General features: G+C 37.3%; 6 protein-coding genes, 1 long non-coding RNA gene, 3 other non-coding genes and 5 pseudogenes across 28 annotated transcripts; 6 read left to right on the top strand and 9 right to left on the bottom strand.

Annotated features, from left to right (window-relative positions):
• Nucleotides 1-105,465: 105,465 nt before the first annotated feature.
• Crh (corticotropin releasing hormone) lies at nucleotides 105,466-107,800 on the top strand. Its single transcript, XM_004842116.3, has 2 exons — nucleotides 105,466-105,826; nucleotides 106,591-107,800. Exon 2 carries the CDS (start codon nucleotides 106,605-106,607, stop codon nucleotides 107,187-107,189), a length of 585 nt encoding a protein of 194 aa, XP_004842173.1. The 5' UTR covers nucleotides 105,466-105,826; nucleotides 106,591-106,604; the 3' UTR covers nucleotides 107,190-107,800.
• Nucleotides 107,801-109,102: 1,302 nt separating this feature from the next.
• Nucleotides 109,103-157,825, bottom strand: Trim55 (tripartite motif containing 55). 7 transcript variants are annotated; one of them, XM_087190408.1, is made up of 11 exons: nucleotides 157,490-157,824; nucleotides 156,804-156,976; nucleotides 150,931-151,096; nucleotides 147,863-147,958; nucleotides 131,399-131,632; nucleotides 131,093-131,115; nucleotides 130,866-130,990; nucleotides 129,380-129,627; nucleotides 127,679-127,966; nucleotides 126,348-126,435; nucleotides 109,103-109,565 (listed from the first exon to the last, which is right to left on the bottom strand). In XM_087190408.1, the coding sequence occupies exons 1-11, from the start codon at nucleotides 157,655-157,657 to the stop codon at nucleotides 109,555-109,557; spliced, it is 1,620 nt and encodes a 539-aa protein (XP_087046534.1). In that variant the 5' UTR covers nucleotides 157,658-157,824; the 3' UTR covers nucleotides 109,103-109,554. The 7 variants fall into 7 exon arrangements, with proteins under 7 accessions (XP_087046534.1, XP_004842175.2, XP_087046533.1 ...); XM_087190406.1 differs by lacking the exon at nucleotides 109,103-109,565 and adding an exon at nucleotides 110,332-125,000 and having other exon boundaries at nucleotides 129,380-129,624; nucleotides 157,490-157,825; XM_087190405.1 differs by lacking the exon at nucleotides 109,103-109,565 and adding an exon at nucleotides 110,333-125,000.
• Nucleotides 157,826-172,900: 15,075 nt separating this feature from the next.
• Trnaa-agc (transfer RNA alanine (anticodon AGC)) lies at nucleotides 172,901-172,973 on the bottom strand. The gene has a single exon. It is a non-coding gene; the product is annotated as a tRNA-Ala (tRNA).
• Nucleotides 172,974-173,097: 124 nt separating this feature from the next.
• Trnay-gua (transfer RNA tyrosine (anticodon GUA)) lies at nucleotides 173,098-173,186 on the bottom strand. The gene is given in 2 exon segments: nucleotides 173,098-173,133; nucleotides 173,150-173,186. It is a non-coding gene; the product is annotated as a tRNA-Tyr (tRNA).
• Nucleotides 173,187-173,686: 500 nt separating this feature from the next.
• On the bottom strand, nucleotides 173,687-173,780 carry Trnay-gua (transfer RNA tyrosine (anticodon GUA)). The gene is made up of 2 exons: nucleotides 173,744-173,780; nucleotides 173,687-173,722 (listed from the first exon to the last, which is right to left on the bottom strand). It is a non-coding gene; the product is annotated as a tRNA-Tyr (tRNA).
• Nucleotides 173,781-196,645: 22,865 nt separating this feature from the next.
• On the bottom strand, nucleotides 196,646-534,645 carry Dnajc5b (DnaJ heat shock protein family (Hsp40) member C5 beta). The gene is made up of 7 exons (XM_004842119.3): nucleotides 534,477-534,645; nucleotides 534,212-534,260; nucleotides 260,118-260,349; nucleotides 246,596-246,723; nucleotides 219,404-219,617; nucleotides 216,344-216,527; nucleotides 196,646-200,289 (listed from the first exon to the last, which is right to left on the bottom strand). The coding sequence occupies exons 4-7, from the start codon at nucleotides 246,718-246,720 to the stop codon at nucleotides 200,195-200,197; spliced, it is 618 nt and encodes a 205-aa protein (XP_004842176.1). The 5' UTR covers nucleotides 246,721-246,723; nucleotides 260,118-260,349; nucleotides 534,212-534,260; nucleotides 534,477-534,645; the 3' UTR covers nucleotides 196,646-200,194.
• Nucleotides 339,361-342,459, bottom strand: LOC101719100 (beta-1,4-galactosyltransferase 7 pseudogene; annotated as a pseudogene).
• Nucleotides 534,646-535,085: 440 nt separating the features above from the next.
• Nucleotides 535,086-704,162, top strand: Pde7a (phosphodiesterase 7A). 9 transcript variants are annotated; one of them, XM_087190400.1, is made up of 16 exons: nucleotides 620,521-623,759; nucleotides 624,302-624,392; nucleotides 624,909-624,999; nucleotides 625,430-625,467; nucleotides 629,304-629,364; nucleotides 632,715-632,798; nucleotides 665,264-665,415; nucleotides 667,250-667,313; nucleotides 679,909-680,004; nucleotides 680,541-680,641; nucleotides 686,866-686,997; nucleotides 687,189-687,280; nucleotides 689,324-689,468; nucleotides 690,186-690,282; nucleotides 690,904-690,984; nucleotides 694,776-696,588. In XM_087190400.1, the coding sequence occupies exons 5-16, from the start codon at nucleotides 629,358-629,360 to the stop codon at nucleotides 694,979-694,981; spliced, it is 1,257 nt and encodes a 418-aa protein (XP_087046526.1). In that variant the 5' UTR covers nucleotides 620,521-623,759; nucleotides 624,302-624,392; nucleotides 624,909-624,999; nucleotides 625,430-625,467; nucleotides 629,304-629,357; the 3' UTR covers nucleotides 694,982-696,588. The 9 variants fall into 9 exon arrangements, 7 of the variants coding, with proteins under 7 accessions (XP_004842177.1, XP_004842178.1, XP_087046526.1 ...); XM_087190401.1 differs by having other exon boundaries at nucleotides 620,522-623,759; nucleotides 624,909-624,994; XM_087190402.1 differs by lacking the exon at nucleotides 624,909-624,999 and having other exon boundaries at nucleotides 620,522-623,759.
• On the top strand, nucleotides 542,587-606,158 carry LOC147824134 (small ribosomal subunit protein uS5 pseudogene; annotated as a pseudogene). Its single transcript, XR_015442714.1, has one exon. The product of XR_015442714.1 is annotated as a small ribosomal subunit protein uS5 pseudogene (transcript).
• LOC106009173 (serine/threonine-protein phosphatase 2A 55 kDa regulatory subunit B delta isoform pseudogene) lies at nucleotides 608,113-608,978 on the bottom strand (annotated as a pseudogene).
• A 965-nt stretch (nucleotides 704,163-705,127) lies between the features above and the next one.
• Mtfr1 (mitochondrial fission regulator 1) lies at nucleotides 705,128-757,191 on the bottom strand. Of its 4 annotated transcripts, none has more exons than XM_004842122.4 (8): nucleotides 757,051-757,191; nucleotides 733,099-733,241; nucleotides 725,458-725,556; nucleotides 720,259-720,374; nucleotides 709,237-709,469; nucleotides 707,159-707,405; nucleotides 706,362-706,530; nucleotides 705,128-705,297 (listed from the first exon to the last, which is right to left on the bottom strand). In XM_004842122.4, exons 2-8 carry the CDS (start codon nucleotides 733,162-733,164, stop codon nucleotides 705,229-705,231), a joined length of 999 nt encoding a protein of 332 aa, XP_004842179.1. In that variant the 5' UTR covers nucleotides 733,165-733,241; nucleotides 757,051-757,191; the 3' UTR covers nucleotides 705,128-705,228. The 4 variants fall into 4 exon arrangements, with proteins under 4 accessions (XP_004842179.1, XP_021111734.1, XP_021111733.1 ...); XM_021256075.2 differs by lacking the exon at nucleotides 757,051-757,191 and adding an exon at nucleotides 756,977-756,997; XM_021256074.2 differs by lacking the exon at nucleotides 757,051-757,191 and adding an exon at nucleotides 734,098-734,138.
• Nucleotides 757,192-762,555: 5,364 nt separating this feature from the next.
• On the bottom strand, nucleotides 762,556-763,482 carry LOC110348555 (large ribosomal subunit protein eL21 pseudogene; annotated as a pseudogene).
• Nucleotides 763,483-771,141: 7,659 nt separating this feature from the next.
• Nucleotides 771,142-802,073, top strand: Armc1 (armadillo repeat containing 1). Its single transcript, XM_004842124.3, has 7 exons — nucleotides 771,142-771,343; nucleotides 775,804-776,024; nucleotides 785,846-785,937; nucleotides 787,540-787,729; nucleotides 800,207-800,323; nucleotides 800,409-800,483; nucleotides 801,663-802,073. The coding sequence occupies exons 2-7, from the start codon at nucleotides 775,842-775,844 to the stop codon at nucleotides 801,852-801,854; spliced, it is 849 nt and encodes a 282-aa protein (XP_004842181.1). The 5' UTR covers nucleotides 771,142-771,343; nucleotides 775,804-775,841; the 3' UTR covers nucleotides 801,855-802,073.
• Nucleotides 802,074-803,033: 960 nt separating this feature from the next.
• LOC147824133 (uncharacterized) lies at nucleotides 803,034-829,891 on the top strand. The gene is made up of 3 exons (XR_015442713.1): nucleotides 803,034-806,599; nucleotides 826,656-826,722; nucleotides 829,705-829,891. It is a non-coding gene; the product is annotated as an uncharacterized LOC147824133 (long non-coding RNA).
• A 41,940-nt stretch (nucleotides 829,892-871,831) lies between these two features.
• On the top strand, nucleotides 871,832-875,529 carry LOC101700973 (TATA element modulatory factor-like; annotated as a pseudogene).
• Nucleotides 875,530-1,153,433: the final 277,904 nt, after the last annotated feature.

Genomic DNA, 1,153,433 nt, shown 5'->3' with positions numbered 1-1,153,433 from the left:
ATAGTAGTCAGTAATGAGGAGAAGAAATTAGTATGTTTAAATGAATGAGAATGTTGTTAGGCCATCAACAGAATGAGAGTATGTGCTCTATGTGTTAGAAATATTTGTTAGAATTGAATTGGCCATCAAAAGATAATTTTGTCTTGAAGCCCCTCAATGTTCACCAAGAGGCTATCTGCCCCATCTTTTCCATTCAGACTGAATGTGAAAAGGCATCTCAGAAAGATGAAAATCCACTCCACTTAATAACAGTATTAAAGGAAAGGAATGTCACCGAACCAAAGGCAACATATCATCAAAGTTAAATCTAAATTAAATGACTTAAATTTCAACTAAAATCAGACTTTTGTTGTTCTTCACTCAGAAGAGATGAGATGTAGCTTTCCATTGTGTGAAAGCCATTTCCACGCTTGAAAGTCATTGTCACAAGGTTCTTTTGCTGAACTTAACAATCCACTTCCTAAAGGTTTTTCCAAGTTTCATTTCTCAATTCTGATTTGTGAAGGTTAACATGAAGTTGTGATACTGAATAGAAGAGCACTTGAAATCTGCCAGAATTTCACTTACTTAAAACATTTTTACCATTTTATTCATTCTAGGAATCCACAGAACCTTTTATTGAGGAGGTGGCAGGGAGCTGAAGAGCTGACAGTATAGACAAAAGCCAACAAAATCTTTGAATTTGCCTGTCTGTGCAGGATAAGAATGAATGACTTCTAAAATAATGACAGGAAATGTAGCACAGAAGCCATTTTGATTGAATTGGGCTACTAAGTTTGCCTGTCAGAAGTTCCTCCAAGCATGGCATCATGGGAAATGCTGGCTGGTGCCTGTACTCTTAGTCCAGCCAGAGATAGTAAAGTACAAACATGGCTGGTCCTGTTTTCCTCTCAGGCATGGTGCCAAATGGCAGTCCTACAGGTATGTTTCCCATATATGGTTAAAATTAATAGGAGTGCCAAGGAGCAGAGCCACCACCAGTGCTGAGGAGGAGCCTTCCAGGCCACTGTACCAACGTCCCCAGAGCCTAGGAGGTGAGCTGCTCAGGGGCCAGCAACACACACTCCTGCCCCCTCCACCCCCCATTGAAATAAGAAGACTCATAAACAAGTCTCAAACCAAGACTCTCAGATCACCTAAAGCAACCCCAAAGGGAAACAAGATGGAACAATCTGATACTCAACCACCTGGACTCCCTGAACTGGCAACAAAAGAGGATCTGGAAAAAATGAAATCAGAAATAATTTCTCACATAACAGCAGAGATTGTGTCTATAGTGCAAGACATGATTGATAAATCTAGAGAGGACACAGATAAAAAAATAGAGGATCTGAGGAACATGGTGGAATCTCAACGTAGGAAACAAATGGAATCCATAAAACAGATGCAAACAGATTTCTAGGAGATTAAAAACTCCACGGAAAGTTTATGCAGCAGAATGAGCCAATGTGAGGACAGAATTTCAGATATAGAAGATAAGATTGCAATTAGTGACCAGGAAAAAAAATTTCTTTCAAATAGTAAGGGACCACAAGAAATCAATCTAGCAGCTGCTAGATAATGCAAAGAAGAATAACATAAGACTGATTGGAGTCAATGAACAGGAGAGAGTGCAGACACATAAAAAAACTGTTCACAGAAGTGATGGCAGAAAACTTCCCAAGCAAGGGAAAAGAACTTGACATAAGTGAGGCATATAGGACTCCAACTAGCCTTGATTAAAAAAAAATCTACAGTAGGCATATAATAGTTAAGATTCCAGAAACCCAACAGAAGAACAAAGTTCTACAAGAGGTTAGAGACAAGAAACAAATCACATACAAAGGAAAGCCCATCAGAATCACAGCAGACTCCTCAACGCAAACGCTCAAGGCAAGAAGAGCTTGGAGTGACGTATTTCAAGTCCTAAACAAAAACAGCCTCCAACTCAGATTGATGTACCCTGCAAAACTATCTTTCAAAATGGATGGAGAAATAAGATACTTTAATGACAAAGAACACCTTAGGAATGTCATGAATGCCAAACCAGCACTCCAAAAAATTTTAGACAAAATCCTAGGAAAAGACAATGAGGATCACAACCCCAGGAAGCCTAGCAGAATGAATCTATCAAGCACAAGAAATTAAATGTAAAGGGGGAGAATCCAACAAAAAGAAAAAGTCATGACAATGATAAGTCAATATATATCAGTTATAACCATTAATGTTAATGGTCTCAACTCACCAATCAAAAGAAATGGACTGGCAGAATGGGTCAAGAAGCAAGATTCAACAATGTGCTGCATACAAGAAACACACTTAATTCAAAAAGAAACTTATACACTGAAAGTTAAATGGTGGAAAACAATACTCCATGGGGCAGGAACCTGAAAAAAAGCAGGAGTAGCTATCCTCTCTGCAGATCAAGTGGATTTCAAACCAGCACTGATTAAGAGAGACAAAGAAGGACACCATATCCTTGTAAAGGGTATAAGAGATGACAATCATAAATATATATGCACCAAACACTACTGTGCCCAACTATGTAAAACAAATACTAATGGACATGAAAAATCAAATAAGCACTAATACAATAGTAGTGGGCTGGAAGGAAGCTCCCCACCTCCATCCCAGGCCACCAGGGCAGTGAAGCTCAGCTGGTCCCAGCACCCAGAAGGAAGCTCCCTTGCTACCATCCCAGGCTCCTAGGGCCAAGAAGGTGAGCTGGTCCCAGCACACGGAATGAAGCTCCCCCGCCTCCATCCCAGGCTCCTAGGGCAGTGAAGCTCTGTTGGTCACAGCACCTGGAAGGAAGCTCCCCATCTCCATCCCAGGCTCCTAGGGCAGTGAAGCTCAGCCAGTCCGAGCACCCAGAAGGAAGCTCCCCTGATGTCATCCCAGGCTCCTAGGGCAGAGAAGCTCAGTGGGTTCCAGCACATGGAAGGAAGCTCCCCACCTCCATTCCAGGCTTCTAGGACAGTGAAGCTCAGCCAGTCCCAGCACCCAGAAGGAAGCTCCCCTGCTGCCATCCCAAGCTCCTAGGGCACAGAAGGTGAGCTGCGTGGGCACCAGAAGCACCCCTCCCCCCGTGGAAATGAGAAGACTCATAAACAAGCCTCAAAAACAGACTTCCAGATCACCTACAGCAACCTCAAAGGGAAACGAGATGGAACACTTTGATATGCAACCACCTGGACTCTCTGAACTGGCAACAAAAGAGGATCTGGGAAAAATGAAATCAGAAATAATTACTCAGATAACAGCAAAGATTGTGCTTATGGTGCAAGACATGATTAATAAATCTAGAGAGGACACAGATAAAAAAAATAGAGGATCTGAGGAACATGATGGAATCCCAACATAGGAAAGAAATGGAATCCATAAAACAGATACAAACAGATTTCCAAGAGATTAAAAACTCCATAGAAAGTCTGCAGAGCAGAATGAACCAATGTGAGGATAGAATTTCACATATAGAAGATAAGATTGCAATTAGTGAGGAGGAAAAGAAAAATTGCTTTAAAATTGTAAGGGATCATGAGAAATCAATCCAGCAGCTGCTAGATGATGCAAAGAAGAATAACATAAGCCTGATTGGAGTCAATGAAGAAAGAGGAGAGAGTGCAGATGACATAAAAAAGCTGTTCACAGAAGTGATGGCAAAAAACTTCCCAAGGAGGGGAAAAGAACTTGACTTACAGATAAGTGAGGCATATAGGACTCCGGCTAGCCTTAATCAAAAAAGATCTACACATAGGCATATAATAGTTAGGATTCCAGAAATCCAACAGAAGAATAAAATTCTACAAGCAGTGAGAAAAAAGAAACAAATCACATACAAAGGAAAGCCCATCAGAATCACAGCAGACTTCTCAATGCAAACCCTCAAGGCAAGAAGAGCTTGGAGTGATGTATTTCAAGCCCTAAAGGAAAACAGCCTCCAACCCAGATTGATGTACCTTGCAAAACTATCTTTCAAAATTGATGGAGAAATAAGATACTTTCATGATAAAGAGCACCTCAGGAACTTCATGAATACCAAACCGGCACTCCAAAAAGTTTTAGACAATACCCTAGGAAAAGACAATGAGGATCACAACCCCAGGAAACCCAGCAGAATGAATCCATTGAGTGTGACAAATTAAACGCAAAGGGGGAGAATGCAACAAAAAGAAAAAGTCATGACAAGGCTTTTAAAACTTTGAACTTCATCTCCCTAATGAGTGTATAATTCAATCTTATTATTGTACTGATTAGTATTTTTCTGATTCTAGAGTTGCACACCATTCCTTGTGCTATACTGGCTATTTATCATGTTCTTAAGTCTACATTTTAATTGGGTTGTCTATTAATGAGCTCTAAGAATTCTTTATATATTCTGCTCATAGGTTATATGTATTGTAAATATGGTCTGTTTAAGGACTACTTTTCATTTTAATGATGTCATTTAAAGTTCTAAATTTTGATGGAATCTCATCATTTTTTTTCTTTTATACATCATGGTTTTTGTATCCTAGGTAGTTCTTGCCTACCCTGAATTCATAAATATTTTCCCTTATAGTTTCTTCTTAAAGTTTTATACTTTTAGGCTTTCTTATTTAGGTTCATAGATCCCTTCAAGTTATTTTCATGTATGGAAAAAAAGGTTGAGATTAATTTTTTATATACGGATACCAGGTGTTCTAGTGCCGTTTGCTGAAGACACTGTCTCTTCCTCGGCTCTTGAATCAAGTTTATATTCTATAAAATGTTAATGTTAAATAATCTTTCAAAACTCAGTGGACCATATATGTGTGGTTCTATTTCTAGATTCTCTGTTTTATTCCAGTGATCTATATGTCTTTCAGTACACCAACACTGCCTTGATTACTGTAGCTTTAGAAGAAGTCTTAAAATTGGGCTCTAAATGTCTTCCAACACTGTTTTTGTTTTTGGCTTTTCTGAGTCCTTTGTACTCCTACATAACTTTAAAATTTCAATATCCAGTTCTTCGTTTATAGCAAGTATACACAGACCTGAATTTTTATATATACCTTGTGGTTTCTGATCCTGCTAAATTCAAGTACAAGTTCTAGGGGCTCCTAGAGATTTCTTAGTATTTTCTCTGTAGATGATCATTTCATCTACATATAAAGATTTTGCTTCTGCCATGCCAATCCTATCCTAGTTGTGTCATTTTATTGCCAGACTATTTTGATTTAGATCTATGTTTCAAAGTCTAATGGACAGATGAAGAGTAGGCATATATGACCTTCTTCCCCACCTTAGGGAGAAAGCATTGTATCTTCTCCATTCATAGCAGGAGTTTTTGTTGGAAGTATGGAGTACATGTCTTTGATCTGTTGAGAAGGTTCTGTTCTACTCCTAGTCTCTTGATAGCTTTTACCATGAACAGCTGTAGAATTTAGTCCAATACTCTTTCTCCAACTAGTGACAGGATCATATGGATTTTTTCTTTCCTCTGTTAAAATGATGACTTTTGGGGGTGGATCTTCCAATGCTGAACCAACACTGCCATCCCTATAACAAAACCACTTTCTACATCCTGCCAGATCTGACTTCTAATAGTTTGTTTTGTTAAACAAATTTCTATCTATGTTCATACCTTTTTCTTCTATTATCTTTATCCAGTTTTAGGATTAGGACAATGTTGAGTTCCTAAAATGAGGGGAGAAGTGATCCTTCTTTTTTCTGCTTTAATTGTTTGATATAATTTATCAGTTAAAATGTTCATGAGCCTGTTGTTGTCATATAGGTAGGTTTTCAAGCTAGGAATATACTTTCTTTAATAGGTGCTATTCAAATTTTATATTTCCTCCAGAGTTAGTTTCATTAATTTGTCTTCTAAGTTACTTCTTAGAAGTTGTCAAATTTATTTCAAAACAGATTTTTGTAATATGCTTTCTATATCCTTTTAAATTCTGTAAAATCTGTGTTAATGTCTCCTAGATCTTAATATTGTAATTTTAAAAATGTATAACTGATATTGTGTAACAGGAAGAAAAGGTCTAAAAGACCAGGGGAATTGAGAGGGGTAGGGGAAGGGAAAAAAAGGAAAGGAAAAAATATGAGAAAAGGGAAAAAATGGGAACAAAATCTTTGCAAATAGGGAAGGGTGGAGGGGGTGAAGGGCGGGCAAGGGAAGGGGAAAAAAAATAAGAACCAAGAGACTCATGTAATGCTACAAGCTCCCAATGATGACTGTAACTGTATTGTATACCTAAAATGTACCAATAAAGTTAATGGGGGAAAAAAGCAAAAAAAAAAATAGTAGTGGGGACCTCAAGACTCCCCTGTCACAAATACATAGATCAACTAGACAAAAAACAAGCAATGAAATACTAGAACTCAATAAAACTCTGGAACAAATGAACTTAACAGATGTTTAGAGAGTGTTCCACCCCACAAAATCAGAATACAGGTTCTTTTCAGCTGCACACAGGTCGTTCTCCAGAAGAGACCACATACTCGCTCATAGAACATATTTAGGTAAGTGCAAAGGAATTGAAGCTATCCCCTATATATTATCAGACCATAGTATGAAGAAATTGGAGATTAATAGCAAAAGAAGCCACAAGAATTTCATAAACACATGGAAATTGAACAATACACTTCTGAATAAACAGGGGTCACAGAAGAAATTAAAGAAGAAATCAGACAGTTCCTTCAATTAAATGACAATGACAAGACAACATTTTGGAATCTATGGGACACAATGAAAGCAGTCTCATGAGGGAAATTCATAGCAGTGAATACTCATTTTAGGAAAACAGAGCAAGCCCAATTAAATGACCTGATGCTGAACTTCAAGCTTCTAGAAAAAAAAGAACAGGACAAACCCAAAGCCTATAGAAAGGACTAAATTATAAAGATCAGAGCAGAAATCAATGCAGTGAAGACTATGAGAACAATACAAAAAAACCAATGAAGCCAAGATTTGGTTCTTAGAAAGAATAAACAAAGTTGACAAACCCTTAGCCAACCTTAGCAGAAAAAGGAAAGAAAAGGCCCAAATCCATGCAGTTAGGAATGAAAAGGATGAAATTACAACAGATGCAGCAAAAATCCAGAGGATCATCAATACCTACTTCCAGAACCTATATGCCAATAAGATGGAAAACACGGGAGAAATGGACAGATTCCTAGATATATATGAACTACCAAACTTGAACAAAGACCTAAAAATTCTGAACAACCCAATATCAATCAAAAAAATTGAAAACATAATTAAAAACTTACCAACTAAGAAAAGCCTGGGTCCTGATGGATTTACCACTGAATTCTACAAGACATTTAGAGAGGAACTACTGCAACTATTGTTTAAACTCCTCAGTGAAATGAAAGGGAAGCAATATTCCCAAATTCATTCCTGGAAGCATCACTTTGATCCCCAAAGCAGAGAAAGACCCAACCGAAAAAGAGAACTATAGGCCAATCTCACTAATGAATATAGATGCAAAAATCCTTCATAAGATACTGGCAAATAGAATGCAGAAGATCATCAAGAAGATCATACACCCTGACCAAGTGGGATTCACCCTGGAATGCAGGGATGGTTCAACATATGCAAATCAATCAATGTAATACACTATATCAATGGAGCCAAGGACAAAAACCATATGATCATCTCAATAGATGCAGGAAAAGCATTTGACAAAATCCAACACACATTTATGATAAAACTGTACAAAAAATTGGAATAGATGGTCTCTATCTCAATCTGATAAAAGCCATCTATGAAAAAGCAACAGCCAATATCCTACTAAATGTTCAAAAATTGAAATCCCTCACACTAAAATCAGGAACAAGACAAGGATGTCCACTATCACCACTCCTGTTCAATATAGTTTTGGAAACCTTAGCCACAGCAATGAAACAAGAGAAAGAAATAAAAGGAATAAAGATAGGAAATGAAGAAGTTAAATTGTCATTATTTGCAGATGACATGATACTCTATATAGAATACCGCAAGAACTCCGCTGAAAGTCTTCTAGACTTAATAACGAAGTTCAGTAAAGTAGCTCGATACAAGGTCAACACACAAAAGTGAATAGCTTTCCTCTACATGAACAAGGGACTCACTGAGAAATAGGACAAACAATTCCTTTCACAATAGCATCCAAAAAACTGAAATACCTAGGAATCAGTCTAACAAAAGAAATCAAAGCCCACTTCTCTGAAAACTATAGCACTCTGAAAAGAGAGATTGAAGAGAATATCAGAAAATGGAAAGACATCTTTTGCTCCTGGGTAGAAAGAATCAACATAGTGAAAATGGCCATACTTCCAAAACTGCTATATAGATTCAATGCAATCCCAATTGAAATTCCAGCAGCATACTTCATGGACCTTGAGAAAACAATCTAAAAATTCATTTGGAAGAAGAGAGACCTAGAATAGCAAAAGCAATTCTAGGTAACAGAGACATGGCAGGGGGTATCACCATCCCCAACTTGAAACTATACTACAAAGCTACTATGATATAAGCAGCATGGTACTGGAAAAGAAACAGACCTGAAGACCAGTGGAATGGATTAGAAGATGCAGAAACAACTCCAGACACATTCTGCCACCTCAACTTTGACAAAGGAGCCAAACACCCTCACTGGAGGAAAGATAGCCTCTTTAATAAATGGTGCTGGAGAAATTGGGTTTCAACTTGCCAAAGATTAAGACTAGACCTATATCTCTCATCATGCATTAAACTAAAATCAAAATGGATTAAAGATTCAAATATTAAAACAGAAACACTGAACCGGCTGGAACAGAGTTTAGGTGGAACTCTTGAAGACATTGGTTTAGGAAAAAATTTTATGAACAAAACCTCAGTTGCCTGTGAACTAGCACAAACAATCAACAACTGGGATCTCTTCTTATTGAAAATCTTCTTCACAGCAAGAGAAACCACCAACAGAGTGAAGAGATAATCCTGAATATGGGAAAAAATTTTCACCTCTTCCTCAGAGAAAGGTCTGTTGTCTTGAATCTATAAAGAACTTAAAAAAATCAGACCTCCCAAATTCAAAGACCCAATCCAATCATGGTCATCTGAAATGAACAGACATTTCTCAGACAAAGAAGTAGAAATGGCAAATAAACATATGAAAAAATGTTCAACATCACTGGTCATTTGAGAGATGCAAATGAAAACAACACTGAAATTCCACATTACCCCAGAAAGAATGGCTGCTATCATGAAATCAACCAATAACAAATGGTGTTGGGATGGTGGGGAAAGGAACCCTGCTCCACTGCTGGTGGCAGTGTAGCCTGGTGCAACCACCGTGGAAATCATTATGGAGATTCCTCAAAGAACTGGGACTGCAAGTCCTGCTGGGTATCTTCCCCAAAGAATTAAAAGAATCATACCACAGTGATATATGTGCACCCACATTCATGGCAGCACAATTTGTAATAGCCAATACTTGGAAGAGATTGGATAAAGAAAATGTGGTTTTAAAAAATAATGTAGAGTGCTACTCAGCCATAAAAAATGAGAAATTAGAGACATTTATAGCTAAATGGATGCACATTGAGGCAATACTCTTAAGTGAAATAAATAGGACACAGATGTGTAAATACTGAATATTTCTCTCATGTGAGAAACTGAAAATGTAAATAAGGACTAAAAGATATAATAGGTAATGTGAAATAGGAAGAAATGGGGCATAGGGGAAGGGAAATGGGAAGGGTAGGGAAAAGAAAAGAAGGGAATGGAATTAGTATGAGAAAATGAAAAAATGGAGACAATGTCTTTGTAAATAGGGAGGGATGGAAGGGTTGAAGAGACGGCAGGGGAAAGGGGAGAAAATGAAAACCAAGAGAGATTTTGTAAAGGTGCAAATTTCCAATGATGAATGGAACTGTGTTGCATACCTAAAATGTACCAATAAAATTAATTTTTAAAACATTAATAGGATAATTGTCATCACTTCATAGGTTTGGATTGCAGAGTATTGTGAATCCTTTTTTGCACTCTATGATTCCAATAAGTTTGAGTAGGTTGATGGTGATGTTGCTTTCAGCTTTTTTCTAACTGTGTTGAAGGTAATACCAATTTTTATTAATGTGGTCAATTTAAAAACTAGTAAAAATATTAAAATTATTTGTCTAAACAACATAGAGTTATAAAAAATTTAAAAACCAAATAAATAAGATAAAATATAATTTTTGTACTTCTTAGAAGTTGTGAAATTTATTTCAAAAAAGATTTTTGTAATATGCTTTCTATATCCTTTTAAATTCTGTAAAATCTGTGGTAACGTCTTCTAGATCTTGATATTGTAATTTTAAAAATGTATATTTGATATTGTGTAATAGGAAGAAAAGGTCTAAAGGAGCAGGGGAAGTGGGAGGGGAAGGGGAAAGGAAAGAAAGGAAAAGAAAAAATATGAGAAAAGGAAAAAAATGGAAACAAAGTCTTTGCAAATAGGGAAGGGTGGAGGGGGTGAAGGGAGGGCAGGGGAAGGGGAAAAAATAAGAACCAAGATACTCATGTAATGGTACAAGATCCTAATGATGAATGTAACTGTATTTTATACCTAAAATGTACCAATAAACTTGATGGAAAAAACAAACAAACAAAAAAGATACAATTTTTATTAGCCTTGAGCTCATCTCAATTTTTGTTTGGGTTAATCTTAATTCTAAGAAAATATTTGAACCACTCATTCCACAAATATGCTTTGAGGCGTCCTTTGGTATGTGTGAGGCACTGGATTTGCAATAATGAATGACACAAATTTGATTGTTGTCTGCCAAGGTCTTACATCTGCAGGAATGAGGCAGATTAAGGTGTGGCAAACTGGCTGGGGAAAGTTGGCATGACCTGTTAATTACAAAATATCAGGACATGTGCACAGAACAGTTCCCAAAGCCCTGACCATGGAACCAGTCAGAGGGTGTTGTCTTTAATTTTTCTCAGGAGAGCTGGAGCAGTTTTTAGATAGGACACACCTAGATCTCAGCCTGAGAAGTGGGAGATACAAAAGACAGCCACCGTTAAGGTGGGGCTCAGGGCTGAGGAGGACTGTTAACTCTTTCAGTAGCCCATCCTGTTGTGTACAGAGTCTATCTCTTTTCTTGCCTTTAGTTGGCTTGAACTTGCTCTGCAGAGCATGTTTCTGTTCTTTCTTACATTTAATAAATGTAAAAGATTGCCACCTTAACTTGACTAATTCTTTGTTTAGGAAAGAAAGAATCTAGAAACCACCTCTAGATGGAGGCTCCAGTACCCAAATACTTGATCACAGGGGCACAGTCTTTTAATGGATTGCAAATGTCTTCTGAAAATTGCATTTGTTTCAGGATATACATGATCCCAGGGTCTGGAGTTCCTAGGAATTTGAGAGCAGAAAGGGTGCTATGGCCCTTGTGAGTAGCAGGGGAATTAAAAATAAAATGCAGAAGGTGAAGAATAGCTTTTCAATCACTTGCTTGTAGTTCTTTTTTTTTTCTTTTCTATTAGATAGTATATCACTACGTAGTCCAGGCTGGCCTCAAACTCACAGCAATCCTCCTGCTTCATCCTTCTGAGTGCTGGGATTATAGACATGGCCAAAATTTCTTGTCAATCACTTGCTTCTAGTTCTTGTAAGAAAAGCACAGTTTGTTCCCCTTTTGCCTTGTGATTAAACAGAACAGGGGGTCTTGTCTCAAGTATGAGACACATGTTTTACTTTTCTTCTTGCAGAGAACAATTTACCTTGTAGCTTCTGAGTCACTCCAGCTTTCTCACTCCTTCCATAAGATGATCATTTAAGTTTCATAGTGGTTCTCTTACCTGCACATCACCTCCTCCTAGGTGCTGGGGGCAGCTCTGCTCCTCAGCACTGGGGATGGTCATACAGTTACCCGGAAGGCTCCTTCTCAGCTCTGGGGGTGGCTCTGTTCCTTGGTGCTGGGGGCAGTGGTCAAAATTGTGATTTTTACCTAAGGGGAGAATTGTGTTTAAGTTAATTGTGTGAGGGCAACTGACTCAGTAGAAATAATCAGAGCCTTATGAAAGGAGAAGTAGATCACTCATCAACACATTCATCAACATTCCCAAAGCGTGTTTACCCTGGTTTTATACAGTGTGCTGTCATTCTGTCTTGATGTTGATAGAATATAAAGAATCTGGGGTATTATTCATGGTGCTAAAGGAGTTCTTGTCTTAAGAGAAGTGCTTAAAGCTGTAATGTCCACCTAGTCTAGTTTTACTGGGAAATTAAGGTATACCAACTAAGGTATACCAACTCAAAGCACCTACTATAAGAGTCCTTTCCCAAAGCTAATTTTTTCATGTTGGCTACTTACATGAGCCAAACTCAACTCTCTTCTTCTTTGGCTTATCTAGTCCCAATTATGTAGTTATCTTTGTGAGCAGGTGTGTCACTTCTCACCAGCCATTCAAATGTTGCGCTGAAATGGATTCTGTGAAACCCTGAGGAGAAATCATTGGTCAGTGGAATCAGACCTCAGGCCTGTGACCATCTGTATTAGGATAAGAACTTGACTTGAGTAATGGAGTAGAGATGAGTGGGTCACAATGATGGCACAAGGCTGAGAATGGAGTAGTAGTTTTTGGGTCCTTGTTTGTACTTTATATTTTTGTAAAAGAGAAAAAGTGATGTCTAGAAAGATCAGTGGGGAGGAGGAAGAATATCTGCTTGTCTTTATAGTGTGTGGGAAGCAAGTGAAAAAGTCACCTCTACCTGAGGTTGAGGCCTTCATGAAAAATAATATTGATACCCATCAATAAATATTTACTGACCACCTTTAATATGCCAGATCCTGGGCCTAGGCTAGGGCAGGGAAAGCAATGTTGCCATGCAATTATGATTTTGAAAGATAAACATGATGCAGAACCCAAGCCAGTGCCCTTGTGAGCCAGTGGTCAGTCAGGCCGCAGAAGTTTAGCGAGGTGGAGGCAGAACGCTTTGGAGTTTGAGGGTATGGAGTGATTCATTTACAATGCACAGGGGTTCAGGGTCAGAGGGGAGAGTATTGACAGGGAGGAAACAGTAGGGGTCAAGGTGAAGGAACCCAGAAAATACTTTTCTGTCTCCTTTCTTGTCTCTGTGGCTTCTTTAGGGGCTTCTTGCTTCTTTTCTCCATGCTGACATTGTCAACTCTCAGTGGCTATCTTCATTCTTTTATTGCTTCTCTTCAAGGGATCAACCCAGATTGAGACAAGACATTCATGGCTCATGACCAGGAGAGTGGGTCCACAGAGTACAAATATGTCTGGGATGCTTAACTTGGCACAGAATATTTTCCAGAGTGTGGACTGTTGAAAATGGGTGGCCAACCTAAAATGTATCTTCACTGGGCCACTTTTTAGTCTAGTGGTTAGAGAAAATGCGGAAGGCGTGAGGCCTCCTATGAGGAGTTTGTATAAGGGCAGATGCTGGAGGTAAGACTTACCAGGACATTGACTGTCCACTCCAGACAACACCAAAGGCAGAAAAATGGCAACTATTCTCTGGCTTAAATAAGATTAACCTTACTGATGAAGAGACAGCTTTATCCTGTTACTCTGATAATACAAAAAAACACCATTGGCTTTCCTTCTCACCAGGAGGTCATTGTTAATTGACAGCTTGTTTTAACTCATAAAGAAAATTTAAAATACATTTACTCTAGATGAAAAATTAATATAAATCTAAGTATCAAAATAACATTTTATTATGTTCTCTAAACCCACTAAGATTGACATTTATGAAATTCTCTTCTCATTGCACAAAAGAGTCCTCTTTGTTTTTTAAGACAGTTTCAGTGTCCAAAGGCAATCAGTCAAATCTTATGCAATTTCTGGTGTCCCTGAGTTGCTGGGCCTGCATTAATTCTCTTCATTTCCTAGTGCTAACAGCAAGATCATCCTTGTTATTGATGATGGCAGGTTTGGCCTTTGGTGTCTAATGGATGGAGCCTCAGCCCAAGTTTATGGATTATGATTTTAGTGGGACACAGTAAAAACTCAAATATCTGATGGATTCTTGGCTTGACCCTCCTTGCTTGGACAGACCCATCAATAAGGCAAGAGCAAGAGGCAGAGGGAACAAATCAATATTTACCTCTATAGTCATTCTATTCATTTATCAGTTCATGTTTTCAACAAGATATTGAAACAATATCTTGCATAGTAATGATATAGCAATCTGGACCCTATCTTGAGGGAGCAATGTCCACCCCCATGATGAGTACTTGGGTAGAGAAGTAGAAGCATTGATTAAGAACCTAGGAAACATATTGATGGATCTCTGGAGAGCAGAGACAACTTCTAGGACAGATGGAAAGGATTAACAGCTATCAGCAGGTGAGAAGAGCATGGAATTCTTGTTCTAAGTACAAGGCACAGCTCCTTTGGAGAGAGGAGAGCAAAGATTGTTAGAAGATCTCTGGAAGCTCAGAAGCACAGATGTGGCCATGGCCTGGGCTGGAGCAAGGGCCTGCACCTCTTCCCAAAGGTAACCACTGAAAGGCTTTAAGCAGCAGAGGCTCTTCCCCTTCCCTTAGCATTTCTGGCTCCATCTGTAGAATCACCAAGATTTTATACTAACCTCACAAGTACACTCTTATAAGCAAGCATTCCTGGGCCCATGTCCATTTTACTTCTATGCATGGATTAGATTAAAATGAAGAAAATTTGTGTGTCTGGTTTTGTCTTTGCCAAGGCCATTTCCCAGATGTCTCTCTTCAAACTCTGAGTTTCTGCAAACCCTTGAGACACAAGTCTTTCACTCCTCTCCAGCTCAGCCTCTCAGTGTGGCACTGGAGTGAGTTCTGTAGAAGTCTGTGACATATTTTTGTCTCTTCTTGCTTGGTAGGAGCTGAGTTACTTTCCCTCTGAGGTGCACAGGAACTAATGTCTTTTCTGTACAGTCCATAGATAGTACTGAGATGGGCACCCAAAGCACAACTGTTAAGAACAAAACTGTTCGAGGATCCCCATGGGGACAAATCTGCTGGACGTTTACTTGGGTACTATGAGGTTATTTTCTTCTCTCTTATGCTGGTTTTCTCTGTGCTTCCACTCAGTTGGCCTTCTTGCCTCATCCTATCACTCGCACCAACAGGAAAATGATTAAGGAAGATTCCAGTTATGTCACCAGAATCAACTTATGCATCCACTTATGCTGGATGTACAGAGGACAAGGTTAAATCTCATTTAACCAAAATTTTTATTTCTGATTTTAATCTCTCAAGACCAGTAGGTGTTGATGGTGATTTGGACAACAACATGGTCCCCAGTATTGAACAACTTGGGCTAGAATTCTAGATCTGCCACTTTCTAACCATGTAAGTGTTTGGTAAATAATCCTTTAGGTTCTTCAACAGAGTGAGGACAGGGTTGCTTAGTTCAGAGGGTTCAATAAGAGATTGATAATAAATAATAGATTGATAACTAATATTGATATAACATTGATATATTGATAAATAATAAATAAATGTTTGATAAAGGATTACAATCATTATTAATAAAATTCCAAATGATACTAAAATTCAGTAAGCCATCATTGGCATAATGACCAGTGATGGAAAGCAAAAGCTTCAAGAATGAAGAAGTCACATCCCCTAGAATATTAAATGTCCCTTCAGGGTGGAAATGATAGGATGCTTCCCACCTATCATGGCACTTCTTCTCACATCCTGTCACCTGCTTTGCCTCCATTGTGAAGGATACCAGCACATCAGAAGGACATGTGTAAGGCAAGTCAGAATTACGCAGCCACGAACCCTCCAGAGCGTGCTGGGGACAAAAGGGTGAATCCAGACATGAAGCCCGTGGATGCTGTCCTGTTGGATGAGCAGCTTGCTCACAGAAGACACCCTCATGTCTTGGTTTGTTAAGCTGGAGCTTTCTACTCCATTGGACTGATCTTTGTGTGCTCCCCAGTTTCATATGTTGAAGCCTAATCACCAATACAATAGTTCTAAGAAGTGAGGCTTTAAGAAGTGACTGAGTCATAAGGATAGAGCTCTAGTGAAGGGAATTAGTACCCTTACAAATGAGGCCTGGGTTTTTAAAAAAAATTCTTCCACCATGAAAGAACACAGAGAAGGTACCCCGTATGAAGAGTATATACCAAATTTGCTGGTTCCTTGATCTTGGACTTTCCAGACATCAAGCCTATGAGCAATACATTTCTGTTATTTATAAGTTATCCAGTCTAAGGTGTTTTGTTACAGCAGCAAGAATAGACTAAGATAAAAAGGATTAACACAGGAGTGCCAGTTATTGAAGGGTAGCTTTAACCCATATTTCCAAATTAATTTTTAGCATCATTACCATAGCTAAGTAGAAAGATAGTTTTGTTTATTTTTTAAGATAGTAGTTTTAATTTTAAAACTTGCTTTGGGCAGGCCTGGTGCTCTATAGCCTATGTTCTGACTGCTCCCGCCAGGAGAGGAATCTGGGTTACCTGTAAATAGGCTTTGACTTGCAGGGGGCATGAAGATGAAGAAGCAATGAATGTACCTCAGGCTTGCAATGTCCCTGCTGTCTGGAAGAGAAGTAAGCTGCACATTTTTGCAACAGCTCTGGGTATCTGCTGCTGTTCCACAACAAGGGCCCTTTTTTAGAAGAATGCATTCAAGGTTGTCAAGAATGACTAGGGAGGAAAATAACCAGAAAAAAAATTCCTTCTTCATTTTGGCAAACAACCATGGAAGATGACATTCAGGACAATGGTATGAAGTTCCTGAAGTTTCACCTCGTGGGCCCCTGCTTTGCTGAAATTTCCAGCTGTCAAGACCATGCTGGCATAAAATGAATGAAGTAAAATATGCCAGCTCACCTAGTCCTTGAGGCCAGTCTGGACAGAGGTCACTCAAACCTGCTGACCATGTGTTCACGTGTAATCCTGTGGAGAAGGCAGAAAACAGAGCCAGCACCATAGCTGGAAAGATCCATCACCATCTGCATCTATTCGTCAACAAATGTTTGATGCCCACAGTGTACCCAACTCTGAGCTGAATAGGATCTGGGACTAGAGAGAGGAGAGCCACTGTTCCTTATCCCAGAGTCAGGCATGAAGAGAAGTGGACTTTTTATTCCCAGGATGAGGATCAGGCAGGATACAAGAGAAACAAAGGCACCCATCCCAGCTTTCCCAAAAGGTGATGGTTAAAATGTGACTTTGAGAATCATTGAGTCAAGTAGCACCTCCCTACACACACACCAAAGAGAAACATGGAAGTCCTAACCTCTACTGCCTCCAAATGTGACTTTTTTTGCAATTAGGGTCTTTATAGAGGTAATAAAATTAAAATGAGGTAATTAGGGTAGGGTTTAACCGCAAAAGACTGGTATCCTTACAAAAAGGGGGCAATTTAGGTACAAAGACAGCCAGGAACATTAAGGAGCATTCTGGTTTATATCTAGATGTCCTGCCAAAGCCTTACGTGGTCAAAGGTGGGGCTTTCAAAGGGTGGTTAGGTTAGGGGGCTTACAGCTGACTTGGTGTTAGGAGGTGAGGCTTGATCAATAGAGGCAGGTCACCAGGGGAGTGGTCTGGAAGGGTTTATCTCTCTCTCTGGCTTTTCCCTTCACTCTCTGCTTCTTGGCTGCTAAGATCACCTTTTCCTCTGCTGTGCCCCACTGCCATGCTGTACTGCCTTGGAGCCTGCAGACTATGAGTGAAATTTCTACAGACTGGGAGCGAAAATAAACCCCTCCTTTAAGTTTCAAGTGTTCAATACTGTGTCTCAGTGATGAGAAAAGTGACTAAAACAGACAGACTGACATGTGTGAATGAACTAGCAGAATCTAGGAGACAGGCCTAGAACAGATCCTCTCCCAGTACCTCAAGTAGCATAGCTCTGTTGACACCTTAGTTTCAGACTTCTAGTCTTGAGAATTACAAGACAACAAATTTCTGTTGTTAGAATTCACCCATCTTGGGATATGTTGTTAATAGCAGAAACTAGGAAACTGATTCAAGGACTCAGGGGCTACTCAGGGTGGGAAGAGAGTAAGTGCTTCCTCAGCCCAGGAGTGGAGGCAAGGATCACAGCATTCTGCTGGTAAAACTGGGCCACAGGAACAGGCAGGTGGGACTGTGGTCATCATTGAGGCTGGAGATACTGGATAGGGCTGGAGTCCCTTCCCTTCCACTATGGTTTGAATGTCTGTGTCCTTTCCAAAATATATGTAAACTGCAAGCAGCAGTGTGGAGAGATAAGGCCTTAAAGAGATTATTACGCCAGGAGGGATCTGCCCTCATGAATGGATTAGTGCCTTACAGAAAGGCTTGAGGGGACAAGTTCACTGTTTCACCCCCTTCTGACATGTGAAGACACAACGTTTGTCCCCTCCAGAGGGTGCTGCCAAGTTGGAAGGAAAGAAGATCCCTCACCAGATCCAGAATTTGCCAGCACCTTCATCTGGAGCCGTGTGGTATTCAGGGCCTGCAGAGTTTGAGAGGTGGTGAAACTTGTTAATGGAGGGATTCTATATGGGCCTCAGTCCATATGAGGAACTTAAGAGACTTTCCCAGCTCTTTGCTGGTGTGGACAGAATCACCTGTGAAAGGTGTGCGAAGACAGAATTGAGGTCAGTCTGAGACACTCCTCCTATCTACTGTGTTCAGTGGAATCATGTTGCCAGCTGAAGAGGGTCCCTTTCCTTCCCCATGGCTGGAACACTCACTGGAGTCCCGAGCTCACACCTGATGACTAAGAACTACTGCCCAATCCTGCTGACCCAGGGCTGGAATGAGTGGTACAATGTGTTTGTTCATGGATTGACCTTTGAGGGACTCTGCCTAGAGAGCCAAGCGAGTTTGCCAGTCTGAGCCTAAATGATTCTTAATTCAAATGCTCCATTTCTCTGATTTCATGGATCTACAATGTACTTTGCCCCTGAATTATGAGATATTGGCTGTGTCAGTGGAAAGACCCTCAGGCCTGGAATGCAGAACGCTTACTGGGTCTGGCTGCCACACATGTTCTGAGCAGGTGTCTTCATTTCACTCAGCCTTGTACCATTGTACCTCAGTGTCCTCACCTCCTCATCTTCATTCACCATTGCGGAGGCTTTGGAGGTGTTAAAGATGATATAGGAAAATGCTTTGACCTCTACAAAGAAGAAGCACCCAAATGTACATTTCATTATATGATTAGTGTTATTATTAAAATCTTCCCTGCTGAAAGCCTGCTGTATTATTTTCAACTCTTCTGGGAGGTCATTCATTCTTGATACAGTGGACCCTTGACTTATGAACTCAATTCATTTGGGAAGGCTGGTTGGTCAGTTGAAAGCTCAGGCTCCTCTACACAGCCTGAAAAGTCTCTCTCCTGTATACAGGCAGATCTCAGGTTCCTTAGAGAGACATTGGCCCACGGTTTCTCAATTAACCCCACACAGGAAAGGATGTTGTAGTGTTCCTTCCAGAACTCTTTAAGGGTTAAATCTGTATCTGAGACCATCTGGAATCACAAGTGACTGGCATTCAGGTTGTAACTCAAGACTTTGGTCATAAGTTAAAACTAAAATTCTGGTCATAACCCAAGTTGTTCATATATCAGCCCCGTAGTAACTCGAAAGTCCACTGTATTTGATCTTCATTTATTTCTCATCTTTTCTCTCTTTTAAGACTCACTTTCAGTCCTAGATTACATTAAGACCTGTTTCTCATTGGTGTTTTTTTTTTTTTAAAGTGATTCTTGTAGCATTTGTTGTGCTTTTATTAAAGAACACATTCACTTTCCTGGTAGCCTGAGCTGTGGGTCTGTTATCTCTCCCAGTAGCTGCCAGCTACATTCTAGAAGGCAACACTCACTTCCCTGTCTCATAACTATGTGAATTATGCTCTGCTTAGGACCTGCAGGCCCAAGCTACATTGTGCACTCTGAATCCACTTCCGTCACTTGTAGTAGTCTCTCATCAGACCCCCAGCAGCCTAAATGGTGCAGCAGATCAAAATCAAAGATACTTTTCAGCAAGCCTTGGCAGCTGCAGAAGATAAACTTATAGTAGCTGATTTCTCATGACACAAGGCCTGTGGCACAGGGTTTGCAAAATGATCAAGCCTTTCTTTCATTCCCTGTCTGAAAAATATTCCAACATGTTGTTCCTTGAAGTAGATGTGGATGACTGTCAGGTGGGCAAATTTTGGCTCTAATAAGGAAAAACTTGAAGTCACCATTAATGAATTTGTCTAATTGTATTTTCTGAAAAACAACCAGGCATTGGCTATTTAAAACTTTCAATTTTTTATTAATGAAAAGTATGAAGTATGGAAACTATATACCCAACTGCCATCTGATTATAAATGTTCATAAAATATTAATTCTACCATTAAATTAAAAAAGATCTGCAGGACCACCATTCACAATGAGAGTGGACTAAATTCTTCATTAGCAGGTGCTCAAAAGGATGCTGGGAAAAGCTTTATTACCATTAATGGCAATCAATCTTTACCAAGTGTTCAGTGGGGCACAAGGCTCTGTATAGCCCAGAGAGTGGCACAGAGTCATCATAATCCAGAAATTCTGGGCCTTTAACCAAATAAAGGAAAGAATAAAAAAGGAACAATAAAGTTTCTGATCCTCAATGAAGCCTTAGTTTTGGGTGCCATGATTTCCAACTCTATCTATGTAATAAGCTTCATAATCCTGGGAACACAAAATCTGCAGGGTTAAGTCCAGGAATCTGTATTTTTATGCTTCCTGGGGAGATTCAAGTGCATGTTTCTGTTTGAGAACTGCACTAGTACTCCTGAGCAGTTTCATTGTGGACTGAATTGTCAGGGACAGGAGGTGCTTGATCACTTTCATCTACCTTTCTCCATGCCTTTTCTTTCTCTCTCTCTTATCTCTCTCTCTCTCTTTCTTTCTTTCTTTCTTTCTTTCTTTCTTTCTTTCTTTCTTTCTTTCTTTCTTTCTTTCTTTCTTTCTTTCTCTCTCTGTCTCTCTCTCTTTCTTTCTTATTTTGAGACAAGTTCTTGCTAAATTGCCCAGCATGGCTTCAAACTTGCAATCCTCCTGCCTCAGCCTACTGAGTAGCTGGGGTTACAGGCATTTGCCATCACACCCAGCTACCAAGCTCAATCTTATTCATTCATTTGACCAGAATTTTATTGAGTGTTGGCTCTGGATCAGATCCTGTGTCATGTGCTCCACTGGTCATGGCAACAAACTGATAAGAAGGAAGGATACAGTTTGACTCCAAAGGACCCAGCATCATCATCAGGTTTCCCGCTGGATGAGAGAAGGCCAAGAGCTCTACAGAAAGAGCAGAGTCTGCATGCCTAGGAACCCGGAGGGCTACATAAATAGGGCAAAGTTATCCAACACCTCCCTCCTATTATACTTATTTTTTGGTTTCCTGTTACAAATTTTATGAATACTAAATACATACATGTGGAGCTGGATTGAGCTGGGTCCAATGCCACACATAGGCAGGGTGGTTCTGGGCAAGTTCCCCTGTAATATGAGGCTCCCTGTACAGACAGGGTGGCATGAGTATATGAATGTATGTACCATGCAGCAAAATCAGGGCCTGGGCACAGGAAGAACTGACAGAGCTTGAATTCTGGCAAGAAAGGGCCAATAAAGAGAAAATAAATTTGGATAATGATACTTCCATGAATAAATGAAAGCAGATAATGAGATGGACAGTGATTTTCAGAGGATGTTGCTACAGATGGAAAGAACTTTCTATCCTCATAGGTTCCATAGATGGGCCTATGAGATAAATGGACAACAGGATTATTAATAGAAAAGATAGTGCTCTCGCTTGTGTTTAGATGTCCTCCAAAGCCTCATGTGGTCATAGGTGGGGCTTTTTGGAGGTGGCTGAATCTAGGGTGTGTGATGCTGGTATTAAGGATGTGATGCTAGGATTGATTCACAGCACTATGTTAGGATTAAGGGTGCCCCACCTTACATGTAAGTGCTACCCACCCGGATAGCCTAGATAGAATATAAGGTACAGAAAGAGGGCTGCTTGTCACTTGCTACTTCACTGCTGGCCGCCTTCTGTCTGCCCTGCCATGGACTGTTCCTCCTCTGTGATGCCCCTTTGCCATATCACCCTACCTTGGAGCCAGCTGACTATGTACTGAAATGTCTACAAACTGTCTGCTAAATAAACCTTTCCCTTTTTAACTTTGAGTGTTGAATATTTTATCTCAACAACATGAAAAAGTAACAAAACAGTATACACTTTTATTAATTTTTAATATTACATATATGACAGTGCTGAATGGGAAAAAGTGAATACTCAAAAAAGCATTGATATTTGAAAACTTATATGGTATCCTCATAGGGGAAGAAGAGGGGAAGTAGACCACTTAAAGGAGAGTAGAAGATTTTTAGGAAAGATGAATGAGCCTTTGGAAAAATAGATAGGAGATATGATAGTTTGTGACGAAATATAGTGGTTATGGTATTGACTTCTGCTGTCCTCTCCTATAAGACTCAAACTTCCTTATGAAGTTGATGAAACTTTCAGGGATGGGACTGAAGACAATTGAGTTCTTTTGGTGGATCTATCTTCAGGCATTTGAGAGGAGTTCAGATAAAGATTCTCCGTGGAAGTGTCTTTAGTGCCGAATGATCAGTATAGAAAGGCACATTTTGGGGTGGCATGTCCTGAACACCTTCATGGTAACTCCTCTAATGAAATGCAGGCTCAGTGAAGACCTGACAGCTAGCCTTGGAAAGATCTGGTAGCAAGACAGGGGCAGCATCTCAAACTGAGGGGAGAGAGGGGTGAGGTACATAGCCCAAGCACAGTGGGTAAGGGGAGATGGTAGGAGGTCACCCCAAGAAGTTGGCAGGAACTGGACCCTGTGAAGCCTTGAGGCTATAGTGGGGACCTGGAACTATATTTTAAATGAATTGACAACAATTGGAGGCTTTTAGATCTCCTGACCTCCTACCACTGGAAACTACAAAGCTAGGAAGAGAAGGAACTCATTCCTTTCCTTTCTCTGTATTGATGAGCAGCTGTCCTTAGGACTGTGTGTATATAGTCACAGATGTACATCATATACAAAAATATGTACACATATGAACATATATGTATGTATAAGTATGTATAAGATGCTTTCATCTTTCATTCCCATGCCCTATGAGGCACAGATGTAACAGGTGATAGAAGATCTCAAGTGACAGTATCAGGTCCAGATTTCTTTTTTTTTTGGTACGGGGGATTGAACTTGGGTCCTTGTGCTTGCACAGCAGGCGGCGAAACCACTGAGCTAAATCTCCAGCCCCAGATTTCTTTTTTTGATCAGAGGCTTAGGCCTACTCTAAGTAGAGGTCATCCATCTCCATAAATGTGGGATTCGTACGTTTCCATGTGAATGGGAGAGCTAAAAAAATTTACACTTCTTCCACTTATATAATCTTCTGTTTATTCTGTAAAGATTTCTCGATTATTTGCTAGAAGACAAGCATAGTCCCAGCATCTGGGGATATAATAATGAATATAATTTCCCACTTTTAAGAGACTCACAGTCTATAGGGCACTGTAATGTAAGTATATAATTAAACATTCTGGATAAATACAATTGTTCCTTGGTATCCATGAGGAATTGACTTCAAGGCCTTATGTGGATATCAAAATATGTCAGTGTTCATGTCTCTTACATAAAATAGTGTAGTGTTTGTATATAGCCTATGCACTTCCTCCTATATTCTTTAAATTGTCTCTAGATTACTTATAATACCTAGTACAGGTAAATGCTTTGTAAATAGTTACTATACTGTATTTTGGGGGAGTAATAAGAAAAGCCTGTACCTATTCAGTTTAGACACATTTTTTCCTCTGACTGTTCTAGATCTGCTGTTTGTTGTGCATGTGGAACCCATGGATGCCAAACCTGTAGATGTGCAAGGCAGGCTGAATATATTAGGATAGGGAAGAGCTTTTGGTGCTATAGGAACCAGAGGAGAGAATGAGAATTTTTACTTCTACTGGAGTCGGGAGAGCAATTAGAGAAGACTTCCCAGAGAGAGGGCTTTGAACTGAGTTAGGAAGGATGGATGAGAATGAGTAGGAAACAAGGACACTGCAGGCAGAAGGAATATGGGTGAAACAGGGAGGCATACAATGCCGTGGTCAGTTCGGGAAGATGTTGTTGGCATTAACAGCAATGCAGATGATGCGTTGGGAAAGGCTGTCTGGACAGGGGATGAAGGCTCTAGAACACCCTAGCAAGAGAGTAGAGCAGGGTTGGAGGGAGAGGAGACTACAGGTGAGGGCCCAAGAGCAGGGGAACAGGTGAAAATTACTCCTATGGGTAGTCTGCATTTAGATAGGGACACTTACTATCTACCTGGCTGAGCCAAGCAGAAGGCTGAAAGTTAAATCGGCTCTAACAGAAAGTTGGAAAAAGCTGAGCATGCTCTGCAATATCATCTTTGGTCTTCTAGCTTTGATTATTGCTACAGCACATGCATAGCCAGGAAGGAAATATACATATGTATTTCCCAGTGGCTACTGCTAAGCCAAAGGGAAAAGATCATTTGCATTTCTTAAAAAATTGATTGAGATTCTAAAGCCACACTGGAAAGTTAATAGTAAAAAATGCACAGCTTGAAAGACTTTGCTTTTTGGCATGAAAGTGCAGACCAGATTGACTCTAACTGTGATGCAGTTTTTAATTAAGTGTTTATAATGAGACATTTATAGCCACTCAAGAGACCTTTTTGGTCCTTTGGGGAAGAGACATGAAGAAGGAGATGTCTGTGATTCTAGAAGAAATTAATATATAAACAGACTTCTATGTGCATTTAGAAAGACTAAAATAGGAGGAAGCACTTGTGAGGTGAAACTTGTCACACAAATTAAAACTGAATACAGTGGGGGGAAACTTGGAGAATATACATAGGTGACGTATTTTTCACTTCAAAAGCTTTTGCTAGGGGAAACTAGCATTCATACTGATTAAGAAATTAGATAACACCTTCAAGGTAATTAATGCACATTTGATTTTGATTTAATAAGCATCATGTCATGTAAATACCAAATGTTTCCTTAAAGTGATAGAGCTGGAACTCAACCACCGTGAAAGAGATGGATCTGTATTTCTTATGGAGTAATTAAATTCAATTGATACTAAATTTACAAATGCAAGACAGGCCAGTTGGGCAGAGATTTGGCCCAAACTAGACTGAAATATGTCTTTAATCATAGAGGAGAATGATAAAACAGTAGCTAAATTCTGTCCTTCTTACTTCATTCTTCTAAACACTTGGTTTGAAAATTCACTACTCCTATGATTTCTGCATATGTCTCCTTTAGGCTGGGTTGTGTCTCTGAGAAAAAGGATTGGTGTCTAACACTTGTGCTTTCTTTGGTGTTTGACGAAGTCTTTTATATTTGATATTTTGTATTTCTATTAGGACTCTGTGGCATACTTCATTGTGTTGGTTCAGTTCTTTGCAAATGCTATTACATGTCTGACTATGAGGATCTGAGGTTAAAAATAAAAACGAAAGAAAAGCGTTGTTAAAGGAAGCTATTTTAAAATTTTATTTTTAATTGATAAGTAAAATTATGTATATTTATGATATACAACATGTTTTGATATTATAAAATGGGTATAAATTTTTATTTAACATATGCATTACCATCCTGTGTTAGTCCTTTCTGTGGCTGTGACAAAATGGCTGAGGTAATAAACTTGTAAGAAGAATAGATTTTGGTTCACAGTTTCAGAGGTTTCAGTCCATTGTCACTTTGGCCCCATTCCTTTAAGGCCTCTGGTGAGGTAGTACATCATGGTAGGAACAGATGGTAGAAGTGGTCTGTTCACCTCATTGTAGCTGGAAATGAAGAGAGAGACTGGAAGGAGCTGGAGCCCAATATTCCTTCCAAGAGCAAGCCCCCAATAACGAAAGTTCCTCGCACTAGACCCCCACTTGTAAAGGTTCCACCACTTTCCAAAAGCACCACAGGCAAAGGACCAAACCTTTAACACAAGGGCCTTTAGGAGATACTCCAGATCCAAACTATAGTACTCAAGTACTTATTTTTTTTTGTGGTGAGAACACTTGAAATCTAATCTCAGCAATTTTCAAGCATACAATGTATTGTTACTAACTATAGTAGCAGTGATATATACTATATCTCTTGAGCTTCCTTTGTCTGAAATTTTGTGTTTTTTGATCAACTGCTCCTCAATCTCAACACCCTCGAGCCTAGAGTAGCTACCATGTTAATCTTTATCAAGTTTGACATTTTTGCTTTCTATATCATCAATAATATCATATAGTATCTACCTTTCTGTGATTGGTTTATTTAATTTAACACAATGTCCTTCAGGTTCATCTATGTTGTCATGAATGACAGGATTTCCTTCTCTTTGAAGGATGATTAATACCCTATTGTGTGTATGTATCACATTTTCTTTATCCATTCATACGTTGATGGACACTTAGGCAAATTTCATCTACTATGTTGGCTACTATGACTAGAGCTGCACTCATCACAGGAATTCATTGAATCTGTAAATTGCTTTGGGTAATATGGATATTTTAATAATATGAATTCTTCCAATCCACAAACATAGATATTCCCCCATTTATTTCAGCAATGTTTTATAGTTTTCGGAGTACAGGTCTTTTACTTCCTTGGTTAAATTTATTCCTAAGGAGAATTTTATTTTTTTTTGGTGTGGCTGTCATAAATGGTATTATTTTCTTGACTCCTTTTTCAGATAGTTCATGGTTAGTGCAGAGAAACCTGTTGATTTTGTATTCTGCATCTTTATTGGATTCATTTATTAGTTCTAAGGTTTTGGGGGGGCTTTTTTTTTGAATCTTTAGGATTTTCTTCATGTAAGATAATGTTATCTGCAAACAGACAATTTAACTTTTTCCCTTCCAATTTGGATGCTTTTTATTCCTTTCTCTTGCCTAATTGCTCTAAGACTTCCAATACTATGCTAGTAGAAGTGGCAAGTGTAGATATCATTTTGATTGTGATCTCAAAGGAAAAGCTTTGAATTATTGAATACAATATTAACTAGGGGCTTGTCATTTATGACTTTGAGTTGAAGTACATTCTTCTATACCAAATTTCCTGAGGTTTTTTCATGAGAGAATAAATTTTTTGAACATCATTTATACATCTATTCAAGATGATCACACGGTTTTTGTTCAGTTAATTTTATAGGTCCTATAATTTTCTTATTAGGCTCATTACTGTTTGTTTATTGGTTGCCAGTTTATATAGAATCCTTTTTAGGGGCCGGGGATTTAGCTCAGTGGTTTCGCCACCTGCTACTCAAGCGCAAGGACCCAAGTTCAATCCCCAGTACCAAAAAAAAAAAATCCTTTTAAAATTACCTTTTAAAATTGATTATTACACACACACACACACACACACACACACACACACACATATATACATACTAGTTTTGGTTTGTTTATATCTTTTTTTTTTTTTTTTTTTTGTACCAGGGATCGAACTCGGGTTTTTGCGCTTGCGTAGCATGCGGCGAAACCACTGAGCTAAATCCCCGGCCCGGTTTGTTTATATCTTTCACTGTACTGGTCTCTTATTAATCCTAAGTTTTTAGTTGATTCTGTTGTATTACTTAATATTATTTTGAACAAGTAATGACAATTTTCTCTCATGTTTCTTTTTGTCATCCTAAGGCACTGGACAACAGCTCTGGCCAATATTGCTTAGCGACCTGTATCTTTATCTTCTGACTTTAATAAGAATTAATTTAACAAAGATTTTGACTATAAAATTTCTTCTATGTTTGTGGTAGATAGATTTTATCTGAAGAAAGTTTTACTCCTACTCATAATTGTTTTTTATTCTGCAAGAACTTTTAAAAATATTTTTTAGGATTTTTGAGATAATCATGATATTTTGTATGTTATCTATTAATCTTTTGAATTATAGTAATGAACTTCTTAATAATGAATTCTTACAATTCTGATATAAGGGCTGTTTTATTGTTTGTTTATTTTTTGGTGTTGAGGACTGAACTCAGGCTCACACATACCAAGGATGGACTCCGTAACTAGATACCTAGACCCAAACTCAGCTTATAATGGTGCTATTCAATAACCATATTGGTTTTTTCTAATATTTCACATAGGAATGTTTATAGTTATGCTCATTAGTGAGAAGGACCTATAGTTATATGTGTATGTACATGTGTGTATAATTGTGTCTGCATATACATATGTGTGTGCTTTTACTCAACTGTGGTTACAGTGGATTAGCAGAATCAGTCGAGAAGTGTTCCAAGTATGCTCTGAAATGGTGTGAATATCACAAGACTGATCTGTTTCTCAGTTTGTAGAACTCATCAAAACTAGCAGCTTTAATCCCTTTTTATTAAGACTAGATCAATGGTTGCTTTTACTTTTGTTCCATAGTTATGTGCAGGTTTCTATTCTTTTTCAGTCAATTTGGATAGTTTTCTTTTACATAAAAAATATTCATCTCATTTTGATATTCAAATTTACCTCTAAAATTTTCACATAGTATTTTATCATTCTAACATCTTCCTATATATCTCTATTTGTGATTATGTTATTTCTAATTTTAATATTTTTATTTACATCTTTGCATTTTTTTGTCATTGGAACTGCCAAACGTTTATCTATTTCATTTGCTTTTTGGTTTTTTCATTAAGTTTATTCGTACATTTTTAGGTATAAAATACAGTTACATTCATCATTGGAATCTTGTACCTTTACATGATGCATCTTAGCTCTTATTTTTTCCCCATTTCCCTGCCCTCCCTTCACCCCCTCCACCCTTCCCTATTTACAGAGACTTTGTTTGTAGTTTTTCTTTTCTCATATTTTTTCTTTTCCCTTCTTTCCTTTCCCCTACCCTTCCAACTTCCCCAACTCCTTTAGACCTTTTCTTCCTATTTCCCATTATCAATTATACCATTTGAATTTTATTTACACTTTTAGTTTTTCACACCAGAGAAATTATTACATATTTATACGTGTCCTGTTTATTTCACTTAAGAGTGTTGCCTCAATGTGCATCCATTTAGCTATAAATGTTTCTAATTTCTCATTTTTTATGGCTGAGTAGTACTCCATTTTATAAAAAATCCCCCCACATTTTCTTTATCCAGTCTCCAGTTGATGGGCATTTGGGCTGCTCCCAAGTTTTAGCTATTATAAATTGTGCTGCTATGAACATGAGTGCACATATATCACTGTGGTATGATTCCTTTTTTTTGGTACTGAGGATCGAACTCAGGTCCTTGCACTTGCACAGCAGGCAGTGAAACCACTGAGCTAAATCTCCGGCCCTGATCCTTTTAATTCTTTTGGAAAGATACCCAGCAGAGGGATAGCTGGGACAAATAGGACCTCTAATCCTAGTTTTTTGTGGTATCTCCATATTGGTTTCCACACTGGTTGCACCAGTATGCACTCCCACCAACAATGGAGAAGGGTTCCTTTTTCATTTGCTTTTTGAAAGAACTAGCTTTTGATTTTCTTGATCATGTCTACTCTTGTTTTTCATTAATTTTTTTCCTACTTCATACTTCTTTATTCCTTCTTTCTTTTATTGGTATTACTTTGTTGCTCTGCTTCTAGTTGGTGAGTTTCACGTTTAGTCGATTTATTTTCTAATAGAAGTTTTAAAAGAGTATGTATTCTCTTTTGTGATACATAAGTAGTTTGGGGTCTATTATATTAAGCTTTTTGGTTGTGTTATTCAAATATTCTCCAGTCTTTTGTTTCCATGGTTTGTCAAATTCTGAGAGAGATAGATTTAGTCTTATTTAGTCTTCCAACTGTGCTATTATTTTACATTTTTTTCATTTAAAAAATATATCTAAATATTTTACTAAAAAGTTGTCAGAAGCTGTGATAGGATCCATTAACCAGATGCTACTGAAAACTCCACTTGGTGAGATACTTTCCTAGTATCTACACAAGCATAGCTATTTTACCTAGCAGTGGTTTCTGCTAAATCCCTCCAATTCTTTAGATTTTATAAATCAAGTGTCATATTAATAACTTTATCTTGGTACACCACCTTGTGATTATAACAATTTGTGATTTTTGTTTTCTTTTTTCTTTTTACTTAGATTGCATATTCAGGGCCCCACTTTTTAATTGTTTTAAAAATACTGGGTCTAGTACTTGGGAGACTGAGGCAAGAGGATCACTCTGAGTTAAAGGCCAGCCTGGGCTAAATAGTAAGTTAAAAGCAAGCCTGCACTACGAAGTGAGACCTTGTCTCAAAACACACAAACAAAAACAAAATCTGGATCTAAAGATCCAGCTAATTGTGTTAAAAATACTCTTTATTTTCTTTTTACTCCTTTATAATCGATCCTTGAAGATCTGATGAAAGGTGATTTTCTTTCCCCTCACTTCTTTCCCTTCCTCCCTCTCTTTCTTCCTGCTTGGTTCTTTGCCCTGTTTTTTATTGTGAGGGCCTAATTAATAGCATGTTTGTTTTATTTAGTTCAATATATCTTATTAATTATCATTGACTTGGGTGTTATAGTTTCAGGCTTTCAGTTTTCATTTTGCTAATTTTTATATTTGGCCATCTTTCCCTTGAGAATTCATGATATGGTCATATGAGCTCAAATAAAGTATATGTTCTCATTATTATTTATAGAAAATGAGGAGTTAGAATCTGCCACAGCATGTATTAGAAGCATTACCCTAATTAATATTTAGTGACTATTTGGTTAAAATTACTGTGTGACAGACTCTGCTATTTTAAGGCAGTTCTTGTATGAACATTGCCTTGTATTTCTCAAATTAAGGTAAATTTATATTCTTATGGGTATAAAAGAAATAATGACTATGAAATAGGAACTTGGACAGGATTTAAAGTCCTCATTTGCCTCTTAAAATCACTATTTTCATCCCGTTTTGTCCTACCTGAAAATCTACAGTCCAGATATAAATTCAATTTTGAAGGGCCAAAAGCTTATATAATTTTTTTAAAAATTAAATTCTTTTATTGCTACATTGTAGGTATACAACACAATTACATTTCTCATTGGGAATTGTACCTTTACATAATGCATCTTGTTTCTTCTTTTTTTCCCATTCCTAGCCCTCTCTTCACACCCTCCACCCTTCCCTATTTACAAAGACTTTATTTCCATTTTTTCCATTTCTCAGGATTTTTCCTTTCCCTTTCCTTTCTCCTGCCTCTCCCACTACCCCTACCCCTTTGGACCTTTTCTTCCTATTTTGCATTATCGATTATTCATTCTAATCATTGGTACATTTTAGGTATACAATATAATGACATTCATCATTGGAAATTTGCACCTTTACATAATCTCTTTTGGTTCTTATTTTTCACCCTTGCCCAGCCCTCCCTTCAACCCCTCCATTCCTCCATATTTACAAAGATTTGGTGGGAGTGTGGACTGGTGCAACCACTGTGGAAATCAGTATGGAGATACCTCAAAGTACTAGGATTGGAAGTCCCATTTGACCCTGCTAGTCCACTGCTGGGGATCTTTCCCAAAGAATTTTAATTTTCCTCCAGTGAGGGTGTTTGGCTCCTTTATCAAAGATGAGATGGCTGAGTGTGTCTGGCAATGTTTCTGCATCTTCTAATCTGTTCCACTGGTCCTCAAGTCTGTTTCTTTGCCAGTACCATGCTGTTTTTATCACAGTAGCTTTGTAGTAGAGTTGCAGGTTGGGGATTGTGATACCCCCCTGCCATGTCTCTGTTGCCTAGAACTGCTTTTGCTATTCTGGGTCTCTTCTTGTTCCAAATGAATTTTTGGATTGTTTTCTCAAGGTCTATGAAGTATGCTGCTGGGATCTCAATTGGAATTGCATTAAATCTATATAGCAGTTTTGGAAGTATGGCCATTTTCACTACATTAATCCTTCCTACCCAGGAGCAGGGGATGTCTGTCCATTTTCTGATATCTTCTTCAATCTCTCTTTTCAGAGTGCCATAGTTTTCAGAGAAGAGGTCTTTGATTTCTTTCATTAGGATGATTCCTAGGTATTTCAGTTTTTTGGATGCTATTGTGAAAGGAATAATTTGTCCTATTTCTCTCTCAGTGAGTCTGTCATTGGTGTAGAGGAAAGCTATTGATTTTTGTGTGCTGACCCGGTAATCAGCTACTTGACTGAATTTGGTCATTTAGTCTAGAAGACTTTTGGTGGAGTTCTTGGGGTCTTGTATATAGAGTATCATGTCATCTGCAAATAATGACAACTTGACTTCTTCATTTCCTGTCTTTATTCCTTTCTCTTGTCTAATTGCCATGGCTAATGTTTCCAGAACTATATTGAAAAAGAGTGGTGATAGTGGACATCCTTGTCTTATTCGTGATTTCAGTGTGAAGGATTTCAGTTTTTGACCATTTAGTATGATACTGGCCATTGGTTTTTCATAGATGGCTTTTATCAGTTTGAGGTAGAGACCATCTATTCCAATTTTTTGTAGGGTTTTTCACCATAAATGCATGTTGGATTTTGTCAAATGCTTTTTCTGCATCTATGGAGATAATCATATGGTTTTTGTCCTTGGCTCTACTGATATAGTGTATTACATGGATTGATTTTCATATATTGTACCATCCCTGCATCCCTGGGATGAATCCCACTTGATCAGAGTGTATGATCTTCTTGATGATCTTCTGAATTCTGTTTGCCAGTATCTTATTAAGGATTTTTGCATCTATGTTCATTAGTGAGATTGGCCTATAGTTCTCTTTTTCAGTTGGGTCTTTCTCTGCTTTGGGGATCAAGGTGATGCTTGCTTCCAGGAATGAATTTGGGAGTATTGCTTTCCTTTCAATTTCATTGAAGAGTTTAAACAGTAGGGGCAGCAGTTCCTCTCTAAATGTTTTGTAGAATTCAGCAGTGAAACCATCAGGGCCTGGGCTTTTCTTAGTTGATAAGTTTTTAATTATATTTTCAATTTCATTGGTTGATATTGGGTTGTTCAGAATTTTTAGGTCTTCTTCGTTCAACTTTGGTAATTCATATGTATCTAGGAATCTGTCCATTTCTTCTGTGTTGTCCATCTTGTTGGCGTATAGGCTCTGGAAGTAAGTATTGATGATCCTCTGGATTTCTGCTGAGTCTGTTGTGATTTCACCCTTTTCATTCCTGATTGCATGGATTTGGGCCTTTTCTTTCCTTTTTCTTATAAGGTTGGCTAAGGGTTTGTCAATTTTGTTGATTCTTTCAAAGAACCAACTCTTGGCTTCATTGAATTTTTGTATTGTTCTCTTAGTCTCCATTGCATTGATTTCTCCACTGATCTTTATAATTTCCTCCCTTGTATGAGCTCTGGGGTTGTCCTGCTCTTCTTTTCCTAGAAGCTTGAGGTGTAGCATGAGATTGTTTAATTGGGTTGTTCTGTTTTCCTAATATGCGTATTCACTGCTATGAATTTTTCTTGTAAGACTGCTTTCATTGTGTCCCATAGATTCCGATATGATGTATTGTCATTGTCATTTAATTGAAGGAACTGTCTCATTTCTTCCTTAATTTCCTCTGTGACCCATTGGTTATTCAGAAGTGTGTTGTTCAATTTCTACGTGTTTATGAAATTTTTTGAGTTTCTTTTGCTATGGCTCTCCAGTTTCATCGCACTATGGTCTGATAATATACAGGAGATAACCTCAGTTCCTTTGCACTTACTTAAATATGTTCTATGTGTGAGTATGTGGTCTATTTTTGAGAATGACCCATGTGCAGCTGAGAAGAATGTGTATTCTGACTTTGTGGGGTGGAAGACTCTGTAAACATCTGTTAAATTCATTTGTTCAAGAGTTCGATTGAGCTCTAGTATTTCTCTACTTATTTTTTGTAGTTGATCTATCTATTCATGACAGTGGAGTGTTGAGGTCACCCACTACAATTGTATTAGTGCATATATGACTTTTCATGTCTGTTAGTGTTTGTTTTATATCGTTGGGTGCACTAGTGTTTGGTGCATAGATATGTATGATTGTCATCTCTTCCTCTTGGAATCTTCCCTTTACAAGGATGTAGTGTCCTTCTTCATCTCTCTTAATCAGTGCTGGTTTGAAATCTACTTGATCTGAAAAGAGGATAGCTACTCCTGCTTTTTTTCGGGTTCCTGTCACATGGAGTATTGTTTTTCACCTTTTAACTTTCAGTCTATGAGTTTCCTTTTGAACTAAGTGTGTTTCTTGTATGCAGCATATTGTTGGATTTTGCTTCTTGACCCATTCTGCCAGTCTATTTCTTTTGATTGGTGAATTGAGACCATTAACGTTGATGGTTATAACTGAAATGTATTGACTTGTCATTGCCATGACTTTTTCTTTTTGTTGGGTTCTCCTCCTTTCCATTTAATTTCTTGTCATGCCCGATGGGTTCATTCTGTTTTGCTTCCTGGGGCTGTGATCCTCAATGTCTGTTCCTAGGATTTTGTGTAAAATTTTTTGGAGTGCTGGTTTAGTATTCACGAGTTCCTAAGTTTCTCTTTGTCATGAAAGTATCTTATTTCTCCATCCATTTTGAAAGATAGTTTTGCAGGGTACATCAATCTGGGTTGGAGGCTGTTTTCTTTTAGGGCTTGGAATATGTCACTCCAAGCTCTTCTTGCCTTGATGGTTTGTGTTGAGAAGTCTGCTGTGATACTGATGGGCTTTCCTTTGTATGTGATTTGTTTCTTTTCTCTGACTGCTTGTAGAACTTTGTTCTTCTGTTGAGTTTCTGGAATCTTTACAATTATATGCCTATGTGTAGATTTTTTTTTTGATCAAGACTATTTGGTGTCCTATATGCCACACTTATCTGTATGTCAAGCTCTTTTCCCCTGCTTGGGAAGTTTTCTGCCATTATTTCTGTGAAGAGATCTTTTATGTCATCTGCACTCTCTCCTATTTCTCCATTGAGCCCAATCAGTCTTATGTTATTCTTCTTTGCATCATCCAGCAGTTGCTGGATTGATTTCTCATGTTCCCTTATAATTCTGAAGCAATTTTTCTTTTCCTGGTCACTAATTGCAATCTTATCTTCTATATCTGAAATTCTGTCCTCACATTGGCTCATTCTGCTGTGTAGACTTTCAGTGGAATTTTTCATGTCCTGGAAATCTATTTGCATCTGTTTTATGGATTCCATTTGTTTCTTATGTTGGGATTCCATCATGTTCCTGAGCTCCTCTCTAGATTTATTAATCATGTCTTGCACTAGGGGTACAATTTCTCCTGTTATCTGAGAAATTATTTCTAATTTCATTTTTTCCAGATCCCCTTTTGTTTCCAGTTCAGTGGGTCCAGGTGTTTGAGTATCAGAGTGTTCCATCTCATTTCCCTTTGAGGTTGCTGTAATTGATGTGGAAGTCTGGTTTTGAGACTTATTTCCGTGTTTTCTCATTTCGACTGGGGCGGGGGACTGTTAGTGCCTGCATGGATTACCTCCCCTGAGCTGGGTGAGGTGGGACAGGGGCCGGGAGCAGTGGTAGGGTCAGTGGCCCAAAAGCCCTTTCTTGTGGGCTGGGAGCATCAGGAGGGATGGTGGCCAGGATGCCCCTTCCTCTGGACCAGGAGCAGTGGGATCGTGGCTCAGAAGCCCCTACCTCTGGGCCGGGAGTGGTGGGAAGGATGGTGGCCCAGAAGCCACTTCCTCTGGGCCAGGAGCATTGGGACAGAAGGTGGTCCAAAAGCCCTTTCCTCTGGGTTGGGAGCAGCGGGCAGGATGTTGGCCTGGAAGCCCCTTCCTCTGGGCCAGGAGCAGCGGGACAGAAGGTGGCTCAAAAGCCATTCCTGTGGGCTGGGTGCAGGGGGAGGGATGGTGGCCAAGAAGCCCCTTCCTCTGAACCAGGAGCAGTGGGACAACGGCTCAGAAGCCCCTACCTCTGGGCTGTGAGCAGTGAGGCTCAGTACTGTGGTCTGGTGGTCTGGTGTCCTCTGCGTCTTTGTAGTGTTGAACCAGGAGGGTGTACATAGGAGCGGGGGGTGCGGGGTCCAGTAGATTGTTGCCAGGGTGCGGGGTGATTCGGCATCTTCCACATGACTCAGGACCTTGGTAGGGTGTGCACAGACCTGCCTGCCTGCAGCGGGCTGATTCGGCTTCCTCTGCGTGACTCGGGACCTCTGCTTATATAATTTTTTATATTTCTTGTTAAGACAAAGAATATAAAATGAAAAATCTATAATTAGTTATCAGATTTTTTAATTTAAGAAATCACAGCCGGGGATTTAGCTCAGTGGTTCCGCTGCCTGCCTCGCAAGCACAAGGTCCCGAGTTTGATCCCTGGTACCAAAAAAAAAAAAAAAAAAGAAATCATAGGGCCGGGGATTTAGCACGGTAGCACTGTGCCTGCCTTGAAAGTGCAAGGTCCTGACTTCAATCCCCAGTTCTAGGGGAAAAAAAAATTAAGAAATCACAGCAAAGTATGTATTTTAAGGAGTTGATTAAAAGCACCAAATATAACTAAATTAAATAGCTGATCCCTTTTTTTTTTGTACCGGGGATCGAACTTGGGACCTTGTACTTGCTAGGCAGGCACCAGAACCACTGAGCTCAATCCCTGGCCGTGACCCTTTGTTATTTTTACCCTACAGTTTGGCTATAAATTTTTTACTATCTCTTCCTATAACAATTTTGTAATATTTTCTATAGCAAGAATAGAAAGTCCATTCAGTCTTTTCTTCATCATGGTTAATCAAAACATATTGTTATTATTACTAATAGTTTAGAAAAGTTTCTTTCAGCTTCAAAACTCATTATTGTAATCTATCTGTCGTAAATGTGCTCATTCTTTACAGGATGGCTTTATGAAATCCAATAAACCCTAGGATTGTGTGTCACATTTTAAGGAAGTTGAATATGCACAGGCTAGAACCTTCAAATGATACTGAGTCTAGCATTACTATTTACTAGATCTTTTCCATTTTTGGTTTTTTAGCTGTCAGACAAAGATTAGATTCTCAGGGGTTCCTAAGATGGTTTTTAATACAAAATTTAAATAAACCTTTAATTTTGGAATAATATGATTTATAGTTTCAAGCCACTTTTTATGATTTATCTTATTTAATCCTCTTAATATTGAGAAATGAGAATTTTAAGATTTAAAGGTACATGAAGGGCTGGGGATGTAGCTACGTGATGCCACACCTGCCTGGCAAGTGCAAGATCCTGAGTTTGATCCCTGGTACAGAAAAAAAAAAAAAAGACAAAAGGCACATGAGACTCTTACCTAAAGTGACATCACTTGTGGACTGCGGGCTGTGAGCTGAAGAGCCATCTGTGTCAACAGCATTTATACCACAAACATTACTAGAGGGCAGTAGTTATAAGATTGTTGTGTAACTAACTAGAAGTAAATGTCTTTTTAAAAACAAAAGTCCCCTTTCTTTTTGTCAATCTGTTATACTTGGACCAACTTCTTTTTATGAGTTTAGCTAGTTTCCTTCATAATTTCTGTGTTTGGACTTTAATGTACCTAATAAAATCCTCATAGGACAAGTCACTTCTCTTAGATTGAGTCTCTTTATGCATAGCAAGCACTGCAGGTGTGAGCTGACCAAAGATCTGTTCCATTAACTGACACTGACTATGAAAAGGTCCCTTTGCAATGGACTGTGGTGTACCTATCTTTTAATGCAGCAACATCCTCCTAATAACCTTACCATAACTAATTAATGAAGAAAACTAGTTGAAAATTGAGAACATGTATTATTATAATAAGTCATCATCTAAAGGCAATGATGGGTGTCTGTTCTCTCTCTGTTACCTACAATGATATTAAACACTGATAGAATAAATAATAATAGGGAATAGAGGAATAGAAAAGTTGGTAGAGCCATTCCTTCCACATTTCTATTATTTTAAAAAGTCACAATGCTAAGATGCCTTTGCTGTCATAGTGCAGTGTAGTAGAATGAACAAAGACTTTGGGGTAAGAGCTTGAGTAAAATCCTGTTTGCCTTGTAACTCATTGTCTGATATTGGAAAAGATTTTACAACTGTTAGAAGCCTTAAGTTAAGTGGGTGCTATGACTTGTATCTAGATGTTCCCCAAAAGCCTCATGTGGTCACAGGTGGGGATTTTCAGAGGTGGCTGGATCTAGGGTGTATGATGCTGGGATCAAGTGTATAATGCTGAGATTAAGGGTGTGATGCTGGGATTAAGGGTGCCCCACTCTGGGTGTGAGTCATACCCACCCTAAGGTTGGGTAGCTTGGATGGAATATAAGGGTCACAAAGAGGGCTGCTGGTGTTGCCTGCTTCTATTGCTTGCTGCTTGCTACTTTATTGCTGACTGCCTTCTGCCTGCCTTGCTCTGCCATGGACTATTTCTCCTCTGTTGTTGCCCCTCTGCCACGCCACCCTGCCTTGGAGCAAGCTGACTATGGACTGAAACCTCTACAAACTGTAAGCCAAAATAAACCTTTCCCCCTTTAACTTTGGGTATTGCATATTTTGTCTGAGCAATGAGAAAATTAAGACACTGGGGATAATTGCAAGCTTGGAGAGCTGTTGCTATAATTGTGGAAAATTGTGCAAAGTACCTAGTGTGCTATCTGGTGCATTCATTATGCTCAGATAACAATGTTAGCTATATTTTCATTTATATAAGTTGGTGGGTTTCTTCCTTACTAAAAAGATAAATAAAAGGGACCTACTAGTGCCTTATTACAGTTGCAATGTTGAAATGGAACAAAGTAGAATCCTGAAAAAAGAGGCCTATGGGACTGAGAAGACAAAGATATAACAACAATTTTATTGAGCAAGTATTTGTGTATATAGTGTAATGTACACAACATAGTGATGGTTAATTTTATGCATCAACTTGGCTAGGCCCACGCTTGGCAGATATTTGGTCAAACATCAATTTGCATATTGCTGTGAAGGTACATTTTGGATGAAATTAACATTTGAATCTGTTGAATTTGAGTAAAGCCTTATACTCTCCTCATTCAATCTGTTAAGCACTACTCTTCCCCCAAAGTGGGAATTCTGTCTCCAAACTGCAAATAGACTGAACTGCATTAGCTCTTCCCTGAATCTGCAGCTTGCTGATGTGCCCTTCAGATTTTGACCACAAGCCCACAATTTTGTGAGCTGATTTCTGAAAATAAATACTTATTTCTCTCTCTCAATTTCTTTTTTGTTCTGTTTCTCTGAAGAACCCTGAATAAATACATTAACACTAATAAATATTATTGGCAATGATAAATATTAATTTGCAGTGACCCTTTCAGGTTTATATAGGGTATTCAGCTTGGTTGGAACCCCACTTCTTTTTGGCTTCTCTTCTTTTACCCTCATTTTGATTTTCAGGTTTTTACAGGGGAAGATATTTAGTATTTGTGCTCTGTATTTGCTCGCTATATATGGATGACCAATAAAAGCCAAAAAATACCAAATACTGGTTAGTTTGTAATCATGTTTATAAAATATATTTATATTCATTATATTAACCCTACAGGATAATTTAAAGTATCTCCATTTTAGAAATGAAAGGATAACAATAAAAACAACACCAAGAGTTTATTGATTTTGTTCTGGGCTAAGCATTTCACAGAAGTTAGCTCATATAGCCTCATGGAAACCCATGCATAGGTATGCTTATTATACCCAGCTTACAGATGAATACAGTGAAGAACACACCCATCCAGCAGCTATGCTAGAACTTGAACCCTGGTCAACTGATTCTAAAGAAACTTGTTCTTTTTTTTCTCCCTTGGAGTTGTATCTTTTTCATTTTGTTCCCCAGAGCCCTTTGTGGACAAGACATATCTCAGAGCCCTTTGTGGCCTGAGTCTCTGTGACAATGTCATATTTCTGGAACTCGGCTAAAAGCCTGGAACTCATTTAGGACAGAGATCAAATGACTAGGCTGCAGGACCAGCATCTTGCCTCTCCCAAGTTAAAGATTCTCATTTATGGCTATTAATATTGAAGGGGATGAAATGTATCTTTATATCATCATTAATTTTGCCCTGTCTTCACAGACTTGCTGCAGAACAACTCCAGGGATAATTCAAGATACTTGCAGAAGCCAGGGAAAGAAGCAGAGAATTTGAGAACATAGAAACTGTCAGGTTCCAGGAAAGCTTCTTATACTTCTCTCTTGTTTTAGAGATGAGGAAACTGAGGCAGGAAGTTAAGTCACCTGCTTCTAGTACGTTGGACTGGAATATCCAAAATTTAATATGCACATGGAGTCTCCTAGAATCTTGTTAAAGCATAGATTCTGATTGTGTAGAACTGGGATGAAGTCTGCATTTCTAAGTAGCTCTCAGGGGACAGTGATGCTGCTGGTTCAGGAGATGTTCTGTGAGTAGGAGGGAGAAACACGTTTGGACAGATAGGCTGATAGAAGGAGAAGGAACAAATTGTGTTTTAGGGTTTTTCGGCGGGGGAGGGTTGGTACTGGGGAATCGAACTTGGGACCTTGCACTTGCGAGGCAGGTGGCAGAACCACTGAGCTAAATCCCTGGCCTCAAATTGTGTTTTAATAGGTCCCACAATAGGTTGTAATGATCTGTAAAACGTGATAAGATTAGGCTTGTTTCATGAGACTTCAAGTGTAAACTAGCACCAGTAAAAGTGGACACTAGAGAAAGACTCCAGCACATTTGTGAAGAGATCAAGAGAATAAGGCTTGGAGTTGAATTCTTCCAGTTTGACCAACGATTTGGGCATTCTGAGTCTCAGATTTCCCATTTGTAAAATGGGAGAAAGAATTCTTTCTTCCTTGTCATTAAAAGACGTCAATGAGATGGAATGGTAAAACACAGAGCCAAGAGTGGCAGAGTGCTGACTTAATCACTTTGAAAACATCATTAGGGCTGGGGATTTAGCTCAGTGGTTTTGCCACCTGCTGCGCAAGCACGAGAACCTGAGTTCAATTCCCGATACCAAAAATAAAAATAAAAAAAAAATCATTAAGCCAGAGCATTCTAGTCACACGATGGGCTACCTGAGGAGGTGGTGAGTCCCCTGTCATTGGAGGCATACAAGCCATACAATTAACTTCTTCAGAATTGGCAGTGAGAATCTTCCATACAGAAGAGGTTGATGTACAGTGAAAATGACTGATAGATTTCCTTCTCTTCCAATTTTAAGTCTGTTCAAAGTGACATCATCACTGTCCATTCCTGTTGTTAAAAATGCAAGTAGAAAAATCGCTTCATTCAATTGTAACACTATTCACCTCTCAATTCAAGAGGGAGGCAGAAATGGACTTTGTTTTGGCCATTTCATTCCCAGCTCCTAAATGAAACCACCTTCCTTTGAATTCTGAAATAGTAGCATTTCCATTTTATGAGGCTATCAAAGGCATATCTATCAAAAAATAATACGCTACAGAGTAGCTTTCTATTTGGTATGATTTAAGGAGGGCAAAGGAAGACTCAATTGCACCAAATCATTTTGGTCATGCTACCCATCTTCAATCTCCTCTACTGTTGTCATTCCTTTGTATAGAGCTATCAAAAAGTAAATGTGATCTAGGATGACTAACCTCACCATTATCAGTCATTAACATCTTGGCCAGCCTCAGTGTGGGAATTAGTATGGTATGGTAGTGTTCATGAAAGTACACTGCTCATTTCTGCTGTGGGAAGCAGTACAGGCTGAGCTCTCAGCCCTCAGGATTCTCCCTTGTGTTTGTACCCAGGCCCCACTTCCTCTGGACTATTCCCAGTCAATAACTAACCATGATGTACTAACATAACGTATTGATTCCTGAGTATTGCAGGGCTTTTCCACAGGTGACTTTTACATGAGGATCCCCATCTTGCTGAGCCTTTCTAGAAATTGTGCTCCTTCTCCCAATTCCCTATCCTTCATGGACACTCCACCTTTAGTGAAGGCTCAGTCTATGTCCTGTTGCTCCCTCCTCTTTAACTTTCATAGACATTTCCCCCAGCAAGTCTCATGCACATTCCACATTAAGAGGACCCAAACTAACATAAGTGGTGCCAAGAGTGGGCTTAGAAACAGGTGATGAGATGGGGGTGTGCAATGGGCTAACTGGAAAGGCAAGGAGACACCATGCTGAGTGACATACGGGGAATAATTGCTAAGCTTTTCACCTATTATGAATGAGAAAATGACCTTGTGAGGAGAACCCACTTAAAGGAGCAATGACTAGGTATTTAAACATTATCAGGGGAGAAGGAAGTTTCTACAGAAGCAGTAGGACTAGCTACTTACTACTTAGTTCTACTGATAACTTCTAGAGAATGAGATAGGGCCTTTCTAATGAAAAACTGAGGAACTTGTCAAGTAGTTAAGGCCAGACTCTCTCTTTGGTAGTGTACAAAAAGACCCTCATCTCCTGCAGTGGAAGTTGGTAACAGCTGAGCACTGTCTATTAGTGAGACAATAAGAATTATAGAGCAGGTCTGTTATGGCAAAATCAAGACCCTGGGTGAGAAAATCTGGGACCCTGGAAAATGGGTGGAGCACTCTAGGTGGTTGTCTTTGAAGTCTGCCTCAAGCCCTCTGAGTTTGCTGAGGTAGACAGTCTTCCTGAGCATGAGCCAGTGGTTCACATGTGTTGATGGTGTTGTGGAGGTCTCACCTCCATGGGTCAACAGGAGTTGCTACTGCTTTTTCTCCTGGCTGCCAGGTGAATGGCAGGTTCAATCTCAGCCTTATTAGGTTGGGGGCCTGTTAGGTCTGTTAAGAGAAGGGAGACAAATCACAAAGAGTTTCAAACTTCATAGAATGTAATTGCCATTGGGGAAGTACCCCTAGAGAGTACTTCATTAAGAGTGCTAGAATGTATGATTAGATGAACACAAATTCACTTCCTTTGGAACATTACTTGAAACATGGAGTTTCAAGAACCCTTGCAAGAACACCCTTGCAAGAACTCCAGAGGAAGGGGCAAACTCATTGCTAGGGTGGCTCTTAGAAACCTGAGAAAAGTGATGGCCTTGTTGAGCCAAATGAAAATGTGTGCATTTCTTTGGCAGAGAGTAGAGGAGGAATAAAACTGTGTAATCAAGAGGGCACACTAAAGTGGATATGTTATGTAAGGCCAGAAGACTGACCAGAGGACTATGTTCCACGGGAGGGCCCAGGGGAGCCAGCAGTCCCTGAGGCCATTGGGAAAACTCTGCAAGAGGGCAGCACCATTACTAAGACTCTCGGTGGTGATGCTCCTCTGCAGGTCAAGGGTGATGGTAGAGGATATAATTAAAGAACTAGATTTCTGGGTAGTAACAAATGGGCTGCACAAGTATTCAGGGGCATTAAGGGAAAATATTGGAAGGTTGAAAACAAAGAGGTCTGGACTAGAGGATTGTGAATGGATGTGCAGTTGGCCCTCTGAATCCTTGGGTTCTGCATCTGTGGATCAACCAACAGCAGGTCAAAATATTCAGGAAAAAAACCCTGTGTCTTTATTGAACACATACAGACTTTTTCCCCCTTCTCATTATTCTTTAAATAATGCAGTAAATGAACCATTTAAATTGTGATAGGTATAATAAGTAATCTAGAAATGATTATAAGTATGTGGAAGGATAAGTGTAAATTCTATGTAAAGACTTTCTACACTATTTCGATAAGGGGCTTTAGTATCGAAAGATTATGGTAGACATTGGGTCGGGGTGGTTCTGGAATCAGTCTCCCTCAGATACACAGGAATGGCTGTGCTGATGAGAGAAGAGCTTTTTATTATGTATTAGCACTCACCAGAAAGCATCTACTATGGAAGAGGCACTGGAAAACCAAACAGATAAGATAGTGCAGCCAGTTTAGGTTAGCAGCCTTTGTTGTTTGTCACCAAACCCGGTACAAAGGGAACATGACATGGAGTGTGGAGGTGCACATCTATAATCCACGTACTTGGGAGGTTGAGGCAGGAGGATTGCTGAGATTTCAAGGCAAGCCTGAACTACATATCAAGATCCTGTCTCAAAAAACAAACCCAAAAACCCCCAAATAAAAACAGAGGGAACATGGCTGGAGGAGCCATGGTGGCAAAAAAGGGAGATTTAGTTTGGGGCCAATAGCTGGGACTCTTACTCACTATGGAATTACTGCTGCCTGGGTTTGTACAACTTTTTGGTGATGGAGACCAGTGCTGAGCCCGCAGCCTGGCAATATTACTTGAGGAGACAATTTGCCTCTTGTGGTAAGCTGACTATATTGGGGCTCTTTCATTCCCAAAGGCCATTAGTTTGTCACAGGATTAGGCTCCTGTTCTGATCAGGAGTTTTCCTTTCTGTCATCTAGACCTTTAGCAACCACCATTGCCAGGGGTTTACAAAATGCCTAACCTGTAGACGCAAAATTCCACACAGTATAATACCTGACAGGGGCCCACTGATAGGTGCAGGAGTGTCCCATGACCATGGTCATCACACAACAAATCCAGAAGAAGCCAAGCTTATAGAGCCCTGAAACAACCTCCTAGCCAAAACATCAGCTGGAGGTGACATTCAGAAAAAATAGGTGCCATACACCAGGCTGTGGGAGTGCATACATTGAATCAGGACTATATATGCTGCTGTTTCCCATGCAGGAAGAATATGTGAGTCTGGGAACCCAGGGGTGGAAGGAGTAGCTCTACTTAGACTCACAATAACACATTGAAGGACGCTCTGATTCCCTGTATCACAACTGGAAGTGCTGGTTTCCAGCAAGAGTGTATTTTTGCAAGAGGGTACAATAGGGATCCCACTGAACCATATAAGCTAAGATTGCTACTAGGAGACTTTGAAATCCTTGTGTCCAAGGACTAACCACGGGGAAGAGGGGTCACTATCTTGGTGGTGGTGGGGTAGTAGCCCCTGGTCAGAAGGAGGAAGAAGGGCTACTTTTACATGGTGAAGGCAAGGAAGAATATGTGTGCAACCCAGAACCCAGGAAATGCACTTAGGTGTCTCCTGATACTCCCTGGCTGTGTTTTGGCTTCAAATGGATACATGACACAGCCTCATCCCGAAGAGAATGTAATTACCAACACCGCAGACTCCTCAGGAATGATTTGTATGAAACTGCCAGGCAGTTGCCAAGTCCTGCTGAGGCAGTGGCTGGGGATAAGGGGACTATAATTCCTATTACTAACCTCTCATTCAATTTTCCCCTCATGAAGAGATCCACACTATCCCTGGAGGAGCTGTTTCCTGAATCTGTGTAGAGAAGCAGACTGCCTTGGGATGCCATGGGATAACCATAGTGGGCATGCAAATGTGAAGGTCAAATCTAAGGTCTCTTTTTGCAAGGAACATGGACTGAAAGCGCCAGCTGCTCCCCCTGCTGAGTCTACCACCCCCTTTACCAGGAGGCCACTTTCCCCCAAGTTGCTCTCCAAAGAAGGACTGAGCCTGTCCTCTTGAGAGATGTGGTAACCTGCAACCAATGACTTTGAGTGAGGTTCTGCATCAGCTGGCTGAAGCTTTCTAGGAAATGTATGGAAGACCCAGGGTCTCCCTGGCCCCTTCCTCCCTTTTTCCTCTCTTTCACCGGACTGAGGATATATCTCCATCTGGAGGCTCTCCCTACTTGTTCCTGCTCTTTCCCCTCTTCACATGATGATGAGTTTCCTTACTAAATCTCTTACATTTGTTTCTGCATATGGTTTGCTGAGGACCTAGACTAACTCATAATTTGTTTTTGATAAAATTTTGACTTATAATTGACTTTTTGATTCAGTCCTGGATTCTAATCTTATTTCTTCCCTTCATATGGCCTTTCATCATTCAACTTTTCCTCATTTTCTTCATCAATAAAAATATTTCTAGGGCTGGAGATGTAGATAGTGATAGAGCACTTGCTTAACATGAATGAGGCTCTGGGTTCAACCTTCAAGCGAAGAGGAAGAAGGAAAGAAAGGAGGAAGAGTCAGAGGAGGGGGGAAAACAGAGTGATGGAAGGAAGGAGGAGAGGAGAGAAGAAAATTTCTTTCTCCTAAAGTTACAGTGAGCACTGAATGAATTCACATTTGAGCAGCATCTATGATGTGTTTCCTATAGCAGGTGCATATTTAGTTTCTTTCATATCTTTGTCCTTTAGTAGGGCATGAGGTAGTGGGACACTATACTATTAAGTTTTGATAAGAGATTGCAAGGAAGGCAGAAGAAGACATCCCAGCAGTCCCACGGGACATGAGGAAGACTCCTCCAGAAGCTGTGGTACTTGGCATCAGGATTCTGGATGCCAAGGAAGGGAGGGTGGGGTACAAATATAAGAACAAACTTGGTCATTTTAAGCCTAGTCCCTAGTTCTGTGTAATTCTCAGTGTAATGTTAAAAAAAAAATTAGAGACAGACCCAATGATAAATGTAAACATATTGTATACCTAAAATGTACCAATAAAAGAATTTAAGGAGAGAAAAAAATTAGAGACAACCAGGGGATGGAGGAGTTGTCTCATATGCCTGAGGGTCACACATAACCCTCTCCCACCTCAGCACCCACCCACCTTCATCTCAGAACTCTTTTGTACCTCATGCAAAGGAGGTGTACATCTGATTCATGCTCTAAGGTGCATGCAGGGCCATGACTAATGGCTGGGAAATTTTCTGAATAGCCTTGGATATTTAATCATCCTGTACAATTTTATCCACTTCAAATGAAGCTTTCATAAGCCCCAACATAATTCAAAATTTTCTTGAGAACATGAGCTAAAGTATTCTCCGGTGCTGTCCATGTGACTGGTCCTCACTTACTCGGGGCCCATTACTAGCACCATCTGGGCCAATCTGCAGATCTACTCTGTGAGCTTCCTACTGAGGTGTGGTCACGGACGAGACGGGAGGGAAGGGACTGAAACAGGGAAGAAGAGTTCAGAACCCTACTGTGTTCTCTATGACATTAGGACTTTAAATTTAAGTCAAAATGGGGCTTGGAGTCTACTCTCATTGGGTTGATGTGAGAATTGAGCTAAATTGTGAGAACACATTAAACACAGAGAAAATGCCTGGCGTTTAACTACCTAACACATGTTTATGGTTGTTGATAGTAAGAGCAACATCACCTTTTTCATATTTTTCTTCCCCTGTCACATACTCCTTCTTCTGCCTAACTACTTCATTCTACTTGTCTTCTCACTTCCTTCTTGAAGTTATTTGATCCATAACACACTGATATGTTCCTTGCTAATACTGTTAAAAATTTTCTCCGAATCGCTGGGCAGACATTTTGCCTTGTGTTATGCTCCAGGCATCTGTCTTAGCTTGCTTTAGTGTCGGGAGGATTTCTACAGGGATTTTTGGTAAACATCATTTCATAAAGTCTGACTATAGTTGTCTAAGGCCCAATGTTGCCTGGCCCGAGAGCTGGCTATGGCAGGTGGAAGCATAACTCCGTTTTGCCTCCTATCACAGCTGAGGCCTCAATGGTCTGTGATTTTTCGGCAGCTGAAGACATCCTTGTTCCTTGAGAACCCAGTAGTAGTACAAAAGAGAAGGGTTTCACCTGGGCAGGGATGAGTTCCTTATCAGCTCAGCTCATCCCACCCACTGAGGTGGGAACGCTCTCCATTCTGCCCTCTTCAGCATGAGATTTGCATCTGCACAGGATCATTCTTAAAAGCACCCGGACCTCCTAAGTCACCTGATGCTCCCTCCAATTACTGTGTGTACCCAATAAATAGTGGCTAGCTCAGACAGTCTTGGTCTTTGCCCTCTCTGAGGCATGGACCACCTGGCCCCCCATATACTTTGAAATTATGCAAATCTCTATTGTGTTTTGTTCTTCAGCACTCACGGTCCCCCTTTCCAAGTAGTCAGAGAAATCAGCCTCTGTAACTAGTAATAGAGAGAGTGTAACTGGGGTTAGCGGAATACTTCCCTCCACTTACCTGAACCTGGGCAATGCTGCAGGGGGCCTGAACTTTGTCCTAAGGCTTACTATTAGAGGCAGAGATAAGAAAAACAAAGACCCCTGAGCCTGCCCCGGAAAATTCCTAAAACCATGAAGCATGTGTGCCAAATCCTCTGGGATGACTTAACCTTTCTTCCCTTGGAGGTCATTGAAATTTCATGCATATAGACTGCCTCTCATACATCCAATTATAACAGTGGATTATGGGAAAGCACATGCATGATAGATGCAGTTGACTTGACTCCACTCACTTCAGTCACATTTTTCAATCATGTTCTGGAAGATTCAATGGGAAGCACCCTAGATGCAACACATCATTTTGAATTCTTAAACCAACACCCTCAAATGTTCCTTCCATTTTCTTTTCTGCCAGTGTGAGCCTGCTTAAGTGTACTGTTGCCTGATTAAACGATGCTGCTTCTTCCTTATTTTCACATGCCATGTCCAATTCTTTGTTCATCATGCACTAGAACCTAGAAACCTGTCCCAGACTACATCACCCATGGTAACATTAGGAGAAAAGTAAAGCAGAGATAGTGGTTAAGCTCTCAATGATTATGTAAGTGTGTCCATTTCATGAAATGAATGAAGTTACATCAGCTTCTTAATAATTAACGTGATACTGAACAACCAGTTTGAGCAAAACCATCACTGGGAAGAGATGGGTATGGCTGATAAGTCTCATCCCCATCCACCTAAAATTTGTTCAGAGCAGCTACGGTGGGGACTGAGTGTCTATATGGGCTCCAAAAGCCTTTGCTTAATTGAATAAAATCTAAATTTTCCACTTATTTCAAGGCTGCCTAATTTAATCAAAAGCCTAGTTACATGTTATGCTCTCAGTGGAGGTACTGGGGTTGTCTCACAGGCAAGAGGCCCTGGAGCAAGTAATTATAAACACTTCACTGTGATAATTGCCATCTTCTGAGTGCTCTAAGGCGAGAAGGCCCATGGAAACCAAGGCTTTGAAAAGCGAAAGCAGTATCCTAAGTTTAGGCATTGTTATTGGCAAATAGTCATCCTTGTGATGCTTAGATCTTAAAAATGGATGTTTTTTGGTTTTTTAGCATTAGTTTCCCTTTCATTCATCAGTTCACAGTGAAATGGTATTAATGAGGCGTGGGCTGGGTTGAGACAAATTGAAAGTACATCAAGAGCTAACAGAGGAAGAAAAAAGAATACTCAGCCCAGACACAGTTTCTTTTCTGCAAGGATGAGTTTGAAGAGGATTTCCATTTGCAGCTTTAATAGTAGACTTAAAATTTAGGCTCAAGGGCTCAATCTATTTTTGAGTAACAAAGGTACTATCCTTGGAGATATCCAATATATCTAAATATTTAGATACATTTAAAACTAATAGACAATACCTGGGACATTTTCATAGAGTGTATACCAAGAAAAGTATAACAAAGCAAGTAGTACTCTATCTGTTCAACCCTCAAAATCAAGCTCAGAAATGCAACAGATTGGATTTTGAATTCTTAGAATAGAAACTGAAAGAAAAACTTATAGAGTAAAGCTATGTGTTTTTGAGTTGCACATACCTCATCATAGAATGAATTATTGGGCATCACTCCTTATTAAAATAGTCCTTCATCTCTAAATCTTAAAGTGAATGGTGTGATCTCTAGTAGACAGTATTATATTATCTTAAAAAATTGGAGTGCCCTCATCCCACTGAACAAATATTAGAGAAACAAAAAACCTCAAATGTGCTCATTCTCTTACTTTATACATAGAGTATGTTTTGGCAATATTGATGGTATTGATGCAATTCTTGTTTGTTTGTTTTTTTGAGGCAGGGTCTCCCTTTGCAATTCAGGCTGGCCTTGAACTCACTATGTAGCCCAGGCTGGCCTCAAACTTGCAGTGATCCTCCTGCCTCAGCCTCCCAAGTGCTGGAATTACAGGCATGAGCCACCATGCCCAGCTAAAGCTTTTTTTTTTTTGTACCAGCAATCAAACTCAGGACCCCATGCTTGTGAAGCAGGTGGTAGAACCACTGAGCTAAATCCCTGGCTGATGCAATTCTTAATACCATAGATGTACATAGGGTATTTGATTGTTAATGAAGTGAATGATGAGAAAATGAAATAAGTGAGTTAACCAGGACCACGCCCCCCGAAAAGCCTGCGCCTGAACTTTACCCCTTTTCCTCCCCAGACTGCTTGTTCAAAGTGATAAGTTAACCAGCTCCTAGCTCACCTTGGGGTTAAGAACAAAGGATAGGACATGTCTTGTGGTTAAGAACAAAGGACAGGACATATACTTCATCCCTAACCATAAAGATAGGAATTTCCTTCTGGACCCCCAAAATTGGATTTTAATCTAATTTGCAATCTGCTTCTGTAGCCCTGTGCTTTTTCCCTTTAAAAACTGGGCTTCTCTGCTTGATTGGTGACAAGGAAGTTGGGAGCGCCAGCTCATCCTTGGTTGCCAGCTATTATTTTCATGGTGTGATTTTTTCGCTGAGATGGCTATAACAAAAAGTCATACAAGTGTGAGTGGAGGTGTGTCAAAATATAATGTCGTGGGTGTCACTAGCTAGTATGGCTTCTTGCTTTAGTGATAATGCAAATTAAAACGAAACCACAAATTTACCGAAAAAGTTTTAATTGGAAAGTAAAAGAGAAGATAGGGAAAGGACTCTAGCTTGAGTTGCTGGAAAGGTCACCTTCTGATACAGGGGTTCAGACTGACCCACGCACAAAGAGAAGGGACTGGTTTCATAGCTGGCGAGCTAGGTTCTGGTTTATCATTTTCTCAGTGCCTGTTTCTTACTTCTGGAGATCTCATGACTAGAGGGATAATTCTATTCCCATCAAAGTGATTGTCTCTGGTGATTCCTTTTATGTGAGTGTAACCATCACTGCAAAACAGAAGTCTAAAAGTTAGATTTTTTTTTTTCTCATAGAGATAAGCAATTTCTCCAAAGTTTCCCCCTGCTAAGCACATGGCTAATTCATGCCTCTCTCCTCAGGCCAGAAGTGACAGAATATTCAGGTGCCAATCCCAGGAGGCAGGAGCCCAGTCTCCTTTCCACAAGAAAGGGGTCCATGAGCTAAAGACAGCTGAAAATGATAAAGTAACATCCAGATCTGCATTGTCCCTCTCCCCTCTTTCTACTATAAAAGACCTCTACCCACTTGTACAAAGGTATTTGAAGCAAATGGACCCACCCATCTCATCAGAGCTAGCTTTAGATAAATCTTTTTACATTTTTTATTAAAATATATGGCCTTGGGCTGGGGATTTAGCTCAGTGGTTCCGGTGCCCGCCTGGAAAACACAAGGTCCCGAGTTCGATCCCCAGTAGCAAAAAACCCCCCAAAACAGACTATGTTATTTAGTTAGAAATTATTATAAGGCAGTTAGGCAAAGCTGGGCCTTCAACATAGAAAAACATCGAGGCACATTCATTGGTTAACATTATAAAAAGAAAAGAGGTATTACACTTACCCACTTCCCCTAGAGACGAATAGCAGTGATTGGTATTCTAAATAGACATCAATCTCCCTAGCCCATTTCTTTTCCAGAAATTCCTTGTAGGAGACTTGTTTTCCCATTTGATCCCCATTTAATCAATATTACCTGGGTGGCTGTACTTGTAATCTTATTTGTTGATCATGCTTTTGTTCCATCTCATGCCCACCTTGTAATTTTCCATTGGGTCTTATAGTTTTGTCCCACTTTGTACCTTCCTCTCCTCATGGCTTTGCTGTATAAAACATCTTTGAAAAGTGGGTAGGTGGGTGGGCAACCCACTTTCTGGTACCCTTTCTGTTTCTCTTAGACAGAAGCTATCTTTCAATAAATTTTTCCTATTCTTAGCCTCTGTTGTTCCTAGAATTCATTCTTTGATTTTAGAAAACATGAACTCATGTTTCAGATATGTAGCAGGTTGGGAGTTATAATATTTCCCTTGTCTGGATTATTTTTGCTTATTTGGATTACTTGCCTTATACCATTTTTTGGACTACTTGGTGCCCTAAATCAATCACAGGTTTAGGACAATGGCTGGAGGATTCTGGGTGAGGTTGAATGCCCCTATAAATTGCTTTTCTCAAAGGGGGATAAGATTATGTCAATTCAGTGCTAATCAGCCTTGTTTTGCCAACTTTTAGACAGACATTCTCAATGATTAATATACCTATATATAAAGCTGAGAATGTTACCAGATTGTGGGGTGCTGAAGTCTCCTTCTGGAGGTGATTTCTAAATTCCTTCTGTCCTGAGTAAAGAATTGGTCAGGATGTGCTCAGACAGTAGCAAAGTTTTGTTGAAGGTAGGAAAAGAAACAAGCTCTGCAGAGTGAGTTTGGGCCAAGCAAAAGTAGGAAAGGAAGTATGCTGTACAGTGTAAGGGTGAGCAACCATGCAAGAGAGAACATAGTGGCAAAAACTCAATGTGGATTATTCTTTTTGTATCACCTCCTCCTCAGGTTGACGTCAGGTCTGGACCATCCTATCAAAAACCTGCTTGAGTTCTGGCAAGAAGACCCTGTGCAGAGCTTTGGGGACTGTTCTGAATATGTGTTCCAGGATCTTGTCATGTCTCCTTTCCCAGCCAGCTTTAGCCATACTCTACCTTCCCGAGAGAATTGGACCCGAAGTTTTTTTTTTTGCTTAAATTCTTTTATTGGTACATTTTAGGTATACAATACATTTGCATTTATCATTGGGTACTTGTTCCTGTACATGATGTATCTTGGTTCTTATTTTTTCCCCATTCCCTGTGCACCCTTCACCCCCTCTACCCTTCCCTATTTACATAGACTTTGTTTCCATTTTTCTTTTTTCTCATAATTTTTCCTTTCCCTTCTTCCCTTTCCCCTTCCTCTCTCACCTACCCTACCCCTTTGGACCTTTTCTTCCTATTTCAAATTATCAGTTATTTGTTTTAATCATTTTAATCCTTATTTACACTTTCAGTTTCTCACACTAGAGAAACTATTCCATATTTACAGGTTTGTTGGACCTGAAGTTTTAAGGTAACAAATATGAAAAATGAAAGTCAAGCTTTGTTCTGCTTTTAGTTACCTATTGGGCATCTATAGTCCAAGAGAAAAGTCATGATTTTTCAGAAAAAAAATTTTTTTCAGTTCCTGACTCTCCCAGAAGGAAACACAAATAATTGTGCCTTTAATCTTTTAATGAATAATAGCCTAAAGGCCCAGAAGTTTGCCAATCCCCTATCACCAAGGTAATCTTGAGGTAGGAGAGAAGAAATAAAAGCTAAAAAGGAGACAAAGAAATTATGACTAGAAATTGCACTTCTAAGAAGACTGAAATTTCTAGAATTTAGCCAGTTATTCAAGGAGATCCAGATCAGACTTCCTTTGGTTAAATTTCGCCTCCTTCCCTGCCAGACCCATCATACCCAAAATTCCTCAGGAATACTGAAAGTCCATAAATTGGCTTAATTGAGAAAGTAAAGAAAAGGGCCTTGATCCTAAGATAAAGGAACAGATTGAGGGAATACAAAGGATGTTTTAATACCTAGAAAACAAACAACCAAGTCAACTGTGTCCATACCTGTAGAATGGGCTAGCACCCTTCTTGGGTGTGGGTTGCTTTCTCTCAGGGTTTCCACTTCTTCAAGAGAAGCATAAATTTTCCCTGTTCCAGGAAATATTATGCCTCATATCTCTGAGTACCTACCCTCTACTCTGAGTGCATCCTAAAATCTCTGCCTAATAAACTCTTCCTGTGCCTCTTACTGGTATGTCTTGAAAATTGTTTTTCCTAAATGGAATCAGTGAACTTGCAAACTTATTCTACTAAAGGGTAGGTTAGGTTCCTTATTTCATCCGTAGAGACCTCCTCAGACTAGTCCAGTGACAGTCTCTGACAATATTATAGGCAGCTAAGTTAAAGAAATTAATGTACAGTCAGAGAGAGAGAGAGGGCTTTCAAGGAAGTCAGCAGAAAAAATAAAGACATCAGAATTGTGGCTGGAGACACATGGGGAAAAGACCAGGCTTCAAGATAAAGATACAATGGCCAGACTTTCATGCCTCCCTAAGGGATAAGCAGTAACTTGGAATTATATTATAATCAACACCATCTGATCTAGAAAGTCCAAACAGGCATTAGTTGTCCAGGTGGGTGACCACAGCATCCAGACCCATCCCTTCCCCAAAATGCCTTTATTCTTTCCACTTACCCTTGCTATGTGACCTGCTTTCCTATTAAATCAGTATTAGCTAAACAGTTATACTTGTAATATTATTGATTGATTGTAATTTGATCCACATTGCACTCAACTCATGATTTTGTACCCACCTCATGATTTTGGTCTATAAAACATTCTTAGAGAAATTATTATAGACAGCTAAATTAGGTAGAAATATTGCAGGCAGTCAGACAGGGCTAGGCCCTCAAGGGAGTCAGTGCAGAGGATGAAAACACATTACGACTGTGGCTGTAGGCACATCTGTTGAAGGCCATGTCTCAAGATAAAGACAGAATGATCAGGCCTACATGCCTCCCCAAGGGTTAAACAATATACTATAATTGGTATTACCTGAAGTGAGTTAACCAGAAACCCCCCTAATAGCCTGTGCCTGAACTTTACCCCTTTTCCTCCCCAGACTGCTTGTTCAAAGTGATAAGCTAACCAGCACCTAGCTCACTTTGAGGTTAAGAACAAAGGACAGAACATATCTTGTCTTGTGGTTAAGAACAAAGGACAGGACATGTTATACTTCGGCCCTAACCATAAAGATAGGAATTTCCTGCTGGATCCCCCAAATTGGATTTTAATCTAATTTGCAATCTGCTTCTGTAGCCCTTTGTTTGCTCAAAAATGAGATCATGACATTCTATTGTGTGGATTTTCCCTTTAAAAACTGGACTTCTCTGCTTGATCGGTACCAAGGAAGATGGGAGCATGAGCTTGTCCTTGGTTGCCAGCTATTAAAAAGACTCCTTTGGGGCCAGGGATTTAGCTCAGTGGTTCTCTCGTCTGCCTCGCAAGCAAAACGTCCCAAGTTCAATACCTGGTACCAAAAAAAAAAATTTGGACATTTAATTTGGACATTTTTGTGGGGTGATTATTTTGCTGAGACAGCTATAACATTACCTAGTCCAATAAAGTATAGAAAGACATTAGTCACCCCCATGGGTGACCAGGACTCCCTGATTCATCTCTTCCTAAAAAGGTCCTTTTTTATCCATGTATACTTGCTACATGACCTGCTTCCCCATTGGATCAATATTACCTAAGCAGCTAAATTTGTAATCTTATTGGTTGATCATAGTCTTGTCCCATGTTGTACCCACCTTGTGATTTTGCTCTATAAAATTCCTCTCTGAAGTGGAGTCACAGCAACCCACTTTCAGGTCCTCTCCTGTTTCTCAGGAGCTATCTCTCAATAAACCTTTCTTATTCTTGACCGCCTTTGTCCTTTGGAATTCATTCTTGATTCAAGGGGGCACAAACTTGGCACATCTGACATCTAGAGGGTTGGGAGTTATATTTCTCCTGTATCAATTCCTCCATGGGGATTCAAATTGGGAGCAATTTCTATGATGTTTCTCAATACAGTATTTCAGACCTGAATGTGTGATCAGGATCCTGAGACAATGATGTTTGTACACTGATAGGTCTCCCACTACCTCAGCAGCTATTATGTATAGTAGCTGCCCTCTTCCTATTGTGGCTTGCACCCTCCCATGTGACATCACGCCAAGATGGTTGCTCCCACCAAAGAACAAACCCTTCTTCCCAGCATGCCCCTTTTCCTACCTACAGAGTAACCTAATACTCGCTCACCTCCTACCACCTAGCCACTACCTCACTCAACCCCACCTCAGCTCCTACAGGCCCCACCCCTGCTCCTAGAAAAGGCACGTGCTGTCCTGGCCATATTACTTTTTATCTCTCCTTTGTTCAGACAGCCTGGCAGATCTTCTCCCCTAATAAAGGCTTGTTGTGGCCTGGTCTGGTCTTGGTTTTCGGCCTTTTTACCTGACATACACCATGCCATGCTATGCCACACTGTAATGTCCAGGGGTGGACAGGAAGCCATTGCTCTGCCATGTCATGCCACTGCTCTGCTGGAACACACTGCTCCCAGTGATCCTAAACCCAGAGTCAGTAAAAGAAGTAAAGAAGCAATTTAAAATAAGATAATTTATTTGAAGGAGAGGGGCAGAGAAAGAGAGAGAGAGAGAGATAGAGAGAGAGAGACAAAGAGAGAGAGAGAGAGCAACAGAGAACAGACATGGTGGACAGCTACTCTGGACAAGAAAGTAGTATTCAAAAGTGAGTAACTCATGGATTCTCATCTACAGCTCCTTTTTATTGAGATCTTTGTCTCAAAAAAAGTAGGCTCCTGGAATCTGATTGGCTCCCTGGCTAGTCTTTCATCCTAACCTTGGATTTCTTCTGCCCATGGGACCTTTTCCCTGCCCTTGGTGGAGGGTAAGATTATAGGTGGAAGCCTGAAGGACAAATAGTTTAGGTTTAAGGATTAAATAAAGGGGAAGGTTTTTTTTTTTTTTTTTTTTTTTTTTTTGGTACCAGGGATCAAAGTCAGGTCCTTGGGCTTAAGCAGCAGGCAGTGAAACCACTGAGCTAAATCCTCGGCCCAAGGGGAAGTTTTTGATTCTTAATTGTGCTACCTGGGAACTTCCAGGTACTGAATTCTTTGCCTTTGTCTTCCTATTAAAGTCTAGCTGGCTTTGTTTTTCTAATTCCTCAGAGTCTAGCTGCCTTCTAATTGCTGGAATCTGGTCACAGAGGTCCAAGCTGTCTTATTAATTTTTAATAAAGCTGAATGAGGCCTTCTTGCTATCTTTTCCCTACCTACGGGGCCCCCCGTCCCTACAATGAGTTCACCAAGCTGACTGCCCTTACCTCCACTTCTCACAGCAGCAGTCATGAAATAAAAGAGACTGTATTTCTTGTGATTAAAAAATATGTTATAATCCTTAACTAGAAAATAGTGGCTTGGGACAAAACAAGCAGTGGAATGTGAGATTCAACAGTGAGGTCGTGTGGAAGATGCCGAATCACCCCGCTGCAGACAGGCAGCCACCTGGTTCCACACTACGAAGATGCAGAGGACACCAGACTGCCAGACCAAGGTACTGAGTCCCACTGTTCCTGGAGAGACGTAGGGGCTTCTGAGCCACCATTCCTCTGCTCCTGGTCCAGAGGAAGGGGCTTCCTGGTCACCATCCCTCCCACTGCTCCCAGCCCAGAGGAAAGGGCTTTTGGGCCACCTTCTGTCCCAATGCTCCTGGCCCAGAGGAAGGGGCTTCCAGGCCACCATCAATCCCACTGCTCCTGGCCCAGAGGGAGGGGCTTCTGAGCCACCATCCCACTGCTCCTGGTCCAGAGGAAGGGGTATCCTGGCCACCATCCCTCCTGATGCTCCCAGCCCACAAGAAAGGGCTTTTGGGCCACTGACCCTACCACTGCTCCCGGCCCCTGTCCCACCTCACCCAGCTCAGGGGAGGTAATCCATGCAGGCACTAACAGTCCCCCGCCCCAGTCGAAATGAGAAAACACGGAAATAAGTCTCAAAACCAGACTTCCACATCAATTACAGCAACCTCAAAGGGAAATGAGATGGAACACTCTGATACTCAAACACCTGGACACACTGAACTGGCAACAAAAGGGGATCTGGAAAAAATGAAATTAGAAATAATTTCTCAGATAACAGGAGAAATTGTGCCCCTAGTGCAAGACATGATTAATAAATCTAGAGAGGAGCTCAGGAACATGATGGAATCCCAACATAAGAAACAAATGGAATCCATAAAACAGATACAAATAGATTTCCAGGACATGAAAAACTCCATTGAAAGTCTACACAGCAGAATGAGCCAATGTGAGGACAGAATTTCAGATATAGAAGATAAGATTGCAATTAGTGACCAGGAAAAGAAAAAAATTGCTTCAGAATTATAAGGGAACATGAGAAATCAATCCAGCAGCTGCTAGATGATGCAAAGAAGAATAACATAAGACTGATTGGAGTCAATGAAGAAACAGGAGAGAGTGGAGATGACATAAAAAATCTCTTCACAGAAATAATGGCAGAAAACTTCCCAAGCAGGGGAAAAGAGCTTGACATACAGATAAGTGAGGCATATAGGACTCCAAATAGCCTTGATCAAAAAAAATCTACACATAGGCATATAATTGTTAAGATTCCAGAAACACAACAGAAGAACAAAGTTCTCCAAGCAGTGAGAGAAAAGAAACAAATCACATACAAAGGAAAGCCCATCAGAATCACAGCAGACTTCTCAACACAAACCATCAAGGCAAGAAGAGCTGGGAGTGACATATTCCAAGCCCTAAAAGAAAACAGCCTCCAACCCAGATTGATGTGCCCTGCAAAACTATCTTTCAAAATGGATGGAGAAATAAGATACTTTCATGACAAAGAGCACCTTAGGAACTTCATGAATATCAAACCAGCACTCAAAGAATTTTACACAAAATCCTAGGAACAGACATTGAGGATCACAACCCCAGGAAGCGAAGCAGAATGAACTCATCTGGCATGACAAGAAATTAAATGTAAAGGGGGAAAACCTAACAAAAAGAAAAAGTCATGGCAATGACAAGTCAATATGTTTCAGTTATAACCATCAGTGTTAATGGTCTCAATTCACCAATCAAAAGAAATAGACTGGCAGAATGGGTCAAGAAGCAAAATCCAACAATATGCTGCATACAAGAAACACACTTAATTCAAAAGGAAACTCATAGACTGAAAGTTAAAGGGTAGAAAACAATACTCCATTTGAGAGGAACCCCCCAAAAAGCAGGAGTGGCTATCCTCTCTGCAGATCAAGTAGATTTCAAACCAACACTGATTAAGAGAGACGAAGAAGGACACTACATCCTTGTAAAGGGAAGAATCCAAGAGGAAGAGATGACAATCATAAATATCCACCAAACACTAGTGCACCCAACTATATAAAACAAATACTAACGGACATGAAAAGTCATATATGCACTAATACAATTGTAGTGGGGGACCTGAACACCACACTGTCACAAATAGATAGATCAACTAGACTAAAAATAAGTAATGAAATACTAGAACTCAATCTAACTCTTGAACAAATGAACTTAACAGATGTTTACAGAGTCTTCCAAACCACAAACTCAGAATACACATTCTTCTCAGCTGCACATGGGTCATTCTCCAAAATAGACCACATACTCACATATACAGCATGTTTAAGTAAGTGCAAAGTAATTGAGGTTATCCCCTGTATATTATCAGACCATAGTGCGATGAAATTGGAGATCCACAGCAAAAGAAACTGAAAAAATTTCATAAAAACATGGAAATTGAACAACACACTTCTGAATAACCAGTGGGTCACAGAGGAAATTAAAGAAGAAATCAGACAGTTCCATTAATTAAATGACAATGACAATACATCATATCGGAATCTATGGGACACAATGAAAGCAGTCTTACGAGGGAAATTCATAGCAGTGAATACACATATTAGGAAAACAGAACGAGCCCAATTAAACAACCTGATGCTGAATCTCAAGCTTCTAGAAAAAGAAGAGCAGGAGAACCTCAAAGCTCATACAAGGCAGGAAATTATAAAGATCAGAGGAGAAATCAATGCAATGGAGATTAAGAGAATGATACAAAAAAATCAATGAAGGCAAAAGTTGGTTCTTCGAAAGAATCAACAAAATTGACAAACCCTTAGCCAACCTTAGCAGAAAAAGGAAAGAAAAGGCCCAAATCCATGCAATTAGGAATGAAAAGGGTGAAATCACAACAGACTCAGCAGAAATCCAGAGGATCATCAATACCTACTTCCAGAGCCTATACGTCAACAAGATGGACAACACAGAAGAAATGGACAGATTCCTAGATACATATGAATTACCAAAGTTGAACGAAGAAGACCTAAAAATTCTGAACAACCCAATATCAACCAATGAAATTGAAAATGTAATTAAAAACTTATCAACTAAGAATAGCCCAGGCCCTGATGTCTTCACTGCTGAATTCTACAAGACATTCAGAGAGGAACTGCTGCCACTACTGTTTAAACTCTTCAATGAAATTGAAAGGGAAGCAATACTCCCAAATTCATTCTTGGAAGCAAGCATCACCTTGATACCCAAAGCAGAGAAAGGCCCAACCGAAAAGGAGAACTATAGGCCAATCTCACTAATGAACATAGATGCAAAAATCCTTCATAAGATACTGGCAAATAGAATGCAGATCATCAAGAAGATCATACACCCTGATCAAGTGGGATTCATCCCAGGGATGTAGGGATGGTTCAATATATGAAAATCAATCAATGTAATACACTATATCAATAGAGGCAAGGACAAAAACCATATGATTATCTCCATAGATGCAGAAAAAGCATTTGACAAAATCCAACATGCATTTATGATAAAAACCCTAAAAAATTGGAATAGATAGTCTCTACTTCAAACTGATAGAAGCCATCTATGAAAAACCAACAGCCAATATCATACTAAATGGTCAAAAACTGAAATCCTTCACACTGAAATCAGGAACAAGACAAAGGTGTCCACTATGACCACTCTTGTTCAATATAGTTCTGGAAACATTAGCCTCGGTAGTTAGACAAGAGAAAGAAATAAAAGAATAAAGATAGGAAATGAAGAAGTCAAATTGTCATTATTTGCAGATGACATGATACTTTATATACAAGACCCCAAGAACTCCACCAAAAGTCTTCTAGACTAAATGATCAAATTCAGTCAAGTAGCTGGTTACAAGGTCAACACACAAAAATCAATAGCTTTCCTCTACACAAATGATAGACTCACTGAGACAGAAATAGGGCAAATAATTCCTTTCACAATAGCATCTAAAAAACTGAAATACCTAGGAATCAACCTAACAAAAGAAATCAAAGACCTCTTCTCTGAAAACTATGGCACTCTGAAAAGAGAGATTGAAGAGGATATCAGAAAATGGACAGACATCCCCTGCTCCTGGGTAGGAAGGATTAATATAGTGAAAATGGCCATACTTCCAAAACTGCTATATAGATTTAATGCAATTCCAATTGAGATCCCAGCAGCATACTTCATAGACCTTGAGAAAACAATCCAAAAATTCATTTGGAACAAGAAGGGACCTAGAATAGCAAAAGCAATTCTAGGTAACAGAGACATGGCAGGGGGTATCACAATCTCCAACTTGCAACTCTACTACAAAGCTACTGTGATAAAAACAGCATGGTACTGGTAAAGAAACAGACTTGAGGGCCAGTGGAACAGATTAGAAGATGCAGAAACAATGCCAGACACACTCAGCCATCTCATTTTCGATAAAGGAGCCAAACACCCTCACTGGAGGAAAGATAGCCTCTTTAATAAATGGTGCTGGAAAAATTGGGTTTCAACTTGCCAAAGATTAAAACTAGACCTATATCTCTCACCATGCACTAAACTAAAATCAAAATGGATTAAAGATCTAAATATTAAAATAGAAACTCTGAACCAATTGGAACAGAGGTTAGGTAGAACCCTTGAAGACATCAGTGTAGGAAAAGATTTTATGAACAAAACCTCAGTTGCCTGTGTACTAGCACAAACAATCAACAAGTGGGATCTCTTCTTATTAAAAGGCTTCTGCACAGCAAGAGAAACCACCAGCAGTGTGAAGAGACAACCCACAATGTGGGAAAATATCTTCACCTACTCTTCCTCAGACAAAGGTCTACTATCTCGAATCTATAAAGAACTTTAAAAGATCAGACCTCCCAAATTTAAAGACCCAATCGAAAAATTGGCAACTGAAATGAACAAGACATTTCTCAGACATAGAAGTAGAAATAGCAAATAAATACATGAAAAAATGTTCAACATCACTGGTCATTGGAGAGATGCAAATGAAAACAACACTGAGATTCTACTTCAGTCCAGAAAGAATGGCTGCTATCATGAAATCAACCAATTAGAAATGCTGGCGGGGCTGTGGGGAAAGAGGAACCCTGCTCCACTGCTGGTGGGAGTGTAGACTGGTGCAAGCACTGTGGAAATCAGTATGGAGATACCTCAAAGAACTAGGACTGGAAGTCCCATTTGACCCCGCTATTCCACTGCTGGGGATCTTCCCCAAAGAATTAAAAGAATCATACCACAGTGATATATGTGCCCCCATGTTCATAGCAGCACAGTTTGTAATAGCTAAAACTTGGAAACAGCCCAAATCCCCATCAACTGGAGACGGGATAAAGAAAATGTGGTTTTTTAATAAAATGGAGTACTACTCAGCCATAAAAAATGAGAAATTAGAGACATTTATAGCTAAGTGGATGCATGTTGAGGCCATACTCTTAAGTGAAATAAATAGGACACACATGAATAAATACCAAATAGTTTCTCTGGTGTGAGAAACTGAAAGTGTAAATAAGGACTAAATGTATAATAGGTAATGTGAAATAGGAAGAAAAGGGGCAAAGGGGAAGGAAGTGGGCGGGCTAGGGGAAAGGATAGAAGGGAATGGGATTAATATGAGAAAATGGAAAAATAGGAACAAAATCTTTGTAAATAGGGAGGAATGGAGGGGTTGAAGGGAGGGCTGGGCAAGGGTGAAAAATAAGAACCAAGAGAGCCTATGTAAAGGTGCAAATTTCCAATGATGAAGGTCATTATATTGTATACCTAAAAGGTACCAATGATTAGAATGAATAATCGATAATGTATAATAGGAAGAAAAGGTCAAAAGGGGTAGGGGTAGTGGGAGGGGCAGGGGAAAGGAAAGAAGGGAAAGGAAAAATGATGAGAAATGGAAAAAATGGAAATAAAGTCTTTGTAAATAGGGAAGGGTGGGAGGGGGTGAAGGGAGGGCTAGGAATGGGGAAAAAATAAGAACCAAGATGCATTATCTAAAGGTCCAATTTCCAATGAGAAATGTAATTGTGTTGTATACTTACAATGTACCAGTAAAAGGATTTAATTAAAAAAAAAAAAGAAATTCAACAGTGACCCAGTTCTATGAACATAAACAATTTGCCATATACTCTCTGTGGAAAGAAGAAACTCTGTGAAACAGTTCCAGCTAGCATGAAAATTGCTCATCAAGTGAGAGATAAAATTTTAGTGGAAATTGAAAAGATAATTTATGGTATAATGATATGCAGGAGAAGCCTGTGCCTGTGCAGAAAACTGATTTGGGTGAAATCTAGAAATTTCCATAATGAAGATCTTGGGCATATAAGAAAAATTACATACTTATCTTTCAAATGGATTAGAGATCTGAAGAAATTTATATCTGTCACTGGAGAGGGTCCAAGGAGGTTACTGAAGCTGTGATAAGGAACCTAACCCACCCCACCCATTGAACAGGATTGCAGCTTCCCTGACTTGCACTGCAGGAAGAGGCTTGGGAAAGGTTTATTAGGCAGAAATTTTAGAACATACTCAAAGACACAGAGTGCATGCCCTCAAGAGAGAGAGGTGCACTCCTTGGCACTGTAAATACTTGTATGGTTTTGGCAGCAGAATTTGTCAACCTTGGATTTGGGTCTGGTCCTGGATTTGGGTGGGGGTGGAAGAGTGTGGTTCCACCTACAGAAAGACAATGGTCCATTTATAGGGCAAGGCCATTTCAAGGTGAAAAGGTGGTCTAGTCACAGGTGAAAGAGGACCATTTGCAAGGGATTGACAGGCCAGGCCCCTTTGCGCATGCAGTTTGCCACAGCCCAATCTGCCTCATTGACATAAAGTTACTGAAGTTTATTCAGGATCCCCTGTCTTTACTTCCTAGGTTTGTTTATGTTTCTTAAACTTGTTTTTCCAGGCCCATCACACCTCAACTCTCTTAGGGATAATGTAAGTTCATAACTTGGGTTAATAAGGTAAAGGGCAGAAATATGACCTTGAGATAAAGAAATAGATTCAGAAAAAAAAGAAAAGAAATAGATTCAGAGAGTTCAAAGAATGTTTTTAGCTAAAACATCTTAGATTACCCATCTTAAAAAGTGCAAAGATTGGGCACTGGCCTTTCTCCTATAAAATGGGCCATCCTTTTACCAATGAAGTAAGCCATTATTATTATTATTATTATTATTTTTTTTTTTTTTTTTGGTACTGGGGATCGAACTCGGGTCCTTGTGCTTGTGCAGCAGGCAGCGAAACCACTGAGCTAAATCCCCAGCCCTAAGCCATTATCTTTATACCTGCGGATAGGCTATCATTCCAACAATTTTCTCCTGTAGCTAGAGCCTCCAGCTTTCTATATTCACAAATTTCCACCCCCAAACACATAAATATTCCCAGCTCCAGACTATAAGGCCCAATCTCTTTGTGTACATTAATTCTGCTTAATAAAACCTTTATATATTTCTCACTGATGAGTCTTCAAAATTCTTTTTCTGTGATGGAAGTCATTGAAACTACAACCTGCCCAGTGCCTGATATGAGTCAAGATTCCCTAACTGCACTTTGGGAAACTTTCTTGGACCCTGTCCAGTGCTCACTTGTGCTCTCTCTCTCTCTCTCTCCCCCCATCATCTATCCTGTTTAGGGATTTTTTTTTAAAAGCAAGAGTGGTTTGTGTCATGCATTGTGCCTGGAGGAGGAATATAAACCCCAAGGGATATAGACTCCTAATGTAGCAGGTCTCAGACACATCACCATAGAAAACACTTACTGAATAAGGACAGACCTGGTTTAGAATTGGAAAGAACGTGACCCTTGGGTTTACTTCTTATCCTCTTCACACTTCCCACTCACTTTGCTTAAAGCAATTTGCAGGTAGGCAAATTCACTCTATATTACCTATTCTTTGATTTTTCTTTCCCTAAATGTTCTTGAAATAATCTTTGATTAAGTTGACCTTTAAATTATACACCACAGGATAGGGTGTCAACAAGGTACAGTGACTTTATACAGAAATGAAACAGTTCTCTTTGCCTTCCTATAAATTTCTGGTGTCTCGAGAACAAGCATTAGGAACTTTTTCCTTTTGCTAAATGTGCTTTCCACATGATGAATGGGAGAATCATTATGAGTGTTGATAGTCAAGTGGATTTAGAAGGAGGATCCAGAATCTGGGATTAGTTTCTTATCACCAAGATCTGAATATAAACCCATTACCTTACTCTATTCACTCTTCAGTTCCTTTTCCTACACTGATAAAAATAGCAAAACTTTTATAGTCTTTCTAATATTATTACATTTATTAGCTACAACTATCATAGGAGGTAAATACTATTATTAGCCCAATTTTACAGATAAGTAAATGGGGGCCAGAGAGATTAAGTAATTGTTCAAAAATCACACAGCCAGTAAACTGCAGAGCTGGAATTCCAAACCACAAGGTTGGGCCAAGACTGCACCAGTCACTAACTATACTGCTTCTCATAACAAAGGTGACCAGATGAGGGACTATCTTTTAGCTGCCAAATTCTCCATGTTATACATGACTGGAAACTCAAGGCAGTCTTCCTCCATCAGACTGTCTGTTGACTATCCTTTTCCACCCCACTTATTGACTCTTATGGACAAAGGCCACATACCCTAAGAGCTTTAAAGCACATCTCTGTGGGAAGGAAAAGAATGCTGAAGGCCATGTCCAAGATGCTTTGGCTGTGGTCTTGGCTCCATGTCCATTGGATGTAGTTAAGATAACAGAATTAATAAAATATCTCAAAGGAAGATGTGGGGATTCTATCAGAAATGTGTCCCTCACTCCGTGACCAGTAGGTAATAAATTTCTGCCTGGTAAACAGAAGCCAGGAAAGCTCTTTGGGTACTGGGGTTTCAGTCCCCACATTGGTCACAGATGGCTAATAGGTACAGAGTGTGATGGTGGTTCTGGGGAAATTCTGGACATCTGCCAGGCATCTTCCCTGATTGATTGGCATTTTTAAAAAAAAAGGAAAAAATTGAGACTGAGCCTCACTGTGTAGTTCAGGTTTGCCTTGAACTCACTATGTGGCCCAGGCTGGCTTTGAATTCATGGTGATCCTCCTGCCTCAGATTACAAGCATGAGCCACCATGCCTGGAGCTGACTGGCACCTTGAAATACTATCTCCTTTTAAATCAGAAATACAATATATCAGAAATAAAAATCAAAATTCTTATCTGAACTCACAAAAATGTTGAGCCAGTTCTGTGGAATCCTGACACAGCCCTATGAAATCTTGACCTTTTGTCCTTTCTGTGAATTTTTTTATTTTTTGGTACTGGGAATTGAACTTGGGGCCTCCAGCTTGCCAGGCAGGTGCTGCGCTATTGAGTGATATCCCCAGCTGTCTGTGAAAGATTTTTTGAAACTATTTTAAGTTGTTGAAGGAAGATTCCACTTTAAGAAAAGGTCAAAGCAAAGGAGACTAGGCTAAGGGGACAAAAGCACAGGGGAGTGAGCTAAGTTCCAGGGGCTTGTTGACCTATTTATGCCAATTTTGCAAACAATGTAGCACCTGCACTCTTGGAATGTTTGGATGACAGGGACATCTGTAACATTCACCCACTCTACCACCACTGCCAAGTCTGGAATTTGTTTCTGCCATCTGACAAGTGGCCACACTGGGGAGTGTGGTGTCTAGTCTGTCCTGAGTATCAGGAGAGAAGGAGAAGGACCTCTTCCACCACACATATTATCTCTCCTTTTTCTTCCTCTTTTCTTTGGGACCTCAAAATGTACATTTTAACTAGGGGAAAATTCCATCCAAATTGTGGGTGTGTTTTTATCTCCACTGGGCTAGATCTGAGAGTATATGGTGCATGGCTTACAATTATAAGACTGGGTCACTACAGAATTTCACATTTACCCTAAACTTCCATTTTCTAGTTAAAAACAATAACTATCTTTTTTTTTTTTGGTACTGGGGATTGAACTTGGAACCTCTCACTTTCTAGACATTGTGCTTTTGAGGCAAGCACCGGAACCACTGAGCTAAATCCCGGGCCCCCAATAATAACTCTGTTTGATTTCACTTTCTCTTTGTTTCCAGGTTTTCATTTTTCTTTGTTTTAATCTCCAACGTTTTTCTTATTTGATGTTTCTTTTTTTGTTTTTTGGTACTGGGGATCGAACTCGGGACCTTGAGCTTGTGAGCAGGCAGTGGAACCACGGAGCTAAATCCCCGGCCCAATATTTATAACTATTTCCCATCTTTTTTTTTTTAACCAGGGATTTGGGGATCAAACTCGGGGTCTTGAGCTTACGAGGCAGGCAGAGGCATCACTGAGCTAAATCCCTGGCCCTATTAGATGTTTCTCTGAAAAGAATTTAACCTTGGGCTGAATTAAAATGAAAAGACATCTATTTGTTTATGTGCCTTAATCATCCATTAGACTATGCCCTCCCCAAGAGAATGACTCATTGACACAAAATAGAGCTCAAGAAATTTCCACTAAGTTAAGTGAATGAATAATTGGGCCACTTTTTTTTCACTGGAAACTAGACCCATCCCATGAATGAACTGTGTGACTCTAGACAGGCTTCTTAATCTCTTTGTGTCTCAGTGTCTGCATTTATAAAAATGACCTTAATGACAAGAAGTACTTCATTGGGCTGTTGGGAGGGTTATTTTGTTTTTATTAATTTCTTCTTTCGAGGAAGGGTCTTGCTATGTAGTTTAGGCTATCCTTGAGCTTACTGTGTAGTCCAGGATGACCTCGAACTAGTGGCAATCCTTCTGCCTTAGCCTCATACCCATGCACCACCAAGGTTGGAAAGTTGGAAGGTTTAAATAGGACAATTCATATGAAATTCTTACAGGATCACCTGGCTTATAGTTAATCTTCATTAAGCTTTACACTTGTTCCTGGTTCAATGCCTATGCTTTCCATGGACACTGAACTAAGTTCCTTTTCTCTGTTGGACACTATGCTCAGCACACTTTTAGAGCAGAGATGACTTCTCTGTCATCCTATGTGTCCAAGGCACATGGTCCTCTGGAGGCCAAGTCTGAAACTGATGGGTCCCGCTGTGCTTACTATTGAGGCACAACAAATAACCCTAAACCTAGAAGGAAAAAATCACAACCATGGTATCAGGCTTGTGCATTCTGTGGGGCAGGGACTGAGGCAGAATAAAGTGGAATTGGATTATCTCTTCTACAATGCCTGGTCCTCATCGGAAAGACTGGTAGCTGGAGGCTGATATCACTTGTATATTTGGTACCTGAATGGGTGTAGAGATGGTCCTTGGCTCAATAAGGGATAATATTCCCAATAAAACAACTGTAAATTGAAAATATAAAAAACTAAAAATGATCTTAATATGCCTAACCTCACATAGATCCTAGCTTAGCCAGGCTGTATGGTGTGGAGTACTGGTTATTTCCCCTGTGATAGCATGGCTAACTGAGAGATAGAGCTTGCTACTGCCACTGCCCAGCATCTCCAGAGAGAATCATAGTACATATTGCTATGGGAAAAGGTCCAAATCCCAAATTCAAATTACAATTTCAAGTGGATGCACATCACTTCCACACCATCATTATGTTGGAAAACTGTACATTGAACTATCGAAAGCTAAGGGCCATCTGTATTAGTTTTTCTAGGATTGCCATAATAATATACTACAAACTGAGTGGCCTAAACATAATACAGTAAATGTATTCTCTCACAGTTCTGGAAGCCAGATATTGAAAATCATGGTGGCTCCAGGGCTGGGCTTCTTCAAAGCATCTAGGGGAGGACTCTTCCTTGCCTCTTGCAGCTCTTTTTGTCTTTGTATGTTCCTTGGCTTGTGGCTCCAAAACTACAGTTTCTGCCTCTGACTTCCCCATGTGCCTGCATCTTCACCTAATTTGTTTCTCATGTAAGGACAGGTAAAAGGCCCACCAATAGCAATGTAATCACATTTTAACTCATCACAGTGGTACCTCAGTTCAGGAATTCTTTTGTTAGCAAAAAATTTGGTTTGCAAACAGAAACATTTGGCAAAACTTTGTTTCTGAATTCACAACTGGGTGATGAACACAACCACAGCCATTTTTCCTGAATGAACACAAACATGTCCATCTTTTCCAGAATCACGGAATAAGTTGAAATCGTAAATTGAGGCACCACTGTACATTGAAAATAACTGCAGTACTTCCAAATGTGGCCACATTCGGAGCTATTGGGATTAGATTTGAGCATACATTTTGAATGACACAATTCAATCTATAACAATTGGGATGACTGAAAGACAGGCTCACCTGGTACTGAAGCCTACAAGTGGTCTCTTTTGGGGTCTCACTGTCGGGAGCATTTCTACATAAATTTTGGGGAAAAATCATTTCATAATTAAAGTGTGACTATAGCTGTCTAAGGCTCAATGTCACCTTGCCTGAGAGCTGGCTATAGCATATGGAAACATAACTCCATTTTTCCTCCAGTCACAGTGATATAGGGGGAAGAGATATAACTCCCAAACCTGCTAGATATCCAAAATGCGAGTTTGTGTCCTCTAAAATAGAAGAATGAATTCTAAGAACAGCACAGGTTAAGTGTAGGAAAAAATTTATTGGGAGAAAGAAAGCTTCTGCCTAAGAGAGACAGAAGGGGGACTGGAAAGTGGGTTGTCCACTCACCCCAGATGTTTTATACAGCACAGCTATGTGGTGAGGCAGGTACAAAGTGGGACAAAACTATAAGACCCAATGGACAGCTGTAGAATTTAGTCCAATACTTTTTCTCCAACTAGTGACAGGATCATATGGCTTTTTCCTTTTCTCTCTTAAAATGATGACTTTTGGGGGTGGATCTTCCAATGCTGAACCAACACTGCCATCCCTATAACAAAACCACTTTCTACCTACTGCCAGATCTGACTTCTAAGACTTTGTTTTGTTAAACAAATTTCTATCTATGTTCATACTTTTTTCTTCTATTATCTTTATCCAGTTTTAGGATTAGCACAATGTTGAGTTCCTAAAATGAGGGGAGAAGTGTTCCTTCTTTTTTCTGCTTTAATTGCTTGATATAATTTATCAGTTAAAATGTATATGAGCCTACTGTGGTCATATAGGTAGGTTTTCAAGCTAGGAATATACTTTTTTAATAGGTGCTATTCAAATTTTATATTTCCTCCAGAGTTAGTTTCATTAATTTGTCTTCCAGGGTACTTCTTAGAAGTTGTCAAATTTCTTTCAAAAAAGATTTTTGTAATATGCTTTCTATATCCTTTTAAATTCTGTGAAATCTGTGGTAATGTCTCCTAGATCTTGATATTGTAATTTAAAAAATGTATAATTGATATTGTGTAACAGGAAGAAAAGGTCTAAAGGAGCAGGGGAAGTGGGAGGGGTAGGGGAAAGGAAAAAAGGGAAAAGAAAAAAATATGAAAAATGGAAAAAATGGAAACAAGGTCTTTGCAAATAGGAAAGGCTGGAGGGGGTGAAGGGAGGGCAAGGGAAGGGGAAAAAAAAATAAGAACCAAGAGACTCATGTAATGGTACAAGATCCCAATGATGAATGTAACTGTACTTTATACCTAAAATGTACAAATAAACTTAATGGGGGGGAAAAAGACTCAGTGGAAATTTACAGGATGGGCATAAGGTGGGACAAAACCATGACAAACCAATAAGATTATAAGCACAGTCACCCAGGTAATATTGATTAAATGGGGATCAAATGGGAAGACAAGTCACATACAAGGAATTTAGAATATCAATCACTGCTATCTATCTCTAGGGGAAGTAATGCCTCTTCTTTTTATAATGCTAACCAGTGAATGTGCCTCAATTGTTCGCCATTTTTGTCCCTTGCTGTGTTGGCTCCTGGAGGGCTGCTCCTGTCTAATTGCATAGAAGATATTTAATTAACTTACCTATCTGCAATAACAGCTGAGGTCTCAAGGGTCCTGTGATGCTGTGGTGTTCAATGGCAAGATGACACCAGCTAAAGCCATCCTGGTTCTTTGAGAACCAAGTAGCAATACAAAAAGTGAAAGGTCTCACCTGAGGAGAGACTAATTCCTTGCCAAATTTAACTCATCCCACCCACCATTGTAAGAATGCTCTCCATTTGACAAAATCCAACATGCATTTATGATAAAAACCCTACAAAAAATTGGAATAGATGGTCTCTACCTCAAACTGATAGAAGCCATCTATGAAAAACCAACAGCCAATATCATACTAAATGGTCAAAACTGAAATCCTTCACACTAAAATCAGGAACAAGACAAGGATGTCCACTATCATCACCCTTGTTCAATATAGTTCTGGAAACATTAGCCATGGCAATTAGACAAGAGAAAGAAATAAAAGGAATAAAGATAGGTAATGAAGAAGTCAAATTGTCATTATTTGCAGATAACATGATACTCTATATAGAAGACCCCAAAAACTCCACCAAAAGTCTTCTAGACTTAATAACCAAATTCAGTCAAGTAGCTGGTTACAAGGTCAACACACAAAAATCAATAGCTTTCCTCTATACGAATAACAGTCTCACTGAGAGAGAATTAGGGCAAATAATTCCTTTCACAATAGCATCCAAAAAACTGAAATACCTAGGAATCATCCTAATGAAAGAAATCAAAGACCTCTTCTCTGAAAACTATGGCACTCTGAAAAGAGAGATTGAAGAGGATATCAGAAAATGGACAGACATCCCCTGCTCCTGGGTAGGAAGGATTAATATAGTGAAAATGGCCATACTTCCAAAGCTGCTATATAGATTTAATGCAATTCCAATTGAGATCCCAGCAGCATACTTCATAGACCTTGAGAACACAATCCAAAAATTCATTTGGAGCAAGAAGAGACCCAGAATAGCAAAAGCAATTCTAGGTAACAGAGACATGGCAGGGGGTATCACAATCCCCAACCTGCAACTCTACTACAAAGCTACTGTGATAAAAACAGCATGGTACTGGTAAAGAAACAGACTTGAGGGCCAGTGGAACAGATTAGAAGATGCAGAAACAATGCCAGACACACTCAGCCATCTCATTTTCGATAAAGGAGCCAAACACCCTCACTAGAGGAAAGATAGCCTCTTTAATAAATGGTGCTGGAAAAATTGGGCTTCAACTTGCCAAAGATTAAAACTAGACCTATATCTCTCACCATGCACTAAACTAAAATCAAAATGGATTAAAGATCTAAATATTAAAATAGAAAATCTGAACCAATTGGAACAAAGGTTAGGTAGAACCCTTGAAGACATCAGTGTAGGAAAAGATTTTATGAACAAAACCTCAGTTGCTCGTGAACTAGCACAAATAATCAACAAATGGGATCTCTTCTTATTAAAAGGCTTCTGCACAGCAAGAGAAACCACCAGCAGTGTGAAGAGACAACCCACAATGTGGGAAAAAATCTTCACCTGCTCTTCCTCAGACAAAGGTCTACTATCTCAAATCTCTAAAGAACTTAAAAAGATCAGACCTCCCAAATTTAAAGACCCAATCGAAAAATGGGCATCTGAAATGAACAAGACATTTCTCAGACAAAGATGTAGAAACAGCAAATAAATACATGAAAAAATGTTCAACATCACTGGTCATTGGAGAGATGCAAATGAAAACAATGCTGAGATTCCACTTCACTCCAGAAAGAATGGCTGCTATCATGAAATCGACCAATAACAAATGCTGGCAGGGCTGCGGGGAAAGAGGAACCCTGCTCCACTGCTGGTGGGAGTGTAGACTGGTACAAGCACTGTGGAAATCAGTATGGAGATACCTCAAAGAACTAGGACAGGAAGTCCCATTTGATCCCACTATTCTACTGCTGGGGATCTTCCCCAAAGAATTAAAAGAATCATACCACAGTGATATATGTGCCCCCATGTTCATAGCAGCACAGTTTGTGATAGCTAAAACTTGGAAACAGCCCAAATGCCCATCAACTGGAGACCGGATCAAGAAAATGTGGTTTTTTAATAAAATGGAGTACTACTCAGCCATAAAAAATGAGAAATTAGAGACATTTATAGCTAAGTGGATGCACATTGAGGTGATACTCTTAAGTGAAATAAATAGGACACACATGTATAAATACTGAATATTTTCTCTAGTGTGAGTAACTGAAAGTGTAAATAAGGGCTAAAATGTATAATAGATAATGTGAAATAGTAAGAAAAGGGGCAACTGGGAAGGGGAAGTGGGAGGGGTAGGGGAAAGGAAAGAAGGGAATGGAATTAATATGATAAAATGGAAAAATGGAAACAAAATCTTTGTAAATAGGGAGGGATGGAGGTGTTAATGGGAGGGCTGGGCAAGGGTGAAAAATAAGAACCAAAAGAGATTATGTAAAGGTGCAAATTTCCAATGATGAATGTCATTATATTGTATTCCTAAAGTATACCAATGATTAGAATGAATAATCGATAGTGTAAAATAGGAAGAAAAGGTGCAAAGGGGTAGGGGTAGTGGGAGGGGCAGGGGAAAGGAAAAAAGGGAAAGGAAAAAACGATGAAAAATGGAAAGAATGGAAATAAAGTCTTTATAAATAGGGAAGGGTGGAGGGCATGAAGGGAGGGCTAGGAATGGGGAAAAAATAAGAACCAAGATGCATGATGTAAAGGTACAATTCCCAATGAGAAATGTAATTGTGTTGCATACCTACAATGTACCAATAAAAGAATTTAATACAAAAAAAAAAAAAGAATGCTCTCAATACAATACAATCCTCCTCAAGAGAAGAACCTCATGACTTAAGATCTTTGTTAGGTCCTCATGTACTTTGGCCGTCAGCTTTTAAGTTACCTGATGCTCCCTCCAATTATTGTGTGCACCTAATAAATAGTGGCTAGCTTGGAGAGTCTTTGTCTTTGCCCATTCTTTGGCACTGACCTCTCAGACTCCCATGTACTTTGAAATTATGCAAATCTCTACCGTGTTTTTTCCTCTTCAGCCTTTGCCACCCCCTTTTCTAGGTAGTCAGAAGATAGATCACCCTTCAGTATCTCACAGCATGGTGAGCCAGATTCTGAGAAGGAGCATCCTAAAAGCAATTATTCCAAGAGAACCAGATGGAAGGTGCATAGCCACTTCAGCCCCAGTCCTGACATCACATAGCACCACTTCTGCTGTACTCAATGGGCCAAAGAATCAGAAGCCACCTAGCTTTTTCCTCACCATGGAAGGAATGTTAAAGTTTTTGGTGTCATGTTTTAATCCCCTTGTTTCCTCCTTCTACCCTACCACATCCACAGCCTAGGAACAGTTTTCTTGATTTTTCTCCATTCTATTTCCATACTCAAATATGGAACACAGGGTCTCCTCTGAGGAAATAGGAAAATTTTTCTATACCACATTTCCATAAAACATTTTTCGGTGTCATTTTGAAGATAGAATACTAAGCTGCACCTATGTATTTATATTTTAATTTTCAAATCACTAGAGAATTTTATTTTTAAATTTAAAAATTTTATTAGAGAACTTTAAAGAGGAAAGAATTAAACTGGGCAAAAGTATTTTTGACAAAAAATATTTTATATGAGACAAAAATAGACAACAGGACTGAAGTGATTACAAGTTGTTTCCAGGAAGCAGGAAGTGGCTGTCAGGTAAGAATGTGACGATTCCACAGCTATGAGAATCACAGCCAAAATATTGTGGAGAGATGTCAAATCTTCTTCTTTTCTATTTTTTTTTGGGGGGGTAGGTTCTTAAATACATTCAACAGATTTTTTTTTTTTTTATTGAGTTTTTACTGAGCTTTTTTCAGGGGTACTTGGAAAACACAGATACCTGACCATTGACCCTCAGGTCAGATATTAGCAAGAAATATGACTCGTTTCGTGTTTACCAAAGCCATCAAAATGTTCATAGAAGCACTTTTTGAAATAGTCCCCAACTGGAAATACCAAGATGACCAGTGTTATGTTTGGGATCCAAAATGTCCCCCAAAAGGCGCATTGTGTTGAAAGTTTGATTGGTTATTAATGGACTTTTGGGAAAGTGATTGGGTCATGAGGGCTCTAACTTCATCAAAGACTTAATCTATTGATGAGTTCATCATTATCATTATCATTAGCTGAATGGGCTTAAAGGGAGGTGGAACCTAATAAGATGAAGCAGTTCTCTACAGTGTGGCTTTGAGGACATATTTGGTCTCTGTTCCTTTCTTTTCTTGCTCTCTCACTTTATCTGCTTTCTGGCTGCCATGAGGTGAGCAGCTTCACTCTACCATACCCTTCTGCCATGATGTCCTTCCTGCCTTACCTCAGGCCTACAACAATGGAACCAGCCAACCATGACCTGAAAACATGACCCCAAATGAACCTTTCCTCCATTTTTTTGTTCAATTTATACTTCTTTAAAGTATACATTTGTACTATGTAATGATCACATTCCTCAGGGGGAGCTGTACATGTATATTATACATCTTGTTTCTTTTTCATTCCCTTTACTTCCCTTCCAATCCCCCTCTCTCCATCTCTTGGTCTAGAAATTGAAAGCCAACTAACAGCAAAATAAATACCTTGCAGTGTATTCCCAGTGAGTACAGTACAGGGAAGAGAAAGATCTGTAGCTATATGCAACAATGTAAGTAGCTTACAAATAGTGTTGAGAGACGTAATTCAGACACAAGAGAACACTGTACAATTTCAGTCATATAAAGTACAAATACAGCAAAACTTAGCTGTGCTGTTATAAGGCCAGAAAGTAGTTACTCTCCGGGGGAAGAGTGACTGGAGGAGGAAAGGGAAAGGCAGTTCTGCTTACTTTCTGTTTCTGGACCTGGGGGCTGGTTGCATGGGTGCATTCAGTGTAGAAGGCTGTACACTTATGACATGTGTACATTTCCTGTGTATAGTTTGCTTCAGTTAAAAAATTAAAGATAAAGTACCTACATTCAAATAATCACCAGGCTATGACAGAAAAAGCATAAAATTTAGAGGAAACACAATAAGAACATTTCTTATTGAGACTTAGACTGCCCATACCCCAAAGACAGATTCTTTCTTTCTAGTGTTAATACAATGAATTATTTTTATTAAAAACGATAAGGTGGGTACCACCATCTAAATCTCAAAAAAGATCACTCAATTTTACCCTTAAAGGTAAAGAAAAGAGGAACGAGAGGGTCTTTGTTGGCATACTATTGCTCATTTCATCTTTTTGAAGCAACTTGGGACAAGAGAACAATGTACATCAGCTGGGGTCAGGGGGAAGATGAGGAAGAGAGCATTATGGTGCTCAATCTAGAGCTCTTTTTGGCTGGGATCTTCCAGGACTCCACAATTTTTATTCCACTTTCCATTGCTCACTTTCATACTCATTTTTTTTTTAATGGTACCGGGGATCAAATTCAGGACCTTGCACTTGCAAGGCAGGCACATTGCCACTGACCCAAGTTCCCGGCCTACCATACCCATTTTTTTTTAACTTCCCCAGTTTTTTCACATAGAATTCTGTGGAAACTCTCCTTTTGGTAGTCTGCCAGTTTTGCTTCCTCCACTGGGACAAATGGCCATTTCACTTGGGATGTGTGTGTGTGTGTGGGGGCGGGGGGAGTCCTTTGTCTTTTGTGACAAATCACCCTCAGCAGGTTTTATCATGGCCCATTTTCTCAAGGGCCTTAGAGTTTTTTGGGGAACATAGACCAAGCTTCCAGACAGGTTCCCATGCCTCAAAATACACGGGGGCCACAGGATAGGATATGTATGATATGGTGTGTTTTCCATTCAGTGGCAGAGAAGGAAAGGGGCTTATTGGTTATTTTGTTAAGGTGGCAGCAGCTACAATGGAGAAGTCTATACTACTTGTCTTGATTCAAAAGAGCATTTAATGGAGGGAAAAAGCAAACATAAACCAAGGCCTGAGCTAAACAATTCCTTGAGTGCAGCCATAGAACATGTTCTTCTGGGCAGTGTGTACATTCCCATTCAGAAGCATTTCTCTTTGTTTTGAGTAGTCTTGGTTACTTTTCTCATTGCTGAGACAAAATACCCAATACCCAAAGTTAAAGGAGGAAAGGTTTATTTGGCTGAGAGTTTTTAGAGGTTTTAGTCCATAATTGACTGGCTCCAAGGCAAGGGCTGTGGCAGAAGAGCACTACAAAGGAGAAACAGTTCATGAGAGGCAGAAGACAGCAAATATAGCATGCAGCAAGCAGTGAAGTAATAAAGCAAGCAACCAACAACAGTGATCCTCTTTCTGTCTTTTATATTCTAGCACTCACACCCAGGTGGGCCTTCCCATTATCCACACACAAAACTATACCAAACCAATCAGTGGACCAATTTAGTAGTCACATACCCTTGAACCCAGTATCACACACTTAATCCCAGCATCGAACACTCTAGATCCAGCCACCTCTGAAAAGCCCCACCTGTGACTGCCTAAGGCTTTGGGGGGAGCATTTAATCACAAGTCACAACAAGTAGTATTCACTTCCCTTGTCTTGGTAAGGAGAATGGCATGTTTAATTTCAGCCCCTGGAGTCTTCTGTAAGCCTCCCAGGTCTAGTCCACTCCTCAGCTGTGTTTGCCTCTCTGTTCTCAGAAAACAGTGTCTTCACTGTTGCAAACTGTGAAAAACTGTCTGAGTAAGCAGAATGATTACTAACAAGGTAACTGGCACTGACAGCTTTTTCGATTCTTACAGGAGAAAAGACATGGTTTCACATCAGAATGGTTTACCTCTCACTGTAGCATATCCACTGAAAAAGAAGAGAAAAAATTAATTGTCAGGCTCTAGTGCAGTGTCAGAGCTACTGAGATTATGAGAATATATCTTCTCAACATCTTAAAGGCCACTGATTTCATTTTTTTTTTCTGGTATAGGGAGCTCAGACAGGATTCATAAATTCCAGGCTATAACTCATACTTCCGGAAAAAACTAAGCAGAGGAAACAAGAAGTATTTGACTGTGGTATTCACTATGGACTCTTCCTTATTATTCATATAATTTTATTAGCTCAGCTAATTCCTGTTAGGTTTATAGAAACATCAGAGATACTTAGAATTTTTTTTTTTTTGGTACCAGGAATCAAACTCAGGTCCTTGTGCTTGCTGGGCAGGTGGTGGAACCACTGAGCTAAATCCCTGGCCCTGAGGTACTTAGAATTTAAATGGTTCAGAAAGATAATCTAATCCCATGTAAAGATAACCCAGCCTCATGCTTTGATCTAAAAAGTTAAAAAATTAAACAACAAACAAATTAGGGCCCAGAGATATTAAGTAATTTGCCTGAAGTATTCCTGCAGGTATAGCACAGGACCTGGACCTGAGTCTTAGAGCTGGCTTTCTGCTAAGGACCCTATTCACAGAACTACTTAGATTACTCACTTCCTGAGGGAGTCTTTGAGAGCCAGAATAACTTCTTGCCTGAGAGGTATACTCTCCAGGATAAGGACAGTTTGGGAGAAAATCCAAAAAAACCCAAGATGAATCAAATATCTTTTGACCCATTGCTTCCTATCACCATGAATTCAGGATGTTGAACTATTTCTGGGGTCTATTGTGTGCCTAGGACTTGAACACTGGAAACTTCTAAGGAGTCTGCTACAATCTCAATGTGCCCTGAGTTATGCCTGATATATAGCTTTAAGGAACATCTATAGAGTCATCTGCTCTGATTTAATCCTAGGCATTTGTTCTTCATGGAGACCTTCAATGCCATCCCAAATCTTTTTTTTTCCCATTAAGTTTATTGATACATTTTAGGGATAAAATACAGTGACATACATCATTGGGATCTTGTGCCATTACATGAGTATCTTGGTTCTTATTTTTTTTCCCTTCCCCTGCCCTCTCTTCACCCCTCCACCTTTCCCTATTTGCAAAGACTTTGTTTCCATTTTTTCCCTTTTATCAAAATTTTTCTTTTTCCTTCTTTACTTTACCCTACCCATCCCACTTCCCCTGCTCCTTTAGATGTTTACTTCCTATTATATGATAAAAATTATACATTTTTAAAACTATAATATCAAGACCTAGGAGACATTACCACAGATTTTACAGAATTTAAAAGGATATAGAAAGCATATTACAAAAATCTTTTTTGAAAGAAATTTGACAACTTCTAAGAAGTACCCTGGAAGACAAATTAATGAAACTAACTCTGGAGGAAATATAAAATTTGAATAGCACCTATTAAAGAAAGTATGTCCCTGGCTTGAAAACCTGCCTATATGACAACAACAGGCTCATATACATTTTAACTGATAAATTATATCAAACATTTAAAACAGAAAAAAGAAGGAACACTTCTCCCCTCATTTTAGGAAATCAACATTGTGCTAATCCTAAAACTGGATAAAGATGATAGAAGAAAAAAGTATGAACATAGATAGAAATTTGTTTAACAAAACAAAGTCTTAGAAGTCAGATCTGGCAGTAGGTAGAAAGTGGTTTTGTTATAGGGATGGCAGTGTTGGTTCAGCATTGGAAGATCCACCCCCAAAAGTCATCATTTTAACAGAGGAAAGGAAAAAGCCATATGATCCTGTCACTAGTTGGAGAAAAAGTATTGGACTAAATTCTACAGCTGTTCATGGTAAAAGCTATCAGGAGACTAGAAGTAGAGCAGAACCTTCTCAACAGATTAAAGACATGTACTCCATACTTCCAGCAAAAATACCTTGCATGAATGGAGAAGATACAATGCTTTCTCCCTAAGGTGGGGAAGAAGGGCAGATATGCCTACTCTTCATCTGTCCATTAAACTTTGAAACATAGGCCCAAACCAAAATAGTCTGGCAATAAAATGACACAATTATGATTGGATTGGCAAGGTAGAAGTAAAATCTTTATATGTAGATGAAATGATCATCTACAGAGAAAATACTAAGAAATCTCTAGGAGCCTCTAGAACTTGTATTTGAATTTAGCAGGATTAGAAAATGCAAGGTAAATATAAAAACTCAGGTCTATGTATACTTTCTCTAAATGAAGAATTGGATATTGAAATTTAAAAGTTATGTAGGAGTACAAAGGACCTAGAAAAGTAAAAAGAAAAAGAAAAAAAACCAGTGTTGGAAGACATTTAGTACCTAATTTTAAGACCTACTCTAAAGCTACAGTAATCAAGGCAGTGCTGACATAAGGAAAAACATATAGATCATTGGAATAAAACAGAGAATCTAGAAGTAGAACCACACATATATGGTCCACTGAGTTTTGAAAGATTATTTAACATTAACATTTTATAGAACATAAACTCAATTCAAGAGCCAAGGAAAAGACAGTGTTTTCAGCAAATGGCACTAGAACACCTGGTATCCATATATAAAAAATTAATCTCAACCCTTTATTTCCATTCATAAAAATAACTTGAGAGGATCTATGAACCTAAATATGAAAGACTAAAACTATAAGACTTTAAGAAGAAATTATAAGGGAAAATGTTTATGAATTTAGGGTAGGCAAGAACTTCCTAGGATACAAAAAACATGATGTATAAAAGAAAAAAAATTGATAAATGAGATTCCATCAAAGTTTAGAACTTTAAATGACATCATTAAAATGAAAAGCAGTCCTTAAACAGACCATATTTACAATGCATATAGCCTATGTCCAGAATATATAAAGAACTCTTACAGCTCATTAATAGACAACCCAGTTAAAAAGTAGATACAAGAACATGATAAATACCCAGTACAGTACAAGAAAGGTGTGCAACACTAGAATCAGAAAAATACTAATCAGTACAATAACAAGATTAAATTATACACTCATTAGGGAGATGAAGTTAAAAGTTTTAAAAGCCTTGTCATGACTTTTTCTTTTTGTTGGATTCTCCCTGTTTGCTTTTAATTTGTTACACCAAATGGATTCATTCTGCTGGGCTTCCTGGGGTTGTGATCCTCATTGTCTTTTCCTAGGATATTGTCTAAAAGTTTTTGGAGTGTTGGTTTGGTATTCATGAAGTTCCTAAGGTTCTCTTTATCATGAAAGTATCTTGTTTCTCCATCAGTTTTGAAAGATAGTTTTGTAGGGTACATCAATCTGGGTTGGAGGCTGTTTTCCTTTAGGGCTTGAAATACATCACTCCAAGCTCTTCTTGCCTTTAGGGTTTGTACTGAGACGTCTGCTGTGATTTTGATGGGCTTTTCTTTGTATGTGATTTGTTTCTTTTGTCTCATTGCGTGTAGAATTTTGTTCTTCTGTTGAGTTTCTGGAATCCTAACTATTATATGCCTAGGTGTAGATTTTTTTGGATCAAGGCTAGTTGGAGTCCTATATGCCTCACTTATCTGTATGTCAAGTTCTTTTCCCTTGCTTGGGAAGTTTTCTGCCATTACTTCTGTGAACAGTTTTTTTTATGTCCTTTGCACTCTCTCCTCTTTCTTCACTGACTCCAATCAGTCTTATGTTCTTCTTCTTTGCATCGTCTAGCAGCTGCTGGATTGCTTTCTCGTGGGTCCTTACAATTTTGAAGCAATTTTTCTTTTCCTGGTCACTAATTGCAATCTTATCTTCTATATCTGAAATTCTGTCCTCACATGCACTCATTCTGCTGTGTAGACTTTCAATGGAGTTTTTAATCTCCTGGCAATCTGTTTGCATCTGTTTTATGGATTCCATTTGTTTCCTATGTTGGGATTCCATCATGTTCCTCAGCTCCTCTATTTTTTTAATCTGTGTCCTCTCTAGATTTATTAATCATGTCTTGAACTACGGACAAAATCTTTGCTGTTATCTGAGAAATTATTTCTGATTTCATTTTTCCTAGATCCTCTTTTGTTGCCAGTTCAGGGAGTCCAGGTGGTTGAGTATCAGATTGTTCCATCTCCTTTCCCTTTGGGGTTGCTGTAGGTGATCTGGAAGTCTGTTTTTGAGGCTTGTTTGCATGTCTTCTCATTTCCACAGGGGGAGAGGAGGGAGATTGCTGCTGGCACCTGTGTGGCTCACCTCCTCTGCCCTAGGAGAGGTTGAATGGCCTTGGGGAGCCTCCTCCTATGCGCCAGGATTGGCTCACCTCCTCTGCCCTAGGAGAGGTGGAATGGCAGTGGGTGAGCCTCTTCCTGGGTGCTGGGATTGGCTCACCTCCTCTGCTGCCACCCCAAATCTTTACCATGATTCTTAAATATCCAGGGGAGTCAAAATGCCCTCCCTTTCCCCTGAAGCCCTTCTGACAATGAAAAACTAAGACAGAGGCAAATCTTTTAGTGACCTTCTGCTGAATTTATGTCTAGAAGACTTCGGATATTAGGAGGCTGTAGTATTTACTTAGACAAATTACCTTTCCCAGTGCATAGTTTTTCCTGAGAAGACATTCATAATCAGTCCAAGATGAGACTATAATATTTTCTCAGACTTGTACCAGGAAGAATTTACATTTAATGGTGATAGGATACAGGAAGTCATAAGCAACCCTATTTGCCACCCACCATTGCAGAAAATGGCATAGAAGTTCTGAATTTAATAATCTACCCCCATGACCAGCACAGCTGTGCAACCCTAGGAATCCTGTAGACGCTGTAGAAAGTTGTGAGATCTCAGGTACCCAAGATTTTTTATGTGTTACACATATTCTCAATATCTATCTTCCACTCTCTAATTTATTCAACAAGTATTTCTTCAACACTTGCTGGAGACTCTTGGATAAAACTGATAAATGAGCTTTTATTAAGCTCCTCCTCTGTGCCGAGCACTTAAATTATCTCATTTGCATTTAAAATACTGTTTCATGTTAGGTATCTTTCTTACAGACTTCAAAATTGTGGTTCAGAGAAATTAGGTGAGTTGTCCAAAATATGTAACAGACACAGAGCAGTGACTCAATCCTGGATCATCTAGTTTGGGGTTTTGGGTAGTTTCTGCTAGAACTGTTTACTCTAATAATGTACTGTCAACCACTGAAATTGCTGTCAAGAAAGAAATGTGTGGTTATTTTACTAAGAACAGCACTTCATACCCCAAATATATGGTTTGGTCAACATTCTAATTTACTTATACTCATATGTAAATAATAGTGATTTGATATAAGGGATGATCAATACACTGCCATTTAAACTCTGGCTAGAAATGCATTATACATCATTTTGGCAAACAGATTTATCTTCATGTTTTTGTTCAAAATAATTTTTAAATTAGTTTTTGTTTTCTGAGCTCATATCAACTTAAAAAAGGAAGTGATATGGATAGCATTCAGAAGTCAGTAGTGAGGGAGTACGAGGGTAACCCTACCGATTCAAATGTAGGCAACAGTAAGCAAGCACTACCTCAACAACTAAAAGTGTAAGTGGAAAAAGTGGAAAGCACATACCAGTTGCCCTGAAGAAAAATTAAATTCTTCAAGAGTCACATAGTACTAAGTCTAAGAACCATCACAGCTAAGAAGATAAGATATGGAATCTAAGAAAGGTGGTCCCAAACTAGGTTCTGCCTGTCACATACAAACTACAAACAATTGAGAAGTGAGTTAAATTGGAAGGAAACAACAGTTTTCTTCTCTGCAAAGTAGGAAAGTAATAGTAGGTAATAATAGGATTTTTGGGAAGCATAAATGACCCTCAGTACAGAGTAGGGGCACATGGGAAATGTATCAGAGGTATCATCTATAGTTTTTAAAAATTTTTGTGACTTTATTTTTATTGAAGTTTAGGACATGGGATGGGAAATGGCACCTTGGGGTTTATTATTATAGTAGCTAAATATGATGTGTGATGATAAGCAAAATAACAGCATAGTTTTACAACACTTTCACATAATAAATTAAATTTGTATCAGGCAAGGTAAGAACTTTCCTGGATTAAACATCTGATTAGGCTTAGACTGATTGACCTTTACAGTTTATTGTAACCCTAGAGGGTCTATGATTTTTTTATAAGCCATTTTAGGGGTTTAGTGCTAGGTATAAGCCAGATCCTGGCGTGATATTATTCTCAATTAGGTGGAACATTATTGAATAGATAAGTAAAAATATAATCAACAAAGAACACAGACTGAATCCACACATTAATCTCCACTTCTGTTTAAAATATCATAGTAAAGGAATTTAAAATATATTCACTTATAAGAACGAGAAAGGGAGAGAGGAATGAGATGGAAAAACAAATTTTGGAAGTTGGAAAGCAAACAGAAGGGTGGGAACTTTCTTAACAGATAGGGACAGTTGAAAGCTACATTTCTGCAGAATGGAAAAATGAAGAAGAAGGAATGAAAGGAAAGCAAGTAATTTTGGTGTGGAACCTTGGAAAGACTTAGAATAAGAAACAGACACATAAGTCATGATACTGATTAAGATGTTTGTGTTAGCCGTTCCAGAGTTCCTATGGTTTAGGTATGGTTGGAGTGCATCCCCAAAGTTTTTGTGTTAGAAGCTTGGTCCTGAATGTGGTCATGTAAAAGGTGATAGAACCATCATGAGGGGCCTAGTGAGAAATCTTTAAGTCATTGGCAACGTTGCCCTTAAAAAGCATTAAGGTTGCTCTCATGGGACCTGTAAGTCCTTACAAGAGGACTGTTATCAAAAGGCCAAGCCTGGCCCTACCCAGCTCTCTGCATTCCTGTTTCTCCATGTATTCTCTTCTTCACACATGCATTCCTGCCACGGTACAATGTAACTATGAGGGTCCTCATCAAAGCTTAGCCAATGCAAGTGTCATGGACCCAAACCTCCAAACTGTGAGCTATATGAATTTCTTTTATGTATAAAGTTAGCTTCCCTAGATGTTCTGTTATAGTAACAAAAATGGGGTAATATAAATGTATAGTTTTCCCCTAAAGATTTTTACTCAACATTCTATCTCTTCTGCCCAGTAAACTTCTACTCATTTTTCAAGACCAATAACTTTTGTTCCTTGAAAAACTGAGATTCCAAAGTTCTTTTAGTCTTTGCAGTATGCATACATGTGTTTGAATAAGATGGGAGAAATAGTTTCTTTTTCTTTAAACATACAACTGATTGAATCCAATTCCCCAATCTATATAACTGCAAAATATCTATACTGTCCTCTAAATATTCCTGAGAATGCTCAGAGAGTATCCATATGTGCCTTCTTACTATGGTCTGCTGCTCCCAGCTTCTCATGATTACAACATCACGAGATCAACATGATCACTGACAATCTCACAGGAAATTTTCTAATGTGGACGTAGCTTATTTTATTCTGCTTTATTGCAAAGCATGGATACAGTTGGTTCCTTTTATTCTCTAATGCTTACTAGGACAAGATGAGGTAATGGTATTTATTGCCATTCCTAGATTTTGTCATCCTGTGCCTTTGAAGGTGAACCTCTACTAGTTCTCACTTTCTCTCCTCTGGCTCCTGCCTCCTGGCACTGAAACAAGGGGCTGCTCTCTTCTATGTTTGGAAGTCTCCTCTCTCTTGCCTCCCCCAAACTTACAGTCAAAATAAGGAAAAATCTATTGACAACATGATAAACAATAAAATAGTTGACAATATAACTGATATACCTTTCCCAGTCTGAAGATAGAATTTGCTATTGTTAGAGTAATGAACATTCTCCATGTGAAGCATCTACAGTTGAAGCACTCCTTCTATTCAGGGATTTTGCAAGATGAAAAAAGTAGGAACTTCTTTATATGCATGTCTGAAAAAGACCTACCAAAGCCAACAGCCAAGAATAAATGTTGGAGAACCTACTCCCAAGAATATATTCTAAATTCTACCCAAGGAGCAGCTGCTTCTAACAACTCTCTAAAATAAGGGTTTTTTTTTTCAACTCCAGATATATAAAGAATGACATACAATTTCTGAGCAACAAGAAATTATTGGGATCTATCTCTAAAATATCACTTGGCTTCTCATTACATTTCTTTTCTGATTTTCCTAGACAGCTTTTGTTGCTCCTTTATGGGTGTTCCCATTCTTGTATGTTTATTCAAACAGCAATGAAATTATAGCTCTTATCACAAGGTACCATTGTTGTTCCATAACGAAACTGTCTATAGTGGTAGGCTGTGAGCTACTTGAAAGTAGAGTATTGTATTCATCTTTGTATTCCTGGCACATAGTAGGAACTTGGTAATGCTTTAGCTCAATTGAATCAGCTGTGGTGAAAGAATAAAATGCTTCTCCCAAGTCAATATTTATTTTCCAGAATCCATTCCAATATACTTCAAACTAAAAAAATCCAATTAAAAAAATATGTAGAGTGAAATGAATTGAATGTTTCACAAATAAACTTTGTCTTTAAAGGTAGAAGTAAGATTCCTAACATGAGCATTTTGTTATTTTCTTGAAGCAATGAAATATGTGCTACGATCAGAGAGGACACTCAGAAAATAGATAAAAATCCAACTCTACCAGTGCATCCATAGGCATGGAAAGGAATGACGAAGGATATCATTATCATCCTGATATTTTTAGGAGTTCTTTGGTGACAGGTCAGGTTTTGAGAATCAGAAAATGATAAAAAATAATTTTGTTATTCCACAAAGGAGATTCTCTCTCTCTCCATATATATATCTCAAGCTGATTTTGAGCATTGCCTGAGAATGTTAAGAAAATATTTTAAAGTGTTAGTGAAATAATGGGCTTTGAGGGTGGCCTTGGTTTATAAAAGATTTATCTTTGGGGAGTTGAGAGATTTTAGTGATGTGGGTGTCATAGTGAAGAAGCAGTGAGTGATCGTAGGTTTCTGTGTTCCAAAATTTCCAGAATAAAGTCCACATGGAAGAGTTTCATGAGATATATAGAAAAGTGAAATTGGCATTTGAATCCTTTAGAGGTGCTTAGGGAGTCCTCTTTGCCCCTGGAAGATGGCCAACTTGTCCAGATCTTAATCCTTTCAGAAGGGTTCTCTTACAGCTTCCCTTGGTAGCTAGTACTAAGTGGTCCTCACTGTTATGGGGTAGGGTTGGATTTCAGACAAAAATGATTCTTTGTTTGTTCAAGATATTTGTTTCTTTATATATTTAGTCTTTTGACTCTTTTAATTGTTTAGGATTAGTCATAAGTTAAGTGGGACAGGGAAGATGCTACAAATAGTTTATTGTATTTATTTCCATTCAAAAAATTAGGCTAAGTTTATGCATCCAACCCACTAAAAGGAAGACACTTACGTTTTTATTTTTTGAAACACTGTGAATCCATTCTCATTTAAAATATATTAGTCTAATGTGAAGACTGTCTCTGAAAGATTTATGGGTAAGCTCTTTTCCTCATACTTTGCTTCTCTCTCTTTCTTTCTTTCTTTCCTTCCTTCTTTCTTTTTTTCTGCAAATCTGAATAAAGTATTCCCCTTATGTCTCTTTTGAGTATTTTTAAAACCATGAATTAAAAATATAAGTCCATGTATCATGGAAACTTTGTATATTTATATCTTTGAAGTGTGGTGATGATTTGTATCAATACTCTGAGTTTATTCTACTGGTAGTACAATTTTAATAAAGTAGACCTTATTGTGACCAGTGAGACTTGACTATAAAACTTTTTTGAAATAATATTACAATGAAAAATTGAGAAATATATAATTACCCCAAAGAAGATGCCCTGTATGTTTACAACATAGTACAGTTAACTGTAGGACTTTTAAATGGCCTATGTTACTTGTAGCATGCCATATAGGCCAGGCACTGTATGTGAATAGATATGGTATTACCTCTGTGAGGAGATTTGAGGATTTTTGGGTCATTTGCTTCAAAGTGGCCACCACTTCAAGCTACCTGACACAGGGTCCCTATGTTTTTTTATCTTCCAAGTGCTTAGATTTGGGTATTGGAGGTTTCCTAGAAAATGCAACTGTGTTATTGGGAGGGATGACACATCAGTACATCCCACCTCGTGTGGTTAATAATCAAGTTGTCCTCTAAGTGTGGCTTGGAGAGAAGGGAGGAGGAGGAAGAAACCTGAAAAATCAGTGCTGTTCTGGCCTACCAGGGGATAGGAGCCATGAGCCCTTTTCTGGACAGGCAGCACTGGAGGAAGTAAAAGGACATGGTGCCTCAATTTACAAACTTAATTTGTTCCATGATTCAGGGAAGATGACTGAGTGCCTGTTTGTCACCCAATGTGGAATTCACAAACAGAAGCAAACAAAATTTTGCCAATTGTTTCTGCTTGAAAATTGAATTGTTGGTGAACAGAAGCATTCATAAACCAAGGTATTACTGTATTTGGGCAAAAAAAGGAGGAACCAGGTAGGGACTATGGGGACCAACCAAGGTTTCTATGAGGCTGCAATTTCCAATTTGACAGAGCCACTTATAATAAATAATATTTTTAGTAGAAATTTATGTAAGTTCCCTCTAGTTTCTCATGGAGTTTCTGCAAGTCAAGGACCCTTAATTTATTATCCAGAAACATCTTTTTTAGGAATTCTGCAGCCCATGGCACCAAGCTTGAGTTTGATGATGGTAACATGTATGGGCCAGAATAGGTATTGGGGAGCATAGGTATTGGGAAGTTTTTCTGACATACATGAGTGCTCAAAACCTTGGTGAGTATTCTCTCAGACTGCTAAGGTTCATGAGCCAAGTGGAGAAGGAGGCCAGCCTCCATCAAATTTCCAAAAGAGCTGACCTATAGCTTCAGGGCAGTACATTTATGTAGCCATCTCACTGTGGGCTCAGCTCTAGTACAGAACATTTTATTACTTTTCTCATTGTGCCCAACAAGGAGCTTGGTATGGCACGGAGAAAAGGATAAAGAGTGATGAGCCCATATGTTCAGTTGCATTCTAGCAATTGAAAGCTCATGCCACTCAGGACAATTACTTTAGTCTTGTTGAATCTCATCTTTGGAGGCAGATGATTGCAATAATTGCTCCATAGAGCTGTTGAGAAGATAAGGTCAGGAGTGAAAATTTGACATTTATTGAAATAATGTTTGTGAAGTTCCCAGTAGGCTTCTGATCAGATAGCTTGCATGTCTACCAGACTTCCTCAAGGGAAAATCCCAGGGTTCCTACTGAGTGAGCTAAGCTTCAGGAGCACTTTCCATGGATTTTAAATATGAAGGGAGCCTTTAAAATCATCTTGTTCAGTCACCATATTTCGTTACTTTTGTATTTAGAATTTGTCTTTATTTTTAAAATGCCAGAGTATATAGTTTTGAAACCAAATATTTATAACAGAAAGCAATAGTTTCTTATGTCATTACACCTCAAATCTCACTGTCCTAGAAGATATCTAAATGAATTCAATTTTACATGGTATCTACTAGTCTGATATAAGAGGAGTTTAGTTTATTATACCTGTTGTTTCCCTACCTATCTTTCTAATACAGTTTTAGTTTTTTCATAGGATAACTTTGTAACTTAAAAAATATACCATTTTATTCTTAAATTTATCATTAGGTCATAATCCTAATTCCATACTTTGAAAGGTGAAGCCATTTCCACCCTACCCTTCCTATATTTTCCACTTCCTAGTTTCTGTCATTTGAATCTTTACCTCTACGTTGTTAAAGTCAGTGATCTTTCATGATCATAATTATTTCATGACTTATTTATAGGTTGTATATAAAAGCTTAAAATCAATAGTCAGTATTTACCTAAGAGTAGTTAAGTAAATGTAATTTACCAAGTACCAAGTGAAAGACAATAATTACATGGACTCTCTAGTACAGATATTTCACAGTAGTAGTGCAAAGCTGACTAATGCAAAATGTCACTTAAAACCATCATGTCAATGCCAGTCTGGCAGATCAATCTCACATAATTCTGTGAAAGAAACACAGTACTGGGCATCAGGAGCAATCCACTTGTCAGGAGCTGTCTTGGAACCAAGATCTGGCCCAGGACCTCAAGACCACTCTATAGTCTCAGGCAGGGAACTCCTAGGGCCATCTGGTCAACCTTATGCACAGGGTAGGTCTTCTATAGCCCAGTGTGGCTGATGATGATAAGTCTGATGCTGGTTGAAATTCTTAGTTTTTATAGGTGTCTTTTAAATTTCTCTCTTTCCTGTTAAAGCTTCTCAGTAGCTTCTCTTTATTATTTACTGAAATTTTATAATAATGAGTCTAGAACTACATGTATATGCATATATGTAAGTGTTAGTTCACTGCTTTGGGCACTTAGTTGGCTTCTTTATTTGGAGATACATATCCTTTAACTCTGGGAAAATCCTTTGTAATATTTCTTTAATTATTTCTTCCTCATTGTTTTTTTCTTTCTGTCACTTCTATTGATCAGATTCGAGGTCTCTTGGATTAATCCTTTGTGTATCTCACCTCTTTCATTTACCCACCTCTCTGCCTTTTGTTTTTCTTTTGGTAGTGGGGGTTGAACTCAAGACCTTGTGCTTGCGAGACAGGCGGTGGCACCACTGACCTAAATCCCTGGCCCTTTGGCTTTGTTTTAATCCTTAGTGGTGTTATTAGATTTTACCTATTATCTATTTGAATTTCAGGACATATTTCATTTTACAATAGTTTTTCCTTGTTATCTATTTGTATTTTGTCGATACAATAACTTTTTACTACTCTTTCTAGGAATATTAACTAGAGAGTTTTTAAAGTTTAAATTGCATTTCTAGATTATTTTTGTTCCTTCCAGGATTACAGATGCTGCTTCTTTACCTTAGGTTCTCTCTTTTATGTTGTTGATTCTCCTCAAAAGTCTTGGAGTCTGCAGTTGTTCTATCTTATTTAAGAACTAGGCAATAAGTCAATATTCAGATACGTGAGTGTGTATGTGTTTGTGTGTGTGTGTGTGTGTGTGTGTGGTGCTAGAGGGGTGGTGGTACTTGTAGGGCTGGGTATTTCCTTTAATTAAATGTGGGAGAGTGGGCAATAATTCTAGGGGGATCATTACCAGACTAAAAATGTTTTCTCCATAGTCATTCCATTTCTCTAGAGAAAAATCCTCTCATTATTTTTACAATGGGTATATGTATCACTTTTCTTGGCTGACATAATAAAGTTTTACAGACTAGGTGACTTAAAGAGTAGAACTTTATTTTCTCACAGTTCTGGAAGTTGAGAGTCGAAGATCAAGGCATCAGAAAGATTTGTTTCTTTTCAAGCCTCTGTCCTTGCTCTATCCTCACATGATTTTTTTCTCAGTATTTGTTTGTAGTACATAATGATTACATTTCTTGTGGGGAGAGCTTGAAAGTGGGAGATCACCAGCTTGGTCTTCCTTTACTTCAGTATTGCTGACATTTTGAGCTGCATACTTCTTTCCTAGGAGGGGCAATCCTGTGCACTGTAGGATGTTTGCAGAAACCCTGGCTTCAAACCATTCCCCAGTTGAGACAACCAAAGATTCTCTATACACTGACAAATATCCCTTGAAAGTGTGGCAACATTTTTCCCGGTGGCGAATCAATCTTTGGCTATCTCTGAACCTTCATTATAACCGGTGTTCCAGAATCTCAAGTTTCTCCATGGTTCAATAAAGCATATGGCTATATATTTTTTTCTTTGTTACTAAAACCTGTGGCTTCTTGCACCCTGTTAATCTTCCATCTCTGGGAAACTTGATGACTTGTATTCTTCATGAGTTCTTATGTTAGAATTTAACCATTTTTTTCCTTTAATATGTTAGAAAGTCTTTTATCAGGGAATGTAGATAAGAATGGATGGATGGTCAATGTGTTCAAGTAAAGACTCCCCATGCCCCAAATTATAAATGAGAAAACCAAGATTAATAGAGATGAAATAATTTGCATTCAGTTTCAGTTACATTTAATAATAGCATAAAAGACAGGATTGGAGTCCAGTTCAACTGGCTCCTACTCTACTGCCCTTTCTGCTAATTCAACTTTTCTTCTTTGGCATAATGTTTTGTTAAATACACTACTGTTCTCTTCAGAGAGATTTCTTCTCTTTAAAATAAAAAAGTCCCAACAAATATTGAATTTTAAAAAATTATAAACTCTATTGAAAGAAAAAGCTTTTGGGAGGAATTCTTTATCCTAACTTTTGAATTTCTTAAAAAAATAAACTCCAATATTAACAAATAACTCTTTAAAACTGGGAGAGTTGAGAGTAGATGATGACTGCTCCATCTTCTGTTAAATGATTACTGAGAAAATAATGATTTCCTTCTTCTTTATTTCCTCCCTCCATATCTCCCTCTCTTCCCTCTTTCCATCCTTCCACATATGTTTTTTACCCATTTCCCTTAAGAATGCATGCATGAATGTGTATGTCTCTGTCCATGTGCTGCCAGTGAATGTTACGTTTGTGTGTTTCTATGTGATATATGTATACATGAACATGTATTGGTTGCAGGAAATTTGAGTTTGCTCAAAAGGAATAAAGAGAATCATGGTAGAAGCATCTACTTAGTGCTTCCTGTATGGACAGCACATACACATCCAGTTTTGTTGATTTTTATCCTTTGCATCCACAGAGCACTCTGAAGTCTCTTCTAACACCTTGAAAATGGGGATTTGACCCTAAGAACTCTCATTCCATTTAGGTTGACAACATCGGTAGCCTGCTGCCTGGAGGGCTTCTGCTGTCTAAGGCAGCTTAGCAGAGGTTTTTTTGTTTGTTTGTTTTTTAGCAGAGGTTTTTAAAACACAAGTGCATGTCAGATTGATGGGAGAGAGTTGCAGCTTTTGAAAAAAAATGGTCTCCATTTACTTTCTTCATTTCTGCTTCTCAACTCACTTCTAGATGGCTTTCAAATTGTCAAGGGTCACTGTGCCGATTATAAAGGCCATGTTTCACTCTCTACCTTTGTAGACTCTGTTGTGGGATCCTAGGGCCAGGAATCTACATGTCATATTTCTCCATCGTCACCTGGTTTCTGCTGGGTTTTGCTCATAGGAGTCACTTGAGGGACACTGTAAAAGCAGGGGGAGATGAGAAGGGGTAGCCATTTTCTGCTTGTTTGCTGTTCATGCTAACATGATCCTGTAAGAGTTTTCCATTCAACCAACAATGTTCTGATTCTACCAGCAAGCCCAGGACTACCCTCATGGCTTCCTCCTCAGAGGTCCCAGGCCCTGCTCTGCTGGGCCCCACATCCAAGGCACCAGCTACTGGCTGATCAGGGCCCCTTTCCCTAATTTCCAACTTCCCGAGCACTTTCTTTGAGCTCTAAAAGTCAGAACCATTCAGAGCCATTTGGTCAATGCTCGCTCCTCAGAGGCTGGAACTCAGTTCTATGAGGGCCTCTCATCTGAGGTAGGATCCAGGTGACTCCAACCTCTTCCCTTTATTCCTCTGACTCTAGGGGAGCTAGTTGCTTCTTGCAGTTACAATCTCAGTGCTTTTTAAAATGTTCTCTCTTGCTCTCTGTTATACAAACCCTGTTTACCCAATTCTTTATATTGAATTTTTTTGTTTAAATAACTATTGGGCCCTGTTATTTGTTATTAACGGGACCCTGATGGGTATTGTCACCAAAAGCCTTCACATTGCCAAATTCAGTGAGTATCATTTCTTCATCCTTATATCATGGCACTTCTGTATAGCATTTTGCTTTTCTCATCATCTTCCCGGGACTCATGACAACATTCTTTCTTGATTTTCTTTCTTACTTTTATACTATCCCAGTTCATTCTCCCCAGTAATAATCTCTTCCTCTAGCCACCCCTTAAGTCTAACTTTTCTCTAGGGTGCCTCCTTGGTTCTTCTTTACTTTCATCTTTTTCTGCTCAGACCATTTAGAGCTATGGCTTTAACTGCTTGCTGAAAATTCCAGCTTTCTAAAACTTTCCAGACAGGTCTCCACATATGTGTATTACATTGGTGTGAGACAGTTGCATTCCTTTGTAAAGCTGCAGGTGGATATTTCTACTTGAATATTACCCATGCTCTCCACTTTCAATATTTCCCAAATAAATCTTATCATCTCCTCCTGTGTTCACCATCTGCCTCATTATCCAACACCAAGCAGCGAGATTCATTTGGACATCACTCTCTGCCCCACCTTATGCCTCTTCTTATTTTTATCATTTTTTGAGGTCCTGGCTTCTGTCTCTGTCCTTTACTATAGTTCATATAATAAGAAATAATACTTCTGAAGTGTGATCAAAATGTATAGTGAATGTTTAAGTGAAATGTTTTTTATAGTAAATGACATTGATATTAAATTCCCTTTAAAATGCCCACCCCCTCACTTTGAACACATTTATTCTATTATTCTTGTCACATTTTGTAGCAGTTCTGAAGTCCTCTTGTGAGTGTCTTTATGAGGTGGGATTAAAAAAATTCAGTGAATGCTGCTGCTGAGTGCCATACAGTGGCAAGGCAGGCTCAGAAAAATATTACGGTGTGTTCTCATCCACTTTAGTCACCAGATTTGGCACCATGTGATTTCTGGCTCTTCCCCAAGGTAAAAATGACCACTAAAGGTAAATGTTTTAAATGGATTCAAGACATCAGGGCAGCCACAGCAGCACAACTTTTGATCACACCCTAAAAAAGCACTTAGCTGTGTTCCAGTAGCTATGCTAGGGTCTTTACATACAAGACTCATTTAATCCTCCATGATAGTTATGTGCTAGGTCCGAGTGTCTCATAGAGGCACATGACCTGCCCAGTTACACACCTAATAATTGGTAGAGCTGGATCTGGAAAGTCAGCCTGTTAATGGTTCTGTTTGACAGCTTCTCAAGTGCCTTGAACTGATACCAGCTTATCTGAATCAGTTTAAAGATTTCTTACAGATGTCTCTGTTCTTATCATCTCCAGTATTGTTCCTGGTATACATTAGGTACCTAAAATGTTTATTATCGTCATCATTTTACATGTTATCCATCTAATCTAATTAGCTTGAGTGTGTTCTCCGAACACAAGCCAGTTAAAAATTTTTTGTCCTATGACACAATAAGCCTGGGCAAGTTCCTTTTTACCTGCAAGCAGGCTGCTTTCACCTGTGAATAGACCACCTCTTTTCACCTGTAAAATAGGCCTTTCCCTATGAATGGACCATTATCTTTCTGTGGGTGGGCTACCCTTTCTCATAAACCAAAACCCAAGATGAAATTTCCTATATATTCACTAATTCCATAGGCTTCCATCTTCTCCGAAGAAACATAAATGTTCCCACTGCAGAAAATAAGATGCCTCTCTCTCTTGAGGGCTTGCAATCTATTTCTGTGAGTGTGCATTTTAAAATTTCTGCATAATAAATCCCTTCGTGGTGGCTCTTTTTAACAATACAAAACCTGTCTTCCTGTTTCTCTGCTTAAGCCTTTACTGACTCTCAGAATCATGTTTTCGGTTCTAGGCCCTTTAGAGCTGGCCTTATCGACCTTTCTAGTGTTACTTGTGAGGAGTTTTCTCTTTATACACCTTTGAACACTACAGTAGACCACTTACAGTTTCTGAAACACTGGGAGCTTTCTCAGAAATTTGCATCTTTCCACTTCAGGCAGCCTTATCTGAAATGACCATTCTCCTCTGCCTTCTTGGCTAACTCCTTTTCTTCCTTCCAGCCTCATCTTGGGTATTGCCCCTCTGTGGAGCTCTTCTCAAATCCTTCCTTCTTCTCTATATCCACACACAGAGAGATCACCATAAAAGTTATTTTTAGCATATCTTCTCTGAGCAGTTAATACCTAAAGGGTAGAGGGATTTTTACTTCTAGCATCTAGTACAGGGTCTGGCCCATAGTAGATGCTCAGTAAATATTCTGAAGATGGGTAAAAACTTTTTCAGTATGTTCTGTTCTGTTAGAGTTCAGAGACCAGAACCTGAATTGGGGTCTTCCTCTGGGCACAAGGCTATCAGCTGAGGGATATATCCCTGTGACAGTCAGAGAAACAGAAGTCACCTGTGTCGGGTAGGATTGGCAGTCCCAAGGATAACATAACAAACTTCAGCAAAAAAGTGTGTCCTGCCTTTGGCTTTGAGTATCTTCCCAAATAGTGGAGAAATAAAAAGCAGTTCTCATAGTAAAGGCAGAATACTAATTAGCTCCCTATGTCTTGTCTCATGTTGTAAGAAAAAAGAATCATGCAAATGCTGTGTAATTGTTTGTCTTCATTATGTGAGCTGGTTCATTCCTTACTTTATTCTGCTCAGAATTTGCAAGTTGCTTTCTGCTTTCCTCCCATTTCAAACAACTGATTGGAAATTTCAGCAAAGGTAAATAGGAGTTAGCAGTTTTCTATAGTGCAAGTATCTATTTAGAAACTCCAGAAACTGATGTGAGGCATAAATATCAACATATATGTCTATGATAGAACGAGAAACTGCATATCTTTTCAAGGCCCAGAGATTTGGGGGAAGTTGAAATATATTGTGAGCATACACTCATCTGTTCATAGATTGTAATCATTACTCCTGGGAATGGCTGCTAAAGATGGATAAAATGGGATGCTCAGCATGGTTTGCATAAAAGAGGAATGAGGATGAAAATTAAAGAGGAAGCACTTATAGTGAAGAGCAGAATGATTATGGATAGTGCTTGGATGAGTGTCCAGGGTTGCTACCATAAAGCTCAACTGTTAGTCTTCCCTTGAATGACAATGAGCATAAACAGGGTGGTACCCTTCCTCCACACACCTTGTGGTTAGTACTGAGGAAAAAGACATCCTGAAACATGGCATATATGTGTGTGCGTGTGTACACACACACACACACACATGAGGCCTGTTCCTTCAAAACCATGGGACTGCTCTTTTCCCAACCCCTAAATGGGAAGGAGAGGGTGAGAGAGGGGATTCCATTACCCTCCACATACCATATCAGCCAACTCACTCATCCATTCTGAGCTGATCCTTCATCTCAGTATTGTAGATAATAACTCCTACTTTCTAGCAGGGTTCCAGGGTAGAAGTTTAGAGACAATAAGTAAAGGTTCTGGAAGAAGCATAAATAAAGGATGTTGTTATTTTCTTAACCGAAAAGGAGGGAGCTACAGTATCCAACAACTCTCAGCAAAAAAGGGTCAGTTTCCAGCTCCTTACAATTTCACCATAAAACTCTAGCAGATACAAATATGATTGGTGTTCTTGTAGTTTGTCAAAAACCCAAAACAATTTTAAGGTTTGGCTTATGTTTATTCTTCTTATTTTTAGCACTTAGCCTAGTCTTTGGCCCAAAAAAGATATTCAGTGTTGGAGAGAGTTGATGTGGGTTTACGGGCTCTGACACTGTTTTGTGGATGTGAATGAGACATAGGTAGACAGGGGGGCCACCCCCTTCTTGGTACTCCCAACCCTATTTTCCTTTGTCTTTGTTCTCTCACCCGGCACAAGGGTCAGCTTTTGTGTTGGAAATGGATGTCCCAGTAGTACCGCTCTCCAGGGTCAGGAGCTGCCCCACTGATTAGTCACTGAAATGGGAAGAGAGAGATGATAGCTCTTGTGGAGAAATCTAAATCACCCAGTTTCAGTGGCTTAGTGAAGAGCTTTCTCTTTTGTCCTGCCCTTTCCAAAAAGAGCCCTGTGAAAAGTTCGAGGGTCCAGGAAGATGGCTTTAAAGAAAGTACTCCAAGAGTCAAATAAATACACTTGTGCATTTTCCAAATTGAGACAAGTGGAGCAACATACTGTTTATAAGTGTTTGAAAAGTAAACTTCGAGAAGCTAAGAGGAGGTGAAGCGGTACAGAAAAAGCTATACCTCAGAGTATCTGGTGGAACAGGGATGAACATGAAGTTATCAAGGAAATTAAGTCTGGAAGAGGCCTGGTAGTCTGGGCCTAGCCTCCTGGGAAGGCACAGCTGTACCTGTGCTGTTTTCACCTTCTCCATCCAGCTGGAGAAAGAGTATCCCTCCGAGTTTGATTCAGGGAGAAAGATGAATAAAAAGGGAATTTTAAAATTTATAATGAATGATTTTTTATTACCTTGATCTTAGAACAGAGACTAAGAGTGGGTTGATAGTAAGGTTGTCCTGCAGCAATTAAGCTGCAAATTAAAAAAAAATTCCCAGCCAGATCGATCCATATCAAGTTTGGAGATTCTGACGTGTCTTTTGTAGTTTTGTGGGACAACAGAAGCACCTATTGGGAAAGGATGGTTTTCTTTTTTTTAATTTTTTAAATTTTTAAAATTTTTTAATATTTTATATTTTTAAGATGGCTTTCTTAATCTTAGAACAAAAAAGGTATACATATATTCTTGCATTTTATTTTCAATTACAATTTATTACCAATTAGCACTTGATTACCAAGCATTTTTATTGTAGTTTTTAATCCCTCCTTAAGATGCAAAAATTCCTTTTGAGTGCACATGATTTCATTTAGATCAATAAGTGATTAGGCTGGGAAGAAAGTTTTCAACATGGAAATGCTGTAGTTCACAAGCAGATAGACACCTGCTACGTGGAGGAATATTAGTCAAATGAATAATTCCCGTTAGAATGACACTATTCCCAAGTCAAAATTTTTCTTTGTTTGAATAGAAGGAACCTAAAACCTTTGTATGAGGAGTAGGAGGAACCTAAAATGCTTATTGTGCATGTGAAAGAAGCCAGTTGGTACAGGCTATATACTACATATAAAGGTCCACTATCTGTCATTCCGGAAAAATGCAGAAATGCAGAACTATGGAGGAAGTAAAAGGACTAGAAGCTGCCAGGAGTTGGGAGAAGAGGGGTTGAAGAGGTGGAGTACAGGGGGAATTTTAAAGCTGTGAAACTATTCTGTGCAATGCTATGACGGTGGGTACATGATATCATGCATTTGTCAAAACTCAGAATATGCAACACTAAGAATGAACCCTGGGGTAAATTATAGTCTTAGTTAATGATACTGCATCAACAGTGGCTCATCAATCGTATGTCATGCCAATGTAAGATGCTAATAACAGGGAAAAACTAAACATCTTGGGTGCTTAGGATGGTGTGGTGGGCAGGACAGTATATGGAAACTGTATATTCTGCTCAGTTTTTCTGTAAACCCCAAACCTCTCTTAAAACATAAAGCATATTAATTAAGAAGATTGTTTTAATCATCTGAATGCTGAAAAGCCTTTGGTATTAGGAGAAGAAAAACTTAATAATTGTATTTATTTTATTCCTTTATTTCATTAATACTTATTAGGCCTATTAAGTAGTAAGCACGGTGTTCGAGGATTTGAGTCTTGATGTTAGATAGAATTGCTACCTTCCTTCAACACCAGCAACCACCACATCATTACTGGGAAAACAGTGACTGTTTAATGAGTGCTTGTTATATAATAGGACCTGAATGCACCAACTCATTTAACCCTACACCCTCAGAGGAACAAGGAAGGAAACTTATATTTCATATTGGTTTGACAGATAAGGAAATAAGTCTAGAAAATTTAAATAAGCTGTTCTGTGTCATCCAGCTGGGAAGTAATAGAAGTAGAATTAGATTACAATAGTGGGCAATGGCCATGCTTAGAGGTCTGTGCATCCCTCCAAGAAAGGGTTAAAAAGCTGCTTTGAAGAGTTTTATTTTTAGTGAGATCTTTAAGTAAAGATATTAGAACAAAACTAATTACAAAAAAGAATCAAATATGTTGTTTGTGTTAACCAGTTTGGGCTACTGTAACAGAATACCATACACTGGGGTAGCTTAAACAATAAACATTAGTTTCTCAGAGTTTGGGAGGTTGAAAAGTCAAAGATCAAGGTGCTGATGAGCCCAGTGTCTGGTGAGAGCTACTTGCTGGTTTGCAGATGGATGTTTTCTCACTGTAGTCTCACATGGGGAAGGGATAGAGGAAGACAGAGAGATGCTCTTGCATGTCTCTTCTTATGAGGGTACTAACCCCATTCATGAGCTCTCTGTCTTCATGACCTAATTATCAAATCTCATTGCAACAGAGTTTAGGCTTCAATATAGCAATCTGAGGAAGGGGAAGACATAAATATTCAGGACATAGCACCTTTCTTTTTAAAAAGATGAATAGCATACTTTTTTTGTGTAAAAAGTGAATAACAATTTTTTACAGAATTAATCTATCAGGTTATATAATTATATTTCTCCATTCAAATAAAAATCCTATTATTGCAATTATTGTTGTTTCTGGGAAGACAAAAGTACATTATCACACTGCTGAACTTTACAGCTATTAAGAATTAAAGTACAGAAAACAAACTGAAAAATGAGGCACAGCTCAAATATGTATCTATATTTAATGTTTTATGAATAGGAACATTGAACTTCACTGCTACTTGAGTCCATTAAGTCTTTTCTATTATCCTGGGAATGCTATTACTCAGATTACTTTATGCAAAAAAGAAGAGTGACTGTGGAAGATCAGATAGATCTTTTTTGCCCAGACATAGTTTTCTCATTACCACCTTTCAAGGACTCCTTGGCGCTCACAATTATGAGGCTATCTATAACTGATGTAGCCTTTCTTCTAAGTAAAATACACATAGTCAATCTCCAACAAACAATGCTTGCATGTGTAAACTATGGTTTCTTTTTTTTTTTTTTGAGACAAGGTCTCACTACATAGCTCAGATTGGCCTTGAACTCATGACAATTCTCCTGCCTCAGCTTCCTGTTAGAATTATAGATGTGTATCACCACACCTGGCTCAAATTGTGTATTAAATCATAGATTATAAAGAAGCAGGAGGGAAATTCAAAGCCAAGCTAGGAGGGAGGACGAACGGAGACACATAGGGAAATAGCTGTAAACTAGATGCAGTGGCACATGCCTGTCATCCTGGCACTCTGGGAGGCTGAGGTAGAGGATCACAGGTTCAAACTCAGCTTGAGCAACTTAGCAACTTAGCAAGGCCTTGTCTCAAAATACAGACATACACACATACACACATACATACACACATACACACACACATACACACATACACACATACACACACAAACATACATACACACACGCACATACATACACACATACACACATACACACATACACACATACATACACACATACACACATGCATACATACACACACATACATACACATATACACACACATACACACATACACATACAAACATACACACATACATACACACATACACACACATACATACACACACATACATACACACATACATACATGCATACATACATAGTAGGCTGAAGACGTAACTCAGTGCAAAGGCCCTGGGTTCAATTCCCAGTTCTGAAAAATAAATTGTAGCTCTCATGATGGAAGCTAGCATCACATTTTTTTTTTTTGGTACTGGGGATCAAACTCTGGTCCTTGAGTTTGTGGGGCAGGCAGTGGAACCACTGAGCTAAATCCCCGGCCCTAGCATCACACTTTTTATGGATGGATAAAAGAAGCCTTGGAGAATGTCTTATTCCATGGTTCAAAAGAAGTCTGAACTCACAGCCAGAAACAATGCCTTTAAAGCCCATAGTTCCTGAAGGTTGGCTGCCTATAATTTCTGTCCATCTCTGTAGGCCTGACTACTTACTATCACTTGAATATCTCAATTTCTATATCAAATTTCCAAGAAGCCCAACATCACCTGCTGCAATTAGCTTTGTATAGGACATATCTGCCTTTCATACTCAAAAAGGGTCCCCCTTTGCAAGGATAGGTCCATAGATTTCCGGTGGGCTAAAATTACTGTAGGGAACAAGACCTTCCCCGATCAGAAAGTGTATACGCAGATCTGACCATTCCATGAGTGATGAGTAGGGCTCAGCAGGTCCTTGATCTAAGGTGTGCTTTCCTAGTGAGGCAGGAAGAGGGTGTGGCAAAAACTAGCTGGGAAAGGAGGCGACAAGATCCTGGAACACATCCGTAGAACAGTTCTCAGAACTGTGATGTGGACTTCTCTTGAGAACTCCAGCAGGGCTTTGATATGATGACCTGGACCTGAGTCTGTGTGGGAAATGTGAAGAGTCACCATCAGTACTCGCCATTGTACCTCTTCAGGACAGCCCACCCTACCCTGCGGAGTGTTTTGTTTATTTATTTTTTTGGGGGGAGGGTTGAGGCAGGGTCTCCCTTTGTAGTTCAGGTTGGCTCTGAACTCACTTTGTAGCCCACGCTGGCCCTGAACTTGCTGTGATCCTCCTGCCACCATGCCTAGCTTTTCCTCCCTTTTTTATTCTGCCCAAATATGCTCTGCAGAGCTCCTTTTTCCCCGTCCTCCTTTTCCTCTTCTTCTCCTCTTCCTCCTCCCCTCCCCCTCCCTCCCCTCCCCATCCCTCTCTCCCTCTCCTCCTTCTCCCTCTCCTTCTCCTTCTCCTTCTTCTCCTTCTCCTTCTTCTCCTTCTCCTTCTCCTCCTTCTCCTTCTCCTTCTCCTTCTCCTTCTTCTTCCCTTACCATAAATAAATCTGAAACTTTGGCACTGTTTATGCTTGTTTTGTTCAATTCTTTCTCTGGGACAGAGAGGACCTAGAATTCACCTCTAAAAGGAGATTTTAGCAGCCCAGAATCCAGTAACACCAGGGCCTATAATCTTCAAAAGCCCCCAAATTAGGTGGATTGCCATACTGAGACTCTTTCTTTAAGTGCAAAAGGTATCATTTTAAATTTTCTTGTAGATGTGGTAAAAAAAATTACTAATAGTTCCAATCAGGGACTTAAATATTTGTGAGAAAAAAACCCGAAAACAAACAACCAAGAAAACCTCAAAACCTAACCAGACTCATAAAATGCCCCTGGGTTTATTATGTTTCCTAAGCAGTTCCATAGTAAGCAGGCTCTGTGGTCAAATAAATCTAGGAATTTTGAAGACTTGCTAATTTTTTTTTATTTTTTATTTTTTTGGTATCGGGGATCGAACTTGGGTCCTTGCACTTATGAGGCAGGCAACAAAACCACTGAGCTAAATCCCCCGCCCTAAGGTTTATTTACACTGCAAATCAAAATGCAAAACTACAGAAAAATTCTGCAATAAAAATGTGTTTAAGCTTTTAAAAACTCTTCCCTTTTCCTCTTTGTAACACCAGTAATATTCTTAGCATTCTGCTTTGGGAAATCTTTCTTTAAAGTCAAATAATGGTCGTGAATATAAATACCTATTCAGGGTGCTAGGTTGATGGATTTCTTTCTTACGACCACCTATTTTACCATGATTAGTTTCTGTAAATTGGCCTTCATGAGAGAAAGTTCACACATATCCTCTCACTGCCCTCCATCCATTATCTGGACACTAAAACAGAAAATTCAATGTATTATGATGTAAATAGAAAGGTCAGTCATGTCTATCAAGAACAGGGCTTGTTAAGAGAAGCAGAAACATGTCCCTTTTTCCAATGATCTGAGTCATCTCCCCAGGGTCTGCTACTTCTTAACTTCTAGAAAATAAAGTAACAAAGGAAAAAATAAAGTAGCAAAGTAATAAAGTAACAAATAAAGTAACAAAGCCAGTTTTTGAGGGAAGGACCTTAAGGCATCCAGTGATGACTTCTGGATGGTGAGAGAACAGCTGACTGATGGGTACCGAAAGGAAGCCCTGTCTCCACCCAAACCTGGATAGTAGCAAGGCTGTCAACAGAGTTTCCTGGGTTCCCTGGACCCATTCATCACTTTCTATAGTTCCCATCATCCTGGGGCATGTGGTGCTTATTGTAATAACCTAGAGACTATCTTTCATATTTTTGCCTCTTTGCCCTTCTAGTCTACTCTCAATACTGCATTCGGAAAGGTGTTTCTAAAATGCATGTGTACTTAATCTTTCCCTTTCTCAGAGCCCCCTTGAAATGAGAGTATAAACCCCAATTGATAAAAAGAACAGGATAAGCATCATAAACAGGTGAAAGATTTTAATAAACTTCAGAAATAAGGAGATCAGCAAAGATGAAGTAGTATCTGAAGAAGCAAGACAGAGGAAGAAGCTGTAAAAGGTCCACAAAAGGGCAATCAGAGAACAGAAAGGATGGAGTGGTTACCCTGAAAAAATGATAGAGGAAGAAGCTGTAGAAGGCGGGAATCTAAAGAAGCCCACCCAGAACCCAGGAAGTCTCAGGACTTGGAAATTCCAAGTATTATCAGAGTCAGAAATGAGAAAGGGAGTCAAAAACAGGGAGATACTTGAAAGTCTATATATAGGAAATTCAACTTCTTCACCAATTTTTTTTATTCCATGTGGAGAATACCAGGCATTCAAATGTTTACCTGTTAGGCAAAAAAGTAAACAAATACACAGACATTTGTAAAACATATTGTTATGAGTTACATTGTGTTCTGCCCAAATCCATATTGTTGTGGTGGGCGGGGTGGGATGTACACAGGTCTGGAACATACAATGGCCAGGATTGTAAACTCTGCAACAGTAATGAATTAAAGAGGGAGAGTTTAAAATCAAGGAAGACAATATATTTGAAAAAGGACAGAAAAAGTGAAGACTCTCATTTGATGAGATCTAACTTTTGAATAAGTTGAGGTGCTCCATAATTTATTCTCTAGGAAAACCTCACAGTAAGGACTCAACTGTGATGAGGGAGCTGTGCTAAAACAGCATTCTCTGACAGCCCAATGGGAGAAAGATCTGAAGGGATGTGAGGTTAAGTCAGAACCCAAAACGTGTTGCATGAGCTCTGGAGGAACCTCTCAGATTTTCCCAGCTAAACTTCCAGTTATATCCTTTCCCTAGGTCCTCATCTGTATCCATTTACCTGGAACTTTCCCTTCTAAGCCTATTTTCACCCCTAGATTAGCATCCAAGCTTGAAATAGCTAATGGAGACAAAAGAGAGGTCATAAAGGAAAGTAAGCAAAAATGTTGCAATCTATTTCAACTTAAAAAGCTCACAAAATCAAAAACTAAGGTTCTCTTTGCCTCTGTACCAACATCAAACACAGCTTTCCCGTAGAAATTCAACCATTTGCCATAATGATCTTCTATTAACAGAATGCATCTTTTCCAATACACATATTTCTCTGTTGTCTTTGAGTCAGAAGTACATTCCACAATGCAATGATCCAACTGAGAGCTTACTTCTCAGGAAACTGTCATATTTCTTAACTTACCTACCTTTTGTTTCAAAGAGCAGTTGTGGATTAGCATAGACCCCAAATCAGAGTTGAAATATATATTATTACATTAGCTACAAAGGAAGCAGAAAAGGTAACCAGCAATGAGGAACAGGAAATTTCTGATAAACAACTATAGTGGTTATCTGGAAGCTGAATTGAATCTCAGACACAGGAATTTGCAATTGCATTTTCAATTGCAGATTTAAAGGTAACTGCCTCCCACTTATGTGATAGTGTCAATTTAACTCAAAATTTGAGCATGGCTTTGTAGGTTTAGCATTCTATTCTGTAATAATGTCAGAGAGCATTTATGAGGATCACATGGAGTACATTTGATTTAGAAAAAGAAATGATGGAAAAGAGCAATGGGCCACCCCTGATATGTATGCTACCATGAATGTTGATTGATGGTGAAATAAATGAGACTGGGTTTTTACAGAGTTAGTATTCATCAATGAAAATCTGCATGTGATATTTTTTAGCTGTATTGTCATTGGGTTTGAATTCAATAGACAAAAAATCCACAACTAATTTTAGATTTTAGAGAGGGGAGACACAAGAGGAGCAGTGAGACTCTATGGGAAGCTGAGATCTCTGCAGCAACATTGACTGACCCTTGCTAACATCCCTCCATCATTGGAGTAGCCCGTGTCATCATTTAAGAGATGTGAGCTGTTTTTCAAGACACTGGCCTTGTGTCTGCAGACTCATAACTCCTTTTTCTGCTCTTGAGAGGAAAAAGCAGAGAAAAGCCTAAAATCAGGACATCTCTGCACACACATTTCCTGGTTCTTCAATCTTTCCCAGGCAGAAAGATGGTGGGACTTTTTGTCCATACGAAAGAGGTATTTTCAGATAACCAGATGTTGCCTGAGAAAACTGGCCAGAGAAGATAGGAAAAGGTGTGATCATGGGGGTCCTGATCCATCCCCTCTAGCTATCAGTTACTTTCCTAGCAGGACAGGATAGTAGAACTCCCTTCCTTCCCTCTTCCCCTTCCTCTTCTTGCCCATTTGCTGTTTTTTTTTCACACCCCCGCCCCAACCCTCAATTTGGCCTTCTGTAGTAAGAGGTCAGTATGTTTTCCACACTTGGGAAATTTCATTCAAGAATTTTTGTCAATGGACAGTCATAAGAAGCCCTTCCATTTTAGGACTCGTTGACGTCACCAAGGAGGCGATAAATATCTGTTGATATAATTGGATGTGAGATTCAGTGTTGAAATAGCAAAACTGTCCCTCGCTCCTTGGCAGGGCCCTATGATTTATGCAGGAGCAGAGGCAGTACGCAATCGAGCTGTCAAGAGAGCGTCAGCTTATTAGGCAAATGCTGCGTGCTTTCTGAAGAGGGTCGACATTATAAAATCCCACATCAGGCTCTGGTGTGGAGAAACTCAGAGCTCAAGTACGTTAAGAGACTGAAGAGAAAGAGAACAGACAAAGGCAAGGAGAAAGAGAGTAGGAACAGAAACAAAAGGGAAGAAAACCTCCTTTAGAGAAAGCCCCGGAGCCGGCCCTCTGCAGAGAGGCGACTGCGCCTGGCTCACCTGCAAAGCGCCTGGGAAGGTAGGGAACGCCTGGACAGAAACGCGCCACCAACTTTGAGCTGCCTGAGCTGCTGCGTTGTGCGCGGCGGTGCCAGCTTCCTTGCGTGTGTGTGTGTGTGTGTGTGTGTGTGTGTGTGTGTGTGTGTGGTGGTTGTGTTGTGGTTGTTGTTGCTACTGACTGTGCTTTAAAACTCCAATACTAGCTGGGACTTGTCAGGAGCAAACTTAGACGGCTGCTCATCATCCCCCGAACTGCCAGTTAGTCCTCGCTGTCTGGGTAAAGGATCCCCCACCCCACTCTGACCCACATCGACCCTGACACTTAAGGAATTAAGGGCAGGGATGGAGAGAGAAGGAGGAACTAGTTCTTCTTTTGGAAGAATATGCTGAAATTCCGCAAGGGGACCGAGCAAAGCGGACGAGACCTTAAATTTGTGCCTCTTTTGTAGGCTCAGGAGAAGTTGCTTTTGGAGATAGATTTTGGGGATGGTTAGGCAGAGGACTCAGGGACTGTGCCTTCGAGGTCACAAAAGAAGTGTCCCACTTGCGCGGCGAGGGGATGAGGTTTGACGCGCAGCCTAGCAGGCGTCCCATTTCCTGCCCCCGCGAGTCTCAGACAGCGGCTTCAGCACCGCGGACAGCGGCCGCTCGACCCCTGGGGGCGGGAGTGGCGTCTCGCGGTGTCCGCTCGGGAGAGCCCTGGCCGCACCTTCCCGTGGAGCTAAACCCTGACCAACTTTCTTTCTCTCTTCCCTTCTCTCCTCCTCCTCCCCTCTGCCGCAGCCAGCGTCCCTAACATGCACCTGCCGCTGCTCGTGTCCGCGGGCGTCCTGTTGGTCGCTCTCCTGCCCTGCCCGCCCTGCAGGGCCCTCCTCAGCCGGGGGCCCGTCCCGGGCGGCCGACAGGTCCCGCAGTCCCCCCAGCCCTTGGATTTCTTCCAGCCGCCGCCTCAGCCCGAACAGCTCCAGCCGCCGCAGTCTCGCCCCATTCTGCTCCGCATGGGCGAAGAATACTTCCTCCGCCTGGGGAACCTCAACAAGAGCCCTGCTGCCCGCTTCTCACCCGGCTCTTCGCCTCTCGCGGGCGGCAGCCGCCTCTCGTCGGACCAGAGAGCCGCCAACTTTTTCCGCACCTTGCAACAGCTACCGCTCTCTCGGCGCTCGCTCGACAGCTCCTCGGGTCCCGGGGAGGGGAGCCGCGGCGAGAGCGCTCTCGGTGGCCACCAGGAGGCACTGGAGAGGAAGCGACGGTCCGAGGAGCCTCCAATCTCCCTGGATCTCACCTTCCACCTTCTCCGAGAAGTCTTGGAGATGGCCAGGGCCGAGCAGTTAGCGCAGCAAGCCCACAACAACAGGAAACTGATGGAGATTATTGGGAAATGAAATGCATTTGGCTGAAATGTTCCCGCGTTTAGTACAAAAAAAAAATTAAAATACAGCATTCTGTACCATAGTGCTGCTCTGATATCATTTGTTTATTTTTCTATAGCTTGAAACATAGAAAATGTACAGGGAGAGATTCTGTACCCCTTAATTAGCATGCAAAGTGTGTACACGTGCAGTGACAACGCAATGCCATTTGTATCGTTCACTTTTAGTTTCCATGTCCAGGTGTCTTTATAGTTGTGTTAAAAAACAAAACAAAACAGTAGAATCAGGAGAAAACATTTTGAAGAAGCAGACGAAAATTGCCCTATTGTTTTTCTAGTAATCAGAGCCAAAGAGAACACCATTCTCTTGAGTAGTGGGTAAGACCCAATGTGTAAGCTCTTTGAGTCAACTTTTTTCTTGTAAACGTTTCAGTAATAAAACATCTTTCCATTCCTTGGTCAATTTGGTTGTGTAAGAGAATGTTGAATATTTATTTATATTTTTAATAAAAGCTGCAAAGGTTATTGTACTTTTATTTTTTCTCCTTCGGTGCTCATAGCTCCTAGTTTTCTCCAAACTGTCTCTAGCACCAAAAACAAACAAAAATTTCACAGTACCCCGAATCTGCCTGTTATTTTATTTTCTACTATTTTCAGTGGCTCAAACAGAAGCTGTAATTTCCTTGGGCTCACCTGTGTACCTCAGATTAGTTTTCTGAGTCTATGTTATATAATTTGGGAAACTGCTTTCAACCCTAAAACTTGGTGATTTTTATAAATAGAAGATCAAATCATAATGCAAATAATATTTAACCCTGATTAATTATAAAATGTGAAATAACTGGGGAGAGAGGAGAAGAATGAAAAGAGAAGAAGTGAGGCAGGCATTGCTCCAAACTATGTATATACCCGAGACGCTGCATTGTTTTTCTATGACAAAGGCTCACTTTATCAAGCTACTACTTTGGTACCATAAGAGTGTTTTTGTAAACTATTTTCTAATGAATACTTTTAATAGAGAAACTTGATAGCATTTCAACTAGCATAAACAACTAAATTTAGTTGATATAAAATAGCACTTGGGAGAATTGTTATTGTAAAGGACATTTTGACTTTAGTAGCTGCACAAATACGCTCCACATTTATGTCTATGCCAACCATAATCAATTTGATTCTTAGGAATATGAATTGTCTTTATTCACCTTTAAAATGAGACAGCACATCTAACTAGTTTTAAAATTTATTTGCCCTTTTTAGTTTAGTTATAGCTTAAAAACGTCAACCAAATGATTAATACCCCCAAATTAATTTATATGTATGAAGATGCTTCTTTTCTCGAGGCCCTTAGAGCACACTTGACTAATGGATTACTAAGATAATATGGAACACCAAATAAGTCATTATAAGACTAAGGTTTTTAAAACAGCATTTATTTAAGAGTTCATACAGAGTAAAGTTACAGATATGTTCTGAAGGAGGCATTATAGTGGGACAAATAAAGCATGATTTAAATATATGTAATACGTGATGTGATATATTTGTTCTACAGTTTACCAAATTGGTATAGGAGAAAGTAGACAGTTTCTGTTGGGAGGTATTTTTCAGATAAAGGACTTGATATATGAACATCTAAAACTAAGATTAGAAAAATATCACAAGAGATGTCCTAAGCCTTCAGTCTTCCGAACTTTAAAAATGTTGTTAAATTCAAAGAACATTTCTGGATATACATCCAGTGACATCTTATAGAAAAGAGAAAAACTTTGCAAATCATTTTCATAGCTTTGGTCAATGATTTACCTTTTATCCATATACATATATTGATAAACCAGTCACTTCTGAATTGACATTGAATTTCACTGATCACCTGCATTGTTAGAGGAAAGGAAATAAGTGCTGCTATGATAACCAAAAGTCAGTGCCTACTGGAGACAAGAGTGCAGTACCCAGTTTTTTCAACACTTGCCACTTTTAACTGACACACACGCATATCACACCCACAGGCCCTTCGTAGTATTTCCCACATAATAAAAATTTTTCACAAGATCCAGTTTCCTTTATCCCACTGCTTTCTGCAATTATTTTCTGAAAGAATTAATTTCCTCAGTGTTAGGTAAGTCACCTGGAATTAAAGACTCTTTTTTCTTTCAGAAATCCTGTCCAGAGATCCCATTTATCATCTGCATTGTGTTCATTTCACCTAGGTTCCCTGCTGCCTGTGCACATCACAGCCAGGCAGACAGAGAGGCAGCCGTTGGAATGAACGTCATTCATTCAGGGAGTTCAACCAGGAGAAGGAGAAGACATGCCGAGCTGGCTCTGAATCAGCTCCACTTCCACTCCCTGAAGCTGCAGCCTGTCCCTGGAGGGGAGGGGCCTCAGAGCCAATCTGCAGTACAAAGAAGTGTGCATCAGAGGAAGAAGAGGCTGGTAACTGGGAGACTGACCCAGTCACTTTTCTACTGAGGAGGAAGGACAATAATAATAATTACATGAAACATAATTATTATCAAGGACAGAAAGCAAGCTCAGGTTATCTTGGCTATCATCAAGAGCCATGGAAGTAATTTACACTCATGATCCAAAGCAGGGCAACACTAATGCATGCATGCAGTGGAGGGAAGTGTTTTGGACAGACAGTCCAGGCTATTCTTCTTCTTCTTCTTTTCAAGTCTACTTGTACATGTACTGAAATGAAAGTCTTATTGAAGCTTATGGAAATCTGGGTTTAGAAAAATTTTCAGAATTAAAAAAATTCTCTAGGATTGTAGCTCCATAGTACAACATTTTCTCAGAATAGAAAGGCCTTGGGTTTCATTCCCAGTACCAGAAAAAGAAAAAAAAATCCTTAAAGACATTGCTATACCACATGACATTACAGGACACAATATAAACTTTTCACTGCTGAAGTACAATGTTTCCACTACATGTAATTCCCATGTCATTTAATAACAGTGATATGGCCTGAGAAATATGTCATTGAGGAATTTCATCATTGCATGAACATCACAGAATATACTCACAAAAACTTAGACGGTTACAATGTCATAGGTGATATAATCTCATGGGACCACCATTGTGTATGTGGGTTATTGTTGACCAAAATTTTGCTATGCAGCACACTATATATATATATATATATATATATATATATATATATATATATCTTTGGTAGCTTTTACAAAACTGCAGGCATAGTTGTGAGCAAATCATGAGAAAAATTTCCCTAGGCAACAAAATCTAATAACATTATATAAAATCAAATCTAATGTCAATATATCCACACAGATAACTACCTTTCATAAATGCTTGACAGACACAGTTTGTAATTTTGATTTAACCAATCGTCTAATCTCATAAGTGAACTTCATGTTGCTTTGAGTTTTAGAAATGATAACTTAGTGGAATGTGGGACAAGCATAAAAAGTCTTGTTGAAATGCAATTTGATTTTATTAACTCAAACTCTTTGCATTTCAAAGTGTTATAGCAACCACAGTTCTTCCCAGGAGAACTATGGAAAATAGGCAAACATTTTCTGAGGCTCTACTGGTAAAACAGTCCCACCAGATTGGAATGCCACTGGTTTCAAAACAATGAATTAGTGATGCATTCAACTCAGAAGCCTGGGCTGGCTTTATGGAACTCCTGTATGAATGGAAGTTACTTGGCACAGGCAAAGCAGAACTTTCTAGGTAAGTGCATTGTTTTACTGCTACCCAATCTAGTTTTGAGAGAATAGTGAGTGCTTTGTCTGTACCTTACCAGATTTTAACCTAAATATATATGGCTTTGGAATTATCCTTTGCACTATCAGATTGCTTTACGATATGAAGTTAAGGAGGGCCAGGTAATCATGGTTAGCCACAGGTGAGCAAAACTGAAGCTCATAGATTTATATGAAGAAAGAGCTGAGATACCAAGTGATATTGGACTTTTTAAAAAAGAAAGATCACTAGATTTTGTTGGTCATGAGTTAAATACCTCAAGATCCTTGAAACTGAGGTGGGATAACATCATCCTACAGAATCCTCTGCCTATTTATAGATGTCAAACTCTTAATTCTCCATCATACTCATTTTACTGTCACTAATCCTAAAACCAAACCCAACCAAATCAAACAGCCCAACAGATCTGGGACTATCACTGACGTGTAAAAGAGTTTTTCCTGACTATTCCGAATGAGGGAATGGTGAATTGTCAGGTTTCCTTCTACTCAAGAGGACACTTCTGTAATAGCTATGCTGGAATATCTAAAAGGTGAAATTAGTAAAACAAGGTATTTTTTTTAATTTGCAGAAGAATATAAACTTTTGGAAATGTGGCTGGTGGCTAATAAGCCATTTGGGAGTGTGTTTGGAATTTATGTACATTTGTGCTTTTCTGTACTAGAGATTAAATCCATCTTCTGTTTAAAACATTTCATCTGTTGATACCCTATGGCTTTTAAAACTTGGGATAAAACAGTTTTGGTTTACTGCTCCTACATCCAGGCAATTATTATGCTTTAGGCAATTAATTAATATGTTTCCAGGAAATTATTAGATTTTTCCTCCAAAGAACATGGATTGCTATTATTTTGCAGAGAAGAAAGGCCAGTGCCAGCCAGGGGGCCAAGAGAAGAGATTATCCAGAGTCTCTTCATAAGATTACACCACCTCTTTGTTCTTATTTATATAAACTAAGGGTCTGTTAAATGATCTCAGCAAGAAAGTTTTGTGCAAAGAGGCTCATCCTCTTCTGTATTTGAAGCTAGGCCAACGCTTCTTAGCTATATGACTCGGACAAGTTACTTAATCTCTCTGAGCTTTAGTTTTCTTTTCTGCAAAAACAGAAATGATACCCTACCTCATAAAGTTGTTCTAAGAACTGAAGGAATTAATACATATGAAGCACTTTGCACACACCTCTTTTATATTAACTCCTTTCATCCTTTCTTACTTTTCTCCTTCCTCTCTCCCTCCCTCTCTTGATTTTTACTACATCCTCTTTTTTCTTCTGAGTGCAGTGAAGAGGCTCCTCTTCCATGTAGAATCACTTGAGAACTATTATGATGAAAGATATACAACCATCAATAATCCCTAGTAAGGTAAGACAGTCATATTTGTAACCTCATCTTTCCAAAATTAGACATAATGTATGTGATGTAATCCCTTTGGTGTGCTGTAATCATGATCATTCATAATATTATTCAGTGTATCTCTGATTTTCTATATGAGGATCTCATAAAGGAAGAATGACTTAAACATTTAGAAACCTCTTCTTCTTTTTTTTTTTTTTTTGATACCTGGGATCAAACTTGGGTCCTTGCGCTTTCAGGGCAGGTGGCAGAACCACTGAGCTAAATCCCCGGCCCTAGAAACCTGTTTTTGTTGCCACAACCCAACACATCAAAAGCAGACATCCTTCCTATTACCTTCTCTAGATGGAATTGTTTATTTGCATTCCCTCGAAAAAGTTTTGGAAAGCTTTTACAGAAGATGCTATTTCTTGGGAAGATTGATGTCTTACAAAGCAGAGCAAGGCACTGATATCCTCTATTTGCTTTGAAACTTGCCTGCACTCAAGTTCAGTTAACACAGGTTAAAAGGTGAACAAAGTGGCACTAGTCTTATATTATTTCTAAATTTTACACATTTTTACTCAGGTGACAAAACAAGCAAACATTAAACCACAATTTAACACTGTGCTCTATGACTACAGGACTACAGATAATTTGACAAATATGACATTTAATCATAAAATTAAAGAGGAAGTGAAACCAGGAAGGAGGTAGCATTTTTCTCTTAGGCAAAGACCCACAAAAGGCCAGGAGGATGGAATGACATACTTTTTATCAGAGGAAAACTTATTTTTCTTAGGCAAATTTGACTGAGAATTTTGAGTATTCAAAAACTAGACTCAGGAACACAGAATTTTTTATTTTCCTTTAATTTTTCTTTTACTGTCACTATCAAATGTACTTTGAGAGGAAAAATGAACATCAGCTTATGGTACTAGGTTATTGTTTCACTCCACAGAAGATCGGGGCAAGGCGAGGTGCTTCCACCCAGAGCCACATGATATGCGGGCGTCATCTTTGACAAGTTGTGTCATCTAGACTCATTCCTTGTTGATGAGGATTAAGGAGGATGCATCCTGCCAGAGGCCAGTAGACATTAGACTACACACACAGGACAGTTCTAGGTGACAGATAGTGTTTGCTTAGCTTGGACTGTGTGACTGCATAATATTTCTTTTTAAAAAACATGAATTAGTTGCAAACATTAAAAAAATCAGGAAGAATGATGTGAACAAATAAGAAACCTTGTACTCTGTTGGTGGGAATGTAAAATAGTGTAGACAGTATGAAGTACTGTATGGATTTTCCTCAAAAAATTAAACAAAGATATATGATCTAAAAATTCTACTTCTGAATATATATTCAAAAGGATTAAAAACAGGTATTTGTACAGATGTTTGCACACCTATGTTCATACCAACATGATGTATAATAGCCAAGAGGTAGAAGTAACCCATGTGCTCATTAATGGATGTTGATAAATCAAATGTGGTATGTGGATGCAGTGAAATGTTGCTCTGCTTTAAAAAGGGAGGAAATTCTGACATGCGATAGAACATGGATAAATCTTAAGGGCCTTCTGTAAAGTGAAATAAGCCAGACACAAAAGGACGAAGACTGTGTGTGTGCACTTATGTGAAGTATCCAGAGCAGTTAGATTTATAAAAACAGAAAGCAGGAGAGTGGGTGCCAGGACAAGAAGAGGGGGGACTTGGATGTTTTGTTTAAGGGGTAACAGTTTCAGTTTTGCAAGGTGAGAACGTTCTAGATATTGACTGTACAATGTAAATATAGTTAATATTAATTATCTGTATATTAAGAAATGGTTAGGATGGTAGATACTATGTTGTATGAATTTTTACCACAATAATTTATGTTTTAAGTACTGGGGATTAAACACAGAAGTGCTGAGCTATGCTCCCAGTCCCTTTTATATTTTAATTTTCAATAGGGTTTCGCCTAAGTTTCTCAGGCTGACCTCAAACTTGTGATCCTTCTGCCCCAGCCTTCTGTATAGCTGGGATTACAGGCATGCACCATCACACCGAGCACCACAATAAAAATTTAAAAAATCAGACAACTTCACATTAAAAACCAGATTTACAGTTTTTCTAAACAGAACAGAAATTACTGACTTGCATGGAGAACTTTCATGGAGAGCTAGGCAGCACTGTTCCTTGGACTGGGTATGCTCTTCTGCCTCTAGAGTGCCCACTACTCTTTCTTGCCTCCTATGCTACAAGGCTAGTTTCAGCTGCCATTTATCGCTGTACTTATAGTAACTATGCTCAGAATAATTATGAGGAAGCAAACTATGTCTTGAATTTATGCTTCTATACATATGTCTCTGTTATATGGCCTGTTTTTCATGAATGCTACTTGTTAGCCCCTAAAAGCATACAAGCTTGCATGGGCATATGTCTGGGTGGGTGCTGGGGATTGAACCCAGGTCCTTTTACATGCTAAGTATTTGCTCTACCCCTGAGGTACACTAGGAGCTCCAATTTGTAGCTTTTATCAGAAGGTTATTTTTTATTAGGAAGGTGTCAAAGAAAAGAAAGCAAATATTTTCAATGGAGTCTTTGGCTTGATGTTTATGTTAAACGTGATGAATTAAAAAAAAGCTAAAGTGAGCCTCAAGGTAAGATTCTTAATAAAAGTGTGAAACTGCCTTCACAGTTCACTTGAGAGCAGATGAGTCCCTGGGTGCTCAGCATGGGCAATGTAACTAGTGAGCACTTGTTTAGCTTTGAGGGTTATTGCAGAAGCCCCCTTTACCTAAACACATCTTGGCCCACTTGATCCACTGACTGACTAAAACTAAACAGATGTGTTCCTGACATTCACTCTGGCACAAGTCTGTGTAGCTACACATAAGAGAGGCATGTTTTTAGCTGGCTCAAAGTAGAAGAGTGCACTCATTTTCATCAGGAACCAGTGCCTTTCCAGCCTCTTCTAAGCTTTCCAGGACCTCCATGGCATCCCAGCATCTATTCATCTCCAAATGACCATTTTCTACACCCCCGTGACCTTGAGCGTGTGTTCTAGTCACAGGCTTATACAAGTGATAGTAATCAATTTGCCAAAATGTAGCAATTAAGACACTAATAGGTGGGCTGGGGATTTAGCTTAGTGGTTCTGCCACCTGCCTTGCAATCATAAGGTCTGGAGTTTGATCCCCGGTACCAAAAACCCCCCAAAAAACACACTGATAGATGCAGATGGCTTAATGTATACCCTTCCTAGGTAACACTTTACCTAGAAATGTCTGTGCCTTATCCCGAGAGATGGATGATGCCAGGCCATAGAGGGTAGACAAGAAGTAGTGAGGGAATCTGTACCCAGGCTCTCACACTTACTGCTGTCTCCTTGATCTCTGAGTGCTGAAGTGGATGCCAGTGGAAGTTCAACTTGACAGAGAGTCCAGTTACCATGGCATATTAAATGCTAATCTCTCTTGGTAAATTCAAGAGAACCCCTGTCCATGGATAACAAAATCAATTTGACCAAAAGGAACATGGACAAAAAAGGTAGGGCTGACAAGTGGGCAACTACTCAGTATCTATGCTGCACCTGCTAGGCTGGGTCAGATGCTGGAAATGGCTGTGAGTAGGAATCCTGCGATCATGTTTAGAATGTTTGTTCAGAAAGCACAAATCCAATCCTTGGGCTGCTCCATATTAGCATTTTTTAGCCTCACACCCTTGGATAGCTTAAGCATTATGGACTCTTGACTGGAAAGAGAGTACAGCCAAAAGCCCAGTCCAGTTACCTATGGTGAGAAGCAACTGAGGCATGGTTTGTGACTCCCAGCCAAAGTCTAAGCCTTGCAAAATCAGTTAGGCAGCTTGACCATCATGGGCATTTTTCTTTCTTTTTTCTTTTTCTTTTTCTTTCTTTCTTTTGCAGGAATGCAGACATTTCTGCTTGGGGCAGAGCCAGTAACTCATATTAGGAATGAAGCACAGAGCTGGGGAAAATGTAGCATCATCTTCATGAAGGCTAGGGAAAGAAGAAAATAGGGATCCCCAAAGGAACTATGGAAGAAAAACACCAAAAAAATTCTTTCTTTGGGAGTATTGTCAGCCACACACAGTGAGTGATTAAGGGAGTTGATTTGAGGGCTTGCCATTAGCTGCTTCCTTCTTGTTAAGGAAAGATCAGAAACCAGGGCAATTTCCTGAGGCTGATCAAACAAGAAATTTACCTCACTCATTCAAGCTTTCTTAACCTGGAGGAGGATGGTAGGATGTACTGCTCTACTTAGCTTGTCTCCAACATGGTGTCTAGGAATAGAAGGGGTCAGGAAGGCAGCAAGTTATGGAAGTTAATACCACAGCCTGGCAACAGCTTAAATCTAATGGTCTTCTCAGATATGGATCTGACAATAGGATCAGATAAGTTCTGTAGAGGAGCCCCTGGTCACACTGATTTTTGTCTCAGTCACATCAACCCTGGTGAAGTCGGAATTCACTCATTTTTCTTAGATGCCAGTTTGGCTTCTATAATAATGTACAACACACTCCATAGTGGAGGACAACCATCAAAAGGCAGCAAGGTTCCCGCTACTCTGTGATCATGAGCAAGACTTTCTCTAGATCCTCATTTTCCTCCACTATAATGCTAAAATGAGAAGCAGAACAGTTCCTACTATACAGGATTGACATGAAATTTAAATGAGAGAATCCCTATGAAAGACTGTGTACGATGAAGCAATCTACACACATGAGTTCCAGCCTCTGCCATGTGCCACTGGTTTTTCAGATGCATGAACACTTAGTAAGCTATAATGGGGAAAAACGCATTTCATGGAAATCACTAAGATACACAAAGACAGAAAAAAAAATCCATAGGGATGCACAATACTAAAAAAGGTCTGAGGTTAAATCAGAATAATAAACAATTTAAAAGCACAAGAAACAAAACTCAACTATTTATGTCAAGCAATTCCCCAGAGAGGTCTCCCCAGTGCCTTTTTGCACAGAATTGTGGAGCTGTAGGCAGAGGTTGTCAGGGGAAATGAATTCATTACACTGCTACACACAATTTGCATGATACTGCCCACTTTAAGTGTATACATCTGTCTTGGCCTGCTATTAATGTGACAGTTACTTAGAATACTATTTCATCCTGAGAAATGTAGTTTACAGTTCTAGTTTTTTGCTTTGTTTTGTTTTGCCCTTTTAGTAAAACCACCAAATTGACAGTTATTAGGATGTCACATTCCCAGCAAGGAAAAAAAAAGGCCCAGAAAATAAAATTGCAATTCTAGGGCAAAAATGCAAAAGTATTAATATTAATTGAATGACCTCATGAAAACTTACTCATTAAGAAAGACCTTACTCCCTCTTACGTACATTTTTTCCTGTGTAAAAATGCCTGCATCTCACTATAATAACTTCTCATCATTTCCAGGATTATTAAATCTTGACAATGTTATCTGGCACATATAGCCATTCCTGAGCACTGATCAGTTCTCTCTACTTTTATTAAGTTGAAATTTTAGCCAGGGCATCTGACATAGCAGTGATTCGTAAGCTTGAATCTTCCAATTTATAAAACATAAGAAATTGCTCTCAGTAGGGATTTCTGTTTGGAAATAATTTGACATCTAAATCCTTCAATTAAATTTAGAGAAACGGTGTTAAATTTTCATTCATTTCAGTTTGTTTTGGAAAATTAAATTGATCATTTCAAAGAATGCCAAGACTTATAGCAACACTCATGGGAAATTATGTCCTTAGTCTCCTGTTTTGTTTTGTTTTTTTAAATGTTCTGTAATACCTGTGAAATTAATCTTGCTCAGAAAAGAAGATTCCCATCGCTCTAGTTTTTGGCAACTCTCACCTCTAAATCTAGTGGGAGCTGGAGTGGATGTTTGTGTTCAAAATCAGAATGTAAGATTTGGTCTCAAAGGCCATTTGTATGAAAAGGATTTTATCGTTTGTGTGTTACACCAAGTGGAGATGGGGAGCTCGGTACTGGCCGCTTCTTTTCTATGTATTTATTTTTTGTGGTGCTGCGGTCAATATTGTGCCCAGACTGGGGTTGAATTTGTGATCTTCCTACCTCAGCCTCCCAGTGTGCACGGATTACAGCTGTGTGCCACCATGCCCAGGTTCTCAACCGCTCCTTCTACTAACACTGGCTTATTGTTCAGAATGGCTCAGGAAAATATGAATATTTTCAAGAGGAATGAATCTTGGGTGATGGTAAATTTGATAAAGGTTTGGGTCTGGGGTACATACTAGCTTCTGTGAGTCTAGAAAATAAACTCTGGGGTTCAAGAAAGGAAAAGACCTTTTTGGGAACATTTTTATAGCCTCACAGGACAATGATTATAGAGCCTGGTGAGAAATAAGATGGTCATGAGGCTGGTCTTCCTTGTTGACAATTCCCCCACTTCTTCTGTCTGTAAGAAGTTGTCGGGAGCAATGCTACATAATTTTAGGGTAAAATCATTTGGTTAGCCTAGTTCTCCTGCCTACAGCCCAGCTATGGAATTCCGAAACATAATTGCATTTTGGCCTCCGGTCACAACTGAGACCTCAATGATCCCGTGATGATGCTGTGATTCTCTAGGACAAGAAACATCCTGGGAGCTGGAAACATCCTGGGAGGAACAAACATCTCCTCAGTTCCTCCTTGTTCTTGGATTGTTACATCTTATTTACGCAAGATGTACAGAACTCTCTGCAAGTCATCTGTTGCATTTGTTTCTCCCGATGTACTGAATAAAAGGTGCAGTAAGCTGGGGGCTTTCGTCTTTGGTGCCCAGAGCAGCACTAATCAGACCCAAAGCTCAGCTTCTTCTCAGTCTCATTTTTCTACCTTTCCTGTAATTTGCCTTGTGCTGCCATGGCTCGCAGGAGACTAGGACTTAACTGCAGAGGTTCTAGTAACATCCCCTTTCCCTGTTACCTACAAGAAGTCACTGGCAATAACTTCTACACTTTTAGAGTGAAGAGCCAGCTGAAAGCTATAGGGAACCACATTGTTTCTGAGCTAATAATATTCTAGATAGAATGGAATTGAGAACATTGGGGACAGGAGAAAGGCCATTTGTGGACGCTTGGGTTGGAACTTCCTGAACAAGGGAACAAGCCTGGCACTGGAATTCACTGGCCTGTAACAGGGTGGCCTCTGAGATTTTGTGAGAAATTTAAGCAGGACAAGGCATGAGCTGGGTACATCATGACAATGAACAGAAATATTAGCTCATAAGCAATGGATATCAAAACTAAAAATGGGCCCCACAGAACAATAACAAGTCATCATCAGATTGTAATGGTCACCCATCTCAACCATTCTAGCCCTTCCCATGCTTGGCCCTGTGTATGGCTCAGAGAAGAAGAGAAGACAGACTTAATGGATTCAATCCACAAAGCCTTCCCCATAGCCTGCCATTTGCAATACTGTCCTAAGGATTGTCAGTATCATTCTCCTCTAGTCTCCACCACCAGCTTAAAGTACTTCCCATGCTAGTACCTAAATACATTAACAGGGACCCTCCCTATACTCCTTCAAGCATGCAATCACAAGAAGAAGAGAGGTAGGTAATAAATTTTGTTTTAAGAAACACTTAGCTAGAAATAAATTCTTCAAGAAAGTATAACCAAGCTAAATATGAATGTACCTACAGGACTAAAAATACATGAGGAAAAAACTTATATGACCACAAGGAAAATATGAATAAGTCCACAGTTAGAATCAAAGATATCAAAATTCCTCTCTCAGTAATCGGTAACAGAATATCAGTGAGAGTAGAGTAGACTTGCCCTGCACCATCAATCAATTGAATTAATTGACATTTATGGAACACTCAGCAACAACAATACTTGTGTAACAGCAACAGTGAATACTTGTGTTCTCAAGTGCATATAGGACATTCACCAAGGTAGATCATTTCTGAGCCATACAACAATACTTATAGACATAAAAGGATTGGGAACATATAAAGTATATTTTCTCTCCACAATAGAATTATACTAGAAGTCAAACAGAAGATTTGGAAAATATCCAAATATCTAGAACTTAAACATCATTCACCTAAAAAACCTGTGAGTCAAAGCAGAAACTATAAGGTAAATTAGAAAATATTTTGAATGAAATGAAAAATGAAAATACAGCATATCAAAACTTGAGGGGTCGAGATAAAGCAGTGACAAAAACTTACATCATTAAATGCCTATATTAGAAAATAAAATGATCTCAAATCAATAATCCAAGTTTTCACCCTAAGGCACCAGAGAGAAGAAAATTAAACACAAAGTTAACATGAGGAAGAAAATAATAAAGAGCAAAAATGAATAAAACAGAAAAACTGATGAAAAGTGGGGAAAACCAATATAAATAAAAGCTGATTCTTTAAAAAGATCAGTAAAATTAACAGTCAAACAATTTTTAAGCCAGATCAAAGATGGAAACTTATTTTAAGACTTATATAAAGCTATAGAGATCAAGATAGTACGGTATTGGTGGAGAGAGACAAATATGCAAATCAATGGCACAAAATAGAGTCTGGAAATAGCCCCACACATATATGGTAAATAGAATTTTCAAAGGGAAAGGATGGTGTTTCAAGAAGGAAAAGGAAGGGGCTGGGGATTTAGCTCAGTGGTTTCGTCGCCTGCTGCGCAAGTGCAAGGACCCAAGTTTGATCCGCGGCACCAAAAAAAACAAAAACAAAAAGCCAGGAAGGAAAAGTAAAATTTCTTGCTGGAACAAGTGAATATTTGTGTGAAAAACAACATAGCAAAATATTAAAACTTGATCTTTACTTTATATATGCAAAATTAACAAAATGACCTAAGATCTAATTTAGGAGCCAAAACTATTAAAAATTCTAGAAGAAAGCATGAGAGTAGCTCTTTGTAGTTTTACATTAAGAAAAGATTTCTAAATAGAACTAATAACCTATAAATCATTAAGCAAAAATGTATAAGTTGGACTTAAAAAGCTAAAAATATTTTCTTTTCAAAATACACTGCTATGGAAATGGAAAGGCAAGCACAGATCTGGAGAAAATATTTGCAAAACATCTATCTGATAAAGGAGTTCTTTATACCTAAAGAACTTCTCTCTAAGGAGATAAATCATCAAATAAAAAATAGATAAAAGATATGAACAGATAGTTCAAAGAAAATATATAAATGATTAATAAATGCATGAGAAGATGCTAACCATGATTAATTGGCAGGAAAATATAAATTAAAACTATGAAGAGATACATTTAACTATGTACTTACCATACAATCCAGCAATTCCATTCCTAGGTATTTATTCAAAAGAAATGAAAATATATTCACACAAAGATCCATATGTGAATGTTCATAGCAGCTTTATTTATAATAATCAAAGCTGCTGAGAACACACCATCTATCAAATGATGCATAGAATAATAAATTTTGGTATATCTACACAGTAGAATAAAAATTGAGATGCTGATATATCCACACAGTAAATGAATCTCAAAAGCATTATTCTAAGTGAAAATGCAGCCGTAGCAGTCTACACACTGTATGTTATTTATATGACCCAGAACTGCCAAAACTGTAATGAGCAAACATATCAGTGTGGTTGTCACAGTCTGGGATCCAGGGAAGACATCAATTGTAAAGGCACATAGGGGAAATTACATGGGTGATGGAAATAGTCTGTATCTTAAATATAACAGTAGCTATACAATGCTACAAAGTTGTCAAAACCCATTCAACTGTTCATGTGAAATGGGTAAATTTTAGTGTAGGTACACTTCAACAATGCTCAAGTTACCCATCTTCTAATTCTTCCTCCATCTAACATTCTGTGACTTATGCCTCTAATGTGTAAACCTTGTCTTTGCTTGACTGGGCAAATAAGGACCTTTAGGTGGGGCTCAGAGTGAAATCATCATAGATTTTATGAAGTTTATGGCATCTAAAGGAGGGTAGAGCAGCCATAAAAACATTTAGCTAAATGGGTGCTTAGGAAGATATTTGAAAATCAATATGGCAAATAGGGGTTTATATAAGAGCTTCAAGACAAAAGCTATATTTTGAGAAATGCAATAGAGTATTTTCTGAGAATCTATTGTTACTGTCACTCAGAATGACTGGTATCAGACCTAAATCCATAACCCTCCCCATGAAACATCTTGAAACAAAGTATAAAATTTGTAGTACTAGATTCTTCATTGTCAAATATTGTGTAAATAGTTTAATCTATTCATCAAGCAGTGCCTTTATTTCCTGGGGAGAAAACTGAGACTCCAAAAATTTAAATTCCCAGTGTGAGACATAGATTAGAACCAAAGTTCTTTCTCCTAATTTCACTGATCTTTCCCCTCTCCTGAGGTTGGGAAAATTTCTATTCAACTTGTGTGTTATTTTCAGTCTTGAAGAATGGAATGTGAGAAGTAGATTTCTATTCTTGAAACAATAAATAGCTATGATCTGGTAAAGTTTTTATAGTCTCTTAGCACAACAACTTCATGCTCTGGTGAAATACACGAACTGTGGTTCCTTACACACAGAGAAATTACAAAGATTTGAATGTCAAAGTCTCTATCTCCAAGGTACTTGGTTTTTGCTGCTGCTGCTGCTGCTGGTGTGTGTGTGTGTGTGTCTGTGTGTGTGTGTGTGTGTGTGTGTGTGTGTTAAAGGGAGGTGTGGGGGAGTGTCCTCTGGTCTTGAGGCAGCTGCTGTGTCCAGCTGAAGTATCAGCCAGGGCAGCTGCTGAATTAATCCACCAAAGATGGAGACATTTCTCTGGAAAACTTTTTTCTCTGGACAGCTTCCATTAAATATTTTGGACAGATTCTTCCATGTGAGGCCACTATGCTACAGTGAGAAGAGAGGAGAACAGAGAGCAGGCCTTTATTGCTGTTGTTCCCACCTCTACAAAAATGTAACTGCCACACATTCTCACTGACATACCCAATTTTCCACAGGGAGTGGGTGGGAATGGGATTAGTCCCTGTGCTAACACTCAGGGGTGATATGAAGGTAAACGTAAGAAGAGAAGGGGTAGTAGATGGAAGCGCATTGGATAAGGCAATGACCACAATACGGCGTGTTTGAGAGATGAGGGCCCCAACACACAGACTGCTTTCCAAGGGCAATTGTTGATATCAATGTGTCCCTTCCAAATTTCATGTGTTGAAAATTTAATCCCCAAATTTATATGTTAATAGTGACTAGAAGTGGGGACTTTGGGAAGAAACTGGGATTTGATGAAGTCATGAAGTAGGGCTCTCATGATGGCATTAGTGGCTTTTTAAGAAAAGAAAGTGCTGGATGTGATGCCGCATGCCTGTAATCTCAGTGCTCTGAGGGGCTGAGGTAGGCTTGGAAGTTCAAACCAAGCCTGAACAATTTAATGAGACCCTGTCTCAAGATAAAAGAAGGGGGGTGGCAGGTGTAGTGTTCAACCTCTTCCATGGGGCATGTGGGGAGAAGATGACGAGAGATACTAGCTAGCGTGCCTACTCTGTTTGGCCATGTGATGCCCACCACCACGTCGTAGTGTAGCAAGAAGGCCCTCATCAGCCCCTGGGGCCATGTTCTTAGACATCCCAGATTCCAGAGCTGTGAGTAGAGTAGATCTCTATTTTTTATAAGTTATGTAGTCTGTGGTACTTATCAGGAGCAATAGAAAGCAGTCCAAAACTTGAGCCAACCTGACCCACAACATTCTTCTCTCATTTCATTATTGCCATCTTTCCTGAGGTTGACTAGGCTGGGGTGCAATGTTTCAAAATAAATTAAAAAATTAACCCCTGAGGAACATCCAGTGTTATTTCTACCAAACACTCTTTGTACCAACTTAGCATACAGCAAGCATGGCCAAGAAGGGCAGAAACTTAGAGGGTGATTCTGAAGATAAAGGCCAGTTTGTGTATGGGGACTCGGCACAGTTTTGCATTCTGTAAAAGCATGGATGGGAATCAGCACCTTTTCTGAAATTCACATTTACCATCCAAACCTTAACAAGTTATTTTTTCTTAGACAATTAGGATGGAGAAGGAAACAATACTCCTCTAATCAAACAAAAAGTAGACACTCCATCCACCACTAGTAGAAAGAGCTGATGTTCAGTTTTTGCTGTGGCAAATTTCTAAAACATAATCTGCTTGTGTTCTTGAGTCAAGGGCAGGGTTCACTGCGTTAATTGGCATGAGGAAAGCACCAGGAAATAGAACATTTGCCTTCTTAAAAGGTTTGCAGCTCAGCTGATGGGGGCTGAAGTGAGCTTGAAGATCCATAAATGAGCCTGAGATGCTTAAGAGTTTCTCAGGCAATACCACTCTCTGACATGAGATCATCTATTAAAGAGAAATGAGACCAACAGTGAATCAAGGGAACTCTTGTATCACATCCTAAATGTGCAAAGTATGACTAGTGATGTAGTATGAAATTCCAACTGCCTAATCTTACAATGGACAAATACTAATCTGGTAAATTTGGTTCTGTGGTGGTAAAGGTGAGAAATGTGCTACTATGACGAGGTCTCTATTGACCTGTCCATATACTATTTCAGGGATCAAAGTGGTTGGGAGTCGGTCGCAAGTAAGTTGCTTTATTATGTGAAATACCCTTCCTTAAACACAAAGAACTACACAAGCCAAGTGCTTTGCAGTACTGAACTTCAATCCACTGCAAATCCACTGCACCCTACCCTATCTACCTGCCTCACCCTTACCTTACCACACAGGCAAATAATGTCAGCATACATGACATGGGCTCAGTGGATGGCAGCCATGAAGCGTGACACTCCCCCTGGAGCTTCAAAGAAAATTAAAAAGATAAATGTATGGGGACAAAGCCCCAAACCCACATTCTCAGAATATAAATAGAACTCTTCTGACAATTATTCAGATCCAAAATTAGGTCCTGCTTCCAATAAAGCACGTTCTCTCTCTCCCCAGTTGCCCTTCCCCTGAGTTTGTGGCCAATATGTTCACTGCTTTTTTCACAAGTAACATCAGGAGGAGGAGGAGTTAGCTAAGCAGATATAAATGTACTCTCAGAACACTTGAGAGTATGCAGATTCACAGCTGACCATTAGACATGGGAGTGGGTCCTACTCAGATGTTACAGACATGGCAGGGACCCATGAATATCCCACTGCCATTGCTGAGCAGATAGGTAATGAAGAGAAAAGGAACTCTCTGATGGGAGTTTCTAGGGCAGTCAGTTTCAACCCAGGAAAAGTCAGTGAGTGAGAAATAGCTGAGCCCTTTCAGTACTAGGGACCCCAAATTGCTTCTGAACCAAGGGCACACAGAGCAATGTCTTAGGCCAGCAGGGTCATTTACTCATGGTGTTTGAGGTTTTGGAATATTATTAATGAAGCTGGAAACCTTCAAAAGATTATTCAAGGAGTAATTTGTCGGTCCCAAAGCAAACACCATAAAAATGATCCAGCAAAGGCTTGACCACGTGAAAAGCGGGCTAATAGGCAGGGACTGTTAGTTTTTATTCATTCAGATGTCATCTGGATGCACTCCAACAGTTGTTGCTATACCCAGGGCACCTTTCCCTCAGGGACTTCTTTTCTCAGAAGAAACCTAGAAGAGACTGAGGGTTCAAAGAGAACTGAGAAGTAACACACTCCACTTGCTTACCCGTGTAGGGACTGTCGAACACAGTATCCCTGAGAGCCATTACCCAGCCACTTCCTGAGCATTTCTGGATAAGTAGAGGAAATGCCCCTCTTTAATTTGTAACAACCCTGCCTGTTCCTGCATGGGTCCTTTGCTGTTCCTCCCTCTATTTTAAGAGCACTGAGTCCTCACAGCATCATGGAAACCTTGTGCAATTGGCTTCCCGTATGGTCATCCTGGAGAGGTCACTTAGACTGGATTACTGAATAATAGCCCATGAGTCACTGTTCTGAGTCAAAGTTCCCCTCCATGAAGGAACAGACAAGGCAGCAATTCTCCTCAGAAAGGTGCCTTAAGGTGATTGCATTGTAGGGAGCTTGGGACCTTTTGTTTTATCTGTGAACACAGTTTTAGATGACAGAGCCTCAAGATTTGGGGAGAAATTCATCTCTGGGCCTACAAAAGAGGAACATTATGAAAGAAACTACATGAGATGTTAGTTAATGGAAAAGAAAATATTTCCTACCCATAAGAGCAAAAATCAAGCACTGAATCTGACTCCAGATGTAGTGAAGTATAAGAAAAGCCCAAAGTGCTAGGCAGATTGCTAACTCCTGTGAGAAAACAAGAAGAAAACTTCACTGATTTTTTTTATCACAAATAATTATTTTTTAACATCATTTAGATGGATTTTTCATTTGGGGTTGAAGACCTACTATGCCCTACTGCTCTTCCTTCTCAACTTCTAATACATATAAGGATTTCCATAATCTTTCTAGAAATAATCAATCCACTTTTTTTAAACCTAAAAACCACCTCAAAAGGTTTCCTTACACCAAACATTCATTTTTGTCATTATGCATCTGTGAAAATAAATATCTTGCACAAAAGCATGCTATTTAAAAATTTCCCCAAATCATTTTCTTTTATTATTTCATGAAATTTGAGGTACACTTGAGCAGGCACAATCAGAAAAACGAGCCATTTTCTAATGTTTGTTTTCCTGGTCATTTGATGACCCAGGAGCACAGAACTGGAAGATACTTCTTTGACAGCCTCTTGTTGGGTCAATACTCACACCCCACACATCATTTAGGAATGCTCATGAGTCTGAAGTAATCACGAACATTCTTTAGTACAAAGAAACTATAAGATTTCTTCTGTGGATTCTCAGACATGCAGATATCTAATCAAGTGTTAGGAAACATGGATTTCAAACATCCATTATAAATAGAAAAACAAATTATCAGGAGTCCCTTTTAAAAATGCAAGAAAACCTATGTTGTCTTGCTTCCAGGAGCCCACACTCAGGATGCACAAGTTTAACTGAGCCAATGTCTGTCTTTGCTTAGCCATCACCAGCACATGCCCGGAAACCCACGTATCTGAGATTATTTTCCAAGAGCAGACTTAAAGTGAATTCAAACATGCTCTTTAAAGGCTGCCAGGAATGACACAGAAGCAAATAGTCTTTAGGAGCCCAAGGTAGTTAAAGAGAAGGCTGAGTAAGGGCAGGTGGACATCACAAAGAACTAGGGATGCTAGCCAGTCACTACAAACAAAGCAGCTTTTAGCAGCATGCCTAGGGCCAGGCTTGCTTGCACCGTATCTCCTGGGAAGCCAGGTGTGAGGTCAACACCAACAGGCAGAGTGAAGTCAAATTCGTTCAGTTTTGTTTTTGACAGAATTCTTAAAAAACAAGCCTGCATTGGAGCATGAGTTGTTTCTGTTTTTTTTCCCCCAGGGTCATGATTTCTTTCAAGTCTTTTGAAAGCCCTTCTCTTTTGCTGTGCTCTATTCCAGCAGGGTTGTAGGGGTCATGGGAAAGCATTCAGACACAAGAGCATGGACACTAACCTGAGAAGAAGCCGCAGGTGAACTAGTTTCCTTACCACTCACTGCTGCCTTCTCATTGGCTGCGGCGTCTGCCATTTCTGCCATCTGCACATTCGAATTCTCAGAACCTGGAGACCCTATTTGCCCCAGACCTTCACTCCCTGGGGTGCAAAGTGGGTTGGTGGTGGCTTTCCGGGTTTGGGCTTTATACCAACTAGGGTAAAACAAGGGATCTGCAGTTTCCGCTGCTTCAGGGATTGGAGTTTCAGACTCTGTGCTCTGCTGAGAGCTAGTGGGCACAACCTCCCCCTTAATCAGGACAGATAAATTCAAAAATAAAAAGAAAACAAAAGGAACAAAAAAGAAAAGAAAAGAGAAAGAAAGAAGGAAAAAGAAAAGAAAAAGAAAAAGTAGTTGATTTTAGTTGCTTTTGGGTTTGAACATTATGAGTTCTAAATCAGTCCCTGATTTAGTGACTGCTTATTTCATCCCACTCTCTGGAAGTGCTAGGGGCAGAATACTGATGACAGTGGCCTGTGTTTGGTGTCTGGCTGTGCCCCCTCTTCCTTTCTGCACTTGACTGTTACTAGGTTCCAGCCCAGGCAGAGAGAAAGCAAATGAAAGTTGCTTATCAAATATCAGATATGGGAGAAGGGTCAAACTTTTGACCAGAATTAATTGTTTAGCATTACATGTGTGCCTCTAACCTGCTTTTAAAAAATCAGCCATTGACTTCATTGATCAAATCCAACCCTCTTTAGTTACTACGCTTCTTTTAATTTCAGTGCAAGTGATATACCCAGAATTTCAAGAGTCTAGGAAGTATAAATAGTATTTTAGCCTGGTTTCCCTATGGAGACAAAAGCATAGAATATAATTCCATCTCTAAATTTCCCCTCTGGGCTTTTATTTCTTCAGATGATTTCAATCCACACTGAAAGCAGGTGCAGAACTGGGGCTCCTGCAAACTCAACAAGGTGGATCCTGTTTGCTGAGGTGCCATGAAGTCAGCAAAAAAGCTTGAAGGACAGAGATATCCTAGAAACATAAGGTTAGCTGACCAAGTACAGCTTCTGAAAGGATTTAATTTCCAAAAATATGTTTTAAACAATCCTATTAGCACACAGTCTCATCAGATGCTAAACATAGAAAACCAGGCTTCATTTGCTTACCCACTGAAGGAAAGATACAGTTGTATTATAGGGTAAGCAACAGGAACATAAAGAAGTGTGGCTTTTCTATTTACACCTCTGTTATCTACAGAAAATTCAAAGTTCTGAAGGTATAATCTTATTTCTCATCTCATATTATTTCTCACACTATACCCTGTATTTGTACTCACTAAGCAACACAAAGCAGACCAAATCTCCATGATAGTAGCAGCTCTCTATAAATTAACAGATGTCTGTCTGTCTGTCTCTTTCTCATACACACACACACACACACACACACACACACACTCTTTTCAGACAAATATTGCATCATATTTCAGTTTCTTTGCTGAGAAAGTGGTGTTAGGTCTTGCTAACCAGTCATAACAATAATAAACCTGTTGAATCATCTAGAGAACTTTTCTCTCTGATATTCTGACTTTCCTGAAAGGCTTTGTCTGCCACATACAAATGTCTGGCATATAGTTATCCTTTTCTTAAAGTAGAATGAATTCTTTAGGGAGTTCAGAAAGTAGGCACAACCTGTAAAAAGTGACTCCCGAATGGTTACCTGTGTCACTGAGGCATCTTCAGTAGGTGGCAGGGTTGGAGGTGGCTCTAGAGAGGAAACTGGAAGTGCCCCTGGGGCAGCCTCAAGCTCCACGGCCAGCTGAGAGGGCTCTGAGGCTTTTCCTGGACGTTCACCTGCTCCTGATGACTCTATTTGAGCACTTTCTACCTCTTCCACTTCTATTACTTCCTCTCCTTCTTCTTCTCTTTCTCCTCTTCCTCCTCCTTCTTCATCTTCATCTTCATCTTCTAGGAAGGTAAGGTGTTTTTAAACTTGTTATAACTACCATTGCAGCTATATAAAAAGTTAATGGACAACACCTACGGCCAAGGGTAATGTCAGGGCTAAGGAAGTCTTCCCCAACAGACACTTGACAGTGGTACAAGTGTGCTCTGCGGGGGCCTTGTGTTTCTAGTAAATATGGACATCAAGGAGCCATCATGATTCCCCTTGCTCTCCTTTCCAGTACTAAGTCCCACCCGCACTGTGCACCCTCCAGAGATACTCACCTATTTATCATAGTCGTCACATCTGTAAGATTCCAGAGGATTGAGATTGTCCCTTACTTATCTCAGTCAAATTAAATGGAAATGCAACCTTCTTCCCTATCTCTGAAAACACACACTTATTTTAATTTCTTACCTCATTTGTTCAGTGAATACATCAACTTTTGCCACAATTAATGCCATCACTCTTTCCCTAATCTGACATTAATATTCCCTTAGGCAAAATTAAGCAAATTTTTAGACAGATCCATTATGAAGATTTAACTCTAAAATTACATCTGTGGATGCTGAGTCAACCTCATGGGATGATTAGGGGGCTAACTGAGGGGTGTTGTCATCTAGATGGGCTAGGGTGAGTCAAGGTGATCAAAGTTTTGGTTAGGTCCAAGGTTATTTTCCGCTTTTCAATTATTTTGTCAGGATAAATTTCCATGTGTGGGACTTCTGGGCTAAGTGTTAGCTATGTGTTTATATCTCATGGAATATATATGATCACATACATATACCTAGGTTTATTTCCAGGTTTTGACTTATTCTATGACTTTTTACTGTTCTTGTCCTTTAACATTTCATCAAATTGCTGTACTACCTTATGTAGCCCAGATGTCTGCTATGTGTTATTTTTATCTTATTCTTAACCTTGCTCCTGATGACAATTTACGTCACCATGGGTGACGCTCGCTTTGTGGGGGGTTGAGGTTGAGTTGTAATCACTACCAATTATAAGTATTTGACAATCCAGAGTCAAATTCATGAGAATGACATTAAAATAGGCACTATAATATGCAAAGCTAAATAAGCACTCTCTACAAACTATTTAATCTTAAAATGAAACTGAGCTTCACATTGGGTCATGGTCCTTGTAAAGTTGTCGACATCCATTCTGGAGGTGACTCTGAATCCCCCTTTCCTCCCACCCAACTCTTCTACAGTTTCCCCACACCTGCAATTTTGGCCAAATGGTCAAGAGAACAACAAACCTCTGTAAAAATCAATTTCACGTATTATTTTTTCTTCTCTATTGAGATCGACTGTGAAGTGGTTCATGTTCTCATAACCATGTTCTATTTTCTCCATCTGAAATGCCTTCGATGCTTCCGAGATTCTGCAACAGAGACAGGTTGTCACTTTCTGTCACTGTTTAAAATTTGATAGCCTTGGGTTAAAATGAAAATATGCATTTTCTCATGAAATAAAAATTACTTACTTTTGTAACAGGGTTTTGGCATTCTGTGAAAGCAAACAAAAGATAAGCTTACTTAGACTCTTTTCAACAGAGGGTGATGAGACTTATTCTTTCCTTTGCTGACCCCAAGAATCTCATGGCTTCATTGCTAAATGTCAGGAGTAACTGCTATTTTATCAGAATATTCTTCTACTTAAGCAATGCCAAATGGAGGAAGATTTTAATTTGTAAAATGAAATGTAGGTAAAATAATGGAAGTGCAATGACGACTAACTTAAAACACCCACCTTTTGAGTTTGTTTCTTTGGTGCTGAGAAAGAGGCTTACCTGCAGAAACACCGCCATTTCTGGCTCATCCATGAACTGAATTCCTGACTCAACTAACTTGGATACGTTCTCCAGATGATTGGAATACTTTTTGATGAGCGCGCGGACATGTTCCAACTTCTCCTCTTGGGTTCGGGTGATGACTTGGGTCATTTCATTCTTCCTCTCCTCTAGGATGCCATATAGGTAATCAAACTTCTCACAAAGGTCTTGTTTCTGTTTTCTGCAGCATTCCTGTTAGTTGGATTAGCTCAAATTAGAAAGTGTCTGTGAGAAAGTCTATTTGGAGAAATCACCTGGATATTTTGGAAGACAAGAATATATGTATACATGTATATATAAAGGAACAGCTCAAGGAAGCTACATATATATATATGTAGCTTCCTTGAGCTGTTCCTTTAGGCACAGATACCCATTGTACTGATGTTCAAAAATCTCATTTTATATTTAGATTATTTAAAAATCAATCACATTTGTTAAGTGAATCACTGATTTTTTAGTCTTCTGCTTGTTACAAATGGAGAATTTCATATAAATTTGAATAGAATTTGTTTTATATTTTATTTGAAATATGTGGGACACAGGTAATGCTTTCCTTTGGAGTGGCGTGTGTGTTTGTGTGTGTGTGTGTGTGTGTAAAATCAAAAATCTATGGTATATCCTGGTTTGCACCTTTCAATCTCTCTCTTCTTCATCTAAACTGATTTTTTCCTAGTTTAAGTACCCCCTTATAGATTCTGTAGCTTCCCAAGGGCCTCTGGCCCTTGGATTTCCTCCTCCAAGCCAACCCAGAAACTAAAGCCAAATCAGTTTTCTCAGAGTGCAATTCTAATTACCTTTTTTTCTGTTATGACTCTCCATTCAGTGAAGAGTAAGATTTAAACTTTGTAACTGACTTTTAAGAGCATCCATGATTTAGTTCCAGCTTTCCTTCATAATCAAACTTCTCATAAAGGTCCTGTTTTGGTTTTTTAGCATTCCTGTTAGTTGAGTTGGCTCATGTTAGAAAGTACTTAGGCCAAAGTCTATTTGACAGATCACCTGGAGATTTTAGGAGACTCTACTATTCATTACTTACACTGTATTCCAGCAAAAATGAGTACTTGCTTTCTTGGCTTCTCTTTCCTCCTCAGTCTACAGTGTTCTTCAAGTCACAATCACCAATTCTTTTTTTAAAATTAATTTTATTGGTACATTTTAGGTATAAAATATAATGACATAGATCATTGGAAATTTGCAACTTTACATAATCTCTCTTGGTTCTTATTTTTTTTCCCATTCCCCTGCCCTCCCTTCAACCCCTCCATCCCTCACCAAAGACTTTGTTTCCATTTTTTCATTTTCTCATATTAATTCCATTCCCTTCTTTCTTTCCCCCTACCCCTTCCACTTCCCCTTTGCCCCTTTTCTTCCTATTTCAAATTATCTATCATACCTTTTAGTCCTTATTTAGACTTTCATTTTCTCACACTAGAGAAACTATTTAGTATTTACACATGTGTGCCCTATTTATTTTACTTAAGAGTATCGCGTCAGTGTGCATCCATTTAGCTATAAATGTCTCTAATTTCTCATTTTTTATGGCTGAGTAGTACTCCATTTTAGAAAAAAAGCCACATTTTCTTTATCCAGTCTCCAGTTGATGGGCAATGGGGCTGCTTCCAAGTTTTAGCTATTATAAATTGTGCTGCTATGAACATGGGTGCACATATATCACTGTGGTATGATTCTTTTAACTCCTTGGGAAGATCCCCAGGGGTGGAATAGCAGGGTCAAATGGGACTTCCAGTCCTAGTTCTTTGAGGTATCTCCATACTGATTTCCACAGTGGTTGCACAAATCTACACTCCCACCAAAAGTGGAGCAGGGTTCCTCTTTCCCCACAGCCCCGCCAGCATTTGTTATTGGTTGATTTCATGATAGCAGCCATTCTTTCTGGAGCGAGGTGGAATCTCAGTATTGTTTTCATTTGCGTCTCTTGAATGACCAGTGATGTTGAACATTTTTTCATGTGTTTATTTGCTATTTCTACTTCTTTGTCTGAGAAATGTCTGTTCATTTCAGATGCCCATTTTTGGATTGGGTCTTTAAATTTGGGAGGTCTGGTTTTTTTAAGTTCTTTATATATTCTGAATAGTAGACCTTTGTCTGAGGAAGAGCAGGTGAAAATCTTTCCACATTGTGGGTTATCTCTTCACACTGCTGGTGGTTTCTCTTGCTGTGCAGAAGCTTTTTAATAAGAAGAGATCCCACTTGTTGATTGTTTGTGCTAGTTCACGGGCAACTGAAGTTTTGTTCATAAAATCTTTTCCTACACCAATGTCTTCAAGAGCTCTACCTAACCTTTATTCAGCCAGTTCAGTGTTTCTGTTTTAATATTTAGATATTTTATCCATTTCAATTTTAGTTTAGTGCATGGTGAGAGAGACAGGTCTTGTTTTAATCTTTGGCAAGTTGAAAAGCAATTTTTTCAGCACCATTTATTAAAGAGGTTATCTTTCCTCCAGTGAGGGTGTTTGGCTCCTTTGTCAAAGATGAGGTGGCTGAGTGTGTCTGGAGTTGTTTCTGCATCTTCTAATCCATTCCACTGGTCCTTGGGTCTGTTTCTTTGCCAGTACCATGCTGTTTTTTTTTTTTTAATCACAGTAGCTTTTTGGTATAGTTTCAAGTTGGGGGTTGTGATACCCCCTGCCTAGATCTCCTCTAGGTCTCTGTTGCCTAGAATTGCTTTTGCTATTCTAAGTCTCTTCTTGTTCCAAATGAATTTTTGGATTGTTTTCTCAAGGTCCATGAAGTATGCTGGTGGAATTTCAATTGGGATTGCATTGAAACTATATAGCAGCTTTGGAAGTTTGGCCATTTTCACTATGTTGATCCTTCCTGCCCAGGAGCAAGGAATGTCTTTCCATTTTCTGATATCATTCAATCTCTCTTTTCAGAGTGCTACAGTTTTCAGAGAAGAGGTCTTTGATTTCTTTTGTTAGGGTGATTCCTAGGTATTTCAGTTTGTTGGATGCTATTGTGAAAGGAATTGTTTGCCCTATTTCTCTCTCAGTGAGTGTGTCGTTGGTATAGAGGAAAGCTATTGATTTTTGTATGTTGACCTTGTATCCAGCTACTTTACTTAATTTGGTTATTAAGTCTAGAAGACTTTTGGTGGAGTTTTTGGGGTCTTCTATATAGAGTATCATGTCATTTGCAAATAATGACATTTGACTTCTTAATTTCCTATACTTATTCCTTTTATTTCTTTCTTTTGTCTAATTGCTGTGGCTAATGTTTCCAAAACTATATTGAACAGGAGTGGTGAGAGTGGACATCCTTGTCTTGTTCTTGATTTTAGTGTGAAGGATTTCAGTTTTTGACCATTTAGTATGATATTGGCTGTTGGTTTTTCATAGATGGCTTTTATCAGATTGAGGTAGAGATGATCTATTCCATTTTTTGTAGGAAATTTTTACCATAAATGCATGTTGGATTTTGTCAAATGCTTTTTCTGCATCTATTGAGATGATCACATTTTTGTCCTTGGCTCTATTGATATAGTGTATTACATTGATTGATTTGTATATGTTGAACCATTCCTGCATCCCTGGGATGAATCCCACTTGGCCAGGGTGTATGATCTTCTTGATGATCTTCTGCATTCGATTTGCCAGTATCTTATTAAGGATTTTTGCATCTATGTTCATTAGTGAGATTGGCCTAAAGTTCTCTTTTAAGGTTGGGTCTTTCTCTGCTTTGAGGATCAAGGTGATGCTTGCTTCCAGGAATGATTTTGGGAGTATTGCTTCCCTTTCAATTTCATTGAAGAATTTAAACAGTAGTGGCAGTAGTTCCTCTCTAAATGTCTTGTCAAATATAGCAGTGAAGCCATCAGGACCTGGGCTTTTCTTAGTTGGTAAGTTTTTAGTTACCTTTTCAATTTCATTGGTTGCTATTGGGTTGTTTAGAATTTTTAGGTCTTCTTCGTTCAACTTTGGTAATTCATGTGTATCTTGGAATCTGTCCATTTCTCCTGTGTTTTCCATCTTATTGGAGTATAGGTTCTGGAAGTAGGTATTGATGATCCTCTGGATTTCTGCTGGATCTGTTGTAATTTCACCCTTTTCATTCCTAATTGGATGGATTTGGGCCTTTCCTTTCCTTTTTCTGCTAAGGTTGGCTAAGGGTTTGTCAATTTTGTTTATTCTTTTGAAGAACCAACTCTTGGCTTCATTGATTTTTTTGTATTCTTTTCTTAGTCTCCATTGAATTGATTTCTGCCCTGATCTTTATAATTTCCTCCCTTGTAGGAGCTTTGGGTTTGTCCTGCTCTTCTTTTTCTAGAAGCTTGAGGTTCAGCATCAGGTTAATTGGGCTCGCTCTGTTTTCCTAAAATGAGTATTCACTGTTATGAATTTCCCTTGTAAGACTGCTTTCATTGTGTCCCATAGATTCCGATATGTTGTATTGTCATTGTCATTTAATTGAAGGAACTGTCTGATTTCTTCTTTAATATTCTCTGTGACCCTTTGGTTATTCAGAAGTGTGTTGTTCACTTTCCATGTGCTTATGAAATTTTTGCAGTTTCTTTTGCTATGGATCCCCAATTTCATTGCACTATGGTCTGATAATATACAGGGGATAACTTCAATTCTTTTGCACTTACTTAAACATGTTCTATGAGCAAGTATGTGGTCTCTTTTGGAGAATGACCCATGTGAAACTGAAAAGAATCACACTCACCAATTCTAAAGGATTTAAAAAATATTGTTGGAGTACAGTGTACCTCATTTTCCAAACTTAATTCATTCCACAATTCTGGTCATGAACTCATTTTGTTTATGAACTAAATCAAATTTTCCCATAAAGTTGAATGTAAATAAGGTTAATACATTCTGAACCATATGTAATTTTTAAATCACAAAAACGTGAAACAAAATACTGTACAGTACAGTATGAAGAGAGAGAACACTAAGCTTGCTTGAGGTGACTATTTCTGGCATGGAGGACAGGAAGGTGGAAGGGAATAGGTTATTGTTTGGAGGAAGTGTTCCCCTCCATAAGGACATTGGGGAGATCTCCTTCAGTGGTTTCCTCTCTTCTTTGTCTCTTAGTTTTAGGGTCAATTTTAATGAAAAATCTGTCTAATGTCACTTGTTTTTTCCTGTGCTGTATAACTCTTTGGAAATGAGAGACTATGTTAATCATTCATCAGATTCAACACTCTGTTCATTACAATTACATTGGGGTGGTGCTTCTCAAGGAAATCTTTTCCCTCACTCCATTTTTCCATAATGGATTTTATCACATCACTGCTAATCTCTTCCCTGTGCCTTCTTCTTTTTCCATGGATTACTCCTCAAAAAGTGCCTTCTGAGACTTACTCTGGAGTTCAGCAAGTTCTTCCACTGTCACCTTCTCCTATGGTCCTCCACAAGCTCCTGTGCATCTGTGCTATCGATGTCCAGAGCCATACTCTTGCCCATGGACACAATCTCCTCCACTTTTGTGCGTCAGACCCTTCAAAGTATGTTCTGTGACACATTCTGGCCACAGTATCCTCCAGGTTGAATTTAAGTTCCTGTACATGACATCTTCCCAGGTTTTGCCAATGAGGTTGCTGCAGTGGAGGACACTGAAATGTTTCTTCCAGAACTCATTTAGCATCAAGGTTGTCTCTTCAGTGACATTAAAATACCTGGAGAAGGGCGCCTTTGTGTACAGCTTCTTAAAGTTGCAGATCACTTGCTGGCCCATGGGCTGCAGAAGAGGTGTCTTGTTGAGCGGGGGGGAACTTGACCTTTATGAAGTCATACTCAACATCTATATCATCCACCAAGGCTATGGGTGTGATAGTACATTGTCCATTAGCAGAAGAAGACACCTTTCAGGCAGTTGGTTGTTAGAAAGATATTTCTTAATGGTGGATGTGAACACCTCATGCACCCATTCCATGAACAATTGGCTTGTGACCCAAGCTTTCACATTGGCCCTTCACATGACAGGCATTCTAGCCTTGCTCACATTCTGTTCCTTGAATGCATGGAGGGTCTGGGAATGTACACCAGGAATGGCTTAATCTTTTGTTGTTGTTATTTTTGCTATGTAGTTCAGGCTGGATTTGAATTCATTATGTAGTCCAGGCTGGCCTCAAATTCACAGCGATCCTGCTGCCTCAGCCTTCCAAGTGCTGGGATTATAGGCATGTGCCACCACACACGGAAATAGTGGCTTAATCTTCAAATGAGCGCTTGCATTCGCACACGGCAAAAGGCTCAATCTGTCCTACATGAGCTTGTGCCCCAGCAAATGCCTTTTCCTTCTGTGTGATATAGATTCCGTTCGGCATCTTTCAGAAGAGCCCTGTCTCATTGCAGTTGAACACTTGTTGAGTGAGGCATCCTCTGCCTTTGTGATTTTCATGAAGTTTTTCTTGTAGGCTTCTGCAGCAGTCTTTTCAGAGCTGGAAGCCTCTCATGTCTTATCACACCATGGATGCCACTTCTCTTGCAGAGTTTATCAAATCACCAGCTACTAGCTTTAAGTTCATCTGTAAGAGGGGTTTTCTTGCAATTTCTTGGCTTTTTCACAGAGCATAGCTTTACTAACACTATCACCTGCTGCTATTTTTCATTCAGCTACATTAATAAAAGTTTTTCCACCTCTTTCAGAACTTGTGTCCTATGCTTGGTTAACATCACTATTCCTTTTGCCACATCAGGTCCTTTGACAGCATCTTTATTCTTCAAAATAGTTAAGATTGTCAACTTCACTATCTTGTACTCAGAGGCCGGTTCAGCCACACGAATACCATGCTCATGCTTTTCTACAATTTTATTCTTCAATTCAATGCTTACTTTCTTCAAGATCTTCTTACCATTATTGCTCTGCAGTTTGCTACCTTAATTATTGCTCTGCACATTCTTGTCGCCTTCATTACTGCTCTGCACTTTCTTTTTACCACTGTTCTTGATCTGTACTTTCTTTGGAGCCATGCTAGATTGAATAATACTGTACAGTACTGTACATGCTAAAAAGCACACAGAAAAGCTTTACAGCAAGTGTGCACAGGTCTGTCTGTGACTGTGATCTTAACTAGAGGAAGCCACACCCATGTGTCAGACTGAGGAAGATGCCAGTTTGTGCGGGGAAGATGGTCATGGTTGTGTTTGTCACCGATGTGGAATTCGTGAACAGAAACAAAACTTTGCTGATTGCTTTTGTTTATGAATTGAACTGCTCATGAACAGAAGCATTTGTGAATCAAGGCATTGCTGTAAAACTTCTTTCATAAAGCTTACCTTGATCTCTTTGGCTGAATTTCATCTTTTAATCATTTGGAAACCCATAATAGTTACCATGTATGGCAGGTACCTGTGTCTATCAGATCTTCTATTTATCTAGTACTGCCTAAGAGAGGGAAATTCTGGAGAGAAGGGCCATATTGGAAGTTTGACTTACATATTTACATTGTATGGGTGAAGTATCCCTGGTACCATCCAGCCCCTATTACTCTGAGTTCATGTTTAAATCATGGTTAATTAATTTTCCAATTGGTCTAGTCATTGGCTTTTGGGTTTCAAGGTCCAGTGAGCTTGGGAGGTGTGCCAATCTCTAAAGGACTGACAATTTCTGGGTCAAGAGCCTTCACAGCTGAGAGCAGGTTATGAGTCATGATGATCCAAACTAGCTCTTCTGCCTTGGGAATCCAGGTAATTTATCCCTAACATCTGTATGATCCTTGTCACATATTCTTTCATTTTAGTAAACACTAGTCTCTTTGATGTCATGTATTGTTTTCTTTCTTTACATGAGTTTCTTAAATATCTAAACTATAGTCTTCCTTGATGATAGAATCTGGGCCTGCCTAGGATATATCTATTGATTATAAAGATACTCTATAATGTAGAAGAAATACATCCATCACTACACTGCTTCCCTTGGAACAGACAATTCTCATCAGTTTCTAATCACACTATAATGCACAAAGGAGGTCCAGTGGTCTAAACAAACCATTTTAGTAGTACTACTGTCAACAATACATTTATTTATTCATTCAACAAACAGTTGTTAAGTATGGAATTTGCATCACATGCTATGTAAGACTCTATAGATCCAAAAATCTCTGGAGATCTAAAAATGAATTAAATATAGTTCCTGTTCTCAAGGAGCTCACAGAGCTGCTTTGAAAAAGACTGTGGGTCAATAACGTAACACAATATAGGAAGATGAATAATGAAAACATGTTAGAGATTTATACCAGATTAGAAATATAGTGATGGAATCTTAATCCAACCCTTCAGGTATCTGGGGGACATTTAGGCGGATCCAAAGTCTTTGTTTTTTCTTTTTTTTTGGTACCGGGGATTAAACTTAGGACCTTGCACTTGGGAGGCAGGTGGCGGAACCACTGAGCTAAATCCCTGGCCTAAGGGGATCCGGCAGTGTTGGCTCAGGAAAAGTTTCTTAGTAGTGGTAACTGAGCTGCCTTGAAGAATGAGTAGGAGGAAAAAAGGTGATAGGAGGGGACAAAAATTTAGAAGTCCTGGAAATTATCAAACTGGACAAAGAACTAGGAAGATATGAACACTGCTGGGTAACAAATTTCCAACCGTTTCTATCCCTTTAGCTTGAGATTTTGACTGTTATAATCAGGCCTAGGAACTGAACAGGTTGGTAGCTTTCCAGTCAAACCCTTTACTGTATTACCTTTTATGCTAGGCTTACAAGCAACTATATACTCATTTGCACATCTGACATATGCCTTGCTGATACTTAGAAGATTTACTGCTTACTGGAAACATATGATAACTTCCAGCTTGTTCTTCTAATATGAATTGTGCACTTGAAACATCCATAATATTACATTAAGACGTGATACTGTTAGAATGCCTTCCTTTTACAGAAGTTTTCTTCTGTGTAAGTTAGTATGTAAGAAATTCAAATTTATGAAATACAAGCAATTTTCCTTGAGACTGATGTGCAATCATGTGCATTCTAGTGCATTCAAGTCAAAGATCACTTATTTTGGTCATACAAATTTTATTTAGCAGCTTAAATGGAATATCTGTACTTTCACTCCTACATTATTTTTGTGTTATTTTACCTCTGTTATTTATTGAACTTTTATAAAATTAACTATCATTTTTAATAGCAACTTTCATTTGCTTATATTTTATAATGTAGGAAGTGCTCCGTGAATGGACTATGCTTTAGTTACAGTTATTATATCACTATATACTTTGTAAAGCACTTACTTTTTATTGTATTTTATATCTCAAAAGTTTTAATATTTCCTTGCACATAGTAGGCACTATATCAGTGTTTATTAAATTTAGATTCAAATTCCTTAACTTGAATTATTCAGGAGTGAAAACTTGAAGTTGCATGTTAGAAGTAACCTGTTCCAAATCAATCAGTTCACTCATGGGGAGACTAAAACTCAACAGAGCTGTCACCTTCTCAAGGCCTTGCTACCATTCACTGTTGGTACCTGGCCTGGAGTCAAGGGCTCTGAACTCCTGGGTCATTGCAATTCTCATTACACCTACTTGTACAAATGGTTTTTATTTGAAAACAAAATGTATACAAAGTACTTATAAACAGAATATATGCTTTTAACAAATCTACTCTGCTCTAACAAAAGTAAGCTTTTTAAAAGCAAGAAATCTTCCCCAGGGATTTAGCTCAGTGGTTCTGTAGCCTGCCTTGCAAGTACAAGGACCCGAGTTCGATCCCCAGTACCAAAAAAAAAAAAAAAGCAAGAAATCTCAAACTATTTCAAAATTATATCCATTAATTCATTCTTTCAACAAAATTCATTAATTGGATGTTAGGTACCAGGACTGTATGATCAAAAAGCATGCCATAACTTTTCAGTGTTCAAGGGAATGATACATAGATATATGTATATATATTTGCTATATGCTTTGCTTTCTAACATCAATACATCTATTTTTTTCTGTTGATTAGTTTGCCTTTAATATATCTCTAAGAAAAAATATGGTGAGAGTTCAACCAATACATTTATGAACCATGAAAAATATATCCTTTGTCCTTGGAATTATGTAATTGGGGCTTATAAACATTTAGAAATTAATTTAAGACTTCAGATAAATATGAAGACATTTACAAAGATCTTGAGACTAGAACATGCCTCTCCCCATTCTCACGTATTCCAGAGTGACATTAATGTCAGTCCCAGCTTGGGCATGTACCGTGGCCATGACAGGAAAAAGACTAAAACAATTATGACTTACTATGTAAGGAGCACAGCTCTGTGACCAAAATAGGGCTAAAGATAAACTCTTAGCCCTGCCACTTGTCACTGAGCAACTGCGGCTCCAAAAACCCATTCATATCTCACTGCATTCCTCTAGCATTCATGGAGACATACTTGCTCAGATATATAGCTTCATTTGAAGTATGGTGCTTCAAAAGTCCCTTCCTTAAGCCATACGTGGTTTCTTCCCAGAAAAGAAAGAGCAAGCAGACAGTGGATTAGTAACACTGAGGAAAGAACTATAAAGTGGGAAGTTCCTCTCAAGGAAATTAAACTCAGTTCTTCATCTATAAACTGCACCGATAGACTACAATTCCATAGAAAAAGGACAGAAAATTAGATCTCTAATTACAGGCTAGGCTTGGTCCCTTCCCTGTTAATTGCACCTTTGTGTAGTGCTCAGAAGAACAATTCCATTCAGGGATACAGGTCTTGGGTCTCCCAAACTCATGCTCTTTTCTACTATATCATGTAGCCCTTCCATGCTAGGAGGATAATCCTGTCCTAATTTGTCGCATTTCTAATGCTTATTCTTGAGGTCCTTGGTCTCAGGGCTTTTTGCAGCTAGTCCAGACCATTTAGAATCTCCCTGAGTAAGGCCTGAAGGCTGGTGGTGAGGTAAGCCTCCCTGTTCTGATGTGAACCCTATGGGTAAGTGAAACGCATAGGGCAAGCAAAGAAGATGCTTACTCACTCTGCTCTTCAGTGGAGTCAGCACACTTCCCAGGAGATGCTCAGTCTCTTGTGGTTGCCAATATATATTATGAGTTACCACAAAGTCTCTTTGACAAAGAATAGAGCTAATAATTGGTCCTATTCATTTTCAGTTTTAATCTCTGAAGGGATCTGTTCAGCCCTGCCATTTCAATTAACCAGGACCCTATTGTCTTATTCTGATACCATTTAAAACATGCTCCAGTAGTTCAAATGATGATCTGTTGGCATCACCAGGATAACTGCACACTTTTTCCTGACTCTCAGGATGATATGAGGTGATTCTTACAAGTCCCTGGTGTGCGTCTCTTAGCCCAATTTATTAATATCACAACTACACTATAAAGAAGGTATTGTCATATCCAATGTAAAGCTGAGGAAGTCAAAGGACAGGAAGCTTAAGTAACTTACCCCACCTACCATAATTAAATGACAGCTAATATGGGAACTCTGAAATCTGCTCTTTAAAAAAGCATGCCTTAAAAATGCTGGCATGCTTATTAAAATTATTCTTATATGTTCTGACTTCATATTTGTAACTGTATAGACAATGTCCCCAAGATGAAGAAAAACACTTTGGGACAAAATAACTATTTTGGAGATATAATGATTTGTTCTTGCAAAATCATTGGAAGATTAACTAAATTTGTCATTCTCAGATACTGGACACAATATCAAATATTTATTATTAAACTCATGGCAGTCTTTTCTAGACAGGAATTCATACAAAACAGAATCACTTCTAGGTCTGCCTGTTTGCATTTGGGAGGTCTCTGGAGTATCCAGTGACACAGGGTTAGGGACATTGTTGAAGATGAAGAGAGAGAGGTTATGTTTTCTAGGGATGCAGCATGAAAGTCAAGCTTGGTTTTTCAGAAGCAGAAAGCTGCTGAGGAACTTCAGTCATACAAGTAGTCCTTTTCCCAATTTCAATCCATCCCACAACTTCAGGCCCAGAAAGGCAAAGGAACCTCTAGACCATGCTGGGCTTGCTCAGTCTGCAAGCCAGAAACCAGGAAATGCTTTAGGCTGTACCACTTTCAGACTAAATGGCTAAAAAGACTCAGAGCTTCTTTACCTAGAATTCGCCCATAGTACAGAGGGAAAATGCTACTCCTCCTCCATAGCTCAGGCTACACCTTTGTGACTATAACTAACCTCAAAGCTGTCCTCATCATCACTGTAGATATGCGTCAAGTGCATACTTTATTTTAAAAAGATAATAAAGAGTCCATGTTGAGATTAACCCTAAGCTCAGCCATGGTCCAAGGGCTGATCTCTGACTAGATGTTTCCCCAGGGCCAACTCTGCATGGCATTACATGATTAGGGACAAAATTAGCCACTGACAAGGAATGAACACTAGTACCACAGGGCACATGTCAGCGTCCTGAGAGGAAAGGCAAGGTAATTATGGAAGGACAGTTGACCACCAAAGGGCTACTCCATTTCCATCCCTCAGGAGTCCTTTACCAATCAGAACAGAGAATTCTTTAGCAGCAGCTCTCCACCCTCAGGAAGCAGCAATGACCTCTCAGAAAATGTTTCCAAGCAGCTGGTAAGCAAAGCCAGAAAGGGAAACAACAACCCAAGGCAAACCGTAGACACGGAGGTCTGCCCAACTCCCCTTATAGAATGCACATGCTGTGCAAAGTGGAACCATGCCGCTCTTAGCCAAAGACCCTGTTTGCTCCACGTCCTCCTGCCCTGAAGGCTGGCAAGAAGCTGAGTTTTGCCCACAGTTTTGCCCATAGTTGTTGGCCTGGCTCTTCAGAGGATCACCTCAGGGATTACAGGTACACAGCACGACTATTTGTGTCAGTGTCCCTATCCGCGGGGCTTTTGCAAACAGAGGACACAGGAATTGTGAAGTTGGAGACTGCCACAGGCTCTGAGGCCATCCCTGCATCTTTAGGTGAGCCACCTGAGCTGATCTGAAAGAACCATGGTTATCCACACCATATCCATCCATCCGTTTCTTCTTTATTGGTTATGTAAAACTTCAGACTCAGTTATAAAAAAGTAAAATACAGGAATATTTGAGGGAGGCATTGTAAATCACTAGTCCCACTATTTGAAGGTCTTAACTTTCTGGAGTTTTGCGTTCTTGGTTTTACCCTCCCATGAATGTATAGAGGTTAGATATGAAAATATACATTCTATACTGTTGTCTATGGGTGTCTAAATCCTATACAGTATATATAAATATATATTTGCTATGTTTTTAAATCTTTTTCCTTTAAGATAAAATCTCAGAAGTGAAATAAATAGGTGAAAGGGAGGAACACTTAAAGATGCCTGCCATTTTAAAGATTTGCAAGGAGCAATTGATTACTGACTTTCTTCTAGTAATCTGTGAAAATACTTGTAAAAGCATGTCACCTTCAATGGATGTCATGACTAAAAACATGAGGTACTGATTTTGACCTTTGCTGCCAGGAAGTTTTCCCTGGTATCTGCCCCAAATCCCTTCTTCTGAATTCACTTCAAATGTGTTTCTTCCTGGCTCATTCTCAATATGATTAGAAACAGCTGCTTGCCATTGTGCCCCTGTCTGGCCTCTGAAGGAAACCTGTTGTCACATCTTTCCCCACCCTCCTTGTGTCCTTTGATCCTGGCTAAAACAAGACAGAGTTCAGTTGTTTGCCTTTGCTCAAAGCTCCGAAGTGACTTATGGGGGTTTTGCATTGTATGTGTTCTTCAGTCTCTCCATCCCAGACAGAAGCCAGTTCCTCCCCATAGAGGTCTCTGATAAAGGCCTCACAAACCCAGGGATGTGTATAGAGATGACCTCACTCACCCACGAGCAATGGACTCCTATTTATACACTCCAGACTCAGGCTGGCTCCATACTGGAGTGCTGATTCACGGCTAATGATTAAACTGTATTTGGCCTTTACTGTAAATAAAGATAAGGAAAAAAGTTTATATTGTCCATTTGTGAATCTCTTTGGGCTCATCACCAAAAGAAAATGTTTTTTCTATAAATGAACCCCAGATTTATCTTAGATATTTTCAGGAAAATGAGTGTGCAAAAGAAAGAAGATTGATTTTAATGATGTGTAAATCTAAAATGAGGTAATTATAGTGAATGTCTTGAAGACATTATCTAGGAAATGACCTTTGGCTTTTAATAGGATCTGCCTTTCTAATGGTAAAATAATAAGAATAGCTAGTGTGTATCAGACACTCACTACATGCCAGACACTGTGCTAAGTAGTTCGCTTATTTTTATTTAATTTTTCACAGTGACTCTGTAAAGTGAGTCCTGTGGTCATCGCCTTCTTGATAGATAAGAAAACTGAGGGACTGTATGTGCTCGTAGGAATATGAGTAGATCTTAAACACATAATGCTTAGTTGAAACAAAAAAGTAGAATGAGAAATACAACACAATACCATTTATAAAATTAACAGACATGCGTGTAAAACAATATACACTTTATGAGAATACAGGCTGGGCCGGGGATTTAGCTCAGTGGTTTCGCCGCCTGCTGTGCAACTGCAAGGACCCGAGTTCGATCCCCGGTACCAAAAAACTCCCCCCCAAAACCCAAAGAGAATACAGGCAAACTGAACATTAGTGTTAGAGTGGTTATCCATGGGGAGGAGAATAATAGTGGGAAACGGAGATAAAATGAATAGATGATGAGAGAGTCCTAGCACACAGCAATGAGGACAATGTGCCAGGAACTGAGCAGTTTAACACCTCCACTGACTGCACTGAAGTCCAAATGAAAACAACAAAAGATCCCTAGGTTACAGCAGGGAGATAATAATAGAGTGCTCTAGATTTGGAGCCAGAGATCTAGACTCCGACCTCTTATACTGTTCCACTATGCAGCATGGCTTTAATTTGTCTGTGACTCAATTCTTAAAAAGAAATACGCCATGCAACTGAACTGCTTTAGATGCTATGGTTTAGATGAGTGTCCTCCAAAGGTCCATATGTAGAGCTTAGTCCCTCCCCATGGTGGCACTGTTGAGAGGACTTTTATGAGGTGAGAAACTCCTAATGGGAGTTTCCTCAGGTCATTAGAGGTGTGCCTTTGAAGGACCACACAATTCCAGATTTATTCTCTCTCTCTCTCTCTTCCTGAACATTCACTCTGCTACTTGCTCCCACCCTGATGTGGTGTTCTTGTCAGATACCCAAAACAATGGGGTTGCTCAATTTTGGAACTGAACCTCCAGAACGATGAGCCAAAATAGACCTCTCTTTATTTCATAAGTAGCCCATATCAAATGTTTCATTATAGTGAGAGGAAGATGAATAATACATTTTATGCTGTCATGGTGCCTCACTGTCCTTAATCGAGGTAACTGTGACTTTGTGGAAGAGTCAAAAGTTGAACAGCTTCAGATCTGTGAATACGGTGGATCAGGACACACTGTAATGTTTTTATGAACCTGCCTTTCCATTGGCTGGCACTCAGAAGTAGCATTCACTGTATTTTGGATAGCACCTTGCAAAGACACTCATGAAAGAAAACTTCTGGAAGTGCTTCAGAAAGCAGTAATAAAATGGGATAGTGTGTTTGAAGTGAAGGGAAATATTTTGAAGGGGATTCATAGCAATATGTTTTTACCATATTAAATTTTTAAAAATTTCAAACTTTCACTATATATTTTGATCACCCCTTATATATTAGATCTTGAGGAAAAAGCAAATTTGCTAGATTTTTACATGCCAGGTTCAAGTGTATGTTTAACAGTCAGCCAGTCATCCACTCATTAAGCAAGTTTTAAATAAATATTATGTGCTGGACACTGGACCAGACAGAAGGAAAATAGAGAAGAATAAATCTGAACTCTGACCTCCATGAGCATCTATTAAACTATTCTCTAACCCCAGTTGGGCAGATCTTTCTCCTCCTTCTGGCCCTGGTGAAGCCTGCAGTTCAAACTTGCACATGATTTTTTAATGCGCTACCTAGCATTTAAGACCATCTGGATTTCCATCAAAAAGTTTGCTATAATAGCAACAAGATTCATTTTTATTACTGAGAGTTGATTTTTCTTATTACTAATCTTTCAAATGGAGTTGACAGAGCAGGCCATGGTGGTACACATCTGTAATCCTAGCCCTGAAGGAGGGTGAGGCAAGAGGATAATAAATTCAAGTTCCACCTGGGCCTATATAGTAAGCCTATATCTCAAAATAAAAAATACAAAGGGCTGAGGCTGTAGCTTATGGTAGAGAGACTCAGTACCATGGTCGGGGGAGTTGATCAAGGAACAAAAACACATACAATAACAACTTGGGAAGCTTTAGTAGTTTCTGCCTCATCAACTCATGCAATAATTTTTTTTTTATGTGACTTGGTCAGGATGTGAATATTTCAGAGACATATCAGAAAGGAGATCATTCTACAAGAAATGAGTAAAATCTTAGGATGGAAATGTCTAGTGTGGAACTGAGGATGTCACAAACCCCCAGAAGTGGCAGGCATGGTTTAGACTTCCTAGGAGTCACCTGATTTACCTCAATAGTCTTACAAGTGTCCTCCAGTTGACTGATCATTCCCTGGACTCGATCGTTGCTTCCCACAAGGACAGCAATGCCATCACTGAGCTCCGACTGATGAAGAGAAAAGAAAGACTGAGAACCTCATGGGTTTTCTAGTCACCAATGACTGTGGATTAATCATAGTATTGTCTGCAAGGGGTTCCTCATTTAGGGTCCATGCAATCCCTAAGCAATAACAGAGAGGCTTGGGAGATCTGTGAAACTCCTGATAATGCAAACAAACTTTTGTATAGGGATATATTTGTGTGGGAAGAGGTTTTATGGCTTTCATCACATTCTTACTGGAGACTGTGACTCTATTAAAAACATGGAGAACATTAAATTTTGGGCCATTGAGAATAGCATATTCAAGCTACGGAATTCTAAATATTGTTTATAAGTGGAATGGAGTCTCATATGTGACTTCAGGTACCCAAAATTAATTACCTGTAGCTCAGAAAGAGTTACTTTTGGGAAGTGTCTATAGTAAATACTAATTTATTTGGCATATATTTATCACAGGCCTACTATGCTAAGAATATATACATACATACATACAAACACTCATTTAACTAAGCCACTAGAAACTCGAAGGTATAACATGCAACTTTGAAATTCTTGTGTTTTTTTGACCCAAGATATTCTTTTCTTTTTATTTCCCCTCTTTCTAAGGCTAGCTATTGAGCCACAGGGAACAACGAAGGGAAACTTAGGAAATCTACATGCTTGGTCCAAATCTATCCTTAACTTCTTTATGACAATGGACAAAACATGTCATCAATTTGGGCCCTAATTATCTCATATTTAAAGGAATAAACAACTGAAAGAAAACAGCAGTTGTAAAACATTTGAAAACTGCAGAATCCTATCTTCAAATGGAAGCTAATATGGAATCCTATTAGTTAAAAATGAAGCTGCTTTGGCCAAACAGGATTCAGGATGGGAGCCCCAAATTCTGTCCATCTGTCCATCCCACGAGTCTCCAAGGCCCCGAGGGAAGTATATACAGTGATACCTCTGTTGTCAAACAGCTTCAAGCTCAAACTTTCCACTACTCAACCAGCAAAGTTTGAAAAAAATCTGCTCAGTGTTTGTAACTTTGCTAGACAGTCAAACTGAAAATCTGACTTGAAAAAAACTGTACTGGCTAAGAAAAAAAAAGTACTGGCCAAGAAAGAGTCACACATTGCATCTCACTGTGGACACAAAGAGGTGATCCTTCAGTCTAAGTATTGTTCTCATCCAGACAAATTTTTAGTGAGAAAAGGTGAAAAAAGACCAAAAGAAAAGACCCCAGGAAGTGAGCTGCCTGTAGTCATTACAGAAGGAGACTTTCGTTCCCAAGAATAACTTTTCTCCTCCTCCTCCACTTTCTTTTCAGTTTCCAGAAGGCCAGGAAGCCTCAACTCAAGGTAAAGTACCTGTACACAAATTTTTAAAAATCTTATTTACTGTATTGTGTTTTGATATTTAATGTACTGTATTTATTACGTTTAGATGTTTTAGCGGGTAGTTCTACAAGCTGTTTAGGGGACAGTTCTAAAAGCTAGGGCTTTTAATTTTATGTTAAAGTCCTGGAAAAATGAATTTATGAGTACAACTTTTGTAAGTAGAAATATTTGGTTTTCCATTATTTCTTCCCCCTCCCCTTCCCCCTCCCTCCTCCCCCCTCCCCCCCCCTTCTCCTTCTCCTTCTCCTTCTTCCTCTTCCTCTTTCTCTTCCTTTTCTTCTGTACTGGGAATCAAACTCAGGACCTTGCACTTGCCAAGCAGGCCTGATGCTGCTGAGCTAAATCCCTGGCCATTTCATTATTTCTTATGGGAAAAATATGTTCAGTTCTCAAATTTTCAGTGTTCAAAATAGATTTGTAACAAATTGAGTTCAAACCAAGGTTACACTGTAGTGTGAAACAGGTACCATCCTGTTCTAACATGCTAGGATTTGGAGGGTAGAGGAAAGGAGGAGAAAGGAGAATAAATCAAAAGTAAATTAAAATAAATATTATCAATATCTTGCAAAATCTTCCTTCTTTAGCAGCTGGTGGGTATCGGCTGCAACTGATGTTGCCTGAGTTTGGCTTCCAAATTTGCTTTCAAACCTGATCTTCACAGTAAAACACTGGCAAAATGTGGAATTGATGACTGATTGAAAGAAAATGAGAAATGGAGCTGCTCAAATTCTCATATCAGAAGTGGTTGCCACTATTGGCTCACCAGCCCCACCTCTATCTGCACCAAACAGTTAAATTCTGACCTGCTCCTGCATGAAACCAGGTTGTCAGGTTGGTAATGAGATGATGTAGAGGGTGCATTTGGTTAGAAGGGGACTGAAAGGTCGTGGGGTGGGGAACATACACCATACTCAAAGAATGCCTAGAGGAAGAAATACTCAGAGAATACCCAAGGTAGCAGGAGAAAAAGTTTCAGAGCTGTTCTGTAATTGCTAGAGTCATTATTATAACTCTTGCCCACAAAGAGTGGGAGATAAATAAGCAAAAGGAACCTTCATTGGTGAATGATGATGAAAAGTATTGTGTGGCTAGAAAAAAATAAAAACACCCTGTTCTTTTTTTTTTTTTTTTTTTTTTTTTGGTACCAGGGATCAAACTCAGGACCTTGCACTTGAGAGGCAGGCGCTGGAACCACTGAGCTAAATCCCCAGCCCTACACCTTGTTCTTACCTACAATCTAAACTTCAAATAATCTTGAGTAGTTTGAGCTTGGGCCCTGCCCCTTAATACTGCCTACCTTCAGCAATCTCCAAAAGGCACACAAACTGTGACCCTGTCTTTCTGCATCTTTTCCTGAATTGTGGCCCCCAGAACCTCTCTGGCCTTCTCTACCTCCCTGCAGGAAATCTAATATGGTGGCACTTGCACACCAACTGCAGATCCCTTTTCATGGGCTTTCTACATGCACCCACCAAGGTCCCATGGCCTTTGTGTAGCTTGGGCTTCTCCCTCCTTCCACAGCTGACCACAGGGAGCTGACCAGACTGGAACTTGGAAGGGGCTGACGAGGAAGGGTTGGAGTGGCTGCATTACCTTCTGCCTTTGGAACACGTGAGTGAGTGGAGCCACCTGGCAGGCCTTGTGAGCACCAAACACCTTGCACAGGGAGCAGGTGGGCACTTCACAGTTCAGACAGTAGATGTTGATGTGCTCCTCTTCGTGCTCCTCACACATGGGCTGATCAGACTTCTTTTCTGGTCTGGGAGGAGGGTAAGTAGATAAATGCCTGTTAACTTCTATTGGGGCAGAGCAGAACTTGCAAACTTCAGCTCATCTTGAACTCCCAGCAACAGTATTCCAGAAGATTTCCAGAGTCCCTTTTATGTGCCCAGAACCTTCCCAGCTCAGTTTCTCTACAGGGTTAATGGTGGGTGTTGACAGATCTCTAACAAGTTGCTTAAAATGGGGCTTGGAACATAGAGACTCTGATTTGCCAATTTTTTGTAGAGTGTTTCCATCATGGTTAGTCAAGATTTTAAAAACTGGCTAGTCAGATTCTTGAAAGTTGAACACTGGGCTCTGGTCAGCAGTTAGGAGCCTGCTCCTCTTCTGTGTTCATAAGCTTACAGATCACTTGTGTGACACTTTTTCATGATGGGTAAAGAAAGGAAAATTGCTAATAAATTAAGTCTCAATTTTATACCAGTAGAGAAACTCCATCCCACCCCTCCTGTCTCTGGCCTCAGCAAACACTTTTCCCCCTACAAGATTATGACTAGGAAGACCTGAAAATGTGTCTGGTATTAATTTGTGCTCTGGTTAGAACTAACCGTATGTAAGAATGAGATGTTGGTGTAGCCTTCGTATACAAAACCCAGGATTTTTTATATGTCCTATCTAAAAAGTATTGTGAAAATTCAAATTCAAATCCAAAAGCTTTCCTCATATTACCAAACATGAAATTATTTAGAAGCATCTCAGATATGAGAATACATTTTTTTTTTTGGTGCCGGGGATCGAACTCAGGTCCTTGCGCTTGCGCAGCAGGAGGCGAAACCACTGAGCTAAATCCCCAGCCCGAGACTACATTTTTTCAATTGTTATTGAGATACATTTCTTAAAAATCATAGGTTTTAGTGAAGTAAAATTAATTTAGGGGATCATGACCAGCATTGTTTAAGTAAAAATAAAGTAGAATAGCAAATACTGTGGATTATACATAATCAGTATAAGTATTTATATGTAAAACTTGTTTTAGGTGTACATTTACAAATATAAGCATATGCATATATTTGTATATATGTTTCAGTTTTACATTTGTTTATATATGCATACATAAACATGAAACAAAAGCCTATTTTATATGTATTCATCTATATATGTAAGTGGTCACTGTATTACAATGTAAAACATACTTCCTTCTGTGAGTAATAAAAACGTTTGAACACCATTAATATTGATGTGTGGTATCACATAGCTGCAGGGCCAGAACTCAGAGAAAGGCCGAGAACATGCCGATATAACTCTACAAGTCCCTAGGAGAAGTCAAATACTTGATATTGAGGGAACTAAATGTTTTGAAAGGACTCGGTCTGGTAAGGAGGTTGCATGGATGTCCAGCTTCAAGATTTTGTAATCTGGTGTTTGCAAAAGGCATTTCTGTCTGGTTTTGTAGTACTATACTTTCAAAAAGTCTATAACCTCCTGACTTGACCATATGCTTAGAACTCAAAAAGAAAGTAACCCAGTAAATAGGAAGATCATCTCCCACACAGGGTTGGTTCCTCCATTAGCATGTAAGCTTCTTGAGTGTAGGGTCCATTGTCTTAATTTTGTATCCCCAGTGCCCAGAAGAGTGCCTCACAAAAAGGGCAGGGCTTCTTAAATATTTGTTGAATGAATGAATAAGAAAGTAAGGGAATTTGCCTAATGTACAGGATTCCAAATGCTCTAACATAACACAGCCCAGCTGGAGAAAGTGTGGGGCATATGGGAAAGCCCAGGGTCACGTGGTACCCATGATTGGCAAGGAAGAGATCAGAATACTCCATTAATGAAAGACAAAGCCCTCAGGGTTACTAGAGACTAGGACTGGCAAATTGGTCTCTGCCTGATTAAAGGCATCTCCACCTCTAAAATCTCTTCCATGTATCTCCAACTTATGTAAATGTGGACTAAGCCAGTCTAGAGCATATCTGCTAGAAAATGGCACATGCAATGCTATTTCAGTTCATCTTTCTTAGGCATTTCCTGAGTGTAATCTGTGTCCCACATTAAGATGTCAGCAGCTATGACTAGAGATTTTTATACAGTGTGCAGTATATGCAGATATTGAAAATGCAAAAACAGTCATAAGATTGTATATTTATTTCCATTTGTGGTTCAATTTATTCTTTTTTATGGTACAATACACACTGAGAACTGCTTCCCATATTGCTTATTAGGGTTTTCTTCTTTAAATGACAACCTAGGCTCAGTGGCACTACCTACTTATAAATGAATGCATAATGAAAACCTTTGGACAGCTTAAAAAAATAAATATTTGGGGCAAATGTGGAACATAGAATGAAGATGTGAATCGATTTTATGAAGTGAGAGTGGCCTGAGTTCACAGTTGTGGTTCAATGGTCAGTGAACATTTTCTCAGTGGCACCTAGCTATTTGGTGCAGACTGGACTGAAAGAATCTATAGGCTGCTCTTTCTGATCTCTGAGGTTGCTGGGCTACCCTGGCATTTAATGCGGGGTGGGCATCTGGTCTTGGTGGGGCAATTCAGACAGTACCTCTGTAGTTCAATGGATCTTAAAGCTTATTCCAGCCCAACTTCTCCATTGGCCTTATGTAATTTAACCCCTTTTAATCATATCTAGAAATTTGACTAAGTGTCTTCTAATTAAATACAGCAGAATGAACACAAGAATTTGTGTTTCTTGTTGAAATCCCACTAAAATGAGAGCAAGGGAATAAAAAGGTGTAAATCAGTAATGACGGGAAGTAGGCAAGATGACAGCAAATGAGAAATGTCTACCAAATGTTGGAAACTGGAAGCATCTGGATAAAAGGAAATAATTTACTTCAGATGCATTTTAGTTCTACTAAATGCCTGCAGGGGAAAAGCCTACAAGAAACTAGCTGACTTGAGCTCTGGAGCCCTGGAAAGGTTTAGAAACTGCAGCCAGAAGCAGCAATTGAACTGCTACAAGGCATCCTGAATGCAATGCTGTTACAGAAGCTGAGAAGAGAAAGGCTTTGTGCACATTTCAAGAGATTACTTGAGGATGTGCTCTGTAAAACAAGGGAGTAACAAACAAAGAGAAAGACACAAGATCCAGGAAGTAAGGGTTTCAACCAAGGAAGAGTGAAGGGAATTCCCCAGGAGAAGGTAGACCCCAGCCATATGAGGGCTCAATCCTAATCACTTATACTGGAAAACTAATAATGTCTAAAATTGAATCAGAAGCATAGCAGTCATATATACATGTCATTAGAAATAAATAGCAGGAAAACAGCTAAAAGAATTAGTGGTGATTAATTTTGGAGGAGCAAGACAAATTTTAACAAGAGTGGAGTGGGAACCATTCCTCTCATTGCAAGCCTTATAATACTATTGGAACTTTAAAAATCCTTATGTAACTCACTTTCACTAAAACATCAAAGAGATTTTATCCAGTGATAATAATAACAAAGGCCACCTCACAAGATTTTTGTGAGAATTAAAGAATTGTACATGATTCACCTGTAAATCACCCTGAATGGTGTCAGACACATAGCACATAGTTTTGCTTATTATACTTTAAATTACTGTTATGTTCATTATTCATATTAACCAAATTAGTGCCTTCTTTTGCCAACCTCTTGGGCACGAGAATCATTCAGAATTCTAGATAAGAATTCTGGATTCTATGGAGACCTATAGTCTCTAGCAGCTCTGCAAGAAATCAGAGTTGACCAGTATCTCATAGCCTATTATTGACATCCCCTCCTTTTCCACTGTTATCTCCAATGACTAGAGCTGGGCTCATCTCCCTCTATATGAATAAGGTATATCAAAAATTATTACAGGGTTGTCTAATATACCCCGAGAATCAAGGTTCTAGTCTGTTAAGGCTGCCAGCATCTAGAGAACAACTGGCTTTGCACCCAAACATGTGGCCGAGCCCTCTGGGCAGCTTGTGGTTTTGATATCAAGTAAAAATGTACAAAGGCAAGTCTCAAATTCAACAAACAACATAAGATGAATTTGATAATCACAAAACATGCTAGTCCACTCAGCTATAAGCTCTATTATTGGAAATTTGGTTCATTGCTTTTATGTAATTTGCTTCCCAACCCCTGGATACAGTTTTTGGCAGTTGCACCAAAAAAGACTTAATAGCTAAAGTAGGGATGTGTCTGGTATAGTTTTATAATGCTACAAGGTTTTGTTTTGTTTTGTTTGTACCGGGGACCGAACTCAGGACCTTAGTTTTGCAAGGCAGGTGGCAGCACCACTGAGCTAAATCTCCAGCCCCTAAAGCTACAAGTTTTAACATCAGCTCTCCTCTGGATTTCATAACAAGTATTATTAGTTTTTCGTGTTTTAAGTTCCCACTGTGACAAATAGTGAGGCAAAAATGATTGCAATAAATAGAACATGGAGGAATATTTATGGTGTTGTTTAAATAGCTGGCACTATGGAGCAGCTGTTCTGTAAAAGTTACTATACTGAGTACTGAAACAGCTGTCATATAAACTTTTAATAATTATTTGGTTATTAATTGGCTGATGAATTCTTGAAGAGACTGTGTACAGTGTGTCCATTTTAAAGTGATGAAATACAATGAGATCTAATCTGTGAATACAAAGAAAGAAAATCTGTGAAACAGTGAGATCAGATCTATGATAGTACTTTCCTTTTTGTTCAGAGATTTTGGAAGTAAGGGAAACAGGTCCAGTATGTCATTAGCAATTTTTCCCTAATCCCATCTATATCCTTGCACTATCTAATTTAGTTTTGAATCTTAAGCAGAAACTAATAGCCATAATAATTGCAATAATTGCATCTTAGATTTATAGAGCAGCTTTCCTTGTAAGAGCGCAAGACTCTTAGAGTCCTGCAGATGTTCCATAAATACATGTGTCCTAGTGGGAATGATGATGGGGCCATTTCTTCATGGGCTTCATGTTGCTCCCAACTTTGTGGACCAGATTGACCTGTGAACAATTGTAAAGGGCTCTCTGCATCATGTCTTCTAAGAATATATTCCTGTAGTGTCATCTCTAGGAAAGGAAGTGTATAGCCAATGTGGTTCAGTGAATAAGAAATCCTTTTAAATTTTTTAATGAATGGATGTACATACTGCATATCAATTGACCAATCAATCAGCAAGTGAATGCTAAGTGTATGCAATAAATACAATCTAGGAAACAGAAACATAACCTGAATGCCATCTTTTTTAATCTCCTAAGTCTCTTAAACTGTAAATATCTAAAGGCAAGATTATACCTTGCTTTGAATTTCCCAGTCAATACAGTGACAAAATGTATTAGAGTATTTTGTTTTTTTATTATTATCTACACAATTCTAAGGCAAAACTGACTGAATTAGGCACTGGGCTATTTTGGAAGATGCTATTTCTGTTAACTGCCTATAAAGTTTTGTACTAGAGTTTTTCTCTGTTGTATAGGATCTGGAATCATAAAAGAACTTTGAAGTGAAAAAATTTCTGAAACGTATGTAATAACATGGCTTTCAGGGTAGTACATTGCCATATGGGATGGATTAGTTTTAGTGAATCACTTCATTCTTAAATGATATAAAAACAGGAGGACTAGCTCCCTTTTTCCCTCCCATGAAGAATTCTCCTCCCATTGAAGACTGACTTAGAGAAAACTTTTCCATAAAATAATTAATTTGTGATTGATAAACAACTCATTAAAACCTACAAACACAAGAACCAGTGTAAATAGGTTTAGAAGAATATTACCTGATGGACTCCTGCTTGTAGATGTCGATGATGTTTTCCACCAGCAGGTTCCTCTGAAGTCCATATACACCATGTCTATCCAAAACCACTTCATGTCTACAGGAGGGGCAGTGGAATCGGCCCCCAGATGCCACAGTGGTGCCTCCTCTTGTGGGCAAGTATGGGTTAGAGGCCTGTTCTTGCCAAGCAAGAAAAGAGGAATTAAGGAATGCTACAGAGAGCTTTTCTGAGACTTATTTTCACTCTCTGAGACTGAAAAACATGAACCGCTTTAACCCTGTCATAAGATAATCCCTTAGGGCCTAATTGCAAGTGGTCCTGAAACCGAGGACCAGCCCTTATCCACAGTCATCTGCAATGTACCACTGTCAGCAAGAGGTACCTTTCCTCCAATGTTTTCATAAAAAAGTTCCACCCAGAAACCCCAATATTCATATCTTGGGCAGTAATTCATTTTCAATTTTGAAAGAGATTCAATGATTTGGTTTTATTAAAAACAAATGTGATTCTTGAATTAAAATACCACTAGATTTGGGAGTAAGGAGGAGCATGATAGCAAATCATTCAAATAAACTGAAAATAAATGCAGTCTTACAAAGTTTTCTACAGGAATTGACTTCAATATTAACTATTTGATTCAGAGAGGAGGGAATCTTTTCCATTCCCCAAATTCCAAATAAACCTACCTGGAAAATGTCACTGGCACATTTTCTACACAGGTTATGTTGACAGGGGAGAATGACCACTGGTTTCGTGAACATCTCTAGGCAGATGGGACAGATAAGTTGTTTCTCCAAGTTATCCATGGTTTGCTGCTCTTTGGAAAAAGACTTGTAATTCAGAGATGCACTCATCTCCTGGCTGTCCCTGAGTGCACTGCCAGGGGAAGGATGCTTCAAATGGCTTCTGCAAGTGTTTCCTGGAAATAATTCCAAGGATTGTATGATCAAGTGTCCTTTATGTTTCTCTCGGTGGAGGACATTGTTTCAGGCCCTGGTTGGGAGCTGGTGCTAGAGCTGTTTTTAGCAGCCCAAGGTCACGTGACAGTGGGCAGACTTGTCCATATAAGCCAGTGACAGGATGATGGATTCTGACAGGTGACAGAGAGCAGGAGTCAACATTCTTGTCCCTAGGAGTGAAGAGAGTGGGTAGGAAGGAGGATTATAAACCCCATTTAGATGGGGATTGTAGAGGGGAAGGAGGTCGAAGCTGACAGTTGTCAACAACAAATGCAAATATGCGTGCCTGGTCTCTGAGCCAGGCCTTCCATGAGCACTCACTAAGAACTTGTTGACAGCTTTCTCCAGAAAGGGACAGTATGCAGCTCGAGTCCGACTGTATAATGAACTTCATTTCTGTCTTAAGAGTTTAGAAAGCAAGACACCAAGAGTAGCATGATAGTACCTGCTTCAATGACAAGAGAACACGTTTTAGAAATCATTATCCTGGTTTCACAAGGGCAGTCATTTAGAAAGATCTGCTTAATATTAAATATTTCATCTTTGCCAGGGCTGTAGTCTGGGAAAAATTCCAATTTAAGAGCTGAATTCAAATCCTTTCACCATAAAGGAGTCTACCAATCAATGACACAATTTTTGAAAATGAGTAATAAAACTCTAGTATATATTTTTTTCCTTCCACATCGGTTTACTTCTTTCCTGTCTTTCATCCTCTACCGCTGATTCGTATACATACCCCCAAAACACAAAGTAAACTTGACAGACTTTAAAATTTTAATTTTGAACAATAATCCTTTCTGGGATAATACCTGGCATGTGGCTAGCAGATTCATGACTGCATTTTGCTGTGTATCGGGGGACAGATACCAGGGCCACTGGCAACTGGAGTGCAAACAGAGTCCTTCTATTCCTATGTGATCTGCTTCTGAAATACCTGTGCACTTGCCTCTTCCTCCAAAGTGGTGTTGAAAATGATAGCTTCCTTGTTCAGTTCTGATGTTCATAGTCTGCTGTTAAGTCATAAAGCAGATTTTGAGATTGGCCCAGGACTTTTGTGAAACAACTGTTTAACCAATATGTATTATGTTTAAAAAAATTTAAATCAGATAAAAAATGAAAGAAATCTGTTTTTATGTGATGAATTTGCATCTTATTTTGTCTTGATTTAAAAAATCTTAAACAAAAACCACATTTTGTTAACAATCCCTAGTGTGCACTTAATTACCAGTAAAGGGTAGGTCAATGTGACTGGTTATGTGTGGTCTTAATACCATGTGCACTGACAAGTTATTGACAATCTAATAAGCTTTATTACCTTATAATAAGTTATAGGTATTCATAAGCATTTCAGGGGGCTTTGGAGGACTCTCTTAATACTTTCAATGTTTATTTAGCAACCACATTAGAGAAAAGAATTAGTGATTTATTTTTACTGAATTATATCCAGCTGCCTAGCTTTGGCAGTTAATTCTAACATTACTTCAGCAATGGAGTATGAGCATAATATGTGAGATATTTTCTAGAGAAGATGAAATTTCTACTGTAAAAGATTTTGCAAACTAAAGATAATCACTTGTACTCATTAAAATTCTTCAGAGGATCAAAACCAATAGAATGTGCATATAATGGTAAGAGAGATTTATTAGATTGGCTTAGGCTATTGGAGGCTAAATAGCCCCACAATAACTGCAGTCTAAGAAGTTGGAAGCCTCAGAACAAGATGGATCAAAGATTCAGCCCCAATCTGAGGCTGAAGGCTTGCAAGCTCCCTGGAAAATTGCTGGTACAATTCTACACCCAAAAGCTAAAGTACCTGGAGTCTGATGTTTAAAGGTGATGCCAGCAGCAAAAAATGCACCTGTACAAGAAGGGTCTAGTGTGCATGCAAATAAAACCCTCCTTCTGCTTTTTGTTACATCTGGGTCCCCGATCTGTTGGATGGACCACCCTCATTCAGGGCAGGCTTTCCTCTCTCAGTTTGCTTACCCACTTGCCAGTTGTCTCTGGAGACACCCTCACCTATGTACCTAGAAGTGGGCTTTACCAATTTTCTAGGTGTCTCTTAATCTAGTCAGGTTGACAACCAAGAACAATCATCACAGCACAAACTAATAAGATAGTCATGAGTTGCTCAATATCAGGGGTACATTCTGAGAAATGTATTATTAGGCAATTCTGTTGTGTTAACATCAGTGTATACTTATAGAAACCTGGTTGGTGTAGCCTGCTATACATGTAGACTATATGGTATAGTAGTATGTGTTCCTAGGCCTGTACAGCATGTTAGTTGTACATGTGGGAGGAATATTGTAGGCAAAATTTTGGTATTAAATGTATTTAAACACAGAAAAGGCACAATCAAAATATGGTGTAAAGGATAAAAAAATTGATACACAATTATATAGGGTGCTGTCCTAATCACTTTTCTTTTTGCTGGGACAAAATATCCAACACCCACAAGTTAAAGAGGAAAAGTTTATTTTAGCTCACAGTTTGTATGGGTTTCAGTCCATAGGCAGCTGGCTCCAAGACAAGGCAGCCTGTCACAGGGGCATGGCAGAGGAGAAACAGTCCATGACAAGGTGTGGTAGCAGGAAGCAGCAGCCCTCCTCCTTCTTTCCCTTTTTATTCCATCCAGACCAGAAGCCTATTGTTTGGTGCCACCCACACCCCAAATGGGTCTTCTCTCTTTTTAGTAAATCTATCACCCACCCCCAGAACTATCGTAAACCAATCAACTGACTAATCTACTATCACACACCCATGATCCAGTTACCTCCCAAAAGTTCTACCTATGAGGGCATGCGGCTTTGGGGGGACATCTAGATATAAGCCATAATAGGCATTACCCATGAATGAAGCTTTCAGGACTGGAAGTTGCTATGGGTGAGTCAGTGAGTGAGTGGTGAGTGAATGTGAACACCTAGGACACTGCTGTAGATCTTACAAATACGGCACACTAAGGCTGTACTACATTTATAAAACTTTTTTCTCAATAATAAATTGATCTTATCGTTATGCAGCATTTTATTTTAAAAACTTTAAAATTTTTAGACTTAATAATCACAGTTTATTTAACACATTGTATAGTGGTACAAAAAACTTTAAATATCTTTATTCTATAAATGTTTTTTATTTTTAATTTCATTTAAAATATTTTTGATAAAAGATAAGACATGAACACACACACTAATCTAAGTTTCTTTACAATAACATCACCACAAACGTATGTAGTGTTGCTCATGATATTATGATGGCTAATACTTCACTAAGTGATATAATCTTGTGGACATCTGCTATATATGTAGTTGGTCTATCAGACTGGACAAATTGTTGCGTAGTATTATATCGTGTTACTGTACACTATATAATAGTGATTGGACATTATAGCAGAGTGTATTCTTATAGAAAGAATTCCTTCCTTTCAAAAGCATTCATTGAGTATTTACCATGTGTCTCCACAATGCAAAGCTCTGGGGATTGAAAGGTAAACAAAGACACAAGTCATCATCCTCCATAAACTCAGTCTAATAGAGATAAGACATGCATATACAGATCCATAGTTCAAAACAAAATGTGATAAAGAGCTACAGAATTTCAAGGAATGAGGAGGAATGAGGAATGGGAGGCATGAGGAAGGCTTCATGGTTGGGGTAGCCTTTGAATTTGATCCACTGAGAAGCTTGGATAAATGGACATTCAGCTATGTGGGACATGAGGGTGCTTTGCAGGGAAGGCACAGAAGCAGAGGTATGGAGGCAGAGGCATACAGGGCATCTAGCAACACATGGTGGTTTAGGCTAGAGTGCAGGGCACATGGCTGATGCTCTGTCAGGCTAAAGAATTTCTAAACATTTAGCAAATTAGATAGCAGGAAATAATTAAAAGTTTCTTACAGAGATGCTTCCATAGATCATGAGTTGGTAAGGTTAATCTTGGTGTGCTGATGGGGACAGATGAGTGCAGGCGACTTGGCTAATGACCAGATTAGAGGCTGTTGCCAAAGTCCAGGTAAGAGGTCACAAAGCCCTGGCATAGTGAAATGGCACTGGGGAAGGAAAGTAGGAAGTGGACTCTAGGGTGTAATGAAAGTAGAAACCACAGAGATGACTCAGATGCCTTCAGTGTGAGCCATCAGTGATGATACGTGGAGGGCTATAGAGTGACTCAGGAGGGAAGGTTCCCTCTAACTTCTGTGTTTATCCCATTTTGTGGTTTTTGGGAAAGTGACTTCACTTAGGTGGATTTCAGTTCTTTTACTTATAAGTGAGTGGCATTCACAATTAACTTAGCAATATTTGTAGCGGGAAAATACCTCTGAAGAAGTATTACTTTTGACATTTAAAAATCTCAAATTCCATTATTTGATGCTCCTTCTTGCTCTCTGCCTTCCACTTTTTTCTGGGGCAGTTCCTGGAGGCTATACAGGAAGTCAGAAAGAATTCCACTTTTTTCTAGGCAGTTCCTGGAGGCTATATAGGAAGTCAGAAAGAATTCCACTAAGATGCTAAGATGCTGAAAAATACTCATATTCCCATCATTACCATCTCTTACTCCTCCCTCCTCTCAGAAAACAACCATCCATGGGGCAGGTGTGTGAGTTGGAAGTGGGACCCAAGGAGAGTGCTCTGTTCTAGGGAGCAATCAGAAAATGTAAGTCAACTGCCAAATCTTTCAAAGTCTGAGAGACAGAGACTATTCTGTAATTGAATCAGGCTTTAAATCATCTTCAAGGCTCTGGGATTTGGAGTAGACCTAAACTTCTGCAGAATCATGAAAACCAGCACAGTCTCTGCAGGTATCCTGCACTATACAGGTGGTGTACACTACTTCCTTTCCTTCTCCTGCCCTCACTCTCACCACACACATCAGCACAGTGATTAAAACCAGTCAGGAACAGTTACACAGAAGAGTGCAATTTCCCTTCATTCCTGAGTCCACTAACTTGGAGCAGGAATATGTTTAGACACAGTGGGAAATTGAAACAAAACCACTGCCACTCTCTTCCTTAACCAGCTCCCCAGTCCCCAGATAATCTGGGGGCATGCCATACATCCCTAAGAACCTGAGAGATGACAACAGAAAGAGGATTTTTATACCCTCTAGCTGCCAGGTCAGCTGGAAGCAGGCTTCAGGGCTAGGGTGTGGGAAGACATGGAAGCCTGGAGTCATTCTGACACTAACTACCTGGAGATAGGCCAAACTTCACAAGTTAAGGGCACAATAATTCCTAAGACTGCCCTCCCTTCAGAATCCATCAGCATACTCAGGGGTTTCCAGGTTCCCTGCAATCTGATCAACTGGCAATAAATTGGGGGTTCCCATTGTCTCTTCAGTTGGATGACTTGCTAGAGTGGCACAGAATTTAAGAAAGTATTATAGTTATGATTATAATTTTATTAGAGAAAAAATAGGAGTATGAATTAAGACCAGTAGAAAGAAGAAACAAATAGAGAGCAAGGTCGAGGTGGAGATTTGAAAATGTGAATTTCCTTGTCCTCTCCCAGTGAAGTCAGAGTACTATTAACCAGGGAAGCTCACCAAGCTTCTGCATCCACGTTTTTATCTGACTTTCATTACATATGCATGATTGATTGAATCATTGGCCATGGAGTTGAACTTGGTCTCCAGCCCTCACTGCCTCCTGGGAGGCTGAGCAGATATTTCATGGCTCAAAATCTCAGCATCCTAATCACATGGTTGTTCTTTTTGTCCTGGTCAGCCCCCTCCTGAGTCACTTTATTTGCATAAATTATCAAGGTCCATAACGAATAACAAAGATAAAGTCATGCTTATCACTCAGGAGATTCTAAAGATTTAGAGGCTCCGACCCAGAAACTTGAGATTAAAGGCCAGTCAAATTCTTTATTATACAATAAAATCTCAATATATTCTTTATCTCAGGAAAGGAGAAAAGGAGATTCTAAAATTACTTTTACTTCTATATCAGTACAATGCATATAATAAACATGTACTGCATACCAACTGCTTTGTGTAATAGCTCCCCGTAATAGGTGTTATTATGATCATGGAACCAGCTGTGGCTGAGCAAAGTAGTTGTCCAGAGCCACATGGTTGCAAAATTGTGATGCAGACTTAGAGACCATCTTTTGACTACAGAGCCCATGATCTCACCCACTAAGCTGTGACACCATGCACTAGAATGGTACCTTATAAAGCAATTTTCTGTGATGGTGGAAATATTCTGTATCTGTAGTGTACAACCTTTAGCCATATGTAGCTACTTAGTACTTGAAGTGTGTACAGAGCAACTCTGGAAATGACTTTTCAACCTTATTTACTTTCAGTTTATATTAAATGGCCACATGTGGCGAGTGGTTACCATCCTCAACAACAAGCCCTATAATATGAAATATAAAAAAAAACTTTGGAGAAAATTAAAATGTACATGAAGGATTCCCCAGTAGGGACTGGGTGACACTTTTTGTGGATTCTGTACTCTGTAGCTAGAGTGATGTGAACCCATACTTGTCTCCTAATGGTTAGAAGAGCAACACAGATTATTCATCCTAACTTCCAAAATAGGCTAGATCATTCTGGGGACAGGAGCTTAGAAATGCCTCAATGAATCAGTATTAGGAGTGCTAATCTTTCCAAAGACTCCAGAATGTCCTTGGCCTTTTATTTATGCATGATCTCTTGTCTCTATAGCATAGGTAAAGGCAAGTGCAAGTTTAGGCACTTGAAAATAATGGAAAAACGAATATGTTTTTCAAATCCAACAGGAAATATAGTCAGATGAGGGTGAAGCTGAAGGCAACAACAAAAGTAGATACACCTTACAGCAAAGCAATGATTCAGAGTACAGAAATGGTGGGAAAGAAAGCAACAATTGGAAAACTGGTCTTGCTTGTGGCTCAACCTTTAAGGTAGAAGGAGAGTTCTAGTTTTCTTGTATCAAACCAAGTGAGAAAATTGGTGGCTGACTAAATCCTTTAAACAGAGGGAGAATAAAAGATAATGTGGATATGGAGGCAAAGAGGTTGGTGACTGCTGAAGGAGGTTCTGAAAGGATAGAAGACTTGGGCACAAGTATCCCAACACTTTCAGGTTAAACTCTAGCCTCAATTCAATCTACTGGAAATTATTTTAATCTCATGCTAAAATAAGTCAGGTAATTTTAAATTAAGACAACAAAGTTGTTATTTCTTTTTTTGAAATATCCATCTATCCCTCTTTTGATTTGTGAGGGGACCACGTTTAATTAGTGAAGGCCATACCTCATTTGAAATTGAGGTGAGCTAGTGTTCCAAGTACCAGGCTCTGTTTATCAGTCTTATCAGATATAATGCATCTCCCCACAATAAATGCATGTTGGAATATCATGTTATTTCCTTTGGTATCCTACAACTCAGGGGATGCTTCACAAAAATACTTCTTAACTATTGTTTGCCTTAGGAATTTGCTGCCACAGAACAACTTTAAAAGTTACTGAAGCTGGGGATATAGCTCACTGGTAGAGCATTTGCCTAGCATATGCAAGGCCTCTGGTTCCATCCCTAGCACTAAAAGTTACTGAAAAAAATATAACCCAAAATATAACCCAGTAAAATGATTCATGCCATCTCCTTACACCAAGAACGTAACTCATAAATGCACAAAATACTTCACAGTTTTCTGTCTACATTGTCAATATTTTCAATTTAGCTGTCTTTTGGTAATAGCTTAGATATATAATTTAAAAGGTTTTTAATGAAAAAAAATTTTATGAAATTAAAAATCACAGAGAAATGAACTAATTTATGAAACACTTAGCAGAAGATAACACTTGCATTTTAAATAGTTTGTAAATTGAGGTTGAAAGCTTTTTTGGTTGCTCCTTCAAATCCGTTGTTTATAAATTTTACTTCATCACAAAGATCTCTGAGGAAATGTTAGAAAACTAACGTAGTGTACTTTCCTCTGAACATTTCTTGGCATAATTCACATGCCAGAATTAAACAGTGATAGTCCCAACAAGTAGCAAATACTTCAGCCCGAGGTCTTTCCAATGGCAAGTGTCTGAAGTCCTCTCCTGGGTCCAGGCCTTCCTTAGCTCCACCCTGACTATACACACCGTACCTCACTCTTCTCAATATACCAGCCTCCTATGTGATTTCTCTAATGCACTCTTGCCTTCTGCAATCTATTTCTCATGTTACTCATTATTTACATTCCATAAATGGTCACATTATACTTAGGATAAAGCTGTTAATCACTGTGATCTCAAAAGCCTAATGTGATTTGGCCCCTGCTTATCTCTTTAAACTGTACTGCCCAAATAAATAAGATGATAAATATAAGTAAGTGAATGACAAATATGAACCATATATGATTTTTCAATTTGCTAGCAATCACATTAAAAAAGTTGCAAAGAAAGCTAGGTGTGGTGATGCATTTCTGTAATCCTAGCACTCTGGGAATCTGAGGCAGGAGGATTGCAAGTTTGAGTCCAAACTGAGCAATTCAGCATCTTAGGGAGATCCTGTCTCACAATAAAAAATAAAAAAAGGCTGGGGATGTAACTCAGTGTAAAAGGCCTTGCATCCAATTCCTAGTGCTGAAAAACAAACAAACAAACAAGCAAGCAAACAAACAAACTAAAAAGAAAGAAATGAAATGAATTCTATTAATATATTTTATTTAACCCTAAAACATCTAAAATATTAACATCCCAACATGTAATCAATATTTTAAAAAATGAAATAGTTTTTAAAAAAATTAATTTAGAGGTGTTTTACTTCATTTTTCTTACCTTGTTGCACTAGTTACTGCTGAAAATCCAGCATGGATATCCTTGCCTGAACTGAGGAGGAAGGCATTCAGTCTTTTATTGTTAAATATTAGCTACATGATTTTCATTGATGTCTTTTATCAGGTTGATGAAATTACCTTCCTTTCTAAGTTTGCTGACAGTATAAAAATCAGAAATGGGATGCTGAATTTGGTCAAATATTTATTTAGCCTGTTTAATATGGCAAATTACGTTGACTTTTGAAGGTGAACTGGTCCTGTACTCCTGGACTAAATTCCACTTGGGCATAATATCTTTACCCAAGATATTATGGGTAATAAATGTTGGGTTCAATTGGCTAAAATTCTTTTGAGAATTTTTGCATCTCTATTCATGAGGGATATTGGTCTATAGTTTTCTTTTCCACTACTGTGTTTACCTGGTTTTGGTATCAGGGTAATGTTGACTTTATACAATGAGTTGGGAAGTACTCCCTTTTCAATTGGCATTATATTTTTCTTAAATGATCAGTAAAATTTACCACTAAAGTCATTGGGCCTACTGTTTTCTTTATGAGAAAAATAAGTTAGTTAATACATGTAAAGTACCTGGAGCTGTGTTTAACTTCTAGAAAGTGCTGACTATATATTAGCCGTTAAACTTTCAAAGGCATCTATATTTCTAATTAAAAAATAATACTTATTTCAGAAAACAAAGTATTTTGAAACTTTAGGGAAAAAGATTAATTACTACTGTTAACACTTTAATGCATTTTCTAGTCTTTGTAATTTATGCTTGTCTATATTGTTTATTATTTATATTGCTCCATAAATATTTTATTTGCTTAACATTCAATTATTGACACTTCTCCACAATTTTTTTTCTTCAGTATTTGGAGATTGAATCAAGGGCCTTCACACTGAGGTACATCACCAGCCCTTTTAAATTATTATTTTTTATTTGGAGACAGAGTCTTGCTAAGTCACCCAAGTGGTCTTGAATTTGTAACTCTCCTGCCTCAGCCTCCCAGAGTGCTGATACCATGGCCAACAAGTTCTTAAGTATACTTGCAGTGTTCCGGAATCGCGGAAAGAAATGTACAGAGACACAGAAGTTGGGTAAAAAAACAAAGCCTTTGCTCGCTAGCAAGGGGGACTGCCAGAAACTCGACTGATCAATGTCCATGCCGTTCTTTGTTTTAACATTTCCTTTTATATCTTCTTTTAGCCATTACCTCATTCCTGGTGGTCTTAGTAAAATTTCTATTTCTCTTTTACAACTAGTTCCTGTTAATGGTTAAAGTCACAGACATATAACAAACAGATGGCGCTTAAAACACATACATTGTAAACTACCCAAACATTTCTACTTTGCTTTTCTCCAGGTTAAATGTTATCTACAGCTAGGTTACAGGTCAAAGCTTCAGTTAGCCATCACCTTAAACAATAAGAGTTATGGGAAAGGTAAATCTTAAAGGAATGTGTTACTTATTCTACTTTAGCTACCTTAATAACTAACTTATAGTTCAAATTTTCTCTATCAGTAGCTCATGAGGCATAATGCCAATTTTGTCATAAGGGTGCAGAAACATGGGTGTATAATACCCACATTTATTCTTTAGAATATTTCTATTGATGAATTATTGATTTTAATTTTATGAGCTTTATTATATTGAACAATGAGTACTGAACAGGAAAAATATAAAAAAAAAAGTATTAAATTTTTAATATTTTTTGAGTGTTTATAAAAGAGCATCGAAATTTTCAAATTGACTTTTTTTTGGTGTACAAAGTCTAAAAAAACAGAAATAAATTTCTTTGTGAACTATAATGAAAATACCAATATCAGTCTACAAAAAAATTGTTCCATATACATGTATCACTTACACTGACAGTGCATGTGTTTTGTTTTCCTGGCCTTTGTGTAGGGCTTGACATCTCACTAGTCTTGTTTTGTCAGGAGGTTCTTATTATATTATACAATGTGCAATGTAATATAACAGGAACATAAAATATCAATAAAATAAAGTATTACATTCTTAATATGTATTGTGCATTTAGACTAAACATCAACATTTTTACATCAGCTGTGTACTTGCTTACAAAACCTACAAGACAACATCAGAAATAAGTTCCTATATGAACTACAATGAAAATACCAACAGAACTCTACAACAAAAATAACCTTGGCTTCAATTGTCACAACCAAGGCAGTCTTCACACATGGCAACTCCATGTTCCATGCACTTGCCTCACTTTCACTGACAGCACATGTCCTTAGCTTTCCTACGTGCCAGGCCATTGTTGTTGCCTCTCTTCTCTTTATGCTTTGTCAGAAGCTTCCTACTATATTGTAGAATGTGCACATGGCAGGTAAACAAGATATCGATTAAAAAAAATCAAATATGTAATGAGTGAGTGCTCACTGTCACACTCAAGGCAGTCTTCACACACGAAAACTGCGTGCTCCATACACGAGTATTGCTTATACTAATAGCACATCTGTTTTGTTTTCCTGCCCCTTCTCATGAAGCACAGCCGACATCTTTTTGGTTTTCCTATTGTTACAATGGGTCTTTGTGATGCTGCTCCTTCTTGTTCACCTGTCAGCTCACCAGGGTGCTCCACAATTTTTTTGCATAGTTCCCTGGGCAGAAACAATTTGTTTTTCCTTTGCTATAAATGTTCTCTTATGAGTTCCAGTCTCAACCCTCTAAGAAAATTTCTCCATAGTATTTTGCACTTGTTATTTTCTTTCTAAACTATCAAACTATTTATGCACTATTTATACTACACATGTTTAGGATTGAGTAAAATACAACCATTGGCCAACACTGTGTTTCCAGTGGTATCATAGTTGCCACATAACTCATCTACGTCTACGCTGCCTTTGGCTTTGGTGTAAAACATTTCCATCTCAGGCTTCCATTTTGTTGAGGTTTCTCTAGCTATATTTTTATAATGATGCAATGTTGACATCAGCAGTACCAGTGGTTTTTTTTTTTTTTTTTTTTTTTTTGCCATATATGAGGCCAATGTAAATCTTTCTGAAATCCAAAGGTTGTATTACAGTACAATTCTGCTTTGAAACTGTAACATTGCATTTGGAATTGCTGCTTTGTTCCTGCATATAATTCCTATGCCAGTCAACTTGTGCTCTGTTAGCAAATGTATCATCAATTGAAAACTGGTAAATCAATTGTCAAATGTCATTAGTCAGTTAGTCAAATGTCAGTGTCAATTAGTCTGGGAGATGGGAACAACAAATCTGTTTGAAACATCATTCATTTTATTACTATATGAATAAGGATCTGGTGGCTGAGTACCAGGATACATTTCTAAATGGAAAGCATAATAAGTCTTCACATCTACAAGGGCATAAATATTTTGCCATATGTAACTCATCACTTTTCCATAAGTGTTTTACATTTCTGTGATTACCATGAGAAATCCAGCTAAGTACAAAAGACCTATGAATGCTTTTAGTTCAGGTAGTGAGGTGTCATAATAAATACATTTTTTAATGTGGCTATTTGTGCATACAGAATGTTTTACTTGTATTTTAGCCTTTGTGTATTTCATAACACCTTTTAGCATTTTGTCTGTTACAATTTCCAACACTGAATGGCTGTTCTTTTCCAATAGGTTTATCCCTGCCAAGAGTCTCACTATATTTTCAGACGTAGTTCTAACATTGGATGGTTCCCTTTGGTTGTGTGACAATTTTGCAACATTTAGACTAGTCAAATACGTACTCACACTGCTCTTTTCATCATCTGAATCAAAGAGGTCTGCATTCCCTTTTTCTGTATCAGTCAATTCTTGCTCCATTTCACTGTCACAGGAATTTTGGCTCACATGGCCAACATCAAAGTCATTATCATCTTCATCATCCATGCATGAGTAACCTGATGATTCACTTTTGACTCCCTCCAAAACTTGCAAATCTGGTTTTTCATGTGCCATTGTACTGAATTGCCCTACTTCTACCAGAAAAATCAAAAGAAAACTTTTTAATACAGCAGATCCTAAATGCACAAAAATTTAGCTATAAGCATTTCATGGATAAAACTTACCTGTTGTTGCTTTGGCTCTCCTATACATGCCTTGCCATTTATCTGCCAAGTGGGTGAATGCACAGATGGGTTTTTGCTTTCCCCAGGTGCAGTTACTGTAACACCTACATTCCATTATGGTAAAATGTGTATTTTCATAACAGAAGAATGGTGTGGGTATATTTTACCCCCTGAGATGCTCAGGTAAACATACACAAAACCTATTAGACTGAGCATTATGTGGGTAAAAATCTTGGTTTGACACTTTTGCACACGAGCACACACCTTGCTGTTCATCATACCAAGGGAGTACACACAAAGATTGCTTCATGTATCCCCCAGGTGCAGCTACTGAGATGCATAGCTACTATTATGCTAAAGTATAATTGTACAGTCAAAAAGTATGAGATGGATTGTTGTAATCCAATGAAATGTCACAATGGTTAGACATATTCTAACACCATAATGCATTTAACCATCATCCTGTATTTTTAGGATTGTTCTATTTTCCTTGCATAGTAGATCTATTAGATCCAGCCATCACTTTCCTACACTGCAATATGTATTTATATAAACATACAAACCTTCAGGATAATTAGGCCTTCACTATAAGTATGGTGTGGCTGCCAGGAGTCTAAGTGCTGAAATATGTTTCAATCTCTGCATTTTGCCAAGAAAATGACACTTAATGTCTATGTCCTTTCCTCTTTCTTTCCTCCTCCCTCCCCTCTGCTCCCATCTCATCCCTCCCTTCTCCTTCCTTTCCATTCTCTTCTGTCTCCTACACCGATAACAGCTAATGCTTATTGTGTGTGCTTTACTTGCAAAGCTCTTGGTACCTTAAGGTACTAAGAGATTTACAAATGACATCTTTATTAAAAGCAAGTACTATTATTATCATCCCTACTTCACAAACGAGGAAACCGAAGTAACCAAATGTCAGGCAACTTGCCCAAGGTCATACAGTGCAAAGTAGCAAAACCAAGGCAGGCCATCAGGTTTCACAGCCCATACCTAACCACTATGCAGTACTGCCTCCTGATTTACACCTGCAGACTTTTGTGATTTCCAGTCCCCACATGGACTGCTAACCCTGAGATATTTGAGTTCTTGCCCATGTCAACTGCAGCAAGCACAAGTCCTCTACCTGGAGGTCCAGGTAGGTATAGTCATTCCTATTCCTTGACTTTATCATACATTTCTTGTTCTTTTTTGTCACTTATGGTTAAAAGGATTCTTTTTGTCATTTTGAAATGTGTTTTCATGAACATAATGGTATATTTTAAGTGACTCACATACATTCGATTTTAAAACTATATTGATAATGAGATAAAAATAGAAAATGAAAGATATAACAATAAACTACGGAAAGTTGTACAAACACAAAAAAACAAAATGCACAAACAAAAACCCAATATAGGGTAACAAAAGCATATAAGTTGTCAAGGACCCTACAGTGTACCAAAAAAAAAAAAAAAAGAATTACTATTTACTGTAATTTTCAAAAACTTAATAATTCTGCTGTTGTCTGGAATAACTGTTTGTGTTATGAGAAATACAGGATGGCTTTAGTAGCTCTTTTGTGACTAATTTACAAAATTAGGATAGAGAGAATTCATTACTAGAAAGATCTTTGTGTGTGTTCTGATTAGCCTTTAAATCTTTGGGAGAGGGGTGTGTGTGTGTGCGTGTATGTGCGTGTGTGTGTTTGCACACGAGCGTGCCTTGTCTGTGTTTTTAAAACTTTCACTCAATAGGAGCTTTAGGTGAAACTTTTTTCCAAGTAATTCTCCCTCAGCGCTCGTCACTAGTTCCCAGGAGGTCACGGGCATTACAACCCAATTCCAAATGCAAACCGCCACTCCCTCCCCTCTCCACAGTCGGCCTGCCCTTTTTGGATCTGTTCAGAGAGTACACCCATCTAGAGGAGGGAGGTGGAGTGGAACCATTCGTCCTGCTTCCTCAGCTCAGCAAACTTCAGTCAGCGTTTCTTCCCATGTTCTCTTAGTTTTGTTTTTCTATCTGCGAGTTTCCCCTAACTATGGGTGGCTGAAGTTGTAGACATTAAACAGAAATCACAGTGGAGCCGGAATGGCAATAGATATCACGGCCATTGGGCGTCACTTGTGAAAGAAAAACAACTGATTTCGTGAATTTTCCAAAACAAAAAAATCTGAAATATTTAAATTAGGATAATATCCCAGCATGCATTGTGCTTGTATGGGAAGTTTTAGAGAGTGGTAACTTCAAGATCACCTTAATTTTATTTGTTTGATGTCTGACTTTCAGCTTGAGTTCCGGTTGGTGCCGAAGTGAAAGAAAAACTACCACGTGGGTCAAGGAAGAAAACTGGAGGATGCGGGCATCGATCCCGCTACCTCTCGCATGCTAAGCGAGCGCTCTACCATTTGAGCTAATCCCCCACTGCTGGCTCCGCTGCTTATCTGTTGCTCTAGAGAAGGGTCAGAACACTGAGACGCAAGAATTCTAATAAAAACGTTTTAATCGCATTAGTAACTGAAACCAAGATAACAAAACCACAGTCTCTCCTTCGAGCCGGAATCGAACCAGCGACCTAAGGATAGCCGCAGACGAGCACCTACAGTCCTCCGCTCTACCAGCTGAGCTATCGAAGGGAGCAGGGTGCTCCGTCGTCGGCTTGACAGCCTAACTTTGCGCCACATTTTAGGGTTAGTGTGCCTGTGTGCGTGTGCGTGTGTGTTTATCGTGCGCACTTCCAGATTCCCGGGGCACCAGACCCCTCTTCCCGTGGACTCTCCCGTCCTCGCGTCCTCCTTTCGCTGTTGCGGCCCGGGGATCTGAAGGCAAAGTCCCTGCCCGCCGGAGGAGCCGGCGGCTGACCCAGGGCCGGCGTGGCTGAGTTCGCCCCTGGCCGTGTGACTCGGGCGCTCGGGAAATGCCGGAGAGTCCTAGGAACAGGGCTAGGGCCCGGACGACAGCTGCACTTTGTAGTTGGCCTGGGGACCTTCCACCCTGGGAGGGCAAAAAGGCTCACAGGTGGAGGACTAAACTGGACCCTGAGCGCTCAGAACTGTCCGCTGCTGCGCAGGCAATAAAGGTTAATGAAGATGGACGGGCTAGACTTAAAACCCTGGGCCGCGGGGACAAAACAGTCTCCTTCGAGCCGGAGTCGAACCAGCGACCTAAGGATTTCTCCTGCCGGAGGTTGTAGCTACAGTCCTCCGCTCTACCAACTGAGCTATCGAAGGGACAGGAAAACTCATTATGGTCCCTGCAATTGAAGCCCAGATGAGTCAGAACGCGCTCCAGGTTGGCCAAGGCGACACTGGACATGCGCAACTCGAGAAGCGAAGGGACGAAGAACGCGCCAGGATGTTGTTATGCGCGTGCGCAAAAAGACAGCTTTGCGCGGTGCTGATCCCAAGGGACCCGGGAAGGGGTTGTAACCCCAGCGTCTCGTCCTGAGGTGCCACAAAGCTCTGCGACTCTGTGGCCACCTTCGCCGGCCTGTCTCACTTTTTCTTTCCCAGCCGGCGTTACCACTCAAGATGACTGGGGGTGGGGGTAAGAGTGCGGTCTCAATAGATTGTCATCATGCGTGTTCCTCAAACATATCCCAGCGGAGGGCCCGTGGCGCAGCGGATAACGCGTCTGGTTAGGTTCGACTCCTGCCTGGCTGGTACTTTTATCATGTTAGATTTTCAAAATTAAAGCCCAACAGTATCTCCCGCTCTGTATTCCGTAAACCACAAACGTCAGCAGTAATTTGGGCAGTGTAGCCCGCACTCAGAGCCCCAGAGCCTGTTCGAGGTCGGGGTGCCACCCGGGGGCTGGGCGGGGAGAGAAGGCTGGAGGGGCGCCGCCCTGCCGGGACCGCAGCTCCAGCTAGGACCGCAGCTCCAGCTAGGACCGCAGCTCCAGCTAGGACCGCAGCTCCAGCTGGGGGCTTCTGTAAATCTTAAGGCGTTGTAGTTACTAAGTCACTAGAGAAAGCTCCCCACCTACCTTGACAATGTAGGGAGAATAAAAATAGGGTTACTTAAGATGTCTTTTTCATCCGGTTCTTAATTTTCACAAAGGTATTCCCTCCTGATTAGGTTTATAATGATGCTTGGTCAACCTATTTTTTGGGAAGTCAGAGAGGGTTAGTTAATTGTTAATGGCTTGTTGCCATTTTCTTGTGATACTGTGCTCTCCCCATGTGTTAAAGTTGGGAGAAACAACTTATAATGACTTGGGTCTTTTAACTAAGAGGACTGATGTCGGTTTGAGCAACAGAGATTTTATTTTGAAGTTACATGAATCTTATTATTTGGGGGGGGGTGGAATTATTTGTTAAACATCCCCATAAAATACTAAATCTGAAAAATGAAAGTTCCAGTAAAACGTGAAGTTAGGAAAGAAAGAATGTGGAGTTAGAAAAAAGAAAGGGATTCTCTTTTTTAAAGTGGGAATGTGGCTTCCTTAAGGCTGCTTGGAAATAGGGTTCTCAAAGTTTTTTTTTTTTTTTTTTTTTTTTTAAGATTAACTTTGTAGGACTTCAGGGAAATGTGTTGCACCTCTGCACTCAAGTTCACGGGCGGAATCATAAATCAGGTTAAGAGAAATAGAGACTTATTTCTGCCTTTTCCTTGATTCACAAGGGTGGCAAGCAAGACATTTTATTATCTACAAGGTTCAGGGTCCAGGTCAACACTGCACTGTGACAGAAACCATCACCCCTTTTGTCTACAGCTAGGTAGGTAACAGGTTCCAGGGGACTAGGACATGCACGATTTCTGGCTCTTTTACTTGGAAAGAAAATTCACACAGAGCTAATGTGAGCAAGAGAGACATTCATAATAATGGTACAGGGGTGTCCCCAGAAAACCAAGAATTAAATGTAACTCTGCCACATTAAAAGTTTTTTTCTCAGTGCCTCTCAGCTCCTGTCTATGTTTCTGTAGTGCCATAGTTGCAAATGTGGTGCTGGCCCTTCCCTGAAAGTTCCTGAGTTTTATCCTTCAGTCTGCTACCTATAACCTCCTTTCTGTTTCTCCACCCTGACTGCAAAATTCTCCACTGTTCTGGCCTCATTGAGATGTTCACTGGTGTGTTCAGGGGTCAGGATTACACGTGTGGTTGGGCATATATGATTGCATCCCTTCCTTCCCAGGAGGGCATTGAACAGATAATAAAAATACACAAAAATGAAAAGTAAAACTTTTGCAACATGGAAAAGTATAGTAGGTACAATTAGCAAACCACAGACTTTAAATAATTTCTGGTGTGTGGAAAGCAAATGATAGTATGGATACAAGGCTCAGAATGGAGAAAATCACAGTTCAAAATACATATTCTGCAATCTAGCCAAGACAGAACCACTCTTTCTGCAGATCTCCCAGGAGGCTTCAAGTACAGAGACAGCACAGAGGCAGTTGTCCTCCACAACATGTTGCAGCTGTTACTAAATTTGTGCCTAGTTGGAGCCACCTGGAGAACTGCTTAAACAGACTTGGCTGGGTGTGCAGGGAGGTGGGAGGAGTCTCTGAGCAGGCTGGGAAAAAAAGCAGCACAGAACCTAATAATAGACTTGGAAAGAAAAGGAAGACCACCCCACTCTCAGAGTGAGCTCCTTCTTGAGTTTGCATCTTGGGTATCTTGGGCCAGATGGCTGTTTTCTATCCATGCACTGTAAATCAAAAAGACTTTTCCTTGGACTCAGCCACTTTATAGATATGAATCATTGTCGCCATTCATTCATAAATGAAAAAAATCTTTACCACACATTTAAGAAGAAACAACAACCTAAAAAAAGAAAGTTCAAGATTAACAAAGTAAATGACCCAAGAGGAAACAGATAATGTGAGGAACAGACTCTTTTTTTAAATGCTCATGGGTATCGAAAGGGACATCCAAGAGGGTATTGCAACAATGAAAGCAAGAACACAAGGACATTAAAAGGAGCAACTGGAGAATCATAGAGTCCTTAAGAACTAAAAGTCTAATTGCTGAGTTGAAAAAAATAATATATCGATCATGCTAAAGACCAAATATAAAGATACAGAAAATAAAATGGAAAATATCTTCTAAGGCATCAGTTTATGGAAAGCAAAAAAATATAAAAATAAGAGATAGATGAGAGAAACAGAAGATACAACAAGTATCTAGTAAGAGTTTAGAAAAAGAAAGCAGAGACAGTGCAGGGGAAGGGATAGGAGATATTACTCATCAGTTCAAAAGGGCCGTCCACAACCAGCTGTGCCTAGATACAGCCCAGTGAAATTTAAAATCATTGAGCATAAAGGTAAAACCCTAAAAGCTTGTGCAGATGGGTACAAAACAAAGCAAAAAGCAAAAAATAGACTACCTAAAAAGGATTAATTGTACTATGATAAGACTTCTTACAAGGAATGCTGGATGTTAGAAGATAGGAAGGCCTTCATAGTTCTGTGAGGAAATAATTTTGACTCTAGAAAACCAAAGTAGCAATAGATATGAGGACAAGCAATTCATTTCTGCACTGCCTCTAAAGTTTAAATTTCACGATTTCTTTCTAAAACAAAAAAACAAACATTAGAGGGTATCATACCGGTTGGGTTCTTTAGGAAGCAGAAGCTGAAACTGAATTAGAGTGCAAACTTTTTCTGGGGAGTAAAGTCTATCAATGGAAAAGGGAAATACACAGGACTGACTAAGGTTAGCCATCAGAGAGTGATGCTGACCTGACAAAGCTTTTGCCAGCCCTCTTGGTAGCTCCGGAGCAAAGATTTCCCTTTAGAGGAGTCTCAAGTTGGGCAGAAATGGGTGAGCTCAATCCACCAGAAGCTGATAACCTCTAGAGCAGTGGTGGTGAAGCTATGGCAATCGTGTTATGTAGAGTTGTTTTTCCTAAACCAAAACCTCAGTATTTAGGTTTAATTGCACTGTTCATGCTTTGTGATAAATAAGTAGGTTTGGGGTTGCAGTTTGGTACTCAGTCTCCAAAAGGTTCACCATCACTGCTGTAGAGGATCCTGAGGGCTGTCAATTAACTGTCCTCCTTGCACTTGGGCAATGAGTCCTTCCTGAGAGACAGTCTAACAGCATATCTCTGTCTCTGCCACAGATGTACTTCTTCAAGGCAAAATAGAAGTCCAAGTAAAATGCAGTCACAAGATTTAAGAGAAAAGGGAACCGACCCAGAAACTCAAGGAAAATAAATCTCAGGGTGACAGTTGCTATGGTTTTGATGCTATTTGTTCCCTTAAAGGTTTCTATATTAGAGATTTGGTCTCCAGGGTGGTGGTATGAAGAGGAAAGAGTGGGACCTGTAAGTGGTAGAGCCTGGTAGGACATTCTTAGGTCTTGGGGTTACCATCTGGGAAGGGCCTGTGGGACCTCAGTTTCTCTCTGGTTTCCTGTTTAGAGATGTGATTCTTCTCACAATTGCTCTGTCATTTGCTATGATTGCCATAATTAAAGACTGTGCCATGTTGTTTGGACTTTCAGTCATTAAAACTGAAAGTTAAACCAATCCCTTTGTTTATAAAGTTAGCCTGCCTCAAGAATTTAATTTTAGTAGCAAAATTCTAACTAATACACCAATATAACCATGACACAGCAGGCTAAGAAAACAATCAGAACAAATTGGGCAGGGGGCAGGTCAGAAGTTGGAAGGAATATTATCTTTCAAGAAGAAAAAGGGTTCTTTTAGTAGTGTGATTGAGGACTTGGAAAACCTTAGAAATACAATAAAGGCACGTGTTGCTTTTCTCAGAAAGACAAAAAGAAATTACATAGGAATTTCTACAAAATATAAAAGGTTTATAAAGCAGTATGGCTGAAATATAAAGCAAATTGGAATCTTTTAAAGAAATTGGTGGTATATATTAGGAGTTGAACTATGTCACCTTCCCCCACACACAAATCTGTGCCCTAACTCCTGTGCTTCAGAATGAGACTGTATTTTCAGATAAAGTCATTAAAGAGATACTTAAATTAAAAATGGAGTCATTAGAGTAGGTCTTAATCCAATATGACTGGTATTTTTATAAGAGAGGAGATTCAGGCCATGTGAAGACATGGAGAAGACAGCCATCTGCAAGCCAAGGTGTAAGAGAAAGGGTTAAAAAGACAAGAGTCATCTGGACTGCATGTGTTCACTGAAATGACTTTGGCTACGTGCCTTTCTGCAGGGCAGCTGACTATCTCCTGTAAAAACAATGTATAGCGATAACTGTTAACACCCAAAGGACGACCATTCGCAGATTCTGACCAAGGCTGGGAACAATCCCTTTCACAGGGGTAGGCCGATAGGCACTAAGTCACTTTTATCTGAACATAGTACTGAAGAAACTAAGAAACTGGATGTAATGCAGTGTTTTCTCTCTCATGGAAGGCTCTGTCTCTCTCTTTTTTTTTTTTTTTTTCTGTACTGGGTATCGAACTCAGGACCTTGTGCTTGCCAGGTAGGCGCTGGAACCACTGAGCTACATCCCCGGCCCCATGGCTCTGTCTCATGCAAGAGCTTTCCCCAGAGGATTCTGGTGCTATCTCCTGCCTTGGTGTGTGGTTATATATTATTTGACTATTCTCATATCTGCTGTACTTTTATAATAAACTTACTTTCATTTAAAAAAAAGAATCATTGTGTGGCTCTTCTTTGTTCATGCAAATCCAAACCTCAAATTTCTGTGGCCACATACATGTGACTTTTTGCTGCCACAAATTGGCATAGTTGGCAGGATCCACTAAGACAAAATTACACTATTTATCTATCTATTTATTTATTTTCAAAATTACACTTTTTAAAGAAATCTGATGTTAAATATGTTAAATACATTATGTATGATATTCTGGGTTGGAAAGACTTGCTGTATTCATAGCTTGCTAAAAAATGGACAAATGGGACAGGATTGTGTAAAGATTAAAATAAAAGATATGTAACGGCACTACCACTGTGGACCACTGTCCCTGTTGCCACCCAAGAGCTTGAGCCTGAGCTTCGCCCACACCAGCCGTCTGCATAACTTGCACAACTGTCAACACCCTTATCACCCTGCACACCAGTCAGCCTGGCTGCCAACAGTGTGGGCTGAGAAGATGCAGGTCAGAGTGCCAAGACAGGGCTAACATGGCCCACCACCTGGCTCACTGCTGCAAGGCCAAACAAAAACCTCTGCTCTCCCTGTGTACAAGACACCCTGCTGGTAAGTTGAGAGCCACCAAAATTATAATAATGGGCCCAGACAACACTGTGACATAAGTATTCAGGTCAAGATGCTCCTGAGGTGCATCTACTAATCATCTTTTCCTTTGGGAATAGCTTTGCTTAATTTATAGCCTTTTGCTCCTGCCATGTAGTCCCTCTTGAACTCTAGGAACTTTGTTAAGAGCAACTGAGACGTGTCTGGACATAAGAACGCCACTACTCTTTGCCAACAGGACAATTTTACATGCGCTGCCAATCAACCTTGCTTCTTTGCCAACTGGACATTTAATACTCTGTTTGGACTGATGGTCTAAGTGTACCCATAGACCCTGGTGGGGTACTATTAAAATGTATGTTCCCCACAATGTCTCTGTGCTGTGTCTTTTTCATGTGCTGTTACTGTCAATCAACATTTTATGGTTCCTTAAATCATTAAAAAATATGTGGATGTTAAAAAATGTTATTTATCTGGGCCGGGGATTTAGCTCAGCAGCATAGTGCCTGCCTGGCCAGAGTGAGGTCCTGAGTTCGATCTTCGATACCAAAAAAAAATGTTATTTATCCATTAGATAATGGTGTGCCTACTGATAAGGGACCAAATTGTTTGACATTAATCAAAAAAATGAAATCATGCCTTCTTCACCATTCTAGTTCCATTTACTGTATTTCCTGTATGTAACTGTTTTGTGTTATATGAAGTGGGACGCTAACGTGTGTTTTGCTAACAGTAATGTGACCAGCATACATTGTCAGGGTACTGTTGAACTGTATAGTCCTAGTAATGTCTCTGTGTTGTGTTCAACATATGTGTTTTGCCGGCAGTAATATGACTAAATTAGTGCTAATGGGTCTGAGTTCCCCTTTCTTGAGATATCTACAACATCTTGAGCTACTCTACTAAATGGGTAATGTGTTTTCTTTGTCCCAGTCCAGATAGATGATGTATCCTTTACCTAGATTCCTAAATCCTTACCTCTGCTACAAACTCACATAGTTAATGGATAACTTAAAGATATATCTCAAGAGGCTGGGGATTTAGCTCAGTGGTTCCGTCACCTGCCTGACAAGCAGAAGGTCCCGAGTTGGATCCCCAGCACCAAAAAAAAAAAAAAAAAAAAAAAGAGAGACAGAGAGGGAAAGATATATCTCAAGAAATTGTTACTGATAGTAATCATCACTGGTATGACTTCTTTTTTAAGTATATTTCTGTACAACATTACTCTCAAGCTTTGCTCAATTCCTTATTGATATTGTGTTGTTTTAGTACTGCTTACTATGTTTAACTGTTATACATTTTATAAAATCAAAAAGACATAGAACATGATTGTACAGCAATGTATTTCTCCTCACACCATGGATTCTGCTGACTCTAGGGCCAAATATCAGGGAAAGGGTTAAAATAACGAGTAACTGAAATGCAGGTGTTCACTGAATGAACTCAGCTGCATGTCATTCCTCATAGAAAAAACTATTTCCCTTGAGGGGAAAATGTTATATACAGATAGCCTTGAGTGCACTATGAGAGTCTCCTTGGTCCAAGCCCTACCAGAGACACTCTACTTTGAGACACTCTGCTCCCATTTCGCACCAAACCACCTTTGTGTGAACTCTATATATACAACTGGAAAAACTCGAGGGCAGTGCAGTGACTCTCACCATTGCCAGCTTAAGACCCTGGTGCCCTGAGTGGGATGCTGAAGGGGCTTTTCCCCTTCACTTCCCAGGTGCTTTCCCCTGTCATTGATATGGTAATGTGATCTTCTTCTTTGATTTCTAATAAATGCTTTAAATATGTATATATACATATTATATATATTATATATATGCATATATATAAAATATATATATTTTGTGGCTCTTCTCTGTTGGTTTCAGATCTTAACTTCAAACTTCTGTGGCCACAACTTATTTGTGACGCCTTGTTATCACACAAGGAGAGAGGTCTCAGAAGAAATTAAACCTGCTGACACATTGTTCTTGGGTTTTTAGCTTTCAAAACCATAAGAAAATAAACTTTCTGCTGTTAAAACCACTCAGTCTGCAGTACTTTGTTATGGCAGCCCTAGCAAACTTATACTGTACAGGGATGATAAGGAATAAGAAATTTACATTTTTATTTAACCATATGCAAGTTATTTTATGTAATGTTTACAGAGCATAGAGTCCCATAATTTCCACCTAATAGAAACAACATCTTATAAAAATTGCTTTACAGTGAAGGAACTGGAACCCAAAGGTATGAAATGATTTTCCTAAGGTAACAGAGTTCCTGTTAGATCTCCTCAGCCACAGCCAGGACTCTACTGGACCTTGTTTTGTCTCCTTGTCCCAGTTTGAACCCTTAGGTTAGGGAGACTGGAGGATTAGCTGCCTCCCTGGGAGAAAGGATGTTGAAAAGCAGCTTCTGATACCAGGCAAGGTCAGACAACGATCAAGATATATTGAAAGTAACAAAATGTTCCATTAATTAATAAGAACCCTATTCTCATCTCAAAAACCCAAAGGTAAAACTTTAAACAATGGCTCTCTGAGGAGATACATCAATACTCTATGATACTTGAAGGGAAAAAAAGCCATTGTTCAACCTGAAAAATTATACCTTACACATAAGCATATTAAAGAGCTTTACAGTTCTCCCTTGCTGCTCAGGAAGAGTTTACCCCAAAATTTCATAATTTGTTCAGAATGATCATTACTCATCCAAGTTGCAGAAGCAGGGCTGAGCTCAGGTTTATATATTCCTCATCCGTGGGTTTCTCTACATATGTACTGTCTTGAAGAAGTATGATTGTGACAAAACAGAAAAGTAGTGTTTTCAAGATCAGAAAGGGAACTATTCTGGGGAATTCCAGGGGAAATCACTCACTTCTCATTACTCTCACTGTTAGGTTCAAGAGAGTCACTGCAAAAAGTTTTTTAGCACTAACCATTGCTTTCAGGAGCAATACAAGGTTAGGTCCCCTATAAGTCTCTGGTTACAATGTTTCATCACTGATCAATATATAACCTTGTTTTATGTGTATGTTGAAAGACATTTTATTTAATATATGTTGCTGACCCATTAATTTTAAGCTCGTGGTGAACCCCTCCATAATTGATGCCAGAAGGGAGCTCAAAGGACATGCATGTTTTTTTAGTAAGGCTTCTTGCCCGTAGCAGGCTCTCATGCTTAGGAGCACTAGACAGTACTTTAGCACTGTGCTAAAGTGGATCATTTTAAACAAAAAAATTAACAAAAAACACAAAAATTGCGAAAAACATGGCACTGAATAAACCATGCAAAGAACATTTGTTTACAGGAAGAGAGATAAAAAAACAAAAAGTACTGAATGTTGCCTTGTTCAATCTCAGCTGGGAACTGCGCCCTGTGCAGCTCACGGTTTTTTGCGGGTCTGTGCATGTCTCTGAATAAACAAGAAAGTGCTATATTGGTCTTTGGTTACAGATAAATTTTAGCCAGAAGGATAGATGAAAATTTTTCTTCCCTTACAGTCTGCAAGAGGAAATTTGTCTTCTCCTGTTCAGGCAAATCTACAAATATGGAATCTGAGATTAATGAGGATTGACTGTATTATCAAACCAAACTAAATCCTGAATTATGTGTTTAGTCATTACATCAAAAGATCTTATTGAAGCTGGGCATGGCGGTGCATGTCTGTAATGCCAGCAATTTGGAGGCTGTGACAGGAGGATTGCCACACATTCAAGGCCAGCCTGAGCTGCAAAGTGAGATCCTGTCTCAAAATTAAAAAAAAAAAAAAAAAAAGAAGATCTTATTGAGACCAACCGCCGCCTTCCACTCAATTTAAAATTAACGAGTCTTTTGTATTACAGGGAGATGATGAAACCAACCCACACAATCCCCAGGGCTCCCAAATCCCTACAATCTCACATGCAGTCTTTTACATTCAAGTAAAATCAGACTATCATTTTGTGTATTTCACGTCTTTCTCAAAGGTGTGAATTGGGGTGGGAGGAGAATGTGGTAGGAAGATTTTCTTAAGAGACATTTATTCCTTTATCAAATATTTATTTAGTAGCTGTTGTGTGCCAGCCACTGTTCTAGAGTTGGTGATACAGCAACAAGCAATATGTACACAAATCTCTATCCTGACCATGCACACATTCCAGGCAGGCAGACAATAAATTACATGGAGTAGGCATTCTTTCTTTCTTTATGTTAGTATTATTGTTGTCATTGTACTAAGGATTGAATGCAGAGCATTCCCACTGAGCTTCATTCTCATCCCATTTTTTAAAAATTATTTTTTGAGACAGGATCTCTCTATGTTGCTCAGGCTAGTGTTGAACTTGTGATCCTCTTGCCTGCCACAATGCTAGGATTATAGGTGCGCACCACCATGCCCAGCAATAATCCTTATTTTATTTTATTTTTTGAGACAGGGTCTCACTTTGTAGTTTATACTGGCTCTGAATTCACTATGTAGTTCAGGCTGGCCTCAAACTCACAACGATCCTCCTGTCTTAACCTCCTGAGTACTGGGATTACAGGCTACCATGCTCAGTTTTGTTTTGTTTTTGGAGACAAGATCTCACTACGTAATTCAAGCTGGCCTTGAACTCACCGTGTAGCCCAGAATATTCCTTATTTTAAAGGGCAGCAAATTTAAATTTCCTTAAAAAGTTAAAGTTGGCCAAATTGTATTTCTTTTGTATTGTGAAGCAATAATAAAAGATTGCTAATTTAGTAGTCTGACAGAAGGATGGTATATTTTTACTAATGGAAACTTCACAATTTGTACCTTATTTTATATAATGGAGAAATTAGAGATAATTTCACTTTTATTATGAATAGATAACATTTAAAGTCATGAAAAGATTTTACATCTCATTGTATGAGTGGTATTGAAATGCCTAATTTTTACGTATGATAATAATCTTCACATCCTAATTTTATGGACTCAGAATAATGGAACAGAAAATATTAACTTGGGTTTATATGCCTATGATATTTACTTCAAGTGGGGGAGGGATGAATTAAACCATATTACATGTAAACATTATTTTGTCATTAAAAAGGAGTTGTATCTAACTTTACAGAATTCTTAGGGCACCAGGGTGGATAGTAATTAAATGGACTTTGGAGCAAAACTACTTGAGTCTAAATGCTAATTCTTCTGTTATTAATGCTAATGAGTTCATTAGTTGGGGGGGTCTCTGAACCCCAACTTTTCCACCTGTGAAATGGGAAATGATAATAATAATGACCTCAGAAGGTTACCTGAATCAATTTTTTTTTTTTGTAACAGGGATCAAATCCAGGACCTTAAGCTTTCGAGACAGGCAGTGGTGCCACTGAGCTGAATCCCTGGCCCTACATGAATAATTTAAATGAAGCCCTTAGGGTAGTGATTGGCTTATAATAAGCTGCCTATGTATGTTTGCTGTTTTAAAATATGCTTAAAGATTTTCTTAGTGCTATCTAAACATCCTGGAAACATGACAAGAACTTTACCAGAACTTTAAAAATTACAATTATTTATTTTTAAAATTTGCTTTTCAGCTGGGGATGGAACCCAGGGTCTTGAGACGGCTAAGCATGAATTACACTTCCAGCCCCATAATTATTCAGCACAACTAACCATTCTAGAATCACCTTTAAAATTAAAAAGCCCCGTTTTTCACTCATTTGATTAACATTGTAGCTATTGGTTTGTCAGACAAGAGAAAGTGACAGAGACTGAGATACTAAGTCCACAAAGACTTAAGGAGGTCCTGAAGGCAGTGAGGAGGGGAGGAAGAGGAGGAAGAGTAGAGGAGGTGATGATGGGAGGAGGAAGAGGCAGAAAGGAGAGGAACAGGAGAAGGAAACAGAGGAAGTCTTCCAACTTGCTCCTGAGAAAGTCACAGGAAGTAAGGAAGAGTCCATAGAGGAGTCTCCTTGAGCTGTCAAGGGTCTTTGAAGAGAATGGTAAATACTAAAGAGAGTAATAAGAGTATATTCTATTGAAAATAAGCTGTAGAGGGAATGAACATGGTTAGTTTTTCAAGAAGGACATAGGTAGCTGGAAACAAGTTTATCCTGGTGGGGAAAAATAGAACACTTATTAATATTGTGTCCTGAAGGAACCAGACTACTCCATCCCTTACTAACTGGGTGATCTGGGCCAAGTTACTTAACCTGGCTGTGTTTTAATTTCTTACTTTGGAAAATTTGAAAGGGCAACAGTGGAAGTACTTGTCTTATAGGAAAATTTAAATGGGCAACGGTGCTAGTACTTGTCTTATAGGTGTTTGGGAGTATTAAGTGAATCAATATAAAGCTTTTAGGGCAGTGTCAGGTACAAAGTACTGACTACTGGCAAGTGTTTAGATTTCTTTTTATGAATGAATGAATGATCTTGTACAAATACAAATAAGTACACTCATCCTAAAGCCAGCAATCTCAAATTCTTTTGTTTTGGAGGGTGGAATGTGGTGGGAAATGGAAAGAGAGAGACTTAAGAAATGGAGTAGATAAACTGGAAAGAAAATAATTTTATTTCTTTAAAATTTTAACCTCTTTCTCAGAATAACATATCCCTTACAGGTTTTGATAGCTAAAATTTTTTATTTTCTAGTATTGTACACAGTGATTTAAAAATAATTTCCATGCTAAACACAGTAAAGAAATATTTTAAGTGGAGACATTTCATATGATATTATTAGCCTAATAAATTAATCAATATATAGACTCAACTTTTTATCTGTCCCTGATAGCTTTCATTTATTACCTTGAAACCTAATTTAGAATTCAAGTATTGCTTCTGAGCCCAAAGGAAGGAGATTCCTGGCTGCCTTTCCACAACTCCCAGCCCAGAGGAGGTGAGCCCGGTGGGCACCAACAACACTCCCCCAGACACATTGAAATGAGAAGAAATGTAAACAAGTCTCAAAACCAGACTTCCAGATCACCTACAGCAACCCCAAAGGGAAACAAGATGGAACAATCTGATACTCAACCACCTGGACTCCCTGAACTGGTAACAAAAGACGATCTGGAAAAAATGAAATCAGAAATGATTTCTCACACAACAGCAGAGATTGTGCCCATAGTGCATGTCATGATTAATAAATCTAGAGAGGACACAGATAAAAAAATAGAGGAGCTGAGGAACATGATGGAATCCCAACATAGGAAACAAATGAAATCCACAAAACAGATACAAACAGATTTCAGGAGATTAAAAACTCCATTGAAAGTCTGTGCAACAGAATGAGCCAATGTGAGGACAGAATTTCAGATATAGATGATAAGATTGCAATTAGTGACCAGGAAAAGAAAAACTCCTTCAAAATTGTAAGGGACCACAAGAAATCAATTCAGGAGCTGCTACACAATGCAAAGAAGAATAACATAAGACTGATTGGAGTCAATGAAGAAACAGAAGAGAGTGCAGATAACATTAAAAAACTGTTCACAGAAGTAATGGCAGAAAACTTCCCAAGCAGGGGAAAAGAACTTGACATACAGATAAGTAAGGCATATAGGACTCCAAATAGCCTTGATCAAAAAAAAGTCTACACATAGCATATAATTGTTAAGATTCCAGAAACCCAACAGAAGAACAAAGTTCTACAAGGAGTTAGAGAAAAAAAACATATCACATACAAAGAAAAGCCCATCAGAATCACAGCAGACTTCTCAACACAAGCCATCAAGTCAAGAAAAGCTTGGAGTGACCAATTCCAAGCCTTAAAGGAAAACAGCCTCCAACCCAGATTGATGTGCCCTGCAAAACTATCTTTCAATATTGATGGAGAAACAAGATACTTCCATGACAAAGAGCACATTAGGAACTTTGTGAATACCAAACTAGCACTCCAAAAAATTTTAGATAATATCCTAGGAACAGACAATGAGGATCAAAATCCCAGGAAGCACAGCAGAATGAATCCATCAAGTGTGACAAGAAATTAAATGTAAAGGGGGAGAACCCAACAAAAAGAAAAAGTCATGACAATGATAAGTCAATACGTATCAGTTATAACTATCAATGTTAATGGTCTCAATTCACCAGTCAAAAGAAATAGACAGGCAGAATGTGTCAAGAAGCAAAATCCAACAATATGCTACATACAAGAAACACACTTAATTCAAAAAGAAACTCATAGACTGAAAGTTAAAGGGTGGAAAAAAATACTCCATGTGACGGGAACCCCCCAAAAAGCAGGAGTAGCTATCATCTTTGCAGATCAAGTGGATTTCAAACCAACACTGATTAAGAGAGACAAAGAAGGACACTACATCCTTGTAAAGGGAAGAATCCAAGAGGAAGAGATAACAATCATAAATATCTATGCACCAAACACTAGTGCGCCCACATATAAAAAAAATACTAATGGACATGAAAAGTCATATACGCATCAATACAATAGTAGTGGGGGATCTCAGCACCCCACTGTCACAAATAGATAGATCAACTAGACAAGAAAATAAATAATGAAATACTAGAACTCAATCGAACTCTTGAACAAATGAACTTAATAGATGTTTACAGAGTGTTCCACACAACAAATTAGATACACATTCTTTTCAGCTGCACATGGGTCTTTCTCCAAGATAGACCACATACTCGCTCATAAAATGTGTTTAAGTAAGTGCAAAGGAATTGAAGTTATCCCCTGTATATTATCAGACCATAGTGCAATGAAATTGGAGATCCACAGCAAAAGAAATTGCAAAAATTACACAAACACATGGAAATTGAACAACACACTTCTGAACAAACAATGGGTCACAGAGGAAATTAAAGAAGGATTCAGACAGTTCTTTCAATTAAATGAAAATACAACATATCAGAATCTATGGGACACAATGAAAGCTGTCTTACAAGGGAAATTCATAACAGTGAATACTCATATTAGGAAAACAGAGTGAGCCCAATTAAACAACCGATGATGAACTTCAAGCTTCTAGAAAAATAAGAGCAGGACAAACTCAAAACTCATACAGGGGAGGAAATTATAAAGATCAGAGCAGAAATCAATTCAATGGAGACTAAGAGAATGATACAAAAAATTAAGGAAGCGAAGAGTTGGTTCTTCCAAAGAACAAACAAAATTTGACAAACTCTTAGCCAACCTTATCAGAAAAAGGAAAGAAAAGGCCCAAATCCATGCAATTAGGAATGAAAAGGGTGAAATTACAACAGGCCCAGAAGAAATCCAGAGGATCATCACTACCTACTTCAAGAACCTATACACCAATAAGATGGAAAACACAGAAGAAATGGACAGATTCCAAGACATGTATGAATTACCAAAATGGAATGAAAAAGACCTCAAAATTCTAAACAACACAATATCAACCATTGAGATTGAAAATATAACTAAAAGCTTATCAACTAAGAAAAGCCTGAGTCCTGATAGCTTCACTGCTGAATTCTCCAAGACATTTAGAGAAGAACTACTGCCCCTGCTCTTTAAACTCTTTAATGAAATTTAGAGGGAAGCAACACTTCCGAATTCATTCCTGGAAGCAAGCATCACCTTGATCCCCAAAGCAGAGAAAGACCCAACCAAAAAAGAGAACTATAGGCCAATCTCACTAATGAACATAGATGCAAAACTCCTTAATAAGATACTGGCAAATAGAATGCAGAAGATCATCAAGAAGATCATTTACCCTGGCCAAGTGGGATTCATCCCAGTGATGTAGGGATGGTTCCACATATACAAATCAATCAATATAATACACTATATCAATAGAGCCAAGGACAAAATCCTTATGATTATCTCCATAGGTGCAGAAAAAGCATATGACAAAATCCAACACACATTTATGATAAAAACCCTACAAAAAATTGGAATAGACAGTCTCTACCTTAAACTGATAAAAGCCGTCTATGAAAAACCAACAGCTAAATGATCATACTTCATACTAAATGGTCAAAAACTGAAATCCTTCACCCTAAAATCAGGAACAAGACAAGGATGTCCACTATCACCACTCCCCTTCAATATAGTTTTGGAAACATTAGCCACAGCAATTAGAGAAGAGAAAGAAATAAAAGGAATAAAGATAGGAAATGAAGAAGTCAAACTGTCATTATTTGCAAATGACTTGATATTCTATACAGAAGACCCCAAGAACGCCACAAAAAGTCTTTTAGTCTCAATAACCAAATTCAGTAGAGTAGCTGGATACAAGGTGAACAGACAAAAATCAATAGCTTTCCTGTACATGAACAACAGACTCACTGAGAGAGAAATAGGGCAAACAATTCCTTTCACAATAGCATCCAAAAAACCTGAAATACCTAGGAATCAACCTAACAAAAGAAATGAAAGAACTCTTCTCTGAAAACTATAGCACTCTGGAAAGAGAGATTGAAGATGATGTCAGAAAATGGAAAGACATCTCTTGTTCCTGGGCAGGAAGGATCAGTATAGTGAAAATGTCCATGCTTCCAAAGTTGCTATATAGATTCAATGCAATCCCAATTGAAATTCCAGCAGCATACTTCATGGATCTTGAGAAAACAATCCAAAAATTCATTTGGAACAAGAAGAGACCTAGAATAGCAAAAGCAATTCTAGGTAACAGACACAAGGCAGGGGTTATCACAATCCCCAACTTGAAACTATACTACAAAACTACTGTGATAAAAACAGCATGGTACTGGCAAAGAAACAGACCTGAGGATCAGTGGAACAGATTAGAAGATGCCAAAACAGCTTCAGACATACTCAGTCATCTCATCTTCAATAAAGGAGCCAAACACCTCATTGGAGGAAAGATAGCCTCTTCAATAAATGGTACTGGAAAAATTGGGTTTCAAGTTGTCAAAGATTAAAATTAGACCTATATCTCTCACCATGCACTAAACTAAAATTGATATGGATTAAGGATCTAAATATTAAAATAGAAATGCTGAATTGCCTGGAACAGAGGTTAGGTAAAACTTTGGAAGACATTGGTGTAGGAAAAAATTTTATGAACAAAACCTCAGTTGCCCGTGAACTAGCACAAACAATCAGCAAGTGGGATCTCTTCTTATTAAAAAAGCTTCTGCACAGCAAGAGAAACCACCAGCAGTGTGAAGAGACAACCCACAATGTGGGAAAAAATCTTCACCTGCTTTTCCTCAGACAAAGGTCTACTATCTCGAATCTATAAAGAACTTAAAAACATCAGACTTCCCCAATTTAAAGACCCAATCCAAAACTGGGCATCTGAAATGAACAGATGTTTCTCACACAAAGAAGTATAAATAGCAAATAAACATATGAAAAAGTGTTCAACATCACTGGTCATTTGGAGGTACAGATGAAAACAACACTGAGATTCTGCCTCACCTCAGAATGAATGGCTGCTATCATGAAATCAACCAATAACAAATGCTGGTGGGGCTTTGGGGAATGAGGAACACTGCTCCTCTGCTGATGAGAATGTAGACTGGTGCAACCACTGTGGAAATCAGTATGGAGATACCTCAAAGAACTAGGACTGAAAGTCCCATTTGACCCCGCTATTTCCCTGCTGGGTATCTTCCCCCAAAGAATTAAAAGAATCATACCACAGTGATATATGTGTACCCATGTTCATAGTAGCATAATTTGTAATAGCTAAAATTTGGAAGCAGCCCAAATGCCCAACAACAGAAGCCTGGATAAAGAAAATGTGTTTTTTAAAAAAATAAAATGGAGTACTACTCAGCCATAAAAAATGAGAAATTAGAGACATTTATAGCTAAATGGATGCACATTGATGCAATACTCTTAAGTGAAATAAATAACACACACATGTGTAAATACCAAATAGTTTCTCCAGTGTGAGAAACTGAAAGTGTAAATAAGGACTAAAAGGTGTAATAGATAATGTGAAATAGGAAGAAAAGGGGTAAAGGGGAAGGGGAAGTGGGAGGGGTATGGGAAAGGAAGGAAGGGAATTTTATTAATATGAGAAAATGAAAAAATGCTAACAAAGTCTTTTTAAATAGAGAGGGATGGAGGGGTTAAGGGAGGGCAGGGGAAGGGGGAAAATAAGAACCAAAAGAGATTATGTAAAGGTGCAAATTTTAAATGACGAATGTCATTGTATTGTATACCTAAAATGTACCAATTAAATAAAATGTAAAAGTTAAAAAAAATAAAGTATTGTTTCTAAAATTGTAACAAATACTCCTGAAAACTCCAACTTGAAAACTAGTTAATGCATGAATTCCCAAATTGATCATTTTTTAAATTTAAAAACATGTTAGAATTTCATTCTTAAATGGAAAATATCCACTAACACATTCTCTTAGAAACAGTCCAAATGCCCATCAACCAATGAATGGATAAAGAAGATTTTTTTTTTTGGTACCAGGGATTGAACTCAGGACCTTAATGCTTGCCTCGCAGGTGCGGGCCACTGAGCTATATCCCTGGACTACACATGATGTTTTAAATACAATGGAGTACCAATCTGCCATAAAGAAGAATAAATTTGAAATATTTCTAGGTAAATGGATGGATCTTGAGACCACACTTTTTTTTTCGTACCAGGATCAAATTCAACCTTGCACTTGTGAGGCAGGCGGCAGCACCACTGAGCTAAATCCCCTGCCCAAGACCACACTCTTAAGGGAAATAAATCAGACATATATGTTTAAATATCTCATTGTTTCTCTGGTGTGAGATACCGAGCAAGTAAATAAAGATCAAAATGCATAACAGATACTGGGAAATGGGAAGAAAATGTTCTAATGGGAAGGGAAATAAGGGAGGGGGAGGGGGAAAGGAAGAAAGAAAAATGGAAACAAAACTTTTGTAAATAAGGGGGGAAGAGTGGTTGAAGGAAGTTGAGGGGATTGGAGAAAAATGAAGAATCAAGATGTATCATGTGCAGGCACAAATTCCCTATGATGAAGGTGATCGTCATGTAAATCTAAAAATATACCAATAAAATTAATTTAAAAAAATGTTAGAATTTCATTTTTAAATGGAAAATCTGCACTAAAACATTCTCTCATTTGTTCTTCAACTGAAAAGAAAGTGCATTGTAGGGGTAAAGTCAGAGAAGGTGAACATCTCAGCATTGAAGTGTCAGAAGTGGAGTCATTTGTAGATGGAAGGCGGATGCACCTTGAATCCACAATGTTACGTGAAATAAATCAGACATACACACTTAAGTATCATATCATTTCTCTTATATGTGAGATCCATAGTATAAATAAACTAAAGGGCAAAATAAAAGACAATAGAAAACAGGGAGATAGATCTTTTGCAAATGGGAGGGGACTAAGAGATGGAGGGAATGGGTGAAGAAAAGGGGAAGAGGATGTAAAGGGAATTAGGGTGTGCCACGTACCAGCTACTCACAGTGAGTATGCTCATTATGTACTGCAAACATGTACCAATAAAAGAAGAAGAAAAGAGAAGTGGAGATATTTGGGTATCAGAGCAGATTGAGTGAAAGAAAAAAATCCTCATTAGATAAGACCCTCTTTTTTGGCCCTGGAAGTAAGGATGTTTTTGATGGGCTTTCAGGCATTAGAGAAGTGGATGAGCAGATTTCCAGCTATCAGAAACCTCAGTTGGTAGCTCAGTAGTGACCAGAAAGTACTAGCAGCTGTCTTATAACTGCTGATTTGACTCTAAGAATTTAATTTTGTTCCTTGAGGACAGCCCTGGAACAGTGTAAGTCCAGAAAGTTGTATCGTATTTTCCTATTCATTTGGCACTGAGCACACTTAAGTCTCCTTTTGGAGAAAAAGTTTTCTCAGAAATGGCATATGTTGTGATAATTACCAACGAACAGGGTATTTGTTAGTTTCTTACCTTGTTTTCAGCAATGTGGGAAATGCAGATATATGAGGTGTGGTCCAAAAAAGTACAGTGAGTGTTTAAATTTTAAAAATTTTATTATAGTAAAAGATACATTGCAATTAACAATCTTCAAAACATTCCCTCTCATTTCAAACACACTTATTTCATCATTCTTGCCACATTCTGAAGCAGTTCTGGAAATCTTTTGTGAGGCTCTAGGCTATCTTGGTTGCATGGATACCTGAATCAATTTAAGATGTTTATGTTTCATGGTCATTTTTTGCTTTGGAGAAGAGCCAGAAGTTGCATGGTACCTGATCTGGTGAATTAAGTGAATGAGTACACATGGTAATGTTTATATTTGATAGAAATTGGCATAAATGTTTGATCAATAAGGAATGATCATAAAATATGGTGAATGTTTATATGAAAAAAATTTATTACGGTAAAAGACATGTTGCCACTAATCCCCCTCAAAATACTCAGAATATACCCTTCAGTTTGAACATATTTATCTCATTGTTCTTTTAATGTGCCTTTTACTGAAATAAAGTTTTCTCTTAATTTAGACACTCACTGTATCTTTCAATCACCCCTTATAAACTTGACTCCACATGTAGTTCTGGAAATCATGGTTAATTTCAGTCATCTTCAAATTGATAGTAGCTTTGTTTTACAGAGACAGTTATATTTGTAGTTAAGAACTCAAGAATTTAATAAGGATGAATGTTTCTTAGGTGCTCAGGAAGGCTGCAGGCTAGAGGAAAGTGATGCTGGAGATGAGAATACACATAAAGGCTTTTCTCTGCTTATAGAGAAAGGTAGTATTCTGGAAATGGATATTTGCCTTAGTATAGATGAGGGAGTCTAGGCTGCTGAAATGTCTAAAGAAGATAGCTCTTTAATCGGGCAAATGAGAGTTGAGTAACAATGGGCATTTCTTTTCCATCCTACTCTTCATTTTAAAAGTATTTCATATAAAGCAGTAATGTGCCAAGAAATAGAATGCTAAGCCTCTCTGAAAGAGAGAGACTTTAGCAACTTTTACATTTCTAGCAAGTAGAATTTTTAATATATAACACAAGTTAAACACTAATTCATTGGACAAGTATTCCTTGACCATCTACCATGTGTCAGGCACAAAAGTAAATAAAAATCCTTCCCTTCATGGTGTGGGAGACAGACAACAGTCAAGATTGAGAAGTATGTTAGTGGAAGGTGCTGAGGAGAAAAAGTAGAGAAGGAGAATAGGAAATATAGGGCTGGGAGAGGTCACAATTCTAGACAAGGGGGTCTGGGAAAACACCACAAAAAAGAGATATTTGAGCAAAGATCTGGAAGAAGTTTCCTTATGCTCCAAACCATTGTGTGTTCTAAATTAATCTAGCTATGACTCAGAGCTGCAACTTAATGGGGTAGCAAGACGTTTCACCTCAGCTGGGCTTTGAGCTCCTTCTCTTCCTAGGGTTGTGAGGTCTGCAGAGATTTATATCTTGGGTTTCTGGTGAGTTTCAGACCTTGTTTTGCTCCTGAGGACTCTATCTAAGCCTGCATGATTGTTTGAGAGACGAGTTCATCTGTTAGGGCTCTAGAGCCATACCTTAATCTTGTCACCCAGGCATCCAACAGCCACCCCATAGTAAGAGTCCTCTGCTATGGGGACACAAGTCTGGGCTAGTATGGGAACTCCTAAATCTCTCAAAACCATCTTCATTTGGAGAATTCTCAGAATGGGATTTTTCCTCCTCACATTTCAGCAGGTCTTTTCTAACAGCACTTCTAACAGCCAAAGCTCCCAAAGACAAGCCTGGATAACAGAGAACACCAGTGTTATGTGAAACAAACTAGGAACACAGGGCAAAAAACACAGGATGGATCTCACTTATACGTGAAATCTAAAAACATTGAATTCAAAGGAGCAAAATTAGAATGGTAGTTATCAGGGCTGGGGAGCTTGGGAGAAGTTGGTCAAATGATTTTTAAAAGGAAAGAAAAGAAGAGAAAAGAAAAGAAAAGAAAAAAGAAAAAAAGAAAAGGAGCCTTGGTGATTGTTTCCAGGCATACCTTTGTTTTGTATTGGTGGCAAATAACAGAAATTTATTTTCTCAAATTCTAGAAACTAGAATTTGGTGAGGTGTTCCCAGGGTTGGTTTCTTCTGAGGTATCTCTCTTTGGCTTGTAGATGGCCCTTTTCTCCCAGTGCCTTAACATGGTCTTCCCACTCTACATGTCAGTATCCAAATTTCTTTTTATAAGGACACCAGTCATATTGTAGGACCCACACTAATGACATCATTTTAACTTAATTAGTTCTTTAAAGATCCTATCTCCAAATACAGTTGCATCCCAAAGAATGAACTTTTCTTTTGCCTTAAATTCTTTTATTGGTACACTTGAGACTCAAAATGAGAGTCTTATAACCACTATGGAAATCAGCATAGAGACTCTTCAAAAAACTAAAACTAGAATTTACATTTAACCCAGACATTTCTGTTCTAGGTATCTTCCCAAAATAGTTAAAGGTATCATATTACAGTGATACATGCACACCCATGTTTATACCAGCACAATTCATAATAGCTAATCTTGTTAGCACCCTATATGTTCATCAAGAATAGATAAAGAAAATGTGGTATTTATATACAGTGGAATACTATTCTGCCATAAAGAAAGATAAACTTGAGTCATTTGCAGGAAAATGGATGCATCTTGAGACCACAATGTTAAGTGAAATAAATATGACACACAAGGTTAAATATTACATGGTTTCTCTTATATGAGAAACATAAATTTTAGATAAAGAGTAGAGTAAGAGAGGGTCGGGGATTTAGCTCAGTGGCGCTGCTGTCTGCCTTGCAAGCGTAAGGTCCTGAGTTTGATCCCCAGCACCAAAAAAAAAAAAGAGTAAAGTAAGAGACAGATAATAAGAAGTAGGAGATAGATATTTCTCAAATGGGAAGGGGATCAAGAGATGGAGAGAGGGAGAGAGAAGAGAGGAAAAGGGATGGAAAAAGGAATTAAAATGTGTTATGTACATTTAACAACTTCACACAAGGAATGTAAACATTTTGAACCTTGAATATGTACTAATAAAAAAATAAGTCTTCATTCTTTTTAATCTCTTAAAGAATAAGGATAAAACAAATGATTATCTCAATAAATTACCTTGCCAGTACATTCAAATAATGAATGTAGTCATTGCAAATTATTTTGATTTGTTGTTACATTAAAAAAATTGTCAGAACAATACATTTGCCCCTCTTTGCCTATTAACATTGTGACTATTTGTGCTTGTAGTTGAGGGTGGGAGACACATTCCTTTAAGAATATTATTATTTCAAAAAAAGAATATTATTATTTCATTTTTTAACATTTATTTTTAATTTTATTAGTACGTGTGTGTAGTACATAATGTTTGCATTTCTGTGGGAAGTTGGTACATGTACATAACAGATCTTAATTTTTCTCATCCCCTTTGCTTTTCCTCCCTCAGCCCTTACTGAGGCTTTCCTCACCAGCCTGGGGAGATTCACAGCAGTTCCGTTTATCTGGAGACCAGCATGTAGGTACAGTGTTCACAATAGAGATAAGAGATTAGGAAACTAAAACAAAGAAATGTGGGTCAGAGAGAAGAAAGGTGGAAGTGAGAGAATGGACATAGAAGGAGATGTACTGATGAAGCAGGGGAAAGAAGGGACAAAGGAGAAATGAAAAATAGACTCAGGATGAGGAATTGAAAAATGAAATATAGGATAAAGACTAAGTAGGAAATTGCAGAAGCAAGTGAATTGCATCCAGTGTTAAAAACCATATGGTTCTGGAAGTCAGAAGTATGATGAGAGCCAAAATCTAGGTGTTGCCAATATTATGTTTCGGCCTGGAGACCCTATCAGAAAAGCCATTTTCTAGCTTCTGTAGGCTGCTTGCATTTCTTGGCTAATGGCTCCCTTCCTTCCCATCTTCAAAGAACCTCTCTAGGGTTCAATTGTATCTCTCTGACCATTCATTTGTAGTCCCTCCTTTCTTGCTCTAGCCTCTACCCTTTCAGGAAAACTACTTTAGGGATTCATGTGGCTATACTGGGATCCCCATCTCCAGGGCCATAAATCACACCCGGCTAGTCCTCTTTGCTATAAAAGGTGATATATTCACAGGAGCCTGGAATCAAGATGTGCACATCCTGGGGACCATTATCATGCTTATCACAAAGACTATACAGCCTTAATTAAATCCCCCCCCCCTTTCTGTAAGTTATAGAATCAGGCAGTACACTATCAGTTAAGTACATTTCCAGTCTAGGTAGGCCATTTCAAACATGTTTTAGTCTGTATACCATTTGAAATGTAGAAGAAATAGATATAATTTGCAAAAAAATTAAGATACATATTTTGGTAAATATAACTGAATATACTTTTTTATTATGGTCTAAATGGATAACTTATGAAACTTTTTATGAAGTCTCCCACTCTGGTAGCATGGGACCTAGGATTAAGTAGGAGCCCCTGAAGTGGGCTGTTCATTTGACTCCGCTTGACAATGGCCAAGGCTCATGGTCAGCATATCCCTTCTTTCCTTGAGTTTTATTTTTATTTTATTTTTCGTTGACTTTTTTCAGCTAAAGTGCTTGTGGATTCAGAGTGACTTTAGGTGTTTCTTGATGGCAGCTCTTGATGACCTCCACAAGATGCTTAAGCATCTTCTCAGATGAAGACTATCTTCTATTTTCCCTTTAGCTGAGGGGCATTCTGCAGCATTCATTCCCGCATTCATAGGTGTTTATGTACTTGCCTGGTTGTAACCAGAAACTGGCCCTCTGAAGAACATTGGCTAGAACGCCCTGGAATTTGATTCTATCATCTGATTCTGTTTCTGACTCATCCCGTTCTCATCTAAACCACTGTTGGACCAGCTCCCTGGACAAGCTGAGAATGGAAGTAAAAATTCATGTGAGAAAGAAAAAGAGGCCTGGAGGAAGAGAGGTTAGTGTTGTGAGTTGTCAGTTGTTATTCAAAATAAGTCTGCCCTTTGCTTAGAGAGAGCACAGGAAGGAAATACAGTGATTGAAATTATCCACAGATTGGGCTCTTTAGCCTATTATTTCCTCCAAATGCAAAGTAGCATTTGTTTGTTAGTACAGAGTTCCAAGCATTTTGCTAGTTATTAGGGCTATTAGTACTGAATATCTTCATGGGTCTCATTGGGTGAGAGAGTTTTTATATGCACAAGAAAGCACATTACATATGTCTGTGTCAACATATCCATGTTCATGTAAAATCATTTCACGTTTGATAAACACTTGACCTTTCAAGTTCTTTCATGTCAGGTATTTCATCTGGTCTCACAGAAGCTCAGAAAGTCGTCAGTGCAGATATGAAAACAGAGTCATAGAGAGATTAGCTTTCTTATTACCAACTTACTGGGGCCAGGGCTAGTGAGGGTTTAGATTAGAATGGGCTTCTCAACTTTAAACCAAGGCTCTTCCTATTTGGTTATGTAAAATAATAATTTCAGTAATTCAAGAGTTTGAACAAAGTTTTAATGACTTCAGAACTGTCAGAACTATAATACTAATTGTCACTTACAATATATGTTTAGCAGCAATTGACTATAATTGGTGGTGGAGGAATAAGAAAGAAAGAAGAAATAGCATTTCATGCAAAATTGTATAAAAATATGACAAGATCTTGAAAAATGCAATATTATATAAAGAACTAAGAAAGACTCAGAAACAACAAACAGTTTAGCTGCTGTATCATTTTAGAAATAGCACATGGTTTCTACCACAAGATGAATTTAAGAATCAAACAAGAAAATGCAGACATGACTTCTGAGTTTAGATTGCTCAAAATGCACAGAGCTGAGCATTTTCTGGTCAGTGCAATTAATTCCACTAAAAATGGGATGACATGCCTTTAAATTTAAATTTATATTATGGAATTTAGAATTTTACCCTTTATCCCATATATTTTCTTTCTTTAGGGTAGTTAATCTTGGCCAGTTATACAAAAATTATTTTAGTTAAAAAAAATGGTCAATACATTGTTTGGGGCTGGTACAGGCTTAGAACGATTTTCTGGATTATATATAAGATTTAGCCAGGTTGAAGTTGTTTTTGTTTTTAAGCCAATTAAAAGTAGACACAAAAGCTCTTTTTTCATGGTTTTACTTGTTGATTTTCAGTAAATGCCAATTTTTAATCTTCTAAAAATATAGATCTGTCCTTTTAAATATAATCTTCTCTTCCTGCCTTTTGAAATATTTCTGATACATACTGAATATTGACAGAAAAAGACCTCCACATACAAAAATATCTTTCCAAGTTCTCTGTATATTTTTCTTGTATTTGCAGCATATATAAATATTCCATTTAGTTAAATGGATAAAAATTGTTTTTTGTTTGGGAATACTACTTTAGTCTGAATATAAAGCCTAGCTCACATGAAGGGTAGTTTCAGAAAGACTGCCCCATGCCATGGTCTTACCTCATGCCAAGATCATAAAATGAATCTTTAGGCCTTTATTCAGCAAAATTGAATGTGTTTCATTAGGAAGTTTTACTCAGAGAGAAAGTCTACATTCTGGGAAAATTATGTAACAATCATCTTCTCTTAACCTAAAGCAAAATACAAACTTCTAAAAAAGTTCCCAGCATTTCATGTCCCTGTCCTCCTCATGACCACCTGGAGAAATAACTGAATAGAGAGGAAGTACTGTGGACCTTCAACAGGCTTAACATCAAGAATCTGTGCAGTAACTTTGAGGTCCTTCTTGGATTAGCAGTGTTTTCTCATTTGCATTTGTAGGCTGAAGAACAACTGGAAGGTCCACATCTAAAAATAAACAAAGAGAAACAATAAACCCTCTTTTTATCAACTTACATTTCCTTTACTGGGGCAAGTGATGGATATTTTTGTTGAAATGATAATGAATCAATTCAGTTCCTAAGATATTAAAATACCTACCCTCTAAAGGACTTCAAGTGGGGGGAGAGAGTATATTTTTCATTCAAGTTCTGTCAGTTACAGAATTACAGAACTGAAGCTCTAACCCCTGCTTTCACCAGTGCCCTCCTTGCGCACTCACTGAACCGGGTGAAGTCGAACTTTAATGTTTACCATCTTGTGGTGTCTTAGTCACTTTCCTCACGGCTGAGACACAACACCTGACACCTGCAACTTAAAGGAGGAGAGGTTTATTTTGGCTCATGCTTTTAGCCCATAGTTGGCTGGCTCCAAGAAAGGAAGGCATGGAATGCTGCTCCACCATGGGTAGAGGAAAGCTGCTTACATCATAACAGCCAGGAAGGGGGTGGGGGAGATACCTTTGCAGTTGATGTTCACAGGTACCTGACCAGACCCCACCTCCTAACAGCAAGTCAGGTAAAATGAAGGCCTCCATAATCCAGTCACCTTCCAAATCCCTGCTTTTGAGTGCATGAGGCTTTGGGGGAACATCTAAACATAAAACACAACACATAGGGATGGAAAGAGGGCCACCATATACAGTGATACAGATTGGACACTGTAAAACTCCAGGAGTCACCTTTCATTAAGATTATCTATCTATCTATCTATCTATCCATCTGAAAGCTGTATCTTAGAAAACCCAGGGCTTACTTAAGTAGAGAGTCTCACAGGAAGCTCTTCACATAAAGCTAGTGATTTCAAATGGCTATACTCTCTCTAAGCCACTATACTCTTAAATTTTCAAGATTTTTTTAGTCTTGAATTTTGGTGCTGAGTTGAAGGAGCTGTCCTAAAAAAATGTTTAGTGGCAAGTCAATGAGCACAGCAGTTGGCAAAGTTTTCAATGTTCATGTGTTCTAAGAAATCCTAAGATGATAATTTAGCTTAAAGTAATACATGGAAGATGTGCTTCTAGGGACCTAGCAGAAGTGAATGACCTCACATGCACCTGGTTCAAAATGAGAGAGATTCACAGTAAAAATAGAAATAGATGTGTGTGTGTTATGTGTGTTTGTGTGTGTGTGTGTGTGTGTGTGTATGAGAGAGAGAGAGAGAGAGAGAGAGAGAGACTGAAAGGCTTTAAATACTGTGCTGAACAGAGCCAAAATATAAAAGAATTACGTGGTTTTTAAATTATCAAATAGATAATTGAAGATAATAAAAAAGAACTTCTAGAGATTAAAACATCTGAAATAAAAAACAAAGCCTCAATGAATGACTTTAACAGCTGAAGAGACTACTAATGAAGGAGAATACATTTCTAGATTATTCAAAATGTAATACAGAGCCAAAAACAACATATGAAGAGGATAAAAGAGATGAATAGAGTGATAACGTCTAACTTGTACCTAGTATGACATTAAGAAAGAAATCTTTAAAAAGGAAGAGAGGCAATATTTGAGGAACTGATGGCTGAGAATTTTGTAGAATTGAAAAGAAACCAATCCACAGGTCCAAGAACCAGCCAGGATAAATTAAAGAGAACCCCATATTTAAAACACCTTGGTGACCACAAAGACTAACAAAGACAGTGGTTTTAAAAGCAATCTACTCAATAGCAAATATGGAAGCCAAAAAACCATGTAATTTTATTTTTAATATGTTGAAAGAGGATATTTATCAACCTAAATTTGTAACTTTGATAACTGAAGTATGCTTTTAAATTTCTAAAGTAATCCTAAACAAAATAAAACAAAGGATAAAACAAAGAATAGTTTCTAAACCCCAGAAGGGAAAAAAATAGAATAAGAAAAATATACTCTATCAATCCAAAAACAAGAAAAGAGAACCATAGAAAAGTGTCAATTTGAAGTGACAATTACAATAATAAAATATTAACAAAAAGCACATACCCAGAGTTATTGTCTCCACTTTATGTCCATTAATTCATTGTATTGGTGAGGTCCCATTGCCAGGAACAAATACCCATCACTCACAACTTAAAGGAGAGATTTACATTAGCTCATGGTTTCAGAGGGTTTGGTCCACGGTTGGCCTGGCTCCAAAGCAGAACATCATGGTGGAATGGCTTGGTGGAGCAAAGCTATCACTTTAGGTGGCTAGGAATCAGAGCCCAAGAAAAGATCTCCAGGACAGATACACTCTCCAAAGACATGACCACAATGACCCACCTTGTGGGACTGTGTGATTCAAAAGTTAATTACTCCCCTAGGTTCTGTTGTAAATTTGATGGTTGGAGTGTGTTTGCCTCGGGACAATGGACAATCAGTAACAGGGCGAGATTACTCAGCCATCTGTTTGCCCTAATTCCAAATGTCCCGGTGCCCAGTATCTATAGGACAATCTGTAAACAGGGTGGTCGTAACTATTAGCCAGGATGTCTGCTGACCATCAGCATGTGACAGTGAGCCACTAACCTTTGTTCTTTTTTTTCTGTGAATCCACATGTTAACACCCCCCTTAACCCCCTATAAAACAACCTCGGACTCTGAGCCAGTTGCCTCTCTGAGCTATTTTGCTTCCGGAGTGCCGTCTGGCCAGACTAATAAAGGTCTGTTTCCCAACTTGGCTGGTGTGTTCCTTCCCCGGTGGTCTTCGCTGTAGCCAGCTCCTTGGAGCGTTTGGTAAGGCTCTTGGTCTTACATTCTGAAGGCACCGCTCGGATTCCTGGGTGTGCTCCACTTCAGCTCCTTGAGGCATTTGGTAAGGCCCTTGGCCTTGCATTCTGGAGGCACCGCTGGGATCCCTGGGTGTGCTTCACTATAGTCAGCTCCTCGGAGTGTTTGGATAAGGCCCTCGGTCTTACAACCTCCTGCTGGACTCTACTTCCTAATAGCACAGTCAGCTGTGAACATCACTGGATTCATTCACTGATGAGTATAGCATCCCCATGATCTAGTCACCTCTCCAGGAGTCTTTCAATCCAGTCAATTTGACAATTAAGCTTAGCCATCGTACTAATGCAATAGCTGTAATAGCACTATGATGTATGGTTTCTATTATACCCATTTTACAGATGAGGAAACTGGTGGGGAGCACAGACTGTTGTCTAACTAGCCTGAGGTTTCACTGGTAATAAGCAATAGAGCTGGTATTCCTATCTGGGCAATATTTCTCAAAGTCTGTTCTTTTAAAGACTATTTGATGCTGTTTCTCACAAAAAGGAAGTTAGAAAAAAATAAAAATATATCATGTTATATTAAATATAAATGACTTAATGCTCTATTTTAAAATTTTGCTATTTACCAAAGAGATATAAAAAAGAAAACGATGTAAATAAAAGGATGTAAACACTCACAAAAAGAAAGCTAATATAATCACATTTTAACAGAACAAAATAAAAGACCAAAGCATTGCTAGAGCTAGGGTGTAACTTCATAATATTAAAATGTTTGGTTAACTAAGTAGCTATAAAAATTCTCAACACAGATACACTAATAACATAACCTCAAAATATATGAGGCAAAATTGATGGAATTTTATACAATAGAAAAATCTATCATCACAGTGGAAAATTTAAATGATTCTTTCAGTAAGTGACTAATGAAACAAGCAAAAACATTTTTAAGGATATGAGGAATTTGAAAAGTGCCATGTTGTGGATTGAATTGTGTCCCTATCCTAAATTTGTCTGTTCTAACTGCCTTTATCTCAGAAAATGACCACATTTGAATAACTAAACAGTCTTTAAAGAGGTAAATTAGTTAAAATGAAGTTTTTAGGGGTGGACCCTAGTTCAACACAACTAGTATTCTTAAAAGCAAAGATTATTTGCATTTTTAAAAAAACAGCCTGTGAAGACAGAAGAAGGTGACCACACAATCAGCTCTGTTACTTTCTTTGATCTCTGACTTTTAGCATCCAGAACTGTGAGAGAATAAATATATGTTGTTTAAACCACTCAGTCTCTGGTACTTGTTATGGCAGCCCTAGAAAATGACTCCATACAATAAATTAGCTTTATTTAATAGGTGTAGTATATGGAACAATGAACTTAACAAATGCCGAATGTATTGTCTGGAAGCAATATAGAACACCTATACATATTATTAAGTTCTAGGCTGTAAAGCAAGTCTCAACACTTGTTTGTGAAAAGTGTTCCACATTTTGAAGTACTGATGTGGTACTGTCAACATTCTCTATCACAGTAGCATTAAGCGAAATAAAAACAAAAAAAGGAAGATAGAAAACACCCACAGTCTGAAAAAAAATGACACACAGAGGCTTAACCTATAGATCAAAGAAAAAAAACATAATGGAAATCAGAGAATATTTAGAACTCAGATGATAGAACAATATAAGAATTCTGTGTATGTATATGTGTGGTTGTTTCTGTGTGCATGTGAAGCTAAAGTGGCACTTGTAAAAATTTATAGTCTTACATACTTAATACAAGAAGTTAAATTAAGAAGTCTAGGCACGTTTCAGTTCAGTGATTTTTTTTTTTCTTCTGGCAGTAGGTAGAAAGTGGTTTTATTATAGGGATGGCAGTGTTGGTTCAGCATTGGAAGATCCACCGCCATAAGTCATCATTTTAACAGAGGAAAGGAAAAAGTCATATGACCCTGTCATTAGTTGCAGAAAAAGTAATGGACTAAATTCTACAGCTGTTCTTGGTAAAAGCTATCAGGAGACCAGAAGTAGAACAGAACCTTCCCAACAGATAAGACATGCGCTCCATACTTTCAGAAAAAATGCCTTATATGAATGGAAAAGATACAATGCTTTCTCCCTAAGGTGGGGAACAAGGGCAGATATGCCTACTCTTCATCTTTCCATTACACTTTGAAACATAGGCCCAAACCAAAATAGTCTGGCAATAAAAAGAAACAATTAGCATAGGATTAGCAGGGCAGAAGCAAAATCTTTATATGTAGATGAAATGATCATCTACAGAGAAAATACTAAGAAATCTCTAGGAGCCCCTAGAACTTGTATTTGAATTTAGCAGGATTAGAAAACACAAGGTAAATATAAAAATTCAGGTCTATGTATACTTGCTATAAATGAAGAATTGGATATTGAAATTTGAAAGTTATGTAGGAGTACAAAGGACCTAGAAAAGGAAAAAGGAAAAAAAAACAGTGTTGGAAGACATTTATTACCTAATTTTAAGACTTCCTCTTAATCAGTAATCAAGCCAGTGTTGGCATAAGGAAAGACATATAGATCATTGGAAAAAAACAGAGAATTTACAAATAGAACCACACATATATGGTCCACTGAGTTTTGAAAGATTATTTAGCATCAGCATTTTATAGAACATAAACTCAACTCAAGAAGAGAGGAAAAGATAGTGTTTTCAGCAAATGGTACTAGAACACCTGTTATCTGTATGTAAAAAATTAACCTCAACCCTTTATTTCCATATATAAAAATAATTTGAAAGGATCTATGAACCTAAATATGAAAGACTGAAACTATAAAACTTTAAGAAGAAATTATAAGGGAAAAATGTTCATGAATTTAGGGTTGGCAAGAATTTCCTAGCATACAAAAAAACATGATGCATAAAAGAAAAAAAATGAGATTTCATCAAAATTTAGAACTTTAAATGACATCATTAAGAAAATGAAAAGTAGTCCTTAAACAGAATGTATTTATAATACATATAACCTATGACCAGAATATATAAAGAACACTTACAGCTCATTAATAGACGAACTAATTAAAAAGTAGATACAAAAAGATGATAAATAGCCAGTACAGCAGAAGGAAATGTGTGCAACACTAGAATCAGAAATATACTAATCATGGGCCAGGGATTTAGCTCAGTGGTTTTGCCACCTGCTGAGCAAGCTCAAGGACCCGAGTTCAATCACTGGTATCAAAAAAAAAAAAAGAAAAAGAAATATACTAATCAGTACAATAACAAGATCATATTATACACTCATTAGGGAGATGAAGTTAAAAGTTTTAAAAGAACAAATGTCAGCTTAGGTGTGAACCAGTTAGAACTTTCAAATACTGCTAATGTGAATGTAAAATGATAAAACCATTTTGGAAAACAATACAGAAATTTCTTGTATTACTGTTAAGAACCAACTGTTCTCTTCTTAAGTTTTTACTTAAGAGGAATGAAAACATATGTTCACAATAGATTTGTACATAAAAGCTGACTATGCCTTATCTGAAATTCTTGGGACCAGAAGTGTTTCAGATTTTGGTTTGAAATCCACTTGATCCACGAAGAGGATAGCTACTCTAGCTTTTTTTTGGGTTCCTGTCACATGGAGTATTGTTTTCCACCCTTTAACTTTCAGTCTATGAGTTTCTTTTTATATTAAGTGTGTTTCTTATATGCAGCATATTGTTGGATCTTGCTTCTTGACCCATTCTGCCAGTCTATTTCTTTTGATTGGCGAATTGAGACCATTAACATTGATGGTTATAACTGATATGTATTGACTTATCATTGTCATGACATTTTCTTTTTGTTGGATTCTCCCTCTTTGAGTTTCATTTCTTGTTGTGCCCAATGGATTCATTTTGTTGTGCTTCCTGGGGTTGTGATCCTCATTGTCTTTTCCTAGGATATTATCTAAAATTTTTTTGGAGTGCTGGTTTGGTATTCATGAAGTTCCTAAGGTGCTCTTTGTCATTAAAGTATCTTATTTCTTCATAAATTTTGAAAGATAGTTTTGCAGGGTAAATCAATCTGGGATGGAGGCTGTTTTCCTTTAGGGCTTGAAATATGTCACTACAAGGTCTTCTTGTCTTGAGGGTTTGTATTGAGAAGTCTGCTGTGATTCTGCTGGGCCTTCTTTTGTATGTGATTTGTTTCTTTCCTCTAACTACTTGTAGAATTTTGTTCTTCTGTTGCATTTCTGGAATCTTGACAATTATATGCCTATGTGTAGGTGCTTTTTGATCATGGCTAGTTGGAGTCCTATATGCCTCACTTATCTGTATGTCAAGATATTGTCAGCTGTTGGGAAAGTTTTCTGCCATCGCTTCTGTGAACAGTTTTTTTTATGTCATCCCCACTGTCTCTTGTTTCTTCATTGACTCAGATCAGTCTTACATTATTCTTCTTTGCATCGTCTAGCAGCTGCTGGATTGTTTTCTCGTGGTCCCTCACTATTTTAAAGCATTTTTTCTTTTCCTGGTCAATAAATGCAATCTCATCTTCTATATCTGAAATTCTGTCCTCACATTGGTTCATTCTGCTGGGTAGACTTTCAATGGAGATTTTAATCTCCTGGAAATCTGTTTGTATCTGTTTTATGGATTCCATTTATTTCCTGTGTTGGGATTCCTTCATGTTCCTCAGCTCCCCTTTTTTTATCTGTGTCCTCTGTAGATTTATTAATCATGTCTTGCACTATGAGCACAATATGTGCTGTTATCTGAGAAATTATTTCTGATTCCATTTTTTCCAGATCCTCTTTTGTTGCCAGTTCAGGGAGTCCAGGTGGTTGAGTATCAGAGTGTTCCATCTCGTTTCCCTTTGGGGTTGCTGTAGGTGATTTGGAAGTCAGGTTTTGAGACTTGTTTACGTATCTTCTCATTTTGATGGGGCCGGGGAGGTGTTGTTGGTGCCCACAGGGCTCACTTCCTCTGGGCTAGGAGTGGTGGAAAGGTGGCCCGGAAGCCTCTTCCTGGGCCCTGGGGGCAGCTCACCTCCTTTATGCTGGGGGAGGGGGTGGTATGGTGGCCCAGAAGCCTCCTCCTGGGCACTGGGAGCAGTCACCTCCTGGGTGCTAAGGGGGGTGGTACAGCAGCCCAGAAGCCTCCTCCTGGGTGCTGGGAGAGGCTCACCTCCTGTGCACTGAGGGAGGTGGTATGGCAACCCGGAAGCCTCCTCTTGGGTGCTGGGAGCAGCTCAATTCCTGTGCCAGTTCAGTGATTTTTGCTTGGATAGTCTGCACAACTTCTGCTCCATTCAATTATTTGGTAAAACTTTTCAGTGGAACAGGCTAATGTAACTCCACCTATCTTGTTTCACTTATATCAAGATTCATACCTCTGAAGATTCTCCATCTATTTAATGCCCTACTCCTTTTTTTTTCATTAATTTTGTTGGTACATTTTAGGTATACAATATGTTGACATTCATTATTGGGAGTTTGTACCTTTACATAATATATCTTGATTCTTATTTTTTCCCCATTTCCCTGGCCTCTGTTCAACCCCTCTACCTCTCCCTATTTAAAAAGACTTTGTTTCTATTTTTTCATTTTCTCTTATTTATTCCTTTCCTTCCTTCTTTTCCTTACCCATCCCATTTCCCCTTCCCCTTTGTACCTTTTCTTCCTATTTCCCATTATCTATTATACATTTTGATCCTTTTTACACTTTCAGTTTCTCACATCAGAGAAACTATTCCATGTTTGCACGTGTGTCCTCTTTATTTCACTTAATAGTATGACCTCAATGTGCATCCATTTAGCTATAAATGTCTCTAGTTTCTCATTCTTTATGGCTGAGTAGTACTCCATTTTATATTAAAAAACACATTTTCTTTATCTAGTCTCCAGTTAATGGGAAATTTAGCTGTTTCCAAGTTTTAGCTGCTACAAATTGTGCCATTATGCACAGGGGTGCACATATATTACTGTGGTATGATTCTTTTAATTCTTTGGGGAAGATGTCCAGCAGGGGAATAGCTGGGTCAAATGGGACTTTCAGTCCTAGTTCTTTGAGGTATCTCCATACTGATTTCCACAGTGGTGGCACCAGTCTGCACTCCCACCAGCAGTGGAGCAGTGTTCCTTTTTCCCCACAGCCCCGCCAGCATTTGTTCCTGGTTGATTTATTGATAGCAGCCATTATTTCTGGGGTGAGGTAGAATCTCATCATTGTTTTCATTTTCATCTCTCAAATGACCAGTGATGTTTAACATTTTTTATATGTTTATTTGCTATTTCTTCTTCTTTGTCTGAGAAATGAGTGTCATTTCAGACACTCATTTTTGGATTGGGTCTTTAAATTTGGGAGGTCAGCCTCTTTAATAAATGGTGCTGGAATAATCGGGTTTCAATTTGACAAAGATTAAAATTAGACCTATATCTCTCACCATGCACTAAACTAAAATCAAAATGGATTAAAGAGCTAAATATTAAAACAGAAACACTAAACCAGCTGGAAGAGAAGTTAGATAGAACTCTTGAAGACACTGACATAGGAAAAGATTTCATGAACAATACCTCTGTTGCATGTGAAGTAGCAAGAAGACTCAACAAATGGGATGACCTCTTAATAAAAAGCTTCTGCACAGCAAGAGAAACCACCAACAGAGTGAAGAGACAGCCCACAATGTGGGAAAAATTTTTACCAGATGTTCCTCAGACGGGGTCTACTATCTAGAATACATAAAGAACTTTAAAAAATGCCCTATTTCTCAACACCACATCTTTGATGTCTTTTAAGCCTTCCTTGAAGAAGTTGTGCTCACCTGCATTCAGGTCAAGCCCGCTAGTGTTCATGTTCATAACTCCTGTGCTACTTCCTTGGTAGGTTTATTCTACCTGCAAACTAACTGGCTGTTAGTATATTTATGCATTTAATATTTGTCTCAAACTGTTCTCTGCAAGAGTGCAAGATCTGAGATACCAGGAACCAAATCATTTCTGTACCCCTAACATATTGTCAGGCAAATGTTAAGTGGCCAATAAATGTTTGCTTTAGAAAATCTATCTCAAGAAACCTGTATGGTAAATCGTGCCCTAAACCTGGCAGACAAAAAAATCAGGGAGACTCAGGTGAACTTTAGGTTGCTTTGTTAGGGACAATTCCAAAGTGACTCTCCTGCCCTGGTCTGGTGCCTTGATACTTGCTTGCTTGACACTTGCATAGGAAGAAAATGCACATGTTTCTGAAGTAGTTACAAGCATTATTATCCATGGATTATTTTTATTTTTATTTATTTTGGGGGGGGTACCAGGGACTGGACCCAGGACCTTGAGCTTGCCAGGCAGGTGCAGTGCCACTGATCTACATCTCCAGACCCTTCCATGGATTATTATTATTATTATTATTTTTGGTACCAGGGATTGAACTTGGGAACTTGCACTTGCAAGGCAGGTGGCAGCACCGCCGAGCTAAATCCCCGGCCCTGCATGGATTATTTTTAGAAATTCATTTCTCTTGATTGAGGGAGAGGGTAAGAAGAAGACTGAGTAGGGGATGGCACAAAGAGGAAGGATGAATTTGATTTTTTCCTTAGTGTCCTTTTCCTGGGAAGTCAGATGTGATGAATGCTGAATAGCATGTGAAACCAATGTCTTGGCCAAGAGCAAGAACCATATGGTTTCTACTGCTCAGTAATTGTGAAATTTTTGGGTTTTATCCAGGTAAGTGGCAAGAACATTTAAGGAGTCAACAGATTTTTCTGGGCACTAAATCATACAATTTTAAATCCAAGGTCAGTACTATAAAATCTCCTCCTTTAGATGCTTTATTGCCCCTCTTTCAAAAGGAAGGGATTCTGAGTCCACAAGATTTTTAGGGTTTAGCTAGGAGTTTTGGTTGGGTTTTATCACATTGGCTTCATCTTAGATGAAAAAAAACAGAACTTAGGCCTTACATTTTTGGTTTGCTTTGCCAGAGAGATGAATCTTGATTCAAGTGAAGCACTTGGCAGCCTTTTCCTAAACCCTTGTGGAGAAGATGGTGAATGGTGCTCTAGATGCCAAGCAAGGCAGGTGGAGTCATATTAGGCTGTTCTGAAGAGTTTTGTCAAGGAATTGAATGAAGTAGGATTTGTGCAATGACTATGTATTCAAAGAACCCTGTCACTTCAGAGATAACTGGTTCAAAGTTCAAATTTAGGCTATTGCTTTTGTACCCTACTACATTGTTATATGTATATATATATTAGAAGCTTCTATCTCATGATGGTCTATAATGCCTTCCAACTAGTGGAATTCTGATTTCATTGTGGCCTTCAGCTGACATAATCTTATGGGGTCCAAATGAGCTTATTTCAAATATACTGTTCAAATCTCAGCTTCTAATTTGGGAACCTGAGAAAGTAAGGGAATTAACTTGGTTCATAATTTGTAAGTAAGTTGTGCTGGTACTCACTCACTACCTTTTATTGTATTTATCAGATTTTAATGGTTCAAAGGCAAAACAACAACAACCACAAGAGAGAGAGAGGACCATCATTCTCTATTCCCAGAAGGTACTATATCTCTTCCATTTGATCTTGGTAGATTCATAAGAATAATAGAATTTTCCTAGAATCTCATTAGAAATATGTTTTTATTTTGAGGGAGAAATAGAAATCCACTAACAAGTTTTCTAGTTGCCAATGAATAAAGAAAATGCCATTGTTTGAACTTCTCTTACTTTATTTCTTGAAGGTAGAAGCTGGGTTACACTCTCCAGCATTGTTGAAAAAACAAAATCACCCAAACAAATCTCTTCTCTCTGCTGCCAATCCCTACCCTACACCACCACTCCTGTACAGAGACTTGTCCATGTTACACCATCAAAAAATATCTTAGACTTTAGCAAGGGTCAACAAATAGAGTATAACTGAAATAAGTCCATAATAAAAGTATGCAACAAAAGAGACTTAGATGTAAAAATAGACTTGTTAAACTATCTCCAGGGAAATGAAAAACATTTCTAATTTTTTATAAGTCAGTAGGTAAAAAATGGCTTGATGTTCCAAATTTGGATTTTCATAAATTAAGAATAATAAGCCTCTATAATATGTCTTAAAAATGAAATTTGAGGTGGTTAGTCACTGAATTCAGATCAGAAATCTTTTTTCTACTCAACCCTTGTTCTTTCCTCTTCTTAGTCTTATAAAGTATAAGACAACAAAATATTAATCAGGTATTATTTCTATTCAGGAGAGAGAATTACCTCATATTAGTTTTATTATATCTTATATGTTGGCATTTCTAGATAAAAGACAGAATAATAGCCGAATGAAATGCTATACTTCATTAAAATTGATATTCATGTATGAAAAATAAGCTTCCAGCTATAATCTTCATATACTGGTCAAATCTCGCAGCACAGTATAAGCTGAAGTTCAGCTTTTAGGTGGACAATTAATATAAATCCCTGGTTCCATTTATTCTTCCATATTCCTCCCTGACTCATCTCAGTTAGCTTCCTTGTTTCTTTTTCTAGAAAAAGTATTTTTAGTACGGCTGGATAATTTATAAAACTCAGTAAAAATAAAAATATACTATACTTTATCCAAAAGCTAAGAATTTCAAAAGCTGGGCTCAGTGGCACACATCTGTATTTCCAGCTACATGGGAGGCAGGGACAGGAGAATCATAAGTTTGAGGCTAACTTGGGGCATTTTAGCAAGACTCTGTCTCAAAATAAAAGGAATTTCAAGACAGTGACAACAGAACAGAAAACCAAATGCTGGAAATCTTTTCTAGTGCACTAAGGCAAGGAAAAGAAATGAAAAGCACTCAGTGGACACAGTGGGTCCTTTCCAATTATATAAAACCCTAGGATTTTACGATTAGATACAATATAAAAAATAAAAATGTCCTGAGTGAGAAAAATTTGCTATTTTAATTTATCTAAAATAAAATTATCAAAGCCCCAATGTCAATTTCCTTTTAATTTTCCCATTTTTCTAGTGCCTTCACATTTACATTTTGCATCAAGTCTTGATGTACGATGCTTATTATTTATCATAAATAATTTGACATCCAAGTGACTAGTACCCTCCCTCAAGTATATTTTCTTAAATAACTCTAAGTGGGTCCCAGAAAAGTCTCACAGTCCAGAAAGTATAGTCTTCAGATGAAGTCTGCTTTTCATCCTTACTGGCCTTAACTTGAATTAAGTTTACCTGTAAACTACATTAAACCTCTAAATTAGTGGAGTACAAATCTGAAGTGAACTAATGCAACTAGCTATAAATGAGGCAAATATTCTAATAATGAAGTGTTAGACCAAAGAGCAGCAATGGGTTTACTATATAGTTGATGAAATGTAAGCTTCAGGGATCCTCACTTGCACAGACCCTTCCAGCTGCCCACTTTCATAGAGTGGGAGAAAAATATATTTTGAACACACAGTCAGGAAAAACATTGTCTCTTTCCACATTGACTTTCCCCGTTCTTCAAAAGGGATGACAGAAGGTTTTTTTGGAGGGTTTGGTTAAGGGAAAATAGAGCTGGGAATAGGTTTTGTTCAAATTTTAGTGCAGTATGTTTTTGTAGTTTATAGCAACTCTATGTACTGTATAGCTAGCCATGTGGATGTAGGAATGACTTTAGAAATACTCCCACACACACACACACAAAACCCCAACTCTCCCACTATGCCAATTCACATATTAAGGGAACATGAAGATCCAGGCCAGAGGTCATGCCATGTAATATGCATATGTTTAATGGGTCTGACCCAGAGTACTGGGTATTGAAGATGCAAAAAGGTTTGAGATATTCAAAGTCAAAAGTAGCCTATGGAAAGCTTACATCTTGTACATAAAATACACTAGGAAGTTATCCAAAATTTTGCAACAATCCCTAAAATTTAGACTTTATCAATAATGACTTATAAAACTGAAAGAAACCTTTATAATTCACCAATAATAGACAAATTTGAATCAAATACATTAGAGGAAAGGCAGAATTATTTTTATATTTTCCTATAGAAAGTTATATTTCACAATTATTGTTGTATGAAGAGGCAATCAAGGACTATGTAGCCACAGAGGAAAGTATTACACAGATATGCTAAGCAGCTTATTAAATGATTGCTGTTTTCTAGATTTTGTGATATATATGGCATTTGTCAGTTTTTAAGCTTTGCAATTTGTTGTGATAATTTTCTCATTTTAAATAAATATTCACTTTTGGATTGTACTTTGTGTTTTTTCTGAAGAAAAAGCTGATCAAATTGCATAAATTTCAGATCCCACAAAATCTGAATCATCCTTGAATAGGAGCTTTTAAACATTTAGAAGTAAAATAGAGTTTTTCCTCTTGGTTAAGTAATATTTAATAACATAGTCAGATGGGATTCTACAATCTCACCTTTGTAGCAAATTGGTAGCTTTGGGTATTAGAATGGAAAACACTGAAAGGCATACAAATCCATCACCAATCACTCTACAGGCAGGAACCCTGGGTGGAATTTGGCACCTAGTCTGGACTTCTGTTCCAAAAAAGAAATCTTCCACATAGAAGGTCTACTGAAATGACCTGGTGGAGCTTTTATTCCATTTAAAGAAGAAAGATGTTGAGGCTTTTCAGAGAAGTCTGATGCACTGGATTTGGGATATCTAAGTTCATTTCACCTAGTTTGGGTTTTTCCGCAATAAGGAAAAAGTTAAGAGAAGGTTGACACTGTGGATGACAATGAGTGACAATTCTTCTGTCTCACTGAACCTTCTGTCCTCAGTGACGGAGTACTCGGCTAGAGTGATTAAAGTTAGAGGGAGATCTTATGGTCAGTGCAGCCAGTGACCCTTGACTTGATTTTATAACCATTTATCTCTTTCACAAGAGGGATCAATGTACTAGGACCATAATTTGTAGGTAAGTTGTGCTATATTCACCAGCCATTCCCTAAAGAAGAGTTTCAATGCAAATGTTGCTGCTTAATCCATTTATTAGTGATCCCATTTGCTTGTTCTTTTGTATATCTTCATTAAAAGATTAATTTGTCCTTTTGTATCCCAAATAAAGAAAAAAAAATTTGTAGTACAAGTTGTATTTCACCAGGAGCCCAAAAGTTTCCAAGAAAAATAATAAAAAATGGTCAGAACACCTCCTCTGGTTGATGGACTTGCCACTCCATAGTGAGCGGTCACAGGTTTCAGGAAAATTCCTTTTGTCTTCTCTAGGGTCCCAATTCTGAAAGAGTTTAGTTCTTGGCACCATTCAGATGACTGAATACTCCTTTCTTTGACTTGGAGTCCAGATGGGTAATATTGGATATTATTTAACATTACATTTGGTAGGAAATTAAAGCCAATGCAGCTTTTAAATAGTTTCTGGTACTTGATGTCCTGGTTCTTATTTCATTGTGACCAAAGAATCAAAGTATGGTACATTCCAGAGAAGTTCAACAACCTGATTCCAGTGGTTCTGACAGCAATGTGTAACAATCAGAATTATCAAGAAATTCCTTTAGTTCACTATGTTTTTTATTTTAGTGATAAAGTCTATAATTCAGAACAATGGTACATTCCACAGGAGAAAATGACAGGAGGATTGTGGCCACAGGACAAAGTAGGACAATGGCAGGCTTGACCCCAAACTGCTTAAACAAAGACATTTCCCAAAGAACATAAAGTATCACTGGTGTTGTGAATTCTCCAAGATCTTATCTTTCTTTCCATTTTTTTCTTTTTCATTTCTAGGTAGAATCACGCATGTACATACACAGGAGGAGGTGGCTTAGCAAAGCAAATAGTCCCATTCTTTTTTTTCTTTTTTTTTTTTTGGTACTGGGGGGATCGAACTCGGGTCCTTGCGCTTGTGCAGCAGGTGGCGAAACTACTGAGCTAAATCCCCGGCAATAGTCCCATTCTTGATGCTGCTTTGGGGTTATGGTCTAATATATTTGGAAAGAAGCTATATTTCAAGGGAAGAAGGATCACTCTGGCCAAGTCCCGCCCCAAAATTATTATCAAGTAAGTAATACAAAGAAGAAAAGTCAAGGATTGATGACATTTTTGATGTTCATCTCCTCTTTCAATTGAGACCCTAATGGAAAAGGCTGAAATGTTTTTCCCGGGAGACATTCTCACCTCGGTTCTCCCTGAACACACCCAAACCTCCCTGCACCCACAGCCCGTCTCTCATAACGAGACTGAATTTTACTTCTTTCGCATCACCGTCAGCGTATTACGTGATGTCTTTCTAATAGTATCAGGGTCAGCTTTCTCTTCCCCTCATCGTCTCCAGAAGACCTACCAAAGCTGCTCGTCTGTGAGAGCCCCCATTTGGTTGTTGGAGTTCTCTCCACTTAGGTAGGATGTGGTGCTTAGTTAAGTCTATGAAGGGGTGGTCATTACCTCCCCTTTCGTCCTTTTCCAGGTCAGTCTTGATCGGTTCCTCGAGGTCTTCTGCTGACACGTAGACATCTGCTTCGGGCGTCAATGTTTTGGGGCGGCAGGCGCCACAACAACAGTTGCAGCAGCAGCACAGGCAGCAACAGAAATAGCAGCCAGTCAAAAGGCCAACGACGATGAGTAGGGCCTAGAAAAGAAGGGAAAAGGAACTGGGGGTGAGGAGTAATGGAGGCGACAATCCCGGAAGCCAGCGGTGCAACCATGCATCCCCCAAGTCCTGAAGGTACCACAGCTTACCACGGATACACATGCTGCATATCCGCCTTCATTCTTACCCCTGTAAGGGTTATCCTACAGTTTCCAGAGAATCAACTGCTTCATAAAGGTGTGCCCAATGAGGCAGATCCGGAGGAAATGACTTGTAGGTGCAGTCATGAAATACAGTATTGTCTTCTTTATTTCCTTCTTTATTTTTAATGTGATTTTTCTTAAGAGCAGAGCAAAGTAAAACAAAAACCAAACCAAGCAACGAACAAGGCCTTCACAAGTCAAATGAGATGATCAATCTACCTTGGTCACTGAAACTGAATTATTGTCACCAAAGAAAGCTAAATGGTACTGCTTCCTGCTGCCCCACATTCCTATTAGTCACTCTGTTCTCTAGTCTCTCCTTGAGACCTGTTGCATCCTCCACATCATCTCTATCCAAACCAGTAAGGGGCCTTCTTGTCTCTGCCAATTTGAAATGATAAGAAGCCCATTTTGTGAATTGAATAAAATCAATTTATGGTCTTATTTAGGACATATTACTTAAAATAGAAAGTGGATTATTCATTTTATCTAATTAATGAGCAAGAGAGATAAAAGATAAAATTAGCCGTGTGCAACACAAACACATTTTTGTTAGTAACTTAAGCAGAAATCTTTAATGTTGATCTCACTTGCCCTCTTCTCTCGTTCTGACCATTCTGTGAATATTACTTAGCCTTTACCTCCAAGGAGCTCTTCTCTTCTTTACACATCTTTGCCTTTTTTTACTTTACTATGCAATTCCCATATTCTCTTCTCTGAAAATCACATTTTCACTCATACACTATTGAGTGAGTGTGTGTGTGTCTGTGTCTGCGTTTGAGAGAGAGAGAGTTGTTGGGGATTGAAACCAGGGCTGTCACACTAATTTTCATCTCCAGACCTTAAATTTTTTTTTAAATTTAGAAATAGAGTATCACTAAGTGACTCAATTGTTCCAGGCTGAGCTCAAATTTGGGATACTCATGCCTCAGCCTCCCAAAGGGCTGGGATTATAGGCATGTACCACCATACCTGGCTCCACATTGCTTCCAAATTGCTTGCCTTTTGTGTGAAATAACCTTGCTTTATCCCTTGCAGTGCTTAGCACACTACAAGATACAAGTAGGTATCTGGTACTTAAAAAAATATATGTGTGTAATATATGTGTGTGTGTGTGTGTGTGTGTGTGTGTGAATCCTTCATGTGATGATTAATTAACGGATGAATGCTAGGCCATTCTGATGGGTACCATACATTGGCTTTGGCACAAACAGATAGGGAAAGTACATTTCTTTGTAGTTTTATTTTTAAAGAAGCACATCAGGAACAGTTTGCATATCTCTTCACTACTGGATAGATTCTTTCTGTGTATAGGATTTTAGATCAATGTCATCAACTTCCTGGGTAAGGAAGTCTATTTTCATTGTTACGTAGACAGGCCATAATGTTCATGCATATGTACATGCATAATTAATTATCTGGAACTGCAGATGTTCCGTCCCATGAAAAGATGTCATGCCTGCAGATTAGGTTCCCACAGAAGCCCTCAAAAGTCTGTATTGTTATAAGAATGCAAATCATCATAAATAATGTTGTCAGTATGTATACTTTCATCCCAAGTTTCAAATCCACTTAGCAACATCTTGACTTCTCAAGTCTTCTATAAAGAAAAGGATTTCCATGGGATTCTCAGATATCCCCCTAAAGAATTGTGGGATAGAGTTTGCAGGAGACAAATGAGACTTTAAATTGCCGATTTTCTCTGTATGGTTATGTACAAGAACACAATCTCTCTCTTTCTTCATATATGAAACTCTATGACTTAGCAAGATTTAATGGAAGAAAACAGAACTGAGCACGAAACCTGCCATTTTGGAGATGTGGTTTTTAAAAATTATTACTTAGCACCACTTATATGAATGTTAACTGTCTGCAAAATATGCTAAATGGCCAGGGATTTAGCTCAGTGGTTTTGTCACCTGCTGCGCAAGCTCAAGGACCCGAGTTTGATCCCCGGTACAAAAACAAAAAAGCTAATAGACAATATGCAGTGCCTATAAGTAAACAGACTTTCATCAGAAGATAAGAATATTAAAATTCATAAACAAATATGACTAAACATACATAATATTAGGGATTCTTAGGAAACTAAACAAAATTTACTGTACAAAAGTCAATTCTGATATTGTCCTTAAAAACTTTGCCTTTTTCTTGTTCAGAGATCCATTTTTTCTTCTTCCCCTTCTCTTCCCAACTCTATCCTCCACACTTCCATCTCACCTTTCCCTTCCCATTTCCTTCTCCACAGCCTCACAGCAGGTTCCACATGAGCCATAACATAATCACCCCCAAGATTTGTGTTTGCTGATGTCGTCTATGCTATAGATAGTAAAGTACATGGCTAAATTTGTTCTATAATAATGTATTAAACATTTGTCACACTAATGAATTATTTTTGGTTTTGAGCAATGAGTCAGTTCTTAATTAGTCACAACAGGGGAAGGAAGGCCAGTCAGAATTAACCTGAAGCTCCAAATTCAAATATAATTAATGTCTAGAAGGCTCTTAAGTCAAGCTGGATTTTATAATTAATTGATGAGCTAAAGCAAAAATGATCCCCAAATAACAGCTCTCAATAGAAGTAATCTCTCTTTTTATTTACAAGAGATTAATGGTAGTAAGATTAGTATGTCCTTGAAATAGGATCTAAAAAAGTGCATAATACCATGATGTTCTAGGAGACTGTTTTTAAAGAAAAAAAATGTGATTCACCTTTGCCCACCAGCTTGACAGCATGAAGTAGGTATTGACATTTTCCTCTCCAAATTGCTCAGCCACATAGAGTCCCAGTGATCCATATTTATCATATATGTTTCTCTTTGATGTGTCGGTTAGTATGCTATGGGCATTGTTGATTTCTTTAAACTTTTCAGCAGCAGCTGGATCACCTGGATTCTTGTCTGGATGATGTTTCAGGGCAAGTTTTCTTTTAAAATAGAAAATGGTGAGGAAAAGTGTTATTTGACAAAAATTACAATGACTTCTTAGAAGAGCAGGGTTCATTCTTTGTACAAACACTGTGAAATGATGTTTCAACTTAGTGGTTATTTAACTAAGAGTAAGTTTTCATTAAATCATGTTGTTTGTTTCTAATGTACAGGGAAAACTGTATTATTTCTCCCCTCTTGTTTTCAGAGGAATTCTCACAGTGTAATTGTTGAGACTGAAACATTTTTGTTTGGCAAATATGTGAAGTTCAGCTTTACCTGGAAGCTGGTCAATAACCCATCCAACATACAGAGAACTTTAAGAGCTCTAGCAACAGGTCTACTTTACATTCAAATTCCATGTAGAACTGGAAGAATTTTCCAGAAATGTAGAACTTCATGTCACATTTTAAAAGTTAAATTCAAGTATAAAATAAAAATATTGAATTTTTATTTCCTTGTATTATGACCCTTTCAGAAATCTCCTACAAGTCTTAACTCCCCTTTGTGCTTCTGAACAAATACTGTGACTACTCTTGTTTTCAATTGTAAGGAGTATGATCAAAAAATACAGTAAATGGTTAAAATTTTATTACAATAAAAGATAAATTATAATCAATTTCCCTCAATAAAACTCTCCCTTGATTTGAACACACATACTTATCCCATCATTTTTGCCACTTTCTGAAGGAATTATGAAAAGCTCCTATAGGTCTTTAGTTGCACTGTCTTGGCTGTCTTGATGTCTTGAATTGATTCAAAATGTTTATGTTTTGTGGTCAATGTTTTCAGAAGCATGCATTTCCATTGGATGGCTCTCAGCAGCAGCATTCAACCATATTTTCTGATCACATCTCATAGATACTCATGAAAAAGAACTCCTAGAATTGCTTCAGAAAGTGGCAAGAATGATGGAATAGTATTGAAGGGGATTCTTGGCAATGTGTCTTTTACTGTAAAACATTTTCAAAAATTTAAATATTTATCAAATATTTTGATCACATGTACATTTGACCTCTTTCCAAATAATACGTCTTTTCACTCCAAACATTCTGTATACATTTACTTATGAGTATAAGACAGTTTCTCCTCTATGAATCAAAAACAGATCCTGAAGGATATGTTATGTGTTCTGTGTTTGGAGGAGGGGAGAATTAGGGATGTTCTTTACTCTTCAGGTAAGAATAAAAGAACCTATACAATTGAAGTAAGAAGTCAGCCATGATGGACTTCTGGCTGGTGGCCATTTTTCTCACTTTCCCATAAAGACAATTTAAATAATGTTTAAAGCCATGTTCAAAATTGAATCTTGCTATTTTTTCCACTAAAAAGTCTATTTTATGACCCCCAATTGGAAATTTCACATGGCTATTCACTCTACTATGCCCATCCTGGAAATATGAAGGTGTAATAAACTTCTGTTTATTGTTTTATTCTAGACAGAATATTTTCATTAATGCAGTAATAAAATTCCAGACATAGAGCACTAAAGTATAGTATATCTTAAAAACTAATCTATATTATAAACTGAACAAATTATACTTATATTTGGAGTGGAAACATTACTGGTTAATAAGCAAGTGAGTAAGCAGCTCAGCATTTGTATGCTTTAAAAGTACCAAAATATTTAAAGGTATAAATCACGGTATATGAAACATTCTAGCTCTGAACTCAGAATAAATAAAAAACATATAACAATGATGGGGGAATGAGTATGATCAAAATATGCTATATCCATTAGTGAAAATACCACTTTGAAACCCAATATTTTATAAAGTTAGTATGCATTAATAAAATACATTTAAAGTGATATGAGGGCCATATTTGGTTAGCTTCAGAACTTATTGCAGGAAAAAAATGATGGCTCATTTAAATTTGTTTAACCAAAATATTTTTCATCTTTTGCTTTAAGAGGTGTTTTGGATCTCTCTAAATTCTTATAGATGAAAACATTGGCATCATTATTTTATACACAGAACTTATTATGAGATCTTTTACTAATAGAAAAAAATGCCTATTTTGTCATTTTTAAATGTTTACAATGTTCACTATATGCTGTCACTAAAAAGTATGTTGTAGAATTAATTCATTAATTCTCACAACAACCATATAGGTATTATAATTATTCCATTTTACAGATGAGGATATTTAGACACCAAGAGAATAAGTGTCATGCCCAATGTCATATAGCTAATAATTAAATTAGAGCTAGGATTTAAAAACAAGCAGTCTGACTCTGATCACACGCTCTTAACCACTGCTATGCTACCTATTATATTTTTAAATTTAGAAACTAGGACATGCAGAATGTTTAGTAGGCCATTGTAAGGACTTTGGCTTTAGTCCAGGTGACATGGGAGGTCATTGGGGTGTTTTGAGAAGTGCAACTTACCTGACTTTAGTCTTAGAATGATCTTAAAAGGGTGGGGCACTAAGCAACTATTTACTTAAGCAGTTGAATGATTTTGGGAGAAGACAAAGGCAAAACTGAGAGGTTTTTTTTGTTTTTTTTGTTTTTTTGGTTCTGGGGATCGATCTCAGGACCTTGCACTTGCAAGGCAGGTGCGGTGCTACTGAGCTAAATTCCTGGCCAAAAGTGAGAGAATTTTTGTTTGTTTGTTTGTTTTTTGGTTACCAGGGATTGAACTCGGGACCTTCCCCTTGTGAGGTAGGCAGTGAAACCACTGAGCTAAATCCCTGGCCCAGGTGAGAGAATTTTTTAGGAGAGTCTTCTGATCTGGGCAAAAGTGGTTTGGACCAGTGTGGTAGTAGAGGATATAGTGAGAAATAGTTGGATTCTATATATATTTTTTGAGTTATAGCTAGTGGTTTGGACATGGGATGGGAAAGAAAAAGATGAGAATGCAGCAAAGTTTTGGCCTGAGCAACTGGAAGTTGGAAATTACTATTTGACAAGATAGCAATAATTTTTTTTTCATAGTAAGGACTGTTTTGCTGGGATCCAGGAGTTCTATTTGGAGATGCCCATTAAACTTCCAAGTTGGAGACAGAGGTAGAGCGATATGAGTCTGGAGATTGGGCAAGAGTTATTGCAGCTACAGCAGAATCACTGCACTGGAGTTATATTTGTTTACTATGAAAACTATACATATTACTTCTATGGTTTTCCCTAAGCATTTTAAGTTCCAATGACAGATTATGTTCTCTTTGAATAGCTTAAAGTTTGAATAGCTTGCCCATTAAATAAAGTTCAGAGATTGTTCCCTTAAATGACTCGTTATCAAAATGGTAGGGGTGGGGGTAACAGAAAGGAAGGCCCCCAAACTACAACAACATAATGATAATCATCAAAAAAGCTCAAGGTGATTTTTAAAGCAGTTTTAATAGAATAATATTCTTGGAATTCTCATTCTGTGTCCTGGAATACTAATTGCAACATTTCCCCAACAGTTCCCAAGATGATATGTCTAGGCCAATCAAATGAAAGGGCTGTTACTTCTACCTTTAAGGGAAGAAATCCCTGGAAAATGCCTCTCTGCACACATCTTGTTTTCAGAGCTCAGTCGTACACTCATACACACTACCCAAGACTTAGCCAAAGAAGTGTGGCTTCCTGTCATTTTAAAAAGATGTTTGAATCTTCTTTAGCTCACAAGGGCAGATGTACTTAATTCATTTATCACACGCCTCTAACAATGGAGTTGGCAGATTTTGAGGGCTGGAACACCTCCATCTGTAACAAATCCAATTCCTGGTTGTCAGCAGCGTTTTGATTCCTCTTGGCAGATACTCTTGGCTCTGAGGAATCCTTGGGAAAGATGACAAGCAGAGGCAGTTGCCAAAATCACACAACTGCTCAAGGAGGTAGTTGCTTAGTGTCCCACCCTCCTGGTATTGTCTGTAGAAAACCTATGGGTGAACTTAGGGTGTGAGAAAGTGCTAAGAGTACATTTAAAAGTATTTCTTGTCATTTCTAATTTTATACTTAAAAATGGCATGATATTCAGCCAGAATGTGAGCCTTTAATTTTTTTTCCCCATTAAGTTTATTGATACATTTTAGGTATACAATACAGTTACATTCATCATTGGGATCTTGTACCTTTACATGATGTATCTTTTTTTTTTCCTGTTAAATTCTTTTATTGGTACATTGTAGGTATACAGCACAATTACATTTCTCATTGGGAATTGTACCTTTACATGATGCATCTTGGTTCTTATTTTTTCCCCATTCCTATCCCTCCCTTCACCCCCTCCACCCTTCCCTGTTTACAAAGACTTTATTTCCATTTTTTCCATTTCTCATCATTTGTCCTTTCCCTTCTTTCCTTTCCCCTGCCCCTCCCACTACCCCTACCCCTTTGGACCTTTTCTTCCTATTTTGCATTATTGATTATTTATTCTAATCATTGCTACATTTTAGGTATACAATATAATGACATTCATCATTGGAAATTTGCACCTTTACATAGTCTCTCTTGGGTCTTATTTTTCACCCTTGCCCAGCCCTCCCTTCAACCCCTCCATTCCTCCCTATTTACAAAGATTTGGTGGGAGTGTGGACTGGTGCAACTACTGTGGAAATCAGTATGGAAATACCTCAAAGTACTAGGATTGGAAGTCTCATTTGACCCAGCTATTCCACTGCTGGGGATCTTCCCCAAAGAATTGAAAGAATCATACCACAGTGATATATGTGCACCCATGTTCATAGCAGCACAGTTTGTGATAGCTAAAATTGGAAACAGCCCAAATGCCCATCAACTGGAGACTGGATCAAGAAAATGTGGTTTTTTAATAAAATGGAGTACTATTCAGCCATAAAAAAATGAGAAATTAGAGACATTTATAGCTAAGCGGATGCACATTGAAGTGATACTCTTAAGTGAAATAAATAGGACACACATGTATAAATACCGAATAGTTTCTCTGGTGTGAGAAACTGAAAGTGTAAATAAGGACTAAAATGTATAATAGGTAATGTGAAATAGGAAGAAAAGGGGCAAAGGGGAAGGAAGTGGGAGGGCTAGGGGAAAGGATAGAAGGGAATGGGATTAATATGAGAAAATGGAAAAATAGGTACATGATGTATCTTGGTTCTTATTTTTTATTTTTCCCCATTCCCTTGTCCTCCCTTCATCCACTCCACCCTTCCCTATTTACAAAGACTTTGTTTCCATTTTTTCTTCTTCTCATGTTTTTTCTTCTCCCTTCTTTCCTTTCCCCTACCCTTCTCCTTCCCCTACTTCTTTAGACTTTTTCTTTCTATTTGTGAGCTTTTCATTCTAAATCTCTATTATTTCAGTCACCTGTTAATCTGATATGGCTGTAACTAGCAGTATTGCAAATACTGTACTACCCAATGCCCTTCATTTCTACTTCAAAAGCCAATGACAGCCGTCAACGAAAATGCATAGTGAATTCAATGAGCAACAGAAAAGGTAGATAACCATGAGGTTTGTAATTATAATTATCTAAAGTGCCAAGATCTACCCATTTTGAGGGAGTGAAATACTTTTAAGAATTACAATGCTTTGCCCTGTTCTCTTCCTTGCCCTATCTAAATGCTTTCAGATGAAATCTATCTTCTACTTTCTACCAGTTTCCCAGTCACCTTAAGCCAGATTGCAATCATGTTGACCTAGGTTTTGGACAAATCTAGTGCCAAGAGGTTGGAACATAAGAGAGCTCATTTGGGAATATTAACCTCTGAGCCTCAGGGAAGCAAGTTCCACTATGGCATGGCAGTGTCATAGCTCCATTCTCCTACTCAACATGTTTTCAGGTGCTTTCTCCACTTATTTTCTGCTGCTATTTCAAAGATGTTTTTCCATTGCTCTCTGAATTTTTGTTGAACACTCTCAGCCACACACTTTATTACCTCCAATTTCTCACGAGGATAAAAGAGAAAAGAAAGGGTAAGGCACTGAGTTCTTCCTATATCTAAGAGCCTTTAAAATTACCATTATGGAAGAACCAATGCCTATTATAAAAGAATATGGGCCAGAGGATAGATCAAATATAGACCATTCTTTCCAGAGAAAACTGGCAGTGATGGGAAGAAGTGTGATAGAAAAATGAGCTTCTATAAACAAACCCTAAATCAGTGACCCCTTGATGTATGGTAAGTGCCGTGAATATGGACCCTGGACCTCTGATGGTATGTTACGATAGTGGAAATTCAGGGAATTCATGTGCCCTCTTGGACTCAACAATACCCATGTGAAAATATAAGAAACCAATATATGAGTTTCCCATGCATACTGCCCTGGCATTTGGTATGACAGACATTAAAGTGACTGTCAATCTGGTGATATATATATATGGGGTTGATACAGATGTAAGTTAGAGATCCTCTATTTAAGTGTATTTTAGTCTTACACATTCTTAGTTTGTTTTAAAAATTAATTTGTGGGATTTAAAAAAATACATATTCTGAGCCAGGTGCAGAAGCACAGCCTGTAATCCCAGTATTCAGGAGGCTGAAGCAGGAGGATTTCGTGTTCAAAGCTAACAAAAAATACATGTTCTATATACGCTGTATATAAATCCTTTGTCAGTTATGCACTGCAGTATCTTCTCCCATTCTGGGCCTTTGTTGGCATTGTTATTTTCTTAATGGTATCTGTTGATGAACAGCAGTTCTTAAGTTTAATATAGTTGAATTAATCAATCTTTCCATGAATTCAAGAAGATATTGTTCTATAAATTCTTTATAACTAAAATCTTTATACTTTTGACTTTCATATGGAAGTCTATGGCCCAACACTTACTTATAGAAATATCCAACTATCTTTACACCATTTATTTTAAAAGACAAAATGCCTTCCCAAAATACCTTACTCAGATTTCTATTCTGTTCCACTGTTTCTGGTGATTTATGAGTCAGTAACAATCTTATTTTTTTTGCTTAAATTCTTTTATTGGTACATTTTAGGTATACAGTGTGTTTACAGTTATCATTGGGAACTTGTACCTGTAAATGATGTATCTTCCTTCTTATTTTTTCCCCATTCCCTGTGCTCCCTTCACCCCCTCCACCGTTCCATATTTACAAAGACTTTGTTTCCATTTTTTCCTTTTCTCATAGTTTTTTCCTTTCCCTTTCCCTTCCCACTTCCTCTACCTTTTTGGACCTTTTCTTCCTATTTCAAATTATCAATTATTCATTTTAATCATTTTAATCCTTATTTACACTTTCAGTTTCTCACACTAGAGAAACTATTTGGTATTTACACATGTGTGTCCTATTTATATCACTTAAGAGTATGGCTTCAATATGCATCCATTTGGCTATAAATGTCTCTAGTTTCTCCTTCTTTATGGCTGACTAGTACTCCATTTTATTAAAAAAAAAAAAAAAAACCCCAAAACCACATCTTCTTTACCCAGTTTCCAGTTGATGGGCACTTGAGCTGTTTCCAAGATTTAGCTATTACAAAGTATGCCACTATAAACATGGGTGCACATATATCACTGTGGTATGAATTTTAATTCTTTGGGGAAGATACCCAGTAGGGGAATAGCTGGGTCAAATGGGACCTCTAGTCCTAGTTCTTTGAGGTGTCTCTGAAGGAGAAGTTCAGGTCTGGCTGGGTCAAGTACACCGCACTCCAGTCTCTTGAGCATGCTCAGAGACAAAAAACGGAGTTGAGCAAGCTCACTCCAGGGCGTAGAATCTAGATCAAGTCGACCATACCTCCTCACTCTTTGGGTCGTGACTCCTTCGCCTCTCCCAGAGGATCACCCCATACGGTTTAAAATAAATTTAACTATGTTGTCCATTGTGTATAATTATATCCCTTTCCATCCAATTAAATTATGCCAAGGCTAAAACTGTTATAATCCCGCCTATGTAATTGCCCTTTTATTTCATTATATAAGCTTGTGTAGTCCCTCAATAAAGAGGAAGCGTTCCTGAAACCTCCCCGGAGTCGGCTGGTGACTCTGCACCTTACCCTCCCGGTCCGGGCTCCCGAACCTAGGTCTGCGAGCGGGCTTGAGGATGACAACAGCTCTCCACACTGATTTCCACAGTCTGCACTCCCACCAACAATGGAGAAGGGTTCCTTTCTCCCAACACCCTCGCCCCCATTTGTTGCCCATAACAGTCTTAAATACAGTGCTTTACAATATGTATTAGTACTTCAAAGAGCAAGTTCTTCTACATTGCTCTTCAAAAGTTCTGTCTAGTCTGGGTCCTCCACATTTCCATATAAATTTTAGTATTAGCCTATCAGTTTATATGAACACACACATCACACAGATTCATGTTGAGATTTTTATTGCAATTGCATTGACTCTATTATTTGGACAATTGACATTTGCATATGTTCACATATTTAGATCTTTTCAATGACTCTCAAAGTTTTATAATTTTTATCATTTAGATCCTGTTTCATTGAATTTATTCATAAGAGCTTAATATTTTGTGAAGTTTAAATTTTAAAAAATTATTCATTGCTGATATAAAGAATTTATATATATATATATTTTATCTTACAAACTTCTCAAGATCACTTCTTAATTTTATTATAGTTTTGTTTGGGTTTTCTGCATTTACTGATTTATAAAGTCTTCAAATAATTATTTTACTTTTCCTAATTCTTATATCAGTTACATTTTCCCTTATCTAACTACCCTGTTTAAGACCTCCAGTGTAATATCAAATGAGAATAGCTTTAGCTTCGCTCTTCTTTTACTAATTCACTTAGTAATGGAGGTTAAGTCTTATCAAATGCTTTGCTGCATCTATTAAGAAGATACATATTTTTCTTTTTTGATCTGTTAATGTGATTGATTGAGTGTTTAATGTTCAATGAAGCTTGTGCTTCTGGGATAAATTCAAGTTGATTATTATGCACTTAAAAAAATTATTGCTGGATCCAGTTTTCTAGTATGTGCATCTAACTCTATAAGTCTCCCTATACGTACTACTTTAACTGTTTCACATCTTAATAGGAAGTTCTAAATATTTTCTAATTTTAATTGTGATGTTATTTTACCCATGAATTATTTTAAATTGTATCTTCTAATCTTTATACATATTAATGGAATTTTCTAATTATTTTTAAACTTTTGTTCTCTAATTTAATTTCATTGCCATTAGACACCATATTTTTTAAGACTGACATTCTCTAAACTATGAGATAGTTCTGTCAGGCTTGATCTGGTCATGAAATGGTTAATGAACATGCTGCTTAATTCCAAGCTGCAGCAAACCACAGACCTCAACAGAACACAGCAGATGCAGGTGGTGCTGGCTTCTCCTGACACAGTCCATGCTGTCTGTAAGCGGATAAAACACAGAATGGGATGATGCAAGGAAGAGGTAAGACTATAAAGTCTAGCACAAAGTACAGCACAACATCTTCCCTGCCTTGACTGCTGCACGGACTCTGGCCACACAGGTTTACAGAGACCCCTACACGTGACAGACTTGCCAGGCCCCTCTCCCAATCCCCTACCAAAACCTGTATCTTTTGTCTGTTTGGCACTGATGGGCCTCTGGCCCTCTGTCAGCCTGCTCCCAGGTCAATAAATTCTGTGCCTCCTTGCTTTTCACTAGCCTGCTCGACTGGTCTCATCCCTCTGCCATTTGTCACAAGCTTCACTTGCACACTGGCAAACTGGCACTACCTGTGACTAGGAGCTCAGCTAGGGCTGTTGGCTGGAGGACTTTGTTTCCCTTTATGTGACTTCTCCAAGTGGCTAGATGAGGATTCTCACAACACATTGGCCTCAGATTTCTTAAGTGGTTGCTAACTTAAGCCAGCTTTCAAGAGTTGAAGCTAGTAGACCTTTTTGAGAGTTATACAAAACATCATTATTTTTAGTACATGTTTGCAGTTGTAGTAAATAATTTTTACATTCTGTGTAACATGTGATACAGGTACATAATATGTACATCTTAATTCCTTTTTGTTTCATTCCTTTTCTCCTCCCTTCCCTCCATCTCTTAATTCTCTTTATCTTTTTTTTCCTATATATGTTTTCAGTAATGCTTATATTCCTTGTGTAGAGTTGTACATGTATATAACACATCTTAATTCCTTTTTCATCTCCTTTCCTTCCCCTTCCTCCTCCTCCCTCCACCTCTTGATCCCCTTCCCCTTTGAAAAAGATATCTCTACTTCCTATTATCTATTTTTTATTTTGTTATTCATTTATACTTTGGCTTTCTCATATAACAAAAACTCTGCAATATTTAATCTTGTGTGTCTGATTTATTTCACTTAACATTATGGTCTTGAGATACATCCATTTTCCTAAAAATGACTCAAGTTTATCTTTCTTTATGGCGGCATACTACTCCATTATGTGTAAATACCACATTTTCTTCACCTATTCATGTCCTGATAGCATCACTTCTGACATGCTGTTAAAGTAAAGCAGGTAAGAAAGCCAATTTCAATTCAAGAGGACTACATGAGCACATGAGTAGCAGGTTTGTTGAGGACCACAAGTGTAATTATCAACCACAGATGGTTTGCTTCCAGCTTAACCCTTTGTCCTGAGTTGCAGCACTTTGGAGTTTCAGTAAAATTGCAAGAACGCTATCCTTTTTGGGCCACTGCCCCAGTTTTTCTCTTTTTCTTGTATTGCTATTTGAAGTCCTGCTCAACCTCTCAGCTTCTTTTCTCTCAGATCATGGCATGTCAGCAATAATTCTTTAACACAAATGCTCTTAAGATGTATATTTTCTTAAAGTTTTTCTAGTTGTTTTCATAAAGAGGGAGAAGTGGTACAAATAACCTAGACAGTGATGACCAGGAAACTACCAATTCAGAAACCCCTGATTATCATTTATGCCCATGTGATCTTTGTCTCTCTCAAGCCTTTCTACCACTGTTATATAAATGAGCCAAAGATGGGCTCTATGTATTAGCCCCAGGTTATTTCTTCACTGCAGCTGAGGCCCATTAGCTCAAAAGCCTGCCAAAGCCAAAGTCAAATTTTTACATATCCAATTACTTTAAAAATAGCCCAAACAACAGATTTTTAGCCATTTAGTGCCTTCCTGTTTTGCACACTTTGCAAGATCTCATGTTACATCTGCTGGCCGTTGATAAGATAGACTCTTGTGGTTTTGAGGCCCCAAGCTGCCAGAGCCATTTGGAGTTGTCTGACCCTGAGCCTTGCTGTGCTGCTAAATGGTATCACTTGGATGCATAGTCCTCTTTCTGACCTCCTCTCGCCTTGGAATTGCTTTGTCCTTCTTTCCTTCTGGATGGTAAGCCCCTAGTTGTGAGCCTCTGGATGACCTTATGACCTTATGACTTCCTTTCTCATGAAACCATGTCAAAGCACCATCCAGTAAGACTTGTGTGTTACTGCCTTTCTTTATCAGTTCCTAAAGCCCTCGAGTCCTCTAAATCACTTCGTACATCTGTACCCAGGATGGTGTCTTCCCTGCAAGAAGCTTTAATATGGTGTGCTGCTGACAGAAAGCTGGAAAAGGAATGTCAGGTGTGTGCTCAAGGAAGTGGGAAGCCATTGGGCCAGATTAGTGTAGAATCCATCACAAGAACAGAATAGAAAGGTCAGGGTGCCATTTGACTTCAAAGTGCAAATAGTGATGCCAAAGCCACCCCTTCTGTGTAATCATTTCTGAAACACCTGCTAACATAATGTATGATTCAAGAGCTTTGACTACCAAGACCCCATGAGGGCATGTTGAAGGGCATGCTGAAGGCCATATTACACATTCCTATGATTTCCTCACATTTGCAGATGGAATATCTGAGTAGCTCATCCTACCATTGTTAGTGTTCCTAGTTTTCTGGGATCCACAGTCACATTTGCGATTCAAGCCAGATGGCCTGAGATAACAGGAACCATAAATAATGATCTGTTTAAGAGAATTGGTCTTTCCCCTCCTACTGAACAGCATTGAGAGACAGTGCTGACCTCTAGTGGCAATTGAGATGGTGATACCATTTCATCGATTTTTTGATAAATACCCTGCCCAATTTTTACTAGCTTGTGCATGGAGTCGACTTTATGAGGCACTGTATTTGAGTGTTTTAAATATAAGAGTTAGAATACAACAATACTTGAACTTTCAAAAAGTTAAAGTACTAAATGGTGAAGTTTTGTTTTAGTTTTTTGGTCACTACAATTCTTTTGTATGGCTCATTAAGAGCCAGATATTTATTCTCCTTAACAAGGTGGATTACACTGGATATTTGTGAAAATATAGGAGATAAAATATGTGCCTGATGTTTTAAGTAGTTTTCTATGCCAGTTATAAAAATACTACTTAGTGAATGAGAACTTGAAGTTCTGACCCCAGTGGTCACTGACATATTCAGCCAGCCATTAAAATCTCCGTGTGACATATTATGATCCTTTGTCCCTTGGCTATAGCTTGCCCAGAATCTGAAGTCTGCATACAGTTCAGCATCCCTATATCTGGCTCAAGTTCCCAATGAAAGTTTGTGGGCCTCTAATTTTGCTGTTTCTTGGGGGTAGGGCTGCATTCTTGTTTTTTCAACCCTACCAATCTCTATTGAATTCTGAATATCAAGGGACAGTAAGACTGGGATGCAGGAGAAATGGTTATACAGACTTGCTGAGCTTGATACCTTGTTTCCTACTTCCAGTAGCAGCTCTTACTACTGGTTCTAGTAGAAGCTCTCAGCAAGCACTAGCTGTTTCCTGCTGGCTGCTGGCTTAAATTGCAGTGATAGTGAATTGCAGCAAAGCTCCAATAAGGTCCTGGTAATATCCAGCAGTAGTCCTCACTGGAAGCTCTTATAGGGGCTTTCAGAATCTTTGGTCTTCTAAGCTTCTGAGCACCAAAACACAGTATTACCCTCTTACATATCTTGGGTCAAATTGTCACTTAAATCTGTGACCCCCCCAAAAAACTCTTCAATTTTCAAAACTAATAGGACCCATTCTTCTAGATAAGCAGTCTTACTGCCTTGGTTTGCTTAACTTTACAATCTGAACCTCATAATCATGAGCTTGAATATAACTCAAACTATCTTATTCAATTCCTTAAACACCCGGATTTCCTTTTACATTTCCAAGAAGGTAACTCTAGCACCCACTAATTTCACTCTTGTTCCTGGACAAGAAGCAAAGCCATGTGATGGAAGCCAATAGATGCAAAAATTTCCCACCTCAGTTGTTCTTTCATGTGGATAGTAAGTTTTTTGTTTTTTGGGGTTTTTTTGCTTAACCTCAGTAAATTCTATTTCATGCTTCTTGAGACAGGTGTTCATAACCTCTACCACTTCTTGGTTCTTTTTCCTCACTCCCTCACCCTTTCTCACAACAGGTAACATCTCTTCCTATTTCAAAAGGATAAAAAGGTTGTTAGAAAGAAACTTCTTCACACATTTCCACCTCTACACTTCTTGACAATAGCACCAATCTTTCCCTGCTTCTATTTGAAGGCAAGAAGAATCTTCCCTCTTTAAGATTAATCTTGCAACTGTGTTGGTCTATCTTCTAACCTTCCTGGCTTCTGATCCATCATCAACTCCACCATCAACTGCAGTATTTTCAATAATGTCTCCACTAGCCCCTTCTTAATGAGCAAACAAGCTCAAGTAATGTTTTAAGAAGGAAAACTTTTGGGGGGCTCACTTCTCCTTCAAACTATATTGGTCTATTAATTTACTCCTTCCTCCCTTCACACCGTCAAATGATAGCTTACACAAAAAGGTCACTATCCGCAATGTCCATTCACTCTTGAACAATGGTAACCTGATTTCTATTTTCCATTCTCTCCTGAACTACTCTCCTTCCCAGGACTGACTCTCCTACACAAACTGAAATATCCACTGGCCTACTTCAAGGCCTATTTGACCTTTCTGCAAGATTTATGATCACCCTCTCTCTTCTCTGAGATTCATAGATGTCTTCTTGATTCTTCCTTTGGCTTGGTTGGGAGACTAAACAGGAAATACAGGCAAAAGATATATATGTGACCTCTGGGACCAAAATTGGCAGCGGTAGCATTTTATGTCAAGCGGCCAATGTACTAAAAAAAAAAAAAATGCGTATTCAAACGCCAAGTGAGGATAGGAAAGAACATTAAAGAACCAGGAATTCAGGTATTTGAAAGCAGAGTATACATATCAGTCACAGGCTTTTATTCATACCCTGCATACCAGAGGATGGCCACCTCTCACAAAACGAGCAAGAACAAACTAGATAATTTTACATTGCTAAAGTCTTCTATGCTTACCACTTCAGACTACAAATTAAATCAATGATTTCCAACACCTTCTGCTAAGAATCATCTGCGAAAGTGTTGCCTAATCACTTTCCTCACGGTTTACAGAGATTTCAGTCAACGGTCAGCTAGTTCCAAGGCAGAATGGCATGGAGGAAGGATATAGGTGGAGGAAAGTTGCTCACTTTGAGGCAACTAGAAAGCTGGAAAGGAAGATGTAACCTTCTGGATCATGCCTACAGCTATAATACCCCTCTAATCTAAACACTTTCCAAAGATCCCACCTATGATCTATGAAGTTTTGGGGGGACATCAAGATAAAAACTGTAACACAAATGTTTTTTCAATTCCCAAGCTATGGTCTTGCTTTTGGAGATTCTGATTCTGCAGGTCTGGGGTATCTGCATATTTGTAAAACCTACACATTTGATTCAACTATGCACCAAAGACTTTTTGATTTTATACTTTTGCTATTATTTTATTTGAAGTTTGTTTTATTTTTGCATACAGAATTCATCTTCAGACTCGTAACATTCTTGCTAACATTTGTTATTTTGTATTTTTCTTTTATCATCAATTTATTGAGCATGAAATGATAAAGGATATCTTATTGTGGTTTTGATGTGCATTTTCCTGATGACTAATGATGTTGATCTTTTGAAATGACTATTGCCCACTCACATATTTATTTGGGAAAATGCCTTTCAAATTTCTTGCCTATTTTTAAATTGAGTTTTTTGTTAAGTTGTAAATCTTTGTATATTACATGTATTACCCATATGCTTTACAAACTTTTTCTTTCACTCTGTAGCTTGTCTTTTTACTATCTGATAGTTTCCTTTGATACACATTTTTCATTTTGATAAAATCCAACTTTTCTTTTAGTTTCTTGTATTTTTTTGTCATATTTAAGAAACTCTTGCCTAATTTGAGGTCATAAAAAATTTACACCTGTGTTTCCTAAGAATTTTACAATTTTAATTCTTATGTTTTATAATTTTGACTCTTACCTTTTGATATGCTATAATTTTGTTTTAATTTATCTTAATGTTTTCCAATTTCCTTTATGATTTCTTCTTTGACTCACTGGCTATTTAGAAGAGTGTTGTTTAATTTTGACATATTTCATTCCAAATTTCATTCATGTCAAATTTCATTCCATATGGCCAGAGAACATGATAGGTAAGATTTTGATGTTTCTAAGTTTATTGATACTTTTATTTCCAGCCTAACATATGGTCTAACATGAAGAATACTCCATGTGCATTTGTGGTGTTAGGCAGAGTGCTCAATAGCTGTCTGTTATTTTCAGTTCACTATTGTGTTTTTCCAATCTTCTGTTTCCTTGATAATCTTGTCTAGTTATTCTATGTGCTATCAACATTGAGATATCAAAATCTCCAACCAATATTGTTGAACTGTCTAATTCATTCTTCAATTTCATCAGTTTTTGCTGCATGTATTTTGAGGATTCTGTTGATAGATGCATATTATTTTTTGGTACCAGGGATCGAACTCAGGACCTTGCACTTGTGAGGTAGGCAGCAGCAACACTGAGCTAAATCCCTGGGCCAGATGCTTATATTTTTAATTATTAAATCTTCTTGATAGATTGGCCCTCTTTTCCAATTATAAAATGTTCTTCTTCGTCTCTTGTAACTTCTGTCTTAAAATTTATTTATTCTGATGCTAGTATAGCCATTCCAACTCTCTTTACTATTTTCATGTCATATCTAATGTCATCCTTTTACTTTCAAAACATTGGTCTTTAATGTGTGGGAGTGTTTTTGTATATAGCATACAACTGGACCATAAATATTGCTTAGTTTTAATATTCTTGCTATTAATGGCTGATGTGGCTCTTGGGCTTGTCTTTGGTTAGCTTTGATATAAATTGGCATTAATGGTGCTAAAATTAAGAATGCATTCACTTTCTCAGAGAAGCTTTCTGTAACTTCTAGTCTAAATCAGCTATTTTTGTTATATATGATCATGGAATCATGATCTTTCCTTCAGAAACCTTAATTTGTTGGTAATTATGCACTCATTTTTGTGATCATTGATAAATTTTTCTCTTCCCCTAGACCTTAAACTAGGTGAGATTAATAACCAATGTTTGCTGGTCATTGCCTCTCTAGCCTTTAATAAATATAGTGCTTGGGACAGGAATGAAGGATGTAATGGGGCATTCACTTTCACTTAAATGACCTTTCTTCCATCCTCCATTATGCTCAAGTTCATCTATATTGCTCACCACAGCCTCCTCTGTTTTGCTTGACTTTGGATATGTATGTATGTATGAATATGAGAAAATATATATATATATATATATATATATGTCCCCTAGCTTTTCACTTTTTATTTTTTGGTACCAGGGATCAAACTTGGGTCCTTGCGCTTGTGGGGCAGGCGACAGAACCACTGAGCTAAATCCCTGGCCCAATATTCCCTAGCTTTTAAAGAGCTTCCTATATAAATGGTAAAGAGTGAAATTTAGTAACATACATATTCAAGGACAAGCAAAACAAGGAAATCTGGTGGGTAGAAAAAATGAACTCGAGTATAGGGTTCATATTAATGAATATATATATATATATTCATTCATATATATGTATATATATTCACCTTTTATAGTATAAGTATCCAATACTAAATAGATACCGAGTGAATGAACAAAAAGTTACTGATCACAATAATTCCAGTGCTCAGAAATGACAGGTTGACTCTGCATAAAGAACCAATAGAGGTTGGGTGATAAAGAGCAGTGGTAGAGGGTTTACCTAGCTTGCACAAGGCCCTGGGTTTGATCCCTAGTGCCACAAAACAAAACAAAAAATCTAAGAGGAGCAAGTGGAAGATACAGTAGGAGAGAGCTTATGCAGTCTACCTGGAAGATGACTCCTACATGGCTTCATACTTCTTTGCAGTGGAAGGTTTTAGAACTCCAGAAACAAATTAGTGCTTGATAAAGATTAATTTCAATTAATCTTGTGAGCCTGAATCACCACTCTGCTTTGTAAATGTTTACAACTCTTCTATTAGCTGTGTATTCCCCTGACATTTACACTTTATTCATAAGCAGCCTCTGTTTTTACCTGTAATTGCTAATAAAGATGGGTAAAAGCACCACAGATTGGGGTTGCCACAGAAATGACTCTTTCCTGCTTCTTGTGAAAACAGCATTTGCCTCACTTGAGTCTATTCTGAGGCAACTCATCTCTTCAATTTTCAAAGATAATTTCCAGAAATTTCCAGGTGAGACTAAATGAAACAGAAGCAAATGAGTTCCTGCTGTCCTGTGAACCAGGATATTTGATATGTCATCAACAAGGAGAGGTTAGGCTCACCCATGAGGCACAGAGACTGAGATAGTGATGTAGAAAACTAGCTCCCTCCAATTCTATTACTCTTTGAGGAGATAAGGAAGAACTAGAACTTCTTGTGATTCCTATCTCAGTGGGCTGGCATTTGGTTAGGCTCTTATAGGAAACACGCAAGGGAAAACAGCTTGCTTTGGGGCTTCTTAATTTTGTTTCTAACCTTTTAAAAAATGTATGTATTTATGTAAATATAAACTAACATTTATGTTACATGTGGGATTGTAATACATAAGATTCACATTCGCTAAACTGGCTCTGTTTTCTACAGTGTTCTTTCCTTATTCCCTACCTACTTCTCATTTGAAGGTCCCAGAGTCACACAAAATAAACTGCATCCCTCATAGATGCTACTGTCTCTCCTTTCCCATCTGTCTTTCCTCTGTTTATTGCGTGAATGAATGACTCTCCATTCAGCACAGTGACCAAACAAATCACTGGAGAGGTGGTCCTAAAGAGCTCAGAATATAAGGAAGGAGAAAACAGGAGATGAATTGATTGAGCAATTCTTCTGCATTTAGCAAATACCAGTGAGGTGCTAGGCCTGGAAGTACAATGGGAGATAAGGCAGAGTGTCCATCCTCAAGGAAATGATGGAATAAGAGAAGTAGAAAAGTAAAACAAGAATTACAATGTATGACGATTCATACCTTCGTGGGACAGGACAGCAGGCCATCGAGCATACACAAGGGACTGTGCCTTCTGAGAAAGGTGCTCTGTCAGGATCCTTTCAAGCCACCCTTCTCCTAATTCTGACTTCACTGTAATCAGTTTGGGTATGATGTTTAGGTATCTCTCTCTCTCTCTTACTTTGTGCTTAGGCACCCTTTAAAATAATTTTGAGAAACTGTATCCTCACAATATTTTCAGCCTTAATATCTAAAAAAAATTATAAGATTAAATATATGTAAAGAATGTAATTTTCACCACACCAAAAATATTTGCATGTTAAAATAAAACGTCTGAAATACTTATCTGTCTATTGATTGATTGATTGTGGTGCTGGGGATCAAATCCAGGGTCTTGTACATGTTAGGCTGGTGCTGTACCACTCAGCTACACCTTCAGACCACGTAACACTCTTCTAAATATATTCAGCGGAGCATAAATGTCACAGAATCTAAACACCCACTCCACTACACCAACTTAGGGTCACTTTGTAGCAATGCCCTGGCTGACTTTGAAGAATGCTGGTTATCTTACAAACTATATGGCTATTTATTCAACTCTTCTACTGGAACCTTTTCCCTTGTACAGACAGACGTTGGCTAAACATTGGATATTTATCATCTCATTTAATCCTTAGCAGCTCTCTGAGGTCAGTACTGTTATCTATATTTTTATGAAGAAAAATGAGGCTGAGAAAAGGGTTTTGACACCAGGTCTTTCCGTTTTATACTCCGTACTCTTGAATGCTACTTTATGCTTAGTATACAGTACAGTTGAGGGATTTAGTGCTAAAATGTCTGTGGAACACCTAAAAGAGAATGCGTAACATCCAGTACTCTCCTAACACTCCCTTACCCTACTAATTTGCTTTGTTTTTCTCCACTTAGTCTGATATACTGTATGTTTCACTCATTTTTAGTAATTAATCTTTCCCCTCTCCTGGCACAGAATATGCTTCAGGAAGCAGGGGTTTGGTCTGTTTTGTTCATTGCTATTTTCTCAGTACCTAGAACAGTGCCTAACACATTGTTGGTTCTCAGTGAATAGTATTTGTTGGAAAATGAAGAAAACTTTCTGCGATAAAGTAATTGATATTGTGGGAGACTTTAAATATACCAATGCTTGTTCCGTGCTCAGTCTTCCTGGGTTCCACTGTAACCAATGACAGTATGAGGTATGGATCAATAATTCACTGATTTTTTTCCCCCTGTACTATGGATCGAACCCAGGACCTGCACATTGAGCCATATCCCTAGACCTTTTTGAACTTTTTATTTTGAGACAAGGTCTAAGTTGCCCAGGCTGGGCTCCAACTTGTGATCATCCTGCCTTAGCCTCCCAAAGTGCTGGAACTAAAAGTGTTTGCTATCACACCCACTTATAATCCACTAATTTTGGAACAAAGGATGTTTATGTGCCAGTCCCATACCAAAAAAGAGAAAACCCAATCCACACATCCAAAGTGCTTGCTGAGCAGCAACAAAATGACAAGCTTGGTTCACTTCATTCACGTTATTAAGGTGAACACAGTCAGGTAGCCCTGTTGTAGGACTGTGGTAGACCTAGCTACATCGTTGAGTCATTGCAGCCTGGAAGTTTGAGCGTATCAGGATCTGTTGGAAAGGCCACTAGCAACAGTCTCTCAGAAAGGAATCCAAGGTATCACTAGGGCAGCCACAAGTGGGCAAGTCTAAAACCAGTGGGGCAACCTGACAGAAGGCTATGTGAACATGGGATGGGAACTGTAGAATCTTCTGAAAAAAATATATCTGAGGAAAGAAAGATCCAGGTATGATTACACTGACCCAGGAGCAAAGCTTTAACTGTCAGAGAGGATTGAGACTCTGAGCATATAGCATCATTACCTCTAGTCTCTGACTCATCCCAAGCAAGTGTCTGCATCCTAAAGAAAAAGAGGTCTAAGAGAAAAAAAATGGAAGGAGCTTTTCTACCAAATGTTGACCCTCTCTGGAATCTCTAACAGAGGGTATCACAAAGAGGAGAGAGCCATTCCTTCCACCCAGCCGCATTCCTCCCACTCACAGAGCCCAGAAGGCATAGGTGACTCCCTCCATTCTCAAGAAAATAGCTGGTGATACTTCTGGGCTTGAAGTGGTAGTCAAGGGTCTTAGAGACTAAGCATGGAATACCTGCTATGCCTACCATGTAGGTGATATACATATAGTAGCAGCAGACCAGCTGTGCCAGGTGAGTGGCAGTGGAGCTGCAACAGCAGAGGCTAGAACCCAGGGCTGGATGTAGCAGTGAATGTGGATGTATCCACTGAACAAATGGCAAATCAATCTCATCCACAGGGTAAAAGCTTGGCTTGGCAAACAATGGTGTTACTTGGGAATGAACTGGTTCCTAGGCTTAGGGACACTTTCTCAGAGACCACACCTAAGAGGACCTGTGTGGTAGAAGTTTGCTGAAAACCTAAGTTTTTGAGTTAACTTGAGAAATGCCAGATCCTGAGTATTGGGGTTATGTACAGAACAATCTTTTAGTTTCTCATTTCAACAGGTTGCCACCTCCCTAATTATCTAATGTCCTACTATTCATTAGTATCTCTTTCTCTTCCTTCACCAGCTTCTCTTGCCATCTTCCTGACTTAGAATTTTTGTTGGCTCTGAGAGACTAAATTAGATGGGAAGGCAAAATATAGCCATGCAAAGTTAGGGCAAATGAGTGAAAGATAAAGTCTTAGATATTCTAGGCTAACTCAAATGAGTCTCTTTCAGATAGCATGGTAAGGGAGTGGAAAGACTTAGGCAGTGGAAGAACAGGGCAAAATATTTGCTTATATTATGCAAGCACTCATGAAAGTGATTTAGCCTGGCAATGAGAAAATTGGATTAAATGAGCCTTAGACTTTAAGTTCCTTGGAATGATTATGCTCTGCAATGCTAAAGCCGAGTTTATTCATCAATGAAGGTCCTGGATGAGACTTATACTATGAGTTTCACTCTGTGATATGCCACTTTTGATAGGGACTGCAAATTCAGTGTCTACTAGGTAAATGGGTTTTGAATAGTAAAACCAAATGGCAGGATAATTTTAGACTTCCAAGAAGGATGGGGCCCATTTGTTTGATCATAATAGACCCTGGTATTTTCATTGTGCTTTTCCACAAAGGGATCCATATACCTTGAAAAGATGATCTCATTTCTTTTTACAAAATCTCAATGAAGCAAAACCTTCAGTACCTGATGGACTGACACAATAAAATCCTTCCTATATTCACCTTTTCCAGCTATCCTTTGAGGTAGCAGAGGACTCCAGTATATCCAGTATATATATAATGATGTACAATTGAGTTTCAGAAAATGTAAAAAAAAAAAGATGCTTTATATACTCTACAGTAAAAATTTTTTATATATAGACATGGAAGTGGAGGTAGGTCTTTGAAGCTGCTATTTATAGTAATTCTCTAAAGGAATAAAAAACTGAAGATGCTGTTATTTTCTTCCCGACTTTGTAACCCTCTTAGAGAATAGTTTTCTTTTTCTTTTCCACAGAGTTAGACACTCCCTCCCCCAGCCTTGCTCAGTGGTAGCAGGGGGCAATGGGGCAGAGGGGACTGTGATTCCAGACCTTTAAGCAGAGACAGTCGGACTTCGATAAGCCTATGACTTAGCTGTGTTTTTAATATCCTTACTCTAAGAGTTTGGGATTGGGAAATGCAAAAACTGGAAAGTGAACAGGAACCAAGATTGCTTTCCCCTTCCCACTTCTATGTACCCATCTGGGGTGATGAAGTTTTCCTTGCTGAGAAGCTCAAAGTTGATTTAAAATGACAAACTTGGGCCAGGGAATTAGCTCAGTGGTGCCGCCTCCTGCCTCGCAAGCGCAAGGTCCTGAGTTTGATCCCAGGTACCAAATGAAAACAAAAACAAATAAACAAAAAAAACCCCCAAAACCGACAACCTTGAAGGAGGGACAATCAAATATCTATTAACAGGAAATTGATTAAATCATGGGGCATGGAAACATGAAAAGAATGAGGTTAATTTCCGTGAACTGATCATTTCTAAGAGATATTAAGAATACAATGTATATAAGAGATAATACTCCCATTTATATAAGAAAATGTATGTTTAAACCATTTACATTAAATATACTTATTTAGGGCTTAACTCTACCATTTCTATTTTGCTTTGTTTTTCATTTTTTCATTTCTCTTTTCTTGTGGGTTATTTGAACATTTTTCTAGGGTTTTATTTTGATTTATTTGTAATGTTCTAGAGTATTATTTTGTATAGTCTTCTTAGTGTTTGTGTATGTGTGTGTTTGAGAGAGAGAGAAAGAGAGATTTATCATAATCTATTGGTATCAGTCAGACTTTTCTAATTTTAGTGAAGTATGGAAATATTACTCCCATTTGGATCCCTTTATCCTTCCAATCATCATACATAATTCAGAAAACTTAGACAGAGGAAGAAGTCTCTGTATTTACCCATATTTTTTCTCCAATGTTATTTCTTCCTGATGGTTTAAGATTATCATTTCTTAGGGCCGGGATTTAGCGCAGTGGTTTTGCCGCCTACTGCGCAAGCGCAAGGACCTGAGTTCGATCCCCGGTACCAAAAATATAAAAGAAAATAAGAGATTATCATTTCCTTTCTTCTGGAGAACTTCTTTAAGCCATTTTTAAAGAGGAGATTTGCTAGAGACAAATTCAGATTTCTTTTATCTCAGAACTTATTTCCCTTTAATTCCTGAAATACAGTTTTATCAGATACTGAATTTGCAGTTGACATTTCTTTTCTTTCAGCACTTGAAAAATATGTCCATATTCTTCTGGTCTCTGTTGGTTCACATGAGAAATATGCTGCCATTCAAATTATTGTCTCCCAATAGGTAATGTATTGTTTCTTTCTGGCTGCTTTCAGGATGTTTTCTTTGATTTTAGTTTTTAGAAGTTTAATCCTATTGTGTTTGACATGGATTTCTTTGGGTTTATCCTAATAAGATTCATTCAGCTTTTTGGGTCTAAATTTATATCTTTTGCAAAACTTGGGAACATTTCAGTTCTTTGAGTGGTCTTTGAATTTCAAACTTTTTCTCTACTCCATCTAGGACTCCAAAGCTGCAAGTGTTGAATCTTTCATTATTGTCCCGTAGGCTCTTGAGACTCTGTTTATTTTCAGTTTGTTTTATCCCTGTTGTTAGAGTAAGTAAATTCCATTGCTCTAACCTCAACTTCACTGATTCTGCTTTCTGTCATCTCCACTCTAGTATTAAGCTCATCCCATTAGTGTTATTTCTCAGTTTTATAAATCTATGTGTTTTTAAAACAACATTGAGATTGTCTATGTTTTCTTTTCTTCCTTTTTTAAATTTGGTACCGGGGATCGAAATTGGGACCTTCAGCTTGTGAGGCAGGCGCTGGAACCACTGAGTTAAATCCCCAGCCCTTCTATGTTTTCACTTGCTTCAAGATTTTTTGGATAATTACTTGTTGAATCTTTTAAAATATCTGTCTCATGTGTGTAGAAATCAGATGATAATCTTTCTCATTCAAGCTGTGATTTTCTTGTCTTTTTATGATGAGTGAATCTTATTGTATTAGGTATTTTGACTCTGGGTTCTAATTAAATCTTTTATTTTGATAGGGAGTCACCGTGCTCAGATTTATCAAGGCCCTAGCCTGTGTTTATGGGTGTCCAATGACAATCTAGTTTTCTGAGGCTTTATGGTACTATTTTGGTCTGCATAGTTTGTCTCCCACTTCTGAGGCACCACAGTCCTTGTTGATGGTAGCTGAGGAGCTGAAAGGGGACCCAAAGTACTTTCTCAGCCCATTGTGGCAGAATCTCCCTCCCTAATTCCCTCTATGAAGTGAAGTTGGCCAGAAGGAGAGAGGAGTTTCAAGCTAGTGAGAAAGGAAAGCACTTCCTGTGGCCCATTACTGTTGGGGCTATTTTCCCGAAGCACCTCTTGCTGTTTCTGTGAGTTTGTCTAGTGTTGTCAGGATTCATTCTTACAAATTGAAGGAAGAATAAGGCTACCTAGATGTGTTCTGTTGCTAGATTGGATGTTGGGAAAGGGGGTCCTGGGTTATCTTCTGATGTATGAGGTTGAAGAAGTCATAAGATGAACTGCTTTTGGGGACCAGGGATTTGGCTCAGTGGTTTCACTGCCTGCTGCACAAGCACAAGGACCCAAGTTCAATCCCCGGTACCAAAAACAAAACAAAAAAAAAAAAGATGAGCTGCTTCTGTATTGTGCTTTTGGTTCTGAGGTTCCTAACCAATTGACCTTCCTCTTTCTAACTTGCAACTTCTCTTTTGGTGGTCTCTTTTGTTATTTCCAAAGATTTTAATCATGCCTAGCAGGGAAGAGAAGGAAGAAACAAATCTATGCCATCTTGCCCAGATTGGAAGTTCTCTATGTATGCTCACATAAGCATAAAACCTTTTAGGTGGATACCCAAAGAATTAAGACTATTTCCCCAGAGGAAGTAACTAGAGGGATAAGAGGTAAGAGGAAGATTTTTTTTGTCAATGTCTTTATATGTTCTCATTTTTGTAAAGTAAATATAAAAATAAAATGTACAAGAAGTAGTCTTCTAACTCAACCTTGTTTCCCAGAAGACAACCAAAGATTGTAACAGAGGTCAAGCAGCTTATGGATTCAACAGTTGGTAATTTTATTAAATTTCACGGAGTTTTAATTTCACTATGTTGTCACTGCTGTGATCCAGATCCGTGAATATAAGAATAATATTCTCAGTGGATTTGAAGCTTGCTCATACATTTTGAATAACTTGTAGAATACAAATGGGCAATTTAGATAGAAGTAGATGCTTTTGGCAGCATACTAGTACCCTAATCAGCTGAAAAAATAATATTTGTGTGACATTAAAACAAAATTAATAGCAAGACACTGATTACATGAAAAGACTTTATGTTGTAATTATTAAACTTGCAAATAACTCAGCATAATTAATGACTTAATTAGGATATGACCTGAAATTTTAGCTTCCAAAATTAATAAAGGGAAATAAAAATCCCGTTTGTAAAGTGAAGTGTTTGAAGAATCACAAGGTACTGTGATACAACTTTTTTCTCCTTATTTGGGGAACATTTTTGGCAGTATTAAGCTTACAATGTAGTCGCTTTCATTCATTCTCATGCCAAAGCCCTAGCATAATAACTCAGCCTGAAGAGTCCAGGATAGTGACCTTCAGACAAGAATGTCCACCAAAAGGGAGCTGGACTTCTCCTAGCCAACCTCCTTCTGGACAGCTCTAGGGCAAAATGAAACAAAAAGACTTCTCTTTCCCTATCACTTAAGTGAAATATAAACTAGAGGATCAATATCAGAATCCACCATTTTCACAGAACTATTTGGATCCAAATTTCAATTTATACTACTGTCATTTATTCTTCAATACAAGCTTCTTGAAGCATTTCAGGTTTCAGAGTTTACCACATGGTGAAGCCCAATACAAGGCCAAAGGATTTTCCATTATGTAGTAGATAACAATGGATAATTCAGTAAATATTTGTGGGCTAGAGATTTGGAAAAAATAAACTGGGATTTCTACCTCATTTTTTAGATTAAAAAAAACTCCAAATGGACCAAAGATTTAGTGTAAAGTCAAAATTATAAATGTTGTAGGTAGAGATTAGTATTCTATGACATGATAATTGGGCAAGGCTTTTTAACTATGATAGGTAAAATAGAAGCTATAAAGAAAATGACTAACAAATTTGTCTGTTAAAAAATTTTAGATGTCCATATACTAAAAAACTAATGAATTAAAAAAAGGAACAAATCAAGATGAAATAAAAAAGTAATATTAAAATTATATTTTGATTCACCTTTTCCCTACAAGGGGCTAGCTTTATTCTTCAATAAGGAAATAATTGGAAATATCCATTATGATTTATATACAAGGATATTAAGTACAGGGAAAAATTAAAGGAACTTATATGTTAAATGATAGCTTTTAAAATGATGCAACAAATTAGAGAATAATCATAGGCTATAGCCATTAAACATCAGAATAACATCAAGATATTTTCATTATTGAGCTTATAAAAAGATAATTGGAGAATACAGATGAATTCAATTTCAATTTTAAATATCTAGACAAAAAAATGAAAGAAATAAAATATCAGTGGTAATTATTTCTAAGGTAGAATTATGAATAAATGTTACTATTTTTGTTGTTGGTAATTTGCAAATTTTCTCCAATAAACAAATTTTTTGTAACACACACATATATATGTTTTTATTCCTTGGAGCATTAAATAAAAGGTTATTTCAATTTTTCCCCAGTGTAGTTAACTTAGTATTAGATCAGATACAAAAGATTAAACTTGAGGGCTTAAACGGTATAGTTTATAAGACAATAATTATGATAAATCTTTTTTATCAAAGAAAGAAAAGAGAGAGGAAGAAAAGGAAGGAGAGAAAAGAGCCTTCTACTGTATTTAGAGATGTATCACATGGGTTAAATTACAGCTATTGGTTGTAGTTTATCTTCCCTCCCTCCCTCCCTCCCTCTCCTTTCCCTCCAGTCTCTCTGTCTAGCCTAAAATACTTGGTGCCCTTTTCTAAGATTTGGTATCACTAGATAATTCTTTTGTACAACCATTATTGTTTACTCTGAACTGCTTATGTTGCAGAGTAGGGAACATGGGGACCAAAAAAGGATTGCTTGATCTTGGCAAGTAGTTTATGCCTCTAACTGGAGCTATTTGCCAGTCACAAAATAACTACCACTAGTAGCATAGGAAATATCACTACTGAACCTCATTTTGTACCTGTAGGTTTTCTTAATCTCTTCATTTGATGCTCCCTTATGCAGACCAAGAATTTCATATAGAGCTTCTCCAGCTGTTGACATAGACCGCTGTCTTTGGTTAGGTAGGTTACATGCCATTTTCATAGGCTGTAAAACCAAAGGGAAAAGTAGCCATTAAGGTTATGCACACTGAATTCCACTTGCTAAAGGAGAAGGTTGGTCCATTTTTAATCTTTTTAAGAATGACAGTGTGAAGTATATTTGTGTGTTGCTGCAAAATAAAGGGAGAAAACTGTTAAGAGAGCCAAAGCAGAACTTCCAGTCAGGGCATCAAAGGATATAGGCAGACACACAAATGGAATATGGCTTCATCCATATGGTTAAATTGAAGAATGGTATCTCAACACCGGGCTAACTCAGAAGTGTTAAGAATCAATCCTCAAAATTTAAGCAAATTTAAGTATTTTATTTTACTTTGGATACAATTTGCATAACTTCTTCTTCTTCTTTTTTTTTAAAATATATTTTCCAAATTTAGCCATCAATTTTATTCCAACTCTATTGGTCTAGCCAGGGAGCAAGAGTTAAAAAAAAAAAAACCTCACACAAAAAACCTCTTTTTAAAAAAAATAATCAGGAAAACATTTCTGATCTCATCTGGGACTTAGATTAGAGCTTCTCTGCAGCTGTCAAGTCCCAGACTTCCCCCCTCCACCCCACATTACTCCTGGGTTCTGCTCCTGAGAGGGCTCCTCTTCCTACTATCTATTCAGAAAGGGCTGAGCTATTGGAGGTCCCCAGGAGCCATTTGCCTGCTGTATTATGGCTCTGGAGGCCTCAGAGACACAAGCACACCTAGTGGGTATTCCTAATTAGTACTCTCTTTTTTTTCTTTCTTAAATTCTTTTATTGGTACATTTTAGGTATACAATACATTTAGATTTATCTTTGGGAACTTGTAACTTTACATAATGTATCTTGGTTCTTATTTTTTTCCCATTCTCCTGCCCTCCCAGTACTATTATTGTTATTATTTATGTATTTTACTTTATTTTATTTTTTTGGTACCAGGGATTGAATTCAGGACCTTGCGCTTGCGAGGCAGGCAGTGGCACCACTGAGCTAAATCCCCAGCCCCATTTAGGGGGTATTCCTATATCTGCCATTTAACATTAATATCTTCACCTAAGTATAGGGATAATACCCCACATAAGATTATCTTAAGGTTTTAGAAATAATGCACATAATATATACAGGACATAATAAGCTCAAAGAAAAAAGGCAATTATTTTTACAGAAGGCAGCATAATGTGCCATTTAGAGCATGCACTGTCATCATACAGGTTACAGATGTGGTCAAAAGATGTGATATTTCAGTTAAATAGGAAGAATACATTCAGAAAAGCTCCTATAAAGCACGATGACTATAGTTAATCATCATGCATTGTAGTCCTGATAATTCAAGAAAGTAGATTTTAGATTTCTCTTCAAAAAAAGGGAAGTATGTGAGATAATGCATATGTTAGCTTGATTTAGCCATTCTACATGTATACTTATGTCAAAATATATTTGCAGATTATAAATATATACAATTTTATCAATTTAAATAATTAAATTGCATCAACATCATAATTAAGATTCTATAAAATGAGAGGTTACCTAGGCATTTTAACAAGTGCCTTTTGAGTCATTTTGGCCAGAAATCATTGTAGTAGATAATCTTCCAATTAGCCAATTAGTTCTCCTTTATCTGAGGAGTACATAGGTCTTCATGGCAACATAGGCTTTTTTTTTTGCAGTGCTAGTTATCAAACCCAAGATCCCACACTGAGGTACATTCCTAGTCCTTTTGAAATTTTATTTTGAGATAAGGTCCCTCCTCCTTCAGCCTCCCGAGTACAAGAATTACAGATGTGTGCCAACACCATAGCACAACACATGCTTTCCCTAAGAACTGCTTCATTTTCACATGATCTTTACTGAGTAGTCCAGGAGTGACCCAGAGCAGACAAATAAGAATTCTTTGCTAGATTATTTGTATATCAGACAAACTCTCAGATAGGGAAGCTGTAAAATGTGAAATCTAGGTATTATTGGCTTCTCTGAAATGAAACAAATTGAAATTACCTGCAGAAGAGGAGCAGTGGCAAGAGTTAGATGGAGCCCGTGAGCCTCAGTGAAGCTCAGTCTTCTGACTCCAGTTGTTCCCAGGTCTAGTTGCAACTGTTCCCTCCAACAATATGCCAGTTGATCCTTTCCTGTATTGTGCTAGAAAAATTCCTCTCTATACACAGGTTTACACGTTTTTCTTTTGATTCTGTGTTAACTAGGTTGTGGTCACTGTCAACCATGAGTCCTAAGTGCCACATACCCTTCTCAATTAAACATCTGGTAGTTTCCTGAGCACCTCTTACCGGGATACTACATTGTGGATTTTTTTCTTAAATCTCTGTATCTATTCTTTCTTTGAACTGTTACCCTTTTTTTTTGGTACCAGAGATCAAACTCGGGTCCTTGCGCTTGCGAGGCAGGCGGCAGAACCACTGAGCTAAATCCCCGGCCCCTTCTTTCTTTGAACTGAATGTAGCTTCCAGGTGCTTAAAAAAGAATACTTTGGAAAAATAAGCAAGATATACTAAGATATTCAAACCAAACAGATCCAGCTGTATTGTGTAGGCATTACTAATAGAAAAAGAGGAACATTAATCAATCTGGGTTAAAAAAAAGTATGTGGAGAATAATTCAAGAGATGAAGGAGGGAAAAAGTACAGTAAATAGTTACCTTTGTTTCAGTGACTTTTTCCCCCATATTTTCAACATCTAAAAGAAATAGCTTCAATTTGAATATAAAAATAATTCATTGTTCATCATCTGTCTCATGAAGTAAGAGAGATGCCATAACTCCCATAAATTGATAGTCCTAGAATACATTTTAACAAAGCACAGAGATGCACAGTTTCCATGATTATGGGTATTGCACTCCCTGACCAGCTATAACTCTTTCCTTCTCAGATAATGCTGTCACTAATCTAGGAAAAAGATGTACAAGTTACTGAAAAAAATCTGCCAAACATTATAATACTTACAAAAGATAATTCAAAGACTGCTGTGGGCCAGGCCTTTGGGGAGGTTGCAAAATAATATTTGCTATAAAAGAATAAAGCAATTATGAAACTAGTGTTTGGGGTTAGGGAAGTACCAAGTATAGAGGTCAAACAAAACAAGAAGGAATGGTCTGGAGGATGAGGATTCTGCTTGGGAATTGTGCCACTGGAGGTCTAGCACTGTGCCTGGCACATATTAGGTCCTTGGTAAGTATCTATTGGGTGACTCAAGAACAAATGCTAAACTTGTGTGGGAATCCAAGTGACAGAATCACAGAAAAAAGTGAAGCCTGAGCTGCTAATAATACTGCCACTTGTTTCCATAGAACTTGGTACATATTTTTCTATTATAGCCCTTATATTCAAGCCTAACTTTGGATCCATATGGACTTGGTGAACAGTGACCCTCTCAGCTATCTACTTAGATGCTGCTACCCTCTAGTCCCAGGCCTGATGAAAGACTATCCCATCAGGTTTCCCAGTGTTATTTCTGAAAGCATTTGCAATATTCGTGGGGATTCTCAGAAATGTTTAGACATTGGAGGCTTCAGAGTCACAATGTAAGAAAGGCTTAGCACCCCAAAGGGGCAATAAGGTAGAGGGCAGTTTAAGAATATCTACATATACTTTGGTGGGATTAAGAAAACATCAGTGTTCTAAATAGAAGATGGGGGTGAGGTGGACTAATGCTAACGAAGATGATGGGGTAAAGGATAGACACTCAAGCTAGCCCCTCTCTGCAAGTCTCCCTTATCTTTGGCACATCTCTAGGAGAATTTTGCAGGGAGTGGGAACTTGTAGTTGTACAGCTGAGATCTACCAGCAGAGCCACATTTATTCCCACAGCTGTGGGCTTAGAAACAAGAGGAATATTATCCTCAACAAAACTTCATCGTTTGGTCCCATGACTCTTTCACCATCATACTCTGGCTCCTTAGTGGCTGCAACTCTGTAAGACCTGAGGAACCTGTTAACTGTATACAAGATATGATTGAAAAATGTGGTAAATGTTTAAATTTTTAAAAATTATTACAGTAAAAGACACATTGTCACTAATATTCCTTGCTTTTAATACATTTATCCTGTCACTTTTGCCATTTCTGAAGCAGTTATGGAAGTCCTTTACTTCTGAGTTCTTTTTAGTTGTGCTGTCATGGATATCTCAATATCCTGAATTAATTCAGAAAATTTACCTTTCATGGTCATTTTGACTTTGGGAAGAGCTGGAAGTCACACAGTGCCAAATCCTGTGAATACAGTTGATGAGGACACTCTGCAATATTTTTATGAGCCTGCCTTTCAGCTGGATAGCAGCAGTATTCACAGTATTTTTGATTATACCACGGAAAGACATGAAAGAAAACTTTCAGAATTGCTTCAGAAAGTGGCTAGAATGATAGAAGTGTGTTTACAGCAAGGGGGAGTATTTTGAGGGGAGATGATTGCAATGTGTCTTAATAAATTTTAAAGTTTAAACATGTTCACTATATATTTTGATCACACCTCATAAATGTCACTGACAGTTATTATTTTTGCATTGTCATTCAAAAGAGTGCTTAGGTATGGACACGAATAGAAAACAAATTCAGAGGTAAATACTGGCTGGGCCATTTAAACACTGCTGAGGGTGAAAAGAGCCTAAAGATTCGAGTTCCATTGGCTAGGCAGTTCTGCCTGACAGAAACCCATCCAGTTATTTCATCTTGATGTTCTTAAACATTTGACCCATCTAACTCCAGGCTCATCAACCCACCTTATAATTACGACTTGGCATCCTATGTAGATCTTCACTGAGGAAGAGAATAGACTGACCATATGCATTTGGTTCTTTGCACTGGCCCACATGACAATTATGTCTCATTGGGTGAATAAATTGGTATTTAGATGATTTGCCTTTTCCTGAGGTCTGCCCACAAGGAGGGCATAGATTGGTTATGTTGACACAAGTAATCTGATCCCCAGGATAACCATTTCCCTTCACAAAATGTATAAACAAAATATACAAACAAAAATATAAATAAAACATGATTATTTGAAGTCTGGCCTTCAGCAATGTCTGCTCTCTGAGCCCTGCCCAAGTCAGCTGGTTGAGCCTACCACGCAGAACCCCAGACAGTCTTTTTTGTTTTAATCACGATAAGTTCAGGATATGATGATTAATGGCACCTTATGAAGCATCTTAGAAAACAACTAGTTGGTAACCCGTAAGTGGCAACAAGCATGTGCTCCTATGCATCGCTGTCCCATTGTATAATCAGGATATTGAGTCCAATGGAAGTAAGATAACTTTCCTAGGTTGACACAAGTGAGCCTATAATTCAGATCTATCAAATTCTAAAGTCTATGTTTTTGCTAGTGTGCCATCTTTTGAAATATTTGATATTTGAAGATCCCTTACAATTAACAAATAATTTTCACACCTACTATTTCATTTATCCCTTGCAAGTACTCTGAATAGCGACAACACTCAACCAGTGCAACCTGTATCTTCTGTATCTGACCCCAGCTCAAAAGAGACAGAGACCAAGGGAAAGTGCAATGGGATCTAAGGTCTGCAATGTTACTTCCCTCAGGGCAGCCACTAATTCTGTATGTAGACTAAGGGGGAGTTCCCAAAGAAGAATTAGAAAACAAGTTATACAACCATTTAGGAACTCCTGTTGGGGGCCTAGTTTGTAAGCCAGATAAGGATGAATATGAGTCAAAACTACTTGAGGCAACTCTGATTGGCCCTGGCTACTCCCAGAGTTATGGTAACTACATCACCCATAGTCCTGCATTCTTCTGGCCTTTGTTAAACTTGCTCCTGTTTCCTATGGAAAAAACAAAATGAAACATGCTTCCCTCTCCATTCCAAAACTCCTGGTTCTTACTTATTTTTCTGTTGACTAGGAGGTGATGGGAATGGGATGCATTAGACATGGCATTGGGCATCATTTTTACTAGGTACACCAATACTTGTGAGCAAAGCAGCTTCACCATAAACATTCACACTTCTCTCAGGGAAAATATTTGAGGTTCCTAGAGGTTTGGGCGCCTGCATCTGGTCTAGTATCCTTTCTACTTAGGACAAAGGTAGCCCAGGGAGCCTGTCAAAGCCATTTAGTACCCTCTGTAAATTTTTTTCCAAGTCTGCCTCCTTAAAATTTATCAAAGGTAGTGAACAAGGGAGATGGGTGTAGTAGGGGATTACAGTAAGCCCTTCCAGAGAACAATCCTGGAAGCAGTGTGGGTTTCATGTGTTCCTGCTATAGGCCCATGCTTTTCTATACTGCTTTTTCTAATGGGGAAAAAAGGAAGGCAGATTCCACTTCTCAGTTTCATACATAGAAACTAATACTCACAAAGAGACAGTAACAGGTTTTTGGTTTGTTCTTTTCCAAGTTATTACGTCATTTAGAAATCTAACAACATTATAATTTATTTCTGTGAAATTCAGTAGCTGACTATTGCTTTTAAGTGTGGACTGATCGTTATTTGCAATGGGTGGCTTGAAAAGTTTACATTTTAAAAGTCTGCATTATATTGGATCATAAGAAATTAGTCAATGTAATTACTAGTTAACTGATTCCATAGATTGAAACACAAAAGACAAGAATCTAGGCCGCTGTTCACCACTCTCAGCCCAGAGGTAGGGGCTTCTGGGCCGCCATTCCACTGCTCCCAGGCCAGAGGAAGGGGCTTCAGGCCACCATTCCACCACTCCCAGCCCAGAAGAAGGGGCTTCTGGGCCACCATTCCATTGCTCCCAGCCCAGAGGAATGAGCTTCTGGGCCGCTGTTCCACTGCTCCCAGCTCAGATGAGGTGAGCTGTGTGGGTGCCAACAGCACCCCTACCCCCATTCAAAATGAGAAGACATGTAAACAAGTCTCAAAACCAGACTTCCAGATCACTTACAGAAACCCCAAAGGGAAACAAAGTGGAACACTCTGATACTCAACTACCTGGACTCCCTGAACTGGCAACAAAAGAGGATCTGGAAAAAATGAAATCAGAAAAAAATTTCTCAGATAACAGCAGAGATTGTGCTCATAGTGCAAGACAGGATTAATAAATCTAGAGAGGAGCTGAGGAACATGATGGAATCCCAACATAGGAAACAAATGGAATCCATAAAACAGATGCAAAGAGATTTCGAGATCAAAAACTCCATTGAAAGTCTATGCAGCAGAATGAGCCAATGTGAGGACAGAATTTCAGATATAGAAGATAAGATTGCAATTAGTGACCAGGAAAAGAAAAATTGCTTCAGAATTGTAAGGGACCACAAGAAATCAATCCAGCAGCTGCTAGACGATGCAAAGAAGAAAAGCATAAGACTGATTGACGTCAACAAAGAAACAGGAGAGAGTGCAGATGACATAAAAAAATCTGTTCACAGAAGAGATGGCAGAAAACTTCCCAAGAAGGGGAAAAGAACTTGACATACAGATAAGTGAGGCATATAGGACTCCAAATAGCCTTGATCAAAAAAAATCTACACATAAGCACATAATTGTTAAGATCCCAGAAACTCAACAGAAGAACAAAGTTCTACAAGCAGTTAGAGAAAAGAAACAAATCATATAAAAAGGAAAGCCCATCAGAATCACAGCAGACGTCTCAGTGCAAACCCTCAAGCCAAGAAGAGCTTGGAGTGATGTATTCCAAGCCCTAAAGGAAAACAGCCTCCAAGCCATATTGATGTAGCCTGCAAAACTATCTTTCAAAATTGATGGAGAAACAAGATACTTTCATGACAAAAAAGTACCTTAGGAACTGCATGAATACCAAACCAGCGCTCCAAAAATTTTAGATAATATCCCAGGAAAAGATAATGAAGATCACAACACCAGAAAGCACAGCAGAATGAATCCACTGGGTGCAACAAGAAATTAAAAGCAAAGGGGGAGAATCCAACAAACAGAAAAAGTCATCACAATGATAATTCAATATGTATTAGTTATAACCGTCAATGTTAATGGTCTCAATTCACCAGTCAAAAGAAATAGACTGGCAGAATGGGTCAAGAAGCAAAATCCAATAATATGCTGCATACACACTTAGTTCAAAATGAAACTCATAGACTGAAAATTAATGGGTGGAAAACAATACTCCATGCAACAGGAACCTGAAAAAAAGCAGGAGTAGCTATCCTCTTTTCAGATCAAGTAGATTTCAAACCAACACTGATTAAGAGTGACAAAGAAGGATAGTACATTCTTGTAAAGGGAAAAATCCAACAGGAGGAGATGACAATCATAAATATCTATGCACCAAACACTGGTGTGCCCAACTATATAAAACAAATACTAACGGACATGAAAAGTCATATATGCACTAATATAATTCTAGTTGGGGACCTCAATACCCCACTGTCACAAATAGATATATCAACTAGACAAAAATAAGTAATGAAATACTAGAACACAATCAAACTCTTGAACAAATGAACTTAACAGATGTTTAGAGAGTGTTACACCCCACAAAATCAGAGTACACATTCTTCTCAGCTGCACATGGGTCTTTCTCCAAAAAACACCACATACTCACTCATAGAATGTGTTTAAGTAAGTGCAAAGGAATTGAAATTATCTCCTGTATATTATCAGACCATAGTGCAATGAAATTGGAGACCCATAGTAAAACAAACTGCAAAAAATTCATAAACACATGGAAATTGAACAACACAGATCTGAATAATCAATGAGTCACAGAGGAAATTAAAGAAGAAATCAGACAGTTCCTTCAAATAAATGACAATGACAATACAACATATCAGAATCTATGGGACACAATGAAGGCAGTCTGGTGAGGAAAATTCATAGCAGTTAAATACTCATATTAGGAAAACAGAGTGGGCCCAATTAAACAACCTGATGCTGAACCTCAAGCTTCTAGAAAAAGAAGAGGAGGACAAACCCAAGCCCATAGAAAGGAGGAAATTGTAAAGATCAGAGCAGAAATCAGTGCAACGAAGACTAAGAACAATACAAAAAAACCAATGAAGCCAAGAGTTGGTTCTTCCAAAGAATAAAGAAAATTCACAAAACCTTAGCCAACCGTATCAGAAAAAGGAAAGAAAAGGCCCAAATCCATGCCATTAGGAATGAAAAAGGTGAAATTATAACAGACCCAGCAGAAATCCAGAGGATCATCAATACCTACTTCAAGAACATATATGCTAATAAGATGGAAAACACAGAAGAAATGGACAGATTCCTAGATACATATGAATTATCAAAGTGGAACAAAGAAGACCTAAAAATTCTAAACAACCCAATAACAACCAATGAAATTGAAAATGTAATTAAAATCTTAGCAACTAAGAAAAGCCCAGGTCCTGATAGCTTCACTGCTGAATTCTACAAGACATTTAGAGAGGAACTACTGCTGCTACTGCTTAAACTCTTCAATGAAATTTAAAGGGAAGCAACACTCCGAAATTCATTCCTAGAGGCAAGCATCACCTTGATCTCCAAAGCAGAGAAAGACCCAACTGAAAAAGAGAACTATAGGCCAATCTCACTAATGAACATAGATGCAAAAACCCTTAATAAGATACTGACAAATGGAATGCAGAAGATCATCAAGAAGATCATACACCCTGATCAAGTGGGATTCATCCCAGGGATGCAGGGATGGTTCAACATACACAAATCAATCAATGTAATACACTATATCAATAGAGCCAAGAACAAAAACCATATGATTATCTCCATAGAAGCAAAAAAAGGATTTGAGAAAATCCAACATACATTTATGATTAAAGCCTTACAAAAAATTGGAATAGATTGTCTCTACCACAATCTGATAAAAAGCCATTTATGAAAAACCAACAGCCAATATCATACTAAACGGTCAAAAACTGAAATCCTTCACACTAAAATCACGAACAAGACAAGGTTGTCCTCTATCACCACTCCTGTTCAATATAGTTTTGGAAACATTAGCCACGGCAATTAGACAAGAGAAAGAAATAAAAGGAATAAAGATAGGAAATGAAGAAGTCAAATTGTCATTATTTGCAGATGACACGATACTCTATATAGAAGACCCCAAGAACACCACGAAAAGTCTTCTAGACTTAATAACCAAATTCAGTAGAGTAGCTGGATACAACGTCAATATACAAAAATCAATAGCTTTCCTCTACACGAACAACAGATTCACTGAGAGAAAAATAGGGCAAACCCTTTCACAATAGCATAAAAAAAGAGAAATACCTAGGAATTAACCTAACAAATGAAATCAAAGACCTCTTCTCTGAAAACTATAGCACCCTGAAAAGAGAGATTGAAGAGGACATCAGAAAATGGAAAGACATCCTTTGCTCCTGGGTAGGAAGAATCAACACAGTGAAAATAGCCATTCTTCCAAAGCTGCTATATAGATCCAATGCAATCCCAATTGAAATTTCTGAAGCATACTTCATGGACCTTGAGAAAAAAATCCAAAAATTCATTTGGAACAAGAAGAGACCTAGAATAGCAAAAGCAATTCTAGGTTACAGAGACATGGCAGGGGATATCACAATCCCCAACTTGAAACTATACTAGAAAACTACTGTGAAAAAAACCAGCATGGTACTGGCAAAGAAACAGACCTGAGGACCAGTGGAACAGATTAGAAGATGCTGATACAACTCCAGACACACTCAGTCATCTCATCTTGGATAAAGGAGCCAAACATCCTCACTGGAGGAAAGATAGCCTCTTTAATAAATAGTGCTGGAAAAATTAGGTTTCAACTTGTCAAAGATTAAACCTAGACCTATATCTCTTACTATGCACTAAACTAAAATTGAAATGGATTAAACATCTAAATATTAAAATAGAAATGCTGAATTGGCTGGAACAGAGATTAGGTAGAACTCTTGAATACATCAGTATAGGAAAAGATTTTATGAACAAAACCTCAGTTGCCCATGAACTAGCACAAACAACCAACAAGTGGGATCTCTCCTTTTCAAAAAACTTCCACACAGCAAGAGAAACAACCAGCCAGCAGTGTGAAGAGACAACTCACAATGTAGGTAAAAATCTTCACTTGCTGTTCCCCAGACAAAGGTGTACTATCTAGAATCTATAAAGAACTTAAAAAGATCAGACCTCCCAAATTTAAAGACCCAATCCAAAAATGGGCTCTGAAATGAACAGACATTTCTCAAAGAAATAGAAATAGCAAATAAAGATATGAAAAAATGTTCAAAATCACTGGTCATTCAAGAGATGCAAATGAAAACAACACTGAGATCCCACCTCACTCCAGAAAGAATGGCTGCTATCATGAAATCAACCAATAACAAATGTTGATGGGGCTGTTGGGAAAGAGGAACTGTCCTCCACTGCTTGTGAGAGTGTCGACTGGTACAATCACTATGGAAATCATTATGGAGATACCTCAAAGAACTAGGACTGGAAGCCTCATTTGACCCAGCTATTCCCCTGGTCGATATCCTCCCCAAAGAATTAAAAGAATCATACACAGTGATATATGTGTACCCATGTTCATAGCAGCACAATTTGCAATAGCTAAAACTTGGAAGCAGCCCAATTGCCCATCAGTTGGAGACTGGATAAAGAAAATGTGAGTTTTTTATAAAATGGAGTACTATTCAGCCATAAAAAATGAGAAATTAGAGACATTTATAGCAAAATGATTCCACACTGAGGTGATACTGTTAAGTGAAATAAATAGGACACACATGTGTAAATATCAAATAGTTTCTCTAGTGTGAGAAACTGAAACTGTAAGTAAGGACTAAAAGGTTGTAATAGATAATGTGAAATAGGAAGAAAAGGGGCAAAGGGGAAGGGGAATTTGGAGGGGTAGGGGAATGGAAAGAAGGGAATGGAATTAATATGAGAAAATGAAAACAAAGTCTTCGTAAATAGAGAGGGATGGAGAGGTTGAAGGGAGGGCAGGGGAAGGGGGAAAAATAAGAACCAAGAGAGATTATGTAAAGGTGCAAATTTCCAATGATGAATGTAACTGTATTGTATACCTAAAATGTACCAATGATTAAAATGAATAATTGATAATGCAAAATGGGAAGAAAATGTCCAAAGGGGTAGGGGAATTGGGAGGCATAGGGGAAAGGAAAGAAGGGAAAGAAAAAATTGTGAGAAATGGAAAAAATGGAAACAAAATCTTTGTAAATAAGGAAGGGTGGAGGGCATGAAGGGAGGGCAGAGAATGGGGAAAAAACAAGAACCAAGATGCATCATGTAAAGGTACAAGTTCCCAATGATAAATGTAAATGTATTGTATACCAAAAAGTACCCATAAAATAATTTAAGGAAAAAAGAGAAGATTATAAGTTTGCTTTGTGCATCAAGCCAAAACAACATACTTTTCTGTCTCTTTGATGAGCTAGAAACAAGACTCCTCATATATTATTGATTTAGATGACATTTAGTCTCAGAATCTATAGAGTAATATGTTGAAACCCTTAATGTACAAAAATATATTATGCCCTGAGACATACTAGCTACAGAGTAGTACACAAGATATACTAAAAACTCTTCCTAAACAATTTTAAATAAATAATGGAACCATAACTGTATTTAAGTCCTTATATAAAATACAATTAATATGAATTCTTTTATGAAGTCTTTTGAATTCTAATATTCCTATGCAAAAGTCAATTCTTCATTATTTGTTCATAGTCCCTCATGTATAAGCTACCCAATTTGGGAGGGTTCCATGTAAAGTCATTAAATAATTTAGTTTTAATCACCTGTTACATAATACTTAGTCTTCTGAGCTTAAAATTACTTTTTAACTGCATTATAATGCCATTAATATCATAATTTCTTAAAACATTGACCACTGTACAGTCACTACCCAATCATGTGCAGTTCACCTGTTTCTGGGTAATTGTTATTGAAAGAATGTGCAGAGCCCTGATGATGATAAGCATTGACTCAAAATAATATGTTTTCAAAATTCTAATCCTAGGAGTCCTAAGAGTAGTGTTCTACATTTTTCATGTTCAGATAAAATTTTCCTTTAAAAATGAAAGAAGCTTCCCCTATATCTACCATGTGAATTTTGAAAAGTGGAAAAAAAATCAAAATGTTTTTTCAGCAGGGTCCCTTCATGACCAAGAAAATGGATGTGGAGAATGAATATTAGCTCATTAAACACAGCAAACACAGTTTCATGGCTGGGGAAACTGCGGGAAACCAACATACTGTACTATTTTGTTATTACTTCTATGATTCCTCCATAGAAATCTACTTAGAGCAAAATCTTCATAATCAAAATCATGTATCTATAAGCTAAACATGCATCCAAAACGGCAATCCTGTTTTTAAAAGTAACTATACTTTTTAGTATGATTACTTATTTGCTATTTGAAAATAATTTTCCCTTCATTGCATTAGTGTTTATAATATAGTCAGCAACTGAAAATGGGGCAATTCAGAAATGTTACAAATAACCCACAGTACCTGTTCCTGTGACTTCAATTCTGTTTTCAAACACGCAATTTACTGTTTTCAACTGGTCTGGAACTAGATGTGTGAAGAAATAAAAGGAAGCAATGACGAAACTTGTTCCATACTTGTTCCACTATTTCAAAGCAAAAGGCTGCTCTTTCCATCATTCCCAGGCTAAGGTAAGCAGGTTAATGGAGTCAGGTTACTTTTCATTTGTTACTCTCATCACCAATTGGTTATCCCTCTGGAAAACATAACAAAGAGAGAATAAAACATGCATGACCACATAGTTTACTATTACAAGGCATCCAGTGATACGAAAATAAGTTCCACATCCACTTTTCATCCTTTGTCAGCTGGTGCTTGGCTTAATCGGCACTACTACGGAAGTGCCCCCAGTGCTTCCAGCAGGACTTTACATTAAGAAAACGTGTTAATCTCCTGGCCTACAGAGTGGGTTCTTTCAAATTGCATTCTCTTTTCAGTTGAAGGCTAATATATTAATCAGTTCATTCAAAATTGCTTGAAAGACCACATAACCTTAATAAAAGGGAAAATTTAATTGCTTGCTACTCTTCACCTGCACATTTTACCCTAATTTTGGCTAAGAGGCACAAAGTCACAGTTTAACCTCTTGTTAAAACAATGCCCAAGCTCTGTTATAAAGAGTCACAAGAGATAGCACAGCTCCCAACACAGAGGAGGTGAGCCAATCCCAGTACCCAGGAGGAGGCTCCTGGACTGTCATAGCACTTCTCCCAGCTCCTGGACTGCCACAGCACCGCTCCCAGTGCTCCCAGAGGAGGAGAGCACCACCAGCACCACCCCACTGTTGAAATGAGAAGACATGTAAACAAGTCTCAAAACCAGACTTCCAGATCACCTACAGCAACCCCAAAGGGAAACAAGATGGAACAATCTGATACTCAACCACGTGGACTCCCTGAACTGGCAACAAAAGAAGATCTGGAAAAAATGAAATCAGAAATAATTTCTCACATAACAGCACAGATTGTGCCCATAGTGCAAGACATGATTAATAAATCTAGAGAGGACACAGATGAAAAAAATAGAGAAGCTGAGGAACATGAAGGAATCCCAATATAGGAAACAAATGGAATCCATAAAACAGATGCAAACAGATTTTCAGGAGATTAAAAACTCCATTGACAGCTTACCCAGCAGAATGAGCCAATGTGAGGACAGAATTTCAGATATAGAAGATAGGATTGCAATTAGTGACCAGGAAAAGAAAACTTTCTTTAAAATTGTAAGGGATCATGAGAAGTCAATCCAGCAACCATTAGACAATTCAAAGAAGAATAACATAATACTGATGGGAGTCAAGGAAGAAACAGGAGAGAGTGCAGATGACATTAAAAAAAGCTTCCCATGAAATTGATGGCAGAAAACTTCCCAAGCAGGGGAAAAGAACTTGACATACAGATAAGTGAGGCATACTCCAACTAGCCTTGATCAAAAAAAACTACAATAGGCATATAATAGTTAAGATTCCAGAAACTCAACAGAAGAACAAAATTCTACAAAAAGTTAGAGAATAAAAACAAATCACATACAAAGGAAAGCCCACCAGAATCATAGCAGATTTCTCAATGCAAACCCTCAAGGCAAAAAGAGCTTGGAGTGACATATTTCAAGGCATAAAGGAAAATAGGCTCCAAGCCAGATTGATGTACCCTGCAAAACTATCTGTCAAAATTGGTGGAGAAATAAGATACTTTGATGACAAAGAGCACCTTAGGAACTTCATGAATACCAAACCAGCACTCCAAAAAATTTTAGATAGTATCCTAGGAAAAGACAATGAAGATCACAACCCCAGGAGGCCCAGCAGGATGAATCCATTGGGTGCAACAAGAAATTAAAAGCAAAGGGGAAGAATCCAACAAACAGAAAAAGTCATCACCATGATAAGTCAATATGTATCAGTTATAGCCATCAATTTTAATGGTCTCAATTCCCCAATCAAAAGAAATAGACTGGCAGAATGGCTCAAGAAGATCTGACAATATGCTCCATACAAGAAACACACTTAATATAAAAAGAAACTCATAGACTGAAAGTTAAAGGGTGGAAAACAATACTCCACATGACAGGACCCCCCAAAAAAGCAGGAGTAGCTATCCTCTTCACAAATCAAGTGGATTTCAAACCAAAATCTGAAACACTTCTGGTCCCAAGAATTTCAGATAAGGCATAGTCAACTTGTACGTACAATCTATTGTGAACATGTGTTTTCATTCCTCTTAAATAAAAACTTAAGAACAGAACTGTTGGTTCTTAACAGTAATACAAGTAATTTCTATGTTGTTTTCCAAAATGGTTTTATCATTTTACATTCACATTAGCAGTATTCGAAAGTTCTAAATGGTTCACACCTAAGCTGACATCTGTTCTTTTAGAACTTTTAACTTCATCTCCCTAATGAGTGTATAATATGATCTTGTATTGCACTGATTAGTATTTTTATTCTAGTGTTGCACACCTTTCCTTGTGCTATTTATCATCTTCTTGTGTCTACTTTTTAATTGGATTGTCTATTAATGAGCTCTAAGTATTCTTTATATATTCTGGCCATAGGTTGTATGTATTATAAATATGGTCTGTTTAAGGACTACTTTTCATTTTCTTAACGATGTCATTTAAGGTTCTCAATTTTGATGGAATCTCATTTATCAATTTTTTCTTTTATACATCATGTTTTTTGTATCCTAGGGAATTCTTGCCTACCCTAAATTCATGAACATTTTCCCTTATAATTTCTAGTTAAAGTTTTATAATTTTAGTCTTTCATATTTAGGTTCGTAGATCCTTTCAAGTTATCTTTATGTATGGAAATAAGGGGTTGAAGTTAATTTTTTACATGCAGATAACAGGTGTTCTAGTACCATGTGCTAAAAACACTACCTTTTCCTCTACTCTTGAGTTGAGTTTATGTTCTATAAAATGTTGATGTTAAATAATCTTTCAAAACTCAGTGGACTATATATGTGTGGTTCTATTTCCAGATTTTCTGTTTTATTCCAATGATCTATGTCTTTCCTTACACGAGCACTGCCTTGATTACTGTGACATTAAAGGAAGTCTTAAAATTAGGTGATAAAGGCCAGGGATTTAGCTCTGTGATTCCGCCGCCTGCCTCACAAGTGCAAGGACACCAGTTCAATCCCCAGTACAAAAAAAAAAAAAAAAATTAGGAAATAAATATCTTCCAACACTTTTTTTTCTTTTTACCTTTCTAGGTTCTTTGTACTCCTACATAACTTTCAAATTGCAATAAATAATTCTTCATTTATAGCAAGTATACATAGACCTGAATTTTTATATATACCTTGTGTTTTCTAATCCTGCTAAATTCAAATACAAGTTCTAGGGGCTCCTAGAGATTTCTTAGTAGTTTCTCTGTAGATGATCATTTCATCTACATATAAAGATTTTACTACTAGCTTGCCAATTCTATCTTAATTGTGTCATTTTATTGCCAGACTAGTTTGGTTTGGGCTTATGTTTCAAAGTTTAATGGAAAGATGAAGAGTAGGCATATCTGCCCTTCTTCCCCACCTTAGGGAGAAAGCATTGTATCTTCTCCATTCATATAAGGCATTTTTGCTGGAAGTATGGAGTACATGTCTTATCTGTTGAGAAGGTCCTGCTCTACTTCTAGACTCCTGATATCTTTTACCATGAACAGCTGTAGAATTTAGTCCAATACTTTTTCTCCAGCTAGTGACAGGATCATATGGCTTTTTCCTTTCCTCTGTTTAAATGATGACTTTTGGGGGTGGATCTTCCAACACTGAACCAACATTGCAATTCCTATAATAAAACCAATTTCTACATACTGCCAGATATGACTTCTAATAGTTTGCATTGTTAAACAAATTTTTATCTATGTTCATACTTTTTTCTTTTATTATCTTTATTCAGTTTTAGTACTAGCACAATGTTGTTTTCCTAAAATGAGGGGAGAATTGTTCCTTCTTTTTTCTGCTTTAAATGTTTGATATAATTCATCAGTTAAAATGTATATGAGCCTGTTGTTTTCATATAGGTAGATTTTTCAAGCTAGGAATATACTGTCCTTAATAGGTGCTATTCAAATTTTATATTTCCTCCAGAGTCAGTTTCATTAATTTGTCTTCCAAGGTACGTCTTAGAAGTTTTCAAATTTATTTCAAAACAGATTTTTGAAATATGCTTTCTATATCCTCTTAAATTCTACAAAATCTGTGATAATGTCTTCTAGATCTCGATATTGTAATTTCAAAAATGTGTAATTGATATTGTATAATAGGAAGAAAAGGTATAAAGGAGTAGGGGAAGTGGGAGGGGTAGGGCAAAGGAAAGAAGGGAAAAGAAAAAATATGAGAAAAGGAAAAAAAATGGAAACAAAGTCTTTACAAATAGCAAAGGGTGGAGGGGATGAAGGGAGGACAGGGGAAGGGGAAAAAAATAAGAGCCAAGATACATCATGTAAAGGTACAAGATCCCAAGGATGAATGTAACTGTATTTTACACCCAAAATATACCAATAAACTTAATGGAAAAAAATAAAAAATAAAAAAAGGTGATGGTAGAAAACTTCCCAAGCAGGAAAAAGAACTTGACATACAGATAACTGAGGCATATGAGACTCCAACTAACCTTGATTAAAAAAATCTACACATAGGGATATAATAGTTAAGATTCCAGAAACCCAACAGAAGAACAAAACCCTACAAGCAGTTAGAGAAAAGAAACAAATCACATACAAAGGAAAGCCCATCAGAATCACAGCAGATTTCTCAATGCAAACCCTCAAGGCAAGAAGAGCTTGGAGTGATGTATTCCAAGCCCTTAAAGGAAAACAGCTTCCAACCCAGATTGATGTACCTTGCAAAACTATCTTTCAAAATTGGTGGAGAAATAAGATACTTTGATGACAAAGAACACCTTAGGAACTGCATGAATACCAAACCAGCACTCCAAAAAATTTTAGACAGTATCCTAGGCACAGACAATGAGGATCACAACCCCAGGAAGCACAGCAGAATGAATCCATTGGGTGTGACATGAAATTAAATGCAAAGGGGGAGAACCCAACAAAAAGAAAAAGTCATGACAATGATAAGTCAACATGTATCAGTTATAACCATTAATTTTAATGGCCTCAATTCACCAATCAAAAGAAATACATTGGCAGAATGGGTCAAGAAGCAAGATCCAACCATATGGTGCATAGAAGAAACACACTTAAGTCAAAAGAAACGCATAGAGTGAAAGTTAAAGGGTGGGAAACAATACTCCATGTGATAGAAACTCGAAAGAAAACAGGAGTAGCTATCCTCTTTGCAGATCAAGTGGATTTCATACCAACACTGATTAAGAGAGACAAAGAAGGATACCATATCCTTGCAAAGGGAACAATCCAAGAGGAAAAGATGACAATCATAAATATATATACACCTAACACTAGTGCATCCAACTATACAAAACAAATACTAACGGATATGAAAAATCAAATAAGCACTAATACAATAGTGGTGGAGAACCTCAATACCCCTCTGTCACAAATAGATAGAACAACTAGACAAAAAATAAGCAACAAAATACTAGAACTCAATCAAAATCTTGAACAAATGAACTTAACAGATATTTACAGAGTGTTCTACCCCACAAAATCAGAATACACATTCTTTTCAGCTGCACATGGGTTGTTCTCCAAAATAGACCACATACTCACTCATAGAACATGTTTAAGTAACTGCAAAGGAACTGAAGTTATCCCCTCTATATTGTGAGACCATAGTGCGATGAAATTGGAAATCAATAGCAAAAGAAACCACAAGAATTTAATAAACAGGGGATTTAGCTCAGTGGTTCAGCCACTTGCCTCATAAGTGCAAGGTCCAGAGTTTGATCCCCAGTAGCCCTCCCCAAAAAAGAATTTTATAAACACATGGAAATTGAACAACACACTTCTGAACAAACAATGGATCATGAGGAAAGTAAAGAAGAAATCAGACAGGTCCTACAATTAAATGACAATAACAATACAACATATTGGAATCGATGGGACACAATGAAAGCAGTCTTACGAGGGAAATTCATAGCAGTGAATACTCAAATTAGGAAAACAGAGCAAGCCCAATTAAACAACCTGATGCTGAACCTCAAGTTTCTAGAAAAAGAAGACCAGGACAAACCCAAAGCTCATACAAGGAAGGAAATTATAAAGATCAGAGCAGAAATCAATCCAATGGAGACTAAGAGAACAATACAAAAAAAATCAATGAAGCCAAGAGTTGGTTCTTTGAAATAAAAAACAAAATTGACAAGCCCTTAGCCAACCTTATCAAAAAAAGGAAAGAAAAGGACCAAATCCATACAATTAGGAATGAAAGCAGTGAAATTACAATGGAACCAGCAGAAATCCAGAGGATCATTAATACCTACTTTGAGAACCTATATGCCAATGAGATGGAAAACACAAAAGAAATGGACAGATTCCTAGATACATATGAATTACCAAAGTTGAATGGAGAAGACCTAAAAATTCTAAACAACCAAATACAAATTAAGGAAATTGAAAACATAATTAAAATCTTACCATCTAAGAAAAGCCCGAGTCCTGATAGCTACACTGCTGAATTCTACAAGACATTTAGAGAGGAAGTACTGCCACTACTTTTAAACTCTTCTATGAAATTGAAAGAGAACCAATACTCCCAAATTCATTCCTGGAAGCAAGCATTACCTTGATCCCCAAAGCAGAGAAAGACCCAACCAAAAGAGAGAACTACAGGCCAATCTCACTAATGAACATAGATGCAAAAGTCCTTAATAAGATACTGGCAAATAGAATGCAGAAGATCATCAAGCAGATCATACACCCTGACCAAGTGGGATTCATTCCAGGGATGCAGGAATGGTTCAACATATGCAAATCAATAAATGTAATACACTTTATCAATAGAGCCAAAGACAAAAACCATATGATCTTCTCAATAGATGCAGAAAAAGCATTTGACAAAATTCAACATGCATTTATGGTAAAAACCCTACAGAAAATTGGAATACATGCTCCTTACCTCAATCTGATAAAAGCCATCTTTGAAAAACCAACAGCCAATATCATATTAAATGGTCAAAAACTGAAATCCTTCACACTAAAATCAGAAACAAGACAAGGATGTCCACCATCACCACTCCTGCTCAATATAGTTTTGGAAACAGTAGCCACAGCAATTAGAGAAGAGAAAGAAATAAAAGGAATAAAGATAGGAAGTGAAGAAGTCAAATTGTCATTATTTGCTGATGACATGATACTCTATATAGAAGACCCCAAGAACTTCACCGAAAGTCTTCTAGACTTAATAACCAAATTCAGTAAAGTAGTTGGATACAAGGTCAATGCACAAAAATTAATAGCTTTCCTCTACACAAACAACAGACTCACTGAGACAGAAATAGGGCAAACAATTCCTTTCACAATAGCATCCAACAAACTGAAATACCTAGGAATCAACCTAACAAAAGAAATCAAAGACCCTTCTCTGAAAACCATAGCACTCTGAAAAGAAAGATTGAAGAGGACATCAGCAAATGGAAAGACATCCCTTGCTCCTGGGTAGGAAGCATAGTGAAAATAGCCATACTTCCAAAACTGCTATATAGATTCAATGCAATCCCAATTGCAATTCCAGCAGCATACTTCATGGTCCTTAAGAAAACAGTCCAAAAATTCATTTGGAACAAGAAGAGACCTAGAATAGCAAAAGCAGTTCTAGGCAACAGAGACAGGCAGGGAGTATCACAACCCCCAACTTGAAACTATACTACAAAGCTACTGTGATAAAAACAGCATGGAACTGGCAAAGAAACAGACCTGAAGACCAGTGGACCAGATTAGAAGATGCAGAAACAACTCCAGACACACTCAGTTACCTCATCTTGGACAAAGGAGCCAAACACCCTCACTAGAGGAAAGATAGCCTCTTTAATAAATGGTGCTGGAAAAAATTGGGTTTCAACTTGCCAATGATTAAGACTAGACTTGTATCTCTCACCATGTACTAAACTAAAATTGAAATGGATTAAAGAGCTACATATTAAAACAAATGCTGAACCAGCTGGAACAGAGGTTTGGTAGAACTCTGGAAGACATTGGTGTAGGAAAAGATTTTATGAACAAAACCTCAGTTGAACTAGCACAAACAATCAACAAGTGGGATCTCTTCTTATTAAAAAGCTTTTGCACAGTAAAAGAAACCACCACCAGTGTGAAGAGACAACCCACAATGTGGAAAAATATTTTCACCTGCTGTTGCTCAGACAAAGGTGTACTGTCTAGAATCTATAAAGAACTTTAAAAAAATCAGACTCCCAAATTTAAAGACACAGTCTAAAAATGGGCATCTGAAATGAACAGACATTTCTCAGACAAAGAACTAGAAATAACAAATAAACATATGAAAAAATGTTCAACATCACTGGTCATTTGAGAGATGCAAATGAAAGCAATGCTGAGATTCCACCTCACCCCAGAAAGAATGGCTGCCATCATTAAACCAACCAATTACAAATTCTGGCATGGCTGTGAAGAAAGAGGAACACTGCTCCACTGTTGGTGGGGGTGTAGAGTGGTGTAACCACTTTGGAAATCAGTATGCAGATACTTCAAAGAACTAGGACTGGAAGTCCCATTTGACCCAGCTATTCCCCTGCTGAGTATCTTCCCCAAAGAATTAAAAGAATCATACCGCAGTGATATATGTGCACCTGTGTTCATAGTAGCACAATTTGTAATAGCTAAAACTTGGAAGCAGCCCAATTGCCCATCAACTGGAGACTGGATTAAGAAAATGTGACTTTGTTATAAAATGGAGTACTAGTCAGCCATAAAAAATAAAAAATTAGAAACATTTATAGCTAAATGTATGCACATTGAGGCGATACTCTTAAGTGAAATAAATAGGACATGAGTGTAAATAGTGAATAGTTTCTCTAGTATGAGAAACTGAAAGTGTAAACAAGGATTAAAAGGTATAATAGACAATGTGAAATAGGAAGAAAAGGGGCAAAGGGGTAGGGGAAGTGGGAGGGGTAGGGGAAAGGAAAGAAGGGAATGGAGTTAATATGAGAAAATAAAAAAAAAAGAGAATAAAGTCTTTGTAAATAGAGAGGGATGGAGGGGTTGAAGGGAGGGCAGGGGTATGGGGAAAAAAGGAACCAAGATGGATTATGTAAAGGTGCAAATTTCCAATGATGAATGTCCTTATATTGTATACCTATAATGTACCAATAAAATTAATTTTGAAAATATGGACATGCATGTATCCTTGTAATATGATGACTTTAACTCCTTTCAATGATGCCTATAGTGGGGATCACTCGTTCAAATGGAATTTTTATTTTTAATTTTTTGAGGAATCTCCACACTGTTTTCCATAGTGGTTGTACTAATTTACTCTCCCACCAACAATATAGAAGAGTTCCTTTTCCTCCACATCCTCACCAGCATTTGTTATCTTTTGATACTTTGATGATGGCCACTCTTTCTGAGCAAATGGTATCTCAATGTAGTTTTAATTTGCTTTTCTCTAATGGCCAGTGATGCTGAATTTTTTTCATGTGTTTATTGGATATTTGTACATCTTCTAAGAAATGTCTATTCATTTTCAGTTGCCCATTTTTTGATTGAGTCTTAAGGGGGTCTAAGATCACACTGCAATAAAACTCGAAATCAATATTAAAAACCACAAACAGAAAGCCAGAGAGAGGCTTGAGTCCAAGCTCCAAGAGAGAATGTCCCAGATCATGAGAAAAGAGGCAGAACATCAAGGAAAGAACTTGCCCAAAGCTGATAAGAAGGCCATGATCCAGCATTTCCAGGAGAAAGTGGAATCTCTGGAATAGGAAGCAGCTGGGATTAGAGACAGCAGCTGGTGTAGACACACATGGCCAGAGTGGAAGCTATGCTCAATGGCTGCCACTGCCTGGCCCTGGAAAACTATATCACTGCCCTGAAGGCCATGCCATATATTCAACATGCTGAAAGCAGTGTTTGAAGTTGGATAGCAAAACCACTGCTTCATTACCCATTAGTGTTCATTTATTGAACAATGTGGAAAGAAACAAACTTTTCTGTTTTAGTAATTACTTATTACTGCCTTTTGACCACTATGCTATAACACAAGTAGATGTCTGAACTACTGAATTACTGAATTATTGAATCAGTAATGTATTTTCTTTCTTTAAGTGTTTGTCTCTACACTACATTATTAATAAGTTTTGGGCACTGTAAAGAATTTAGCTGTATCAAAGTAGTGCATGAATAAATTTTCTCTTGATTATCACATGCATAGCCCCTTAGCCAATTGTATATTATTCTTGTGGTTTGCTATCCAATTATGTTCTACTTGCAATATGCTTTGAAAATCGATGGAGGATGCTTCATGTGAATGTGGGAGTTTAGGTGCTTCTCTTGCCTAAATATTCTTTTCCTGATCACTATGCATTTTAAAGTTAAACATTTTAAGTATTCCAAATGATTTAGAGATTTTTTTTCCATTATTGTACTTTACTGTACAGATTGCTGTTCCTATATTTGTGATATAGGAATGAAGAAGATATATTTATTTTTGTGCTTGTTTTATATGCACACACTAGGAATTAAAAATTTGATTTTTTTGGTCAAAAAAGAATCTTTGGATCTTTGATTAAAAAATAAATCCCTGTTCATTGTAAGCACTTTTATGAGTAGGGGGAAGAGAGGGTATTGCTCAAATTATCAAGAATTCTTCAAAAAAATTTCTGTAGCATGATTGTACAGAATCTTTGCTTATGCCATGATAGCTTTCTACACTGTACATAAATACATTTTAAAAATAAACCACAGAAACTATGCAAACGTATGAAAATTAAACAATGCACTCTTGAATAATCAATGGGTCACAGAAGAAATTAAGAAATAAGACAGATCCTAGAATTAAATGATACTAATACAACATACCAGAACTTATGGGACACAATGAAAGCAGTCTTATGAGGTACATTTATGGCTGTGAATGCCTACATCTGAAAAACAGAACAAGCCCAGATAAACATTATGATGCATCTCAAGGTCCTAGAAAATCAAGAAAAATCCAAAGCCAGAGCTTGTACAAGGAAGGAAATTATAAAGATTAGAGCAGAAATCAATGAAATGGAGACTAAAAAAGCACAAATAATCAACAAATTGAAGAGCTGGTTCTTTGAAAGAATAAACAAAATAGACAAATTCTTAACTAATCTTATTTTAAAAAGAGTAAAGACACAAATCAATGCAATTTGAAACGAAACAGGCAAAATCACAATGGATACCACCAAAATCCACAAAATTATTAGCAACTACTTTACAAACCCGTATGCCAAAAAAATTTGAGAACTCTTAAGAAATGGTGATATTCCTAGATACATATGAATTACCAAAACAGAACTAAGAAGACTTAGAAATCTTGACTAATCCAATAACTAGCAATGAAATGGAGGCAGTAATTTAAAAACTACCAATAAAGAAAAGCCCAGGACCTGATGGATTCCCTGTCAAATTCTACAAGAACTTCAGGGAAGAGCCTGAAACTCTTTAATGAAATCAAGTGGGAAGGAGAACTCCCAAAATCATTCTTGGAAGTTAGCATTACCCTGACCCCAAAACCAGTTGTTGAACCAACCATAAAAAAGAACTACAAGCCCATCTTTCTAATGAATATAGATGCAAAAATCTTCAACAAGACACAGTGGTACCTCAGTTCAACTTAATTTGTTCCATGATTCTGGGGAAGATGGACACAGTTGTGTTTATCACCTGATGCAGAGTTCAAGAAGGGAAGCCAAATTTTGCTGACAACTTCTGTTTGTGAACTGACATATTACAGTACTGGTAAACAGGATGTGAGAAATCATCAAAAAGATTGACCAAGTGTGTTTTCTCCCAAGGATGCAAGGATGGCTCAACATATACAAATCAATAAAGGTAATTCATCACCTAAAACAGAAACAAGGACAAAAATCACATGATCATATCAATAGATGCAGAAAAAGCCTTTGACAAAATCCAACATCGATTCATGATAAAAACCCTGAAGAAAATAGTTATAGAATGACCTTATCTCAATACGATAAAAACTACTTCTGACCAACTCACTGCCAACATCATATTAAATGGGGAAAAACTGAAAGCTTTTCCTCTAAAATCAGAAACAAGACAAGGATATCCACCATCACCTCTCCTGCTCAACATAGTTCTCAAAATATTAGCCACAGCAATCAGGTAAGAAAAAGAAATAAAGGGGAATAAAAGGAATAAGAAAGAAGTAAAAAATATCATTATTTGCAGATGACATGATCCTCTACTTACAAGACCCCAAAAATTTCACCAAAAGACTCTTAGAATTAAAAACCAAATTCATCAATGTAACAGGATACAAAATAAACACACAAAAATCAATGGTGTTCCTATACACTAATAATGAACTCACTGAGAAATTAGGAAAATAATACCATTCATAATAGCATAAAGAAAAATTAAATACTTAGGAATGACCCTAACCAAGGAAGTGAAAGAAATGAAAATTACATTACTCTGAAAAAGAAAATCGAGGAGAACATCAGAAAATGGAAAGATATCCCATTTCTGGATAAGCAGAATCAATATAATGAAAATGGCTATCCTTCCAAAACTCATAACAGATTTAACACAATCTCAATCAAAATATCAAAAGCATTTCCACAGATCTAGAGAAAACAATTCTAAAATTCACATGAAACCAGAAGAGACCCAGAATAACAAAAGCAATCTTGCGAAGCAAAAGTAGGAGATATCACAGTCCCAGAGTTGAAGTTATAATATAAAGCTACTGTGATTAAAACAGCACAGTACTGGCACAAAAACAAGCATGTGGCTCAATGGAACAGAATAGAGGAAGCAGACACAATCCCAGAAGCATTTAGCTATTTGATATTTGACAAAAGGGCAAAAGAATACACTGGAGGAAAGATACCCTCTTTAATAAATAGTGCTGAGAAAATTGGATATCCACATGAAGAAGATTGAGTTTAGACTCATATATCTCACCACATCCTAAGCTAAAATCAAAATGAATCAAAGATCTAAATGTTAAAACAGAAACAATCTGCTGGAAGATAAGATAAAACTCTTGAAGACATAGGCATAGGCAAGAACTTTCTGAACAGATCCCCAGAGGCACAAGAAATAATACATAGAATCAACAAATGGGATCATATCTAATAAAAAAAAAACCTTCTACACAGCAAAGGAAACTAGAAACAGAGTGAAGAAACAACTTACAGATGGCAAAAATAACTTTTCCAGTTGTTCATTGGACAGAGGACAAACATCCAGAATTCTGAAAGTCCCTTTTTAACAGGGTTTTGATTGCAAACAGAAATTATCTGCACATTTTCATCTGAATGTAGCCAAGCAGCCTAAAAAAGCAGGTGTACACAGAAATCTACATACAGTAATTTTCAGTCCTATTTAGTGGTGGTTTAAATAGAACTGGCCTGAAAATATATAATCATCTTAACTCTCAATGAACCTCCTTTCAAATCTAGCCTATGTAAAAGATCTATATTTTAAAAAGGAGGAAATTCTAGAGTTGCTCTTAAGATTAATAGTTGTATTTATATTACACTTGATATTTCATAAGTGCTTTCAGAAGTCATATACATATTTGATACTTGATGCATATTTAAGAAAGAGATAATGAGTTAAGTAGTCATTCAACTTCTCCCAAGCATAAATATCAATCAAGAGAGGCTAAAAGCCAGAACTGGAATCCAAGTGCTCTGCCAAAAAATTGTTCTTCCATATCTATGTTAAATAAAAAAGAGATAGAATTGAGCAAGAGAATTATAAGTGACAAGGGCAATTTCTTCTTACTGGTGCTGATGGACAAGACTTCCCACACACCCCAGCAATGATCATTGCAATGAGAAGTGATTCAGTCATTTGCCTATCTTTTGGGTCCACTGCACCAAGCATAACATGCCCTTGCACAAATCCCTAATGCCCACAGATCTTTGCAGTGGTGCATTCAGACTTGCTCACTGAGATAATGGCAATGATCTGGTACTCTATTTTATAGGTAGATATTCTTCTTTCATCGTGTCAAGTTTTTTTTCAAGTGAATGTTCAGGGCTCATTAAATTTCAAAAAATTTATTAAACAGTTTTTTTTGTTAAATTCTTTTATTGGTACATTTTAGGTATACAATGCAATTACATTTCTCATTGGGAATTGTACCTTTACATAATGCATCTTGGTTCTTAATTTTTCCCCATTCCTAGCCCTCCCTTCATCCCCTCCACTCTTCCCTATTTACAAAGACTTTATTTCCATTTTTTCCATTTCTCATCATTTTTCCTTTCTCTTCTTTCCTTTCCCCTGCCCCTCCCACTATCCCTACCCCTTGGACCTTTTCTTCCTATTTTGCATTATTGATTATTCATTCTAATCATTGGTACATTTTAGGTATACAATATAATGACATTCATCATTGGAAATTTGCACCTTTACATAATCTCTTTTGGTTCTTACTTTTCACCCTTGCCCAGCCCTCCCTTCAACCCCTCCATTCCTCCCTATTTACAAAGATTTTGTTCCTATTTTTCCATTTTCTCATATTAGTCCCATTCCCTTCTATCCTTTCCCCTATCCCTCCCACTTCCTTCCCCTTTGCCCTTTTTCTTCCTATTTCACATTACCTATTATATATTTTAGTCCTTATATACACTTTCACTTTCTCACAGTAGAGAAACTATTCGGTATTTATACATGTATGTCCTATTTATTTCACTTAAGAGTATTGCCTCAATGTGCATCCACTTAGCTATAAATGTTTCCAATTTCTCATTTTTTATGGTTGTGTAGTACTCCATTTTATTTTTAAAAAAACAACATTTTCTTTATCCAGTCTCCAATTGATGGGCATTTGGGCTGTTTCCAAGTTTTAGCTATCACAAACTGTGCTGCTATGAACATGGGTACACATATACCACTGTGGTATGATTCTTTTAATCCTTTGGGGAAGATCCCCAGGAGTGGAATAGCTGGGGTCAAATGGGACTTCCAGTCCTAGTTCTCTAAGGTATCTCCATACTGATTTCCTCAGTGCTTGCACCAGTCTACACTCCCACCAGCAGTGAAGCAGGGTTCCTCCTTCCCCACAGCCCCACCAGCATTAGTGATTGGTTGATTTCATGATAACAGCCATTCTTTCTGGAGTGAGGTGGAATATCAGCATTGTTTCATTTGCATCTCTCGAATGACCAGTGATGTTGAACATTTTTTCATGTATTTATTTGTTATTTCTACTTCTTTGTCTGAGAAATGTCTGTTCATTTCAGATGCCCATTTTCAGATTGGGTCTTTAAATTTGGGAGGTCTGATCTTTTTAAGATCTTTATAGATTCGAGATAGTAGACCTTTGTCTGAGGAAGAGCAGGTGAGGATTTTTTCCCACATTGTGGGTTGTCTTTTCACACTGCTGGTGGTTTCTCTTGCTGTGCAGAAGCCTTTTAATAAGAAGAGATCCCACTTGTTGATTGTTTGTGCTAGTTCACGGGCAACTGAGGTTTTGTTCATAAAATCTTTTCCTACACTGATGTCTCCAAGGGTTCTACCTAACCTCTGTTCCAACTGGTTCAGAGTTTCTATTTTAATATTTAGATCTTTAATCCATTTTGATTTTAGTTTAGTGCATGGTGAGAGATATAGGCCTAGTTTTAATCTTCAGAAAGTTGAAGCTCAATTTTTCCAGCACCATTTATTAAAGAGGCTATCTTTCCTCCAGTGAGGGTGTTTGGCTCCTTTATCGAAGATGAGATGGCTCAGTGTGTCTGGCGTTGTTTCTGCATCTTCTAATCTGTTTCACTGGTCCTCAGGTCTGTTTCTTTACCAGTACCATGCTGATTTTATCACAGTAGCTTTGTATTAGAGTTGCAGGTTGGGGATTGTGATACCCCCTACCATGTCTTTGTTACCTAGAATTGCTTTTGCTATTCTGGATCTCTTCTTGCTCCAAATGAATATTTGTATTGTTTTCTCAAGGTCCATGAAGTATGCTGCTGGGATCTCAATTGGAATTGCATTAATTCTCCATAGCAGTTTTGGAAGTATGGCCATTTTCACTATATTAATCCTTCCTACCCAGGAGCAGGGGATGTCTGTCCATTTTCTGATATCATCTTCAATCTCTCTTTTCAGAGTGCTATAGTTTTCAGAGAAGAGGTCTTTGATTTCCTTCGTTAGGTTGATTCCTAGGTATTTCAGTTTTTTGGATCCTATTGTGAAAGGGAATATTTGCCCTATTTCTGTCTCAGTGAGTCTGTCATTGATGTAGAGGAAAGCTATTGATTTTTGTGTGTTGACCTCATAACCAGCTAGTTGACTGAATTTGGTTATTAAGTCTAGAAGACTTTTGGTGGAGTTCTTGGGGTCTTCTATATAGAGTATCATGTCATCTGCAAATAATGACAATTTGACTTCTTCACTTCCTATCTTTATTCCTTTTATTTCTTTCTCTTGTCCAATTGCCGTGGCTAATGTTTCCAGAACTATATTGAACAAGAGTGGTGATAGTGGACATCCTTGTCTTGTTCCTGATTTTAGTGTGAAGGATTTCAGTTTTTGACCATTTAGTATGATATTGGCTGTTGGTTTTTCATAGATGGCTTCTATCAGTTTGAGGTAGAGACCATCTATTCCAATTTTTTGTACAGTTTTTATCATAAACGCATGTTGGATTTTGTCAAATACTTTTTCTGCGTCTGTGGAGATAATCATATGTTTTTTGTCCTTGGCTCTATTGATATAGTGTATTTACATTGATTGATTTGCATATATTGAACCATCCCTGCATCCCTGGGATGAATCCCACTTGGTCAGGGTGTATGATCTTCTCGATGATCTTCTGCCTTCCATTTGCCAGTATCTTATTAAGGATTTTTGCATCTATGTTCATTAGTGAGATAGGTCTACAGTTCTCCTTTTTGGTTGGGTCTTTCTCTGCTTTGGGGATCAAGGTGATGCTTGCTTCCAGGAATGAATTTGGGAATATTGCTTCCCTTTCAATTTCATTGAAGAGTTTAAACAGTAGTGGCAGTACTTCCTCTCTAAATGTCTTGTAGAATCCAGCAGTGAAGCCATCAGGGCCTGGGCTTTTCTTAGTTGATAAGTTTTTAATTACATTTTCAATTTCATTGGTTGATATTGGGTTGTTCATAATTTTTAGGTCTTCTTCGTTCAACTTTGGTAATTCATATGTATCTAGGAATCTGCCCATTTCTTCTGTGTTGTCCATCTTATTGGCGTATAGGTTCTGGAAGTAGGTATTGGTGATCCTCTGGATTTTTGATGGATCTGTTGCAATTTCACCCTTTTCATTCCTGATTGCATGGATTTGGGCCTTTTCTTTCCTTTTTCTGCTAAGGTTGGCTAAGGGTTTGTCAATTTTGTTGATTCTTTCAAAGAACCAACTCTTGGCTTCATTGATATTTTGTATTGTTCTCTTAGTCTCTATTGCATTGATTTCTCCTCTGATCTTTATAATTTCCTCCCTTGTATGAGTTTTGGGGTTGTCCTGTTCTTCTTTTTCTAGAAGCTTGAGGTGAAGCACCAGGTCATTTAATTGGGCTCGTTCTGTTTTACTAATATGCATATTCACTGCTATGAATTTCCCTAGTAAGACTGCTTTCATTGTGTCCCATAGATTCCGATATGTTGTATTGTCATTGTCATTTAATTGAAGGAACTGTCTGATTTATTCTTTAATTTCCTCTGTGACCCATTGGTTATTCAGAAGTGTGTTGTTCAATTTCCATGTGTTTATGAAATTCTTGTGATTTCTTTTGCTATGGATCTCCAATTTCATCACACTGTGGTGTGATAATATACAGGGGATAACTTCAATTCCTTTGCACTTACTTCAACATGTTCTATGTGTGAGTATGTGGTCTATTTTGGAGAATGACCCATGTGCAGCTGAGAAGAATGTGTATTCTGATTTTGTGGGGTGGACGACTCTGTAAACATCTGTTAAGTTCATTTGTTCAAGAGTTTGATTAAGTTCTAGTATTTCATTACTTATTTTTTGTCTAGTTGATCTATCTATTTGTGACAGTGGGGTGTTGAGGTCCCCCACTACAATTGTATTAGTGCATATATGACTTTTCATGCCCATTAGTATTTGTTTTATATCATTGGGTGCAATAGTGTTTGGTGCATAGATATTTATGATTGTCATCTCTTCCTCTTGGATTCTTCCCTTTACAAGGATGTAGTGTCTTTCTTCATCTCTCTTAATCAGTGTTGGTTTGAAATCTACTTGATCTGCCAAGAGGATAGCTACTCCTGTTTTTTTTTGGGTTCCCGTCGCATGGAGTATTGTTTTCCACCCTTTAACTTTCAGTCTATGAGTTTCCTTTTGAATTAAGTGTGTTTCTTGTATGCAGCATATTGTTGGATTTTGCTTCTTGACCCATTCTGCCAGTCTATTTCTTTTGATTGGTGAATTGAGACCATTAACATTGATGGTTATAACTGAAACATTTTGACTTGTCATTGCCATGACTTTTTCTTTTTGTTGGGTTCTCCCCCTTTACATTTAATTTCTTGTCATGCCAGATGGGTTCATTCTACTTTGCTTCCTGGGGTTGTGATTCTCAATGTCTGTTCCTAGGATATTGTGTAAAATTCTTTGGAGTGCTGGTTTGGTATTCACGAAGTTCCTAAGGTGCTCTTTCTCATGAAAGTATCTTATTTCTCCATCCATTTTGAAAGATAGTTTTGCAGGGTACATCAATCTGGGTTGGAGGCTGTTTTCTTTTAGGGCTTGGAATATGTCACTCCAAGCTGTCCTTGCCTTGATGTATTGTGTTGAGAAGTCTGCTGTGATTCTGATGGGCTTTCCTTTGTGTGTGATTTGTTTCTTTTCTCTAACTGCTTGTAGAACTTTGTTCTTCTGTTGAGTTTCTGGAATCTTAACAATTATATGCCTATGTGTAGATATTTTTTGATCAAGGCTATTTGGAGTCCTATATGCCTCACTAATCTGTATGTCAAGCTCTTTTCCCCTCCTTGGGAAGTTTTCTGCCATTATTTCTGTGAAGAGATTTTTTTATGTCATCTGCACTCTCTCCTGTTTCTTCATTGAGCCCAATCAGTCTTATGTTATTCTTCTTTGCATCATCTAGCAGCTGCTGAATTGATTTCTCATGTTCCTTTATAATTTGAAGCAATTTTTTTTTCCTGGTCACTAATTGCAATCTTATCTTCTATATCTGAAATTCTGTCCTCACATTGCCTCATTCTGCTGTGTAGACTTTCAGTGGAGTTTTTCATCTCCTGGAAATTTATTTGCATCTGTTTTATGGATTCCACTTGATTCCTATGTTGGGATTCCATCATGTTCCTGAGCTCCTCTCTAGATTTATTAATCATGTCTTGCACTAGGGGCACAATTTCTCCTGTTATCTGAGAAATTATTTCTGATTTTATTTTTTCCAGATCCCCTTTTGTTGCCAGTTCAGTGGGACCAGGTGGTTGAGTATCAGAGTGTTCCATCTCATTTCCCTTTGGGGTTGCTGTAGGTGATCTGGAAGTCTGGTTTTGAGACTTATTTACGTGTTTTCTCATTTGAGTTGGGGGGGGCAGGGGGTTGCTGTTGATACCCGTGAGGGTCACCTTCTCTTAGCTGGGAGAATTGGGACAGGGTCTGGGAGTCGCAGTAGGGATGGTGGCCCAGAAGCCTCTTCCTCTGGGCTGGGAGTGGCAGGACAGAAGGTGGCCCAAAAGCCCCTTCCTCTGGGCTGGGTGCAGCAGAAGGGATGGTGGCCGGGAAGCCCCTTCCTCTGGACCAGGAGCAGTGGGACGGTGGCTCAGAAGCCCCTACCTGTGGGCCAGGAGTAGTGGGACCCAGTACTGTTGTCTGGTGGTCTGGTGTCCTCTGCGTCTTTGTAGTGTGGAACCAGGTGGCTGTACAGAGGAGGAGGGGAGGGGGTGTCCAGTGGATTCCTGCCGGGGCGCAGGCTGAGTCGGCATGTTCCACGTGACTCGGGACCTCGGTAGGGCGTCCATAGACTTGCCTGTCTGCAGCGGGCCGACGTATTAAACAGTTTTTGGTCTTCAAGGCCTTTTTCTATCCTGCAGAGTAAGTGGTAGTTTGCTACTTACCAACATCCCATCGTTAAGAACAGTTTTGAGAAATATGATTGGAAGGTGCCCAGAAATGTATAGATAAAGCTGTGCTGCCTCTCCTAGGGGTGAAAAGGTCCCTTTCATAATGAATGGTATAATCTAGTGAAGATTCTTCTATAATAGCATGTGTGTACACACACACACACACACACACACACACACACTTCAGTTCCAGATATGTAGGATCAGATAGCTTTGACTCTACTAGCATCTCCCCTTGCTGCTTACCTCAGGAAGGGTGCCTCTCCTATGTAGACTAGTCTCACAGGCCTCGGGGCTCCCCTGGAGGCAGCCCAGACACACTTTCAACAAGGCTCTTGCCACTCTGCAAGCATTCTGTGTTCCTCAATAGTTCTATTGGTGCTTCTTCCTGAGACTCCTGGGAGTCTTACAAAGTTTTCTAGATTGTTCCAGATTCCATACATGCTCTTCCATCAGTGGGAAGCTGTTCCAAGACCACAGGATGGTCAGCTGGTCCCTGTTACCAAAGGCCTGGTGTTGTTGGAGCAGCAATAGTAGGACTTGTGCAATCCCTTGACCCTCCTCACAGGTGTCTTTTCTCTTCATTTCCTCCATTCTCTCAGGGCCAGGCCTCACTTCCAGATACTAAGGGGAACAGTGGAATTGAATCTGTTAGAGGATTGGCCCTTGTAGTAAGGAACTGGATCCTTGAACAAGGTAGCTCTTACCTGGGACATACTCCAAGTGCCCTCACAACTGACCAGAAGCAGATAATCTCAGGAGGAGATGGGAAGGTGAGTGACATGTGCTTCCCCATAGGTCTCCCTGCCCCAGGCTTATGGATATGGACATCTCTGTAACTGTCCTACAAGCCTGAGAAAATATTCAAATGAACGACATACAGTATAAATATATTCAGGATTTCAGACTTAAAACAAGGCAGACCTATCATTCAATATGACTGTGTTGCCCTCTGGTGTTCAAAAAGAAACAAAACTGTAGGCAGGAGTTTTCAATTTCAAAATATTCCTTGCCCCAAATCACCCTTGATTTTTTATAACTTCAATGTTTCTCCCCAGCCACTTGAGATTACAGGAATTACTGAGAAAAACACTCATGGAAACAGCAGGGTGGGGCACATCATGTCTTTAAGGGACACCACCCTTTGGTTACATTCTTCTGAAACTGGAATTTTGCAAGTCCAAGAGCTATTCAGTTGGGGGATTTAAATTACAACGTTACCAACCTTATAATCTGGTTTTTATCTTGTATTCTATACGTATTGAAACACCACACTGTTTCCCATAAATATGTGTAGTTATTGTGTGTCAATTAAAATAAAATATTTAAAAAAATTTTAAAAACCTTGCTTTGAAGCTTCTAATAGAAGAAACTTTGGGGGTAACTGTTAAACTTCTAAGATCTCAGGTTTCTCCACTCATCAGCTGTGTCAAGACTGAAGATCCCTAAGAGATTCAGGTAGCAAATGGCAGTAAAAAAAAAAAAAAAAACCCAAGAATCCACCAGAGATAATTATCTCATTCACAACCTTGCATAAACATGTGCCTATCAGTCCTACTGGAGGATACCAAGGCCAAGAGATGTTCCCTCTTTCTCAGATACATGGAAAAGTTCTCCCAAATGACAAGACTCAGCCAGGTTGTCTGTAGCCAGCACAGTGATTATCTACATGTAAAACGACCCATTTATATATAATTCATATCAAATTTTAAATCCAAGCCTGTTCCCAGACCAATCCTTTTTCTAGATCTCCCTTGACCTAAAGCAGTATTGACTTTCTCTTCTGGCCCTTCGTAACACTGCCTTCACCTCTGATGTCCCTACCACCCACAAGTTCTTGTCCTCACTGCCACCAAGCCTTAGGTCTGACAACTTGCCCATATTTTCCAGGTAACCTAGGCACACAGCTCTCACTCTCTCCACCCCAATCATCAGCCTGCCTTTAGCAGCCATGTGGCCCTACTAGTCATCACCTTCATCTGACATATAGCCCCTTGCCCTACTCAGATCCCTGGATGTCTACTACCTCTTAAACTCCAGCCTCACACTTCATCCATCTTGCTTATTATACCAGCTGACTCCCTTCTGCACATGGTATTTACATATCACTAAAATTTCTGAGCTCCCAAATCTCTCAATGGTCCCCTTATCTGAAATTCAGCCCTTTCCCTGTTCAGCTAAGACTCTTAGATCACCATTATAACTATTCCCTTGTCAATACCCCTACTTCTTTCCCCCCACAACCCCAGCAAGCATGCTATTGTTTGTGTCCTGGGGGACACAGGTTCATGGTCTCTAGGCCCAGGAGCAGCTGTAATCCTGCCCAGGACTCTTTTGGGTATCCCAATGGAACTTTTAACTATTCTCCACCACTCTTCTCAATTCTCCAATCTCACTGCCAGCAAAAGTCATTACTTCTCACATCCCAGGGAAAAAATAGAGACTATATCCCTAACAAATTATTTTCGTATGGGATAATCTGCCCCATACATCAAACAGAACAGGTATGCAGGGCGAGTGTTAGTATTCCCATCTTAAGAACAAATAACTGGGGTTTTATGTAATCCTTAGAAAGCTGTTAACAGAACCTGGCTAGAAATAGAGGTCCCCCCATTCTGAGAATCCCAGTCAAGTATGCAGTGGGTGATCTGTCCATAGGTACCAGTAAGATCTTGGTAGCCAGGGCAAGCAATCAATTGGGGCACCTCCCCAGTTGGCCTTACTCACCTCTAGAGTGTGCTGCCTTCTCAACAATGCCTCTCCTGCTGCCATAGCAGCTGAGGTTCATTTACTCATGTTTTAAAAGAAAAAGAATGATCTTGAAAGCAAAAGCTTTCTTTTAAAGCTGTTACAACTAATAATTGTGTTTCACTGTGAACATGTTTGTCTAGTACAGTATTCTCAAAGTCCTTGGCTGAAAACAAATAATCCACCCTCTTTTCTTGGTATTTAGTTTATAGCCTTAGAAACTATATGAGCCACAAGACAGAGAGCCAGACTGAGGTCTGATCTGGCATCAACTTCTATGAAATCCAAATGTGTACATGTAGGTCTACAAAGGTGTCAAGGTCGAGAATCCACTGGGTGGAACTTACAACTGAGCTGGTTTTCTGTAAACACATGATATGAGCCAAAGCCACTTCCTCTAGGAGTGGGGACCTCAAATGAGTCATTTGCAACTCCAGACAGATAGGAATCTCAGCTCTTTCCTGGGCCTTCTGTTGAAGCATGTAGAGCAGAGGAAATATGCCTATGTCTGTTAAAAAAAAATTCCATATCCCCATTTCTCTTACAGCACTTTTCTTTGTGCTGCATTTATTTTGCTGTATATGAAAGTGGATGCTTGAAACAGGTACTGTACTAGCTAGTTTTCTATGTGTGCTCATGCAGCCTGTGTGCCTTGCCACAAGTGCTTCCCTGGAAATGACCTGTTTTTTTATCTACCATGCCCCATCCAAACTAATATCTATGCATTACATCAAAAGCTCTGGCTTGGGAAGTGGATAACTTAGCTTTTTATTCTGTGAGCTTAGGTAAAAATCTCACCTTCCTGAGTCTACGATTCTTTCTCTGTAAAAAGAAAGGTTTACTATGGCCAAGGATAACTTAGCAACATTTAAGGACTGTTTACATTGTCACAATGAAGGGAACTCTGGGAGCAACCAGAGAGTGCTACTGGGGACAGAGGACAGAGGAGTGCCTTTCTTACAAGATTGATTTAGGGGCATAATGCAAAGGTTGTCACTGAACAATGTTTCCTTAGTGGAAATGAAAATTGAGGAGCAGGAACATGTCAGGCAGTGAACAAGGAGAAAATCAAATGAAGAAAAAGCCTGGGGCTGGTCTCTAGGTGAAGCAACAGCCAGAACACACCTACAGAGTTATTGATTCATGAACATTTTAAGCTGATTTTATGGCCAGATTTAGAGGAGAGATGGAACAGGATGGGGCTGGCTCATGGGGACTTAAAAGACAACCCAGGGGATTCTTGATGGCTCTAAGGAAGGTGATTTAAATCCCTGATTTAAATCACAATCCCTGCCCTTGCAGCCCCATGGCAAGCTGAACACAGAGCAGGACAGGGAGTGGGAAGAACAGAGTTCTGAACATTAAAGAATAGTATCCATGCAAGGCACAAGCATGTAGCTTTCAACAAATAGAAACAACTGATAGTATTCTGCAATAGTTTAGTATTCTGTAGATTCTCTCAAAGACAAAGGAAAAAGTTCCTCAGTAGCTCCAAGTTTCACCCAAGTCACTTGTTCAGACATGTGAAGACAAAAATGAATTCTTGCAGCCTCATTGCTGCCCTTGAGATTTGAGCAGGGACTAATGCCTTCAGTTCTCTTTCTGCACTGGGGAAAGCCCCAGGACCTTTGAAGAGCCCAACGTCAGTGACAGCAGGCAGTGGCTGCACTGCTTATGAGTACCTCCTGAATTATTTAGATGGTTAGAATCCTGGCTCTGCAATTTACTAACTGTGACACCTCTCTGAACCTCAGTTTCCTATCTCTGAAATGTATGAACATTTGTTAAATAAAAAGCTGTTGTGCAAATCAGAATAAGTCTACTTTGCACCTGTGGTCATATTGGCAATTAAATGAGATAATTAATCCATAGGTGTGATGGTTAATTTTATATGTCAGTTAATAATACTCATGATAGAGAGTGGAGACTGGAAAGGATTAAAAATATAGCCTCTCCAGGACCAGGAATCAAGGCACCTGGAAAACAACAATTTGATGAAGAGAAAAGAAAGCAGCAGATCTCCAGGAATCCGGAAAGGGCTGAAAGGAAAACAAAAACTACACGGAAGCTGGGGGAATGGAGTACAATGGAGAGAAAAAGATAAAGCAGTCTGGAAAGCTCCCTGGGAGGGGGATCTGTCTCCACAGACACAAGATAAGCCTGGAGAGGGTCAGTAGCACCAGAGAGGAACAACAGACGAGGTCAGTAGCACTAGTCCCAAGAAAAGTCCATGGCTATTGTAAACTGCAAAAAACAGTGTGGAGGTTTACTCTGAAAGTGACTCCTTCTGCACAACAGGCTAGAGTTGGAGAATAAATCCAGTATAGTTCCCACACCACATTGGAGAGTTTAATTAGGAGACATTTTGGGAAGCAGTTAACTGTTTAAGACTGAGCCATAGAACAACTCTAGAACAACTATACTTTAGGGTTTCCGGTGTCACCCTACCACAGTAATGAGGTGGAAGATAGCCACAAGAGGTAGTTAGAAAGAGAGTGGGCTAGACACAGATGCCACTTAGAAATTTAAGCCCAGACTGAGAAAGCCTCAGGGATCCTGCCCTATGGGTTGAGAAGCCAGGCTGGTCATGTGTGGCTTTTGGAAGACTATTTGACCACAGCCATTGTCCTACTGCCTACATTCAGAGCACAGCTAAGTGGTCTGTTTGCTTTCCCAGTCTTCGTATATGATCAGGGATATGCCTCAGCTTGAACGGTTGCCACAGGTTGGGGTGTATGGATACAGCAGCCTCTGGAGCAGGGAGGGCACCTCACAAACACACAGGCCATGAAGATAAGCAGAGAAAATTGTGACTTTGGGTGCACAAGGGAATCTTGGGGCAGCTGGACAGGCTACAGCCTTGGGGTGGACATCATTGACCAGCCATGCCTAGGAGGAAAGGTGGAGCAGGATTCAGCATTCACACACAAAAACATGAGTGTAGAAACAAAACAGGTCTTAGTAGTGAGTCACCATCCCTCCCCCATATCTGATGGATTTCAGTGCTGCAGACCCTGAAAAGAAATCATTCATTCAAAAATACAGAGGAATTTTTCTTTGGGGGAGAGGTTCATTTCTTCTTTTTTCTCATTGGAGTTTTAGGGTTTTTTATTTTTTGTATTAACTTTTCTTTTTCCCTTTATTGTGGTGTGCTTTTTATTTTTAATTATTTTTCTCCTTTGCTCTTTTCTGTTACTTTTCTCTAATTCTATTAATTTTATTTTACTCTTTAACAGGATTCTTTATCCTACCTTTCTCTCCTCCTTTTCTTTATTTTTCAAATTTTACTTCTTTTATCCTCCTGTTTCTCACCTTCCCCCATCTTTACTAATTAAGCTTTACTAATTATTTTAGTGTTAGTAATTAAGCTTTACTAATTTTAGACATTTAGCTAACTCTATACTAATATTATTGATTTATTCTTTATTGTTAATGGTGGCATTTAGTAGATATTTACTGTATGTCAATATTTGGTTTGTCTTTGTGTCTATATTATAATTATAGATCTTTTCCTATGTTGAAGAGTGGTATAGTAGTAGCTTTTATTGATGCTTGGGATATGTCAGAAAGCAGTTTGTCTTTGACTCTATTATTGTTGCTGATATTGTTGCTATTGCAAGAGTGACATAGCTGTTGCTATTCATTAGTTTTTACTGTATGCCAATATATGATTTGTCTTTGTGTCATCAAAAATACTGCAGTTCAGGCCAGGGATTTAGCTCAGTGGTTCTACTGCCTGCCCCAAAAGCTCAAGGACCAGAGGTCTATCCCTGGTACCAGAAAAAAAACAAAAGAACAACAACAGATAATGGAGATGAAAACAAAACATTTAGTGACCTTACAGAAGGGACTAATAAAAAGCTAGCTGAATTAAACAAAAGGATACAAAACATGAATGATATTTTAGCAAATAATTAGAGTCTATGAAAAGGTACCAAACAAATTTAAGAGATAAAAAAAATTCTATTGAAAGCATGGTCAGCTAAAGTGACCATTGTGAGGATGGAGTGTCAGAACTAGAAGATAGGACTGATGCAGGTGACTGTATACTCAGATACCTTAAAACCAATAAGAAAACATGGAAAATGAATCCAACAACTACTAGATGATGCAAAGAAGACTAATCAAAGATTGATTGGAATTACTGAAAAATCATAAGACAGCACAAATGGCATAAAAACTGGTTTACAGAAATGATAGTAGTTACAAAAATGAGGACAAAATTTAACATACTTATAATTGTGGCATATAGAACTGCAAATAGCCACAATCAGAACAGAACTTCTCCATGACACATTATAATCAAACTTCCAGAAGTCCAACACAAGAAAAGAATCTTAACAGCTATTTGAGAAAAGCAACAAATCCATTATAAAAGCAAACCTATTAGAATTACAACAGGCTTCTTAACACAAACCTTAAAGGCCAGGAGAGATAGGAGTGAAGTGTTTCAAGCCCTAAAAGAAAGCAGCTTGCAACTGAGACTGATATATCTGGCAAAACTATCTTTCAAAATTGATGGAGAAATAAAGTCTTTCCATAACAAAGAGCACCATAAGATATTTATTACCACAAAACCAACACTCCAAAAAATTCTCAAAGATATCCTAGAAAGAGACAATGAAGCCAACAATGCCAACAAGTCTATTGAAATGAATACACTAGGCAGAGTTAGTGGTTAAGCAAAGGGGAAAAAAGAAACCAGAAACAGGAAAATGATGCAATGACAGGAATAAGTCAATACCTTCAATAAAAACTCTCAATGTGAATGCTTTAAACACTTCAATCAAAAGACATGGATTGTCAGATTGGATCAAAAAACAAAACCCAACAGTATGCTACATACAAAAGTACATTAAATCCAAAACGATATTCACAGACTAAAAATCAAAGGGTACAAAACAATATTCTATTCAATGGGAACCTGAAACAAGTAGTAGCTACCTTATTTTCAGTTGACTAAACCAAAACTGATTAGGAGAGGCAAAGGTCATTATATATTGGTTAAAGGAACAACTTAACAGAGGGAGATAACAATTATAAATCTATATGCCCTGGTTACTGGCACACCTAACATTATAAAACAAACACTGCTAGACATAAAATAACAGGTAAACATAAACACAATTATAGTGAAGGCTTCAATACTCCATTATTACAAATAGATCAACTAGACAAAAAAATCAACAAAGAAATACCAGAGTTGAACCACACCTTTAAACAAATGGACTTAAAACATATCTATAGTGTTTCACCCAATAACAACAGAATACACATTCTTCTCAGCAACACATGGAACTTTTTCCAAAATAGACCACACACTAGCCCACAAATATGCTTAAGTAAATACAAAAGAATTAAAATTATCCCATGTATATTATCTGATCATAGTATAATGAAATGAGAAATCAATGGCAAAAGAAACCACAGAAATTATGCAAACATGTGGACATTAAACAACACACTCTTGAATAATCAATGGATTATGGAATAAATAAAAGAAGAAATTAAACAGTTCCTAGAAATCAAATGGTAAAGCCAGTTCAACATACCAGGACCTATGGGACACAGTGACAGCAGTCTTAAAAGGGAAGTTTATAGCTGGGAATGCCCACATCACTAAAGCAGAGTGAGCCCAAATAAATAACCCAATGATGCACCTCAAGGTCCTAGCAAAACAAGAACAATCTGGATCTAAAGCTAGTAAAAGGGAGGAAATTATACAGATCAGAGTAGAAATTAATGAAATTGAAACTGAAAAAAAACCACAAAGAATCAAAGAGCCAGTTCTTTGAAAGAATAAGCAAAATAGACAAACCCTTAGCTAATCTTACCCAATAAAGGTGAGAAAAGACCCAAAGCAATACAATTAGAAATGAAAAAAGTGAAATCACAATTAACACCACTGAAATTCAGAAGACTATTAGCAACTACTTTAAAAATTTGTACTCCAATAAACTGGAGAGTCCAGAAGTGGCTAGGTTCCTAGATACACATAAATTACCAAAACTAAACCAAGAAAATATAAAACTCTGAATAATCTAATAGCAGGATCATATGTCCCACCGTGTACTAAAAGAATAAAAATCGGGCTGGGATTTGGCTCAGTGGTTTCGCCGCCTGCTGCGCAAGAGCAAGGACCCGAGTTCGATCCCTGGTACAAAAAAAAAAAAAATTTTAAAAGAATAAAAATGGATCAAAGATCTAAATATTAAAACAGAAACAACATGCTAGAAGATGAAATAGATAAAACTCTTAAAGACATAAGCACAGGCAAGGACTTTCTGAATAGAACTCCAATTATAGAAGAAATAACATCAAGAATCAATAAATAGGATTATATCAAATCAAAGAGATTCTGCATAGCAAAGGAAACAACCAACATAAAAGTAAGAGACCCAAACAAAAAGTGGGCAACTGAAGTGAATAGTCACTTCCCACAAGGGACAAATTGGCAATAAAGATACGAAAAAAAATGTTCAACACCTGTAGTCTTTAAAGAAATGCAAATTAAAACAACACTGAGATTCCATCTTATTTTAGAAAGAATGACTATCATCAAGAAATTAAATATTAACAAATACTGGTAAGGCTATGGGGAAAAAGGAATCCTATATTATTGGTGGGAATGTAAACTAGTACTACGATTATGGAAATCAGTATGGAAATTCCTCAAAAACCTAAAGTTAGAAATTCCATTCAACCCAGCTATTTCTTTTCTAGGTATCTTCCTGAAAGAGTTAGAGACATTATATTACAGTGATACATGCATGTCCATGTTTATAGCAGTACAATTTGTAATAGTTAAATCTTAGAAGTGGCCCATGTCTGCCCATCAACAGATAAAAGGACAATGAAAATGTGGTAATTACACACAGTGTAGTGCCACTCTGCTATAGAAGGACAAATATAAGACATTTGTAGAAAAATGGATGCACCTTGAGACAATATTAAGTGAAGTAAATGAGACACAAAAGCTTAAATATCACATGGTTTCTCTTATATGAGAAACCCAAGTATAAATAAATTAATGAGTAAAATAAAAGATAAATAGGAAACAGGAAGATAGATCTTTTGCAAATGGACCAAGAGATGGAAGGAGGTGAAAGGGAGGGATAGAGAAGGGTACATAAAAAGAATTAAGATTTCTTATGTACATGTACCAATTCTCCTCGATGAACGTAATCATTATGTACTGCAACTATGTACTAATAAAAATAAAAATTAAAAAACATTGGGTAATACAGTTTGACTAGACTATAAGGTGCCTATATGTTTGCTCAGTTATTCTGATTATGTTTATGAGATGTTCCAGATGAGTTCAATATTTGAATCAGTAGAATGAGTAAAGCAGATGGCCCTGTTTAATGTAGGTGGGCCTCATCCCATTAGTTGAAGGCCTGTGTGGAACAGCGACACTGAACACCTTAGTAAGGAGTGTCCTTTTCTCCTCCTGGCATTGTTTTCTCCCTGTTTTCAGAATTAAACTGAAACATTAGCTTTCCCAAGGTAGTGGGCCTGGTATCTGTGAATCTATCAGTCTCTGCAATCATTACAGTTCATTTTTCCTTTTACAAATGTATCATATTGTTTCTGCTTCTCTGAGGAACCTTGAATAATGTATTATGTGCTTTAAAATTATTTGTTATTTCTCTTATGTTAAAACTAAGCAAAAATTGGTCTATTCAAAATGTTTGAAATTATGTTAAGAACAGGGAGAACTGCCCATGGTATGTTGTTCAGAGACATATTTCATCTATTAAAACCAAAATTTTTAACTGTGTGTGTGTGTGTGTGTGTGTGTGTGTGTTACACTCTGAAAAGACATTTTCAGTTTACATTGGTAATTATTTTATGTTTGTATGGCTTTCTAAAATTTAAGAATTATATTGTTTGTATTATGGTTTTACCATTCTTTAACCATGATAAAATCACTGAAATGGAAACCTGATTCTGCTAAGAGGGTAAAGAAAGCACTCCACAACTGCCTCTCTACAACTTGTAGTGGTGGCAAAAGGCTCTTGCAAGCATGGGCCTAGAAGGAAGCTGACACAAGAAGATTCCAGGCATGGGGAGAAAGGCTATAAGCAGTCTCAAGAAGTTGGCAAAGGAAAAATATACCACCAAAGGGAAGGAAGACCATGGAGGAGGGGGAGGGAGAGGAGAAAGAGGAAGGAGAGGAGAACAGGGAGGTACTTTCCACCTTTGTGGGGTTAGAGGAATGGTCCTTACCAGCAGAGGGAAGAAGAGCAGTAGAAGCAGAGGAGTGACAGAGCAAGCCCATTCTGATCAGTCAGTCTGTGGATGTGCTGCTTCCTGTTGACATGAATGTGACTTTAAATGATTTTAAGGAAAGAAAAAAGGTAGTCAGAAAAAACTATGTTCAATTCCTTTAAATTTCTATATAGGAATAAAGTGAATGCTTCAGGTGGTATTTAACTCTTCTTGTATAGATCATGATTTTCAAAGAGAAAGGAAGAGCCAGGGATTTAGCTCAGTGGTGCCACTGCCTGCCTCACAAGCACAAGGTCCCAAGTTTGATCCCTGGTACCAAAAAAAAAAAAAAAAGAAAAGAAAAGAAAAGAGAAATGAAGATGTAAGAAATGGACAGTTGGCTCTAGATAGTGGGTGTCACAGAACCCCATTGGTTTTCTAGTGATGATTTTGGCTCTAGACAATAGACACCCAGCAAAGAATACTGTGAAGTCTACAAAAACTATCCATGGTCTGGCTGGCAAAAGACTTATCTCCAAATGAAGATTTTCAACTGAAATCTGAGTTGGGGTGAAAGAAAAGATCCATTCCAATTTATACTATGGAAGGCAATAGGAGATAAAATGTCCAACATTTCTTAGAAAAAAATAGCAGGAAGACTATCAGAAACAAGGCTAAGAGGGACAGCTGTTTATTCACCAAGGTTTATTGAATACCTAGGTAGGCTAGAGACCAGTTTTTAAAAGCAATGTATTTGAGAAGATCTTGGTCAGCCTTATGGAAAATTTCATCTCTGAGAGGGTAGAAAAATCCTTGTTATTCAGCTTAATTCTGAGTTATAAAGACTCGATTTCCAGTTAAGCTGTGACATTTTCTATTTTATAGCCAGAATGCTTGATGTAATAGGATAAGTACAGGAATCTGGACAGGGTGTTTTACTATTTTAGAGCAAAGATTGATTTCTTGCTCAAGGAATGTAAATATGATAAGACAAACTGATGGTACAATCACAGATGATTCTAGGGAAAAAGAAAGATGCACTAAATTCATGTGGCTGCAGAGGGAGTTCTCTCTTTTCTGAGGAGATATATGTGGGGAAAAAAGATGGAAGGAAGGAAGTCAGTGGTTTGAAGTAGTAAGCTCTTCAGGAGCAGAGCATTGTAAACAAGGATAAGGACAAGCAAGAGCACTTTAAAAAGCATATTTTACTTATATGTCCACTGCAGATATCAAGAAGAATGAAGCAGGTATATATGAGATGATATGAAAAATGGTATAACAGAAAAAATTTCAATGGTTAAAGTGAAAAAAACTCAAGGAATCCCTGGGCCTGAACACAGAAACACACCTAGATCCAAAGATGTCAGGCTGTGAGTACCTTCCTAAAGGCAAGCACCAGAAGAATTTTCAAAGGAAAAGAACTACATTCACTGAGAAACAACTGGAAGATCTGAATTTCAGAAAGAAGTGGCTTCATAAACAGACATACAGCCCAACAATGTTGCAGGTTTGGTTCAAGAACCACAGAGAAAAACTCAACAAGAAAGCACAATGCAAACATAGTCATAAAAAACAAGACTAACAACAGCAGTTATCCATGGGAGGCATCAAGACCAGTCCTTCCCAGGGAAATGTGGATATACCACTCAGATCTGTGAGGGTTTCCATCCTGTAGTCCTCATTTACACAAAGCATCTGGCACCCTCATTCTAACTTAGCATATGCCCCAATTTGAAGGCCCCCCACAGGCCACTCTCTTGGCCACAAAATAGTCCACTTTGACTACTGTCAAAATTCTATCATATTCTGCCTCTAGACCATTTCAGAATCTCAAATTTGTTCTCTGAATTTCAGTTCTAATTCTTTTTGCTCTTTATCTCTACAAAATGGAAAGGGAAAGGTCATATATTGTAATGATTTGTAATGATTCCCATACAAGGTAATACTTTCCAGCAATCAAGCATAAAATAGAGATAGACACAACATGGATGAATTTCAAAAAAATTACGTTGACTAAAAAGAAAAAAAAAGAAATAGGACTACATACTGTATGATTTTATTATATGAATTCCTAGAGCAGAAAAAATTAACCTATGGTGGCAAAAAAAAATTAGTGACTACCTATGTGGTACAAATAAGTAGAGACATGGAACAAATTTATTGGAGTGATAGAAATGTTTCACGTCTTAATTAGTGTGAGGTATATAAACCATCAAAATACATCTCACTGTAGATGTAAAATATGTGCATTTTATTTTACATAAATTATAGCTCAATTAAAAATAAATATATAATGGAACTAATTTTTTTAAAGCAAAGCATAGTAGAGTATGTATAATATTCTCATGTAAAAAGAAAATGGATCTACATGTATGTACACATACATAAACATGTAAGAGCACAGTCTATACATATACATAATTGTGCATAGAAAATTTCTGGAACATAGACTGTATAAAACTTAGTTTTTCCATTGAGGAGGAAGACTGGGATCTGAGATGGGAGGGAGAATTGGTTTTCATTGCTCAGCATTTAATACTGCTTAATATTTTTTACTGCATGCACATATAACTTTTCAATTAAAACACTATCGTGTTTTTCATGAAACTATGTTTGGGGCGGGATCTCCAGGGCTGAGGTGGGTCTGCTGCTTGAAGTAACCATGCACTATTGGCACTGAGCATCTCACCTCAACAGCACTTGCCTTCTCACCCACCTGCAATCAGTCCTTCCTTCTCCAGGCTGTCCACTGAACCACTGTCCAGTGCACTCTTTCAAAAAATGTGGGTTTTTCTGAGAAATCCTTGTTACTTCCTCTTTTCTACAAGGGAAAACCCAGTCTTCTTAGCAGGGCATTTGCAAGAAATAATACTGTGCCATGTACTGTATCATTTCTGGGCCATTTCTTGGCATCATCAGAAATCTGGGGGTCTTGCTTACCTCAACTTTTCTGTTTGATCCATGCTTGATCAATCAACTAGGCCTAATCAATTCTCCTTTTGAAAGCTCTCTGCCTTTTGAAAGTATACTGTCTTTCATTTTCCTGCTGTTACTATCCTGGACCAAGTTCATCATCTCTCTGGTTTACCTAGCCAGGCTCCTAACTGGCAGCCCTTTCTCCAGTCTTTCTCCATTCCCATCTCTTCCTCTAGGAATGCATTCTTTAAAAATGCAAACATTACCTTTTCACTATCCTGCTGTATCTCTTCAAACCTGCCTGTTGAGCTTAAGTGAAAAGAAAAAACTCAAATCTCTTAGGAGGGCCAGCCCCTCAGTCTTGAGCTTTGCCTTTTTCTTCATGGTTTTCTGAGAGCAGTTCCTTCCTTTCCACTCAGATTCAATTTCCTCTAACTTCTGTCCATTGTTCAATTTCTTGGGCACATAACTCTTTTCTCTCTGAGTCTCTAAACATTCTTCTACCTCCTCTTTCCTGGTCTTGAAATCCCACCTGGTTTATTCTTTCAGGGTAAAGAGTCATAAATAGTAAGAAACTTATGAGAAAATGTCATATATAATAGAGGTAGAAAAGAGAGAGATAGGAATCCCAGAGGAGTTCAACTATCAAAAAAGCTAAAGAAATTGCATAAGGAATAGTGTTTAAGGAAGACAATGGAGGCATGAGAGTGCTGCACTGGAAAATTGAAAGTAGCTGGATGTCTTAGTCACTTTCTCTCATCACTGGGACAGAATACCCAACACCCACAGCTTGAAGGAGGAGAAGTTTATTTTGGCTCACAGACTACAGAAGTTTCAGTACACAGCTCACTGGCTCCAAGACAAGATGACATGGTAGAGGAGTATGGCAGTGGAGGGCTGCATGGCATGGCAGACATGAAGCAGGGAAGTTAAAGGAGGAACTGAGGAGGAAGATAATCCCTTCCAGGACACTCCTCCAGTAACCAGTCTTTTTGCCCAGCCCCCCATCTCCCAATAGTAAGTCAGCCAGATAGCCCCACCTATAAGCACCTGAGGCTCCCCAGCACCTGGAAGGAAGCTCCCCCACCTCCATCCCAGGCTTCTAGGGCAGAGAAGCTCAGCCAGTCCCAGCACCCAGAAGGAAGCTTCCCTACTGCCATCCCAAGCTTCTAGGACAGAGAAGGTGAGCCGCATGGGCTCCAGAAGCACTCCTCCCCCCGGTGGAAATGAGAAGACACATGAACAAGCCTCAAAAACAGACTTCCAGATCACCGCCAGCAACTCCAAAGGGAAACGAGATGGAAAAATCTGATACTCAACCACCTGGACTCTCTGAACTGGCAACAAAAGAGGATCTGGGAAAAATGAAATCAGAAATAATTACTCAGATAACAGCAAAGAGTTTGCTCAGGGTGCAAGACATGATTAATAAATCTAGAGAGGACACAGATAAAAAAATAGAGGATCTGAGGAACATGATGGAATCCCAACATAGGAAACAAATGGAATCCATAAAACAGATACAAACAGATTTCCAAGAGATTAAAAACTCCATCGAAAGCCTGCACAGCAGAATGAACCAATGTGAGGATAGAATTTCACATATAGAAGATAAGATTGCAATTAGTGAGGAGGAAAAGAAAACTTGCTTTAAAATTGTGAGGGAACATGAGAAATCAATCCAGTGGCTGCTAGACGATGCAAAGAAGAATAACATAAGACTGATTGGAGTCAGTGAGGAAAGAGGAGAGAGTGCAGATGACATAAAAAAACTATTCACAGAGGTGATGGCAGAAAACTTTCCAAACTGGGGAAAAGAACTTGACATACAGATAAGTGAGGCATATAGGACTCCAGCTAGCCTTAATCAAAAAAAATCTACACATAGGCATATAATAGTTAGGATTCCAGAAACCCAACAGAAGAATAAAATTCTACAAGCAGTGAGAGAAAAGAAACAAATCACATATAAAGGAAAGCCCATCAGAATCACAGCAGACTTCTCAATGCAAACCCTCAAGGCAAGAAGAGCTTGGAGTGATGTATTTCAAGCCCTAAAGGAAAACAGCCTCCAACCCAGACTGATGTACCCTGCAAAACTATCTTTCACAATTGATGGAGAAATAAGATACTTTCATGATAAAGAGCACTTCAGGAACTTCATGAATATCAAACTGGCACTCCAAAAAATTTTAGACAATACCCTAGGAAAAGACAATGAGGATCACAACCCCAGGAAACCCAGCAGAAGGAATCCATTGGGTGTGACAAATTAAATGCAAAAGGGGAGAATCCAACAAAAAGAAAAAGTCATGACAAGGCTTTGAAAAGTTTTGACTTCATCTCCCTAATGAGTGTATAATTCAATTTTATTATTGTACTGATTAGTATTTTTCTGCTTCTAGAGTTGCACACCATTCCTTGTGCTATACTGGCTATTTATCATCTTATGTCTACATTTTAATTGGGTTGTCTATTAATGAGCTCTAAGAATTCTTTATATATTCTGGTCATAGGCTATATGCATTGTAAATATGGTCTGTTTAAGGACTACTTTTCATTTTAATGATGTCATTTAAAGTTCTAAATTTTGATGGAATCTCATTTATCAATTCTTTTCTTTTATACATCATGTTTTTTGTATCCTAGGTAGTTCTTGCCTACTCTGAATTCATAAATATTTTCCCTTATAATTTCTTCTTAAAGTTTCATACTTTTAGGCTTTCTTATTTAGGTTCATAGATCCCTTCAAGTTATTTTCATGTATGGAAAAAAGGGTTGAGATTAATTTTTTATATACGGATACCAGATGTTCTAGTGCCGTTTGCTGAAAACACTATCTCTTCCTCGGCTCTTGAATTGAGTTTATATTCTATAAAATGTTAATGTTAAATAATCTTTCAAAACTCAGGGGACCATATATGTGTGGTTCTATTTCTGGATTCTCTGTTTTATTCAAATGATCTATATGTCTTTCCTTACACCAACACTGCCTTGATTACTGTAGCTTTAAAAGAAGTCTTAAAATTGGGTGCTAAACATCTTCCAACACTGTTTTTGTTTTTGGTTTTGGTTTTTCTGGGTCCTTTGTACTCCTACATAACTTTTAAATTTCAAAATCCAGTTCTTCATTTATAGCAACTATATACAGACCTGAATTTTTACATATACCTTGTGTTTTCTAATCCTGCTAAATTCAAGTACAAGTTCTAGAGGCTCCTAGAGATTTCTTAGTATTTTCTCTGTAGATGATCATTTCATCTACATATAAAGATTTTGCTTCTGCTATGCCAATCCTATCCTAGTTGTGTCATTTTATTGCCAGATTAGTTTGGTTTAGACCTATGTTTCAAAGTCTAATGGACAGATGAAGAGTAGGCATATATGCCCTTGTTCCCCACTTTAGGGAGAAAGCATTGTATCATCTCCATTCATAGAAGGAGTTTTTGTTGGAAGTATGGAGTACATGTCTTTGATCTGTTTAGTAGGCTCTGTTCTACTTCTAGTCTCCTGATAGCTTTTACCATGAACAGCTGTAGAATTTAGTCCAATACTCTTTTCCAATTAGTGACAGGATCATATGGCTTTCTCCTTTCCTCTATTAAAATGATGACTTTTGGGGGTGGATCTTCCAATGCTGAACCAACACTGCCATCCCTATAATAAAAACACTTTCTACATACTGCCAGATCTGACTTCTAAGAGTTTGTTTTGTTAAACAAATTTCTATCTATGTTCATACCTTTTTCTTCTATTATCTTTATCCAGTTTTAGGATTAGCACAATGTTGATTTCTTAAAATGAGGGGAGAAGTGTTCCTTCTTTTTTCTACTTTAAATGTTTGATATAATTTATCAGTTAAAATGTTTATGAGCCTGCTGTTGTCATATAGGTAGGTTTTCAAGCTAGGAATATACTTTCTTTAATAGGTGCTATTCAAATTTTATATTTCCTCCAGAGTTACTTTCATTAATTTGTCTTGTAAGTTACTTCTTAGAAGTTGTCAAATTTATTTCAAAAAAGATTTTTGTAATATGCTTTCTATATCCTTTTAAATTCTGTAAAATCTGGTAATGTCTCCTAGATCTTAATATTGTAATTTAAAAAATGTATAACTGCTATCGTGTTACAGGAAGAAAAGATCTAAAAGAGCAGGGGAATTGGGAGGGGTAGGGGAAGGGAAAAAAGGGAAAGGAAAAAATATGAGAAGAGGAAAAAAATGGAAACAAGGTCTTTGCAAATAGGGAAGGGTGGAGGGGGTGAAGGGAGGGCAAGGGAAGGGGAAAAAAATAAGAACCAAGAGACTCATGTAATGGTACAAGATCCCAATGATGAATGTAACTGTATTTTACACCTAAAATGTACCAATAAAGTTAATCGGGGAAAACCCCAGAAAAACAAACAAACAAACAAAAGCACCTGAGGCTTTGGGAGGACATCTAGACATAAACCATAACACTGAATCCATCTGGTATGTAGGGGTGGGGAAGAATTGGGGAATGGGTAGTCCACCAAAGCTAGAGAGGACAAAGGCCTTTGAAATCTAAGGGAAGGAGTTTAGTCCTTATTTTGGAAGCAAAGGGGAAAATATGAACTAGTTTCTAAATTGGGGAGTAACAGTCTCTGTATTTTAGAAGGGTGTGATCGCTGCTGTAGAAAGGGTTGTAGGTGGGGAGATGAACGATCTTGGGGAAAGATGATGAGAGCTGGATCAGGTAGCAGCAGGCAGATGTGCCTGGGAGTGCTACATCCAAAAGACACGTGGAGCTCTGAACCTATTGTCCTGATGATCAAATGCAAGGAAAAAGATAGATAGACCCAGGAATAAGAGAGGACACCAGCTTCTCACCAGAAGTAACTGGGAATACAGAGAGGTCACTGGCTAAGATGAGAATCACAAAAGGGAGTATGTTGGAGGAAAGAGAATGAATTGGATTGGGGATATTTTTATGCTAGGGTGTTAACCCAGAAAGCAGGGGTGCATAATTAAGTTCTGACACAGTGCTAGCTACAGTATACAGCACCTTGCACAGCAACTGCCTGCTCGGGTTACTTCATCCTGGTACCCATACATTTGACTCCTGTGCTCCATGTTCCAACAAAAAAATGTAAATTGTTTGCTGGGCAGGCAGAGTTGTAAAAGCAAAGAGAGAGTGATCAGTGAGTGGGAGAAGAAAGACCATCTTGCCAGGGCCAAAACTGTCACAAAAATTTCCTAAGTTTAGTTTAGTCAGTTATATTCTGTTTCTCTTCCTTCAAGATTCCTCCCATGTCCCAGTGGCCATCAACATGAACACTCCAAATAACTTCGCCTGTTCTTTGCTCTGAAGCCCTGAGGCACTTTGAAGTCCACAGTGTGCACATTTTTCACATAGTTTACAAGTTCCTTCTTTGCTTTTGAACTCTTTGCAGGTGTACCTCTGGTCTTCCTCACTAAATTTCTAACTATTAAGGAGCCTAGTTTATGTCAAGTATTTTATTTTACTATTGTCACAGTGCCTGGTATGGTCCCAGGTGCATAATAAGTTTTCAAAAACTACAAATTTGATTGAAACTGACTTTGAATTTGGGGGAAGGGAAGGGAGGTAGAAAGAATAGGCAATAAGCTCTGTGAAAAGACATGGTGTGACCAGAGATGCCATGTTGAAACAATATCAATTCCTAACACAGAAAGGAACATATGCTAATATAACAATTGCCTTGCAAGCTCATAACCCAGCACTGCAAAAATTAATTAATTAATTACTTAATCTAGTTGTCAACAGGTTAAATTCATTTTCCTATGATTCTCTTTTAGTTCATAAAAATATTGGTAAAATAAAATACAGAATTTATCATTTAAAATTATTTTAGTAGTACTAAGAAGCAAACGGCAAGACTGAGGAAAATCTTTCACATCTTTTTCATTAGTGGCCATCACAATGTTTGGGCAATTTGAAAGGTATTTGTGACTCAGCTTATGATTTTATTTACTAGACAGAGGAAGTGGGACAACCCTGAGTAAAATGGTGGCTAAACTCTGTGCTTGTCATGATGGAGAAAGATGTTTGTGGAGAGAGGAGGAGAAACATAGAAAGCTGTGCTTGTGCTGTGAGAAGGTGACTGTTAATAGGCCACTGACCATAAGATTTCCATGGCTGTCTCGCCACCAGCACCTGGCACTTTTTCATTAACATTATTATTAGTAAGGGTTCCCTGCTCGGATCTCTCTGCTCCCTCTATAGTGCAGTGGAGTAACAATGCCTACAACTTGCAGCTTTCAGTAGGGGCACAATTAGGAATAGAAGGTGTGGCTCAAAAGTGGATCAGGTCTCTCTGGGCAGCAGTGAGAAGCATGCTCTGGAGGCTAGCAAAGATGGGGAAAGGCACTTTGATGCTTGCTTTGCAGTTTTGCTGAGGACTCAATTTCCTCACTTGCTTTAGAGCATACTTTTCTACTTCTGAAGTTCTCACAGGGCATAGAGTAAATAGTAGAAATTCCTTCATGACCCTAGTAGCAACACCACCCATTGGCCTGGATCACATTCCTTTCCAGACATCACAAGCCTCAGGTTACAAAGGCCTTGTTACACAATTTTAGGGGAGTGGGCATGGAAGCTGGGTTAAGATGTAGAGGAGTGCCTTCCATGTGTCAGAGATCCAAGTGTGGCCAAATGCCAAGCAGCCCAGGTGGTGGTAGAAAGAGAATCACATGTCTCAGGTTCTCTGGAGAGGCCCCTTTTTTACCTTTTTCCACTCTTTTCTCCCAGGGCTCTTAAATAAAACTTTCCAGGCTATATCTTCTTGGATAATTTGAGGGAAAAATTTCAAAAGTTTATTTGGCATACCTGTGTTTTAGTTTACTGGAGGATGTTGAAACTTCAAAACACAATGAAGAAGCTGAAACTAAAACTTCTTTTATTCCTCTGTTTTTCACAACTAGCTTTCTTTCATTGTTTAATGCTGTACTATGTGCAAAATTACTCAAAATATTACATAACTTTTGAAATTAATATGGAAGCTGAGAGATATTACCACAGCTCTGTTTCAACTCTGTGCCATGATGGAATGTTTTTCCTGTTGGTAATTATTTCATAATTCTTTTTTACTAAAGACAATCTGCAGAAATATATATGACATCTTTTTAGGAAGTATACTTTTCAGTTGGCTGAAACCAATCTAATAGCCTAGAAAATATCAATAGGATTTTTAAGGCCCATGATGGAGCTGAAAACTATGCAAATTAGGAGAATGTTTATCTTAAACAATTTTTCATTTCACTTCATGTTCTTTCAGAATTTGTGTCTCTGGACATACATAACTACATCTGTAATGAATTCAGTTGGGAAATGTGTGAGTACTTATGTCCAGGAAGTGCCTAGACTCAAATTTGCCAATTAATTGGACTGCAAGACATATATAGCATAGAAAATATGATTCCAAAGGTGCTTCCAAATGAAATATGCATTCATGGGATAAATCAGAGAAGGCTAGTCTAGGAGCTATGATAGGTAAGAAGTCTAAATTGGTTACCACTGATGTGTGTAATAGTCTCTCACCTACCAGATAAAGTGTTTACTCATGTGTTCATGAACAGATATATACACACATACTCATAAGTAAAGTATGTCTACTTGAACTGGAAAAGACAAAGCCATAGAAAGACTATATTTATTACAAGGCAAAAATGTTTGGATATTGTGCAAATGCTTTGTTTGTTTGTTTACTACTAATCAGGCTTCAAGGCACAATAGCTTGTCAATGGCCCTAGATTTATTTTTATTATTTTCTTAGCCCACTGGATGTGTTGTGGGTGCCTTATCTTAAGTCTAGCTAATGCTTATTTTGTCTGGAGCTGCAGAGGCTGAGAGGGCTGTGGTGACTAGCACCACCTACATAGAGTACCTGCATTTACCATTGACCAGAGCAGAGTGCGAAAAGGAGATATCCTCATTTTAGAATATTCTAATACGTAAATTAACAGAGTTAGTTTAGATATGAGCCAATAAATTCATTGATCATGAATGGAGTGTAGAGTGTATTAGAAAAACCACCAGGCTGAGAATGAGAGCACTGAAGAAAGGTTCAGTTCTCAGCACTAATTAGCTGGACATCTTTAAGCAAGACACTTAACACTTCTGTGCTGATTTCTTCTTCTGGAAATGGAGACATTGGGAGTGGATAATCTTTTAGTTCCCTGGAACTCAAAAATTCTGTGGTGTATAACTATCACAATGGTCAGAGAACATTACAGTCATAAATGTTGATGTGTTTTGTGGATATTATTTTAGATTAAGCTAAACTTAGTTTTCACTGACTATAAAATGAATGAGGTCTAAAAACTGGACCAATGAAATTTTAATTTTCAAGGTCTTAAGAGGTTGGGCTGTAATCTAAATGTTAAAACCGTAGTAACTTCTCTAGATAGAAGTTAAACATGTGCTATAAAGTTAATGTACAAGCAGCACATTTTGTTTTTATCTGAATCTCTTCATGATTTACATGCTCTGAGTTATTGCTACTTTTATAGAGTATGAGAGTATTGACCTTACCGCTGAGATATATTTATTCATGATTTGTTGGAGGCCAGAGAGCATTAAAATTGTGCCCCATGAATATTTGGATCTCCTTCTTCCCTTGACTATTGCCACTGGGTCCCCTGTGGGTGACTGATCTATCTGTCAGGACACGGGACTGCGGCTTACACTGAGGGAGTGGCACATCAAATTTTCATCTTGCAGGCAATGCTCAGCGAGCCTTCCTGAGCTGTCCTGTGCTCTGACTCTGGGGTCGCCATGAGTTAAGACTCAAGGGAGTCCAAATGGAGATGAGTCAGGGCCTGGCACCAACACTGAGCTCCGCCCAACTAGTAAACAGAACAGCTCTTTGCTGTCACTTGGAGTCTCTCTGGGTCTCAAGACTCCAGGAAGAAACAAATACTTTAGAAGCCAAAACCCCAAGGCAAGGAAAAGAAAACAGAACTGTCTACATCCCCAGCAATGATTTCATTGGCACAAGTCCCTTACAAGGGAAGGAGCTGTAGATGGTTCCAGCTGAACTGTTTTGACTTTTCAACCATGAGGCCTTTCACTGTTTGTAGGGGGTGGCCTTTTGCCTTTCAAGGCTGAAATTTCAAAACTAGTCTTTAGAATTAATCTGGTTTCTAAATGGATAGTACATTTTTTCCTCCTTGTTACTTTTCTTTGTATTTTTTGTACTATCTTCTATTACAATGTTTCTTTCACTGAACTTTTTTCTTAGTTTACTCTTTCCTGTCATTCTGGGGAGAAGCTGTTTAAAGAAAAACGTCTAGGGCCGAGGATGTAGCTGAGTGGCACTGCATGTGCCTGGTGCAAGGTCCTGAGTTCAATCCTTGGTACTGGAAAAAAAGAAAAAGAAAAACATCCACATAGAAGAATATTACCAAACAACAAATAAGGAGTACTTTAAGAAGGTAATTTTGCACTGACCTCTTGAGATACCTGTGTTGTTCTCATATCCCTTATACCTGGGGAGAGGCCAGGGAGGGAGTAAAAACTTTGGAAATGTCCTTGTTGTTCAGCTTCCTGACAAGCCTGGCTATCTATTGGGAAAATGTGCCACAGCCTTTCTCTGCTGGGACTGCCTTTGGCCTTCTGTTCACTCTATAGGAACAATACATTACCCAAAGATATCTGTGGCATGACCTCCATGCCTGTTATGTTCGTACTAAGCCAGGAGACACACTCAGCTTGTGGACCTCTCCTTCTTTTCTTTTAGACACCAGCCATGTTCTGTTCTGAGCTTAGCAAGTATCATGTACCTGAATTGGAGGCATGGGCAACTGATTCCTTCCATGTCCTTCCAGTAGCTTCCTACCTCTGCTCTATTGATCCCTGAAACTCTGTTACTTTTCCTTCTCAGATGCTGAGATCAGGGTTGGTCTGTGATGTCACAGAGTGGAATCCTTGTTCTTCCCCAGATCCAGCAGAGAGCATCCTGGATGATATTTCTCCGACTGCTCAAAGGAGGAGGTTGGAAAGGACAATCCCTTAATTTCCATTTACTCTGTCACTAAAAACCTTGTTAGGCATCTCAAGCAAGATCCCTGGCAAATCATAAACTGACTCACAGAATCATGTGATCTTACTGAGGGAAGAAACCTTGGAAACTGACTAGTGACTAGATTCTTAACCCTCTTATTTTACAGAGGAAGACAATCAAGGACTTGCATGGTGAAGTGACAGATCTAACTAGAACCCAGAGTCCCTCAGTGTTGGTCCACAGCCCTCCTGGCCGCACTACATTCACACCCCTCTTTCTGGATTTGATCAACATCAGGATTTTCTGTTAGGCAGTTGAGTCTTACCTGAATCTACCCATGACAAGCAATCACTCAGATAATGTGGGAGAAAAGAGTCTCAGTTTTTCTGACAACCTGTAGATACCAGGAATAGCTGGCTCTGATCTTACCCTGGACTCAGAAAAATTGAGCCACCATACCAATACCAGATTAAAAGTAATGTGACTTCTGAGCAACCAGTATTTTCACTGACATTTGATAAAAAGCAACAAAGTTCAAATAAAAACAAAGAATCTGTGTTTACTGCAATGCCATTTCAGCTCCTACTATTTGCTGAGGAGGGGACAGGAAGGAACAATCAATAAAGACATAGATTCTCAGTACAATTTAGTTCTTTTTTTTTTTGCACCCTTTACTTTTTCTGCACACTATTCCCTTATTGATATAGGAGGTAGGGCCTGGCAACGCTGGCTGGGAAAATAAGCAGGCCCGGTCAATTACAAGATCCCAGGGTGGGGCAAGAATACTCTCAAGACCTCCTATGTAGAACTTCTTAGGAGCTCCGAACAGATGTAGATGGCATAAAAGAGACGAGAAGCCAATAGAAGCTCACTATTGTGACTGCTCAGGATAGCCCACCCTGTGTCTACAACTTTTGTTGTTACTTTTTATCCTTTTCTCTCTTTGGCCTCAGTTTGCTCTACAGAGCTAGTTCTTCCCTTACCCTTCACAGCTAGTTTTAAAATAAACTTTTGACACCATTTTTGGCTTGTCTTGTCCAATTCTTTGTTCAAGACAAGAAAGGCCTAGAATACTTTTGTTTGACAAGCCATTTCTTTTCTTTCTTTTTTTTTTTTTTTTTGGTACCAGGGATCAAACTTGGGACCTTGTGCTTAAGAGGCCAGCGCTGGAACCACTGAGCTAAATCCCTGGCTGGTAAGCTATTTTTAAAAGAACTACATGACAACATTATGGTTCCAAAAAAATTATCTGGGTTGCCTGAGACAATTTGTACCTGAATCAAGAGAATTGCACTTTCAGAATCCCTCAAGAGGGAAGCATGTATTGTACTTTTTAAATACCAAAAATTAACATTTTATATCATGCTTTCAGCATTTTCAAGGCATTTTCACATATTATTTTATTTAATCTTCACATCATGGTGAGGTAAACAGTGTATTATTTTTAGAATAATTTTATGGATAAGAATATTGTAACTTGCACAAGATCCCAAAGCTAATTAAGTAGAAAGGTTAACATTAAATACAAACCAGATCTTCCAGCCAAGTGTTTTCCCCACTCCAGGGTTTCTCCAGGGTGGTAGGAACTGTCATTTGGTCCCAGAATACACTTGAAGGCAGTTGCATTAAAGAACCTTTTGAGTAATGAAGAAAAATTTTCCCCATGGATCATAAACACTATTTTACTAACCTCCTAAATGTCTTCATAAAAACTTAAAGAAATGGTTAATATAAATGGTCAAAAACTGAAAACTTTCACGCTAAAATCAGGAACAAGACAAGGATGCCCACTAGCACCACTCCTGTTCAATATAGTTTTGGAAACATTAGCCACAGCAATTAGAAAAGAGAAAGCAATAAAAGGAATAAAGATAGGAAAGGAAGAAGTTAAACTCTCATTATTTGCTGATAACATGATACTTTACATAGAAGGCCCAAAAAACTGACAAAAGACTTATAGACCTACTTTACAGATTCAGTAGAGTAGTTGGATATAAGGTCAACACTCAAAAAACAATAGCCTTCTTATACACAAATAGCAGACTCACTGAGAGAGAAATTCAGGAAACAATTCCTTTTACAATAGCATCCAAAAAAATGAAATATTTGGGAATCAACCTAACAAAGGAAGCAAAAGAACTCTACACTGAAAACTACAGCACTCTGATAAAGGAGATTGAGGAGGATGTAAGAAAATGGAAAGACATTCCTTGTTCCTGGGTAGGAAGAACAAATATATCAAAAATGGCCATACTTCCAAAACTGCTATATATATTTAATGCAATGCTGATTGAAATTCCAACAGTATACTTCACAGAACTAGAGAAAACAATACAAAAATTCATTTAGAACCAAAAGAGACCTAGAATAGAAAAAACAATTTTAGGCAACAGAGACATGACTGGGGGTTTCACAATCCCCAACTTAAAACTATACTACAAAGCCACTGTGATAAAAACAGCATGGTACTGACAAAGAAACAGACCTGAGGATCAGTGGAATAGATTAGAAGATGCAGAAACAACTCCAGACATACTCAGCCACCTCATCTTTGACAAAGGAGCCAACCACCCTCATTGGAGGAAAGATAGCCTGTTTAATAAATGGTGTTGGAAAAACTGGATTTCAACCTGCCATAGATTAAAACTACACCTATATCTCTCACCATGCACTAAACTAAAATTGAAATGGATTAAATATCTAAATATTAAGACAGAAACCCTAAGAAGATAAGTTAGGTAGAACTCTTGAAGAGATTGGCATAGGACAAGACTTTATGAACAAAGCCTCAGTAGCATGGGAACTAGCACAAAGAATCAACAATTGGGATCTAATCTTCTTAAAAAGCTTCTGCACTGCAAGAGACACCACCAATAGAGCTAAGAGACAACCTACAAGGTGGGAAAAAATTTTTAGCAGCTCTACCTCAGACAAAGGACTACTATCTATGCTATATAAAGAATTGAAAAAAATCAGACCCCCCAAATTCAAAGACTGAATTCAAAAATGGGCATCTGAAATGAACAGACATTTCTCAGACAAAGAATTAAAAGCAGCAAATGAACATATGAAAAAATATTCAACATCACTGGTCATTTGATAAATGCAGATGAAAACAACACTGAGATTCCACCTTACCCCAGAAAGAATGGCTGCTATCAAGAAATCAACCAATAACAAATGCAGGCAGGTTGTGGGGAGAAAGGAACCCTTCTCCATTGTTGGTGAGAGTGCAGACTAAGCAACCACTGTGGAAATCAGTATGCAGATACCTCAAAGAACTAGGACTAGAGGTCCCATTTGACCCAGCTATTCCCCTGCTGCGTATCTTCCCCCAAAGAATTAAAAGAATCATACCACAGCTGGTCCCAGCACCCAGAAGAAAGATCCCTGCCTCCATAACAGGCTCCTAGGGCAGAGAAGCTCAGCTGGTCCCAGCACCCAGAAGGAAGCTCCCCTGCTGCCATCCCAGGCTCCTAGGGCAGAGAAGCTCAGCTGGTCCCAGCACCCAGAAGGAAGCTCCCCTGCTGCCATCCCAGGCTCCTAGGGCAGAGAAGCTCAGCCAGTCCCAGCACCCGAGAGGAAGCTTCCCCACCACCATCCCAAGCTCCTAGGGCAGAGAAGCTGAGCTGGTCCCAGAACCCAGAAGGAAGCTCCCCCACTGCCATCCCAAGCTCCTAGGACAGAGAAGTGAGCCGCGTGGGCTCCAGAAGCACTCCTCCCCCCATGGAGATGAGAAAACACATAAACAAGCCTCAAAAACAGACTTCTGGATCACCTACAGCAACCCCAAAGGGAAATGAGATGGAACACTCTGACACCGAATCACCTGGACTCTCTGAACTGGCAACAAAAGAGGATCTGGGAAAAATGAAATCAGAAATAATTACTCAGATAACAGCAAAGATTTTGCTCATGGTGCAAGACATGATTAATAAATCTAGAGAGGACACAGATAAAAAAATAGAGGATCTGAGGAACATGATGGAATCCCAACATAGGAAACAAATGGAATCCATAAAACAGATACAAACAGATTTCCAAGAGATTAAAAACTCCATCGAAAGCCTGCACAGCAGAATGAACCAATGTGAGGATAGAATTTCACATATAGAAGATAAGATTGCAATTAGTGAGGAGGAAAAGAAAACTTGCTTTAAAATTGTGAGGGAACATGAGAAATCAATCCAGCGGCTGCTAGACAATGCAAAGAAGAATAACATAAGACTGATTGGAGTCAATGAAGAAAGAGGAGAGAGTGCAGATGACATAAAAGAACTGATCACAGAAGTGATGGCAGAAAACTTCCCAAGGAGGGGAAAAGAACTTGACATACAGATAAGTGAGGCATATAGGACTCCAGCTAGCCTTAATCAAAAAAATCTACACATAGGCATATAATAGTTAGGATTTTAGAAATCCAACAGAAGAACAAAATTCTACAAGCAGTGAGAGAAAAGAAACAAATCACATATAAAGGAAAGCCCATCAGAATCACAGCAGACTTCTCAATGCAAACCCTCAAGGCAAGAAGAGCTTGGAGTGATGTATTTCAAGCCCTAAAGGAAAACAGCCTCCAACCCAGACTGATGTACCCTGCAAAACTATCTTTCAAAATTGATGGAGAAATAAGATACTTTCATGATAAAGAGCACCTCAGGAACTTCATGAATACCAAACTGGCACTCCAAAAAATTTTAGACAATACCCTAGGAAAAGACAATGAGGATCACAACCCTAGGAAACCCAGCAGAATGAATCCATTGGGTGTGACAAATTAAATGCAAAGGGGAAGAATCCAATAAAAAGAAAAAGTCATGACAAGGCTTTGAAAAGTTTTGACTTCATCTCTCTAATGAGTGTATAATTCAGTCTTATTATTGTGCTGATAAGTACTTTTCTGCTTCTAGAGTTGCACACCATTCCTTGTGCTATACTGGCTATTTATCATCTTCTTATGTCTACATTTTTATTGGGTTGTCTATTAATGAGCTCTAAGAATTCTTTATATATTCTGGTCATAGGTTATATGCATTGTAAATATGGTCTGTTTAAGGACTACTTTTCATTTTAATGATGTCATTTAAAGTTCTAAATTTTGATGGACTCTCATTTATCAATTTTTTTCTTTTATACATCATGTTTTTTGTATCCTAGGTAGTTCTTGCCTACCCTGAATTCATAAACATTTTCCCTTATAATTTCTTCTTAAAGTTTCATACTTTTAGGCTTTCTTATTTAGGTTCATAGATCCCTTCAAGTTATTTTCATGTATGGAAAAAAAGGTTTGCAGTTAATTTTTTATATACGGATACTTGGTGTTCTAGTGCCGTTTGCTGAAAACACTCTCTCTTCCTCTGCTCTTGAATTGAGTTTATATTCTATAAAATGCTAATGTTAAATAATCTTTCAAAACTCAGTGGACCATATATGTGTGGTTCTATTTCTAGATTCTCTGTTTTATTCCAATGATCTATATGTCTTTCCTTACACCAACACTGCCTTGATTACTGCAGCTTTAGATGAAGTCTTAAAATTAGGTACTAAACGTCTTCCAACACTTTTGTTTTTGTTTTTAACTTTTCTAGGTCCTTTGTACTCCTACATAACTTTTAAATTTCAATATCCAAGTCTTCATTTATAACAAGTATACACAAAGCTGAATTTTTATATATACCTTGTGTTTTCTAATCCTGCTAACTTCAAGTACAAGTTTTAGGTGCTCCTAGAGATTTCTTAGTATTTTCTCTGTAGATGATCATTTCATCTACATATAAAGATTTTGCTTCTGCCATGCCAATCCTATCCTAGTTGTGTCATTTTATTGCCAGACTATTTTGGTGGGGACTAGGTTTCAAAGTTTAATGGTCAGATAAAGAGTAAGCATATCTGCCCTTGTTCCTCACCTTAAGGAGAAAGCATTGTATCATCTCCATTCATAGAAGAAGTTTTTGTTGGAAGTATGGAGTACATGCCTTTGATCTGTTGAGAAGGTTCTGTTCTACTTCTAGTCTCCTGATAGCTTTTACCATGAACAGCTGTAGAATTTAGTCCAATACTCTTTCTCCAGCTAGTGACAGGATCATATGGCTTTTTTCTTTCCTCTGTTAAAATGATGACTTTTGGGGGTGGATCTTCCAATGCTGAACCAACACTGCCATCCCTATAACAAAACCACTTTCTACATACTGTTAGATCTGACTTCTAATAGTTTGTTTTGTTAAACAAATTTCTATCTGTGTTCATACTTTTTTCTTCTATTATCTTTATCCAGTTTTAGGATTAGCACAATGTTGAGTTCCTAAAATGAGGGGAGAAGTGTTCCTTCTTTTTTCTGCTTTAAATGTTTGATATAATTTATCAGTTAAAATGTTTATGAGCCTGCTGTTGTCATATAGGTAGTTTTTCAAGCTAGGAATATACTTTCTTTAATAGGTGCTATTCAAATTTTATATTTCCTCCAGAGTTAGTTTCATTAATTTGTCTTCCAAGGTACTTCTTAGAAGTTGTCAAATTTATTTCAAAACAGATTTTTGTAATATGCTTTCTATATCCTTTTAAATTCTTTAAAATCTGTGGTAATGTCTCCTAGATCTTGATATTGTAATTTTAAAAATGTATAATTGATATTGTGTAATAGAAAGTAAATGTCTAAAGAAGCAGGGGAAGTGGAAGGGGTAGTGGAAAGGAAAGAAAAGAAAAGAAAAAATATGAGAAAAGGGAAAAAATGGAAACAAAGACTGTGCAAATAGGGAAGGGTGGAGGGGTTGAAGGGAGGGCAAGAGAAGGGGGAAAAAGTAAGAACCAAGATATTCATGTAAAGGTACAAGATCCCAATGATGAATGTAACTGTATTTTACACCTAAAATGTACCAATAAAGTTAATGGGGAAAAATATGTAAAAAAGAATCATACCACAGTGATATATGTGCATGCATGTTTATAGCGGCACAGTTTGTAATAGCTAAAGCTTGGAAACAGCCCAAGTGCCCATTAATTGGAGACTGGATAAAGAAGATGTGTTTTTTTTAATAAAATGAAGTACTACTTAGCCATAAAGAATGAGAAACTAGAGACATTTATAGGTAAATGGATGTATATTGAGCCCATACTCTTAAGTGAAATAAATAGGACACACATGTGTAAATACGGAATAGTTTCTCTAGTATGAGAAACTGAAAGTGCAAATAAGGATTAAAATGATTAAAATGAATAATTGATAATTTGAAACAGGAAAAGGTGTAGGGGTGGTGAGAGGGGAAGGGGAAGGGAAAGAAGGGAAAGGAAAAATTAGGAGAAAAGAAAAAAATGGGAGCAAAATCTATGTAAATAGGGAAGGGTGGAGGGGTGAAGGGCGCACAGGCAATGGGGAAAAAAATAAGAACCAAGATACATCATGTACAGGTACAAGCACCCAATGGTAAATGTAAACATACCGTATACCTAAAATGTACCTATAAAAGAATTTAAGAAAAAAATAAAAAGTAAAAGCCACAAAAAAATGGTTAATGAACACTAATTTCTAACTTTAAAGTAGTACAACTATTGCTCTTCGACTCAATTCCACATCTGTGAATTCTCCTAAGGGAACCATTATGAATGTGAACAATATTTAGCAACAAAAAATTCTTTGAAGCATTGTTTAGAATAGAAAACAAATTAAAAACTCAACATTAGAAAAGTGATAAAAAGGATTATGCTGAACTCATAAAAGCAATGTTATGGACCAGGGAGTCCAAATCTTTGATCATTCATATGCCATCTTTGGAATGTTGTCATTCTACACAAAAATTTAGTCAACATTTTCCTTTAAACTAACTCACACATTTTACTGAGTATTTAAAAAATATCTTAAAATCATAATATAGGTAGAAATACAGTACCATTTACCTTAAGTGTCAGGTAATGATTTGAACAAATATAATTAAAAGTAATATTATTAATATTACAAAGTAATATTAATGAATTAATTTGGTCCTAATACTTAGCATAAAGCATAATTAACGGAATGAAATCATGTAAATGCCCTTCATTTCATCAAAATTTCTTTCTGCATTAAAAAAATCTCTTTTCTCATCACAGATCTATAGCAGGTTCAATGGGAAAAAGAAATAAAGGCAGAGTCTGATTACAAATTGCAGTTAGATATCATTATGATTGGGATCATGTGCCATGAAAGGCTCATTAGCCATGGTCTTCTTACTCTTCCAGTGACCCATTCTGCATGTGGAGTGTATTTTCTCTCTTCTTTTCATTTCTTCTTTTTCACTTCTACTTTTTCCTTCTTTATCTTCAATGAATGAAACTTTTGGATTAAAAACAAAGTTACATTGTGTTGAAGGCTTGATTGTCAGCTGATGAGACTTTGGAAAGCAATTGGATCACGAGGGCTCTTAACTTCACCTTAATCTCTCTCTCTCTATGGATTCATAATTTGATGGCATATTTGGAGATGATGGAAACTTAGGACGTGGGGTCTAATTAGATGAAGCAGGATCCGGGACTGTGCCTCTGAAGACTCTATCTCATCCCTGACCCTTCCTTTCTGGCTCTGTCTTTCTGCTTCCTGGCTGCTTGAGATGAGCAGGTTTCCCCTGCTACACCCTCTCTGCCATAATATTGTACCTCAACACAAGCTCAGAAACAATGAATCCAAGTGACTATGGACCAAAACATCTGAAATCATGACCCAAAATAAACTTTTCCTCCCATAAATTATTCTCAGATATTTTGTCATAGTGACAAAAAGCCAACAGAGATATATTTATGTACACCTTCCATGCTAAATCAATAATCCCTAAAACTTACTTTAAAGATCACCTTGTTTAGAACATGTTTCCATGGTAGGATGTGTCAGGATTAAGGGTTCTTTTACCTAAGTGGTCTCCTCCAGTTGTTATCTCAGGGGGGAAACAACTCCAAGATCCTCCTTTGTGTTTTGTCTTGGCTGAGCTTATACTTAGTACTTTACATTCAATGGAAGTAAAGACTACACTGCTTCCCTTTAGCATGTGTCTTTGTAATAATATTCAAGAACTACCTATCCTGGAGGTGGACACAGCCTCACACCTGGAGCACATGAGGCTCCAGATCCTCACAGTAGTGGGATGGGGAAGCCCATACTTCCATCAGCAGGTCTTCTTGAGACCAAATGAAAGTTAGAGATATTTGTAAGTCAAAGGTTAAAGATTTCTGATCAGTTATGTACGGAGATTTTCTGGGGAAAATACTAATTATTGTCAACACTTAAATTTCATCTGAAGAGAGAATTTCTCATACTGTGGTCTATAGATCACTTACACTAGAATCACCTACTTTACTGATATATATTAATATGTGTGTACATGTATATGTGTGTATATAGATATACAGCCCTCTGTCCATGGGCTCAACCAATAGAAAATATTTGAAAAATAATGGTGTCTATACTGAATATGTACAGACTTTTTCTTGTTACTATTCTTGAAACAATTTGGTTTGACAACTATTTACATAGCGTTTACATTGTCTTAGCTACTATAAGTAGTCTAGAGATGATTTACAATATAGGAAAGGGTATGAATAAAATATATACAAATAAGAGTTGTGTATCTTCAAATTTGGGTATCCATGAAGATATGGAAGGGCAACTATATGGGAGGGGGAAGGGGGGGGGCTTCTTACACAGTTCCCTAGTGCCTTCAAATTTCCAGTGCTGGGTGAGAGAACTACAGGTAGGTAAGCCTTCCAGGGATTCTGGTGCACACAAATGCTTGAGAAAAATTGCTGTAGGCCAGAGGTTCCAAAATGTTAGAGCAGAACATCAGAATGCCCGTAAATCTTGTTAAAAAACAGATTGCTGGTCCCAGCCATTAAGTTTCTGGTTTGGGAGGAGGGAGTCCCAAGAGCTGATATTTTTAACAAGTAGCTAGGGCTATTGATTGAGTCCACATTTCAAGAGCTACAGCACTTGCCCCAAGAAACTAGGCAGATTCAAAGGGCATTTCCAAAGTCCCAGGCAATATGGTATGGGACCCTGAGTCTTTAGTAACTCAGAAGGTAAGTTATTAAGCAAGAAATTATTGTCTTATTTTGTTGTTTTTCAGCTTTTAATTAAATTTTTTTCCTACAAATTATTTTTATTTCCCCACTAAAATGCTTGTAGTCTACATCTTTACACTCATCCTTGGATTCTCCAAGGTTAATATCATTTTTCCTTTATTTTGTAACTTTTAAATTAAAAGAACATGACTGATTTCTTATTTTTCAGATTATTACATTAATTTGATTTCCAAGACCTTCTGAACACTAGTGTCAGCATAGCAACATTTACCAGAGCTCAGCCTGCAAAACTGGTATGGGACATCAACAGACTATGCTGTAGAGACTTTAATCAAGCCTTAGTGACTGTGAAGTTGGACTCTCTTTTAAAAAATGTTATGAGGATTCAACATAATCCTGAAAAGTACATCGAAATCCAGGCATCCTTCCAAACAAAACTACTTGTGCGTAATAGAAATGTTACCATGCCTGCAGAATAAGAAAGGTCTTTCTGTAGAATTCAAAAGATATTGGTAATGTTTGTTCCCATGAGATCCACCTCATGTACTCACATAAATCATGTTTCTTCAAAACAAAGTCAAGACTAGATCCAATAGAATTAATTTTAAATCATGCTAATGACATTATTAAAAGAAAATATAAAGAAAAAATGTAAGCCAAGCTGCAATAAAATATTTCCAGGCCAGTAAACGTCATTTAAGCTAAATGCTCTAAAATTATTGGCCTTGGAAGGTTAAAAAAATAAGTGATCAGAGATCCAAAAAATACAATGCTCAAGTCATTAGCTGAGACATGTTATGTTGTAAGGGTTGCTTTGGTTTAGATTCTGTAAGATGATCTCTATGGGACCATCCCTTCCCTGCCTGAGTGACTCCTCTATGAAGAACAGAAAATTATATATAGGATAAAGAACTCAAACATTTTAGGAACAGAAAAAATATTCATATTTGGCTTTGTAGTACATTTATGTGATTCTGTTTGGACAGGACTACCTGATCTTTTGGAAACACTTTAAACTAAACAAAAGACACTATGGAACACACCCAAACTGGAACTGATAATGATCTAAATCTCCCAGTAAGCCATCTTCTTAAAACAAATTTCTACTTCTTAATCCATGACAGAAATCTGCCTGTTTTTCTCTTTCCTTACCCCAAATAAGTATAACAGCTAAAGGAGCACATAACACAGGGCAGACCACTTCCAGAACAAATGGTCTCTACTAATGTCTGAATGGTCCCCCAAATCCACATGTTAAAAGTTATTTGGGAAAGTAAGTCTCTTGTGAATGAATCAGTGCCTATAAAAAGGCTAGAGGAAACTAGATTGGGCTCTTTTTCTCTATGTCTCTGTCATATGAATACAGTTTTACCCCTTTGGAGAATGCAGGAACAGGTGCCATCAGGAAGCAGAGATTAGCCCTCACCAGACACCAAAACCGCTGGCACTTTGATCTTGGGCTTCCCAGCCTCTAGAACTATGAGACATACATTTTTACTATTTATAAAGTATCGAGTCTCTGGAATTTAATTATGGTAACACAAACATACCAAGACAATCTCAATTTTGACCTTAGTGCAAGGCAGCTCTCCCCTTGTCCAGTGTACAGTCACTGCAAATCTTCTCCAATCTCCTAAAGCCTCTCTCTTGTTATTCTCTCATTTTTAGCAAAGAGGTTTACCTGTTTTTCAAAGAACTCAGAGCCTTCACGTACTTTCTCCAGACTCCAACCCTACACTACTCTGCATCCACATCTCTGCCCACTCTTTTTTTTTTTTTTTTTTTTTTTTTTTGGTGCTGGGCAGGGACCAAACTCAGAACCTTGCACTTGCAAGGCAGGTGGTGGAACCACTGAGCTAAATCCCCAGGCCCTCTCTATACACTCTTCATTCTTCCTTCAGCTCAGTGGGAAATCATCTTTCCTTCAGATATCTTCCCTTCTGCCCTGAGCCTGCTTTACTGCTGCTACTTTGGGGAGTTTGCTACTTCAATTATCTCTATGACTGACTTTTACCACAGATTCTGCTGGCTCGCTTTTCTCAGCACAAAAACATTCTCAAATCTCTTCTATTTATAAAAACGTGACACTAACCCTGAAGTACTCTCCCAGACACAGCTACTTTTCGTTCTCTGGCTCTGTGTAAGCCATCCTAATGGAAAGAATAATTTATACACTCTTCTCAGTTCATAGCGTCAGTGCCCAAAGCAAAACATGGAGGATACACAAGTGCATAGATTTTGAGAATTATATCATACTTAAATATCTCCTTTCATGACATCATCATCAAACTCTCCCAAGATTACCTTTAAGCTTCATCTAGAAGTCACTCACCCATATCTTTGTCTCACTGATGCTTTACAGTAGCTTATTGTGGTTTGTTTCCAGGACATCTGAGAATAGAGTGTATTCAGCTCAAGGTCAAGTGGACCTGGAGTTCCTTCTGGTTACCTACTACTTGCGTTTTTGTCTTATTTCAGTCTTGGGATTCCAACAATGTAGGCATTCAACAGTTTCCCCTTGGGGGCTGGGGATTTAGCTCAGTGGTGTTGCTGCCTGCCTCGCAAGCAAAAGGTTCTGAGTTCTATCCTTGGTACAAAAAAAAAAAAAGTTTCCCCTCTTATGAGATCTTGGTGCCACCTCTATGTTCCCTTGAAACCACTGACTTCACTACTTTTATCTCTACCTTTGATTGCTTTTCCTTTTAGTTTCAGTGGATTTCCCTCTGAATTCCTCCTGGGCTTAAAACTCAGGTAGTATTAAGGAATCTACTTTTACTGTTCCTAACCTTTGAGCAGTTTGGGTTGAATTCTACTCATTTGTTTCTGTAGTGACTCCTTGATTTTAAGATTGAATTCATTAGGAGACACCTGAGGGCTAATAACAGCTTTTTAGGAAAAGAGGAAAAGATTATCATGTAATCAAAACATCAGTTTGCCATGTGTTCCAATTTAAAAAGCACATAAGTATGGAAAAGGGGGCTACCTTTGGACTATAGGAAGCAATTATTAGGTACTTACTATGCAAGACACCATAATGGAATACAAAGGAAAATAGACATGATTATATATTGGTACCTGCTAGAAGGAACTCTCAATGTGAATAAATCACACACAATTCAAAGGCGAATCAAATGTCAAGCCTGTGTTGCTAAGACCTCCATTTTTGGAGTTAAATTCTGAATTCAAATTCTTGCCCAACTTTCTCATTTATAATGCGAAAAGAATGATACCTGCTCTGCAGGAGTGCTACAGAGAAATGAAGCACTAAATGTAGAGTTTAGCAGGAATGAAATGTAAGTGTAATTTTTACTATTATTAGCTTTATTATATGCCACATGTTGAAAGGTGGAAGCGAAAATATTTGCTTGTGAGACTCAAGAAAGATTTCATTCAGTGGATTCACCTTTGTGAAGAGCACTGAAGGTCAAATGATATTTCTTTAGGGCAACATGGAGGATCACTCTCTCTATAGTCCTGACTCAGAGTGACCCTGAGTCTGCCAGTGAGACCATCTTGAGAGTCACAGGGCAGAGATGAAACTTTGTATATACTAAAATTTATAATACTTATTTAAGATTGTACATGATAAATTGATTTATTCAATAAACTTCTGTTTATATCTTTGCCATGAAATAGGCAATACTTGCTGAGGTGCTATAATGTTCATAAAATAGTTTAAAAAAAAAAGATAAAGGATATTTTAAATAAGTGTCATTGTGAAATAATTTTAAAAGCATGTACTTGTTTTTAATGATAGGCAATGTATTCTGTACTTCTTGGCTTGTCATCCTGTTTCTGAAGTACATGTTGTAAAGGAAGAAAAGTGGGTAATTACATTTTACATGAACATCAAATTGAGTGTTCTTTCCTTGTAGTTTTGTAAAGTAAGATTGTGGCACAACTATCCCCTGTTAAATGCCAGGAAAAAATGAAAAGTAAATGTCTTTTAAAAAATATCTCTCAGATAAATAAGTAAAACCTGTTAAAGTGGTTTTGCAGTCACTGAATACAGATCAAGTTCCATTAAAGCAAACTCCATGATAACTATGGATTTTTCTTATGTTGGTATTTTATTGTATCAAATATTGCTTAGCATAAGATTAAATATAGAGGTTATATGTAAGTGAAATAAATATCAATATTATTATTAAGTCATTACTGACAGACTCAAATGATTTTGTTATAAAAACAGTTTAACTCTATATTTGTCTTATCAGGTGCAAACTTATGGTTCAATAAGTAAACAAATAAATTTTCAACCTAGTTCTATAAATATAGGCAAAAATTAATTTTTGTCTAAGATGTCTCTTTTAATCATTACTTTCAATGTAATTACAGAAAAACACAGTTGAGAGTGTATCATTAAGATGTGTATATTCTGCCCTCAAATGAACATAGATTATTTTAGAACAAAGAAGATTCTAACATTTATTAACACTGTATATCTTAATCTCATTCTCAAGATGTTTATAATTATAGTACTTGGTTTAAGAGTGTCAATAGATACTAAAGTTTGATTAAAACTCTACATAAAAAAGATATTACTAGATTCTAGTTACGTGGGAACCTTTCTAGTATCTCTCATGCCTGTGATGTTTGGAGTACTCTAACATGATTTTTAGATTAAGTTGATCATTATCTACAAAGGCCCTTCAAATTTCTCCCCACTTATTCCCTCACATTCAAATCCTATAAAGAACTCTTCCTTGGTTTCTTGGGAAATTTCACTAGATGTATTAATCAGTTATTGCTGGGATAAGTCTGTGCAACAAATTCCTAGTGATTTGCAATAACAAAACATTTACATCTTATCCAAGGCCAGCTGGTCAGCCACCACAGTCCTGCCGTGGGCTGTGGGTCAGATTCAGGTCTGTTGCATGAGTCTGTCATTCTGGAACCTAGACTAAAGTACCCATGATTACCTGGAACAAACTCTCCTTGGTTGTAGAGGGTAGGAGGACGCACCCAAACTAGGGAAGACCAACCCAATGGTGCAAATCTATTCAAACCCTCTTCACTGGCCAAATAAGCACACATGGCCAGCCTCAACATCAACGGAGGGGCTAAGATACACTGAATAAAGATGAGGAAGGGAAGACAGAAGTATTTGTTGAATGTGTCCCTGCTGAACGTGCAAGAGCACAATAGAGATAGGCTACTGAAAATAAACAGCCTGTTCTGATTTGGAAGCAGTCACGGATCTGTGGCAATAACCAGTAGGTAAACACTGGGCCTACAGGGCAGCTGAAGGGGCCTGATAACCTAAATCACCCTACAAGCTTTCCCTTTACCCTAGCCCCTCCACTCACCAACTCCCCCGCAACTCTCCAAAGGAGAAAACGGCCACTAACAAAAATGAACTGTTAAGTACTGTCAAGTATCAGCTCCAAAAATTGTGAAATTTAAATCCTGCATCTACTGAAGTCCTTAACTCTATGGTCCAAGAAGTAAGTAAAGAAAGAGCAAAGTTAACAGGGCAGAAAACAATGACCATCCATGTGAATTCAGGATATTTGAAATATTTCTAGGTTTTAGAGTTTAAGAAACTAGAAGAAAACAATTCCTGCTTGACATAGTAGATGACATCATGAGATACCTTGTTAAGACTAGGCTTAACAAATGAAAGACCTTTTTCTTTATTCCTTCCATATCACATATCACACATGTACCATACATGTATTATACATGAAGAGTTGGGGATAGTCATGGTTAATGGCACTGTCAGGAATAATCCATAAAAATTGTGTTTACTCATAAACCAATTCCTCTTCCCTGGACAAAATTTCTATTTTCTTTTAAAACTGTTTTAATCAAACTTTTTGTTTTCAAGTAATATTAATTCACATCAAAGTAACTCAAACAAAACTAAGTAGTCTGGTAAGGGTTCTGGGTTCTCTCATAAATCTCAAGGTCAGGAGAGTAGGTCTTGAGAACAGCTGAAAGGAGGAATTGGCTACCATAGTAAAAACTGTAAGCAAATCTGTACAATATAGATTAGTGTAGATGATTTCATTTAAGTATTAATGCCACTTGTCCTAGAGTCCAAGCGCTGGACTTGTTAAACTGCCATCTGTGTCTCTCATTTCTTTCACAGTGAAACGGAGTACTCTCCAACACTACCCCAAATTGTCTACTAGGAAATTCACATGGAATTGTTCCTTACATATGGCAGCCACTAGTGGAAGTAGAAATGGGCATATGACCCAAAGACAGCTTATCCCTGTGACTTGGGTCAGTGAAAAAAATCTCACCCAATGGTATTGATAATAGCCATACCAATTAGGTTAGGTTCCTATGGATTAGGAAATATGAAGGATGGGCCAGTGAGTAGCAAATGTAAATAAAACCAAGTTACAGAAAGACACATCAGCTATAGCTAAAGGACCATGCTAGCTCCAACAGCTGAAGACAGTAGCTGATCTCCAGAAATGCATTTCCCAGTTCCATCCCTGTATGAGTCTTCCAGGGCTGGTATAACAAAGGACCACAGAACAGATGTCTTGAACAACAGAAACTATTTCTCACTGTTTTGGAAGCTATAAGTCATAGATCAAGATATTAGCAGGGTGGATTTCATCTAAGAACTGTCTCCTTGGCTCATAGGTGGCCACCTTTTCCCTCAGTCTTCACATGGTTTTCCTTCTATACAGGTCTTTAAAAATCTCCTTTTCTCATAAAGGTGGCAGTCATATTGGTTTAGAACCCAGCCTAATGATCTCATTATCTTTTTGAAGATCTTATCTCTAAAAGCAGTCACATTTTGAGGTACTGGGGGTTAGGACTTCACCATATAAATTTGGCAACATAACAGTGCCCACTTCCTTTTCTAAAGTGTCTTGTGTGAGTCTATGCAATCCAAATGGCCTAACAAACTGTGTTAGGACTTTCTGTTATAAGGAACAGAAAAAAGAAAAAAATTCAAACTTCTTAAGGAAAAGGATAACTAAAAGAGTTAACACCATCATTATCTTTAAGCACATCTGGACACAGAATTCAAATACAGATATTGTATCCATCAGGGTTCTGGGAGGAAATAGATGGCTCCATTCAATGCAGCTTTAAAAATAGGACTATCTACAAAGATGAGGGCAAGGTTCAGGAATATTACAAAGGGTACTGAAGTACCAGAGCAAGTAATATCAACTTGAGGACTGAAGGAGCAAAGCAAGGATAGTCCCTGGAACCTATAGGCCAAGAGTTGTAAAGAGAGGGTACCCTAACAGGAGCTGTGGCCTTCAGTAGAGAGACACAGCCAGCCTGAGGAGACCCTATTAAGAGGGAACTAAATATCTCCTGACAGTATACTTTCCTGGAAACCGGTGGAGAAGAGAGATTGGTAGAGACTATTTAGTCAGCTGATAGAGGAGACTCAAGGGCTGAACTTGGAGCAGGTGGAAAATGCCAGCACTATCCCAAAGACTTGCTTATCTACTCTCCACTCTCTTCCTAATCAGAGTCAGCTCTTCACCCTTACAGCTTGCAATCTATGGGAGGGGAGCTTCTTTGGGCCAAAGTTTTCAACAAAAATCTAGAATTTAATCTCATTGACCTGGGTTTTATCACCCAACCCATCTCTATTTCAATCTGTATTTATGTCCATCTCCAAAATAATTCCTGTAGCCAAAGTATTTCTCAACAGGTCATGATACCATGAATACCTGTGGAGCTAGGAGGTTGGGGTCAATCCCAAAGAACTCAGGGTATGGAATGGGGAAGGGTGGCTACACAAAGTTAAATTCAGATGTTGTTACCAGAAAGGAAAATACAAACAGGATAGATAAGCAAAAATAGCATTATATTACCCAGACTACTCACAATATAGTCTTTGGTAAATATGCATTGACTGATTGTGTTGATTGGATGTTATGGATTTTGAGAACTATTTATTGTCGTAGTTGGTGCTCAGTAAACATCTGTAGACATTTGTTGGAATATAAATGTTAATAATCATTACATTGGAACTCCATGGGCAGAATTATTTTGTAATTAGTTAGAAAGTTTATCTAAGGGATATTTTTCCACTCCAGTCTTTACAGTGGTCTTTATGAATGTTGATTTATGATTACTAGCTTCTTGTTTGTAGAGATCTATATTTATATCCCAATACTGCCTTTTTCAGAGTTCTGAATTATTTTGTAAACCTTGTTTATTTGCTTTCTTTAGACCACAGTCTTGAGAATTTCTGGCTTGTTTACTCACATCACCAAGTATTTTTTAGATTCATTTAGCAAAAGATCATCATGAAAGAGGCAATAAACTAAAGTAAGATTACTGAGCAATTTAAATTTGACTATTATTAAGGCTTCTTTGTTTCTGCCCTGTGAAAGATGACTATCAATGTTGCTAAGAGCTATTTGTTAAACTGATAAAAATGAATATTGTTTAAAAAGTCAAACTGCTTTTATCTGATCTCAAAGGTGAGCTTGTCAAATTAATCCTTCTGTTGTTTCCTTGTCATTCAAGCATAACTTTTCTTCTACCCACACCACTGGCTTTTGTTCAGTTCTAGTAAGTTTTGGCATTGGTTCTATCAATGACTCTGAGAAGCCCTGGCAGAAGGAATTAAGGAACATTTTTCAGAAAGTAGAATCAAGGGATCTGGGTATTTGATATTAAAAACCAAAATTATAAGAATCATTATCAGAGTTTTAATGCCACTGACATATCAGATAGGGAAACTTTCCCTATATATTGCCCATGTTCTGGAGAGTGTTGATACTTTATTTATTCCATAAATATTTATTGACAAATTCCTTTGTGAGAGGCTCTATATATGTAGTGATTAAGAGAAACATGGAGGACTCCACCTTAATGAAACTCACTCTTCCTTGAAGAGCCCCTAAATGCACCAACAAAGGGGCTAGTCAGGATGCCTATGGGTATATATGTATGAGTATGATATAGTAAACTCACTGCACACACTCATCTTCACTGAACAGAATGGTGACAGTTAATGAGACTATGAGGGAGAACAGGAGAGAAATCCTGAAATCATGAGGTGCCTATTCCTCAATCATTAGCTAAAACAATCAGCAATGTAAAGTGCCCCTCAAATCTCATCCATTATAGATTGGAATACATGATACACATTAGGAGCAGAAGAATAAACTCCGTTCTTCCCTCTTAAATAAACATTTTCTTTATTTAAATTCCTAATTCTTCTGTTAAGCTTTTCTGATCATTATAGCTCACAATGATCTTATTGTCTCCTTACTTTCAATGCTTGTAGTGCCTGGACTCAAGTATATACTCCCTCATAGTAGATGTCCCCTGATATTCCTTGAGGTAAGGACCAGATTTAATGTTTCTTTGCCCCCCTGGCCTATGGTCTGGGACAGACAGGAGCTCTATAACCACCAACTAAATTGATGTGATTGCTTTGGCCAGGTTAATATTAAACTTAGTTTGCATTTTTGGACCATAAACCACCCAGTAATTAGAGGGCCATTTAGTAGATGCAGCCCTGAATGTACCAGTAATGGGATAGATCTTGTCTGGAGGCTGGAGGAAGTACAGAAAGCCTAATAAAATTTTGATAAATTAGATCAAAACTGACCCAGAGGACATCAAAGCTGGAAGAGTTTATACAAAATGTATTTGGTGCACTACCCTCTTAATTACAGAAAGGAAATCAGGCATGGAGGCTGCAGCTTGCTCAAGGTCACATTGAATTAGTGATAGAGTCCAGATTGGCAACTACAGTTATTGACTAAGTCTGTGTCGGGTAAAGAGTGAAGGTTGGGAGCCAACTAGATGCAGGCTCAATCCAATCTTTGCCCAGTTCTCATACTAACAATCACCATTATTCAAACACTCTTTAATGTTCCTGGCATCATGTCAAGTGCTTGCCATTTGTTACTTCATTTAATCTTCACAATACTACTGAGCAAGATACATCAGTCAAAATTCTACCTGAGAAACAGAACCAGTTAGAGATCTACTTATTTAAAGATTTTTTAATACAGCTGGTTTATGTGCTTGTAGGACCTGGCTTGGAAAGTCTGAGACATGTAGGCCAAACTATGGGGAATAGTAGGCCAGGGGTTGGGGGTACTGGGTAAAACTGCTCTCCATAGGTGGAATTTCTGCTTCAGCTAAGCCTTATCCCTGCTTTTAAGTACTTTTAACTGATTGAAATAAACTCTCCCAGATTACCTAGGGTAATTTTTCTTACTTAAAGTCTACTGATAACGAACTTTAATCACATATATAAAACGTGCTCACCACAACACACAGATAATGTCTGACTGAATAACTAGAGAAAGTAGTCTAGTCAAGTTGACATATAAATCTGACCATTGTGGGTTCTGCTATTCTTAACTAATTCTCCAAGTCCCAGTGCTAGTAAGTAGCAGAACTGAACCTAGGCTTGTTCTTCCTGTCTTCTTGGCCCATGTCTGAGCCAAACAGTATACAGTCTCTGCACGAAAACTTGTGGAAATTCTTACATTGTGTTGAATTCTTGGTTCTTTCCTCCACAGAATGAAGAAAATCATATTTAAGGCATGATATTGATATGTGAATTGAGAAAAAGTGGGTCATAGGGACTCAACAAATCCCAGGGCCATTTCCTGCTTTGCCTCCTGTCTGTCATAAGGTTGATTTGCTTTCTTAGTCAGGCAAAGTGGACAAGTTGATTTGTTCTGGTTCTTGCTCTTGAACCTTTGCTTCTGTCATATCTGAATTCAGAACTCATTTGTAAGAAAAAAAAAAGTAGTTCTGCCTTTATGCAATACTTGCAAGAAATGACCACTTGGGTTAGATACTTCATGAGGATATTATAAAAAATCCACTATCCTACTACATTTTGGAATGTTGAAGATTGTTTGCAAGGACAAGAGGAATGCCTAGTTTTCCCCGGACTCAGGGTAGGGAAAGAAGTTGATTACTCCTTTTGGATTCTTAAGATAAGTGCAGTCACAACTCCAGATTGAATAGCTACATAGTACCATCGGATATTGCTATAGTTTACATATAGATGTCCCCATAAAGCTTCATACACTCACAGGGGGGTTTAGGGGAGTGATTAGATCATAGGGTGTGATACTCATTAGTAGACTGATGAGCTTATAGCTAAATGTGGCCTTGGGAGGTAAAGCCTGGTCATAGGAGGTGGATCACAGGAGATGTGGCCTGGGAGGGTGGTGTCTCACTCCCTCTCCTCCCTTGATCTTTTCCCTGCTTCCTGACTGCCATGTCATGAGCCAGTCTCCTCTGCCATGCCCCTCTGCCTTGGAGCCAGCTGATTATAGACTGAAACTTCTACAAACTTTGGGCCAAAATAAACTTTTCCTCCTTAGAGTTGTGGGTACTGTGTCTCAGTGACAAAAAAGTAACTAAGACAAACATTTTAAATGTTATCTGCCCAAACTTGAAATTAAGAATTTTACATCTTCATGGCCTTTACATTAACTTCATCTAAAGTAAATATATCTTCCCCCTAGAAAGTCACAGCTATCTATTTTCTATACTATCTGCCTGTATTTCCTAGTGGGAGAGGTGACATTTACTGAATGCCTCACCTTCTTCTGTCTACCATTCCCAACTACCTCTCACTGTAGCATCTCTGCATCTGATCCAGGGACAGCTGGAGAACAATATACTGAGTCTCAAATATACTTGGTCTCTCATCTCTGCAGCTCCACAAAGATAAGCTGTCTATACCATTTATCCCCTATTCTCTACTACCATTACTCCAGACCTCTCTCTATGTCCCTCAAACTAATCTCTGTATTTTTACCTTACTCTCAGCAGGTGACTATGCCGATCCCTTCTAGGGAACTTGAGAGTTAGCAGAAAGAAATTCCCTCAACTTTCTGGTTAATAAACTCCTTTTCTACCAAAACCTGCCAGCTCCCTTGGCTCCATTCCCTACACTTCCATAAGGACAGATATTCCTTCTCTTATTCAAGGGCAATCTCTTCACTGATACTATTTTTATTCTATACTTTTAGACTTTTCATCATGAGATCCTACTCAACAGCCTTTGAAGAGGTACATATCTGGTCCATCAGGAAGACAAGAAGGAAAGGAAGGAAGGAAGGAAGGTAGCAAGGAAGGGAGGGAGGGAGGAAGGAAGGAAGTGATGAAAGAGCAATGGAACAAACTCCTTTATTGGTCTGTGCCACTCATCTCCCCAGATAGGATTGCTTCTCAGGAGAGTTGTCCCCATGTCTAGAGTTTTCATCCTTCAGTTTTTGTGGACACAGTACAATTGACCTAGATGCCTTTTCTAAGGTCCCAGTGACCAAGACCAGTGGATACTCTCCTTTTCTTATCAGATTTCATCATGATGAGACATTTGAAGCTATCTATTTTTAAATGATTAGTAGAACTAAGGGTAAAGCTTAGTAATGAAGTGTTTGCCTAGCATCTGTAAAGTCTTGTATTTGATACCAAGCATTATCAAAAACAAAAAATAAAAGTGGGAGTAAACCAGTGCCGGCCCTAAAAATAAAAACAGCTTCCTGGTCTCTAGGACTCCAAATATGCCTAGTTTTCTTCCATTTCCTTGACAGTTTCATACCAGAATTCTTCATTGACTCACCTTAAACCTGGTCCCTAAGTTTTCATCCTGCCTCTTTTCCTTCACATTCTATAACTTCTTTTAATGATATTCAGGTCTTATCAGCACTTAGAATGTCATTTCCCTCCCTCCCCTGATGGTGGGGACTACTAGATGCTGTGCAAGCTGCTGCTGCAGTGCTCTGCAGTTCAGAGAAGTTGCCCAGGTCTCACATCAGCTATTTTTTCTGCTTAGAAACTTCTTGTCTCATTTAGTTTCCATCCCATTTCTAGTACAGGGATGCTTGCTCTCTGCCAAGCATCTTTGCATGCATGACTTATTTAGAGGATCAGCTTGGCTTTTGATTCCACTATGAAGGAAAAAAATCATTAATGCATGAATCCTTTTGTCCTTTCCCTTCTCTTGGCTTCTAAAAGGATTCTGAGTTTGTTGGCTTCTTCTGTTCTCCTCTATCCTCCCAAGAAAGTCTCTTCATGCCTTGTCAGACTCATTCCTTCGTTTTGCTTAGTGTAGAGTAAGAAGAATGTGAGAGGGATATAGGACCAGCAGATTTGGGGCCTGGGACTAGAAGTGTTCAGAATATGTAGGTTAATGAAGCAGGATGTGATGAGAAGGAAACAAATGAGAAAGAGACAGGGAGTTTAAGAAATGTTTCCATGGTCTATGGATTGAAAATGTTAAAGAAATGCAAGCAAATAAAATAACTTGAAGTACATTTACAGCACTATTTGGGGTTTGGGATTTTTTTTAAAAACTGGAAATTCTGTTCTGAGGATGGACTGCAGGGGTTTTCAAGCATATCTCTCCAACCCCAAGACTCTGAACCATGGACTGACCTTTGGATTTCACCTCTGCAATCCAAACTTCCTAATATCGCCGTTCTGTGTGGGACAAAAGGTCCATGTGCTCAGCTGGCCGCACAAATAAGGCTCTGGGTTCTGAATCTGGATCTTCAGGTCAGTTCTCCTTCCTAAGCTCCAGAACAATACACTGAACTGCTCACAAGACATTTAATTAAACAGTTCAAAAGCTCTCACATTTCAATTTGCCCAATATTGCTTTATCTTCATCATTTCTTCTTCTCGATGTCCTCCCTCTTATGTCCCTCAGTTAGAGATATCACCCTCAACTGAGTCACTCAATATAGAAAACTGGGTGTCATCCTTTCTGGAGTTTTGCTAAGATTTTTCATGCAAATGGTCACCAAAGCTTCTCCTACTTCTTAAATATATAGAGATGCTAAGCAACTTGATGTTTTCCAAACCCCTAAAGTTTTGAATTTGTTCAATATCATGCCACTGAGCATTCTCTTACTTGTGTTCTCCATGTTATTCTATTCCTGTCTCTGCTAAACATCAGCTGTTGCTTCAACTTCTTTTCTTGAAAGCCTTCCTTGATTGTGCCAACTAGATCTGACCACTTTCTCCTTTGTTCTTTCTAGAATTTATGCTATCAAGATATTTCACAATATGCTGCAATCATTTTATGTATAAAACATTCTCTGCTCCTAGATAATGAAACACTTAAGAGAGAACATTGTGTCTATTTTAAAGTCTTCAGCACTTGGCAGCATGTCTGGTTTCTAATAATTGCTCAAAAAATAAATATTTATTAATCACAGAATGAATGAACAATAAATTTCTGAGGTGGTTAGGAGTCTAAATTTAAAAATAGAAAAGATAACTTTTATGAAGTTAAGTAATTTGTCCAAAGTTACACAAATTCTAAAAACAGGATTTGAACATGGCTTATTACTATAAAGCATGTATCTTTTCTATTCACAGAAATCACGCTGCCTTCTAGCTGATCAAAACTCTCCTTAAACTTTAGCAGTTTATACAGAAACTTTCTTTGTTGACAGTGACAATGTTGTCTCTCTTTAAAGTGACATTTTTATGACATTTCCTTGGAGGTAGTTCAAGGATCCAAGAAGTATTTCAACAATTCTGTGTTCAGTATTTATCTTTATGCTCATCTTCAAACTTTTCCCACATTACCCAAACTTTTTGCCCTTTGACATTTATCGGTAAACCTTAGGTGATAATATTTTTGGAAAGTAGATGAAATTTGGAATTCTCTGTGGTTTGTGGAAGGTCAGTATTCAATACTAAGGGGAACCCAGGGGCCAAGAATTTATTTTAAAGAATATAAAGGAACACAATGGGGTGAGATAGTGTTTTGTGTTCAATAAACCCTCACAATTAGACAGTAAAAAGCTACCTGTGGATTTTTGAGAAGCCAAGTATGCCAACTACTAATGCCCAGTAAATATTCTTTTATTCTGAAACTGTATGTTTCTTATTTTCTGTAATTGCCACCTAGGATAATGTAGCATGTGACTTCTGGACATATTATGTCAGAAAATAAAAGGGAACTGTTTTACATTCACACTCTTAAAAACAAACAAACAAACAAAACCAAAAAACTATTGGTCCCCCCTCTTGTTTGAAGGTAGAGAGTAAGAGAATCAGATTCATGTTATTTTTTTGCTCAGTCAGAATATTTTTTAAAATCCACCTGATATAAATATGGAGTAGCACCGAGGATACAGTGCCATGGTAAAGCACTCGTCTATGTGTTAGGCCTTGTGTTTGATCCCTACCACTGGAAAAATAATGAGGTAATATATATATGGGCATTTTTCGTCTTTTTGAAAGAGGATATCATTTTTTTAAGTAGTGAAGGACACCTACATTCTCCACCAGCAGCGTACAGGGGAAATGTGGCAATAATCACAGATGAGAGTCATTATTGTGGCTTAAAATATGCTTTTGGCTTTTTTCCTCCAAGGGGATTAAGGCTCTTTACAAAGCCTTCATTGACAAATAAGCATTCGCCCTTCCAACACTCAAAGAGAAAGGTGAAAGTGCATACTTTTCGATCTTATTTTATTTCACTATTTGGGGAAAGTAGTCAGCAAGGAGTAGTCTTGCTGAAGGAATAGTTACGGAAGAAAGTAATGGAAATTCTTATTAATTTTTTCTCCCAATATTTACTAAGCACCCTTTATGCATCAAACACTGTACTATCTAGCAAAAGTATATTCTGTCTTGGGATGAATAGGGAGGGAGGACACAGTCATTTTCTTGGTAAGTTCTCCTCTCAAACCTGAAAAAATTGTCACCTCAGAGTTCACAAAAGCTCATTCTTCTGCAGCTCAGGGATTCTGAGAGGCAGGGAAACTAGCCTTCTCTCTCTCTCTCTCTTTTTTTCTGCAGAAAGAACTTATGGAGGAGCTTTTAATCCTGAATAGAAACTTCCTAAGAATGCAAGCACTGCAGGCCTTTACTCTTTCCATCAGGGCCAGCCATCATCACAATTCAATGTTGCCCCAACAATGTGGGTAATAATAACCCACTTTGCATCACTGTGTGATTGTGTACCTACTGGGCAGGGAGGAGCACACAGCCTCTGATCTGTATCTCCTGGTTCATTGCTTCTGATAAATGCTTAGTAAATCCACAAATACATTTTGACTCTCCTGAACTATTATTTCATAATAATGGATTGGTGCTCAATAAACATTTACAAATAATTATTACAATAGGGCTCTGTAGCCAGGGAAAAATGAAAGGGAAAGGAAAGAAAGAGAAAGAGTATGGAGCAGAAAAGAGGTAGAAGAAATAATCAATTATGCATATTAATTTACTGAGTATTTACTAAGTCACAAGTTCAAAGCCTCACACTTTATGTACAGTATCTTATGTAATATTTCTGACAGCCTATGACATACATTATTACCTCTCTTTAATGAGTAAGGTAACTGAAGCTCAGAAAAGTTAAGTAACTTCTTTAAGGCCATAGGAATGCTTTCCTGTGAACAAAGATTCTTATTTGTTACCAGCTTCCAGGAAGACAAGAGAAGCCTTAGGCTTCTCTATGGAAGTATTAGTAACAGTTCTTAGAAAAATGGCAGGAGATTCTGCCTTAGATTTTAATACCTAAAGATAAAAGATTAAATCTTGTTTAGGAGAATTAAATGAATCTAGGGGCTCACACCATTTTCCCTAGGCCTTCTGGATCACCACTGCCACCTCCTCCACCTGGTTTCTTCACCATCTCCACACTAATTATCCTAGTCTTTGCTTATATTCCTTTTATATCATTTTGATCATTAACATCTTAGATATGACTGTGCTCTGGCTTAGCAGGGAAGTCAAACATTAGGAACTAATATCTAATATAAAATATCATGACAAATGCTCACATTTTCTGTATGCTTTCCTATGGTGTAGGCTGCAGATTTCTATTAGAGAAGAGAAAAAAATTTTCCTTGGATTAATCTATGATGACCAGTGAAATTAATTAAAAGCATTAATTAATTTTTGTGTATTTTTGTGATACATAATAAATAACTTCATCATGCGAAATTGGTACATATACATGTATCTTGATCCTGTTTACTTTCCCTTCCCCTCATCTTCTTTCTGTTGCTCCCATTCATAAATTCACTTTGGCTGTCACATTTTCAAAAGCCCCACCAGAGGATCCAAAGATTAAACAAGAATATACAGCAAGGGCTGGGGATTTAGCTCAGTGATTCCACTGCCTGCCTCGCAAACACAAGGTCCTGAGTTCGATCCCCGGTCCCCCCCCCCAAAAAAAAAAAAAATATATATATATATATATATATATATATATACAGCAAAACTTTGGTTTGCAAGCATAATTCATTTTAGAAACATACTTGTAATCCAAAGAACTTGTAGGGCAAATTACCCCATAAGAAATAATAGAAACTCAGATGATTCATTCCACAACCCAAAACTATTCATATAAAATAATTATAATGCTGTAATACACAAAATAATGAAGAAAATACAACATATAAAGAAAAATAAACAAATTAACCTGAACTTACCTTTGAAAACCTTCATGGCTAGTGTGAGGGAGACAAGAGAGAGGAGGGTTATTGTGTAGGACAACTTTCAATCACTAATGGAATCACTACTATCTATTGGCTTCATGGTATCTTTTTCTTTCCATGCAACTTTAACAAGGAACCTATCCAATGACAACTTGCTTATGTCTCCTTTTGAGGATATCATGGAAATGTGACATTTCATTATTGCTAAACAGATTCATTGCTTGCATTATACAGTCTTATTCAATTGGCGCTTGTCTACAAAATTTTACACTGTTGCTCACAATTTACACATCTTGCTAATCTCACTTGAAATGAAGGATTCCTCCACCCTTTTCTCCTCCTCCTGTGCAGATGAGATCTCCTCCATAACCTCTCACTGTTGGCAGATGATCACCCATAATCCTGCACTGAGAGAGACGGTGGGGGGGACCATTGGCTCAGTTGTGATCATGTGACAATATTTGGCATCACATATTACTCATATTTCAAGACAAAGACATTGCTCTTTTATCAGGTTGAAATTTATTAGAAATGTTTGCTCTTCTTGTGGAACACTTGCAGCCAGCTCTCACTTGCCTTCCCAGTTGCTGCCCACTCTGCACCTTCTTTCTTCTTCCCTAGGGCTCTGGTTGAGAAGTACTGTCACTGTAGGAAGTACCAGAGCACAAAACAATGGCATATTCAACAAATCTCCAAATATTTTATGTGTCTGTCTTTTTTATAGGAGAATGTTTAGAAATATCCAGAAATTTTAGCTTTTAATTTTAATTTAAATCTGTATAATCAGTATATTTCTGATGTAACTGTTGTTCTTTGGGGTATTTTTCTCTGGTAGTTGTTTCCTTTTATTTTCTTTTATTAACTTTTATTTTCTTCCTCATACCTGGATACATATTCTTACATGTTTTTCATAAACAATGGATCATCTAACTCCTTATGTGATCATATGCGACATACCTTCTTAACCATCTTTATCTATAAAAGGAACACAGTATTCAAAATGTAAACCAAAGAGAATGTGAATTCTAGATTTTTTTATAACACAAGGTAAAAGAAATCTGGTAGCCGGAAAAAGAGTTCAAGTACCTGAATTCTACTGAATGTTTCTTGCCTACCTTGGTACACAGATAGACTCTTTGAGAAGACGTTAGAAAAAGGATCAGAAGTTTACACTGGCTTAACAAAAATGTACTATTATAAGGAGGATTTTATTCGCCTTGTTCTATCCCCTTCAAAAAGAATTTTTCAAAATCTAAGGATATTTTTTGGGCTCAGAATTTTTGCTTGTCATTAACTTTATGGTAAGTAAAAAATACTTATACTCAATCATTATCCAGCTTGGATTCTCATCTAGATTTGGGCATATACTCCTAGGTATTTCAGCTTCCCGGCTATGAAATATTTGCATTTTGTTTTGAGCCTATTATTATTAATCTCACAAAAATTTAAGGTTTCATTTTTTGCCAAGTACTGACTATACATGTAAAATTATTTACTTCTTTCTGAAACATTCTATAAACCCTCCTGTGGGAAAGACCACTGCAGTCCCATGAGAAATATATTTTGGGAGCAGCACCAGAGAGGACATCCTTCTTTATGTCTAGTATCTTTTTTTTTTTTTTTTGGTACCAAGGATTGAACTTGGGACCTTGCGCTTGCAAGGCAGGCGGCGGAACCACTGAGCTAAATCACTGGCCCTATGTCTAGTATCTTGTAGACTGCATACATGTTATCTGCCCATTATATGCTTCCACTGGATATTCTGATGCTTGTACCTACAACTCAGTATCTAGACTTAATCAACTGGTTCATAAAACTAGTTCTTCTCTTGATTTCTGACTTCAGTTACACATTTTTGCAGTCATCTAGGCTCAGAGCTACAAAGCCATCTTTGATGGTCCCTCTTCTGGGCCTTCTGTCAATTGGTAAATCCTGACCATTCATACTTTATAATCTCTTCTACAGCCATCCTTTTATTCTGTGTCACTGTCATCATTTCATGTCCTGTTACTTTATGGAGGGACAAATGAAATGGTGTCTTTGCCTACTTTCTCAAGATCATCCTTCTTCAACACATTCTATGCTCTTTGGCCATATTTTTCATACTCAAACATTGTTTTCACAATGTTATTCTTCTACTCACAAATTTACAAAGGGCCCTTGGTGCTAGAATGATTTAATTTCAAACTCTTTCATTTGGAAGGCAAAGTCTTGGTGCGAAGCTATTGCTCTAATCTTATAATTGTTATCTACCCTCAGTTCCAGTGAAATGTAATCTATTTGCCCTTCTGCCAATTTACCACCTTTTCACTATGCACAGCCCATTTCTTTTACCTGGTTGGCTATGCCAGTAATCATTCCTAATCTCCTTTTTCCTCTTGCTTTTACTATAAAAGTTGAATTCACTAAACATTCTCTTTTCCAACCCCCTTTTCAACTAGGGCCAATCATATGTCACCGTCTAACCCTTGAAATATCATCACATCTATTATACTGCTGTTTCATTTTACTTATAGAACAATTATAGTAATTATTATAGAAATGTAGATTCAATAAAATGTTACTATGGGGGCTTAGAGCCAAAAAAGGAATAGTATTACAGTTTCTGGATTACTCCTCTAAATTAAAGATTGTTTTCTAAGAAACACAGCATTTATTTTTAAAAAGTTGTTAAACTTTACTTTGTTTAACTGTTGAAATGTTTGAGTTTCCCTTCCTTCTTTCCTTCTTCCCTCCTTTCTATCCTTCTGTATTTCCTTTTGTCTTTAGTGGGATGGAGAAAGAAGGAAGTGGAATTTGATGTTCTAGAGGTCACAGAAAGGTTTAATTTCTTGCCTTTACCTTTTTTTGTAACAAAAGATGGTGACTTTGTTTAATAACTAGACATTATATTTTAGTTTATTACTATGATCCAATACAGATACACCTTGAACTAGTAGTCATAAAACTCTTGACTTCTTGTTTACTTGGATTTCAACAGATCTCTTCACAGAAATGTGAAGTCAATTTTTTTCTAGAATATGCTTAGGAGGTTACCAGGTCAAATGGTCCAGCCCACAAACTATTGACTTCAGTCCACAGAGTAGGAACTGTAGAAACTGAAAAGGTCATTTAGAAAGGCCCTGTCCAGTTAAAGACATTTGTGGTTAACACTAACAAAGTAAGAAGAAAATCCCAGTGGCCGTCAATCCACTCCATGACAGTTTTACTTCTGTTTCTGAACAGTGAAGTACAAATGAACTTGAAAGTAAAGTGTTTTTGGACAAAAGTAACACAGCAGCAGCTGTGGAGCTCAGACCAAGTCTTCCCTTTGGATAAAGCAAACGATGTTTCATGTCTTTGCACATTTGACCAATTTCTCTTAAGAATCAATAATTTTCTATAAGTTCTTATAAAAATATGTTCTAAAAGGTTCCAACTTTGGCATTTATGAGGAACATCAGCTTCTAAAAGAAAATACAATCTCATTTGCTTTATAATACATGTCACATGTTTAGCTGTATACCATTGTTTACTCAGCATCTTAGGTCCATGCTTTTAAAAGCTAAAATCCAATCTTAAATACCTCCTAACAGAGATAAGAAGAGTGACCATAATTATAACCAACCAGTAAAGAACAAAGTATAGAAATGAAGAATGGCAAGGAAAAAGCAAGCAAAGTATGAGAATTGGGAGGGAAGGGTACAAAAACACGAGTCAAATCCTCATTCCTTCTTCAGTTCCCAGGGCTCTTCTCAATTAAAAAACACAAGAACCAGGGCCAGGAACAAGTGTGGATATGGATGTGGGGGTGTGCTCAGAATGCATGACATTTTCTCTTTACGATCTTGTGAGAGAGTTAGAGAGACTGATGTAGATCAAAAAGTGTGATGGAAAGCCAGCCTTGATGAATATTTAAATAGCTTTCTGATACATAGCAGAAGAACTGGAAGCAGAAAGCTTCCTTTCCCCTGATAGGAGTGGGAATACACTGATGGAAATGGTGAGACTTGAGCAGAGTCTTGAATATTAGAAATATTGAAAAAGGTAGGAGATGCTAGAAAAGGAGTGAGCCAGACATGGCCACATGGATTATTCTCAAGGAACAGCAAATAGATTGCTCTTCTGAAACACAGAGGGGAATCATGACTAAACGGGGAAGCCTGGCTTGGGTCAGATATTAAAAAAAAAACAATACTACCAGTCACATTGACTCACAATTGACAAGCACAATGGTTTGTCATAGGAAAAAGCACTACCTAAAGACTTGTTTTGAAGTCTGACTTGCCTAGTCTCCAGGAGCTAGCTTTTGAGAAAGATATTAGGTCTCTCAATTTTTGTCTTATCACATTAAAAAGGGTAATTACCTAGCTTGTTTATGTCAGACCACTTGAGATGATAAAGAAAATAAAAAGAAATGAAAGCACTTGGTAAACCACAGCATAATACAAGGCAAGTAGTTATCATCATTAACTGTTTATTGATCCCAGTAAATTCATTAATGATATCAGTAAACTAATATACACAAATTCTGATTCATAACTCTGGGAGGTATATGTGAACAGGTTAGAAATAGATATAAGAAAAGATTTTCTTTATAAAAAAAGAGACTAGGATTGTTTTACTATTATCAAAGAATAAATAAATGCCTGAGCAATAAAAGAATGCATTCAATTAAAACAATATGAAGAGCTCTAAATTCTGTAAAGACCAGATGTTTCAACATCTGCTTTTTCTCTCAAAGTTGAGCCAGGCACATCTATTAATCCCAGAACTGAGGAAGGATGAGGCATATGGATTTCAATTTCAAGTCCCACCTGGGCAATTTAGCAAGACCTGTCTCAAAAGTAAAAAACAAAAAAAGTGCTGGGTGTATTGCTCAGTGGTAGATCACCCCTGGGTTCAATCCCTAGTACAACACGTACAAAATAATTTGACTTACCTCAGAAGGAGGATATCAAGGAATAATTACAAGAAAGCCATGTAGCCACTTACAATTTAATAAGTTGAAAACTGTGATAACTGATCTAGATGTTTAAACTGTCTTAACAAAATATTTTATACTTTTATTTTTTCCTTCTATTCTTTTTAATTTATTCTTATTCCATCCCTTCCCTTTATATAGACTTTTAAAAATATTAAAATTTCCTTCTTTATATAGAAATACAGATTTTTAACAAAGAAAATTTAAGTAACAATTTTAATAAAGAAAACCTAATATTGCATGTTAAAAAGCACTATGCAGGATTTAGATTTTTTTCAGTTAGATGCCCAAAGCTTATAGAAAGTATGAGTCCTCTGAAAGTAGTCTGAAGGCCAGCCCTTTGGGGAAATGAGCTGAGAAATCAGTAAGGTACCTACAGGGATCTTGTCCAAAAAAACCTGCATAGGATTATCCACATATACTATTCTTTTGGACAAAATTATCATGTCTCAGATGGTTCCTGTTAATACACAATATATATCAGGAGAGTGGCACATTAGCACACAGTCTTGACATTTTCTAGTATGGTTTAGTTAAGGGTCCCTCAGAGGCCCATGTGCTAATGGCATGGTCCAAGCCTGTGGCAGTTTTAAGAGGTGGTAGAACCTTTAGGAGATGAGTTTTGGGAGTAAGTTAGGTCACTTGGGGCATTTCTTTGGAGAAGATACTGGAATTATAGACCTTTCCTTTCTCTTTGCTTCCTGGCTACCATTAAATGAACAGTCCTCTTTTACCACACGCTCCTGCCATGCTATATACTCTGCTACCATAGCCCCAAAGCAGTAGGGTCAAATAACTGTTGACTAAAATTTCAGAAACCATGTGCTAAAATAAGCCTTTCTTCCTTTGAATTTGATTTTCTTAGGTACTTTGTTTATAGTGACAGAAAGTTGACTGACAGAATATTAGAAAATAAGATTTATTTTTTCTTGGCACTTTAAACCAGTATCTATGCCTTATGGATTCTAATTTCTAGATAGATTCAGAATTTGTCCATTTCTTCCCATCCTACTGCCTATAACCTAACCTAAGCCATTGGCACCTCTCACTGGACTACTCTGCCACCCCAACAGGTCATGACTGCAGTCTTGCCCCTGACTGTCCATTGTCCATCATCCAGCCATAAACCATGTATCATTCTCTGAGGCACTTTTTTTTCCAGTGGCTTTTACTCTTGTGATTCAATCTAAATTCAGAAAAAGATCTTTCATGAGCTGGTTTCAGCTACCTCTCCACCTCTGCCTCTTGGTATTTTTCTTTCCCCTTAATCTACATATTCAACTCATCTACACAAGAAATAACACACCACCCACCAGGAATAATGTCTTCTCAAGAGTCATTAATATCCTAGTCTTGACAATTACTAGTTTAGGATTCTAAGTCAAGTCTACCTGATTCTCATTCACAACCTAACCATGATACAATATAGTCTCTTTAGTAGTGTTCATTATTATTGATGACAATTTATTATTAATAATATGTATTGTTTATTTTAAAGATAATTATTTGTACAGAATTAAACTTCACAAGTGATTTACAAGTCACTCTCAAACTTCTGCTCTAAAGCTTCATTAAGAGGAGGGAAGTCTTAAGTTATGTCTGAGAATAAGAAAAGTTATTCTATTTTTTTCTCCTCCTAGGTCTAGTCTTTGTAATATTTCAATAAGGTATTTTGTGCATAATTATAGTCAAGACAAAAACATAACCTCAGGAAGAGGGGGGATAAAATGATGAAATTCCTCTATTAATCAAGTCTTTACTTATTATGAACTTGTCACAGGATGTAAAACATTTATGAGCGTTTTAAAAATAGTTTGGAGAAGCATGAGCTGCAGGAAGGTCTAGATATTTTTTCATGAGTCATTCTTTGAGGACCAATCTCAGACCAGTCATAAGAATGAGTGGCAACCTGATCAGGATTCATGCAACTTGGCATACGTCCTGCCTTCCACATTATAGAACATACCTGCCTAATTGCTCCTGGAGTTAAAAAAAAAGAAAGGAAGGAGGGGGGAAAAAAAGGAAAAAAGAAGAAAGAACCATCTCCTTAATCACTATAAAAAAGCTTTACTTGATGCGCTTGAATCCATATCTGGAAGGTCTGAATTAAACTAGAAGATAGTAAGTTTGTCCAATAGTTTCCAATTTATGCCAATCTGACTTTCCCTTCAGTCTTTCACAGTGGATAAATTCTTACCACTAGAATACTGCACTGGTCTGGGCTTTCCTTTGAAAGTATCTCAAGTGGTCATGGGGTAACCATTGCTGGCTTGTTTGTACTTGTCTTAGGGGCTAGGTGGAGGAAAGTGGATGCAATAATTAATTCAGATTTAATACCCAGGGGTGTGTCAAGGAACCTGAACTTGAATCTCAGGTTGCAAAAATATAGTTCAAAAAGAACATGATATTCCTTCTCCCCTGGGATTTTGCTGATAGAATTATAAAGCTAAATGGAAGATTACCCCCTACTGTGCTACATTCACTATAAACATCTCTACTGAGAGAAGTGGCAAAACTAAAGAAAAAATTACATCATTCAACTTTTTCCTTGACCCAAAGCATTACTAGCACAAATTCAATATGAACATTCAAAATGTCCTTTTGGGAGGTGGGTGATGGAACTTACTTTTATCAATTATTCCTACTTTATAAACAACCTGGATGGTGAGGCTGCTGCTTTTTTTTTTCTTCCAAGAGGAATATTTAATGGAAAAACATTGTGAACATAACCTTCTAAGAGTTAAAAGACAGAGACACATTTTCTGTTGAACATAAACAAAAACATCTAACTACCATGCTTATTTCCTGACCATTAAGCACTTGATGTGTTTATGAAGCCTTGTAAAGTATTACAGCAGCTATGACTGCATGGAACGTCTCCTTGGGCAGGTTGGTGCACGACCTCAGTCTTATGAAGAGTTGTCATCATCTCCTAGTATGACACTGGCTTTTTGTAGTGGTCCACAGTCTCCCAGTTGTGCTTTTCAGAGTGCAGTCATAGCATTTGGATGATCATTTCGCAGACTTTTGGTGATGGTTGTTAATCAGTTATACAGGAGAAATTTCCCAGCTGATTACAATCACCATAACACCACCTCCCCTCTTTTCTTTCTTAATTTTTTAAATTATGAAGGCAATATATGCTATCTTTTAATTTGGAAAATAAGAGAAAAAACTTTTTATAAAAAGTATCTTTCATCACCTCAGCACTTAATCCACTGTTAATATGCCGGTGTACAATCTTAATGCTTGTTTGTTCACATTGGTTTTTATGTGACAGGGTAATGCAATTACACAACAAGGTACACAATTTTTGTTCCACTTTTTTTTTTTACAACCCTGGCTTAGATGTCAGTACCTGAAGATTAACACTAATGATCCGTTTAAATCTCTTAGCTTACATAGAGGTTGTACAGTACACAACATGTATAACTCCACGTAAGAGCCCCCACATCATTCTAAGAGGAGGAATCTTTTTAGACCAGAGGTGTTGATCCTACCCTTTTCAGTTCTGTGACCTCACTCCCTTCCTTCTTCAGCACTTCAAGGTGTCCTACTGTTAACCAAGCTCAAGTGGTCCCAACGGCCTCCTCTGGTGTCTACCCTAAATCTTTGGCCTTGAAGGAGCCATCTACCTTACAGGGCCCCTCATCTCTCACTCTCATTTGGCCCTGGGCTTCCTTTCAAAGGTCTTGCTCAGTTTCTGTCCTTCACCTCTCCTTGGAAGTGATCTTAGAGATTGCTGGAAATCTCCCCTCGTGCTACAAGAACACTCCAGGGATTTGCCTACCTCTCCCCTTCTCCTTCCTGCTACCTTAAAAACATGGCTCTCCCTCCCTCAGGCCTTGACCTGAGACATGGCTGAATTGTGTTTACTCTAGGTCCAGTCCTGTGGGTCCTCAGTTGCTCTCCTTCCTGTCTTCATCTCAGTGAGGCAGGATGAAGCAGCCTTCCCAGTCAAAGCCCAACCAAAGGAACCCTGACAGTGGTCACTCTGCCGATATGGAGACCCAAGGAGCTGCTTGGAAACCTAGAGGGTTGGGTGGGAAGCTGGTATGTAACCTTGTGCCTTTGGCTTCTACTCCCATGTGGATTTGCCATCCCTACTTCTACCCTAATTCCTTGACAACTAAAGGAGGTGTCATCTTTTGCCCATTTCTGACAAGCTAAGGTCCACAACACATTTTGTTTGGCCTGCCATACTTTTTGAAAGTTTCAGTTAGCTACTATCATTAAAAAATCAGATTTCTCTTAAGTATATGTGCTCCTGAAGTGAACACCAGATTTCACTTAAGAATCCAGCATTCTAGTTTCTTTTGAAAAATCAGAAGATCTGGTAACACGAGGTCCACATTCCTGCATGTGACAACCAGCTAGAGCTGGTATCTGCTGTTCCTTTCTGTGGGGCTTATTCTCTGGTTTCTGAAGTTCTAAGCCTCCTGATTGCAACTGCCACCTACACCAGCCACATGGCTTCTAAGCTGTATCTCTGCATGAGGCAGTCCTGTGGGAAGGATCAAAAGTGAGGCTAATTAGACGTTGTCCAGTTCAATCTTTCCCAATGCCTGAGGCCTCCACATACAAAGGAGGGCAGAGTAGGGCAAGCAGGAAGGCAGGGTGGAGAGTCCTGGTTGAAGCCACTTTTCAGCCTTTTTGTGATCACTGTTTACTGCCAGCAGCATCCCAGGCGTCATATGTGTCCTGTCCCAGCTCAAGCCTGCCTCTGGTGCCCAGGCTGGTGCAAATACAGAGCTTGCCATTTCTTCAGGCCACTCCACACCCTTTCGGAGCTAGGCCCCAGGCCTAAGTTCTCATCCTGAGGCTGAGCAACAGTGTGGCCTGTAGGCATGGGCTTCCTTACTGTCTACACAACTCAGCCAAAGGTACACCAGGGGGTTGCAGCCTTGTTACAGTCCAATGTGATGTTGAGAACAGTGCAGGGGGCCCGCCCACAGACAGGGCTATGTGGGAATCCACACAGTACTTCACAGTGTTCAGGCCTCCCTTCCGGTCCACCTTGAATTGCTCCTGTTTTTGAGCTGCAATATGCTTCTGATCCCTCTTCCTCCAGACTGGGTCATGCAGATGGCAAAATGTCTTATAGCCAGTTGTGATTCCCGAGGGGCAGAAAAGCTGGAGCCCAGCTCCTTTGATGCTCTGGTAGAATTCATCATCCTCGAGGCCCCAGCCCCAGTTGCTCAGCCAGTAGTGCTGCTTGGAGAGAAGGAGGATGCTGCCTACGTAGGTCTTGTAATGGTAGAGCAGGTAGAGCTCTGGGGAGGCCACTTGGAAGGGCCCAGCCTCAAGGAAGCCATAGTGCAGCTCCTCATTGAGAGGGAGCAGGTCCACGTCATGCATGTCAATGTAGTCTGTGCTGTTGCTGCTTTCCAGGAAGCCCACATTGATGAGTGTCACCTGGTTGAACCGGAAATGATCCACCTGGTTGAGCATGTAGATGTGCTGGATCTTCTTCCTGCTCAGAAAGCGGTGCATATGGGGCACGAAGACCAGAAGCTCCTCAAAGCATTCACAGAATGGCACCAACACTGCCAGGCAATGGGGCCCCCAGGATGCATCTTCTTCCTAGTGCTCAGGGGGTAGCTCTGGGGGGCAGGCCTCGAGTGGACCTGGGGTCTCCTGCCCTTGTCCCCTGGCTGCCCTGTCCACATCACCAGAGCAGCTGAGCTGCAGTCAGGGTAGGGAAAAGAAGCTCAGTAAGAGACAGGCAATGAAGAGGTGGAAGGTGGAGCATTTCCAGGGAAAGCCACCAAGGAGCCACCTGGTCTTGCCATCCTGCCAGGGCAGCTGCGCTGCTTACCTCCGGGAGGGGAACATTGAGGGGAGAAGCGATGGTGAATGGGGCTCCAGCTGCCAGCCTAGCCCGCTGGGCCTTGCAGGCCTACGCAGCACCACAGCCTCCCGCCCCACCCAGACCCTTCTGCGGCGCCCCCCCCGCCCCCCGCCATGTAAAATTAATACCTCCAATGGTGTATAGGTTTAACCTGTTTTCTTTTTTTGGTACCTGGGATCGAACTTGGGACCTTGCTCTTGCAAGGCAGGTGGGGGAACCACTGAGCTAAATCCCCGACCCTAACCTGTTTTCTTAATTGCTAGCCAATAATGTCATTCATTTGCTGAATATCTATACTATTACATAGTATAGATAGTATAATAGTACACTATTACATAGTATAGATGTAATTCTTATATTTGTGGGTCAAACTCTTCTATTTTACTGAGCTATCTAGCTAAGACTTAACAGCTGAAATGATCGTAACTTTCTAATATATAGGCACAATTGTTATGTCTCCATAGTTGACATTCTCCCACCACAAAGTCTTTCAGATATTAATACTCAAAATTCATTAAACATACTTGGTTTTTCAGTATAATTTTTATTACTTCTCATGCAGAAAAACCTTCTGTTTTTTCCCTAAAACTCAATACCATATATTTAACAAAACTGTGGATAGGACAAGGCCTTGGTTATAAATAATGTAAGAATAATGAGTAAGTCTTGAGTCAAATAAAACTGGTGGACTATCATAATCATATTACATTATATGGTAATGTGTACACTATTTTGAAAAGCACATGAAATGACAGCAAAGAAGATTATGTCTGGGATGTTGTATGCAAAGCAACAGTTTGTCTATAACCATATTAATTGTTTGATGATCAGAGAGAGAGAGAGTTGTGTAAAGTATTATATATGCTAATATGTTTCTGGCATATAGGCATTTTGCTGTTTGTTTCAAGGTTAAGGAAATTGGTTGAATGCTTTGGTTTGATGTGAAAAACATAGACTTTTTCTTATTTAACATAATGAAGAAAAATATAATAGAAATAGGCTTTCAGGCAGCATTTTTTGAACAGTAAGCCTGATGATCAAAAACAAATTTTTGAGCTGGGAATGTGCTTCAGTGGTATTATCTTACAGGACTAGAGATCCTTCCCAACCATTATATTTATATTATATTTTCATATTATATTTATATTATATTTTCCATAATATTCTTTCTCTTTTTAAACTTTTACTAGTTGAACTATTGAGAACAGATTGCCTACATGATGCAACAAAACCACAAAATATTTTAATACATGATTCCTATAAACAAGGACGTTTCTCACATAACCACAATACAACTACCAAAATTGGCAAATTGACCTTGATTGCACTGCTATCATCTAATCCACAAACTTTACCTAAATTTTGTCCAGTGTCCTACTAATGTTCTTTATAGGAAAAAGATCCAGTCCTGAATCATGTGTTTCATTTGGTTATCACAACTCTTTAATCCCCTTTAAACTGCAATGGTTCTTGGGATTTCTTAGGCTTTTATGACTTTCTTACTTTTAAAGAATGTCTTTCAATTTGGATTTGTCTGATTTTTTTTATTATTGGTTTCAGAATGTGAAGTTTGGGAAGGAATGTCATAGAAATGTTGCATGTTTTCACTATATTCTGTCAGACAAATACTGAAAGTTAGTTTATTAGTTTCATCTTCAAATTTATAAAGGAAAAAAGAAAATAAACTCGCCAAAACTGGACAAGACAACAAATAGATTCCCATTTTGGTTTTGGTTGGCACTAAATCAAATAGAAGGCTGCTACCTGGGAACTATTACTGTTAAACAAACCACTCAAAACTTACAACTTAAAAAGAGTTCTAGCTCATAATTTTGCAGGTTGGCAATTTAGGATGGATCCAATTGGGTGGGTTTTTCTGGATTGGGCTGGGCTTGGCTGGTCTCAGCTGGGCTTGTTCATAAGTCTGTGGTCAGCTGTGGAGTCAGCAGGGATGACTCATGTCTTCAGGCTCCAAGATTTCTAAGCAGAAGCACACCAGCCCCTGGAGGCTGGGGCTCAAAATTGAGGCAGCACCATTTCTGCTGCATAACATCGTCCAGAAGTCAAAAGGTCAGACAGATTCAAATTTTGTTTAACTAACAATTTCCATGAAAAGAAGAGCAAGTGCTTTTCATTATTTAAATTTATATTCAATTCAGATATTCAGTTAAATTCAAATATTTCATAATTCAAAGTGGAAACTACTGAGTTTATCTATGGTTGTGTAATAAACTACCCCAAAGTAATTGGTCAAAAGAATTTATTTTGCTCATTATTTTTTACATAATTGCATTCTAATGTAAAAATTACATCTACGTTATATAATTTAACAATATTCAGTAAATGAAATTACTGGCTATCAATTGGAAAAACAATTTAGACTTATACATCATTATGAACATTAGTTTCAAATAACACAAAGGTAAACATTTTAAAAAATCTAGAAGTAAGTGGAATTGAATTTATCTATTTTATGCATAGGAAAAGATTTTTCAACTTCTCATGTCAAGATCGCAGTGTTTTTTCCATTATAAAATTAATCTAGGGGGAAAAAAATCAGCAGTTTCTCCTCCAATGTGTTTTTTTTTCAATTTAGCCTTAAAGTTGGAGTTGGCATTTATTATTGTTAGAGTAATAGTAAACTTTAAAAAGTATATGTGATTAATATTGGTTTTTACAGTTTGTGAGGTTCTCCCCACTTCCAATGTGTTTTTAATGTAGCCGTGAATCTTTTGTTTTCTCCACTTTAACAGACAAAAGATTCAGAATCAGAAGACTTGGGATATGTTCTGAAACCTCAGTCTAGCCTCTCCCCCCAAGGTATTCATTATCTTTGTGCCACTGTCCTCTTTTGATTCTGTTTCTTTACCTGTTAGTGCAGTAGGCCATGATATTCTGTATTATCAGATTATGGATTTGTATTAGAATTATCCTGAAGGTCTGTGATATAAAATAATCTATCATTTGAGATAGCCACCTAAATCATGTTTATTCTGAAGGTAATTTATCATCATGTATATATAATTAATTTCTTTTGTTCTTTGCTAGTTGGTTATATTTTTTTCTCATAGCTATCCAGATTTCTCCAAAATGTCTTTCAAGTCTTGCATCTTATAACTTCCAGCTTTTCTTTAACCAAGACCAAAAACGCTGGGTTTTATTTGTCAACCTTTGTCAGGGGATAATCTCTGTAACAAGGAAGTATAATTTGGAGTTGAGTTTTATGACTGATGCAGCTGGGTTCATGTTTCTATTCATAAACCAGTCCACTGTGGCCAGGGAACCATGTAAAGGCATAGTAAGTTTCTAAAGTAGTTACAAGGAAGAAACAATGAAAGTTACAAGAAAGAAACAATGAAAGTTACAAGAAAATAAAGTGTGAAGTGGCTTCCTGGGTCAAGAAACCACTGCCCAATATAGGTCCACAAATTTCCAATAACCTTGGCATTTGACAAAAAATTTCTTAATAAATGTTTGTTATTTCATATCTTAGTCCAAAAATGCACTCTATATGTGGTGGCTGTGTGTGTCAAGGACCATTAAGGCTTTAGTCATGGTTGCACAATCAGACAAGACAGTATCACAATTACCACACAACCAGATCCCTCCACCACAGGAACTATTGCTTCATCTCTTGGTCACCAGGACAGAAATTTTGGCAAGCTATGGTCAAAGGTCAAGAATTTGGATCTCTTCTCTGATATTCTGGCAAGGAAAAGTAATTTTATACCATCACAATTTTAGTTGATCAAGTAAAAAATAGGAGCTTCTGGAAGCTGTAAGCCATTGGAATGATAGAAATGCTCCTTCCATGCTCAGGAGTATGGACTGGAAATTAGAGTTAGATTCTTTTATTTCAGCAACAAACTGCTCAATCGCCACTTGCTCAGGAGACATTTATTAAACCTCTGTACATCCTAGTCTATAGGAAGAGCTCCTTCATTCTTTTTTCTGGCCACTGGTTCTGTTTTTTAGAAACATTTACTTAAGAAATATTAATGAACATCTACAAAGCTCTTAACAACAAGATAACACATCAATATATCATTTCAATGCAAAGAGATAACCTTAGTGATGGTAAGGTCTTGGAGTGGATCAAATAACAACATCTAATCATTTTCGTAGTCTGCACAGACTTCGCTGAGAAGGCACTTGAATTAAATCTTAAACAATAAAAGTTAGACAAAAAAGAGGGAAAACTATTTCAGGAAAGTGTGACTAAAGAGAAGCATCTGCTAGGAGCAATAAATGAACATACTTTCATTTTCTAGAAGCATAAAACATAAGAAAGTAAGTATAGTAAGAAATGAGCTATAAAATAAAGCAGGAGTTCTAACATGAAGAATATTGAACACAGTGTTAAAAGAGATTCAATTTTAATCTCAAAGGACGTGGGGAACCTTTGAAGTGTTTCAGTGTACAACAAGATAATATGATTTACATTTATGAAAACTGGTCTGGTTGAAACAGAAGATCAATATGGCAAACAGTAATAATGATCTACACCGGGCCTGATTTGTAACTTGCACAGTGCTACACCCTGCTGAGAGTAGCATCTGAAAGGAGTTTATGGTATGGAAAACAGCCAAGTAGCAAGTACAGCCAAGTGTAATTCCAAACTTAATTCTTTTAATAATTCTAAAGAAAATCTAATTGCTGATAATAATTCTAAAAAACATCTAATTGCTGATCCATAACATCTCATTCCTTTTCTTTTCAATATCTCTGTGATCCTTCAGCTTCCCAGTGGTTTCTCTTCATGCTTTAGTATGGAACATAGATGATGATAAATTCACTAGGCATAGTAGCATCAGAATAAGTATGATTTGAATGAATTTAAATGGATACTTCAGCCAAATAATAATATATATTTATATAATATAGCTATATTTATTTTTAAAATATGAGTTCTTTCAGTCCAACAGTCTTTGATGGAAGAACCATGCTTTTAGTGTCTTTTCTTCAAGGTCTTTTGGCCAATTAAATGAATTTATTTAATCTACTCAGAGGTGGATTTCCTTGTTTGTACCTTGATTCGATACTTGTAGTAAGACTGTGTTTGAATTTGACTTTGTCCTAGAAATGCACTTCCTCATTTTATCTTTTACTGTTTAAAGTTAATAAGAACCCAATGAACCTCTGCCATATGAGTCCCAAAATTTCTAGGTTTTTTATTAGCACATTTGTAGACCATAATGATCGCATTCCTCATGGGAGTTGGTGCATGTATATAACACATCTTAATTCTTCTTTCATCCCCTTCCCTCCATTATATTTATTTCATTAAATATTATGTTCTCAAGGTACATACATTTCTTACAAATGGCTCAAATTTATTCTTTTTATGGCAGAGTGGTACTCCATTATGTATAAATACCACATTTTAATTATTTATCTGTTGATGTACATATGGGCCACTTCTAAGAATTAACTATTATGAGTCATGCTGCTATAAACATGGACATGCATGTATCGATGTAAGATGTCTTTAACTTTTTCAGGAAGATACCTAGAAGAGCAATAGCTGGATTGAATGGAATTTCTAGTTTTAGTTTTTTTAGGAATCTCCATACTTATTTCCATAACGGTTATACTATTTTCCATCTCCCATCAACAAAAATAAGTTCCTTTTCCCCATAGCTTCACCAGCATTTGTTATTTTTTATTTCATACTATAGCCATGTTTTCTGGAGTAAAAATCTCATTAATGTTTTAATTTGCATTTCTGTAGTGGCCAGAGATGTTGAACATTTTTTCATGTATTTTCTGGCCATTTTCATTCCTTCTTCTGAGATGTGTCTCAGTTTTTGATTGGATCTTTTATTTGGGGGAATATTTTTTGAGTTCTTTATGTATTCTAGATATTAGTAGTACTATGTCTGAGGAATAGCTGACAAATTTTTCCCATTCTGTAGATTGTTTCTTCATTCTGTTAATTGTTAAGTGCAGAAAATTTAATTTAATATGATCCCATTTGTTGATTCTTGGTATTACTTACTGTACAATTGGGGTTCTGTTCAGAAACAGAATCTTGTTATGCCTATGCCTTCAAGAGTTTTTGCTATTGTATCTTCCAGCAGATTAAGTGTCTCTGTTTTAACATTTAGATTGCTGATTCACTTGATTTTACTTTAGTTCATAGTTAGGAATATGGGTCTAGGTAGCTAATTTTTCCAGTATCATTTGTTAAAGATGCTAGTTTTCCTCTCTTTTTTTTCTTAAATTCTTTTATTGTTAAATTTTAGGTATACAACACAATTTTTTTTCCCCATTAACTTTATTGGTACATTTTAGGTATAAAATACAGTTACATTCATCATTGGGATCTTGCACCATTACATGAGTCTCTTGGTTCTTATTTTTTTTCCCTTCCCTGGCCCTCCTTTCAGCCCCTCCAGCCTTCCCTATTTTTTTCCCCATTAAGTCTATTGGTACATTTTCAGTATAAAATACAGTTACATTCATCATTGGGATCTTGTACCTTTACATGCGTAATCTTGGTTCTTATTTTTTTCCCTTTCCCCTGCAGTCCGTTCAGCCCCTCCACCCTTCCCTATTTGCAAAGACCTTGTTTCCATTTTTTTTTCCTCTTTTCATATTTTTTCCTTTCCATTTTTCCCCTTCCCCTACCCCTCCCAATTCCCCTGGTCTTTTAGACCTTTTCTTCCTGTTACACAATATCAGTTATATATTTTTAAAATTACAATATTAAGATCTAGGAGACATTACCACAGATTTTACAGAATTTAAAAGGATATAGAAAGCACATTACAAAAATCTTTTTTGAAATAAATTTGACAACTTCTAAGAAGTGCCTTGGAAGACAAATTAATGAAACTAACTCTGGAGGAAATATAAAATTTGAATAGCATCTATTAAAGAAAGTATATGCTTAACTTGAAAAACTACCTATATGACAACAGCAGGCTCATAAACATTTTAACTGATAAATTATATCAAACAATTAAAACAGAAAAAAGAAGGAACACTTCTCCCCTCATTTTAGGAACTCAACATTGTGCTAATCCTAAAACTGGATAAAGATAATAGAAGAAAAATGTATGAACATAGATAAAAATTTCTTTAACAAAACAAACTATTAGAAGTCAGATCTGGCAGTATGTAGAAAGTGGTTTTGTTTTAGGGATGGCAGTGTTGGTTCACCATTGGAAGATCCACCCTCAAAAGTCATTATTTTAACAGAGGAAAGGAAAAAGCCATATGATCCTGTCACTAGTTGGAGAAAAAGTACTGGACTAAATTCTACAGCTGTTCATAGTAAAAGCTATCAGGAGACTAGAAGTAGAACAGAACCTTCTCAACAGATAAGACATGTACTCCATACTTCCAACAAAAATGCCTTATATGAATAGAGAAGATACAATGCTTTCTCCTTAAGATGAGGAACAAGGGCAGATATGCTTACTCTTTATCTGACCATTAAACTTTGAAACCTAGTCCCCACCAAAATAGACTGGCAATAAAATGACACAACTAGGATAGGATTGGCACGGCAGAAGCAAAATCTTTATGTGTAGATGAAATGATCATCTACAGAGAAAATACTAAGAAATCTCTAGGAGCCCCTAAAACTTGTACTTGAATTTAACAGGATTAGAAAACACAAGGTATATATAAAAATTCAGCTTTGTGTATACTTGTTATAAATGAAGACTTGGATATTGAAATTTAAAAGTTATGTAGGAGTACAAAGGACCTAGAAAAGTTAAAAACAAAAACAAAAGTGTTGGAAGACGTTTAGTACCTAATTTTAAGACTTCATCTAAAGCTGCAGTAATCAAGGCAGTGTTGGTGTAAGGAAAGACATATAGATCACTGGAATAAAACAGAGAATCTAGAAATAGAACCACACATATATGGTCCACTGAGTTTTGAAAGATTATTTAACATTAGCATTTTATAGAATATAAACTCAATTCAAGAGCAGAGGAAGAGAGAGTGTTTTCAGCACACGGCACTAGAACACCAGGTATCCATATATAAAAAATTAACCTCAACCTTTTTTTTCCATACATGAAAATAACTTGAAGGGATCTATGAACCTAAATAAGAAAGCCTAAAAGTATAAAACTTTAAGAAGAAATTATAAGGGAAAATGTTTATGAATTCAGGGTAGGCAAGAACTACCTAGGATACAAAAAATATGATATATAAAAGAAAAAAATTGATAAATGAGATTCCATCAAAATTTAGAACTTTGAATGACATCATTAAAATGAAAAGTAGTCCTTAAACAGACCATATTTACAATGCATATAACCTATGACCAGAATATATAAAGAATTCTTAGAGCTCATTAATAGACAACCCAATTAAAATATAGATAAAAGATGATAAATAGCCAGTATACCACAAGGAATGGTGTGCAACTCTAGAGGCAGAAAAATACTAATCAGTACAATAATAAGATTGAATTATACACTCATTAGGGAGATGAAGTCAAAACTTTTCAAAGTCTTGTCATGACTTTTTCTTTTTGTTGGATTCTCCCCCTTTGCTTTTAATTTGTCACACCCAATGGATTCGTTCTGCTGGGTTTCCTGGGGTTGTGATCCTCATTGTCTTTTCCTAGGGTATTGTCTAAAATTTTTTGGAGTGCCAACTTGGTATTCATGAAGTTCCTGAGGTGCTCTTTATCATGAAAGCATCTTATTTCTCCATCAATTTTGAAAGATAGTTTTACAGGGTACATCAATCTGGGTTGGAGGCTGTTTTCCTTTAGGGCTTGAAATACATCACTCCAAGCTCTTCTTGCCTTGAGGGTTTGCATTGAGAAGTCTGCTGTGATTCTGATGAGCTTTCCTTTGTATGTGATTTGTTTCTTTTCTCTCACTGCTTGTAGAATTTTATTCTTCTGTTGGGTTTCTGAAATCCTAACTATTATATGCCTATGTGTAGATTTTTTTTTTGATTAAGGCTAGCTGGCGTCCTATATGCCTCACTTATCTGTATATCAAGTTCTTTTCCCCTCCTTGGGAAGTTTTATGCCATCACTTCTGTGAACAGTTTTTTTTTTTTATGTCATCTGCACTCTCTCCTCTTTCTTCATTGACTCCAATCAGTCTTATGTTATTCTTCTTTGCATCATCTAGCAGCTGCTGCATTGATTTCTCGTGTTCCCTTACAATTTTAAAGCAATTTTTCTTTTCCTCCTCACTAATTGCAATCTTATCTTCTATATGTGAAATTCTATCCTCACATTGGTTCATTCTGCTGTGCAGGCTTTCGATGGAGTTTTTAATCTCTTGGAAATCTGTTTGTATCTGTTTTATGGATTCCATTTGTTTCCTGTGTTGGAATTCCATCATGTTCCTCAGATCCTCTATTTTTTTTATCTGTGTCCTCTCTAGATTTATTAATCATGTCTTGCACCATGAGCAAAATCTTTGCTGTTATCTGAGTAATTATTTCTGATTTCATTTTTCCCAGATCCTCTTTTGTTGCCAGTTCAGAGAGTCCAGGTGGTTGAGTATCAGATTTTTCCACCTCATTTCCCTTTGGGGTTGCTCTAGGTGATCTGGAAGTCTGTTTTTGAGGCTTGTTTATGTTTCTTCTCATTTCCATGGTGGCGGGGGGGGGGGGGCTCCTGGCGTTCACGCACCTCACCTTCTCTGCCCTAGGAGACTGGGATGGCAGTGGGGGAGCTTCCTTCCGGGTGTTGGGACCAGGTGAGATTCTCTGCCCTAGAAGCCTGGGATGGAGGCGGGGAGCTTCCTTCCATGTGCTGGGACCAGCTGAGCTTCTCTTGGTATACAACACAATTACATTTCTCATTGGGAATTGTACCTTTACATAATGCATCTTGGTTCTTATTTTTTCCCCATTCCTAGCCCTCCTTTCATCCCCTCCACCCTTCCCTAATTACAAAGACTTTATTTCCATTTTTTCCACTTCTCATCATTTGTCCTTTCCCTTCTTTCCTTTCCCCTGCCCCTCCCACTACCCCTACCCCTTTGGACCTTTTCTTCCTATTTTGCATTATCGATTATTCATTCTAATCATTGGTACATTTTAGGTATACAATATAATGACATTCATCATTGGAAATTTGCACCTTTACATAATCTCTCTTGGTTCTTATTTTTCACCCTTGCCCAGCCCTCCTTTCAACCCCTCCATTCCTCCCTATTTAAAAAGATTTTGTTCCTATTTTTTCATTTTCTCATATTAATTCCATTCCCTTCTTTTCTTTCCCCTACCCCTCCCACTACCTTCCCCTTTGCCCCTTTTCTTCCTATTTCACATTACCTATTACACATTTTAGTCGTTACTTACACTTTCAGTTTCTCACACCAGAGAGACTATTTGGTATTTATACATGTGTGTCCTATTTACTTCACTTAAGAGTATCACCTCAATGTACATTCACTTAGTTATAAATGTCTCTAATTTCTCACTTTTTATGGCTGAGTAGTACTCCATTTTATTTAAAAAATCACATTTTCTTTATCCAGTCTTCAGTTGATGGGGATTTGGGCTGTTTCCAAGTTTTAGCTATTATAAACTCGGCTGCTATGAACGTGGGTGCACATATATCACTGTGGTATGATTCCATTAATTCTTTGGGAAAGATCCCCAGCAGTAGAACAGCAGGGTCAAATGGGACTTCCAGTCCTAGTTCTTTGAAGTATCTCCATACTGATTTCCACAGTACTTGCACCAGTCTACACTCCCACCAGCAGTGGAACAGGGTTCTTCTTTCTCCACAGCCCTGCCAGCATTTGTTATTGGTTGATTTCATGATAGCAGTCATTCTTTCTGGAGTGAGGTGGAATATCAGCATTGGTTTCATTTGCATCTCTCGAATGACCAGTGATGTTGAACATGTTTTCATGTATTTATTTGCTATTTCTACTTCTTTGTCTGAGAAATGTCTGTTCATTTCAGATGCCCATTTTTGGATTGGGTCTTTAAATTTGGGAGGTATGATCTTTTTAAGTTCTTTATAGATTCGAGATAATAGACCTTTATCTGAGGAAGAGCAGGTGAGGATTTTTTCCCACATTGTGGGTTGTCTCTTCACACTGCTGGTGGTTTCTGCTGCTGTGCAGAAGCCTTTTAATAAGAAGAGATCCCTCTTGTTGATTGTTTGTGCTAGTACACAGGCAACTGAGGTTTTGTTCATAAAATCTTTTCCTACACTGATGTCTTCAAGGGTTCTACCTAACCTCTGTTCCAACTGGTTCAAAGTTTCTATTTTAATATCTAGATCTTTAATCCATTTCGATTTTAGTTTAGTGCGTGGTGAGAGATATAGGTCTAGTTTTAATCTTTGGCAAGTTGAAGCCCAATTTTTCCAGCACCATTTATTAAAGAGGCTATCTTTCCTCCAGTGAGGGTGTTTGGCTCCTTTGTCAAAGATGAGTGGCTGAGTGTGTCTGGAGTTGTTTCTGCATCCTCTAATCTGTTCCACTGGCCCTCAGGTCTGTTTCTTTGCCAGTATCATGCTGTTTTTATCACAGTAACTTTGTAGTATAGTTGCAGGTTGGCATTGTGATACCCTGGCATGTCTCTGTTACCTAGAATTGCTTTTGCTATTCTGGGTCTCTTCTTGTTCCAAATGAATTTTTGGATTGTTTTCTCAAGGGCAGTGAAGTATGCTGCTGGGATCTCAATTGGAATTGCAGTGAATCTATATAGCAGTTTTGGAAGTATGGCCATTTTCTCTATATTAATCCTTCCTACCCAGGAGCAGGGGATGCCTGTCCATTTTCTGACATCATCTTCAATCTCTCTTTTCAGAGTGCTATTGTTTTCAGAGAAGAGGTCTTTGATTTCTTTCATTAGGTTGATTCCCAGGTATTTCAGTTTTTTGGATGCTATTGTGAAAGGAATTATTTGCCCTATTTCTCTCTCAGTGAGTCTGTCATTGGTGTAGAGGAAAGCTATTGACTTTTGGGTATTGACCTTGTAACCAGCTACTTGACTGAATTTGGTTATTAAAAGTCTAGAAGACTTTTGGTGGAGTACTTTGGGTCTTCTATATACAGTATCATGTCATCTGCAAATAATGACAATTTTACTTCATTTCCTATCTTTATTGCTTTTATTTCTTTCTCTTGTCTAATTGTCATGGCTAATGTTTCCAAAACTATATTGAACAAGAGTGGTGATAGTGGACATCCTTGTCTTGTTCCTGATTTTAGTGTGAAGGATTTCAGTTTTTGACCATTTAGTATGATATTGGCTGTTGGTTTTTCATAGATGGCTTTTATCAGTTTGAGGTAGAGACCATCTATTCCAATTTTTTGTAGTATTTTTATCACAAATGCATGTTGGATTTGGTAAAATGCTTTTTCTGTGTCTGTGGAAATAATCATATGGTTTTTATCCTTGGCTCTATTGATATAGTGTATTACATTGATTGATTTGTGTATGTTGAACCATCCCTGCACCCCTGGGATGAATCCCACTTGGTCAGGGTGTATGATCTTCTTGATGATCTTCTGCATTCTGTTTGCCATTATCTTATTAAGGATTTCTGCATCTGTGTTCATTAGTGAGATTGGCCTATAGTTCTCCTTTTCAGTTGGGTCTTTCTCTGCTTTGGGGATCAAGGTGATGCTTTCTTCCAGGAATGAATTTGGGAGTACTGCTTCCCTTTCAATTTCATTGAAGAGTTTAAACAGTAGTGGCAGTAGTTCCTCTCTAAATGTCTTGTAGAATTCAGCAGTGAGGCCATCAGGGCCTGGGCTTTTCTTAGTTGATAAGTTTTTAATTACATTTTCAATTTCATTGGTTGATATTGGGTTGTTTAGAATTTTTAGGTCTTCTTCGTTCAACTTTGGTAATTCATATGTATCTAAGAATCTGTCCATTTCTTCTGTGTTTTCCATCTTATTGGCATATAGGTTCTGGAAGTAGGTATTGATGATCCTCTGGATTTCTTCTGGCTCTGTTGTAATTTTACCCTTTTCACTCCTAATTGTATGGATTTGGGCCTTTTCTTTCCTTTTTCTGCTAAGGTTGGCTAAGGGTTTGTCAATTTTGTTGATTCTTTTGAAGAACCAACTCTTGGCTTCATTGATTTTTTGTATCATTCTCTTAGTCTCCATTGCATTGATTTCTGCTCTGATCTTTATAATTTCCTCCCCTGTATGAGTTTTGGGTTTATCATGCTCTTCTTTTTCTAGAAGCTTGTGGTTCAGCATCAGGTTCTTTAATTGGGCTCTTTCTGTTTTCCTAATATGCGTATTAACTGCAATGAATGTCCCTGGTAAGACTGTTTTCATTGTGTCCCATAGATTCCGATATGTTGTATTGTCATTGTCATTTATTTGAAGGAACTGTCTGATTTATTCTTTAATTTCCTCTGTGACCCATTGGTTATTCAGAAGTGTGTTGTTCAATTTCCACGTGTTTATGAAATTTTTCCAGTTTCTTTTGCTACGGATCTCCTATTTCATCACACTATGATCTATATAGAGGGGATAACTTCAATTTCTTTGCACTTACTTAAACATGTTCTGTGTGTGAGTATGTGGTCTATTTTGGAGAATGACCCATGTGCAGCTGAGAAGAATGTGTATTCTGACTTTGTGGGGTGGAACACTCTGTAAACATCTGTTAAGTTCATTTGTTCAAGAGTTTGATTGAGTTCTATTATTTCACTACTTATTTTTTGTCTAGTTGATCTATCTATTTGTGACAGTGGGGTGTTGAGGCCCCCCACTACAATTGTATTAGTGCATATATGACTTTTCATGCCCATTAGTATTTGTTTTATACAGTTGGGTGCACTAGTGTTTGGTGCATAGATATTTATGATTGTCATCCCTTCCTCTTGGATTCTTCCCTTTACAAGGATGTAGTGTCCTTATTCGTCTGTCTTAATCAGTGTTGGTTTGAAGTCTACTTGATCTGCAAAGAGGATAGCTACTCCTGTTTTTTTTTTCGGGTTCCCGTCACATGGAGTATTGTTTTCCACCCTTTAACTTTCAGTCTATGAGTTTCCTTTTGAATTAAGTGTGTTTCTTGTATGCAGCATATTGTTGGATTTTGCTTCTTGACCCATTCTGCCAGTCTATTTCTTTTGATTGGTGAATTGAGACCATTAACATTGATGGTTATAACTGAAACGTATTGACTTGTCATGGCCATGACTTTTTCTTTTTGTTGTGTTCTCCCCCTTTATATTTAATTTCTTGTCATGCCAGATGAGTTCATTCTGCTTTGCTTCCTGAGGTTGTGATCCTCAATGTCTGTTCCTAGGATATTGTGTAAAATTCTTTGGAGTGCTGGTTTGGTATTCACGAAGTTTCTAAGGTGTTCTTTGTCATGAAAGTATCTTATTTCTCCATCAATTTTGAAAGATAGTTTTTCAGGGTACATCAATCTGGGTTGGAGGCTGTTTTCCTTTAGGGCTTGGAATATGTCACTCCAAGCTCTTCTTGCCTTGAGGGTTTGTGTTGAGAAGTCTTCTGTGATTCTGATGGGCTTTCCTTTGTATGTGATTTGTTTCTTTTCTCTCACTGCTTGTAGAACTTTGTTCTTCTGTTGAGTTTCTGGAATCTTAACAATTATATGACTATGTGTAGATTTTTTTTTTTTTGATCAAGACTATTAGGAGTCCTATATGCCTCACTTATCTCTATGTCAAGTTCTTTTCCCCTGGTTAGGAAGTTTTCTCCCATTACTTCTGCAAAAAGATTTTTATGTCATCTGCACTCTCTCCTGTTTCTTCATTGACTCCAGTCAGTCTTATGTTATTCTTCTTTGCATTGTCTAGCAGCTGCTGGATTGATTTCTCATGTTCCCTTATAATTTTGAAGCAATTTTTCTTTTCCTGGTCACTAATTGCAATCTTATCTTCTATATCTGAAATTCTGTCCTCACATTGGCTCATTCTTCTCTGTAGACTTTCAATGGAGTTTTTCATCTCCTGGAAATCTATTTGCATCTGTTTTATGGATTCGATTTTTTTCTTATGTTGGGATTCCATCATGTTCCTCAGCTCCTCTCTAGATTTATTAATCATGTCTTGCACTAGGAGCATAATCTCTCCTGTTATCTGAGAAATTATTTCTGATTTCATTTTTTCCAGATCCCCTTTGTTCCCAGTTCAGTGGGTCCAGGTGGTTGAGTATCAGAGTGTTCCATCTCATTTCCCTTTGGTTGCTCTAGGTGACCTGGATATCTGGTTTTGAGACTTATTTACGTGTTTTCTCATTTCTACCGGGGGTGCAGGGCGGGTGCTGTTGGTGCCCATGTGGCTCACCTCCTCTGAGCAGGAAGAGTTGGGACAGGGGCCAGGAGTGGCAGTAGGGATTTTGGCCCAGAAGCCCCTTCCTCTGATCCAGGAGTGGCGGGACAGAAGGTATCCCAAAAGCCCTTTCCTCTGGGCTGGGAGTGGAAGGACAGATGGTGGCTTGGAATCCCCTTCCTTTGGGCTGGGACCGGGGGTAGGGTTGGTGGCCAGGAAGCCCCTTCCTCTGGGCTGGGAGCGGGTGGAGGGATGGTGGCAGGGAAGCCCCTTCCTCTGGACCAGGAGCAGTGGGATGGTGGCTCAGAAACCCCTACCTCTGGCCTGGGAGTGGTGGGACAGATGGTGGCCCGGAAGCCCCTTCCTCTGGGCTGGGAGCAGCAGGACAGAAGGCCACTAGCTTTCCTCTTCCATAAATTTTTGTTCCCTTTGTCAAAGATCATGTAGGTGAATATGCCTGGAGTTGTGTTTCTACAACCTCTATTCTGCTCCACTGATCCACATGTCTTTTTTTTTGCCATACCATGCTGTTTTTATCATTGTAGCTTTGTAGTATTACTTGAAATCTGGCATTGTGATGCCTCTTGCTTTGTCCTTATTGCCTAGGAGTGCTTTTGTTATTCTGGGTCTCTTCTTGTTCCATATGAATTTTAAGTTTGTTTTCTCTACTGCTGTGAAGAATGCTCTTGGTATTTTGACTGGAATTGTGTTAAATGTGTATATTAGTATTGGAAGTATAACCATTTTGCCTATATTGGTTCTACCTATCCTGGAACAGGGTATATCTTTCCATTTTCCTATGTTCTCTTCAATCACCTTTTTCAGAAATCCTCTTCGTTCTCCTTTTCCAGAGTAGTGTATTTTCATTGGAGAGGTCTTTAGTTTCCCTGGTTAGGTTAATTGCTAAGTATTCAATTTTTTATGAATGCTATTGTGAATGGTATTGTTCCCCTGATTTCTTTTTCAGTGAGTTTATTATGTGTAGACAGGAAAGCTATTGATTTTTGTGTGTTGACTTTGTATCCTGCCATATTACTGAATTTGGTTATTCATTCTAGGAGTCTTGGTGGAATTTTTTAGGTCTTCTATGTAGAGGATCATGTCATCTGCAAATAATGATGATTTCACTTCTTCTTTATCTATTCAAATCCCTTTTTTTAATTTATTTCTCTTGCCTGATCGCTCTGGCTAGTTTTTTGAGAACTGTATTGAATAAGAGAGATGATAGCAGATCTCCTTGTCTTGCTCCTGATTTTAGAGAGAAAGCTTTCAGCTTTTTACCATTTAATATGCCATTTATTTGTCATAGATGACTTTTAACAGACTGAGTTCAGGTCCTTCTATACCTGAGTATAGGTTTTCTATTTTCTTGAGTGTTTTATCATAAATGAATGTTGGATTTTGTCAAAGGCTTTTTCTGTATCAATTGAGATGTTCATGTGATTTTTGTCCTGGGTTCCATCCTTACACATAAAGTGATGTGTTACACATTGATTTGAGTATGTTGAACTATCCCTGTAGCATCCCTGAATTCATCCTTGTGGGACGAATTCTACTTGGTCATGATGTATGATCTTTTTGATGAATTGTTCCATTCTATTTTCCAGTACAGGATTTTTGTATCTATGTTCATTAAAGAGATTAACCTGTAGTTTTCTCTTTTGGTTGGGTTTTTTGTTGTTGTTGTTGGTTTTTTTGGTTTTGGAATCAGCATAATGCTAGTTTCCAGGAATGAATTTTGGAGTATTTAGAAATACTGATTTTAGATCTTCCCTAAAGTTCTTGTAGAATTCAGCAGTAAATCCGTCATGAACTGGGCTTTTCTTAATTGATTTTTTTTTAATTACCTGTTCCAATTTATTCCTTGTTATTTAATTTTTCAGGGATTGGTATAAAATCTTAGTCAGTTTTGATAGTTCATATTATCTAGGAATCTATCCATTTCTTCTGAATTCCTCAATTTGTTATAGTACAGCTTCTCAAAGTAGTTACTAATAATCTTCTGGTTTCATCAGTGTTCATTGTGATTTTGCCATTTTTGTTTCTAATTGCATTGATTTGGGTCTTTTTACCTCTTTTGTGGTAAGATTGTCTAAGGGTGTGTCTATTTTATTTATTCTTTCAAAGAACTAGCTTTTTGATTCATTGATTCTTTGTATTTTTTAGTTTCAATTTCATTAATTTCTGCTTCGATCTGTGTAATTTCCTTCCTTGTACTAGTTTTGGATTTGGATTGTTCTTATTTTGCGGGGATGTTGAGGTGTACCATTGGGTTACTTATTTGGCATCACTCTGTTTTTCTGATTTGTGTATTCACAGCTACAAACTTCCCTCTTAGGATTGCTTTCATTGTGTTCCGTTGGCTCCAGTATATTGATTCTAGGAACTGGCTAATTTGTCCCTTGATTTCTTCTGTGACCCACTGACTATTCAAGATGGTATTGTTTCATTTCCATAATTTGTGTAGTTTCCTTTGCTACTGATTTCTTGTTTCATTGTAATATGATCAGATAATATGCATGGGATAATTCTGATTCTTTTGTATTTACTTAAGCATCCTTTACAGGATAGTATGTGGTCTATTTTGGAGAAAGACCCATGTGGTGCTGAGTAGAATGTGTATGCTGTTTTTATTGTGTGGAACTCTGTAGATATCTATTAGATTCATTTGTTCCAAGGTTGTTTTTAACTCTGATATGTCCTTGTTCATTTTTTGTCTAGTTGATCTGTCTATTTGTGACTGGAGGTATTGAGTGTTCATCTGATTTTCTTTTATCCAGCAGTGTGTGGTTTATGAATTCAGGTACACTAGGGTTAGGTTCATATATGTTCAAAATTGTAATCTCTTACTATTTAATTATTCTTTTAACCAATATGTAGTGACATTATCTCTTTTGATCAGTTTTGGCTTGAAGTCTGCTTTGTCTGATATCGTTAGCTACTCATTTTTTTCTGGGTTCCTATTGCATGCGATATTGTTTTCCATCTTCTGATTTTTAATCTGTTAATTTCTATTAATCTGTTATTTATTGTATATATAATATCACTGGATTTGTTTCTTGATCCATTCCAGCAGTTTTTGTCTTTTGGTTGGGGAATTAGACCATTCATATTGAGAGTTATTACTGAAAGGTATTGACTATTCTTGTCACTGTCTTATTTTCCTGTTGCTGATTTCTTCCTTTCTGTTTAACTCTTCATCTGCCTGGTTTATTCATTCTGTTGGATGTATTGTTGGTTTCATTCTCTCTTTCTGGGATATCCTTGAGATATTTTGTAATGTTGATTTGGTGGTCATGAATTTCTTGAAGTGTTCTTTGTCATAGAAATACCTCATTTCTCCATCAGTTTTGAAAGATAGTTTTGCAAGCTATATCTATCTGGATTGGAAGTTTTTATCTTTTACAGCTTGAAACACTCTCCTGACCTTTAAAGTTTGTGTTGAGAAGTTTATTGTAATTTAATGGACTTTTCTTCATAAGTGATTTGTTGCTTAAAATTCTGTGCCTGTGTTGGACTTCTGAGATTTTGACCATGATGTGTCAGGGAGAGTTATTTTTTGATCATGGCTATTTAGGGTTCTATATTCCTCACTTATCTAAATGTTTATTTGTTTCCTTATATTTGGAAAGTTTTTTGTTATTATTTCTGTAAACAGTTTTTTTTTATGCCATATGTGCTGTCTTCTGATTTTTCACTTATTTCAATTAATCTTAGATAAGTCCTTTTTTCTTCATCTAGCAGCTAATGGATATACTTTTCATGTTCTCTTGCTGTTTTTTTTTAATCTCTAAATATTTGCTCTCTGACAGGAGCCCTATCTTCTAATTCTGGCAGTCTGTCCTAATACTGGTCATTTCTGCTGCCCATATTTTCAATAGAACTTTTATTCTCCTGGATTTCTGTTTGGAAACTTTCCCCAGACTCTAATTCTTTGATAAACTGGTCATTCATGTTTTATATCATTTTGTTTGGCTCAGATAGCTTTTTATTAGTGTCTTCTGTAAAGCTCCCTGATCATTTTATTACATCTATTATCAGTTTAATTATATCTTCTTTAAGCCTGCCAAGCACTTTATTGATCTGTTTTTTAATCTTCTGTTTTTTGGGTTTTTTTTTAATAACTCAGCTGTGTGGCTTTTTCTTTCCTTCCCCTTTAGGCCCCACGGATTGGCTTTGGGAAAGTTGGAAGTTTGGGGAGGCATTTTGTTGCCTTGTCTTCTCCTGTTTGTATTGTTTCTGTTTGTTTTATTTTCTTTTGCACAGAGGTTTGTAGGAGGTTATAGTGGAAAAACTTTGTCAGTTGTATGGAGATCTCTTTAGTTAGTGTCTGCTTTTCAGTGATGCACTCTAGGTATGGCTAAGTATAGTCTTTTGGCTCTGTCTCAATATCCAATCATGTCTGTTAATTTGAGAGGGGAGGATCCAGTGTAATTGGCCCAAAATCTAGTTCTCCAGAAATGGACCACAGTATTGTTAATGATGTAAAGGTAATCTGGATATTGACATAAAGAGAAAACCTATTAATAACAACAAGTATGCAACTTAGCAATAGCAAGTAAATCACCAACAATAATATCATCCAAGACAAACTGCATATTGACATATTATAAGGACCAATAATGTATCACTCTAACCATAGAAAAGATATCTGTAATTATGGTATAAATGCCAAGACAAACCAAATATTGACATACAGTAATTGACTAAATGTGACAACTATAACTTTACTAACTATAGAAAGAGTTAAATAGTAATAATATATAGTTAACTATCTAAAGATTAATAAAACTCAATAATAGTAAAGATATAGGGGTTGGGAATGGGAGAATGAAAGAAGAAAAATTTGAAAAGTTAAGCAATGCAAGATAGAAGGAGAGAAAAGTGAGACAAAAGAATTTTGTGTCTGTGGAGGCAGTCTCTCTTTCCCAGGAGTCTGGTGCTATGTTCTTTTCCCTTGAATTGCGATCCATTTCCTCAACTTCTCTGTAGCTTCTAATTTTCCTATCAGTTCCTCCCTGATTCCCAGTGATCGACTTCTTCTTCTTCTTTTTTTAATCTTCACCAAGTTGTTATTTTCCTGGTGTCTAGATTCCAGATCTCAGAGAAGCTGAATTTTGCTGCTGATCACTACTCTGTCATTTTCTCTTTCCTGATTTTTCTCTTATTTTTACTTTCAAAAAATCAACTTTTTCTAAGCTAATTTTTCTCTTGTAGTACCTCAACAAATTCAGCCAACAGCAACACATACTACTAATATTTTGTTGTTCAATTCCTTTTCTTAAAACAATAAATACATTCTGACAATTTTCAAAAAAGGGGATTTACGAAATGTTTTGTCACTACATAAAGTACATTTACTAGTTTCTTCTAGTTGCTAAGAATTTTCTTGCTGCCTGTTTCTTGAGCCCTAAACTAATACAGGTCAAGTATCCTTTATCCAATATGATTGGGATCAGAAATGTTTCAGATGTTGGAGGTTTTGGATTTTGAAATATTTTCATGTATTTTACTAGTTAAACATCCCTAATCCAAAAATCTGAAATCTGAAGTACTCCAAATTGAACTTTAGGTTTAAGATTTTCAGATTATAGTTGCCCAACATATACCACACATATTTTACCTTATATAATTTCTCAATTAGTTAAGTTATTCTACAGCAACAGATAACCCCAAAGTCAATGACTGACCACAGTAAAGGCCTACTTCCCACTCTCACCAGTGTGGTCTTTGCTTTGTGTCACCCTCTCTAGGGGCATAGGTGGAGGTAGGCTCTGTCTGTATTTCCATGATGTTGAGGCCTGCACTCCCCAGTCTGATGCATGAGCCCTGTATATTCATGAATCTGCATATTCTGAATCTGTAGGTTCAACCAACTAGGGATCAAAAATATTTAGAAATAACAACAATAAAAGAATATAATTTAAAAAGTAATGGAGTATAACATGTACTTATACAGAATTTATATTGTGTTAGGTATCATAAGTAGTCTAGAAATTAATTAAAATATATGGGAGAATGGATGGGCATCAATTATATCCAAAAATTGCACCATTTTATATAAGGGATTTAATTATCAGAGGATTTTAGTATCTGCTGAAAGTCCTGGAACCAACTACCTTTGAATATCCAGGGATGACTATAGTTACTAGCTCTATCAAGCTACTGAGTCCTTGAAATGTAGCCAGTCTGATTTGAGATGTACTTATAAGATAACTACAGATTTCAAAGACTTAAGATTGAAAAAGACTCACAAACAATTGATGGATAACTGGTTGGGTTTTAAAAATATATTGGATATATAATGTTATATATTAGATATATACTCCAACATATATTTGATATACTAGGTTAAATTATAAATATTGTCAAAATTAATTTTTACCTTATTCTTAGCTTCTTAAATGTGACTACTAAAAAGTTTAAATTACATGTGTGGCTTCTACTGGATGGTGCAAGACTTGGCAGAAAAAAGGAAGTATTCAATATAAACCATCACTCTTAGTTTCCACTCAGAGGTAACATGTATCAATTCTGCTCATATTTCTTTGTCCAAAATAAGTCACATGTCATGCCTAACTTTTTAAGAGAGAGGAAATGTGTGTGAAGTATATGCACCCAGAAAACCCAAAATACATTATTAATGACAACTGAGCATTCTTTCTTTAAATAGTTTCATTAATTCCACTGATGAGATGGACAATACTAAACATCAATAAAGCCTGATCAGTTGTTCATTCCTCATCCTTCCCTTACTCTTTTCATGTGCTGGCTGGATGCAAGTCTCCTGAATAGCTCTTAGCAATGAGCTAACACGAAGTAGATTTTCCCAGGACAGGAAAAAGAAACATGTTTAAGAATCAAAAGCAATCCTACTTAGGAGCAGTGATACATAAATGTTAGCCACAGGGTGACAGACCCTCTTTTGGGGATGGGGGTCCAGATAGGAAATAATTTTGAGACATACAGAATGTCACAAAATATATTATTAAGAAGATATGACCACAGAATCCAGTTGTGAAACAAAAAGCAGTTGTGAAACAAAGCAGTTTTGCATGTACGCATTCTGCGTCAGCAGAGGAACTGTGGGGGTGGTGGCTCAGCATACAGATATGCAGGAAGCTGGGGATGAGGGAGCAAAGAGCATGCAGAACTTACAGATTTGGGTTGCACAGCAGGTCTGTAACCTGATAGGGAGCCAGGAGCAGATGCATGAACAAATCATGGGGACAAAGACGTGAATCAGACTACCTGTCTGAGCAGCATAGCAATGTCTGTTCAGGAAAAAATAGTGGGAAGATGAAAAAAAAATGAATTTAAGTACTGCAAAGAAAGGCCAGAGAAGTGGGCTGATGTAACACCGGAAGGAAAGGGGCAGGGCAAAAGTGAACAGAAACAGAGGTGCAAAACACTGAAAGGAAACCTCAGTGTTGTGGGTAACCTGCAGCCATAATGAGGACACTTCCTGTTTGCTTTTTGATACAGGAATTGCTTCTTGCTTCTCCAGGGAGATATTAGTAGAAGCAGGTAAGAGGTGAAAGTGCCAGGAGTAGGGAGTATTTGCAAGGTTAGAGAAGATCCTGACCTGACAGTTTAACATAAAAAAGCAGATAATTACACAATGGGAATCTTTGAGGCTAACAGACTACACCAAAAAATAGATGATGTCTTCACAGGTGCACACTGGTTTCATGACCCATTTTCAGTGAAGCATATGCTCATTCAGGAGTGGTCATGGTTGGCCCAGAACCAGCTGTATCCTCTTATTTCTGCCTTCCATGCAATCTGTACACACACTGGCAATCTGTCAAGCTAAAGCAGAGCAGACTGAAGCATGATTCATCCCAAAGGCCAGTAGAGGGACAGCACATTCTTCTCTGTGACCTGGCCAGCAGGACAATTTCTTTTCTGAGAGCTCATGCTGTCCTGTTTGTTGGTTTAGTTGCTTGGATGCGTGGTGATGCTAGTGTTGTTTGTGGTTTCTTTCTTTTATGTTAACACAGAGATCATTTGTTGACCTTGTGGGTGAGGGAAGGAAACTCATCAGAACAAAGCAGAAGACAGGAGCATGAGGACTAGGCTTTCTGAGAGGATGACCAAAGCTGGACCACTTGCCCTATCAAGCTCTCATGTGATAGGGAAGAAGAGAACTGTATCTTTTGCACATGAACTGGGCAAAGAGCCTTCTGTCCTCCCCTTTTTCTACCACACACTCCTGGGTCTTCATCCATTCCCAAGGCTTTAACTGCATCCTTATGCTGACAATTCCCACACCCCTGACTCCAGATCAGGACCCACCACCCCCATGTTCCAAGTACATATTCCAGCTTTCCAATGGATGTCACCATTTGGTTCTGTCCCAAATATCTGAAACTTAATTCCAAAACTGAGTGGATTCCCACTCACTCTCACAAACATATTCTCTCAGACTTCTCTGCCTTAATTAATGATGCCACCATGGACCAATTTCTCAAACTAGAAACTAAGAGTCATACTTACTTCCTCTCCTTACTTATCTCATGCAATCCATTAGGAAGTCATATTGATTCAACCTCCAGGTGGCTTGAGCAACCTGCTGTTCCTCCCCATCGCTACACCACACAGGGTGCAGCCCACTTACTGTTCCCCTTCTTCCACTTCTGCTTCTACAACCCACTCTCCATACACTTTGAAGTAAGGATGACCTTTCAGTTAGTCTGCATTATTCTCTCACTTCATGGCTTCATTTTTCACATAGATTTATATCCAAGATCTTGAAGGCCCTGTATCCTATGATGACTGTGTCTCAAGACTTGTATCCTTCCCCTGCTCTCTACCTTTCAGCTTCATAGATTTTCTTTTTGTCTTTATAGTATACATACTTCAGGGTGTTTGCACATCCTGTTCCTTCTGGGTATAACATTCTTCCTTCAATTGCTTGCATGATCACGGCCTTCAATTCTTTTTGCACCTCCTCATATTGCCTTCTGGAAATGCCTTTGCTAAATAGCCACACTCCCATAATACTCTGTCTTTACTTCTTACTCATTTTGTTCAAAGCACAGTTCAAAATCTGTAATGATATTTTAATTTAATGTTTTATTGTTTAAATCCTAGCTCCTAGCCAGACTCTTGGATATAGATTGCGCTCAATATATTTTATGGCTGTCCACTTGTTTCTGTTCTCTAGACTAGAGGTATGACTGCTATGAGAGACAAAATGCAAGTGTCTAAAGATTGCGCTGGACTAAAGGGGTTAACATGTCAGAGAAAATTGCTCCATTGCATGGAGGGGAATATTTTTCAGTCTATATTTCTGGGTCTTACCCATCAGCAATTCACTTAGCACAGAAGCAGGATACTCCTATATGTTCTCAGACCTTGCCCAATAAATGCACATTTGCTCACTGCATGAGGACACATCTCTGAGAACACAGTAGGATAAGCATTAACTCGAGAGCTCTACTGAATGCCTGGCAGGAGAGAGAAAGAGTCTTCAGGTTGTCCTGGGCACACTGAGATACCCCGAGTTTGCATCAGAGCAAACTGCTTTATTTCACAGTATAGTCACACACAGAATGCCACTCACAACTCTACATAACAACATTTCATTCAACAATGGGCTGAGTGTATGACTGGTTCTATGTATTTATAATGAAGCTGAAAAATATAGCCATTGTGACATCACTGCTCATTACTCAAGTGTTTGTGGTGATGGGGATAAACCTACTGCACTGTCAATCATGTAAATTGAAAGTACACACAATAATGTACAGTAAATAATACTTGATAATGCTAATAAATGAATGTTTCTGGCTTTTACTACATTATACTTTTATCATTATTTTAGACTGCATTCCTTCTATTTATAAATAGAAGTTTCCTTTAGGGCCGGGGATTTAGCTCAGTGGTTCCGGGGATTTAGCTCAGTGGTTCCGGCGCCTGCCTTGCAAGCACAAGGTCCTAAGTTTGATGCCTGGTACCAAAAAAAAAGGAAGTTTCCTTTAAAATATCATGTATGTATGCAGGAAGCAGCCTCATATAGCTCATGCTTCCATGCTTCTTAGTTACATCAAGAGGCCTCATATATCAAGTGATTGACCTAGACTGTCAAGGTCTGTGTAAGTGCACTCTGTGACAGTCACACAATGACAAAATCATATAACTATAGTTATCAGAACATCATGTGTGGGTAAGTGACACAGGACTGTAATTAAATTTCACTAGTGTGCAGGTCCCGTGTATCAGGTTGGAACAGAACAGATAAAATCTGTTTTCTTTTAGGGGCAACTTAGAGGAAGGGGGAAGGTCTGAAGGTTCATAGGAGGCCAAAGAAACATAACCTAGGGCAGTATGAGCTTGTGTGGAGCCAACATGTGAAAGTAAAGTGCACTGGGAGGAGAGTAAGGAGAGACAGAAACATGAGTCAAGTTGAATAAGCAGAGCCAACCTTGGGAGGTGCAGGGTAGTTAGACTGGAAAGTCCCTCTGAGAGCCTGCTCCCCCATATCCCACAGCATGAGCCTGCTTTTGTCTCTCCAGGCTGGTAGGATGCCAGAAATTCCACCTGCTGTATTCTACTTAAGAACTGTGTGCCCAAATAGCCATAAAGTTTCCCTGAAGTATGAAGAGTTTGAGAAATTTGATCAGATTGTCAGTAAGGCACTCAAACAGAAACACAGGTCAAGAGAAGAAAGGAAGAGGCAATTGTAGCAGGACAGCCAGTGCTATGCAGTGGCTACTTAGGCAGCAGGTAGTGAGTGTCTGCCCTTAGGCCAGTAATCCTGAGCCTGTACTCTCAAGCCTGGCTCCACCAAATGACTCAGGAACCTCGTCCAATGACAAAGGTAGATCACAAGGCTCTAGAGACCCATTGGCTGCCAAGCTTTTATATTACTATTAATGCTCAAGAGAGGGGAAGAGGGAGAGGGAGAAAGAATATTAGTATACACATTTTCTGTTGCAAAGATGAAAAACAAAAGTACAATTTATTCATGCAGAAAATGGAAAGGTGTGAGGGTAAAAAATTTCAGGTGTGAATGAATTCAGTGGTTCAAGCCTCCCCATTAAAGCCAGACTCTTTCTCTCTCCCTAGGGCCTGGCCTTGTCCTCTGGCAGACTTTATGTCCAAGATCTCTTCCTTTCTCTAAGAAGAGAAAGTGTTGCTTTTTCTTAGTAGTTCTAACAGACTTTGAGACTAGGCATTTGGACTGATTCAGTCATATGCCTTCTCCAAACCAATGATTAGGCCTGGCCATATGGAAGGCACTTGTTGGTTAAGACCTCAGTGCTGGAGGAAAGAGGCTCAGTCCCACCTGAACCATGTCAGGTAAGGATAAGAGAAAAGTAATTCCCCAATGAAAAAGAAAAATGTTGTATCTGTAAGGTGGTAGAAGAATGGAGACAAAAAAGCAAATGCAAGATAATCAGAGCACTAGGATAAACCAAAGTGGGTGTGAGTTTGTGGAGACAAAACAGAGACACAATCAGGGGAGTTGTGGAGTAAGCCAGAGGAAATGGGATGTGTATTGAGAGAAAGTGACAAGGTAGGGACACTTAGTACAATAAGCAGAGGGGTTGGTGACTGAGATTATTAGGGCCATGGATCTATGAGCAAGGCTTAGCTCAGGTTCCCTAGAAAGCAGAACCTGCAGCACAATTTAATGGTTCATGTCTCACTAGGAGGTAAAATGCCAGGGCAGCAAAAGTGACAGGCAAGAGAAGTAATGTTGGAAGAATGAGAATCAAACATGAAATGATGTCACCCATTTAGGAAACAACTGAGAAGGCTTCTTCAATAGGGAGCCATCTCCAGACACACTGTGCTGGATCTCACCACCTCAGAAGACTCCATTGTATGGAAGGATGGAGATGAAATTTAACTGCCATCTCTATTCATCAGCTTTCCCCAAGAGGTTTAACTCCTCTAAACTTCTGTGATGTCTCCAGATCCCATCAATATGTGAAGCCAGATTCATCTAACCCATGATATGGTGTTTCAGCCGTGAGGAAGCAGTGGAAATTGCTGAAGACTGGACATTGGCATCAAGCAGTAGAATGTGAGACCAACAAGTTGCTGGAGACAGAGGGTCCAGGGGGTGGGTGAAGCCAGAAGAATCTGCTGTGGCACACAGAATGTGTTCAAGCATGGGCCAAACAGGGTCATGTTTTTAAGTGAGATTTAAAAAACAACAACTATTATCTTAGTACTTGGGACATCAATTGAAGAATGTAAATAGATGAATGAATATATGTAAAGTATTACACTAGCTCCTTAGGTACAATGGCAAGAAAAGTTTATATTTCAGGCAGATAAATTCAGTGGAAAAGGTCAGGGATTAGTTTGTTTACTTTGAGAGGAGCTCAACTGTGCAGATGGTAGACTGGACTTTTAAAATACACAATACTAACTTGGGTTTCATGGTATAATCACTTAAACGTTTCCAACAATGGAATTTGGGAAGTTGCCTGAGGACTACCATATCATGGGCAAGGCAATACATATATTTGACATTGAAGATGGCATATCACCCATAATTTTTAATATAATCCTTATTTTCAGTTGACACATAAAATTGTACATAGCTATGGAGCACCATGTTAGGTTTTTTCTTGTTTATTTTATTTTATTAGTATGTGTTTATAATTCATGCAGTTTAAAATCATCTTGGGGGGTGGTGACATGTACATATTAACCTTGGTTATTTTTTAATTCCATTCCTCTTCCCTCCCCCTCCCTCCTCCTCCTCTGATTCCCCAATCAACCTTTTCATGCCTGTTGATACTGTTTGTCTTAGCTTATTCTATGGTTTACAGCATTTACATTGATTAGGGTTTTTAGGTTCTGGTACATGGCATATCTTTATTCTCACTTCTGCTTCCCTTTCCCCTTCCCCCTCTCCTTGTTTCCTTGGACCATGTCCCTATTGTGGGAAATCTGTCCTCTTGTCCCTTTCCATCCATCTTTTTTCATTTTCTTTCTTTGTACTTTGCCTCATTCAAATGAGGGATAAAATATGATATTCAAGGTTCTGTGTTCAGTTAGTTCACTCAACATTATGTTTTCTAGGTGCAACAATTTTCCTGCAAATGCCACAAATTTGTCATTCTTTGTCATACTATATTCTAAGTAGTATTCCATTACATATAAATTCCACATTTTGTTTATCCAGTCATCTCTTGATGGGTATACATGCTGCTTCCAGGATTTAGCTATTATGAATCATGCTGCTATAAACACTGGTATGCAAGTATCACTGTAATTTGATGACTTGAGCTCTTTGGGGAAGATACTTAGCAGGAGGATAGCTGGGTCATATGGAAATTCTAATTTCAGTCCTTTGAGAAATCTTCATACTGATTTCCATAATGGTTGTACTAATTTGCATTCCCACCAACAATGCAAGAGAGTACTTTTTTCACCACAACCACACTGCCATTTGTTATTGTTTGATTTCCTAATGATTACATTCTTTCCAGGGTAAGATGGTACCTTAGTGTTGTTTTAGTTTGCATTTTTTTAATGGTCAGAGATATTGAACATTTTTTCATGTATTTGTATTTCTTCCTCTATGAAGTTTGAGTTCATTTCTATAGCCCATTTCTTGACTGGGTCTTTAATTTTGGAAGGCTTTTTGGGTTCTTTATATATTTTAGATATTAATGCTCATCTGATGAGTAGCTCGAAAAAATTTTTTTCATTCTATAGATTGTCTCTTTACTGATTGAATCTTTTGCTGTCCAGAAGAGTTTTAGTCTGATGTAATCCCATTTTTTGATTCTTGCTACTATTTCCTGTGTGATTAAGGTTCTGTCTAGGAAATCCTTTCCTACTCCTATGTTTTCAAATGTTTTATCTATTTTTTCTTCCAGGAGGTTTAATGTTTCTGTTTTAATATTTAAATATTTGATTTATTTTGACTTAATTTAGTATATGGTGAGAGATAAAGGTCCAGTTTTATTCTTCTACAAATAACCAGTTATCCCAGCACCACTTGTTGAATAGGCTCTTTTTCTTCCAACATATGCTTTTGGACACTTTGTCAAAGATCAAATATTTGACTATGTCTGGGGAGGTTCCTGTATCCTCAGTTCTGTTTGATTGATCCATGTGTCTGTCTTTGTTCCAGTACCATGTCATTTTTATCACTATTGCTTTGTGTTATAGATTGAAGTCTGGTATTGCTATGCTGCCTGCTTTGCTTTTATTGCTCAAAAATACTTTAGCTACTTGGGGTCTCTTCTTGTTACTTATGAATTTTAGGATTTTTTTCTCTAGATATATAAAGTATGCTGTTGGTATTTTGGTTGGGACTGTATTGAATCTGTATAGCAGTTTGGGAAGTATGACCATTTTGATAATATTGGTTCTGCCTATCCAGGAGCAAGGGACATCTTTCCATTTTCTGATGTCTTCTTCAATCTCCTTCAGAGTACTGTAGTTTTCCTTGTAGAAAACTTCTTTGGCTAGGTTAATTCCTAAGTATTTTATTTTTCTTTAAGAAAATATGAATGGTATTGTTTTTCTAATTTCCTTCTCATCCCATTCATTGTTGGTATACACAAATGCTAATTATTATTGTGTGTTGATCTTGTATCCTGCTACTTTGCTAAAATTAGTTATTAATTCTAAGAGTTTCTTGATGGAGTTCTTTGGGTATTCCATGTAAAGTATCATGTCATCTACAAATTATGATAATTTGAGTTCATCCTTTCATATATGTATCCCTTTTATATCTTTTTCTTGCCTAATTGCTCTGGCTAATGTTTCAAATATTATGCTGAATAGCACAGGTGATAGTGAACATTCTTGTCTTGTTCCTAATTTTAGGGAAAATGTTTTCAGTTTTTTCCCATTTAGTATGATGCTGTCAATCAGCATGTCATAAAGAGCTTATATCATATTCACATATGGTCCTTCTATACCTGTTTTCTTCAGGGTTTTTTATCATAAAGGAGTGTTGGATTTTGTTGAAAGCCTTTTCTGTATCTATTGCTATGATCATGTGGGTTTTTTTTTTTTACCTTGCTCCTGTTTATGTGATGTATTACATTTATAAACTTACATATATTGAACCATCCTTGGTTCTCTGGGATGAAATCTACTTAATCATGGTATATCAACTTTTTGCTAATATGCTGCATTCTATTTGCTAAAGTCTTGTTGATGATTTTTGCATCTATATTCATTAAAAAGACTAGCCTATAGTTCTCTTTTTTAGGTGGGTCTTTACCTGGTTTGGGGTTCAGGGTGATACTGGGTTCCATAAATAAATTTGGGAGCACTCCATCCCTTTCAATTTCTTTGAACCACTTAGGGAGTATTGGTGATGCAATAATCCTTAAAAGTTTTGTAGAATTCAGCTGTGAATCCATCACATCCTAGGCTCTTTGTTTTGTTGGTAGATTCTTTATGATTGAGTCAATTTCATTGTTATTGGATTGTTAAGTATTTTATATCTTATGTTAGCTTTGATAGTTTGTATGTGTATAGGAATCTGTCTGTTTCTTCAAAATTTGTTCATTTGTTAAATATAATTTTTCAAAGTAGTTACTATCTTCTAGATTTTGACAGTGTCTGCTGTAATTTCACCTTTGTCATTTCTAATTGCATTTATGTGAGTCTTTTCTCTCTCTTGGTGAGTCTTGCTAAGGGCCTGTCTATTTTACTTATTCTCTCAAAGAACCAGCTCAGTTGATTTGTTTTATAGTTATTTTGTCTCAATTTCATAAATCTCTGATTTCATCTTTATAATTTCTCTCCTTTGTTTCTGTTTTGGGCTGATTTGTTATTATTTCTAAAATATATGATTTCTCATTAGGTTATTTATTTGGGCTTGCTCTGTTTTCCTAATAGGAGAATTAATCGAAACGAATTGTCCTCTCAGAACTGCTTTCAAAGTATCACAAAGATTTTGTTGAGTTGTAGAGTCAAATAGCAAATAAATATATGAAAAAATGTTCAGCATCACTGGTCATTCAAGAGATGCAAATGAAAACAATGCTGAGATTCTATCTCATCCCAGAAAGAATGACTACTATCAAGAAATCAACCAATAACAAATGCTGGTGGGCTGTGGGGAAAAGGGAACCTTTCTCCACTGTTGGTGGGAGTGTAGACTGGTGCAACCACTATGCAAATCAGTATGGAGATACCTCAAAGAGCTAGGGCTAGAGGTCTCATTTGACCCAGCTAGTCCTCTGCTATGTATCTCCCCCTAAAAATTAAAAGAATCATACCACAGTGATATAAGTGCACCCATGTTTATAGTGGCACAGTTTGTAACAGTTAAAATTTGGAAACAGCCCTGTTGCTCATCAACTGGAGACTAGATAAAGAAAATGTGGTGGTTTTTTTTATAAAATGGAGTACCACTCAGCCATAAAGAATGAGAAACTAGAGGCATGCCACAGCTCCCAGCCTAGAGGAAGCTTCCAGATAGGCATGCCACAGCTCCCAGCATGGAAGAGGCTTCCAGGTAGGCATGCCACAGCTCCCAATGCAGAGGAGGCTTCTAGGTCAGTGTGCCATGGCTTCCAGACCAGAGGAGGCTTCTGGATAGGGGTGCTGCAGCTCCCAGCATGGAGGAGGATTCTGGGTAGGCATGCCACAGCTCCCATCCCAGAGGAGGCTTCCAGGTCAGTGTGCCACAGCTCTGTGCCACAGCTCCCAGCCCAGAGAAGGCTTCTGGGTAGGCATGCCATGGGGCCCAGCCCAGAGGAGGCTTCCAAATAGGTGTGCCACAGCTCCCAGCATGGAGGAGGCTTCTGGGTAGGAGTGCCACAGATCCCAGCTCAGAGGAGATGAGCCATGTGGGCGCCAGCAGCAAACCCCCTCACCCCCCAAAAGGAGAAGACACATAAACAAGCCTCAGAACCAGATTTCCAGATCACTTACAACAACCTCAAAGGGAAAGGAGATGGAATACTCTGATACTCAAAGGCCTAGACTCCCTGAACTGGCAACAAAAGAGGATCTGTGAAAAATAAAATCAGAAATAATTTCTCACATAACAGCAGAGATTGTGCCCATAGTCCAAGACATGATTAATAAATCTAGAGAAGAAACAGATGAAAAAATAGAGGAGCTGAGGAACGTAATGGAATCCCAACATACTAAACAAATTGAATCCATAAAACAGATGCAAAGAGATTTCCAGGAGATTAAAAACTCCATTGAAAGTCTATGCAGCAGAATGAGCCAATGTGAAGACAGAATTTCAGATATAGCAGATAAGATTGCAATTAGTGACCAGAAAAAGTAAAATTGCTTTAAAATTGTAAAGGACCAGGAGAAATCAATCCAGCAGCTATTAGACAATGCAAAGAAGAATAACATAAAACTGATTGGAGTCAAAAAGAAACAGGAGAGAGTGCAGATGACATAAAAAAACTGTTCACAAAAGTGATGGCAGAAAACTTCCCAGCAGGGGAAAAGAACTTCACATACTTCACATACAGATAAGTGAGGCATATAGGACTCCAACTAGTGTTGATCAAAAAAAAAATCTACACATAGGCATGTAATTGTTAAGATTCCAGAAACCCAACAGAAGAACAAAATCCTACAAGCAGTTAGAGAAAAGAAACAAATCACATACAAAGGAAAGCTCATCAGAATCACAAGAGACTTCACAACACAAACACTCAAGGCAAGAAGAAATTAGAGTGATGTATTTCAAGCCCTAAAGGAAAACAACCTCCAAACCAGATTGATGTACCCTACAAAACTATCTTTCAAAACTGATGGAGAAATAAGATACTTTGATGACAAAGAGCACCTTAGGAACTTCATGAATACCAAACTAGCAATCCAAAAAATTTTAGATAAAATCCTAGAAAAAGACAATGAGGATCACAGGAAGCAAAGCAGAATGAATCCACTGGGCATGACAAGAAATTAAAAGCAAAGAGGGAGAATCAAACAAAAAGAAAAAGACGTGACAATGATAACTCAATACGTATCAGTTTTAATCATCAATGTTAATGGTCTCAATTGACCAATAAAAAGAAAAAGACTGGCAGAATGGGTCAAGAAGCAAGACCCAACAATATGCTGGATACAAGAAACACACTTAAATCAAAAAGAAACTCATAGACTGAAAGTTAAAAGGTGGAAAACAATACTCCTTGCGATGGGAACCCCCCAAAAAGCAGGAGTAGCTATTCTCTTTGCAGACCAAGTGGATTTCAAACCCACTCTGATTAAGAGAGACAAAGAAGGACACTACATCCTTGTAGAGGGAAAAATCCAAGAGGAAGAGATGACAATCATAAATATCTATGCACCAAACACTAGTGTATCCAACTATACAAAACAAATACTAACAGACATGAAAAAACATACAAGCACTAAAACACTAGTAGTGTGGGACTTCAATACCCCATTGTCACATATAGATAGGTCAACTAGACAAAAAACAGGCAATGAAATAGTAGAATTGAAACAAAGTCTTGAACAAATGAACTTAACAGAGGTTTACAGAGTGTTTCACCTCACAAAATCAGAACACACATTCTTTTCAGCTGCAGACAGGTCACTCTCCAAAACAGACCACATACTCACTCACAGAACATGTTTAACTAAGTGCAAAGAAATTGAAGTTATCCCTTGTATATTATCAGACAATACGGTGATGAAATTGGATATCAATAGCAAAAGAAACCACAATAATTTCATAAACACATGGAAATTGAACAACCTACTTCTGAATAACCAATGAGTCACTGAGGAAATTAAAGAAGAAATCAGAGAGTTCCTTCAATTAAATGACAATGACAATACAACATATTGGAACCTATGGGACACAATGAAAGCAGACTTATGAGGGAAATTCATAGCAGTGAATACTCATATTAGGAAAACAGAGCGAGCCCGATTACACAACCCGATGCTGAACCTCAAGCTTCTAGAAAAAGAAGAGGGGGACAAACCCAAAGCCCATAGAAAGGAGGAAATTATAAAGATCAGGGCAGAAATCAATTCAATGGAGACTAAGAGAATGATACAAAAAATCAATGAAGCGAAGAGTTGGTTCTTCAAAAGAATCAACCACATTGACAAACCCTTAGGCAACCTTATCAGAAAAAGGAAAGAAAAGCCCCAAATCCATGCAATTAGAAATGAAAAGGGTAAATTACCACAGACCCAACAGAAATCCAGTGGATCATTAATACCTACTTTGAGAACCAATAGACCAATAAGATGGAAAACACAGAAGAAATGGACAGATTCCTAGATACATATGAATTACCAAAGTTGAATGAAGAAGACCTAAAAATTCTAAACAACCCAATATCAACCAATGAAATTGAAAATGTAATTAAAAACTTACCAGCCAAGAAAAGCCTGGGTCCTGATGGCTTCACTGCTGAATTCTACAAGACATTTAGAGAGGAACTACTGTCACTACTCTTTAAACTGTTCAATGAAATTGAAAGGGAAGCAATACTCCCAAATTCATTCCTGGAAGGAAGCATCACCTTGATCCCCAAAGCAGAGAAAGATCCAACTGAAAAAGAAAACTAAAGGTCAATCTCACTAAAGAACATAGACGCAAAGATGTTTAATGAGATACTGGCAAAAAGAATGCAGAAGATCATCAAGAAGATCATACACCCTGACCAAGTGGGATTCTTCCCAGGGATGCAGGGATGGTTCAACATACACAAATCAATCAATGTAATATACTTTATCAATAGAGCGAAGGACAAAACCACATGATCATCCCAATAGATGCAGAAAAAGCATTTGACAAAATCCTACATGCATTTATGATAAAAACCCTACAAAAAATCAGAATAGACAGTCTCTACTTCAATCTGATAAAAGCCATCTATGAAAAAACAACAGCCAGTAATGTACTAAATGGTCAAAAACTGAAATCCTTCACACTAAAATCAGGAACAAGACAAGGATGTCCACTATCACCATTCTTGTTCAATATAGTTTTGGAAACATTAGCCACAGCAATTACACAACAGAAAGAAATAAAAGGAATAAAGATAGGAAATGAAGAAGTCAAATTGTCATTATTTGCAGATGACATGATACTCTATATAGAAGACCCCAAGAGCTCCACCAAAAGTCTTCTAGACTTAATAACCAAATTCAGTAAAGTAGCTGGATACAAGGTCAACACACAAAAATCAATAGCTTTCCTCTACATGAACAACAGACTCACTGAGACAGAAATAGGACAAACAATTCCTTGCAAAATAGTATCCAAAAAACTGAGATACCTAGGAATCAAACTAATGAAAGAAATCAAAGACCTCTTCTCTGAAAACTACAGCACTTTGAAAAAAGAGATTGAAGATGATATCAGAAAAATGGAAAGAAATCCCTTGCTACTGGGTAGGAAGGATCAACATAGTGAAAATGGCCATACTTCCAAAATTGCTATATAGATTCAATGCAATCCCAATTGAAATCCCAGCAGCATACTTCACGGATCTTGGGAAAACAATCCAAAAATTCATTTGCAACAAGAAGAGACCTAGAATAGCAAAAGCAATTCTAGGCAACAGAGACATGGCAGAGGGTATCACAACCCCCAACTTGAAACTATACTACAAAGTTACTGTGATAAAAACAGCATGGTACTGGCAAAGAAACAGACCCAAGGACTAGTGGAACAGATTAGAAGATGCAGAAACAACTCCAGACACACTCAGCCACCTCATCTTTGAAAAAGGAGCCAAACACTCTCACTGGAGGAGAGAAAGCCTCTTTAATAAATAGTGCTGGAGAAATTGGGTTTCAATTTGCCAAAGACTACAACTAGACCTATATCTCTCACCATGCACTAAACTCAAATCTAAATGGATTAAAGATCCAAATATTAAAACAGAAATCCGGAACCAGCTGGAACAGAGGTTACGTAGAACTCTTGATGACATTAGTGTAGGAAAAGATTTTATGAACAAAACCTCAGTTGCCTATGAACTACCACAAACAATCAACAAGTGGGATCTCTTCATACCAATAAGTTTCTGCACAGCAAGAGAAAGCACCAGCAGCGTGAAGAGACAACCCACAATGTGAGAAAAAATTTTCACCAGTGGTCCCTCCGACAAAGGTCTACTATCTCAAATCTATAAAGAACTTAAATAGATCAGACCTCCCAAATTTAAAGACCCAATCCAAAAATGGGCATCTGAAATGAACAGACATTTCTCAGACAAAGAAGTAGAAATAGCAAATAAACATATGAAAAAATGTTCAACATCATTGGTCATTTGAGAGATGCAAACGGAAACAATGCTGAGATTCCACCTCACTCCAGAAAGAATGGCTGCTATCATGAAATCAATCAATAACAAATGCTGGCGGGGATGTGGGGAAAGAGGAACCCTGCTCCACTGATGGTGGGAGTGTAGACTGGTGCAAGAACTATGGAAATCAGTATGGAGATACCTCAAAGAACTAGGACTGGAAGTCCCATTTGACCCCGCTATTCCACTGCTGGGAATCTTCCCCAAAGAATTAAAAGAATCATACCACAGTGATGTATATGCACCCATGTTCATAGCCTCACAGTTTGTAATAACTAAAACTAAAGCAGCCCAAATGCCCATCAGCTGGAGACTGGATAAAGAAAATGTGGGGTTTTTAAAAAATAAAATGGAGTACTACTCAGCCATCAAAAATGAGAAATTAGAGACATTGATTGCTAAATGGATGCACATTGAGGCAATACTCTTAAGTAAAACAAATAGGACACACATGTTTAAATACCAAATAGTTTCTCTAGTGTGAGAAGCTGAAAGTGTAAATAAGGACTGATAATTATAATAGATAATGTGAAATAGGAAGAAAAGGGGCAAAGGGGAAGGGGAAGTGGGAGGGGTAGGGGAAAGGAAAGAAGAGAATGGAATATGAGAAAATGAAAAAAGGAAACAAAGTCTTTGTAAATAGGGCGGGATGGAGGGGCTGAAGGGAGGGTAGGGGAAGAGGCAAAACATAAGAACCAAGAGAGTATGTAAAGGTGCATATTTCCACTAATGAATGTCCTTATATTGTACACCTAAAATGTACCAATAAAAGGATTTACAAAAAAAAGAATGAGAAACTAGAGACATTTATAGCTAAATGGATGTACATTGAGGCCATACTCTTAAGGGAAATAAGTAGGACATACATGTTTCTGAACAGTTTCTCTGGTGTGAGAAACTGAAAGTGTAAGTAAGGGTCAAAATGTGTAATAGATAATGTGAAATAGGAAGAAAAGGTGCAAAGGGGAAGGGAAAGTGAGAGGGGTAGGGGAAAGTAAAGAAGGGAATGGAATTAATATGAGAAAATGAAAAAATAGAAACAGTCTTTGTAAATAGAGAGGGGTGGAGGGGTTAAAGGGAGTGCAGGGGAATGTAGAAAAAATAAGAAAGGTACAAATCTCTAATGATGAATGTCATATTGTACACCTAAAATGTACTAATAAAATTATTTTTTTAAAGAGTATGTTGTTAATTTTCTAGGAGCTTTTGCTTTTTCCAAATTTTCTTCTGTCATTGATTTTTATTTTCATTGCAGTGGTTGGATAGTATGCATGGGGTAATTTCAATACTTTTATATTTACTTAAGCAGGCTTTGTGGACTAGTGCCATGTGTTGCTGAAAAGAATGTATATTCTGTTGTAGATGGGTGGAATACTCTGCACATATCTATTAAGTCCATATGTTCAAGGGTGTGGTTCAGCTCTGAAATTTCTTTATTAGCTTTTTGTTTAGTTGATCTGTCTCTTTGAAAAAGTGGGTGTTAAAGTCCTTTGCTATGATTGTGTTAATGTTTATTTAATCTTGCAATTTCAGGAGTGTTTTATGAAGGCAGGTGCACCAGTATTTGGTGCATATATGTTTACAATATTATCTCTTCTTGTTTGATTGTTCCTTTGACTAGTATGTAGTGACCTTTTTCCTTCTAATCTATCTTAACTTGAAGTTTACCATGTCTGATATTAGAATTGCCACCCTTGCTTGTTTTCAGGGTCCTAATGCATGAAACATTGTTTTCCATCCTTTAATATTAAGTCTATGAGTATCTTTTTTGATTAGGTAGGATTCTTGAATGTAGCAAATTATTGGATTCTGTTTTTTGATCCAGTCTGCCCATCTGTGTCTTTTGATTAGAGAGTTGAGGCCATTAACATTGATAGATACTACTGAGATATGTTGGTTATTTACTATCCTTGTCTTCTTTATCTCTTGGTATATCATTTGTTTTTTCTTTTCCTGTTTGTTTTTTATTGATGTTTATCCACTGACCTCACTAGTTTTCTCTGTGTTTTTAGGTGTATCTAATCTTATGTTTCTGTCAAGAATATTCTGGAGTATTTTTTTTTAGAGGTGGTTTACTACTCATGAGTCTTCTGAGCTGGTCCTTTTCATGGAAATACCTTATTTCACCATCTATTTTGAAAGATACCTTTGCGGGGTAAGTTAGTCTCAATTTGAAGTTATTTGTTCTTAGGGCTTAAAATACTTCCCTCCAAGCTCTTCTTGTTTTGAGGGTTTGTGCTGAGAAGGCTGCTGTGATTCTAATGGTTTACCTTTATATGTAATTTTTTGTTTATCTCTGGCTGCCTATAAAATTTTTTTTGGCTGTATATATGCAAATTTAATGAAGATATGCCTCCATGAACTCCTTTCATCATAATTGTTTGGTGTTCTGTAAGTATCCCTTATTTGTACTTTGAAATCTTTTCTTATCTTTGGGAAAATTTAATTGATAATTTCTGTAAACATGTTGGTGAATCCATATGTGCAGTCTTCTAGATTTTCTCTAACTCTAATTAGCTTTAAATTCATTTTTTGTTGTTATTTAGTAGCTTCTGGATAGTCTTCTCTTGTTCTCTTATTTTCTTTTTAGTATTTTTGAGCTCTTTATTCATAATTCAGTACTTTGTCCTCAATATCAAATACTCTGTCTTCACACTGGTCATTCCTAGAGTGTATGAGTTCAATAATTTTTTTTATTTCGGGTATGTCCATCTGACATCTTTTAGAGGATTCTGTATCCTTGTTGAATCTGTCATATACATTTTGAACTGTACTGATTAGCTTGTCCAGTTTTTTACCTATTTCCCTGAAATTCCCCATAGGGATACTGAGTGTCACTGTTGTAAATTTTGGTTTATTTCCTCTTTGAACTCATCTATTTTCTTCATCCCTTCTAAGAACTATTCATGGATGGCATTTGTTTTCTTCTCCCTTTGTGGCCCCTTGGAGAGTTGGGGAGGGTGGGGTCAGAAATCTTCTGTTTCCTTGCTTCCCTATGTTTCTACTTGTAGGTGTATTTATTTGTTCATATACATATACATATATGTATATTTTTAAAAATTACATGAGTCCCCCTCTTTTTTCTCTGCCCTTTTTGAGGGGTTATTATCAGTTGGGAACACGAGAAGTGAGACAAGTATGTGGTTATATGGAGCTTTTTAGTAGGGTGACGCCTCCCCATGAGTTATTTTCAGCTTTGCGTATCCAGTTCTATTATTTGCTATTTATGTTGTTTACTTTAAATGATGTCATCTCTGTGCCTATGTTTTGTCACGAGAATTGCTTCACTTTATAACAGCATCCACATTTTCAATCTTACATTATTCCTGTATGATAGTTGTTGCAGTTACTCTTCCCTCCATTTGTCTATTCTCTTGATGCGAGAGAGAAGCTAGATGCCTATTAAATCAGAGCCAATGAAAGGCACATTCTACAAGTGTGACAGCTTAATATATATATATGAAACCATAAAAGTAGGTAACCCCAGGTTACTAAATTACTCAAGAAACATACAAAAACTTAAACCAGTAAAATGTCCATTGGTAACACTTACTAGATATCCCAGTGAGCCACTGCATATGTGATTCCCAAGTCACTTCTTTGCCAGAGAATCTGAGTGATCACCCCTCAATTACTCCTACGGTCACTCCACTGCAATAGTGGGGTTAATTCAGACTCCGGGTCTCTTTCTGCCAGGTTGCAGACATTCTTACAAAGTCTAATTGAGCCTGTGATTTTGGGTGAAGAACACTTGCTGTCCCTCTCCCTGGGGGTAATGGTAGGTTTGGGAGATAAATTCACTGGCACTCAGTTGTCCTCTGAATCAGGATTATTCCTATGGAATCAATTCAACTATAGTATTAACAGGCTAATCTGTTACAGTGAAATCTGTCAGGGCTATTGAGAAATTACATACCATAAGACCCTGTTTTGGCTCTCCCTTTGGTCTAGAGAAGAAATCCACAGCTATAGTGCAATAGTGCAAACATTATAACAACCCAAGCCTTAGCCCACTGTTAATGTGCACCAAATGCACTGGCTATGTCTCTCTTACTGATAAAAAAAACAACATTCAATAGTAGTTTTATAGATCAACCATCTGAAGCCCAGGTTTTTTTCTAAGTCCTTTGCTCTGGTATGGAAAGGGGGAAATAGGAGAGGGGTAAAGGGTCCTATTGATGTTAAGGATATGCTGTTATATATTTAGAAAGGGATAACAGGGAAGACTATGTAGAAAATTAGTAATGAGAGATGGGGATGGGAAAAAGTTGTGTGCTTGATATAAATATTAGGAAACAACTTTAAGAGAGTCAATTGAAAAGGTGGAGAGTGGAGAAAAACAGAATGAGAAAAATGGGAAAGAGGTCAGGCAAGGAGATATGGGTAAAAGTAGGAGGGGGTATAAATGAACAGGGGATATTTTCCTTACTCTCTAAAAACTATATTGGGAAGATAACAAAACAAACAAACCAAAAAGACAAGTAAGTGTAAGCAAAACACAGATACACAGACACACTCTGTGTATAAAACAGAATGGTGTAAAATAATGGGATAAAAGTTTCGGGAGTAATGTATAGAAGAGGAAAAATTAGAAATAAAAAATTTTAAAATGTACGATGAGAATAAAAAATGAGAGACTAATACAGTCAAGTAAAGAATAGTGAAAAAAAATTCAACTGTATTGGATTTGTGGCTCCTTTCTTGAGGCTCACATTAAGGAGCAGAACTCCAGGCAGTGCTGTCTTTGGAAGACCAAGTGCTGACTGGAAGGCCAAGGGCATTCTGTTCCCAGAACAGTGTTGGATCTAGAGGTCTATTAATGGTGGAAACAAGTCTGCCTCACTGTCTCTGCTGCTGCCACTGCCTGAGGGGAGTCTGGGTGGGCCCAGCCCCTACCTCAGCAGAATTTCCCCCAGTCTGCTGTCCAACTGCGCCAGTCTACCTTGACTGGACTGCCCTTCCTTTGTTCCACTCTGGAAAATTGGCAGTGGAGTGGCTGTGGGACTGCTCTGGACTGAAGTTCAAGCCCCGAGTCCTTTCTTAGATAAAATGGCAACACCTGCCTGGCCCTTTCTGCTCTGTGAGACTGCGTGTTCTGGGGTGCCACCCCTCTGTCACTTACTAACCATTGACTCTGGGTGGATCACTGGGGCTCATGTTCTCATTGCTGGCTCCAACTGCATAGGATTCTCCCAGTCCAGGTCAGATCTCCATTTCTCCATGAGCAGAAAAGTTGTTGATTTCACTGCCCTCCCTCCAGCTGTCACACAGCCACCCCGCACAGTGGTATATGGTCTCTGGTCTGCATCTTTGAGCTGTTTCTCCTGTATCACTTACTCCTATTTTCTTCTCCCTGTCAGTTCCCTCATAGTTCCACTCATTTCAGTTCCTCTCCAAGCTTTTGTTTTCCAGACTCTAGGCACTTTATCCTGAAGAAGCAGAGTTGCTGGCACTTACCACTCCACCATTTTTTTTCTCTGTCCATGTTAGGCTTTGATACATGTATACATTGTGTAATGTTCAAATCAGGGAAAACGTATCTACTTCTTCAAATATTTGTTATTTCTTTGTGTTGAAAACATTCAAAATCCTTTCTTTTAGCTTTTAGAAATGTACAGTACATGTCACTATCTATAGTCACCCTATGTCTCTCATTATTTTTGAGATGTAAATTACAACAACTCCTACAACAATTATAACAATTATGTTATAACGCTTATATCTCCCAAGCTCTGAGTGCTTTGCCTATACTAACTCATTTAATTGTTACAACAATGCTATGAAAGTGTATCACCTAGACTCAGAAAGTGATGGTACACCACCGGCCAATTTAGAAGAATACAGGACAAGAGGACAGCTCAGTAGCCGGGCAGTTTCAGACACTGCCCTTCAATGGAAGTTCTTGGAACAGTCCAGTAAGTTCAGGGAAATGACATCTGCATGCGTTAAGTGTGGGATTTACCCTGGTTTAGCCAGATGTCTCATTCTCCTCCAGAGCCTATCTCTCCTATAGGACTTTTATCTTTACTTAACAGACTTTATATTTTAGAGCAGTTTCAGGTTTCAGAAAAAGTGAGTGGAAAGTACAGAGAATTCTCACATGCTCCTTATCCTTCTCTGGGTACATGGTTTCTCCTGTTATTTATATCTTATAGTCGTGTGGTACATTTGTTACACTTGATGAAACAGTATTAATACTGTATATTATTATTAACTAAAGTCCATGTTTACACTCTTTGTGGTATACATTCTACTGTCACTTATAATTTCTGAGATATAATTATTAAATTTTGAAAAATATATAATGATACGTACACATCATTATATGATCATATAGAATAGTTTCACTGTCCTAAAAGTTTCCTGTGCCCTAGCTATTTTGCCCACTCAAATACCACCCACTATTCAGGATTCACTGATCTTTTTACTATCTCCATAGTTTTACCTTTTCCAGAATGTCATGTAGTTGAATTCACAGAGGATATAATCTTTTTCATATTAGCTTCTTTCATTTAGTGACCTGCGTTTATTGTCACTTCATATGCTTAATAGCTCATTGTTCTTCCTTTATGTTATTTTTTAGTTCATTTTTGAGATGGGGTTATAGCACATAGGCTGGCCTTGAACTTTCAATCATGGCCTCTTGAATTGCTCAGACTACAGCCATACACCACCCTGCCCAGTACACAGTTCTTTTTAGTGACAAATAATATTCCATTGTCTGGATATACCAAAGTTTACCCACCCACCTATTGAGGTACACCTAGGTTGTTTTCCAGTTTGGGCCATTAGGAATAAAGGTGCTATAAACATTCATGTGTAGTTTTTGTTTGGACATAATGTTTCAATTCATTTGGGTAAATACCAAGGTATGTGATTGCTGGATCATATGTTAGTATCTCCTTTAGGATTGTTTTTCCTTTCCTATTCATGCATTTTGAATTTTAAAAATTACTATAGACAAGGCATATACATAAGAAGGGCATTTGTAGGCATAGTTACAAGGATCTCATAAGGAAAAAACTTAGTTACATGGTTCATATTCATGGAAGCCCCAAGCATGACAGTCCCACAACATATTTATAGTTCACCATTCTTTCCCCTCAGTCCAGATGCAATTTACAAATCCAGATTCATTTTTACCATTAATATATGCTAGTAACATAGTTAACATTTCAACTTTTTCTAGGTTTCCAGGAAAGAATAGCTGTATGAGTATGTTCAGACCTCTCAGAGGGTTAAACAAACTCTTTACTCACAGCTAGGAATTTTCATTATCTCCATTTTTTTCAAGTACAAAGCTAAGACATAGAGTGTCAAGTGACTTACCAAGATCACACAGCTAATAAACAGTGGAGAATCACATACAGGCATCTGGCTCCAGAGTCTATTGCCAATGCTCAGCAGTGCTACATTCTTCTGCCTCTAGCATGGTTTTTTAAAAGATTTTTTAATAAAGTTTTATATTCATGATACATATCATTACACAATATATATAATGTATAATATATATATATTTATAAAATAAATGATAAACCTGTGACCAATAAAATTGCTGTAATGATGATTTTATCACAGAGCCTATTTCTGTTAGGGAAATTTTTCTTTTCAAAGAGTGAGGAAGTCCTCAGAATTTCTGGGCACCATCACCCACTTAAAGCCTCCAGATTCCCTCTTACTCAGCCCCCCATTTCAGGGTTTACTATCTCTATTTTATTCTCCACAAAAATTCTGATGCAGAATTTTGGTCATTTCACTGATTTTCACAAGAAATCCAATCACTTAAAGGTTTTTGTGCTTTTTTTGGTAAAATTTTCTGAATGTGCAGGGAGTCATGGAGGAGTCACCAGGCACAGTTCATAGTATTCCATCAAACATGGTATGCTCATCTCCCTTGTTCTCTTTTTTCCTCTCTCTTCCTTCTGCCCAACCCCACCAATTGCAAAAATATTTCCCTTTGTCTTTTTTCCTTGCTCAGACAATTTCAAACCATCTGAAAGGTATATCTTATGAGGTCTCAAGACGTCTCAAGGTTCTATCCATAAAAATGATTCAGTTGCCTTCAACAGGGGGTCTGTGTGCCATTAATAATACTGTATTTGTTCTTTCTTATTGTATTGCAATAGAATTAGATTATCAGTAGCCCTATATAATAGGTCCACAGTGACTAGATCTGACAACAGTGACATGATGATAAAAACGTCTAACAAAATGTATCACTATTTAGTTTATTACATTCTTGGCTTTATTTTTAATTTTACTTCCAATATTGTTGACTGCAGCTCAGGAATCATTTTATACATTGGTTCAACTCAATTATTATATGTTTATTAAGTTTGAACACAATGGATGCATTATTTATAATGCCTGTCTTTGTTAATATTTAGTTAAAGCTATAGCTGGCAAATGAACCTCAGACTAACACATTTCTTCTTTCATTTTTGAACTAATAATTTCATATTTGCCTTGTAATGCAATTTATGTCAGAGCTAAAATTTTCTATAACACCTTGCATTCACTAGATTTTAGTTCAATTCAACTCAACAAGTATTTGCAAGGCACCATGCCAGGTAATAAGAGTGATACCAAGATGCATGTTTGTGTCACTGACTGAGAAACCTTAAAAGGTCATATAAGATAACAACTCAAAATACTGTAACATAAGGCAGAACATAAATGACAATAAAAGAGAATGGTACAAATCTTGTATTATGAGACATGTAGTCAGCCCTCTGTCACTGTGTCACAGTTCCTAAGAAAAAGAAAGGAAGAAAGGTTTACTTTGTCTTATGGTTTTAGAGGTTTCAGTCCATGGTTGCTTTGCCTCATTGTTTTTGAGCCTGTGGTGATGCAGTACATCATGGCAGAAGTACGTGGTGGCAGAAGCCTGTTTGCCTTGTGTGACTGAGACAAAGAGAAAGAAGGAGTAAGGAGCCTGTATCCCCAAATCTCCTTCCAGGGCACATCTCCAGCAACCTAACTTGCTTCCACTAAGCTCCACTTCCTAAAAGCTCTACTACTTTTCAATAGCACCACAGGTTGTCAACTAATCCTTGAATACATAGCCCTTGGGAGACTTTTTATAACATTCTGGTGTTGGCTCGATAAGCTCTCAATCATATCATAATGCAAAATGCATGTAGTCTATCTCCAAGAGACTCCAATGTCTTAACTATTTCAATATTGGTCAAAGGTCCTCTGAGACTCAAAGCAAACTCTTGGCTGTGAACACCTGTAAAAATCAAAATAAAAGTTGTAGAATTCCAAGACACAAAGCCACATGGCAAATATTCTCTTCCAAAAGGGAGTAACAAAAAAATAATGAGAAATTAGGCCACAGCAAAACTGAACCCTAGTAGAACAAGTGTTAAATCCCGTAGCTTTATCTGGGGTACACTGTACCCCAGATGTGGGTTCCCAAGTGCATGGGCAGCCCTGCCTCTATGTGCTTGCTAGATGGAGCCCACATGAGCACGTTCTTGGGTTGGCTCTGCCTATTGCTTCCAACAGCAAGCATTCCTCGTTCCTGGCATCTCCAACTTCCTACGGTCCATTGAAGCTTTAGCTTCACTCACATCTTCACATATCACCCTATCAGGGGCTTCTTGCATTGCCTTCAGTAATGCAACACACTGCTTGGCCTTCTCAGACCTTCCTTTGAAATCTCTGTAGAGGCCCCCATAACCCCAGAACTCTTTCATTTGGCATGCATGTAGAACCAGTGTCATGTGGACAATGCCAAGGTCTGTCAGCAGCATGAAAAGTAACCTCTGAATGCCTTAACAGCTGAACATGGGTAAACAAAATCATGGGGTGCCTCAGGGTTTTCTTCTCAAAAGAAGTCTTTCTGTTCACACTATGAGCCTGGTATCTATTTAATGGTGCTAAACTCTTTAGCAACTGCACCCTACTAGACTACAACTTTAAGCATGTGCATTTCCTGGTCAAACTACAAGTTCCAAATCTTTCTTCTCTGTCTTTCTTCCCAATTTTCAATTAAATCTGGCCAAGAGCAGCCAAAGTACCCACATCACTACTTGAATTCTTATTGCCTTGAAGTTTTCTCCGCCAGATAAACTAGCCCATTACCTTTAAACTCAGCCTCGCATAAAATTTCTAGTCATGGACAAAGACAAGTTATTTGTTAGTGTATAACAGGAGTGTCTTCTAGTCCAATTTCCAAGAGTCCTTATTACCAACTGAAACCTCATCAACATGGCCTTTACTCTTTGCATTTCTCTCAACATTTTGCTTCCAAAACTCTCCAGAATACCCCACTAAGCTCTGCTTCCAGCATTGTAGGCTTTCTCTAGTCTACTTCTCCAAACTTTTCCAAATCCTTCCACAAACTAACTTCAAAGGCTTCTGAACCACATTGTCAGTATGATCACAACAATAACCTTACTTCTGGGTACCAATTTTCTGTTATTAGTCAGCTTCCCATTGCTGTGACAAAGTAACCAACGTAAACAACTTAAAGGCGGAAAGGTTAATTTTGGCTCATGATGTCAGAGATTTCAGTCTATGGTCACCTGGTTCCATTTCTTTGGGGCATGTGATAGGGCAATACATCATGGCAGAAGCACATGGTGGGGAAAACATGTTCCGCTCATGATGGCTAGGAAACAGAAAGAGAGAGAAAAGAAGGGCATGAGATTCTAATCTCTCTTTTAAGAGTATGCCCCTCATGACCTATCTTCCAGTTACTAGGCCCCCCACCTTTTAAAGTTTCCATCACCTTCCAGCAGTGACATTAGCTAGGGACCAAGTAGTCTTCTAACATGGCCTTTGGGAAATATTTAAGATCCAAACCAAGGGTGTAATCAGGGATCAGCAGAGTGCTCCTGTTTGACAATAGCATAAGATGTTAAGAGTGAGCTTTGGGATTGGGCTTTTGGATAGGATATATTTGAAGGATGCTGTCTCTAACCAGGTACAGTGTAAAAAATCTGCCTTAAAACAGCAAAAAGAGTTGAGCATGGAGAGCCTTTCAGTTTCAAAATTATAAGCAGTTTTGCCCTCTGATGATGAAATTTACCTTTGGAGCCAAACTGCTCAGTCTTTGTAAACATCATTTCAATGGCCCTTTTAATTTTGTAGGTGTAAGGGCAAGAACTCACTATTTTTCTTAAAGAAAGCCAAAATGCAATAAATTAACCCAACTATAAATTCTCTGGAAGGGCTACACAATAGTGTAAATTGGGTGCACCTTAAGCTCAATTGGACTCCTGCAAAGTTATAATTTTTCGTCAATCTAGATTTAGAATTTATGTCTGAAAATTGATGGTTGTTTTTGGGATATGTGTTTATTCGTTCTTGTCCAAGTATTTGTTTACAAGAGATCAGGAATAAAAACTGAGCTGTAGTGGGGTTCCTGTGAAGGACCACTCTACTCTGCACCACATGCTGCAGAAAGGGCTGTATAGGAATTGTATACGGCTTGGGGTAGTACTTTGAGTCTGGATTTTTATTGGCCCACATGCAGTATCACCTAAGACTGAACAATCTAACTTTAGTAAATGTGATCTGGGAATATGCTGAGTCATAGAAAGCTGATAAGTTACTTAGTGATGTGATACCAGGTAAAGGGGATGGATGTCCCTAGGATCAATAATTGTAGGAAGACAATCCTTTTAAATCAAGGAACAAGTTTAAGCAGTGGCAGACACATGGAAAGCAAGGATACCCAGACAGGAAGATCAAAGGCTCCTACTTCACATCACACATGGGTCTTGGGAGACTCTCTGAAAAGTAACATGGGAAAATAACCAGACAAACCCAACTGAAGGACATCTACAAACACCTGGCCCATACCCCTCAAGAATTGAATTTCATCATAGGCACAAAGAAGAATTGTTCTCTAGAGTCAAAAAGACAAGACGCATGACAACCAAATGAAGAGAGTGATCTAGGACAGGCTCCTGGATCAAAAATATAAATGCAAGGCAGGATATACTTATTTGGATAATTGGTGAAATTTGCATATAGAGCAGGAATTGAATAATAGGAATGTATACTGTTGTTAAATTTCCTGAATTTCATTTTTGAATTGTGGTTATTTATGTTCTTTAGGAGGTATGATTAGGTATTTAGGAGTAAAGTCAGGATCTGCAACATTTTCAAATAGTTTAATTAAAAAATTGAATTAGTTTTGTGTGCATATGTGTATATAAAAGGGTGTAAGAGATTAGAAAAAACAAATGTAGTACAGAAGAACAGTAATGTAATCATAAGGACTCAGTGAATAATAATTTATTACAAAAGTGTGATTTTACTATGCAAGTAATTTTATTTACATGTATCAAATAGTACATCTTGGTAGGGACATATACATGTGTTTATAATATTTAATGCTCTATTCATGTATTTATAATACTTAATGCTACATTCAAAGTAGCATACATACTATGTAATGATGTATCCCTTTTCCTATAATTTGTCATGGTGATTTTAAAAACAGAGCTTTCTATTTGCTTCTTTTTATGTTACAATGGAAAACAAGTAGCAGAGCCACCCCCAGCATGGACAATGTGAGCCTTCCAGGCCACCCTACCACTGCCTCCAGTGCTGAGGAGCAGAGCCACCACCAGCACTGAGGAGGTGAGCCACAAAGATGCCAGCAGGACACTCTCTCTCAATTGAAATGAGAAGACACATAAATCTCAAAACCAGACTTCCAGATCACCTAAAGCAAACCCAAAGGGAAAGGAGATGGAGCACTCTGATACTCAACCACATGGACTCCCCGAACTGGCAAGAAAAGAGGATCTACAAACAATGAAATCAGAAAGAATTTCTCAGATGACAACAGAGATTGAGCCCATAGTGCAAGATATAATTAATAAATCTAGAGAGGAAACACACAAAAAAATAGAGGAGCTGGGGAACATTATAGAATCCCAACATAGGAAACAAATAGAATCCATAAAACAGATGCAAACAGATTTCCAGGACATTAAAAACTCCACTGAAAGTTTATGGAGCATAATGAGCCAATGTGAGGACAGAATTTCAGATATAGAAGATAAGATTTCAATTAGTGACAAGGAAAAGAAAAATTTCTTTAAAATAGTAAGGAACCATGAGAAATCAATCCAGCAGCTGCTACACGATACAAAGAAGTATAACATAAGACTGATCACAGTCAGTGAAGAAACAGGAGAGACTAGAGATGACATAAAAAAAACTGTTCACAGAAGTGATGGCAGAAAACTTCCCAAGTAGGGGAAAAGAACTTGACATACAGATAAGTGAGGCATAGAACACTCCAACTAGCCATGATCAAAAAAAAAATTCACATAGGCATATAATAGTTAAGATTCTAGAAATCCAACAGAAGAACAATGTTCTACAAGCAGTTAGATAAAAGAAACAAATAACATTAAAGGAAAGCCCATCAGAATCACAGCAGATTTCTCAACACAAACCCTCAAAGTGAGAAGAGCATGGAGTGACATATTTCAAGTCCTAAAGGAAAACAGCTTCCAACCCAGATTTATGTATCCTGCAAAACTATCTTTCAAAATTGATGAAGAAATAAGATACTTTCATGAAAAAGAGCACCTTAGGAACTTCATGAATACCAAACCAGCAATCCAAAAAATTTTAGACAAAATCCTAGGAAAAGACAATGAGAATCACAACCCCAGGAAGCCCAGCAGAATGAATCCATCAGGAACAACAAGAAATTAAACACAGAGGGAAGAATCTAGTAAAAGAAAAAGTCATCACAACGATAAGTCAATACATATCAGTTATAACCATCAACATTAATGGTCTCAATTCACCAATCAAAAGAAATACACTGGCAGAATGGGTCAAGAAGCAAGATCCAACAATATGGTGCATACAAGAAATACACTTAATTAAAGATGACCCTCATAGAATGAAAGTTAAAGGGTAGAAAACAATACTCCATGCAACAGGAACACCCCCCAAAAAAGCAGGAAGAGCTATCCTCTTTGTAGATCAAATGGATTTCAAACGAACATTGATTAATGGAGAAAAAAAAGGACACAACATTCTTTTAAAGGGAACAATCCAGGAGGAAGAGATGACAATAATAAATATATCGACACCAAACACTAGTGCACCCAACCGTATAAAACAAATATTAACCGGCATGAAAAATCAAATAAGCACTAAAACAATAATATGGGGGAACTAAATACCCCACTGTCACAAATAGATAGATCAACTAGACAGAAAATAATGAAATACTAGAACTCAATCAAACTCTTGAACAAATGAACTTTACAGATGTTTACAGAGTGTTTCACCCCACAAAATCAGAATACACATTCTTTTCAGCTGCACACAGGTCGTTCTACAAAATAGACCCCATACTTACTCATAGAACATGTTTAAGTAAGTGCAAAGGAACTGAAGTTATCCCCTGTATATTATCAGACCATAGTGTGATAAAATTGGAGATCAATAGCAAAAGAAACTGCAAGAATTTCATAAACACATGGAAAATGAACAATACACTTCTGAATAAACAATGGGTCACAGAGGAAATTAAAGAAAAAATCAGACAGGTCCACAATTAAATGACAATGACAATGCAACATCAGAATCTATGGGACACAATGAAAGCAGTCTTACCAGAGAAATTCATAGCAGTGAATACACATATTAGGAAAACAGAGCGAGCCCAATTACACAACCTGATGCTGAACCTCAAGCTTCTAGAAAAAGAAGACCATGACAAGCCAAAGCTCATACAGGAGAGGAAATTATAAAGATCAGAGGAGAAATCAATGCAATGCAGACTAAGAGAATGATACAAAAAAATCAATGAAGCCAAGAGTTAGTTTATTGAAAGAATAAACAAACAAACAAAAAAAGACTTCTAACAAAATTGACAAATCCTTAGCCAACCTTATCAGAAAAAGAAAAGAAAAGGCCTAATTCCATGCAATTAGGAATGAAAAGGGTGAAATTACAACAGACCCAGCAGAAATCCAGAGGATCATCAATACCTACTTTGAGAACCTATATGCCAATAAGATGGAAAACACAGAAGAAATGGACAGATTCCTAGACATGTATGAATTACCAAAGTTGAATGAAAAAGACCTAAAAATTCTAAACAACCCAATATCAATCAATGAAATTGAAAGCGTAATTAAAATCTTACCAACTAAGAAAAGCCCAGGTCCTGATAGCTACACTGCTGAATTCTACAAGACACTTAGAGAGGAACTACTGCCACTACTGTTAAGCTCTTCTATGAAATTGAAAGAGAAGCAATACTCCCAAATTCATTCCTGGAAGGAAGCATCACCTGGATCCCCAAAGCAGAGAAAGACCCAACCGAAAAAGAGAACTATACGGCAATCTCACTAACGAACACAGATGCAAAGATCTTTAATAAGATACTGGCAAATAGAATACAGAAGATCATCAAGAAGATCATACACCCTGACCAACTGGGATTCATCCCAGGCATGAAGGGATGGTTCAACATACACAAATCAATCAATGTAATACACTATATCAATAGAACCAAGGACAAAAACCGTATGATCATCTCAATAGATGCAGAGAAACCACTGGACAAAATCCACCATGCATTCATGATAAAACCCCTACAGAAAATTGGAATAGAAGGTCTCTACCTCAATCTGATAAAAGCCATCTACGAAAAACCAACAGCCAATATCATACTAAATGGTCAAAAACTGAAATCATTCACACTAAAATCAACAACAAGACAAGGATGTCCACTGTTACCACTCCTCTTTAATATAGTTTTGGAAACATTAGCCACAGCAATTAGACAAGAGAAAGAAATAAAAGGAATAAAGTTAGGAAGTGAAGAAGTCAAATTGTCATTATTTGCAGATGACATGATACTCTATATAGAAGACCCGAAGAACTCTACCAAAAGTCTTCTAGACTTTATAACCAAATTCAGTAAAGTAGCTGGATAAAAGGTCAACACACAAAAATCAATAATTTTCCTCTAAAAGACCAACAGACTCACTGAGAGAGAAACAGGGCAAACAATTCCTTTCACAATAGCATCCAAAAAGCAGAAATATCTAGGAATCAACCTAACAAAAGAAATCAAAGACCTTGTCTCTGAAAACTTTAGCACTCTGAAAAGAGACATTGAAGAGGATATCAGAAAATGAAAAGATATCCCCTGCTCCTGGGTAGGAAGAATAAGAACCAACATAGTGAAAATGGGCATACTTCCAAAACTGCTATATAGATTCAATACAATCCCAAATGAAATCCCAGTAGCATACTTCACAGACCTTGAGAAAGCAATCCAAAAATTCATTTGCAACAAGAAGAGACCTAGAATAGCAAAAGCAATTCTAGGTAACAGAGACATGGCAGGGGGTATCAAAACCCCCAACTTGAAACTATACTACAAAGCTACTGTGATAAAACAGCATGGTATTGGCAAAGAAACAGACCTGAGGACCAGTGGAACAGATTAGAAGATGCAGAAACAATGCCAGACACACTCAGCTACCTCATCTTTGACAAAGGAGCCAAACACCCTCATTGGAGGAAAGATAGCCTCTTTAATAAATGGTGCTGGAAAAATTGGGTTTCAACTTGCCAAAGATTAGAACTAGACCTATATCTCTCACCATGCACTGAACTAAGTGGAAATGGATTAAAGGTCTACATATTAACACTAACAATGCTAAACGAATGGAAGAGAGGTTCCATAGAACTCTTGAAGACATTGGTGTAGGAAAATATTTTAAGAACAAAACCTCAGTTTCCAATGAACTAGCACAATCAATTAACAAGTTCTATCTCTTCTTATTAAAAAGGTTCTGCCCAGCAAGAGAAACCACCAACAGTGTGAAGAGAAAACCCACAATGTGGGAAAAAATTTTCACCACCTCTTCATCAGACAAAGGTTTACTATCTGGCATCTATAAAGAAGTTAAAAAAATCAGACTTCCCAAATTTAAAGACCCAATCCAAAAATGGGCATCTGAAATGAACACACATTTCTCAGACAAAGAAGTAGAAATAGCAAATAAACATATGAAAAAATGTTCAACATCACTGGTCATTGGAGAGATGCAAATGAAAACAATGCTGAGATTCCACCTCACTCCAAAAAGAATGGATGCTATCATGAAATCAACCAATAACAAATGCTCGCAGGGCTGTGGGGAAAGAGGAACACTGCTCCACTGATGGTGGGAGTGTAGACTGGTGCAACCACTGTGGAAATCACCATAGAGGTACCTCAAAGAACTAGGACTGGAAGTCCCATTTGACCCTGCTATTCCACTGCTGGGGATCTTCCCAAGGAGTTAAAAGAATCATACCACAAGGATATATGTGCATCCATGTTCTTAGCAGCACTTTGTAATAGCTAAAACTTGGAAGCAGCCCAATTTCCCATCAACTGGAGACTGGATAAAGAAAATGTGTTTTTTTTTTTAAATAAAATGGGGTACAATCTGAAAATGTGCATCTGAAATAAACAGATATTTCTGAGACAAAGAAGTAGAAATAGCAAATAAATACATGAAAAAATGTTCAACATCACTCGTCATTCGAGAGATGCAAATGAAAACAACACTGAGATTCCACTTCACTCCAGAAAGAATGGCTGCTATCATGAAATCAACCAATACAAATGCTGGTGGGGCTGTGGGGAAAGAGGAACCCTGCTCCACTGCTGGTGGGAGTGTAGACTGGTGCAACCACTGTGGAAATCAGTATGGAGATACCTCAAAGAACTAGAACTGGAAGTCCCATTTAATCCCACTATTCCACTGCTGAGGATCTTCCCCAAAGAACTAAAAGAATCATACCAGAGTGATATATGTGTGCCCATGTTCACAGCAGCACAGTTTGTAATAGCTAAAACTTGGAAACAGCCCAAATGCCCATCAACTGGAGACTGGATAAAGAAAATGTGTTTTTTTAATAAAATGGAGTACTACTCAGCCATAAAAAATGAGAAATTAGAGACATTTATAGCTAAGTGGATGCACATTGAGGCGATACTCTTAAGTGAAATAAATAGGACACACGTATAAATTCTGAATAGTTTCTCTGGTGTGAGAAACTGAAAGTGTAAATAAGGACTAAAATGTATAATAGGTAATGTGAAATAGGAAGAAAAAGGGCAAAGGGGAAGGAAGTTGGAGGGCTAGGGGAAAGGATAGAAGGGAATGGGATTAATATGAGAAAATGAAAAAATAGGAACAAAATCTTTGTAAATAGGGAGGAATGGAGGGGTTGAAGGGAGGGCTGGTCAAGGGTGAAAAATAAGAACCAAGAGAGACTATGTAAAGATGTAAATTTCCAATGATGAATATCATTATATTGTATACCTAAAATGTACCAATGATTAGAATGAATAATCGATAGTGCAAAATAGGAAGAAAAGGTCCAAAGGGGTAGGGGTAGTCGAGGGGCAGGGGAAAGGAAAGAAGGGAAAGGAAAAATGATGAGAAATGGTAAAAATGGAAATAAAGTCTTTGTAAATAGGCAAGGGTGGAGGGCATGAAAGGAGGGCTAGGAATAGGAAAAAAATAAGAACAAAGATGCGTTATGTAAAGGTACAATTCCCAATGAGAAATGTAATTGTGTTGTATACCTACAATGTACCAATAAAAGAATTTAATATAAATAAATAAATAAATAAAATAAAATAAAATGGGGTACTACTCAGCCATAAACAATGAGAAATTAGAGACATTTATAGTTAGATGGTTGCACATTGAGGTATTACTCTTAAGTTAAATAAATAGGACACACGTATAAATACTGAATATTTTCTGTAGTGTGAGAAATTAAAAGTGTAAATAAGGACTAAAAGGTACAATAGATAATGTTAAATAGGAAGAAAAGGGGCAAAGAGGAATGGGAAGAGGGAGGTGTAGGAGAAAGGATAGAAGGGAATGGAATTAATATGAGAAAATGAAAAAAGGAAACAAAGTCTGTAAATCGGGAGGGATGGAGGGGTTGAAGGGAGGGAAGGGGAATGGGGAAAAAATAAGAACCAATAGAGATTATGTAAAGGTGCAAATTTCCAATGATGAATATCATTATATTGTACACCTAAAATGTACCAATAAAATTAATTTTTAAAAAAGTCACATAGCATGAACACAAAGGAGATTACAAATACTAGACAAACTCTTCTGATGAGATTAGTGGAGAGACTCCCATTTAGAAATACCTCTACTTTCCTTTGGTGTTTTACTTAAACCAAACTCTTATCTGGCTTTAGATCTGGCTCCCCTAGATCCTCTGGATGGTTGACTTAGAATTGTTCTAGGCTATTCTTTCCTACTTGAGGGTTTCAGCAGAGGACTATCTTTCTAGATTAGACTTTGTTTCTGGCATTTTCTAAGTCTATCTGTTTGATTTAGCTACTATCCAGCTCTCTCCCTAGAAACTATTGTGTATGTGTGGTGTAGGCAGAGTAGGAAGGAGTAGAAATGGCTCTTTTTAGCCAAGGCCAAAATAAAATAAACATTTTAAAGTCTAAAATCACCTGTTTACTTTCTTCACCCTCATTTTTGAGGTTGTCATGAATATACATATAATTCAAAATTCTGTAAGTATTAAGAAAAATTTGTTATCTTCTCCTTCTAGTATCCTTTCTAATAGTATTAAAATTATACATAAATGTTGACTTCTTGAATGAATTAACAAATGAGACTCTAGGCTAAGAAGTGCTCAGTTTTAAGTTTATTACCCCAATATATTATTGATTTAAATATGAATGTTTTATACAGGAAAAGATCATGGGCAATAAGAGTAGAAATTTACATTCAAAGATGAAGAATATGCCAGACATAATTTATGCCTGGCAGCTGGTAAAGGTTTAATAGAAAAAAGAGAAAAGAGAGCTGCTTATTTTCCATTGTGCCTGGTGTACACTGGTGGCCATCATCAAATTGCAAAAGCTGAAGCAAGGCTTTCCTTGAGCCTCGGATAACAGAGACTCCTATGAGGACCCATGGCTACCAGAAACACTGACATAATTGAGGTGCTATCTACAATTATGATAGGCAGGAAAATTGATCTTGGATAAGAGTGGGCAGAAAGGTCTTCTATCTTTCACATACAGATCATGGACAAGTGGAAGATATTTTTCATGTATTTATTGATTGAAAACTCTCCTAAAAATATTGTGCAAATCACTGGAAATAAACAGAGAAATAAGACAAGGTTGTCAGAGAACTGAGATATTTAACAGATAATATTATAAAACTTAGGAAAGGACAACAAAATTGATTTTTGTAGGATATCATCTGCTGACCAGAGCCACAGTTATGAGCATGAACATATAAATTGGATAGACTTGAGGTTGATACTGGCCATATAGACCTGGAAAAATTATTAAACAACTGTAGCCCTCATTCTCCATCTCATAGTAAAATTGATCTCATAGGCTTGTGGTAGAAATTAAATAAGATTTATAAGTAAGTAAAGGACTTAATGCCTGGTACAAAGTAGGTACTCAATAAAATGGTATTAATTGGAGTCATTATTGTATCTGTAAAATTTGTATCAGTGTCACTAATCCTGGGCAAATTTTAAAACTGATTGTCAAATAATGTTTTTCCTATTTCCAAAAAAGAAAGATATGACCACATTTCCCATGTGGGAGCCATAATGGATCAACAATTACAATCAACCTTTTTTCTTTTTTGAAATGGTTAGCCCTTCACCTAGTTACCAGCAGCCAGATTTTTTTTAAAAAGGTAAGTACACAAAATTTTAGCAAGTCACTCAACAAAGCCTCTTTAACATGCAAGAAATCAGTTGGTAGCTAGGAGGATTTGCATGTGGTTGACTGCTTTTACCAAAGAATGATGTAAACCTGGAGTTAAGTGGATAGAGTTATTTTTCTGCCCTTCCAGTCTTATGAACAAATTAGAAAAGAGCACTAATGATGGTCTGACAAAATATGTCTTCTCATTGGAAAATATGTTATATGTTTCATGATGGATTCAGCTCTCTGATGACCAGAAAAACAAAACAACTCTTAAATTATTCTCTGTGTGTAATCTTTGAAATGGTTTTGATTATTATAGATGCCTACTCTGAATTCACAGAGTAAACAATAAAACTTAAGTGTTTTATTAAAAGCAAGGAGAATGTTAAGCTACCCATTGAGCTACATATGTAGAGATTTTTTTCTTTTTATAGACTGTGAGACATAGCACTATAAATCATACATTATATGACTATGCTATACTAAATTTGCCTACGATATACTAAGAACAAAACTCAGTTGATTGATGTCCCAGTTTTAACATTTTGATAAATATCTGAAACTTTTAATGACAAGATATAAGCTTGCTTTTTGAATTTTCTGATAAGCTTCCAAATTATAGAGAAATTTTGACTTAAAATTTAAAGTATTTCCCCTTCCTAAAACAGTTAATTGTTCAAACTTCTTCATTAGTATTTCATAAAATTGATATAGATATTTACATAACATTATGCCTTAAACATTTGGATTTTACTTTCTTGAGGCCTTATAGGTTATGTTAAATCAAAAATATATATTGTTTCTGTGGATAATATGGCCTGTACTTAAGTGAGCAGATGCTTCTTGTAATCTTTTTATTCTTTGGAACCTCAATAATAGCCTTTCCAGATCTAAAAAGGCCAACTCGATCTCTACAACAATCTATATTAAAGTAACCCAAGGGATCATAATTCCAGAATATTTTAGTCCCTCCTTCCAGGAGGTTGACTTAATAAAGGAAAATAACTGATGAGGCAATGGGCTGGTGCCCTATAGTGCAGAGTCAGAGTGATCAGCTTTGGTGTTCTCTCATGAAATTGTTCAGGGTGGAATTCCATACCCCTAAATTCATGTCTTTCCCTAAATCACAGAATGTGACTTTATTTGGAACAGGGTCTTCACAAATATAACTGAATAAGGTGAGGTCATACTAGAGTAAGAGGACCTAAATCCAATCTGTGTCTTCATTACAAGAGGCAAAGAGAAACAGACTCAGAGAGAAGATGATTTGAAGACACAGGGACACATTAGAAGAACAATATGTGATGATAGAGGCACAAATTGGAGTGAGGCATCGACAAGGCAAGAAATGCCTTGCCTTGCTGGCCAATGATTGCCAGCAGTACCAGAAACTAGGAGAAAAACATGGAACAGATTCTTTCCTACAACCATAGTGATAGCATAGTCCAACCAACCCTTGAACTTTGCCTCCCTTCAGCTGGCAAATCATCAGACAGAGCCTCTCTTCTTGCCACACTACACTCTGTTCTCCTCATGGAAACCAGAGTGATTCTTCTAAAACTTTTCATCCTGTCATTTTGTTGCATAAAACACATCCATTTCTTCCTTCAATGCCTTCAGGATAAGTCACTAACTTTCTAATGTGGGGTGTACCTAATCTGTCTCAGTTTACTTCAACTTGTATCTATCCCTTGAGGCATTCGTTTCTTAGCTATTTCCCTGTTGTGCCTTCATTCAGTCTGCCTAGCACATTCTTCTCCCCTTCTCTTGGCTAATGCTCTTAATTCTTAGCTTAGATATCTTCTCTCAGGAGCCCCTCCCCAAGTGCTCCTTGAACTTGATGCTTTCTTCACCATTACTTATCACTCTGTGTTGCAACTGCTTGTTTATTTGTGCAGCAAGCTGGAATTTTACCCTTCACTACTCAGGTGCAGAAAAAAGTCACCTTCCATTATTTCTAAAATTAAAACAATGTGCTCCTCCTTCTTACCCTCTTGACTCATAAGAATTTAATCTGTGGGCTCCCTCCCTACTCATATCTCCATGAAATCACCAAAGAATTCTAATTTCATGCAATACCAGAAAAGTTTTTCTTCAGAGAAAACTGCAACACTGTAGTTGCACACTGACCCATTGAGTCCTGGTTCTCCTCCCCATCACAGTAATCCACTCCATCAACTGCAAGTGATCCACAGAACCCTCACAGCTCAACATGTATTGCACAGACTGACTTTCCAGTAAGGTAAAGATTCACTCCACCTTACACATCCCACTCCACCATATACTGCAACCCTTCAAATTTACCTTCATTACATCTATGGAGGCCTCTCCATGCCCCACTCACTCTGTTCTTCCCCACTTAAATCTCTTCCTCAGGCACTGAGTCAAACTTGAGTTTCCCTCAACCCACTAGAAGCAGAAAAAGGTGTTTACTACCGCTTATAATGGATGAATATAAGCTGAGTAGACTCTGGAGGCACAATGTAGGATTCACCATCAAAGTAGAAACAAAAAAAGGTCTTGATTCTCATTACTCCACATCCCCCATCCATCTACCTTATATCTACCTCATCCACATGAATTATAGTGGCAAAACAAACACAATACAAAGAAAACATCGGTCAATATTTTAAACCTACTCAAATGATTGCACTGTTTTTCTTCTTCACCAAAGGTAAAGTAGCTTAAGGAGCAAGAGAATGTCATATTCATCCTGACATTGTATTTGCAAAAGAGTAGGTATAACAACCATTACACTGAGACTAGACAGCAAATTATCTTTAGAAAATGAGAAAACTTGAAAATAATTAAATAGCATATAGTAAGAGTGAAAAGGATGGCATTAGACAAGCCTGGATTTCAACACATCCCAAAATTTGTCAGCTTGTGACTCTTATCCACCTAGAATATTTGAGAACAAGAGTGGATCATATTTTAAACTTCTACTCTATTCAATAAGTTTATCTTCAGCATACTTAGGTAATAATGGATAAATGATCATTATTTTCCTGATTAATTCTTTAGTTTTAAAATAATTATTTTAGAAAGTACATTTCAACTGCATACTTAATTCAGTCAAATATTTTATTAATAAACCAAGATTTGTACTTGCTAAACAAAAAGATTAGACCTCACAACTGATAGCTGTTTTGCTTTTAAAGAAAAATAAGAGATCCAAATTTTCCTAAGAATTATAAATGATTGTACAATAGTATAAATATACTTAATGGAACCAACCAATACACTTAAAATAGTTAAGATGACAATTTTTTGTGTTATGCATATTTTGTCAAATATTTTTAAATGCAAAAAATAGGTAGCCTTTTATTCAATTTTAGTATTATATTGATATTCTCTACATATAATGTACCTTGTTATTGAGATTGTCTACGTATAATGTACCTTCTCTTACACTCTGGACAAGTTAATTCACTCTGGAGTTTCAGTTTTCTTACTTGAAACATGAAGATACAAATTTCTTCAACAAATTAATCAAAGAATTAAATAACTTTCCTTAGCTTATAGTAAATGCGTAGCACTGTTGTATACTCATCAGTGTTGTATACCTGCTCTGATACTAATTAAAGCAGGAAAGTGATAAAAAATTTTTGTAGACATAATTGGCAAGATGATAAGTGGATTATTTTAGGAGATAATTCTGACAGTGTATAACAAAATACAGTGTGCTATTTTGCCCTGCTATATCACTTTGGTGAGTGTCAGTTTCATGAGGGCCAGGCCCATTCCACTGCCTCTACTATTCACCCAACCCTAAGTAAGCATCTTGCCCATCCTTAAAGAAACTACTAATTCTCAGAGGCAGCTTTTGTTTCTACAGCATGAAGGACATTGCACTTATTTCTACAGATACAAGATATCATAGGCCACATCTGACATGACAACACAGCAAGGAAGCTGAGACCCTTTGATGACCAGCTACTGCTACAAAAGTTAGAAAAAAATAGCAAGAAGGAACAGAAAAACCTATATAAAAGTGTAAACAAGCCAGACACAGTGGCATACATCTCTAATCCAAGCACTCTTGGATTGGATTGTGAAGAGACTTATATTCAGAATATCAACACAACATAAACAAATTGCCCAGTCTGGGCAATTCAGCCTTTTTGCAAGACCCTATCTTAAAATACAAAATAAAATAAAAGGGCTGGGGATGTAGTTCAGTGCAAAATCCCTGTGTTCAATTCCCAGTACCAAAAGAAAAAGGAAAGAAGGAAGGAAGGAATGAAAAAAGGAGGGAGGGAGGGAAAAAGAGAGGGAGGGAGGGAAAAAGAGAGGGAGGGAGAGAAAAAGAGAGTGAGAAAAGGAAAGAGAAAGAAAGTATGCAGAACAAACAACATAAAAAATAGCAACTGTGGTGTCCTAAGTTCCAAAATTAAGACTGGAAGCTTAATATTTTTCCATTTCAATTTTATTAATTTTATCAGTTATACAAAATAATTTTTCCTATCCAGCATAAAAGGCAAGCTATTCAGATCATAAAATTTCATTATGAATGACAACTACTGGGATCTTGGGATCCAATACTAGTAACATCACCAGAATGTAATAGAAAGATTATTTTTTTCTAGAGAGTAAATTTTTAAAATATACTAAGGGCTTTAGGATGATACTCAATGGTAGAATACTTTCCCAATATGCATGAGGCCCTGGGTTAGATCCCCAGCATCCCCAAAGAAATATGTTTACACTGAGCTGTTGTTCAAAAGAAAGTAATGAGATGTAAAGAGATTTACATTCAGAATCTTACTTAACACATCATAAACAAATGATCCACAGTGCCTTTAGGCAGAATTTTTTTAACTGGATATCTTTTTTAAACCTGCCAATGGAATGACCAAGTGGGTTTTTCAGCCCACTACTTACAAATTCATATGTTTTTAATCTAAATTGTAGCGTAGATGAGATGGGAGCATTTGTGAAGTGTAACTCAAGTTTGGAGAAGACACAGAAAACTCATGACCTTAATTAGGTACAGTAATTCTACTAAGAAGAGACAAGGAAGAAAAGAAGGGAGGAAGAGAGGCAGGAGGAAGGGAGAACATAAAACATCTTTCAATCCTTGATATTCAAATTTTAGTCTAAAAACTGCAGCACAGCAGCACAAGAAGTGTGACTATGGGCCACACACCGTGCCCCCCCAATACCTTTGGATTCAGCACCTGTACCTATGTCATTCCTTAGGTGACTTTTAGCATATTAAAGTTACAGTGGCACTATTTTCCAGAACTGTGCAGAGACTAGAGGCAGCAGGACCTCAGCCCCCCACTCCTCCACAGTCAGATCTAGTGCCTCAGCTGGAGGAAGTGGCCACAGACAGGCTAGATGTTATAGTCAGGAGGCAAGGAGACTGACAGACCAGAGAAAGTACAGAAATGGGCCCAGGCAAAGTGTTATGGAGGACACGGGGTGAAGGGTAGACCCAGGAGACTGAGGCTTGCGCCCAGGGGTGTAGCTGGAAAGCAGTCCCATCTCTGCTGACCCTGGGGACTTTTGTGTGGTTAGAAATCACTTCTGTAAACCAAAGGGCCAAGTGGCACACTTGCTGTGTGCTTGGCTATCAAGGCAGATATTTTGTTGTGAATTTTGTCATTCCTGTCACAAGAGGACTTTGGGCCTGAGATTATTTTTTTAAATGTCATGTAAAATTTTTGAATTAAAGTAAAACTAATTGATCAAGAAAGTTTTGCCTCAAGTATTGGAGATTTGTACCAGATTTCCCTGAAAATAAGACTGGGTTTTATACTAATTTTTACTCCAAAAGATATGGTAGGGTTTATTTTATGGGGATTTTTTTTCATGTACAACAATCTACATTTATTCAAATATATTCACATAATCTTCTTCTGGAACATTGGCATAACTCTCCAGATCCTGAATTCTAGCCTGAATTTCTTTTTTTTTCCCATTAAGTTTATTGGTACATTTTAGGTATAATACAGTTGCATTCATCATTGAGATCTTGTACCTTTACATGACATATCTTGGTTCTTATTTTTTCCCCTTCCCCTCCCCTCCCCTCACCCCTTCCACCTTTCCCTATTTGCAAAGACTTTGTTTCCATTTTCTCATATTTTTTCTTTCCCCTTCTTTCCTTTCTCCTACTCCTCCCACTTCCTCTACTCCTTTAGACCTTTTCTTCCTATTACGCAATATCAATTATACAGTTATACATTTTTAAAATTACAATATCAAAACTTAGAGGACATTACCACAGATTTTACAGAATTTAAAAGGATATAGAAAGCATATTACAAAAATCTTTTTTGAAATAAATTTGACAGCTTCTAAGAAGTGCCTTGGAAGACAAATTAATGAAACTAACTCTAGAGGAAATATAAAATTTGAATAGCACCTATTAAAGAAAGTATATTCCTAGCTTGAAAACCTACCTATATGAAAACAACAGGCTCATATACATTTTAACTGTTAAATTATATCAAACATTTAAAGCATAAAAGAGAAGGAACACTTCTCCCCTCATTTTAGAAAATCAACATTGTGCTAATCCTAAAACTGGATAAAGATAATAGAAGAAAAAAGTATGAACATTGATAAAACTTTGTTTAACAAAACAAACTATTAGAAGTCAGATCTGGCAGTATGTAGAAAGTGTTTTTATTATAGGGATGGCAGTGTTGGTTCAGCATTGGAAGATCCACCCCCATAAGTCATCATTTTAACAGAGGAAAGGAAAAAGCCATATGATCCTGTCAGTACTTGCAGAAAAAGTATTGGACTAAATTCTACAGCTGTTCATGGTAAAAGCTATCAGGAGAGTAGAAGTAGAACAGAACCTTCTCAACAGATAAGTCATGTACTCCATACTTCCAGCAAAAACGCCTTATATGAATGGAAAAGATACAATAATATTGTCTGGGTTTTTTTTTTTTTTTGGTTTTTTTTTTTTGGTACTGGGGATCAAACTCGGGTTCTCATGCTTACAAGGCCGGTGTCAGAACCACTGAGCTAAATCAGCCCAGGGAAGCAATTTTTTATATCAAGCAAATTCTGGATATCAATTTTTTATATCAAGCAAATCACCATTCCTACCGCTGCTCCCAGCACCCGTCCCACCTCTCCCAGCTCAGAAGAGGTAATCTGTGCAGGCGCTAACAGCCCCCGGCCCCAGTCAAAATGAGAAAACACATAAATAAGTCTCAAAACCAGACTTCCAGATCACCTACAGCAATCCCAAAGGGAAATGAGATGGAACAGTATGATATTCAACCACCTGGACCCACTGAACTGGCAACAAAAGGGGATCTGGAAAAAATGAAATAAGAAATAATTTCTCAGATAACAGGAGAAATTGGGACCCTAGTGCAAGACATGATTAATAAATCTAGAGAGGAGCTCAGGAACATGATGGAATCCCAACATAGGAAACAAATGGAATCCATAAAACAGATGCAAATAGATTTCCAGGACATGAAAAACTCTATTGAAAGTCTACACAGCAGAATGAGCCAATGTAAGGACAGAATTTCAGATATAGAAGATAAGATTGCAATTAGTGACCAGGAAAAGAAAAATTGCTTCAGAATTGTAAGGGAACATGAGAAATCAATCCAGCAGCTGCTAAATGATGCAAAGAAGAATAACATAAGACTGATTGGGCTCAATGAAGAAACAGGAGAGAGTGGAGATGACATAAAAAATCTCTTCACAGAAATAATGGCAGAAAACTTCCCAAGCAGGGGAAAAGAGCTTGACATACAGATAAGTGAAGCATATAGGACTCCAAATAGCCTTGATCAAAAAAAATTTACACATAGGTATATAATAGTTAAGATTCCAGAAACACAACAGAAGAACAAAGTGCTACAAGCAGTCAGAGAAAAGAAACAAATTACATACAAAGGAAAGCCCATCAGAATCACAGAGGACTTCTCAACACAATCCATCAAGGCAAGAAGAGCTTGGAGTGACATATTCCAAGCCCTAAAAGAAAACAGCCTCCAACCCAAATTGATGTACCCTGCAAAACTATCTTTCAAACTTGATGGAGAAATAAGATACTTTCATGAGAAAGAGCACCTTAGGAACTTTGTGAATACCAAACCAGCACTCCAAAGAATTTTACACAATATCCTAGGAACAGACATTGAGGATCACAACCCCAGGAAGCAAAGCAGAATGAACTCATCTGGCATGACAAGAAATTAAATGTAAAGGGGGAGAACACAACAAAAAGAAAAAGTCATGGCAATGACAAGTCAATACATTTCAGTTATAATCATAAATGTTAATGGTCTCAATTCACCAATCAAAAGAAATAGACTGGCAGAATGGGTCAAGAAGCAAAATCCAACAATATGCTGCATACAAGAAACACACTTAATTCAAAAGGAAACTCATAGACTGAAAGTTAAAGAGTGGAAAACAATACTCCGTGTGACGGGAACCCAAAAAAAAACAGGAGTAGCTATCCTCTTGGCAGATCAAGTAGATTTCAAACCAACACTGATTAAGAGAGACGAAGAAGGACATTACATCCTTGTAAAGGGAAGAATCCAAGAGAAAGAGATGACAATCATAAATATCTATGCACCAAACACTAGGGCACCCAACTATATAAAACAAATACTAATGGGCATGAAAAGTCATATATGCACTAATAAAATTGTAGTGGGGGACCTCAACACCCCACTGTCACAAATAGGTAGATCAACTAGGCAAAAAATAAGTAATGAAATACTAGAACTCAATCGAACTCTTGAACAAATGAACTTAACAGATGTTTACAGAGTCTTCCACCTCAACAATTCTGAATACACATTCTTCTCAGCTGCACATGGGTCATTCTCCAAAAGGACCTCATACTCACACACAGAACATGTTTAAGTAAGTGCAAAGGAATTGAAGTTATCCCCTGTATATTATCAGACCATAGTGCAATGAAATTGGAGAGCCATAGCAAAAGAAACTCAAAAACCTTCATAAACACATGGAAATTGAATGACACACTTCTGAATAACCAATGGGTCATAGAGGAAATTAAAGAAGAAATCAGACAGTTCCTTCAATTAAATGACAATGACAATACAACATATTGGAATCTATGGGACACAATGAAAGCAGTCTTACAAGGGAAATTCATAGCAGTGAATATACATATGAGGAAAACAGAATGAGCCCAATTAAACAACCTGATGCTGAACCTCAAGCTTCTAGAAAAAGAAGAACAGGACAACCCCAAAGCTCATACAAGGGAGGAAATTATAAAGATCAGAGGAGAAATCAATGCAATGGAGACTAAGAGAATGATACAAAAACTCAATGAAGCCAAGAGTTGGTTCTTCAAAGAATCAACAAAATTGACAAACCTTTAGCCAACCTTAGCAGAAAAAGGAAAGAAAAGGCCCAAATCCATGCAATTAGGAATGAAAAGGGTGAAATTACAACAGACCCAGCAGAAATCCAGAGGATCATCAATACCTACTTCCAGCACCTATACGCCAATATGATGGACAACACAGAAGAAATGGACAGATTCCTAGATACATATGAATTACGAAAGTTGAACGAAGAAGACCTAAAAATTCTGAACAACCCAATATCAACCAATGAAATTGAAAATGTAATTAAAAACTTATCAACTAAGAAAAGCCCAGGCCCTAATGGCTTCACTGCTGAATTCTACAAGACATTTAGAGAGGAACTGCTGCCACTACTGTTTAAACTCTTCAATGAAATTGAAAGGGAAGCAATACTCCCAAATTCTTTCCTGGAAGCAAGCATCACCTTTATCTCCAAAGCAGAGAAAGACCCAACTGAAAAGGAGAACTATAGGCCAATCTCACTAATGAACATAGATGCAAAAATCCTTAATAAGATAATGGCAAACAGAATGCAGAAGATCATCAAGAAGATCATACACCCTGATCGAGGGGGATTCATCCCAGGGATGCAGGGATGGTTCAATGTATGCAAATCAATCAATGTAATACACTATATCAATACAGCCAAGGACAAAAACCATATGATTATCTCCATAGACACAGAAAAACCATTTGACAAAATCCAACATGCATTTGTGATAAAAACCCTACAAAAAATTGGAATAGATGGTCTCTACCTCAAACTGATAGAAGCCACCTATGAAAAACCAACAGCCAGTATCATACTAAATGGTCAAAAACTGAAGTCCTTCACACTAAAATCAGGAACAAGACAAGGATGTCCACTATCACCACTCTTGTTCAATATAGTTCTGGAAACATTAGCCACGGCAATTAGACAAGAGAGAGAAATAAAAGGAATAAAGGTAGTTAATGAAGAAGTCAAATTGTCATTATTTGCAGATGACATGACACTCTATATAGAAGACCCCAAGAACTCCACCAAAAGTCTTCTAGACTTAATAACCAAATTCAGTCAAGTAGCTGGTTACAAGGTTAACACACAAAAATCAATAGCTTTCCTCTACACCAATGATACACTCACTGAGAGAGAAATAGGGCAAATAATTCCTTTCATAATAGCTTCCAAAAAACTGAAATACCTAGGAATCATCCTAACGAAAGAAATCAAAGACCTCTTCTCTGAAAACTATAGCACTCTGAAAAGAGAGATTGAAGATGATATCAGAAAATGGACAGACATCCCCTGCTCCTGGGTAGGAAGGATTAATAGAGTGAAAATGGCCATACTTCCAAAACCGCTATAGAGATTTAATGCAATTCCAATTGAGATCCCAGCAGCATACTTCATGGACCTTGAGAAAATAATCCAAAAATTCATTTGGAACAAGAAGGGACCCAGAATAGCAAAAGCAATTCTAGGTAACACAGACATGGCAGGGGGTATCACAATCCCCAACCCCCAACTATACTACAAAGCTACTGTGGTAAAAACAGCATGATACTGTCAAAGAAACAGACTTGAGGACCAGTGGAACAGATTAGAAGATGCAGAAACAACGCCAGACACACTCAGTCATCTCATCTTTGATAAAGGAGCCAAACACCCTCACTGGAGGAAAGATAGCCTCTTTAATAAATGATGCTGGAAAAATTGGGTTTCAACTTGCCAAAGATTAAAACTAGACCTGTATCTCTCACCATGCACTAAACTAAAATCAAAATGGATTAAAGATCTAGATATTAAAATAGAAACTCTGAACCAGTTGGAACAGAGGTTAGGTAGAACTCTCGAAGACATTGGTGTTGGAAAAGATTTTATGAACAAAACCTCAGTTGCCCGTGAACTAGCACAAACAGTCAACAAGTGGGATCTCTTCTTATTAAAAGGCTTCTGCACAGCAAGAGAAACCACAAGCAGTGTGAAGAGACAACCCACAATGTGGGAAAAAATCTTCACCTGCTCTTCCTCAGACAAAGGTCTACTATCTCCAACCTATAAAGAACTTAAAAAGATCAGACCTCCCAAATTTAAAGACCCAATCCAAAAATGGGCATCTGAAATGAACAAGACATTTCTCAGACAAAGAAGTAGAAATAGCAAATAAATACATGAAAAATCGTTCAACATCACTGGTCATTTGAGAGATGCAAATGAAAACAACGCTGAGATTCCACTTCACTCCAGAAAGAATGGCTGCTATCTTGAAATCAACCAATAACAAATGCTGGCAGGGCTGCGGGGAAAGAGGAAACCTGCTCCACTGCTGGTGGGAGTGTAGACTGGTGCAAGCACTGTGGAAATCAGTATGGAGATACCACAAAGAACTAGGACTGGAAGTCCCATTTGACCCCACTATTCCACTGCTGGGGATCTACCCCGAAGAATTAAAAGAATCAAACCACAGTGATATATGTGTGCCCATGTTCATAGCAGCACAGTTTGTAATAGCTAAAACTTGGAAACAGACCAAATGCCCATCAACTGGAGACTGGATAAAGAAAATGTGTTTTTTTAATAAAATGGAGTACTACTCAGCCATAAAAAATGAGAAATTAGAGACATTTATAGCTAAGTGGATGCACATTGAGGCAATACTGTTAAGTGAAATAAATAGGACACACATGTATAAATACTGAATAGTTTCTCCGGTGTGAGAAACTGAAAGTGTAAATAAGGACTAAATGTATAATAGGTAATATGAAATAGGAAGAACAGGGGCAAAGGGGAAGGAAGTGGGAGGGCTAGGGGAAAGGATAGAAGGGAATGGGATTAATATGAGAAAATGGAAAAATAGGAACAAAATCTTTGTAAATAGGGAGGAACGGAGGGGTTGAAGGCAGGGCTGGGCAAGGGTGAAAAATAAGAACCAAGAGAGTCTATGTAAAAGTGCAAATCTCCAATGATGAATGTCATTATATTGTATACCTAAAATGTACCAATGATTAGAATGAATAATCGATAATGCAAAACAGGAAGAAAAGGTCCAAAGGGGTAGGGATAGTGGGAGGGGCTGGGGAAAGGAAAAATGATAAGAAATGGAAAAAATGGAAATAAAGTCTTTGTAAATAGGGAAGGGTGGAGGGCGTGAAGGGAGGGCTAGGAATAGGGAAAAAATAAGAACCAAGATGCATCATGTAAAGGCACAATTCCCAATGAGAAATGTAATTGTGTTGTGTACTTACAATGTATCAATAAAAGAATTTAATGAAAAAAAAAGAAAGCTTATGGGAACTTTGGGAAATATTAAAAGAAAAAATATTTGGATTGTTAGGGTTCAAGAGGGTCTTGAAAATGTCAAACTGATACAAAGCTTATCCAAAGAAATAACAGAAATTTTTCCAAACCTGTGGAAATATTCAAATATCCTAAAATATGTATGAGACACCAATAAATCTTGAATATCCAGAGCCATCTTGAGCATAAAGAACAATTCAGGAGACAATATGCTACTTGACTTCCAAATACATTACAAAGCTGTTGTGAAGAAATCAAAACAGCATGGTATTGGGATAAAAACAGACACATCAACCAATGCAATAGAATAGAGAGGCTAGACATAATCTGACACATTGACAGCCAACTGATTTTTTACAAAACTTCTAAGAATATGTATTAGATAAAAGAATCTTTTCAGGCTGGGGATTTAGCTCAGTGGTTCCACCTCCTGCCTCACAAGTGCAAGGTCCTGGGTTCAATCCCCAGTACTCCCCCCCCAAAAAATAGTCTTTTCAACTAGTGGTGCTGAGAAAATTGGATAGCTACATGTAGAAGAATGAAAGAACAAAATTTCTCAATAGTTACAAAAATCAATACAAAATGAATTACTTACATGTCAACAGCTGAAATTATGAACCTACCAGAAGAAAATATAAGAAAAACCCTTCAGGATTTTGGAATGAATATGGCTTTTCTTTTTTTTTTTTTTTGGTATATCCTTTTATTGGTACATTTTAGGTGTACAATATAATGACATTCATCATTGGAGATATGCGCCTTTACACACTCTCTTGGCTCTTACTTTTCCCCCTTCCCCTGCCCTCCCTTCAACACTTCCGTCCCTCCCTATTTACAAAGACTTTGTTTCCTTTTTTCATTTTCTCATATTAATTCCATTCCCTTCTTTCCTTTCCCCTACCCCTCCCACTTTCCCTTCCCCTTTGCCCCTTTTCTTCCTATTTCACATTATCTATTATAACTTTTAGTCCTTCTTTACACTTTCAGTTTCTCACACTAGAGAAACTATTTGGTATTTACACATCTGTGTCCTATTTATTTCACTTAAGAGTATTGCCTCAATGTGCATCCATTTAGCAATCAATGTCTCTAATTTCTTATTTTCTAAGGCTGAGTAGTACTCCACTTTATAAAAGAACCACATTTTCTTTATCCAGTCTCCAGTTGATGGGCATTTGGTCTGTTTTCAAGTTTTAGCTATTACAAACTGTGCTAGCCTGAATTTCTTGCAACTCCATTTCCTTTAGAACCACTGGCCTCTTTCTCTCATGTCCAGCTATAGAGCTCTCCTTAAATGAGAACTTCTTGTCCATGTAACTTTCTCATAGTGCACTGGCAACACAGCTGTTAGTGATTTATTTTATTCCATGAATTCTTCACCCATGTCACAATGTCTTGCAGGCTAGGTTTCACAAAGTTTTCATTAAATCAAGTGTTAATTGAAGACTTGCAAAACAGGAGTGGCAACAAAAATTATGACAGTTAATCATAATGATCCACATAAAAACAAAAAAAAGTTGCAGGCACCAAAATTCAGAAAACATTTCTTTTTTTCATGTATGTCCATGAAAACACATGATGTTCTGAATTATGAGGATTCATATTCAACACAACCACATTCATTCATTATCAAGTGCACATGTTATTCATGTATTATATCTGTATGTCAGTTGGTCATTCAGCAATAAGTTTTGAGTTCATCTGCTTACATAGGCATTTACCTCTTATCCACTTGTGTATTATAAATACTTAATTATAATTTATAGTATCACGTATTTTAAGTATTAATGTCAATATTATTTATATTTAATTATATTTTATTTCATAATTCAATATGTCTGTCATGTATTTCAATAGACATACTAAATACATCTGTCTGGCTGGTGGTCTTAACAGAGACTTATTTTGGAGGTAGAATGTACATTATGAGCATCCTGAAAAAACATTCTAAGGCTTACTTTCCAGTTAGGTCTTATTTTCAGGGAAGTAGGGCAAGAAGGAGCATATGAGAGGCCTTTGACTACTTGGGAAACAGAATGCACAGGGAGTACGTTATCAAAGATGGAGCCACTGCTGACTACTCCATGACACACATCTACTGACAAATCTTGAACTCACAAAGCCTATTAGTGAATACAAAACGCCTTCTATAGCAGCCACAGATAGGGATATGACAATAAGAGCAAACAAGCCTTCTTAACTTCTCACAAAAATAGCACTTCATTCGGTGGGTAATTCTTTTAGACACAGCAGAAGGGAGAAACCTGATAGTGCACAAGGTTTACAATGGTACTATAGCAGCTGAATTCTCAACCCAGCAATTTTAACATGTTGTCAATCAGCTGGGATTCTTTTACTCAATTCAGATGGAAATCATGAATCAGCAAAGTGCAGCTCTGCTAGCAGTCCTGATGTCACCGGATGACCACAGTTGACACAGCCAGCTGTTGGTCACTGCTACTGCCAGCTGCCACCATCTGATGCTAGCTTGTGTGGGACATGGTAGATCAACTCTGCCCTAGGTCTCTGCCACTGTTGGCTGTCACCATCTGGTGCCAGCTTGTGCTGGACATCATAGGTCAACTCTGCCAGGTTACTGCTGCTGGTTTTCATTAGCTGCTGTTCTTCCTTGACTGCTGGTCTTTGATCTTCAGGGTTAACAGTTCTGTTTATTTGTTCACATTACTCAGGATAAAAATTTACAGAACTTTTGGGACCCATACTACTTGAGAAATAAATCATTAGTAGGTTTACAGGCACATCAAAGTGAATCTTTATTGTAAGGATATCACAGGAGGGTTAGTACATAGGAGAGAAACCTCCTAGACTAAAACCCAAGGAGTCCCTGAAAAGTGCTACTTATGAGGTCTGAAACCAGGGAATTTTCTGGAAGGCTTTCTATAAATGTTGAGCATTCAAATAAGGAGCCCAGATCCCTTTCTTCCTGATCTTAGCTACTCCTAGGTGCCTCTTTGTTCTCAAAAATGCAACAGCATTGACTGAAGTGCCTGAAGGGGGAAGCAGCCCCATGTGGCCTGGCTGTACTCATGCTGGAATGGAGAATGGCAGTTTGATAGCCAAGTAGAACTCTGCTAGTCAGGAAGAACAATGAAGCAAACTGTCCAGTCCACTGGAGTACAAGGGGGAGGAAAGGGGAGCAAGGGGAGGGGCAGACAGTCACTGGCCAAGTCACGTCCCTCCATAACCAGTTCAGGGACAAATGAGAAAGGCAGGAGCTTCTGTCTGTCTCAAACAGAGCCCTGATAAATAAACTGAAGTTCTGCTGGAGAAGGAGGGATGTCAATACAGCCTAAAGTTATTTGTTGTGTGGAAAAGAAAAGATCCTCCCTTTTCTGGAGAGTGGTCTCTTCTTTCCAGGAGAATACAGGCCCCAGGCTGACAGCTGTCAGGACTCATGTGAGCAGGGCAGGCTTGGCTCCATTGTCAGAATAACCAAACCTGCTGAATGGAGCATCCTTCGTTTGCACTAATATAAGAGCAGGTTTCACTTTTTAATTAGAAAAACTGGTTTAAGCAAGAATGTTTTGCAGAGATCATTTCCAACAACCACCACACAACACGAGTTCTTGGAACTCGCTTCTCTCTTCATATTTGGCACTAACCAGTTTATTGTCCTTGTCTAGACAAGTGCTACAGGCTGAGTAAACAGTAAATGGCTGCACAAAGCCTCTATTCATCCAGAATGAAAATGTGTCAATGTACAGCCTTTTAAAGTCCAAGAGGGCCTTTGTGCAGAGAAAGAACTGTTTACTGTTACTGTGGTTTTAAGTTAATATTTACTTATTAACATTGCAAAATTTAAAGTCTTGCATCCTTAAATTTGAAATGTGATTAACAAGTCATGTTATTTTATTTAAAATTGTAATAAAATTTGAATCACTGATTTATTCTTTTATGAATATTTTGTTAACTCAAGATAAACAGGCTAAATTCCTTTTAATAATAATTCCCATTTATAGACTTAGTTTATTCCCCAAGTTACTTAGTTAATTACTCAAATATTTTAACTACACTTGCGAATCTCACTTATTTAATATTCTTTTTTTGCATTGTCCAGTGCTAGCAGGGTAAACAATCCTTATAAGTAAAACAATTTGATAATATATTAAATTAGATAGATATCAAAAATATATACACAGATATGAATTATATAGTCAATCTTAAGCTGTCTCTAAAATTTAAGAACTATTCATAGCATTAGCCAAATCAACTTAAAATTGTATGTCTGAAATTAATAATGAAGATAAAACCAAAATTACAAGGGCAATGTGTCAGAACTTAATCATTACACTTTTAAGAACAAGTGGAACAGATTATTTCAATGATTGCTTATTTCTGTACTTTACAAGGAAGTATTATTTGTAGGTTGACTGATTTTATTACATATAAATTTAATTCTAAAATTACATATGGTTTTGAAAGCACTCCTGGACAGAAGGTGAGTTCTAATATCCCAGGCTAGCTGAGGTGACTGTGTTAACCATGATTCATGTGATGGTTCTTAATCCACCAGATGTTCAAGGTAGGACACAGACCTGCAGATACATGCTTACAAAGAGAACAGCCACAAGAAGACAAAAGTCTAAGCGTACATCTTTCAATTCAGTTTTATACTTGTTCCCTGGGTTTATTTCATCTTTATATTATTTTTCCCCTACAAGTATACCTTGACTTTGGTAGACAGAATTATACAAATTACCTGCCCCCATGTCTCCTTTCTTAACTCTGTCTGAATTGAACTAATCCCCTCATTGCATAGCGGAGTGTACATTCTTTTTAGATCTTGGATCATAGCTGTTAAACCCTCTTAACATCATTCTTTGCATCATAAATTCCTCTCAATCCTTCATATGGTTCTGTGATGACAAATTCAAAAGTTATACTAATGTTCCGCTGCCTGCCTTGCAACCACAAGGTCTTGAATTTGATTCCTGGTATAAAAAAAAGTTATACTAATGGCTAAATGTGTGCACTAATTCATCAGTACACTCTAAATACACACTCTGAATATCTGCAGGCAGGTTACTAGAACAGGTAATAACTTAAACCTACACAATTGACTAGCTATAGGACCCTTGGTTATGTGGTTTTAGGTACAGCAGTCCTGATTTCTAGTAACATGGGTGGGGATGGGGGCAAGGACCCTAAATATTTAAACCAATCTTAATCAGGTTTTCTGTTTCTGGTCTCAAACACATGCCTAATTTCAGCAGGCAAGTAACTTAATCTATGCCTATGAAATAAAGATAATAGTAACAGTATCTGCCTTATTAGATTGCGAATATTTATATTAAACAATAAAGAAAAAGAATTTTACACATTGTAAGTGCTCAGAGTTGTGATTTAGACAAATATGGAAAGGATGTAAAATATAATTGTATTTTCAAAGTGGTCAAAGTAGGCCAAATTTGAATCACTGTTATTTGATTCCTAAAAATACATCAATTATTATAACTAGTATAACTATCATGTATTTGTGCTAGCTTACTAGCACATAATTGACTTATGCAAACATTTCCACAACATTGCTAAATCCCCAATACTCCTATAGTCTGTCAGAATGTTGCATCATAAGACATGCTGGGGTCGGGGATTTAGCTCAGTGGTTTCGCCGCCTGCTGCGCAAGCACAAGGACCCGAGTTCGATCCCCGGTACAAAAAAAAAAAAAAAAAAAGACATGCTTGTGCTAAAACTATTAAGAGATTATTTCTCACTTTAATTTTTCTGATTATGGTAATAATACATATTCAGTAAAGAAAATTGGAGGCATAAGTAAAAGATCAAGTATTGGTATTTTTCTCTACTCTTTTAATATACAAAATATAAATGTTCAATAACTCCTATACATATATATCAGTGGTGACGGACCTATGGCACATGTGCTGCAACTGGCTATTATCATTGAAAGCTCTAAAAGGTTTACCATCACTGATATATATATATATATATATATATATATATATATATATGTAATTTTAAAATTGAGGAAATATTTTAAAATTGTACTACTGTTCATTGCTACGACAATTCTTTCATATAATTAAATATGTTTCAAAAAAATGTGGTGAGTGCTGGGATTTCCACTCCTGGAATGGAGAAATGAATTCCTCTGAGGATTTTCTCCCTTGCAAGACAATCATATCTTGTGAAAATTATAAAAGAAATGAATAAACAAATAACCACTTAAAAGTCTTGGGAAATTGTCCTACACATAACAAATGAAGAAACACTAAAAATAATCTGCTAACTCTATTAAAACAAGAGTCTATGTGAACCCTGGTACCGGAAAAAAAAAAGTCTATGGCAATTGAACCACCATCCATTCCCTGCCTGCCTAATCCCAGTCCAGCAAGCAGCAAAATGGAATTTCCTCTCCAGGTGAGTGTGGTCAAGAAGATGGAACTCCTACCACCCTCAGATAATACTGAGGGACTCAGTGTCTCCCCAGAAGAGATAAGTCCACCAGCATGTTTCATCACTTACCTCTGGTTGCAGAGGTTAAACCCCTGGTGACTGTGGCTAAAGGGGTGGGGCTCCTTTTCTTCCTTCACTGATATGGTGGAAACTCTATGAAGGTCAGTCTGAGAAGACTTGGACTTCAGTTGTCTTTGCCAGAGGGTATCACCTTCTCAATGCCCTACTCAAAAATCATGGATGTCACTTTAAGAGAAGTGGATCCCTGTCCCTGCCTTCATCTCCAGAAGAGTGGCTCACAGATTTTACCAAGAAGGCAGGCAGTCTAAAAAAAGAGAGGAGGATCTGAAGTTTTTCCTCAAAGAAATTGACTTTATTTGAAATAAAGAGTTTTATGAAGTTCAAACATAAGCGTTCTCTTGAAAACAATGGAGAATTCAGTAGTAAGAGGAGGCTTGTAGCTCCATGAGAGAACAAAAGGGGAAGAGGGACTAGAACCAAAAAGAAGTAACATTTCTGTATCTCTCTAGAATTAAATTAATGTAAGTCTGAATTAGATTCTGATAAGTTAAGATGCATATGGCAAGTCAAAAGCAACCATTAAGAAAATAACTGAAAATAATGATAAAAATCATTAAATAACTTAAAATACTATACTAGAAATCATTCACATAATGTAAAAGAAAGCAATAAAGAAGGAATAAAGAGACAAAAGACATGAAAAATTAAAAGTAAAATTGCAAACATGAAAGACTACATTAAATGAGTTAATCAAAGGCAGAAATTGTAATATTAGATTTCAAAACAGATTCAATTTTTTGTCTACAAGAGACATATTTTAGAATAAAAAATATAAATAAGTTTAAAGTAAAAGAAAATAAAAAAATAATCAATGGGTTAAGGGAGAAATAAAGAAAATAAATTCTTTGAGATGAATGCAAATGATATAACAAACCATAACTGATGGGATACAGTTAAAATAGTATGTAGAAGGACCTTTATCAATTCCTGTAAGCAGAAAAAAGAAAGATCTCAAATCAAGAATCTTATGTTCTACAGCTGTAGAATTTAGTCCAATAATTTTTCTGCAAGTACTGACAGGATCATATGGCTTTTTCTTTTCCTCTGTTAAAATGATGACTTTTTGGGGTGGATCTTCCAATGCTGAACCAACGCTGCCATCCCTATAATAAAAACACTTTCTACATACTGCCAGATCTGACTTCTAATAGTTTGTTTTGTTAAACAAAGTTTTATCAATGTTCATACTTTTTTCTTCTATTATCTTTATCCAGTTTTAGGATTAGCACAATGTTGATTTTCTAAAATGAGGGGAGAAGTGTTCCTTCTCTTTTATGCTTTAAATGTTTGATATAATTTATCAATTAAAATGTATATGAGCCTATTGTTTCATATAGGTAGATTTTCAAGCTAGGAACATACTTTCTTTAATAGGTGCTATTCAAATTTTATACTTCCTCCAGAGTTAGTTTCATTAATTTGTCTTCCAAGGCACTTCTTAGAAGTTGTCAAATTTATTTTAAAAAAGATGTTTTCTATATCCTTTTAAATTCTGTAAAATCTGTGGTAATGTCCTCTAAGTTTTGATATTGTAATTTTAAAAATGTATAACTGTATAATTGATATTGTGTAATAGGAAGAAAAAGTCTAAAGGAGCAGGGGAAGTAGAAAGGGTAGGGGAAAGCAAAGAAAGGAAAGAAAAAATATGAGAAAAGGAAAAAAATGGAAACAAAGTCTTTGCAAATAGGGAAGGGTGGAGGGGGTGAAGGGAGGGCAGGGGAAGGGGGAAAAAAATAAGAACCAAGATACTCATGTAATGGTACAAGATCCCAATGATGAATGTAACTGTATTTTATACCTAAAATGTACCAATAAACTTAATGGGGGGGAAAAAACCATCTTATGTTCTACCCAAGATACTTAAAAAAAAAGAGTAAACTGAACTCAAAGCAACTGATGGTATTAATAAAGATTATAATGAAAATTAATAAAATAGAATGTATAAAAATGACAAGATTAATGAAAAGAAAAATCAGATTATTTGAAAAGATGTGCAAAACTGCCAAATGTTTAGCACGATTTACCAAAGAAAAAAGTGACAAGTTTCAAATTAAAAAAACAAACGGACACTTTTGCAGAAAGATCAGCCACACACACAGAGAGCACCAATAGTCCAACTGGGTGGTAGAAGCCACACCAAGTCAGGGTAATGGTGATGAGGTATTTGGAGAAGCAAAGTAGAAAAATGGTTTAGGTCAATCCAGCTGTTCTAAAGAACTCTCAGCCCTGTTATTTAGGAGACCCTTCAGAAAAGAGGAATGTTAAGGTCTTTTCTTTTGGTGGATGAAAACAACTGAACAAGGACTTAGGGATAAACTATTAGTTTGACCTTGCTTAGGATACATAAACTGGTTAGTTCTAAAAATACAATGAATTTGATAAAATCTAAACACTTTTGGTCTGTTACAAGATCCTTTAACAATCTGGCTCCAAACTTCCTCCCCGTTCATGTCTTCTAGCACTCACTAATCTTAGTAGAGACATCTCTCACCAAGGCACAGTCTAGTGTGGTCATTAAGAACTGTGTCTGGGGGCGGGGATTTAGCTCAGTGGTTTCGCTGCCTCCTGCACAAGCGCAAGGATCCGAGTTCGATCCCCTGTACCAAAAAAAAAACCACAAAGAACTGTGTCTGGATCTGCCTCTCTGACCCTGACCTGTCACTTACTAGCCAGTGGATATTAGACAAGTTGCTAAACCTCTCTATGACTCACTCCCTTGTACTGTATATGTCATAAAGAGGATGATAATAACTTTACCATCTTCATAGAATATAATGTGTGGATAAAATGAGTTTACCAGGTGAGCTTACCAACTAAATACCAGTAATGACCATTATTATTCCTCCAACAGTTCTTTCCCATCTTCACATCATTTTACCCATAATTTTCTCTATCTCAAAGTCTTTTCACCTTGTTACTTTTCCTCTTTTTCCCTTCCAACTGCCTACTTAATTTTTACATTTCAACCAAGTCTTAATCCTCTCAAGGCCTTCTCAATTCTCCCAAAGTTGTTCATTTCTACTCTGGACCTCCAAAGCATTTATTCATTACTTTGTCTTTTTGCATAAAAAAATAAATATACCTCTTTGATGAAAGCACAAGGGCTCAAAACAGAGGATCAAAGATCATCTATAAGCATATTCAAAAGGAACACAAAATATGTTTAAGTTGTGAATTTGATGCAGCTAAACACAGAGAGAATAACAGTCTCTGCAAGTTAGCATAGCAGTCTTGATTACTTCTTTTTTGAAGACATTTCCAACACTTTTCTTCTTACAAGAAGAATAAGAAACAGAAACTTAAATTCCATCTTCAGTGAATCTAGGAAACATCTGTAACCCCAAACCACACTGTTAGGAAGGAAATCAGATGGAGGAGTAGTAAATGACTTAGCAGAACCAAATAAGGTCAAATCTAAGTGTTTGCAGATGTCATATTGTCAGAAGCAGGGTGATTTGAACCACAGGACTCCAGAACGGTACAAAAAAGGGGGAACACCAGCACTCTGCAAGGAAAGGATCTACAGATATTAATGATAGGAGATTATCTGAAAATCTATAAAGGGAAAAAAATACTGGATCCTCATGTCTTCACTCCTACCTCTTTCAGCTTGGTCAACACTCCCCTGGAAAAAAGCAGAACGAGTGAGAGTATTAAGAAAAAGCGAGGCAAGGAGAAGTACTAGAGTGAAAACAGGATTTTAAGCAAAAGTCTGCTTGTTAAATCTCAAGAGCATCTGACAGCATTCCTCCTTTGTTCAGCTTGAATCATGAATGGCCAAGTTTAGTCTTTCCAGTAGGAAAATGAGAGATTCTTCCATGGAAAAACTGACCATACACACCAGAGAAAAATACAGTACTTTTGTATAGTGAGTAAGCAGGCTGGCCATCCTCCTACAATACAATTTCTTACCTAGGCAGTCTTGAAATAGATCAAGTAATTCTTTGTTATGAAGGGCTGTCTTGTGCATTGCAGAATGTTTAGCAGCATTGTTGGCTTCTGCCCAGTAGCTATCAGTAGTAGTATCCTTTGCCCTCATACCAAAAATCAAAACTATCCCCAGCGTTTGGGTGGGTTAGGGGGAAAAATCACCTCAAGTTGAGAACTGTGGCCATTTATGAAGGTCAACACTTTGCAAACCACTCCCCTACACAGTTTCTAATTAGCTTTATTATAATGTTTCATCGATCCTTTGAGCATAGTCTAAACACAGAAGACAAGAGACCAAAACTAAACTGTAACTAATATTCCCAGACAGAAAACAAAATATGTTGCATATTGAAACCAAAACAGTATGTTAGGTAATATGAACAGAACAAGTAAAAACTGGGAAAAATGAATTAAATAAGTTTTTAAAAATTTGACAGAAAGGTTAAAAGAAAAAGGAACATAAATCTCAGCAAATGTAAAACAAGAAGACAAAAACTGAACAAAAAATTTAAGAATATTAAAGTACCAGTCCTAAAAGACTGACTCCTAATTAAAATGTGTTTCAAAAGGAAATGTTGTCAAACAATTTTAAAAGTTATCCAAAATTTAAAGGCAAGTATTTCCAAATTTTAGAGACCGTGAGTGCCTAGTAGAATAGATTTTTTTAAAATACCCATTACAAACTTGGTTTGAACTATAGGGGGAAAAGTAGATCCCAAAACTTTCCAGAGAGAGAAAAAAATAGATGTATACAAAAGATTGGGAATCAGAATGACATTCAATGTTTCCATGGCAACATTAGAAACAAGGAAACAATAGAACAGTGCATTAAATAATCTTTAGATAATAATTATTACCTATGAATTTTATACCCAGATTAAGTATCAACCAAGATATTTAGGAAAGGAATAGAGTGGTAAGTTTTAGTATTAGAGGAAAGTAAGAAAATTAAGTATTGCTCTTTAAACTGCATGAAAAATAGGAAAGAAAAAGTAATTATAGGACATTTTTTGGTTTGACATTGAATGTTTTCATAGTCAAAACAGTAAATACTAAATATAGAACAGACAAAAAAAGCTAAACCAAAAGCAAAAATTAAATCATAAAATATCAGGAGGATGGAAAGGAAAAGTATGTAAGAGAGACAAAAGCCCTAATCTGCAATAATAAGAAAATAACAAAGAACTTACATTTTTGGCAATATGACAGTTGTATGCTAAAAACAACCGAAAGTCCTAAATAAAAGATAAAATATCGGCCGGGGATTTAGCTCAGTGGTTTCGCCGCCTGCTGCACAAGGGCAAGGACCAGAGTTCAGTCCCTGGTACCAAAAAAAAAAAAAAAAAAGATAAAATATCTTAAATGCATCAAGAGGGGCTTGGGCTATAGCTTAATAGAAGAGGATTTGACTGAAGTGTGCAAGGTCCTCAGTTCAATTCTCAAAACTAAATTTAAGACATACATTGATGATAAGGAAGAAAGTACTTCTCAGTATAAGTCTTCAGTGGAGGATATACCTCAAGAGGTAAGCAGAACAGTTGGCTTTAGCTTCAAGAATCTTTGCTGAATCTCATGAGCTTGACCTTCAGTTGTCAAGGACTTGTAGAGTGTAGGAAAACAGAGATAAAACCCAGGTTCTACTCAAAGTGAGTTAATTGTCATTCCTATTCCATAAGGCCAGAAGCTCAAAATGCTACACTTTCAGAGAAAGCCAAGTACGAACTCACTCCACCCCTAGGGACTGCAGGGAGAATCATCTGTTTAGAATCTTGACAATGAATAGAACCGATACATCTCTTAGATCCTAGCAGGAAACTGCACCACTTAACTGGGAAATTGAACAAAGTTTAGTAATAGGTCTATTTATAAAGGTATGGGCAGGGAAACCAACAAAAGGTGGGAAGAACCCAGGTGCTAACAATTGCAGGGAGCTCTTAACCAGCTCTAGGCAGGAAGGGTCTGCTCATGAAAGAAGCTATTTGAAGAGAGTTGCTTAAGAGCCAACCCATAGCCACTCTGAAGGAGAAAACCCAAAGCCCTACTTTCCTTCTGCTCTCTCATATTCTGCAGGGGTTCCTTTATCCCACCATGAGGCTTTCACCCTGAGCATTTTTGAAAGCAATATCTGACCTTCAATGAAGCTGGTGCTATTTACTTGCTGTTTTGCACCCACCTGAGAGCCTATTTCCATGAATAGCCCAGCACCTTCCACACAAAAGGCTTCATGGAAGTCTGTTTTCTCCTAGGCCAACAATAAGATATGTTCTCACTTTAACCTGAAGTCTTATGATTCCTTCTGAAAAATCCCCATCTAAGACCTGCTTCTAACATGCAGCTCTTTTGTAGAAACAGATCCTTGGTATCCTGGGACTAAAAATTAATCAGCTCTAGTTCTCAGATTTGTTCTCTTACCTAAAACTTCAATGATCTCTTGCCACCAAGCAGAGATCTCTTTAAAGATGTTCATTACTTCTAATTATTATAACTGTACAACATATAAAGTTCTATGAAAACATTTTGAAACATAGATATTTTTCCACAAAGGGAAAAAGGGAACTATTTTCCCAAACCTGTAGTTTAGGTGTAACCTCTTTTCACTTATCTGACCTTTCTCTAAGGTCTTAATAGCTGGATAACTTACTAAACATAAGCATATCCCTGAAACAAATGTTCCACTATCAACTGAGTCAATTCTATATCTATTACATCATTGCTAGATGCCTACACCATATATAAAAGAATTACAGATCACTTAAATGAACATGTAGAATAACTTTATAATCCTGAAATAGGAGATGCATTCCTGAATAAGATACATTCCTGAATAATAAAAATTTTATGTACCACGTAGCATTTAAATTTTATCTGCCAGGTAATATTGGCAAAGTACCCGGGGATGTGATATTTTCAAGGTCCTATGATGTTTTAGACATGAAAAGAAAAATAATACTGTCTTGAGTTTTTTATTTTTTCATTTTAAGATTTTAGGAGAGAACACTGTCGGGGTTTTTAAAAAAATTTTATTTTCATTAGTACACGTTTGCAGTACATAATGATCATGGAGAGTTGGCATATTTATATGTTATTCTAATTCTTTTTTTCATCCCCTTCCTTGGCCCACCCTTCCTCCTCCCTGCATCTCTTGGTTTCCCATTTTCAAAATATTAATCTCCATTATTCCTATTATCTATCTTTTATTTTGCTCTTTAGTTTTATTTTAGTTTGCTAATAAAAGAGAAATGTGATATTTAAGCTTGTTTGTCTGATTTATTTTACCTAACAGTATGGTTTCAAGATGCATCTATTTTCCTACAATTGACTCAAGTTTATCTTTCATCGCAGAGTAGTACCCCATTGTGTATGAATGCCACATCTTCTTTATCTATTCATCTGTTAATATATATAGGGGTCACTTCCAAGATATTGTTACTATGAATTATGCTGCTATAAACATTGATACGCATGTATCATTGTAATATGATGTCTTTAACCCCTTTCTAGATACCTAGAAGAGGAATAGCTGGGTCAAATGGAATTTTTAGTTTTAGTTTTTGAGGAATTTCCATAATGGTGATACTAGTTAACATTTCCACAAACAATGTAGAAGGGTTTCTTTTCCCTAAAGACTTGCCAGCCCTTGTTATTTGATTTCTTGATGATTGCTATTCTTTCTGGAATCTCAGGGTTGTTTTAATTTTCATTTTTCTTATGTTAAGAGATAATGAAAAGTTTTTAATATATTTATTGGCTATTTGTACTTCTCCTGAGAAGTGTCTATTCATTTTAGTTGCCCAATTTTTGATTGGGCCTTTTATTTTTGGGATCTAATTGTTTTAAGTTTATATATTCTAGACATTATTCCTGTGTCAGAGGAGTACCTGGGAAAAATTAAAGGAATAGGAAACTATTCTGTAGGTTGTCTCTTCACCCTGTTGGTTGTTTGCTTTGCTGTGCAGAAAACTTTAAAATTTAGTATGATCCTATGTACTTATTCTTGGTACTACTTCTTGTGCCTTTGGGGTTCTGTTCACAAAGTCCTTGTGTATGCTTTTACCTTCAAGAGTTTTATCTATTTTATCTTCCATCCGATTATTTCTATTTTAACATTTAGATCTTTAATCCATTTTTATTTTAATTTAGTACATGGTGAAAGATATAGATCGCTAGTCAATCTTCTGTAAATGTATAGCCAGTTTTCCCAGCACCATTTGTTAAAGAGAGTTTCTTTCCTCCAGCATATGTTTTTGGCCCCTTTGTCAAAGATTAGATAGCTGAAAGTGTCTGGACTTCTTTTTGCATCCCTATTCTGTTCCATTCATCCACATTTCTGTTTTTGTTTTGTTTTAATTTGCTTTTGCCAATACCATGCTGTTTTTATCACTGTAGATTTGCAGTATAACTTGAAGTTTGGAATTGTGATGCCTCCTGCTTTGCTCTTGTTACCCAGGATTACTTTTGCTATGTTGGATCTCTTCTTCTTCTATATGAATTTTAGGATTGTTTTCTTTAGTTCTGTGAGGAATGCTATTAGTATTTTGATTGGGATGGCATTACATCTGTATATCACTTCTGGAAGTATGAACATTTCGACAGTATTGCTTTTGCCTACCCAGGAAAAGTGGATATCTTTCCATTTTCTCATATCCTCTTTGATCTCCTTTATAGAGTTCTGTAGTTTTCCCTGTAGAGGCTTTCACTTCTTTTGTTAGGTTAATTCCTAAGTATTTATGTATGTGGAATGCTGTTGTGAATGGTGTTGTTTCCATATTTGCTTTCTTGGTGTGTTAATTATTGATGTTCAGGAATGTATTGATTTTTGTGTTGAACTTTGTATCCTGCTACACTTCTAAATCTGATTATTAATTTCAGGAGTCTTTTGATGGAATTTTTTGGGTCTTCTATGTAGAGGATCATGTAATCTGCAAATAATGTCAATTTGAGTTCTTCCTTTCATATATCCCTATTATTTCTTTCTCTTGCCTGATTGTTCTGGCTGTTTCAAGAACTGTGTTGAACAGGAGTGGTAACAATGGACATCCTTAATTGTTTCTGTTTTAAGAGGAAAAAGCCTTCAGCTTCTCCCTATTGAATGTGATGTTGGCCATTGTTTGGTCATAAATGACTTTTTGTATATTGAGATAAGATCTTTGTATACCTATCTTCAGGGTTTTATCACAAATGGATGTTGGATTTTTCTCAAAGGCTTTTTCTGCATCTATTGAGATAATCATGTAATTTTTGTCCTTGCTTCTTTTTTTTGTTTCTTTTGGTACTGGGAATCAAACTCAGGACCTTGTGCTTGTGAGGCAGGTGGTGGAACCACTGAGCTAAATCCCTGGCCCCATCCTTGCTTCTTTTTATGTGATGTATTATATTTCTTTATTATTACTAATAATCTTGTGGATTTCATTGGTGTCCATTGTAATTTAACCTTTTTCATTTCTAATTGCATTGATTTGGGTCTTTTTTTCCTTTTTGATAATATTAGCTAAAGATTTGTCTATTTTGTTTATTCTTTCAAAGAACCAGCTCTTTGACTCACTGATTCTTCGTATTGATTTGTAGTCTCAATTTTAGATTCTGATCTTTATAATTTCCTACCTTGTACTAGCTTTGTATTGGGATTTTTCTTGTTTTTATAGGACCTTGAGGTGCATCATTAAGTTATTTATTTGGGATCATTTTGGTTTTTTGATTTGGGCATTCACACTACAAACTTCCTTCTTAGGACTGCTGTCATTGTTTCTCATACATTCTTGTATATTTGTACAGACATTATCATTTGGCTCTAGGAATTATCTAATTTCTCCTTGATTTCTCTTGTGACCCATTGATTACTCAAGAGAGTATTATTTAATTTTCATGCATTTGCATAGTTTCTGTATTTTCTTTTGCCACTGATTTCTAGTTTCATTGCACTGTGATCTAATAACACGAATAGTATAATTTTGATTCCTTTACATTTACTTAAGTATGAGCTAGCACATGGTCTAGTTTGGACAAAATTCCATGTACTGGTCAAAAGAATGTGTATTCTGTTGTAGTTGGGTGGAATGCTTTGTGTGAATCTCTTAAGTCCATTTGTTCTAGCTGATATTTCTTTGTCGATTTTTTTTAATATAGGATTTGCAAATATTTTCTTTGACTTGATGGGGTTTTTTTGCTTAAATTCTTTTATTGGTATATTTTAGGTATACAATACATTTACATTTATCATTGGGTACTTGTACCTGAACATGATATATCTTGGTTCTTATTTTTTCCCCATTCCCTGTCCTCCCTTCACCCCCTCCACCCTTTCCTATTTACAAAGACTTTGTTTCCATTTTTTCCTTTTCTCATAATTTTTCCTTTCCCTTCTTTCCTTTCCCCTTACCCTCCCACTTCCCCTGATTTTTTTTCTGTATTTGATATGTCTAATTATGACAGTGGGGAATTGAGGTCAACCACTATAAATGTGTTGATGTTTATTTGATCTGCTATGTATAGTAGTATTTATTTTATGAAGTTGGGTATGCCAGTGTTTTGTATATGTATATATATTTATGTTTATAATTGTTATTGCTTCTTGTTGAATTGTTGCTGTAACCAATATGTACTGACCGTCTGCCTCTTCTGCTCAGTTTTGGCTTGAAGTCCAATTTGCCTGAAAATAGGATAGCTAATTCTGCTTGTTTTTTGGGTTTCTATTGCACAAATATTATTTTCCATCCATTGATTTATAGTCTGTGGATTTCTTTTTAAAATACATGTGTTTCTCATACAGACTTTATTGTTGTTCTTCTGTTCTTGATCCATTCTGCCAATCTGTGTCTTCTGACTGGGGAACTGAGACCATTCACATTATGGAATGGTATTTTTTTAAAATTAATTTTATTGATACATTTTAGATATACAATATAATGACATTTATCATTGGAAATCTGTACCTCTATGTAATCTCTCTTGGTTCTTGTTTTTTCCCCATTCCCCTGTCCTCCCTTCAACCCCTCCATTCTGCCCTATTTACTAAAACTTTGTTTCCATTTTTTCATTTTCTCATATTAATTCCATTCCCTTCTTTCCTTTCCCCTACCCCTTCCACTTCCCATTCCCCTTTGACATTTTCTTCCTAATTCACATTATTTCTTATACATTTTAGTCCTTATTTACACTTTCAGTTTCTCACATCAGAGAAACTATTAGGTATTTTACACATGTGTGTCCCATTTGTGTCACTTGAGTATTGCCTCAATATATATCCATTTAACTGTAAATGTCTCTAATTTCCCATTCTTTAGGGCTAAGTAGTACTCCATTTTATAAAAAACACCACATTTTCTTTATCCATTCTACAGTTGATGGGCAATTGGGCTGCTTCCAAGTTTTAGCTATTACAAACTGGGTTTCTATGAACATGGGTGCACATATATCACTGTGGCATGATTCTTTTAATTCTTTGGGGAAGATACTCAGCCAGGGAATAGCTGGGTCAAATGGGACTTCCAGTCCTATTTCTTTGAGGTATCTCCATACTGATTTCCACAGTGCTTGCACCAGTCTACACTCCAACCAGCAGTGAAGCAGAGTTCCTCTTTCCCCACATCCCCACCAGAATTTGTTAATGGTTGATTTCAGGGTAGCAGCCATTCTTTCTGGGGTGAGGTGGAATCTCAACATTGTTTTCATTTGCATCTCTCAAATGAACAGGGATGCCGAACATTTTTTCACAAGTTTATTTGCTATTTCTACTTCTTTGTCTGAGAAATGTCTGTTAATATCACATGCCTATTTTTGGATTGGGTCTTTAAATTTGGGAGGTCTGATTTTTTAAAGTTCTTTGTAGATTCTAGATAGGAGACCTTTGACGAACAGCAGTGAAATTTTTTTCCCACATTGTAGGTGTCTCGTCACACTGTTGGCGGTTTCTCTTGCCGTGCAGAAGCTTTTTAGTAAGAAGGGAGCCCACTTGTTGATTGTTTGTGCTAGTTCATGGGCAACTGAGGATTTGTTTATAAAATCTTTTCCTACACCAATGTCTTCAAGAGTTCCACCAAATCTCTGTTCCAGCCAGTTTAGTGCTTCTTTTAATATGCAGATCTTTAATCCATTTTGATTTTAGTTTAGTTCATGGTGAGAGATATAGGTCTAATTTTAATCTTTGGCAAAGTGAAACCCAATTTTTCCAGTCCCATTTATTAAAGAGGCTATCTTTCCTCCAGTGAGGGTGTTTGGCTCCTTTGTCGAAGATGAGGTGGTTGTGTGTGTCTGAAGTTGTTTCTGCATCTTCTAATCTGTTCCACTGGTCCTCAGGTCTGTTTCTTTGCTAGTATCATGGGTCTTTTTGTTTTTGTTTTTTTGGGGGGGTTGTTTGTTTGTTTGTTTATATGTACTAAGAATGGAACATGAGTCCTTGCATTTGCAAAGCAGGCAGAGGAACCACTGAGCTAAATCCCTGGCACTGTGCTGTTTTTATCACAGTGGCTTTGTAGTATAGGTTCAAGTTGGGGAGTGTGATACCCCCTACCTTATCTTTATTGCCTAGAATTGCTTTTGTTCTTTTAGGTCTCTTCTTCTTCTAAATGAATTTTTGGATTGTTTTCTCAAGGTCAGAGAAGTATGCTGCTGTAATTTCAATTGGGATTGCAATGAATCTATGTAGCAGTATTGGAAGTATGTTCATTTTCACTGTGTTGGTTCTTCCTAACCAGGAGCAAGGGATGTCTTTCCATTTTCTGATATCCTCTTCTACCTCTTTTTAAGAGTACTATATTTTTCAGAGTGAAGGTCATTGATTTCTTTTGTTAGGTTGATTCCTAGGTATTTCTGCTTTTTGGATGCTATTGTGAAGGGAGTTGTTTCTCCAGTTTCTCTTTCAGTGAGCCTGTTGTTCGTGTAGAGGAAAGCTATTGATTTTTGTCTGTTGACTTTGTATCCAGCTGCTCTACTGAATTTGGTTATTAAGTCTAGAAGACTTTTGGTGGAGTTCTTGGGGTCTTCTATACAGAGTATCATGTCATCTGAAAACAATGACAATTTGACTTCTTCATTTCCTATCCTTATTCCTTTTATTTCTTTTTCTTGTCTAATTGCTGTGGCTACTATTTCCAAAACTGTATTGAACAAGAGTGGTAATAGTGGACATCCTTGTCTTTTTCCTGATTTTAGGGTGAAGGATTTCAGTTTCTGACCATTTAGTATGATATTGGCTGTTGGTTTTTCATAGATGGCTTTAATCAGATTGAGGTAGAGACCATCTATTACAATTTTTTGTAGTTTTTATCATGAATGCATGGTGGATTTTGTCGAATGCTTTTTCTGCATCTATTGAGATGATCATATGGTTTTTGTCCTTGGCTCTACTGATATCATGTATTACACTTATTGATTTGCATGTGTGGAACCATCCCTGCATCCCTGGGATGAATCCCACTTGGTCAGGGTGTATGATCTTCTTGATGATCTTCTGAATTCTATTTGCCAGCATCTTATTAAGGATTTTTGCATCTATGTTCATTAGTGAAATTGACCTATAGTTCTATTTTTCAGTTGAGTCTTTCTCTGCTTTAGGGATCAAGGTGATCCTTGTTTCCAGGAATGAATTTGGGAGTTTTGCTTTCCTTTCAATTTCATTGAAGACTAAACAGTAGTGGCAATAGTTCTTCTCTAAATGTCCTGTAGAATTCAGCAGTGAAGCCATCAGGGACTGGGTTTTTCTTAGCTGATAAGTTTTTAATTATGTTTTCAATTTCATTGATATTGGGTTGTTTAGAATTTTTAGGTCTTCTTCCTTCAGTTTTGGTAATTCATACATATCTAGGAATCTGTCCATTTCTTCTGTATTTTCTATCTTATTGGTATATAGGTTCTTGAAGTAGGTATTGATGATCCTTTGGATTTCTGCTGGGTCCATTGTAATTTCACCCTTCTCATTCCTAATTGCATGGATTTGGGCCTTTTCTTTCCTTTTTTTCATAAGGTTGGCTAAGGGTTTGTCAATTTTATTTTTTCAAAGAAGCAACTCTTTCCTTCATTGATATTTTATATCATTCTCTTAGTCTCCATTGCATTGATTTCTACTCTGATCTTTATAATTTCCTCCCCTGTATGAGCTTTGGGTTTGTACTTCTCTTCTTTTTCTAGAAGCTTGAGGTTCAGCATCAGGTTGTTCACTTGGCCTTGCTCTGTTTTCCTAATATGAGTATTAACTGCTATGAATTCCCCTTGTAAGACTGCTTTCATTGTGTCCCATAGAGTCTGATATGTTTTACTGACATTGTCATTTAATTGTACAAACTGTTTGATTTCTTTTAATTTCCTCTGTGACTCATTGTTTATTCAGAAGTGTGTTGTTCAATTTCCATGTGTTTATGACATTCTTGCAGTTTCTTTCGCTATTGATCTCCAATTTCATTGCACTATGGTCTGATAATATACAGGGGATAACTTCAATTCCTTTTGCACTTAAACGTTCTATGAGCAAGTTTGTGGTCTACTTTAGAGAATGACTCATGTGCAGCTGAAAAGAATGTGTATTCTGATTTTGTGGGGTGGCACACTCACTAAACATCTGTTACGTTCATTTGTTCAAGACATTGATTGAGTTCCAGTGTTCCATTGTTTATTTTCTGTCTAGTTGATGTATGTATTTGTGACAGTGGGGTATTCAGGTCCCCACTGTTGTATTAGTGCTTATTTGATTTTTCATGTCCATTAGTATTTGTTTTATATAGTTGGTCACACTAGCTTTTGGTGTATATATATATATATATATATATTTATTTTTGTCATCTTCTCCTCTTGGCTTGTTCCCTTTACAAGGATGTAGTGCCCTTCTTTGTCTCTCTTAATCAGTGTTGGTTTGAAATCCATTTGTTCTGCAAACAGGATAGCTACTCCTGCTTTTGTGTGGGTTCCTGTCCCATGGAGTATTGTTTTCCACACTTTAACTTTCAGTCTATGAGTGTCTTGTTGAATTAAACATGTTTCTTGTATGCTGTATATTTTTGGATCTTGCTTCTTGACCCATTCTGCCAGCCTATTTCTTTTGATTGGTGAATTGAGACCATTAACATTGATGATTATACCTGATAAGTATTGACTTATCCTTGTCATGACGTTTTCTTTTTGTTGGATTCTCCCCATTTGCGTTTAATTTCTTGAATTGCTTGATGGATTCATTCTGCTGGCCTTCCTGGGAGTATGATCCTCATTGTCTTTTCCTAGGATATTGTCTAAAATTTTTTGGAGTGCTGGTTTGGTATTCATGAATTTCCTCAGATACTCTTTATCATGAAAGTATCTTATTTCTCCATCAATTTTGAAAAACAAGGGGCTGAGGATTTAGGTCAGTGGTTTCGCTGCCTGCTGCACAAACGCAAGGACACAAGTTTGATCCCCAGTACCAAAAAAAAAAAGAATTTTGAAAGACAATTTTCAGGATAAATCAATCTGGTTTGGAGGCTGTTTTCCTTTAGAGCTTGAAATATGTCACTTCAAGCTCTTCTTGCCTTGAGGGTTTGTGTTGAGAAGTCTGCTGTGATTCTGATGGGCTTTGTATGTGATTTGTTTCTTTTCTCTAACTGCTTGTAGGATTTTGTTCTTCTGTTGGGTTTCTGGAATCTTAACTATTGTATGCCTATGTGTAGATGTTTTTGATCAAGGCTAGTTGGAGTCCTATATGCCTCACTTATGTGTATGTCAAGTTCTTTTCTCCTACTTGGGTAGTTTTCTCCATCACTTCTGTGAACAGGTTTTTTTTTTATGTCATCTGCACTCTCTCCTGTTTCTTCAGTGACTCTGATCAGTCTTATGTTATTCTTCTTTGCATCATGTAGCAGCTGCTGGATTGATTTCTCATGGTCCTCTACTCTTTTTAAGAAATTTTTCTTTTCCTTGTCACTAATTCCAACCTTACCTTCTATATCTGAAATTCTGTCCTCACATTGGCTCATTATGCTGCATAAACTTTCAATGGAATTTTTAATCTCCTCCTACTCTGTTTGCATCTGTTTTATGGATTCTATTTGTTTCCTATGTTCATATTCCATCACGTTCCTCAGCTTTTTTTTTTTAATCTGTGTCTGCTCTAGATTTATTAATCATGTCTTGCACTATGGGCACAATCTCTGTTGTTATCTGAGAGATTATTTCTGATTGCATTTTTTCCAGATCCTCTTTTGTTGCCAGTTCAGGGAGTCCAGATGGTTGAGTATCAGATTTTTCCATCTCATTTCCCTTTGGGGTTGCCTCAGGTGATCTGGAAGTCTGTTTTTGACACTTGTTTATGAGTCTTTTCATTTCTACAGATGCAGCCTGCTATGCCTTTGTTAAGGCAAATTTTTGCTTACCCAGTGGTTTGCAATTCTCAGCAAACCACCAAGTGGCCTTTTCTCTGCTGCTCACCAGTGCTCTGATTTCTGGATCCCGAATGGTTACTTCCTGGATCCCTAAGCTGATCTGTTGTCTGGGTGGGCTTCTGGCTGTGGCTTGTGCACACTTGGGATGGTATCTAGGCATGCCTCTGGCTAGGGCCTGTCCCCCTACTTAGCTGTTGTCTGGGAAGGCCTTTGGCTGGGGGATGTACACCCCAGTCCCTGGTGTCTGAGCAGGCTTCTGGCTAGGGTCTTCACTCACTTACCGATGATATTGGGCCTGCCTCTGGCTCAAGATTGTGTGTTTGTGCAGCTCTTTTCTGGGTGGATCTATGCCTTGGGCCTGTGTGCCCAATGGGCTTGGGTCAGGGTGAGACCTTGGCTGGATCTGCCTTCAGCCATGCTGCTCTGATCTACACCACTGCTCACTGAGATCTGTGCGCACTTCTGAGAAGTATTAATTTATTCCTGTCACTACATTATTTTCTGGTTGTTGAATTCCTCCCCCAACTCCCTTTTGCTTAACTGCTAACTCTGCCTCATGTATTCATTCTGTTAGACCTTTTGGAATTGTTGGCTTCAGTGTTTCTAGGGTATCCTTGAGAATTTTTTGTCATGCTGGTTTTGTGATCATGAATTTTTTAAAGTGCTCTTTGTCATGGAAGTGTCCTGTTTCTTTATCAATTTTGAAAGATAGTGTTGCAAGATATATCAGTCTGGGTTGGAAGCTGTTTTTGTTTGTGTTGAAAAATCTAATGGGTTTATATTTATAAGTGATTTGTTGCTTTTCTCTGTTTTTTAGATTCTGTTCTTGTCTTGAACTTCTTGGATTTTGACTATGATGGGTCAGAGAGAGTTGGGTTTTGTATTGTGGTTATTGGTGATTCTACATGCCTCACTTATTTGTATGTTAAATTTTCCCCCATATTTGGAAAGCTGTCTGCTCTTATTTCTCTAATCAATTGTTTAAGCCATTTTGCTGTCCTCTGAATTTTTATTAATCCTAGTTAATCTTAAATTAGTCTTCTTTGCATCATGCAACAGCTATTGGACTCATTTTTTCATGTTTTCTTATAGTTTTTAAGGTGTTTCTGAATAAATGGTCTCTGACAGAAGCCCTATCTTTTGATTTTGACAGTCTGTCCTCACATGGCTGCTTCTGCTGCCCTTACTTTCAATAGAATTTTTAATCTGAATTTCTGTTTGGTACATTTTCATGGACTTTAATTCTTTGCTAAAGTGATCATTCATGTTTTGTACCATTTTGTTCAGTTCAGCTTGTATTTTGTTAGTGCCTTCTGTAAACTCACAGAACATTTTGTTTATTAAGTTTCTTTCTGCTTAGTTATATCATCTTTGACCTCACCAGGCACCTTGCTGATCTTTTTTTTATATGTGTGTTCTATTATCCTTTTGAATAAGTCTACTGTGTGACATTTGCTTTCCTCCCCTTTGATGCTCTATATATCAGCTTGGGGTGCATTCGGAGTTTTTGGAAGCACTTTTTAATCTTGTCTTCTCATGTTTCCATTGTGTTGTTGTTGTCTGATTATGTTTTGTGCTGAGTTTTGCAGGTTGATTATAATGGAAGACCTTGTTGCTAGTATGGATACCTCCTTAGTTAAGTGTCTGCTTTTCAGTGATGCACTGTGGACATAGCTAGCAATAGGCCTTTGCCACTGTCCCAAGATCTTACCACTTCTGTTAATTTGGGAGGAGAGGATACAGTATAATTGGCCCAGCAGTCAGGTCTCTAGGAATGGACCACAGTATTATTAAGGACACAAAGATAATCCAGATACTGGCATACAGAGAAAAACTTTTATTGGCAACAACCACTCCGGCAAAAGCAACTAAACCAGTAACAATAATAGCATCAAAGACAAACTGAATATTGAATAAGGACAAACTGAATATTGATGTACCACTCTTAACTACAGAAAAAAGGTCTATAATTATAGTATAAAAACTAGGACAAACCAAGGTTTAACATACAGCAAATATCTACTAAGTATGACAGCTATACCTCCATAGCAATAAAAAAGAATTGAACAGTAATAGAATAAACTAACTTTCTAAAAATTAATAAAGCCTAATCATTATACTAGTACAGATGAGGGGACCAGAATAAGAAAAATTTGAAAAATTAAGCAATGGAAGATGAGAAGGAGGAGGAAAAGGTGAGATGGAGTATCCTATTAAGGCATATAAAGAAATTAGTAGAATTAGATAAGGGTAGCAGAAAAGAACAAAGAAAAAGAAAAAAGAAGAAAAAGAAAAAAATAAGAAACAAAGGAAAAATTAAAGATAAAAGAAGTGGAAAAATAATTAAAGAAAAAGGAGAAAAGAAAATTCCCTAAAACTCCAATATCCAGTGAAGAAGAATGAGAAAAAAAAAAGAAAAGAAGGGTCTCAAAATTTTGTTTTCTCTGTATTTTTGAATGAATGGTTTCTCAAGGATCCACAGTTTTGTAATCCAGTAAGTCAGATTTTTCTCTATCTAGTTTGTGGCCTGTGGTTTGTGAGGTGGCCCCTTTGTCTATTCACTCCAAGCTGTGGCAACTGTTCAAGTTAAAGCATGTCCTTCCTCACACTGGTTGATGGCGTAAGCAAACAGACTCTGATGTGTGCTGGATGTAAGCAGCAGAGCAAGAGTTCAAGCATACTACTCAATTTAATGTCAGCACGTTGAGACTCAGTATCTTTTGAAAGCCACATATTCCAGGCCTGACTTCTTACTACAGATGGCAATGCTCCATGTCCATCACAGCCTGAATTTAAGCTTTTCAGGGAGTGTATGTCCAACCTACACCCTCTTTGCAACAGTCTTCCATGGCTGTCTGTCACCCAGTGACTTGGTAGGGTAACACTGGGAACCCTGAAGTTTCGTAGTTGTTCTTCAGCTCAATCTTAAAAAATCAACTCTTTCCCTAAATAATGCCTGATTAAACACTCTCTGGCAATATAGTAGGTTTTGTACTGGATTCCTGCTCCAACTGCTGCCTGTAACATGAATAGAGTCATTTTCAGAGTAAAAAAAAAAAAAATCATACTTTTTTTAGTTTACAATAGTCACAAGCTTTTCTTGGGGCTAATGCTGCTGGCCCAATCCATTTTTCCTTCCTGAGCTCCCAAACTTAGGGGCTTACTTTGTATCTACAGAGAATGTTTCCTTCCCTGGGATCCAGGATGAGCTTCCAGACTGCTTTTTTCTTTTCTCTGCATTGTGTTCCTTTTCTCCAACTTCTCTGTAGCTTCTAATTTTCCTGTCAGTTCCCCCCTGATTCCTGGAGATCTACTTCTTGTTTTCTTTTTGCCAAGTTGTTATTTTCCAGGTGTCTGGATTCTGACACCTGACAAGGCTGTATTTTGCAGCTGACGTGACTCCATTATTTTGATTCTCTACCTACCTCCAAATTTTCAAAATATCCAATAAGGTATTTAGAAAATTCAATAGTCGATTGTTCAGTTCTAACTCAGCCCAATGCTTATACAACAATAATGTAATCTTATACTATGGAAATAAAATAGTAATTTATACCTAGTAAAATTGGAAAATTATAAAATTTCAATTTTAAGGTTAGTTAAAAGAATATATTTTGTGTGGGACGTAGGAGCAGTTTAGTGAGGTGGATTGGATGAGGGAGGAGACAGGTCTTGGTTTGGCTCTATGCAGCTCTAGTTACTTCCACATGACACTATTGTCTCCTCCCCAGAGTCAGCTGTATTTGGCCTTTATCCATGTTCTTTTCTGAAGATGTTACATCTCAGTGGTATAGATATGAGAAATACAAAGCAACTCTTTAAAATGTAAAGGAGTTTTCTGGCTTTGGACTTAAAGTTTTCTTTCTAAAGTTGCACTTTCCTTTCCCCCTCAAAGTAATTGAGGGGAGAAATTTTAGAAATTGACTCACACCATGCTGTTTTATGCACCATGCATGTTTAGTGAAAGACAGTTTCTTAAATAATATCAGCTTCATTTTCTCTATTCTAATGCTATTTCCCCCTAATAATTTCCTAAGGAAACAGTATCTGATTTTATAACATTCCTCTGCCAATTATTTTAATGACTTGACATACCAGCCATTTATCAAGATCTGTAACTGACAGTACCAATTATCCATAATTGTAACTTTTTATAACCACATTTACATTTATGTCACTTCTCTAACCATTTTTTAGTAAGAGAAAAGGTAAATTAAAAAGTAATTTCTCTTTTGATTTTTCCCTATAAGTACAAGAACAGTAGATAAAAGATATTTTAAAATCTTGAAAGACCTAGTGGTGTGGTTTTTTACACTTAGTTAGATTCCATATATGGAAGCAGTTATTGAGCATTTGGGATACATGATATCAAAATAAAGTTCCTTCCACCAAAGTTTCTATTAGAGTATTTTTCATGTTGAATTATAATTAACATTTTCCATAATCATCTCCTTCACTATGAATTTTTGATTACCTCTGCATCCCTAAAAATATCATGTTCTTAGTTTCAAATAAATGTCTCATGTATGTTTATGAGATAATTAATTTGTAAAATGCCATTAGATTTATATAGAAATGATTAAAATGTCATAATTTATCTTCAAATAATATATTGCCATTATGATGTGTATTAAGGCTTCTAGAATTCATATCCAGGAATTCTATCTTTGTGTACAAATCATAGTTTTCTATCTCATTTGGATTTCCATTGGTATATGGACCTACCCAGATTTATTAAAAACATTTTATCTTGACCCCTTAGCTCTGCCAACTATTGCCCCGAGTTCCTGATCCCTTTATAGAAAATCCCTTCAGATGTTTTCTTTATTATTGTCCCTAACTCCATTATGGGAGTGGGCAGAAGTGAATGGCCTAACTGATTAACAAGTTCCTGCTGGCTTGAACCACCCAGGGTACCTACATGACTGTCTCGTCAGGTAGTTTGGACCACCAGCCGTTAGATAGTGGAATTCAAATCAGAGCCACTGACAAATTCATTCCTGGAAACAAACATCACCTTGATCCCCAAAACAGAGAGAGACCCAACTGAAAAAGAGAACTATAGGCCAATCTCACTAATGAACATAAATGCAAAAATTCTCAATAAGATACTGGCAAATAGAATGCAGATCATCAAGATCATACACCCCGACCAAGTGGGATTCATCCCAGGGATACAGGGATGGTTCAATATATGCAAATCAATAAATGAGAAATTAGAGACATTTATAGCTAAATGGTGCACATGAGGTATGCACTCTTAAGTGAAATAAATAGGACACACATGTGTAAATACTGAATAGTTTCTCTAGTATGAGAAACTTAAAGTGTAAATAAGGACTAAAAGGTATAATAGACAATGTGAAACAGGAAGAAAAGGGACAAAGGGGAAGGGAAAGTGGGAGGGCTAGGGGAAAGGAAAGAAGGGAATGGAATTAATATGAGAAAATGAAAAAATTGAAACAAAGTCTTTGTAAATAGGGAGGAATGGAGGGGTTGAAGGGAGGGCAGGGGAATGGAGCAAAAATAAGAACTAAGAAAGATTATGTAAAGGTGTAAATTTCCAATGATGAATGTCATTATATTGTATTTCTAAAATGTACCGATAAAATTAATTTAAAAACCACTGTTTTCTATTCTTGAAAATTGTTGAGAGCAGATTTTGTTTCACCACAAAAGTATGTGAGGTAATACATATGTTAATTGCCTCAATTGAGCCTTTCCATAGTGTTTCATGATGTACATAAGTATATACAATTTTTACCTTTAATTTAAGAAATAAATATATTTAAGGTAAAAAAGAAAAACATAATCCAGAGCCAGGCATTGTGGCACATCCTTGTAAACCCAGCACTTGGCAGGCTGAGGTATGAGGATCACTCTGAGTTCAAGGCTAGCCTGGGCTCCATAGTGAGTTCAAGTCCAGCCTGAACCACATAGCAAGACTCCATCTCAAAAGAAATGAGAAAAAAACCCATAATCCAAAATATGGTTTCTATAAGAAACTTATTTAAAGTTGTTAAATTTCTGTTTTTAGGTAGGTTGATGTTAAAAGATTGAAAATATATTTATAATGCAATCAATTTTATAAAGCAATAATTATCATATTAATATCAGATAACATAAACTTCAGAGGAAACAAAATCACTAGAGACAAAGAAAGATATTTAATAAGGATAATAGGATTAATTTACTAGATAGACATAATTATCCTTATCGTAACAAGATAAAATAGACCTTCAAAATACATGAAACTAAGCTATCCTAGTTGTTCTCTCTTCACCCTAGGAAGAGGACTGGCTGGTAGGTTAGAATTGTCTGTGTGGATATAATGGGTTTTGGACAAAGGCTTACATGCCTTATCACAGTTGCTCTGCAAGAAGCCAGAACCAGAGGGAAAACTCCAAGGCCAGAAACTAAATCAATCAGTGACCTCAGAAAGAAAGGCCTAACAGGAGAGTGAAATCAAAGGCTGAGTGGTGGGAAGACAGCACAGCAATGTTGAATTACATAAGCAGGAACAAGAACACCAAGGCAGAGTGATAGGTTTTCCATTACATTTGAAGAAATGGCATGTCCAAGTAGATGTTGCATGAAATCCATGAATTCGGTTAAAAGGCCTAGAACACCATTAAAATTTGCAGATGAATGCCTAGGACCTTATCCTTTTTTCTAAAATAATAATTTTTAAATCACTAACATTTATTGAACATTTACAATTTCTAGGCAATAGTAACACATGCATTATCTCATAATTTTCATAGTAGCCCTGCTGTGTTTGTTTTCTATTGCTGCTGTAATAAGTTACCACAAAGTTGATGTCTCAAAACAACACAAATTTATTGTCTTACAGTTGTGTAGGTCAGAAGTCTGACATGGATATCACAGAGCTAAAATCAAGGTGTCAACAAGGCTGTGTTATTTCCTGTACATTCTTGGTAAGATCTGTTTTCTGGCCTTTTCCAGCTTGTATATGTTGCCCACACTGCTCTGCTTATAGGCCTCTTCCATCATCTTAAAAGCTAGCAAAGACAATTAAGTTCTCACATTTCACATCATCCTGACCTCCTCTGTCTCCCTCTTTCTCATGTTTAAGACTCTTGCGATTACATTGGGTCTCCCCAGATAACCTAGAAAAATCTCCCTTTACATAAAGTCAGATAATTAATAATGTTATTTCCATCTGCAATCTTAATTTCTCTTTACCCCATAACAACCTTTAACAGGTTCTTCAGATTTGAATGTGAATACTGGAGAGAGGGGACTACTATAGTTTGGATCTAGACTATATCCCAAAGACTCAAATGGTAGCCTGTGGTGGTACTGGAAGGTAGTGGAATCTTTGGGAGGTGGAGCCTACTTGGAGGAAGTTGGGTCATTGGAGGAATGCACTTAAAGGGGATTATTGGGACACTGGTTCCTCCCTTGTTTTTTTTTTTAACTTCCTGGCCACCATAAGGTGAACAGGCCTCCTGTTCTATGAATTTGGCCATGATGTCCTGCCTCATCACATGCTCAACGGGAATGAGTTACCTCACCATGGCCTGAAAACTCCAAAACTGTGAGCCAAAATAAACTTTTTCTTTTGTCAGTTGATTTACCTCAGGTATTGTTACAGAGGCCATTATTCAGCTTACCATGTCTGTGAAGTAGGTTCCATTATCCATAATCTAGCACATTCCTCAACTAGGGATAATTCATCATAGTAAAATGTACAATATCTAGAGATATTTTTGTTTATTACAATTGGAAAAATGCTTCCAGTATCTAATGGGTAGAAATGCAAAACATTCTATAAGGCACAGGACAACCCCTACAGCAAAGAAATCATTTAATAAAAAATGTCAATAATTCTACCATTGAGAAACTTTCTTTTAAAATCTTGAAACTTGGAAAAGATAGTACCTTGACTGCAGTTATAGCCTATAAGGTTCAGAGTCATGACCTGAACCCAGGTCCACCTACCATTGGATTGTGACACTCTTCAACTTGGTCACACTGCAGCACTATAGAATGAATTGCCTGTAACAAGCAGAAACTAATATCCTCTTCAGTGGATATATTAAACATAATTAAATAATGACTTCTTTGGCCTCTTTCTAAAGATGCAAATGTCCAGCTCCAGAGACATGTGTCTTGGGTCCTTGGGCAGTTTTGTTCAGTAAATAGCTGGAATTATTTTATAGAAGCATTGGATATAGTTCATTCAGGCCTGAAAGCAATTTACCAAAAAAAGAAAAAAAGTGTGTGTAGTAGTATCCCCTCTCAGTGCTACAGGTAGTAAAGGAATCAGGCAGGAGATGAGATGTCATGTCAATCTGCTTCTATTTACCTAACCTCGCTTTTCCACTTCCCCAGAATGTCAATTGCTGAGAATATTGAGAAATATGTATTGTCTGAGGATGGGCAAGAACCAGGGTATACATATTCTAAGCATTCACTAAGCATGACCCTTTGAAAGTCACATCCCAGAATATTTATACAGGTGATGAACCATGTGTCAAAGAAAAGCATGATACTTACCATCTAACTTGTGAAAAAAGATTGCTTTAGAAGAAAGCAACAAAAAGTGAATTTCCCAGTCACTGAGGATTTTTTAAAAAATGTACTTTACTGTTTTCAATAATTGTACCATTAACAAACCACTACACCTGAACATTAACATTGATAAACTATTGTATCATTAAATAAACACTGAAAATTAATGACAGCAACATTGTTATTTTTCATAGCCATATGTTCCCTGAAGCACCAAAAGTTCATTTGAATATAACTGTGGCATCTCAACTGTACAAATATCAGCATGAATTTAAAAGACTAATTCAAGAACAGCTTTAACTTTCATTGGTAAACAGCTACATTTCAACATCAATAACAGCAATTCATCTAATTACGTATTTGTGTATAGGGTTTGCCTGGTCTAAATTATTTAAGAGTTTAAATGAATTTTACTGCCTTGTAGAGTTTCAATTTTTATACTACCACAGTGGCATGAGAAATAAAACAGTAACCTGTGTGTGAAGGAAGTTGCACATCTTTTAGAAGTGGTTTCTATTGATTAAGTCTCCTGAAAATCAATCACTTTGTTGCTTTCTTGGGTTCTACTAATTGGAAAATCAGATTTCCAAGAAGTTCCAAAAACTAGTGACTTCCCCAGAATTACCCAACTCCTAAAATCAAGAACCAAGACGAAATTGCAGGTCTCCCAATTTCAAGCTTCTTAAAAGAGACATCACATTTTCCTCTTTCCTTTTTCCCCGTGAAGGGCTTACACCACATCTGATATAGAGTAAAGTACTGAATTTAATTATAAACCTAATACTCTATCTACTCAACAAGCTCTTGCAAACATCGTATTTTATACTGAGGGCTGATATTCAATCTATAGACTAATTTTTATATCTTCCTCATAACTCCTGGACCTGCCAATAACCCATGAACTAAAGGAAATTTACTGGCTTCCTGAACTCTGCTGCAGGGCTACGTTAATGTCCATTCCCTTTGGATGTTCTTATCAAACTTGCTATTAAACACTTTGACAGTCATTCTTGTTTATATCTCACAAACTTCAAACTTGACTTTAAGTTACCTAGCTTCTCTTCTAATGCTAAAATGAGTGAGAAAATAATAATAGTTCCTATTCAGTGAGCTGTGATTATTATATAAGATAATTTGCATAAGATTCAGAGCATAGTACCTTCCATACAATAAGTTCTGAAGAAATTAGTATTGTTATTATTTTGCTAAAATATAAGTTCCTGAGGGTAAAGCCTGAGTCTGTTTGGTATACCACTATACCTCATCCCAAAGGCCTAGCTTGGTGAGTTAGGTATAGCATATGCTCAATAAATACTTGTTGGATAAGAGAACAACAAACCAACATGGTTTCCATCCAGACTAATGACAGACTCCAGCTTTCCAGTTATCTCAGGTCCTACACATAGTATTGTATTAAACTTGGAGCACAGATTTAATATGTGCACTTCTAGTTAAGATAATCAAAATGCACAAATTCAAGATTTGATACACTTGAAATCTAAAATGATTTTTATGTAATTTGAGTAAAAATAATTTCAGTTCTAGCAATTACCTTTGAGCAGAACATTTACTAAGTACCGTAATATGTTTTATCAAATGTTTTCCCATACATTATTGAATTTATATGATAAACTAAAAAATAGTGGCTAGTCTAAAAGATTTTATGGGAAGATGGTCTCATTTTCATCAAGAAGAGAGCTATATATGATTTCCATTCGAGGAACATTAAAGAAACCTTAATGCACAAGGTATTCATCAAACCCAAATGTCACTGTGTCTAAACTCCATTACTGTAGTCAAGATGCAATAGTTTTGTTTTGCCAGATCCTCCTTCTCAATATGATTATTTCTTAAATTATTAATAGCTCTGACAAAAGACACGCGACATTTTTAAAAAGATGTGTGTAATGCCTACTGCCCAAAGGGATTCAATACTACTTAATATAACATAAAACGGAAAATCAGAAAAAACAAAACAAAACAGAAATTGTTGTAGAAAAGTAGAGAATACTAGGTTTCAAGGAGTTAAAGTTGAACACTGAATTTCTCATAACATCTTGGCAACTATGGCAGAAATTGGAAGCATCTTGCATAATGTGGTCTACATTTTTTGACAAAACATACACACACACACACACACACACACACACACACATCTGTCTGCAAACACATACTTTCTCCTGGGAACAAGTAGTACCAGAAATACTGCCAAAACTACTCCGGTTTGAGTGTGAATCTCTTAGAACTGACTCATCCTTCTTATGGGCAAAGTTCAGGTGAGGAATTTAGAGCATTCTCACCCACTTAGGAGTCTTGTCACCGTCAAATGAAAATCTTTCTTCTTGTTCTTAAATAATTCAGACCCTTCCTGTGCATATCATATAAAATTATAAAGTAGGCCAAAGTTAGGTTCAGTTATTGCAAAGTGAAAATATAATTAAACACACAAATTCATTATTTATCAATATATAAAATACAAAATGAATTTCAAGTAATCAGAGTATAATTTAAAAATAGCAATACCATTAGTATAAAATTTGACAGTTTAAAAATATTTTTCACAGGCCCAGGATTTAGTTTAGTGGTTCCACTGCCTGCTTTGCAAGCGCAAGGTCCCAAGTTTGATCCCTGGTACCAAAAAAATTTCTTTTCACAGGCAATACAGAAATCTATTGTTTTATTCCATAAATATTTATTTAACATCAAGGTATCAATATAGTGATAGTCATGTGTGTCAGGAAAGAGCACCCTAAAATATAATAGGGTTCATAAAACTTAGTTGTGTGGGGAAAGTTGTACCATGAGGAAATAATTACCCAAACAATTAGACAATTACAGCTGTGATAAGTGCCACAATGGAACACGTTACAGTTAGGTCTTGAATGTCTCCCACAAACCTATCTATTAAAGGCTTGGTCCCCAGCCCATGGCACTATTGAAGGTAGTGGAACCTTTAAGAAATGAGGCCTAGTGGGAGGAAATTAGGTCACTGTAAGCATGCCCTTGAAGAAGACTTTAAAACTCTGGCCTATTCTTACCCACTATACCCCTAGATGCCAAAAGGAGAGTGCTTTCATCTGCTACCTGCTCCTGCCATGACGTTCTGCCCCGTACAGGTCCAAAAGCAACAAGGCCAATAAAGAATGAGAAATTAAAGACATTTATAACTAAATAGATCCACATCGAGGCCACACTCTTAAGTGAAATAAATAGGACACACATGTGTAAATACCAAATAGTTTATCTGATGTGAGAAACTGAAAGTGTAAATAAGGATCAAAATGTATAATATCTAATGTGAAATAGTAAGAAAATGTGCAAAGGGTAAAGGGAAGTGGGAGGGATAGGGGAAAGGAAAGAAGAGAATGGAATTAATGTGAGAAAAGGAAAAAATGGAAACAAAGTTTTTGTAAATAGAGAGGGGTGGAGGGGTTGAAGGGAGGTCAGGGGAAGGGGGAAAAATAAGAATCAAGATATATTATGTAAAGGTAGAAATCACCAATGATGAATGTCATTACATTGTGCACCTAAAATGTAACAACAAAAGCAATAAGGCCAACATACCATGGATGAAACACACAAAACTGTGAGACAACACAAAACTCTTCTCTTTTTATGCGGACTATCTTATGTATTTTGTTATAGCAATGCAAAGCTAACTAATACAGAAAAGCACAAGAGATTATGACCATCTTCAACCAGGAAGCCTGACCTAGAGTGGCCAGGGAAAGGTTCCCTGAGGACATGTGATTAAGGTTGAGCCCTGAAGAATGAATGAATAAATGAAGTGGGCATTAGAGGCCAAGGAAATATTCTGTGCAAAGAACTTGAGGTAGAAAGGGGTCCAGCCTATTCTAGCAAATGATGACAGAATGCTTGGTTTAATTCTCTTAGGTATATACCCTGAGTGGAATTTGTAGATCATATAATAATATGTTTAAGTTTTCTGCATTAGCTGCACCATGTTATATTCACTCCAGCAATGTCCTTTTCCTCTTAAAAGAATAAAAATCATGTTTTGCAATGAGGAGTCAGTTTTAAGCTTTAGGACTGCACCTCCCTCCTAACATAAACTACCTTTTGGGTTAGTGGGCATCCAGAACCAAGAGACAAGTCACATAAGATGAGAGAGAACAAGCAGGAAGACCATGCTTCACATCGTGTTGAGCCTTGTAGGCCACACTCTTCCAAGGATTTGATCACTGGACCTCACACATTAATAAGTATTTGTTGATAGTCTCAGACAAAGCTAGCCATAACACAGCGAGATCCATATGGTTTTATTTAATCCTGTTAAAAAAAGCTGAATGTCCCAAATATCAGCCCAGCTGGCTCCCGATTACAGCAACTAACATCTGTAAAAAGAGTTACCTTGACTTCCCAAGTATCTAAATGTCTTCAGGGAGCAGAATCTTGGAGTATTGACAGTTAACAGTTAAGCTTTCTCACCTTAATTCCAATTCTGACTCACTGCTTTATGACTGTGGCCAAATCTTTAGCTACTCTGAGCTTCAGCCTTTTTGTTTACAGAATGGAAATAATTTTTGCCTCACCTGGTTATTGTGAGGATTAACAAAGGAAAGCACTTTACAATGATAAAATAAATGCTCAGTGTTGATAGTTTTATGATGATGAGTCATGTTGTGTTTTCCTTAATGAAATTCCTAAGTAATTTTTCAGTCCAAAATGTTTTATCATGCATTCTTTCATATGCATAAAAATTAGTTTAGTGTAATATAAAAAGCTTTGGAGTTGGAAATACCTGAAATAAATGCCAGTCCTGGTACTTCCTGGCTGAATAACAAGTAGGATGGTTGAACCTCAGTTCTTCATCTATTAAGTAGGAGCAAGAATTTATACTGTTATTGATAATTTAAGTATTAAATGAGATAATATTGATGAAATCATACTTCATTATCTTTTACATAACAGATCTGCAGCCAATGTCTGTTCCCTGCTTTTATCTCTCTTCAAGAAGAAAAGCATTTCTGGGTTGTGTATAATAAAAGTGTAAGTCTGCTTCAGACTTCAATGTGCATAGGAAACACGTGGAGAAGTTTGAAAATATATAGATGCTGATTCTGTCTGTGATTGTGGCCAACACTGAGCATTTCTAATAAGTTCTCAGATGGTGCTGTCAGAGCTGGTCTGTACACCACATTTTAGGATCAATATGGCAACTTTATTAATGCCATCAGCCTATTATCCACATTAGAAGGAGATAGCTAATGTTGGGAGTATCATTGTAGGTTTCCATGGGAGAAGGATTTAAAGCTGGGGATTGCTTATTGTTTGGCTTCATTTACATTTCTTGGCCCAGTAATAGGGAGCATATTTTTACTGTAGAAAAAAGTTCTAGTAAGAATCATTCTTTTTTTTTTTTATGACTTTGCTTTTATTTGCACAACTCTTACATATGGTGCTGTACTATATAGCAGAATACAAAACTACATTACCATACCATACAGTACAACCAACAAATATTACAGTACTGTATAAACAAGGTGTACTGTACACCCCCCCAAAAAACACTGAGGGTCTATAAACAAGTTGAAAAGGGCAGAGAGGGTGAGGCGGTCCCAGCACCCAGAAGGAAGCTCCCCACCTCCATCCCAGGCTCCTAGGGCAGAGAGGGTGAGCCGGTCCCAGCACCCAGAAGGAAGCTCCCCCACCGCCATCCCAGGCTTCTAAGGCAGTGAAGCTCATCTGGTCCCAGCACCCAGAAGGAAGCTCCCCCACCACCATCCCAAGCTCCTAGGGCAGAGAAGCTGAGCTGGTCCCAGAACCCAGAAGGAAGCTCCCCCGCTGCCATCCCAAGCTCCTAGGGCAGAGAAGGTGAGCTGCGTGGACACCAGAAGCAACTGCCCCCCACCCGTGGAAATGAGAAGACACATAAACAAGCCTCAAAAACAGACTTCTGGATCACCTAGAGCAACCCCAAAGGGAATGAGATGGAACACTCTGATACTCAAACACCTGGACTCTCTGAACTGGCAACAAAAGAGGATCTGGGAAAAATAAAATCCGAAATAATTACTCAGATAACAGCAAAGATTTTGCTCATGGTGCAAGACATGATTAATAAATCTAGAGAGGACACAGATAAAAAAATAGAGGATCTGAGGAATATGATGGAATCCCAACATAGGAAACAAATGGAATCCATAAAACAGACACAAACAGATTTCCAAGAGATTAAAAACTCCATCGAAAGTCTGCGCAGCAGAATGAACCAATGTGAGGATAGAATTTCACATATAGAAGATAAGATTGCAATTAGTGACCAGGAAAGGAAAAATTGCTTTAAAATTGTAAGGGAACATGAGAAATCAATCCAGCAGCTGCTAGACAATGCAAAGAAGAATAACATAAGACTGAATGAAGAAAGAGGAGAGAGTGCAGACAACATAAAAAACTCTTCACAGAAGTGATGGCAGAAAACTTCCCAAGGAGGGGAAAAGAACTTGACATACAGATAAGTGAGGTATATAGGACTCCAGCTAGCCTTAATCAAAAAAAAATCTATACAGAGGAATATAATAGTTAGGATTCCAGAAATCCAACAGAAGAATAAATTTCTACAAGCAGTGAGAGAAAAGAAACAAATCACATACAAAGGAAAGCTCATCACAATCACAGCACACTTCTCAATGCAAACCCTCAAGGCAAGAAGAACTTGGAGTGATGTATTTCAAGCCCTAAAGGAAAACAGCCTCCAACCCAGATTGATGGACCCTGCAAAACTATCTTTCAAAATTGATGGAGAAATAAGATGCTTTCATGATAAAGAGCACCTCAGGAACTTCATGAATACCAAACTGGCACTCCAAAAAATTTTAGACAATACCTTAGGAAAAGACAATGAGGATCACAACCCCAGGAAACCCAGCAGAATGAATCCATTGGGTGTGACAAATTAAAGGCAAAGGGGGAGAATCCAACAAAAAGAAAAGTCATGAAAAGGCTTTGAAAAGTTTTGACTTCATCTCCCTAATGAGTGTATAATTCAATCTTATTATTGTAGTGATTAGTATTTTTCTCCTTCTAGAGTTGCACACCATTCCTTGTGCTATACTGGCTATTTATCATCTTCTTATGTCTACATTTTAATTGTGTTGTCTATTAATGAGCTCTAAATATTCTTTATATATTCTGCTTGTAGGTTATATGCAGTATAAATATGGTCTGTTTAAGGACTACTTTTCATTTTAATGATGTCATTTAAAGTTCTAAATTTTGATGGAATCTCATTTATCAATTCTTTTCTTTTATACATCATGTTTTTTGTATCCTAGGTAGTTCTTGCCTACCCTGAATTCATAAATATTTTCCCTTATAATTTCTTCTTAAAGTTTTATACTTTTAGGCTTTCTTATTTAGGTTCATAGATCCCTTCAAGTTATTTTAATGTATGGAAAAAAGGGTTGAGGTTAATTTTTTATATATGGATACCAGGTGTTATAGTGCCATTTGCTGAAGACAGTATCTCTTCCTTGGCTCTTGAATCAAGTTTATATTCTATAAAATGCTAATGTTAAATAATCTTTCAAAACTCAGTGGACCATATATGTGTGGTTCTATTTCTAGATTCTCTGTTTTATTCAAATGATCTATATGTCTTTCCTTACACCAACACTGCCTTGATTACTGTAGCTTTAAAAGAAGTCTTAAAATTGGGTGCTAAACGTCTTCCAACACTGTTTTTGTTTTTGTTTTTGGCTTTTGTGGGTCCTTTGTACTCCTACATAACTTTTAAATTTCAATATCCAGTTCTTCATTTATAGCAAGTATACATAGACCTGAATTTTTATATATACCTTGTGTTTTCTAATCCTGTTAAATTCAAGTACAAGTTCTAGGGGCTCCTAGAGATTTCTTAGTATTTTCTCTGTAGATGATCATTTCATCTACATATAAAGACTTTGCTTCTGCTATGCCAATCCTATCCTAGTTGTGTCATTTTATTGCCAGACTATTTTGGTTTAGACCTATGTTTCAAAGTCTAATGGACAGATGAAGAGTAGGCATATATGCCCTTGTTCCCCACTTTAGGGAGAAAACATTGTATCATTTCCATTCATAGAAGGAGTTTTTGTTGGAAGTATGGAGTACATGTCTTTGATCTGTTGAGAAGGTTCTGTTCTACTTCTAGTCTCCTGACAGCTTTTACCATGAACAGCTGCAGAATTTAGTCCAATACTTTTTCTCCAACTAGTGACAGGATCATATGGCTTTCTCCTTTCCTCTGTTAAAATGATGACTTTTGGGGGTGGATCTTCCAATGCTGAACCAACACTGCCATCCCTATAATAAAAACACTTTCTACTTACTGCCAGATCTGACTTCTAAGAGTTTGTTTTGTTAAACAAATTTCTATCTATGTTCCTACCTTTTTCTTCTATTATCTTTATCCAGTTTTAGGATTAGCACAATGTTGAGTTCCTAAAATGAGGGGAGAAGTGTTCCTTCTTTTTTCTGCTTTAAATGTTTGATATAATTTATCAGTTAAAATGTTTATGAGTCTGCTGTTGCCATATAGGTAGGTTTTCAAGCTAGGAATATACTTTCTTTAATAGGTGCTATTCAAATTTTATATTTCCTCCAGAGTTACTTTTATTAATTTGTCTTCCAAGGTACTTCTTAGAACTTGTCAAATTTATTTCAAAAAAGATTTTTGTAATATGCTTTCTATATTCTTTTAAATTCTGTAAAATCTGTGGTAATGTCTCCTAGATCTTGATAGTGTAATTTTAAAAATATATAACTGATATTGTGTAACAGGAAGAAAAGGTCTAAAAGAGCAGGGGAATTGGGAGGGGTAGGGGAAGGGAAAAAAGGGAAAGGAAAAAATATGAGAAGAGGAAAAAAATGGAAACAAGGTCTTTGCAAATAGGGAAGGGTGTAGGGGTTGAAGGGAGGGCAAGGGAAGGGGAAAAAAATAAGAACCAAGAGACTCATGTAATGGTACCAGATCCCAATGATGAATGTAACTGTATTTTATACCTAAAATATACTAATAAAGTTAATGGGGGAAAAAAAGAATTAAAAATAACAGAAAAAAAATTTTTTTTCTTTTTTGCAAATAGCAAAAAATAAAAATGATGGGCCTCCTTCAGTGTATGTCTCTGCTATCACAGTTGGCAATGTAGGCATCCATGTGCATATACAAGTCAATGAGTCTCAGCAAGCCAGTAGCAGACCTGTAGATTCAGGCAGATTTCTGGCTGCTAGTCCCAAGTTGAGCTCTCTGTCCTCCTGAAGGGTTGAACTCTGCAAAGTTCTACTGAAGGTTTCAGTTGCCCTTACCCTGAAGATAGTGCAGGTTTTGATGGGAGGTGATAATCCCAGGTGATGATCCCTCCAATTTACCAAGTACGGTGGTCTGGTGTGCCTTTATTGTAGAGATTCTCTTTACTTTTCCACTGAGCTTCAGTTTTCATTGAAGAGCCTGAGAAGCCCTCTTTCTGTTACTAACTTCTGCTCTATCTTGTGGTGCTCAGTACAAGAGCCTTTATAATCCCCTGTGCCTCTGTAGAGGTCAGAGGTGGGGGGGTGAGAGGAGGACTGGGCCTTGAGGAGAGCCGGATGGGGCTGGGGCTCCAAGCAGTGCCTGGGACCTCACCGTGGCATGGGCAGGGCCCAGGGGAAGAATCATTCTATTTTGTTGTTGTTTTTTTCCTTTTTGTTTTTTGGTACTAGGGATCGAACTCGGGTCCTTGTGCTTGCACAGCAGGCAGTGAAACCACTGAGCTAAATCCCCAGCCCCAAGAATCATTCTTAATATAGAAGTTTTGATAATCACTCATTCAAGGGTTTCTCAGGAATGTTAAGAAAAACTGATGAATAAAAACAAAGAGGACAGGCTCCACCAGCTTGCCACCAGGACAGGGTGAGGAGGACCCCCACAGGCAGGCCCACCAGCCAATGGCTTGGCCATGCAGGTGCCTCCAACAACCCCCCCCCCTTCAATGGCCTCTGGCCTTTTGGCTGTGCAGCTACTTGGTTACACATTGCAGAGGTACAGGGGGACATAAAAGAAATTGTCCTGAGCGGCAGAAGAGAACAACAGAGAGAGTACCTGTCTCAGGCTCTCTGATGAAAACCAGCCCACTGGAAAAGTAAAGGGAATCTCTGCAATAAAGGCACACCAGACCACTGTGATTGGTAAGTTGGAGGGATCATCAGCTCCCATCGGAAAATGAACTTTCTTCCGGGGAAAAGCAGCTGAAACCTGCAGTAGAAAATTGCAGAGTGCAACCCTGCAGGAGGACAGGGAGCTAAACTTGGGATTTGCAACTAGAAGTTTGCCTGAATCTGACAGGTCTGGGACAAGCTTACTGAGACTCATTGACTTGTAACTGCACACTGCTGCCCACGTTGTCTATCGTAACAGCAGAGACATACCCTGAAGGAGGCCCTTTATTTTTTAAAGGTGATAGATTATTAACTACCACAAATTGTTATTCTCTAAGAGGTATCTGATGGTATGGTGTTGCTGATTGTATGACATGGGCTAAGGTGCTGTGATTGATCTAGACAGTTTTCCTTCCTGTTATAATGAAAATGAGATGGCCTCAGAGTCATTAGAAATTCAAAACCTAAAGACCAGCTATATCTGGAAGACAGCTCTGAGAAGTAATCATTCCATAAGGGTTTTAAATACTTCAACAAAGATACTTAAAACAAACAACTTCAAAATACCAACACAGGACCTAAACCAAGGACAGTAACAAAAACAAAAATGAGAAGACATTTAAGCAAATGACAAATGCAGACTTCCACCACACAGAAGGCAATATCTGGGGGAAATGAGGTGCAAAAGTCTGATAATCAACCACCTGGAAATCCTGAACTGATAGTACAGGAAGTAAACAAACAGATGAATGAAGCTCTAGGAAAATTCAAAGCAGAAATAATCTCCCAGATAACTGCAGAGATGGTGAGCAGAGTAAAAGACATGACTAGAGGCTCTAGAACAGAAACTGATAAAAAAAAAAATAGATGAGCTCAGAATCATTCTGGAAGCCAGAAATGTCCAAAATAAGAAAGAAATGGAAACCATGATTGCCCAACATAAGAAAGAAATGGAATCCATGAAACAGATTCAAACAGATATTCAGGAGATCAAAAACTCCACTGAAAGTATCCACAGCAGATTAAGGGAATCTTAAGATAGAATATCAGATATAGAAGACAGGATCACAGTTAGAGACCATGAAAACAGAGATTTCTTAAAGATAGTAAGGGACCATGAGAAATCAATCCAACAGCTGCTAGATGATGCAAAGAAAAATAACATAAGACTCATAGGAGTCCACGAAAAAACAGAAGAAAGTACAATTGACATAAAAAAACTGTTCACAGAAGTAATAGTAGAAAACTTCCCAGACAGAGGTAGAGAATTGGACATACAGAGAAGTGAGGCATATAGAACTCCACCCAGCCATGATAAAAAAAAAATCTATACCTAGACATATAATAGTCAAGATCCCAGAAACCTAGGAGAAGAACAAAATTCTACGGGCAGTTAGAGAAAAGAAACAAATCACCTATAAAGGAAAGCCCATCAGAATCACAGCAGACTTACTTCTCAACACAAAGCCTCAAATCAAGGACAGCCTAGAGTGAAGTATTTCAAGCCTTAAAAGAAAATAACTTCCAACCTAGACTGTTGTATCCTGCAAAATTATCTTTCAAAATCGATGGGGAAATTAGATACTTCCATGAAAAAGAACCCCTGAGAAATTTCATGAACACCAAACCAGCACTCCAAACAATTCTAAGCAATATCCTAGAAAAAGGCAACAAAGGTCACACCTCCCTGAGGCTCAACAGAGGAAGGCCACCAGACAAGGTAAGAAACTAAAGGGAAAGGGGGGAAAATAAGAAATAAAAGAGCCAACAACAGTAAAACATCATGACAAGGATGAGTCAATATCTATCAATTATAGCTCTCAGTGATAATGGCCTCAATTCACCAATCAAAAGAAGTAGACTGACGGAATGGATTAAGAAGCAAAATCCAGCAATATGCTGTATACAAGAAACACATCTAACTCAAATGGAAATTCATAGACTGAAAGTAAAAGGATGGAAAACAGTTCTCCATGCAACAGGAATGCAGAAAAAAGTAGTGGTAGCAATCTTATTGGCAGACAAAGTAGATTTCAATCCAAAACTAATTAAGAGAGACAAAGATGGTCACTACATCCTTGTGAATTGAACAGTCCAAGAGGAAGAGATGACAATCTTAAATTTATATGCACCAAATATGAAGGCCTCCATCTATACAAAACAAATATTAATGGACATGAAAAACCAAATAAGCACTAATACAATTGTAGTGGGGGAACTCAACACCCCTCTATCAAAAATAGACAGATCATCTAGAAAAAAATTAACAATGAAATTCTAGAACTGAACCAAGCTATTGAACAAATGGACTTAATAGATGTTTATAGTGCTGCACCCCACAAAATCAGAATACACATTCTTTTCAGCTGCACACAGGTCATTCTCCAAAATAGACCACATGCTAGCTCACAGGACATGTCTAAGTCAATGTAAAAGAATTGAAATTACCCCCTGTGTATTATCAGAACATAGTGCAATAAAATTGGAGATCAATAACATGAGAAACTGCAAAACTCTCACAAACACCTGGAAATTGAATAACACCCTCTTGAACAACCAGTGGGTTACAGAGGAAATTAAAGAAGAAGTTAGACAGTTTCTACAAGTAAATGACAATGCCAGTACAACATACAGGAATCTGTGGGAGGGACACAATGAAAGCTCTACACAGGAAATTCATAGCAGTGAATGCCCATATTAGGAAAACAGAGAGAACTCAGATAACCTAATGCAGAACCTCAAACTCCTAGAAAAAGGAAGAGAATAACAAACCCAAAGCCTGCACAAGAGAGGAAAGTCTAAAGAACAGAGCAGAAATCAGTGCAATGGAGAATAAGAGAACGACACAAAAAATTAATCAAAGAGTTGGTTTTTTGAAAGAATAAATAAAATTGATAAATCTTTAGCCAACCTTATCAAAAAAAGGAAAGACTCAAATCCATGACATTAAGAATGAAAAAGGGGAAGTCACAACAGACCCAGCACAAATCCACAGTATCATCAATACCTACTTTGAGAACCTTCACTTTAATAAAATGGAAAACACAGAAGAAATGGACAGATTCCTAGATACATATGAATTGCCAAAGTTAAATGAAGAAAATATAGAAATCCTAAACACCACAATTACAATGAGTGAAATTGAAAATGTAATAAAAAATTTACCAACAAAGAAAAGCCCAGGTCCGGATGGCTTCACTGCTGAATTCTACAAGATATTTAAAGAAGAACTAATGCCTTTATTCTTTAAACTCATCAAGGAAATTGAAAGGGAAGCAAGGCTTTCAAACTCATTCCTGGAAGCAAGTGTTACTTTGATTCCAAAACCAGGGAAAGACCCAAGCCAAAAAGAGAACTACAGGCCAATCTCCCTAATGAACACAGATGCAAAAATCCTCAACAAGATACTGGCAAACATAATACAGAGGGTCATCAAGAAGATCATACACCCTGACCAAGTCGGATTTCTCCCAGGGATGTAAGGATGGTTCAACATTCGTAAATCAATAAATGTAATACACTATATTAATAGAGTGAAGGACAAAAACCATATGATCATTTCAATAGATGCAGAAAAGGCATTTGACAAAATCCAACACCCATTCATGATAAAAACCCTACAGAAAATTGGAATAGAAGGTCTTTATCTCAACCTGATTAAGGCTATCTATGAAAAACCAACAGCCAACATGATACTAAATGGTCAAAAACTGAAAACTTTCACACTAAAATCAGGAACAAGACAAGGATGCCCACTATCACCACTCCTGTTCAATACAGTTCTGGAAACATTAGGAACAGCAATTAGAAAAGAGAAAGAAAGAAAAAGAATAAAGATAGGAAAGGAAGAAGTTAAACTGTCATTATTTGCTGATGATATGAGACTTTACATAGAAAACCCAAAAAACTCTACCAAAAGACTTCTAGACTTAATGGACATATTCAGTAGTGTATCTGGATATAAAGTCAACACTCAAAAACCAATAGCCTTCTTATACACAAATAGCAGACTCACTGATAGAGAAATTAGGGAAACAATTCCTTTTACAATAGCATCTAAAAAAATGAAATATCAAGGAGTCAATCTAACAAAGGAAGCAAAAGACCTCTACACTGAAAACTACAGCATCCTGAAAAAGGAGATGGAGGAAGATGTAAGAAAATGGAAAGACATCCCTTGTTCCTGGGTAGGAAGAATCAATATAGTGAAAAAGGCCATACTTCCAAAACTGCTATATAGATTTAATGCAATGCCGACTGAAATTCCAACAATATACTTCACAGTGCTAAAGGAAACAATCTAAAAATTTATTTGGAACCAGAAGAGACCTACAATAGCAAAAGCAATTCTGGGTAACAGAGTCATGGCAGGGGTTATCAAAATACCCAACTTGAAGCTATACTACAAAGCTACTGTGAAAAAAACAGCATGGTACTGGCAAAGAAACAGACCTGAGGACCAGTGGAATAGATCAGAAGATGCAGAACCAACTTCAGAAATACTCAGCCACCTCATCTTTGACAAAGGAGCCAACCTCCCAATGGGAGGAAAGATAGCCTAATTAATAAATGGTGTTGGAAAAACTGGATTTCAACCTGTCAGAGATTAAAACTAAACCCATATCTATCACCATGCACTAAACTAAGATCTAAGTGGATTAAATATTTAATATTAAGACAGAAACACTAAACTTCCTGGAAGATAAGTTAGGTAGAACTCTTGAAGATATTGGCATAGGAAAAGACTTTATGAACAAAATCTCAGTAGCATGGGAACTAGCAGAAAGAATCAACAACTGGGATTTCATCTTATTAAAAAGCTTCTGCACTGCAAGAGAAACCACCAACAGAGCTAACAGACAACCTACAATGTGGGAAAAAATTTTTAGCAGCTGTAACTCAGACAAAGGGCTACTATCTAGAATATATAAAGAACTGAAAAAAAATCAACCCCCCCAAATTCAAAGACCCAGTTCAAAAATGGGCATCTGAAATGAACAGACAGTTTTCAGACAAAGAAGTAAAAGCAGCAAATAAGTATACAAAAAATGTTCAACATCACTGGTTATTCGAGAGATGCAGATGAAAACAACACTGAGATTCCACCTCATTCCAGAAAGAGTGGCTGCTATCAAGAAATCAACCAATAACAAATGCTGGCGGAGGTGTGGAAAGAAAGGAACCCTTTTCCATTGTTGGTGGGAGTGCAGACTGGTGCAATCACTATGGAAATCAGTGTGGAGATACCTCAAAGAACTAGGGCTGGAGGTCCCATTTGACCCTGCCATTCCCCTGCTGGGTATCTTCCCCAAAGAATTAAAAGAATCATACCACAGAGATATATGTGTACCCATGTTTATTGCAGCACAGTTTGTAATAACTAAAGCTTGGAAACAGCCCAAGTGCCCATCAACTGGAAACTGGATAAAGAAGATGTGGGGTTTTTTTTATAAAATGGAGTACTACTCAGCCATAAAGAATGAGAAACTAGAGTTGTTTATCGCTAAATGGATGCCTATTGAAGCCATATTCTTAAATGAAATAAATAAGACACACATGTGTAAATACTGAATAGTTTCTCTAGTGTGAGAAACTGAGAGTGCAAATAAGGATTAAAAGGATTAATAGCTAATAATTGATACTTTGTAATAGGAAAAGGTCTAAAGGGATAGGGGTTGTGGGAGGAGATGGGGAAAGGAAAGAATGGAAAGGAAAAATTATGAGAAAATAAAAAAATGGAAATGAAGTATGTAAATAGGGAAGAGTGGAGTGGTGAAGGGTGCACAGATAATGGGGAAAAAATAAGACCCAAGATACATCACGTACAGGTACAAGTACCCAATGATAAATGTAAACGTATTGTATACCTAAAATGTACGAATAAAAGAATTTAAGCAAAAAAAAAAAAAAGAGGACAATAAAAGATTCTCTGTCACAAGGAAAAGCAAAGATTCTCTTGCTTTTCTGGGTTTTTTTTGAATTTTATTTTATTGGTACATTTCAGGTATACAATATAATTACATTCATCATTGGAAACTTGCACCTTTACATAATCTCTCTTGGTTCTTATTTTTCCCCTTTCCCCTGCCCTCCCTTCAACCCTGCCATCCCTCCATATTTACAAAGACTTTTTTCCATTTTTTTCTCACATTAATTCCATTCCCTTCTTTCCTTTCCCCTACCCCCCCCACTTCTCCTTCCCCTTTGCCCCCTTTCTTCCTATTTCACATCGTCTATTATACCTTTTAGTCTTTATTTACACTTCCAGTTTCTCACACTAGAGAAACTATTTTCTATTTATACAAGTGTCCTGTTAATTTCACTTAAGTATATCACTTCAATGTGCATCCATTTAGCTATAAATGTCTCTAATTTCTCATTTTTTATGGCTGAGCAGTCATTCATTTTATTTTTAAAAACCACATTTTCTTTATCCAGTCTCCAGTTAATGGGCATTGGGGCTGCTTTCAAGTTTCAGCTATTACAAATTGTGCTGCTATGAACATAGGTACACATATATCACTGTGGTACGATTCTTTTAATTCTTTGGGGAAGATACCCAGCAGGGGAATAGCGGGGTCAAATGGGACTTCCAGTCCTAGCTCTTTGAGGTATCTCCATACTGATTTCCACAGTGCTTGCACCAGTCTACCCTCCCACCAGCAGTGGAACAGGGTTCCTCTTTCCCAACAACCCTGCCAGCATTTGTTATTGGTTGTTTTCAGGATAGCTGCCATTCTTTCTGGGATGAGGTGGAATCTCAGTGTTGTTTTCATTTGCATCTCTCAAATGACCAGTGATGTTGAACATTTTTTCATGTATTTATTTGCTATTTCTACTTCTTTGTCTGAGAAATATCTGTTCATTTCAGATGCCCATTTTCAGATTGGGTCTTTAAATTTGGGAGGTCTGATTTTTTTAGGTTCTTTATAGATTCGAGATAGTAGACCTTTGTCTTAGGAACAGCAGGTGAAGATTTTTTTCCCACATTGGGGTTGTCTCTTCACATTGCTGGTGGTTTCTCTTGCTGTGCAGAAGCTTTTTAATAAGAAGAGATCTCATTTGTTGATTGTTTGTGCTAGTTCATGGACAACTGAGGTTTTGTTCATAAAATCTTTTCCTACACCAATATCTTCCAGAGTTCTACCTAAGCACCATCACAGGCAATTCAGCATTTCTATTTTAATATTTAGATCCCTAATCCATTTTGATTTTAGTTCAGTGCATGGTGAGAGATATAGGTCTACTTTTAATCTTTCGCAAGTTGAAATCCAATTTTTCAGCACCATTTATTAAAGAGGCTATCTTTCCTCCAGTGAGGGTGTTTGGTTCCTTTACCAAAGATGAGATGACTGGTACATCTGGAGTTGTTTTTGCATCTTCTAATCTGTTCCACTGGTTCTCAGGTCTGTTTCTTTGCCAGTACCATGCTGCTTTTATCACAGTAGCTTTGTAGTATAGTTGCAGCTTGGGGATTGTGATACCCCCTGCCATGTCTCTGTTACCTAGAATTGCTTTTGCTATTTTGGGTCTCCTCTTGTTCCAAATGAATTTTTGGATTGTTTTATCAAGGTCCAGGAAGTATGCTGCTGGAATTTCAATTGGGATTGCATTGAATCTATATAGCAGTTTTGGAAGTATGGCCATTTTCACTATATTGACCCTTCCTACCCAGGAGCAAGGGATAGCTTTTCAAATATAGCAGGGATTATGGAAGCCAAGGAGTTACTCTAAATGTAGCATAGACAGTAACAAGGACAAAACTCCCTTTATTCTCCTCCTCCTCCCTACATCCTCCTCCTCTCTCTCCCCCTCCCATTCTCCTCTTCCTTCTCTTTCTCCTCCTCCTCCTTCTTCTTCTTTGCTATAGTCAAATATATATAATCCAAAGTTTATCAAGTGTGCAACTGGTAAGTGTGGAATTCAGTGGCATTAAGTACACATTGTTGTCCAATCGGCACCATTATCGATGACCCCAACTTTTTCATTACCTCAACTGAAACTCTACCCATTAAAAAATAATTACTTATTGTCCCCCTCCACTCATCCCTTGCTGATCACTATTCTACTTTCTGCTTCTATGAATTTGCTTTCTCTGGGTTTTTCCTGTGAATGGAATCAGACAATATGTGTTCCTTTATGTTTTGTTTATTTCATTTAGTATGATTTTTTTCAAGGTTCCATTGTGTTTTCTTGCAAATATCTGAATTTCTTTCATTTTTAAGATTGAATAATATTTCATCATATACATAGTCTACATTTTGTTATCTGTTTATCTGTTGATACATATTTGGATGATTTTTACCTTTTGGCTATTGTGAATAATGCTGCTGTGAACACTGGTATACAAATATCTGTTTGAATTTTGCTTTTGATTCTTTTTGAGTATATATCCCAAAGTAGAATTGTTGGAGCATATGGTAATTCTATGTGTAATGTTTTTCAGGTTTTTTTAGAGCATTCTTACCAGCAATGCTTTTTTCTTTGTAAAATAAGATAAATGATATTTTGTAATAAGGAATCATTGTTTTCAAAGTTCCTATAGGACTGTGGCTCCATCCCAAGATAGGCTACCTTTTTGGACATCTGGTCAGATAAATGAATTGGTCTTTCTGAGTTATTAAGTACTGCATATTTTCTCCATTCTGCGAAGTACTGGAAATTGAACCCAGAGTCTTCATACTGGGCTCTTAGCCCTTTATTTCACTTTATTTTATTTTTTTAGAGATTGGGTCTTGTTAAGTAGCTAAATTTCCCAAGCTGGGATCAAACTTGTGATCCTCTTGCCAAATCCTCCCAGAGTACTGGAATTACAGGCATGCACCACCATTTCTAGCTTCCAATTCTTTCTTTTTGTTGCTCATGGTCTCTTGAAAGATGTCCCTTTAGAAAGTAATACATTAGTGTACCATAGCGGAAAGAGCAAAGCATTTTGAGTAATGTATCAGAAAGAAGACAGGTTTTTGGTTCATAATATCCTAGTTCTATCCCTAACTCCACCTTATCCTCATTATGTGACTTTAAATGTCACTAAAATCTAAATCAGTGTCCTCAAGTGTCAACTGAGAACAGAAATACCTTCTCCACTGACAGGGAGAGCAAATGAGATAATGCAAATGTTTCATAGGGAAAACAACTTTTTCAGCAGCACTTGCAACCACCAACACATACATGTGCACACATACAACAGCCTCAGTAGAATAACTTCACTTTTATTTATTTTATGTATTAGGCTTCTCTATACGTTTGTTTTGAAAAGATAATTCTTATGGCTAACAGAAGTTGAAAACTGCTGAAATATGTTGACCTTGTTTCTTCTCATTCTTTTTTTTTTTTTTTTTAACCTGGGGATCAAACTCAGGACCTTGCGCTTTAGAGGCAAGCACAGTGCCACTGAGCTAAATTCCTGGTCCACGTTTTTTCCTTTTTAAGTGGTTTTGACTGGTTCTTTTTCTGCTGGCCATCTTCAAATATGGAGATCTGCTTCCTAATGGAGGGGAAAGGAAAACAAGGCAATTCTTCTTTTCACCCCTCCAGAAACTTAACAGATGGATAATGTATCGTATTTTAAATTTTTCTTTTATTGCTAAATTGCTAAAGGGGTTATTTACCTGTCATGTTTTTTTCTTCCACTGCTTTCCTTTTAGTCTCATATTATCTGAATTCTGGCCCCAGGTCTCTAATGTAACTATGTAACAAAAGTCACCTTTTCGCTAAACTCCATTCCATTCTCTTAGTAGCTTTTGACATAGTTTATTTTCCCCTGAAACCCTTGTCTCCCTAGTTTTCAGAGAAATGTTGAGGTTCTGCATGCCTCATCCTCCACTGACAGTTGCTCCTTGACTCCTCCTGTCCTGAGAAAGTGGTGACTCCCCCAGGATGAGTGTTCAGCCATCTGCTCATTTCTCTCTTTAGTCCTGCATCAGAAATTGTTTCCTCAGTTTCCCAGTATCATCTGTCGTATTAGATCTCTAGCTAGGATCTCTGTCTGCAATAACCCAGCTTAAATTGCCTAATGGACATTTCATTTTAGATGTCTGACAACCATAACTTAAATAATTAATTTAGTCCCAAACTCTTTCTACCTTCAGATTTTTTTTATGCTATGGCATTGCCAATACAGAGGTACCAAAATTTGACATCACCTTCATACTTATCTAATCCTTTGTGCTCATCTCATCCCTCCCATAACTGAACAGTTCCTAACTGCTATTGATTCACCTCTATGCCCCAGAAATTTCTTCCACCTTCTCCACTCCTTTCTCTAACACACCCATGGAGGTCTTTTAATAGGAATATTATCCAACCTGTCTGCCTGGACACTAATCTCTAGTATCTATCTCTGTTCCATTTTTCTTGTGCACTATTACTTATTTTTGTCCACGTCCTACTTAAAAAACCTTTCATTCTTTGCTTTTACCTCTAAAACAAAATTTATTAATCTGACATGCTAAATCTCTTACAATCTAATTCTAATATGGTGAAATATATATTTGGTCTTCCTCTCCATTTCTTATTATATAATTCTTAAAATACTTGGAATATCCAAAGTGGTAAGTATCTTCTAGTATGGTAATGAGTTGACTGGTGGTTGGCAGCCGCTAAGCTAAGTAGCTTCAGGATGATGACCAGAAACACCAAGGCAGGATTAGAAGGTTGGGACTTTTAGCCCCACCCCTCAACCTCCAAGGGCAAGAGAGGGGCTGAGGGATAAGCTGATCACCAATGGCCAAGGCTTTAATCAACCATGCCTATGTAATGAAGCCTCCATAAAACCTAAAAAAAAAAAAATAGAGTTCACAGAGTTTCTGAATCTGCACACAGAGAGGTTCCTGGAGGGTAGAGTGTCTACAGCAAAGACATTCCATACTACTTTCTTTGCACCTCACTGTATGCATCTCTTTAACTGTACTATTTGCAATTTCTTTAATAATAATCCAGTAAACATGTTTCCCTGTGTTTTCTGAGCCACTCTAGTAAATGAATGAACTTGAGCAAGGATATTTAGAATCTTGTTTTATAGCTGGTTGGTCAAAAGTGTTGGTAAAACATTCTGGGGTCTGGGAATGGCATCAGAAATCTGAGGGGAGCAGTCTTGGAAACTGAGTCTTCAACTTGTAGGACTGATGCTATCTTCAAACAGAAAGGATTAGCAGTGAATTGAATTAGAATATAGCACCCTGATGTCTCTGGCTGAAGCACTGGTTGTTTGTTGGAGATTTCCTCCATCCATTTGGTGTCAGAAGTGTGTTGTGGAAAGGAGTTGAACCTTCTGGACCACTGTGCCACAACACCCAGTGCCAAGGAGCAGAGCTGCCCCCAGCGCAGAGGAGGTGAACATTCCAGGCTGCCGAACCACTGCCCCCAGCACTGAGGATGTGAAAACCAGACTTCCAGATCACCTAATGCAACCCCAAAGGAAAACGAGGTGGAACAATCTGAAACTCAACCACCTGGACTCCCTGAACTGGCAACAAAAGAGGATCTGGGAAAAATGAAATCAGAAAAAATTTCTCAGATAACAGCAGAGATTGTGCCCATAGTTCAAGACATGATTAATAAATCTAGAGAGGACAAAGATACAAAAATTAGAGGAGCTGAGGAACATGATGGAATCTCAACATAGGAAACAAATAGAATCCATAAAACAGATGCAAACAGATTTCCAGGAGATTAAAAACTCCACTGAAAGTTTACACAGCAGAATGAACCAACATAAGGACAGAATTTCAGATATAGAAGATAAGACTGCAATTAGTCACCAGGAAAAGAAAAATTGCTTTACAGTCATAAGGGAACATGAGAAATCAATCCAGCAGCTGCTACATGATGCAAAGAAGAATAACATAAGACTGATCAGAGTCAATGAAAAAACAGGATAAAGTTCAGACAACATAAAAAAACTGTTCACAGGAGTAATGGCAGAAAAGTTCACAAGCAGGGGAAAAGAACTTGACATACAGATAAGTGAGGCATATAGGACTCCAACTAGCCTTGATCAAAAAAAATTTACACATAGACATACAATACTTAAGATTCCAGAAACCCAACAGAAGAACAAAATTCTACAAGCAGTTAGAGAAAAGAAATAAATCACATACAAAGGAAAGCCCATAAGAATAACAGCAGGCTCAATGCAAACCCTCAAGGCAAGAAGAGCTTAGGGTGATATATTTCAAGCCCTAAAGGAAAACAGCCTCCAACCCAGAGTGATGTACCCTGAAAAACTCTTTCAAAACTGATGGAGAAATAAGATACTTTCATGAAAAAGGGCACTTGAGGAACTTCATGAATAACAAAATAGTACTCCAAAAAATTTTAAACCATAATCCTAGAAAAAGACAAGAAGGATCACAACCCCCAGGAAGCCCATCAGAATGAATCCATCAGGTACAACAAGAAATTAAATGCAAACGGGGAGAATCCAACAAAAAGAAAAAGTCATGACAATGATGTCAATACATATCAGTTGTAACTATCAATTTTAATGGTCTCAATTCACCAATTAAAAGAAATAGACTGGCAAAATGGGTCAAGAATCAAGATCCAACAATATGCTGCATACAAGAAACACACTTAATACAAGAAGAAACCCATAGACTGAAAGTTAAAGGGTGGAAAACAATACTCCATGTGACATGAACCTGAAAAAAAGCAGGAGTAGCTATCCTCTTTGCAGATCAAGTGAGTTTCAACTTAACAAAAATTAAAACTAGACCTATATGTCTCATCATGCACTAAACTAAAAATCAAAATGGATAAAAGATCTAAATATTAAGAGAGAAACACTGAACCAGCTGGAACAGAGATTAGGTAGAACTCTTGAAGACACTGGTGTAGGAAAAGATTTTGTGAATAAAACTTCAGTTGCCCATGAACTAGCACAATCAATCAACAAGTAGGAGCTCTTCTTATTAAAAAGCTTCTGCATAGCAAAAGAAACTACCAACAGTGTGAAGAGACAACCCACAATGTGGGAAAAAATTTTTATCTGCTGTTCCTCAGACAAAGGTCTACTATCTAGAATCTATAAAGAACTTAAAAAAATCAGACCTCCCAAATGTAAAGACCCAATCCGAAAATGGGCATCTGAAATGAACAGACATTTCTCAGACAAAGAAGTAGAAATAGCAAATAAACATATGAAAAAGTGTTCAACATCACTGGTCATTTGAGAGATGCAAATGAAAACAACACTGAGATTCCACCTCACCCCAGAAAGAATGGCTGCTATCCTGAAATCAACCAATAACAAATGCTGGCAGGGCTGTGGGGGAAAGAGGAACCCTGCTGCATTGCTCTTGGGAGTGTAGACGGGTGCAACCACTGTGGAAATCAGTGTGGAGATGCCTCAAAGAACTAGAACTGGAAGTCCCATTTGACCCACTTACTTCCCTGCTGCATATTTTCCCCAAAGAATTAAAATAATCATACCACAGTGATATATGTGCACCCATGTTCATAGCAGCACAATTTGTAATAGCTAAAACTTAGAAGTAGCCCAATTGCCCATCAAGTGGAGACTGAATAAAGAAAATGTGATTTTTTAAATAAAATGGAGTACTACTCAGTCATAAAAAATGAGAAGTTAGAGACATTTATAGCTAAATGGATGCACTTGAGGTGATACTTTTAAGTGAAATAAATAGAATACATGTGTAAATAGCAAATAGTTTCTCTAGTGTGAGAGACTGAAAGTGTAAATAAGGACTAAAAGTTATAATAGATAATGTGAAATAGGAAGAAAAGGGGCCAAGGAGAAGGGGAAGTGAGAGGGGTAGGTGAAAGGAAAGAAGGGAATGTAATTAATATGAGAAAATGAAGAAAAGGAAACAAAGTCTTTGTAAATAGGGAGGGATGGAGGGGCTGAAGGCGGGACAGGGGAGTCGAGCAAAACTAAGAACCAAGAGAGATTATGTAAAGGTTCAAATTTTCAATGGTGAATGTCATTATATTGTATACCTAAAATGTACCAATAAAGTTAATTTATTGGGAAAAATAAGAACCAAGATACATCACGTGCAGGTACAAGCACCCAACGACAAATGTAAATGTATTGTATACTTAAAATGTACCAATAAAAGAATTTAAGGAAGAAAAAAATTTAAAAAAAGAAGTGTGCTATTGAGTGAAAGTATAGGAAAACTTGAGATTAGTTTTGTGTGTATCTTCACTGACTCAATATTTTTTCCCAGTGTGAAGAAGCGAGAATTCTAAATATCTTATAAACTCAATTTGAATCAAAGACCCACTTCAGTCCAGTAATCTAGAAGATCATAATCTGGAAGTCATGGTTACACTCAAGTATGCTTTATGTTAATATGAAAAAAATCAGTTTTCTATGTAAGAAGTACAGGCAAGGAGAAAATTATTTCTGGTACTAAGAAAATGCTAAATTGGTACCAGTACCAACAGTGATTAGAGAGTCTTTAGCCTCTCCCAGACCCACAATTATTAACTCCCAGCTTCCTTTAATGCAAAGATAAATGAATGCTTCGTTGTTTCAAGTTTATGGCAGTATAGTCTCTTCCAATATCTAGGTAGGCTGCAGTCTGTAAGTCTGCTATCTTATGGGAAATGCTGAAGCAACCACTGAAGGCCCATACAGGGATGATAAATTTGTTGGATATTGGCCATGGTCAAAATGACAGCCAATTTTTGTTTCTTTATTTGCATGTTTGTTTTTGAAGTGATAAAATATGACAATCATACTAAAATATTAAAAGCCAAAGTGATGTCCCGTACCTACTAGATTGGTCCAACACTTTGCTTTCTTGATTCTTTTGTAAATTATTTGGATAAATAATATCCTACTGTGTACTATGAAGCCAGAATGATAGAAGTTTAAAAACTATTAATATATATATATATTTTTAAACTGGAATATTTTGTCTATTGTCCTGATTAAAAGTAGACCATCATATCATAGAATAAATATTGAAATATAGCATAAATAAAAAGAACTATTTTAAGAGACCAGAAAAAATGTAGTGTATCTAAAAAGCAGGATAAGCACTCAATATTGAAAAGAATTTGCCAACAAAAGTAAGAGAAGAACATGGAAATATCTTCATGTAGTGAGAAAGATAAATTCTACAACTTAGAAAGATTTTGGAGAATATCTAATTTAAATAACTTTTGTATGGATTTATTTAGATACACTTCACGTAACCATAAAATTCATCCATTTAATGTGTGCAGTTCAGCCAGGCATGGTGGCACATGCCTGTAACTCTAGCACTTGCAAGGAAGGCTGAGGCAGGAGGATTGCTGTGAGTTCGAGGCCAGCCTAGGATACATAGTGAGTTTAAGGCCAGTCTGAACTACATAGTGAGACAATCTATAGATTGTTTTACTCCTCCAAAGAATTATTAGAAGTCATTCCTCAGCCCCTGACAACCATGAATATACTTTCTTTTTCTATGGATTTTCCTGTACTGGACATTTGACATACTTAAAATCATACAATGATCTTTTGTGACTGAATTTTTTTCATTTAATATGCTTTTGAAGTTCACCCATGATATGTATCATTACTTCATTCTTTTTTAAGGCTATACCACATTTTGTTTATCCATTAATCAACTGTCAGACATTTGGGCTTTCCCTATTTCTTGGAAATGATGAATGTTCCTAAGAACATTTGCTTAAACATGGACATATATTTCTTCTTTTTTTTTGGATATATACCTACGAGTGGAATTGCTAGATCATAAGGTAACAGAATGTTTAACCTTTTCAGGAACTGCTAAATTCTTTCCAAAGCAGCTGCAGCATTTTACATTCCTACAAGCAATACTTGAGAGTTCCTGTCACATCCTCACCAATTTGTTTTAGTCACCTGAGTAGGTATAAAGTAGGATTTTTACAATAGCTTTGGATCATCTTCACTCAGGAAACTGGAGCCTTGAGTCCCATCCCCTATGTCCCAGCTAGTTGTGAGAAAAATCTTATTATAAAGATATGTTGTTTTAGAGAAAGATATGGGAAGACATCTAATTAACTGTTACTCTTGTTTACTGAAAGGTAAGGATTTAGGAAAGGAAGGGGAAAGACACTATTAGTTTTTTCTTTTACAATCACCTACTATTAAAATCAGCATTGTCTGTATATGCATTACTTTAATAAAACAAAAATATCAAAAAGCAAAATGAGGACTTCAAAGATGGCAGAGTATAAACAGCAATAAATCAATCTCTCCAAGATTCAGACACTGGAAAATAACAACTTAGAAATAAAAAAGGAGGGAGGTGGATCTCTGGAACCCAGGAAGTATCTGAAGGGAAAATTGGAGCCCACAGAGAAAGTGAAGAGACTGATATCAATGTGGAAAACTGAGAAAACAATCTGCACTACCTCCCCAGCTCTTGGATGCATGGCATGAGAGAGGAGGATCAAATATACGGACACATAATGAAAGCTGGTGATTCTAGAGGCCTCTAAGGAGAAATGCTCCAGTGGAACGGAGCTGTGAATGCTGAGAACTACAACAGCTGGTGAGTGACTCCAGTCCAAGTGACTTCTGCATCCACTGTAGACAGTGCTTGGTCAGAATCCAGTTTAGGGAGGGGCCAATTATACCTGGGACTCAGAGCAGCTATTAGTTGGCTTCATCTCATGGCTCCCTGTGTTGAAATCCCACAGTGACTTGGTGATGGACAACTGCAAGAGACATCTAGGATCAGGAAGCCATGGTCAGGCTAGCAAGAGACACCCAGAGTGTTGAAAGCTGAATGACTCAGGCTCAAACCCCACAATGAGAGGCCAGGATCATCTTGAATTCCTGTGGATTTGAAAGTACCAGAGCTGTAACTCTGCCCTAATCCTACTGCAGGCTTGCTGAGATTATCTAGCATGGATTTGGGCTCTGAATGCCTTCTTTGTTTATCAGCAAGAGCAAAGACACACTCTAAATTGGACACTACCACAAAACTATAGACACCAGAATATAATCACAGGCTTAAAAATCACAGAGAAATTTCTTTGCTTCTTTTTTGTTTTTTAGGGAGTATGAACATTGTTATTAATTGTTTTGTTTTGTTCTTATTATTTCTTCCACTCTTTCTTTCCCTCCTATCTTCTTCAACAGTTTCCCAAGGCTTGGGTAATCTTCCTTTGTCCTTTAACTTTTTTTTTAATTTCATTTTTTCATTTATTTCTCCATTTTTTTCTCATATGGCTTTAACATTTTTCTCCCCTTAGGGAAAAATCACTCTATTAAGTGGATATTTACTGTATATAATTGTCTGATTTGTCTTACATGTTGTTATATACATATAAACCTTCAACCTATGGTTAAAGATGACAAATTAGTAGTTTTCACAGTTTGTCATGTTCTAATCTGTGCTTGATGCTACTGTTATTATTGATGTAATACTTTAGCCAAGGTGATATAGTTGTGAAAAATAGCTCTTCCTTGTATGCCAGTACTTAGATTTTCTATGGGGGCATAAACAATACTATAGCCCAGTACCAAGAACTTGGTGCTAGACCAAGAAGACAGCAACATTTTATCCCTAATAAACTGGTACAGATTCAAAAGCCAAAAGCCAGAAATTGCTAGAAGACATCTCTGAAAAGCAGTCATTTCCTAAAGAGATCTCATTGCTACATGAAAGGTACCTGCAATCTACAAGCCTCCATGCAGAAAGCAAATAAACAAAAAAACTAGAAAATGAGAAAATAAAGAGCCAAGATACAACCCATAATTCCCAACTCATAAATTAAAAAACCTCCCAGCTAAATTTTATGAAATCGTGCCAGGGGTATTAACAAAACAGATCAATAATTCTCTTGACATAAAAATCCAGAGATAATTAAAGAAATGATGAACATAATGAAGGAAATGATTAGTGAATCTAAATTAAGTAGAGATTTAAAAAATAGAGGCAATTAAGAATATCATGCAAACCATGAATGCCCAACATAGAAAAGAATTGGATTCCATAAAGCAGACTCAAAAACAAATCCAGGAGATTAAAAAGTCTATTAAAAGTATACACAGCAGTCAACCAATGTGAAGACAGACTATCAGATCTAGAAGACAGGCTTGTCATTGGTGATCATAAAATGAAAGATGTCTTAAAAATAGCAAGAGACTACAAAAAATCAGTCCAACAGCTACAAGACAAAGCAAAAAAGACTAATATAAGATTAACTGGAATCAATGCTGAATCAAAAGATAACACAAAGGGCATAAAAACTTGTTCACAGAAAAAATAGAAAACATTCCAAGCATAGAAAAGAACTTCAGATACAGATAAGTGAGGCATATAGAACTCCAAATAGTCATTATCAGAAAAAATACTACACCAAAGCATATAATAGCCAAGATTCCAGAAATTCAACAAAAGAACAGGATATTAAAAGCTGTTAGAGAAGGGAAACAAATCACCTATAAAGGAAAGCTCATTATGTTCATAGCAGACTTCTCAATACCATTAGCCAAGGAGAGGTTAGAGTGAAGTGTTTCAAGGCCTGAAAGAAAATAATTTCCAACCCAGATTGATGTACCTGACAAAATTATCTTTCAGAGCACAGAGGAGACCTCCAGATTGGTGTGATATAGCTCCCAGGCAGGAGGAGGCTTCTGGGTAGGTGTCCAGTGGCTTCCAGCACAGAGGAGACCTCCAGATTGGTACACCATGGCTCCCAGGCAGGAGAAAGCTTCCAGGGAGGTGTGCCATGGCTCCCAGCACAGAGGAGATAAGCCGCACAGGCACCAGGGACACCCAGCCCCCCACATCAAAATGAGAAGACAGGTAAACAAGCCACAGAACCAGACTTCCAGATTATCTACAACAACTTCAAAGAGAAACGAGGTGGAACACTTTGATACTCAACCACCTGGACTTCATGAACTACCAATGAAAGAGGATCTGGAAAAAATGACATCAGAAATAATTTCTGACATAACTGCAAAGATTGTGCCCTTAGAGCAAGACATGATTAATAAATCTAGGGAGGATACAGATAAAAAAAAAATAGAGGAGCTGAGGGACATGATGGAATGCCAACATAGGAAATAAATTGAATCCATAACACAGATGCAAACAGATTTCCAGGAGATTAAAAACTCCATTGAAACTCTATGCAGCAGAATGAGACAATGCGAAGACAGAATTTCAGATACAGAAGATAAGATTGCAATTACTGACCAAGGAAAGAAAAAATTCTTTAAAATTTTAAGGGACCATGAGAAATCAATGCAGCAGCTGCTAGATGATGCAAAGAAGAATAACATAAGACTGATTGGAGTCAAGGAAGAAAAAAGAGAGAGTGCAGATGACATAAAAAAAACTGTTTACAGAAGTGATGGCAGAAAACTTCCCAAGGAGGGGGAAAGAACTTCACATACAGATAAGCGAGGCATATAGGACTCTGACTAGCCTTGATCAAAAAATTCTACACATAGGCATATAATTGTTGAGATTCCAGAAACCCAGCAGAAGAACAAAATCTTACAAGTAGTTAGAGAAAAGAAACAAATCACATACAAAGGAAAGCACATCAGGATCACAGCAGTCTTCTCAGTGGAAACCCTCAAGGCAAAAAGAGCTTGGAGTGATGTGTTTCAAGCCCTAAAGGAAAACAACCTCCAACCCAGACTGATTTACCCTGTAAAACTATCTTTCAAAACTGATGGTGAAATAAGATACTTTCATGACAAAGAGCATCTTAGGAACTTCATGAATACCAAACCAGCACTCCAAAAAATTTTAGATAAACTCCTAGGAAAAGACAATGAGGATCACAACCCCATGAAGCCCAGCAGAATGAATCAACTGGGCACAACAAGAAATTAAAACCAAAGGAGGAGGATCAAACAAAAAGAAAAAGTCATGACAATGATAACTCAATACGTATCAGTTATAACCATCAATGTTAATGGTCTCAACTCACCAATCAAAAGAAATACACTGGCAGAATGGGTCAAGAAGCAAGATCTAGCAATATGCTGCATACAAGAAACACACTAAATTCAAAAAGAAACTCATAGACTGAAAGTTAAAGGGTGGAAAACAATACTCCATGCGATGGGAACTCGAAAAAGAGCAGAAGTAGCTATCCTCTTTGCAGACCAAGTGGATTTCAAACCCACACTGATTAAGAGAGACAATGAAGGACACTATATCCTTTTAAAGGGAACAATCCAAGAGGAAGGGATGACAATCATAAATATCTATGCATCAAACACTAGTGCACCCAAATATATAAAACAAATACTAATGGACATGAAAAACCATATAAGCACTAATACAATAGTAGTGGGGGACCTCAATACCCCATTGTCACAAATAGATAGATCAACTAGATAAAAAAGCAAGCAATGAAATACTAGAATTCAATCAAACTCTTGAACATATGAACCTAACATATTTACAGAGTGTTTCACAACACAATATCAGAATACACATTCTTTTCAACAGCATAAGGGTCATTCTCCAAAATAGACCACATACTCGCTCATAGAACATATTTAGGTAAGTGCAAAGGAATTAAAGTTATCCCCTGTATATTATCAGACCACAGTGTGATGAAAATGGAGATCAACAGCAAAAGAAACTGCAAAAACTTCATAAACACATGGAAATTGAACAACATACTTCTGAATAACCAATGGGTCACAGAGGAAATTAAAGAAGAAATCAGACAGTTCCTTCAAATAAATGACAATGACAATACAACATATTGGAATCTATGGGACACAAGGAAAGCTGTCTTATGAGGGAAATTCATAGCAGTGAATACGCATATTAGGAAAACAGACCAAGCCCTCTTAAACAACCTGATGCTGAGCCTCAAGCTTCTAGAATGAGAAGAGCAGGACTAAGTGAAAGCTCATACAGGGGAGGAAATTATAAACATCAGGGCAGAAATCAATGCAATGGAGACTAAGAAAACAATACAAAAAATCAGTGAAGCCAAGAGTTGGTTCTTTGAATGAATCAACAAAATTGACAAACCCTTAGCCAACCTTAGCAGAAAAAGGATAGAAAAGGCCCAAATCCATACAATTAGGAATGAAAAGGGTGAAATTATAACAGACCCTGCAGAAATCCAGAAGATCATGAATACCTAGTTTGAGAACCTATATGCCAATAAGATAGAAAACACAGAAGAAATGCAGATTCCTAGACATGTATGAATTACCAAAGTTGAATGAAGACCTAAAAAATCTAAACAACCCAGTATCAATCAATGAAATTGAAAATGTAATTAAAAACTTACCAACCAAGAAAAGCCCGGGTCCTGATGGCTTCACTGCTGAATTCTACAAGACATTTAGAGAGGAACTACTGCCACTACTGTTTAAACTCTTCAACAAAATTGAAAGGGAACCAATAATCCTGAAACCATTCCTGGAAGCAAGCATCACCTTGATCCCCAAAGCAGAGAAAGGCCCAACTGAAAAAAAGAACTATAGGCCTATCTCATTGATGAATAGAGATGCAAAAATTCTTAATAAAATATTGGCAAATAGAATGCAGAAGATCATCAAGATCATACATGCTGACCAAGTGGGATTCATCCCAAGGATGCAGGGATGGTTCAACATAAGCAAATCAATCAATGTAATACACTATATCAATAGAGCCAGGAACAAAAGCCACCTGATCATCTCAATAGATGCAGAAAAAGCATTTGATGAAATCCAACACACATTTATGATAAAAATCCTACAAACAATTGGAATAGATGGTCCTTACCTCAATCTCATAAAAGCCATCTATGAAAAGCCAACAGCCAATATCACACTAAATGGTCAAAAACTGAAATCCTTCACACTAAAATCACAAACAAGTTAAGGATGTCCACTATCACCACTCCTGTGCAATACATTTCTGGAAACAGTAGTCACAGCAAGTAGCCAAGAGAAAGAAATAAAAGGAATAAAGATAGGAAATGAAGAAGTCAAATTGTCATTATTGGGAGATGACATAATACTCTATATAGAACTCCCCCAAGGACTCCATCAAAAATCTTCTAGACTTAATAACCAAATTCAGTAGAGAATCTGGATACAAGGTCAACACACAAAAATCAACAACTTTCCTCTATGTGAACAACAGACTCACTGAGAGAGAAATAGGGCAAACAATTCCTTTCACAATAGCATCCAAAAAACTGAAATACCTAGGAATCAACCTAACAAATGAAATCAAAGACATCTTCTCTGAAAACTACAGCACTCTGAAAAAAGAGATGGAAAAGGAGATCAGAAAATGGAAAGACATCCCTTGTTCCTCAGTAAGAAGAACCAACATAGTGAAAATGGACATACTTTCAATACTGCTACATAGATTCAATGCAATCCCAACTGAAATTCCAGCAGCATACTTCACTGACTTTGAGGAAACAATCCAAAAATTCATTTGGAACAAAAAGAGACCTAGAAGAGCAAAAGCAATTCTAGGCAAGAAAGACAAAGTAGGGGGTATCACAATCCCCAATTTGAACCTATACTACAAAGCCACTGTGATAAAAACAGTATGGAACTGGCAAAGAAACAGACCTGAAGATCAGTGGAACAGATTAGAAGATGCAGAAACAACTCCAGACACACTCAGTCATCTCATCTTCGATAAAGGAGCCAAACACCCTCACTGGAGAACAGATAGCCTCTTTAATAAATGGTGCTGAAAAAATTGGGTTTCAACTTCCCAAAGACTAAAACTAGACCTATATCTCTCACCATACACTACACTAAAATCCAAATGGATTAAAGATCTAAATATTAAAAGAGAAGCACTAAACTGGCTGGAAGAAAGGTTAGGTAGAACTCTGGAGGACACTGGTGTAAGAAAAGATTTTTGAACAAAACCTCAGGTGCACGAGAAGTAGCACAATCAATCAACAAGTGGGCTCTCTTCTTATTAAAAAGCTTCTGCATAGCAAGAGAAACCACCAACAGTGTGAAGAGACAACCCACAATGTGGAAAAAATTTTCACCTGCTATTCCTCAAAGGTCTACTATCTTGAATCTATAAAGAACTTTAAAAATCAGAGCTCCCACATTTAAAGACCCAATCCAAAAATAGGCATGTGATATTAACAGACATTTCTCAGACAAAGAAGTAGAAATAGCAAATAAACTTGTGAAAAAATGTTCGGCATCCCTGTTCATTTGAGAGATGCAAATGAAAACAATGTTGAGATTCCACCTCACCCCAGAAAGAATGGCTGCTATCATGAAATCAACCAATAACAAATTCTGGTGGGATTGTGTGGAAAAAAGGAACCCTTCCTTACTCTTGGTGGGAGTGTAGACTGGTACAACCACTGTGGAAATCAATATGGAGATACCTCAAAATCTAGGATTAAAAATGTATTAAATCAGCTTTCCTCAAAAAAAAAATTAAAAAGTTGGATTAGATGTCCCATTTGACCCAGATTCCTCTGGTGGGTATCTTCCGAAAAGAATTTAAAGAATTATACCACAGTGATATTTGCACATGCATGTTTATAGTGACACAATTTTAATAGCTAAAACTTGGAAACAGCCCAGTTGCCCATCAATTGGTGACTGGATAAAGATGTGCTTTTTTTTTTTTTTTTTTTATAAAATGGAGTACCACTCAGCCATAAACAATGAGAATTTAGAAACATTTATAGCTAAATGGATGCACATTGAGGCCATACTCTTAAGTGAAATAAATAGGACACATGTGTAATAACTTAATAGGTTTTCTGGTGTGAAAAACTGAAAGTGTAAATAAGGATCTAAATGTATAATAGATCATATGAAATAGAAAGATAAAGGGCAAAGGGGAAGGAGAAGTGGGAGGGGTAGGCGAAGGGGAAGAGAAAGGAATAAATATGAGAAAAGGAAAAAATGAAACAAACTCTTTGTAAATGGTGAGGGGTGGAGGGGTGGAAGGGAGGGCAGGGGAATGTGGAAAAAAACCCCAAGATAATAGCATGTAAAGGTACAAATTCCTAATGATGAATGTCATCGTATTATATACCTAAAATGTACCAATAAACTTAATGAATTTTTTTAAACCCAGTCACACAGGAAGTATTACAAAGAATCAACAAATGGGATCACATCAAATTAAAAAGCAGAAGCACAGCAAAAGTAACCCCCAACATAGTGAAGAGACAACACACAAAATGGGAAAAAATTTTTACCAGCTACTCCTCAGAGAAAGAACTAACATCTAGAATATACAAAAAAACCCCAGAACCCTCAAATTTAAAGACCCAATCCAACAATGGGCATCTGAAATGAATAGACATTTCTTAGATGGAAACATAAAACAGCAAATAAATAAGTGAAAAAATACTCGAAACTACTGGTCATTCAAGAAACACAAATTAAAACAACACTGAGATTCCATCTCACTCCAAAAAGAATGATTAGCATCAAGAAATCAACCAATAACAAATGTGGGCAGGCTGAAGGGAAAAAGGAACCCTTTTCTACTTTTGGTGGAAGTATAAACTGGTAAAACTATTGTAGAGGTCAATATGGAGATTTCTCAAAAAAGTAGAACTAGAAGTTTCATTTGACCCAGCTGTGCCCCTTCTAAGTATCTTCTTGAAAGAGTAAAGGCAGCATCCACAGTGATATATGCATACCCATGTTTATAGCAGCACAATTTATAATAGCTAAATCTTAGAAGCAGCCTGTATGCCTATAAAAAAATGAATGGATAAAGAAAATGTGATATTTACATACAATGGCGTACTACTCTGTCATAAAGATAAACTTGAATCATTTATAGTAAAATGGATGCACTTCAATACCATAATCATAAATGAAATAAATCAGAAACAGAAATTGAAGTACCACCTTCTTTCTCTCAAATGAGAAACCCAAAGGGTAAATGAGGTGCATAAGGGAGGATAGATATTGGGAAGTAGAAAGAACATGTTCAAATTTGAAAGGGAACAAGGGTCGGGGAGAAGGAAGGTATGGAAAGGAAAAGGAGAAAAAGAGAAAGGAAGGAAAAAGTGGAAACAAAGCTTTTGTAAATAAAGACAAGGAGAAGGTTGAAGGGAGGGAAGAATAATGGGGAAAAAAGAATTGAGATGTGTTATGTACAGGTACAAATTCCCTATGATGAATGTGATCAATATGTATGACAAATATGTACTTATACAAAGAATAAAGTTAAAACTAAAACCAAAACAAACAAAAAAACCAAAAAAAACTAAAACCAAACTAAACAAGAATCTTCATGTCTTTGGATTTATATTTCTTTCCTTAACCCTTTGAGGGTTTAAAGTCTTTTTATCCATAAAGATTATATACATGTATTAACATATATACGCATATATAATATTGATATTAGATGGTATATTTTTAATATTATACCTATATATCAAAATATTTAAAATACTAGCAAGGTCAAACTTGGCCAATTAAACTCTGAGTATTCCATGCTGAATATTTATATTCCAGATGTTGAATGTGACTAATGATTTGCTGGAATGTTTAAAGGTGTTCTACTATTAGTGTTTTCAGATACAGATCAGTTGCTTGAAAAAAACTTTTTATGTGTATGATTAAAAGGCAATCAAAATATAGAAAGTGATATCAGCCTTGCTATCCTTGAACACAGTTTAATGAAAAGAAAAAAATTATGACTTGATAAGCACTGAGTATAGATTTGCTGGCATGCTTCTGGGGGCTGGTTTTTCTGATCTGGTGTTATAATCCATAGAAAGTTATTGATATTTGTTTAGCAGTTCAGAAGCCTTTATTGAGTCATTCTTCCAACACCAGGATCATGACAGATTTATGTAATTTCAATTTATGGCTATACCAACATGTAAATTAAAATCAATCCATAAAGTGGATTAAAATTTGTGAAATGTTTAAAAATTGAAGCCCAATTTTTATATATTTTTATGTACCTATGGGACATTATAATATACAGAAAACATGGCGGACACAGTGTGTTTCCCATAACCTGATTTGTAAGCACTGTGTTTTATTTCTGTACAGTTTGAGCAAAACTATCCAGTAAATGTTTTTAGCAGAGTTTAAGTAAGAAGGTAGGGAAGAGGCAATAGATAGAACAGAATCTTAAAGGTCTCTCAATCCAGTTATTACCACTGATCAACTACATACTCCTTGTAGAATCTATATTGGAGAATGCAAACATGATAATAAATACTTCAGAAAAGAGGTATAACTCAAAAATGATGAAAAAAACCTCAATCCATAGTAATGGTAGAAAGGAGTTTATAATTTTCTGGCAAAAGGCAGTCAATAGAAAACCAACAAGAACAGATAGCACTTTAGGGCTTTGGCTATGTGTCTGGGATAGATAGGATCAGAGAGTTCCTGATCTCAAATAGATAACAAGGAATGCAAATTCCAGAGACAAGGATCTACAACCAGCAATGTGCCTTTGCTAGCCCCAGAACTTCAGAACTTTGGAATGAAGAGTGTGATGTAACTAACCAGCATAAAAAGAATTTATAGAGACAGCTCCCCTCAATTGTTCTAGGATTTGTAATGATATACAGCTTGACATGTCTGTCACACTTTATTATACTTTGAAAGGAGCTGAATTTGTAAATCTACTTGAGATGAAAATTATGTTCCCCTGGACAGAGTCCTGGATAACTAAGTAGGGAAGAAAATTCAATTTAGTAATCTATTGAATTTTAGCTATATAGTTAAAACATATAAGTTTTAGGGTCATATAGTTTAAACAAAACCCTCTCTAATAAAAATACAAGAATCTACTTTAAAAATCAAAACTTTGAAAAAATCCTTTGGGAAACATGTTTAGCAATCGGACCATTAGATGTAGGCAGCAGGGTGGGAATTTTAGGAGACTGATGGACTTGATGCTAGTTTTTTCACATCCAGCCACCTCTGAAAACCACTTTCCCTGGGCCTGGTTTCTTATGATGGAGGGTGGGGCCCATGTTCTTTCCCATCTGAGTTTACACTTCTCAGGGGCTTTGTGTTTCAGCTGAACCCATCCTGTGGCTGTCTGCCATGACTATCTTTCACCCAGCCATTGTGGAATTGAAGTGGAATCCTTGAAGTGGAATTGTTCTACATTGTTCTGTGGCTCAGACTTAAACAATTAACCCTTTTCTAAACTTCTGTCTGATTAAACACTGTCTGGCAATATAGCAAGCTCCGCAGTGGGTTTCTTCTCCAACTCTAGCCTGCCATGAAGTAGTCACTTTTGAAGTAAAACCCCACCCTGCTTTTTATAGTTTGCAATAACTATGGGTTTTTCTTGGGGATAGCTCTGCTGGCCAGGTTTGTAATTTCTCCCTGGATCTGCCAACCCTCTGGGCTCACCTTCTCTCCCTAGATGATACCCTTTTCTATGAGCAGGTCAGTCACTTGGTTGGTGCCTCTCCTACCCTGATCTCAAGGTGAAACAAAATGCAGAGCCCTCTCACAGTTAACAGGTGTTCATGGCCTGGATGCACTGTTGGTGGGGTGCCAATGCACATGTCCATCTAGAGTGAGCATTTAAATTTTTAAACTTGTAATTTCTACTGTCATTTAAATTTTTAATGTAATTTTGCATTTGCACTTTTGCATTCTTTTCTTTGAAGAAGGCCTCCAAATCGCATATGCTCCCATCTCTACAAAATGTGCCTCTGTCTCTAAATGAGCTGAGATGAGCTAGGTCAAACTGATCCTTGTTATTTGACATAATGATTTCATCAATAGCGAAGTTAGTAAAACAAGGTAAAGATAGTCAAAGTATATTAAGCTAGGTAAGGAGTAGAAGGTGTATTTAAAAAACAATAACACATTTCCTGATGGTGGATATAATTGGCATAGATGTAGGTGGGATTACTTAGGGGAAAATATGAATTGATTGGACATTATAATTTTTACTATGTTTACTTGGCTCTACTTCCTCTCACCCATTCTGAAATATCTTATTTGCTCCTCAGTAATGGAGGAGAAAACTGGATGCTAGGTCAAATGTACTGTAGCCTCCTCATCCAAATAAACAGAGGTGGTTAGATCTTTAGAATGAGGCAAAGCTCTACAATTAGCCACACCAGAGTGCACTATTGAAAAACAGACACTAAATAAAGAGGCATCCACATTAACAAATTCATCCACCAATCAATCAATCAATATGAGAAAATAAGGCAACAAATGCCTCCAAAAGCTCTCAACAACTCCAAAGCTAATCAATGGATCATTGAGGGTAAGAAAAGCAAAAGCCACACAGACAAATTATTCAACAGAGTAATAGAGGAGATTTTTTAAAAACCAAAATCAATAAGATGTTTAGTGACCTCAATGAAGATATAACTAAACAGATAAGGGACTTAACAAACAAAATAAATCATCAATGAGTTTACAGATGACACTAACAAAAAACAAGGTGAGCGAATGAAAATATAAACATGAATGACCAGTTTAGCAAAGAATTAGTCCATGAAAAAGTACCACACAGAAATTCAGGAGATTAAAATTTCTATTGAAAATATGGTCACCAGAAGCAACTAATGTGTCAGAACTAGATGGTAGGGCTGCTGTCAGAGACCAAGTGTTCAGAGATACCTTAAAAACAATAAGAGAACATAAAAATAGATCCATCAACTGGTTGATAATATGAAAAAGACTAATCTGAGATTCATTAGAATTACTGGAAAATCAGAAGACAGGCAAGATGGTATACAAAAGTCAGCTAAGAGAAGTAATAGCAAAAAACTTTCCAAATATGGGAAAATAATTAAACATAAAAATAAGTGATGTATAAAGAACCTCAAATGGCCACAATCAAAAGAGAACCTCTCCATGACATAGCATAGTCAAAATAGCAGAAGTCCAACACAAGGACAGAATCTTAAAAACAGTTAGAGAAAAACAGTAAATCACTTCTAAAGCTCATTAGAATTACATCGGACTTCTCAACACAAATGTTAAAGGTCAAGAGAGCTTGGAGTGGAGTGAAGTGTTTCAAGACTAAAAAAAAAAAACTCCAATCTGGACTGATATATCCTGCAAAACTATCTTACAAAATTGATAGAGAAATGAGGTAATTCAATGAAAGAGCACCTAAAGAATTTCATGACCAACAAATCAGTACTGCAAAAATTCTCAAAGATATCAATATATCAGGCAGAGTGAGCATTTAATTAGAAGGGGGAATCACAAAAGGAAAATAATGTAATGACAGGAATAAATCAATAACTTTGAGTAATAACTCATTGCTAATGGTCTCAATTTCCCAAACAAGAGACAGAGATTGACAGAATGGATCAAGAAATAAAACACAATATGCTGTATATAAGAAACAAATTTATTCTAAATTAAAAGGTATCAAAATCAAAGGAAGGAAAACAGTATTCTATACAATAGGATCCTGAAAACAAGCAGAAGTAGCTATTCTATTTTTCAGACAAAGTGGACTTCAAGCCAAAACTGACCAGAAGAGGCAAAGAAAGTCACTACATATTGGTTACAGAAACAATTCAATAGGTAAAGATAACCAGTGTAAATAGTGAACAGGTAAGTTTAGAACTGAGAATATCCACATCAGAAAAGCTCTGTCAAAATAAATAACCTAATAGTGCACATCAAGGAATAATCCAAATTCAAGTCTAGTACAAGGAAGAAAACTATAACGATTACAGCAGAAATTAATGAAATTAAGACTAAAGTAACAATACAAAGAGCCAATGAATTGAATAGCTGGTTCTTTGAAAATGTAAACAAAACAGACAAACCTTAGCCAATCTTACACCCCCAAAATGGAAAGAAAAGCTTCAAATCAATACAATTAGAAATGAAGAGGTGAAATTACAGCAGACACTATCAAAATCCAGAAAATTATTAGCAACTACTTTAAAGACATGTACCCCAATAAGTTGGAGAATTCAGAAAAAAAATGGACAGATTACTAAAACTTAACCAAGAAGATAAAACACTGAACAATCCAAAAACAGGCAATGAAATTGAAACAGTAATAAAAATCCCACCAAATAAGAAAAGCACAGGTCCCTGTGGTTTAACTGCTGAACTGTACAAGAATTTCACAGAAAACTTAACACCAGTACTCCTCAAACTTTTTAGTGAAACTGAAAAGGAAGGAGATGCCTAAAGTCATTTCTGGAAGTTAGCATTACCCTGATTACAAAACCAGATGACTACTGCAGCCCAATGTCTTTAATGAACATAGATCCAAAAATTGTCAACAGGATACTGGCAAACAGAATGCAACAAATCATTAAAAAGATCATACAGGGCTGGGGATCTAGCTCAGTGGTTTTGCCGCCGGCTGTGCAAGCACAAGGACCCGAGTTCAATCCCCGGTACCAAAACACAAAAAAAGATCATACAATATGTCCAAGTAGGCTTCATCCCAGGAAAGCAGGGATAGTTCAACATACACAAATCAATAAAAGTAATACACTACGGAAACAGAAGCAAGGACAAAATTCATATGCTCATCTCAATAAATGTAGAAAAAACTTTGAAAATATTCAATATCCATTCATGATAAAAACCCTGCAGAAAATAGATATAGAAGGACCTTATCTCAACCTAACAAAAGCCATTTATGACAAAACAATGGCTAACATCATATTAAATGGAGAACATCTGACAGCATTCCCCCTCAAATCAAACCAAGATAAGGATATCCATTGTCATTTCTCATGTTCAATATGGTACTTAAAGCATTAGCTAGAGCAATCAGGCAAGAGGAAAAAAAGATGTACATATAAAGAAGAAGTCAAATTATCATTGTTTACAAATGACATGATCTTCTACATAAAAGACATAAAAAATTCCACCAAAAGACTCCTAGAATTTTAATAATGAAATTCAGCAATGTAGCAGGATACAAAATTAATGCATGAAAATCAGTAGCATTTCTGTACAACAATAATAAACACACTGAGAAAGAAATTAGGTAAACAATACCACTAATAAAAATTTCAAGAAAAAATAAATACTTATGAATTATTCTAACCAAGGAAATACAAGAACTCTACAACAAAAACTACAGTACTTTAAAAGAGGAGATCAAAGAGGACATCAAAAATGGAAAGATATCCCCTATTCCTACCTAGATAGAAGGAAGCAATATTGTCAAAATGGCCATACTTCCAAAACTAATATTCAGATTTAATGCAATCCCAATCAAAATACCAGGAGTATTCCTCACAGAACTAGAAAAAACAATCTAAAAATTTATAAGGAACCAGAAGAGACCCACAATAGCAAAAGCAATCCCAGCTAACAAGAGCAAAGCAAGAGGTATCACAATCCTGGATTTCAAATTATATTACAAAGCTACAGTGATAAAAAAAAAGCATGATATTGCACAAAAACAGACATGTTGATCAATGGAACAGAACAAAGGATTCTGAAAGAACCCCAGGCAATTCACTGATTTGATCTTTGACAAAGTATCTAAAAGCATACACTGGAAGAAAGATGGCCTACTTAATAAATGGTAATGGGAAAACTGGCCATCCACATAGAGAAGATTGAATCTAAACCCGTATTTCTCTCCATTTACTAAACTAAAATCAAAATGTATCAAAGGTCTAAATGTTAAAACAGAAGCAACATACTGGAAGTTAAAATAGGTAAAACTCTTGAAGACATAGGCCTAGGCCAGGACTTTCTGAACAGAACTCCAACTACACAAGAAATAACATCAAGAATCAACAAATGGGATTATATCTTAAAAATCTGTGCAGCAAAGGAAACAACCAACAGGGTGGACAACCTACAGAATGTTAAAAATGTTTTGCCAGCTATTCTTTGGACAAAATACTAATATTTAGCATATATTAAAACTCAAAGAAAATAGACTCCCCCCAAATAAAAGACCCAATCAAAACATGAGCAACTGAAATGAATGGACACTTCTCAAAAGATATTCAAATGGCCAATAAATACATGAACAATGCTCAATGTCTCTGGCCATTAGAAAATGAAAACTATTACAACTCTGAGGATTCATATTTCATATGACCTGGGACTTCAGCATTTTCTGTTTTGGGGGGGGGATTGGTACCAGGGATCAAACTCAGGCCCTCACACTTCCAAAACAGGCAGCAGCACCACTGACCTAAATCCCCGGCCCTGAGGATTCATATTTCGGAATGAATAGCTATCAATAAGAAATTTAACAATAACAATATACCCTTATACATTGTTGGTGGGAATGTAAAGTAGTAAAACCACTATGGAAATCAATATAGAGATTCTTCAAAAACTTAAACTAGAAATTCCATTTGACCTAGCTATTCTTCTAGGCATCTTCCTGAGTTACAGACATCATATTATAGTATATATACATCCATACCCATGTTTATAGCAGCATGATTCATAATAGCTAAATCTTGGAAGCAGATTATATGTCCATTGACAGGTGAATGGATAATGAAAACATGGTATTTATATACAATGGAATACTACTCTGCCATAAAAAGGATAAACTTGAAGGCTGGAGATTTAGCTCAGTGGTCCCACCACCTGCCTCGCAAGTGCAAGGTTCTGAGTTTGATCCCTGGTACCAAAAAAAAAAAAAAAAAAGGATAAACTTGAGTTTTGTAGGAAAATGGATGCATCTTGAGGCCATAATATTAAGTAAAATAAATCACACACACAAGCTTAAATATTGGATGGTTTATCTTATATCAAAAACCTAAAATAGAAATAAAAATTGAAATGAAAATAGAGACAGTAAGTCCCTGACTTACATTCAGGTTGTGAACTTTCACAGATACCAACCATTATGGCTTGTGTCTAGATGTCCCCCCAAGAGCCTTATGTAGTCATAGGTGGGGATTTTTCAGAGGTGGCTGGATCTAGAATGTGTGATGCTGGAATTGATTCATGGTACAACCCTAGGATCAAGGGCACTAGGATTAGGGTGTGAGTGTTTCCTGCCCTAGGTAGCTTGGATAAGAAATAAGGGATAGAAAGAGCTATGGCCATCCCTTGCTTGCTTGCTTTGCTACCTTCTGCCCACCATAAACTGTTTCTCCTCTGTGATGCCTGTCTGCCATGTCACCTTGCCTTGAAGCCAGCCAATTATGGGCTTAAACCTCTACAAACTGTGAGCAAAATAAACCTTTCCTCCTTTAACTTTGGGTGTTGGGTACTTTGTTGCAGCAACAATAAAAGTAAGACACCAACAGACTTCACATTAGGAACATTTGTAGAAAACAAACAAATCGCAGAAGTAGCTCATGTGTCTACCAGGCTTTGTCATAGGTGTGCTGCTGTGTGCTTATTGTGCTTAAAAGTAAAAAATAGTTTATTTACAGTACTTTTATGTGTATGTTTGGTTTTTTATGCTTTATATTGTATATTTGTGTCAAAGGTGTATAAGATTTATTTTGTCAGGCTTATGAACAAATTTAATGTAAGGAAATTCTCCCAGAACAGAACTCATTCATAAGTTGGGGACTTACTGTAATAGGAAATAGAAAGATTAATGTTTTGCAAACGTTCTGAGACCCAAGAGATAGAGTGTGGGGGTGGGGAGGTAGAGACAGAGCTGAGAGGGAAATTAGATAATAAAAGAATTACAATGTGTTATGCACATCTACCAACTTCTCATGAGGGATGTAACTGTAAATATGTAATAACAGTAAAATAAAATTTTTAAATTAAATAAATTTTTAAAACACATTACAATAAAAGATGCATCACCAAGAATGAGAGATAAATGTGTTCAAAGTAAGGGTAACTATTTTGAGTATTTTGATCGGCCTAATGACAATATGCCTTAACTATACATTTTTACATTTAAATATTCCCCATATTTTATGATCACCTCTCATTAATAATTATTTACTGTAATTTCTGTCAGAAATTACATCCTGGAGAAAAGGATGGAAGAGGGTACATGTAGCAACTCTCATGATGAATGTAATCTTTACGTACTACAAATATGTACTAATAAAAAATTGTAAGCCAAAAAATTTAAATGCTGACAAATTCCATAAATATTACAAACTTTGGGAAAATTGCATAATTTTTTACTAATTGCTTAACATGCTCTTATGTTAATTTCCTTCCACATATTTGGTATAATACTTTTGGTGGCTTCTTTATACAACAGCTTTTTATGTCATATTATCCTTTGTAAAAAGACAAAAAAATATTTTGCCCTTTTCTGCAGTATATTTGATCAAAATTTATTTTATGTATTGATGTTTGGAGTGCATAAATTATCTCAGCTTCATACACAGTTATATTTGCTGATTTTTGTATGGCATAGGTTTGTGGCTTAACTTAAAAGATTCTGAGGCTGGGGCATAGTGGTTCAGGCCTGTAATCTCAGAACTTGAAGGCTGAAGTAGGAGGATTGCCTTTGAGTTCAAGGCCAGCCTGGGCTACATAATGAGTTTAAGTTCAGCCTGAACCACATAGCAAGACCCTGCCTCAAAACAAAACAAAAAAGATTCTGATTAATTTTATTTCACGTAATTTTCAAGACAAAAGAAAAAAATTATATTGGTATGTTGATAATTGTATATGTTACATCATCCTACATATTATGACTAGAAAGCTATACGTATGCCTACAATTCAATCCATACTGAGTCATCTGTTTGCAATTATCTACATCTGACAATTAGAAAAATTTTCCATAGACAAGGTACAGCATTTCAAACATGTTTCACTCACTTACCTGTATAGTTCTTTTAAGAAGTATAATACGACACATTAATGAAGTCTGGACATTATTTTTATTCCTTTATGTCAAGACACTAGGTGGCTCAGCATGGTGAGTAGTAGACATATTCTTGGAGGCTGTTCTTCCGCAGAACATCTAGTTATAACTTTATCACAGAAATGACTGTGAAACACATAAATATATTTGGCCCTCCGTGTCTGCAAGTTTCTTCTCTTCTAATTCAACGAACCAAGATTAGAAACTATTCTAAAAGAAATTTTATCTGTATTGAATATTTACACCTTTTAAAACCATATGCCCTAAATAATATAGAATTTATATAGCATTTACGTTTCCTTAGGGACAAGTAATTTAGAGATGGTTTAAAGTATACAGGAGGATCTATACATATATAGATTATATGTAAATACTACATCATCTTATATAAGGGATGTGAGCACCTGCATATTTTGGTATCCTCAGGAGTCTTGGATTTTATCTGGGTTGCAGATACTGAGTGATGACACTGCATCCTATGAAACCTAAACTAAATGTATTACCAATTTAATTTCTCCTTATGAGAAATCTAAATACATCCTCTCCAGCATCATCAAACCAAGGTAAGTACCAGAGAAGGGAAGTCAAAGGGATAAGAGAGTATTGTTAACTGACAGTGGCTAAAGTATCTTTCCTTAGCAAATTTTATGAAAATATATGACATGTAAACTCAATGCTAAGATCCATCTGAAAGCTTTATAAAGATCTGTTCCAAGGGGACCTAAGTCTTCCGTATCACCAGTTTCAACCAATCTGCTACTGACTGCATCTATTCTCACTTGTGGCATGTGTACCAGGTGAGCAACACATGGAGAAACACTTCCAAGTCCATACAAACATAAGCTACATGATCTAAAAGGAACTCAGGCTGTCTGTCTAGAAGAAAAAAATAGCTTTCACTTTCCATTATAACAAATAAACTTTATTTATAAGCTATATCTCTCTGGGTCTTCAAGGATCCTCAATAAAATGATCTTGGGACAGTTAAGAGCAATTATCTAGTGGAAAGAGAAAGGAACAAATGCCATGCAAATGAAACCCAGGCTCAGTCAATCAGCAAGAATATCCTGCCTGCCAGCTGGCCAGCCCACACAGACCATTCACCTAGGGCTGCTGTCACCAGTGGGTGGCAGTCAGGGCAGCAGGCAGGGCCTGGAAGAAAAAGCCTCAAAAGGGGAAATGGAAAACATCAAAGATAAACTGTACTGTCTTGACAGTTAATGCCCAAGACAGAGCTACTGGGTGCCCTAAAATAAATCTAAATGGAGAGTCTGAGGTCAGCCCAGCAAGTTGGATTTATACAAGGAGAAAGAAAACAGGCAGTGTTAGAAAAGTGTTTGAGTTTCTGAGATAAAATATATTCCCTCCAGATTAGATCAAGTCATACTTGTACCTGAAGGCAGAGGAGTGATGTCTTCTGAACACATTACTCACCAGTCTATGATATGAGAGAAGGCTGAAAATATATTCAGAGGGAAGGATGAGTCACAAATATTATATATCTGAGGACTATTCTTTGAAATCTCTTTATAAATCTTACAGGCTATTTTAACCCTTTAGTTTTCCCACCAAGAACCATCAACAGCAACAAAAAGCCGTGAGCTTCAAATGTACCTTAAAAAAAAAAAACAGAAAAATCTCCAAAATCCTATTTCCTAATATATTCTTCTTGAGTAATTTTCCATTTCCATGAAAATAGGAATAAAACAGAATTTTGCAAATAAGCTTAAGTAATTTTAAAACTTAGAACTCATAACAGGCAATTAAGCTAGGGAAAGCAAAACTTTTGCAGCATTCTCTGAGATTAAAATTACAGCTTTAATGATCCTTAGAACACTACATGAGAAAAATCATAGAATTTTGACTGTTCCTAATATTTTCTTTTCCTAGGCTGTTAAGATCTCCTGGCAAATGAGAGCTTCCCTTTCTTTCCTTTTTATTCACCTTTGGAAATGTGACTCTCCAGACAAAGTTCTCATGCTCATTGTCCTGATATTGTCACATCATCCATTGTCCAGCAACACTTTGCTATTCTATTGTAAATAAGTTCAAACAATTCTGGGTTGACTTTTATTTTATAAATATATATTATTTTATAGCCCCTTAAAATTTCAGATGTTATATTCAGAATAAAATGAAATATTGAAGGCAAAATCTGCCTGCCTCACACATGCAAGCCAAATGGTCTACCACTGACCTACTTCCCCAGGCCAGGCAGTGATATCTTAAACAATGAGCATAAAATGAAATTTAGGTCAATCTGGTAAGGCCAGATAACATGTTACAGATTTTAGAAACCAGTGCCAAGACTATGCAATGACATGCTCTCTTTTTCCAGCTCTTTATACTGTTATGAACACAGACATAGAAATCACCTGCAGAAGTAAACAGCAACAGCAGCTTTGGAAAGAAACAACTTTTAAATAATGTCACTATTTTAAGAAAGAGGATCTGAAAGTACAACTACATAAAAATATATTGACCTATTGACAGGACTAGAAAGTAATATGCAAAAAAAAGTAATATGCAATAATGAAAAAAAAAACTGAAGGGTTTCTGGGGTGAGAAAGTAATGTATTACTGTACCTCAAAATGTTTTAATCATGTTCTCGCAGTATCTCAATAACAATGATCTGAAAATTGGTGCGTTGTCTCACTGGAAAAAGACAGCAAATAGACTGGCTCCTGACAGAGGATGTGCCTGCCTATAACTTTTTATTCCTGAGCATCAGGGAGGCCAAGGACAGGGGCTGTGCCCTCAAAGGACAATTAAATCTGAAAATTTATCTCAATAGCTCACAAGGAGGGAAGCAGTAACAAATTATTTTATAAGATTAACATCTCTCAAGACAAAGGGATAGAAAATAAGCAGCTGAGTCCTCTCCCTGCAAAGCCTCAAAGGACTCTTTTACTTGGTAACTATGAAAGAGAGAAAGACTGCATCTATTTTCAGGGACAACCACCTCCAACAGGTCTTGTGAGCCTTCATGCCAAGTTCTAGACAGCCACCTACAAACTCAGAGAATTTGCAAGACATCGATAATTTTTTTTTTTTGTACCGGGGATCGAACTCCGGTCCTTGCGCTTGCGAGGCAGGTGGCGGAACCACTGAGCTAAATTCCCAGCCCAATGACATTGATAAATTAATAAATGATCACTTACATTCTTTAAAGAAGAAAGCAGCCTGAACAAGTAAAAGTGGTATTGTATCACTTTACCAAATTATATGTCTAATCGTGAATTCAAGAAACACAATGTTGTGATCCATTTAGCCCTCCAGAGAGAGGTCCTGGGTGGCCCGGAGGCCTGCTCCATCCAGCCCCCGCCAAGCACACCGGCAGCGGGGGACCAGCCATAAGGTGAGGACCCCTCCCCACTGGCCACGCCCACGATGGTGATCCGCTTCGCTTGGCGCGCCCCATCCCCCCACCCAGCCTCTGGCCTCCACCCCGCCCCTCCACCCCCACTCCCCGCCTCTGGCCTCCTGACTGTACTGCTACCTGGTTTCACACTACAAATACACAGGGGACACCAGACCACCGTACCGGGTAAGTTGGAGAGATCATCACCTCCCATCGGAACCTGCATTATCTTCAGGGGAAGGGCAGCTGGAACCTGCAGTAAAACCTTGCAGAGTTCAACCCTACAGGAGGACAGGGAGCTCAACTTGGGACTTGCTGCCAGAAATCTGCCTGAATCCCATGGGTCTGCAACTGGCTTTGCTGAGACTCACTGACTTATACCTGCACATTGCTGCCCATGTTGTCTATTGTGACAGCAGAGACATACCCTGAAGGAGGCCATTCATTTTCGTTTTTATTTCCAAAATTATTATTGGGGGATTTTTTGCTCTATTTTTAATTTTTTCTACTCTTTTCAAATTTATATTTTTCCCTTCTTTTTTTTCTTTCTTTTCTCTTTCCTTTCTCTCTCTCTCACACTCACTCTCTTGCTGTCCCACATTGTTCTTCATCTCCCTTTGTGTTCCTGTTCTGGCCCTAATTCGGATTTCTTCTTTATTTTTCTTTTATTCTCTTTTTCCTTCTCTTGCTTGTGTCCTCTGGCCTCACTGCTAACCTTCCCCTATCCTTCTACCTATCTATGCCTCCCTCCCCAACTCCTTCTAACTCCCCATCCCAAAGGGTAAAGTTGCTATATTGAAGAGTTTATTCACTATAAACATATGTTGGGTTGGTCCTTGATTTTGATTTAATTCACACAGTTAAAAGTGATAGATTAATAACTACCACAAATTGTCATTTTCTAAGATGTACTTGATGCTATGGTGTTGCTAATTGTATCACTTGGGCTAAGCTGTTGTGATTGATCTAGTCAGTGGTCCTTCCTGGTACAATGAAAATGACATAGCCTCAGAGTCATTAGAGACTCCAAACCTAAAGACCAGCTATATCTGGAAGACACCTCTCAGAAGCAATCATTCCATAAGGGTTCTAATTACAAGGAACAAAGATACTTACAATAATCAATTTTGAAGTATCAACCCAGGCATTAAACCAAGGACAGTACCAAAAACAAAAATGAGAAGACATTTAAGCAAGGCACAAACTCAGACGTCCACCCCACCAATGGTAATTTCTGGGGGAAACGAGGTGGAAAAGTCTGATAATCAATCACCTGGAGATTTCCATGCTCCTAGGGCAGAGAAGGTGGGCCAGTTCCAGCACCCAGAAGGAGGCTCTCCCACTGCCATTCCACTCTCCTGGGGCAGAGAGGGTGAGCCAGTCCCAGCACCCAGAAGGACACTCCCCTGCTGCCATTCCATGCTCCTGGGGCAGAGAGGGTGAGCCAGTCCCAGCACCTGGAAGGAGGCACCTCTGGTACCATTCCATGCTCCTAGGGCAGATAAAGTGAGCCAGTCCCAGCACCTGGAAGGAGGCTCCTCCACCACAATTCCATGCTCCTAGGGCAGATACAGTGAGCCAGTCCCAGCACCCAGAAAGAGTCTCCCCCACCGCCATTTCACGATCCAAGCGTAGAGAAGATGAGACGCGTGGGTGCAGGAAGCACCCCCACACACACAGAAAATGAGAAGACATGTAAACAAACCTCAAAAACAGACTTCCAGATCACTTACAGCAATCTCAAAGGGAAACGAGATGGAACAATGTGATACTAAACCACCTGAACTCTCTGAACTGGCAACAAAAGAGGATCTGGGAAAAATGAAATAAGAAATAATTTCTCAGATAACAGCAAAGATTGTGCTCATAGTGCAAGACATGATTAATAAATCTAGAGAGGACATAGATTAAAAAAATAGAGGATCTGAGGAACATGATGGAATCCCAACATAGGAAACAAATGGAATCCATAAAACAGATACAAACAGATTTCCAGGAGATTAAAAACTACATTGAAAGTCTGTGCAGCAGAATGAACCAATGTGAGGATACAATTTCACATATAGAAGACTGAAATTAGTGACCAGGAAAACAAAAATTGCTTTAAAATTGTAAGGGACCATGACAAATCAATCCAGCAGCTGCTAGACGATGCAAAGAAGAATAACATAAAACTGATTGGAGTCAATGAAGAAAGAGGAGAGAGTGCAGATGACATAAAATAACTGTTCACAGAAGTGATGGCAGAAAACTTCACAAGCAGGGGAAGAGAACTTGACACACAGATAAGCAAGGCGTATAGGACTCCAACTAGCCTTGATCAAAAACAAAATTTACACATAGGCATATAATAGTTAGGATTCCAGAAACCCAACAAAAGAACAAATTTCTACAAGCAGTGAGAGAAAAGAAACAAATCACAAACAAAGGAAAGCCCATCAGAATCATAGCAGACTTCTCAATGCAAACCCTCAAGGCAAGAAGAGCTTGGAGTGATGTATTTCAAGCCCTAAAGGAAAACAGCCCCCAGACCAGATTGATGTACCCTGCAAAATTATCTTTCAAAATTGATGGAGAAATAAGATACTTTCATGATAAAGAGCACCTCAGGAACTTCATGAATACCAAACCAGCACTCCAAAAAATTTTAGACAATACCCTAGGAAAAGACAATGAGGATCACAAGCCCAGGAAGCGCAGCAGAATGAATCCAATTGGCATGACAAATTAAATGCAAAGGGGGGAGAATCCAACAAAAAGAAAAAGTCATGACAAGGCTTTTAAAACTTTGAACTTCATCTCCCTAATGAGTGTATAATTCAATCTTGTTATCGTAGTGATTAGTATTTTTCTGATTCTAGAGTTGCACACCTTTCCTTGTGCTGTACTGGCTATTTATCATCTTCTTATGTCTACTTTTTAATTGGGTTGTCTATTAATGAGCTGTAAGAGTTCCTTATATATTCTGGTCATAGGTTACATGCAATGTAAATATGGTCTGTTTAAGGACAACTTTTCATCTTAATGATGTCATTTAAAGTTCTAAATTTTGATGGGATCTCATTTATCAATTTTTTTCTTTTATACATCATGTTTTTTATTATCCTAGGGAGTTCTTGCCTACCCTAAATTCATAAACATTTTTCCTTATAATTTCTTCTAAAAGGTTTATACTTTTAGGCTTTCATACTTAGGTTCATAGATCCCTTCAAGTTATTTTTATGTATGGAAATAAAGGGTTGAGATTAATTTTTTATGTACAGATGCCAGGTGTTCTAGTCCCGTTTGCTGAAAACACTATCTTTTCCTCAGCTCTTGAATTGAGTTTATATTCCATAAAATGTTCATGTTAAATAATCTTTCATAACTCAGTGGACCATATATGTGGGGTTCTATTTCTAGATTCTCTGTTTTATTCCAATGATCTATATGTCTTTCCTTACACCAACACTGCCTTGATTACTGTAGCTTTAGAAAAAGTCTTAAAATTAGGTACTAAAAGTCTTCCAACACTGTTTTTTCTTTTTACTTTTCTAAGTCCTTTGTACTCCTACATGACTTTTAAATTTCAATATCCAATTCTTCACTTATAGCAAGTATACATAGACCTGAATTTTTATATATACCTTCTGTTTTCTAATTCTGCTAAATTCAAATACAAGTTCTATGGGCTCCTAGAGATTTCTTAGTATTTTCTCTGTAGATGATCATTTCATCTACATATAAAGATTTTACTTCCACCTTGCCAATCCTATCTTAATTGTGTCATTTTATTGCCAGACTAGTTTGGTTTGGGTCTATGTTTCAAAGTTTAATGGAAAGATGAAGAGTAGGCATATCTGCCCTTGTTCCCCACCTTAGGGAGAAAGCATTGTATCTTCTCTATTCATATAAGGCATTTTTGCTGGAAGTATGGAGTACATGTCTTATCTGTTGAGAAAGTTCTGTTCTACTTCTAGACTCCTGATAGCTTTTACCATGAACAGCTGCAGAATTTAGTCCAATACTTTTTCTGCAACTACTAACAGGATCATATGGCTTTTTCTTTTTCTCTGTTAAAATGATGACTTTTGGGGGTGGATCTTCCAATGCTGAACCAACACTGCCATTCCTATAATAAAACCACTTTCTACATACTGCCAGATCTGACTTCTAATAGTTTGTTTTGTTAAACAAATTTTTATCTATGTTCATACTTTTTCCTTTTATTATCTTTATTCAGTTTCAGTATTAGCACAATGTTGATTTCCTAAAATGAGGGGAGAATTGTTCCTTCTTTTTTCTGCTTTAAATGTTTGATATAATTCATCAGTTAAAATGTATATGAGCCTGTTGTGGTCATATAGGTAGGTTTTCAAGCTAGGAATATACTTTCCTTAATAGGTGCTATTCAAATTTTATATTTCCTCCAGAGTTAGTTTCATTAATTTGTCTTCCAAGGTACATCTTTGAAGTTTTCAAATTTATTTCAAAACAGATTTTTGAAATATGCTTTCTATATCCTCTTAAATTCTATAAAACATGTGATAATGTCTTCTAGATCTTGATATTGTAATTTCACAAATGTGTAATTGATCTTGTATAATAGGAAGAAAAGGTCTAAAGGAGTAGGGGAAGTGGGAGGGGTAGGGGAAAGGAAAGAAGGGAAAAGAAAAAATATGAGAAAAGGAAGAAAATGGAAACAAAGTCTTTACAAATAGCAAAGGGTGAAGGAGGTGAAGGGAGGGCAGGGGAAGGGGAAAAAAATATAAGAGCCAAGATACATCATGTAAAGGTACAAGATCCCAAGGATGAATGTAACTGTATTTTATACCTAAAATACACCAATAAACTTAATGGAAAAAAATAAAAAATAAAAAATGGTGATGGTAGAAAACTTCCCAAGCAGGGGAAAAGAACTTGACATACAGATAACTGAGGCATATAAGACTCCAACTAACCTTAATCAAAAAAAATCTACACATAGGCATATAATAGTTAAGATTCTGGAAACCCAACAGAAGAACAAAACCCTGCAAGCAGTTAGAGAAAAGAAACAAATCATCTACAAAGGAAAGCCCATCAGAATCACAGCAGACTTCTCAACACAAACCCTCAAGTCAAGGAGAGCCTGGAGTGAAGTATTTCAACCCCTAAAAGAAAATAACTTCCAACCTAGACTGTTGTATCCTGTAAAATTATCTTTCAAAATCAATGGGGAAATTACAGACTTCCATGACAAAGAACACCTGAAAAATTTCATGAACACCAAACCAGCACTACAAGCAATTCTAAACAATATCCTAGAAAAAAACAATGAAGGACACAACTCCATGAGGCCCAACAGAGGGAAGCCACTGGGCAATGTAAGAAACTAAAGGGAAAGGGGGAAAAATAAGAAATAAAAGAGCCAACAAAAGTAAAACATCATGACAAGGTTGAGTCAATATCTATCAATTATAACCATCAATGTTAATGGCCTCAATTCACCAATCAAAAGAAATAGACTGGCAGAATGGATTAAGAAGCAAAATCCAACAATATGCTCTATACAAGAAACACACCTAACTCAAAAGGAAATTCATAGACTGAAAGTAAAAGGATGGAAAGCAGTTCTCCAAACCACAGGAACCCAGAAAAAAGCAGGGGTAGCAATCTTATTTGCAGACAAATCAAAACTAATTAAGAGAGACAAAGATGGTCACTACATCCTTGTGAAGGGAACAATCCAAGAGGAAGAGATGACAATCATAAATATATATGCACCAAATACAATTTCCCCAACTATATAAAAGAAATATTAATGGACATGAAAAACCAAATAAGCACTAATACAATTGTAGTGGGGGACCTCAATACCCCACTACCACAAATAGACAGATCATCTAGACAAAAAGTTAACAAGAAAATTCTAGAATTAAACCAAGCTATTGAACAAATGGACTTAATAGATGTTTACAGAGTGTTCTACACCACAAATCAGAATACACATTCTTTTTGGTTGCACATGGATCATTCTCCAAAATAGACCACATGCTAGCTCATAAGACATGTCTAAGTAAATGTAAAAGAATTGAAGTTACCCCTTCTATATTATCAGACCATAGTGCAATAAAATTGGAGATCAATGACATAAGAAACCGCAAAACCCCCACAAACACATGGAAATTGAATAACACCCTCCTGAACAACCAGTGGGTGACAGAGGAAATTAAAGAAGAAATTAGACAGTTTCTATAAGTAAATGATAATGCCAGTACAACATACAGGAATCTATGGGACACAATGTGGGAAATTCATAGCAGTCAATGCCCATATTAGGAAAACAGAGAGAAATGAAATAAATAACCTAATGCAGAACCTCAAGCTCCTAGAAAAAGAAGAGCATAACGAATCCAAAGCTCATACAAGAGAGGAAACTATAAAGATCAGAGCAGAAATCAATACAATGGAGACTAACAGAATGATAAAAAAAAATCAATGAATCAAAGAGTTGGTTTTTCAAAAGAATAATAAAATCAATAAACCTTTAGCCAACCTTATCAAAAAAAGAAAGAAAAGGCTCAAATCCATGCAATTAAGAATGAAAAAGGTGAAGTCACAACAGACCCAACAGAAATTCAGAGGAACATCAATACCTACTTCAAGAACCTGTACTCTAATCAAATGGAAAACACAGAAGAAATGGACAGATTCCTAGATACATATGAATTACCAAAGTTAAATGGAGAAGATATAGAAATTCTAAACACCACAATTACAATGAGTGAAATTGAAATTGTAATAAAATTCAACAAAGAAAAGCCCAGGTCCTAATGGCTTCACTCCTGAATTCTACAAGACATTTAAAGAATAACTAATGCCATTACTCTTTAAACTCATCAAGGAAATTGAAAGGGAAGCAAGACTTCTGAATTCATTCCTGGAAGCAAGTGTTACTTTGATTCCAAAACCAGGGAAAGATGCAACCCAAAAAGAGAACTGCAGGCCAATCTCCCTAATGAACATAGATGCAAAAATCCTCAACAAGATGCTGGCAAACAGAATACAGAGGGTCATCAAGAAGATCATACACTCTGACCAAGTTGGATTTATCCCAGGGATCCAAGGATGGTTCAACATCCATAAATCAATAAATGTAATACACTGTATTAAAAGAGTCAAGGACAAAAACCATATGATCACCTCAATAGACACAGAAAAGGCATTCAACAAAATCCAACACCCATTCATGATAACAACCCTACAGAAATTTTGAATAGAAGGTCTTTATCTCAACCTGTTTAAGGCTATATATGAAAAACCAACAGCCAATATCATACTAAATGGTCAAAAACTGGAAACGTTCAAGCTAAAATCAGGAACAAGACAAGGATGCCCACTGTCAACACTCCTGTTCAATATAGTTCTGGAAACATTAGCCACAGCTATTAGAAAAGAGAAAGAAATAAAAGGAATAAAGATAGGAAAGGAAGAAGTTAAACTGGCACTGTTTGCTGATGATATGATACTTTACTTAGAAGACCCAAAAAACTTGGCCAAAAGACTTCTAGACTTAATTGACAGATTCAGTACAGTATCTGGATATAAGGTCAACACTCAAAAAAATTGCCTTTTTATATACAAATAATAGCCTCACTGAGAGAGAAATTAGGGAAAATATCCCTTTTACAATAGCATCCCAAAAAGTGAAATATCTAGGAATCAATCTAACAAAGGAAGCAAAAGTGCTCTATAAAGAAAACTATAGCACTCTGAAAAAGGAGATCAAGGAAGATATAGGAAAATGGAAAGTCATCCCTTGTTCCTGGGTAGGAAGAACCAATATAGTGAAAACTATTATATAGATTTAATGCAATGCCAATGGAAATTCCAACAGTATACTTCACAGTACTAGAGAAAAAAATCCAAAAATTCATTTGGAACCAGAAGAGATGTAGAATAGCAAAAGCAATTCTAGGGAACAGAGACATGGCTGGGGGTATTATAATCCCCAACTTGAAAATATACTACGAAGTTACTGTGATAAGAACAGCATGGTACTGGCAAAGAAACAGACCCAAGGATCAGTGGAATAGATTAGATGATGCAGAAATAACTCCAGACATACTCAGCTACCTCATCTTTGACAAAGGAGCCAACCACCCTCATTGGAGGAAAGATAGCCTGTTTAATAAATGGTATTGGAAAAACTGGATTTCAACCTGCCATGGATTAAAACTAGACCCATAACTATCACCATGCACTAAACTAAGATCTAAGTGGATTAAATATTTAATATTAAGACAGAAACACTAAACTTCCTGGAAGATAAGTTAGGTAGAACTCTTGAAGATATTGGCATAGGAAAAGACTTTATGAACAAAATCTCAGTAGCATGGGAACTAGCAGAAAGAATCAACAACTGGGATTTCATCTTATTAAAAAGCTTCTGCACTGCAAGAGAAACCACCAACAGAGCTAACAGACAACCTACAATGTGGGAAAAAATTTTTAGCAGCTGTAACTCAGACAAAGGGCTACTATCTAGAATACATAAAGAACTGAAAAAAAATCAACCCCCCCAAATTCAAAGACCCAGTTCAAAAATGGGCATCTGAAATGAACAGACAGTTTTCAGACAAAGAAGTAAAAGCAGCAAATAAGTATACAAAAATGTTCAACATCACTGGTTATTCGAGAGATGCAGATGAAAACAACACTGAGATTCCACCTTACCCTAGAAAGAATGGCTGCTATCATGAAATCAACCAATAACTAATGCTGGCGGGGGTACAGGAAGAAAGGAACCCTTCTCCACTGTTGGTGGGAGTACAGACTGGTGCAATCACTATGGAAATCAGTGTGGAGATACCTCAAAGAACTCAGGCTGGAGGTCCCATTGGACCCAGCTATTCCCCTGCTGGGGATCTTCCCAAAAGAATTAAAAGAATCATACCACAGCAATACATGTGCCCCCATTTTTATATTGGCACAGTTTTTAATAGCTAAAGCTTGGAAACAGCCCAAGTGCCCATCAACTGGAAACTGGATAAAGAAGATGTGGGGTTTTTTTTAATAAAATGGAGTACTACTCAGCCATAAAGAATGAGAAACCGCAGACATTTATAGCTAAATGAATGTATATTGAGACCATACTCTTAAGTGAAATAAATAGGATACACATGTGTAAATACCAAATAGTTTCTGTAGTGTGAGAAACTGAAAGTGTAAATAAGGGTTAAAATGATTAAAAGGAATAATTGATAATTTGAAATAGAAGAAAAGGTCCAAAGGGGTAGGAGTGGTGTGATTGGAAGGGGAAAGGAAAGAAGGGAAAGGAAAAATTATGAGAAAAGAAAAAAATGGAAATGAAGTCTATGTAAATAGGGAAGGGTGGAGGGGGTGAAGGGTGTACAGGTAATGGGGAAAAATAAGAACCAAGATAGATCATGTACAGGCACAAGCACCCAATGATAAATGTAAATGTATTGTATACCTAAAATGTACCAATTAAAGAATTTAAGCAAAAAAAAAAAAAGAAACACAATGTTGAGAGGGCTGATGCACAATGCCACCCCCAAATGAGAGAGCTGACCTGCACTGGAAGCACACACTCCTCCATGCCCTGGAAAAGCAACCTTCTCCTATATGAGAGATCTGACCCACAGTAGACACTGCACTTGAGAGAGCCAAACCAGAGCAAACCGCACCCCACATGTGAGAGGATCCTACCCCCTTGGGAGAAAGCTGGCCCAGAAAGGTTCACTTGACATGAGAGAGCAGACCAGGGGTGATGCCCTCCTAGATAAGACAGCAAACCTGCATAGAAGAAGCATGGCCCCAAACCCATGAGATAGAGTCAACTCTCAATGGTCCCATCTCCCTACATGAGAGAGTGGACTCACTCTGGAGAAGCAGGGCCCCAGCCCCACATGAAAGATCCCACCCAGAGTGGTGCACCCCACATGAGAAAGCTGGCCCACAGCAGGCCACTCCCATGCGAGACAGCTGACTCAGAGTGTCCCTACCACAGGAGAGAACCAACCCATGCCAAAGGAGCAGCACCCTCCCCTCATATGAGGGAGCAGATGCATGAGGGAGGAGTGAATTCTCGCACCCAGGGGAGCACAATACTGGGCAGCAGAGGCAGAGATAACTAACCTGTTTCTATATAACCTGTTTCTGGATAACTAACTTTCTCAGGAGAGAAGGGAGCAACCAGACCCCAGACTGTTAACAATAAGTGCATCATCCTACTTGAACCCCTGATTTGCCACCTACATCCAGCAAAGAACAAAAGGCTGATGGTGCTCCCCTTCTAACAAAGGGAGAAAACATATGCCCTAGCTTGAATGGTAACCACATGGGGGAGTGAACCGAGGGGCCTCTAGTACCAGAAGGGCACCTCTAAAGACCTATAGGTCCTAAAGCTAGGCACAGAAAATCATGGCTGTGTGGATCCCAAGATTGAAGATTGTGGAAAAAAGCCACTTGTTCAATCATATAGGAATTGTTTTCTTTGACTCAAACTTGTTTTGATGCTCCTATTTTGCATTATTTTTATCTTTGCTTCATTAGATTTTTTTTCGGGGGGGGGGTTCTTCCACATTTTTTCTCTTCTTTTAGTTTTTTTTTTCTTTTTTTTTTTTTCCTTTTATCTTCCAGCTTTTTCTCCTCCTTTCTCTTTCTTTATTTCCTGTTTTTGCTGCTTATCTTTTTCTTATTCTTCTTGTTCATGCTTTCCAGGGACTATTCTCTATCACCATTAATTTCTTTTTACTCCTTAACAGGACCACCCTATATTTTCTTTTCTTCTCATATCTCATCAATTAATTTTTCAAAGTTTGCTTTTCTTATTCTTTAATTTTCTACCCCCTCCACCTTTACTAGTATAACTACCAAGCTCTATGAATCTATATGAATCTATAGATAAAAAGTTAAATTTACCCTATTGCTTTTGAATACTGGGCTACTCTTAGTAGAGGTAAAGTTGTTTCATTTAGTACACAGGTCAATATTTGGTTTGTCTTAGTGTTCATACTATAATTATAGATCTCTTTTCTATGGACAAGTGTAGTACCTTATTGGTAATTAGGGTTTGTTGATATCCATTTTTTATTTAATGCTATAATTAATGCTGATTTTATTACTATAACTAGGATGTCATAGCTGTTGACATTAATTGGTTTTCTTTAGATGCCAATAGCATGATCGCCTAGGGGCCATTAACAACACTACAGTCCATTATGCGAGAACTGGGAATCGGGCTAAATATGCTGCAGTCTTTCATTTCAAGTAAACAGGAAGTGTTTGGATCCTGGAACAGAGGTAAAGGCCAGTAGACAGTCATGCCCAGAGGACACCATTGAAAAGTAGACATTAACTAAAGAGGACTTCATACTAAGAACAAAACTACAATAAATCCTTTCCTCTACAATAAGTCCACAAGCCTCAACACAAAGAAAAGAAACAATTAAAGTAGAAATATAAGAAGAAAAGCCAACAAAATGCCCCCAAAACTCCCAAATCCCCCAAAGCTGATCCAAGGGGCTCCAAAAGGAGGAAACCAAAAGCCTCAAACCTGAATTATTTGAATTGGTATCAGGGGAGATAAGAAAACAGTTACATAAGGCTATTGCCAAGCTCTCAGAAGACATAAGCAATAAGATATTAGACCAATTAAACAAAATTATCAGTGAGTCTAAAGAAGACAGTAATAAAAAGATAGTAGAGCTAATAAAAACAATATAAAACATCCCTGACCAGGACAGAAAAGGATTAGTCCATAAGAAGGCTCCAAATAAAAATTCAGATTAAAAATTCTATTGAAGGTGTGGGAAGCTGTCTTAGTTACTTCTCTCCTTGCTGACACGAAAGACTTGACACCCAAAGTTAAAGGAGGAATGGCTTACTGTAGCTCAGTTTGTAGAGACTTCAGTCTATAGTCTATAGTATAGATTTCAGTGTACAGGTTTCGACCTATAGCTTCAAGGCAGGGTGGCATGGCAGAGGGGCACTGCAGAGGAAAAACAGTCTATGACAAAATAGGCAAAAAGCAGCAAAGTAGCAAGCAGTAGCAGCAACCCTCCCTTTCCCTTTTATCCTACCGAAACTTCAAGCCTTTTGAGTGGTACCCAGGATGGAGCTTCTGTCTTCAACAAATCCATTCAGCTACACCCAGAACTATGCTATTTCCAGTCAGTGGACTAATTTAGTACCACACATCCTTAATTCCAGTTTTACACACGCTAGATCCAGCAAGCTTTGAAAAGCCCCACCTATGAGTGCATGAGGCATTGGGGGACATCTATATACAGGCCATAACAGTAGCAGAAGTGACCAACGTGAGGATAGAGTGTCAGAACTAGAAGACAGGGCTGTTGTCAGTGATCAATTTATGAGATACATCTTAAAAACAAGAGAACATAAAAATAAGTCCAACAGCTCCTAGATGATGCAAAGAAGACTAATTTAAGATTACTAGAATTAGTGAAAAAATCAGAAGATAGCATAAATGACAAAAAAATGGGTTACTAAAGTAATAGCTAAAAAGTTTTAAATAAGGTAAAATAATTTAATATACAGATAAGTGAGGCATATAGAAACCCCTGTAGCCTGATCAGAAAAGAACCTCTCCATGACACATCATAGTCAAAATCCTGAAAGCCCAACAAAATAACAGAATCTTAAAAGCATTTAGAGAAAAAGCAACAAATCAGTTATAAAAGCAAACCCACTAGAATTACAGCAGACTTCTCAACCCAAACTTAAAGGCCAGGAGAGGCTGGAGTGAAGTATTTCAAGCCTTAAAAGAAAACAACTTCCAACTGAGGCTAACATATCTTACAAAACTATCTTTCAAAATTGATAGAGAAATAAGGATATGTTCATGATAAAGGTAACCTAAATAAATTCATGATCACCAAACCAGGCCTCCAAAATATTCTCAAGGATATCTTAGAAAGACACAATGAAGCTAACAATGACACCAGCTAGGATGAGCAGTTAAGTACAAGGGTAAGATAGGGAATCAACAACAAGAAAATAAAGCAATAACAGGAATAAGTAAATAATTATCATTAATAACTCTCAATGATAATGGTCTAAATTCCCCAGTAAACAGACTGGCAGAATAATTCAAGAAACAAAATCCAACAAAATGCTGTATATAGGAAACACATTTAACCCAGAAAGAAATTCATAGACTAAAAATCAAAGGATGCAAAACCATACTCCATACAATAGGAAGCTGAAAATAAAGCAAATGTAGCTATCTTATATTCAGACAAAGTGATCTTGATCAAAAGAGGCAAAGAAGATCACTATATATTGGTTAAGGAAACAGTCCAATAGGAAGAGATAACAATTATTAGCATATATGCACCGAACAATGTGACCCAATTTCATAAAACAAGTATGACTGGACATAAAAGATAATATAGACTTAAACCTAATTATAGTGGGAGGCCTCAACATCCCACTATCACAAACAAGTAGATCAATTAGACAAAAAGAACAACAAAGTAATATCTGAATTAAACAAAACCTGGAACAAATAAACTTAATAGATATTTATAGTGTTCCACCCAACAACAGAATACACATTATTTTCAGCAGCATGTGAAACTTTCTCCAAAATAGACCACATACTAGCCAGTAAATCAGCTTTAAATAAATATGAAAGAATTAAAATTATACCATTCATATTATCAGGCCATAGTGCAAAGAGGTTAGAAATCAACAACAAAACACAGAATTATGCAAATACGTGGAAACTGAACAATACACTCTTAACTAAGCAAGGGTTACAGAAGAAATCAAGGAAGAAATGACAGTTTCTAGAACTAAATGATAATGTCAGAACAACATACCAGAACTTAAGGGGCACAATAAAAACAGTCTAAGAGGGAAGTTTATAGGTATGAATGCCCATATCACAAAAATATAGTGAGCCCAAATAAATAACCTAATGATGCAACTCAAGATCCTAGAAAAACAAGAACAATCCAAACCCAAAGCTAGTGTAAGGAGGGAAATTATAAAGATCAGAGAAACTATCGATGAAATTGGTACCAAAAAACAATACAATGAATTAATGAATCAAAGAGTTTGTTCTCTGAAAGAATAAAAAAAGACATTACCTTAGCCAATCTAACCAAAAAAGGAGAGAAAAGACCCAAATCAATGAAATTAAAAATGAAAATGGTGAAATCATAAAAGACTCTGCTGAAACAAAAAACATTATCAACAACTACTTCACAGACCTGTACGCCAACAAATTGGAGAATTCAAAAGGATACATTTTTAGATGCATGTGAATTATCAAAATTGAACCAAGAAGATTTAAGCTCTGAATAATCTAATAACAGGCAACGGAATTGAAGTAGTAATAAATAACCTACTACCTAGGAAAAGCCCAAGGCTGGGGCAGTTCACTGATGAATTCTACAAAACTTTCAGGGAATTTCTAACACCCATACTCCTCAAGCTTTTTAATAAAATTGAAAAGAAAGGGGTACTCCAAAAGCCATTCCTGGAAGCTACCATTGCCTTGATTATAAAACCAGACAAGGATCCAACCAAAAAAGCGAGCTATAGCCCAATCTCTTTAATGAAGACACACACAAAAATCCTCAACAAGATACTGGCAACCACCTAATTTTCTCTAATTTTTTAGTTAAAAACATGCACTAATCAAAGAGTAATAGATTTTTTAGGTTGATAAACTGAAAATTTGGAAGAAAGCTTAAGGAAGGTATTGTTGGAAACCTTAGGAAAGAAAAAAGTAGGGGTAAGTAAATTAGATGGAAAATAAATGATCCATGGAATGAAGAAAAGAAAAATTGCTGAAAAAGAGAAATAAGGAGATGATGATGAAACAATTGAGGACAGATTTCCCATGGGAAAAGTCTTTGCAGATGTCACTTGTGGCATGATCCTGGAAAAGCTGTATCTTAACAGATAGAAAGAGAATCATGCTGTTGTAATATGAAGTATCTTAACTTCTGATGAGGGAGAATTTGCTTTAGCTTGGGATAAGAACTTTAAGGTTGATTAATAAAAGGGATACTTTCAATAACTTTTATTTTTCACTAAAATAATTATGGCATTGAACTCTTCTTTCAAAAGCAATAAGCCCAAATTATTCAAACAATACTTCTTGTTTTTATTCTTTTATTGGTACATTTTAGGTATACAATACACTTACATTTATCATTGGGTGCTTGTGCCTGTACATGATGTATCTTGGTTCTTACTTTTTCCCCCATTACCTGTACACTCTTCTGTTTTCAAATGAGACTTTTGCCAAATATATAAAAAAGGAGCAAAATGCAAATTATAAGAAAGTAAAACTCAAAAACCAAAACAAAGTGCATTTATTAAAACCAAACCCAAACAAAACCCTCTTTGAAGATCTAAAACATAGATCTGGAAAATCAGCAACTGGAATAAGTTCCCACAAGTAGAGAAAAAATTGCTCTTAAGAATTTTGCTGTGTCATATCTAGAAGCTTCCATTTTGACAGGCAGCAACTAAAATATACCAATCTTTATTCCTTTATTGGAATTTAAAGTTAAAGCCAGACTGATGAAAACAGATGTTTAGATCTACCATTATCATCTTACTATTATCAGCAATACTGCATTTTTTTTTCCTTGAGGCAAAAAAGGAAACCAGTTTGGCTTATAAAGCAAGTCTTAGACATTTCATGTGGTCATAACTGGACTCTGAAATGTCAAAATATGGTAGCTAAGCATGTGCTGCTGAGCAGCATAACTTAGAAAGATGGCTAGTATTCTCCATCTTTTATGTCCAATTTAAATAATGTGGTCTTGAGAAATTTGCTGAACCTCTGAGACTTGTTTTCTCATCTATAAAATGTAAATATAAATACCTACCTCATTGGGTAGCTGTGAGAAATAAGTGAGATAATATTTACAAAACATGTCTAGCACATAGAAATAGCTTCAATGGATGAGTAACAGCAGTATGTGAATAATCACATTTAACCTACTCCTGACTTGCAAGACTGTTCCTTAGAATAGTTTTGGGGCAGATGTCTACTATAAGTTAGGGAGAGAACCCCAGAGAGCAGAGCCAGGTGTTGCTGTGATGGTGAAATGTCTGCCTAGTGTAACATAGGAGAGGCACCAATACCTACACAGGAGCAAAAAAAAGGGGGGGAAAGAAAAAGCCATTTTGAATATTTTCAGAGTTCATAATTACCTTTTGCTAAGCAATGCTTGACAAAATCTACATTTTGAGTATAGATCTCAGGGATCTTTTAAAGCTGAAAGGAAACTGAAAGAGATAACTTATCAAATTTTATTTTACACACAAGGAAACTAAAAGCTTGAGAGATGAAAAACTTTTCAAAAAGTACACAATTAGTGACATCAGTGAGACAGAACAGCTGCCTTCTACAGTGGTGCTTTTTTCTCCATGACTTGACAGCCTCTATCACATAAAACTGAACAAGTCTTCATAAGAAGTTTAGAAATGCCTGAAAGGATGTTTGCCCTTAGAAAAAGACAAAGAGAAAAAACAGAAGACTAGAAGGTAGAAAGCATTCATGTAGACCTTAGCTCATCTCTTATTTCTAATTTTTTTCTTATATTGTGAAAGTCAAAAGCATGGCAAAAATATTTGCAAGAGGGACTCACAGTAATAGCAGATATTCAAGAGCAGATGTACACATGGTATATATGATGGACTTAAATGGATAACATAATCTCAGTGTAAATGATGGACATAAAATATGTAAATTTTAGATACTATTTAATATACAAAACACTTTAGGATAACAATACACATGCCCAAATATTAAACAATAAGGAATTTGGTATAATTTAAAAATCATTAATCCGATTACAGAAAAAACTAATAAAGCTTAATTTCTCTTATTATTCTTGAAATTATCTTTCAATCTTGTCAACATGCAAAATGCATTCTTGAAATCAACTTTCAATTTCTGTCAACATACAAAATGTATTTCATAATTATAATGGTGTTGACACACTACTTGATATTATTTTTCCCTTAAGCTTGTTCCATATGTTGGTTTTCATGAATCAACCCAATCTACATACTTGTTAATTTTTAATCACTATAAACTCCATCAAACTGTTAAAGCCTACGTAATGCATTAATCTTGTTTGTTATTGTTTCTTGCTTTCTACCATCATTTTGAGTACTAATAGAAACATTTTTGTTTAAATGTCTTCCACCTCAGACTGGATAAAGAAAATGTGGGTTTTTTATAAAATGGAGTACTACTCAGCCATAAAAAATGAGTAATTAGAGACATTTATAGCTAAATGGATGCACATTGAGGTGATACTCTTAAGTGAAATAAATAGGACACATATGTATAAATACCGAATAGTTTCTCTGGTGTGAGAAACTGAAAGTGTAAATAAGGACTAAAATGTATAATAGGTAATGTGAAATAGGAAGAAAAGGGGCAAAGGGGAAGGAAGTGGGAGGGCTAGGGGAAAGGATAGAAGGGAATGGGATTAATATGAGAAAATGGAAAAATAGGAACAAAATCTTTGTAAATAGGGAGGAATGGAGGGGTTGAAGGGAGGGCTGGGCAAGGGTGAAAAATAAGAACCAAGAGACATTATGTAAAGGTGCAAATTTCCAATGATGAATGTCATTATATTGTATACCTAAAATGTACCAATGAGTAGAATGAATAATCGATAATGCAAAATAGGAAGAAAAGGTCCAAAGTCTAGGGGTAGTGAGAGGGGCAGGGGAAAGAAAAGAAGGGAAAGGAAAAATTATGAGAAATGGAAAAAAATGGAAATAAAGTCTTTGTAAATATGGAAGGGTGGAGGGGGTGAAGGGAGGGCTAGGAATGGGGAAAAAACAAGAACCAAGATGCATCATGTAAAGGTACAAGTTCCCAATGAGAAATGTAATTGTGTTTTATACCTAAAATGTACCAATAAAAGAATTTAAGAAAAAAAAGTCATGCACCTCAAGGCCACCTTTTGAGATATTTCCTTGAAATCTTTTCTCTAATTTATAATTACTGAGTCAAAACAATATAGAATAACAGTAGGTATTATTTACGATGTTCATTCTATGCACCAGACATTAGTGTTAGGTACTTTAGATATTATCACAGTTATCCTAAAGACAATCCTATGAGATAATTATTATTTTTAACCTATTTTACTATAGGTGTACTGAAACTAAGAGAAGTTGAACAATTTACCCATAGTGATAAAGAAAATAAATCTGACAGCTAGACTTGAAACCTTGTTCCACATTGCTCCAAAGACCATGCTCACTACAAAATATTAGTTATTCTTAACTTTTGTTATCTCAGGACTCTTTCACACATTTAAAAATTATTGGAGGAAAAAAAAGTTCTAGAGAATAAGAATGAAATTATTCTTAATGAAAAGTCAAATAAAATGATCATATTTAATTGCCAACAATGAATAACTGGAATTTGAAATTAAAATCCAATACCATTTATATAAGTATCAAAAATGAAATAGTTTGGCAATAATTTAATAAAATATGTAAAAGAGATATAAGGAAAATTTTAAAGTTCTGATTAAGAAATGCAAGAAGACCCAAATAATGGGAGAGATAGTTCATATATATGAATACAAAGTCTTAATATTATTGATATATCAGTTCCTTCCAGTTTGATCTTTAGCCTCAATGCAATCCCATTCAGCAAGTTTATTTTATAGCTATCAACAGCTGATTCTAAATTGGTATGGGAAAGTAAAAAACACAAAATATCCAATATAGTGTTGAAGTAGAAGAATAAAGTTGAAGAATTGATACTATCTGACTTAAAGACCTTCTATAAAGCTATAGTGATCAAGATAGTATAGTACTGGTAGAATAGACAGATCAATGGAACAGAATAGAGACAGCCTAGAAATAGACTCACAAATATAATTAATGAAGGGCTGGAGATATAGATCAAGAATAGATCTCCCGTGCAGCATACCCAAGTTCCTGGGTTGAGTCCCCAGAAACGAAAAAGCAAAAATAAACAAACAGAACAAAAACACATATAGTCAACTGATCTTTGCCAAAAGAGCAACAATAATACAATGGAGAAAGGATAGTTTTTTTCAACAAATTGTGCTATAACTGGACAGTCACATGCAAAATAAATAAATCTAGACACAGACTTTACACTACTCCAAAAATTAACTGAAAATAGGCATTTTTAAATGCAAAACTAAAAAACTCTAAGAAGGTAACAAAGAAGAAAATCTAAGTGACCTCGTGTTAGGCAATGACTTTTTAGATGCATTATCAAAGGCATGATTCATGAAAGAAAAACAAGAAATCTGGACTACATTAAAATTAAAAACCACTCCATCAAAGACAATGTTAAGAGAATGAAAAAGAAAAACCATAGTCTAGGAGAAAATCTAGATGTGTGTAAAAACACACATCTGATACTGGATTGGTATCCAAAAAAATGTAAAGAACTCGTAAAACTCAACCCAATAAAGAGAATAAACAACCCAATTACAAAAGGACGAACAATCTGAACAGACCTATCACCAAAAAATATACAGATGGCAAATATGCATAGGAAAAGAAATTCCACTTCATCTGTCATTAGAGAATCATAAATTGGAACAATGACATTTCCTTACACTCTTATGAGAATATTAACTCCAAAACACTGACAAACCTAAATACTGGTGAGGATATGAAGCAACAGAAATTCTCTTCCATTGCAGGTCAAAATGCAAAATGGTATAGCCACTATAATAGAGAACTTGGCAGTTTCTGACAAAACTAAACATACTTGCCATACAATCCAACAATGACAATCTTTGGTATTTACTCAAATAAATTGCAAAGTTATGTCCACACAAATACTTGCCTATGAATGTTTATAACAGCTTTATTCATAATTATTTGGAAGCAACCAAATTTTCCTTCAATAGAAGAATGAATAAACAAACATGGGAAATCCATACAATAGAGTATTATTCATTGCTAAAAAAAATGTCAGGAAAAACATAGAAGAAACTTAAATGCATATGGCTAAGTGAAAGAAACCAATCTAAAAGGCTCACAGTCTATGATTTCAACTACATGATATTCTGGAGAAGGTAAAAGTAGGGACACAGTATAAGAATTAGTGATTTCCAGGAATTCAAGAGGAAAAGAGAGAAGGAAAAATGACTAGGTGGAGGACAGATTTTTAGGGCAGTAAAACTAATCTATATCACTCAATAGCTGGGCCACATGTCAATATATATTCGTCAAAATCATGTGAAATGTACAACATAAAAAGTGAACCCTAGTGTAAACTATGGAGTTTGGTTATAAGATGCTATCCATATTGGTCCACCAACTGTAACAAATGTATTATAGCAATTCAACCTGCTAATATATAGAAAATCATTGTATGTGAGTACTCCTGAGAAAGGATATTTACAGGAACCCTGTACTTTCTTCTCAGTTTCTTTATACACATAAAATTGCTCAAAAAATGAAGTTCATTGGCTTTTAAAAAGTTTTTTAAAAGTTGTATTCAATAACAAAAAAGAAATCATTGTGGGCCCCAAGAGCATTTGTTTATGTGAGTTACATCTAGCAATGTTTACTATATTAGAAATTGACATTTCAGAAATATTTATTTACCTGAAAACCACTATAGTAAGTCTATTAAAAGTTAGCATAAATAACATTCTTATGAAAAATGACTATATTTTCCAAAACAAAAAATAGTGAAGAGTGGTATTATTTTTCATTTTGGCAAATCTTTTAAACAACTGACTTAATAGAAGATAGCTAGATTCTCATAAATGCTTCTACAAACTCTTGCATTATGTTGTTTTGACTGAAGTATATGAAGAAAATCTAACCTCACATACACGTACATTTGGGAAAGGGGGTTGTATTTTAATAGGCTTTGGAGATAGTTGTTGATATTCTTTGATCCGACATCCAAATTCAACAAATGGTAGTTTATTAAAGGATAATGCAATGTGGAACCAGGGCCCCCAAGAAACATTTCATATTATTTACATTAAAATCCACTGGGCTCTCTTGAATTCTAAAAAGATCCTTTTATCATAGCATATTTTTGCAAATCAAGCATTAGTCCTTTGGGAAGTACAGATTCATTTTTTATGTAGATTTTTAAAATATATTTTGTCATACAATATAAAAACTACATCTATTAGTATCACCACTGATCTCATAAAAAATTCTTTAAGAATTAAACTCAAGGTGATGGGCCACAGTTTTCAAAATCCTGATATTTACTTAGAAGTTTAGATTTATCATGGATAACAAATATTGTGAGGTGTTTACCTTGAGGTGACTGGATCATTTACTTCATGTTAGAGAAAATATCTATCAAATACTGAGGTCTTCATAACCACAGTTTGTCAACCAGTCTTTCTCTCCAGTAAAGTAGTGCTTCATGAAAACCTTAGCTGCATCAATTCCCAGCACAAACAATGGCACAATTGTTTTTCTTTCAACAACCGTCAAGCCATACAAGAATTTTATACACACTTCCCATTTCATTGCACAGTATCTTAAGAAGTGGACCCAAGAGTTGATGTATAACAAAATTAATAATTTTTACCCAATGACAGGCATAAATTAAAAGTGGCATTTTTGAAATGCATACATCAAGGTAAAAAAATATGCAGTGACTAGTAATAGTTTTCTCTGTGCTAGAGCACCAGCAGTCTTTCTGATCACTTCTTTTATGCCATCATTCCAAGTGAAAACATAGTGAAAAGGGCAAATATCTTTGTATTTATATGAAAATAATTTACATCTTATACACTCCCTCTCCTGAAAGGGAGATCACAGACCACACTTTGAGAACCTCTGAACCACATGGTATTATTAATGATAGCATGAATATAATTGTTAACATTGATATACTTGTCTCAGGCATACCTTTAATTCCTTAAGCTATGCCACTGCTCATTTCTAATTAATTTGTTCAACATACAGTTTTTGTGTGCTGAGTATTTCTTAGTTACTTTCCTCATCACTGAGACACAGTATCCAACACCTGCAAGAAGAGTTTGCTTTGGTTCTCAGATTATAGAGGTTTCAGTCCATAGCCAGCGGGGCAGCAGTGGCATAGTAGAAGGGCCTGCTGTGGAGGAAAGCTGCTCACCTCATGGCAATCGGAAAGCAGAGAGAGTGAAAGGAGAAAGCAGAGAAGAAGCTGTATGCTTGCAGGTCACAGCTCCAGTGACCTTCCTCTTCCAACCAAACCCTACCTAACAGCAATTCAGCTATATTGCTCCATAATCCACTCACTTTCTAAACACATGAAACTTTGGGGGTCATTTTAGGTCTAAACCATAACATTTTGCCCCTGGCTCCCATAAGACTCTCTTGATGCATCTCTCTGTGAAATGTATTGACTCCATCTCTAAGAGTCACCAAAGTCTTTAACAGTTTCAGTATTACTGAAAAGTCCAAGTCCAACTTTTCCTGTGAGATTTGAAGCAAACTCTTAGCTGTGAACTCTGTAAAAAAATCAAAAGAAAGCTTAACACTTCCAACATGCAATGGCACAGGACAAACATTCCCGTTCTGAAAGAGAGGAATAGAGGGATAGAAAGGAATGGGACCAAAGGAGTCCAAAATTCAAAAGGGCAAACATTCAATCATGTAACTCAATGTCCAGTACCTACGGCAAGTTGTGATGAGAAGTAAACTCCGAAGGGCTTGGGTAGTTCCACCTCTAGAGCATTGCTGGTGGTTGTAGCTTTCATGGCCTGTCTGTTGGCTGGATTTGCTCCCTCCTTAGAGTTTTCCACAAATGTTTCACATTCCTTGAACTTCCAATTTCCTGAGGTCTCTATTGTAACTTTTGGCTTCACTCTCACAGCTTCATAAACTACTTGCTCTCTCAGGGGCACACTGCTTAACCTCCCAGCCTTCTTCAGAAATCTGGATGGAAACTTTCTTGACCCACAACTCTTGCATTCTGCATGACCATAAAATCAGCACCATCTGGATGGTACCAAGGCCTGCCACCAGTATGAGTAGTAGCTGGGCTCCCTTTTATCATGGAAGCAGAGGTCTCTGAGTGCCTGGATGGCTGAGCACTGTAATGTGAATCCCAGGGAACAAATTCTCTAGGCAGCCCATCAAAGGGTGGGAACTTGCTGGTCTATAACATGCCCTCAAGGCATCTTTCCTATTGTCCTGATGTAAAGTACTTAGCTTTTTAATGCTACTCTTTTCAGCAACCAAGCTTACCTTTGCTCCAACTTTGCAGGCTTTCATTTTTGGGGAAACTGAAAACTTTTCAAATGCATTTTTTCTCCTGATTTTCAGTATAAACCTGGCTAAAAGCAGCAAGCAGAATCCATGGTACAGCCTGAACATTAGTTTGCCTTGAAATTTCCTCTGCCAGATTAGTCCACTGCCCTTAATCTCAGCTCCTGCAAAGTCTCAGGACATGAGCAAAATGTAGGAAAATTTTCTGCCACAGTATAACACACATGGCCTGGAGTCTAGTTGCCAATGGAGTCTTTTAGGTCAACTGAAACCTCTTTAGCCTGGTCTCTACCATCTGCCTTTTTATCAGCATTCTGGTCTTCTAAGCTACAACCAGAATCTCCCATAAAATTTAGCATACAGCATACAGTAGGGCTGCTTCTCCAGCACAACATTCAAAAAAGAAAGATTATATTCGATAATGTAAAATAGGAAAAAAAGGTCCAAAGGGGTAGGGGTAGTGGGAGGGGCAGGGGAAAGGAAAGAAGGGAAAGGAAAAATGATGAGAAATGGAAAAAATGGAAATAAAGTCTTTGCAAATAGGGAAGAGTGGAGGGGGTGAAGGGAGGGCTAGGAATGGGGAAAAATAAGAACCAAATGCATTATGTAAAGGTACAATTCCCAATGAGAAATGTAATTGTGTTGTATACCTACAATGTACCAATAAAAGAATTTAATACAAAAAAAAGAGAAAGATTACAAAGATCTGCTCAGACTCTGAGACTGAGAGTAGATAATAAAGATCTGAGGTTAAGTGGAGGAACTGAAGATGTCCATCCCAGAACAGAATTTAAATCCTTTCACAATTGTACTAAATGCCACAGTGGAAAATAACTTATAATCTGATTTTTGAAATGAGTGAGATAATACATATTGTTATAGTCTAGATTCTGAACGTTTCTCAAAGGGCCAAGTGTTAATTAATGATTTGGCTTTCAGGTTGGTGCTACTGGAAGATAGTGGAAGCTTTGAGTGATGGTACCTAGTGGGAAGTATTTAAGTCATGGGGAATAAGTCCTTGAAGAGTATAATGGGACCTCAGTCTCTTTATCTTTCCTCTTTTTGCTTCCTAGTTGTGAGGTGAACAGTTTTACTCTGCCATGAACTCCTGCCATGAAGAAATTTCTCAAAAGAAAAATATTCTGCCTACCCAGAACTACCTAGGAAATAGTTTCCCTAGGATTTTTTTTTCTGGTGTTCATCTGACAAGGTACTCAGAGACTATTATAGCTATGGTTCACCCAGGCACATGTATAGCCCTTATAGGTGATAGATGCTGCCATGGTTCATATGATTCTAGTTTTACAGGCACATGGAATGCAAGAGTGGTGGGGCCATAGAGGCTTCCACTGAGATTGTAAAGGAAAACTTGGAAGATCAGGCAGTATGTGTCAGGGTTAGGGTCCTTACAAGCAGCTCACAATGGAGCAATGCACAGTGTATCTATGAAAGTGACACTGAAGCTGTGGTGGAGACCCCAGGAAGGTAGAGGTGCCAGCAACATGTAACACATGCTGAAGGAAACTGCAGACAGCATGCAAAATCTGCCCTGAGAGAGGTCACATGGAATGTAACTAGCAAAGCCATAGGCCCAAGCCTTTGGAAGCCCATCCTACAACAGTATGCCCTTGATGTTGGACATGAAGATTTAGTATTTAATCTATGGCTTTCTGGGTTTTAGTCTTCATTTTAATCCTTTCTTACTATTTTCCTACTACCACCACTACCCTCCCACACAAACACACACACAACTTTGGAATAGGAATGTTTATCTTGTGCTGCTCTACCATTGTATCTTGGACATGTGTGACTTTTTTTTTTTTACAGGCTCTCATAGTTGAATTTGCCTCTAGTCTCGGATCAGGCTAGTTGAGGCAGCAAAAGCCAGATCACTGATAGGAATGTGGAAAATAAGATCAATCTCATAGTTTCAGATGGAGGTGAGAATTCTATTGGAAACTAGACTAGAGGCCATGCAGGTTAAATTCTGGCAAGGAATTCATCTACAGTTTGCCTGTGTCCTAAGACTTTGTATAACACTGAATTTAAAGGTAACAAACCAATTGATTTGTTGGAGGAAATTTCTAGGTAGCCCAACATTCAGACTGTGGCATGGGTACTGCTTGCTGCTTTTAGCCAGATCTACAATGAGAACCAGGAGAAAAAAGCAGAATTGAATGATCTGAAAAATTTTGCTAAAGGACCAAAAGGAAGTGCCTATAAAGTAGAAGCCAAGGAGAGTGTGGTTGCTTAAAATATTAATATTTAAAAAGAAGATAATTACTTTGCATCAGCCTTGAAAGCATCTCAGGGAATGGCTAGTCCCCACCCTTCACAGGGACAAGGGTGTAAAAGGGTAAACTCCTTTGAAATACTTTGCTTTGAGAAGACAGCCCCAGGGCACCATCTTCTTCCACTGCAGCCTAGGGAAATGGTTTCCCAAATTTAGCCTTCCAGATGCTCAGAGGCCACTGCAGCCATGTCAAAGGGTCCAGCCTACTGCCTGGGTTGGCCACAGACCTTGGCACCATCCATGTGGTGGTAGTCTTTCAAGAAAGCAAAATATAAGAGCTGTAGGGTCATGAAGGATTCCAGATTTCAGAGGAAGGCTTAGGAGGCCAGGCAATGTGACCTTGAGAGGGTAATGTATGAAGCTGTGAGAATGAAGCTGAAAGTGCAGTGGAGATTCTAGGATACTGAAGATGCCAGGAATGTGAAATACTGAGGAAAACCACTAGCAGTAAATAGAGGCTTCCCAAGACAGAAGCCATGACATCTGCAACCAGCAAGGACATGGAGTAGAGTGTCCCAAGTCCTTTGGAGCTCATATCTCACCACAACCTGTCTTGGATGCTGGACATGGAACTACACAATTTAATGTTTGACTTGCTGGGTTTTGGTCTTACTTTGGTCCAATTAGTTTCTCTCCTTCTCTTATTCCCTTTTGGAATGGAAATGTGTATCCTGTGCTATTGTATGTTAAAAGTATTTGGCTTTTTTTAAAATATAGGGGCTCACAGCTAAGAGTTTAACTTGAGTCTCAGAGAGATTTTGGACCTGGAGTTTTCAGCAATTAGAATTGTTAAGACTTTGGCAATTCTTAGAGATGACTAAATGCCTTTGAATAGTGATATAAAACTTACCTTCCAAACACATGAACCTTTTGTGGGCCAGGTACAGAATATTATGATTTAGATATAAAATATACACCCAAAGTTTCATGTATTTGGAAGGTGACTGAATCATGGAAGTGTTATACTCATCAGTAGATTAATCCGCTGATTAGTTTACAGCTGATTTATTGTGAAGAGGTGGGGCCTGGTTAGGAGCAGGTCGCTAGGGTGTAACTTGGAAGGTTGCATTACTGTCCCTGGCTCCTTTTTTCCCTCTTTGCTTTCTGGTTGCTATTGGTTAAGCAGCTTTCTTCTGCCATGCCCTTCTTTCATGCTTTTCCTCCTTGGAGCTTGCTGGCCGTGGACTGAATTCCCCAAAATTATGAGCCAAAAGAAACCTCTCCTCCCTTAAGTTGCAGATGTTGGGTATTTTGTTCCAATGACAGGAAAGTGTCATTACAAGGCTCCACCACCAATCTTGGAAATATATATATATATATGAAAAATGCACAAGTTCCTTAGGAGAAATATAACTGGTTTTACTGGACTTCTTAAGAGAGAGATTGTATTCAGCTGAGGAGCTCAGGGAAGGCTTCATTGAAATGTGACATGTATATTGCATCATGTGGCATAGGATTCACTCTTGAGGGGGCTGGGGCTCAGTGGAAAGGAGTGGGTATTCAGTTGAGAGGAAACAGCATGAGAAAAGCTTTGAAGAAAGACTAGGAAGAAGACATAGTAGACTGAGAATTTTAAGGTACTAGAGTGAGGGCTTTGGGGAAACAAGTAGCTTCAAAGACTCAGGTGTTAGGTAACTTGTCCCAAACCAGAGATGTCTCCCTCCCTTGCTCCATTCTGGTCACTTATTTTCCAGAATTGGAATACTTTTTCATTGGTAACTTTTATTCATGCACATGTGAACTTTTTATTTCTACTTCTTTGGGAAATTTCATTACTGGTACATTTAATATAGGTCTGAACTCTGTCTGAGATTACATTTAAATGTGATGGAGTAATGGAGGGTCATCTGAGGATTCTTTGGTAGGTGAAACCTACAGATTATGAAAATATTTCTTCTGGTTATCTTTTATGTGACTAAAATTTGCCTGAAGTAAAAGCAAATTGTTTTTTGTCACTTGTTCTAGAGGGTTTTAAAAGATATTTGATTTTGTATTTTGTAAAAAATGAACCTACTTATAAAGTATTCTTTTCCTTTAAATCTTTGTTAATGTTTTTGTTTGCTTTTTGGATTATCTGTTCCTTTGCTGCTCCCCCTCCTCAAGTGTGTGTACTAGTTTTGCTGGTGATGCTGACTCACAGTCTGTTTGGTTCATCTCAATTGCCAGCAGGAACATGGCAATTATATTATTTTGCCTGCTAGGATTTGATAAATTTCTCAAACCAAAGAAACATAAACAAGTGCTGAGTTGTCAAAGTACACTGTTGCCAATAAAGTGTTCAGGTACTGTTGACAACATTCATGTCAACTATAGGCCTAATCTGAATTAAAGAACCAATATATACAAAGCATCAAGGAAAATCACAAAAGTACAAAATTCAAATTGTGTACTATTTATTTCACTTAAGAGGATGGCCTCAATGTGCATTCATTTAGCTATAAATGTCTCTAATTTCACATTTTTTATGGCTGAGTATACTCCATTTTATTAAAAAACCACATTTTCTTTATCCAGTCTCCAGTTGATGGGCATTTGGGCTGTTTCCAAGTTTTAGCTATTACAAATTGTGCTGCTATGAACATGGGTGTACATATATCACTATGATATGATTCTTTTAATTCTTTGGGGAAGATACCCAGCAGAGGAATAGTTGGGTCAAATGGGACTTCCAGTCCTAGTTCTTTGAGGTATCTCTCTATTGATTTCCACAGTGGTTGCACCAGTCGACACTCCCACCAGCAGTGGAGCAGGGGTTTTTTTCTCCCCACACCCCCGACAGCATTTGTTATTAGATGATTTTTTTTTAATAGCAGCCATTCTTTCTGGGATGAGGTGGAATCTCAGTGTTGTTTTCATCTGCATCTCTCAAATGACCAGTGATGTTGAAAATTTTTTCGTATACTTATTTGCTGCTTTTACTTCTTTGTCTGAAAAATGTCTGTTCATTTCAGATGTCCATTTTTGAATTGGGTCTTTGAATTTGGGGCGTCTGATTTTTTTCAGTTCTTTATATATTCTAGATAGTAGTCCTTTGTCTAAGGTACAGCTGCTAAAATTTTTTTCTCACATTGTAGGTTGTCTCTTAGCTCTGTTGGTGGTTTCTCTTATAGTGCAGAAGCTTTTTAATAAGTTGAGATCCCGGTTGTTGATTCTTTGTGCAAATTCCTGTCCCACTGAGGTTTTGTTCATAAAATCTTTTCCTATACCAATATCTTCAAGAGATCTACCTAACTTATCTTGCAGCAAATTTAGGGTTTCTGTCCTAATGTTTAAATCTTTAATTCACTTCAATCTTAATTTAGTGCATGGCGATAGGCATGGGTCAAGTTTTAATCTTTGGCAGGTTGAAATCCAGTTTTTCCAACACCATTTATTAAATAGGTTATCTTTCCTCCAATGAGGATGGTTGGCTCCTTTGTCAAAGATGAGGTGGCTGAGCATATCTGTAGCTGTTTCTGCATCTTCTAATCTATTCCATGGATCCTCAGGTCTGTTTCTTTGCCAATGCCATGCTGTTTTTATCACAGTAGCTTTGTAGTATAGTTTCAAGTTGGGGATTGTAATACCCTCAGCTATATCTCTGTTGCCTAAAATTTCTTTTGCTATTCTATGTCTCTTCTGGTTCCAAATAAATTTTTGGATTGTTTTCTCTAGTTCTGTAAAATATATTGTTGGAATTTCAATCAGGATTGCATTAAACCTATATAATAGTTTTGGAAGTATGGCCATTTTGACTACATTGGTTCTTCCTATCCAAGAACAAGGGATGTCTTTCCATTTTATTATATCCTCCTCAATCTCCTTTTTCAAAGTGCTATAGTTTTCACTGTAGAGGTCTTTTGCTTCCTTTGTTAGATTGACCCCTAGATACTTCATTTTTTTGGATGCTATTGTAAAAGGAATTGTTTCCCTAATTTCTCTCTCAGTGAGTCTATTATTTGTATATAAAAAGGCTATTGTTTTTTGAATGTTGACCTTATATCCAGCTACCCTACTGAATCTATCAATTAAGTCTAGAAGTCTTTTGGCAGAGTATTTCGGGTCTTCTATGTAAAGTATCATATCATCAGCAAATAATGACAGTTTAACTTCTTCCTTTCCTATTTTTATTCCTTTTCTTTCTCTTTTCTAATTGCTATGGCTAATGTTTCTAAAACTATATTGAACAGGAGTGGTGCTACTGGGCATCCTTGTCTTGTTCCTGATTTTAGCGTGAAAGTTTTCAGGTTTTGGCCATTTAATAAGATGCTGGCTGTTGATTTTTCATAGACGGCCTTAATCAAGTTGAGATAAAGACCTTCTGTTCCAATTTTCTGTACGGTTATCATAAATGGGTGTTGGATTTTGTCAAATGCCTTTTCTGCATCTATTGAGGTGATCATATGGTTTTTGTTCATGAGTCTGTTAATATAGTGTATTATGTTTATTGATTTATGAATGTTGAACCATCCTTGCATCCCTGGGATAAATCTGACTTGGTCAGGGTGTATGATCTTCTCAATGACCCTTTGTATTCTGTTTGCCAGTATCTTGTTGAGGATTTTTGCTTCAATATTCATTAGGGTGATTGGCCTGTAGTTTTCTTTTTGGGTTGTGTCTTTCCCTGGTTTTGGAATCAAAGTAATAATTGCTTCCAGGAATGAATTCAGAAGCCTTGCTTCCCTTTCAATGTGCTTGATGAATTTAAAGAGTAATGGCAATAGTTCTTTAAATGTCTTGTAGAATTCAGCAGTGAAGCCATCCGGACCTGGGCTTTTCTTTGTTGGTAAATTTTTTATTACATTTTCAATTTCACTCATTGTAATTGGGGTGTTTAGAATTTCTATATCTTCTCCATTTAACTTTGGTATTAGTATGTATCTAGGAATCTGTCCATTTCTTCTATGTTTTCCATTTTAATAGAGTACAGGTTCTTGAAGTAAGAATTGATGATGCTGTGGATTTCTCTTGGATCTATTGTGACGTTACTTTTTTCATTTTTGAATGCATAGATTTGAGCCTTTTCTTTTGTTTTTTTGATTAGGTTGGCTAAGGGTTTATCTATTTTATTTATTCTTTTGAAAAATCAACTCTGATTCATTAATTTTTTGTATCATTCTTAGTCTTCATTGCATTGATTTCTGCTCTGATCTTTATAATTTCCTCTCTTACACGAGCTTTGGGTTTGTTATGCTCTTCTCTTTCTAGGAGCTTGAGGTTCTGCATTAGGTTATTTATTTCAGTTCTCTGTTTTCCTAATATGGGCATTCACTGCTATGAATTTCCCACATTGTGTCCCATAGACTCCTGTATATTGTACTGGCATTATCATTTACTTGTAGAAACTGTCTAATTTCTTCTTCAATTTCCTCTGTCACCCATTGGTTGTTCAGGAGGGTGTTATTCAATTTCCATGTGTTTGTGGGGGTTTTGCAGTTTCTTATGTCATTGATGTCCAATTTTATTGCCCTATGGTCTGATAATATACAGGGGGGAACTTCAATTCTTTTACATTTACTTAGACATGTAAGCTATAAGCTAGCATGTGGTCTATTTTAGAGAATGACTCGTGTGCAGCTGAAAAGAATATGTATTCTGATTTTGTGGTGTGGAACACTCTGTAAACATCTATTAAGTCCATTTGTTCAATAACTTGGTTCAATTGTAGAATTTCGTTGTTAATTTTTTGTCTAGATGATCTGTCTGATCTAATTATGAAAAAGGAGTTTTGAGATCCCCCACTACAATTGTGTTATTGTTTATTTGGTTTTTCATGTCCATTAATATTTGTTTTGTATAGGTGGGGGCATTCGTATTTGGTGCATATATATTTATGATTGTCATCTCTTCCTCTTGGATTGTTCCCTTCACAAGGATGTAATGACCATCTTTTTCTCTCTTAATTACTTTTAGTTTGAAATCTAGTTTGTATGCAAATAGAATTGCTACCCCTGCTTTTTTCTGGGTTCCTGTGGCATGGAGAACTGTTTTCCATCCTTTTACTTTCAGTCTATGTATTTATTTTTGAGTTAGGTGTGTTTCTTGTATAGTGCATATTTTTGGATTTTGTTTCTTAATCCATTCTGTCAGTCTATTTCTTTTGATTGGTGAATTGAGACCAGTAACATTGATAGTTATAATTGATAGATATTGACTCATCCTTGTCATGATGTTTTACTATTGGTGATTCTTTCATTTCTTGTTTGTTTTCCTTTCTCTTTAGCTTCTTACCTTGCCTGGTGGCTTCCTTCCGTTGGGCCTCATTGAGTTGTGATCTTCACTGTGTTTTTCCTTGGATATTGCTTAGGATTGTTTGGAGTGCTGGTTTGGTATGCATGAAATTTCTCAGGTGTTCTTTGTCGTGAAAGTACCTAATTTCCCCATCAATTTTGAAAGATAATTTCGCAGGATACAACAGTCTAGGTTAGAAGTTATTTTCTTTTAGGGCTTGAAATACTTCACTCCAGGCTCTCCTTGACTTGAGGGTTTGTGTTGAAAAATCTGCCATGATTCTGATAGGCTTTCCTTTATAGGTGATTTGTTTCTTTTCTCTAATTGCCTGTAGGATTTTGTTCTTCCTTTAGGTTTCTGGGATCTTAATTATTATGTATCTAGGCATAGATTTTTTTTTTTTTGATCATGGCTAATTGGAGTTCTATATGCCTCACTTGTCTGAATGTCCAATTCTCCACCTCTGTCTGGGAAGTTTTCTACTGTTACTTCTGTGAAGTTTTTTTTATGTCAATTGTATTTTCTTCTGTTTTTCCATGGACACCTATCAGTTCTGTTATTCTTCCTTGCATCATCTAGCAGCTGCTGGACTGATTTCTCATGGTCCCTTACTATTTTTAAGAAATCTTTCTTTTCATGGCCCTTAACCACAATGCTGTCTTCTATATCTGATATTCTATCTTCAGATTCCCTCAATCTGTCATGCATGCTTACAATGGAGTTTTTAAATCTCCTGAATATCTGATTGAGTCTGTTTCATGGATTCTATTTCTTTCTTATGTTGGGTGATCATGGTTTCTATTTCTTTCTTATGCTAGGCATTCATGGCTTCCAGCATATTTCTGAGCTCATTTATTTTTTTTATCTGTTTCTGTTCTAGAGCCTCTAATCATGTCTTTCACTCTGTTCACCATCTCTGTAGTTATGTGGGAGATTATTTCTGCTTTGAATTTTTCTAGAGCCTCATTCATCTGTTTTGTTACTTCCTGTGCTATCAGTTCAGGGTGTCCAGGTGGTTGATTATCAGACTTTTCCATCTAGTTTTCCCCAGAAATTGCCTTTTGTGGGGTGGAAGCCTGGGTTTGTGATGTGCTTAAATGTCTTTTCATTTTTGGTTTTGGTACTGTCAGTTATAAGTCAATGAGTCCCAGCATGCCAGTCACAGACCTGAGATTCAGACAGACTTCAGGCTGCAAGTCCCCAATTGAGTTCCCCGGCCTCCTGCAGGGCCAAACTCCAAAAGGCTCTACTACAGGTTCCAGCTGTTTTTCCCCTGAAAATAGTCCAGGATCCAATGGGAGGTGATGATCCCTCCAATTTAACAAGTATGGCACTCTGGTGTGCCTATATTGTAGAGATTGTCTTCACTTTTCCAGTGGGCTTCAGTTTTCATCAGGGAGCCTGAAAGAGGCCCTCTCTCTGCTGTTCACCTCTGCAACTGAGGACAATGGTCTTTATGTCCCCCTGTGCCTCTGTAGTGTGGAACCAGGTAGCTGCACAGCCAAGAGGCCAGAGATGGGGGCAGGGAGGGGGTCCTGCTGTTACAGGCACCCGCATGGCCAAGCTGGAGGCCTGTGGGCCTGTGGGGTGGGGGGAGGGATCCTCATGGTCTCCTGGATGCAAGCAGGCAGGGCAAGCCAGATGGAGCAGGGCGCAGCTCCCCGTGTGTGACCACAAGCCCAAACTGGGGTTGTAAGGCTTTTAAGAGATGCTTTGGTATTTTAAGAGGTGTTAATGTTTTTCTTGAGCTCATAGAACTAGATTAGTCATCTTGAGAGCAGGTTGTCATAAAGCAAGGTTGCTTCTCATCTCTTGCCTCTTCTTTCCTGCATGTGTACAAGATCCTTGCAAATGTTTATTTCTTGTTCCATGTATAAACCATGTTGTGACACAGAACAAGATCCTCACCAGATGCTGAGAAGGTGCAGGTGCCATGCTCTTGGGCCTCTGGAACTGAAAGCTAAATGAAATCCTTTATTTATCAATTTCCCAGCTTCAAGTATTTTGTCATAACAAGAAAAAATGGACTGAACATATACCCTGTCCTCAGTTCCTAGTAACTTCTAGTTTACTTTTTCTACAGTTTTGATTATTCTAGTTACCTCATGTAAATCAAATTGTATTGTATTTGTTCTTTTATGTCTGGCTTATTCTATTTAGAATGATGGGGTATTGGTTCTTTCACATTATAGACTCTATCCAAATTTCTTTACATTTTTTAAGGCTGAATATTTCACTGTATGTATATGTCACATTTTATTATCCATTCATCTGTTGATGGACATTAGGATTGTTTACTTTGTGAACAATGCTGCTACAAACATTGGTGTAGAGTATCTGTCTGAATCCCTATGTTTAGATCTTTTGAGCATAATCTGAGAGTTGAGTTACTGAATCATATGGTACTATGTGAGAATTGCCAAACTGTTTTTCACATCAATGAACTGTTTTATATTTCTACAAGCAATGCTCAAGGTTTCCAGTATCTCCACATCCTCACAAATATCATCTATTTCCTGTTTTGTATGTGTAAATCAATGGATATAGATATATATTTTTTAAATCCTAATGGGTATAAAATGCCTTGTCATTGTGGTTTTAACTTGCATTACCCTAATGGCAAATGATGTTCAACATCTTTTCAAGTCCTATTGATCACTTGAACATTTGGAAAAATATCTAGGTTTTTTTGGCTATTTTTGAACCGAGTTTGATTTGGTTTTGTTTTTTTGGTCCTGGGAAAATGTTTCAGAGCTTTGACCTTGGACATTTAATCATTCCATTTTCTAAAGTCAAAGATCACTACTATTTGTTATATTCTTCTATTCCCAAGTGAGTAAATTTCACTTCAAACTAAACTAAATTTTGAATACTGACTCCTGTAAGAATTCTGAACTTTACTAGTTCTTGGACAATGTTGATGTTTCTAAGTGCAATACATAGAATTGTTAAATTTTTAAAATTGATTACTATTAAATATTAAATATAACTTACTTTACTGTATCTTATAAAATTTTATATTATGTAATTTGTTGCCTAAAAACTAAATTAATTTTACTTGGCACAGTTGCATATGCTTGCAATGTCAGCACTGAGGGAGAATGAGGTAGGCAGTTAGCAAGATCAAATCCTGCCTGGGCAACTTAGTGAGATCCTGGCTTAAAATTTTTTTTAAAGGCTGGAGATGGAGCTTAGTGCAAAGGCCCTGGATTCAATCCCCAGTACCACAAAAACAAATCATTCTGATATTTTTCTTTTCTTTTTTTTTCTTTCTTTTTTTGGTTCCAGGGATCAAACTTGGGGCCTTGCACTTGCGAGGCAGGCGGCGGCACCACTGAGCTAAATCCCTGGTATCATTCTGGTATTTTTCAAGAGTTATTTTACCTTATCCCTCAACTTCAGAGTTATTTTTTGTGTTTGAGCTGTTAATTTGTTTACACAGAAATTTCTACAGTTTTCTAATCTAATGAATTTCAAAGGATGTGTAAGAATTGGTAATTGTTATTATTTTAACTTAAAAATGCAGGACATTTGTAGGTTTAGTATTATCTGAAAATTTTCATTATATAAATTTGCAGAGCACTGCCTTCACAAATACTTGAAGGCATCATCTTTATTTCAAACTATTTAAAAGGTATTACACTGATTTCCTTGCTTCTTCTTTTCAACTATAAACTAGTGTCTATGTAGAAGCCAGAGAGATCTTTAAAAATATAAATCAGATATGTTTAAGCTGAGCAAAAAAAAAAAAAAAAACACCTTCCAATGGCTTTTCATCACACTTAATAATAAAATCCAAATTTTTAGGGCTATAAGGACCTCCATTGGTCTGATCTTCCAACCTGTTTCTAAATCACTGTATCCCTCTATACTGAACTTACTCATGCACCAGGCATCTGTACTGGTTCTTTCTAGCAAGAAGCTCTCTCTCTCCCACCCTCAGTCCTTGCCTAGCTTACTCCCTCATTTCATTCAGGCATTTGCTTAAATGTCATCTTCTCCAAGGTTTTCCTGACCTCTGTACATGACTTTCTAGTACACTTCAATGTTTTATTTTTCTTCATAGAACATGTTATGGTTTGGGTAAGTGTCCCCTAAGAGCCCATATGTTAAAGGTTTGGTCCTAGGTCCACAGAGCTCTTGGGAGATGGTGGAATCTTTAGGAGGTGGGGCCTAATTGGAGGAAGTGAGGGTATTTGGGGTAGACTCCAGAACCTCAGCTCCTCCTCTTCCTCTCTCTTCCACTTCCTGGCAACCATGAAGTGCACAGCTTCCTCTGCAATGCACTCTTGCTATGATGTGCTGCCCGATATAGGCCCAAAAGAAACAGGCCAATTGACTATGAACTGAAACTTCCAAAACAATAAACCTAAGCATTTCCTCTTTTTCAGTTGCTTCATCTCAGGTATTATTTACAGTGACAGAAAACTAACTACAATAGCACTTAACACTATCTTATATCATATCATATATTTATTTAATTCCACATTCTTCCATTAAAATTTTAACTACATTAGGGCAGGGACTTTCTCTGTTTTATTTTATCCCTGGGGCCTAACAGAATATATAACACATAGTACTTAAACAGAAAATATTTGGTGAATACATAAATGGAAATACTGGAATTGAAAAAGGCTTCCTCCCTTGTACTGGTATAATTTTGATAAAACTGTTTTTTAGTTTCTTATGGCTTATGTAACAAAAGACCACAAACAGCAATTTCAAACAATAGAAATTTATTCTGTCATAGTTCTAAAAATCCAAAATCAGTGTCAACAGGGTTGGTTTCTTCTAGCAGTTCTCAGAGAGAAAAGTTCCATGCCTCTCTCCTAGTTTCTGCTGATGGCTGGCAATACTTGGCTTGTAGATGCATCAATCCAATTTCTGCTTCCATTCTCTCTTAGAGTTCTTCTCATGTTAATACCTTTGTACCTATCTTCTTATCAGGACACTTATCAGAATGTAGTAAGACCCATCGTAATCAAGTATGACCTCACTTCTACTCAAATAATTTCATGTGTAATAACCCTACTTCCAAATAAGGTTATATTCTGAAGAACTGGGGCCTAGGACTTCAACACATTTTTTTGAAAGGTAAGGGTGCAGACACAATTGAATCCATAATACCCTATAACCAACTGCTTTAGGATCTTAAATATTTCACTATTTGAAATAAGCAGCTATTTGATCCAAAGATAGCACAATGGAAACAAGAAGGTAAGAGATGTAAATAACACAGTACATTCCTTAAATCTAATACTATCTTATATAAAAGTGACAGTTAACAAATTCAGCGATCCTTGTCAGTAAAAAAACTGTTTAGTAATCAATTTTCAGGTTCATTGTAAAATACTTTGCTCTTCTAAGTATGATTCTGGGAACTCCTTTTCTCCCTTGCCTTGAAGCTGCTGTTTGCTCCATTCTAATACCTCTCTCCTGGTATCCTCCTTTTTTCTTTTTACAGTTCAAACTTCTAATACCTTTCTGAGAAAAAGTGCAATGGTAGGTAAATATTTGGTTTCTTCAATATCTGAAAAATATCTTTGTTGCTCTCTCACTACATTGATAGTATGGCCAGGTTCCTAGCCAGAAAATCAATTCTTCTGAAATTCGAAAGGTTTATTTCCTTGCCATCTAGCTTCTAATTTGTTGCTGAAATTGCCTTTGCCATGCTGATGTATAATCCTCTGTATGTGACTTGCTTTTATTTTTACTACCTGGAAGATTTTAAATTTTAATTTTGTACCCATTTTTCTAAGATTTCACTATGATATGTTTCAGAATAGATCTCTCTTCTATTATTCTAGGCACAAACTTGGCTATCACCATCTGGGAAATGCATATCCTGCTGTCTTGCTGAGTTTTCTTGTTATTTTTCTCCCCAACAATTTTTTTCAAGTTTTCTCTTTCTGAATGTGTTATTATTTGGATGTTAAGCCAATTGGAACTCTAAATTTGATGCGTTTTCTCATATTATTTGTATCTTTAATTTTCACCTTTCAGGAAAATATCTTCAGCTTTATTTTCTAACATTTATTAAATGTTTAATCTTTGTTTTTATAATTTACATTTAAAATAACTATTTTCTGGGTGTGGTAGCTCACATCTGCAATTCCAGCACTCTGGGAGGCTGAGGCAAAAGGACTGCAAGTTCGAGCCCAGCCTGGGCAACTTAGCAATTTAGCAAGATCCTGTCTCAAAACAAAAAATAAATAAAGGGCTGGGGATAGAGTTCCATTATTAAAAGAAGTGGTATACATTGAGATCAGGCTCAAACATGTCTTTAAAGGCACAAGTGAATTGTATGAACAAGGATCCCAGATACTCATGATCCCTATGATTACACTGTTTCCCACTTCTCAATTCATGTTTAAGGCAACAGTATGCTACAGTATGATGACTCTTTTATGGAGTGGTCTCAAAAGATGGTAAAGAGAAATACTCCTAGTGGCAGAACTTGAAGCAATGTTTCTGCTATTCTTGATGTCTGAACAGAAAGAAAGATATAAGACTCTATATGGATTCATGGGCAATACTTTTGGCTACATGATCTAGAACTTAGAAAGCTCATGATCAGAAAATTGGTGACAAGGAGGTCTGGAAAAAAAAGTACATATAGATAGGTTAAACGGGCACCTAGTATGAAGATATTTGTGTCTTACACGAATACTCACCGAAAAGGAACCTCATTAAAGGACAATCATAAAAACCAAGTTGGTGAAATGATCTTTTCTGCATATATTTGTCAGCTTTTCCCATCTATTTCTATCCTTGCCCAACATGCTCATAAAGAAAGTGAGCCTTGTGGCAGGATGGAAGTTTGACATGGGCTCAGAGCTTGGATTTTCACTCAACAAGGCCAGTCTGGCTACAACCATTATTGAGTGGCCAACTTGTTAACAGCAGAGATCAAGTCTAAACCTCTATTCCTTGGAGGTATCAACCATCAGGCATGCTTGGACCACATATAGGCAGCCCTTTTTTCTCACTAAATACTTATTCTGGAAGTGAATTTACTTCTTAGTCTGCAATGCTTCTTTTTTTTTTTTTTTTTTTTTGGTACTGGGGATCGAACTCAGGTCCTTGCACTTGCGCAGCAGGCAGCGAAACCACTGAGCTAAATCCCCGGCCCTGCAATGCTTCTGTTAAAACCATCTATGGACTTATAAAATGTTTTAGTCACCATCCTGTTATTCCAAGAAACTCATTTTAACATAGCAGAAATGGGTTCATAAGAATTCATTGATTTTACTATCCTGGCCATAGTAAATGTTCTGATATGTTGATAGAATGGCCTTTTTTATTGTGGTAAAATTCACATCACAAAAAATTTATCATTTTAATCATTTTAGAGTATGTAATTCCATGGAATTAAGCACATTCACAATGTTGTGCAACCATCACCATTATCTGGCTCCAGACTTTTTCATCATACCCAAATGAAACTCTATTACTACTGAGCAGTCACTCCCTATCCACTCCCTAGATAATGTTCTTCAGGGTTCAGTATATGTTCTAAATAGATGACCACTACAGAGCCATGATCCAGGATTGAAGAGGTGGGCTTGGGTGGGGAGCCTCACTTTGACTCCAATGAAACAAATACAAAAGATTTGTTTCTCATTCCTGCAACTGTGGGCATCTCCCAAAGACTGTTCCCATCAGGGTATACCAGCATGAGTTCAAGTAAATTGGAAGTTGAGATTGCCACTTGACCCTTTTAGGCTCCTTGTGCTCTTTTAATCAACATATCAAAAAGGAGATCATTTTATTACACTGAAATGATTGATCTTGCCAAACAGAATTTGGTTGATCCTATCAAGCTGCTACACATACTAGAAGGGAATATGCATGGTATATAGTATAAGAAATTCTTTAGGGATATTACTTGGTATTTAGCAGTCTAAGGCTCTGTTATATTAGTTAACTGGAAACTATAACAATCCAATAGCTTCTACTCTAATGACTCACCCTTCAGGAATGAAGATTTAGGTCACCCTATAAGACAAGGAACGACTACCAGCTAAGATGTATGCTGGAGACAAAGGAAATATAAAACAAGTAATGGAAAAGAAAGAAGGTAATTAATAGTAGCTGTGATGTTACCAGTTGCAGACACAAGGACTGTAGTAGTTATGAGTATTTTCCTTCATTTTTGATATATTTGTATGTATTTTAACAATCTAAGTATATTGTGTATACATTGACCATTGTTTTTCTCTCATTCTCTTAGTATGTGTTCACAGCTCTCATTATCACAGTTCATCATTAAAAGGTAAGTAAACTTACAGCTTAATATTTAAGTTTCTGAACATCAGAGTTTCCACTGGGACTCATTAAGAGGAGAAATAATGTCACTCAAGGAACTCTGGATCCTCATTGGGAGTGGGGGGAGTGAGCTGATTTCAGTTGTATGAAAAAAAAGCCACATCTTATAGGCAGGTGTATGATTCTGCTGTGGGTTTTATTTGAAAATTCAATATGAATGTGTATGAAGGTCAAGGTAACAAGATGACTAAAGTGGTTTTCTTACCCTGTTAACTTTGCTAAGTTAAAACTATATTCCCCAAACTGTCTTTCTTTTATGTTTTTGGTTAAATTGGCCTCGACAGAAATGTGCAAGATTTGAAAAGTAGATGTGGAAGATGGCAGTGGTGAAGAGCAGAAAAACAGCCTCTCCAAGATTTGGTGTCCAGACAGTGGAATATAGCGACATCAGGAAGAGAAGGAGGGAAGTGGGTCCCCAGGACCCAGCAAGGATCTGAAGCAATCCTGATTTTCTAAACCAACCCTAACAGATATTTATTTTGGATTTTTGTTGCTGTTGTTCATAATTTTCCTGGCTAACTTTACAACTTTATATCCTTTTTTCGCATATGGTCATAGAATCTGCTTATCTAGTTGAAAAAGTCTGACTATGTAGAGATTATGTTAAAAGTATAGATTTAATGTGAATTTTTATTTTTAGTAGGTTGTTTCTATTCAAAAGTCATCTTTCTAAACATTCAAGTCCACTCGTGTATTTCTCTCATATAAAAGTTTCTTTTATATGAATCGTGCTGCTTAAGTTATTCTTAGGCACTATGTTTTTGTAGCTTTAGGTAACAGGAGTTCTTCTATTATTTAAAGTTTGCTCTCTGTGATGATTAATTTTATATAAAAGTTGGCTAGGCTATAATGTTCAGTTGTTTAGTTGAACACTGTTTAAGTCATAGCTGTGAAGGTATTTTGTGGATACAACTGACATTTATAACCTGTTGACATTTAGCAGATTACCCTTATTAAAGTGGGTGGTTTCATCCAGTCAGTTGAAGGCCTTTAGAGCAAAGACTCAGATTTCCCGAAAAAGTGATTCTGCCCCATGACTGCAACATAGAAACCCTATCTGAGTTTTTGGCCTGTTGGTCTGCCCTGCAGGTTTCAGACGCAAGACTGTACCTTCAACTCTTACTTTAATTTCTAGCCTTACAGATTTGACTTGCCAGACTCCACAATTATAAACCAATTCCTTAAAATAAATCTCTCTTTCTCTCTGTGTAGTATCATATATAACACACATGAGCCATTTTATATTATGGGTTATCTGGTGAGCCCTAAAACACTTTCCAATGCAATAAAGAACCTTGAAAACAGGACATTTTGGTCTTGAGACACTACATAGTATGGTGGGAAATGCATGTCTTTCAAATCATAGACAAGACTCCATTTAGACAAATAACTTATAATCTTGGAAGCTAATTCTTCATCCATAGAATTGGGATAAAATTATCCAATATATCTGGCTATTGTGTTGAATAAAGTCACACTGTACCTAGAATATCTATGATAGTTCTTGACTCAGACCAAGTGCACAATAACCTACTATGCTAATGGAAGATGGTAGTGTTTAGTTATCTACTCTGTGCTCTGAGTTTTATTAAATAATTTCATCAAAATGAGTCTCTCAGATGCTATTAAATGCAATATTGTTATTTTACTTGGCATATACTAATATCACATTAATACCATCTTCTGGGTAGTTAGGTGTACACAGGCTCAAACATTACTTGATGCTAGTTCCTGCCACTTACCAGCATAAGGTGTGGGGCAAATTTGTTTCCATGGGCCTTTCAATTTAGATACCAATAACTGCCTCACAAGTTGTGAGAATTAAAAGTGATAACCAGGAGAACATGCTTAGCATAATCCCAAGCACACGGTAGAAGCTCAATACATTTTGCAGATATTATGGCAGTAATTAGAGTTTTAAAAATAGTTGGGTCGGTTGTCTCACTAACAAGAGGTTCATCATCTAATGAAGACAAAAGTTCATACCACCATTATGGGGGTTATACAACTTTTAGTGGTGAAGGGCAGACAAGTAAGTAAACACCGAGGAAGTATAAGGTTTAAATAACATAAAAGAGATGCCTTCAGAAGACGATAAAAGATCTCTCACTTTTGCTTTTTCTCTCATCATGTCCACTTGGTACCCCATCTCATCACCAGTCAGAGGCTGTGCAGTACCATCAAAGGTCTGCTACCTTGCCAGTGCCAGTCATTCCAAATAAGTACACCACCGAATAGTTTGAGAACTGAGCTAAATCAACCTTTGCCGGCAGGAGAAAGCTTCTTTAGGTTGAAACATTAAAGACCATCAATTCCTGCTGAAAAACTGATGATCTGGGGAGAAATGTGCCAAAAATGAACATATCTAGCTTACCAAACAGATCAGAAGCTCCTCACCTCTTCCACATCCTAAAACTCAAAAGCTGAAAACAGAAACCACTTTTTGTTAGAAGGGGGCATGCTGCTCTCCCCCCCCCCCCCCCCGTCTTCTAAATATCATCCTTTCTCATTGTTCTTTCATTGCATGCTACTTTTTTCTCTAACCTGTTTTTTTTCTCCACCATCCAGAGGAACCCCCTCCCCCTTCGGGTTCTCCGCTCCTCTCCCCGGCCGCAAGCCTGAACGGCTCTGGGCCTCACCTGCCGCGGAGCCCTTGCTACCTGCTCCACCAAGATGCGGGCAGTGACGTAGCTGGGCGGACTGGGCTGGAGAGGTCCGCTGACGTCACTGCCGCAGCGGTCCCGAAGCCCAAGAATGAGACTTCAAGGAGGAAAAGCTGGCTGTGTTTCCACGCTCAGGGCTGAGAGCAGCAAGGGCGCCAAGTGCTTTAGGTTTCTGGGATCGTCCGGCCGAAATGGCGCCTCTCGAGCTGGCCGGACCCACCCCACACCCTCAGCGCGCTCCAACGCCAGAACTCAGCGCTGACTGGGATGCCCCCGAACTGCGGGGTTTCTGCGCACGCGCCCTGGGCTTCAGGGAGACGGAGGAGGGAGCTGCGGTGCGCGGCGGGGGAAGGGGAGAGAATGCGTGCGGCGGGAGCGAACCTGGCCCGAGCGCAGGGCGCGGCCCAGGACTAAGGCTGCGGCGCCCACGCCTCTCGTCCTGCTCCCCGAGCGCTGCGGTGGCGCGGGGCTCGAGGCCTGCGGCGCGGCGTCGTGACGTCACGGTGGCGGCGGCCGTGGTTGGCGCAGGATCCGTGGCTACAAAGTGTGAATTACGCCGGGCTCGCGCCGGCGGCTGAGTGAAGTCAGGCTCCAGGGGAGGGGAGGGGCAGGGCTCCGGCGGCGGCGGCGGCGGCCCGAGCTGGTCGCTGGTCCCGAGCCCCGCGCGCCCTTGGTCTCGCCACTGGCTCCAGCCGTCTTTTCCTGCACCGCTTTGCTCCGGTTGCGTTCGGCTGACCCCAGACCCTCTTCCCTCAGCCGTGGAGCCCTGGGGCGGCGGGGTTTCCACTCCGACTTTGCCTGTGCTGCCCCGGCTGGCGCCCCATCCCCACTAGCCCCGAGCAGGGCGCGCGCGGGTCCTGGTGACTGGCGCTGCGGCTTCCCGCCGACGACCCGGGAGGAGAAGGCGTGAGCGCGGCTTCGCGGCCCAGGGTCGACGCGCGCCCGCCCTGCCCCGGTCTCGGCCCGGAGCCCCCGAGCTGCTGCCCCCTCCCAGCGCAGGGGCCGGCGGCCGCGGCAGGGCGGGCGCCGCGCGGAGGCAGGGCGGGTGTATTCAATGGAAGTATGTTACCAGCTGCCGGTGCTGCCCCTGGACAGGCCGGTCCCCCAGCACGTCCTCAGCCGCCGAGGAGCCATCAGCTTCAGCTCCAGCTCCGCACTTTTCGGCTGTCCCAATCCCCGGCAGCTCTCACAGGTAATTGCCTCCGCCGCTGCACCGGGGCCCACACTGGGGGGCTTCTCGCTTTTGTTTCCCAGTGCCCACCGCCTTCTCCTCCGCGATACCCCAGCTCTCGCCGCCTAACCCGGCTCCAGCCTTGTCTATTGTTGGGGGATTCCTAGGCTGGCCCTTCGAATTGAGAGCCTTTCTTTTTCATCCTTGCTGCTGTCCACCTTCAGTTCGCCGGCCTCCTTAGATCTGCACCCCCCAGAACCCCTCAGTTACACCCGAGGCCGTCACTGTGCCCAGCGGTTTAAAGCCTCAGCATGATTTTGCCCTTTCTGGCTTTCTTGACGTCTCCGTTCGGAAGTTGGGCCCCCTTTTCCTTAGCTGCAGCCCCCAGCGCACCTGTTCGCCCCCCACCCCACCCCGCACACCTGTGCCAGGCTCATGGCCCTCCTGCCTCGGCACCCTCGCGCCCCACTGCTCCTGTGGTCTTGTGGTTCTGTGAACAATAGGCCCCGTTGCCCCGTTGCTGTCTTCTCCCCAACTCCTTCGCTTCTACGGATGGGCCTAAAGTGGTGTCAGGAACAAGTCTGCCAAGTTAGTAGCTACGAATCTGCTTTGTTTTTAATTTGATGAGATTTTTGGAGAAAAACCACTGATGAGTACTCACAGGAACACATTATTTAGAGTGGTTCAATACCAGTTGCTCCTGAGAACTTATGTTTTTCCTGTGATGATGCCGGTAGTCCAACTCCTTATTTCTGGCTAATTTTAAGTGCCAGATTTGGAATGGGAGGCAAAAACAATTTTGCTTTGTTTATATATGAGCTAAGTGCCCTCACTTCTTGCTCTCAGAAATTCTGTGGTCCTGATCACTTTTTAAATCAAATTATTTTTTCCTATTGCTTAATATTACCTTTTATGGGAATCTATTTTTCTTTCTCCAGTTACATTGCATCTTGAGCAAGGTTAGTATTGTATTTTTCTTTCAGGTAGTGTGGACAGCACCTTTTAGAGATTTTGCTTAGAATTGTTGTCCAGTAAATATCACTTGTCATCTGCCTCAGTTGTTTGTAGAAAGAGCAAGAGCCATATCTGAGTTTTTTTCTAAATCCTTTTTATTTGAAATCAGACTTCTTTCACAGCACAAGGTGGTATGCTTACAAGATCAGTATAGACTTGTAAGAATTACTACAATGTTAAGTGGCATTTCAAGTAATACTGCATTGTTACTTTGGAGGTTAGGTCTGTGATCTGCATTTTTAGTACTACTAAAGCTTTTTCAGGTTCTGGAATTAATATTGAAGAGGTATTAATACACTACTAAAAAAGTTTTCAATAGTGGTAATTAATGCTCTTTAATGGTAGTAACTTTATTCATTTGTAAATATTATTTTACTTCCTCAGATCGGCGGGCACATGACTAACATCCATCTCCAGTTATGTCTAAATAATAATGGGAACCACTAATCATTTATAAATTATGAAATACATCAAAGTTTTTGTGCTCCCTGAGGAGAAAATGAATGAGAAGGAAGATTCCAAGGGATTTAAAACAAGGCTGATGCCAAGAATTCTACCTGATGTCTTAATTAATCCACAGAGACCAAGTTTAAATTCTTCTCTCTTTTTGGGGGAGAGTATCTGGAATCGAACTCAGGACCTTGCACTTGCCAGGCAGATGCAGCAGCATCACTGAGCTACATCCCCAGCCCAGTTTTACTCTTTCTTGAATTATTTCCTAGGCTTAGGTTTAAATGAGTAATGAAATTTTGAAAATATGATTGTGGCAGATAAAGCAAATATTGTAGAGTCACTCTATATTCTGCTAACTCTTAAAATGTAAAATCAAACAGAAGTAACCAAAATAAATATATAGGAACTTCTTACAGTTTAGAAGTTTTCCTAAATTGACTCCATTTCTCTATTAAGCATTGCTCAGTGTTACAGTAATGATAAACATAATGATAAACATAACAGGATGTTGAGTATATTTACCATTATCAAAGCTTTCCATATTATTTAGTAATAAAGCATATATTGAGTTCTTTGGTGATAGATGGGAATTTGTAATAGAAAAAAAGGAGGTTAAAAACCTTGGTGTCTTACTCAGAGCGCTATGAAATAAGCATTTGGTTAAATCAAAAGCTTCCTTTACCCTTGAGTAAAGTTAAGCCTAAAGTTACAGAAATTATAAAGAATTTAGATTGCTTTGTAATTTTAAGAAACTTAAAATCATTTTTCTTTTTAACATCTTAAGTAAAGTTTTTACTTTATAGTTTTAAAATTTTTTAATATATTCAAAACTTTCTCTTCTTTTTTTTTTCACTTTTGAGACAAGGTCTCATTTTGCAGTTCAGGCTGACCTTGTACTCACTGTGTAGCCCAAACTGGCCTCAAACTCTTTGCAGTCCTCCTGCTTCAGCCTCCCTGAGTGTTGGGATTACAGGTGTACACCGCCTGGCTAAAATTAGCAACTTTTCAGCTCTTTCTTTTTATCATAGTGAAGTGCAGCTCATAGTAGAGACTTAATAAATATATGTTGCATGACTGACTAGGTAGTGAAATTACCTCTGACTATCAGTTCTAAATAAACAGTATAAGGATTTCAAAGTAGAACAGTAGTGCATTTCTCCAAAATTTGGTTTAGAATTTGTAATTGCAGACCAACAGATCTCGGAATAAGCAGAAAAGACTAAACAACCAAAATAGATTTGGAGATCCTCTCAAAGCATGTGAAATTTAGACAAAATTTTCTAAGTAGCAGGAAATTTAAAGTGGAATAGGAGGCAGCTACAGGCTGTTCACACTGCAAAAGTGACACCTGACACACCAAAAGCTAGGGATGGGAAGAAAAACTCTTCTGAGCCACCATCCTGGGAACATTTAATTTAGGCACTTGAGCATTGGACAACACAATAATTATTAGTCAAAATAATGCTACTAGACTTCTGATTTTACAAGTTGGGAGATTTGTACTTTTTTGTTACTGTAATTGTTTTTTAAGATTTCCATGCTAGACAGTGTAAGCGATGTTGCTTAAGTGGACAGGCTTAAGTTACCTGGAAAATTCATTTAGTGGAATAGCAGCTCTTCTAAGGATTTCAAGTTAATGATACATTAACTTTTTAAAAATTTTAGACCAGGTAGTATACTACCTTTTCAAATGGTTGTGGTTTCTTTTAATTTTTTGAATAATGAATGAAGTCTGTTCCTTGCTGTGTTTGGATACCTAGCTGAGTTTAAACATTTGTCTTTCAGAAGAAAGTTCTTATTCACCACTGGTGCCTTGCATAGATAGGGGCTCAGTAAATTTGAAAGTCGGCTTAGTGTATATAGGACTGCCAGGGTTGGGGGTGGGGGTGGTGTCAGTCAGATTTTATATGCACTGAAATCAACCTGTTTAGATTAGAAATTTGAGGTTCAATTTTAAAAAGATATCAAAAGTGTTGTTATTGAACAGAATATTGAAATCTAAAACAAAAACATATGCTTTTAATACCATAGTAAGCCAAATGTAGCATCTATGTCTTTTTGTTTTTCAGTACTAGGAACTGAACCCAGGAAGGGCCTTCACACTGAACTACATCCCCACCCTTTTTTATAGCCCTGTGCTACCACACTTGACTTTTTAAAGATACTATGTTCTTATGCATGATGGTGCACAACCATAATCCCATCATTCTGGGAGGCTGAGGCAGGAGGATTGCAAGTTCAAACCCAGCCTGCGCAACTTAGCAAAACTGTCTCAAAAATAAGGGCTGGGGATATAGCTTAGTGTGAAGGCCCTGGGTTCAAGCCCCAGTGTTGAAAAAAAAAAGTATGTCACAGAAAACTATTTCACAAATATTTAAATATTTACTCACAGAATACCTATGAGGCTGCTTGTAGTTAGTATTAAGAAAATGTAAAGATGTAGTGAGACTACAGGGAAGGAACACCTAAATTTCTGGGATAAATCAGGGGATTCATGTAGTTGTTGAGGCTGAGGCAAAGAACTAAAGGTTAAACAGGTGTTTCTGGATAAATTGGTGAATATAGGGGGAAGAAGACAGAGGCGGACCATTTAGATACACAGTATGTCTATTAGCATTGTCCTGTAGAACCTTCTGTAATGATGGACAGATTCTTGTCACCATCCAGTATAATAGTAATTAGCTATATGTAGGTAGTGGTTGGTGACTTGAAATGTAGCTCGTATGACTGAGGAAATGAATTTTTAGTTCAGTTTTAAGTAACTGCATTTAGCTAGTGGCTACTGTATTAACAGAGCAGATGTATAGATCATTAAAAGGACAGCAATTTGATCTATCAGCAACACATTCTCCAAATGGTGAACATTTGTTTTCAGGTTTTTCTTCTACAGAAAACTTCATTTAATAAATCCCTTCATATATCTTTGATAACATTTATAGAATCATTAGATTGAATAAAAAGGTAAGAACATTTTTTGGTTTAAAAGGCTCTATCCTTTTATAATGCTAAGGTAAATGATTATATCCCTTTAATCTCCAATCATATTACCAGATATCATAAACATTGTGTTACTGTACTAGATAGATGCACCGTGATACCCTGAGTTTGATGTAAATAAGAGATTTATGCTATTTGCATTTCTTCTTCTGTGAAATTTTATTTTCATTGCTCATTTATAGGGGCTCTTGTATATCCAACATCAGTTTGTAAATGTGTAAATGAGTAACACAGATACTTATTTCAAATTGATGTTACGATTATAGTAGCTTTCTTAAAACCTATAGTAGCTCCTTAAAACCGGATACAGGGGATAATGTAGGCAGTCAATAGTTCCCTTTGTAAGGGACCTGTGGATTTTGTGGTTGATATCAAAACTGTCTACTGTTTGTAGGTAATTTTCTTTAAGTGGGAAGTTTGAATTGCTGCTCCATGCCTCCACCTGCTGGTAGAGATAGCTCTTCATTTTCAGAAGATGATGACTAGAAGAAGACAACTGAGGCAGGACAGATTATGATGAAGAAAACAAAATTATTAATTGGATAACTGAAATTCAGCAAAGCCTATACTAAGTTTTAATAAACTGAACTCTAGCTTAGGACCATATAAAGTACTTGGCAAATGGTGCTTATTAAAGACACAGTAGTCTTGCTTTGAGGATAATAATCATTTCTGGTTTGGGAGTGACTTCTTCATTGTCAGATACTTTGTTTTTAATCTTTATAAAAGTTAAGATAAGTGGTATTACTCACATTTTTACAAAGGGGCCAAGTGAGCTTCAAGACAGTAACTTGTGCCAGGCATCACACAAACCTTGAGAAGGTCCTATCATGTTGGATCTCTCTCACTTTTAATCTGTTCTGCCTCAGTAGTGAGGTGAGTGAAATATAGTTAAGAATGTTAAGTTCATGGATTGTGGCTTTTATTGGCTGATGGGGTAAGGGAAACTGACTGAGGTGATCATTTGAAGTGATAACCTTCACTCTGGTCTTTTCAGATCATATCTGGAGCATTCTGTTCCAGATACCATCTTCTGGAAGATATAACTATGCTAAGCCCTGCTCTAAAGATAGTGTCCAAGGTGGAAAGATGATTTGAAATTACTTCGATGATTGACTAAAGAAATTATAGAGGCATTTATTTAATTTGAAAGAAAAAAACACACTAAGATTTCAGCAGGGAAGTGGATGGAGATGGGGAATTGATGGTGAGAGATGGTAGAGTATTACTTCTAAGATGTAAAGAACCACTATGTAAATGAGAGGAAGGAAATGAGGGGTAATAGATATTAATTACTTATGGGTTCTCAGTTACTGCACCCTGTTCCTAAATCAGGTGTTCTCTAACTTAGAGAAGAGATAAACTTAAAGTAGTCATTTGTGCAAGGTAACAGTTAATAAAAATGGGGTAAACTTCAGATCACTCTGACAATAAAGCCTGTGCATTCTCTTCTACTTCCTCTTGCCACATGTGAAAAGAGTTATCTCAGAGCATAGAATAAGGACCAGTAGCTAGGAATGTTTGGGAAATGGAAAGGAAGATCTTGAGTTTGACCACACCAGTAACTAAAGAAATGCATACTAAAGGAATACAAATATTAAAGTATATCAGACACTTTAATTGATATTTTTAATCCTTGCTAACACTCTCTTAAGATAGATGACATTGCTTTCATTTTTACTAAGGAGTATCCTAAGCTTCCAGACATCAAGTGCACAAACTTTGAGGAGGGCCTGTCATGTTCTGGCTCCCTCACTGGCCTTTTTCACTTTCACATTCATGGATTTTTAAAAAGTGAATGTATAGCTTGAAAGGTATTTGTACAATATTAGATCATAAATTGTAAATTTTGTGAAAATTTGGCAATTAAATTAAAAAATCAATACTTTAAAAATTAATACTTTTGCTTGATAACTTACTCTTGGGACTCTATCCTCAGCAAATAACTAGGAATGTTGGTAAAGATTAACCTTTGAGAATATTCATCCCATTATTATTTATAATTGTGAAAAGCTGGAAAACAAAAATAACTTACAAATAGTCTTTCTTGTTATAGAATTCAGTATTTTTATTATTTGTGTTTACTTATGTGCTTTGATGAATTTCAAGAATTTATAACAGCATAGTTTAAAAATAGCTAAATAAATTTTAGAATTTTCTATTCTTTGTTGTGTAACCAATAAAATGTTTTGAAGAATTTGAATAGTAATTAATCACATGGGTGAAAAGCTTACAACATAACTCAGTGGGGGAAAACTCCAGGGTATCTAAGGATTATCCCAGATTTTGTGTTTTTTAGGGTGTTTTTTTTAATAGTATGACACAATAACATCTTCCATGGGAAAACATCAAATGGCAGATGATGACACAGGTGTAGTGGGAGGTGGCTCCTGAGGTTGCTTCAGGATGCATCGGCTGCAGCTTGTGTGGCTGCAGCTGGGGGTGGGCTGAGGCTGCAGGGTTGACAGAGGCAAGGGTGAGGACAAGGAATGGATTCATATCACCAAGCTGTGGTCACCAGTCAAGGTCATGGTCACGTGCCTAGAGGAGATCTTTCTCTTTTCCTTGTCCATTAAGGAGTCTAAGAGCAATTGACCTTTTCTGGAACCATCTCTCAAGGATGAGACTGTGAAGATCATTCCAGTGCAGAAGCAATTGTGCTGACCAGCAGGTCACATTCATGGCATTTGTTGTCTTTGAGGACTACACCAGTCCTGTCAGTCTTAAGTGCTTCAAGGGAGGTAGCCACTGCTGTCTGGAGGGCCATCATCATGACCAAGCTCTCCATTGTTCCTGTGCAGAGAGGCTATTCTAGGAACAAGATGGGCAAGTTCTTCTATATGTTCCTTGCAAGATGATAGGCCACTGTGGCTCTGCTGATGTGCCTCATCCCTGCCCCAGAGGCACTGGCATTGTCTCAGCCTGTTTCTAAAAAGCTGCTGCAGATGGCCAATATCAGTGACTGCTACACCTCTGCCAGGGGCTGCACTGCCACAGGGGGCAACTTCACCAAAGCCACCTTTGATGCCAGCCCCAGACCTATAAGTACCTGACCTCAAACTTCCAGAAAGAGATCATGTTCACCATGTCTGCCTACCAGGAATTCACCAACCATCTTGTAAAAACCCCCACCAGAGTCTCTCTGCAAAAAACTCAGGTTCCATCTGTAGCTACAGCATAGGGTTTTTATGTTAAAAAAAAAAGTGAATGAACCAAGAAAAAATTATATATATATATATATATATATATATATATATGTATGTAATGCATGCTTGCAGAAAAAATAAAGCAAAAGCTAGATGCATTCTAATCTAACTGAAGCTCTCTAGATGCTGAAATTTTAAATGCTTTTCAACTATTTAAAATTTTGTGTAATGTTATCAGTGTTTTCCTATTAACAAAAATCTCTTTTTAAACCAAACTACTGTAGGAATAAGAAGTCAAACCAGTTGTATTTGGACCGAGATCTTTGGCAAATAGAGTAGGCTGATTCATGAGGTTATAAAGTCTCAGTCAGTGCCAGTGGAGACAATAGCTTGAAAGATACTTGGATGAGGATATTGTCAAGGGAATTGAGTCTTCTGGTTCCTTCACCATTCTAAAATTATTTGGGCAACTCACTTATATGCATGATAGGTACACCTGTATAGCTCTGACAATTGTGTTTCATCGTCTGTGGGAGATGCTAGGAAGTAAAATGGTAGTTTTTGTTTTGAATATCAGCTATATGACCGCTCATGAAGAGGTCTTGAACAGGGAAAGTGGTGAAAGGGAAAGAAAGAGGAAGTTAGGACTTAGGCCTTAGGAATTTATTTCCTTTAGGAGGTAGAAGAATGTCTTTTTCAGTTTGGGAGACCACATAGATGACAAAACAAGAACCAGAATATAGATGGGAAGAGGAGGAAGGTCTTATCTCCCCCAACTTCCTCCCTCCCTCCCTTCCTTCTTCCCTCCCTACCTCTTTCTTTCTTGTTTCTTTCCTTATTTGCAGAAGGAGCTATATAAGTTTACTGTGAATGTGTTGAGTTCCTATGTCTGGGGAACATGCAGGTGGTAAGTCCATTAGGCAGTGTCTTAGGAGGCAGGTTAGGACTAATGGCAAATTCTGACATTTACTACAACAGTTTTTAAACTTTTTTTTTTTTTTTTGTATATCACTTCAAAGAGCTTAGGAAACAAAAATCATACCTTCTCTCGATCTTTGAATTTTCTATCTAACTTTAAATATTTGTAAGTGATGTGATTTCTGGTGTATTAAGTCACAATTTTAAATGTGTCTTGTTAAAATTTAAGTATGGTTAACAATTCAACATCTTCCATTATCCATTTCAGAAAAATTTATGAGCAAACTCTAAGTCAGAATTTTTATATTTTTTTCCTTTTATTTTCATTTTACTTTCTCTACATATTATTGGCCCAGTGTATTCTTTTATACTGTCAATCATGTTGTATTTTTGAGCAACAAATTTAAATAAATTCATTCATGAATTCAGTAGATAGGAATGAAAAATGCTTTATTTCATCTTGGAATTCTGTAGACACAATTATAATTTAAAAATATAAAATTTCTTGTGTCCACAAAGCTGTGTGACAATATCATGTATTTTGAAATGAGTTATTAATGCAATTAGGGCCAGTAGACAATCAGCACACCATGTGAATTTTGACATTTTAAGTAAGCATTAAAGTAAAATTTGTCAGGAATGCATTTTCAGTGGTACAGATGGGGCTAACTTTTCCCCCCAGTATTGGGGGTTGAACCTACAGGCTCTCTACCACCAACCTGTATCTCTAACCCTTTTTATTTGTCTATTTTTTTCCTTCAAATTTTGAGATACTTTCCCAGGCTGGCCTCGAATTTATAATCCCTCTGCCTTAGCCTTCCTATAATTATAGGCATATGCTACCATACCCAGGATGGGGCTGATTTTTTTCAATTATCTTTTTTTTTTACAAATATTTATCAGTGGCATTGATTCTGTTCCTTTTTTTAAAACAGTACAAATTGATATATTTAAAACTGTTGCAAAAAAGCACAACAAAATAGAGATTATTCTTAGAATTATTAATGCTTTGTTAAAGATCAGGTATTATTAGAGTGTAAGTAATGGTATTGGAGGGGGGGAGCACCTGATTAGTTCTAAGGCTTTAGATGCAATGCAGTTGATTACATATTAATTCATCCATTACATACTGGGGATAGTAGTTGGAGGATCAGTAATTTATCTACAGGGAACTCTTAACACAAATCAGATCCAACCAGACCTCCCCAGTGCCATCTTTCTCTAATCCTTAGAACCCTCAGCCACTTGGGTGACAAAATTTCCATCCTTTCTCCACTCTTTTCCCTATCTATATATTCTTCTCTCCCCTAAAGTGCTGTGCAAGCTGAGAGCAGTTTGCTTTCTGTAGCTAGAACTTACATTGTATGGGCTACAGGGATACTGTGTGACTAGGAAGTTTGTAGGGGACAGTCTTATTTTAATAATTCAAATTAGCCATGAGTACAGTCTCTTACCCAGCACAATCCAGATTCTCTTCAATCGTGTCTGAAGGAAGTATGAGGGATCAACCATGCCTTCAGCAAGACCAGCAGCTCACTAACCCTCAGAGCACACCACTACGTGCAAAGTCCTTATTGGGGGTGGGTGTAAAACTACTGTCATCAGCACTCTTTCTGTCTCTCCCTCTCTCTCTCTCTCTGAAGAACCTAAAGACAATAAATACTTGCAAGTTTGACAATGGATAAAGGCACATGGCTTGCTACCACACACAGCAGACAGGAACCCAATATGGGGCCGTCTTCACTGCTAGGCATTTGCAGTGGAATGGCTTTGAGATCACAGACTTTGAGTTTGCAGTCTACTAGTGGAAGATCTAGGCTTAACAGGAGAACTAATAAACTTTTAGTGTGAAAAGTGCATTTATTACTACTGTTCCTGCTGGGGAGACTCAGCAGGACAAACTGCAACACCACTTCTGCCCCAGGCACTGTGCATAGCCTACAAGTAAGGAGCGAGTGCATCCGACTCTAGCATCGAGGGCCAGTGTCATCCTAGGCCCAGACCAGGCTTCTGGTCCAACAATGGATCCTAGAGTTGAAAGAGCAACTGACAGTCGCAAAGACATTGGCTATTTTATTATTGCATAATGTGGGAGACCTTTCTACCCCAGGGAACCTGGAGGGTGGGTGAAGCCGTCACAGCAAAGGGGAAATAGATTTCTGATTAACATCCAACCTAGCAGGGTTCATCTCTTCCACTGTACACTTTTTCCCATGTGAAAAATACTCTAGCTTCAGTGTAGTTTAATAAACTTAGCCTAAGAAAGTCAAGACATCTCCCTAAAACTTGACCTCTGTTCTATTTACTTTGCTTCTAAGACTATGGCCTAATCTACCGTGGCCAATTCAGTTAATCTGGTTATCTTTACTCCAGTGGTCCTGGGCCCTTTCCCAGTCATCCCATGTCCACTTTCAGCTCCAGTGTGATCAGTCAACTACCATATGCCTGCTTCTTGCAGGTTTAAATCATATTACCATCCTGTGCTTTTCCTAAATTGCCTATGATATGCATTGGAAAAAAATAAAACTAAACCCTACTGGAGAGGTTACTTCAGCCAAACTTCAAACCCTCTCCCAAACCTAAAATCCCTGTAACTGGAGCTGCATGAATCTTGCTGGGATGCTGCCACAGGCCCTAATGAGTTCCCCCTTACTCAGTTTTTAAAACAGAATACAAGATACCACAAAAGAAAGAAGTAATATAACAAAACACCCTCATAGGAACTGCTCATTTCTTTCTCAAGACAGGTCTTTGGAGCCAGAGAGCTCCTGATACCACTGAAGCCATATCCCTTTGGATTCACCAGCTCACCAGCAGCATGTCATACCATCCCTACTCAATATGATTGTGCTATACAGTAACACTGGCAAAACAGATAAGAATAGACAAATGCCTGAATTTAATTTACATGGCCAAAGACATGGGAAGATAGGGAGCTACAGAGAGCAGCAGACAGGACAGTGAGCAAAGAGCAGCACTGGCAAAGCAGCACAGAGGAAAGACCATGGTGTTAAGACCAACTGGGACAATTCTGTTGCTTGTAACTTTAATATTGAAAATGTGATAGCTTTCTATCACTATAACAAAATACCTGAGATAAGCAATTTATAAAGGAAAAAGATTTATTTTGGATCATAGTTTTAGAGGTTTCAGTTTATGGTCAGTTGCCACCGTTGCTTTTAGCCCATGGTGAGGCAGGACATCATGTTGAGAGCCATGTGCAGAGCAAAACTGCTCAGCTCTTAGCTGGAAATTGGAGTCTGTCCCTTTCAGGGCACATCCCCAATAATCTGAAGACTTCCTAGTAGGCCTGGGAACCAACCCTTTTCTATGTGGACCTTTGGGGGTCAGTTAATATCCAAGCTATAGCAGAAAATACAGAGAAAACTCACTTTTGAATTTAGAAGATGATAATATAAATTCTTCATTTAGTAGTATCACCCAGTTTTCTACATTGTATGCTTAAAAGTGATCCATAATTAAAATTATTTTAATGCTTTGTCATGCAGTAGCTGGATCTGATTCTCCTTCCATTTTCAACATGAATATTTTGAACTATCCCTTTGGTTGGCCAGGTTTTGTTAGGCTCCAATGCAGTACTCTGTAGTAAGTTTCAAAAAGTATGAGAGTTAAGATTTTCTTGTAGAAAATGGCAGAGGAGGGGGAGGCAAAGGAAAACTAGCATATGTTGTCAAAATGGTTCTAGAAAACTGTAAATATGGAAATCGATGACCTAATAATTCTCTGAAACTCCATGCTCATGACTTCCAGAAATATGCATAATACAGTTTCTAATCTACTTGCTTCAGTTCCACCTTAGTTTTACTTTGTTGCTTTATTTTACCATTCTGTATAGCTAGACAGAAATAATATCTTACACATATGTCAGTTTTGTTCCCTGGTTTTTGATAACTCCCAGTATTGGATTGTTACACTTACTCTTTCTAAGCCTTCTTTGAGCGTGTCAGAATATTAATGTTTGAAAGGAACTGTATAAATATAATTATATTCCCAACATTTTATTCTTTCTTTTTTTTGGTACTGGGGATTGAACTCGGGTCCTTGTGCTTGCACAGCAGGCAGCGAAACCACTGAGCTAAATCCCCAGCCCAACCAACGTTTTAAAGATTAGTGGCCCAAGCTCAGAAGATTGCATAATTTTTCAAAGGTCACACAATTAGTGGAGAAGTTAGGACTAAATTTAGCTCATCTAACTTTGAATCTTGCTTTTCTCACTATATCCCCTGATTCCTTGTAAAAAGATTATCTGTAGGATTTAAGTGGCAGTCTTTCTTTAATGAACATTATTTTTTTTTGAGTGACAGGTCTTCTTTAATAAATTGAAGCATCTATTTATAGGCCAGTGATTATTTGAAAAATTTAGAGTATGAAACACTCAATTATAAAAGTATCTTACTTTTTTTCTTAGTTGCTTTTAGTTAAAATATAATCAAAGATAAAGCAAAGCTGTTATTGAAAATGTAATGGGCCAGATAACATTTGATTTGGAAAGATAGCACTTGATTTGTTGAAATGTGACTTATGTGCTGTGTTACAGGAATAACATTTCATGAAGAGAAAGACATTTGTCTGTGTCTGTTCCCTCTCTCTCTAATTCACTCATTCATTCATTCCTTAATTTATGCAGTAAAGGGGATTAAACCCAGGACTTTTACACTATGCTACATTCCCAGGCCCACCCCCCTTCTTTGAGACAGGGTCTCCCTAAATCACTAAGTTGCCCAAGCTTGGCCTAAAGATTTGTTACTATTAACAAGGATAGTACAAATTCTTAAGAAAGTAGAACTACTCGGTTATTGTTAGAAAACCTGAGCATTTCTAAGAAGAAACAAATACACAGCTTCTCTAATAACAGAGGAAATGTAAATAAAAGATTTTTAGAGGAGGTCATGGGATGACTATCCTATTGGTGAAGACTGAAAAAACATAATGTGGAAAAGCTGTGAGAAAATGAATATTCTTACATGAGATACAGCATCATTTGATTCAACCTTTTGAGAACACAGTACGTCTGTATTGCCCAAATGAATATTTTAAATGTGAATACAAACTTTTCTACAATCCTGAAATTTGTCCAAAGGAATGGTTGTAAAACTTTGCTAAGATTATGTAAATAGATTTTTTTTTTGTTCCATTTGTAACACTGGTAATGATGAATATTTGGCTTTATTTCAATGTTCATCAGTGAAAGACTAGTTAAATTAATGGTACATTAATTTGACAGAAAACTGTGCAATGAAATGGGGCCATATGGCCAGGTTTGTCGTAGAAAAATATAATAACAATTTGAGTTGGGGGAAAAATAATTATAATGTGACATGTTGCATTAGCATGTTAATGTACCTTCCTACAGAACATCTGTATTTGTAGATAAAATCATGGAAGTTTGTATATGCAATGTATGAATGCATTCAAATCTGTAAGATTGCTCAGTATAATGTTAATAGTAATTATCATTGAGGAATGAGATTTCTGGTAATGTTTATTTTTTTACATTTGTGGTTTTTGTTAAACTAAAAATGTCATTGTTTTATAATCAGAAATTAACAGAGCTATTTTTTAAAACCTCCCCATTAAAAAAATAACTTGTACCTGTTAAAATATCATTTAAGTAGAATTTTAAAATTATGAAGAAACTAGGGCCTAGTTAATAAATACAGTTATGTAGAAGTGGTTTATTTACTGACATATTCCTATGGGCCTGCCATATAGTATGTGTTCAAAGGCGTAGTTTATTCAAATGAAAGTGTAGTGTTTTTACATGTGCCAGAATACACTACATTCAAGGAAAAATGAAAAAGGTATAATGGTGGCTATATTACAGAAATATTTTTTACTTACTTCAGAACTTAGAAATTAAGCTTTCTGCTACAATTTAATTTACTCAAATATTTGAGTGTCTCTATATGTTTAACTTATATTTATTAAGTCTAAAAAGTCCTCAAAATTTAAGTCAAAATCTTAGAATATTAGTGTTAGAAGAGAGATCCCCTTACTGTGCAGATGAATAAACAGATTAATGGACATACCAAAGCAATACAGAAATCCCATCTGTAGAATGTATTTGACTTTGGCTGTTCATCTTTACTTGAATATTTTTGGAATGGGATGACTAGTTTATAAAGCAATCTGTTGTGTTGAATAGTTTAATGGATTCAAGAATTAACATCCAGAAGGAACCTCAGAATGAAGCTTTATTTGGAATAAGTATCTTTGCAGATGTAATGAAGTTAGATGAGATTAGGGTTTAGGGAAGGATCTAAATTCACTCAGATACACATGAGAAAAAAGCTGCCAGAACATGGAGGCAAAGATTCTAGTGGTGCAGCTGTAAGCCAAAAACCCCAAGAATTTCCGGGAGACAACAGTGTCAAGGAAGAGGCAAACAGTATTTGTGTCTAAAGCTTTCAAAAGGAGCATGCCCTTCTCAACACCTTGATTTTTTACTTCTAGCTTCCAGAATTATGAGATAATTAAATTTCTGTTGTTTTAAACCACCAGTTTGTAGTACTGTGTTACAGCAACCCTATAAAATACAATTGGCTTTGTTTTAATTTTTATGTTTCTTCTTTGAATCGGCAGACATTTACTGAGCACTTTTATGTGTCAAGCACCCTGCTAGATATTATAAATAAGAGATTGTTACTGCTTTCATTCTTTGTGCTCAATCCTATAAGATTAATAGCAATGGAAATACATAATTACAATATACTATGACACATTCTGATTAGGGTAGTATATGATGTTAAGTGGGGTGGTACTTGGAGCTGAAGAACTAGGGCAGGTTTTACAAGGTGAGATCTTTATGCTTGAATTCAAAGACAGTTGAACTCAACTTCCATGAGAATTCTATTCCACTACCTCTGGTGCTGTCAGTCTTGCCTAGGGTGGGACATGTTGGCCTGCAACAGTAGCCTCCTGTCACTGGGATTCTGTCTGCACAGATGAGTTGATTCTAAAATGCAGTCAGATCATGTCATTCTGCTGAAAACATCAGTGAGTTCTTATCCCAGTTAAAATACAATCCAAACTCCTTTTTTGTGATATGGCCTCACATAATCTGGTCCCTGTGGGTCCCTGCTACCTCTTCAGTCTTATTTCTTTCACAGCTATTTGTGAACATGTCAGATAGTTTTTATCTTTGATTTTGCTTGTGTTATTCTCGCAGATGCAGGATTTTCCCATGGCTTCTTGTGGAAGTATAAGTGTAGTCTTTCTAGAAGAACCTTCTGTGGTCCACCTAAGTAAAATAGTATCCCTCCTTCATCTGTTTTTTTTTAAGGTATGGCACGCATCTTTAACTTTACTTTTCTGCCTGTACTTGCCATAGAATATGTAGTCAGGAAATGGATCTTACTTCCCATATTTTGCTGTGTTCCTTGTGTGCCAAACAGCAAGGTTTTTGTACAGAAGAATGAAGAAAAATTTAACCCTTTTAGTTTCATTCTTATCATTTGAGGACATAGCTTTTCTTTAGATGAATCCTAAATTGTATACTTATAATTTCACATTATAATTCTACCTTTCTCTTTATCCCCCTTCTGAATTATCTTCTGAGGTACTGGAGCTCTCTTAATCTCTAAATTTATGTTAGTCTCTTTTAAGAATACTCTCAGATTTAGAAAAGTAAGTTGCCCACAGGAACACAGCTGTTAGTGGTGTTTTCTAGGATTTGAACTTAGATCTGTTTCTAACTACAGCTCCTCTGTGCTGTGCTGGTGTGGAGGCGGATGCTTTGGGTGAGTAGGAGGTATAATTCTAGAATTAGAATAGGAGCCTGTCCCTGTGGATTAAAAATAACAAACACTTATCATTTGTTTCTGTAAGAAGAACTGGGTGATATTTGTTAAAAGGAACTTTAAAAAGTAACTTTAAGATTTTTTTGGACTAGAGTTAATATATGTTTGTTTTAAAATACAGGGAATATACCAGAAATAGAAGAAACACCATCCATAGCCCTGGCCCCTAGAGATTAACATTTTAGAACATTTTAATCCAGTGCCTTCTCTAGGCAGAAATGAAATATTGTGATAATTTGTATAAATAAATCTTTAACCTTGAAATCATTTTCTAATGTGAGTACTAGATTAAAAGATACTGTCATATTTTCCAGAAAGGTGATGGCAATTTGTATTTTAATGATAGCATGTAAGTGCCTTCTTGTGTCTTGTCAATATGTTTAATTTCCATTTTTGTTGATACTAAACTTGTATGTTCATTATTAATTGCCTGCTATGTGTCATCTATAAATTATCTGTTGCCTGTTTTGTGTTGGGAGTTTAGTTTATCCATTAAGTCAATTTCTGGATTATATTGAGAATGGATATTTTGTCATATTTGTGTAACATTTATGTAATGACCATGTCATTTTTGCCTTAATTTTAATAAAAAGTTTGACTTGTACTGTGAACCTTTAATCTAGTAAATTATCTCTTTAATGATGTAAAACTGTGGGTAAGTTTCTTATTAATAAAAATTCTCAGTATTTAAAAATTTTCCACAATGTAAATTTACCACCTATATACAAGTCTGATAATGATCTTTTTTCATTTTAATCATTGCAACACATTATTGGCTAGTTATCACCTTATATTTTTCAATATATGGTAAAAGGAAGGTGGCAATATAAATGTATTTTCTATAGCTCAGTATGTGAACTTTAGGAAAAAAAATTTTTAAATTATATTCGTACATTTAAGATATACAATAAAATGACATTCATCATTGGAAATTTGCACCTTTACATAATCCATCTTGGTTCTTATTTTTTTTCCCCATTCCCCTGCCCTCCTTTCAACCCCTCCACCTCTTGCTATCTACAAAGACTTTGTTTCCATTTTTTGTTTTTCTCATATTCCATGCCCTTCTTTCTTATCCCTACCCCTCCTGTTTCCTATTCCCCTTTCCACCTGTTCTTCCTATTTCACATTATCATGATCATTATTATTATCATTTCTTATTATCATTATTATTTACACTTTCAGTTTCTCAAACTAGAGAAACTGTTCGGTATTTACACGTGTGTCCTATTTATGTCACTTAAGAGTATCGCCTCAGTGTGCATCCATTTAGCCATAAATGTCTCTAGTTTCTCGTTCTTTATGGCTGAGTAGCACTCCATTTTATTAAAAAAAAAACCACATTTTTTTTATCCAGTCTCCAGTTGATGGGCAATTGGGTTGTTTCCGGTTCTAGCCATCACGAATTGTGCTGCTGTGAACTTGGGTACACATATATAACTGCGGTATGATTCTTTTTTGGGGAAGATACCCAGCAGGGGAATAGCTAGGTCAAATGGGACTTCCAGTCCTAGTTCTTTGAGGTATCTCCATACTGATTTCCTCAGTGGTTGCACCAGTCTACACTCCCAACAGCAGTGGAGTAGTTCCTCTTTCCCCACAGCCCCGCCAGCATTTGTTATTGATTTCATGATAGCAGCCATTCTTTCTAGGGTGAGGTGGAATCTCAGCATTGTTTTCATTTGCATCTCTCTCAAATGACCAGTGATGTTGAACATTTTTTTCATATGTTTATTTGCTATTTCTACTTCTTTGTCTGAGAAATGTCTGTTCATTTCAGATGTCCATTTTTGGGTTGGGTCTTTAAATTTGGGAGGTCTGAGGTTTTAAGTTCTTTATAGATGCTACATAGTAAACCTTTGTCTGAGGAACAGCTGGTGAAAACTTTTTTCCCACATTGTGTGTTGTCTCGACACTGTTGGTGGTTTCTTTTGCTGTGCAGAAACTTTTTAATAAGAAGTGATCCCACTTATTGATTGTGCTAGTTCACATGCAACTGACATTTTGTTCATAAAATCTTTTCCTACGCCAATGTCTTCAAGAGTTCTACCTAACCTATCTTACACCCATTTAGCGTTTTTAGCATTATATGTAGATCTTTAATCCATTTTGATTTTAGTTTAGTGCATGGTGAGAGATATAGGTCTAGTTTTAATCGTTGGCAAGTTGAAACCCAATTTTTCCAGCCATTTATTAAAGAGGCTATCTTTCCTCCAGTGAGGGTGTTTGGTTCCTTTTTCCAAGATGAGGTAGCTGAGTGTGTCTGGAGTTGTTTCTGCATCTTCCAATCTGTTCCACTGGTCCTCAAGTCTGTTTCTTTGCCAGTACCATGCTGTTTTTATCACAGTAGCTTTGTAGTATAAATTCAAGTTGGGGGTTGTAATACTCCCTGTCGTGTCTCTGTTGCCTAGAGTTGCTTTTGTTATTCTAGGTCTCTAATTGTTCCAAATGAATTTTTGGATTGTTTTCTCAAGGTCCATGAAATATGCTGCTGGAATTTCAATTGGGATTGCATTGAATTCATATACCAGTTTTGGAAGTATGGCCATTTTCACTATGTTGATTCTTTCTACCCAGGAGCAAGGGATGTCTTTTCATTTTCTGATATCCTCTTCAATCTCTCTTCTCTCTTTTCAGAGTTCTATAGTTTTCAGAGTAGAGGTCTTTGATTTCTTTTGTTAGGTTGATTCCTAGATATTTCAGTGTTTTGGATGCTACTGTGAAAGGAATTGATTGCCCTATTTCTCTCTCAGTGAGTCTGTTGTTCATGTAGAGGAAAGCTATTGATTTTTGTGTTGACCTTGTATCCAGCTATTTTATTGAATTTGGTTATTAAGTCTAGAAGACTTTTGGTGGAGTTCTCGAGGTCTTCTATATAGATTATCATATCATCTGCTAATAATGACAGTTTGACTTCCTCATTTCCTATCTTTATTCCATTTCTTTCTCTTGTCTAATTGCTGTGGCTAATGTTTCCAGAATATATTGAACAGGAGTGATGATAGTGGACATCCTAGTCTTGTTCCTGATTTTAGTGTGAAGGATTTCAGTTTTTGACCATTTAGTATGATATTGGCTATTGGTTTTTCATAGATGACTTTCATCAGATTGAGGTAGAGACCATCTATTCCAATTTTTGTAGGGTTTTTATCATAAATGCATGTTGGATTTTGTCAAATGCTTTTTCTGCATCTATGGAGATAATCATATGGTTTTTGTCCTTGGCTCTATTGATATAGTGTATTACATTGATTGATTTGCATATGTTGAACCATCCCTGCATCCCTGGGATGAATCCCACTTGGTCAGGGTATATGATCTTCTTGATGATCTTCTGCCTTCTATTTGGCAATATCTTATTAAGGATTTTTGCATCTATGTTCATTAGTGAGATTGGCCTATAGTTCTCTTTTTTGGTTGGGTCTTTCTCTGCTTTAGGGATCAAGGTGATGCTTGGTTCCAGGAATGAATTTGGGAGTATTGTTTCCCTTTCAGTTTCACTGAAGAGTTTAAACATTGTTGCAGTAGTTCCTCTCTAAATGTCTTGTAGAATTCAGCAGTGATGCCATCAGGACCCAGGCTTTTCTTAGTTGTTAAGTTTTTAATTACGTTTTCAATTTCATTGATACTGGGTTGTTTAGAATTTTTAGGTCTTCTTCGTTCAACTTTGGTAATTCATACATGTCTAGGAATCTGTCCATTTCTTCGGTGTTTTCCATCTTATTGGCATATAGGTTCTTGAAGTAGGTGTTGATGATCCTCTGAATTTCTCCCGTGTCCGTTGTAATTTCACCCTTTTCATTCCTAATTGCATGGATTTGGTCCTTTTCTTTCCTGTTTTTGATAAGGTTGGCTAAGGGTTTGTCAATTTTGTTTATTCTTTCAAAGAATCAACTCTTGGCTTCATTGATTTTTTTTTTTTTGTATCGTTTTCTTAGTCTCCATTGCATTGATTTCTCCTCTGATCTTTATAGTTTCCTCCCTTGTATGAGCTTTGGATTTGTCCTGCTCTTTTTCTAGAAGCGTGAGGTTCAGCATCAAGTTGGGTAATTGAGCTCACTCTGTTTTCCTAATGTGAGTATTCACTGCTATGAATTTCCCTTGTAAGACTCCTTTCATTGTGTCCCATAGATTCTGGTATGTTGTATTGGCATTGTCATTTAGTTGTAAGAACTGTCTGATTTCTTCTTTAAGTGTGTTTGCAGTTTCCATGTGTTTATCAAGAAATTCTTGCAGTGTCTTTTGCTATTTATCTCAAATTTCATCGCACTATGGTCTGACAATATACAGGGGATAACTTCCATTCCTTTGCACTTAAACATGTTCTATGAGCGAGTATGTGGTCTATTTTGGAGAATGACCCATGTGCAGCTGAAAAAAATGTGTATTCTGATTTTGTGGGATGGAACAGTCTGTAAACATCTGTTAAGTTCATTTGTTCAAGAGTTTGATTGAGTTTAGTAAGTTTAGTATTTTGTTGTGTTTTTTTTTTGTCTAATTGATCTATCTAGTTGTGAGAGTAGAGTATTAAGGTCCCCCACTACTATTGTATTACTAATATGATTTTTAGGAAAAAATTTTATGCTTGGGTAGTATATTGAAAACTTAACAACTTGACAACCACATGTACTGCTGAAGCCCTCTCACTGGTAAGGCAGTGGTCATGAAGGCTCCCCTGCAAACACATCTTTTTAATTTTCTGGTACCTATAATTTTATAGCAAGAGAAATGGAAAATAGGCCTCATTTGAGATGACAGCTTTTCTTATGTCTTTAAATTTTTTAAGAGAATTTATATTACATTATAAAGGATTTTTTTAGTGGCTTATTACATAGGATTGGATAACAAGATAAAAGCAGAACATAGATTAGTTGAAATGTGTAGAAAGAACATCTTTTCCATTTCATTTTTTTTTCTTTGTGTTACGGTGAAAATATACCAAACTAATTTTAAGAGACTTCTGAAAGGAACTGAGGATTTTTGTTGCAGGCCTCAGATCATTTCCAGGTATAATTTTTAATATCTCTTTCCTTTATCCACAGTGTTTTTAAATTTCTTACTTTAATGTTGGGCTGTCTTAGAGCAGGATTCATAGGGACTGTGCCAGGGTCATTGGAAATATAAAAACTTGTATTTTTAATATCCTAATTTTATGTTCCATAGAACACATAATGTGTGTGTGCTATGTGTGTAATTTATAAATAAATGCATTAAAGGTTGATTGCTATAATCTTTTTTTCACGCACAGAGAAATGGTGGAAGGAGATCTTACAAAAATATAAATAATGTTTCAAAGGGTTCTTAGTGTCTACTTCTGAAATACCTGGATTTCCATTTAGCCATAATCCTTGCTTTCTGAGTTCAATTATCCTCAACTTTTTGTCTGCTGCTTTAACTTTCTTAACCAATTCTCATTAAGTTTATAGTCATTAAGGTTAGAGCCCAGGATTAAATGTTAGGGCCATTCCCCTTGTCCATTAATACACCCTGACTTCAGTTATGTTTGGTTAGACTATGGAATAAGCTCAAGAGTAGACAGCTTATTTAGCTCTGTTCGTCTGTTCTCACATAAAGTGGATATTCAGAAAACTTAAAGTGTAACAAACATAGTAGTTTTGTTGGTGACCTGGTTCTCCTGAGAATCTAGCTGACTCTTATATCCATACTTCCTCCTTTTTCTAGCTTCCCAAAATATCACCCCACCCCTGCCTTGGCATCCAGTCTTTTAAAGGAGCACATGCTATCTCAAGATAACTACCATTAATTCTTAGAACGATGACTAAAGGACATCTGGCAAGGCTCTTAGGTGGCATTAGCATTCCAGTGTCCTCATAGAAAGCTGGTAGATGATGGAGTCAGAATGAGGGTTGGGTTTTTAAACCTTAAGATTCAATAAAAGGTCTCTGGATTTCTCCTGGGATCTTGGTTGTTGTAATAAGTTGACCCTGTCATTGAGTAAGTGGATGCCTAAAGGCAGCCCTTATCTTCAGTAACTTTTGAGACATAACCCCAGACCAACCTACTATCTTTGTTTTCTGTGTATAACTACAGAACTAGAGAGTACTAAACCAAAAGGAAATGATTAAAATTTTTGCTTATTAGAAACTAGGTCAGCTTCATTTGATGTCCCATAGAAATACATAGTTTGAGGTACATATGTAAGTTTGTTTTCTTATAGCCACATTTGACAAATTAAAATGAAACAAGTGAAATTTAATATATATCTTATTTAACTCATATCTAAAATATTGTTTAACATGTAATCAATATTCTAAAGATATAAGTGATAATTTTATTGTACAGATTGGGAGATTAAGTCTTCAAATTCCAGTGTGTATTTTATATTTAGAACACACTATTCTGACTAGCACTATTTTAAAGTACACTAACCACAAGGTGAATAATTCTCATTTGACAGCACAGCTCTAGAAATAATGACATCTTATGGTAGATATTATTAGGAAATCGAGATTCTGTGTAAATTGACTGCTTTGTTAATTTATATTCAACAGTGAAATAGTTTCAAATGTGAGGACAATAAAGATGAACTGTTTTCTTTTGGTTTGACTGATTTAGTTTTCTTTGTTTTGGTTTTGGTTTTGGGAAGAGGAAACAATAACCTTACATTGGTGTTCTTATCCTTCTTAAAACAGATTTTTAGGTTGAGGGAAACTAGCTGCTGGGTGAGAAAAGGCATAAAGGTTTTGGGGGATCAGGTTCTAATACACTGTATCTCCTTGCACTAAAATTTGTTTTCACTAAAACAATACAAATGCAAAAGATAAAGCAAAAAGGCCTTTAAAAAGTAGAGGGGATTCAATTATATGGATCTAGTCTCATTTGATAAAGTCTGATAGCTCGTGCCTCTGAGGAACATGAGTAGAATACAAGTGGCTGGGGTGCAGACAAGCATCTTGCCTTGGGAACATTGGCCAGACCATGTATGTTTTACACCATAATGAAAGTGGTAGAACAAAAATTTCTTAAATCTCTTTGAAACTTTTCACTGTTTTAAGAATTAGAGCTGCAATTGTTTGCCAATTTTAATTTTTGAAATTGTCATAGTAAACAATATTATTGAAAATTTGGAAAATACTTATTCATGGTCCCTCTACCATGATATTTTTATGTGTTTACTCTGTTTATATACATGTTTAAAGGTAGTTGTGATACTTGGATACATTTAATTTTATAGCCTCTTGGAATGTAATACTTTTTAAATGGATATGTAATGTTACTTAATCTTTATAGTAATACTGTATTTTACTGTCTCATAATATGATAGGCTGGTAAAGCAATTCTGTTTCATGAAGTAATACTAGGATTCATGTGTCATGGTTGGTTTGGTTGTCTGTGAATTCCTGCCAGATCCCACTTGAGCTGGTGGGAAAGGTAAAGAGATGAAATTCAAGGCAGTTTATTATTGAGCAGGTAAGCAGGAAGTTATACCTTTTTTTTGAGTTGGGGGGCTCACATTATAGTACTGAGAATTTAGTCACGTGGCCACATGTAGTTTCGACTCTGGAAAATGGGACCTAAGTGGCAGTATGCTCAGAAAGAATGTGAGAATGGCTTTCATAAAAGAACTAGTAGTTTATGTACAGCTGGCATAAATTAGTCTTAACCTTTGTCAAAGGAAAGGATTATGAAGTTGACAGTGGCTAATTTTTTTAACTATTAAAAAGTATATAATTTAGCCAATGTGTGTACCTTAGTTTAACTGATACCCCATTTTGCTGAACTTACGTTGCTTTAAATATTTTGCTGTAGTATTTGTAAGAACATGCTAAATACATCTTTCTTATATTTTGATTTATTTCCCAAAGGATAGATTTTTTTTTTTTTTTGATACCAGGGAATTGAACTTGGGCCCTTGCATTTGCGAGGCAGGCAGCAGAACCACTGAGCTAAATCCCCGGCCCCAAAAGGATAGATTTTTGTAGAAATGAGATTATTGGATGAAACAATATGAACTTCTTAAATGAATTTTTATTTCAGTGATGCATTTCTGAAGCAACCATTTTAATGGTGAAGAGAGTTACTAAAGATCAATTGCATTCAACAAAAAGTGTTATACTCTTGAACTAGGAGTAGAACAATGGGAATAGATGACATTTTAACTTCAGACTACTCACACCGCACTCTGTCCCAGCTTGGTTCGCATATATGTTCTGCCAGTGCTAAGTAGGCCATAAAGGCCTCAATTTCAAGAGATTTAGCTTCAGACTAGTAGGTGATGCCCAGTTGCATTGTCTGTAAGTTTTCAGAGGTGTGAGGCAGGGCTAGTGGCTTAGTTCAGAGAGCCTGAACTTAATATTTAGGTCATAAATCTCCTTTTTCAGAGCACTACAGTTTTTATTATAGAAGTCTTTCCTTTCCTTTGTTAGGGTAATTCCTAAGTATTTAATTTTTCTTGAAGCTATTGTGAATTGTATTGTTTTCCTAATTTCTTTCTCTGTGGGTTCATTACTAGTGAACAGCAATCTATTCATTTTTATGTGTTGATTTTTTTATTCTGCTACCTTGCTGAATTTGTTTATTAGTTCTAGGAGTCTTTTGGCGTAATTTTCTGATTCTTCTATGTAAAGGATTATGTCATCTTCAGATAAGGATAGTTTTACTGTTCCCTTTCCTTTATGTATCCCTTTTATTTATTTCTCTTGCCACAAGTATTATATTGAACAAGAGTGGTGATACTAAATACTGGATTTAGTAAAAACTTCAGCTGATATAAATATTTTATTTTATTTTATTTTTTGGTACCAGGGATCAAACTCCTTTCCTTCACTTTGTGGGTCAGGTGGCGGAACCACTGAGCTAAATCCCCAGCCCCTGTTATAAATATTTTAAAAGAAACCATAATTAAATAAATTTAGGAAATGTAGTAACAGGTCAACAAATGGAGATTCTCTACAAGAATATAGAAATTATTAAAACAGTCACACAAAAAAATCATTTCTTGATATGTGATAAGAAAATATTTTACTTTCTCCCAAACCTATAACATAAAGCCAAACTCAGAATCATTCTACATAGATACCTGACCAGGGTTCCTCAAAACTCAAAATTATGAAAAGGGATAATTGAGAAAAAATTATAGATCAAGGACATGTATTAGGTAGTGGAACAGAAAAGAATATTAGAAAAACTGGTAAAATCTAAATATAGCCTGTATTTTATCAATGGTAATTTCTCATTTTTGCTCAGTGCACCATAGTTTATATAAGGTATTTATAAGATGTATATGTATATACCCCTGTATATATTAAATAAATATAATGTGGAGGAGGATCCCTGAGACCCAAGAAAGTTCTTAAGTGAGAATTGGAGCCCACAGGCAGAACAAGATGATGGACCTCATGGTAGAAAAGAGAAATGGCAAACTGTGCTTTCTCCTTGACTCCTGGCACATGGTGTGAGAGAGGAGGCTTGAACCTACAGAGTTGTGATGGCGAGGGACCCTGGTGGCTTCCAAAGGGAAACACACCAATGGAGCAGAACATTTGATACAGCAATTAGTGAGTGATTCCTGTCCAAACATCCCTAGGAGAGGGTGACTGTCTAGATGCCATTTTGGTGTGGGGTCAGCTGAACCTGGGACTTAGAGAAGCTGTGGGTACTTTATCTTGGGGCTCCCAGTGTCTGGGTGAGGTGCACCCCTGGGACATGCCAACGATAAAGGAGTTGAGTTCAATCCGGCAAGAAACACCCATTGTGTTGTGAGCTGAACAACTTGGGTCACAAGCCCACAACCATCAGCCTGAACTTCTGTGGAGTTGAATTGGCACCCCACCCTGTTTCTACTGCAAGCTTGCTGGGATCATACAACACAGATCTGGGCTCTGTCTGCCTCCTTTGTCTACTAGTGACAGCAGAGATGCACCCTGAAGTGGACACTACCACAAAACTGTAGACCCCAGAAGATAACCATTGACTTGAAATCACAGAGAAATCTTTTTTCTTTATTATGTATCCTTGTTTTTTCATGAATGTGAACTCTTTTTAGTTTGTTTTTTGTCTTGTTTTAATTCTTTTTGTTTCTTCCTTGTTTCCTTCCTGTCTTTTCCACCAGTCTCCAGAAACTTAGGTAATCTTCCTTTGTCTTTCAACCTTGCCTCTAATCTCTTTGACTTTTTCTATTTATTTATTTTTCTTCCTATTCCTTTTAAATCTTTTCCCCAGAGGGTAAAATTGCTCAGTTAAGTGAATATTTACTGTATATAATTATCTGATTTGTTTTAGATTTTGTCATATAACTATAAATCTTGTTCATATGGTTAAAGGGGGCAAATTAATAATTACCACAGTTTATCATTTTCTAGGCTGTGCCTGATCCTATTGTTACTACTGATTGTTCTACATTAGCCAAGGTGATAGTTGTTCTTATCAGTTGTTCTTCCTCGTATGCCAAGACCAAGAAGGTCTGAGGGTCATAAACAGTACTATAGTCTAGAACCAAAGAACTCAGGCCTAGGCCAAGCAGGCAGGAACTTCTCATCCCTAGTAAATTGAAGAGGTAGCATCTTATGACAGAATCAAAAGCCAGATAACTAGAAGACATCTCTGAAAAATAGTCATTTCCTAAGGAGTTCTCAGTACTAGTAATAAAGCTACTAAAGCAGTTTACAAGCATCAACTCAGAAATCAAATTTAAAAAAATAGAAAATGAAAAGATGAAGAAGCAAGATGCAACCCAAACCTCCATCTCGCTGAAGGAAAATCCAGGGGTCAGTGAGGTTAAATACATCAAAAGCCATCCACCTGGACTCTGAAATGGTAATGGCAGAGGTAACAGCAGATGAATGATGCTCTAGAAAAAAATAAAAAATAATTTCTCAGATAACTAAAGAAATGATGACCATAATGAAGGACACAGTTAGTGAATCTAGAGTGGATGCCGATATAAATATAGAGGAGCTTAGGAAAATGATGGAAATGATGAATGCCCAACATAGGAAAGAAATGGAATCCATGAAACAGATTCAGACATATCTAGGAAATTATATTTTAAGTACACACAGCAGCATCAACCAATGTAAGGATAGTATCACCTCTAGAAGACAGGCTTGCGATTAGTTATCATGACAAGAAATATTTCTTAAAAATACCAAGGGACTGTGAAAAATCAATCCAAAAGCTGCTAGATGATGCAAAAATAAGACTGGTCAGAATCTGAAAAATTAGGGGATAGCACATATGACATTAAAAAATGTTCACAGGAGTAATGGCAGAAAACTTCTAAAGCAGGGAAAAAGAACTTGACATACAGATAAGTGAGGCATATAGAACTCCAACTAGCTACACCAAAGCATAAAATAGTCAGGGCTTTTAGAGAAAAGAAACAAATCACCTATAAATAAAGGAGGGCTCATCAGAATCATAGCAGACTTCTCAACACAAACGCTGAAGTCAAGGTGAGTTTGGAATGAAGTATTTCAAGCCCTAAAAGAAAATAACTTCAAACCTATATTGATGTACCCCACAAAACTGTCTTTCAAAATTGATGGAGAAATAAGATACTTCCATGTAAAGAATGCCTGAAGAAATTCATGACCACCAAACCAGCACCCCAAAATGTTCTGAAGGATCTAGAAAGAGATAATGAAGACTACAGTTCCTTGAACCCTATTAGAATGAATCCTTCAGACAAGGCAGCAATTAAATGGGAAAGAAAGGGAACCAACAACAGGAAAATAATATGACAAGGATAAGTCAATATGTATCAGTTATAACCATCAATGTGATTGGTCTCAATTCACCAATCAAAAGAAACAGATTGGCAGAATGGATAAAAAAAACAGATCCAACAATGTGCTGCATACAAGAAACACATTTAATTCAAAAGGAAATTCATAGACTGAAAGTCAAAAGATGGAAAATAATACTTTATGTGACAGGAACCCAGAAAAAGCAGAGATACCTATTCTATTTGCAGACAAATTATATTTCAAGCAAAGACTCATCAAGAGAGACAAGATCACTACATCTTTGTTAAGGGAACAATCCAAGTGGAAAAAATCATAAATATATATGTACCAAACACCAGTGCACCCAACTATATAAAACAAATATTAACAGACATGAAAAATCAAATAAGCACTAATACAGTTGCAATGGAGACCTCAGTACTACACTATCACAAATAGATCAATTAGACAAAAAATCTACAAAAAAATATCAGAACTGAACCACACCTTTGAACAGATGGACTTAGTAGATTATCTACAGTGTGATCCACCCCACAGTATCAGAATACACGTTCTCCTCAGCTGCACATAGGACTTTCTCCAAAATAAACCATAAATACCAGCTCATAGAACATGCTTAAGTAAATGCAAAGTAATTGAAACTATCCCATTCATATTATCAGACCATACTGCAATGAAACTGGAAATTAGTGGCAAAAGAAACTACAAGAAGTTCATAATACCCTCCTAAACAACCAATGTGTCACAGATGAAATTAAAGAGGAAATGAGGGCTGGGGATTTAGCTCTATGGTTCTGCTGCCTGCCTCAAAAGCTCAAGGTCCTGAGTTCAATCACCAGTACAAAAAAAAAAAAAAAAAGAAAGAAATGAGACACTTTCTACAATTAAATAATAATGGCAGCACAACGTACCAGAACTTATGGGACACAATGAAAGCAGTCCTGTGAGGGAAATTTATAGTGGTGAATTCCCACATCAGAAAAACAACAAATGCAAATTAATAACCTAATGTTGAACCTCAAACTACTAGAAAAAGAAGAGCAAGTTAAAGCATGTATGATGGAGGAAATTATAAAAATCAGAGCAGAAAGTAATACAATTGAGACTAACAAAAGAATACAAAGAATCAATGACTGAAACAGTTGGTTCTTTGAAAAATAAAATAGGTAAGCTTTTAGCCAATCAGATCGAAAAAGGAAAGACTTAAATCCATGGAATTAGGAATGAAAAAGGTGAAATCACAACAGATCCTGCAGAAATCTAGAAGATCCTCAACCTACTTTGAGAACCTGCACTCTAACAAAATGGAAAACACAGAAGAAATGGACAGATTTCTAGATACGTATGACTTACAAAAGATGAATCAAGAAGATATAAAAATTCTAAATCATTACCAGTCAGTAAAATTGAAGATGTAATTTAAAACTTACCAACAAAGAAAAGCTCAGGTTTTGACAGATTCACTGCTGAATTCTACAAGAAATTTAGAGACGACCTAATGCCGCCACTTCTCAAACTCTTTAATGAAATTGAAGTAGAAGCAATACTTCCTAATTCATCCCTGAAAGCAAGCATTACCTTATACAAAAACCAGAGAAGGTTCCAACAAAAAAAGAGGGCCAGTCTCCTTAATGAACATAGACACAAAAATCCTCAATAAAATACTTGCAAACAATGCAGGAGATCATAAAAAGATAATAATACACCATGACCAAGTAAGATTCATCTCAGGGATGTGAGGTTGGTTCAACATATGCAAATCAATAAATGTAATACACCACATTAACAGAACCAAGAACAAAAATCACAGCTTATCTCAATAGTTGGAGAAAAAGATTTGACAAAGACTAACACCCATTCATGATTTAAAAAAAAAAAAACCTTCAGAAAATTGGAATAGTCTTCATCTCAATCTGATAAAGCCCATCTATGATAAACCAACAGCCAACATGTTACTAAATGGTCAAAAACTGATCATTTCTACTCTAAAATCAGGAGCAAGACACTATCATCACTCTTATTCAGTATAGTTCTGGAAACATTAACCAGAGCAGTTAGATGAGAGAAAGAAAGGAATAAGGATAGGAAAGAAAGAAATTAAATTATCATTATTTGCAGATGACATGATACTCTACATAGAAAACCCCAAAAGCCCCACCAAAATACATCTAGATTTAATAACCAAATTCATTACCATAGCTGGATAGGAAGGTAACACTAAAAAAATTAATAATATTCTTGTACAGAAATGACAAACTCACTGAGAGAGAAATTAGGGAAACTACACATTTTATAATAGCATAAAAAAAATGAAATACTTTGGAATCAACCTGTCAAAGGAAGTAAAAGACCTTTACATTGAAAACTACAGTACTCTGAAAAAGGAGATTGAAGTAGATAGAGGAAAATGGAAAGATATCCCTTGTTCTTGGGTAGGAAGACCCAGTATAGTGAAAATGGCCATACTTCCAAAATTGTTATACACATTTAATGCAATTCTGATCAAAGTACCAATAACATAGCTCACAGAATTAGAGAAATCAATCCTAAAATTCATTTGGAGCCAGAAGAGATCTAGACTAGCAAAAGCTGTTCCGGCTAACAAAGGCAAGGCAGGGAACATCACAATCCTTGACTTGCAATTATACTAGAAAGTTACCATAATAAAAACAGGATGGAGGGCCAGGGATGTAGCTCAGTGCTTCCGCCGCCTGCCTCGCAAGTGCAAGGTCCTGAGTTTGATCCCTGGTACCAAACAACAACAAACAGCATGATACTGGGGCTGGGGATTTAGCTCAGTGGTGCTGCCGCCTGCCTCGCAAGGACAAGGTCCTGAGTTTGATCTCTGGTACCAAAACAAAACAAAAACCCAGCATGGTACTGGGGAGAAAAACCTCCAGGATCAATGGAAGCTTCTTTAGTAAATGGTGTTGGGAAAACTGTCTTTCCATGTGCTGAAGATTAAACCTAGACACATATCTCTCACCATGCACTAACCAACCAAAAACCTAAATGAATCAGAGATCTAAATATTAAAACAGAAACAATCTGTTGGAAGATAGTAGAGCTAGAACTCTTGAAGACATAGGTATAGGCAAAGACTATGAACAAAACCTCAATCACATAGGAAATATTACAGAGCCAACAACTGGAATCTCATCATATTAAAAAGCTTTTCTGGAGCCGGGGATTTAGCTCAGTGGTTCCGCTGCCTGCCTGCAAGTGCAAGGACCCGAGTTCAATCCCCCAAACCAAAAATAAATAAATAAATAAATAAATAAATAAAAGGTTTTCACAGCCAAAGAAAGCACCAACAGAGTGAAGAAACAACCCACAAAATGGGAAGAAATTTTCAACTGTTTCTCAAAGAACTAACATCTGTTCAACTAAAAAAAAAAAATCAAACCCCCTAAGTTTAAAGACCCAATTCAAAAATGAGCATCTGAAATGAACAGATACTTATCAGATGAGTAAGTAGAAACAGCAAATATATGAAAAAATGTTCAACATCACTGGCCATTCAAGAAATGCAAATTAAAACAGCACGGAGATTCCATCTTACTCCAGAAAGAATGGCTATTACCAAAAAATCAACCTGGGCCAGGAATTTAGCTCAGTAACGCTGCACCTGCCTCACAAGCACAAGGTCTTGAGTACGATCCCCGATACTAGAAAAAAAAAAAGAAATCAACCAATAACGAGTGCGGGCAGGCTGTGGGGATAAAGGAACCCTTCTCCACTGTTGGTGGGAGTGTAGACTGGTGCAACCACTGTTGAAATCAGTGTGGGAATTCCTCAAAAAAGTAAAATTAGAGGTTTCATTTGACCCAGTTATTCCCCTTCTAGGTATCTTTCTGAAAAAATTAAAGGCATCGTACCACAGTGATATATGCACACCCATGCAGCACAATTTGTAACAGCTAAATCTGGAAAACAGTCCAAATCCCTACCAATGGATGAGTGAAGAAGATGTGGTTATTTTATACAACAGAGTACTACTCCGCTATAAAGAAGGATAAACTTGAGACATTTCTAGGTAAATGGATGCATCTTGAAACTATACTCTTAAGTGAAATAAAGCAAATATGTATGTACAAATATTGTATGGTTTCTCTGATTTGAGAATCCAAAAGTGTAAGTAGGCTCAAAATATATAATGTTGGGAAATATGAAGAAATTTTTCAAATGAGAAGGGAAACGAGAAGGGGGAGAGGGAAATGAAGGAAAGAAAAAGAATAGAAGGGAAAAAATGGAAACAAGGGTTTTGGAAATAAGGAAAAAAGGAGGGGTTGAAGGGAAAGGAGGTGATTAGGGAGTAAAGAATCAAGATACATTATGTACAGGTACAAATTATGTATGATGGATGTGATCATTATGTATATCTAAAGTGTACTAATAAAATTAATTTTAAAAAAATAAATAAAATTGGATCAAGATTGGAAGAAATTCTCACCAGTACATCTGCCTTATAAGAAGCAAAAAATACTAAAAGAATTATGACACTAGATCATAATTCAAATTCAGAGGAACAAATAAGTCCAGGAAATGTCAATATGAAAGTTAATGTATAAGGCTAGAAATATATCTTTTCTCATTTCTTCTTTAAAAAGAATTGAATTCTATCTAAAAACAAATCCAATAATATCTGTAACATTTCACTTCCCTTCTCATAATCATCCTATTTGTTTTCACCTGTTTACCTATTGGTCTGTAAGATAAGACTGTGATAATGGTTCTCAAATTTTTTTATTTCAGGATTCCTGTCCACTCTTTAAGACTCCAAAGTACTTTTCCTTTATGTGGGTGTTTTAGTCACTTTCTTGTTGCTAGGACAAAATACCCAACACCCACAGCCTAGAGGACCAGAGGTTTATTTGGCTTATAGTTTCCAGAGGGCTCAATCTAAAATCTGGTTGCTGCAAGCCAGAAACAGCATGGTGCAAAGGCATGGTGAAAGAATGCTGTTCAACCCATGGCAGTTAGGAAGCAGACAAAGAAGGGAGAAGTCAGGAACAGGAATACACCCTTCCAGTTCATACTCCCAGTAACCTGTCTCTTCTGAACAGGCTTTACCTTCAGACACAAGAGACTTTTGGGGGATAATTTTAGATGGAAATCATTCCCCTTTCTCATTACTTCCAAAATCTAATCTTCTTATTCTAGTCTTCTTTGGGGTCCTTTAATAGAGATTAAAATTTTCTTCATAGTGTCCTTTACAGTTTTGGTTGTTTATTTCCAAATTTATTTTTTGTTTGACTGCAATTTTAAATGGAATCTTTTCTTTCATTATGTTCTCTATGTGTAAGCACATTACTGATCTTTGTGTGTTAATTTTATAAATCATCTATGTACTGAACTTGTCTCTCTAATAGTTTTTCAGTACTTTTTATTTGATCGTCAGCAAATAATGATAATTTTGCTTTTTTCTTTTGTTTTATTAGGAAATATTTATTTGGGAATGGTTGTTAATTTATTCAAAAGTTAGTGGCCATTTACTAAGATGCTTAACATTTTCACCTTTGATGTAATACCTATAGTAAAATATCTTAGTAGATATCCTCATAATTCATCCTTATATTCCTAGGATGGTTCTTACTTGGTTTGGATATATTATTTTAATTATTTTACTTCCTAATGTTTTATTTAGAACTTGTGAACAAAATTATTGAAATTGATCTATAGCTTTCTGTTTCTACGTGGTAATATGGTAATAGTACTCTGTTGACATCATTGTTGGCATTTTGTTTGTTCTGATTTCTGTTGTTTTGTTTTGTTTTTGAGGTAAGTTAACAGTAAAGCAGGGCTGGCGATGTAGCTCAGCACCTCCCTGGCAAGTGCAAGGTCCTGAGTTTGATTCCTGGTACCAAAACCAAAACAAAACAGTAAAGCAGTAAAGAAAAGAAATTTTAGCTTTTTTTCTCTTTAGATACATCCTCAAAGCAATTAGAAAGTTAACTTGTTACTGGTGAAAATGGTAACATTGATGTTACAAAGCTATCTTTTGTATCAAAATGGAACAAAGTACAGCTGGCACAAGACTGAAAATATGTATGTAATGAAGTAATGACATATAATACCATCTTTCACTTGATTCCTTTATCTACTTTATCTCATCCTATGAACAGTAATGATTAGCTGCTATTAACTACATGTAACAAATGAGAAGATTTAGGGTCAGAGAGATTGCTGCTTGATAGCGATAACATGGCCAGTAAGATTTAGCTCTAGAGCTAGAATATAAGTCTTCTCCCCCATGCTTCAGTGCTCCTTTACAGATATTCTTTATTTAATGACCTACCTGTTTAATGACTGTTTGAATTTACAACCCAAGTGCACAGTTTGGACTTACGACCTGTCACTCGTACTTAGGACCCTTACTCTTTGTACAGTTCTGTACATTTTTTTTGTACGGAAATGAAGAGTGTCCGAAGATTGTTGTACTTCAGGCACATTTACTAAGCGTGTTGAGCAAATAAACACAACATTGATAAAACGACAAATGTTTTCAAAATACGTATTTCTATAATGTCTGATACTGGGGAAAACCAAGCTACCTGATATTTTTTGAATATGAAGTTCCTTTTTTGCCTCAATATCCAAAATACATTTGGTTTGCCTGTTTTGATGCAGAAAGGAGTGGTTTGGAGCATGGTCTTATGAGACCGGTTGATCACATATGATACAGGCAGAACAGCTATGCCAAAGGGCCAGAAAAATTTATTAGTGCACTCTTTCTGTTGGACTCACTTTAAGGACTGCTCCTGAAGTTCCTCGGGTCATAATAAAACTGATTCATTTGGAATTAAATAAATTATCAGATAGAAACACTCTTTAGATGTAATGTTACCTTTGAAACATTTTGATATATAGAAATGTTCCATATCACATGGGTGCACATTATTTTCTCAAGGGTTACAGATACACTTCCAAACTACAGGAAACAATTGAACAGTTAATTATCAGTTATTCTTGGCTCTGTGATTGTTTTATCTATTTAATTTTTATCTTATGCTCCTGGTTAGTAGGCTCCTTTACTACATACTTTACATATCTTTTTATCCTCCAAGATATTTACTACAGAGGCAGACAGAGCAGTGGCTCCATTAGTGCCAGTTTCAGTATCAAGGATATTGGGCATTTCCAATGATTTTTACAGTCAAACAGGTTCATGGTTCTGTTTTGTCTAAATAGTATTTTAGTTTCACTGGCCCCTTGCAATGACCTGCAGAAGCTCCTTCATTAATAAATGAAATTGCAGATTCAAAATATGGCTTTCTGGGGTCAGGGATTTAGCTCAGTGGCGCTGCACCTGCCTCACAAACACAAGGTCCAGAGTTCAATCCCCAGGGCAAAAAAAAGTATATATAAAGCTTTCAGCAGTATCAACTGTGTTATCAATGTAACTTTGAAGAATTCATGGAAGCTGCTAAGATGCCAGGAAGAGGCATGTAAGGAAATAATAAGAATAGAGGCTTTATTGATTTGCTAAAGATCATATCTTGATTGCAACTCTTTCGCAGTCATTATTGATGAGCACTGTCTATATCATTGCTATATCATAAGATATCCTAGATTTTTTGAATAATTTTTATCCTTGCCTTTTCTGACATGTGAAGGATCAATACTGCCTGAACCTAGCTAATGTGATGATTTGTATTTTATTGTAAAGGCTATTGGAGAGCACGTGTTCTTAAGAAAAACAAATTTTCATTGAACTATTTTGATAATATGATGTCTAATACCGATATTCCTTGTTTAACGTATTTAATGATGGTTCAGACTTAAGACCTAGGCTCACTGTTTGGACTTATGACCCATCTTTTTGTTTTTTTTAAATAGTTCTGTGCATCTTGTTGATAGAGCCTCAATGTTTTTATTTTTTGTGTAGTACACCTTGTTTATACAGTACTGCAGTCGTGCCAGTTGTATGGTACAGTACAGTGCTGTAGTTTTCTGTTATACATTACATAAAACTTAAATACTCATATGCAGTGCTTCATGTAAGAATCAGGAAAATAAAAGCAGAGTCATCAAGTTGCAGTTTCCTTTGACTATTTTTTTGGTCTGAATATTGTAATATATATATACTGTGTATAATTCCTCATGTAAGGACCTACTTAGTTAACGATCTAGTCATAGGACTGTAACTCAGTCGTTGAACGGGAGTGTCTGTACTACATCATCTTTGGAATACAATGAATGCTATTTTATGAATCAGAATGCAGGTTTCAAAATAGGGGAGACGTTGGCTTATAACAATTGTGTGTGAAGAAGTGAGCACTTATAATCTATATTATAATTCAGTTTATGCCCACAGTATAGGTAGTTAGATAACAGGTTTACATCTTCATACTAATAGCAATGCAGAATCACCCAGTTTAAAAACTGTAGCTACCAGGGCCTGGGGATTTAGCTCAGTGGTTTTGCTGCCTGCTGCGCAAGCGCAAGAACCTGAGTTCAATCCCTGGTACCAAAAAAAAAAAAAAAAAAAACCTGTAGCTACCTTCCTACCTAGGGATCAAATAGGTTTTCCTTGATACAAATGGAAGAAAAAAAATAGTATCTTCATGTACTCATGACCAAAAAGTACAGTACTATATTTCCTTATTTAAAAAATGAATTGCATTTTCTCTTATTACTAAAGTGATAATAATAATGAAAATGATCATAATGAAGAATTAAGGGAGGGAACAGACAAAGCTATCCAAAACATTTGTTATCTTATAGTGCAGAGATACTGGTGTTTAGCTCAAAATTCCTTGTATCTATCCATCTAAATATATTTTTCCCTTACTGTGCATAATATTTTATAATGGTTTTTTAAAATTATATTATCAGTAATTTTGCATATTATTAAATATTTATAGTAAGGAATTCTGTAGACTTTTTCCAAAATTTTAGAAAGCCAAATATATCTAGTATTTTATTGGTAACATTTTAATTTTCATAATTTTATTATGGGAATAAAAGGTAGGTCTGATGAAAAGTTAAGTTTGAAATAGGCTTTCTACCTAGAGGTGTGTGAGTAATTGTGTAGCAACTGTTTTATTTATTCACATTAGTACATGCTTGTAATACATAATGAATGTATTCATTCTAAGGAGTTGATACATAGGCATATAGCATCTTATGCCCCCACTCCCAGTCTCTAGATCCCCTTCTTGTCTGCAAAAAGTCTACCTCCCTGTTTCCTGTCATCTATCCATCTTATTTTCCTCTTTAAGAGTACCTTGAAATAAAAGCCCTGATTTGTGGTGTTTGCTAGTTTCTATAGTATACATATATGACCAATTTGAAGGTACAAAGATGTTAGTGAGGAGTTGAGAAGAAGCCCAACATTGACTCTCCTGAACTAATGTGAGTGGGCTCCCACAAACCACTGGTTGTATCGGCTAAAAGTTTTTTAGTTGTAAGTAGCAGAAAACTTATTCCAAATTCCTTAAATGATTAGATTTACCAAAAATCTCAAAGTTGACTGACTACTGAGTTAGGTTAATTCAGCAGCTCAGAATCATCTCCACTGACCCATGCTCTTTGTTTCTGTGTTGCTCCTGTTAGTATGTTAGAGTTGTCCTCACTCTAGCTCCATCATGGTTACTAAGTGGCTGTGGCTTTAATAATTGCATGTACCCACACATGTCAACTTCCAAAGGAAGAAAAAAGATTCTCTTTCTTTTGTATAATTTTAAGTACAAAGTTGCAGAGCTCCCAACAGACTTCCTCTCTTACCTGTTTGTTTCATATAGCCATTTCTAAACCATTTCTTGGCAATCAAGATGAAACAGGTTATTATGTTGGACCAGTCAGAGGCCACTGTTCAGGACTGAGGCTGAAGTCATATTCCCTGAAACACATGAGTGCCCCAGACACTAGAACAAAAATTTGCTTCTCTAAAGAAGGTTTATACAGCCAATAGTTTTGCTGTACAGGGCCTGGAGATGGCACTCATATTACTAGCTTTAATATGTATTTTATTTTGATAATGTGTGGCTAATTTTTTCATTTAGAAAAAAAAATTGCAACGGGTAACATTCTTCACAGCTCATTCTTTAAAGCCAGTATTAGCCTGATACCAAAATCCACCAGACATCACAAGAAACAGACTATAGACTATATATTTTAGGACTAAAATTTGAAGCAAAATACTGTCAAACCAAATCCAGCACATAGAATTTTACATCATGAGCAAGTAGGATTTATCCCGAGTGCAAGATTAATTTACCATCTAAAATCAATTAATGTAATAGTCACATAAAAAGAATAAAAACAAAAGCCACATGGTTACCTTTATAGATACAGAAGAAGTCTTTGACAAAATTCAGCACCCTTTTTTTTTCATAAAAATACCCAGAAAACTGGAAAAAGGAGGAAACTTCCTCAGGCTAATGAAAGGCTCTACAAAATGCTGGAGATTAACATTATGCTTAATGGTGAAGCCTGGATGCTTTCCTCATCATATCATGAAAAAGATCTGTATGGTTGCTTGTGCTATTTCTATTGAACATTGTATTAGAGGTTCAGCTAGATCAGTTAGGCAAGAAAAAATAGTAAAAGACCTCTAGATTGGAAAGGATGAAATAAATGTATCATAAATGCTGTGATCATCTATAGGGAAACTACTAAGGAACCTACTAAAGAATTATTAGAACTAGTGAGTTCAACAAAGTTGCAGGATGGATGATTAATATACATATTCAGTTTTATTTCTGTATACTTGCACAACCTTAAAATGAAATTAAAACAGTTTTACTTATAATAGTATCAAAAAGAATACAATATTTAGAAATAAATTTAACAAAAGGAGTCTAAAATGTATTCTGAAAATTGTAAAACATTACTGAAATTGTAGATTAAAATAAATGACAAAAGGGGGCAACCCACTTTCTGGTCCCCTTTCTGTCTCTGTCATTAGAGAAAGAAGCTATTTTTCTCTCATTAAATTTTTCCTACTCTTAAATAAATGACAAAATATCCAATGTTTATGAATTGTAAGACTTGATATTGTTAAGATGCTCCTCAAATTGCACTACAGATTGCATAAAATCCCCAAGGGTAGAAGATTACGGTTTACTTCTCTGTAGAGATTGATAAAATAATTTGAAAAGGTATATGGAATGGCAAGGAATCCAGAACTGTAAAAACAATCTTCAAAAAGTGGAGAACAAAGTATAAAGGCTCACACATGCTGATTTCCAAACTTACTACAATCTAGACAATAGTCTAGACAATGTGGTGCTGGCATAAAAATAGACACAGATCAATGGAATAAAGTTGAAAGTCCAGAAATAAACTGCTGTATCATAATCAAATGATTTTAGGGGGTGGGTACTGGGGATCAAACTCGGGACCTTAGGCTTGCAGGCAGCAGAACCACTGGAGCTAAATCCCCGGCCAAGTCAAATGATTTTTAACAAGTGTGCCAAGGCCATTCGATGAGGGAAAGGATAGCCTACTGAACAGATTGTGTTAGAACAGCTGGATAGCCACATGTAAAAGGAATGAGATTTTTTTAAAAAGAAGTTTATATATTTATTTTTATTCATAGATTTTAGATTTACATAATGAAAACATCATGGGGAATTTGTACCTATACATGATGTATCTTGCTTCCTTTTTTCCCATTCCCCTCCTCTCCCTTCAACATCTCTTCCCTTCCTAATTTACAAAAGCTGTGTTTCTATTTTTTTCCTTCTGTTCTTTTTTTTCCCTTGTCCCTTCCTTTCCCCCTCCCCCCTCCCCTGTTCCCCTTCCCATTTCCCAACATCTATTATAAATTTTGATCTTTATTTACACTTTCAATTTCTCACACCAGAGTGGAATGATTTTCTGAACATGCTACAACTGGGATAAAGGCCAATTTTGAGCCCAAACTTTGGTAATCAGTAACATATGTATAAGATATTAAGGTACATGCAGAGAGGTGCCAAGAGACAGCCTAATTTAAGATTTGTATAAACATATTTATCTGGCAATATAAGTTAACATTTTGATAGGAGTTCACAAAGAATTAGAAATTTTAAATGTTCATATATGTACAATTTTAGAAATGAATTGCATACCATAAAATTTGGCATTTTAAAATAAACAATTCAGTAATTTTTACTATATTTGCAAGGTTGAATTTTCACTCATATCTAATTCAGAACACTTTCATCACTTGAAAATAGAAACTCCATTAACCTTAGCAATCAGTCCCCTTTCCATTTCTCCCCACTCCTAGAAATTAGAAATCTATTCTATGTCTATGTATTTACATATTGTATGTATGGGTTTTTTAAAAATCAAATGTAAAATAATTAAAAGTATTCAAGAATTAAATTGTAATCAGTTGGGAAACAATGTGAATATTTGTTCTATAGTATTCACTTTAATTGGTTTTAGATATTCCATATTTTTATGTGTATTATAAATCAGCTAATCTGTCTGTTGGACATTAAAATGTTTACAGTTACACTATTAATGCTGTAATGAAAATCTTTGTAGTTAAATATTCAAGCTCATCCATGATATTTCCTTAAGATTAATTCTTAAAAATACTATAGCTCATTAAAGTATTAGGTGAAGTTTGAATTCTTTTGAGAAACATTTCCAGATTACCTTTCAGAAAGTTTGTACCAATTTTTACTCAAATAATGATGTAAGGAAGACTTGTATGTATTTTAAATTGTAGTGATGCAATGAATAATTAAATTTTGTTTTAACTAATATAATTACTTCTCAGTTAAATGTTTAGTGGAATAATTTTGAAAAAAGGGCTTTCTGTTCAGCACTTTAGAAACTTTTCTGTTAACACAGTCATAATTTTAAAATCAAATGTGCTTGCAAATAACAAACTCACTGAGAGAGAAATTAGAGAAACAATCCCTTTCACAATAGCATCCAAAAAAATGAAATACCTTTTAATCAATCTAACAAAGGAAGTAAAAGACATCTACATTGAAAACTACAGTACTCTGAAAAAAGGAGATTGAAGAAGATATCAGAAAATGGAAAGATATCCCTTGTTCTTAGATAGGAAGAACCAATATAGTGAAAATAGCCATTCTTCCAAAACTGTTATACAGATTTAATGCAATCCCAATCAAAATTCCAACAGCATATTTCACAGAATTAGAAAAAATCCTAAAATTTATTTGAAACCAGAAGAGACCTAGAATAACAAAGGCAATTCTGGGCAACAAAGGCAAAGCAGGGGGTATCACAATCCCTGACCTGAAATTATACTACAAAGCTACTGTGATAAAAACAACATGGTACTGGCAAAAGAACAGACCTGTGGATCAATGGAACAGATAGATTAGAAGATCCAGAAACAACTCCAGACATATTCAGCCATATAATCTTTGACAAAGGAGCCAAACACTTTCATTGGAAGAAAGATAGCTTCTTCAATAAATGGTGCTGGAAAACTGGCTTCCCACATGTTGAAGATTAAAACTAGATCCATATCTTTTACCATGCACTAATCTAAAATCAAAATCGATCAAAGATCTAAATATTAAAACAGTAACACTAGAGCTGGTGGAAGAGAGAATAAGTAGAATGCTAGTGGAAAATACTACAAAGAATCAACAAAGGGGACCTCATCTTATTAAAAAACTTTTGCACAGCAAGAGAACCAACAGAGTGAAGAGACATCTCACAGGATGGGAAAAAATTTTTACTACCTATTCATCAGACAAAGGTCTACTATCTAGAATATATAAAGAACTCAAAAAAATCAGACCCCTAAATTTAAAGACTCAATCCAAAAATGGGAATCTGAAATGAAAAGACACTTCTCAGATGAAGAAGTAGAAATTGCAAATAAATGTATGAAAAAAATGTTCAACATCACTGGTCATGAAATGCAAATTAAAACAATACTGAGATTCCATCTCACTCCAGACTACTATCAAGAAATCAACCAATAGCAAATGCTGGCGAAGCTGTGGGGGAAAAGGCACACTTCTCCACTGTTGGTGGGAGTGTAGACTGCTGCAACCACTGTAGAAATCACTGTGGAGATTTTTCAAAAAACTAAAACTAGAGGTTCCATTTGACCCAGCTATTCCTTTTCTTGGTATCTTCCCCCCCAAAATTAAAAGCATCATACCACAGCGATATATGCACACCAATGTTTATAGTGGTAAGTTTGTAAATAGCTAAATCTAAATTGTGAAAACAGCCCAAATGCCCATCAACTAAGAAATGGATAAAGATGTGGTTATTTTATACAATGGAGTATTACTAAAATTACGAGCTTTAGACATTCATAGCTAAATGGATGGACCTTTAGACCATACTCTTAAGTGAAATAAATTGAACACATGTTTAAATATCACATTGTTTCTCTGGTGTGAAAAAACAAAAGTGCAAATAAGGACTAAACTGCATAATACATATTGGGAAATGGGAAGAAAATGTTCAAATGGGAATGGAAACAAGGGAGGAGGGACAGAGAAAGGAAGAAAGGGACAAGAAAAGTGAAAATAGCAGGAAAAAATGGAAACAAGAGTTTTTATACATAGCGAGGAGAGGGGGGAATGGGAAAAAAAGGCAAGTTGTACAATATACAGGTACAAATTCCCTATGGAATATTATCATTGTATATGCCTAAAATGTACCAATAAATTTTTTGTTAAAAAAAAATCAAATGTGCTTGAAACAGTACCTCAAATAAGCAAGGCTATTGGTACCAGCTTGTATTCCAGGTACTGAACAAGATAATCTTTAAATATGCATTATTTTTCAGTTGTTAAGTGCCTGTCCCATACCTAACTGGTTCTTAATTGTCCACAGAATGAATCAAGCTTTTCATCTTTATCAAATTATCTAGTTTTTTTTAAAGCTTCTCCAGTAAATCTCGACAACCAATTCTTTTGGCCAAAAATGAATGAATTTTATTTTTCTCTTTATGCCCCCATTTCGGAGCTGTTAAAATTGATAGAACAGGGCCAGGGAGTTAGCTCAGTGGCACCACGCTGGCCTCCCAAGTACAAGGTCCCGAGTTTGATCCCCGGTACCAAAAAAAAAAAATTGATAGAACTTTCTCAGAAGGGAAGGAATTCACTCTAAATTGAAAAAAATAAATTGGATAAAAGTGTGACAGTGGTAACACCAAGGCTGTCTTCAGGAAATTGTATTTGGTTGGAATTAGGAATAAATACAGTGTGGAAATGAGATGATAGGGTTAATTTTTTGCCAAGAGATAGAATTTTTAAAATGGTGTTCTCTATCTTGTGTGTGTGTGTGTGTGTGTGTGTGTGTGTGTGTGTGTAATAGAAAATATGCTGAAGGGTAAGGAAGGATGAATGGTAAGGTGCTGTATATGCAATTTGATGAGTGTTGCATTATGCTCTTTGGTGTATACTTTTTTAAAACCTTGATCACAGAGATTTTTCTTATCAGTTTGAATTATATCTACTTTTAAAAATAATGATATGCTAGTGAACTGAATGATCCCTATCTGTACTCTAGTAGGCCTGTGGAAGTGGCAATAGTTCCCAGCTGATGGCAGCAAATCCAAGGAGACTGCAAATTTGCAAGGGATTCAAGAATTCCATTTATTTCAAACATGAATTTTAGAAATACATATATGCATTAGAATTTTCCAAATATAAGTACCATAAATACTGTTTTGATTAAATGAAATTCATTTAAAAGTAACTACCAAATTCACAATAAAGTTAAGGTTTTTTCTACTTTCTCAGTCATTGGCTACAGAATAAGACCTTTCATGTGAGAGCTGTAGTATTTTGACATTAAATCGGAGTTGTCCAAGGAAAGAAGGGAAAGGAAAAATTATGAGAAAAAAAATGGAAACAAATTCTGTGTAAATAGGGAAGGGTGGAGGGGGTGAAGGGCACACAGGTAATGGGGGAAAAAATAAGAACCAAGTTACATCATGTACAGGTACAAGTAACCAATGATAAATATAAACGTATTGTATACCTAAAATGTACCAATAAAAGAATTTAAGCAAAAAAAAAAAAAGAGGGGTTGTCATATTTCAGATTAAACACCATGTCTCATCTAAGAGTAAAATTGTGATTCAGACTTTGAAATAGTTGGACAAATATCTGACTTTTAAAATTGTTAAATGCACTCCTAATTATTTATACAGACCACAGAAAACTGGCTATTACTGTTGAACACCATGAGTACTAGCTAAAAGAAATTTGAAAAGGAGAACATATTGTTCACACTTTTACTCAGTGATAATTTTATGTACTTTAAAAACTTCATCTGTCTCCAATAATTTAGAGAAGTTGTCAATTTAAAGAGTAAAGTCCATTAATGTCTGCTCAGTAGAGGGACAGCCATTTTTAAAGAATTTGAGTCAAGTCTTTTGTATATTTGAATACATTACCACAACATTGATTAAAAGAAGTTAGAGGATTTTTAAAAGTTTGCAAATTTTAGTTAATAACTCTTTATCTTCAGTGTGCCAGAGAATTGGATGAGAACATCTTGATTAAACTCCTGTATCTTTACATACAAATGCCTATTCTTAACAACTCTGTGTCCATGTACTTTCCCATTGTCCTTGTAGAGAAAATTGAGGCTTGGAGTATAACTTGTATTGAGACCAAATAGCTAGAAAGGGTAAACCTTAAATATGAACTGTGATCAGGTGACCCAAGTCTAGTGTTCTGCTCCAATTTTAACAGATTACTTGTTGACATGAATTTCAGACTTAAGAGAATTCCAAACTTTAAGGAATGGTATGAAAATATTTTCTATGCATTTTTATGGTGATAAAACATAGCTAATAAAAGACTTGTCATTTTAATTATATTTAAGAATACAATTTGGGCCAGTCATGGTGGCACATGCCTGTAATCTCAGTACTCAAGAGGCTGAGGCAAGAGGATTGTCTGGAGTTTGAGGTCAGACTTGGCTACATAGTGAGTTCAAGGTCAGCCTAATTGCATAGTGAGACCCTGACTCAAAAAAAACACAAAAGAATAAAACGACCTTGCTGCAGACAGGCAGGTCTGCCCATGCCCTACCGAGGTCCTGAGTCGCACAGAACATGCCAAATCAGCCCACGGCAGACCAGCAGGTCTGCGCACACCTCACCTAGGTCCCCAGTTGCTCGGAACACACGCCGAATCAGCCTGCTGCAGACAAGCAGGTCTGTGCATGCCCTAACAAGGTCCTGAGTCATGCAGAAGACACCGAATCACCTGCTGCAGACAGGCAGCCACCTGATTCCACAATACAAAGACGCAGAGGACACCAGACCACCAGACCACTGTTCCCGGCCCAGAGGTAGGGCCTTCTGAGCCGTTGTGCCACTGCTCCTGGTCCAGAGGAAGGGGCTTCCCAGTCACCATCCCTCCCGCTGCTCCCAGCCCAGAAGAAAGGGCTTTTGGGCCACCTTCTGTCCCGCTGCTCCTGGCCCAGAGGAAGGGGCTTCTGAGACACCATCCCACTGCTCCTGGTCCAGAGGAAGGAGTTTCCCGGACACCATCCCTCCGGCTGCTCCCAGCCCACAGGAAAGGGCTTTTGGGTCACCATCCCTACCGCTGCTCACGGCCCCTGTCCCACCTCACCCAGCTCAGAGGAGGTAATCCATGCAGGTGCTAAAAGCCCCCCGCCCCAGTAGAAATGAGAAAACATGTAAATAAGTCTCAAAACCAGACTTCCAGATCACCTACAGCAACCCCAAAGGGAAATGAGATGGAACACTCTGATACTCAACCACCTGGACCCACTGAACTGGCAACAAAAGGGGATCTGGAAAAAATGAAATCAGAAATAATTTCTCAGATAACAGGAGAAATCATGTGCAAGACATGATTAATAAATCTAAAGAGGAGCTCAGGAACATGATGGAATCCCAACATAAGAAACAAATGGAATCCATAAAACAGATGCAAATAAATTTCCAGGAGATGAAAAACTCCATTGAAAGTCTACACAGCAGAATGAGGCAATGTGAGGACAGAATTTCAGATATAGAAGATAAGATTGCAATTAGTGACCAGGAAAAGAAAAATTGCTTCGAAATTATAAGGGAACATGAGAAATCAATCCAGCAGCTGCTAGATGATGCAAAAAAGAATAACATAAGACTGATTGGAGTCAATGAAGAAACAGGAGAGAGTGCAGATGACATAAAAAACCTCTTCACAGAAATAATGGCAGAAAACTTCCCAAGCAGGGGAAAAGAAGTTGACATACAGATAAATGAGGCATATAGGACTCCAAATAGCCTTGATCAAAAACAATCTGCACATAGGCATATAATTGTTAAGATTCCAGAAACTCAACAGAAGAACAAAGTTCTACAAGCAGTGAGAGAAAAGAAACAAATCACATACAAAGGAAAGCCCATCAGAATCACAGCAGACTTCTCAACACAAACCATCAAGGCAAGAAGAGCTTGGAGTGACATATTCCAAGCCCTAAAAGAAAACAGCCTACAAGCCAGATTGATGTACCCTGCAAAACTATCTTTCAAAATGGATGGAGAAATAAGACAGTTTCATGACAAAGAGCACCTTAGGATCAAGTAGATTTCAAACCAACACTGATTAAGAGAGATGAAGAAGGACACTACATCCTTGTAAATGGAACAATCTAAGAGGAAGAGATGACAATCATAAATATCTATGCACCAAACACTAATGTGCCCAACTATATAAAACAAATACTAACAGACATGAAAAGTCATATATGCACTAATACAATTGTAGTGGGGGACCTCAACACCCCACTGTCACAAATAGATAGATCAACTAGACTAAAAATAAGTAATGAAATACTAGAACTCAATCGAACTCTTGAACAAATGAACTTAACAGATGTTTATAGAGTCTTCCACCCCACAAAACCAGAATACACATTCTTCTCAGCTGCACATGGGTCATTCTCAAAAATAGACCACATACTCACACATAGAACATGTTTAAGTGCAAAGGAATTGAAGCTATCCTCTGTACATTATCAGACAATAGTGCGATGAAATTGGAGATCCATAGCAAAAGAAACTGTAAAAATTTCATAAACACATGCAAATTGAACAACACACTTCTGAATAACCAATGGGTCACAGAGGAAATTAAAGAAGAAATCAGACAGTTCCTTCAATTAAATGACAATGACAATACAACATATCGGAATCTATGGGAAACAATGAAAGCAGTCTTACGAGGGAAATTCATAGCAGTGAATACACATATTAGGAAAACAGAATGAGCCCAATTAAACAACCTGATGCTGAACCTCAAGCTTCTAGAAAAAGAAGAGCAAGACAACCCCAAAGCTCATACAAGGGAGGAAATTATAAAGATCAGAGGAGAAATCAATGCAATGGAGACTAAGAGAACGATACAAAAAATCAATGAAGCCAAGAGTTGGTTCTTTGAAAGAATCAACAAAATTGACAAATCTTTAGCCAACCTTGTCAGAAAAAGGAAAGAAAAGGCCCAAATCCATGCAATTAGGAATGAAAAGGGTGAAATTACAACAGACCCAGCAGAAATCCAGAGGATCATCAATACCTACTTCCAAAACCTATATGCCAATAAGATGGACAACACAGAAGAAATGGACAGATTCCTAGATACATATGAATTACCAAAGTTGAATGAAGAAGACCTAAAAATTCTGAACAACCCAATATCAACCAATGAAATTGAAAATGTAATTAAAAACTTATCAACTAAGAAAAGCCCAGGCCCTGATGGCTTCACTGCTGAATTCTACAAGACATTTAGAGAGGAACTGCTGCCACTACTGTTTAAACTCTTCAGTGAAATTGAAAGGGAAGCAATACTCCCAAATTCATTCCTGGAAGCAAGCATCACCTTGATCCCCAAAGCAGAGAAAGACCCAATGGAAAAAGAGAAACTATAGGCCAATCTCACTAATGAACATAGATGCAAAAATCCTTAACAAGATACTGCCAAATAGAATGCAGAAGATCATCAAGAAGATCATACACCCTGATCAAGTGGGATTCATCCCAGGGATCCAGGGATGGTTCAATATATGAAAATCAATTAATGTAATACACTATATCAATAGAGCCAAGGACAAAAACCATATGATTATCTCCATAGATGCAGAAAAAGCATTTGACAAAATCCAACATGCATTTGTGATAAAAACCCTACAAATAATTGGAATACCTCAAACTGATAGAAGCCATCTATGAAAAACCAACAGCCAATATCATACTAAATGGTCAAAAACTGAAATCCTTCACATTAAAATCAGGAACAAGACAAGGATGTCCACTATCACCACTCCTGTTCAATATAGTTCTGGAAACATTAGCCACAACAATTAGACAAGAGAAAGAAATAAAAGGAATAAAGTAGGAAATGAAGAAATCAAATTGTCATTATTTGCGGATGACATGATACTCTATATAGAAGACCCCAAGAACTCCACCAAAAGTCTTCTAGACTTAATAATCAAATTCAGTCAAGTAGCTGGTTAGAAGGTTAACACACAAAAATCAATAGCATTCCTCTACACCAATGACACACTGACTGAGAGAGAAATAGGGCAAATAATTCCTTTCACAATAGCATCCAAAAAACTGAAATACCTAGGAATCATCCTAAGGAGAGAAGTCAAAGACCTCTTCTCTGAAAACTATGGCATTCTGAAAAGAGAGATAGAAGATGATATCAGAAAATGGACAGACATTCCCTGCTCCTGGGTAGGAAGGATTAATAAAGTGAAAATGGCCATACTTCCAAAACTGCTATATAGATTTAATGCAATTCCTATTGAGATCCCAGTAGCATACTTCATAGACCTCGAGAAAATAATCCAAAAATTCGTTTGGAGCAAGAAGAGGCCCAGAATAGCAAAAGCAATTCTAGGTAACAGAGACATGGCAGGGGATATCACAATCCCCAACTTGCAACTATACTACAAAGCTACTGTGATAAAAACAGCATGGTACTGGCAAAGAAACAGACCTGAGGACCAGTGGAACAGATTAGAAGATGCAGAAACAATGCCAGACTCACTCAGCCATCTCATCTTTGACAAAGGAGCCAAACACCCTCACTGGAGGAAAGATAGCCTCTTTAATAAATGGTGCTGGAAAAATTGGGTTTCAACTTGCCAAAGATTAAAACTAGACCTATATCTCTCACCATGCACTAAACTAAAATCAAAATGGATTAAAGATCTAAATATTAAAATAGAAACTCTGAACCAGTTGGAACAGAGGTTTGGTAGAAACCTTGAAGACATCGGTGTAGGAAAAGATTTTATGAACAAAACCTCAGTTGCCTGTGAACTAGCACAAACAATCAACAAATGGGATCTCTTCTTACTAAAAAGCTTCTGCACAGCAAGAGAAACCACCAGCAGTGTGAAGAGACAACCCACAATGTGGGAAAAAATCTTCACCTGCTCTTCCTCAGACAAAGGTCTACTATCTTGAATCTATAAAGAACTTAAAAAGATCAGACCTCCCAAATTTAAAGACCCAATCCCAAAATGGGCATCTGAAATGAACAGACATTTCTCAGACAAAGAAGTAGAAATAGCCAATAAATACATGAAAAAATGTTCAACATCACTGGTCATTCGAGAGATGCAAATGAAAACAACACTGAGATTCCACTTCACTCCAGAAAGAATGGCTGCTATCATGAAATCAACCAATAACAAATGCTGGCATTGTTGTGGGGAAAGAGAAACCCTGCTCCACTGCTGGTGGGAGTGTAGACTGGTGCAAGAACTGTGGAAATCAGTATGGAGATACCTCAAATAACTAGGACTGGAAGTCCCATTTGACCCCGCTATTCCACTGCTGGGGATCTTCCCCAAAGAATTAAAAGAATCATACCACAGTGATATATGTGCACCCATGTTCATAGCAGCACAGTTTGTAATAGCTAAAACTTAGAAACAGCCCAAATGCCCATCAACTGGAGACTGGATAAAGAAAATGTGGTTTTTAAATAAAATGGAGTACTACTCAGCCATAAAAAATGAGAAATGAGAGACATTTATAGCTAAGTGGATGCACTTTGAGGCAGTACTCTTAAGTGAAATAAATAGGACACAGATGTGTAAATACCGAATAGTTTCTCTGGTGTGAGAAACTGAAAGTGTACATAAGGACTAAATGTATAATAGGTAGTGTGAAATAGGAAGAAAAGGGGCAAAGGGGAAGGAAGTGGGAGGGCTAGGGGAAAGGATAGAAGGGAATGAGATTAATATGAGAAAATGGAAAAATAGAAACAAAATCTTTGTAAATAGGGAGGACTGGAGGGGTTGAAGGGAGGGCTGGTCAAGGGTGAAAAATAAGAACCAAGAGAGAATATGTAAAGGTGCAAATTTCCATTGATGAATGTCATTATATTGTATACCTAAAATGTACGAACTATTAGAATGAATAATCGATAATGTAAAATAGGAAGAAAAGGTCCAAAGGGGTAGGAGTAGTGGGAGGGGCAGAGGAAAAGAAAGGACAAATGATGAGAAATGGAAAAAATGGAAATAAAATCTTTGTAAATAGGGAAGGGTGGGAGGGGGTGAAGGGAGGGCTAGGAATGGGGAAAAAATAAGAACCAAGATGCATTATGTAAAGGTACAATTCCCAATGAAAAATGTAATTGTGTTGTATACTTACAATGTACCAATAAAAGAATTTAATACAAAAAAAAAGAATAAATCTTGGTTTTGTTAAGTACATTCATGGTGTATTATGATCATCACCACTATCCATTTCCTGAATGTTTCCATCATCTCAAACTGAAGCTGCACCCCTAAACAATAACTCAGTATTTTTCCCCTATCTTAGCTTCTGGCAACTGGTATTATACTTTCTGTCTCTAGGAAAAAAACATTTTGTTTTGATGGTATTAGAGGATATATATTAACTTTTAAATTTCTTTGTGGAGTGCTAATTATAAATGCATTTCTTTTGAACAAGAAGTACCATGTACTTCAATGCCAATTAAAAGTTATTTTTGCATTCTTCGTGCTTTGTTATTATATTTTAAACAAAGCACTGTAATTATATATACTAAATACAGAAGGCTCCCTGTTGTCTTCATCTTATTTAATGTAAACAAATGATGTTAATTAAGAGAATAATTCATTTTTGAACCTCACTAAAATGCTTTTTATACATTGTTCTAGATAGAGCACCTTAAGTTGTATTGCAATTAGTCTTAATTTTTTTGTAATTAAGTTATCAAAATGGTAACAAATCCAAGAGAAACTATGTTTTTACCAGTCTGCATAAATTTATATCATGTTCTCCTGGCTAATAGTTATCAAATTGCACATGATTTGATTTAAGCTTTTAAAATAAGTATAGAGTATAATTATTATTGTTCATTGTATTTCACCAGTGGTTCTATACTTGGCAGATCTCAAACTTTGTCTTTTTTTGTTGTTGTCATTCTATTTACTCATGAGGTTCTGAAAAACCTAAAACTCAGGTTTGCCTTCTTTGACCTTCAGATGAAAGCCAGTTTCAGAACTCTGTTTATCTTGTTCTAATCCTTCCTTTTCTTAGGTTTCTTTTTTCCTGAGTATTCCTTATTTTTTTTTACTCACTCATGAAGTCATTTCAAAAGATGTATTCATTATGTTCCAGCATTTTCTGCTGTTTTAAGTGGTAGAATCAGTTCTTTTGAGTTAGTTCACTGTTTACAATGGAAGGGTTCTTAGAGACTTTGCTGAACAGATCCATTCACCCTGCCTAGTATATAGTAATGATAGGAACACAGACTTTGACTTCGTTAGTCACTATATAAACTTATTTTCTTCTAAATCAATGTCCATTTCAGAACTGAATGGAAGAGTTTTTAATATTAGTTGCTATTGCTTTCTTTCATTTTAAAGTACCAAAGGAACAGTGATTGGGAATATGATGTATTTGAATCAAATCTTTCTGTCTCCTAAGTCTAAAAGGTGACTCATTTTGGTATTTGTTGAGCCTTCTTGCCATTTCCCTTTTGTGTTGTATAGAGAGCTCCTTTTTTGGCTTTAACATTATTGAGATGTGAGAAGGTAAGGTATATTAATCTGTATTTATGTGTGTAAAACAGAAAATAGAGGGCAGTTGCTAGTTAGTTTGAATAATTACCATTTGTGAGTTTTAGCCTTTTACCCTTCTGCTCATCTTCTTTTCGTGACTTAAAGGTTTTGGGTATTGGCATCTTTTTTCTCCTTTTGGGTAATCTTACATATGGTCTTGATTAATAGAGGATTTCTCCCAAATCCCTCTTTCCAGCCCAGCTATCCTTCCAGGCCTTGAGACCCACATGCCTTACTATTGAATAGATATTTCCACTTAGTGTCCAAAGGCACTTAACCTTCTCCTAAGACATTAAAACAAATCAGCCTCTTAACACCCATCACTTTTCTCTGTCCACATGGCCACTATCTTAAACTAGGGCACCTCACTTCTGAATCAAGGTGATAGCCTTCTTACATGTCTCCCTAAAGACTGGAGTCTTCTACTGTGCTAAACCTTTACATACACTAAGACCCAGAGTATTTTTTTCAAAATGCAATTTATTACTCCTCTAGAAAAAAAACTCTTGGGAGTTCTCTTTTTTGTGTAATTCAGACTCCTTAACCTGATGACAAAATATTGCTTCTTCAGTCTCAATCCTCTCATCACTTCCAATTCAACTTTATACTTGTATTAAACTTCCTTTGCAATTCAGTTTTACTGAAGAATAATTTACACACAATATGATGAATGTTGTTTGTAAATCCATGTATTATATACCCCAGTCAAGATACAGTACTATTCAGTAACCCTAGAATGACCTCATGGGCCTCTTTGCTGTCAGTCCCCTAACCTCAGCCCCAGCCCTAGCCAACCACTTCTGATTTCCATCACTGTTGATGAGTTTTGCCTGTTGTACAACTTCATATAAATGGATCATATAGAATGTACTCTTTTCCTAGATTCTTTCACTTAACAGAGTGCTTGCGGGATTTATCTACTGCATGAAACAGTAGTTGGTTCCATTTTATTGCTGAATATAGTATTCTTTGATTGTATATGCCATAATTTACCCATTTATCAGTTAATGGATGCTGAATGTTCACATTGTAGTCATTTTTTAATGTATATTTTTACTTCCATGAGAGTTCTAATGGTGCCACATACTTGCCAACACTAGCTTTTATCTATGTCTTTAATTTTAACCATCCTTCTGGGTGTTTAGTAGTATCTTGTGAGGTTTTTTATATTTATTTGATGATTAAACATGTTAGGCATGCTTTTTGGCTTATTTGTACACCTATTTTGACTTGTCTATTCAAATCTTTAGGTTATATTTTTAAATCGTGTTATTCGTTTTACATTATTAAGTAATGAGTTTCATACACACATCTACAAATTGTGGTTACAAGTTCATTTTGTCAGATTTAATAGATTACAGACATTATTTGAATCTTTGGCTTGCCTTTTCATATCTTACTACTGTCATTTGAAGAGTAGAAATAATGAAATAAAAATATAAATATTTTAAAATAATGAAATGTTTGTCCTTTATTAATGTTTTTATGTCTAGAAAGCTTTACTTAAACTTTATGAATATGCTCTCATACTTTCTTAGACATTTTATTATTTTAGCCTTTACATTTGGATATTTGAGTTAGATTTTTGTGTGTCCTGGGATTTGGTGTCATGGTTTTTCTGTGATATGTTCATATGGATGTCATTTATGTTTATATTTAATTTTATGTTTTAATAGTTTTGTCTATTCACTTTCCCTTGGATTAGTTTAGCACCTTCGTTGAATGTCAGTTAAACATGTAAATGTGGGTCTAGTTCTGAACTCTCTGTTCAGTTCTATTGATCTGAATATTTGTCTTAATGTAAATACCACAGTATTTTGGGTTACTGTGGCTTTATATTAAGTCTTGAAATCAGGTAGTAGTAATGCTCTGATTGTCTTTTCATTCTGTTGGTGGTTTCTTTTGCTGTGCAAAGGTTTTTAATTTGATGTGATCCCAGTTGATTCTTTGTAATATTTCCTATGTGACTGGGGTTTTGTTCATAAAGTCTTTGCTTACATCTGTGTCTTAGTTTTATTTATTGTATCTTCCAGCAGATTAAGTATTTCTGTTTTAGTATTTAGATCTTTCATCCATTTTAATTTTTGTTTAGTACATGGTGAGAGATGTGAGTCTAGGTTCAATTTTCAGCATGTGGAAAGCTAGTTTTCCCAGCACCATTTTGTGTGTGTGTGTGTGTGTGTGTGTGTGTGTGTGTGTACTGCGGATTGAACTCAGGACCTTGCACTTGCAAGGCAGGTGGCGGAACCACTGAGCTAAATCCCCGGCCCAGCAGCACCATTTATTAATGAGTCTTTCTTCCAATGAAGGTATTTGGCCCCTTTGTCAAAGATAAGATAGCTGAATGTGTTTGAAGTTGTTTCTGCATCTTCTAATCTGTTCCATTGATCTTTGGAACTTTTTTGTTTTTTTTGGCCAGTTCCATGGTGTTTTTATCACTGTATCTTTGTAGTGTAACTTCAAATCAGGAATTGTGATTCCCCTGCCTTGCCCCTGTCTTGCCCCCTGCCTTGCCTCTGTTCCCCAAAATTGTTTTTGCTATTCTAGGTCTCTTCTGGTTTCATATGAGTTTTTCAGTTGTTTTCTCTAGTTCTGTGAGGTATGCTGTTGGTGTTTTGGTTGGGATTGCATTAAATCTGTATAACAGTTTTGGAAGTATGACCATTTTCACTATATTGGTTCTGCCTATCCAAGAACAGGGAATATGTTTACATCTGATATCCTCTTGGATTTGCCTTTTCAGAGTACTGTGGTTTCAATGTATAGGTCTTTCACTTTCTTTATTAGCTTGATTCCTAAGTATTTCATTTCTCTTGATCAGGTGTTGTTTCCCTAATTTCTCTCTTAGTGAATTTGTTATTACAGGAATGCTATTAATTTTTGAGTGTTGTCTTTGTATCCCGATATACTCCCAAATTTGGTTATTAAATCTTGCACTCTCTTGGTGGAGTTTTGAGGTTTTCTATGTAGAGTATCATGTCATCAGCAAATAATGGTAATATAACTTCTTCCTTTCCTATCCATATTCATTTTATTTCTTTCTCTTGTCTAATTTTTCTGGCTAATGTTTCCAGAATTGTATTGAATAGGAGTGGATATCCTTGTCTTATTCCTGATTTTAAAGTGGAAACTTTCAGTTTTTGACCATTTATTATGATATTGGCTGTTGGCTTGTCATAGATGGCTTTTATCATATTGAGATAAAAACCTTCTATTCCAATTTTCTGTAGGATTTTTATCATGAATGGGTGTTGGTCTTTGTCAAATGCTTTTTCTGAGTCTGTTGAGGTGATGGTGTGGTTTTTGTGCTTGGTTCTGTTAATGTAGTGTATTGCATTTATTGATTTGCATATATTGAACCATCCCTGAATCCTTCGAATGAATCCTACTTAGTCATTTTGTATAATCTTCTTGATGATTTGCTGTAGTTTTTTTTTTTAATTTTGTATCAGAAATTGAACTCAGGGCCTTGTGCTTGCCTGCCAGGTGTTGTGCCACTGAGCTACATTCCCAGCCTTTTGCTGTGTTGTTTGCCTGTATCTTACTGAGGATTTTGCATCTGTATTGATTAAGGAGATTATCCTGTAGTTCTCCTGTGATTGGATCCTTCTCTGGTTTTGGTATCAGGGTAATGCTTGCTTCCAGCAATGAGTTTAGAAGTATTCTATCTTTTCAACTTCATTAGAGTTTCAGAAATAGTAGCATTACATCTTCTCTAAATTTCTTGTTAAATTGAGCAGTAAACCTGTCAGGACCTGGGCTTCTCTTTGTTGCAGTTTTTAAAAATTATGATTACTTCAATTTCATTGACATTGGATTATGTAGAATTTTTATATGTTCTTGATTCAGGGTTGGTAATTCATATGTATCTTGGAATCTGTCTCTTCTGAGTTTTCCCTGTTTTTAGAGTACAGTTTCAGTAGATATTGATAATCTTGTGGATTTCTGCAGGATTTCACCTCTTTCCTAATTTTGTGGTTTTGGGACTTTCCTTTTTTTGATCAGCTTTGGTAAGGGTTTGTCTATTTTATGAAATCTATCAAAGAACCAACTCTGATTCATAGATTCTTTGTAGTTTTTCTTTCTTAGTCTCAGTTGCATTAATTTCTGCTGTGATCTTCAAAATTTTCTTCATCATACACACTTTGGTTTTAGCTTACTCTTTTTCTAGAACCTTGAGGTTCAACATTAGGTTATTTATTTGAGCTCTCTCTGTTTACCTGATGAGGGAATTCACCACCATAAATTTTCCTCATAAAACTGCTTTCATTGCATCCTGTAAGTTCCAGTATGTCTTATTGGTATTCTTGTTTAATTACAGAAACTGTTTAATTTCTTCTTTAATTTCATCTGTGACCCATTGGTTGTTCAGTGCAGTGTTATTTGATTTCCTTTTTTCCATGTGTTTATGCAGTTTCTTTGGTTTCTTTTGCCATTGATTTCCAATTTCATTGCACTATGATCTGATAATATGTGTGAGATAATTTCAGTTCCTTTGCAATTACTTAAGCATGTTCTGTGAACTAGTAAATGGTCTATATTGGAGAAAATTCAATGTGCTGCTGAGAAGAATGTGTATTCTGCCATTGTTGGGTGGAACACTGTAGATCTACTAAGTCCATTTTTTCAAAGGTTTGGGTCAGCTCTGATATTTCTTTGTTGATTTTTTTTGTCTAGTTGATCTGTCTATTTGTGACAGTGGGGTATTGAGGTCCCCCTTCCAATTGTCTTAATGCTTATCTAATTTTTCATATCCATTAGTGTTTGTTTTGTATAGTTGGGTGTGCTGGTATTTGGTGCATATATATTTATGATTTATCTCTTCCTCTGGGATTGTTCCCTTAACACTAAGTATGTAGTGACCTTTGTCTCTTCTTTGTCTGCAAGTTGAATGGGTACCCCTGCTTTTTTCAGGGTTCCTCTTGCATTGGGTATTGTTTTCCATTCTTTGACTTTCAGTCTGTGAACTTCTTTTTAAGTTAAATGTGTTTCTTGTATGCAGCATATTATTGGATCTTATTTCTCAATCCATTTTGTCAGTCTCTTTCTTTTGATTGGTAGATTGTGACCATTCACATTGATGGTTATAACTGATATGTATTGACTTATCCTTGGCATTTTATTATTTTCCTATTGTTTCACTTTCTTTCCCTTGTGTTTAATGGCTCACCTTGCCTAGCAGACTCATTCTGTTGGAATTTTTGAAATTATTGTCTCCTTTGTCTCCTTCCGAACTTTTTGGAGTGTTGGTTTTATGGTCATAAATTTCTTCAGGTATTCTTTATCTTGGAAGTATCTTATTTCTACATCAATTTTGAAAGATAATTTTGTGGGATATATCAATCTGGGTTGATGGTTGTTTTAGAGCTTGAAATACTTCACTTCAAGCTCTCCTTGATCTAAGATTTTGGGTTGAAAAGTCTGCTGTGATTCTGTTGGATTTTCTTTTATAGGTGATTTGTTTCTTTTCTCTAACAGCTTTTATTATTGTCCTTAAATGAATTTCTGGCATCCTGACTATTATATGCCTTGGTGAATATTTTTTCTGATCCTGGCAAATTGGACTTCTGTATGCCTCATGTATTTGTATCTCAAATTCTTTTTTAATGTTTGGAATGTTTTGTGCTGTTACTTCTGTGTACAGGTTTTTTATACTCTTTGTGCTATCTTCTGATTCTTTATTATTCCAATTAATCTTATATTATTAGTCTTCTTTGGATCATCTGGCAGCTGTTGGATTGATTTTTCATGGTCCCTGGCTATTTTTAAGAGGTTTTTCATTTGATGATAACCCTATCTTCTAGGTCTGATATTCTATCTTCACATTGGTTAACTCTGGTGTGTATACTACCAGTAGGTTTTTTTAATCTCCTGGATTTCTACTGGAATCTGATTTATGGAAAGCAGTTCTTTTCTGTGTTAGGCACTCAAGGTTTTTATGTCATTCCAAAACGCCTCTATTTTTTTTTTAATCTGTATCCACTCTATACTCACTAATCATTTCTTTCATTGTGGTCATCATCTTTTTAATTGCCTTTGTTATGTCTTTGTCAAGAGGCTTATTGATCTCTATTACCTCCACTGCTACCATTTCAGAGAATTCAGCTGGGTGGCTTTTGATCTCTTACACCTCAATGCCTCCTTAATTTGCCTTGAATGAGTGGGGATTATGGGTTGCATCTTGCTTTCATGTTTTTTCATGTTCTGTTTTTGTTGTTGTTTATTTGTTTTCTGCATTCAAGCTTTTAAGTTGCTTATGGTAGGTAGCTTTATTACTAGTATCCAGACCTCTTTAGGAAATGACTACTTTTCAGAGATGTCTTCTATGTGTAGCTGGCTTTTGGCTTTCTAGTTTGTCCCAGTATCCTGCCTCTTCAATTTATTAGAGATGAAAGACTGTTTGGCCTAGTACCTAATTCTTTGGTACTTGACTATAGTATTGTTTATAACCCCCAGACAAGATACTGGTATACAAGAAAGATCTATTAATCATGAGAACTATGTCACCTTGGCTAAACCAGTACAATAAGTAATAGCAATAGCATGAAGAATAGACTAGAAAATGACAAACTATAACTATTAATTTGCCACCATTTACTATAGGTATAAAATTTATAGTTATACAATAAAATCTAAGACAGATCAGAAAATTATATACAATAAATATCCATTCAGTAGAGTGATTTTTACCCTCTGGGGAGAAAATTTAAAAGGAATAAGAGGAAAAACTGGAGAAATAAAAGGAGATTGGAAGCAGGGCTTAAGGACAAAGGAACATTATGCAAGCCTTGGAAAACTGGTAAAGAAGACAGGAGGAAAGAAAGAAGGCAAAAAAAAAAAAAGAACATAACAAAACAAAACAAAACAAAAACAATGTTTGCAGTCACAAAAAACCAAAAATAAACAATAAAACAAAACCCAATAAACAGGAAAAATAATTAGAAATTTCTCTGTGATTTCAAGCCTGTGGTTATGTTCTAGGGTCTACAGTTTTGTGTTAGTTTCCAATTTAGAATGTGACTCTGCTCTCACTGGTAGACAAAGTAGGTAGTCAGAGCCCAGATCCATGCTAGATAATCTCAGCAAGCCTACAGTACGCTTAGGGCAGGGTGCTGGTTCTGGTACAGTACTTTTAAATCCGTAGAAGTTTATGCTGAGCCCAGCCTTTGGTCATGGGTTTGGGGCCTGAGCTGTTTACTTTGTAACATTCTGGATATCTTTTGCCTGCCTGACCAGGACTCCCTGACCCAGGATGTCTCCCATGATTGTCCCTCACCCAGTCACTGTGGGATTTTAACACTGAGAGCCCTAAGATGAAGCCAACCCCCAGATGCTCTGAGTCCTGGGTTCAGTTGGCCCCTCCCTAAAATGGTGTCCTACCAAGCACAGTGTCCAGGCACCACTGCAGTAACTTGGACTAGAGTCACTGATCAGCTGTTAGAGTGCACAGCATCTAATGCTCCATTCCACTGGTGCATGTCTCCCTGAAGCCCTATAGAGTATCATCTATTTTCACTGTGTCTCTCTTGATTTGATCTTCCTTTCTCTTGCCAGGAGCCAGGAGCCAGGACCCAGAGAGAAAGTACAGATTGCCCCTTCCTTTGCTCTGTGTTGTGGTCTGTCTCTTCACATCTCTGTGGGCTCTAATTTTCCCTTCAGAACAATCTTGGATCCTGGAGATCCACCTCCTTCCTTCTTTTATTTCCAACTTATTACTTTCCAGTGTCTGAATTCTAAATCTTAGAGAGATTGATTTGTTTCTCCTTATTGCTTGCTCTGCCATCTTTCTGGAATTCCATCTTTCGATTTTTTTGTTTCATTTTGGATGTTGTTTTATTTTCCAGTACTGGAGATTAAACCTCAGCCTTTGTCCATGCTAGGCAAGCTCTACTACTGAGATACATACCCAGCTTTGTAGATATGTTTACAAGGGATGTTGGTCTGGGTTTTGTTGTTGTTGTTGTTATATCATTGTCTCATTTTGGTATTGGTTGGTTTTCACCAATTTGATTTTTATGTATGCTGCTACAGTTTTCCTTTTCTTTGTGTTTTCCTGGTAGAATTCATTGAACTATTTTGACATAAGGATTGATTATTATCAGATTTAGAAAAATTTTTACCTTTATTGTTTCAACTATTTTTGTACTCCAGTTACTCTAAATGAAACCACTTGATACCAACCATTTTTCTTTTACTCTCCATTTTTTTCTTTTCTTTTCTTTTTTCTTTCTTTCTTCCTTTCTTTCTTCTCTATGTATCAATTTAGGTGATTTCTAATTGTTTTCTAATGTTGTATCTGCTTTTAAACCCCACTGTGAATTTTAAAAATTTTTAGATTTTATATCTTTTAGCTAGAGATAATCCATTATTTCTTTTGTTCTTTTTCTTCTTTACTTTTTTTGGTACCAGGGATCGAACTTGGGACCTTGAGCTTGTGAGGCAGGTGGTGGCACCACTGAGCTAAATCCCTGGCCCTTTCTTCTTTACTTGTATTTATTATTTATTAGTACATATTTGAATACATAATGATTACATTTATCATGGAGGAGTTTGTACATTTACATAACACATCTTATTTCTTTTTTTATCACCTTTCCCTCCCATCTCTCCCTGCTCACCTTGACTCTTGTTTCCCTTCCCATTTGAAAGAGATCTCCCTACTTTATATTATCTGTGTTTTATTTTGCTCTTTATTTATATTTTGGATATCTTGTATAAGAGAAACCATGCAGTATTTAAACTTGTGTATCCAATTTATTTGACATAATAGTATGGTCTTTAGGTGCATCCATTTACTTGCAAATACTTCAAGTTTATCCTTCTGTATGGCAACACAGTACTCTATCATGTATAAATACCATATTTTCTTTATCCATTCATCTGTTTAATGGATATCTGCTGTTATATAGACTGTTTTCAACATTTAGCTATTATAAATTGTTCTGTTTTAAACATGGGTATGCATGTAGCACTGTAATATGATGACTTTAACTCTTGGGAAGATACCTAAGCTGTATCAAATGGAATTTCTATTTTGAATTTTTTGAAGATTCTTTGTATTTATCTCCTTAGAGATTGTACTAGTTTACATTTCCACCAACAATGTAGAAGGGTTCCTTTTTACCGACAGACTTACCGATAACATTATTATTTGATTTCTTGGTGATAGCCATTTCTGAAGTAAGATGATATTTTCAGTGTTCTTTTAATTGGTATTTCTCTGATGGTCAGTGATGTTAAACTTTTTTCATGTATTTGATAGGTCTTCCACTACCTCAGCAGCTATTATGTATAGTAGCTGCCCTCTTCCTATGGTGCCTTGCCCCTCCCCTGGGTGATGTCATGCCAAGATGGTTGCTCCCACCAAAGAATAAACCCTTCCTCCCAGCATGCCCCTGGTCCCACCTAGAGAGTAACCTAATACTCGCTCACCCCCTACCACCTAGTGACGTCACCGGCTCCTCCACTCCCTGATCACTACCTCACTCAACCCCACCTCAGCCCCTACAAGCCCCACCCCAGTCTCTATAAAAGACTCCCTGCCCCAGCCATATTGCTTTTGTCTCTCCTTTGTTCAGAGACAGCCCGGCAGATCTATTCCCCTAATAAAGGCTTGTTGTGGCCTGGTCTGGTCTTGGTCTTCGGCACTTTTACCTGACATTTCTGGTGCTGTGACTCGGATGGTAGATGGTCCATTAACGGACGATCCCCCGCAGGACGGGGTTGATTGGCCTTTTTGGCCATCTCCATCGGACCAACCCTATCTGCCGTTGCCAGGACCTGCCGGGGCTTTCTACCTTTGCCATTGCTGACACTACACATCCACACCGGTCACCAATCTCTGGGTGAGTAGGCAGTTCAGCCTCCCTCTCGTTGGGTTCTCTGTCTCATTTTCTCTCCCTTTGGGGACTTCTCAGAAATCCAAGCGCTTGGTCAGAGAAACCCCCACGGGCCCTGGGCCCAGGACCGTGCCCCTGAGAGACGTCCCATTGGCCCGGCTCCTCTCGTTCTCTCCCTCTGGGAGACTAACTCGGAGATTGTCAAAGGAGACAAGGACACTTCTCCCCTTTGTCCCTCTCCCAGGGGGCTATCTCCTCCTCACCCACCCTAACATGGGAGCCCAACAATCCAAACCCCTTCCCTCAACGCCTCTGGGCTGCTTCCTGGCACAACTTAAACCCCTTGGATTGTTGGGACCAGACTTTAAGCCAAAAAGACTTGTTTTCTATTGTAATCAGGTTTGGCCTCAGTATAAATTAGATAATGGGTTTCAATGGCCTGAAAATGGCACTTTTGATTTTAATATACTACAGAATTTACACAACTTCTGTCAGCGCAATGGCAAATGGTCAGAAATCCCCTACATACAAGCCTTTTTCTACCTACGCTCTCGGCCCTCCCTCTGTCAATCCTGTTCTCCTTCTCAAGTACTCCTAGCCCAAGCCTCACAGTCCATCCTTCCCGATTCCACTCTTTCTGATTCTGACTCATTTGATCCAGCTGATCACTCACCACTAACACTTCCCCCACCTTATAAACCCCCAAATTCTTCTTATGTCTCATCCCGTGCTTCTTCTCCTCCGCCATCTTGTACCTCTTCTTTGTCTCCTTCCACCTCACCACATGGCCCTTCTCCTCCGCCATCTTGTGACCCTCCTCCTCCGCCATCTTGTACCTCTTTGTCTCCTTTCACCTCACCACATGGCCCTTCTCCTCCGCCATCTTGTGACCCTCCTCCTCCGCCATCTTTTACCTCTCCTTTGTCTCCTTCTTCTCCCCCGCCATCTTGTGACCCTCCTTTACCTCCTCCTACCCCATCCCCTACACCTCACATCTCCCCACCCCACACCCGTTCTCGCTATCCCACCCTTCCACCTTTAGCCCTGGCCACACAGATGCCCCTCCGAGAGGTAGCCGGGACTGAGGGCATTGTTAGAGTACATGTTCCCTTCTCTTTCTCTGACCTTTCTCAAATTGAAAAACGCCTAGGCTCCTTTTTCTCTGATCCCGATGTTTATATCAAAGAATTTCGCTACCTTACTCAGTCTTATGATATGACCTGGCGAGATATTTATACAATTCTTTCAACTACTCTCTCCCCAGAGGAACGCCAGAGGGTCTGTAGGGCAGCCCAGGCAGCAGCAGATGATTTTCATGCCACAGATCCAACTAAACTAGTGGGTACCCAGGCAGTGCCAGATACTCAACCTGATTGGACTTACCAGGATGGAGACCCAGGCAGAGATCTCCGAGACTACATGATTGTTTGTCTCGGAGAAGGCTTAAAGAGAATTTCACAAAAGACAGTTAATTTTGATAAAATTAGGGAAATAACTCAGGGACCCCAAGAAAATCCAGCACAGTTTCTTTCTAGGTTGGCTGATGCTCTTCAAAAATATACCAAAATTGATCCCACCTCTCAGGCAGGCACGATTGTTATTAACACCCATTTTATTTCACAGTCTGCCCCTGACATCAGGAGAAAACTAAAAAGGGTTGAGGAGGGCCCCCAGGCCACACAAACTGAGCTCCTCAATGTTGCTTTTAAGGTGTTCAATCACCGTGAGGAACAAGCAAAACAACAAAAAGTGGCCAATTACCAGATGCTGGCAGCAGCCCTACAGGGTAAACCACCGTCCTGCAAAAGGACATTTACTCGTGATGGGCCTCCTGGGGCCTGTTTTAAGTGTAATCAGACTGGACACTGGGCTAGAGAATGTCCCAATCCCAAGCCACCGCCTGGCCCTTGTCCCGACTGCAAGCAGACGGGTCACTGGAGGGTTGACTGTCCCCTTCGCCAAAGAGGTAAGAGGCCATCCCCTCCTCAAACCCAGTCAGCAGGTGTGGGGACGTCTCTGTCAGAGCTCATCGGCCTGGCGACGGAGGATTGACGGTGCCCAGGGTCATCTACAGCCCCCACGGCCATCACTCTCAATGAGCCCAGGGTAACTGTCAGCGTCTCAGGTAGGCCTATTTCATTTTTACTTGATACGGGGGCTACCTATTCGGCCTTACCACAGTACTCAGGTCCTACACATCCCTCCACAGTAACTATTGTGGGAGTTCAGGGAATACACTCAAGCCCACTAAGTACACCACCCCTAGCTTGTTCTCTGCTGGGCAGTACATTTTCACATAGTTTCTTGGTTATTCCTAGCTGCCCTACCCCCATCTTGGGGAGAGATATTTTAACTAAATTTAGGGCTTCACTCACCCTTCACTCAGCCAATTTAGACCCTACCAGTATTCTGCTGCTCCTGGCTGCCCCCCTGACAGATTCAACTCCCAATCTAACTTCACCTTCTCCTAGGGAGCTTTATATTGACCCCTCAGTCTGGGACACCTCTACCCCTTCTGTGGCTAAACATCACCCTCTCATTCAGATCTCTCTCAAAGATATCACTCAATTTCCAAATGTTCCCCAATACCCTTTAGCATTAAAACATTTAAAAGGATTAAAGTCTGTAATTACCAGTCTACTCAACAAGGGACTTCTCAGACCAACTCACTCCCCCTACAACACTCCTATCCTTCCAGTTTTAAAAACAAATGGTTCCTACAGATTAGTACAAGACTTAAGAGCCATCAATTCTGCCATACTTCCTTTACACCCTGTTGTTCCCAACCCCTACACATTACTGTCCCATATCCCCTCTTCTTCACGTTATTTCACGGTTCTAGACCTCAAAGATGCCTTTTTCACCATCCCCCTACACCCCAACTCACAAAATCTTTTTGCTTTCACATGGACTGACCCTGATACAGGACACTCTCAACAACTTACTTGGACAGTTCTTCCACAGGGTTTCCGGGATAGTCCACACCTCTTTGGACAGGCCTTGGCTACTGACCTCTTAAAGTTAAACCTGTCTCCCTCTAAGCTGCTCCAATATGTAGATGACTTACTTTTGTGCAGCCCCACCTTCACACTCTCTCAACAACACACGGCCTCATTACTTAATTTCTTATATAAAAAGGGGTACCGAGTCTCTAGGGACAAGGCCCAACTCTCCCAACTCACAGTACAATACCTTGGGGTTAAGATCTCATATCAGCAACGAGAGATCACCTTGGACCGTAAACAACTTATTTGGGACCTCCCCATCCCCTCCTCCAAGGCTGAGATCCTGTCTTTCCTGGGGCTCGCAGGCTTTCTCCGCTTATGGATAGCAAACTTCAGTCTACTTGCTAAACCCCTGTATGATGCTTCCAAGGGAGACCCAAATGAACCTATAAATAATACTTCTATCAAGGGACCATTTCTCAGGCTTCAGGCTGCTATCCTCTCTGCCCCAGCACTGGCTCTCCCAGATCTTCAAAAGCCATTCATTCTGTATGTCACTGAACGAACAGGATTGGCTTTGGGAGTTCTGGGACAAAACATAGGATCACACTTTGTCCCAGTTGCCTACCTGTCTAAACAGCTTGATTACACAGTCCGAGGCTGGCCTACATATTTACGTGCTCTGGCGGCCGCTTCCCTCTTAGCCCAAGAAAGTTCCAAACTTACCTTTGGCCAACCAACGACAGTGAAGTCACCCCACCGCCTACAGGACTTACTCATTATAGCCTCTCACACCTGTCCCCCTCTAGGCTACAGCTCTTCCATACCACTTTTATAGAAAACCCATCTTTCTCTCTTCAGTCCTGCCCCTCCCTTAACCCAGCCACTCTCCTTCCTGAGCCTGTTCAGACACTCTCCCACTCGTGCACAGAAACAATTGAAAACCTCCTTCCCTCTCTCCCTAATGTCTCCTCAGAGGCTATCTCAGACCCAGAATTCACATGGTTTATTGATGGCAGCTCAATTTCCAGCCATGTGCCTGGCCAGAAGGGGGCAGGATATGCAATAGTTTCTTTCACACAGACCATTGAGGCTAACACACTCCCACACAACACTACCTCTCAACAAGCAGAATTAATTGCACTCATCCGAGCTCTTACTCTAGCTCACAACAGGCGAGGCAATATTTATACTGACTCCAAATATGCATACCACATCCTACACTCTCATAACTCCACTTGGAGAGAAAGAGGCTTTATGACCACAAAAGGGACACCCATTATTAATGGACGTCTAATACATGCCCTTCTCTAAGCGGCCACCCTCCCAACACAAGTGGGGGTCATTCATTGTAAAGGACATCAATCATCTTCCTCTCCTATAGCTCAGGGAAACAACAGAGCAGATCAAACTGCCCGCAATATGGCACAACAATGTGTTCCCCAAAGCCAAAACCAGTTGTTAATCATTCCACCCTTAAAACCTAACTACTCTCCTCAGGAAAAGTCCAAATACATGAAAAAGGGTGCTACACTAAGAAATGATTGGCTTCTATATCGGGGATGCCATGTCATACCTGATGATCAAATAATTCCTCTCCTCACTGACATACATAACTCACTCCATATAGGAACCCAACCCCTCCTGCACCTTCTCAGGCCTTTTCTATACCACCCATCCTTAGCGTCACACACACAGACAATAACACAGGCCTGTCCCATTTGCTCAACCACCAGTCCCCAAGGTGGCTTTCAAACACGCACAAAGACTCACCAGTCCAGGGGACAACTACCAGGAGAAGATTGGCAAATTGATTTCACACATATGCCACCTGTAAAAAAGGTTAAATATCTCCTAACCTTGGTAGATACTTTCACGGGGTAGATAGAGGCCTTTCCCTGCAGGTCAGAAGGAGCAGCTGCTGTAGTTCATGTGCTCCTAACAGAAATCATTCCTCGATTTGGCCTTCCACGTTCCATTCAATCAGACAATGGACCTGCCTTCATCTCTCAGATCACCCGACAGGTAACAGAGACACTCAATATACAGTGGAAACTACACATCCCATATCGACCTCAATCATCAGGCAAGGTAGAACGAGCCAATGGGTTAATTAAAATTCAGCTAACTAAACTCTCAATAGAGCTCAAACAAAATTGGATTACCCTCCTCCCTTTAGCTCTCATGAGGCTTCGCTCGACACCACGAAAACCATTAAATTTAACCCCCTTTGAGTTGATGTATGGACGACCTCTCTTGTTTTCTAACTTACCAGACCCATCACCAGCACTTGCTGATTATATCCCAACACTTAACTATGCCCGTCGTCTCCTTCAAACTCTGGCTAACCAAACTCTCCCCTTTCCGGACTCGTCAGGTATTCTACATCCTCCTCCTCTTTCTCCAGGTGACCAGGTATATCTCAAGACCCTGTCCCCAAGACCCCTCCAGCCACATTGGGAGGGACCTTTCACTGTTTCATTAATAACTCCTACTGCGGTAAAACTCCAGGAAAGAGTCCCCTGGTTCCATCTTTCCAGGATAAAAAAGGCTCCTCCAGATTCCCAGATAAAACAGCCTGAACAACAATCTAACACTGCCAGATACTCCTCTATTTTCACAGGACCTACTAAACTCAGATTATTCCGTACTCTCACACAGATTCCAGAGGAAAGTTAACCTCTCTCTCTCATTGACATCTCTAACTTTATCGGCTCAAAATCCAATTGACTTTCCTAGGTAATACAGATGCACATCCTCTTACAGCAGCAGTTTCGGGCCTTCCTTGAGTGTGCTCTGGAAAACGTCGCTTGGTGCTCCCCACAGGACGACATCCCTGAGACAATCTTCCAGTGGGTAACAGACCTCTGGTTACAGGGAACACTAGCTGATTTTTCATGTTTTGAGATAGAGCTCTTTTCTTTTCTCCTCATTTGCTGTTTGTACACACACCTTCATCTGCCTCAAGACATTCCCCTTTGTTAGGGGACCCATGGGGTATTATGATTCCATATACACAGGGTCACCTACAGATATCCTCAGCCTTCTCTTATTAATTCTTTCGGGCCTTCTCTTTGGGATTGGGCTCACTGCCACTGCCCCAAGAGACTGGAAAACCATAGACAAATGTATTCTGGCAGCAATATACTACCTCATCATTACCCTCATTAGTATTATTGGTTGTCTACAGTAATTTATCAAGGGTAACTAACAGCTGTCATTAGGGCTCCCTCACAAGTTTTTTTTTTTTTCTCTCACGGTAACCTATTACCTAATTATCACCCTTCCCAGTATTCTTATTTGTCCTCACAAATACACAAAATGTTTCTTCACTCCTCTCTCCTTCCCTTTGACAAGACTCTTCACCATTCCATCATACACTACGGGGTCCACATCACAATTCTCCTAAGTGCCCTCATCTCCATCTTCCTCTTTCCTCTACATGCAGTTTCCATGGCCCCACCCTTACCCGTCAACCCTACACACATATACAATGACCTCCAATTGACTCACTCCTCACTTCCACACTATCTAGATAACATGCTCCAGCTAACCCACTCTCTATTAAATCAATTCAACCCATCTCTAGCCAGTAACTGTTGGCTCTGTATGTCCCTATCCACTGCTTCTTATACAGCCATCCCGGTACCTGCAAAAGTCTGGGCTACAACCAGTCTTACTTACCATCCTCAATATAAGATGGGAAACCCTTTACAGTTATTTAATAAACAGTCCCTCACCAACTTTCGCATCACTGATATGACAAGAAGAACACAAACAGGTCGTGCAGCCCAACTCCTTCAGTCGTACATGGCTAACCTGTCTCTATATGAGAGTAAGGAAAAGCCTATACTTGGACCTATAGCTGGTAACATCATCTTGAGCTTTCAGGCCCCACTTTGTTTTCAGCGTAACTTGTCCATGGGCTCCATGTTGGGACACCTTCCCTCTTGGAAGTGTAATTACACATTACAATTACAGGCCCCATCAGGTCATACTAACTACAAGGTCACCCAAAATGCCCCCTTTGTTCAGCCTGTCCGCTTCACTGGGGCTCCAAAAATTATGACACAGGGTCTTCTCAGCAAAGATTCTGGGTTTTGCAATGGTCGACATATGCCCTGCATGACTATACATCCCTGGACTCCTTGCAACACAGCCCCCTCAGTCTCAGAATGCCTCCTTATTCCAACATTTAACCATTCTCCAGAATGGCTTCTGGTAGATACCAGGAGATTCTTCCTCCAATGGGAAAATAAGACCAACAATGCCAAACAAATTTCACGCCAAAGACCTTTTCAACCCTTAACAGGTGCTGTGCTGGCAGGAACACTAGGAATATGGGAAATGGAGAATAACAAACTCACACATCTTTTCGACATACACAACCAATTCTGTTTACCCAGTCAAGGGATCTTCTTCCTTTGTGGAACTTCGGCCCACCTGTGCCTGCCAACTAACTGGACAGGGACTTGCACTCTAGTTTACCTCAGCCCGAACATTGATATAGCCCCCAATAATCAAACTTTATCAGTGCCAACAAAAACACAGGTCAGACACAAACGAGCTGTCCAATTAATACCCTTACTTGTAGGACTAGGCATCACTGCTGCTTTAGGGACAGGAGTAGGGGGCCTAGCTACCTCACTAACTCAATTCCAAACTCTCTCTAAAGAGCTAAGTGACAGCCTTAAAGAAATAGCTAGATCAATCACAACTTTACAGAACCAACTAGATTCCTTAGCGGCTGTCACTCTCCAAAATAGGAGGGGACTAGATCTCCTTACAGCAGAGAAGGGTGGTATATGTCTTTTCCTAGGAGAGGAATGTTGTTTTTATACAAATCAATCGGGTTTAGTACGAGATGCAGCAAAAAGGCTCACTGAAAGGGCCTCAAACATTGATCAACGCATGAACAATTGGGTAAATGAAAATCTCTTTTCCCTAAGTAGTTGGCTGCCCTGGCTCCTTCCTCTGATAGGACCATTGGTCACCATCTGCCTTATCTTACTCTTCGGACCCTGTCTGGTTCGCTGTTTTCAAAATTTCTTGCAGGAACGAATGAGGGCATTCACCAACCAGACAGTCACGGAATTCATCATGGCAGGGTACCAGCCAGTACGACAAATAGAAGAGGTCCCCACTTGCCATAGGCCTCATCAGATCCAGGTCTAGCCCCAATCTTCGCCCCTGGTCAGCAGGAAGCAGCTCCAGAAGAAGAGACCTTCGCCCAACTGTCATAAAACAAAAGCCTGGAATGATAGGTCTTCCACTACCTCAGCAGCTATTATGTATAGTAGCTGCCCTCTTCCTATGGTGCCTTGCCCCTCCCCTGGGTGATGTCATGCCAAGATGGTTGCTCCCACCAAAGAATAAACCCTTCCTCCCAGCATGCCCCTGGTCCCACCTAGAGAGTAACCTAATACTCGCTCACCCCCTACCACCTAGTGACGTCACCGGCTCCTCCACTCCCTGATCACTACCTCACTCAACCCCACCTCAGCCCCTACAAGCCCCACCCCAGTCTCTATAAAAGACTCTCCCTGCCCCAGCCATATTGCTTTTGTCTCTCCTTTGTTCAGAGACAGCCCGGCAGATCTATTCCCCTAATAAAGGCTTGTTGTGGCCTGGTCTGGTCTTGGTCTTCGGCACTTTTACCTGACAGTATTTTTTGGCCATCTGTACTTCTTCTGAGAAATGTCTATTCATTTTGCTTGCACATTTTTTGATTGGGTCTTTTATTTTGGAGAGTCTAATTTTTTTAGTTCTTTATATATTCTAGATGTTAGTCCTCTGTCCAAGTAATAGCTAGCAAATGTTTTTCCCATTCTGTAAGATGTCACTTCACTCTATTGGTTTATCTGTGCAGGAACTTTTTAATTTGATATAATCCCATTTGTTATTCCTGGTATTATTTCTTGTGCCACTGGGGTTCTGTTCAGAAAATCCTTATCTAGGCCTATGTCTTTAAGAGTTTTATGTATTTTATCTTCTAGCAGTTTGTTTCTATTTTAATATTTAGATCTTTGATCCATATTGATTTTAGTTTCATACATGGGTCTAGACTTAATCTTCTGCATATAGATATCCAGTTTTCCTAGCACTATTTATTAAAGAGGCTATTTTAACTCCAATTTCCTTTTTTGGCCCCTTAGTCAAAGATCAAATAGTTGAATGTGTCCGGTGTTGTTTCTGAATCCTATGTTCTGTTCCATTGATCTACATGTCTGTTTTTGTGCCAGTATCATATGTTTTTATCACTGTAGCATTGTAATATAACTTCAAATCTGAGATTGTGAGGCCTCCTGCTTTGCTATTGTTACCCAGAATTGCTTTTGCTATTCTGAGTATCTTCTGGTTTCACATGAATTTTTGGATTGTTTTCTCTAGATCTGTAAGGCATGCTGTTGGTAGTTTGATTGAGTTTGTGTTAAATCTGTACATCAGTTTTGGAACTATGGCCATTTAGATTATATTGTTTCTGTGTATTCAGGAACAGGAGATTTCTTTCCATTTTCTGATATCCTCCATCTCCTTTTTTAGAATGATGTAGTTTTCATTATAGAGGTCCTTCACTTTGGTTAGGTTAGTTCCTAAGTATTTAATTTTTCTTAATGTTACTGTGAATGGTATTGTTTTCCTAGTTTCTTTCTCAGTGAGTTCATTATTAGGGAATAGGAATGATATTGAGTTTTGTGTGTTGATTTTGTATCCTGTTACATTGCTGTATTTGGTTATTAATTCTAAGTGTCTTTTATTGGCATTGTGGGTCTTATAATTAGAGGATCATATCATCTGCAAGGAATGATTCTTCAACTTCTTCCTTGGCTAATGTTTTGAGGACTGTGTTGAACAGGGGTAGTTAGAGTGGACATCTCTTGTCTTGTTGATCTACTGTTTTTAAGTTATAATTTTTTTCATTGTATGCTTATTATTTTTTAAATATTTATATCTAACTCACTTATAATAGCCAAAAATTGATGAATGAATGAATGAATGAATGAACAAAGTTTGTTATTTTTTAGATTTAAGAACACACTTCACAGTATGTTGTTTATTGACTAGTTACACCAGAAGATGTGATGGAATTAGTGAGTAAACCTGCCTGGCTCTCCTTGGGTACCAAGGGTAAGTACATCCACTTGGCTCAAAAAGGCCAGCACGGAACATGGACAATGACCATACCATGTCCAGGTGAGGGCCCTAGGATGGCAGAGAAAGATAGACCTGGAGACAGAAACATATTTGACAAGACTTTTTCTCTTGGAGGTTAGTTTTTTGGTCTATAAACTGGAAAGGAAGGCTCAGACTTAAATAAATACATTTATTTTGAGTAATGGCCTTTATTGAGCAATGTCTACCAATTCTACTTCAAGTGGGTTTTCCCCTTGCAGCAGCAAGCATCTCTCCCTGGGCTAAAGGCAGAGCAATGCCAAGATTCCAGCCAAGGTCGCTTCTTTCCTCTGTTATGAAGGGAAGTATGAAGTGCATCTCTGTTCTTAATGGAGAGGACAGTGCCTTTTCTTTGACAGAAAAACAACCAGCTTAACTATGCGACACAAGACTTGGTCCTCCAGTTAGCTTCTTTAGTTGATTTTGTTCTGGAATATATACAAAGTATTGGTGGCAGCAACGGCAATAATGTTCTCCATGGGGTGCCAGGCTGTGTGAAGGATCTTATTGAAGTCAGACTGTCCACACTAATTTCACCTTTCTTTCTTTTACCACCTGTACGTACTTTTTGGGGTTTTAAGCTGGCTTGGGGTTTGCTGTTCTCTCTTGAAGCTTCCAGTGTAAAATTCCTCCAAGTGTTTCTATCAGATATTCTAAAGAAGTTGTTCTGGGACCTCGTCATGATAACACTGTCTGAACCATTCCAGCAGCATTCAAACTTGTCAAAGATGCAGTCGTTCTCATAGAAGGAACAGAGCTTGCTTCGCAGGTACTCATCCACCTGATGGGTCTCCACAGGCCTGCTCTCCATGTTAAGGTCCCACACCTTCACTGACAGGTAGTCTCGCGTCATCACGTATCGACCACTGTGGCTGAATTTGACATCAGAGATGGATGAAATTATTTCTAAGAAAAAGGACCTACTGCTGGGATCTTCAGGCTCTTCAAAAAGCTTAGAATGTCTGTCGCACAGGGCAGAGGAATGCATGTCACATAGCCAGATGGTCCCTTTGCGGCTGCTGTAGACAAACACATTGCACCGGTGTGGGTGGAATTCAGCAGCGGTGATGACTTCCATCAGCTCTTCCCTGTCAGCAAGCTTGATTACCGTGATGTTAAAGCTTCTATCTGTGATTTCTAAATCCCATAGGTTTCTTCTCAGGTCATCTGCAGAAGGATATGTTTCATGATCGCTATTTACTGAACTGGAATTTATATGATATGTGTGTGCATTTGGAAAAATTCACCGTGGACTTGCTTCTACCATGAGATCCATGGGCTTCAATATAGGAACCTGTAGTGCTGTAATTCTTTTTTTTTTTTTAATTCTTTTATTGGTACATTTTATGTATACAACACAATTACATTTCTCATTGGGAACTTGTACATTTACATGATGGATCTTGGTTCTTATTTTTTCCCCATTCCTAGTCCTCCCTTCCCTATTTACAAAGACTTTATTTCCATTTTTTTCCATTTCTCATCATTTTTCCTTTCCCTTCTTTCCTTTCCCCTGCCCCTCCCACTACACCTACCCCTTTGGACCTTTTCTTCCTATTTTGCATTATCAACTAATTATTCATTCTAATCATTGGTACATTTTAGGTATACAGTATAATGACATTCATCATTGGAAATTTGCACCTTTACATAATCTCTCTTGATTTTTATTTTTCACCCTTGCCCAGCCCTCCCTTCAACCCCTCCATTCCTCCCTATTTACAAAGATTTTGTTCCTATTTTTCCATTTTCTGATATTAATACCATACCCTTCTTCCCTTTCCTGTACCCCTTCCCACTTCCTTCCCCTTTGCCCCTTTTCTTCCTATTTCACATTACCTATTATACATTTTAGTCCTTATTTACACTTTCAGTTTCTCACACCAGAGAAACTATTTGGTATTTATACATGTGTGTCCTATTTATTTCACTTAAGAGTATCACCTCAAGGTGCGTTCATTTAGCTATAAATGTCTCTAATTTCTCATTTTGTTTGGCTGAGCAGTGCTCCATTTTATAAAAAAAACCACATTTTCTTTATCCAGTCTCCAGTTGATGGGCATTTGGGCTGTTTCCAAGTTTTAGCTATCACAAACTGTGCTGCTATGAACATGGGTGCACATATATCACTGTGGTATGATTCTTTTAATTCTTTGGGGAAGATCCCCAGCAGTGGAATAGGGGGGTCAAATGGGACTTCCAGTCCTAGTTCTTTGAGGTATCTCCATACTGATTTCCACAGTGCTTGCACCAGTCTACACTCCCACCAGCAGTGGAGCAGGGTTCCTCTTTCCCCACAACAATGCTAGCATTGGTTATTGGTTGATTTCATGGTAGCAGCCATTCTTTCTGGTGTGAGGTGGAATCTCAGAGTTGTTTTCATTTGCATCTCTTGAATGACCAGTGATGTTGAACATTTTTTCATGTATTTATTGGCTATTTCTACTTCTTTGTCTGAGAAATGTCTATTCATTTCACATGCCCATTTTTGGATTGGGTCTTTAAATTTGGGAGGTCTGATCTTTTTAAGTTCTTTATAGATTCGAGATAGTAGACCTTTGTCTGAGGAAAAGCAGGTGAAGATTTTTTCCCACATTGTGGGTTGTCTCTTCACACTGCTGGTGGTTTCTCTTGCTGTGCAGAAGCTTTTTAATAAGAAGAGATCTCACTTGTTGATTGTTTATGCTAGTTCACGGGCAACTGAGGAATTATTCATAAAATCTTTTCCTACACTGATGTCTTCAAGAGTTCTACCTAACCTCTGTTCCAACTGGTTCAGAGTTTCTATTTTAATATTTAGATCTTTAATCCATTTTGATTTTAGTTTAGTGCATGGTGAGAGATATAGGTCTAGTTTTAATCTTTGGCAAGTTGAAGCCCAATTTTTCCAGCACCATTTATTAAAGAGGCTATCTTTCCTCCAGTGAGGGTGTTTGGCTCCTTTATCGAAGATGAGATGGCTGTGTGTGTCTGGTGTTGTTTCTGCATCTTCTAATCTGTTCCACTGGTCCTCAAGTCTGTTTCTTTGCCAGTACCATGCTGTTTTCATCACAGTAGCTTTGTAGTAGAGTTGCAGGTTGGGGATTGTGATACCCCCTGGCATGTTTCTGTTACCTAGAATTGCTTTTGCTATTCTGGGTCTCTTCTTGTTCCAAATGAATTTTTGGATTGTTTTCTCGAGGTCTATGAAGTATGCTGCTGGGATCTCAATTGGAATTGCATTGAATCTATATAGCAGTTTTGGAAGTATGGCCATTTTCACTCTATTAATCCTTCCTACCCAGGAGCAGGGGATGTCTGTCCATTTTCTGATATCATCTTCAATCTCTCTTTTCAGAGTGCTGTAGTTTTCAGAGAAGAGGTCTTTGATTTTTTTCATTAGGTTTATTCCTAGGTATTTCAGTTTTTTGGATGCTATTGTGAAAGGAATTGTTTGCCCTATTTCTCTCTCAGTCAGTGTGTCATTTGTGTAGAGGAAAGCTATTGATTTTTGTGTGTTGACCTTGTGACCAGCTACTTGACTGAATTTGGTTATTAAGTCTAGAAGACTTTTGGTGGAGTTCTTGGGGTCTTCTATATAGATTCTCATGTCATCTGCAAATAATGACAGTTTGATTTCTTCATTTCCTATCTTTATTCCTTTTATTTCTTTCTCTTGTCTAATTGCCGTGGCTGTTTCCAGAACTATATTGAACAAGTGTGGTGATAGTGGACATCCTTGTCTTGTTCCTGATTTTAATGTGAAGGATTTCAGTTTTTGACCATTTAGTATGATATTGGCTGTTGGTTTTTCATAGATGGCTTCTATCAGTTTGAGGTAGAGACCATCTATTCCAATTTTTTGTAGGGTTTTTATCATAAATGCATGTTGGATTTTGTCAAATGCTTTTTCTGCATCTATGGAGATAATCATACGGCTTTTGTCCTTGGCTCTATTGATAGTGTATTACATTGATTGATTTGTGTATGTTGAACCATCCCTGCATCCCTGGGATGAATCCTACTTGATCAGGGTGTATGATCTTCTTGATGATCTTCTGCATTCTATTTGCCAGTATCTTATTAAGGATTTTTGCATCTATGTTCATTAGTGAGATTGGCCTATAGTTCTCCTTTTCAGTTGGGTCTTTCTCTGCTTTGGAGATAAAGGTGATGCTTGCTTCCAGGAATGAATTTGGGAGTATTGCTTCCCTTTCAATTTCATTGAAGAGTTTACAGTAGTGGCAGCAGTTCCTCTCTAAATGTCTTGTAGAATTCAGCAGTGAAGCCATCAGGGCCTGGGCTTTTCTTAGTTGTTAAGTTTTTAATTACGTTTTCAATTTCATTAGTTGATATTGGGTTGTTTAGAATTCTTAGGTCTTCTTCATTCAACTTTGGTAATTCATATGTATCTAGGAATCTGTCCATTCTGTGTTTTCCATCTTATTGGTGTATAGTTTCTGGAAGTAGGTATTGATGATCCTCTGGATTTCTGCTGGGTCTGTTGTAATTTCACCCTTTTCATTCCTAATTGCATGGATTTGGGCCTTTTCTTTCCTTTTTCTGCTAAGGTTGGCTAAGGGTTTGTCAATTTTGTTGATTCTTTCAAAGAACCAACTCTTGGCTTCATTGATTTTTTGTATTGTTTCCTTAGTCTCCATTGCATTGATTTCTGCTCTGATCTTTATAATTTCCTCCCTTGTATGAGCTTTGGGTTTGTCCTGCTCTTCTTTTCCTAGAAGCTTGAGGTTCAGCATCAGGTTGTTTAATTGGGCTCTTTCTGTTTTCCTAATATGCATATTCACTGCTATGAATTTCCCTCATAAGACTGCTTTCATTGTGTCCCATAGATTCCAATATGTTGTATTGTCATTGTCATTTAATTGAAGGAACTGTCTGATTTCCTCTTTAATTTCCTCTTTGACCCATTGGTTATTCAGAAGTGTGTTGTTCAATTTGCATGTGTTTATGAAATTTTTACAGTTTCTTTTGCTATGGATCTCCAATTTCATCACACTATGGTCTGATAATATACAGGGGATAACTTCATTTCCTTTGCACACACTTAAACATGTTCTATGTGTGAGTATGTGGTCTATTTTTGAGAATGACCCATGTGCAGCTGAGAAGAATGTGTATTCTGACTTTGTGGGGTAGAAGACTCTATAAACATCTGTTAAGTTCATTTGTTCAAGAGTTCGATTGAGTTCTGGTATTTCAGTACTTATTTTTTGTCTAGTTGATCTATCTGTTTGTGACAGTGGGGTGTTGAGGTCCCCCACTACAATTGTATTAGTGCATATATGACTTTTCATGTCCGTTAGTATTTGTTTTATATAGTTGGGCAGAGTAGTGTTTGGTGCATAGATATTTATGATTGTCATCTCTTCCTCTTGGATCCTTCCCTTTACAAGGATGTCGTGTCCTTCTTCATCTCTCTTAATCAGTGTTGGTTTGAAATCTACTTGATCTGCCAAGAGGATAGCTACTTCTGCTTTTTTTCAGGTTCCCGTCGCATGGAGTATTGTTTTCCACCCTTTAACTTTCAGTCTATGAGTTTCCTTTTGAATTAAGTGTGTTTCTTGTATGGAGCATATTGTTGGATTTTGCTTCATGACCCATCCTGCCAGTCTATTTCTTTTGATTGGTGAATTGAGACCATTAACGTTGATGGTTATAACCTAAACGTATTGCCTTATCATTGCCATGACTTTTTCTTTTTGTTGGGTTCTCCCCCTTTACATTTAATTTCTTGTCATGACAGATGGGTTCATTCTGCTTTGCTTCCTGCAGTTGTGATCCTCAATGTCTGTTCCTAGGATATTGTGTAAAATTCTTTGGAGTGCTGGTTTGGTATTCACAAAGTTCCTAAGGTGCTCTTTGTCATGAAACTGTCTTATTTCTCCATCAATTTTGAAAGATAGTTTTGCAGGGTACATCAATCTGGGTTGGAGGCTGTTTTCCTTTAGGGCTTGGAATATGTCACTCCAAGCTCTTCTTGCCTTGATGGTTTGTGTTGAGAAGTCTGCTGTGATTCTGATGGGCTTTCCTTTGTATGTGATTTGTTTCTTTTCTCTAACTGGTTGTAGAACTTTATTCTTCTGTTGAGTTTCTGGAATCTTAACAATTATATGCCTATGTGTAGATTTTTTTTGATCAAGGCTATTTGGAGTCCTATATGCCTCAGTTATCTATACGTCAAGTTCTTTCCCCCTGCTGGGGAAGTTTTCTGCCATTAGTTCTGCAAAGTTTTTTTTCATGTCATCTGCACTCTCTCCTGTTTCTTCATTGAGCCCAATCAGTCTTATGTTATTCTTCTTTGCATCGTCTAGCAGCTGCTGGATTGATTTCTCATGTTCTCTTACAATTTTGAAACAATTTTTCTTTTCCTGGTCATTAATTGCAATCTTATGTTCTATATCTGAAATTCTGTCCTCACATTGGCTCATTCTGCTGTGTAGACTTTCAGTGGAATTTTTCATCTCCTGGAAATCTATTTGCATCTGTTTTATGGATTCCATTTGTTTCCTATGTTGGGATTCCATCATGTTCCTGAGCTCCTCTCTAGATTTATTAATCATGTCTTGCACTAGGAGCACAATTTCTCCTGTTATCTGAGAAATTATTTCTGATTTTGTTTTTTCCAGATCCCCTTTTGTTGCCAGTTCAGTGGGTCCAGGTGGTTGAGTATCAGAATATTTCATCTCATTTCCCTTTGGGGTTGCTGGAAGGTGATCTGGAAGTCTGGTTTTGAGAGTTATTTATGTGTTTTCTCATTTCGACTCGGAGGGCCCGGGGGTGTGCTGTTGGCACCCATGCGGCTCACCTCCTCTGAGCTGGGAGAGGTGCGCCAGGGGCTGGGAGCAGCAGTAGGGATGGTGGCCCAAAAGCCCCTTCCTCTGGACCAGGAGCAGTGGGATGGCGACTCAGAAGCCCCTGCCTCTGGGCAGGAATTCTTTAAATGCTGAGAACTTGATTAGCTCCAGTGCAGTGGTCTGGTGGTCCAGTGTCCTCTGCGTGTTTGTAGTGTGGAACCAGGTAGCTGTACAGAAAAGAGGCCAACGGAGCGGGGGTCAGGGGGTTGTCCAGTGGATTGTTGCCGGGGCACAGGTTGATTTGGTGTTTTCAGTGTGGCTGGCAACCTCGGGACCACATCCACAGACCTGCCTGTCTGCAGCGGGCTGATTCAGTGTTTTCCGCATGACTCCGTAGTGCTGTAATTCTAAATGGATCTCAAAGTCATCCATCTTCATCTTTCAAGCTGTAACCTTCTGCTCTTTTATCCCATTCACTTATTTTCCATAATTTAATAGTTTTATCATTTGCAGAGAGTAATGTTGCATGAGCAACATTCTGTTGTGGCAACCATCTAATTTTACTAATTTTTTCTTCAATTTCCAGACTTTCCAAATAGTCAAACTTGGGGGCTGGGGATTTAGCTCAGTGTTTCTGCCACCTGCCTCACAAACAGAAGGACCCAAGTTCGATCCTCAGTACCAAAAATAAATAAATAAATAAAATGGAAAAAAGAAAAAAAACCTGCCTCACAAATAGTCAAACTCTGGTTCATGACTTTGGAAGGTACTGTAAACATTATGCTCTCCCCTAGAATGAGGATGGCTTTTATTCTTCCACCACATCCTCATCAATGATGTCCTTCATCTGCAAGAAGCACCACTGGAAGTCTTCTGCCCACTGGGCAGCCACCTCCTCTGGCTCCTGCCATGGCAGCAGTGTGGGACGGAGCCTGCCCAGCCCGAATGAACAAAGTCTTACATATCCATTCAATAAAACATCACAAAATGACAAATAATGAACTGTCAGTATGAGATAATTAATTAATCTTAAGAGTATTCTGTTAAATGAAAGCAGATGTTCAAAACTACATTGTATGTAATTCTAATTTTATTAAATTATATAAATGGCAAAATTAGAGTTACAAAGAGAAGGATGATGCTTACTAGACTTGGGAAGCAAAAAGAAGATTGGCTGCCAAGGGGGTAGAGTCATGGAAATTTTTATATTATGATTATTATAAGAGTGTACTTATTCATCAAAATTCACTGAATTATACCCTAAAACTTCTAAGTTTTATTGTGTAAATTACACCTTAACAATGCTGATTTTTAAAATTATCTTTCAATAATTTTATACTTTTGCCTCTCTATAACTTTCTGATCAAATATACCCAAGAAGTTTAAGGAAAAACAAGACAGAAATCATTAATGCTATGAAACATTTCTGCATGTGGTTAAAATACTAAGGTCCTATAACAGGTTTTTAACTAAGACTAATGTTTTTAAACTAAGTCTAATTTATTAAAATTGCTTTGAGAAATATAAATACAGTAAGTCCCCAAGTTATGAACATTCAAGTTGTGAACTTTCACAGGTGTATATATAAGATTCACATGTGGACTGTAAAAGATTCACTTTGTCAGATTAGGAATGAACCCAATTACAAACATTCTCCCACAGTGGAACTTGCTCTTAAGTCAGGGAGTTGTACACTTAAATTATTTTAGTACTTGCTATGAGCTGAGTACTATGGTAAGGCTAGAGATTGAGGTAAAATTGCATAAGAAATCTTGTGTTTGAAGAGCATTGTGCAGAAGTAACTATGTAAGTAAATATGACAGCAGTATAAACTTTTGTATAACAAATAGTAACAATAAACTCCGGGTCTATTATCATAACACTTTTAGCCTTCATCTACTAATTCCATTATCCTTGATTGTTTTGTGTTTTTTAGTGAATGATTTCTTTCCCTACAATTTGGGGTTGTTTTCTTTATGGTCCTAAGTTATAAATTTTAATTCATCATCCTTAAAAGCATGTTAAATTTTGATCTAGCAAGCAAGTAATTACTTACAAATTTATCTGATTCTTCTAGGTTTATAAGCTTTGTTAGTTTGGGTCTACAATGATACTGTCTGTTAGAACTACATAGATGGGCTAGTAAGCTTTGATAACTTGTAAGGTCTGGCATTTCTGGGGTCTCTATGGAATGTCCCAGATGTTCTAGGAAGTCTTTTCATGTGGTTGGCTGGGTCTCATTGTTGCCCTTTTTCCTCTGGTTGTTCTTTGCCTGGTAGTTATCCTTTTCCTGGTCTTGTGGAGCCTCACTGTGCATATGCCCTGCTTCATATTCAGCCACAGACTTAAGAGGACCCACCTTTAGACTTCTAGAGCTCATTGTGTCCATAGCTCCCTCTTCTGTCTTACTCAGCCCTACAAATTCCAGGTGCATCAGCCTCACTTAACTCTAGTTTCTGCCTCAGCATTGTGAAACTGTTGTGCACTGCAGGATGCCCAGATCCACATCTGGGACTGTGGCCGCCCTATAGGCAGAAACTTGGGAAATCATAGGACTCACCTTGGCTTATTTTTTTTTTACCCCCTTCTCTTAAGTATCAGAGCCCTGTACCACTTGTTTAACTTCTGAAAACATTGTTTCATATTTTCATATTAAAAGCCTAACTTTGTAGTTATTCATAATGGGAGTGTTAGTCCAATACCAGGTTCCTATAATTTATTGAACCTTGTTTGTCCAACATTTAGCTTACCTCTCATAACTTGCACACAGTGCTTTTTCTGCCTGGAGCTCTTTTCCTTACCTTTTGTACCTGCAAACCTTATTAATTCTTTAAGGGTCATATTACATGTCACTTTTTCCTGGTAGTTTTCCTTGAGGCTACCAAATCTGGGGTGGATGTTGTGCTTGAAATTCTCATAGTACCTTACCTTTGCTTGTACCCGTAATTATTTGTTGTACATTATATCCCCAGGGCCTAACACAGTGAAGATCTCAAAAATCAGTCTCTCTTCTTTCAACTATTATGTGTGGAAATAAAATATGTTATTCAATTCAGTATGCCTCAGGAATACTTCAGAATTTTTTGTTTCTCTGATTAGTTTGGAAATTGTAGCAGTTGCCATCTGTATTCTATTTCCTTTTTAAATTGGTCCTATATGCAGAGATTAGTATTTTTCTTTTTTAGCATCTATGTTATAAACATGTTAATACATACTTACCCACAAATAGTGCTCAGTTCATATTATTTTTAGAGGAAAAGTTGGGGTTTTTTTTTTCCTAACATACAAATAAGTATTGTTAAAAAATATCTTTCAAGGGGGCCGGGATTTATCTCAGTGGCGCCACGCCTGCCTTGCAAGTGCAAGGTCCCGAGTTCTATCCCCACTACCAAAAAAAAAGTATCTTTCAGGATAAGCACAGGAACCAGTTAGTTGTTATGGCACCTTTCAGGAAATCAGTGTGGCTAAGTCTCATGTGGGATGTGGTGGTAGATATACGTTTCCATTGAAGAGCTTTTAATAATAGTGCCTTTCTTAGAAAGACATCTTTATTAAATTGAAGAAAATATATTAGTAATATAATAACTTTATCTTTTATTTATAGAAAATAATATTTCTAGTTTTTATTTCACAGGGTTGTGAGTGATTGCATTTTGTTTTAAGGTTACAGGTCATGAATTTGGTTCAGGTTTGCCTTAAGTTTAAAATTAAAACTGTTGGCCCACAAGCAATTATGAGCTGTCAATTATGAGCAGGCTTAGAATTGGTAGAGACCTTGAAGGTCATTTCTTCTAGCCTGCTCCACAAGCTCCTTGACAGAGGCTGGTTTGAGGCAGCTCCTTTCAGATTACACAATTCTAACTGGAGAAAGTTGTTGGAAATTGTAGAAAGTTCCTAGGAAGTCATAATGCATCAAATTCTATTTTCCATAAACTTCTCTTGAAGTTCCATTCCTGCCTTCTGTAATTTTAAAGGATTGTTACTTTTCAGCATATTTTATTGTATAGCAGTTTTAATACCTGTTTTGTCCTGCTTTAAAATTTCTTTTTTGCCTCAAGCATCTCAATTGTAAAAGTTTTCTTCATTTTTATCTGTCTAGTATGTGTGCATCTTCTGTGCTATGCAGACATGAATCCAGTCTTCTAAATGGGGCTTATATTAAGGACAGTTTACCATCCCTGCTTTATATACTTGTCTCATTCCTAATCCCTCCTAAAATTGCCTTCAGTTGCTGTCTTTTATTGACAGGAAGTTTAAAATCTTAAAGTTTTAGCAGGGTGTGGTGCATGCCTGTAGATCCAGATGTTTGGGAGACTGAGGCGGGAGGACCCCTTGAGCCCAGGTCTTCAAGGCCAGCCTAGGCAACATAGTGAGACTGTCTTTTAACACATATACAGCCTTTTAAAAAAGACCAAAATTTTAAGACCTGTTTTCTTTGTTATATCCTTACACTATTTTATGTTGAAATGCAAGCATTTTTTTTCAGTTTTTTAATCAGCATGCTTGTGTACTATTTGTGTTTTATTTGTAAATTTGATATGCTTTTGTCTGCTTTCCATGCCAGGAAATAAACTGTGGAATAAGAAAAGGTCAAATGTAGCTTTCTGTTAGTTACCTCCAGAATTCTTCCACTAGTTCAACATCAAGTACTGTTATCTCTGGGTATGCTGGTTTGGTCAGCTAGATGTCTTCCTAACTGTGTTATGGAGCTTACTTTGCTCTTCATGAGGATGTCACCAGAGACTTTGTGTGCATCCTTGCTGAAATTAAGGGGACCTGATCTGTGACATTCTCTTTATACAACATACTAGTAGCTTTATGCTTGCAGAACACCTGCCACATCTTTTCTGTGTCCAAAGTCAGCAGTTGTTGGAGCTGTGCTACTGTAGTTTGTACTTTTGGAGTTTGTGGCAACCATTGCTGGTATGTTTTGTGACAATTTTCTACTTTTCCATACTTTTTGAAGTGTTATAGCTAAATAAGCAAACCTCTAAGTTCTCTTGACATCACGTGATGGTGTTTTTTGGAAGAAGACTTGAATATTTGTAAAATGTCAAAGTGTTTTTATTATTTCCTTCATACTAGGAGGAATCACATAGCTGTTTCCATCAAATATTGCAACACTGTATGAGAAAAAATAATTCAGAGCTCTAAATCTACATGAGAGAAAGGTCTTAATGGAGTGGTAAAGTTCTCATATTACCAATTCCTTTTAAGTAATTGTTGTTGTTGTTGTTAATGGAACCCTAACTTTTTTCTCAATTTTATATCTCTTGAAATTCATACCATTTGAAAAATAAGCCCTGGTTTTTAGGAAAAGAATCAAATCAGTATTCCACTCTCATTTATTTGTTATTAAAGTAGGCTGGTAGTCAAGCACAATTGAAAGGTTTTTACTAAAGTGTTCCCATTTTTTCTACTATAAATTTGGCTGTAGTTTTCTACAGACACTACATTTGTAAAAAGAACTGTGATAGGCTATTTCTGTCCATGGGATTCCAAAATTATAGACACTGATGTCAATGTAGATGAGGTTAGCCTAATTTGGTCAAGAGAAGGACATGCTGAGTCTCTATATAGCTAAAGGCTATTGCCAAGATTGACAGGTGTCCTGTGGATGGCAGAGAGTCCCACAGATAAAATTTGCTCTTGGATTACTTTTCTAAGAAACAGTTATTAAAGTCATTCCTTTTTTCTATTGATCACTTGCAAAATGGTGAGGTCTGCTTTTAACTTAGGTTTTCAAATACTATATTAGCCTTATGCATACCCAAGAAAGATAGAGTTTTATACTTTCTTTTCAGAGTATAAAATTCTATTTTGAAAGTTTAGTACTAATTTTTCTGGAATAGTCAATCAATTTATTATAACCCTGTCATGTTTTACTAAGCATTTGAGACACTTAAGAAAACAGTTAATGTAAAAGAATACATTTATTATTAGTGTAACAGAGGCAGTTAATTTGATAACAGCCTTTGTTTTTTCTTATTGAAAAATGTTTTATTAAGAAAAACATTATAACTTACCCAGATAAATTAGTATTATTGTATCTTAAGAAAAAGATTTTAAAGCCGTTAGTTTCATGACATTGATAAAGTTAAACATACTAGTTTAAGAAAAATGTATTGACTGAGATTTTGTAAGATTTGAGTAATGTAAATATGTCATTAGCAATGAGGACTCTGATTTTAGATATAAGCTAAATAGCTATTTTTATTCAAATAGGATATTTTCTGATCTGAGAGGATTGTGTCAGTTATCTCTGTGTTACAGTGTTAAATGTATAGTAGAAACATAAGAAGTAAATTTGGGGGGAATCGTTCTAGGAAATTAATAATACCAGCTAGTATGAGAAATGAAAGTCAAGAGTCTGTTCCTACCTGGGATCAGAGGTTTCCCAGGCACTCAACAGCCCTGTGCAAGTTTGCGCAGAGGATGACTATGTGAGTGCAGTTAGGCCCAGAGTTTAGGTGAAACTATAGCAGTGAGGACATTATCATCTTTTAAGTCTTTTTAAGAAATTTGCTAAAATTTATAAAAAGTCCACCATGAGCTAGCTATTTAAAAAAATAGTGATATCATTTAACTCCCATGAAGGAGATAAAAATATGGCAAAATAAGGTGGATTTTCCCAGGGTCACTCAGCTTGTGGCAGCAAAGAAATAGGTTGTAGGCTTTCATCTCCTAGATCAGTAGAGTTTTGAAATGGTAAAAAAAATATTCTCAATAGAAATTAATTTAAATGAGAGAACTGGGGCTGGAGGTATAGCTCAGCTGCAGCACACTTTCCTTGTATGTGTGAGGCCCTAGGTTCATTCCCCAGCACCACAAAAAATAAATGAGAAAACTTTTGGGAACTTACTTTCTTAAACTATCTCTTTTTCACTCTGTAGCTCAATTTTAGTTCTTTCCCTTCTCTTTTAGACTAAAAGAAACTACAGATTCTTGCACTTCCATAAAGCCAAAAAGACCTCTATAAAAATATTTAAGCATTGTATGAAAAACAATACAGTAAGCTTGTATTTACTTCTCAAAATTTGACACTGTTCAAGCAGCTGATTGGAAGGGAAGTACAAAAAGGTGAAAAGAGAAGCATTCCTGGGCTGAGCATCATAGTAATGAGCTGATTCGTACTATGCAACTCAGACTACAGTGGCCAAGAAGTAACCTTGAAGTCCTTGCTAGCCACTGGCCCTGACTGCATAGCCTCCCACGTTTGAGTTGGGCTAAAATACACTTTGCTGCTCTGTCCCATTCCTGAATATCCTGGGTGTTTGATTGCTGGAACCTTATTGAAACAGAGTAATGAACAGCCCCAATAGTATATCAAAACCAACCCATGACAAAATAAAAACATTATTTTGACTCATGCAAGGATTAGCATATTGCAGTTTGTTAGCTATGTGGCAAGAAGTGAAAATTTTGTGGCCATGTAATGAATTATTTCAATTTAGGGAACTATTTAGACATGTACATTAATTTAGACTGCATTTTGACATTGTCGAATTAATGTCTTACGAGTAAACTTTTTGTGCTGAGGATTGGGTAATGAAAATAACATTATTAAACTATTTGGGCTCTTTTTTAATATTTTTGAGCCATCATTTGTGTACTGTGGATATGCAGATGATTGTCTCCTCGAGGCTACTGTTATCTCCCAAATATTTATTTCTTCATTCAGGCCAGGAGCTTGTCACCTCTCTCCAGAACCTCTGCAATGGCAGCCTCACTGCACATCCAGCCCCAGCCCTACTCAGTTACACCGACCAGAGTGTTCTTTCTAAAATCAGAATCTGCCCACCTTTTTTACCAGGGTGAAGACAAGATACTTTTATAAGGCTTCTAGGAGGCCCTGCAGGGCCCACCTCTGTTCGCTGCTGCTGAAGCCCCATCAGGACCTGCCTTCCTGCTCTCTAGTTGCCCCATTCTTTCTGTCTTTTGGACTTGCCCTGCTTGGCTTTGCCTCACTCTTCGGCCCTGGCATCTGTTCTTCTAGCTGCAGGATTGTATCTCCCCTCTATTTCATGATCATGTCCTGTCATGTTTCATCTCAGGGACATTTCTGTGACTTTGGAAAGATGTTCCTTATGTCTTAACTAAACCAGACCCAGGCTTTCTAGGCAGTTCCTGCTACTTCCTGGCACTTGTTACTGGTGCATTTTTGTGTTTCTTTACATAATTTGATTAATGCAGACTTTAAACTGTGTCACAAGGTCAGGAGCCATGTCTACATTTATTCAGTGATTATATCCTTGCTATTTAGCGTAGGATCTGCACATAATAATGACTTAACTTCTGCTGAATACTTGAAAATTTGATGAAATCCTTTTCCTCGGCAGTAGTGCCTATATACTGCTAGCTGCAAAGGGTGATCATGAAGATGAATGAGTGGAGGCACACTTTATTAGTCATGGGAATACATGTACCAAAATATTATAAACTACATTGTCAAGTGGGTTTGAAAATAATATACCTTTTAATTATTTGGAAATACACTATTAGACTGGCCTTTTTCAATAAGCCCAAAATGAATGAATTATATAAGTAGCAGAGACAATATTTATGATAGCCTATGACATTCACAAAGTAATCCAAAGGAAATAAAAAGTTGAAGAAATTTGATGTTAAAAATTGAAAAGAGTGCCAGGAGTGGTGGCACACGACTGTAATCCCAGCACTTGGGAGGCAGAGGCAGGAGGATTGCTATGAGTTTGAGGCCAGCCTGAACACAAAGCGAGACCTTGTCTCAAAAAAAAAGTTGAAAAAAGTAAAATACATTAATATTTCTAAATACAAGAGCATCAAGCCTGTGAAACAGGTCTATGTGGAAAGAATGAGGAAATTTTTAGTCATGGCAAATATTCTTTGAAAATCATTTTGCAGCCTGACACCTCTTTTCTATTTTGTGAGATTGTTAGGTCAGTTAGGGAACTTTTCCCTCTTCCAATAATACTTTAGCTGTTCTGCCCCAGCACCAGGATTGTGGCATTAGGCATGCGCTGGGCAAGAAGGCTGGCTGGGCCCTGCATTCTCTCAGAGGTCAGGTGATCACTGTTGGAAAGCAGCTGCCTGAGGCTTATGGCAATCAATGCCCCTCTCTTCTGCCTCTGGACAGCTGGTTATTTATCAGACTCCTGAGAAGTCTTTCTTGCTCATTGCCCACTGGGAGAAGAGAGATATTATGCAGCAGGCTTTTGATTGATCCAATGGGAATTACATTGATCTGGTGTCTGGCCTTGGTTCTTATCAAGTGGATCACCTCTAAGGTAGGGATTTAGGGATTGTGCCATTAATCATTAATTTGCATATTAGCTAGAAATGAAATAGCTACACAATTTTCTTCTTCTTTTGTAACAGTTTTTATTTTGTTGATTAAAGGAACTATGAGTTCTACCTGTCAGCTAAAATGCTTAAAATTATAATTTGTAATTTTCATTCTTACCTCACTTTATTCCTTCTCAAGGGCTTTTTATGGTATCATTCTTCAGCATCAAAGTAGCTTTCCTCAGTATCATTCCCTTGAACAAGTTTTAATGATTAAAGAAGTTCAACTTTTAATATTATAAAATTAATGTAGACTTTGGATATACACATTTTAAACATTCTTTTTGGAAGAAAAAGAATTTACTATTGCCTGTATTTTTAAATTATAATTATTGAGGATTTCTAAACAATGATAAGCTTTTTAAAAACTAAAGTCCCACCTTCTGTCATGTTTTCTTTTTAAAGTCTTGCTGTTAATAAAATGTGTGCCTTACCTGTAACATATTGACAAAAATATAAGATTATGTACTTCTTGTTTTTGAAGTTTAATACCAAACATCAGGCTTGAGAAGTGCTTGATAGAAGGCTAGCTGGCCAGTTGCCTCTTGGACAAGAGTCTAAAACTAAAGAAATATGTAAGATTATTCTATTTCAATTACTTTTTCTACACTTGCATTAAAAATGATTATATCTTTCATCTACTATCCACCTTTTTTCTTTCCATATTAAAATATTGAAGAGTATTAAATTAAAATGTATAAGCCCATTACTATTTGTTAAGCACCACTTTGCTAAGCAACATAAAGCTTCTGAAAACTTAATTTTCTTTTTCAAGCAAATTTTAATCTCTATGTAATTTTTCACATTTTAACCATGTTGTCTCTTACTTGAAGTGATCCTCTTAGTGAATATAATTGGAGAAATCTCTTCAAGAAACAAAATATACAACAAAAATTCTAGTGTTTTAAAAGTTAAGAATTAATTTTGTTATACTGACAGCTATTTACTTGGCTTTTATAAAGGATTGGCTTACCAAGTTATGGAATGAAGGTCAAGTTAATAATGCATTAGTCGAATTGTGGACTTCTTAGTGATCTACCAAAAAACTAAGTTTTTAAACAAAAAAATGCTAATATCTTATTTTTAAAAAGTTTTAGAGGGAGGAAGAAGAGGAAGTGGACCAATGCAGTATTTGAATACTTCAGTCAGCCAACACAAGCAAGTTTTTCTAACAGATGTAAGGTGTATATATTTTGAGAAAGCTCATTGTACTATATTAGAGAAAACTGGTTTGGAACTTTGGCGATGCTTATGGTACTGTCTTTTAGTATTGTCACCAGAAATTTTATTTAGTGATATAGTGTTTAAGACCTTTAGTCATCAGTTTACTAATCTACAAATAGAACTATATAAAACTTATCTCATAGAGTTCTTATTTCAGTGAAATGAAATTTTGTATGAAGGCACTTGGAGCATTTTCTGTTATTGCCTTGCTTTGTAAGAAAAATACACTTGTTTTTGTGTGCTAGGTCATCCAGTAGAAAACTTGAACAAAATAAAAAAGTGGCACATCAAATGTGTTCACTAAGATTTAAAACATGTCTGTCTTTATAAGTTATGTATTAACTAATATTGTGAACAACTTTTACACCTTTTGTCATTTGCCTTCAAGTCAAATCTTTATGGAAGAATGATTCACCCTGATTCAAGGTGAGTGAGTATCTTCCCAGGGCTCTCAGAATGCCTGTGAGCACAACAGTGGAGTCTTTGGAACCTTACAGTTTAACTTGTTTGTGCTGTGGCTGTCAGTTTCTGATTAGCTCAGCCTCGCCCATGTTTTGACCTATAACTAGTCTGCTTTACAAGCTGTTCCCAGGATGGCTAAATTAGAAGAGTCACGAGTAGGAGCCTCAGTTATTTCCATTCACTGGTTAGGTGCGGTGGGAATGTGGATGTTCACTCAGAGTACTTTATGACTGACCTGTGACAGAGAACTTCAATGAGATTTGTTCTACTATTTTTATTAAAAATTAAATTCTACTAATACATAGTTTTTAACATGATAATCCTTAAGGAACTTATATCAAGGCTGTGCAACAGTGTATAAAACACCTGTTCTTAAAACAATGATTCTAACATGGAAGCAAAATTTGATTGTTCTAGTTCATAATTTATAGTGTATTTTTCTAAAATGAATTATTTTAGATTTTTCTTCCTAGAGTGCTTAGTGAATGAACTTAATATTCATTGTACTCTTAATCCTTAAGGAGGTAAATTATTTACCCAAATTGTTTTCATTGATGGGTTCAGATATAATTTTTAAAGTTTATTCTTTAAAAATTTTTGTCTCAGTTGGGTTTATTTAGTAATAACTACATCTTGTGTTTCAGTATAGCACTTAAACTAAATATTTATAGAGCAGCCTTACTTAATACTTTTCAATTAAAAGAAAGATTTGAGTATTTTGCACATCCTTAAGTACTATTTTGGTAAGTTTTTGCTAAGATTGATATAGGTCTGACCTTTTAAATATCCAAATTAGTAATTCTGTAAATAAGTTTAAATGATTACCTTAAAATAAATTTAGCATGCCATAAATGACAATCTAGATAATTTTCATTACCCATTTTTTGACATAATACTATTTTATTTCACAGAATTCTCTCGTCAGTATTTTTCCGTTTTTAATATGTGAAGTGATAAATGAGATTTTGCCTTTTTATTTAGTGGGTACTTTAGTAAATATGCTTCCTACATAAAAACATAAATAATAATCCCAACAACCATCCCAAAGAGGACTATTAGAAATAACAGCTTAAAATTTGTTTCAGTAGGCTACTTAATCAAGTTATCTAACACTGCAAGATTAATAGGTATTGGCCATGCCAAGCTATTACATAATGTATCTGTAGTTTTGTTAGTAAGTTTTAGTCCAACCTTTTGGTTTGCCTGGACTGCACCAAATGAGGAAGAATTGTCTTGGGCTGTGTATAAAATATGTAATATAATTAATGTAACAAAACTTCCTTTTTTATATTTTAACTTAATAAATTATTGTACAAAATAACACACCAAGCCCAAGTTTAATAAATAAAACTTACATTTATACTTGATAACAATGTCTGTCTTCACAGGTACACACACATACAAATTTACAATCTTATGGGGCTGCATTGCTAGCTGTCCAGGACCACGTGTTGGACACGCCTATTTTAGCTGTTAGAAATATTTATTTCCACATTGGCCCTTTCCAGGCTATAAGGGTTACCTCTAGTATAGCAGTGTTTAGAGAAGACAAGTAATCTAATGAGCTAAATATCTTAGGGAGGGGATTGGAACAGAGCTGTGAGTGGTGCCTTCTAACATCAAGTGATCACAGTGGGCTCTTTACTCCATAATAAATAGTTTACCATGAAACGCTGCAGCGGTGCCCATAGATACTGCATTCTATTGGTAGAAGACATGCTAAGCAGGATGCTGGAGGTGTATTCTGTGTGTTTAGTCACTTGGGATTTGTGATCATCCTTTTCTTTGTAGATTTCTTTGTAAAAGACTTTTTATTTTACTTTTAATTTTGTTTTGTGATATATAATAACCATACTTGCTACAATTATAAAAAGGTACAAAGTTATACATTGAAAAGTCTCCCCTCTGCATCTGTGTCCCTCAGCATCCTTAGAGAAAACCAATGTTCATAGTTAGAATTTTATTTTTGTTTGAAATGTCTGTTTCTCTTACATTTCATGAACTTTAAAAAAAAGAATACGTGAATCATGCAAGATTTTAATTGATATTTTTCTCTTAAATCATAAGTGTTAAGGATATAATTTAAGGTTTGGGGGATTGTTTTGCATACTAAACCTAAGAACTTTAAATAAATTAAACTTTCTTTTTAATTTAGAAATTCTATTTTTCCCTTGAGATTTGTAGATATTTGTTGAGGAACTGTAAACCCCATGCCAGAGTTTTATGAAGATCATTAATCCGATAGTAAAAAATGCAAATCATGACTTTAATGTGTATTTCTCTTTTGAATGAGGTTGAGCATTTTTCTTTGTGCTTATTAATAAACAATTTTTCCTCCACACATTTTAAGTCTTATATTTATTATACTCAAAATTACTGTATATTCTTGAATTTGTTTCTAGATTTTCTTTTGTTTTCCCCATTTCTTTGCAGCACCATTCCATTGTATATGTTAATCTCATGGTGCCAGTTTCATTTATTACTGCTTTTTAAAGAATTCTTGGACCTTTTAATCCAACTACTTTTATTGATTATTATCATTGTGCTAGGCTGTGTTGTGAACGTTGAAATGTGTCCTAGATCTGGCAAAGTGGTGAACAAAGTCTTCATCTCCATAGAGCTTAGAGTCTATAGGACGTTTGTTAAATTTTTTCTCCCAGATTTCTTAATGTATCCATGGATATCAATTACACTAGTTGTTTATTCATCAATTTATTTATAAATGATTCAGTAGTCATTTACTTACCAGATATTTATTTAGAGATAGGTGCTGTTTTAGGTCCTGAGAATACTGTGGTGAATAGGACAAATAAGGAATTGCTCGTAGTACTTCTGTTTTAGTATCAAACAAGATGATGTCAGTGGAGTGCCACACAGAAGTATGGAGCTGTAGAACAGGGTAGCTTTAGATTTCGTAGTTAAAGTATATCTGTCTGAGAAGAGACATTTCATCTGAGACCCAAGAGATAAGAGGAAGTCAATGATTGCAGTGATCTAGAATGGGGGAACAGCAAGTGTGAAGGCCAGACACTTGGCACATTTGAGAAAACCAAGCAGGCCAACAAAGATGCATCACAAGGGTGAGGGCAGGTGGTAAGATCAGAGAACAGCATGGTGGGCAGATCACAGGGAGCTTTGGAAATCAGACCTGGAGTTTGGAACTTATTCCAGGTGCAAGAGGAGCAGTGGAGGATTTTTGAGCAGGAGCTCAAATGATCACTGACTTCTATTTGAACAGCGGTACTGGGGCCAGGAGATAGACCAGGAAAACCAGTAGATTAATCTTTTCCTTGCTTTTCCATTTGGTAACTTCTATGAATCCCTTAGAATTCAACTTGTAGCCAAGTGTGGTGGCGTACATCTGTAATCCCAGCATTCTGGAAGGCTGAGGTAGGAGGATCACAAGTTTGAGCCCAGGTTGGACAATTTAGTGACTTAGTGAGACCCTGTCTCAAAAAAAAAAAAAATGTGAAAGAAAGGGCCTGGGGATGTAGCTACAGTGCAAAGGCCCTGGGTCTAATCCCCATTACCACAAAGGAAAAAAAAAAGGTCAATTTGTATGTCACAGATCATTTCCACTCTGTGTCCACTTTTATGGTAGTTATTACTTTATACTGTGTTAGAAGTGTTTCTCCTTCAACTAGACATTTCCAGAGCAGATACCGTATCTAATTTCCTTTTGTATATCCAGCTTCTCTTGCACAATGCTTCACAATTAATATATCATAAATGCATGTTTGCTGAATTGAATTTTAGATTACATTATATTGTCATGTATTAAAATGTGTATTTTTTTCTAGAGACGTGGAGCTATTTCCTATGATAGTTCTGATCAGACTGCATTATACATTCGTATGCTAGGTAAGCACTATTTAGTTTTTATCGTTATCAGTTAATCTTGTTATCATATATTATTATTGAGGTTGATATATCTTTCATTAGGTAGTTTTTCATAACTTAAAAGAAATAATCTATTGTATCAAAACTTAGAGTCTAAAAACTAATGTTGAATATGATATGAATAAAGAAGGGCATTTTAGAGTTATACGTAATTGAGAAATCTCTGGCTTAATTACTAGGACACTGTCGTTAGTACATTTGTTTTGCTTTGTTTTGTTTTGTTTTGTTTGATACAAGGTCTCTATAAGTCACTGAGTTGCCCAGGCTGGGCTCAAGCTTGCAATCCTCCTGCCTCAGCCTCCAAGAGTGCTGAGATTACTGGAGTGGGCCATATGCCTAACTTGTTAGTACACAGTTTAAACCACTTTTGAACATTCTTCGTTGAAAATAGGTTTGTAGAGTTGCTAAATAAAGGAGATGAGTGCCAACATGGTTGAAGATGAGACCCTAAAATACCTGATCAGATAGACCTGTCTCTGGAGGTATTTTGTTCTCAGTTGACTGATGTGTAAGTATATACATATAACTTTTCTTTTCCTGTCTTCACCCACACACTCCGTGACCCCTTGCACTTTAATTCATACTATTAAACATGTATGTTAAGGTTTCAGTAGGCAAATTTACTCATCTTTTGTTGGAGGAATCTCCTGTGGCTCCTTTCCTCATGTGCAGAATTCTTCCATCTTTAATGTATTGAGCCATCTTTATTTTTCACATAACTCAGGTTTTTTAAGTGTAAATATTCCCATAAGGTTTTGATTTTGCTCTTTTTTCCTCTTTAATGTACTTTCTGTGTCTTACCTGCCTCAATTCTGTTCGGCCCTAGTACTTTTTTTTTCTCATAAATGTTCAGCCTTTTCTTCTTCACCTCTTATATCTCATTCTACAAACATGTTTAGGATTCTCTTATCCTTAAAATAGCGCTAGACTGATAGGTAGTGTGATTGAAAAGTACAGTAAACATTTCATGTTCATTTTGGTCATTTTTGGGAAAGGGCTAGAGTTGGCCAGTGCCCAGTCCTGTGAATAAGGTGGATGTGAGAATACACCATAATGTTTTTATAAGCCTGTCTTTCCGTTGCATGGCACTTTGCAGTAGCATTTACCATGTTTTTTATCACATCTTATAAAGACACGTAAGAGGAATTCCAGAACTGCTTCAAAAAATGACAAGAATGATAGGTGTGTTTGAAGTGAGATTAATGATAATGTGTACTTGTACTGGAATAAATTTTTTAAAATTTAAAATTCACCACACATTTTAATCACCCATTGTCTTTAATATTTTGAAACAGCTCCACATGGGTATATTTGGATACCTCAAACTTAGCATATCTTTGAAAAAAAAAAAAGGTTTGTGTTCCCCAGGTCTCTGTTTGGTAGCCTTTTGCCATGTCAGTAAATATAAGTCTACTCTTCCAATTGTCAGGTCAAAAACTCAGAGTCATTCCTTACTTCTCTTTCTTATACACTCTATGCCTAATTCATCAGTTAAACCCTGTTAGTGCACACCTCCAATATACATTTAGAATCACATCAGCTAATGTTATTGGCACTCCAATCTAAACCATAGCTACTGCCTTTTATTTGTTCCTTAACTGGTCCTGTCTATTTATGAGGCTATAAAGTACCTGGTATTGCATCCATCTGTCTATTCTAACTGTAGCAGCCAGAGTAAACCTTTTTAGGCATAAATTAAGTCATCTTACTCTTCCATTTAGAAACCTCTGATGGTTTTTTATGTTACAGTAATAACCAGAGCTGTTACAATGGCCACAAAGGCCCAGTATGCAGTGTCTGTACTGGCTTTCTGATCTCACCTTTCATCAGTTCTTTCACTCACCTGACTCTTGCCACACTGGCCTCTTTGCCTATCTTTGAACCTATCAAGTGTACTACTAGCTCAGGGTATTTATGCCTGCTGTCCTTTATCCTTGGAAACCTCTTCCTCCTGATACGTTCAGCTCACACTGTCTCATTTCCCTCGTGTTCCTCCTCATATATATCCTTTTCAGTGGGGATGTCCTTGACCACACTGATTAATCACCCCTCCCATTTCATCCTCTCTGTTCCTCTTACCTTTAAGTTTTCTCCAGGGAACTTCTTATCATTTTCATAAAATGAAGGTATATATTTTCTGTTTTTGTCTCATTCGATGAAAAGATAAACTTCATGAGCAAGGACTTTCGATATATTGTTCAATGCTGTATGTCCAATGCCTACCACATACAAGTGCTCAGTAAACCTTTATTGCCGTGAGAGGGGATCACCACATGAAAGAGGTGATCAATCATTTGTGGGGCAGAGTCACATTAGATGTAATGAGCCTGGAAGGAAAGGATGCTCTTACTTAGAGAAACAAAAAGGAACCAGGAGAGCCTTCCAGATAGAGTTGCAAGAGTATGAGGATGGGGCTGAAGAACTGGGGCTATGAACTTGGAGGTTGTAAAAATGTAATGAAAAAAGTGCTGTTTTTTGGAACCCCCAGGGCTAAGTCTGCACTAACTTTGTGGCATGGAGCATGCTATTTAACATCTCAAAGTCCAGTTTCTGTATCTATAAAATGGTGAATAAAATTGCTTGGACTTTATTAGAGAATTCAGTAAGGCCATTTCTTTAAGACAAAAAGAGTGCGTGCTACATGGCTGCTATGGTCATGTTGCTATATAGAGAAATAAGTCTTTATGTCGTGTGCATACATGTAGGAATAACACTGAGCTTGTAAAAACCAAACTTTAAACAAGCTAAAAACCTTGAGTATACCACTAACAGTGAGATGAGAGAAGATCAAACTGGACATAGCAAAGGCTGTAAAACTTAATTTCCTACATATTCATTAAATTGTAAACTTCATGCTTAAAAGTAAATACTGTATTTTTCTATTTTTCATGTCCTTTATGGTCCATAGTATAATGTTAGATACAAAGTAGACACTTAATAAATATTTACTTCTTGCTGTGGCTTTTTAAGGTTTTGTTCTGAGGATTGTCTGTCTCCTATAAAGTAGATTTTATTTTCCTTTTAAGTCCATGTGATGTTAGGTTGGATTATCATACACGTGAATTATACTTTAAGGCTTACCTCATTAAACTAAAGACAATAATTAGTATTATTGTGGGAGTAAATTTTTGAAAAATCATCCTTATCTAGCCTTATCAGTAAAATTTGTGAACCCCTTCAAGTAGAACCCCGTGCTATTATATCATTAATGGGCTGGGGTTTTTTTTAATACCACATAGGCCTCCTTTGCATATGGAATCTTCTTCACAAATGACAGCCTTTTTTTTAAACTTACATTTTTATTCTTCCAGGAGATGTACGCGTAAGGAGCCGAGCAGGATTTGAATCAGAAAGAAGAGGCTCTCATCCATACATTGATTTTCGCATTTTTCACTGTAAGTGTTGGTAGTCACAGTGTTTCTCCCAGACTTTCAAAACTAAACTTCAAGTCTTCATGAGTTTATGTAGTTTTACTAAGGGAAAAGGAAGACAAGAAAAAAAACTATATTGTGTTGGAATTTTTAAAAGCCTTTAGATCATAAGTGACACTATATTTTTAGATAATGTTAATAAATGTTTAGAGATGATTAGGTGGGGAAGGTATTAAAATATTCATAGTTTAATTATTAATAAATAATGAAATAATTAAATATTAATAGCTGAAATAGTTTTTCTTCTTTTCTAATTTAATTGTGAAATTGCTTTAGTAAATTCTTAAATAAAGAAGAAAGGTTGGTCTTAGAAAAACAAAAAGTAAGCAGGAAAGCCTTCCAGGCAGAATTGTAAGAACATGGATGGAGCTGAACTTGGACATTGTAGAAATGTAATGGAAAAATCTTTAAAAGATTTTTTTTAATTGATTCATTACAAATGGTTTGTTTTCCCTGCTTCAGACAAAATGTTTTTGTGCAAATGGTATTTTAGAAAGTTAACAAGGTGTTATCTTTTTGGTTTATTTGAAAATACACATCACCTTTAAAGATACTGTTAGAATGCATATTTTAAAAGAAAACATTCTATATGTGTCTAAACCATCATGAAGAGAAAGGGAAAAGGCAGAATTTCTAACCCCCTTAAAAGTAAATGCATTAAATTTGAATTAGCACTCTAAAAATTGAGAAAAGTGGGCAAAATATAAATGACATGTATTTGAATAAATCAGAATATTAATAAGGCAGAGAGAGGTGACCCTAGCATTTCAAGCCACCCTTTTCCTGAATATTGTGCTGATTCTAAGAAGAGTGAATAAGAAGCTGAGCAGAGTTTTGATGGGCACTTAAGACTAGAGAAACAAAAACAGGTCTTTAGAGCCCACTAAAGTTGAGGGGTTAGTGTTGGTAAACCCTCTGTGCTTAAGTTGGAACCGCAAAATGCCACCTACACCTTAGAAATAAATCCTAGCTTTGAAATGTCTCATTGATTATATTAATGTGATCTGTGACTATAATACTTCTAACCATGTGTGAAAGAGAGATGGTGGTCATCCCTCTAGTTGATAGCTGTAAGCATAACCCAGAAAAATATTCCAGGTAAAAACTGGTCAAGTCTTTTCATTCTTGAAATACATGGTAACAGTGTGCAGAAATACTCAGGACCTCCATGGAGGATTATTCTTCCAGTAGCAATAACTCCTAGGATGTCCATATAAAACAAACACCTTTTGTATATTCATGGTTCTGAGAGTCAGGAATTCACTTAGGGTCTATCAGATTTGACTTGCTTGTGCTGTACAGTATCTTAGTCTTCAATTGGGAAAAAAGCTAGAGATGACAGGTATGGCTTCAGTGGGTCCATATCTAGGACTATAGTTTTCCTTATGTCATCACCTGGGGTTGGACCTCTAGAATGGCTTCTCCACTCTGAGGTCTGGGTGCTGTCACTGAGAAGACTAGCATTTCTGTAGCTGGCCAGTCTGTCTCTCTGTCTCTGTCTCTGTCTCTTTTTCTGTCACTGTCTGTCTGTCTCTGTCTCTGCTTGCCTCTCTCTCTCTCTCGCTCACTCTCCAGTAGTTTCAGGGTAGTTGGACTTCTTACATGTAGCTGTCTTTTCCCAGAGTAGGCATTACAAGAGAGAGGAAGTATAATAGGCACTCTTAGTCAGCTATGGTCTGAGCCTGGACCCTGACATAGCATCAAGTTTCTGTACTCTGTTGATCAATCATGTCCCACCGCTTGCGTGAACTTATGGAGAGAGGATGTGGACCAGTTATCAAAGGGAGTAAGCTCAAAAAAGATTTAATTTTCTGCTTCAATATGATACAAAATGTGATGAAAAAGTAATTAGGATCCCACAAGGATGAGAGGAAGAATGTTGCAGAAGCAGTCTTTGAAGAGATAATGATGATTGAGAAATCTTTAAAATGTGATTTTAAAAACCGTAAGGCACAGATGTAAGAAATATTATAAATCTCAAGTAAATTAACAGTAAAAGAAAACCATACCTATATGTACCCATTATAACTGAAAACCAAAGTCAAAGAGAAAATATTAAAAGTAGTGAGAGAGACAGAAAATCCCTTCAAAGGTACAGTTCTGAAATCGGCTTAAACAGATTAAGTTTTTTCTCTGGCGCCTCCAGCTTGGTCAGTAACTCCACAGGATGCACTGAAATCAGAGGCAGCTTCATTCTCAGCATCCTGGGCAGCAGTGGAGAGTGAGGGCTGTGCCGTGCAGACTGCAGTAGGGCAGACTGAAGGGGCTGTACTGTGAGGTGATGCTGAGGCAGAGGTGCTTCATTTTGGACAGAAACCAAGAAGTTAGAAGATAACAGAAAGATAACTCTGAGGTGCTAGAAAAAAAACTGTCAAAGTAAAATTTCATCTACAAACTCTTCTAGGAAATAGAGGAAAAAGGACACATTTCACAGTTTCTTATGATAAGGCCAGCATATTCTTGACACCGCTCTCTGATGTGGAGATGACAAGAACAGAAAATCACAGCCAAATCCCTCATGAATATAGATGAAGTATCCTAAATAAAATATTATTAAATTAAGTTTGTAATATATTGGAAGACTAAAATGTTTTGATCCAATTTGTATTATTTTAGGAAATGTAAGTTTAGTTTTGACATTGAAAAAACCTATCAGTATAATTCACTACTTTAATAGAATAAAGGAAAAATTATGGGTATAACAATATGCTAATTGCTAAAACGATAGTGTTAATTGCCAGTAAAATCAAATGCTAAAAAAATTTCTCATGAAATTCAACATTTGTTCTTTGTCAAAATTCTGAACAAGTTATGAAAAAGAACAGTAATTTAAGTAATCTGAAGAAAGGTATCTGCAAAACCCACAGCAAACATTATATTTTATGGCACAGTATTAGAACTTTTGTTTAAAGAATACACAACTATATCATTTTATTCCAAATTTTCATCTTAAGGAATATTATAATTAGAATAACTTGGGTCACTTTATTTGAATCAAAAATCCCTGGGTCTATATTTTTATTATATACAAAACCCCTTGTATCATAACTGCTATGTAATGAGTAGAATACAGAATTAGACTCAGAGGTAGATAAATTACCTTGGGCAAGCCATTAAGATTGTTGATAGGGGCCAGGGATTTAGCTCAGTGGTTCCGGGGCCTGCCTTGCAAGCGCAAGGTCCCAAGTTCAATCCCTGGTACCAAAAAAAAAAAAAAGTTGTTGATGCTCTTTGATTCCATTATCTGTTAAAGGGAAGGATGTTAATTTTTATTTCTTTTTTTCCCATTTTTTCCTTTTCTCATATTGATTCCTTTCTCTTCTTTTCTTTCCCCAACCCCTCCCCCTTCCCCTTCCCCTTCAGACCTTTTTTTCTCTATTTCACATTATCTGTTATACATTTAGGCCTTATTTACACTTTCATTTTCTCACACCAGAGAAACTATTCAGTATTTACACGTGTGTCCTATTTATTTCACTTAAGAGTATGGCCTCAATGTGCATCCATTTAGCTATAAATGTCTCTAGTTTCTCATTCCTATGGCTGAGTAGTACTCCATTTTATTAAACACACACACACACACACACACACACACATTTTCTTTATCCAGTCACCTTTTTAGAACTTTCTTAATGAAAGATCAAAAATATCCCTTATCACTTTCTCTATTGAGTATTGTTTTAAAAGTCCTAGCCATCACAATAATGTAAGAACAAGAAATGAAAGTGTAAAGATTAGAAAGTGCCATTATTTATGGATGTTATGGTTATGTACTCAGAAAATTTATTAGGATTAATCAATGAGTTTAGCCAGGATACAAAATCAACATATAGTTGTTTTTCTATAAAGCAATACTGACAAAATTGAGGTAATATGTAATTTAGATTTGCATCAACAAATCACATATGTAAGGATAAAAAGTCTAAGACATGTATGGCTACATACATGTAAGTCTTTACAGAGAAAAAGTAAAGAAGATCTAAAATGAGGGAGGAGAGGGGGACAAAAAAAATTAAGATGTGTTACATAATGTACAAATTCCCCATGATGAATGTGAACATTATGTACTACAAACATGTACAAGTAAAGAAAAATAAAGTTAAAAAAAGACTTAAATGAATGGAGGCATATATCTCCATTCATGGATTTCAAGATTCAATATTTAAAGATGTCAGTTTTCCTCACATTAATCTATGTAGGTTTAGTGAAATCACAATGAAAAGCTGACTTTTTAAAATGGAATCAACAAGCTGATTCTAAAACTTATCTAAAGATTTGAAAGCTAAAAATAGTTAAGACAATTGGGGAAAAATAAATTATAAAATTTACTTCTAGGCATCAAAACTCAAAGCATAATAATTGTTAAGTGATATTGGTTCAAGGACTGACAAATAGAATAATGGCACTTTATAAAGTACAGAAATATGTCCACATGTATATGGCATTTGATTTGTGACAAATGGTGGCAATGAGATGGATAAAGGTAAATAGTGCTTAGTCAAATGGTTATCCATATAAAGAAAATTAATTATGGCCCCTTTTCATACTAGACATGAAAAAATCAAATTTTGGTGAATTGACTTTGTCAAGTTATGCTGATAAATCAGATCAGGTGAGGAATGAGAATTAATTTAGTTATGTGGAGGTGATGGCAACCGAAGCCTGAGATTAGAGTAGATTTAAGAGTGAATAGGAATTAGATATGGTAAGTACAGACAACTCTTAGCTTTGCTGCAAAAGGGAAGGAAGTAGAGAGCTGATGGGGAAGTACAATCACTGGAGCTAGAAAATAATAGCAAAGCTACAAGATAATTAAAGATGTGTATAAAAACCTCTGAAATTTAGCTAAAGTAGTTCTTATAGAAAAATTTATAGCCTTAAAATATTTGTATTCAGAAATGAGAAAGAAGTAAGTAAGAAGTAAGTCAACTAGTCCAATCAAGAAATTAGAAGAGGTATAGCAAGGTATAACTAAGAAAAGGTGAAGAAAGCAATTAGTAAAGATAAAAAACAAAAATATGACATTAGAAAAGTAAAATAAAAATGTAACTATTATGTACAGTAAATTGCTAGCTTAAGAAAATATTAAATGGAGCTAAGATGCATACTCAAAATAAAAAATAAGGGAGGAGGGGCTGGGGATTTGGCTCTGTGACACCACACCTGCCTTGTAAGCGCAAGATCCTGAGTTCAATCCCTGGTACCAAAAAAGGGGGAGGGGTAATCTCCATAGACATAAAGGGAATTAAAAAATCAGATTCCTTTGTGTGATCCTAAAATATATTTGAACAATTGTATGATCCTCAAAATTTTCGTGAAAGTTACAGTTTGTCAAAATTTTATTATCTTTTTATAAAAATATTTGACTTAACATTGCCAGGCATAGTGGTACACAACATGTTACAGATGTCTTGTTTTATTATTATTTATTGTTACAGTCCTGGGGATTGAACCTAGGGCCTTTGCACTGAGCTACATTTCTGCCCTTTTATTTTTTTAGTTTGAGGCAAGATCTCTCTGAGTTACTAATTTGCCCAGGCTGGGCTTGAATTTGGAGTCTTCTTACTTCATTCTTCCAGATATATTCTTACTTTTAAATGAAATAATAAATATTTTACAGTTTTATTTAACAATTCTATATTTAACTTCATAAAATAAAAACATTCTCAAAAAGTTAATAGAAATTAAAAAGTAAATAAAAGAATGGATTCAGATTTATAGCAAATAATAGAGGTAATATCTTTATAAACCTTACTCTCCTGTTCTACTTTGCATTTATTTGATAACTGCTAAGATTCAGCACTGCCTCACATTTACTTACTAGTAATTATACCTGGCTAATATTATTTTACTATGAAATTGTTAAGATGTCAATATTTTTCTAATCATTCTGTAATTTTGCAAAAATACTTTTAATAACATGGAAGAAAATACTTCTAATATACAAAATTAATTAGACAAGCACCAAACACCATTAATTATCAAATAAATGTGTTTTAAAGCTACAATGAAAAACTAACTTGTTAAATTAACAATTTTTAAAAAAAGATAACCCCCAAAACTGAGTTTGGTAATATAGCAATTTTCTCTCATATGTAGTTGATAATAAAGTTGAAGTGACAATTAGGGAGTAACTTATAATTATAAGTAATACTTATAAATTGCCGTTAAAATATTAGTGATGGTAAGTCCATGTCAAAAATAATATTCACCTATTTTTAAGTAAATATATTATGTATATTTTAAAAATAAATATTTAAGTAATATTAAATTTTTAATTTGGTATATATCAATAGCCAGTTCTTTGGTGTGGTTAGTAACTTTTGAGGGCAAACGAGTTCTGAAAACCAACATGTTAGAAAATGCTGCATACGGTTTACCTCTCTAAAATTCTGAGGGCCAGAGATTTTTATAGCTCTTATACTCTTGTAGATGATAAAAAAGAAAAGTTAAAAATAATTTTATAAACCAAATATATCATTTTAGAAGCAAGTCTAGTATACTTACCATAAATATCAGATAAAACTTTTAACAAAAAGAATTCCAATAGCATAAAAGAATAATACTCCAGGAAGCAAGGATGACTTAATATTTTTTTCTGTAATAATACAGTGGAAACTAGTAACATTGGTTGCTTCCAGAAGGGCAACTGGGTGGCTTGATGACATGAAAGGGAAAGAAAACTTTTTTTATTGTAGACCTTTTGAATTTTGATACATATAAATTTTATTACTAGTTGAAAAGTTTAAATATTTTTAATGTTGTAATAAACAAGGGTAGGTTGTAAGAAAATCATTGAGAGAGTTAAGTCTAAATATTAATATTAGTCCAAAGAGAAGTAAAATTGTATTTGGAGTCTAATACATCCCTTGGTTTTCACTAAATTTAGTGAAATTGAGGATTTGGAAAATATAATTGTTATAAGGTAAATATCTCTAAAGCAGTAAAAAATAATATGTATACCTTCTAAATTGTTAGGAAATCAGGAACAAATAATATAAAGATGAAAGCATAAGACTAAATATATTGATGGTGGTAATAAAGATAAATAAGTTTAACATAATAAGTTTAACTTATTCCTTTTAGGAGATAAAGATGCTGAGATTGAACAATAAATAGAACTTAAGAACAAAGAGTGGTTTGAAATAATATGAAATATCACCCTCTTCAGGATGAAGGCTTTGGGGATCTGTATTTATATTCTAATCTACTGGTATAGAAACTTTACAGTATGGTAACTTACACCAGTAGAGGTAGCTCTCATTTAAGAGCAGCCCCTTGTCTTTGTGATCTCATCGTGCTATTTATAAAAGATGACAAGATACCTAATATTTTAGGTTGTGTTTAGAAGTTGACTGTTGCTGTAGAATTAGTCCTCTAGTTAGTTCAAGAGTACCTATTTTTATCTAAACTGATAATATGATTTGGAGGGGTTTTATTAATAGGAAAATATGAGGGGCTAGGAGTGTAGCTCAGTGGTTCATTGTTTGCCTTGCATTCACAAGAATTTGGTTCAATCCCTAGCACTACCATATATATTTTTTTGTACTGGCGCAATAGGTTCTGATTACCACACAGCTCAGAATTCCTTAAACTTTGGTCCAGTGTGTTTTGTGAAATATGATCTATTCAGGGAGTGAGTATGTACCCCTGCTATGACTAAAACCTGTTAGCCATCTTCACACTGTCTCTCTGCCTGCTTCCCTGAATGTACTACAGGTTTGCCTGAACTTGTTCCCTGTGGGAGTCAGCTTATAAAGCTTTTTCTTAATTTAACCCCGGATTTGAATTTATCTGATGTCTGGTCTGTGCTGCCTCAGACTTCCAGACCAGCAGGATTGTCATTCTCTTCTTTCCAGCTGTGAATCTCAAGGTTTCTTCTTTATGGAGTATTTCATTTCCTTTTCCATTAATTGAAGAAAGATACAAGGAGCTCATTTTTGTGGAGGCAAAGTTGATCTTCCATATCTCTACTTCCCTGTGAAGTATCCTTGGATTAGAACACCTGTGACTTAGGTCAGGTTCCCATTCATCTTCTATAATCTCAGATTTCACAAAGTCCTATACTTAAGCAACTCTGCAGGATATCTTTAAATTTTCAGGGGTACCGAAGTATTACACAGATTATAATGTGCCTTTTCCCTTATTTATGTAATTAAAGGTTATACTGTTTTTCACAGTGGCAAAAGCTTGAATACATGGTGAAATAAAAGTATTTACTAGATGTTTTGTTTGTAGAATGCTAGATATTAAATTTCAGTGAAGCTAGAATGTTCTCAGCCTCTAACTCCTTGACCTACTTATTTTTTGTACCTATTTTTATCCTAAACCCATTATTAGTATCTTTGTTGTAAAATTCTTGTTTCTGTTCTTTCATTGCTTAAATCCAATCTGTCATGAAATTCCGTGTATGTTTTGCATTCTAAAATAGCTGCCATGTTTATCTCCACACTGTCCTCCTTCATCTAGGCTCTTACCACTGTCTGGGATTATTCTAGCATTCTCCTAACCATTGTCCTTACTTTTAGGATTTTGGTGCCTTGTTTCATTCTCTACTCTGTACTCAGGGTCTTTTCTCAAGAGAGTGTAAGCTTAAAATTTAGAGAAAAATACTTTAACAGATTAAAGAAATATAGTAAGCTATTAGTACATTTATTAAAACTGATATTTATAATTTTGTATTTTATATATGTGCTCTATCTGTGAGATGCTGCTAATTTGTTTTTAGATTCTGGAATAGTTTTAATTTATTTCTGGGTTGTGATTTTCTCTATGTTGATCATAATGGTTTTTACTAAATTTACCTGAAAATTAGACATTTGTACTTCAATTTTGAGCTTTCATTCATTCATTTCATTCATTCAGCAGTATAGAGATTGAGCCCAGGAAGTGCTCTCCAGCTGAGATACATGCCCAGCCCTTTTTATTTTATTTTGAAACAGGGTCTTGCTAGATTGCCCAGGCTTTCCTTAAACTTGCGATTCCCCTGCCTCAGCCTCCCGTGTAGCTTGGATTGCAGGCAGAGGGATTGCTTCCATGCTTGGCTAAAATTTTTTTAATATAGTTTATTACAAGCAACATTAAGGTTTACATCATACAGATTAATTCTGCCGTGAGCCAGAGTTTCAATATAGCTTGCCAGTTAGGGAACAGTCACAGGCTCCAAGGTTAACAAGAAAGTCCCTAATAATAATTTTATCATGTAGGCTACACAGTTTGTTCTGTCCTGAGTTTTTGAGGTTTGAGATGTCTTTTTGTAAAAATCCTTATTCTCTGAAGGCGTATACATTTATCTCCACAGTGGGATTTACCATAGACCTTATTATCCAGCAAGTTTTGACTTTTTAGAGTTTTTTCTAAAAGGAAGCAAAAAGCCAAGAGAAGAAAATCATTTGAATAGAGAAGCACATTAAACCCCCAAAACATTCAACTTTGCTACTACTAAATAAACACATTCCTATCAAACATAGAAGGTTAAACAAATGATTAGTTAAGGTACAGGTGGTAGAAGTTTAGATTGTTACAGACTCTTGAGAAGGCGGTTTGGCAAAGTACATCAAGAACTTTAAACATTTTTTCTCTTTGATTTCTTCACTAGAAATATGCAAGTGCCTTTACCTTGGCTTTGCTTATAATAGCAAAATGTACTAAATTATGACTTTATTCACTAAAGTGTTTAAGGATAAACATTTGTAACCTACCCTCAATGTTTAGAAAAGGAAATAGATGTCCACACACACATAAAACACACATATCAGCAAAAGTAAAGCAGGCACTAACATTGGCAAATCTGAGTAGAACAGTGTTCCTTGTACTATTTTTACATTTTGTGTTGCCACTTGTGTTTATATTTGTATTTGGAAATTTTCCCTAAACAGAATTTTATTAAAAGTGTGATACTATGAAATTAGTCACTTATTAAAAATTATGGGCTTATAGTCAGACCACATTTGTGTTAGTTAACTGCTATTATACCAGTCCTGTGGTTATTTATAAAGAACTATGAGAGTTCAAATTCTGGGAAGACATTTTGAGGCTTATGTACTCATAGTTGCAGAGATTGGAGAGATTTTGATGATCGTGGGTACTGTTTGCCAAGACATGTTTCCCAAAGATCTGGTGTAAATCTGCAGTCAGGGCTATCCTTGAAGCTTTGCTGTAGTGATTCTGCTTTAATTAATAAAGTCTATAATTTTTAAGTTGTCTTTTCTGAAATAGCTAGATTATAGAAAAGCTTTCACTCTTAACTAGCTTTTACTTTTTTACAATATGTTTGCTACTTTTAGTATATCTTCATGCTCAAATGAAACATTTCCCCAGATATCTCTCACTCAGGATCTCTTCCGAAGCATTATTTGACCATTGTTTGTATTTTTATGAACTTTATCTTCTCTATTATAACAGAAAAGATATTGATATATTTATAAGGTATGATCGGAATGTGCAGTGAATGTTCAAATTTTTAAAATTTATTACAGTAAAAGACATATTGCCATTAATCCCCTTCAAAATACTGCCCCTTGCTTCACACATTCTTATCACATCGTTCTTGCCACTTTCTGAAACACTTCTGGAAGTCCTCTTTCATGAATGTGTTTATGAGATGTGATTAAAAAACATACAGTAAATGTTACCGCTGCCAAGTGCCATTCAGTGGTAAGCCAGGCTCATAAAACCATTGTGTGCCCTCATCTACCTCATTCACAAGTTCTGGCACCATATAATTTCTGGTTCTTACCAAAAGTCAAAATGGACTATGAAAGGTAAACATTTTAGAAACACTTAATCTGTGGATGATAGCATAGATAAAATTCTAGAAAACATAGGTGTAGGCAAAGAGTTCATGAACAAAACCCAGACTGCACAGGAAAGATTACAAAGAATCAATAACTGGGATCACATCAAATTAAAAAGCTTCTCCACAGCAAAAGAAACCACCAACAGAGTGAAGAAACAACCCACAGAATGGGAAAATTTTTTTACCAGCTACTCCTCAGACAAAAGACAAACATGTAGACTATATAAAGAACTCAAAAAACTTAGACTCTGCCAAATTTAAAGACTCAATCCAAAAATGGTGGTCTGAAATAGATATTTCTCAGATGAAGAAATAGAAATGGCAAATAAATGTATGAAAAAATGCTTAACATCACTGGTCATTTGAGAAATGCAAACCAAAACAACATTGAGATTCCATCTCACTCCAGAAAGAATGACTATTATTGAGAAATCAACCAATAGCAAATGCTGGTGAGTCTGTGGGGGGGAAAAGGAACCCTTCTCCATTGCTGATGGCAATGTAAAGTGGTACAACCACTATGGAAATCCGTATGGAGATTCCTCAAAAAGCTGAAACTAGAGGTTCCATTTGACCCAGCTGTGCCCCTTCTAGGAATATTGCCAAAAGAATTAAAAGTATTATATCCGAGTGATATATTCATACTCATGTTTATAACAGCACAATTCATAATAGCTAAATCTTGGAAGCAGCCCATTTGCTCATCAAAATATGAATAAAGAAAGTATGGTATTTATATACAATAAAGTACTATTCTGCCATAAAGAAGGATAAATTTGAGTCCATTGTAGGAAAATGGATGCACCTTGAGACCATAATCTGAAATGAAATAAATTGGACACAGAAGTTTAAATATCACATTGTTTCTCTGGTGTGAGAAACCCAAAGGGTAAATGAGGAGCATAATGGAGGTTATATATGGAGAAGTAGGAAGAGCATGTTCCAATGGGAAGGGGAAGAGAGAGGAAGGAAGGAAAAAGGAAAAAAAATGAAAAGAAACCTTTTGTAAATGAGGAGGAGAAGAAGATGGGTGGGGAATGAGAAAAAAATTAAGATATATTATTTACAGGTACAAATTTTCTATAAGGAATGTGATCAATATGTATGAAAAATATGTATTAATAAAAATAGTTTAAAAACAATAATAAAGGTAAATGTTTTAAATCAATTTAGGACATCAAGGCAAACATGACAGCACAACTAAAGATAATCACAAAAGAAGACTTACAGAACTGCTTCAGAAAGTGGCAACAATGATGGAATAAGTGTGTTTGAAGGGAGACTATTTTAAAAGGGATCATTGGCAATATGTCTTTACCATATTTTTGATCATACTTTGATCATAGTTTATGAATTTGAGAAAGGGATTTTTTGCATAAGTAAGGCATTAATAGATATTATTTTATGGTAACCAGAATCATTTCTTGGAATAGTATCATAATATAGTATTTTCTTTGTGGAGTGTTCGATTTTATGATTTAAATAGGAATTATTTGAGTGGGTTGTGTTAATTACAAAGTTTAGAAGCCCTTAGCTCATTAAAGATACTGTTAAATATTTTATTTAGATGCTCATATTAGTCAAGCATTTTTATTAGACCTGATAGAAGAACTGTGGTTGCTTCTACTGTAGGACAGAAAGCACAGTCTCTGACAATGCAGTTGAAGTGTCACAAGTAATCCATAAGTATTCATACTGTGCTAATCTTTGATTTATTTTGGTAGCATAAAAATAATATTGATGCTTCTTGTTTAACCTCTTTCTTCCTGGTCTGTTCCCTAAAGCTGTGTGTGCATGGAATCCTGTAATGATATTGAGCACTACAGGATTGGATTCACAGTAAATAATATAGGTCTTTCAGGTGTGTGATGATTTTGTAAAACCTTTTTTGAAAACAAGTGTTGGACTTGGTGTAGCTTTTGTATGGGCAGATTGATTAATTTTTTATAAATATTTAATCTGAAAATGTTGGCTGTAATACTTCTCCAACACTCAGAGAGAAACTTCTTTAATTTCTATCCTACTTTTTAAAGATTCCTAGACCACGAACTTAACCTATCTCTGGGTATTATCCCCACTAAAGTACAGATTTCTCATATTCCTGCATTTAATAAATTTATTTCTGATGTCTCTTTAACCTATTTAGTCCTTTGACTGTATATTGAGAAAATTGTAAATCTGAAGCATGTAATAACGGCAAGCAATATATAGACTAACTTATCAAGCAGGAAGCATGATGGAGGAGGAGAAGGAGGGAAAGAGAGTTGATTAAACAGCAAGAGACTAGCATCAGTGAAGGACTAACAGGAGAGTGCTTTATGCCTAGAGCTTGTATCTCTCTTCCATGAGCTCCTTTGCTCATGTATGTCATTCCTTATTGTTATGGCTTGTATCTTGATGTTGCCCCAAAGCCTCATGCACTCATAGATGGGGTTTCTCAGAGATGGCTAGATCTAGGGTGTATGATACTGTGATTAAGGATGTGTGATAACCAAAGGAATTTAGCATAGCTCTGGGTATGGCTAATTTAAACCCCACCCTGGGTGTGGTTGGCACCACTCAATAGGCTTATTGTCTACATGGAATATAAAGTGACAGGAAGAAGGCAGGCTTGCTGCTTGCTACTTGCTGCCTTCTGCCTGCCATATCATGAACCTTTTCTCCTCTGTGATACCCCTCTGCAATGTTACCCTGCCCTGGAAACAGCCAACTATGGGTTCAAACCTCTACAAACTGTGAGCTGAAATAAAACTTTCTTTTTTTATCTGCCTATCAAGTATTTTGTCTCAGCAATGAGAAAAGTAACTAAGACATATTTTGGTACCAGAGAAGTGGGGTTGTTGCTGAGATGCTGCCTGGCCATGTGGTTCAGAAGCCTTTGGAACTGGCTTGTGGAAAGAGCTTGGAAAGATTTGGAGATGCCAGCTGAAGAAGTAGCCCTGGAATGTTATAAGCTGAAATTGATAGGAGATTCTTGTCAGAGCTCAGAAAACCAGAATACTGATAGAAATGCAATTGGTAAAGACCAAGCTCAGGAAGTTTCAGTTAGGAACAAGGATTGCTATGGCTGTTGGACTCCAGACCATCTGTGTTATGCTTTGGCATAAAATTTGTCTGCATTTTGCTCATGTCCAAAGACTCCCTGAGACTGAGATTAGAGTGACAGACTAATAATCTGGTGGGAGAAATTTCAAAACAGTTTAATGTTGAGGCTGTTGCATAGCTACTCATGGGGGCTTTTAGCCATATGTTGAGAATCAAGAGGAAAGGGCCCAGCAGAATGATTTTAAAAGTTTTGAGTTTGGCCAGAAAGGAAGCTCCAATAAAGTTGTGGACTGCAGAGATGGAGCAGAGGAGAACCTGGTTGCTGAGAAGGAATAGGACAACAGAAAAGATGGCCTGAAGCCATCACAAGAACCAGCAATACTCCATCCCTTACAGCCTCAAAAATGCAAAGGTGAGAAGGAGGCTCCCCTGGCACCATTCCATGCTCCTAGGGCAGAGAAGGTGAGCCGCTCAGGTGCCAGAAGCACCCCACCCCCCATGGAAATGAAAAAGCACATAAACAAGCCTCAAGTGAGCTGCTCAGGTGCCAGAAACACACCCCCCCACCGTGGAAATGAGAAGACACATAAACAAGCCTCAAAAACAGACTTCTGGATCACCTACAGCAACCCCAAAGGGAAACAAGATGGAACAATCTGATACTCAACCACCTGCACTCTCTGAACTGGCAACAAAAGAGGATCTGGGAAGAATGAAATCAGAAATAATTACTCAGATAACAGCAAAGATTATGCTCATACTGCAAGACATGATTAATAAATCTAGAGAGGACACAGATAAAAAAATAGAGGATCTGAGGAACATGATGGAATTCCAACATAGGAAACAAATGGAATCCGTAAAACAGATACAAACAGATTTCCAGGAGACTAAAAACTCCATCGAAAGTCTGCACAGCAGAATGAACCAATGTGAGTATAGAATTTCACATATAGAAGATAAGATTGCAATTAGAGATCAGGAAAAGAAAAATTGCTTTAAAATTGTAAGGGACCATGAGAAATCAATCCAGCAGCTGCTAGACGATACAAAGAAGAATAGCATAAGACTGATTGGAGTCAAAGAAGAGAGAGGAGAGAGTGCAGATGACATAGAACAACTGTTCACAAAAGTGATGACAGAAAACTTCCCAAGGAGGGGAAAAGAACTTGACATACAGATAAGTGAGGCATATAGGACTCCAGCAAGCCTTAATCAAAAAAAATCTACACATAGGCATATAATAGTTAGGATTTCAGAAACCCAGCAGAAGAACAAAATTCTACAAGCAGTGAGAGAAAAGAAACAAACCACATACAAAGGAAAGCCCATCAGAATCACAGCAGACTTCTCAATACAAACCCTCAAGGCAAGAAGAGCTTGGAGTGATGTATTTCAAGCCCTAAAGGAAAACAGCAACCAACCCAGATTGATGTACCTTGCAAAACTATCTTTCAAAATTGATGGAGAAATAAGACACTTTCATGATAAAGAGCACCTCAGGAACTTCATAAATACCAAACCAGCACTCCAAAAAATTTTATACAATATCCTAGGAAAAGACAATGAGGATCACAACCCCAGGAAGCCCAGCAGAATGAATCCACTAGGCGTGACAAATTAAACGCAAAGGGGGAGAATCCAACAAAAAGAAAAAGTCATGACAAGGCTTTTAAAACTTTTGACTTCATCTCCCTAATGAGTGTATAATTCAATCTTGTTATTGTAGTGATTAGTATTTTTCTGATTCTAGAATTGCACACCTTTCCTTGTGCTGTACTGGCTATTTATCATCTTCTTATGTCTACTTTTTAATTGGATTGTCTATTAATGAGCTGTAAGAGTTCTTTATATATTCTGGTCATAAGTTATATGCATTGTAAATATAGTCTGTTTAAGGACTACTTTTCATTTTAATGATGTCATTTAAAGTTCTAAATTTTGATGGAATCTCATTTATCAGTTTTTTTCTTTTATACATCATGTTTTTTGTATCCTAGGTAGTTCTTGCCTACCCTAAATTCATAAACATGTTCCCTTATAATTTCTTCTTAAAGTTTTATAGTTTTGGTCTTTCATATTTAGGTTCATAGATCCCTTCAAGTTATTTTTAGGTATGGAAATAAAGGGTTGAGGTTAATTTTTTATATACGGATACCAGGTGTTCTGGTGCCGTTTGCTAAAAACACTATCTTTTCCTCAGCTCTTGAATTGAGTTTATATTCTATAAAATGTTAATGTTAAATAATCTTTCAAAACTCAGTGGACCATATATGTGTGATTCTATTTCTAGATTCTCTATTTTATTCCAATGATTTATATGTCTTTCCTTACACCAACACTGCCTTGATTACTGTAGCTTTAGAAGAAGTCTTAAAATTAGGTACTAAATGCCTTCCAACACTGTTACTTTTTTTTCTTTTTACTTTTCTAGGTCCCTTGTACTCCTACATAACTTTTAAATTTCAATATCCAATTCTTCATTTATAGCAAGTATACATAGACTTGAATTTTTATATATACCTTGTGTTTTTTAATCCTGCTAAATTCAAATACAAGTTCTAGGAGCCCCTAGAGATTTCTTAGTATTTTCTCTGTAGATGATCATTTCATCTACATAGAAAGATTTTGCTTCTACCTTGCCAATCCTATGCTCTTTGTTTATTTTTATTGCCAGATTATTTTGGTTTGGGCCTAGGTTTCAAAGTTTAATGCACAGGTGAAGAGTAAGCATATCTGCCCTTGTTCTCCACCTTAAGGAGAAAGCATTGTATCTTCTCCATTCATATAAAGTGTTCTCACTGGAAGTATGGAGTACATGTCTTTAATCTGTTGAGAAGGTTCTGTTCTACTTCTAGTCTCCTGATAGCTTTTACCATGAACAGCTGTAGAATTCAGTCCAATACTTTTTCTCCAACTAGTGACAGGATCATATGTCTTTTTCCTTTCCTCTGTTAAAATGATGACTTTTGGGGGTGGATCTTCCAATGCTGAACCAACACTGCCATCCCTATAATAAAACCACTTTCTACATACTGCCAGATCTGACTTCTAATAGTTTGTTTTGTTAAACAAATTTCTATCTATGTTCATACTTTTTTCTTCTATTATCTTTATCCAGTTTTAGGATTAGCACAGTGTTAACTTCCTAAAATGAGGGGAGAAGTGTTCCTTTTTTTTCTCTGCTTTAAATGTTTGATATAATTTATCAGCTAAAATGTATATGAGCCTGTTGTTGTCATATAGGTAGGTTTTCAAGCTAGGAATATACTTTCTTTAATAGGTGCTATTCAAATTTTATATTTCCTCCAGAGTTAGTTTCATTAATTTGTCTTCCAAGGTACTTCTTAGAAGTTGTCAGATTTATTTCAAAACAGATTTTTGTAATATACTTTCTATATCCTTTTAAATTCTGTAAAATCTGTAAAAAAAAAAAAAAAAAAAGGCAAAGGTGAAAGAATTTGCTTGAGAAAAGAGCCCCAGAGCTCCATGTTCCAGAATGTGGCAGCCCAGAGCATTTGTTCCTCAGGATTGGGTTTATAACACTCAGCAGTCCAGGTACTCAACCCCTACTGCCAAGAGAGGAGGAAGCTGGCTACTGTTCCAACTGGTGGCAGACCTTGGTGTCATCCACATGGTTCTCGTTTTAGGGCAGAATGCAAGGATCAGGAATCTTTCTACCCAGAGTTCAGAAGAAAGCCTGAGAGGCCAGGCAGTGTGCCTCTGAGAGGCCAGGCAGTGTGTGAAGCTGTGGCTATGAAGCTGGAAGTGCAGTGAAGACCCCCGAAGATTGGAGAACCCAGAAACATGGATCATCTGAGGAAACTCTGAAGGAGTGAGCAACACCAGCCAAGGGAGAAGCCATAGGAGGTACAACCACTGGCAGAGCCACTTAAGTCCTTTGGCGTTCACATCTTGCCACAGATTATGGTGGCTGTTGGACATGGAACTACAGGATTTAATATTTGCCCTACTGGATTGTGGTCTTGCTTTGGTCCCATTCCTTTCTATCCTATTTGTCCCCTTTGGAATGGAAATGCTTATCTTGTGCCACTGTATGTTGAAAGCCTTCAACTTGCTTTTCATTTGTGTAGGAACTCACAGCTAAGAGTTTGCCTTAAATCTCAGAGGAGATTTGGACTTAGACTTTTCAGCAATGCTGAAACTGTTAGGACTTTGGCAACTCTGAGAGATGAACTAAATGCCTTTTGCATAAAGGGATGCTCATGAATCTTTTGGGGGCCAAGGGATGTTATGGCTTATATCTTGATGTCCCCGCAAAACCTGCAATTATTTGTGGGACTTTTTGGAAATGGCTAGATCTAGGGCCATTTATGACACACATGCTGCAGTGGGCTGTTTGTATCATTGAAAGCTCTGAAAGGCTTGCCATCACTGAATTAGGGTGTGTGATAACTAAATGGGTTTAGCAGAGTTCTGGATGTGGCTGGCACCCATCAATAGGCTTATAGCCTGGATGGAATATAAAGGGACAGGAAGAAGGCAGGCTTGCTTCTTGCTACTTGCTGCCTTGCTTCCTTCTGCCTGCCACACCATGAACTGTTTCTCTTCTGTGATACCACCCTGCCTTGGAGCCAACCAACCATTGACTGAAACCTCTATAAACTGTAAGATGGAATTAAACCTTTCCTCTTCTAACTTGTGGGTATCAAGTATTGTGTCTCAGCAAGGAGAAAAGTAACTATGACACTTATTGTGACAGCCTCTCCTCGCTGGGCTTTTCCAGTTTCTGTTTTGATAGAGCTCTAAAGAAAGAGTCAAGATACTCACCCATTACCATTTCTCTCTTTTGAATAAGTTGCTTACATTCAGTAGACTGAAGTAAAAATCTAAAATATTCCTACAAAAAATTTTCTCTGTTCTACTGACTGTGTATATCTGGTTTCCTGAAATAAAGTAGTTTGAGTCTTAAATTAGCTGGGCATGATGAAATGAATTCCATGGTTTGTTGGTTTGTTTGTTTTTTGTCAAAAATTCTTGTTTGCTCTAAATTTATATCTCTGTTTATTCATTCTTTTAGTTACACATTATCTTTAGCTTATATAATAACAAATACTAGTATCTATAAACATAAAAGAATTATTACAATCCCATCCCATTGTGCCCACTTAGAAAGCAATTTGGGCATGCTTATTAACTAGTAATACAAGTTATCAGCCTAACAATTCTCTTGTGAAATTTGCCAAAGGTCATTGACGTTATCCAGACTGGAGAGCATGGTCTTTGCCAACATCTGACAAGATGGAATACAAGAGATATATTTCTTCAGGTCCACGCAAATGCAGTTTTTTCTGTGTTCTTTTATTCTTGGCACATAGTAATGTTCTAGTGCCTGTAAATGTGTTTTGCCCATAATTTTGAGCTCTTTATTCATTTTAGCACTGTGTTCCACCCTGTGCTAGACCAGCAGAAACCTTTTAGGATATTTACACTGTAGCCCAAAAGCTCTTACATTTAGGCTTTTAGTTTCATTTACCCTTTCATTTCTGATCTCTGGCAGCTTCTGGCTCATACTGGAAATTAAATATGTTTTTATTGCATTGAATTGACTAAAGCTATATATCTGCCACCAATTAAATTTTATAGGGTCTTTTAGTTCTCTAAATATAATGTTTTAACTGTTAAGCAAGTTCACACTGGTTGCTGCCTTTCTAATGAGTCAAGTGTCACATGTTGTCTTTATTGTAGTAACCCAGTGTGAAAACATGTAAAATTCTCCCTAAATTTCCTCACAGATCCTCATATACATTTGATTTGGGTTGCTTCTTGTCTGCCTAATAGGGCTGTGTTGGACTTGAATTGTTTTTTTTATATCTCATTATGTGATATGAAAGAGCACTATTACTATGTCTTGAACTATAAAATTAATATCATACTGGTTTTATTATCTGAGATTATCTGTCTTTAAAATAACGTAACTTGCATATGGAGTAACTTCTATTATATTTGGAAGCTTTTAGTGCTCACATCAGGCATGAAGTGGTTTGCTTGGAATTTCTCTCAGCCCTGCATTTTTCTTTGTTAGAGTATTTTTCTCTTAATTTTCATGCTGTACTTTCTGGCCATTTTTTTTGTATTCCTAAGCATACTTTTTTCAAGTATGAAATTTTCAAGTATGATTATTTGTTTGGTCTGCTAAAATGGCTACCCATCATTTGTAATTTAGCTTCTCACAAGCATCCCAGCCTGTACCTATAACTCTGGTATCATGGATTGTGATCATATTTTGTTTGGCGTTTCTGTTAGTTTATTCCTAATCATTTATTTGTCTTGAAATCATATCTGGTTATTTCACAAACACCGTTTCCTTAATTAAATTCATGGAGATATTGCTGGAAACTCTAATTTCTGTGACCCATGCTCCCTTTTTCTGTCTTTTCTATGACCCATGTCACATGTCTGACAATCCCATTACCAAGTGGTGCTTGTTATGATTAACACTGCTGAATTGAATTACACGAGGAATCAGAGCATTCTGAACCACATATGCGTATGTTTTAGAATGTATGTAGTTTCCAGGTGGTTTTGAAATTCCCATATTTGAAAACCACTGATTTTTGTTTCTTCTTGTCTCAGAGTTGTAACAACAGAATGTTCTATCTTCTAGATAACTTGTCTAGATTTGTAGCATAAGTTAGGGGACTGATATGGATTGGGCCTTTTTCTTAATACCATTTAACATGTTTACTACAGAGCTGTATGTGCATGATTTTCCCATGGCACCAATGGGACAGTCAGCCATACACTACCAGTAGTTAAGCCACCCTCTAATTCTACTTGTGCTGAGGAAAACTGGTGAAATTGGAAATTCAGCTTACAGCTTTATTTTGTATGTTACATTTTGAAGGAAGTGCTGTATTAAGGGTTTGTGTATTTCTCTTTCTTGTCTGCCTGTCTTCCTTTCTTCCTTCCATCTTTGCTTATTAGTAAGGGAATTAAGAATTTGTAAAGAAGGAGCTAAGTTCAAGCCCTGAGTATAAGCATAAAAGGGCTTCAGATACCATGTATCCCAGCTCTGAAGTGTGAAAAATGCCTAGCTTTTAACAGTAAGAGTAGTTTTTGGAGAGTTTTTAATTTCTTACTAAGTCTTACAAAGTGGACATTGAATTATGGAAAAAATATTGGTTACACATTTTATTCTCATATTAATGTTGATCTAATTTTAGATTATGAGCAGCTTACTTGTTTTTTGATTTATAATAAAATTTGTACTATATATTCATTTCAAGGTAATGAGACTATGAATATTTTGAAATCTTTAAAATGTGCAATTATTTCTGCAGTTCTTATGTATGCATTGGTTTTTAGAATGAAGCTATGCGATCATGATAAATAAATCTGGTTTGTTAATAGCATGAGGCCATATATTTTGAATATTTACTATATTTAATAATAAAATATATTCATTAATTATAAATGTTTTTGGTTAAAATGTGCAAAAATATTGTATTTACTGTGTAAACTCCTCTGAGCTCTGTATAACAGATCAAGAAACTAAAGATCAGAAGCTTTAAATAACTTGCTTAATATCACAAACTGGTGACAGAGCTGGGATCCAAACTCACATGCATTTACCTCCTAAGCCCATCTTTATCCACTCTGTTATCCTCTCTCTCACTATCAGCTCAGGCATCTCTGCTGAAGACCACTACTCTAAGCACCTAGCTCATTGTTTCCCTGTCTGTCCCTGCGTGCTAAGTGTAAAGTTCTTCCAAGAACATTTGTCCCATAGATCTAGGATAAATGTAATTACTCTGTATTCACAGTAGGGTCTTAGATATGGCTTTTATTCTTTTTCAGAGAGAAATTAAGAGGAAAAAAGGAAGTTGGAATAAAGTAATACCTTCCAACAGTAAATCACCATGTACCTAAAAGAGACAAGATAGTCTTCAGATCTTACAAACCTGTAATGAATCTGTGATTTCATAATCCAAAAGAAGTAATGATATAAGATGTTTTAAATTCATAATGAATACTTGTGAATCCTGGTTTTAACTGTCAAAGGAATAATTGCTCATGATAAGGTTTCAGGAAGCATATTTGCCTCTTGTGTTTTGTAGAAGTGCCCCTAGACTGCATCTTCTTCATTACCTAACACCATCTTTCTTCCTTAATTATTCCAGGGTATTACATATACTGGCAACAGAATTTGTTTTTTGTTTTGTTTTGTTTTGGTACTGGGGATTGAACTCAGGACCTTGCACTTGCAAGGCAAGCAGCTGAACCACTGAGCTAAATCCCCAGCCCTGAATCTGTTTTTAATGATATATCTTTTCTCTTTGAGATTGTTTTTCTTTTTTGCTTGCTTTTGGTTTGTTTGTTTGTTTGTTTTTTGAGATAGGGTCTTACTATATAGTTCAAGCCAGCCTTGAACTCACTATGTAGCCCAGGTTGGCCTCGAACTCTTGGTGATCCTCCTACCTCAGCCTCCCAAGTGCTGGGATTATAGTCGTGTGCCACCATGTTTGTCTGAGATTGTTTTTCTTAAATGTAATAAATTTACTTTTACCATTAAAAAAAAAAATCACCATGTACCTAATTTTTATGGCTTTCTTTTGGCAGATATACTGGCTACAGGGCTCCCTCTTGTGGCCTGCTAAAGCAAATAGTGGTCAGGGTTCAAGGTGCAAAGAGTTTAAATACCTCTTTTGTCTTATTACTAAAGGTCTGAATATTACTGAATACCTGTCAAACCTTTTGACATACAATTTGGATGATAGAGTTGGAATGTTATCAGTAATACTGCTCAAGATGTATTCCGCAGCCATTTTTCCCCCTTAACTTAGGTGTTGTATTTCCCATTTACTTTCTAACATGAGGAGAGAAATTAAATTGCCTGCTGTCCTGCATTTCATTTTTTGGCCTTGAGAAACTAAGAATGGATGACTGGACATAATGCCCAAAATCATTAAATAACAATGTTCGTTTAGTTTTGGCAGAGACTGATCAGTTTACTTGTGGTCACATAGTAAGGTAATGCAATATTTTAGAAGAGAGCTAGCAAAGCCAACTGCTCTTTAATAGTAATTTGATTAATTCACTGAGCTTGTTGGCTATCTAAGCTGGATTGGAATGTAGGTAACCATGTAAACTAGAACAAGCCTGGGACTTAAAATAAATAGTCCAAGCTTGATGGAAGCTGAGCTTTATTGTGTATTATGCTGTGAAATAAATAATGACTTGCCTCATGTTAAGGAATGTGTTCATAAGAATAGCAGTAATAAGGCCACACTTTTGTGTAATTTGGCCAGAGGGTAAGCTTTTTAGTAATTACCCAAATAGTCACTCTTTCCTGTTCCCACTTCCTGCTTCCTCATGTATCCTCTTTTATATATAAATGATACCAGTTACTTCGCTTGGTGTCCTTTGCCTGTTTGCTTGACCTCTGTGTGCACGTTTCACTCAGGCTCCCCTCTAATCAAGATGGGTATAGTGGCTGGGGATGTAGCTCAGCACTAGAACACTTTCCTAGCAGGTATGAGCCCCTGGGTTTTATCCCTAGAACGGCCAGAGAAGGGAAGGGAAGGTGGATGCAGTTAACCTTTGTTATTGCCCCAGAAGATATGTCTATAAGCATTTTCAGGATAAGAATTTTACTTCTGATCCCTATAATAAAATAGTATGTGTATGTGGTCAGGGGAGGGGAGATGCATCAAACATGAAGAAACTAAACATTTCTAACAATCCTGATATTGTCTCATGTTTCATTCTTGATTTATAGTTCCCCACTTCCTTAGATCATATTTTGGAAACTGTTTTAGGATACTTCTGGAAACTTCTATAATTTTCTTTTAGAAAACTTTTTCTCTAGTTTGGCACATGTTTTAGACATCATTGAAATGTGTTCCTTGTACTTCTGAGGATTTATTCTCAAGCAATCAGTTGCACTGTGTGCAAGGATTTAGTTACAAGGTTGCTAACTGCAGAATTATTTGTAAAGAAATAAAACCTTTAATAAAAGATTAAGTAGACATTAACTTCATATTTTAGAATAATATATAATGAGTAAAAATTATGTTACATATGTTTATTACTATGAAAAGATGTCCACGAATTATTAAATTTACAAAAATATACTGTGAACTTTCTTGGATGGAAGAAAAATTGTACACATATGTATATAGAAAATAATTAAAAACTTTCTGGAGTTCCAGAGTTTTAGCAGTTGTTGTTTCTGGACAGTTATACCTTCTCATGCAACTTGTCCCATCGTCAAACTTAGGCTAAGCAGAAGAGAGGGCTTGGGGTGGCTAATCCAAGAAAAACATATTGTTTAAAGGAAAGAGATGAAAATCACTCAAAATGACAGGGTAAGAAGTTCTAGGGATTGGATTCGCCATTGAAACAACCTCTAAATTGGGGTGGGGGTGTGACTAGAATAAACTGTTTCAGGACTCTGCACCCTGAGAACACTTATAGTCACCAGAGAAATGCTCAATAATGGATGAGGCTGCTATTTTTTGGCACTTGGGTGAAAACCAGTAACCAAGATCCATTATTCAGCCCCATGACCTATGAGGATAGTGGCCTGAATAACTAGAATGTCTGGCAGAAGACAGGATGGGAAGTGGAGGACTTGTTCTCCATAAATTTAGAGATGGCATGTTTTACTCAGAGTGGTGGACCCCTAAAGAATCAGGGGAATGGGCTGGGGATTTAGCTCAGTGGTTCTGCTGCCTGCCTCGCAGGCACAAGGATCCAAGTTCAATCCCCATTACCAGAAAGAAAAAAAAAAGAATCAGGGGAATGGTGCAGATGTTTTCCTTGGTTTCAACTCTCTTTGCCATAGTGACTTCCCTGGTGGCATCTGTCAGATTTTTAAAATTTTTATTAGCATATGTTTGCAGTATATAATGATTACATTCATCATGAGGAGTCAGTACATGTACATAACACATCTTAGTTCTTTTTACATCCCCTTCCTTCCATCTTGCTTCTCCTATCAGGAGAGTTAAAGAAACAGTACCTCTCACCAGCCATCTTCTTTTTGGAGTCTGATATTTAAGAAAATCTGTGTCAGGTTACTGGCTAATTACAGGAATAATAAAACAAAATTTGGTGACAAATCCAGATAGACAAGCAAAGGCAAAAATAGTTTGGAAAAGTCTTATGACTTTTTTTTTTGTCTTATGACTTTTTTTATGGATAGGTGTAGCCAACAACAAGCAAAACTGAGCAATTCTAGGGGAGCAAAAGAATTAAATTTCCAGGCCTGCCCCAGTGTAAGACTCAGACTGTCTAGTTCTTAGCTTAAAAAAAAAGGAATATACAAAGAAATAAGAACATGCAATCCACAGGAAAAAGAAGAATCTTTATGGAAACCATCCTAGAAGAAGCCCATCCGTTGCAATTACTAGCTAATAATGTTAAATTATCTTAAAGTTCCTAAATGCACTAAATGAAAACATAAAGAACTAAAAGAAATTAGGAAAACAATGAATGAATGAATGAAATGAGAATCTCAAAAATTGTAAAAAGGAGCCAAACAAATTCTGGAACTGAAAAGTACAATAACTGAAGTGAAAAGTTCACAAGACAGGTTTTACAGCAGACTTGAGCAGGCAGAATAAAGTTGGTGAACTTGAAAGTAAGACAAGTGAAATTATCCATTCTGTGGAGTTGGAAGAAAAATAAACCGCCTGAGAAATTGGTATACACAATCAAGTAAATCAGTCCGTGACTCATTGGAGTATATATATATATGCTTATACTGGAACAGCTCTGGAAATTTTCTTTTATTTCCCTAGGATTGACTGATATATTGATATCTATATATTTATATGTATATTTACAAAAATAAACTTCCCAAATATGATGAAGGCATGAATATACCAATCTAAGAAGCACACTGAATTCCAGTCAGGATAAATTCAAAAAATCCACACTGCAGTACATTATAGGCAAATTGAAAAAGTAAAAGAATTCTGAAAGCAACAAGAGAGAAGCAACTTGTCTCATACAGGGGATCTTCAGTGAGAAGACAGTGGAATGATTGAGAATCCAAAAAAGAAAAAGACAGACTAGCAAAACTGTTAACCAGTAATTCAATATCTAGTAAAATTATCTTTCAAAAATAAAAGATTAACACATTTTGACACAAATAAAAGATAAGGAAGTTTATTACCAACAGACCTGTCCTATAAGGAATGCTATTAGAAAAAAAAAAGAAAAGAAAAAAAATTCTATTAGGAATCCTTCAGCCTGAAATGAAAGGTCACAAGAGAATTGCTGAAAGCCATAAGAACAAATGCAGAATATTGGTAAAGGTTAACTATGTAGGTAAATTTAAAAGCCAGTATTATTATACTTTTGGTTTGTAACTTTTTTCCTGTGTAATTTTAAAAGAAAATGCATATAACAATGATTATATGTCAATATTAATGAACATACGGTATATAAAGATGTAATCTTTGACAATAGCAATACAAAGGAAGAATGGAGATGACTAGGAGCAAGTATTTATATACCATTGAAATTGAGTTGGAATTATTCAAACAATTCTTCTCAAAAAAGAGCCTGGTGTGATTTGAATTTGTCCTTTAAAGTTCATGTATTGGAAGGTTAATCTTCAGTGTAACAGTGTTAAGAGATAGGACCTTCTAGAGGTGATTAAGTCACAAGGGCTTTGCCCTCATGCATGGATTAATGCATTTACCATGAGAATAAATTAGTTATGTGGGAATGAGTTCCTGAAAAGAGGATGAATTTGACTTCTTTCCCTCCAACATACCTTCCCTCTTGTTCCTCTGCCTTTTGCCATAGGATGATGCAGCAGGAAGGTCCTCACTGCATAGGTTTTTTAACTCTTGGCTTTCTCAGCCTCCAGAACAATAATATAAACCCTATTCTGTATAAGTTATCCAGCCTCAGGTATTTTGTTATAGCAGAACAAAACACAGCTCATCTGCTGTATGGAAGAGATTCAATTTATATACAAGGACACAGTGTGGTTGAAAGTAAAAGATAGGAATGGACATACCACACCAATAGTAACCAGGAGATCTGGGGTGGCTTTGTTATCAGGTAAAATAGGCTTTAAATTTTTTTTAAAGTTACAAGAGATAGAGATATTATGTATTGATAAAATTTTCAATTTGGCAAGAAAATATAACAATTATAAATATATACACATCACAAAAACTCAGTTCAACAATGACTCTTGCTTGGCATGGTGGTATATACCTGAAATCCCAGCACTCTGGGAGGCTGAGATAGGAGGATCACAATTGAAACCCTATCCCCCCGCCAAAAAAAAAAGACTGGAGATGTGTGAAGGACCTGGGTTTAATACCCAGAACTGAGAGGAGGAAAGGAGACTCTTTTAAAAATCTGGCACATCAGATACTTTAATTAAATAAAGTAGTAGAGGAGAAGACCAGAACTTAATGATCGAGGAGCGCTTAGTAGGAAATGTTGCCATAGAACTAATGACAATGGTAACCAAACTTTCTACTACTGACTTGAAAACTAAATGAAGCCAGTGTGGTGGTGCATGCCTGTAATCCCAGCACTTGGGAGGCTGAGGCGGGAGAATTGCCCTGAATTCAAGGCCAGCCTGGCCTTCATAGTGAGCTCAGGGCCAGCCAGCCTGAACTACAAAACAAGACCCTGTCAAAAATAAAAAAACCCTAAATGAAGCAATAACTTCACCATAAAGCACAAATTCAGGATCTCAGGGAAGAGATAAGACAACAAAAGGAGCTGAAACATGTATATTCACAATCAGGAAAGAGTAGAAGCAAAAATTTCAAATATATCACAGCAAGGAAAAGAGATTTGGAAGGAGCACAAGATAAAGTTTATACCAGTGGTGGCAATCTTATGGCCCATGTGCTACAGTGGGCTGACTGTTATCATTGCAAGCTCTAAAAGGTTTGCCATTACTGATCTACACTAAAAACAATGGATATGGGGGATAGAAAGAAGAGGAGCAAACAGAACAAATGAATAGTCAGAAGGAATTGGAAATGGTTAAGAATTGAGCTATAAACCTCAGGGAAAGTTATTTCAACATAGACAGTGTGGAGTCTGAATAATAAACCTAAAATAGTGGAATAGAATAATAGAGATGTAATTTAAGAAAACTTGAAAGAAATAACACAAGCTTCATATTTGCCTAATGAAATAGCACACCACATACTACAGAAAAATCATGCGGAATTGTTTACACTGAGATCTATCTTAGAAAAGTCACTGGAGCTGGGGATGTACCTCAGTAGTACCACGCCTGCCTGCCAAGTGCAAGGTCCTGAGTTCAATCCCAGGTACTGGAAAAAAAAAAAAGTCATTGGATTTTAAAGAGAATTCTGTGGGTGGCTGTACAGACAGACTCAGTTGCTTATAAGAGAGAAAATAATGGCCTGGTGCAGATTTTGCAAATCTCAATGCCAGAAGACAATTAATCTTTTAAATAAACTCAGGAAAGGAAAATGAGAACCAAAACTTTTGTATTCACTCTATTTGTTCTTCAAGTACAAAGATTACTCCCCAAAAAGTTTTGAGCGTTAAGAATATATTGTATGAAAAATATATTGCTGTGAGATGGTATTGTTTTTATGAGCCCTTAATTAAACTATTGGAAGGTAGATGTTAACAAAAGATAACAATATTAGAAGAGGAAAGAGAAAGAAAATGAGATATAAAATGAATTTCTCATGTGTAATAACTGAAAATTAAAAGATAGCTTCTAAAGCCTACAAATCAAGTAGTAGCATATTTAACAAATCAAGAATTTTTTCAAACTGTAAAATTGTGGTGATGCCCTTCAATATGGGACTTTTTAAGTAGATTATGATTCAGCCATATGAAGAAATACTTAAAGCCTTATAAAACAATGAGGAAGATCTCTATGTAGCGAAATAGAAAGCTCTAATATAATTGAAAAGCAAGGTTCAGAACAGGTTTATAAATATGCTATTATGTAAGTAAGCATTTATGTAAAAGAAGTAGAAAATAGTATGTATAATGGTGTTTCTATATATTTGAATTTTTAAGACTCAGAAAGGATACACTAGAAACTATAAGAGAAAGATTATCATTTTGGGAGAAGTCTTGAGAGCTGATTGGATAGAGAACAGAGGTGGGATGAGATGTTTCTCTTTTCCTTTCTCCATTCTCCCCTCCCCTAGTCTTCCTTCAAATCATGTGAAAATATTACATACTCAAATGTTAGATAAGTGATATATATCAAACTAGCTATTTCTCCAAGTTCTGATTTTATATTAATTCTTTGATGTAATTTTAGTTGGCATCTTTGCAAGGTATCATGGAATTTTCAGTTCTTTCCAGGATATAATCCTATTAGATATAGGCTTCCTGTATGAGGCTCTCAGGCTGTCAAGGTAGAGTGGGCCTGAGAACCTCATTTAGTAGGTTCTGAATCATTCTTCGTACCATCATCAATTCAGATCATTCTCTAAATGACTTGCCATTTCATCTATACAGGATCTCTTTCCTTTCTTAGTTTGTGAAATAATCAGTAACTATTAAGGCAGATTCCATATCATTAAATGAAGGTCTGCTTCTTATTCTTTCATGTAACCTCATTTATGGAAAATTAGTCTGACAGGAGGGCATTGGATTTCTATTGTAAGTGAACGTTTTCCCCTTGAGTAATGTCTAATGTTCATTCCCCACTTATTATGGCCAGAACAGAAGTCTTGATAAAGAGACCTAACTTTGGGGCTTTATGAAACAAGAAGAAAAACATGAATTAGAATTAGTTTTCTTCAGTTAAAGAAAACGAAATCTGGAAATTATGATTTGTCAGAGTTGCCCAGAAAATAAGAGTTAGGTAGAGGAGGATACAACCACTTTATAGGTAGGGCCCTGACTCCTGGACAGTGCTGATTGACTTAACCATTAACAGTGGATTAACACAATGGATTGAGTTGTTGGGGTTTTACTCTCAAATGAAATTAGTTCTTTTTTTTTTTGAACCTTAATGCAATTGCCCTTATAAAGAGATTCTCAAATTTATTTTAAGGATGATTAGTTTGAATATGTAATTTGAAAGTAGTGATCCTGCTATCAGTATTCATGTATACAATGCAGTGCAATTGCTGATAATAAATTTGATAATTTTGTATAATTTTTGTATAATTTAAGATAAAGAGAATGCTCATAAAGTCATACTCATGGCTTGAACTCCTTTTTAGATTACTTTTTCATAATGCATAAAGATTATCTTCTGTAACATTTCCTAAAAGCTTTCTAGGTGTATTGGCTCTAATATATTACTTGTACTGCATTTCTACCTTGATCTCTAATATTATATTTGTACAAATGAGGATAATCTTTGCCATCTTCATAGGATCATAGTGCTCACTAAGTTAAATAACTATTATAAAACTGTAAAGTATCTTACAAATACTGAGGTGGTGAAGTTAGTATTACATGAATTAGACCCTACCTGCTTCTCACGGTCATCACATTCTGCTCTGCCCCTTTCATGTCCACTCTACGCTGAGTAGTAAAATGAAAGAGTCATATTATGTACTTAGAATATTCTTGTATATTAATTTTACATGGTTCTTTTTGTACATGTCTTCATATGAAGTAAGGACTATTTTGAGTACTTTTATGTACAAGTTTATTGTAACAAATGATAATTTAGACATAATTTTTAAACTTATAATAATAATGGAGACAGAGGCTTTGTAAACAGATAGATATGTATTCTTTTTATTGAGGTATTACCTACATTGACTATATGACCTTGAACAAAGTACTTAAATTTCTTGTAAGATCAGTGTTCTCTTGTGTAAAGGGCGGTAATATTTATCTTTCAATGTTACTTATGAGTCAGGAAGATATTTTTTGCAAAGTACTTGGAACATTGCTTTTCAGAACTTATTTTATCTTCATTTTCTCAAGCATACTAATTTTAATTTAAATACAATTACTTAATATTTACATTATGGTCTTTTTATATAGATTACATTGAAAATTCAGAAACTTAACTCCACAGTTGTTTCAAATACTTTATATTTTAGATTCACTGAAATGAAAAATGTGAGAAGTAAACTGTGTAACAGTATATATTATTTTACTTTGTGTATGTGGGACCCTCAGAACTCATCAGATATTTCAAAAATAATTAAACATTTATACAATATGTTTTAATTACCTGCTGTATATCTGGTTCTATTGTTAGACTTTGGAATATGGAGATTTAAAAAAGTGATTTGAGAGTCTATTACAGCTCATAGTTGTTGATGAAATAGAAATATAAGCAATTATAATATAGTATCAGAAATTCTATAATAGGTGAATGCACGGGGAGCTTTGGGACCCAGAGGAGTTACTGTCTACCTTTTAGAGATGGAAGTGTACATCCCAGGAAAGGTGACACCTGAGTCGAATCTGGTGATAGCCAGAACCTGGAACATGGAGCCTTCTCTTCCAGGCTAAGGAGATGGAGTTCATGTTAAGATGATGAGGAGCCTTTTTATTTAGAGCGACATGAATAGCTTTGGCACTTAGGATAATTATCTGGAGCTCTACCTTCAAGCAATGAGATCAGTATCAATTTTATCATCATCTACATCACTACCACTTAATACCTGATATATATCGAACTTATGTATACATTAGCTAATTTAGTTCACCACTTTTTTCATTAGATATTCTCACCATTATTTTACAGATAAGAAAACAGACTCATAGCAGTTGAAATGAGTAAATAGACACAAGAGAATACATTTGATCACTTACATTTCATTTACCCTTTCATTCTTATTTCTCCAACCGAAAATAGAAATAAAAACCTCTTCTTCACTAGAAATGTGCTGTGATGATTAATGTATGTTTGAAAATACTTGGAAATCAGTATGGAGATTCCTCAAAAAACTAAAAATAGAAATTCCACTCAACCCAGCTATTCCCCTTCTAGGTATCTTCCCAAAAGAGTTTAACACATCTTATTTCTTCTCAGCCTTTTGGCTAAAATCAAGTAGAGTTTAACACATCTTACCAGAGTGATGCATTCATACTAATGTTTATAACCACACAATTCATACTAGCTAAATCTTGGAAGTGACCCCTTATATATGTATCAACAGATGAATGGATAAAGATATGTGGTATACATATTTATACATCATGGAGCACTACTGTGCCATAAAGAATGACAAATTTAAGTCATTTGTAGGAAAATGGATGCACCTTGCAATCATAATGTTAAGTGAAATAAGAAACCCAAGTATAAGTTTTTTTAAAATAAAAGACAATAGGAAACACAGAGATAAATCTTTTGCAAATGGGAAGGAAATCTGGAAGGGGGTGCTAAAAAAGAATTAAGATATGTTAAGTACGTGTATCTACTCCCTAAAATGAATGTAATTTTAGCTTACTACCATCTTTAATACTTATTTAAATTACAATAGGTCCCTGGTACCAAAAAAAAAATTACAATAGGATACAAAGTAAGTCTTTACCTTAAAATATAAAAATAAAAGGTTTGAGTAGTCTTTCAAAAAATTCTTGTATATAACTAGAAGCTGAGTTGCATATGTAGCATATGCTCTTTTTGACTTGTTCTTACCTTTTATTCCTTTTATTTCAGCTCAATCTGAAATTGAAGTGTCTGTCTCTGCAAGGAATATCAGAAGGTTACTAAGTTTCCAGCGGTATCTTAGATCCTCACGGTTTTTCCGTGGTACCACGGTTTCCAGCTCTCTAAACATTTTAGATGACGATTATAATGGACAAGCCAAGGTCTGTAAAGCTTTTTCAAGAAAATGTTGTTTGATAAGTTTTCCAAAGGCCTTTTTTCTCCATATTGTACTAACTTGTAAATTCTTTTTCTGTCTGTGAAAAACAGTTTTGGGGAAGTTTTTCAGATGTTTTTCTTTAAGGTAACTTTTATATTTAGGTGTGACAGAACAAAGGAGATTTGAGAAATAACTAAAGTAGTGAAAATGCTTTCATTTGTTATAACATTAAGTAACAAGTAGATCAGTAAAACATTAAATAGAATTTACAAAGTTCACCCAGAATCTTAATGCTGGGAAGAATAATAGGGATTATCCAGTCTAGTGTCTCTAGTCTATCAGTAAGGAAACAGACCTAAAGGACACAGGCGACTTGAGTTCATCCAGCTGGTTAGAGGTAAACCCAGCAGCACACGATGTTTAGTTTCATGATTTTCAAGTCAAATGCATTTTGTATAGATTCCTACATCTAAGAGAGATTTTGAGCATTTAGACATGTTCTAATTAAGCCCAATTCATCTTCAGCTACTTTAAAAGAAATGTCTTAATTAAGGTTGAAGTTAAATGAGTTGTTTTTGACCAAATGAGGATTTTATATAACCTTGAGTTTTAATGTATTTTAATGAGCCAGCTTTGGACTTAATATTTATTGCCCAGTTTTTGTAAATTTGTATAGAATAGGATGCGGTACAATTTTAACAGTTATATTATATTGAAAAACTTTGCTTCCCTGTTTGATAAAAAAGAAATCACTGAAAAATCTTTGTACTTTCTTTAAACTTTAAAAAGTTTCAAACTCTGCTTTTTAAACTTATAATATTGATCTATGTATCATTGTTATTTGTACTATCATAATCAAAAATCTCTAGTAGTATCTTAGTATTGCTCATGTCTAATTATCCATAAATGCATACCACAGTAAACCTGTAGATTAAAAAAAAGCTTTTTCTTGAGAAAGTGCACAAAATGTTTAGGTTAAGAATATATGGTGTAAAAATATTTGATTTTTAGGATATTTGTGCAATTTATTTTCTTTTGGTAAAGTACACATCATCCTAAAAGGTAATGTAATATATTTTATTATTAATTTTATAAGGATATTTAAAGTCCATAGATAAATATCTCATCGGGAATATTTAAAAACTGAATAACATAATTTTAAGCATGGCATAGTATCAGTGTCAGGGGCTTTAGATCCCAGCTTTCTCATTTTCTGGCTGTGCAAATAAGTTACTTTTTACATTCCCCCATCTATAAAATAAGGATTGAAAACAGTGCCTGCTTGGATAGTGTTGTTGTAAGTGTAAAGTACTTATACTAGTACTTGTGTTTAGTAAGTACTCAGTACATAGCTATTCTAACTCATGTTTGCTAGCTTTTTAAAAGCTAGTTTTTAGACCATGTAACATATGAGTCACACTTCTGTGGTGCTGAATTATTTCAAAATTCTTGAAAGTTATTGGGACTGTAAGAGTAAGATGAAAGACTAACCTGATCTGTATATTCATTAATTGAAAGACAAAATAATAATTTCGTTTTTCAAATGGAGTTTATTTCTTTGGACATTTTTGTAGCTCATTGGAAAATTCATGATTAAAAGGAGAATGAAAATCGGGGCTGGGGATTTAGCTCAGTGGTTCCACTGTCTACCCCGTAAGCACAAGGGTCTGAGTTTGAGTCCTGGTACCAAAAAAAAAAAAAAAGGAGAATGATACTTTGTATTTCTTAAAGTAAATTAGTCACTTTGCGTTTTCATTAACTTCTCTATGGACTATCTAAAAAGAAGCAAAATGTTATTGAAAATAAATTACAGTAGGAATGTTTGGTTTTCATTTCAGTGTATGCTGGAAAAAGTTGGAAATTGGAATTTTGATATCTTTCTATTTGATAGACTAACAAATGGTAAGTGAAGAATTTGACTTACTCAAGTAATGTAGCCTCTAGATTGTACAGTGATGGTACAGCCATTGGTGGGTTGTTGCTTTCTTAGGTTCTGAGCCATTTGTCACAGAGGGAGCATCATACTGTCCCTTTCCTAATGACTTTTCTAAAAGCTAACAGAAATGATCTCACAATGTTATGTTTTTATTACTAGCCATAGCAGTAATCAAGTCGTCATCACCAAGTATGTTAGCCACCATCTGTAATCCAGCTATTCATAAGGCCAAGGCTGGAAGCCCATAATTATGTTCAAGGCCAGCCTGGGCAATTTAGTGAGACCCTGTCTAAAATAAAATTAAAAACAAAAGGGCCAGAAACATAGCTTAGAGGTAAAGCACTTGCCTAATGTGAGACCCTGCGTTCAAGGCCCAGTACTCAACCAAAAAAAAAAAAGTCATCATCCTCATAACTTGGCTGATTGGCAGTTAATGCTGCTATTGTTAGTATCCCAACATGAGCATTAGTATCCATTGCTGTCTTGATTTTTCCTGTTGGTTTCCTTTAGATTGTGTAATTTATAGTGATATTTTCATTTCTATCCTGTGTGTGGATAGCACAGATAAGATTACCTACCTTCTGCAAGATATCTTTTCTGGCCCTGTGCACTTGGGAGACCTAGCGTGTTATGATCAGTGCAGTGGTTCTTTCTGGTTCATGTGTGGTGGGCTATCTGAATCTATAGAGAGTAAGAGTGGTTTGAAAATGACCACAGGTGATTCTCATCTGCCTCAACACCTCTTAAGTTTGGTTTAGCTTTGTTTAGGATAGCGTTATCACATTTCTTTCATTTAGGATAAAATTTTTAACATAATTCTTACTGGTTCAACTAGGCTTTGCCCCTTTTGTTTAAATAGCTTTTTAATAAAGTGAAACAGTAGAAAGTACACAGAGAGAATGCCATTTCTGACTATTTGGAATAATGAATAAATATATGGTTCACTATTATACTTTAATATCACCTATTTTTTCATTTTTTACTTTCCTATAAGGAAGCCAATATAGTGTATAAAATGGACAAGCAAATACAACTTTATTTATCTTTAGCATTAGAGTCTTTCAGTATTACTGCATTATTACCTGTAGGATATACACCAATATTTAGAGAAAGTACCACTGTAGGCACCTTCTACTTGTATATGCATTGTGGACAAGAAGTAGATGGAACTGATCCTCAACAAAGTGGTGAAGACAATGAGGTTTTCCTTTATTAGCAAAAATTCTTCACTGACCATTCCCCAGCCTTTTTTTTTCTTTGTCTTTTCTCTTCTGCCTCTTTTTTCCACTTGGTGATTATGTGTCTGTTACTCTCCCTGCTCCACTTAGTGGCCTGTGGGAAAGGCTCAAATGCCATCACACAGTTGGCCTTCCTTTGAGCCTTCTCCCTTTTGAAATTACAGGTAGTAAAATATCAGGTGACCCACCTCCTTCTAGATCTGAGAAATAACTTTCCCTAACTCAACACAAGTACTACTTTAGGAACTATCTCAAGATACAGATGAAATTAATAGTACCCTTAGCACTTTCAAGGTTTAGCCTTATATAAACTCTCACAGCTCATAGCCTATCATTAGGCTTCTCGAATCCCTGTCATTCATTAAAATACTTCATTATTCTTCTCTAAATTTTATTTTTTTTAAATGCAGGCCTTGCCAGTCAGACTTGGTGATGAAAGTGGAATGAGATTGGCCGTGTGTAGGATGCTCAGTAGAGAAGTGGTGGCCACTGTCTGTGTCACCTAACTGCATTCCTTTTGATCGCCTCACTTTTTGAACCAGCTTTGTGGACAGGGTGGTGGAATGATTTTCTCTTAGAGTTGATTCTAGATCATTAGGGGTTAGGAAAAATCCACCCATAGTTAGCCCTACTTTGATTTTCTAGGAGATAATATATACATTCTATTAAATTCAGCTGCCTGAAAGTTATAGGATCCTTTACTTGAAGAGATATTACTGAACAAATAGGCAGAAAATTCCTTCAACTTGTATTATGTAGTTAGAATAGATTTCTTTTAACAGCTGTTTAGCCTGCAATTAATTATTGGATGATACGTGTTCATTGTATCCAACTGTGTAGTTTTCCCTTCTCTTTTATTAACCCAACATTTTCTTGTATTTCTTATTTTGGTAATTTCTGAGATTATACTGGGAGAGGACAGGTGGAAGGAGGAGGAAAAACTCAGCAATTCATGCCAAGATCAGTGGCCTTCAGCTTGTCTGCTCCAGGGAGGAAAAGAGTTATTGTCTGGTAGATACATTTGATGTTCCTTTTACAGTGATGAGAGTGAGGCAAGGTGACATAGCAAGATACACCTTGTTGCCTCTGAAAGCTGCCTGGTTTATGAGGACATATATTCCCAGCTTGTGCTGTGGTAGTAGCTCTCATCCAAAATCATTTTCTAAAAATTATTGAGGACTATTACATCAGAGGCAGTTCTGTATTTCAGTTTATTTTTATGTAGGTAGCTATTTCTCTGTAAATATAATTTTTTTCAAGAAAGTGTTTCCATTTCCATTTTTAAAAGTTCTTCTTTGCCTTTTAACACAATTAAGCATCTCTTGTTTTGGAATGTTTTTTTGACTTGAGTTCTTACTCACTGGTATTTTGTGAACTGACAGGAGAGGGAATGTTGCATGCAATTTTTAACTCCATTTGAGTACACTTTAATATATTAGTTCTTGGTTCTTTCCTTTCAAGTTTTTTAATGAAGGGTATTATGTGTATCTCTTATCACCATTTGCCTGAGTTCCAAAAGAGGCCATTTTTCCCATTCAATGGTAGCTTTAATAACTTATTCTAGACCCTAGAAATTGGACATTTGTTTTCATAGGTTTGAAAGACAATTTTGGGAGAACCCAATGATAACTTAAAATATACAGAATGAATATATATATCAGTCACTCCTTACTAGAGAAACATATTTAATGCAAGATATACAAACATATAAGAATTTACACACATCCACACAGAAAAAGAATTTGTAAGATTGGCTTACAGTGGCTGCCCACAGAGTCAGATGTGGAAGGGTACAGAAGGTCTGTCTGCCCACTGGAGAAGCGAAGGATCCAGTCAAAGCCCTGGAGCTACTGCAGTATCCTGTGCAATTCCATATCAGGAGACCAAAAGGTCTGTGCTAGAGGCTTAAGAGTCTGAACTAAAAGCCAGGAGATGACTTCTAAGGTGATGTTGAAGACTGGAGTTCCTTCAAAGAAACAGAAGCAAGCCTTCCTTCTTCATTTCCCTTTTGTACTGTTCTGGCGACAAGCCACTTTAGGGTGGGTCTTCCATACCCAGTACTATGCTGATCTATTTAGTTGGGTGTTTCTTACTCAAGTTGACATAATCCATCAGTTAACTATCACAATCCATGCTTTGTCAACTGGACAACCAGACACATTTCTTTAAACCATAGTCTCCAGATACAAAGACAAGCTCATAGCTGGGCATGGTGGTGCACATTTATAATCCCAGCACTTGGGAGGCTGAGGAGGGAGGATCACTGCAAGTTCAAGGCCAGCCTGGGCTACATAGTAAGACCCTGTCTCAAATAACAACAAAAAAAGCCAAGTTCATAATTATACCTAACATGTTATGCTATCATGCTTACAAAGGCAGCACGCTAATTCTCTCCCCAAAATAGAAGGCAAGTTTTCTTTGAGTGATGCTTACTCCTAACATTTCAAAACTTGAACATTATAACATAGGTTTATAATACTTAAACATTATAAATTAAAAACATGGGTTTACAATATTTAAGAATCAATATTAAGTCTATCAACATTATATTACATAGGTAGCACATGAGGCGAGAACTATTACAATTGTAATCCTCATTTCTGTAGGTGGTTGCAGGGTCATGGCTGGTATTTAGAACTACCTTCTTCTACTAAGCATTCTGTATTCTCTTGGCCTTCAGCAGGCACCTCAGAAGGGCTTTGTTCTTTCCCTGGTGGGTTGACCCATACCTTCATTCATGAAGGTTCTGGACCATTTGTCATTCTACCTGGAGTGGGTTGTTGTCTCCCGTTGACTTTAATAACAGGGCATGGTAGGGCTGGTAATTTAGCTCAGTGGCACCATGCCTGCCTCACAAGTGCAAGGTCCTGAGTTTGATCCCTGGTTTCACAATAGATAGATAGATAGATAGATAGATAGATAGATAGATAGATAAACGGCATGGTAACAGTAGGAAGTCCCCTAAAGGAAATCCTACACTCCATGTATATTCTTCCTTTCCTCCATTGTTGAGTAATAGTCCAAATTACCTTTGATAATCTGGGTCAGTAACCCCTGCCAACACTGTAATTCCCTTTTTAGCTTGTTTACTCAGTGACATGAGGAGACCAAAATGACGAGGGGGATGTTTTAGCTTCCAGTTCAGTGGTATCATTATTGTGCTTCCTGGTACATGGCTTCCTCCCTGTGAAACTCAGACGTCTAACCCAGCAGAGCATAAAGGGATGGGAACAGGAAGCAAAAATTTTGCTAGTGGATCACTAAATAGTAATGGTGAGTGATACAATTCCCACTTCTACCTCTTGATTCCCGAGCCCATGAATCCTGGTTATGGAAGATACAGCACCACATAGTGAACACTGATTCAAAGTATATATAGCCTTTTGAAGAACCTTGCCTCAGCCCTGTAAACTGTTGCCAGCCAGCTGGCACTGTAACTGTGTCTTCAAAAGACCATTCCATCTTTCTGTCAATCCAGCCACTTCTGGATGGTGAGGAACATGGTAAGACCAGTGAATTCCATAAGCTTAAGCCCATTGTCTCTGTTTTTTGGCCATAAAATATGTACCTTGGTGAGATGCAATACTGTGTGGAATTCCATGATGGTGGACAAGGCATTCTGTGAGTCCACAAATGGTAGTTTTGGCAGAAACATTATGTACAGGGAAGGCAAATCCATACCCAAAATAAGTGTCTATACCAGTAAGGACAAAGCACAGTGCTTTCCATGATGGAGGCAGTCCAATATAATCAACCTGCCACCAGGTCACAGGCTCATCACCCCAGGGAATGGTGCTATATCAAGGACTCAGTGTTAGTCTCTGCTTCTGGGCATTCAGCAGTGGCTGTAGCCAGATCAGCCTTGGTGAGTAGGAGTCCATGTTACTGAGCCCATGCTTAACCTCCATCCCTGCCACCATGGCTACTCTGTTCATGAGCCTATTGACAAATGACAGGGGTGGCTAAAGAAAGAGGTTGACCACTATCTACAAAACAGGTCATCCTTTTCTTTTTTGGATTTTTGAGACAGGGTCTCACTGGCTTCTCACTGTTTAACCCAGGCTGGCCTCAAACTCGTGGCAATCCTCCTGCCTCAGCCTCCCCAAGTGCTGGGATTACAAGTGTGCACCACCACACCCAGCTTTTAGAACAGGTCATCTTATCCACTTGATTGTTAAAGTTTTCTTCTGCTGAGGTCACTTTTTGGTGAGTGTTTATAGGGATACAAATGTTTTTACATCCTTTGCCCATATGGAGAGATCTATACATATACCACTTCCCCAGATATCTTTGTCACCAACTTTCAGTCATACCCCCCCACCAAGTTCCTGACCATCTGGCCAGACCGTTGGCTACAGTCCATGAATTAATATACAGTCACGCATGTGGCCATTTTTCCGTCCAGGCAAAATGTATTACCAGGTGCACTGCCCAAATTCTGTCCACTGTAAAGATTTCCCTTCACCACTCTCCATCAGAGATATCCTGGAAAGGGGCTGCAATGTTGAAGCTGTCCACTTGCAAGTGGTGCCTGCATAATGTGCAGAACCATCTGTAAACCAGGTCCTATCCTTCTCTTTCTCTGACAGCTGATCATATGGTATAGCCCACGAAGCCACAGGTGCATGCTGGGAAACAGAAGGCAATACAGCAAGAGTAGGAGCCATGAGCATCTGGCAACTTCTTCATGTAACTTACTTGTACCCTCTGGACCTGCTCTGGCTTGATCGCATATGGAGTCTTGCTGTGCACAGCCAACCCTATGATTGTCAGGAGCGATGCTACATAATTTTAGGGAAAAATCATTTGATTAGGCCTAGTTCTTCAGCCTACAGGCCATCTATGGCATTCCGAGACATAGTTCCTGGGAGGAACCAAACCTTCATCTGCATAGTTCCTCATTGTTCTTGGATTTCCGCTGCCCCCCAGTCTTTTGTTACACCTTTTTTATCCCAATGTGAAGTACTGAACTCTCTGCATTTCATTTGTTACATTTGTTTCTCTCAATGTACTCAATAAAAGGTGCTGCATGCCAGGGGTCTTTGTCTTTGCTGCCCAGAGCAGCACTGATCAGACCCAAAGCTCAGCTTCTTCTCAGTCTCATTTGTCTACCTTTCCTGTAATTCGCCTTGTGCTACCGTGGCTCAAAGGAGACTAGGACTTACCGAAGAGGTTCTAGTAATGTCCCCTTTCCCTGTTCCCTACATATGATTAGATGGGTCAGATAATACTCAGCTCATGATAGGCTACTCAGGTCATCACATGGTAATCTGGTGTCCCATGGTCAAGCATTCATTTTCCACCAAGGCCCAGTAGCAGGTCAAGATCTGTTTTTCAAAGGGAAGGTAGCTGTCTGCAGATGATTTCAGGGCCTTGCTCCAAAACCCCAAAGATTTCTTTTGCAATTCACCTATAAGGGCCTGCCAGAGACTCCAAACAGCATCTCTACCTGCCACTGACACTTCCAAGTACATTGGATCTGCTGGATAATATGCCCCAGTGGCAAAATACCCTGTAGAGGATCCTGGACCTGTTGCAGAGCCTTTTCTTATTCTGGGCCCCACTCAAAACTAGTAGCTTTCTGAGTCACTTGGTAAATAAATGGACCAGAGTAAAACACCTAAATGAGAAATATGTTGCCCCCCAAATCCAAATAGGGCCACTAAGCCTTGTGCCTCTTTCTTGATTGCAGGGGAACCTGATGCAACAACTTGTTTTTTACCTTAAGTCAGAATATCTCTACATGCCTCACACCACTGAACTTTAGAAATTTCACTGAGGTAGAAGGACATTGAGTTTTAGTTAGATTTATTTCCCACCTTCTGTTTCTTGAATGCTTTACTAATAAATCCAGAGTGGTTGGTACCTCCTGTTCTCTTGATCCAATCAGCATAATATCATCAATGTAATGAACCAGTGTTATACCTTATGGAAGAGAAGGGTGATCAAGATCCCTGCAAACTAAGTTATGACACAGGGCTGGAGAGATATGAAACCCTAAGGTAAGACAGTAAAGGTGTATTGTTGGCCTTGCCAGCTAAAAGCAAATTGATTCTGATGCACCTTATGGATAGGTATAAAGACGAAGGCATTTGCCAAATCGGTAGTTGCATACCAAGTACCAAGAGATGTGTTAATCTGCTCAAGCAAGGATACCACATCTGGTACAGCAGCTGCAATCGGAGACCACTTGATGGTAATCTGTCATCATTCTCCAAGACCCATCCTTCTTCTGCACAGGCCAAATGGAAGAATTAAATGGAGATGTGGTGGGGACCACCACCCTTGCATCCTTCAAGTCCTTGATGGTGGGATTAATTTCTGCAGTCCCAGGGATGCAATACTGTTTTTCATGCACTATTTTACTAAGCAAAGGCAACTTTAATGGCTTTCATTTGGCCTTTCCAACCATAATAACCCACATACTACAGGTTAAGGAACCAATGTGAGGATTGTGCCAAGTACTAAGTATATCTATCCCAATTATGCATTGTGGAACAGGGGAAATGACTACAAGATGGATTTAAGGACCAACTGGACCCATCGTGAGTCAGACATTTGCTAAATTTCATTGATCACCTACCTCCATAGGCTCCTTATTCTTACTGGAGGGCCATGGTGATGCTTTGGATGCACTGGAATCAGCATTAGTTCAGAACCACTGTCCAGTAGTCCCCAAAATGTCTGATCATTTCCTTTCCCCCAGTATATAGTCACTCTGTGAAAAGGCCTTAGATCCCTTTGGGGAAGAATGGAAGAAAGATTGACTGTATAAAGTTTTGATGGTACACCAGGGTCTTTTCTCAAGGGATCCCAGCCTCTCCTTCATTCAAGGGGTCTTGGGTCTGTAAACTATCAAATCTGGGAACTGGTTGAGGGGCCATAATTCCCTGTTACTATGCTTTGAAGCAGGTTTCTGTTCCTTTGCCCTTAAATTTTTTTTAATTATATAAATCTAGCAAAAATTGTCTAAGCATCCTGTCTACTTCGCTTTTGGAAACACTGTGGCTAATCAGCCAAAACCATAGGTCTATGAGTGTCAGACCATTCTGATCATATTTCTGCTCCTGCTGCCATTATGGTAAGTGTGTGTACCTTGCCTTTGGCAATTAAGTGGTACCACTTGACCCCTGCTACTCTGGGATCCAATCAAACCCATTGCCCTTAAGTTTATCACAGTCTCTACTATAAGGTCTGGCATTCAAAGCAGAGCAATTACAGACCTCTTCAAAGATGCCAGTCCTTCCCTCACCAATCACTTTTTCAAGGTGTTACTGAAGGATACATTTTCTGAATTATCTCAGTGTGGCAGATTAGGTTTGACATGACAGATCCACATCAGCATTCCCATTTCCCTGAGCCTCTGAATCCCTTCATCAAGAGTAACCCATGGGGCTGGGGATTTAGCTCAATGGTTTCGCCACCTGCTGCGCAAGCGCAAGGACCCAAGTTTGATCCCTGGTACCAAAAAAAAAAGAGTAACCCATGGAATATCAGGCATCTCTAACTCATTTACAGTGGGCCATCTTTTGATCTGTACTTCTGTCAACAAGCCAGATAAAGTATTAACACTTCTCTTTATTCCATGAGCTGCTTAATGAGCTTATATCAAAAAACTCAGCCTGATCCAAGTTTATGTTTTCTCCACCATTATCCCACACTCACAAAATCCATTCCCACGCTTGCTCATCAGGCCTAGTTAGAAAACTCAAGAAGTTCTTTGGGAGAATAACAGACCTCCTCATGGGTCACACTATGTACCTCACCCTTAGGAGCCTTCTTCAATTTGAGCCTAGTTATAGGCTTAGAGGCAAAAGTGGGTGGTCAGGGTGGGTCCTGAGGAGTTTCAGCATTAGCATGCTAACACAGGATTAGTTTCCCCAGGTATATTAGGGCAGGCCAACACCACATGGGATTCCTCTGCCACTGTGGGTGGGGAAATCTCTTCCTCTGGCAAAATAATCTCATAAGAGTCTAGGAGCTGAATATCCTCAACCTTGTCAGGATCTTCCCAAACATCTCCATACCAGTTTATGGGATCCCATCCTTTTCCAATAAGTGGACCAGGGATTTAGCTCAGTGGTGCTGCCACCTGCCTCCAATAAGTGCCTTCACTTTACTTCAGACAACCTTCAAGGCTGAGCATTAACCTTATGTTGTATTTCAGCCAATCGAATTATGAGGGCCTGTGTTTGGGTTTCTGTGTTTGGCAATCTCAGCCCTGTGGCTAAAGGACAGGGGATTTTCTTTCAAGACACACTTAGAAACTTGTAAATTTTTTATGTGTTTCTGAAGCTGGAAATTTGAATCTTTGAGCTACTTATTTTCTTTTATTCATTTGTCCTCACAGTTAAAAAACTTTATATATTTCCTACGGATGTTTTGAGCTCATTGTTTTCCTTCACTAGTTTGTTAAGAGATGCTAAGAGCAACCAGCCAGCATCATTATATTTTCCACTCTGCCAAAAATATTTAAAAGTTTCATATATGGAGTCACTAAATTCCTTATATTTTACAAGTGGTGAATTAGCATAATCAAATGGATCTACATTGCACCAAGGACTATCAGTATTCCCTACAGTATCAGAAGGAGAAACCATGGAATCTTTAGGTCTCATCCAATTAGATAGCCAACTCCAGAATCTCTAAAGGCATTAAAGAATTTCATCTCTACAGTTCTGTTTCTTTAGAGCTATGCCCTGGTACCAAAATCTGTATCAGTCAGTGCTTACTAGAGAAACATTTAATATAAGATATACAAATATATAATAATTTACAAGATTGGCTTATAGTAGCCACCCAGAGAGTCAGATGTGGAAGGGTGCAAAAGGTCTGTCTGCCTGCTAGAGATCCAAAGGATCCAGTCTGAGGCCTGGGGCTCACTGCAGCATCCCATGTGATTCCGTATCAGGAGGCCAAAGGATCTGTGCTGGAGGCTGAAGAGTCTGCACTGGAAACCAAGAGATGACATCCAGGGTGAAGGTGAAGACTGGAGCTCCTTTGAAGAAACAGAAGCAAGCCTTGTGTCCATATTATAATATTCAGGCAACAAGCTGCCCTACGATGGGTCTTCTGTACACAGAACTATGCTGATTCAATTTAATTGGGCATTTCTTAATCAAGTTGACACAATCAGTTAACTAACCCACCAACAAAAGGTTGCTTATTATAGTAGTAGCTGCAGAAACAGCTCAGTTCTTCATGAATGGTTCCACACCCTGTGGACTCATGTTTGTTCGAATAGAGTGATTGCAGAACTTGAATGCGTTTTAACATTTATTTTCTTAAAAATAAAAGATTTAAATTGTTTTCCTTTCTATGTGCAGGTCATAAGTTAAGGTAATCTTTAAAAAAGAGTCTCTTGGCCTACCACCCCATTCTAAGAGTTGTTCATATAAATATTGCTCCAGTTAATTTACCTTTCCCTCGGCCATGATCTTCTGTTGACAGCTCCTTTGACAATTTTGTATAATGAGTTGTTAAATATTTTTTATTGTTCTTCTTAAATATTATTACCTACTTGGAGGCTGAAGCAGGAGAATTGAAAGTTGGAGACTAGCCACATAGGGAGTACCATGTTAGTCTAACTATAGAACAAGACTCTGTCTCAAAAACAAACAAAAATTTATTACTAAAAATGTTCAGTGTTAAACTAGTTGTGACTTTTGTACTTTTTATCAAGAATCATAGCTTATTCAGAGAATATTAGAATCATGTGTGTTATTATTATGCAAATATTGACAGTAATTTATACAATCATACCCCTTGTAAAACATATAGGCTATTTAATTGTTAATAAACTAGTATATTTGTCCTATACAAGTAGTCTACAAAACTTTGAGAAAAATAGTAGGTTAAAAAAAAAAAGGAGAATTGTACCATAGAAGGAAAAGCTATACATTATAAAGATGGTAATTTTTCCAAATGTAATTTCTGTACTAGGTGTGACTCCAGTTATCAATGGCAAACTAGTAGAAATTGAAGAAGTAGAAATTGAAGACAAACTAGTAGAAATTGCTATTGTGTATAGCAAGTCTTTCAGAAAACATGACCATGTAAGAGCATGGAGGGGCCAAGAAAGGCCAATATTCTCTGTTATTGTTGTTGTTTTTAGGTTTTTTTAATTAGTATATGTTTGTGATAATACATAATAATCACATTTATATTGGGGGATTTGTGTGTGTGTGTGTGTGTGTGTATATATGTATATATAAATAAAATCTTAATCATTTTTACTTCCCCTTCCCACCTTCCCATCTTCCCCCATCCCCAGATCCCTTTACCATTTCCACAAAGTCTACCTCCCTGTTTGAAAGATAATGGAATCCAGAACATGTCTGAATTCTGTTGATCCCTGGTACCAAAAACAAAAAAGAAAATGTGAATTCTAATGCTTATTGGGACAAATGAGGGGTGGGGGCTGTCTGATGGAACAAGAACAATCTTTGATTAGTTGTGGATGCATTGGCTTTTGAAAGGAAGGGAAAATTGAGGGCTTGTATTTTTTCTGTGAAGTATGAAGCTGTGGAGAATGAGTGAGTAGATAGGAAATGAGCATATTTGAAAGTTTGAAAAGAACTTCTGTTCTTTCTGTTCTTTTGAATATAGGTATTTTTAAAAAGTGAAAGTACAAGTTCATTAGAAGAAATAAATAAGATTGTTGGGCATTACAGTATTGATCATGAATTTATAATGATAAGAGTTCTGCTAAGTTTTGTGAACTCTCACCCCTACCCCAAGATTTACACTAAGATTTTCTGTTCCAAATATGGAAATATGGAAAAGGCAAGTGGTTGAGCCCAGAATTTTCATCCTGAGGATCTTGAGGAAGTCACTGACCCATCCTAACTCTGTACAAATAAGAATAAGCACAACTTCTACCTAACGCAATTGCAGCCAAGGCCATTTGCTCTAGGACAGCCCATGTCAGTTAAAGCAAAGTGGTAGAGGACAAGTTAGAGAAGGTTAAATGCAGCCATATTTTAAGTGTTTTGGAAGGTTGAATTAGCTTATTCAGAGTGGGGCCATTTTCAAAGTTTTCTACTGTTGTTTCTAATTATTTTGGTGTCTTTTAAAAAATCGGACTATTTGAAAATTTTTATATTTCATTTCTTTGTGGAAAACTTAAACAAAATATTTTTTTAGAATGACACAAAAACGTTCCATTTAAAGTTCATAACTGATAAAATAAGAATATGCGCATTGTAGGTAGACCAAAAGTAGGAATTAGTACTGTCTTTCCATGTTGTATACTCAAAATCTATATTAATAACACAGCATAATCAGTATATTTCCTACTAATGTAATTTTTTTTTCTTTTTAGGAAATAGTCTAGTAAGCTTAACCTTTCATTTATTTAGTCTTCATGGACTAATTGAATACTTCCATTTAGATATGATGAAACTTCGTAGATTTTTAGGTAAGTGATTCGAATCCACTTAATAGTAAAAAGATTTATATAGAATGTGCTTAACTTTTTATCAGTTTTATCAGTTAGCTATTGCTCTATAACAAATCACTCAAATTTAGAGGATTAAAACACATTTACAGTTGTGTACCACATGACATTTTGGTCAGTGACCAACTGCACATGACAGTGGTCCCATAATGTTATATCCTTATTATATTATATCCATAATATATATATATATATATATGTGGCATCATAGCCATCTTAATTGTGCAAGTACATTCTAATGATGTTTGCACAATGATGAAATCACCTAATTCCACATCTCAGGATGTATTCTGTTGTTGAGTAATGAAAGACTATGCATATGAATTATAAGGTGATTACTGAATTTTAGTTGATAACTACATGGAAAATAGGGGATAATGCATAATTATCACAGTTTTTTAATATGTGTACATGTGACCTATTGTAAAATTGGGATCATTACCCATTTACAATCTTACCCATTGTAAAAGTGGGGTCATTTCTTTTCTTTGATGTAGTTATGATTCAAGAAGATTACCACAGTCAGAATCCTTACCACAATGCAGTCCATGCTGCAGACGTTACTCAGGCCATGCACTGTTACTTAAAAGAACCTAAGGTAAGAGGTTGACATGTACTTTAAGTGAATATTACTAGAAAGTTTCTTTGGATGTACTCCCCTACCCCTGGTATCAGGAATCGAACACAGGACCTTGCGCTTGCCAGGCAGTCACGGCTCCACTGAGCTACATCCCTGGCCCTGGATGTACTTCTAAATACTTTGTCTTAAGTTAGTTACTCAAAATCAGGAACTTCTTTCGTAAAATTGAGGTCTAGTTTTTCTAAATGTGGCTATTTGTAACTATAATAAGTAGAGAATTGGGGTGACTGCTGATAGAGAGGCTGAAGAATCCCAAGCAAGGCCTGGATCACTTGAAACCTTGAGCAGTGAAAACACTTGGTATTTACAGTGAGCCCTACATGAGTGCCATGGGGTCAGGGACAGCCTTGTTCTGGTTCAGTGTATGAATGGGAGGCTATGGAGAAGACTCAGGAGACTAGAACCCTGTCCTGGCTGTGGTGTGAAAATAAAGCAGACAAGGTCAGAAGCATGAATCTTCCAGGAGCTATTTCATTGCTCCATCCAAGAGAGCCTGGTAGCCTTGGAGAAGAAGAGAAATGGGTGGTTTGTCTTTTGAGAATTAGAAAGAACAGGGTGTGGTGTGTGAACACATCTTGAGGAAGGAAAAAGGGAAGTCAAAGAAGACTGGTTTGGGCAGTTGAGTGGAAGGTGGTAGTCTTCAGTAAGAGGAGGAATGTAGAAAGAGGGTAGGGCTGGTAGAGATAATGAGTATCATTTTGTGTTTGTGGAGTGAAATGTATTTGTGTAACATGCAAATGGAGATGTCTACTAGAAAGCTGGACAAGAATTCAAAGTACAGAAGAGAAATCACAGTTGAGATACAGATTTAGGAATCATCAGTTGTAGAAGTTATGAAAAGCCATCTGCCCATAGATGTCTTCCATCCCTTAAGGTCCTAAAATTGCATCTGTCTGCCCCAGCACTATTCAGAACTATTCTCTCTCTGCACCTTCTGTCTGTCCAGATGTTAGGAGGAAAGCACACTGATGAAACGGCATCATAGCCGTTGATGCTGACTTGAGGACAGAGCCAGTCATTTCACCTTTTAAGAGACTGGTGTCCATGAAAATGTCCCAATGTTTTTTCCAATTTTTTAAATATATGTCATAACATTTTCTTTATTATAACATGTTACATACAAAATTAAATTTAGACATTTTATGTGTATGTTTCAACATATGTGTACTCTGAAGTGGCCTCATTTTTTGGTTAGATTTTTAAAAATCTATGGGGCCAAGCCTGAGACCTCTGATTAAGAATCTTACGGAAGAAGCTGAAAAGGAATCACAGTGCTGTTTGGAAAATGGAATGAAGATTTCTCTGGGGCTCAAAGGAGGGTAGACTGGACAGAAAGGCGTCTCCCAAATGAGACAAGGGGTGAGGAAATTGGGGTGATACCAGTGAACACAGGGAAATCTGTGTATCAATGAATACAAACATGGTTTAAATACTTTTTGCCTATGTAGCTCTGTAACTCTGATGATACTTATTTTAAACACTTACAGTCAACAAACTCGGTGAACTCTAACTCTAATCAAAGCTTCAATGAAGGATATAGATAAAAATCACTGAGTCCTAAATGCCGCAACTTTTTTACCTTTGTCATAGTTCACATTTTAAAATGGTTACTCAAAGTTTTTAAAGTGAATCTTAAATATTGGAAGCTTTAAAATTGTATCACTGCCAGGTGTGGTGGCATATGCTTGTAATCCCAGAACTCAGGAGGCTGAGGCAGGAAGATTGCCATGAATTCAAGGCCAGCTTGAGCTACATACAGAATTCAAGGCCAGCCTGCACTACAAACCGAGACCCTGTCTGAAAAAGCAAACAAACAAAAAAGATTCTATCACTTTTATTTCCTGGGCCTTTACTTGGCATCACTTTTTTTAGTGTTTTCATTCATTATCAGTATGTATTCACTTGAGCATCTCGTGCATGCCAGGCACTATCCTGTGCTAGGAATTTAGTAGGGACAAAGCAGGAAGGGTCCCTGTATGAGGCAATCATTAAACAGATAAATAAAATTTTGACATATCCTCCAGTAATTACGGCTCTAGAGTAGATGGCAGGAACACCCAGTAATTACTGGGTGGATGGCAGGAACTTACGATTTTAGATAGAATGTTCAGAAACCATTTAAACTGAGGAGTCAGCCATGGAAAAAGTCAGGTGCAGAAGGAGTAGTAACCAGAAAAATTTAAATAGGTATATTTAGTGAAAATTTTGTCATTAGCTTGTATACCTTATGATTTATATGAGAGAGCTAATTTTTTGTACTCTTCCCTAAATGAAAAAAGAAATACTTTAACCCAGAGGAATTACTAGAAACGTATGAAGAAGACCCTTCTCTCTGTACATGCATCACTGCTGCCTTCCATATTTATTTTTCATGTCCTCAAGGCTGAGCTTATATGGTTTATACAACATTTCTTTTGCTTAAACCTCTAGTATCTCTTTAATTTATTTACACTGGTAACATGCATAGTTGTCAGCTGAAGAAATTATGATTTTCCACTACTTCCTATTTTAATGTTCATCTTCATGCTTACATACAGTTTTAAGTTAGCTCTTCTATAGTCATCCCTCAATATGCATGGAAAGTTGGTTCCAGGACCCCCTGCTCCCACCACTGGATCTCAAGACCCTTATATAAAATTGCATAGTCTTTTCATATAACCCATGCATATCCTCCCATATACATATTTAAAACATTTCTGGTTTATTTATAATATCTAGTACAATATGAATGTTATGTAAATAGATGTTATACTGTATTATTTAGGGAGTGATGACAAGAAAAATATCTATGAATATTCAGTAAATATGCAGTTTCCCCCCCAAATATAGTTAGATCCAAGGTTATTGAATCTACAGATACAGAACTTGCAGAGATAGAGGGCCAACTATTCCTAGTTAATATACGCTAAAAGTAGGGCTAGATAAAAAATTATATTTATACATGTTCCAAAGGTAAACAAACCAGCTTGAATATGGGACCTTTGAATATTGCTCTGCTTGTCCCTGGCAGTTAACATAAGAGCCTGTCTCCCCACACCCACCCAATGCCTCCTTTTCATGTTAGCAAGACTGATGATGGTTGAATTGTTTTTCCTGTAGATGTGTATTTTTTCATGCACTGACTATATGTCAAATAACATGCTAATTGCTGATGACAAAAATGTGAATAAGATGGGAATTTTGACCTCTGAAATGTTAGTTGTGGAACATGTTGGAACCTAAAGTGGATACCGCAAGAATGTTAGCTCCCAAGGCAGGAGTTTTGTCTGTCTGATCACTAAAACAATGCCTGCTCATGGCATTAATGGATGGATGTTTCTGCATGGTGTTTGGAATTGACTGGGTTTACTTTAACTGTTTTCTCTGTGTTTAGACCTCTAGATTGTTTCTGATTTTACTGTGACAGCTCTTAGTAGAGTTTAGTAGGGAGACAGAAGCGTCCCTGTGCTTTTCTTTTTTGTGTGTGGGAGGTGCCTTTCTTTCAGTAAGTTCCAAGGACTGACATTTCAACAGTCTGGACATGATCTGGGCACAGTGGTGTACACCTCTAATTCCAGCTACTCAAGAGGCTGAGGCAGAAGGATTGCAAGTTTGAGGCCAACCTGAGCAACATAGCAAGACCCTGTCTCAAAATAAAGCATAATAAAATAAAATTGTCTGGGAATGTAGCTCATAGGTGAAGCCCTTGGTCTAGCATGCATGAAGCCCTTGGTTCAGTTCTCAATACCATCAAAAATAAAAAGAAAGCACTTGGATACTTTATAAGTAAATACCACTTTCCCCCCCCCCCCCTTAGCAAGGCATCAGAATCTGTTACCTTCTTTCTGGTATTTAGATATATTTTTTGATGGAAGGAACAAAAAGAAAAGCAGTTCACTTTAGTTGTTTTGGTCAGTTTTGAGCTTAGAATATTTTTGTTCTTTGTATTTTCTCTTTTGGATAATGCCTGCTTAGGCCTTTGCCCTTCCCTAGAAAATATTTTCTGTAACATATTCTTTGCATTTTAATTTCAAATATGGATTATTTTTCCTATGTTTCCTTACATCATAGTTGAAGTTATTTTGAAATCAGTTGAAGTCCGTACAATAACTATTGCAGTGGAAAATCTGCATAATGCTAGCAAACAATGAAAATAGTGAGGTTTTTTAAATGAACAAAGGAAAACTCATCAAGGTTTCCTATTTTATTTAAAATAGACCTTGATGATAACTTTGCACGTAGAATTGAAATTTGACTTTCATATTCATTAAATGATTTGCAGTGCCTTTTTCACAAAATTTTTATTATCAGGTACTACCAGATATAATAACAGGATAGAAATAACATTTGCCTTTTTAAAATCTACTCTAAAAATCTGTATTAGCATCATTTAATTGTCTTTGTTATAATATTCAGTTTCTTTCTACTGAAAGATTGTTTTTTACAAGCAGAATACTACATTTTTACAGCCACTTTTTATACTTTGCCAATGTGATTTGCTTTCAAACTTTATTTCACAGAATGTTTAAAAATTCAGAGCTGGGGATTTAGCTCAGTGGTTCCACCACCTGCCTTGCAAGTGAAAGGACCTGTTCAATCTCCGGTACCAAAAAAATAAAAAATAAAATAAAAATTCAGTTGAATGGGCCGGGGATGTTGCTCAGTGGCTTCACTACTGCCTGGCAAGAGCAAGATCCTATGGGTGATCCCCAGTACCTGAAAAAATTAATTAATTAATTAATTCAGTTGCTGCTTCTCGTATTTCTACTTTTATTGATTAACTCTTTACCTGAGATTTTGTAAAATCAAACAATTTTGTAATAAATCTGATTCTGGATTGTTGTATTCACCCAGGATGCCATATGTCCCTCCTGCCAGTTCCACTCTGTTATCATTAGACTAGCACCTTGCTACACCTTGCTTAATAAATTGCATGTACATTAGATACACATACCCAAGCCCACTGTTAATGTGTCAAAAGAGGATTGCTTTATATGCAGTGTGCCGTCTGTTCATCTTGATTAGTAAGCAGTCCTTTAAAAATTTTCGCTTTTAAAATGCTTTTCCAGGGGCCAGTGATGTGGCTTAGCAGTGCAGTACCTGCCTGGCAAGTGTGAGGCCCTGAGTTCAATTCCTGGTACCAACAAAGAAAAAAAATAGAATGCTTTTCCATATCTTCATGAAATACGCATTTTCTTCACCATCATCTCCCTATTTATTAAACTTCTTCTCTGTGTATCAACTACAAAATTAAATAGTACACATTTTCTACCTTCACACAGCTTACACTTTCTAAGGAAATTCAAGTTGTTAGTGGATTTTCTGACAGAAGTGAACTTAACACAGGGAGTTAAAAAAGAGAACACTCATTCTGACATATAAAGAAAATAACTGAATTTGAATCTAAATTTATTTTTCATTTAAAATTTTTTTCAATTTTCATCTTTGCTTTATAATATGTAATACATATTTGTTCAATATCATAATCTATAAATAAAGGTACCCAAATCTTAGTGGTATGTACTCAAAATTTTTCACCAGTAGAGTGCAGGATCATAAACGTTCAGAGAGTGTTATCCTAATATAAACCTGAATAAAAATATGCTCAGATGAATGCTGTCATGGCAGGACCTGTGAAGTGCTACAGGAACTCCACAATCAGTCCTTTGCTGGACAAGGGGCTGGAAGGAAAGAACGAGGAGGGTGGCGGTGGAGTTGGAAACTTATGCTGACATGAGCCCGAGTAGCTTTCTTAAGCATTAGGACTACAGTCATAACCTTTATAGATTACATTGTTGAAATTCAGTGAGCAATTTGTTAATAAATAAATACCCTCAAAATTACAGTCTTCTGTTTGGTAATAGCTACAATAATAAAAAATACACAAACCTTTGTTACTTTGAAGCCATTGTTTCTCAAGAAAGAACGGTTTATACTTTAGCTGCCATTTTAATAAGTGTGTTAAAAATGAAGTAGTATGAAGATGAGCTCTGTAAACTGCTGAGGGGAAGAGGCACTTATATCATAGTTGCCCAGTATTCTGATGAGGAACGTCCCTGGCAGGTGCTTAGTGTTAATGAACAGTCTGCCTGAGAAAAAAAAAACAAGCGAAGGGAGAAGATTCAATAACCTAAAAGTGTTCTGATGGTGTAGGGTTAATTTTAAGTATGTTTGTAATTAATTATTCTTTTGTCATACTTTAGCTTGCCAATTCTGTAACTCCCTGGGATATCTTGCTGAGTTTAATTGCAGCTGCCACTCATGATCTGGATCATCCAGGTGTTAATCAACCTTTCCTTATTAAAAGTAACCATTACTTGGCAACTTTATACAAGGTTAGTGCAACTTTATCATCAAAATTTAATGTTTTTCATTTGAGAGTAAATGTTTTATGTTTTGAACAAATGAAAGTAGTGAAAATAAATTCTCAATAAATGTTAGAATTTTAACCAGATTAGTATTACTGATAATTCTTTATGTTCAGAAAGAGAATTACCATTAAATAACTAAGAAACATTTTTTGTAGAATACCTCAGTACTGGAAAATCACCACTGGAGATCTGCAGTGGGCTTATTGAGAGAATCTGGTTTATTCTCACATCTACCATTAGAAAGCAGGTAGGTTGAATTAAGACAAATTTAATTTGTAATCAATTATGGAAATTAAGTTGGCAGAGCAATTTATAGTTTTTATAACTACATTATTTTATTCAAATGTTCCACAGTTTAGTTTTTTTGTTAAATTGAATAAATTATAAATTGTTATATATTATATATAAAATTATATTTTTTAAATGTGTATCAAAATTTTAATTATTTAACCCTATTCTGTAGTTCAGTCAGTACTATTTTAGTGGATTTTTAAGTGAAAGACCATTCCATGAATTTTAGTACTATAAAAATCACTATACAGTGGTTCAATCATAGTTTACTACTTATTTATATCGGTAGATATTACATATTTCCTCTTTATACTCAGCTGAATAAAGCCATAAGGTCTACTTGTAAAGGTAAATTGTACAGAAAGTAAACATTGTTATTAAAGTAGATTCATTAAAATCTGTCTGGAATTTTCAAAACTGATGCAAAAGTAAAGAGAATGTCTTACATCCTTAAAAACATAGTCCTTTTGGAACTGTGGGACAAAATAATGAATCGAAAGAATAACAAAATATCTTAGAAAAAGCAATGTCAGATGGGCCATCTGAGGGCATAATACAAAGCATTAATATCAGTTAGCCCAACATGATGGTGGTGCAGATGCCTCACCCCACTGCCATAGAGTGGTCCACAAACCAGAGCTTTTCCTAGTGCCACACTGAAAGAAGATGTACTTTTAGAAAACCACAGTTGTGGATATAAACCTTCCAAGTCAAGTAGAGGGGTGAGGAATTAAAATTGATGTTCAGATATTAAAATTTACACTCATTTTTCTTTCCTCTCATAATTTAAAACTATTTTTAAAACTTTCATATAATGACTATAAGGAAAAAGCTGGACTTTATTTTTTATTTTTTTTAAGTCTTTACTCATGGTTACCATTTAGAGTATGGCAATGCCTGTGGTAAGTAAAACAGTGTCTTGCTGTAGTACAGATATAAACCATCTAGTATTTTGATATCTAAATTTTTTTATTAAGACAGATTTAAATGTTGCTTCAATATTCACATTTTATCCTGTTTTACACTTGATGATTAACCTTGTTGAATTCTTAGATTTAATTTAAAAAACACAAAATAAAAAATACTACTTAATAGGATATTTTGTTATTTTTCATATAGGAGTTTTTTACTTAATATTCAATATTGTGAGTGTTAATATATTTGACAGCTCCTTACTGGGCCCGGGATTTAGCTCAGTGGTTCTGCTGTCTGCCTTGCAAGCTCAAGGATCCGAGTTCGATCCCCGGTACCAAAAAAAAAAAAAAAAAAGAAAAGAAAAGAAAAAGAAAGATATGCTTACTACAGCCTGTTAGAAGACAGGAATTTTTAAGTATATTTTTCCTGTTATTTGACTTGGAGTAATTTTTTAAATGATTTAATACATTTGTTATTTGTATTAACATGTTACCTTTTTCCTTCCAGAAAATTTGGCTATAAATATACAGATAATTGATTCTTAAGTTTGACACTGAAAATGCAGTCAAATATAAATTTTTATTAAGTTGTTAGTGGAATTTCATCAGGATTTCATCAAGCATCTTAGCCAAAATGTCTAAAGTGGTTAGTTGCTGAATAGGCTAGTATACTTTCCATTTGAATCTTTTTCTGCCTTTTCAGATATCAGGTACCAAAAGAGAAACCAAAGTTGTTTACCTTCAGCAGGAGAATTTTCCAGCAAAGAATCCTAGCAAAGAATTTTCTTAAACAACATGCCAATATTGATTTTTTAAGCAAATAATTCCACCTTGGCTAGCAAGATGAAGGCACTGCTTTTGGAATGTTTTCATATTTGTACAAACTCTCTTGGTTTTAGTTTTGATTATTGTAATCATTTTTAATGCAATCACTAAAATATATCTTTTGTGATAAATTTTAAGTTAAGTGGCAGTTATAGTGTCTTAGGGCTCTGTAGTATTCCAAATATTAAATTTAAGGGAAAAAGCCAAGAGTTATTTAACTGAAAATCTTATGTTTCCTCTTTCTGTATCTCTAATTCCAGGCAACAAATGGAGACTCAGATAGGTGCTTTGATACTAGCCACAGACATCAGTCGCCAGAACGAGTACCTGTCTTTGTTTAGGTCCCATTTGGATAGAGGTGACTTATGCCTAGAAGATTCGAGACATAGGCATTTGGTTTTACAGGTAAAAGGGAGCTTGGAAAGATTCTATTTCCAGGGTTATCATGGAACAGTTAGAATAAAAATGAAATATTATAGCACAGTTTTTTAGAGTGGTTGAATCTAGAGGGAAAGCTGAGGAGTTTCTTTCAATTAGTTCGTATACTTTCTAGAAGATCACTGGCAAACCTAGTATCTAGGAAAGCATTGCTGTTGCTTTGGTATTTTTCATTTTTATGATTTCTAATGAAAAAAAAATTTTCTTGCAACACTAGAATACCAAGCAGTGTTTTATTTTAATAAATTCTCACATCTCAAAAATGGATAAGAAAGTAGATTATTTCTTTCTAGCTTACTCATTTATATTTATGGATAATCCAATCATTATGTCTGGCTCTTTGGGATTTCCAAGCATGGATAATAACAGGCTAGCAGCCTTGCATCATCTTCATCAGCATTGCTGAAAAAATAATGGGCCAATCCAATAGCATCATAAGATTAGTATAAATGAAAATGAATTTTCTGTTGCAGTATTTTCTTTTTGTGTTTGTTTGTTTCTGGGGAGTGAACCAAGGATCTTGTGCATGCTAAGGATGTGCTTTATTCTACCACTGAGCTACACTCTGGGTCTTCTCCTTTTAAAGTGTTCTTTTTCTCATTACTAGAGTATGTTAAAAAGCAGTGCAATTAAAATACTAGGGTTTTTTTCTTAAAACAATCTTAATAATACTTTGTTTGCTAGATGGCTTTGAAATGTGCTGATATTTGTAACCCATGTCGGACCTGGGAATTAAGTAAGCAGTGGAGTGAAAAAGTAACAGAGGAATTCTTCCACCAAGGCAAGTTACAGTATCAAGTGATAATTATTCAGTTCATGTTTTTGCATCATATGAATAAAATAAGAACTCAGCCATTTATAAGAGTCTTGGAGTACTTGATATTTTTAGCAGCAATTCACAGTAGATGTTCATATAGCCAGTAATGTACAAATGGAGCATCTGTTTTGAAAATTAACAGTTCCCTTTTGGAATGATCAGATACATGTATTTTTATTTATTAACATACATAGAGTAGGCTAGAAGTTGTGCTGTACAGGATTTCTCTGAACTTGGTCATGTGTGGAGGGCATGGCCATATGAACACCATTTGTGTTTCAGAGCTAGGATAATTGTATGCCACCTTCCTTTTAAAAAAAAAAATCTAAATTTTAAACTAAAACACTGACAGAATCACAGTCTGAGGGGAAACTAACACCTAATAAAAGTTTTCATTTCCTCTATTTAAATAAAAATATCAATTTGGCAACCTTAAAGTTTAAAAAAGAACTAATTGAGAAACCATCTTCTCATGAGAATTAAATTTGTTGTTCTAAGGAATTTACAGGTATGATGAACACATTAGTTATATATTTAACCAATAGATATGTTCCATTTTAACAATTCTCTTTTTTTTATGCATAGGAGATATAGAAAAAAAGTATCATTTGAGTGTGAGTCCACTTTGTGATCGTCAGACTGAATCTATTGCCAACATCCAGATTGGTAACTATACATATTTAGATATAGTTGGTTATAAAGATCTCACTCATTTTACCAAGAAGAGAAATATATTTAAAATGCGAAATACTAAACTTATGCTCATTGCTAGTTTTTAAAGTAACTTACGGAAACTTCACTTAGTTTTCCCTTGTTAGGACTCCTTCAGTCTTCGTGCCCTGCTAGTTCTTCCCATCTGTCTCATAGACTGCCTTTTCTTGTCACCTCCTCCTGAAGCTGCCTCCTCTCTCTAGGCAGTTAAGTCTTCCTCTTCCAGGCTTCTTCTGAAGTGGTCAGGTGGCACTCATAGCCTTGCCTCACCTTTGGTTGTATATCTCGAAGCCCTGCATGCACCTGGAAGAAGTACTTGAGAACTCTTTGTTGAATGAACTAATAACTGGGACAGAAAGCAGAGTGAAATGTTCTGTGATGGCAGGATTGCAGCTTGTAGAAGAATGTAAGAAGGGGGCTGGAAATTTAGCTCAGCAGCGTAGTGCCTGCCTGACAAGCACAAAGTCCTGAATTTGATCCCCAGTACCAGAAAAAAAAAACAAGAAGAATGCAAGAAGGATCAATTATGATCAAATGTATCAGGACTTAGTTGTAAAGCGGGGAAGAGTAAGGGGAAATAGCCCAAGAGAAGAATGTAATTTTGGTGTCTGTAATTTCGGTGTCTGCTGAGGGAGCCTTTGAGCATTGGGTTGATTGGGTTGAGTGTAATGAAATGTGTACACAAACTTCAGAAAGATAGTTTTTAGAAAATCAGGAGATGCCACAATTCTGTGTCATAATACTCTGAAAGGAGATCATGCTTAGAGTCAAAAATTCAGAAATTTAATTCTTACATTGTGATTTCAAAAGATCCTTATGGGGAGGACAGTGGGTAGTGACTGATCTGACTGCAGAGGGTTAGGTAGAGAGATACAGAAGAGAGTGGCACAGACATACAGCAGCATACACGAATGCCGAGCCTTCAGGAGAGCCCAGACTAGCCCAGGATGCTGAGACTACCAGAGGAATGTTTGCCTTTGGGGAGATAATAAGACAGTTAACAGATCTGCTCTGTCTTGATTCTTAAGTAGGATGACTTTTAAATCCAAACAAATAGATGAAATATGGGTGAAAGGAAATCGAACTGAAGATAGGTAAATTGATAGTACATTCCCTCTAGCTTCTTTGCATAAATGTCTCTCCCTTCCTTCCTTTCTTTCTTTTGGTATGGGGATCGAACTCAGGATCTTGTGTTTTCGAGGCGGGTGTGGTGCCACTGAGCTAAACCCCCAGCCCTACGTAAGTGTCTTTTAGCCTGAGTAAATTACTCCCTAGTTTAATAAGATAACTTGCAAGTGAGGTGTTTTTTTTTAAATGCAGTTTGTATAAGGGAGGAGAAGCTAGACCCTTTATTAAACTGTTCCTCTCAAAATATGCTCCTGTCAGTGTTGGACATTTCTAGAGAGAGTTGTCAGAGGGACAGGAATAAGCTAAATGATGATGGCACTTGACATCTACTGACTCTGCAACCACTATAAGAGGGAAGTGTAGCTTCAAGTACCCCTTTTTCAGTTTCACATATATTCAATTAACTAGTGTTGGGGTTGGCTTTAGATGGGTCTTTCTAACATCTAATCCCAGGCTTTAACTACTACACTAAGCAGTGGTTACTCAGAGCCAGAAGAGTGTCAGTAAGTACATATGTAGTATTTCCTTCTTTGATAGGAATGCTAGTTTCATTGAACAAGTACTGAATAAGAGTAAGGTATTGATTGGCAAAGAATACTGTGATTTTTGTGCAGACAGAAGCATGTGAGGCTGGTACAACTGAGTCAAAAGTGGTTGAGCAGCTGTGCTTGAGGTCCAAGGTATAAAGAGGTGCCCCATGCTACAGGGTCCACAGCTGTGTCCCATGTGTTTTTATTAAGTTTAAGAGACCTAAGTGAAATCGTAGGTTAACATAGAGCCAAAAGTGATAGCTACTAATTTGTTGGATGTAAGAGGCAATCCCCCCAAAATCTCAACCAGGTGGGACAATGAGAAGAATCAAGTAAGATGAATTATGTGAAACCTATGATAATAAGGTTCTGCATTTGGGTGCAGAGCACCAGCTATTCATGACTTTTAACTGTGGCACATTGAAGACAGGACTTGGTTACTGGCTCAACAGGACATGGCAGGGTAAGGAAGACTGCCAAAAGCTGCTCTGTTCTTTGACTGCAATAATGACATTCTTCTGTATTGCTTATCTCATTTTCTTCACTAGAACATTAGCTCCTTGAGGGCAGAGATTTTGTTGGGTTTTTTTTTTTCACTGCTGTATTTCCAGCCCCCTTAGAAGAGTGCCTGGCTTATTGGTCCTCCGCTAATGTGTGTGAAAGGAATGAATCAATCAAAAAAGGCAAGACTTATGGCAGTTATCCTGATTACTTATGGCAGATTATCAAATATTCAGATGCTACAATTAGACATTTTTTTAAAAAATTCAATCATCAGACTATGACTTTCCTAACTAGAAAGAGTATGACTTAATTGCTTTAAATCCAGTGATATAGCTGGGTGTGGTGGTGGACACCTGTAATCCCAGCACTTGGGAGGCTGAGGCAGGAGGGCCGCCATGAGTTCGAGGCCAGCCCAGCTACATAGTGAGTTACATAGCAAGACCCTATCTCAAAAAGGGGGTAGGGATGTAACTCAGTGGTGCCACGCCTGCCTGAAGCTCAATTTCCTAAAGTTCGATTCCTGGTACCAAAAAACAAAAATCCAGTGGTGTTTGTATTTTACGTTGATTGAATGGAACCTATGTTGTCTGTCATCTAGTGATCTTTTGCTGTAAGAAAAGTCTTGAATGTAAAGATTTAAAAACTGTTAAATAAGCAATGATACGTTAAGTGTATATTTTCCCTTTTTCTAACAGATCAGAATTATAGGAAGATATATTTGTTCCCAGTATACATTATGATTTGATTGATAAGTTGTTCTCTAGGATGCTTCTTTGGATCCTGTGTAAGACACTAGTATTAAGTCAGATAAAATGTGGAGAAGAGTGCTGTATAAACCTAAACAGAGAAATAATCCTGAAATGACTTTCCTTTTTTGACCATGAATTAAGTGAGATCAATTAGATGAGTTGTTTATAAAATAGAATCCTGGTACAAGTTTGGTGTTAACTTCAACAACTTTTTAAAACTAATTTCCCCTATATTTAATTTAGTTCTTCTTGAGAGTTTTGGCTCTGTAAATCCTGAGTTAAATAAAACATTCAACTGTAATGACCAAGTGTGAGACTTGGATCCCTGAAGGAATAAACCTTGAATCACAGCAGCTCACTTCAAAGGGTCTCATACCCACAATCCTGGAGTAGAGCCTGTCCTTTCCTCCAGTTGTCTTACTGGAAACTGTTCCTTAAATTATGTCCTAGTGTCCTTGAAGAGTTGATATGACCATTACATGTCCGCTTAAGTAGAAAAATGTGGTTTTTTAGCTGAAATAATTAGAAGGGATTTGATAATGTTTACCAGTTTACCTTACCAGTTAAAGTCCCATTGAGTTACTTAAGAAATAAATTCTTCAGAGAAGATATGTAAATTATACATACACACATATGGAATCTTTTGAAAAGTAAGATTTAAATAATATTAAGAAATAAATTCTTCAGAAAAGATATGTAAATTATACATACACACATATCGAATCTTTTGAAAAGTAAGATTTAAATAATCTTAATGTTAAGATTAACACCAAGTACTTTTTAAAGACAAATTCCAGAACATATATTAATAGTTATTTTCTCTTATTTTCTCAAGGTTTTATGACTTACCTAGTGGAGCCTTTATTTACAGAATGGGCCAGGTTTTCAGATACACGTCTATCGCAGACAATGCTCGGACATGTGGGGCTGAATAAAGCCAGCTGGAAAGGACTGCAGAGCGAGCAGTCCAGCAGTGAGGACACCGATGCTGCATTTCAGTTGAACTCACAGTTATTACCTCAGGAAAATCGGTTATCATAACCCCGGAACCAGTGGAACAAACTGCCTCCTGGAAGTTTTTAGAAATGTGAAATGGGGTCTTGAGGTGAGAGAACTTACTCTTGACTGCCAAGGTTCCAAGTGAATGATTCCAGCATTATTTATTTCCAAGATTTCCTCTGTTGGATCATTTGAACCTACTTTTTAATTATAAGACCTGAACATACAGCAATATGCATTTGGCTTTTATGTGAAACCTTGAATATGCAAAGCCCAGCAGGAGAACCCGAAAGGAAGAACAAAAGAAGTTTCTCAAGTTGTGCCATGTGCTTTTCAAAATATTCATTCTTCAAACCCATTCTACAAACTGTGAAACTTGAACTGAATCTTTCAGCAGCAATCTCTTGGAATCCAGCCAGTCTGATGCAACAGTGTGTGTCTGTATCTTCCACTAAGTTCTCTCTGAGAAAACGGAAATGTGAAGTGCCCAGCCTCTGTTGCCTCTGGCAAGACTCAATGTTTACAAATCAACTCTGAAAATCTTGGTTCTAAATTGCCTTGGAGCATGATTGTGAAGGAACCACTAAAAAATTTAAAGATCAAACTTTAGACTGCAGCTCTTCCCCCTGCTTTGCCTTTTTTTTTTTCTTCCTTTGGATGCCACCAAAGGCTCCCATTTGCTATTTTATTTTGTGCACTGGAAACTGAGCATTTATCAGAGTACAGCCAAGCTTTCATTCCAGTGCTGTTTGGCAATGCAAATTTTTTAAGTGTTAGTTTTTAATTTGGGGCGGGAGGGGAGGAACACCAATGTCCTAGCTGTATTATGACTCTGCAGTGAAGACATTGCATGTTGTTTTCACTACTGTACACTTGACCTGCACATGCAAGAAAAAGGTTGAATGTTTAAAACACCATAATCAGCTCAGGGTATTTGCCAAACTGAAATAAAGTGGGATGGGGAAGTGTGTCCTTCAGATCAAGGGTACTAAGTCCCTTTCGCTGCAGTGAGTGAGAGGTATGTTGTGTGTGAATGTGTGGATGTGTGTTTGTGTACGTTTGTGCATGTGTGACTATGCATGTGTCATGTTTATCCATGTGGGAAAAGATTGGAAATGTATGCTTTTATTTATTTTAGAATATGACATAATAAGCAGCCACACTTGGGGGAGAGGAAGGTAGGTAAGCTGTAACAGATTGCTCCAGTTGCCTTAAACTATGCACAAAGCTAAGGGACCAAACTTCTCATTTTGATTTGAAAAAGTGCATTGTTTTCTTGTCCCTCTCTTTGATGAAACGTTACCCTTTGATGGGCCTTTTGATGTGAATAGATCTTTTCTAGGACAAAATTTAAGGACTAATTTTAAACTTAAAACATTCCACTTTTGTAATTTGTTTTAAATTGTTTTATGTGTAGTAAGCACAACTGTAATCTAGTTTTAAGAGAAACCGGTGCTTTCTTTTAGTTCATTTGTATTTCCCTTGTTACTGTAAAAGACTGTTTATTAATTATGTTTACAGTTTGTTGCAACAGTCATTTTCTTGGGAGAAAGCTCAAGTGTAAAGCCATTTGTAAACGGCTTTGCCAGACTCATTTTAATATGTGCCTGTTGCTGTTAACTTTTGATGAATAAAAACCTATCTTTTCACATTTTTATCTTTGATATTTACCTTAAAACTCAATCCTTTGGAAATCACAATGCTAAATTACAAGTAAGTCAGTTAGCTGTTTGGCTCTACAGTGATTCATCAGAGGTTTATTCAGAATTGTGTGCAGGCACCGTCCTGTGGGGTTTTCTGCTGTTATCAGCACCTTCCAAGTGTGCGCTCTGAGTCCTGGTTACATAGCTTGCATAGTCCAGAGTAGTGCACAGTCGAGATCAGCTTTGAGCCAGGCCCTGACTCCACAGCCACTAGTTCCCACAGTCAGGAACTGCATGAGACATCACCTCTTGCGAGCACTAGAATAGTAGTTGTATTTATTTCTATCATTGGCCTTTTTAAAAGTAATATGAAATAACCAATTAATTCTGGATTGGTATCAATGTAAGAACAGTACCACTAGGCCGGCCTGTCCTGTATTTTCCCAGGTCTAATTCTTTAGAAGGGAAATAGTGCAAACTTTAAGGTCAAACATATTCACCATTGTTTGAACAGAAAAGAGATGTCCAATGGAAATATAATAAAATCCACTTAAGTAATTTTCAGTTTTCTAGTAACTGCAGAAAAAATAAACACGAAATTTTAATAACATTTTATTGCAATACAGCCAAAATAATTTATTGTTTCAACATGTAGTCAGTTTTGTTTTGTTTTTGGTACTAGGTCTTTGAAATCTAGTGTCTTATTTTATACTTCCAGCACATCTCAATTTGTACCAGCCATATGTCAAGTGCCCAATATGCACATGTGGTTAGTAGCAACCATGTAGGACAGCATGGATATTGAGGTGTGAAGGTAACAGAGCTGAGTGTTATCTGGGGAAAACCAACTTTTATGATATGAAGTGATATCACCTTGGCAAATTTGATGTGTTAAGGAACTGATAAGTCTTACAGCCTCATAGACCATTTGGCAGTATATGAAGAATAGAACTCATGGCATACTCACATTAACCAAGCTCACAGTGACTGATATTTTTAAGAAGACAGTATCAATATTTTAATTTATAATGAGAAATGTAACTATCAATCATTCTCTCCCTTTAGGCAAATCTTGAGAAGCCAAATTGTGAACTGGATTCTGACCAAGGAAAGCAAGTTGCCTCATGCATCCATCTCCCTATGGGGATACGTCTGCTGTTATCATATCTGTGGACCTGGGTACCCTCTTCCCTGGATGATGCTAGGATTCTCTGCCAGTTGTTCCTTCTCCACATTAGCTTCTGATGGGCAACTCCATTAGATATGTCATTACTTTCAGCCGTGTTTTTGAGCTTTTCTAGGCTCCATTCTGCCTGTATGACTTCTTACTTCTGATTTTCTTACAGTTTAATAATCAGTATCCTATTTGCACATTCTCAGGGACATGTCAGTGTTGCTTCCATCTTTCTGCCTAAACATATAATAAACCCAATGAAAAGTTGTGTTTTATTATGTATATGTGGGAGTCACCTTCTATTGCCCTATTTCTTAAATGTAACATATTTATTCCTTGAATATTGACTTTTTAGAAATTTTGAATTCATATTTTTCAGAGTAAGCAAATATTAATGAACAGAATGCAAAATTCACACAAATTTTCAAGGTAAAACAGGAGATTTCAAAGAATTGTTAAGCATGTAGAAGCCCCTTTGGACTCTTGGTCCAACATTTTAATGGCGAGGGAATCTCTGCTTTAGGAGCAAAAGTCCTTGGAGAGAGTTTTAACAAGTCCTAGTTCAACAATGATAACTTGTCAATATTTGCATTCACTGTAAATGTGGTTTCTAATGAACCTCTTTGTATAAAAGAAGTAAAAACTACATTTTATGTCTTCGCAAACCTGGGAAATATCCTTGTACCTGAGGTACAGGTTAAGAGGTGCTAGTAATTCCTTCAGGATTCTGAAAAGGGTCTCTTAATTTTCCTCAATGCTTTCTTGGCTTTTATTAAACTATTTTAAAATTTTAAATTTTCACATCAGGAGTTTCCAGTGTCTTCAAACATATATAAATATTTTAATGTATATTGTTTAAATTCCCTTCCTATTGTGTCTGCCAACTGACAAAATACATATTGACCAATAATATGAAGTCATACTGCCTTTAAGAAAATGTACATACTAGTGACCATAGTTTCAATATATATTTGGAACACTTAGGGTAAATAAGGACAAGACTTAATCTGCAGTCATTCCTTCCTAACGATCTGTAGGCAGCCTGTGTCATTTGGAAGACCCCAAGCCCATGGTCTGTAGGAGGAATGACCACTACTTGGGGGTGAGCTGACAAAGGGCACATATTGGGTCACCTCTGTCTTCCTGGTTCCTGTGTTCAATACAGGGCTGGTGTAAATTGGGCCATCAATAAATGTTTGTTAAATTAATATGGAGTTAATGTGTGCCCTTTTTAGCTATCAAATTAACACTGAAATTATTTTGAAACTAGTCTACTTGTGCTGAAGTCATGTAGTGAGCAATATGAGTTCCTGGTGTGTGCAGAGCATAGCACTGGAAATAAAAGGGTATTGAAGATTACTAACCATCATCTTTGTACTCAAAAGTGTTTGTATATAACATGGCTGGTTTCCATATTGTAGAAAATGAGTAAAGCATTGTGGTATCGTTTAGGTGAATGAATGGTTTAGTTAATGATGAAAATGATGCCATTTCTAGTCATTCTTGTATTTTAAAAAAAATTTAATTCATGTAGCTCTCAGATTTGATTATAAGTTTTAAATATTCAGTATGATTCTTTTTAAAAGTAAAATATTTAATTTTATCAGTTATATTCCAAAATGTTATATCTATACTACGTAAGTTGTCCTGAAGCCCATCTCAAAGCCTGGTAGGATGACAAAGGAAAGAGAAGCACCCCTGTTTTTGGTATTAGATTTTTTTTATTGGCTGTTATTTAAGCCTCCAAAGTGACTTACTCTATTTCAGTCTCCCTCTAATCTCATCAGTAGTCTTTAAGAAATTCCATCTTGCACTTATCTTTAAGCTGTGCATTTATTTGTTTTTAAAATTTAAATTTGAAGTATTTCTACATTACTGTGTCCTACAAAAAAAGAAGGCTGTTCCTAACTTATATGTTCTTTTTCTTAGCTGAAATTTATAAAAATTATATACATTTTTGCATTTTGTTTTATTTTGGGGGTTTTTTGGTACCAGGGATTGAACTCGGGATCTTGTGCTTATGAGGCAGGCGGCAGAACCACTGAGCTAAATCCCTGGCCCCCAAAATTATATACATTTGAAGGCAAAAAAGAAGTAAGTTTATCTTAGTTTGCTCAGGTTGCTATAACTAAGTCACCCATACAGTAGATGACTTATAAACAAAAGATTTTTTTTCACAGCTCTGAGGCTTGGAAGTTGGGAGATCAGGGTGCCAGAATGGTTGTGTTCTGGGAAGAGCTTCCAAGTTACAGACAGATTTTGCTAATTCCAAGTTGTATCCTCATGTGGGTGGTGGAAGGAAAGGATTAGCTCTCTTCTTATAAAAACAATTCCATCATCGAGTCTCCAACTTCAGGCCTAATTACCTCGAAAAGGCCCTAGTCTTAATACCATCCTATTAGAGGTCTGGGTTTCAACACAGGAACAGGGGAGGGTGTTAAACAAACATTTAATAACTGCTTAACTTCCTAGGTGTAGGGCTGTACATGTAGTTCAGTGATTCCCTAGCATCCTGGAGACTCTGGGTTTGGTCTGTAGCCCCACTACCACCACCAAAAAATCATAACTAGATGAAAATTTATACAGCCTTTTGTTTTCATTCTGTAGCCTGGGCTGGCCTCAAACTCATGGTGCTCCTCCTGCCTCAGCCTCCTGAGAGCTGGGATTGCAGGTGTGCACCACCATGCCTGGCAGAAAACAGCTTCTGAATTTCTAAAAATCATCAGAAAATAGAAGTTAGGTTTTTCCATTAGAGGGGACAGAAATTTGTTCTAATTATTTCAGATAACTACAGGCTCTGTCGTGAAGACTTAACACGCATAATGAAGACCACTCTTGTGAGGCCAGCCTCAAGACGCAGAACCTAGGATCCAGACATTGTGAGGAGCTTCTGGTTGCATCTGCTTTCTTCTACTCTTGGCTCCTATTCTTCCATCCCTTCTCTACCTTGAAGCTTCAGCTTAAAACACTATAGTATAATATGGTTTTAAAGAAGCATCATCTCTAAAGGTTGACAGACCTGGGTTTGAGTCCTTCAAGTTATCCCATTTTTGAGTGGCTTCCTAACCTGCAAAGTGCCTACCTCTTAAAAGTATGTATTGACAAGGTGCTAAGTCAATGGCTGCTATGAGTACTCTCATTTCCTTCTATCTCTATAAATCCATGGATTCAGTTGTACCTCATGACATCCATATTTGAGCTCCTGGTACTAACTGCCTCACCCTCTTCAGGTTTCCTTATTCAGATTCCTGGAAAATCTAATTGGAACAGCTCACCAAGGCTGTGTACAAGGGTCCTGCACAGTCTGCATTACCAGGTGTTCCCCTTGGCAGCAGTGTAGGCCAAAGACAAGGAACTATCTGGGTAACTTGACTCCCAGGATCAGCACTTTATGTACTGATGTATCCCTGTTGCTAATGCCATTATTTCACAATGATTTCCCAACCATACCTAGCTCTCATCTTTTTCACTGTATCTAGAAGTACACTTTCTTCATCCTTTGATATAAAGCATGTCTGGGGCCAGGTATGTAGCTCAGTGGTGCTGTGCCTGCCTGACAATCGCAAGGTCCTGAGTTTGATTCCCAGTATTGAAAGAAAAAAAAAACATGTCTACCCAATGAAGAGCAATGACCATTAGACAACATTAACAGAGACTTGCTATAGGTTCGATAAAAATCCTATTGTGAAGAGCCTGTCCTTTCTTCACAAGGCTCTTCCAGCTGTGAAGCAATTAAGGCTTGCTTTAAGACAACCGTCTGGTTACTTTCCCATTTACCCTCCTGAGCATTACTTTCATGTTCTACTGTTCTTTTTTCCTACTACTCTTAACCTTATGGAAAGAGCCCTCTGAGCTTCATAAAGAGCTCTGGAGAATCTACCAAAAAGAGAAAAGTTGAGAAGGAACAGCTGTAGGAACATTAAGGCCCTTATGAAGTGAACCAAGGTCAACAGTCTGAGGGAAATGTATTAAGATTTCTGGGTTATTTGGTCATGTTATTTTTCTTCTCCCACCTATTCTCAAGGGCTAACATCAAGACCAATGAAGAGCTTAGCCTGCTTATAGGGTTTCCAAGGAAAGTTTATGATGAATCTTACTAAGGCCTAAGTTCAAGAAGGTAGTTCAGAAGGCTGGTCAATCTACAAAAGGCAAGAGGACACAGGGAGGGGCCATAGGAATGGATGAAGGCTCATGAGAACTACTGCAACAGCCTGTCATGAGACCCAGTGTCATTCTTCCCAGCAATTCCAGAGGTGAATGTGTAGGATAAACTAAAAATTTTAACTTCTGTTAGAGTCTGTCACACACCCACACAGAACTTCTATTTTTGGAGAAGTTAGCAGAACAATGGCTTTTCTAAAGTGTGTTTCTGGTAGTTATTACCTTTTATCTTCCTTTTTATCACTAAGATGCAGACTCTTAAGAATTCCTAACATAGAAGATGTGTCTTATGCAGAAGGGCCAGTCATTGAGGAGACAACCAGAACTAAAGATGGAAAGTCTTGCCTGTCAACATCAGACCAATGAAAGTGAAAACATAAGATGACACCCTTTACAGGTGCTAGAGACCATGTGTCTTAGGAGAAAAGATTCTATTGGAAATTAGGCTTTATGTAAAATAAAGCAATAACAACTAACTTCTTAGCACTTTAATATTCACAGAATGTGTCCAGAACTATTTCATTTAATCCTCAATAGCTTCTGAGCTGCTATTATTACCCCTTTTAAAGAGAGGATATTTACTTGGCCAGGATTACATAATGCTCCAAGTGCAGTGCTCTCTGACTCATACTATCCCTATCTCTATAAAACGAGAGTAACTGGACTACACAGAAGTTATAGTACACAAAACATTATACCATGGCAGTTACCTATCTGAGCTTTAGCTGTAAAATGTAGAGTTGATCTGTAAGGTCTCTTATTCAGGTACTGTGCTGGGTGGGAGCACTGCAAAATGAATAAGGTGGTCAAGAAAGTAAAACTAGAGATTCCATTTGACGCAGCTATACCTCTTCTTGGTATCTTCCCAAAAGAATTAAAAACAACATATGCACATCCATGTTTAGAGCAGCACAGTTTGTAATAGCTGCATCTTGAAAACAACCCAAATGTCCATCAACAGACGAGTAGATAAAGATGTGTTTGGTTTTTTGTGGTTTTTTTTGGTACTGGGGATCGAACTCTGGACCTTTCATTTGCAAGGCAGGCAGCAGAACCACTGAGCTAAATCCCCGGCCCAAGATGTGTTTTTTTTATACAATGGAGTACTACTCTGCCATAAAGGATAAGCTTCAGCTATTTATAGCTAAATGGATGGACCTTGAGACCACACTCTTAAGTGAAATAAATAGGACACATATGCTTAAAAACTGCATTGTTTCTCTGGTGTGAGAAATTGAAAATGGAAATAAGGACTGAAATATATAATGGATGTTGGGAATGGAAAGAAGGTGTTCGAATGGGAAGGGAAAAAAGTGAAATAGAAGGATAAAATGGAAACAAAGCTTTTGTATATAGGGAATGGAGGAGGGGGCTTGGGGGAAATGGATAAAATAAAATAAAATAAATTTTTTAAAAAATGAACCAGGTGGATGTGAGAAAAGATAAAACAGATCAAACCAATCCCAAAATGGGTTCTGGGTTTCAGAATTCTGAGGAAACTCAGATTTCTCCTGTCTACATGCTGAGATCTATTTAAGAGAAAGAGTGAATGAGAAGTGATAGAACTCATTGTAAGGCATCTATTTCCACTTGAAAGAACCAACATATGCAGTGTAAAAGTATTATCTATTAAAAAAAAATACATAGGTGGTGGTGTCCATAGAGAATAAAAGAGTTTGCTTTATTTTAAGTTACTTCCAAATATTAGAACATAGCCAGAATTTAATACTAATACAAATATAAGTTTCTTAAGAGGTCAAAATATATATCAGGCAAATTCTTTTCTTAAAAGGCAGAATTTTTAAACCATAAGATATTTAGAAACAATGTACATCAACATTCAACAGTTCAAATTTAGGCTAAATAACCAAACTATGTAAATTACCTAAAATAATTTTTGTTCCTATTTAAAACAACATATTTCAATAACTTAAAACGTCAATCTACTCTTCCCATCTCTTAATCCGCCCAGGAAGTACAACTTTTCCATAGATTTAAGTAACAAATGCAAATATTTACTTATGGTAGGAGATTCTGACCTAACTATGGCTGAGTTCAGCAGAAAGAGGAAGTCATGAGAATGTATTAAGCATTTTAAAATGGTCACTTATAGTAGGTCATAAGCCCTAGGTGAAAAAGGCAGTTCTTATTTTGAGACAAGCTCTCATTAAGCTGCTCAGGCTCCAGTTCTCCGCTTTTTTTAAATTTAATTTTTTAATTTTTTAATTTTTTTTTTTTTTTTTAAGACACGGTCTCATTACATAGTTCAAGCTGGCCTGGCCTTGAACTTACTATGTAGGCCAGGCTGGTCTCGAACTTTTAGCAGTCCTCCTGCCTCAGCCTGCCGAGTGCTGGAGGTGTGTGCCGCCACACCCAGCTTCTACTTTCTAATAGCACCCAAAGTTTGTGCATAATATAATTCTTGGAACAGCATTGTGACCAATAATAAATAATTCATAGGAAAGTCATTTGCCTGTTTGATAATGTTTCCTTATAAATAGCATTAATATTTTGACCAATATTTAAAAATGTTTAACTCCATTATGCTGACATTTCCAGAAATAGCATTAACTCAGCAATAAGTCATCTTTTGATGTCATTTATTAAACTGAAAAGAAAGAAGGTTTTTACCTAAAAAGTAATTAAATTCAATACTTTGATTTGTCACTACTTGGAAACTACATTTGCTTCCTCAGCACTGGATGGCAATAATGTGCATGCAAGCCTTCCCTGTCCTCAATTTTGCTCTAATGGAAAGCATTATAGAATCTTAGCAGTGAACATCATCCAGTTCCATGCAAAACCCACCTCCAAAACATGGGAGGAAATCCAATATGTAAGTTCTATTCAAGGCAAGAAGATTCCAATCTCAAATATTTCATTTCAACAACTTCGGTTATACCAGCTGTTCTATCACTGAATAGTAAGCAATTCTTGAAAATGAATGAAGATAATAGTACCCTCATTTGCCATCATTAATTTTTATGTGAACTGTTTTATATCCAGATATATTCACATAAAACATTTGTACAGATAAATTAGTGTTAAGAATTAAAAATGTGTAACAACACAAATGTCTTTTCTGTGTTCTGAATTCTTACAAATGTTTTCAAGACTGGACATCTGAACACATCAAAAACATTATCAGAACCAAACTTACAGCATTTTCATTATTGCTTAATCCTCCAATTAGGTTAAAAAGGAAACCAATGAATATTAAAGGTATTTACTATACAGTGGTGATTTTTACTAGTCAAACTGAGCCCTCACAAATAGCTGAACCAGGATAACCTCTCTTAGTTCACTGTCCATTAGGAGTTTGAAACATTTTCAATGAGAGCCTTCATTTTTCCTGTAGACTTCAACATATGTGGCCCAAACTGGAAAAAAAACAAAGGTATAAAGATAGATTCTGGTTCTTGTAACAGTAATGATACGCTCCACCCCAAAAAACAGATCAGAGCTGGATATGTTCTGCATTAAAAAAAAATAAAAACAGCTCTCAGTAATATTAAAACCTTTATGGACAGACAGGTTATTATAAATACAAGATCTATCAACAAAATGAAAGGCAATGTGGTAACCAAATTTATTCCTAGAAAAGAAAATGATAATCATCCTGTGTCAGTTCAATTTTCTCAGCAAAGGAGGAAGTGCAAAGTTTCCCTTGCAATTCTTTACAGAGTTTCAAGGGCACCACCATTCGATGTCTACCTCCCCAGAGTAGATAACCATAACCGCCACTTACCCCTGTGAAGGTCCAGGTAGATAAAGGGAGTGTAGAGGTTACCACCGGAGAGCCCCTATGCCATGTGCTCGATCTCCACCCATGCTCTGATGCACACCTTCAAGGCCCACCTCTCAACTCTCACCCTCGTCAGAGGCTTTTACAGGGCGCCCAAAGAAAATGACTTTTTTTGGTTTTTGTGAGACAGGGTCTTACGATATAGTTCAGGCTGGCCTCTGACAGCAATCCTCCTGCCTCAGCCTCCCAAGGATGACTGGTGTGCACCACCACACCCAGCCCAAAGAAAGTGATCTTGCTTTGAGTTTCCATATCACAATATATACATTGTTCTAAGATAACAATCCTATTATCCTGACTTTCAATTCATTATGCTTAAATACAAATATAACTCTGCATAGAAAACTTGACAGTGGAGACTACTAAGCAGTGAGATCCAAAGTTAAACTTCTTTATGTTCTTTATTTTAAATTCTTGAACAGCTATTACTTTTATAATGAGGAAAATAAAAATATAAATGCTAAACAAAAATGTTATCCTTTTCTTAGCTAACTGCAATCTACTTGTAGGTAGGGACTAAATCATGCATCACATCCCACTGAATCTTGCAGAGGACATAGCTAAATGACTTGCAAATGTAGGGGTTCATCCATGGGGTGCATTGCCACATAACAGGAAAGAATTTCAGCTAATACGCACCAAAACTGTCTCTGAGGTGGTGTCTGATTCAGACTTTGGAATTCCTTTTTCAACTTCACTTTGGCTGTTGCTTCGATACCGATAAGCAAACTTCTTTTTCAGAGCCTCTGCTATGAGAGCAGCAGGGTCAGTAGCATCCACTGGCTTGGGCTTTACCTCTTCCTCTGACCTTAGAGAAGTGAACACAAGGCAAAAAGACAGATAGTCATGCTGGCATCCCTCAGAGAAGTACGCTATTGGTCTTTACCTGATAGGCGGAGCACCTCTAGCACCACAGTCAATGACAGAACTAACACTGCTACCAGTGAGACAGAAACCCACATGGAAGCCTCAACAAAAGAGCAGGCGCAGAAGTCTGATAAAAGGGTACTTATCCTACACCTCCAGAACATTGCCTGTGCTCTCCTTCAGGGCCATTAGGGTTCCATCTTCCACCCAAACTTAGGTACATACAACACCTTTAATGAATGAACTACGGAGAAATCATAATATAGACTACATGACTTAAATGGGAAAAATAAAAAATCACCTGGATTGCTTGTTTTGCTTCTATCTTTGCTACTGTGCACAGGAGGAGCCAGCAGGTCCCATCTTTTTTTTTTAATTAAAAACTGCTGGACTGGGGATGTAGCTCAGTGGTACAATGCTCGCCTAGTATGCATAAGGTCTTGGGTTCAATTAGAATTCTATTACTCACGGCAGTCATGTTAGAAAACATGTATCAAAAAGCCTGGTACTGTGGTTTTATAAGACATAAACAAATGAGGAAGCAAGAAAGAAGGTTAATACACCCTCACCTCTTGACTGACCGAAGCTTTACACTGTTCATATCTTTAAGGATCTCTAGCATATTTGGCATGTCAGGTTTCTTTGGGTTGTTCTTAGCCAAAGTCTTTCCAGAATTGGCTTTTTGCTCTCTACGTTCTTTAATCAGATCAATAGCAGATACATTTTGGTGGAGCCCCACTAGAAGGGGTGGTGGTGGTGGAGGTGGAGGTGGGGGAGGTGGTACTGTAGTAGCAGATGTGGTAGAATCTAAGTCACCTACAGGAGAAATAAGGAAAAATAAACAGTCCTGCTGTTAATAAACAAGAAAGAACATCACAGTTTTTAAAAGCAAATTTAATGTTCAAGACTTTAGTATTCTTAAAAACAAATCCTTAAAAAGAATCTCAGTTGGGGCCGGGAATTTAGCTCAGTGGTTTCTCCACCTGCTGCATAAGTGCAAGGAACCCGAGTTTGATCGCCGGTACCAAAAAAAAAGAATCTGTTATGTAAGAAGAAAAGCAGTTTTCAGTTACTTTGTGAGAAATGCCTAATTCTGAGCTACTGTATCATGCAATCTAAACTCTGCAGATGGAAAAGTACCATTTAAATTAACAGGAGTGTTTTTGTGGTCTCTAATGCACGTCTGTGACACAGTGCATGATCACTTTTAGCAGAAATATAAAGCAGTTTTTATCATATAAACACCTCTATCTTCAATTCATAGTTTGACAATTTAGTACTTTTATAACTATCAGGAAAAAAACTAAATTCGTGGTTCATTTAAAGCATATGTTCATTTTGAGACTATTACGCATTAAAAGCTTGTATACACTAGAATATGTACAGAAGAGTTTTAGATTTACTGGAACGAACTTGTGGAAGGAAAAAAAGAGTGTCATAGCTAATTTTCAAAACAAGAAGTAATTAAGAGTTAAAATGTTATTAAATAAGGACCTAAAATTCATCTACCTGTGTAACTGGAAGTTGGAGAGTTATTAGGTGAACTGTACTGATGGAGGCAGAAAGGAAATAGTACAAATGCAATAGTTTTAATCAAAAGACTCAAATTACAAAAAGATCACCTAAACATAAATTCTAAAGTATCCATTTATAGTACTTTTCCTACTCTGCCAGAAGAGGGAGATGAAGCAAAGGAAAACAGCAATTTAAGGAGAAGAAAAAAACAAGACTCATATTTTAAGGTTCATCCACTTTACGGAAAAACACTCATTGCCCCTCCAGCACCCAGTGCCCAGAATGCCTTCAAACGTCATCTAGCCAAGGTGGAATAAGGATTCCAAGATGCCATAAGCAGAGTGACTCGGAGGCAGGGTAATTAATCATCCTCATCCTTTTGACAGAGCTAATACTGAGTCTAGCCAGGAACTTGGGAACAACAGGAAAAACAACTACTATCTGCCAACAGGTTAGCAGGCTAGGATTTCAAGGCTATGGTTTCTTCCCCAAAGAAGAAACGATGCCACACTAATTAAAGTAAGAGTATCAGACCAAGTGTCAGAAGATCTAAATTTAGTTTTTACTCTCTGCAAGAGGACGAGGCACAACCATGAAGTAGTTTCTGGGTATGAAGGACATTTTATATACTTTATCCATACACTCACATAAGTAACTCAATAACACAGGTGGTATTATACTGATTTTAGAGCAAAAAAGTGAAGTGAAAGGTCAAATGCTTACCTCGGGACACATAGGTAGTTAACTGCACATAGCCCAAGTCTGGTCCACGCTCTCAGGCCCCTTACACTAGACAGAAACCCATGGAATGACCTCATGTCTAACAGAAGTGGTGTTATTATTATAGACAGCTAAGTTTCCCAGGAGGAAAGCATTCACAACAGCAGCAATTCCATGGGATAATTTTGGTATTTTCCAAAGAGATTTTCCTATTTGTCCTCTCTGATAGCATCAGGATTATTCAAAACACAAAAACCCACCTAATCTTGACCAGGTTCTCAACTAGACAAGGAAGAGGATAACATCTGATTTTCAAATCACAAGAGCTATTACTACTTACCAATAAATCATGAATTAAGTGACATTCTCTAATTTTCAGTTTCTAATTAAAACAAATATAGGACTTACAGACCTGCAGTGAGATTTTGTTGCTCTTGCAGGATCACAATTTTAGCAATCTGAGCTCTGAGAGCAGCAAGTTCATTTTCAAGTGCACAGATCTTCTGCAGTGCTTCCTCGTTCGCCAGTGCTATAGTCTTTGGTGGAGGCTCTTCTCGGGACAAGTTTGGTAAGGAAATATGCCTGCTTGGGGGCTTCTCAAAGAAATGGCCATCCTGAAGGGGTAGACTGGACCTGACCTCTGTTCTGCAAGAAGATATAAGAAGTGGCTTTCACAGGCTTTGTAAGGCAGTATGAGAAATCACTACCCATTAATAAAGTGTAAGGTCCACAAAGCACTTTTTAGGTAAATCGTAGATAAATCCCCCCAGTAAGTGTTAAAATAGTAAAGCACATGTCAACTTTATTAACTACATACCACACCTGGAGTTTTTACCATCACCCTTCTTTTTTTTTTTAATTTTATTTTATTGGTAAAATTTAGATAGACAATATAATGGCATTCATCATTGGAAATTTGCACCTTTACATAGTCTCTCTTGGTTCTTATTTTTGCCCCTTTCCCTGCCCTCCCTTCAACCCCTCCATCCCTCCCTATTTACAAAGACTTTGTTTCCATTTTTTCATTTTAATTCCATTCCCTTCTTTCCTTTCCCCTAACCCTACCACTTCCCTTTCCTCTTTGCCCCTTTTCTTCCTATTTCGCATTATCTATTATATTATCCCTTCTAGTCCTTAGTTACACCTAGTTTCTCACTAGAGAAACTATTTGGTATTTACACATGTGTCCTGTTTATTTCACTTAAGAGTATCGCCTCAATGTGCATCCATTTAGCTATAAATGTCTCTAATTTCTCATTTTTTATGGCTGAGTAGTACTCCATTTTTATTTTTAAAAACTGCATTTTCTCTAACCAGTCTCCAGTTGATGGGCAATTGGGCTACTTCCATATTTTAGCTATTACAAATTGTGCTGCTATGAACATGGGTGCACATATATCACTGTGGTATGATTCTTTTGGGAAGATACTCAGCAGGGGAAGAGCTGGGTCAAATGGGACCTCTAGTCCTATTTCTTTGAGGTATCTCCATACTGATTTCCAAACTGGTTGCAGTAGTCTACACTCCCAGCAGCAGTGGAGCAGTGTTCCTCTTTCCCCACAGCCCTGCCAGCATTTGTTATTAGTTGATTTCATGAAAGCACCAATTTTTCTGGAGTGAGGTGGAATCTCAACATTGTTTTCATCTGCATCTCTCAAATGACCAGTGGTGCTGAACATTTTTTCATATGTTTATTTATTATTTCCTCTTCTTTGTCTGAGAAATCTCTGTTCATTTCAGATGCTCATTTTTGGACTGGGTCTTTAAATCTGGAAGGTCTGATTTTTTTTAAGTTCTTTATAGATTCAAGACAGTAGACCTTTGTCTGAGGACAGCTGGTGAAATTTTTCCCCACATTGTGGGTTGTCTCTTCACACTGTTGGTGGTTTCCCTTGCTGTGCAGAAGCTTTTTAGTAAGAAGAGATCCCACTTGTTGATTGTGTTACATCATGCACAACTGAGGTTTTGTTCATAAAATCTTTTCCTTCACCAATGTCTTCAAGAGTTCTTCCTAAACTGTCTTCCAGCCAGTTTATTGTTTCTGTTTTAACATTTAGATCCTTAATCCATTTAAATTTTAGTTTAATGCATGGTGAGAGATATAGGTCTAGCTGTAGTCTTTGGCAAGGTGAAACCCAATTTTCCCAGCACCGTTTATTAAATAGGCTATCTTTCCCCCAGTAAGGGTGTTTGGCTCCTTTGTCAAAGATGAGTGGCTGAGTGTGTCTGGAGTTGTTTCTGCATCTTCTAATCTGTTCCACTGGTTCTCAGGTCTGTTTCTTTGCCAGTACCATAGTGTTTCTATCACAGTAGCTTTGTAGCATAGTTTCAACCATGTCTCTGTTACCTGTCTTTGTAGTATACTTCCTATCATGTCTCTGTTACCTAGAATTGCTTTTGCTATTCTGGGTCTCTTCTTCCAAATGAATTTTTGTATTGTTTTCTCAAGGTCCATGAAGTATGCTGCTGGAATTTCCATTGAGATTGCACCAAATCTATATGGCAGTTTTGGAAGTATGGCCATTTTCACTATGTTGATCCTTCCCAAACAGGAGCAAAGGATGTCTTTCTATTTTCTAATATCATCTTCAATCTCTCTTTTCAAAGTGCTATAGTTTTCAGAGAAGAGGTCTTTGACTTCTCTTGTTAGGTTGATTCCTAGGTATTTCAGGATTTTTTTTTTCCCATTAAGTTTATTGGTACATTTTCAGTATAAAATACAGTTACATTCACCATTGGGATCTTGTACCATTACATGAGTATCTTGGTTCTTATTTTTTTTCCCCTTCCCCTGCCCTCCCTTCACCCTCTCCACTCTTCCCTATTTGCAAACACTTTGTTTCCATTTTTTTTCCTTTTATCATATTTTTTCTTTTCTCCTCTTTCCTTCCCCCTACCCCACCCACTTGCCCTACTCCTTTAGAACTTTTCTTCCTATTACACAATATTAATTATACATTTTTAAAATTACAATATCAAGATCTGGGAGACATTACCACAGATATTACAGAATTTAAAAGGATATAGAAAGCACATTAAAAGATCTTTTTTGAAATAAATTTAACAACTTCTAAGAAGTACCTTGAAAAACAAATTAATGAAACTAACTCTGGAGGAAATATAAAATTTGAATAGCACCTATTAAAGAAAGTATACTCCAAGCTTGAAAACCTACCTATATGACAACAGCAGGCTCGTATACATTTTAACTGTTAAATTATATCAAACATTTAAAGCACAAAAAAGAAGGAACACTTCTCCCCTCATTTTAGGAAATCAACATTGTGCTAATCCTAAAACTGGATAAAGATAATAGAAGAAAAAAGTATGAACATACATAGAAACTTGTTTAACAAAACAAACTATTAGAAGTCAGATCTGGCAGTATGTAGAAAGTGGTTTTATTATAGGGATGGCAGTGTTGGTTCAGTATTGGAAGATCCACCCCCAAAAGTCATCAATTTAACAGGAAAGGAAAAAGACATATGATCCAGTCACTAGTTGGAGAAAAAGTATTGGACTAAATTCTACAGCTGTTCATGCTAAAAGCTATCAAGAGAGTTAGAAGTAGAACAGAAACTTCTCAACAGATTAAAGACATGTACTCCACACTTCCAGCAAACACACCTTATATGAATGGAGGAGATAACAATGCTTTCTCCCTAAGGTGGGGAACAAGGGCAGATATGCTTACCCTTTATCTGTCCATTAAACTTTGAAACATAGGCCCAAACCAAAATAGTCTGGCAATAAAATGACACAATTAGGATAGGATTGGCAAAGTAGAAGTAAAATCTTTATATGTAGATGAAATGATCATCTACAGAGAAAACACTAAGAAATCTCTAGGAGCCCCTAGAACTTGTATTTGAATTTAGCAGGATTAGAAAACACAAGGTATATATAAAAATTCAGGTCTATGTATACTTGCTATAAATGAAGAATTAGCTATTGAAATTTAAAAGTTATGTAGGAGTACAAAGGACCTAGAAAAGTAAAAAGAAAAAAAAACTGTTGGAAGATGTTTAGTACCTAATTTTAAGACTTCTTCTAAAGCTACAGAAATCAAGTATTGGTGTAAAGAAAGACATATAGATCATTGGAATAAAACAGAATCTAGAAATAGAACCACACATATATGGTTCATTGATTTTTGAAAGACTATTTAACATTAACATTTTATAGAACATAAATTCTACTCAAGAGCAGAGGAAAAGTTAGTGTTTTCAGCAAATGGCACTAGAACACCTGGTATCTGTATATAAAAAAATTAACCTCAACCCTTTATTTCCATACATAAAAATAACTTAAAGGGATCTATGAACCTAAATAAGAAAGCCTAAAAGTATAAAACTTTAAGAAGAAATTGTAAGGGGAAAAGTTTATGAATTCAGGGTAGGCAAGAACTACCTAGGATACAAAAGACATGATGTATAAAAGAAAAAAATTGATAAATGAGAGTCCATCAAAATTTAGAACTTTAAATGACATCATTAAAATGAAAAGTAGTCCTTAAACAGACCATATTTACAATGCATATAACCTATGACCAGAATATATAAAGAATTCTTAGAGCTCATTAATAGACAACCCAATTAAAAAGTAGACATAAGAAGATGATAAATAGTACAGAACAAGGAAAGGTGTGCAACTCTAGAATCAGAAAAATACTTATCACTACGATAACAAGATTGAATTATACACTCATTAGGGAGATGAAGTTCAAAGTTTTAAAAGCCTTGTCTTGACTTTTTCTTTTTGTTGGATTCTCCCCCTTTGCATTTAATTTGTCACGCCCAATGGATTCATTCTGCTGGGTTTTCTGAGGTTGTGATCCTCATTGTCTTTTCCTAGGGTATTGTCTAAAATTTTTTGGAGTGCCAGTTTGATATTCATGAAGTTCCTGAAGTGCTCTTTACCATGAAAGTATCTTATTTCTCCATCAATTTTGAAAGATAGTTTTGCAGGGTACATCAATCTGGGTTGGAGGCTGTTTTCCTTTAGGGCTTGAAATACATCACTCCAAGCTCTTCTTGCCTTGAGGGTTTGCATTGAGAAGCCTGCTGTGATTCTGATGGGCTTTCCTTTGTAAGTGATTTGTTTCTTTTCTCTAACTTCTTGTAGAATTTTGTTCTTCTGTTGGGTTTCTGGAATCCTAACTATTATATGCCTATGTGTAGATTTTTTTTGATCAAGGCTATTTGGAGTCCTATATGCCTCACTTATCTGTATGTCAAGTTCTTTTCCCCTCCTTGGGAAGTTTTCTGCCATCACTTCTGTGAAGAGTTTTTTTATGTCGTCTGCACTCTCTCCTGTTTCTTCATTGACTCCAGTCAGTCTTATGCTATTCTTCTTTGCATCATCTAGCAGCTGCTGGATTGATTTCTCATGGTCCCTTACAATTTTAAAGCAATTTTTCTTTTCCTGGTCACTCATTGCAATCTTATCTTCTATATCTGAAATTCTGTGCTCACATTAGCTCATTCTGCTGTGCAGACTTTCAATGGAGTTTTTAATCTCCTGGAAATGTTTGTATCTGTTTTATGGATTCCATTTGTTTCCTATGTTGGAATTCCATCATGTTCCTCAGCTCTATTATTTTATCTGTGTCCTCTCTAGATTCATTAATTATGTCTTGCACTATGGGCACAGTCTCTGCTGTTATCTCAGAAATTATTTCTGATTTCAGCTTTTCCAGATCCTCTTTCGTTGCCAGTTCAGGGAGTCCAGGTGGTTGAGTATCAGAGTGTTCCATCTCCTTTCCCTTTGAGATTGCTGTAGGTGATCTGGAAGTCTGGTTTTGAGACTTGTTTATGTGTCTTCTCATTTCAATGGAGGCGGGTGCTGTTGGCACCTGCATGGCTCACCTCTTCTGCACTGGGAGTGGTGGAACGGTGGCCCAGAAGCCCCTGCCTCTGGGCTAGGGGCAGTAGAAAGGTGGCCTAGAAGCCCCTACCTCTGGGCTGGGAGCAGTGGAACGGAGGCCTGGAAGCTCCTTCCTCTGGGTTGGGAGTGGTGGAACTGTGGCCCGGAAGCCCCTTCCTCTGGGCTGGGAGTGGTGGAATGGTGGCCCAGAAGCCCCTTCTTCTGGGCCACTAGTGTCTTGATATGTACTCCAAATGTCCTTTGTTTTCCCCCAAAATTACTTTATATGTAATGGACACATTTACTAATAAAAAAAAACGCACAGTAGGGCTGGGGATTTAGCTCAGTGGGTCTACCACCTGCCTCAAAAGTGCAAGGTCCTGAGTTCAATCCCCAGTGACCATCACCATTCTTAATCCTAATCTCTATAGGATTACCTACAAACCAATACTATCAAGAGGCATAACAGGTTCTGGTATTTCAACATAGGGTTTGCTAATTCATGTGTTTTTTGTGCATGGACTAAGGCATTTTTAAATGCTATTCAAAATTGTGAACTATATCTGACCACAAAATCAGATTCTTTCCGGGTTTGTCTTCTGCATATTAATTAATGTCAGTGTTTCCCATGTACAGAACACATCAAATTGCAAGACATGTAGTGACAATGTAGGTCAAATACAGTGCTAGAAAATGATAAAGTTACAATAGAATCATTACAATTGAGCTATGTAGTAATACCATAGATGGTCTTACCTTAATATAAATATAAAAAGCTATTTTTGTTAATATCTACAACAAAAAGTTCCAAATGGAAATCTTCTAAGGTTGAGAATAAAATTCAGACTTCCTTTCAACTGTCAAAGTACACACTTATCCAGTGCCCGGGATTTAGTTCAGTAGCACCACGCCTGCCTGACAAGCTCAAGATCCTAAGTTCTATCCCAGGTATTTAAAAAAAAAAAAAAAAAAAAAAAAAAAAAAGAAAATATATATATATATATATATATATATATATATGTATACATATACACACACACACACACACACACACACATATATATATATATATATGTATATTTAATCCATTTCCTCCTATTTTCTACAATTAAATTTTCCTGGCCAGCATCTCCAAGGCTTTTTTCTATCTTAAATTCTTTCCCTTTAAAGAACAGTCCTACTGGGCTGTGCAACAGCACACCTCTAATCCCTGCACTTGGGAAACTGAGGCAAGAGGATTGCTGTGAGTTCAAGGCCAGCCTGAGCTACAGAGTGAATTCAAGAAGACTGAATCTCAAAAAAACAAAATAAATAAATAAATAACAGTCCTCAGCCAGGCATGGTGGTCCACACCTGTAATCCTACCACTCTGGGAGGCTGAGGCAAGACAAATTCAAGTTTGAGCCCAGCCTGGGCAACTTAGTGAGACTGTCTCAAAATAAAATAAAATGGGCTGGGGACATGTATCAGTGCAAAGGCCCTGGGTTCAATCACCAATACTATGAATGAATGAATGAATGAATGACCAACCAACTCGGTCTTCATCTCACTTTTCCCTTATACCCACCCTGCAAAAATCTATAGGCTCAGAAAACTGCTCCCTGAATTCTCTATTGACATAATGAGCTCATATTCACATCCCCATGTGAATACCAGAATTCTTCACATGAGTACAGGAAACAATTATACTTAACAGTTCCCAGCTCTGGACAAGACTATCTCAAGAGTGGTAAGCCAAGGCCCTAGCAAGACTTCATTTGGAAGAAGTCTTATATGTTTGAAAGTTACTGAAAGAGGACCAGAACCAACACTGAATGTAACCTCTGCTGTCAGATAGAAGGCTAGGGTATTTCTGTTCATCTTCACACTTAATCTAAATCCCATGAGGCACATATTACTGTTTTATAGCTGAGGGTAAATATCACACTGCCAGTGTGTTCAGTAGCCAGTACTGGAGTTGACATTTTATTCAGGCTATCAACATCACTATCCTTCTATGGAAGATAGAGAAGTATTATATAGCCCTACTTCAAAAATTTAAAGTTCTCTGAGCTAAGAATACATTATAAAAAAGAAATCTGCCCATTTCTGGCTAGTCTTTAACCATATAAATTTAGCATTACTTTACTTTTCTTCAACTGCTAATGGCAAACCATTTAACCAGGACTGCCTTTATGGCAGACAATACTGCACAGGAACAGAAGGATGAAGTGCCTTGACCCCTAAACGACTTCCTCCTCTTTCTTACTGTTGAGAAATCAACAGCAATAAATTGTGCCCAACTGTTTTTGAAGTCACAGGTTCCTTTGAAAGCTTTGTTTTTCCAATTAAGTGATCAAACATATTCCTCATCAAATTCTGCTCAGTTTCAGGAGTCCTAGTCTCCAAGTGAAGAATCTATCCATAACTGGTCCTGCTAAAGCGCAACAGTAAAAGGTCAGTATGGACAAGATGCTAGTCAAGACTTTCACCAGTACACAACATATGTTGGGACAAAGACTGCAAGTTCCTTGCTTCAACAAGCATATCCCCTTTCCTCTTAGTAAAAATTGTCATCCCCATCCCCCAAAAAGAAAAAAAAGAGTAAACACAAAGACATATTTCACGGCAGCACTGTGCCCAGCTAAGAGACTACATTTCCCTGTTTCTCTTGAAGTTTGGTGCAGACCCGTGACCAGGCTGGGCTAACAAAATTGTAGGCATAATGTTAGTGTGCCACTTAAAGGGAGATGACTACGACAAAGACTTTCATCTCCTTTCTCTTTCTGCTGACAGTCTTGAGTATCAGACGGCATTTTAGCACGACAGAGGGCCAGAAGCTAACCTTGATATAGAAGCCCACATTAAGGATGGGACAGTGCTTGGCTGGGTCCTTGCTAACATCATAGAGCTGCTATCAGCTCCAGATCACCTATCCTTGGATATCTTTAAGAGAGAAACTATTTTGAGACAAAAATAAATTTCTATCTTGTTTAACTTACCATTTCTAAAGCTTCCGTTATGTGTAAACCTAATCCTGTTAGGATATTCAACAACATTAAATTTTATTTAGTTTTCTTTTACTTGGATATTGATATTTTATTTTTGTTTGAGAGCTGTCTAATTCTTCATTTTACTTTGTGTTTTAATGGAGAAATCCTGGGACTCTTAGCTTTTGGCATTATGTATTAAATACCAACTTTATTTACTTTATTATTTTGGAATATTTGTGGAATTTGTTTATTGCAAAGCTTCAATTAATGTTTCTTTTCTTAGCCTGACACTGGGAAGAAACAGATGATGAAATTTATTTAAAAGGTACATGAATAAACAAAGGTAAAAACTTTTATAAGTACCAATGATGTGGCTAAATATGTCAATATCCTCTTTGAAATATTTTGTCATATAAGTTACTGATGAGATTCATGTGCTCCAATCAATTTTTACCCGCTAATCCTGCAGTATCTCATCTATGCTCACCTACTGCTATGTCCACCCTTTTACTTGTCATTCAAATCAAATTTCTTCTTTGCTCTTGGATTACTTCATACTTACTTTATTTAGCTAATAGTCAAATTAAATTATTATTGCTAAAGTCAGTGATAATCTTCCAACTAAAAAGTGAAGTTAATATTTGGTAGCTTTTCAATTTACCTAGACTGCATTTGCTATTCATGAGTATATTTTTTTGGCATTTATATTAAAACTTTATTACAAAATTATAAAGCAGAGCTTTGTAACTCACACACGCGCGCGCGCGCACACACACACACACACAAAATACATATTTGGGTTTAACACCCAAGTCTGAAAGAATCAATATAATCCACTTGCAATAACACACTGACATCCAAGAGATATCAACAAATTTGTACAATATATATTAAGCAATTTAGAGCCCTTCAATGAAAACTCCCTCTTACCTATGTTACCATGACAGTACCCTATTCTAGCTCCCCTTCTCCCTCTTGATTGACTATTAGTTTGGGAGGTAGAAATGCAGGACTTTTCTTTAACTTCTAAATGCTGGCTTCATTCAGAATACAAATGTTCTTCATGTTCTACACATGGTTCTTGAGAACTCTCTTTTTTGGCCATCTTTTCTTTACATTACAGAGCTTAAGCCTTCCTTATCAATACTTATTTAAATAAACTTTATAGATCAATATAAATATCTCACATAAAACTCAAACATAATACATTCGTTTTGACAACCCTACCCTATTTCCACACACCACAAAATCTGTTTTCCTATATTCCTATTAATTACTCTACCATGCCTATCATTATCCTAGACAAAAACCTGGGGGTTATTCTAGGGTCCTCTTTCCTTAATCTCTGTTTTCTCATGAATTTCTATGTCCTTTCAATCCTAGTCTCTCTTGGCTTTGAGCTTTCTTCTGCTAGTTTTGTAATTTGTCAAAATCTACTGGTCTATCTCCTTCTTTGTCTTCCCTCTATTCTTTATTCTGTTTACAGTTTCATTTTACTAAAATACAACTCTGATCACATTAGTGTAGTGTTTAAACTTCTTCCCTGGTCCTACACTGCTTTCAGGAAAAAGCCTGAATTTCTTAGTGTAACATGACTGACCTTTAAACTCCTATCTGCTTTCTATCCTCATCTCCTATAGCTCAAACTTCTCTGGGACTGTGTAGCCTCACTGAGCCATTTGGTATTCCCCAACCATTCCATCTTGTACCTTGATTGTACTTTTAAACAATTTCTTAGCCAGATATGGTGGCACATGCTGTAATCCCAGCTACTCAGGAGGCTGAGGCAGGAAGCTAAAGAGGCTGAGGCAAACTCAAGGTCAGCCTAGGCAATTTATGATTTAGCCCTGAATTCAATCCCCAGCATAACTGAAAAACAGAAAAAAGAAAAAGAAAACAAGTTCTTCCTTCTTCTGGCAACACAGTTTTCCCCTGCAAATGACTTCTACTGATGGCTCATAATTTAGCTGTAGCATCCCCTCCTGAGAAGCCTTGCATTCATGAATCTCTCTCCTCCTACAATAGCCTTCTATAATTGTTCAGCGGACCTCACAGTATCAGTTAACACTGATTTCTCTTTTAATCTCCTTTAGCACACTACACACCCCTCATCAATATTTTATTCAAATCCTTTCAACTAAATGGAAGCACTTAACTCTTATACATTGTTTCCTTTGAATCACAATTCATCTTAACTCCCAATTTTTAGGAAACATTCTGTTAGTTCTACTATGATCTAGTCCGATTCTTCTGCCCCAAGAAGACCATAATAATTACTGTTCTTAACATATTATAATAGTCCTTTCTGGTCTCTCATACTAGAATATACTTCTGAAGGGCTGGATATTCTGTGATTCGTAATGACTCGGTACACAATTATATTTATTAACTTATAACTTATTAATTATTAACTTATAACTGGCTTAATTATTATTTGACTTATAAATGAGTGTTAAAAATGAAAAGAAAACAAATCATCAGGAGAAGGTGTTATTACAGCTCAAAATCAGGCTATTAAAAGGAAGCATTGCAAATTACTCTTAAAATCCTTAATTATCAGATATCACACCTCAGCTCCAACAGCCTTCTAAACTTACCTGAGTCTTGTTGAGCACTCTCCTCCTTCTGTGGCTACCCATGCAACATCAGCAAAAGATGCCACTGCATCCTCTCGTGGGTGGCTGGAATTCCATTCTGTCACATGGCTAGTAAGCTGTAAATTATAAATAAGGAAAGTCCTTCGTCTGACACCAAAACAGTTTTACTCACCTTAAAAAAAAAAATTCACCTCTGGTGGATTACAAACACGTGAGAATTTTCTACCAGCTCCACTGAAGGTCTCCATGAAAGGAATCACTAGTCATATCCTATTGTCTAACAGTATATACAACTATAGTATAAGTTATATTGAACTTATATAGTATTTATATATATATAGTATTTGAACTATAATTTAACAAGTTAGTCTTTTTTTTTTTTTTTTTTTTTGAGACAAGGTCTTGCTATGTAATCCAGGCTGGCCTTGAACTCACTATTTACTATACTGCCCAGGCTGTCCTCAAACTCATGGCAATCATTCTGTCTCAGCTGCCGAGTGCTCAGATTAAAGGTGTGCACCATCACACCGAGTTTATAAGTTAGTTTTTTAAAATATTCCATTAATTCTACAATGTTCAAAATAAAACCAAACAAAAAAAACTAAGATTCTAAGCATTGCAAACCACTTTTTTTCCTGAACAAATTTAATTTTTAAAAAGGAGGGGGTACAAAGTGAAGAACAAACAAGTGGTCGAATTTTACTAACTGTAGGAATATTTTTCAATGACTGACATAGTGGTGTTATAATTACTATGAATGTTGTTATAGTGTTAAAAAATTTTAACTCCCTAAATCTCTTGATTTTTAATAGTATTAAAGAACAAAAATAACAAAGAACAGTAGAACAGAATTTAGTAACCTAAAATTAAACATATGGATGAAGGAAACAGTATTTTTGAAATAAATATAAGAAAAAGCATGCAAGCTAGGCATGGTGACGCACACCTGTAAACCCACCACTCGGGAGGCTGAGGCAGAAGGATCACTGCGAGTTCAAGGCAACCCTGACTACATAGTGAGCTTAAGGCCAGCGTGAATTACAAAGTGAAACTATCTCAAAAAAAGAAAGAAAAAGCATGTATATCCTGAAATTTATCTTTAAAAGTGGAAAGATAATTTAACTACATTAAATTTAGGTGGCATCATATAGATAATGCCTCAGAGTCAATGAACAAGAAGTTTAAAATAAAATCAATAATATAATACTTCCTAAAGTTAGAAGTTTAAACAAAAAAGAAATTCACTTTTTAATTCACTTAATTGGGAAAAAAATGTAACAGGCCAAAGAAATTTATTCATTAGCCTATTTGTCATAAAGGTTATTCTGGGTCTCAATTATTCAAACCTTTTTATTTTAACCAAGGACTTGTACATCCTAGGCACTCTTACCACTGAGCCACACTCCTACCCTCCTATTTATAACCTTTTTAATGCTATTACTGTCAAGTCAGGCTTTTGGAAGTCACAGTTTAATAATACCTCTTCTTTAAATGGAAAATAACCATGCAAACATATAATACTAATGTAATTAAAAGCACTATTATGAATAAAAAATTAAGAAACATTATCAGCTAATGGCATATGGATTTATTCTGGCATCAATACTTAATATTATTAATTTATAAAACAAATTAAGAATGACATTTTAGGAGCCAGGGATATGGCTAAGCAGCGCCACACCTGCCTGGCAAGCACAAGGTCCTGAGTTTGATCCCTGGTACCAGAAAAAAAAATGACATTTTAATAATGTACTAAGAACATCAAGTATACAAAAATGCCTTAAAATACAGCTTTGGGGCCAGGTGTGGTAGCACAAGTGGGAGCTGAGGCAGGAGGATTACCCCGAGTTCAAGGCCAGCTTAGGCTACATAGTGAGTTCAAGACCAGCCTGAACTACATAGCGAGACCTTGTGTTAAAAAAAAAAAAAGCTTTTGGAGAGGACAAGTAGACAAGCAAAGAAAACAAGTTATATCAGGAGATTCAAGAGCCTAAGAGCCTAACCACTGGCCCCCAAAATATCCAAACAAAATAAAAACACCTAAAATTGGATTAAGATGGAAAGATTTCAAAATACTAATGTTTTGCATGTAATACAAGTAATCTGTAGTCCAAAGAGGGAAAAAATACTTTTAAATAAATAAGCAAACAACTGGGTGTGGTGGTGCATGCCTGTAATCTCAGCACTGTAGAGGCTAAGGTGGGAGGATCTTCAGGAGTTCCAAGCCAGCCTGTGGTACACAGTAAATTCAAACCCAGCCTAAACTACACAGAGAAACCCGTCTAAAAAAAAAAAAACACCACAAAAAAGACAGGCTTTTGTACTTTTCTTTATGTATTTTATGTATTTCAGAAACTTATCCAAACAAATATTCAGCAAATGGGTACTTTATACAACTTAAGTAACAACTGAGTGCCACTCAATCTCAAGTTGTTCTACTCATTCCTGAAAACAGAATAGTACCTTGATAATCCTATAACACTGTAAAGAAAAAAAAAGGAGATTATAAGTGGCTTATGTGCAGATCCTTCAGCAAGAAAGAAGTTCCTAGATGAGATGTTATTTAATGGACTACTGCATATGTGAGAGAAGTCATAAGATTAAAACCTGGGGCTGAGAGTGTGGCTCAGTGGCTGAGTGCTTACGCTTGAGGACCTTAGCACCACAACACCCTGGAAAACGAGGCCTCAGTGTAAGTATTTTTTTAAAGAGCCTAGTGATTTGAATATGAATCTAGTCTACTGCATCTCATTCCTCCCAATCCCCCAGAGCTTACTATTTTACAAGTCCCTCTATGATCTCGATTTTCTTTTGGTGTCATGAACACACAAGGACCTGTTCTTATTTGTCTTTATCTGAATTTCTACCTTCAAGAGGACCACAATATCCAAATACAGCAAATGCTTATAGCAGAAGTATACAGTTGTGACCCAAAGATGAAATACACATATACATAAAAGCTATAAAAGGTCTAGGGGAAGTTATTTTTCTTCAATTAAAATAAACATGAAAGGCCTGGAGATACTGTGTTGAGTGAAAGGTAGTGAACTCATTCCTATCACCCTCTAATGAAGTACAGAGGAAGCCAATAAACCCTATGAGCTTATAGACAAGTCTTGCAATATTTACTGGGTATCTTAGTTACTTTTCTCATTGTTGAGCTAAAATAACTGACATCTAAAGTTGAAGGAGTAAAGGTTTATTTAGCTCACAGTTTGTAGAGGTTTCTATTCATAGTTGGCTGGCTTCAAGGCAGGGTGGATGGCAGAGGGGCATCACGGAGGAGAAACAGTTCGTGGCAGGCAGAAGGCAGCACAGTAGCAAAGAAGTAGCAACAGCAAGTGACAAGGAACAAGCAGCAACACTCTTGCTGTCCCTTATAATCTATCCAGGCTACCCACCAGGTAGCACTCACACTCAGGGTGGGGCACCTTAATCCTAGCATCTCATCATGAATAAATCTCAGGATCACATCCTTGACCCCAGCATCACACACTCTAGATCCAGCCACCTCTGAAAAGCCCACCTATGACTGCATGAGGCTTTAGGGGGACATCTAGATACAAGCCATAACAATGGGTGTCTTTAATATGCTTTTTACATTTACTATTAATTTTTTCCAGCACAATATTATATTATATCTAATACCCTTTGCTGTTCATTAAGCAATTGAAAATAACACTTAAAGAGAATCCTCCCAGGTAAATATACATAGCTGTAGCACTTTGGCCCACTGACTGTCAAGGAAGATTTGAACTGCAATAGAAAATATTAGATATCTTTTACATGTCCCTTTTACATGTCTCCAGCTATATGAACGTAAGTTCTCTAGCAACTAGAAGGTTAAATAGATAAAAAAGAATTCTTTTTGATACTGCTAGGGATCAAACCTAGAGTCTCATTCATGTTAAGTAAACTCTCTACCACTGAGCTATACCCAAAACCCCAGAAAGAAAATTTTAATGGAACTGAGCAATCAAAAAATGTTAATAAGCCTTAGTTAATACAATCTGAAGGAAACCGGCAAGTAAAGCAAACAGTAATTTGTGTCTAAATAAACTGAATTCTGAGAAACTGTACTTCAGAGACTTACTACTATAGATTTTCATTTTCTTCATTAAAAAAGGAAAGCCTGAAGTTTGATAAAAAATTACTTCTTGGAAAGCTCCAATCTGTCAATTTCTATACTGACTCATAATTTTGCAAGCAAGATTATTAACACAGCAATGAACAACTTTGTTAATCTTTAAAAAAAGAGGAAAAACAGCTAATTTCAACCCCTTATTTAGGAAGAAATTTTCACCTTCATCTACCAGGAGGAGTGATTTATGAGTCTAATGTCCTACCAAATAAGCATGAACAACAAATGTGAGCTTCTAAATAATGAGTTAAATATTGTACATCTTCCACATCTCCATGTGCTAATCTATTAATTAAAGCTGGTAGACAGCTCTGTTGAACTTTATATTATTAAATGGTAAACTGAAATATGTTGTCCTATTATTATCATGAGAATTACTAAAAAAGAACAAAGACATATGATGTCTATTATAAGGAACAAAAGCACAAAAAAGAAAATAGTACTGTCCCCAAGCAAAGAGTAGAGCTGCTCTGGACTTGGTACTAAAAAAGAATGCTAATGACTTGAGCCTTCAGAAGTACTCTAATTCAGTGTTTGATTCTCACTTCATTCAAAGAATTACAATTACCTTTTTGTCTTGACAATGGCCTTATAAAGCAATGTATCTTACATTTAATGTTGAGTTTGAAAGCAATGATGGAGAAAACTTATGTAGCATCCAGAGACATCTAAAAACAAAGGAACAAAGTAGCTATCCAAAGAGAAAGATGTAAATTTTTAAAAAAACAATGGTGATACCTTAAGTACCCAGAGGCCTATCTTTGAGTTCTCCTGAGAATTAACAATTGCTTAGTTTATCATATCCTTCTAAATCTTCACATAAGTATTTTTGTTTTGTTTTGTTTTTGTTTTTGTTTTGTATTTTTAAGAAGGATAAAGGTCTTAAAGATCTTAAATAATCATAGAGGAACTAAAACTAGACTTGACTTTGGTTTGTTATTCCTCTTATTTTATTGGTAGTGGCATCAATATGGAAAAATATTCAAAATCAATAAAGTATTTTAAAAACCATCTTGTAAATGTTAATATTAAAATATTAAATACATAAAATATAGTACCTGAAATTGAACTCTTGGACACTGGATCAGAGATAAGTTGGTACCAATTTTCCTTACAATACTTCGAGATGAACCATATGGCTTTCCTGACCAAAGTACCTGACCAAGTAGGAAAAAAACCAAAAGTTTAATTACAAGACTTCTAGAACTGCCAAATTTATAAATCATTGGACTATTAACTGTACAACATGCTAACATATTTAATTATGGCATGAAGATGCTCTAAATGTTATAGGAAATATGCTAATATTTCAAAATGAAAGAATATATATAACTGGCTATTAAGGCAAGAAAGTTCAATGTATAGCATATCAAAATATAAAATAGTAATTTTTAAATAATACTAGACAGTACTTGGAGTAAAAACTTTATTTTTTTAATATGAGCTACTTTTGCTATAATGAACTTTTCAAAACAAATCCAAATTAGTACAAAGTTTGGAATGTAAATTTGTGCCATGCATGCCATTTGCTGCACAAGAGCAGGGTGGGGAGATGAATCCAGTTGCACTGCTCAACAAGCATTACATCTTCAATGGTTTTATCTTTAATTTGAATAAAGGCATTAAATAAGCTAATGGTAGTCTTAATGAGCAGAATTAACTCGATGAAATAATGTACATAGGACATTATGCTATGCATAAAGCAAAAAACAAAAACTCCCAGAGCAAAAAGCAAACAAAAAACACACATGTACAATGTTAAATCATTACAAATTGTACCTTGAAATCTCTCCCCCAGTATATGATCTTCCCTTAAACAGAAAAACTATCCATTTTGATTGCTACACCTGAAAGCCTGGACAGAAGAGGTAAAGAAAAGTAGTATGCCATTAAAAGCAATTTTAAAAGAAAAGAATGAGAATAACATGACTATTAAACTTAGTTCATCAAACTTTAATATTCACCTATATCCTAAAGACTTAATACCAACCAAGATACATCATGTAAAGGTACAAGATCCCAATGATGAATGTAACTGTATTGTACACCTAAAATGTACCAATAAACTTAATGGGAAAAAAAAAAACTAAATAATACCAAATCAGCTACATATAGATTCTGAACAATGAACATTATCCCCTCCTTAAGGTTACCCCATAGCCATTCTAATTTAAAGACCAGAATTACCTTAACAAAAACAATATGACCAAGCAATCAGTCAGTAAACAGTGACTCTAATACCTAATCCAAAATAGACCTTCAGAACCAGACTTTCAAACCATTCTAAAAGCATGCACAGCTTATAAAATGAGCACAGAAGCAACCTGATTTCTTAAATTTTAACAACCAAATCCAACTTAGGGATAGTAATATAAATCAAAGTGAGGTTTATGCAAGTATGTAAAATACAACTACCTCAGCTTTTAAGTAATTTTTATCATATATGTTCAAGGTTTCACTGATTCTTAAGAGAGCAGAGTTCCATAAAGTATTATATAATCTACACTGACTGGTAATCAAAAGAAACTATAATTGTTCCTTTGGAAATATAAATAAATGGATGGTACAGCTAGGCATAGTGGCATATGCCTATAATCCCAGCTACACATAGGCTGAAGCAAGAGAACTGAACATTAGGGGCCAGCCTGAGCAACTTGGCAAGATCTTCTCTCAAAATAAAAGATAGGAGGGGTTGGTAGACATAGCTCTGTGGTACAGTGCTTGCCTGACATGCACAGTCCCAGTACTACCAAACAAAAAAAGTTGGTATAGGCTGAAAAACTGGTCAATATAAAGAAAAGAAGGTGGCACATGCCTATAATCCCAACACTCTGGAAGGCTGAGGCAGGTGGATCAAAAGTTTGAGCCCACTGGGCATGGTGGCACATGCCTATAATCCCAGCACATGGGAGGCAGAGGCAGGAGCATCACTGTGAATTCAAGGCCAGGCTGGACTACACAGTGAGTTCAGGGCCAGCCTCAACTACATAGTAAGATCTTGTCTCAAAAAAAAAAGTTTGAGCCTAGTCCTGGTAACATAGTGACTTAATGAGACCATGTCTCAAAATAAAATATAAGGGCACTATAGCTCAGTGCGAAGGTTTTGAGTTCAATCCCCAATACACACATACAAACACACACACAGACACAGAAGATATCAATATTAAAATATAATTATTATATCTGAGTATTGTAGCACACGCTTGTAATCCCAGCTATAGGATTACAGCAAAGGATTATTATTATAGGCAAAGGACTATAAATTCTAGGCTAGGCTGAGCCACTTGGCAAGGGTTTTTTAATAAAATTTTAAAACAAGTAGGGATGTAGCTCACTGACAGAGGACCCTGCAGGCTCAATCCCCATTACCAAAAAGAAAAGAAAAAAATTTAAGGCAAAGTTATTGTTTGTTTGGTTGGCTTTTTTGAGACAAGGTCTCACTACGTAGTTTAAGCTCGCCTTGAACTCACTATGTAGTCCATCAAGGCTGGCTTCAAACTCATGGTGATCCTCCTGCCTCAGTCTTCCGAGTTCTGGGATTACAGGAGTGCAACACCACACCCAGCTAAGGCAAAATTATTCTAAATCTTAGAGCAAAACATCATTCACACCAATGATCATGCAGAGGATTATAACAAACTCTTAATAATGTAAGAACGGAGACAGAAAAATCACCTGAATAGAGGAAAATAAGCTTCACTGTTCTATAAAATAAACGTTACAGCCCCACCCAAGAAATAGAACATGGGCAAATAATTCTAAAACACAATATTTAAGGAAACATTTTATTTTATGTATTTTAATAGGTCTTGATGTTTTAAAAAAAATAAATTTTTTTGTTTTACACCATTCAATTTTTTCACTTTTGAATCTTCTATTTAGTCAGAAGTCAAAACTCTCCTATGACTCTGTACATCATAATGTGACAATTATACGGACTAAGTGAATCTTCCCTTCTCTCCAGGAAACAGATCTTGCCTGAAGATGAGAGGACAAAAAGCGTACAAAGAAAATTTTAAGAAGGATTTGCCAAGGTCAGGAACTAATGCTTCTGCCAGACGTTAACATTCTTCACTATGCACGCTGTAGAGCTAAGTTTCAACTATCTTTCCACCTGTTTAATATCAAAACAAACAATACCAGGTGTTTTCTATAAGAGTAGTGGTTTTTAGGGCTGTGAATTTAGCTCAGTGGTTCTGGTGCCTGGCTTGCAAACACAAAGTCCCAATTTCAATCCCCAGTACCAAAAACAAAAGTTTTTCTTCTGTTGCTTGTGAATTGTACAGTACTTAGCACCCAGAAATATGAAGCAAGGGTCTGTAAGCTAGTGACTAGAAAATTCAGAAAGGGCATAATCTTTATTGAATGATACAAAAAAGTGAGAGGAAAGAGCAGTTAACTTTCAGGAACTCTTAGAACTAGGTCTTGAAACTTTTTTCTGTTCAGCCCTCATGGAGGGGAAGAAATTGTAAACAGCTATGTAGAAACAGCGAACAGATGGTACCAAAAAGTCACCATCAAGAGCATTGGGAAGGTATATGACCCAAGTGCATCTCCCACCCTAAGTTGTGGCTGAACTTTGTCTTTTTTTTTTTCCATTAAGTTTATTGGTATATTTTAGGCAGAAAATAGTTACATTCATCATTGGGATCTGGTACTTTCAATGATATATCTTGGTTCTTATTTTTTTCCCCTTCCCCTGCCCTCCCTTCACTCCCTCCATCCTTCCGTATTTACAAAGACTTTGTTTCCATTTTTTTCCTTTTCTCATATTTTTTCTTTTCCCCTCTTTCCTTCCCCCTACCCCACCCACTTCCCCTACTCCTTTAGACTTTTTCTTCCTATTACACAATATCAATTATACATTTTTAAAATTACAATATCAAGATCTAGAAGACATTACCACAGATTTTACAGAATTTAAAATGATATGGAAAGCACACTAAAAAATCTTTTTTGAAATAAATTTGATAATTTTTATGAAGTACCTTGGAAGACAAATTAATGAAACTGACTCTGGAAGAAATACAAAAGTTGAATAGCACCTATTAAAGAAAGTATATTCCTAGCTTGAAAAACTACCTATATGATAACAGCAGGCTCGTATACATTTTAACTGATAAATTATATCAAACATTTAAAGCACAAAAAAGAAGGAACATGGTTCCCCTCATTTTAAGAAATCAACATTGTGCTAATCCTAAAACTGGATAAAGATAATGGAAGAGAAAAGTATGAATATAAATAAAAATTTGTTTAACAAAACAAACTATTAGAAGTCAGATCTGGTAGTATGTAGTAAGTGGTTTTATTATAGGGATGGCAGTGTTGGTTCAGCATTGGAAGATCCACCCCCAAAAGTCATCATTTTAACAAAGGAAAGGAAAAAGCCATATGATCCTATCAGTAGTTGCAGAAAAAGTATTGGACTAAATTTTACAGCTGTTCATGGTAAAAGCTATCAGGAAACTAGAAGTAGAACAGAACCTTCTCAACAGATTAAAGACATGTACTCCATACTTCCAGTGAGAACACTTTATATGAATGGAGAAGATACAATGCTTTCTTCCTAACAAGGGCAGATATGCCTACTCTTCATCTGTCATTAAACTTTGAAACATAGGTCCAAACCAAAATAGTCTGGCAATAAAAATAAACAGCATAGGATTGGCAAGGTAGAAGTAAAATCTTTATATGTAGATGAAATGATCATCTACAGAGAAAACACTAAGAAATCTCTAGGAGCCCCTAGAACTTGTATTTGAATTTAGCAGGATTAGAAAACACAAGGTATATATAAAAATTCAGATCTATGTATACTTGCTATAAATGAAGAATTGGATATTGAAATTTAAAAGTTATGTAGGAGTACAAAGGACCTGGAAAAGTAAAAAGAAAAAAAAAAACACTGTTGGAAGACATTTATTACCTAATTTTAAGACTTCTTCTAAAGCTATAGTAATCAAGGCAATGTTGGCGTAAGGAAAGACATATAGATCATTGTAATAAAACAGAGAATCTAGAAATAGAACCACACATATATGGTTCATTGATTTTTGAAAGACTATTTAACATTAACATTTTATAGAATATAAACTCACTCAAGAGCATAGGAAAAGATAGTGTTTTCAGCAAATGGTACTAGAACACCTGGTATCTGTATGTAAAAGATTAACCTCAACCCTTTATTTCCATACATGAAAATAACTTGAAGGGATCTATGAACCTAAATATGAAAGACTAAAACTATAATACTTTAAGAAGAAACTATAAAGGAAAATATTTATGAATTTAGGGTAGGCAAGAATTTCCTAGGACGTGAAAAATATGATGTATAAAAGAAAAAAATTGATAAGTAAGATTCCATCAAAATTTAGAATTTTGAAAGACATTGTTAAGAAAATGAAAAGCAGTCCTTAACCAGAACATATTTATAATACATATAACCTACAGCCAGAATATATAAAGAACTCTTACAGCTCATTAATAGACAACCCAATTAAAAAGTAGATACAAGATGATAAATAGCCAGTACACCACAAGGAAAGGTGTGCAACCCTAGAATCAGAAAAATACTAATCAATAAAATAACAAGATCTTATCATACATTATTAGGGAGATTAAGTTAAAGGTTTTAAAAGAACAAATGTCAGCTTAGGTGTAAACCAGTTAGAACTTTTAATACTGCTAATGTGAATGCAAAATGATAAAACTTTGTCTTATCAGTAGTGCTTTGGGGAAGGTAGGTTTCCTCTAAACTGTCATGAATATTTCTTGAGACAGGGAAGAAGGTAGGAAGAACGCTATCATTACTAGGCAATTTGATCTCATTGAAAATAATTAAATTCTCTTAAGAAATAACTAAACAGAAACATTATGCTTTACCTATAAAAACTGCTTATAAAGAATTTAATGAGTCTCTGTGTATATGTGTGCATGTCTGTGTCTAGTAGTGACAGTCCATAACATTTAGTAACAGCGTTTGAAAGTGCTAACAGCAAGGAGGAGGATGACAACAGAAAAGCAACTTGTTCTTCTTCTGACATGGTGAAACGCTACAGTAGAAGTGATATGTGAGGCCACAATCTGAAGTTGTCACCTATCTCATACATGGTAAGTGCACTCAAGTTTTATGTGATAATTCATTTGTTATGAACTAGTCTAATCTATATTATTATTTGAGAAAAAATATTTAGCAAAGAGAACTATAAATTTAATTCTAACTACAGTAAATATATTTTTCTTAAGAAACAAGGTGATATAATTTGATTCACAAATCCCTGAAAGAACATGCAAATTTATATGCATATGTTTAAGTATCTTCTGGGAAGAAGGTCCATTTCACTAATCAAGTTTTTAAGGAGTGTATGAGCCAACAAAGTGTACATTCTTAATTCCAAAGTATAAAGTATTAATTTTTAATAAAACACATGCATCAGAGGGGAGGTAGAGAGAAAAGATGAAACTCATTAACACTTTCAAAATCCCTAACTAAAGATTAAGACTTCTCTCAGTTCTCTTCTTCCTTCCTTGGAATTCCTAGCCACATTCACATTACTCCTCCAAAGCACAAAAGGAAAGAAAGGTATAATCCTTAAGTATTACTACATTGCTAATATAAATTAGGTATTTGCTGTAACTTCTTTTCTAACATAAAGTATTGAAATTAATAAGAAACACATTAGCTTCACAATATTCTCTATCAGTACTAAAATATTAATTTACCCTGTAAAGTGGTGAAAATAGTGGACTAAAAAGTACATCCATATTCAAATGATGTAACTTGCCTGTATCTTTAATAAAACTTAATTCCATGTCACAGACATCAAAACTCTGAATTTGAAAATGAAAAACAAAGCCAGGTGTGGTGGCACGTGCCTGTAACTCCAGCACTCTGGGAGGCTGAGACAGGACTATAAATTCAACCCTAACTTTGGCAATTTAGCAACTTAGAGACCCAGTCTCAAAACAAACAAACAAAAACGGTTTAGGGATGTAGGTCAGTGAGAAGGACCTAGGCTCATTCTCCAGTATCACTAACCCCCAACCCCCAAGCCCCAAAGGCAAAGAAAAAACAAAGCAAGTATTCTACAAAAATGTGCTTGATACAACTGCTCTAATAACTACATGGGAAGCAGATCAAAACAAAATTTACCTATCAGTAGAAGATAGTTATAAAAACTAACATCCCTGGCATAGAACAATCATACTACTAAAATATCTTTTTCCTAGCTATATTTGTCATATTTTAGGAGACATGACTTACCTTTTACTTGTTTGATAAACCACATCATTACAGCATTCAGTATTAATTCCACATCAAAGTTATCAAGTGTGAGTCAAATATTACTGTATATTTAAGCTTCTTCCCCACTAATAACAAATGCATTGCTTTTAATGATCATATGAATACATTAGTAAATTTTCAGTTGGGCCGGGGATTTAGCTCAGTGGTTCTACCAACTGCCTCACAAGTGCAAGGTCCCGAGTTCGATCCCCAGTACAAAAAAAAAAAATTTTCAAATAACCCGGAAGGATACCTTCCCCTTACATATGGAAGCTAGGAAAAGATTCATTTTTATGATTTACATAGTATACAAACACTGAATTCAAATGATGGTCACATAGTTTATTTTCTCAGAAAAGTTCTTAAAAATATCTAAACATCTGAATTTTAAAAATAAATCTTGAGTACTCACCGATTGCATGCTTACTCCAACCTGCTGAAAAACCATCCTCATCAGGCGCTTAATCCAGCCAAGCATTTAGATGGCAAAGCCTTCGCAAATTTGCATTTCAAGTACTTTAGGCATACATAGCAGCACATGGTCCATAAAGCAAACTGAAATTTTTAAATGCAAATACTCAAATGAATTATTATTTACAATCTTTACTGTCTAAACATGATGCACAGAGTAAGCCTAAAACATTTTAAAATTTCTTGTGTAAATTAAAACAAAATTTGCCTGTGATCAGTTTGCTTAAAGCAGTAGTAGTAATACAAGATTTTTAAAAAATTATTTTTTCCAGTAAAAAAAACCTACTGCAGCTAATTTAGTAGGAAATTTATGAAAAGACATCTGGTAGACAGTAATTTTCAAAGAACCGGGTTAATAACCTAAAGTGTAGGAGAACTGATCCTGCGAAGACACACTATACCAGTTCCCACAGTTCCTCTACTGAGACATTTGCTGGGCTAGCAAATGGAGGCTGAGAAAGCAAGAACTTAAAATACTAACAAGCAGGTTTTGCTCACCACCAAAAATCAGGAAGAGAGGAATTCCAGAAACGGAGTAAGAATTCAGATGCTACAAGGTCAAAAATGATGAGTCCTTTTATACTCAGTGGTAACTTCTACTCACTCTCCCAGTCCCTATCATATACTATATACCTGACAGAATTAAAATATTAACTTGTATCATACAGATAAATTCAATAAAGTATTGGTCTCCAATGAGATAAATCAATGTACTGCTTCCTCATTAAGGGAATCTTACATTTAAAAAAGAAAAAAGGTAGGCTGGGCATGATGGCACGCATCTATAATCCCAGCACTCCAGAAGAATCATAATTTTGAGCCCAGCCTGTGCAACTTACTAACTTAGCAAGACCGTATCTTAAATTTTTTGAGACATAACTTAGTGGGGGAGGGGGGAGCACTGAACAAGGAAGTGCGCTATGTAATATACTTGATTTACATTTTGACGCAAGCTCCTTCTTTCATCATGAATGGTCTGCACCAGGAATATGGGAATGAATTTACACTGGAGAAACAGGAAAAAAAACAAGAATTGTATTTAACAAAAGTTGAAACTGCATAGAAGAATCTGACTCCATATGGTAAGACACTTTAGAAAGTTTGCTGAAGGGCTGGATATCTAGGCATATAGCTCACTAGTTGCTCAGCATGAGAGGTCCCTGGGTTCAATTCCTAGCACCACCAAAAAAAAGTCTGACTTCATTCAAGTTTAAATTAAATATTACTTTTGATTCTTTGAAAACTGTAGCAAGAAATAATATGTACATTTTAATGTGCTCTGTGCCAATTTTCTTAGTTTTCTGAGAAAGGGTCTCACTATTATTAAACTCACTATGTAGGCCAGGGTGTCCTTGAACTCAGCACTCCTCCTGTCTCACCCTCCCAAGTGCTAGGATTATACATGTACCACCACAACTGGCTCAGTATACCAATTTTTAACATATTGGAACGTAAGTTTGTTTTACACGTAAATGAAAAATACCTGAATTCATGAAATAGTACATTTAGTTGCCTTTATTTATTGGAATGCCAAGTAAGAATCCCTCACTAAAAATGTCTATCCACTAAACTCTGCAGTAATAATAAGAGTTAACTGTAGTGAACATTTACAGGTGCCAGGCACTATGAGGAATATTTTTATGTTTAAGTCAGTATATACAAAATCACAAACCATTTTATGAAGGTAGATAGCAGATTATCCTCAATTTCTACACACTGAATTGTAGTTCATGTAACTCAACTAAAGGTTGCTTTCATGTAAATGGCAGTTAGGACTTAAAGCAGATGTCTAGACAAAAGTTTGGGGTTTTGTCCATTATACCATGCTACTCCCAAAAAGATAGTAGTAATTTGGGGAAGACACTGGAAAACTTTTGAGTGTTTTCTAGTTTTATTATATCATATTGCTATCCTACTCAGCTTTCCATATGTTTACATCTCAAACTAATGACATAAAATAGTAAAGTGTTAAAGCACTATCGGCTGGGGATTTAGCTCAGTGGTTCCACGCACCACCTGCCTTGCAAGCGCAAGGACCCAAGTTTGATCCCCGGTACCAAAAAAAAAAAAAAGCACTAGACCCAAGTTTGTAGCCATATGCCACTTACCAATTGGTGACTATAAACAACCTACTTTCAAATAGTACTTCAGAGATGTGAGAATTGAGAGACAATGAATAAACCATCTTAGTGACAATTTTGCAAAAGTAGGTTGACATTAGCAGCAATGAAAAAAACAACATTCACTACACTAATAAAAATAAATATCCAATTTGGCAAAGTAACTGGATAGAGAAACAAGAGGAGAAGGAAAGCAAATGACACCAAAGTTTTAATCAAAGATGATGAAAATTATGGATGCCAAATAAGGAAATACTGAAAAGTAGCAAATGTTTAACAAACGTTAAGTTTAAGATGACAAGAGTATGTAAATAAAATTATGTACAAGAGTGCTGAGCAATGGCAGAAATATTTATCAATTAATTACTATATAAAATGTCCATAACTAGATCTTTGGTCAGACAGATAACATCATAACATTACAAAACGCTATTACTGGTTGTATGAATTAATCTTCTGAGAATCAGTGGGAATAAAAAGAGCAAAAAGCCAAAAATCACATCAAAAATGGAAATGGTGAGCAAAAAACTGGGCAAGGAGAATGATTTCATGTGACGTTTGAAAATCTCTCTTTTTTTGAGAAAAGTGCACTGGTCCTTTTACTGTCTCTGCAGTTTAGCTTTTCCAGATTATTATAGAGTTGAAATCATAAAGCAGTCTTTTCATACCGGCTGCTTCCACTGAGTAAGATGCATGTAAAGTTTCTTTCTGTCTGTTCATAGTTTGACAGCTCATTTTAGTATTAAATAATATTCCACTGTCTGGACATACCAGTTTATTTACCCATTTATTTATCTATTTAGCTACTCAAAGATATCTTGTTTGCTTCCAAGCTTTAACAATTATGAATAAAATGCTACAAATATTTCTGCAAATTTTACTCATTTTTAGTATGATATTGTATCACTCAAGGTTCTCCAGAGAATCAGAACCAATAGGATATGTATTGATACATGGAAAAACTTATGAGACTACCTCACTCAACTATGAAGGCTGAGAAATCTGATAATCTGCCATGTGCAAGCTGGAGGTCCAAGTGAGCTAATTGTGCTAAATCCTACTGGTATTCAAAGGCCTGTGTGAAGTCCTTGTATGAGGGCAGGAAATGGATGATCCAGCTCAAGCAAAGAGCAAATTTGCTCTTCCTTTGCCTTTTTGTTCTAGTAAGGTCTCCAGAGACTGCATGATACCTACCCACATCAGTGTGGGTGAATCTTCTTCACTAAGTCTATAGCAGTGATGACAAACCTATGGCACATGTGCCGCAGTAAGTAGGCTGTTTGCATCACTGAATGCTCTAAAAGGTTGTCATCACTGGTCTACAGATTCAAATGCAAATCTTTTCTAGAACATCCCCATAAACACACCCAAAAATAATGTTTTACCAGCAATCTGGACATCACAAGGGCAAGGGTGTTGCTTGGTGGAGTAGTGGAGGACTTGGCTTGCCTAGCATGCAGTGAGGCCCTGGGTTCAATCCTCAGCACAATAAAAATAAATAAATAAATAAATAAATAAATAGATAAATGTATGTATGTATGTACGTCTGGGCTAGAAATAAAGATTAGGGAACAATGGCTTAGAAAAGGGAGATGAGGGTCGGGAATTCAGCTCAGTGGTTCCACCGCCTGCCTCGAAAGTGCAAGGTCCCAAGTTCAATCCCCGGTACCAAGTTCAATCCCTGGTACCAAAAAAAAAAAAAGGGAGATGAGATTTATTAACTCACATAGAGTAAGAAGAGAAATCAGCATAGACAAGTCAGAAAATACTGCGGGACAAACTGGAAAAAATAAAAGGCATTGAGAAAAAGTGATCAAAGAGGTAGGAGAAAAATACAGTGGTACTATCAACCTCCCCACCACCAGCACCACAAATCAAAAGGGAAATTTCCAGAGGGGTAACAGTCCTTGTTAAACACAGGAGCGAAGTCATACTTGGCGGCTTCCTACTGCTACCCTTTTTTGCCAAGCTTCTCCAACATGCCTTCTGGAAAACTCTGAAGGTGAACATCCCCCCAATCCCCTATCTTCAACATATTCACTATCACTGGTCTCTTGGCCCACTCTCTCCTTTAACTTGGCTTACCCATCCTGCAATTTTCATCTATCTAACCAGTCTCCTCCCACCTTTACTTTCTTCTGCCTAATCCACCCAAAAATCACTTGCACCATTGTTTCCCCATTATTTTCAATTCTTTGTTCTAATTGTCATATCTATCCTGTAAGTCAGAACTTGATGAATCCAAAAGCCTATATTTCCTATAACCAGGCTACACAAAAATTATTACTTTTCATTTTGATGTTGTTATAAATGTACTATGTCTCAGCTGGACCCTTATTGCTGCATAGCGTTCTAAGAAATTTTTACTTCCCTATTCTTCCCAGTTTTGCATTCTCCAGAACATCTATTTCAAATTTTCTCCATGCTACATGCTATCATTTGAATGTGCCCACCAAAGTTCTAGTGCTAGAAACCTAACCCCTAGTGCAATGGTGTTGTGAGGTGGGACCTTTAAGAGGAGATTAGGTCATGAGAGCTTCACCCTTCTGAATGAATTACTATCATTATCATGGGAGTGGGTTTCTGACAAAAAAGGATTAGTTCAGAGTAAAGCTCCTATTGTATGTATACACTTCCCGACTCCTCCCCTTCCTCCTCTTTTCCCCCACCCTTCTCCACCTTCCACCATAGGATGGTGCAAGCACAAAGGCCCTCACTAGATGCTGATGAGCCATGCCCTTCGACTTCCCAACCTCCAGAACCACAAGCCAAATAAATTTCTGTTCTTTACAAATTATCCAGTCTCAGGTAATGTTATAGCAGCAGAAAATAGACTAAGATTTTACCAAAAATCTATCCAATCTTTCCTCCATAGCTTCTCAGATGACCAAACATACCACTTAATGAAAGAGAAGTCATCTGAGAGAAAAATCCCTCAACATCCTGTTAGGCATGCCTCACACATACCTCCATCTGTACCTATTCTGTGCCTCTAGTCTCTCCCCTCCCTCCTTCTAAGCAACTGCTCAGGAATCCTTTCCTTCACCTTATAGGTCTCACATCAGAAATATCCTGCATTGCATAAATTCTCTTCTCTCCCTTAATAACTTCAGCCACTTGCATCTCCTAGTTTCTCGCATCTGTATTCAAACCAAAATCAATCTTCTTAGCCTTCATCCCAAATCTGTTGTTCATGTGTTCTGTGCTTAAGAAATTAGCATTGAACCAGTTATTCCTTCCTTCTCCTTCATTTTCCACGATCAAGTTGTTTGTCCTCCTAAACATATCAGAGTCCATCTCTAGTCCATCTCCATCTAATCCTTCACTATTGTAAAAATCCATTAATTTGACTGTCACCCAATTTTGCCTCCCTTTTCCAACCATCCTCAATACTGAAGTAGGATTTTATGATCCAGTCTCTAGTTTTTTTCCTGTCCTCCACATCCTTCCTATATCCTTTGATCCATTCACACAGGTAATTCCAGAAATTCGACATGCTCTCTTCAACTCTGGACTTTTCTTCTATTCGGTATTCCACCTACCCACTGCATCCTTATACTAAACTGCCTCCTACTAATCTTGTTTAAGCTTAGTTATGCCTCCTCTAAGAAGTCTTTGCTGATCAACTAGGATAAGGATCCTCCTTTATGTATTATTCTTCTATCTAATAGCACATTAAAACAATGTACCTAAACCAATTAGCTCCTCCACTGGACTTTAATCACTTAAAAGCAGAAACTTAGCACAACATCTCAGTATTTGGCATAATGCACAAGATGTAATAGTTGTGCTGAGTGTGGTGGTACACGCCTGTAATCCCAGCACTGAGGAGGCGGGAAGCAGAAGGATCATCACAAGTTTGAGGCCAACCTAGACTACATAGTGAGCTCAAGACCAGCCTGAACTGTACAGCAAGACTTTGTCTCAAAAAAAAAAAAAACAAAAGCCAGGGAATGTAGCTCAGTGGTGCAGCGTCTGCCTGGCAAGCACAAATCCTTGATTCCCAGTACCAAAAAAAATATATATATAATAGTTACTCATTGGTATTTGACTATCAAATGAAGAGAACGTAGGCCCCAAGCTAGTGCCTTTCCCATGCTTCAACTGTAAACATACCTAACAGGTATTTGTTTTCATTATAGATGAGTTAGGTAATTTCAGACAAACACTCCTTCCATTGAGGACAAGTAAACTAGCTAGACAAAACATTAAAAATCTATATGAAAAATCAGAGAAAAATAACCAGGGCAACAATTACCAAGGAGAAAGAGAAGGAATATATTACCAATAACAGGAAAGAAAAACAGAACACATTACAGATCCTATAGGCATTAAAAAAATCATAAAAGGTAAAAAGGCCACAGTGCAATAAATTACAACAGTGGCAACCTTTGGGTAAAGGCTGGTAATAGTTGGAAGGGGGATCATCAAAGGGTTTTCTGAAGTGTAAACAATTTTCTATTTCTTGGGGGGGGTTTGTTTTTTGATTTTTTTTTGTTTTTTGAGACAGGGTCTTGCTATATAGTTCAGGCTAGCCTCAAACTCACAGTGATCCTCCTACCTCAGCCTCCCAAGAGCTGGGATTACAGGCATGTGCCACCATGCCCAGCTCTATTTCTTAACCTGGGTGGCTATTACATGGATTTCTGCTGTGTGATTATTTACTAAGCTGTACATTCATGTTTGTCATTTGTTGTACTTAATAAAAAAATTTTAAGTAAAAAGATTTAGTTTGGAAACACTTAAAATTTTGCTATTGTAACAAAGACTTTTAGTAATTGGAACTGTATACGTTAACTCTTTCAGAAAACCTGACTCAAATTAATGTATTTTATTACTGCCTTACCTAAATCAGTCTTGCTTCAGTAATACCTTTTTTATTAACCAAAGTTTGGTTTAAAGTAAATTCTAATTATTAAGCACTTTTTAAAATTTAAGAGTAAATTCTAGTTATTAAGCACTTTTTTTGAAGACAGGGTCTCACTCTGTAATTAAGGCTGCTCTTGAACTCACTATGTGGCCAAGGCTGGCCTAGAATTCATAGCAATCCTCCTGCCTCAGCGTCCCGGTGCTAGAATGACAGGTGTGTGCCACCACACCTGGCTCAAGCATTTTTTAAAAGAAACTCAGAAGCACATCTTTCTGCACAAATTAGCTACAAAGTTCAAAAGTTTTTCTTATGTATTTGTGTAAAGATTCAGTTGTCAACCCTTTACATTCAAGACATTTGATATTTCTGCATTATTGTATGTTTAATTTCTTTTGATTCTGTTTTATGAGGGTAGTAGATAAAAGTGTGGCACTCCTATTCATTTGGTTGATCTTTCTAAATATCCACCTATCCATTTATCCATTTAGCAGATCAGTCTATTTATCTGTCTATCTATCTATCTATCTATTCAGTTTAGCAATACTGGGGATTAAACCCAGGGCCTTTGCACTGAGCTATATTCCCAGCCCTTTATAATTTGTTTTTTTTGAGACAAGGTCTAAGTTGTCCAGGGCTGGGCTAGAATTTGCAATCCTTCTGCCTCAGCCTCCTTCAGGCCTTGATTTAAAGGCATCCATCAGTATGCTCAGCCATTTGGTAACTTTATATGAAGTTCTGGTTGCCAGTTGCTCAGATAACAAAAGGCAAACAGTATTTTTTTTCTTTGTTATCGTTGTTCCACTGGCAATTGAACCCAGGACCTTCACACTAAGCTACAGACCTACCCCCTTTTTATTAATTTATTTTGAAACAGAATCTTGCTAAATCACTAAGTTGTCCAGGCTGAGCTCAAACTTGTGAACCTCCTGCCTAAGCCTCTTAGAGTGCTGGGATTAAAGGCATGCACCAACACCACCAAATCTAAGGCTAAATTTTGATATCAGTGAATTCTTTAGTATCATGATGGATCAACAGTTGCACATTTGGCAGGTTTTGTTTTTGAATCTTATTTTTCATTGCAGATTTGGCAATACAAAATAAATCTTATAAATATGCATCGAGTTTATAAATAATGACTTTTTTTTTTTTGGTACCAGGGATCGAACTCAGGTCCTTGCGCTTGCAGGGCAGTCAGCGAAACCACTGAGATAAATCCTGGCCCCAAATAATGACATTTTTTAAAAAAAGAATCACGCTATCAACTGTTTTCTAGGATCTGTATATGAACATGAGTACACAAGCAATTTAACTCCTAGATATTTTATAAAGCTAACAGGTTTATAGTCTAACCTACTATAGCACAAATTATGAGCAATAACAAACTACTTTTTATGGAAAAGATGTTTGGCAGGGCAGTAGAAAACCAAGAATAAATGAGAAATAAATATATTTTGAAAACTGACTTTCTTTTTCTCCACAAACACAATAAAAATATATACTAATGCACAGGGAGACAAAATTTATAGCATCAAAGCAAAGTCAATTCAATATCACCTTAACCTAATAAAATGTCTACTTTGAGATTATTAAATAAAACTACTAGAAGTAATTTCACAATAGCCTTGCTAGCACTAAAAACAAGATTGTCAGCTGAGCATGGTGTTGCATCCTTGTAATCACAGCAATTGCGAGACTGTGTCAGGAAAACAGCCGTGAGTTCAAGGCCAACTGGTGGTACAAAGTGAGTTCAAGGCCAGCCTGCACTACAAATCAAGACCCTGTCTCAAAAAAACTAAAAACCAAAAAAAGAAAAACTAAAACAGGAGACTGTCATTAACTTTTAAATGACAAAAATGTGTGACTTTAAAGTTAGTACAGTGGGGCTTATTTTTATGAGGTCTTGAAGAACTTCTAAAGGAAATGGCCATTTAATTATCTATATATTATCTTTACATCACCAGAGAAATATGACCCGTTTCATAAAATAATATCTAAACATGTTAGTAGAGCACTCTTAGTTATCTGATTGGCTAAATCATTAATGTTATCAACTGTCCTCAGAATACTAAGAGATTAGATAATTGTAATCAGTGCATCACAAATGACAGTCCATTCTGGAGCCAAACAAAAAACCAGCAATAGAAAAACAAAAACTAGGAAGTTAAAACAACAAACAAAAAGTTTATTCAATTTAAAATTATTGTCTTTTGTTTTGTTCTTTAAGGATACAAGGTTAATTTTGGTTTTAAAACTTCCTTTCTTATCACAGTAAGAAATGTCAACCTATGCCAACATCCTAACCTACCCTCTCTTTGGAAATTAAAGTTTAAATTCAAGTCTAGTGACCACTGCTATACCTCACATCAGACTAGTTGTGACTGTAAGTCAGAACACTACCATAACTATAAAACAATGACATAGTATTCAAACTGTGGGCACAATTTACTAGTAATAACTTAAAATGGTCTATTTGTACATGCAAAATTAAGTACACTGCTATTTTCCCAGTACTTAGCACAGATTTTGACATCTTGTTCACTGTGCAATAAATCTCATAACTTGTAGTACATCTCTCAACAACTTACAAGTGATGAGATAAACATCTATGAATTCAAGCTAATTAAAACTTGATAAATTTTTTTTCAAGTTAATGATCTTCAGAGATGAAATTAACCTTCTGAAGGACATTTTTAGAGGTTATTTTTCTCTCTGTATAATAAAAGTTAGAGAGGTTCTACACCCACTATAAAGTTCTGCCATTTGCTTGTGACTATCTCTGGAATGTAACCCTATAGTAAATAACAGGTGTTTTCTTCTCCAAATGTTTTTGTAATTTTAAGCAGCCCCATGCAAATGAATTACGCATTCTGATAATTTTAAAACAAATCTTCTGAAAAGAATTTAAACACAAGTGATCCTGGACAGGACATGAGTAGATGCAAACAAAATACTTGGAAGTCAACAGCTTTTCACTGCTGAAAGTGCTGCCTATGGGTCCAAGGATATGATGAAAAATCACTTACAAGTGACTGTGATACATATAAGAATTACTGTTCCTTGAATGTAATCATTAAGTTCTCCAAACATATACTAATAAAAAATTTTAAATTAAATACATAAAAGCATTAATGTCCCTTGCATATATATGTAAATGATGTGAAAATTTAGTAAGTTATATCTTTATAAATACATAAGCTCCAATTTTTTTGAAATATGGTAAGGATATTTACTGAAGCATTAATTGTAAAAGAGAAAAATCTAGAGGCAATTTTAATGAACATCAATGGGGAAGTAGTTTTTAAAAATTCAATATACCCATTCTAAGTCTATGGTCATTATACTCTTAAATGAAATAACACACACGTGTTTACCACACTGTTTCTTTGGTGTGAGAAACTGGAAGTGTAAATTAGGACCAAAATGTAAAAAAGATATTGGGAAATGGGAAGAAAATGTTCAAAGGAGAAGAACAAAGGAAGAGGGGAGGAAAGAAGGGACAAGAAAATAAAGAATAGAAGGAAAAAATGAAAACAAAGCTTTTGTAAATAAGAAGAGGAAGAAAGGTTGAAGGGAGGAGAGGGTAATGGGAAAAAAAAGGAAGAAGCAAGATATATCATGTACAGGTAAAAATTCCTAGTAATGAAAGTTATCATTATGTACACCTAAAATATACCAATAAAAAAATAAATTTATGGTCATTAAAATGAAAAATGATAGGGCCAGGGATTTAGCTCAGTGGTTCTGGCGCCTGCCTCACAAGCACAAGGTCCCAAGTTCGATCTCCAGTACAAAAAAAAAAAAGATATATGTTTAAGATCATACACTTCATAAAGAATTAGAAGAGTTTGTAAGCAACAAACACAAAGAAATGATAACTATTTAAGGATAACTTACATATTTTACATAAAAAAGAACTAAGCATGAAAGGCTTTCATGATAAAATGCTGAATGAAAAAAGCTGAAAACATGTACTGTATATGTGATTCTATTTGTTATGGGTTGTGTCCAGATGTTCCTCTAAAGCCTCATAGAGTCATAGGTGGGGATTTTTCAGGGGTGGCTGAATCTAGAGTATGTGATTGATTCACGGTGCAATGCTAGGCTCAAGGGCACTAGGATTAAGGGTGTGAGTGCTACCTGCCCTAAGTAGTCTGGCTAAGGTACAAGGGGCAGAAAGGGGCTGTTAAGGTCCCTATTCTTGTGGTCTTCTGCCGCCAAGAACTGTTACCCCTCTGCCATGTGCTACCCTGACTTGGAGTCAGCCAATGATAGACTGAAACCTCTACAGTGAGCTAAATAAACCTTTCCTCCTTTAACTTTGGTTGTTGGGCATTTTGTTTCAGCAACAAGAGAAAAGTAACCGAGATATATTTTTAAAGGGTGGGGAGGGCAGGAAGGTAGTTCACCACCATGCTCAAGGCCCTAAGTTTGATACCTGGCACCCAAAAAGCAAACAAACAAAAAAAGGACTGGGGATGTAGCTCAGTGGCACCACACTTGCCTGGCAACCAAAAGGTCCTGAGTTCAATTCCCAGTACGGGAGAAAAAAAGAGACCAGGCATGTAACTCAGTGATAAGAGTACATTCAGGAAGCCCTGGGTTTGATTTGCACTCACACACACACAGCCTACAACTAAAACAAAGTGTTATGGTTTAGATGTACACTGACCCCCATTAGACTCAAGTGTTCAGAGGTAGGGCTTTTGGAAGATGGTTAAATCATGGGGGCACTATAGTTTACTTGCTGTTAGGTCAGGCCTGCTTAGAAGAGGGTAGATCACTGGTGACATAACCTGGAAGGGTATACCTATCTCTCAGCTTCTCCTTACTCTCTGCTTCCCGGCTGCCGTGATGTGAGTAGCTTTCCTCCTCCAGATCCTTCCACAATGCCCTTTCTGCCTTGGAGTGAGCTGATTATGGACAGAATCCTCTAAAACCCATGAGCCAAAACAAAGTTCTCCCTTAAGTTGTGGATGTTGGTTATTTTGTCCAACAGAAGTAATTGAGATAATTTATGGTACCAAAGAAGTAGGGTCGTTGCTTTGAGTATACTTTACCACGTGGTTAGAAGCCTTTGGAATTGGTGTGTGGGGAGAGTCTGGAAAGGTTTGAAAATGCTGGCTTACAATCTAGGATGCTGTAAGCCACGTTTGATGGGAGATTCTAGTCAGAATGCTGATAGAAATGCAGACAGTAAAGGCATGGCTCGGGAAGTTTCAGTTGGGAATCAAGGACTCCACTGGTAGTTGGACTCCAGACCATGTGTGTTACACTCTGGCAAAAAATGTTCTACATTTTACCCATGGCCTGAGGCTATGATTAAATGTAGTATACTAAGTAATCTGGCAGAGGAAATTTCAAGGCAGTCCAACATTCAGGTTGTGCCATGGATACTACTGGCTGCTTTTAGCCACACTTCCCATGAGAATCAGAACCAAAAAGAACAAATAAATAACTTCAAATTTTGCTGGTGGCCAAAAAGGAAGCACTTGTAAAGTTGGAGCCTGTAAACTTGTGGCCAAGGAAAGCTTGTTTGCTAGAAGGGTTAACATTACACAGAAGTCAAGTACTTTCATAAGGACAATATGGAAAGATGCCTTGAGTGCATTTCAGGAATCAGCAAGACCTCACCCTTAATAAGTTCAAAGGTACAAAATTGTAACGTTTTGTTTTGAGCTTTGTTTTGCCCCTAGACCCCTTGCTCCAGCAGGCCACCCAGGAACTGGTTACCCATCTAGTCATTCAAGCATTCAGAGGCAGCTGTATGACCCAAAGCGGCATGGCTACTGTCCAAACTGGTGGCAGACCCTGATGTCATCCACATGGTTGTCTTACAGGAATGTAAAATGCAAGAGTTGTGGGGTTCAGATTTCAGAGGAGGACCTGGTAGTGTGTCCCTAAGAGAACAGTGTGTGAAGCTGTGAGGGTGAAGCTAGAAGTACAGTGGAGATCCTAAGACAGTAGTGGAGAACCTATGGCACATAGGCTATAGCTGGCTGTTTGTTATCATTGAAACCTCTAAAGGGTTTGTCATCAATGCCCTAGAAGGCTGGAGATGTCAGAAACATGAATCATTTGCTGAGAAAAGCTGGAAGCAGTGAGCAGAGCCACCCCAAGAGAGAAACAATGATGGCTGCAACTGGTAATGCCAGAGGCAGGGCCACCCAAGCCCTTTGGAGTTCACAGTTCACCACAACTTGTCCCAGGTGTTGGATATGGAACTACAAAATTTAATGTTTGCCCTGCTGGATTTCAGTCTTGCTTTGGTCCCATTCCTTTCCATCCCTCAATTTCTCCTTTTTGGAATGGGAATGTTTATCCTGTGCCATTCTTTGTTCAAAGTGTTAAACTTTATTTTAGATTTTCACAGAGGCTCACAGCTAAGAGTTTGCCTTGAGTCTTATAGGAGACATTGGACTTAAAACTTTTCGGCAATGCTGGAACCGTTAAAACTGTGGTGACTCTTAGAGATGGACTAAATACATTCTGCATAAAGAGATGGGCATGAGTTGTATGGAGGCCAGGGTAGGGTGTTATTGTTTAGATCTAGAATGTTTCCCAGAAAACTTGTGTTCAGAGGCTTTTGGAAAGTGATTAGATCATGGGGGGCACCATAGCTTACATGCTGTTCAAAATGGAGCCTAACTGAAAGAGGTGGATCACTAGGGGTATGAGCTGGAAGGGGATATCTCCCTCTCCAGTTCCTCCCTACACTCCTTGTTTTCTGGCTGCCATGATAGGAGAGGCTTTCTTCCTACAGACACTTCCACAATGCCCTTCTTGCCTTACAGGCAACCAACAATGAACTGACTCCTTTAATAACCATGAGTCAAAACAAAAAAACACTCCTACTTTAAGATGTAGATGTTGAGCATTTTGTACCAGCAACGAGAAGATGACTAAGACATAAAGCAACAAAAATAGCAGTGAAACAGATGTTTTATGTACATAAACAGAAAAAAAGATACCAAAGCATAATACTGTATCCTTCTTGGTGAAAGGATCTTCCACATTTTTTTGTACTTAAGTACTTCTGTATTATTTGTATTTTTTTCAATAGCATATACTACTTTTGGAATTTTTAAAAGCCAGTAATATTTTTTAAATTAAGTAAATGGGATAGGGGCTGTAGCTCAAAGGTAGAGTGCTTCTTTGCATGCACAAAGCCCTGAGTTCAAGACCCAGCACCACACACACAAAAACTAAATGAAATAAAAATTTTAAATTGACTTTCAGGAAGATGGTGGAGTGGTGAGTAGCAAAGAACCCCTCTGAGATTTGTTGTCCTGGCACCGAAATATAGCTGCATGAGAAGAAAACTGTGTCCCCAGTCTTCTTCACCAGTTTCCTAAAGTTTGTCCTTCAGCCTTGCTTCTGATCTCTTCCTCTTCTACTGCACTGTTTTCCCCCTTAACTCTTTATAAGTCTTCTCCCCTAAGGGTAAAATCACCTTATTAAGGGCTTATTTAGTACATACAATATTTGGATTCATACTAGATTTTATTATGTAACCACAAATCTAGTTCATATGGTTAAAGGTAGCAAATTAGTAATTACCACAGTTTGTCATTTTCTAGGCTGTATTTCATGCTATTCCTATTGTTGCTTGTACTACTTTAGCCAAGGTGACATAACTGTGCTAACTGGTTGTTCCTCCTCATATAACGAAACTGCAATAGCCTTAAAGGTCTTAAAAAAGAGAAAAAGAAACCTGTAGGTCAGTGCCAAGAAACTGGCAGCTAGACTAAGTAAGCAGAAATTTCTCATCTCCAATAGATTGAAGAGGTATAATCACGCAACAGACTCAAAACCCGAAAGCCAAGTTAAACCTGGAAGACACTTTTGAATACTGCCAATAAAGCTACTCACCACATAAACAATTTATAAGCATCAACCCAGGAATTAAACTTAAAAAAGAAATTAGAAAAGGAGAAGACACTTAAATAAGATGCAACACCTCCAGATTTTCACTCATCAAAGGGAAATCTAGGAGGCAATGAAGTGGACAATCTGAAAGCCACTCACCTGGACTCTCTGAAGTGGTAACAGCAGAAGTAATAAAGTAGATGAACAAAGCTCTAGAAAAAAATCACAGCAGAAATAATTTCTCTGATGACTACAGAGATGGTGACCAGAAAGAAAGATATGCTTAGTGACTCTAAAGCAGATACAGATTTAAAAAAAAAAAAATTAGAGATGTTCAGGAACATGATGAAAACCATAAACCCCCACCATACGCAAGAAATGGAATCCATGAAACAGATTTAAATATCCAGGAGATTAAAAACTCTGTTGAAATTATACACAGCAGCATGAGCCAATGTGAGAACAGAATATCAAATACTGAAGGTTGGCGATCATGAAAAGAAAGATTTTTTTTAAAAAAGCAAGAGACAAATCAATATAGCAGCTGTTAGATGATGCAAATAAGAATAAAATCAGATTGATCTGAGTCAATGAAAAAGCAGATGGTGCAAATGACATAAAAACCTGTACACAAAAGTAATGGCAGAAAACTTCCCAAACAGGGAAAAAGAATTTGACATACAGATAAGTGAGGCATACAGTACTTCAATTAGCCACAATCAAAAAAATCTTCCCCAAGGCATATAATAATTAAGATTCTAGAAATTCAACACAAAAACAGAATATTAAAGCTGTTAGAGAAAAGAAACAAATCACCCATAAAGGGAAGCCCATAAGAATCATAGCAGGCTTCTCAACACAAACCCTCAAGTAAAGGAGAGCTCAGAATGAAGTATTTCAAGCCCTACACAAAAACAACCTTCAGTTTAGACTGATGTACCTCGCAAAACTATCTTTTTTTTTTTTTTTTTTTTTTTTTTGGTACCGGGGATCAAACTCGGGTCCTTGCACTTGCAGGGCATGTGGCAGCACCACTGAGCTAAATCCCTGGTCCTCAAAAAACTACCTTATAAAACGGATGGAGAAATAAGATATTTCCATGAAAAAGAACACCTGAAGAAATTCATGAACACCAAACCAGCACTACAAAGTGTTCTGAAAGATACTCTAGAAAGAGACAACAGGGATTGCAACTCCATTAATCACAACAAAATGAATCCACCAGGCAAGGCAAGAAATTAAACAGAAAAGAAGCAAGACAGTAACAGGAAAATAACATGACAGAGATAAGGCAAGACATACCAGTTATAACCATCGATGTTAATGGTCTCAATTCACCAATCAAAAGAAATAAGACTGACAAAATGGATCAGGAAGCAAGATCCAACAATATACTGCATTCAAGAAACACTTTTTTTTTTGGTTTTGGGGGGTACCAAGGATTGAACTTGGGACCTTGTGCTTGCATGGCAGGCGCTGGAATCACTGAGCTAAATCCCTGGCCCCAAGAAACACATTTAATTCAAAAAGAAATTCATAGACTAAAATTCAAAGGATGGAAAACAATATTCCATGTGACAGGAACCCAGAAAAAAGCAAGGGTTGCTATTCTACTTGCAGACAAAGTGGATTTTAAGCCAAGATTGATTAAGAGAAGCAAAGAAGGTCACTACATTCTTGTAAAGAGAACAATACGAGAGGAAGAGATACCAATCATAAATATATATGCATTAAATAACAGTACACCCAACTATATAAAACAAATATTAACAGACATGAAAAATCATATAAGCACTAATACAGTTGGAATGGGGGACCTCAATATCCCAGTCACAGACAGATCAACTAGACAAAAAATTGAACAATGAAACATTAGAACTGAACCAAACTTTCAAACAAATGGACCTAGTAGATGTCTACAATGTTCCACCCCACAACATCAGAAGATACATTCTTCTCAGCTGCACAGGATGTTCTCCAAAACAGATCACATACTAGCTCATAGAACATACTTAAGTAAATGCAAAGGAATTGAAATTGTCCCATGCATACTTTCAGACCATACTGCAAGGAAATTGAAAAATCAATGGCAAAAGAAACCACAAGAACTTCATAAACACATGGAAATTAAGTAACACCCTCCAGAACAACCAATGGGTCACAGATGAAATTAAAGAAGAAATCAGACAATTTCTACAATTAAATGATAATGACAATATGACATACTGGAACTTATGGGACACAAAGAAAGCAGTCCTACAGGGGAAATTTATAATGGTGAATACTCATATCAGGAAAGCAGAGAGGACTCAAATAAACAACCTAATGTTGAACCTCAAGCTTCTAAAAAAAGTAGAGCAAGTCAAGCTTAAAGCTTGTAGGAGGGAGGAAATTATAAAAATCAGAGCAGAAATTAATGCAATGCAGATTTAAAAAATACAAAGGATCAATGAATTGAACACTTGGTTTTTTGAAAGATTAAATAAAATTGATAAATGCTTAGCCAACCTTATCAAAAAAAGGAAAGAAAAGACTTAAATCCATGCAATTAGGAATGAACAGGGTGAAGTTACAACAGACCCTGCATAAATTCAGAAGATCATCAATATATACTTCAAGAACTGATATTCTAGTAAGATGGAAAACACAGAATAAATAGACAGATTCCTAAATACATATAAATTACCAAAACTGAATCAAGAAGACATAAAAATTCTAAATAAACCACTATCAGCCAATGAAATTAAAGATGTAATTAAAAATCTACCAACAGAAAAAAGCCCAGGCCTTGATGGACTCACTGCTGAATTCTATAAGAAATTCAGAGAAGATCTAATGCCCTACATCTCAAACTCTTTAATGAAGTTGAAAGGGAAGCAATACTCTCAAATTCATTCCTGGGAGTAACCATTACCCTGACACCAAAACCAGAGAAGAATCCAACCAAAAGAGAGAACTACAGGACAATCTCCCTAATGAAAATAGATGCAAAAATCCTCATTAAGATACTGGCAAAAAGAATGCAGCAAATCATCAAGAAACATATACACCATGATCAAGCTGGATTCATCTCAGGGATGCAGGGATAGTTCAACATAAACAAATCAATAAATGTAATACACTATATTAACAGAACCAAGGACAAAAATCATATGATTCTCTCAACAGATGCAGAAAGAGTGTCTGACAAGGTCCAACACTCATTCGTGATAAAAGCTCTACCAAAAATTAGTATAGATGGTCTTTATCTCAGTATGATAAAAGCCATCTATAACAAAGCAACAGCTAACATCATACTAAGTAGACAAAAACTGAAAGCTTTTGCTCTAAAATCAGGAACAAGACAAGGTTGTCCACTGACACACTTTTTTCTTTTTTGTATATCCTTTTATTGGTACATTGTAGGTGTACAATATAATGACATTCATCATTGGAGATATGCACCTTTACATAGTCTCTTGGTTCTTATATTTTCCTCCTTCCCCTGCCCTCCCTTTAACCCCTCCATAGCTCCCTATTTACAAAGACTTTGTTTCCATTCTTTCATTTTCTCATATTAATTCCATTCCCTTCTTTCCTTTCCCCTACCCATACCACTTCCCCCTTCCCTTTGCCCCATTTCTTCCTATTTCGCATTATCTATTATACCTTTTAGTCCTTATTTACACTTTTAGTTTCTCACACTACAGAAACTACTCGGTATTTACACGTGTGTCCTATTTATTTCACTTAAGAGGATGGCCTCAATGTGCATCGATTTAGCAATAAATGTCTCTAATTTCTCATTTTTGATGGCTGAGTAGTACTCTATTTTATAAAAAAAAACACCGTATTTTCTTGATCCAGTCTCCAGTTGATGAGCATTTGGGCTGTTTCCAAGTTTTAGCTATTACAAACTGTGCTGCTATGAACATGGGTCCACATATATCACTGTGGTACGATTCTTTTAATTCTTTGGGGAAGATACCCAGCAGGGGAATAGCTGGGTCAAATGGGACTTTCAGTCCTCGTTCTTTGAGATATCTCCATACTGATTTCCACAGTGATTGCACCAGTCGACACTCAAACCAGCAATGGAGCAATGTTCCTCTTTCCCAACAGCCCTTCGAGCATTTGTTCTTGGTTGATTTCATGATAGCAGCCATTCTTTCTGGAGTGAGGTGGAATCTCAGCATTGTTTTCATCTGCAGCTTTCAAGTAACCAGTGATGTTGAACATTTTTTCACATGTTTATTTGCCATGACTACTTCTTAGTGTGAGAAATATCTGTTCATTTCAGAGGTCCATTTTTGGATTGGGTCTTTAAATTTGGGAGGTCTGATTTTTTTAAGTTCTTTATAGATTCGAGATACTAGACCTTTGTCTGAGGGATCGCTGGTGAAAATTTTTTCCCAAGGCCAGGGATTTAGCTCAGTGGTTTTGCCGCCTGCTACCCAAGCACAAGGACCCGAGTTCGATCCCTGGTACCAAAAAAAAAAAAAAAAGAAAATTTTTTCCCACATTGTGAGTTGTCTCTTCATACGGCTGGTGGTTTCTCTCATTGTGCAGAAGCTTTTTAATAAAAAGAGATCGCACTTGTTGATTGTTTGTGCTAGTTCACAGGCAACTGAGGTTTTGTTCATAAAGTTTTTTCTTATCCCAATGTCTTCAAGAGCTCTATCTAACCTCTGTTCCAGCCAGTTCAGTGTTTCTGTTTTTATATTTGGATCTTTAATCCATTTCGATTTTAGTTTAGCGCATGGTGAGAGATATGGGTCTAGTTTTAGTCTTTGGCAAGTTGAAACCCAATTTCTCCAGCACCATTTATTGAAGAGACTATCTTTCTTCCAGTGAGGGTGTCTGGCTCCTTTGTCAAAGATGAGGTGGCTAAGTGTGTCTGGAGTTGTTTCTGCATCTTCTAATCTGTTCCACTGGTCCTCAGGTCTGTTTCTTTGCCAGTACCATGCTGTTTTTTGCCACAGTAGCTTTGTAGTATAAATTCAAGTTGGGGGTTGCAATACCCCCTGCCATGTCTCTGTTACCTAGAATTACTTTTGCTATTCTGGGTCTCTTCTTGTTCCAAATGAATTTTTGGATTGTTTTCTCAAGGTCTATGAAGTATACTGCTGGGATTTCAATTGGGATTGCACTGAATCTATATAACAATTTTGGAAGTAGAGCCATTTTCATTATGTTGATCCTTCCTACCCAGGAGCAAGGCATGTCTATTTTCTGATATCCCCTTCAATATCTTTTTTCAAAGTGCTATAGTTTTGAGAGAAGAGGTCTTTAATTTCTTTCGTTAGATTGATTCCTAGGTATTTCAGTTTTTTGGATGCTATTGTGAAAGGAATTGTTTGCCCTATTTCTCTCTTGGTGAGTCTGTTGTTCATGTAGAGGAAAGCTATTGATTTTTGTGTGTTGACCTTGTATCCAGGTACTTTACTGAATTTGGTTATTAAGTCTACAAGACTTTTGGCACTGTCACCACTCTTGTTCAATACAGCTCTGGAAACATTAGCCAGAAAAATTATACAAGAGAAAAAAGAGGAATAAGGACAGGAAAGGAAGTTAAATTATTATTTGCAGATGACATTATATTCTACATAGAAGACCCCAAAAGCACCACCAAAAGACTTCCAGAGTTAATAACCAAATTCAGTAGTGCAGCTGGATACAAAGTCAACACACAAAAATTAATAGCCTTCCTATACAGACAGCAAACTCACTTGAGAAAAATTAGAAAAACAACTTTCACAATTGCATCCAAAAAAATGAAATACTTAGGAATCAATTTAATGAAGGAAAAGATCTTTACACTGAAAACTATAGTACTCTGAAAAAGGAGGCTGAAGAGGCTATCAGAAAATGGAAAGATATCCCTTGTTCTTGGATAGGAAGAACCAATATAGTGAAAATGGCCACACATCCAAAATTGTTATACAAATTTAATGTAATCTCAATCAAAATTACAACAGCATTATCTCACCGAATTAGAGAAAACAACCCTAAAATTCATTTGGAACCAGAAGAGACCTAGAATAGCAAAGGCAATTCTGGGCAGCAAAAGAAAGGCAGGGGGCATCACAATCCCTGACCTGAGATTATACTACAAAGCTACTGTGATAAAAACAGCATGGTATTGGCAAAAGAACAGACCTGTGGAGCAATGAAATAGACAGACTAAAAGATGCAGAAACAACTCCAGACGTACTCAGCCACATAATCTTTGACAAAGGAGACAAATACATTCACTGGAAGAAAGTAGACTCTTTAATAAATGGTGTGGGAAAAACTGGCTTTCCATATGCCAAAGACTGAAACTAGACCCATATCTTTCACCATGCACTAAACTAAAATCAAAATGGATCAAAGATCTAAATATTAAAACAGAAACACTAAATCTGCTGGAAGATAGAAGAGGTAGAACTCCTGAAGACACTGGTGTAGGCAGAGACTTTATGAACAAAACCCCAATCACACAGGAACTATCACAAAGAATCAACAACCAGGATCTCATCTTATCAAAAAGCTTTTGCACAGCAAGAGAAACTACCAACAGAGTGAAGCGACAACCCAGTGTGGGAAAACATTTTTGTCAGCTGTTTGTCTAATATCTACAATACACAAAGAATTCAAAAAAATCAGACTGCCCCCAAATTTAAAGACCCAATCCAAAAATAGGCATCTGAAATGAACAGACACTTCTCAGATGAAGAAGTAGAAATGGGAAATAAATATATGAAAAAATGTTCAACATCACTGGTCATTTGAGAGATGCAAACTAAAACAACACTAAGACTCCATCTCACTCCAGAAAGAATGGCTGTTATCAAGAAATCAACCAATAATAAATGCTGGAGGGACTGTTTTGAAAAAGAGACCCTTCTCCACTGTAGGTGGGGGTGTAGACTGGTGCAACCACTGTGGAAATCAGTGTGGAGATTCCTCAAAAAACTAAAACTACAGGTTCCATTCCACCCAACTATTCTCCTTCTTGGTATCTTCCCAAAAGAATTGAAAGCATCCTACCAAAATGATATATGAATGTCCATGTTTAGAGTGGCAGTGTGTAATAGCTGAATCTTGGAAACAGCCCAAATGCCCATCAGTGGACATATGGATAAAGAAGATGTGGTTTTTTTACACAATGGAATACTATTCTGCCATAAAGAAGGGTGAGCTTGAGACATTTCTAACTAAATGGATGCGACTTGAGACCACACTCTTAAGTGAAAGAAATTGGACACACGTCTAAATACTGCATTGTTTCTCTGGTATGAAAAACTAAAAGTGGAAATAAGGACTAAAATGTACAATAAATATTGGGAATTGGGAAGAAAATGTTCAAATGGGAAGGGGAACAATGGATGGGGAAGAGAGAAAGGAAGGAAGGGACAAAGAAAAAAGTGAAAATAGAAAGAAAAAAATGGAAACAAAGCTTTTGTACATAGGGAAGCTGGGGAGGGAATGAGAAAAAAAGAGGCGAGAGATACCATGTAGAGAGGCAAATTCCCTGTAATGAATGTTATCATTTATGTATATCTAAAATGTACCAATAAATATTTTGTATTTTAAAAAAGGGCAAATATTCTTCAATGAAAATAGTTAGAATTAGTATCCTGAATTCCAGCCTTCACTTCTTTCAGCACTATAACTTCAGGCAAAATTGTGTAACCTTGCTAAATTATTTTTCCCTCAATGGTGAAATGAGGGTAACTCCTACTTCACAGAGCTGTGATAATAATTAAATGAAAAGGAAACAATTTTACAGCGCTTCATATATACTGAGAATTCCATAAACAGAAATTACCAATACAATTATTAATGCTCAAAACCATAACACAATTTTTGTTGTTGTTTTTTGAGCCAGGGTCTCGCTATATATGTAGTTCAGACTGGTCTTGCACTCACTATGTAGTCCAAACTAGCCTCGAACTCGTGGAGATCCTCCTGCTTCCAGTAATTCTCTAGTGCTGGAATTACAGGTGTGTGCCATCAAACCACACCAGTACCTTTTTGTTGATTTTTGAAAATTTGAGTACAGGGTAGTAAAACTCATAATACATCCTTGTAATATAAACTAAATTAGCAGTATTTACACTTTGTGTGCCTTATCACTTAACCTCTCTTTAAAAAATGTAAATGGTGGGGCCACCGCCTGCCTCGCAAGTGCAAGGACCGGAGTTCAATCCCCGGCACCAAAAGAGTTAAACAGATAGATAGATAGATAGATAGATAGATAGATAGATAGATAGATGATAGATTGATGGATAGATAGATAGAAAAAAAGTATGTATGCTCATTGATCATGACAGAGGCGTAGAAATATATAAAAGAGATGAAATACCTCTGGAGTTTACTTCAAAATAACTCAGAGAAGGGAAGCAAGACGGGTCATTAATTGCTAATCACTGAAACGGGGCGTGCTGTATACACTGAGTTCTCTACATCATTCACTCAAATTCTCTTTAATATGAAGGTTTCCATTACAAAAATAGAAAATCTTAAACGCCCAAAAGGCTGGCCTTTTCTCTGGGGTCTGACGCCACTTGGGCATGGTCAGAAAGATACACAGGAAATTCTCGGAGAATGAACAGTGAGTGACACTGCAACAAGGGTCAAGCAAAGCCCGCCTGGGAGAGGCGGGACGCGCACCCGCCGAGCCGGGAAAGGACGCAACACCCCAGGGATCCGCCGCCCAGCAGCCGGCGCGGGAACTGAGGCTCCCAACACAGTCTGAGGGCGGGGAAGGGGACACCAGTGGGGTACAGGGGCAAGTGGCCGAGAGGGTGAATGGGTGAGAGAGTCTCAGCCCTGAGGCAAGGCACTCGACTTCCCACCGCTCCGCTGAAGCGCCAGGCCCATTAGGGCCCTCGGCCACCGGATTCCCTTCGACCGCAGCGCAGACGCCTCGCTGGCCCACGAGGCCCGCCGCCCTTTCCTCATTCCCAACCAGGCTCCTTCTACTTCTGCCCTGTTACCATGACGTTTCGCCACCATCAAACTCTGGGCCACTTTCTTCCACCCACTTTTTCCAGCCAACAGGCCCACTTACCACCGCCGCGCGGCAGCCAGCACCTTCTTCGGCTACTCGGGTTTCCAGATTGGCTGCCCTGGGACGATACTGCCAATCAGCCAATCCCCGCCCCGGGCCGAGACCAGACTGACCATTCAGCTGTCTGCTCCGGCGGAGGCGGGCTCAGGGAAGCCGCCGGCGGAAGGCGTGGAGACAGTTCGGAGCGCCCGAGGCCACCTTTCACCATCTTTATGCGCATGCGTGGGTCCCCTGACGAGGCGTGGGCTTTTGTGTGGATTGAGTTTGTCATCGTCACCCCGCCCAGGGACTCACTTTGTAGGTAAACTACGCCCTAGGTGTGAGAAGACCCAATTCTGAGTGTAGAAGCGAGTGTGTCTAACACTGAGAAAAGATATGTTGAGCCGTTTTCGCCTCAAGCTGTGAAGACCTGTGTTCTCCAGGCAGATCTCCTTATACGGACCTCACAACCGGGGTCTGCTTCTGTTTAGCTGCAGGAGTGCGAGGTTGCTCAGAGTGGATGAAGACTTTGTTTTCTGTAAGAGTTGTTTTCAACTCCAAGACAAACAAGCAAGGTATTTTCTTCTTATTCCCTCCTTTCTCTTTCCAGTATATGGAATTTTGAAGAAGATGGAAATGTCATTCTGAGAGCAATATTTAAAATCTCAAGAATTGACAGTGTTAAGAACGAATTCGGTTTCGATCATGTTTACATTCTTCTTCAGAAGTTTAAATCATTCTTTACACTGCAGAGAATTTAAACCACATAGGATACTCAGGAGATGGGGTGGTAAGCCATAACTGTTTTGCTGACTTCTTTGGATGTTCTTCTAAATAAAGGTTTCTATTTTTAAGCTAAACTTTACTTTCCTGTCTCTGTTTCCAGCATTCATTTAGTCTGATTCATTGGGGCAAATACTTTTTTAAATACCTGAATACTCTAGGATAGTCTAGATTTCAAATAATCTTGTTAAAATATAAGCATTTAATTTATAGTTAGCCATATTCGGCATGGTAATGTGTATAGAAGTGATGAAATATTAATATGTGGGAGGCAAGATCCATCACTATTTCTTTTTCTGCTTGTTTTTGGAGACTACCTTAGCTATGTTGCCCAGGCTGACAACTCTTGATCCTCCCACCTCCAGAGAAGCTGGAATTACAAACATGTTCCTCTGTGCTTGCCTCAATATTCTTGTTGTCCTTTCAGGAAGTTATTGCTGATTGGCAGTCTCTTACCTCCCACTGCAGTTGATCCGGGAGGTTGCTGAGCAGAAAGTCACCTGGGGCTTGATGTTCTTGCTCTGGCTGGCCAGGGTCTTCCTGGCCAAGGTTTCCCTCCTTCAGCAAGAGCCTTAATTCATTTACTCAACAAGGGCTCTTTGACGCCTTACTATGACAACACAAAGATTTTTTTAAAAGTTTTGGATCACATCCTGAGTGAACCTACAAGGTAGGAGGAAGATGGAAACCCAAACTTAACCTATGTGATCAAATGTTGTAATGAAACTAGGCCTAGGCGATATGCCCAAGCCTGCACAGTGGCTCAGGGAGCACTTCAGGCAGGGGTGACTACCTGGTCTGAGCTTGCTCAAAGACCAAGAGTTTCTGAGTTGAAGGGCTGGAGACAATAGACAGTGGGATTTCTCGCAAAGGTCCCTTGTTTGTTCTTTTGAGGGGTTAGGATGGGTTGACTGCTAACCCTAAACTCATTTATTTTATTTATTTATTTATTTATTTGTTTGTTTTGGTACTGGGGATTGAACTCTGGACCTTGAGCTTGCAAGGCAGGCAGTGGAACCACTGAGCTAAATTCCTGGGCCCTGGACTCTAAACTTGCACCAGCCCTTTCCAAGGCCCGAGGGAGGACTCAAGTCCTGAGTTCACGTGGTCCGATGTCATGTTCTACCTTTTAACAGTAAAGTCTCTAAAAGCACTCCTGAAAAGGAGATTGATTAAGACATCTTTTCCACACTTCACTTTGTCCTAGAGGCCCTGGAGTGGCCCTGGACATTTTTTTGAGATCTAGGTAAGAAAAAAGAATTGAATTGAACTTGGGCTGCTTTGTGATAGGTTATTGTTGGCTCTCCAAATGGTGGAATGAATGACCTCTAGGAATTCTCCTAGCCAAGCAGTATGCTCTCTTAATGCCGTGACACAAAGGGCCTATTAACATGTCTTATGGCACGTGACACTAGAAGTGTGTGGCTAGTGGAGAGCAAAGAGGGTTTGAAAGGTGCTGAGCCTGAAGCTAATCCAAGGAGAAATCATCCAGTCACCACACTTTTAAAATTATAGCAAGAGCCAGGCATGGTCATACATGCCTGTAACAACCCCAGCACTTGGGAGGCTGAGGTAGCAGGACCGCTGCAAGTTCAAGGACAGCTTGGAGTACATAGTTCAAGGACAGCCTAAACTACACAGCCAGACTCTGTCTCAAGAAACCAAAAAAAAAAAAAATTATAGCAAGATGCTTTGCTTTTTGTTTTTAATAAATTTAATTTTGAATAATTTTAGATTTACAGAATTGTTGCAGGAGAGCACAGAAAATTCTTTTATACCCCTCCCCCAGTTTCTCCTAATATTAACATTTTACATTATGATATCTATAAAACCAAGCAACCAGCATTGGTGCATTACCATTAATTATACTCCAAACTTTATTCACTTTTTGCTACCTCCTGTTTTGGCTTCCAGGACCCAATACAAGATGCCATGTTGCCTTTAGTCATCATATCTCATTAGTCTCTGATCTGTGACAGGTTTTTAGTCTTATTTTTCATGACCTTGATGTGACCATGATAGTCTGAGTCCATCTGGTTATGTATTTGGTAAAATGTCCCATGACTTGAAATTGTCTGATGTTTTTCTCATAATTAAACCACTGCTCTAGGGTTTGAGGAGAATATGAAATGAGATGCCCTTCTTCTGATATCAGCATAAATTACTCCTAGTGATTTCACCTTGATTATTTGATCATGGTAGTATTTGCTAGTTTCTCCACTGAAAAATTACATTTTTCTTCCTTTCCAAAATCTTTTCTTGAAGAAAAAGCTAGGCTCACACTTGCAATCCTCCTGGCTCAAATTCCCAGAGTACTGGGATTGCAGGCATATACCACCAAACCCTGTATAAGTGATTGTTCTGTATAGCTAAATTTGGAAACAAATGTAGAAAATTACCAGGAACTCCACTGAGGGGATATTAGAAGAAAATGGGGCCTGGGGACTTAGCTCAGTGGTTCTGCCACCTACCTTGCAAGCACAAGGTCAAGAGTTCGATCCCTGGTACCAAAAAAAGGGGGACTTTTATTTTTGTTTGTGTATATTTGATCCCAGAATTTTTGAACAAATTGATGGATTAATTTTCTTGCCAGAATCCAGAATAACTGGAACTTTGTGTGCTATATGGAGTATGTAGTGAATAAATGAAAAGAATCAGAGCTCTCTTATTATGGGCCTTCAAAATGTCCTTTGACTTTTCTGTCTCAAAATTCTCAACAGAAAATTAAAGAATTAAAATGTTTTTATTTAGGCAAAGAGATTTATTGATTATTAAGTATATTAGACAATAGAAAAGTGACTAAAACTGATTTTGACTATCCTTTCTTACAGATATTTAACAAAAAATCATTTTCCCATTAATCTATATTGGTAAACAGCAAAGCTGTGTTCTATTGTAGAAAGAGTTCAGATTTTGGAATTAGATAGACTCATATTCAAAATATCCCTCTGAAACTGAGCAGTTGTGTGCCCTTGGGGAACTCACTCTCTGGATTTCAATTTCCTGACCTTCACAGGAGGTGTAGCAGCCACCTCAGAGCATCCTTATGGACCAGTTGTGCAACATTTATTTCTCAGATGATAAAGTGTCAGGAGCAATGCTACATAATTTTAGGGAAAAATCATTTGGTTAGCGTAGTTCTCCTGCCTACAGCTCAGCTATGGCATTCCGAGACATAATCCATTTTGGCCTCCGGTCACAACTGAGACCTCAATGACCCAGTGATGCGGTGATGCTCCAGGATCAGAGCACAGCAGCTGAAGACATCCTGGGAGGAACAAAATCTTCATCTACTCAGTTCCTCATTGTTCTTGGATTGTTACATCTTGTTTAAGCCGATGTACTGAACTCTCCACAAGTTGATTGTTACATCTTGTTTACGACGGCGATGTACTGAGCTCTCTGTCCCGAGTCATTTGTTACATTTGTTTCTCCCAATGTACTCAATAAAAGGTGCAGTAAGCTGGGGGCTTTCGTCTTTGCTGCCCAGAGCAGCACTGATCAGACCCAAAGATCAGCTTCTTCTGTCTCATTTTTCTACTTTTCCTATAATTCGCCTTGTGCTACCGTGGCTCGCAGGAGACTAGGATTTACTGCAGAGATTCTAGTAACGTCCCCTTTCCCTGTAACCTGCAATAAGGACTATCCAGGCTTATCACAGGGACACAAAAAATCACCATGAAGGATGCAGATTCAACTCCTGTGGCTCCAATCCATTGGTTATTAGGTTTAATGACAGCCCCATTTGATGGGAGAGGTTAAATAATCTGAAGGATTTATATGATATCTTCCTAGATTTAAGGTGTTCTCCCTTTAGTTCTGCTTTTATCTCTTTTGCTTCATTATGGAAAATGTAACACATTGAAATGAGCTTCAAGAGGTCCTGAATTAGAAGACTTTAGGGGAGATGGAGGAGTGGTGAATAGCAGAGAAACAGCCTCTCCGAGATTTAGTGTCCAAATGCTGGAATATAGCAACATGAGGTAGAGAAGAAGCAGGGAAGTGGGTCCCCAGGACCCAGCAAAGATCTAAATAAACAATTGAAGCCCACACAGAGAGTGAAGAGAGAGTCTTCAACAAAGAACAAGGAGGTGGCAAGGGGTACTTTCTCCCCAAGCCCTGACTTGCTGTGTGGAAGGGGCAGCTAGAACCTGCAGACCAATGGTGATTACTGGTGACCCCAGAGGACTCCTCAGAGAAATGCACCAGTGGAACAAAGTACTGGACAGGAGACTGCAGTGGCTGGTGAGTTAATCAGGACATCCCCCAGGAGAGAGCAATTGTCTGGTAGCCACCTTGGAGAGGGGACAACTGAGCTTGGAACTCAGAGCAGCTGTGGGTTGGCTCCATCTGGTGGCTCCAGTGTCAGCCTGAGGCAGAAGGAAATTAAAGTCTGCAGGAGATCAAGGAGCTGAGTTCAAGCTGGAAGGGAGCTAAATTCCAGCAGGCAGGAGGTGCACAGAGTGTTGCAGGATGAACAAATTGTGTTCCAGCCTCACAGCCAGAAATTAGCCTGAACTTCAATGTAACTAAAGGTCCAGGCTTGCTGGGATTATCCAGTACCCTGTCTTATATCTAAACTGACTTGCTGGGATTAATCAACACAGATCTGGGCTCTGTCTACTCTGTTTACCAGTGATACCAGAGAAATGCCCTAAAGTGGACATTTTTTTTTCTGGGGTTTTTTTTTTTTGTTTTGCTTTTTTTTAATTTTGTTTTTATATGACTGTGAACACTGTCAAATTTTTTTTTTGCTTTTAAACAATTTATTTAACTGAAATGCCATATACTGACTTCCATTTATTTTGATACATCTTGTCCCCAAGGTGATTTAGAGGATCTTCAAGCCAATATAAATGTTTTATAAATATTTGGCCATTTGAGTATACATCAGCACAATACCTCGCATCTTTCAGCAAGAAAAACACTGAAGAGTAAAGACCTGACACAATTAACTGGGTATAATGAGAATCTGCTGCAAATATTTGCTTCTCTGAGGTAAAGGCACCACACACCTGTTCAATTAAGAAAACCATCCTTACAACATAGGATGATTTTTTATTTTGAAGTAGGGATTAGGGCATTCAGCCGCTAATTAGGTGCTGCTTGGCAGAGCTACATCCCCAGTTTATGCCATGAATTCATAAGGAATAGGTTCCAACAACTCAGGCTCCTTCCCATTGGTTCTCACAAAGTGTGCTTCTCAGGGTGGGGCAGGCTGGCGCTTCAGTTGAACCCAGGTACCTTTCTCTTTGGCTTCCTTCTTTTTCTGATCATTTTCCTTGACCCGTTTCAGGAAGCTATCTCGACTCTTTGAGTGTTTAATATGCTTAATATGCACATTAATTCTCTTGGCAAGTATCTTGCCCTTAACTTGCTTATTTACAACGATGCCAACAGCATGCTGGGTAACATTGTAGACTCTTCCAGTTTTGCCACGGTAACATTTGTGTGGCATTCCTTTTTGAACAGTACCCATTCCCTTGATGTCTACAATATCACCCTTTTTGTAGATTCACATGTATGTGGCCAAAGGAACAACCCCATGTTTTCTAAGAGGCCTAGAGAACATATACCGAGTTCCCCTCCTCTTCCCCTTTGTGTTCGTCATTTTGGCAAATTACTGGAAGATGGCGGTTCCAGCCGAAAGGCTAATTTTTTTGTTGTTCTTGTTCTTTTCTGTTCTTTTTATTTCTTCCTTCTCTCTTCCCTCCTATCTTTTTCATCAGTTTCCCAAAGTTTGCATAATCTTCCTTTGTCCTTCAGGCTTGCTTCTAATCTCTTCCTCTTCTATTTCTCTGTTTTGCCCCTTAACACCTTTTAAAGTTTCTCCCCTGAGGGTAAAATTGCCATATTGGGGGATATTTACTGTACAAAATTTTCTAGTTTGTTTTAGATTTTGTTATATAATCACAAATATAGTTCATGCAGTTAAATGTGGCAAATTAATAGTTGCCACAGTGTCATTTAATAGGCTATATTTGATGCTATTGTTATTGCTGATTATACTACTTAAACCAAGGTGACATAATTGTTCTAATAAGTTGTTCTTTCTGGTATGCCAAGACTGAGATTGAGGGTCATAAGCAATACTATAGGCCAATGCCAAAGAACCAGTGGCTAGGCCAAATAGGCAGAAACTTCTCATCTCCAATAAATTGAAGAGATAGGACCTTGCAACAAACTCAAAACCAAAAGCCACCTACACTTGGAAGAAATCTCTGAGAAGTAGTCATTCCCTAAGGGTTTTCAATACTAACAATAAAGCTACCCACCATAAGCAATTTACAAGCATCAGCCCATTATCTTAAAAAAAATAGAAAATGAGAAGACAATTAAACAAGAAGCAACCCCACCCCAGTCTTTCACCTCACCAAAGGCAAATGTAGGAGGCAATCAGGGAGAACAATTCAAAGCCACCCACCTGGATTTTCTGAAGTGGTAACAGCAGAATTAACAAAGCAGATAGATGAGGCTCTTCAAAAAAATCAAATCACAATTTCTCAGATAACTACAGAGATGGTAACCATAATGAAAGATGTGGTTAGTGACTCCAGAGTAGATAAACGTTAAAAAAATAGAGGAGCTCAGGAAAATGATAGAAACCATTAAAGTCCAACATAAGAAATAAATGAAATCCAGGAAACAGTCAAACAAATCCAAGAGATTGAATATTACATTGAAGTATATGAAGCATGTCCAGTGTGAGGACAGAATATCAGATATAGAAGACAGGATTGTAATTACTGATTATGAAAAGAAAGATTTCTTAAAAATAGCAAGGGACCACAAGAAATCAATCCAACAGCTGCTAGATGATGCAAAGAAGAATCACATAAGATTGATTGGTGTCCAAGAAAAAGCAGGAGATACCACAAATGATATTTTTTAAAACCTGTTAACAGAAGTAATGACAGAAAACTTCCCAAGCGTGGAAAAAGAATTGATAAACAGACAAGTGAGGCATGTAGCACTCCAATAGCCATTATCAAAAAAATCTATACCAAGGCATATAAGTTAAGATTCTAGAAATTCAACATGAGAACAGAATATTAAAAGCTGTTAGAGAAAAGAAACAAATCATGTATAAAGGAAAGACCATTAGAATGACAGCAGACTTCTCAGCACAAACCCTCTAGTAAAGGAAAGCTTGGAGTAAAGTATTTCAAGACCTAAAGAAAACAACCTTCCATTCAGATTGATGTACCTCGCAAAACTATCTTATAAAATTGATGGGAAAATAAGATATTTCAGTGAAAATTGCACCTGAAGAAATTCATGAACACCAAACCAGCACTACAAAACATTCTAAAGGAAATTGTACAAAGAGATAATGAGGACTACAGCTCCATAGCCCCAACAGAATGAATCCACCAGGCAAGGCAAGAAATTAAACAGAAGAGGAAAGAAAGGAGCCAACAACAGGAAAATAACATGACAGAGATAAAACAGGACAGATCAGTTATAACTATTAATGTTAATGGTTTCAATTCACCAATCAAAAGAAACAAACTGACAGAATGGATCAAGAAGCAAGATCCAACAATATGCTGCATTCAAGAAACACATTTTTTTGGTACCAGGGATTGACCTTGTGCTTGCGAGGTAGGCAACAGCACCACTGAGCTAAATCCCCAGCCCAAGAAACACATTTAATTCAAAAAGAAATTCATAGACTAAAAGTCAAAGGATGGAAAGCAATATTCCATGGAACAGGAAGCTGGAAAAAAGCAGAAGTAGCTATTTTATTTGCAAACAAAGTGGATTTCAAGCCAAGATTGATTAAGAGAGACAAAGAATATCACTACATACTTGCAAAAGAAATAATTCAAGAGGAAATATAATCGTTAAAAATATATATGGACTATATTAACAGAGCCAAGGACAAAAACCATATGATTCTCTCAGTAGATGCAGAAAAAGCATTTGACAAAGTCCATCACTCATTCACAATAAAAACCCTACTGAAAATTAGTATAGTTGGTTTTTATCTCAGTTTAATAAAAGGCATCTATGACAAAACAATAGCTAACATCTTGATTTAGCTGTTGCTAAATGGACAAAAACTGAAAGGTTTCACTATAAAATCAGGAAAAAGACAAGAATGTCCACTGCCACCATTCTTGTTCAGTATAGCTCTGGAAACATTAGCCAGAGTGATTATACAAGAGAAAAAAATAAAAGGAAGGAGGACAGGAAAAGAAGTTAAATTATCATTATTTGTGGAGAAAATGATACTGTACATAGAAGACACCAACAACTTCACCGAAAGAGTTCTAGATTTAATAACCAAATTCAATAGTGTAGCTGGATACAAAGTCAACACTCAAAAATCAATAGCCTTCCTATAAAGAAATAACAAACTCACTGAGAGAGAAATTAGGGAAACAACAACTTTTAAAATAGCACCCCCCAAAAATGGAATATCTAGGAATCAATCTAAGGAAGGAAGTAAAAGACATCTACATTGAAAACTATAGTACTCTGAAAAAGGGAGCTCAAAGAGGATATCAGAAAATGGAAAGATATCCCTTGTTCTTGAATAGGAAGAACCAATATAGTGAAAATGGCCACACTTCCAAAATTGTTATACAAATTTAAGAAGCCTCATGACTAATCCAAAGTCATACAGCAAGCAAGCGACTAGCTCAGATTTGTGTGACCCATATGATGCCATGAAACATTTTTAATGGGGTCCTGTAGACCCTGAGTCTTTCCTTAAGGAGAGCTCACTGATTATTCCTCGAGCCTCTTGTCTTATTATTATTTTTTTAACACAGATCCTGTTCATTAGTAATTGTTTTGTAAGCCACGTTTACCACTCTCATATTTGGAAAAGCGGTTCCCTAGAAACTCTAAATACCCTTCTGCCTTGTAACCTAACATATGGGTTTAAAAAACTTGTTGTTGAATATATATAATATATATATATTTTATATATATTATATATAATATATATATATTTTATATATATTATATATAATATATATTATATATACATATATATTAATATATATACATATATATTTATATATAATATATACATATATAATATATATATTAATATATACTATATATATATGTATATATACGTATATATATAGTATATATAGTGTATATACAGTATATATATACATATATACGTATATATAGTATATATATACGTATATATATAGTTTTTGGGGGGTGGGGGGGGACTGGGGATCGAACTCAGGACCTTGTGCTTGTGAGGCAGGCATCGGAACCACTGAGCTAAATCCCCGGCCCTATTGAATGTATTTTATTACATTTACTTATATGATTTTAAGGTTGGGTTATAGCCAAGTGGTATGGCACTTGTCTGACATGTACAAAGACTTGGGTTCGATTCCTAGCACCACAAGTAAAAAAAAAAAACTATGTGTATGATTTTACTTAATGCCAACTAATGTTATATATAAACTATGTTTTTACACATCCCCTTCTCCAGTGAATTTCATCTTTTTTTGTGTGATTGATTCTTGTTTTCCAGATCTTGTCGTACTCATATCAGCTGAAAATATGGCTTCTCTTTTCGTATCTTTTCCATGCTCATATAATAAAATCTAAACTTACATACTTCTATTAACATGTTTAAGATTTGATTTGTTATGGATTTTTAAAATGGGATCATAATAGGTATACTTTTTAACCACTTTACTTGTATTAGTTAATGTAGAAATTCTCCAAGTTCTTTTCTAAAGCTCTATTTTTTACTAATAGTTCTACAATGGTACATAGCCTGTAGATATACCATGGTTTCCTAAGAGTGTACCATTGATTAATTTATTAGATGTGGTTTTTGTTTAACATTGTGAACAGTGCTACAGTATTGTCTTAAAAAATAAAAATAGAAGAAACAAAACCTTCCCCCAAAAAACCCCCAAAATACCGGTTTTGTATTTTTGTATGCTGATTTTTATTTCTATGATTTAGATTCTTGAGGTTCCTATTGTTGGGTCAAATGTAATATGTTTTCCATTAAGTTTATTGTTACATTTTAGGTATACAATACAGTTACACTCATCATTGGGATCTTGTACCTTTATATGATCTTGGTTCTTGTATTTTCCCCATTCCCTTGCTCTCCTTTCACCCCCTCCACCCTTCCCTATTCACAAAGACTTTGTTTCCATTTTTTTCCTTCAGATTTTTTCTTTTCCCTTCTTTCCTTTCCCTTACCCCCCTGACTTCCCCTACTCCTTTAGACCTTTAAATGTAATATTTTTTAGATTAGATTTTGTTGGGTTGCTCTGTAAAATGCCGTGATAATTTACATTTCCATAGAAAATATGTGAGAGCCCACTTCCTACCTATCATTCTTGTCAATGTTATATTATTTTGATTTTTGCAGTCTGATCAGCATCAAGTGATTATTCCTATTGTTATATTAATTTTTGTGAGTGAGTTGACATGTCTTTTCATGTTTATTGGCCACGTGGCTTTTCTCTCTGTAAAATGTCAATTTATATTCTTTGTGCAATTTCTATATGGTTGGTTATTTCCTTCTTGTCATTACCCTCTATCTGCCCACTGGGTTGACAATTTACCCTCAGACTTATTGACCTTGCTTATGTATTTTTGTCATATTAAGAAATTACTTTTTTATAGTGCTGGTGGTGACTGAACCCAGTGCTTTACATATGCTACACAAGCACTTTACCACTGTACTTTTAAAAACAAGTCAAGTATGTCCATTTCTTTCTTTTTTAACTTCTAGGTTTCCAGTCTTAAGCCCCTCCCCTCTAAGTTGTATGTGTAATCTTCGAGAGTTTTTATTTTTTTAAAAAGTTTTTTTAATCTGGAATTTATTTTTATAGTAAATAATATAATGTATAAATCCAATTTTATTTTCATCCAGATAAATAGCCAGAGTTTCCATTTTAATTATTTTTTATTTATTTATTTATTTATTTATAGACAGGTCTAACTATGTAGTCCAGCCTGGCCTGAAACTCAAGACCCTCCTGTTTTTTCTCCTGTGTGCTGGTATTATTTTTTCTTTTTCTTTTTTTGCTCTTTGTGTCTCTTTTTTTCTTCTTCTTTTTTTTTTTTTTTTTGATACAGGGTTTTACTTTTGTTGTCCAGCCTAGCCTTGAACCAACTGTGTAGCCCAGGCTGGCCCCCAACATCTGGCAATCCTACTGCTCAGCCTCCCAAGTTCTGAGATTATGGGCATACACCACCACACCTTGCTGTGTCCTGGTATTAAAAGTGTTCATTACCATGTCCAGGCTTTTAAATATATATATTTAGATTTTGTCATCTTTTAAAATACATGGTTCATAATACATGTAGAATTTATGAATACATAAATACACATTGTCAGAGCTGCATATTCATGAAAATGTTTTTAAGTGCTGGTTGATCAAACAGTTTCAGAAACCACAGCTTCTTGAGCTCCTTAGGATGTGAGCTTTTTGAGGTTAAGGATTAAGTCTTTCCTTATCTTTGAATCCTTAGCTTAGCTGTCTCCTGCACAAGGTATATCTTCAAAAAATGTTTGTTAAACAACTGAACAAATGAAGCTGCCAGTATCTGGCACAGTATCCTGTGACTTACACAACACAACTATTGAGAAACTTGACATTCCAGCCATGTCCTGTGGTAAGACATCCAAAGCTAAGAACTAGCAGTGACTCATCATGATAGGTTGTACAACTTCATTAGTGTCAAGTCCAAACACTTTTTGTATGAGGATATGGATTCTCAAAACCTTAAAGACTTCCCTAAGGCTTGTAATGCACAGGTGCGTAGGAAATGTCATTGTGTGTGTATACATCTTTTGCTTGTTATTTCTTTTTTTGAGACAAGGTCTCACTCAGGAACACAAGAAAGTGTTGGGGTTTTTTTTCTGAGATTAATTTCCTTGTGAAGCTGAGGCAGCAGGATCACCATGAGTTCAAGGCCAGCTGGGCTATAAAGTGAATTCAAGACTAGCCTGAACTACATGGCGAGACCCTGTCTCCAAAAAAAAAAAACAAAAAGGAAATTAATCTTAGCAAAACAACAAACTTTCCTGTTATTTTGTTTTGATAATAATATTGAACAAATTATCATTTACTCAACCAAATGGCTTATGTTTAATCTAGTTATGCCCTTTGGACTAACTATATTTACTTTTTTTTTTTTTTGCAGCTTTCTGCATTTACAATTCCTTCTTTCTGAGTCTTTTTCTTTCTTTTTCTCCATTGCAGAAGTTCATTAGTCTGTATCCATCTTTTTAAAATTTAAACTTAGAGTTTGCCTACCACCACTCCCCTTTGTAGCTTTGTGAAAGAGAAACCATCCCAGACTTGTTTTTGCTCTAGGTCAAATGGTGTGAAAGAGACCAGTGTGAAAGAGAACATTACTTTGCTATTGTTGAGTTTATTACAAGAGAATAACCAACAACAAGGGAACACAAGTAAACTCAAGTACAAGTAACTGTTTTAAAAAATTCACTTACAATAAAAGTATGGGACATATTAATATAGCATATGATCCAGGATTTTTATTCTCATCCACATTTTCTCCATTCGAGACCTTTTAAATTTTGTCTAACTTTAATATATGAGCTCTATAGCAGAATCAAATTGTGAAAGTCAATCAAAAATCTGTTTAGGGTCAGGGGATGTAGCTGTTTGGCGCTGCGCTTGCCTGGCAAGGGCAAAGTCCCGAGTTCAATCCCCGGTACTGGGGTGAAAAAAAAAACCAAAAATAAGAAAAGACCTTAAAAGCATGTATTTACCGGGGATGTAGCTCATCTGCACCGCGCCTGCCTGACAAGGGTCAAGTCCTGAGTTCAATTCCTGTTGCACCCGGGTGGGAAGTACCAGGGATTGTGTACTTAATCAGAAGTCCCCTATAAGTAAAAAAAACTCTTTCCAAAAAAAAATTACTTCAAACAAAACAGTTCACCAACAGTAAATGAACGAAATAGAAAAAAACAGTTTTTGAGATTTCGAATTAGGGCCCAAGAAGGCGGAGCAAATATTATGAAATTGAATTATTATAAATGAGAAGAGTTGCTAAAGAAGTAATGTTGCATTTGAACTCCTGAACACAGAAGAGGCGAGTCCTCCTGCCGCTGAATGCTGGGAATTGTAGTCGAGAAGCCCGACAGTTTCTCCGCCAAAATCAAAGGGGACGGAGAATCATTAGGTTCAGTCCAGTGTTCTGGGTCCTCATTGGGCCCGACCATTGATCGCTCAATGCATTTCCCTAGTTCACCAATGAATGATTTACTTTAAGAAAGCCTTCATTGATTGGACACTTTTCCTCGTGTTGGCCTCATCCTCAGCCAATGGAGGAATAGAACTGACAGAGGTGACAGGATCACTAGGAGAGAGTCTGCGGAGCCTTCCCCGCCAGCGCCTTTTTTGGCTTCTTCAGTGGGTTTGGTTGTTTGTGATTGCTCAGGCCGCGGCTGCGAACCGAAAGGCTTGCTTCGCGCTGTCTAGGTCCTTCTACCTTATCTGTAGATGTGGCCCTGATGGTACGGCAAGCTCTGGACTCCTAAATCTCTGGAGCGGTAGGTAGGGTCTAGGGGCGGCAGACAAAGCGATAAAGCCGGGAAGGCCGCGGAAAGTGGCCCCTGCACCTAGGCGGTAGTCCTGCCTTCCCTTCAGGACTCTGCAGCGTGTTTTACCGAGGCAGTTTAAAACGTCATGCTCCCATGTGTTCTGTGGAAATGCTGTCTTCTTCTCCCTCACCCCAGCCTTCATCTTCTACCAGCCCTAGGATTATTAATAATGGATGTAATTTTACCTCTTTTTTTCCTCTCTCCAGGTTGTTCTTTGGTGACTTTCTGTTAGTTTTATGCACCTGCTCATCTCTTAAGGAGACAGAAAGATATGGTTGTTTGGCTTACTTCAAGAGAGACTGGTGTTCACATCTCTATTATTGGGAGCATTTGTGCTGCTAGTTTCATGATACTACCCCCCAACAACTCAGTGAGAACAGAAGTCACCGCAGATTAAAGTCTAGTAATTGTCAGCATTCTCTTTTATCATCTCGCGTTCTAATTTTCTTTAATCCTAAAATTTGCTTGATTGTTACGTCAAGAACCTTAGGCTCTCAGGAGATAGCTCAACTTCTCGAAGTAAGGTTAGTTGCTAATAAGGAGAAAGCCAGATCCATCTCAGTGTTTATTTTTTTAAAAACAACCATAAATGAATAAGGATTTAGATTATGTGTCTATTCTCCACAGTTTTCAGTATGTAAGAGCTAAATAATTCTGAGTCGATTGGTGGATCTTGGCTGAAAGAAATCTTTCAGTTACCTGCCCACCCACAAGGTGCCTTATATGTATTTTAACTCCTTGCTTCTAGAAGTGTGACTCCCTGACAAGCAGCACTTGTAATCTTGTTGAAAATGCAGAATCTCAGGCTCTGCTCCACGTACTGAATAAGTTTATTTTTTGACAAGTTCCCTAAGGTGATCAGAGTGGCTATTAAACTTTAGGGAGCATTCATTGTCTTAATGATTTGCTTTTCCAAAATGAACTAAATAAAAGAGAAAATAAAGGCTTACAGTATATATTCACTTGTGTTCTCAAAAGCTTGGAATGTGGAAAAACAAGGAAAAAGTTTATTTCACAATTTCATCATTTTCTAGTAAGGCTCTGATTTTTTTAAAAATTAAGTTGTTTCTATAGTGGCAATTTTAGTATAGTAGCCAAAAATACACTGAGCTGCATCCCGAGCCTCTCCCCTTGGCACCTCATTTTAAAATTTAAGATTGGAAAAATAAATTTGAAGATTGAGTCTTCCTGAGTTGTTGAGTTGCTCAGGCTGGTTGTGAATTTTCTATCCTCTTACTTCAACCCCTGAGAGTGCTGGGATTATAGGCATGCATTTCAGGTGCTGATTTTAAAAGTAAAAAGCAGATTGAGACAAGTGATAAATACTAATGGTGACAATTAAATATAATTTCAAGAGTCTTATATTTACCCACATAATCTGTGTAAAGTCTGGTTTCCTCTTGTAATATCACCCCAAAATTTTGTTCCATTTAGTTTCTTTGAAAGGAAAGGGTAGATTTGCTAATGCTTTTGGGGGGGTTAAGCTCATTAATTATGTTATCTGGTAGTAAAACTGAAACCTAACTCGAAATAACATAATTTTGTGTTGCTCAGTGAGTAAAGAAAATCTCTTTTAGAGTTTTAATGTCTTATTTTCACCAGAAATCATCTGATGTACTTACTAAAATAAGTCTTGGGCCCTATCTGCAAAGATTCTTATTTAGGTCTGGGCTAGTGCTTAGGAATTTGCATTTTAATAATAATCACAGTTTTTTCTAATGTAGGCTGTCCAGGTCCACAGTTTTTTGTTGTTGTTGCTTTTGCATTTTTTTAATCGGTATATTCTGGATGTATGTAATGATAACATTCATCATAGGGAATTTGTACCTGTACATGATGTATCTTGCTTCTTTTTCTCCCATTCCCCTCCCCTCCCTTCAACTTCTTTTCCCCTCCATATTTACAAAAGCCCTGTTTTCATATTTTCCTTCTATTCTTTTTTTTTCTTGACATTAGTGTTTTCAATAAAAACACAGTTAGAAAACAAATTTATTTGCTCTTGAGCATAATGTAGAAGGGAGGAGAATGTTTTTTTTTTAATACATTATGATTCATTGGTTCTATAGAATTCGTCATATCAGCATTTCAGGTTGTTTAAAAGTATTTTGAGGTCTAACAGATTGGGATTAGAGGGGGTAGGATGAATGAATTCTGAAGTAATCATTTAAAGCCATTTTCCAGCCTTTGAAGGCAGACATTTCTATCAATTTGAGTGTTTGAATGAAACTAATAGAATTAACACAAAACATATGTAATACATAAATTGGGGTTAAAGTGCTAATTTTGGCTTACCTGTTTCCATTTTAACTCTTCCATAGCTTGCTTTTATAAAATTAGCCATGTAAACTTCACAGTCCAAAGAGATACTGATCATTTAACAAGATTCAGGTGATGTAATTAGAAAAGAATGTCAGAGTAATTTAATATTATCAAAAATGTTAAAATTAGAAAATAAAAATTATCTCTTAACAGTGAGTTTTCAGCCAGGTGTGGTGGCACATGCCTGTAATCCCAGCATTCGGGAGGCTGAGGCAGGAGGATCACTGCGAGTTCAAGGCCAGCCTGGGCTACATAGTGAGTTCAGGGCCAGCCTGAACTACAAAGTGAGACCCTGTCTCAAAAAAAAAAAAAAAAAAAGATAAATTAACAGTGAGTTCTCTTCTGAAGGTTTATACAAAATCTCCCTAATTTCAGGGACAAATCATTCATAGCTTCTGCCTGCCTTTCTTGCCTTCCTTTAAGCCTCTTAGGAAATGTGGCATTTGACCACAGGTTTCCCTATTATGTTAGGTTCTTTGATGACTCTTGGTATTCCCAGCCTTTTCTTAGGCAGATCCTAGTTTGAGCCAGTTATAAGACAGTTAATAGAAAATTCTAAAAAGTTATCTTAATACTACTTATCAAATAATCTTAACTTTTTGCATTGATTTTTTTTTGATACCATGTAATTTAAAACTATCATGTGTTGAGCATTTACTTTGTGCTAGCCACTAGTCTAAGCTCTTTATTGTCATTTCATCTGGACAATAAGCTACTTGGTACCATTTTACAGATGAAGAAACTAATACAAAGAGCTTAAGGGATTTGCCTAAAGTCACAGTTTTCAAGTGATAGAGCCTAGGTCTAACTTAGTTGGTAGCTTTCTTATGAGTAACTTTCTTGAGAGAACTGCCTTATCTCTCCCTTTCTCCCATTAGTACTACTCCTTTATTCCCATAACTTTGAATATTTCAGTACATGGTAAGACCATTTCTGTTTTATTATCTTTTTCCTTGACAAGAACTTTAACCAAAGATCTTTCTGAACTTAAGAGAGTAATTTTTTTCTGCTATAGTCCTGACAGTTGGCATTGTTATTGAAATTAACATTAAACACATTCATTTGTGAAAAGTATATACACCTTTATATTTTTCCCAGTGAGAAATATACTATGTGATTTGGATAAAGTTGCTGTTTTTAGCTTTCTGTATTAATGAACATTATTCTTTGATATTTTATTTCTTTGGCTTTTTATGTCTAACATAAAATACTTTGTTTACTTTTATGGAAGAAAGGCTGAATTTATAAGGACAGAATTGAAAGTAGAAAGACTGCTGAAAGTTTACTATTAGGAAATAGTAAATAAGATTTCAGCCCAGTTCTACCAACTAACTTGGTGACTTGGGACAAATTAATTAACTTCATCTGCTAGATGAATGACTTCAAATTCTACTTCCTCCTTCCTGTTGCTTTTCTAATAGGCAGAAGAAGATGAGACAGAGATGGACAGATATGTCAGATTCAGTTTGGATTCACTGTAATATCCTAAATTGCTGGGACCAGGCATGGGCTACATGGTTTCTGGGCTTGTTTATAGCCTTCTTTGATGCCTTTTTCTTAGGGAATTTTATCTTTTTTAGACCTAGTATGCTGTGTTTTTGTTGTTGTTGTTGTTCCTAGATGAATAAGGACTAGAGAGAGAGAGAGAGAGAAAATAAAGCAAGCTATCAGTTAGTCAGTTTTCCCTGAGGCACTTGATTTAGGACCAGAAATGTTCCAGGGGGAGAAAAGCTCTGGCAGTGTTACAGTTTGAAAAGTATAGCAAAGGTTACAAGCTTGAACTGTAAAGATCTTGTTTATTGTGATTTTAGTGTTAAAATATGTATTGCTAAAATAATTTATTGGAATATTGAGGATGACATATGTTCTTTAAACATTGTGCTCACAAAAATAACTTGGTTTCTTCAGTCAGCTTCTTATGTTCATTTTATTTTTCTCAAACTATGGAATTGCCAATTCTCTCTTTTTTGTGTGTGTGTTTCAGTTAGATTCATCTGTTTCTTGCTAAAGATGTTATAATCCTGGTTACTTAACAAGTGCACTAATTAACCTTAGTGGCTTAGAGTTAATTTTGAAAACCTTTTCTACAGAATTTAAGAAGATTTTATTCATGTGTATGACATAGAAGATGAATTCTTCCTCCTCCACGATGAATGAAGAACCTGATGCTCTGTCAGTAGTTAACCAGCTTCGGGATCTAGCAGCAGATCCATTAAATAGAAGAGCTATTGTCCAGGATCAAGGATGTCTGCCTGGCCTTATTTTATTTATGGACCATCCCAACCCCTCTGTTGTCCACTCAGCTTTGCTTGTAAGTTGCCTTTAGGATTTTCAGTCTCGGTGTTTTAATTTTGCAATTAAGAAAAATTTGAAAATGTACTGGATGACATTAAGAGACCAGACCAAATAATAGTCTGTATTTGTGTGTATACAAACATACAGAAACTATAGTACATGAATAGTCTATATATATTCAAATGGTAGCAAGCCACATTGTTTTTATTCTGTAACATAAATGGTAGCATACTACATACGTGGAATCTTTTACTTTGTATTTTTAGTTAATAAGATAATCTATTTTTGTTTGTTTGTTTTTTGTGATACTATGGATTGAGCCCAAGGAGTGCTAAGCTCCATCCATAGCTCTTTTCTTATTTTGTGACAGGGTCTTGCTAAGTTGCCTAGGCTAGCCTTGAACTTGTGATTCTCTTGCCTTAGCCTCCCAAGAAGATGAGATTACAGGTATCTGCCATCACGCCCAGCTCGTTTTACTTTCAAGATGGAGTTCTCACTGTTGCTCAGGCTCACCACCTCAGCCTCCCAAGTAGCTTAGCCTATAGGTGTGCACCACTACACCCAGTCATAACCATTTGTTTCTTTGTGGTGCTGGGTGTCAAACCCAGAGCTTCACAGATGCTAAGGGAGCACTTAACCACTGACGTTAACAAGAAACTATGAGGATGTTATCATATCAGTCTAGATAGACACTCAAAAAGGTACTTTTTTGTTTTTAGTACAGGGGCTTGAACCTAGGACTTCACACATGCTAGACAAGTATTCTATCACTGAGCTACATTTGTCCAAGCTGGCTTCAAACTTGTAGTCTTCCTGCCTTAGGGTCCTGAGTGGCTGGATTTACAAGTGTGTGACACTTCTCCCAAGCTAGTTTTGGAACATTTTTATCACCTCCAAAAGAAACTACTTTTTCCTTTTGCTCCTCAGTACCACGACCTATGTCCCTATGCAAGCACCAGTCTATCTGTCTGTCTGGATTTGCCTATTCTAGCCAGAATGCTGATAGATTTTTCATATAAATAGAATTATATAATGTGGTCTTTTTAACAGGTTTCTTTGACTTAGCATAATGTCTTCAAAGTTGATCCATATCACAGCTTATGAGTACTTCATTTCTTTTTGAGGTTGAATAATACTCCATTGTATGGAAATGACATATTTTATCCACTCATTAGTTGACGGATGTGGGACTTGTTATTTTAATACGAGAAAGTTGGGAGAATATAGAAGATCATAGCTAATGAGAAAGGACACTGGGTGTGGTGGCGCATGCCTGTAGTTTCAGCACTCAGGAGGCTGAGGCAGGAGGATCTCCAGTTTGAGGCCAGCCTGGACTACGTAGTGAGTTCAAGACCAGCCTGAGCTACGTAGTGAAATCCTGTCTCAAAAAAACAAAGAAAAGGCAAAAGAGATTATGGTATGAGAAATGTGGGGGCTAGAGAAACATGTTAAAGAACAACATAAGGCAACAGATGATACAGAATGTGATAATTTCTTGAGGACAAATAATCTTATTCCTTGAATAGTAATTAGCATTAAAAGCAGCTGGGGTGGAGGAAGAGATAGTAACTATTAGAGATTTTTAAAAGATACACTTAGGTGATTGTGTAGTATGAGGTCCCGTTTTGGATCCTGACTTAAATCAACCATAAATAATTTTTAAATAGCTGGAAATGGATATGGATAATAGATGTTAAAGAATCATTATATTTCCAGGATATTACAATAATAATACATTAAATTAATTTTAAAGTAACTAATTTTCTAGGGATGTACTGAAATATTTACAAATGAGATGATATATTCTCTTATTAGATTTTTTATAAAACATTCTGTTGAGGTTATGGGAAGTGGGGATAGATGAAATTGCCAAGTAGTTGGTAATTGTTGAAGCTGCATGATGGGTACATGAGGTTAGCCACGTATGTATTCTACTCTTGTGCGCTGTAAAATTTTCATAACAAAAGTTTAAAATAAAATGTAAGTTTTACTCACTGTCCTTTAAGGACTCACAATAAAGTCCTCAGTCTAATTTCACAAGTTTGTACAAACTTGAGTTTTCTATTTTGCCTTCACAGAGCAAAGTTTAATGGGCAAAACTAACATTGATATAAAAGTGAACAGTAGTAACAAATAGGAAAAATTGCCTGGCTTCTAGTGTGGATACTGCTTCAGTAAGAAAGTAAGGAAAGGAGAAGAGAGAGCATGTTGGTCTATAGGGACGCCCCGGGGACTGAAAGAAGTCTTTTTTTTTTTTTTTAGTACCAAGGATCTAACTCGGGACCTTGCGCTTGTGAGGCAGGCGACGGAACCACTGAGCTAAATCCCCGGCCCAGGAAGTCTTTTTTTGTCATAGGCTAGAACATATCTAAATTCAGAGGGCAAGGGTGGCCAGAGTAGAAAAATTAGAAGGATTTCCTAATTCCTGAAAATGGGAAAGGTTGCTGACTAAGGAGGGTGGTCATATTGGTTAGTGCTGTTGAGGTGCTAAGTAGTTTGGTAACACGGAATTGCTGTATGAGTTGATCATGAAACTTCTTTTTCTCTTTTGGGCTTAATATAGGCCCTGAAAGCCAAATAGTTGAATTTGTCCAGAGTTGATACTTGGCCAGTTAAGTTGGACAGAATGATAAACAAGGATGTTTACATTTTATGCAATAGAATGGTTGAAATGACTCTAGGTTGTAGACTGTAGGTCCTAGCCTGAATGGTAAAGGGAAGTAAAATTAGAGAAGAATGGAGCTAAGTAGAAGGATCAGTGGGCAAAAGTTGCCAGTGAGGTTGAAGAACAGATGTATTTCATAATACCCTTTCATTGTCACAATTGATTATTGTATATCCTTTTGTTACTTTAATTTACTTCATGGTTACTCTATGTTTTACCCTATTCATTTTCTTTTTTTGAGACAAGGACTTGTTATGTAGTCCAGGCTGGCCTCAAACTCACTATGTAGTCCAGGCTGGTCTTGAACTTACATTGAACCTCCTGCCTCAGTCTGCCAAGTGCTGAGATTATAGGTCTGTGCCACCACGCCCAACTACACTATGCATTTTAAACTTACCAATCTACTTTTAAATGAATTATGTTTCATGTATTGTGTAAAAATCATAAAATACCATATTTCCATTCCTTTCTCACATCTTTTGTTGTATTTTTGTCATGCATTTTACTTCTACATATGTTTAAACGTCTACATACACAGCACATTTATTTTACTTTAAACAGTCAATTAATTATCTTTTTTTCCATAGAACTCTTGTATTTGTGTACAGTTAGTGCTCCAAATTAAAAATGGTGCAATAAAAGCAATTTTTTAATAATATAAAGAGTCACAAAGCTGCAGTGCCAGTGGCCACTTGATGCTGCAAGTAGGGAAAATAAAGCAGGCTGCATGAGTGAAGCATGCACTAGGGGGAGGAGGAAAGGGAGGCCCAGGAGGCACATTTCAGGCAGACAGTGATACAGACCTGTTGTAAACATCAAAGATCAAATAGATGAATGCACCTGTTGTTGTTTCTCTATCCTCTATTCTGTTTCATTGATCCGCATTTCTATTTTTGTACTAATACTATTCTCTTTTTATCATTGTAGCTTTGTAATATAACTTAAAATCTGGGATTGTGATGGCTCCTCCTTTGCTCTTGTTTCCCAGGATTGCTTTTGTTATTCTGAGTCTCTTCTGGTTCTATATGAATTTTAGGATTGTTTTCTGTGAGGAATGCTGTTGGTATTTTGATTGTGATTGCATTAAATCTGTGTATCAGTTTTGGAGGTATGGGTATTTTGACTGTATTGGTTCTGTCTCTTTAGGAACAGGAGATACCTTTATTTTCTGATATCTTCTGTCTCCTTTTTCAGAATACTGTGGTTTTCATCATAGAAGTCTTTTACTTCCTTAGATTAATTCCTAAGTATTTAATTTTTCTTGATGCTATTGTGAATGGTATTTTTTCACAATTTCTTTCTCAGTGAATTCATTACTGGTGTACAGGAATGCTATTGATTTTTGTGTTTTGATTTTATATCCTTCTACCTTGTTGAATTTGGTTATTAAGTCTAGGAGTCTTTTAGTGGGATTTTTGGGTGGGCCTTCTATGTAGAGGATCATATCTGCAAATAATGATAATTTCATTTCTTCCTTTCCTGTACAGATCTCTTATTTCTTTCTCTTCTCTGATTGCTCTGGCTAATGATTTGAGAACTATATTGGACAAGAGTGCTGATAGTGAACATCCTTGTCTTATTCCTGATTTTGGAGGGAAAGCCTTTAGTTTTTCCTCATTTAATATGATGTTGGCAGTAGGTTTGTCATAAATGGCTTTTATCAGATTGAGATAAGGTCCTTCTATACCCATTTTCAGTGTTTTTATAATGAATAGATGTTGGATTCTTTCAAAGGCTTTTTCTGCATCTAATGAATTGATAATGTGATTTTTGTCCTTGCTTCTGTTTATATATTTATTACATTTATTGGCTTGCATATGTTGAGCCATCTTTGCATCCTTGGGATGAAGCCTGCTTGGTGATGATGTGTGATATTTTTGATAATTTGTTGTATCTTGTTTGATGCCTAGTAATTCCTAATCAGATGCCAGTTAAAAAATTTTGTTTTTGACTTTGTTCTGTATTGCTGATAAATTATTTGAACTAGTTTTTATTCTTTCCAGACTTGTCTTGGGCTTCATTAGGGTGGAGCCAAAGCACCAAAGCAGCCTTTCTTCTATGATACCTTTTTTTTTTTTCCCCATTAAGTTTATTGGTACATTCTAGGTGTAAAATACAGTTACATTCATCATTGGGATCTTGTACTACCATTACATGAGTATCTTGGTTCTTATTTTTTTCCCCTTCCCTTGCCCTCCCTTCAGCCCCTCCACCCTTCCCTATTTGCAAAGACTTTGTTTCCATTTTTTTCCTTTTCTCATATTTTTTCTTTTCCCTTTTTTCCTTTCCCCTACCACTCCCAATTACCTTGATCTTTTAGACTTTTGCTTCCTGTTACACAATATCAATTATACATTTTTTAAGTTACAATATCAAGATCTAGGAGACATTACCACAGATTTTACAGAATTTAAAAGGATATAGAAAGCATATTACAAAAATCTGTTTTGAAATAAATTTGACAACTTCTAAGAAGTACCTTGGAAGACAAATTAATGAAACTAACTCTGGAGGAAATATAAAATTTGAATGGCATCTATTAAAGAAAGTATATTCCTAGCTTGAAAAACTACCTGTATGACAACAGCAGGCTCATATACATTTTAACTGATAAATTATATCAAATAATTAAAGCAGAAAAAAGAAGGAACATTTCTCCCCTCATTTTAGGAACTCAAGATTGTGCTAATCCTAAACCTGGATAAAGATAATAGAAGAAAAAAGTATGAACATAGATAGAAATTTGTTTAACAAAACAAACTCTTAGAAGTCAGATCTGGCAGTATGTAGAAAGTGGTTTTGTTATAGGGATGGCAGTGTTGGTTCAGCATTGGAAGATCCACCCCCAAAAGTCATCATTTAAACAGAGGAAAGGAAAAAGCCATATGATCCTGTCACTAGTTGGAGAAAAAGTATTGGATTAAATTCTACAGCTGTTCATGGTAAAAGCTATCAGGAAACTAGAAGTAGAACAGAACCTTCTCAACAGATTAAAGATATACACTCCATACTTCCAGCGCGCCTTATATGAATGGAGAAGATACAATGCTTTCTCCTTAAGGTGGGGAACAGGGCCAGATACGCTTACTCTTTATCTATCCATTAAACTTTGAAACCTAGTCCCCACCATAATAGTCTGGCAAAAAAATGACACAATTAGGATAGGATTGGCAAGGTAGAAGCAAAATCTTTATAGGTAGATGAAATGATCATCTACAGAGAAAATACTAAGAAATCTCTAGGAGCCCCTAGAACTTGTATTTGAATTTAGCAGGATTAGAAAACACAAGGTATATATAAAAATTCAGGTCTGTGTATACTTGCTATAAATGAAGAATTGGATATTGAAATCTAAAAGTTATGTAGGAGTACAAAGGACCTAGAAAAGTTAAAAACAAAAACAAAAGTGTTGGAAGACGTTTAGTACCTAATTTCAAGACTTCATCTAAAGCTGCAGTAATCAAGGCAGTGTTGGTGTAAGGAAAGACATATAGATCATTGGAATAAAACAGAGAATCTAGAAATAGAACCACACATATATGGTCCACTGAGTTTTGAAAGATTATTTAACATTAGCATTTTATAGAATATAAACTCAATTCAAGAGCCAAGGAAGAGATAGTGTTTTCAGCAAACGGCACTAGAACACCTGGTATCCGTATGTAAAAAATTAACCTCAGCCCTTTATTTCCATACATGAAAATAACTTGAAGGGATCTATGAACTAAATATGAAAGCCTAAAAGTATAAAACTTTAAGAAGAAATTATAAGGGAAAATGTTTATGAATTCAGGGTAGGCAAGAACTACCTAGGATACAAAAGACATGATGTATAAAAGAAAAAAATTGATAAATGAGATTCCATCAAAATTTAGAACTTTAAATGACATCATTAAAATGAAAAGTAGTCCTTAAACAGACTATATTTACAATGCATATAACCTATGACCAGAATATATAAAGAATTCTTAGAGTTCATTAATAGACAACCCAATTAAAAAGTAGACATAAGAAGATGATAAATAGCCAGTACAGCACAAGGAAAGGTGTGCAACTCTAGAATCAGAAAAATACTAATCAGTACAGTAACAAGATTGAATTATACACTCATTAGGGAGATGAAGTTAAAAGTTTTAAAAACCTTGTTGTGACTTTTTCTTTTTGTTGGATTCTCCCCCTTTGCATTTAATTTGTCACACTCAATGGATTCACTCTGCTGGGTTTCCTGGGGTTGTGATCCTCATTGTCTTTTCCTAGGGTATTGTCTAAAATTTTTTGGAATGCCGGTTTGGTATTCATGAAGTTCCTGAGGTGCTCTTTGTCATGAAAGTATCTTATTTCTCCATCAATTTTGAAAGATAGTTTTGCAGGGTACATCAGTCTGGGTTGGAGGCTGTTTTCCTTTAGAGCTTGAAATACATCACTCCAAGCTCTTCTTGCCTTGAGGGTTTGCATTGAGAAGTCTACTGTGATTCTGATGAGCTTTCCTTTGTATGTGGTTTGTTTCTTTTCTCTCACTGCTTGTAGAATTTTGTTCTTCTGTTGGATTTCTAAAATCCTAACTATTATATGCCTATGTGTAGATTTTTTTGATTAAGGCTAGCTGGAGTCCTATATGCCTCACTTATCTGTATGTCAAGTTCTTTTCCCCTCCTTGGGAAGTTTTCTGCCATCACTTCTGTGATCAGTTCTTTTATGTCATCTGCACTCTCTCCTCTTTCTTCATTGACTCCAATCAGTCTTATGTTATTCTTCTTTGCATTGTCTAGCAGCCGCTGGATTGATTTCTCATGTTCCCTCACAATTTTAAAGCAATTTTTCTTTTCCTCCTCACTAATTGCAATCTTGTCTTCTATATGTGAAATTCTGTCCTCACATGGGTTCATTCTGCTGTTCAGACTTTCGATGGAGTTTTTAATCTCCTGGAAATCTGTTTGTATCTGTTTTATGGATTCCATTTGTTTCCTGTGTTGGGATTCCATCATGTTCCTCAGATCCTCTATTTTTTATCTGTGTCCTCTCTAGATTTATTAATCATGTCTTGCACCATGAGCAAAATCTTTGCTGTTATCTGAGTAATTATTTCTGATTTCATTTTTCCCAGATCCTCTTTTGTTGCCAGTTCAGAGAGTCCAGGTGGTTGAGTATCATATTGTTCCATCTTGTTTCCCTTTGGGGTTGCTGTAGGTGATCCAGAAGTCTGTTTTTGAGGCTTGTTTACGTGTCTTCTCATTTCCACAAGGGGAGTGGTGCTTCTGGTGCCTGCGTGGCTCACCTTCTCTGCCCAAGAGCTTGGGATGGTGGCGGGGGAGCTTCCTCCAGGGTACTGGGACCAGATTACCTTCTCTGCCCTAGGAGCTTGGGATGGAAGCTGGGGAGCTTCCTTCTGGGTACTGGAACCAGATCACCTCTGACCTAGGAGCTTGGGATGGCGACGGGGGAGCTTCCTTCCAGGTGCTGGGACCAGCTCACCTTCTCTGCCCTAGGAGTTTGGGATGGTGCGGGAGGAGCTTCCTCCTGGGTACTGGGACCGGATTACCTTCTCTGCCCTAGGAGCTTGGGATGGCCGCTGGGGAGCTTCCTTCCGGGTACTGGGACCAGATCACCTTCTCTGACCTAGGAGCTTGGGATGGTGGCGAGGGAGCTTCCTTCCAGGTGCTGGGACCAGCTCGCCTTCTCTGCCCTAGGAGCTTGGGATGGCAGCGGGGGAGCTTCCTTCTGGGTGCCGGCTGTTCTATGATACCTTTACTGCTAAGGTGAAGCTCTTTTGAGAGTTCTCCCTGATGCCCCTTGAATTGTAGGATCTTTGTACCTTTGGTTGGTGGCATCCCAAACTATACCCAGCTTGTTGTGAGTGTCAGGATTTGTTTTCCCCACTTTCTGATATTTTTATTCCCTAGCCATGTAGCTTTTTATCCCAAGCATGCACAGATCATCATTGAGTCAGATTCTTGGACAACCCTCTGTGGATCTGTGGAATTCTTCTGGCTATGCAGATCCTTTCTCTCTGTTACCCTGTTCTACAAATTCTAGCCATTCCAACTACTTCAGGTTTGATTTCTGCCTCCTAGACTCAACAGAAGGATTTGGCCTCATTTGGATTTCTCTTTCCTGTGCTGCAATCTGGAAACTTCTTCAGTAGCAGGAAATTGGGGTAATTGTAGGACCTACCTTATCATTTCTCCTGTCACGGTTTATAGTCTCATATTACCTCTTGACCAGTGTCTGAAAATGAACATTTGATTTATGTTGTCCTGTCTGTTAGTTTTTTATAGAAGGAGGGCAGTTGGCATAGGAATTAAACATTTTTGGGCTGAAGTGGAAATTATAGTAGGAGTAATTGGCAGAAATGAGAAGAGGTTGTTGGGTTTATGACTTTATAAATGGTACATTTTTATAAAGATCAGGGACTTCTGAAATGGGAGGCAAAAGACCAATAGAAATGTGAAAGGTCAGTGGACTGAGATGCAGAGTTTTGGATGGTGTAGTCCACAATACAGTCCCCTAAGAATCAGGTATAATGATGGATGAGATGGTCTGCAGATGTATTTATAAAGGGAAATAGCTAAATGAGATTTCTAGAGAATCAGCTCATGAAAGAAATAATTGCAAAACATTTTTAAGTACATAAGAAAAAACACCCTGGCAAAGTTAGTTTAGCTCACAAATAGAAAATTTGTGAGCATTAATTTATCTTTGATTTTTCCTTTTCAAAAAGCATTTTTAAAAAATGTAAAATAGAATCAATTCATTTTGCAAAGCTATTGTATGTTTTGTCCCTCTTGGTAATTACTTTAATGTGTAAAAAGCACCTAGGAGCATGGTAGCTTTTACTATTATGACTGTGTGAAATTAATAAATGGATTATAGTTCCTTGCTTGTGTCCTTGTCAAGATGAAGTGGTAAAAATAAAACCAGAACAAGCTATTTCTGACCTTGCAGATAAACTAGAACCTTTGTTTCAAAGAGTAAATTGAGCTGCTACTTCTGACAGTCATTTCTCTACTAGGAGATTATTCTGATTATCACACTTAAAGAAGAGTTTCTAAACACTTTAAAACCAGTGAATCTAAAAATAAAAACTGTATTTTCTTTTTCCTCTTGAAGTAAGTTAGTGGTTTTAATTTTGAATAATGTGGACGTGTGAAGTAACTTATTGTTTCGTGCTGTAGGCTCTTCGTTACTTGGCAGAATGTCGTGTGAACAGGGAAAAGATGAAAGGAGAATTGGGTATGATGTTAAGCTTGCAAAATGTTATACAAAAGTAAGTACAATAGATAGTGACCTATCCCTATTATGGTAGAAAATGGATCTTATTAAATGTAAACTATTAGCATAAATTTATAGAAGTTTTATGTGTTTTTTGTTGTTGTTTTGTTTTGTTTTTTGAGACAGAGACTTGCTATGTAGCACAGGCTGGCCTTGAATTTGGGGCAGTTCTTCTTTAGCCTCCTGAGTGCTGGGATTATAAGTGTATGCCATGATCCCAGGCTCTATTTTCTTATTTTTTAATTTATTTTATTTTAAAATTTTCTAATTATAGACATACTTTTATAGGTTATATGTCTAAAAATGTTTTGATAATTAATCTTATGGTTATTACTCTGATATTAATAATACTCCCAATAAAAATGTTCAGATTTTATTATTTATTTATATGTTTATTTTGTGGTACCAGCGATTGAACCCAGCCAGGACTTTTGCACTTAACCACATCCTCAACGTTTGTTATTTTTTATTTTGAGGCAGAGTCTAACTAAGTTGCCCAGGTGGCACTCAAACTTGTGATCTTCATGACTGAGTCTCCCAAAGTTCTTGGATTACAGTCATGCCCTACCATCAGCTTCAGATTTTGTTTAAAATATGTTTATAACACTTTTATTTTCACCTTAAATTTTATTTAAAATATGCTTATAACACTATTACATATAATTTTTCTAAAAAAAAATAACATTCTAACATTGTAAGAAGTTTTATCGTATGTAAGTAGTAGAGCAACAAAATGACTAATCACATTTGACAATATGCAGTATTATAGTATGGTATAATATTCTTTTGTTAATTCATCCTAGTTTTACTCAAAATAACCATCAGAATCATGATAATTAAGTTTTTTGGTGAGATTTTCATGAATCTCAATGAGAGGTCTCTTAGAGGCTTAGAACCATTAATTTGATTTTTTAGCCAATGAGCATCTTGCTAGGCTTGTGGTTTTATGACATATACAATACATGGTTTGTAAAAGACATGTAAAATTGTAAGTTAAGAAACAGAATCAGTTTGAATGTGCTAAGAAATCGCTTTCTTAAAAAAGCTAATAATATGAATGATCCTATCTTTGCTTTCTCTTTTTTGATTTTTTACATATTCTGTTTTCTTGAAGTTCAGGGTACTTTCACCTTGAGAACTGAATGTTAGTTATAATCCAAGGACATGTTATAACCTTTTACTGTTTGGTTTCCTATAAGTGTTTTTGGTGAAGTATGCTTTTGTACCACAATATAGATTTTGAATGTTAATGAATGATGGGTTTAAAACAAAATTAGAAGACTGCTACAGAGTAGATGTCTTTTATGAATTACTGCTTTTAAATTTAAATTGCTTTCTTTTAGAGACAAGATCTCTATATACCATAGGCTGGCCTTAAATTTGCTGTGTAACCCAGGCTGGCCTCAAACTCTTGATTCTCCTGCCTCAGCCTTCCAAGTGCTGGGTTTATAGGTCTGCCACCACACCTGATTTACATTATTCATTTAATTTGAATAAGGCATCAGTGTGAAGGAAATAAGACTCCTCAAAGTTGAGAAATAAAGTTACAAAATCAGTAGAAATGACTGATTTATTAATGTATTTGTGTTTTTTCAAGGACTACAACTCCAGGAGAAACAAAACTTCTGGCCTCTGAAGTCTATGACATTCTTCAGTCTTCCAGTATGGCAGATGGTGATAGTTTTAATGAAATGAATTCACGTCGGAGGAAAGCTCAATTTTTTCTAGGAACTACAAACAAACGTGCCAAAACGGTGGTTTTGCACATAGATGGTCTTGATGATACGGTAAGAATTATATAAATGTGTGGTTCATAAGATGGGAAAGAGAAATCATATCAGCTAGACATTTTCTTCAGTGTGAGTTGCTAATTGTCTTTAAGAGTAAGTTCCATAGGGCCGGGGATTTAGCTCAGTGGTTGTGTCGCCTACTCTGCAAGCTCAAGGACCCGAGTTTGATCCCCGGTACCCCCCAGAAAAGTAAGTTCCATTATCTGTGTTTTACACTGTACTAAAGGGGTCAGTTAATCAAACATAGCAATTTTATTTTATTTTTTTTTTTTTGAAACAGGGTCTCACTATGTAGTTCAGGCTGGCCTGGACCTCACTATGGAGCCCAGGCCAGCCTCTAACTCGTAGTGCTCTTCCTGCCTCAGCCTCTCGAGTGCTGGGAGTACAGTCATATGCCACCATGGTGACATAGAAATTTAAAATATTTATAGCACTAATTACAGAACTTCAAAATATATGAAGCAGAAACTGACAGAAATGCAAGAAGAAACAGATTCACAGATTTAGAGATTTCATTACCACATTCTACATTAATAGGACAAATATACAGAAAATCAGACCTTATAAGACTTGAATAATGCTTCCAATCAACTTAAACCTAATTGATATTTATGGAACACCCTATCCAGCAACAGGATAATATTCATATGCACAAGAAAAATTTACTAAAAGAGACCATATTGTTGGCCGTATAACAAGTCTTAATAAATTTTAAAAGTTTAAAACCTTACATACTGTCCTCTAAGCACTATGAAAGCAAATTAGAAATAGTAACAGAAAGATACCTGGAAAATTCCTCCAAAATTTGTGAAACTAACATATTTCTAAAATAATCCACGGATTAGTGAATAAATTAAAAGAGAAAGCACCCTAAATTGAATAAAAATGAAAGTATAACATCAAAATTTGTGGATAGCAGACAAAACAGTGTTTAGAATAGAAATCCATTAGCACCAGTGTCTGAATTTTATACACAAAACAGCAAAGGTATCAAATTGATAACTTAAGCTTCTTCTTTAAGAAGTTACCAAATGAAGAGCAAATTAAACTTGAAATAAACAGAAGATAGGAAACAACAGAAATCAGTGAAATGAAAAACATAAAGAAATTAACAAACTCCAAAGCAGGTCCCTAATATCAAGGAAATAGGTAAAACCCTAGCCAACTGATTAAGAATAAGAGAAGTTACAAATTATCAAAATGAGAAATGAAAGAGGACATAACAGTAGATATTAAAAGGATAACAACTAAAGAAATTTATTTTAATAAATTTGATAACACTTTCTTGAAAGATACAGAGTAGAAAATCTCAAGAAGAAATAACTTGATTAGGTATTTATTAATGAAATTAAATTTGTAGTTAAAACCTTCTTAGAAAATTTCTGGCCCAGATAGCTTCACTAGTAAATTGTACTATTTAAGGAAGGAGTAATACCAGTTGCATAAAATCTTTTAGAATACAAGATCCCGAGTTCGATCCCTGATACCAAAAAAAAAAAAAATCTTTTAGAATACTTTAGTGCTTCAGTGGTTGTTCTGTATAATTTGTGCTTCCTTCTAAAGTCGTTTTATTTGCTCTTTGTATTAGCCTCACAAACTTCCTTTTCATTAGTGTGTATCTTCTAATTGTGTCTGTAGTCTAAGTAATGTCTTCTAGGCATCATATATTTGAATCTTGCTGCTTTATCTATTCTGAACATCTCTGCCTTTTAATTGAAATATTTGGACCACTTACATTTTATGTTTATGTATATGGTTGGATTTTTTAAAAAATCTTAATTACTTTCTAGTTGTCCTATTTCTTCTTTGTTCCTTTTTCCTGTCTTTCTTCCTCCTTTTGGACCAATTAAATGGCTTTTTTTTTTTTTTTTGAGTCAGGGTCTCCCTTTGTAGTTCAGGCTGGCCTTGAACTCACTAGATAGCTCAGGCTGGCCTCGAACTCATGATGATCCTCCTGCCTCAGCCTCCTGAGTGCTGGGATTACAGGCATGCACCACCATGTCCGGTTTAGAGTTTTCATAAAGGTTCTATTGTATCTCCTTTGTTGACTTATGAGGTATAATTCTCTTTCATTCATTGATTTCTATATCTTTGACCTATTATAATCTGTCATCAACTAATACTGTATCATTTCATGTATAGTAAGATACCTTTTATTTTTTGAGACAGGGCCTCCCCATGCAGTTTAGACTGGACTTGAACTCACTGTGTACCCCAGACTGCCCTTGAATTCATGCTAGTCCTTCTGTTTAAGCCTCCTGAATGATGGGATTACAAGCATGTGCTATCTTGTCCTGCAAAAGATACTTTTCACTTCTCTACCTCTGTACTATTGTTAGAAATTTTCCTTCTACATATGATATAAACCCCATTATTTTTACTTTTGCTTTATAAAGCTGATCTCTTTGAAAAACATTTGAAGAATAAGAAAAAGAGCTGGGCATTGTGGCACACACCTTGTAATCTTAGCACTCCGGGTGGCTGAGGGAGGAGGATTCCAAGTTTGAGCCCAGCCTGGGCAACTTAGCAACTTAGTGAGACCCTGTCTCAAAGTAAAAAATAAAAATATTGAGGATATAGCTCAGTGTGAAGGCCCTGGGTTTAGTCACTAGTACTAGCCAAAAAAAAAAGTTTTTCATATCTACTCACATATTTACTATTTCTGGGACTCTTTATTCCTTTGTGTTGATCAAGATTTTTGTCGCATCATTTCTTGCTGCCTGAAGAACTTCTTTAACATTTCTTGTAGTACGTATCTACTGGGCTGATTTTTTTTTTTTTCCATCCCTGGGAATTGAACCAGGGCCACTTGCGTGCTAGACAAGCACTTTATCACTGAGCTACATCCTGAGCCCTGTTTTTGTTTTTTATTGAAATGTAATTCACATACTATTCCCTATTGTAAAGTGTGCATTTCGGAAGTTTTTATTATATTTATTGGGCTGTCAGCCATCACCATTGCCCAATTCCAGAAAATTTCAACACTCCCAAATGAAACTTCATGCTTACTAGTAATTATTCCTCCTAGTATCAGGGAACTACTAATCTGTTTTTTGTCTGTACTGATTTGTCTATTTTGGACGTTTCTAATACAGCCAAGACAATACAATATGTGACTTATGTGTCAGTCCTTCAGTTGCCATAATCTTTTAAGTTCATCTGTTTTGTTGCATATATCAGTGTACCATTTCTTTTTGTAGTATTCCATTCTATGGATGTACCATATTTTTTATCTAATCACTAGATGGGTATTTGAGTTTCCACAATTTCACTCATACATTTGCTTATGAACATGCATAAGTTATTCTTGGGTATATACCTAGGGTATAGAACTGCTGTGTTATCTGGTGATTTTCTATTTAACTTTTTAATAAACTGCCTGGCTGTTTTTCACAATGGCTGCACCATATTACATTCCACCCTGCATTGTATGAGGGTATAGTTTCTCTTCAAGCTCTTCACTTATTTTCCAGGTTTTAAAAATTCACGTCCTACTTGGCTGTGAAGTGGTACTTTATTGGAGTTTTAAATTTGCAATTTCCTAATAACTAGTGGGGCCATCTTTTCAAATACTGTGTTTAAGTGGTTGACTTAGGTTTTATTTTGTACATCTTTCACTTAGCACAGATTTTGTCTTTGAGGACAAAGCCCATTTACGTTCTTTGCCCAATTTTAAATGGCCTATTATTTTTCTTTTTAAATGTTTTCTTAATGTAATACGATACATTGATTAGTTTTCATGTATTGAACCAACTTTTTATTCCTGGAATAAATCACAGTTGTTCATGGTGTATAATTGCTGTAGTATGCTGTTGAATGTAGTTTGAATTTATATTCATGTTAGAGATTGGTTTCTTTCCTTGTGATATCTTTTTCTGGTTTTGGTATTAAGGTAATTCTGACTTAATAAAATGCTGGAAAATATCTGGATGAGTTCATGAAAGATTGGTTATGAATCTTCTTAAAATATTTCAGAGAATTCACCAGTGAAGCCATTTGTTTGAGTTTTTTCTTTGTGGGTAATTCTCTTAAACTGTTGATTCAGTTTCTTTTTTTAAATTAAGTTTATTGGTACATTTTAGGTATACAATACAGTTACATTCATCATTGGGATCTTGTACCTTTACATGATGTATCTTGGTTCTTATTTTTTTTCCCATTCCCCTGCCCTCCCTTCACCCCCTCCACCCTTCCCTATTTACAAGGACTTTGTTTCCATTTTTTCCTTTTTCTCATATTTTCTCTTTTCCCTTCTTTCCTTTCCCCTACCCTTCCCACTTCCCCTACTCCTTTAGACCTTTTTTTCCTATTTCAATGATCAATTATACATTTTGATCATTATTAACACTTTTAGTGTTTCACACCAGAGAAACTATTCAGTATTTACACATTTGTCCTGTTTATTTCACTTAAGAGTATCGCCTCAATGTGCATCCATTTAGCTATAAATGTCTCTAGTTTCTCATTCTTTATGGCTGAGTAGTACTCCATTTTATTAAAAAACCGCACCTTTATCCAGTCTCTTTATCTATCTTTATACTGCTCCAAGCTGTAGCTATTAGAAACTGCTGCTATAAACAGGGGTGTGCATATATTGTTGTGGTATGTTGTTTTTAATTCTTTTGGGAAGATACCCAGTAGAGGAATTGCTGGGTCAATCTCTAATCCTAGTTTTTTGAGGTATCTCCGTACTGATTTCCACAGTGGTTGCACCAGTCTGCACACCCACTGACAATGGAGAAGGGTTCCTCTTTCCCCACACCCCCACCAGCATTTGTTATTGGTTGATTTCATGATAGCAGCCTTTCTTTCTGGGGTGAGGCAGAATCTCAGCATTGTTTTCATCTGCATCTCTCAAATGACCAGTGATGCCGAACATTTTTTCATATGTTGATTTGCTGCTTTTACTTCTTTGTCTAAGAAATGTCTGTTCATTTCAGATGCCCATTTTTGAATTGGGTCTTTATATTTTGGGGGTCTGATTTTTTTGAGTTCTTTATATATTTTAGATAGTAGACCTTCATCTGAGGAACAGGTGGTAAAAATTTTTTCCCACATTGTAGGTTGTCTCTTCACACTGCTGGTGTTTTCTCTTGAAGTTCAGAAGCTTTTTAATAAGATCAGATCCCAGTTGTTGATTCTGTTTCTTATTATAGGTCTATATATCTTTTCCCCCTAGTTTTTGTTCTTAATGTCTTTCTAGGACTTTGGCCATTTAGTTGAGATTGTCTTAATATGTTAGCATATAGTTGTTTACATATTTGCTTATACAGGTTGACCATCTCTAAACTCAAAACCCAAAGGTCAAAATATTCTAAAATCTAAAACTATTTTTTTGTTTTGTTTTGTTTTTTGGGGGCAGGGTCTCACTATGTAGCTCAGGCTGGCCATGAACTCACTACATAGCCCAGGCTGGCCTCGATCTTGCAGTGATCTTCCTGCCTCAGCCTCCTGAGTGCTGGGATTACAGGCGTGTGCCGCCATGCCTGGCAGAAAATCATTTTTAGCCCTGATATTTTCAAAAAGTTTTGAAGTTCAGAGCATTTTGGATTTTTGAATTAGAGATGTTCATCTGGTAAACTGTATGCAAATATCCCCAAATCCAAAAAACACCAATATCTGTAACAGTTCTGATCCCAAAGTAGGATCAAGACTACCCAACCTATAATCATTCATCCATTCATTTACTTTCTTTCTATAAGGTTGTTAGTAATGTTCAGTCTTTTATTTCTGATTTTAGCAATTTCAGTCTTTTCTTTCTGTTAGTCAAAAAGCTAAAGGTTTTTCATTTTGTTGAATCTTTTCAAAGAACTAACTTTTGATACTTATTTCTCATTTTTTTATTTCTATTTTTCACTCCTCACTCTGCTCTACCCCATATACCTTGCTCTAATCTGTTATTTCCTTCTGCTTGCTTTAGGTTTAAATCCCTACCTCCCTTTCTTGCTGTCTCTCACACCCTCTTGTTTCCTAGGGTGAAAAAGTTAGACTGTCGATTTGAGATTTTCCTCTGTTTTAAAGTACAGCCATAAATTTCCCTCTTGAGCATTGGTTTCTCTGAATCACATAAGTTTTTAATAACTATTTTTATTAGTACATGTTTGCAGTACGTAATGATTACATTGATTGTGAGGAGTTGGTACATGTACATAACATATCTTAATTCTTTTTTTTGTTCCACTTCCTCCTTTCTTCTTCCAGATCTTGTTCTTCTCATTTGCAAAAACTCTTTCTATTGTTTTCTTCAATTCTCTTTTTTTTTTAAATCCCTTTTACTTCCCTTCCCTTCCTCTCCCTCTATCTCTTGTTGCCCTTCCCATTTGAAAAAGATCTCTCTACTTTCTTTTATCTTTTATTTTGCTCTTTCTTATACTTTGAGTTTCTCAAATAAGAGAAAACACTGCATCACATAAGTTTTGGCATATGGTATTTTCATGTCATTCATCTCAGTGTGTTTTTTAATTTCCTTTATGATTTCTTCTTTGATCCCTTGGTTATTTAGTAGTATGTTAATTTCCATTAATTTTTCAAATTTCCTTCCATTATTGATTCTAATTGATTCCATGTGATGAGACTACATACTTGGTGGAATTTCAGTTCTTTGAAATTTACTGAGGTTTGTTTCATTGTCTAACGTGTGCTCTATCTTGGAGAATGGTCCAAGTACACTTGACCTTGTGTGTACCCTTGTTGGAGCTTTCCACAAGTGTCTGTTCAGTTTAGTTGGATCATAGTCTATTTTTTCCTTAAGTTTTTCCAACTTGCTATTTCATTTATTTTTGAAAGTTGAGGTTTGAAGTCTCCAATTCTTCCAGTTTTTGTATGTTTGAAAAGTCCTGTTTTATTATTTTTTGAAAGGTATAGAATCCAAAGTGGCCATTTTTTCCCTTGCTGCATCTTAAGATATTCCTGGATGGTCTTCTGCCTTCTGTTGTTTCTATTTAGACTTCTCCTGTCTTTTACGGTTTTTTTTCCTTTGTATTTCCATCTTCCCCCATTCTCAATTTTCTTTCTTTTTTTTAAAGCAAAACATTTATCGGTACATTTTAGATATACATAATAGAGAACATTCATCATAGGGAAGTTGTACTTATACATGATGCATCTTCTCCTTTTCATCCCATTCCCCTTCCCCGCTTTGCCTGCTCTTCCCCTCCTTGTTTACAAAAGCTTGGCTTCCGTTTCCAATTTTCAGATTTTTCTCTTTTAGCACTGTTTTTTTTTTAAATCAATTTGTTCATGATGCACTTTGGTATAACTTGCTTCATATTCATTCTGCTTCAGGTTCATTTTAGTTTCTTGGATCTCTGGATTTACATTTCGCAACAAATTTGGACAAGTTTTTCCAGATAGCTTCAAATATTTTCTGTTCTTCTATCTCGGAGTCTTTCAGGGATTCCAGTTATATGTGTATTTTATACTTGACATTCCCACACAGCTCACTGATGTTCTGTTCATTTTTTTTCCCCTTTCATTTTGGATGGTTTCTGTTGCTATATTCACTTTTTTTTTCCTTCTGGAAGTATTTAATTTGCTGTGAATCTCATCTAGTGTAATTTTTTCCCACCACGCACGTAGTTTTATTTTATCTTTTAAAGTTTGATTTGGGCCTTTTTTTCTATCTCCTTAACAGGTTTACACTTTTCTCTGTCTTCTCCAGTATACAAAATACAGTTAGAAAAACTGTTTAATATCCTTGTCTTCTACTTCTGTCGTCTGTATTTACTTCTAAGTGTGTTCCTACTCATTGATTTTTCTAATTGTATGTTGTATTTTCCTGCTTCATTGCATACCTGGTAATTTTTTTTATTGGTACACTTTAGATATACATAAGGATAACATTCATCATAGGGAATTTGCACCTGTACATGATATATCTTGCTGCTGCTTTTTTTTCCCATTCCCCTCCCCTCCCTTCAACCCCTCTTCCCTTCCTTGTTGACAAAAGCTTTGTTTCCATTTTTTTTTTCTTGTCCCTTCTTTCCTGGTAATTTTTGAATGAATGCCATGTATTGTGAATGTTATATTGTTGAATAGAGCCCACATTTTCTGCACAGCCTTTAAATATTTTTGAACTTTATTCTGCATCACAGCTAAGTTACTTGTAAACTATTGGCGATTTTTAACCCTGATTTTTCCGCTTTGTTAGGCCAGACTATGATACCCTTTAACTTAGGGACAATTTTACCTACACTATTGAGGCAATACCCTTCTGGGTTCTCTGTCCATACCCTTTGTGTGTCTCAGGGCTTTTTATTTTTCCAGTTTCTGATGAGAATGTGATGTATTTCTAGTCCAGATGTGAGCTCACAAAATTATTCTTTCTATTCCTTTCCAGTAGTCCTTTCACCCATCTCCGTTTTTTCCTAGTATAACATGCACTGATCATCAGTTGGTCAAAGGGGCACTCTCTACTTCACAACAAGCATGTCTCTCTAGCTTCTCTTCATTGTGTAGCTTTATGTCTCATTTGTGGAGCCCCTTAAACTATAGTTACCTGGGCCTCCCTGAATTCTCAAATCTGTCCTTAACTCAGGAAGATTGCTGGGTTCTGTTTAGCTTCCTCATCCTGAGTTGCAACCTGGAGCTTTTCTAAGCAATAAGTTGGTGCACTATGGAGCTCACTTCATTTCTTTTTCTTTTTTCAGGGATGCCTGTTTTCCAGTGCCTGGACATCATTATTTTTTAAAAGTATATTTTTATTTAATCCTAGTGGATTTTTATTTGGTCTGTTACTCCATCCTGACTGGAATTGAAAGTCCCTTTGAAGTTACCTTGTGCAGTGATAAGTTATATAACTTTATATCTTTAGAGATGGCAACTTTAAACTGGTGGCTTACCACTTATCTCTTTAGCTGTGCCAGGTAGGTTCCATTAGATTATCCAGAGCCCCTTCAAGTTGTTGCATTTAGGTACATAGAACTCAGCATTTAATATTTAGTAAGTAAGTGTGAGGGGAAGCCTTGCATATTATCCATGCTTAATGGATATACATGAATGTGCATATTTATTCAAATAAGTTAACCACTATCTCATTGAAACTGGGGCCATAAGATCTTGAACTTAATATAAGAATAACATAGTTCCTTTTTAAACCACAAACCAAGTAATAAACCCAACAGAGCACACACAAAAAATAGAGGAAGAATTTGATTGCCAAAATCCAAAATAAGAGCTGAGCCTGAAGCTCAGTGGTGCTTAGAACACATGTGGCTCTGGGTTCAATCTTTCCTACACCAAAGCAAACTCCAAAATAAAATATTAGCAAGTTAACTCTAGTACTGCACTGTCATGCTAGTTAACATTTTTTGGTGACATAGTCTGCTACTCTTAGGTAGTATATTGATTCTAATTTGATTTGATTCTAATCATTAATACAGAGAGGGGGGATATTATCTTTTTATAGAAGAAGAAATTGAATTTTAGAATTGTAAAATGGCTAGTCATATAGGTAGAAGAAATGGTTGAGATTTGAATCCAGCATTGAACTTTTAACCATAATGTTATAAGTTCGTAGAAGCAATTTTGTCCTGAGAATATAAATATGATTTAATATAATGAAATATTTGGTAATTTGCTGTTGCTATGATTGTAAATACAGAAAACTGAGGAGAATCATCTGAAATTTCTAATAATTAATGTGACTTTAGGAAAAATCTTAGGCAAATATTAAGTGTATGGAAATCAGTCACTTCAAGAAAGGGGAGAAGTAATTTTTACTTCCCTGAAACAAAACAGAATAAAACAAATTGGGAAGAATGGGAGGATATTTTTAACAAGAAAATGGAGGAGGTATAAGTAAGCTAAAGATCTCCAATAATAGAACACTTCAAGTCTTTCTAGATAGGAGATGTCAAAGTTGTAGAAGTGTTTTTTCTTTGTAAATATGTAAACTTAAAATATTGCCAGTCGAATGATTTTTAGAACTAATACCTGATCTAAAAGTTCATATGGTAGGCTGAGGATTTAGCTCAGTGGTTCCGCTGCCTGCCTTGCAAGCACAAGGTCCCGACTTCGATCCCCGGTACCAAAAAAAAAGAAAAAAAAAAATCTAAAAGTTCATATGGTAGAATCTCAACTTACAGATTGAGATTCTCCCATCTGAAATGCTTGAGACCAGAAATGTTTCAGATTTTGAAGTTTTTCTGGATTTTGGAAATATCCAAAATATCAAGTATATTTGCATATACTTGACCAGTTGAATATGCCTAAATCAAAATGCTCTAAAATCAGAAACTTTGTCCTGTCAGTGCTCAAAAAGTTTTAGATTTTGAAGCATTTGGGAATTTTGGATTAGAGATGCTCAGTCTGTACTTATCTTTACAAAAGAAAAGAACATATAACATTAGGCATTATTTTGGGTGTCAGGCATAATTTTGCTAACAGGTATACAGCAATGGTCAAAATATGCAAAAATTTATAATATGTCATTTGGGAAAGTGGGCAGTAAATCTGGTAAAAATTGTTAATTTGTGTAAAATAAAGATAAGATGACCTTATGAATCTTTTCTGTCATACACAGTTGCAATTTAATGTCAGACTCTTTACATAGACTACACATATTACTTTTCTGTTTTTCTCTTTCCTCACATTTAAAATAAGGAATCAGATTAAAATTGTAGTGTTCTAACTCTGATGTTATATGTTCTGTACATACTTTTAAGTTTGTGGTAGAATTCAAGAAGGAGAGAAACTATTTGGTGCCAGTCCCCCAAAGGCACTTCACAGAAACCAGTTCTGACCAGAATGGAGTCCAGAGACAGGGCATCAGATGAAGCCCACTGTGGGCCTGTGTTCTGCTATAGACTGTTGTATCCAAGATTCTTCCTTGAGTTGTGTTAAAAAGCTAAGGCAAGAAGTGATTTAAGTAGGGAGATGAGCAACGACATGAGATGTTTTCAAGGATGTTAGAATGAGTTTGAAAACTGAATGTTGTCTAGGTACTCGGCAGTTGCAGTCTTTCATCCTCTCTGAAGTACTGAATCAGAATCTGGCTTCCATACAGACACAGGAAGACTCAGAGGTAGTGATTTTGTGTGTGGACTGCAGGTAGAAGGAGAATGAAGAGAGAATGCAGTTACTGTTCTTTTAAATCTGTTTTCACCAAGGATCTTGTGTCAAAATGATCACTGGATATGCAAGGGATGTGTCTGACATACAAAAATAAGAAAGTACAGTACTGTTGGAATTAGTGATGGCTAAAGTGATAAAAATAGTTTCCTGAGAGTCAAAGCGGAAAGCCGCTTAGATATAGGCACTAGACCTTGGAGGTAAGAAGAGACAGATGGAACCATCAGTGGTATAAGTAGGAGACCAGGATAGTGTAGTACCCTGCATCTAATATCAAAGGTTGTGTGTTGTGTTGTGTTGTGTTGTGTTGTGAACATAATCAGGAAAGTGCTAACCAATAAGGATGTTGATGATCCTTGAGTAGGCACTGGTAATGATTGAGATTGCCATAAATGAAGGTTGTAGTAATATTTATACATATCAAATAGCTTAAAGTTTAAGGGTTGGTAACTAGAGTACTGAATGCTTACTAATTCAACTTTAGTCTCTTAGGCTATAGCCCTAGAGATTTTAGAATATATCAGATGGGCTAGAGATGTAGTTCAGTGGCGCCACCCTGCCTAGCCAGCAAAAGTTCCTGAGTTTGATCCCTGGTACTGGGAAAAAAAAAAACCAAAAAAGCTGTATCAGAGACCAGTAAGCCTTTTCTTCATAGGGGCAGAGATTAACTGTTTTAGGCTTTGCAGGCCATAATGGTCTCTGTAATAGCTACTAACTTGGCCTTAGCATGCAACTAGAATCTGATAATATGTAAACAGGTGGCTGTGACTGTGTTCCAAAAGAAATTTACAGAAACAGCTGATGGACTACATAATACATGTACCCTTGAACGAGGAACCTCTGCTTTTCTGCTTTGGGACACTTTTTCTGTATTATTCATTTGTTCTGTTTGATTTAAGATGCAAATTAACATTGGCTAATTTCTCTCTAATAAAAATTATTGAAATCTTGCCTCAGAACGTGCACTTCATATGGACCATATAATGATGCTTTGGTCAACATTGGGCTACATAAACAGCTGTGGTCCCATAAGATTTTGTTGAAACTAAAAGATTCCTGTCACTCAGTATTTTTATTATATCTTTTTAAAGTTAGATATATTTAAACATATAAGCACTTACCAATATGTTACAGTTTCCTATGGAATTTAGTCCATAACATGCTGTATAGGTTTGTCGCCTAGAAACAGCAGGCTACCCCACATAGCCTGAGTGTGTAGTGTAGTAGGCTATACCATCTAGATTTGTGTAAGTACAGTCTCTCACCTAAGGATGCATTTCTCAGACTATATCCCTGCTGTTAAGTGATACATGACTATAGTGAATAGTTTAATGTGGCTTAAATTGATTTGTTGCCTTTTATTATTTTACCTATTTTAATAATAATTTGCATTTACTTTTTCAGTCTCGGAGAAATCTATGTGAAGAGGCTTTGTTAAAAATCAAAGGTGTTATTAGCTTTACTTTTCAAATGGCTGTTCAAAGATGTGTGGTACGAATCCGTTCAGATTTGAAAGCAGAGGTTAGTATTATCAATGTCTAAATATGCTTGAGGTTACAGGTAAACAAATCAGTGTTCAAAACTGTTCCTTTTTATCCTGGCCCAGGCATTGGCATCAGCAATAGCATCAACCAAGGTCATGAAAGCCCAGCAAGTTGTGAAAAGTGAAAGTGGAGAAGAGGTAAAAGATTCAGTTCTTTTTTTTTTTTTTTTTTTTTGGTCCCGGGGATCTAACTCAGGCCCTTGTGCTTGCAAGGCAGGCGGCAGCACCACTGAGCTAAACCCCCGGCCCTCAGTTCTTTTTTTTATACTTAATTCAGACTCTTGATTATTTTATGTGTCGAAGACTGCTAGTGTTTGTAAATCCATAGTTATCAAATATAATAAAAGTAGTTTCTTGTTTAACAGCTGTTTTAGAAATATAGAGGTCTTTTATGGATTTCAGAGTCCACCAGTGTGAAGAAAACTTCTTTTAACTCAGTGGAGATAACCTTACTGATTTTAAACGGAAATAAAGGATACTTGCATTGATTTCTTTTAAGGGCTTTTGTTCTAACTTTAACTAGTTTTAGCAGTCCAAAACAAAAAATGTGTAACTGTTGGACAAGTACATATGGTGAAAATCCTTGCCTATTGCTACCCTTTCTAGACCTTGTGATTGAGAATATCAGTTTATATACTTTGAGCTCATTTGGGTTCCTTTAGATAGGTTCTGTGGGTCTCCAGGGGCTCAAAGGGTCCCAGTTCTTGCCTTAGTCATTTTTACATAACATCTGCATTATCATTTGTAGTTCTTCCATTTTTACACAGTACTCAGCTTTTAGGCCAACTGTCATGCAGGAGGAAAGTTTTAGAAGAAACAGAGCTGAGAATAAATATGGAGCCAGGTGTGGTGGCACACACTTGTAATCCCAGCACTCTGGGACCCTGAGTCAGGAGGATCACAAATTCAAGCCCAGCCTGGGCAGCTTAATGACTTAAGTAAGACCATGTCTTAAAGTAAAAAATAAAAATGGCTGGGGATGTAGTTCAGTGTGAAGGCCCTGAGCTTAATCTTCAGCACAACACAAATAAAAAACAGACAAGGTAATTAGAGTGAGGAATAAAGCTGACTTTAATTTAAGAGAGCTAAGTGTGTTGGCCCATGCCTGTAATCCCAGCACTCAGGAAGCTGAGGCAGGAGGTTCGCCATGAGTTCAAGGCCAGCCTTGGCTACATAATGAGTTCAAATCCAGCCTGAACTACACAGTGAGACCCTATCTCAAACCAAAATCGAGAACTCCCAAGACCCCCCAAAACTTTATATATATATCACATTTAATTGATTTTGTAATATCTCTTAAAATGTTCTCTGTATCAGATGCTGGTCCCATTCCAAGATACTCCTGTGGAAGTAGAAGAGAACACAGAGCTGCCTGACTACTTGCCTGAGGATGAGAGTCCCACAAAGGAGCAGGACAAAGCAGTGTCTCGGGTTGGCTCCCATCCTGAAGGTGGAGCTGGCTGGCTGAGCACAGCAGCAAACTTTTTATCCAGATCATTTTACTGGTGACTTCATCTTCAGTTTGGGGCTCAAAGACTGTGTGAACCAACAACAAGCCAGTTTTCCATTGTGATGAACTGTCAAGTGCAATTTGCAATAAGTTATCATGAAAAGTTTTTAGATTACATGATTGTGTATGCTGCATTTTACATTTTCTTGGACATTTTACTCCACTGAGTGGTAAAAAGAACAGAGGCTACAGGTGGAATATATTTGCTTGGGAAAGTATTTTGGTTTTGTTTTCCTTTAATTGCCTCACTTTTTAAAAAAAACATGGGTCCACTGTTAAACCAAACATGTATTGCAGCTTTACATTTTATTTTATATGAAGCACGTGATTAGGAAAACTTATTTTCTCCTCAAGCCTCAGGTTCTATCTGAAGAGAAGTTTGTAGTTGAAGTTGTGCATGAATTTCTGAACATTTTTCTCTGCTTTTCTTCGTGAACAGTACATGCTTTGGTACTCTTCACTGAAAGTTGGAAACATTTCTGATTTACTCCCTTTCTGTGCCTTTTTTATTGGCCAACCATGTTTATAGAAAGGATATTACTAATGACAGTTTGAAAATTGAAATTTATCCACTGAAACATAGTTATCTAAAAATACAACTGAAAAACTTTGCAGTCTTGTTATTTTAATAAGAATAATGCAAAAGTCAGTCAGAAAAAGGAAACAAGTGTAGTAGTAAAGTGCTTTTGGCTCTATCTGGATATGACCAAATATGGTTCTAATTGTTTGCTGTTCTCTGTTGATGTCAGCTCATGAGATTAAGCCCACCATGATATTGTCAGTAATTATAAATGGTCTCTTGGCCTTACATTGATATTAGAGAACATCCCCTGGTAAGGAAAAAAAAAATAGTAGTAAAGAACTGACAAATTTGAAAGAAGAAAAACAAAAATTTAATGCCTATAATGCCATAGTGCCACACTGGTAGCATCTAACTTTAAAATATGAATGCCTGGCTGAAGCCTACTTAATAGGTATTTCTTTATATTGCCTTTTGTGAACTATAAAAATGCCACAGTTATACTGGAGGGAAAAAAAAAGACCCAAATTACTGCTTATAAAGAAAGCCAGCATTGGTTAATCTTTCTCGTGTCCAGCCAGAAAAAAAGAACTTCAGTGAAGATAAAATAAAAAAAAAATATTATATATATGTATATATATATATATATATATATATATATATATATATATAATATATATATAACATATATATACACATATATACATATATATGGTGTTTTGGGGTAGGTAAGAGCTAATTACATCTATGTAATACTTCATTAAAGCTCTAAAACACTTGGCAATTAAGATTTTGTTTTGAAAGTCCAGCTATATCCAGATGTGTTTTAATGTTAACATGATTAAAAACTAATAGAAATTGAAGTTCATTTTCATCACCATGTAGAGCTGCTATTTTACTACTTGGAGAATGTAAAGCAAAAATTGGACCCTGGAGGGTTTTCTTATGTTTTCCTCACTTCTCTTTTAGAGAAAATTAAAATCATCCAGTCTTACTGGAGAAAAGTAATTGTAAAATACTACCACTGAAAAGTCTTGAGTTCCCTAACATTGGGATCTCCTGGAAGGAGAGGGAGAGGTATTGAGGGTATTAAGAACAATAGTTTTTCATGTGTCTGGTCTCTGATTCAAGTAATACGCACAAACAGAAAATAGAAGCTTTCAGGGCACATACTGCTTTAAATGCATACTACCAACTTGCTGCCAGAACCAGATGTGTTGAAAAAAAGAAAACAAACCACCTCCTTTCTATAGCCATTAAAGCAAAGTTTACTTTCTGTTTAACAAGTTATTTTATTTTACATTGCTGCACATCTGCTTATTTAATAAACTACATCTCTTTGGTAGTAATGGTTCAGTACATGTAGGTATTTCAGCTTGATGTTCGTGTGTTTCAAGTATTCGTTTATTCCAGGTCTTATAGAGCAGTTAAGGCAACTGTAATGACATTTTCTTTGAAATATATTGTAAAATAATAAAAGGTAACATAATTGAATGGATATGACATTCTGGTCATTCTTGTCATATAAGCATTCTTAGTTCCTTTTTGTTTTGTCATCAGTGCTGGGGATCAAACCCCAGGAACTCACTCACACTAGAGCTACACCCCCAGCCCACTGATTACTTTTAAGCCTGTTTGTACACATGGTGCCTGGCACATTTTCCCCGTTCTCTACCCTTGTATTACTTGACTTGTTTCCATGTGTCTTTCATTCATCTCCTTTCCCACACCACACCTGCCTCTCCCCAGGATTGGGTAGGTTGTTCCTGGACATGTACTGATTATAGCATTTATCACATGTTTAAATTTGCATATTGGCTATCCCTTACTAAGTTCTTTGAGAGAGTCTTTAAATCTTTATGTTAATGTTGTAACTCTACCTGGCCAATAATAGGTCAAATTTTGGGGAGAAGAATGAACAAAGAATTCTTTAGAAATCAGTAAAAATGAATGTACTTATTTATTATTTAATAAATGCCTCCATTAATTTTGTTGTTTAGGGTATTTTTTTTTTAACATGCGAAGGAGTACTTGCTACATTGAAGTTAGGATTAACTCATCCTGATTTTTGAAAAAAATTGTGCACTACTAGAGATTGAAATCAGGATCTTAACATGCTAGGGCAGCATTGTTGTCACTGAATACATCCCCAGCCATTTAATAAAAAATTTTTAAGATAGCATCTCACAGAGTTGCCCAGTTGACCTTCAACTTGGGATCCTTCTGTCCCAGCCTCCTGAGTAGCTGGGATTATGGGTGTATACCCCATCATGCCGGGTTTTATCATGATTCTTACAGAATTGTTAGAGGAGAATGTTCTATATATGTAAAATAGTGGTTTTGATTTCTTGTTTTATACTAACTGTGATCCTAGGCAATAATTTAATCTCTGAACTTTTCTTCATTAGAGATAATGCCTCTACTTCTTGGGGTCATTGTTAGAATTCAATGATCTCATGAGTGCATTGAAAACTAAAAGCTTACTGTTGTGCAATGGAATTATTGCTACTAGCTATTTGACATGATTTTCTCATCCTTGATTCTCATATATTATACTTTGTAATCATGCTCTGACTATAGATCCACTCGGTTTTTAAAAAAAATTTGCTCGTACACTGTTACCTAAATTTTCTTTCTTGAACAATTTATCAGTTCTAACATTTCAGTTACCTTTGTTTAAATAGCTTTTAAATCGCTACTGTTTTGACAACTCTCCTTTCCTTTGCAGTACCTACCAAATGTAAAGTCTGAGTTATTTCTATTAGATCCAATCTCATTACACTTAAAAGCTAATTGTGTGCCAGGCTGTATTGTAATTGCTTTACAAATATTTACTAATTTAATTCTTAGCAAACATGGGGTCAGTACTCTTTATTATTATGGCTTAGATCTGAAATGTCCCCCAGAAGTCTTAAGTGCTCAGGAGTGGGACCTGGTCAGAGGGAGCATGACCTGGATGAGTGTATTTTTGTCCCTAGGTCCTCCTCTCTGCTTCCTGGCTGCCATGAGGTGAGCAGCTATCTTCCACCATGCCCTTCTAGTATGTTTCTGCCTTGGAGCCTTCTGACTATGAACTGAATCCTCTGAAAACCATGAGCCAAAATAGACCTCTCCTCCTTTAAGTTGGAAGTGTTCAGTAGTTTGGCCTAGCAATGGGAAAGTGAGTAATACAGAAAATTGGTACCAGGAATTGATTTATTGCTGTGACTATACCCTGACCATGTGGTTTAGAAGCCTTTGGAAATGGTTTGTGGGAGGAGTTAGGAAAGCTTGGAGATGCTGGCTAAAGAAGGCTTAGAATGGTGTAAGCAGAACTTGATGGGCAGTTCTGGTGGGAACTCAGAAGACTAGAATGCAGACGAATATGAAAAGAAAAGGTGAGGGTATGAGGTTTCAGTTGGGAACAAGACTATTGAAACAACTACAAGTCATGTATATTTCATTTTGGCAAAGAACTTGTCTGCATTTTGCCTGTACCCGGAGACTTCGCAGGAGACTGAGATTAAAGGTGGTTGGATAAATTGATCGAGTGGAGGAAATTTCATGTCAGCCCACTGTTCAGGCTCTGGTATGGATACTGTTGGCTTCTTTTAGTCAGATGTACAGTGGGAATTGAGAAAAAAGAGCTAAATGATTTGAAAAATTTGCAGCCTGGCCAGAAAAGAATCTGTAAAATTGAAGGGGAGAGCTTGATTGCTAATACAATGAGCATTAAAAAGAAGCTGAGTAATTTGCATCAGGACAATAGGAAACATTCCTTGAGCACATGTAATGAACCAGCAAGATCCCACCCTTCACAGGCTCAAAATTGCAAAACTGAAAGACTTTGCTTTGAGAAGAGCCTCAAGGTGCATTGCTCTTTCAAGATCAGTTAGAGAAATATATCTGGAGTTCAGCCATTCAGGCACTCATAGGCCACTAAGGCCATGGTCCAAGGGGCCAGGTTAATGCTCAAGCTGGTGGTAGACCTTGGTATCATTCACATGGTGCTGGTTTTTCAGTCATGCAGAATGCAAGAGTTGTGAGGTCATGGAGGCTTCCAGCCAGATTTCAGAAGAAGGCTTGGGAGGCCAGGCAGTGTGTCCCTGAGAGGGCGATGTGCAAAGCTATGAGAGTGAAGGCAAAAGAGCAATGGAGACTCCCAAGAAGTTGGAGATGCCCGGAACATGAGATATCTGCCAAAGAAAACTAGGAAGCAAGGAGAGCCAGCCTGAGAGAGGGCATGTGAGTTATAACTGTAAAGGCCACAGGGCAGGGCTGCCCAATCCCTTTGGATCTCACATCACAACTTCCCCCAGGTGCTAGTCATGGAGCTACAGGACATAGTATTTGCCCTGCTGGTTTTCAGTCTTGCTTTGATCCAATTTCTTTTTGTTCCTCTTAGCCTGCTGTTTGGAATGGGAATGTTTACTCTGTGCCATTGTATGTTGGAAGTATTTAACTTTATTTGATTGCTTCAGGGTCTCACAACTGAATTTGCCTTGAGTTTCAGAGGAGACTTTGGACTTGGATTTTCTGGCAGTGATGGAACTGTTAAGACTTTGCAACTCTTGGAGATAAACTAAATGCATTTTGCATAATGAGAAGAACATGAGCCTTTAGGGATCAGAAATGGAATATTATGGCTTAGCTCTAAAGTATCTTCCAAAAGGCTCATGTGCTCAAAGGTGGGACCTGGTCAGAGAGGCACTAGGTCTTGGGGACATGACCTGGAAGGGTATATTTTTGTTCCTGGGTCCTCCCTTCTCTCTCTGCTTCCTGGCTGCCATGCATTCTACCATCTTGCCTTTATACCATAATGTTTTTGCCTGGGAGCCAGCTGACTATGGACTGAATTCCCTGAAATCTGTAAGCCAAATCACCTCCCCCCTTAAGTTGTGAATGTCATATATTTTGTCCCAGTAATATTCAATCATTATTTTACAGATGGGGACAAATGAGAGATTAAGTGACTCATTAGTGGCAGGTCACAGAGCTAGTAATTGGGAGGAGGGGGGCAGGACTCAAACCTAGGCAGTCGGGTACCAAGTCTACACTCTCAGGAGGCAGCATTCTACAGTATCCAGTGGAAAGTCACACTACTACTTTTGGACCTTGGTCATTGGTTCCTCTCACCAGCCATTGTCAACTAATTTTGTGTGCCCATCAGAAATACTTTATAAGCTTACAGATTTTTAATATTTTTCTATTCAAATGGAATATACCTTTTCCCATTTAAATTGTCTTGAAATTATTCTATCTTCATGTATAAAGTAGCTTCCTTAATTCACAGCTTCACAGTATTCTATAATGTATTAATATTCTGTAATATATTTAACTGGTGCTTTTTTGGGGTAAGTTTTTGCTTTTACAAAATAGGGCTATGAAAGTATATCTGTAGGATGGATTCCTGTTGTAGAATTGCTGACTCCAAGGCCATGTTTTTAATTTGGATGGTTTCTGCCTCCTTAGAGATTATCCCTATTTTTATTCTCACCAGCGAGGTGGGGGTTCCTGGGTTACTCCTCAGCCTCTACCCAAAGGTAGCTCTTTACCATTTAAAAATATAGTGGTACCTTGGTTCACAAACACTTCTGTTTGCCTACAATTTGGTTCACAAACAGAAATGTTTGGTAAAATTTTATTTTTGTTTAAAAACTGTACATCAGGTGACAAACACAACTGCAGCCATCTTTTCCAAAATCATAGAATGGATTAAGCACTGAACCATAGTATCATTGTAATGGCATCTCTTATGAATGAAAGTGGGCTTTTATGTATTTAAAATATGTTTAAATATTTTTTTTCCTCTGAATTTACTTTTTGTTTCCCCATGGGGGGGTAGTTTTTACTTACGTTAAAAACTAACACACTAAAAAGACTTCTTTCCTATTTTCTGAACTCAAACATTTGAAACTCGAACAACATTTTTTTCGTACCTGCTATAGACTTAACTTGTTTGGGACCTGTTATGATTCTTTACTTTTCATAAATATATTTCTTATTGAGATCAAGAGCTCTATAAAGAGGAGGGAGTGTTTCTTAGGTTTTCCTGCTCTTTGCCACAATACATACCCTAATTCTTTGTATGCTGACCATTTGCAAAGTGTTTACTGAATGAGTTATAGTGATGAAACAGTAATAGTGTATTTCTGAGTTAGATATGAATCTTTTTTTTTGTACCAGGAATCGAACTCAGGACCTTGTGCTTGCCAGGTAGGTGTGGTGTCACTGAGCTAAATCCCTGGCCCTAGAGATGAATCTTTGGTGTACTGTTCTTGTCTGGATCTCAATTGTAGCACATCTGCACACCTGGATCACTGCTACTGGCTTCCTAACAACATTTTACATTACTTGGGCATTTACTGTCTTCTTGTGTTCCCAGGTCCTTTTCTTGTGTTACTTTAAGAAACTACAGAATCATAATTTAGAACAAAAACTTCTATACAAGACCTTTGTTTGTTAGCTAGATGTCTTTGTTACTTCATTAATTGCTCAGCCCTGTATGGCTTTTTAGTATGCTCATTTTGCCCTTGTGCTTATGTCTGATGTACTTCACATTATAAATATCACATTATGAATGTCAAGGAAGTACATTATAAATGTACTTCACATTATAAATGTCTTCCTAGCAACTAGCACAGTGCTATTTCATACTTTATAGATTTATATTTAGTCTCTGAACCTTGAAATTCTCCTTTATTTTAGCCTCAAATTGTATTACTTGATATAAAAATAAGTGTCTCAAATACATATATGCTCTCACGTAGTTGGATGTTCCAATCCACATTCTAGACCATAATCAAAGTGCATAGATATTAAAAAGGCAAAAAATAGTTTAATATTTTTCAATACTCTGCAAGGCAGATACTTAATAAATTTGCATAATCAAATATCTAACAAAATGGATAGAAAAATTTAGAATTGGCAATTAAATGTTTTGGGATAAAGAAGTAGCACTGATAGTTGTAATAAGCTTGCATCATTATTTGGCATCTTATAAATTACAGTTTCTATTATTATATAAACAGAATTATGTTGGACTATAAACGTTGGTTAGTGGGTGACACGTATTTCCTGTATGTTCATAAACTCTTCAAATGAAAACTATTAATCTGAAAAGCTAGAAGCAAAAATGTTATCTGTAGAGAGGCAGCTATTTTACATAACTGTTTAGCAAGTTATGGCTGTCATTTCTCTTCACCTGTTTCTAAGGAATGCATAGAATGCATTTTTAAGTGTTTTTGTTCATGTGTAACATAATTACTAGTGCTTGCTGTAGAGGAATGCAGTTGACTACTTAGTCTCATATGCTTATACGATTCATATACTTGTATGTATGCTTCATTGTTTTCAAAACAATGAAGACATATTACTCATCATAAAAAAGATACAGCCATTCAAAATAGTTGAACATTTATTGTGTCATTTACTCTACAGAGTCCATCTCACTATTAAAGTAAATATAGTCATGTTATGTGCATATGTAGATGCAAGTATCTATTACAAGTTATAACAACCAAATATATAAGTATAATGGGTATTTTGGTTTATTTTCAATACAAGCATATATAAAACAGATTCTGTGTCTGTGCACTCTGAAAGAAATGGTTTCAATGTCAAGAGAAGATTTTAAAATTACTTATGAAATTTTACCTTTTTTTTAAACAAGAAGAAAAAGAAAACGTACTGGTTCTACGGCCACTTTTTAGATTTCAGAATCACATGCATTTTAATAGTTCCCTCTATGCAGGCTTATTCATTTAAGGCTTTCTGGTTTGTACTTGAGCAAGGGCTCTGCAGTATAATATCACTGTGATATATATAGGCCTAACAATTTTCTAAAAGTAAACTTAAAACTAGTAATAAATACGTATGTGCTACAAAATTAATAGTTAATAAACGTGAAGCACTTTACAGAAAAATGTTGCATGATATGTAAAATTTAGATATAGAGGTATCCTGATTTTGATTTAAAAGGGGAGATAGTATGGTGATTGGGGTTGGTTATGAGGGACATGGTAGAGAAACAGAGGAGAAGTAGCATTCCTGAGTTTAGAATTATGGCTCAGGCTATACTGTAATGTAAATGAACCCAATTATTATTTTTTTATTAAATTGTTTAATTCGTACCTTGTAGGTATACAACACAATTACATTTCTCATTGGGAATTGTACCTTTACATCATGCATCTTGGTTCTTATTTTTTCCCCATTCCTAGCCCTCCCTTCACGCCCTCCACCCTTCCCTATTTACAAAGACTTTATTTCCATTTTTGCCATTTCTCTTCATTTGTCCTTTTCCTTCTTTCCTTTCCCCTGCCCCTCCCACTACCCCTACCCCTTTGGACCTTTTCTTCCTATTTTAAATTATCGATTATTCATTCTAATCATTGGTACATTTTAGGTACACAATATATTGACATTCATCATTGGAAATTTGCACCTTTACATAGTCTCTCTTGGTTCTTATTTTTCACCCTTGTCCAGCCCTCCCTTCAACCCCTCCATTCCTCCCCATTTACAAAGATTTTGTTCCTATTTTTCCATTTTCTCATATTAATCCCATTCCCTTCTATCCTTTCCCCTAGCCCTCCCACTTCCTTCCCCTTTGCCCCTTTTCTTCCTATTTCACATTACCTATTATACATTTTAGTCCCGATTTACACTTTCAGTTTCTCACACCAGGGAAACTACTTGGTATTTATACATGTGTGTCCTATTTATTTCACTTAAGAGTATCACCTCAATGTGCATCCACTTGGCTATAAATGTCTAATTTCTCATTTTTTATGGCTGAGTATACTCCATTTTATAAAAAAGCCCCACATTTTCTTTATCCAGTCTCCAGTTGATGGGCATTTGGGCTGTTTCCAAGTTTTAGCTATCACAAACTGCACTGATATGAACATGGGTGCACATATATCACTGTGGTATGATTCTTTTAATTCTTTGGGGAAGATCCCCAGCAGGGGAATAGCGGGATCAAATGGGACTTCCAGTCCTAGTTCTTTAAGGTATCTCCATACTGATTTCCACAGTGGTTGGATCAGTCTACACTCCGTCCAGCAGTGGAGCAGGGTTCCTCTTTTGCCACAGCCCCGCCAGCATTTGTTATTGGTTGATTTCATGATAGCAGCCATTCTTTCTGGAGTGAGGTGGAATCTCAGCATTGTTTTCATTTGCATCTCTCGAATGACCAGTGATGTTGAATATTTTTTCATGTATTTATTTGCTATTTCTACTTCCTTGTCTGAGAAATGTCTGTTCATTTCAGATGCCCATTTTGGGATTGGGTCTTTAAATTTGGGAGGTCTGATCTTTTTAAGTTCTTTATAGATTCGAGATAGTAGACCTTTGTCTGAGGAAAAGCAGGTGAAGATTTTTTCCCACATTGTGGGTTGTCTCTTCACACTGCTGGTGGTTTCTCTTGCTGTGCAGAAGCTTTTTAATAAGAAGAGATCCCACTTGTTGATTGTTTGTGCTAGTTCACAGGCAACTGAGGTTTTGTTCATAAAATCTTTTCCTACACCGATGTCTTCAAGAGTTCTACTTAACCTCTGTTCCACCTGGTTTAGTATTTCTGTTTTAATATTTAGATCTTTAATCTATTTTGATTTTAGTTTAGTGCATGGCGAGAGATATAGGTCTAGTTTTAATCTTTGGCAAGTTGAAGCCCAATTTTTCCAGCACCATTTATTAAAGAGGCTATCTTTCCTCCAGCAAGGGTGTTTGGCTCCTTTATTGAAGATGAGGTGGCTGAGTGTGTCTGGCATTGTTTCTGCATCTTCTAATCTGTTCCACCGGTCCTCAGGTCTGTTTCTTTGCCAGTACCATGCTGTTTTTATCACAGTAGCTTTGTAGTATAGGGAACAGGGAAAGGGGACGTTACCAGAACCTCTGCAGTAAGTCCTAGTCTCTTGCGAGCCATGGGAGTACACGCGAATTACAGGAAAGGTAGAAAAATGAGACTAAGAAGCTGAGCTTTGGGTCTGATCAGTGCTGCTCTGGGTGGCAAAGATGAAAGACCCCAGCTTGCTGCACCTTTTATTCAGTACATCGGGAGAAACAAAGTATAACAAATGACATGCAGAGAGTTCAGTACAACCTGCGTAAATATGATGTAACAATCCAAGAACAAGGAGGAACTGAGTAGATGTTTGCTCCTCCCATGATGTTTTCAGCTCCCAGGATGTTTCTTGTCCTGGAGAACCACAGACAGCATCACTGGATCCTTGAGGGCTCAGTTGTGACCCGAGGCCAAAATGCAATTATGTCTCGGAATTCCATAGCTGGGCTGTAGGCAGGAGAACTAGGCTAACCAAATGATTTTTCCCTAAAATTATGTAGCATTGCTCCTGACATTGTAGTATAGTTGCAGGATGGGGATTGTGATACCACCTGCCATGTCTCTGTTACCTAGAATTGCTTTTGCTATTCTGGGTCTCTTCTTGTTCCAAATGAATTTTTGGATTGTTTTCTCAAGGTCCATGAAGTATGCTGCTGGGATCTCAATTGGAATTGCATTAAATCTATATAGCAGTTTTGGAAGTATGGCCATTTTCACTCTATTAATCCTTCCTACCCAGGAGCAGGGGATGTCTGTCCATTTTCTGATATCATCTTCAATCTCTCTTTTCAGAGTGCTATAGTTTTCAGAGAAGAGGTCTTTGATTTCTTTCGTTAGGTTGATTCCTAGGTATTTCAGTTTTTTGGATGCTATTGTGAAAAGAATTGTTTGCCCTATTTCTCTCTCAGTGAGTGTGTCATTGGTGTAGAGGAAAGCTATTGACTTTTGTATGTTGACCTTGTAACCAGCTACTTGACTGCATTTGGTTATTAAGTCTAGAAGACTTTTGGTGGAGTTCTTGAGATCTTCCATATAGAGTATCATGTCATCTGCAAATAATGACAATTTGACTTCATCATTTCCTATCTTTATTCCTTTTATTTCTTTTTCTTGTCTAATTGTCATGGCTAATGTTTCCAAAACTATATTGAACAAGAGTGGTGATAGTGGACATCCTTGTCTTGTTCCTGATTTTAGTGTGAAGGATTTCAGTTTTTGACCATTTAGTATGATATTGTCTGTTGCTTTTTCATAGATGGCTTTTATCAGATTGAGGTAGAGACCATCTATTCCAATTTTTTGTAGGGTTTTTATCATAAATGCATGTTGGGTTTTGTCAAATGCTTTTTCTGCATCTAAGGAGATGATCATATGGTTTTTGTCCTTAGCTCTATTGATATAGTGTATTACATTGATTGATTTTCATATGTTGAACCATCCCTGCATCCCTGGGATGAATCCCACTTGATCAGGGTGTATGATCTTCTTGATGATCTTCTGCAATCTATTTTCCAGTATCTTATTAAGGATTTTTGCATCTATGTTCATTAGTGAGATTGGCCTATAGTTCTCCTTTTCAGTTGGGTCTTTCTCTGCTTTGCGGATCAAGGTGATGGTTGCTTCCAGGAATGAGTTTGGGAGTATTGTTTCCCTTTCAATTTCATCGAAGAATTTAAACAGTAGTGGCAGTAGTTTCTCTCTAAATGTCTTGTAGAATTCAGCAGTGAAGCCATCAGGGCCCGGGCTTTTCTTAGTTGATAAGTTTTTAATTACATTTTCAATTTCATTGGTTGATATTGGGTTGCTTAGAATTTTTAGGTCTTCTTCATTCAACTTTGGTAATTCATATGTATCTAGGAATCTGTCCATTTAGTCTGTGTTTTCCATCTTATTGGCATATAGGTTCTGGAAGTATGTATTGATGATCCTCTGGATTTCTGCTGGGCTGTTGTAATTTCACCATTTTCATTCCTAATTGCAAGGATTTGGGCCTTTTCTTTCCTTTTTCTGACAAGGTTGGCTAAGGGTTTGTCAATTTTGTTGATTCTTTCAAAGAACCAACTCTTGGCTTCATTGATTTTTTGTATTGTTCTCTTAGTCTTCATTGCATTGATTTCTCCTCTGATCTTTATGATTTCCTGCCTTGTATGAGCTCTGGGGTTGTCCTGTTCTTCTTTTTCTAGAAGCTTGAGGTTCAGCATCAGGTTGTTTAATTGGGCTCGTTCTGTTTTCCTAATGTGCATATTCACTGCTATGAATTTCCCTAGTAAGACTGCTTTCATTGTGTCCCATAGATTCCAATATGTTATATCGTCATTGTCATTGAATTGAAGGAACTGTCTGATTTCTTCTTTAATTTCCTCTGTGACCCATTGGTTATTCAGAAGTGTTTTGTTCAATTTCCATGTGTTTATGAAATTTTTACAGTTTCTTTTGCTATGGATCTCCAATTTCATCGCACTATCGTCTGATAATATACAGGGGATAACTTCAATTCCTTTGCACTTACTTAAACATGGTCTATGTGTGATTATGTGTTCTATTTTGGAGAATGACCCATGTGCAGCTGAGAAGAATGTGTATTCTGATTTTGTGGGGTGGAAGACTCTGTAAGCATCTGTTAAGTTCATTTGTTCAAGGGTTCGATTGAGTTCTAGTATTTCATTACTTATTTTTTATCTAGTTGATCTATCTGTTTGTGACAGTGGGGTGTTGAGGTCCCCCACAATTGTATTAGTGAATATATGACTTTTCATGTCCATTAGTATTTGTTTTATATAGTTGGGCGCATTAGTGTTTGGTGCATAGATATTTATGATTGTCATCTCTTCCTCTTGGATTTTTCCATTTACAAGGATGTTGTGTCCTTTGTCTCTCTTAATCAGTGTTGGTTTGAAATCTACTTGATCTTCAAAGAAGATAGCTACTCCTGCTTTTTTTCGGGTTCCTGTCACATGGATTATTGTTTTCCACCCTTTAACCTTCAATCTTTGAGTTTCCTTTTGAATTAAGTGTGTTTCTTGTATGCAGCATATTGTTGGATTTTGCTTCTTGACCCATTCTGCCAGTCTGTTTCTTTTGATTGGTGAATTGAGACCATTAACATTGATGGTTATAACTGAAACATATTGACTTGTCATTGCCATGACCTTTTCTTTTTGTTGGGTTCTCCCCCTTTCCATTTAGTTTCTTGTCATGCCAGATGGGTTCATTCTGCTTTGCTTTCCGGAGTTGTGATCCTCAATGTCTGTTCCTAGGACACTGTGTAAAATTCTTTGGAGTGCCGGTTTGGTATTCATGAAGTTTCTGAGGTGCTCTTTGTCATGAAAGTATCTTATTTCTCCATCAATTTTGAAAGATAGTTTCACAGGGTACATCAATCTGGGTTGAAGGCTGTTTTCCTTTAGGGCTTGAAATACATCACTCCAAGCTCTTCTTGCCTTGAGGGTTTGCATTGAGAAGTCTGCTGTGATTCTTATGGGCTTTCCTTTAATGTGATTTGTTTTTCTCTGACTGCTTGTAGAACTTTGTTCTTCTGTTGTGTTTCTGAAATCTTAACAATTATATGCCTATGTGTAGATTTTTTTTGATCAAGGCTAGTTGGAGTCCTATATGCCTCACTTATCTGTATATCAAGTTCTTTCTCCCTGCTTGGGAAGTTTTCTGCCATCACTTCTGCAAAGAGTTTTTTTATGTCATCTGCACTCTCTCCTGTCTCTTCATTGACTCCAATCAATCTTATGGTCTTCTTCTTTGCATCGTCTAGCAGCTGCTGGTTTGATTTCTTGTGTTCCCTTACAATTTTAAAGCAATTTTTCTTTTCCTCCTCACTAATTGCAATCTTGTCTTCTATATGTGAAATTCTGTCCTCACATTGGTTCATTCTGCTGTACAGACTTATGATGGAGTTTTTAATCTCTTGGAAATCTGTTTGCATCTGTTTTATGGATTCCATTTGTTTCCTATGCTGGGATTCCATCATGTTCCTCAGATCCTCCATTTTTTTATCTGTGTCCTCTCTAGTTTTGTTAATCATGTCTTGCACCATGAGCAAAATCTTTGCTGTTATCTGAGTAATTATTTCTGATTTCATTTTTCCCAGATCCTCTTTTGTTGCCAGTTCAGAGAGTCCAGGTGGTTGAGTATCATATTGTTCCATCTCGTTTCCCTTTGGGGTTGCTGTAGGTGATCTGGAAGTCTGGTTTTGAGACTTGTTTATGTGTCTTCTCATTTCCACAAGCGCTGGGGTGGTGGTGGTGGTGGTGCTTCTGGCGCCCGTGCGGCTCACCTTCTCTGCCCTAGGAGCTTGGGATGGAGGCAGGGGAGTTTTCTTCCGTGTTCTGGGACTGGCTGAGCTTCTCTCCCCTAGGAGCCTGGGATGGAGGTGGGGAGCTTCCTTCTGGGTGCTGGGCCTGGCTGAGCTTCTCTGCCCTAGGAGCCTGGGATGGAAGTGGGGAACTTCCTTCCGGGTACTGGGTCTATATCCTTTTAAATTCTGTAAAGTCTGTGGTAATGTCTCCTAGATCTTAATATTGTAATTTTAAAAATGTATAACTGATATTGTGTAACAGGAAGAAAAGGTCTAAAAGACCAGGGGAATTGGGAGGGGTAGGGGAAGGGAAAAAAGGGAAAGGAAAAAATATGAAAAGAGGAAAAAAAATGGAAACAAGGTCTTTGCAAATAGGGAAAGGTGGAGGGGGTGAAGGGAGGGCAAGGGAAGGGGAAAAAAATAAGTACCAAGATACTCATGTTAAGGTACAAGATCCCAATGATGAATGTAACTGTATTTTATACTGAAAATGTACCAATAAACTTCATGGGGAAAAAATATTAAAACAGAAACACTTAATCTATTGGGAGATAAAATGGAAAAACTCCTGAAGATACTGTATAGGAATAGGCAAAGACTTTCTGAATCAAACCTAGTTACCCGAGAAATAATACCAAGAATCAACAAACGGGATCACATCAAATTAAAGAGCTTCTACACAGAAAAGGAAATCACCATCAGATTAAGTGTATCTTATTTGAAATACAGGTAAAATTTCACTTAAAAATCTTAAATTTAACCATGTATTATCTTTCTAGAAACATAGTTTTATGTGGACTTACTGTGAAGAAGAATAAATAAGGCTTAAAACAATCTTTGTGATTATTTGGAAGGATTTGGTGTTTGAATAAAATAAAGACAGAGCCTTAAAGTGATGATTGGTGAAGTTGTTGTCAGAGGAAAGTAGCCCAAGGCAGCTATTTCTCTTTTGCCATGGAATCAATTACAGCCAGGGCCATAACTCTTCAGAGATTAGAGATGGTGATGTTGACTATGATTAGTTAGCTCTTTCATCTTGAATTATTTAGAGCCGAAAAGCCCTAATATAAACAGAGATAACTACTAGTGCCCGTAGTGATGATATATCTTTTACAAATTCCTTTTTGTTTATAAATTTACCTGGACTTATCTTTTACTTGTAATCTGACTCTAGTAATAACAGAACTTGGTACCAAGGTAGGATATGAGCCACTATTTTAAGATTTATTTTGTTATCTCTATTTCCATTATCATAGTGGAGTTCCATCAGAGGTGAATTTGAAAGAGAGAGGAGAGAGAAAGAGAAAGAGAAAGAGAGAGAGAGAGAGAAAGAGAGGGAGGGAGGAAGGGAGGGAGGGAGGGAGAGAGAGAGAGAGAGAGAGAGAGAGAGAGAGAGAGAGAGATTAAGAATTTATGTCGTAGCGTCACTTCTTCCTGTCCAGTTTTTCTCAATCGTATTCTCCATAGTGTTAAAAGGGAGACATTAATCTTCACTGGTCATAGTTTCTTTTGTGCCTTGCAGTGTGAGGTTCTCACTGTGTAGAGTGTGATTCTAGTGTTTAAAGATAAGTATTTTTTTTTATACAAGATGGCCTCAAATGCAATCCAACTACTTCATCTGGTGCACACCCAAAGAATGAGCCATCTGTTTGAACAGTGAAAGAAAAACTGGCTGTGTTAGCCATATTGAGAATCTGCCTCCAACATAGTCTGTAAATGTTGTATACTGTATCTTAAAGGTGACTTAGATTTCCAAGCATAATTTGGACTCCATGAGATTTTTTTCTTGTGTGTACAACTCTGTGAGATGCAACTCTACTATACTAAATGCTACAGCCTTCCAATTTTCCCTTGTTACTAGTCAACATAGATAATTGCAGTAGATCTTTACCTTCCAAGGTGTAGAGAAACATTAAAAAAACTTTTCGTTAAAGGAATTAAAATAGTGACCTGAATATAAAACAGTGTTTTGTGCAAACATTTAAAAAGTTTACATATAACTACATATGACTTATACATAGTTAAGACTATTATGAAATTAATAAGACCTAGTCATGTCAGCAGCCTCATAGTGTTACTTTCCATCAGCATTAATCCTCTTTCTGGTCCAGGTGGCTGTGTTGTCAAAGTTGGCTACAGCCTAGAAGCCAATGCTCTGCAGCCCGGATCAGCAAAAGTTATCAGTAAAAGGCCCCAAAAGGCTCTGCAGGCTGTAGTCTCTGTTACAACTACTTAGCTCTGCAGTTGTATCAAGAAATCAGCCATAGACAACAGGTGAACAGATGAGGGTAGCTCTGTGCATAAGACAGGGAAAAGACCCAAAGTGTTCTTCCTACTCGCACATGTACCACTCACTTCTCTGAAAGTGATTAAGATCTAGACCTCTCTACAGCCAACCTTAAAACTACAAAAATAGATTTTTCTTGGCATATAATGTGAGACAGTAATTTGAACAATGAAATAACTATTAAGTACTCTACTCTTAGGAAATGATTTTATGATTCTAATAAGGAAATGTTTATTTTTCCAATTTCTGATATTGTCTTTTCTGTTAGCATGTTTGAATGCTTTCTAAATTTCTCTTGAAAAAATTTCCCCTTGGATTTGACATCAGCTTTTATTGTATTTTCATTATATACACTTAAACCTAGAAAATAGTATGGATTTTCTTGTTTCAGAGTGGAATCTAATGATACAGTGTTGTCTATGACCATTTCAAGTGTGCTTGTGAAAAACCCAAGTCTTAACCAATTACCTATGTCAGGATATTCAATGGAGCTGTTCTTGTGATTCTGGAATTTCTGGCAAGCCCAAAGGTGAGAGCAATGGGCTCTAGATTCTTCCATATTCTATGGTCCAGCACCACCAAATTCTGGATTTACTTTACCAACCACTTCCTTTACTCCAAAGGGTATGTAAGGTGAATTCTGGGAGGAGAAGTAAGACCTTGGTGGTCTGGAGGGGAAACCAGCGGGTGGATACTTCCTCTCCTCCTAGGGGGAAACAAAAAGGGCATGGGGTGGGTGGCTTTAAGATAATCAATCTGAGACCAAGAGTGCTTACAGATCCTTCTGGTCTCATCACTTTAGTAGACCATAAACAGGTCCTAGAGAGAGCTTGAAATATATCCCATAAGATTTGGAGCAGTGTATGTAGCTAGAAGCAAATAGCTGTTTCTGTCTAGAGGTTTCTGAAGAGAGGATAACCAGCGTCTTCAGAGCTTGTCAGAACCCTGATGTGCTGTGCCTAGACAGAGGAGGGTGATAATGGTTATTCCATTCTGAACTTCCACAGTGCTGAGATAGTATGGAAGAAGTATTTAGAAGTTCTTTTGACTCCTTGTAAAGTACTTGGAGGTTAAAAAGGGGAAGAAACTGTATAATTGCCTAAGTCAAGTGAGAAGGCAACCTATCTCAAGAGTGTTGAGAACATCTAACATGGTGAGGGTCAAAGAAACCTAGGCAGCTCTTCCCTGAGGGTCTCCCCAGCAGAGTGAAGCTGGCATTAATTCAAGAAGAATACACACATGGCAATTTGGAGGCCACTTGCATTGGAAACAAGTCCAATCAGCTGGAAGAACCCTTCCTACCACCATCACTGCCACCAACAGACAGATAAGCAGTTACATAGTATTTTATCTTCCTAATTTCTCCTGTCTCCAACTTGAGCCTTAAAGAAGGAAGAGAAGGTATCACAAAAAACAACCTTGTTGTAAGTCTGAAGTTGCCATCCAGCCCATAGTTGAGATGAGTACAGGAGTAGGAATGGGCGGATGTTTCCTGCAGAAATGAATGTCAAGAAGTGTAAAGGGCTTAATTTTATTCTACTTGCTACTTGCCTACTCCAAGGTAGCTTGGTATCATTTCATTTCTGCTGGCAGAAGATGTAAGACTCTTGGGTCAGAAACAAGTGGCTTTTATTACTCATGGCACAATAAAAGCATGAGCCTCAGCATATTTGTGTTGGTTTCCCTTGCCCCCAAGTCCCATGAGGGTGATTTCATTGGCTGAGATAACGTGAACACATGCAGTGGGTTCTGTTCCAGGAGAAGCAGCCAGGGCCAAGAGCCCAGTGATTTCTGTGCAAGCGGCAAACACTGTAGCAAACAGCAAGCAAGCCAGTTCCCTTCCCCTTGAGATAAGCAGTTAGATAGTTTTCCAGGCTGGGAGAAGGATGAGGCAAGAGACGGTGCCATCGTGGCCCTCACTCTAGGTTTATGCAAATGCGGGATTGGCACCAGCAAATGGGCAACTCCTTAAATCTTCTGCCTAGGGCACCTGGTTTGCCTTATCCTCACCCTGATTCTCATGGCTATGCTGGACAATCTGGTGGTACCTTGACTAATATAACTAGCCACAGAATTTGCTCAGTGTCAGAGGACCTGTCAACCTGGCAGCCTGGAGCACTCAGGAGGAGGTTGAAACTTAAATCAGAACTGTTTTCATAACTCACAGGCCAGATTCAACCCCAGCCCATGGCTTTGACATTTTTAAGGGATTGTAAAATAAATAAGATTAAGCAACAGTTTCTACATGGCTCACAAAGCTTGAAATAATTACTATCTAGCCCTTTACAGAAAAAAATTTTCTGATGGCATTTTATCTAGGTATATTTTTTAAAGATGAGAGGGAGCCTCATTACAGCACAGCTTGGTGCAATAATTTGAAAAAAAGGTTATTTTTCATTTATTCCCCCAAAGATATATGTATCTTCAATAACATTGTTACACATATGATAAAATTTAGGCCTCTTTTACCCAACTTAAAAGCCAAAAAGAATGCATTGGTTCTCACAGACAAACTGCAGAAAGGGCAGGCCTCACCTTAGGGCCTGGCCAGGGTGGGCTGGATTTAGAGATTTGCAGGCCAGTGGAATTTGTGCACATGTTGGCTTCATTTCTGCCTCTGTAAACTACTGCACGAGCTTCTCAAAAGGTGGGACCAAGGCTCAGGACACTCCAAGATCCTCCCAACACAACCTGGAGCTGAATCTGAGAGATAACAGGATGTCAGTTATGTCAGTTGAGAGACAGATTTCGCCTTTGCCGAACCCTGGCACAGGATGGTGACTAGGGCGAAGAGCTACCTGTCATTACCTCAACTGTGTGTCCATCTCTAGGACCCGGGAGAGGCAAGATCTCCCACCAGAGAACAGTGAAAACAGCAGCACAGGTTCAATCCTCAGTGATCACCGACAGCTACCCTGGTTTGTGTCAGCCACAAATGTCTCTTAGTTGGGAATAACAAGTGGCACCTTTAGGCCCTGTCAATGCCTGCAGTTGAGGATCTTGGCCTATGTAATTTTCTCATGTTTAGAATTAGCTGCTCTATCTCTGGTGGGTGTATCAGACTGGCCTTTACCTTAGTTTCTGGTTGTATCTCATGGTATAAGTTGTGCTTTGTGCTGGACTGAGGAGAGTTGCAACTTTGATCAGTTGTTATAAGGTCAGACACTCATCCTGTCCGTGCTGCGGCCTAGCAGATAATCCAATGGCAAATGTTACATTTATGATTCTAGACTCTCTGTATCCCATTGCAGTGGTGATTCTGTTTTCTAATTAATGTTTAGGGTGGCTTATACATGGTTCTCATGAAACAAGAAAATGCGACAGATTTATAACCCATAAAGAGCCTGAAAAGGAAAAAAGCAACCATTCTTGAGGTAGTTAAGTATATGTGAGACTTGATGTCATATAGATCCTAGAAACCTAAAAGACTTGCTAGATCAACTCAGTTCTTTCCTGTTTTGTCTAACAATATGTGGCAGCTGTCTATGAGGGGTCAGATATTGTATCAAAAATATTTTCCAAGTGTCTAGTTTCCCTGCAAAAATTTTGAAGGCAACACATACTCAATATGAAACACCTTATTCACAAAAATCTTTAGAGTTAAAAAGAATAGTAGCAATTCATTGTATTTTGCCAATCAGTTGTTTTAATAACCAGCAAATTAGCCCTTCTAAGCTGCCTTTTTGTTTGAAGATATCCCTCATCATTGGAAAGGTGTTCTTGTTGGGCTGACTTCTCTCTGGAGCACAACAAAGCTAGCTGCTCACCTTCTATGACACTGTTACCTCCTTGCAGATTAATTTTGGATAGACTCTTAAAGACATATTTGATAAGTAAATGTCTAGGATGCTATATTTAAAAAAAATTCTTTTATTGGTACATTTTAGGTATACAATACATTTACATTTATCATTGGGTGCTTGTACCTGTACATGATGTATCTTAGTTCTTATTTTTTCCCCATTACCTGTGTGCCCTTCACCCCCTCCACCCTTCCCTATTTACATAGATTTCATTTCCATTTCTTTTTCTTTTCTCATAATTTTTCCTTTTCCTTCTTCCCTTTCCCCTTCCCCTACCACCATCACTACACCTTTGGACATTTTCCTATTTCAAATTATCAATTATTCATTTTAATCCTTATTTACACTTTCAGTTTTTCACACTAGAGAAACTGTTTGGTATTTACACATGTGTGTCCTATTTATTTCACTTAAGAGTATGGCCTCAATATACATCCATTTAGCTATAAATGTCTCTAGTTTCTTGTTCTTTATGACTGAGTAGTATGCCATTTTATAATAAAAACCACATCTTCTTTATCCAGTTTCCAGTTGATGGGCACTTGGGCTGTTTTCCAAACTTTAGCTATTACAAACTGTGCTGCTATAAACATGGGTGCACATATATCACTGTGGTATGATTCTTTTAATTCTTTGGGGAAGATACCCAGCAGGGGAATAGCTGGGTCAAATGGGACCTCTAGTCCTATTTCTTTGAGGTATCTCCATACTGATTTCCATAGTGGTTGCACCAGTCTGCACTCCCACCAACAAAGGAGAAATGTTCCTTTCTCTCCACACCCCCACCAGCATTTGTTATTGGTTGATTTCTTGATAGCAGTAGGATGCTGTATTTTCATTGATTTTCTGCAATAAACTACTTTTCATTTCTTCAAGTTTTCTTCGTAGAGTTCTAAAACAGTCAATATTCCTGAGCACCACAAATTTAAGTGTATAATATTTCCCTAAAAGTTTTTAATTGCATTTTAATGACCATTGTGAAACATGAAAAAGAACAATTCTTTTTTTTTGCAGATGACAATCAAATCAGAAATTTAATTATTGCTATATTACAAATATTACAAAGAATGCTAAGGCTTTTGGTAACCAAGTAAAAGAAATTAAGATTATTACATAGTAATCATTAATTAATAAGTTTCAGCAGGAGATAAGGCAAAATTTCATAAGAAAGATTGTATATATGGGAATAAAAGACATGATCTTTAGAGAAACCACAGAAACAGTATTCACAACAATCATGTCTTGAAATTATTATTGGTAGGAGCAGAATGGTATCAAATCATTAAATTCTATAATTTGGTGGCAAAATAATACTGCCTATTTTTGAAGACAGGATAAACTTCTCTTTCCAACCATATCAGTAGAACTGTTCAGAGAACAAGTTTGGGAAGATTTGAACACACTATCAAAGCTGATTTGGGTAGCACTGGAAAAAGAAACTTCTTCCATGGATGTCTCAGGAAGTTTAAATTCTGATCAAATAATCAATATGACCCTTAAACTGCGCACTTAGAATTTGTGCAACATGAACTGTAATTCAGTCAAGCTGTTCTTACAGGAAGCAGTATGAATGCAGACTGTCTCTGGTACTGTAACCAGGTATATCCATAAATTAGATCAATATGTATCTCTTGGACTCTCAACTTTTTCAAAAAGGGACTTCAAAGAAACCTAATAGAACTGTTAGCTAAAACTTCCTTTCTCATTTGCAGTTGTAAACATCCTTATCCTACTAGAGGTATGCTTTAGAAAAGGAACGGCAGTATCTCTCATCTTCTTCTCCATGAGTCTTATCCATGAGGTGCTCCTTAGCTGTTTGTTGGAAGAAGAAACAGAGGACCGACTGTCTCGTGGATAAGTGTTCTGTGCAGCTGATGGGAAAGAGCCAGGTGCTTTAGACAGCATGTACACTGACTTTGATAGCTGCCTAAATGGAAGGCTCTTCTGTCTTTACAAATAGGCATCCAGCAAGAGAACCTTGCTCTGAACAGAAATCCCCCTGAAATTTCAGTGTTCTGTGCTTTGGATACCATGAAAATGTCAGCTGAGATTTTCTGCAAAGACAATATCTGAATTTTGAATGGTAGGCTCCATTGATAGTCTGGAACACATCACAACCCCACCGACATACTCAAAAGCACAATGCACTATGCAGCCATACTGAAAAGTGTAGCCAACACGCCGAAAGGTCTTCCCCAGAGCTCCTTGAAACATCGTTTTGAGAAGACGCTGCTACCACTGGCCATAGGTCTGTTCCACAACACATTCAATTTTCAGGGTGCCTTCAGGGATTCCAGAAAAAAATCTAAAGCACATGTGGGTGCTTCAGGACCCTCTGGCCCGAAAGGACCCTGGAAGGCCCTGCTCAACCCAGACTCAAGGGGCGGCTCAATTCTTTTTTAAATTAAATTTTATCTCATTCTTCTCCCCTCAAGCCCCTTCCTCCATTCTCTATGTACAAAAGCTTTGTTTCCATTTTTTCCTTCTATTTTACTTTTTTCTTGTCCCTTCCTTTCTCTCTCCCTCCTCCCTTGTTCCCCTTCCCATTTGAACACTTCCTTTCCATTCCCAACATCCATTATACATTTCAGTCGTTATTTCCATTTTCAGTTTCTCACACCAGAGAAACAATGTGGTTTTTAAGCATGTGTGTCCGATTTATTTCACTTAAGAGCATGGTCTCAAGGTCCAACCATTTAGCTATAAATATCTGAAGCTCATCCTTCTTTGTGGCTGAGTAGTACTCCATTGTATAAAAAAAGCCACATCTTCTTTATCTACTTGTCAGTTGATGGGCATTTGGGCTATTTCCAAGATTTAGCTATTATAAACTGTGCTGCTATAAACATGGGTGTGCATATATCGCTATGGTATGATGCTTTTAATTCTTTCAAGAAGATACCAAGAAGAGGTATAGCTAGGTCAAATGGAACCTCTATTTTCAGTTTAATTTTTTTGGGGGGGGCGCTGGGGATCAAACTTGGGACCTTGCACTTGAGAGGCAGGCGCTGGAACCACTGAGCTAAATCCCTGGCCCTATTTTTAGTTTTTTGAGAAATCGCCACACTGATTTCCACAGTGATTGCATCAATCTACACTCCCACCAACAGTGGAGAAGGGCTCCTTTTTCTGCATAGCCCCTCCAGCATTTGTTGTTGGTCGATTTCTTGACAGCAGCCATTCTATTAGGAGTAGGATGGAATCTCAGCTTTGGTTTGATTTGCATTTCAGGAATGACCAGTGATGTTGAACATTTTATCATATATTTATTTGCCATTTCTAATTCTTCATCTGAGAAGTGTCTTTTCATTTCAGTTGCACATTTTTGTATTGGGTCTTTAAATTTAGGGAGTTTGATTCTTTTGAGTTCTTTCCATATTCTAGTCCTTTATCTGAATAGCTGGCAAAATTTTTTTCACTCTGTGAGTTGTCTCTTCACTCTGTTGGTGGTTTCTCTTGTTGTACAAATGCTTTTTAACAACATGAGGTCCCAGTTGTTGATTCTCTGTAGTATTTCCCATGCAGTCTGGGTTTTGTTCCCATAGTATTTGTCTACTCCCATGACCTAAAGTGTTCTACCTATTCTCTCTTCCAGATTTAGTGTTTCTGTTTTAATATTTTGATCTTTGATCCATTTTGATTTTAGGTTAGTGCATGGTAAAAGATATGGGTGTAATTTCAATCTTTGGCATGTAGAAAGTCAGTTTTTCCAGCACCATTTATTTAAGAGGCTATCTTTCTTCCAGTGAATGTATTTGGCTTCTTTGTCAAAGATAAGGTGTCTAAGTATGTCTGGAGTTGTTTCTCCATCATGTAGTCTCTTCCATCTATCCTTGGGTCTGTTCTTTTGCCAGTTCCATTCTGTTTTTATCAAGGTAGCTTTATAGTATAATTTAATGTCAGGGATTGTGATACTCCCTGCTTTGCGTGTGTTGCTCAGAATTGCCTTTGCTATTCTAGGTCTCTTCTGGTTCCAAATCAAGAGAAAGAACAATTCTTAAAGATAGCATGAATTTGAGGATGGTAAGCAAATTCTTTTTTTTTTGTACCAGGGATTGAACTCAGGACCTTGTGCTTGCCAGGAAGCCACCAGCACCACTGAGCTAAATCCCCGGCCCGGTAAGCAAATTCTTAACTTCTGAAACAGATCCTTGTAAGAGTTATACTATAACAGAACACACGAATGCCTAGTCAAGTTTACTTTGAACAGTGGCTTGTTTTAAACCATTATAACTGTGTTCAACATATGTGAGTGGTACCAGGTGACTATTTAGCTATGGGGCAGTGGAACTATATTAACAGTAATTTTAGACTTCAATATGTTATTCTTGGGTTAATATCAGTATCTGTAATATAGGAATATATACTTATTTTCTGAATATAAAGTTATACCTTTAAAGTTAATTATTATTATTTTTGGTCTTCTCATTATGTAGTTCAGGCTGGCCTTGAACTTACTATGCAGCCCAGGCTGGTCTCAAACTTGCAGCAATCCTCTTGGCTCAGCCTCCAGAGTGCTGGGATTTCAGGCATGTGCCACCACATCAGGCTAAAGGTTTTTTTTTTCCAGTACTGGGAATCAAACTCAGGACCTTGCACTTGCCAGGCAGGTGTGGTGCCACTGAGCTAAATCCCCTGCCCTTAAAGTTTTATTATTAAAGTAACATATATACATAATTTTGAAAGCAACAAATATCAGATGTTTTTACATAAATGTTACATAGATTTTTTTACATCAGATGTTTTACATAAAAAGTAAAAATATCACTTACTACCACTCTCTAGAGATTGTTACAGTGGACCCTTAACTTATGAACTCAATTCATTCCTGAGGGTTGTAACTCAAGTTGGTCAATTGAGGTTCAGGCTCCTCTACACAGCCTGCAAAGTCTCTCTCCTGTATACATGCAGATCTCAGTGTCCTTAGAGAGACATTGGCCCAGAGTTTCTCATTTAACCCCACACAGGAAAGGATGTTGTAATGTTCCCTCTAGAATTCATTAAGGGTTAAATTTGTATCTGCGACCATCTGGAAGCATAAGTGGCTGGCATTTGGATCATAACTCAAGACTTTGGTTGTAAGTTAAAACTAAAATTCTAGTTGTAAACCAAGTTGTTCACATGTCAGGCTGGTTGTAACTCAAGGGTCGACTGTACTTCTTAACTTTTCTATTTTTAATTTTAGAAGTGGCTACCACCATACTAAATAATATTCTTATTTGTTTCTTGAATCAATTTTAGACTATTCTATTCAATTTCCTATTTGAAAGATGACTTCTGCCTTTCTTTCCTACCTCTGAGTTTGTTCCTTATACTATTATGTCCTTTCAGAGGTGGGTACTTTTAGAACTTTATTTCTTTTCTTTTTTTCTAGTTAATTCTTTTTTTAAAAATTCATTAATTTTATTGCCACATCTTAGGTATACAATATGCCAACATTCATTATTGGGAATTTGTACCTTTATATACTATATATTTGTTCTTATTTTTTCCACATTCATCTGCCCTCCCTTCAACCCCTCCACCCCTCCCTATTTACAAAGACTTTGTTTCCTTTTTTTCCTTTTCTCATATTTATTCCTTTCTTCTTTCCTTTACCATACCCTTCCCTTCCTCTTTGGACCTTTTCTTCCTATTTCACATTATCTATTATACATTTTGATCCTTATTTACACTTTTAGTTTCTCACACCAGAGAAACTATTTGGTACTTATACATGTGTGTCCTATTTATTTCACTTAAGAGTATGGCCTCAATGTGCATCCATTTAGCTATAAATGTCTCTAGTTTCTCATTCTTTATGGCTGAGTAGTACTCCATTTTATTAAAAAAACCACTTTCTTTATCAAGTTTCCAGTTGATGGGAAATTGGGCTTCTTAAATTTTTGGTTTCTTGAGATAGGATTTTGCTCTCTAGTTCAGGCTGGCTTTGAACTTGTGGTGATTCTCTTGCCTCAGCCTCTCGAGTGCTGGAATTACAGGAATGTGCCACCATGCCTGGCCACTTTTTTTTTTTTTGGTACCAGGGATCGAACTCGGGTCCTTGCGCTTGTGCAGCAGGTGGTGAAACCACTGAGCTAAATCTCCAGCCCCCTGGCCACTTTTTGAACTTTAAATCATACATTTAAAAATCTATTTTTTATTCCATCATCTGTAATAAAAAGTATCTATTAAAAAAAATTTGGTTTCGGCACCAGGGATCAATCTCAGGACCTTGGGCTTGCGAGGCAAGCATGGTGCCCCTCAGCTATATCCCTGGCCCTAAAAGTATCAATAATACCATGTGGGGTGAGGCTTCTCTTGCTCCCACTGATCCTCATGGCCTCATGTTTAGGGACCCTCTCACTCTGTGTAACCAGAAGGACACTGCAGACATTGCAGATGCCTGACTTCTAAAGTGAAGTTATAAAACGATGTTAAACATTACAGCTTTGTCCTCTCTTGGGGGAAGCTAGCTGCCCTGTCGTGAGAACACTTGAGCAGCCCTTAGGAAAGGTCCATATGGCACAGAACCGAAGCTACCTGCCAGTTAATGAGTAATTTCCCAGCCATGTGAGTGAGCCCTCCTAGAAGGCTGTCTCTGTCCTTCTCAAATCTGTAGATAGATTCCTCAGAATTGAAGCTGATTTCTACACAGCAGCCTCATGAAAAACGAGTCAGAACCACTCCGCTGATTTGCTCGCCAAGTCTTTTTGGCTGACATTTTATGAGATAGATATATTTACTGGTCTTTTAAGCCACTAAAGTTTGCAAGGAGGTATTTCTTATGCAGTAATAGATAACAGATACATAAATCCTACGTAAGATGATGTCATTTTCTTCTTCAGAGTAACCTCCAATTCCTTTTCTAATCTCTGTATCACTTCTAATTTCTGCCATCTAACTTTTGTCACTATTTCATTATATGGTTTATGATATATGATATATGATACATGGTTTATGATATGGTATATGATGTTAAGTATAATTACAAAATGTAACCTTATATGCTTCATTTAAATGATTGTAAAGTTAGAAATAAAAACAGAATTTAAGTCATTATAATTATGATATATACATCCTTATATAAACATGTAATATAATTTAACATTGCACCAACAGGAGTGAACAGTGGAGAACGAAATGTACTTCTGCCTTACCAAACCTGTGGCCCTTGAAGGGCAATGCTTTCTATCTGGTCCAAAACATTTTTGTAAGTTTCTAAAACTTTTCTTAGAGTTCTAAATTTGCCTTTCAAATTCCTGTTTATAAAAGAAAATATGCTTCATTGCCAAATCACTAAATTCCTTCAGTCTTAATCAAGTTTTTCATCAAAAGTAGATGAATATTGGCATTTAAAAGTTTTCAAATTCTTTTTTGATTGACACATAATAATTATACATATTTATGAAGTATAGTGTGATAATACATATATACACTGTAATGATCAAATTGAGGAAATTAGCACTTTTATCACCTTACACATTTATCATTTCTTTGTACTAGAAACATTTGAATTCCTCTATTTTTGTTCTTTATAAAATATATAATAGCTGGACATGTTGGTGCACGCCTATAATCTGAACACTCTGGGAGGCTGAGGCAGGAGGATCTCAAGTTCGAGCCCAGTCTAAACAATTTGGTGACTTAGCAAGACCCATCTCAAAAACACAAAGAACAAATTAAAAAGGGCTGGGTTGTAGCTCAGTGCAAAGGCTCTGAGCTCAGTGCCTAGTACCAGGAAAGGAAAATAGTAAATTATTGTGAATTGTAGTCTTCATCATGCCCTAGCATATTAGAACTTACTCCTCCCATGCAACTTTATGTGGGTGTCCATTGTATTGGGAATTTTACTGAAGTGGAGGGTGGTAAATTGGAGACTGGCTAGTATTTACCATAATAGGTCCCATTATACATAGAGTGGGGAACAAGGGAATGCTTACTGACTGAAAGTTCCTCTATGTTCATCCCTGAACTGTCACCACTTTTGTTGGGGGCAGAGGAATGTTCCTAGGTGGATTAAGACAGGAAGAAGCTATGAATAGTTTCACTTTTTAATGAGAATTGTCCTATTCAGTTTTACTATTTTGAGAAGAAATCAGCCTATGCTTACTATGAAGAACATGGTCTGTTGCTGAGAAGAGACAAGACTTTCCCAACATGGTATCAGGGACTTTTAAAAGTAAATTACCCTAGGGAAAGGAAGCACTAAAAAAAGACAATGAAGACACATTGTGTAATCAGCTTTTCATTGTAGTGACAAAATATCCAACAGTAACAACTTAAAGTAGGCAAGCTTTATTTTTGGCTTATGGTTTCAGATGTGTCAGTCCATGGTTATCTGGCTCCATTGGTTCTAGGTTTGAAGTGAGACAGAAACATCATGGCAGAGGGGTATAGTGGAGGAAAGCTGCTTACCTCACGTGGCCAGGAAACAGAAGGAAAGCAGCCAAGAGCCTGTGACAGTGGGCTTCCTTCTCCTTTTGCTTTTGGTCCATCTGGGCCTCCACTGCTGAATGATAATGTCCACATTCAGGGCAGGTCTCCCTCATCAGCATGTGGCCGTTCTGCATGCCGATTGTCTCATAGACCAATCCAGAAGTGTGCTTTACTAATTTCACAGACATCTGTGATTCTAATCGAATCGACAAGATTATCTGTGGCACATATACTCTTACTACTTTGATGTCATTTTTCCTTTTTTCAGAAACTGAATTTTACCTCTGTTTTCCTCTTTTTCTTTATCCTCTTTGTTCTCACCCTCTTCCTCAACCAGAGAAAGGAAGAATTCTTGGCATTAATAAGCAGCATCAAGAGTTTGTGAGTCAATTTCCACCTTCTTTACTTGCTCTGTGAACCTGTTGTCAATAGATTGTGAATTTTCCTAATCAATGTGTAACTAAGTCCAGAGATCAGCCTTTTGAAGTAACTGTGTGAGGACAAAGGGTGGAATAAGTAGATTTTACTTGTTGACAAGCTGGATGCATCTCTTAAGTTAATAATTTTTACTTCATTTATCTTCCTAAGTTCATTGTGTTTATTGCTCTGACTGCAGTGTTATAATGTAGGCAGTAGTCTTTTTTGTAACTCTTTGAAAAAATTCTCCCTCCTTTATAAGGTTTGTCTCTGGAAGCATGAATTTATTAATGGTTGGTAAGCTGAGAAATAGTCAGGTTTATTTTCATGGTCAGACCTCACTTAAGGAAGAAGCAGCCAGGAAAAACTTTAGATGGACTCTAGAGTAGGAGCCAGCCACTGGCTATGGGATTGTTTTATAAAACAAGCATGCTGGAAGATTTCTTGAAGATTATTTTCAGTTTTGACATTTTATCATCTTGCAGAAAATGTATAGGTTTTGATGTTTACCAAGAATCAGTTCCAGTGTTGGAGGTGTAGCTCACTAGTAGATTGTATACTTGGTATGAGCAAGGCTCATCTTGGAACCTCTGCGCGCACACACACACACACACACACACACACACACACACACACACACACACCAGTGTAGACAGTTCTGGTCTATTTGCTGTAGTTTGGGTGAGTATCCTCAAAAGATTCAAGTGTTAAAGACTTGATCCTTGTGGTAACACTGTTGGGAAGTACTACGGACATTTAGGAGATGGGAATTTGGGGGAGGTGGTTATGTCATTGGGAGCCATGCCCCTAAAGGGGATTGCAGAACCTTCATCTTTTCTTCCTCTCTTTCTTTGCTTTCTGGCTGGTGATGTAAACAGTTTGCTCCTACCATGATGTACTTACTGCCCTTGCTAGAGTTCCAAAGGAAAGAAACTTGATCTTGGACTGGAACCTTCAGAACCCTGAGCCAAAACAAACCTTTTCTATTTATAAGTTAATTACTTCAGTTATTTCATTATAGAAATGGAAAGTGGATTCATACATTGTTTAAAATAAATCTCTTCACCTGATTCTCATATCTCAGTGGTAAGGCCAGGCACTTGTAAGCTCTATGAAGGGTAGGGACAGGAAAAGAGGGATAAATCCCCCCTTCCTCTGTATTCCTATTTATGTCATATGTTTATCATCTTTTCTGTCTTTTTTTTTACTAGGCTATGAGCTCCCTGGGAACAGGAGCTGTATCTTATTCTTCTTTTTCCCTCTGTGTCTAGCATGGTGCTTGTCTGTAGTGATATTTAGCAAGCATTTCATTTTATGATTCAACCTGACTTTAAACCTTACCTGTAATTACATAGCCTTACTATCATTTGCCTTAATTTTTAAAAATATTTGGAAAACCCATCATTCACTATAGTATTGTGCTATTTTATTTTGCAATTAAAATACAATAGTTTTCAGTTAAAAAGAAATGATATATTTATTTTTCTTTGGTTGAAATGTAAATTTAACTGGAATCAAAAGTACTTAAGGGTTTTTAGATAAAATGCAAGACATTCTTTAGAAATTAAATTTAAGGTCATTAATGAGTATGTTTTTCACATAAGATGTCTAATTGTTTATCTGATTTTTTTGTGGTACTTGGGATTGAACTCAGAGAGTGCTGAGCTATATCCCTAGTGTAAAGTTTGACCAGAGCACAAGTGAGACCACCAAGGCAGGCAAAATCTAGGCAACATGCCATGAGTTTATTGCCATCTGGGTGCCGATGGGCCAAGGGCGAGAAGGCCATTGGCATAGGAAGGAGGGGACGCACAGTTTATGTGGGGAAGTTCAAGTAGGGGAGGGAGTGTCAGCTCCGAGGGTGGAAAATTTGGGGGTCTCTTGGGTGATAGGCTTAAGCCTGATGAACAGGATGGTGTGAGGGTAGCAGGTCAGTGGCAGGTATAGCAAGGAACAGCAGGTGTCTTGTGATTTTTCGGAGACTCAGTCTCCTTGCTGGTGTGAATGATCAAGGTGGTAGCTGGGTTCTTGTCATTGCTGTTCTTGCAGGCAATATATCTGTTCAGCTTTTTCTTTCTCAGTTGGGTGGGTGGGGGGTGTCTTGCTCTGGAGGCCTGTCACCTAGCCCCTTAAAATTTTTTTTGAGACAAAGTCTCATTAAGTTGTCCAGGCTGACCTAAAGTTAGGTCTTCTTGCCTCAGCCTCTCAAGTAGCTTGGATTACAGGTATGTCTCACAAGGCCTAAATTCTACCTACCCAAAATTCTAATTTAATTCAGTGTCCTTTTTGTTGCTCCCTGTTATGGTTTAGATCTGGAATGTTCCCACAAAGCCTCATGGGTTCAGAGGTGGGCCTTTTGGAAGGTGATTGGATCATGGGGGCACTATACTTATCAGTGGATCAATCCACTGATTCGATTCATTCATAGTTGAATGTGTGGTTAGGAGGTGGAGCCTGGTTGGAAGTGGGTCACTGGGGGTGTCACCTGGAAGGGTATCTGCCCCAAATTCTTCCCTTTTCACTTTGCTTCCTGGCTGCTATGATGTGAGCAGCTTTCGTTCACCAGACCCTTCCACCAAGACCTTCCTGCCTTTGAGCCAGTTGACTATGGACTTAAAGCCTCTAAAAATTGTGACAAATAAACCTTTCCTTCTTCAAGTTGTGGGTGTCAGGAATTTTATCCCAAGAATGAAAAAGTAACTCAGACACCCTCTATATGTAGCAACCCAGGCCCTCCTCCAGGTCTGCTAATATTCTACATCAGAGTTTCCCAAACCTAGGTTTTAGAAAAGCTAACTAACATCTGAAGCCAACATCTAACTCAGGAGCCATGCTCTGTCAGGCGAACATCCTTCTTTTCCTAGTGAGCTATCTAAATTACAACTAGATGTAAATAAATATCCATCCTAGAACACATAGCAGTACCCCAATTTTCCATCTCTTTTGTAAGCTGATTTATTGCATATAGCATGCCTGAGTATCATAAAGTCCTGAGATGTAGTGGTTTGACATTGAGTGTAGAAATACAAGTCTTAGGTCTTTTTCATGGGATTCTCAAGAACAAACTTTAAACTTCTTATAAAGAGTCTTCTGGTATAGTGGACTTCAACGTTTTTGGTACTAAGAACCAGTTTCATAGAAGACAATTTTTCTAGATAAGGGAGATGGTTTGAGATGATTAAAGTGCACTACAGTTATCATGTACTTTATTTCAACTATTATATTAAAATGTATAATGAAACAATTATGCAATTCAACATAATGCAGAATTAGTTGAATCCTTGAATTTATTTCCTTGCGCTAGCATCACTAGCATGATGAAACTATCATCCATGCACTAGCATAATTGGATGAGTGTACAGTGGGAAAGAGGCATAGACAGAAGTGGTAAATAAAACAATGGACAGGCGAAATGCAGAATAAAATAATTGCTGGATTCTGGCTTAATGTCTGCTACCAGATGCAGCTTATCACTTGCCACTCACTGATAGAGGGTTTTTTTTTTTTTTTTTTTTGAGTCACAGTCTTGCTGTGAAGTTCAGGCTGGGCTTGAACTCACTATATAGACCAGGCTGGCCTTGAATGTATGGTGACCCTCCTGCCTCACCCTCCTGAGTGCTGGGATTACAGGTATGTGCCACCATGCCTGGTACTGATAGAGTTTTGTTATAAGTCCGTAAACAATTGATTTAATATGGTCTCTGTGTAGTTAGACCTCTCTGCTAGTGTTAATCTGTATTTGCAGCCTCTCCTCAGCACTAGCATCACTAACTCAGCTCCACCTTAGATCATCAGGTATTAGATTCTCATAAGAAGCATGAAACCTAAATCCTTCACATTTTCAGTTCACAGCAGTATTCCTGCTCCTATGAGAATTTAATGGCACTACTGATCTGAGAGAAGGTGGATCTTAGGCTGTGGGGGAGGCACTGTAAATACAAATGAAGTTTTGCTTGCTTAACAGCTACTTACCTCCTGCTGGGTGGCCCAATTTCTGGCAGAACCAGTACCAGTTTGTTTTCTGGGGATTGGGGACCCCTGTCCTAGGACATCCTTTCTATTTCTTCCCAAGTGGGAAAATTCTGTTTAAAAAATTCAGGTTCATGGGGGAAGGAAGTGATGGGATAGACAACAGGATTTTTTTTCCAGTTTTTCTTTAGTTCTCCAGTACTTGCGTTGTGATGGGTGGCAATTTCTATTTCCTCCCTTCTGAATTTATAGCTTGGATATTCCCAAACTTGGATACCCTAAGGAGAAAGTGAAAGTCCAGGATGGCTTGGAAAGTACAGTGTGAATCAGTAACAACACTTGACAATGAATGTGGCAGCCACAAATTAAATATATCCCGATATATTCCGGTAGAATTTTCCCTACTGGGGATCAAATCCGGAATTTGAGCAGGAATGGGGAAAATATGACAACCCTACTTTTCTCTGCTTCTAGCTTTTGTGGAAGGGAGCAACTCTGACACGGATATAAGCCCACCAGTTTATATTTAAAAATTAGATTTAAAGTGATTGTTGTACAGCTGTATTTATAATAATTATTGTCTCTGCAGGAGCAAAGACATTGTTTTTTTCTATCAAGGTTAACATTTAGAAGGTAAAACCCTAAACTCTGACCTTAGAAAGAGACTTAATATATTATAAATGATGTCATATACATTATATTTTGTTTTGTCAAAGAAATGACTATGAAATCAAAGAAACTTTTCATATCTGTTATAATTTTATTGAAAAGTACTTGATAAATTGCAGTACTGTGCTTGCCAGCTCCGGAGTTTTGACTGCATTACCCAAGTAATCCACAAGATGGCAGCCGAGAAATGTTCATTTAAATTTATCATCTAGAGAGATTGTTGCGAGTGCATTTTAACGAAAAAAGAGTAGACTAACCTTTTAATTTGGTCCTTTCTAAACATAGAGTAGCCAGTTAGAACTTTCGAGTGATTTCTCAAGTCTTTCATGAGACACAAAACGAAGATTTTTTTTTTTTAATTAATCTTGCATTTGTTTTCCTGGAGTATACATTGCAGTAAGAGTCAGGTGTAAACGTGCAGTGCGCTGGTACTGGTGTATGTGTTTCTGCCTCACTAAGCATTCTCACAAATAATCTCTGAAAACCTGGGAACAGTACACGTTAGAATCTTACTAAGTGTGTTTTTTGGTAGTGATTTTTAACCAGCTGCTACCATCCAAAGGAAAAAACAAGAAAGGGAAAAAGAACTGGTTTTGAGGTATGGAGACCTGAGTTTAGGTAAGCGAGTGGGTAGAGGGTAAGAGCAGAAAGGTGCCTGGGGAAAGAGGATATTTCTATACAGTCTTCAGTTTTCACCTGTATTCGTGTTATAGTTGACGTTCTTTGGTACATTTCCACTTATTTGTTAGAGTGGGGAAGAGGAGTGAACAATAGAGCGTTGCAGGTGGCTTAACTCAGAAGAAATTGTTTTCCAGTAATGACCTCATTTTTCTAATTTTAGGATCATGTGCTTTTATGAAGTGATAAAAGGAACAATATAAGTGTGTTCTACAAATACAATTAATATTACATTAATTAGCATTACTTTATTATTTTGGATTTCATCATGCTTGAAGCTTGGAGAACTTAGTTACACACACACACCACTTTTTGTGTTAAATAGTTATGAGACGCTTGTGGCAAACTTCAGATCATGTAGAAATGTTAATTAGAACTTGGACTCTCCCATTATCCTCCAAGATAGTTTGTAAATAACCTTTTTTTACCAAATGCCATTTTCAAAACTGGAACACCGCCACCATTAAAATTAGTAATAAAATTCTATGATTATGTTGCAGCAAGAGTGGCCAAAGCTCAAACACCGAACACATGCGCACGCAGGTCAATACGTACATCTCTCTTTTTCTTTTTTAAACTATTAGGGTAACGTTTGTGCTTGAACTGTAGCGGTGAAGAGCAGAAGCGCTTTCCTGTGCCCAAGTTTTGCACTGCTGTCTGTGGCCGCGACATTTACAAAGTCCCCCGCCCTTTTCCCTTGGAAGATGTTTGCACCTGAGCCGCCTCCCAGATAGAGTCAGCTCCTGTGCTTGGCAGTGTCAGAGATGGCTTTTGTCTACACGTAGTGAAACTTGCCCTCCCCGGGGGACCCGGCTCCTCCTCGGTGCTGATGCCAGAGATCAAGGAGCTGAAGATTTGACGTCTGGTAACCCAGGGGTAGGGCTTTGTCCAGGAGGCGAGAGGCACTCGGGATGCGTGGGGCCCGCGGTCCGGCGCGCCCGGTCTGTTTGCCTGGGGCGCAGGAAGCCCCATCTGTTTACCCAAGCGGGGCTCCGACTGGTCGCCGTATGGCGGCTCCCTCACCCCCGGCGCAGCATCCTCTTCTCATCTTTGCCACTTTGCGTGGAGGGGCTAATGCTGCCGAAGTGTTGTGTTATAATTGGGTTTCTCAGCCAAGGGATTCTGACTCATGCATCCTTTAGGAGAGATGACAAACGTCTTTTACAAACGGTGGAAATCCAAATCGAAGACAGTAAGGTGTAACAATTCAAATTCGGAGCTTCAGAACTCCATGCTTATTTTATTATTGTTTATCAAATCTTGTATCCCAGTAGTTCTATAACGTTGAGTGTCTGGTTTTTGTTTTGTTTGTGGTCTCTCTGGGATTGTGCTCCTTGTACAGTCCTAAGATTTGCAAATAAAACCATTAGAAACAACGTTTTCTTACTATACAAGGCAGCCTTTTCTCCTCATTCTTAGGCAATAGCATCGCTTTTTCTTCCAGATTTTCGGTGTTTAGTTTCACAGACTGTACCCCTGGTTTGGTGTCTGGTGCCCCTGTTGTAGGTTCTGAAGACACCGAATGCACTGTTGATGAATTTACAAATAAAATAGCACATCTCCATTACCTAAAAAAGTTAAATGTGTGCCCCTGCACTATAGCAGCTGTATTTTACATATTCTGAATCACGAAGGGGTTTCCTAACAAGAAGGACGAAACAGAAAAACTTGCAGCGAATTAATACTTTGAGTTCATTTATTCAACAAGTTTGCGCTGAGAAGCTGCTGTGTGCCTGGCACTACTTTTGTCTACCTTGCTTTTGAACAGAATGGACAGACTCTTGCCTTTAGGGCACTCATTTTTTTTTTTTTTTTTTGTGGAAAGAAACAGTTAATAAGTAAATAAACTAATCTGAGTCTGTTAGATGGTGATCAGGTCCAAGGAGAAAAACAAAGCAAGGAAAGGGGATGAGTTGCATTTTTAGGTGACAGTTGGGGTACGCCTTGCTCAGGACAAGTAGAACGACCTTCGAATAAGGCGGCCAGGCCTTGCAGCCTGATGAGAAAGGGAGAAAGGCTGGACCCTATTGTCCCTTCTAGGCTGGAGAGGACTTGGCTGTTGCTATGAGTAAGCTCGGGGAGCCACTTTGGATTTTAAGCTGAGGAGTAAAAGTGATTTGATTTCAAAAGGATCATGGGAGTCATTGTGCTATCAGGCTGGTGGGTGGGAAGGGAGACTGGCAGCAGCAATGGCGGGGATCTAAAAAGCCGTGAGGGTAGCAGTAGGGAGTAGGGATGGAGAGACTGCACATAGTTGGAAGGTTGTGCTGACAATATTTCCCGAGAGTACAGGATCTAAGTGTTAAGCCTCCGAGGGATGAGAACACTTTTTCTCTTTTTTAGAAATATATCTCAGCTAAGTTACCCAGGCTGGCTTTGAATTCCTGGGCTCAAGTGATTCTCCTGCATCAACCTCCCACGTAGCCAGGACTACAGGTGTGTGCTACCATGCTGGGCTCTAAGAGAATTTCTAAAACAATGTAAGTGAATGGAGAAGCAGCAGAAGAAATTTGTAAGAGCAGAGTGGGTGAGATTATTGAGGAGAGGAGGACTGAGACTTGGAAGGTGGCTAAAGAATTCAGGTCTTTCTAGATTCATTTGGATAAAGCTCACCACATGGAGACTTCTGGTGTGATCAAAAGGCCCGTGGGATTACATTAGGGTTTGAAAAGTGACATAGCTACATGTAAAGCAGACTGGAGAAAATTAACCTTGTCAGCAGTAAAAAGGCTAGTCTGCAGGCAAAGAGTATAGGAAAAATACAAAAACTCACCCAAGTTGTAATGAGTGATAGAAGGGAAGGGGTAGTTGTGAAAAATTTGTTATAGTAAACATTGGCAGACTTTTGCAACCAATTTAGCACTGTGAGTATGGAATAGAAGATGAATTCAGAACTACTGCATTCATTCATTTCTGGTTCATAGTTTTGAAAACATTCTAGTAATCTCTTCAACACTTGGAAACTAAAACCAAGAAAGGCCTGGGCTTTAAAGTAGTAATATGTCTTTTGAGAAATACTTAATAGAACAGAGCTTGGAGAAAAAGCTCTAGGTGGAGTACATAAACTCAGAGGGTGAAAATTCAGTGTAAAAGAAGATTGAAGAATTTGTGAAGGTTAGGTGGAATAATAGCCCAAGAGTGAATGATCTTCTTTTACCATAATTAGAAAAAGCAATAGTCATTACAGTGCCCTTTGATAATAAAATGCTTCTAGAAGAGAAAAGGAAAGTGTTATCCAGGCCAAAGCTTCCAGAACCCCGAGGATGCTGAGAAGGCAGTGGTAGCATTGCAGGTTATATAGAAGCCTTATGTGGGTTCTCTGGACCATGGGTGGTTTAAAACACATTTGGCAAGGAGCTAGAATGTTGTCTTGTGTCTTCTGGATGACAGCAGGATTGTAGATTGATTCTCACAGATGCTTCCAATGAGGTTTGGGGAGAAGAGAACAAGGGAAGACGCAAGTATGAAGTGGGATGAAGGAATGAACCTCCATAAATTTCTTATGTTATTACTGACCAGGTGATGAATAAAACCTACCAAGTGATTGCTTTGTTGGATTACACAACTGACACCACCATTTGGTGAAAAGCTTTACCTTTACAGGGAAAGATTTCTTTGCTTTCAGAAAGTGCTCAGTTTTAAATTCATTTGTTTCTTGTTCAACAAAACTTATCTAGGTCCTGCTATGTGTTACTTGCTGAGCTACATTTCAGGAATACAAAACTGAGCAAGACAGGGATGTTGCCCATAAGAAACACACAGTTTATTTGGGAAGAGAGACAGACGTTCAAACAAGTAACTGCAATATAAGGTAGTAAGGTCAATAATTAACCTAAAAAACTAGCTTGGTCTTTGTAGACACAGATACATTTGATTCACTTACCTTTCCTTTGTATTATTGGGAAATTTACCTCTGATTCTCAATCACCTTGTTGAAAGCTTATGTAATAACTTCTGCATTTCAGGGACAAGAAAACAACATATGCCAAGGCAAGTGGCCGTGACACAGCAAGAAAAGCTTGAGAAAATCAGATGAGAGATTTTCTAAAAGTAAGATTTTACAACAGAGAAATTAGGTCATTTTGACCTTTTAAATTTGTATAATGACCACATTGAGAACACTGATATCTGCTCAGTACTTTGCCACCTACGATCCCAGGCCCTGGATTTATAAGATAAGTAGGAATCAGATATTTCAAACAACTTGACCTTTTCTTGTAACCTTTATTCCAGCCAAACCATTGCTGTTCCCCAGCACCAGCTTCTGAACTTTTCCTTGTGGATTCCCACCATATTACTTTCTTGAAAATTGTCTCATCTATCCTTGGATCTCATTTCAAATGCTGCCTAACTCAGGACACCATTTATCTCCCCCAAAGGTCTGAGCCTTGTCACTTCTCATGCCTCCCTTTGGATCTTTCTGTTTAGTTGACTTTCCTTGCTGTCACTTGCATGCTTGCATGTCTTTAGCCTGGGATGCAAAAGTCCATGAGGGCCAGGAACGATGTCTTATCCATCTTTTCATCCCCCTTAGAAATTCATGCCCCACACATTTCACACATAGTACATGTCATCTAAATATTAATGAATTTGAATTTAGCTAGTCAAACCATCTTTTGTCTTATAGACATAGAGAGTGAGAGCTAATCCATAGTTAGTTGTAAAGAGTTCTGGATCATTGAATGAAAGCTGCTTTTCAGCAGATCATAATTGTGCAAGGCTGTTAAGTGTAGACTTTTGATGAACAGGTTTTGCTCTGTTGCTGAGTTCATGTTGCCATGACAACCTTAACTTTTGGCACTTTCTGAATTTAGTGTCCTACTTAATTTCCCGTGTTTGGCTCTGAGAACCGTATTGTTCTGTCCCTTCTGCTTGTCTGTATGAATCTTTGAACTGAAATTCATTTATGAATTTATCTTACTTACCTATTAGGTAATAAATATCTTAAGACTAGAGACTTGGTCTTATCATCCTTATGATCCCTGACACCATCCAATTGTGCCCTGCACATTTTTACCACCAATATGTCAATACACATTTTAGATGAATTGAGAAATCATTGGTTTGGAAGGCTAAACAATAGTCCCTTAAAGATGTCCACATCCTAATCCTTAAAATTCAGGCACATGCCATCTTTGAGATGGGAAGATTATCTTGGATTGTGCAGTGGACAGTGTGATTACAAACATCTTTATAAGAGGGAGCAGGAAATAGTTAATTGTAGGAGATAGGATAATGGAAACATGAGGTTGGAATGATGTAAGAAGGGGGAACAAGCCAAAGAAAGGAGGCTCTTATAGAAACTCAAAAAGCAAATGAAATAAACTGTCCCTTGAATCCTGGAGAAACATAGCCTTTCCGACACTTGATTTTAGGTTTGTAACAGCCACAGCTATAATGCAGTAAATTTATGTATTGTTAAAGCCACATATTTTGTGGTAATTTACTTCAACAACAGTTGGATAACAGTGCAATTGGTTAGCATATTTTAATAAGTTTCAAAGAATATTGAATGTAGTTGTTAAGCACCATCCAAACATGACTAAATTTTAGACTATACTCTTTCAGTAATACAGAAGGATATAATGGGGAAGAAGTATAGAGATTACGTTGCTAACTATAATACAGTCTGTCACAATTCCAATATGTAAGGTAAATATAGAGTTATGTACAACTAATCTACTAAGTTGAAAATGCTACCCATTCACAAAACTTACTTTGAATGTTAAATGAGTGCTAAGTATTGGGCTAGACACTGGAACTGTTCAACCTCCAGGTCAGACCTCTTAGGTACCCTTGTGTGTGTTAGAGGTCTTGTACTTTCCAGCCACTTGTGAGCCATGAAGTATGAAAGGACTTCAAGGAGGAGTGGATGACTCAATTTATTACAAAGTGGAAATATTTATGTCAAAGCATGTGCCCAAACCCAGAATGAATGGTGTTTTTAGGATTCATTTGAAGGTTCTACAACAGTTGTTCTCAATATTGACTGGATGTCAGACCCTTTAGTGGAACTTTTGTTTAACTTTTTATTTTATTTGTACATTTTAGATATACATCATCATAGGGAAACTGTACCTGTACATGGTGTATCTTTCTACTTCCTTGTTCCTATTCCCCACTGTCCCTTTGACCCATCTTCCTGTCCTTATTTACAAAAGTTTTGTTTCCATTTTTCCCTTCTTTGTTTTCATTTGTCCCTTCTTTCCTTTCCCCTACCCCTCCCTTGTTCCCTTTCTCATTTGAACGTTTTCTTCCAACTTACCAATATCTATTATACGTTTTGGTTCTTATTTCCACTTTGGTTTTTCACATCAGAAAAACAATGCAGTATTTAAACATGTGTGTCCAGTTTATTTCACTTAAGAGTATGGTCTCAAGGTGGATCCATTTACCTAGAAATGTCTCAAGTATATCCTTCTTTATGGCACAGTAGTACTCCATTGTATAAAAAACCCACATCTTCTTTATCCATTTGATGGGCATTTGGACAGTTTCCAAGATTTAGCTATTACAAACTGTGCCACTGTAAACATGGGTGTGTATATATTGCTGTGGTATGATGCTTTTAATTCTTTCAGGAAGATATCAAGAAGGGCAATAGCTGTGTCAAATGGAACCTCTAGTTTTAGTTTTTTGAGGCATCTTCACATTGATTTCCACAGTGGTTACACCAGTCTACACTCCCACTAACAGTAGAGAAGGGTTTCTTTTTTTCCACAGCTCCATCAGCATTTCTTATTGGTTGATTTCTTGATAACAGGTATTCTTTCTGGAGTGAGAGGGAATCTTAGTGTTGTTTTAATTTGCATCTCTCAAATGACCAGTGATGTTGAACATTTTTAAATGTATTTTTTTGCTGTTTCTACTTCTTCATCTGAGAAATTTCTGTTCATTTCAGATGCCCATTTTTTGTATTGGGTCTTTAAATTTGGGGGAGTTGGATTTTTTTGAATTCTTTATGTATTCTAGATATTAGTCCTTTGTTTGAGGAACAGCTGGCTAGTGGAACTTTTAAATGATGCCAGATACCAATGCTCCACTTTGGAGATTTTGGCTGGGTGAGCCTGATGAAGTGTAGGAGTCCATGTCTTAAAGAATCTTGGTTCTGTGGTGCTTCCTGGGTCAACCACTGCTTGCATGGTTGACTTTAGGGCTAACACAATTTGGTGCTAAATATAATGTGGCTTGTTAGTGGACATACTGGGAGCAACACATCTTGATGAGTATTCCTAAGGACACATGTCCCCTAGGGTAGCACACTTAAATCAGCTTTGTGAACTTTGAATACATTGCCTTTTTTGGAGGTTCATGACAGGTGTTTCAACATTAAAAGCTGTAAGGTATTCTAAATCAAAAGAATCTGTTTAACTGTGTTTACCCCGTAACCTCCACACTTATTTGACCATTGTTCTGTCGCGTCATATAACACTCATTAAGTATGCTGTGACCTCTCCAGGACATAGTTGAGAAAAACATTGATATAGGTAAGTGGAGCTCACAGTGGCATCTGCTTTAATTTGGAGATCCCAGTCTATGAATAGGGGATTTTGCAATGATTACACATATTTGTGATGCATCATTTCACAGGAAATGAAAAGGTTACCACATTTTCTAGCCTAGAGAGAACATTATAAGTGTGAGTTTTTAAGAATCATGGAATCATAAAACTTCTATCCAGATGGTCATCTCTGTACTGATCCTGAGTGCGAGGGTTGTCTGCAGAATGCTCACTGCTTCCACATACTCTGCGTAGTTTGTTTCACTTCCATTTACAGCTACTCCTCTTATCACCACTATTTCAAAGATGAAAAGCTAAGACACAGAAGTTAATGGCTCAACTGAAATCAAACACTTACCAATTCCACATCTGTTGTTCCTTGCAGTATTGTGTGTTTTAGATGCAGTGTCTCACTTAATACAGAACCTACAGGGTAGGGATGAATGTGAGTGAATTTGCCCAGGGTTTCTTAGCTCACATATAGCAAACCTAAGACTTTCTACACAGAATATTGTACCCACCACATCATGTTATCTTTCTAACTCCCAAGAGATTCCACTTTTGTCTTGTTAGGGTGTAAAGATGTAGATATTGACACACAGTGAAATAGATGAGTTAGGCAGTAGTATATCCTATATTATTGGTATAGTATCCAATACTGTTGGTATAGAAAGATACTGATCTCTTCCAAATCAAGGCAGATGTCATTGTGAGCTCCACTTACTTAGGTCAGTGTTTTCTCAAATGTGTCCTAGAGAGGGTTCAGTGCACAGCGTATTTAGTGAGTGTCATCTTATTTATCTATTTCACTGTGTGTCTGTATCTACATCTTTAACTACACCTTGACAAGACAAAAGTGGAAAATTTCAAACCTGACTTCATGTTTCAAGTAGTCAAAATGCATGTGCAATAAAAATATTGTATAAAATTATCTTCAGGAAATGCATATATATTATGTAAGAAACAAAAATGAATTTAATGTTTAGACTTAAGTCCTATCTGCAGTATATTTCATTATGCATATACAGATATTAAAAAAACTTAAAGAAATATAAAGTCTAAAACACTTCTAGTCTCAAGAATTTTGAATAAGGAATTCTCAATCTATACTTAAGTTTAGATAACTGGAGTTAGGGATAAGAGTCTTTGCTTTCAAAATTTTACTCATATTGTTTTGGTCCAAAGACCTGCCAGCTTCTCAACATCCCAGAATTCTTTTTGGTTTAACGTTTCTGAAGCATTATTGTAAAGGAGAGGAAAGTGAACAAAGGTTATTATTATTTTTTGTAGTCCATAGTTTAAAACGATGAGATATCTCCATTTCTGGAAAGAAGTGGCTTTCATACTCTTTCATACTCAGGGTTTGTCCTCATCTTTGTTTCTATGAAAGAAAGATAATTTTTTATTATTGTTATAAACAAATGTATATTAATAGACTGTCAGACTGCTCTCAATAAAAATTGACAGAGAAATGAAAAGCTTTTAGAGTTACCACAACCCAGAGACTTGACAACACCAAATACTGGTGAGGGTGTGAAGAACAGGCTCTCTCATTCATTGCTGATGGGAATGCAAAATGGTGTACCTGCTTTGAAAGACAGTTTGGCAGAGTCTTACAAAAATATGCGTATTCTTACCATACAATCCAGCAATTGTGCTTCTTGGTATTTGCCTAAAGGAGTTGAAAACTTGAGTCCACATGCAAATCTAAACACAGATGTTGTTAGTAACTTTATCAATAAATACCAAATTTGGAAGCAACCAAGATATCCTTCCATAGGTGATCAGATTAAATAAACTCTAGTACAACTAGACAGTGGAATATTCAGCTTTCAAAAGAAATGAACATTCAAGTCCTAAAAAACAATAGAGGAACTATAAGTGCATATTCCCAAGTGAAAGAAGCCAATTAGAAAAGGCTATACACTGTATGGTTGCAACTCTATGTGACATTCTGGAAAGGTAAAACTATGGAGATAACAAAAAATCAGTGATTACCAGGGGTTAGAGTGAGGGACAGAGAAATAAGTGATTCACAGTGGATTTTTAGGGCAATGAAACTGTTTTGTATGATACCAAAGAGGGGGATAAATGTCATTATACTTTTGTGCATACACACAGAATATACAAAACCCAAATCGAATTCTAATCTAAACTATAAACTTTTGGTGAAAGTAATGTTAAGGTTGGTTCATCAATCTTAACAAATATACCTTTCTGTGGGATATTGATAATGGGTGAGGCTGGGGGTGTGGGTCGAGGATATTAGGGACCTCTCTGTACTTTCTACTGTTTTGCTATGAACCTAAAATCACTTTAACAAATGTCTATTCAATTTTCTTTGAGAGATAGTTTCACATTATTCTTTAAAATAAAAATTTCAAGATTCACACATATAAAGCTATACATTATCAGATACAATTTTTTAGTAAACAACAAAACTGCCTCTGTGTACCTCTATGTTATTTAATCTGTCAATCTCTAGTTGGTAGAAGTAGTTCGAAGTTACTCAATAAAAGTAAAAGAAAGCCAAAATTTAAAAAACAAAAGGGAGTTGGTATAGGGGTTAATGTGAAAACTAAGAAATACAAACGTTAGCTTATCTCATTATATTAGATCCTGCCCTCCCCCCACCCCAAGTGGGGAATGAACTCGGCTTTCACACTAAGCTATATCCACAGATCTTTTTATTTTGAAACAGGAGGGTCTTACTGAGACACTAAGTTGCCAAAGTTGGGCTTGAACTTGTGATCTTCCTGTTTCAGTCCCCCAGAGTCTGGGATTACAGTCCTGCACCACCACACATGGCTTACATAAAATTTCTTAACTCACATAAACTGGCCCATTTGCTGAGCTAAGACTCTGCTAGACTTTGTGGTAAGTCACAAGGTTCTTCTTCCATATTTTCCCATTATCTACAAATATCTATCAAAATCATACATATATATATATATATATCTATCTTCATTAAATCCACACTCAATGAACTGAGTCATAAAAGAGCTTATAAAATAATGTTGTTCATTGCTAAACATGGCTATGAGTGTTCCAGAAAGGGTGAGTGTTAGAAGTTATGGACTATGTCCATTCCTACGTGATTTTTTTTATTTTTTTAAATTTTTAAAATTTATTTATTTTTCATTCCTACGTGATTTTATCTTTTGTGTTGATAACCTATCTTGTCAAAAACCCAGTAAGGTCATTAAAATCAAGATGTACAAATCTGAGCTCTGTTACTGTTTGCTACTTTCCATTAATGTGTGGAATATTTCTTCAGTAGGTTTCTCACATTCAGCTCTACCTTTTTATATTTGTTCTTCATTATTCCTGCCAAAATACTTTTCTGTGTTTACTGTTTTGATTTGACAAATATAGTCATTATAATTTTTGCTGTTAGCAAGTTATTACAACTTTAGAAGCTTAAAACAACACCTATTTATTAGCCTACAGTTTTATAGGTCAGAAGTCCATCATGGCATGGGTGGGTTCTCTGTTCATGGAGAACCCATAGCTAAAATTAAGGTGTCAGCTGGGCTAAGTTCTTTTTTCTTTTTGGCAGCTTAAAACAATTATTTTAATATATGTATATATATAATTTAAATATTTTAAATTTTTATTAGTACAGGTTTGTGGTACACAGGGATTAAATTCATCATGGGGAGTTGGTACATGTATATAGCACATCCTTTCCCTCTCTCTTTTTTTTTGTGAGACAAGGTCTTGCTATGTAGTTTAGGCTGGACTTGAAAAGACTGTGTAGCCCAGGCTGGCCTCAAACTCACAGCAATTCTCCTGCCTCAGCCTCCCAAGTGCTGGGATTACAGGCATGTGCCACATGCCCAGCTTTATGTAACACATCTTGAATCTTGTTTCATCCCCTTCTCCTCTCTTTCCTCTGGGTTTACTTAGTTCTTGTGTGGAAGTTCTGGGGCAAGATTAACTTCTAGCCTCATGCCCATTGTTGGTAGAATTCAGTGGTTTGTAGGTCAGGACTAAGATTTCCATTTTCTTGCTTGTTGTCAGCTGGGGCCTTCTCTCAGCTACCACATCCCATCCACTCCCCTTGGCATGTGGCTCCTTCCATCTTCGGTCCTGCGGTGGTGAAATGAACTCTTGTCATGCTCTGGATCTTGAAATTTTTCTTCTGCCACAAGCCAGAGAAAACTCACAGCTTTTAAAGCTTTCAGGTCAGTAGATTATGTACATGTTGGAAATCTTCCTTTCTTATAGTTGCTAGTGCCATCCAACATAGTTGAATTATGGGAGAAAATCCATTCAGTTCTTAATACTGAGGATTATTCGGGTGTGTAGAGAGGTGAAGGAAAACGTAGGAAATCTTGGGGACCAACTTTGTATTTGTCTATTACCACACCCCTCCTCTCTCTCTAGCCCTATGATGAATTGAATCTGTGAGCTTTAAAAGCTTTCCCTAGAATACTACAGACAACCTAAATTCATTTTTGTCCTAATTTACCTCTGTCACATCTCATCATTCTCTTATTGTCAAACCTCCCTGAAGGCAGCATCTCATGGTGCAATTCCCCAAATGTTCCCGTTGTTTGCTGAGCTCCATCACACCAGTCCTCAGGAGCTCCAGCTGCTCCACGTTATATCCTTGGAGATCCTTAGTCTGTAAACAAGGCCATGTTGTTAGACACAGGGGAGCACCTGCTGGCTTTCTCCAAGGACAGCCCATGAATATTGAAATATGTTACAATTATTAAAAACAAAACAAAACAAAACAACAAAACTAGAGATAGCGCTATTCCCAAATCTACAGTGTCTATAGCCATTGACTGAATTACTTGAAATCCTAAGAGCTGACAGTGAACAATTTCTACCAAGAGACAAGAAATTAAGTTCTTGCAGGCTACCATCTGTGCCAAGAATGAAAGACACAATTGCATCTAATCCTCAATTCTAGTTTTGTTCTGAGACAAAAAAAAAAACTACTACAAAAAGGTCTTGCAGGCCAAACCCAAAAATAGTATGCATGGTGTCTTCTTCTAAATTATTACACTTGCTCATTTGTCAGAAAGTCTAGGTGGCCTAGTAATGAGTACTATAAAATTATAGTCTCTAAAATGCTTTCTTTGATCTTTGACAATGTAAATCTTTGATTTATATTTTAATAGATACAGTTTTTCCCCCTGGATTTGTGTATTAGTTAGTACTTTTTGTTATTGCAAATTGCTGAAAGCTAAAGAGGTTGTTTGGTTTATGGTGCAGAGAAATAAAGCTAAATTGGGTCTCATGCTCAAAAATGTTATCAAAGGCATTTTTTTCCCTTTTGTCCACTTTGCCTTCTGATTCCCTATAATGGTTGCAAAGTGACGTCCAACAACTCTACAGTGCTGTGTAGTTTGATCATTTATATCTAGTGGGGAAGAGATCATGTCTGAACCACTATTCTGAGTTTCATATTTACTGGCTCTTGTAAAATTCTTGGGTCACCTCTAGTCAATGACACAGGCAGGAAAACAAGGTGTTGGTTGCAGAAGTCAATATAGGGTACTTATGAAGAGTAATATACCTGAAAAAAATCCCATCCTTATTTATAAGATACCAAGTACAATATGTAAACTCTGCACTTTAAGGAAATCTGTAAAAAGCCTCATTTTTTATACTTTTAAGTATTTTGGCATATTGTCACTTCAGCAATAGTCAGATGAACTGTTTTTGGTATTTGTATACTTGTTACAGTTTTCATCTAATTTGTATCTAGTCTAAAATTTAAAGAGTTTTATGTGCTACTTGTACTTTTGCCAACTTTCCCCAAGTTTTGAGAGATACCAAAATGTTGCTGAAATAATTTCACATTCCCTTAAATAAGTAAGATGAAGATGCTGTCCACAAAGTATTTCAGGGACATTCTCCTATGAAGCTGACATTCTTTTGGTCACCAGAGACAGAGAGATAGGGTAGAGGGCTAGTGTATGAAGTAGAAGTTATTAAGACACAGTGGGAAAATATGAATGAAGTCATTGCTCTCCAAATTAAGGGTTGAATTTTTCAAACTATCACAAATAACTAAATATTCTCAAAACATCACAGTAAGTTAATCCTGATATCAGAGAATATCTTTTAATAACCAAAAGAAACTGTTATGTGTTTTGAATGTTAGTTCTGCAAATGACATAATGATGACTTCTATGATCTGAAAACAGAAGATAGAGTTTCTCATAACCAGGACATATAAATGCTATAATTGCTTAGAATGGATTATTCAATAAAAGAGGTAAGGCCAATACCCAAGATAGAGTTAGAGCAATACATATATATGAAAACTACCTTTCATGACAGCAGTGTCTCTGAGTAGCACACATTCAGGGATGTTTAAACTGATATTCAGTGACAATTTGACAATGAGAATGATCTTTTCCTTTAAAATATATCTATTAATTAAAAAAATCAAACTAGTCTCACCTGTGTTCTTCACAAAATTGCCACAGGCAGAGCATTTTCTCACCAAATATCTGGGCTCTGGTGTTGTTATAGTTTTCCTCTAAATGATATGACTCCTTCATTCCTCTTCAGTGGCTATAAGATCCTAATGCCTTTTAGTTCCTGTGCAGCTTGGCAGCTTCTGGAGACAATAATGGCCAACCAAAGGTTGTGGCCTTACCCCAGGGCTGACAAACCACAATGTCAAAAGTATACATTAGATATAAAAAAAGATTTCTTAACATTCTGCCCTCAATTCCTAAGACTTCTTCTTCAATAATTCTCAGAGTCCTATAAAAAATGTATCTCATCAATTTCCTCCATTGGGATATTTTATCTGGATCACTATCACAACTATTTTGCTACATGCAATGAAATTAGCCAGAGATTCCATTTGCTGAATTCATATGTAGATGGCTGTGCTCTCTGCCTTATTACCAAATGAGTACAGTGTGCCCTTCAATAATTCTTTAAACTCTCAAATGCCTTGGAAATAATATGTTGGAATACTACTGAGCTGTGACTGAAGCACCATTTGTGCTAAATATGACAGCGCACAAATGATTTTCCTCTATAAAAGTTCAAACTACATTAATCTTTTAAGGAGGCTCATTGACTGGGAAGATGGCTTAGATATAAAATAAAGACACCAAGGGCTCATTGAGGGGAGCTTTTCTGGTCAGGATTTCTAGGAACAAGTGTAAGATAAGGTCCATAAATTAACCCTTTATGGTAAGTATATGAGAAAGTGAATGTAATTCCAAAAGGAGATCTGAGAAATTGAAATTAATCAGCAGGGATTAAACACCTGAGACAAATAGACAATATGATTGTTGTAGATAACCTTAACAAAAATGCAAGAATTCATAAATCGATGTTTAGGGTTCTAGCCCTTATCCATATTTCTGCTTGGAAGAATGGCAGATTTCCTGTGTAGTCGCTCTAGTGTCACTTTTTCAGCTGTTTTCACTTAGGCCACACACACAAGAAGCAATTGCATGAATGTCTGTCTTTTCCTGGGTTTCTAAAGTCACTCGGAAGGTGGTAGTACATATCAAGTGGTAAGGCTTCTGGGAAGATGGTGGAGAGTGAACACCAATAAACCAGCCTCTCTAAGGTTCATAACCCAGACACTGGAAAATAACAACTTGAGGAAGAAAAGAAGAAGGGAAGTAATTCCTGGGATGCAGGAATGGTCTGAAGGGAAAATTGGAGCTTATAGAGAAAGTGAAGAGACAGACCACAAGGCAGAAAAAAGAAGGAACAATCTGCACTTTCTTCTGGGGTCCTGGCTCCTGGCTCCTGGATCTTTGCTCACAGTGAGAGAAAGGAAAGTCAAATCTATAGAGATAGAGTGAAAGTAGGGAACCTCAGAGGCCTTCAGGTAGAAACACACCAGTGGAATAAAGCCTGAATGCTGTAACTATAACAGCTGATGAGTGACTCTGGTCTGAGGATCTTCCATATCCCCTGGAGGCGGTGCATAGTTGGATGCCATTTTAGGGAAGGGCCAAATGGACATGAGACTCAGAGCAGCCATGTGTTGGCTTCATCTCAGGGTACCCAGTGTTAAACCTCCACAGTGAGAGTAAGGCACAAACATGGGAGACATCCAAAGTCATGGAGCTGTGGTCAGGCCAGCAGGAGACACACAGAATGCTACAAGCTAAACAACTCAGGCTCTACCTCCGAGACTAGAGGCCAGGTTCAATCTGAAATTCTGTGGATTTGAAAGTCCCAGAAATGGCACCACATCTTTTTTTTTTCCCATTAAGTTTATTGGCACATTTTAGGTATAAAATACAGTTACATTCATCATTGGGATCTTGTATCTTTACAGGATGTATAGTGGTTCTTATTTTTTCCCCATTCCCCTGCCCTCCCTTTACCCCCTCCACCCTTCCTTATTTTCAAAGACCTTGTTTCCATTTTTTCCCTTTTCTCATATTTTTTCTTTTCCCTTCTTTCCTTTCCCCTACCCCTCCCAGTTCCCCTGCTCCTTTAGACATTTTCTCCCTGTTACACAATATCAATTATACATTTTTTAAATTATAATATCAAAATCTAGGAGACATTACCACAGATTTTACAGAATTTAAAAGGATATAGAAAGCATATTACAAAAATCTGTTTTGAAATAAATTTGACAACTTCTAAGAAGTGCCTTGGAAGACAAATTAATGAAACTAACTCTGGAGGAAATATAAAATTTGAATAGCACCTATTAAAGAAAGTATATTCCTAGCTTGAAAAACTACCTATATGACAACAGCAGGCTCATATACATTTTAACTGATAAATTATATCAAACAATTAAAGCAGAAAAAAGAAGGAACACTTCTCCCCTCATTTTAGGAACTCAACATTGTCCTAATCCTAAAACTGGATAAAGATAATAGAAGAAAAAAGTATGAACATAGATAGAAATTTGTTTAACAAAACAAACTATTGGAAGTCAGATCTGGCAGGATGTAGAAAGTGGTTTTGCTATAGGGATGGCAGTGTTGGTTCAGCATTGGAAGATCCACCCCCAAAAGTCATCATTTTAACAGAGGAAAGGAAAAAGCCATATGATCCTGTCACTAGTTGGAGAAAAAGTATTGGACTAAATCTACAGCTGTACCTCAGGAACTTTATGAATACCAAACTGGCACTCCAAAAAATTTTAGACAATACCCTAGGAAAAGACAATGAGGATCAGAACCCCAGGAAACACAGCAGAATGAATCCATTGGGCATGACAAATTAAATGCAAAGGGGGAGAATCCAACAAAAAGAAAAAGTCATGACAAGGCTTTTAAAACTTTTAACTTCATCTCCCTAATGAGTGTATAATTCAATCTTGTTATTGTAGTGATTAGTATTTTTCTGATTCTAGAATTGCCCACCTTTCCTTGTGCTATACTGGCTATTTATCATCTTCTTATGTCTACTTTTTAATTGGATTGTCTATTAATGAGCTGTAAGAGTTCTTTATACATTCTGTTCATAAGTTATATGCATTGTAAATATGGTCTGTTTAAGGACTACTTTTCATTTTAATGATGTCATTTAAAGTTCTAAATTTTGATGGAATCTCATTTATCAATTTTTTTCTTTTATACATCATGTTTTTTGTATCCTAGGTAGTTCTTGCCTACCCTAAATTCATAAACATTTTCCCTTATAATTTCTTCTTAAAGTTTTATAGTTTTGGTCTTTCATATTTAGGTTCATAGATCCCTTCAAGTTATTTTTATGTATGGAAATAAAGGGTTGAGGTTAATTTTTTACATACGGATACCATGTGTTCTGGTGCCGTTTGCTGAAAACACTATCTTTTCCTCAGCTCTTGAATTGAGTTTATAGTCTATAAAATGTTAATGTTAAATAATCTTTCAAAACTCAGTGGACCATATATGTGTGGTTCTATTTCTAGATTCTTTGTTTTATTCCAATGATCTATATGGCTTTCCTTACACCAACACTGCCTTGATTACTGTAGCTTTAGAAAAAGTCTTAAAATTAGGTACTAAACATCTTCCAACACTGTTTTTGTTTTTGTTTTTTTAACTTTTCTAGGTCCTTTGTACTCCTACATAACTTTTAAATTTCAATATCCAATTCTTCATTTATAGCAAGTATATACAGACCTGAAGTTTTATATGTACCTTGTGTTTTCTAATCCTGCTAAATTCAAGTACAGTTTCTAGGGGCTCCTAGAGATTTCTTAGTATTTTCTCTGTAGATGATCATTTCATCTACATATAAAGATTTTGCTTCTGCCATGCCAATCCTACCCTAGTTGTGTCATTTTATTGCCAGACTATTTTGGTGGGGCCTAGGTTTCAAAGTTTAATGGTCAGATAAAGAGTAAGCATATCTGCCCTTGTTCCCCACTTTAAGGAGAAAGCATTGTGTCTTCTCCATTTATATAAGGTGTTCTCACTGGAAGTATGGAGTACATGTCTTTAATCTGTTGAGAAGGTTCTGTTCTACTTCTAGGCTCCTGATAGCTTTTACCATGAACAGCTGTAGAATTCAGTCCAATACTTTTTCTCCAACTAGTGACAGGATCATATGGCTTTTTCCTTTCCTCTGTTTAAATGATGACTTTTGGGGGTGGATCTTCTAATGCTGAACCAATACTACCATCCCTATAGCAAAACCACTTTCTACATCCTGCCAGATCTGACTTCCAATAGTTTGTTTTGTTAAACAAATTTCTATCTATGTTCATACTTTTTTCTTCTATTATCTTTATCCAGTTTTAGGATTAGGACAATGTTGAGTTCCTAAAATGAGGGGAGAAGTGTTCCTTCTTTTTTCTGCTTTAATTGTTTGATATAATTTATCAGTTAAAATGTATATGAGCCTGCTGTTGTCATATAGGTAGTTTTTCAAGCTAGGAATATACTTTCTTTAATAGGTGCTATTCAAATTTTATATTTCCTCCAGAGTTAGTTTCATTAATTTGTCTTCCAAGGTACTTCTTAGAAGTTGTCAAATTTATTTCAAAACAGATTTTTGTAATATGCTTTCTATATCCTTTTAAATTCTGTAAAATCTGTGGTAATGTCTCCTAGATTTTGATATTATAATTTAAAAAATGTATAACTGATATTGTGTAACAGGAAGAAAAGGTCTAAAAGAGCAGGGGAATTGTGAGGGGTAGGGGAAGGAAAAAAGGGAAAGGAAAAAATATGAGAAGAGGAAAAAAATGGAGAAAAGGTCTTTGAAAATAAGGAAGGGTGGAGGGGGTGAAGGGAGGGCAAGGGAAGGGGAACAAAAATAAGAACCAAGATACTCATGTAAAGGTACAAGGTCCCAATGATGAATGTAACTGTATTTTATACCTAAAATGTACCAGTAAACTTAATGGGAAAAATAAAAAAAAATAAAAAAAATAAATTCTACAGCTGTTCATGGTAAAAGCTATCAGGAGACTAGAAGTAGAACAGAACCTTCTCAACAGATTAAAGACATGTACTCCATACTTTCAGCGAGAATGCCTTATATGAATAGAGAAGATATAATGCTTTCTCCTTAAGGTGGGGAACAAGGGCAGATATGCTTACTCTTTATCTGACCATTAAACTTTGAAACCTAGGCCCCACCAAAATAGTCTGGCAATAAAATGACACAACTAGGGTAGGATTGGCATGGCAGAAGCAAAATCTTTATATGTAGATGAAATGATCATCTACAGAGAAAATATTAAGAAATCTCTAGGAGCCCCTAGAAACTGTACTTGAATTTAGCAGGATTAGAAAACACAAGGTACATATAAAACTTCAGGTCTGTATATACTTGCTATAAATGAAGAATTGGATATTGAAATTTAAAAGTTATGTAGGAGTACAAAGGACCTAGAAAAGTTAAAAAATAAAAAGTGTTGGAAGATGTTTAGTACCTAATTTTAAGATTTCTTCTAAAGCTACAGTAATCAAGGCAGTGTTGGTGTAAGGAAAGCCATATAGATCATTGGAATAAAGCAGAGAATCTAGAAATAGACCCACACATATATGGTCCACTGAGTTTTGAAAGATTATTTAACATTAGCATTTTATAGAATATAAACTCAATTCAAGAGCCGAGGAAGAGAGAGTGTTTGCAGCAAATGGCACTAGAACACCTGGTATCTGTATATAAAAAATTAACCTCAACCCTTTTTTTCATACATCAAAATAACTTGAAGGGGTCTATGAACCTAAATAAGAAAGCCTAAAAGTATAAAACTTTAAGAAGAAATTATAAGGGAAAATATTTATGAATTCAGGGTAGGCAAGAACTACCTAGTATACAAAAGACATGATGTATAAAAGAAAAAAATTGATAAATGAGATTCCATCAAAATTTAGAACTTTAGATGACATCATTAAAATGAAAAGTAGTCCTTAAACAGACCATATTTACAATGCATATAACCTATGACCAGAATATATAAAGAATTCTTAGAGCTCACTGATAGACAACCCAATTAAAATGTAGACATAAGAAGATGATAAATAGCCAGTATAGCACAAGGAAAGGTGTGCAACTCTAGAATCAGAAAAATACTCATCACTACAATAACAAGATTGAATTATACACTCATTAGGGAGATGAAGTTAAAAGTTTTAAAAGCCTTGTCATGACTTTTTCTTTTTGTTGGATTCTCCCCCTTTGCATTTAATTTGTCATGCCCAATGGATTCATTCTGCTGTGTTTCCTGGGGTTGTGATTCTCATTGTCTTTTCCTAGGGCATTGTCTAAAATTTTTTGGAGTGCTGGTTTGGTATTCATGAAGTTTCTGAGGTGCTGTTTATCATGAAAGTATCTTATTTCTCCATCAATTTTGAAAGATAGTTTTGCAGGGTACATCAATCTGGATTAGAGGTTATTTCCTTTTAGGGCTTGAAATACATCACTGCAAGCTCTTCTTGCCTTGAGGGTTTGCATTGAGAAGTCTACTGTGATTCTGATGGGCTTTCCTTTGTATGTGATTTGTTTCTTTTTTCTAACTGCTTGTAGAATTTTGTTCTTCTGTTGGATTTCTGGAATCCTAACTATTATATGCCTCTGTGTAGATTTTTTTTGATCAAGGCTAGCTGGAGTCCTATATGCCTCACTTATCTGTATGTCAAGTTCTTTTCCCCTCCTTGGGAAGATTTCTGCCATCACTCCTGTGAACAGTTGTTTTATGTCATCTGCACTCTCTCCTGTTTCTTCATTGACTTCAATCAGTCTTATTTTATTCTTCTTTGCATCGTCTAGCAGCTGCTGGACTGATTTCTCATGTTCCTTTACAATTTTAAAGCAATTTTTCTTTTCCTGGTCACTAATTGCAATCTTTTCTTCTATATCTGAAATTCTATCCTCACATTGGTTCATTCTGCTGTTCAGACTTTTGATGGAGTTTTTAATCTCCTGGAAATCTGTTTGTATCTGTTTTATGTATTCCATTTGTTTCCTATGTTGGGATTATTCCATCGTGTTCCTCAGATCCTCCTTTTTTTTATCTGTGTCCTCTCTAGATTTATTAATCATGTCTTGCACCAGAAGCAAAATCTTTGTTGTTATCTGAGTAATTATTTCTGATTTCATTTTTCCCAGATCCTCTTTTCTTGCCAGTTCAGAGTCCAGGTGGTTGAGTATCAGATTGTTCCATCTCGTTTCCCTTTGAGGTTGCTGTAGGTGATTCAGAAGTCTGTTTTTGAGGCTTGTTTATATGTCTTCTCATTTCCACAGGGGTGGGGGTGGTGCTTCTGGCGCCCACATGGCTCACCTTCTCTGGCCTTGGAGCTTGGGATGGCATCGAGGGAGCTTCCTTCTGCATGCTGGGACCAGCTCAGCTTCTCTGCCCTAGGAGCTTGGGATGGCGGTGGGCGAGCTTCCTTCTGGGTGCTGGGACTGGCTCAGTTTCTCTCCCCTAGGAGCTTGGATTAGTGGCGGGGGAGCTTCCTTCTGGGTGCTGGGACTGGCTCAGCTTCTCTGTCCTAGGAGCTTGGGATGGTGGTGGGGGAGCTTCCTTCTGGGTGCTGGGACTGGCTCAGCTTCTCTGTCCTAGGATCTTGGGATGGCGGCTAGGGAGCTTCCTTCCAGGTGCTGGGACCAACTCTGCTTCTCTGCACTAGGAGCTTTGGATAGCGGTGGGAGAGCTTCCTTCTGGGTGCTGGGACTGGCTCAGCTTCACTGTCCTAGGAGCTTGGGACAGTGGTAGGGGAGCTTCCTTCCGGATGCTGGGACCAGCTCAGCTTCTCTGCCCTAGGAGCTTGGGATGGTGGCGGGGGAGCTTCCGTCTGGGTGCTGGGACCAGCTCAGCTTCCTGGCACCACATCTTAATCCTACTGCCTGGTTGCTAGTATTATCCAGCACAGATCTGAGCTCTGACTGCCTTTCTAGACTTACCAGTGAGAGCAGTCATGCCTTGAATTGAACATTGCTACAAAACTGTAGACCCCAGAAGATAACCAACCACAGGATTGAAGTAACAGAGAAATTTCTTGTTTTTTCCCCCTTTGCTTTTGGTCTTTTTAAAATTTTGGGGTTTTTATTTTCATTTTTTTTGTGAGTGTGAATATTGCTGTTTGTTGTTTTGTTTAGTTTGTTCTTGTTTTTGTTTTCTCTTTTTTCTCTTCCTTCCTGTCTGCTTCACCAGTTTCCCAAGGCTTGGGTAATCTTCCTTTGTCCTTCATCCTTGCTTTGAATCTCTTTTTATCCCTTTCATTTCTCTATTTTATCCACTTCTTCCTTTTAAATGTTCTCCCCTTAGAGTAAAAAGAACCTATTAAGTGGATGTTTACTGTATATAATGTTCTGATCTGTCTTAGATTTGGTTATATGACTATAAATCTTGTACTTATAGTTAAAAGTCAAAAATTAAGAGTCATCATTTTATCATTTTCCAGTCTGTGTTTGATGCTATTGTTATTACTGGTTATACTACTTTAGCCAAGGTGACAGAGTTGTGATCAATTGATCTTTTTTGTATGCCAGCACATAGATTGTCTAAGGGTCATAAAGAATACCACAGCTGACAGTACCAAAGAAATGTGTGCTAAGCCAAACAGACTGCAACCTGTCATCCCTAATAAACACAAGAGTCAAGGTCCTGGTACAGATTCCAAAAACAAAAGCCTGCTTTTGGGGCCAGCATAGCACCACTCCCAGCACAGAGGAGGAGGCTTCCCAGCCACTGTACCAGTGCCCCCAGTGCTGATGAGGTAAGTCATGGAGGCAGCAGCAGGAACCCCCATGCCCACTGATGAAATGAGAAGACATATAAATAAGCCTCAAAACCAGACTTCCAGATCACCTAAAGCATCCCCAAAGGGAAACAAAATGGAACAATCTGATACTCAACCACTTGGGGTCCCTGAACTGGCAACAAAAGACGATCTAGAAAAAATGAAATCAGAAATAATTTCTCAGATAACAGCAGATATTGTGCCCATAGTGCAAGACATGATTAATAAATCAAGAGAGGACACACATAAAAAAAATAGAGGAGCTGAGGAACATGATGGAATCCCAACATAGGAAACAAATGAAATCCATAAAACAGATGCAAACAGATTTCCAGGAGATTAAAAACTCCACTGAAAGTCTATGCAGCAGAATGAGCCAATGTGAGGATAGAATTTCAGATATAGAAGATAAGTTTGCAAGTAGTAACTAGGAAGAGAAAAATTTCTTTAAAATTGTAAGGCACCAGGAGAAATCAATTCAGCAGCTGTTAAGTGATGCAAAAAAGAATAACATAAGACTAACTTGAGTCAATGAAGAAACAGGGGAGAGTGGAGGTGACATAAAAAAACTGTTCACAGAAGTGATGGCAAAAAACTTTCCAAGCAGGGGAAAGAACTTGTCATACACATAAGTGAGTCATATAGGACTCTAGTCTTGATAAAAAAAAAGTACACATAGGCATATAATTGTTAAGATTCTAGAAACTCAACAGAAGAACAAAATTCTACAAGTAGTTAGAGAAAAGGAACATATCACATACAAAGGAAAGCCCATCAGAATCACAGCAGACTTCTCAACAAAAACCCTCAAGGCAAGAAGAGCTTGGAGTGATGTATTTCAAGCCCTAAAGGAAAACAGCCTCCAACCCAGATTGATGTACCCTGCAAAACTATCTTTCAAAATTGATGGAGAAATAAAATACTTTCATGATAAAGAGCACCTTAGGAACTTCATGAACTCCAAACCAACACTCCACAAAATTTTAGACAATATCCTAGGAAAAGAAAATGAGGATCACAACCCCAGGAAACCCAAGCAGAATGAATCCATTGTGCATGACAAGAAATTAAATGCAAAGGGGGAGAATCCAACAAAAAGAAAAAGTCATGACAATGATAAGTCAATACCTGTCAGTTATAACCATCAATGTTAATGGTCTCAATTCACCAATCAAAAGAAACAAACTGGCAGAATGGGGCAAGAAGCAAGATCCAGCAATATGCTGAATACAAGAAACAAGCTTAATTCAAAAAGAAACTCATAGTGTGAAAGTTAAAGGGTGGAAAACAATACTCCATGCGATGAGAACCCCAAAACAAAGCAGGAGTAGCTGTCTTTTTGCAGATCAAGTGGATTTGAAACCAACACTGATTAAGAGAGACAAAGTAGGACATTACATCCTTGTAAAGGGAATAAGCCAAGAGGAAGAGATGATAATCATAAATATCTACCAAATGGTAGTATGCCCAACTATATAAAACAATTACTAATGGACATGAAAAGTCATGTATGCACTAATATAATAATAGTGGTGGACCTCAATTCCCCACTGTCACAAATAGATAGATCAACTAGACAAAAAAAAATAAGTAATGAATAGTAGAACTCAAACTCGAACAAATGAACTTAGCAGATGTTTACAGAGTGTTCCACCCGACCAAATCAGAATACACAGTCTTTTCAGCTGCACACAGGTTATTCTCCAAAATAGACCACAAACTCATTCATAGAACATGTTTAAATAAGTGCAAAGGAATTGACGTAATCTCCTGTATATTATCAGACAATAGTGTGATGAAATTGGAGATAAATAGCAAAAAACCCCACAAAAATTTCATAAACATGTGGAAATTGAACAATACACTTCTGAATAATCAATGGGTCACAGAGGAAATTAAAGAAGAACTAAGACAGTTCCTTCAATTAAATGACAGTGACACCTAGAATAGCAAAAGCAATTCTAGGCAACAGAGACATGGCTGAGGGTAACACAATCCTCAACTTGAAACTATACCACAAAGATACTGTGATAAAAACAGCATGGTACTGGCAAAGAAACAGACCTGAAGATTGTTGGAATAGATTAGAAGATGCAGAAACAACTCCAGACATACTCAACCACCTCATCTTTGGCAAAGAAGCCAACTACCCTCATTGGAGGAAAGATAGCCTATTTAATAAATGGTGTTGGAAAAACTGAATTTCAACTTGCCAAAAATTAAAATTAGACCCATACCTATCACCTTGCACTAAAATAAGATCGAAGTGGATCTAAATATTAAGGCAGACACACTAAACTTGCTAGAAGATAAGTTAGGTGTAACTCTTGAAGACATTGGCATAGGAAAAGGCTTTATGAACAAAACCTCAGTAGCATGGGAACTAGCACAAAGAATCAACAACTGGGATCTCATCTTATTTAAAAGTTTCTGATGGGCTGGGGATTTAGCTCAGTGGTTTCATCATCTGCTGCGCAAGCGCAAGGGCCTGAGTTTGATCCCCGGTACCAAAAAAGAAAAAAAAAAAGCTTCTGCACTGCAAGAGAAACCACCAACAGAGCTAAGGGACAACCTACAATATGGGAAATAAATTTTAGTAGCTGTACCTTAGACAAAGGACTACTATCTAGAATATATAAAGAACTGAAAAAATGTGACCACCCCCAAATTCAAAAACCCAATTAAAAAATGGGCATCTGAAATGAACAGATATGTCTCACACAAAGAAGTAAAAGCACCAAATAAATATATGAAAAAATTTTCAACATCACTGGTCATTCGAGAAATGGAGATGAAAACAATATTGCGATTCCACCTCACCCCAGAAAGAATGGCTGCTATCAAGAAATCAACCAATAACAAATGCTGGTGGGGGTGTGAGGAGAAAGGAACCCTTCTCCATTGTTGGTGGGAATGTAGATTGGTGCAACCACCGTGAAAATCAGTATGGAGATACCTCTAAGAACTGGAGCAAGAGGTCCCACTTGACCCAGCTATTCCCCTGTTGGGTATCTTCCCCAAAGAATTAAAAGAATCATACCACAGTGATATATGTGCACCCATGTTCATAACAGTACAGTTTATAATAGCTAAAGCTTGGAAACAGCCCAAGTGCCCATCAACTGGAAACTGGATAAAGATTTTTTTAATATAAAATGGAGTACTATTCAACCTTAAAGAATGAGAAACTAGAGACATCTATAACTAAATGGATGCATATTGAGGCCATACTCATAAGTGAAATAAGTAGGACACACATGTGTTAATACCGAATAGTTTCTCTAGCATGAGAAACTGAAAGTGTAAATAAGGATTAAAATAAATAATTGATAATCTGAAATAGGAAGAGAAGGTCCAATGGGATAGGGCTGGTGGGCCTGGAAGGGGAAAGGAAAGACGGGAAAGTAAAAATTATGAGAAAAGAAAAAAATGGAAACAAAGTCTATATAAATAGGGAAGGGTGGAGGGGGTGAAGGGTGAACAGGTAATGGGGAAAAAAAAATAAGAACCAAGATACATAATGTACAGGTATAAGCACCCAAAGATAAATGTAAATGTATTGTTTACCTAAAATGTACCAATAAAAGAATTTAAGGAAAAAAATGACAGTGGCAATACAATATATTGGAATATATGGGACACAATGAAAGCAGTCTTATGAGGGAAATTCATAGCAGTGAATACTCACATTAGGAAAACTGAGCAAGCCCAATTAAACAACCTGATGCTGCACCTCAAGCTTCTAGAAAAAGAAGAGCATGAGAAACCCAAAGCTCATACAAGGGAGGAAATTATAAAGATCAGAGCACAAATCAATACAATGGAGACTAAGAGAACTATACCAAAAAATCAATGAAGCCAAGAGTTGATTCTTCAAGAGAATAACAAAATTGACAAACCCTTAGCCAACCTTATCAGAAAAAGGAAAGAAAAGGCCAAAATCCATGCAGTTAGGAATGAAACGGATGAAAGTACAACAGACCCCGCAGAAATCCAGAGGATCATCAATACCTACTTCCAGAACCTATATGCCAATAAGATGGAAAATACAGAACAAATGGACAGATTCCTAGATACGTATGAATTACTCAAGTTGAACAAAGAGGACCTAAAGATTCTAAACTACCCAATATCAATCAAGGAAATTGAAAACATAATTAAAAATTTAGCAACTAAGAAAAGCCCGGGTCCTGATGGCTTCACTGCTGAATTCTACAAGACATTTAGAGAGGAACTACTGCCACTACTGTTTAAATTCTTCAATGAAATTGAAAGGGAAGCAATACTCTCAAATTCATTCCTGGAAGCAAGCATCACCTTGATCCCCAAAGCAGAGAAAGACCCAACTGAAAAAGAGAACTATAGGCCAATCTGACTAATGAACATAGATGCAAAAATCTTAATAAGACACTGGCAGATAGAATGCAGAAGATCATCAAGGAGATCATAAACCCTGACCAAGAGGGATTCATCCAGGGATGCAGGAATGGTTCAACATATACAAATCAATCAATGTAATACATTATATCAACAGAGCCAAGGACAAAAGCCATATGATCATCTCAATAGATGCAAAAAAAGCATTTGACAAAATCCAAAACACATTTGTGATAAAAACCTTACAAAAATTGGAACTGATTGTCTCTACCTCAATCTGATAGAAGCCATCTATGAAAAATCAACAGCCAATATACTGCATGGTTAAAAATTGAAATCCTTCACACTAAAATCAGGAACAAGACAAGGATGTCCACTATCACCACTCCTGTTCAGTATAGTTTTGGAAACATTAGCCACAGCAATTAGACAAGAGAAAGAAATAAAAGGAATAAAAATACGAAATGAAGTCAAATTGTCATTATTTGCAGATGACATGATATGGTATATAGAAGACCCCAAGAACCCCACCAAAAGTCTTCTAGACTTAATAACCAAAGTCAGTAAAGTAGCTGGATTGAAGGTCAACACACAAAAATCAATAGCTTTCCTCTACATGAAGAACAGACTCATTGCGAGAGAAATAGGGGAAACAATTCCTTTCACCATAGCATCCAAAAAACAGAAATACCTAGGAATCAACTTAACAAATGAAATCAAAGACTTCTTCTCTGAAAACTATAGCACTCTGAAAAGAGAGATTGAAGATGATAAAAGAAAATGGAAAGACATCCCTTGCTCCTGAGTAGGAAGAATCAACAGAGTGAAAATGGCCATAATTTCAAAACTGCTATATAGATTCAATGCAATCCAAATTGAAATTCCAGCAGCATATTTCACAGATCTTGGGAAAACAATCCAAAAATTCATTTGGAACAAGAAGAGACCCAGAATAGCAAAATCAATTCTAGACATGAAAGATAAGGTAGGAGGTATCAGAATCTGCAACTTGAAACTAAACTACAAAACTACTGTGATAAAAACAGCATGGTACTGGCAAACAAACAGACCTGAGGACCAGTGGAACAGATTAGAAGATGCAGAAACAACTCCAGACACACTCAGCCATTCATCTTTGACAAAGGATCCAAACACCCTCACTGGAGGAAAGATAGCCTCCTTAATGAATAGTGCTGGGAAATTTTAGTTTCAACTTGTGAAAGGCTAAAACTAGACCTGTATCTCTTACCATGCACTAAACTAAAATCAAAATGGATTAAAGATCTAAATATTAAAATAGAAATGCTGATCCGGCTGGAACAAAGGTTAGGTAAAACTCTTGAAAACATTGGTGTAGGAAAAGATTTTATGAACAAAACCTCAGTTGGGCATGAATTAGCATGAACAATGAACAAGTGGGATCTCTTCTTACTAAAAAGCTTCTGCACAGCAAGAGAAACAACCAAAAGTGTTAACAGACAACCCACAATGTGGGAAAACATATTCACCTGCTGTTCCTCAGACAAAGGTCTAATCTCTAGAATCTATAAAGAACTTAAAAAAATCAGACCTCCCAAATTTAAAGACCCAATCCAAAAATGTGCACCTGAAATGATCAGACATTTCTCATACAAAGAAGTAGAAATAGCAAATAAGCATATGAAAAAATGTTCAACATCACTGGTCATTCAAGAGATGCAAATGAAGACAATGCTGAGATTCCATCTCACCTCAGAAGGAATGGCTGCTATCATGATATCAACCAATAACAAATGCTGGCAGGGTTGTGGGGAAAGAGGAACCCTGCTCCACTGCTGGTGGGAGTGTAGACGGGTGCAACCACTGTGGAAGTCAGTTTGGAGATACCTCAAAGAACTAGGACTGGAAGTCCTATTTGACCCTGCTATTCCACTGCTGGGTATATTCCCCAAAGAATTAAAAGAATCATACCACACTTATATATGTGTACCTGTGCTCATAGCAGCCCAGTTTGTGATAGCTAGAACTTGGAAACAGCCCAAATGCCCATCAACTGGAGACTGGAGAAAGATAATGTGGTTTTTAAAAATAAAATGCAGTACTACTCAGCCATAAAAAAATGAGAAAAAAAGAGAAAAAATTAGAGATATTTATAGCTAAGTGGATGCACATGAGGTGATAGTTTTAAGTGAAATAAAGTAGACACATGTGGAAATACTGAATACTTTCTCTAGGGTGAGAAACTGAAAGTGTTAATAAGGACTAAAATGTATAATAGGTAATGTGAAATAGGAAGCAAAGGAGCAAAGGGGAAGGCGAAGTGGGAGGAGTAGGGGATATGAAAGAAGGGAATGGAAGTAATATGAAAAAAAGGAAACAAAGTCTTTGTAAATAGGGAGGGATGGAGGGTTTGAAAGGAGGGCAGGGGAAGGGCGAATAATAAGAACCAAGAGAGAGTATGTAAAGGTACAAATTTTCAATGATGAATGCCATTATATTGTATACCTAAAATGTACCAATAAAATTAAAAATTTTTAAAAAGCTAGCTATGCCTAGAAGATATCTCTGAAAAGTAATCATTTCCTAAGGAGATCTTCATACCAGTAATAAGGTACCTACCATAAGCAATTTACAAGCCTCAGTGCAGAAAACAAATAAACAGTACCACCACCATCAGCAACATAATAGAAAATGAGAAAACAAGATGCAACCTATCATTCCCAATCACTCAAGGCAAATCTGGGGGGGCGTGTAGTGGTGGGAATTGAGATGGAAGAAACCTAAAGCCACCCAGCTGAACTTTCTGAAATGGTAGTAGTGGAAGTAGCAAAGCAGATGAATAAGTCTCTTGAGAAAACTAAAACTGAAACAAAAATAATTACACAGATAATTAAAGATGACTAATGAAGGAAATGGTTACTGAACCCAGAATAGATATGTTAAAACAAAATAGAGAAGCTTAGGAAAGACAAGGAAACCATGAACACCCAACATAGGAAAGTACTGGATGCTATAAAAAAAGATTCAAACAGATATCCAGGAGATTAAAAATTTCATTAATAGTATATTCAGCAGAATCAACCAATATGAAGACAAAATATCAGATCTAGAGGACAGGATTGAGGTTGGTGATCATCAAATGAAAGACTTCTTAAATAGCAAAGGATGATAAAAATTCAAATCAATAGCTGCTAGACAATGCAAAGAATACTATAAGATTGATTAGTGTCTTAGTTATTTTTCTCATTGCTGAGACAAAATACCCAATACCCAAAGTTAAAGGAGGAAAGGTTAATTTTGACTCACAGTTTGCAGAGCTTTCAGTTCATAATTGGCTAGCTCCAAGGCAGGGTGGCGTAGCAGAGGGGCATCACAGAACAGGCAGGAAGCCGGAGAAGACAAACAGCAGCAACAGAAGAAGCAGCAGCAAGTGAACAGCAGCAGCTCTCTTTCTGTCCCTTATAGTCCATCCAGACTACTAGCTATTGGTGTGGGTAGAACTCACACCCAGAGTGGGGTACTCTTAATCTGAGCATTGCACCCTTAATCTCAGCATCACACACCCTAGATCCAGCCATCTCCATAAAGCTCCACTTATGACCAAATGAGGCTTTGGGAGGACATCTAGATATAAGACATAACAACTGGAATCAATTAAAAATCAGAAAATATCACAAAAGACATAAAAAAAACTTGTTTACAGAAGTAATAGCAGTAAACTTTCCAAGCATGGAAAAAGAATTTGACATACAGATAAGTGAGGCATATAGAACTCTAAATAGCTATAATCAGAAAAACTGTACCAAAGCATATAATAGTCAAGATTCCAGAAATTCAGCCCAAGAACAGAATATTAAAAATTGCTAGAGAAAAGAAACAAATCACCTACAAAGAAAAACCTCAGAATTACAACAGCATTTTCAACATAAAACCTTAAGTTAAGGAGAGCTTGGAACAAAGTATTTCAAGACCTAAAAGAAAACAATCTCCAACCCAGGTTGATGTACACTGTAAAGTTATCTTTCAAAACTGATGGAAAAATAAGATACCTCCATGATAAAGAACACCTGAAGAAATTCATGACCACTAAAATGTTCTGAAGGATATTCTAAAAGAAGACAGTGAAGACAACAATTCCAAGAATCCGCATAAAATGTATGCACCAGACAAGGCAAGCAAATAAATGTAAGGGAAAGAAAGGGAACCAACAACAGGAAAATAATACAGTGACAAGGATGATGTTAGTTATAACCATCAAGGAGAATGGTCTCAATTTACCAGTTAAAAGAAACAGATTGACAGAATGGATCAAGAAATAAGATCCAACAATATTCTGCATACAAGAAACACATTTAACTCAAAAACATATCAGTATTATCCAGGCATGGTGGTGCATACCTATAATGCCAGCACTCAGAGGCAATGCTGTGAGTTTGAAGTCAGCCTAGTTAGTGAGCTACTTAGTGAGTTCAGGGCCGGCCTGAACTACCCTGAGTTCAGTTTAGTGAGACCCTGTCTCAAAAAAGCAAAAAAAAAAAAAAAAAATTAATAGACTGCAAGTCAAAGGATGGAAAACAATACTCCATGCAACCAGAATTTGGAGAAAAAGCAGAAGTCACTATTCCATTGAAGCAAAGTGGATTTCAAGCCAAGACTGATCAACAGAGACAAAGAAGGTCACTACATACTTGTTAAGGGAACAATCCAAGAGGAAGATATAGCAATCATAAATATATATGCACCAAATACCAGCATACTCAACCATATTAAACAAACACTAATGGATATGAAAAATCAGGTAAGCATTAATACAATTGTAACAGGAGATCTCAATACTCCACTGTCACAAATGGAAAGGTCAACTAGACAGAAAATCAACAAAGAAATATCAGAGCTTAACCAAACCTTTGAATAAATGGACTTAGTAAATATCTACAGAGTGTTCCACCCAACAACAACAGAGTACATATTATTCTCAACAGCACATGGAGCTTTCTCCAAAATAGACCACACAATATCTCATAGAATGTGCTTAAATAAATGTAAAAGGGTTTGATATTATCCCATACACATTACCAGGTCATAGTGCGATGAAATTGGAAATCATTAGCAAAAGAAACACAAAAACTACCTAAACACATGGAAATTAAATAATACCCCCCTGAACAACAAATGAGTCACAAATGAAATTAAAGAATAAAGTAGACAGTTTCTACAATTAAATGATAATGCTGATACAACACACTAGAACTTATGGGATACAATGAAAAGCAGTCCCATGTGGGTAATTTATAGCAGTGAATTCTCACATCAGTAAAACAGAGCTAGCTCAAATAAACAACCTAATGTTGAACCTCAAGGTTCTAAAAAAAGAAAAACAAGTGAAGCACAAAGCTCATGTGAGGGAGGAAATTATAAAGATCAGAGCTGAAATAAATCAATGGAGACTAAGAAAGCAGTACAAAGAATCAATGAAGAGTCGGTTCTTTGAAAGCTTAAATAAAATGGACAAACCCTTAGCAAACCTTATTTAAAAAAAAGAAAGAAAAGACCTAAATCCATGCAATTTGGAACGAAAAGTGTGAAATCACAATGGATCTGGCAGAAATCCAGAAAATCATCAGTACCTATTTTGAGAACCTGTACTCTAATGAAATGGAAAACTCAGAATAAACGGACTTATTCCTAGATACATATGAAATCTCAAAGCTGAATCAAGAAGATAAAAAAATTCTAAATAATACAATATCAGTCAATAAAATTGAAGAAGTAATTAAAAAACTACCACCACCACCAACAAAAGCCCAGGTCTGGACAGATTCACTGCTGAATTCTACAAGAGATTTAGAGAAGATCTAATGCTACTACTACCACTGCAAGCATTACCCTGCTACCAAAGCCAGAGAAGGATTCAATCACAAAAGAGAACTACAAGCCAATCTCCTTAATGAACATAGATGTAAAAATCCTCAATAAGATACTGGCAAACAGAATGCAGCAAATCATCAAAAAGATAATACACCATGACCAAGTAGGATTCATCGCCGGCAAGGAGGGATGGTTTGAAATATACAAATCAATAAGCATAATGCACCACATTAACAGAACCAAGATCAAAAAGCACGTGCTCATCTTAATAGATGCAGAAAAAGCATTTGACCAAGCCCAACACCTGTTTATGATAAAAACCCTACAGAAAATTTGAGTAGAAGGACTTTATCTCAATGTGATAAAGCCATCTATAACAAACCAACAGCCAATATCATATTAAATGGTCAAAAATGGAAAGCTTTTACTCTAAAATCAGGAATAAGACAAGGATACCCACTATCACCATTCCTGTTCAATATTGTTTTGGAAACATTAGCCAGAACAATTAGAGAAGAGGAAGAAATAAAAGGAATATACATAGGAAAACAAGAAGTTAAATTATTATTTGCAGATAATATGATACTATACATGGAAGACTCCAAAAACTTCACCAAAAGAGTCCTAGAATTAATATCCCAATTTAGTAGCATAGTAGGATACAAAGGCAACACTCAAAAAACAGTAATATACCTGTACACAAATAACACACTCACTGAGAGAGAAATTAGGGAAACAACACTTTTCACAATAGCAGTAAGAAAAATGAAATACTTAGGAATCAATCTAATGAAGGAAGTAAAAGACCTATACATTTTAAACTATGGTACTCTGAAAAAGTTCCAAGAGAATATCAGAAAATGGAGACATACCATATTATTGGATAGGCAGAACCAATATAGTGAAAAAGGACATACTTCCAAAACTGTTATACAAATTTACTGCAATCCTAATCAAAATATCCATAATATACTTCACAGAACTAGAGAAAACATCTTAAAATTTATATGGAATCAGAAGAAACCTAAAATAACCAAAGAAACAGCAGAAAATAAATATATGAAAAAATGTTCAACATCACTGGTCATTCAAGAGATATAAATTAAAACAACACTGAGAATCTATCTCACTCCAGAAAAAATGACCATCATCAAGAAATCAACCAATAACAAATGCTGGTAAGGCTGTGAGAAAAAAAGAACCCTCTGCATTGTTGGTGGTAGTGTAAGTTGGTAAAACCAATATGGAAATCAGTATGAAATAAAAAAATTAAAATTAGAGGTTCCTTTTGACCCAGTTGTGCCTCTTTTTTGTATCTTTTCAAAAGTCATAAAAAACTCCAAAAGCATCATACCACAGTGATATATACACATCCATGGTTATAGCAGCACAATTATTATAGCTACATCTTCAAAATAGACTGTATGCCCATCAACAGATGAATGGATAAAAAAATGTGATATTTACATATAATGAAGTGCACTCTGCCATAAAGAAAAATAAACGAGTCATTTTTAGGTAAATGGGTGCACCTTGAGACCATAACCTTTAGTGAAATAAATCTGGCACACAGTTTAAATATTACATTGTTTCTCTTGTATGAGAAACCCAAAGTGAAAATAAGGAACAAAATGGAGGACAGATATTAGGAAGTAGGAAGAACATATTCAAATGGGAAGGGGACAAATGGAGGGGTAGGAGGAAAGGGAGGAAGGGACAAGAATTATCAAAACGAGAATGGAAAGGAAAAAACGGAGTAAAATCTTTTGTTAATGGGGAGGGGAAGAAGGATTGAAGGGAGGGGAAGGGAATGGGAAAAAAAGAAGAATTAAGACTTATTATGTACAGATACAAATTCTCTATGATGATCATTACACATGGAAAATATGTACTAATAACAATAAATATTAAAAAAAGAGCCAAGAATGGCTAGGAGATAGTTTCAATGTAAATTTATGATACTATTGAGATTTTTAGGAATAGTTTTAAAAACACATACAAAACATAAATATTGCAGTCCTTAAAAAAATTATAGACGTTCTCTCCCGGCTGGGGGAAGACGGTGGGGCCATGGCTTCCTGCAGACAGAGCCTGCAGAGCAGCTGAGGGGGGAGGGCGCCCTGCCGCACCCTCCCCGGGGGCCTGAGGCTGTCAGCCTGGCCTTCTCCGTGCTGCCGCCGCCACTGCTGGCTGAGGAGGAGCAATGAGGTGGTTCAACACCTGTCAGCTCTCCAGCTTGGCCAAGCAGGCCCTGTCCCAGGCCCAGAAGTCCATCGACAGAGTCCTGGACATCCAGGAGGAGGAACCGAGTGCTTGGGTGGAGACCATTCCCTATGAAGAACCCGGTAAGGGGTGGGGGCGGGCACCCTGGGCCCAACAGGCTTCCTTCGGAGTACACAGGCCTAGTGGTTGAGTGGGCCTCCCCCGCTTTTTCCCAGATGCTGCTCTAGTTTCCAAGTTGGTTTTTTGCAGCTTGCCTACAGGAAAACTCAACCCCACGGTCCCCTTTGCCTTTGGTCTTGGGTGCGTGTCCTGCTGACTTGAGAGGACATGGCTCCAATTTGCTGATCTTGTCGCCAGCCTCATTTTCAACTGTCCCAAGCCCATTCATTCTTGAACCTCGAGTTGCTGCTCTGTGGAATACTAAGTCTGAAGAATAAGTTCCTCTGTCAGTGGAGGATGGGATACTTCAACCTGGGGGTTGAAATCAAACACTGAACCTCAGAGTCCACCAACAGCCTCTCCTAAAGCAATTACAAAGCCAGTTCAGAGGATTGTAGTAGATGAACCTGAAAACTTCTTCAGTGCCTTTCTCTCTTCAACAGATGTCCAGACCATTCAGAAGAGTCCAGTGGTATCAAAGCCTCCAGCTAAATCACAATGTCCAGAAGAAGTGAAAAGCACCTTACACGAGTCTTTACACAGTGTACAGTCAAAAACTACTGGAACAACTGAAACAAAAGTGAAGGACTCTGTGTGTTTCAGAGCAAAGTCTGGCAGTAGATACTCTATCACCTAAAACTGAAGGCCAGCATGAAGAAACTTAATAAAGAACCTTAAAGGAAGGTGCCATCTATACATTTGAAAGTATCCGAAAGCACAACTAATGTAAAGACAACTATGGAAACTGTATCTGCTGTTTCTACACACTCTCTCACAGCAGAAATCAAGGTTGTAGCTTTGGAACCTAAGGAACAAAAACATAAAGACAGACAGAGCAATACTCCTTCTCCTCCTGTTAGTACCTTCTCATCAGGTACTTCTACCACCAGTGATATTGAAGTTTTAGATCACGAGAGTGTTATAAGTGAGAGCTCAGCGAGTTCAAGGCAAGAGACTACAGATGCAAAATCAAGTCTTCACCTGATGCAGACATCTTTCCAGCTTCTCTCTGCATCTGCTTGCCCTGAATATAATCATTTAGATGAGTTCCAGAAACCAAGCGAGAGCTGCGGCTCATCTGATGATTTTGAAAGAATAGACTCATTTAGTGTACAGTCATTAGAGCTGGAGTGTAAGTGAAATCAATTCAGTTGATGAACTGCCAGGCAAGGGCTTTAGTGCCTATCATAGTTAATCCTTCAACCCCAAAGACTAAAGTAGTTGAATCTATTGAAGGAAAACCTGAACAATAAGTAAATGAAACATTAAGTATACCTGCTGAAGAAGCAGAAATGGAAGAAAGTGGGCGAAGTGCAACTCCTGTTAACTGTGAGCAGCCAAATACCTTGGTTTCTTCTACTCCTATGAATGAAGGACATGCTGTCTTGGACAAGGTGGTACAGCACTGTGAAGCTGCTGAAAGTCCACCAGAAGCACTCTGTGAGAAGGAAGATGTTTGTAAGACATTTGAACTTCTGAATGGGAAACTGGAAAGAAGGGAGGTTCAGTTATTATCTTTTAGTAAAGAAAAAGCACTTTTAGAAGAAGCTTATGAAAACCTAAAAGACGAAATGTTCAGAGTGAAAGAAGAAAGCAGTAGCATTTCTTCCTTGAAAGATGAGTTTACCCAAAGGATTGCAGAAGCAGAAAAGAAAGTTCAGCTAGCCTGCAAAGGGAAAGATGCTGCTAAAAAGGAAATCAAAACTATAAAAGAAGAACTTGCCATTAGATTAAATAGTAGTGAAATTGCAGATCTTTTGAAAGAGAAAGATGAACAGATTCAAGGACTAATGGAAGAGGGCGAAAAACTTTCAAAGCAGCAGCTACATAACTCTAATGTCATTAAGAAACTGAGAACTAAAGACAAAGACAATGAAAATATTATTGGAAAACTGAACAAAAAAGCTAAAGAGCTAGAAGAGGAGTTACAGCATTTAAAACAGGTCCTTGATGGCAAAGAAGAGGTTGAGGAGTAACATAGAGAAAATATTAAAAAACTAAATTCTGTGGTAGATCATCAAGAGAAAGATCTTGGTCGACTTCAGGTAGACATGGATGAACTCGAAGAAAAGAACCAAAGTATTCAGGCTGCCCTGGATAGTGCATACAAAGAACTTACTGATCTTCACAAAGCCAGTGCTGCAAAGGATAAGGCACAGGAAGCAGCTCTGAGTCATGACATGAAAGCTAAAGAAGAACTTTCAGCAGTAGGAGAGAAAGGCCAAGAAGAAGCCCACCAGGAGCAAGAAACATTAGGAATTCAAGTAGGAGACCTTAGACTAGCACTGCAATGTTCAGAACAAGCAGCTGCCAGAAAAGAGGATTATCTGGGACATGAGATCAGTGAACTTCAGCAGACTCCAGGAAGCAGAGAATTGGAATCAAGAACTGAGCCAAAGTGTTTCATCAACAAGACCATTGCTTAGACAAATAGAAAATTTGCAAGCAACCCTAGGGTCCCAGACACCATTGTGGGAGAAGTTGGAGAAACATCTTTCTGATAGGCTTGGTGAGTCCCAGACCTTATTGGCAACAGCAGTTGAAAGAGAACATGCAGCTACAGAAGAACTCCTTGCCAACAAAATCCAGATGTTTTCCATGGAATCACAGAATTCTTTCTTGAGATAGGAAAACAGTAGACTTCAGGCCCAGCTAGAATCAGAGAAAAATAAGCTAAGAAAACTGGAGGATGACAATAATTGGTACCAGGTTGAATTAGAAAACCTAAAAGATGAATATGTAAGAACACTTGAAGAGACAAGGAAAGAACAGACATTGTTGAGTAGTCAAGTAGGAATGGGAAAAATGAAAGTTGAACAAGAGAGGAAGAAAGCCATTTTCACTCAAGAAGCAATAAAAGAAAAGGAACTCAAGCCATTTTCTGTTTCTAGTACTCCCACCTTGTCATGCTCGAGTTCAATAAGTGGAGTTGATATGGCAGAGCTACAAACATCTTTTCTGTCTCAGGATGAGTCTCATAATCATTCATTTGGAACAATGTCTGCATCAGTGAGTGGTAGCAATCTTTATGATGCTGTAAGGATGCAAGCAGGGTCAAGTGTTATTGAAAATCTGCAGTCTCAGCTAAAGCTAAGGGAAGGGGAAATTGCACATTTACAGCTGGAAATTGGTAATCTAGAAAAAACTCGATTAATGATGGCTGAAGAGCTAGTTAAATTAAAAAATCAAAATGATGAACTTGAAGAAAAAGTGAAGGAGATACCTAAACTTCGAATTCAGCTAAGAGATTTGGATCAAAGGTACAACACTATTTTGCAGATGTATGGAGAAAAAGCAGAAGCAGAAGAACTTCGATTAGATCTTGAAGAAGTAAAAAATACGTATAAGACACAAATAGATGAACTTTTTTTCTTTACATAGTTCTTTATTTTATTTTATTTTATTTTTTTACTTAAATTCTTTTATTGGTACATTTTAGGTATACAACACATTTACATTTCTCATTGGGAATTGCACCTTTACATGATGCATCTTGGTTCTTATTTTTTCCCCATTCCTAGCCCTCCCTTCACCCCCTCCACCCTTCCCTATTTACAAAGACTTTATTTCCTTTTTCTCCATTTCTCAGCATTTTTCCTTTCCCTTCTTTCCTTTCCCTTGCCCCTCCCACTACCCCTACCCCTACCCCTTTGGACATTTTCTTCCTATTTTGCATTATCGATTATTCATTCTAATCATTGGTACATATTAGGTATACAATATAGTGACATTCATCATTGGAAATTTGCACCTTTACATAATCTCTCTTGGTTCTTATTTTTCACCCTTGCCCAGCCCTCCCTTCAACCCCTCCATTCCTCCCTATTGACAAAGATTTTGTTCCTGTTTTTCCATTTTCTCTTATTAATTCCATACCCTTCTTTCCTTTCCTGTAACCCTCCTGCTTCCTTCCCCTTTGCCCCTTTTCTTCCTATTTCACATTACCTATTATACATTTTAGCCCTTATTTACACTTTCAGTTTCTCACACCAGAGAAACTATTTGGAATTTATTCATGTGTGTCCTATTTATTTCACTTAAGAGTATCGCCTCAATGTGCATCCATTTAGCTATAAATGTCTCTAATTTCTCATGTTTTATGGCTGAGCAGTACTCCATTTTATTTTTTTATTTTTAATTTTTTTTGTATTAAATTCTTTTATTGGTACATTGTAGGTATACAACACAATTACATTTCTCATTGGGAATTGTTTATATGATACACCTAGGTTCTTATTTTTTCCCCATTCCTAGCCCTCCCTTCACCCCCTCCACCCTTCCCTATTTACAAAGACTTTATTTCCATTTTTGCCATTTCTCTTCATTTGTTCTTTCCCTTCTTTCCTTTCCCCTGCCCCTCCCACTACCCCTACCCCTTTGGACCTTTTCTTCCTATTTTACATTATCGATTATTCATTCTAACCATTGGTACATTTTAGGTATACAATATAATGACATTCATCATTGGAAATTTGCACCTTTACATAGTCTCTCTTGGTTCTTATTTTTCACCCTTGCCAAGCCCTCCCTTCAACCCCTCCATTCCTCCCTATTTACAAAGATTTTGTTCCTATTTTTCCGTTTTCTCATATTAATCCCATTCCCTTCTATCCTTTCCCCTAGCCCTCCCACTTCCTTCCCCTTTGCCCCTTTTCTTCCTATTTCACATTACCTATTATACATTTTAGTCCTTATTTACACTTTCAGTTTCTCACACCAGAGAAACTATTCGGTATTTACACGTGTATCCTATTTATTTCACTTAAGAGTATTGCCTCAATATGCAACCACTTAGCTATAAATGTCTCTAATTTCTCATTTTTTATGGCTGAGTAGTACTCCATTTTATTAAAAACCCACATTTTCTTTATCCAGTCTCCAGTTGATGGGCATTTGGGCTGTTTCCAAGTTTTAGCTATTACAAACTGTGATGCTATGAACATGGGTGCACATATATCACTGTGGTATGATTCTTTTAATTCTTTGGGGAAGATCCCCAGCAGTGGAATAGCAGGGTCAAATGGGACTTCCAGTCCTAGTTCTTTGAGGTATCTCCATACTGATTTCCACAGTGGTTGCACCCGTCTACACTCCCACCAGCAGTGGAGCAGGGTTCCTCTTTCCCCACAGCCCTGCCAGCATTTGTTATTGGTTGATTTCATGATAGCAGCCATTCTTTCTGGAGTGAAGTGGAATCTCAGCATTGTTTTCATTTGCATCTCTCGAATGACTAGTGATGTTGAACATTTTTTCATGTATTTGTTTGCTATTTCTACTTCTTTGTCTGAGAAATGTCTGTTCATTTCAGATGCCCATTTTGGATTGGGTCTTTAAATTTGGGAGGTCTGATCTTTTTAAGTTCTTTATAGATTTGAGATAGTAGACCTTTGTCTGAGGAAGAGCAGGTGAAGATTTTTTCCCACATTGTGGGTTGTCTCTTCACACTGCTGGTGGTTTCTCTTGCTGTGAAGAAGCCTTTTAATAAGAAGAGATCCCACTTGTTGACTGTTTGTGCTAGTTCATGGACAACTGAGATTTTGTTCATAAAATCTTTTCCTACACTGATGTCTTCAAGAGTTCTACCTAACCTCTGTTCCAATTGGTTCAGCATTTCTATTTTAATATTTAGATCTTTAATCCATTTTGATTTTAGTTTAGTGCATGGTGAGAGATAAAGGTCTAGTTTTAATCTTTGGCAAGTTGAAACCCAATTTTTCCAGCATCATTTATTAAAGAGGCTATCTTTCCTCCAGTGAGGGTGTTTGGCTCCTTTATCGAAGATGAGATGGCTGAGTGTGTCTGGCTTTGTTTCTGCATCTTCTAATCTGTTCCACTGGTCCTCAGTTCTGTTTTTTTGCCAGTACCATGCTGTTTTTATCACAGTAGCTTTGTAGTAGAGTTGCAGGTTGGGGATTGTGATACCCCCTGCCATGTCTCTGTTACCTAGAATTGCTTTTGCTATTCTGGGTCTCTTCTTGTTCCAAATGAATTTTTGGATTGTTTTCTCAAGGTCCGTAAAGTATGCTTCTGGGATCTCAATTGGAATTGCATTAAATCTATATAGCAGTTTTGGAAGTATGGCCATTTTCACTCTATTAATCCTTCCTACTCAGGAGCAGGGGATGTCTGTCCATTTTCTGATATCATCTTCAATCTCTCTTTTCAGAGTGCTATAGTTTTCAGAGAAGAGGTCTTTGATTTCTTTCAATTCCTAGGTATTTCAGTTTTTTGGATGCTATTGTGAAAGGAATTGTTTGCCCTGTTTCTCTCTCAGTGAGTCTATTGTTCATGTAGAGGAAAGCTATTGATTTTTGTGTGTTGAAGCTGTATCCAGCTACTCTACTGAATTTGGTTACTATGTCTAGAAGACTTTTGGTGGAGTTCTTGGGGTCTTCTATATAGAGTATCATGTCATCTGCAAATAATGACAATTTGACTTATGCATTTCCTATCTTTATTCCTTTTATTTCTTTCTGTTGTGCAATTGCTGTGGTAATGTTTCCAGAACTATATTGAACAAGAGTGGTGATAGTGGACATCCTTGTCTTGTTCCTGATTTTAGTGTGAAGGATTTCAGTTTTTGCCCATTTAGCATGATACTGGCTACTGGTTTTTCATAGATGGCTTTTATCAGCTTGAGGTAGAGACCATCTATTCCAATTTTTTGTAGGGTTTTTATCATAAATGCATGTTGGATTTTGTCAAATGCTTTTTCTGCATCTATGGAGATAATCATATGGTTTTTGTCCTTGGCTCTATTGATATAGTGTATTACATTGATTGATTTGCATACATTGAACCATCCCTGCATCCCTAGGATGAATCCCACTTGATCAGGGTGTTTGATCTTCTTGATAATCTTCTGCATTCTATTTGCCAGTATCTTATTTTTTGTCTTCTCTTTATTTCATACTGATTTTATTTTTGTTTGTTTTATTTTATTATTATTATTTATTTATTTTCCCATTAAGTTTATTGGTACATTTTAGGTATAAAATACAGTTACATTCATCATTGTGATCTTGTACCATTACATGAGTATCTTGGTTATTTTTTTTCCCCTTCACCTGCTCTCCATTTACCCCCTCCACCCTTCCTTATTTGCACAGGCTTTGTTTCCATTTGTTTCCTTTTCTCATATTTTTTCTTTTCTTTTTTTTCCTTTCCCCTACCCCTCCCACTTCCCCTGCTCCTTTAGACCTTTTCTTCCTGTGACACAATATCAATTATACATTTTTAAAATTAAAATATCAAGACCTAGGATACATTACCACAAATTTTACAGAATTTAAAAGGATATACAAAGCATATTACAAAAATCTGTTTTGAAATAACTTTGAAAACTTCTAAGAAGTACCTTGGAAGACAAATTAATGAAACTAACTCTGGAGGAAATATAAAATTTGAATTGCACCTGTTAAAGAAAGTATATTCCTAGCTTGAAAACCTACCTATATGACAACAGCAGGCTCATACACATTTTAACTGATAAATTATATCAAACAATTAAAGTAGAAAAAAGAAGGAACACTTCTCCCCTCATTTTAGGAACTCAACATTATGCTAATCCTAAAACTGGATAAAGATAATAGAAGAAAAAAAGTATGAACATAGATAGAAATTTGTTTAACAAAACAAACTATTAGAAGTCAGATCTGCCAGTATCTTATTAAGGAGTTTTGCATCTATGTTCATTAGTCAGATTGGCCTATACTTCTCTTTTTCGGTTGGGTCTTTCTCTGCTTTGGGGATCAAGGTGATGCTTGCTTCCAGGAATGAATTTGGGAGTATTGCTTCCCTTTGAATTTCATTGAAGAATTTAAACAGTAGTGTCAGTAGTTCCTCTCTAAATGTCTTGTAGAATTCAGTAGTGAAGCCAACAGGACCTGGGCTTTTCTTAGTTGATAAGTTTTTAATTACATTTTCAATTTCATTGGTTGATATTGGGTTGTTCAGAATTTTTAGGTCTTCTTTGTTCAACTTTGGTAATTCATATGTATCTAGGAGTCTGTCCATTTCTTCTGTATTTTCCATCCTATTGGCATATAGGTTCTAGAACTAAGTATTGATGATCCTCTAGATTGCTACTGGATCTGTTGTAATTTCACCCTTTTCATTCCTAATTGCATGGATTTGGGTCTTTTCTTTCCTTTTTCTGCTAAGGTTGGCTAAGGATTTGTCAATTTTGTTGATTCTTTCGAAGAACCAACTCTTGGCTTCATTGATTTTTTTGTATCGTTCTCTTAGTCTCCATTTCATTGATTTCTCCTCTGATCTTTATAATTTCCTCCCTTGTATGAGCTTTGGGTTTGTCCTGCTCTTCTTTTTCTAGAAGCTTGAGGTTCAGCATCAGGTTGTTTAATTGGGCTCATTCTGTTTTCCTCATATGTGTATTCACTGTTATGAATTTCCTTCGTAAGACTGCTTTCATTGTGTCCCATAGATTCTGATATGTTGTATTGTCATTGTCATTTAATTGAAGGAACTGTCTGATTTCTTCTTCAATTTCCTCTGTGACCCATTGGTTATTCAGAAGTGTTCTGTTCAATTTCCATGTGTTTATGAAGTTTTTTGAGTTTCTTTTGCTATGGATCTCCAATTTCATCACACTGTGGTCTGATAATATATAGAGGATAACTTCAATTCCTTTGCACTTACTTAAACATGGTCTATGTGTGATTATGTGGTCTATTTTGGAGAATGACCCATGTGCAGCTGAGAAGAATGTGTATTCTGATTTTGTGGGGTGGAAGACTCTGTAAACATCTGTTAAGTTCATTTTTTCAAGAGTTTGATTGAGTTCTAGTATTTCATTACTTATTTTTTGCCTAGTTGATCTATCTATTTGTGATAGTGGGGTGTTGAGGTCCCCCACTACAATTGTATTAGTGCATATATGACTTTTCATGTGTGTTTGTATTTGTTTTATATAGTTGGGTGCACTAGTGTTTGGTGCATAGATATTTATGACTGTCATCTCTCCCTTTTGGATTGTTCCCTTTACAAGGATGTAGTGTCCTTCTTTTTCTCTCTTAATCAGTGTTGGTTTGAAATCTACTTGATCTGCAAAGAGGATAGCTACTCCTGGTTTTTTTGGGTTCCCATTGGGTGGAGTATTGTTTTCCACCCTTTAACTTTCAGTCTATGAGTTTCATTTTGAATTAATTGTGTTTTTTGGATGGAGCATATTGTTGAATTTTGCTTCTTGACCCCTTCTGCCAGTCTATTTCTATATATATATATAATATATATATGTACATTTTATGTATAAAATACATTTACGTTTATCATTGAGTGTTTGTACCAAAACATGATGTATTTCAGTTCTTATTTTTTCTCCCATTACCTCTGCCCCCTTCACCCCTTCCATCCTTCCTTATTTACAGAGTTTGATTCCATTTTTTTTCTTTCTCATAATTTTTCTTTTCCTTTCTTCCCTTTCCCCTTCCTCTCCTGACATCCCAAAACCCTTGGACCTTTTCCCATTTCAAATTATCAATTATTCATTTTAATCATTTTCATCCTTATTTACACTTTCAATTTCTCACACTAGAGAATCTATTCGGTATTTACACATGTGTTTTCTATTTATTTCACTTAAAAGTATGGCTTCAACATGCATCCATTTGGCTATAAATGTCTCTAGTTTCTCATTCTTTATGGCTCAGTAGTACTCTATTTTATAAAAAACCCCACATCTTTATCCAGTTTCCAGTCGATGGCCACTTGGGCTGTTTCCAAGCTTTAGCTGTTACAAACTGTGCTACTATAAACATAGATGCACATATATCACTGTGGTGTGATTCTTTTCATTCTTTGGGGAAGATTTCCAGCAGGGGAATAGCTGGATCAAATGGGACCTGTAGTCCTAGTACTTTGAGGTATCTCCATACTGACTTCCATAGTGGTTGCACCAATCTACATTCCCATCAACAATGGAGAAGGGTTCCTTTCTCTCCACACCCCCACCAGCATTTGTTATTGGTTGATTTCTTGATAGCAGGCAGTCTTTCTGGGGTGAGGTGGAATCTCAGTGTTGTTTTCATCTGCATCTCTCAAATGACCAGTGATGTTGAACAGTTTTTCATATATTTATTTGCTGTTTTTACTTCTTTGTCTGAGAAATGTCTGTTCATTTCAGATGCCCATTTTTGAATTGGGTCTTTGAACTTAGGGGGTCCGATTTTTTTCAGTTCTTTATATATTCTCGATAGTAGACCTTTGTCTGAGGTACAGCTGCTTCCCACATTGTAGGTTGTGTCTTAGCTCTTTTGATAGTTTATCCTGCAGTGCAGAAGCTTTTCAATAAGATGAGATCCCAGTTGTTGATTCTTTGTGCTAGCTCCTGTGCTACTGAAGATTTGGTCATAAAGTCTTTTCCTATGCCAATATCATCAAGAGTTCTACCTAACTTATCTTCTAGCAAGTTTAGTGTTTCTGTCTTAATATTTAGATCTTTAATCCACTTCGATCTTAGTTTAGTGCATGGTGATAGGTATGGGTCTAGTTTTAATCTTTGGCAGGTTGAAATCCAGTTTTTCCAACACCATTTATTAAATAGGCTATCTTTCCTCCAATGAGGGTGGTTGGCTTCTTTGCCAAAGATGAGGTGGCTGAGTATGTCTGGAGTTGTTTCTGCATCTTCTAATCTATTCCACTGATCCTTGGGTCTGTTTCTTTGCCAGTACCATGCTGTTTTTATTACAGTAGCTTTGTAGTATAGTTTCAAATTGGAAATTGTGATACCCCCAGCCATGTCTCTGTTGCCTAGAATTGCTTTTGCTATTGTAAGTTTCTTCTGCTTCCAAATGAATTTTTGGATTGTTTTCTGTAGTTCTGTGAAGTATATTGTTGGAATTTCAATTGGTATTGCATTAAATCTATATAGCAGTTTTGAAAGAATAGCCATTTTCACTATATTGGTTCTTCCTACCCAGGAACAAGGGATATCTTTCCATTTTCTTATATCCTCTTTGATCTCCTTTTTCAGAGAGCTGTAGTATTCAGTGTACAGGTCTTTTGCTTCCTTTGTTAGGTTGATTCCTAGACATTTCATTTTTTTAGATGCTATTGTAAAAAGAATTATTTCCTGAATTTCTCTCTCAATGGGTCTGCTATTTCAATATAAGAAGACTATTGTTTTTTGAGTGTTGACCTTATATCCAGATACTCTACTGAATCCATCAATTAGGTCTAGAAGACTTTTGACTAAGTGTTTTGGATCTTCTATGTACAGTATCATATCATCAGCAAATAATGACAATTTCACTTCTTCTTTTCCTATCTTTATTCCTTTTCTTTCTTTCTTTTTTCTAATTGCTATGGCTAATGTTTCCAAACCAATATTGAACAGGAGTGGTGATAGTGGGCATCCTTGACTTGTTCCTAATTTTAGCCTGAAAGTTTTCAGTTTTTGACCATTTAGTATGATGTTGGCTGTTGGTTTTTCATAGATAGCCTTAATAAGGTTGAGATAAAGACCTTCATTTCCAATTTTCTGTAGCATTTTTGCCATGAATGGGTGCTGTATTTTGTCAAATGCTTTTTTGGCATCTATTGAGATGATCATGTGGTTTTAGTTCTTGACTCTGTTAATATGGTGTATTACATTTATTGATTTATGGGTGTTGAACCATCCTTGCATCCCTGGGATAAATCCAACTTGGTCAGGGTGTATGATCTTCTTGATGACCCTCTGTATTCTGTTTGCCAGTATCTTGTTGAGGATTTTTGCATCTATGTTCATTAGGGAGATTGGTCTGTAGTTCTCTTTTTGGGTTGGGTCTTTCCCTGGTTTTGGAATCAAAGTAACACTTGATTCCAGGAATGAATTTGGAAGCCTTGCTTACCTTTCAACTTCCTTGATGAGTTTAAAGAGTTATGGTGAGAGTTCTTCTTTAAATGTCTTGTAGAATTCAGCAGTGAAGCCATCAGGACCTGGGCTTTTCTTTGTTGGTAAATTTTTTATTAAATTTTCAATTTCACTCATTGTTATTGGGGTGCTCAGAATTTCTATATTTTCTTCATTTAAATTTGGCAATTCATATGTATCTAGGAATCTGTCCATTTCTTCTGTGCTTTCCATATTATTAGAATACAGGTTCTCAAAGTAGGTACTGATGATCCTCTGGATTTCTGCTGGATCTGTTGTGGCTTCACCTTTTTAGTTCTTAATTGCATGGATTTGAGCCTTTTCTTTCCTTTTTTTGATAAGGTTGGCTAAAGGTTTATCAATTTTATTTATTCTTTCAAAAGACCAACTCTTTGATTCATTGATTTTTTGTATCATTCTCTTAGTCTCCATTGCATTGATTTCTGCTAGGATCTTTATAATTTCCTTTCTTGGGTTTCTTATGCTCTTCTTTTTGTAGGAGCTTGAGGTTCTGCATTAGGTTATTTAACTGAGTTCTCTCTGTTTTCCTAATATGGGCATTCACTGCTATGAATTTCCCACGTAGGACTGCTTTCATTGTGTCCCACAGATTCCTGTATGTTGTACTGGCATTATCATTTACTTGTAGAAACTGTCTAATTTCTTCTTTAATTACCTCTGTCACCCACTGTTTGTTCAGGAGGGTGTTGTTCAATTTCCATGTGTTCGTGGGAGTTTTGTGGTTTCTTATGTTATTGATCTCCAATTGTATTGCATTATTGTCTGATAATATAAAGGGGATAACTTCAATTATTTTACATTTACTTAGATATGTCCTCTGAGCTAGCATGTGATCTATTTTGGAGTATAATCCCTGTGCAGCTGAAAAGAATGTGTATTCTAATTTTTTGGTGTGGAACACTCTTTAAACATCTATTAAGTCCATTTGTTTAGTAGCTTGGTTCAGTTCTAGAATTTCATTGCTAATTTTTTTTCTAGATGATCTGTCTATTTGTGATAGAGGGGTGTTGAGTTCCCCCATTACAATTGTATTAGTGCTTATTTGGTTTTTCATGTCCATTAATATTTGTTTTGTATAGTTGGGGGCATTCATATTTGGTTCATATATATTTAGGATTGTCATCTCTTCCTCTTGGATTGTTCCCTTCACAAGGATGTAGTGACCATCTTTGTCTTTCTTAATTACTTTTGGTTTGAAATCTACTTTGTCTGCAAATAAGATTGCTACGCCTGCTTTTTTCTGGGTTCCTGTCATGTGGAGAGCTGTTTTCCATCCTTTTACTTTCAGTCTATGGAGTTCCTTTTGAGTTAGGTGTGTTTCTTGTATACAGCATATTGCTAGGTTTTGTTTCTTAATCCATTCTGTCAGTCTACTTCTTTTGATTGGTGAATTGAGGCCGTTAACATTGATAGTTATAGTTGAGAGATATTGACTCATCTTTGTCATGATGTTTTACTATTGTTGGCACTTTTATTTCTTATTTTCCCCCCTTTCGCTTTAGTGTCTTACCCTGCATGGTGCCTTCCTCTCTGCTGGGCCTCATGGAGTTGTGACCTTCATTTTCTTTTTCTAGGATGTTACTTAAAATTGTTTGGAGTGGTGGTTTGGTGTTCATGAAATTTCTCATGTGTTCTTTGTCATGAAAGTATCTAATTTTCCCATCAATTTTGAAAGATAATTTTGCAGGATACAACAGTCTAGGTTGGAAGTTATTTTCTTTTAGTGCTTGAAATACTTCAGGATCTCCTTGATTTGAGGGTTTGTGTTGAGAAATCTGCTATGATTCTGATGGCTTTCCTTTGTAAGTGATTTGTTTCTTTTCTCTAACTGCCTGTAGAATTTTGTTCTTCTGTTGGGTTTCTGGGATCTTGACTATTATATGTCGAGGTGTAGATTTTTTTTGGTCATGGCTGGTTGGAGTTCTATATGTCTCACTTATCTGTATGTCCAATTCTCTACCTTTGTCTGGGAAGTTTTCTGCTATTACTTCTGTGAACAGTTTTTTATGTCAATTGTACTTTCTCCTGTTTTTGCGTGGACTCCTATCAGTCTTATGTTATTCTTCTTTGCATCATCTAGCATCTGTTGGATTGATTTCTCATGGTCCCTTACTATCTTTAAGAAATCTCTGTTTTCATGGTCCTTAACTGCAATCCTGTCTTCTATATCTGATATTCTGTCTTCAGATTCTTTTAGTCTACTCTGCATGCTTTCAATGGAGTTTTTAATGTCCTGAATATCTGTTTGAATCTGTTTCATGGGTTCTATTTCCTTCTTATGTTGGGTGATCATGTTTTCCACTTGTTTCTTATGCTGGGCATTCATGGCTTCCAGCATGTTTTTGATCTCATCTATTTTCTTATCTGTTTCTGCTCTAGAGCTTCTAATCATGTCTTTCACTCTGCTCACCATGTCTGTATTTATCTGGGAGATTATTTCTGTTTTGAATTTTTCTAGAGCCTCATGCATCAGCTTTATTACTTCCTGTGCTATCATTCAGGGTGTCCAAATGGTTGCTTATCAGACTTTTCCACCTCATTTCCCTCAGAATTTCCTTTTTGTACCATGGAAGCCTGAGTTTGTGCCTTGCTTAAATGTCTTCTCATTTTTGCTTTTGGTACTGTCCTTGGTTTAATTCCTGAGTTGATATTTCAAAATTACTTAATGTAGGTATCTTTGTTGCTCGTGTTTAAAACCCTTGTGGAATGATTGCTTTTCAGAGGTGTCATCCAGATATAGCTTGTGTTTGGGTTTTGAGACTCTAATGATTCTGAGGCTATTTTATGTTCCTTATACCAGGAAAGAAGACCAATTAGATCAATCACAACATGTTAGCCCAAATGACATGTTCAGCAATACTATAGTATCAAGTACAGTTTAGAAAATGACAATTTGTGGTAGTTATTAATCTATCACATTTAACTACGTGAGTTAAAACCGAGGACCAACCCAACATAACTTTATAATGAATAAACTCTTTGATATAGCATCTTTCTCCTTTGGGGTGGGAAGTTAAAAGGAGTTGGGGAAGGAGGGACAGGTAGAAAGAACAGGCAAGATTACCGGTGAGGCCAGAAGACACAGAAAGATCACACAAACTCTAAGGAGTTGTTAAAGGCAAGAGAAAGAGGCAGAATGAAAGAACAAAGATGTGAATAGAATCATCTAACAGCAACAGGGAGGCTAGATACCAAATTTACTTTCCTAATGATAAGAGAAGGAAAAAGAGAAAAAAAGAACAATAGGGGAGAAATCCGAATTCAGTGCAGAAAGCAACAAATGGGGAGATGAGGAGCAATGTGAGACAGTGAGAGAACAAGTGAGAGAGAGAGAGAACAAGAAAAAATAAAAGAAAGAAAAGTAAAAATTTGAAGAGTAAAAAAATTAAAAATTAAAAATAAGAGAAAAAATTTTTTTTTCTTTTTTGCAAATAGCAATAAAAGTTATGGGCCTCCTTCAGGGTATGTCTCTGCTGTCCCAGTAGGCCACGTAGGAAGCTGTGTGCATATATGAGTCAATGAGTCTCAGCAAGGCAGCAGCAGACCAAGTACAGTGGTCTGATGTGCCTTTATTGTAGAGATTCTCTTTACTTTTCCGCTGAACTTCAGTTTGTATCGAGGAGCCTGAGAAGCCCTCTTTCTGTTACTAACTTCTGCTCTATCTTGTGGCACTCAGGACAAGGGTCTTTATCTCCTGTGCCTCTGTAGTGTGGGACCAGGTAGCAGAAAAGCCAGAAGGCCAGAGGCACAGCGGGGTGGGGATTGGGCCTTGCAGGTGCCCGCGCAGCTAAGCAGACCTCACTGTGGTGTGTGCGGGGCCTGGGATGGCCTCAGAGCTTCAAGCTGCTTGTCTCTTCTAGCTGGTTGCACTTGGAGAGCGTCGGATGGGGGTGGGGCTGCAAGTCGCCCCTGGGACCTCACCGTGATGTGCGGGAGGCCCGGGACTGCCTCAGAACTTCCCAGTCTATTTCTTTTGATTGGTGAATTGAGACCATTAATGTTGATGGTTATAACTGAAACATATTGACTTGTCATTGCCATGACTTTTCTTTTTGTTGGGTTCTCTCCCCTTACATTTAATTTCTTGTTATGCCAGATGTGTTCATTCTGCTTTGCTTCCTGGGGTTGTGATCCTCAATGTCTGTTCCTAGGATATTGTGTAAAATTTTTTAGAGTGCCGGTTTGGTATTCATGAAGTTCCTGAGGTACTCTTTATCAAGAAAGTATCTTATTTCTCCATCAATTTTGAAAGATAGTTTTGCAGGGTACGTCAATCCAGGTTGGAGGCTGTTTTCCTTTAGGGCTTGAAATACATCACTCCAAGCTCTTCTTGCCTTGAGGGTTTACATTGAGAAGCCTGCTGTGATTCTGATGGGCTTTCCTTTGTATGTGATTTGTTTCTTTTCTCTCACTGCTTGTAGAACTTTGTTCTTCTGTTGAGTTTCTGGAATCTTAGCAATTATATGCCTATGTGTAGATTTTTTTTTTGATCAAGGCTATTTGGAGTCCTATATGCCTCATTTATCTGTATGTCAAGTTCTTATCCCCTGCTTGGGAAGTTTTCTGCCACCACTTCTGTGAACAGATTTTTTAATGTTGTCTGAACTCTCTCCTGTTTCTTCATTGAGTCCAGTCAGTCTTGTGTTATTCTTCTTTGCATCTTCTGGCAGCTGCTGGATTGATTTCTCATGTTCCCTTATAATTTTGAAACAATTTTTCTTTTCCTGGTCATTAATTGCAATCTTATGTTCTATATCTGAAATTCTGTCCTCACATTGGCTCATTCTGCTGTGTAGACTTTCAACGGAGTTTTTCATGTCCTGGAAATCTATTTGCATCTGTTTTATGGATTCCATTTGTTTCCTATGTTGGGATTCCATCATGTTCCTCAGCTCCTCTCTAGATTTATTAATCATGTCTTGCACTAGGAGCACAATCTCTGATATTATCTGAGAAATTATTTCTGATTTCATTTTTTCCAGATCCCCTTTTGTTGCCAGTTCAGTGGGTCCAGGTGGTTGAGTATCAGAGTGTTCCATCTCATTTCCCTTTGGGGTTGCTGTAGGTGATCTGGAAGTCTGGTTTTGAGACTTATTTATGTATCTTTTCATTTTGACTGTGGGTGCTGTTAGCGCCTGCGCAGCTGACCTCCTCTGAACTGGGAGAGGTGGGACAGGGTCCAGGAGCAGCAGGACAGATGGTGGCCTGGAAGCCCCGTCCTCTGGGCCTGGAGCAGTGGGACAGGGGCTCAGGAGCCCCTTCATCTTGGCAGGGAGCAGCAGAACAGATGGCAGTCCAAATGCCCCTTCTTCTGGGCCTGGACCGCCGGGCTGGATGGTGGCTCAGAAGCCCCTACCTCTGGGCCAGGAGCAGCAGGAAGGATAGCAGCCAGGAAGCCCCTTCCTCTGGCCCGGGAGTGGTGGGACAGAGGGTGGCCCAAAAACCCTTTCCTCTGGGCCAGGAATATGGGACCAAATAAATGAATGTTTAAGACAGAGGCTCAGTTAACTTCTAAAAACTGAATTCCTGCCAAAGTGAATGTAAACACATAACATCTCAAGCAGACTTCCAATAAATTCTTTTATAGAAGTAGAAAATGGAATTTACTGTAGAGTACAAAAACTGTTTTTAAAACTTGTTTTATATATAGTAATATTTTCAGTTTAGTTATTTTGTGCAATATTTGGACTTTATTTTTGAAACTATTCTTTAAAGAATTATTTTTCAAAGCCTCTGTTTTTTTTTTTTACTTGAATAGCATAGACATTTATTACTTAATCCATATATCAGTATGGCTAGGGAAGGAGAGTGGTATTTGTATATTATTGTAGATATACAATTAATTGTATCTATAATTTACATGTGTTCGTATATACTGAAAGAAGAGTTAATATTAACATTGACACTTTGAAATCTTTTACACTTCAACATATTACTACTCATTGCAAATGTTTTAAGTGTTCAGGTGAAAAAAAACTGTGGGTGTTCAATTTAAAAAAATTATAGAAGCAATAAATGTTCAAATCACAATGTAACAATATGGAAAAATGCACAGGAACGTCACCTGTTTTATGGTGTCTAGGCACATCAATGTGTTGGTGTGTATCTGTAGTTTCTGTTCTCTAAAGATACAATATCATTTTACAGATTGCCTTTTCATTCAATGAAATTTATTTCTCTAGGTTAATAAAGAAGTAGATAGTTTCAATCCCCAGGACATCACAAAAGAAATTAAAAAGTAGAGGAAAAACCCCTGAAAGAGCTTATTTGTAACATTTTTATTAAACTTTTTAATATAATTTATTATAAATATGCTAAAAAATAAGCAATATAATGCTAAAAGAAGTAAAAGTCACTAAAAATCCTATCACTCATATACAACCTCCATCAACATTTTGTGAACACTCTGATATATCTTTATCATCCTTCAGATAAGTGGGTTCCCCTCAGTTCTGTAAGGTGACCAACTCTTTAGTCACTGCTTAGCCATTCATGCTAGAACACAGTGAAAGCCAGTGGACTCGAGGATAGGTAAGATTTGTTTTAGCAATGTCTGTAAGGAGTATTAAGTGTCTAAAACAAGTGGGAAAGGCCTTAGAAGGATATTGAAGAGGTCAAACCATCATGGTATAAATGATAGAATAGATCGTGATGAAAGAACAAAATTCTGTGACATTGGCTACATTTCTAACTGAAGTCCTAATGTGACTTTACTTCTGCTACTCTGCCCTTCACCCATCCATGTTATTCCACATGCTCTTCCTTGTTACTTGCTCCTGGAGTATTTAAGAGCTATGATTTGGATGTTGTTTGTCTTGTTTCCTCTGAAACTCAGGTTGAAGTTTGGTTCCCAATATAACAATGTTGAGAAGGGTGAAAACTTCAAGAGGTAATTAGGCAATTTAACTTCTTCAAGGTGGATTAGCTACCAAGAGAATGGGTTGTTATAAAGCAAGTCCACCCCATGAGTTTTGTCTTTTCCACACACACCCACTTCCCCTTCCACTTTCTCACCATGTTGTGACCTAGCCTAAGACAATGATCAGAAGCTGAGCAGATGCTCACACCATACTCTTGAACTTCCCAGCTTCTAGAACACTAAGCCTCTGCTCTTTGTAAGTCACCCTGTCTCAAATATTTTGTTATAGCAACAACAACAAAAAAAGCAAAAGAAAGTCAACAAACAAGCAGAAAACAGATGAAAGTACCAAGCATACTCTTAGCTATGGGCCTTGAGCCTTTTTCCTCTGGGTATTTCCTCCACCTGGAATGATTTTCCTACATTATCTACTCACCACTCACCCAACTCCTTTTCCTTTTATGAATCTGCTCACATTTCATCTTTTTTTTGAGGATTTCCTGGCCAGATTATCTAACACTGTAACATACCCTCACACTACTGTATTGAGTTTACTTACCTTAAGTTTTCTCTTTCTCTCTCTCTTTCTTTCTTTCTTTCTTTCTTTCTTTCTTTCTTTCTTTCTTTCTTTCTTTCTTTCTTTCTTTCTTTCTCTCTTCCTTTCCTTTCCTTTCCCTTCCTTCCTTCCTTCCTTCCTTCCTTCCTTCCTTCCTTCTTTCTTCTTTCTTTCCTTATGGTACTTGGGGATTGAACACAGAGCCTCACACTGAGCTACATGCCCAGTTCTTTTCTTTTTCGTTCTTATTTTGAGACTCTATCTTGCTGTTTCCCGGGCTGGTCTTGCAATTCTTCTGCCTCAGCCTCGCAAGCCTCTGAATTATAGGCATGCACTACTACCCGGCTCTCTTTTTTGTTTTATAGCGCTTATCACCTGGCATACAATTAAATTTATTTGCTTTCTCTGTGCGTGTGGAGGTTTTTTTTTCCCATTAAGTTTATTGGTACATTTTAGGTATAAAATACAGTTACATTCATCATTGGGATCTCTTACCTTTACATGGTGTATATTGGTTCTTATTATTTCCCCTTCCCCTGCCCTCCCTTCACCCCCTCCACCCTTCCCTATTTGCAAAGACCTTGTTTCCATTTTTTTCCTTTTCTCATATTTTTTCTTTTCCCTTCTTTCCTTTCCCCTACCACTCCCACGTCCCCTACTCCTTTAGACCTTTTCTTCTTATTATACAATATCAATTATATATATTAAAAATTACAGGGCTGGGATTTAACTCAATGTTTTTGTCACCTGCTGCACAAGCACAAGGACCCAAGTTTGATCCCCAGTACCAAAAAAAAATTACAATATCAAGACCTAGATGACATTACCACAGAGTTTACACAATTTAAAAGGATATAGAAAGCATATTACAAAAATCTTTTTTGAAATAAATTTGATAACTTCCAAGAAGCACCTTGGAAGACAAATTAATGAAACTAACTCTGGAGGAAATATAAAATTTGAATAGCACCTATTAAAGGAAGTATATTCCTAGCTTGAAAACCTACCTATATGACAACAGCAGGCTCATAAACATTTTAACTGATAAATTATATCAAACATTTAAAGCACCAAAAAGAAGGAACACTTCTCATTTTAGGAAATCAACATTGTGCTAATACTAAAATTGGATAAAGATAATAGAAGAAAAACGTATGAACATGGATAGAAACTTGTTTAATCAAACTATTAGAAGTCAGATCTGGGAGTATGTAGAAAGTGGTTTTTTATAGGGATGGCAGTGTAGGTTCAGCATTGGAAGATCAACCCCCAAAAGTCATCATTTTAACAGAGGAAAAGAAAAAGCCATATGATCCTGTCACTAGCTGGAGAAAAAGTATTGGACTAAATTCTACAGCTGTTCATGGTAAAAGCTATCAGAAGACTAGAAGTAGAACTGAACCTTCTCAACAGATCAAAGACATGTACTCCATACTTCCAGCAAAAATGCCTTATATGAATGGAGAAGATACAATGCTTTCTCCTCAAGGTGGGGAACAAGGACAGATATGCCTATTCTTTATCTTTCCATTAAACTTTGAAACATAGGCCCAATCCAAAATAGTCTGACAATAAAAATAAACAAATAGCATATGATTAGCAAGGTAGAAATAAAATCTTTATATGTAGATAAAATGATCACCTACAGAGAAATACTAAGAAATCTCTAGGAGCCCCTAGAACTTGTATTTGAATTTAGCAGGATTGGAAAACACAAGGTACATATAAAAATTCAGGTCCATGTATACTTGCTATAAATGAAGAATTGGATATTGAAATTTAAAAGTTATGTAGGAGTACAAAGGACCTAGAAAAGTAAAAAGAAAAAGAAAAAAACCAGTGTTGGAAGACATTTAGTACCTAATTTTAAGACTTCCTCTAAAGCTACAGTAATCAAGGCAGTGTTGGTGTAAGGAAAGACATATAGATCATTAGACTAAAACAGAGAATCTAGAAATAGAACCACACATATATGGTCCACTGAGTTTTGAAAGATTATTTAACATTAGCATTTTATAGATCATAAACTCAATTCAAGAGCAGGGGAAAAGGAAGTGTTTTCAGCAAATGGCACTAGAACATCTGGTATCCGTATATAAAAAATTAACCTCAACCCTTTATTTCCATACATGGAAATAACTTGAAAGAATCTATTAACCTAAATATAAAAGACTAAAACTATAAAACTTTAAAAAGAAATTATAAGGGAAAATGTTTTTGAATTTAGGGTAGGCAAGAATTTCCTAGGATATAAAAAACACGATATATAAAAGAAAAAAATTGATAAATAAGATTCCATCAAAATTTAGAACTTTAAATGACATTATTAAGAAAATGAAGAGTAGTCCTTAAATAGGCCATATTTATAATGCATATAACCTATGACCAGAATATATAAAGAACTCTTACAGCTCATTAATAGACAACCCGAATAAAAGTAGGCACAAGAAGATGATAAATAGCCAGTACAGCACAAGGAAAGGTGTGCAACACTAGAATCAGAAATACTAATCAGTAAAATAACAAGATTGAACTACACACTCATTAGGGAGATGAAGTTAAAAGTTTTAAAAGAACAAATGTCAGCTTAGGTGTGAACCAGTTAGAACTTTCTAATACTGCTAATGTGAGTGTAAAATGATAAAACCATTTTGGAAAACAAATAAAAATTTCTTGTATTATTATTAAGAATCAGCAGTCCTGTTTTTAAGTTTTTACTTGAGAGGAATGAAAACCCATGTTCACAATAGATTTGTACATACAAGTTGAGTATCTCTAATCTGAAAATCTTAGGACCAGAGTGTTTCAGTTTTTCTTTTGAAATCCACTTGATCTGCAAAGAGGAGAGCTACTCCTACTTTTTTGGGGGGGGTTCCTGTCACATGGAGTATTGTTTTCCACCATTTAACTTTCAGACTACGGGTTTCTTTTTGAATTAAATGTGTTTCTTTTATGCAGGATATTGTTGGGTCTTGCTTCTTGACCCATTCTGCCAGTCTATTTCTTTCAATTGGTGAATTGAGACCATTAACATTGATGGTAATAACTCATACATATTGACTTATCATTGTCATGACTTTTTCTTTTTGTTGGATTCTCCCCCTTTGTGTTTAATTTTTTGTCATGCCTGATGGATTCATTCTTCTGGGCTTCCTGGGGTTGTGATTCTTGTTGTCTTTTCCTAGGATATTGTCTAAAATTTTTTGGAGTGCTGGTTTGGCATTCATGAAGTTCCTAAGGTGCTCTTTGTCATGAAAGTATCTTATTTCTCCATCAATTTTGAAAGATAGTTTTGCAGGGTATGTCAATCCAGGTTGGAGGCTGTTTTCCTTTAGGGCTTGAAATACATCTCTCCAAGCTCTTCTTGCCTTGAGTGTTTGCATTGAGAAGTTTGCTGTGATTCTGATGGGCTTTCCTTTGTATGTAATTAGTTTCTTTTCCTCTAACTGCTTGTAGAATTTTGTTCTTCTGTTGGGTTTCTGGAATGCTAACTATTATATGCCTATGTGTAGATTTTTTTTTGATGAAGACTAGTTAGAGTCCTAAATGCCTCACTTATCTGTATGTCAATTTCTTTTCCCCTGCTTGGGAAGATTTCTGCCATCACTTCTGTGAACAATTTTTAAAATGTCATCTGCCCTCTTTCCTGTTTCTTCATTGACTCTGATCAGTCTTTTGTTATTCTTCTTTGCATTGTCTAGCAGCTGCTGGATTGATTTCTCTTGGTCCCTTACAATTTTAAAGCAATTTTTCTTTTCCTGGTCACTAATTGCAATCTTATCTTCTATATCTGAAATTCTGTCCTCACATTGGCTCATTCTGCTGCATAGACTTTCAATAGAGTTTTTAATCTCCTGGAAATCTGTTTGTATCTGTTTTATGGATTCCATTTGTTTTGTATGTTGGGATTCCATCACGTTCCTGAGCTCTTCTCTAGATTTATTAATCATGTCTTGCACTATGAGCACAATCTCTGATTTTATCTGAGAACTTATTTCTGATTTCATTTTTCCAGGTCTTCTTTTGTTGCCAGTTTATGGAGTCCAGGTGGTTGAGTATTAACCCTTTGGGTTGAAACCCTCGTTTCCCTTTGGGGTTGCTGTAGGTGATCTGGAAGTCTGGTTTTGAGACTTGTTTACGTGTCTTCTCATTTTGATATGGGGGAGGTGCTGCTGGTGCCCACATGGTTCACCTCCTGTGTGCTGGCAGGGCTGGTACGGCAGCCCAGAAGCCTCCTCTTGAGTGCTTGGAGCAGCTCACCTCCTGTGTGCTGGTCTTTTTTTTTTTTTTTTTAATGTCTCCTCAGTAGAATGTAAACTAAGAAAGACAGGAAGTTTTATTTGCCTCCTGCATATCTAGAATAGTATTTGTTTCCCAAATAGATGCTCAATAAATATATGTTTAATTAGTTAATTAAAAAGTATTAGAGAGGACTGGGGATTTAGCTCAGTGGTTCCAGTGCCTGCCTGGAAAGCACAAGGTCCTGAGTTCGATCCCCAGTACAGAAAAAAAAGTATTAGAGAGTTTGTAGATTGCTTCTCTGAAAGATGAGATAATGAGAGTGGCAATAAATAAGAAGAGGAGAGAAAAGATTTAAGAGGTATTACAGTGTAGTCTGAGAAGTAGAGAGGAAATGGACCAGAGATGCCTGTAAGCTCCTGTATGAAATTATTGCCTGTCTTTTCACCATTGAATTATTCATTGAATTTATTGTTTCTCCAATAGTTAGTGTTTTTCTCCAGTAACATATGGACATAGCTTACTTACTTAGAGAGAGTCATATAACTAGACTACAAGAGTCTATTATTTTTAAGTCTAAAACATACCAAATACTTAGAACCAGACCCAATTGACCCATTGACTTGAGACACAAGACATAAAATCCATTTATTTGCCAAGTTCTTATTTTCCATGTCAGAAGAATCCCTACAGTATTGGTTAGCTGCTTTCAGCCACCATCAATATATTTCAGGACTGGATGTTTCTAAATAAGGATTAAAGTACAGATGGTGACTTTTAAGTACCAATTAATGTAGTGATAACAGAGACCAGTATTGTAAATAAAGATTTTCTCTTACATGAGCTTGTGCCATTTATCTTCACATAATACAATGAAGTCATTTAATTTTTCCCCCTACAGCATTTGTTGCCTTTAAGTCTTGCCTAAACCTTACCACTAAGGTCGTAAAAACATCTCTGCTTCAATTCTTCACTGTCTGTGATTTGTGCAGTTTGACAGGGATAATAAACTACTTGATGATGGATAAATATTTTGTAACATTTTTCTGATTTGCATTTGAAAGAGTCTACTTAGCTTCACCCCGCAAGTGTCCCTCTCTCTCTGCTCACTGAAGCTCAAAATATTGTTTTGAATGCTCAAAAAGCCAACGGAACAAAAAAGTCAATGGACCAAGCCCCACATGCCTATGTCCCTCCTAAAGAAATGAATCCCAAACATTTGGAGTCTCTTTGGTACAGCTTTCATCCTTGACAGTTGTTAAGATTTTTCTTTTTATAAGATTATTACATAGATTTTTATTACTTAGAAGTTTCTTTTACCCTCACAAGAAGAAATGTACACATTCAATAAATTGTTTAAATATCTCTGAAATGACTTCACATCATAGCTGATTCTTCTGAATCACCTGACAATATCATTTCCTTTTCATAAGAATATTAGTCTCTGGGCCATGAAAATCTACGGCAATGCAGTTTTTTTTTTCAAACAAACATTTGAGCATAGGATTGCTAACTATAAATACAACATTGCATAGCAGAACTCTAGAAATTTTTCATTTTGTTTGACTGAAACTTTATAACTACCAAACAGAAATTCCTATTTCTCATTCCTCAAGCTTCTGGCAACCACCATTTTGCTTCTTGCCATTATGAGTTTGACTACTTTAGTTATGTCATGTAAATGGAATCATGCAATATTTGTTCTTCTTTGACTGACTTATTTCACCAGGTATAATGTCCTTCATGTTTGTCCATGATAATGGATATGGCAGGCCTCCCTTCTTTTCATAGCTGAATAATATCCACTGTACGTGTAAACTAAAATTAGAATAGAATTAAAATATAGTCTAATAAATTCACTGGGAAGCCTGGTTTTAAATTGTGAGGAACTGTTGACTCTTCTCAGTTCTTTGTGTCAAAGACAAGACATGTAGGCAGTCATACAGAGTTTAGGTAGAGTTTATTGCAAAGTGATAGATTTTCAGAGTGTACAAGAGAATATACCTTAAAGTGTGAAGGTGGGCATGCACCAAGATGGCGGTTGCACCAAATTAAGTCTCTGGTTATACTTATATGATTAAATGAGTTTTCAAGGCATATCATATCCTTCCTCCAAGGTCATTGTTCTTTTCCAATGGAAATGGAGCTGTTTTGACCAACTTCAGAGGGAAGAAGTTTCCTGTTTTCTCCCTAGGTAGAATATTTCAGTTTAGTTTGTTTTGAGATCATGACTTTTTTTTTTCTTTTTCTAAACTCTAACCCACGTACAGGCCCTAAACCTTGAGAGTGTGTTCAGAGATTATATTTTCTTGAGCCATAACTTGAAACCATAGGCATCTTTGGATTTTAACTATAGCTAATGATTAAGAAAACAAAGGGAAAAATTATCATGTCATCTTTGACTTTCATGTAAACCTCAGTAGCCTGTCTTCCAGCCCTTCTTCTAATGTCTAACTTTCTAACAGTATCACTTCTGTGTACTTTTCCAAACTAATTAAAATAAGGATCTTGAGGAGGTATTTTCACTCCCATGTTCATTGCAGCTTTACTCACAGTAGTCAAGATATGGAAATAACATACATGTGCATTGACAGATGAATTGAAGCATCTTTCTTGTATTTCCAGTTAATGATAGTTTCTTCAATAGTGAGATTTTCCTTAGGATCTTTGTTTTTCCTTAAACTTCCATTCCTTCTTTCAACCCTCCAGTTTTCCATAACACAATAAAACTTATCGATACCTTTAACTAGTTCAGCCAGAAAACAGCACTTATGTTAGATTCTACCATTACCAACCATAACTAACCTAATCTGAAGACTCTCTTATAAGTATTTAATTCTTACATTTTCTTTACATCTCCCATGTGACCCCCTGTTATGGTTTGTGTCTGGATGTCCCCCCAAAGCCTCATGTGGTCATAGGCTGTTTTGGAAGTGGCTGAATCTAGTGTGTGATTGATTCTTGCTGCAATGCTAGGCCCGAGGGCACTAGGATTAAGGGTGAGAGTGCTACCCACTGTAAGTAGTCTGAATAAGATAAAAGAGGCAGTGAGATGCTATAAAGCTCTCCTATTGCTTTTGCTGTCTTCCACTGCTGTGAACTGTGGTCCCTCTGCTACCCTGCCTTGGAGCTAGTCAATTGTTGACTGAAACCTCTATGAACTATAAGCCAAATAAACTTTTCTCTCTTTAATTTTGGGTGTCATGTATTTTGTCTAAGCAATGAGAGAAAAGTAACTTAGACACCACCTGTATCACCTGTCTACCCCTAATTCTTCAAGGGAATTTTACTTCTTTAGCCTTGGCTCCTTTAAACCACTCTACAGGACAAAAACTAAAAAACAAAACACTAAATAAAAACAAAAACAAAACAACCTTCAAAACATTGTGTATGTCTCAGTTGCTTTCTTGATGTGGTACAAAATACCTGACATGAACAAGTTAAAGGAGGAAATGTTTATTTTTAGCTCACAGTTTCTAGAGGTTTCAATCTATAGTTGTCTGGCTCCAAGGCAGGGCAGCATGGCAGAGGGCCATGGCAGAGGAGAAACAGTTCATGGCATGGGAAGCAGGAGGCAACAAGACTTCCTACTTTTTTTCTTTTTTATTTCATCCAGGCTACAAGCCTATTAGTTGGTGCCACCCTCAACCAGGGTGGGTTTTCTCTCTTCAGTAAATCCATCATCTACACCTAAAACTATGATAAATCAGTGGACTAATCCAGTATCAAACTTCCATGATCCAATATCACACACCCGTGATCCAGTCATCTCCTGAAAGCTATGAGTACATGAGGGTTTGTTGGGGGGCATATAGATATAAACCATAAACCATAATGGTGTGTGTGTGTGTGTGTGTGCATGTGCATGTGTGTGTGTACACCCTTTAGAATATATGCCCTATGGGACAAGATGTCTTGTTCTTCTTTCTCTTTTCAGTGCTTTGAACAGTGCATAGTTTATGTGTAATAAATTTTTTTTTTGAAATAGGGTCTCACTATGTAGTTCACGGTGCCCTTGAACTCAGTATGTAGCCCAGGCTGGCCTGGAATTCATGGAAATCCACCACCATTCCCAGCTTAAATACTTTTATAGAATTAAGAAAGTTTTGAATTTTTATGTTTTTTTAAAAACAGGTTTTCATCCATCTTTTTTGGAATCATAATAGTGAGTTTTGGAATTAGTCTCAGAGATTATCTGATTCTCCCTCCTTTTGTATTTAATCTTACAGTGGCTTCTGGTTCAAAATGTTGGAATTATTTTGATAATGGTCCTAGTTTCAGGATCCTCTCTGATCACTTTCTAGGACCTGTTGATTCATTCTTAGCAATATATCCTGAATGAGTTCTTTCTCATTGTTTCTAAAGCTGTAGATCTCATTCCATCCTCCATCACTGTGTGTGCTCAAATTAGTGGGACAGTATGGTAGCTCAGTTTCTTTTTGGATCATTTTCTTGCAGTTTTAAAAATAAAGCACATTTCCTCAGATATTTGTTAGTTTTATATTCTTCTTAAGAATTTACTTCCTGATGTTACGGCTTGTGTTTGGATGTCCCCCAAAGCCCTGTGCAGATGAGGTGGGGCTTTCTTTTTCAGAGATGGCTGAATCTGAAATATGTGATGCTGAGACTAAGGGCATGTGATTATTAAAACACTACATGTGAGTGATTGGTTTGGCACTGCCCTTATCCCTGGTAGTCTGGATGGGAAAAAAGAGGAACAAAGACACTGTTGAGGTCCCTTGTTGCTTTAGCTGTCTTCCACCACCTCTGCCATGTGGCACCCTGCCTTGGAGCTAGCTGATTATGGACTGAAACTTCTACAAACTGTGAGCTAAATAATCCTTTCCCCTTTAACACTGGGTGTCGGTATTTTGTCTCAGCAATGAGAGAAAAGTAACTAAGACATCTGATCAATATGAATGCCTTTGCTTAAAATTAAAGGACCTCTTTTCCTTTATCTACCTATTCATGTCATTTTGTAGTGATAATCTTTCCTTTCCAGGCAAGCCTTACAATAAAGAGATACTTTCCCCCACCTTTTAAAAGGTATTTTCCTGAGGTAATTTCTTTATGATCAAGATATATTGTGTTAAAGACCTAACTCCTAACCAGTTCACTTTACAAGGTTAGCCGTATTTTTTTCTTTTTAAAAAATTTGTGTATTCTATACCACATACTAGTTACTATCATTTTGGGGGATTGGTATGTGAATATAACAAATCTTGATCATTTCTGATCCCTTTATCCCCCTTATCTATCCCTGTCTTCCCCCTCCCCATCTCCTTTTCCATTTCCAACAAATCTACCTTTTTGTTTCCCACCATCTCTTATTTAACACCTTGTATTTGTGGTTTTTCATATAAGAGAAACCAAGCAATATTTAACCTTCTGTGTCTGAGGTAGTTCACTTAATATTATGGTCTCAAGTTCCATCTGTTTTCCTGCAAATGTCATGATCTCATTCTTCATTATGGCTGAGTAGTATTCCGTTGTGTACATATACAATGTTTTCATTATCCATTTGTCTGTTGATGGATATCTAGCTTGTTTCCGGAGCTTAGCTGTTATGAGTCACATTACTATAAATGTGAGCATGTATGTATCATTATAGAATGATGTCTTTAACTCTTTTGGGAATATACCCAGGAGGAGTATGGCTGGGTCAAATTTCTTCAGCTATTTCTTATGAAACAATGGTCATGGATGTGACCTAATTGACAAGTTTAAAACCTCGGAGATAGCTGGGTGTGGTGGCACACACCTGTGACCCCAGCAGTCTTGAAGGGTGGGGCATGAAGATGGTGAATTTGAACCCACCTTCAGCAATTTCATGACTTAGCAGGATCCTGTCTCAAAATAAAACTAAAAAGGAGTTGAGATGTATCTCAGTGTCAAGGTCCTGGGCTCAAACCCCAGCGCTACACACACACACACACACACATCTGTAATAACAGTATGGATACCAGAAAGCTTATTTCTGTAATTTGCCAACATCTCCTGGGGTCTCCTAGGTCTCTTGTGGCAAAGAGAGCTTGTGGACTTACTGAGATGCTGGAATAAACCTATATCTATAAAGAAGAGAAGCAAAGGCTACTTGTTTAAAAAAAAAATGTTAAAAAGGAGCTGTCCTGGCAAGAAAGGAGGTTATTTCAGGTCAGATGTGCTGTTTGAAATTAGGTCTTTCTTGACTCCAGGGGAATGTGTTCTTCATATTTTTTCAAATACAGAATAAAATTCAGGAAAGTTTAAATGGAGTAATTACCTCTTAAAACAACTTCTGGCATCAGGACAGGGAATGGACTTGATTAGTGGCAGAGAAATGACCTCCTCATCTAGTGGTGAGCATAGTCCTCCTCCCTTGGGCTGGGTTCTGTGCCTTCAGGCTTTCTCTCTGTGGCTATGGGCAGCATCCTCTGTTACCAGGCAAATACCACTATCATGCAGGAGCACCCTGTTTCTCTCTCTCTCTCTCTCTCTCTCTCTCTCTCTCTCTCTCTCTCTCTCCTTTAAAGGCCAGGAAGAACTATTCATAACCAAACAATTGCCTGCATTGATAAATCTGTGGTCGGTCTCTGAATCCAATAAACAGCAATATTCCTTTCCTGGTTAGTATGTTGGAAATCTAGATTGTCTCTTGAAATATTTCAAAATGGTCTTCTATTTTAAGATTGGGTTAAATTATTCTAAACAAATGCTCTTATCCATCATATTTCACAGAAATGTAACTTAGGATGCCAGCACCTCAGCACATTAAGGTGGATCTGTCCATTGGCAGGACAAAATAATCACTTTCTTTAATCTTTAAAACTAGCTGTTCACAGACATTAATTGCCATGTCACTTACACTCCTTGAAACAGCGTCACTTGACAAAGACACACATTTTAATTTGTTTGCTGCGTCTGGTCCTATTACATTTGATTTTGAGCCATTGTCTTCAGTGGAAGTCTCAGCAACTGTGGGTGGCTGGCATTGTTGTGCAAACTGCAATACCTCTAAATAGAACATTTTGAGAATAGTTGCATTTGTATAATATTAGTTTAGAATATAAATCTTTTTTAAAGTTGAAATCATCAGATTTTCAATGTGAGCACAGCAGATCTCATTGCCAATGTGCTTTTCAGGGATAGATATTTATTTTTGAAATCAGATGACAATGTGGAGGGCTTTGTATCTGCAGCTGACCAACCTTCATAAACCCATGGACAATTTTTAAGAAAATAAGTGGTAACATATACAATGCTTGGGTTAGGATATTTTTCCATTAAAATGATTTTTTCTTTCACTACAATTTTGAGAATCATCCAGAAAAGTAAGGAAATTATTTCTCTTGAAACTGTTCATTTTAGACACTTTCATATAAGGATATAATGTATATAAACCCATATTTACTTGAAGTATAAGAAAATAAGTGGTAGCATATACAATGCTTGGGTTAGGATATTTTTCCATTAAAATGATTTTTTCTTTCAATCTGATTTTGAGAATCATCCAGAAAAGTAAGGAAATTATTTCCCTTGAAACTGTTCATTTTAGACACTTTCATATAAGGATACATAATGCATATAAACCTATATTTACTTGAAGTATAAGAAAATTCTACAGAACTTTATGACTAATGGATTAATGCATTTTTTATCTGCTTGTTTATTATATATTTGGGGAGTATCATTTTCTAGGCAGTATGCTAGACTCCAGGGATATAACTAGAAGTAAAACTTTATTGTGCTGTATAACCTCAAAATTAAAAAGGAAAAAATTTTGTGAAGGTGTGAATATAATATAGTGGTAGTGAGATAAGAAATGTACTCAAATTATTATGTAAACCCAGAATACCTCATAATTAACTCTACCTCAAAAATCCAATGATTAACTTAGTGATAACCTCATTAAGTCAGAGTTCAAACTGTTACAAGTTCATCCTTCCTATCTTTACCTTAAAAATAGTGAATAACTTACTATTAAGGTCCAGTGGCTTGGGTAGATGTTGGATGGCCTTCTTGGCTTGCCGTAGCCAAGGGAGCTGAGGTACTGCAGAGCTCTGGAACACTGATTCCCTCTCTGTAATGTTGGTCATGCAGTTCTATCCTCTGTATTCAAAATTCCTCAACACTGACACTTCCTGTTCCTGTTCACTGGGGCTTAAATATCTTTCTCAGAGATACTCTCCTTGGCCTCTTAATGTAAACCACTGTCCTCTTAGGAAGTTCATCAACCCTTTTAACCTTCTTCCATTGCCTTTATCACAGTTTACAGATTCATTTGTGTATCTTATTATCCAAATATCAAGAACAGTGTCTGTCTTTTACTGCTTGATTTTCAGAACCCAGCACATGAAATGGCATATACTATATGTTTGATAAGTACTTATGAAATGAATTTTGTAATGTATGCAACAACACATCCTGAGATAGAAAGTACTGCAAGAAAGGAGAACTTACTCTTCAGAAGATGCAAACATTTCTTCTTACATATTTAACTTTCTTACTTTTTGCCAAGCATTTATCTGCTATTTGTTGTTACTCTCTGAACTAATTCTGGACCTCGTCAATCATGAGGATCTAAAATCCAGGGATGGCCACTGGATAGTCTCCCTCATTCTTTGCTGAGCAGCCTCTAGTCTTGGTTTGTGTGAGTAACAACATCCATCTTGTTCCTTATCAGGCACTACATTCCATTTTGTGATGCTATAGTTTTCCGATCCTGAGAATATTTCCTAAAATAATTTTATTTAAAAAATAGTTTTCCAATGTACCAATAAAATTAATTAAAAATTTTTCCAATTTATTTGTTTTTTTAAAATATATTTTAATTTGCACATAGTAATTGTATGTATTTATAGGGCACAATGTGACATTTAATACTTGAGTATGGCATGTAGTGTCATCAGATAAAGATAATTATTATATCTATCACCTCAGACATATATGGTGTGATAAAAATTACAGTGAATTTTGCTGCTGAGTTCCATCTAACAGAAAGGCAGGGATCCTCAATACAAGAAGCAGTGTGTTGAACAGTGTGTGACAAGTTTCAACTTGTTCATTGTAGTCAGTTAGTTGTGAGAGGTGTGTTTTAAAATGTGCTGGATAGATCATGAACAATGAATTTCATTGGAGTTGCCTGATTGTTTTGCTTCAAATTTTAGCTTTTTATGAAATATTATCATGGGAAATGAAACTTGGGTCTATTGCTATGATCCTGAGACCAAAGTTCAGCGTTCTCAGTGAAAATCACCTACTTCTTATGCAAAAAAAGTGTGACAATCAAGATCCAACATCAAGATGATATTGATGGTATTTTTTTACCTTGTACAATTGTTTTAGCTGAATTTGTATTCAGGAACACTACAATGAAATCTAAATATCATAAAGTTTATTATTTTAAGAAATTATGTGCTTAGAAAATGGTCTGAGAAATGGGAAAATGTTTTATCTCTCATCATGACAGTGTTCCATGTCACACATTACTTCTGGTGTGGCGATTTCTGTGAAATAAAACCATTATAATGTATCCTTACCCACATTATTCACCAGATCTGGCATAATGCAACTTCTGACTTTTCTCCAAAGTCTAAATGATCATGAAAGTAAATATTTTGGGTTGATTTAGGACACTGAGGCAGCAGTAACAGTGCAACTAAAGACATGAAAGGGGACTTCCAGAACTGCTTAAGAAAGTGGCAATAATGACGAGATAAGTGTGTTTGAAGTGAGGGGGGAGTATTTTGAGAGGGATAAGTGGTAATGTATCTTCTACTGTAATAAAATTTTTTTTTAAACAATCACCATAGTTTTTGATCATCTCATATATCCTTTCTTTGTATTGATCACATCTCATGAATCATTCTCTCTACTAGCTATTATGAAATATTTAATTAATAGTTAATTATAATTGTCCTAATGTGCAATAGAACATTAAAAGTTATTTTTCTATCTAGTTGCACCACAGTCCCCAGTAACCATTTCTTTCCATCCCTCCTTCTCCCACATCCTTCCCAGGCTCTGGTAACCACTATTCTATTCTCTAACTCTTTCAGATCAACTTGTTAGCTTCCGCATGTAAGTGAGAACATGCAGTATTTGTCTCTCTTTGCCTGATTCATTTCACTAATGTAATGACCTCTAGTTCCATGTATGTAAAAGTATTTTAAACTGAAATGGTCCAAAGGTTTCTCGGATGGTACAAATATTGTTGCAGTTTATTTTCACCAGCAGCAGTGGTTGTAACTAACATTTTGTAGCAACTGGTTATTTATAGGCTGTTTGTCATTGGTACTGGTTTTCCCAGGAAAAAATTTTAGGGAAAGAGAATCAGACTGGTGAAAATGAAGGAATTAAATGAAAATAACAATACTGAGGATGTAAGAATTACCAGGAGAAGATAGTCCTTGATAAAAAATCAAATTAACATAAATCAAAGTCAGGATCTTGGACAAAATCAACCCAAAATAGTCAGTGGTACAATAATTTAACATTAATAAATCCCCTAAACTCTTATGGTATCTTCTTTTTGTAATATGGAAGAGTGGCTTAAAGCAGCAACACTTCTGTTCTATGATCTCCACAGAGCACATTTCCAATTACCACATCTCATCCCTATTGTCATTTGTCAGTCAGTCTTCTTGGTCTTAAAGCATGCTCTTTGAGTTTTCTGGAATGAATGGCCCATGTGTTAGGTGATTGGCCCACAGTCTGTGGTGCTATGGGTGGTGGCAGAACCTTAGGAGGTGCGCCTAGGTGGAAAAAGTTAGGTTATTGGTGGTGTGTCCTTGATGGGGATACTAAGACCCTTCATCTCTATTTGTTTCCCAGCTACTATGAGGTAAATAGACCTATTCCATGTGCTTCTGCCATGATGTACTGTGTTACCCCAGGCCCAAAGCAATGGGGCTGAAACTGCTGAAACAATAAAGCAAAATAAATCTTTCTTCTTTTTAAGTTATTACAGGTATTTACAAAACAATGACAGAAATCTACAAAGTTCCTAAGTCTAGTCAGTTTTATGTGGTATCCTACACAGACTGGTTAAATGAGCTTTAATAGTAGAGTATTAGAACCTAAAGTATGGCTATAGCTGTCTAAGGTCCAATGTTGCCTTGCCCAAGAGCTGGCTATGGCATGTGGGAACATAACTTCATTTTGCCTCCAGTCACAGCTGAGGGCTCAATGGCCTGTGAAGCTGTGGCACTCAGTGGTAAGATGACACCAGCTGAAGACATCCTGGTTCCTTGAGAACCAAGTAGTAATACAAAAGAGAAAGATTTCACCTGGGGAGGGACAAGTTTCTTACCAGCTTAGCTCATCCCACCTAGCCAGGTGGGAATGCTCTCCTTTCCACCCTCATCAGCATGAGATTTGCATCGACACAGGATCAGACATAAGATCACCACTGCCCCTAAGTCACCCGCTACTCCCTCCAATTATTGTGTGCACCCAATAAATAGTGGCTGGCTCAGAGAGTCTTTGTCTTTGCCCACTCTGAGGCACTGACCTCCTGGCCTCCTATGTGCTTTGAAATTATGCAAATCATTGTTGTCTTGTTTTCTTTGGCCCTTGCCATCCCCCTTTCTAGGCAGTCTGAGGAAATTGGCTTCCGATAACCTACCTAGGGTGTTTTTTGCAGAGCAGCACTGAGAGAGAGAGAGAGAGAGAGAGAGAGAGAGAGAGAGAGAGAGAGAGAGAGAGAGAGAGAGGGCAGTTCTTAGTGCCTGAGAGAGAAATATGTCAGGATAAACAGACAGGGGAAATTGACCTGAATGTGCCAGTTAAAATTTAGCAGAAGCACACCTCTAAAGTAATTCACCTCCAAAGTTAATGTAGTGTTAAAAGAGAGAAACATTTTTTGTGTGTTCTTGTGTGTAGTTGCCACAAACTGAGTCCCCGAGTAAGACAGCCGAGAAGGAATGGGAGAGAGAGCCCTTGACGTGGACCCTACAGAAAAACTTGGAGTGAGGACAGATCTGGCCTAAAGGTTGATCTTAACAGAAAAAGAATGTCTCTAGTCTGGTTCAGGTAATATAATCTTATGTAGGTTGGTAAGATACAAGTGTTAATGACAGAGTTGATGTTCTTGGAGCTGTTGGAATCCTGTCGAGATGACAGACAGGTTTTGTGACTTACCCAGCAAGTGACTGTAACTGATGAATAAGACAGTGTTTGGATACAAAAGACAGCTTTAAAGAAACTGGATACCTAGAAACCATGAGAACAGACTCAGGATAAAGTACTTGCAATTTCCCTGCAGAGTTGCTTTACCGACTAATTTTTATTCTAGTAATGGATATAATAGGAAATTTCTTGTCAACTTAAAAATAATGGTTGAACTTCTAGTAATAGAATTTTGTTTCTTGTTTAGATTATCAAAATACATTAGCTTTATACAGCCTTCAAGGAAGAAGAGTTGCTTACTTACTATTACCAAATAAATTGGTATCTGAAACCACGTAGTAGAACTTTTGTCCTGGGGTAAGGTGGTAAAATCTCAGTTAAGCAGGTTTCTGCTGTGAATATTGTCAAAAGAGAAAGAGTAACTGAAAGCGTAATGTAGTGTGGGTGTACATGTGTGTGTGTTTGTGTATTTAAGTCCAAGTTTGAGGAATTTAATTAAGTATAACCAAATGGGTTATTGGGTATCTTTCTTTGACTACTAATAAAAAAATCTAAAGCTTACAGTTATTCAGAACTTTTATAAACATAATTTCTTTTGATGCTTATAAGAGCGGCTATAGTTTGGATTCAGAATATCCCCCAAAAGCCCATGTGTTCAAGGCTTGTTCTTAGTGCTATTAGGTAGTAGAAACTTTAAGAAGTGGGGCCTAAATTGGAGGTTTTGTGGTTACTGGGGCCATGCAGTAGGAGATTGTGGGACACCCATCTCTTTCTTTACTCATTTACATCCTGACTATTAAGTGAACATCCTTGCTGTCCTATACCCTCCCTGGCATGATGAACTGCCTCAACAAAGATCCAAAAGCAATAGAGCCAACTGATCATGGCTAGAACATCTAAAACTGTCAGCCAACATAAGTCTTTTCTCTTTATAAGTTGATTCTCTTAGACATTTGGAAATTGAACTTAGGTATTGGAAAATGAGCACAGGAATCCAGGAAGGGGTGTTATTGTTAAAATTTCTTCTACTTCCCTGAGGTCGGTTTGGACATGAGTAATCACAGAGTGAGGGATGGTGATAGAGCAGAAATTCCATGTTCAAGGCAGTAGTAAGAGTGATGTGAAGGAGCTATTGAAATTGAGTGAGTGAGTCAAGCCTAAACTCTTAAGGTACATGAAGGTCCAAAAATATCAGCAGAGGGAGATTTTGGGAAATCCTAAAAATCTAAGGAAACCAGAGTAATAGACAGAATCAGGAATAAAGGGAGCTTACCTATGAGTGAATGATGGAGGAGAGATGTGAGGATTATATGTCTGACATACAAGAGACCCGTGGTCCTTACTGACAGACAAGACTCATGAAATTTTGTGAGCTTCAGTGAGTTTTCTAACTCACACAACAAAGAACAAGATGAATTTGCATTGACTTCATCAGATTTCTATGTTAATGTTGTTTTCAATATTTTGTATAACCTGTAAGGACATAGTACTTCTTAGTTCCTGAGGTGTACTTTTGCACTAATTTAAATGTAAGAATTTTGCTAAAATAACTACCATGTTTGCATCTATTAACTAAAATATCTTTCTAAATTTTACCTTTCTAACTCATTATTCTTAGATAAGATTTTATAATTGGATCTGAGCAAATAAATATAAAATTTATGTTAATAACATATATATGAATTAATAATTATAATCAAAGTATCTTCAAGTTCTCCAATGTTTTTGTTTTTCTTTAATCTTATTCTAAACAGAAATACTAAAGCTTATATAAAACATGAAATTGGATCTAGGGAATAGATGTAGTAATTTAAAGTAGCTTGAGAGAAGGTAGAGAATATGCACATACATTGAAGTAATTGGGAAGATATGATCACAGCAGTTTGCCTATCTCAATACATTTTAAAATTTATTTAAAATTTTTTATGAACCTCCTCAAAGACAATTACTGCATCTTTGTGCATGGCTCCATACCTAACTGACATTAGTCACTCAACAAATGTTTCTTGGATAAATGAACAAAAATGAAAAGCTAAATATTTATGGCTTTGAATAGCTGTAAACTAAAAAATAGGTTTTGGGCATTATTAAAAAACAAATGAGGGCCAGGGATTTAGCTCAGTGGTTTCGCTGCCTGCCCTGCAAGTGCAAGGACCTGAGTTTGATCTCCAGTACCAAAAAACAAAAACAAACAAATGAATTAGCCAGGCGTGGTGGCACATGCCTATAATTCCAGCACTTGAGAGGCTGAGACAAAAAGATTGCTGTGAGTTCGAGGACAGCCTAGGTTACATAGTGTGTTCAAGGCCAGTCTGCATGACAAAACAAGACTACATCTCAAAAAAAGAGAAAGAAATGATGCTCTGCCTCATCACGGGTTCAAAAAGCAATGGAGTCATTTGGCCATACAGTTGTAAGCCAAAAGAAATCTTTTCTAATAAGGATCAAAATGTATAATAGATAATGGGAAATAGAAGAAATGGTAACAAAGTATTTGTAAGTAGTGAGGGGTGGAGGTGTTGAAGGGAGGACAGGGGAATGAGGAAAAAAAATAAGAATGAAGATATATTATGTAAAGGTACAAATCTCCAATGATGAATGTCATCATATCATATACCTAAAATGTATCAATAAAATTAACTTTTTTAAAAAAAGGAATATTTCGTCTTTCTAAGTTATTTATCTCAGGTATTTTGTCACAGTGACACAAAGCTGACTACACAGATATGAAATGTTTTTTTTAAAAAACAGCTTTATTGAAGTACAATTCATATGCCATAAAGTTTACCCTTTTAAATACACAGTAATTCCTTGGCTCACAAATGGCTTTGTTTGCAAAAAATTCAGCTTGCAAGCAAAAGTATTCAGCAAAATTTTGCTTCTGTTTAAAACTTCACATTAGATGACAAACATGGCTATGGCTATTATGCCTTGTATCTAGATGCCCCCCCACAAAGTCTCATGCAGTCAGAGGTGGGTTGTTTCAGAAGTGGCTGAACCTAGTGTGTGAGATTGATTCATGGTACAATACTAGGATTAAAGGTGCTAAGATTAAGGGTGGGTGATTACTAAATCAGTCCACTGGTTAGTTTGGCATCTGGCCTAATCCCAGTAGCCTGGATAAAATATGAAAGGGACAGAAAAAAGCTGCTAAGCTCCCTTGCTTGCTTTGCTACCTTCTCCCTGCCATGAATTGTTTCTCCTCTGTCATACCCGTCTGCCATACCACCCTTCCTTGGAGCCACCTGATTATGGACTGAAACCTCTACAAACTGTGAGCTAAATAAACCTTTCTGCCTTTAACTTTGGGTGTCAGGTATTTTGTCTCAGTAATGAGAAAAATAACTAAGACGATGGCTATCTTCCCCACAGAAACACAAACACAGCCATCCTCCCTCAAATCATAAAACAAATTAAGTTTCTACACCAAGGTATTCCAAATAACATGTCTATAATCCCCACACTCTGGGAGGCTGAGGCAAGAAGATCACAATTTCAAGGACAGTTTAGACAACTTAAAATAACAAATTAAAAAGGTCTGGGGATGCAGTTCAGGATGAAGGCCTTGGATTCAATCCCCAATACTGCAAAACATAAAAAGTCAGATAATATAACATCATAGCTCAAAAATCCTATATCTGATCTTGTAAATGACCTAAATTAGGTTTTGATGAGGCAGGAAGGTACTCTTTGTGTGTTTAGTGCTCTATATTTGTTTCTTCTGCCACGCTTCCTCATTTCTTTGTGAGGCTTCACTAACAGAGCATTAATATCTACATTTCTTCTAACAGTCTGTTCAATGTAATCTAGGACATTTCTATTGTGGTCCTGAAAAATTTTCAAGCCTCCGCCCATTACCCAATTCAAGTCATTTTTGCATTTGTAGGTCATTGTTAAATCCGTATTTTATTCTCATTGCCAAGATCTGTATTAGTTTTCTATTGATGCTGCAACAAATGATCACAAACTTAGTTTTACACAATATACATTTATTATTTTGTATTTCTAAAGGTTGTAAATCTGACATAGGTCATACTGGGCTAAAATCATGGTTTCATCAGCCTGTTAGGATATATGGGAGAAAATGTTTTAATGCCTTTTCCAATTTCTAGGGGCTCCTACATGCCTTGACATTTGGCCTCCTTTCTCCATCTTCAGAGCTAGTAACAGGTTGAGTCCTTTTCACACTGCATCACTCTGACCACCTCTTGTACCTTCCCTTCTACTTTTTTGGAGGGGTGGGGTAGTTCTAAGGATTGAACCAAGGGCCTTTGCACTTTTAATTTCTAGTTTTTTAAAATCTTTAAAAAAATTCAAAGACACACTCTTGCTAACTTTCTAAACTACCAGAGCTGGGCTTGAATTTATAAACATCTGGCTTTGGCATCCCAGAGCCATCCTAATACAGTGGACCCTTGAGTAATGACTGGCTTGACAGATGAGCAACTTGGGTTATGACCATAATTTTAGTTTCAAATTATGACCAAAGTTTTGACTTATGACCTGAATGCCAGATGCTCTGCTGCCAGATGATCTCAGATACAGATTTAACCCTTAAAGAATTCTAGAATGGAGAGCTGCCCCCAGCATAGAAGAGGTGAACCTTCCAGGTCACCATAACACCACCCCCAGTGCCAAGTAGGTGAGCTGCTAAGGGGTCAGCAGCACACATACCTTTCCTCCTCCCCTAGTTGAAATAAGAAGACACATAAACAAGTCTCAAAACCAGACTTCCAGATCACCTAAAGTAACCCCAAAGGGAAACGAGATGGAACAGTCTGATACTCAACCACCTGGACTCTCTGAACTGGCAACAAAAGAGGATCTGGAAAAAATGAAATCAGAAATAATTTCTCAGATAACAACAGAGATTGTGCCCATAGTGCAAGACATGATTAATAAATCTAGAGAGGATACAGATAAAAAAATAGAGGAGCTGAGGAACATGATGGAACCCCAATATAGGAAACAAATGAAATCCATAAAACAGATATAAACAGATTTCCAGGAGATTAAAAAAATCCACTGAGGGTCTATGCAGCAGAATGAGCCAATGTGAGGACAGAATTTTAGATACAGAAGGTAAATTGCAAGTAGTAACTAGCAAGAGAAAAGTTTCTTTAAAATTGTAAGGGACCAGGAGAAATCAATCCAGTAGCTTCCAAAAGATGCAAAAAAGAATAACATAAGACTGATTGAAATCAATGAAGAAACAGGAGAGAGTTCAGACAACATAAATAATCTGTTCACAGAAGTGGTGGCAGAAAATTTCCCAAGCAGGGGAATAGAACTTGACATACAGATAAGTGAGGCATATAGGACTCTAACTAGCCTTCATCAAAAAAAATCTACACCTAGGCATATAATAGTTAGTATTCCAGAAACCCAACTGAAGAACAAAATTCTACAAGCAGTTAGAGAAAAGAAACAAATCACATACAAAGGAAAGCCTATCAGAATCACAGCAGACTTCTCAATGCAAACCCTCAAAGCAAGAAGAGCTTGGAGTGATGTATTTCAAACCCTAAAGGAAACAGCCTCCAACCCAGAATGATGTACCCTGCAAAACTATCTTTCAAAATTGATGGAGAAATAAGATACTTTCATGACAAAGAGCACCTTAGGAACTTCATGAACACCAAACCAGCACTCCAAAAAATTTCAGACAATATACTAGGAAAAGACAAGGAGGATCACAACCTCAGGAAAGCCAGCAGAATGAATCCGTCGGGTGTGACAAGAAATTAAACGCAAAGGGGGAGAATCCAACAAAAAGAAAAAGTCATGACAATGATGTCAATATGTATCATTAATAACCATCAATATTAATGGCCTCAATTCACCAGTCAAAAGAAATAGACTGGCAGAATGGGTCAAGAAGCAAGATCCAACAATAGGCTGCCTACAAGAAACACACTTAATTCAAAAAGAAACTCATAGATGGAAAGTTATAGGGTACAAAACAATACTCCATGTGACAGGAACCTGAAAAAAAGCAGGAGTAGCTATCCTCTTTACAGACCAAGTGGATTTCAAACCAACACTGATTAAGGGAGACAAAGAAGGACACTGTATCCTTGTAAAGGGAACAATCCAAGAAGAAGAGATGACTATCATAAACATATTTGTACCAAACACTAGTGTGCCCAACTATATAAAACAAATGCTAACAGACAAGAAAAATCAAATAAACACTAATGCAATAGTAGTGGGGGACCTCAATACCCCACTGTCACAAATATACAGATCAACTAGACAAAAAATAAGTAATGAATACTAGAACTCAAACTCTTGAACAAATGAACTTAACAGGTGTTTACGGAGTATTCCACCCCACAAATTCAGACTACACATTCTTTTCAGCTATACACAGGTTGTTCTCCAAAATAGACCACATACTTGCTCATAGAACATGATTAAGTTAGTGCAAAGGAATTGAAGTTATCCCCTGCATATTATCAGAGCAGAGTGAGATGAAATTGATGATCAATAGCAAAAAAAAAAAAACCCAGAAGAATTTCATAAACAAGTGGAAATTGAACAACACGCTTCTCAATAACCAATGGGTCACAGAGGAAATTAAAGAAGAAATCAGACAGTTGCTACAATTAAATGACAATGCCAATACAACATATCAGAATCTATGGATCAGAATGAAAGCAGTCTTATGAGGGAAATTCATAGCAGTGGATACTCGTATTAGGAAAACAGAGCCAGCCCAATTAAACACCCTTATGCTGAACCTCAAGCTTCTAGAAAAAGAAGAGCAGGACAAACCCAAAGCTCATACAAAGGAGGAAATTACAAAGATCAGAGCACAAATCAATGTAATGGAGACTAAGAGAACAATAGAAAAAAATCAATGAAACCAAGAGTTGGTTCTTTGAAACAATAAAAAAAATCAACAAGTCCTTAGCCAACCTTATTGAGAAAAGGAAAGAAAAGGCCCAAATCCATGCAATTAGGAATGAAAAGGATGAAATTACAACAGACCCAGCAGAAATCCAGAGAATCATCAATACCTACTTCCAAAACCTATATGCCAATAAGATGGACAACACAGAAGAAATGGACAGTTTCCTAGATATTTTTGAATTACCAAAGTTAAATGAAGAAGACCTAAACATTCTAAACAACCCAATATCAATCAATGAAACTGAAAAAGTAATTAAAAACTTAGCAACTAAGAAAAGCCTGGGCCCTGATGCCTTCACTGCTGAATTCTACAAGACATTTAGAGAGGAACTACTGCCTCTATTGTTTAAACTCTTCAGTGAAATTGAAAGGGAAGCAATACTCCCAAAATCATTCCTGGAAGAAAGCATCACCTTAATCCCCAAAGCAGAGAAAGACCCAACCAAAAAGGAGAACTATAGGCCAATCTCACTAATGAACATAGATGCAAAAATCTTAATAAGGTACTAGCAAATAGAATGCAGAAGATCATCAAGAAGATCATACACCCTGACCAAGTGAGATTCATCCCAGGGATGCAGGGATGGTTCAACATATGCAAATCAATAAGTGTAATACACTATATCAATAAAGCCAAGGACAAAAAACATATGATCATCTCAATAGATGCAGAAAAATCATTTGACAAAATCCAACATGCATTTATGATAAAAACCCTACAAAAAATAGGAATAGACTTTGTCTACCTCAATCTGATAGAAGCCATCTATGAAAAACCAACAGCCAGTATCACACTACATGGTCAAAAACTAAAATCCTTCACACTAAAATCAGGAACAAGACAAGGATGTCCACTAACACCACTCCTCTTCAATATAGTTTTGGAAACATTAGCCAAGGCAATTAGACAAGAGAAAAAGATAAAAGGAATAAAGATAGGAAATGAAGAATTCAAATTGTCATTATTTGCAGAGGAAATGATACTCTATATAGAAGACCACAAGAACTCCACCAAAAGTCTTCCAGACTTAATAACCAATGTCAGTAAATTAGCTGGATACAAGATCAACATACAAAATTCAATACCTTTCCTGTACGTGAACATCAGACTCACTGAGAGAGAAATTGGGGAAACAATTCCTTTCACAATAGCATCCAAAAAACTTAAATACCTAGAAATCAACCTAACGAAATAAATTAAAGACCTCTTCTCTGAAAACTATAGCACTCTGTAAAGAGAGATTGAAGATGATATCAGAAAATGGAAAAACATCCCTTGCTCCTGGGTGGGAAGGATTAACATAGTGAAAATGGCCAAAACTGTGACATAGATTCAATGCAATCCCAATTGAAATTCCAGCAGCATACTTCACGGACCTTGAGAAAACAATCCAAAAATTCATTTGGAAGTAGAAGAGACCCAGAATAACAAAAGCAATTCTAGGTAACAGAGATATGGTAGGGAGTATTACAACCCCCAACTTGAATCTATACTACAAAGCTACTATGATAAAAACAGTATGGTACTAGCAAAGAAACAGACCTGAGACCAGTGGAACAGATTCAGAAGATGCAGAAACAACTCCAGATGCTCACAGCCGCTGTGCCTTTGACAAAGGAGCCAAATACCCTCACTGGAGGAAAGATAGTCTATTTAATAAATGGTACTGGAAAAATTGGGTTTCAACTTGCCAAAGACTACAACTAGACCTATATCTCTCACCATGCATTAAACTAAAATCTAAATGGATTAAAGGCCTAAATATTAGAACAGAAACACTAAACCAGCTGGAAGACAGTTTAGGAAGAACTCTTGAAGACATCGGTGTAGGAAAAGATTTTTTGAACAAAACTTTAGTTGTGTGAGAGCTAGCACAAACAATCAACAAGTGGGATCTCTTCTTACTAAAAAGCTTATGCACAGCAAGGAAAACCACTAACAGTGTGAAGAGACAACCCATAACATGGGAAAAAATTTCACTAGCTGTCCCTCAACAAAAGTCTATTATCCAGAATCTATAAAGAACTTTAAAAAATCAGACCTCCCAAATTTAAAGACCCAATCCAAAAATGAGCAACTAAAATGAACAGACATTTCTCAGACAAGGAAGTAAAAATAGTAAGTAAACATATGAAAAAATGTTCAACATCACTGATCATTCGAGAGATGCAAATGAAAACAACACTGAGATTCCACCTCACCCCAGAAAGAATGGCTGCTATCAAGAAATCAACCAATAACAAATGCTGCTGAAGCTGTGGGGAAAGAGGAACCCTGCTCCACTGCTGGTGGGAGTGTAGACTGGTGCAAGCACTGTGGAAATCAGTATGGAGATATCTCAAAGAACTAGGACTGGAAGTCCAATTTACTCCAGCTATTCCCTCACTGGGTATCTTCCCCAAAGAATTAAAAGAATCATACCCCAATAAAAAATAAAAAATAAAATAATAAAAATTTGTATAGAGTAGAAAAAGAAAAAAAATTAAAATTAAGAGCAAAAAAAATAATAATTTAAAAAACAACAAATAAAAGATAAAAATGAAGGGCCTCCTTCAGGGTATGTCTCTGCTGTCACAATAGACAATGTGGGGGCTCAGGATTTAGCTCAGTGGATTTGTCCCCTGCTGTGCAAATGCAAAGACCCGAGTTCAATCCCCGGTACAAAAACAACAGCAAAAAAGACAACGTTTGCAGCAACGTGCAGATATAAGTCACTGAGTCTCAGCAAGCCAGTTGCAGACCCATGAAATTCAGGCAGATTTCTGGCTGCAAGTCCCAAGTTGAGCTCCCTGTCCTCCTGCAGGGTTGAACTCTGCAAGGCTGTACTGCAGGTTCCAGCTTTCCTTCCCCTGAAGATAGTCCAGGTTCCGATGGGAGGTGATGATCCCTCCAGCTTACCAAGTATGGTGGTCTGGTGTGCCTTTATTGCAGAGTTTCTCTTCACTTTTCCAGCGGGCTTCAGTTTTCATCAAGTAGCCTTAGAGAGGGCCTGTATCTATTGTTCACTTCTGCAGCTCAGGACAGTGACCTTTATGCCCCCCTGTGCCTCTGTAGTGTGGGACCAGGTAGCGGCACATCCAAGAGGTCAGAGGTGGGGGCAGTGGGGGTTGCATGTGCCCCTGGCTAAGCTGGTCACCAGTGGGCATGCCGAGGGGTCCTCACTGACTCGCTGGTCGCAGGTTGGCGTGGTGATCAGACAGAGTGTGGCTCCCGACGGCCAGGGACCTCTCAGCCCTCACTGCTAAGCTGGTCCTTCCTTTCTATTCTTTTTCTTGAATCTCCCAAATTTGTATATCTTCAAGCTTTCGAACTGTTCTTCCAGTTAAAAATTGCTGCTGAGCAGCTCTAGAGATTTTTTTTTTGCATTACAGTATTGTTCTTTTCAGTTCCAGAATATTTATTTGGCTCTGTTACATCTCCTTCTTTATGATTTCTGCATTTTATTGATGATATATCTATTTGGTGAGACATCATTGTCATAATTTCCTTTAATTCTTTATATACAAGTTTGTTGAATATATTTATGATAGAAACTTAAAGTCTTTATCTCTTAAGTCCAATATCTGGGCTTCCTTTAGGATAGCTTTTATTACTGATTTTTTTCTATTTGTAGGTTATACTCTCTCATTTCTTGCACATCTCAGTTTTCTTATTGAAATATGTTGGTTTAAATAATATAATGCAGTGACTATGTAAATCACATCCCCACTCCTCTTCTCCCTCAGAGTTTTGTTTTCATTGTTTATTTGTTTATTAAATGACATTTCTGGGCCAATTCTGTAAAGACTGTATAAACTTGTAAAGTTGTATGTAGCCACTGAAAACCTTACTTGTTTAGCTTAATGATCAGGTAATTATTGGAAAGAGATTTCCTTGAATGACTTAAATGCTTAGCCCTTACCAGAGAACTCTCTGTGTGTGGCTGTGTGTGTGTGTGTGTGTGTGTGTGTGTGTGTGTGTGTGTGTGCTAAGAGACATCCTCAATGCTATGGCAAGCTATTTACAAGTTTGCATTAGCCTTCACTTTCTAACTGAGCAGAACCCAGATGTCAACCAGAGGTAAAGGATTATGGCCTTCTTAGGATTTTTTCTGGAAATGTGACAGCCATGGGTATAAACATAGCCCATGGTTCCCAGGGATGTTGAAAAAAATTTTCAGATTATGTGGACATCTTATTCCCCAGGTTTTCCTTTTAAGTTTTTTGGTTATCCTCTTAGCTTGGTGTATAATGCTGCCTCAGATGGCAGAAATGTTTAAAAAACTGCCATTGTTTCTTTTTGGCAAATGCCTTATGAGTTGAATGCACAAAATGAGCTCAGCGTCATGTCAACTAAAGTCAAATCTTGAAGAGGAAGTTTTTCAGTGAGTTCTCAGACAGGTTGCATGGTGATAATTCTCTTGGGATGAGGGTTTTGGGGAAGCTCCAAATCTATTCTGGTTACCCATAGTGACTGCTAGAACTGATGTTTCTCACTGCTGCCATGGAATTTTATTCTCATGGTTTCCATCTTGTACCTTTCTTTTTCTTTTATGAAAATAAACAACACTTCATAAAGTAATAAGGGAATAACAATGTTTAATACACTGTATCATCACCTTCAAAGCAGTTAGAGTATGAGACATTGACACAAAAGATTCTCTCTTTCAAAGAAGAAACAGATATTAGCACAAAATTTTCTATTCAATGGACTAAGAGAATCTAGTAGTATAAATGAGACAAATTAGTATATATATTCAAATATTTTTGAAACAATGGAGTAGGTAATTTGGGGAACCACCTGAACCTCTCCACACTTCCTATTTATCTATTTCCCATCTTGTTCCTCATATAAGACAAACCTTGCAATATTTAAGTTTGTATGTCTGAGTTACTTCACTTAACATTATGTTCTCAAGTTGCATCCATTTGCCTCTGAATTCTTCAACTTCATCTTTCTTTGTGGCAGAGAAGTACTCCATTGTGCATGAATATACTTTCCTTATCAATTCATCTGTTGCTAGCCATATAAACTAGATCTAGTTATTATAAACTGTAAGGCTATAAACATGGGAATGCACATAGCCCTATAATATGAGAATTTTAACTCTTTTTGGGAAGATACTTAGAGGGGATAGTTGGATCAAATGGAATTTCTGTTTTTAGTATTTTGAAGAATCTCCACACTGATTTCCATAGTGGTTGTACTAGTTTACACTCCCACCAAGAATGTAGAAAGTTTACATTCTCACTACATTCCACTAAGAATATAGCATTTCCTATAATTAGATTTTTTGATGAAAACCATTTTTTTTTGCAGTAAGATTTTATCCCAACGAAGTTTTAATTTGTGTTTCTCTAATGACTAGTGATGTTGAACATTTTTTCTATGTATTTATTGCCATTTACACTTCTTCTTAGAAGTGTCTATTCATTTCAATGGCCCAATTTTTGATTGGATCTTTTACTTTGGGGAGTCTAACTTTTTTGAGTGCTTTACGTATTCCTTTCTTCAAGGAATGGCTGACAATTTTTCCTCCATTCTTTAGGTTGTCTCTTCACTATGTTAGTTGTTTCTTTTGCTGTGTAGAAGCTTTTAAAAAATTTAGTATGACCCTGCTTGTTGATTTTCAGTATTATTTTTTGTGCCATTGGGGTACCATTCAAAAAGTCCTTGTATATGTCTTCAAGAGTTGTACCTATTTATCTTCTAGCAGATTAAGTGTTTCTGTTTTAACATTTAGGTCTTTGATTCATTTTGATTTTAGCTTACTACATAGTGAGATGTATGGGACTAGATTGAATCTGCTGCATGTGGAGATCCAATTTTCCAAGCACCATTCATCTTTCCTCCAGTGTATGTTTTTAGCCCCTTTGTCAAAGATCAAATAATTGTATGTGCCTGGGGTTGTTTTTGCTTCTTTTATTCTGTTCCATTGATCCATATGCCTGTTTTTGTGCCCGTACCTTGCTGTTTTTCTTTTTTTGGTACTGGGGATCAAACTTGGGTCCTTGTTCTTGTCAGACGGGCGGTGGAACCACTGAGCTAAATCCCTGGCCCAAGGAAATAACCAGTTACATCTGTCTTACTTTGTAGGCACTCTTGTGTAATAGCACATAGCAATGCTATGGAATCTTTCCTAGGGTTGGTTTATTTGTTGGTTACTGGGATCGAACTCTGGTCCTTGAGCTTGCGCAGCAGGTGGCGAAACCACTGAGCTAAATCCCCAGCCTCCGTACCTTGCCGTTTTAATCACCGTAGGTTTATAGTATAACTTTAAGTTTGGGATTGTGATACCACTTGCTTTGCTTTTGTTACCCAGAATTGCTTTTGCTATTTTGGGTCTCTTCTTGTTCCGTATGAATTTTAGGATTATTTTCTCTAGCTCTGTGAGAAATGCCATTGGTACTTTGATTAGGAGTGCATTAAATCTGTACATCAGTTTTGGAATTATAGTCTTTTTGATTATAATGTTTCTGCTGTAATGTTTCCATTTTCTGATGTCCTCATTATTTTCCTTTTTCAGGGAGATGCGATTTTCATTGCAGAGGTCTTTCACTTACTTGGTTAGGTTAATTTCTAAGTATTTTCTAATGCTATTGTGAATAGTATTGTTTTCCTAATTTCTTTTTCACTGAATTCATTATTAGTGTATAGGAATGCTATTGATTTCTGTGTGTTTATTTTGTATCCTGCTACATTGCTGAATTTGGCTATTAATTTTAGGAGTCTTTTGGTGAAGTTTTTGGCTCTTGTAAGTAATGGATCATGCCATCTTAAAGTAATGATTCTTTGACTATGTCTTCTCCCACATTTATCCCTTTTATTTTTTTTCTCTTGTATGTTGCTGGTTGCTTTGGCTAATATTTTGAGGACTATGTTGAGCAGTAGTGGTGATGATGGACATTTTTGTCTTGTTCCTGATTTTAGAGGAAAAGCTTTCAGTTTTTCCTCATTTAATGTGATTTTGGCAGTAGTCTGGTCATAAATAGATTTTATTAGATTGAGATAAGGTCCTTCTATACATATTACTTTTTTTGTTGTTCCAGGAATTGAACTTAGGACCTGTGCTTGCCAGACAGGTGCAGTACCATTGAGCTACATTCCTGGCACTTCTATACATATTTTCTTCAAGGTTTTTTTTTTTTTTTAATCATGAATGGATATTAGATTTTGTTAAAGGCTTTTTCTGTGTCCATTGAGGTGATCATGTGATTTTTGTCCTTGCTTCTGCTTATGTGATGAATCACATTTATTGATTTGTGTATGTTGAGCTATTATTGCATCCCTGGGATGAAGCTTATTTGGCCATGGTGTATATCTTTTTGATGATTTGTTGCATTCTATTTGCTCATATCTTGTTAAGGATTTTTGCTTATTTATTTATTTATTTATTTATTTATTTGTTGGTACTGGGGATCAAACTCGGGACCTTGCGCTTGCAAGGCAGGTGGTGGAACTACTGAGCTAAATCTCCGGCCCTGCATTTATATTTATTAGAGAGAGTGGCTCATAGTTCTCTTTTTCAGTGAGATCTTTGTTTTGTTTAGGGATAATTATAATGTTAGCTTCTGAGAATGATTTTGGAAGTACTCCATCTCTCACAAATTCATTAAGGAATTTGAGGAGTGTTGGTATTAGATCTTCACTAGATTTCTTGTAGAATTTGGCTGGAATCCATCAGGTCCTGGGCTTTTTTTGTTAGTGTTTCTATTACTGCTTCAATTTCATTGGCTGTTATTGGATTGTTCAAGATTTTTAAGTCTTCTTGGTTCCATTTTGGTATTTTATATATATCTAGGAAGCTCTTCATTACTTGTGAGGTCTCCATTTTTTGGCACATATAGCTAAATAAGTAGTTAATAATTTTCTGGATTTTGATGGTGTCTGTTGTGATTTCACCTTTTTCATTTCTAATCACTCTGATTTGTGTCTTCCCTTTTTTTTTTGGTAAGATTGGCTAAGGGTGTATCTATTTTTTTTTTTTCAAAGAACCAGCTCTTCAATTCATTGTAATTTTTGTCTCCATTCCATTGGTTTCTGCTCTAATCTTTATAATTTCTTTCCTTGAATAAGCTCTGGATTTGGATTGTTCTGGTTTTTCTAGGATCTTGAGATACATCATTAGGTTATTTGTGTGAGCTCATTCTGTTTTTCTGATGTGGACATTCACAGCTGTAAACTCTTATAGAATTGCTTTCATTGTGGACCATAAATTCTGGTGTTTCATACTGGCATTATCATTTAATCCTAGGAGCTGTCTTATTTCTTCCTTAATTTCCTCTCTGATCTATTGGTTATTCTAGAATGTGTATTTTAATTTCCATATGTTTGCATAATTTCTGTGGCTTCTTTTGCTATTGATTTCTAGTTTCATTGTACTGTTATCTGATAATATGCATGATAAAATTTTGGTTAATTGACATTTACTTAGTGTTGTAGTCAGGGTTTGAAAGGAAATAAATTTAATAAAGGACACATAATTTATAGGATTATTTTATAATATTAACCCAAAAAGTCAAATGCAGAAGGATGCAATAGATCTGCCCACAGACCAGAGATGACCAGGCTGAGGGATCTACACTGGAGCCAGGAAACAAAGCTCAAGGCAAAGATCAGGGCTCCCCTGAGGAGAACAGCAGCCATTCCCAGGGACAGCGAGGCCCTGAGCTCCTCCCCCTCTGAGAACAATGAGGTTTGCATCAAGAAAACCAGCCATGGCAAAGTTTTCCAAGAAAAGCACACAATCTTCCTCTCCAGTTCTCTTTTTATGCTGTTGGCAACAATCCTCAGGTGGATCTTCTATGCCCAGACCCATGCTAATTCAGTTCAGCTGGGTGTTATAAATTGACCATTAGTTAATCCATCATGCTTAGGCATGCTTTTTTATCTAGTATGTGGTCTATTTTGGAGAAACTGCCATGTGCTGCTGAAAAGAATGTGTATTCTGTTGGGTGAAATACTATGTATATAGCTATTAAGTCTATTTGTTCAAAGGTTTGGTTCAACTCTGATATTTTGTTGATTTCTTTTTAGTTGTTCTGTCTCTTTGTTATAGTGGGATATTGAGGTCCCCCACTATAATCATATTGATGTTTATCTGATCTTTTATGTCTATTAGTGTTGTTTTATGAAGTTTGGTGCACCACAGTTTGGTACATATATGTTTATAATTGTTATCTTTTCCTGTTCAATGGTTCCATTAACCAATATGTAATGTCCCCTTTTGCCTTTTTTGATCAGCTTTGACTTAAAGTCCACTTTGAAAGTAGGATAGCTATTCCTGATTATTTTCATGTTCCTGTTGCATGAAATATTGTTTTTCATCCTTTTATTTTTTTATCTGTGAATTTCTCTTTGCATAAAATATGTTTCTTGTATAGGGCATATTGTTGAATTTTGTTTCTTGATACATTCTACTAATCTCTGTCTTTTGATTGGTGAATTAAGTCTATTTACATTGATAGTCATAATTGATAGGTATTGACTTATTTCTGTCATTGTATTACTTTCCTGTTGCTGTTTTACTTTCCCTTCTACAGTGGTACTTTTATTCATTAACACTTTTGTTTGCAAACAATTTAGTTTGTAAACAGAAGCATTTGGCAAAATTTTGTTTTTGTTTGCAAACTGCATTGGGTGACAAATACAACAATGGCCATCTTTCCCACACAAACACAAAGGTGGCTATCTTTTCCAAAACTGTAGGACAAATTAAGTTCATGAACTGAAGTATCACTGTACTTAATTGCTATTTCTACCTGATGCGTTCATTGTATTTGACCTTTTTTGCATTGTTAGCTTCACTATCTCCTTCTAGGATAGCCTTCAGAATTTTTGAACTGTTGATTTGGTAGTCATGAACTTGTTTAGGTTTTCTTTTTCTCATATTTTTTCTTTTCCCTTCTTTCCTTTCCCCTACCCCTCCCACTTCTCCTACTCCTTTAGACCTTTTCTTCCTATTTCAAAATATCAATTATACATTTTGATTCTTATTTATGCTTTTAGTTTTTCATAACAGAGAAACTATTCATTATTTACACGTGTGTCCTATTTATTTCAATTAAGAGTATGGCCTCAATGTGCATCCACTTAGCTATAAATGTCTCTAGTTTCTCATTTTTTATGGCTGAGTAGTACTCCATTTTATAAAAAAAGCACATCTTCTTTATCCAGTCTTCCATTGATGGGAAATTGGGCTGTTTCCAATTTTTAACTATTACAAACTGTGCTGCAATAAACATGGGTGTGCATATATGACTGTAGTATGATTCTTTTAATTCTTTTAATTTTTTTGGTACCAGGATTGAACTCAGATCCTTGTGCTTGCAGGGCAGGTGGCAGAACCACTGAGCTAAATCCCTGGCCCACTTCTTTTAATTCTTTTGGGAAGATACCCAGCAGAGGAATACCTGGGTCAAATGGGACTTCCAATCCTAGTTGTTTGAGGTATGTCCATATTGATTTCCGCAGTGGTTGCACCAGTCTACACTCCCATCAACAATGGAGAAGGGATCCTTTCTCCCCACACCCCTGCCAGCATTTGTTATTGGTTGGTTTCACGGTAGCAGCCATTCTTTCTGAGGTGAGGTGGAATCTCAGTGTTGTTTTCATGTGCATCTCTCGAATGACAAGTGATGTTGAACATTTTTTCATATGTTTATTTGCTGCTTTTACTTCTTTGTCTGAGAAATGTCTGTTCATTTCAGATGCCCATTTTTGAATTGAGTCTTTATATTTGGCGAGTTGTTTAGATTTTCTTTATCATGGAAATACCTTATTTCTGCATCAATTTTGAAAGATAATTTTACAGGACAAACAGTCTAGGTTGGAAATTATTTTCTTTTAGAGTTCAAAACACTTAATTCCAAACTTTTCTTGCCTTCAAGGTTTATGTTGAGGAGCCTGTTATAATTCTTTGGAGTTTTCCTTTATAGATGATTCATTGCTTTTCTGTAGCAACCTTTAATATTTTGTTCTTATGTTGAATTTCTGGTATTCAATTATTATGTGATGCAGAGTGGTTCATTTTTTTCTGATCATAGCTATTCACAGTTCTATATGTCTCACTTATCTGTATGCTAAATTCTTTTTCCAGGCCTGGAAAATTTTCTATTACTTTTTTTTTCTGCTATTACTTTTTTAAACAGGTTTTTTATGTCTTTTGTGCTATCTTCTAATTTATCATTAATTCCAATTACTCTTATAATAGTCTTCTCTGAGTCATCTGGATTCACTTTTCATGTTCTCTTATTGTTTTAGAGATACTTCTCATTAATTGATCATTGACAACAGCCCTGTCCTTTAGATCTGACACTGTCTTCACGTTGGTCACTTCGGCTGCCCATACTTTCAATTATAGTTTTAATATGCTGGATTCTGTTTCAAAATTTTTTATGAACTCCTATTCTTTTCTGTGATGGGCATTCATGTTTTGTATCTCATTCTTTAGCTCCACTAGGTTTTTCTTAGTGTCTTCTTTAGACTCAGTAATCATTTGTTTTATTAAGGTGATTATCTGCTAAGTACCTTATTGAACTGTTTTACCTACACCAATGCCCTTTCAGAACTTTCTGCTGTGTAGCTTATGATTTTCTCCCTCTTGATGACCCTTAACTGGTTCTAGGGCAGTTAGGAGTTTTGGGAGGCATTTTGTTCTTTTGTCTTTTCATTTTTCTACTTTTGTGTGTGTGTGCTGGGGTTTGCAGTCACTTTGGCCCCATGCCCAGCAGCTTTTAAAAAAAGTACCTAAGAGTAGATAAAAAGTAAGATTGTCATTTATTACGTTAAAGTAGATAAAAAACAAACAGGAGAAATTATACCCTTTCAAGAATGCTGAGTGCTTTCGTTCATAAAACATTTTATTAAAATTAGAAAAGTGCCACTTGTCACTTTCACATATGCCCAAAAACAATGGTGATTTTTTTTTTTGGTACCGGGGATTGAACTCAGGTCCTTGCACTCGCAAGGCAGGCGACAGAACCACTGAGCTAAACCTCCGGCCCAATGGTGATTTTTTTCATAGTGCTGGGTAATGGAATTAACAAATTTCAGATTTTTATTTGGGCAGATCTGGCTCCTTTCATATTGATTCATCACAGGAATAGTCTAGACTTATCATATTTCACAGAAGCACTCAAGTTTGCTCCATGGTGGAACAGTTAAATATTTTCACCTGAGATTAATTTTCTACTCCTTAATTGAAAGCCACCACAAGAGTAGCATGAGGATGGAAGAAATTTACAACAGCTGGAATTTTGGCTTTGCCAAATAAATTTGGTTAGGGCAACCTCTGGGTTCTAGGCTACAAAGCAAAATTTCTATCCAGGATCATTCTTGAACTTTCTAAACTTAAGAGACAAAATAGAACACATAACACTAGATAGGCAAATAAATAAACCAAATATCTACAAACATAGAAATCTGAATTTATTATGATGAAGCTAGAATTCATAAAATTACATTTTATTCTGGTGCTAATGCCATGGAGTTTGAGATTTAATTAAAATAGTTTAATTTGACTTTTCATCATTTCATTTCTTTTCTCTAAATGTGACCAGTAGAACACGATGTCAGTGAGTTAAATCTGATATTTCAGTTTTAATCAGTTCATCATTCAGTTCAGTTTTTAGTTCATCAATGAATTTTTTTTGGTAATTTCAACACTTTTAGCCTTTTTAAATATATAAAAAAAATAAGCTTGTTACACCTGCCCTGTCGGTTCCTTTGGTGCTACTTTAAATCTGTAAAAGACAGAATCTGAGCATTGATAAAAAATTAGCTTGACAAAGTTACCAATATTTAATAAAATGCTCAGAAGTTGACATTTTTGGTAGGAAAAAGGGACCACAAGCAATCTCTTAAACTAAACTGTCAGACTGGGCCAACCAGTCATACTTCTTTACCCTACAATCCTTGGTAGATCTAAAGGCCAAAGCAGATTGTGTCAAATTTATTATCACATGGGAATTCTCCCCAGCTTAGGATTTCTTTCTCATTCTTGGTACAGCTTTGTATTAAACTTACTACCAAATCAAATAAATACTAGCCTAGGTGTTAAGGTGGCCAGTACTCTAGAAAGACACAGGTCTCTTTGATTTACATATGGGAGTATTTTATCATTGTTGATGGATAATGATAGTTTTGATGATGTGGAAAACCTTACATACATGTTCATTCACAGGCTCTCCATAGAAACACATGAATGGGGTTGCTGGTTTATGGAGTGGGGAATATCCATTAGTCTCTTGTGTGTTGAGCCAACATAAATGATTCCTTAGAGCAGTGAAATGGAAAACTAAAAATCTAACTAGCTATATGCCAGACAAGGATTAGACTTCCTCCTATAATTAACTTGTGAAGTGGGAGCATTGCTTCTCCTGAGGTTTGATGGTCTCTCTGCCTCACTAGCTCACAGGGTGTGAATGATGTCTGCTTGTTTATCAGGAAATCTGAAAGTTTGCCTTTGTCTTATTTTTACACCTCATTGCTTCTCCATCTCTTTTTCAAATCTCATTTAAAAGGTATTTAGATATTTTCTCCCTGCCTATCTTTCTTAATTTTACTCTGCCTCTCTTGATGGCCTTGTGATTCCAATGTCTAACATTATTTTTCCCAGGATGTTTGCCAGTTTTCTTTTACAACTCAAATATTGCCATAAAATATCTGCAAATTTTGCTTATGAAACAGCCTTGTGTGTGGGAAATTAGTTGTCTGGATAATTCAAGGGCAGTAAATTATTACTAGAATATAAGTTGTTCACTTATGAAATTGCTTTACCTTATTCACTAACAGCTTCCTAGGTTAAATTATGTTTAAGACCTTACTTACTACTTAGGAAATACTTATAAATTTTTTTTATTAAATTCTTTTATTGGTACATTGTAGGTATACAACACAATTACATTTCTCATTGGGAATTGTATCTTTACATAATGCACCTTGGTTCTTATTTTTTCCCCATTCTTAGCCCTCCCTTCATCCCCTCCACCCTTCCCTATTTACAAAGACTTTATTTCCATTTCTCATCATTTTTCCTTTCTCTTCTTTCCTTTCCCCTGCCCCTCCTTCTACCGCTACCACTTTGGACCTTTTCTTCCTATTTTACATTATCGATTATTCATTCTAATCATTGGTACATTTTAGATATACAATATAATGACATTCATCATTGGAAATTTGCACCTTTACATAGTCTCTCTTGGTTCCCATCTTTCACCCTTGCCCAGCCCTCCCTTCAACCCCTCCAGTCCTCCCTATTTACAAAGATTTTGTTCCTATTTTTCCATTTTCTCATATTAATCCCATTCCCTACTATCCTTTCCCCTAGCCCTCCCACTTCCTTCCGCTTTGCCCCTTTTCTTTCTATTTCACATTACCTATTATACATTTAGTCCTTATTTACACTTTCAGTTTCTCACACCAGAGAAACTATTCGGTATTTACACGTGTGTCCTATTTATTTCACTTAAGAGTATTGCCTCAATGTGTATCCACTTAGCTATAAATGTCTCTAATTTCTCATTTTTTATGGCTCAGTAGTACTCCATTTTATACAAAAACCACATTTTCTTTATCCAGTCTCCAGTTGATGGGCATTTGAGCTGTTTCCAAGTTTTAGCTATTACAAACTGTGCTGCTATGAACATGGGTGCACATATATCACTGTGGTATGATTCTTTTAATTCTTTGGGGAAGATCCCTAGCAGTGGAATAGTGGGGTCAAATGGGACTTCCAGTCCTAGTTCTTTGAGGTATCTCCAAACTGATTTCCACAGTGGTTGCATCAGTCTACACTCCCACCAGCAGTGGAGCAGGGTTCCTCTTTCCCCACAGCCCCACCAGCATTTGTTATTGGTTGATTTCATGATAGCAGCCATTCTTTCTGGAGTGAAGTGGAATCTCAGCGTTGTTTTCATTTGCATCTCTCAAATGACCAGTGATGTTGAATATTTTTTCATGTATTTAGGAAATACTTATAAATTAAAATATAAAAATTTTCTAGAATAAAATTATCCTTTTAAGAGAGTAGGTCTTTTACTATAAGGAATTATTTTAGCCAGAAGAGGGTGTGGGTGCTGTTAATATCATTAGAATATTAGGTGGATTGATAGTTACTGAGAAGGGTGGAAAAGGGTACAGAAAGTTCTGAGATTTCCTACTATTAAAATGAAGGGAGTATAAACAGTACCTGTCAGTATTTAAACTTCTTAAAGCCTCTGTCTAAATTATTTTTCTTATATAAAAGCCCGAAGGACAGACATTGAGGGAAGAGACCATAAAAGTCATCTCCACTCTTTCTAGCCCAAGGGCATTTGTAAGGCCTGTGAGCTAAATGTTAAGTTAGCTTCATAAAATGTGTGAACTCTACTGGATTTAGACTGATGGTAATTAGTTTTAAGTTTTAGTTGACCTTTTGAGGATCTGTGTTAATCAGCTTTCTGTTACTGTTACAGATACATGAGATAATTAGCAACAGGGAGGAATAGTTTATTATGGCTCATGATTTTAGAGGTTTCAGTCCATGGTTGCTTGTCACCACTGTCTTTGGGCCCATGGTTAAGTAGTACATTATAGGGGTGGGGTGGGGAAAAGAAAGAATCTCAATGTACCCTTCAAGAGCATGTCATTATTTACCTAAGTTTCTCCAAATAGGCCCTACCTCGTAAAAGTTCCACCACCTCCCGGTAGTGGCACAGGCTGGTGAGCAAGCCTTTTACAAATGGGCTTTTGGGAACACTAGATCCAAATTAGCAAAACTCTTTCCCTTAGTGTCTAATTTTAACCACAAAGTTGAAAAGAGACAATGGTATGCTCTAGACCATTATTGTCAGGAGGTACTATTCTAAGTAGAATCAAATTTTGCCCAAATCTTCTATTACAGATCATATGCTGCTTTTTAAAAAGGAGTTATTCTTTGAGCTGGTCCTTGCTCACAAGCAGTGGGCTGGCTCAGCCTTTCAGGTAGGTACTAGTCAATCCAGACAAAGGAGTGAGGGTGTGTATCTTTCTCTGCTGTCAGCGGTCTTTGCATCTCAGTTTCTGGGCTACCTTCAAAGTTTGTGAATGCCAACATGTTTTTCTGTATTATTCTTGGCAGTATAGGTCCTGGAGAGAGTGTTTCTTGGATAGCTTCTTCACTGCAGGAAATGAAGGTTTCTGGCCAATGTGGTACCATTCCAGGGAGCTCTGCCTTCCAAAGAAAGGCTTTCTGTGAAGTATACTAGGACATTGCTTTGAGAGCTGCCTATTAACATCTCAAGGAAATCAACTGAGATCAAGTGTTTGGAAACAGAGCAAGATCAAGGGCAGGTGAGAGTCCAAGAGAGTTTCCTCCATATCTACACCATTTGCAAAAATATTTTGGAATTCAAAATTTGGGAGCTTGTGTATCAACTTCCCCTAAAGAAAGAAGGTATGCTTTTAACTTATGCTTGGTCCAAATTGTTTTTTCTTTGATGCCTGTGCTTCTTTATATCTCCATAGAAAGAACTAAGGCACATAAGTTATATTGCTTATTTGTGATGTGGTTGAACGAAAACCATATTGGAGAAAATAGTAATCTCCAGTTGTTGCTTCTCTGTAGAAAAGCCTGAAGGAAAGGCTGACATACTGAAATGGAAGAGACTGATACATACTTTGTGTGGTATGTTATCATAGTTTCCTAAATTTAGTCTGTTGAGTTCCAGGATGCTAGGAGGCCTCTCTAAGGGTTTCTTGAAGTATGGTTTGCTAAGGCTAATGATTAATCTTTTTCTTCTGTACAATTGCCAGATCTTACCTTCATCACTATGTATTGGCAGTGAAACTATGTTAAGCCATAATTTCCTATTTTCGGAATAACGCAATGAGTGGAACTGGATATATCCCTCCTCTTATTCTTTTGGTCAACATTTATTGATGCCTATTATGTGGAGTATTAAGTACTGCATGTGAATGTTCTTTGCCCCACTGGTAGAGTATTTTGTGCTTTTAATAGGCTAGTCACCGTTTGATACTTGGCTCCATTTCAGAAGTGGAAGGTCACTCGCCTTACTGCAAAGCATGAGAGCTCATCTTTAAAAAGAACCTGGTTGCTCACCCATAGGAACTTTCTAATGCTACTTCGTCCAGGGCATCTATTTTTTTTCTTGCTCCGGATAAGCTTTCATGAGTAAAAATTATTTCCCAATTGTCTGCCTTGTCTCTTTAGAATATCTTTCAGTTCACTGCTCTCAGATTACGATGAGTATTCCTGGATATGAAAGCTTTTGGCTGAGGCTGAATAAGCTCACTCTAAGACAGATGTTCAATCTGTAGAAATGTAATAGAAAATCCATTTGGTGTCTCATCAGCCCCAGGTTGATGATGTGATTCAACTCCAGGTGCTTTGTCTTCAATGTAAACTTTTTCATCTATTACTTTGAAGATGGAATGATGATTTCAAATTGGATTTAGGTGGCTGATGGAAACCAGTGCCTACCTCATTGGTCCTGGTGGCTTGCACGCTTATCATCCTTGTCAGCCAGAGAAAAACTACTTTATCTTTTTGAGTTTTTTTGGGAGGATTTCCTTTCTAGTCACTAATGCTTCATTTTCCTTAAGGTCCGCAGTGCTAAATCCTTTAGTTGCTGTGACAGGTTATGGCTGTTCCTGAACTCCTTCCTTTCTTCTTTGCTCCCTTGGCTTTTTTGTTGCCTTCTGAGAAGACCTCAGGTGCATTTGATAAGCATCATCCAACAGGAAGCACTTCTCTCCTTTTCACATGTTTCTCTCAGTCTAGTCCAGGTGTGATGGATGTTTTCATACAGGTAGGAACGAGGCCTTTGTGTAGCCAGTGTGCATACAATATTGAAATACATATGAACACCAGCAACTGGCCCCTTTCTTGAAACACTGGGTACCCCCTGATGTGTCGTTTATTGGCCTCTCACCTGGAATCTGTCCCTTGGAACTTCCTACAAAGGAGCCTGAACTTTGTCCTAGTGCAGTGGCATCTAGGAATTCATTCCGATTGGTTGATACACCAGTCATCTAGTTATTTGACACTTTGAACATTGCCTCTGTTTGAGGCAGAATTTATTGACAGAGGTTTGCAGTCCTTAATATGGGGACTAAAATTTTTTGTTGAGAAGCTTGACTTCCAAGAGTAGATATTTATATTCTTCTGGGAAGTAAGGTGAATGTCATATTAGAAAATAAACCCTGAGGCTGGGGATTTAGCTCACTGGTTCTGCCAACTGCCTCGCAAGTGCAAGGTCCCGAGTTTGATCCCCAGTACAAAAACAAAAACCAAAAAAAGCCCCGAGTACACATCAATCTCATAGTAACTTTAGAACAGTTTTTCAGACTATGCTAACGTCTTTGTGTTTTTCTTGATAGTGTTACAATTCTTTCCCATTAAGGTATATTTGGAGCCAACTTAGCTTTTGAAGTTTTGGGTAATGGACAATTGCACATGTAAGAATATTCATTAAGAAAAAGTCATAATCTTCTTGAGTAATTTTTTAAGAAAGCTTTTTAGTTATCACCTCTTTGTTTAGTAGCTTGGCAGGAGGTAGATTTAAGCAGCTTCTGTAAATTAAAAATCAGTTACACAAGCTTATATATCATATGGTCTCTCTTATATGAGAAACCCAATGTATAAATAATTTAAAGAGCAAAACAAAATATAAATAATAGGAAAGGGTAGATAATTGCAAAAGGAAAGGGGTCCAAGAGATGGAAGAAAGAAGATATGGGAAGAATCAAAACATGTTATGTGCTAACTGCCCACGATGAATGTAATCATTATGTATTGTAAACATGTACTATTAAAATTTGCTTTTTCAAGTTAAAAAAATCTGTCCTTCATTTGGCATTAAAAATATGATTCAATTTGTATTATATACATAAGCTCTGGAATGAAAATTTCAAAACCCTGCAAACAAATGGAATGAACTCACTTTTGTGTGTCAATATGAGGTTTTATGGGCAGGAATGATGGGTACATGCTCATTGCAGGTCCATTCGTTCTCTCATGTTCAAAAGCTTCCCTCTAAAGTGCCTGTAATGGAAGATGTTTGTGCAGTAGAGAGGTGGGTGTTCACTGTACCAGCACTGATGTGCTGCATTTTGACTAAATGACTAACTTTGCAAATAGACTATTTATATCAAGTAGGAGTAAAGCTTCTCCACCAAAGTGCATTTTTAATGATCTACTTTAAGAGTAAGTGGGTTTAGAAGTAGCTGCTCAGAATCTGATTGGCTGGCACTAGTGCCACTTCCTACAATTACCCAATAAACCATAAGGGCTTTGTTGGCACATTTATTCAAGCCTGTTGTGTCCGACCAGCTGCCACCCAGCATCTAAGTCCACTTCTAATATCCTCTTTAAAATCTTTGTGGAGAAATTTGGTGCCTATAAACCTTTGAAAAATCTTTGTGGAGAAATTTAGTATCCATGTATTGAAAATTTCATGATAAAATGTTCTGCTTTTTTAAAAAAAGGAATTGTTAGTATTTTCTCTAAAGAGCTAAAATTGTAAAAATCATGTTTTGGACTAAGCTGTTATGTTCAGTTTTAAAAATTGTTTTACTTCTTAGTACATTTAGTCCACTAAAAAAAAGCAACCTAAAAGTTGCAAATTGCAAATCCCATCTTGAAATCAACATCTGGAGCTTCTGGACACAATATGCTTTAAAAATTAGAGGAATAAAAGAAAATTTAAATTATGTCTTAAATGTAGGTAGTAATCTGCTCAGTTTCTATGGTAAAGAATAAATTTATGATGTAAGAAAAAAAATCTCCTGTATACTAAGTACAGGCCAAGTAATTGCCAATTTCCGTATGATGCATTTCAAGTGTACTGCATACCAAAGATATTATAAATGATTCCTACACCATTTTCTATGGAGGAACAAATAAAGTCATTCCTCAGTATTTATGAAGAACTGGTCCCAGGACCTCTACAGATAGTAAAATTTGCATATCCGTGAGTCCCTTATATGAAAAGTTTAGCATGTGCACGTACATATTCTTTCCTATACCTTAAATCACCTCTGAATTATATATAATATCTAATATAATGTAAATATTATGTAAATAGTTTGTTAGGCTATGCTGTTTAAATAATGATGACAAGAAAAATAATTATTTGTATGTTCAGTACAGATGCAATATTTTCCCCTAATCCTTTTGATCCAAGATTGGTTCATTCCACAGATGTGGAATGCACAGATATGGAGGGCTGACTGTAGTCTCTTCAGGGTAAAGGCATTTTATTTCATAATGATATAGAGATTATAGATCTTTGACTTATACTTCAGATTTGTCTACTAAGACCTCACTTGCATTTTTTACTGACTGGAGGGTAAGTAAATAGTGTTGTCTATGGGCTCTGTCATTAGTTGTTGACTTGTAGAGTGATTAATTCTATTTTCTGAGAATATAGTGCCACTCTTCACATTATTATGTAATTAATATAACAATGACATACTGAAAAAAGAATGTGGTCATACACTGTATGGCTAAATGAAACCAGCATTTATAATGACTGTGTAGGCCTTCCAGAAAATAGTAAGTTCACTTTCAAGAACTACCAGAGAGTAAATCTTTGCATTAGTGTAAAATTAATAACCTAGTATTTCTCCAACAGAATATCAGCTCTGTGAGGAGGTGAGTATGAAATAGAAGAAATTAAATGCACTTGACAGTAATTGGCTGAAGTAAATTCAGGAGATGCAATAGCAGTGGAGAATAACAAAGTAACACAATTAAGGACACATTAGCCATATGTCTCTATTATATTGAGAACACAGCAATGTGAATGACCAGGTGATGACCTTCACCTCAAACTGAAAGGTGAATGACAAGTCCTATGGGTTTGGAAATTAAACGTAGAAAATGAGATTAAAAATTATAGCGCACGGGATAGTAGAGATCTGCAACTTGGCGCTGATGAGGACTTGATAACTAAGAGTCCACTAGGATTCAATACGGTACTAGAAAAATTATCTGGCAGTAGCCTATGGATTAAATGAAATTTAAAATAGTTTTTACTAGCTCTAGATCTCAACATCACTCTGTCATCTATACTTGAATATGAAAGCAAATATTTATATGTGGTACATGTTAATACAGCATATAAAACTTTCCTCTCATTGAATAGTGAATACATTTTCAGGCCACTGCACCTTGAACATGTTACAATTATAATTTGATCAAATGTTTCTGTACTTGTTAGTCTGCATGTCTTTCTCCTGGCCAGCCTCTGATCTTCTATTAGGCAAGCACTGTGTCCTCTGGATCTAGCCTAGTGTCAAACATATAGTGGTCACCCAGGTCATCACTGGATGAATGCTACTTATACATAGTGACTTTGCTTCTGAGATTAGGTGTGTTTGAAAAGGCTGATAGGTTGGTTCTGTAGGAGCTTTCTCCACATTGTAAATGCATTTTGTATAGGTTTAGGCCTGTGTTGTTTTTTTAATCTTCATTAGATTTGTATTTGTCTTTTTAAAAATTAATTTTATTGGTACATTTTAGGTTTGCAATATAATGACATTCATCATTGGAAATCTGCGCCTTTACATAATCTCTCTTGGTTCTTATATTTTCCTCCTTCCCCTGCTCTCCCTTCAACCCCTCCATCCCTCCCTATTTACAAAGACTTTGTTTCCATTTTTGCATTTTCTCATACTAATTCCATTCCCTTCTTTACTTTCCCCTACCCCTCCCACTTCCCATTCCTCTTTGCCCCTTTCTTCCAATTTCGCATTATTGATTATAACTTTTAGTCTTTATTTACACTTTCAGTTTCTCACACTAGAGAAACTATTCAGCATTTACACATGTGTGTCCTATTTATTTCACTTAAGAGTACGGCCTCAATGTGCATCCATTTAGCTATAAATGTCTCTAATTTCTCATTTTTTATGGCTGAGTAGTACTCCACGTTATTTAAAAAAACACATTTTCTTTATCCAGTCTTCAGTTGATGGGCAACTGTGCTGCTTTCAAGTTTTAGCTATTACAAATTGTGCTGCTATGAACATGGGTACACATATATCACTGTGGTATGACTCTTTTAATTCTTTGGGGAAGAAACCAAGAAGGGGAATAGCTGGATCAAATGGGACTTCTAGTCCTAGTACTTTGAGGTATCTTCATACGGATTTCCACAGTGGTTGCACCAGTTTACACTCCCACCAGCAGTTGAGCAGTATTCCTCTTTCCGCACAGCCCCATCAGCATTTGTTATTGGTTGGTTTCATGATAGCAGCCATTCTTTTTGGGGGGAGGTAGAATCTCAGCATTGTTTTCATCTACATCTCTTGAATGACCAGTGATGTTGAACATTTTTTATATGCTTATTTGTTATTTCTACTTCTTTGTCTGGGAAATGTTTGTTAATTTCAGATGCCCGTTTTTGGATTGGGTCTTTAAATTTGGGAGGTCTGATTTTTTTAAGTTCCTTATAGATTCTAGATAGTAGACCTTTGTCTGAGGAACAGGAGGTGAAAATTTTTTCCCAAATTGTGGGTTGTCTCTTCACACTGTTGGTGGTTCCCTTGCTGTATAGAAGCTTTTTAGTAAGAAGAGATCTCACTTGTTGATTGTTTGTGCTAGATCATGCACAACTGAGGTTTTGTTCATAAAATCTTTTCCTACACCAATGTCTTCAAGAGTTCTATGTAACCTCTGTTCTAGCAGGATCAGCATTTCTATTTTAATATTTAGATCTTTAATCCATTTTGATTTTAGTTTAGTGCATGGTGAGAGATATAGGTCTAGTTTTAATCTTTGGCAAGTTGAAACCCAATTTTTCCAGCACCATTTATTAAAGAGGCTATCTTTCCTCCAGTGAGGGTGTTTGGATCCTTTATCAAAGAGGAGGTGGCTGAGTGTGTCTGGAGGTGTTTCTGCATCTTCTAATCTGTTCCACTGGTCCTCAGGTCTATTTCTTTGCCAATACCATGCTGTTTGAATCACAGTAGCTTTGTAATATATTTTCAAATTGGGGGCTGTGACATGTCTCTGTTGCCTAGAATTGCATTTGGTATTCTCTAACTCTTCTTGTTCCAAATGAATTTTGAACTGCTTTCTCAAGGTCTGTGAAGTATGGTGGTGGAATTTCAATTGGGATTGCATTGAATTTATATAGCAGTTTTGGAAGTATGGCCATTTTCAGTGTGGTGATTCTTCCTATCCAGGAACAAGGGATGTCTTTCCATTTTCTGATATCATCTTCAATCTCTCTTTTCAGAGTGCTATATTTTTCAGAGAAGAGGTCTTTGATTTCTTTTGTTAGGTTGATTCCTAAGTATTTCAGTTTTTTGGATGCTGTGGTGAAAGGAATTGTTTGCCTTATTTCTGTCTCAGTGAGTCTGTTGTTCATGTAGAGGAAAGCTATTGATTTTTGTGTGTTGACCTTGTAACCAGCTACTTGACTCAATTTGGTTATTAAGTCTAGAAGTCTTTTGGTGGAGTTCTTGGGGTCTTCTCTATAGAGTATCATGTCATCTGCAAATAATAACAGTTTGACTTCTTCATTTTCTATCTTTATTCATTTTATTTCTCTCTCTTATCTAATTGCTGTGGCTAATGTTTCCAAAACTATATTGAACAGCACTTGCATCCAGGAGACCATGAGGACAACCCCCTGGGCAGGTACACTGGCTGCCAGTTTGGCCTTGTGGTTAGACGTGGTGGCTGTGCCCTGCTCCGTCTGGTTTGCTTTGCCCACTTGCATCCAGGAGACTGTGAGGACACTCCCTCCCCCCGCAGGCCCACCAGCCACTGCGCCCCCCACCTCTGGCCTCTTGGCTGTGCAGCTACCTAGTTCCACACTACAGAGGCACAGGAGGACATAAAGGCCATTGTCCTGAGTTGCAGAAGTGAACAACAGAGAGAGGGCCTTTCTTAGGCTCCCTGATGAAAACTGAAGCCCACTGGAAAAGTGCAGAGAATCTCTGCAATATAGGCATACCAGACCACCATACTTGGTAAGTTGGAGGGATCGTGACCTCCCATTTGAACCTGAAATATTTTCAGGGGAGGGAAAGCTGGAACCTATAGTGGAACAGAGTTCAGCCCTGCAGGAAGACAGGGAACTCAGTTTGAGACTTGCAGCCAGAGGTCTGTCTGAGTCTCATGGGTCTGTGGCTGGCTTACTGAGACTCACTGACTTTTAACTGACAGTACCAAAAACAAAAATGCGAAGACATTTAAGCAAGTCATAAACTCAGACTTCTACCCCACAAAAGGCAATTTCTGGGGAAAACAAGGTGGAAAAGTCTGATAATCAACCACCTGGACACTCTGAACTGATAGCACAGGAAGTAACAAAATAGATGAATGAGGCTCTAGAAAAATTCAAAGCAGGAATAATCTCCCAGATAACTACAGTGATGGGAAGCAGAGTGAAAGACATAATTAGAGGCTCTAGAACAGAAAAAGATAAAAAAATAGATAAGCTTAGAAACATGCTGTAAGCCATGAATGCCCAGCATAAGAAAGAAATAGAAACCATGATCGCCCAACATAAGAAAGAAATGGAATCCATGAAACAGATTCAAACAGATATTCAGGAGATTAAAAACTCCATTGAAAGCATGCATAGCAGATTAAGGGCATCTGAAGATAAAATATCAGATATAGAAGACAGGATTCTGGTGAATCACCTTGAAAACAGAGATTTCTTAAAAATAGTAAGGGACCAGTGGAAATTAATCCAGCAGTTGCTGGATGATGCAAGGATGAATAACACATGGCTGATAGGAGTCCATGAAAAAACAGGAGAAAATACAATTGACATAAAAAAACTGTTCACAGGAGTAATAGTAGAAAACTTCCCAGACAGAGAAGGAGAATTGAACATACAGATAAGCGAGGCATATAGAACTCTAACTAGGCATAATAAAAAAATAATCTACACCTAGACACATAATAATCAAGATCCCAGAAACCCAACAGAAGAACAGAATTCTACAGGCAGTTACAGAAAAGAAACAAATCACCTATAAAGGAAAGCCCATTAGAATCATGACAGATTTTTCAACACAAACCTTTAAGTCAAGGAGAGCCTGGAGTTAAGTATTTCAAGCCCTAAAAATAAATAACTTCCAATCTAGACTGTTGTATCCTGCAAAATCGATGGGGGAAATTAGATACTTTCAAGACAAAGAACACCTGAGAAATTTCATGAATACCAAACCAGCACTCCAAACAATCCTAAGCAATATCCAAGAAAAGCACAATGAAGATCACAACTCAGTGAGTCCCAATGTAGGGAAGCCACCAGGAAAGGTAAGAAACTAAAGCAAAAGGAAAACAAAAACAAAAACAAAAACAAAAAATGAAAGAATCACCAATAGTAAAACATCATGACAAGGATGAGTCAATATCTATCAATTATAACTATCAATGTTAATGGTCTCAATTCACCAATCAAAAGAAATAGACTGACAGAATGGATTAAGAAGTGAAATCCAACAATATGCTGTATACAAGAAACACACCTAACTCAAAAAGAAATACATAGACTGAAAGTAAAGGAATGGAAAACAGTTCTCCATGCCACAGGAACCCAGAAAAAAGCAGGAGTAGCATTTTATTTGTAGACAAATTAGATTTCAAACCAAAACTAATTTAGAGAGACAAAAATGGTCACTGCATCCTTGTGAAGGGAACAGTCCAAGAGGAAGAGGTGACAATTATATATATATATATATACCAAATACGAATGCCCCCAACTATACAAAACAAATATTAATGGACATGAAAAACCAAATAAGCTCTAATACAATTGTAGTGGGGGATTTCAATACACCATTATTATAATTAGACAGATCATCTAGACATAAAATTAACAATGAAATTCTAGAATTGAACCAAGCTATTGAACAAATGGACTTAATAGATGTTTACAGTGTTCCACCCCACAAAATCAGAATGCACATTCTTTTCAGCTGCACATGGGTCATTCTCCAAAATAGACTGCATGCTAACTGATAGCTTACATGTCTAAGTAAATGTAAAAGAATTGATTACCCTGTGTATATTATCAGATCATAGTACAATAAAATTGAAGATCAATGACATAAGAAACTGCAAAACTCCCACAAACACATGGAAATTAAATAACACTTTCCTGAACAACCAATGGGTGACAGAGGAAATTAAAGAAGAAATTAGACAGTTTCTACAAGAAAATGATAATGCCAGTACAACATACAGGAATCTATGGGACACAATGAAAGAACTTCTACATGGGAAATTCATAGCAGTCAATGCTCATATTAGGAAAACAGAGAACTCAAATAAATAATTTAATGCAGAACCTCAAGCTCCTAAAAAAAGAAGAGCATATCAAACCCAAATCTCATACAAGAGAGGAAGTTATAAAGATCAGAGCAGAAATCAATGCAATGGAGACTAAAATACAAAATATTACAAAATATTAATGAATCAAAGAGTTGTTTTTTTTAAAGAATAAATTAAATTGATAAACCCTTAGCCAACCGTATCAAAAAAAGGAAAGGGAAGTCTCAGATCCATGCAATCAAGAATGAAAAAGGTGAAGTCACAACAGATCCAGCAGAAATCCAAAGCATCATCAATACCTACTTCAAGAACCTGTACTCTAATAAAATGGAAAACACAGAAGAAATGGACAGATTCCTAGATACATACGAATTACCAAAGTTAAATGAAAAAGATATAGAAATTCTAAACACCCCAATTACAATGAGTGAAATTGAAAATGTAATAAAAAAATTACCAACAAAGAAAATCCCAGGTCCTGATGGCTTCACTGCTGAATTCTACAAGACATTTAAAGAAGAACTATTGCCATTACTCCTTAAATTCATCAAGCAAATTGAAAGGGAAGCAAAGCTTCCAAATTCATTCCTGGAAGCAATTATTACTTTGATTCCAAAACCAGGGAAAGACACAACCCAAAAAGAAAACTACAGGCCAATCGCCCTAATGAATATTGATGCAAAAATCCTCAACAAGATACTGGCAAACAGAATACAGAGGGTCATCAAGAAGATCATACACCCTGACCAAGTCGGATTTATCCCAGGGATGCAAGGATGGTTCAACATTCATAAATCAATAAACGTAATACACGAACAGACTCATGGACAAAAACCATATGATCACCTCAATAGATGCAGAAAAGACATTCAACAAAATCCAACACCCATTCATGATAAAAACCCTGCAGAAAATTGGAATAGAAGGTCTTTATCTCAACTTGATTAAGGCTATCTATGAAAAGCCAACAAACAGCCAACATCTTACTAAATGGTCAAACCTTGAAAACTTTCACACTAAAATCAGGAACAAGACAAGGATGCCCACTATCACCACTCCTGTTTAATATTGTTCTTGAAACATTAGCCACAGCAATTAGAAAAGAGAAAGAAATAAAAGGAGTAAAAATAGGAAAGGAAGAATTTAAACTGTCATTATTTGCTGATGATAAGATACTTTACATAGAAGACCCATAATACTCTACCATAAGACTTCTAGACTTAATTGACAGATTCAGTAGAGTAGCTGGATATAAGGTCAACACTCAAAAAACAATAGCCTTTTTATACACAAATAATAGACTCACTGAGAGAGAAATTAGGGAAACAATTCCTTTTACAATAGCATCCAAAAAAATGAAATATCTAGGAGTCAATCTAACAAAGGAAGCAAAAGACCTCTACACTGAAAAGTACCACACTCTGAAAAAGGAGATCAAGGAGGATATAAGAAAATGGAAAGAAATCCCTTGTTCCTGGGTAGGAAGAACCAATATAGCGAAAATGGCCGTACTTCCAAAACTATTATATAGGTTTAATGCAATGCCGATTTAAATTCCAACAATATATTTCAGAGAACTAGAGAAAACAATCCCAAAATTCATTTGGAACCAGAAGAGATCTAAAATAGCAAAAGAAATTGTAGGCAACAGAGATATGGCTGGGGGTATTACAGTCCCCAACTTGAAACTATTCTACAAAGCTACTGTGATAAAAACAGCACAGTATTGGCAGAGAAACAGACCCAAAGATCAGTGGAATAGATTAGAAGATGCAGAAAGAATCACAGATATGCTCAACCACCTCATCTTTCACAAAGGAGCCAACCATCCTCATTGGAGGAAAGATCGCCTATTTAATAAATGGTGTTGGAAAAACTGGATTTCAACCTGCCAAAGATTAAAACTATACCCACACCTATCACCATGCACTAATTTAAGACTGAAGTGGATTAAAGATTTCAATATTAAGAAAGAAACACTAAATTTGCTGGAAAATAAGTTAGGTAGAACTCTTGAAGTCATTGGTATACTAAAAGATTTTATGAAGAAAACCTCAGCGGCATGGGAACTTGCACAAAGAATCAACAACTGGGATCTTATCTTATTAAAGAGCTTCTGCACTGCAAGAGCAACCACCAACAGAGCTAAGAGAAATCCTACAATGTGGGAAAAAATGTTCAGCAACAGTACCTCAGACAAAGGACTACTATCTAGAATATATAAAGGACTACTATCTAGACTATATAAAGGACTGAAAAGCATCAGACCCCCCAAATTCAAAGACCCAATTCAAAAATGGGGATCTGAAATGAACATTTCTCAGACAAAGAAGTAAAAGCTGCAAATAAATATATGAAAAAATGTTCAACATCCCTGGTTATTCTAGAGACGAAGATGAAAACAACACTGAAATTCCACCTCACCCCAGAAAGAATGGCTGCTATTAAGAAATCATCCAATAACAAATGCTGGCGGGGGTGTGGGGAGAAAAGGAAACCTTTTCCATTGTTGGTGGGAGTGCAGAATGGTGCAACCACTGTGGAAATCAGTATGGAGATACCTCAAAGAATTAGGCTTAGAGGTCCCATTCAACCCAGCTATCCTCCTGCTAGGTACCTTCCCAAAAGAATTAAAAGAATCATACCACAGCGATATACATGCACCATGTTTATAGCGGCACAGTTTGTAATAGTAAAAGCTTGGAAACAGCCCAAGTGCCCATTAACTGGAAACTGGATAAGAAGATGTTTTTGTTTTTTTTTATAAAATGGAGTACTACTCAGCCATAAAGGATGAGAAACTGGAGACATTTATAGCTAAATAGATGCATATTGAGGCCATCCTCTTAAATAAAATAAATAGGACATGTGTGTGTAAATACCGAATAGTTTTTCTAGTGTGAGAAACTGAAAGTGTAATTAAGGGTTCACAAGGATGAAATTGCCTAATAACATATTTCTTGGATTGTGTTTCCATTGCCTGTCATATGACTGTACTGAAATTTAAACTAGGGAGAAGCTTGGCTTATGTGGAGTCTGCTAGCTCACTGGAGTTTTTCTCCAGACTACTATTTGTTCAATGTTGGTTTGGGGATCTTTCTGAAACAAATCACATCCTCTGGTGTCTTGTTGGTGCTTGAGATGGTTTTTTAAGTTATATGGAAAAATGTTTAAATGCTTTTTAGTTTCGTTTTTGTTGAGTTCTACCGCATTTGAATATTATTGTAGTTTTTTTTCCCTTGCATTGTTCTTCTTTGAATGGTTTTAATTTTTGTATGTGTGTGTATTTGATAATAAAATTATTTTAAAAAACTATATTGAACAGGAGTGGCGATAGTGGACATCCTTGTCTTGTTCCTGATTTTAGTGTGAAGCATTTCAGTTTTTGAACATTTAGTATCATATTGGCTGTTGGTTTTTCATAGATGGCTTCTATCAGTTTGAGGTAGAGACCATCTATTCCAATTTTCTGTGGGGTTTTTATCATAAATGAATGTCGGATTTTGTCAAATGCTTTTTCTGTATCTATGGAGATAATCATATGGTTTTTGTCCTTGGCTCCTTTGGTTTAGAGTATTACATTGATTGATTTGTGAATATTGAACCATCCCTGCATCCCTGGGATGAATCCCACTTGATCAGGGTGTATGATCTTCTTGATGATCTTCTGCATTCTGTTTGCCATTATCTTATTAAGGATTTCTGCATCTATGTTCATTAGTGAGATTGGCCTATAGTTCTCTTTTTCAGTTGGGTCTTTCTCTGCTTTGGGGATCAAGGTGATGCTTGCTTCCAGGAATGAATTTGGGAGTATTGCTTCCCTTTCAATTTTATTGAAGAGTTTAAACAGTAGTGGCAGTAGTCCCTCTCTAAATGTCTTGTAGAATTCAGCAGTGAAGCCATCGGGATCTGGACTTTTCTTAGATGCTAAGTTTTTAATTATGTTTTCAACTTCATTGATTGATATTGGGTCATTTTAATTTTTTTAAGTCTTCCTCATTCAACTGTGGTAATTTATACATATCTAGGAATCTCTCCATTTCTTCTGTATTTTCCATCTTATTGTCATACAGGTTCTTGAAGCAGGTGTTAATGATCCTCTGGATTTCTCCTGGGTCTGCTGTAATTTCACCCTTTTTATTCCTAATTGCATGGATTTGGGTCTTTTCTTTCCTTTTTCTGATAAGGGTGGCTAAGGGTTTGTCAATTTTGTTGATTTCTTTGAAGAATCCACTCTTGACTTCATTCATTTTTTTGTGTCATTCTGTCTCCATTGCATTGATTTCTCCTCTGATCTTTATAATTTCCTCTCTTGTATGAGCTCTGGGTTTGTCATGCTATTCTTTTTCTAGAAGCTTGAAGTTCAGCATCAGGTTGTTTAATTGGGCTCCCTCTGTTTTCCTAATATGTGTATTCACTGCTATGTATATCCCTCATAAGTCTGCTTTCACTGTGCCCCATAGATTCTGATATGTTGTATTGGCATTGCCACTTAGTTTTAGGAACTGTCTGATTTGTTCTTTAATTTCGTCTGTGACCCATTGGTTATTCAGAAGTATGTTGTACAATTTCCACGTGTTTATGAAATTCTTCCATTTTTTTTTCACTATTGATCTCCCATTTCATCTCACTATGGTCTGATAATATACAGGGGATAACATTTCAGTTCCTTTGCACTTACTTAAACATGTTCTATGAGTGAGTATGTGGTCTATTTTGGAGAACGTCCCATGTACAGTTGAAAAGAATATGTATTCTGAATTTGTGGGGTGGAACACTTTGTAAACATCTGTTAAGTTCATTTGTTCAAGAGTTTGATTGACTTCTGGTATTTCCTTGCTTAATTTTTTGTCTTGTTGATCTATCTATTTGTGACAGTGGAGTATTCATGTCCTCCACTACTATTGCATTAGTGCTTATTTGATTTTTCATTTCTGTTAGTATTTGTTTCATATAGTTTGGTGCACTAGTGTTTGGTGCATATATGTTTATGATTGTCATCTCTCCTTCTTGGATTGTTCCCTTTACAAGGATGCAATGTCCTTCTTTGTCTCTCTTAATCAGTGTTGCTTTGAAATCCACTTGACCTGAAAAGAGGATAGCTACTCATGCTTTTTTTCAGGTTCCTGTCACATGGAGTATTGTTTTGTACCCTTTAACTTTCCTTCTATGAGTTTCTTTTGAATTAAGTGTGTTTCTTGTAGGCAGCATATTGTTGGATCTTGCTTCTTGACTCATTCTACCAGTCTATTTCTTTTGATTGTTGAATTGAGACCATTAACATTGATGGTAATAACTCATAGATATTGACTTATCATTGTCATGAATTTTTCTTTTTGTTGGGTTCTCCCCCTTTCCATTTAATTTCTTGTCATGCCTTGTGGATTTATTCTGCTGGGCTACCTGGGATTGTGATCCTCATTGTCTTTTCCTAGAATATTGTCTAAAAGTTTTTGGAGTGCTGGTTTGGTATTCGTGAAGTTCCTAATGTGCTCTTTGTCATGAAAATATCTTATTTCTCTATCAATGTTGAAAGATAGTTTTGCAGGGTACATCAATCTGGGTTGGAGGCTGTTTTCCTTTAGGGCTTGAAATACATCACTCTAAGCTCTTCTTGTCTTCAGGGTTTGGGTTGAGAAGTCTGCTGTGATTTTGATGGGCTTTCCTTTGTATGTGATTTGTTTCTTTCTCTAATTGCTTTTTGAATGTTGTTCTTCTGTTAGGTTTCTTGAATACTAACTCTTATATGCCTATGTGTAGATTTTTTTTGATCAGTGCTATTTGGTGTCCTATATGCTTCACTTGTCTGTATGTCAAGTTCTTTTCCCTTGCTTGGGAAGTTTTCTGCCATCACTTCTGTGAATAGTGTTTGTGTCCTCTGTGCCCTCCTATTTCTTCATTGAGTCTGATCAGTCTTATGTTATTTTTCTTTGCATTGTCTAGCAGCTACTAGATTGGTTTATCCTGGTCCCTTACAATTTTAGAGAAATTTTTCTTTTCCTGGTCAGTGATTGCAATCTTATGCTCTATATCTGAAATTCTGTCCTCACATTGGCTCATTTTGCTGTGTAAAGTTTCAATGGAATTTTTAGTCTCCTGGAAATCTGTTTGCATCTGTTTTATGGATTCCATTTGTTTCATATGTTGAGATTCCATCATGTTCCTCAGCTCCTCTATTGCTTTATCTGTGTCCTCTCTAGATTTATTAATCATGTCTTGCACTATAGGTGCAATCTCTGCTGTTATCTGAGAAATTATTTCTGTTTTCATTTTTTCTGGATCCTCTTTTATTGCCAGTTCATGGCGTCCAGGTGATTATCAGATTGTTCCATCTCATTTCCTTTTGGGGTTGCTTTAGGTGATCTGAAAGTCTGGTTTTGAGATTTGTTTATATGGTTTCTCATTTCAGTGGGGGTAGAGGATGGGGATGTGAGCTGCTGGCACTTGAGTGGCTCATCTCCTTAGTGCCAGTGGCATGGTACATCAGCCCAGAAGGTTTATCTCCTCTGCATTGAGGGCAGCTCTGTTCCTTGGCACTGCAGGAAGTGGATTTGTATTTGTCTTGTGGTTTTTGCCATCTTGTCCCCAAATTAAGTAAATGTGTGATAAAGAGGTAAATGAAGGAGGAATGGATAAATCAAGCAGCTTAATTTGAAGAAATAAAATTCCACAAGATATTCTATTAATAGTCATGGGATGAAAAATTTAATCATGAACATATTTATAGAAACATTTGTAGATTTACATGTTAGATTCATCTTGAAGAAAAATTAAAGAACACACACACATACACACACACACTGCTGTGGTTTGCATATGTTTTGTGGAATTCATGTGTTAGGAACTGAATCCTCAAATCATGTTGGTGGTATGTGGTGGTGGGGCCTTTGGGAGGTAATTAGAATTAGCTGATATCATGAGGGTGAGACCTGAAAATATAGCTTTATAAGTAGAGGAAAGGGGACAGAAGCTAGTATACTTGTTCCCTGTGAAGCCCTCTACCATGTTATCATGCAGCAAGGCAATCCTCACCAGATATTGGCCCCATGCTTTTAGACTTCCAATCACCAGAACTGTTAGCTAAATAAACCCTTATTCTGTATAAGTTACTCAGTCTGTGATACTGCATTCAGTTATAGTGATAGAAAACAGTTATGTAGTTATATAGATGTACATACATACATATTCACACACAAAAATACATTATTTAATATGGGTTAAGATAGGGCAGGGCCATCAATCTTCTGCATTTTGTTGCTCACATACTTCTGTCTTGATTTGAACACGAGTCCAAATTTGTTGCACAAGTATTTCAGCAGTGGAAAGAATCTCATTTTTTCTTTTTTTTGGTACCGGGGTTTAAACTTGGGTCCTTGTGCTTGTGAGGCAGGGAGTAGAACCACTGAGCTAAATCTCCGGTCCCAGAATCTCATGTTTTATGTTAGTTGACTTCATGTCTATAAGTTCTACTTTCTTTGCAAAAGGAATATAGATTTTAATCTCTTTATAGTTTCCTTGTTGGTTTCTAGCTGAAACTATTTCCATATTTGTGGTGAATATTTGGTTTGTTTTCTTCTGTAGAAGGTGATAGTCAGAGTTTGTCTCAATATAGTTTATTAGAATACAAGCCTCAGATTAGATAAGTTGGTTTGATAACTGCTGGGGCCACCAGAGGCCAGAGTCTGGGGAAACAGTTTTATTGCAAATGCATTTGTTTTTAGGCTCCAGCTCCTCCCCTTACTGAGTGGTCACAGGAAATCTACTCATTTGCTAAGCCATTGTTTCTTCATTTGTAAATAAATAATGGTATATTCATTATTGAACTGTTTGGAAAATTAAATAAAATAATAGAAAGTACCATGGAAGTGTTAAATGAATCGTAAATGTTTGTAGTAGACTACTTATTTCTTGCTTTAACATTTGTCTGCATAGTTATTTAATGGAAGATAATTGTTTCACATCTTGTTATTATAGTCTGGTTTTCTTTGTGACAATGTTAATTTATAGAATTGTTAAATAATAATGTATGATATATATATGTAATATATACATAAAATCTATCTATCTATGTATATCTATCTATCTATCTATCTATCTGTCTGTCTATCTATCTACAGATAGATTTATATTGTGCCAGGATTTCTTCAGCCCCATTGCAAAGTGATTGATTTAAAGATAGTAAGTTCTGGATCTTTTAGAATGATACATTTAAAGCTAATAAGTTCTAGATCTGTTTTTGTTGACTATATGTCTGATATATAGGCAGAGAGGAACGATTAACAAAGAAGGTGCTCTTTGAATACCACAGTTATTGGAGACTGGATAAAGATGTGGTTTTTTAAAATAAAATGAAGTACTACTCAGCTATAAGGAACAACAAACTAGAGACAATTATAGCTAAATGGATGCACATTGAGGCCATCCTCTGAAGAGAAATAAATAGGACACATGTATAAATACTGAATAGTTTCTATGGTGTGAGAAATTGAAAGTATAAATAAGTATTAAAATGAATAATTGACAATTTGAAATAGGAAGAAAAGGTCCAAAGGGGTAGGGGAAGTGGGAGGGGTAGAGGAAAAGAAAGAAGGGAAAGGAAAAAATATGAGAAAAGGAAAAAATGGATACAAAGTCTTTGTAAATAGGGAAGGGTGGAGGGGTTGAAGGGAGGGCAAGGGAATGGGGAAAAAATAGGAACCAATATACATCACATAAAGGTACAAGTTCCCAATGATAAATGCAGCTTTTTTTTTTTTGATACCGGAGATTGAACCCAGGACCTTGTGCTTGTGAGGCAGGTGCTAGAACCACTGAGCTAAATCCCCAGCCCCCCAATGATAAAAGAAAATGTACTATATATGTAAAATGTACCAATGAAAGAATTTAAGGGAAAAAAACCCCAATAAATGAATACCACAGTTATATTAGTATACTCCCACCACCATCATCATGAATGTGAACATTGTTTCTAGTTTTTTGCTGTTGTTGTTCTGTTTTGTTCTTGTTTTTATTTCTTCCTTCTATCTTTCCCTCCTGTCTCCTTCACTAGTTTCCCAAAGTTTGCATAATCTTCCTTTGTCCTCCAGCCTTGCTTCAAATCTCTTCCTCTTCTTCAATTTCTCTATTTTTCCCCCATCCTCTTTTAAATTTTCTCCCCTGAGGATAAAACCACCATATTGAGGGCATATTTACTGTCTACAATTTTCTGGTTTGTTTTAGATTTTATTATATACTCACAAATCTAATTCATATGGTTAAAGATGGCAAATTAATAGTTACCATAGTTTGTCATTTTCTAGGCTGACTTTGATGGTATTGGTATTACTGATTGTACTACTTTAGCTAAGGTGACATAATCAGTTGTTCTAATTGCTCTATCTATTTTAATCAGTTGTTCTTCCTAGTATGCCCAAACGAGATTGTCTAAGAGTCATAAAGAATACTATACACCAGTGCCAAAGAACCAGGGGCTAGGCCGAATAGGCAGAAAATTCTCATTTCCAATAAGTTAAAGAGGTAGGATCTTGCAACAGACTCAAAACCCAAAAGCCAGATATACCTGGAAGATATCTCTGAGAAGTAGTCATCTCCTAAGGGTTCTCAATGCTAACAATAAATCTACCTGCCATAAGCAATTTATAAAAATTTAGAAATTAAACTAAATTAGCAATTTAGAAATTAAACTAAAAAGAAGTACAAAATTAGAAGACATGGAAGCAAGGTGCAACCCCAGGCTTCCAGCTCACCAAAGACAAACCCAAGCAGTAACAAGGTGGGACAATTTGAAACCTACCCACCTGGATTCTCTGAAGTGGTAACAGTAAAAGTAGCAAAGCACATGAATGAGGCTCTAGAAAATATCAAGTCAGAAATGCTCAGATAACTACAGAAATAGTGACATAATGAAGGACATGGCTAGTGACTCTAGAGCAGATGCAGATTAAAAAAAATAGAGGAGCTTAGAAAAATTATGGACACCAATAACATCAAACATAAAAAAGAAATAAAATCTATGAAACAGATTCAAACAGATATCCAGGAGGTTAAAATTCCATTGAAAATATTCACAGCACAATGAGCCAGTGTGAGTACAGAATATCAGATATAAAAGAGAGGATTGTGGTTAGTGATCATGAAAAGAAACATTTCTTAAAAATAGCAAGAGAATATAAAAATCAATTCCACAGCTGTATAACATAAGATTAATCAGTCAATAAAAAAGCAGGAGACAATCTAAATGATGCAAAAAACCTGTTCACAGAAGTAATGGCAAAAAACCTTCCCAAGCATGGAAAAAGAAGTTGATATACAGGTAAGTGAGGCATATAGAACTCCAATTAGCATGATTTTAAAAAAAAAGAACACCAAGGGACATAATAGTCAAGATTCCAGAAATTCAACACAACAACAGAATATTAAAAGCTGCTAGAGAAAAGAAACAAATCATCTATAAAAGAAAGCTCATCAGGATCACAGCAGCTCTCCTCAAGGAGAGCTTGGAGTGAACTATTTCAAGCCCTAAAACGACCTTCAGCCCAGAATGATGTACCTCACAAAACTATCTTTCAAAATTGATAGAGAAATAACATAATTCCATAACAAAGAACACTTGCAGAAATTTATGACAAGCAAGCACTCCAAAAAGTTCCAAAGGACAATCTAGAAAGATATAATGAGGACTACAACTATATGAACTCAAACAGAATGAATCAAACAGGCAAGGTGTGTAATTAAACAGAGGTCGGGGGGAGAGCCAACAACAGGAAAATAACATGATAAGGATAAATCAGTACAGGTCAGTAATACCCATCAATGTAAATGGTCTCAATTCACCAATCAAAAGAAACAGACTTGAAGAATTGATCATGAAGCAAGATCCAACCATATGCTACATACAAAAAACATATTCAATTCAAAAATTCATAGAATGAAATTCAAAGGATGAACAACAATATTCCATGTGACAGAAACCTGGATAAAAGCAGGGGTAGCTATTCTATTTGCAGACAAAGTGGATTTCAAGCCAAGATTGATTAAGAGAGACAAAAAAGGTCACTACATCCTTGTAAAGAGAACAATCCAAGAGGAAGAGATAAAAGTCATAAATATATATGTCCCAAATACCAGCATACCCAACTGTATAAAACAAATATTAATAGATATGAAAAGTCAAATAAGCACTAATACAATTGTAATGTGGGGCTTTGATACCCAACTGTCACAAATAGATCAACTAGGCAAAAAAGTCAACAAAGAAATATCAGAACTGAGCCAAACTTTGGAACAAATGAATATACTAGATGTCTACAGAGTGTTCTGCCCCACAACATGAGTATACATTCTTCTCAGGTGCACAAGGGACATTTTCCAAAATAGACCATAAACTAACTCATAGCACATGCAAAAGATTTGAAATTATCCCATGCATCTTATCAGACCATAGTGCAATGAAATTAGAAATCAATGACAAAAGAAACCACAAAAACTTCATAAACATATGGAAATTAAATAACACTCTCCCGAACAACCAATGAGTCACAGATGAAATTAAAGAAGCGGTTAGACAGTTTCTGCAATTAAATGATGCCAGTACAACATATCAGAACTTATGGGATAAAATGAAAATAGTTCTATGAGGGAAATTTATAATGCTTAATTCCTATGTCAGAAAGACAGAGCAAGCTCAAATAACCTAATATTAAACCTCAAACTTATAGAAAAAGAAGAGTAAGTCAAGCCCAAAGCTTGTATGAGGGAAGAAATTATAGATCAGAGCAGGCATTAATACAATTGAAACTAAGAAAACAATACTAAGAATCAATGAATTGAAGACTTGGATCTTTGAAAGATTAAATAAAATTGACAAACCCTTAGCCAGCCTTATCAAAAACAGGAAAGAAAAGACTAAATTTCATACAATTAGGAAACAACAGGATGAAATTACAACAGATCCTACAGAAATCTAGAAGATCATTAATATCTACCTCAGGAACCTGTATTCTACTAAGATGGAAAACACAAAAGAAACATGAATTCCCCAAACTGAATTAAGAATATATAAAAATTCTAAATAAATCAATATCAGTCAATAAAATTGAAGATATATTAAAAGCCTAACAACAATGAAAATTCCAGGCTGTGAATGATTCACTGCTGAATTCTACAAGAAATTTAGAGAAGACCTAATGCTGCTACTTTTCAAACTCTTTAATGAAATGGAAAGGGAAGCAGTACTCCCAAACTCATTCCTGGAAGCAAACATTACCCTGATAACAAAACCAGAGAAGGATCCAACCAAAAAAGAGAACCACAGGGCAATCTCCTTAATGAACATAGACACAAAAATTCTTAATAAGATACTGGCAAACAGAATGCAGCAAATCATCAAGAAGATTATACACCATGACCAAGCAAATTCATCTCAGCGATGCAAGTATGGTTCAAAATATGCAAATCAATAAATGTAATACACCATATTAATGGAGCCAAGGACAGAAACCAAATGATCCTCTCAATATATGCCAAGAAAGCATTTGACAAAGTCCAGCACTCATTCATGATAAAAACCCTACAGAAAATTGGAATAAATGGTCTTTATCTCAATGTGTTAAAAGCTATCTATGATAAATCAACAACCAACATCATAATAAATGGACAAAAATGGAAAGCTTTCACTCTAAAATCAGGAACAAGACAAAGATGTCCACTGTCACCACTCTTATTCAATATAGTCCTGGAAACATTAGTCAGAGCAATTAGACAAGAGAAAGAAATAAAACAAAGATAGGAAAGGAAGAAGTTAAATTTTAATTATTTGTGGATGACATGACACTCTACATAGAAGACCCCAAAAGCTCCACCAAAAGACTTCTAGATTTAATAATCAAATTCAGTAGCATAGCTGGATACAAAGTCAACACTCAAATATCAATAGCCTTCCTGCACACAAATAACAAGCTCACTGAGAGAGAAATTAGGGAAACAATAACTTTCAAAATATCATCCAAAAAAGTGAAATACCTAGGAATCAATCTAATAAAGGAAGTAAAAGACCTTTACAACCTTTACATCGAAAACTATAGTATTTTGAAAAAGGAGATCAAAGCAGATATCAGAGCATGGAAAGACATTCCTTTTTCTTGGGTAGGAAGAACCAATATAGTGAAAATGGTCATACTTTCAAAATTGTTATGCAGATTTAATGCAATCTTGATTGAAATACCAATATCATATCTCACAGAATTAGAGAAAACTTTCCAAAAATTCATTTGAAACCAAAATAGACCTAGAATAGCAAAAGAAATTCTGGGCAACAAAGGCAAGGCAGTAGGCATCATAATTCCTGACTTGAAATTATTCTACAAAGCTTCTGTGATAAAAACAGCATGGTATTTGCAAAGAAACAAACCTGAGAATCAATGGAACAGATTAGAAGATGCAGAAACAACTCCAAACACATTCAGCTACCTTAGCTTTGACAAAGAAGCCAAACATTTTCCCTGGAAGAAAAATCGCCTCTTTAATAAATGGTTCTGGGAAAACTGGCTTTCTACATGCCAAAGATTAAACCTAGACCTATATCTTTCACCATGCATGAAACTAAAATTGAAATGGGTTAAAGATCTAGATATTAAAACAGAAACCCTAAATCTGCTGGAAAATAGAATAAGTACAACTCTTGAAGACACAGGTACATGCAAAGACTTTATAAACAAAACCCCAATTGCATAGGAAATATCAAAAAGAATAAACAAGTGGGATCTAATTTTATTGAAAAGCTTTTGCACAGCAAGAGAAACCACCAACAGAGTGAAGAGACAACCCATAGTGTGGGAAAAAATTTTTTTTGCAGCTGTTCCTCAGACCAAGGACTACTACCTAGAATATATAAAGAACTAAAAAAAAAAATCTTTCAAATTTAAAGATCCAATCCATAAATGTGCATCTGAAATGAGTAGACATGTCTCAGATGAAGGAGTAGAAATGGCAAATAAATATATGAAAATGTGTTCAACATCATTGGTCATTCAAGAGATGCAAATTAAAATAACATGGAGATTACATCTCAGTCCAGAAAGAATGGATGCTATCAAGAAATCTACCAGTAATAAATACTGGTTGGGCTGTGGGGAAAAAGACACTCTTCTCCACTCTTGGTGGGAGTGTAGACTGGTGCAACCACTGTGGAAATCAGTGTGGAGATTCCTCAAAAAACTAAAACTAGAGCTTCCATTTGATTCAGCTATTTCCTCTTCTTGGTATCTTCCTGAAAGAATTAAAAGCATCATACCATAATGACAGATGCACACCCCTGTTTATAGTTGCTCAGTTTATAACAGCTAAATGTTGAAAACAGCCCAAATGCCCATCAGTGGATGAATGGATAACAAAGATGTGTGTTTTTGTAAAATAACAGAGGAGTACTACTCTGCCATAAAGAAGCATAAGCTTGAGACATTTCTAGCCAAATGAATGCAGCCTGAGACCATACTCTTAAGTGAAATAAATCAGACACACGAGTGTAAATACTGCACCATTTCCTTGGCGTGTGAAACCTAAAGGGTGCGTAAGGACCAAAATGTATAATAGATATTGGGAAGTGGGAAGAAAAGGTTCAAATGGGAGGAGGCACCAGGCCGGGGCAGGGGAGGAAGGAAAAGGGAATGGAAGGAAAATATGGAAACAAATCTGTTGTAAATGCAGAGGGGAAGAGGGGTTGAAGGGAGGGGAATGGGAAAAAATCCCATTTTTGTACCGGTACAAAATCCCTATGATGAATGTTATCATTATGTGTATCTAAAATGTGCCAATAAAATTTAAAAAAAATTAAAAAATGAATATTGGAGAAAACTTTGCTGAACAAAAATGAATTTCTTCTTGCTATCTATCCAAATAAACAAATCCAGAGAGAGGGAGTGTGCAAGTGGAAGAAAGCGATGCTGTCTACATGGTGGAGGTGTGACTGAACGTTCTGGACCATGAAGCACCCTTGCATCAGGGCAGGAGAAAGGCCAGTCATTTCCCTAAACTGCAGGCCAAGTGGTGGTAGTCTCCTCTGCGAGGTCTCCAGTCCCGGAACATCATATTTCAGTCATTGGAGGATGGAAGGAGGTGCATTTGTCTTGGCTCCCATCTGTTTATACAAAACATCTTTCTAAGTGGATTAAGACTTAACTAGTAAAGAAAATTTGAGTCTAGTTTTGTATTAAGGTAAGGGATTTGAAAGAAGAATTTTATTTACTCATTTATTTTTTTCTGTACTGAACATTTACACTTCATAGGAATGTATATTTTTTAGTTTCTGAAAGAATTCAAGCACTGCTGGGACATTTTGATACTTAGACTTTATCCGTTAAATTAAGTGGAAGGGTCATAAACCATTCTGTAGAATTCTGGGCTGATATATCACTCTTGAAAGGTGTTAATTTGATTTCCTAGCTCTTATTTGTTTAGTAGAACATATTAATTGCTTGGTGGATAGAATTAAAACATTTTAGGCTTCAAAAAATGGAAAGCTCTGAAAAATAAATAGCTTGTTTCTTGCAGAACGTTCATGCTGATTACAGCAGCTTCTTTGATCACAGACAGTATAAGTTTATTCTCTCTTAGAATTCTTAACAATTGCTTTTAAAACAAGATTTGATACTGATAGAGTAGTTTAAATGAAAAACATTTTACTTCGACATCTAAATCAAAATTGTGGAAATGAAAATATTATCTCTCTACCCTTGAAGACATTATCACAGTAAGGTGTAGCAGCCCCATTGAGAGAGATGTTTTGGTCCAACTGACTGTGCATCAGCTGAATATTGAAATGATTGATTCTTAATCTGTCCTTTGTTAAATTTTTTGCATATTATGTGCTTACCCAGCCCCTTGTGAACCATTATATGCATTAGCTCATTCAATCCCCACAAGTCACACACACACACACACACACACACACACACACTATTTATTCTCATAATACACATGAAGAAACTGTGGACTAGGGAGGTATGCCTTGATAAATGTCAAATACAATGGATGGCAAGTCTTTCTTACTCCCAGGTCTATACTTTTAACCCTTTGACTCCACCAACTTTAATTATTTACTCTATACCCTCTAGTAGTCTCTCCAACTCACCATTGAAAGTATGAATACCTTTTATACCCTCTAACTCTCTTAGTCCAATTGTGATGCTACAACGAAATACGTGAGATCAGATACTTTACAAAGAACAGATATTTATTTTCTCATAGTTATGGAGACAGGAAGTCCAGTATCAAGTGCTAACATTTGGTGTCTAGTGAGAGCATTCTTTCTGCATTTTCTCACTTTTGAAAGGCAAATGCTGTGTCTGGACTTGGTGGATGAGACAAAAAGGGATGAACCCACTCCTCAGCTCTTTTTTAAAGGTCCTAATTTCACCCATAACAGCTCTGACCTTATGACTTAATCACCTCTTAAAGGCCCTGCCTCTTAATGCAATCATTTTGGTGACTGAATTTCAATCTATGAATTTTTTTTTGGGGGGGGTATATTCAGATAATACCACTTTCTTTAGATAAAATTTTAAAATAATTAAAAAGTAATATTATAATATGGGAAATGTTTTATAACTTGATCTCAGTATGGGTCCATGGATGTAGAATTGTGTAAGAATGCAGTGAGTTGTACCTGTTAGACTTGCATGGATTACTGTATGTAAAAAAGAAACCCTAAATGCTCATAATGTATGGAGTTTAGCATATTGTTTATTTACTATTGATTAGGTTTGGTGTTCACTCTGGGCTTGGATTGCCATTGCCTACATAGAAGCATTTCTCAAAGTCTTACTATCAATAATACAAACCTGAGCATGCTGAGATGTAAAGGGCAGAGTCAAAGTTAGGGACTTGTAGTCTGGGTGAACTTGCTCTTCTTATCCTGGGCTTTAATATGTTATTTTTCTAGGAAGTAGGACATTATAGGACTCATGGTCAGAGGGGCGTCTTCACTTTTGTGGTGTCCTGTCTCCAAGTGTGTTAGTCAGCTTCTCATCACTGTGACCAAAGAGTTGACAAGCACAGCTTAAAGGAGGAGAGGTTTATTTTGGCTCACAGTTTCAGTCCATAGTCTACTGGCTTCAAGGCAGGAACATGTGATGGAGAGGCACAGAAAAGCTGCTCACTTCATGGCACCCAGGAATCAGAGAGAGCAAGAGAACCTCCCGAGGAAAGGGCCAGGGATCAGATATAGTTCCCAAGGTCATGCCTCCCTAACACACTTCCTCCAACTAGGTCCCACCTCCTAAAAGCCCATTCAGCTATGAACTCCTCAAAGTGCTGGCCCATTGATGAGGTTAGTGCCCTCATGGTCTATGCATTTCTGCAGGAGTCTGTTAATCCCGTCAGGTTGACAAGATTAATTGGCACACCAAGAAAGAGTACAGATTATTAAGGAGAAAGGCAGAGGAATATATTTCTCTTACAGTACTATCTTTCTTTTGCTATCCTGCCTGGAAACCCCTGTGCTCCACCTGAACCAGTCTAAGATCTTGCCTTCTATAGCAAGGGGAAAGGAGAGTTAAGTGGCGTGTCACCTAGCATTTCTCCTTTCCTGAATATGAGAAAATCCAGAGGCAAAGATTTTAAGTTTCAAAACTGACATGAATATTCCATTTACAAAAGAATTTAAGGCACTATAAATATTTGAATCTCTAGAGAAATAGCATATTTGATGGATGATAAATGCTTTGACAGAGGTAGGTGGCTGCAAAACTGGAGAGGTGAATTTTACCAGCCATGTATAGTTGAATCTAATTTGACATGAAGACAATAAAGTATAAATGAAAATGTTCTTTAGTGGGTAAGTGTAACTTCTGTAATAAAAATTTCAATGTATGTCAAACTTGAATTTATTTTAAGAGAGATATAATTGTATTGTGCAGCATTCTTAGGAGGAAGAATCAAAAATTCATTCTTCAAATTGTAATTTTTATGATTACAAAGTATTCTTGCACATATTAAATTACTATAATAATAACTTCCATTTATTGAACACTTGCTATTGGCCAGGCTCTGCTGAAACACTTCATCTAAGTTTCCTCAATTCTCTTAAAAGTCTCTTGAGGTAGGTATTATTATTATTTCCATGTTTTCATTACTGATCCTGAAATCCTACAAAGTGCTAATACATTTTCTAAATCCCTGAAGAAAAGTGAAACTAGATATAGTTTTACTGGTATGTGAGTAATTTGCAACTTTGAAAATTATTCAATAATTATTTGGGGGAAATTCTTTGTTAAGCTGAAAACTAGAATAACAAGAGAGAGAGGACACATAGTGTATGGTGAACTTTAGGATCTCATATTTTTGGTCTGCATACCATGGTGCCACTGGGAAGATAAATGATATCTCCATGATGCTGCTTCTTCATTTGTAGGATGAGGGTGGTAGGCATAAGGTCTACTTCATAGTAGCATCTGATGATACAATGGGCTAATATATCTACAGCATTTAGAACAGTGTGTACAACACTTCCAACAAATATTAGCTATTATTGTTAATAGCTTATCTTTTCAAAATGCCAATTAACAGTGAGTAAATGTAGTTTGTCCCTCCTGGTATGTTAGCTGTTTCTTAAAGGGGACTAAAAACTTGAAGAATGATATAAGGATATTCATAGGTTATAAAGAAGAGCTGGAGAAGTATTATTATGTTTATATTTTGTCTTATTAAGCCTTGGAAGTTTCTCCTAGTAGCTAGATTTGAGACATTTTCTTCCTCTTTTCTCTTCTTGTTTTTATAGGGAATTGGGGGAGGGCATCAGGGAAATAGAATCTTGAACTTTGTGGCTGAAATACAGTTTTACAAATGAAAAACAAATTTAGGATGCAGACTGGATTCTATTATCTTATTTGAGCAAGTCAAACTTGATACTCTGAAATTTGCCTCTATGAACTTTGTTTGTGAATTTGAGTAGATGATAATTTTAAAGCCATTCAGGATTTCATCAAGTTAATGAATTAATGTTTGTGATGTGCTGAAGTGCCTTTAAAATATACCTTGGAAAAGAACAAAAAATAAATAATTCTAGTAGTATGCAAAGTCCCATTTATTTACTAGCTAATCATCGTTTATGAGTCTCCTTTGTCCTCTAAAGACCAAAAGAGTAATATTTTTTCTCTTGGCTTGGCACAATAAGAAAATATGCTATTCAAAATCCTGGTTGTATAAGTTGGGAGAAAAAGTGACATTTATCATTTAATTAGTTCTTTCCACTCAGCATCCAAAATTACAATCCAAATTTCCTAATAAGCAGAAGAATATGAGCAAATGATAACATCTTGCTATTAATAAAAAAAACCCTAAGGGATACCAGCAGCTTGCATTTTGATTTAATTACAAGTATATTTTTCTGATATGTTTATATTAATGTACGGGGTGCTCTCCAATGTTTCATATTTTATTCTTGATATAGAAGTGTCTGATAGAAAAGCATCGAAGTTACAGATTGAGAAACATTTTTTTATTTTAATTTGGTTATTATTTTTGGGTCCAGTTTTGTGTGAGTGTGTATGTGTGAGTGTGTATGTGTGTGTGTGTATGTGTGTGTGTGTGTGTATTTTACTCCCTAAGAGTGCTTTAGAAGTTAAAAATATGATTTTATAACTCTATCATTAATGTAATGGTATATCTGTTTGCAGTAGGAGTGAGAATGAATTAAATGGCTTGGAGCTGGTGATTGGTGTTTGGGTCCATTATTCTGGAAGGGAGATAGTCTGAAGATACTATTAAGGATTCTTATCTAGATGATATTTTGAAAACATAAATAGAATTAAATTCATAGAAAGATGGATAGAATTGGTTGGATTCCAAGACATTTCAAATTTAAAAGATTTGGGGGCTTCTTTTTGTTGTCAGCACTCATTTAGTGCTTTTTATAATAGTGCAGAGTAAGAGAAAAAGTCTCTCTGTGTGTAATCTTGCCAATAAGAACCATTGAAATAGCAGGAAAAACTGGTAACAATTCATGGAATCATCTAGTGTCTAACCTTACTGGTGGTACATGGTTTAAGACTCAACTTTATTCCCTGAACTTGGAATTGGTTTCTCTTTTTAATATCTGACTGTGTACCTGATATGCTATTTTGGTGTGTCTCATGCCTTCAGAGGCTTCCCACAGGAGAACACATGAATGACTCTATTCCTTATCTTTGCCACCAGGCTCTCATATAAATCCTGACATACACTTCTTACTTCTTTTAGGGATCTGACATGCACCCTACTCTTCCCGCTAAGTAATATCAGACTGGGGAATAAGACCTGACTTGGACATTTAGAAACCACAAAGTGTCAAATGCAGGCATTGGTAGCAGTAATAAATATTCCTCAAATCTCAGTAGTTTAAACCAGGAAAAAATTTACTGCTCATGCAAAAGAGGTCAAGGTACTCTACTCTAAGTTTCACTCCACTAACCTTAGGATGCCTCAAGGTTTACTACGAATAAGGAAGAACAGAGATTCTGTGACTTATCCCAGAAACTGAGCCCTCCACCTCAGAAAGAACACATTACCATAGCTCATTGGCTAGAGCTACTCACATTACCTCACACAAGTATAAGGGTGGTAGAGCTCTGTAATTCTCCCATATTCCAAAAACAGAGCAGAGCTGGGATTAGCTGAACCATGCATGCATGTCTCTACCTTAATATTATTAATGTATAAGTAATATTGTTAATTTCAAACAATACATTTTATACATGGTCTAGGGATTATTCAGATGAAATAAACATTTTCCTCTACCATATCTACTTCCCAAACATATGTACAGTTATGTGTTCTTGACTCATCTTTAGTATAGCAAATATTTCAAATGGATTTTTGAAATTGGTTATATATTTTCAATGATCCAATTATACTCTATAAATCTGCAATTTCTGACATCACTTTGTTCACGAACAAATCTGGGAGGTGAGTAACTTCAACTGGGAACAAGCAGAAGCATAAAGTTAACTGGTCAACTTGAGAATTGAGCCAGGTCTTGGTCTCATTTGGATTTAGTTCTAATGAACTATATCCATCATTTGCTGTAGCTCAGTCTCAGGAATCTCAGAATGTTTTGTTACTTTCACTTGGGTTCCTTAAACTTCCTTCTTTCTATGGGAGCAAGAAGGTTAGCAGTTCACGATCAGAACAGTTTTCTAGACTTTTCAGGTAAGAACATGGGGTGGGCTGCTTTGCCCGTAGCTGCGAGATGATGTCTCACTGTCCAGAGAAAGGTGTGACTGTTTTCCTACTGTGCCTGAATCTACAATATTAAATTTGTAAATTGGAGAGAATTTTGTTGGCAAATGGAAGTTTTGCTCTTCTAATTTTTTTATAACTTTTGGGGTATAATAAAGGTCATCCAATTTTTCAGATTCATCCATCTAAACTTTTTTGGTCCATCTGTTTTTGTCCTGGCACGCACAGTGGTAAATGCTTCATTTCAGAGCTGCTTCACTGCTCTTCCAGAACACAGAAAAGAGAGCACTCAGAATTATTATTAATTTCTAAATAAAATGGGCCAAGTCTTATGCTCTCCTAAAAATGGAAACAGTTTTTTTTTTCATAAAGTACCCAAAGGGTAAGATTTTAGTGTGGTTTGTGGGAGAATGACTGTCAAAGTCTTTACATGAAAAGGCAATTAACCATTGGTTATGCTGGCAGTGGGGCCCTGGAGAAGGGGGAGGAGAGCAGGAGATGAGAGGGTCAGGTTGTGATTCCCTTCGGCAATCCATGTGGCTCTTTCCTGGCAGAGTGCCCCTTGATGTCAAAGTGGGCTGAGCATGCCAGGAATGAAGCAGTGTGAGGAGAATTAGATACCAGGGCTGAGTGGTTTACAGTTTTCTTTTTTTTTTTTTTTTTGGCCTCTTCCTCTTCTTTTTTTGATTTTTTTATGATATGATGACACTTTTTAAGACGAAAGGATTTAGCTTTTTACACAGAATCAATCTCATAATTTATTTACAAGAGGCTGCACTTAGCTCTGGGATCATATGAGTATAGAACGAAGTACCAAGTTGAAGTTGAAAAGTGACAAAATGAGCTAGGGTGATTATTATTATCAAAATTTGGCCCAGTTAGAACTTTGTTCTCAAATTTGGTAAGGTGAGCTGGCCATTTGGAACCAGCAGGAGAAATAAGGTTAATGAGTTTCAAGTATTTGTTCTTTTCTCTGGCCTTGACCTGCTCTGTGCCATTGAGGGAGACGCTTCGAATCAGCTTCTTCATTTACAAACTGAGAGCAGATAAGGGTACAATGGAGAAGAGTACATTGGAGAAGCACAATGATTAACCAAGGCTTTATAAAGTTTTGGTGGTGTGGTAGATACATGGTACTGAGCCTAATAAATGATTTTAATCAGGAAGTTGCTTATAGAAGGGCTGAGGCAATATGATAATTAGCACAATGGGACCAGATATAATTAAGTACAAATGGTGCCTGGAGGTCATCTGGTGCTGACATTTACTTCAAGGTGGTAATGATTCCAACCATCTGATTGAATCTTTTAATTTGTCTTTCCTGATCTGCTCACTTGCTGGTAGGATGGGCAATGTGTGTGTTTGTGATTGAACAATGCATTACATTGCACTATATCTAGCTGCATTTTTAAGGTCTTCACCTGCACAAGTCATTGTGCTAAATTCCTTATAGGTACTAATTCATTTAATTGTCAAAACAGATTGATGGATAGATATTTTGAAAATATTTAAAGTGTTAATTTTTATCAATAATATTTGATAGCTTTTCTTTTTCAATAGAAATAATTTCAAATTTACAGAAAAATTGCAGGAGAAAAGATTTTTCTCTTGAACCATTTGATGATGCTCCATCACCCCTGAATGCTGTGAGCATTTCCTACAATCAAGACTGTTCTCCTCCCTAGCCTACATCATTATAGATACTACATCACAGCAATGAAGTGCACAGACCCTACTCATATCTGCTATCCTTTTTGACAAAGGGAGTCAACTCAGGACCATGTGTTCCTACTGTTGTGTCTTTTTAGATTCTTTAAATTTGGAACAATTCCTCATTTTCTCCTTTATTTTTGAGATCTTGATATTTCCAAAGATTATAGGCCAGTTATTTTGTAGAACGTCCATTAATTAGTGTTGGCTGATAATTCCTCATGATTAGATTCAAGGCATTCATTTTTTGGAAGGATTATCACAGAATTATTGCTGTGTGCTCATGGCATCTATCAGATTGTGCATAGCATTATTTGTCTTATTACTGGTGATGTAAATTTTGATCCCTTGATTAAAAAACTATCAGATTCAAAAAAGCTACTCTTTACCATCATCGTAAGAGTATTTTGTAGTGAGAAACTTTGGAACTATGTAAATAGTCCATTTCTCTTTGAAATTTCACTCACTAGTTACAGGATCCATTGACGTTTCTCACCGAATTAATGGTGATTTTTTGATTCCATAATTATTTTCACAATTATTTTAAATAATATTTCATTGGTAGGAAAAGCTATCTATTTTCTCCATTTATTTATTTATTTATTTATTTATTTATCTATCTATTTATTTATATCAGTATTGTTTAAACTCATGGCTTTTTCATTTAATGGGTTTTAATCTGTTAACATCATTTGTTTTGGTTCATGGTCCAATATTTGGCTGGTAGGAGTCCCTTTGACAGGTTCTTATCATTCTTTAAACACTTCTTTATTTCATTTTATTTTATTTTGTAAGGACACCTCTGCATTGTATGAAGTTTACATTCATCTTGGTAAGGAGATACGTGTACATAAAACTGTGTTTCTTTTTTAATCCCTTTCCTATCCAATTCCCTCCATCTGCTTCTAAATCTCCTTTCCTCATTTTCATTTTTGTTGTTATTATTATTTTTAGCTCATGTTTATGACACATAATGTTTACATAATTGAAGTTACTAGAGTTCTGTACATGGCATGTCTTAATTTTTCTCACTGTCTTTTCCTCTTCCCCCTTCCCCTTGCACTTGGTTTCCTGGAGCCCTTCTCCTTTGCAAGTGATTTCCTTGTTTCCTTTTACCCATCCTTTATTACACTCTTTGGTTGTACTTTGTCTTACTCAAATGAGAGATACCATATGGTATTTAAGCTTGTGTGTCTGATTTATTGCACTCAACATTATATTTTCCAGGTGCATCTATTTTTCTACAAATGTCTCAAATTCATACTTCTTTATAGCTGTAATATAGCTTCGTTCTTTATAGCTGTAGTAGTATTTCATTATATATAAATACCACATTTTCTTTATCCATTTGTCTGTTAATGGGCATACAGGCTGCCTCCAGAATTTAGCTATTATGAATTGTGCTGCTATAAACATTGGTATGCATATATCACTATGGTATGATGCTTTTAGCTCTTTGGAGAAAATACCTAGAAGGGGAACAGTTAGGTCATATGGAATTTCTAATTTTAGTTCTTTCAAAATCTCCACACTGATTTCCATGATCGTTGTACTAGTTTAGCTTAGTGGTTTTGCCGCCTGCTGTGCAAGTGCAAGGACCCAAGTTCAATCCTCGGTACCAAAAAAATAAAAAGAAATCTTACATTCCTAACAATAATGTAAGCTATGCCAGTATTTATTCTTCTTTGACTTCTTGATGATTGTTATTCTTTTGGTAAAAGATGAAATCTTAGCATTGTTCTAATTTTCATTTCTCCAATGGGTAGAGATGTTGAACATTTTTTCACATGTTTGTTGGCCATTTGTATTTCTGAGAAGTGTCTGTTCATTTCACTTGCCCATTTCTTGATTGGGTCTTTTATTTTAGGTAGTCTAATTTTTTTTTGAGTTCCAGATATTGTAGATATTAATTCTCTGTCAGAGGAATAGCTGGCAAAAAATTTTTGCATTTTATAGGTTATTTCTTCACTTTACTAATTGATTCCTTTGCTGTGCAGAAGCTTTTTAATTAAATGTAATCCCATCTGTTGATTCTTGCTGTTATTTCTTGTGCAATTGGGGCTCTATTTGGAAAGTCATTGCCCACACCTGACTTCAAGTGTTTTACTTATTTTATCTTTCAGTAGGTTCAATATTTCTGTTTTAATGTTTAGATCTTTGATCCACTTTGATGTTAGTTTAAGGGTGCAGCTTCAATCTTCTGCAAACAGATTCCCAGTTTTCCCAGCACTATTTGTTGAATAGGCTCTCTTTCATCCAGTGTATGCTTTTGGCCCCTTTGTCAAAGATGAAATGGCTGAATGTGTCTGGGGATGTTTCTGTATCCTCTATTCTGTTCCATTGATCCATATGCCTGTTTTTGTGCCAGTATCATGCTGTTTTTATCAGTGTTGCTTTGTAGTGTAGCTTGAAGTCAAGTATTGTGATGCCTTCTGCTTTGCTTTTGTTGCCCAAGACTGTCTTTAAGTACTTTCTTATGATCTGACCACAGGATGCTCCAGGCACATTTTGTGTCAGCTATTTCTTCACGAAAGCCTATTTTTTTTTTTTTTTTTTTTTTAGTGGAGGATAGTGTTTAGAAACTAGGATGTGGGGCTATGTGTGGTCATTATCATTGGGGTATCACTACTTTTAGATGCCTGTGGAAAGTTTGGGTGCAAATATACACATCTACCTTTATAGCTATAAATGTCTATATTGAAAACCTTGAGTTCACATCAACAATTAAAATTAAAATTTAGCCACACAGAGTCCATTTTAGTTTTCTTCCTTGCTCCCATGGTCCTCTGTATGCTTGTATATTTAACTAATCCTCCTGTATGTCACCTCTTGCCAATCACTCCTGGACCATGTGACAAGTCTCTCAGCACATGTCCCTCTTGACCTCTTTCTTTCCACTGGAATGTCCAATACCCTGTGCAAGACTGCTGGGCCTCCCAGATCCCTACCTTTATAGACCTAGTACCTTCCAGATTGAATTATTCAGAAAGGGAGGAAAGAAGGAAGGAATGAAAAATTGCTTATTTTCTATTTAAAGCTGATGTTATTTGATTAGATTTGCTACTCACACTTTTTTTGTTTTCCTTGATAGGGAAGTCTCTTCCATGTAGGAAAAACAAGTTATATTCTTTCTTCATTGAGTTCACATTAGTATAACAGCTTACTCTAAGATAAATTTGATTGTAATAGAGACCCCAAATAATTAGCTTAGGCATACTAGATTTTTTTTAAACAACTCACTTATTTTTTTTTTTGCTTAAATTCTTTTATTGGTACATTTTAGGTATACAATACATTTACATTTATCATTAGGTGTTTGTACCTGTACATGATGTAGCTTAGTTCTTATTTTTTCCCCATTACCTGTGCGCCCTTCACCCCTCCACCCTTCTCTATTTATATAGACTTTGTTTCCATTTTTTTCTTTTCTCATAATTTTTTCTTTCCATTCTTTCCTTTCCCCATCTCCTCCCACCACCCCTACCCCTTTGGACCTTTTCCTATTTAAAAGTATCGATTATTAGTTATTAATCCTTTTCATCCTTATTTACACTCTCAGTTTCTCACACTTGAGAAACTAGTCAGTATATACATGAGTGTCCTATTTATTTCACTTAAGAGTATGGCCTCAATATGCAACTCACTTATTTTTAAAACTAACACATGCTAGGCTTATGTGAGTTAGATGCTGTTCTAAGTGCGTTGCACATAGTAACCCAACTCAATCCTTAATATTCCTATATTATAGAAAAAGGAAGAGAGGCACAGAGAGGTCAAGGTCACATAGCTAGTAAATGACAGTTGGGATTAGAGGTAGCCTAGTTTCAAAACTCATCTTTGTAACAACCACTTATACCGGTCATAGTCTTGGAAACTCTAGTTACTTACAGAAATACATACACTAATGTAATAAATCTTAAAGATCACAATTGTTCTTAAAGTTTTACTCGTATTGCTTTATATAAATTATGGCTCATTTTTAGCTTGAATGCTTTTCCCACTTAAATTGATACATAAAAAATAAAAGGCAAACGTATTCATCAAATGTTAATTTTGCATAACAGCTACATTTTACATAATTTACCCTGACAAAACTGTGGACTGTGAGTTTTCCGTGTCAAGTAACATTTTTTTTTGTGATTCATCAAACTGTAGTTATAAGATGCAGAATCATATAGAAACAGGAATCCAAACTGAAAAGGGGGTGGGGAAGTTCAGAGAAGGCCAAAATCAGGGAGGAAAAGCCTATATTTAGGAAGTAAAACCAGAATGCTTTTGGAGCCGTTTAAATTACAGATGTCCATGGACTCCAAACATATTGTTGAAAATGTTTATGCATGGTTTTTATGTAAAATGATTTCATAAATTGAGACCACATCATGTGCCTGTATGCATATTGCATCATGACATAAGCAAATCACCCGATAGAATTCTTTCCTAAAATAAAGTGTCTTAAAAGCTTTGGAAATAGGAACTCTGGCTCAATAGCTGACCTACATGCTGGTCTTGGCCTTACCTTCAGTGGGGATTTTCTTCCACTTCCTGTGCCTGTCTCCAGACTGTGAGATGGGAGTAACAGTGCCAGATACACTGCTCAAATATTACTAACTTTAATGGGACTTATTAAAGATGTGAAAAATATTCATGGTCATCTGAGCTAGTAGTTTTCCAGTTTTTTGAAAGGAGAAGGTTTCTTTTGTGTAAAAAGCATTGAGAGCCTTTTGTAAAAGTTATCACAAAAATGTAGGAGGAGCTCTTTTCTGCTAATAACAGGTCTGGGTCTGGGACCTGAGGTCTGGGCTGTGTACCTCACTTTCCTTCCAGGAATTGCTGGAGCCTGCAGAGCACAATTTGAAAAACATTGAGCTCATCTTCCTCATCCCTGTTTTCCAACTGAGAAAATCAAGACTCAGGCAAAAAGACAACTGAAGTTGTAGAGAACCCTCACTGGAGGTGAGAACCAGTGCCTACTGTTTACTGCCAACCAGCTGTCTCTTCCATTAGTCTAACTGCTATTATTATTCTCCAATTCTACTCTTAAGAAAGATAGTAAATTCTCTGGTTTAATTATCTGTTTACAGATACTTTATCTATAAAGAATACACATATTCTGGTCTATTTGTTGCAGCATGTATCCTTTTGTTGTCATATGAATGCTAATCTCAGTTGAATCATTGTCATTTGAAACAACATGGCAAAGAGCTTTGTAAATCCACATGCTTACTACCTAACTTGCCCTTCTAGTTGAAAACATCACTTTCCTTCCATTCTTTATTACTAATATTTAGGGATGATAGTGAATGCCTCCTATTTTACCATTGCTTGGTCATTTACAAAACCTAAGTCACTATAAATATTTTATGAATGAACTGGATTTGATAATTTTCCCCCAAAACAAACTAAAATCTAAATGTTGATTACATGCTGTTCTTGTGTTCACACTGAGAATACGGATAGTAAGATAAGATTTAGGAAGCTTCCTGTATCCTCTGCCTTTTCCCCACTTTCTTCTTGGTAAATTCACAAGCTATTGAATTCAGCTGCACAATGGACACTCATGTGAGTCTCTTCTTCCATGATCTGATCCTGCAGGCGTATGTGGGGTTCGAGTGGTTCATCAGCTGGGCATGCTCTCACTGTTGAGAGAGCTTAAAAATTTTTCCCCCATGCCTCCCACCCAACAGCAACAACAAAATATTGTAAGTGCAAAATGTAGTTAGTACAATTAACCAATGAATTTCACAGCAGAGCCTAGCCTACCTTCAACATGTTTACATTAACTTATATGTGGGAAAATCATGTAACACCATACCATTTTATGAGTGTTGAAGATCTAATGTAAAGTTTGTTGATGATCTTCAGAGAGTATTTAGGACTTCACAGCATCCACTGCTTTCCTCAATCTCCCTCAATGACTTGATCTTAATCTTTTCCCTCCCATTTTCCTTTCACTAATGTCCTCTGCATTTTTGTTTAATCTTGTTATAAGAAATTGTTTTGAAGGTTGATTTTGTAGTATCATAGTAATTCTTAATACTCAGAGAAATTTTCGCTTTACATTTTAAGGGTAAAAACGAGATGCTTTGCATTTGATTCCTCACCAAATTATTTGTGTCTGACCCTTCTCCTGTAAAACAGACAAACAAACCCCATGGGCCTAAATTGTTGATTAAATAATACTGTTTATTACAATTACAAAAGTGAGGTAAAACCTGAATAAACCTTCTAGATTTAATCTGCTTACCTTCTTAGCTATTTGTTTTTAGTTGACCTTAAAAATTACCAATTTTAGAGATCTAGATATCAATTGCAACATCACATATCACAGGTATTGGGGTTTGATTAAACATACTCAGATTGCTTCCTAACTTCCAATCACCTTTCCCATAAATATTCTGAAACTTGTTTTGATTTGAGACCTGTTCTCCTGTCTCCACATGTGGCTGCCTTGTGAGTAAAATCACTTTTTAAAATCTTGCTATTTAATTAACTGATGTACTGCACTGGTTTGGTAACTCTGCAGTAAGGGAAAGCAGCAGATTCTTAGAAAAGGGGTGAAGGTTCAGAGGAGAAATTTCTAGTCTTGGCAACTGGATTCTAGTAGACTCAGGTAACTGCTTCAAAGTGAGGGAACTGCTTGGAATTGGGCAAAATATAAAAAAATTTAGCTTATGACTACAGTAAGCTATTCTAGTGAACCTGTAAAAAGCAAGCTCTGCCATGGTGAACAAATTTTGTGCTCATATGAAAATTATTTACCCAGATGAGAAACTTTATTTAGACATATTGGTTTTTGGGAATTTCTGAATGAAAACAGCCAATTTTTTAGGAAAAAAATTGATTTGGCCACATCAGCAATATTCTGTGTGTTTTGTATGTGTGTTTATAAGCCACTTTAATTCACTGTTAGAAAAAGGTGTAACAAAATAACACATGATTATTTATTAAGCTGTAGATTTAAGTAGTTTGCCAAATGTAAAGCAAACCTGTGATTTTCCTTTTTTTCCCATTATGGGGATTGAACTCAAGACCTTGCACTTGCCAAGCAGTGTGGTGCTGCTGAGATACATCCCCCGCCCAAGGCTGTGATTCTTGATGTTGTTTGGGTGAAACACAGCCATGATGCTGCAGTGTGCACTTTGACATAACTTGGTAAAAAGAAGACTCCATAACTGCAAAGTAAAATTATGCATTTGAGAAGACCTCAGAGAATTTCTGGAGAATGTGTTAGAAGATTTCTTATTTCTATAGGAGTTTGGGTTTTGGGGTGTTTTTTTTTCAACATTTACTTTAAATATATTTTTTCTTTGGGAAGAGCTTCTTGTATAATTGTAAAGTTGAATATTTGATGGTCAATACCTAGATTTGCTTTTGGGGTCACTGTAAGTGTGTGTGTAACTGATCTAAATCTTATCAGTGCTATAGTCTATGCTATTCTGAATTCAAGCTTGTTATGCAACAATGAGTTGAAGAAACAGCAGTCGGCAAAGTAGATGCATTCTATCATTCTCTTGTATTAATCAAAGCAATAAGTAATGTTGCATTGAAAGAAAAAGCAAGGCTAAATTTATTAAACTTATGGAAAGCCTGACTAACTCCTCTAGACAACCTGCTTCACCCACTCTTAGTCACAGGGCAAAGGCTCAGTATATTAAAGTATTTACTTTTAGTTTATGTTAGGGTTTCTATCTAGATGTCTCCTCAAAGCCTCATGTGCTCATGGGTGGGGCTTTGGGGAGGTGATTGAACCATGGATGTGTGATACTCACCTATGGATTAGTCTACCGATGAGTTCATAGCTAAATATAATGTGGGGAGGTGAAGCCTGTTTGGAGCAGGTCGGCCACTGGAGGCGTGGCATGGAAGGGTGTATCTTTCTCTCTCCTCCCATGATCTCTGCCCTGCTTCCTGACTGCCATGTCATGAGCAATCCTCTTCTGCCATGCCACCCTGCCTTGGAGCCAGCCGACTGTGGACTGAAAGCTCTACAAACTGAGCCAAAATAAACCTTTCCTTTTTAAGTTGTGAGTGCCAGGTGTTGTGTCCCAGTAAAGAGAAAGTAACTAAGACAGTTGATTTTAAAAAATCATGAATTTTAGAGGTGTATTTGACATCTGTGGCATATGGTCATGATGGTAATCGTTGGTGAAGTCTGATTACACCTGTTAATGCTTCCAATCATCTTTCCCATAAATTCTCAAACACATGTGGCCTCTTGCAAATAAACTCCTTAGCAAATCTTGCTGTTTCAGTGATTAAAAGATAGTGAGTGGATAAAACAGGCCTGGTTCAGTAATATTTCAGTAAGGTGTGGACATCCCATTTTAGGAAGTCATTAGGCAACTTAAGATTGAGTAAAAAAAATCACATATACAATCAACAAGCATTTATAAAGCATGCATAGTGTGCAAAAAATTTCTTGCTATGCGTGATTTGTAGCAAATAAGATATACTATTAGATGGTAATCTCTAAGAGGACTTTTTATATTTGCATGCCCAATAATAATTTTAACTACCCAGTAAATGATAGACATTTAATGTCTAACTTTATCCAATGAACACTATTCTGAGCTCAAAGATTTTCAATACAGCATGGATCTGATACTGGATCTTGGAAGTAACCAGTGAAAAATATTATTTTCTGAACCCTGGACTGTCCTTTGGAATATGAATTTTTTTTACTAAAATTTGAAACAGAGATTATGATGATGGTGATCATGATGATGGTATTATAAAGCAGCCACCATTTATATAGCCTTACTCTGCCAACCACTGTGCTAAGCATTTTGTTATCTCATTTAATCCAAACACCAATGTTTTGAGGTATCTTCTATTATTTTCACAGTTTTGCAGATGAGTAAATAAAAGATTAAGGAGTTTATTAGACAATGTAAGCTATAACACCTGTGCTCTAACACATTCAAGGTTTGTTTCTTTCTTAATCCATTGAGGGTCTGAGAGAAGACTACATGGTCATTTGGGGTGTGGGTTCTTTTCATCTACTGTCTCTGCCATTTGGGGGCCTCAGAGGCTTCCCCTGGAGCCTCTGCTTCTGGCTGGGAGCTGAGGTCAGAGAGTACGGACAGGTAGTGGTTGTTTCTAATGCTGTGTCCAAGGCTGGGTCCAATTTTTGCTCACATTTCATGGGCAAAGACTCAGTAACATGGCCACATGTTATTTCAAGGGAGTCTAGTACTTATGCAGTTCCAAGAACAGGAAACTTAGGTGTGGCAGATGTTTAGCTAGGGTCTGTCACAAGAGACCTGGCATAAGCAACCCAGCTACTAAGGGACCAATCCCCTTTCTTTAAGAAAACTCAATACCAGGAGTCATAAAGCAAATGTCCTTCCAGTAAGAAGTATAAAATTACATTGGTGAGTTTAAGTCTATGTTTAAATTTGAATGAAAGCTACTGGTATTTATGTACTTTCTTTTTTTTATGGATGTACTTTCTATTGCTGTAACAAAATACTTGAGGCAGAGTAGTGTATAGAGGAAAGAATTTTATTTAGCTCATATTTTGGATGCTGAAAGTCCATATAATATGGCACTGGTGCCAATTCTCTTCTGGCTGTGTCACATCATGGTGGGTAGCATTGTGGTAGAAGCAGGAGAGGGAGAGGGAGAGGGAGGGGGAGAGAGAGAGAGAGAGAGAGGCACACTTGGTAAAATAGGGAGTCGGGGTGGTGGTGGTCTTGCTCTTTTATAGCAACTCATTCTCATGGGAAGTAGCCAAGGTCCGGTAAGAACTACATTAATCCCTTCCAAAGGCATTGCCCCAATGACCTAACCATTTCCCATTTGGCCCCACATCTTAAAGGTTTCACCATCCAACATTGCCACACTGACTAGACTTCCAGCACATGAACTCTTGGGAATATACTCACACTATAACCATAGCAGAATCTAGAGCAATAGGTTAAATTCACTGATGCTCTGATAAGAGCATTACGGTAACCACATGAAGTGGGATTGACAAACAGAATTCTAAGAAGGGCTTCTTAGTGTGGGCAAGAATCTTACAGCTGCAGTAAGCTTAGAATAGACTTTTCTGCCTTAAATAATAAACTTCCTAAAACAATAAAACTCAAGACCCCCTACCTTACCTGCCATAAGAGGTATTTTAGAAAAGAATTTTGTTGCATGGACACATATTCAAGGAGATACAGTTCTCCAGCAATAATTCCATTGATTCACAAATTTATCCCTCTCTCCAGCCATCTTGGTTTTTGGATGTTTCATGATCAGGATGGACACCTTCATACTTTTGCTGTTCCCTCTGCCGCCAGATGTCCACACGGATAACACTCTCACGAGCTCAAATGCTCAAATCCCATCTCACCAGCTGTCTCATCTGCTCAAATGCCATCTTTCAGTGAAGTCTACTCTGATCACTGCATGGAAAGTTATAACCTTGCCAACCCGTAGAGGAGAAACTGAAAATGCATGTGCAGCAGTTTTAATGACCAAGGTTACCCAAGCAGCAGCTTGCCATACTAATAAATGTCTGAAAGCTAAAGACCACCACTTTAAGCACCTGTTGTAATTATAGAGACAAAGATAACTTGTATTAATCTCATGGTGTCTCAATAATTTTAGTATTAAAATATTTATACAAGTTTTTCTTTTCCTGAAGTGTGTATATATATATTTTTGGGACTCTATATTTATTATATGTAGATTTATTTATGTTTTAATACACATTTGAATGAAATCCATCTTAAAATTTGAATGAAATTCATTGAACAATTTGTTTTGGAATTAGATATATAAGTAAACAAAACCCTGGTGTTTCTGTTGTCCAATAGAAAATTTAAAAGAACAATGATATTGCTGACTTTTTGCTGATCTATTCCATTTTTAGCAGGAGTTTAAATTTGAAGTGTGGCCAGACTTTTGCTCCTTTTAATTATGAATTCAGTCTTCTTGAAATTTAATAAAAATAGCTGAAGAAAATTGTTCAAAATCTTTTTAAAAATGTTTAATAACTGATAAGGTGGTAAAGAATGATTTTGACAAGGGGAAGATAGAATCTAGAAGAAGATAGAAATCTAGAAACATGAGCCTTGCATTTGGGATGACTTCTGCTTGTGAGGGCATTTACCTACCAAAGGCAGGTTGTGACAGGCTGAGCAGTACTTGAAATAGCATGGTAGCATATGGGGATCAAAGTTGAAGACCAGTGGGCCTATAGACATGAGGTTTGTGGAAGCATCATGATTAAGGGTGGGGCACCCTAAGAGTAGCAGTGAACCAGACATAGGTCATCCATTGCGTAAATTCTACTGGAATCAGGACGTTGGAGTACTCCAAACCTTCGAGCTAGTTGCTAAGTACATTGCTAGTGCCTGGGCTCCTGGCAGAATTAAGTGAAAGTACTCTTATGGTAGAAGATAAAAATCATCCCTAGACTTAAATTATTACTAAAGGTTTTTGTCCAACTACAATGGCCATTGTACAATTAAAGATAACCAGATATATATGGAAATAAGAAAGCATGAATGAAGACGATCCTAAACAATACACACCAGAAACAGATACATGAATCATCTGGATAGTGAAATTATCAGAGGCAGACTGATGTAAACCATGGTTTTTATACTTATAGAGATAAACTCAGGCTTAATCATTTTTAACAAGAAACTGGAAACTGTAAAAAGTGACACTGAAGCCAGGTGTGGTAGTGCACACCTGTAATTCCAGTGCCCTAAAGGCTGAAGCAGGAGGATCACGAGTTGAAGACCACTAGCGACTACATAGCAAATTCAAGGCTTCTATGGATAACACTGTGAGATTCTCTCAAAAAGAAGAAAGTGATATTGGATATTTGAAAGAGAATAAACTAGAAATTCTATAGCTGAAAAATATAAACTAGTCGCATTTATGTTTAACAAACATACTCTAATAACAGTCCTTGTTGAAACAGTGTAGTACTGGTGAATGTCCTTATTTTATTTCCACATTTTCACACAGTGCTTTTTATTAATCCCTTGATTTCTACTTATTTTCCTTTCTGGTTTATCAGGTTTAAGATGAGCTATAAAGCAATAGTTACACATGATTATATTTATGTTTTCAGTTACTTTGAACAGCTCTCATTTTACTACCTGAAGAGCAGTATTGGAATAGCCAAGCACCTGTATGGTTTGATATAATAGCACAAATTTCTGGGTAGAGTTAATGCTTGGGCCCATGAGTGGTGCCTTCATGGTTGCAGGTGTTCTGTGTGTTAGCAGATCAAAACTCTGATCACTGAGATTTGGGATCCATGTTCCTAGGAGGAAGATACTAGAGAGAAATTAAGATTTTAGGAGTTTAGCAGAGGGAGTTGGGGTTCATAAGAGGATGACTGCCCTTAGTGGCAGGTAGGAAGAGAGAACTAGAAGACAAATCAAGAAGCCAATGCACAGTCACACAGATGGGAAAAATACAATGAGGCTTCCAAGAGGAACTTCAATGAGAGGTCTCCAAGCTATGTACGTTCATGCCAAGGAGTGTGCCCAGCGAGTCACTGGTGTGAAGAAAGGACTTACTAACACTACCATTTATGTTTATTTTTCATATTTTAAAAATTATACTCAGATATGTCTTATAATACATGTAATATATTAGTACAGTATAACTTGCATATCATTTACATGTAAATAAGAAGCGTATGTATACATGTGTATAAGAAGTCATAGCCACCTTTCCTGACAGGGTGCTACATCTCATGCCTTGCTGCAGAGATGAGGCCATGGGCTCAGCCAGCTTTTTGCATGTATACAGGGTTGGCTCAAACACTCAATAGGGCTGAACCTGGAGGTGACAGGGCTGCTCACTGCTGAGAGATGAGCAGGACACAAAGCCAACGATGGCAAAATTGGAAAATCTTGCAGTCTTCTTGACTTAGCTCTCCCTCCCTTCTCTTCTTTTCCAGTTATTTGGTGTTGATGTGATCTAGTGCTTTATTTTTTAAGAAAAAAACCTTCTTTTTTTCATAAAAACTGTTGACAACTAGCAAAATATCATTTATAAACTTGATAATATGACCTTTTATTTTTTGGATTTTAGCAACAAATACACAAACATGTATTTTCCATTTTAATATTTTTTGAATTAATTATTAGAATAAACAAAATTGTCAAATTACTGTTATTCTAATCACAACTAATATGACATTTTTAACCTAGTGTAATTTAAGCCATTATCAAAATAGCTCCTGTAATTTAGAATTTTAGGAACTTGAGGTTTTGTTTGGGGGGGAGGACAGGGTCTATGTAGTCCATGTAGTTTAGACTGGCCTTAAACTCACTATGTAGCCCAGGCTGGCCTCGAACTTGCAGTGATCTTCTTGCATCAGCCTCCTGAATGCTGGAATTATAGGCGTGCACCACCACAGCTCGTCTACCACAGCTGGTCTACCAGAGCTGGCCTTGAGTTCTGAGTCGATAACTTTAATCTTTTACTTATTCATCTTTATGCCTAGTGTTTGCAACCTAGACAGCAGCATCATTCTGACAGTCAAAACCGGAACCTTAGGAGAAAAGTTGGGTAAGGAAACATGCAATAAGACCAGCATTTACCCATGCATAGAGCATGAGAATTAAATGTTCACTCAGCCTTCAACTGAATATAGTCCCATCGTGTCATGCTGTATCCTGTGTTTACCGAGTACCTCACCTGGTGGGTGCTGTGCCAGCTGCTCTAAAAGTAGAAGTCAAGGGGAGAAGATATAGTGAAATATAAGATATGTTCTTAGATCTTAAGAAACTTATAATGTAGTTGAGTCCATAAACTGTATATACATCAAGTTAACTGACAGTTCAGTGTATGTATGCCAAATATGTATTACAGATAACACCACTTGAAGAGTTTAAGAGGAACATGCTTTTTCTTCTTTATTTTTCTATCATTTAATCTTCCTGAACTTTTTCAAATCTGAGCTGGGTATGGTGGCTCATGAGCTGAGTGTGGTGGTGCATGCCTGTAATCCCAGCACTTGGGAGGCTGAGGCAGGAGGACTGACAAGAGTTTAAGGCCAGCTTGAGCTACACAATGAGTTCAAGGCCAGCCTGAACTATGTAGTGATACCCTGTCTGTCTCAAAAGAAAAAATAAAAGCTACTGGACTGGGGCTGTAGCTCCATGGCAGAGTGCTCACTTAGTACATATGAGGTCCTGAGTTCAATTCCCTAGCAATGCAAAAAAAAAAAAGATTTCAAATCTGTTCCCACTTATTTAGCGCATTTGATGAGAATGGTTATTGCTTTTTTTTTTTTTTAAAGACAAATATATCTTATGGTAGGCAAATTAAAACAGCAGATTGCCCATTCATCATTTACTTTTACAAAACCCTTATTATATACCAGGCGACATGCTGAGTAATAGGACTTGAAGGAAATTCAACTTTGGCTGCAAAATAATCCAAAATGAGTGACTTCGGGATCTTAGTAAATGAAGTTCAGGTATGCATTAATACTTAGGTCCTTCTGTATTTCTGACTAAGCCATTGACTCATTAATTGGTTAGCTGATTTATGCATACCTTGAATATTTATAATGTAACAGCCACATTGCTCAACAATGGGGAAATAGTTATAAAAAAGACAAAACATGGACCCACTATATATAGTAAAAGTGGTCCTAGTTTTCATTGGCCTCAAAATTTAGCAGAAGAAAAAGATATTAGAAAAATAATTATTTTGTCACAATTGTGAAAAATGCTTCAAAAGGCCAAAACCAGGGTTATGGAAGCATATAAAACAGCCCTTGCTATGGTTTGGATAAGTGTTCCCTGAAGGCCATGTCATGGCCTTAAAGCTTGTGGCACTACTGGGAGATGGGGCCTATCAGAAGGACTTCTGGTCTTCGGGGTCATTGTCTAGAAGGGTAGATTAGGATCCTAACACCCCGCCCCACTCCGCTTCTGGCCATGTGCTTCCTCTTCTCTTTCCTCTGCCATGTGCGCCAACTATGATAGGCTGCCTTCCTCAGGTCCAAAAGCAATGGGCCAACTGACCATGGATTGAAATCTACGAAACCGTGAACCAGAATAATTTTCTATTTTAAGTTGATTGTTATAGTAATGGGAAGCTAACTAGCATAGGGACATACTCTAGTTTGTGAATAGAAATTTTCCTTCAGGAATCAACATTTAAGAGAGATCTATAAGATGACTTGCCATTAGTCAAGCATACGCTAGGAAGAATGTTCCAGAGATGGCAGGGAGAGCACAGGCATGTTCCCCGAGAAAGGAACAGAATATACAGAGAGAGAGATCTTGAATGGAGAAGGTGCTTGGCTCCCTAAGGATCCTCAATCAGGAAGGTCTGTGTCTGGATCTTGAGAGCAGGAGGGGATCAACAGCATGTGTGAAATGATTGCATGTATCTCATGCAATGAGAGGTCTGCTGATACACAGGCAAGAGATGCCAATAGATTTATATCTTTTAGTTTCCTCTGTGGGTAAACTGATCACAGCTGGACAGAATAAGAGGCAGAGACTTGTTAGGAACCTCTTTGGTACTGTCTGATCTCATTACAGTACTTTAGAATCATTTTATTACACTTAGTATTTATTGTCCTTGTTTCTAAGTGTAGCAAATATTTAACCTCAAATTCTAATGTCTGTGAGACTTACAGTAGTCCTCCTTACCCACAGTTTCACTTTCTGAAGTTTCATTTATCTGCAGTCAACTGCAGTTTGAAAATATTAAATGGAAAATTCCAGAAATAAACAATTTGTAAGTTTTAAATAATTTTAATTACAGTAGAGTATTATAATATTTCTATTTTATTACTAGTTGTTATTACTGCATTACAACTGTACATGTGGAATTCAGTACTATCCCTGGTTTCAGGCATCTTCTGGGGGTCTCAGATATGGAGAAGACTATTGTATTTGTGCTTCCGAACTGAAATTGTGGGTGGAATTTTGGCATGATGTTGCTCTCCATCTCTAGTTCATGGGCATCTTCAAAAGATGATGGAGACTCCAACCTACACACTGCAGACTTTCCTATACATGTTCTGACATTGTCTCTGTATTTTTTATTGTAAGGTAGGAACATTGGACAAACATTTTAAAGTTTCTTGAATCTTTATTTTATTTAGATTTAGAAAACAGCTCATCATCAATGGTATAGAATTAATAGGCAAGAAGTTTGTATTTGTGATATTTAACAAATATTAAGCAAGGCATTGAGGACAGAATTTCTGTGTATCAGTCAGGTGCACTGTGGATATTGAAAAAATACTTGTTGAATTCAATGAACTTTTTGGAAACTGGAGAAGAATTTTAGGTTGATGACTTAGAATAAATGTGTAAATATTATGCTTATTTAATATTTAATATTGCATGTTTCCATGGAACCAAATTATATGTAAAACTCTTAACATGTTTTTATCTGTTTTTTTTTTAGTTTTTCTACGCCTCAAAAATGTTTTTGTTTGTTTCTCTGAAACTAAACCCAATGGATTAAACCATCTGCCTACTCTTTTCAAAATGAAAGGATTATTTCCTCCCAAAGGAATGGATATCCTAGAATGTAAACCCTTAGAGGACAAGAATTAATATTTCCATGTTATTTACAATTCTGCAAAGGAAAATGCAAAACCACGTACTCATTAGAGACTAATATAATTGGTGAAGCCTCTTGAAACCAGGCTTAAAATAGTATTTTCCCTTCAATTTTATCAAAATCTATATTTAGCAACACAAAAATTTAAAAAAGCAGATAGTTCTCTGTTTCCAAGATTGTCAAAATATTTCTATACTTAACAAAAAATTAGAACAAAAGAATCCAAACATCTTTAAAATGGTTCTTAAAATGTGTATACAGAAGTCAACTGAAGTCCTTTAGTCTCTGGGGTTTCACACTTGTTTTTAACAGTTTTGTTTTATCATTCATCTATTTATGATCTCAGCCATCTTCAGACTTTAATTTCTAGTTACTCACAAGAGTTTTAAGGTAAGTGTAGAATTGCTTGTAAGCAATAAGAATAGGAATCCAGTCAACTTTTTTACTCATTATCCTTTAATCTCCAATTGGAACTTTTGTTCAGTTCTGAAGAGGTGTTCAGCACGGTGGAATAGAGGCTTTATTCACCAGAGCAAAGACAATGGCTGGAGAATGTCACTTTTTCAAAGCACCTAGTATGTGTCTGGTGTTTTATATGACTCATTTAACCCTTAGGAAAACCTATGATGATATCTTGTATTTTGAAATTAGAACATTGAGGCAAGGAGAGATTGCACCAGGGTCGCAAGGCACACAGATGCGCCTGGAGGAAGGCATGGCCGCCCCGTGGGCTCCTTTCCTCATGAATTGGAAAGCTCACAGAATAGGTTGGTCTGTAATGCCATGAGTACTGGAGACAAGCAAGAGAAGTTCAATATGGAAAATTCTGAAAAGTAAGAGCATAGCCTATAGAAGAATTCTGTCTAATCCTAACACCAGAACCATTCTTGGACTGGGAAGTATAAATGAGGTGTAGACTTATAGCAGGACTTAGTTTGATGCAACTCAGTTATTACTAGCCCCTTTCCAAGTTTTTATTGATGGATTGCTGAAGAAATGCCAAGACTTTCTCACATTCAATCTTATCATTATACTTTCTCTGGGTCTTATTACTGCATGACTACTGCTAACTTTCATTTAGAAGTGTGTCTAGCTCTACAATATTTTTAAAACTAAGGATGTATAGAAAGAACATCAAAAGCATGATTTGTCACTGCTCATTATGGATGAATCTGCTACTACTCCCTCTCTTCTTCTAGTGTTTTAAATGATTTAAAACTGAGAAATTAGAAGCTTCACAGTGTTTCTGGCAAAATCAGTGTTGAGAAATTCACATAGAAATTCACATCCTGTTTAAAACCATAAAACATTTTAAATATAGAGAATGAAGCTGATATATTAGCACTGCTTTATCTCACAACTAGTATTAGGTAGATTGTTGGTTGTCATATTGACTATTTATTTTGATGGAGTAGTTTTTGTCTTATAAGAAATAGATGAAAAGGAATGAATATATACACACATATTTTTTTTCCAACCACAAAAGGTATGTAGAATGTGTATGGCAAACCAGCTCCAGATTTTCAGAGGAGCTTAATTTTTTCTTTTTGTATTTTTGAGACAGAATCTAGCTATGTAGTTCAGCTTGGCCTTGAACTCACGATGTAGTCTAGCCTGGCCTTGAACTTGTAGCATCCTCCCACTTTAGCTTCCTGAGTGCTGGGATAACAGGCATGTGCCACCACACCCAGCCTAGGTGCTTCATCAACTTTGAAATCCCTGCATGGCTCTTTCCAATCATAGATTTTTACTTTCTTAAATTTTCCATCTCCCCTTTCATTGTTTTTAATTTACATCTTTTCATGTATGTTTGTATACCTTAATAAGTTATTGCTTAGTTTTATATGTTTTTGAACTTTTCTTTTTCAATTTAGTATTTTCACATAACACCATGCTTTTGAGATTTACCTTTGTTATTGTACGTGCTGGCAATTCATTAATTTTCATTATTGCATCAGAAATATGTACATTCTATTTTTGATAGACATTTAGGTTACCTCTGCTCCTATTTCTTTTTTTTCTATGATCACAGTGCTTCTGTGAATATCCAAAATTGCTAAATAATTTCTAAAGCATACATAAGTAGGAAAATTTATAGGTCATCAAATGCTCATCCTGCATTTTATTAGATAATTCAAAAATTTCAATAGCAGTTATACTAATTCAAACCCGCATAACCTTGTTTGCTTAATATTGTCAGATTTCTAAACTTTTGCCAGTCTGATCAGTAAAGATGGTATTTCATTTTAGGTTCCATTAGTATTTGTTTTGTATCTAAACAGTTTGAACATTTTTTTTCATGTTTGTTGTCCATTCAATTTAGTATAGTGATGTGTCTCTTGAAATATTGTGCCTATTTTTCTCTTGAACTCTTTGGCTATAACTTACTGATTATTCAGAGATTAAAATATATTATGGATTCAATCCTTAGTTGGTATCCTTAATAAATATAGAAGTTCTTAAATTTAGTGAAGTTGAATTTATAAATCATTTTATTATGTATTGTACTTTCGATATAAGAAATCAGTCTATACCTCAAAATAATAAAAATATCATCTTATGTTGTTTCTAAGATATTTTATTATTTTACCTTTCACACGTACATCTTTAACTATCTGAGATCCACCCCCATCCTTCTCTGAGGTATGGTGTTGTTACAGCTTGATCTAAATGTCCCCTAAAAGTTTCATATTCAGAGGTGGGGCTTTTGGAATGTAATTGGATCATGGGGTGCTATACTCATCAATGAATTAATCCACTGATGAGTTCATAGCTGAATGTGCCATTAGTAGGTGCGACCTGGTTTGAAGAGGTGAGTCACTGGGGTCATGACCTAGAAGGGTACATTAATGTCCCTGGTTCCTTCCTTTTCTCTCTGATTCTTGCTTGCTCTCTCTGCTTCTTGGCTGTCACAGGTTGAGCAGCTGTCCTCTGTCATGCTTAACTACCATGCTGTTTCTGCCTTGGGGCCAGCTGGCCATGGACTGAACCCTCTGAAACTATGAGCTAAATAAAACTCTCCTCTTATCTTGCAGGTATCAGATATTTTGTTTAGGTGATGGGAATTCTTATCAATACAGGTGTACAGATTCAATTTTTTTCAGAATGACTGACCAATATCTAATCCCATTTATTGAAATTCTATTCCCCACCAATGTGCAAGCTAGCCCTAACACTTAACATTTTCATGTAAAAAAGGCCTGAAAAATACTCAGGAAATTATATTAAAACCGACAAACATTTAGTAATTTTTTAAATATAAACTACAAGGTGCATCAAAATATCTAGCTGATTTAGCTTGTACTCTGTGCCTTTTTTCTAAAAGCTTACTTTATAATGTTCTGAAAGACTTGAGAGCCAATAATTAGATCATAATTTCACTTTAAGATATTTGAAAATCTTGCTCTATAAAATTTTTCTAATGCCTAAAAAAGATAAAGAGAAAAAATGATTTCTTATTTTCATCTTTTAAAATAAACTCTTACTTTTATCTTATGTTTAAATTTATTTATTTGTACTCAGTGTTCAATAATTATTTTGATATTACTAGGATTCTAATATTGTTTCTCAGAGATTTGGCTTATAGCAACTTGTTTCCTTTTTAAATTTTAGATTTTATTAGTACATGTTTGCAGTACATAATAATTACATTCATCATGGGGAGTTGTTATGTGTACATAACACATCTTAGTTCTTTTTATGTCCTCATCCCCTTCCTCTATCTGTTGGTCCTGTTCCTATTCGTTAAAGACCTATCTGTTTCCTATGATCTATCTTTCATTTTGGTCTTCAATTTATTTATTCTTTGGGTTTCTCATGAGTGACTTTCTCCTCAAGCATTTTTGTGATTTTGGATGTTGAGCTCATTTTCACAAGAATTTTTATATGGAAATCCTGTGTGGTCTGGATTGACTGTATTGACATGTCCCTTCAGGGAAAGTTTTGCTTTTTTATGTTTTTATTTTTTTCTTTTATTAAATTCTTTTATTGGTACATTGTAGGTATACAACACAATTACATATCTCATTGGGAATTGTACCTTTACATAATGCATCTTGGTTCTTATTTTTTCCCTATTCCTAGCACTCCCATCATGCCCTCCACCCTTCCCTATTTACAAAGACTTTATTTCCATTTTTTCCATTTCTCATCATTTTTCCTTTCTCTTCTTTCCTTTCCCCTGCCCCTCCCACTACCCCTACCCCTTTGGACCTTTTCTTCCTATTTTACATTATCGATTATTCATTCTAATCATTGGTACATTTTAGGTATACAATATAATGACATTCATCATTGGAAATTTGCACCTTTACATAGTCTCTCTTGGTTCTTATTTTTCACCCTTGACCAGCCCTCCCTTCAACCCCTCCATTCCTCCCTATTTACAAAGATTTTGTTCCTATTTTTCCATTTTCTCATATTAATCCCATTCCCTACTATCCTTTCCCCTAGCCCTCCCACTTCCTTCTCTTTTGCCCCTTTTCTTCCTATTTCACATTGCCTATTATACATTTAGTCCTTATTTACACTTTCAGTTTCTCACACCAGAGAAACTATTCGGTATTTATTCATATGTGTCCAATTTATTTCACTTAAGAGTATTGCCTCAATGTGCATCCACTTAGCTATAAAGGTCTCTAATTTCTCATTTTTTATGGCTGAGTAGTACACAGTTTTATTAAAAACCCACATTTTCTTTATCCAGTCTCCAGTTGATGGGCATTTGGGCTGTTTCCAAGTTTTAGCTACTACAAACTGTGCTGCTATGAACATGGGCGCACATATATCACTGTGGTATGATTCTTTTAATTCTTTGGGGAAGATCCCCAGCAAGGGAATAGCTAGGTCAAATGGGACTTCCAGTCCTAGTTCTTTGAGGTATCTCCATACTGATTTCCACAGTGGTTGCACCAGTCCACACTCCCACCAGCAGTAGAGCAGGGTTCCTCTTTCCCCACAGCCCCACCAGCATTTGTTATTGATTGATTTCATAATAGCAGCCATTCTTTCTGGAGTGAAGTGGAATCTCAACGTTGTTTTCATTTGCATCTCTCAAATGACCAGTGATGTTGAACATTTTTTCATGTATTTATTTGCTATTTCTACTTCTTTGTCTGAGAAATGTCTGTCCATTTCAGATGCCCATTTTTGGACTGCGTCTTTAAATTTGCGAGGTCTGATCTTTTTAAGTTCTTTATAGATTTGAGATAGTAGACCTTTGTCTGAGGGAGAGCAGGTGAAGATTTTTTTCCCACATTGTGGGTTGTCTCTTCACACTGCTGGTGGTTTCTCTTGCTGTGCAGAAGCCTTTTAATAAGAAGAGATCCCACTTGTTGATTGTTTGTGCTAGTTCACAGGCAACTGAGGTTTTGTTCATAAAATCTTTTCCTACACTGATGTCTTTAAGGGTTCTACCTAACCTCTGTTCCAACTGGTTCAGAGTTTCTATTTTAATATTTAGATCTTTAATCCATTTTGATTTTAGTTTAGTGCATGGTGAGAGATACAGGTCTAGTTTTAATCTTTGGCAAGTTGAAGCCCAATTTTTCCAGCACCATTTATTAAAGAGGCTATCTTTCCTCCAGTGAGGGTATTTGGCTCCTTTATCGAAGATAAGATGGCTGAGTGTGTCTGGCATTGTTTCTGCATCTTCTAATCTGTTCCACTGGTCCTCAAGTCTGTTTCTTTGCCAGTACCATGCTGTTTTTATCACAGTACCTTTGTAGTATAGTTTCAAGTTGGGGATTGTGATACCCCCTGCCATGTCTTTGTTACCTAGAATTGCTTTTGCTATTCTGGGTCTCTTCTTGTTCCAAATGAATTTTTGGATTGTTTTCTCAAGGTCCGTGAAGTATGCTGCTGGGATCTCAATTAGAATTGCATTAAATCTATATAGCAGTTTTGGAAGTATGGCCATTTTTACTATATTAATCCTTCCTACCCAGGAGAAGGGGATTTCTGTCCATTTTCTGATATCATCTCCAAACTCTCTTTTCAGAGTGCCATAGTTTTCAGAGAAGAGGTCTTTGATTTCTTCTGTTAGGTTGATTCCTAGGTATTTCAGTTTATTAGATGCTATTGTGAAAGGAATTATTTGCCCTATTTCTCTCTCAGTGAGTGTGTCATTTGTGTAGAGAAAGCTATTGATTTTTGTGTGTTGACCTTGTAACCAGCTACTTGACTGAATTTGGTTATTAAGTCTAGAAGACTTTTGGTGGAGTTCTTGGGGTCTTCTATATAGAGTATCATGTCATCTGCAAAGAATGACAATTTGACTTCTTCATTTCCTATCTTTATTCCTTTTATTTCTTTGTCTTGTCTAATTGTCATGGCTAATGTTTCCAGAACTATATTGAACAAGAGTGGTGATAGTGGACATCCTTGTCTTGTTCCTGATTTTAGTGTGAAGGATTTTAGTTTTTGACCATTTAGTATAATATCGGCTGTTGCTTTTTCATAGATGGCTTCTATCAGTTTGAAGTAGAGGCCATCTATTCCAATTTTTTGTAGGGTTTTTATCATAAATGCATGTTGGATTTTGTCAAATGCTTTTTCTGCATCTATGGAGATAATCATATGGTTTTTGTCCTTGGCTCTATTGGTATAGTGTATTACATTGATTGATTTGCGAATATTGAACCATCCCTGCATCCCTGGGATGAATCCCACTTGATCAGGGTGTATGATCTTCTTGATGATCTTCTGCATTCTGTTTGCCATTATCTTATTAAGGATTTCTGCATCTGTGTTCATTAGTGAGATTGGCCTATAGTTCTCTTTTTCAGTTGGGTCTTTCTCTGCTTTGGGGATCAAGGTGATGCTTGCTTCCAGGAATGAATTTGGGAGTATTGCTTCCCTTTCAATTTCATTGAAGAGTTTAAACAGTAGTGGCAGCAGTTCCCCTCTTAATGTCTTGTGGAATTCAGCAGTGAATTCTGGGCTTTTCTTAGTTGGTAAGTTTTTAATTACATTTTCAATTTCATTGGTTGTTATTGGGTTGTTCAGAATTTTTAGGTCTTCTTCGTTCAATTTGGTAATTCATATGTATCTAGGAATCTGTCCATTTCTTCTGTGTTGTCCATCTTATTGGCGTATGGGTTCTGGAAGTAGGTATTGATGATTCTCTGGATTTCTGCTGGGTCTGTTGTAATTTCACCCTTTTCATTCCTAATTGCATGGATTTGGCCTTTTCTTTCCTTTTTCTGACAAGGTTGGCTAAAGGTTTGTCAGTTTTGTTGATTCTTTCGAACAACCAACTCTTGGCTTCATTGATTTTTTGTATCGTTCTCTTAGTCTCCATTGCATTGATTTCTCCTCTGATCTTTATAATTTCCTCCCTTATATGAGCTTTGGGGTTGTCCTGCTCTTCTTTTTCTAGAAGCTTGAGGTTCATCATCAGGTTGTTTAATTGGGCTCGTTCTGTTTTCCTAATATGTGTATTCACTGCTATGAATTTCCCTCATAAGACTGCTTTCATTGTATCCCATAGATTCTGATATGTTCTATTGTGATTGTCATTTAATTGAAGGAACTGTCTGATTTCTTCTTTAATTTCCTCTATGACCCATTGGTTATTCAGAAGTGTGTTGTTCAATTTCCACATGTTTATGAAATATTTTGAGTTTCTTTTGCTATGGCTCTCCAATTTCATCGCACTATGGTCTGATAATATACAGGGGATAACTTCAATTCCTTTGCACTTACTTAAACATGTTCTATGTGTGAGTATGTGGTCTATTTTGGAGAATGCCCCATGTGCAGCTGAGAAGAATGTGTATTCTGATTTTGTGGGGTGGAAGACTCTGTAAACATCTGTTAAGTTCATTTGTTCAAGAGTTCGACTGAGTTCTAGTATTTCATTACTTATTTTTAGTCTAGTTGATCTATCTATTTGTGACAGTGGGGTGTTGAGGTCCCCCACTACAATTGTATTAGTGCATATATGACTTTTCATGTCTGTTAGTTTTTGTTTTATATAGTTGGGTGCACTAGTGTTTGGTGCATAGATATTTATGATTGTCATCTCTTCCTCTTGGATTGTTCCATTTACAAGGATGTAGTGTCCTTCTTCATCTCTCTTAATCAGTGTTGGTTTGAAATCTATTTGATCTGCAAAGAGGAGAGCTACTCCTGGTTTTTTTTTGGGGGTTCCTGTCCCATGGAGTATTGTTTCCCACCCTTTAACTTTCAGTCTATGAGTTTCCTTTTGAATGAAGTGTGTTTCTTGTATGCAGCATATTGTTGGATCTTGCTTCTTGACCCATTCTTCCAGTCTATTTCTTTTGATTGGTGAATTGAGACCATTAACATTGATGGTTATAACTGAAACATATTGACTTGTCGTTGCCATGAGTTTTTCTTTTTGTTGGGTTACCCCTCTGCATTTAGTTTCTTGTCATGCCAGATGGGTTCATTCTGCTTTGCTTCCTGTGGTTGTGATCCTCAATGTCTGTTCCTAGGATATTGTGTAAAATTCTTTGGAGTGCTGGTTTGGTATTCACAAAGTTCCTAAGGTGCTCTTTGTCATGAAAGTATCTTATTTCTCCATCAAGTTTGAAAGACAGTTTTGCAGGGTACATCAATCTGGGTTGGAGGCTGTTTTCTTTTAGGGCTTGGAATATGTCACTCCAAGCTCTTCTTGCCTTGAGGGTTTGTGTTGAGAAGTCTGCTGTGATTCTGATGGGCTTTCCTTTGTATGTGATTTGTTTCTTTTCTCTGACTGCTTGGAGAACTTTGTTCTTCAGTTGAGTTTCTGGAATCTTAACAATTATATGCCTATGTGTAGATTGTTTTTGATCAAGGCTATTTGGAGTCCTATATGCCTCACTTATCTGTATGTCAAGCTCTTTTCCCTTGCTTGGGAAGTTTTCTGCCATTATTTCTGTGAAGAGATTTTTTATGTCATCTGCACTCTCTCCTGTTTCTTCATTGAGCCCAATCAGTCTTATGTTATTCTTCTTTGCATCATCTAGCAGCTGCTGGATTGATTTCTCATGTTCCCTTATAATTTTGAAGCAATTTTTCTTTTCCTGGTCACTAATTGCAATCTTATCTTCTATATCTGAAATTCTGTCCTCACTTTGGCTCATTCTGCTGTGTAGACTTTCAATGGAGATTTTCATGTCCTGGAAATCTATTTGCATCTGTTTTATGGATTCCATTTGTTTCCTATGTTGGGATTCCATCATGTTCCTGAGATCCTCTCTAGATTTATTAATCATGTCTTGCACTAGGAGCACAATTTCTCCTGTTATCTGAGAAATTCTTTCTGATTTCATTTTTTCCAGATCTCCTTTTGTTGCCAGTTCAGTGTGTCCAGGTGGTTGAGTATCAGAGTGTTCCATCTCATTTTCCTTTGGGGTTGCTGTAGGTGATCTGAAAGTCTGGTTTTCAAATTTATTTATGTGTTTTCTCATTTCAACTGGGGTGGGGGGCTAATGCCTGCACAGATTACCTCCTCTGAGCTGGGAGAGGTGGGACAGGGGCCGGGGCAGCAGTAGGGATGGTGACCCAAAGCCCTTTCCTGTGGGCTGGGAGCAGTGGGAGGGATGGTGGCCTGGAAGCCTCTTCCTCTAGACCAGGAGCAGTGGGATGGCAGCTCAGAAGCCCCTACCACTGGGCTGGGAGTGCTGGGAGGGATGGTTGCCTGGGAGCCCCTTCCTCTGGGCCAGGAACAGTGGGACAGAAGGTGGCCCAAAAGCCCTTTCCTCTGGGCTGGGATAAGCGGGAGGGATGGTGACCAGGAAGCCCCTTCCTCTGGACCAGGAGCAGTGGGAGGGTGGCTCAGAAGCCCCTACCTCTGGGCCAGGAGCAGCGGGACTCAGTACCTTGGTCTGGTGGTCCGGTGTCCTCTGTGTCTTTGTAGTGTGGAACCAGGTGGCTGCCTGTCTGCAGTGGGGTGATTCAGCATCTTCCACGTGACTTGGGACCTTGGTAGGGCTTGCACAGACCTGCCTGTCTGCAGCAGGCTGATTCGGCATGTTCTGTGAGACTCAGGACCTCGGTAGGGCTTGGGCAGACCTGCCTGTCTGCAGCGGGGTGATTGGGTGTCTTCCATGTGACTCTTGTTTGTTTGTTTCAAGAATACTAGGGATTGAATTCAGGGACATTCTACCACTGAGGTATATCCTCAACCCTTTTCAGTTTTCATTAGAGGACAGGATTTCACTAAGTTTCCCCAGCTGGGATCAGACAGGATCTCATACCTCAACCTCCTGAGAGGCTGGGATTACATGGGTGAGCAACCATGCCTAGCTGCATGTAGTTCTTTTAGGTGCCTTATGGGGTGTTATAAGCCAGGTATCACTTTTTATGTTGCTATTTCAACTCAGTAGTCTCTGAGAGATCTATATTTCCATATTCTTCAACATCAGAGCAGACTTTTCCTTTTGTTTTGCTTTAAAACCTGAAATGCTGGTTAGGATTGACAAGAAAACTTATTATTACTAAGAAATGGAACTTTGATTTTTAGCAAACTTATCTTTCTCTGAAATGTGGTTTTTAAAAATCTTTGTTTCATAAAAGAATGCTGTTACAATTCCTCACTTTAGGTCAAAGCCCTTGTTTGTGCCCTTATTTAGTAATTTAAACAGAAATTATTTGAATAATAAATGTTCTGAAGACAATGAGGTCAGAAGCCCAGAGATGGTTGATTTTCAGTTTCTTCTTTATTTTTGGCCCTTGGAGCTTTCACTTACTTTGTTTGTGAGATGAGGTAATCATTTAAAAATTTTTAAAAGTGATCTGTATTTCCAGATGTTTTCTAGTGGTGGATTTTCTCATAAGCCATCACATTGATGGAAGTGAAAGTTAGATTAGCATTCTCTAAGTAATGACTCACCTATGGATAGCTGATAAATAAAAATATCCAAATCTTCACTATGATATTATGCCAGCTCCTTTTCATGTAGATTTCTAATTACAGGAAGCTGAATGAATTTTTTGATATTGAGTTTGAAAAAAAATATGGGTGAAGCACAGGGTGAGATGAGAATTGTGTGTACTTTATAGAAAAGTTAGACAAAACCTATGTCATATAAAAGTACAGAATATTATAAGTGGCATACAGCATCAACAGTTTAATCTGCCAATTTCCTTTCAAGGAACTGGTGAAAAACTCTTTATCAACTATAACTAAGTAAATAGTTTCTGTTAAGTTCAGCCAGAGTTCTTCTTACTTTGTTCAAGTGCTGTTGATCCTTTTCTAAGTCCCCTCTTTTATATTTCAGGTTATTCTGTGCTGGGATTTTGCTTCTTGTTTCAGGGACTTTAGACCACTAGAAAATGCTCAGATTCTTTCTGTACTTGTTCAAAGTTCTCCTTATCAACATACTGTTTATCCATTCATTGTATTTGTAAGGGGCTTGGCACTTTACGATAAGTTCTGCAGAATCTAGAGCTAATGACGTGAAAATCTGGGGGTGCACTTTCTATATATTTCCTTATCCCTGAAACATCTTGTCTATTTCTAATATGAGCAATGTCATCTCTGCCCAACTGCTTCTGACCTTGTCAATAAGAGGAATAATCAAATACCTCAGTTCTGATGGGTGGAGAAATTTCTTGATGGAGCTCTGAGCTGAAAGCACATTTGCTACTAAGCAGAATGAGGGGTGTCAAGGCCCTTGAACAACTTAATATTCTCCTTATTTGCAGAAGCTCAGAGGAGTTTCAAGTTAGCCATTTTATTATCTTCACTGAGGGGACAACATAAGCTCTCAGAATTTGGGTTCTTATGACCCATATGCCACAGTAGTCTCATTATGCAGGAGAGAAATTGTATGTTTTTTGTCATTATCTTTGAGAATATCAATACTGTAGCTATATACCTATCTTCCAAAGGACACCAAGACTGAACATCTTGCTTCTAGATTTGACCACAGAGGAAGGTTTACTCATTAGTCCCAGAATAACTTTAGCTATAATGTTTTTCCCATAACAGAAGGAGGATAAGAGTGGAATTTACATTTCAACCAAAAGCAAAAAGAGCAATATTTAGTCTCAGCAAACAGACTTTCCTGACGCCCTATTACAACTTAAGCACGTTGGTGGCAGCTTTTTACTCATAAAAAATATTTGTTACAGAGCACATACCACTAAATGAACCAAATGTACAAAGTGAGGTTTTCTGTTTAAATAAATAAGCACCATTTGACATCTGGTGAAAATATCTACACAGCACCCTTTGTTCGCTTTAAGACACATCCATGAGGTTTTAAAGTTGAGAAACTGCCCTGTTAAGAAAGGAAGCACATGAAGAAACATGACTATTAGTTTTTCTTTGCTGCAAATGTCTGAAAATTTCACATCTAGAGTCTGTAGTTATTATAGGGTTTGGCGTGTGGGTGGTTGAAAATATGGTACTTGGCCTTTTGGTGCCAAACTTTCATGCAGCTTCAGCTGTCTGTATACAAAAGACATGGCAGAATATGTTGCTTTACTTATAATATTCGGAATTGTTCACCGTGCCAGTGGAACAGTGAATATGTGGATGGTACTGTTGATCTTGGAGCCTGCCAGCCTCACAGAATCTTAATTGATGAAGTTGCTGTTAGGAACAGAGTGAGCATGTGAGGGGGGATGGCTTGGTGAGAGGCTGTAAATTAAAAAATACTGCCCCCGGTGCCATTTCCTCTTGAATCCCCTTCTCCCCCTCTATGCTCAATTTTCTGTTTCCCCCTTTTCTGCTTCAAATTAATGTCTTTGGTTAACTTAATCCCTGATCCTTATGCAAATAAAAACTAAATGACAAAATTCAAAGCCTTCAAGTAGACATTATTTGGTTGAAATTTCTTTACATTTAGTTAGTGTTAGCATTTGCAAGGGAATAGACTTAATTCAGGACACATAATTTATAGGATTATTTTATAATATTCACCCAAAAAAGTCAAATGCAGAAGAGGGCAAGAGAGCTGTCGGCACTCCAAAGACCCAAAGAATCCACCCAAGGGCCCAGATCCCATGGCACTGTCCCCCACAAGTCCAGCTGAAGGCCTAGAGCCCACCGAAATGTCTTACACAAGTCCGTATCAAGGATCTGCACTGGGAAGGCCCAAAGGTCAGTGATGCAAGCTAGAAAGTCTGCACTGGTGAGGTGAAGGATCTGTGCCACCAGGTTGAGGGTTCCGCACTGGAGCCAGAAAGTGTTGCACAAGGTGAAGACCAGCACTCCCCCAAAGAGAACAGCAGCCATCTCAGGCAAAGACCCGGGCTCCTCCTCCTCCGAGAACAGCTGAGTTTATATCAGGGAAACCAACCACAGCAAAGCTTCTCCTGGGAAATCAGCAGCATTCAATCTTTCCCTCCCTGTCTCCTTTTATGCCAGTGCCATTTTGGCAACAATCCTCAGGTGGGTCTTTCACACCCAGAGCCACACAGACTCAGTTCAGCTTGGTGTTCCCACTCAAGCTGACAATCTACCACAGTTAGGTTTTGGGAAATGGAATAAAAAGGAAGCCCTTAGCTTTTGGACAATCTTCACTGGATGTCTGACAGTAGAGGTCTTGAACTTAAAGTGAGCTGTCAGTAGTGAGTCAAGCTGACTGTGTGTATTTCTCTTTTCCTTCCTTAGTTTTTTCGTTTTTCTTCTCATAATTTTTCTTCTAGTTTGGTTCTTTCTCTGCATTTCTGTCTAGTTACAATGAAAAGCCATTAAAGTCTTACCTCCAAGGGAGTGATTGAGTGGCTAGAGAAGTTGTGAAAAATCATCTCTTGGGAGTTTAAAAAATATAGTAGTGTTAATAATAACTTGCCTGCCATAAATTCATATGTAGTCCTCTATTGCAGCTGTGACCTGGGCTATGGCCACTGGGCTATGGGTATAACAAAAGTCATGTTCCTTACATCAAAGGTGATTTTCCTGTGTGGATTCCAACCTAGAAAAGGCCAAGGACATGGTGTTCATTTCATTCATGGTTGTAGTAATGAACCTTCATTCCCTATTTAGCATGTCTTTCTTGCTTTTGTAAACTTTGTTTGAAGTAAGTTTAATATGGCAATTACAAAGAACAAACTTTTAGCACTGTGAAATAAAGGGCTTCATATATTTTGTCTATACAGTTGTCCCTTGGTATCCATGGGGGATTAGTTCCAGAACATCCCCTGAAGATAACGAAATCTACAGCTGCTCAAGTGCCTGATATAAAGGGTATTGTCTTTGCATGTAACATCCATCCATCCCCCTACATATTTTAAATAATCCCTAGATTTCTTTAATATCTAATCTAATATAAATGCTACGTAAATAACAATTATACTGTATTGTTTAGAAAAATAATGAAGAGAAAGAGTGTGTATGTGTTTAGTATAAATGTAATTTTTCCTGGAGTATTTTAAATTTGTGATTGCTTGAACTTGCATTTGTAGAACCCTCAGTTGTGGAAGGCCAACTACATATTAATATCTCCTTGGAATTACCTGTTGGGCATTGGGTCAGGCTGATGATCTGATGAAAAGCAAAACAGATTCTTTTGTCCTAATATATTCACTGTCCACTGAATGCAAGACCTGCTACATGATTTATGAGGCCCTTTGCAAAACGAAAATACTGGGCTCCTTGTTTAAAAGCTATTAAGAATTTTAATATTTAATAGCGAGCACTAAACCAAGTGAGAAGCTCTTCTGAGTGTGGGGCTTTGGGAAGCTGCAAATGTACGCAGCCGTAAGGTTGGCCCAGGCTTGAGGGAGAGCAAGAATGCATAAATGGATCCAAGGCTCAGATAGGGCCAGAAGAGCAGTGTGTCTCCCGGTGACACTCAGAACTTAAGGAGAAGCAGGAAGCAGCCTTCCTTCCCAGAGAGTCTCCCTTTACCTCAGTGTCACCGGCGGGCTTCAGAAATAGTTTCTCATTTTCTCTCGTTCTTTAATGCAGTAATCCAACAGCTTCGTCTTGCTAGGCTGAGTGTATTTTAATTTTGAAATCCTTCCTATTCTGTAAAAAAAATTGCACAGAAACTGACATACAATAATAAAAATATTCTTTCAAAATTCAGTGAGGAAAATAAAGATAATTTAAATATAGGAAGCATAAATAAGACCAATAAAGGCATGTTATATAATATACATTTGTGAGATCCTTTATATTTGCTGGAGATTGGTGACAAATTGTGTGGGTCTTTTTATTGTAATGAAATAGATATAAAATTTACTATTTTAATCATTGTTAAGTATAGTGGTATTTAGGTACAAAATGTTGTGCAACCATCACCACCATCCATTGCCATAACTATTTTCATTTTACTAAACTAACATTCTGTATCTATTAAAAATAATTCCCCTTTTCTTGCTTTTCCCAGCACCTGGAAACCATCATTTTACTGCCTGTCTCTGAGTTTGACTACTCTAGTTACCTTGAATAAGTGAGATCATATAGTTTCTTTTTGGTCTGGCTTATATTTTTAGCCAAATGTCCTCAAATTTCATCCTTTTTGTAGCATATATTGGAATTTTCTTCCTTTTTTCAACCTGAATAATATTCCATTGTGGGAATGTACCAAAATGTGATTTATCCATTCATCCATTGATTGGTACTTGGGTGGTTCCCCTTGTTGGACTATCTGAATAAGGCTGTTGTGAACATGGGTATGCAAATATCTGTTTGATTCCCTGCTTTCAATGCTTTTGGGTATATATCCAGCAGTGGAATTATCTGAACTGTATAGTTCTATGTTTACTTCATTTTTTAAGAAACAGCAAACTTAGCTTTGAGGTTTCTAACAACCCTTTCAACACAAGGATCAATAAGGTATATGATTCACAGTGCCCTGAAAGTAAACACAGGCCAGTTGTTTGTGGGATTAGAGAAAACTTTCTCCCATGTGGTAATGGAGCACCAATTGGGTAAAGAAGGTGCTTTTCATTGTACTGACTGACATGATCTAGGACAGCCTTCAAGCCAGTGCAGTGGTGTGTTTCCTGAGGCTGTTCAGCATAGCTGATGGCACAATGCCCAAAGACAATTTGGTGCATGCAGACAACGTGGTCCAGGCTTGGAGTGGTGCTGGATCCTCATAGAATGCAAATTCAGGAGGAAAAAATGGTTGGCAAGGGAAAAGGAAATGAAGAAACACATGTAAGGGATGAAGGGAGTTTTCCTTAAGAAAGTATTTTTGGCACTTTGCAATTTAGAAGAGAACATTTTGTTTTTCCAGGATAAACTCTTTGTTTCTCTGTGTAGCAAACCATATTGCTGATTAACCACTGCTTTCATAAACTTCAAGTGGGCCATTCAAGCTGCCTTACTGCTGCTTAATGTCCTGTATTGAGCTACCTCTTCCTGCAGCGCCTACCTTGTGTTTTGTTTTTATTAGAAATTCACCTCACCTTGTCTATTGAGGGGAAAGAAAAGCAAAATTATACCCCAGAACTTGGCAAGCCCATAAAATGGCAGAGATGCCTGAGGACTGTCCTGAAGCCCCAGCCCCAACTGCCTGCATTGTAATGAAATGCATGACTACAGCAGATAATAATAATCGCAGCAATGGCTCGTTACAGCTCCCGGATGATTTGGTGCCGTCATGACTGCGCTGTCCGCTGACATCCCAGGAGGCGAATGGCATCAGTGACTGCAGGCCCTGATTGGGGCAGTGAAATATTGCTGGCAAAAATTAAAAGGTCCCTGTGTCAAAATAATTCATGATATGCATATCTTCCATTTTGATGAAACGGCTGATATCCGGATTAGCAAGATAATAAAACTGATCAGGCTACAGTTAAACAATTTAAGTTGGAGAGCTGTTCATTTTGTAGGTGTCACTTGTCAGATCAAGGGGTCAAAGCAGAATGAAAGGCTCTCCCCTGTAACCTTCCGATGATGTGGATCTGGAGTGTTCTTCATGATTTGTCCAAAGTTTTCATCATCGGGCTGCCGACTAGCATTACCGCAGCAGGCTGTATTCTGACATTCAAATCCCCGGAATGACAGGCTATTAGGAGAGGAGCACTGGCTCCTCATACATTAAGCACCATATCTCTGACCTGTAATGTGAACTGATAGTGATATTGTAATTGAGTGAGTCTAAAAAAAAAGGAGGGGGAATCTTTATTAAAACATGGGAACAGAAAAGAAAGCATTTATATTTCTGATGATTTGTGGGTTTGTGAAATAAGCTTTTTGGTGATGATTTATTTTCTCTTTCTGTAAGGCTGAGGGGTGTGCGCAGTGTTTATTTGGTGCACCCGTTATTTAAGATAACACCAACTCTCCCTAGCCTCCTCTCCGCATGCTGAGCAGGCACAGATCAGAAGAGATTTGTTCTATAAAGGACAGTAGCTTTAAAATGAATGAAATGGACCCAAGTGCAACCAGAGGGCAGGGCTGCTGTTCAGGATATTTGCCTCACAGCTCTGGCTTCATGTCCTGCTTCCCCTGTGCTTAAGTGCTCTCTCTATACGCCAAGTTCGAAGGCCCGGGAGGGTAACCTTGGTTAGAGTGTCAGCGACTCCATTGTGGGGCAGCGTCGTGCATTGTATGGCCAATTTAATATATATTAATGGGGCTGCAGATGATTCTTTTATGTCTCTCAAGAAATACCCTGGATAAGGGAGCAATTTAGGAAGATTGCTAAAGTCAAGGGTGGTTCTGAAACCCCTGAAACAGCCTGATTCTTTGTTGACTGTAAAAAAGCTGAGTCTCATATGTGCCTTTGTATGTCTGTGAGTATGTGTACAAATATGTGTATAGGTATTGTGCACATATGTATATGAGCTGCGCTACTGATTTAGGGAAAAATTTGCCCAGAAACATTATAGAAGGTCATGCACCATGTCGGGCATTAGGAAACTGAGGTTCTGGGATGAATTTTAGCATTGAAACACTAAGTGATCTTGTGCAAGTCAACCAACCAGCGATTCTGTCTATAAAATAGTGAAAACAGTTGTCATAGTGCTATGGCAAAGCAGAAATGACATAATGGGCATGAGGGCCTTTGTAAACTGCTATATGAACAAAAGATGCTGTCAGCAATAGGAATAGGACGGACAAATGCTCAGCACCATGCAAATGTAAGGGTTCATCTCCATTTACTGGATATTATCAGAGAGGCCCTCATTCAGATTCTTCAAAATTTGAGGTATGTTTTATAAAAATTCCCTAAATGAAAATTGGTATTTTAAACATTTTTCAAACAGTTATTTTTTAAAGCTTCTATCAAGCCCTTGCCATTACAATAATAGTCTATTTTTCATTCTGTAAGTTTTTTTGGGTAAAAGCTCTATTTCCAGGAAGGCATCACAGTTTTTGCCAAAATTGAAGCCAGGAAAAATCACTCTTCTTGTCTTATAGAAGGTGGTATAAGAAAGGAATTTGTAAATGCCAAAAATAAGTTAGCATGAGGGAGAGTGGAGATAAGAACAATGAAAATTTTGACTTAAGAAGCTGGGTGAATGAATAATGATAACATTTTTAGAATAATGGATGTTGGCAAAGGGATAATTACTGGGTATAAAAATTAAGGGTTCTGTTTGGGACATATTAAGTTTGAAATGCATATTATGTTATATGTTTTTCTGTGCTAAACGTTCAAAAATCTTTGAATTACTTAATGTTTATAATTCACACAGAAAAATGCTATGTCAAGTAAGTTATAAATGAATGATAATTAAATAGATAAATTATGATGATCAAGAAATTGATTAAATTCAACAAACATATCAGTCACAAATATAAAGCCCCCTATATAAGGGACGTCCAAATAATTGTTTGAATTCTTTTTATGAAAAAATACAACAGTCAGATGTCGTGAGCATTGTAGACTAGGGCAATCAATGCCTCCTGGAGGAGTTTAACTGAGAAAGAGATCAAGGAAGATGGTTTGATAGATGGATAATACATGGGCATTCCAGAAGAGGAAAACATCATTAGTAACTGCTTCAAATGTGCATCTGAATGAAGGCCTATACAAATATGAATTTCTGATCTACAGGTGTAATGAGTGAAATTACATAGTAGGTCAAGATAGAAGTAAAACAAAGTTGACGTAATGGAAGAAAAAGAGATAGCTTTGTAGAGTGATAACAGAGTTAGCCACAGCTTTGTGTGTATTACTTTTTTCAGGGTCTATGAGAGGCCTGCGAGTCAAGGAGAGGCAAATTAAGTCTGGTTTCAATTCAGAAGGCATATTCACTCTTAACACACATAAACCAACCAATGAAACTTTCAGTTACCAAAGGATTCCTGGATGGAGATTAATTCCAGGCACTGGGATGTTGGGGAGCCAGAGTACAACTTTCCACGCTGTTTATGAGGATGTGTATCCATGGCCATTGAGCACCATATGATATATAGGAGGAACAAGAAAAGTGGGAGGAAAGTGTTTGGATAAGCATGAGAGGAAATACAATATTTTGTGTGCCTGTCCATTTTACATCTGCCTGAGGCCACTGTGGTGGCTGTGTAGTTTTATTGTCCTCTAAGCTAACTTGTACGCAAGGAAGGTCTGGCTCCGTTTGAGTATACTTATAGCAATATTCTGGGTTATCAAGACAAAGAACCTGTTAGTAGGAAGTGTGGGCAGTTCAGTCTAGAATCTGGTTCCCAGTTTGGGGGTCATTTTATATAGAAATTAGTTTAGGATTAAGGGCCGGGCTTAAGTTAGATGACTAATAATTATGATCCCACTGTATTTATAATTTGAAAAATTACACGTGACAATTAAAAAATTTATTTGTTATGTTCAGGAAGTGTCATCAGTGTCTGTCTTGCTTATGTGAGAGAATGAAAGAAGGGAAGAAAGCTGTGTTACAGAGTCTTGCTATGGCTGAGATGCTCTGATGGTGCCTCCTATTATATGATTATGTTATCGGATTGATGAATTTCACAAGAAGTGATCAATCTCACTGCCATCAGCACCAAGTGAGTTGAGACTAGCAATCTTCCTGAACTGATACATCCCAATGTTTATTTATAGATATTCAAAATTCCACAAAAAATGAAAGTGAATATGCACAATTGCTATATATCCATTAAAAATCCCAAGTGACATATGTCAATCAACATTTATTTTTACTTATGAATAAAAAGGGAAATAAAGTTGGAAAAAACAAAGAAGGCACTGAAGTTGGTCAGTTCATCTGTTTTTGTTGAAAATAGAAGAAAACATAACATAAATATCTTATAAGGATTAGAATAGATACTATAGTATTATGTATGTCATGTATAGTGTTATTAGGATAATTCAAATGCTGGAATTTTTTATTTTCAAAACAGCCTTATTTGCTTTCTTATAACCATTTGGTTTAGTATATGTACAATGTTTAGTTCAGATGTATAATCTTTAATCAGGTGATCAGTGCACATCAAAGATTTTTGATTGCATTGATTAAATGCCTATAAATTTGATGTGTCATATGTCTAACATTTCAGCCTTTACCAGATGAATAATAATATGGAGACCATTCTGAGATGACCCAATTTAGTTTCAAACATTTCCCTTACACCAGACCTCTGAACGTTGCTCCTTACAAACTTTTGTTAATATAAGGCTTTTTGTCTTTAATTGCTCTATTTTTTAGTCCCATAATAGATGGAAGGAAAGAATTCTAAATATTCTTCAGTCATCAGAAAGAAAGAAAACTAGGAGAGAGAACCAGGGCTGTGAAATATGGCTCGAAATAGTCAGAGACATGCATGATACAGCCCGACTTAGTTGCATAGAGATAGTTTTTATATATGTTGGTGAAAGAATTGGCACCGTTTCAAAGCAAAATAAATGAAGCACTCAGGAGTACCTTTCTAATGGGAGGAATTGTGGTCTGGTGGATTAATGCCCCAAATGTGACAGCCTGGGTTCCCGTTCCTGCACCATCACATTTTAGATGTGTGACCTTGGATGCCACACACTTCTCCCTGCTCCCATTTCCCTGTGAAGTGGGGAACACTGATAAATAATAATTCTCTTACTGGGTTTCTAAGAGGGGTAAATTAGTTAATGCACATTGACTAGTGGTAGCTAAAACTATTATTGTTCACAGTTTCCATTATAGATTTATAATGGTTTGATAAGACTTCACTCTTTGGACATCTTGGGGTGGTTGTCAGCTGCTATCTTATTGTGAGATTGGAACTTTTTACCTTAATACATCATCAGTCCCACTGTTAACAGATACTGTTTTCAGGCACGGAATAGAAGTTTTCCTACAGCTCAAACTCTAGGAGGGGAGAGTAAAATGGAGGGAAATGAGGAGGACGATCCGCTGAGGGTGGAGAAACCTGCTGAGAGTGGTGGGCTGGAAAGAGATTCCAAGCTTTGGTGGGTTAGGAGCCAATCTGAGTGGTGCTAATGTCTCAGCTTTGCTCCTGGGTCCCCTCTCAGAACAGTACGTACATGTAGTTCTCCGTATCGCCTCCAGGGGGCGACACGCCCAGCTCTGGACGTTTGTCTCCTCAGGCTTTTCTCTGCTCCTTTCCTATCCTTTCTGAAATACATTGTTTTTACAGCCCATCTAATTTGGGTTTAAGCTTGGCCAGCCTTGTTGTCATTTTAATATATATTATTTCAGCTTTTCACATATCTGTAATTTATTTTATTGACTTTCTAATAAATGGGGGGCTCTTATTTCCACATGGATTGTGCATTTTGGAGAAGCTTCTCATGGCTCACTACTAGAGCAAATCCACTCTGGCTCATTTTCATTCCTCCCATTTGAGGTTTATATGTCTCTCCTCTCCTAATTTTTCATTAGAATATAATAATAGTCTGAGGAAAGAGTGATTTGATATGTGATATATTTCATTATGTTCTTATGGTAAGGAAAGCGTCTGAAGTGGGAAAGCATCGCTAATTTTTCGGCACAGTAATTTATTCTGCAGTATTTAAATGTTGTAATTTTCACACGGAGGCACATGCTGCCGCATCTATCTTCCCCTGGACCAGTCTGTCTTGCTCTTTCCTTTTCATCTGTTTTGTTTTTGCATATTTTTTTCATAAATTCGACAGATGGCCTCTTGATGAATCCTTGATAATACTGTCATGTAAAGCAGCTAAGACTAGAAATCATCTCACAACAATTTTTCATTGCAAAGGGAAAATTGAACAGAGACAAACATCACTAAGTCCATAACAACAGCCACAAAATATCTACTTCATGTAAATAAAGAGGACAGGCTTGCCTCCTAACGCTCTGGCACAAATGCCAGCATCCTTTTAAAGTCCTCTGAATATTTTATGTTGTGTTTCGATCCCCCTTCAAGCCGGGGTTGGTTGAGATTTGTGGGTTTACATATTCTAATGTTTGCACAACCTCTTTTACATGTGCCCTCCTTTCTTCCCGAGCCCCTCCTTTCTGGGCTCCATAATTGTGGATCAGGTGAAGTTTTCGTCCCCTCATTTCAAGGTCATGCACCAGTAGGACCATTTTCCTGACTCAGAGGGCACGTAATTTCACAGCCGTGTACTCCTCATTAATCCCCCTCAGTGGGGGCTTGAGAAGTTCCAGATCATAGGTTTGTTTTTGTCTTGTTCTCTGACTCAGTGCTTCACAAAGGGATTAGATTAACCCCTTTGATTGTCTTTATATCTTACTGCATCTCTTTAGAAACAAAGTGATTTCTTTTACCCTCTCTTCCCCCACTTCACTCCGCCTCTTTCCATTTCATGTCCTCATATTTTCCTTCTCACTTAGTGAATAGGTTGCAGTTCTTTAAAGGGAAGTTTGTGGTAAATATAGGAAATCGTTTATTTACAGGTAGTAATTGCACTTTTCTCTTCTGATATATACATGCACACAAAAATACTTCATCTATGTATTTTTTCTTCTTTCTCTCTCTCACTCTTTTCTTTCTTTCTCTTTCAAAAGCCTATTTGTTGAAGTCTCCAGGATTATCATGAAGATAAAAATTTGTGGTTCAGTGGGGGTGTGAACTGAAGTCCCCCTTAATCTAAATCCTTATAGTATCTAAAAATTAGAGTATCCTGCATTATTATTTTGTTTCTTTGTGTCCTTGGTTTCTAGGAGGAGTAGACACAGGATCTCAAATGAGATTCTTTCCTCATTTTTCTTTTATTTATTCATTAAGTTTATTGGTACATTTTAGTACATAGTTTGATGACATTCATCATTGGGAATTTGTACCTATACATGGTATATCTTGATTCTTCTTTTTTCCCCTTTTCTCCTCCCTCCCTTCCATCCCTCCAACTCTCCCTATTTAAAAAAATGGAAACAAAGTTTTTATACAAAACTTTCCTCATTTTTCAATAGCCCTTTTCTCCTTGCTTTTCTCTCCCTGTCCTTGTTCCTGGCTCTGATGGCATCTGTGACTCTTAGCAAACATTTGAGGCAATGATTGGGGTCTGTTATGATTTCTCAGGGAATGTGAGCAATGCATGACAAGTCTCCTTTGGAAGTTCTGAGATTCATTCTTCTTCATGATGGTAGCAATAACAGCTTTTTTATATTGAGTGCTTTATGTATCAAGGACTTCACTGTCTCCTACTAAGGTAGGTACTGTGGAGCCCATTTTACAGAATAGGAAACTGGCCTACAGTTCCTCTTGCTAGAAGGTTGCAGGCAGTTCTGAACTAGGGCTCTTGAATTTCACAGCACACGATGTCATTCTCCTTACGCAACTGAGAAGCTGTTATCTGCTCCAAATTTAAAACTAGTAGCCCTAGTTTCAAGTTTATGTCAATGCAGAATGAAAACTGTTCTCCATTTGGAGTGAGGATTCATCCTCTTTTTTTCTTCCCTTTGACAATAAACATGTGCCAAGGAATTATCAGCCAAAACTAAGGTAAACTGTGCTCAATCCCAATGTGAGAGACAGAGAATAATATCAAGCCTGCTCTGGTCAACTGCCCTGTATTCAGGAGGCTATGGAACCCACTGATAATGAGCATCATTTCTGTGTCTGACAGAGCTGAGTTTGAATTCTGGCTTCTCTACTTAGTAGACAAGTTCGTCTACTTCTTAAAGTCTGCCATAGATACAGATTACTGTAAGGATTGAAAGCAAACACAATGTAAAGAGCTTAGGAAGGTTTCTGGTGTGAGCACTCAAGAAGTGATAATGGTTGGTTTTGTTGTTAGTGGTTTTATTTTATGGTCCAGCAGGCATGCACCAAATCACAGAAAGGTCAGGTTTACTTAGCTGGCTGTAGCAAGGAGCCTGCACAAGGGAGCTCTACACCACCTGCTGAGGGATGGAGGGAGCTGAGCTTGTGCTGGGTGATTCTAGAGAGGGTTTGCTGAAGCAGAGGTGAGTTTAGATGGAGTCCTGTCAAGATGCAGGGACAATTTTGACGATCAATTGGCTGTCTTTTCTTTAGGATTGGCTGTTTTGGCATCTTTCTCCTGAGGAGGTGGGAGGATTAAAGTAGGACTAGAGTTGTTCTTGGTGATGAAGTAGAAATTACTCATCCTAGTTGAAGGTGGGGGCTATTTCACAACCTTGTCTCTGTCTCGTTTCAAATACGTCCTTGGACAGCCCTTTCTCTACTTTGTTTTCCTGCACTGAGTGACTCTCTTAGATCATGCTACAGATGCTACAGAAAATACAATGGAGTAGGTGGCTTATAAACAAATTTATTTCTCACAGTTCTGGAGCCTGGCAAGCCTAATATCAGAGGTGTGGATAAGCCTTGCTTCCTCATAGATAGCCATCTGTTCACCCTCACTTCACTTGGTAGAAGTAGTGAAGGTCCCACTCAGGCCTCTTCTGTAAAGGCACTAATCCATTCATGAGGTCTTCCTGCCCCTGACTTGATCACCCTGTAGAAGCTCTACCTCCTAATACCATCACCTGGGGGTCAGGATTTCAACACGGTTTTGGGAGGACATAAAAACTCAGATCATAGCAGTGACTGTGGCTGATAGTTATTTAAATTCTGTGGGAATTGTTTATGTGCAGGTGTGACTACAGTGGCTCATGGGGCAACTTTTTAAAAACCGGTTTCTCACTGCTGAGATACCGTCTCTAACATTTAAAAAATATATATATTTCATAGTACTTGAAAAGGGCTCTTCTGGGCATTTAAAAGTATAAACCTCTCATAACAACTTTATGAGGTAGCTGTTCTTGTCCCCATTTTAAGATGAAGAATTGAGGCAGTGAGAGGCAGCACCTGGCCAGGTCAGAGCTAGTATGTGGCTAGTTATTATGTCTCTCTGGTAGTTCCCATTTCTTCATGAATGTACAATTTGCAGAAGGCATTTAGTGTTCCCTTTGTACTTGGAGAATTTTGTTGAACTCTGTCTTGAGTAAAGCACAATTAAAGATAGGAGTTCCTTTGTCCTCTTTGCTAGATGGCTTTTATGTTATTTAAGTACTTGTTTTCTTTGAATATACAGATGAATACTGGGTGATGAAACACACAAATTTAACTTGTAGGCTTGGGTCAAGAGGTTGGTAGGATGCACATACTCTTGGAACTTCTATGGAGCTGGTTGCATGATGTACCAGGAGCCCAGGGATATATGTTATGGTGAAGAGTTGGGAGGTAATTTAATTGGGAGGCAATTGGACAGCAAGTTGTATTATGGACAGTTCTTATGACTTTGGCAAGACAATAAAGTTTTCTAAAATAAAGTCAGATGGGTTTAGATTTTTAATTTTACAGTGATACCTCAGTTCGTGAATGCTTTTGTTTGCAAACAATTTGGTCTTCAAACAGAAGCATTTGGCAAAATTTTGTTTTTGTTTGTGAATGCTGCATTGGGTGATGAACATGACTGTGACCATCTTTTCCAGAATTGTGGAATGAATTAAGTTTGTGAACCGAGATACCACTGTACTTCAAAGTGAGAGAGCATTATTAGTGAAAATCAGAAAGAAAATAGAAAATGTAATAGGGAAAACCTTGAAAAATTTCTGTTAAAAACCCAAATTTACTAATGTGACAAATATGCTTTGAAACTGTAACGTATACATGAGATTGTGATGAATCCCAGGAATATAGTGCTTTACAGAGAAGCTGAGATCCGTGATCAAATCCCTCTCGTTTAAATCCACCCAACACTTACTGAGTACCTACCATGTAGTAGCACACACACACACACACACACACACACACACACACACACACACACACACACACTCTCAAATCCTGATTCCAAACCTAAACGGAAAAGCAGATTAAAATAGAATAGGATAAAATATTTTGTCTCAGTCATTCATTCTTCATCTTTCAGCAAGTGAAGAGGACTTTTTTCTTGGTGACCATATTTTGAGACAGATGACTTTTTATAGATGTCCCTCACCCAATGATTTTTTGGCTATCAGGTTAATATTCAGCTCATATTTATTGAGACCAGGTACTGTGTTAAGAGCTTACCCTCACTGAATTTTTCTCTCAAGAATATGCAGCGTGTATTTTCTACCCCACCATATCCATAATACTGAAGCACTGAGTGGGTAAATGAGTTGCAGGCTTCACGCAGTGGGAAATGAGAGAGCAGGATTTGAATTCAGTTTAAATTCAGGCTTCCTCCCTTCACAGAGGGCAGAACTTCGGGCAAAACTGTAGAATCTCAGCATTCTTGTTTTTTTCACTTGCTTCCTCTGTCAAATGAATTTCTCATTAATTCTCACATTTATTAGCTCCACATAGTTACTATCTTTAAAAAGGAAAATTAAAGCTTCTTTCTTATGTTGGGTAATGTTTGTGTTTAATTGTGGACTTTGTCTTTGGCCATGAGATAACTCAGGGAAAAGGGAAAAAGGGGAAATGTGAGTGGCTTTGCCATGTCATGTTTGAAAGTCAGTTCTTTGTACTTTTTCATAAATTTGGGTCCAAAAAGAAAATCCTTCAATTCTATTTTCACCCCAGTTTCTTTCCCACTTAGGAGACAGAGGAGGGAGAGAGAGAGAGAGAGAGAGAGAGAGAGAGAGAGAGAGACAGAGAGAGAAATTGATTTTGTGTACGTTTGTGTACTTTGACCCCATCCTTGCAATTTAATGAATTTAACTTGCATATGCATCTCTGTTTCAAACGTTTTTCTTATATAATAAAATCATAGATATTTGATCAATAATATTGGGGAATAACTAACTATTAAACATTTTGAAAGGGGATACACATGGCAGTGAATAAAATGTCTGCTCCTGGACAGTACTTGCCCTCTACTCTGTGACCTGCATGGGGACTCATTAGGCTGAGATCATAGGTCATATTCCTTGGGTAGTACTGTAGCCAGCCTGCTTTACTTACATATGCACATCTCAGGGGTTCATATTCAATGAAGTTATCTTTTATAACTCAGTCTTCGTGGTTTCTTTCATTTTCACTTTTCTTTGGGTGAGGCACGGGAATAGAGCATGTTTTTGTAGTCCATTATGTGGCCAGTATTACTCTGGTATGGTGTGTGTATTAAAATTTACATCTTTCCATTAGTAGGAACTTATTCTGCATTATCTCAATTCCAGGCTGAGTTATTCCATTCATAATTAATTTTTTTACCATGTATTGCTCAGTTGCAATTTTGCCTTCCAGAAAAGCATCTCACTTCTCATCCCTCACTCCAAATACTCTTGAACCTTTGAAAAAACCCATAAGAAACCTTCACCTCTTAGTGCAATGCCTGATGATTTTTCCAGCAGGAAACTAGAAAACTCCACATTGTGTAGCAATTCCAGTACCAGCAGAGGCATCAGCTGTTTGCAGCTTTCCCTTTGGGATCACAAAATCAAACAGTAATATCCCTGATATGGACAAAGCCTGGGCTTCAATTATTCAGCAAGAATCACAGTTGTGCAGGGAAAGCAACATCCCAAAGTGGACTCAGCACAGCCCTGTGAGCAAGTAATGGCACATTTTAATGTAGACTCTGCCCCATGTGCTGCACTAGTGGGTAAGTCCTGAAGATACTGTGTATGGGCTTTAGGTGCAGGACCCAGTGGCTGTAGCTCTCGATTATACTGTGATGAATACAGGTAGAAGGTCTCTCCTGTGTGCCAGTCAGGGAATCATTGGCTCTCTTTGTGTATGCTTTCCAGCCATTCAGTGATTATAACTAGAATGCTCATTCTTTCCCAGAGAAGCAAGTCTTGTACTTCTTCACCTAGGTGGGTGGTCTGAAATGTCACTTTCAAAGCTACCCAGGCATAGAAATTGCATTAGCAGTGCCCAATGTCAACCTGCCTGAAGTATATGATTTTGGCACACTTGGTACAGAATTTACACTAAGCAGGAAGAGGAACAGATCCTTGATAAAGTCCCATGTCTCTCACTTATCTATTTCATCCATTTGAAGATACATTTTTTTTTCCTTTTTGGTACTGGGGATCAAACTCAGGACCTTGCGCTTGTGAGGCAGGCAGCAGAACCACTGAGCTAAATCCCCGGCCCTTGAAGATACATTTTTACTTGTACAAAATTGGGATGTATTTTATAATCAGTGATATCTTTGCACATTTTTTTTTATAGAATGAGATAATTATGGTGATGATAGTGTCCATTTGTTGCGATAATAAAGTAAGATAAAATATATGATTGAATCTATCAGATAATTTAAGGAGCCATTCAATAAATGTTTGTTAATGGAATCATTAAAGCCTGAAAACTGAGGTGGCCGAAAGCCATTATATAGCATTTCTTTCTCCAAATATGAGTTTAACTGCTTGTAACCATTTCTCATCTTCTTGCCCCTTCTAATCCCTCCTCCAATTGTGTGAAAAGGATAGGGAAGGGAGAGTTATTTAAGACTGGAAGCCAAGTATACATACCATGAATATTAAATTTGATATCTATTTTTATTTTCTTGATACAGAATCTACCTGTTTTGTAACTTTTATGAGACTGTCTTATCATATAGGTGTCTTAAAATATTGCTAGCTTTATATGTAACTATATAGCAGTAGCAGGTGATTTGGAAAGAAGTTGTGTGGTGGTTAATCTTGATTATCAACTTGATTATCTTGGGAGATACCTGGAAGATTAGTAAAGCACACTTCTGGATATGTCTGGGTGGGTCATGGAAGCTTGCATGACCTTGGGTATTATATCTGGTTCCTAGTCCCTTCCTCTCTGGTGCTCTTCTCTGTGCTCTGCTTCCCAACCACCATGGAGTAAGTGGATTTCCCCCAGCATGCACTTCTGCCATGATGTTGTTGCCTTGGAGCCAGCCAACCATGAGCTGAATGAGCCCTCTCCGACTGTGGGTCATAATAGGCCCCTGCTCCTTTAAGTGGTGGGTGTTGGGTTTCCCAGCAATGGGAAAACTGACCAATACAATTTGGAAGGATTTAACTAAAAATGAATAAATAGACTGAAAATAATGTAGTATATTTCATTTCTTTGGGTAAAAAAACAAGCAAAGGACATACACATGATGTGTTCATTTTATTCGTTTAGAAAATATTTTTGTAGTATTTTTAGTGTGCTGGAAATTGTACAAAACACCAGAGGCCTAAAAATAAATAAAATTTGATTTCTGACCTCCAGGATGCCATGCCTGGGTAAGAGAAAAGAAAGGAGAACATTTTTTTCTGCAGCAAGCATGATACTCAAATAATATGGGAAGTAAAGAGATTAGAGAGAAGATTCAATCAGATGAGTAGGAAGGAAGGGGATAGGCAGGCAGGATTTCTCTGATGGCATGACATATCAGCTAGACTTCAAAATGTTAAAAATTAGCTTTATTAGTTAACTGTCATACTACAATTTTAAATTTCCTGAACTTGATAATTATATTATGGCTATATAGGAGTGTACGTGTTCTCAGTGATACAAACTGAAATATTTAGGGGTAAAGAATTATGATGTTTGTAACTGATTCTTGAAAGTCCCAGCAAAAACATAATTGCCACACACACAGATACATATTCATCCATGTGTGTATTTACGTGTGGAGAGAAATATATACCAAAATGTTAGAATTTGGTCAATCAGAATGAAAGTTCATTGTTTTATTGATGCAAATTTTCTGTAAGTTTTCTCTAGTTTGGAGTTTTTCCAAGTGAAAAGTAAAAAGGCTTACTCTTTTCTCTCTCTCTTTTTTTTTGGTACCGGAGATCAAACTTGGGACCTTGTGCTTTCGAGGCAGGCACTGGAACCACTGAGCTAAATCCTCGGCCCAGGCTTACTCTTCTCTTAAATTTTAAACATTTAATTCTGAAATTTCCTGAAAAAACAGAAACTTTTTGTAATTAAAGTTATATTTGCAATAGGGAAAGATTGGTAGCAATTCCTGTGGGTAATCTTTGAAGTACTGATACTGGTTCAAAAAATAGGCCTTAATTCCTGAAGCAGAAGCAGTAATTTACTCCAAGCTATGACTGTATTTGCCTTTAAGTGCTTGAAGATCTAGTTAAATAGAAGAGGAAAATTCTTTGTTTTTGGAAAAGTCATTAAAATCTGTAAATGGTTACCATGGGGTGAAGAACTTCTTCCAAATTCTCATTATGTATGTCAGGTGCTTGAACACACTTTAAATTATATTGGTATATTACCATCTATTAATAAAAGGAATAATAAAAGAGCAAAGCATGGAATATTTGGTTTCAATTCATATTCTTCTCATGGAAATAATTGTTAATGTCCATTCTGTGTACCAATAGCTAACAGAACTGTAAACCCACATCCCTTATTGTGTATACTCTGAAGAGCTTGTATCCCAGATCCTCAAGAAACTGCTAATTCTATTCAAAATCATATTAATTACAACTCTCACCACCAGTTTTCTTTTGGGGTTGGCATATGCCTGGCATTATGTTAAGGTTTTTTTTTAGTTAGGACATATTTCTTTGTAAACATATATATTAAAATGTATTCTAATTTTTTTTTTGGTACTGAGAATTGAACTCAGGACCTTGCACTTGCCAGGCAGGCGCAGTGCCACTGAGCTAAATCACCGGCCCCTAAAATTCTTTTAATTGAATTTAGTCCATTTGTATTTGATGTATTGCTGATATATTTGGGTTTATATCTGTCATCTTACTATTTATTTCTACTTAAACCACATATTTTATATGTTCTTCTCTCTCATTTCCTTCTTTCTTTTAGATTTATAAAATATTGTATGTATATATCCTCTCATTATTTCTTTAGTGCTTGCCAAAGATTATAACATATATTCTTATTCAGTCAAATAAAAATGATTAATTTTATCACTTTTATAACAATTGATTATATTGGATTTGGGTGTATTGGACTGACTCATTGTAACACATTACCTACTTAAAGCCCTATCTCCAAAATTTAGTTATTCAAACTATGAATTTTGGGGACACACAATTCAGTTCATAATGGTGGCTATATGTTTTATTTTAGAATTTCCGTTCAATCTTTTTTATTTTAAATTAATTTTATTGGTACATTTTAGGTATACAATATAATGACATTCATCATTGCAAATTTACACCTTTACATAATCCATCTTGGTTCTTACTTTTTCCCCTTCCGCTGCCCTCCCTTCAACACCTCCATCCCTCCCTATTTACAAAGACTTTGTTTCCATTTTTTCATTTTCTCATATTAATTCCATTCCCTTCTTTCCTTTCCCCTACCGCTCCCACTTCCCCTTCCCCTTTGCCCCCTTTTTTCCTATTTCACATTATCGATTATACTTTTTAGTCCTTATTTACACTTTCAGTTTCTCACACTAGAGAAACTATTCAGCATTTATACATGCGTGTCCTATTTATTTCACTTAAGTGTATCTCCTCAGTGTGCGCCCACTTAGCTATAAATGTCTAATTTCTCATTTTTTATGGTTGAGTAGTATTCCATTTTATTAAAAAACCTGTATTTTCTTTATCCAGTCTCCAGTTGAAGGGCAATCGGGCTGCTTTCAAGTTTTACCTATTGCAAATTGTGCTGCTATGAACATGGGTGCACATATGTCACTGTGGTATGATTTTTTTAATTCTTTGGGGAAGATCCCCAGCAGGGGAATAGCTAGGTCAAATGGAACTTCCAGTCCTAGTTCTCTGAGGTATCTCCATACTGATTTCCACAGTGATTGCATCAGTCCACACTCCCACCAGTGGTGGAGCAGGGCTCCTCTTTCCCTCACAGCCCCACTAGCATTTGTTATTGGTTGATGTCATGATAGCACCATTCTTTTTGGAGTGAGGTGGAATCTCAGAATTGTTTTCATTTGCATCTCTCTAATGACCAGTGATGTTGAACATTTTTTTCATATGTTTATATGCTATTTCTACTTCTTTGTCTGAGAAATGTCTGTTCATTTCAGATGCCCATTTTTGGATTGGGTCTTTAAATATTGGAGGTCTGATTTTTTTAAGTTCTTTATAAATTCTAGAAAGTAGACCTTTGTCTGAGGAACAGCAGGTGAAAATTTTTTCCCACATTGTGGGTTGTCTGTTCACATGGTTGGTGGTTTCTGTTGCTGTGCAGAAGCTTTTTAGTAAAAGAGATCCCATTTGTTGACTGTGCTAGTTTGCAGAGAACTGAGGTTTTGTTCATAAAATATTTTCCTACACCAATGTCTTCAAGAGTTCTACCTAACCTCTGTTCCAGCCAGTTCAGTGTTTCTGTTTTAATATTTAGATCTTTAATCCATTTTGATTTTAGTTTAGTGCATGGTGAGAGATATAGTTCTAATTTTAATCTTTGGCAGGTTGAAACCCAATTTTTCCAGCACCATTTATCTTTCCTCCAGTGAGGGTGTTTGTCTCTTTTGTCAAAGATGAGATGGCTGAGTGTGTCTGGAGTTGCTTCTGCATCTTCTAATATGTTCCACTGGTCTCAGGTGTGTTTCTTTGCCAGTACTATGCTGTTTTTTATCACAGTAGCTTTGTAGCATAGTTTCAAGTTGGGGGTTGTGATACCCTCTGCCATGTCTCTGTTGCCTGGAATTGCTTTTGCTATTCTGGGTCTCGTTTTGTTCCAAATGAACTTTTGGATTGCTTTCTCAAGGTCTGAGAATTATGCTGCTGCAATTTCAATTGGGATTGCATTGAATCTGTATAGCAATTTTGGAAGTATGGCCATTTTCACTATGTTGATCCTTCCTATCCAGGAGCAAGGGATGTTTTTCCATTTTCTGATATCATCTTCAATCTCTGTTTTCAGGGTGCTATGGTTTTCAGAGAAGAGGTCTTCGATTTCTTTTGTTAGGTTGATTCCTAGGTATTACAGTTTTTTAGATGATATTATGAAAGGAATTTTTTGCCCTATTTCTGTCTCAGTGAGTCTGTTGTTTGTGTAGAAGAAAGCTATTGATTTTTGTGTGTTGACCTTGTATCCAGCTACTTTACTGAACTAGGTTATTAAGTCTAGAAGACTTTTGCTGGAGTTCTTGGGGTCTTCTATATACAGTATGATGTTGTTTGCAAGTAATGACAATTTGACTTCTTCATTTCCTATCTTTATTCCTTTTATTTCTTTCTCTTGTCTAATTGCTGTGGCTAATGTTTCCAAAACTATACTGAACAGGAGTGGTGACAGTGAACATCCAGAGGTGGCTGATGTGATGTGGCTGACAACCCCCATACATCTGCTATTTGGACAGCAAAGGTGTGGATGGACAGAAACCATGAGATTTGACTCAGTAGAGGCTGGTGAATAGAGAAAATAGTCAATATTTTGCAGTCTTAGGGACCAGAGACACAAATATGCAAACATGAGGGCAAATAATCTGGTGAAAAGGACAGAGTAAAGGACAGAGCTTCCCAAGAAACCAGTTCCCCTCCCAATGCATGGTGATTTCTGAAGCTGCATAAAGCAGAATTTAGCAGAAGCCCTCTGAGAAGCAGAGGAGAAAGACTGGCTATGTTAAAAAGTGAAATTAGACTCCATAAACCTCCAGAGTTAGGGACTCTGATAAATCTCATGTTCCCAATTCAAAGTCCCAGAGGTTTGTATAACAGAAGTGTTGCAAACCTAGCAAACCACAACCAATTCTTCAGCTTGGGACTTGATTTGATGAATCCAGTAAGCTTTCAGTCTATCTGTCGAGCAGAGGAAAGTGGTAACCTTCTCTGTAGGAAGATGGTAGGTATTATACAGAGTCTCCAAATTATTTTCATACATAAAGCCTTCCATTTAATAAAAAGAATGTGCAAAACACTAAGAGAAACCTATGACCAACATGTTCTTAAGAGAGAAAATAGACTGAAAACATAAAAACATGGTTGATCCAGATATTGAGGTAGCAGACAAGGACTTGAAAATGACTATAATTGATATGTTCAGGAAAATATTTTTAAACAAAGGCAAAATAGATTTAAAAGGAATATTTTACCAAAGACTTGAAATCAATATAAATAAAAGATTACCAGGTCGCCTTACCACTGCCCTCAGTGCCAAGGAGCAGAGCCATCCCCAGCACCGAGGAAGTGAGGTGCACGGGCACCAGCAGCATGTACTCCCACCCCGCTGGGAAAGAGGAAGACAAATAAATCTCAAAACAAGACTTCCACATCACCTAAAGCAACCCCAAAAGGAAATGAGATGGAACAATCTGATACTCAACCAGCTGGATTCCCTGAACTGGCAACAAAAGAGGATCTGGAAAAACCGAAATCAGAAATAACTCCTCAGATAACAACAGAGATTGTGTCCATAGTGCAAGACATGATTAATAAATCTAGAGAGGACACAGATAAAAAAATAGAGCAGATGAGGAACATGATGGAATCCCAACATAGTAAACAAATGGAATCCATAAAACAGATACAAACAGATATCCAGATTACAAACTAGGGCTGCTAGTAGCTCCTAGATTTGCTTTTGAATCTGTGGAGAAATTGGCACTCTCGTATGTAATTGACTTGATAATCAAAATAGAAAACCTTTTGCAGTGGATTTGGCAATATTTAACAATGCTATACATGTGCTTACTCTCTGACCCAGCAATTCTACTCCTAGAAACTTACCATAAAATGGTACTGGCAAAAATATATCAAGGTTCTTCTGAAGATATTAGTAGTACTACTGGTCACACCAAAAGCCTGGAATTTTGATCACAGCAAAAGCCTATATTTTGATCAATAGAGAATTAGTTGAATAGACTATGGTGTATGCACAAGCTAGAGGGCTGTGTGGGTGAAAAAAAGGCACAAGAAATGTCTTTACATGGAGTAATGATCAGACTTTGGAATAATCTTGTGGATATATTTCAGGTGAAGAAAGTAAGGTAGAGAAAAATGTGTCACACGGTACCTTCATCTAAGGGCACAAGGGTTGGATGGGGTGAGGAGCTAGGGCTGCCATAATAATGTAGCATAATAAAGTCAGCAGAGTTCTTAAAACAAAACACCTATTCGTTCATAGTTCTGGATGCTGGATGCCCAAAATTAAGGTGTTATCATGGATGTGCTCCTTCCAGAGGTTCCAGGCATGGATCATAACTTATCTCTTCGTAGCTTTGTTGGTTTCTGGCCATGTTTGGTACTGCTGTTGTAGCTATATCACACTGATCTCTGCTCCATATTCACATGACTGTCTAACCACCATGTGTCTATGTCTCTAGATCTAAATTTCCCTCTCCTTTCTCCTGTAAAGATACAAATCACTGGATGGTGGTATTACATTTTAGCTTGATTACATCTGCAAAGTTACTGTTTCCAAATAAGTTCACTATTATGGCTGTGTTCAGGTGTCCTCCCAAAGCCTCATACTTTTTCTGAGGTGCCTGAATGTAGAGTGTGTGATGCTGGGATTAAGAGCATGTGATTACTAAACCACTACTTGCGGTGAGTGATTGGTTTGGCACCTCCCTAATCCCTGTAGTCTGGATGAGACACAAGGAGCAGAAAGATTCTTCTAAGGTCCCTTCTTGCTTCTGCTGTCTTTCACTGCCATGAACTGTTGCCCCTCTGCTACTCTGCCTTGAAGCCAGCAGATTATGGACTGAAACCTCTTCATACTGTAAGCTAAATAAATCCTTTCCTCATTAACTTTGGGTATCAGATATTTTGTCTCAGCAATGAGAGTAAAGTAACTAACACAGTCACATTCACAGATACTTTAGGTTAGGACTTCAACATCTCTTTTGGGAAGCATAGTTCAACCCACAACAGAGGGTATATAAATATGTGTGTCTTTGTGTATGTGATAGAGGGCTTACATTTCTCTGAAAAGATATTGTTTTGATTTTGAAATCATGTAAATATCCACATAATTATAAAAAAGAGTTAAATATAAAATTCTAGAAATTAAAATTCATATGAAATAAATCATGAGAATATTGAGTTTATGGTATACCATGCAGAAAAAAACAATTCTATGTGAATTTAAAACATACTTCTTTGGCAATACTTCCCTAGTGGAATGTACCTTAAAGGAAATAGAGTTAAAATTTTTTTTTAAATCTTGTAGGTGATAGTTTTGGCATTACTTAAGACCACTAACTATGTATTGTTTGAATAAAGTAAGCAGTTACATTTGTGTTATTGGGTAAAAGATGTACCCTAAAGGAGGCTAAGTTCTAACTTTGAATCAGAAACATAAATTTGAGTTTGTGATGTATCTTACCTTAAGACAAGAGCAAAATAGCATATTTCTAGCTGAGTTCACTGAATAACCCTGGAAACAAAGGCAAACACAGAAACAATCAGCGAACTTGATGCCAAGGTCCTATTCTATCATCACCATTTATTTCCCAAAGGAGCCGGCATTCTTCAGAGAATTAGTTGATATGGGGCAAGAAATATTCAAGCTGAACTTGATATGTTTCACCATTCTACAGAGCATAGAAACTGTCAAAGACTGCTGAATATACATCCAGAGGAATCAAGTGTGAATTTAAAGAGATATCCACTGGGAAACAATGTGACAATATAATCATCAGTAAGAGTATTACATATAATGGATCAAACCTTTTCAAATATGTGTAAATTCACAATTTAAAAATGATTCAAGAGTAAAGTAGCATCAGTAACCACCTATAGAAAATGTTAGAAAGCTAATTCATTATTTTGAAAACCAAGCACTTAGCCTGTTTTTCTCACATGAACCAGAACTCTGGGCAATTAAATAATTGATGAGCTAAGTTTCCTTTACTAAATCATTCAAGCTAATAAAAAAGAATGAATGAAGAAAAATAAAAGTAAATGACCACTTAAAAACTAATAATATAATCCATGTAGGCAACAGCAAAACCCAAATAGTGGGAGTCTTTACAAAGCAAACAATGTAGAATCTTCAACATGTAAATTTCAAGGAATATCCCTTCTCCTCCTACCTCCAGAGATGAAAATGGAACTTCCTGATCAAAAAGACTTAAGAGATACATTAACTAATTGTAATATATGTATTAAGAATCTATGTCAAAATTTAAAAAAATATTTTAGAACCATGTAGGGAAAATTTGAGCATTGTTTGGGTATTTAAACATATTGTAGGTGCGATAATGATACTGTGATCATATTTTTCAACAATAAGGATGGAATGACATGAAATTTGAGATTTGCTTCAAAATAGTCTAGATGGAGTACAGATAAAACTGTAAAATTGACCCTGAGTTAATAATTGTTGAATCTGCGTAATGGACTCATATATTGTTATTTTTGGAAATGTTTAAAATTTTTTTGTAATACAAAGGTTTTTGTTTGTTTTCTTGTGATGGGAATCAAGCTGAGGTACTCTCACATGCTAGGCAAATATTGCACCTCTGAACTACATCTCCAGCCTTTTTATTTTTTAAGAGTGATATTTAGAGAAACTTGGACAGGCTGCTAGAAAATGAGAGTACAAATCACTTCTATATTAAGCAAATTTTATCAGTAAATGTTCCAGAAATCATCGGTAGTTTGGTAGCTTAGCTATAAGTAAAAAGAGTATAATTATCATAATGAAAACAACAACAATAACTAACATTTATTGGGTACTTATTGTGTTCTTGTTGCTTTACATATAATATATATATATATATATATATTGTTGTTGTTGTTTGTTTTTTGTCTTTTTGAGACAGGGTCTTGATATGTAGTTCAGGCTGGCCTTGAACTCACCATGTAGCCCAGGCTGGCCTCAAACTCTTAGCAACCCTCCTACCTCATCCTCCAGAGCTCTGGAATTATAGGCATACACCACCACGCCTGGCAACATATATCTTAATAATTATAAAAACTTTGGGGGTAGTAACTGTGAACTTGGGGGGACAACTGAGACTCAGATCAAACAGACTCAACTTCTTGAATAGTCATCCAAGCTTTATCTTGTAACATACCGCTGCTGAGGGTCAACATTTTCTCTTTGGCTTCTCCATCTTCTTGCTTACATTTTTGTCCATTTCTGAAGACCTGAGTTGCACTTCCTCAGTAAAACATTGCCCCATTACCAAATCTACCAAGATTTCCCCCTTTTTTAGATTCTTACTTTACTTCGAATCTCTGTAGAAATTAGGTGCTGACCTGTGGCATCTCTTTTATCATCTTGAATTATTAAAATACGTAATCACTTAATTTTACTTGTTCAAGGCTAGTATCTCCAACTCGATTTGTAAACATCCTGAGGATATAAGCAGTTCTTACCCTCTATAGCCCTCACAAATATTATTTAGGGGTAATACTTACTCCTTTTCCTTTTCTTCCTTTATGCACTGGTATTCTCTCTATCCTTTACTTAGGGTTTCTGGAGGGAAGAGTGAACAAATAAAGAGACGTCTGATAGGTGAGTTTGAGAGGAGGCTAGAACAGGCTCATTTCTCAGTCTCACCCCCGTCCTCCAACCTGCAGAGAATGTACATTCATCTGCTCTTGAACATGTAGCAAAGTTAGCAGGACTAGTTTGGCTCAGTGTCTGGGAGTGGAGGAGGAGGGCACTGAGGCAGAAGGGCTTGTGGCTGTAGTGCTCCAGTGCTTTCTCAGACAGAGTCTGTCATTTTAACTGTTGAAGAAGCATCATTAGCAATTGCATTTAGTTCTTCCAGTTCAAATTCTCCAACAGATTTATCAAGAACAAAGTTGATATTTCATTTTCATATTCCTGGCTCGGTGTGTCTCCCAATTCTGAGCTTGGTGAGGGAAAAGAAGTATGGTATTTATAAGTGTTTCAACCCTCAAATATGTAAAGAAAGTATATTTTAAAATAAACTCCATTTATAGCAGGAAATAGGCAAGGGCTCTTAAGAGTTAGGTCTGGTAAGTAAATTTTGTTGAAAGCGGGAATCTCAGCCTGAGTGATATGGTAGGAACCTGCCATGGCCCCTCCTCACTCTGAATGATCTGGTTCTTGATGAAGGAGGGTGGTGATGGTTGGGAAAATAACTGGAGCTCCAAAGGCAGGGTCACCTCCAGTTCCTCATCACTAGTGGGAGCAACAAAAAGGAGGTGGGGCAAGAAGGTGGTTTTATTACAATAGGAATAAAAGCCAAGACAGGGGTTAAGGGAATGAAGAACGGAATTCACAAAATGAAAAGGAGAAGTGATGTCAAATACGTAATGTCAAAGGGCAATGAAGAAAACTTAAGATCATGTAAGAAAATGAGGAGGCAGACTTGAAATAATACTTTGAACATAGACATACTGCGATGTGCTCTTAAGTCAAGGGAGTAAAGTAGACATATTAGGTTGGCACAACTCTTTTGAATAGCTTGGGATCTAGACTCATACCTAAAACAAGAAAAGTGATTCAGAAATGTAAATGTAGTTAACCAAGGTCACAGCTATTGGACTCATTTTGCCAAAGATGATGACTTCTGCCATCTGGTCATTGTGTGGATGTTGAAACAATGGAGGTTAAGATGGGAGAGGCCCAGTGAGTGAAACACACACACACACACACACACACGCACACACACACACACATGTAACTCAAGCATTTTCACTTTTATCTTATAAATAGATCAGACTTCTGAGTAAAATATCTTTCAGTGAATAATTCCTGGCACTAAAAATAAATTAAAAACCTGCTGGATATGCTATGGTTTGGGTATGGTCTGTGTTTGTCTCTCAGAGGTTCACACACTGAAGGCTTGGTCCCGGTTGGCTGTGTTGAGGAGGTGGGAACATTAAGAGGTTAGGCCTTGTGAGAGGACATAGCGTCACTGGGGACCTGCCCTCAGTATTAACTATTTCTTACAGGAACCTGGTTAGTGTCTGCAACTGCAAGTTATAAAAGGGCCAAGCCTGCACCCTTAACCTGTTAGCTTCCGGTCTCTATTGTGATTGCCTCTGCATTTGCTCCCATCTTTGCAATGCCCTCTGCTGCATGGCACTCACCAGAAGCAAAACAGATGGGGATGACTTTGGATTTTCAGCCTCCAAAACTAAGAGCTAAATAAACCTCTTTACTCTACAAAGTTCCCAGCCTTTAGAATTTTGCTATAGCAAGAGTATATAGGCAAATATTGTACCACACAATGTTGTGGCCGTTATTTTGAGTTTGATTGACTGCTAGATGTAAAACTTGCTTACACTACACTAAGCAAAAACAAAACAACAAAAACAGATTTTTTTCTTAGCTTGTGAAATCTGATACCTTTATCCTCCCAAGATGTGCCATCCTCAGAAGGGCAGAAGAGGGTACACCTAGCCACTAGGACTTTGTTATTCAAAGAGTGGTCCATGGGCCTGCTTTGTCACCATCATCTGAAAGTGTGTTAGAAATGGAGGAACTTGGAGATCCACCCCAAAGCTATAGAATCCATTTTGTATTTTAACAAGATCAATTTGATAAGTAACAATCTATCTAATCTCTACAAACTTCAACTTTAAAATTTTACGAATTTCAAATACTTAGCAGTAATGTATTCCCTTTATGATTTTATAATCAAGTGAGTAATTATAGTTTTGGAAGTCAACTAAGATGTCTTCACTCTTTTGAATCTATCCATTACACACTGCATGCACACACAAGCACAGCAATCATTATATTATCATGAGTGCTGACATGATTTTCCCTCAGGAAACTGATTAAACTTAAAATGTGCCTTCATATTTTTTTCACTTAAAACATACTTTTGAAAAAATATGGCTGAGCTATGAGTGGGTGAAACTTCAGGATGGGTCATTATAGCTCCTCAATGTGTCATGATGAACATGATGTTTGTTTTTTATGGAATAGTGTCCTGGAGGGGAAAAAATCCCTTAATTAGCATATTAGCACTGATTTTATTTTTACTGCGTAAACAGTCTTTTGCAGAAGTCATAATTACTTATAGATGTTAATGCTGACTGTATTTTAAAATCTAAAAATTGCTGTCACTGGAGTTGTGTCTTGAAAATATGTTTATCTACCTTGGAGCAAATGCTTTCTCGAATCCTGGAAGGCACTTAAAAAATTTTTTTTTGAGGCACTTAAGCTCAACAGCTAATGGGAGATCATGCATTTAAATAATTTACACTTCCATCTGGCTTAAAGAACACCAGGTGGAAGTTGCTGATCAGGATGAGTTTGTTACGTGGAAGGAAATGTTTGCTCAAAATAAATGAAAGGCAAACATTTATATGAACTCCCTCTTATTGTCTGCGTGGGTTTCCTGTTTTCTGCTCTAATAGTCCCTGGGCCCGGATCCTAGTTTGTCCATTTACTTTGTATTGATGAGTCCAGAGGAGCACGATTAACAGAGTAACTTCCACTGTTTTATTTTCTTCTTCACAATCTTTTGATCATAAGCAATTATTGTCTCCCTTTCTCATCCTTTTTTCATGCCAACCTGAATTCAAAAGGGGCTACCCCCTGTCTGTAGGAGAGAGGAAGCTGAGCCTCCTGGATGTTGTTCTCCTTGTCACTGGGCCAGCTGGCAAATTTTATGTTTCCCACTGAGTGTCACAGTGTGTTGTCAAAGGCCTGGTTTTGTGAGTTGACTTCTGATAGGCACTTACTGTATCTTACCTGTCAACTCCACAGTGGACTTCCTCATTTACAGCATGTGGCTTGCAAGCACAGACCAAACCCTTCAAGCCAAGAAGAGTCCTATGGAGCACATGGCTCCACTTCCCATCTCTTTTCTCCTCATTGTGCTTGTCAGACATATTCTTCCATGCTTGGACTTTTTTTTTCTTTTTTGGTGTGTATGAATGTCTGTGTGTGTCATTCTGGGGTAAATAAAAGAATTACAACCATTCCTACTGTTAACCCTAGAAAGGTAAAAAAAATCAGGGCTTTGTGTCCCGTTGTCATAAGGAAGAATTACTGAGAGGATTTTTCACAGTGTTATCAACTAACTTATCTAACAATTCCTTGACTCACATAGGAGAGTATTAGATGGCTACACCAAACTGAGCCAATGCTTGGAAATGCAGCTTTTATAGTTCATATATTTCAAGTATTTTAAGATATGTCTTCCATACTATACCAGGATTATAGTAAAGTTTATCTACCCAGCCTCTAAGACTCCCCAGGGAAATAGAGCACAAAATCTGTAGCGGCTTCAAACTCATCTTTACCAGAGCCAAATGAAATACAAATTCTAAATGTTTCAAGTTTTATTCTAGGTTTAGAAATTACACTTTTTCATTTCAGCTCTAAATTTGACAGCATCCTTGCTCTCCTTGCTGGGAACCAGCTCGGGGAGGGCTAGGGGTGAGGAGAACCTGAGTGCTATCAGGAAGGACTACTGTGACATGGCCACTGTAGGGAAGGGGCCTTTGGTTTGTTATGAAAAATGTTCATGGGAAGGAAAATTGTTCAGTGAAATTGCTTGGGGTCATTTTCAGATATTTTTAGGTCATTCAGTTTGCAAGAGGCAGTAGTCATTTTTGTCATCACTTTCGATTTAGCTCTTGGCTGCACGCTGGGTTTGGAGTGGGAAGGAGGCTTGGTAGGAGACATGAGTGTTGAGATGTCTCCTCACTGTGCCTCATCTTCATCCCCTATCAGGCTGGCCTAGACATCTTAAGGTGTGAGGTTTGTTTATTCAAGAGTCTGGGGCTTTCAATAATCCCTGTGTTCCAGTCCACCCTCAGATGATACCACTCCAAGTGGCCCAGTGGGCAGGTGCCTGTGCTTTACCAATGTATGAAAAACATATGGAAGAAACAGGTTAGTAAGTTTGGCAAGGACATTGTTTAATATTGTCCTCATAATGTTGAGCAAGTAGAGCTCATGATGCATGCTCAAGAAAATCCTTTCATTCATTTTCTTCACTGCTTGGTTTGCTTTAGCCCTTATGGTCAGTCTCCTGGTCTTCTGCTTAGCTCCAAATAACAAAAGGTCTTCTGCTTATCTTTAGCAATAAATCGATTTTGGTTTAGCAACAAACAAGTCCAAGCTAGGGGTACTACGTCAAACAATTTTTTTTTGTTTATTGGTCACTTTTTTTCCTTTAGGATTGTTGGGCCAGGCTTGTCAGGGGTGGGAGTAGTGGTCTCGTCTCACTTTTCCAATGCAGTGTTCTTCTTCCTTAGCACCAGAGTTGAGGGTAATGGTTATAGGAGAAAAGAGATGAGTCAGGAAGATGTTACTGTTGGTGTGGGTGTTTCCCAGACTTCAAAGATTTGGATGGTGACTTTTCTCTTGTAGGATACTGGTATAGTCTGAATGTTTGTGTTCCCACTAAATTTAGATATTGAAACACCAATCCTCATGGTGATGGTATTTGGAGAAGGGTTCTTTGGGAGGTGATTGGGCTATAGGGGTGGAGCTCTCTTGCATGGAATTAATGTCCTTATAAAAAAGGCCTAGCAGTTGCCTTACCCCTTCTAGCCATGTAAGGACACAGACCATCTATGAAACAGGAAGCAAATCCTTGCTAGGCACCAGATCTATCTGGGCCTTGATATTAGACTTCCAGCCCCTAGAACTCTAAGAAATATCTTTGTTTTTTATAAGCCACCTGATTTATGTTATTTTGTTATAGCAACCCAAATGAACAGAGATAGATACTTTTGTGGATTATATTCTATCACTTAGTCTCATATTCCACTCTTTCTGTCTTAGCTACGTATACATACACACACACACACAAAAGCATGTGCACACATACACACACATGCATGCATGCATGAGCACACAGAAATTTCTGGGGTTTTCCTACATGCTTATGTATTTCTACTGGCTGATCGAAAACTTCTCCTTCCTCAGCACTGGAAATCCAGCAGTTCATGCCCTGTTGAGGTCATCTCACTATTCAAGTAGTCACAAGGTGCCCCTATGCTGGTTTCTTATGTAAAAGGCCACACCTGGGAGCACTTGGGCATCCTTTGCCCCAAGAATCCTTGGGAGTAGAGAGAGTCAACACAGTCACTTCAATGTCAGAAAAGCTAGCCAGTCATCTTTCTATTTATGCAAACTCCAGGGTAGGATGCCAGCTCCCCCCACCCTCCAGGATGCACACCAAACTTTCAGAGGGATCCCATCAAATCTTCCTCCTAAGATTCAAAAAGAGGGGCAGACACTAGGGTTGGAATTCACATCATATAACATTTCTCCAAAAAAGTCCTCTTGTAATCTCTAATTCCTTTTTTTGAGTCTCCCCAATAATTTTTAAGCAAGGATGGTGTTTCATTATTAGCCAAAGTGTGCTGGGGCTGTGGACAGGTTTCCAAGAGACTAAAGAAAATATCTAGACAGCTTTTGTGAGAGACAAGGTTTATTAAGGCTAACAGGGAAGCAAAGTGTTAATTACAATTCACTGGTGAGGGAGGGTCCATGGGAAGTGCATATGGACTCAACAGCACTTCCTTGCAAAATCCAGTGGGAGGGGCATACAGGTCAGTAACCCCACCTGGCCAAAATTGCCTGGGGAGAGGGACGTTCAGGTCAACAGCATCACCAGGCAAAATCCATGAGATACACATAGCAGGTTTACTGGCTGCCACTTAGATGAATTGCTCAGCAGCAGCTCTCTAGGTTACTGCAAGGAGACGAGTTTTATAGATTACACTACATAGCTGTGACATCATTATTTCTCTTTGTTCCACTATATGGCCAGCATTCCAAGAAATGGCTAACAGCATACAGGCAGGAAGGCAGTTCCTACAGATAATACAAGTTTGCCCAGTTCCCAGTCTACTTCTGATAATGCTTCCCTGGACATTCCAGTCCTTGTTCACTTAGAATGTTCCCTTGACTTGTCAAGGGTCTTGGTAACAGAAAAGGGGTGCTTCAGGGACATAGTGCCAAAGGTCCTAGTTTTTTGAGAATTGATGCAGATGAGTTGTCAGTAGAGTGTCAAATATAAATTCTTAGCAAGCCCATACATATTCTGATTGGTGGTCTTGAATATCACTTTGAAATATATTTAGGTCCTGGGAACGCTGATGAACATAAGGCCAAAATGATTTATGTAATGGTATTAAATCAAATTGTGAGTTAAAAATCTAGGGTTTCTGCTCAGTGGATGTGTGAATATCTATGCGTTCTCAGTTGAAACACTTAAAATTTAGTTTCTCTCCTGCTTCCTCTTTAATTACACTCACACTTGCTTGAGGTGCTCAAAGGGGAAACAAAATCTTTTTGCAAAACAGAAGGTTTTCTATTGCTTACCTGGACAACATAGTAAGAAGACCTTTAACATGACTTTAAGAAGTAGATGGACGAAATGAACATTTTGATTTTAGTCTTCAGCACTGGAATGCAATTTAAAATGGAAGAAGTAAGATCAACAACAAAAATAATATTTATGGAGTGCCTACACCATTGCAGATGTGATGCTGAATGCTTTATAGGGATGGGCTGTTGGATACAGCTGCTTTGTGCTTCGTGTGTGTGTGTGTGTGTGTGTGTGTGTGTGGTGTGGTGATGTTTTCTCATTAGATCTAGTTGTAGTAAGTGTTCAGAGCCATACAGACTTCTGGTGACAGTTTAGATTTTAATCCACGAAGTCTAAATTTATAGCTGATTTCCTTAATAAGATTGAAAGGATAATTAAGAGTGATTAGAATTCAGAAAAGAAACTATCTACAAAACAGGAGATTCTAGAATTTTACATACTATCTCCTTTTGATATCACTTAATTTCAGCCATTTCATATAATTTATTTATTTAAAATAATCTTGTCCAGTAAAAATTGTCTGTTTTTGAGAGCTTGAGTGTGTCGAGGTTAAGGGGCACGTTTTACAAGAACAATGGTAACTTGTCTTCTATAAACTCTTTTGTTCCTTTCAACAATTTTTAAGACACTTTCATTGAGTGCATTTCTTTCAATGAAAAGTGTCAATTTGCCATTTCTGTTCTTTGACTGGTCTGGTTTCTATTCTCTTGGCACTCAAGGAACAGTCTCTTAAGTTGGACCTGGGATTGGGTCCCTTTGCAACCATGTTGTTCTGGTTCTCCAAAGCATGGGGAGGCCAGGTCTGAAACTGACCACATGGACAATTTGAGTGGACCAAAGCCAAGTACATCTTTCTTCATGGTCCCATCAGTGGATTGGTTGTAACAGATCCCTATGTTCTGGATGAGGGAAGGCAAGTGTGTATGTTAGGTTATATCTTCTAAGGTGATTCTTAACCAGAAAGGTTGAATGATTCTCACAGCTTTTGCCTCTAGACAGAAGTAAGCAGACTGCTCTGCCTTTCTCTAGCTTCTGCCTAGGATGTATGATATTCTCTGGGTCAGACTGACACCTCCTTTCCTCCACACACCTCTCTTGTTATTCTGAGCACCTTTGTTCTAGCTACTTTGGATGCTTAGGAATTTCTTGAAACAAGGATAACTTTAGACTAGATTTTCAGGTAATTGAGGCATTTACTCCATTTTCTGCTGTCAGCCCTTTGAGATTTTAAATTTTATTTTCTCTATGTTTTATGAAACTTATAAGTAGTGTGCATAAAAAAGATCTCCAGAAAATGATTTTATCTTATTGTTGTGTTACAGGCAATCCAAGTGAAAAGTGTGCCAGATCCAGGAAAGCCCTTGTCCTCATAGGAACACATGCCTCCATTGGGCCTTCCTGTGTAAAATGCCTTTGCTTTTATTTGCTTTAAAAATATCTGTTGAGTACCTACTATATCTTAGGTGCTGTAGTAGGTGCTTGGCCTTAATTGGGTGTACATTCTCATAGGACAGAAAAGAAACAAATTAGTAACATATACAGAATGTGACAGATAGGTATCATGAAGCAATGGAGCAGGGTGAGAGGACAGAGAAGCTGGGCTTAGTTTAGTTTCAAGTCAGAACCTTGAAGAGGCCTGACTGGGGATGGTCACCCCTGACATTCACAGCTTGTAGAAAGAAAAGAACAGCGAGATGCAAGAGAGAGAGGAGATGTCATGCTTCAGTGACCTACTTCTGCCAACCTGGCTCTACCTCCTAACAGCACACTCAGCTATAAACTCATCAATGGGTTAATCCTTTGATGAGGTTAGTGTTCCCCTGATAAAATTCCCTTCCAGAAGCCCTGCCTCTGAATACATGTGCCTTGGGGGGATATTTTTGATCCAAACCATAACAGAAGGGGATGTGTGAGCCAAGACTTGAGGGAGGGAAGGAAGTAAGCTACACAGAGCACTGGAAAGGTCTGAAAGCACCACAGCTTACGGGAGAACACTGCTTGGGGGAAGTACTCTGCTTAGTCTTCTCTGACACTCTATCTCTGGGAACAGGGAAGAGCTCAACTGACCTCTATGATCAAGGCAGAGGCAGTGGGACTTTCTGGAGAAAATGAGGGGAAGGGAAAGTCTATTGCAGCAGGATAGCAGGTGGCTTTTTTTGGGTCCACTCTTCTCCTTTAGAGAAGATGCAATTCGGTTTCAGGTCTCAAGAACAGAATTCCGTGTTTCTTCATTAATGCAAAATTTAGCCACCTGTGAGATTAGAAAGACACAGTTCATCAAGGATTGCTCTCCTTTTATAATGCCAGTCGCAAGTTTGAGTGTTTCCCAAACAATTCTGTTTTCATAATTCCCTAGAAGGTCTCATAGAACTCACTGAAACCCATTATGTCCCAGTTATAGGTTACCACAGGGAAGGGATACAGAGTAGAATTAGGCAAGGAAGAGTCCAGGAGTGTCCCATGCCAAACTTTCAGCTGACCTCTCATGGACAGTACTCCCTCCTCTTGATAACAGTTTATGACAACGCTCTAGATTATGGCCCCCTAGGGAAGTTCACCTAACCTGGGTATCTGGAATTTTAACTAGGGGCAGCTCAGTAACATACTTACTATATGTCCATTTTTCAGTCTCTAGCCTTTCCGAAAGTCACGCTAATACCTTTTGTCTCCAGTTCCTCCGGTTCCATACAGATACAAAATGACTCCAAATAAATGGTATTGTTAAACTTTCTAATGGGCAAAGCCTCCTGGCAGGTAAAGATGATCCTGTTAAGTATGACCTTCGAGGAGCCTGGAGATCATCTCTCAAAGGCGGAGGGCAAATTTCAGAGGTCCCCCATGGTTAAGGTCAGCTCTCCACTAGGCAGACTATACATGCAGTCACTTCTCCAACATTCTTCTCTAGCATCCCTCATTAGTGCTCTTCACCAACAATGCATGTGATAGTTGAAGGAGCAGGAACAGAGCAGAGGCTCCACATCTGTACACATGAGGGCCCACATATTTTAAATGTGCATCAGACATGTCTTCACTATAAAATATAGAGTAGGATGCCTTTAAACAACATTTTTCTGATTGTCTTTTGTTGCTTTTTGAGACAAGAGGGAGAACATGAATTTATAGAAAAAAATATATTTTCTGCACAAAATCATTGAAGGTAAGCAAACTAATAGCACATAGATTTAAATGTTTACTGGTTTGTGTCAGTGTCTGGGTATACAATGAATAATTCATATCAAACTAGTAGAATGTAACATTTACATAAAATAATACTTTGCAAATTTATGGTAAGTACTAATTACTTGCCTTATTTGCCATGACTATGATATTAAATATTCATAAAAATGTGATTATTTCTTTGATTTGGCAGGCATTTAGATTTCTCTACAGCTTTTCACACTGCTAATTTTAATCCAGTAAATTATCTGGAAGAAAACAGTATGCAGCCTAAAAACTGTTCAAAATTCACTCCAACATTGAGCACATTATGGACGTAATGATCCATTACAACCAAACTTCAAGAAGGGCTTACAAGAAAACTGAGAATTAAACAAAGAAATATGGAGGCTATCATCACGATTTATCAGATATGTTTATTAGGAGATTTTTTTTACACATACCATGGACAACCTTTAGAAGGACTGTTCTGATATGTAACAAACACACTTTGAGGTATTTTTGCTCCCACCAGGAACCAGTTTAAGAGAATTTACCAGGGCTGTGCCGGTGTTTATTTCCCAGCTTGATGTTCAGTGAGATTATTTGTGAGGCCCATTAATATGAGAATCTGAACTGTGAGTTCTAGAAATGTGCTCTTTATGGGATCAGGGGAGGGAGAGGCCTCACTCCCTTCATTACTGCTCCTGGTTAAGTTGGAGACTCATACTCTTTAAAACCAAATTGGAGGTACACAGCTCAAGGCTTGTTTCAGAAAAGATCTGAACTCTGCATGATCTAAATATTTTATATCTTGTTAACTTATAATGATTCTGGTAATAGTTTACCTGGTTTTCTGCTTCAGTGAGCCCCAAATGAAACTATTTTGTGATATCTAACATCCTCTGGTCCAAAATTTCAGATAAGAAAAATGGCTTGGGCTAAAGGCCCAAGAAAATGTGAGGAAGAGGGAGGTGATAGAAGATGGGGAGAAAAGATTTGTCAAGCATGAGCTTACTCATCAGAAAATAGCTGGAGGGGGATTGTAGAGAGGATTATAAATGGTGTGTGCCTTGCTTACATCAAGCTTCTATCGCTAAACCTCAACAAGACAAAGATTATATAACATGGAAATTCTTTGAATGCATTTAGTATTCAGCAAGGTGAATTTTACTAATTTGGTGTCTAAACCTGGACCTAGAGATAAATCCCAAATCTATCCATGCCTGTGTGTTTATGAAAGGTGTTTGAGTTGTGTCAGGGCCATTATACTGAATAACAAATTCATGACTCTGAAGAATAATGTTTTATAATGCAAGCCCAGACATGGAAAGCCCTACTCCAAGTTTGATAGAAGAGTGCAGGAGGTATAGTATACAGGCAGATGTGAAGTCCTTTCTTCACAAGGCTTAAGAAAATGTAAAATGAAAATGAAGCCTGACAACTGAAGGTAATGCAACAAAACATGTAAACCTGTAAATCAGTGTTCTCTTGGTAGTGAGTGAATATCACCTGGTAACCAAAATCCATGCAATGGAGGAGGCTTTAAAACTGTCTCCTGAAGGTAGGTAGCTGGCCGGCTTGCCATTTCGGGGATATAAAATAGCGTGATGCTAGGAACAGACAGGTGCCATGGTCTCTGCTTCAAATGGGGTGTGGCCTTGGGTACATTACTCCACTCATGTCGGCGTTAGTTTCCTCATCTCTGTACTGAGCAAAACAACTATTCACTTCATGGGACTGTTATGAAGATTTACTGGCAGTATTTTGTAAGGTGCTTAGCAGACTGTCTGGGCCATGAAATGCTTAATAAATCTTAGCAAGTATTATTATAACTATTATGTACAGGAAGCTAAAACATAGGAAAAACCAGTCAAATGCCTATGCATGTAAAGAAGAATTTCAGATATCTGACTGATGTTTTCCAGAAATGATTGAATTGATCCCAGCCCATAGTTTTGTGGTAGAAAATCAGCATGTTTTGGTTAAAGTCAGTGACTGCTACTCTGGGGTTATCAACCTGGTTTTGGGTTTAAGCAAGAATGAGCAAAGCATGTGTTTCTGCATGAGGTTCAGGATGAACCTCTCTTCCAGAACACTTTCAGTTTTGCTTGCTCCAGATGAATTCCTAATCTGCTATCCAAGGGAAACTAGAGTCTGGGCCTGTTGTTCACAGACCTATCAAGAACCATGGGAGCTTTTGAGAATAAAATTCCGAATTACAGGTACATACCTTTTATGCAGAAAGGTATGACTTTTATTAGACTCTTAAGGAATTTATACACTTTCAGATTTTCAGAGCAACCAGTCTAGGTTGTGTGGGTTCCTCTTAAGGACCCCTACTTTGAAGTGAAGATGGGTCTAGACTGCAGTTAGGAGAGTCAGAGTATGTCTAGCCCTTTTGCCCTTAGAAGGTCATTTACCATGTGTTAGCTTTTTGAAAAAATTTCACGTAGAATTTATACACAACTGAGTTTATTTGGTTGTTCCCCTAAATGCTGCCGTTAGATTATAGTCACCTCATCCTTCTTCGTATCATTGTTATTTGAACTTTAAATGCCAGGCTTTACATTTATAACAAATGTTATAATCAGGCTATATAAATTATGTTAGGCTTTTCCCATGAGTTTATCATGTTGAAATAAGTTTTAGGTTACGATTCTGTCATGAATATATTTGATGGCACTTTCAATTTCCTTTCAACTGTAAATTTAATAACCATGAGTAAATATGGAAAATTCTATGCCCATTAAAATTATTTTTCTGTAAGATTAGCAACAACAAAAAATAATGCTTAGGTTTAATAAACTTTCTCAACAAAAAGGGCTATAATTATTTTCTGTGTGAAATAGGACTGATATTGTACAGATTAATTTTATCAGAATCTTGGTTATAATGCTAACCTGATAAATGAGAGTAAAACAAAATTGGGCTAGAAGATACTCCTTTTTAGCCAGTCATATTATGTCATTGTTTTGAAAGTTAGCAATGTTACATATGGATTTACCTAAATTGAAGACTATGAAAGATAATGCAGGGTCAGGGATTTAGCTCAGTGGTTCCGCTGCCAGTCCTGCAAGCGCAAGGACCCAAGTTCGATCCCCGGTACAAAGAAAAAAAAAGATAATGCAAAGCATGTTGTAGTAGAGTGTGAAACTATTCTGCACCAATTTTTATTTCCCTACCAAACCCACACAAAGTCCTCAGAAAATCTGCTGCAAGATGCCATGGTATAAAATAACTATGTTTAAGTCAGCCCCAGCCCCACCCCACTCCCCACCTTTGGTGCAGCCGTACGTCTTAAAATGAAAACAACAAATGTAAACTGGCTGCTTGCTTGCTTTCTCTGAAGGCTGTGCACCAAGCACTAAATTGCTTTTCTAAACTCTGACCCAACTTTCTCATGTGTCTGTTTACCAGGCTTGTAAAACAAGAGGCAAAGCTGCCTTCGAATCAACGGTTTGCTCTGATGGATTCTCTCCAGCTCCTGGTGCTAATCATAGTGCTGGAGCCCGCGCTTTCAGAAAACCAGAGCGCTCAAGCTTTAAAGGAAAAGAAAAAAAAATCCTTCCTACCTAAAAATGCCTGCAAAATATATCTCCTTCTTCTTTCCATTATTGTGATTTTTTATCTTGAAAAAGGGTTGTGGGTTCTCAGTATACATCTTTTACCTTGAGCACTAGGGTGCAGGAGGGACGTTTTTAAGGAAAGCCAAAAGAAAATGGCAGACACAGGAGGTCAGAGCAGTTCACAAGGGCTGTTAACAGCTGTGAGTACCATCTGACTGATCCACGTGCATCCTCCGAGCTGCCTCAACAATATGTGGAGCTTACAGGGAGATTCAGGCCCGGCTGCCGAATGTCATTTCCCATAAAGGAACTGGCTGACTTGGCACTGGTTTTGTCCTGGGCAAATGTGCCTAGTAGACCAAGTCATTTACCCAAAGTCTCTAAAAGAAACACAAAGCAGGAGGGGATGATTTCCTTTGTTAACATGGAGATAACATTGTTTGCCTATGTTAATTTAAAAGGAGGACCCAGAGCATCAGACATCTGGTTTTTAAAAGTCAAATCTGTGCCCTGTACTTGGAATTTTTCATTTAATTGGGATATAATTAAAAGCACAATGAAAAGTTGCAAGAATCAGCTAGTGTTTCCATTCCTGGAACTCTCTTCTCACCTGAGTTCAACAGGTCCCCAGTTGCTTCTGAAATACTCAACTCTAGTTTTGCAGATGGTGAGGTTCACCAACATTGCTATTCTTTCTCAAGTTTAACAAGACCAGATGAAGAGAGGTCAGCTCTCTGGAGTGTGGGGTAGTTTTTCTGACAGTATTGAGAGTGTTACACCGAAAGTATGCTGCTGAAAGTATGTAATATCTGGAAACAATGGGAGTAGTATTAATTGTGGTCTTTGTGTACATGAGCGCTTTTAAAGAAAATTATTTTTTAATTTTAATTGATGCATATTATGCAGAAAATCGTGTTTCGTTACAATATTTTCATATGTGCCTATAGCTACTTTGATCTTATCCATCCCACCTCTTTCCTTCCTTTGCCCTCTCCTCCCCTCCCCAATTCCCCCTTTCTTCTTTCAAGTCATCTTCTTTTTTCTCCCTAGATCCCACATATGAGAGAAGACATGTGATATTTGTTTTTCTGAGTCTGCTTATTTCACTTAACAGGATGATCTTAAGTTCCATCCATTTTCCTGTGATCATCTGTTTTCATCCTTTTTTGTATGGCTGAATAAGAAATACTCCACTGTGTCTATATGCCATACTTTCTTTATCCATTCATCAGATGATGAGCACCTAGGCTGATTCTGAAACTTGGCTATGGGTGTCTCTACAGTATGATGTCTTTAATTCCTTGTCAGTGCTTTCAACTCTTGCAGAGTCCTGCCCTGAAATGTCACTATACCGGCCTGTCACTTCTTGGCTGCAGGGAAAGAAAATGCAAAGATACTAATGATGAGGGAGCCCTTAGGTATCCATGAGAGCTTTATATTTTAGGAAGAAAGAACTCAAGGAGATAGAAAATGGTTGAGGGATTGATCAACTCTTTGCCTACTATCATGTGTCAGACAGATGAATCCATTTTCCGTGTGAGTCTGGAAATAAGCACATACTCATAGTGTAGTTTGCTAGGACTTCTTATAACACAACTCCAAAAAGTTGGTGACTTAAAGCATTAAGTATTTATTGCCTCATAGTTCTGGAAGCTGGAAGCAACATCCAACTGTTTTCAGGGCCATGCTCCCATTGAAGCTTCCAAAGGAGAATTCTTCCTTGCCACATCCAACTTCTGAGAGCTTTAGATGCTCCTTGGTCTGATGGGTAATCTTGACTATCAGTTTGATTGGCTATGAGGAAGTTAACTCAAATGACTTGAGAATAAGGTATTGTGATTATTTAAAGTTCCTGCTTCACTAAGAGTTATATTTTATGATTATTCATGTATCTTAGTGTGGGGTCTTTTGAGAGGAGACACCATTACTGTTAGGTTTGTTCTCAGCTTACTAGTAGCTACAGAATCTTACTGGAAAAGTGAAATTTAGCGGTTGTTTTGCCTTAGCAGTATCATTTAATAGGTGCCATAGATAAAAAGGAACAACTCATCCACCTTATCTCAAACCAAACTAAGCAAGACTTTAATTATTAATGAGAAGGAAAAAGCCATAGGAGGAATTGCAGTAATGATCATATTCCAAAGATTGTTTCAGGCATGTCCGGAACATCCTTCTCTATATTCCCACGGAGGAACCACATAGGAAGATGCTGATGTCACTTGATCAAGGTCATAGACTATAATAGAGTGTGGAGTATGCCAGTGTTCAAACCTCTCTTTGTCTGATGTCTGTGTGGTCATTGTCTGCTTTTTAGGAACTGAAAGCTGAAGAAGTGCCAGAGATTTTCAGCACTGTTCAAGCAGTAAAACAATAGCAAGGAATAGAATATTCCAAATTACTTTTTATTGGGTGCCAACTATATGCCAGGCACTTTAGATGACAGACATTTATATGCATTTGGTCGATTAGTTCATCTAGGTAATTTTGTATGCTATCATTTCTTATCAAACATATGCAAAGTATTATTTCCATTGTCTGATGAAAGAAAGTGAAGCTTAGAAAAATTAAATGGTTTTCCAAGGGTAATACAAGTTGTAGTTCCTGATAATTGCAAGCAGTAGGTAGAGAGATGGCAATCATTTTGAATTATCAGAGCAGAAGCACCTTGCTAGTGGGCATAAGAGATAAAATTAGAAGTGTGTGGGCAATTGATGGAGGATTCTGAATGTAAGCCTGAAGATTGTATCTACTACAGTGACATTACTAAGCAACTGTGGATTTTGAGCAGCTGGGTGAAGTGATGAAAACAATACTGAAGAGGAATCCACTTTTGTGAGAGAAGAAAATAGAGGGAGGGAAACCAGCCAGAAGGTTTTTACAGTAATTGAGGCATAAATTGAGTTGGGCCTTAAGGGTGAGTGGGCTATAAAAAGGTAAAGAAAAGGAGCTTGTTTGTTTATACCTTGTCTTATTTCAAAAAATACTTTAAGGTAGTTTGCGAGAATCTAAGAAACCCAGGAAAATAATCCAAAAGAGGGGCATGAGAAAAAATTTAGTAAGAAACATGGAATAACAAAAAGGAGCCAAGATCAATACATTCTTAATGTGGAAGGCATCCCACTCATATACACAGGAACTTAACAAGGTAACAAATCTATATACCATCTAGGGATGCACTTGGCTAAAGGTGGGGTGAGGGGAACTTTAATATACTTGTATGTATACTCTTTAGGCAATCCCAAATTTACAGAATTTTTGATAGATATTGCATTGCAATATGTTCATGTAATGAGTTACATACTGTAGTAACTTTCTAACTATATATTAAAACCAGAAAAACATTCCGTATTCATTTAAACTGGCTAGGAGTGATGTCAAATAAAAGGTCCAATAGGACACATGCCTGAATAGACCATACTAATCCCACTCATGGGGGAGTCATGAGAGATACAGAAATTCTGATTAGAAGAAAATATCAGTTGGGGAAGAATCTAGGTGGTAAGCAAAATCCACCAGGGAGACAGAGGCATCTGTCTAGACACCCCTTGTGATGGTCTCATGGAGACCTTCTATGACACCATGAGTGAGGAGGACAGTTCTCCAGAACCTACAGCAGTACTTACTCTTTTGCCCTCACTGTCCACTGCTGGACTGCAGGGCTCTGTCAGAGGGTTGGAAGGACTAAGGACTATTTCCTATGAGATTACCGTATGTGCCCAGCACCCTAATGAGAAGACTCACTTTACTTGTCTAGTCATAGTTATGAAGAATTGAAGAATAACAACTACAAACTGCTTCTGTCAAGAAATGTTCTTGTTTTGGTGGCCATAAAGAACAACAAACATTTCAATGTATATGAAGAAGAGGAAGAATAATGAAGTTTGTGACTAGTGTCCTTGGGTGTGGTGAACAGTGTGTTGAGCCTGTGACCTCCACCTCTTTTTAGGCTCCTGGGAAAATCATGAGGTGGAAAGTGACATTCTACACAGGGGCTCTCCTGCATTGGGGGCTCTGGTCTTGCACTGTTATTCTCTGTTTTGAGTCCATAGAGAGCAGTATGAATTTCAATGGAATAAATAATAAGAACAGTAGCATTGATTTGGAGGGGACACTGTCATACTCCCGTTCAAATTGGGAGAATCTTGCGATGCCAGTCATAGCAGCAAAAACACACCATGGATCAATGTGAGAAAAATTAGTATCTTTACCACTGGGGCTCACATCTCTGATATCCCCCAAAACTATGACCTCCACCATTATTTTCTCCAGATTTTGCTGCCCCAGTTGCAAAAATAGATCCAGCCACAATCTGGTTTCATCAGATTGGCCATTGGTGTATGACAGAGTCTCAGGAAAGTGTACCAACTATCTTCTGCACCTGAGAAGGAGAGGATCATGTGGTGGGATTTCCCTCAGATATAAAGAGTTTGTTTTAGAGGTGCTGGGAGGTTAGCCAAATTAGTTACAAATATTCATTATATCCCAGATAAATGGTGGTTTCTATGAACTGAGTAGAGAAAATAACTCATGTTAAATGTTGGGTACTCTATTTTTAAAAGTTGTATTAAAATATGTATAAGAAAATTTATCATTTTAACCATTTTTAAGTGTTCTGCAGCATTAAGTACATTTACACTATTGTGTGCTCATCACTATCATTCATTTTCCGACCTTTTAATCTTCCCAAACTGAAACTTCCCATTAAAACCTAGTGTCCATTACTCATCCTCAACCCTGCCAACAACCACTGTACCTTTAGTTTCTATGAATTTCACTTCTCTAGGTCTTCATATAAGTGGCATCACACAATATTTGTTCTTTTGAGCACATGATAGTCTTAGTGATTATAAAATTGAATGTTCAGAAGAGTAGAAATGAAGATTACTAGGCACTGAATCCCAAGGATCTAAAGGAGTAGTCCTCATTAGGCAAGAGATCAAAAACAATGCTTTTGCCTAATTTTGGAAAGAGAGATTTCTTTCTAGAGATATCACAATCTCACCGACTAGTGTTTAACAGAGAATATTCACATTTCTGATAGGGTCAATGTACAGGGATCATTCCACCTTCTAGTATAAGAGACTTCAGATTGTGTTTATATTTCAGGTTAACAGAGGCCCTGATTACTTCTAGCACTGTGATGTGAAGATTTTTATTGGGTCCAGATTCCAAGTGATTATGAAAAAACTGAAATAGCTAATCATAGTGGGCAATTAGGAGATGCTGAAAGATTACAGACACATTTTCTTTCTCTTAGACGTGGGCATTGCAGCATTCAGATTGCTTTTAACAAATGTGCTTTTGGTGAAAACTGTCAATTATGGTTCTAAACTGGGTGACTGGAAGCTGAGAGAATATAGATATGACCTTTGTAATTCTAATTATTACCACTGTGCACAACAACCAGAAGATATAACAAGTGATTTAACTAGGGCATAATTTTCATGATTATAGTATTGAGGAGGTATTGTTGCTATTTATGCTGGTTTGATTTGGTGGTAGTGGTGTGTGGAGGATGTTCTAGTTAAATAGAGATATTAACATCTTATCCTATTCAGAATTTGTTGAGCACTTATTAATAGGACTTAGGTTTTGGTCCTTATCAAGTCAGTTGTTCAAGAGGAGAGATACCGTTTACTGCTTGAGTGATTAAATCTAAATGTGGACCTCCTTTTTCTAGAGGTAAATGTTGGTTGCTTTAAAAAAGTAAAGAGGAGAAAGAAAGGGGAAGAATAATAAAATGTGTGCCCCAATAAGTAAAAAATGGTCTCTGAGCCAACTCAGTATTTGAATTTGAAGCCGTGTTGTCATCATTAAATACTGCTAATTAAATTTGGCTAGAGGGAAACACATCTGCTGACTTGTCTCACTTCAAATATATGACCATTATACCCTTGACCTTAGACTGGAATCCAGCTATGTTCCCTTGTTAGTTCACTCTCTTACTCTCCAGTGTAATTATTTCATACCTTCTTCTTTCTACTCAAATGTTCATCATCACTTTCTCTTTTGTATTTACTGGGAAAATAAAAACAATGGGAAGGGAATTTCCAGACATTTCTACTCCCATATCTACCAAACTATTTTTGTACCCACATCTTTTTTTTTCTAGCTTATAGTAATGAAAGAAGTATTTATCCTTTTTTAATGCATTGGGTCCCATCCTCTCTGGAATACTCAGATATGACTTCTATCATACTCCTCTTCTCTATTGCATTATTAATTTCCCTCTCACATCTGGATAATTCTTATCAACATATAAATGTACTGGTATTATAGCCTTCATTTGGAAAAGCAACAAAACCCTCTGCTGATGCTACATTTACTCTGGATACCATCTTATATTACTGTTCTCTTTTAAAATGAAATATTTTAGGGCTGGAGATTTAGCTCAGTGGTTCTGGTGCCTGCCTTGCAAGTGCAAGGTCCCAAGTTCGATCCCTGGTACTAAAAAAACCAAAAACAAACAAAATGAAATATATTAAATACAGGTTATACTTCCCTCTTCATTTCCTGTCCTTCCATCACCTTGAGAATTCTATCTAGTTAGGCTTTTGTATTTACCACTCAAAACAGTTTATAAAGGTCACTGTTGACTTCAGTATTTTCAAATCCAAGAGTCAGTTTTTATTTTATTTAGCCTCTGCAGTGTATAATTTGGTTGATAGCTCCCTTCTTCAAAGACTTTTCTTACTTGACTCCTCCAAAAGTTGCTTGGTTATCTTTTAACTCACTGATGTTTTTTCTTTACTCTGCTTGCTGGTTTTGCCTCATTCATCTTACTTCATTTCTTAGGCTTCCTTTCCTATCTATACCTACCCTCTCATCAGTAATTCTCAAAGTTTTTGGTTGTAGACCTTTATAGACTCTTAAGAATTAGTAACAATCCTCTTAAAATGTTTGCTTGCATAGGTTATGTCTATTGATAATTATTGTACTAGGAATTGAAGCAGAAATTTTAAAACTTTTGTTAGCTTGTTTAAAAATATCAATAAACCTACTGTATATTAACATAAATGCCTTCTCTTTCCCTCTCTCCATACCTCCTTTCTTTTTCTTTTTTTTTTTTTAAGCTGGGAGCAAACCCATGTCTTCATGCCTGCTAAGCAAGCATTCTGTCACTGATCTATAGCCACAGCCCTAACATATTTTTATGAAAAATATTTCCCAAAACAAAAAAATTTAGTGAAGAGTAGTATAGTTACATATTTTTGCAGATACCTTTAATGTCTGGGTTAATAGAAGACAACTGGATTCTCAATCTGTGCCTGCATCCAAGCTGTTGCCCTAACACAGTGACAGTGAGCCTTTTACAGATGGAGTGCCACGTGAATGCTCTGACCAGTCAAGACTAGTGAGTTATGGCTGTGACATCATTGGCTGGTACCTCTACTCCTTTCTGAGCATACGCATGGCCCCTGTGTGTGCTGTTATCCGGTGCTCAGCTCCTGATGGTAATGCTGGGGCAACTTGGCTTGGGTGCTGCCAGAGAGGGCTCTGTGTGCCCACTGCGGCATGTGTACTATAGGCTTGACCCCACTGCCGTAACACATCCACCTCATGCAGTCCCTGGAGAATTCCACTGTACAATTGTGAGAGAAGGCAAATGTTATCCTGAGATTATTATGAAAATAATGTTGACTATGTGAATCTATTGAAAGGATCTTGGAGATTTGTAGAGGTCTCAAATCATGTGTTGTGCATGATTGTCCTAACAGATTTCATCTGTCCCTTTAAGTGCTATATGTATGCTTGTGACTCCCAAGGTTTACATCTCAGCCCAGATGAATTCTATGAATGCCAGACTCATATATACAGTTTTGTAGTTAGCATCTCTTCTTGATCTAAGAAATAATTCAAACTTAACATGTCCCAGACTGGTTTCAGTCTACCCTCAAGAACTTGATAATCCTGTAGTTTACGTGTCAATAAAATTGCCTTCAGTTGCTTGAAAAATAGACGATGTCATTCTTCTTACTTTTATATTTCATATCAAATCCATTAACATATCCTCTCAGCTTTATCATGGAAATGTTTCCCAAATCCAACTTCTAATGAAAATTATCACCACCCGTCTTTCTCCAAGCTACCAAATCTCTTGCCAAGATTATTGCAACTAACTCCTAGTTGCCTCCTGCTTCCATATTTTGTCATATATTTCTCTTTAACCTATCTGTTCTTCACAGAAAGCCTATGGAATTCTTCAGGAATTTTAGTGAATACCTATTAGTAGCTTTCCATCTGAATCAAGGTAAAATCTGAAGCCTTTGTCATGGTTTGGGGAACTTCATGTCCTGCTACTCGTAGCTGCTCTCGATCTCTTACAAGAAGAGCCTCCTTTGTTCAACCATACCAAGTATTCTCTTGCCTCAGGGTTTTGAACTCAGTTCTCCTTGCTAAGAATGATTTCCCCCTGCACACACCTGTGGCCCAATCTCTTGCTTCATTTAGGTTACTACTCAGAGAGCATCTTGCAAGAGTAATTGGTGCTGACTCCCTTGTAAACCCCCATTATCACTCTATCCCTTTTCACTGATTTGTTTATTCCTTTTCATTACTTTTGACCACTTGGTACATTATGCACTTGTTTGTTTATTTGCTCTCTCTCTTCCCAGGAGAATGTAAGCTTGAGGGCAGAGACTTTCTGTTTTGTTTATTTCTGTGTCTCCAGTGCCTGATTTATTGTTGGTACTTGTGCATCAAGGCCAAATGGCCAAGAAGCACATGTACCAGGCCTGCTGGAGCAGTGTTTATGGGGAAAAGTCATGGAGACAGGATCAATAAGTGGTCCCCTGTTGCTCTTTGCATTTCAGGGCATTGCACAGAGATCTTGCAAGCGCAGATGTTAGACTCCAGGAGAGGGTCTCTGACTTGTAGGCTATGGGCCTTTTAAGGTGGATGATTAGATAAACATCAAGCCTTTCTCTGGTTACAAAACATTACGGACTGGCAGAACTGTGGCTCCAGTTCTTTCCTGACAGCTCACTTTTGTGTTTGCTTAAGTCTACATCAGCCCTTTTCTTGCTTAGATTAGGGGCTGTGATTCTTTGCTGTGACGAGGAATTGGCACAATTTACCACATTAAGACTTCACGATTGGAAAGGGAGAACTTCTAACCATGGCATCGTGGAAGGTGGTGATGCAAACCTGTGTTTGACCAGTAACTGTTACCTTAAGCACTGGGCCATGTCCAGAAATCATTAAACTTTAATAATATAAACAAATATAGTAAAATCTTTTCCCTTATGCCAACATAGAGGACTGGTTTGTGTAATGTAAAAACTATTAGTGCCCTTGAAGTATGTATTATCATCCTCCAAATTTGATATTGACAGTGAAGGAATAAAAATTCACATTTTTGTTTAAAAGGTAATGTTCTAAATAATTATAGATATATTTGAAATAAATTTTTATTTTGAGAACATGATTTAAGTAAGCTTGGAAGACTGACTAGGGCTAGAAATTTAATTATCATTTTTAACTTTTTTCCTATAGCAAAGCATTTTTGAGTATAATATTACTTAAATTAATATATGGAAGGAAATTGTTTACAATTACTCTTTAGGTAATTTATATTTTTCCTCTGGGAATTATCTTTCTATTATTGGTCATATTCAAAATTGGTCATGTGGATACAGCAGAGTAGTAACTTCAGAAAGAAGAAAGGTAAAAATTCTGTACATTACAAGCTGCGTGTTGTAGTGCATGCCTGTAATCTCAGCATTTGGGAGGTTGAGCCAGGAGAATTGCTGTCAGTTATATAGCCTGGGCTATATAGTGAGTTCAAGGCCACCCTGAACTACATAGTGAGACCTTGTCTCAAAAAAAATAATAACAACACCAAACAACAACAACAACAAAATTCTATGTATAACAAAACTATCTTAATATTTCCATTTGTGATGGTCAGTTTAATATGTCAACTTACTGGGATAAGGGGTATTCAGATAGCTCATAAAACACTACTTCTAGGTGTGTCTGTGAGGATGTTTCTGCAAGATATTAAAAGTTGAATAAGTAGACTGAAAGAAGAAGACAAACCTTCATCAATGTGGATAGGCATCATCCAATTTGTTGAGGACTAAACAGAGAAAAGGTAGAAGAAGGGTGAAGTTTTCTTCTTAAGCTGGGACATTTGTTTTATCTTGCCTTGGCCAGTGAGACTCCTGGTTCACTGGCTTTTGGACTCTAGAACTGCCTCTACCACTTCCACCCAGGAGCTGGAATTATACCACTGGCTCCAGTGGTTCTTAGGCCTTCAGTCTTGGACTGAATTACACTACTAGATTTTCCAATTCTCTAGCTTGTAGCAGCAGGCTGTGGGACTTCTTGGCCTCCATGACAGCATAAGCGAATTCCTATAATAGATCTCTGCCTCACTCTGTCTTGGTTCAGCTTCTCTGGATGACCCTCATTACTGTAACATTCTAATGAAGCTTGCTGTTTTCTCACCAACTCCTTTGGACTCATACTTTGTCTATATCCTGACCACACTACATAAACTGATCACTCAGGGTCATAAGCTCTCTGTGAATTTCAAGGTCAATGATATATCTTTATGTATCACCTCTCCCACATTCCCAACAGCATTTCACAGGCTTGATAACCTTTTCTTTTCTTTATCTGTCACCTCTTGTTCTGTCTAACATATTTCTGGTTTGACTCTCTTCACACTCCTTTCCCATTGTTTTTTGCTTCCCTTCTTCCTCTTGTCAGCTAAATGAAGGACTTCTTCAAAATTTTGACCTTGGCTCTCTTACCTGCCCCCTTTGCTGTTTGACGTCCATAGGCAACATCATTAACAGCTAGATTCTTTTTTAAAAAGTTTTATTTTATTGGTACATTTAGGTATACAATATAACAACATTTATCATTGGAAATTTACACCTTTACATAATCTCTCTTGGTTCTTATTTTTCCCCATTCCCCCGCCCTCCCTTCAACCCCTCCATCCCTCCCTATTTACAAAGATTTTGTTTCCTTTTTTTCATTTTCTCACATTAATTCCATTCCCTTCTTTCTTTTAATCTACTCCTTCCACTTCTCCTTCCCCTTTGCCCCTTTTCTGCCTATTTCACATTATCTATTATATCCTTTAGTCTTTATTTACACTTTCAGTTTCTCACACTAGAGAAACTATTTGGTTTATACACGTGTGTCCTATTTATTTCACTTAAGCATATCGCCTCAATGTGCATCCATTTAGCTAAAAATGTCTCTAATTTGTCATTTTTGATGGGTGAGTTGTACCGCATCTTATTTTAAAAAACACATTTTCTTTATCCAGTCTCCAGTTGATGGGCAACTGGGCCGCTTCCAAGTTTTACCTATTATAAATGGTGCTGCTATGAACATGGGTGCACATATATCACTGTGGTATGATTCTTTTAATTCTTTGGGGAAGATCCCCAGCAGGGGAATAACTAGGTCAAATGGGACTTCCAGTCCTAGTTCCTTGAGGTATCTCCATACTGATTTCCACAGTGATTGCACCAGTCCACACTCCCACCATCAGTGGAGCAGGGTTCCTCTTTCCCCACAGCCCTGCCAGCATTTGTTATTGGTTGATTTCATGATAGCAGACATTCTTTCTGGAGGGAGGTGAAATCTCAGCATTCTTTTCATGTGCATCTCTCAAATGACCACTGATGTTGAACATTTTTTCATGTATTTATTTGCTATTTCTACTTCTTTGTCTGAGAAATGTCTGTTCATTTCAGATGCCCATTTTTGGATTGGGTCTTTAAATTTGGGAGGTCTGATCTTTTTAAGTTCTTTATAGATTCAAGATAGTAGACCTTTGTCTGAGGAAGAGCAGGTGAAGATTTTTTCCCACATTGTGGGTTGTCTCTTCACACTGCTGGTGGTTTCTCTTGATGTGCAGAAGACTTTTAATGAGAACAGATCACACTTGTTGATTATTTGTGCTAGTTCACAGGCAACTGAGGTTTTGTTCATAAAATCTTTTCCTACACCGATGTCTTCAAGGGTTCTACCTAACCTCTGTTCCAACTGGTTCAGAGTTTCTATTTTAATATTTAGATCTTTAATCCATTTTGATTTTAGTTTAGTGCATGATGAGAGATACAAGTCTAGTTTTAATCTTTGGCAAGTTGAAGCCCAATTTTTCCAGCACCATTTATTAAAGAGGCTATCTTTCCTCCAGTGAGGGTGTTTGGCTCCTTTGTCAAAGATGAGATGGCTGAGTGAGTCTGGCATTGTTTCTGCATCTTCTAATCTGTTCCACTGGTCCTCAAGTCTGTTTCTTTGCCAGTACCATGCTGTTTTTATCACAGTAGCTTTGTAGTAGAGTTGCAGGTTGGGGATTGTGATACCCCCCTGCCATGTCTCTGTTACCTAGAATTACTTTTGCTATTCTGGGTCTCTTCTTGTTCCAAATGAACTTTTGGATTGTTTTCTCAAGGTCCATGAAGTATGCTGCTGGGATCTCAATTGGAATTGCATTAAATCTATATAGCAGTTTTGGAAGTATGGCCATTTTCACTATATTAATCCTTCCTACCCAGGAGCAGGGGATGTCTGTCCATTTTCTGATATCATCTTCAATCTCTCTTTTCAGAGTGCCATAGTTTTCAGAGAAGAGGTCTTTGATTTCTTTCGTTATGTTGATTCCTAGGTATTTCAGTTTTTTGGATGCTATTGTGAAAGGAATTATTTGCCCTATTTCTCTCTCAGTGAGTCTGTCATTGGTGTAGAGGAAAGCTATTGATTTTTGTGTGTTGACCTTGTAACCAGCTAGTTGACTGAATTTGGTTATTAAGTCTAGAAGACTTTTGGTGGAGTTCTTGGGGTCTTCTATATACAGTATCATGCCATCTGCAAAGAATGACAATTTGACTTCTTCATTAACTGTCTTTATTCCTTTTATTTCTTTCTCTTGTCTAATTGCTGTGGCTAATGTTTCCAGAATTATATTGAACAAGAATGGTGATAGTGGACATCCTTGTCTTGTTCCTGATTTTAGTGTGAAGGATTTCAGTTTTTGACCATTTAGTATGTTATTGGCTGTTGGTTTTTCATAAATGGCTTCTATCAGTTTGAGGTAGAGACCATCTATTCCAGTTTGTTGTCGGGTTTTTATCATAAATGCATGTTGGATTTTGTCAAATGCTTTTTCTGCATCTATGGAGATAATCATATGGTTTTTGTCCTTGGCTCTATTGATATAGTGTATTACATTGATTGATTTGAATATGTTGAACCATCCCTGCATCCCTGGGATGAATCCCACTTGATCAGGGTGTATGATCTCCTTGACGATCTTCTGCATTTTATTTGCCGGTATCTTATTAAGATTTTTGCATCTATGTTCATTAGTGAGATTGGCCTATAGTTCTTTTATTTGGTTGGGTCTTTCTCTGCTTTGGGGATCAAGGTGATGCTTGCTTCCAGGAATGATTTTGGGAGTATTGCTTCCCTTTCAATTTCATTGAGTAGTTTACACATTGGTGGCATTAGTTCCTCTTTAAATGTCTTATAGAATTCAGCAGTGAATCCATCAGGACCCAGGCTTTTCTTAGTTGCTAATTTTTTAATTATGTTTTCAATTTCATTGATTGATATTGGCTGGTTTAGAATTTTTAGGTCTTCTTTATTCAACTTTGGTAATTCATACCTTTCTAGGAATCTGTCCATTTCTTCTGTGTTTTCCATCTTATTTATGTATAGCTTCTTGAAGTAGGCATTGATGATCCTCTGGATTTCTGCTGGGTCTGTTGTAATTTCATTGTTTTCATTCCTAATTGCATGGATTAGGGCCATTTCTTTCTTTCTCTGATAAGTTTAGCTAAGGGTTTGTCAATTTTGTTCATTCTTTCAAAGAACCAACTCTTGGCTTCATTGATTTTTTATATTGTTTGCTTAGTCTCCATTGCATTGATTGCTACTGTGATCTTTATAATTTCCTCCCTTGTATGAGCTTCTGCTCTTCTTTTTCTGTAAACTTGAGGCTCAGTATGAGGTTGTTTAATTGGGCTCACTCTGTTTTCCTCATATGAGTATTCACTGCTATGAATTTCCCTCTTAAGACTGCTTTCATTGTGTCCCATATATTCTGATATATTGTATTGACATTGTCATTTAATTGAAGGAACTGCTGATTTCTTATTTAATTACTTCTCTAACCCATTGGTTATTCAGAAGTGTGTTACTCAATTTCCATGTGCTTAAATTTTTGCAGTTTCTTTGCTATTGATACCCAATTTCATTGCACTATGATCTGATAATATACAGGGGATAACTTCAATTCCTTTGCACTTACCTAAATATGTTCTATGAGCGAGTATATGGTCTATTTTGGAGAATGACCCATGTGCAGCTGAGAAGAATGTATATTCTGATTTTGTGGGTTGAAACACTCTGTAAAGATCTGATAAACTCATTCGTTCAAGAGTTTGATTGAGTTCTAGTATTTCATTACCTATTTTTTGTCTAGTTGATCTATCTGTGACAGTGGGGTATTGAGGTCTCCCACTATTACTGTATTAGTGCATATATGACTTTTCATGTCCGTTACTATTTCTTTTGTATAGTTGGGCCCACTAATGTTTGGTGCATAGATATTTATGATTGCCATCTCTTCCTTTGGGATTGTTCCCTTTATAAGGATGTAGTGTCCTTCTTTGTCTCTCTTAATCAGTGTTGGTTTGAAATCCACTTGATCTGTAAAAGAATAGCTACTCAAGCTTTTGTCAGGTTCCTGTCACATGGAGTATTGTTTTCTACCCTTTACCTTTTAGTCTATGAGTTTCTTTCTTTTTTTTTTTTGGTACCAGGGAGTGAACTCGGGTCCTTGCACTTGTGCAGCAGGTGGAGAAAACACTGAGCTAAATCCCCGGCCCTATGAGTTTCTTTTTGATTTAAGTGTGTTTCTTGTATGCAGCATATTGTTGGATCTTTCTTCTTGACCCATTCTGCCAGTCTATTTCTTTTGATTGGTGAGTTGAGACCTTTAACATTGATGTTTATAACTGATATGTATTGATTTATCCCTGTCATGACTTTTTCTTTTTGTTGGATTCTCCCCCTTTGCATTTAATTTCTTCTCGTGCCTGATGGATTCATTCTGCTGGCTTTCCTGAGGTTGTGATCCTCCTTGTCTTTTCCTAGGATATTGTCTAAAATTTTTTGGAGTCTTGTTTGGTATTCACAAAGTTCCTAAGGTGCTCTTTTTCATGAAAGTATCTTATTTCACCATCAATTTTGAAAGTTAGGTTTGCAGGGTATGTCAGTCTGGGTTGGAGGTTGTTTTCCTTTAGCACTTGAAGTATGTCACTCCAAGCTCTTCTTGCCTTGAGGGTTTGCTTTGAGAAGTCTGCTGTGATTCTGATGGGCTTTCCTTTGTATATAATTTGTTTCTTTTCTCTAACTTTGTTCTTCTATTGGGTTTCTGGAATCTTAGCAATTATATAAACATGTGTAGATTTTTTTTTGATGAAGGCCAGTTGGAGTCCTATATGCTTCACTTATCTGTATGTCAAGTTCTTTTCCTCTGCTTGGGAAGTTTTCTGCCACCATCTGTGAACAATTTTTTTATGTTGTCTGAACTCTGTCCTGTTTCTTCATTGACTCCAATCAGTCTTATGTTATTCTTCTTTGCAGCATTTAGCAGCTGCTAGATTGATTTCTCATGGTCCCTTACAATTTTGAAGCAATTTTTCTTTTCCTGTTCACTAATTGCAATTTTATGTTCCATATCTGAAATTCTGTCCTCACATTGGCTCATTCTGCTGTGTAGACTTTCAATAGATTTTTTAGTCTCCTGGAAATCTGTTTGGATCTGTTTTATGGATTCCATTTGTTTCTTATGTTGGGATTCCATCATATTCCTCAGCTCCTCTCTAGATTTATTAATCATATCTTGCACTATGGGCACAATCTCTGCTGTTATCTGAGAACTTATTTCTGATTTCATTTTTTTCAGATCGTCTTTTTTTGCCACTTCAGGGAGTCCAGGTGGTTGAGTGTCAGAGTGTTCCATCTCATTTCCCTTTGTGGTTGCTTTAGGTGATCTGGAAGTCTGATTTTGAGACTTGTTTATGTGTCTTCTCATTTTGATGGTGTATGTGTATGTGTGTGTGTGTGTGTGTGAGTGTGTGTGTGTGTGTGTGTGTGCTGCTTGTGCCCATGCAGGTCACCTCCTGTGCATTGGGAATGGTGGTATGGTGGCCTGGAATCCTACTCTGCACTGGGATTGGTGGTATGGTGGACTGGAAGCCCCCTCCTCTGTGCGGGACGCAGTGCTGCAGTGGCCCAGAAGCCTCCTCTGGGCTGGGAGCAGTGGTATGGCAGCCTGAAAGCCTTCTCTGCACTGGGAGTGGTGAATCAGTGGCCTGGATGCCTCTTCTGTGCTGTGAGTGGTGATACAGTGGCCTGGAAGCCTGCTCTGTGCTAAAAATGTAGATTCTTGTAACTTTCTCTTTTTAGCCTTCACTTTTATCTCAACAGATCTGTCTACTTCCTATTATTTAAGTTTTATTTTGCTCTTTATTTATATTTTGGGCTTCTCATAAAAGAGAGACTATGTGATATTTAAGCTTGTGCATCTGACTTATTTCACTTAATATTATGGTCTCAAGGTGCATCCATTTTCCTACAAATGACTCAAGTTTATCCTTCTTTATGGCAGAGTAGTTCTCCATTGTGTATAAATACCACAATTTCTTTATCCATTCATCTGTTGATGAACATATAGGCTGCTTCCAAGAATTAGCTGTTATGAATTGTGCTGTTATAGACATGAGTATGCATGTATCACTGGAATATGATGCCTTTAACTCTTTTGGGAAGATACCTAGGGAGGAATAGCTGAGTCAAATGGAATTTCTAATTTCAATTATGTGAGAAATCTCCACACAATTTTCCATAATGGTTATAATAGTATATATTCCCACCGACAATGTAGAAGTGTTTCCTTTTCCCCTCAGCCCCACTAACATTTATTATTGGCTGATTTCTTGAAAATAGTTATTCTTTCTGATGTGGGATGGGATGTCAGTGTTGTTTTAATTTATATCTCTTGACTGACCAGTGATGATGAATAGTTTTGTATATATATTTTTCCCCATTTCTACTACTTTATCTGAGCAGTGACTATTCATTTCAGATACTCATTTTTGGATTGGGTCTTTAAATTTGGGTATCTGATTTTTTTGAGTTCTTTATATATTCTAAATATCAATCCTTTGTCTGAGAAACAGCTGGCAAAATTTTTTTCCCATTCTATGGGTTGCCTCTTAACTCTGTGTGGTTTCTTTTGCTGTAACAGTTTTTTTTTTTATTAGTGTCTTCTGTAGACTTTCTGACTGTTTTGTTGATTAGGTCCAATATCTCTTTAGTTATATTTTCTGTGAGCTTGCTATGTGCCTTGTTGATCTGTTTTGTATCTCTTCTGTTATCCTTTCAAATAATTCAGCGGTGTGGCTTTTATTTTCTTCCCCTCAATGACCCATGCATCGGCTTTAGGAAAGTTGGGAGTTTTTGGAGGCATTTTGTTGCCTTTTCTTCTCATGTTTTGATCTCTACTAAATGGAATTTTAGATATACTTACAATAGAACAGTATTCAACAGCAGTATACTAGAGCCAACTAGCTATCTAAATATTTATTAAGCTTAATAGTTATGGTAGTAAAGATAGCAGTGCTGGGGAACCAGAGAATGAAAAAAGTAAAATTTGAAATATTAATCAATGAAAGATGACAATGAGGACAGAAAAGCAAGATAGGGAGTACTATTGATTAGTAAAAGAAAAGGGTATAGAGGCACAGGATGAATAAGATGAACAAGAAAAAGACAAAAAAGAAAAACAGAGGAAAATATAAGACATAAAAGAAAAACAAGAAGGAAGGAAAAAAGAATTAAAAGGAGGAAAAAGAGAAAAGAAAGAAAAGAAAAAGTACCAATAAAGGAAAGTGACAAATAATACAAAATAAAAATTTAAAACAAATTGAATTTTAAAAATTCCTCTTAGGAAAGAATGGAAAGGAAAAATTATGAGAAAAGAAAAAAAAATGGAAATGAAGTATGTAAATAGGGAAGGGTTTAGGGGTGAAGGGCACACAGGTAATGGGGAAAAAATAAGGACCAAGATACATCATGTATGTAAATGTATTGTATACCTAAAATGTACCAATAAAAGAATTTCAGAAAAAAAAAGAAGAAAAAAAAATTTAAGGAAAAAAAAAATTCCTCTTTGTTTTTTAATGAGTAGTTTCTTTTCAGGGTCTTCTATCTTAGAATCCAGCCAGTAACAATGTTCTTGATCTAGCTTTTGAGTCTGTGGGTTTGTGAGGTGCTTTCTCCACACCAGAGGCCCCTGGGTCCATTCACCCCAGTCTGTGGTAACTGTCCAAGCCTAGTCATATCCTTGATCACCTTGGTAGATGGGAAAACAGCCAACTCTCTGAGCTTTTCTGTATGTAGGCCATGGGGTGGGTTATTCAAGCAGACTGTTAGATTTAATGTCATTACTTGCCAGGTCTGGTTTCTCCCTCTCTACCTGGGCATCTCCCTCCCTCCCTGCCCCATGATTTCATCTTGTTCCTGTAGAGCACTTGTCACTATCTGATATGATCTATAACTTGTTGACTGTGCCCCCCACTTAAACCAGAGGCTCCAAGAAGGCAAGAACCTTGACTGTGGTCATCTCTATATCCCATGCCCAGCACTATGCTGGCCACATCATAGTTCTGTACATATTTTTTGCATGATTGAACAAGCACAGGCCTGGTTTCTTTTTCAAACAAGGAGGCTACCTGGAGCTGTTGCCCTATTCCAGTCTCACTGGGAAAGCTGATGCCATCCTCACCCTCCTTCCATTCTCTTCCTCAGTCTTCCTCTAACCTAATTGTCCAGCCTAGGGAGAAGCAGCTTCCATGGAATGACAAGATACCTAGGAAGATGTCCATGAACTGTAGAATGGTGAGAATTGATGAGAGGGGAGACACAGAGGGAAGGTGGATTCTCTGAGCTGGTGGGAGCTGGTGGTTCCAGGCTGAATTATTATGAAACTTCAGTGGATACATAAAGAGCATCTAGAGGGAAAGAGCTACTTCCTTGCGGGATGCCTGACCAAACAGCTTCTTAAGATTAGATCTAGACCCATTGGTGAGTCACAAGATAAATTTACTGGATTATAACCAGAATAGTTCACTACTGTCATTTTTTCACATTGCACTTTAAAAGACACAGCCTCAAGCTGGGGATTTAGCTCAGAGGTTCTGGCGCCTGCCTTACAAGTCAAAGTCTTGAGTTCGATCCTCAGTACCAAAAAAAAAAAAAAAAAAAAAGAAAGAAAAAAAAGGGGAGACACAGCCTCTTCTCTCTGCTCTCCATCTTTCCTTCTTTCTTCTTTTCTCTATCTTTTTCTCTCTCCCACTTAATTCTGCCCATGTTTTATAAAAGGAAGAAGAAAATATTTAAAAATTCAGAGCAGATATTATTTCATAAACCTATCATTCAAGTGTGTGCTTATATATGACTTTACTATATAGAAATATTTATTCCTGCCCTTTTCTTCACTTCAGTTCACCGAGACACAGCCTCCCACTCCTACCCCATGAATGTAATTTCATTAGAAGACAAGTGCTCTCAAGAAAGGATATTTTCACCCAGTCATGTGGAACACGCTGAATCACCCTGCTGCAGACAGGCAGGTCTGCCCAGGCGCTACGGAGGTTCCCCAGTCTCATGGAACATGCCAAATCACCCTGCTGTAGACAGGCAGTCACTTGGTTCCACACTACAAAGACACAGAGGACACCAGACCACCAGACCAAGGTACTGAGTCCCGCTGCTCCCGGTTCAGAGGTAGGGGCTTCTGAGCCACCCTCCCACTGCTCCTGGCCCAGGGGAAGGGGCTTCCGGACCACCATCCCTCCCGTCACTCCCTGCCCAGAGGTAGGGGCTTCTGAGCTGCCATCCCACTGCTCCTGGTCCAGAGGAAGAGGCTTCCCAGCCACCATTCCTCCTGCTGCTCCTAGCCCACAGGAAAGGGCTTTTGGGTCACCATCCCTACCAGTGCTCCCGGCCCCTGTACCACCTCTCCCAGCTCAGAGGAGGTAATCCATGCAGGCGCTAACAGCCCCCCACCTCAGTCAAAATGAGAAAAGATGTAAATAAGTCTCAAAACTAGACTTCCAGATCACCTACAGCAACCCCAAAGGAAAATGAGATGGAACACTCTGATACTCAACCACCTGGACCCACTGAGCTGGCAACAAAAGGGGATCTGGAAAAAATGAAATCAGAAATAATTTCTCAGATAACAGGAGAAACTGGGACCCTAATGGAAGATGTGATTAATAAATCTAGAGAGGAGCTCAGGAACATGATGGAATCCCAACATAGGAAACAAATGGAATCCATAAAACAGATGCAAATAGATTTCCAGGACATGAAAAACTCCATTGAAAGTCTACACAGCAGAATGAGCCAATGTGAGGACAGAATTTCAGATATAGAAGATAAGATTGCAATTAGTGACCAGGAAAAGAAAAATTGCTCCAAAATTATAAGGGAACATGAGAAATCAATCCAGCAGCTACTAGATGATGCAAAGAAGAATAACATAAGGCTGATTGGAGTCAATGAAGAAACAGGAGAGAGTGCAGATGACACAAAAAATCTCTTCACAGAAATAATGGCAGAAAACTTCCCAAGCAGGGGAAAAGAGCTTGACATACAGATAAGTGAGGCATATAGGACTCCAAATAGCCTTGATCAAAAAAACCCTACACATAGGCATATAATTGTTAAGATTCCAGAAACACAACAGAAGAACAAAGTTCTACAACCAGTTAGAGAAAAGAAACAAATCACATACAAAGGAAAGCCCATCAGAATCACAGCAGACTTCTCAACACAAACCCTCAAGGCAAGAAGAGCTTGGAGTGACATATTCCAAGCCCTAAAAGAAAATAACCTCCAACCCAGATTAATGTACCCTGCAAAACTATCTTTCAAAATGGATGGAGAAATAAGATACTTTCATGACAAAGAGCACCTTAGGAACTTTGTGAATACCAAACTAGCACTCCAAAGAATTTTACACAATATCCTAGGAAAAGACATTGAGGACTACAGCCCCAGGAAGCAAAGCAGAATGAACCCATCTAGCATGACAAGAAATTAAATGGAAAGGGGGAGAACCCAACAAAGAGAAAAAGTCATGACAATGACAAGTCAATACTTTTCAGTTATAACCATCAATGTTAATGGTCTCAATTCACCAATCAAAAGAAATACACTAGCAGAATGGGTCAAGAAGCAAAATCCAATAATATGCTGCATACAAGAAACACACTACATTCAAAAGGAAACTCATAGACTGAAAGATAAAGGGTGGAAAACAGTACTCCATGAGACAGAAACCCGAAAAAAAAAACCACCAGGAGTAGCTCTCCTCTTTGCAGATCAAGTAGATTTCAAACCAACAGTGATTAAGAGAGATGAAGAAGGGCACTACATCCTTGTAAAGGGAAGAATCCAAGAGGAAGAGATGACAATCATAAATATCTATGCACCAAACACTAGTGAACCCAACTATATAAAACAAATACTAACGGACATGAAAAGTCATGTATGCACTGATACAATTGTAGTGGGGGACCTCCATACACCAGTGTCACAAATAGATAGATCAACTAGACTAAAAATAAGTCAGGAAATACTAGAACTCAATCGAACTCTTGAACAAATGAACTTAACAGATGTTTACAGAGTGTTCCACCCCACAAAATCAGAATACACATTCTTCTCAGCTGCACATGGGTCATTCTCCAAAATAGACCACATACTCACACATAGAACATGTTTAAGTAAGTGAAAAGGAATTGAAGTTATCCCCTGTATATTATCAGATCATAGTGCGATGAAATTGGAGATCCATAGCAAAAGAAACTTGAAAAATTTCATAAACACATGGAAATTGAACAACACACTTCTGAATGGGTCACAGAGGAAATTACAGAAGAAATCAGACAGTTCCATCAATTAAATGACAATGACAATACAACACATTGGAATCTATGGGACACAATGAAAGCTGTCTTATGAGGGAAATTCATAGCAGTGAATATGCATATTAGGAAAATAGAACAACCCAATTAAAAAACCTGATGCTGAACCTCAAGCTTCTAGAAGAAGAAGAGCAGGACAACCCCAAAGCTCATACAGGGGAGGAAAGTATAAAGATCAGAGGAGAAATCAATGCAATGGAGACTAAGAGAATGATACAAAAAATCAATGAAGCCAAGAGTTGGTTGTTTGAAAGAATCAACAAAATTGACAAACCCTTAGCCAACCTTATCAGAAAAAGGAAAGAAAAGGCCCAAATCCATGCAATTAGGAAAGAAAAGGGTGAAATTACAACAGACCCAGCAGAAATCCAGAGGATCATCAATACCTACTTCCAGAACCTATACGCCAATAAGATGGACAGCACGGAAGAAATGGACAGATTCCTAGATGTATATGAATTACCAAAGTTGAATGGAGAAGACCTAAAAATTCTGAACAACCCAATATCAACCAATGAAATTGAAAATGTAATTAAAAACTCATCAACTAAGAAAAGCCCAGGTCCTGTTGGCTTCACTGCTGAATTCTACAAGACATTCAGAGAGGAACTGGTGCCACTACTGTTTAAACATTTCAATGAAATTGAAAGGGAAGCAATACTCCCAAATTCATTCCTGGAAGCAAGCCTCATCTTGATCCCCAAAGCAGAGAAAGACCCAACTGAAAAAGAGAACTATAGGCCAATCTCACTAATGAACACAGATGCAGAAATCCTTAATAAGATAATGGCAAACAGAATGCAGAAGATCATCAAGAAGATCATACACCCTGATCAAGTGGGATTCATCACAGGGATGCAGGGATGGTTCAATATTTGCAAATCAATCAATGTAATACTCTAAACCAAAAGAGCCAAGGACAAAAAACCATATGATTATCTCCATAGATGCAGAAAAAGCATTTGACAAAATCCAACATGCATTTATGATAAAAACCCTACAAGAAATTGGAATAGATGGGCTTTATCTCAAACTGATAGAAGCCATTTTTAAAAAAGCAAGAGCCGATATCATACTAAATGGTCAAAAACTGAAATCCTTCACACTAAAATCAGGAACAAGACAAGGATATCCACTATCACCACTCCTGTTCAATATATTTCTGGAAACATTAGCCACTACAATTAGACAAGAGAAAGAAATAAAAGGAATAAAGATAGGAAATGAAGAAGTCAAATTGTCATTCTTTGCAGATGACATGGTACTCTATATAGAAGACCCCAAGAACTCCACCAAAAGTCTTCTAGACTTAATAACCAAATTCAGTCAACTAGCTGGTTACAAGGTCAACACACAAAAATCAATAGCTTTCCTCTACACCAATGACAGACTCACTGAGAGAGAAATAGGGCAAATAATTCCTTTCACAATAGCATCCAAAAAACTGAAATACCTAGGAATCAACGTAACGAAAGAAATCAAAGACCTCTTCTCTGAAAACTATGGCACTCTGAAAAGAGAGATTGAAGATGATATCAGAAAATGGACAGACATCCCCTGCTCCTGGGTAGGAAGGATTAACATAGTGAAAATGGCCATACTTCCAAAACTGCTATATAGATTTAATGCAATTCCAATTGAGATCCCAGCAGCATACTTCATGGACCTTGAGAAAACAATCCAAAAGTTCATTTGGAACAAGAAGAGACCCAGAATAGCAAAAGCAATTCTAGGTAACAGAGACATGGCAGGGGGTATCACAATCCCCAACCTGCAACTCTACTACAAAGTTACTGTGATAAAAACAGCATGGTACTGGCAAAGAAACAGACTTGAGGACCAGTGGAACAGATTAGAAGATGCAGAAACAATGCCAGACTCACTCAGCCATCTCATCTTCGATAAAGGAGCCAAACACCCTCACTGGAGGGAAGATAGCCTCTTTAATAAATGGTGCTGGAAAAATTGGGCTCCAACTTGCCAAAGATTAAAACTAGACCTGTATCTCTCACCATGCACTAAACTAAAATCAAAATGGATTAAAGATCTAAATGTTAAAATAGAAACTCTGAACCAGTTGGAACAGAGGTTAGGTCAAACCCTTGAAAACATTGGTGTAGGAAAAGGTTTTATGAACAAAACCTCAGTTGCCCATGAACTAGCACAAACAATCAACAAGTGGGATCTCTTCTTATTAAAAGGCTTCTGCACAGCAAGAGAAACCACCAGCAGTGTGAAGAGACAACCCACAATGTGGGAAAAAATCTTCACCTGCTCTTCCTCAGACAAAGGTCTACTATCTTGAATCTATAAAGAACTTAAAAAGATCAGACCTCCCAAATTTAAAGACCCAATCCAAAAATGGGCATCTGAAATGAACAGACATTTCTCAGACAAAGAAGTAGAAATAGCAAATAAATACATGAAAAAATGTTCAACATCACTGGTCTTTTGAGAGATGCAAATGAAAAGAATGCTGAGATTCCACCTCACTCCAGAAAGAATGGCTGCTATCATGAAATCAACCAATAACAAATGCTGGCAGGGCTGTGGGGAAAGAGGAACTCTGCTCCACTGCTGGTGGGAGTGTAGACTGGTGCAATCACTGAGGAAATCAGTATGGAGATACCTCAGAGAACTAGGACTGGAAGTTCCATTTGTCCCAGCTATTCCCCTGCTGGGGATCTTCCCCAAAGAATTAAAAGAATCATACCACAGTGATATATGTGCACCCATGTTCATAGCAGCACAGTTTGTGATAGCTAAAACTTGGAAACAGCCCAAATGCCCATCAACTGGAGGCTGGATAAAGAAAATGTGCTTTTTCATAAAATGGAAGAAAATGGGCAAATGGGAAGGAAGTGGGAGGGCTAGGGGAAAGGATAGAAGGGAAAGGGATTAATATGAGAAAATGGAAAAATAGGAACAAAATCTTTGTAAATAGGGAGGACTGGAGGGATTGAAGGGAGGGCTGGACAAGGGTGAAAAATAAGAACCAAGAGAGACTATGTAAAGTTGCAAATTTCCAATGATGAAGGTCATTATATTGTATACCTAAAATGTACCAATGATTAGAATGAATAATCGATAATGTAAAATAGGAAGAAAAGGTCCAAAGGGGTAGGGGTAGTGGGAGGGGCAGGGGAAAGGAAAGAAGGGAAAGGAAAAATGCTGAGAAATGGCAAAAATGGAAATAAAGTCTTTGTAAATAGGGAAGGGTGGAGGGCGTGAAGGGAGGGCTAGGAATGGGGAAAAAATAAGAACCAAGATGCATTATGTAAAGGTACAATTCCCAATGAGATATGTAATTGTGTTGTATACCTACAATTTACCAGTAATAGAATTTAATTAAAAAAAAGAAATATTTATTCCTGTGGGTCACAGGTAAAGCAGGGTGAAAAAAGAGTTACATGCAGTCCCTCAGATTATTTTCATTCTAGGGCTACCCTCCATATACACGGCTAGAGTTTATTCTTAACACTCATTGCACCAAAGCAGAGAAGAGGAAAAAGAGTGCTCTGCTTCTTACATTTGCATTATTAAAACTCTGAGTTAGGGACATTTCCAACACCAAGATGAATTCTTTCTTTGAGAAAAAATTGACTACTTTTTTTGGGGGGTGGTGGTGTACAGGTACTGGGGCTGGCACCCAGGGCCTTGTCAATGTGAAGCACATGCTCTATCCTTAAGCTTAGGCTCCAGCCCCTACCTGTTGCTTTGAGAGAGTTTTACTTGATTGAACCTAGCCTCAAGACAATGGTCTTAGAGCCCCATGGTACCATGTTTAAAGGATCTTTGCAACCATTACCATAACAAATATCCCTCACATTTACTGCTTGTAAAGCACAGCTCTAAATCCCTTATATGGAGGGACTCATTTAATGGTTATGCCCACCCTATGTGGTTAGTACCACTATTACCCTGATTTTTCTTTAAAGTTAGATATGTCCACCATCATACCAATAGGAAACACCTGGGCCAGAATAAATCCAGGAGATCTGGCTCCATAGCCCAAGAAACCATCTCCATTTTCACCAGTACTTCACAGTTTCCACATGGCCTCACTTGACTCACTCTATGATCCAGCCAGTAAAATAAATGCAAAGCTCACTTCACACTTACTAAAATAAAGTCTACTAGTCTCCTGGCCTTCCATTGGAGTCCTCAGGTTCTATCTTCTGGGAACCATGGTTTCTTTTGGAGAACATTTAATGTGCAATCCATCTATCTGCCCTGCTGCTGATGGGGGAGGCCACTGCATGAAGGGCAGGGTCTTATGGACACCATCCTCCCATCCTGTTGAGTAATGCTCTTTGGAGAGAAATGAACTCTCCCAATGCCTTTAGGTGTGGGGTCAGTCAAGAGAATGGGCACTCAGGCCTTTCACAGACTTTAATGAAGCTTTTGGGTAAAAGGTGTTAGACTTGGGATCAAAAAATCTTCTATTGGAATAATGGCTCTGCCATAGAGTCAGCCTGTGTCCTAGAGCAAGTTGTTTCTTTCTTCATAAAACAGAAATGCTATCTCCTGGAGTAATGGTGAAGGTTGCCCTGAACAGGAAGACTGTAATCATAATCAAAATCATAGGCCACCAACACTGCTTCCAAAGATGAGAGGCAAAGAATAGTACACCTCATCTTTTGGGAAGATGACTGTGATTTTAGTTCTGTAGTTCTCTGCATTCAGTCCCTCACATAGAGCTTTGTTGAAAGATATTTCACTAAGGACCTGAAGTTCAGTTATATTTCTTAGTAATCGCTTAGAATAACCAAAGGAGTTTTCTGCCACCATAGTGACATTTTCTTTATCCAAAGTGATGGGACAGCCCACTGACTGCTACTTTTCCATACACTGAATTGGATCTCTCCCACAAGCACACTCCTGACTCTAGGTGCACACTGTGCAGGCCTGAAATGACACAGATTCCCACAATACACCGAGCAAACAAAATTGTCATAATTCTATTTTGTTTTTAAAAAATCTTGGTTGAGTTTTAATAGGTGATATGTATCTAGAAAGTTATTCATTTATTCAGATTCTCTGCTGTTTATTAGAATATAGGTTTTCAACATAGTACCTAATGATTTTCTGCATTTCAGAGGTATCTGTTATAAAATATGCTTTTTCACCTTTAATTATGTTGATTTGTACCTTCTCTTTTGGTTCATTTTACTAAAGTTTCATCTATTCTCTTTATTTTTTCAAAGAAACTATTTTTGTCCCATTGATATTGTTCTTTTAGTCTCTGTTTTATTAATTTCAGACATTTTCAGAATCTTTATTATTTCTTTCCTCCTGTAAGGTTTTGTTTTTCTAAGATCTTTAGATGCATATTAGATTATTTATTTGATATCTCTCTGTTTTTTTGATGTAGGAACTCATAAACTTCTCTCTTACAACTGCCTTTACTGTATCCTAGAGATTTGGGTATGTTGTGTTTCTATTTTCATTTGATTCTCAGAATTTTTTATCCCTCCCCTATTATCTTCTAGGACTTTCTGATCACTCAAAAGTGAATTGTTGTCAAGAGCCATTGTACATAATTTTGGGGAAAAATCATTTCATAATTAAATTATGATTAGGACTGTCTGAGGCCTAGTCTTCTTGCCATGAGCTAGCTATAGCATGTGGAAACATAACTTCATTTTGCCTCTGGTCACAGATGAGACCTCAGTGATCTGGTGATACTGTGACATTTAAGGGCAAGATTACATCTGGTGAAGAGATCCTGATTCTTTCAGAACTGAGTAGCAATAACAAAAACTGGAAGGTTTTCCCAGGGGAGGGATAAATTCCTTATCAGCCTAACTTATCCCACCTACTATTGTAAGAATGTCTTGCCCATGCACTGTCTTCATCAACGTAAGATCCTCATCAGCATAAGATTACTGCTGCCTTCTGAGTCACAATACTCCCTCTGATTATTGTATGAACCTAGTAAATAGTGGCAAGCTCAGAGTGTCTTTCTCTCTGGCCACTCTGAGGTACTGGCCTTCCAGCCCATGTACTTTGAAATTATGCAAGTCTCTATTCTCTGTCTTTCTTTAGCCCTCACTGTCTTCTTTTCTAGGCAGTGAGAGAATTGATTGCCCTCTGATAAATTGTTCAATCTCTATGCATTTGTATAGTTTCTCTTCTTAATTTATATTTCTTTCAACTATAGTCTTATAAGAGGCAGGCAATTATTTCAGCTTTTTGTATTTGTTAAAGTTTGACCTAAAATATGATCTAAAATATGATCTAAAATATGATCTATTTTTGAGAATGTTCTATGAACTCAAGAGAAGATGTGTATTTTGTAGTTGTTGGTTGGGATGTTTTGTAGATAGCTGTTAAGTCCATTTGATCAGTGGTGTAATTTAACTGTGAAGTTTCTTTGTTCATTTTTTTTGGGGGGGTCTGGATAACCTGTTGCTGACAGTGGAGTACTGAAGTCCCCCACTATTAATTCATTGGGACCTATGTATCCCTTTGAGTAGTGCTTGTTTTGTGAATCTGCATGCACCAATGTTTGGTGCATATCTATATACAATTGCTATATCTTCTTTGTGGGTAGTTCTTTTTACCAATAGGTAGTGGTCTTCAGTGTCCCTTCTGACTAATTTTATCTTGAAGTCTACTTTGTCAATTATGAGTACAGCTACTCTTTCTTGCTTTGGGTTTCTGTTTGTATGGAATATTTTCTTCCCATCCTTTCACTTTCAGCTTGTAAATGTCTTTGCTAGTGAGGTATATTTTTTGCAGATAGCAGAGTTGGGGGTTTGTGATTTAATTTGCCAGTCTATGTATTTTAATTGTAGAATTAAGATCATTTACATTCAGAATAATTATCAAAAGGTATATGATACATCCTGTCATTTTGTTGTTTTAAATGTTTAACTTTTCTTATTCCCAATAGCTTATCTGTTCTTAATTTTCTGTGTTTAAGATTCTTTTAAGTATCTTCTGTAATGCTGACTTAGTGGTAATGAATTTTTTAGTTTATGTTTACCTTGAACAGTCTTATTTGTCTTCAATTTTGAGGGATGGATCATCTGGATATAGTAATCTAGATTAGGATTTACTTTCTTTTGGTGCTTGAAATTCATTGTTTCCTAATCTCCTGGCCTTTAGAATTTCTAAAGAGAAATCTAAAGTCATTCTTTTGGGTTTACCTCTATAAATGAGTTGGTGTTTCTCTTCTAAGCTTTCAGTATCTTTCCTTATTTTGTATTCTTGACATTTTAACTATAAAGTAATGTGTAGAGATTCTTTTCTGATCATTGTTTGGGGTTCTTAATGGCTAGATGTCTACATCTTTCTCAAAATGTGGGAAGTTTTTTGTCCCTGTTTTTTTTTTTTTTTTGGTACTGGGGATTGAACTTGGGTGCTTGTGCAGCAGGCGAAGAAACCACTGGGCTAAATCCCTGTCCCTGTCCCTGTTTTATTGAAGAGATTACTTATGCCATTAGTCTCAATGTCAGTACCTTCTTCTACATCCAGGGTTTGGTCTTTAAATCATGTCCTAAAGTTCTTGGATGTTTTGTTCATAATTTCCTGTGTTTTCTTTACTAGGGTCTGATTGTAATAATTCTTTAACCTTATCTTCAAGCTTTGAAATTCTGTCTTCTGTATCTGGATTCTGTCTTTCTATATCTTTTAAAAAAAATTTTATTTTATTGCTACATTTTAGGTATACAATATAATGACATACATCATTGGAGATTTGCACCTTTACATAATCCATCAGTTCTTCTTTTTTCCCCCTTTCCCTGCCCTCCCTTCAACCCCTCAATCCCTCCCTATTTAAAAAGACTTTGTTTCCATTTTTTCATTTTCACATATTAGTTCCATTCCCAGAGGCTTCTGGGTCAGTGTGGCACAGCTTCTAGCTCCGAACACAGAGGAGGCTTCCGGGGCAACTTGGCATGGCTCCCAGCCCAGAGGAGGCTTCTGGGTCAGCATGCCACAGCTTCTAGCCCAGAAGAGGCTTCTGGGTAGATGTGCTGTGGCTCCAGCATGGAGGAGGCTTCCAGGTAGGCGTGTCCCAGCTTCCAGCCTGGAGGAGGCTTCTGGGTAGGTATGCCATAGCTCGTAGCATGCAGGAGGCTTTTGAGTCAGCTTGCTATAGCTCCCAGCCCAGAGGAGACTTCTGGGTAGGCATGCCATGGCTCCTAGCACGGAGGAGGCTTCTAGGTAGGCATGCCACAGCTCCCATTACAGAGAAGGTGAGCCACATGGGTGCCAGCAGCACCCCTCCCACCAGTGAAATGAGAAGACACATAAACCTAAGAACCAGACTTCCAGATCACCTACAGCCACCTCAAAGGGAAACGAGGTGGAACACTCTGATACTCAACTACCTGGACTCCCTGAACTGGCAACAGTAGAGGATCTGGAAAAAATGAAATCAGAAATACTTTCTCACATAACAGCAGAGATTGTGTCCATAGTGCAACCCATGATTAATAAATCTAGAGAGGACACATAAAAAAATAGAGGAGCTGAGGAGCATGATGGAATCCCAACATAGGAAACAAGTTGAATCCATAAAACAGATGCAAACATTTCCAGGAGATTAAAAACTCCATTGAAGTCTATGCAGCAGAATGAGCAAATGTAAAGACAGAATTTCAGATATAGAAGATAAGATTGCAATTAGTGACCAAGAAAAGAAAAATTTCTTTAAAATTGCAAGGGACCACAAGAAATCAATTTTCCAGCTGCTAGATGATGCAAAGAAGAATAACATAAGACTTAGAGTCAATGAAGAAACAGGACAGAGTGCGGATGACATAAAAAAACTGTTCACAGGAGTGATGGCAGAAAACATCCCGAGCAGGGGAAAAGAACATGATGTACAGATAAATGAGGCATATAGGACTCCAACTAGCCTTGATCAAAAAAAGCCTACAGATAGGCATATAACTGTTAAGATTTCAGAAACTGAACAGAAGAACAAAATTCTATAAGCAATCAGAGAAAAGAAACAAAGCACATATAAAAGAAAGCCCATTAGAATCAGGGCAGGCTTCTCAATGCAAACCCTCAAAGCAAGAAGAGCTTGGTGTAAAGTATTTCAAGCCTGAAAGGAAAACAGTCTCCAACCCAGATTGATGTACCCTGCAAAACTATCTTTCAAAATTGATGGAGAAATAAGATACTTTTGTGACAAAGATTACCTTAGGAACTTCATGAATACCAAACTAGCACTCCAAAAAATTTTACACAATATCCTAGGTAAAGACAATGAGGATCACAACCCCAGGAATCCCAGCAGAATGAATCCACCAGGCATGACAAGAAATTAAAAGCAAAGAGGGAGAATCCAACAAAAAGAAAACTCATGACAAGGATAAGTCAATATGTATCAGTTATAACCATCAATGTTAATGGTCTCAACTCACCAATCAAAAGAAATGGACTGGCAGAATGAGTCAAGAAGCAAGATCCAACAATACTCCGCATACAAGAAACACACTGAATTATAAAAAAAACTCATAGTCTGAAAGTTAAAGGGTGGAAAACAATACTACATGCAACAGGAACATGAAAAAAAGCAGGAGTAACTATCCTCTTTGCAGACCAAGTGGATTTCAAACCCACACTGGTTAAGAGAGACAAAGGACACTATATCCTTGAAAAGGGAACAATCCAGCAGGAAGAGATGACAATCATAAATATCTATGCACCAAACACTAGTGTATGCAACCATATAAAACAAATACTAACAGAGATGAAAAACCATATAAGCACTAATAGAATAACAGAGGAGGACCTCAATACCCCATTGTTACAAATAGATAGATCAACTAGACAAAAAATAAGCAAAGAAATACTAGAACTCAATCAAACTCTTGAACAAATGAACTTAACATATGATTACAGAGTGTTCCACCCCACAAAATCAGAATACATATTCTTTTCAGCTGCACACAGGTCATTGTCCAAAATAGACCACATATTCACTCATAGAACATATTTAGATAAGTGCAAAGGAATTAAAGTTACCCCCTGTATACTATCAGACCATAGTGCGATGAAATTGAAGACCAATAGCAAAGGAAACTGCAAAACTTCATAAATACACAGAGATTGAACAACAGAGTTCTGAATAATCAATGAGTCACCAAAGAAATTAAAGAAGAAATCATACAATTCCTTCAATTAATTGAAGGAATAACAATGACAATACAGCATATTGGAATCTATGGGACACAATGGAAGCAGTCTTACTAGGGAAATTCCTAGCAATGAATACTCATATTAGGAAAACAGAGCGAGCCCAATTAAACAAACTGATGCTGAAGCTCAAGCTTCCAGAAAAAGAAGAGCAGGACAAACCCAAAGCCAATAGGAAGGAGGAAATTACAAGAATCAGGGCAGAAATCAATGCAATGGAAACTAAGAAAACAACGCAAAAAATCAATGAAGCCAAGAGTTGGTTCTTTGAAAGAATAAAGAAAATTGACAAACCCTTAGCCAACCTTATCAGAAAAAGGAAAGAAAAGGCCCAAATCCATGGAATTAGGAATGAAAAGGGTGAAATTACAAAAGACCCAGCAGAAATCCAGAAGATCATCAATACCTACTTTGAGAACTTATACGCCAATAAGATAGACAACACAGAAGAAATGGACAGATTGCTAGACATGTATGAAATACCAAAGTTGAATGAAGAAGAACTATAAATTCTAAACAATCCAATATCAGCCATTGAAATGAACATGTAATTAAAAACTTATCAACTAAGAAAAGGCTGGGTCCTGATGGCTTCACTGCTGAATTCTACAAGACATTTAGAGAGGAACTGGTGCCACTACTGTTTAAACTCTTCAGTGAAATGGAAAGGGAAGCAATACTCCCAAATTCATTCCTGGAAGCAAGCATCACCTTGATCCCCAAAGCAGAGAAAGACCCAACTGAAAAAGAGAACTATAGGCCATTCTCACTAATAAACATGGATGCAAAAATCCTTACTAAGATACTGGCAAACAGAATGCAGAAGATCATCAAGATCATACAGCGAGACCAAGTGGGATTCATCCCAGGGATGCAGGGATGGTTCAATATAGGAAAATCAATCAAAGTAGTATACTATATCAGTAGAGCCAAGGACAAAAACCATATGATCATTTCAATAGATGCAGAAAAAGCATTTGACAAAATCCAACATGCATTTATGATAAAACCCCACAAAAAATCAGAATAGATGGTCTCTACATCAATCTGATAAAAGCCATCTATGAAAAACCAACAACCAATATCATACTAAATGGTCAAAAACTGAAATCCTGCACACTAAAATCAGGAACAAGACAAGGATGTCCACTATCACCATTCTTGTTCAATATAATTTTGGAAACATTAGCCACAGCAATGAGACAAGAGAAAGAAATAAAAGGAAAAAAGATAGGAAATGAAGAAGTCAAATTGTCATTATTTGCAGATGACATGATAATCTATATAGAGGACCAAAGAATATCACCAAAAGTCTTCTAGACTTAATAACCAAATTCAGTAAATAGCCAGATCCAAATTCAACACACAAAAATGAATAGTTTTCCCGTACACGAACAACAGACTCAGTGAGAGAGAAATAGGACAAACAGTTCCTTCCATAATAGCATCCAAAAAACTGATATACGTAGGAATCAACCTAACAAAAGAAATCAAAGACCTCTTCTCTGAAAACCATAGCACTCTGAAAAGAGAGATTGAAGAGGTTATGAGAAAATGGAATGACATCCCTTGCTCCTGGGTAGGAAGGATCAACATAGTGAAAATGGCTATAATTCCAAACTTGCTATATAGATTCAAGGCAATCCCAATTGAAATCCCAGCATCATACTTCATGGACCTTGAGAAAATAATTGAAAAATTCATTTGGAAAAAGAGGAGACCCAGAATAGCAAAAGCAATTCTAGGGAACAGAGACATGGCAGGAGATACCACAACCCCCAACTTGAAAACTGTACTAAAAAGTTACTGTGATAAAAGCAGCATGTTACTGTCAAAGAAACAGACCTGAGGACCAGTGGAAGAGATTAGAAGATGCAGAAACAACTCCAGAAACACTCAGCCACCTCATCTTTGACAAAGGAGCCAAACAGCCTCACTGGAGGAAAGATAGTCTCTTTAATAAACGGTGCTGGAAAAATTGGGTTTCAACTTGCCAAAGATTAAAACTAGACCTATGTCTCTCACCATGCACTATGGATTAAAGATCTAAATATTAAAACAGAAACTCTGAACCAGTTGGAACTTAGGTAGAACCCTTGAAGACATCGGTGTAGGAAAAGATTTTATGAACAAAACCTCAGTTGCCTGTGAACTAGCACAAACAATCAACAAGTGGGATCTCTTCTTATTAAAAGGCTTCTTCACAGCAAGAGAAACCACCAGCAGTGTGAAGAGACAACCCACAATGTGGGAAAAAATCTTCACCTGCTCTTCCTCAGACAAAGGTCTACTATCTTGAATCTATAAAGAACTTAAAAAGATCAGACCTCCCATATTTAAAGACCCAATCCAAAAATGGGCATCTGAAATGAACAGACATTTCTCAGACAAAGAAGTAGAAATAGCAAATAAATACATGAAAAAATGTTCAACATCACTGGTCTTTTGAGAGATGCAAATGAAAAGAATGCTGAGATTACACCTCACTCCAGAAAGAATGGCTGCTATCATGAAATCAACCAATAACAAATGCTGGCAGGACTGTGGGGAAAGAGGAACCCTGCTCCACTACTGGTGGGAGTGTAGACTGGTGCAACCACTGTGGAAATCAGTATGGAGATACCTCAGAGAACTAGGACTGGAAGTTCCATTTGACCCTGCTATTCCACTGCTGGGGACCTTCCCCAAAGAATTAAAAGAATCATACCACAATGATATATGTGCGCCCATGTTCATAGCAGCACAGTTTGTAATAGCTAAAACTTGGAAACAGCCCAAATGCCCATCAACTGGAGACTGGATAAAGAAAATGTGTTTTTTTATAAAATGGAGTACTACTCACCCATCAAAAATGAGAAATTAGAGACATTTATAGCTAAATGGACACACACTGAGGTGATACTCTTAAGTGAAATAAATAGGACACACGTGTAAATGGTGAATAGTTTCTCTAGTTTGAGAAACTGAAAGTGTAAACAGGGACTAAAAGATATACTAATATGAAATAGGAAGAAAGGGGGCAAAGGGGAAGTGGAAGTGGGAGGGGTAGGGGAAAAGAAAGAAGGGAATGGAATTTTTTTTGGTATATCCTTTTATTGGTAAATTTTAAGTGTACAATATAATGACATTCATCATTGGAGATATGCACCTTTACATTCTGTCTTGGTTCTTGTTTTTTTGTCTTTCCTCTGCCCTCCCTTCAACTCCTCCACCCCTCCCTATTTACAAAGACATTGTTTCCTTTTTTTCATTTTCTCATATTAATTCCATTCCATTCTTTCCTTTCAATTTCAGTAAAGGGTTTACACAGTATTGGCAGTAGTTCTTCTCTAAATGTCTTGTAGAATTCAGTAGTGAATCCTTCAGGACCCAGGCTTTTCTTAGTTGCTAGGTTTTAATTATGTTTTCAATTTCATTGATTGATATTGGCTGGTTTAGAATTTTTAGGTCTTCTTTTTTCAATTTTGGTTATTCATATGTATCTAGGAATCTGTCCATTTTTTCTGTCCATGTTATTGGTCATAGGTTCTTGAAGTAGGTATTGATAATCCTCTGGATTTCTGCTGGGTCTGTTGTAATTTCATTGTTTTCATTCCTAATTGCATGCATTTCGGTCTTTTCTTTCCTTTTCTGATAAGTTTAGCTAAGGGTTTGTCAATTTTCTTTATTCTTTCGAAGAACCAACTCTTGGCTTCATTGATCCTTTGTATTGTTCTCTTAGTCTCCATTGCATTGATTTCTCCTCTGATCTTTATAATTTCCTCCCTTGTATGAGCTTGGGGGTTGTCCTGTTCTTCTTTTTCTAGAAGCTTGAGGTTCAGCATCAGGTTGTTTAATTGGGCTCATTCTGTTTTCCTAATATGCGTTTTCACTGCTATGAATTTCCCTCGTAAGACTGCTTTCATTGTGTCCCATAGATTCCGCTATGTTTTATTGCCATTGTCATTTAATTGAAGGAACTGTCTGATTTCTTCTTTAATTTCCTCTGTGACCCATTGGTTATTCAGAAGTGTGTTGTTCAATTTCCATGTGTTTATGTAATTTTTTCTGTTTCTTTTGCTATGGATCTCCAATTTCATCACACTGTGGTCTGATAATATACAGGGGATAACTTCAATTCCTTTGCGCTTACCTAAATATGTTCTATGAGTGAGTATGTGTTCTATTTTGGAGAACAACACGGGTGCAGCTGAAAAGACTGTGTATTCTGATTTTGTGGGGTGAAAAACTCTGTAAACATCTGATGAATTCATTTGTTCAAGAGTTTGATTGAGTTCTAGTATTTCTTTGCTTGTTTTTTGTCTAGTTGATCTATCTATTTGTTATATTGGGGTATTGAGGTCCCTCACTATTTTTGTATTAGTGCATATATGACTTTTCATGTCCATTAGTATTTGTTTTATATAGTTGGGTGCACTAGTGTTTGGTGCATAGATATTTATGATTGTCATCTCTTCCTCTTGGATTGTTCCCTTTACAAGGATGCAGTGTCCTTCTTTGTCCCTCTTAATCAGTGTTGGTTTGAAATCCACTTGATATGCAAAGAGGACAGCTACTCCTGCTTTTTTCAGGATCCTGTCACATGGTGTATTGTTTTCCACCCTTTAACCTTCAGTCTATGAGTTTCTTTTTGAATTTAGTGTGTGTCTTTTATGCAGACTATTGTTGGATATAGCTTCTTGACCCATTTTGCCAGTCCATTTCTTTTGTTTGGTGAGTTGAGATCATTAACATTGATGGTTATAACTGATACATATTGACTTATCCTTGTCATGAGTTTTCCTTTTTGTTGGGTTCTCTGCCTTTGCTTTTAATTTCTTGTTATGCCCAGTGGATTCATTCTGGTGGGCTTCCTGGGGTTGAGACTCTTGTTGTCTTTCCCTAGGATATTGTCTAAAATTCTTTGGAGTGCTGGTTTGGTATTCATGAAGTTCCTAAGGTGATCTTTGTCATGAAAGTATCTTATTTATCCATCAATTTTGAAAGATAGTTTTGCAGGGTACATTGATCTGGGTTGGAGACTGTTTTCCTTTAGGGCTTGGAATACTTTACACCAAGCTCTCCTTGCCTTGAGGGTTTGTGTTGAGAAGTCTGTTGTGATTCTGATGAGCTTTCCTTTGTATTTGATTTGTCTCTTTTCTCTAACTGCTTGTAGAACTTTGTTTTTCTGTTGGGTTTCTGGAATCTTAATAATTATATACCTATGTGTACATTTTTTTAATCAAGGCTAGCTGGGGTCCTATATGCCTCCCCTGTCTGTATGTCAAGTTCTTTCCCCCTGCTTGCGAAGTTTTCTGCCATCACTTCTGTGAACAGTTTTTTTATGTCATCTGCACTCTGTCCTGTTTCTTCATTGACTCCAGTCAGTCTTATGTTATTCTTCTTTGCATCATCTAGCAGCTGTCAAATTGATTTCTCCTGGTCCCTTACAATTTTAAAGAAATTTTTCTTTTCTTGGTCACTAATTGCAATCTTATCTTCTATATCTGAAATTCTGTCCTTACATTAGCTCATTCTCCTGCATAGATTTTCAATGGAGTTTTTAGTCTCTTGGAAATCTGTTTGTATCTTTTATGGATTCCATTTGTTTCCTATATTCTGATTCCATCATGTTCCTCAGCACCTGTATTTTTTTAACCTGTGCCTTCTCTATATTTTTTAATCATGTTTTGCACTATGGACAAAATCTCTGCTGTTATTTCAGAAATTTTTTCTGATTTTAGTTTTTTCAGATCCTCTTTTGTTGCTAGTTCAGGGAGTCCAGGTAGTTGAGTTTCAGAGTGTTCCACCTTGTTTCCCTTTGGGATTGCTGTAGGTGATCTGGAAGTCTGGTTCTGAGGCTTGTTTATGGGTCTTCTCATTTTGATGGGAGGGGTGGTGCTACTGGTACCCACGGGGCTCACCTCCTTTGTGCTTGGAGAGGGGTTACATTGACCCAAAAGCCTCCTACAGTGCACTGGGAGGTGCAGCAAGTTGACCCAGCAGCCTCCTGTGTTCTGGGAGCTGTAGCATGTCAACCTGGAAGCCTCCTCTGTGCTGGGAGTGGGAGTAGGTTGGCCTGGAAGCCTCCTTCTCTGCACTGCATGCTGCAGCACATTGACCCAGAAGCCTCCTCTACCTGTCTGCCTATATTTTGACGAGGCTTTGCACTGAGATTTTGATTTGACTTATTGCTCTTTTAGTAGCCAAGGTTTCTGTTTTTCTTCAAAATATCTCTGTGGAATTTCTTCTTCATATCCTACATTGTCTTCCTTAATTCATTCAACTGTTCAGTCATATTCTCTTGGAAGACATTAATCATTTTTATTTTTTTTTACTTTTGGTACTGGGGATCAAACTCAGGACCTTGCTCCTGCCAGGCAGGTGCTGTGCCACTGAGCTATATCCCTGGCTAAAGCCATTAATCATTTTTAAAAACTGATCTTTTGAATTTCAAGTCTGGCATTTCATACATTTCAGTAACTGCATTCAGCTTCTGAATGAGTTCTGAACATTTGAAATAGTCATGTTGCCTTGTTTTTATATTTCTTTTGCATTTTTCCATGAGACTCTTCTTAGTTTCTAGGCTTATTTTGAAGAGTTGATCCCCAGTACCACTCAGAGAGGAGAAAATAAATCACAGTAACAAACACAACACATTGGGAAACCAGATACTTATATACAGTAAAAATCAATGAACAACAATAACTTTACTACCATTAACAATATAAGAGAAATCTAACCACATAGAGTAAAATAAAATACTTAAAAGTTAAAAGTAATAATACAATAATAATAATAATAATAATGTGATAATAAAATAACTGGAGGGGGTAGAGAAAGGAAAAATGGGAAAAAACAGTAAAATTTTAAAAAGAGAGAAAGGACAAGAAGGAAAACGAGATAAATAACCCAATTAAAGAATTTTAAAATGTTCCTAAAATCAAGTAAAAATTGGCTGGGGATTTAGCTCAGTGGTGCCACACCTGTCTTGCAAGAGAAAGTCCTGAATTCAATCCCTGGTACCAAAAAAACCCCAAAACCCCAGGTAAAAGTAACTGGCAATAGTAGACAGAGAAGAAAAAGAAGAGGAAAAAAAAAACAACCAAAAGTCAAACAAACAAATGAGAAAAATGAGTTTTGAAAATTCCTCCATGCCTAGGTGTTTGCCTGATTGGTTTCTTTCTACACCTGTAGTATTGGAACCTGATTAAGGGGAGGAATAGTGAGTAGCAAATGGGGCCTGTTGTCCTATATCCACTTAACTGGTATTGCTTAGTGGATGCTGATTTCTACTCCAGATTTTGTACTGGGCAGGGCCAATCAGTAATATGTTGTTTGTCTCAGGACTGTATCCACTCCAGAGGCTTTTAATGTTTGTCTAGTCTCCTCCTGTGCAACTTGAGCCAATGTTATCCCTAACTAGCTTTGTGGCCTGTGGGCTTGTGTGAAGTGCTTCATTTGCTTCTGAATCCCCTCAGGTCTATATGCCCAGGGACATAGAAAATGTTCAAGCAGAGGTGTATCCCTGATCACATTGGCACATGAGGAAAGCAAACAGATCACTGAGCTCTGTGCTGAAAGGAGGCAATGAGGAAAGCCAAGCAATATATTGGGTTTGACCACAGTGCTTTCAAACTTCAGAAAACCATATATTTCTTACCATAGAGGGTAATACTGCTGACCACTGTGTCCTCCAGAGCCTGAGATCCCCACTGCTTAAATTTCTCAGGGGTTTTGTGACTAATCCTCCCCCTCTCCATGACTGTCTCTTATGGTCTCACCTGCCCAGTCATTGGGGTAGGAGTGACCCCAGAAATCCTGAAGTGTAGTTGTTCTATGACTTTTGATTCCTGAGGTACCTCAATCTCAAACAGGCCCCTTTTCAAAATAGCTCCTGGTTAAACAACTCTGAGATATGACCGTGCAAATATAGTCTGCCATGTAGGAGGACTTACTTTCAGAGTAAAATCCCACACTACATTTGCCACCTATACTAACTGGGTTTTTTAGCAGTGGGTTTTCCCTACCACTCACACTGGGTCTGTGGGCCCACTCCAAGCTTATTTTGTAGTACTTGCAGAGTTAGATTAACCCCCTTATCTTAGTTACTTTTTCTTGTTGCTAAGACAAAATCCCTGGCATCCAAAGTTAAAGGAGGGAAAGTTTATTTCATCTCACAGTTATAGAGGTTTCAGTCCATAATTGGTTGGCTCCAAAGCAGGGTGGCATGGTAGAGGGACATTGCAGAGGAGAAACACTTCATGGCAGACAGAAGTCAGAAAAAGCATCCAAGCAGCAAGCAACAAGTGACAAATGACAGATTCTTTCTGTCCCTGTATATTGTATCCAGGCTACTCATCCTTACAGTGCGTAGCACTCACACCCGGGGTGGAACATCTTTAATCCTACCCAGAACTATACTAAACTGATCAGTGGATTAATTTAGTAATCACACACCCTCAATCCTAGCATCACACACTCTAGATCCTGCCACCTCTGAAAAGCCTCACCTATGACCACATGAGGGTTTGGGGGGCCATCTAAACACAAACCCTAGCATCCCCTAATCCCCTTCGCCAAGACAAAGTAGGTATTCTAGAGTGCTTCTCAACTTTGTTTTCTGTTTCTCCATAGTTTTTAGCTTGGCTTTTAGTTCTTTATTGATTCCTGGGAGCTCTTGATTCCAGGTCCAGGAGAGATTGTTACCTGTTGCCAGCTTTTACTTCACCATCTTCTCCTCTGTCTTTGCCTGCTGTGGTTTCATTGGAGAATTCATCTCCTTCATCGTTTACTGTTGCTTTTGGTTGAAGACATTTTGATGTGTGTACAGTAAATGAAAATTTTTAGGAGACTGAGAAAAGAGACTATAAAATTTAGAAAATTTTGCAGTATGGGAATTTTCAGTGCAAATAACAACATAATGCAAAAGAAATACTGTACTAGAGAGATCTGTAATGAGATTTAACAATTACGTAGTTTGAGGAAATGTAAAATTTTTCCTTAAAAATTGTGCATACTAATGTAATTGCCTAAATCTAAGATCTAGTCTCATAGCATTCGTCCAATACACATGTGCCTGAGGTATCTCTCTGTTCATGTATTCAACTTTTCTCTGGCTTAGGGAGAGGTAGATGTCACTGTGACTGTTTTACTAATACCTGGATAAATGTGAAGAAAATTCAACGAATAGAAATGCGACACTTTATATTTCACACCTAGGTTTACAAAGCACTTTTTATGTCTATAATTTTATTTTTTTCTCACAACTCTATAGGAAACAAATTTCAATTTAGAACAACATTTAATTTAGACATCCATTTACAACAAAAATTTATAAAAGTGTTTGATGTACATTGTTCTGTATCCATCGCTACTTTCCTAAATGGAATCTCCATTAGTCAGTTAATGGAAATTATTTTTACTTTAGCACCAAGTTTTAGAATGAAGGCTCAGAGTTTAAGTAACATTAGTACTAATAAATTACTATTTAATTTTTATTAAGTCACTGTTCCGTATCTTATGCAATTATCTCTTTTTTGAATGCTTAGAATTGATCATACATATATAATATTTTTATCAATTGAAAAGTACATTTTTTATTTTTTCACTGTGTTGAGAATCTAATAAAACCTATTCTATTAGGGAGGTCCTAGGTGTTTGCTTTGTGGTCCCCAACCTTTCAAAAACACAGTTTAGAATATATGACTTAGGAAAGATTGGCTCTAGAAGTGGATAATTATGCTTCTAAATAGAAATGTAAAATGCTCTCAATATGGATAGATTTCATTGTTGGACTAATATTGGTGTCATCTTTGAATTTATCAGTTTAGCTCTATTTGAATAGATTTAGTTAAAAATATAATGAAAATAGTATGGAACATTTTAGAAATTATTTATAGGAGAGTAGCTTTATGCAAGATATTTTATTTGGCTAAATTTCTAAAAGAATATGTACCCATAATGTATGCAGTCTGGTGTATCATGTCTCTGTTATACTGTTTGCATGATTTATGTTTTAAAAAACCCCTACTGGATAGCTTAGAAAAACATTTAAAAATCTTTTAGGGTCTTTTTCAGGCTAGTCATATCTCTTATTTCTCTTTTTGGTCTAGTAATAATTATTTATCATGCCATAAATTTAGAGTGTACAGGAAAATTCACATCAAAATTTTTTACAAAATAATGTAAGCAATAGTTCTGTTTGTATATGAAGGAGACCATGAATGCTAAATAAGTTGACATGTTTCTACTTGGCTTTTCTGCCCTGAAACAGAGCCTTGAAATCATAGATAATATAAATAATCATACAATTTGCTTTGGATGTTTGATTATGAGAATATTGTTCCTACACTGAGAGCATGACACTTTCAATCATGTCTTGGATTTGTAAATATAGAAACAATATTCTTAACATGGTGTGCTTGTCATTTAGAAGCAGAACAAATTACATAGGTTTTGTTCTTAGTCTGGAGACAGTATGCTAATCAGGGCCAGATAAACTTGTCTTAAAGGGTCTAAAGGACAGACATCTGATGAGAATGAAGAAGGCCCCATGGCCCAGGAACAAGGTCTCTTCCTGTGTTTTATAGTTTTTTTGGTTTTTTTTTGTACTGGGAATCAAACTCAGGACCTTGCACTTGCCAGGCAGTGAAGTGCCACTGAACTAAATCCCCAGCCCTCTTCCTGTGTGTGTGGTTTTTTTTTTTTTTTTTGTACCAGGGATTGAACTCAGGTCCTTGTGCTTGTGCAGCAGGCGGCTAAACCACTGAGGTAAATCCCCGGGCCTTCTTCCTATGTTTTTATTGAATGGGTGGCATCACTGGAATCAGGGAAGAATCATTAGAAGGGAAAGAAGAAAACTAGGTGAGGAGAGCATGGGAAAACTGAATTAAATAATACACACTATTGAATTCTAAAAATATCCCTGGGCATTCTCCTAAGAACCATTTTCCTGAGACAATTTGTTCAATTTTAGAAATTAAAATGTTTGTTTAAAATGTTATAGACCAGTAGTTCTCAACTCAAGGCAATTTTGGTTAAATGTGAAGATACTTTTGGTTGTCACATTGAATGGAGGTACTATTGGCAATGTGGTACTTAGAGGTCAGGGATGCTGCCAACCACCCAATGATTCACAGGACCATCCCCACTACAAAGAATTATCTAACCTAAAATATTAATAGTGCTAAGGTTAAGAAATCCTGAAACTGGCAAAGTAGTATAGGTCATATTTTTAGCAAGAACTTTGGGTGTGACTGTTGTTCTGTTCAAACCACTCTGATATAGGAAGTAGTCATGGTAACTATTTTTTCTGATCATGTTTCCCCTCTCCTTTCTTCTTTCCTGTAATAGAGGAGAGCACGGAGGTCAAAAGACATTCATTTTCTTTGTAGCGGGTGGCTCTGAAATGTGATGATTATGAGAACCCGTGTCATAAATGGGTGCTAGGATTCAATACTATCATAGAGGTTAGAGTATAGAGCAAACAATATTAGCTATCATTTTACTAGCAGAGGGAACTTGGAAAAGTTAACCTCCATTTTTAATGTAATAAAATGGAGACAGTGATATGTTATACAGTTACAGTGAGTATTAAATGTTAATACTTAGCTAGTTGTCTGACACTTAACACACAATATAGTTGTTACTGTTATTTATCATTGTAGCACTGGAATAAGAGAATGCATAAACTGAAGCCAGAAAAAGCTATGTGGGTAGCCTTGGCTAAGTCCATGTAGCTTTGAATAACTTGGATCCCAGTTTCTCAGTTGAACCAGTTTGCAGTTCCTGAAAGTATTACTGAAATAGCAAATGTGGAACACCTGGCATATTCAAGTGTTCTGGAGATATTAGTTACCATTTCTGTATGGTTTCTGAACTAAAATCTTGTCTTGGTCTAGGATTCCTTAAAAGCAGAGCCTGAGTAAAAGTCTTATGTTTAGATATTTTGAAATGGGATCCCAGGAAGCACAGGTAAAGAAAAAGGAAAAGCAAAAAGCCAATGGAGAAAGTGCTACCTCATAAGCAGTTGTCGCCAAGATGATTGTTTGGGACTTTAGAAGGGCTTTAGGAAATCAGTCTCAGAAATGTCCTCCGAAGGTAGGAAAGGAGCAAATATTTCTCCATTAGTTTTCGTCCTTCACTAGCCAAGTTTGACCTCTGTAGTCCTGAGTGCACATGGTCATCTCTTGGTTATGTCACACTGTGGCATAAATCCCATGTAGGAAGGAAGAGTCCTGTGTTACATGCCTGAGGCAATTGCTGTCAATGGTCTCTGAGTGAAACTGATCAAAGCATTGATGGTTATAACTGATATGTATTGACTTATCATTGTCATGTTATTTTCCTGTTGTTGGCTCTTTTTTATTTTCTCCCCCTCTCCTTTTAATTTCTTGCCTTGCCTGATGGATTTGCTCTATTGGGCCTCATGGAGTTGTGACATTCATTGTCTTTTTCTAGGATATTTTTTAGAATTGTTTGGAGTGCTGGTTTGGTATTCATGAAGTTTCTCAGGTGTTCTTTGTCATGGAAGTATCTTATTTCCCCATCAAATTTGAAAGATAGTTTTGCAGGATACATCAGTCTAGGTTGGAGGTTGTTTTCTGTTAGGGCTTGAAATACCTCACCCCAGACTCTCCTTGATTTGAGGGTTTGTGTTGAAAAGTCTGTTGTGATTCTGAAGGGCTTTCCTTTGCATGTGATTTGTTTCTTTTTTTTTTTTTAACCGCTTGTAGTATTTTTTTTCTGCTGTTGGGTTTCTGGGATCTTGATTGTATGTCTAGGTGTAGATTTTTTTTTTATTTTTATTATGGCTAGTTGGAGTCCTATATGCCTCAATTATCTGTACGTCAAATTCTTTTGCTCTGTTTGGGAAGTTTTCTGTCATTAATTCTGTGAACAGTTTTTTTTTATGTCATTTGCACTTTCTCCTGCTTTTTCATGGACTCCTTTCAGTCTTACATCATTCTTCTTTGTGTCATGTAGGAGCTGTTGGATTGATTTCTCATGGTCCCTGACTAGTTTTAAGAGATCTCTCTTTTCATGGTCACTGACCACCATCCTGTCTTCTATATCTGATATTCTGTCTTCAGATTGGCTCACTCTGCTGTGTATACTTTCAATAGAGTTTTTAATCTCCTGGATATCTGTTTGAATCTGTTTCATGGATTTCATTTCTTCCCTATGTTGGGTGTTCATGATTTCCATTTCTTTCCTATGCTGGGCATTCATGGCTTCCATCATGGTCGTGAACTCATCTACTTTTTTTTATTTGTTTCTGTTCTAGAGTCTCTAATCATGTCTTTCATTCTGCTCACCATCTCTGTAGTTATCTGGGAAATTATTTCTGTTTTGAATTTTTCTAGAGCCTCATTCATTTGTTTTGTTACTTCCTATGCTATCAGTTCAGGGTGTCCAGGTGGTTGATTATCAGACTTTTCCACCTTGTTTCCCCCAGAGTTTGCCTTTGGTAAGCTGGACATCTGGAATTGAGCCTTGCTTAAATGTCTTCTCATTTCTATTTTTGCTGGTACTGTCCTTGGTTTAGTTCCTGGGTTGATACTTCGATATTGGTTATTGTAGATATCTTTGTTACTTGTATTTAGAACCCTTATGGAATGATTGCTTCTCAGAGGTGTCTTCCAGATATAGCTGGTCTTAAAGTTTTGAGTCTCTAATGACTCTGGGGCAATCTCATTTTCATTATACCAGAAGGATAACTGATTAGATCAATCACAACACTTTAGCCCAAGTGATACAGTCAACAATAATGCTAATATAAAGTACAGCTAGGAAAATAACAATTTGTGGTACTTACTAATCTATCACCTTTAACTGTGTGAATTAAATGAAAATCCAGGACCAGCCCAAAATATGTTTATAGTGAATAAACTCTGCAATATAGCAACTTTACCCTTCAGGATGGGGACTTATAAGGAGTTGGGGAGAGAGGGATAGATAGGTAGAGGGAAAAGGAAAGGTTAGAAGTGAGGCCAGAGGATACAGGAAGATCATGCAAACCCTAGGGAACTGTTGAAGACAAGAGGAAAAGACAGAATGAAAGAACAAAGACAGGAACAGAACAACCTATCAGCAATAGGGAAGCTAGAAACTGTATTCACTTTCTTTTGAAAGTAATGACAATCGAGAGAAGGAAAAAGTGAGAAGACAAGAAAAAGAAAGAAAAAATCTGAATTAGGGCAGGAACAGGAACAAAAAGGGAGATGAAGAACAATGTGGGAGAGTGAGAGAGTAAGAGAAAGAGAGAAAGAAAAGAAAAAGAAAAAAGAAAAAATTTGAAAAGAATAGAAAAAAACAAATAAAAATTAAAAATGAGAAAAAAAAATTTGAAAATAAAAAATAAAAATGAAGGGCCTCCTTCAGGGTTTGTCTCTTCTGTCACAATAGACAATGTGGGCCACACTATGCAGTTCTAAGTCAATTAGTCTCAGCAAGCCAGCAGCAGACCCTTGAGATTCAGGCTGATTTCTGGCAGCAAGTCCCAAGTTGAGCTCCCTGACCTCCTGCAGGGTTGAATTCTGCAAGATTCTACTTCAGGTTCCAGCTGCCCTTCCCCTGAAGATAGTCCAGGTTCCAGTGGGAGGTGGTGATCCCACCAACTTGCCAACTATGGTGGTCTGGTGTGCCTTTATTGCAGAGATTCTCTTCACTTTTCCAGTGGGCTTCAATTTTCATCAAGGAGCCTGAGAGAGGCCCTTTTTCTGTTGTTCACTTCTGCTGTATCTTCTGGAGCTCAGGACAATGGGCTTTATGACCCCTGTGCCTCTGGGGTGCGGATCCAGGTACAGGTGCAATCAGGAGGCCAGAGGCGGGGGTGAGGGGGGAGATCTTGTCTGCCCCTGGCTTGGAGGCCTGGAACCGGGTGGTGTTCAAAACTGATCAAAGCAAAGACTGGACCAAGAAATACAGCCAGGTGGATTTTAGTAGTGGATATACATGTCTTTCAGATAAATTGACTATTTTCATTATGAAATATTTCTATTTGTTCCTTGAAGTACAGTATTTATTGTTTTGAAGTCCACTTTGATATTAATCTGACCATATCAGTTTGTTTGTATTGTCACTTTCCTCGTTTCAAAACTCTCAGCCTTTTTGTATATTTATATTTAAGCTATTTTTTTTGGTATAACATATAGTTAAGTCTTATTTCTTCCTTTTAACTGGAGACTTTAATCTATTTACTTTGAACATACTTACTCATATGGTAAAGTTTATGTCTACCACCTCATTATTTGTTTTCTATTTGTTTTAACTCTTTTTAGTTCTGCTTTTTTCTTTTTTTCTGCTAATTATCTTTTAGATTTCAATTTTGTTTTTATATTTCTATCTATTTTTATTAAAAATTTTCAAAACTTTATTAAGCTACAATTGACAAAATTGTATATTTGTGGCATATAATATGGTATTTGGCATATGTATGCTTTGTAAAGTGATTAAATCAATCTAATTAACATGTCCATCACATTATATCATCTTACTTTTTCTGTTGTAAGAACATATGAGCTCTAATCTCTTAGCACTTTCCAAGTACATAATACATTATCACTAACTATAGTAACCATCTACAAAATTTATTCATCTTCTGTAGCTGCAATTTTTTCCCCTTTAATCAACATCACCCTACTCTGTGACACCACTCCCAACCCCAACTCCTGGTAACTGCTCTGTTGTTCTCTGTTTCTATACGTTTGACTTTTAAAAACTCTTCCTATGAATAAGATCACACAAATTTGTCTTTCTGTGCCTGACTTATTTCACTTAGTATAATATCCTCCAGGATCACCTGTGTTATTGCAAATGATAGAATTTTCTCCTTTTTAAAGGGTTATTGTATTCCATTGTATATATTTGTATACCACACTTTCTTTATCCATTTATTCTGTCAGCCAACTTGGATTCTATATATTGACTATTTTAAATAATACTACAGTGAATATGGGAGTTCAGATATTTATTCAACACATTGATTTCATCCCTTTTGTAAATAGCAGAAATAGCTTTGCTGGATCATGTGGTAGTTCTATTTTTAATATTTTGAGGAACTTCTACAAGGTTTCCATAATGGCTATACTATTTTTAACTAATTTTTCATTATTAATGGCTGGCCTGGCAGTTATAATATTCACCTTTATCTTATGATAGTCTACTCTGAATTAATAGTGAATCTCATTATGTAAATATTGAGACTCTTACTTTATTAATCTACTTATACCTCCCCCACCTTTTGTGCTGTTTTTGCTATATATTTTTTGTTTTACATTTGTTATAAGCCCCATTATTATTATTATTTTGTTTTAAACATTGTGTTTTCCTTTAGGAAAATTTTATAAAGAAAAACTATAGGTCTTTATATATACCTACATATTTACCAAATGTGGTACATCTTATGACTTCGTATGTATCCAAGTTTCCATCTGGTATCATTTTCCTTGGACCTAAAAATTTATTTATATGTTTGTTTGCTTGCTTTTTTAGCTTTCCATGACTCAGGTCTACTGTTGAAAATTTTGGGCTTGTGTTTATTCTAAAAGTCTTTATTCTATTCTAATTTTTAGATTTTCACTGGACATAACATTTTAGATTGACCATTGCTTTCTTGGGGAAATTTTAAAGATATTCTTCCCATTGCTTCTGCCTTTCTTTGGTTTTGTTGAGAAGTTGGGCATTATTATCATGTTGTCAGCTTCTATATAATAGGTCATTTTTCTCTTTCTCTTTGGTTTGAAACTGTTTGATTCTGAACGACTAGGTGTGTTTTTCTTTGTGTTTATTTTGTTTAAGGTCCATGAAAATTTCTTAGATCTGTGACTTAACATTTTGTTCAAATTACACCAAAACTTAATGGCTTAAAATAGTGACATTTGTTAGCTCAGAGTTTCTGTAGGTTAAGAGTCTGAGTGTGGCTAAGCTATGATTTTCTGGCTCTGATTATTGCAAGGCTGCAGAACCACAAGGCTCCACTGGGAAGGATCTGCTCACTCATTGGTTGTTGGTAGGATTCAGTTCCTTGTGAATTTCTGAACTGAGTTTTAAATTCATCATGAGCTGTTTGGTTCCTTGCTGTATAGGTCTCTCCATAAAACAAGTTAAAACATGTCACCAGAGTGAGCAGGCAGGAGGACAATTCAGAGTTAGTAAGAGAGATTGCAAACAAGATAAAAGTCAGTCTTTTGTAACATAATCACAGATGTGACATCCCATGTGTAGTAAAAAGAATAATATTATCCCCTGTTCTCCCCACCCTAGATGCCTATATCATAATCCCAGGAATCCATAAATATGTTATGTTACATGGCAAGGGGGAATAAAGTTTGCAGATGGAATTAAACTTTCTAATCAACTAATGTTAAAATAAAAAGATTATGCTGGAGTATCTGGGTCAGTCCAATTTTGTTATAAGTGTTCTTTAAATTTGGGAAGTAGATCAATCTGTGTCAAAGGGATTAGATTTGAGGAAGACTTGACTGGAAAAATTGTTGGCTTTCAAGATGGAAGGAAATTGGGTCCAAGTAATGCAGGCAGACTCAAGAAGGTGCAAAAACAAGGATACAGATTGTCTTTAGATCTTCCAGGAGAAACACAATCTTATCAATGCCTTGACTTTTACCTGGTGAGAGGTTTTGGACATCTGATCTCTCCAGAACACTAATGTAATACATTTCTATTGTTTTAATCTACTTTGATAATTTGCTATAATGGCAATAGAAAACTGCTATCAGTTTTGCCACATTCTATTTACTGGAAATGTCTAGTAAATAGTCAATACTCAAGGAGGAGGACTTACATAGGGGGTGAATTCCAGGAAGTGGGGATCATTTGGAGCCATTTTAGATGATTGGCTACACAGTTACTAAGTTAGGTGGTACTATTTATTGTAAAATTGAACGATGATTTATTGCCAAATTGATTATCTACCTTTTTTTCTATTAATAAAAGAATAAGTTTCCCTGAAGCCTTCTAGACAAAGATGTGTAACAAACTAATGCCTTCAAAGAATTCTAAAAATTTTCATCAAGATGTATTTACTAGTATTTATATTTCTCTACTTATTCATTTGCCCATTCAATTAATGAAGTTCCTTATTATTGGTTGAAGGTCTATGTTCCCCTCAAGTTCATATGTTGAATTCCTAACTCCAATGTGATTCTATTTGGAGGTAGGTCCTATGAGAAAGTGGCAACGTTTAAAAGAGGCTATTAGGGTGAATTTCTAAATCCAGTATGGCTAGTGCCTGTATACAGACACAGAGCAACCTTTTTAAGGGGGCTCAGAGGAAAGGATGTGCAAGGTTAAAGTGCCTATCTACAAGCCAAGAAGCGATTTCTCCTTAGAAAGTGAATTAACTGGCATCATTATTTTTTTACTTTCCATTTTCCATAAATCTGAGAAATAAACTTCTGTTATGTAAACTTTCTAGCCTAGGGTATTTTCTTATAGCAACCTAAACAGATTAATACACCCTTACATTTTGTTTTGTTTTGTTTTGTTTTTTGGTACCAGGGATCGAACTCGGGTCCTTGTGCTTGCGAAACAGGCAGCAAAACCGCTGAGCTAAATCTCTGGCCCTACACCCTTACATTTTAATAGGACTATGACTAGGCACTAAAGAGTATGACAGCAAAAGGATATAGCCTCTGTTCTTGCACAGCTCACAGTCTGGTACAGGTGTCAAATAAGGGAAATGACAACATAGTATGAGATGTGCTATGATGAAGGAAATACAAGGGGGGATATCTAATCCAGTCATGGAGTACTGTGACTTTGTATAAAGTAGTGCAGGAAATGGCTTTCAGGAAATGGCTTTCAGGAAAGTGAAAAGATGGAAACAAAGATATTATTAGATTAAAATTGCTGGTACTAATTTATTTTTCAAATGAGTATATATGGCTCTTTAATACTGAGTTTAATTCAAAGATCAGGATGGATATATATATATATATATATATATATATATAATTATATGCCAGTGATTAGGTGGCTATATATATATATATATATATATATATATATATAATTATATGCCAGTGATTAGGTGGCAACACCAAGGGAGAGAGGCCCCAAACACGTGTGCACCAGAGGAAAGCAGATAAGCTGAGGTGGTAATGGTAGAAAAAACCAGATATGAGAAGAAAAAAGAAAGGAGAAACTCACTGAATCAAAAGCCAATATCAGGGAGTTTAGAAAGGGAATCTGGGCTGCTCTTAAACCACAACAGCCCTTGTACCCCAGGTCTGACATACACACCATCTTGGGAGAGACCTGAGTGTCTGGAAGGAGGGAGTCAACATTTCCCTGGCGGCCAGACCACTGGAATGGGTTCCAAACCCTTTTACTCTCCCTGGTGGGAAAAGGAGCACAGAGAAAATATTTGATAATCAGTGCATCAGAGAAACTGACAGCTGGCAAGTGGTGTGTGAGAGAACCCTGTTGCACCCCTGGGGAAGCTGAAAACCAGAGAATCATCCTGATAAGGGACCTGGATCTGACCCCTGAGAAAACTACAGCCAGGGTGTGAGACTCTGGGGAGAGAAGAGACCACACTGACCCAGAAATAAACATTCAGCCACCCCCATCCCCTGAATATGGGGAGCATCATGCCTATGGGACTTCCTGTGTGTGGCCCACTGCCCGATATTGTGTGCCTTCATGGACACCCCCCCCCCCACACACAAGGGGCTGCTTAATGCTGTGACTTCTGAGGCTCTATTGAGTCTGTGGGGTAGAGAGTGATGCTCTGGGGAGAATGAATGAGGAGCGACAGAATATAAATAGAGATATAGGGTGCCTTGGGCCAGAGGTCATTGGCGATATGAAAATCAAAAGGCTTACAAAGGGAAAATTACAGAGGGGGCCCTGGAATTTGCCATATAGTGAAAGGAGTAAGGATTGAGAAGGTCCTGGGAAGTTGGTAGAGAACTGGGGACTGGACCAATTATACTGTATCCTCCCCTCTCCAAGTTAACTGAGGTGGTAAGATCTTGGGGCAGAGGCAAAGACCTAAAGTTAGCCTTGTGGGGAGAGTTGCTTGCAGCCAGAAGGCAGGCTCAAAGGGCTGTCTGGATCAACATGTTTTCTTGCTCACAGATAGGCAATTGAGCAAATCATAGACGTGGGGTTCACGTTGGAGACCTGCAATTAACAATTAAACTCAAATTTCAATGTAAATGGGACTATGAGGATGCTTGATACTGGGTGAGGTTTTTTGGGGGGGAGTTGTGTCATTTTTTCTTTTTATCTTTTCTTCTCTCTTCCTCTTTTTCTTGTCCATTCATTTTCTCTCTCTTTCTTCCTCTTATCTGATATGTATATTTAGAGGTCTCTGTGTATGTGTAAAGAAGAATAAGAATTAACTAGTGCTTTAAATTAAATAGTACCTTTTATGGGCAAGTCAGTGTAACCTTTACCACAATTGTGCATAGAGGATGCAAACATAAGTTAACTACCAACATCTTAACAGATTTTTTTTTCCACAGCTTACTTCAATGTCCAATTATACTTCCTTCCCTCTGCTACTGCCAGTGATGTTCTCTCAAACTTATTCAATGGCAGCCCTTTACTTCAGCTGTAAAAATGATTTCAAAAGAGTTGAATCTCCTGTCTGTTTTTCACATAGTAAAACCTTGGATTACAAGTAGATTGATCTGTGACTGTTCCACAAGATGAGGAAACATTTCTAAGAAACTTTAACTGATAAATAAGTGATGTCCTGCATTATAAGTATTATGTCACATGATCACAATTGGTTCTCTTTCTCTGGTTTTGTATGTAAGTGTTTTGGATTATGAGTGGAAGGAATTATTCTTGCAAACCAGGTTTTACTGTATTGATATTTTCTCCTCTCCTTTTCTTCTTATTGGCTTACTCCCTTTTTCTTTTCTTGTCCCCTCCCTCCACATCCCATGTACTTTTTAACAGCAGTGCAGTACAGTATATAGGGGCATTGATAAAAGGATAAAGTTATTAAAACATATTTCAATGTACATGATTGATGTATAGTTCTATCTGTTTGATGTTGATACAACCAGGAGGGATTATTCTCTACTTGCAATGCAGTGATTGGTCTGATTGTATTAAACAGAGAAGGTAAAAGAGGTAGATAGACACTAAAATGCAAACCAAGCCAAGATCACCTCACTGGAAAGCAGATATTAACTAAAGAGATCTCTATACTGTACTAACAACAAAATCTTTCCATGCTAATTGATCCTTAACTCTCTCTCTCTCTCTCTCTCTCTCTCACACACACACACACACACACACACACATACACAAAGAAACTTGAGAGAACAAGGCCACAAAATGCCTCAAAAACTCTCAACTCATTTAAAGTTGATCCAAAGGGCAACAATGGGGATGAAATGACAATCATATTTCAGAAATATATAAAGTGCTAAGGTTTATAGAAATCTTAGCAGAAAACTTTCTAAGTATGGGGAAAGAATTCAAAATACAGGTGTGTGAAACATTTGGAAAGAACTTCTCCACAATACACAGTAGTCAAATTTCCAGAAGTCCAAGACAAGAAAAGAATCTTAAAAGCTGTCAGAGAAAAGAAACTAATTACATATAAAGAGAAACCTATTAGAATTACAGAAGACTTCTCAACCTGAACATTAAAGACCAGGAAACCTTGGAATGAAGTGTTTGAATCCCTAAATGAAAACAACTTTCACCACAGACTAACATATTGTGCAAAAACTATCTTTCAAAATTTATGTAGAAATAAGGACTTTTCATGACAAAGAACACCTTAAGAAATTTATGAACACTAAATCAGTGCTCAAAAAAATTCTCAAAGATACCCTAGACAGAGATAATGAATCCAATGATGCCAAAAGTTTAATGGAATGAATGTATCAATCAAGTCAAGCAATTGAGCAAAAGGGAAAAATAAACACATCAGCAAGAGAAAAATAACACAATGATATGAATAAGTCAAGATCTTTCAGTAATAATTGTCAATTTAAATGGTCTCAACTCCCCAATGAAAAATTACAGACTGACAAATTAGACCAAAAAACAAAACCTAATATTATTCTGCCTACAAGATAGACATTTGACTCAAGAAGAAGTTCACAGACCACAAATCAAAGGATGGAAAATAATGTCCCATACAACTAGACCCCAAAGCCAGCAGGAATAGCTACCGTAGTTTCAGACAAAGCAGACTTCGAGACAAAACTGATCAGAAGAGGCAAAGAAGGTTATTATATATTGGCTCGCAAAACAATTTATAGGAAGAGATACCAATTATGAATATATATGCATTGAACACTGGAACATTCACCTTCATGAAAAACAACTACTGGACTAAAAGATCATATAAACCTCAGCACAGTCACAGTGGGGACCTCAATACCCTGCTATCACAAGGAGACACCGAGCTCAGGTTCTGCTTATCCCTTAGTGGCAGGTTTTAGACTTTGCCATCTCATGGAATTATTCAAACCACATCCTCCTGAAGGCTCTAGAGAGGTGCTCATCCTCCAGGGGCTGCTAAGTCTATTTCCCATAGTCTTTGCATATTTTCTGTATGTCTGAATAAACCACCTCCGGGAGCCCCAGCCTGGTGTGTGGTGTCCTGTTATTGGACTGTAAACTGTGATTTTGTTAGTTTCCATCACTGTAACAAATATCTGAGATAAACATTTTAAAAGGAGGAAAGGTTTATTTTGCCTTATGGATTTCAGACCTTTCTGTCGTGGTTGTTTGGGCTTGTTGGTTTTGGGAGTGTGGTGAGGCAGAACATAATGGTAGAAGCATGTGGAGGAGGAGGCCTACTTACTACTGTGGCTGAGAGAGAAAGAGAGAGAGGGAGAGAGGGAGGGAGGGAGGGAGAGAGGGAGGGAGGGAGGGAGAGAGAGAATGATAGGGATACCAATGTCTCCTTGAAGCAAGGGCACCACCTCAGTGACAACTTCCTTCCACTCAGGCTCCCCTCTTAAAAGTTCTACCACCTCCCAAAATTGTCATAGGTTGGAAACTCAGCCTTTAACCCATGGCACTTAGTGGACATTTAAGCTCCAAACTATGATGTTGATTAATAAGCTACTGTTGATCTCATCTGTCAGGTTTTGGGCATTGTGTGGTTAGCCATCCCCATAACTCTAGGATATGAATTGCACCCTCACCAATGGGATAGATAGACCCTAAAATAGGATTGCTATTTAAATTTTAGCTATTTTAATAGGTATTAGTGATATCTCATTATGGTTTTAATTTGTACTTCACTAATGGCTAGTGAAGGTAGAATATCTTTCCATGTGCTTATTTACCGTCTATGTATGTATCTTCTTTGGGGAAATGTCTCTTTATGTCTTTTGCCCCTGTTTGAATTGGATTACTTGCTTTTTTTTTTGCTATTGGGTTTGAAAGCGTTTTTTTTTTGATGTATGTAAATGTAGCCCTTTTTTAAAAAACAGACTTTTTTTGCTTAAATTCTTCTACTGATACATTTTAGGTATACAATACAATCACATCTATCACTGGGTGTTGTACCTGTACATGATGTATTTTGGGTTTTATTTTTTTCCCTATTCCCTGTGTTCCCTTCACCCCCTCCACCTTCCCTATTTACAAAGACTTTGTTTCCATTTTTTCCTTTTCCCATAATTTTTTCTTTCCCTCCTTTCCTTTCCCCTTCCCCTCCTACCACCTCTATCACTTTGGATCTTTTCTTCCTATTTCAAGTTATCAATTATTCATTTTAATCCTTTTAATCCTTATTTACACTTTCAGTTTCTCACACTAGAGAAATTATTTGGTATTTACACGTGTGTCCTATTTATTTCACTTAAAAGTATGGCCTTGATATGCATCCATAAATGTCTCTAGTTTGTCATTCTTTATGGCTGAGTAGTACTGCATTTTATATAAAAAACCACATCTTCTTTATCCAGTTTCCAGCTGATGGGCACTTGGGCTGTTTCCAAGCTTTCGCTATTACGGATTGTGCTGCTATAAACATGGATGCACATATATCACTGTGGTATGATTCTTTTAATTCTTTAGGGAAGATACCTAGCAGGGGAATAGCTGGGTCCAATGGGACCTCTAGCCCTAGTTCTTTGAGGCATCTCCATACTGATTTCCACAGTGGTTGCCCCAGTCTGCACTCCCACCAACAATGGAGAAGGGTTCCTTTCTCCCCACACCGCTGCCAGCATTTGTTATTGGTTGATTTCTTGATAGCAGCCATTCTTTCTGGGGTGAGGTGGAACCTCAGTGTTGTTTTCATCTGTATCTCTCAAATGACCAGTGATGTTGAACATTTTTTCATATGTTTATTTGCTGGTTTTACTTCTTTGTCTGAGAAATGTCTGTTCATTTCAGATGCCCATTTTTGAACTGGGTCTTTGAATTTGGGGGGGGGTCTGATTTTTTTCAATTCTTTATATATTCTAGATAGTAGTCCTTTGTCTGAGGTACAGCTGCTAAAATTTTTTTCCCCACATTGTAGGTTGTCTCTTAGCTCTGTTGGTGGTTTCTCTTGCAGTGCAGAAACTTTTAAATAAGATGAGATCCCAGTTGTTGATTCTTTGTGCTAGTTCCCATGCTACTGAGGTTTTGTTCATAAAGTCTTTTCCTATGCCATTGTCTTTAAAAGTCCTACCTAACTTATCTTCCAGCAAGTTTAGTGTTTCTAGAAACAGATATTTGATTTGGATATATTTTCTCCCAGTTTATCTTTTATCCTCTTAACAAGAACCTTCTCAAAAAGAAAGTTTTTAACTTTGATGAAATCCAGTCTATGAAAGCTTTTTCTTTTCTGGATTGTGCTTTTGGCTTCATTTAAGAACTGTTCACCAAACCCTAGGTTCCAAAGACTGTCTTCTGTTTTCTTTTTGAAGAATCTAATAACTTAAGTTGAAAAATAAATTATTCAACTTTATTGTGTATATCACATTTTAAAATATGTGTACATTGTAAAATGGTTAAAACAAGATAATTAAGGTATACATTATCTCACATGATTTTTTTTTCTTGGTACCGGGGATCGGTTCTTGTGCTTGCGGGACAGGCGGCAGAACCACTGAGCTAAATCCCTGGCCCCTGATTTTTTTTTTTTTTTTTTGTATTGAGTACATTTAAACATCTCTTAGGAATTTTCAAGAATGCAATACTGTATCGGAGACAGGGAGAGCAGAGAAACCACCCTGGCTTCCCTTGGGTAAACACACGAAGCTGTTTTATTCAGCGCAGGCAAGCAGGAAGACTGGCTCTGAGCAGAACCAGCGTAGAATGGGGGGAGCTTAGACTGAAGTAGAGAAGTGGTTGCCAGGCGTTGACCAGAGGATTCCTTGCCTGGCAGAGGAGTCTGGGGATAGGGTGGTCCGTGCCCCTCTCACCGGGTGGCTCTACAGTCGTTTCTTGGAACCGAGAGCCAGGACGCGATGGCCTTTCTGGCCGGTGCCCAGTTTGTCTGCAATGGCTTTTTCCGTGGGCAGCATTTTCCCACAGGGTGTGACCCTGTCCAAGCTGGGAGCGGGGTGTGATGGCCAGGCTAGGTCATGTCCTGGGGCATGACAAATACATTGTCATTAGCTACAGTCACTAGTCATTAGCTGTATGTTTTAAGCCTCCTATGTTTTCCTAGAAATTTGTTTATAGTACTGTACCTTACATGACCCATTTTGTGTTAGTTTATGTATAATGTGTGTTTAAGTTAAACTTTTTGTTTGCTTGTTTATTTGCCTATGATATTCAGTTGCACCTAGACCTTTTGTTGAAAACATTATATTTTCCCCATTGAATTTTTTCCATTTTTGCAAAAATATCAACTGATGGTATTTATGTGGAGCTATTTCTGGATTCTCTGTTCTGTTCCTTTGATCTGTGTGTCTAGCCTTCTGCCAGCGCCACACGGTCCTGATCACGGTAGCCATGTCTTAATAAAGTGGTTCTTTCTACTTTATTCTTTATCAAAATTATCTTAACTATGTTAAATCCTTTGTCTTTCTATATATATTTCAGAATAATCTTGCCTTTAGTTACAAAATATCTTGGTAGAATTGTATCAATCCTGTAATTAAATTTACTGAGAATTGCTATCTTTACTATGTTGAGTTTTCTAATCATAATCACAGCATGATTCTTTATTTATATTGTGTTTTATTAGATTTATACCTCAGAATTTCAGTTTTTTGAGCAATTGTAAATGGTATTTCAATTTTTGTTTTTATGCATTCACTGCTAGTATGAGAGATATTGTTGATTTTTTGCATATTGGCCTTGTATCCTGTGAGCCTGCCAAACAATTATTAATTCTAAAAAAATTTTTGTAGATTCCCTGTGATTTTCTCCTTAGATATTTACATCAAATGCCAATATGGACAGCTTTATTTCTTCCTTTTCAAGCTGTGGGACTATTCTTTCCTTTTTCTTGTCTTTTTGTACTAAAATTCTAGCACTCTGTTGAATGTTCTCAATCTTAGAAGAAATATGTTCCATCTTTTACCATTAAGTATATTGTTGATCATCAGTGTTTCATACATACTCTTTATCAAATTGAAGAAATTCTGTTTCTGTAGTTTTCTAAAAGTTATTAATCAAAAATGAGAATGAACTTTTGTCAAATGCTTGTACTTCATTAACATATATAATCATGGGAATTTTATTTTATTTTTTTTAATTTTCAGTATATAGTGGATTTCATTTATTGCTCCTTAAATATTGAAATAAGTTGCCTTATTGGATGAATTCCCAGTTGGTCATAATTATTTTTAATACATTACTGTATTCTATTTACTAATATCTGTTAAGGCTTTTTTGCACATATAAAAGCATATTTGTCTCCAGATATGTATTTTCTGCACCATTGTCATCTGGTTTGGATCTCTGGGTAATGTGAGCTTCATAAAACGAATTAGAAGTTGTGGTGTGTAATTTTATGCATCACCTTGGCTAGGCCATGGAACCCAGTTGTTTTGCAAGCACCAGTGTAAATGTTGCTGTGAAGGGATTTTTAAACATGTAACTTTTAAATCTGTAGACTGTGAGTAAAGGAGATTATTCTGCCTAAAGTGGGTGAGCCTCATTTAATCACTTGCAGGCCCTAAGAGCAAAAAACTAAAGGTTCAGGAAGATGAGAGAATTGTGCTTTCAGACTGCCTGAAGACTCAGGACTGTAACATTAACTCTTTCTTGGATTAAGTGCCTTGCAGATTTCATACTTTCCACCTACACCCCCCAACCACCACAAATATGAGTCCTTGTTAGTTCTATTTCTCTGGAGAACCCTAATTAAAAAAAACAAAAGCTCATACCTCTTCTATTGTTTGGAGAGATTTTGTAGAATTAGTGTTAATTATTTAAATGTTTGGTAGATCGTGCCAGTGAAACCATCTGAGTAAAGAGACTTGTTTGGGAGGAGTTCTCAATTTAAGAATTCAATTTCCTTAATAGTTGTACAGTTGTCAAAATTTCTTATTGAATGAGTTGGAGTAGTTTTTGTTTTCCAAGGAATTTACTTTCTAATTTCCTTGATATCTACTGTTATCTTTATTTTCTTCCTTCTGTTTGGTTTGGGTTCTTTTACTAAGTTCTTGAGGTGGGAACTTAGATTATTGATTTATTGTCTAGTGTCCACATTTAGTGATATATGTTGGTAGAGGTAAAGCTCCTTACTACCCATAGGGAAAGATGTTTCAGTTTCACACTTGACCTTTTCTGATACCACCTCAGAAGTGAGATTAGAATTTCTTCTTACAACCTGGAAATTGTGGCAGTCTAGGCTCTCCACTTGAGCATGGCAACTGGGGAAGGGTTAGGGCCACAATTTGGTGGTTTGTTTTGTTTTTTTCTGTGATGTTTGGCCAGAGAAGAGCAACTTTGTCTAAAAGATCTCCATCTTGCTTTGCCATCCCTTTCTCCTCTTTAGGCTAGAAGCAGTCTTAGGACTCTTTTTTCCCACATCTCTGTTGTCATTTCTGAACTTCTGGTTTGTGTAGCACTCAGTTGAGCTATAAGATCTTGCTGCTGTCTCTAGCTACTCTACATTTGTCTCTCCACCCTTCAGAGTCTTATGTTTGCATTCTACATAATGTCTATGGTTTTTAATTGTACTTAACTGAAGCAATAGGAAAATTTTGTCTCCTCCATCTTTCCAGATGTAGATATACTTTCATTTGAATTTTTGATTATGTTTATCAATTACCACAAAAAAAACACATAACTAGGTTTTTTATGGGAATTTGAATTAAATTAAAATCTACCACTCAATTTAGATGAGTTGGCTTCCTTATATTATTGAGTTAAAACTTTGCCTATGATTCTATACATCTTTAATTTTTATAAATGATATATTTTAAAGTTTTTTGAGTAGTTTGAGTAAACTTCATTAGATTTTCTCTTGTATGTTTGATAACTTTATGACATTATATATAGTACTTTAAAATATTATTTTCTAATTTTCCTTTTCTTCTGTATGGAAATAAATTTTATTTCTTATACTGACCTCATAGACAGCAATAAAAGGCAGCAAAAGATTCCATGACCAACAATTAAAATGAATAAGTAATTGGGCTGGAGATATAGCTTAAAAGCAGAGTACTTGACTAGTATGCATAAGGCTGTGGGTTCAATGCTTAGCTCTACAAAAAAGTTTTTAATAATAGTTTATCATATATTCTTTAAGAATTTTGCTATGTAAGCATATTTAATAAATGGTGTTGGAAAAACTGGATTTCAACCTGCCAAAGATTAAAACTAGACCCATACCTATCACCATGCACTAAACTAAGATTGAAGTGGATTAAAGATCTAAATATTAAAACAGAAACACTAAACTTGTTGGAAGATAAGTTAGGTAGAACTCTTGAAGACGTTGGCATAGGAAAAGACTTTATGAGCAAAACCTCAGTAGCACGGGAACTAGCACAAAGAATCAACAACTGGGATCTCATCTTATTAAAGCTTCTGCACTGCAAGAGAAACCACCAACAGAGCTAAGAGACAACCTACAATGTGGAAAAAAATTTTAGCAGCTGTTCCTCAGACGAAGGACTACTATCTAGAATATATAAAGAATTGAAAAAAATCAGACCCACCAAATTCAAAGACCCAGTTCAAAAATGGGCATCTGAAATGAACAGACATTTCTCAGACAAAGAAGTAAAACCAGCAAATAAACATATGAAAAAATGTTCAACATCACTGGTCATTTGAGAGATACAGATGAAAACAACACTGAGATTCCACCTCACCCCAGAAAGGATGGCTGCTATCAAGAAATCAACCAATAACAAATGTTGACAGGGGTGTGGGGAGAAAGGAACCCTTCTCCATTGTTGGTGGGAGTGCAGACTGGGGCAACCACTGTGGAAATCAGTATGGAGATACCTCATTAGAGGTATAGAGGTATAGAGGTCCCATTGGACCCAGCTATTCCCCTGCTAGGTATCTTCCCAAAAGAATTAAAAGAATCATACCACAGCGATATATGTGCACCAATGCTTATAGCGAAACAGTTTGTAATAGCTAAAGCTTGCAAACAGCCCAAGTGCCTATCAAGTGGAAACTAGATAATGAAGATGTGGGGTTGTTTTTGTAAAATGGAGTACTACTCATCCATAAAGAGCAACAAAGTAGAAACATTTATAGCTAAATGGATGCATATCGAGGCCATCCTCTTAAGTGAAATAAATAGGACACATGTGTAAATACCGAATAGTTTCTCTAGTGTGAGAATCTGAACGTGTAAATAAGGATTAAAAGGATTAAAATGAATAATTGATAATTTGAAATAGGAAGAAAAGGTTCAAAGGGGTAGGGGTGGTAGGAGGGAAAGGGGAAACAAAAGAAGGGAAAGGAAAAATTATGAGAAAAGAAAAATAAATTTAAATAAAATCTATGTAAATAGGGAAGGGTGGAGGGGGTGAAGGGCACACAGGTAATGAGGAAAACATAAGAACCAAGATACATCATGTACAACTGCAAGCACCCAATGATAAATATAAATGTATTGTATACCTAAAATGTACCAATAAAATAATTTAAGAAAAAAAAAGAATTTTGCTATATAGTTTATATCACTTGCATTTTCCTATCTAAATCTCAAATCTCTGTATTGCTGTCTACTGGAGACCCCTGCAGTTAGGTTCCAGCTTCCTGCCCAGTCTAAGACGCAGGCCTGAGGAAAAAAACAAAGAACTAAGAGAGACAGAAAGCAGGGTGCCAGGATGACCAATGCCGGTGCAACCAAAAGAGGTGCTGGCCTGCCCAAGCCACTCATTTTTGTTAGTAATCAATTGGGGAAAAGGTAAGCTATGTGCAAGGGCAGGAATATGTGAGAGGATGTGCCATCTGGGGTTTCTTTGGAAATGAATGTAAGCAAGACTCATAAAGGACAAGACAAAGCATTCTTGAATTAGGAACAGAATAGACAAAATATATGGTTGTAATTAGAACATCATCCTTCTAGTAAGAAGGTTTTAATTGTGGGAATGGAATTTGTGTGTGAGTTACTCTCACCTCAGCACACAGGCTTCAGCCAGACTCCCTTCTCAAAACAAGCCAGTTGTGGGGTTAACTCTTCATAGCCTGCACTGCTTGCAGCCTGCTTTGGGGTATAATCAATATTGAGTCTCCATAGCTGTCTTTCTCTTTCTTTTTTTGCCTTTGTTTCAGTGGTTAACATTTCTACCATTATCTTGATTAGTGGTGGATCGCAGACATCCTTGTTTAATTTTCAGTCTCAGAGAAAAAGCAGATTTTCACTGTTAACTATAATTCTTTGCAATATTTAATTACAACTGTAAGGAAATAATTAGTTTCATAAAGTTTGTGTCTTCCACTAGAATATAAACTCCACATGGGTAGAGATAGTCTTTTTCATGGCATGTATATAGTAGGCACATAATGCGTGTTTATTGAATAACTTCACTGTTTGGTTTAAACTTCTCCAAAGCCTTTTGAAGGCATGTGTACTACTGGACTTTCATGGGTAGAGCTGTGGGTTAACACATCACATACTTGTCTCTCCACAAGAGTTCACTGAGTTATCTCTTTGCTTTCTGTTTCTTTTCTTTTGTTTTCTTTTTTTCTTTTTTTTCCTTTCTTTTACATTTTTGATAGTAATGGGAACTGAACCTGAGACCTTTACACTGAGCTACATTCCTAGCCCTTTTTAATTTTTATTATCATTATTTTTTATTTTGAGACAAGGTCTTGTAAATCACTAAGTTGCCTATGTGGGCTCAAACTAGTCATCGTCCTGCCTTAATCTCCCATAGTCCTGGGATTACAGTTGTGTGCCACCATACCTGGCTCATTTATACTATTTATAAAAATGTGAGGAATGCCTATAGGAAAAAAATGAAAAATGATTTATTTAATTCTAACTTTAAAGTAACAAGCAGATTTAGTGATAAGGAAAATGTTGGATATAAGACTCTAAGTATCCTTTTAGCTGACCCAAAATGGAATTGATTCTATGATTTTAATTCCACTTTTGCAGTTTTCTTGAAGAATGGTCAATCTCAGGATTTTTTAAAAAAGGATGAACGTAGTTTAACTATTTAAAATGTCAGTTTATCATTAAACACTTTATAAGGATATTAAACTTTTTCACTGGAAGACTTATGTTCTCAGGGAAAAAATATTCCTTCAGCAAGCTGATATGCAGCGATGGCTTTCCAGAAATCTCAGTGTGATAGCGGGACAGTGACATAAAATCAATCTAGGTGCCCATCAATGGATGATTAAATAAAGAAAATGTGGCATATATACACAGTGGAACATTGTTTGACCAGTAAAAAAGAATGAAATTTTGTCATATGTAGAAACATAGATGAAATCAAAGGACATTGTGTTAAATGAAGCAAGTCAGGCATAGAAAGACATATACATATTCTCTCTTTCACACAGAAGCTAAATAGTTGATTTCAAAGAGGTAGAGAACAGAGTAGTGGTCACTACAGCCTGGATAAAGTGTAGGAAAAAAAGAGATGAATACAGGATGGTCAGTGGGTGCAGGAGTGCAGTTGGATAGAAGAAATAACATCTAATGTCCTGTAAACTATTAGATAATCACAAATGATGGCAATTAATTTCACATTTCAAAAATAGTAAAGAAAATACTGAATTCTTGTAATACAAAGAAATGATAAACACCCAAAGTAATGGATGTATCTATTATTTTGATCTGGTCATTATACATTATATGCACATATTTAAATATCAGTACTCCCAAAATATGTACAAGTACTATAACAATTAGAAATAAAAAATTGTAAAGAAAGAAGTCCCAGTGTCACTAAAAATTCATATTTTGGATGATTAAGTCCTTTCTTACACTGGCTACTGTAGATATTCTGTCAAAAGAGTGAAATCTTATGGCAGATATTGATGTTTTTTAAAGGACTATATTAGTATTTATTTTATTAAGTTCATAACCCTTTGTTTATGATGCATTTGTAGAAAAAGGATAAAAACAAACTTTATAATTAGTTTTTTTGTATCTAGGACAAGCTTGGCTATAGCCATCTTGGAACACATTTTGATGGGTACTATTTCAGCATTGACTATTTTAAAAACTTGGAGAAAAATCCTTTAAAGTCAATACTATCCAATTTAAAAATACCAAGTTGGATCATATACCATAACATATTTAAACACTTCAAATCTATGAATTTTAGACATGGTTCAATTAAGTTGATATTCTTCCATTCTTTATAAATCATGTCTAACAGGATTACAATACTATTTTTCCCTCTCTCAAGAGGCCTACTGGAGACAGTGACTAGCTTAAATGTCTCTACATTCCATGTGTTGCTATAATATTCACTGTGTAGGGGACATTACTAAAAATTATGGGTTTAACTGTCCTCAACCATAGTGTCTAGTATTCTCTGTCTCTCTTTTCTTTGCTCCTCTCCTTCTGTTTCTTAAAATGTAGAGTGCAGGTAAAGATAATGTACAGGAAAAAATGATTTGCTGTGTGACCTTCTGTAGCATTTAACTGTCCCTCTCTGTGGCTTGGGGAAAATTAGGGAAACTTGCTGAATGAGATGGTATAGACTTAGAGGAGTTAGGAGCAAAGAGATCAGAAACACATGATATGATATTTAAATATTTGCTACGTGAATGAAGGGATATTTTGAAGAATAAAATAAATGCACAATCAATGAAAGTGAGGAAACTGCAAGGAAAACCACAGATGACTTGAGTTTTTGGCTGGATTCTGTTGAGTGAGAACCATTTCCCATGTGTGGAGCCTCTAACTAATGCAGCCCCTGAAGGAAGACAGTACTGTACTTTATCCTGAGATCTTGTGCAGAGATTTGTGTTTGTGCCAAGGATGCCCTTGGAAGTAAATGACTGACAAAAGAGATGAGGAACTAGGATGTCAGTTGATGACACAGCCAGGTTAGACCTGTAATTGCTTGTCTTCATAGCCCTCTGAAGAAGGTACAGCCTATATTACTATGGCAGTGATTGTTTAGTCATGTCTATCTTTATTGAAAATCCATTCAATTTTGTGTGAAAGGAATTGTGTTGGTTTTCTTTACCATTTTATACTGAGCATATTGTCTGACACTTAATTGGCACTCAGTAAATCTGTGTGGAATTTTCATTTGCTTTCACTTATATGCAACTGAGGTTGTAGAATGAGTGAAAGTAAAGTAAGTTGTTATAGTTATCTAAAGTGAAAAGTACATGGATAATTACATTAGGAAGATAGTTTAGGATCAGGTCATCGAGAGATGTGAGTATCTAGTTACAACTTAGTACTCACACTACTATGTTAGGTAACAGATTATTTTACAGTTTCTGAGTAGCTGAGCAACAAGTCAGCTTTGATTTATGAAAACCTCTCTTAAGATTACCTGCAGTATTAGAAAATATGAAAAGGAAGGCTGTAAATATGTTCTGGGTATCCATCATTGTATTAACCCTTTGCTTGTGAAGCAACTTTCAGGTAATTTTCCCTGTGCCTTCTCTGAATCCACCACATGGTTCCATGAAGGAAAAGTGAAAGGTTGTGGTGGTAACATGGAGTATGGGAAGGAAGAGGAGACATGTAGTGAGGGCTTATACTGTTGGTTGGGTTTAAATATATGTCCATTCTTCCCGGAAATTAAAGATTTAAGTTTTAAAAGGCATGTCAGTAATTTGCAAACAAATCTTAATATTCTGTCTTGACAGCATGATGAGGCTATAACACTCATGACTGGTTTTTTACTTGAGCTGAACTCAGGCTACTTAAGAAGTGGCCTAACTTTTCTCCAGTCATTATTTTAAATATCCCTCTTGACTCTTTCTTTGCCTGCTGTTGTCAACATCTTCACACTTCAAGCCGATTCCCTCTACCTTCTGGTCATTTTCAGATATTAAGCACAGTCCATTCCAACTTAGAACTCAGTGTCATGTCTAATTCAAAGATTCTCTCCTGCCCACAGCGTGGCCAGAGCTCAGGGAGAGAGAACTTGCTATGACTTCCTTTCAGGGAAATGTGTACTGCTCTTTTTCCTCCCTGTTCCTCAGGGATGGATGGGAGCAGGAGGTTGCACAAAAGGAAAGGGTCAAAATGTTCTTGCTAACAATTTATCTAATTAACAATAACTTGCTCATTAAAACATAGGAGAGAATTCATAACAAATTGCTGTTTAAAACACAAGAGTGATGGGACTGTCCCTAAAAATAATCTGGGAGAACTACTTAGTTTACATTAAAATAGAAACAAGAAGTGTGAAAACAAACCATAATTCTCACTTAGTTTGTGATATTTATAGCTCAAAATGGCAGATTCTTTGAGACATAATTTTTATCTCTTTGAATGGATTTAAGAAAGCTTCCTGATATGCACCCTATTGGGATAATTCTTACACTACTTAATAATAGAGTCTTCCTATCATGATTGGCTTTTCACTGTCTGTTAGGGTTCCAGGAAAATGATACAGACCTAACTATCTTCCTTAGTACACACTTGGTCTTTGGGAACCTCATACATCCTTGTCATAAGAAAAATAAAGGAAAGCATTGTAGGTTTGCCCATCATTACCTCTTTTTTGTTGTCTTAGACTGCTAGCTACACATACCCGCCTTCACAATTCTCCCTTTATAGATGTGCTAGTTAGCTGATTGTGTCAACTTGAGTAAGAAACACCCAACTAAATTGGATCAGCATAGTTCTGGGTGTGGTTGAGGGGATTTACTGACGACCAGGACCCACTATAGGCTGGCTTGTCACCTAAATGGTGTAAAGGGAAAATGAAGAAGGAAGGCTGATTTCTGTTTCTTCAGAGGCACTTCAGTCTTTACCTTCACCTTGGCCATCTTCTCCTGGCTTGCAGTCCGGATTCTTCAGCCTCCAGCATGGACCTTTCAGCTTCTGACACAGACTCTTCACCCTTCGGATATGGACTCACACGGGACACTACACTGAGCTCCAGGCCTTCAGCTGTATCCTTCGACCCCAAGTGCAGACAGATCTTTTTTTTTTTTTTTTTTTGGTACCGGGCATTGAACTTGGATCCTTCTGCTGGCAAGGCAGGCGGCGGAACCACTGAGCTAAATCCCCAGCCCCTAACAGACCTTCTGCACTCTTCTACACCTGACTCTGTGGGCTCCCATTTTAAGCCAATCTTGTAAATTCTTAGATAGTTCTATATCTTGCATTAAATCTGTTTCTCTAGTAAACACCAACTGATACAATAGAGCTCTCTAGGAGGAAACAAGCACCAGCCTCATTGATCACATATGCCCTTTAGTTCCAGGAGTCATTGATTTTACTTACGAGTTTTTCTTAGCTGGGTTCACATGGTTCTCTTCGTGGGATTAGGGTCCCTGACTCCACATTTTAGTAATTACTCAGTGAGGAATGAGATGTGTTTGTCCCCTTTTGAACAGAAAGTATGACTGTTCATACCATTATCTGTATGAATGGTACTCATGGAACATCAGTTGGCTTCAGCAAAGGGGAAGAGGGAAGGAATGTCATCACATTTTTCAGTAAGCTCAAAGCACAATGATACCATGCATTTCTGCTGAAGAACCCTAGGTTTTTGCTTTGTAAGCTAAAGGAGTATGCTTGCTGACTTTTTGCAATTGCTATGTGGACATTTTGGGGATTTAAAATACTTGGCACTCAGATCTTCTATTGTTCTCAGCTTTGGTACTTTTAGAGAAATTCAAAATAACAGAAAAAACCCACTAATTTTCCTAGAATATACATAGCCCCTGTCCTGAAACAGGTTAGAATTTAGGACCTGCCATTGAAATAGATGCTAGCAAGCAATCTCAGTTGTTAAGGACAGACTGACTTAGTTTTCTTATTTATTTATGTGTTCATTCAATTCCATGTTAGATGAGTCAGGTTTTGTTTCACAAGTTGAGTGTGCTGTGTGAGCAAATCTAAAATCTCTGCACTAATTGAAGTGACAATTTAGTGGGAGAGATAGACATTAAACCAACACACCAATTGTTACTAATTTTAATATAACTAAAGAAGACAGTGCTATGAAAAAAAAAACATGGTACACAATAGCCCAGCTACATTTGGCTCATTTCTATGGGCAAGGACCTAGAATCTATATCAGATTTTACTCTGCTAGAAGCATCAGAGGTGATTTCTTTCTTAGCAGTGAAGGTGCAAGTCCTGTCAATGACAATTAGAGCCATGAGTCTAGGAAGAGTCCATTTGTTCACTCAGACATTTATTACTTACTGAGTGTCAGTCATTTACTAGGGATTGTGTAAGTGATAATATCAAAGTATATAGGGTGCAGGCTTTTCTCTAGATCTTTATAGTCTAGATAGAAGAAGCAGCATGTTCAAAAACAGAGCACCAAGTTCCCCAACCAGTGGGCCTTGACACACTGAAGGCCTCCAAGGCAAAGACATTGATGCTTTTGACCTTGTAGCAACTTCTACCATTCATCCTAGTGTGTCATGATGTGGAAAATATTGGAAAGCACTGGTCTAGAAGTTAGAATGAGTGATACTCCTTGATGGAATTACACAAAGTTTGAACTATGTGAAGTGTGGAGAGAGATACTGGCCAATTTTGGGTCTTACCTATCACATTTAAATGAATACATAGCAATATTATCATCAGTATAATCTTCAAACTAGCAAGATCAAAGCTTCAGGAATGGGGATAAGATTTAATAAGTGAATGTTATAAGCTTCCACTATTTCAATACCATTTATAAAAAATTGTTTTTTTTTTTTATCAGTGTAAATCCCAAAGTTCACAGAGAATTTGTTGCGTGTGTGTGGTTCTTGGTTTTTTATTGTGTAGAATCAGGGAACTACTGAGAAAGAAGCAGAACTAGAGAGATCAAAGAATGTGAAAAGGGAACACATGGCAAAGGCTCCCTTTTGAGTATACAAGAGAAAATAGGGCTTGAGGTGATTGTGTGCTGTCAATTGAAATGGCGTAAGTGTTTGTTAAGATTTATAAATACAGATTTTGGAATTCTCTTAAGAACTACTTTAGATTTTTTTCTTCAAATGTGACATTAAAATAAGAGAGACCAGGTGCTATGATACCCCGACTTTTGAAGTTGCATTACCTATGTGTACTGAAGAATCTCAGAGAAGAGGTTTAGTACAATGTGGAAAATAATCTCTGAATTTCAAATTAGAATATGTGATTTCCGATTCTGACACTTAATAGTAGAATGATTTTGGATTAGTTTCTATCCTGTCTCTGGATAGGATTCACTTCTGTATTCTCAGAAATGAACAGGGGTACAGTACCTGTCATATATAATTCATTGGGTCAATGGGAATAATAAATAAGATATAGAGGCCAGGGATTTAGCTCAGCGGTGCAGCTGCCTGCCTTGCAAGTGCAAGGTCCTGAGATCAATCCCTGGTATCAAATAAATAAATACATAAATAAATAAATAAGATATGAAATGAGATATGCTATTCAAATCAAAGAGTTAACTAGCATCTCATGATAGTAATAATAGTGATGCTAGAATTAACAAGAATATCTTTAAATTTTTTAAACATGATAGGATTACATACTTGGTAGCTTTTGAGAAATGATGATGGTTGATGACAATGTGGAGGTAGTAAAATGATCACTTCCCCCTAGTTTGAACGGCAGTGGCTCCAATTTAGAGAAAAACAACTCCTCATCAGAGCTGACTTTGAACTTGGCAGGAGTACAGTTTGAAATCATCACCATTTTCTTTATAACATAATCCTCACAGGTCTGAATTCTTATTGTTATATCTGGAAATGCCACCATTCAGTCCCTATACTTCCCGGTTCTGTTATGCTGCAAAATCCTGTGATGGAAGGTTAACTAATAAATTATTTGACAGGATAGATTAAAAAAAAGCCTTTGTAATTCACAGTTCTGACATAATGAAAAGCTTATAATTCACTAGTGTGACCTCACAGCTGTGAATCACAAGTTACACTTGACTCGTTCACAATTTGTCTTTGAATTTATACTATGCAAAGTGAGAACCATATTGTCAAACTGTCACTCCATATTGATATATTACTGCTGAAGATTAAGAAACATTTTGTCAAAGAGCAAGAAAATAAAAATATTCTGAAAGAAGATGGGGTTTGGTAAAAATTTGAAGGGTAGTATGAAGCAAAGAAAAAAATGTCTAGAAAAGATAGTATATGGTTTGTATCTATCTGGGGATATGCTTTAAATTCTCTCACTCAATAACAACAAACTCCTTAAAAATATCCAGTAGATGCCAGACATTCTCCTAAGCAGTTTAGATATAAACACTTTTAAAACATCAGGAACTTCTACAGGTAGATATAATTTTTGCTTATATTATGTTGACAGAAGACAAGAGGCCTAGAGAGGTTAATAACTGTCACAGAGACTGTAAGAAGGAAAGGTAAGATTCAAACTCAGGTCTCATGGATTTGAAGGCCATCCTTCTGATCTTCTTCGCTACCTGGCCCTTGTGAGGATGTTATCAGGTGGAATTGGGTAAATCTATGCTGAATTTATATATTTTCTTGGATTAGTTTTTTTTTTTTGGTACTGGGGATTGAACTCGGGTCCTTGCGCTTCCGAAGTAGGTGGCGGAACCATTGAGCTAAATCTATGGCCCTCGGATTAGATATTTTTATTGATAGTACTGTTTTAAAAGGAAGGGAACATGAGGTGTAGTTCAGTGGTAGAGCACTTGCCTAGTGTGTATGAGGCCCTGGGTTCAGTTAGTAGCACTGAAAAAATATGCAAGGCAGAAAAAGAAATTGTTTTACTTGTTTAGATCCATAATAGATGAAGTTCTCTATACTGCCCCCATATTTAGTATTCTTTTCAATCTTGTATATTTTCAGGAAAATATACAAAGCAGATTACCATTCTGGCAGATTTTCCTTGAAAATCTTAAAGAAAGTTTATAAGTTATGGAAAAGTTTTAAGAGTAGTTCTAAGAACTGTTATGTGCCTTTATCTAGAATTATAAAGTTTTTATATTTTACCTCCTTGGCATTTTCTTTTTTCTCTCCTCAGAAGGATTTGAAACTAAGAGGTAAAGTGCCTCTTTTCCCTAAATGTGTATTTCCCGAAAGCAGAAATATTCTCTGACAAAATTACAGTAAAATGACAAAAATCAGGTGATTTCACACTGATACAATACTAATATCTAACTCATGGTCTCTGTTCAAATACAGTATTCTTTATAAATATTTCTCTACATTGGAGAGTTGTTTTATTTTCCCCCTTTGTATGCAAATGTTTATAGCAGCTTTGTTTGTGATAGGCAAAATATCCTACAATAGATAAATAAACTGATGCACCCATGAGCTACAATAAGAAGTAAAAAGGAAAGAATTACTGATATGTGTAAAAATTTGCATGGATCTCTAGGGCACCATGCTCAGTGCAAAAAAGCCAATCACATGTTGTGTAATTTACCTAATATTCCTAAAACAGGAAAATAAATAGAGGAATGGAGTAGGAATTGCCCGGGGTTAGTGACAGTCTTGGGGTATTGAAGGGAAGTATGTCTATAAAGGGTAGCATGAGGGAGATCTTGGAGGTGTTGGAATAGATTTGCATCTTGATTATGACAGTAGCAGAAATTCTTTTACATTGTATCTTAGAATAGTTATTAATAGCTGGGTATAAAAGAACAGATGAAATCAGAGCAAATAAATGAATAAAATACCAATGCTATAATCCTTTTTCAGATGTAGTGAAATCGAGTTTCTCTCAGTTCAAAGGGTTCTCACGGTGTCTCAGGGGGGTTCACAAATTAATCGTCTTGTCTTCAGTGGGACGTTTTGCTTCTTCCCTGCCTACTCTGGATGACTCTGGTGTTCTCTCTATGCTCTTGCAATCTTGCCTAGCTGCTTCACAGGCTCTGAGGTGGTGTTTTTGAACTCTTCTTTAAATTAAATATATGCTGATCAATATATTACTCCAGCTGTGGAATCTGCTCCAATAGTGACTGTATCTGGGAAGTACCCTTCATCTCCACTTGTAATATACCTCATTAGAAAATAGATCATTAGAACTATGAATAATATATATTGCACTGTATTTCAACTTGTCCCTTGTATTAGCTTTTCTGTTGCTGGGACACAACATCTAACACCTGCAACTTAAAGGAGGAGAGGTTTATTTTGCTTCATACTTTCAGTGGGTTCAGTCCATAGTCAGCTGGCTCCAAGGAAGAAATGGTGCAGCAGAACAAATAGTGGAGGAAAACTTGTTCACTGCATGGTGATGAGGAAGCAGAGAGAGAAGGGAGGAGCAGGTTATGAGAATACACCCTTCTGACTCATGCCCCTAGTGACCTCTCCCTTCTCATTAGGCCCCACCTCTGAATGTAGCACCTTTGCAGGATATTTTGGATCTAAACCATAATACCCTTCCTCAACTTCTTTTCTCTTTCCTAATTGCTCCTCAAAATTGTTACCAATTATTAATTCAACAGGAGCTTATGGAATGTTTTATCATTTCAAAATTCAACTTTAATAGCAGTTCTTGAATAAAATTATATACATCTGGGATGGAAATCTCTAATATCTATTTTCTACCTTTGTACCTTCATGTAGTGCTACTCTATGCATTCTGTCCTTTCATGAACTTGGATTTCTCATTTTTCCCCAAAGAAGCCTGACACATTTGTCTTCTTGCTTTGTTACAGCTCTTCTGTTGATTTAATTTCACTCTCCTAAGTATGTGTAGAATCCCAACCAGTCCTGGTTGCCCTTCTGTAAGGTCATCTTTTCCAGTGATGCTTTCCTGATATTCTTAACTGGTCTTCTTCTTTGGAACTTCTGCTACTCTTTCCCTGCTTCCTTTGCACATGTATTTGGTCTTACAATTCCTGTTTATAAGCTCCCGGAAGGCAGGAACTATATCTTAGTCCTCTTTTTGTCTGATGTGCCTTGCTGTCACCACCATTGTGTACATCTTTGTTGTTGTCCACTTAGATTCTTAACTCCATTCACTTTGCTCAGTATGGATAAATAACTAATTTAAAAATTTAACCAATGTTAACCAGGTATAATTGGCTTATGATTAATACCTCATCCCTAGTTGATATGAAATAATTAAATTGAGCGCTTTGGATATAATTATCTAATAGTTATGATTATACTTAACTGTAGTGTTCATCGCAGGAGATAAGAAAGTGATATTTGGAGCGATATAGTCTTGAGTTTGAATCCTTATGCTTCCAGTTACGTGATATGACATGCTTCTTGCTATGTTACTTAACTTTAAGCTTCATTTTCTTCATTTGAAAAGTGGCTCTGGGATAATAACATTTACTTCTAAGGGTAGTTATGAGGATTAAAAACACTTGGCAGGACAATGATTGCATCCTAACTCAATAAGCTTCATTATGTTGGCTATGTTTTTAACTGTGGTATTAAAAAGAGTTTATAAAACACATTCTGCTAAAAGCAAGGACATATTATTTTGAGACATCATGTGTCTCATTCCCTAAGAAAAAATAAGGTGACATTAGTTTGGGATCCTTGCTTTAATGGATTTATTGTAAACTCTAATGGATGTTTTTGCCTTTTCTAAAGAATTGTCCCTTCTCTAATTCATTAGGAGAGCCCATTGTGACTAACATTTAATGGAAAGGGCCATTTTTATTGGTAATTGGGAATTTGCCTTTTTGAAAACCTTTAGCTTCTTTCCCATTTTCTATAATTCTTTAACTATTACCAATTGTAGTTCTAGGATGCACATAGAAATTTCTTTTGTGCCCAACTTCAATCAACCCAGCTTGAAGTCTTTAAACTCTTAAAGTGGCTCTATGCAGTCTCAATGTTTGTTTGTTCCTCTTTTAGAGTTCATGTCTCTCTTTTTATTTTTATTCTGCTTACTTTTGTTAACAGATCATTCATTCTTTCTGATGAGGACAAAAACTCAGGTCAGAAGCTACTAACTACTTCTCACTTTAAAATGCATCTGCAGCAATCTTAAAAGTTAAAAAAACTGAAAGTACAGCACAAAATTTTTGTTTTACCAGAGCTCTTTGAGGGTTAATTGCTGACATGATGGCCCATCATCCTGAATACTTAGGTCATTTTCTATGAAATAGGATTCTATGTGACTTAGTCAGAAAAATCAGAATCAAGAACATGATATATTATTACCATCTAATTAATTCTCAGACTGCATTCATTTCAGAGAGCTGGTAAAATAATACCTTTTATAGGCAAAGGATCAGTCTAGAATCATACACTGCATTTAGTGACTATGTTTTCTGGAGTTTCTTTCAATCCAGGAGAGTTCTTTGGTCCTTTTTTGACTTCCAAGGTTATGTTACCTTTGAGGACTATGTTCCATTTATTTTGTTAAATGTTCTTCAATTGGAGTTTGTCTGATGCATCCTTATGATGTGTCTTTGGTGGAAATATCCCAGAGGTGATGCCGCACTATTGCTCATTGACTTCACCCAGGACCCATGAGTTTCATTTATTCCTGCTGGGAGCATGAGCTCTAGATCACTATGGCCAGGCCTAACTTAGGAGGCAGGGTCCCACTGGAGGAGAACAGGTGACAAGGGGTATGGTGCAGCAAGCCCTGGCTGAGAAGAGGACTATCTTCCTTCCTACCCATTCTCCAGAAAACCATCAAGCGTGATGTCCTGCAGACCTTAGCTACTCTCCTGGCTCTGGTTACAGACCCGCCCCTTTCACCTCTACTATTATAAACAAGTGTGCAGCCATTCAATTGGTGGTCTTCTCCTCCCATCAGGAGTTAAGAGCCCCACCTGGCCCCACCTATACAGTATTAAATCTCTTTGTCTGTCTTTCTTAATCTTTCACCATCATTATTCACTCTGTGAATGCTTCAACCACGCAGGCTGTGGCATATACCATTGTTTCTTTCTTTTTTTTTTTGCATGACCCCTACCACTGAACTCCATCCATACACAGACTACAATGCGTGTTTCTTCCATTTTGCCTACTTGTTTTCCTTTTTTTTAAATTAAATTCTTTTATTGGTACATTGTAGGTATACAACACAATTACATTTCTCATTGGGAATTGTATCTTTACATAATGCACCTTGGTTCTTATTTTTTCCCCATTCTTAGCCCTCCCTTCATCCCCTCCACCCTTCCCTATTTACAAAGACTTTATTTCCATTTTTTCCATTTCTCATCACTTTTCCTTTCTCTTCTTTCCTTTCCCCTGCCCCTCCTTCTACCGCTACCACTTTGGACCTTTTCTTCCTATTTTACATTATCGATTATTCATTCTAATCATTGGTACATTTTAGATATACAATATAATGACATTCATCATTGGAAATTTGCACCTTTACATAGTCTCTCTTGGTTCCCATCTTTCACCCTTGCCCAGCCCTCCCTTCAACCCCTCCAGTCCTCCCTATTTACAAAGATTTTCTTCCTATTTTTCCATTTTCTCATATTAATCCCTTTCCCTTCTATCCTTTCCCCTAGCCCTCCCACTTCCTTCCCCTTTACCCCTTTTCTTCCTATTTCACATTACCTATTATACATTTAGTCCTTATTTACACTTTCAGTTTCTCACACCAGAGAAACTATTCGGAATTTATTCATGTGTGTCCTATTTATTTCACTTAAGAGTATTGCCTCAATGTGCATCCACTTAGCTATAAATGTCTCTAATTTCTCAGTTTTTATGGCTGAGTAGTACTCCATTTTATAAAAAAACACATTTTCTTTATCCAGTTTCCAGTTGATGGGCATTTGGGCTGTTTCCAAGTTTTAGCTATTACAAACTGTGCTGCTATGAACATGGGTGCACATATATCATTGTGGTATGATTCTTTTAATTCTTTAGGGAAGGTCCCCAGCAGTGGAATAGCAGGGTCAAATGGAACTTCCAGTCCTAGTTCTTTGAGGTATCTCCATACTGATTTCCACAGTGCTTGCATCAGTCTACACTCCCACCAGTAGTGGAGCAGGGTTCCTCTTTCCCCACAGTCCTGCCAGCATTTGTTATTGGTGGATTTCATGATAGCAGTCATTCTTTCTGGAGTGAAGTGGAATCTCAGCATTGTTTTCATTTGTGTCTCTCAAATGACCAGTGATGTTGAACATTTTTTCATGTATTTATTTGCTATTTCTACTTCTTTGTCTGAGAAATGTCTGTCCATTTCAGACACCCATTTTTGGACGGGGTCTTTAAATTTGGGAAGTCTGATCTTTTTAAGCTCTTTATAGATTTGAGATAGCAGACCTTTGTGTGAGGAACAGCAGGTGAAGATATTTTCCCACATTGTGGGTTGTCTCTTCACACTGCTGGTGGTTTCTCTTGCTGTGCAGAAGCCTTTTAATAAGAAGAGATCCCACTTGTTGATTGTTTGTGCTAGTTCACAGGCAACTGAGGTTTTGTTCATAAAATCTTTTCCTACACCGATGTCTTCAAGGGTTCTACCTAACCTCTGTTCCAACTGGTTCAGTATTTCAATTTTAATATTTAGATCTTTAATCCATTTTGATTTTAGTTTAGTGCATGGTGAGAGATACAGGTCTAGTTTTAATCTTTGGCAAGTTGGAGCCCAATTTTTCCAGCACCATTTATTAAAGAGGCTATCTTCCCTCCAGTGAGGGTGTTTGGCTCCTTTGTCAAAGATGAGATGGCTGAGTGTGTCTGGTGTTGTTTCTGCATCTTCTAATCTGTTCCACTGGTCCTCAGGTCTGTTTCTTTGCCAGTACCATGCTGTTTTTATCACAGTAGCTTTGTAGTAGAGTTGCAGGTTGGGGATTGTGATACCCCCTGCCATGTCTCTGTTACCTAGAATTGCTTTTGCTATTCTGGGTCTCTTCTTGTTCCAAATGAATTTTTGGATTGTTTTCTCAAGGTCTATGAAGTATGCTGCTGGGATCTCAATTGGAATTGCATTGAATCTATATAGCAGTTTTGGAAGTATGGCCATTTTCACTCTATTAATCCTTCCTACCCAGGAGCAGGGGATGTCTGTCCATATTCTGATATCATCTCCAATCTCTCTTTTCAGAGTGCCATAGTTTTCAGAGAAGAGGTCTTTGATTTCTTTCGTTAGGTTGATTCCTAGGTATTTCAGTTTTTTGGATGCTATTGTGAAAGGAATTATTTGCCCTATTTCTCTCTCAGTGAGTCTGTCATTGGTGTAGAGGAAAGCTATTGATTTTTGTGTGCTGACCTTGTAACCAGCTACTTGACTGAAATTGGTTATTAAGTCTAGAAGACTTTTGGTGGAGTTCATGGGGTCTTCTATATAGAGTATCATGTCATCTGCAAATAATGACAATTTGACTTCTTCATTTCCTATCTTTATTCCTTTTATTTCTTTCTCTTGTCTAATTGCTGTGGCTAATGTTTCCAGAATTATATTGAACAGGAATGGTGATAGTGGACATCCTTGTCTTGTTCCTGATTTTAGTGTGAAGGATTTCAGTTTTTGACCAATTAGTATGATATTGGCTGTTGGTTTTTCATAGATGGCTTCTATCAGTTTGAGGTAGAGACCATCTATTCCAATTTTTTGTAGGGTTTTTTTTTATCATAAATGCATGTTGGATTTTTTCAAATGCTTTTTCTGCATCTATGGAGATAATCATATGGTTTTTGTCCTTGGCTCTATTGATATAGTGTATTACATTGATTGATTTGTGTATGTTGAACCATCCCTGCATCCCTGGGATGAATCCCACTTGATCAGGGTGTATGATCTTCTTGATGATCTTCTGCATTCTGTTTGCCAGTATCTTACTAAGGATTTTTGCATCCATGTTCATTAGTGAGATTGGCCTATAGTTCCCTTTTTCGGTTGGGTGTTTCTCTGCTTTGGGGATCAAGGTGATGCTTGCTTCCAGGAATGAATTTGGGAGTATTGCTTCCCTTTCAATTTCATTGAAGAGTTTAAACAGTAGTGGCACCAGTTCCTCTCGAAATGTCTTGTAGATTTCAGCAGTGAAGCCATCAGGGCCTGGGCTTTTCTTAGTTGGTAAGTTTTTAATTACATTTTCAATTTCATTGGTTGTTATTGGGTTGTTCAGAATTTTTAGGTCTTCTTCGTTCAACTTGGTAATTCATATGTATCTAGGAATCTGTCCATTTCTTCTGTGTTGTCTATCTTATTGGCATATAGGTTCTGGAAGTATGTATTGATGATCCTCTGGATTTCTGCTGGGTCTGTTGTAATTTCACCTTTTTCATTCCTAATTGCATGGATTTGGGCCTTTTCTTTCCTTATTCTGACATGGTTGGCTAAAAGTTTGTCAAGTTTGTTGATTCCTTTGAAGAACCAACTCTTGGCTTCATTGATTTTTGGTATCATTCTCTTAGTCTCCATTGCATTGATTTCTCCTCTGATCTTTATAATTTCCTCCCTTGTATGAGCTTTGGGGTTGTCCTGTTCTTCTTTTTCTACAAGCTTGAGGTGCAGCATCAGGTTGTTTAATTGGGCTTGTTCTGTTTTCCTAATATGAGTATTCACTGCTATGAATTTCCCTCATATGACTGTTTTCTTTGTCTCCCATAGATTCTGATATGTTGTATTGTCTTTGTCATTTAATTGAAGGAATTGTCTTATTTCTTCTTTAATTTCCTCTGTGACCCATTGGTTATTCAGAATTGTGTTGTTCAATTTCCACGTTTATGAAATTTTTCCAGTTTCTTTTGCTATGGATCTCCAATTTCATCACACTATGGTCTGATAATATACAGGGGATAACTTCAATTCCTTTGCACTTACTTAAACATGTTCTTTGGGTGAGTATGTGGTCTGTTTTGGAGAATGACCCATGGGCAGCTGAGAAGAATGTGTATTCTGATTTTGTGGAGTGGAAGACTCTGTAAACATCTGTTAAGTTCATTTGTTCAAGAGTTCGATTGAGTTCTAGTATTTCATTACTTATTTTTAGTCTAGTTGATCTATCTATTTGTGACAGTGGGGTGTTGAGGTCCCCCACTACAATTGTATTAGTGCATATATGACTTTTCATGTCTGTTAGTTTTTGTTTTATATAGTTGGGTGCACTAGTGTTTGGTGCATAGATATTTATGATTGTCATCTCTTCCTCTTGGATTCTTCCCTTCACAAGGATGTAGTGTCCTTCTTTGTCTCTCTTAATCACTGTTGGTTTGAAATCTACTTGATCTGCAAAGAGGAGAGCTACTCCTGTTTTTTTTCATGTTCCTGTCACATGGAGTATTGTTTTCCATCCTTTAACTTTCAGTCTATGAGTTTCCTTCTGAATGAAGTGTGTTTCTTGTATGCAGCATATTATTGGATTTTGCTTCTTGACCAATTCTGCCAGTCTATTTCTTTTGATTGGTGAATTGAGACCATAAACATTGATGGTTATAGCTGAAACATATTGACTTGTCATTGTCATGACTTTTTCTTTTTGTTGGGTTCTCCCCCTTTCCATTTAATTTCTTGTCATGCCAGATGGGTTCATTCTGTTTTGCTTCCTGGGGTTGTGATCCTCAATGTCTGTTCCTAGGATATTGTGTAAAATTCTTTGGAGTGCTGGTTTGGTATTCACGAAGTTCCCAAGGTGCTCTTTCTCATGAAAGTATCTTATTTCTCCATCAGTTTTGAAAGATAGTTTTGCAAGGTACATCAATCTGGGTTGGAGGCTGTTTTCTTTTAGGCCTTGGAATATGTCGCTCCAGCTCTTCTTGCCTTGAGGGTTTGTGCTGAGAAGTCTGCTGTGATTCTGATGGGCTTTCCTTTGTATGTGATTTGTTTCTTTTCTCTAACTGGTTGTAGAACTTTGTTCTTCTGTTGTGTTTCTGGAATCTTAACAATTATATGCCTATGTGTAGATTTTTTTTGATCAAGGCTATTAGGAGTCCTATATGCCTCACTTATCTGTATGTCAAGCTCTTTTCCTCTGCCTGGGAAGTTTTCTGCCATTATTTCTGTGAAGAGATTTTTTATGTCACCTGCACTCTCTCCTGTTTCTTCATTGAGCTCAATCAGTCTTATGTTGTTCTTCTTTGCATCATCTAGTAGCTGCTGGATTGATTTCTCATGTTCCCTTATAATTTTGAAGCAATTTTTCTTTTCCTGGTCACTAATTGCAATCTTATCTTCTATATCTGAAATTCTGTCCTCACATTGGTTCACTGTGCTGTGTAGACTTTCAATGGAGTTTTTCGTGTCCTGCAAATCTATTTGCATCTGTTTTATGGATTCCATTTGTTTCTTATGTTGGGATTCCATCATGTTCCTGAGCTCCTCTCTAGATTTATTAATCATGTCTTGCACTAGGGGCCCAAATTCTCCTGTTATCTGAGAAATTATTTCTGATTTCATTTTTCCTTATCCCCTTTTGTTGCCAGTTCAGTGGGTCCAGGTGGTTGAATGTCAGAGGGTTCCATCTCATTTCCCTTTGGGGTTGCTGTTGTTGATCTGGAAGTCTGGTTTTTGAGACTTATTAATGAGTTTTCTCATTTTGACTGAGGTGGGGGGCTGTTAGCGCCTGCATGGATTTCCTCCTCTGAGCTGGGAGAGGTGGTACAGGGGCCGGGAGCAGCGGTAGGGATGGTGACCTAAAAGCCCTTTCCTGTGGGCTGGGGGCAGTGAGGGGGATGATGGCCGGGAAGCCCCTTCCTCTGGACCAGGAGCAGTGGGACAGAAGGTGACCCAAAAGTCCTTTTCTCTGGGCTGGGAGCAGCGGGAGGGATGGTGACTGGGAAGCCCCTTCCCCTGAAACAGGAGAAGTGGGAGGGTGGCTCAGAAGCCCCTACCTCTGGGCCAGGAGTGGTGGGACTCAGTACCGTGGTCTGGTGGTCTGGTGTCCTCTGTGTCTTTGTAGTGTGGAACCAGGTGGTTGTACAGAGGAGCAGGGATGGGGGTCCAGTGGATTGTTGCCTGGGTGCTGGTTGATTCTGCATGTTCCATGTGACTCAGGACCTCGGTAGGGCCTGCACAGACCTGCCTGTCTGCAGCGGGCTGATTTGGTGTCTTCCTCAGGACTGCCGACCTCGGTAGGGCATGCACAGACCTGCCTGTCTGCAGGGGGCTGATTCTGCATGTTCCAGGGGACTGGGGATCTCGGTAGGGAGTGCCGCATATTCCATTGCTGATGTTGCTCATTTTGATATTTTGATTAAGGGTGGTAGCTTCCAGGAATCTCCATTGTGAGGTCATCCCTTCTCCCATGGTGATATGTGGTTTGTGGGAAGGTCCACATAGTAAATATTGTGATCTTCACCAAATTCTTGTTCATTTGTTTATTTACTTACTTATAGATTTATTTATTTATATTTATGTAGAAATGGACTCATATATTCCTGTGCTATTGGAAGATTTACAAACTTAGTTACAATTATTATTTGTTTTGATGTTCAAATCATCCCATATTTGGTAATTAGGAATACCACCAAGATGGCATTGTACTTTTTTTAAATGGCCCCATCAGTTTTTATCACTTTTTGACAGTAAAAGACATTTCAGATCATTCTATAATATTCTTTTCCCAGCAAATCACTCGTTTCTGCAAGGAGTCATTCTTGATAGATAATTTCTTGTTTAGAAACCAACATTGAGGCACTAGGTATGCTTATGGCTGTTGTCTATAACTACTCTTAAGACTTTTCATTTCTCTGGGTCAGGTCTTATGTGTAGGTAAACACACACACACACACCACACACACACACACACACACACACACACACACACACATCTACAGGGCTTCTATGCCTAAGCATATTTAAAACCAAAAGTTCACACTTAGAATTCTAGTATACCATCCCAGGGTTCATTCTTTCTCCCTTTCCACTTTTGAAATTCTTTTCTTTGATAATGAGAATCCTGGATTCTATTATCTTTAACCAATGCCTTTATTTGATCAATCATTCTGTCTACAGTATAATGACTTAATTCTTACCACTGCTGCTTCATTCTCTACTTATATGGATATCACTTCCCCCTACTTTCCATATGGATACAAATATTTCTCAGCCCAATCTCATATACCAGCAGGAGGTCACCCTTCCCGGAATCCCCTTACTTCATGCCACTTGGGCTCTAGAATTACATGCTGAGCTACTGTGACCTTTGGCCCTATCCACAAATCCTCCTCACCCCTTCCCCTGCTCTGGCTCTGACAGGCTGTACCAGGCCACCCTGCTGTAAATCCAATGTTTTGCTTCTACTTGAGCTCAGACACCTCGAGTTGGTCCAGCCTTCTTACTTAACACCCTTTTCACCATCTTTAGCTCTGATCTTCTCTGGTGATCACCACCACCATCCCTTTCCCTCTCCTCTACGAGTGCCTTCCTCCCCTCATTAGAGATGTGGCAGCTACATTAGTCTACCCACCCTTCTGTCTGGATACTTAACCTTTGACTAGCCCTGACACCCCTGCTGGGCTGCCTGTCCCCTCTACATTTATCACCCTCTTCACCCTGTCCAGGTGACGCCCTAATCAGACCTGACAGAGGCCTCTCACCTCATGTGAGGCTGCTCTCACCTTTTCAGGGAGGTCCTCCTCACCCTATTCAGGTTCTCACTCCCTAATTCTGTCCTGGGACTTTTCTATCTAACTGTCCTCCTCACCCTGCTTGAGCTTTGATATTTCATGCTGGATGTCTTGTCTTTCTTCGGTGTTGTTTTCATTGGGCTGGAGCTCAGACACCTTGTGCTCATGCACCCTCCACTAGGGTATCCCTTGGGCTCTGACACCCATGCCAGGCAACAGCTTCTTTCCCCTCATTCCCATGAGTGGATGCCTTGCTGAGCCTCTCAGGCTCCATCTCCTTACAGCAAGCCACTGTCATATGTAGACATCCTCTTACTGTGGTGGTGCTGAGCCACCCCTCTGTGAGAACCCTTTCCTTGCCCTGTTTGCACTCTGTAGTCCATGCTGTATCACTGGCCCTTAATGTGGATGCACTCTCCATCTTCCCAGAGTTGGATGCTGCAGGCTAGGTGCTGCCCACTGCACCTGGCCTGCAGAGGGTTGACTCCTGTAATTGAGCTCCAGCACCCAAAGGACACCCTCCACACTTCACTGGCCTGGGAATTGTGCTTACATTGCCATAGCTTCCTTTCAAATTACCTGGGGTCTGGTGCCTGGACCAGATGCCACTATCTCAGTGGATATCCTCTGCATCTTGGTTGCACCAGGCCTGGCGATGGTGGCCTCTCCCTGCTTCCTCCATTGCTAGGCTTGCCTTGTGGAGTCTAGCTAATACCTTTTGAACTAAATTGCTTTAGAAATGAAGGGAAGGAAAGGAAAGGGAAAAAGAGAAACAGAAAGACCGGAAATGGCTTTTGACAGAGTTCACTTAGACCAAGCCACAAACCCAGGGACATCATTCATAATTCCCTTTTGTTTTTGGAAGTATTCATTGTTTGAATTATTTGAGCATTTAGCCAACATTTCAATATTCTGTGCCTTCCTCAGGGCACTGAAGAGGCATATTCTCTGCAAACAGCTGTTCAGTATGATACCACCAGGGTCCTCCAGTATATTTATAGCTTTGGAATTCACAACTACCTATAATTTATACATGCACAGATCTTCAAAAAATGTAAAAAAAGTAAATCCTTCTAATTTTTAGGGAGTATGGAGTGCAATTAGTTTTAGCAAGCTTTCCTGTATATTAATTATCATTTATTTGAATGCTGTTTTTAAAAGCTATAAATCTGTAAAACTTACATTTTGTAGCCTTGATCAGACATTATTCTTAAACTCCTATTGCAATTTGAGAATTCTACAAATCTTGAAACAAAGAACAAAATGTCATAGTGAAACTAGTTTTTATGATGAAATGATGGTTATGATATAATTATTAAAATTAATGCTAAAATCTAGCTATAATTCAACATGTTTGACCACAGTGCTTCTACAATGACTCAGGTTGTGACAGATTTACTCCCAGGGGATGTGATGAACTGTGGCTGGATGTTCTCCTGTGTGTGGTGTAATTTTGTTACGACAAGATCAAGACTATGGTGGTGAAGTTTTCACATGCCCTTGTGTTTTATCCTTGGAAAGGGTCTTGAAAAAGGACACTGCTTTGTGTGCCAACTTTTTGTATTTACCATAGCCAAGATTCCCTGAAAAGTGAGGACCGGCTGCAGTGAAGCTCTGCCCTTTCAAACAATGAGATGCCAAAAGCTAGGAAGTGATGAGTGACATTCTGTTTACCACAGTGGAATGAAGAATGACTGTGCACATTTACCAGGCAAGGAACACAGCTGTGGTTCCGTTATCGACAAAAGACAATGCAGGCAGGAATCCATAGCTTCATTGCCTCAGTCTGGGACATTACGGTTCAACCTCTGCACAAGACGCATAAATATCCTTTGGATTTTCTTCAGTAAGCACACACTGGAGGTTAATAATGTGGGGATGTTTGATTCCCTGCTGTTTTAAATAATTTCATGGAAAATCTAATGCAGTAGGACACTAGTTTAGAAAGGTTATTACCCTCATCAAACGATAGCACTTCTTTCCTATTATTTTCTACCAATTTCTTGCCCTTATAGCTCCTCTCCCTTCATTTACCACAAATGATTCTTCAAAACGACACTCTGTGGTTGGGTGGAGATGGGATTGCAGAAGCTTAATCCCTAATCAGGGCCTTGTCAGTGCTGGTAGTGGTGTGCATCTTTCTTCTTTCTTCTGCTTGCTGGAGCTTAGATAGAGACAGAGAGGCATACTCACAGAGGGGCTGGCATTGGAAGCCAGTGCCTGACTCTCTCCTTGGAAGCCCACAGGGACCTTCTTGTAGTGATAGCTTCTGTAGCCATCCCAGCTCTTCTGAACTGAGTAGTGCTTTGATTTGCTGAATTCTGGAGTCATTATCCTCTCCATGGGTACCCAATACTTAGAGCTGAACTCAATAATGCTCAAGCAGAAGTTCAGAGTAGAGATTTTAAGATTAAGGAACAATGTAGGTTTCCAGGGACTGTGTGGTTTCAGATTTCCTGAGTGCAAAGGAGTCTGCCCGTTTAACTTTTCTCTCCTTCCTTTCTACCAGGACACAAAGTCTGTTTAGGTGACCAGGTACTTCTCAGACACCTTTCCAAATCACATGACTAAGTTCTTGTCAGTGACTTAGGCACTGTAGTTTGGATGTAACTGCGGGTAAAATCCTTAAAATGGTGAGACAGAGCCAGCTTGTGATTTCTTTTCTTTTTTTTTTTTTTTTTAACTGTATATCCTTTTATGGGTACAATGTAGGTGTACAATATAGTGACGTTCATCTTTGGAAATTTGCACCTTTACATACTCTCTTGGTTCTTATTTTTCCCCCTTCCCCTGCCCTCCCTTCAACCCCTCCATCCCTCCCTATTTACAAAGACTTTATTTCCTTTTTTCATTTTCTCATATTAACTCCATTCCCTTCTTTCCTTTCCCCTACAGCTTGTGATTCCTTTTTTTAAACTTTTGGTTTCCTTCTGGGAGGTGATCAACTGTCCTGCTTTGTCCTAAATTGTGGGGAGTTCTAGAAATATGGAACTTTCAGTTTTAAAATCCAGACACTCTCAGGAAAACTGGATAACCTGGTTACCCTGCTTTCCTTTTTCTGCCAGCAGAATAGAGGTGTGATGGTTGGGATTCTGGCAGCTATCTTGTGACCATTAGATGCCACACTTATGTTAAGGGCAGATGAGTAAAATGGCAAAAGGATCTTGGGTTCACTGTATCTACACTAGATTTCTCAATACATGAGAGAAAAGTAATTCCCAATTTAGTGAAACTATATATATATAAATTTACATTTTATATGTTAAATATATTATATATGTTAAATATATAGAATACATTATATATGTTAAGTATGTACAATATGTATTATATATGTTCATATATTTGGAGCAGAATGCTCCTCTTTTTCAGCAACTAAACTCAATTTCGGATGCATCAAACTACCACAAATTCCCATAGTGTGGACTTGGTCAAAGAGCCCTATTGTGCCCATAAGGAGTGAAAACATTTCCTCCTAGTTGAAGTAGGTTTAATTTTTTTGGAAACAAGAAATGTATTTAATCTTGTAGAAGTGATTCAAATTCAGGTTTGTCAGATTCTGAATTCTATCTGCAAGTTTGAATTGCATTTATTATCCCTAGCCCTCACCTTTTGAAAATGTACCCTGGAAAGAGTCCCGAGACTGATCTGAGTGGCGTTCAGGGGAGCTCAATATTTGGAGAGAGGCCCTCACAGGTGATGTGGCCCTCAGGGCCCTCTCTCATGAGCAAGCAGTGGGGGCCTGATCTCCTAGTGTGCTCGGCCTGTGATGCCTGGTGCTGCCTCTCCTTGCCTGCAGCCTGCAGTGTCATCTCCACAGTAGACACCCAGCCCAGTGTGATTCCACTTAGCCTGCGATTGTGAACTTCAGAGTACAGCTCCTCTTTTTCTGGATCTGTGTGTTCGCCACTTCCGGGTCACTTTACCCCAGGAACCACACAGCCAAAACAACAATGTTAAGAATTTGAGGGTTTTGGTTTGTTTTGATTTTTATGTTTCTAAGTACTGTGTGAAACTGATCTTAGGAATTATTGCAAATCACTGAAGATTGTTTCTACTGCCTTTCCATAAAAATCCTTTGCCTTTTTCTTTCCTGAGTATCAGAATTATCCTTTTCCATCGAGGGAAACATAGTACTGAACTTATACTAAATACTCCAAGATAATAGTTTATGTAAATAAAAAAGGATATAAATTAAAACATGTTTGAGTATCTGTTATATACAAGAGCTAGATTACATCCCAGTTGTTTGATACCTATGCACTGGCAGGTAAAATTTTGAGATTCACCCTTGGAGCAAGATACACACACACATACAGAAACACATGCATGTATGTGTGTACACACACACACACACACACACACACACACACACACCCTATGTGCACAGGCATGCATCCAATTTAATCCTCACAAAAATCCACATGAGGTACGGGAATGAGGTGCCATATAATCACACACTTACAGTTACAAAATCATCAAGTAGCCAAACAAGATACAAACCCCTATTTTTTCTAACTTCAAAACTGTGCTGGGCCTCGGATTTAGCTCAGTGGTTCTGGTGCCTGCCTTGCAAGCTCAAGGTCCTGAGTTCGATCCCTGGTACAAAAAAAAAAAACTGTTTTGTATTCTATTGAGTTACACTATGGCTGTCAATGGTTCCCAGACATTTTTCTTGCTAGGGCTGTCAAGAAGGCTTTAAAATTGATTTGTGTTAAAGGCATGGGAACAAGGGAATCAGTATTAACTGAATGCCTACTTAGTGACTTTCCATGTACTTGTGGCATCCTTTCTTAGTTAATAGTTACTCACATCCTACCAGGTGGAGAGTATTATTTTCACTTATAGATAAGGAAACAGCTTTGTAGAGATTAGGTACCTTACTGGTGGTCAACTTGTTACTGGAGTTTTGAGGCAAAAGCCCCAGTTCTGGGGGTCCCAATCAACTAGGCTTGGCTACCCATCCTGTGATGCCAAAGAAGGAGATGAGCAGTGGTAAGAACAGGAAAAGAGCTTTAATCAGTATGGTCCAGCTGAGAAGCACAGGTGAAAAGGTTCAAGATCTTTCTTCCAGGTAGTGATAAAAACTTTGGGGCTTTATAGGGCAACAAAGAAAAAGTTGGAAGTTTGCATAGGTGGGGGATGGGTTGCATAGTTGGCCACATAGGTAGTCCTAGTAAAGTTATGTTCTAGTTGATCAATGTCTTAGGGCTGGTTCTGTGAGGTCCTAGCAGAGCCATCATTACCTAGGGGGCGATTTGGTTCTCATTATGAGAAGATGGTCCCTGCTTTGGGGTCAGCCTCAGTTCCTGCCATGGAGTAATTGCTCCTGCTTGAGGATGATCTGCATCATCATGGGGGTGGTCTGCAGGCTCTGCTTTGCTTGGAATCTGAGGTGGCTACAGGTTTAGGACAATGACTCAAGACTTGTAGGCATCATTGCAGGGGGTCTGGAACTGGACACTGTGAAAATTGACAATTAGCCGGTTCCTGTAAAATCTGAAATTACTTTAGTCTTATCTTGCTGTCTTCAGTCTTGAAGGTAGATGAGATAGATTAAATTTAGGGCTAATCTCTCACCCTTTCAAAAACAAAGCTGCAACCAATCTTTTTATATTTGTCTTTAGATATAGTGTATTGACTTCAATTCTCAATCCCACTACAATGAATAAAATGGGTTCTGTACATTTCTATTAATATAGCACATTGTATTACTGTTTTTGGAAACTTTGATCAAGTTCGTAGGTTAAATATGAATACTGTGTTGTTGCTTAAATCTGATTTCCTAGACTTTGTGAGATCTGCTCATTGGTCTTTCATATTCTTTGCCAAGAATTCTTCAATCTGAGAAGACTTAAGCTAAAAGAATAAATTTGCATTTCAGATTTTGACTTTAGAAGAAGGAGGATGGGATATGAATGTATGAGTATGGGATTACTATACAACAGGAGGTTTGTGACCTCCTTTCTATGCCCCTGAAATAATATATTCTGTGTATAAATTAGCCTGTAAGAGGGGGATTTTTAAAAGTGAAAGATTATTTTCCATGTGGTTTGGAGGATTAGAAAAAGTAAAGCGAAAAAGTGATTTTAAGGTGCACAAGAACCACTGTATACGTTGCAAGGACTAAACTAGTTGGATGCTGTCTTAAAATCCAGAAAGATTCTAACCTCTGCATGTCTAGAATACATTTCTACACACTGTTGCAAAAAACCTCTCAAAGACAAATTAGATGGAAGAAGACTTTCATTTGTAGATTTGAAGAGGGAAAGCATAAAGCTCTGGGGCCAATTAGTTATAGGAGTAAGACTCTCTCCTGGGATGAAGTTGGAGCTGCTATCTTTTTTTAAGCCTTGCATGAAGACTACTAGAAAAGAATCCCCCTGTAAAGTTAAATGAACTGAATTTTAAATGAAGTTCCAGTTGACAAGCTGAGAGAGTTGAGCCAAACTAAACAGTCATTCCCAGGAGATGTTAATGCCTTGGAAGACAGGGCATGCTCTGCCCATCACCTTCCCGGCCTCAGACCTTCTGTTGGATTACAGATAAGGTGTTTGTGTAGGGGCCCTTGTGTCACTGGGAGCCCAAACATGAAAGTGGAATTCCATAAGCCCACCAGTGAGGATTTTTATTTCTGTGCCCTACCCATGAACCACATTTTAAAATGCATTTTGAGGTTTGAGCTAATAATGTGAATGACATTCAGTGAGATTGCCAAATGCTAGTAATTTACTCTAATTTTCACATTAATGTGGGCCCACCTGTGATGAATTGGAAACTAAATAAGCACATCAGTTTTAATTAGATATTTCAGAGACTGGATCTAGTTAAACAACAGTATTCATTCTTATCTATTAAACAGTGGAAGAGTTTAGCACATTCTTCAGAAAAAGTTCATAGCCTCCCCCTCGTCACCATTTGTCCTTCCTCTTTGATTTGTAAATATTCTTTTCAGGTGGTAGCTTTGGATTTAAAAGTGCCCAGGTTTGTATAAATAGGGGAGGAAAAGGTCATATTTAAGTCTTAAAAAGATAAGCAGAACTTCCGGTTAATCAATGATATGTTTAATACCAAGAAACATGAATTTGAGAAGCAAATATGTACTAATAAAAAACCCCACAAATATCATTGTGGTTGCCTGGAAGATGCCAAGTAGAGGGTTGACATCTATCTTTTTCCAATACTGATTCTACAAATCGTGATCTAAAAATGCCACCAGGATAGAGCTCATAGAGGCTGAATGATCTTCTCACTGAGAAAGAAACTATTTTTCAAAATTCAACACAAAATGTTAAGTCCTAGCAAAGGCAGAATGCTCTCTGATCCATAAGGGTTTAGCACCTAATGGAAAAATACATGTAGGATTATTTTTGATTAATATTTGTGAAAGACAAAAAATTAATAGTGGACCATAAAGTTTAAAAACCAGTTGACTCTACCCTCAAATTATTTATAATTGCACTTTTGTTTTGGTGCTAGCATTATTTCTGTAAATTCTTCTACCTGGTTAACTGTGGATTCCAGGAGGCTGAGGCTGTGTCTCCCTTGCTATAGCTAAATCCCCAGAGCTCAGCATAGTGGTTGCTCCATGGTACGTGCTTAAGGAAGCTTTGTGGTCTGTCTCTCTCTGGATTGCAAGTACCTAGTTCTAAAATATTCTCCTCTTGCATATTTCTGTCATTGCCTGTTTCTTGGCTGTCCTTTCACCAAAAACAATCATGGAATATTTCCACATGATTTGTCCTTTGTCTTTCTTGAGAGGGGAATATCAAACAGTTGGCCACAGGTATGCTTTAATAAACTTTAAAAAAAAATTCTGAATGCATGCAAAAGTAAGAAAGAAAATTTCACAAGGATTCTATATGCCCTTAGAAAATCAGTGATGCTTATAATACACTGACTATATTAATTATAGCATCAAAAATGACAAAAGAAAAATGAAAGGCAATATTAGAAGAGGAGGAGATTATAGTTTAATGTGTGATAGTACTTTTATGCAATAGACTTCTAAGTACTCATTAAAATGTGGTTCCTATTTAAGGACAAAATAATTTTCCAAATATATTTTGTCAAATAACTGAAGTAACAGAAAGCATTACAATATAATCATATTTTTCTTTGTTAAAGTATAATTAACAAATTAAAATATACTCTAATCACACTTTTAGAAGTGTTCCTTCTTAGAAAAAAAGATTAAAGAATTTGCATCAGAACTTTTAAAATATTTTTCCAAATTTTTTGGCTAAGAAATGTCTTGCTTTTATATTCAGAAAACATGTTATGAAAATATAGAATTCCTTTAAATAGAAGTCTCTTTGGCTGGATTGAAAATGTGATATAATTTCTCAGGAGTCTCTCTGGAGAAAGTCGAATGGCCCTGGGGGAGAAGGTGGTGGAATAAGGAAGGCACAGACTAGGGGGGAAAGGAAGTCTTGTGTTCTTGGCTAGTAGGGTAGTTTGACATCTGTCATGCCAATTTCTAGTCTCCCTGGACCATTCTCACAACAGTGTATGAGAAAGAGAGAGAGAGAGAGAGAGAGAGAGAGAGAGAGAGAGAGAGAGAGAGAGAGAGAGGACAGATATGCCTTCGGATTGTCCTATACAATTGCCACAAGGAAATCATAATTAAGGAAAGGGGAAAGTCTCATTTTAGCTCCAAATACCAGGTCCTATTGCTTAATTTTATACATGGTTTATAGACTTCTTTCACTTCTGAGTGAATAAGTTGAAAATTATTTTCAAGCTTTCTGTTTTAGTTCTTCCCTATCTGCTTCACGAGTAGTTTTTTAAAGATGAAAATCTGATTATGTCCCTGATTAAAATTCTTTAGGCCCCCAGCCACCCGCTACTCTATGTGGGTAGAGGCTTGCAGGGAGCAGAATGCCCAGGACTGAGCCCAGCTCTGCCCAGCTGGCTATGCCCACTTGGTGACCAAGGGCTTTTAAGGACCCCCGGGCACGCCCACCAGCAGCCTATGGAGCCACGCCAGTGCCTAGAACAACTGTGCCAGACCCCCTCCCCCTCCCACCTCTGGCCTCTTCGCTGTCCAGCTACCTCATTCCACGCTACAGAGGCACAGGGGGACATAGAGGCCATTGTCCTGAACTGCAGAAGTGAACAAGAGAGAGGGCCTCTCTCAGGCTCACTGAAGATAACTGAAGCCCACTGGAAAAGTGAAGAGAATCTCTGCAGTAAAGGCACACCCGACCACCATAATTGGTAAGTTAGAAGGATCATCACCTCCCATTAGAACCCAGACTATCTCCAGGGGAAAGGCAGCTGGAACCTGCAATAGAACCTTGCACAGTTCAACCCTGCAGGAGGACAGGGAGCTCAGCTTGGGACTTGCTGCCAGAAATCTGCCTGAATCTCATGAGTCTGTGACTGGCTTTCTGAGACTCATTGACTTATAACTGCACACTTCTGCCCACGTTGTCTATTGTGACAGAAGAGACACACACTGAAGGAGTCCCTTCATTTTTATCTTTTGTTATTTTCAAAATTACCACTATTTTTATGCTCTTATTTTTAATTTTTTTCCTTATCTACTCTTTTAAATTTTTTTATTTTACTCTTTTCTCTCTCTCTCTCTCTCTCTCTCTCTCTCTCTCTCTCTCTCTCTCTCTCTCTCTCTCTCTCTCTCTCTCTCTCCTTCGCAGCTTGCTGTCCCACATTGTTCTTCATCTTCCTTTGTGTTCCTATTCTGGCCCTAATTTATATTTCTTCTTTATTCTTCTTTTCTCTTTCCTTCTCTCACCTGTGTCCTCTGGCCTCACTGCTAACCTTCCCCTATCCTTCTACCTACCTATGCCTCCCTCCCCAACTCCTTCTAACTCCCCATCCCGAAGGGTAAAGTTGGTACATTGAAGAGTTTGTTCACTATAAACATATGTTGGGTTGGTCCTTGATTTTTATTTAATTCACACAGTTAAAGGTGATAGATTAATAACTACCACAAATTGTCATTTTCTAAGATGTACTTGATGTTATTGTGTTGCTAATTGTATCACTTGGGCTAAGGTATTGCGATTGATCTAATGAGTTGTCCTTCCTGGTACAATGAGAATGAGACAGCCTCAGTGCCATTAGAGACTCAAAACCTAAAGACCAGCTATGTCTGGAAGACACCTCTGAGAAGCAATCATTCCATAAGGGTTCTAAATCCATCAACAAAGATACATACCATAAGCAACTTCAAAGTATTAACGCAGGAACTAAACCAAGGACAGTAACAAAAACAAAAATGAGAAGACATTTAAGTAATGTGACTTCCACCCCACAAAAGGCAAATTCTGGGGAAACAAGGTGGAAAAGTCCGATAATCAACCACCTGGACATCCTGAACTGATAGCACAGGAAGTAACAAAACAGATGAATGAGGCTCTAGAAAAATTCAAAAAAGAGATAATCTCCCAGATAACTACAGAGATGGTGAGCAGAGTGAGAGACATGATTAGAGGCACTAGAACAGAAACAGATAAAAAAAATAGATGACCTCAGAAATACGCTGGAAGCCATGAATGCCCAGCATAAGAAAGAAATGGAAACCATGATCACTCAACATAAGAAAGAAATGGAAACCATGATCGCTCAACATAAGAAAGAAATGGAATCCATGAAACAGATTCAAACAGATATTCAGGAAATTAAAAACTTCATTGAAAGCATACAGAGCAGATTAAGGGAATCTGAAGATAGAATATCAGATATAGAAGACAGGATTGCAGTGAAGGACCATGAAAACAGAGATTTCTTAAAAATAGTAAGGGACCATGAGAAATCAATCCAGCAGCTGCTAGATGATGCAAAGAAGAACAACATAAGACTGATAGGAGTCCAGAAAAAAACAGGAGAAACTACAATTGACATAAAAAAATTGTTCACAGAAGTAATAATAAAAAACTTCCCAGACAGAGGTGGAGAATTGGACATACAGACAAGTGAGACATATAGAAATGCAACTAGGCATGATCAAAAAAAATCTACACCTAGACATATAATAGTCAAGATCCCAGAAACCCAACAGAAGAACAAAATGCTACAAGCAGTTAGAGAAAAGAAATAAATCACCTACAAAGGAAAGCCCATCAGAATCACAGCAGACTTCTCAACACAAATCCTTAAATCAAGGAGAGCCTGGAGTGAAGTATTTCAAGTCCTAAAAGAAAATAACTTCCAACTTAGACTGTTGTATCGTGCAAAATTATCTTTCAAAATTGATGGAGAAATTAGATATCTCCACAACAAAGAACACCTGAGAAATTTCAGGAACACCAAACCAGCACTCCAAACAATTCTAAGCAATATCCTAGAAAAAGACAATGAAGGTCACAACTCTATGAGACTCAACAGAGGGAAGCCATCAGGCAAGGTAAGACCCTAAAGCGAAAGGGGAGGAAAATACAAAATAAAAGAGCCAACAATAGTAAAACATCATGACAAGGATGAGTCAATATCTATCAATTATAACCATCAATGTTAATGATCTCAAATCACCAATCAAAAAAATAGACTGAGAGACTGGATTAAGAAGAAAAATCCAACAATATGCTGTATACAAGAAACACACCTAACTCAAAAGGAAATTCATAGACTGAAAGTAAAAGGATGGAAAACAGTTCTCCACACTACAGGAACCCAGAAAAAAGCAGGCATACCAATCTTATTTTCAGACAAAGTATATTTCAAACCAAAACAAATTAAGAGAGAAAAGATGGTCACTACATCCTTGTGAAGGGAGCAATCCAAGAGGAAGAGATGACAATCCTAAATACATATGCATCAAATATGAATGCCCCCAACTATACCAAACAAATATTAATGGACATGAAAAACCAAATAAGCACGAATACAATTGTAGTGGGGGACCTCAGTACCCCACTATCACAAATAGACAGATCATCTAGACAAAAAATTAACAAGGAAATTGTAGAACTAAACCAAGCTATTGAACAAGTGGACTTTATAGATGTTTACAGAGTGTTCCACCCCACAAAATCAGAATACACATTCTTTTCAGCTGCACAGGGGTCATTCTCCAAAATAGACCACATGCTAGCTCATAGGACATGTCTAAGTAAGTGTAAAAGAATTGAAGTTTTCCCCTGTATATTATCAGACCATAGTGCAATAAAATTGGAGATTAATAACATAAAACTCCCACTAACACATGGAATTGAATAACACCCTCCTGATCAACTAATGGGTCACAGGGAAATTAAAGAAGAAATCAGACAGTTTCTACAAGTAAATGATAATGCCAGTACAACATACAGGAATCTATGGGACAAAATGAAAGCAGTTCTATGAGGCAAATTAATAGCAGTGAATGCCCATATTAGGAAAACAGAGAGAACTCAGTTAAATAACCTAATGCAGAACCTCAAGCTCCTACAAAAAGAAGAGCATAACAAATCCAAAACTCGTACAGGAAAGGAAATTATAAAGATCTGAGCAGAAATCAAGGCAATGGAGACTTAGAGAATGATACAAAAAATTAATGATTCAAAGAGTTGGTTTTTTGAAAGAATAAATAAAATCAATATACCTTTATCCAAACTTATCAAAAAAATGACAGAAAAGGCTCAAATCCATGCAATTAAGAATGAAAAAAGTGAAATCATGACAGACCCAGCAGAAATTCAAAGGATTATCAATACCTACTTTGAGAACCTGTACTCCAATAAAATGGAAAACACAGAAGAAATGGACAGATTCCTAGATACATATGAATTACCAAAGTTAAATGAAGAAGATATTGAAATTCTAAACACCCCAATTACAATGAGTGAAATTGAAAATGTTGCTGAATTCCCTCCATAGACTTCTCAGCCTATGGAACTGTGAGGAAAAAATGTTGGTTGTTTTAAGTATTCAGTTTATGGTTTTGTGGGTTTTATCAGCCTAACCAGACTAAGACTGCTGTTTTGTTAGACACCATCTAAGATGTCATTCTGCTGTTTCCTGGTATCTGTTGTTTCAGCTGGTAAAGTCTTCCTCATTTTCATTGTCTCTCCTTTATAGATGACAGCTATTTTGTCTCAAGTTCCTTTAAGAATTTTTTTTGTGTGTTCTACATTTTCATTATTATGTGCTACATATAGATTTATTCTTATTTATCTTGCTTAGGATATATTATGCTTCCTGGACCTGTGAATTCATATTTTATTATTTTTTGAAAACTTTCAGTCATTTTCTCTCAAATATTATATGTGCTGCCGAAGCAAGCACAATTTTCTCTCAAATATTGCAACCCCCCATATCCCTCTATTACTTCTTCATTTCTGACCAGTTGTATTGTTCTCTTATTTTTATAATTTTTTTTTTTGGTACCAGGGATTGAACTCAGGTCCTTGAGTTTGTGCAGCAGGCAGCGAAACCACTGAGCTAAATCCTTGGCCCTTGTTATCTTATTTTTCATATCACTTATCTTACTGTTTTGTACTGTATGGGTTTGCTGTGCTACTTTATGGATAATTTCAGTAGATCTCTCGTATCATATGCAACAGTGCTTGATTTATGTTTTTATCTTGTTAATTTAAGTTAAAATTATTTTATCCTGTTTTCTTTTAAATTAAAAGTGATGTATATTTTCTCTAAAATGTTACTGTTTTTCAAATCTGCTTGCTCATGTGGATGATTTCTTGCTATGTGCTTATTGTTATTATTGTGTGTTTTATTTCTTTAAACATTAAAATATTCATAGGTGTTCTCTCTCTGTTTTCCATCATCTGCATGTCTTAAGTCACTTTCCTTGTCACTGGAAGAAAATACCTGACACCTACCCACTTACAGAAGAAGAGATTTGTTTTGGCTCATGTTTTAGAAGGTTTAGTTCTTACCTAGACAATAGCTTGGTGGGAGGGACTAGCTGGAGAAAAACTGCTCATGTTGTGTCAACCAAGAAGCAGAGAAAGAAGAGGAACCAAAGGGGATCCACAGGTCATGCCCCCAGTGACCCACTTTTTCTGACCAGGGCTCACCTCCCAACAAGTAGCTAATTGTAGCACCCCCATAATTTAGTAACATTCCACAGGCCTCACCTCTGAGCACATGAGGATTTGAGGGAACATCCAGATATAAACTACAACACTGTAGTTTCTTAGGTAGCCAATTTTGTTTGTTACTTCTGACTTTTACTTCTGCTAGTTTGTGTCTTAAAGTCTTGCCATTTTTTTTTAAAATCATGAGCTCAGTCTTCAGCCTTACTCCTTGGTCTTGGGTAATAGAGTACTAGGCTCAGTTTTTCCACCTATCGAACCACAACTCAGTACCAAATAATAATGGCGATGTTAATATTTGCTCATGTGGCAATCCTGATCTATTATCTGACAGTTCATTATTTTGGGAGCAAAAGAGTGGCACTTGGTGACTTCAAGAAAAGCAATACAGCAGAGTTTGACCTATTCAAAATGTATTCTTTGTGTAGAATTTTCCTTGAGATCATGTACCATAATGTAAGAAGCAAAATTACAAGGTTTTAAAAGGAAAAATATTCTTGAGCAGTGAGAACATTTATTATTTATCTTAAGAAATCTGTAGAAAGCAGATCCAGAAACAATTCAGTAGTTTTATGATGCCTTAACAACTTTTTGCATCTTTGGTTTGACTATCCTCTATTTATCAGAAATATCTTTCTAATGGTTGTAAGATGACTTCAGAAGTTCCAAACATCCTATGTTTAAACAACAAAATCCTTTCTGGTTTTCTGACTTTCTATGTGTAGTTTTGTCTTTTCCTTTGTTTTTGCTTTCCTTTATCTAAAAGAACTCTTTTAAATGTATTTTTGCATCATCTATCTGCAGGGGATTTTGTCTTTTCCTCTGGTTTTGTTTTCCTTTAGCTAAAAGAACTCTTTTAAATGTATTTTTGCATCACCTATCTGCAGGGGATTAATAATATGTTTTTGTTTTTGTCTGGAAAGGATTTGTTTTACCTGCATTTATTGAAAGATATCTTTATGTTTCAATTACTGAAGGACATAAAATTTTATCTTCACTATTAAAAGGTGTAAAATTCTAGTTTGATGGAATTTTCTTTCAGCACTTTTATGATGTCATTCCATTGTCCTTTGGTTTGCATAATCTCTGACAAAAAGTCAATTAAATAACTTAATGTTGGTCCTGTAACAGAATCCCTTGAAGAATTCTATCCAACTGTTTTTAAGATTTTTTTTGTCTTTATCTTTTATTTTCAGCATTTGGCCAGGACATGACTATATGTGGTTTTTTTGTGTTTATCCTGCTGTGCTTCACTTAGCTTCTCACATCCTTAGAATATTCTTGGCAATTATTTCTTCAAATATTGTTTTTGGCCTTTTCTCTCCTTTCTCTTATTTTGGAACTTCAATGACATGCATGTTAGAATTGTTGAGCATATCTCACATGTTTATTATGCTTTTCCCATTTACTCCTTTGTCCCTGCCTGTGCTTTAATTGGAATATTTTCTATTGTTCTGAGCAGAGTAAACTCACCTTTTGATATGTCTAGTCTGCTGATGAACCCATTGAAATTTTAATTTTCAATATTCTAATTTGATCATTTAAATTTTAAAGAATTCCAAGCTCTTGTTACAGATGATGTTCTTAAATCATGACCAGCCATTGATGAAGTGCACTTCATCAGTCTCATAAAGTCTGATTTAATGTCTATCATTATGACAATTAGAAAAACAACTAAATAAATATACAAGTTTAATCTTTGGGTAGGACTTTACATTTTACAAATTGCTTTCATATTTCTGCACCAATGAAAATCTACCATGTGAGGTATGTAAAGAAAATGCCTTTATTATTTCTATTTTATGTTTAAAGAAATTTAACTTGTAAATGGCAGAGCAAAGATGTCTCTGTGTTTTCTAATTGCAGATTACTTGCTTTTATCTACCACTTCATACTGCTCAACAAAGATTAACTGAAGTTATTGGAAACCCAGAGTTGGAAAGAAATGGTAGTATAGTTGCATAGCTGTTTTGCTAAATGAATGCTGAGCAGTTCACTCTAGCTTTACTTTGTTTTATTTAGTTTTTGAAATTTAATTGAACATCACAGAGCATTACTGACCTGAAAAAATTTATTTTGCCTCCCTTTACTGAAAGTGTAAAATTTTATCAAAGAGCAAGGACCTGAGTTCGATCCTGGGTACCAAAAAAAATTTATCAAAGATATACAATTTTTAACAAAGTATTACTTATGCTTTGATTTCTAGATTTTGCACTATTTGCTATAAACTGATAAAGTTGGAAATTTTTGATATCCATAAACCTCTAGAGACAAAGTCACTGGTTTTTATATAAAATCAATATGATTATCACACAAACATGAATTCATTACAATGATAATCAACAATTTGATATACATCATGATATAATGTAAATAATCCGCTTTACTTGTTTTACAGAGTAGCACTTTTGCATGCAGCATATTAAAACCTATCTCTATAAGCTATGCAAATTTTCATAGTGATAAAAATATTAGCATTAATAGTTATAATCCATAAGCATTGATTTATTTTGCTATGATGACATTGATTCTGGACAGCTATCTAACAAAGGAGGATTTTGGTCACCAATGACAATGAAAGAAAGCATGTGATAGCTGTACATGAACTCATTAACCCTCCTGGAGAGATAATTCAAAGAGAAAATCCTATCACACATTATAACAATATCATCTTTGGATATAAGATATACATTTTCTGTCACAATAGCTTCCACCTGGCACATTTGAGATTGGTAAGGGAATTATTTTTATAATTCCTTTGGGGCTAAGAAAATTAAGGCTTTATTTTCCAGGATTATTTGCAAGGAGATGCTTAACTCATTATGGTTAATGGGTCTGGAGATACTATATATACTATATATATATATATATATATATATATATATATATATATGATGGTAGTATAGTTACATATTTATTTTGCTAAATGAATACTGAGCAGTTTACTCTAATTTTATTTTATCTAATTTTTATAATTTAACATCACAAAGCATTACCTATTTCATATCTATATCTTAATCTATATTTTTATATCTATATCTATATGAACTACCATTTGTTCTGTCTGGGAACTATCAACCTTTATGATGATCTCAAAGACATTTCCATAGCAGCTTTAAGGAACTCAGCGATTAAGATTCAGAGGAAGAATTCATCAGGAACACTGAAAAGGCAGTGCTATGGACAAGAGGGAGATGTCTGGCTTTCACTTTTCCCATTTAGATCAGCCATCCCATGCTCATTTTCCTACTTTGCTAAGCCATAGTAATTTTAATCCAGCACAAGAAAGGAATTGTACATGGAGCATTTTAGCTCTGAGTATTCAATGCCAGGTCCTAGTTTTGGCAAGTTCTAATTAAAAGAGGAAATATTTATTCATTTCTCTCTGCCTTTCATACACCTTGCATGAAACCCTGCCAGCTCCAAGGTTAGATCTCCAGCCCAGGAAGCACATTTCACACTCTGAGAGATGCCACTCCCAAGAATATTATCCTCTTCTGTGGCTCCAGCCTAAACCCACAGCTGAACAGTAGGATGTTGCTTGCTAATGTTGATCATTCTGGCAAAACAGTCTGACAATTCTGCAACCCAATATAACTAGTTAGTTTTGTTTTGCAGCTGAATGTTTAAATTATATGAGAGTTTGTGATACACAGTGGCTTTTACTGTTGTCCTTTTCTGCTTCTCTCTGTCGTCCTTTCTACACCAAAGTTCATGTCTTAGCCCTTCCAGAACTAAGGACTATCATCTGGAACACAGATATAAACATGATGAATATATACTCTGTAAAACCAGCTGCAGTAGTTACTTAGCCACAGCTTAGATGTGTCTAGATGATTGGTTTGTTACTTATTTTTAAATTTCGAGAAAAGAAAAACCAACTGAATATCCATTGTTTAACATTAGCTAAATCTAAATGAAAGCATGAGAATTTCTACAGCAGATTTACCTTCCTAATTATGCTTGGCAAATGTTTCCACTGACTTATGGGAAGTGATGGTGTCTGGAAGAATGCCAAATGGCAGAAGGAAGTATGACCTGAGAGTAAAAATGTCGAAGGGTAAATTCCTGAGTGGACAGTCTGAAACAAGATTTAAAAAAAAAGAGCTGATGATCTGAATATCATTATTTCTTCAACTCTGTCCTCTTCCTCTTTGATTTGGAAAAAACAAATTCATAGCTGAAAGACAAACTTTGAACTTTAACCCTACAAATATTGGAGAGGAATAAAGATATTTTTTGTGGCTCTAGAGTTTCAGCACAAGATCTTGAAAAGGAGAAATGTTTTCAAATACTTCTAGTATCAAAACATTTTGGGGCAATTTCCTGGTTCTCACATTCTGTTGTTTTCATATCTTTTCACTAAATCACTTGATTCCTAGCTATAGGCTCCATGAGCTCAGAGGCCCTGGGTTCAATCAGATAATAGACAAGAAGAACTATAGTGACTTCCACCCTAGTTCTCTGGACCTCAGCATGATGGCATTTATCACAACTAGGCTTGAGTTTGGTAATCTGGAATCAGACTTATGAGAATGGGCTGTGCAATGGGAGACAGACTCAACTACAGGTAATTAGACATTGAAATGTATTAGGAGAAAAGGGAGATCAGCCGTACTTTATGAACATGTTCTAAAAAAAAGTATTTACAGTGACTAAAATTATGCCAGAGAAATCAGTGTAAATTAAGTGATTAAAAATAAGTTATTAGATCATGACATGTAGAAATATAGTTCAATGTTGGCTGCCTTCTGTATGTTCCTGTACCCCTCAATGGAATAGACCTTTGCTAGAACCTGGCTGTGCTTCTCGGTGAAGTCTTGTCTGAAAGGCAGGCATATGACCCAAAGACATGACTGTAGACAGCAGCCTAGTTGTTGGGTGGGGTAGGTGGAAACAGCATTAAGTCACTAGAATGTCTCCAGTATCTTGATTTTATCACGTCCAAACTGTGAACTCAGTCTTCTCCCTCCTATTTGAACCTGCTTTGTATCATCATATAATTCATTGCTAGTTGTATACAGATATATAGTTAATTTTTAACCAAACCTAGGCAACCCAACTCTAGGAATGCTCCCTGTATTAGCACAGGCTCATTCCCTGACCCCTGGACTATAAGGACAGCCTCTTCCCTGGTTTCTTTCTCCATTCCATTAGGGTTTCACACATGCTCTGTTGTGATCTTCCTTGAAATGTTAATCTCTCCTAAGGATCTCTAGCATTTCTTTCTTGAGTGCACAACTCCTTAATTTCCTCCTTGACCACAATCTGGCTTCCATCTACTACTGAAGCCTCATTTCTTGCCACAGTCCTGCTTTCATCGGTACACCAGAACTATGCTGAGCTCCCCTTTTCCAAATTAGATATGCCCTGTTTTCACTCCACCAGTCTTTCAGTCCCAAGTTTCAATATTGACTTATCCCTTTAGATAAATCCATTAGAAGAACAGGCTGCAGAAGGAAAAAGAGCTTATGACACTAGCTTTGGGAGCTCTCTATGTGGTAGTTTTAGTTTGTCATGTTCTAAAAGGCTTAACAACCCAATATCCAAAGTGCTACATATAAATTATGTGGAAAACAAATTCTTAGTGAATATGTTAAAAGAAGTTTCACACTATCTAACTAGTCTAATTGAGTAGCTTCTTGTACTCAAAGCCTTTATTTAAAGAAAGAAAACAGACTTGAAGGTGAACAAGAATAAAATTTAGATGAGTAAAATGATATGAAGAATTATAGCTAAAAAAATAACATACATGTCTTCAAATTTACTCTTTTCACATTTTGTTCATATTTCTGATAGTCCTAAATACTCAATTAAAACTAATGTCCTACCAGTTTATTTTAAGAAACATAGAAAAGAAAGGGGACTAGAATGATTCAGGATCCAATGTTTAAGGCAAAAATAATGCCTCTAATCTCAGCGGAGCTGTGATACGCTCTTGGTAGAAACTATTGCTCCTGGATTTTCAATTACAACTTTGAATCATATTCCTTGATTAGTAACAAGCAATCAATCATAATTCATTAGTTAAGATGTTCAACCGTTAAAATCATTGCCATTAATTAAAGTAATTATCTCTATTTTGGCCGCACTTCACTACTGTTTCGGGAAAGCGCGTCGCGTTACTGTGCCGCCGTTCTCAGTTCAGTCTCAGTGAACCCACGGCACACAATAGGTGATCGGTGAGCTACTTTACAGATGCTACTTGAATTAAGTTTTGACTATCTTGTTCTTGCTGAATTTTGGGGAAACATTGTACTACAGTGTTATGGGCTTTATGGAGGAAACTCTTTGAAATGAAGGTTAGCTTATCACAGGATGCTACAAACGGAGGCTTTTTGGAAGAACATGTGTTTTGGGAAAAAATGGGTTTTTTATTCCTTTAAAATGGGTTTCGTGAGATGTGGCCAGAAGTAGGGGCAGCTACTTGTCTTGGGTTTTTTTGTATGTAGTGTTTTATCCAAAGTTTTAGTCCTTTAAGAAAATAGCTACCGAGCTTTTCTTCTTAGAAATTCTCATGGCACAATTTTGTCAGTAGACCTGACATTAGGGTTTACCCATATATAATCTGTATTATTGCTCTTTAATTGCCTGCTTTGTACTTCAATAAGTATGCTTTGCCTGATCTTTGTCTTATGCATTCAGCCTCCAAAATGTGGATAATGCTGAGCACTTCAGAGAAGCTCAATAAATATTTACTGAAAAAGAAAACTATTCCTTAGAGTGTTCTGAATGTGCTGTGATATTATTTCTTTAAAAAAGTCAAAACAAGACAAACTGCAAGACAATTCAAGAATTTATAGTTAGGAAATAGGAAATTTTTGTCTTAATTTTGAAACAAAATATCATTTTAAGGTCTTTTCTTATTCTAATATCACTAAATGATATTCTTTCTTAAATTTTATGCTGTGGTTAAAGAGAGTTGCCAGATTACCTTTAATAATTTGCTGAATTTCCAGCAGTTGAAAGCTGTTTTTATTTTTATTTCAGTAAATTTATAGCTTTGAGCTTGAACTAATATTTTAGCCAGTTTTTTTCTTTACCGTTTGGAAAATATGATCATAGAGTTTCATTTGTAAATCAAAATTCTATGCAGTATATTCTTTAGAAATTCACTGTTTACAGATGTTATTGAAGGTTTCTACTTTTGTTCTCACTTTCTGATATGATGCAAGACTGATATGACCCCTCTGTATTTGTGTTTTCTCTGAGCATATAATCTGGATGATTTTAGCAACAATATAGTGAACTGAGTTGACATGGGAAGTCCTTTTTTCACTCTAGACAATATCATCATCATCATCATCATCATCATCATCATCATCATCATCATCATCATCATCAAGTATAACTCAAAATAAGATTCCAGGTGGCAGAAATAAGAGGGAGTCATTAACATCAAAAGGTAGTTGGGGATTTAGCTCAGTGGTGCTGTGCCTGCCTTGCAAGCACAAGCTCATGAGTTTTCCAGTACCAAAAGAAAGAAGGATAGAAAAAAAGAAAGAAAGAAAGAAAGAAAGAAAGAAAAGAAGAAAGAAGAAAGGTAGTTGATCTGTGTGGTCCTTGAAAAAAGTCAAAGAGGATATTTGCTTGAAATGAAAATGTAGGACCGATAAATCGGGTTATGAACCCTATATACAATTTTAGAATTTGAGCACAGATCTCTGTATAACCCATAAACTCTCTACTCAACTCATACTGAAAGGATAGAGTCAACTGTCACACACTGAGACCCTTGTGGCACTGGGTTGTGAACCATAATTCACCCATGACCTGATCCAGAGATGAACATAAAATATACCTTAGAATATATGAGCTCTAGCACAGAAAATCGTAGAATGTCCCCTACAACACAACACTAACATTTAACACCTGAAAAAGATAATTCCCACCAATACAATGAATTCTTATCACCTGACTGAAGCTAATACCATGAGAAATAGTATAAAGATGGAAAAGATGGTCCATTTAAGGAACTAAAGATGATAAGACAACATGAAAGGTAATTTAAATATACTTAAATTTTTGTAAAAGAAAAGGGAGATCTAGTAATATAGCTTGGTGGTACAGCACTTGCTTAGTGTGCATTAGGCCCTGGGTTCTACAACAGAACAAAAAAGAAAAAAGATAAGGGAAATAACAGAATTTATAAAACAAAGCACTATAACTGAATGAAATAAAGCAAAGACACGAATAATTACATAAATGAAAAATATTGTCATCAAAACAATAGTAACAACAAAATTCAACCTGGTTGTGTAGGTTAAATGATAGTCTAGATATAGAAAAAGAGAACTGGTGAATAAGGTAATGATAGGATTGAGGAAATCACCTGAAAATTACCACATAAATTAAAAGACACAGAAGGTATAAACAATGAAAAGCTAAAATTTTTTCAATTAGGGTATCTAGAGTGATAAAATTAAAAGAATGAAAGAAAGATGATATTTGAAGTAATCATTGAGATTTTTCTAGAATGATAGAAAGACAAGTGTCCCAAATTTCAGTTATATTCAGTATTATTAACTATAGTTATGCTGTATATTAGATCTCTAACTATAAATAACTGCAATTTTATAATTTGTGACTAGCGTTTCTAGCTCTATATAACTTTGATATTTTACCTTATGACCAGAATCTTCCAGTTTTCCCACATCCCCATCATAGTGCCACAGAGGTTATATATTTGACATTTAAGATTTCTATTTCAGTGAGATCATGTGGTATTTCTCTTTCTGTGATTGGTTTATTTTGGTTAGCATGTCTTCCAGGTGCATCCATTATTGTAAATGGCAGGACTTCCTTCTTTTTAAAATATTAAGTAATTTTATGCATGTGAATATGTGCATATGGAATTGTGGTAAAGATATATGATATATAAAACCACATTTCCTTTACCTAGTCATCTGTCAATGACACTTATGTTGTTTCCATTATCTTAGATATTGTGAATAATGTTCAGACTAAGTTAGAATGAAATCATTGGGTGGGCCCTAATTCAATATGACTGGTGTCCTTATAAGAAATTAGTACACAGACATGCACAGAGAGAAGCTGATGTGTAGATAAAGGAAGAAGATGACCATCTCCATGTCAAGAAGAAAGGCCTGACAAGAAACCAAACCTGCCAGTCCTTATTTCAGTTCTGTAAATCATTCAGTCTATGATACTTTGTTATTGCAGCCTTAGCAAACCAAAGTAGCCTCCTAGATCTGTGTGACTTGGCATATGGTTAAAATTCTACACCTCAGATTTCTCTGCAAAACAAATAATAACAGCCTTGTCTCATAGGGTTTTGTAAGGTTTAATGAAATTAATGTATGTAAGAACTGGAATACTGCCTATACATGGTTCATCTTCAATTAATGTTAGTTATTATTTTTTTTACTAAAAACACTCACTGTGACAAACTATTAACATTAATTATGAGTGGTTGGAATGTGGGTATTTGTTATATTTTGCTCTGTACTTTTATACAACTTTCAAGAGTATTCTGATCAAAAGTAAATTTTTAATCAGTTGCACATGGGAACTTGATAGCAGATTGAAGAATACAGTGGTTGATATAATAGTAGAGGGTTTATTAACAGCATTATTTATCTGAGAAATATTTTTATCACATCTACTGCATGATATATGCCAAGCTGATCCTATGAAAAATATGTATTAACCATTGTCTTCCACTTATGAGGAGTTATTTACCACTCATAAGTTCATTTTCAGAACTTGTGATTCATTTGTCTCAGGAAGGTAGAACAAGATTGTGCCTAAGACACTCCTGATTTTACCTCACAGACATGAGTCATAGATGGTAGATTGATCGATCAATCGATAGATAGATAGATAGGTAGATAGATAGGTAGCTTCCTGCTTGAGAGAGGGGAGAGAATGAAGTCCAGGTCTTAGACTTGAAACCCACCATGAAACCCATTATGGTGAAATTCAGTGCTGGCCAAAGCTCACAACCCCTGACAATCAGGCCAGTACCCCCTGGAACTGTGTTAAGACTGATGGAAGGCTGCAACTACCACCTCTTCTTCAACCTCAGACTTTCTTCAAATAGGGCACCAAAGTTAGAATAGGGCTTTGTCTGAAATCTAGTGCCAGGCCTTCCAGGGTGAGAACCAGTGCCTGTACAAGCGGAAGGCCCTGAATAGAGGTCAGAGCTCACAACAGAACTTCTAGTCCAGCCCCAGCATCAAGTAGAAGCCTGTGTGTTGGTGGGACAGTCTTGAGTTTTGCCAATATTAGTTCCTGTCTTGGAGTGGGCCTGAGGCACATATACTTTCTTTCTGAGACTATATTCCACTGTGGCTGCAAGAGTCAGGTGACATAGCTTAACAGGAGTTTTGTTGGTCAAGGGACAAACTCCTATACTTAATCCCCGAAGTGGGCAGGATAGCTATCACCAGGATAGTGCTTGCAAATGTGGCTCTGAATCTGCCACAGCATAAGGCAAGGACTGGTGACCCACTGAGATGGACTCATGTTTTGATTTGCATCACTGTCAGCTGCAGAATAGTCCCTGGTACAGCCCTGAGAAAACAGACTCATGAAATTGTGAGACTCAACATTATCCATTTTAGTGTCATCCAAGGTGACCAAGAAACTGCCTTTACTGACACTACCCCACTCTTAGGCATAGCATGTATAAGACTCCATTTTCCAGGGGTAGGACAAAGTAGTAAACACAAGACTTTACCCAGGAACCTAGAGGTTGGCTGCTGAAATCTAATAAAAGGCAGATCCTAACAGCTTCCATTCTCAGGTCTGCTTGCAGTTGGATCCTCTAGAACAGCTTCAGGGCCAGAGGAAGATACGTGGCCTGAATCTATTGGACTTCTACCTCAACTAGTAATGCCTGTGGCTGTTTCAGTGGTCTTTGGCTGTGAGTCCACCTTAACAATAGGCAACTCTTAGTTGTGTGGGGCTTGGCTCTATTCCAGTATTGTACTGGTCTTGGCAAACTCGGCATTCAGGATAACTGCAGCATGGTAGCTTTATGTGTAACATAGGAGCCTGGGGCTTGTCCATCGGTAATGAGACTGTCCAGAGCAAGGCAGAGTTGTGTGGTACCTGACCATAGGGAAATAACTCTGATGAGCCATTAGGGCTTACCCTGGCTCCAGGAAGAGGCTTGTGGGGATAGATTACTCTTTGTAGGTACTCTCCTGTTTCTTCCTGAACAATGTACCAACAAACCTGGGCTTGGATTACTCTCTAATACTAGAACAGTGTTAACACCAACACCAGACTCTTGACAATGTGGATCTGGGCACCATCAAGTGCCGAAATAGTACAAGTAACTATATGGTTAGAGAAAAGAGCAAACTTCTTAGAATTTCTGGAAAGAGAGGCACAAGCAAAGCCAGATTAGGAAGCCTGGAACAAATATTTAACCCTTCAATGTCTAGATGATGCTTGTTGCACATCAACAAGCATCAAGAGCATTCAGAAAATCATGGCTTCATCTAGTCCTCAAAATAAGAAGGCAGTTATAAGTATGAAAAAAGACCCAGACAATTTAAAATAGCAATTTTAAGGAGATTAGATGAGCTTGAAAAAAACACAAAGAAATGTTTTAATACTCTAACAGAGAAACTTAACAAAAAAACAAAAATTCTTGAGCTAAAAAATATACTCAGCAAAAAAGCCAAAACAAACAAACAAAAAAAACATGACAGGTGACATCCATAGCAGGATAGGTCAAACAAGAAAGAAAATCAGGCTTTCAAAGACAAGCTTTTTGAAAACACACAGTTGGAGGAGTAAAAAAAAGAGAATAAAGGTAAAATTTATGGAAGCTTTGGGACAATATTAAAGAGCAAATTTTTTAGTTATTTGGGCTCAAAGAGGACTTGAGAATGCCAAGGGGTAGAAAACTTATTCAAAGAAACAGCAGAAAACTTCTAGAGAAAGATACAAATGTGTCTCTAGAGAAACATTTTTCTAGAAATTCTAGAAATATCTTTCTAGAGAAAAAGATACAAATATTCATGTAAAGAAAGGTCAGAGGTCACAAGTCAAATTTAATTCAACCAAGTTTACCTCAAGACATCATTTAATCAAGCTCTCAAAGGTAAAAGATAAAGACATTCTAAAGGGCAAGAGAAAAGAGACAACATATAGTGGTGTCCCAATTTGCCTAACTGTAGAAGTCTCAGCAGAATCCTTAGAGTTATAGTATAACCTTACAGTATAGAGTATTTACATAGTACTGAAGAAAAAACAATACTTTCACCTGAGAATACTATAGCCAGGAAATATCCTTTAGAAATGAAAGACAAAAAATATATTCCCAGACAAACAAGAGCTGAGAAGATATATTTTTACCAGGTCTTCATTAGGTCTTTATCAGAACTAGTCTAAAAGAAATGTGAAAGGATGTTCTTCAAACTGAATGAAAGAGAAGTCAATAAGAAGAAAACATAGGAGGGTATAAAAGTCACTGGTAAGAGGAACCATACATACAAATTCAGAATGTTCTAATATTGTAGGTATGGTGAATAAAGGATTTATATCTTTGATATACAGACTAAAAACCAAAACAAAAAACAGTCACTACATTAATATGTTAAGAGATAGGAAATATAGAAGAAAATATAATGGGACATAAAAATTCAAATTGTGGAAAGGAGTGGACACAACTGGCAATCATCTTTATTAGTGCATTTTGTCTTTTTTGTTTGCTTTTGAACTTATCTTTATGATTATGTTAAGTTGTTATTATTTCAAAACAGCTTATATAATCAAAAATATTTTTGTAGGCATTATAATAACCACAAAAAATTTAATAATGAAAAAAATTTAAATTAGGCAATCAAAACACATGACGAGAGCAGTTAATCACAAAATAATACTGTAAGGGAGTGAGAAAGAAAGGAACTAAAATATGTATAAAAAAGTTTCAGAATGGTTGTGGTGAAAACTTATCAATCAATAATTTTCTTGAATGGATTAAAAATTCTCCAATTAAAAGATATCAACTGGGGCTGGGGATTTAGCTCAGTGGTTCCACTGCCTGCCTCGCAGGCATGAGATCCTCAGTTTAATCCCCGGTATCAAAAAATAAAAGACATCAACTGAATGAATGGATTTAAAAAAAAAGAAAGGAAAGAAAAGAAAAACATGATCCAGCTATGTGTTACAGGAAACTCATTTCACTGGTAAAAACACACATAGACTGAAAGTAAAGGGATTGAATAAAATATTCCGTGATGTGGAATACAAAAGAAGACAAGAGTAGCCTTTATTATATCAGATAAAATTGACTTTAAATCAAAAGGGATAATGAGACAAGGAAATCATTATATAATGATAAATGGATAAATTCCATAAAAGAAAACATTGATTCTATATATGTATGCACCCAATATTCGAGCATACAAATATATAAAACAAATATTAGTAGACCCAAAGAGAGAGATGACTCCAATACAATAAAATTTGCGGACTTTAACATCTCACTTTCAACAATGGAATGATCAGACAGAATATCAACAAAGGAATGGAAGAATACCACCCTAGACCAAATGAATCCTGCAGCTATCTATAGAACATTCCATATAGCTGGGGAATACATACATTTATCATCAATGCACAGAATGTTCTCTGGGATAGGTCATTTTCTTGGCCACAAAACAAGTCTCAACAAAATTTTAAAAATTGAAATCATACTGAGTATCTTTTCTGACAGTACAAAGAAAAACCAGAAATTGGTAATAAGAAAAACTTTAGGAAATAAACAAATACCTAGGAATTAAACAACTTCTGACCAACCAATGGATCAAGGAAGACATCAAGAATGAAATTACAAAAGTTCTTGAAACATGAAAATGGAGGCACACCACACCCAAACCTATGATATACAGGAAAAGCAGCAATTTAGTGGGTGTTCATAGCAGTAAATGCCTACATACAAAAAAAAAAAAATGAAAGATTTCAAAAAAGCAACTTATCACTGCTGCTTGAGGAATTAGAAATACAAGAACAAATAAAACACAAAATTCTTTTTATTTTCTTAATTATTAATTTTATTGGTACATTTTAGGTATACAATATAATGACATTCATCATTGGAAATTTGCATTTTACATGATTCATCTGGGTTCTTATTTTTTCCCCATTTCCCTGCCCTCCTTTCAACCCCTCCATCCCTTACTATTCACAAAGACATTTCCATTTTTTCATTTTCTCATATTAATTCAATTCCTTTCTTTTCTTCCCTACCCCTCCCACTTCCTTCCCCTTTTCCCCTTTTCTTCCTATTTCACAGTATCTATTATACCTTTTAGTCCTTATTTGCACTTTCAGTTTCTCACACTAGAGAAACTATTTGGTATTTACACACGTGTGTCCTATTTATTTCACTTAAGTGTATCACCTCAATGTGCATCCATTTAGCTATAAATGTCTCTAATTTCTTATTTTTTATGGCTGAGTAGTACTCCATTTTATTTTAAAACCCCACATTTTCTTTATCTAGTCTCTAATTGATGGGCAATTGGGCTGTTTCCAAGTTTTAGCTGTTACAAACTATGCTGCTATGAACATGGGTGGGCATATATTACTGTGGTATGATTCTTTTAATTCTTTTGGGAAGATACTCAGCAGGGGAATAGCTGGGTCAAATGGGACTTCCAGTCCTAGTTCTTTGAGGTATCTCCATACTGATTTCCACAGTGGTTGCACCAGTCGACATTCCCACCAGGAGTGGAACAGGGTTCCTCTTTCCCCACAGCCCCGCCAGCATTTGTTATTGGTTGATTTCATGATAGCAGCCATTCTTTCTGGGGTGAGGTGGAATCTCAGAATTGTTTTCATTTGCATCTCTCAAATGACCAGTGATGTTGAACATTTTTTCATATGTTTATTTGCTTTTTCTACTTCTTTGTCTGAGAAATGTCTGTTCATTTCAGATGCCCATTTTTGGATTGGGTCTTCAAATTTGGGAGGTCTGATTTTTTAAAGTTCTTTATAGATTCGAGATAGTAGACCTTTGTCTGAGGAACAGCAGGTGAAAATTTTTTCCCACATTGTAGGTTGTCCCTTCACACTGTTGGTAGTTTCTCTTACTGTGCAGAAGATTTTTAATAAGAAGAGATCCCACTTGTTGATTGTTTGTGCTAGTTCACGGGCAACTGAGGTTTTGTTCATAAAACCTTTTCCTGCACTAATATCTTCAAGAGTTCTACCTAACCTCTGTTCCAGTGAGTTGAGGATTTCTGTTTTAATATTTAGATCTTTAATCCATTTTGATTTTAGTTTAGTGCATGGTGAGTGATATAGGTTTAGTTGTAGTCTTTGGTGAGTTGAAACCCAATTTTTTGAGCACCATTTATTAAAGAGGTTATCTTTCCTCCAGTGAGGATGTTTGGCTCCTTTATCGAAGATGGAGTGGCTGAGTGTGTCTGGCGTTGTTTCTGCATCTTCTAATCTGTTCCACTGGTCCTCAGGTCTGTTTCTTTACCAGTACCATGCTGTTATTATCAAAGTAGCTTTTTAGTATAGTTTCAAGTTGGGGGTTGTGATACCCCCTGCCATGTCTCTGCTGCCTAGAATTGCTTTTGCTATCCCAAGTCTCTTCTTTTTCCAAATGAATTTCTGGATTGTTTTCTCAAGGTCCATGAAGTATGCTGCTGGAATTTCAATTGGGATAGCACTGAATATATGTAGCAGTGTTGGAAGTATGGCCATTTTTACTATGTTGATTCTTCCTACCCAGGAGCAAGGGATGTCTTTCCATTTTCTGATATCATCTTCAATCTCTCTTTTCAGAGTGCTATAATTTTCAGAGAAGAGGTCTTTGATTTCTTTTGTTAGGTTGATTCCTAGGTATTTCCTTTTTTTTGGATGCTATTGTGAATGGAATTGTTTGACCTATTTCTCTCTCATTGAGTCTGTTGTTTGCATAGAGGAAAGCTATTGATTTTTGTTTGTTGACCTTGTATCTGGGTGTTTTACTGAATTTGGTCATTAAGTATAGAAGACTTTTGGTGGTGTTTTTGTGGTCTTCTACATAGAATGTCATGTCATTGGCAAATAATGACCATTTGACTTCATTTCCTATCTTTATTCCTTTTATTTCTTTTTCTTGTCTAATTGCTGTAGCTACTATTTGCAAAATGATATTGAAGGGGAGTGGTGATAGTGGACATCCTTGTCTTGTTCTTGATTTTAGTGTGAAGGATTTCAGTTTTTGACCATTTAGTATGATACTGGCTGTTGGTTTTTCATAGATGGCTTTTATCAGATTGAGGTAGAGACTGTCTATTCTGATTTTTTGTAGTTTTTTTTTTTATCATAAATGCATGTTGGATTTTGTCAAATGTTTTTTCTGCATCTATTGAGATGATCATATGGTTTTTGTCCTTGGCTCTGCTGATATAGTGTATTACATTGATTGATTTCCATATGTTGAAACATTCTTGCATCCCTGGGATGAATCCCACTTGATCAGGGTGTATGATCTTCTTGATGATCTTCTGCATTCTATTTGCCAGTATCTCATTAAGAATTTTTGCATCTATGTTCATTAGTGTGATTGGCCTATAGTTTTCTTTTTCAATTGGGTCTTTCTCTGCTTTGGGGATCAAGGTGATGCTTGCTTCCAGCAATGAATTCAGGAGTATTGCTTTCCTTTCAATTTCACTGAAGAGATTAAACAGTAGTGGCAGTAGTTCCTCTCTAAATGTCTTGTTGAATTCAGCAGTGAAGCCATCAAGACCCAGGATTTTCTTAATTTCATAGATTGATATTGGGTTGTTTAGGATATTTAGTTCTTCTTCATTCAACTTTGGTAATTCATACATGTCTAGGAATCTGTCCATTTCTTCTGTGTTTTCCATCTTATTGGCATATAGGTTCTTTTGTTTTATTTATTTATTTTTTGGTACCAGGGATCAAACTCAGGATCTTGTGCTTTTGAGGCAGGCACTGAAACCACTGAGCTAAATCCCCAGCCCTGTATAGGTTCTTGAAGTAGGTATTGATGATCCTCTGGATTTCTGCTGGGTCTGTGGTATTTTCGTCCTTCTCATTCCTAATTGCATGGACTTGGGCATTTTCTTTCCTTTTTTTTGACAAGGTTGACTAAGGGTTTGTCAATTTTTTAAATTCTTTCGAAGAACCAACTCCTGGCTTCATTGATTTTTTTGTATCATTGTCTTAGTCTCCATTGCATTGATTTCTCCTCTGATCTTTATAATTTCCTCCCTTGTATGAGCTTTGGGGTTGTCCTGCTTTTCTTTTTCTAGAAGCTTGAGGTTCAGCATCAGGTTGTGCAATTGAGCTCACTCTGTTTTCCTAATATTAGTATTCACTGCTATGAATTTCCCTCCTAAGAGTACTTTCATCTTGTTCCATATATTCCGATATGTTGTATTGTCATTTAATTGTAGGAACTGTCTGATTACTTCTGTAATTTCCTCTCTGATGCATTGGTTATTCAGAAGTGTGTTGTTCAATTTCCATGTGTTTATGAAATTTTTGCAGTTTCTTTTGCTATTGATCTCCAATTTCATTACACTATGGTCTGATAATATTCAGGGGATAACTTCAATTCCTTTGCACTTACTTAAACATGTTCTATGGCAGTTGGAGGATCCCTGCCAGTGTGGAACACACCAATCCAGCCCGCTGCGGACAGGCACCTCTCTGGACACCGTTGGAGGGTCCCCACACACACCCCGGCAGCCATCCACTGGATCACCACCCCCTACTCCTCTGGCCTTCTGGCTGGACTGACATATGGTTCCACACTACAAAGACACAGGGGACACTGGACCACCAGACCACTGTACTGGGTAAGTTTGAGTGATCATCACCTCCCATCAGAATTGGAGCTATCTTCAGGGGAAGGGCAGCTGGAACCTGCAGTACAACCCTGCAGAGTTCAACCCTACAGGAGGGCAGGGAGCTCAACTTGGGACTTCCAGCCAGAAATCTGCCTGAATCTCATGGTTCTGTGACTGGCTTGATGAGATTGATTGATTTATATCTGCACATTGCTATCCACATTGTCTATTGTGACAACAGAGACATACCCTGAAAGAGGCCCTTCATTTTTGTTTTATATTTTATTTCCAAAATTAATATTGTTGGGTTCTTTCTTTTTCCTCTTTTCTTTTCTTTTTTTCCCCTTATCTTTATTTTTTTCCTCCTACTCTTTGCAAATTTTTGTTTTTCTGTCCTTTTTTTCTCTTTCTTTTCTCTTTCCTTACTCTCTCTGTCTTACACTCACTCTCTTGCTGTCCCATATTGTTCATCTCCCTTTTTGTCCCTGTTCTGGCCATCATTCAGAGTTCTTTGTTTTTCTATTATTCTCTTTTTCCTTCTCACCTGTGTCCTCTGGCCTCACTGCTAACCTTCCCCTAACCTTCTACCTATCTGTCCCTCCATCCCCAACTCCAACTCCCCATCCCTCAGGGTAAAGTTGTTATATTGAAGAGTTTACTTACTATAAACATATGTTGGGTTGGTCCTCAACCTTGATTTAATTCACACAGTTAAATGTGATAGATTCATAACTACCACAAAATGCCATTTTCTAAGATGTACTTGATGTTATGGTGTTGCTGATTGTATCACTTGGGCTAAGGGGTTGTTATTGATCTAGTCAGTGATCCTTCCTACTGTAATGATAAAGAGATACCCTCAGAGTCATTACAGACTCAAAATTTAAAGACCAGCTATATCTGAAAGTCACCTCTGAGAAGTAATCATTCCGTAAGGGTTCTAATTACAAGCAACAAAGATACTTACAATAAGCAATTTCAAAATATTAACCCAGGAGTAAAATCAAGGATGGTACCAAAAACAAAAATGAAAATACATTTAAGCAAGTCACAAACTCAGACTTCCACCCCACCAAGGGTAAAACCTGGGGGAAATGAGGTGGAAAAGTCCAATAACCAACCACCTGGACAGCCTGAACTGATAGCACAGGAAGTAACAAAACAGATGAATGAGGCTCTAGAAAAATTCAAAGCAGAAATAATCTCCCAGATATCTGCAGAGATGGTGAGCAGAGTGAAAGACATGATTAGAAACTCTAAACAGAAACAAATAAAAAAAAAAAAAGATGAGCTCAAAAACATACTGGAAGCCATGAATGCCCACCACAAGAAAGAAATGGAAACCATGATCACCCACCATAAGAAAGAAATGAAATCCATGAAACAGATTCAGATATTCAGGAGATTAAAAACTCCATTGAAAGTATCCACAGCAGATTAAGGGAATCTGAAGACAGGCTATCAGATATAGAAGACAGGATCGCGGTTAAAGACCATGAAAATGAAAATTTCTTAAAAATAGTAAGGAACCATGAGAAATCAATCCAACAGCTGCTAGATGATGCAAAGAAGAATAACATAAGACTGATAGGGGTCCATGAAAAAACAGGAAAAAGCACAATTGGCATAAAAAATCTGTTCACAGAAGTAATAGTGGAAAACTGCCCAGACAGAGGTAGAGAATTAGACACACAGATAAGTGAGGCATATAGAACTCCAACTAGCCATGATAAAAAAATCTACATCTAGACATATAAAAGTCAAGATCCCAGAAACCCAACAGAAGAACAAAATCCTACAAGCAGTTAGAGAAAAGAAACAAATCACCTACAAAGGAAAGCCCATCTGAATCATGGCAGACTTCTCAACACAAACCCTCAAGTCAAGGAGAGCCTGGAGTGAAGTATTTCAAGCCCTAAAATAAAATCAATTCCAACCTATACTGCTGTATCCTGCAAAATTATCTTTCAAAATTGATGGGGAAATTAGATACTTCCATGACAAAGAACACCTCAGAAATTTCACGAACACCAAACCAGCACTAAAAGCAATTCTAAACAATATCCCAGAAAAAGACAATGTAGGTCACTACTCCATGAGGCCCAACAGAGGGAAACAACCAGGCAAGGTAAGACATGGCGGGGGGGTGGGGGGGGAGCCAACAAAAGTAAAACATCATGACAAGGATGAATCAATATCTATCAATTATGACCATCAATGTTAATGGCCTCCATTCACCAATCAAAAGAAATAGACTGGCAGAGTGGATTAAGAAGCTAAATTCAACAATATGCTGTATACAAGAAACACATCTAAATCAAAAAGAAACTCATAGACTGAAAGTAAAAGGATGGAAAACAGTTCTCCACACAACAGGAACCCAGAAAAAAGCAGGGGTAGCAATCTTATTTGCAGACAAGTACATTTCAAACCAAAACTAATTAAGAGAGACAAAGATGGTCACTACATCCTTGTGAAGGGAGCAATCCAAGAGGAAGAGATGACAATCGTAAATATATATGCACCAAATACGAATCCCCCCAACTATACAAAACAAATATTAATGGACATGAAAAACCAAATAAGCTCTAATACAATTGTAGTGCAGGACCCCAACATCCCACTATCACAAATAGACAGATCATCTAGACAAAAAGTTAACAAGGAAATTCTAGAACTGAACCAATTTATTGAACACATGGATGTAATAGATGTTTTCAGAGTGTTCCACCCCACAAAATCAGAATACACATTCTTTTCAGCTGTACATGGGTCATTCTCCAGAATAGACCACATGCTAGCCCATAGGACATGTCTAAGTAAATGTAAAAGAATTAAAGTTACCCCCTGTATTTTATCAGACCATAGTGCAATCAAGTTGGAGATCAATAACATAAGACACCACAAAAGCCCTACAAACTCATTGAAACTGAATAACACCTTCTTGAAGAACCAATGGGTCACCGAAGAAACTAAAGAAGAAATTAAACAGTTTCTACAAATAAAGGAAAATGCCACTACAACATACAGGAATCTATGGGACACAATGAAAGCAGTTCTACATGGGAAATAAATAGCAGTGAATGCCCATATTAGGAAATCAGAGAAATCTCAGATAAATAACCTAATGTAGAACATCAAGCTGCTAGAAAAAGAAGAGTATAACAAATCCAAAGCTCGTACAAGAGAGGAAATTATAAAGATCAGATCAGAAATCAATGCAATGGAGACTAAGCAATACAAAAAGTCAATGAATCATAGACTTTTTTTTAAAGAATAAATAAAATCGATAAACCTTTAGCCAACCTTATCAAAAAAAGGAAAGAAAAGGCACAAATACATGCAATTAAGAATGAAAAAGGTGAAGTAACAACAGATCCAACACAAATCCAAAGGATCATCATTACCTACTTCAATAACCTGTACTCCAATAAAATGGAAAACACAGCAGAAATGGACAGATTCCTAGATACATATGAATTGCCAAAGTTAAATGAAAAAGATATAGAAATTCTAAACACCCCAATAACAATAAGTGAAATTGAAAATGTAATAAAAAATTTACCAACGAAGAAAAGCTCAGGTCCTGATAGCTTCACTGCTGAATTCTACAAGACATTTAAAGAACTATTGCCATTACTCTTTAAACTCATCAAGGAAATTGAAAGGGAAGCAATGCTTCCAAATTCATTCCTGGAAGCAAGTGTTACTTTGATTCCAAAACCAGGGAAAGACAGAATCCAAAAAGAGAACTACAGGCCAATCTCCCTAATGAACATAGATGCAAAAATCCTCAACAAGATACTGGCAAACAGAATACAGAGGGTCATCAAGATCATACAACCTGACCGAGTTGGATTTATCCCAGGGATGCAAGGATGGTTCAACATTTGTAAATCAATAAACGTAATTAACAGAGTCAAGGACAAAAACTATATTAACAATATATTAACTATATATATATATATACATATATATTGTTATATTAACAGTAAACTATATTAACAGAGTCAAGGACAAAAACCATATGATCATCTCAATAGGTGCAGAAAAGCCATTTGACAAAATCCAACACCCATTCATGATAAAAACACTACAGGAAATTAGAATAGAAGGTCTTTATTTCAACCTGATTAAGGCTATCTACAAAAAACCAACAGCCAACATCACACAAAATGGTCAAAAACTGAAAACTTTCATGTTAAAATCAGGAACAAGACAAGGATGCCCACTATCACCACTTCTGGAAACATTAGCCACAGCAATTAGAAAAGAGAAAGAAACAAAAGGAATAAAGATAGGAAAGGAAGAAGCAAAACTGTCATTATTTTCTGATGATATGATACTTCATGTAGAAGACCCAAAAAACTCTGCCAAAAGACTTCTAGACTTAAATGACAGACTCAGTAGAGTAGCTGGATACGAGGTCAATACTCAAAAAACAATAGCCTTCTTGTACACAAATAACAGACTCACTGAGAGAGAAATTAGGGAAACAACTCCTTTTACAATAGCATCCAAAAAAATGAAATATCTAGGAACCAATCTAACAAAGGAAGCAAAAGACCTCTACACTGAAAGCTATAGCACTCTGAAAAAGAAGATTGAGGAGGATATAAGAAAATGGAAAGACATCCCTTGTTCCTGGGTAGGAAGACCCAATATAGTGAAAATGGCCATACTTCCAAAACTACTATATAGATTCAATGCAATGCTGATTGAAATTCCAACAATATACTTCACAGAACTAGAGAAAATATTACAAAAATTCATTTGGAAACAGAAGAGACCTAGAATAGCAAAAGCAATTCTAGACAACAGAGACATGGCTGGGGATATCACAATCCCCAACTTGAAACTATACTACAAAGCTACTGTGATTAAAACACCAAGGTACTGGCAAAGGACCAGACCTGAGGATCAGTGGAATAGATTAGAAGATACAGAAGCAACTCCAGACATACTCAGCCACCTTATCTTTGACAAAGGAGCCAACCACCATCATTGGAGGAAAGAGAGCCTATTTAATAAATGGTGTTGGAAAAACTGGATTTCAACCAGGAATGGACATTTCTCAGTCAAAGAAGTAAAAGCCGCAAACAAATATATGCAAAAATGTTCGACATCACTGGTCATTTGAGAGATACAGATGAAAACAACACTGAGATTCCACCTCACCCCAGAAGGAATGGCTGCTATGAAGAAATTAACCAATAACAAATGTTGGCAGGGGTGTGGGGAGCAAGGAACCCTTCTCCATTGCTGGTGGGAGTGTAGACTGGTGTGACCACTGTGGAAATCAGTATGGAGACACCTCAAAGAACTAGGACAAGAGGTCCCATTTGACCCAGGTATTCCCCTGCTGGGTATCTTCCCAAAAGAATTAGAAGAATCATACTACAGCAATATATGTGCATCCATGTTCATAGCAGCACTGTTTGGAATAGCTAAAGCTCGGAAGCAGCCCAAATGCCCATCAATTGGAAACTGGATAAAGAAGATGTGGTTTTTTTTTTTTTTTTTTTTTTTTTTTTATAAAATGCAGTACTACTCAGCCATGAAGAATGAAAAACTAGAGTCATTTATAGCTAAATGGATGCATATAGTGGCCATACTCTTTTAAGTGAAATAAATAGGACACACATGTATAAATACCAAATAGTTTCACTAGTGTGTGAAACTGATAATGTAAACAAGGGTTAAAATTATTAAAATGAGTAGTCGATAATTTGAAATAGGAAAAACGTTTCAAAGATGAAGTGTGGGGAAGGGGAAAGGAAAGGAGGGAAAGGAAAAACTATGAGAAATGAAAAAAAAATGGAAATGATGTCTGTAAATAGGGATGGGTGGAGGGGATGAAGGGCACACAGGTAATGGGGAAAAAATAAGAACCAAGATACATCATGTACAGGTACAAGCACCCAATGATAAATGTAAATGAATTGTATACCTAAAATGAACCAATAAAAGAACTTAGGAAAAAAAAAACATGTTCTATGAGCTAGTATGTGGTCAATTTTGAAGAATAACCCATGTGCAGCTGAAAAGAATATGCATTCTGATTTTGTGGGGTGGAACACTCTGTAAACATCTGTTAAGTTCATTTGTTTAATAGTTTGATTGAGTTCTAGTATTTCCCTGTTTATTTTTTGTGTAGTTGATCTATCTATTTCTGACCATGTGGTATTTAGGTTGCCCACTACTATTGTATTAGTGCTTATTTGATT

The sequence above is a fragment of the Heterocephalus glaber genome, unplaced genomic scaffold, assembly GCF_053883595.1.
Source record: "Heterocephalus glaber isolate CG9 unplaced genomic scaffold, H.glaber_assembly_v1.0 deba00001553, whole genome shotgun sequence".
NCBI classification, from domain to species: Eukaryota; Metazoa; Chordata; class Mammalia; order Rodentia; family Bathyergidae; genus Heterocephalus; species Heterocephalus glaber.
Note: the sequence above shows the minus strand (reverse complement) of the source record. Positions and strands in the feature narration are given on the sequence as shown.

Excerpts from the sequence above, each read along its gene's own strand:
- Pde7a (XM_004842120.4), top strand. The coding sequence starts at position 535,555 with ATGGAAGTATGTTACCAGCTGCCGGTGCTGCCCCTGGACAGGCCGGTC. Across the intron at positions 680,005-680,540 it reads GAAACTTCGTAGATTTTTAG|TTATGATTCAAGAAGATTAC; the intron begins GTAAGTGATTCG and ends TCTTTGATGTAG. Across the intron at positions 686,998-687,188 it reads ACTTGGCAACTTTATACAAG|AATACCTCAGTACTGGAAAA; the intron begins GTTAGTGCAACT and ends CATTTTTTGTAG.
- Trim55 (XM_087190405.1), bottom strand. The coding sequence starts at position 157,657 with ATGAGTGCATCTCTGAATTACAAGTCTTTTTCCAAAGAGCAGCAAACC. Across the intron at positions 147,959-150,930 it reads ACGTGTTCCAAAGGCAGAAG|TCGGAGCTCAGTGATGGCAT; the intron begins GTAATGCAGCCA and ends TCTCTTCATCAG. Across the intron at positions 129,628-130,865 it reads TGAAATTGATTTTTACAGAG|AAGATGAAGATGAAGATGAA; the intron begins GTTTGTTGTTCT and ends TTACCTTCCTAG.
- Dnajc5b (XM_004842119.3), bottom strand. The coding sequence starts at position 246,720 with ATGAAAATGGCATGTAACCTACCTAACCAAAGACAGCGGTCTATGTCA. Across the intron at positions 219,618-246,595 it reads GAGATTAAGAAAACCTACAG|AAAACTTGCCCTGAAACATC; the intron begins GTACAAAATGAG and ends CTATTTTAAAAG. Across the intron at positions 200,290-216,343 it reads GGAAAAGGACGAAAGGGGAG|ATGTGGACCTTCCAGTTGTT; the intron begins GTAATGACCACC and ends GTTTATTTTTAG.
- Mtfr1 (XM_004842122.4), bottom strand. The coding sequence starts at position 733,164 with ATGCTTGGCTGGATTAAGCGCCTGATGAGGATGGTTTTTCAGCAGGTT. Across the intron at positions 720,375-725,457 it reads GTCCAAGAGTTCAATTTCAG|CTTACTAGCCATGTGACAGA; the intron begins GTACTATATTTT and ends TATAATTTACAG. Across the intron at positions 707,406-709,236 it reads GCAACAAAATCTCACTGCAG|GTGACTTAGATTCTACCACA; the intron begins GTCTGTAAGTCC and ends TTTCTCCTGTAG.
- Crh (XM_004842116.3), top strand. The coding sequence starts at position 106,605 with ATGCACCTGCCGCTGCTCGTGTCCGCGGGCGTCCTGTTGGTCGCTCTC.
- Armc1 (XM_004842124.3), top strand. The coding sequence starts at position 775,842 with ATGAATTCTTCCTCCTCCACGATGAATGAAGAACCTGATGCTCTGTCA. Across the intron at positions 785,938-787,539 it reads TTGCAAAATGTTATACAAAA|GACTACAACTCCAGGAGAAA; the intron begins GTAAGTACAATA and ends TGTTTTTTCAAG. Across the intron at positions 800,324-800,408 it reads GTTCAGATTTGAAAGCAGAG|GCATTGGCATCAGCAATAGC; the intron begins GTTAGTATTATC and ends ATCCTGGCCCAG.